Source organism: Heptranchias perlo, chromosome 16 (assembly GCF_035084215.1).
Source record: "Heptranchias perlo isolate sHepPer1 chromosome 16, sHepPer1.hap1, whole genome shotgun sequence".
Taxonomy (NCBI): domain Eukaryota; kingdom Metazoa; phylum Chordata; class Chondrichthyes; order Hexanchiformes; family Hexanchidae; genus Heptranchias; species Heptranchias perlo.
Window position 1 is genome coordinate 34,617,243 of NC_090340.1, and position 1,153,433 is coordinate 35,770,675.

Sequence of the window (1,153,433 nt, forward strand, 5' to 3'; positions counted from 1 at the left end):
CAACTGGGTCATTGTTCTCTGTTTTTTCATGCTCAAAGTATTGAAGAAGAGCATTGTAATTGTGCATCAGAGCAAAATGTCTCAATAGTCACCTCACTTCAATTAGAGGTTGAAAGGGCACAGCTTCACATTCTGTGACATTTGCAATTTCCTCAAATTGTCCTTATCGAACTGAAGATCTGCAGAAGATTGTATAAATGGTTCTCAGCAATGTCTCTATTTCCTTTATCATTGATACTTTGTTCCAGGCATCAACTATTCCCAAATCTTCTCGATGGGCCACACAGCGTTGCTCTACTAAATGTGGAATAGACTGCTTAAGCCATGTGGCAACACCATTGTTTTTTCCCAACACGACAGAAGCACCATCTGAAGTGAACATCACCATTTTCATCATATCCAGCTGATTCAGAGTGTACAAGTCTTTGATAGCCATTGTAATAACCAGTGCATTGCAAGAAGTTAACTAAACAATTCCACCGAACACTGTCTTGTGTGCTGCAGAAGCCGCTCCCCTGAACTTGAAATAAATGATAAGCATCTTGCTGACTGAAATATCCGTGCTCTCATCAATAATTAGTGTATGAAATAAAGATTGGTGAATCTCTGACATAATTTCTGTATGGATGACACTGATGATTGATTCCAAAATGCAAAGGCATAGTTTTTGCTACGCCAGCTCGCTGGTACCTGGAGATATTTAGCCATGTGGTCGTGTATATGTTGCACGGAGTGCATGGAGTTGTTCATTTGTACTCCAAGCAGTACATTGTCTGTGAGAATCTTTATTTCCTCTGGCTTCGATCGCTATCTTGCCGTCAGGTCCATTCTATTCTCTCTGTCAGCAGCAGTTTCTGTTAACATTTTCCACAAGCCGAATCCCAGTGGGTGAGAATTTCAGATTCTAAGAACAACCACAACAGATTCATGTGATTTGCTTGATAAATGCCTCTTCATACAGTCTAACTTCCTTCCGTCTTCCCATTTATTGCCAGTGGTGAAATCACCTGATATTTTTGCTCCAGCACTCATTTTGCAGATCAAGCCCACATCTGCACTATATTGGAATATCTCCCTCAGTTGTACGCGGATCTTGCTTCTTGATTCATGAGATTCCACCTCTACAATTTCATTTAGCCTCTGTTCGTTGAATGCGAGACAGGATTTCTTCTTAGCACTGGCTCCATTGTTGGCTGATGCTATTGCCTTCTGCTTAAACATGGATATGACGGAATGGTGTTGCAGTGACTCATGACTCCCGAGCTTTTTGTTGAATCAACTTAATGGCTCTGATTCAAACAGAAATAAATCATGTGCAATCAAAATGTTTAAATTGAGTCAGAAATACAAAACAGCTGTTAAATCAGTCAGTGTGAATTTGGGGATAGGGAATAGTTTAATTAAAGCTCCCCCCACCTCCATTGAATCCTCAGCAGGGTTTTTAAAAATTATTGCATTACAATTGTACATCTTGCAGGTCTCATTAGTTTTGGCTGCCTCTATGTAAGGCAGGGAGCAGTTTGGTCATGAACATTGTGCACACTGTGCTCCAAACTGCTCCCTGCCTTACATAGAAGCCCCAACCGAACTCAGCCCAGCCAGCACCACCAACAAAACTCAGCTCAGCCACCAGTGCACCCAACAATTAGGCTTACACACGCAAGACCACACCGCAGCAAGAATCATCATCTTAAGTACACCAAAGGGCAAAAGCAATCACATATCCATAAACACAAATAGAACACACACTTCACTATGGGTAATCCTAAAATTACAAAATCTAAAATAATAATGGAAATCCAAGTTGATCATATGCCAATAATATACCTCAGAATTCAGACAGTGCTGCAATCTACAAGAGTGAAGCAGGAGTGATTGTAGTTACAAGAGAGATATTTAGACAATCATGAATCAAATACCTATTATACTTTGTATGTATATGGGAAGGGGGCTTTGTTAGCTATAGGTGCTGGTGGTATAGTGCCCCCAACAAAACTCAGGCCAGCCAAGCAGCTACCAGTGCCCCCAACGATTAGGCGTACACATGTGAAACCGTACCGCAGCAAGAATCACCATCTTAAGTACACCAAAGGGCAAAACTCAGCCCAGCCACAAAGAGGGCTGACCCCCCCCACCAAGTATAACTAAATGGCAAGATTTTCAAGGGGGTGCAGGAACAGAGGGACCTGGGGGCTCACGTACACAAATCTTTGAAGATGGCAGGACAGGTTGAAAAACTGTTAAAAAAGCCTATGGGATCCTTGGCTTTCTAAATAGAGGCATAGAGCACAAAAGCAAGGAAGTTATGGTAAACCATTATAAATCACTGTTTAGACCTCAGATAGAGTATTGTGTCCAAACCTCGGCATCACACTTTAGAAAGGATTTCAAGGCTTTGGAAAGGGTGCAGAGGAGATTTACCAGAATAGTACCAGGGATGAGGGAATTCAGTTATGTGGTGGGGCTAGAGAAGCTGGGACTGTTCTTCTTAGAACAAAGGAGTTTAAGGGGTATTTCATAGAAGTGATCAAAATTAACAGTTTTGATAGAGTACATAGAGAGAAACTGTTTCTACTGGCAGGAGGGTCGGTAACCCGAGGACACAGATTTAAGATAATTGGCAAAAAAGCCAGTGGGAAGATGAGGGGAATTTTTGTTACTCAGTGACTTATTATGATCTGGAATGCAAACCATGACAGGGAATTAGATATATGCTTAAAAAGGGAAAATTTGCAGGTCTATGCAGAGTGGGACTAATTGGTAGGACTTTCCTAGAGCCGGCACAGGCATGATGGGCCAAATGGACTCATTCTATACTGTATGATTCTATGATTTACACTTAAAATGCAACACTGAGCAGCATGCAGTAACTGTTTGGAATAAATAATACTAACCATAAAGAATGTGTGAACAAAAGCTTGTCATGCAACACAGGCTGCTCAACAAAGCAACCCAGAAAAACAAAACTTATTCTAGTGGTGATCTGAGGTCAAAACCGCAACTCCTTCCGTTATTACATCACATGCCCCCGACCCCTGACCCCTGACCCCTGACCCCTGCCCCAAACCTCCGCCCCGAACACCCAAACACCCACCTCGAACTGATGTTCCCTGGTGCACACAGAGTCAGATCCGATTCCGAACACGGGCAGCACCACGAGGATGACCAGGGCCTGCAAAATTCCAACACATGCTCCCGCCGGATATGACGATCCAGCTCCTGGGAGGCCTGGTCCAGGTTTTTTTTTCCAAATTGTCTCTGACCTGAAGTAATTCCATTGGATCATGAGGTTTTTTTTAATTTAGGAATTGGTGTCGTGAGGCTTTTTTTTAGGTCTGGCCCAGGTTTGGTGCATGTGTGCGGATAGAGCGCCAAAGTGCACAGCACACATCGGACTGCTACGTGGTTGCGCACGCGCGCAGCTTACAGGGAACGGTGGACAACATAAAACTAAAAGAAAAAGCATACAAAAATGCAAAATATAGCACAGATCCTGGCGACTGGGAGAGATACAAAGAACAGCAAAGGGTGACAAAACAGATAGTAAGAGCTACAAAAAGGGAGTATGAAAAGGGACATTAAAATCAACACAAAAATTTTTACAATTATATTAGGAAAAAGAGGGTGGTCAAGAGCAATTGAAGACTGATAATGGTGATATTATAAATGAAAATAAGGAAATGGCAGACATGCTAAATAATTACTTTGCATCACTATTTACAGTAGAGAAAGAGGATAGCATGCCGGACACCCCAAGGAAACTAATTTTGAATCAGGGACGGGGACTCACCATGATTGAATTTTTTGAAGAGGTGACTAAAGTAGTGGACAGGGGAATGTCAATGGATGTTCTTTATATGGACTTCCAGAAGGCCTTTGATGAAGTCCCTCATAAGAAACTTAGTTAAAGTTGAAGCTCATGGAATTGAGGGCAAATTATTGACCTGGTTAGGAAATTGGCTGAGCGGCAGGAGACAGAGAGTAAGGATAATGGGCAGGTACTCAAATTAGCAGGATGTGACTAGTGGTCTCCCACAGGGATCTGTGTTGGGGCCTCAACTATTCATTGCATTTATTAACAACTTAGATAACAGGATAGAGAGCCACATATCCAAGTTTGCCGATGACACAAAGATAGGCAGCATTGTTAGCAGTGTCGATGGAAGCATAAAATTACTGAGAGATATTAATAGTTTAAGTGAATGGGCAAAACTGTGGCAAATGGATTTCAATGTAGGCAAGTGTGAGGTCATTCACTTTGAACCCAAAAAGGATAGATCAGAGTACTTTCTAAATGGTGAAAAGCTCAAAATAATGGAGGTCCAAAGAGACTAGGGGTCCATGTACATAGATCATTAACATATCATAGACAGGTACAGAAAATAATCAAAAGGGCTAATGGAATGCTGCCCTTTATATCTAGAGGACTAGAATTCAAGGGGGTACAAGTTATGCTACAGCTATATAAAGCCCTGGTTAGACCACACCTTGAGTACTGTGTTCAGTTCTGGTCACCACACCTTAGGAAGGATATATTAGCCTTGGAGGGAGTGCAGTGTAGATTTAGTAGAATGATACCTGGACTCCAAGAGATAAATTATGAGGAGAGATTACACAAACTAGGATTGTATTCCCTAGAATTTAGAAGATTAAGGGGTGATTTGATCAAAATTTTCAAGATATTAAGGGGAACTGATAGGATAGATAGAGAGAAAGTATTTCCGCTGGTTGGGGAATCTAGGACTAGGGGACATAGCCTAAAAATTATAGCCAGGACTTTCAGGAGCGAAGTTAGGAAACAATTCTACACGCAAAGGGTGGTGGAAGTTTGGAACTCTTTTCCGCAGACGGCAATTGATGCTAGCTCAATTGTTAATTTTAAATCTGAGATTGATAGATTTTTTGTTAACCAAAGGTATTAAGGGATATGGGGCTAAGGCGGGTATATGGAGTTAGGTCACAGATCAGCCATGATCTCATTGAATGGCGGAACAGGCTCGAGGGGCTAAATGGCCGACTCCTGTTCCCATGTCCCTATGTTCCTATAATGGTGTTGCATCAGTGAAGGAGCATTGGAAGCACTGACAGAACTCCTTCAAATCTTTCGCACCTGAACTTCAATGTCCATAATGCTGCAGCTTGAAATTTGTTACTGACACTTCAATATACTTCTCGAGTCACATATAATTTTTGTATATCATGACACCAAATCAAATGGGTTCCTGAAACTACTTGCATGCTGCTTTGCCATGTATTCATACAAAGTGGGATGTAGGCCAAGCACTGAGGAGGTATTCTATGCTGGAGACGCAAAGCCAGAAATACTACAATAAGGACGACAAGGCTTTACCACTCTGAAAGGACTTAATCATCACGAGGTGGCAGCCATGTAAGCAATTAGAGTCAAAGGGCTCAATTTTCAAATTTAAAAACGGGTGGGTTGGGGGCGGAGGGGCATTGAAAATTGCCACCATTTCAGACCCGCCCCCAACCTGCCTCCAACCCGCCCATTTCCGGTTTTCACCGGGGCGGGACAAGGGGCGGATGACCAACTCACTCCCAGGAGGCGGGTCGGGCCTTAGAACCTTTCAAGGAGATTTCTGGCCTCGATTTTTCACTAATTCCTGATTTCAACCCCAGGGGGCAGGGATTCCCGGACCTTCTGTTTTACGCCTCGTGAAGACAGGATTCATTTAAGACCGGAGAGAAGTCAGTCATTGTTTTTGCGCACTTCTTACCTTTGTACAGAGTAATTGTTACCCAAAATGACCTTTGAAATGAGCAGGATGAAAATGAGGCTTCTTATGGATGCGTGACTCAAGCAGATTGTCATTTGGATGCGAATTTCTCAGTAAAAATAAGCACTGATGATTTTGGTAGTGATTTAAATGCAACATCACGCTCAGAAGGAAACAAAGACCCACATAAAGTAAATCAAGCTGAAGTGGTGAGTCTGCCTACTGGTTATAATGTTAATGCAATTTTTACTGTTAGTGAAGCAATATGCTTGTGTCCAGTATCAATAGTACCTTGCAGAAACTGCGCTGAAAGAAATTGAGTTCAATGAAATAAATTGAGTATGAAAAATAACAACATTGCTTATATGGGCAATGGGATTAAGTACTGCGTACCATTCTGGTCACCACATTACAGGAAAGATGGATTGCACTAGAGAGGGTACAGAGGAGATTTACGAGGATGTTGCCAGGGATGGAGAATTTTAGTTATGAGAAAAGATTGGATAGGCTGGGGTTGTTTTTTTTGGAACAAAGGAGGCTGAGGGATGATTTAAGTGAGGTATATAAAATTATGACAGGACGAGATAGAGTGGATAGGGAGGACCTATTTCCCTTAGCAGAAGTGTCAGTGACCAGGGGGCGTAGATTTAAAATAATTGGTAGAAGGATTACACGGGAGCTGAGGAGAAATTTTTTCACCCAGATGGTGGTGGGGGTCTGGAACTCATTGCCTGAAAGGGTGGTAGAGGCAGAAACCCTCAACTCATTTAAAAAGTACTTGGATGTGCACTTGAAGTGCCATAACCTACAGGGCTACAGACCAAGTGCTAGAAACTGGGATTAAGCTGGATAGCTCTTTTTCGGCCAGCAAGGACACGATGGGCCAAATGGCCTCCTTCTGTGCCGTATCTTTCAATAATTATATGATTCTATGATTAAAAGGATAATGGCAGCCATGGATACAAAATTGGCTAAGGGACGGAAAGCAGAGAGTAGTGGTGAACGATAGTTTATCAGACTGGAGGGAAGTATACTGTGGTATTCCCCATGGGTCAGCAATAGGATCACTGATCTTTTTGATATATATTAATGACCTGGACTTGGGTGTACAGGACATAATTTGAAAGTTTGCAGATGACACAAAATTTGGAAATGTAGTAAACAATGAGGAAGATAGTTACAGACTTCAGGAGGACATAGACAGACTGGTGAAATGGGCAGACACATGGCAGATGAAATTTAATGCAGAGAAGTGTGAAGTGATATATTTTGATAGGAAGAATGAGGAGAAGCAATATAAACTAAATGATACAATTTTAAAGGGGGTGCAGGAACAGAGAGATCTGGGGGTGTACATACACAAATCTTTTAAGGTGGCAGGACAAGTTGAGAAGGCTGTTAAAAAAGCACATTATCCTTGGCTTCATACATGTAAGCTAAAGTACAAAAACAAGGAAGTTATGCTACACCTTTATAAAACACTGGTTAAGTCTCAGCTGGAGTATTGTGTTCAATTCTAGACACCACACTTTAGGAAGGATGTCAAGGTCTTAGAGAGGATGCAGAAGAGATTTACTAGAATGGTACCAGGGATGAGGGACTTCAATTATATCGAGTTACATCAAAACTACAGCACAGAAACAGGCCATTCGGCTTAACTGGTCTATGCTGGCGTTTATGCTCCACATGAGCCTTCCCCTCCCTACTTCAGCTAACTCAACCAGCATACCCTTCCATTCCTTTCTCCCACATGTGCTTATCTAGCTTCCCCTTAAATGCATCTATGCTATTTGCCTCAACTACTCCTTGTGGTAGCACGCTCCACATTCTTACCAGTATTTGGGTAAAGAAGTTTCTCCTGAATTCCTTATTGGATTTATTAGCGACTATTTTATAGTTATGACCTCTGGTTTTGGACTCCCCCACAAGTGGAAACATTTTCTCTATGTCTATCCTATCAAATCCTTTCATTATCTTAAAGACCTCTATCAGGTCACCCCTCAGCCATCTCTTTTCTGGAGAAAAGAGCCTCAGCTTGTTCAGCCTTTCCTGATAAAGATATCCTCTGAGTTCTGATATCATCCTTGTGAATCTTTATTGCACCTTCTCCAATGCCTCTATATACTTCCTATAGTATGGAGATCAGAACTGTTCACAGTACTCCAAGTGTGGTCTAACCAAGGTTCTATACAAGTCTAACATAACTTCTCTGCTTTTCAATTCTATCCCTCTAGAAATGAACCCCAGTGCTTGATTTGCCTTTTATATGGCCTTATTAAACCGCTTTGCTACTTTTAGTGATTTGTGTATCTGTACCCTGAGATCGCTTTGCTCCTCTCTCCCATTCAAACTCTTATTATTCAAGCAGTATGTGGCCTTCTTATTCTTCCTACTAAAATGCACCACCTCACACGTATGTTATTGAAATTCATTTGCCAATTACATGCCCATTCTTCAAGTTTATTAATGTCCTCTTGCATTTTGATGCATTCTTCCTTTATATTAACTACACCCCCCAATTTTATGTTGTGCGCAAATTTTGAAATTGTACTTCCGATTCCCAAATCCAAATCGTTAATGTAAATTATGAAAAACAGTGGTCCCAGCACCGATCCCTATGGAACACCACTTCCCATCTTTTGCCAGTCTGAGTAGCTACCCTTAACCCCGATTCTCTGTTTTCTGTTTTGTAGCCAATTTGCTATCCATTCATTGTAGTCAGGCTACATGTCCCCTGACTCCACATGCTCTAACCTTAGTCACGAGTCTACGATGTGGTACCTTGTCGAAACTCCTTGTAAAGATCCAAATTTATTATGTGGAGAAATTGGAGAAGCTGGGGTTGTTCTCTCTAGAGCAGGGAAAGTTAAGAGGAGATTTGATAGAGATGTTCAAAATCATGAATAATTTTGATAGAGTAAATAGGGAGAAACGGTTTCCAGTGGCAGTAGGGTCGGTAACCAGAGGACATAGATTTATGGGGATTGGCAAAAGAATGAGAGGCGTCATGAGGAGAAAAAAAATTTATGCAACCAGTTGCTGTGATCTGGAATGCACTGCCTGAACGGGTGGTGGCAGCAGATTCAATAGTAACTTTCAAAAGGGAATTGGATAGATACTTGAGGAGAAAAAATTTGCAGGGCTATGAGGAAAAAGCAGGGAAGTGGGACTGTGAGTTATCTATTTTATAGGGGTAGTCTTTAATCAAAAAGGCTGCAAGGTGTTTTGTTCCAAAGTAAAATAGCTTTATTAAGAAGTTATAATAAGGTGCCACACAAGAGGTTGTTACACAAGATTAGGGCTCATGGGATTGGGGGTAATATAATAGCATGGATTCAGGATTGGTTGACGGACAGAAAGCAGAGAGTGGGAATAAACGGGTCATTTTCGGGTTGGCAGGTTGTAACTAATGAGGGGCCGCAAGGATCAGTGCTTGGGCCTCAGCTGTTTACAATATATATCAATGACTTAGATGAGGGGATGGAGTGTAATATATCCAAGTTTGCTGACGATACAAAGCTAGGTGAGAAAGTAAGTTGTGAAGAGGACACGAAGAGGCTACAAAGGGACATAGGTTAAGTGATTGAGCAAGAAGGTGGCAGATGGAGTATAATGGGGGGAAATGTGAAATTATCCACTTTGGTAGAATGAATAGAAAAGCAGAATATTTTTTAAAATGTGAGAGATGAAGAAATGTTAGTAGTCAAAGGAATTTGGGTACACTGTACACGAATCACAGAAAGTTAACATGCAGGTACAGCAAGCAATTAGGCAAGCAAATGGTATGTTAGCCTTTATTGCATGGGGTTTGCAGTACAAGAGTAAGGAAATCTTGCTGCAATTATGTAGGGCTTTGGTGAAACTACATCTTGAGTATTGTGTACAGTTTTGGTCTCCTTACTTAAGGAAGGATGTACTTGCCTTAGAGGGGATGCAATGAAGATTCCTGGGATGAGAGGGTTGTCCTATGAGGAAAGATTGAGTAGAATGGGTCTATATTCTCTGGAGTTTAGAAGAATGAGAAGTGATCTCATTGAAACATATAAAAGATTCTGAGAGGGCTCGACAAGGTAGATGCAGAGAGGCTGTTTCCCCTGGCTGGAGAGTCTAAAACTAGGGGTCATAGTCTCAAGTTAAGGGGGCGGCCATTTCGGACTGAGATGAGAAAAAATTTATTCACTTAGAGGATTGTGAATCTTTGGAATTGTCTACCCCAGAGGGCTGTGAATGCTCAATCATTGGGTATATTCAAAATTGAGACTGATAGATTTTTGGACACTAAGGGAATCATGGGATGTGAGGATAGGGCGGGAAAGTGAATTTGTGGCAGATCAACCATGATCTTATTGAATGGTGGAGCATGCCCGAGGGGCTCTATTTCTTATGTTCTTATGTTCTTAAGCTCTCGCCACGTTAAACAACCCCCCTTCAAACTCATGTATCCGTGCAAGGAAATAATCTCTCGCCACATTAAATAACCCACCATGGTACCGCCTCTGGACTATTACACATGTCTCCCTCGACCTAAAACGCATGATCCCAACTTCGCCCGTTTAACATGTACAACAATCCAAATACTTCTACTTTGTACAAAACTACACCTCGTGCCCCACTTTGGAGAGCCAAAATGTGAGTTATCTATTTCTTCACATGTGCGCCAGATTCCCTGGCAGCTGCCATGATTTGTTCATTCTGAGGGAATGTGCTGCTGTCCCTCAATCATTCTCCTTTTAAAAGATGGCCCCCTGGGTTCAGCATCTGTGTTCGGCTGAGCAGAGCCTGGAGAGGAGTGCGCCCATCGATGCGGACTCTCCACAGCTGCCCCTGCCACCAGCGTCTGCTCGTATTTGTGTGTGGTGATTCACCAGATGCCAATCCAACTAACTGACTACTAGGATCAACTGAGGTGTGAGTATCTGTGCTGGTGGATGGCTCGCTAAGATGTGACGGTGCACCCTCAGAGGCCAGCAGCTCCTCTGAGGAATCGCCCTCTGCTCTCACTGTGGTCGTTGAAGGGCCTGTAAGAGAACAGAAGGCAATATTAAGCATCATCACTGATGTGTCATGTTGTGATGAGCATACTGAGGTGTTCAACATGCCAATCATTATTAACATCAATTCATGTTGTGTGTGATGAATGTTAAAGTTGTGTCACCAGACATTTGTGGGGTGCCAGTCTCGGCATTCCCGACGGACAGGCACTCAAGGGTGCGGCTGATCTCCAGCGCCTCCTCCTCCACCTCTGTGAGGTCCACTATTTGTTGTGGTCCCCCTCCAGTCCTCGCCCTCTTGCATGCATTTTGCACTCTCTTCTCCTAGAAGGGGAGAAAGTACAGATGTGTGAGTGAGTGATGGTGAAGTGGCCAGCTGATGAATGCATTGCTTTGGGTGAGGCTGACCATGAAAGAGGTGCATCAGAGGGTGAGTATGAGACAGAGACATCACATTGGATCAGGATTGGGGTGAGTGGTAGTGGTGAGGGTCACAAATGGGGAGGTGAGGAAGCACTCAGGAAGTGCAAGTAAGTTGAGAATGAGCCTTAAGTGGATGTGAGGAATGATATGATGGAGTAGTCTTGGCAGTGCAGAATGATTTGTGGGGGGGAGGTGATGTGCAACACGGAATGCAGGAGAATCACTAAGTGTACTCACTTTTGCTGACCTAGTTAGTTCATTGAAACGTTTCCTGTACTGAACCCAAGTGCAGGATATGTTGCTCCTGCTGGTGACCTCCTCTGCCACCTCGAGCAAGGCCTTCTTGGTGGCGGTGGCAGAGGCAGGGCACTTCCTCCTGTCAGAGAGGTAAAATAGTTCCCTCCACCTCCTCATCCCGGCCAGTAGAAGCTGAAATGAAGCAGCCTTGCCCCTGTGCTGCTCCATTGAGTCTTCTTGCTCTTTGCTCTATCAAAATCCATTGGAGCAATGGCCCTTTAAATCTAAACGCTGCAGCTGACAGCCTGTCATGGGAATGCGCAGTCCGCCCACGCTTTCGGACGGCAAACCCGGAAACAAGATTAAGGGGCACCAATTAAGCCGCGATCGCATGGGGAATGGTAAGTTTTTATTATTCGGGTTTGCCGCGCGCCCGTTGACCCCCCCTCCCCCGCTGCCATCCCGCCACCCTTTTAAAATCGATCCCATTAGCTCTTTATGGGCCTCCCATCAATCATCCTCTATGTCTCATGGGGCTGTCATCCATCCTTCTCCCTTATACACACAACATCTGACTTTACCACCTCCCTCATGATTAGCTGCCTCCGAGTTATCAAGAACTCTTACTTTTGTCCAAAGCATCTTGCACTCCTACCAAAATATGGATAACTCCCTTTATCCATCTTATGAACAGGAGATGAGAATGACACCAGGTGCTCATTGCTCAAAGTGACCCTCTCTTCACAAAGTAACCCAAAAGCTTGTTTTGGATAAACAGAATGCCCTTGTTCACAGGGAAAGCGAACATAATGCTTTCCCTAACAAGGTTAGCAATATAATAGAAAGCTTGTATTATGCTTACATATCCTTCTTCTGAGCCTGCAGGCTCATATTCCCATCCCATCCTTAGTTCACAACTCGGTAGCGCAATACATCCATTTGCATATTCAGTTTTTTATACATTGAGGATACTACACAAAGCATTATGATAGCAATTACAATTAGAACAAACTGAGCAAGGATTGAAACCTGTGAGAGAATTCTAGCCCAATTCTAGTCCTACATTATATACTGTTTCCCACCATGCATGGTTCGAAAGGGTAAATGTCCCCTTTTCAATGTCAGCATTATGTTGTTTCATTTCAGTCTTTCAATCTTAATCTCCTGGTGACCTGGTAACCCCACACAGCCTTATCTAACGTTCTCATCTTGTCAACATAAGATACCCATCCGAGGCATTTTGCTCTTCTGGTCTAAGTAGGCTGTGGACTTCCGACTGTCCCGAGAGCTCTAACTTTTGGATGCAGAGTGCCCTCTCTTTATACTATTTAGCTGTCGGGGCTGCACGTACGCATCTCTGGTCTTATCTCCCAGTCATAAATTATCCCACCCCCGTGCTGACTCTGTGTTAAACAGATGAACCGTACTACATAATGTGACTACCTCATCCTTTCCTGACTTACAAGCTGCTTTTGTTCACACAGAGACAGCAACTTTGTCTCCCCCATCACGGCCCTCTTGCTTAATGCCTATATGCTATGTGAGATGGGATACTTGACTATGCTCAGTTTAAACCATATTCTTACAGGGATTAATTGGATAGCTCTAAAAATGAACTGGCACAGGCGCAATGGGCTGAATGGCCTCCTACTGTGCTGTACGATTGCATGGTTTTATGTATGAAAAAGCTTGCATTTGAATGCCAATTTGCCCATACCCTTCAACAGTGTATTTGTATCTAAGTATGAATGGTTTTACAGAACATTTCAAGAAAAGAATGGATTTCAAAAAAAATAACAAACAACAAATAAATGTGACATTTGGAGAGTGTGCCTACTGGTAATTTCTCAGTAACAATATTGATCTTACTAATAAAATTACATTAACTGGCATCCAATCTGTCAACTCCTAGATCATTGATCAGCTTTTTGGGATTAGTGTTCAATTCTCAGAATTTTGTGATGTGATAGTACAAGCAAGACTAGTTTGTGATCTAGGTGATATGTAGAGGCCAGTTTAAGTCTGAATACCATCTCATTTTTTGATGCAAACAGGGTGGTAGTGGAATGAAAATTGTGAAATGAAAATCACCAAGTTATTGACGGAGGCCTGCCTGATACAATTTTCGAGCATACCTTGATTTAGGAAGCCATATTTATATTTAAAGCAGTGTCCGATGATGCAATCACGACCTGGACGCCATTTTCATGTGAGTCTGTGCTGCCACCACTGCTTAAAAAACCTGCCCACAAATCATGGTCGGTACAGGGCAAGAAATGGCCAGTTTCAGTGGTATTTAAAAGCGCACTCATCTGCTCTAATTTAAATCACTGTAAATGTTTGACAGCCATCTTACTTGTATCTCTCAGTCGGTTTTTGGTGCAGAAACGCTGTTTTTTGCTTGTAGTGGCTCCTGCAAACGAGCCTGCTGTCTTAGTGGATTGCAAGGCCTTCCAGTCCATTAATGCCCAACCGATGCGTGATCATCAGCAGCACATTGTGCAGGTCTGTGCCTGCTTACCTGGCAGCTGCCATGACGCATTTATATTGTGCCAATCGTCCATTTCTTCCTACTCTTTGCCCATGCACAGAAAATGAGAGGCTGGTTGCTTAGGCCCAAGGGCTATCCTGTGAACACTTAGCTTATGACTCCTCTCAGGAACCCACACTCACCAGCCAAATTGTGCTACAACCAGATTTACAGGGCAACTAGAGCCTTAGTGACCTCAGCACAGGTGGGTGCTGTGTCTCTGGCAAGGGCCTTTGAGATGCTTGTAGTCAGGGAGCTCTAGAAGCTCAGGCTGGAGAGGGCCCAGCAGCAGACTGCAGCATCTCAGTGGCTGCTGAGGCATCTAGCCCAGCTGGCTTTCTGGTACCAGGGCGGACATTGGTTGAGGTGTGGCAAAGGCGTGGACATGCTGCAATCCTGAGAGAGGGCAACATATTCCACTCCTACTGCATGACCAACCCTGCTATCGGGCCACGGGTCAGCACTCCCACTGATCTGTGGAGGAGCAGACTTGTAGGAGAACTGTGATGTGACTGAAGCTCCTATCCATTTGGTCTCCCAGTTTGTCCAAGATGGAGTAGATGGTGGTGCCCACTGCCAGTGTGGTGCCAGTATCAGCATCCCTGAGAGATGCTACTATTGGACTATTGGTGCTACAGACTCCTGCAAGGAAGACCCATCTGCAACATCCATTGATGTGATTAATCACTCTGTGGTTGACTGCAGATGCCACTTGCCATAACCTCACAAGTCGGTAGCGGACACCTCCACTATCTCTGACATGTAGAGGAAGCTCCCAGGCAGGCTGCAAAATACATTGATCAATTGCTAGTGCACAGAAAACATTTTTCTTTTGAAGGCTGGTCCCTTAAAGTCTTCATCGCTGTCCTTTTCAGCAGGGCTCGGACCCGAGATTGCCCTGTGGTGATCTGTTTCTTGAGCTGTCCTTTCCACTTACACCTTTTCTTGCTCACTTGTACTAAGTGAATCACCCTGCGTAGGCCCCTCTAACTCATCATTTATACCACCCAGGCTGCTGATATCTTTGCTGGAGCTCAGGAAGGTATGAGCGAGTGATGGTGCATCTTCGGGAGGGTGGTCCACCCTCTCCCTCTGTGCGGCTGCATGGTCTGAGTCATTGGTAGGACCAAGAAAAGGGCAGGCGGACAAGAGGTAGGATGTAATGGCAGAAGTAAGCAGTAGCAAATGAGTGGCAGTGGAATGCAGCCTCGGGGTGCCATACTGTGTGTGTGTGTGCTTGAGTTAGATATTTAATTGGAAAAAGTAAAGGAAGGGATAATGGCTAAAAACCCTGCTATGCATGGACTCCAGCCTTACCAACCCCAATGCTGCGTGTCCTCACTGTGCCAATGATGTTGATGTGGAGATGCCGGTGATGGACTGGGGTTGACAATTGTAAACAATTTTACAACACCAAGTTATAGTCCAGCAATTTTATTTTAAATTCACAAGCTTTCGGAGATTTTCTCCTTCCTCAGGCAAATGTTTCAAGATCTCCTTGAAGGCTTCAATGCGTAGGCTTCAAGGAGATCTTGAAACATTTGCCTGAGGAAGGAGAAAATCTCCGAAAGCTTGTGAATTTAAAATAAAATTGCTGGACTATAACTTGGTGTTGTAAAATTGTTTACAAATGATGTTGATGGCAGCGTCCTCCATTGGAGTGAGAGTTTGCAACATGGCTGTACCTGTTCTGGTTCTTCCATCCTCCCTTCTGTTGCATGCCAACTAGTCCTACAAGAAAATTGGGGGGTGGGTTAGTGTGAGGCAGCACAGTGTTCATGCTGATAGGAAGAAGCAGCAAGTGTGTGCAAGAGGGGAAGTCACTGGATGAAAGAAAGTGTATGCAGTGTGATGTATCAAAAAACTGAACAGAAATGTGAGAATTAATCCAAACAAAATAAAAGCAGAATGTAGTTTATGCCAGTTTTGAGGGCAATAGCAGGTGTTAAGTATGTAAGTGTAAGCAGAGGAGGTGTAGCAATGTGTCCTGTTGTAATTGGAGGTGAGGCTGCTGCAGCAGGAGAAAGAAGGATTGGTAGTGTTGGGGAAAAAGTGTGGTGTTGCTGTGCTGTGTTCAGGGTAAGGGAGACATGGAGATAAGTCTTATCTTGGCAGTTCTGGTAAGGTCATTAAACCTTTTCCAGCACTGCAGCCAGTTCCTGCGAGTGATGCTGGTGGCACTAACCCACTCACCACCTCTTTCCATAAATGCTGACTTACTTATCGTGGCACCCACCCAGGAAACAAAACCCCCTTCCGGCCTTCTTCAATAGCACCTCCACCATAGTATCAGAAAACCAGGGTGTCCTGGCCATTGGCATTGTGCCTGCTGCTCCACAAATGTGCTGTCCACACACCACCAATTAAAATTATACCTCCCCTTTAAGGCTGGCTTTAAGAAGCAGCAAGCCCAACGGATTTCCCACCCTTCCAAAACAGTGAGCTACCTATAAACATCACAATTAGCACAGGCAGCTTGCCACTCATGTTTAAATAAGGTTTGATCACAAAGATTAGTTGGGCCTCCTGCCAACGGCAGTAGGCAACAGGAGCTCCTCATGGGCAGAACAGTGTACAGTGCAACTAATCATAAAATGTGAGAGTATATTGCCACCAATCTCCTGGCACAGTATGGATATACACCATACCCCATGCTACACCAGTTGCAGTGCAAAGCTTCAGCAGCAGTTGCTTACTTCTGTGAGCTCTGGATGTGTGACCTTATGTTCTCATACCTGACTTTCAGTTAATGCCTGCCAGGCGTATTCATCCCAAGTCTCAGAGTTTCCTCAGCAGTATTTGACGGACATCTACTTTCAGTGTAGCAGAAAGAGCTAAACAAGGGCAGCTTGTACCATGCCGGGCAGTCTGTGATGTATTAGACAACCAAGCCCAGTGCCATTAACCAGGCTTATTCATCACCAACTGCTTGATACAGGTCTCCATGCAAAGGGCTTTGGCTTGTTCCGTAACTGGACAGCATTTATCAATTACAAAACATAATTTTTAAATGGCAGAAAGGATGAAGAAAAAAAGTGTTACCCACAATGATCAGATAAATAATTTAACAAATATTTTCTGTAATTTGTAGAAACCATAGCCAAAATCTTATTGGAGGGCATCTCTGGTGGTATGGGATTCTCGTCTGCCATAGAGATGCCCCCAACTCTGGCTGACTTTGCATGTACCCACTTGACTATGGGAAGCTGAATGCTTCACTGGAATCGCCATTTGGAAATGGGGGAGAATTGAGGAACAAGCAGAGCACATCCCTGAGCAATTTTCTGCCCTGTCTACCCTAGATCCATCAAAAATCCTTGTTTCTATTGTTTAAATGAGTTTCAGTATCTTCACTACTCAACCAAAATGTTTGTCATCATGCTGGAACACTTGTAATGAATTATTTTTGAGCAGAGTAACAATGGTAGCAGTTACTGTTTTGGAGTATGTAGAATTTAACTGTTCCTAGCCCCATCAAGGCAAACATGCACAAAATCCCCATGATAGTTTTATTATTTAGTTTACTGAGACTAAACAATATTTCTGGCATGAATTGTGATGCAGAACAACTTAGCATTATTGCTGAACCTATAAAATCAATTCCAATTAGTATGACTACTGCCTTTTTGTAATACGGTATTGGTAATATAATGCTATTTTTATAGATGAATGGAGAATTGTCCTTTATGTTGTATATCACTTTCATTAATTGTATATTATTTATATATGTGTGTACATTATAAAATGGAAAATGGCTAAGTTGCATGTGTTTTATTATTATTATAGATGGAAGTTTTGTGCTATTCTAGTGAACAGTATTAACATTCTACATAAATAAATCAGATGTTTTTGTGAGGCCTGAAATGAATCACAGTATCCTTCTCCATTTCAACTACAGCTTATCTTTAACAGTGTGTAATAATAGAGAGTAACTAGTGAATAGGATGACAAATATAAGTGAATCTTTTTGATGAATTCCAGGAGATGGAATTTAAAAGACTGCTATTCATTAAAGCTATATTATAAATGTTCATGTAACTCCTGATCAATCAGTAGTCAGAAAACCCTTTCAAACAGCAGGCAGATGCCTGGACCGTGCATTTGAAACCAGACAGCATTCTATTTCCATGGCGACTCTCACTAACACAAAAGGAAATGTTTTGAAAAATAGCAAAATCAGAATGAATCCATAAAAAGTATGGGCTAGAAATTAGGATGTCTTGCGCCCATTGTTTCGGCACTACACGGCCTCCTGAACATTCAAGATGGCATCTTGGATGCGCACGCATGCTTCTAGCATGACGTGTGTAGACGCCATCTTGGTAAAGGGTTTAGCGCATGTGCAAATAATGGGCCACCGGCAGCATGGAAAGTAAGGAGAAAATGTGTTCGATTAGTATACAATGCTGATTTAAAGCAATAGACACCATTTTGGGACTTAACGCTCCATCTGAACATGTCTTGGAGTGCCTGGAGGACCCCCCACCAGCACCAGTTAAAGGGACCATGCAGGATTTACAGGTTAGTTGCTGGATTATTGCTTCTGGCTGCTGATGTATTTGTACCTATTTTTGGAGGTCTCCTATACTTGAATACTAGGACGAGGGGACATAGCCTAACATTCAGAGACAGAATGTGCAGGAGTGAAGTTAGTAAATGCTTCTACATGCAAAGAGTGGGAGAAGTTTGGAACGCTCTTCTGCAGACGGCAGTTGATGCTAGCTCAATTGTGAATTTTAAATCTGAGATTGATAGATTTCTGTAAACCAAGGGTATTAAGGGATATGGGGCTGAGGCAAGTATATGGAGTTAGGTCAGAAATCAACCATGATCTTATTGAATGGTGGAATAGGCTCGAGGGGCTAAATGCCACTGCCACTTGCTGCCTCCTGTTATGCACCACCTTCTCCTGCAAGAAAGCGGGACCTGTGTCTGGGTGATGTGCCTGTCATGGTTGAATAGCTGTCAGTGTGTGTGGCCTGTGAGTTGTGGGTGTGCAGCTTGCAACAATGGTAATGTGTAAGGGTGAAAAGAAGCATCTGATTGGAAGAGTTGAGTACTGATTGAAAGAGTTTGTTGGTAGGTGGGTGATTGGGGTATAGTGCGTGGAGCAGTGGATGCAGCTAATGGTGTAGTTGGTAGGAGGTGCCACCTGACAGTTGACCTCACTCACCTTGACCACTCATGTCAAAGCACTGAACTTCTTCCTGCACCGCATCCATGTTCGTGGTGCTATGCGCCTGGCATTGACTACATCCCCTACTGCCTCCCACTGCCTTTTGAGCATATGACTGGAGGGCCTCTTACCTCCCCCCCCCCCCAACCCTCCACTGTAGATATAGGATGTCCCTCCTTCTGTCCACCTTGTGCACAAGGCCTCTAGTGCATCATCAGAGAACCTTGGTGCATGCACTCTCATAGACCTGGTACAAACTCAGATCAGCAGTTTGGTGAGGTCTGCCATGCAGCTTGGAGGATGTGGGATTTAGTGGTGCGCAACCTTTATTCAATGTTTTAACATATATCAACAGTTTGTAAGCATAGGGACGGGACCTGCATCTGTGTTTTATGTGTGCGATGTCTGATCTCCATTCAGACTCCGTGCAGACAGCAGACTGTTACTTTTAGCAAATAACAGGTGCCGTCTACCTTTAAGGGAGACAGCCTGCCTTTAAGAGATTGGGACTCCCACTGCTGGTGAAAAGTGCAAATGACCTTGAATCCTTGTGTCAATGCTGATTTGCAACTCTGCTGTCAGGCGAGTAGAGGCTGAACAAATGTCTCGTCCTGCCTACGAAGGAAGCTCCGGGCACAGTTGTTTTTTTATTCGTTCATGGGATGTGGGCGTCGCTGGCAAGGCCAGCATTTATTGCCCATCCCTAATTGCCTTTGAGAAGGTGGTGGTGAGCCGCCTTCTTGAACCGCTGCAGTCCGTGTGGAGAAGTTTCTCCCACAATGCTGTTAGGTAGGGAGTTCCAGGATTTTGACCCAGCGACGATGAAGGAACAGCGATATATTTCCAAGTCAGGATGGTGTGTGACTACTGCCGGGACGTTGTCAGGGACCATAGCCTTTGTTGTATCCAGTGCATTCAGCCGTTTCTTGATATCATGTGGAGTGAATCAAGTTGGCTGAAGACTGGCTTCTGTGATAGTGGGGATATCAGGAGGAGGCCGAGATGGATCATCCACTCAGCACTTCTGGCTGAAGATGGTTGCAAATGCTTCAACCTTGTCTTTTGCACTCACATGATGGACTCTGCCATCATTGGGGAGGGGGGTGTTCACGGAGTCTCCTCCTCCCGTTAGTTGTTTAATTGTCCACCACCATTCACGACTGGATGTGGCAGGACTGCAGAGCTTTGATCTGATCCGTTGGTTGTGGAATCGCTTAGCTCTGTCCATAGCATGTTGCTTCTGCTGTTTAGCATGCATGTCGTCCTGTGTTGTAGCTTCACCAGGTTGGCACCTCATTTTTAGGTACGCCTGTGCTGTTCCTGGAATGCTCTTCTACACTCCTCATTGAACCAGGGTTGATCCCCTGGTTTGTTGGTAATAGTAGAGTGAGGAATATGCCGGGCCATGAGGTTACAGATCGCAGATTGTGACACCCACACCCGGTTTCGAGCCCTATCCAATTTAACCCCCTGTATGTTTCAAAGTGACTATTTAGGTAGTCGTATTATTGGTAAAATATTATTTAGAGATAAATGTTTTATCTCAAATACCTCCTGAACATCAGAATATAGGAAAGAATCAAATGATTAAAGACCATTTGACTCATTCAACCTGCTGCTGCCACAGTTCATTTACTAGCTACCTTATTGTGGACTCTAGCCTTTAATCTCCCATCAGAAAGTTCTGCGTAAATATGTCCTGATTCCCAGAGCCATTCAAGAAAATTCAAGAACATTCATTCATTCGCACGTCTTCACTATTCAACCCTAACTTGATGCCTTCCATGAACAATATTTGCCCTCCATCTAGCATAGTAGCAGAAGATCATCATGTCTTATCAAGTACTTGATCACCTTAGTTCATACCTATCCCAAAACCTTTAGTACCATTCCTACCATATATTTATCCAGCGCCTCTTTGAAGGAATTATTTGACTCAACAAGAATTTTTTAAATTGAGGAGCCAAGATGAAAAGCCAAAAAGCCCATAGTAGACGATTATGTTGCAAGGTTGAAAAAAAGAGAAGACAACGTAAACCAAAAAGTAGTAAATAGGTGATGCCTTGCTAGGGCTTTAAAAGCATGATGATTGTCGGAGCAACAAAAGACTGAGAAGTAAGGAGTTCCACAGTTATGAGATCCTGGGAAAGAATGAATGAGAGTAGGAGATTGTGTGATGAATCTTGAATTCAATAGTGAAGATGTAGGGAGGATGAAGACCATGTAGGAAGCAGATTTGGATATAAAAAGATTAAGTGTGGAAAGTTCCTGTGAGGATGGAAAATATTACGAAATTTCGGTCGAGTATCAGTGAGAATCTGGGCATAGTTATTACTCCAAACTGTGGAAATTTTTACTTCTTCATACAGATCTTTCCTTCGGGAGATTAAATTACTTTCCATAGTTCCACCACTCTGCAGGAAGAAAAGTTTCTACTGGTCTTATTTGACCTTAGCAATTAGTCACAGTCCAAGTCAAATAATTAATTTAATTTGCATCACTAAAGGCTGTCATCATTTTAAAGACCTGGTTCATCTTTCAGTTGATGGCTGAATTACAGACTGAGATATACGGGCCGTTAGTGTGAGAGAAGTTGTTCTGAGTATAAAACAGGTTGATGGATAACTTTTGGGTAAGATTGTTCAGACATTTGAAGTGTTAAACCTTTTCACCACTGGTGGCTTTGGAGGATCGTAAGCTGTATTAATTGTTCCCCCAACTTGAATACAATCAGTTTAATTGGAATATTAGAACCAATATATGACTGGAGGAAAATTCTAAGCTAGTTTATATTAAATAATTTTAATAAGACTTTTTAATATTTTCCAAATGATTACAAATTGCACAATTTTAAAATGTCCATACTGAACCACTGCCTGCACATTATTAAAAGGTGTATGTTGGGACATCACTTGATGCTCCAATTTCAGGCTAACATTTGCTGGTGGAGGCACTAAACCAAGCCCAGGTGGAGAAGTTCCTAAAGACGAACCCTTTCGACCACAAGGCCGTCAGACAGTGGTCAGCACAGAACATTCCTGCAGGGAAAGGAGAGAGTGGATCCAATTGGGCAGTTCCCTGACCAGACGTTTGAAGTCATTTGGCAGAACGTCTTGTCGCTGGAACTGACCAACAGGCACCAGGATGTAGCTTGGATGGTGGTGAGAAGGGTTTTTCCAGTGTGGTCTTTCCTACACGCATGGAATCTCTGCACCATCACTAGCTGCCCTCTAGGCTGCAGCAGGGACGAGACCATCGTCCATCTCTGGGTGGACAGCTCCTTCACGCAGAAGGTGTGGAGAGAGATGGAGAGAGACATCTGTCCCAATTCATCCCCACCAGCTTGGTAACACAGGACTCTGTGTGTGCTCTACGGGCTATTCCCTGGGTTGCACACTGAAGCAGATATCAACTGCTGCTGTAAGACCATCAACTCAGTAAAGAAGGCCCTTTGGCCCACCCGAAACCTGCTGGTCTTCCAGCTGAAAGAGCTATCCACGACCGAGTGTTGCCGACTGGCACAGTCCATGGTCCAGGAGTACATGCTGCAGGACACACTGAAGCGAGGTGTGGTCTACTCAAAGGCTCTATGGCGAAAGGCCACCATGTAAGGCCATCCCACCTTGTATTGTTCACCATGTATTATTAGATATGTACTGTGTTTGAATTGTAATATTGGGATCGTATTGTGTACGATCTGTATTGTATTGTTTTGAATTGTATTGCTTTGGAATTGTGATATTTACATTGAACTGTGTGTATCCTTAAATTTTATGTAATAAAGTAAATTTTGAAATAAAAAAAATTGAATTAGTAGTGCTTACTGTGCTGCATACTGAAATTGGAGTTCTCTACCAATTGAAGCTAAAGGACTGGATTTTCCTCAAATTTTCTGCTTGTTTTTGGATGGTCCCAGGGCAGCCAAAGGAGGAAAGTGGAATAGGGAGGCCTAACTTTGAACCCCACCCCTATAAAATACAGGCACAGCTTTCCTCTACCCCCGACGTGGGCAGACTGCACAGCACTTCGCTTACCTAGCCACTGCAAGCATAACTGAGGGAAATCTGTTGCATGATGTATTTCCCTCATTTAAATTTGTGGGTGAGCATATTATGGGCCAACACCTGATAAGATATCTGATAGGGCCAAAAGGGTGCAATGCTGCCAGATTTGAGTTCCGATTTCTGGCCCACTTGCTGCCGCAACACTGCAGAACCGCCCTCCCTGGCCCCAAGAATTTTTGGGACCTTGGTGTCCAAACATTGCACATTTACAAGGAAATTGCAATGTCTAACATTCAAGTAATTAATTATGAAACTTCATTATTATATTTGTTAAAGTGAAAAGTCATGTAAAGATTCAAATTGATGTAAAAGCTATGATATTAAATACTTCTACTTACATTGATATTTAACTTGTAACTCTTTCCTTTCAGGAGCAATCTTCCTGATATTGATACACATTCCCAAAAATCAGTGAAATGGAATTTCAAGGTGATGACCATGAAGACCAATATAAGGATCAGAATATGCACCACTTTCAGAGTTCTGGAACAATGATTCCTATTCACCCAAAGCCAAAGTAAGTGAAAAATAACCTGTTCTACAATCCAAAATCCTTCATTATTTTCAGAATTAACCATCCTTTATCACACAACAAAAATATTTTGCAGGAATCCCTCTCCAGCTCCAGTTGATGATGCTGGCTTATTTTCATTCATCCTTTTCTCATGGCTGACACCAATTATAATGAAAGGGTCCAAGAAGAAACTGAATCAAGACACAGTGCCTCCCCTGTCCCAGTACGATTGTTCTGGTGTGAATGCCAAAAGGTATGCCAATTCGGAAATACATTTTGGGTGATCAGAAAGTACAAAAATATGTATAAAAATAAATTGAAAATTCTTTTGACATTGTTTTGAAAATATTTACAGATTCTTGCAACTTTGGGAGAATGAAGTGGAAAGGGTTGGCAGTGAAAACGCTTCCTTGGAAAGAGTGACTGTGCAGTTTCAGAAAACAGGGCTTATTATGAATACAATTTGTACAATTTCTTTTATGATTTGTAGCTTATTGGGACCGGTAAGCAGTCATATCTACCTTCTACTTTAAATTAACTAATTACTCACTATTTCAATACTTACTTTATTTTCCTATCTTTCAAATAAACTTGAAATAATATTTTAGGTACATCACTGACTTAAGACTAATAAACTGTAATAATTTATAGCAACCCCTCACCATAATCCCTATGAAAGAACATGGGGTATGATTTTATCAGGGAACCGGAAAGGGGCAGTGGGGAGGGAGTGACGGGAAACCCGGAAGCCCTTACGATTTTGACGTAAGGGCATCTTTTATTTTTATTTTGACAGTTTCCCGCCCGACTGGCCAGTCTGATAGACAGGCTGGCCTCAGTCGGACAGGAGAAGAGGAAGGAAGAAGATGTGAACAGGTAAGTATCGGGGGGGGGGGGGGGGGTGGGGTTGGATGTCACCAATGGTTGTGAGAATCCCTACGTGGTCAGTTTTTGGTAAAATATTAAAATGCCTACGTGGCAAAGAAGCAGAATGCAAAATGGTTAGAAAGGGTTAATTAGTTAGTAACTGAGATTGATACAGGTGGCCTGGCCCTCCTGCTGGGCCATATGTTTGCTTAGTCAGCAGGCCTGTATTGTCTTATCAATGATAGGTCTTTGATGTGATTCAAGGACTGGTCTGAATGTCTCCATGTTTATGGCAGATCAATATAGGTAACGAGCTTAGCCAAAGTTGAAAGACATTCCAGGTTGGGAGATAAGGAACAGAAGGAACAGGGAAGAACATTCCAAGTTGGAAGGTGAGGAAGTATCCCCTTTGATGTCTAACAGCAACATGGTCAGCACATAGATTGTCTATGATTGGCCGGAAATAATGTAACCCCGCATGGCAACCTGTGCCCGGCTTATGATTGGTGTTGACTCTTGTGTTAATGATGTTCCAACCCCTATTGATTTGTATAAAGGTATGAGTCTTTGTCTTTGTCTTTGTCTCCTTATTCTGTTAGAATCGTTCGGATTCTCTCAGGAATCTGAATTGAAGCTACAGACTAAGATCTGCTATTAAAGTTGTGTTGAACTTTACGGTGTACTCGAATCAGTTCTTGCTGAACCAGACTGAGGGGAAAGAATCCGGTTCGTCATTTGGAGTCTCAGTCATTGGGGGGGCTTAGTCCTCGGGGGGGGGGGGCTCAGTCATCGGGGGGCTAAATTATCAGGGGGGTCTCAATCAGATGTCATTGCGGGGTCAGTCATCGGGGGTCATCGGGCATCGGGGGGGATCAGTCAACGGGGTGGGCTTAGTTATCGGGGCGTCAGTCATCGGGAGGGTCAGTCATCGGGGTCATCGGGGGTCAGCAATCAAGGGGGGGCGGTCATCGGGGGGTCAGTCATGGGGGGGTCGGGGTTCACAGGGGTTCAGTCATTGGGACACTCAGTCATTGGGGTCATCATGGGGGTTGGAGATTGTGAGGGGGGTCAGAGATCGCGAGGGGGGTCGGAGATCATGAGGGGGTTCGAAAAGCGTGAGGGGGGTTCGGAAAGAGTGAGGGGGGTCGGAGATCGTGGGGGGAGTCGGAGATCATTGGGGGGACGGAGATCGTGAGGCGAGGGGTCGGATATCGTAGGGGAGGGGTGGTCGGAGATTGCGGGGGGAGGTTGCTGCAAATAGGCTTGTTGGGCCTGGGGGAAGCACTCCTGTGCTATAAAGGCAATTATCTGCTGTTTCGGGCCTTCTCGCCTCCTCTCAGTGGTGTGAAGTAGAAGGCCTGGGAATCCCAGTCCCCAGAGGTTATAAAACAAAAAAGCTGTTAAAATGGAGGCCCGCAGCCTTGTTGAAAGCTTTTAGTGACCAACCTGACTTCTGAGAGCAGGTAGGTCGCCCAACGCTCGGTTGGGGCTCAATCATCAGGGGGGTTGGGGGTCATCGGGTGTCATCGGGTCGGGGGTCATCAGGTGACTGTCGTCGGGGGTCAGTGAGGGGTCGGAAATCGTGAGGGGGGTCAGAGATCGTGGGGCGGGTTGGAGATCATTGGGAGGGCAGAAATCATGATGCGAGGGGTCGGAGATCATTGGGGGGGATCGGAGATTGCGGGGGGTTCGGAGATCGTGAGGGGGGATCGGAGATCGTGAGGGGGGTTGGCAAACGTGGGGGGGTGAGTAGATCGTGGGGAGGGGGGTGAGTAGATCATGGGGAGGGGGGTGAGTAGATCGTGGGGGGGGAGGAGATCATGAGGAGGGGTTGGAGATCGTTGGGGAAGGGGGGTTGGAGATCGGGGGGGGTGGTCACTGCAGGTAGGCTTGTTGGGCCTGGGGGAAGCACTACTCTGCTATAAAGACATTTACTGGCTGTTTCGGGCCTTCTCGCCTCCTCTCACGTGGTGTGAAGTAGAAGGCCCAGGAATCCCAGCCCCCCAGAGGTTGAAAACAAAAAAGCTGTTAAAATGGAGGCCCGCAGCATCCTTGAAAGCTTTTAGTGACCAACCTGACTCCTGAGAGGGGGTTGGTTGCCTGCCCCTCGTCCGCCTGCGTTAAAACTGGAAATGGGTGGGTTGGAGGTGGGTTGGGGACAGGTTTTAGATTTTTAAAATCTTTACTGCCCCCCGCCCCCAACCCACCCGTTTTTCTGAGTTAAAATCATGCCCATGATCTCTGACATAAATGCACATTATTTATGTCTCCCCCACATAGTGAAACTATTTGAAACATTTTCTCTGTAATATGGCCTATGCTACAATACAGTTTTGCAAAGTTTCTTAAAGAAAATGATGGAGCTTAATATTCCTTTGCATTCTCTATGTAATATAATCACTAAAAATGTTTTAAATTATTATAAACAAAACTACAAATAAAAATCAAATATGCATTAATACCTAAAGGCACTATTAAATTGTTTTTTTTTAATTGAACATTAAAGTTATAACAGTATCATTGGACTATATAGTTTGGAACCATTTTTCCCTGTTAGATGTTATGTTCTCAAGAAGACTGTCCAAAGGACTGGATCACCAACATCCCTGGCCGTTGAGTTACAATCCATCCCAGACTGATAGGATGAATGTCTTTGCTAGATTTAAAGATCATGACAACACAGTTAAATGTTTTGTAAATAGATAAAGAGCAAGAGGATAACTAGGAAAGAGTAGGGCCTAAAAGAGACCAAAAAAGTAACCTATGTGTGGAGGCAGAAGATGTGGGTCTGGTTCTTAATGAATACTTTGCATCTGTCTTCACAAAAGAGGGGGACGATGCAGAGATTGTAGTTAAGGAGAAGGAATGTGAAATATTGGATGGGATAAACATAGTGAGAGAGGAAGTATTAAGGGGTTTAGCATCTTTGAAAGTAGATAAATCACCAGGACCGGATGAAATGTATCCCAGGCTGTTAAAAGAAGCAAGGGAGGAAATAGCAGAGGCTCTGACTATCATTTTCCAATCCTCCCTGGCTACAGGCGTGGTGTCAGAGGATTGGAGGACTGCTAACGTTGTACCGTTGTTTAAAAACAGAGAAAAGGATAGACCGAGTAATTACAGGTCAGTCAGTCTAACCTCGATGGTGGGCAAATTATTGGAAACAATTCTGAGGGACAGTATAAATCGTCATTTAGAAAGGCACGGATTGATCAAGGACAGTCAACATGGATTTGTTAGGGGAAGGTCATGTCTGACTAACTTGATTGAATTTTTTGAGGAGGTAGCAAGGAAGGTCGATGAGGGTAGCGCAATTGATGTAGTCTACATGGATTTTAGCAAGGCTTTTGACAAGGTCCCACATAGCGGACTGGTCAAAAAAGTAAAAACCCATGGGATCCAAGGGAAAGTGGCAAATTGGATCCAAAATTGGCTCAGTGGCAGGAAGCAAAGGGTAATGGTCGACAGGTGTTTTTGTGACTGGAAGGCTGTTTCCAGTGGGGTTGATTTTTGTGGTATATATTAATGATTTAGACTTACATATAGGGGGCATGATTAAGAAGTTTGCAGATGATACAAAAATTGGCCGTGTTGTTGATAGTGAGGAGGAAAGCCGTAGACTGCAGGAACATGTCAATGGACCAGTCGGGTGGGCAGAAAAGTGGCAAATGGAATTCAACCTGGAGAAATTTGGGGAGGTCAATCAAGGCAAGGGAATATGTAATAAAAGGGAGGATGCTGAGAGGTATAGAGGAAGTGAGGGACCTCGGAGTGCATGTCCACAGATCCCTGAAGGTAGCAGGACAGATAGATAAGGTGGTTAAGAACGCATACGGGATACTTTCCTTTATTAGCCGAGGCATAGAATACAAGAGCAGGGAGGTTATATTAGAACTGTATAAAACACTAGTTAGGACACAGCTTGAGTACAGCATACAGTTATGGTCACCACATTACAGGAAAGATGTGATTGCACTAGAGAGGGTGCAGAGGAGATTTACGAGGATGTTGCCAGGACTGGAGAATTTTAGCTATGAGGAAAGATTGGATGGGCTGGGGTTGTTTTCTTTGGAACAGAGGAGACTGATGGGTGATTTAATTGAGGTGTATAAAATTATGAGGGGCCTAGATAGAGTGGACGGGAAGGACCTATTTCCCTTAGCAGAGAGGTCAATGACCAGAGGGCATAGATTTAAAGTAATTGGTAGAAGGGTTAGAGGGGAGCTGAGGAAAAATTATTTCACCCAGAGAGTGGTAGGGATCTGGAACTCACTACCTGAAAGGGTGGTAGAGGCAGAAACCCTCATCACATTTAAAAAGTACCTGGATATGCAGTTGAAGTGCCATAACCTACAAAGCTATAGACCAATTGCTGGAAAGTGGGATTAGGCTGGGTAGCTTTTTCTTGACCAGCACAGACACGATGGGCTGAATGGCCTCCTTCTGTGCTGTAAATTTTTCTATGTTTCAATGTTTTCTACAGTTCCTGGAGGCACTAAAGCGTGATAAATCCCTAGGCCCAGATGGTTTCCATCGCAGGGTTTTAAAGGAAGTAGGTGAGAACATTGCAGAAGCCCTAACTATAGTCTCCCAAAGTTCTCTCAATTCAGGAACCGTTCCTTTAGGTTGGAAAATTGCACATGTCACTCTGCTATTTAAAAAAGGTGAGAGAGGGAAACCAGGGAATTATAGACCAGTTAGCCTAACATATGCTGTCGGGAAATTACACGAGTCTATAATTAAGGATAGAGTGATGGAATACCTTGAAAACTTTCGGCTGATCAGAGAGAGCCAGCATGGATTTCATAGAATCATAGAATCATAGAAGTTTACAACATGGAAACAGGCCCTTCGGCCCAACATGTCCATGTCGCCCAGTTTATACCACTAAGCTAGTCCCAATTGCCTGCACTTGGCCCATATCCCTCTATACCCATCTTACCCATGTAACTGTCCAAATGCTTTTTAAAAGACAAAATTGTACCCGCCTCTACTACTGCCTCTGGCAGCTCGTTCCAGACACTCACCACCCTTTGAGTGAAAAAATTGCCCCTCTGGACCCTTTTGTATCTCTCCCCTCTTACCTTAAATCTATGCCCCCTTGTTATAGACTCTCCTACCTTTGGGAAAAGATTTTGACTATCTACCTTATCTATGCCCCTCATTATTTTATAGACTTCTATAAGATCACCCCTAAGCCTCCTACTCTCCAGGGAAAAAAGTCTCAGTCTATCCAACCTCTCCCTATAAGTCAAACCATCAAGTCCCGGTAGCATCCTAGTAAATCTTATCTGCACTCTTTCTAGTTTAATAATATCCTTTCTATAATAGGGTGACCAGAACTGTACACAGTATTCCAAGTGTGGCCTTACTAATGTCTTGTACAACTTCAACAAGACATCCCAACTCCTGTATTCAATGTTCTGACCAATGAAACCAAGCATGCCGAATGCCTTCTTCACCACCCTATCCACCTGTGACTCCACTTTCAAGGAGCTATGAACTTGTACTCCTAGATCTCTTTGTTCTATAACTCTCCCCAACGCCCTACCATGAACGGAGTAGGTCCTGGCCCGATTCGATCTACCAAAATGCATCACCTCACATTTATCTAAATTAAACTCCATCTGCCATTCATCGGCCCACTGGCCCAATTTATCAAGATCCCGTTGCAATCCTAGATAACCTTCTTCACTGTCCACAATGTCACCAATCTTGGTGTCATCTGCAAACTTACTAACCATGCCTCCTAAATTCTCATCCAAATCATTAATATAAATAACAAATAACAGCGGACCCAGCACCGATCCCTGAGGCACACCGCTGGTCACCGCTGATTTGTAAAGGATAGATCATACCTGAGGAACCTGATTGAATTTTTTGAAGAGATGACTAAAGTAGTGGACAGGGGAATGTCAATGGATGTTGTTTATATGGACTTCCAGAAGGCATTCGATAAAGTCCCTCATGAGAGACTGTTAGCTAAAGTTGAAGCTCATGGAATTGAGGGCAAATTATTGACCTGGTTAGGAAATTGGCTGAGCGGCAGGAGACAGAGAGTAAGGATAATGGGCAGGTACTCAAATTAGCAGGATGTGACTAGTGGTGTCCCACAGGGATCTGAGTTGGGGCCTCAGCTATTCTCTGTATTTATTAATGACTTAGATAATGGGATAGAAAGCCACATACCCAAGTTTGCCGATGACACAAAGATAGGCAGCATTGTTAGCAGTGTAGATGGAAGCATAAAATTACAGAGAGATATTAATAGATTAAATGAATGGGTAAAACTGTGGCAAATGGATTTCAATGTAGGCTCGTGTGAGGTCATCTACTTTGGACCTAAAAAGGATAGATCAGAGTATTTTGTAAATGGTGAAAAGCTCAAAACAGTGGAGGTCCAAAGAGACTTAGGGGTCCATGTACATAGATCATTTAAATTTTATGAACAGGTACAGAAAATAATCAAAAAGGCTAATGGAATGCTGCCCTTTATATCTAGAGGACTAGAATACAAGAGGGTAGAAGTTATGCTACAGCTATACAAAGCCCTGGTTAGACCACACCTGGAGTACTGTGTTCAGTTCTGGGCACCGCACCTTAGGAAGGATATAATGGCCTTGGAGGGAGTGCAGCATGGATTTACTAGAATTACACCTGGACTCCAAGGGTTAAATTATGAGGAGAGATTACACAAACTAAGGTTGTATTCCCTGGAAATTAGAAGATAAAGGGGTGATTTGATCGAAGTTTTCAAGATATTAAGGGGAACTGATAGGATAGATAGAGAGAAAGTATTTCCGCTGGTTGGGGAGTCTAGGACTAGGGGACATAGCCTAAAAATCAGAGCCAGGACTTTCAGGAGTGAACTTAGGAAACACTTCGACACGCAAAGGGTGGTAGAAGTTTGGAATGCTCTTCCGCAAACGGCAGTTGATGCTAGCCCAATTGTTAATTTTAAATCTGAGATTGATAAAGCCTCAGCCACTTGGGTTTTACTCTCTGGAACACCCTTCCTAAACCTCTCTACATCTGCTCCTTTGTCCTTTAAAAACCTTGAAACCCATCTCAAACCAAATTTTTGCTCACTCCTTTCCTGGCTTGGTGTCCATTTCTATCCACTTAGCTGTGAAATGCCTTCGGATTTTTTTTTTCTCATTAAAGGTATTACATACATGCAGGTTGTTGTTATTATTGTCGTTGCCCGTATCCTAACTCGCACTAAGTCCTGTTCACCCATCACCTCTGTGCTCGCCGACCTACATTGGCTCACTGTCCGGCAATGCCTCAACTTTAAAATTCTCATTCTTGTTTTCAAATCCCTCTATGGCCTCGCCTCGCCCTACCTCTGTAACCTCCTCCAGGCCTACATCCCTCCTAGATCTCTGCACTCCTCCAATTCTTGCCTCTTGTGCATCCTCGATTTTCTTTGCTCCACCATTGATGGATGTGCCTTCAGCCGCCTAGGCCCTAAACGCTGGAATTCCCTCTCTAAACTGCTCCATCTCTCTATCTCTCCTCCTTTAAGACGCTCCTTAAAACCTACCTCTTTGACCAAGCTTTTAGTCACCTGTCCTAATATCTCCTTATGTGGCTCGGTGTCAATTTTTGTTTGATAACGCTCCTGTGAAGCACCCTGGGACATTTTACTAGGTGCTGTATAAATGCAAGTTGTTGTTGTTGTTGATACCCAAAATGGAAGTGTCCCATTCCGCACCATTGAAATACTTCATCTTGATGAGCACAAAAATGTCACCATATTATTAATGCATAATTGTTACTTCTGTTTCTTACTTTACAGGCAGTGCTGATTCATGCTATCCTTCAGCATGTTGAAGAAAACTCAGAAAATCTTGTTTATGGAGTTGGTCTGTGCTTTGCCCTATTTACTACAGAGATTTTTAAAACCTTTTTCTTCTCAGCCTCATGGGCTATCAACTATCGGATTGGTATCCGACTAAGAGGTCTCATTTCTACATTGGCATTTGTTAAGCTGGCCCGTCTTAAAAGTTTAAACAACATTTCCATTGGTGAGGTAGGCACTGATCTGTAATGTAAGATTATAGTAGTCATCCTTTGTTGATTTTCTTCATTGATACGTTAAAACAGCTGTGAGAAGGTACATGACAACAGCCTGGTGATGATTGTCCCTTTGATTTTTCCTGTTCTTCTCCCCATGAGCAAATATCTATCCTCTGCTCCATGTGTCCCTGTAGTAGGCCCAGCTCTTTAAAAATGGTTTTATATAGTCAGTTGGGATATTGGTCAAACTAATTGGTCAAACAGCTTACATATCTGCTGCTGTACCTATCCAAGTCCTCTGCAGCATGGCTCAGAATGGCCGGCTCACTCTGACTTGCCACAACCCATTCCTGTCTGACCTTGACCTGCCCTGGCCCAGCTCTATTCTGGCAGGCCTATAATTGTGATTAAAGTTAGCAAATACAATACGACTTTGGATCAGCGTGTATTCTTGACGGCTATGAACCAGCTGGAGACATTGGAGCAGAATTTGTTTGGCCCACCTCCCCACCCCAGGCGCTTTGAGATCCCAGGACTCTTCTCACAGCTCCCAAATTCAGGGAGCACCCCACCAATACATCCAGACACAGACGACCCCTCCCCAGAGTGCCACACTCCAAGACCTCTCCAGTGCTCCCAAATCCTACTCCATAATTTTCCCAGACCCTGAGATGCCCTCTCTGCTGACAGAATCCAGGGAACCCCACTTGCTCCCAGACCCGGGGTCCTACCCCAGTATGGGTTCATCACTCCAGAGCCCCCATCCACAATGCTGCCAGACCCCAAGATCTCAGCCAGACCCTCAGCACCCCCAAATATTGCCAGACCTGAAGCCTTACACTTCCAGTGCTCCCAGTCCTGGACCTCTCTCCCCATTGTTACCCAATCTCTGGACACCCCCAGTGCTGCTACACACCGACATCCTCCACTCCAAGTAATAACAGATCCCAGTATCATCCCACAATGTTCCCAGACAACTGGACCCCTCCACACGATGCTGCATTACCACAAACTCTCCCCCATTGCTGCCAGACCCTAGTATCAACCACCCAGTACTTACACAACCAGGAACTGTCCCTCTGTTCAGACATGTTCCAGGACTCCTCTACAGTGCTCCAGACACCAGAAACTGACCCAAGTGCTGCCACACTGAGGATCCCTCTGTCCCATATTACTTGCAGCCTTTGGTACCTTCCCCAATGCTCCAAAGCAGAGAACTCTACACGTTGCTGCTATATCCAGGTACTCGCCTCACACTGCTGCTGGCCTCTAGGAATCCCTCAGTAACCCAAATCCCATATTTCATCCCCCAGTAATGTCAACCCAAGAACCACACTAATGCTTCCAAAGCCATGCACTTCCTCCCAACTGCTCCCCCAACTTCTTGTTTTCTACATCTAAACCCCATATATCCATCTCTAGTCTGTTACATCTTGCCTACCCTGTGTATCCTGTGCTTAAAAAAAGGTAAGCTATAACTGAAATACACATGTAAAGGAACATGAAATAATAATGAAGGCCACTTATTTCGTTTTCATGGAAAAATGGATAGAAATGCAAATTCTGTCTCCAAAACATCCATAACAATCCCAAACTATTACATAGCAAAAATGCAATTTGACCTATCCAATCAAAGTGATTAAGTGGACAACACATTAAACATTCTTAGGCTGTGAGAGGCTGTCTCAGTGAGGCATTGACAGAGTAAGTTTTTGTTGAAAGGAGGTAAGGGAACAGATTTGGCATGAAAAGGAGTTCAGCACCGAGACAGAGTGAACTTGAATCTGAAAGACCATATAAGTATGTATGTGCATGCTGAGCATGTTGATTGGAAAGGATTTAAGTAGGATTTAATTGCAAGCAAAAGGCCAGCCGAGGGAAAAGGCAACAAAGTGAGAACAGGGAGTTTGACTTGGACTGGAGTTCAGTATCGAAGTGTAGTTGGCTTGAAACTATTTTCCAAATATTCAAGTTATTTGAGTTTTCGAGTTCTTTCAGTCCAATTAATGTGGCAGGACCTTGCATGAAATGGGAGTTTCTGGAAACTATAGCAAGCTCACTTGAGCTCAAAGTTTGAGAAACATTTGGAGACATTTCGCTCTATGTAAGGAGGAGTAGAGTTCCTGGAGCACACGTTTCAGGGGTGTTCACTGAACCACTAGAAAGGAATGGTGAGGCAGAGGAATGGAAGTGGATGACCATCTGCTGACGGGAAAGGCAAGAAGACTCGGGTAAAGGCAGTGCTAGAAACTTCTGGGGGACTAAAGCTGTCTGATAGATATTCAGTGCTGGATGCCTGTGCTGTAGATGGTAACTCAGGGGAAGAAAATCACATCCTATGCCACAGTACCGTGGAGCAAATTGTTGTTTGAGAGGGACGAGTTACGTACAGGAATGAGAGGAGTAGACAGTCACTTCTGTAACTGTAGCTGTGAGTTCTGAATAGTGTGTTGTTTGCCAGGTGCCAGAGTAAGGGACATTACAAAGTGGGTATAGACACTCATGGAAATAGATGGGGATCAGTCAAAAGCTGTGGTTCATATTGGAACCAATGATGTGGGGAAGAATAGGATTCAGGTCCTGCAAAGAGAGTTCCAGGAATTAGGAGAAAGATTATGAAATAAGAACTCATTAGTGGTTACCTCAGGATTACTGCCAGTGCCACGCACTAGCCAGTACATGTACAGCCAGAGTAGGTAAGAAAATTTAAGCCTAAAGGCATGGTATTGGATGGAAAGGTTCACATTACTGGTTGTTTGTGACCATTTCTGGGTCAGGAGTGAGTTGTACCAACAGAACGCCTATATCTGAACAGAGTTGGGACTGACATCCTTATGTGGAGCTTAACTAGAATGTGGGGAGCATTTAAGTTAATACGGATGGGGAGAGGGATAAAGCAAAAGAGTAAACCAGCTGCGTAGAAGAGAAAGTAAGCTTCAGGTGTATAGATGATAAGGAGATAGAAAGGTTGAATGGGAAAGATAGTAAAAAAAAAATCTGGATGTGGAAAGAAAAGAAAGAAAAAATTGCAAAGCTGAGGGCTTATAAACCAAAATGTAAGTATATCTGTGAAAATAGTATAAGAAAAAATGTGGAATGGGGGATTACAATTTGAACGTGAACTCTCAATAATGCAATGAATTGTAGAGCAGCCAATTACATTATGGAAAGCAGGAAATCTCAGAAGTCATGCTTTTTGCTGATTCCTGTTTGCGTGTCTGTTTATTGCAGTGGTCGGGGAGGGGTGAGGGGCAGGGCTAGAGGAGGAGGCTAATCTCTAATGATTTGCAAAGGAAAATAGTTGTAATTTCTTTATTCAGCATAGTGTATTTCTCATCCTCATTCAATGGACCAAAGATTGAATTGTTTGTTTCATTTATGCAGAGATGAGATTGTGCCTTTGATCCAAAGACCACACAGGTATAGTTCCTTGATTTATTTAGCTGTGTTATCCCTTTCAGCTCTTTTAAAACTGAACAAATTAAATTGTGACAAGTTTCTCTTTAGCAGAGTTCCTGGAGCACACATTTCAGGGGTGTTCACTGAACCGCTAGAAAGGAATGGTGAGGCAGAGGAAGGGAAGTGGGTGACCATCTGCTGAAGGGAAAGGGATTGGATCTGACTGATCAGATTCCATTGTTTTATAAGAAGATGGGGAAAACTGGTGCAAATTGTGGCAAAACAACTCCATCCAAAAGTAAAAGCAAGTTTGCTGCCATTTACTATAAAATGCAAGTTATTTGTTTCATTGTATGAATTGTACATTTAATGTAGACACGTAATGTTCATATAATTCTGGGTATTTGCTATTACTTTTTAAAATTTATTCTCAGAATGTGAGCAATACCACATTTATCACCCATCGCTACTTGCCCTGGCAACTGAATGACTTGCTGGGCTACTTTAAAGGGCATTAAGCGTCAGCTATATGGTGTGGACTGGAATCAACTATAGGCCAGATTTGGTAGGGGTAGCAGGTTCTCATCCTTGAACCACATTAGTGAACCAGTTGGTTTTTTACAACAATTCAACAGCTTTTGTGGTCACATTTGTGGTACCAGCCAACAAATCACCAGATTTACTGAATTAAATTTTATAACTTGTCACTGGGGAATTATAAACTTACAATCTCTGGGTTGTTAGTCCAGTACCAGAACCATTATATTACCATACTCATTTTTTCCCTATTGTTTATTGATTATATGCATGAAGCATTGTGATTGTCTGGGAATCTTTACATAAATGCATTAATAAAAATTTTGGTTTTGATACCTAAGATTTAAAAGCTAAGGGAATTGGAATCAGTACACAAGTTTTTTGTTTAGTCAGAATGTGATGTTTTGTATCTCCATCTGCCTGAGGAAACAACTCATACATGGGGCTTGTGAGTGCAGAAAACAAACTGAAATTACCATGCACAAACTTTATTCATCAAATTTATAGAACCTCTTGAACTAAATTATTACAAAGGCTTATTAATCCATTATAGATTTTCTCTTGTGTTTATGTTTATATATTCTACTTTTAATATTTGTTGATTATTGCTTTTCTATTAATTTGTACATAAATATATTAGTTACTTTAAGTCTGCAAACTTCTGGTCTGTGTAGTAATATCTATCATGCAGGAAAGAATTTAACAGCATAGCCTGAGTTTATGTTAACTCCCGTAATCAGATTAATGCAAATGGTGTAATGGTTAGCCTCTCTGAAAAAACAGAATATAGGATAAGTACAGCATCTGGATTGTAGAGTACCAGGTCTGCTTATTACACACTTTTAAATACATTGAATTGTAACAGCAATTGGTTCAATTAAGAAATTAAACATTCAGCTACCATCTGCACCAAATATGTAAGTTATCATATTTTAAAGAGGCATGTGTCTTCTGAGCTTTGCTTCTAAATGTATAATATATGTCATTTTTGTGATGAAGCTACCATTTGCACCACAAGGGCATAAATCACATCATCACCCCCCTGTGACACCTTAGTGATACTCAGCTCTTCTGGAACATAAGGACTGAAAATCCCTCCCCAAAATGGTAACAATTTTCACTTTTTAAACAAATCTGACAGATCAGATTCAAGTTTTGTATTGCAACAAGATGGGAAAATTTGGCAAAATTTGTGACTTAAACAACACCGTCCAAAATGTGAAAGCAAAGGGAAGTTTGCAAGCTTTTAGCATTAAGTGCAGACTGATTTTATATCAGGCTCAAAGAGTGAAAAAATCTGCTTGGAATTAATTGAATTTATTTTATTTTGCTTATACAGGCTATGAACCTGCTATCAAATGATGGTCATCGACTATTTGAAGCTGCTTTGTGTTGGCCTTTTATATTTGGTGCACCAGTGTTGCTGATCAGTTGCACAATATATTCCTACGTTATTCTTGGGCCTGCAGCATTATTGGGAATTGTTGCTTATATGTTATTTCTATCTGTTCAGGTATGACATTGAAATGAAATTCCTACTAAAACACATTATTACCAATTACACTACATCAAACAGTTTATCCATGTCAGCTTAGCTGAATTAGCAGCACTCTCACTCATGAGTTAGACGGTTGGTCCTTCAAGTCTGAACTGACGAGTTTGAGCACATAAAATAAATTTTAAAAAGAAAGAACTTGCATTTATTTAGTACCTTCTCATTTCCTTAGGATATCCCAAAGTGCATTACAAACAGTGGACTATTTTTGAAGTGCAGTCACTGTTATTTTGTCGGCAAATGTGACAGCCAATTTTCACACAGCAAGGTCCCACAGCAACAACTGAATAACTAAATAATCTGTCTTGGTGGTATTGGCTGAGGGAGGAATGCTAGCCAGAACACCAGAACTCTGTGCTCTTTAAATAGTGACATGGGATCTTTTACATCCATCTGAGTATGCCGACCAGGTCTTGGTTTAATGTAAGAGGGTACCTCTGACAAAGTAGCAATTCCTCAGTACTGTACTGAAGTATTACTCTAGATAGTAGGGCTACCGACTGAGCCAAGCTGACAGCATATTAATAATCCAGTGCTGTACTGAGAACATTCTGCAGTACCATCCTTTGGCAGAGCTGTTAAACTGAGAGCCTGTCGACTGATTTAGGTGAACGTAAAAGATCTTGCAGTACTGTTGAAGAAAAGCAAAGAGTTCTTCTGGTGTTGTTTTCAATACTCCTCACTCAACCAAGACCACAAAAAAACAGATTCCACCTCACTATTGTTCATGGAATCTTACTGTGCATAAATGCTGCCATGTTTGCCTAGCTAATAACACTTCAAACTAATTCAATGTTAAGTACCTTGAGATGTTTCTGAAAGATATAAGGAACTATACAAATCTTTCTTCCTCTATAATTGTCCTGAGCAAAATTCAGATATAAAACAAATTTGCTGACATAAGCCCACTTTTGCTTTTGACTCAGTTCACAAACGTTAGAAAGGTAAGTACAGATGAGGGAGGCCATTCAGCCCATCCAGCTCATCCTTCCATAGAAACCTATAATTGTCCCATCACACCATCTGGATGCCTTTTGAATAAATCCAGAGTTTTTGGCTCCACAACCTTTCTGGTATTAAACATTCCTTGAGTGAAGAACTGTTTCCTGAACATGCCATTTACCAATTTGTACCCCTGTCTTCTTATACTGTAGACATGGTTTAATCTGAAATAGTGTTCATAGTTAACCTTTCCTGTTTCACTTAGTATCATATATTCTTCCATAAGATCCCCTCTGATTCACCTCTTTAACACTTCCACATAACTTGGATTTATCTGCACCACTTCAAGGGCTTGGATGTTGCCTTTGTGCTTAGTGATCAGAATTTAATGTAGCATTCAAGGTGCAGCCTGGCCAGGGCATTATACAGCTTCAGCATAAAGGCCTTAGACTTAAACTCTACTGATTTGACAATATAGCTCAACATTCTTTTCGCTTTATTAGTTCTGCAATCACAGTCACATAGTATACTGATCATGCACAATCACTCTCAGACCTCTTTCAACCTCTCCTCTAACTATTTTAATGCCAATCTTTAAATAAGTATGTTCCCTATTTTTCTTCCAATGTGTAAGACATATTTATGAATATTAAGTTTCATCTTCCATTGCTCTGCCCACTTGACAATATTGTCTAGGTCCTTTTCTAATTCATCAGTTGCTTCATCAGACTCAACTAGCCCCTCCCCTTAGTTTAGTATCACTTGTGAATTTGACCACCTTATATTGAGTTTCTGAATACGGATAATTTATGTTAATCAAAAACAATAGGAGGCATCAGCACTGATCTTTGTGGCACTTCACTCATTGCATATCGCCAGCCCAGGATCACTCTCATTCAACCAATTCTTTAACCACCTCCACATTTTATCAAAGGTACTCACTGCCTTCAGCTTATGTAGCAGCCTTTCATGTGGAACTTTATTGAATGCTTCATGGAAGTTTAGGTTGACTATATCATAGAACTTTCTAATTTCACTTCCTCAAAACAGTTAGGCAGAATCTGCTCTTTCTGAAACCATACTAACTGCCACTTACTTCATTATTTTCACAGAGGTGCTCCTCAACGTTGTTCTTAATCACTGATCCATTATTTTGCTAGTTATCAATGTAAGACTAATGGATCTGAGTTTACCTGGGTTTATTTTGTCAAGCTTCTTCAAAATATATCCCACGCTGGCTTGTTTCCAATTCAATGGGACCTTCCTTGTATTCATTGACTCCCTTACGATTACTGTCAGCATTTCACTGACTTCCATTGACTTCAATGGAAAAGAAAATCAATCGGAGTGTAAAACGGACGACTGATGCGCTATTGTCTGTTTTGCACTATCACCCAAAACAAATTTCACCCCCATTGTTTTTCTATGTACAAGGTGCTATATAAATGCAAATGTTTTTTGTGTTGTCCCTTGTCTCACTTAGCACTCTCAAGTACATTGGTAATTCACTGTTTTTAAGCCCTTTAATCCTGACTAGGATATCCATCTGAATGAAATCAAAGTCATTGAGTTTAGCTGTAGAACCACTAATGATGGGTGGCATGTTACTAGTTTCCTCTCTGGTGAATGCTTCTAGGAAGTAATTATTTAGCATTTTCAGTTCATCCTGCAACTCACTTGCTGTCATAAAACTGGAAGAATTTCTCATGGTCATGATTGGTTTCTACAGCTATCATAATTTCCAATTCTCCATTTACCCCTTTGACCGTCTTTACTTATAGAAGTTTACAACATGGAAACAGGCCCTTCGGCCCAACATGTCCATGTCGCCCAGTTTATACCACTACGCTAGTCCCAGTTGCCTGCACTTGGCCCATATCCCTCTATACCCATCTTACCCATGTAACTGTCCAAATGCTTTTTAAAAGACAAAATTGTATCCGTCTCTACTACTGCCTCTGGCAGCTCGTTCCAGACACTCACCACCCTTTGAGTGAAAAAATTGCCCCTCTGGACCCTTTTTTATCTCTCCCCTCTCACCTTAAATCTATGCCCCCTCGTTATAGACTCCCCTACCTTTGGGGAAAGATTTTGACTATCTACCTTATCTATGCCTCTCATTATTTTATAGACTTCTATAAGATCACCCCTAAGCCTCCTACTCTCCAGGGAAAAAAGTCTCAGTCTATCCAACCTCTCCCTATAAGTCAAACCATCAAGTCCCGGTAGCATCCTAGTAAATCTTTTCTGCACTCTTTCTAGTTTAATAATATCCTTTCTATAATAGGGCGACCAGAACTGTACACAGTATTCCAAGTGTGGCCTTACTAATGTCTTGTACAACTTCAACAAGACATCCCAACTCCTGTATTCAATGTTCTGACCAATGAAACCAAGCATGCTGAATGCCTTCTTCACCACCCTATCCACCTGTGACTCCACTTTCAAGGAGCTATGAACCTGTACTCCTAGATCTCTTTGTTCTATAACTCTCCCCAACGCCCTACCATTGACGGAGTAGGTCCTGGCCCGATTCGATCTACCAAAATGCATCACCTCACATTTATCTAAATTAAACTCCAACTGCCATTCATCGGCCCACTGGCCCAATTTATCAAGATCCCGTTGCAATCCTAGATAACCTTCTTCACTGTCGACAATGCCACCAATCTTGGTGTCATCTGCAAACTTACTAACCATGCCTCCTAAATTCTCATCCAAATCATTAATATAAATAACAAATAACAGCGGACCCAGCACCGATCCCTGAGGCACACCGCTGGTCACAGGCCTCCAGTTTGAAAAACAACCCTCTACAACCACCCTCTGTCTTCTGCTGTCAATCCAATTTTGTATCCAATTGGCTACCTCACCTTGGATCCCGTGAGATCTAACCTTATGTAACAACCTACCATGCGGTACCTTGTCAAAGGCTTTGCTAAAGTCCATGTAGACCACGTCTACTGCATAGCCCTCATCTATCTTCTTGGTTACCCCTTCAAAAAACTCAATCAAATTTGTGAGACATGATTTTCCTCTCACAAAACCAGGCTGACTGTTCCTAATCAGTCCCTGCCTCTCCAAATGCCCGTAGATCCTGTCTCTCAGAATACTCTCTAACAACTTACCCACTACAGATGTCAGGCTCACCGGTCTGTAGTTCCCAGGCTTTTCCCTGCCGCCCTTCTTAAACAAAGGCACAACATTTGCTGCCCTCCAATCTTCAGGCACCTCACCTGTAGCTGTCGATGATTCAAATATCTCTGCTAGGGGACCCGCAATTTCCTCCCTAACCTCCCATAACGTCCTGGGATACACTTCATCAGGTCCCGGAGATTTATCTACCTTGATGCGCGTTAAGACTTCCAGCACCTCCCTCTCTGTAATATGTACACTCCTCAAGACATCACTATTTATTTCCCCAAGTTCCTTAACATCCATGCCTTTCTCAACCGTAAATACCGATGCGAAATATTCATTTAGGATCTCACCCATCTCTTGTGGTTCCGCACATAGATGACCTTGTTGATCCTTAAGAGGCCCTACTCTCTCCCTAGTTACTCTTTTGCCCTTTATGTATTTGTAGAAGCTCTTTCGATTCACCTTTGCCTTATCTGCCAAAGCAATCTCATGTCCCCTTTTTGCCCTCCTGATTTCTCTCTTAACTCTACTCCGGCAATCACTATACTCTTCAAGGGATCCACTTGATCCCAGCTGCCTATGCATGTCATATGCCTCCTTCTTCTTTCTGACTAGAGCCTCAATCTCCCGAGTCATCCAAGGTTCCCTACTTGTACCAGCCTTGGCCTTCACTTTATAAGGAATGTGCTTACCCTGAACCCTGGTTAACACACTTTTGAAGGCCTCCCACTTACCAGATGTCCCTTTGCCTGCCAACAGACTCTCCCAATCAACTTCTGAAAGTTCCTGTCTAATACCATCAAAATTGGCCTTTCCCCAATTTAGAATTTTAACTTTTGGGCCAGACCTATCATTCTCCATAGCTATCTTAAAACTAATGGAATTATGATCACTGGTCCCAAAGTGATCCCTCACTAACACTTCTGTCACCTGCCCTTCCTTATTTCCCAAGAGGAGGTCAAGTTTTGCCCCCTCTCTAGTCGGGCCATCCACATACTGAATGAGAAATTCCTCATGAATACACTCAACAAATTTCTCTCCATCCAAGCCCCTAATGCTATGGCTGTCCCAGTCAATGTTGGGAAAGTTAAAGTCCCCTACTATTACCACCCTATTTTTCTTGCAGCTGTCTATAATCTCCTTACATATTTGCTCCTCAATTTCCCGTTGACTATTTGGGGGTCTGTAGTACAATCCTATCAAAGTGATCTCTCCCTTCTTATTTCTCAGTTCTACCCTTTTTTTGTATGTTCCTGTATTCTTCCCAATGGTTTCCTTCATTGCTCTCCCCAAAGGCTCTGTAGAGTTTGTCTTTCTTACTTATTTCACTTCACGTTGCCTCATTAATCAACTTAGTGTCACTTTTGCTTAATCTGCATTTACTGATCAATGTTATGTATTTATCCTGCATGATTAGTAGTATGTCCTGAAAGGTGCTCCATTTATCCCCAAGTGGTATTTTCTTGAGTGCTCTCCCCCAGTCAAATACTTTGAAGTTCAGAAATTATTTTGTGAAATTGGCATACAGGAAAGCTGGAAAGGATTATTTGTTTGTGATTTTTATTGGTTTCAGATATTAGTGGCACGACTTAGCACAGTATTTCGATGCAAAGCCATTGTTCAGACAGACACTCGTGTGCGATTGATGAATGAGGTGTTGAAGCATATAAAACTGATAAAAATGTATGCATGGGAAAAATCATTTGCACATTCTATTAGTGGTAAGATAAAGCATTTTTCAGTTAATTGAAATAAGAATTATTTATTTATTAGAAGCGTACTGTTTATGCCTGATCTTGACATCTAATTTACATATAATATACGAACATCTTATAATACAATCTGTTCCTTATAAAAAGCTATTTTAAATTATCCACTATTCTTTGATGCCTTTGTGCAAATTGTATCTAACAATTTCCTTTGTATATATAGTATTTAAAGCAACAAAAAAATAGCTTTAGCGTTTCTTTAAAATTCAAAACCCAGGAACAAGAGTTTCAAATAATGTACATTTAAAATTATATAAGCTCTATAGATTTCACAGGCCTTTAAACCTAGTGCTGATGTGGACAATTTGTGCTACTCATTTTCTAATATAGACGTGCGGAAAAATGAACTAAAGACACTAGAAAAAGCAGGATACGTTCAGGGTGTGAATGCTTCACTTGTCTCCAATGTACCAACATTGGCCACAGTCTTCACATTTGTTGTGCACACACTGTTGGGATATGAGTTGACAGCATCCAGGGTAAGAATAATTGGAGAGAATCTTACTAATTACTGACTGAAGGGTAATCCTGACCGGTTGTAAATTCATTTCATTAAACTTTACATTTTATTTATCACGTCACTCTAGGCATTTACTGTGATCGCAGTTTTCAATGTAATGAAATCCACATTGGCCACTGTGCCCTTTTCAATTAAAGCATTCGCAGAGGCTATAGTTTCTTTAAGAAGACTGAAGGTAAACCAGTACTTTTGTTAATAATTTAATACTTGTCGGTTTAAATATGTATGAAAGTTGTTTTGAATAGCATAATTAAACAATTCTCAAAATTCTCATTCACATTTCTACATTGCTTTTCCATTCAAAAACTTACTTTATTATTAGAAAATTCTGGTCATGAAAAATCCTGTAGTGTACGTGAAAACTCTGGAAGACTCTCCGTATGCAGTGCTGATGGAAAATGCTTCACTTTCATGGGACAATACAAATAGCAATGAAGGAAAATCAGACCCAGCTGACAAGATTTCAAAAGGAAAAGACGTTTTTAATGCAAATGGAGCAAACGAAGCCAATATTAATGAAGTGCCAGAAATTATACCTGAAGCACCAACAGAAAAGGACGGCCTTACATTAATGGCTCTTCACAATGTTAGCTTCTGCTTGGAGAAGGTACATGTTTACATTTATTACGCCTGTTAAACGGGCATGTATATCCGTCTTGTATTTGAAGAAATGTCCAAGAAGTCTAATAAAGAACTTTTGATATTTGTTTTAGGGGTCACTTTTAGGAGTTTGTGGAAATGTAGGAAGTGGAAAAAGCTCTTTAATATCTGCTGTGTTGGGACAGGTATGCACATTTTGGATGTTCAAGTTGCAAAAATGAAGACAATACCATGTGAGGAGCAATAAAAGTATTAGATATATAGATATGTATGTGCATTGAGTTCAACATTTTTTGTCTTCAATACATATTAGAATATAAAATAAAGCTATTCTGAAATTCTTTCACACATGATTGTTTAACATGTGTGATCATATATATGTTTTATTTTGTTTATAATATAAAATGTTAAATTGGCTGAATATCATAATTGTACAAATGATAAAGTTATAATGATGCAGACACCACCTAACTCAGACTAGAACTTCTGTAAATATATCCTGGACAAAAGATATGAATGCCAAATTTCTGCTACCTCTTGGGGCAGAATTCCAGCACAGCAAAGAGCAGATGGATGGAAAGTTGGGGTGGCTCTTGCGTTAAACAAATATTTTGTATCTGTCTTCACAGTAGAAGACACAAAAAGCATACCAAAAATAGTAGGGAACCAAGGGGTAAATGAGGGTGAGGAACTTAAAACAATTAACGTCACTAGAGAAAAAGTACTGGACGAACTAGGGTTCTGAAAGAGATGGCTGCAGAGATAGCGGATGCATTGGTTGTGATCTTCCAAAATTCCCTAGATTCTGGAACGGTCCCAGTGAACTGGAAAGTAGCAAATGTTACCCCGTTATTCAAGAAGGGAGGGAGAGAGAAAATAGGGAACTACAGGCCAGTTAGCCTGACATCGGTCGTCGGGAAATGCTGGAATCCATTATTAAGAAAGTGCTAACAGGGCACTTAGAAAATCATAATATGATTAGGCAGAGTCAACATGATTTTATGAAAGGGAAATCATGTTTGACAAATTTATTAGAGTTTTTTGAGGATGTAACTAATAGGGTAGATAAAGGGGAACCAGTGGATGTAGTATATTTGGATTTTCAAAAGGCATTCGATAAGGTGTCACATAAAAGGTTGTTACACAAGATAAGGGCTCATGGGGTTGGGGGTAATATATTAGCATGGATAAAGGATTGGTTAAAGGACAGAAAACAGAGATTAGGGATAAACGGGTCATTCTCAGGTTGGCAGGCTGTAACTAATGGGGTGTTACAAGGATCGGTGCTTGTGCCTCAGCTATTTACAATCTATATTAACGACTTAGATGAAGGGACCGAGTGTAATGTGTCCAAGTTTGCTGATGATACAAAGCCAAGTGGGAATGTAAGCTGTGAGAAGGACACAACGAGTCGGCAAAGGGATATAGACAGATTAAGTGAGTGGGCAAGGTGGCAGATGGAGTATAATGTGGAGAAATGTGAGGTTATTCACTTTGGTAGGAAGAACAGAAAAACAGAATATTTTTTAAATGGTGAGAAACTATTAAATGTTGGTGTTCAGAGACTTGAGTGTCCTCGTACAAGAAACACAAAAAGTTAGTATGCAGTTACAGTAGGCAATTAGGAAAGCAAATGGCATGTTGGCCTTTATTGCAAGGGGGTTGGAGTACAAGAGCAAGGAACTCTTACTACAGTTGTACAGGGCTTTAGTGAGACCTCACCTGGAGGACTGCGTACAGTTTTGGTCTCCTTATCTAAGGAAGGATATACTCGCCTTGGAGGCAGTACAACAAAGATTCACTAGACTAATTCCTGGGATTGTCCTATGAGGAGAGGTTGAGTAGAATGGGCCTATACTCTCTGGAGTTTAGAAGAATGAGAGGCGATCTCATTGAAGCATATAAGATTATTAGAGGGCTTGACAGGGTAGTTGCTGAGAGATTGTTTCCCCTGGCTAGAGAGTCTAGAACTAGGCTCAGTTGTAGCACTCTCGCTTTGACTGAGAAGGATGTGGGTTCAAGCCCCACTCCAGAGACTTGAGCACATAATCTAGGCTGGCACTTCAGTGAAGTACTGAGGGAGAGCTGCACTGTTGGAGGTGCCGTCTTTCAGATGAGTCCTCAAACCAAGGCCCTGTCTGCCCTCTCAGGTGGATGTAAAAGATCCCACGGCACTATTCAAAGAAGAGCAGGGGAGTTCTCCCTGATATCCTGGCCATTATTTATCCCTCAACCAACACCGTAAAAAACATATCTGACCATTTATCTGTTTGTGGGACCTAGCTGTACGCAAATTGATTGCAGCGCCCCCCCGCCACATTAATCTTGTGGAGCCCAGAGGCGCACCCCTGCTCTTCCTTGCCCCACAAAAATAATTTTCACACTTATCTGGAAGGGCCTCTTCTGCTGTTACTAAGCAGAACGTCCACAGCAGACAATCCGCCCAGTGGACAGTTAGAATGGCATTGGGGTCCTATGTATGATATAGGACCCCAATTTGCATTAACTAACTAGGCTCCCACCTGATTCAGACAGGTGCCTTTTCCGCCCAGCAGAAGGCCCCAGAAAATATGGCAGGAACGGGGTGGTAAGTCTACAACCTCCATTTTAACTCTGTCACTGCCCCGTTTCCACTGGGCGGAGTGAGTTAAAATCTAATACACTATTTTTAATGTATATCAGATCGATATGTTTTCCTATTTTATGTAATCTTTTGTTATCAGTTTCCCCTTTTGTCTGTTTTTGTTTTATTTTTCTATTGTTTTATTGCTTGTTGTTTTCTTCATTTCTCCTCCAATTGAAGCTGTTCACACATCCTTCTGCCCCTGATCTTCTCCCTTCAGCACATTGCTACACTGCAATTACAAGTGTACAGAGACACAAGCTGATTTCTTGTTCTGGATATCATGAAGCCACACAGAAGAATTGCAGGCATCCTTTTCAGTGGACTGTTTCTACACAAATTCCATATCAAACTTTTTAGGGCAGTATGCTCTAAGTGACGATATACCAGTCAAACAAAACATTAGTTAGTGCAGTACTACAGACCCTGGTGAAAGCACAGTTAAAACAACAGCAGAAATTAAGTTTTAAATCCAACATAGTTTTTTTAGTATTAATTTTGTGTTGGGAACAATCAGCCTTTATGAGCTCAAATCTACACATGAAATATTGTCAAAATAAAATATTAATATACTAATTTTAAAATATTTTATTTAAAAAAAATATTATACAATTCTAGAAGCAGCTTATTGTGTCCTAAAGTCTAACGAAGGATAAATATTTTATCACCTTTGAATTAAACTGTCAATGATTAAAATACATCTGCTTGCGACAGTGTTGATAGAAATACTTTGATGTTGTAAAAATGCTCAGAGAAAAGGATTCCTCAAATAAATTTATTCATGTGGGATATTCTAGTGAACAGAAATCCTTCTCAGGAAAATGCATTTCCCATGAGTTTATCCGCCAAAATTACACCTTTATGACAGAACAATCTAGAGTGAACCTAAAATAATGAATTCAAGGGACTTTTAAAATTATATTTGACCCATTATTTTTAACAGCAGAAATGTATTACCAGGGTCCCAGATAATCAATTATATCTTGATTTTTTTTTTCCCTAATACAGATGAATTTACATAATGGAACGGTAGCTATCAATGGATCATCTGCTTTTGTGTCTCAGCAAGCTTGTATATTTCATGGGAATGTCAGAGAAAACATACTATTTGGAAAGATGTATGATGAGAAAAGGTATATTTGCTGTACTGAAGTAATCTGTTGGATCATAGAATCATAGAAAATTTATGGCACAGAAGGAGGTCACTCGGCCCATTGTGTCCGCGCCGGCTGAGAAACGAGCCACCCTGCCTAATCCCACTTTCCCGCATTTGGTCTGTAGCCCTGCAGGTCACGGCTCTTCAGGTGCATATCCAGGTATTTTTTAAATGAGTTGAGGGTTTCTGCCTCTACCACCCTCTCAGGCAGTGAGTTCCAGACCCCCACCACCCTTTGGGTGAAAAAATGTTTCCTCATTTCCGCTCTAATCCTTCTACAAATCACTTTAAATCTACGCAGCCTGGTTATTGACCCCTCCGCTAAGGGAAATAGGTCCTTCCTATCCACTCTATCCAGGCCCCTCATAATTTTGTACACCTCAATCAAATCACCCCTCAGCCTCCTTTGTTCCAAGGAAAACAACCCCAGCCTATCCAATCTGAAATCATAGCTAAAATTATCCAGTCCTGGCAACATCTTTGTAAATCTCCTCTGCACCCTCTCCAGTGCAATTACATCCTTCCTGTATGGTGGTGACCAGAACTGTGTGCAGTACTCAAGCTGTGGCCTAACTAGTATTTTATACAGTTCCAGCATATCATCCCTGCTTTTATATTCTGTGCCTCAGCTAATAAAGGAAAGCATTCCAACTGCCATCTTAACCATCTTATCGACCTGTCCTGCTACCTTCAGGGATCTGTGGACATGCACTCCTAGGTCCGTCACTTCCTCTACATCTCTCAGTATCCTTCCATTTATTGTGTATTCCCTTGCCTTGTTTGCCCTCCCCAAATGCATTACCTCACACTTCTCCGGATTGAACTTTTCTGCCCATCTGACGAGTCCATTGATATCTTCCTGCAGTCTACAGCTTTCCTTCTCACTATCAACCACACGGCCTAACATTGTGTCATCTGCAACTTTCTTAATCATGCCCCCAACATTTAAGTCCAAATCGTTAATGTATACCACAAAAAGCAAAGGATCTAGTACCGAACCCTGCGACACCCCACTGGAAACAGCCTTCCAGTTGCAAAAACACCCGTCGACCATTACCCTTTGCTTCCTGCCACTGAGCCAATTTTGGATCCAATTTGCCACATTCCCTTGGATTCCATGGGCCTTTACTTTTTTGACGAATCTGCCATGTGAGACCTTGTCAAAAGCCTTGCTAAAATTCATGTAGACGACATCAATTGCGCTACCCTCATCTATCCTCCTTCTTACCTCCTCGAAAAATTCAATCAAGTTAGTCAGACACGACCTCCCCTTAACAAATCTGTGCTGATTGTCCTTGATTAGTCCGTGCCTTTCTAAGTGACAGTTTATCCTGTCCCTCAGAATTGATTCCAATAATTTGCCCACCACCCGAGGTTAGGCTGACTGGCCTGTAATTACTCGGTCTATCCTTCGCTCCCTTTTTAAACAACGGTACAACATTAGCAGTCCTCCAATCCTTCGGCACTATGCCTGTATCCAGTGAAGTTTGGAAAATGATTGTTAAAGCCTCCGTTATTTCCACCCTGGTTTCTTTTAACAGCCTTTAACATTTCATTCGGCCCTGGTGATTTATCCACTTTCAAAGATGCTAATCCCCTTAATACTTCTTCTCTCACTATGTTTATCCCATCCAATATTTCACATTCCTCCTCCTTAACTTCAATCCCTGTATCATCCCTCTCCTTTGTGAAGACAGATGCAAAGTATTCATTAAGAACCATACCCACATCTTCCACCTCCACACATAGTTTACCTTTTTGGTCTCTAAAAGGCCCTACTCTTTCCTTAGTTATCCTCTTGCTCTTAATGTATTTATAAAACATCTTTGGGTTTTCTTTGATTTTACCTGCTAATATATTTTCGTGCCCTCTCTTTGCTTTCCTAGTTTCCTTTTTAACTTCACCCCTGCACTTTGTATACTCCTCTAAGCTTTCCTTAGTATTGAGTTCCCGGTGTCTATCATAGGCTTTCTTTTTTTACCTTATCTTACCCTGAATGCTTCTTGACATTCAGGGGGCTCTAGATTTGGCAGCCCCTCCCTTTTTCTTTGTGAGAACATGTTTACCCTGAACCTCTTGAATCATCCCTTTGAATGTCTCCCACTGCTCTGACACTGATTTACCTTCAAATAGCTGTTTCCAGTTTAACTCTGCTAAATCACTTCTCAGTTTAGTAAAATTGGCCTTTCCCCAATTGAAAACTTTAACTCCTGCTCTGTCTCTGTCCTTTTCCATAACTATGCTAAAACTAACTGTATTATGATCACTACCACCAAGATGCTCTCCCACTGCTACTTCTTCTACCTGCCCCTCTTCATTTCCTAGAACTAAATCCAGAACTGCCTTCCCTCTCGTTGAGCTTGCTATATACTGGCTAAAAAAATTCTCCTGTATGCAATTTAAGAATTCTGCGCCCTCTATACCATTCCCACTGTTTGTATTAGGGTAGTTGAAATCCCCTACTATTACTTCCCTATTTTTTTTTGCACTTCTCAGAAATTTGCCTACATATTTGCTCTTCTATCTCCCTCTGACTGTTTGGGGGTCTATAGTACACTCCCAGTAATGTGACTGCCCCTTTTTTGTTCTTTAGCTCAACCCATAAGGCCTCATTTGATGCTCCTTCTAAAATATCATCCCTCCTCACAACTGTAATTGTTTTGGATTGTTTTGATAAAGTATGTTATAAAAATGCTGAGATATTGAGGAAGCAAAATTTATTTGACGTGTTCACCCACCAGAAAGTAATTGCCACTATTTCAAATACAGCTCTTTGTTAATGTTGCCCTATTGTATTGGTCTATTTCAGCTCATGTCATATTCAAGATAAGCCAACCAGTGCTCTCTGAGTAGTCTGATTGATTTGAAACTGAAATTGAAAATATCACAGTAATGGAATAAAGCCTTATGCTTCAATAATTTGAGGAGTGCAGTGACATTTCTGCATCCAAACCAAAACTATAACTAAATTACAACTGATTATAATGATATGAATAAAAATATTCTACGGTACTGTGCATCCGTAACTCGGTGTGATGACACTCTGCATTAGACATACCTAATCTATTTTGTATAGAAAGATGAGTAATTTATTTAGCAAGTTGAAAAAAATCAGTACTCAAAGTGTTAAAATAATTACAATGTGCTGACTTAGACAGCGATATTTAATATTGCTACAGATTTCTCTACGGCTCTATGGAAGGCTCCATACCATAAACATATCTTTTATCTTGTAACAAAAGCAGAACATGCTGGATATACTCAGCAGGTTAGGCAGCATCTATGGAGAGAGCAGAGCAATTAATGTTTTTGATCCAGACCCCTCTACAAAACCAAAAACTAAAACTTGGACAGACACATTAATTCAGACAGAAAAAGGAGAGGGGAAAATATACATTGAAAAAAACCCAACCAACCCAGAGATGGGTGGAATAGTGTAACAGATTATCTCAGTCAAGTATTGGACAAATGCATTAAACATTGAAGAAACAAAGAGGCTATTACAGATGAGCAGCATGAAGGGAAGGTGGTGTAAAAACAGACAGACATACACATACAAGCACAAACACACATGCACGCACACGCACAGACACATGCACACATACAGACACGACTGCACACACACAGACACGAACACGCACACAAACACGAGCGCACAGACACGATAAAAGAAATAGAATGGCTAGTGAAGTGCTTAAGTGGAAAACAGGAGATGGTTAAGTGGCAAAAGTGATATTAGCTTGAGACAATAGGAGGCTTAATGAGAAAAATCAAAGAAATAAAAGACTTTTACAAGACACAGCGAGTGTGAATAGCTGTGGCAGTGGGGGTGGGGTAGGTAGGAAGGAAGCACAAAAAACTGGCAAAGCAAAGCAGGCTCCGTTGGGCGAAAAGCATGGGAAGGAAAAAAATCAGGTCGTCTCTAAGGGTGCAGATAATCCCGGCAGCACAGCATTTGATGATATTTGGAAATTTCAGCAAAGTTGAAATATTTGCTGTTGACCTTTTTCAGCTGCTATCTGAATCAGAAGCTGTCATTGTTTTACTGATATCAAACTGAAGAAGTCTGAAAGCACCAAGTTCCTCTTATTCAACTGAGTGGAGCCTGATTTGCTTCTCCAGTTTGTAAGCTAAGTACATGTCCAATTGCCTTTTGAAAGTTCCAATGGAATCTGCTTCCACCACTCTTTCAGGTAGTGCGTTCCAGTTCTTAACAACCCTCTGTGTGAAAAAAAATGTCCTTATTTCCCTGTCTAGTTCTTTTGCCAATTATTTTAAATCTATGACCTCTGGTTACCGACCCACTTGCCAGAGGAAAGAGTTTCCCCCTACCTGCTCTATCAAAACCCCTCATAATTTTGAATACCTCTATTAGGTCTCCCCTTAACCTTCTCTGCTATAAGGAGAACAATCCCAGCTTCTCCAATCTCTCCACATAACTGAAGCCCCTCATCCGTAGTATCATCCTGATAAACCTCCTCTGTACCCTCACCAAGGCCTGACATCCTTCCTAAAGTGTGGTGCCCAGAATTGTACACCATATTCCAGCTGAGGCCTAACCAGTGATTTGTAAAGGTTTAGCATGACTTCCTTGTTTTTGTACTCAATGCTCCTATTTACAAAGCCAAGTATCCCATACACTTTCTTAATCGGCTTATTAACTTGCCCTGCCACCTTCAAAGATTTGTGAATATGCACTCCAGGTCTCTCTGCTCTTGTATCCCTCTCAAAATAGTACCATTTAGATTATACTGCCTCTCCATGTTATTCCTCCCGAAGTATATCACTTTACACTTATCCGCATTAAATTGTATCTGCTATATGACTACCCGTTTCACTAGTCTGCTATGTTCTCCTGTAGTCTGCTACTATTCTCTTCACTATTTACTATGTTGTCAAGATTTGTATCATCAGCAAACTTCAAAATTGTATTCCCTATACCCAAGTCAAGGTCATTTATATATAACAAGAAAACTAATGGTCTTAATATCGACCCCAGGTGACCCCACTGCATACTTCTGTCCACTCAGAAAAACATCCGTTCACCACTACACTCTGCCTCCTAGCCCTTAGCCAATTACGTACCCAAGTTACCACAGTCCCTTTAATCCCATATGCTTCTATTTTACGAATAAGTCTGTTGTGTGGTACTTTATCAAATGCCTTTTGAAAGTCCATATATACAACACCTACCGCACTACTTTCATCAACCCTCTCTGTTACTTCATCAAAGAAACTCAATCAGATTAGTCCCTTATTAACCCATGCTTCTCCAAGTGAGAATTAATTTTGTCCTTGATGATGGTCTCTAGTAGTTTTCCCACCATTGACGTTAGACTGATTGGCCTGTAGTTATCAGGTTTATCCATCTCCCATTTTTTGAACAGGGGTGTAAGATTTGCAACCCTCCAGTCCTCTGACACCACTCCCATATCCAAGGAGGATTGAAAGATTGTGGTCAGAGCTTCTGCTATCTCCACCCTTGCTTCCATTAGCAACCTAGGATGCATCCCATCTGGATCCCACCTGGAAGTGCTGCACCGTGTGACTGGGGGAAGTGCTGCACTGTTTGATTGTGGTGACACTGTACTTGTTAATATTGAAAGAAATTAAACAGTGATGATTCAGCTATAGAACAAAACTTCCCAAATGTATTGTTTAACTGCTTTATAAACCTACAGGTATGAGAAGGTGATTGAAGTCTGCAGTCTAAAACAGGACCTGACTATACTCCCCTTTGGAGATTTAACTGAAGTAAGAAATTCTAGTTAATTTTCAGAAGGCAAATCTCAGAGACATTTGATCAGATATTCCATGGTAAATTGAAATGTTAATTGATTTTTTATATTAAACCAAAGATAGGAGAAAGAGGCATCAACTTATCTGGTGGACAGAAACAGCGAATTAGCATTGCTCGTGCTGTGTATTCAGACAGAGATGTTTATCTATTGGATGATCCCTTATCAGCTGTGGATGCCCATGTTGGGAAATACATCTTTGAGGAATGCGTCAAAAAAGCACTTGGGGAGAAAACTGTGATTCTAGTCACTCATCAGCTGCAGGTAAAGTACTGAAAATCTTACATTTGTCTTCAAAACTATTCATTTAGGATAAACCTTTTGCTGCTCTGCACCACTGTCACATGTGCATTATCCTGGGGTGAGAGCAGGAAATTTTGAGGCGAGGGCTTAGCATGTGCCAGGATCGTGCTGCCTGTTTTCTTCCAGCTGGGCTGTGTTGGCACATTCAAGCCCCATTAATGGTGTAAAAGTTGTGATAATTAGAGTCGCATTTCCCTTCCCTGCCCCAGAAATGCGACGTCATCACTGAAAAAAAAGCAAAATACTGCAGATGCTGGAAATCTGAAACAAAAACAGAAAGTGCTGGAAACATTCTGCAGGTCAGGTCAGAGAAAAGACAAGACGTTTCAGAGCTGGGAGATATTACACTTGAACAGCAGTTAAGAATGAACGGAACAAGGGAAAGGGGAAGGGAAAGGGAAAAAAAACACAAACTCACACATACACACACACACACACAGGTAAAGATATAGAATGACCTGTGAACTGCTTGTGGAGAACAGGAGAGGTTTAAATGACTGAAGTGATAGTAGCATGAAACGATAGGAGGCATAATGAGAGGAATCAGAAATAAAAGTCATGTACAAGACAGAGACAATGCATAAATAGTTAAAGGGGTGGGGGATAGGCAGGTAAAAAGAGAAGCATGAAAAATTAGAAAAGTAGAGCAGGTTCTAGGACCCAACAGCCTGGTAGAAGAAAAACAACAGGTCAATACCAAGGATGCAGAACACCTCCCTGGTATTGTGTTCGGATGAAAGAGAAATCAACTGATTTGGCAGTGAATGTGAAGTTTCTTTTTAGCTTTTAGGCATACTTTTGTTGTATTTAGTTTGGTGCATGTTTTTTGAGGCTATTTTGCACTTCAGTTTTATATTTTTGTTTTGTTCACTGCCTATTCTTGAAGGGAGTCTGACTCTGAAAAAGCATATGCTAGTAGGATGGATGTTCCTCTGGGAATTCCCTTTGCCTCAGCTAGCTAATGGATGAGAATCCACAGGAATGCATTGAATGCAACCTGACCTGACTTTACCCAAAGAGGCGGGACTGTGGACTCGACAAAGTTACTTGGGCATGTCCCAGGAAACCAACCTTTTGCTACTTACGCTTCACCAGAGAAGTAGTCACTGCACTTTGCCACCTCCTGTACTTTGGCCTGCAAACTTCATCCACAACATTGACAGCTCTGCTTGTTCCCTTGATATTCAACTTCTGTGCAGCTCAAATGACATCAGCCAGTGTGCAGTGCATCTGTGTGTACATCAGACCACTGATGCCTTGTTTGCCAGGGCTGATAACTTCATCACTTTCCTGAAGGAAATCAACCAGCAGCAGGAGAGGGCTTCCCACTGTTTCTGGTTGGCTGTGCTAGAAAACGTGCAGAGCCTCATCAATAGAGGTCATACAGGCTCCTTTCAACAGTGCTACGGCATTTATGAGTAGGAAGGGGTTCCATTCAATTAATGTACAGGTTATATGTCACCATCAGCACTCGCTTCATACACGAGAAACTGCCATGATGCATTTAGCCTATGGCAGTGGACAGTGCCACCATTATTTAATGGAATATCAAAACCAGATAGATGGTTCCTGGGGGACCAGGGATACCCTTTTCATCCATAGCTCATTAATCCAGTCTGAGATCCATGAACCTCAGCTGAAAAAAGATATAATGAGGCACATGTTTCCACTGGATTAAAAATAGAGCATATCATTGACATACTTAAACAACAAAATTTTACTGTCACGTAATATTTGTAAAGTGTTACAATTCATTCTGTTAGCATTATTGCATTGCACAGGTGCTGCGTTTCATGTGGTAGTTTATAACTCTCGCTCACATGTGTTGTACTGTGATATCAAAAAGCAAATGTATCTGTATTGGAAAAAAGCTGTTTCCTCAGTAAATTTATGCTCGACCACTGCAGCCCTACGTATATAATCAATATTTTGTTTTAAGTTTAAAAAGCAGCTTTTAAAACCATTATTTTGTATTTGTAAAAGTATTTTTAAAATTAGAAGTGTATGAATGGAGCTGCTCCTAGTAGCTCACTGAGTAAGTACACTACGCACAGTGGTGCTGAACCATACAGGTCCAAAAGAAATTTTGTCTAACTCCCAGGTCTCTGCTGAGTTAGCTGTTCTCAATCAGATCAAAGTAATGGTACTGCAATTTCCCCAGTATCCTTTGGATTTGAGGGATAGGGAATTAATTGGGACTTCCATGCACGATCAGTATTCAATGGCGGGATAGTAGCAGAAAAGGGGAAAAACTTGGTGGTAAGGCCTACTGCCGTGCTCCCACCCCAACCTTCATTACCCTTCCTGTCCACACCAGGACCGCTGCCAGGTGCCCCTTCGCCACCTGCCGCATGTAAATGCCGAAGGTGTGGAGGTGGTGGAACTGGCTGATTTTGATGCTCTTCACTCCTCTTACTACTGTTTCCCAGGACCGCCTGGAGAAAGATGGTGGTAGGCCCAGGGTAATGGTGATAAGACCCCAAAATTATTTTAATGGAGGGATAGGGCCTAGCAGAGGCTCCCTTTCCCTCTCTTTCAGTTCTGATACTATACCCTTTTAGGCCTTGGTCTCGGCTGAGGCCTAAAACAAATTCTTGGAATCTTCTTTGGGGTTCTTCCTTCCCTTTTAAATGGCCAGCCAACTCTTCTGGTACATAGGAACAGAGGAATTGTTAGATGAAGAAAGACAATGGTTCATCTGGTTCACCTTCTACCTTCCTGGTAGTCGCATGATACAATAATAATGGAGTTGTTGACTAATCATAGCAATGAAACTCCCATCAATTAGTCTACAACAGACCCAGACATGAGGTGAGGAAAACTTCCAATAAGGGAAAGCTTTGGGAACCATAGATCCAAAGTCACCTGTTCCTCCCAAACATGCTATACTAACCATAGGTTATAGCTCAAGGACTGTATGCCAAAAGTATTATTTTCTGAAATAAGTTTATCCAATTTGAATTGAAAGAATCCACACTATCTGCTTTCACCGTCTCCCTAGATTTACCACTCGCTCACTGAAATTGTTCTCTGGTTCCACTGTTCTGGATAAGGTGAACCAGCTTGTCATGGTCTACATTACCTAGTCCCTTTAGAATCCTGCTGCACCACCATCGCAATTTTGCACTCTGGCAGCAGTGGGCTCTTGGTGGCAGGAATCTTGCCGGGAGCCCGACCTGCATAAACAGCCCAATCCAGGTAAATGGTTTGGGGTCAGGCAGTGTCAGGATGGTCCCACCCCAAACAATAACACCGTCGAGGAGAATCCACTTCTATATATTTAACAATTTTACTTCAGATAAGCGCGACTCTGGTAGGTATGGTACAGAGAGGGAGCTCTTAAGTAATATTCTATTACTTAAAATTTTGAAATATTGAATTCTGGGTAAACATATCTGCATTCAAAACTACCAATTTTCTTCGTAGAAACGTGTGTTTTTCAATTAAAGTTAAGCTCAGTAACATAAAGCTGGCGTGAAAATATGCTAATTAAATATAGGTACTGTACTTCAAAATTTATTACATTAAACTATGTTGAGATTTGTTTGTCATACATTTCTGAGTACATCAAGCTGCCTGTCAGAGTATATGAAGTTGCTTCTCTCAGCCTTACCTCACAGTAATATCTATGTAGGTTTTATAGAAGGGATGAAGACTTTCATAATTAGGAGCGCATAATGACGATGCAAAAACACCAGGATTGCAAGAATTGTACAGATAACGCATGTCCAATTTTTTTTATTATCTTTAGTATTTAGAGTACTGTGATGAAGTCCTTTTATTGGAAGATGGCAAAATTAATGAAAAAGGAAAACATGAGGCATTAATGAGTCAAAATGGACACTATGCCAGCCTGATCAGTAATTACCAAATGAACCAATCAAAGGTACTATAAGTCAATCACAGAATGGTTACTTTGAAATGCATAATGGTTTTCTGACCAGTTTTATACCTTGTAACAATTGAACTTGGCACAGAGTCAGCAGTCCCTTATTTATATCCTCATACAATTTACATTCCATTTATTACTAACCAGATGATACTGAATTCTTGTAAAGTATAAAAAAGGGGCTAATTTATATATGTACATTAAAAGTGTTTATTAAGAAAGAACCTTCAATAACATTAAGCCCAAACAAAATATGAGCAAAATCAGCAATTTTGAAGTCAGGATAGGCAGATATCAGCTGTTCTGTGAACGTTAAGCAGTTATATTAATATTTAGGTCACTGGAGAAATTCTTTGAGCTCACGCTGCTTTAATTAGTCAGCTCACTGGAAGTGGGATAATTGGGCCTGTGCTGTTAAAGAGTTATGTTGCAGTCATGTCTCATTAATCCAATTCTTATTAACCTGACAGCCTCATTTTAAGCAGAACTTTGTCTAGATAAGGCATACAAAACTTGTGTTGAAGTAATTCATTTAACAAGGTTATTATTCCAACATTAATCTGACAGTTTTGGTTGTGTGAATATTTAAAAACAGGCTAAATATCTGGTTATGAATGATTGAACATTATAAAAATGAGCACGGACAGAAATGATCAAATATGCCACGAAACACAGTTGGTTCCTCAGTGCTGGGATCACGAGACCTTGATTTCCATCCATTTAAATGAATGGACAGAACACCAGGGTTCATGGTTTCCTACTCAGCACTCCCCATGAGCACTATTCCGCACTGGGAGCACCTGATCAAGAAGTCAGCCCTTTTTCTTCATCGACATTTTTGAATGTGATTGTTGTTTCTGAGTCTTCAGTGTTGATAATTTCTTTCTTTGCCCTGTTACTCACTATTTGCTGTCGCAGTTGCTGCCACGATGCCCAGCAGTGTTAATGATAGCTTCAATGTATTGCAGAACATAATCGTTTTTTAAATTAAATTATACTTTTGTGTAACATCTTCCCTGTGTGATATTATAAATGTGTTTATAGGAACATAGGAAGAGGAGCAGGCCGTTCAGCCCTCAAGCCTGTTCCACCATTCAATTAGATCATGGCTGATCGGTATCTTAACTTCATCTACCCACCTGGGTTCTGTAACCCTTAATAACCTTGCCTAACAAAAATCTATCAATCTCAGTTTTGAAATGTTCAATTAACCTACCCTCAACAGCTTTTTCGGGGAGAGAGCTCCAGATTTCCACGATACTTTATGTGAAGAAGTATTTTCTGACATCATCCCTGAACGGCCTAGCTCTAATTTTAAGGTTATGCCCCCTAGTTCTGGACTCTCCCATCAGAGGAAATAGCATCTCTCTATCTACTCTATTAAAATCCTTTAATCATCTTAAATACTTCAATTAGACCACTGTTAGCGGATTTTCCTGTTACTGTCGCTACAAAAGGGTTGTTAATCCTTGAACAATAACTGCCACGTGATACTAGCCTGAGTGGTTATAAAATTGCAAGCTTTAATAGATTGACTCACAACAGTATTGTATTTATAATACAACTGTCTTCAGACTATATTAAATGACAAGCAATGGATACAACCTGGTTTTTCCCGTGAATTCAGGACGATCAGACCTGACCTCCACGGCAGTGGACATCTCACCGTCCCCTCTCAAGAACTCTAACTTTTGGGAGGGAGCATGCCCTATCTTTATACTATTTGGCATCTCTGTCCTTATCTCCTGGTTGTAAAACATCCCACTGTGCTGACTCTGTGAAAAACAACCAAGGATGGCCATACTATGTTAGCGTGACTACCTTATCTCTGCTGCACAAATAGTTTGTTCCACTTTGGCCTTGAATGGCTCCTGCAATGTCTACCGTTATGTAACCTTTCACTGTTATCAGGTCTTAGTATGTGGTTTCTTAGCAACCATCTGGTACGAACTGTCTCCTGACTTTTACTTGTTTTTCACCATTCTAATGCCTCAGCATTCTTTCAATGACTTCTTGGGTTTCTGTAAGTTATCTTTCTCACAGAGATGCTGAACTTCGGCCCCCTTTAACATCCGCTCTCTTGCTAAAATGCTTGATGTTATGCAAGCCGGTATTCCTGCCTATGCTTGTTTCAAACCATATTCTTACAATCACCCCTTAATCTTCTATATTCAAGGGAATACAAGCCTAGTCTAAGCAACTTGTCCTCATAATTTAACCTTTTTAGCCCCGGTATCATTCTAGTGAATTGGCGCTGCACCCCCTCTAAGGCCAGTATATGCTTCCTGAGGTGCGGTGCCCAGAACTGAATGCAGTACTCCAGATGGGGTCTCAGAGCTCTGTACAGTTCTAACATAACTTCCACCCCTTTGTATAAAGAATGCGTTTAGGATTTCACCAGATATCAAATCTTCATTCTCCATCCCCACCCAGGTTTAGTTTATTTCAAACTAAAAATGTGACCTTCATTGGCAGCAGAAAGACTATGTTTGTGTATATATCAAACAACCAGCCAATTACAATTAATTTAAAATAATGAGATAATGGTTGTCTGGCTGTTCTGGCAGTAGAGTATAGACAAGTATGGCACTGTTTTAAACGTCAGGGAAATTGAAGGTGTGATTGAAGAATGCCCATTTCATGTTCCAGGAGTTGCAGTACAGTACATACTCATTGTAGCACCTGCTCAGTACTCACTGCAGGATGTTAATCTCTGAACAAGGCAATATGTAACAGTGCCAAGTCACAGAGTACGAGAGTTTGGCAGAGACTGTCTCCAGATCAAGTCATCCAGTGTGTCAGCCAAGGGATAGAGGAATTTGAAAGTGTCAGTGACTTCGTACAACATTGTACCTAGTCACTAATTGTGCACAGAAAAGGAAAACTTGCACTTTGGTTGCATCTTTTTCTAAATGTGGTTTGAAAAGCTGGAAGCTTCAAGCGGCTTTTGCTCATTCCCACCCTCTTAGATATGTTCTTACATTTCCTTTTATTTAAATTCAAATATAGACTGTGGAAGTAAGCATCCAACTCACAGGATGCAAGTTGACCTTCCTCCCAAGTTTCATTTCAAATGTGAGAAAACTTTTGGTTACATGAGGCTTTTTTCATCATAAAACCAATCAAAAACAATGTAAGTTTCCAAGTGACGCATTTTCATGGGACTATGCTCATGGAAACATGCAATTCCTGCAAACCTTTCTCTTTGCTTACTGCAGATAAATGAAGGTGCCCACCAGAAATAATGATGACAAGGATTAGGGAAAATAGGCATGATCCTTAAATGGTTTGTATTGCACAAATATCAGATATTTGAAGATGAACATAGCATGGCTCAATTCAGGTCACTTCACATTGTGAATTGGTTTGGGTTGCATCCGTAGTCCTGGCTACAAGCTCAGAACTGATGAAATTCCCAAGTTGAGGTAGGTGATTTAAGAAACAGGTCATCCTGGGATTCAAATCCATAACTACATGCTAGAGAGGCCTGTACTGCTGGGCTATATATGGCAATGTGAGTTTACAGTTCAGTATTTCTTCCATACTACATTTAGGATTCAGAAGACAACAACATGATGGCACTAAGTTCAGAAAAAGGAAGCCTGGATGCAACTTCTCTTTCCAGCACAAGGTTAAAAGGCTTGAACAATGCTGGTAAGTGTGTCATCCTTAAGAAGAGTACATTACTTAAAACTGTTTACATAGGAACAGAAGGAGGCCATTAAGGCCCTCCAGCCTGTTCCGCCATTCTATTAGAACATGGATGATCTCTATCTCAACTTTATTTACCCGACTGTGCTTTATATCTCTTGATACCCTTACCCAACAAAAATCTATCAATCTCACTCTTAAAAATTTCAATGGACCCGGTATCCACAGCCTTTTGGAGGAGAGTGTTCCCAATTTCCACTACCTTGTCTGTGAAAAAATGTTTCCTGATTTCATTCCTAGCTGGCCTAGCTCAAATTTTAATTTATGCCCCCTTGTTCTGGATTCCCCCAACAGAGGAAATAGTTTCTCTATCAAATTCCTTTATCATTTTAAACATCTCAATTAGATCACCCCTCAACCTTCTAAATTCAAGGGAATATAAGTCAAATGTATGCATCCTGTCCTCTTAGCTTAATCCTTTAAACCTCAGTATCATTCTGGTGAGTCTGCGCTGTACCCCGACAAGGCCAATATATCTTTCCTAAGGTGCGGCCCCCAAAACTGAATGCTGTATTCCAGATGGGCTCTCACCAAGGCTCTGTACAACTGAAGCATCATTTCCTTACTTTGGTATTCCAATCCACTTAAGATAAAGGCCAACATTCCATTTGCCTTTTTGATTGCTTTTTATACCTGTGCACTAGCTTTTGTTTTAATCGTTAATGGGATGTGGGCGTCGCTGGAGAGGCCAGCATTTATTGCCCATCCCAAATTGCCCTTGAGAAGGTGGTGGTGAGCCGCCTTCTTGAACCGCTGCAGTCCCTGTGGTGAAGGTTCTCCCACAGTGCTGTTAGAAAGGGAGTTCCAGGATTTTGACCCAGCGACGATGAAGGAAAGGCGATATATTTCCAAGTCGGGATGGTGTGTGACTTGGAAGGGAACGTGCAGGTGGTGTTGTTCCCATGTGCCTGCTGCCCTTGTCCTCCTGGTAGAGGTCGTGGGTTTGGAAGGTGCTGTTGAAGAAGCCTTGGCGAGTTGCTGCAGTGCATCCTGTGGATGGTACACACTACAGCCACAGTGCGCCGGTGGTGAAGGGAGTGAATATTTAGGGTGGTGGATGGGGTGCCAATCAAGCGGGCTGCTTTGTCCTGGATGGTGTCGAGCTTCTTGAGCGTTGTTGGAGCTGCACTCATCCAGGCAAGTGGAAAGTATTCCATCACACTCCTGACTTATGCCTTGTAGATGGTATGACTGCAGCCACTGAAGAGTTTTCCCCCTGATTCCCATTGACTTCAATTTTACTAGGGCTCCTTGGTGCCGCACTCGGTCAAATGCTGCCTTGATGTCAACGGCAGTCACTCTCACCTCACCTCTGGAATTCAGCTCTTTTGTCCATGTTTGGATCAAGGCTGTAATGAGGTCTGGAGCCGAGTGGTCCTGGCGGAACCCAAACTGAGCATCGGTGAGCAGGTTATTGGTGAGTAAGTGCCGCTAGATAGCACTGTCGACAACACCTTCCATCACTTTGCTGATGATTGAGAGTAGACTGATGGGGCAGTAATTGGCCGGATTGGATTTGTCCTGCTTTTTGTGGACAGGACATACCTGGGCAATTTTCCACATTGTCGGGTAGATGCCAGTGTTGCAGCTCTACTGGAACAGTTTGGCTAGAGGTGCGGCTAGTTCTGGAGCATAAGTCTTCAGCACTACAGCCGGAATGCTGTCGGGGCCCATAGCCTTTGCTGTATCCAGTGCACTCAGCCGTTTCTTGATATCACGTGGAGTGAATCGAATTGGCTGAAGACTGGCTTCAGTGATGGTAAGGATATTGGGAGGAGGCCGAGATGGATCATCCACTCGGCATTTCTGACTGAAGATAGTTGCAAACACTTCAGCCTTGTCTTTTGCACTCACGTGCTGGACTCCGCCATCATTGAGGATGGGGATGTTTACAGAGCCTACTCCTCCCGTTAGTTGTTTAATTGTCCACCACCATTCATGATTGGATGTGGCAGGACTACATAAGAACGTAAGAAATAGGAGCAGGAGTAGGCCAATCGGCCCCTCGAGCCTGCTCCGCCATTCAATAAGATCATGGCTGATCTGATCCTAACCTCAAATCTAAATTCATGTCCAATTTCCTGCCCGCTCCCCGTAACCCCTAATACCCTTTACTTCTAGGAAACTGTCTATTTCTGTTTTAAATTTATTTAATGATGTAGCAACCACAGCTTCCTGGGGCAGCAAATTCCACAGACCGACTACCCTCTGAGTGAAGAAGTTTCTCCTCATCTCAGTTTTGAAAGAGCAGCCCCTTATTCTAAGATTATGCCCCCTAGTTCTAGTTTCACCCATCCTTGGGAACATCCTTACCGCATCCACCCGATCAAGCCCCTTCACAATCTTTTTTGTTTCAATAAGATCGCCTCTCATTCTTCTGAACTCCAATGAGTAGAGTCCCAATCTACTCAACCTCTCCTCATATGTCCACCCCTTCATCCCCGGGATTAACCGAGTGAACCTTCTTTGTACTGCCTCGAGAACAAGTATGTCTTTTCTTAAGTATGGAGACCAAAACGGTATGCAGTATTCCAACTGCGGTCTCACCAATACCTTATATAACTCCAGCAATACCTCCCTGTTTTTATATTCTATTCCCCTAGAAATAAAAGCCAACATTCCATTGGCCTTCTTGATCACCTGCTGCACCTGCAAACTAACTTTTTGATTTTCTTGCACTAGGACCCCCAGATCCCTTTGTACTGTAGTACTTTCCAGTTTCTCGCCATTAAGATAATAACTTGCTCTCCGATTTTTCCTGCCAAAGTGCATAACCTCACATTTTCCAATATTGTATTGCATCTGCCAAATCTCCGCCCACTCACCCAGCCTGTCTATATCCCCTTGTAGGTTTTTTATGTCCTCCTCACTCTCTACTGTCCCTCCCATCTTTGTATCATCTGCAAACTTTGATATGTTACACTTGGTCCCCTCCTCCAAATCATTAATATAGATTGTAAAGAGCTGGGGACCCAGCACCGACCCCTGCGGAACACCACTGGCTACAGGTTGCCAGTCCGAGAATGTACCATTTATCCCAACTCTCTGCTTCCTGTTAGATAACCAATCCTCCACCCATGCCAGAGTATTACCCCCAATCCAGTGATTCTTTATCTTGAGCAATAATCTTTTATGTGGCACCTTGTTGAATGCCTTCTGGAAGTCCAAATACACTACGTCCACTGGTTCCCCTTTATCCACCCTGTACGTTATATCCTCAAAGAACTCAAGCAAATTTGTCAGACATGACTTCCCCTTCGTAAAGCCATGCTGACTTTGTCCTATTAAATTATGTTTATCCAAATGTTCTGCTACTGTCTCCTTAATAATAGACTCCAAAATTTTACCCACCACAGATGTTAAGCTAACTGGTCTATAATTTCCAGCCTTCTGCCGACTACCCTTTTTAAATAAGGGTGTTACATTGGCAGTTTTCCAATCTGCCGGGACCTTTGCCGAGTCCAGAGAATTTTGGAAAATTATTACCAAAGCATCCACAATCCCTACTGCCACTTCCCTCAAGACCCTAGGATGTAAGCCATCAGGTCCAGGAGATTTATCCGCCTTGAGTCCCATTAATTTACTGAGTACCAATTCCTTAGTGATTTTAATCGTATTTAGCTCCTCCCCCCCTAGAGCCCCCTGTTTGTCCAGTGTTGGGATATTCTTAGTGTCCTCTACCGTAAAGACGGAAACAAAATATTTGTTCAGCATTTTTGCCATCTCCATGTTTCCCACCATTAATTTCCTGGTCTCATCCTCTAAAGGACCTACGTTTGCCTTAGCCACCCTTTTTCTTTTTATATAACTGTAGAAACTCTTGCTATCTGTTTTTATATTTTTTGCTAATTTATTTTCATAATCTATCTTCCCTTTCTTAATCAATCCTTTAGTTACTTTTTGCTGTCTTTTGAAGACTTCCCAATCTTCTATCCTCCCACTAAGTTTGGCTACCTTATATGTCCTTGTTTTTAGTCGGATACTATCCTTAATTTCTTTACTTAGCCACGGATGGCTGTCATTTCTTTTACACCCTTTTTTCCTCAGTGGAATATATATTTTTTGAAAGTTGTAAAATAACTCCTTAAATGAACACCACTGCTCATGTACCGTCTTACCCTTTAATCTATTTTCCCAGTCCACTTTAATCAATTCCGCTCTCATACCATCATAGTCTCCTTTATTCAAGCTCAGTACGCTTGTTTGAGAACCAACCTTCTCACCCTCTAATTGGATATGGAATGTAACCATGTTATGGTCACTCATTCCAAGGGGATCCTTAACTAGAACATTATTAATTAATCCTGGCTCATTACACAGGACCAGGTCCAAGGTTGCTTGCCCCCTTGTAGGTTCAGTTACATACTGCTCAAGAAATCCATCCCTAACACACTCAATAAACTCTTCCTCAAGGCTACCCTGCCCAATTTGATTTGTCCAGTTAATATGATAGTTAAAATCCCCCATAATTATAGCTGTTCCCTTATTACATGCCCTGACTATTTCCTGATTAATACTTCTTCAAGCAGAGTTGCAACTATTAGGAGGCCTATATACTACGCCCACGAGTGTTTTTTGCCCCTTATTATTCCTTATCTCTACCCAAATTGTTTCATTATCCTGATCCTTTGTCCCAATATCTTTTCTCTGTATTACAGTGATTCCTTCCCTTATTAACATAGCCACCCCACCTCCCCTTCCTTCCTGCCTGTCCTTCCTGATTGTTAAATACCCTGGCATATTTAATTCCCAGTCGTTGTCACCCTGCAGCCATGTTTCTGTAATGGCCACAAGATCATACCCATACGTCGTTATTTGTGCCGTTAACTCGTCCATTTTGTTACGAATGCTACGTGCATTCAGATAAAGAACTTTCAAATATGTTTTGTGACACTTAGTTCCTGCTTTTTCCTTTTTTAACACTTTACCTTTTACTCCATACCTTCTGTCCCTTCCTGATACGCTTTCCTCTGTCTCCCTGCTCAGGTTCCCAACCCCCTGCCACAGCTTTGATGTTGGGTTAATCGCCTTACGCCTTCTAGTTTTCATTTTATCTGTCGTGCCTAAAGTACCTAAAGTGCCTAAAGTACACTTTCTTTCCGCTGCTCTATGCTTTTCCCTTTCACTTGTTCTTGAACAACTGTTTGTACTATTTGTATTGTAGATTTCCCCTGGGTCTTCCCCTCTCTTGCTGCTCTCAACTTTATTCCCTTCTGACTCCCCGCTCAGGTTCCCACCCCCCTGCCACTCTAGTTTAAACCTTCCCCAACAGCACTAGCAAACACCCCCGCGAGGACATTTGTCCCGGTCCTGCTCGGGTGTAACCCGTCATGCTTGTACAGGTCCCACCTTCCCCAGAACCGGTCCCAATGTCCCAGGAATCTAAATCCCTCCCTCCTACACCATCCCTGCAGCCACGCATTCATCTGGTCTATTCTCCTGTTCCTATACTCACTAGCACGTGGCACCGGTAGTAATCCTGAGATCACTACCTTTGAAGTCCTGCTTTTTAATTTATCTCCTAACTCCTTAAATTCACCTTGCAGGACCTCATCCCTTTTCTTACCTATGTCGTTGGTACCAATATGGACCACGACTACTGGCTGTTCACCCTCCCCCTCCAGAATGCCCTGCAGCCGCTCCGTGACATCCTTGACCCTCGCACCAGGGAGGCAACATACCATCCTGGAGTCACGTTTGCGGCCGCAGAAACGCCTATCTGTTCCCCTTACAATAGAATCCCCTATCACTATAGCTCTGCCACTCTTCTTCCTCCCCTCCTGTGCAGCAGAGCCACCCGTGGTGCCCCGAACCTGGCTCTTGCTGCTTTCCCCTGATAAGCCATCTCCCCCAACAGTATCCAAAGCAGAATATCAGAGCTTTGATCTGATCCGTTGGTTGTGGAATCGCTTAGCTCTGTCTATAGCATGTTGCTTCCGCTGTTTAGCATGCATGTAGTCCTGAGTTGTAGCTTCACCAGGTTGGCACCTCATTTTTAGGTACGCCTGGTGCTGCTCCTGGCATGCTCTTCTACACTCCTCATTGAACCAGGGTTGAACTCCTGGCTTGTTGGTAATGGTAGAGTGAGGAATATGCCGGGCCATGAGGTTACAGATTGTGCTGGAATACAATTCTGCTGCTGCTGATGGCCCACAGCGCCTCATGGAGGGCCGGTTTTGAGCTGCTAGATCTGTTCTTAATCTATCCCATTTAGCACAGTGATAGCGCCACACAACACGTTGAATGGTGTCCTCAGTGTGAAGATGGGACTTCACCTCCACGAGGACTGTGCGGTGGTCACTCCTACCAATACTGTCATGGACAGATGCATCTGTGAAAGGTAGATTGGTGAGGACGAGATCAAGTAGGTTTTTCCCTCGTGTTGGTTCGCTCACCACCTGCCGCAGGCCCAGTCTAGCAGCTATGTCCTTCAGGACTCGGCCAGCTCGGTCAGCAGTGGTGCTACTGAGCCACTCTTGGTGATGGACATTGAAGTCCCCCACCCAGAGTACATTTTGTGCCCTTGCTACCCTCAGTGCTTCCTCTAAGTGGTGCTCAACATGGAGGAGGACTGATTCGTCAGCTGAGGGAGGACGGTAGGTGGTAATCAGCAGGAGGTTTCCTTGTCCCTGTTTGACCTGATGCCATGAGATTTCATGGGGTCCAGAGTCAATGTTGAGGACTCCCAGGGCCACTCCCTCCTGACTGTATATCACTGTACCGCCACCTCTGGTGGGTCTGTCCTGCCGGTGGGACAGGACATACCCAGGGATGTTGATGGAAGAGTCTGGGATGTTGGCAGAAAGGTATGATTCTGTGAGTACAGCTGTGTCAGGCTGTTGCTTGACTAGTCTGTGGGACAGCTCTCCCAATTTTGGCACAAGTCCCCATATGTTAGTGAAGAGGACTTTGCAGGGTCGACTGGGCTTGGTTTGCCTTTGTCATGTCCGGTGCCTAGTGGTCCGATGCCGGGTGGTCTGTCTGGTTTTATTCTTATTATGACTTTTTTTAGTGAGATTTTACAACTGAGTAGTTTGCAAGGCCATTTCAGAGGGAAATTAAGAATCAACCACATTGCTTTGGGTCTGGAGTCACATATAGGCCAGACCAGGTAAGTTCGGCAGGTTTCCTTCCCTAAAGAACATTAGTGAACCAGATGGGTTTTTACGACAATCCAGTAGTTTCATGGCCACCATTACTGATACTAGTTTTTTTTAAATTCCAGATTTTATTTAATTAATTGAATTTAAATTCCCCAGCTGCCTTGGCGGGATTTGAACTCATGACTCCAGATTATTAGTCCAGGCCAATGATTTGTGTGCACGGATATCTAAATCCTTTTGCTTCTCCACAGCTCCTAGTCTCTCACCATTACGAAAATATTCACTCAATGCATTTTCAAATACAAAGTTTGTGCAAAAATGTTTTGTAACTCTTTAGCATTTGATATGACTGATGAGAAGAATGATTCAACAGAAGAAAATGCTGAGAATGAAAAGACAATGCAGCAGGATGAAAATCATAAACATGGTAAGGTACAAAGAATTATATTAAAGTTCTTACATAGTTCTCACATGCTCCATTGAAACCTGTTATGTAAATATGCCCTATGGGAATTCCAATATTAAAATGCCAGCACATAGCTGTCACACCACTAGGTGAAGCAATATTACTTTGTATTTACGAATCACTGAAAATGCTTTCAGAAACAAATTTCTTTGCTGTTTTTCTCAGTAATTGAAATTCAATGTCAATGTAAGGTTTTAAACCTGTTCCCTGGAACATCCAAACTTATCATCATTGGGATGACCTATTAGTTTGAATGCAGCATTGAGTATCTGGTGGGAATCTTCTCTTGTGAAGGGGAGGTGGGGAGTGGGTGTGATGGCCAGTTTTATTGACAGGCCTACTGGTGAAATACTGAACAGGGAAAATGTTGGAGGGACAGCCCATCTACCAGTGATTAGCAATTTAAAAAAAGGGAAAAACCCATATTCAAGGTCAGTCAGTCCAGTTAACCTGGCCGACTAAGGGAAATCTCAATCATCTTAATTTCAGAACCGGTTAGAAGGCGGACCAAGAAATGTTGAATTTGTCCGCTATTGTAGAATAGAGTCATGTGGTCTATTATTTTTCTTATTCACAAGAAGGAGTTTCAAGTTAAGTGAAATAAATAAGTAAGTTTTGATTATAACTGTTACTCTGTATGTTCACTTGCTATCTATAAGATAAAGCAGCTTAACAATTCATATCTGTCCCTATCTCATTAAAGTGTTTTAAGTCTGCCTACTGAAAGATTGAAGTGGTGCATGTGAGGGCATTTGTGAAAGACACGGTGTGCAATTCATATCTCATGGGGGTAGTATTGTAACCCCCCCCCCCCACCCTGCTTCTGGGTTACACTCTCATGATGAGATATTGGGCAGTGCGAGTACCATCCAAGGCCACTGATGGGAGTGGCCATCACCATTGAAGCAGAAATATGACATTTGTAACAGTATTCTAATCCCAACCTCAGAAGATCACTTCTTAATGTGCCTGTGTAATTTTCCCATTTCTCACACCAGCCAGCTTTCCATTCTGGCCCCTATAAGTGAGTTTGCTGGTTTAATACCAAATTCTGGGTAGTGTTATGCTGTCTGTAAAATGGTCACTAGGAATTGGTTTGAGATTGCAGAAGCTCATTTTATTTTTGATTCTTATAGCCAACAGAGTGAGGAGTTCATCCTGTCAACCTCGGTTAGAATCAATCCCAAACCACAGAAGTGAAATCCCATACTTACCCACTGTGTTACTCTGTCTCCAAAAATGACCAATTTGCTAAGGATTTTTGAAAATATTTGATGTTACTCATTGCAGATTATCACATCTAAATTAACTTTTGAATATAATTTGGGAAAGTTGACTTTTGTACCATTAAAAGTAAATCTCTAGATGTTATTGTACAACAGCTATATTGAACTTCAAAGTCATAATTGTGTCTTCCATAACATTGATTAATGGAATTCCTTTTATAATGTACGGTGAGAAACAAACATAAATGAGTGTAACAGTGGAGAATAGTAATTGAATCATGAATTTATTTTTATAGAACTAAAAAAGGAGCTTATACAAGAAGAAGAGAAGAAAGAGGGTTCAGTTCAGGGGAGAACATATCACCATTATATTAAGGCAGGAGGAGGTAAGAAACATGCTTATCCCTTTGAATTATACCTGATCCATTAGACTGTCTTCGACTCTAGTTAAGTACAGACTCAACTGTTAATGAGAATGCCAATAATTTTGTTTGAGCAACCATCACTGTCCTTGAGGAATTCATCACAGTTTAAGTACGTGGTTGTTGCTGTTCTCTTTATGGACACTACTATCTGTCCACTATGAGCCCATCAACCATCGCAGTTCTCCTTGAAACTGATCCTCTAATAACATAACAATCTACTCAAATTCAAGCCACGCACATGTCATAAGTAATAGTGCCTAAAAAGTTCACAATGCATTAGGTATTATTATTCATGTACTTTTAAAATCACTCCACATTTTGCAGCTAGATTTGGCATGGCGGTTCAGCCCCTTGCTGAATGATGCTGAACCAGATGTCTGTACTCTTACAATGACACATCGACTTCTAACATGCAGTCCACCTGCTGAACTTTAAAACTGATTTTTCAGAAAGGTAACCAGTGAGAGAGTTTTATTATTAAGTGCTTGAGGACATATATTTAAAATTGCCATTACTTTGTGCAGAGCTAATACCTGACTAGAATCAGTTTTTCTCAGAGAATTTTACATCGAGTGACATCAAAACTACAGCACAGAAACAGGCCATTCGAACCAACTGGTCTATGCTGGCATTTATGCTCAACACAAGCCTCCTCCCTCCCTATTTCATCTAATCCTCTCAGGATACCCTTCTATTCCTTTCTCCCTCGTGCTTATCTAGCTTCCCCTTAAATGCATCTATGCTATTTGCCTCAACTACTCCTTATGGTAGTGCATTCCACATTCTTACCACTCTTTGGGTAAAGAAGTTTCTCCTGAATTCCCTATTAGATTTAATAGCAATTATTTTATATTTATGACCTCTAGTTTTTGGACTCTCCCACAAGTGGAAACATTTTCTTTACATCTACTCTATCAAACCCTTTCATTATCTTAAGGACCTCTATCAGGTTACACCTTAGCCTTCATTTTTCGAAAGAAAAGAGCCTCAGTCTATTCAGCCTTTCCTGATAAGGATATCCTCCAAGTTCTGGTATCATCCTTGTGACTCTCTTTTGGACCCTCTCCAATGTCTCGATATCCTTCCTATAATATGAAGACCAGAACTGTGCACAATACTCCAAGTGTGGTCTAACCAAGGTTCTATACAAGTTTAACATTCTGAAGGGGGAGGGTGAACAGCCAGAGGTCGTGGTCCATATCGGTACCAATGACATCGGTAAGAAAAGGGATGAGGTCCTGCAAGCAGAATATAGGGAGCTAGGAAATAAATTAAAAAGCAGGACCTCTAAGGTAGTAATCTCAGGATTACTCCCAGTGCCACGTGCTAGCGAGAGCAGAAATAGAAGAATAGACCAGATGAATGCGTGGCTTGAGAGATGATGTAGGAGGGAGGGGTTTAAATTCCTGAAACATTGGGACTGATTCTGGGAAAGGCGGGACCTGGATAAGCTGGGCGGGTTGCACCCAAGCAGAACCGGGACCAATATCCTCGCGGGGGCATTTACTAGTTCTGTTGGGGAGGGTTTAAACTAGTATGGCAGGGGGATGGGAACCAAGGGGCAGGTACAGAGAGGACAAATTCAGACCAGGAAACGGGAAGTAGAAAAGCAGTTAGTGACGTAGTTAGCAACTCAGAAAGGCAAAAGAAGCAAAGAAGTAAATAGTGTTCAGCACAGGAATTTGACAGGGTTAATGCAAGGAGTATTACAAACAAAGCAGATGAGCTAAGGGCACAGATAGACATATGGCAGCATTATATCATTGCTATAACAGAAACCTGGCTTAAAGGGGGGGATAATTGGCAGATCAATATCCCTGGATATAGAGTTTTCCAGCAGGATAGAGTGGGTGATAAAAAAGGAGAGGGGTGGCATTATTGGTTAAAGAATCAATTACAGTTGTGAGAAGGGATGATATGCTAAATGGATCATCAATCGAGGCCATATGGATTGAGCTAAGAAATAAAAAATGGGCAGTCACACTACTAGGAGTGTACTGTAGACCCCCGAATAGCAAAAGGGAGATAGAACAAATATGTAGGCAAATTTCTGAGTGCAAAAATAAGAAGGCAATAATAGTAGGGGACTTCAACTACCCTAACATCAGCTGGGATTCAAACAGTGTGAGGGGCACAGAGGGCGCAGAATTCTTGATCGGTGTCCGGGAGAACTTTTTTAGCCAGTACATGACAAGCCCAACAAGAGGGGATGCAATTCTAGATTTAGTCCTGGGAAATGAAGATGGGCAAGTGGGTGAAGTGACAGTGGGTGACCATATTGGGGTTAGTGACCACAATTCAGTTAGTTTTAGCATTGTTATGGAAAAGGACAGAGTTAAATCAGGAGTAAATGTTTTAAATTGGGGGAAGGCAAATTTTACAGAACTAAGAGGTAATTTGGCAGAAGTGGACTGGACACAACTAGTTGCGGAGAAATCAGTGGCAAGCCAGTGGGAGGCATTAAAAAGTGAAATTCCACGGGTACAATGCAGACATGTCCCCTCAAAGAAAAAGGGTGGCACTGCCAAATTTAGAGTCCCCTGATTGTCTCGAAGTATACATGGCAAGATAAAGCAGAAAAAGAAAGCTTATGACTGTCACAGAAAACCAAATACTGCAGAAAGCCTAGAGGAGTATAGAAAGTAAAGGGATAACGTAAAAAAGGTAAAAAGGAAAGCAAAGAGAGGGCATGAAAAAATATTAGCTAGTAAGATTAAAGAAAACCCAAAGATGTTTTATCAGTACATTAAGAACAAGAGGATAGCTAAGGAAAAGGTGGGACCTATCAGGGATGATAAGGATGTGGGTAGGGTTTTAAATGAATATTTTGTCTCCGTATTCACAAAGGAAAGGGATGATCCAGATATAGTAGTTAAAGAGGAGAGGTGTGAAATATTGGATAAGGTAAACATTACGAGAGAGGAAGGACTGGAATCCTTGAAAATTGATAAGTTACCATGGCCGGATGGATTGTTTCCTAGGCTATTGAAGGAAGCCAGGGAGGAAATAATGGATGCTCTGAGTATCATTTTCCACCCTCACTAGATACAGGGGAGGTACTGGAGAACTGGAAGACTGCTAACGTAGTACCATTGTTTAAAAAGGGTACGAGGGAAAGGCCGAACAATTATAGGCCGGTCAGTCTTATTTCGGTGGTGGGCAAACTATTAGAATCAATACTGAGAGATAGGATAAAGTGTCACTTGGAAAGGCATGGTTTAATCCGGGATAGTCAGCATAGATTTGTTCAGGGAAGGTCATGCCTTACAAATCTGATTAAATTCTTTGAGGAAGTGACAAGGAGGATTGATGAGGGTAGTGCAGTGGATGTTGTCTACATGGATTTTAGTAAGGCATTTGACAAGGTCCCACATGGCAGACTGGTCAGAAAGGTAAAAGCCCAAGGGATACAGGGAAATGTGGTGAATTGGATCCAAAATTGGCTCAGTAACAGGAAACAAAGGGTAAAAATCGATGGATGTCTTTGCGAATGGGAATCCGTTTCCAGTGGTGTGCCACAGGGCTCAGTGTTGGGTCTCTTGCTGTTTGTGGTATATATTAATGATTTGGAGTTGAATGTAGGGGGCATGATTGGCAAATTTGCAGACGACACAAAAATTGGCCGTGTAGTTGATAGTGAAGAGGATAGCAGTAGACTCCGAGAAGATATCTATGGGTTGGTGGAGTGGGCGGAAAAGTGGCAAATGGAGTTCAACCCAGAGAAGTGTGAGGTAATGCACTGAGGGAGGGCAAACAGTAAAAGGGTATACGCAGTAAACGGGAATATATTGAGAGGGGTAGAGGAAGTGAGAGATCTTGGAGTGCATGTGCACAGGTCCCTGAAGGTGGCAGTACAGGTAGGTAAGGTTGTGAAGAAGTCATACAGAATGCTCTCCATTATTAGCCGAGGTATAGAAAACAAAAGCAGGGATGTAATGATGGAACTGTATAAAACACTGGTAAGGCCACAGCTGGAGTATTGTGCGCAGTTCTTGTCACCATATTACAGGAAGGACGTAATTGCTCTGGAGAAAGTGCAGAGAAGATTTACAAAAGTGTTGCCAGGGCTTGAAAATTGCACCTACGAGGAGAGATTGGATAGACTGGGGTTGTTTTCCTTGGAGCCGAGGAGGCTGAGGGGAGACTTGATTGAGGTGTACAAAATTATGTGAGGCCCAGATAGAGTAGACAGGAAGTACCCGTTTCCCCTAGCGGAGAGTTCAAGAACTAGAGGACATAGATTTAAGCTGATTGGCGGAAGGACTAGAGGGGACATGAGGAAAAACTTTTTTACCCAGAGGATGGTGGGTGTATGGAATTCGCTGCCCGAAATGGTGATAGAGGCAGGGACCCTCAACTCTTTTAAAGTGCTGGAAGATGGGATTAGAATGGACACCTGGTTGTTCTTCGAGCCGGCACGGACACGATGGGCTGAATGGCCCCCTTCTGTGCTGTATCTTTTCTATGGTTCTATGGTTCTATGGTTAACATAACTTCTTTGCTTTTCAATTCTATCCCTCTAGAAATGAACCCCATTGCTTGATTTGCTTTTTTTATGGCCTTATTAACCTGTGTCACTAGGTTTTTGTGTAGGTGACTGCATTTACATTAACCTTTCTTATGAATTCTCTGAGCCCAGGTAGCTTTGCACTTTGAATTCCTGTCCAGTAGAATTTTGGAAACTTCCATCAAATGTTTTCCCAACTAATACATAACAATGTTAGATCAAATCATTCACATCACAATTAATGTTCTGAAGAAGCATCTGCATCCAAAGTTAATTTGTCTGTTCTCTCCACAAATGCTGTCTGACCTGCTGTGTGTTGCCAGCATTTTCTATTTTTGTTTCAGATTTCCAGCATCTGCAATATTTTGCTTTTTATATAATTACCTGCCAGCACAGGATAGTTTGTTTTCGTGTAGGTGACTGCATTTACACTAACCTTCCATATGAATTCTCTAAGCCAAGGTAGATTTGCACTTTGAATTCTTGTCCAGTAGAAACTGGTTTGGTATTACTCAAACTCATTTCATTTAAGACCCTTAACGTTCCATTCTGAGCACTCAATCATTTTTTTTATTCGTTCATGGGATGTGGGCGTCGGTGGCGAGGCCAGCATTTATTGCCCATCCCTAATTGCTCTTGAGAAGGTGGTGGTGAGCCGCCTTCTTGAACCGCTGCAGTCCGTTTGGTGAAGGTTCTCCCACAGTGCTGTTAGGAAGGGTGTTCCAGGATTTTGACCCAGTGACGACGAAGGAACGGCGATATATTTCCAAGTCGGGATGGTGTGCGACTTGGAGGGGAACGTGCAGGTGGTGAGGTTCCCATGTGTCTGCTGCCCTTGTCCTTCTAGGTGGTAGAGGTCGCGGGTTTGGGAGGTGCTGTCGAAGAAGCCTTGGCGAGTTGCTGCAGTGCATCCTGTGGATGGTACACACTGCAGCCACAGTGCGCCGGTGGTGAAGGGAGTCAATGTTTAGGGTGGTGGATGGGGTGCCAATCAAGCAGGCTGCTTTGTCCTGGATGGTGTCGAGCTTCTTGAGTGTTGTTGGAGCTGCACTCATCCAGGCAAGTGGAGAGTATTCCATCACACTCCTGACTTATGCCTTGTAGATGGTGGAAAGGCTTTGGGGAGTCAGGAGGTGAGTCACTCACCGCAGAATACCCAGCCTCTGACCTGCTTTTGTAGCCACAGTATTTATGTGGCTGGTCCAGTTAAGTTTCTGGTCAATGGTGACCCCCAGGATGTTGATGGTGGGGGATTCGGCGATGGTAATGCCATTGAATGTCAAGGGAAGGTGGTTAGACTCTCTTTTGTTGGAGATGGTCATTGCCTGACACTTGTCTGGCACGAATGTTACTTGCCACTTATCAGCCCAAGCCTGGATGTTGTCCAGGTCTTGCTGCATGCGAGCTCGGACTGCTTCATTATTTAAGGGGTTGCGAATGGAACTGAACACCGTGCAATTATCAGCGAACATCCCCATTTATGACCTTATGCTGGAGGGAAGGTCATTGATGAAGCAGCTGAAGATGGTTGGGCCTAGGACACTGCCCTGAGGAACTCCTGCAGCAATGTCCTGGGGCTGAGATGCTTGGCCTCCAACAACCACTACCATCTCAACTCTTTGGGCTGATTTGCAGCAATGACATATCCACTGCGCCACTTTAACCTTTAAGAGTTAATAATTAACTAGTTATGACAGATTTATGGACAGCAATCCATATTCTCATATTAATTTAATTTCAATACTCTTTTTGATGTTTATTTGAGCTATACTTTAGAACATGACGTTTCACTGTAGATTGTTAATTGAATTGTTTATTCTAATTTATTTTCTAGGATATGTATTATTTCTATTTGTTCTCTTTCTGTTCCTCCTTATGATTGGTTGTACAACCTTTAGTGGATGGTGGCTAAGTTATTGGATAGCAGTCGGACCTGGGGTAAGTGTCTCCTTACGATCAACGCAAGCATTCATCTGTAAACTTGTGAAAAGTATAATTCTTTGAATTCATTTCATTTTTCATCCAGCTGTTTAGAACAAATTACCCTATACATTGGAAATAATTGTCTCACTGCATAATGAAGAATAAAAGCTCTTATAATTCTATTGATGGCAAGATAACAAATTCTTGATTATTATACATTCATTATATACAGTTTCCAATGTTAAATATTAGAAAATATAATTAGAAAAATGTAAGTAAAAGAACATTTCTTAATTCATGATATTCTTTGAATAAACTAAGACAACATGCTCTTGTTCAATTTTGACTTTTCAGACGGTTTCCAGTGTCATTTTTTCCTTCTGTACTTCAAAGATGATTACTCACAAACTCATGTATAGATAACAACCATTCTGTAAGTGAAATAATGTAAAACTGATAACACATCACCCTTGCATGTATTGCCTTGATCAAACAGCACAGCACAATACCTTGTAATGAAACTATTTCATTATCTTCTGTACAAGTAACTTGTGTGAAAACATAATTTGTGTGGTCAATCCCTTGATATCTATAGTATTATTTGAGCACCAAAATAAAATTGAACAAGATTACTATTTCTTAATTTATTTTAAAAATATCACAATTTAAGAAATGTTCTTTGTGTCAGTGCATTTCTCTGATTATATTTTCCACAGAAATCATTTTTGTATGAAAGATGTTTCATTTTAAAAACTGGAAACTTGAAGAGTTAAACCAATGCAGCCATTTATGTGATTTATAAGAAAACACTCCTGATGCCATTGGTAAACAGAATTTATTAATTTCTGACTATAACACTAAAATTAGTTTTTTTTCTGGGATGAGGTGCACACATTAATGAGGTAAGAGATTTCCTCTATATGTAGCAACAGAATGGGATAGATTATCACTTCGAGTGCTGATTCAGCACCCAATGTGCAGGGCGATTGGGCTATCCACCGATGAAAAGTGTGAGAGGCTTAAACCATTTTGATGGTTGGGTCTTGTTACTGAATGACAGACGAGCTGCCTGCCAGTTCGTGAGCATTAACGGGCAGCTTGCCATAATGGAGGTGAGATTTTGGGCATACCCACCATATATGTGGAGAGGTTGTGAGATGCAGTTGCTGCTCCTCTTCTCCCTCCACTAACCATAAAGGGGTAGCCAAAACTGATCCCATTATAATGACACTTACTATCTTCTAAGAAGCTCCTTAAATCTAGAAAACGCTTTCAACTACTTCTCCCTCACAAATACAGCATTCTGGAGAAACCAATATTTCCTGCCTATGATCCAGCTACTTGTCTGTAAGAGCCCCTTTAAATAGCATTCCAAATACAGTTCAACTTCCTATAACACCAAGTTTCCTGTGCAGGTCCTGCCCCCAGCGGTAATCCCACTGAATTGCCTTAAAATTGCAATGCAGTCCCATCTGCATGATAGCACCCCATTTAAATATTTAAATAATGCTGCCGCTGGGTACTGTTGGATGTCTGGATCTTAATCCGAGTCAAGATGGTGGCAGCTGTCTCAAAAACACAAATGGGGTGGTAACTACTGCGCCAACATTTTTACCCCATTACCATCCTGTTTGCGTCCATCAGAGTGGTTTAACATCAGGCTCCATAAATCTGTTCATAAAAATTTCCTGTTCTGTATTTCCAGCAAAATCATATTTTTTGAAATACTGAATGGAGAAAATATTCACTAATATATTCACAACATTGCTATATATAGTAGAGGAATTCTTACCCCGTGGTGGGTTCCTGATCTCAAGTGTGCTACCTGGGAAGGAGTCGAACAGAATCAGGTATCTCACTACAGGGAAAATCAAAGTGTCAGTCAAGACACTCTCACACAATTTCTAGCAATATGTTATAGAGCAAGAGAGGCCTGGGAGCAGGGTCAACTGGCCACTTGATTGAGGTGTAGAACATGGAGGGGGGAGATATAGGCAGAAAATCTAAGCTAACTTATCTTCTCTCAAAAACCAAAACGTATGCTGCAACTGATCCTTAGAATAAGTAGACAGGTACATACATAAAGGATTGTATCTTATTTGCAATAACCATGTTACAAACACAAAAACATTTCATATTCTTTGACAGCAAAAAAAGTCTCCAGAAATAATTTCTGCGATTGCATCTAATGTATACATTAGTTGCCTCTAATGAAAATGGTACAAGGAGTGCAAATTAGGCAGTGAACAATAGGGTACAGCCAGAGGCAGCTGTAATAATGATAGATGCTTCACAGAACTGACTGAACACAAAACAAAGCCAGGAGAATTTATACCAAGGGGATAGCCCAGAGGCTTCTCATGGTTAAATACGTGCTCCAAGAATTCTGGTTCAGCAGCAGATGGCCAATATTATGTGAACTTCCATATACAAAAGCCAGAGTTCTAGGTAATTACACTGAGAGAAAATCTCACAGGAAGGGAAAGGTGGAATGCAAAGATTCACGGCTTCTGTTCTATGTTGATATGTTGCATTGATATCGAGTGTTAAGATGCATCTTCAGCAACTATTTTGTTTCTGGCACAAAATGAAAGTCTAATTTAAATTTTAGTGAAATTTAAAAATCCTCATTAGGCACAACGTTAGTGACGTCTAATTCATGAATAAATTCGCCTAGAAATTGTGCTGTTTTGCAGGGTAGAAACCTGTTGCATTGGGAGTGGGGGGCGGGGGGGGGGGGGTAAGAATTTGAGGTGGAATCCATTTCCGCCCCTTTCTGGCCGCGAAGGCAGATTCTGACAGGAAGGTGTTTCTTCTGTCCAAGGCCTTCACCACCCCGCTTCGATCTCAACCTCACTTTTGGGGCGGGGCTGGCAGGATCCCAGGTACCCCTGGAAATCCCGCCAGTTCCACCTCCTATATGACCACCGGTAAGTATGCTTGCCGTACTGAGTCATACCCGAGTCCCACAATGCAGTATTCAAACAGTTATCAATCCAAGAGAAGACCATAAGACCATAAGAAATAGGAGCAGGAGTAGGCCTTTTGGCCCTTCGAGCCTGCTGCACCATTTAATGAGGTCATGGCCGATCTGATTTTTACCTCAACTCCATTTTCCCACCTTTTCCCCATATCCTTTGACTCCCTTGCTGGTCAAAAATTTGTCTGACTCAACCTTGAATGTATTCAATGACTCAGCCTCCACAGCTTTTTGGGGTGAAGAATTCCAAAGATTCACGACCCTCTGGGAGAAGAAATTCCTCCTAATTTCCATCTTAAACGGGCAACCCCTTATTCTGAGACTATGCCCCCTAGTTTTAGATTCCCCCATGAGTGGTAACATCCTCTTAGCATCTACCCTATCGAGTCCCCTCAGAACCTTGTATGTTTCAATAAGATCTCCTCTCATTCTTCTAAACTCCAATGAGTATAGACCCAACCTGTTCAATCTTTCCTCATGAGACTATCCTTCCATACCCGGAATCAACCGAGTGAACCTTCTCTGAACTGCCTCCAATGCAAGTATATCCTTCCTTAAATGAGGGCACCAGAACTGTACGCAGTACTCCAGGTATGGTCTCACCAGCACCCTGTACAGTTGTAGTATGACTTCCCTGCTTTTATACTCCATCCCCCTAGAAATAAAGGCCAATATTCCATTTGCCTTCTGGATTACATGCTGCACCTGTATGTTGACTTTTTGTGTTTCATGTATGAGGACACCCAGATCCCTCTGTACCGCAGCATTTTGTAGTATTTCACCATTCAAATAATATTTTGCTTTTTTAATTTTCCTCTCAAAGTGGATGACTTCACATTTTCCCACATTATATTGTATCTGCCAAATTTTTGCCCATTTGCTTAACCTGTCAATATCCCTTTGCAGACATTTTGTGTCCTCCTTGCAACTTGCTTTTCCACCTATCTTTGTATCATCAGCAAATTTGGCCACAATACACTCTGTTCCTTCATCCAAGAAATTGATGATCATTTGGATATGGTGAGACCAGCAAGAGAGGGGATTTTGCATATTTTTAAGCTTGGCCAGCCTAGCCTTGCGCCCCTTCCCTCATCTCAGTAGTGCCAGTACTGGTGCAGGCATCCGCCCATCCCCGGGATTTGGGTGGGGACGAAGGCAAGGGTAAACAGGCGGAGAGAAGTCCTGCTCTGCTGTACTTCCAACAGCACAGCTTCAAGGGTTCAATTTCTAGTCTATTGTCTGCTTTGTGTCTTATTAACTAATTTTTTGACATTGATTGTTCATATTTATTTCTAAAAAGGCTGATTGTGTTGGACAAAGGAACAACACCACAACATTGGACTGCAGCAGCATCACCAATAATCCTCAGTTAGGATTCTACCAACAAATTTATGGAATGTCCATTGTTACAATAATTTTTCTGAGTATCATTAAAGGAATTGTTTTTACTAAGTTTACCCTGAAGGCTTCTTCTGCATTACATCACAATGTATTTCACAAGGTAAGATGCACATTTGATAGAGGACTTCTTAGATTTCGGTTATAAAGGGTAGTTTAATGAAATAACACAATGAAATAGATAGTCTTTTGTCTCAGCAAATATGAAAGGGCAATCATTTTGATGATGTTGAGAGTACAGTTGTAAAGATGAGATTAAGATTTCGAGTACCACACTCGATCTGGAAGCTGCACATTCTTTAGCCAGCTTATTGTCCCAGGAGTCAAGCCAGCTATAGAAAATCTGCGAAACAAGCTGGGAATTTCTTGGGAGTTCTCCTCTTCAGCCACTGTACCTTCAGGGTTGGGGGGGGGGGGGGGGGGGGAGATGGGGGGAGATCAGGGTAAACCCTGGATACAATGCATAAACGGGGCTTCCACTGATCTTCTCCAAAGTTATTGAGGAAATTCCTTGCAAGAGTGTCTTTAATATGCTAGTATTTTAATTACAAAGTTGTTATGTGTTTTAACAGAACTATTCCTGTTACTCATTGGCATAAACTTGCCCGTCAGTTAAGCCTGGCAGACCGGTGACATGTCATCTTGTTCTACTGTTTGGAAATAAGTATTATCACTGTGCAGTGTACATTTTTCAAGACCCAAATGCCACGCCACTGGTGGTCCCTTGCATGCAGCAGGCAGTTTCTTAGAAAATGACAGGTACATTGAAATCAATGGATGGACAATCGTGGGCAGTGCACCCATGATTTTTTAATAAGCTGTCCACACCATGCAAGGCCCTAAACCTCACAAGTGTGATTGATGGCCTGTATGCAAGAGCCTTCCCTGGAACCTTTGAACTCAGCCTTGATTAGTGATTCTAACCAGAAACTTCTTAGATTTGGTTATGTGTGGCAAGCTTTTGCCAGCTCAGCAATTCAGTACAGTTCAGGCCAGGGCAGCACAGAAACGAGCGAAGGACTCAGCCAATAGTCAATGCGACCTGTACACTTTGCATCATGAATGTTGGTCTAGTGTACAAGTGCAATAATGCAGACAGCAATAAGATTTTTGAGACATTTTTATTGTTTTGGAACAAGGTAATGTTTTTGCAATCTTCGTAATTAGCTGTCCTTGCTTCTTCTAATTTAATTTCTTAATAAACCTAATTGGTGGTTTTTGCCTAAGATACACTGTCTGTCAGGTATTATTCTATCAGTCCAAGAGGTCAAAAATGATTATTTCCAGTTACATTATCAACCACGTAAAGGGTTTATTGTTCACTGAAGCAAGCTAAGTTAACAGACACTTTTTTGAGGGTGCATGACATCAGAGACCGTGCCTTATTCACCTTTTCCTTTTCTACAGCTAGCTCTATCATTTGTTCCATATCCTCCTCTAGTACGCCTACATTCTCACTAAAGAAATATATTAATCACGTTAACATCCAAGGTATATTAAGCTTTAATGAGCCTGAACCTAGTCAACAGTAGCAGGACGTGATGGGAGAGAGACCTTGTCAGGAATTTCTTGGATGAAAAATGGTTTCAGGGCAGGCTGAGTCATTCCTAATCTGCAGCAGTGCAAAACAAATGAAGCTACAAATTTATTCAGAGGCAACTTCAGATTCTCTTCCTTTTGCAGGATGAGTTCAAATCACTCTCTGCTGTGCTGGAGAGCAGGGACTCCACAGCAAATTTGTAGACATGTCCTGTCACATGGGTTTCTGGAGGGATGTGCTGAGTGTGCTGCTCAGGTGTTGGGAGTCACTCATATCCACTATATGTTGGGTGTCTCTGCAGTGACATACAGAGAACAGAGAATAATCAATGCTCTGTTGCTTTTAGCATGGGATACAGAGCATTTTAAAAATCCTGCTTTTTTTTTCCATTCTGCACAAGACCACAGAGTTAGAAAATATTACATGTCATTGTCTCTGAATGCATTTCTTTTGGAAATTCTTTTCTCCATGAATGAATTTTCTCCATTTTACTGATGTATCCAGGACAACTTGAGTACTAACAAGCAGATGATAAATACAATAATCTGTGTTTATTGTGTTATCCATTGTGTACTATATAGATTAAAGAGCATACAAACAATTGCAACCTCTTGGGGACATTAAAAACAGGTTGTACGCCATCATTTACCCAATTATTTGTAAAAAGGGGAATAAAAAATACAAAAAAGGATAAAATGGCAAACCTCACCATTTCACCATTCATTCATTTGTGATCCATCACACCTGCTGCTGTATCAGCAGTCTTCTATTTGCTTCTATTTAACAGCTTTCTTGTCACGCCTGAAGAAGCTGTCTGCAAGAGCAGCAAAATACTCAATTTTGTCATTTTATATTTTATCTTTTTACTTTTCTGTCTTGTTTTATTTTGTTCCCGGAATAATTCTATAACTGACAATGCATAACCTATTTTCAATGTCTCTCTTGAACTCAAGTTTACAATTTACTGTATTATTCAATACATCTGCTGGATTTCCATCCCTCACAATTTCCATTGTACATTGCATTATGAGGGAGGGAGGGTGCTTTTTCTACCTGCCCTCATTATGTCTAAGAACAACTGTGGGAGTGTGTCTGGGAGTTGTTCCCAGGGTTCCGCGCAAATTCTGCCCAGCTCGCCTGATAGGCCCAGCAGACCTATGCCTGCAAAGTATAGATGATGTGGAGATGCCGGTGATGGACTGGGGTTGACAAATGTAAGGAATCTTACAACACCAGGTTATAGTCCAACAATTTTATTTTAAAAGAACACGGTGATTGCCTTGGCAACGGGCAGTTGCAGGGGCAGTCTGTAAACACCATGTATTGTTCTGTGATGTATAAATGCGTAGGCTTCAAGGAGCTCCTGAACATTTACCTGACGAAGGAGGAAGCCTCCGAAAGCTTGGACTATAACCTGGTGTTGTAAGATTCCTTACATTTGCAGTTGTAAACAATTTTACAACACCAAGTTATAGTCCAGCAATTTTATTTTAAAAGAACACGGTGATTGCCTTGGCAACGGGCAGTTGCAGGGGCAGTCTGTAAACACCATGTATTGTTCTGTGATGTATAAATGCGTAGGCTTCAAGGAGCTCCTGAACATTTACCTGACGAAGGAGGAAGCCTCCGAAAGCTTGTGAATTTAAAATAAAATTGCTGGACTATAACTTGGTGTTGTAAAATTGTTTACAATTGTCAACCCCAGTCCATCACCGGCATCTCCACATCATTACATTTGCAGAGTATAGGTGCAGGTCCCATTCTGGGTCTTAAGTGGGCCCCAATAAGAAAAAGTGTATATTTAACAGGCTGCTCCTTTACTCTCCTAGGGAAGTTGTAAAAAATTGCAAGGCCATTTTCCTGTGGTCTATTCCAGGCTTCACATGACCCTTTCAGGGCGGCAGGGTGCCACACTGACTCTGTCTCTTCATTAGGGTTGGTAACCTTGTTGGACCACTACAGGCACGAGCGCCTGCCCCGAACATTCTAGTAACTCCATGCTGTGATTTAGGACAAGGTCAGCTGAAGGGCAAAGTGACGGGTGGATGTCCTGTTCCACTGCATTTCTGCCCCTTAAAAGGATCTACAGAAGTTCTAGGCACTTCATGGTCTATCCCCCTATTCTCCCAGATTACCCCAGAAATCAAGACCTCTCTGAATTATTAAATGCCTGCCTTTTTAGGGTCACATTATCTGTCAGTTCACTTTTTCCTGAGTTTTGCCCACTGGGATCATATAAATCAGTGGGTTAAGGGCAATTTAGGGAAATTCCTCCCCTTTCCCCTGCCCAGAATGGGTTTATTTTAGTGCAATGGGTGATGGCTGGGGGTGGTGGCTACAGTGCTCCCTCTTTTCCACATCAGCAACAGGTGACCTTTAAGAGATGTTCCATTTTATAAAAGTCTGTTGGGTTAGATACACTTTGTGAAAGATCTTAATTTTAACAAGCTACAATGTAAAGCTTCTAGATGCATTCCTCTATCATGATACCACTATTTTATTTCCATGGGCTGCTAAGGATTGGTATACCTGTGACACAAGGAAGTTTTGTTATCTTGATTCTTATCAATTACTCAAGCTTAGTGAGCTTATTAGAATCTCTTCCCCAACACGTTCTTATTGCACTGAAACAACAGTTGACAACCTATAACTCTCCCTAGCGTCCCTTCTGTCATTGCTGTTGTATAAATCCTGGAACTCCCTACCTAACAGCACTGTGGGAGAACCTTCACCACACGGACTGCAGCGGTTCACGGCGACGGCTCACCACCACCTTCTCAAGGGCAATTATGCTGGCCTTGCCAGCGTCGCCCACATCCCATGAACGAATAAAAAAAAATTTAATGCGCTCTGTTAGTATGAGGTATACTTAGTGTTAGGTGGTTTGTGCTCCCTCATATTGTATCCTGTTGTTATTATGTGGTTTATAAAATGTGCATCTGAGTGGTTGCTCCAGACAGGTGGTTGCATTTTCTGCCCAGTTTCAACTTCACAGCTAGGACAACCCAGAAGTGAATAGTTCTTACGTGCACATTGGTAAGTTACATGCGTATTTTTAATGAATGGACAGTCAAAATGTGCTTATAATATACAGAAGATAAACTTGCAAGAGTTATTGAAAAGTACTAATATAAGCCTCACATTATATTCACCTGGACAATAACCACTTGATTCGGGAGTGACATTTAAAATATGTTTTTTTTTAAAAAGGTTTTACACTGGCCAATGAAGTTCTTTGACACCACTCCAATTGGAAGGATAATCAACCGTTTTTCCAAGGACATGGATGACATAGATGTAAAATTACCTTTCCTAGCTGAGAATTTTCTGCAACAGGTGTTCTCAATACTGTTCACGTTAGCAACCTTGGCAGTAGTGTTTCCATACCTTCTCATTGCAGTGACTATCATGGCTATAATTTTTGTTTTATTTTTCAGGTTAGTTCTGCATCTGTTAAATGTTTTTAATGCATTTAATAATGTAATGTGGAATCAAAAGGGCAGAGCTATTGATTTACAGCCACTGTATAAATTCAATTCAATTTCTATTACTTAGGATTTTGGGAGTTTTACTAGGGTGTTGGAGATTGACTTCAATTCCACGTTAGAATTCCCAATATACAGTCTTGGTGATGCTCTGTGCTAGGTTCACAAAATCATAAGACATGCCTCATAGAGAACAACATTTAAAAAGTTCTAGATGGTGAATTTAAAATTCAAGATCTCTTTGGGAAGATTTAAGTGACAAATTGAGGTTACATGTGAGTAAAGTGTAACAACACATCAGAGATGAAAATAAAAGCTGCAAATGTTGGAAATACACAGCAGGTCCGTCAGTATTTGAAAAGATCGATTAACATTTTAGGACAGATTTTCTGAGTCCTTGCTTGGAAAATCTACCCTTTTAAGTATTCTGATGAAGGCCCCACACTTGAAACGTTAACACATCTTTTCTCTTTTCAGATATAGGCTTGCTGTATATTTCTATGATTTTCTGTTTTTATGTCACAATACATGCTTCGCTAAAAGTCATCGTCTGCTGAAACTACTGTGAGCACCTATATTAAGTGATGGGTTTGATTATTTGGTCCCATCAGAGTGCCAGAGCAACTGAATTCAGTTGTGTGTATTTTGCCAGGGTAACTGTTCTGTGATATTTTGTGATGTCAGTTCATTAAGATTAAATAACCAGGTTTAATGGCTTAATGGTAGCATGCTCACATCTGAGTCAGAAGGTCATGGGTCAAACCCCACTTCAAGACTTGAGCACATAATCTAGGCTGACACTTCAATGTAGTATTGAGGGAGAGCTGCATTGTCATCAGTGCTGCCTTTCGGATGAAACGTTAAGCTGAGGCCCATCTGCCCTCAGATGGGTGTAAAAGATCCCATGGCATTATTCAAAGAAGAACATGGGAGTTCACTTGGTGTCTTGGCCAGCATTACTAAAAAAAGATTGTCTGGTCATTATCTCATAGTCTCTATAGCCGAGGTGAGAACAAGCTTCAATATATCGCAGTCAGTCTTGTCTAGATTCAGTATGCTCGGGGTGGGATAGTCAGGACCATAATGGAGGACTTCAGTGACCTCATTGCTGTTCAGTAGTCTTCTCTCATACATATCACTTGATGTGCTGTGGGAGTGTTCAGCAGCAAGGGAATGGAAGCAGTTGGCACAGATGATGTAGCTGTCTCTCAGGGCAACGCTGCATCCATCCCACCCAATTACACTACTCAGATGATTCAGGATGTGCTAGACAGCATGAAGGACCAGGCAGTCAACGATGCATTAGACATGGTAGTGTCTCATGGCCCAGCACATGAAGTACTGGACCACCTCTATCCCAAGAGGCCTATATTAACATCCAGCAGTCAGCCATTACACCTCCTCCTGACACTGGGGAGTGACTCAGATGAAGTACTAGGATAGGAAATAGAAACTAAACACCATACACTTTCAGAAATGGGAAGCACCTGGATAAAACACTGAGCAAACATGCATCACACAACATTAGGGAGAATAAAATGGGTTCATTTTATTTCATCTGTCACCTAAGAGTTCACTTAGAATGGGGCAGAATAAGATTGCAGCAGAGAAATGGATAAGTATCCTTGCTAATTCAGGCAGGGCGGAGGGCTATTGTGGAGATGGTGTATTGTTCCACTTTATTCTGCATATGTGGATTAGACTGTTTGCGCAATAGGTGGAACAGGAACTTAAGTGAAGGTCTCATTAATCAAAGCCTCCCTTAAGACTCTGTGTTATCACCATCATTCCATCTGCACCATGCTATTTGGTGAAATGCAACAGAGTGATCTTTGAGACCTTGGTTGTTCTATACAGCAACACTCCGTTCAAGCATCTAAGGGGTCGATTTTAGCACCCGCTATCGGAAGCGTTCCTGGCGGGGGGGCCACGAAAATCGGGGATTCCCGGGGCGGGTCGGGAGCCCGGCTCCAACCCGCCCACTTCCGGGTTTCCCACAGACACGCTGACATGCGCGCGCAGCCCCCGCACGTGGGACTCCCGCCGGCAATTAAAGCCGGCGGGGTGCCACTTAGAACATAAGAACATAAGAAATAGGGGCAGGAGTAGGCCAATCGGCCCCTCGAGCCTGCTCCGCCATTCAATAAGATCATGGCTGATCTGATCCTAACCTCAAATCTAAATTCATGTCCAATTTCCTGCCCGCTCCCCGTAACCCCTAATTCCCTTTACTTTTAGGAAACTGTCTATTTCTGTTTTAAATTTATTTAATGATGTAGCTTCCACAGCTTTCTGGGGCAGCAAATTCCACAGACCTACTACCCTCTGAGTGAAGAAGTTTCTCCTCATCTCAGTTTTGAAAGAGCAGCCCCTTATTCTAAGATTATGCCCCCTCATTCTAGTTTCACCCATCCTTGGGAACATCCTTACCGCATCCACCCGATCAAGCCCCTTCACAATCTTATATGTTTCAATAAGATCGCCTCTCATTCTTCTGAACTCTGTTAAGGTATTTATTTTGGTATTTCAGGTCGTTTACAGACCTGATTAACGAGATATTTTAGGAGGGGTGGGATTTTACAAAAAACTGGGACTGTTTCTCGTACTGGGGGAAACACTCCCAGTTCAAATGGACGTGTTGCAGCCATTAGCCTGTGGCAGCTGCAAAGGTCCATTTGACAGGTTGGGGGGGGAGACCCTCACTCATTGCAGGAGGCCACTCTGTCACTTTGGACAAAGTTTGGCCTCCACCACCCTCCTCTTGACAATAAAATTCATCAACTTGCACACTTACCCCGGTGTCCAGACACATGTACCTATCTTGCGGACCCCCTCAGATGCACATCTTCCGGATGGGGGCCTCCGTAGCTGCAGTCATGACCTCCTCGGAGGGCGAACACACCGAACACCTCTGACACGTGGAGCTCCACAACACAGTGCTGTGACACATCCACCTGCACAGCAGGAGGGAGGGCAACCACAGAGAGAGATGCGTCGCAGAGGGCACTACCCTTGCCACAGAGTCCACAGACCGAGGCTCAGCTTCCTGGACTTCTCTGAGCAGCAGTGCACACGGAGGCTCAGAGTCACTCAACATGTAGTCGTGGACATCTGCAGCCTCCTTCATGCCGAGCTGCTCCCAGCTGGCCCAAGCACCATCTTCTTACCTGTCGCTGTCAAAGTCACCACTGCCCTCAACAATTTTTCCTCCGCATCCTTCCAGGGTGCCATCGGGGACATCGCCGATGTCTCTCAGCCGTCTGCGCAGAAGAGCCCTGCAAATACACCTACACCCATTGCAGTAACACAATGGGTGGCATCAGTTGTGGGTCTTCATTGTGATCCTCATGAAAGGGCATTATTGCACAAACCAGACAAGATTCGCAAAGACGTAACAGTAGTGGTGCCAATATAATATGTAATGTGAGTTGATCAGAAATTAATTATAAGTAAAAACCATGACAAACCCTCAAACACCCTTGTGCATCCCCTTCATGCTCATGACACGTTTGCCTTACGCTGCCTACTGCACATATGTGATGCACGCCCTGTGGCTGCAGCACAGGTAGTGGCAGGTTGAGTGAGGCTGACTGCGAAAGAGATGCATGAGAGGGTGAGTATGAGATAGAGCCATGAGATTGTAGAGGATTGGGTTGAGTTGTACTGGCGGGATGAGTACTGGCGAGGTGAGTAAGTGCAGGTAAGATGAGGATGAGGTTTGAGTGGGTGTGAGGGGTGATGTGACAGAGTAGTGTTGGCAATGCAGAAGGAGATGTGGGGTCGGGGTGGTGTACTCACTTTAGCTGACCTACTTAGGTGATTGCAGCGCCTCCTGCACTGTATGCAGGTGGGCGATATGTTGGTGGAGCAGGTGACCTCCTCTGCCACCTCGAGCCAGGCCTTCCTGGTGGCAGAGGCAGGCCGCTTCCTCCCGCCCGCCGGGGGGGGAGATCTCTGTCTTCCCCCTCCTCCTCACCCCATCCAATAAGAGCTGGAGTGAGGCATCATTAAACCTGGGAGCAGCCTTCCCCCTGGGCTGCTCCATGCTGTAATTTTTCCTATTTCTTGCAGCATCAGTCAGTGGAGGACTGCCCCTTTAAATAGAGCTCCTCCAGCTGACAGACCTTACTGCGCATGCGCAGTCTGCCCGACGCGCAGCTTAGCAGCGGGGAACCCAGAACAAGAGGTAAGTGGATCCAATCAGCCTGCGATTGCGTTCGGGGCAGACTGATTTCACCGAGCGCGTTACCCACGCGCTCAATCGCCCCCCCCCCCCCCCCCACCGCCCTGGTAATATCGGGCCCTATGTCTTTGTTTCAGCATTCCGATAGCATGTTCCACCATTATCCTAGTGGCCATATTGTGCCTCATTATATTGCTGTCTCAAGGGCACAAAGAACCAAGGCTGAAGAGGATATTCTTGGTTCCAATGAGCTATCCATCTACTTCTTCTGCATTGTCAAATAATGGTGGCATGGTATATTGGAGTAGGACTGCTATCAGGGTAGGAGGCACGCAGGTGTATAATTTTGTGTATATAGTCATGGACCAGCTGCACACTAGTGGAACTACTTTTTATTCACAAAATTAATGGGATGGGGGTAGCGGCCTGTATGGCCATACATGTGCCATCAGTAATGTCCTGCAATTTGAAGAAACCTGCCACATGGACAAAGTGCAGTGGTCTCTTGCCTGCTAGCAGTATTCCATGGGGAAAAGTAATGAAAGAATTGACAGCCACTGGTGGAACTGTCCCTCTTATAGAACTTGTCTGAAGGTCTGGTTTTAGGTGACAGGTATTCCATGGCTACCTCCTTTGTGAAGGTAGGTGTGCTTTCGTTTGCAAACATGGGTAAAGACAGATGTGGACAATCCACCTCTGATATAATTGGACATCCCTCCTCCAAAACAACCTTCTGAATTATGGTTGAGGCAATTTAAATTGTAGGTGCAAAATGTGAGGCCGCCCCAAAAAATTGAAAATAAAATGTAAAAAGTTCAAAATCTAAACTGAAAGCTCATGTAATGAAAAATGTGATTATAAATTGATTACTGTAGGAAAACTACCTTCTGGTATGTATAACTGGTATGAGTTCGTTTACTAAAATGGTGGACCAATCCTTCTCTTCAGCACCTGTTTAAAATAGACCCTCAATAACACTGGCACATTCCCAACTTAAAAACCCAGAAAGTGACACTATCAGGTATTCTGCTTGTATTTATGCCTTAGTGAGAGCATTGCACAAAATGTGCGATGCTCTCACTCAGGCAAAATGTGCAACGGTACTCTGCACAAAAAATAGGGCCTACGGTGTAACTATCAGCGAATCAGGTGAGAAACAGGCCAAACATCTGCTCAACTGATTCATCAAACTCCAACTCACCTAATCAGCGCCAGCATTCCCAGTGTAGGTGATCAGGGAAGTAACCGTTACATTTTTGAGAAATACCTCCGAATTAAATCTAAAATTGGGACAACTTCTTTAACAATAGGAGTTTTAGGCTGAGAAACCTCCTGAGAAATGTGCCCCGTTAACCGGAGGTCACCGGTTACGGTTCTTGGCTTAGTACAAAGAGGAGAAGAGTCAATTTTCTCTCTTAACTCTCAATTCGCTTTATTCACATCGTTAGATCATATACATATTGCTTATACGTCTGGTTAGATATAGACAAGCAGTTTGCACCAGGTTATACAGTTTTATACCCAAACTAGGATCTAAACACTATACATCTGGTTAGATATAGACATGCAGTTTGCACCAGGTTATACAGTTTTATACCCAAACTAGGATCTAAACGCACACCCACTAGGTTTCTCTGACACTCCCTGAGTGGTCACAGAATATAAAGGCGAATACCCGAAAAGGAGAGCTGATGCTGGCCAGGCGTTCCGTTCTCTCTCTTTCGACGTAGGTCCTTCCACTCCCGCGATGGTTGGTCTCCGGAGTCTTCACTCTGGCTCCACGCCCCAGATTCTTCATTCTTATTCTGAATCTTATCTCTTCAAGCTGTGCTGTCTCTCTCCCGTTGGTTGAGGCTTGCTCGCCTAGTCTGTGCCTTCTCCTCATTGGCTCTGTCCCAAGGACTTAGGTAGCATTACCTCATTACTCCTTTTCTAAATAAGGACTTGTGTCTTATCACATCTCCTTTGTCTTTGACAAAACTTGGTTAATTCAAACCGGTTCCAGCCAGCTCAGGCCAGCGACTGAACTCAGGTTACTTCAGTTCAAAAGTTGCTTTTGCCTGTGTGTCAGCAGTTCGGAATAAACTCAGTAGTTTCTGCATACCCTGGCCAACAGCCCTAATTAAATTCTTAACAAAGAGTCACATATAAAAATAAAAACACAATATGCAATGGAACCAACAATTCGATCTAGATTTTATTAGGACTTTAACTGTTGACAGAGCACTATTTCTCCTCTATGTATTTGCCCCCTCAGTTTCCCACTTATATCTTTCTAAAATTCCCTAATTTTTAACACTGATACTTGGCAACAAGATTTAAATTCCTTTGAAAGAACTATAGAGTTGTGATAATGGGGGACTTCAAATATCCTAATATAGACTGGGATAGTAATAGTGTAAAGGGCAAAGAGGGGGAGGAATTTCTGAAGTGTGTTCAGGAGGACCTCCTTGATCAGTATGTTTCCGGCCCAACGAGGAAGGAGGCATTGCTGGATTTAGTTCTGGGGAATGAAGTGGGTCAAGTGAAGCAAGTGTCAGTGGGGGGAACATTTAGGGAACAGTGATCATAGTATCATAAGGTTTAAATTAGTTATGGAAAAGGACAAGGAGCAATCTAGAGTAAAAATATTTAATTGGAGGAGGGCCAATTTCAGTGGGTTGAGAACAGATCTGGCCCGGGTAAATTGGAATCAAAGATTGGCAGGCAAAACTGTAATCGAACAATGGGCAGCCTTTAAAGAGGAGATGGTTTGGGTACAGTCTACGTAAATTCGACGAGGGGGAAAGGTAGGGCAACCAAACCCTGAGCTCCCTGGGTGATGAAGGAGATTGAGAGTAAGACAAAGCAGAAAAAGGGTGCATCAGATGTTAGGTTGATAATACAAGTGAGAACCAGGCTGAATATAGAAGTACGTAGGAGAAACGAAAAAGGAAATAAGAGGGACAAAGAGAGAGTATGAGAGCAGATTGGCGACTAACATGAAAGGGAATCCAAAACTCTTCTCTCGGCATTTAAATAGTAAACGGGTAGTAAGAAGAGGGTGGGGCAGATTACGGACAAAAAAGGAGATCGACGCATGGAGGTAGAGGGCATGGCTGAGGTATTAAATGAGTAATTTGCTTTTGTCTTTACCAAGGAAGAAGTTGCTGCCAAGTCACAGTAAAAGAGGTAGTTTTTTTTTTATTCGTTCATGGGATGTGGGCGTCACTGGCAAGCCCAGCATTTATTGCCCATCCCTAATTGCCCTTGAGAAGGTGGTGAGCCACCTTCTTGAACCGCTGCAGTCCATATGGTGGAGGTTCTCCCACAGTGCTGTTAGGAAGGGAGTTCCAGGATTTTGACCCAGCGACAATGAAGGAACGGTGATATATTTCCAAGGCGGGATGGTGTGTGACTTGGAGGGGAACGTGCAGGTGGTGTTGTTCCCATGTGCTTGCTGCCCTTGTCCTTCTAGGAGGTAGAAGTTGCGGGTTTGGGAGGTGCGGATTGAAGAAGCCTTGGCGAGTTGCTGCAGTGCATCCTGTAGATGGTACACACTGCAGCCACTGTGCGCCGGTGGTGAAGGGAGTGAATGTTTAGGGTGGTAGATGGGGTGCCAATCGAGCGGGCTGCTTTGTCCTGGATGGTGTCGAGTTTCTTGAGTGTTGTTGGAGTTGCACTCATCCAGGCAAGTGGAGAGTATTCCATCACATTCTTGACTTGTGCCTTGTAGATGGTATGACTGCAGCCACTGGAGTTACTAGTTGAGATACTAGATGGGCTAAAAATTGATAAAGAGGAGGTTCTAGAAAGGCTGGCTGTACTTAAAGTAGATAAGTCACCCTGTCCAGATGGGGTGCATCCTAGGTTGCTGAGGGAAGTAAGGGTGGAAATTGCAGAGGTGCTGGCCATAATCTTCCAATCCTCCTTAGATATAGAATCATAGAAAAGTTACAGCACAGAAGGAGGCCGTTCGGCCCATCGAGTCCATGCCGGCTCTATGCAAGAGCAATCCAGCTAGTCCCACTCCTCCGCCCTATCACCATAGCCCTGCAACTTTTTTACTTTCAAGTACTTATCCAATTCCCTTTAGAAAGCCATGATTGAATCTGCCTCCACCACCCCCTCGGGTAGTGCATTTAAGATCCTACCCACCCGCTGTGTGAAAAAGTTTTTCCTCATGTCACCTTTGGTTCTTTTGCCAATCACCTTAAATCTATGTCCTCTGGTTCTTGACCCTCCAATGGGAACAGTTTCTCTCTATCTACTCTGTCTAGACCCTTCATGATTTTGAATACCTCTATTAAATCTCCTCTTAACTTTCTCTGTTCCAAGGAGAACAACCCCAGCTTCTCCAGTCTATCCACATAACTAAAGTCCCTCATCCCTGGAATAATTCTAATAAATCTCTTCTGCACCCTCTATAAGGCCTTCAAATCTTTCTTAAAGTGCGGTGTCCAGAATTGGATACAATACTTCAGCTGTGGCCGAACCAGTGTTTTATAAAGGTTCATCAGGGCTTCCATGCTTTTGTACTCTATGCCTCTATTTATAAAGCCCAGGATCCAGTATGCTTTTTTAACCGCTTTCTCAACATGCCCTGCTACCTTCAACGATTTGCTGTACCCCTTTTAGAATTGTGCCCTTCAGTTTATATTGCCTCTCCTCATTATGGGGGTAGTGCCAGAGGACTGGAGAATTGCAAATGTTACACCCTTGTTCAAAAAAGGGTGTAGGATAAACCCAACAACTACAGGCCAGTCAGTTTAACCTCGGTGGTGGAGAAGCTTTTAGAAACAATAATCCGGGACAAAATTAATAGTCACTTGGACAAGGTAGATTAATAAAGGAAAGCCAGCACGGATTTGTTAAAGGCAAATCGTGTTTAACTAAATTGATTGAGTTTTTTGCTGAGGTAACAGAGAGGGTTGATGAGGGCAATGCAGTTGATGTTGTGTATATGGATTTTCAAAAGGCGTTTGATAAAGTGCCACATAACAGGCTCGTCAACAAAATTGAAGCCCAAGGAATAAAAGGGGCAGTGGCAGCATGGATATGAAATTGGCTAAGTGACAGGAAACAGAGAGTAGCGGTGAACGTTTCTTTTTCGGACTGGAGGAAGGTATACAGTGGTGTTCCCCAGGGGTCGGTACTAGGACCACTGCTTTTTTTGTTATATATTAATGACTTGGACTTGGGTATACAGGACACAATTTCAAAATTTGCAGATGACACAAAACTTGGAAGTGTAGTGAACAGTGAAGAGAATAGTAATAGACTTCAAGAGGACATGAATAGGCTGGTGGAATGGGCGGACACATGGCAGATGAAATTTAACACAGAGAAGTGCGAACTTATACATTTTGGCAGGAGGAATATGGAGAGGCAATATAAACTAAATGGTACAATCCTTACAAAAGAGAAGATTAAGAGGAGATTTGATAGAAGTGTTGAAAATCATGGTTTAGATAATGTAAATAAAGAGAAACTGTTTCCATTGGTGGAAGGGTCGAGAACCAGAGGACACAAATTTAAGGTGAATGGCAAAAGAACCAACGGTGACATGAGGAAAAACTTTTTTACGCACCAAGTAGTTATGATCTGGATTGCGCTGCCAGAAAGGGTGGTGGAAGCAGATTCAATCGCGGCTTTCAAAAAGGAATTGGATAAATACTTGAAGGGAAAAAATTTGCAGGGCTACGGGGAAAGAGCGGTGAAACCATTCTATGATTCTATTCTTTGTGTGATAATTTTAGTGCACTGATTAATGTATTTGCATCAAATTCTTGTGTGTGCTATTTAAGTCATTAATACATTTAAAATAAATCAGTGCACTAAAAACAGCACAGAGGAATTTCAGCCTCAAATAATTGTCTTTTCATGGCAGCATAGGAACAGGAGTAGGCCATTCAGCCCCTCCAGCCTGTTCTGCCACTCGGTGAGATCATGGCAGATCTGTATCCTAACTCAATTTAGCCGCCTTGGCTCCATATCCCTTAATACCCTTGGCTAGCAAAAATCTTATCAATCTCAGATTTAAAATTATTAATTGCACTAGCATCTACTGCTTTTTGTGGGAGAGAATTCCACTGTTCTACCACTATTTGCATGAAGAATTGTTTCCTAACTTCTCTCCTGAATGGCCTGGCTCTGATTTTAAGGTTATATCCCTTTGTCCTAAACTCCCCCACCAGAGGAAAAAGTTTCTCTATATCTACCCTATCAATTACTTTCAAAATCCTAAAAACCTTAATCAAATCACCACTTACCCATCTGTATTCCAGGGAATATAAACCTAGTTTATGTAATCTCTATTCATAAGTTAACCCTTGGAGTTCTGGTAACATTCTGGTGAATCTGCGCTGCATTCCTTCCAAGGCCAATATGTCTTTTCTAAGTTGCAATGCCCAGAACCGTACACAGTTGTGGTCTAACCAGGGCTTTGTATAGCTGTAGCAAAACTTCTTCCCCATGATATTCTATTCCTCTAGATGTGAAGGCTAATATTCCATTGACCTTTTTGATTTTTTTTGTACCTGAACATTATATTTTAATGAACAGTGTACATGGATCCCTAAATCTCTTTGGACCTCCTCAGTTCCTAACCTTTCATCATTTAAAAAAATCCCTGGATCTATCCTTTTTTAGTCCAAAATGGATGACCTCACACTTATTTGCATTGAAATCCATCTGCCACAGTTTTCTCCTTAATCCATCAATGTCTCTTTGTAATTATATGCCCCTGTCGACACTACTTACTATGCCTCCTATCTTTGTGTCATCGGCAAACTTAGATACATGGCTCTCTATAGTGCTATCCAAGTCATTAATAAATACAGTGAATAATTGAAGCCCCAGCATAGATCCTTGTGGGACACCACGAGTCACTTCATTCCAATTCAAGTACATACCCATTATCCCTACTTTCTAGTCTTCTATCACCGAACCAATCTCTTAACCAGGTCAATAAATTGCCTTCAATTCCATAAGCTTTAATTTTAGCTAACAATTTCTTATGTGGAACCTTATTGAATGCCTACAGGAAGTCCACATAAACTACATCCATAGACATTCCCCTATCTACTACATTAGTTACTTCCTCAAAAAATTCTGTTAGGTTCATTAGATATGATTTACCCGTTACCACTCCATGTTGGCTTTCTCTAATCAGCTCATATTTCTCTAAGTGCTCAGTCACACTGGGCCCGATTTTAGCAGGGGTGCGGGTTCTCGGCAGGTGGGCAAGCGGGTGCGTGGGTAACGCGCCCGGTGAAATTAGTGGGTTTCCCGCGCGATCGTAGCAGGCAACCCACCAATTGGAGCCACTTACCTGCTCCTCCGGGTTCCCCGCTGCTGGTCTGCGCGTCGGGCGGGCTGCACATGCGCAGTAAGATCTGTCAGCTGGAGGCGCTCTATTTAAAGGGGCAGTCCTCCACTGACAGATGCTGCAACAAATAGCAAAGATGACTGCATGGAGCAGCCCAGGGGGAAGGCTGCTCCCAGTTTAATGATGCCTCACCCCAGGTATCAATACATGGGGTGAGGAGGAGGGGGAGGACAGAGATCTTCCACCCAGCGGGCGGGAGGAAGCGGCCTGCCTCTGCCACCAGGAAGGCCTGGCTCAAGGTGGCAGAGGGGGTCACCAGCGCCACCAACATATCGCCCACCTGCACACAGTGCAGGAGGCGGTCCAATGACCTCAGTAGGTCAGCCACAGTGAGTACACGTAGTCTTTCCCCTGCACTCCGTCTGCCACATCACTGCCCCCACCCCACATCTCCTTCTGCACTGCCAACATTACTCTGTCACATCACCCCTCATACCCACTCAAACCCCATCCTCATCTTACCTGCACCTACTCACCTCACCAGTACTCACCCCGCCACTACCACGCAACCCAATCCTTATACAATCTCATGGCTCTATCCCATACTCACCCTCTCGTGCATCTCTCTCACGGCCAGCCTCACTCAACCTGCCACCACCTGTGCTGCAGCCACAGGGCATGCATCACATATGTGCAGTAGGCAGCGTAAGGCAAACGTGTCGTCAGCATGAAGGGGATGCACAAGGGTGTTTGAGGGTTTGTCATGGTTGTTACTTCTATTGAATTTCAGAACAACTCACATCACACATTATATTGGCACCACTACTGCCATGTCTTCGCGAATCCTGTCCGGTTTGTGCAATAATGCCCGCTCCTGGGTATCACTATGAGGACCCACCACTGATGCCACACATTGTGTTACTGCAGAGTGGGTGCAGGTGTATTTGCAGGGCTCTTCTGCGCAGACGACTGAGAGACATTGGCGATGTCCCCGGTTGCACCCTGGAAGGCTGTGGAGGAGAAGTTCGGGAGGGCAGTGGTGACTTTGACAGCGACAGGTAGGAAGATGGTGCACGGGCCAGCCAGGAGCAGCTCGGCATGAAAGAGGCTGCAGATGTCCACGGCTACATGTCGAGTGACTCTGAGCCTCCGTGTGTACTGCTGCTTAGAGAGGTCTAAGAGGCTGAGCCTCGGTATGTGGAACCTGTGGCGAGGGTAGTGCCCTCTGCGACGCATCTCTCTCTGCGGTAGCCCTCCCTCCTGCTGTACAGGTGGATGTGTCACAGCACTCTGTTGTGGAGCTCCACGTGTCAGAGGTGGACGGCGTGGATGGCGAGGCTGGTGATGCTGTTCGCTCTCAGAGGAGGTCATGACTGCAGCTACGGCGGCCCCCATCCGCAAGATGTACATCTGAGGGGGTCTGCAAGGTAGGTACATGTCTCCGGACCCCGGGGTAAGTGTGCAGGTTGGTGACTTTGACCGTCAGGAGGAGGGTGGTGGAGGCCAAACTTTGTCCCAAGTGACGGAGTGGCCTCCTGCAATGGGTGAGGGTCTCCCCCACCCCACCTGTCAAATGGACCTTTGCAGCTGCCACAGGCTGACAGCTGCAACACGTCCATTCGATCTGGGAGTGTTTCCCCCAGTGTGGGAAACAGTCCCATGTTGATCCAAAATCACACACAGTCCCTTAATCAGGTCAGTTAATGACCTGAAATAGCTACATAAATACTCTCAAGTGGCATCCCGCTGGCTTTAATTGCCTGCGGGATTCCCACCAGCGGGGGCTGCGCGCGCACGCCGGCGCGTCAGCGGGGAACCCGGAAGTGGGCGGGATCGAGGTGGGATCCGGTCGGGATCCTGGATTTTACGATTTTCGAGGCCCCCCCGCCGAGAACGCACCCGATAGCGGGTGCTAAAATCGGGCCCACTGTCTTTAGTTATAGATTCCAATAACTTTTGAAGTTGTTCGATCTAAAGGGACAATTCCTGAATCGAGAGAGCTTTGGAAGATTATGACTAAAGCATCTGAAATTTCTTCACCTACTTCCTTTAAAACTCTAGGGTGGAAAGCATCAGGTCCAGGAGATTTTTCAGTCTTTAGTCCCATTATTTTTTCTAATGCTGTTTTCTTGCTTACGTTAACTTTAATGAGTTCCTGTCCTTGATTCATTATTAGTTTTCCTGGAATGTCAGGTATATCATCCTCTTCCTCTAATGTGACTACTGACACAAAGTAATTATTCAACAAGTCTGCCATTTCCTTACTTTCATTTGCAATATTACCCATATTTGTTTTTAAAGGGCCTACATTACCCTTGACTACCCTTTTTCTTTTAATATAATTGTAAAAACTTTGTGATAATCTTGATTTCCCTCATACGTTTCTTTTTGTATTCCCTTTTTGCAGCTCTTACTATCTTTTTTGTCTTCCTTTGTTGTTCTTTATATCTATCCCAGTCCCCTGGATTTACACTCTTCTTTGCACTTTTGTATGCTCTTTCCTTTAGTTTTATGTTATTTCTTACTCTTTTGTCGACCGTGGCTGTTTTATTTGATAAGTAGAGCACTTGCTCCTCAGGGGTATATACTGTTCATCTGTAGTTTTGACCAGTTTGCTGTCATCAGTCTCGGTTTCATCCCGTTAAAATTACTCTTACCAAAATCTAGAATCTTAGTAACTGTGTTGTATTTCTCCTTTTCAAACCTAACATTGAATTCGATCATATTATGATCACTGTTAGATTCCCGGTGCAGACTGTCGGTACTCTTGGGTCTGCAATACAAAGTCATCTTGTCAGTGTTAATTTTCTAAGGGTAATTCATCAGCTAAATCTTCCTGTTTTTGGATTTTAATGGTCAACAAAGAAAATAATAAATGTTATTGGATATTATAATCAGGTTTACAATGAGCAGCCTGAGGTGGGATGTGGGTAGGGTGTCTTTAAATATCTACCAAATTTTAAGTCTTATTGAAAAGTAATTTTCCCCTTTTTTAAGTACATAAGAAAATTAAAAATATGACTTTTGTCATCATTCTGAAGTAAATTAAAGATGAAAGAACCCAGTGGACTGTTTTGAGATTTGTGGTGTACTAGGCTGGAGCTCTCCCTACAATTCTGTGAGATCCTGATTTCAATTAAGCCCCTTGAGGGAGGTACTGAGCCAAGACATGAGATTCCCTGTTGGAAATTTAGAGGGGAAATCAGAGAGCAAGTCACTGGAGATGTGAGCCAAACGAAGGTCAAATTGGGCAACTTCAGGTTGGTTTGTGATAATGTCAATTTTTGGTTCCAGTTTGTGTGTCTTTTTAAAGAAAATAGCAGCACACATGATGAGAGATCCAAAATGTGCTTGAGTATCTGCAGGCACTATCGAGCAGAGATCATCAAAAGAATCCTACTAGTGAGGAAGACTTTCCAATCTTTAGCTATGTTGGTGGGCTGATTCATCACACTTGGCTTGAGGAGAGCAAGAGTGTGCTTAACCCTTGGTGGCGTATGGATGAGTCTGCTTCCAATTTTTTGAAGTGTTGTGATGCGAAATGCATCTGTTCTCTGGAGGCCCAACAGCCACCAGGATATCTTCAAGTTTCTTAGCACCCAGATTTTGGGATCTTTGAAGCCAAGCCCTAAAAGTACACAAATTTCCATTCCTAGAACTATTCATTTCAACTTCTAGCAGCTGGTTCCATTGACAGAAGCGACAGAACAGACCTATCTGTCATCTTGGTCCTTATTGTGGGAATTAATGAAACAAGAGTAAGTCATTTACACAGTATGGGAGGGAATCTATATAAAAGAAGACCTAAATGTTGTTTTCTGTGCAGAGCTTTTCATAAAGGCACAAGAGAACTGAAGAGAATAGAAAACATTAGCAGATCCCCCTGGTTCTCTCACATCACCACAAGTATTGAAGGTCTGAGCACAATTCAGGCCTATAATAAAACAGATGATTTTATTGAGCGGTAAGTGGAGCTTTTATATCTCTGATATCATGCTTAGCGCAATGAAGATGATCAATTTTCTACAACCATAGTACTGTTTTCAATCTAAAGTTGATGTAAAAAAATGGTGTGCTTTATTATTTTACAGATTTAAAGACTTAAGTGATAAGAATTCAAGCCATTTTTTACTGTTTCATTGTTCCGTGCAATGGCTCGCTGTGAGAATCAATATCCTCACCGTTTTCATAATTCTTACTGTGGCTCTCTTTGTCACCCTAAGTCCTGACTCAGTTTCTGCATCAAAGAAGGGTCTTGCTTTTTCATATGCTTTTCAGGTGAGGAAACTAATTCCATTTCACTCCTTTTGTTTATCCTTATTGATTTCCAGAAGTACAGCATAATTGTTTCTGAGATAACACAGCTTGAAAAGAATTCTGAACAAAGTCAACTTCAACATGTTCGAGATTTTTTTATTCAGTGAAAAAGATATTGGACTCCACGAGAAAAGATTGGAAATAAAGATTCTACCTCGACTATATGGCATCAATTTTTAAAAAAAATCTGAGCTGTACTACAAAGGGTCCATGATCAGCACTGTTCTGGGAGAAGAAATGTGTGAATTTCAAAATCCATTTATAACAAGGGGAGAAAGTCCAATCTAGCTAACTTTTTTAATTCACAGCTGACATGTTGCTGAACCCTTACAGCCAGATCCAAAAAATTGTCTAAAGTATAAAGACTTATTGATAAGGTTCTTTTCGGAAAAAATAATCCTGTGGCTATGGGGGGTCTTCAATAAGTTAAATCATTTCACTCGTTTGATCAACAGAATCAGATATACTTTTTTCATATTGCATATTTTAACTTCTTGAATGATCATGAGAACACAGGAACAAGAGTGGACCGTTCAGCCCATAGACCCTACTCCACCATTTTGTTAACCGTGGCAGCTCTATTTCATTCGAAATCCCTGTCTTTTCTGTGTATTCTGCAATACGCTTACTCCCCAAATAAGCATCTATCTTCCTTTTAAATTCAATTGATTTTGCATCTATGGGTTTCTGATACAATGTGCTCCACATTCTTAACACTTCGTGTGAAAAAGTTTTTCTCTCAGTTTTTCCTGGGTTTGTTTTTGCCTGGTTTAGCTTGAAGTCCAAGATGATGTTCCTTTGTTCTGGATTCCCCATCTACTCTATCCAGTCCCTTCATTATTTTAAACACCACAATCAGATCACCACTTAACCGTTTCATTGCCATGGGCTATAACGCATTATAGCTCAGTCCTTTCATCCCAGTATTATCTCGATGAATCATTGTTGGATTTTATCCAAGACCAGTTATGTTACTTCTGTAATCCTAAGGGTAAATTTCACCATGCTCCCAATGGGCAGTCGTGTTTGCAGAAGTGTGGGTTGGAGATAAGGTCAGAATACTGTAATGCTAGTTCTCTGATCTGTGCTTGTTGAGTGCAGCTCTCCTCTGACAGTGCAGAATCAGTGAATTTACTCATCTCTTGGCCATAATTTGGATTTTAGATTTACCTGTTTCAGTTTTATTCCTTCCTCATTTCCTGTTAACCTGAGACAGAACACATATTTAAATTTGTCTTTTGAAGTAACTCTCTAGAAAGTGTACATAAAGAATTCATATACAATTATCTTACCCATTTTTGCATTTAATTTTAATTAGCATTTAGAAAGTATGTGCTATTATATTCCTAATTCAAATCTGGAGGTCCTCCAAGAAAGAACCAGTCCTGTATTGAGGGGCCTTAAGAGCATAAGAACATAGGAACAGGAGTAGACCATTCGGCCCATAGAGCCTACTCCACCATTTTGTTAGCCATGGTAACTCTTTCTTTCTCATTTGAAATCTCTGTCTTTTCTGTATATTCCTCAATACGCTTACTTCCCAAATAAGCATCTATCTTCTTTTTAAACTCAATTGATTTTGCATCTATGGCTTTTTTGGTAGAGTATGATCCACATTCTCAACACTTTGTGTGAACAAGTTTTTCCTGAATTTGTTTTTGCGTGGTTTAGCTTGAAGTCCACGATGCTGTTCCTTTGTTCTGGATGCCCTATCTACTCTATCCAGTGCCTTCATTATTTTAAACACCACAATTGATCATCACTTGGCCATCTCATTGCCATGGGATATAATGCATTATAGTTCAGTCCTTTCATCCCAGTATTATCTTGATTTTCTTCTAGACCAGTCTATCCTTCCTAAGGTGGAGTGCCTAAAAATGAAGCCTGACACATGCTCTGCATAATATGCAGTGGCACTTATTTGCCTTTATATTCACACACAGTGTGGCCTTGCTATTGAACCACCAATTAAGAGGCACAGAAACTCGAATCCCCAAATTTCAATAACTTTTTCTGTTACATTGATATGCTGAACAAACTAGACTTCACAATTAAGATTAGAAACTTTTCTATTGTTACACCCCCCCACAAAACTTTAAACCACAAAAATAATTATGCAAATAAATGCAATAACCTGAAATTACATAAATTAGTTCCAATAATAAGCAATAGCCTTATATCATATGGTTACAATATGTTTTTCAACATTCGTTAATTCCTACTGAAACCTTTCACCACCCTCCCAAACATTATAAAACATCCTACAACATCATCACTAAAGTAGATTGCCTGGTCATTTATCTCAGTACTGTTTGTGGCACCTTGCTGTGCACAATTTGGCTGCCCCGTTTCACTAGACTACAACAATGACTACACTTCAGAAGTACTTCATTATCGAAAATAAATAACTAGTCCGATTTTACCAAAACGGGTATATTTCTTGCAATTAAATAGTGCATCAGACCGCACAACTATTCTATAATTATGCAATGAGAAAAGATTTTGTGTACAATATCTATGTAGTAGCCCAAGGATTTTAATGCGCTTAAATGCTTTGAGAACTAAATTCTGTTTGTAACTTGCAGAATTAGCTTGTGAGAGTTGGCAGTAATAAAACAATTCTTCCTTTGCCAGATTCCCAGAAAAATGGCAAAATATCAACCTCAATAGAGTTTCTCATTTTGTTACAAAATGCTCCTGCTGTGTCAATTTGTAAAAACAATGTGATTTCAGCATTAAAGACAATTTATACTGTTCCTTTGTGCATTTAAAAAAAATAAAATCAGTGGTTTTGCAAATGTGGATACTAGCAGAATGAGTAGTCTGGTCACTTAAGTACTAAATTTAAATCCCCATTAATGAATCACACTATTTGGTTCAATCAATGCATTATTGTGTAACATGTAAATTGCACCACCATCATAATGAAAAGGCCTCATATTTTAAATACCATATGCCATGGCTAACATGATGAAAAAGAGGCATTTTTCAATTAGATTGCCTTCCTTTCTGTCCCCTTTATCTACCAAAAGAAACCAGCACGAGAACTTTGTTTGTGCAATGAAGTATTCAAACCAACAAACAAGCAACAAAAAAAAACAAAAATTCCCCCAAAAAATGCACTCCTACAAAGCCAGTCTTCAAAAGAGGTAAACTATAAATTCCTTTATTATTTCAAAAATTAAATATAGTGGCCCTGAAATGTCTTGAGTGATGGTCCAGTGGTTAAGCCAGCATCATGCCCAATGGTACCATCAAATGCTTACCACATCAGAGTTTTTAGGGTTAGTGGGAAGGCACCTCATTTACAATAGACAGGCAGGTAGATTTCCAGTGCCTGCCTCCCTTTGACTGCTAGAAACTTTGGCGCATGCCTATTCTTGAGAAGAGGGCCAATCTGCCAAAAAAAAATGTTTTTTAAATCGAATGTCTATTCTTCGGGTGTTCAGGCCATTTGCTTGTCCTGGATTCCACGGTGGAGCTACATCCAGCCTCCACTGATACACTGGGTCCTGAATAAGGATGAAGTCATGACATAGGGAGTCCCTGCCCCTGGATCCACTCCCTGGCCATCATTTGCCTTATGAAGAGAAGTTTCTATCCCTTACAAGGCAAACAGGAAGCACCCAGAAACAATACAAACCCATGCAACTGGGAGATTCCCCAAGGAATGCCAGGGCCAGTATATTTATTTACTTATCTCTTATTGCAATGCAACATATTCACAAATATGCAGTATTGAATTAGAAATGTTCTTTGCTTGTAGCTGATGGGATTGTTACAAATCTGTATAAGAATGGGCATTGAAACAGAATCCACATTCATATCTGTAGAACGAATAATGGAATATATACAGGTGAGCACATATAGACATGAATACATTCTGAATCCCAATTCACTGAAGTACTTTTGTTTCACTGTTGTTTACAATTATATATTTCTATCAGACCGATGTTTCAGAAGCCCCACTTCATGTTAAAAATGCAAGTGTTCCCAAGGAATGGCCAAATCGTGGTGCAATCACATTTAAGAATTATCAGATGAAATACAGAGAAAACACTCCAATAGTCCTAAAGGGATTGCATTTACATATAGATGCTCAGGAAAAAATTGGAATTGTTGGAAGAACAGGATCCGGTAAGAGATTTTTAAAAATAAGTAACTACTCCTGGTTACCAGAATACAGTACATAGAAAATGATACTGCAATATAAATGCCTTGTTTAGTCAGAAATTATAACAAAAGAAGCAGTTATGTGGGAGACAGTAGTGTATAATTATGTTATGGTCACTGTTTGCCAGATGGTCCCCTATCCTCACATTGCCTACATGGCCCATTTTACTTTCTGGAACTAGATCTGGCACTGCTTCTTTCCTTGTTGGTCTGAAAACATATTGATCCAGAATGCAGTTCTAGACACATTGTAGAAACCCCACTCCTTTGCCACTTACATTAGTCTAACCCTAATCTATCTTTGGATAATTTAAGTCACTTATTATGACCCTGTTCCACTTGCATTTTTTTCTATTTTATCAACATATCTATTTCCCTATTTCCTTTACACTGTTCAGGAGTCCATAATATACTCCAAATAGAGAAACAGTTCCCTTCCTATTCCTTAACTGTAACCAAAGAGATTCAGGTTATATACCATCCCCTACACCATCCCTATGACCTAGTGCTGTAATGGAATCCAACACTTCCACCACTCCTTTTTTCCTGGTTGATCCTTCCTGAATATTTTGTAACCAGAAATGTCCAGCTCCCAGCATTGACTTAAGCTATCGCTCTGGTTTGCCAAATCCCAGATTCTTACAGATGCAAAACAATCTTTTTTAAAAGCAGAGAAAAAGAGCCAATCATTGATCTGAATCCTGAAACTTCTGAACAGCTACAAGTGCCCTCTGATTGCTCTCATGAATTTATAAGTAACGAAAATGACTTTAATTTGCCTTTAAGAGGAGTGCCCTAAAGGAACAGGACAGACGAGAAGCTAAACATCGCAAGCATGTTCCAGACTCTAGATTACACATGAACAACACCCCCGTAGATGCAAGGGTGGTGCCAGAGGACTGGAGAATTGCAAATGTTACACCTTTGTTCAAAAAAGAGTGCAAGTATAAACCCAGCAACTATAGGCCAGTCAGTTTAACCTCAGTGGTGGGGAAACTTTTAGAAATGATAATCTGGGACAGAATTAACAGTCACTTGGATGAGTGTGAATTGATTAGGAAAGCCAGCACAGATTTGTTAAAGGCAAATTGTGTTTAACTAACCTGATAGAGTTTTTTAATGAGGTAACAGAGAGGGTAGATGAGGGCAATGCAGTTGATGTGGTGTATATGGACTTTCGAAAGGCCTTTAATAAAGTGCCGCATGGTAGGCTTATCATCAAGATTGCGGCCCATGGAATAAAGGGATCAGTAGCAACATGGATACAGAATTGGCTAAGGGTCAGGAAACAGAGAGTAGTGGTGAACAGTTATTTTTTGGACTGGAGGTGTACAATGGTGTTCCCCAGGGGTCAGTACTAGGACCACTGCTTTTCTTGAAATATATTAATGACTTGGACTTGGGTGTAAAGGGCACAATTTCAAAATTTGCAGATGACAAAACTTGCAAGGGTAGTAAACGGTGAGGAGGATAGTGATAGACTTCAAGAGGATATAGACAGGCTGGTGGCATGGGCGTACACGTGGCAGATGAAATTTAATGCAGAGACAGTTGCGAGGAGATTTGATAGAAGTATTCAAAATCATGAAGGGTCTAGACAGAGTAGATAGAGAGAAACTGTTCCCATTGGCAGAAGGGTCAAGAACCAGAGGCCATAGATTTAAGGTGATTGGCAAAAGAACCAAAGGCGATATGAGGAAAATCTTTTTTACACAGCGAGTGGTTAGGATCTGGAATGCAGTGCCACAGGGGGTGGTGGAGGCAGTTTCAATCATGGCCTGCAAAGGGGAACTAGATAAGTACTTGAAAGGAAAAAAATTTGCAGGGCTACCGGGAAAGGGCGGGGGAGTGGGACTAGCTGGATTGCTTTTACGTAGAGCCAACGTGGACCCCTTGGGCCAAATGGCCTCCTTCCATAATGTAACCTTTCTATGATTCTATAGTAGATCTGCTACTCTTAGTAAAAAGCTACTAAACCTTTTCATTACAATTAGTACCATCATCAGAGTAGAAAATGGAAATTTTTGGGGTGGCGTGACCCAGTTATAAATAAAAGCCCATGACAAATGTTAACACATATGAGTGACTACTTTTCTAAGCAAGTTTATTACCCCATACACTGTACTGTCTCCAACAATGAGTTGTGGTGGATCAAAACTGCAGAAGCAAGAGCTAAAAATATCAACATTAAGCCTTCCTTGCCCCTTCCTCCCCTTATAAAGCACAACCAATGACTTTAATAGAAATTCAATATGGGGGGAGGGGAGAGCAGGGAGTATGAAGTTAGCAGTGCAAAACTGAAATCTCAAACAATTCAAGGCATTTGTGGTTGCTGAGGATAAAGTAAGGAAGGAATTCTTTCTTTAGCATCAATCTGCATTTCTTGGGCATCCAAAATGTTTGGATTAAGGGTTTGCAGGGATAATTTCATGATTCCGTGCTTCTCGTTTGAAGTGTATTTACAAGGAGCACAGATCGGAAGTATGGCTGCAGCATCTTTGCCCCAGTCCTGCCATCCACACCCCGTGAGCTCCCCGATAGAAACGTGAGATTGGAGAAGATCCCTAGAATGTAAGGGTTCAGTTGAAGTAGCAGAAAGTTACAGTTTACAATATGTTAAGTAATATAGTATAATATCCCTGAAGTCTTGGTTCAGCATCCTTATTCTGATATCACTTCGATATCATACAAACGAACTTCTAAAATGTTGAATTTCCTGTTGCAGGAAAGTCATCACTGAGTGCTGCACTGTTCAGATTAGTTGAACCGGTCGCAGGGACCATCCTGATTGATGACATTGATGTTTGCACTGTTGCTTTGGAAGATCTGCGAAGTAAACTTTCAGTCATTCCACAGGACCCTGTTCTGTTTGTTGGTACAGTGAGGTAAGAATTCTTCATGTATTACACAATTATTACCAGATGTTGATTGGCATGATATAATATTGCTTTATTTTTAATTTGCTCCATGGTTTATGTTGAGGAGCCTTTCCTGCACACTGCACTTTCCTTGGATGTGCAGAGACTTGTTCCCAGCTTTCTATCCACACCTTTGGCAGCCACTCGGAAGTGCACAAGTGGATTGTGGCATGACTCTCCTTTTGATTTTTGTTCCCATCTCATCCTGTAGGAAAATGTGTGACCTACACTTGGCACCTCCCATGTGGTACAAGCCCATATTCCTGCTATTGTGGTTCACAGCAGAGCTCCAATGGGCTGTGCCACCTTAAGATTCACTAGAGTTCAGAAAATGCACACCGTACAGATTAAAAGCAAGAAAGTAGGAATAAGGTACAGGGAAAGTCAAATATTATTAGTCAATAAAACAGTTGTCATGCAACCATAATTCAATTAATAAAAATGTTTATTAAAATACTAAAGACAGGTACACTGGTTACTTTTATTGGTAGATGTTTCTCATGAAGTGACTTCTGTCTCACTGGCATCATTATAGGCCTCCATTGTTTTTTTTCCTAGAGAAATGTTTCAGTTTCAACAAAACCAAGTCTAAATATCGAAGTTGTTAGCACCCAATATCCCCTCTGGAAACATTAAATCACCTGGTCCAAGTCGCTGTGTTACCTATTACCTTCTCCTTTTGCTTTTGTAATGGAACTGGAAGTGTTATAATTTTCATCAATTCTTGACAAGGTTCTAATCCACGAATAGGAATTTATTATAATCGGAGAACGCTGAGTAAATTTGAGATATTGCAGATATTTGCATTTCATAGTATTATCTACAGGGTTTGTATTAAATCAGATAGTATCTCCTCACAAAGCTAGTGATTATTCCTCACAGGGTTTGAAAGTGACAGGATGATTTATTAATAACATTGCTTATATCCTGTCATATTGTTCTGTTCTGAATTTTTAACTGTAACACTTCTTTAAACCTTGCGCTATCTTGTTTAAATTTCTGTGGTATTTAGCATCCTGACAACCAAGCTTTTGGCTGCTTTAAAATAATAGCACTTTACTTCAATTCCATAGTCAATTATATAAATGTATTGCATTGAGTTGAATTCATCTCTAGCTGATTAAATCCTGTACTTTTTCCATAGGTACAACTTAGACCCTTTTAGGAATTACAAGGAGAATGCAATTTGGGAAGCTCTTGAAAGGACCTACATGAAGGATATAGTATGTTTAAAACAATTTAAAAACAAAAACACAGTTCATTAATATTAATAAATTAGGTGATTATGTTTTAGCAACACTAGGCTGTTATGGTACGAAAATGATTTTTCATAATCACAGCAGGTGTTGTTTTATAGATTATTTCAGCAGAAGCTCCAGATAATGTGTTGAGACACTTTTTAGGTAGTAAAACAGATACATTATTTACCTCAGATCTTATTTTATAATCTTATGACAGTCAGAGCAGCTTGTACATGACAGTGCTTTAAATTCACTTTGTGTTAGAATACTCAAGTTGCTATACCATCTGTTTATTTGTTCCAAAGCAAAGATTCGTTCTTCATAAGGTATGAGCCCTAAAAGAATACTACCTCCTAATTAATGCATTTATTTTAGAAGAAACAAACTGCAGGAAAACTTGGTCCCCAGATGTATCGACTGTGAGTGACTATCCCTTCCTCCAGTATCGAAGAAAAAAACCAATAACTTTGGCCAACACAATTTCAGAAGTGCTATTATCCAACAGTCACCATATAAAAAGGTTGCCACCAGTCAGCCCAGTCCAACAAAGTATTAACACCATGCTAGCTTCATTGTTGTTAAGATATATAAAATAGGACCCAGCTAATATAAACAGCAATCTTGATGAGACAAAAAAAACACTATGACTATGAAGGTACTTATTCTACTATCTAGACCACCACAACCCTGATAATCAGTAGGAACAAAGGCATTGGTTACATTCCCATGTACACAGACTGGTTACAGATTATTTTTAAACTTTTATGGGACAAACGTAACAATTATCAGAGAAACAAAGTTACTGTTACCTGTTCATTGTAAAAAATGTTTTTTTTAAAAAAAAGATATCAAAACTTCCAAAGAAACTGGAGTCAGAGGTGACGGAAAATGGAGAAAACTTTTCTGTTGGAGAGCGTCAGTTGCTTTGCATGGCAAGAGCACTCCTGAGAAATTCAAAGGTAAGAAAAACAAACTGGAAATTAAGCTTTACAAAAAGATGAAAAGAAATAAATGACTAAACAGATGTTATCAAAAAAGTCTTGAAGTTGACAGTTGCTGAAAACAGACCTGTTACATTAAAGCACCACCAAATGCAGTGTGGATAGCTTTAATCCTATAAAGTCTAAAAACAATTGAAAAGAAAGAAATTCCATCTTTAGAGCATCTTATCACATTTCTCATGTATTGCTTCATGTGAAAGGAATTACTTTTTGAAGTATAGTCACTGTTATGTAGACAAACAAAATTCGTTTGTAAAATTAAATTAAATGAATTGGGTGATTTCAAGTATAGTAAGCAGGCTCCTGCAACTGGTAAAATTGTTTCTGTGGACTTATGAGTACACTTGTAAAACAAAACATACTAAAATGTGATCCGATATCATACTAATTACAGTACTTTTTCTTAACATTGTGATTTTTAATTTCTCTTCCTCATCACGTCCAGCCTGCACATCTTACTGCTCTGTTTGTCTACGTGACAACAGCATTTCCACTTCAAAATAATTCATTTTCTGAATTGTTTTGCAACATCCTGAGGATGTGAAAGGCACTATATAAATGCAAATCTTTCTTTCGACTGAAGAATTCTATATGACTAATTTACTGTAACATTTCTCCATTAGATTATAGTTTTAGATGAAGCTACAGCCTCCATTGATTCACAAACAGATTCATTGGTTCAACACAAAATCAGAGAAGCCTTGAAAGACTGCACAGTACTGACAATTGCTCATCAAATAAACACAGTTCTGGAATGTGACAGAATTCTAGTTATGGATAATGGAGAGGTAAGGAATATCGTGTAGAACAATACATTATTGTACAAATGCTGGAGGCTAGTATTTTTTATCTTGGTACTATTAGTAGGTTTCTGCTGACAGTACCAATAGGCAACACTGCTTCTGGATAATTGAAATGTTTTCCCCTCCTGGTTACAACAGCTGTATTACCATGTTTAATCACTTGACCATCAGACTTTGACCACTGCAATGACCATGTTTCTAGACTGTTGTCCTTGAGCTAGAAAAAAGCAGGTCGTCACCCAAGAGTTGGCTAGTTGGAAAGCTTTAAATAGTTCCATCCTATGCCGACATAACAACAGTGACTGCAAATCCAAATAATTATACTTGTATGCAGTCAAGTACTTGAGACAATATGATATAAATGAAAGTTCTTTCTTTACTTTTAGAATATATAGATGGAGTTTTTAGTTGCAACTGTTGATAAAGATTATAAAATATTCATGGTTATAAGACTAACCTATAATTGTATCTCCTCCCCAAGAATTGGAAAATGTGGTGATGGGATGGTAGTTGTGTTTTCCCTCCCCCATTAGATAGGCCAACCCTGTAATGTTCATCTTTACCACATGCTAAAATTCACAACACTGGTTGTAACGTCATTCTTCATTGTAGCCAGCATGAAAATACAGCTCAGTGTTTTTTTATTATTAGTCTTCATTTGTTGGAATACTGATACGATAATTACACTATTTCTGCTACTCTTTTTCAGGTTGTGGAATTTGACAAGCCAGCTGTGCTGGTACAGAATCAGAATTCAATTTTTGCATCTATGCTGGCTGCTACCAACAAAATGAAGTCATAATTATGAAAAGAAAGTTCATATCAGTGTTAAGAATTCCTACAGAAAGATACTTTGATTAGATCAGGGAAAGAGTGATACAAATGTTCTTAGATATTAATGTACATAGGGGGCTGAATGCAATTTTTTTGAATAAACCAATGTAATAAGCAATTACTAATATAATCTCATGTTTCAACTATTGACAGGTGAAAATAAATTGGTTCAAAGTTTCATTCTAGTGATGATATTGAAGTTGTATATCATCGGGATCTTAGGTAATTTATTTCAAAAATTAAAACATTAAAAACTCAATGTAAAAAAATATATTCTGGTCTGTATTACATTATTGATGGGAATTCCTTATTACAATTACAGTTACACACACAAGATTAAGATCAATTATTGCTAGCTATCTTCCGCAAGCTGGAAGGAATTCACATTACTGCCTGGCCAATATTTCAGGGCAAAGCAGGGGCAGGCATAGTTTGCAAGTCCTTGGTATGAATGGTCTGATTGCTGCAATGTTGCCTGAATGGGAACCCAGTCAAGTTGCCAGAATAAATACTGTTAGGGGAATGTTTACATATTAGCACAGTTATGACGGTAGCTGTTAAAACAAAAGGTAGATTGCATGCAGAGGCTTTGCGCTGTACCTGTAACAAAAGCAGAAAATGCTGGAAATAATCAGCAGTTGAGGAAGCATCTGTGGAGACAACAGACAAGTAACGTTACAGCTGTGGACACTTCATTGGAATCTATTTTATAATGTCTTTCACAGCTGCCTGTAGAACATGTTAATTACCATCCAGTGTGTGTAATTTAAAGTGCTTGGCACAGATTAAGGAAACAAGCCATCCCATTCAATTCCAAAACATCTTAAAGAATTGATATTTCTGGGGGTAGTGGCATGAATTAACAGCTGTGTCTGGGATAGAGTGATGGGGAGATCTAATGATTTTTTGTAGTCCCTTTGATGGACAGCTCGGGGCCAGCAGCTTCTGACTGTGGATTTATTTGGAGTACCTGAGCTCCATGAGGGAATCAACAGACTATGACCAGCTGAGGGCCTATGCTAGTTTGATTCCATGGCAGTGATTCCCCACATAAGAAATGAACATCCATTTTCAATGTCAATATGTTTAGAGAGATAGCTTAGGGAGAAGCGTCTGTATTGCTTTAATATACCAAGGATAGTAAATCTTATAGTTACTGTAACATATATTGGTCCAGAATTTGCTGGAGTGGGGCATCTCGTGGTGTGCACTGTCAGTTGGATTTTCTTCCTCAGCTCCAATCATTTTTGCGCCGCAAATTGCTGGTGTGTGGAATTGATAACAGCGTAGCAAGGTCAATGGGACCCTGGTGAACGATAGGGCCAACAATGTATTTCCTTTACCAATGAAATTTAAGGATAAAGAAAGAAACAGCAAACGAGGGAGACAGAAATAGGGTGAATTCAAGTTAAATTAGATACAGAAAGATAAATAAAGGGAAATAAAGATTGGATTAAGAGAGAAAAAGAGACAGAAAGAAAAAGTAAGAAAAAAATGTAAAATCTAAAATTTAAAAAACCTCTAGGAACAATTTACTACCTGCAGAATGAGACTCAGTTTCAATTGTTCCTTTTCTGGGCCTCCAAGGTGCAGTGGCATGTCAGGGCCATAAATCACCCCATTAAAAGAGTCCTTATGCCGTGAAATAGCAGCCCTAACTTTCTGCAGTTTAATTCATATTTGTGGTGCAAATCCAGCAATTTCTTGAAACTCATGGGGAAATTGACGGCGAGCTCCCGTTTTTGCAAGGCAGATCCTGCAGTAATTTGTGGCGATTCGCAACTCATGGCATATCCCTTGCCACAAATTGTTGGGATTTTTAATGCACTAATAATGGCGTGCGCATTATTTTCCAGCAAATTCTGGGCTATTGTTTTGCACTCAATTCTGCTCATTTACCCGCTTTACTTAAATAAATTATCTGTTGGTTTGTAGCCTCACCCTGATAGAGTGTTTATTCAATCCATCCAGTAAAGAGAGGGGAATTACATGGTGGCGCATGATACATTCCACTAAGTTGGTGCAATGGTTTTCTGTTTGATCCCTGGGTCTTGCTATCATTTACCTCGATACTGAGCAGACAAAAAAACACTCCGGAACATAGGGCTCATGAGGTTCACTCCTAGGTATAGTTAGTGGCCCTGCAACCAAGTGTAATGTCTAGTGTAAAATCTAAAAGCATAATGCTCAATAACACAGATTTGTTCATCCCATTTCATAACCTTAATCTAAGAACATGCGGAGTATATTTAGTTTACAAGGCAGAAATTGTGAAGCTTTGCTGGACGTGGGCACAGGGCACAGGATTGGAGCTAAAATGTTATTGCCCTATCTATGACCTATGGTTATATCTAGCAAGGGACTGTGCTAGAATCGGAGCCTCACAAATGTTGCTCTTTTATACATCATTCTAGGAAAAAGATGGTCAATTGTACTGCTTTGTAAGAGGACCATTATTTAAAAAAATTGAAATGTCAGTTCTGTGTTCTTCTAAGCCATGGCTCCAACATGTAGACCCTGGTGGGTCCCACTTCCATTGCTCCAAGGACCTGGATGCTGTTTCTTCCTGGCCTCCAGATCACTGTGCCCAAAGGAGGCAGGAGCCATGAGCCATGGAAAATCCAATGGGGGAAGCCCTCCTACCAGTCCCATCTTCTTGCCAGATCATGGGCCTTGTATGGGGTGGGCAGAAATTCTGTCGACTGCAGCAGAAACTCTTCCGAGCTGAAACCTGGCTCTTGGGAGCTTGCCACTTTTTAAAGTAGACAGGAGAGCATAATAGTCATTCCACATGGTCTTTGATGTGTTGGATCATAATTAAAGGATAATTGTTAGTCCTGTGGCATGCTCGTAAATTCACAGCATGCATAAGGGTGCAGATTGTGGCTCATTGGAGATGCAGTCTGTTTATTGAAACTGCCTTGTTGATATGAACATAAGTTAAAAGTGTTGGGAACAGGTGTGAATGCTTTGTTCAATGTCATTAATAATTTTTTTGCCTCAGGATCCAACTGTTCTGCCTCTAGCTGTTAAAGCCACAGTAATCATCTATTTTTGGCTACTGAGTTTTTCCAGGTAGCATGAGGAAATTACTGGGAAATTTCTCAAGGCATCTTGACAACTAGCAATCAGGGGGTAGCTAGTGCACTGTTTCAGTAGGGTAATATGCTCACTCATCCTACAAAAGTGCAAAAGTCTACACTACAACAATTCTATCTTATTCAAAAGCAAAATACGGCGGATGCTGGAAATCTTAAATAAAAACAGAAAATGCTGGAAATACTCAGCAAGTTAGGTAGCATCTGTGGAGAAAGAAACAGTGTTAATGTTTCAGGTCGATGACCTTTCATCAGACAAGAGGCCTTCGACCTGAAACATTGGGGTCAATTTTCGGATGGCCAAGCGGGTATGTTCGTGGCAGGGGGAGGGCTCCTAAAATTGGGGATTCCTGGAGCGGGTCCGGAGCCCGGCTCCAACCTGCCCACTTCCGGGATCCCCAATGGTGCAAATCGGTATGCGCGAAGCCCCCGCATGCGAGACTCCCACTGGCAATCAATGCCGGCGGGATCCCAATTAAGATAATTATCTGGGTACTTGAGGTCATTTACAGACCTCATTAGTTGGAGATTTTAGGGGTTTCAGATTTTGGACTACCCAGAGCGTGTTTCCCATGCTGGGGGAAACACTCCCTGTTTAAACAGGCGTGTTGCAGCCAGCAGCCAGTGACAGCTGCAAAGGTCCATTTAACAGGTGCGGGGTAAATCCTCATTCATTGCAGCAGGGCACTCTGTCACCTCAGACAAAGTTATGCCTGCCACACCATTGTCTCCACACTCCAAATTATTAAATCATACCCTAAACTCTGCTGTCCAAACACATTTACCTACTTTGTGGACCCCCTCACACTCACACCGTCAGGATTGGGGGGTGGGGGGGTGTCCATTGCTGCATTCATCACTCCATTGGAGGACGAGCAACATCACCAGCATCGCCAGGCATGCCGTCCACCTCCTCCACGTGGAGCTACACAACACAGTGCTGTGCAACAGGCACCTGCACAAAGTAGTCGTGCAACTACACATACACCCACTGTAGGGTGACCCAATGGGTGGCATCAAGGGTGTTCATGGAGAACCTCATGAAAGGGCATCATTGCACAAGCCAGTCAAGAATAGTCAAGACGTGGCAGTAGTGGTGACAATATAATACGTAATGTGAGTTGATCAGAAATCAAATATAAGTAAAAACCATGACAAACCCTCAAACACCCTTGTGCATCCCCTTCATGCTCACGACATGTTTGCCTTACGCTTCCTACTACACATACGTGATGCAGCACAGGTAATGGCAGGTTGGGTGAGGCTGACCATGAAAGAGATGCATGAGAGGGTGAGTATGAGACAGAGCCATGAGATTATATGAGGACTGGGTTGAGTGGTAGTGGTGGGATGAGTACTGGCGAGGTGAGTAAGTGCAGGTAAGACGAGGATGAGCTTTGAGTGGGTGTGAGGAGTGATGTGATAGAGTAGTGTTGAAAGTGCAGAAGGAGATGTGGGGTGGGGGCGGTGATGTGGCAGAAGGAGTGTAGGGGAATGAGTAAGTGTACTCACTTCAGCTGACCTACTTAGGTCATTGATGCGCCTCATGCACTGTATGCAGGTGCATGGTATGTTGGTGGTGCTGGTGACCTCCTCTGCCACCTTGAGCCAGGCCTTCGTGGTGGCAAAGGCAGGCCACTTCCTCCTGTCCACCGGGGAGAAGATCTCTGTCTGCCCCCTCCTCCTCATCCCATCCAGTAGGACCTGGAGTGAGGCATCATTAAACCTGAGAGCAGCCTTCCCCCTAGGCTGCTCCATGCTGTAATTTTGGCTCCTTTCTGCAGCATCAGTCATTGGAGGACTGCCCCTTTAAATAGGGCTCCTCCAGCTGACAGCCTCTGATGCGGGTGCGCAGTCCGCCCGCTGCGCAGCTTTTCAGCGTGAAACCCGGAAGCCAAGGTAAGTGGCTTCAATTTACTTACGATTGCGTGGGGAACCCACCGATTTTACTGGGTGGGTTACCCACGCGCCCAGTCGACCCCCCGCTGGCAACCCACCACCCTCCTAATATGGGCCCATTAACTTTGTTTCTTTCTCCACAGATGCTGCCTGACTTGCTGAGCTTCTCCAGCATTTTCTGTTTTTAATTCTATCTTATTACTGGTTTTCCTAAAATCCTGGGCATGGGTTACTCTGGTACCTCGCATATTGTCTTAAAATCTTGATACACTAATTCAGTCAGTGCTGATCATAGGAAAACGTCAACTCTTTTAACATTCTCTATCTCCTTGAGGAAGTATCTAGGTGGTCACGGATACTATTACAACTTAGAATCAAATCATATTTTTGAATGTGAGTGAATAGAAAGATTTGTTTCTGGAGTTATCAAAAGCAATTCTGTACCATTCCCAAGCAAAAACCAAAAGCTTACTTGCTTGCTGAAGTCTAAGATGCACATTTTATACTGACTCAAGTGTATGTTGCTCTTCTTCAGTGAGGCCTCTTTAACCATCTTGTGACTGCATTTAATCCCTGAAAAGGCAGCAATGCCATAAAAGACAATTTGTCAAAAGGTCTTTCCTGACACCTTGATTACAGTCGTTAATCTAACCATGACCTAGATGGACTAGCTTTTTGTACTTTCTTCAAGAAACCAATAGTCTCTAAGATTATGTCCAAAGAGCTGCTACTCTTCATAGGGGAAAATAAGCCTTCTTGCTTGGTTAACAAGACTGGTTTACATGTTATCTCCCTCACCCCTCCTCCAAAATTAAGAATGTTTCTCTACAAACTCAAAAGACTCTTGCCTGATCAGATGATAACTTGAGAAACAAGGATGATCAATCTTGAGCACATCTCTGCTGCTGAAATCTTTATCCACATTTTTGTCACCTCCTATCCTCCACCCTCCATAAACTTCAACTTGTTCAATATTCAGCCTCCCACATCCTGTCCTGCACTAATTCTCACTTGCCAATTACCCTTGCACCCCTCCCTCCCCATCCTCACTGACCTACATTGGACTCTTGCCCGCAAAAGTATTGAATTTAAAATCCTCATTCTCGTATCCCTCTATCGTCTTGCTCCACTCCATCTCTGCAACCTCTTCTAGCCTAATAAACCCTTCTGTAATCTTCAGTCCTTGCACTCTAGTCTTTTGTGTACCTCTCTTCCTTTGCCCCATCATTGGAAGTAGACCCTTAAGCCACCCCAGCCCTACTCCCTGAAGTTCTGTCCCTAAACGCCTCCACTTCAAATAACCTTCTCAACGTGAAATTACCCACTTTGGTAGGAAGGATAGAAAAGCCAGAATATTTTTTAAAAGGTGAGAGACTAAGAAATATTGATAGAGGGATTTGAATGCCCTTGTACATGAATCACAGAAAGTTAACATGCAGGTACAGCAAGCAATTAGAAAGGCAAATGGTATATTAGCCTTTGTTGCAAGGGGGTTGAAGTATAAGAGTAGGGAGGTCTTGCTGCAATTATATAGGGTTCTGGTGAGACCACACCTGGAGTACTGTGTACCGTTTTGGTCTCCTTACCAAAGGCTGCTAATGGTTTACTACACCATAAAAGCTGCACAAACCTTATGCTATCGTATTCTGTGAGAGCTGAAACTGCTGTGATTGCATCATTTTCTAAACTGTCCATAAAAAAGATGAATGGCTATGGTGTGTTGCTGGAAATGCAACTTCAGCAAAATGAGGAGGATAACATTAAGTCAGAGGATAATTTGTCTTTTGGCTTCAACTAAACTATTCAGATCTTTGCCCAGCCTCCTGGTGTTCTATTTATTATATTTGTGCATTTTTACAAATTAGAGAAATTAGTTTTAATGTTTTCAATGATTTTAGGAGTGCCTTTTCCAGATGAAAAATGACCATGATGTATTGCTAGTTTAAGTCCACAGATCTCACCAGTAACAGTGAGTTATGGCAATTTTTTAAACAAGTGTGAAAGACCCATATGTTATAAGTACAGCAGGTACAAGTGAATTATGATTGCCCTTAGCATAAATCCCTGGAAATCATAAGTGACAAGATATTTTAGTTACTCTATGGATACAAGAATATCAAGCCCACTTAAATTGTAATTGCTCCTTCATTCCCAATATAATTCAGCGTATCCACATTTTGCTCTTTAGTTAGAAATTTGAATGGTCCAGCCTGAAGTCTCAACAGAATTTAAAGCGGTACGAGAAGGGATTGCCTGGTTTGCAAGTTTCCTTTCCCTTCCAAACAACCTAAATGAAACTGGAAAACTCACCTCTTTTAGGAAGCCAGAATGTATTCCAAATATGTATTCATATTTGGAATACAAATATGAGTGCTTTAGTTGTTCAAATAATATGGCCAACAGTGTATCCATCAGGTGAGTCTTCAAATGAATTCTAGACAACACTATGGTGTTGATTATTTCACAGGCGATTATCGCAGATTTACACAAGTGAAATATTCTGTTAGTCCTATAAACATGCTCAAACATTGCAGCTTAAATGGTTAGCAATGTAAACAGTGATAAGCTTTCAGGACAACACTATAAAATTGTACTGTAAAGGGAATAAAGGAACAATTGTACTGTAAAATCAGACCTAATAAGTGTGGATGAAAAATCTCAGATACATTTTTTAATTTCACACCAACCCGCTTTTTTTAAATTAAAAATTTTGACTGGTCTCAAGATTCCAAAGGTACTGCATCAATAGGTGGCACTGTAAATGCAATGTTATGTGACAGACTGAAATCAGTGGGGTGCCACGATGAGCAATCTTCATAAATTCCTTTCTTAAAATAACTAGTAGTTGTGGCCTCCCTGGAGAAATACTGTAAATAAATTTGTACTCAAATTGGTTTCCATTTCTCAAAAATACAATTAATATAAATACACATCTTGCAATTCAGCCAATTCGATTTACTCCTCGTGATATCAAGAAACGGCTGAGTGCTCTGGATACAGCAAAGGCTATGGGCCCCGACAACATCCCGGCTATAGTGCTGAAGACTTCTGCTCCAGAACTAGCCACCCCTCTAGCCAAACTGTTCCAGTATAGCTACAACACTGGCATCTACCCGACAATGTGGAAAATTGCCCAGAAATGTCGTGTCCACAAAAAGGACAAATCCAATCCGACCAATTACTGCCCCATCAGCCTACTCTCAATCATCAGCAAAGTGATGGAAGGTTTCGTCGACAGTGCTATCAAGCGGCACTTACTCACCAATAACCTGCTCACCGATGCTTAGTTTGGGTTCCGCCAGGACCACTCAGCTCCAGACCTCATTACAGCCTTGGTCCAAACATGGACAAAAGAGTTGAATTCCAGAGGTGAGGTGAGAGTGACTGCCCTTGACATCAAGGCAGCATTTGACCAAGTGTGGCACCAAGGAGCCCTAGTAAAATTGAAGTCAATGGGAATCAGGGGGAAAAACTCTCCAGTGGCTGGAGTCATATCTAGCACAAAGGAAGATGGTAGTGGTTGTTGGAGGCCAATCATCTCAGCCCCGGGACATTGTTGCAGGAGTTCCTCAGGGCAGTGGCCTAGGCCCAACCATCTTCAGCTGCTTCATCAATGACCTTCCCTCCATAAGGTCAGAAATGGGGATGTTCGCTGATGAGTGTTCAGTTCCATTCGCAACCCCTCAGATAATGAGGCAGTCTGTGCCCGCATGCCGCAAGACCTGGACAACATCCAGGCTTGGGCTGATAAGTGGCAAGTAACATTCGCGCCAGACAAGTACCATCTCCAACAAGAGAGAGTCTAAACACCTCCCCTTGACATTCAACGGCATTACCATCGCCGAATCCCCCACCATCAACATCCTGGGGGGTCACCATTGACCAGAAACTTAACTGGACCAGCCACATAAATACTGTGTCTACAAGAGCAGGTCAGAGACTGGGTATTCTGCGGCGAGTGACTCACCTCCTGACTCCCCAAAGCCTTTCCACCATCTACAAGGCACAAGTCAGGAGTGTGATGGAATACTCTCCACTTGTCTGGATGAGTGCAGCTCCAACAACACTCAAGAAGCTCGACACCATCCGGGACAAAGCAGCCCGCTTGATTGGCACCCCATCCACCACCCTAAACATTCACTCCCTTCACCACCGGCACACTGCAGTGTGTACCATCTACAGGATGCACTGCAGCACCCCGCCAAGGCTTCTTTGACAGCACCTCCCAAACCTGCGACCTCTACCGCCTAGAAGGACAAAGGCAGCAGGCACATGGGAACAACACCACCTGCACGTTCCTCTCCAAGTCACACACCATCCCGACTTGGAAATATATCGCCATTCCTTCATCGTCGCTGGGTCAAAATCCTGGAACTCCCTTCCTAACAGCACTGTGGGAGAACCCTCACCTCACGGACTGTAGCGGTTCAAGAAAGCGGCTCATCATCACCTTCTCAAGGGCAATTAGGGATGGGCAATAAATGCTGGCCTCGCCAGTGACGCCCACATCCCATGAACGAATAAAAAAAAGCATGAGTGAGAATTCCTATTAATTTAAAGCCAAAACAGTGAATTGAAAGTGCCATCGGGGCTCATGTTCAACCAGAAATGAAAATGGAGGACTTGTGAAACTCAGCAGCAGCCAAGAAATGAAAAACTGCTCTGGAAAAAAATGGAAGTTTCTAGCATTTTAGCAACAGAGCACCCATCTTGAAATAAAAATGAGTAGGGAATATATAACTGCTGTGACTAATAGCCACCCCAATCATGGAGGAAGAAACAGCAGCCCCACCCTCATCTGGTGCCTTAGGAAAAGTTGTCATTGTTCAAATGTTGTTGAAAATATTAAGATCTTATGAAATGTATATTATAAATTCCTTCTCATTCCTCCATTGTAAGGCATCTTCTGTGCACAGTCCTCCAAACTGCCCATAACCATTGTCCGCCATACGCCTTCAGTAGCTGTTCCATTCCACGATAGTTTCCTCTCCGCCTATACACCCACTTGCAATTCCCCAGTTATCAATCTGGCAGTTTCCAACCCTGCATTGTGGCGGCCGCCTATCCCAATGTGATGGCCTCCATCCCACACAAAGTTGTTTCCAGAGGCATTTGAGTTGCAGAAGACCCAGCCCGTGAATGATATCATCTCCAGTGAGCTGACCCCTGGATCGTACTCATATCAAGGCAATCCCCACAGTGAAACATAAATCAGGGCTTCTCAGGAATGTTCCATCAACCTCCCTTATTCATAGGAAAATAGAACCTTTTGGGGAACGCAATGCCACAACTGCCCAAGAGAAAAGGTGAGCCCCCCAACCCCACACCTAGAGGAACGTGGAGGCTTGTGTGAAATGCAAATCATTTCCCCTCCCCCCCAACACACCAAGAGAAAAATCAAGCCTGGCGAGGAAGAGAGGGCCCCCTGCTCACAAGACAGCAAAGGTTACTTCAGAAACCCTTGGCCACCCCTCACTGTTGAAGTAATTTCATGCCAATGCTATTCCCATCCTTCTCCTTCCATTTCCCCCTCCACACCCCTCTCCCCATCTCTATTTGTCATCTTCCATGTTCCCCCAAGATGAGAAGAAGGCTTCTGCTCAGCACAAACCCTCTCTCCCCACCCCCTCCCACTGAAAATAATTTTGATCTTGGCTACTTACTACTGTGGTAGGTTCCCCTATCCTCCCTCTCCCCCTCTTTCCTCCCCATTCATCTCCTCTCCTGTCTTATCCTGTCCTGTCCACTCCCCCGTCAGCCCAACCATCTCCTCTCCTCCTTTCCCATTCCATTCCTTTGCCCTCTCCAACTGCCCAACTCCCCTGCATAGGTCTGGTTATTCTCCTGACCTCTATTCCTGTTTGACCTAAATACTTTACCAGGTCTCAACTCCCTGTGTGCAATGCCACAGGTGATTAACAAGGAATACATATATTTAATTACTGGGACATAACCTGTTTACTCAAACTCTTTCCACACAAGCATCAGAAAATCAAAACTAAAAATCAGCTGTATGGCTGCTCAAGAATATTCCAAAATGGATAGACGTACGAGAATAATAGAATATGGGTACAGTAGCATAGTGGTTATGTTACTGGGCTAGTAATCCAGAGGCCTGGACTAAAATCCAGAGTCATGAGTTCAAATCCCGCCACGGCAGCTGGCGAATTTAAATTCAATTAATTAATTAAATTCAATTAATTAAATAAAAATCTGGAATTAAAATACCAGTATCAGTAATGATGGCCATGAAACTACCGGATTGTCGTAAAAACCCATCTGGTTCACTAATGTCCTTTTGGGAAGGAAGCCTGCCGCCCTTACCCGGTCTGGCCTATATGTGACTCCAGACCCACAGCAATGTGGTTGATTCTTAATTGCCCTCTGAAATGGCCTAGCAAGCCACTCAGTTGTAAAATCTCGCTACGAAAAGTCATAATAAGAATAAAACCGGACGGACCACCCGGCATCGGACCACTAGGCACCGGACACGACAACGGCAAAACACCAAGCCCAGTCGACCCTGCAAGGTCCTCCTTACCAACATCTGGGGACTTGTGCCAAAATTGGGAGAGCTGTCCCACAGACTAGTCAAGCAACAGCCTGACATAGCCATACTCACAGAATCATATCTTTCAGCCAACGTCCCAGACTCTTCCATCACCATCCCTGGGTATGTCCTGTCCCACCGGCAGGACAGACCCACCAGAGGTGGCGGCACAGTGATATACAGTCAGGAGGGAGTGGCCCTGGGAGTCCTCAACATTGACTCTGGACCCCATGAAATCTCATGGCATCAGGTCAAACATGGGCAAGGAAACCTCCTGCTGATTACCACCTACCGTCCTCCCTCAGCTGATGAATCAGTCCTCCTCCATGTTGAACACCACTTGGAGGAAGCACTGAGGGTAGCAAGGGCACAAAATGTACTCTGGGTGGGGGACTTCAATGTCCATCACCAAGAGTGGCTCGGTTGCACCACTACTGACTGAGCTGGCCGAGTCCTCAAGGACATAGCTGCTAGACTGGGCCTGCGGCAGGTAGTGAGCGAACCAACACGAGGGAAAAACTTACTTGACCTCGTCCTCACCAATCTACCTGTCGCAAATGCATCTGTCCATGACAGTATTGGTAGGAGTGACCACCGCACAGTCCTCGTGGAGATGAAATCCCGTCTTCGCACTGAGGACACCATCCAACGTGTTGTGTGGCATTACCACCGTGCTAAATGGGATAGATTCAGAACAGATCTAGCAGCTCAAAACTGGGCATCCATGAGGCGCTGTGGGCCATCAGCAGCAGCAGAATTGTATTCCAGCACAATCTGTAACCTCATGGCCCGGCACTCTACCATTACCAACAAGCCAGGGGATCAACCCTGGTTCAATGAGGAGTGTAGAAGAGCATGCCAGGAGCAGCACCAGGCGTACCTAAAAATGAGGTGCCAACCTGGTGAAGCTACAACTCAGGATTACATGCATGCTAAACAGCGGAAGCAACATGCTATAGACAGAGCTAAGCGATTCCACAACCAACGGATCAGATCAAAGCTCTGCAGTCCTGCCACATCCAGTCGTGAATGGTGGTGGACAATTAAACAACTAACGGGAGGAGGAGGCTCTGCAAACATCCCCATCCTCAATGACGGCGGAGTCCAGCACGTGAGTGCAAAAGACAAGGCTGAAGCGTTTGCAACCATCTTCAGCCAGAAGTGCCGAGTGGATAATCCATCTCAGCCTCCTCCCGATATCCCCACCATCACGGAAGCCAGTCTTCGTCCAATTCGATTCACTCCACGTGATATCAAGAAACGGCTGAGTGCACTGGATACAGCAAAGGCTATGGGCCCCGACAACATCCCAGCTGTAGTGCTGAAGACTTGTGCTCCAGAACTAGCTGCGCCTCTAGCCAAGCTGTTCCAGCACAGCTACAACACTGGCATCCACCCGACAATGTGGAAAATTGCCCAGGTATGTCCTGTCCACAAAAAGCAGGACAAATCCAATCCGGCCAATTACCGCCCCATCAGTCTACTCTCAATCATCAGCAAAGTGATGGAAGGTGTCGTCGACAGTGCTATCAAGCGGCACTTACTCACCAATAACCTGCTCACCGATGCTCAGTTTGGGTTCCGCCAGGACCACTCGGCTCCAGACCTCATTACAGCCTTGGTCCAAACATGGACAAAAGAGCTGAATTCCAGAGGTGAGGTGAGAGTGACTGCCCTTGACATCAAGGCAGCATTTGACCGAGTGTGGCACCAAGGAGCCCTAGTAAAATTGAAGTCAATGGGAATCAGGGGGAAAACTCTCCAGTGGCTGGAGTCATACCTAGCACAAAGGAAGATGGTAGTGGTTGTTGGAGGCCAAGCATCTCAGCCCCAGGGCATTGCTGCAGGAGTTCCTCAGGGCAGTGTCCTAGGCCCAACCATCTTCAGCTGCTTCATTAATGACCTTCCCTCCATCATAAGGTCAGAAATGGGGATGTTCGCTGATGACTGCACAGTGTTCAGTTCCATTCGCAACCCCTCAGATAATGAAGCAGTCCGAGCCCGCATGCAGCAAGACCTGGACAACATCCAGGCTTGGGCTGATAAGTGGCAAGTAACATTCGCGCCAGATAAGTGCCATGCAATGACCATCTCCAACAAGAGAGAGTCTAACCACCTCCCCTTGACATTCAACGGCATTACCATCGCCGAATCCCCCACCATCAACATCCTGGGGGTCACCATTGACCAGAAACTGAACTGGACCAGCCATATAAATACTGTGGCTATGAGAGCAGGTCAGAGGCTGGGTATTCTGCGGCGAGTGACTCACCTCCTGACTCCCCAAAGCCTTTCCACCATCTACAAGGCACAAGTCAGGAGTGTGATGGAATACTCTCCACTTGCCTGGATGAGTGCAGCTCCAACAACACTCAAGAAGCTCGACACCATCCAAGATAAAGCAGCCCGCTTGATTGACACCCCATCCACCACCCTAAACATTCACTCCCTTCACCACCGGCGCACTGTGGCTGCAGTGTGCACCATCCACAGGATGCACTGCAGCAACTCGCCAAGGCTTCTTCGACAGCACCTCCCAAACCCGCGACCTCTACCACCTAGAAGGACAAAGGCAGCAGGCGCATGGGAACAACACCACCTGCACGTTCCCCTCCAAGTCACACACCATCCCGACTTGGAAATATATCGCCGTTCCTTCATTGTCGCTGGGTCAAAATCCTGGAACTCCCTTCCTAACAGCACTGTGGGAGAACCTTCACCACACGGACTGCAGCGGTTCAAGAAGGCGGCTCACCACCACCTTCTCAAGGGCAATTAGGGATGGGCAATAAATGCCGGCCTTGCCAGCGACGCCCACATCCCGTGAACGAATAAAAAAAAATCATCATTGGCAAACCTCACTCTTGCAAACCAAAGTGTGTTATCGAGTGCTGAACCAAGCCAAAATCTATGTATCTTATTAAATATAGCATGTCCATAAACATTACTTCAACATTTTGCCATCAGTGTTTATTGATGCACCAATCAAATCACTCAAAATGCTTTTCAATATAAATTTTGTCTACATTTTTTTCTTACATGAAATTTATAATGCCAAAAATAAGGTTTTAAACAAGATTAAATATCACAAACTTATACACTTCACAATAACATGATCTAATTTGAACATTGCATTATCTTTTGTGCCTGTTAATACCTTCATTGAAGTTTTTAGTTCAAGGCCTCAACCTCACTCAAAAGCCTTCGCTTCCACTGGAAATGTTCACTTCACAATAGTTGCCTGGAGCTTTCAATCACAACCTGTGCATTCTGAGCATGTCCAGTTTGCAGCATTTCCCAGCATGCAATCTGTGCATCATTAGGAGTTGAATGGGCGAAGGTGTGTTTCTTCATTCTGTGAGGATTTTGTCTAAAAGACTTTGAAAGAAACTGGAGATAGAATTCTCAAAACTTTTTGTTTCACACAAGGTTGGCATTTATTAACAACATGTGAATAGAAGCACCTATGATCATGGTTTGTTTGCTTATGATTAGAAAAGAAAACAGAGGTTATTTATCGAGAATGGATAGCTATTAATTAGTAATGAATTGAAAATTTATTTAAACAATGAATTTATGAACGTTTTATGAGGTAATTTTTATTTATGGAAATTAAAGACTATGTACGTGATTTTTGTGTCTCTACCACCCCATTTTCATCTAAAAATGGGGTGGTAGCGGGACCAAAATAACACCTATAGTTGAAGCACTGACTTAGTGCCAAGATCCCGCCTGTTCCGATTTTCTGGCAGTTAAAGCTCCCACCAAAACAGGTGGGTGCCTCATGAATATATGTTAATCGTGGTCAGATGTCATAGTTATGACGCCAATGCCATTGTTGTCTCTGTCTGGCAGATTACCATATGTTTCTGTTCCCGCCCACCAAACATAAGCAGTAGAAGTTGAGAGGCAGCCATTTTGAATTTACATTAAAGGGATCTTTAGCTGCAGTCAGGCAAAGGTAGAAGCAGGGTTTGAATTCATTTTTACAGGAGTTACTTCTGGGTTTTGAGCCTTAAAGGCTTCCATATTTAATCTCCTGTTGCTCAAAATAGATGCTTCCACCCTTTCCCTTTAAGGTGCTGATGGAGGCCCTTCAAAATCTACCACCTTCAGCTCAGTGAGTTGCCTATAAGGAGCACATTTCACACAGGCTGCTTACTGAATTAATGTAAATGAAGCCTGACCACGAAACTGGCTTGGATCATTTGCCGACTCCTTTGGGTGGTCAGAGTGCTTGCCCCAATGCCGACCCCACTTACGCTGGAATTGATAAAAGGCCCACTATATGTCAGCAAACTCACTAATAGTGCACTAAGTTTACCACTTCAGTACTCCTGGCGCATACTAGGATCACAGATCAAGAAACTACATTCCTCCAGCTTGTGATTTTCAGTTCATTAATTTTAAGAAGGACAAAATATAAGGAAGGAACATAAATCATCTGACAATGGGGAAAAGTGGTGGTGGTGGGGAATACCTGAGAGTTTAAACGGGGCTGCAGATGGGTTGGGGGAGGAAGCTGATGGGTGGGAACACGATTGAGGGTGGGGGTCTGATTGTTAGAAATGGGCCAGTGCAGCTTGGGTTCATTCTTGTGGACATCAATTCCTCCACAATGCTGTTAGACCCTGCAAACCCCCCGCCACCAATGCTCCAAACCTCTGTATCACATTGAGATTGTTGATTTTTTTTCTGCCCTGGAAATGATTTTGGGATTGAGTTATGTTTGTGGTTTTTTTTTGAACAAAGTGAAGTTGCACAGGTTTAAAAAGGCAGCAGGTTGCAGGCATATTGGAGACAGTTTCAGGAATGTCACAACTAACAGTATATTTCAAATTGATAGATTATGGATCTATTGTCTCATCCTATAAGCAAGGATGACCAGGGACATTAAATGGTCCATCACCTTGTTGCCAACTGGTATTCACACCCACTGTGACAAAGATGATTCTGTTCATGGCATGAGATGTCTGCAGGGAACATAACTCCCAGGAGAGGTGGTAGTCAGTTTAGTTACAGGCCTGCAGCAAATCCCTGCATGGGAATGTGTCAGAGACATTGACCTCTGCTCCCTGGGGTCAGAATGAACAGAAAAGGGAAAAACAGCTTTTGGGAGGCAATCACATTTTGAACAAAAGGATGGCGAGGCGTAGCACTTGGCCTACAGCTGGCAGCTAAAAAAAGTCAGGCATCAGGTCTTGTGATTAGAAGTTGCCTAGAGAGAAAGACATGCCTAAAACAATTAAGTCATCCCACAAAAAGCACAAGGGATGTGATTTATTACTTTTTCCAATTTTTCAAAGGGAGAAGTTAGAGTGAGTTAAGTAACTGGAATTTGCTATACTGCTACTCTGAATGTTCACTTGCTGTCTGTGAAATAAAGTACTTTAATGATATGCATCTGGCCTCATCTCACAAATGAGGTAAATATAATTGCCCCGTTCAATTATTGTGACTACAACACCACAGAATTATTTAGCTCAAAGACCACCTGACCGCATCAAAAAAGATTTTACAAAGGGATTACCAAAATTCAGTTTGAAGATAAATAATTTAAAGTTGGAATTCTTTGAAAATAGGTCAAAGATGCCCTGAATTAATCTAGAATGGCTGAAAAATACAATATCCTATTCATTTTATTAAAATACAACACATCAAAAAACATAAAACCACATATTTTCCACCATTTTTAGCAATAAACATTGTAGATGTCAAGTCATTTAAGAACAAGTGGCTGCATGAACATCTTATCAAGTGTCTTGTAACAGTCATTCATCACTGGATGATGACAGATTGTCAGCGCTGGTACTTTCAGGTTGATGCACAACAACAATCTTGTATGTTTGCAGTATCAGGATAAATATTAATATTCTTATCTAGTCACTTTCGCTGGTAGAATGAAAAAAAATCTGTCATTTTCAGTGTATTGAAAATGAAGCTTTCAACAATCATGAACCTTGATTAAGAAATTAACCATATAAATGAACATCAGCTGGTAAACAGTATAAATTTATAACCTTGTGATTAAGACAGATTTTGAAGGGAACTAGTGCACTGGGATTCAACTTTAAATGATCTATCTTCAAACTAATTCAAATTTGTTCAAAAGTATCTCACAAAGAAGTACATAGAACACTTGAATTCCATCATTCTCTGCTCGACACAAATGATGTTAAGTTCTTTCTATCATCACATACTAGGTTTTAAATAATTTTGTTGCAGGTGAAATTATTGTTTTCATTAATTTTAGTGAAAAAGGTATGAGTAAAATTGCTAAAACTAGTGAAGACAGAAATTTCACCCACCTTTATTACCCCACAGGGACTGGTTGCCACCATGTGACTTCCTTTAGCCAAATCAGCAACAATCAGGGTCACAGATTTATGCGTGACCATTGTCAGTGCCATTCATGACTGTCCATTAGGAGGTGTGCCAGCAATTAGATATATAAGCTTTACTCATTGATGAGTTATCGCACTGAAGCGTGGCACTCTTTTTAATAGCACAGCAAGAACTGACAAAACAAACAATTTTGTATGACATATAGGATAGATGCAAATAAGGAAGCCATTTAGCTCATCCTAACTCTTTACCCATAAAGATAGTGTATCACAACGTCCAATTATTTCTTAAATGATCCAAGGTCTATTGTCTCCACTGTCCTACTTGGACGTCGATGCCATGTGTTCATCGCTTTCTATGAAGAACTTCCTACCATCTTTGATTGCTGTTCCACAGTGTCCGGGCATGTTGAGTCTAACAGCATGCCTAGATCTCTTTCAATTTCATCCTTAGCTATTTCAAACCCTTTAAGTATATTTGTTGTCCATTTTTTCTTCCAATGTGCAAAACTTTACACTTAACTGTACTGAACTTCATCTGCCACTGGTCTTCTGACATACATTTTGTCTAATTTGTTTTGTAGTTATTCAGCTGCCTCTTCAAATTCAACTGCCCTCTCCCTACCCCCAAAATCAGTTTGATGACATTTCCACTGTTGATCAGTTTGTATTAAGCTTCCGAATGAAGGTGATTGATAGAAATTAGAGGCCGTAAATGTTCCACCACCAACTCCCCACTACACAGTATATCACCCCCCCACCACACTTCAACCTCATCATAAAGCTTTCCACAGTCAATTTGGGATATGACTACCTCAAAAAAATCAGAGGATGATGCAGGCAGGATCTTCCCATTCTGAAGCAGGTTGACAACTATTTACTAGATTATAATAATAGAGGCAATCCTCAAGTTTACTCCTCATGATCAATTCCACTATTTTGCTTGGTATTGATGTAAGATTAATGACTATGTAGTTGCCTCAGTTTGTTTTGTCACACCTACTTTGTTGAGAAGAAAAATCTCTGCTGCATGTATAAAGCAGCTCCATATAGGTCTATTGATATTCACAACACTGCTCTGCAATGCCTGAGCTATTATTTTGAAAACAGTGCTTAAGAGAAGTAGAAGAGGAAAAAAGGCCAGCTGGACTGCAATGATCCTTTCTATTAATATTTTTATGATAACTAATTTTGTCATAAATTTCTGACAGCAAAAACTGGGTGTCCCCTCTGGAACCTATTCATATGAAACTCTCCTTTCTCTGATAGCTGTAAGGGCATCATGAAAACGTTTGGGTCTTCTTGACCCAAGTCCAGTTGGTCTGGATGATGGCACAAAAACGTCTCACATTGTAGCACAAACTGGCAACCTGACAGCTTGTGCTACATTGGGAGGGGTTTTGTGCCATTATCCAGACCAACTGGATTTGGGTATGGTAAATGTGGGAAGTAGAAAAAATTCTTCTGAGGTTCTTTATGAAGTTAAGACACTTTGCTGGGTTGAGGACAGAGAGCTTTACTTTCCATCCGGCTGTATATTACCTGATATAGGATTTTGGGATGCTAACTCCAAGTAACATAAGAATTATATTTCACTCATCCCTTTTATCTACTGCAACAATGAACCATGTAACCATTCCTTTTTTAAAAAGCATTAAGGGTCAGGCACCTTTTATTTGAGGGACATTTTCAAAATAAAAAGAATTGGTGCAGGAGAAACGGGTTGCAGCTAAACCAAATAGGGACAAAGAGAATTATGAGTAACATTGAGGCAGAAATTAAGAATCATTTAAACTAGACAGGTGGGGTGAGCAGAGAGGGAATAGGATCCCAGATGAGACTCAGCGTAGGGTAGAAGGTAGTCAGCAGGTGGGTATGGATGCAGTAACATACACGAGCCAAAGAACAAGAAATGGCCAATACTGGGGACCATGAAAGGATTCAAATCTATATTAAGATGTATATATAAATATGTAAATACTAGAAGCATTAGAAATAAGATGATGGATCTGGAGGCTGTTGTGGTAGCATCGATCTATGATGCAATGAGAAACTTAGCCAACCCCAGAGAATGTGTAATAAATGTAATATTCAGGAGTATAAAGTATTTAGAAAAGATAAAGTGGACAGAAAAGGAGGTCATGTAGCCATCTCAGAGGTAAAAGTTGTTGTTCCAGTGGGATGTAGAAAAATACATAAAGAACTATTCTGGAGAGATATCTCTAGCATGAAATAATTCAAGCTAACACTAGGGTATGCTAGAGACCATAAGGTTATCATAAGAGCAGGAAAGTTATTTTAATGGCCGACTTCAATCAACCTAATATAAATTGGGAAAACCCAAATTGTCTGGAGCCAGAGTTGGTAAGTTTAATGCATTCATGGCTCAGTACGTTAGAGAAGCCACAAGAGGCAGTGCTCATCTTATGGGCAACAGTAACTGCAGGATGATTAAATTTAACGCGATTCGGGATTCAGAAATAAAAACAATCAGAAGCCAGTTATATAACTTCAAAAAAGTTAATTTCAAAGAAATAAGATGACAATTTAAACAAATTGATTGAGGGAGATTGATCAATATTTAAGTAGAGGGCAAGTGAAAAATCTTTAAAAACATCAGCAATTTCCAAGGGGGTTCTTCTGATCTCCCACCGTAACTTAGGCAGAAACCCCAGAGAAACAGCATAAACAGCTTAACTTTTCAGGCCTTTTCTGCTTTACCGCCTGGTACTGCGCGTGTGGCGTGTGGTCCGTCCAGTTGTCCCTTGAAATTGCATCAGGATCCTATGTACGTCACAGGACCACGATTTGCAAGTTGTAATGAGTCAGGTGGACACTTGTCTGTCCAGCAGAAGGCCCCAGAAAATATGGCAGCAGGTGGGATTTGTGCAGGAACGGGGCAGTAAGTGCAACATAGCTATTTTAGGGCCGCTACCGCCCTGTAACCATTGGACGCACCAAATTAATATAATGGCCTTAATATGAAAGCATTCAATACGGTACCATTTGGAGAGTAATTTGTGAGACAGAAAGGCACAGAATGAGGGAGACTTTTTGAAGTGATTAACTAAATAATTGAGTCAGAGGATGCACAAAGTAGTTGTTAAGAGAGTATCAACATGCAGAGAGGTAACTTTTGGATACTTCAGGGATCATTTTTGGAGCCACGACTGTCAGTGTACATTAATGATTTGGAGGAAGGAACTGTAACAAATCTATGCGAGTTTGCTGATGGTACCAAATTGGCAAGGATCACAACAGGGAATAACCAGACCAGTTGCAGAGGGGTCTGGACATGTTGCAGATTGGGTCTAAAAGTGGGACTGTGGCTTAATGTGGAGAAATGCAAATTTATGAAGCTGGAGACGGAAAAAAAGTAATTGAGGCACAAAAAAAATGGAACAGTCTACAGGAAACAACACAGCAGAGGGATCTGGGGGTATTAGTAGAAAACACTCGAACAATCAGCACAATGTACAGTGGTGGCGAAAAAGGCAAACTGGGATGAATAGCTTCAGGGATAAAGCACAAATCCCAGGAAGTGATAATTAGTGTGTAAAAGCATTGGCACCCCTCCCACTTCGAGCATTATATCCAGTTCTGGCTACCTTACCATACAGGGGACATCCAGATCTTGGACGGTGCACAAAGAAGGGTAACTAAGTCGATAAATGGGATTGACCACCTGCACTATGAGCATATGGGTACTAGGGATGTTAATATTAGGGAAAAATGTCAGTTTAGAGATGATCTTATTGAGGAGACTTGATAGATGCTGAGAGGATGTTACCCCTCATGGGCAAATCTAAAAATAGTCTCAGAATAAGGGGTCACCCGTTTAAGACGGAAATGAGGAGGTATTTCTTCTCCCAGAGGATCATGAATCTTTGGAATTCTTTATCCCAAAAAGACGGGGAAGCTGAGTCATCGAATACATTAAAGGCTGAGTTAGACAAATTTTTGATCAGCAAGGGAGTCAAAGGATATGGGGAAAAGGCGGGAAAGTGGAGTTGAGGTAAAAATCAGATCAGCCATGATCTCATTAAATGGTGGAGCAGGCTCGAAGGGCCAAATGGCCTACTCCTGCTCCTATCTCTTATGGTCTTACATAGGTAATTGGATCCAGAGAGACAATCAATCACTAGGGCAAAGGGACACCAATTCAAGCTTAGATGATAAAACAGTTAAGACATAACTTTTTCACTGAGAGGGTGGTGAATATGTGGAATAGCCTACATGGAGACAGTGTAAGTGGAGGTAATAAATTGTAAGTGGGTGATTTATAGATTTTTGCAGACAGGACTATTGAAGGGTATGAGAAATAAAGTGCAATTGGAAGTTTGTGACATTTAGGACTGGTCTGATAAATGCAAATGTTCTTTTCTGGTCCTATACTGTTCAATATTCCTGAAGACATTGGAGCATATCAATGGGTAGGCTGTGTGGTTAAGAACATCCAGTGATTCATCATGGGTAACCATGCTTTCCTGGAGTTTGCTCGATTGTCTTGGGGAGTCAAAGAAGAACAGCCCAGAATTTTTCCTGGAATTGGCTGCATGATTTTCTTTTTTTTGCCACCCCCAGAAGTTACCATTGCTAGAGATTAGGAAGGGTGATACATGAGGTTGTACCATCTAATGGACAGGGTGTGTATCGATGAGCCTGGTGGCGTCTTCCTGCCCTTCTTTTCATATATTCAGTATTCAGATGATGAACATAAACCATGTAATCTGAACCCTGACATTAGATTACTACCCCGTAATACTTTGACAGCTGTTCAAAAAAGGAACAACCATTGCCAAGCAACTGTGTGGCCAGTTCAGACCAGCAATGGCAGAGACCTGAGAACAAGCTGCCATCTGCCTGCTTGGTTACAGGATATGCATGACACAGGGAAACACAAAAGAAATCTTGAAAATCAAACCAGTAAATATTAAATTTTCTCTCCATTCCCCTCTCTGCATACTTTTTACATTCGTGAAAGTAGCATTTATGAATCACCTCTACTGTTGGAGTTTAAATATGTTGAAGAGACTTCCCTGTCTGACTACTTAAAACAACCAAATAATACAGGTGTGCAAGTTTGTTTTCAAATATAAGTTTACGAAATTCACTTTTAAGCATGCCATTTTTATTTAACAATTATAACTCATAACATTGGCACACATACAATTTCCAAACATTTATTAAGATTTAACATTTTAACTTTATATAAAGTGACACTCTCATTGAACAGTATTACTTAAGTGTAACTGAATGTTTCATTGTTAAATATAACCTGTTTCATACAAGCATCCATCACCCAGTTTAAATGACCTTCTTTATGTGTTTCTAGATAACACGTTAAGTGAATTTAATACAAACAGTTTATCAATCTTCTCGTGCAATTGCTGGAAAACAGCTACTATCTGGCAAACTGACATATTATTTGTGACTTCAGTTATAGTGACTAGGATCGCGGTAATAACATGCATTAGCACACATCATAAAATCTCATGAACGTGCACACTCTTCAAGCTCATCATCTTTTAGCAGATCACACAGGGGTCATCATGGCTTGATTTAACTTCACCATCAAGTAATGTGTTCATCACGGCCTTCATCAAGTAGCTGGCTGTCCCTCTCAAACCCGTTGGAGGTGTATTGTAGAAGTCAGTTATATGCTGTAAATAGATGCAATGTAAATGAAGCAACAAGAATTCCCAATCCTGTTTCCATTTTTTACCTACTAGATTTAGTTATCCTTCCTAGGGTTAGGTTGTATGCTGAGAGTTAACAGTAACAGACACCAATTACATGTCATAGTGGTAGGGTGATGAAAATCAATTCTATTCAGCTGCTCAAAGCAGAGGTTAATGCCAGAAAATGAATATTTTACACTTAATTAAATTTCTGATGTGCTTTCATACTGCCTGAAAATTTTGACTTGAGTGCTGGTGAGGAATGGCCATAAATGGAGCTGGGAGCTAAAGCGGAAAATTGCCAAAACAACAGATTTTTTTTTTAATTGCTAGAAAATGACAAGACCATTCAGAAATCTTAACCCATAAGTGACAGAAACTCAAATAAAAATGACCAAAGTTCAATAATTAAAACTACACCAACTAGTTAAAACTCAGGAACCAGAAAAACAAATCTATATGTTATCACCAAAGAACATTGGGACCAACGACATAGGTAGGAAGGGAGATGAGGTCCTGCATCAAGAATTTAGGGAGCTAGGTAGCAGATTAAAGAGCAGGACCTCAAAGGTTGTAATCTCTGGATTACTCCCAGTGCCACGGGCTAGTGAGTATAGAAATAGGAGGATAGAACAGATGAATGCGTGGCTAAAGAGTTGGTGCAGGAGGGAGGGTTTCAGTTTCCTGGATCACTGGGCCTGCTTCTGGGGAAGGTGGGACTTGTACAAGTCGGACGGGTTGCATCTGAACCAGAGCGGGACAAATATCCTTGCGGGGAGGTTTGCTAGCACTGTTGGGGGGGGTTTAAACTAACTTGGCAGAGGGATGGGATACAGAGTGGAGCTACAATAGGGGGTGATGTGCAGCCAAATATAGAGAAAAAAACAAGTCAGCTTGGAAGACAGGACAAATATGTGAGGGCAAGGCTGGATGGCATCTATTTTAATGCAAGGAGTCTTGCGAATAAGGTGGATGAACTGAAGGTGTTGATAAACACATGGGAGTATGACATTGTTGCTGTCACAGAGACATGGTTGAGGGAGGGGCAAGACTGGCAGCTCAATATTCCGGGGTACAGAATCTTCAGGCGAGACAGAGGGGGAGGTATAAGAGGAGGGGGGGTCGCAATATTAATTAAAGAATCAATTACTGCCATAAGGAGGGATGATATATTAGCAGGTTCCTCTAATGAGGCCATATGGGTGGAGCTTAAAAACAAAAAGGGGGCAAGCACTTTGATGGGAGTGTACTATAGGCCCCCAAACAGTCAGGGGGAGATCGAGGAACAGATATGTAGGCAAATCTCAGAAAATTGTGCAAATAATAGGATAATAATCGTGGGGGATTTCAACTTCCCCAATATTAACTGGGATACTCAGAGTGTAAAAGGCTTAGAGGGTACAAAATTCTTAACGTGCATCCAGGAGAGCTTTTTGAGCCAGCATGTAGAAAGTCCTACAAGAGAGGGGGCGGTACTGGACCTAATTCTAGGGAATGTGGCCGGCCAAGTGGAAGAAGTGCTAGTAGGTGAGCACTTTGGTGACAGTGACCATAATTTGGTGAGATTTAAGGTGGTCATGGAAAAGGACAGGGAGGGGCCGGAAATAAAGGTTCTAAATTGGGGGAAGGCCGATTTTAATAGGATAAGGCAGGATCTGGCCAAAATGGACTGGGATCAGCTGCTTGTAGGAAAATCCGCATCGGAGCAATGGGAGTCTTTCAGAAGGGAGATTGAGACCATACAATGGCAACATGTTCCCGTAAAGGTCAAGGGTGGTTCCAAGAACTCCAGGGAACCTTGGATGTCAGGGGATATACGAGAATGGATTAGGAAAAAAAGGAGGGCTTTTGGCAGATACAAAAGGCTAAAGACGGAGGAAGCCCTAGAAGAGTACAAAAAGTGCAGGGGGATACTTAAAAAAGAAATTAGGAGATCAAGGAGGGGCCATGAAATGACACTGGCGAGCAAAATAAAGGAAAATCCTAAGATGTTTTATAAGTATATTAAGGGCAAGAGGATGACTAGGGAAAAAATAGGGCCCATTAGGGACAAAAATGGCAATCTGTGTGTGGAGCCGGCAGATGTAGGAGGGGTTCTAAATGAATTTTTTGCATCTGTTTTCACTATGGAGAAGGACGATGTAGACATAGAAATACGGCAGGGGGACTGTGATATACTCGAACATATTAACATCGAGCGGGAGGAGGTATTGGCGGTTTTAGCAGGCCTAAAAATGGATAAATCCCCAGGCCCGGACGAAATGTATCCCAGGCTACTGTGTGAGGCAAAGGAGGAGATTGCGGGGGCTCTGACACATATATTCAGAACCTCTCTGGCCACAGGGGATGTGCCAGAGGACTGGAGAACCGCTAATGTAATACCATTATTCAAGAAGGGGAGTAGGGAAAAACCGGGGAACTACAGGCCAGTGAGCCTAACATCAGTGGTAGGAAAATTATTGGAAAAAATTCTGAAGGACAAAATTAGTCTCCACTTGGAGAAGCAAGGATTAATCAGGGATAGTCAACATGGCTTTGTCAAGGGAAGATCATGTCTGACTAATTTGATTGAATTTTTTGAGGGGGTGACTAGGCGTGTGGATGAGGGTAACGCAGTGGATGTGGTATACATGGATTTCAGTAAGGCCTTCGATAAAGTCCCCCACAGGAGACTGGTCAAGAAGGTACGAGCCCATGGAATCCAGGGTGCCTTGGCACTTTGGATACAAAACTGGCTTAGTGGCAGAAGGCAGAGGGTGATGGTCGAAGGTTGTTTTTGTGACTGGAAGCCTGTGGCCAGTGGGGTACCACAGGGATCGGTGCTGGGTCCCTTGCTGTTTGTGGTCTACATTAATGACTTGGATATGAATGTAAAAGGTATGATCAGTAAGTTCGCTGATGATACAAAAATTGGTAGGGTGGTAAATAGCGAGGAGGATAGCCTCAGTCTGCAGGACGATATAGATGGGTTGGTCAGATGGGCGGAACAGTGGCAAATGGAATTTAACCCGGAAAAGTGCGAGGTGATGCACTTTGGAGGGACTAACAAGGCAAGGGAATACACAATGAATGGGAGGACCCTAGGCAAGACAGAGGGTCAGAGGGATCTTGGTGTGCAAGTTCACAGATCCCTGAAGGCGGCGGAACAGGTAGATAAGGTGGTAAAGAAGGCATATGGGATACTTGCCTTTATTAGCCGAGGCATAGAATATAAGAGCAAGGAGGTTATGATGGAGCTGTATAAAACACTGGTTAGGCCACAGCTGGAGTACTGTGTGCAGTTCTGGTCGCCACACTACAGGAAGGATGTGATCGCTTTGGAGAGGGTGCAGAGGAGATTCACCAGGATGTTACCAGGGCTGGAGCGCTTCAGCTATGAAGAGCGACTGGGAAGATTGGGTTTGTTTTCCTTGGAGCAGAGGAGGCTGAGGGGGGACATGATTGAGGTGTACAAAATTATGAGGGGCACAGATAGGATGGATACTGAGGAGCTTTTTCCCTTCGTTGAGGGTACTATAACAAGGGGACATAGATTCAAGGTAAAAGGCGGGAGGTTTAGAGGGGATTTGAGAAAGAACTTTTTCACCCAGAGGGTGGTTGGAGTCTGGAACTCACTGCCTGAAAGGGTTGTGGAGGCAGGAACCCTCACAACATTCAAGAAGCATTTGGATGAGCACTTGAAATGCCATAGCATACAAGGCTACGGACCAAATGCTGGAATATGGGATTAGAGTAGACAGGGCTGATGGCCGGCGCGGACACGATGGGCCGAAGGGCCTCTATCCGTGCTGTATAACTCTATGACTCTATAACCCCACGTTCTAAATACTACCATGCTAAATAGCAGTCCCATTGAATCAACCTCAGCACAAGCCTACCAAGAAAGAAATCAAAAACTCAACCCAATGTGACCTTTGACATGCTCTGTTTCTAACTAAAACCTGTACCGCACTCTCCCAAACATCTTTTCTCCCCATGTCTCCATCCCACTCACTCCCACCCCCTCTTTTTCATTTTCTCTCACTCATAGCCACTGACAGCAAATCCCAGCTCCACAAAACCCAATCAACAAGCCCAATTTCAGGCAAAAGCATCCTTCCTCTTACTTGTGACAGAGACTGACATTGTGCAAAAGGCCTGCATTTATGACATTGGTGATTTTCCTTCCCATGTGGTCCTTTGCAGATTCTGGGCCTGTCCTGTGTTCAACAGCTAAGTGTGTGTAGCAGACTCTGCCATCGAGCATCAGAATACATTTGGTCAGTCGGAATACAAAACCACGTTGTTTAGCCTAGTCAGACAGGAAGGAACGCTGTCCATTCCAATGTCATGCTGCATCTTTTGCATCACAACTGAATGCATGAGTAAATACAAAGAGCTAAATGTGGTTCACAAAATGCCAGTTGGCCATCCCTGCTGTGCATCACTAACAGATAAGAACATAAGAAATAGGAGCAGGAGTAGGCCATTCGGCCCCTCGAGCCTGCTCTGCCATTCAATAAGATTGTGGCTGATCTTCAACCTCAATTTCACTTTCCTGCCTGATCCCCGTATCCCTTGATTCCCCTAGAGTCCAAAAATCTATCTGTCTCAGCCTTGAATATACTTAACGGCTCAGCATCCACAGTTCTCTGGGTAGAGAATTCCAAAGATTCACAACCCTCCGAGTGAAGAAATTCCTCCTCATCTCAGTCTTGATTGGCTGACCCCTTATCCTGCAACTATGCCCTCTTGTTCTAGACTCTCCAGCCAGGGGAAACAACCTCAGAATTTTATATATTTCAATGAGATCACCTCTCATTCTTCTAAATTCCAGAGAGTATAGGCCCAGTCTACTCAATCTCTCCTCAAAGGACAACCCTCTCATCCCAGGAATTAATCTAGTGAGACTCTGTTGCACCGCCTCTAAGGCGAGTATATCCTTCCTTAGATAAGGAGACCAAAACTGTACGCAGTACACTAGGTGAGGTCTCACCAAAGCCCTATACAACTGTAGGAAGACTTCCTTACTTTTGTACTCCAACCCCCTTGCAATAAAGAGCAACATGCCATTTGCTTTCTGAATTGCCTGCTGTACCTGCATGCTAACTTTTTGTGTTTCTTGTGCCAGGACACCCAAGTCTCTCTGAACACCAACATTAAATAGTTTCTCACCATTTAAAAAATATTCTGTTTTTCTATTCTTCTTACCAAAGTGAATAACCTCATGGCCTCCATTTTAGCACCCGCTATCGGGTGCGTTCCTGGCGGGGGGGGGGCTCCGAAAATCAGGTAATCCCGGAGCGGGTCCGGAGCCGGGCTCCAACCCGCCCACTTCCGGGTTCCCCACAGATGCGCTGACGTGCGCGCGCAGCCCCCGCATGTGGGACTCCCGCAGGCAATTAAAGCCAGCGGGGTGCCACTTGAAACTATTTACCTAGGTATTTCAGGTCATTAGCAGACCTGATTAAGGGAATATGTCAGGAGGGGTGGGATTTTAGAAACAACTGGGACTGTTTCCCATACTGTGGGAAGCACTCCCAGTTGAAATGGACGTGTTGCAGCTATCAGCCTGTGGCAGCTGCAAAGGTCCATTTGACAGGTCGGGGGGGGGGGCGGGGTGGGGGAGACCATCACTCATTGCAGGAGGCCACTCTGTCACTTTGGACATAGTTTGGCCTCCACCACCCTCCTCCTAACAATCAAATTCATCAACTTGCACACTTACCCAGACACATGTACCTACCCTCAGATGTACATTTTCCGGATGGGGGCCACCGTAGCTGCAGTTATGACCTCCTTGGAGGGCGAACAGCATCATCAGCCTCGCCGTCCACCTCTGACACATGGAGCTCCACAATACAGTGCTGTGACACATCCACCTGCACAGCTGGAGGGAGGGCAACCGCAGAGAGAGATGCGTCGCAGAGGGCACTACCCTCGCCACAAGGTCCACAGACCGAGGCTCAGCTTCCTGGACCTCTCTGAGCAGCAGTGCACACGGAGGCTCAGAGTCACTCGACATGTAGTCGTGGACATCTGCAGCCTCCTTGATGCCGAGCTGCTCCCGGCTGGCCTGAGCACCATCTTCTGACCTGTCGCTGTCAAAGTCACCACTGCCCTCAACAACTTCTCCTCCGCATCCTTCCAGGGTGCCACAGGAGACATCGCCGACGTCTCTCAGTCGTCTGCACAAAAGAGCCCTGCAATTACACCGACACCCACTCTGCAGTGACACAATGGGTGGCATCAATTGTGGGTCTTCATTGTGATCCTCAGGAACGGGCATTATTGCACAAACCAGACAAGATTCACAAAGACGTGGCAGTAGTGGTGCCAATATAATATGTGATGTGAGTTGGTCAGAAATTAAATAGAAGTAAAAACCATGATAAACCCTCAAACACCCTTGTGCATCCCCTTCATGCTCACAACACGTTTGCCTTACGCTTCCAACTGCACATATGTGATGCATGCCCTGTGGCTGCAGCACAAGTAGTGGCAGGTTGAGTGAGAGGGTGAGTATGAGATAGAGCCATGAGATTGTATGAGGATTGGGTTGAGTGGTAGTGGCGGGATGAGTACTGGCGAGGTGAGTAAGTGCAGGTAAGATGAGGATGAGCTTTGAGTGGGTATGAGGGGTGATGTGACAGAGTAGTGTTGGCAGTGCAGAAGGAGATGTGGGGTGGGGGCGGTGATGTGGCAGACGGAGTGTAGGGGAATGAGTAAGTGTACTCACTTTGGCTGACATATTTAGGTCATTGCAGCGCCTCCTGCACTGTATGCAGTTGGGCGATATGTTGGTGGTGCAGGTGACCTCCTCTGCCACCTCGAGCAAGGCCTTCCTGGTGGCAGAGGCAGGCCGCTTCCTCCCGCCCGCTGGGAGGAAGATCTCTGTCCTCCCCCTCCTCCTCACCCCATGTATTGATACCAGGAGTGAGGCATCATTAAACTGGGAGCAGCCTTCCCCCAGGGCTGCTCCATGCTGTAATTTTTCCTATTTCTTGCAGCATCTGTCAGTGGAGGACTGCCCCTTTAAATAGAGCTCCTCCAGCTGACAGAGCTTACTGCGCATGCGCAGTCCGCCCGACGCGCAGATCAGCAGTGGGGAACCCGGAAGAACAGGTAAGTGGTTCCAATTAGGCTGCGATCGCGCGGGGGGCAGACTGATTTTGCCGGGCGCATTACCCACGTGCCCAATAGCCCCCCCGCCACGAACCCCCAGCCCTGGTAACATCGAGCCCCATATTTCCCCACATTATACTCCATCTGCCATCTTCTTACCGATTCACTTAACCTGTCTATATCCTTTTGCAGACTCTTTGTGTCCTCTCTGCATACTTTCCCACCTAGCTTTGTATCATCAGCAAACTTGGATATATTACACTCAGTCCCTTCATCCAAGTCATTAATATAGACTGTAGATAGCTGAGGCCCAAGCACCGATCCTTGTGGTACTCTACTAGTTGTAGCCTGCCAACCTGAAAATGACCTGTTTATCCCTACTCACTGTTTTCTGTCCACTAACCAATCCTCTATCCATGCTAATACATTACCCCCAACCTCATGAGCCCTTATCTTGCGTAACAACCTTTTATGTGGCACCTTATTGAATGCCTTTTGAAAATCCAAATAAACTACATCCACTGGTTCCCCTTTATCTACCCTACTAGTTACATCCTCAAAAAACTAATAAGTTTGTCAAACATGATTTCCCTTTCTTAAAACGACGTTGACTCTGCCTAATCATATTATGATTTTCTAAGTGCCCTGTTACCACTTCCTTAATAATGGATTCCAGCATTTTCCCCGACGACTGATGTCAGGCTAACTGGCCTGTAGTTCCCCGTTTTTTCTCTCCCTCCTTTCTTCAAAGCAGGGTTACATTTCCTACCTTCCAATCCGCTGGGACCGTTCTAGAATCTAGGGAATTTTGGAAGATTATAACCAATGCATCCACTATCTCTGCAGCCACCTCTTTTAGAACCCTTGGATGTAGGCCATCAGGTCCAGAGGATTTATGAGCTTTTAGTCTCATTAGTTTCTCAAGTACTTTCTCTACTGATAATAATTACTTTAAGATCCTCACTCTCATTACCCCCTTGGTTCCCCACTATTTCTGGTATGCTTTTTGTGTCTTCTACTGTAAAGACAGATATAAAATATTTGTTTAATGCATCTGCCATTTCCTGATTCCCCATTATAATTTCTCCTGTCTCAGCCTCTAGGGGACCAACGTTTACTTTTGCCACTCTCTTCCTTTTCACGTACTTGTAGAAGCATCTCAAGGTGGCAATATTAGCAATGCTGTCCAAGGAATGTGTGTCACTAAAGGTGTAGGCAGCAAATTTAAAATTATACACTCTTTTCAACTGCTGTCCTCCATGCAAGAGCACTAGCACCCATAATTTAATTGGGGTTGGAGGGGAGGGAGGAAGAAATCTATGGGTATTCCCCATTTCACTCATGAAAAAGTTAGAATTTTATATTAAAAATGGTAAATTAGGGCTGAAATTCCATTCCCGTATGCCAGTGGTGCAGGCGGCAATAGATTTGTGCCCATTTTGCCGTAGGCCTGTGTTTTCCATGGGGCTCGTGCTGGGGGTACAAAAGGCTTGTGCTGCTTCACAGTGCAAGCCTCGTCAGGACATTTAGGAGGTGGCACCTTTGTTCCCAGGAATTCCAATGCGTTGTGCCATTGGTGTGACATCACTACAGTGTGTTAACACATGGTGGCACAACCATCAGAAACAGTGGAAGGTGCACACATTAACCGTTGGTTTCGAACTGGCATGGTTTGTTTTTCTTTCCATTTTGGCATTCATTTTTTTCCTTGCTACAGCATGTTAAATTTGTCTCCTCTGTTTCATTTGGAGTGGAACAATAATTTGGTGTTTATTTATCATAACAAAGGGCCCGATATTAGGAGGGCAGCGGGTTCGCAGCGCGTGGGTAACACACCCAGTGAAATCGGGGTGCTCCGCATGCAATCGCAGGATAATTGCAGCCACTTACCTGTGCTTCCGGGTTTCGCGCTGGAAAGCTGCGCAGCGGGCGGACTGCGCATGCGCAACAGAGGCTGTCAGCTGGAGGAGCCCTATTTAAAGGGGCAGTCCTCCACTGACTGATGTTGCAGAAAATAGGAAAAATTACAGCATGGAGCAGCCCAGGGGGAAGGCTGCTCCCAGGTTTAATGATTCCTCACTCCAGGTATTATTGGATGGGGTGAGGAGGAGGGGGAGGACAGAGATCTTCTCCCCGGCGGACAAGAGGAAATGGCCTGCCTTTGTCACCACGAAGGCCTGGCTCGAGGTGGCAGAGGAGGTCACCAGCACCACCAACATACCAAGCACCTGCATACAGTGCAGGAGGCGCTTCAATCACCTAAGTAGGTCAGCCGAAGTGAGTACACTTACTCATTCCCCTACACTCCTTCTGCCACATCACCGCCCCCACCCCACATTTCCTTCTGCACTGCCAACACTACTCTATCACATCACTCCTCATACCCACTCAAAGCTCATCCTCATCTTACCTGCACTTACTCACCTCGCCAGTACTCATCCCGCCACTACCATTCAACCCAATCCTCATACAATCTCATGGCTCTATCTCATACTCACCCTCTCATGCATCTCTTTCACAGTCAGCCTCACTCAACCTGCCACTACTTGTGCTGCAGCCACAGGGCATGCATCACATATGTGCAGTAGGAAGTGTAAGGCAAACGTGTCGTGAGCATGAAGGGGATGCACAAGGGTGTTTGAGGGTTTGTCATGGTTCTTACTTATATTTAATTTCTGATCAACTCACATAACATATTATATTGTCACCACTACTGCCACGTCTTTGCAAATCTTGTCTGGTTTGTGCAATAATGCCCTTTCCTGAGGATCACCATGAAGACCCACAATTGATGCCACCCATTATGTCACTGCAGAGTGGGTGTAGGTGTAATTGCAGGGCTCTTTTGTGCAGACGACTGAGAGACGTCGGCGATGTCCCCGGTGGCACCCTGGAAGGATGCGGAGGAGAGGTTTTTGAGGGCAGTGGTGACTTTGACAGCGACAGGTAAGAAGATGGTGCTCGGGCCAGCCGGGAGCAGCTTGGCCTGAAGGAGGCTGCAGATGTCCACGACTGCATGTCGAGTGACTCTGAGCCTCCGTGTGCACTGCTGCTCAGAGAGGTCCAGGAAGCTGAGCCTCTATCTGTAGACCCTGTGGCGAGGGTAGTGCCCTCTGCGATGCATCTCTCTCTGCCATTTCCCTCCCTCCTGCTGTGCAGGTGGATGTGTTACAGCACTGTGTTGTGGGGCTCCACGTGTCAGAGGTGGACGGCGAGGCTGGTGATGCTGTACGTCCTCCGAGGAGGTCATGACTGCAGCTACGGCGGCCCTCGTCCGGAAGATGTACATTTGAGGGGGTCCGCAAGGTAGGTACATGTGTCTGGACACCGGGGTAAGTGTGCAAGTTGGTGAATTGTATTGTTAGGAGGAGGGTGGTGGAGCCCAAACTTTGTCCAAAGTGACAGAGTGGCCTCCTGCAATGAGTGAGGGTCTCCCCCCAACCTGTCAAATGGACCTTTGCAGCTGCCACAGGCTGATGGCTGCAACACGTCCATTTGAACTGGGAGTGTTTCCCCCAGTACGGGAAACAGTCCCAGTTGTTTGCAAAATCCCACCCCTCCTAAAATATCATGTTAATCAGGTCTGTAAACGACCTGAAGTACCTAAATAATTACCTTTAAGTGGCATCCCGCCGGCTTTAATTGACGGCGGGAGTCCCACATGCGGGGGCTGCGCGCGCATGTCAGCGCGTCACTGGGGAACCCGGAAGTGGGCGGGTTGGAGCCGGGCTCCAGACCCGCCCCGGGAATCCCTGATTTTCACAGCCCCCCCGCCACGAACGCACCCGCTCTGGGGTGCGAAAATCGAGCCCAAAGCGTCAGCCCACTACATCAAGTGTAAGTTCCATAAGGCGAGCTAAATTTTTTCCAGTGTTACTAAAACATACTGTAATTTAGTTTTATAATGTCTATAATTATAAAGCTGCATTTTACTTACCTTAACATCAACTCCCTCTAGCCTACGTTTGTCTCTCTTAAATTCATCAAAGGCGTCTTTCACCAGTTTGTCCAAATTCACTTCAGCTTGAAATTCCAGCTCAGGGTTGCGTTCCAACACCACGGAAACTACCATAATCAGCTGCAGCAAGAAATACAAAAATTTAGTTTGCAATATGTCATGCTAAATTGTTCACAAAGAATTCATATATCTAAGGTATTTCTCCAAGATTTACTCCAACTTGTGATTTCTAAACATGTGTAGCTGCGCCATAGTGTATTGCATGACAACACTTTGGCAGTGGGGAATGAATACTGGCACCAATGTCCTCGATACTCCAGCATTGGTTGTCTAGGTTGATTGGCAGGAATTTCACTTGTATATTTATACCGCACATTCCCCCTTGCCTCAGCGTACACTATGTATGGTTGTGAAAATGTTGAAAATTTTGGATGGGCTTAAAATAAGATCTTGATTAGCACCTCAACAATGATCTGTCGATATTCAGGCTGTATAATGTCCTGCAGTGTGTCTTCTACGAGGAGAGAAAAGTTCATCTCATACATGGTCATATCTGACAAAGTTGGTTGCTGCAGAAGCAAACACATTAAGGTTAGAGCAGAACTTTTGCTGGTAAAAAGCAATATCATTTCCCATTTACTTACAAAGATCAATCTTCGTTTACTGCTTAAACAGTTACCAAGAGGGCTTTCGTAACTTTACTAAAACTCTCAGATTGTTATTTGCCAGTCACATTGGTTAGCTGTTCCAATACAACTATTTTAGCTGCTCAACTAGAAATCTGATCAATATTACTAAGTTTTAATTCAAATCTTTCATACAGCAATATTTTGAGATTGCACTAACATTACTAAAACATTTAATTATGCAACACTTTACTTGGTAAAGATGAATATAAATACAGGCCGCAAAATCAGAGTCATTCATGGACATAAGTTCAGTTCAGAGAAACATTTTAAAGATCAGCTTATAAATAATTTCCAATAGTTCTGAAACACAGGCTGGAATTTCCCCTCTTTTCTTGGTTAAAAGAATGGAATTCCAATTCCATCCTCAACCTCTAAGCTTTCAAATGAAGAAAATCCATTCAGAAGCTATCAATTAGTTATCGATCACAGAGCGAAATTCACAATGATCTTTTAAATATATTTATTTTACCCAACTGTTAGGATAATGGTCTTAAATATCTGTGGAGTTTTTTTTAAAAAACCTAATAAGGCAGATTTTCCTCTGGAGTTACACTAGCTCCTCATGGTAAATTTAGCAGCTGGGGAGTAAATCAGGTAGGTAGCTATTCTGCTGGTTTCCCCCATCTGTGCTACTTCTGGGATTTTTCACCAGAAGCAATGAGACATAGAATATATCCATCCTAATATGGGCAGATGTATTCTAATGAAATGCAAATGATAGGATTAAGTTACACAACACGTTTCCTGTCATTTGTCCCATAGCAACACTCGGTGCTAGGGATGCAGGAACATTAGGAGTGGATAGGCCCTTTTAGAATTTAAAGGTCACCTTTGCAATTGATCACAGGGTAATTGATTGTATAAACTAAGGCGGTATTTTGCAAACATTTTGGATAAAATCTGGAGGCTGACACCAACGTCATGCTGAGGCAGGGGTAAGAGGCCTTCTAGAGTCATTTTTGTCTCACACCTCCCTGTTCGGAACGCATGATGGAAGAAGGAATCCTCTGCAAATAGGTTAAGTAGCTTAATCCTGGAAAATTGGCCACGGCCAGAAGTGCAGCAATGGGGCAGGCGTAAAGCCCCCCTTTTCTGACTGCCAGAATGAAAAATTCCAGCCTATTTATTTTGAACTTGGTTTGTGAACATGGATGCAGAGGTTCGCTGAAGGTTTGACTATTAAATGAAAATGTTGCAAGTCACTCTCATATTATGCAATTACTTGTGGCAGATGTTTTCCAGTCACTAGGATGCCATCTGGTGTCCTCTCCAGAATCTGCCACACTCTGTCATAGAAACCCTTTGGAGTACGGTTCAAGGAGCCATCAAGATGACGCCTGTTTTTCCATGACCTGAAGGAAAAAAAATTGTCTACTTATTCTGTATTTTTTTATATATATCTAGAGTTACTGTTTAACTCAGGGATTTGAATTTCATTTTTTATTACATTTCTAATTTAGGATGTATCATCAACACTACAATTAAAACTAAAACTGTAGATATGAATGCAATGCACAGAATTATTACAACATAGAAAAAAGTGTCAACTTTAACATGTAGCAAAATAATCTCAGTAGAATTTGATCAACACCGTTACAAATAAAAGAACACTGTTCACTTGGAATTCTCTCTAAATGTAATTGCTGCCTTTCCAAATAATTTCAACTTTACCAAGGTAGCTGCTCAGTGTATTTTGAATTATTCTAGGAACCTGAAAAGAACATGGGGGTGTTTAGATACTGACTGTTCACCTTTTCCAGATGGTTTTGAACCTAGCCCAGCCTGATGCAATGAAGCTTTCCTCTATCTTCTTGAAATGAGTTTGGGCAGTCAATCTTCGTGCAGGCGCATACTAATTGGTAATTTTACTTACAGAGATCACAGGGTGGCTGGAAAAATAAAACACTGATGCTCTTCTGGAGATATGGTGAAGATACATTGTTTGGGCAGAGTAGAGGGAACTTTACTAACTCTGCTATACCTGAACTGGGAATGCTTGATATTAACATGAGATGCACAAAATGGAAAGTGTTCTATTCCCCAGCATGCATTGAACACAAAATCGTTATAAAATTTTTAAAAAAAAGAAAACAATGAGGTTGAATGGAAAGACATAATATAGTTTTAAACAGCAAGATGTTTAATGATATGTATAATTAACCTAATGAGTTTACATTAATACATTTTCCTTGTCCTAAATGTAGCTGTTGAATGAGGAATTTTCTGGCAAAATCATAGAAGCCAGTTAAGTCATCTTCCAGAGGAAGAAAAGCAGGACAGCAAATACCCTAACAGACAACAGAACATTCAATACCCAATCATTCCAGCACTGAACAGATAAATAAAAATAGCATTGATCAGCAGCAGCTCTCCTGTGGGTAATTTCCAATCTTATTTGAATTTCTTATCTGCGTTGAAAAATCCTTAAGTGGGGAAAACATTAAATTGAGCAGTGCAGAGTATGTGGGTCTGGCTGATTGTTGTGAAACAGTTTATTAGCAATTCCATTTCTATAGGAAACAAATCATGTACATCAGGGTCTTGCACATCATTTATGATCATTTATGCAGTGGATGAGCTGCTGAAGTACCAACTAATTGCACAGCAATAAGGTTTACAATTTCAGTAGAGACCTCTTTAGCTTCAGTAAAACTTTTGGTAAAAAAACATTTGCCACCCTTTTCAGCTATAAGGAGAGTTTAGGTAGGAGCTTTGGGAAGACAAATTAATTTGTCTAATTTTCTACATTTAATTTGGCCATCTGCATCATTTAAAATCTATTCTGGTCTCACATCATAGCAGCCTACATGCTGTCATTTTTAAAGTGTTAAATTTAGAGGCTGAAGATTTGTATTCTGTGGCTTCCAAAAAGGAACTGGATAAATATTTGAAGGGAAAAAAATTTGCAGGGCCATGGGGAAAGAGCAGGGAATGGGACTAACTGGATTGTCTTACAGAGCAATTGATAAAGTAGCTTCAAAATTTATTTGATAAGCATTTTTATTTAAATTGTGTCCTTGAAGGAAGGACCCAATAATTATAACTATAATAGTATACAATTTTTTCCCCCATTAAATCAAAACTTTATTTTACATAGTAAAGAAAGAACTTGTACTTAATATAGCGCCGTTCATGACCTCAGGACATCCCAAAACACTTTACAGCCAATAAAGTATTTTTTTTGAAGTGTAGTCACTGTTATAATGTAGGGAAACACGGCAGTCAATTTGCGCACAGCAAGGTCCTATAAACAGCAACGAGATAAATGATCAGATAATCTGTTTTAGTGATGTTGGTTGAGGGATAAATATTGGCCAGGACACCGGGAGAATTAGATTTACTAGAATGATTCCAGGGATGAGGGACTTTGGTTACGTGGATAGACTGGAGAAGCTGGGATTGTTCTTGGAACAGAGATGGTTGCGAGGGGATTTGAAAGAGGTATTCAAAATCATGAAGGGTCTAGACAGAGTAGATAGAGAGAAACTGTTCCCATTGGCGGAAGAGTCAAGGACCAGAGGTTTAAGGTGGTTGGCAAAAGAACCAAAGGTGAAATGAGGAAAAATTTTTTTTACACAGCGACTGGAATGCACTGCCCGAGGGGGTGGTGGAGGCAGATTCAATCATGGTTTTCAAGAGGGAACTGGATAAGTACATGAAAGGAAAAAATTTGCAGGGCTATGGGAAAAGGGCGGGGGAGTGGGACTAGCATTGCTCTTGCATAGAGCCGGCATGGACTCGATGGGCCGAATGGCCTCCTTCCTTGCTGTAACCTTTCTATGATTCTATGAATCTATTCTCGGAGAACCCCCCTGTTCCTCTTCGAAATAGTGCCTTGGGATCTTTTATGTCCACCTGAGAGGGCAGTCGGGCCTCGGTTTAATGTCTCATCCGAAAGATGGCACCTCCGACAGTATTCAGGTTGCAACATGACTTAATTGGTTCAGAGTACCTTTCATGTTGGTCAGGCTGCAGAATGTCCAGCAGAAGCTGTTTAACATCACTTGGTGACATCTGGTACAGGTAATCGGTGGGTAGATCCTCGCCTCGAATCGTTAGTTCATGTTTCATAGCATGGATGATCCATCTGAATTAGATGCGAGAGCATATTCTCGTAACAATATAGATAAAAGAACATGGCAGAGAATTGATGAACAGTACTTAACCATCAAAATGAAGCAGATTTTCAGACTGCATGGAGCACTAGCCTATGATACTATCATACATCAATTCAATGTACCTTTACTGGCAGTTTCTATTAAAATCTGACTGCATTGGACTATTTTGCCTAACAAATTTTGATGTCAACACTAGAAGCTAAAGTGGGAATGAAAAATAAATGTCAGGAAGGATGTCATCTGGCCATTCTTGCAGATTTTTCTGCAGCTGCCTCCTATCTTAAACCATCATATACCACCCTGACATCATTTATAATCATTACAGCATTACTTCTGGCTATATGCTGCCTGAATTAATTTTCAATATTAGCTTACTTATCTCTACATCAGTGGTACAGCCCCCTGGGATTCATATCATACTGAATAGGCTCAACCAAGATAAGGCCATCTCTGATCACTTCCTTGTATTCCTCTTCACTCATATCCCCTTCCCCCTTCCAACCCCACTTCCTTTTGCACACCTGGAGAAAACTCTCCCCCAAGTCACTTACAACAACACTTCAAAATTCTCAACTATCGTGATACTTTTGCAGTTACTGATCTGCTCAATTATACCCTCACCTCTACCTTTGATGCCCTTGTCCCCAGAAAAACCCTTACTCTCTCCCACCTTGGTAGTTCTCCCTGGTATGGCTCCCAATGCTGCTTCCTTAAGACCAAGGGACGCAGATTTGAACGGTTACATTGAGTTACATTGAAACTACAGCATAGAAACAGGCCACTTGGCCAACGTTTATGCTCCACATGAGCCTCCTCCCTCCCTATTTCAAGTAACCCTATCAGGATATCCTTCTATTCCTTTCTTCCTCATGTGCTTATCTAGCTTCCCCTTAAATGCATCTATGCTATTTGCCTCAACTGGTGGACAACTGGTTTAGCTACACATCGCCAGATCTGGCTAGACCACATCAAGCACTATCGGGTCCTGTTCTACTCTGATAAAACTGCTCACTACTCCAGGATCATCCTGGAATGCTAAGATAATCTCCGGCTTCTTTTCTCCACTACCAACTGTCTCCTTAAATTCCTCTTCCCTGCCCCCTCCACTCTCACCCCCAACAACAAGTGCGAGGAGCTCATGGATTTCTTTGTCACTAAGATTGAGACCATCCGTTCCGCTGACTCTGCCACTTCCCTCCCTTCCCCATGCCCACCAAGCCAAACTTCCCCCAAGGATCCCCCCTGAACTTGCATCTTTCTCTAGTTTGTTTCCCATCTCCCCTCATGCCCTCTCTGAGCTCATTGAGTCCAAAAGACCCATCTCCTGCTCTCTTGACCTTATTCCCACTAAACAGGTTATCACCCAACTTCCCTTCCTGGCACTCATGCTAGCTGATATTGTAAATGGTTTCCTCTCCTCTGGTACTGACCCCCTCCCTTTCAAATCTGCTGTCATCGCCACACTCCTCAAAAAACCCACCCTGGATCCCTCTGTCCTTGCACACTATTGCTCCATCGCCAATCTCCCTTTCCTCTTCAAAGTCCTTGAACGTGTTGTTGCTTCCCAAATCTGTGCCCATCTTTCCTGCAACTCCATGTTTGAACCTCTCCAATCAGGTTTCCGTCCCTGCCACAGCACTGAGATGGCCCTAATCAAAGTCACAAATGACATCCTATTTGACTGTAACCATGGGGCACTATCCCTCCTCATCCTCTTGACCTGTGTGCAACCTTTGACATGGTTGACCAAACCATCCTCCTCCAATGCCTCTCCTCCATTGTCCAGCTGAGTGGGACTGCCCTCGCCTGCTTTCATTCTTATCTATCCAGCCATAGGTAGAGAATCTCTTGCAATGGCTTCTCCTTCCACTCCTGCATCGTTACCTCTGGAGTCCCTTAAGGATCTATACTTGGCCCTCTCCTATTTCTCAACTACATGTTGCCCCTCAGTGGTATCATCGGAAAACACAACATCAGGTTCCAAATGTACACTAACGACACCCAGCTCTAACTCACCACCACCTCTCTCGACTCCTCCATTGCCTGTGTTGTCAGGCTGCTTGGATGAGCAGAAATTTCCACCAATTAAACATTGGTAAGACCAAAGCCATTGTCTTTGGCCCTGCCACAAGCTCCATTCCCTAGCCACTGATTCCATCCCCCTTCCTGGACACTGTCACAGGCTGAACCAGACTGCTTGCAACCTTGGGGTTCTATTTGACCCTGAGCTTCCGACCCCATATCCTCTCCATCACTAAGACTGCCAACCTCCACCTCCGTAATAACACCTGTCCCTGCCCCGCCTCAGTCCATCAGCTTCTGAAACCCTCGACCATGCTTTTGTTACCTCCAGATTAGACTATTCCAATGGTCTCCTGGCTGGCCTCCCATCTTCCACCCTCTATGAACTCGAGCTCATCCAAAACTCTGCTGCCCGTATCCTAACCTGCACCAAGTTCTATTCACCCTTCACCCCTGTACTCATGGTCCACCAATGCCTTGAATTTAAAATTCTCATGCTTGTGTTCCAATTGCTCCACAGCCTCGTTCCTCCCTATCTCTGTAACCTCCGCCAGCCTTACAACCATCCGAGAACTCTGCGTTCCTCCAAAATTCAAAGTCCATCACCATAATGAAATGTAGACATTATTTTCACCCAACTGACTCTGTAATTAACAAATAAAATATACTAAATATACTGCAAAATAATTTGAGTGCTCTGATCAGCAAATAGATTGATGCTCAACTTCAAAAGCTAAAGTTGAGTTCACTTAACAGGAAAAAATACCATGTCAAGCTTTGTCTGGTTACTCATTTTCCTCAGTTTGTGATCCCTGATTCATTGTCTAATTTGCTAAATTGATGCTACTTGTCTGATCAAGTATGTATGACATCTCTCAATTAGGTCTGAGTGAATGCTGTATTTAAATAAGCTTCTAAAATGCTAAAAAGGAAAGGATTTGGTGTGATTATTGACCATATGCAGACAACATGAAGCTATTTTTAATCCAAGGAAAGACAGTACAGGATCCAATTCTAGGAAATAAAGGGTGAAGAAGGAATGAACTTGCATTTATAAATTTGGAGCCTAAAGGAAGTCGAGGACCAGAGAGAGTTAGGAGTTCAGATACAATAATCTTTAAAAGTACATGGACAAGTTGATAAAGCAGTAAAGGAATTATATGGGATCTTAGTAATTATAAATAGGGGCATTGAGTACAAAAGCAACGTAATAAACCTTTACAAATCATTCGTTAGGCTGGAGTTAGAATACTTTGTTCAGTTTTGATCGCCCTACTTTAAGGAAATTCTGAGGGACAGGATAAACTGTCACTTAGAAAGGCATGGACTAATCAAGGACAGTCAGCACAGATTTGTTAAGGGGAGGTCGTGTCTGACTAACTTGATTGAATTTTTCGAGATGACATGGAGGATCGATAAGAGTTGCGCAATTGATGTAGTCTACATGGATTTTAGCAAGGCTTTTGCCAAGATTCCCACATGGTACATTGGTCAAAAAAGTAAAGGCCCATGGGATCCAAGGGAATGTGGTAAATTGGATCCAAAATTGGCTCAGTGGCAGCTCAGGGCTTGGTACTAGGTCCTTTGCTTTTTGTGGTATACATTACCAGGGGGCATGATTAAGAAATTTGCGGATGACACAAAGGTGGGCCGTGTGGTTGATAATGAGGAGGAAAGCTGTAGCCTGCAGGAAGATATCAATGGACTGGTCAGATAGGCAGAAAAGTGGCAAATGGAGTTCAATCCAGAGAAGTGTGAGGTAATGCATTTGGGGAGAGCAAACAAGGCAAGGGAATACACAATAAATGGGAGGATACTGAGAGATGTAGAGGAAGTGAGGGACCTTGGAGTACATGTCCACAGATCCCTGAAGGTAGAAGGATAGGTAGATAAGGTGGTTAAGAAGGCATACGGAATTGCTTTCCTTTATTACCCGAGGCATAGAACATAAAAGCAGGGATGTTATGCTGGAACTGTATAAAACACTAGTTAGGCCACAGCTTGAGTACCGCGCACAGTTCTGGTCACCACATTACAGGAAGGATGTAATTACACTAGAGAGGGTGCAGAGGAGATTTACGAGGATGTTGCTAGGACTGGATAATTTTAGCTATGATGACAGATTGGATAGGCTGGGGTTGTTTTCCTTGGAACAGAGGAGGCTGAGTGGTGATTCGATTGAGGTGTACAAAATTATGAGGGGCCTAGAAAGAGTGGATAGGAAGGACCTATTTCCCTTAGCGGAGGGGTCAATAACCAGGGGGCATAGATTTAAAGTGATTGGTAGAAGGATTTGAGTGGAAATGAGGAAAAAATTTTTCACCTAGAGGGTGGTGGGTGTCTGGAACTCAATGGGTGGCAGAAACAAAAACCCTCAACTCATTAAAAAAAATACCTGGATATGGACCTGACGAGCCGTGACCTGCAGGGCTACGGACCAAATGCGGGAAAGTGGGATTAGGCTGGATGGCTTGTTTCTCAGCCGGCGCGGACACGATGGGCCGAATGGCCTCCTTCTGTGCCGTAAATTTTCTGATTCTATGAAATTGTCAAGGCCATGTAGCGAGTGCAGAAGAGATTCACTGAGATGGTATCAGCAATGAGAGGCTTATGAAGAGAGGCTAAAGAAGCTGGGGCTCTTTTCATTAGAACAGAGAAAGTAAAGAGTCGATCAATGGAGATGTTCAAAATTCTGAAGGGTTTTGATAAGATTAGTAGGGAAAAACTATTTCTACTGCTCGGTGCATCTGTAAGTAGTGGGCATAAATCTAAGATTATCTCCAAAAGAATGAAGGGTGAGGTTAGGATTTTTTTTTAAAACAGAGGTTTGTTGGAGCATTCCATAACCTATCGGAAACAGTGGTCAAAGCAATACCCATAACAGCTTTTAAAAGAGAAATGGATAAATATTTGAATAAACTTAAAACTCAAACCAAGCACATATCATTTGTAACAATGATTAAAGTTTCCCCCCACCCTCAATCTCAAAGTCTAATATTTTTTGGAGGACTTTGATCTCCCAGAAAGTGAGGATCACCAACCTTATCAATTGGTCCATAATGATACTTAAGAATTCATGAATACATTAGCAGAGGTGAACTAACTTCTTACACCACACTTCAAAAAGAATATAATCTATATAATGTAGCCAGGACTGTCCACATGAATCATTGAAAGTCTAATTTTAAAATTAAATTAGCTTCACTCACAACTGTCATCTCTACTCATTGGAGTTCAGAAGAATGAGAGGCGATCTTATTGAAACATATAAGATTGTGAAGGGGCTTGATCGGGTGGATGCGGTAAGGATGTTCCCAAGGATGGGTGAAACTAGAACGAGGGGGCATAATCTTAGAATAAGGGGCTGCTCTTTCAAAACTGAGATGAGGAGAAACTTCTTCACTCAGAGGGTAGTAGGTCTGTGGAATTTGCTGGCCCAGGATGCTGTGGAAGCTACATCATTAAATAAATTTAAAACAGAAATAGATAGTTTCCTAAAAGTAAAGGGGATTAGGGGTTACGGGGAGCGGGCAGGAAATTGGACATGAATTTAGATTTGAGGTTAGGATCAGATCAGCCATGATCTTATTGAATGGCGGAGCAGGCTCGAGGGGCCGATTGGCCTAATCCTGCTCCTATTTCTTATGTTCTTATGTTCTTATGTCATGCGTGCTAATGTCATAAACAAAGAACCAATATCCCAACAGCGATTTGCTTCAAAACCAAATAATACGTGATATTTAACATACCCGATTCTAAATTTCAGCATGCCGTGGAAGAGTTCTGAAGAATTAGAAATAAGCCAACCAATGTGAATGACAAGTTCCTGTTGAAGCACTGCCTCCCTTTCATCATGTCGGGCACATTTAGTGTAAATGATGTTCTTTATCTCCCCTGGAGACAAGGGGTTTGCAATCACCTCCTCCTCATGGCCGAACACCCCTATAGTCACCTGGCAAATATCAGTGAAGAAAACTTACTGTGAATGAAGTATCTAGTCACATAGTACGTATGCCCATTAATATGAACCTATTTTAGAATGTAATGATATAACCCATATTTTTAAAAATCTTGTACAGTAATATTTGTAGATCTATATAAAAGGTTGTTCAAAAATGTATTTATAATTGCTCATTGACTTTAGAAACAAATTCAAAAACGATTAAGCAATTTTTAACTAATAAAAATCATGTAACATATCTATATATATATAAAATGTAGCCAGGACTGTCTTATCAGTTTTAAGCAATAAAAGGCTACAAGCACAACCACAACAAAAACTAAAAGTGCAGCATTAAACATGCAAAAGGTTATCTCTATACTAAATTGTTTGCTCACCGTCAGTTTTTAAGGGTTAATAAGGTTGCAAATTATTTTATACTGTTGAAAAACTGTGCTCCAGTTTGGGGTGTGAAAGTGAATTGACACAACTATTTCAATTATGGTGAAGGCTAAATAGAGATAGCTAATAAGAAGCTTGCAGCACACTGCAGCAGACCATGCAACAACATCCATTCACTCAAGATGTCAGGTTGAATATGATGAAAAGTCTCCTCAGGATTCTTTATCAATTTCCTCACAGCTATTCATTTTGTTTCTAATATATGTTACTTAGCTGTGTATTGACAAAAGACACAAAAATTATTTAAAAACAAAACTTGAACATGTTTGTGAAAGCTGAAAATGGTCTGTGTATTCTAATATAGTGGAGATGAATTGTTTAAATGTGAATATATTCTGACTCCAAATCCCTTTTAAAATATCTGTACAAAGTGTAAATCCTAATGATCTAATTAAATTGGCAGTGTTTATGAAAGCAGCTGTTATTTAGTAGTCCAGCTGCATTGTGAAACAAAAACCCTCTGCGAAATTAATGAGTTTTAACAAGTCAGGCATATACACAAAGAAAGATAAATGCTTTGCTTCAGGAGTCCTATTTATCATTCTTTGCATGAAGTTAGCCACACATCACGGATAATTTAAGCAAAATCAAGATCATTTTCCAAATGGGTGACAGCATGGCACAGTGAATTAGAACACGGAGCTTTCACCAGTGAGTTAGAACGCAGAGCTCTCATCAATGGAATCTGGGCCTGGGTCCAGTTCACATGGTTGAAAAGAAAATATCCACTTTCTGCTCACTCTGTGGGATCTAAGCCAAATGGAGTTCAGTCAAACTCGGTCCAGTTCCTGGTAGGCAATTGCCCATAATTTTCCACTTGATTGGAAAATTGATTCAAAGGGGCTAAAAAAGCACATAGGCCCTGGGAACTCATATGATGTGTGGAATTGACCACAAAACATCCCAATAGTACGTATGTTTGTCTTAAGCATGTAGAAAGAATCATCATCCATGAAGGGGTGACAGAAACATTTCAGACTATGGGGTTTTCACAGCTGATCTTTTAGGCAGAGAACGTCGGGCAGGAAATGATGACTACTTAAGAAATTGTAAAAGCATACCATTCATCAGCACTGACATCCCTAATCCGGATGACTCCAAAATTCACCGGAAAATATAAAAATAAAAGAGGCAGTTGTCCTCCTAAAGGTTCTGGGCACTAATCAAATGCCAAGGCAGGCAAGAGAAGGGTAGACAATCATATGTTGGAACTAAATAGCATCTTAGGAAAATGGGGACAAGTTGGGGGGGGGGGGGGGGCAAATACGAGTATTTTCAGAAATTCATAATAGGCTTGTATAACTCACTATTTGGTATAATGTTTGTGTTTACTCTTGCGATTCGTGTATATGATTTTAATAAATTTCTTCTTTAACGTGAGACGCCCAATAACACTAATTGAACAAACTAATTATCTGGTCCGCAGGTTGAAAAAGATCTGTCCGCCTTGGCTCAGTGGTAGGACTCTCACCTGTTAGCACATAATCTAGGCTGACATTTTAGTGCGGTGGTGGCCGTGCCTTCAGCTGCCTAAGCCCTAAGTTCTGGAATTTCCTCCCTAAACCTCTCCACCTCTCTCTCCTCCTTTAAGATGCTCTTTAAAACCAACCTCTTTGACCAAGCTTTTCGTCACCTGTCCTAATGTCTCCTTATGTGGCTCGGTGTCAAATTTTGTTTGATAATGCTCCTGTGAAGTGCCTTAGGATGTCTTACTATATTAATGCCGCTATATAAATGCAGGTTGTTGTTGTACTGAGGTGGTGCTGTACTGTCAGAGGTGCCGTCTTTCGGATGAGATGTTAAACCGGGGTCCTGTCTGCCCTCTCAGGTGGACATAAAAGGTCCCATGGCACAATTCAAAGAAGAGCAGGGGAGTTCGCCTGGAGTCATGGCCAACATTTATCCCTCCAACCAACACCATCAAAACAGATTATCTGATCATTTATCCCATTGCTGATTCGGGATCTTGCTGCCTACAAGTTGGCTGACACATTTCCCTACATTACAACAATGACTTTACTTCAAAAAGTACATAATTGACTCTGAAGCACTTCGGGATATTCTCAGGCTGTGAAATGCAATTTCTTTCTTTCTAAAGTTCGGGAGAAAAGATTTCTTTAACTCATAACAAAAATGAGACATGCCATTGACTGCCATTTCTATGAGCACTCCTTTCATGGCTTTGGAAAGGAATAATTGGTGGTTCTAATTTGGAAATATCTTGTTATTTTGCATGATTTACCCATGATATGTAAAGCATAACAAAAAATTGGTTCATTAAATAATTGCAAAATTAACAGCAATATGGAATAAACAAAGAAAATTTACAAAAGAACGGTTATACTGTTGAGTAAGGTGTATACTTACTTGCTTACCCTGAACTAAAACCCTAGTAATTGATGGAGCAAGGCTGTCCACTTGTTTACCTAAAATACTTGCTGTGAAGCGTACAATAGACCTGGTAAACAAAAAACATAATTCTACTAGATATTAGCTGTATAAAATAATTTAAAGTAAAGCCAACTAACCCTACAGTATTCAAACGTATATTTCATGAGGCAAGAAAAAAATTCTCATAGCACAGAAACTGTTAAAACAGCTGTGAATGAATAAACAGAAATTAAATACTAATGTCCATTCTGGACTGAAAAGAGTAAACAGGGTCATAGGGGATGATTTTAAACTCCAAGAACGGGTGGGTTAGGGGCGGGTGGGAGTTGAAATCAGTTGTTTTTTTGGGTCGCAACTGCAAAATCTTTGGACTTGGCATTCCCAGTGGGAAGCCTGTACTTTTCCCCGCCGACGTTAAACCCGGAAATAAAGCTGGATTGCGGTCGTGACCCAAAAAACAACTGTTTTCAACTCCCACCCGCCCCCAACACACCCATTCTTGGGGTTTAAAATCACCCCCATGGTTTCAGACACTCAATAATAACCAAATGCCCAAGAGATCCAAATTTCCTTATCCACAGAAGAGGTATCAATCATCTACTGCATTCATGACATCCAAGAAGTGTCTATCTGTCTGCATGAGTTTCTGTAAATCTATTTTATTTCGATCTATATCAGAACGGAGCCAAGAATGCTACATATTTCTCCAAAGGGTTATCTAATAAATGGAGAACCTGTCATCACTAGAAATTGGAACTTCAACTCTAAATTTCTTATCAAGGGTAGGAAAATACCTCAAAAAAGATGCTAAGTACAGCAACCAAGTATATCAAAATGTCAGCTTAATTATTAGTGGTGGGCACAGACAATTTCCTTAAGAGTAGAAAATGTACACACATGGCATAACTATGATAACCACTAAAATAATGTGTGGAATGATATGCAAATAACAGCTTATTTTCTACGAAAGTAACAGAAATTTGCAGTCAAGGCCTTAGACTACTCTACTTAAAGACACTGACAAGGTACACAAAACAAAGCAAGAGTGACTCTTTGGTTCTATATGTGAAGATTTGCATTTACATCATTATAGCTGCAAGTTTCAGCTTCATTAACTACTGACATTTCAACCGCCATTATTGATATTTGAAACTGTTCCGTTGTAGACTCAATGATTTCTCTTTTGTGATAAAAAATATATAAAAGCAGCCAAGCCTTGGTTGTCCCACAATTCCCTATCTCCTTATTATTGATCATACATACCATATTGGCATCAGTGTACAGCTGTGTAGCTATTCAACTAACTAAAAGGTCTGCTTGGAGTGCAAGAAGCCAATAGTAGCAAAGGAGTTGAAAAGATTAAAAGGCACATGCAAAATTGCTGCCTCCTACAGTGCTTTTCTCACTAGTTGGTTAATATACTTTAGTCTTATCTTCTGATTTTCTTATAGCACCCCCTCCCAAAATGGAGGGGAATCAGGAAACAAAACAATGTTAAAAATATAATAGCACATTTTACCAATTTGCACACCAACATGTATTGGAGGTTAGTGGGCATTGCAGGATTTTATGTGAGTGGAAAATCCTGCAGGGCTGCTGACCTCTGCACTTGAATTCCCAACATATAATGCTGGCGTGATGCTTCATACCAGGAGAGCAAATTAGTAAAATTTGGCCAATGGTTTTATATACATATATAATAATTTTTGCCTATGGCTCTACTTTTTTCCTTTTTGATGAAATGTGTAGTGTCTGTGTTTTCCTATTTTCTGATTGATTAGTTTTCTCTCTTTTCTTTCTGAATTTTCAGACCGCTAAATTAAGTGACCAATACCATTCGTCTATAAACACATAAATAAATTCTAGAAGCTGGGTGGAACTCAGCCAAAAGGATGACTATCATCTTGCAAACTTCAACCACGAGAGACCCTCAATGGCAAAGCCAGGGAACTATGGGCCCTGATTTACAGTTGTTACTCGCTGTTGCTCTCGAGTTTGAAACCTCATTCTCCTTACCACCCAATCCACAGTCTGGCTTCTACCTGTGATTCTTAGGAACAGGAGTAGGCCATTCTCGCCTGAACCACTGACCCCAGATCTGACTCTGCTGGACTTATAGACCAGTCTCGGCCAGACTTATAGCCCAGACTTGGCCCTGACCTGCAGCATCTGCTTGAAGTCACCGCTCCCACAACTCGCTTCAGTCTAAGGTCCTACAAGTAAGGCCAGGGAGATGCACCAGTAAGCATAGATTTTTATTTCACCTTAAATTCAGCAAAAAATACATTTCAACATTTATATATTTTTTAAATGCTTCCAGACTTCCAAATAGAAAGCAAAACCACAACAATATTCAGCATACACCTAAAAAGCTGTCTACAGTTACCTGCAACTCATGTGAATGCAATATCCTTTGTTGTATGTCGATGAAGAGATTTTAATGAGACAATTTTGAAATGTCCATTAGAAATATTTTACAAATTCAATATTCTCACTTTGTAATAATTACTTTTTAAACAACTGATATTTCCTATTTTTGTACCTTCACCCTTGCTGTAAGATTTAAAAGCACACCTGTGTTTAATATAACATAATTCCACAATCACATCTACTAGGAACATTAGGAACAGGAGTAGGCCATTCAGCCCCTTGAGCCTGTTCCGCCATTGAATTAGATCAAGGCTGATCTAATTCAATGAACTCCATTTATCTGTCTTTTCTCCACACCCCTTGATACCCTTACCTAACAAAAATCAATCTATCTCAGTCTTGAAAGCTCCAATTTGGAAGTGCATGAAATTCCTGCTTTCCAGTGGTACTTACTTTATGTTCAATATCAACAATATATTCAAATTACTGCCAATTGTTTAATTATTCCTTTCTCCTATTTTTTGTAGAATATGTAAAGGTATTGGAGCCAAGGTGAGCTGGTTTGGTGTAATACGATTTTCCATTTTTACTAATGGTGGAAAAAAGACTGGAGATGGTCTTATCTTCACTGCTGCAGCTAAGAACAAGGGCCCAGAAATGTTGATGTCACTCATTTTACAGGCATAAAACTGGCACTTAAGCATATCTAGCGGGTGGCATGTGTGCACACATACTGTGCCGGAAGTACTCCGCTCGTCATATTGGTAAAGTCTCCAGTCTAGGCGTCCAAGGACTGTGCCTGAAATAGACATCGGGCCTTTTGTAGATGCAAATGGTTGGCCTAACGCCTGTTTGAGCCCCCCCTTCCTGAAACTGGGCTGCCCTGAATGCAGCTGGCATTGGGCGTGCTGCTTTCAGGATAACCATGTTTACATGCGGCCTAATCAGCAGTCCTTATAGGGACTGCTGGAGGCGCCATCAAAAGGTAAGTTCTTTTTAAAAAAAATACTTACCTGAATGTGGAGTCAGGAGGAGCAGGAGTTCTCCTCCCGACTCCATAGCAGTCCCGAAGATCATTGCTGACCCTCGCCTGATAGCTCCCCTCCCCACCTTCCCAGGACCCACCTGAAGGTCGGCCTAACTTGGTCCTTGTAGAACCGCAGCTCGCTGACAATATGCAGATGAGGCCCAATTTCAGGTGCGTCCTGGGCCTCCGGCTTCTAGAGTGGCTGCCTATTTTAGACCAGAAAATGGGCCAAAATGAATTTCCACCATACGCTCCCTGGATCCCTCTAGTGAGGTCTCGAAGTTAAGAAATTTGCATTCAGTATGTCAAGACCCAAGATGAACATGGCAGCATAATTCCCCTCTTCACTAAAAAAGCTTTATTGAAACCCTTATTGCATTGTACAAGAATCCAGCTATACAGCAGCAGTGGGAATAACATGTAAGCCACCATCATGTGTAAAGACAACTTGCTAGGAATTGTCATTTTTAAATATGATCTCCCGTTCTTCCATCTGGAAGGAGAAAATACCAAAAATAATGGTACACCTGCAGTGAATCTTCTACCAATAGTCACAAGCAAAAATTGGCCCATGTATTATAAATATTCCCACATTGATAGTAGAATTGTGGGAAAGCTCGATCAAACCTCTAGTACTGTCTACATTTCCTCTGCAACCTTCCTGCTTCCACCATCCTATACATCCTGATTGTTCAGAAATTGTTTTAGGAACCTCGTATCCTATCCTGCACCAAGTCCCACTCACCCATCATCCATGTCCTTGCAACTTGCACTGGTTCCTGGTTGACCAACACCTCCAATTTAAAATTCTCATCCTTGTGGGTGGGGCTGCACGTGCCTGGTTCCATTCTTATCTATCCAGTCGTGGCCAGAGGATCACCTGCAACGGCTTCTCTTCCTGCTCAAGCACCGTTACCTCTGGAGTCCCCCCAAGGACCTATCCTTGGCTTCCTCCTATTTCTCATCTACATGCTGCCCCTGGGCAACATCATCCAAAAACACGTCAGATTCCACATGTACGCTGACGACACCCAGCTCTACCTCACAACCACCTCCCTCGACCCCTCCACTGTCTCTCATTTGTCACACTGCTTGTCCGACTGGACGAGCAAAAACTTCCTCCAATTTAATATTGGGAAGACCGAAACCATTGTCTTTGGTCCCTGCCACAAAATTTGTTCCCTAGCCACTGACTCTAGCCCTCTCCCTGGCCACTGTCTGAGGCTGAACCAGACTGTTCGCTACCTTGGCGTCCTATTTGACCCTGAGATGAGCTTCGGACCACGTATCCGCTCCATCACCAAGACCACCTACTTCCACCTCCGTAACATCGCGCGCCTCAGCCCCTGCCTCAGCTCATCTGCTGCTGAAATCCTCATTCATGCCTTTGTTACCTCTAGACTGGACTATTCCAATGCTCTCCTAGTTGGCTCCTAACTCGCACCAAGTCCCATTCACCCATCACCCCGGTGCTCGCTGACCTACATTGGCTCCCGGTCTGGGAACGCCTCGGTTTTAAAATTCTCATCCTTGTTTTCAAATCCCTCCATAGCCTCGCCCCTCCCTATCTCTGTAACCTCCTCCAGCCCTACAACCCTCCGAGATCTCTGCGCTCCTCCAATTCTTGCCTCATGAACATCCTGGATTTTAATCGCTCCACCATTGGCAGCTGCGCCTTCAGCTGCCTGGGTCCTAAGCTCTGGAATTCCCTCCCTAAACCTCTCCGCCTCTCTCCTCCTTCAAGATGCTCCTTAAAACCTACCTCTTTCACCAAGCCTGTCCTAATGCCTCCTTATGTGGCTCGGTGTCAAATTTTGCTTGATAACACTCCTGTGAAGTGCCTTGAGTCGGTTTACTATGTTAAAGGCGCTATATAAATGCAAGTTGTTGTGTTTAAATCCTTTCATGACCTTGCCCTTCCTCATCTCTGTATATTCTTGCAGCACTATGTACCACCATCCAGCCCCCCCACCCCCTCCCCTCGTCCCCAGAACTCTTCGTTCTTCTGATTTTGACCTCTTGTGCATTATCCCCTTCCTTCACCCCACTATTGGCGGCTGTGCCTTCAGTGGTTTAAGCCCCACACTCTGGAATTCTCTGCCTAAATCTCTCCACCTCCCTCCCCTCCTTTAAGACCCTTCTTAATGTCTACCTTCTAATATCTCCTTTGGCTCAGTGTTCATTTTTGTCTGATTGCACCTCTGTGAAGCACTTTAGGACATGTTTCTACATTAAAGGTGTTATATAAATGCAAGCTGTTGTAAATTAGGAAATGTGGGAAACGACAAAGAGAAAAAGTAGAAAATAAAAATAACCGTAGAGTGAAAACTACATGAAAGAAACAGAGAGAAAATAATTATGATTCAGAAAAGAAAACCAAAAATAATAAAAAAAAGCAAACAGTGCAAAAAAGTGACAAAAAAATTAGAAAAAAATACAAGAAAGAAGTTAAAGATAGCCAGAAGGAAATGGGTTGGAGGTGGGTGGGCGGAAACTGGTACGTGTTGCGCTTGTTTTCTCGGGTGTAAAACAGCAAAAAGCATACCAATTTAGTAGTGGGACAGCCTGCACCCAATCTGCACAGGCGTTTTTCCCACTGCTAAATTTGTAGGGCCCTTTTTGGTGTCCTGGCCTAAAACAGGAGTTAGGCCTCTTGAATATGTTAATGAGGGGCCTAACACCCATTGAAGGACCCCATTACAAAAGTAGCTATCGATGAGTGGGGCTGGTATCTGCCAACTAAAGGTAAGTTTAAAAAAGTGTGTGATCACGATTTGTTTTGTCAACTGGTGCAATACAATGCGACAGTACATTCAATGTTTGGGCACACGACATATCTTTCCTCATGCAACTTATTCAACATTCCGGTGGCAAAACAAACTACCTTCAATACAGTACAAACTAGAACAGCACTGCAAAAAGGCAACAATGTATGTATCTGGTCCTGTACACCCAGTATACATCTCAGTGTGAACTAATGGCACATTCAACAGTGCAGAGCTGCCCCTCCTTTCATTAACAAACTTTGCCAAACTTTTCAGAATTAACTATTGATGAGGTGCAGAGTGAAACACATTCCGTTTCGTTGCATGTGGATCAAGAAAAGTACTTCTGGAGATTGTTTCCTACAAGCTTTAAACCTGCTAGACCTAAAGTACTTACTTTATTTCCAAAGGGCTGTCTTGTATAATAAAGATATGAATAACAATATACATCATATTAGTAGAAAAGTGAATGGATATCCAACCATAGGGGGGGCACAACTTAGATTTCCAGGTCCAAGCCTCATTCTAAGTTGCACCCTCTGATTGGGCAACATGCCAGTTCTCAGCCAGGATATTAGTGAATCGTTCCGTACCAAGGCACTCAATCTCTGGATGGAGGGGAGGGGGCCCGACAGAGCCAATCCAACCACACAAAAAAATTACTCCCATTGGTTTATTACAGAACAGTGATAGGGCCACAGAGGGACTCCAATTCAGATTAGCCCACTCTCTAAGGCAGGGGTACCAAACTCGATTTACACGGTGGGCCTGATCCGACATCATGGCACTCTTGGCTTGGGCCACATTCAGCAAAAGTTATTTGGACACAGTGGGGTAGAAATTAGTATGCGTTTTGCCCCCTTAAGGTGTAAAACATACGCAATGTATATCAATTTCTGGGTGTCCTACACCTAATCTACACACCAGCAGATTAAATCTCATTTGTACAAAAACCTATTGGTCCTCACTGTTTATAGGCATATCTAGCGGCTGCCTGATCAATTTAAATACACAAAGAAGGGTCCTGTGCCTGCTTCAAAAAAAACGTGAAAAAACTAGGGAGCATGTGCTGTGCAACCTCCAACTAGTTTTTCCAGTTCTACAGTGGCCGAAACTAAAATAGTAGCAAAAGCTTTTTTTAAACTTCCCCTTCTGTACAGCGTGGAGGAGCAGGAGTGCCCCACGCAGTTCCACAGCACTTCCGTGGGCCGTCACTGTCCCGTAATCATCCCTTCATGTGTCATCTCACTCCTCCATGTATTGGAGCCTGTGATGTAAAATCAGAGAGTGTAGCTCTCCGTGCACAGTGATCTCCATCTCCTTGTTCCCCATTCGCCCTCCAGTGGAAACAATCTTTCACTATTTACCCACAGTAAAGTCCTGAGGTTACACTCACCCCTTCTTTACTGGCTGCTCCTATCTCAACGCTGTTCCCACTCACCATGTTGCTGTTGCTCCCAGCTCTACAGGAAATGCTGGGCACTATACCCACACAACTCCACTCCATTGCCCCCAGTCCCCAGCTCTCACCCCACCCGAGCCGCACTCTCTCAACCTCCATTCCTTAGCTCCACTCTCTCCCCTGAGCCCCCATCCTCAACTCCTATTCCCTATTCACTGAGCCTCTCTTCCCCAACCCCCAGTCACCCTCTATCGCCCTCATCCTGTCCCAATCTCCCGAACCCCCCTCCCTATCTCACCAACCGCCCCCCTCCCTCAATTCCAATTTGCCGCCCCCTCTCCCCAAGTCTCAATCTCTCACCCTCTAGTCCCTGTTCACCCAGCCCAACCTCACCTCGTCCCTGTCTCTCTCTCTCTCTCTCCCCTCCACACGCGGTCCCATTTCCAGTCACTCCTGAGGGGGGGCTGCATCTCTTTGCTGACGTGTGGAGGGGGCACCGACGTCATGGAGTGGGGGAGGAGCACTATTGTGGTGCAAAGTTTAAAGTCGCAGGTCTCCCGGGCTGTAAGAAGCAGCGCCTAGGAGACTCGCCACAGCAAACCGTAGGCCAGATGGAACAGCTCCGCGGGCTGTATGTTTGACAACCCTGCTCTAAGGAGAAGGAAGCATATTAATGGGAGGCAGCAACAGGAGATTTAAAGAGGGAAAGACAGGTAAAGCACGCAGCAAAAAAAAATCCAAGTTAACTAGAAAGGTTAAAAATAATTAATCGTTCTTTGCTCAGGTAAGTGGACAACATCTTATACAGATTAGGACAAATACATTTTAAGTTGTCACCACTGCAAAGATAAAACAAAACTTCAACAACGGTCATCATTTTTTCTACATAACATTGGTAGAAAGTTAAATTCCAAAATATTTAAATGATGTGTCATACGAAATACATGCAATAATGACTTTATGCAAAGCATGCTTTGTGTCAAAAATGCCAACTTGTACATGGTGAGATTTGAGATGTGAGAATGCTATGGAACAAAGATGTCAAGATATGATGAATGCAAGGCATTGGCGAAAAATGCTTTACAACCACAGCTAAAAGATATGCATGACAAAAACATACGAGAACCACAACTGGATGCATTCAAGCATAACTAAGAAAATCTACAATTGATGTTTATTCATTTAAAATAAGAAACTTATTAAATGGAAAGCTTCGGTTGCTCAGCAAAAGCATAGCTAGCCACCCAGTTAAATTAATCAAATGCATGCTCAGCATCTAGCACAAAGGTAGTAAGAAACCATTTATAAGTAAACAGAATGGAAATTTTCGCTGGTGGTTGCTAGGGAAGCATTAAAACACAATTATGCAGTGCAAGACATTCATTAAATAAATTTGGGTGGTACTATTACACACTAAAGACGGCACCAAATCTCATACAGCTGTCCTAATTACCTGCTTCCCATGTACCAGCATTGTGGTAATATGTGGGGCTATTGAGGCAGCAATCAGCTCTAAAAGTGCAGCACTGTAACGTACAGTCAACCTAAATATATTGCATAATGATTATAAGGACGTAGGAGTTGCAAAGAAAGTCAATCAGATTTCTAAACATACTACTGTCACATTGGTTTGTAAAGTGCTAAACGTCTAAATTTTATAAATTGCAAACCATTTCAATTTAATAACCGTAACATTTCTATCATGACACAATAATAAAGCAATATTAGTAAAGAGGACTACATATACACAAAACATAGCCAAACAAGTTAGGGATTACAATCAAACTTCGATTATATGCCATAATGGAGAGGAACCTTCACCAACCCCCCCCCCCAGCCAAAAAAGATAATGGAGAGTCAACTAAGTCCTCTCCAACAGCACTTACCTCCGTTGCTCCTGTCGGAAGATCAGTTGGCACTGCAACTGCTGATTTATCAGCTGATCTGCTGCTTAACAGCTCTCTCACACACAACTGCAATATCAGCCATCAGATCCACCAAAGACATGAAAGAAGTGGCCAAAAATGCTCCCCTGACATCAACCATTTGTCCCAAATACAGAGGTAAATGCTGAACACATTCAGTCCTCAACTGCAGAAATCCGGTCGGCAGCCTTTGCAGTAGTGATAAGCTGAAATAACTAAACCATACTGATTGGATTGAGAATATGTCCAGCCATTATTCATTCATTTCACACGCTTGTTTATTTGCTGATCCCCATTATATTTCTACCCAAATTATCTCTTGCACTCCACCTAACTTGTATATAAGTGATTTCCCTTAAGGATATCCATAATCTCCTCATACCTCTTATTCTTTCTAAGATTCATTTTACTTGTTATCCAGGGTACAAGATTAGAGGAGTTACTGCCCCAAACAATATGAGGGAGTTTAATTAACAGTCATAAACGGACATAGCTGAAGCCCTTGATTAATAAATTATATCCAATGATTTTACTTTGGAGTCCTAAAACTGTTGAAGCAGTAACTCCTGACAGTCACTTCTGATGTATTCATCACCCACCGTTAAATCAAAAAAAAGAGCTTTTTAAAAAATTCAACATAAATACAATATACAGAAAAAAGGTGGAAGTTGAAAATTAACCATACTTTAAAGAGGCATCGTCAGTTCAAACACTCATCAAAAAAATGACAGAACAGCAGGCCTGCAGTGGGAAATATTTAAATACAAGATGGATACGGCACAGATTAAACACATTCTTACTAGGAGTAAGGGGATACGTAAAAGGCAGGGATCAATGAATGGAGTGATTAGAGCAAAAATAAAATTTAAAAGAGAGGCATATGCTAATTATAGGAGAGTTAATACAGAGGAAAACTGTGAAAAATATAAAAATTATATGAGGATAGCAAAAAATGGAATTAAGAAGGCTAAGAGGAATGACTATCAATGCCAGACAACTAGCACTGGTGAAAATAGTTATGGAAATTATGAAGCCAATGTGATTTTGAAAGTGATCCCAGATGGACTGACTGCATTATATGTTACTGTGGAAAATCAAGAAGTGTGAATTCTTAATTCCCCTTTTGCTGTCCTCATATAATTTTGAGGTAGTTAATGTAAGGCAAAAGTGAGGGATTTTATAAGCAAAAAACGTGAAGATAGTTAAAGGGATGTGGCCATTTAGAAACAAAGGGGCCACCTTATACTTGAGACTGAGGGAAAGGTGAAGATGTTTAATAAATATTTTACTTCCAATTTTACAGAGGAAGATGAAAGTGGGACTGTAAGAGTAAGGAGGAGTCACTACTGGAGAAAAATATTCAAAAGGCCACTATATTATAAAAATGAATGGGAGTAAAATTGGAAAAATCATCAGGCCCAGATAGTGAGTACTCCAGAATTTTTTTTAAATCTCTGGAAATGGGAATTGGAAATGGCAAAGGACTGGAGGAGAGCAAATGTTACACTGCTGTTCAAGAAAGTGGAAAGGGATAGACAGGAAGTTATAGGCAAGTCTGACCTCATTTGTCGGTAAACGTCTATGGATCGTGCATAAGATGAGATGAAATTAATGACTATTTAGAAAGGTATGGGCGAATCAGGGAGTGTCAATGTGGATTTGTAATGGGCAGGTCATGCTTGTCCAATTTAACTGAATTTTTTGAGGGAATCTAGTCTATAGATAAAAAGAATGTAGTGGATGCTAGCTTTATGGATTTTCAGAAGCAGTTTGTTAAGGCTAGTGTAAAAGATTTGTAATAAGGGAAATAGGTCCTTCCTGTCCACTCTATCTAGGCCCCTCATGATTTTATACACCTCAAAGAAATCACCCCTCAGCCTCCTCTGTTCCAAAGAAAACAACCCCAGCCTATCCAATCATTCCTCATATCTAAAATTCTCCAGTCATGCTGTTGAAAGAAGTAAGACAGGAGACAGCATAGACTCTCATCAAAATTTTTCAATTAGCCTCATATATGAAAATTGGGCTGGAGCATAGCCAATGTAACACCTCTGTTTAAGAAAGAAGAGTAGGATAAACTGGGTAACTATAGACCAGTTAGTTTAACATCAGTCTTGAGCAAACGCTTATCGGGTGAAATTGGTCTCTGTGATAGCACAAGATGGGAGATAGCAATTCAACAGCCCGTTTTACACCTGACCTGCTTTACTTTGCTATTGAAGTCAATAGAACTTTCTATCATGCGTTTTGTGCTATTGCCCAAGTCCAATTTCATTCCTTTAGAATACATTATTCGAGATAAAGTTAGTGAGCATTTGGAATCAAGGACAGCCAGCACAGATTGGTTAAAGGCAAGTCATGTTTGACAAATCCAAAGAGCTTTTTGATAAAATTACCAATTATATAGATAACAGAAACGTAGTAGATATAACACAGTCCCCACCACTTACACCGTCCACGCATATCACGGGCAGCCGCCTATATCGGGCGAATGGCGATAAATATTTGCCAATTCCACTGAAATTAATTACAAAGGAGCTGCTTATAAAACATTAAGCACGTCGGCTATTTTGGGCACAGTTTGTCATGCCGCTTTCCTTTCTCGCTCTACCACTTCGGTCCTCACCCGTTTGGTTGGATAAAAGATCGTTTCCATGCAGTGAAATCGCTCTATTAAAGTAGAACTTTAAAGGTACTCTTGGTCATTTAGTTCCTAAAGTTGCACGACTGAAGTCAGAAGTGGGAGAACTGGTGGAAAGCAAGCAGAAGTGCTTAAAAGCAAACAGTGTAATTGGTACATTTTCAGCTCCTCTCATTTAGAGACACATTTTGAAAAGTATAAATTAACAAACGCTTGCAAATGAAAACATTTTGCACATTGGTGTTGAAGTCCTCAGTGGTTTAATTGAAATTCCTGTTCATTTTTATCGCAAAAAGGACTGTGGCATTAATTTAAATATAATTTTGATTTTCCCAGCTGTTACAGTCAGAGGACAGGTACAGTTAGTTGTATGGCTGCCTTCCCGCTACTTGTTATACTGTCCACCACCTATAATGGGGAAATCGCTTAAATACCAACGTGCCCGTTATAAGCGGTGGGGACTGTAAATGGATTTTCAGAAGATGTTTGATAAGGTATCTCACAAGAGACAATGTAGAAAAGTTCAGGCATATGGTGTAAGAGGAGAGAGTAGGGATAATGGGTATGTACTCAAATTGGCAGGATGTGACTAGTGGTGTCCTCCAGGGATCTGTACTAGGGCCACAGCTTTTCACTATATTTATAAATGACTTGGATGAAGGAATAGAGAGCTGTATATCTAAGTTTGCTGATGACACTAAGTTAGGTGGCACAGTAAATAGTGTAGATGGAGCAGAAAGTTGCAAAGGGACATTGATAGATTAAATGAGAGGGCAAAACTGGGGCAGATGGAGTTCAATGTGGGAAAGTGTGAGGTCATCCACTTTGGACCTAGGAAAGATAGATCAGAATATTTTCTTAATGGCGAGAAGTTAGGAACTGTGGATGAGCGGAGGGATTTAGGGGTCCAAATACAGAAGATCATTAAAAGCTAGTGGACAGGTACAAAAAATAATTTACAATGCTAATGGAATATTCGCTTTTATCTCAAGAGGGCTGAATACAAAGGGGTGGAAGTTATGTTACAGCTGTACAGAGCTCTGTTTAGACAGCATTTGGAGTGCTGCATTCAGTTCTGGGCACTGCACCTCAGGAAGGATATATTGGCCTTGAAGGGGGTGCAGTGCAGATTCACTAGAATGATACTGAAGCTAAAAGGAGTGATCCAAGTTGTTTAAGATGATTAAGGATTTGATAGGGTAGATAGAGAGAAATAATTTCCTCTGGTGGGAGAGTCTAGAACAAGAGGCCATAACCTTAGAGCTAGGCTGTTCAGGGGTGATGTCAGAAAGCACTTCTTCATGCAAAAAGTAGTGGAAATCTGGAATGCTCTCCCCCAAAAAGCTCTTGAGGCTAGGTCAATTGAAAATTTCAAAACTGAGAATAGATTTTTGTTAGGCAAGGATATTAAGGGTTATGGAACCAAGGTGGGTAGATGGAGTTAAGATACAGATCAGCCATGATCTGATTGAATGGCGGAACAGGCTCGAGGGGATGAATGGTCTACTCCTGTTCCTTTGTTCCTAAGTTGCAGTTCAATGCAGAGAAATGTGAAGTAGTAGAACAGAGAGATTTAGTGGTACAGTCACATCAAATGTTAAAGATGGGACTGCAGGTAAAAAAAGGCTGTAAAAAGGAAAATAGGATTCTTGGATTTCACATATGGGGCAAAGAATATAAAAGCAAGAAAGTAAGGTAAAATTTGTGTAAGATTTGTTAGACTACAGGTGGAGTAGTCCATGGAGTTCTGGATAGTCCATTATAAAAAGGGCCCAGCAGAGATTCATTAGAGAGTAGGTTAAAGCAGAGTTAACAGAGGTTTTCAAGATTATTAAATGTTTTGAGAGAGTGAATAATAAAGTTTTTACATAGGTTGTCGAATCAGTAACCGGGCAGGGGGGGTGGGGTGCACAGGCGCGGGATTAGAATGTACAGCTCCAGGTAAGAGCTTGCACCAGCACAGTTCGACGAGCCAACTGATCTCTGACTGTGCTGTAGTTTCCATGATTCAAATAATGCAATATGCATTTTCATTCTAAATATCTCAAATGGAAAAAAAAAACGTGGGCATTTGACATAACACATAAAAGCAAAGGGCAGTATACAGACCAGTGTTTTTTGTTGCCTGAACGCTGATAAATTCTTTCCAAACGATCTAGAACAATACCTGGAAATGGAAGATAGTTTTTAAACAGGACACAGTATCATATTATAGAAAAATTAAATGAACAATATTCAAGGACTGTCAAAAGCTACACAAATTTAGGATCCAGTTGCAATTTTTCATGAATTTAACTAGGATTAATTTCTACGATTAAATGATCTCCACATTAAGTAACTTGGAGTTGAGTATGGCCTTGCAGGTGTCAGTATGGAATCAGAAGTTGCTTTGTCAGTTAGAAATATGTTTAGATCTACAACTAAGGAAGTGAATTGTTTTTAGTACATCAAGTTGTTATAAAGAATAAAGGAAATACACACTCTGGTAGATCCCTAGTCTTAATAGGTTTCTTATGCAGGTCACACAAATGGTTGGATTGGTAGATTAAGTAGCAATTTACTGACAGTTATTGCAAATGTGAAAAATTTGATTTTAATAATCAATTTTTATTGGATCCAATCAGAACTATCAACATTGGGAAAAAAGGTACTTATTATCAGCAACACTGATATAGACTACAAACTAGTTTAAACATAGGGAACTATGTTTATTTTTAAAGGGAATCATACATCAAAATTGTTGATTTTTAAACCAAAATAAGTGATCATTTATAATGAGCGACTTTGCAGGTACGTGCAAAGCAGAAGGGAATTGGCTTAAGAAGCTTCTATACAGTGGAATAAGACAATTTAAAAATGAAGAAATTAATATTTTTCCAATTCAAACTTCATAATGTATTTAGAATCAAAGCACAGTGCATATTACCCTCCTCCCCTGCTTCGAGCACACAATTGTAGAGCTTTTGTTTATATAGTACCTTATCATACTTCTCAGATACATCTTAAAATATTTTATAAATAATGGTTACTTTGAAGTGCAGTCAATTGTGTTATGGCAAACATCGCAGCCATTTTATAGACAGCAAATTGCCACAAATGATTGAGATAAATAACTAATTCATCTGTTCTTTGGAATATTGGTTGAGGGAGGAATGTTGCCCAAAGCATCAGAACTCCCTGCTCTTCCTTAAATGATGACATGCGGTTTTCTCAATGCGCCAACATGGAATTGCATTTCTTTTTGTTTGGTTGTCCATGCAGGTATGTTCTATTGTCAATATTCTGCAATAGTGTAAAAACTGTAGATCTTAAGACTTATTTCAGTGAGCATTACTGGAGTCACTGGGGCCATAAATGTAAACAAGACCAATAGTCCAGAAATTGCTGGAAAAATAATGGCAAGTTCATGGTGGCCATCATTATTAGTGCGTAAAAAAACCCAGCAATTTGTGGTGAAAAAGAGATACACCATGAATTCCGATTCGCCACAAATTGCTGGACGATTTGCTCCACTCCACCATTAGCCCAGCAAAAACCGAGAAAATTACTATTTTGCCATGAGCCTCCCCATTATGTCATGAAATTGCTGGATTTACGCCGTTAATACGAATTAATCGTGCCGCAGCCATTCAGGACTGGTAATTCACGTCGTAAGGACACTGTTAATTACGTGGTTTATGGTCCTGACCACTGTTCCCTCTAAGCTGCGCGCGTGTGCGGCCACGCAGCAGTCTATTGTGGGTTGCGCACTTAAACGTTCCATCCGCGCACCAAACCAGTGCTCTCGGCCCCTATCACACTGACCAGTCCCCAGGCCCTACTCTCACACTGACCAGTGCCTGACCCAATGCCCTTCTCCAGCTCTGCCTCCCCAGTCCCCAGTGCTCCAACCCTAGGCAGACTGATCTACCTCTGTTGTTCAGGAGTGTCCGAGTGTCTGATCCCATGGCTCCAGCCCCAGCTGCCGCATTGCGTACTGCGTTGCTAGGAAATGCAGTCAGCGAGCAGCTGATTGGCTGTGCAGAAACCAGACCAGAAAGTAAAATGAAACCGATGCATTTGTCAGTGGCCAATCACAGACCGGACCTATCCACCCAATCAGAGACCAGGCACCTCGACCCAATCAGAGACCAGGCACCTCGACCCAATCAGAGACCAGGCACCTCGACCCAATCAGGGACCAGGCACCTCGACCCAATCAGGGACCAGGCACCTCGACCCAATCAGGGACCAGGCACCTCGACCCAATCAGAGACCAGGCACCTCGACCCAATCAGAGACCAGGCACCTCGACCCAATCAGAGACCAGGCACCTCGACCCAATCAGAGACCAGGCACCTCGACCCAATCAGAGACCAGGCACCTCGACCCAATCAGAGACCAGGCACCTCGACCCAATCAGAGACCAGGCACCTCGACCCAATCAGAGACCAGGCACCTCGACCCAATCAGAGACCAGGCACCTCGACCCAATCAGAGACCAGGCACCTCGACCCAATCAGAGACCAGGCACCTCGACCCAATCAGAGACCAGGCACCTCGACCCAATCAGAGACCAGGCACCTCCACCCAATCAGAGACCAGGCACCTCCACCCAATCACAGATAAGGGGCCCATACATAGAGGCAGCCAAAACTGATGAGACCTGCAAGATGTACAACTGGAATGCAATAATTTCTTAAACCCTACTGAGGAGTCAATGGAGGGGGGAGGAAGGGGACAGCTTTAATTAAACGGATCCCTATCCCTAAATTCACAATGACTGACTTGACAGCTGTTTTGTATTTCTGACTCAATTTAAAAATTCTGATTCAAACAAAAATAAATCGTGTGCAATCAGAGTCATTAAGCTGATTCAACAAAAAGCTGATTGGAATCATTCCCATCAGATAATTTTTAATAAAATATAATGAGACTGGTCTGCTCAATCCTAGTGCAACTTAAAAAAAACATTTCATAAACTATACAAATTTATCAGCCAATATAACATTAAATTATTACAATTATCCATTATTTTGTACATTTGTTCTGTTTGTTATTTATTCTGAATAATGTTTTCTAAAAATATGTTCTATTTAAAGTTGTGATTTTATTTTATGGTGGCGCACACAGTCTTTATATCGGTGCACAAACCCAAATTCATTCCGCACATGGCTGAAAAAAATTAGAGGGAACCTTGCTTCTGACATGCCACTCGGCCTTGGAGGCCCAGAAAGGGAACAATGAAATTGTGGATTCTCACTGCTGCAAGCAGTAAATTGTTCCTAGAGGTTTTTAAAATTCTAAATAAAAAAAAAATCTTTCTTCTCCTTTCTGACTCTTTTTTTAATCTCACCATTAATCCACTCTCTTCATTTCTCTTTCAGTATCTAATTTAACTCTAATTCACTCTATTTCCTTCTCTGTCATTCTCTCTGTTTCTTTTTCTATCTTTAAATTTAATTGGTTAAGGGGATAGGCCATTGGGCATGACGTTCATGAGGTCCCAGATGCGCCGCTGACATCGCTTCGTCATTATCGATTTGCATTTCCAACAATTTGCAGCGCAAAAGTAATACGATTTGAAGGGTGAGGAAAAAGTCCAATGCACGTGGCGCTCCAGCACTTTCTGGGACAATATCTCATTCAACATTAGAAACTTATGGCAGCCATTGAAAGCAATAAAACCTACCACAATGATTAGTAAGTAAAAAACAATAAGGGCTTTGGACTCATACAACAATATTATTCAATCCTAAATGACGAAGGGATATGTGTTTTCAATTAATAACTGTAATCAGCTGTAAGCAAGTATTGTGGAGCAGATTTTCTCAATACAAAAATCTATTGGTTCAAAACACATTATATGTGAACCTGGGTATAGAAAACTAGCACTATTCTAGCAATAACAGGGTGATTTTTCTTCCTGATTTTCACTCCCTGCTGGTCTTTTGTATTTTAACAAAGCCTTGGAAACAGAAATGGATGTTTTAATAGTATGGAGTTTCACCTCTCACTGATATGCAACTAATTGCATTGTATAAACTCATGCCGTGCTACAAATTATATATATAAAACTTTTGATTTATCAAGTGCATTCTTTGTATCTATGAATGTTAATTTTGTTACATTGGCTGATCATTTTACATCAAAGAAATTTTAACGGTTAAAATCTAGACTTTTGCTACAATTCTCTAGTTTATGCTAAATTCTGAGATTGAGCCAGAAAGCAGGACTCCACAACTTTTAAAAGGTAATGATATGTTCATTGCAATTCACATCCAGGCAACATCAAGGCTGCAAGGGGTACAAAAAGATAAATGAAGCAGAAAATGCACAACTAGAAACTTTTATTTTCTAGAATCTGTTTCACCACAATGTAAAGGGAAAATTAATTCCGCACTGACACTGTTCATTATATCTACATTTGATTACTGTACTATTCTAACATTTGCCAAATTCTTTTGGTACTTCATTTTGCTGCCTTAATTGTTAATTGATGTTTTACTGATCTTATCCCGAGAAACTGTTGTGAGTTTAACATTCTGACAAACTCAGAGTGGTATTGTGGCACGAGATTACTGTTAATCAGTATGAAGATTACAGAAAATAGGGTAATTGTTAATCCTATAGGTCATGAAGGCTAGAATATCAGAAAAAAATATACAGTTTCTGGATCATGGTGACATATCTGATTGCAGTCTTCTGTGCATCCCTCTGATCCACCATTAGTGGAAAGAGGATTTAGGCATCTCCCTCCCTAAAACCCTCTATCTCTGTCTACATCCTTTTAAAAGCCTCCCTAAAATCCATCTCTATGACCAGGCTTTTAGTTTCTCTTCCAACTCTCTCAAAGGCTCAGTATCCATTTCTTTCTTCTTCTGTGAAGTACCTTGAGACATTTTTCTGTTTTAAAGGCACTATATAAATCTAAGTGAAAGTGGAAACAGTACTTTAAAAACTGTGCAGAGCCAGGGCTTCCAATCAGTACTTCTCCAAGATTGAACTTGGGATTGCAATGTGTGTGTGTGTGTGTGTGTGTGTGTGTGTGTGTGTTGGGGGGCAGGGAGGGAGAGATTTGTTCCAATGTATAAAAGGAGAGGGTGGTTTTCAAAGGAATGCTAGTCATATGGAGCTTGCTATAATCCTATGCTTCATTTACATTTGACAAATAAATACAGCATTATCTGGGTCTTTCACAGAAATATTGTATTCTAATTGCTTTTGTAAGCATATGGTATGCAAATCTCTGCAAACTGCAGCAATTCAACCAGCAGAGAAATCTGCATAATAGCTATTGGATAAATGAAAGAAATTCCTCATGCCACCAAACACATTTTTACTGTTTTAGATGTAAAACTGAATAAAATCGTGAATTTACCTGGTAAAACAATAAATGTATCAAACAGCTTCAGTGTTACATATATCAGGAAGCCTGATTCAACAACATAACATCTAAACAAAGTTAATAGGTTCTACTGGATAAAACAATGTCTTTAACATTCTTGGCAATGTGTTTTTCAGCACTACAGGCAAAGGCGGGGTATTGACTGGAAATGAAAAATTGTATTCCACTGAAGAGACTGCCAATATGGAGTTTCCCTTGGTTTCAAAACATAGAACTGCACTTCATCAGGGCATGAAAGGTAATTGAAGCTTAAACTAGCATCACAATGAAAATGTACCATGTTGTTAGCACTGATGATGGGGAGGATTGCTGTCATCTTTTACATATTCACTTTTTGGACATTGGAAAACTTTAATTAGCTAGAGATGCAACAGTACAAAATGTAATCACTGCATTCAATCAGCTGTGTTAGTTTTGTATGCAGAAACAATTGTTGTTACCCTTTGAGGGCAGTATGATTGTCAGAAGAATAATTTAAAATCATGTGCAAGAGATTCTTTTCATTTTCATCTGTTTCTACCTCTTTGAATATTTGGGTGGAACTTTCAAATTCGGCAGAGGCATAAAACTGGCGGTATTGGATCGGCTGCCCGTTATACACCCTATCTGATTTTCCCTTCCATTGAAATTAATGTTTCCTTGGTTGCCGCCATATATTATCTTCCAGCTATGCAACAGGGTGAACTGTGGAACTATGCATCTATCTTGAATGTATTAAAAACGTACATGTGGCATGCATTTTCTTTCCACATTAACCTAGTTCCTGTGTCAAAATGCTTTTCAAGTCAACACGTACAATGGGGAAACTTTGTGTCAACGTCTGCCTGTCATACTGTAATTGCAAGCATTGTGTTATTAGGTGGCAATGCTTTCTTTGCCCCTCCTATCTCCCACCTCCTCAGCCTCACACAATTGAAGTGTGCTTTGTGGTCCTATACTGCTGCCTTCACAACTCAGGATGGAAATCAACTGTAAGCAATTGATTTTTTTTTTAAATGTTCCCGTTATTCCTGATAATTTTTTTTAAAGTTCCTGGGTCTGGCTACCTACAAACCAGGTTTCTGGTTTTGTTCCCAGCTATGCCTTGCTCCCAGCTACTTAATAAAATACTCCTCTGCTCTCAGCTCTGCTTTGCTCCGAGTTGTTGAAATAAAATACTGCTTCTCTGCCCCTGCCCATGGTGTGCCCTGTGCTTGGGTTAAAAATAGCCCTGCTCGAGGCTTTGCTGGCTATCTGAAAATCTATTCCTCCTCTGGAGGCCGTGCACATTGTTTACTTCACTCTTGGTTATTTAAAAAAAATCTGCACTTGGTAAAAAAAAAATTGCATTCTGCTTTCTACTCAGCTGGAAAAAAAATCTTCCTCTGGTGCCCCTGTCCCTGCCAGCAATTAAACTCAGCCTCTGCTTCCTGGTTCCGTTCTTTTCCCTGGCTCGGCACTCAGCCTCCTTCCCCTCTCCTGGTTCTGCTGGTGGCACTGCTTTTAATTAAAAAACTCCCCAGTTCAGCCCACGGCCCAGCTCCCGGCTTGGAGCTCTGCTTCCGGCCCCACTCTTCATTGCCCCAAGTGACTTTAATTTTTTTTTAAATTCCCTGGCTCCTGGTGGTTCCACTCTACTTAAAATGGCTACCTTGCTGCACTTTCGATTGTGCCTCTAGTCCTGCTTCTCGCTGGCCCAAAAAATATTCTCCAGCTTTTGCTGCCCCCACCACCCCCCCTCCTCCACAATGCCTTCTCCAGTCTCTAGCCTGAGACCCTCACCTCCGTACTGCCAGTCCGTGGGCTCCTTTCCAGATCATCCCCATTAGAAATAAACACTGCACCAGATGAGCAAGCAGTCCCTTGCAATAGCCAAACTTCTTCCAACTAATATTGAATCGGGGACAGGGACTCGATAAAATTAACATAAGTAAAGCAACAGTAATGAAGAAAATAATAGCACTAAAGAGTGACAAATCCCCAGGACCAGATGGTTTCCATCCCAGGGTTTTAAAGGAAGTAGGTGAGCACATTGCAGATGCCCTAACTATAATCTTTCAAAGTTCTCTGGATTTAGGAACTGTCCCTCTAGATTGGAAAATTGCACGTTACTCCACTTTTTAAGAAAGGAGAGAGAGGGAAACCGGGGAATTATAGACCAGTTAGTCTAACATCTGTTGTGGGGAAATTGCTGGAGTCTATAATTAAAGATAGGGTGACTGAACATCTCGAGAATTTTCAGTTAATCAGGGAGAGCCAGCATGGATTTGTGAAAGGTAGGTCATGCCTGACAAACCTGATTGAATTTTTTGAAGAGGTGACTAAAGTAGTGGACAGGGGAACGTCAATGGATGTTATTTATATGGACGTCCAGAAGGTATTTGATAAGGTCCCACATAAGAGACTATTAGCTAAGTTAGAAGCCCATGGAATCGAGGGAAAAGTACGGACTTGGTTAGAAAATTGTCTGAGCGAAAGGCGACAGAGAGTAGAGATAATGGGTAAGTATTCACATTGGCAGGATGTGACTAGTGGAGTCCCGCACTTAGATGAAGGCATAGAAAGTCTCATATCTAAGTTTGCCGATGACACTAAGATTGGTGGCATTGTAAGCAGTGGAGATGAAAACATAAAATTACAGAGGGATATTGATAGATTAGGTGAATGGGCAAAACTGTGGCAAATGGAATTTAATGTAGACAAATGTGAGGTCATCCACTTTGGATCAAAAAAGGATAGAACGGGGTACTTTCTAAATGGTAAAAAGTTAAAAACTGTGGATGTCCAAAGGGACTTAGGGGTTCAGGTACATCGATCATTGAAGTGTCATGAACAGGTGCAGAAAATAATCAAGAAGGCAAATTGAATGCTGGCCTTTATATCTAGAGGACTAGAGTACAAGGGGGCAGAAGTTATGCTGCAGCTATACAAATCCCTGGTTAGACCGCACCTGGAGTACTGTGAGCAGTTCTGGGCACCGCACCTTCGGAAGGACATATTGGCCTTGGAGGGAGTGCAGCGTAGGTTTACTAGAATGATACCCGGACTTCAAGGGTTAAGTTACGAGGAGAGATTACACAAATTGGGGTTGTATTCTCTAGAGTTTCGAAGGTTAAGGGGTGATCTGATCGAAGTTTATAAGATATTAAGGGGAACGGATAGGGTGGATAGAGAGAAACTATTTCCGCTGGTTGGGGATTCTAGGAGTAGGGGACACAGTCTAAAAATTAGAGCCAGACCTTTGAGGAGTGAGATTAGAAAATATTTCTACACACAAAGGGTGGTAGAAGTTTGTAAGTCTCTTACGCAAAGGGCAATTGATACGAGCTGAATTGCTAAATTGAAATGTGAGATAGATAGGTTTTTGTCAAGCAAAGGTATGAAGGGATATGGGCAAAAGGCAGGTATATGGAGCTAGATCACAGATCAGCCATGATCTTATCAAATGGCGGAGCAGGCACGAGGGGCTGAATGGCCTACTCCTGTTCCTAAGCAGTTTTAGGATTATCATTTAAACTGTAGGTGAAATGTGTTTTAACAGAAGTGTAAAACTTTGAATGCAAACTATATTAACTTGCAAAGTTAATATAACTCAAACTATTTTGCTGCAAAACATATCATCGTTGCTAGACAATGTAATAAAACTCACCTTCTGCTGTAATGAAATTAGGTCCTTCTCGCTTCAGCAATATACTCAAGAGAGTAGCTTGGCTGATAAGGGAGGTGCATTCCTAAATAAACACACTAATGTTTAGTTGAAACACAAAAAAAATTCTAGTGATACAGTGGTTTAGTAGAAAATATCAGTCTTCACAGAAATATTAAAAACATTTCAACAGTGGAGTCTACTTCAGGTTTTGAATCCAGGGCCTGAATGAAACTGCATCACAATTGGTTACATGTTTTCTTGGGAGTGCATTTTGAATGTTCGCTCATACAATGAATGGAAATAAATATAAAAATGAAACATTTAAATAATGCAAAATCAGATACATCCTCCTTTTTAAAACATTTTTAAATTTTACTAATGATTCCTTAATTTTACAAAGTAGTTGGTTAAACTTGTCAATATTCTTATTGTCACTGAAAACAAAACTACAAAAAAGTAAGCCAGTGTTCAAAAACATAATAAAATTTAATATCAAATTATTTGTATCTATAGTGTTTCCTGTTGTCGAACTAGATGAATAGGATACTTGAGCAATGCTGTGATAAGTGTCAACTGAGAAGGTTGTGGAAATCATTCAAAGCAAAGGAGGAATGAAAACATAACCCCATGTTTTTTTTTAGCACATTACTACAGTCTATCATGTTGTCCACAGCAGTAGCAGCAAATACTCAAGGTAACATAGAGTCTTTTCAACGAAAGCTGGACTAAGACAGTAAAATGCAAAGACCTATGTTACATCCACAGCACAGAAACAGGCTATTCGGCCCAACTGGTCTATGCCAATGTTTATGTTCCACCCGAACCCCCTCCCACCCCTCTTCATCGAACCCTATCAGCATAGCCTACTTCTATTCCTTTCTCCCCCGTGTGTTTATCTAGCTTCCCTTTGAATGCATCCATGCTATTTGCCTCAACTACTCCTTGTGGTAGCGTGTTCCACAGTCTTACCACTCCTTGGGTATAGAAGTTTCCTCTGAATTCTCTATTGGATTTATTAGTGACTATCTTATATTTATGACCTCTAGTTTTGGATTCGCTCACAAGTGGAATCATTTTCTCTCCGTCTACCCTATCATACCCTTTCATTATATTAAAGACCCCTATTAGGACACCCCTCGGTCTTCTCTTTTCTACAGAAAAGAGCCCCATCCTGTTCAGCCTTTCCTGATAAGTACATCCTCTCAGTTCTGGTATCATCCTTGTGAATCTTTTTTGCACCTTCTCCAATGCCTCTCAATCCTTTTTATAATATGGAGACCAGAACTGTGCCAGTACTCCAAGTGTGGTCAAACCAAGGTTCTATACAAATTTAACATGGCTTCTCTGCTTTTCAATTCTATCCCTCTAGAAATGAACCCCAGTGTTTGGTTTGGTTTTTTTTTTAATGACCTTATTAACCTGCGTCGCTACTTTTAGTGGTTTGTGTATCTGTATTCGTAGATCCCTTTGCTTCTCTACCTCATTTAGACTCTTATTATCTAAACAGTATGTGGCCTCCTTGTTCTTCCTACAAAAATGCACCACCTCACACTTATCTATATTGAAATTCATTTGCCAATTACACACCCATTCTGCAAGTTTATTAATGTCTTCTTGCATTTTATTGCATCCTTCCTTTGTATTAACCATACCCCTCAATGTGGTGTTGTCCGCAAATTTTGAAATTTTACTTCCAATTCCCAAGTCTAAATCGTTAATGTAAGTTGTGAACAACAGTGGTCCCAACACCCTGTGGAACACCACTTCCCACCTTTTGCCAGTCTGAGTAGCTACCCTTAACCCCTACTTTCTGTTTTCTGTTTTGTAGCCAGCTTGCTATGCATTCTGCTACCTGTCGCCTGACTCTACATGCCCTTAGTGATGAGTCTACAATGTGGTACCTTACCGAAGGCGTTTTGAAAATCTAAATATATTACATCTACTGCATTACCCATGTCTACTCTTTGTTACTTCTTCAAAGAATTCAATAAGGTTGGTCAAGCATGACTTTCCCTTTTGAAATCCGTGCTGACTACTCGTTATTATATTTTTGTTTTAAATGTTTTTCTATTGCGTCCACAGATGTTGAGCTAGCTGGTCTATAATTCCCTGGACTTGTTCTCTCTCCCTTTTTAAATATAGGAATAACATTAGCTTTCTGCCCATCCTTGTATGTATGCTTGCTGAGATGACATTCCAAGACTACCACACTGAGAAGGCAAATGTTAAATCAGGATGAAGTTTCAAGAGTTATAGATTTTAGATGTTTGCCTATTCAAGTATTTTCTCACTTCTATTGGATCAAAAATTAGCTGTTTAATCTGAATCTGTGTGCAATTTGCTGACAGAATAACAAAAAAAAGCACAATTAAGGAAGTGGTGAATTGTTGTCAGACATACTGACATAACTGAATAACTCTCAGGAACCTCTGATTATGCAGACACCACAAGCCTCCTCTTGGGCTAGGATTGCTTAAACTGTATGCTGCTCTGGTCAATTCACACCATGAGTACTGCATGCAATTTTAGTGACCCAGACAGAAGTCATTCAAGCCGTTAAGACACTTCAGAGAAGAGCAACGAGGCTGATTGCTCAAGTCAGAGCACTAAGATAAGGAAGTCTGGAGAAATTTAGGCTTTTTAGCCTTGAAAGGAAGCATCCGAGACATGACCTTATGGATGTGCATAAGAAGGTAAATGGTATAGAAACCGCTCATCTGGGAAATTACTTTAAACTAAATCATGAGAATCGGATAAGAGGGTACAAGTTCAAACTAGTAAAAGGCAACTTTAGGACTAGGGGCAGGAAATTCTTCACACAAAGAGTGGTCAACACTTGGAATGCACCCTGGAGTACAGTTATGAAGGCAAAAGCCATGGGAACATTTAACTTGTGTTGTCCAATACGTTAACCACTAGCCACATGTTGCTAACTGGGAATTTACTAATTGCATTTTTGATTAGTAAATAAAAAATGAGTAACAGACTCTGTTGTTGAGCATGTGATCGCAATACTCATAATCGCATGGTGTATGCATGTGTACTTTAACCTTTTTGTGTGTTTGTTGGTAAAATGGTAAGATGAAAAGCAGTATGTGAGAGTGCTTTTTGATTGATGAGAGTGCTTTACTTCCTTGGTCACTGAATGTTGGTAGATGCTTGTTAAGTAAATCTATACATTTGAAGTACATTTACCTGTATTGTGTGAGTGTATGTAAGGTGTTTTCTACTAAAATTAGTGCATGTGGCTAAAATGGTGTTGAGGTAACCACACTTGTGGCTAGTCAGCAATTTCCATTGGACAATACTGATTTAAGAAATGGTTAGTTCCATGATGTATACATTCCTTCTGGATGGATTAGCTCAGATGAGTCCGCTTCAGTGGCTAAGAATGTTGATCTACAGCAACTAAACTCATCCTAGATGAATTTACTGGCATACTGGCCTTACCAAAACTTGGCTGACGGATGTTGTGACTCCTGCCGCCTTGTTAAGAGGCTGTGTAACCCAGCTACATGTTCCAATTCATCACCTGCTCTAAATTTAATGGCGGGGTATGGCTTCCATCACTAGGTCCCAACTTGACCTTTCCTTTTACTTCTCCAGCACCGTCTCCATTTTTGAGCACTTCACCCTTGACCACCCCTTATAAGAACATAAGGAATAGCAGCAGGAGTAGGCCATATGGCCCCTCGAGCCTGCTCAATAAGATCATGCATGGCTGATCATCCACCTCAGCTCCACTTTCCTGCCCTGTCCCCATAGCCCTCGATTCCTTTAGTGTCCAAAAATCTATTGATCTCAGTCTTGAATACATTCAACGATTGAGCATCCACAGCCCTCTGGGGTGGAGAATTCCAAAGATTCACAACCCTCTCAGTGAAGAAATTTTTCCTCATCTTGGTCCTAAATGGTTGTTCCTTTATCTTGAGACTATAACCCCTAGTTCTAGGCTCTCCAGCCAGGGGAAACAGCCTCTCAGCAACTACCCTGTCAAGCCCTCTAAGAATTTTATACATTTCAATGAGATCACCTCTTATTCTTCTAAACTCCAGAGAATATAGGCCAATTCTACTCAATCTCTCCTCTTGGAACAACCCTTTCATCCCAGGAATCAATCTAGTGAACCTTCATTGCACCTCCTCTAAGGCAAGTATATCCTTCCTTAGGTAAGGAGACGAAAACTGAACACAGTGGTCCAGTGTGGTCTCACCAGAGCCCTATATGATTGCAGCAAGACCTCCTTACTCTTAAATTCCAACCCCCTTGCAATAAAGGCTAACATACCATTTGCCTTCCTAACTGCTTACTGTACCTGCTTGTTAACTTTCTGTGATTCGTGTACAAGGACACCCAAATCCCTCTGACTACCAACATTTCTTAGTTTCTCATCTTTTAAAAAAATTCTGCTTTTCTAGTCTTCCTACCAAAGTGGATAATTTCACATTTCCCCATATTATACTCTGTCTGCCACCTTCTCGCCCACTCACTTAACCTGGTTATATCCGTTTGCAGCCTCTTTGCGTCCTCCTCACAGCTTACTTTACCAGCTAGCTTTGTATCATCAGCAAACTTGGGTTCATTACATTCAGTCCCCTCATCTAAGTCACTGATATATATTGTAAACAGCTGAGGCTGGAGCACTCCTCTCCTCTCCCACATTTCTTTCAAAATCATTATTTTCTACCACCCAAATCCCCTGGCAACATCCTTGCCAAAATCTCTTCCCTCCTCTCCTCACTTTGCCTCAGCACTGACTGACTCCTCATCCTCAGTAATTCAACCCTTCAGCTAAATTCCCCTATCCACCTCTTCTCCAATGTTTCTGTACTCTTCATTCACTCAACTTCATCCTGTACTCAACTCTCCCACCCAGATCCTGGGCCATCCCCTCAATATTGCCATCTTGCAACTCCTTGGCATCTACGAAGTTTCTATCACTGACAAGGCCATCTCTGATCACTTACTCATTTCCTTTAGTACCTGCATTTCCCTGCCAATCTCCAACCTCTCTAAAATCACCCTCTGCATGTGAAAAAAATCTAACACCTAGCTCCCTCCCCAATATTCTTTCAAACTTCTAACTTCCTCCCTTCTGGGGTATGGTAATGTGGTGGTTAGGTTATTGGACGAATAATCCAGAGAATGTGAGTTCAAATCCCACCATGGCAGTATAAGAATTTGAATTCAGTTTAAAAAAAATCTGGAAATAAAAAACCGGTACCAGTAAAAGTGACTATGAAGATTGTCGTAAAAACCCAACTGGTCCACTAATGACCTTTAGGTCTAGCCTATATGTGACTCCAGTCCCACATCAACTAAATGCCCTCTGAAGTGGCCTAACAAGCCACTCAGTTATATCAAACTGCTACAGCATTTCAAGAAGGCGGCTCTACACCACCTTCTCAGCACAACTAGGGATGAGCAATAAATGCCAGCCTTGTCAGCGACACCAACATCTCGAGAATGAATCATTTTTAAAAAGCACCAGTGCTACTCTTGGCCTACTGAACAGCTGGCCTTCCTCAACTTTATTGTGTCCAAGTCCCACACTGTCTCCCTGGCACAATTTCCACGTCCACCCTTCAACTCCCCCAACCTCACATCACGACCATTGCTGCTGAAACCTTCATTTATGCCCGTCACTCCAATGCTCTCCTCACCAGTTTCCTAAACTCAACTCTTCAAAAACTGCAGCTCATTCAAAACTGCACTACCTGCATCCTCTCTCCTATCACTCTTTTCCTCACCAAACTCCTTTGGCCTCCCATCCTCAAACACATTGAACTGTCCTCATATGGAAGTCCCTACACATAGCTCCACCTCCCATACCTCTGCAACATCCTCAACCCCTACATGCCAGTGTGCACCTTTCACTCAAATGTACCCTCTTCCCCTTTTGGTTGCAGAGCCTTCAACTATCTTAGTCCCACACTTTGGAACATTCTCCCTGAACATTTCTGCTTCGCTAGCTCTCTCTTCTCCTGTAAGGACCTCCTAGAACCTATCTCTTTTATCTTATCTTCAAACATCTTCCCCAACTCTTCTCTTTCATTGTCTGTTTTATCTCTGTGAATGTTTTTGGGTCCTTTAGGTTATACAAGTGCAAGTTGTTGATGAGCATGAAGTCCTAGTATTCTTTACTAATTACCAAATGAGCAAAGTGTAGCTGAAACAAAAAACACTACTGCAAACAAAACCTATGAACAGTTTCAAATAGGAAAAAAATCACTGAAAAGTTCACAGATCTAGAATGGCAAAGGATTAAGTTTGTGATAATAAAAAATAAAATGGCTTTTGGAATGTGATGACAATTACACAGAGAAGCAGCACAAAATGGCGAGGGAATTAATGATTGTTGGGCATAGTAATCTATTAAAGGGTGGGGGGGGAGATAGGGTATTATATCCATTGGCCATATACCACAACAGGTAAAAAATATGTCCATCGTTTCCCACAGGTATAAACGAGATAAGTATTTGTATCTGAGGACAATATGTATTTTTGATGTGACAAAGAGACAAGTGAAGAGTGTTAACTCATTTCCTTACATTCAGTTTTTGTAGAATTTCCAGCGTGGGGAGATGCCTCCAATCATTCAGTTTTATCTCAGATTGTTCCACTGGATCAGTAACAACTAATACACTTGACTGCCGCTTCACTTTTGAATGTTTTGGAAATTCCAGCTCCTCTAAACTTACGAACTGTGGGATTCTGAAAAATAAATTCCTCATGTAAATCCTGTTAAGGAAAAATGCTATAAAATAAAAACCAAAACTTTTTTTTAAAAAGGATTTAGTTGGACCATACTCCTCCTCTTCACTTATCCGAAGGAAGTCTAGCTGTTCCACTACTGCTCCAGATATTAATGTCTGTAATATAAATAAAAACAGCTGTTCGCCATAAGAAAAACACTGCTTCATTATCAATTCTTTTTATATTATGAACATTATGCTAGCACTGTGTAGCTATAATTAGTAAGGAAACCAAATATATTCATTCATATCAAGGCACATAAAAAATGCTTAAAATACATAATGGGAAATTTTATTTCTTTGCAAATTCTTTGATTCATACAACTTGAGCAACCATTTAATAGTGCAGACGGGACAACAGTTTAAAATTCAATGGTGACAAATGGTTTAGAAATCCTCATTCTTTAAATGAAAGGCCTCCTCCACATATACAAAATCATGGCCATTTCTGTATCAAACATATTGACATGGAAGGCATGACAAGAGTTGCGCCAACTCCCACAGAGGACCTTCCCACCCTTTTATACTATATTAGGCCATCATCTTTAGTGTTTAATCTTAGTTCTTTATGACTGGATAAAGCAACAATATAGATTTGTTTTTCTAAATGATACTATGTTTGGGCACAATTGGGCAGGTGGTCATAATTTAGAACCAATATCTAGAAAATCTTCCTGATATATTGACCTATTCTGATGAGTAGGTCAAAAAACCTATAGAATTTAATGCATTAGTAATAGGAAATAAACATGGCAAATCAGAAGAAACAAAATCTGAAAAATTTAGAAGAACGAATGTTCTTGCTGAATAAAATTGGCTGCCGCATTTCCTACATTACAATAGTGACAACACTACAAAAAGCATTACATTGACTATAATGAGCTTTGGACCGTCCTGAGGTCATGAAATGCACTATATACAGTCCCCACTACATACAGTGGGCGCGTTCGTGCTAACACGATTCGCATGCTATACACAGTTGACGGTAAAACCATCGGAATGAAGCTGCCCGAAGTCTCCACTTTCTGACTACCTCCCTTTGTTGTTAACTGTGCTACAATCAGCTGATTGAAGCTGCCCGAAGTCTCCATCAGCTGTTTGCAACTACAAGAGGCAGTCGGAAAGTGGAGACTCTGGGCAGCTTCAATCAGCTGTTTGCACTGCGCCAGTTCTCACCATGATGAATCACAGCTGCAGGCTTCATACAGTTACTTAAATGAAGGAAGTTCCTTGGTAGTTCCGACCCCGTTTTGTATGATTTTCAGCTGCAGGCTGTGTATCTGTAACGAAAGCCGAGCACACCGCAGCAAACCGAATGTGAAGACGAATTCACATATGGACAGCTTCAATCAGCTGTTCGCACTGTTAACAACTACGGGAGACTTCGGGTTACTTCCATCAGTTAAGTAATAAACTCCATGAAATAGCCGGCGCATTTAATACGTTTTAAGCTGTGTCTTTGTAATCGACGCCTATGGTGATGACGTGGTTAGCGCCATTTGCCCGATAAAAGCGACTGTCGGGATAAGCGCAGGCAAAGTAAGTGTGGGGACTGTAAATGCAAGATCTTTCTTTTTAATGCCTGAAGAGTCAAGTTACTCCAAAACAACTTTATTTTGGAGGGGTGGGTGGCTTCATCCCCACATCCCAAATCCACTAGCACATCCATGACAATGCTGCACTCAAAAGGCCAACACTAAAGCCCCAAAGCGTGAACTGGACAGTTGAAGTTAATATTACAGCAAAATTGCTGGTTCGAAATTTCCAAAGGAACGTACTAGTGGAGATGCTGATCTCAAATGAGACCAAATGGTTTTTTTGATCTTAAAGGGGTTAAAATGAGATTTTTAGTTTCTTTTTCAACAGATTGGTCTGTCTTCATTCTTAGGAACATAGGAACAGAAGAACAGGAGTAGGCCATTCAGCTCCTTGAGCGTGGTCCATCATTCAGTTAGATTATGGCTGATCTGTATCTTAACTCCATTTACCTGCCTTGGTTCGGGAACCCTTAATACCCATGTCTAACAAAAATCTATCAATCTCAGTTTTGAAATTTTCAATTGACTTAGCCTCAACAGCTTTTTGTGGGGGAAGAGTTCCAGATTTCCAATACCCTTTGTGAAGAAATGCTTCCTGACATCACCCCTGAATGGCCTAGCTCTAATTTTAAGGTTATGGCACCGTGTTCTGGACTCTTCCACCAGAGGAAATAGTTTCTCTCTATCTATCCTATCAAATCCTTTAGACATCTTAAACACTTCAATTAGATCATCCCTTAATCTTAGCTATTCAAGGGAATACACGCCTAGTCTATGCAATCTGTCCTCATAATTTAACCCTTTTAGCCCTGGTATCATTCTGGTGAATTTGCACTGCACCCACTCCAAGGCCAATTCTACACACAAGGCAACAGCTAAAAAGTATACCACTCAGATTGCAAAATTACTATAAAAAAAAACAAAAAAATGAATTTTCCTCAAGAAAAGGTACACGCATTTATTTTGTGAGCCACTGTCCAATTTTACCACATGGTATGTAAAGAGGAATATACGTTGAGGTAGTTGGAACAGTGTGCTGTCTGGAGGTTGTATATGACAGCAGTCCTTGGGGTTCAAACTGGGTGGGATGATGCAGTGTTCCTTGTTGCAAACAAGATGCATACTGAGGCTGGAATTCTTTTCTGTTGACATAGTAATGGGGTGATCAAGTGAGCACAGATGGCCATATGGGTGCAATCTATGACTCCTTGGACCTTTAAGAATCCTTGGACCTTTAAGAATCAAATCATTCTGCAAAAAACTGCAGTGCTCTGTCATTAAACAATGTATCTGAGACTCACTTTGTGCATTTAAACATAGCAGATTGGATAACAGTCCCCATTAGCTGCTTGAAATGACACTGTAGATTAAGCTTTCTTTGTGAAAGGTATAGAGAAGAGCTATTAAAATGATAAGAGGAGTGGAGGATGAAACATATGAGAAGAGACAGAGAATCTTCTCATTGGAAAGGAGAAGCCTGAATGGGCTGAACTTAAAATATGATTTAAGTTTTAATAAGGCTCAGGAATAGAGAAGATTAGTCAGAACTATTTGTACTGACACAAGGCAGCAAAATTGGGCAAATACCTTGAAGAGAAATACATTATTGGATACAACGAGAACAGAAGGAAGGTGGACTAGATGGACCATCAATCTCTTCTAGTCATGAGATTTTCTATGTTTCTACTCATTTTATGAACAAGTAAAACAAATCTTGTATCACTTCTGGTCTGAGCCTAGTCCTATAAAGTACCAGCTGGCCCAACCATGTGACATGGAAGTAAAATCTGATTGTCTGGAAAAGCTAAGTGGGAAGCTCCGTACAGTGAGCTTCCCATCCCTGCCAAGCTTTCTGATGGAGAGGGCAAGTGGAAGTACAGAACTTCCCCAGAGGAAATCGGAGGGCAAATCAATCAATATTGCTGTTACATATCTCCTTGCATCTTGCTCAAGAGTAGTGTTGACAGAGACTGCACTCTCCATATCTGGGAATAGTACATTGTTTGGGGAATCCAAGAAGACAGGGGAATAAAAAATATGGAGAAATCTGAGTTACAAAATTAGAAAAATGATGGCATTTGTGTGGATAAAATGTTATCAGCATCAAAGAGCCTGCTAAACTCTGCTTCATTTTACATGTGACCGCTTCAAACACCTCAACGGTATTGCCATTAGTCATTTGCCAACAAAAGGGAATTAGATCAATACTTGAAGGGAAAAAATTTGCAGGGCTATGGGGAAAGGGCAGGGGAATGGGCCTAATTGGATACCTCTTTCAAAGAGCCGGCACAGGCATGATGGGCCGAATAGCCTCCTCTTGTGCTGTACCTACTATGTATGATACTATGATACTGATTTCCAGTTATCAGTTAGGATAAGACAGAGAGAGAACACAAAAAAAATCATAATAAAGATTCTGTTGTATTTCATTTCTTCTTGATGTCAGTAAATTTATGTTGTCTGACACTAAATGCTCAACCGCAGCTGAATAATGACTTTTCAGAACCTAATCTATCTCGTTCTGAACTTAAAATCATGATTATCCCAACTATGAACAACATCTGACAAATTCACACAACAAACAACAAATCATATTAATATAGTGGTTTTGAGAACTATTTACAATTTTTCATACCAATATGGGGAAAAATTCCTGTCCATTAGGACAATTTATTGTCACTTTTTTTCTGCACCTGTAATCATATAAAAAACACTAACAGCTGGAATACTATGTACACATAATTTGCACACTAAGTTGAATGCAACGTACCAAATCTTTTGATAAACCAACAAGCAGAGCTGGTTCAGTAAGTGCGCAGGGATTGTTAGACTGACATAATGAATAGGGTTAGTTGGTTCACTTGGCGATGTGTTCCTTAGCTGTGTTTATTTCTGCTCTTACATCCTTCCAACAAACTTTAGATTGCAGATGTTTTGGCTGAATGGATCAGGCTAGTAATTCTTATTACATGTGGATACCTACAGATTATTATTCACTGCAATAAATATTATATAAATATACAGTCCATAAAAAGGTACAAATTTTCATGTACCTGAAGTCTGTCAACATGAACTTTCACTCCTCCAATAATACCATTTTTGAATGCTGCCAGCATGTCCAAAATGGGATTGAGTCGACTCCCTCTAAATAGAAAAAACGTTGAACCAATTTAGATTACTTTTATTAATTTAATATTTAGAAAAAATTAATGACAAATAGCATTCATAACGGAAGACTCCCTTACTGTATGTTATCTTCACGGATCAGCACAAGGAAGAGAGGACGTCGATTCATCTTCCAATACTGCTTGGTAAACTGTAGTAAATTCTGGGGACCAAGTCGATTCAGAAAATAGCATTTGGTAGCCAATTTTAACAATCACATGTTAAAGAATACAAAAATTTGTTACATTGGAAGGACAGTCAACTCAATTATCTATGTGCATTTTTTAAAACATCGCACAGAACACGTGTCCATGTCCATCATGCCGCAGACATCACATCTTTTAGACGCAAATTTCTGTGATACCCTTGCGCCTGATTGGCTCAAATTTAATCTTCATATTTAATCTTCACAAAACAACAACAAAACACAATAAGATAGGTGTGGAACACCCAGCCAGCACAAATCATGAAGTTCAAGAAGCTATGGGCAGTCAACAACAGCTGTTAATTAAAAAAGAAGAGCCAATCAAATTGCTCACAACATTTTTTGAAAATCCTCTCAGATACCATCTTGTCTTCTCCACTAAGCCAAGCACTTATGACTGGAAATAAGGTTTGCAACATAATAAACCATAAAAAAATTTACATAAAAATTATGAAGCTTAACGAGACAATGGTATTTTCTGTGTTAGAAACGCCGCTAACAATGTCTTCCATCAAAGCTCTGGGCCATGTGAGAAGCTTGAGCAAAGTCCTTGCATGTTTCCAGACCTATAACTGTGAGCTGAAGACAGCAATCTACCAGCTCCCAGCATGTATGCACGCCTATAATTTCGAGAGATGTCTATGACTAACTGTGTGACCAGCCATTCACAGAGCACATCAGGTCTTGCCATTTTTGCCACATGCTGTGATACCTTTAACACCGAAAATACCTATCACAGTGCCACCTACAGGAGTAACAGGAACTGCAGGTACCAAATTTAATAGATATTGATATATTTACATGGTATTTGTTTTATGCAAGTGCCAGTTCTTTACTGTGAATACTGGCAGGCTATGTGAGTGTGGGGTGGGAGAGAATCACAACTGAGACCAATCCATTTTTGAACTAACATTTACTTATGTATACTCTCCAGCTGGAATTAATGACCATTTATGAGGAACAGGACCAGGAACCTTTTCTTCTTTCCAGTCAATGGAAACTAATATCAATTATAGTGCCTGGCTGAGATTAGTTAACTCAATAAAGACTAGTGTTTTAACCTGGAATCTTTCTGGCCAGTACAATTCAGTACTACACAAGACCACACGGTGCATTTGACAACTGAGTCAATGGGGGTGCCCAATTAAAATGTTGTGTAGCTTTTTGAGAAAATGTAGTCATCTGCGATTATTTTGAACACTTCAATCCTACTTAAGAATTTTTTTAATGCAATCTGCAGAATTATACAAGAGAAACAAAATAATATTCAATAAGTTTTACAAAATGTAATCTCTTCTGACAAACTAATCAAAATGAAGAAAACATACAACGTCCAACTTGTCATAATTTATTAAGATAAACCAAAATTCCGCAAAACTATCGTTTGGTGTAATCCCTTGTTCATTCATTGGTGGAAATCTGCAAGAGTAACTATACAGTGAGGACTGGTTCACAATGTACAAATGTGGGGTGGAGTAGTGCAAACTATTACTAAAAATCTGAGTTTCTTGGTGGTGTCAATTTCATGTTTTCATCCATGTCAGTGGGATATGACACAGCTGATGTTACACAAATTCAAATAGGAATTGCTTCAGTGACTTTACTTAGGATATGAATTAATTTAAATGCAGATTTTTTATGTTTTATAAACACTTAGAGCCTGAAGAAACAACAACTAGGTACTGGACCTAGTTGTTATTTTTAGGTCCTGGACAACCACAGGTGCAGGAAGTGTCGTCAGCTGGAGGAGTTCGAGCTCCGGGTTTCGGAGCTTGAGCAACAGCTGGCGTCACTGCAGTGAATCCGTGAGGCTGAGAGCTACATGGATAGCATGTTTCAGGAGGTGGTCACCCTGCAACTTGAGAGAGTGCAGGCAGAGAGGGACTGGGTAATCGCCAGACAGACAAGGAGGACCAGGCAGGTAGTGCAGGAGTCCCCTGAGTGCTTCTCGCTCTCTAATCTGTATTTAGCTCTGAATACTGGTGAGGGAGAGGGTTCCTCTGCGGAGTGCAGCCAGAGCCAAGTCCACAGCACCATGGATCGCTCAGCTGTACAGTGGGGGGAGGAGAAAGGTCAGGAGAGCAATAGTGATAGGGGGTTCTATAGTTAGGGGGGCAGACAGGCATTTCTGCAGCCACAGACGTGATTCCAGGATGGTACGTTGCCTCCCTGGTGCCAGGATCAAGGATGTCACTGAGCAGTTGCAGAACATTCTGGTGGGGTCCATATCGGTACCAACGACATAGGTAGAAAGAGGGATAAGGTCCTGCAGGTAGATTTTAAGGAGTTAGGAAAGAGATTAAGAAACAGGACCTCAAAGGTAGTAATCTCCAGATTAGTCCCGGTGCCACGCGCTAGTCAGTATAGAAATAGGAGGATAGTGCAGATGAATGCGTGGCTGGAGAGATGGTGCAGGAGGGAGGGCTTCAGATTCTTGGGGCATTGGGACCTGTTCTGGGGAAGGTGGGAACTTGTACAGGCCAGAAGGGTTGCACCTCAACAGAGCGGGGACCAATATCCTCGCGGGGAGGTTCGCTGGTGCTGTGGGGGGAGGGTTTGAACTAATTTGGCAGGTGGATGGGCACCAGGATGTAGCAATGGAAAGGAGAAACAAGGGGCACAAAGGATCGGCAGAGAAAGATAGCACTAGAGCAAGTAACAGTACAGTATTAGGTGGGATCTAAGACCACCAACTGGTAGAAAGGATATAGAGGAGCAAATTTGCAGGGAAATTACAGAGAGGTGCAAAAGCTATTGAGTAGTGATAGCTGTGGACTTCAACTATCCTAATATAGACTGGGATAACAATAATAATATAAGGGGCAAAGAAGGGGAGGAATTTTTGAAATGTGTCCAGGATAACTTTCTTAACCGGATCGTTTCCCGCCCAACGAAGAAGGAGGCATTGCTGGACTTGGTTCTAGGGAATGAGGCAGGCCAAGTGAAACAAGTGTCAGTGGGGGAGCATTTAGGGAGCAGCGATCATGGTATCACAAGGTTTGAATAGCTATGGAAAAGGACATGGACCATTCTAAAGTAAAAATACTCAAGTGGAGGAGGGCCAATTTCAATGGGATGAGAACAGATCTGGCCCGGGTAAATTGGAATCAAAGATTGGCAGGCAAACTGTAATTGAACAGTGGACGGTCTTTAAAGAGGCGATAGTTCGGGTATTGTCAAGGCACATTCCCACGAGGCAGGAAAGTAGGGCAACTAAAGCCAGAGCTCCCTGGATGACAAACGAGATAGTGAGTAAGATGAAGCGGAAAAGAGGTGCATACGACAGGTGTCAGGTTGATAACACAAGTGAGAACCAGGCAGAATATAGAAAGTTCAGAGGGAAAGTGAAAAAGGAAATAAGAGGGGCAAAGAGAGAGGATGAGAATAGACTGGTAGCCAACATAAAAGGGAATCCAAAAGGCTTCTACAGGTATGTAAACAGTAAACGTAGTAAGAGGAGGGGTGGGGCCAATTAGGGACCATAAAGGAGATCTAAAAAAGGAGGCAGAGGGGATGGCCGAGGTAGTGAATGACTACTTTGCATCTGTCTTTGCCAAGGAAGAAGATGCTGCCAGATGCTGTCAGTAAAGGAAGATGTAGTTGAGATACTGGATGGGCTAAAAATTGATAAAGAGGAGGTACTAGAAAGGCTGGCTGTACTTAAAGTAGATAAGTCACCCGGTCCGGATGGGATGCACCCTAGGTTGCTGAGGGAAGTAAGGGTGGAAATTGCAGAGGTACTGGCCATAATCTTCCTAACATCCATAGATAGGGGGGTGGTGCCAGAGGACTGGAGAATTGCAAATGTTACACCCTTGTTCAAAAAAGGGTGTAAGGATATACCCAGCAACTATAGGCCAGTCAGTTTAACCTCAGTGATGGGGAAACTTTTAGAAACGATAATCTGGGACAGAATTAACAGTCACTTGGACAAGTGTGGATTGATTAGAGAAAGCCAGCACAGATTTGTTAAAGGCACATCGTGTTTAACTAACTTGATAGAGTTTTTTGATGAGGTAACAGAGAGGGTAGATGAGGGCAATGCAGTTGATATGGTGTATATGGACATTCAAAAGGCGTTTGATAAAGTGCCGCATGCAGGGCTTATTATCAAAATTGCAGCCCATGGAATAAAGGGGGCAGCAGCAAGATGGATAAAGAATTGGCTAAGTGACAGGAAACAGAGAGTAGTGGTGAACAGTTGTTTTTTGGACTGGAGGGACGTTAACAGTGGTGGTCCCCAGGGGTTGTTGCTGGGACCACTGCTTTTCTTGATATATATTAATGACTTGGACTTAGGTGTACAGGGCACAATTTCCAAATTTGCAGATGACACAAAACTTGGAAGGGTAGTAAACAGTGAGGAGGATAGTGATAGATTTCAAGAGGATATAGACACACTGGTGGCATGGGCAGACACGTGGCAGATGAAATTTAAGGCAGAAAAAGGCAAAGTGATACATCTCGGTAGGAAGAATGAGGAGAGGCAATATAAACTAGAGGGCACCACTCTAAAAGGGGTACAGGAACAGAGAGATCTGGGGGTATATGTGCACAAATCGTTGAAGGTGGAAGGGCAAGTTGAGAAAGCGGTTAAAAAAGCATACGGGATCCTAGGCTTTATAAATAGAGGCATAGAGTGCAAATGTATGGAAGTCATGATGAACCTTTATAAAACACTGGTTCGGCCACAACAGGAGTGTTGTGTCCAAGTCTGGGCACCGCACTTTAGGAAAGATGTGAAGGCCTTACAGAGGGCACAGAAGACATTTACTTGAATGACTCCAGGGATGAGGGGCTTTAGTTATATGGATAAACTGGAGAAGCTGGGGTTGTTCTCCTTGGAACAGAGACAGTTGCGAGGAGATGTGACAGAGGTATTCAAAATCACAAAGGGTCTAGACAGAGTAGATAGAGAGAAACTGTTCCCATTGGCGGTAGGGTCAAGATCCAGAGGACATAGATTTAAGGTGACTAGCAAAAGAACCAAAGGTGACAAGAGGAAAAACTTTTTTACACAGCGAGTGGTTAGGATCTGGAATGCATTGCCCGAGGGGGTGGTGGAGGCAGATTCAATCATGGCCTTCAAAAGGGAACTGAATAAGTACTTAAAAGGAAAAGATTTGCAGGGCTACAGGGATAGGGCAGGGGAGTGGGACTAGCTGGATTGCTCTTGCATAGAGTCGGCGTAGACTCGATGGCCTGAATGGCCTCCTTTCGTGCTGTAACCTTTCTATGATTCTAAAGTCATATATGAAATTCTATTTTTTTTCCTTTTTCTAGAAGTAAAACAGTTAAATCCATTCATTCAGCATTACGTACGTAAAAATGAATACATGATTTTTTATTTTCCCCCTCCCCCTCAGCCTTTGCCATAACAATTAATGAATTACTGTTTTTCTGAAACAAGATTTTGGCTTTTTTTTCTATCGACTCTCAATTCTATTCGTGTCAAGGGAAACCGGGACTCCACAATCGCTTAGATAATACCTTTATGTCATCGATCAGCAGCATGACATCTTGAGACATGTAAAAGTCACTCAAATCAAAGACAATGGGATAGCACACAACTGTCTTTCCTAGAATTCTGTAAAGCTGCAGGGAAAGGAGAATTTAAATTTTACTTGTATTTCAAGGCCTAGATTAATGACAAAGAAAAAATTACAGTTTTTACAAGTGGATAAAGGCAAATTGAATAAATATTGTCTTCATTCGCATTATTAGTATATGATTTAACCCTGATCATAAATTGTCTGAAGACAAATATACACGTACATATATTCAAACCAGTATTAAACACCATAAATATTGTGTAACAAATGTTGCTCATTTGCAGAACTAATAAACCCGTTAAAGATTAATTCAAATTAAGACTGTATTCTGGAACTCATTCAAACACAAGAATTCCAACCATACTTATTTAGTTACTTCAGGCAATCTAATCACTATTGTTATACTTACCTAATCAGCTATATTAAAAAGAACCCAAAATAGAATGCATTCGAACCAAGTTATTTTTCATGTCTTCTTCATGTTTAACTGTTGAGTGTTTTGGAATTTAAGACAAAAAACTCATACAAATCTATTACCTTGTTGTTCCCTGGACCAATGATCCCTTGCTCTCTAACCTTGCTTTACCCTAAGACTATACTTGGTCTGGACTCCCAATGTGCAATGCCACAGAAGATCGACTAGTTACATTAAAAATACTACATTAATATACTTCTACATTATTTTGGTATATTTCTTTTACAGTATTAAAATGGTACTGTCTTTAAGCATTAAACTCAACACCCAAATGTATCATTTCTCCTTTAATGTTGAAAAAAATACTGACCTTTGACGTTCCAATACATCCAATGGGTCTGTCTGGTCTTCCGGACAATTGAAGTTTTTTATTTACACCCATGTAGAGATAGGCCTGCAAGTACAGTATTTATGAAGAATGGATATTTCTTGAGAAATAAGTCTTTTTAAGTACAAAATATAACACATAAAAAATGTTGCTTTAAACTAACAATCTGTTTCCTCCTAAAAACATTCAAATCTATTACTTATGTGTAATTGATGGTATTGAAAGAAATATTGACATTATAATCCCAAACTGTGGACCAGCTAAATTAAAGATCTAGTTATTAACTTCTTAGTGCGAATCAATGAGAACACAATCTACAGTACTCTGTCTCATAAACAGTTAGAATACCTATTTATCAAATCTGGCACCACTCCAAACATTTTCCATAGTTCTGCATGATCCTTCCCTGCTACTTCTTTATGACCTCAATGTTGTTTAATTAAAAATGGACAATGTTAATCATATTTTCTTATGCTATGAAGGCCCACATTGCATTACTGTGATAATAAAAGAGTCTCCAAACAGTAAATATGTCACATATTTAGCATATTTTAACATGCCAAGATTTGTTGTCTTAGTATCTTCCACATATAAAATTGGTAGTTTTTCTTATGTAATTACTGAAAAGGGATGGCAAAGAATTTTATATTTAGCTTATGTGATCAAGCAATTGCCACTAAAATTATTATGGTTTAGAATGACATCATCAAAATGCTGTACAAATGTTAGAATATCTGTATTTGGCCCTTCAAAGCAGTTCATCAAATTATTCCTCAAACAGGTTTTACTTCATCTTCCTGGAGGTTGATAATGGTGTTGGTTTCTATTAGGAGATGATTGCTGGTTAAATATTTGTTTCAGGTGTGGCCAATCCTTGAAACATCAAGAACCAGAAAAAAGAAACGTATATGAAGGGCCACAAATTTTACATACAGTACTTGGCTTGTCAGCAAAATTGAAGCCCATGGAATAAAAGGGGTGGTGGCAGCATGGATATAAAATTGGCTAAGTGACAGGAAACAGAGAGAAGTGGTGAACGGTTGTTTCTCGGTCTGGAGGAAGGTGTATAGTGGTGTTCCCCAGGGGTCGGTAGTAGGACCACTGCTTTTTTTGATACATATTAATGTCTTGGACTTGGGTGTTCAGGGCACAATTTCAAAATTTGCAGATGATACAAAACTTGGAAGTGTAGTAAACAGTGAGGAGGAGAATAATAGACTTCAAGAGGACAAAGACAGGCTGGTGGAATGGGCGGACACATGGCAGATGAAATTTAACGTAGAGAATTGCAAAGTGATACATTTTGGCAGGAAGAACAAGGAGAGGTAATATAAACTAAATAGTACAATTCTAAAGGGAATGCAGGAACAGAGAGACCTGGGGGTATATGTGCAGAAATATTTGAAGGTGGTAAGACAGGTTGAGGAAGCAGTTAAAAAAGCATATGGGATGTTGGGCTTTATAAATAGAGGCACAGAATGCAAAAGCAAGGAAGTTATAAAACACTGGTTCGGCCACAACTGGAGTATTGTGTCCAATTCTGGTCACTGCACTTTAGGAAGGATGTGAAGGCCTTAGAGAGGGTGCAGAAAAGATTTACTAGGATGGTTCCAGGGATGAGGCACTTCAGTTACGTGGTTACCCTGGAGATGCTGTGCTTATTCCCATTGAGCAGAGAAGTTTAGAAGGAAATTTGATGGAACATAAGAACATAAGAACATAAGAAATTGGAGCAGGAGTAGGCCAATCGGCCCCTCGAGCCTGCTCCGCCATTCAAAATCATGATGGGTTTAGATATTTAAATAAAGAGAAACTGTTCCCATTGGCGGAAGGGTCGAGAACCAAAGGAAACAGGTTTAAGATGATTGGCAAAAGAACCAAAGGCGACATGAGGAAAAACTTTTTTTATGCAGCTCATAATAATGATCTAGAATGTGCTGCCTGAAAGGCTGGTGGAAGCAGATTCAATCTTGGCTTTCAAAAAGGAATTAGATAAATACTTGAAGGGAAAAAACGTGCAGGCTATGGGGAAAGTGCGGGGGAATGGGACTAACTGGATTGCTCTTATAAAGAGCCAGCAAGGGCTCGATGAGCTGAATGGCCTCTTTCTGTGCTGTAACCATTCTATGATTCCATACAATAATATGCTCATTGCTCACAAGAAATTTGTAAACCGTACCCATCAAAAGACATTTGATATGCTTTGTTTCCGATTGTAATCTCTCAATCCCCTCTCATTCCTTTTTGCTCCCTTCCTTATTCCATTTCTCCCCATCTCACTCATTCTGTCTTTCTTTTACTCCCTCCCTTATTTCTTCTTTGCCCTTCTAATTCCTTCTACTTGTCTCTCGTTTCCTTTCTCCTTTTAGTAATTCTCTCGTCTTTCTTCTTTCCCATTTCTTCCCTTCTCACATTGCCTCTTCCTTTCTCATTCCTCGTTTCCTTGCCTTTCCCCTTCTCCCCTCTCCTCACATTCCCTTTCTCCTTTCCTCCTTCAGGTGAAAGTTAATCACTGTACACATCCAGAGCGCTTCTGATTATCTTTCAGTTTTTTCAGTTACTGTTCATCTCTGAGCAATAACCCACAAAACACAGGCAGGTTCTCCATTTATGTTTCATTAAATTTCAACATTGGAGTTTCTGATATATTGACATATTTACTTTGTATATTAAACTCCACTCTGCCTTTCATTAGAACACTGCAAATTCAGCAAAGCCCAGTACTATGGCGGAGATCTGCACATGCGGTAGCCCTGGTGTTTGCTCATTTGCTGGGCCCTAGACTGGGTTATTGTTAAGAAGCAGAGTCTGCACTATAAGGTGGTGCACCCAGACTCAAATTTATTTCAATTGCATTTGCTGTAATTCAAGATATGTTTGTATCCTAGCCAGGTAAAAGTAGAAGGAAGGCTGCCTGTGTTTTGTGGCTGATCATGTCCTTTATGTAATTTTGAGGTTGAATGTATGGGCAGGCATAAAGCTAAGCATTAATGAGTCACACCTCAGCCACAGCGGAGTTGCATATGACTTTCAAGATGCTGGTTGTCTGTCCCTGATATACAAATGGATAGAAGCACAGTGTAGAAAATAATCTTATCAAACAGGTAAGTTCTGCATGTAAATACTGAATAAGAAACTTGGGTGTGATATTACATCCTGATGATACTGTAAAGTGCCATGGAGTGGTGGACCTATGTTTGTACTGTGGTTTGCTATATCACTGAGCTGACACTCTCAGCTTTTCTGCTGTACGGAGACTGTAATAAAAATGTTCATTTTTTCTGTGTTGAATTTTTAACTTATATTTTGTATTGCTAGAAACAGCATTTAAGTGTGTAACACCCAAGGTTACACAGGGCATTTATCAACAGAAAAGCCAGCTTAGAATAGATAGGTTGGCCAGAAAAGGTTACTAGGGCAAACTTAAATGGGTTGTCTAAAGTGTTAATTGTCAAATTGACCAGAGCCATTCTCTTAAATCATAAACATCGTTGCCACTGTCCAGGATTTGTATCCATTCAATATTGATGAATGACTGTTGATTCAATGTAATTATGAGAGATGCAATTGTCTATTGCCACTTGTTTCAGTCTAACTTCAAAGATGGTCTCATGCGACTGTGACACAAATCAAAGAATCAGGCCCTCACCAGGGGTAGCAGGTTTGATTGACAGCTGTGTCTGGGATTTCTGAGAAGGGGTCATGGATTTACTTCATCAATTACAGGTTTATATTGGGCTTCATGTGTGGCTCAAGGGGCAGTCTACAGTTAGTATTTCCGTCTTAGAGATAAGAATTGTGTGCTTTAATGTATGCAATGTAGCTAGGCCTGATCGAAGTTATAGCAAATAAAATTCTGTTTAAAGTCTGTGCTTAAGAGAGAAAGTGAGAGGTATGTTTATTGTTTTATGCGATTTACTGTTGATTCATCTGTCTCCTGTAAATAAAACCAACTTTTGGTTTAGAGACTGAGTCTTGATCTAGTAGGAGTGGATACTTAGTCTGCTTTCGAAGAGGGGAGAATAATGTGGCGACTCTGTACACCAGCCACTGGAATGTGTCATGAGTAAGGGTTCTTTGTTACGATCCCTGGGTTGCACAAGCAAATATTGGGCAAAAAAAAGGTACAAATGGATTGTAGGGAACGGGAGGACTGTTTACGGGAGTGGGCAGTGACGCTAAACCTGAGAAAATATCTAGTGTAAAATCTCAAAATACACAGAGACACTGAGTGAAGGGATGGCATTTCTTCACGGGAAGAAAAAAAATTCAAGTGAGAATCATCAGCGGACCATTCAGACACATCTCCCAGCACCAGTTTAACACTGGCAGAGACTTGAGAGCATGGTGCTCCTTGCCCTCTTGGCTACATTTGGTGTGTGGCGTGGAAGGCAATAAACTGAGAAAGTCGGATACATTTTTATTATTAATCAACATTTAGAAAATGAACTAATAGTTATAGCAAATGTTTCAGGGTGCTTTACTTAAGGGCAGTTGCAAATTTAAACAATTTTTTTTTACATATTAAATCAATAAAAGAGAGAAAAACTTTTACTATTAAGCTGATCTATTATCCTGATAAATAAACAATTGCTCCATATAAATAGTACAACAAAGTAATGAATGTTTTTAGAGTTAAATAAAAATGGTCATTGAACACTGCAGTTTTTTTTAAACTAAATATATTGGGCTCGATTTGAAAGGGAAAATTTGCAACTATCTTTCCATTAGGAGCATCATTAAATATTTTAATTAATCATCTTTTCTGTAGTAAATTTTCAGATCAGTGAAAAGAAAAAGAGAAAATGCCTTCATTTATTTTGGTTAACTGTCCAAGAAGATTAATAAAAAATCACCGTTTATTGATTAAATATTTCAAGACTGCCTTTGAAATCGTGAAACAATTTTCTTCCAACTTCGAGTACGACATATCAAGCATATTGCATGTAGCTTACTGCAGTAAGCAGGAACTGATCACTATTGTGTGAGATCTTTTAAAAAGAGGCTGCATTGTGTAAAAACAAAATGTATAAATACCACACACTTAGCATTAGGGTTGCCAACTCTGGTTGGACGTATTCCTGGAGGTTTTATCACAAGACTTTCTGCCTCCAACTGCCCTGCCCGATTAAACAATCTTTTCCCCCCCATCTCCAATATTTTTATAATTAATAAATGAAAGCATTGAAAGGAAATGAAAAAATAATTTTTCTTCTGAGTTGCTCACTGTAGTGTCTAGGAGACTAATCTTTAATTCATGGAGACCCCAGGACAATCTTGGAGGGTTGGCTACTCTACTTAGCATGCATGTTGAATCACACCAGACCACACTTGACTCTGGTACACTTAAAAGGGTCTTAAAAACAGGAATCAAATACAGAACAATATATCAGTTTTTACTGCAGACAGTTTTGCATAGCTGTATTTTAGTGTTAGAATTCCTGTTATGCAAAAAAGCTATGTGACATTATGAGTTATGACAGCTTTCCAATATTATAGTATTTTACTGCACAATGTAGAGAGAGAGGGTTCTAAAGTTAACATAGGTGTGCCCATTCAATTTAGCAGTGCAGAGCCATGTCCGATCTACATGGGAGTTTGGGCCACTGCTTAACTGGTCTGGGCCTTTTTTATTACACAACCCTGGTGGCCGCCTAAAATGTGCACAGGCCTCATTTTGATATTGAAATCAAAATTTCACTCATTTGAGATCTAGACTCCTAAACTTGTTTGTCTTAGTCGGAGCTTACGACGTGCAAGCTCCAACTGGCATTTCTGGGTCTTGAGCAGCCAAACCAGTGGTTCTTAAAGGGACCGCTGGAGGCCGCTCAGAAATCTCCCCCAAAATTACCTCTGGACCTCGGCGCAGGCCGCAATTCTTAAGACCCTGTAGTAAAAATACATATGATAAACAAAAGTTTTATATAAAAGGGTAAAATCAGCTGAAGCAAAAAGGGCTACTGAGGTTCACCTTGTTCAAGACAACAAAAAAAGAACAGATCCCCATAGCAACTTGCAGAACCTGGCTCCAGACCAGATGAAGTTCTACCTAACTTGACTACATTAAAGACACTGAAAGAAAACAAATGCAGTGCTAATCAATCCTGGGTTGTACTTGAAGAACCCTATTATTGGCAAGCAACTGCCCCAGAGGTGTGATTCAAAAATAAAACCACTATTAAAAATCCAACCATGTGGAGGAAGGGTTCTCTACCTCACTGCTTCTTGCAGATTGCTTCTGAACACACGAGAAAACACACATGCTGCACCACAAACCATGTCCATTAAGATATTTAGAGAGCCTCGACAAGCCTGAGCCAAGCATGACTTTATATAAACATTCATTAAGGAGTTAGTCTGGGATAGATCTTTGTTTTCCAAAAGGGTATGCATTCTGGGGAGTCAGAGGGTGTTTTTTTTTATTGTTGTTAAAGCAATTCTAAATCGTGCATGGAACAAAGAGGTTGTTTAATTCTAATGTCGGGTTTTTTTCTAGTATATAATAAATGATTGGGCTAGAATTTGCTGGAACGGTGCATCTCAAAGCGTGCCCGGTCATTTAGATCTTTTCCTGCATCCTTCAGCTCAAAATTTTTTTACCCTGTAAGTTGCTGGAAGTGCAAGCTGATAATGGAGCAGCGAGGGCAACAGGGCATCTGGGACTTGTTGAACGACCGGCCCAATAGTGTATCTCTTTAACCAATGAGATTTCAGGATTGAGAGACAATCAGAGAAAGGTCTGATGAGGACAGTGAATTAAATGTCATCTCAGGTACAGAAAGAGAAATAAAGAGAGGGAAAGAAAGATTAGATTGAGAGAGAAAAGAGAGACAGAAAGGAAAAGTAAGAAAAAAAAATCAAAACATTAAAAATGTGACATTTTAAAAATCTCCACCAACAATTCACTACCTGAAGGAATGAGACACCAACTTAATTGTTCACTTTCTGGGCCAGAGAGGTTTATTGGCTATCATTAAGAGTATTTACACTATTAATTACAAGACTTAACTTTCTGTGGAGAGTTTAATTGGCAATTAACGTGCAAATGCAGCAACTTCATGACTCCCATGAGGAGGTTAAGAGCGAGATGCCGTTTTGTACCCATTCTCAATTCATGGGGTATCTCTTCCTCGTTGCTGGCTGATTTGCACATCAGATGCCGTTATTTTTTCAGCAAATTGTGGCCCAAAGTTTTCTTTACAAGGCCATGGTTTATGCCTGGAGTTTCTCATTAGGATAAAAAGCCCATTAAATTAAATATAACATTTAAATCGTGTGGAGATAAAAAGGCATTTCCCCAAATTAAAGTATAAAATCACATTCCGCCTTTTGTCCCTACAATCCCAACAGGCGAGCTGCATCAGGGCGCCGCTGCTCGCCTGATTTATTCTGATGAGGCCAGAGAACAAATTTGCTTTGATCCTCGGGCCTCTCTGTTCTGGCGCGATGTTGCTGCGTGTCATCAGAATCAGGTCCAGTTTGGGGCGCTAAGGAATTTAGGCACCGGAATCCTTTAAGTTGAAAGAAAAAAAAATGGACCTATACTTTGAGATGCTCACTATAATACACAATACGCCACAAGACAGAACAGAATCCTCTAATGACATGTTAAAATGGGGATATATTTCATTCAATCAGGGTTTGATAGAATCAAATCAACAAAGATGTTTTTTGGGGGAGATACTAAAATTATTTTAGACTTGGATGTTCTGAAAAATATCTTCATTTCAGCTCATTGGAAGTGTAATTTTATTCATCACAGCTTTTAAGTGAGATTCACTTCTTAAACCCTGTCACGTAAACCTGTTTTACATCATTATAATTACATTTTTCATGCAGATTACCCCTTTGCTCATTGACATTCAGCACAAATGGATGAGACACCATTTTAACACATAATTTATATATTTTTTAAAAGGATATTAGGTCAAACTTTTGGAAAATGACAACAAATAGTGTATTTGTTTAAATCAACTTCTAGAAAAATAAAAAATAATAGTAGTGGCTTCATGCCGATATTTATCACTGCTGTTGTTGAATCAGATGACTGCTGTCACTTATGATACTTAAGAGGTCATGCTCGAAGTGGAATCTCAGTTGCACAGCTGTATAACAACATCTCCATATGCAACACTACAACTGAACATCTTCAGTGTAGCAGCGCTCCAAAAGCTACACAGCTTTTTGCAATACAATTGTTGAAACAGAAGCTGTTATTATATGCTGTTTACCTTTATAAGCTCCTGTTGAGGCCATATTTGGATGGGTTCTACTTGCTGAGGGGTCTGGGTCTGTATTCCATAGGTGTTGAGAAAAACTTGCAGGCTACAAACACAGAATGGTCATTTTTATATTAATGCAACATATGCTAGTAAAAATCCTGTAAAATGCCATATTTGATTTTTTAATGCAAGTTAATAATGCCTAAGACACAAATTATAACTAAATTAGCATTCTCAGTGTGCCTGCTGTATAATCTCTTGGCTAAAGAACAAATAAATACTTTAGATGAGGCAGAGGCTTATAATAGCCTATCCAATGGGCTATAGCAACACATACCGCTGGCTTTCAGCAATCAGGGACACATGAACTACCACATCGTTTTCCAAAAGACCCTGAAAGACACAATAAAAATGGATAAATGTCAAACATCAAGCGGATTATTAAAAAAAACTATCAACTTAGAAAAAGAAGCAAGACTAGTAAAAAGGAACAAAATAAAATATATTGATTAGTTTGTTTCTTTACACTATTCTACCACCTTGTAATCAATCCAATTTTGCTGACAGAGCAATGCAACACTCTACAGCTAAAACCCATTAATCTAACAACTACTCAAAGGGGTTGATTGTCAATGGTATTTTGTATGATGCATAACTTGGGTGTTCAGTGCAATACATTCTCCTATTGCTATCAGTGGAATGTCACGGTAAGGTTCTGAATGTAATGGTCCAAAGCAAATACCATTTATAATATACTATACATTATTCACAAGCTTTTGCTGCAGCAATAAACGTAAAGGTGCAGCATTACAGGATTTCAATATGTTTCATACAGAAATTGTCTTATATTGATGTTGAAGAAACTTTGCTAAAACAGGTCACCCAAAAGTACAATTATCATAATGGACCAATACTCTATACAATATCATTTCTCAGTGATACAATCCCTAGCATTTCCAAGATTCTGAACAGATACTGTTAACTGTAAAATTTTACAATTCCAGTTTACTTGGTATTGTTAACATTTTAACTCCTAGACTGTCCCATTATTATTATTAAAATTAAAATAAAAACAGAGCCACTTTAAGCATCTGTGAAACCCATGGCTACGTGGGGGGGTCCCAGGATGCTGGTGAATGATGCAGTCTAGCCCTCCACACACTAGTTGGAGCTTGTATGGCACACGGTCCACCTAGTTTTTCACGCATTTTACAGATGGGTCCTTAAACAGACGCAGGACCGTTCTTGCATATTTAAATTGATCTAACGCTGATATCAGGCAGCTGCCAGGTACGCCTAAAAACAGTGAGGACCAATATGTTTTTGTACAAATGTGATTTAATCTGCCACCGTGCAGATTAGGTGCAGGATCTCGCACCCAAAATTGGTATTCATTGCGTCCGTTTTACGCTGAAAAAATGGGCAAAACGCATACTAATTTCTACCCCAATGTGTCCAAATAATTTTATCTGAATGTGGCCCACGCAAAGTGCCAAGATGACAGATCAGGCCTACCATGTAAATTGAGTTTGCAATCCCTAACTTAGATTAATCATGTTACCTGGAGTTTTGCAATACCTGCTCTGTCATCTCTAGCACATCTCTAACTTGTGAAGCAAGCTTCCTATAATGAGGGGAGAGGTGATCACTTACCAGAGAAGACAAGTTGCCACCTCTTCCAGTACTGGTGTTTCCCTCACTTAAATAATCAAGATGTGGAGATGCCGGTGATGGACTGGGGTTGACAATTGTAAACAATTTTACAACACCAAGTTATAGTCCAGCAATTTTATTTTAAATTCACAAGCTTTCAGAAAATCTCCGAAAGCTTGTGGAAGGAGAAAATCTCCGAAAGCTTGTGAATTTAAAATAAAATTGCTGGACTATAACTTGGTGTTGTAAAATTGTTTACAATTAAATAATCAAATGATGTAGTAAAGGAAGATGCTGCTAGTACTTTGTTTTTAGTAGTTTCTTCTTCTTTAATGCATGTATTTTATATCTCGGACGCCAGGGGGCAGTGTGCAATTCATTATCTGAGACAAACAGTTCCTGTTTATTTGTCACTTCAAAAATAATCCTGATAAATTATTCTCCTACTTTCTCCCTATAAGATATCTTATGGTTCCATTTCAAAACAAATCAATCAACATATTCAGAAATACTCTTAAAGTACTGTGTCATTTTGTTCGTGTTGATTTCCAATAATGGTTCAGACTTTTCAGTTTTGACAGCTCTATGTTGACATGGATGAACATTACTGTTTAAGTTAATTTTCTGGTGTTTAGTCTTAATTGTATCCATATGATTTATATCAATTAGTGTTAATTGTATTTAGGTAATGCATATCAATTTGGAACTCTCTTGTATCCATTTATATCAGAGTTTATCTAGGGATTGCACAGTGGGTAATGTGGATCTCTGTGAATAAAGGCTTGGAAGCAACTGAAGACCAGGCTCTAGTATTCTGTCCTTCACCTTCTGGCTATCCAATTTATTACATTTAGTTTGAAAGCTAAGAGTGAAAATTCACAGGCAATTGCTGGAACTCCTTGCTGGGGCTCTTAAGATCCTACGGCCAACTCCAGGAAAAATGATTTTACACTTCAATTTTACATCATGCCTTTGGTTTACCTTTTCAAAGCTTAAAAAAATTCTCACAAAAGAATGCACTACACCATAACAGAAAAAGTAAATAGGGCAGGAGCAATACTCAATCTCTTTCATCATCTAGTCACATATTTTAGTATTTTTGTGCCTACACGTCAGGATTTTTGTGCATTCTTCAGGATCAGAGTTTCAAAAGTATGATACAACAGCAATATAAACATAGTAACTTACGGGGCATTCTTTCTCAACTTCAACAAAAACTAATTCTGGTCTCAAACTAACAAAAAAAGTGGGAATGTATGTGTCTGCTCAGAACACTCATCATTGGTAGTAGAGGGATGAAAACAAAAAACTTAGAAGTAAATAGTCTAATTCCATTCTGTAGGTCAGATCTGCTCTACTGCTTAAGAATAAGAGTAGTCAAAATCCCAGAACAAAATCAGTGAGGCAAGTGCACAATCTTATGTGGATCCAAAGTTTAACTCAAAGTTAAAGCAGACCTTCCCAAAACAAAGCCAATGGCTGTGAAGGAATGCAGCAAGAACAATGAAGCAATTCTTTCACTCAGACTGCATGAAGTTTGCTAGCAAATATCAATAATTGAAGAGTACTCTTGGAGTAAAGACCAGTCAGCACGCTCCTTCCAAATCTGTCCTATGGTTCAACGATACCAATTTAAGTGCCCGAGGAAATGCTCTGTAAATTTCTCCTTGAGCCTCAAAAGCAATTCATTAAAATTCTATAATATCTATGTATACTTATAGCTCCACTATTCAACCAAAGCCAGTTACTAGCCAAAAAAAGAAGAATTATTGTGTTTGCATTTAGTTTAAAAGTTATGAAATGAAAGGCAAAACTGGGGTAGGAGTCTAGGAAGGAGCTGTTAATGCAAAGAATTCTCTTCTGCAAGTCTTTGAGTAGAATTCAAGGAATTCATTACCCTTTGAAATAGCAAATAGATTCACAAACTTTACATGCACATATGCACATCTATGACTAAGCTTAACTGATCTTAAGGCCATCTCTGAACAAGAACTATAAATGCATGTCGGGAACTCCATACCAGAAATAAAAAAATTATATAAGATATGGGTCACTTGGAAATTCAAAATTATAACATTATGTACTCTCTAGGTATCTCAATGATAAAGCAGGGTAATAAATAATGAGAAAATGTTCTTCTATCAACAGCTCTTTTTTTTATTCGTTCACGGGATGTGGGCGTCGCTGGCGAGGCCAGCATTTATTGCCCATCCCCAATTGCCCTCGAGAAGGTGGTGGTGAGCCGCCTTCTTGAACCACTGCAGTCGGTCATCTTTGGTAACACTCATCACTCTCCTACAATCCTAACTAGATATTTAATCAGGTCTTCTTTTGAAGGAGCTAATCTTCAGGACTTTGGTCAAAATATTGAGGTTAAACTGCATCACAAATTACATTAATAGCATTAATACAGCAATAGCACAATGTAAATAAATAGGAATATGTTTATATTCGGATACAATGAGCTGACAGTGACATGCTAAGATGAATCTATAATTTCATACAAAATATGTCCTTATTTTTGTTATAAGACGACTAGATTGCTTAACTTCTTAACATTCTATTTGATAATGTACATTTACCAAACTTCATAACCCATTATATCAGGAACAATGCTGGCAACTGAGAATCCTGGCATAATGAGATTTAACACTCAGATTAAACAATACTTGCAGGGATTTGAGGAAGTATCAAATCTTCGAAGAAATTGTCATTTTCAATTACCAGGGGTATACTACCTCTCCTTGCTTCTGAGAAAACAGGTTCAATAGCTCTGGAAAGTGTCACAAGAATATTATTAATAGAGTGCTGAGTGCTTAGGACTATTCATGTTGTAGTCAAAGAGATTTCACAGTTTACCATTATCAGCAGTTGCATTCTCTCCCTGAAAAACTTTCAGAGACTCATGAGATGAGAATGAAGATATGGAAAATTGCGCTTTCATGACAGGAAGGAGTTGTTTATGCAAAGAACACCTTTCTGCAGGTCTTTGAGTAGAACTGATGGAGTTCACTATTCTTTGAAATGTCAAAAACATACACAAATAGATGGCCAAATTGTTCAAAGATCTACAGAGCTTCGCCTGTGTAGAATCAACTGACATGAGAACATTTGTTCACACAATCAGCTAGTACATTCCAATAACTTGATTTAGATGAGTCACCTATATTGCAATGTTTAAGCCAGGCCTGTGAGCCAAATTAAACCCACTTCTCAATTATACTTGGCTCATGGATCACCATCTAATTGTTCGCCTCTACCTTACACAGAGAAGTGAGGTGAGTGTTATTAATGAAAACCGCTCAACTTTGGAAAGATCCACTGGCAGATATGACCTGCTGGTTGGGTTATGGGAATTTTTAAAAAAACTTAACAACATTGTCAGTTTTTTTGGCAAGACTTAAAGCTCCCACTCCCAGAAGCACTGCTCTCACATCCTGTAGCATGATGCATTCCTAGAAGCCAAAACAGCAGTAAAGCGAGAGAGATAAGGAGAAAAAGGAAGGGGGAGAGAGATATAGGGAGAGAAAAAGGGGGAGAGGAGGAGAGAAAGGGGGAGAGAGAGCAAGAGAGAGGGAGAGAGAGAAAGGAAAGTGAGAGGAGAGGGAGAGTGAAGTGAAGGAGGCAAATGGCATAGCCAAGAAACGCAAAAATGCAATAGTGAGTGGGACTTAAACTTAGCATTTAATCATGATTCTGATGGGCTCGAAAGCAATTTAAACAGATGTGGCCCATTCTTTAGCTGTGTCACAAAAGATGCATCCTGTTGCTTCAGAAGGTTGACAATCTCTGACCTATGTGATACTAATTCATTAACTTGAGGAACACACTGCAGGAGGAAGGAAACAAGTTCTACCTATTTTTTCAAGTAATAATTTGTAGCTGTACTTTCTCCTTGGAAAATACTATCTTGGTTACTGCCAAAGAATTGTTCCTGTTTCTGAGATGATGGCAAGACCTTGAAACATGACACACACAGAGGATTGTAAGTTGGAGTGGAGCATAAAATAACACATCATCCACAAGGTAAAAGGAACGTTTCATCCAAAATTTAATGAATAGGGGCCAGTAAGCAAGGAGATGCAACTGGAGGTACCTTAGGCGTAACATATACGATACTTAGCCTTTTTGTTCTACATACAGCTGAACTTCATTAATGTCTCTAGGTGAAGCCAGTGACAGGTTGGAACTGCCTGTAAATAGTCAAGAAAGTGATTACTTGGAGATTTTGCAACTTGATGTGCTTAAAAATAGCAAACTTTTTGTGGATGCCCCCAAGATGCAGATGTAAAGGCTTAAACTCACTTGCGGACGTCTGTCGTCTGTCCACTTACAGCAATGTTTCTAAGTGCCTAAAGGCAGCTTTATAAACTATAATTCAGAGATTTCTCTCTGGCTAAGATGTGGTCCACGACTTTTAATGGAGCAGTGAATGATAGGGCCTGGGGATTGTGCTGGAAGGCCAAAGTTAAACAAAGATGTTATGTTGTAATGCTCAGCCCCAGATGCAATGCAAAAATGGCAACTCTGAATTGGGAAGCAACAACTACAAGATCATTTTAAAAAATAATCTTGACTCTCAAAAAAAGCTGGAACACATTAGAGGCATATGTTTGTAATGAACATCAACAACAACTTGCATTCATATAGCACCTTTAACATAGTAAAACATCCCAAGTCGCTTCACAGGAGCAATTTTCAAACAAAATTTGACATCGAGCCACCTAAGGAAGATATTAGGACATGGTAGGTTTTAAGGACTGTCTTAAAGGAGGAGAGAGAGGCGGAATATAATGTGGGAAAATGTGAAGTCGTCCACTTTGGGAGGAAAAATAAAAAAGCAAAATATTATTTGAATGGAGAAATACTACAAAATGCTGCGGTACAGAGGGATCTGGGTGGCCTTGTACATGAAACACAAAAAGTCAACATACAGGTGCAGCAGGTAATCCGGAAGGCAAACGGAATATTGGCCTTTATTTCAAGAGGGATGGAGTATAAAAGCAGGGAAGTAATGCCACAACTGTACAGGGTGCTGGTGAGACCACACCTGGAGTGCTGCATACAGGCCTGGTGCCCTTATTTAAGGAAGGATATACTTGCATTGGAGACAGTTCAGAGAAGGTTCACTAGGTTGATTCCGGGTATGGAAGGGTTGTCTTATGAGGAAAGAATGAACAGGTTGGGCCTATACTCATTGGAGTTTAGAAGGATGAGAGGAGACCTTATTGAAACATACAAGATTCTGAGGGGACGGATAGGGTAGATGCTGAGAGGATGTTACCCCTCATGGGGGAATCTAAAACTAGGGGCATAGTCTCAGAATAAGGGGTCGCCCGTTTAAGACGGAAATGAGGAGGAATTTCTTCTCCCAGAGGGTCGTGAATCTTTGGAATTCTTTACCCCAATAAGCTGTGGAGGCTGAGTCATTGAATACATTCAAGGGTGAGTTAGACAAATTTTTGATCAGCAAGGGAGTCAAAGGATATGGGGAAAAGGCAGGAAAGTGGAGTTGAGGTAAAAATCAGATCAGCCATGATCTCATTGAGTGGCAGAGCAGGCTCATGGGGCCGAATGGCCTACTCCTGCTCCTATCTCTTATGGTCTTATGGAGAGGTTTACGGAGGGAAATTCCAGAGCTTAGGACCTAGGCAGCTGAAGGCATGGCCGCCAATGGTGGAGCGATTAAAATTGGCGTTGTGCAAGAGGCAAAAATTGGAGAAGCGCAGAGATCTCGGAAGGTTGTAGGGCTGGAGGAGGTTACAGAGGTAGGGAGGGATAAGGCCATGGAGGGATTTGAAAACAAGGATGAGAATTTTAAAATCGAGGCTTTCCCAGACCAGGAGCCAATGTAGGTCAGCGAGCACAGGGGTGATGGGTGAATGGTACTTGGAGCGAGTTAGGATAATGTCCAATATTAACACTCCATGCAGTAAGAAGTATCCTCAAAAACAAATCAGCATAGTACTTTGGGATGCGAGGGTAAGGATTGCCTAAGAATACAAGAACAATGCTGGGTTTTACTGCCTCCATTCAAAAAAATCTTCCTGGACTAGGGGAGCTAGCTATTTATTTTATGGTAATCCCAGAAGACTAAAATGGGTGGTCACCCAGTAAATGTTCAAAACAATATTTTTTTTGGTGTTTCAACTTTATCGCCAGGCTTTTATAAAAAAAAACTTCTAAATTGATTTTTTTTTTATTTGTTCATGGGATGTGGGCGTCGCTGGCGAGGCCGGCATTTATTGCCCATCCCTAATTGCCATTGAGAAGGTGGCGGTGAGCCGCCTTCTTGAACCGCTGCAGTCCGTGTGGTGAAGATTCTCCCACAGTGCTGTTAGGAAGGGAGTTCCAGGATTTTGACCCAGCGACGATGAAGGAACGGCGATATATTTCCAAGTTGGAATGGTGTGTGACTTGGAGGGGAACGTGCAGGTGGTGTTGTTCCCATGTACCTGCTGCTCTTGTCCTTCTAGGTGGTAGCGGTCGCGGGTTTGGGTGGTGCGGTCGAAGATTTGAGCACAATTATTATGTATTTAAAACACTGTTGTTTGTTCAAAAATGGTTTAGGGCACAAGATGTTTTAGGAACATAGGAACAGGAGTAGGCCATTCAGCCCCTCATGCCTGCTCCGCCATTTGATAAGATCACGGCTGATCTGTGATCCAACTCCATATACCTGCCATTGGCCAATATCCCTTATACCTTTGATTGCAAAAAGCTATCTATCTCAGATTTAAATTTAGCAATTGAGCTAGTATCAATTGCCGTTTGCGGAAGAGAGTTCCAAACTTCTTTTGAAAGAAAGTCTCAATAACTTATATCAGTTCACATGGCATGATATTTCTACTCCTAATATATTAATTAAAAAATCAACATGCCCTAATAACAGTGTGATTCTACCATCAACACTCTGCCAAATAAAAATACATGAGGATCACCAGGGATATTGAAAATGGTCAGTGAGCAGGCTATAGTTGCATATACAACCTGAACCCCTTTTTCAGATAACTGGCACAGTGGTAGAGGCAATCCCCTCACTGTGATACATTCCCCAACTGCTCATATAAGGCAAAACAACTACTCTTGGAGTGGAACAGGTTAACATTATTTTAATTAAATGAAAAGCAGGAGAGATAAGGGTACAATTACAAAGCCATTTAAAATAAAATATGGCTCATTGGAATCACTCTCACCTCTCAGTCAGGAGGTTGTGGGTTCAAGTCCCACTCCAGAGACTTGAGCACAACATCTAGGCTGACACTCCAGTGCAGTACTGAGGAAGTACTGCACTGTCAGAGGTGCCAACTTTTGGATAAGGTGTTAAACCGAGGCCCTCTCAGGTGGATGTCAAAGTTCCCATGGCACTATTTCAAAGAAGAGTAGGGGAGTTCTCCCTGGTGTCCTAGCCAATATTTATCCCTCGACCAACAAACAGATTATTTGGTCATTATCAGATTGTTTGTGAAACCTTGCTGTGCACAAATTGGCTGTCACATTTCCTAAATTACAAAAGTAACTACACTTCAAAGTACTTAATTGGTTGTAAAGCACTTTGGGACATCCTGAGGTCATGAAAGGTTCGATATAAATGCAAGTCTTTCTTTTTCTTTTAGTTTATGGCACCGTAACTCAAGAATCAGATATCAATACAGAATGTTAATAGGGAAAACACAATCTGTTGATAATACAATCCACACCACTAAAGTGTCCACATTTAAAAAGAGTAGTCGCTTATAGGCCAAAAAGGGATAACCATTATATCAAAAAGATGCCCTTATTCTGACCTAAATGTGCATCTTTTATTGTCAACAAATGTAGCACAAACAGCAGAAATAACTTCTACATATAGCTATTTGCTCTTAGAATTTTTAGATGTTGTATACTCTATAGTGGGGCATAATGCTCTGCTCATACAATGCTTCTAAACTATTGTTCTTACAATAAGCAAGTTAATTTATTTGCATGTTTACAATATTTGGTTGCCACTGCTGTATACTCAATCCGGTACTACTGATGAGTTTATGTCCAAGCTATAAATGTATTAATCAGCCCTACTATTAGAAAAACAAGCATCACAGGAGTTACGTTAATAAATTTGTAAGGATATTCACAGATCATAACATAATAAGGATTAAAATAAAGATTGAGACGGACATAAGTAAGACAAAGACCAAAGTAATAATTGGAAAAAAGCTGATTTTCAGGGGATAAGAATGGAACTAGGGAAAATAAACTGGAAACATTTACTGACAAAGAAATAGAACAGCAGTGGGAACCATTTAAAAAGGTGATCAATAGAGTCCAAGAGAAATATAACCCACTAAAAAACAAGAACAAACTAGCCAGTAATGACACACCATAGATGAATAAAGAAATAGGGCAAAATTGAAACTAAAGAAAAAGGCATACATTAAGTACATAGACAACAAAGGAAAGGATGACAAAAGGGAATACGAACAGGTTAGGAAAGAAGTAAAAGAAAACAATTAGGAAGGCAAGAGAAACTATGAAATTTAATTATCAAGGAATATAAAAAAAAGTAAAGTATTCTACAGACACATAAATAACAAAAGAAAAATTAGGATAGGGATAGGGCCACCAACGGATACACACGATAAACTCACAGGTAATGATAGCGAAATGGCAGAAATATTAAATAATTACTTTGCCTCAGTATTTATTTATCAGGGAGACTAACATGATGGGCAGGACATTATATCTTTTTTGATCACTTCTTCTAAAGACATTTAAGATAGAAAGAGGGGAGATAATTGATAAACTAATCAAACTTAGAGAGGATTAAACCCCTGGTGCGGATGGATTGCATTAGAAAAGGGAATAGTGCCAGAGGACTGGCGGACAGCTAATGTGATTCCTATATTTAAAAAGGGAGACAGAACAAGCTCAGGGAACTATAGACCAATTAGCTTAACATCAGTGGTGGGAAATATAATGGAATCCTTAAGAAAGAAAGACAGACTTGCAATAAAAACAGCATGCTGGAAATACTCAGCGAGTCAAGCAGCATCTGTGGAGAAAGAAGCAGTTGACATTTCAGGTTGATGACCATTCAAGAAAGACTTGTATTTATATACCGCCTTTCACATCATCAGGACGTCCCAAAGCGCTTCACTGCCAATTAAATACTTTTGAAGTGTAGTCACTGTTGTAATATAGGAAATATGGCAGCCAATTTGCGTACTGCAAGGTCCCACAGACAGCAATGTGATAATGACCAGATAATCTGTTTTGAAGTGTTGGTTGAGGGATAAATATTGGCCAGAACTCCCCTGCTCTTCTTCAAAATAGTGCCGTGGGATCTTTTATGTCCACCTGAGGGGGCAGACAGGGCCTCCAACAGTGCAGCAATCCCTCAGTACTGCAGTGAAGTGTCAGGGTAGTTTCTGTGCTCAAGTCCCTGGAGTGGAACCCATGACTTTCTGACTCATAGATTCATAGAATGGTTACAGCACAGGAGGAGGCTATTTGGCCCATCGAGCTGTGCCAGCTCTTTGTAAGAACAATCCAGTTAGTCCCATTCCCCCGCTTTTACCCCTGCAAATTTTTTCCCTTCATGTATTTAACCAATTCCTTTTTGAAAGCCACGATTGAATCTCCTTCCACCACCCTTTCAGGCAGCGCATTCCAGATCATAACGACTCGCTGCGTAAAAAAGTTTTTCTTCATGTCGCCTTTGGTTCTTTTTCCAATCACCTTAAATCGGTGTCCTCTGGTCCTCGATCCGTCCACCAATGGGAACAGTTTCTCTTCATTTACGTTATCTAAACCCTTCATGATTTTGAACACATCTATCAAATCTCCTCTTAACCTTCTCTGCTCTAGGGAGAACACCCCAGCTTCTCCAGTCTATCCAAGTAACTGAAGTTCCTCATCCCTGGAATCAGTCTAGTAAATCTTTTCTGCACCCTCTCTAAGGCCTTCACATCCTTCCTAAAGTGCGGTGCCCAGAATTGGACACAATACTCCAGTTGTGGCCAAACTAGCGTTTTATAAAGGTTCAACATAACTTCCTTGCTTTTGTACTCTATGCCTCTATTCATAAAGTCCAGGATCCCGTATGCTTTTTTGACTGTTTTCTCAACCTGTCCTGCCACCTTCAAAGTTTTGTGCGCCCCTTTTAGTACTGTACCATTTAGTTTATATTGCATCTCCTCCTTCTTCCTGCCAAATGTATCACTTCGCACTTCTCTGCGTTAAATTTCATCTGCCATGTGTCTGCCCATTCCGGCCTGTCTATGTCCTCTTAAAGTCTATTGCTATACTCCTCACTGTTTACTACACTTCCAAGTTTTAAGTCATCTGCAAATTTTGAAATTGTGGCCTGTACACCCAAATCCAAGCCATTAATCTATATCAAAAAAGCAGTGGTCCTAGTACTGACTCATGGGGAATACCACTATACACCTTCCTCCAGTCCAAAAAACAACCGTTCACCACTACTCTGTTTCTTGTCACTTAGCCAATTTTGCATCCATGCTGCCACTGCCCCTTTTATTCCATGAGTCTAAATTTTGCTAAGCCTATTATGTGGCACTTTATCAAACACCTTTTGAAAGTCCAAATACATATCAACTGCAATGCCTTCATCAACCCTCTCTGTTACCTCAACAAAAAACTCAATCAAGTTAGTTGAGCACGATTTGCCTTTAACAAATCCGTGCTGGCTTTCCTTAATTAATCCACTCTTGTCTCAGGGGCACCTGACTCAGGGGCAAGAGTGCTACCAACTGAGCCATGGCTGACACAGTTTATTCAAAGATGTAATAGAAAAACATCTAGAAACCGAAAATATAATAAAGAATAGTCAGCACGGATTTCAAAAGGTAAGGTCATGCTTGACCAACCTTATTGAATTCTTTGAAGAAGTAGCAGAAAGAGTAGACAAGGGTATGGATTTCCAAGAGGCCTTCGATAAGGTATCACATCATAAACTCATGACTAAGGTCAGAGCATGTGGAGTCAGGGAACAAGTAGCCAAATGGATAGCAAGCTGGATACAAAACAGAGGACAGAAAGTAGGGGTTAAACGCAGTTACTCAGACTGGCAAAAGGTGGGAAGTGGTGTTCCACAAGGATCGGTGCTGGGACCACTGTTGCTCGCCATTTACATAAACGATTTGGACTTGGTAATCGGTAGTACGATTTAAAAATTTGCAAACAACACCAAATTGGGAGGTACAGTTAATACTGAGGAGGAGTGTGACAAAATACAGGAAGACATTAATAAACTTGCAGAATGGGTGTGTAATTGGCAAATGAACTCCATTATAGATAAGTGTGAGGTGGTACGTTTTGGTAGGAAGAATAAGAAGGTCACATACTCCTTGGAAAATAAAAGTCTAAATGGGGTATCGGAGAAGAGGGATTAGGGGATATATATACACAAATCACTAAAAGTAGCGATGCAGGTTAAAAGACCATAAAAAAAGCAAACCAAGCACAGAATTATGTTAAACTTGTATAGAACCTTAGTTAGATCACACTTGGAGTACTGTGAACGGTCTTGATCTCCATATCAACCTGTGACTCCACTTTCAAGGAGCTATGAACCTGTACTCCTAGATCTCTTTGTTCTATAACTCCTAGTCAAAAAGAAGGAGGCATATGACATGCACAGGCAGCTGGGATCAAGTGGATCCCTTGAAGAGTATAGAGATTGCCGGAGTAGAGTTAAGAGAGAAATCAGGAGGGCAAAAAGGGGACATGAGATTGCTTTGGCAGATAAGGCAAAGGAGAATCCAAAGAGCTTCTACAAATACATAAAGGGCAAAAGAGTAACTAGGGAGAGAGTAGGGCCTCTTAAGGATCAACAAGGTCATCTATGTGCGGAACCACAAGAGATGGGTGAGATCCTGAATGAATATTTCACATCGGTATTTACGGTTGAGAAAGGCATGGATGTTAGGGAACTTGGGGAAATAAATAGTGATGTCTTGAGGAGTGTACATATTACAGAGAGGGAGGTGCTGGAAGTCTTAATGCGCATCAAGGTAGATAAATCTCCGGGACCTGATGAAATGTATCCCAGGACGTTATGGGAGGTTAGGGAGGAAATTGCGGGTCCCCTAGCAGAGATATTTGAATCATCCACCGCTACAGGTGAGGTGCCTGAAGATTGGAGGGTAGCAAATGTTGTGCCTTTGTTTAAGAAGGGAGGCAGGGAAAAGCCTGGGAACTACAGACCAGTGAGCCTGACATCTGTAGTGGGTAAGTTGTTAGAGGGTATTCTGAGGGACAGGATCTACAGGCATTTGGAGAGGCAGGGACTAATTAGGAACAGTCAGCATGGTTTTGTGAGAGGAAAATCATGTCTCACGAATTTGATTGAGTTTTTTGAAGGGGTAACCAAGAAGATAGATGAGGGCTGTGCAGTAGACGTGGTCTACATGGACTTCAGCAAAGCCTTTGACAAGGTACCGCATGGTAGGTTGTTACATAAGGTTAAATCTCATGGGATCCAAGGTGAGGTAGCCAATTGGATACAAAATTGGCTTGACAACAGAAGACAGAGGGTGGTTGTAGAGGGTTGTTTGTCAAACTGGATGCCTGTGTCCAGCGGTGTGCCTCAGGGATCGGTGCTGGGTCCGCTGTTATTTGTTATTTATATTAATGATTTGGATGAGAATTTAGGAGGCATGGTTAGTAAGTTTGCAGATGACACCAAGATTGGTGGCATTGTGGACAGTGAAGAAGGTTATCTAGGATTGCAACGGGATCTTGATAAATTGGGCCAGTGGGCCGATGAATGGCGGGTATAATTTTGTCTTTTAAAAAGCATTTGGACAGTTACATGGGTAAGATGGGTATAGAGGGATATGGGCCAAGTGCAGGAAATTGGGACTAGCTTAGTGGTATAAACTGGGCGACATGGACATGTTGGGCCGAAGGGCCTGTTTCCATGTTGTAACTTCTATGATTCTATGATTATGTAAAGGATACAGAGGCACTGGAGAAGGTGCAAAACAGATTTACTAGGATGATACCACAGCTGAGAGGTTATACCTATCAGGAATACCTATGAGGGTATGCTAGCATGGTGGTTATGTTACTGGACTAGTAATCCAGAATCATGAGTTCAAATCCCGCCATGGCAGCTGGGGAATTTAAATTCAATTAATTAAATAAAAATCTGGAATTTAAAAAAAACTAGTATCAGTAATGGCGGATTGTGGTTCACTAATGCCCTTTAGGGAAGGAAACCTGCCATCCTTACCCGGTCTAGCCTTTATGTGACTCCAGACCCACAGCAATGTGGTTGATTCTTAATCGCCCTCTGAAATGGCCTAGCAAGCCACTCAGTTCAAGAAGGCGACTCACCACCACCCTCTGAAGGGCAATGAGGGATGGGCAATAAATGCTAGCCTTGCCAGGATTGCCCACATCCCATGAACGAATAAAAAAAGGAAAGATTGAGCAGGCTGGGGCTCTTTTCTTTAGAAAATAGTGGTCTTTAAGATAATGAAAGGGTTTGATAGGGTAAATGTGGAGTGTTTCCATTTGTGGGGGAGACCAGAACCAGGGGTCATAAATATAAGATGGTCACTAATAAATTCAATAGGGAATTCAGGAGAAACCCCTTTACTCAGAGAGTGGTTAGAATGTGGAACTCGCTACCACAAGGAGTAGTTGTGGCGACTAGCACAGATGCATTTAAGGGGAAGCTAGATAGCCACATGAGGTAGAAAGGAATAGGTGGTTATGTTGATCGGGTTGGATGAAGAAGGGTGGGAGGAGGCTTGTGTGGAGCATAAACACCGGCATGGACCTGTTGGCCGAATGGCCTTTTTCTCTGCTGTATATTCTATGTAATTCTATGTGATTACACACTAGGCCTTTCCATTAATAACATTTACTATGAATGGACAAAACCTCTGGAGAGGTACACTCAAAGGACTAAATATGGGAAAAAAATAATGCTCACCAACACACAATATTCCAAAAATGGTCTTCTTAGCCAGCATTCTATTGCAAGAATGCGCTGTTAAGATCCGTGTATTACAATATCCAACAAGATCTGGTCACTAAGTTGAATGATCTTCAATTGCAAAGGCCAAGATTTGTTTTTTGCAACTTTGATCATTGCATATCTCTCAACACGGAGGCCCCGATTCTAAAAGGATAGCAATGGTGCGTGCAAGCCCCAGGGAGGGTGGTGCACCGCAAGAGTCCGTGGACATGGAGGCCCTGCCGATCTTAACGGTCGGGATTCGTTAACATAAAAATTCCTGAAGTCCTGCCTGATACCCCATCAGATCCACTACGTGGGTGAGAGGGGGAATTTGACGGCAGGAGGTCGCAGCTGGGGACCCATGGGAACAGTCCCCGGTAGTCAGTGGGGTCTGGAGGTGATTGGGATGAGGTTCCAATGTAATGAGCATCTGGTGCCATCCTCATCTCCTGTTTCTAAGTTAGAGAATGGGAATTATCTCTAGCTTTATTATGTTTTGGGTAAAGATAAGAGTTACTGACATCTCGGAGGCAACTAATCATGAGGGAAGTTGTAAAGTCAGATGTTGTGTGTATAAGAGAGTAGGAGTGATGGCAGCCCCATGAGACAGAGAGGATGATTGAGGGAGGCCAATATAGAGCTAATTATGTCTAAAACATATAAAGATGGGAGCTTCTTCATATTGATTAGAACGTTCTCGGAGAGAGGCTGGACCGCTCAACTAATAAAAGACCCTCGAGAGGTGCAGTGATAAACTTTGTCAGGTTGTATTCATCTTGCTAGTGCATGTTTAATTTTACTCTTGTATTTTAATATCTTTGTTACTTGTTATAACTTCTTAATAAAACTATTATACTTCGGAACAAAACACCTTGCAGCCTTTTTGCTTAAAGACTAGAACCGTAAAAATAGATGACTCACAGTAACTTAACAGATACGTGGTTACTTCAGCCAATTACACTTTTTTGCCTAGTGTATATGTGATACCATTGAGGTCCCACTTTCAGGTATGACACTGCAGACCTGTGCTAGATGTAAATGTTAATTATGTAGATACAAGACTGATAATTATGTCACTATTTCCAAGACTGACAAGTTCTTTTCATCCTAGAGAAATGCAGTCTCTTTTTAAATGTCTTCCGGTATATTTTAAAATAAAATTTCAAAGCAATGCAAATAATCAATGTGATTCAATAATTGAAAACAAAAGTTTTACAATACTATTTCTATCTTGCAGTATTGGGTTTGGTTTGGTTGCAAAGTTTATTCTTTCTAAAAATAAAGTAATCTTTATGAATAAGTCTTATACTATTAAATAAATCATGATGTGGAGATACCGGTGATGGACTGGGGTGGACAAATGTAAGGAATCTTACAACACCAGGTTATAGTCCAACAGTTTTATTTGAAAATCACAAGCTTTCGGAGATTATCTCCTTCGTCAGGTGAGTGAGTGAAAGGTTCTCAAATCACATATCTTATATTAGGCTGGGACACGATCACACCAATCAAAGGTGTCGTTGGTGTTCAGACAGGTTAGCCACGGAAAACAGTACACCCCAGTATACTGAATACACAATGGGTCAGATTACAAAGCCAGAGAAAGAGGCCCGAAAGGCAGAGAGAGAGAGAGAGAGAGAGAATGTCCAGTTGTATTAAAAGCAGATAACTTTTTTTCCCCTGCTGGTGGGGTTATGTGTAGCGTGACATGAACCCAAGATCCCGGTTGAGGCCGTCCTTATGGGTGCGGAACTTGGCTATCGATTTCTGCTCGAAGATTTTGCGTTGTCATGTGTCTCGAAGGCCGCCTTGGGGAACGCTTACCCGAAGATCGGTAGCTGAATGTCCTTGACTGCAACGTTACAGGTAGACAACGTGGTGTTGTGGACGCTGTTCTCCTGAAAGCTGGGTAATTTGCTGTGAACGATGGTCTGTTTGAGGTTGGGTGGCTGTTTGAAGGCGAGTACGCCAACATTTTCATGCACAAGTTCAAGCACGACTTCTTCACTGCACAGGACCTCCAACCAACGCTATACACCAGATACATCGACGACATTTTCTTTCTATGGACCCACGGCGAAGAATCACTGAAGAGACTACACGATAACATCAACAAGTTCCTTCCCACCATCAAACTCACCATGGACTACTCCTCAGAATCGGTTTCTTTCTTGGACACACAAATCTCCATCAAAGACGGGCACCTCAGCACCTCACTCTACCGCAAGCCCACGGACAACCTCACGATGCTCCACTTTTCCAGCTTCCACCCTAACCACGTCAAAGAGGCCATCCCCTATGGACAGGCCCTGCGAATACACAGGATCTGCTCAGACGAGGAGGAACGCGATGGACACCGACAGACGCTGAAAGACGCCCTCGTAAGAACGGGATATGACGCTCGACTTGTCAATCGACAGTTCCGGCGGGCCACAGCGAAGAATTGCATAGACCTCCTCAGAAGACAAACACGGGACGCAACCAACAGAGTACCCTTCGTCGTCCAGTACTTCCCCGGAGCGGAGAAACTACGCCATGTTCTCCGCAGCCTTCAACATGTCATCGATGACGACGAACACCTCGCTAAGGCCATCCCCACGCCTCCACTACTCGCCTTCAAACAGCCACCCAACCTCAAACAGACCATCGTTCGCAGCAAATTACCCAGCTTTCAGGAGAACAGCGTCCACGACACCACACAACTCTGCCACGGCAACCTCTGCAAGACATGCCAGATCATCGACACAGATACCACCATCACACGAGAGGACACCACCCACCAGGTACATGGTTCATACTCTTGTGACTCGGCCAACATTGTCTACCTCATACGTTGCAGGAAAGGATACCCCGGAGCATGGTACATTGGCGAGACCATGCAGACACTGCGACAACGGATGAACGGACACCGCGCAACAATCGCCAGACAGGAGGGTTCCCTCCCAGTCGGGGAACACTTTAGCAGTCAAGGACATTCAGCCACCAATCTTCGGGTAAGCATTCTCCAAGGCGGCCTTCGAGACACATGACAACGCAAAATCGTTGAGCAGAAATCGATAGCCAAGTTCCGCACTCACGAGGACGGCCTCAACCGGGATCTTGGGTTCATGTCACGCTACACGTAACCCCACCAGCAGGGGAAAAAAAGTTATCTGCTTTTAATACAACTGGACATTCTCTCTCTCTCTCTGCCTTTCGGGTCTCTTTCTCTCTCTGGCTTTGTAATCTGACCCATTGTGTATTCAGTATACTGGGATGTACTGTTTTCCGTGGCTAACCTGTCTGAATACCAACGACACCTTTGATTGGTGTGATCGTGTCCCAGCCTAATATAAGATATGCGATTTGAGAACCTTTCACTCACTCACCTGACGAAGGAGATAATCTCCGAAAGCTTGTGATTTTCAAATAAAACTGTTGGACTATAACCTGGTGTTGTAAGATTCCTTAAATAAATCATAACCAGACAGATGCCTAAAGGTGTGAACACTGCACAAAAATACAAGGTGAATATTGACAGATCTTTTCTAAACTTTCTTTTTGCATGTTTATAAATTCACTTCTCCAAAAGGTGTTCAAAGGAGGATGTAGAACTCTTCTGGAATTTGTTCCAAGTACCTAGAGGGGAAAGTGGATGGTACGGTTACTCACTTCATTTCACCTCTGAGGTCAGAGTGAATCCAGCCGAGACTGATGGAATTAAACCCTTCTCTGTCTGCCAAATGTAAGGATCCTATGAGACATTGGGAAGTATCAATCCAGTCAGTGCCCACTCTGCAAGCTGATCACAATTCAGAACAAATTGGCAATCTCACTCAAGCTGGCCACAAAGATGAAACAGAGGAATTATCATTAATCAATTGGGGTGTTTTTTAGAAATTGGATTTGTGGCAGAATAAAAGGAATTTTTCTGCATATTCTATACTTGGCTTGGAATAGTTACATTCCGAAGCATTGACTGAACCCACTTGCACAAGCACAAAGATTCATCACAACGTTTTGGGACAAAAAGAAGAAAAACCACAACGCACCAGATATGGACTGCAGGTACATAGCATGCTTGAGCGCTGGTCTGATCTTTATGTTCTGTATGGCTCAGCACCACACCAGACACTATCCATGCCTGCTGTGTTTTGGATTACACAGATTTATCCCTACTGGTTGCAGACTGAATGCTTCTTTTAACTGTAATATTATCGTGTCCACATTAGATTTTTTCGTTGGTCTGCTCTGAAAACTCAGAAAGGCACTCAATTTATGAAGCTATTTTTTGATTGTCCTTCAATGAATTGTACTTGGGTTGCATTTGTTCCAGTCACTACATGTTGTACGGTTGTAAAATTTTGTTGTTTGACCAATAAAAAAAAGAGCAGTGCAAGCAGAAATATAAGTAGATACTGTCTAGTGTGCAGTTTGTTCAAACCTAAATATAGGTCTGTACCAGTGAAAAGGTTAAAGTTGATCAGCTGACAAACAGCACAAGATGCAAAATAAGGTGGCAGCTTCAGAATTTCAATATTCAGTTGGGTAAATTTATTCAATATGTCATTAACTGCACAATAAATGTTATCTTTGCCAAAAAGTGCAATGCGGCGGTAAAACTAAAGATGACAGTTCAATAGGCTATATTTCTAATTTGTATTGACAGTTAGAAATCTAATTTTCTCCTTAACAAAACCTAGTTCCTTAAAGTTGAAATGTCACTGATAATTTCATTTCCAATCTTTCTACCACAAGACAAAAATGCCTTTCATGTTACCCTACCACATTAATAGAGTAAGCACACTTTGTCTATCATCATTTCGTGAATGGCCTCAGGTTTCTCCTTCGGCTACACTGAAACGCTGCTTAATGGAATAAAGTTCTAATTCAAATATACCAGAAAACTTCAAGAACCATATTATCCAATTGGCTTGTTGAAAATAGTTGATCACCAAGTTCCTGCTGCTTAAAAGGAGCTATATATGTTTTATTTATTTTAAAATGAACATATATTTATATCTTCCCCCTTTACATACTTTATTTTTTTTAAAGTTTTGTGTTGGTAAATTTTGCCACATCAATATGAGGAATGTTAGTACCGGGGAAAGGAACACTTTCAAATTTGGCATCCTATGACAGCATCCAGCATTCCCAGCTCACATAGAGCAGGAGGTGTACAGGAAAACACCCTAAAGGTAATGGAGGGGCCAGCTCTAGCGGAACCATACCCCAGCAGAGTCAGCACCTTAAGGAAAGGAAAGGAAGGGAGAGAATAGGAAATTTGTTTCTAAAGAAATGGAGAGATTTCAAGATTATAGCCTCGCACTGTGGATCAAGTGATTGTTGGAAAACACTCAGGCCCAGAATTTCCTGTAAATTTGGGACAAAAAAATGGTGTAATCGTGATGTAATGCTAGTGTAAAAAGGTCGAGGAAATTCAGACATAAGTCACTTACATCCGTTTTTACGATATGTCCGAATTTCCACCATCGTTTGTGCCAGAAATTAGCATTATGCCATTTTTGCGGTGCTCAACTTACAGATTGTTTGCAACGCCCTGCAGCATTTTTTGCATGTGAATGCCCAGCACACAGGGTGCTGTCACGATACGTTGGTCGCTCGCAATTCAGCCATCGCACTCTTGTTCAAGCAGAAGGGAAGAGTTGATGGATGGATCTTGGATGATGGGGCATACCCCTTAATGACATGGTTGATGACAACAATTTAGGTCCCAGAGAACGCAGCAGAGGAGCGACACAATTACCAGTTTCCTCAGATGATGGACTCCAGATGCCAGACTGAGGGGTCATGGGGCTGTAGTGGATGTTTGTTCACAACAGTTGGCTTCTGGCACAGAGCTGCTACTGGCTGTGTCCCAGGAGTGAGATCTTGAGCTGCCTGGTCTCGCCTACTGTGTCCAGGTGACATGTGCTTTCTGCTGGAAGGCCGGAGCCATGGCCAGTGCTGCTGCATGGAGAGGCGGCAGCAGCAGATACTTGGGCTGCACCTGCTGCCCTTCCACTTCTGTCTAGATCTGCGACCCCAGTCATCAGCTGGATGGCTGGTATCATAGCATCCACCAAATGCTGCATGGCCTCAGTACCCCTTTGGTGAGAGGCTGGAAGCCACGATTCAAAGTGCCCTCCAATCTGTCACCCAAAGTCTCAAGAAATGCAGCCTGAGCTTCCATCAATGTGGATGCCCCGACTGCTTCCTCTCTGTCCCCTGCCTGGGGGCCTGCTGCGTGTCATAATGGATCCATCACCTGTTAAATTGGTTCATGCAGCTCTAACATTGCCTGTGCAATGTTGATGCTTAACAGTGTTGTGGACTCAGGAGCCAAACCCACGAGTAGCTTCAGATTGCAGTTGATTCCCAGAGTTCTTAAGGACCTCCGATGTTCCATCAGCATGCAGCTCTTAAGGTGCGCACCCATCAAATCAGTCCCATGTCTCATCAGTCCGTGGCGGTCTGTCTTCTAGCTGGTCGCTCTGGAGAGGTTCTGCCACGCCTTCCGAGTTGTCCTGGTCTTCGTAAGTTAAAGGCTGAGCTGGTGAGCTTATCTGGCCTCCTGCTGCAGGCTTGTCCTGGGGGCCTGTCTACATCTTGGTGCCTGGTATAGGTGAGCCCTGGTGACTCTGCTGCTATTTTAGAGGGGTCTGAAGATGGCAAGGAGAGTGCACTCCCAGCCAAGAAAGGAAGAGTGGACCTCTGGCCTTCCATCAGCTTTTCATCTGCCAGCTCAGTGGGGAAAAGGTGGATAAGAAGGCCTGGGTCCACTTCCTCCTACTCCTCTGGAAACTGCTGCATCTCCCCCCTCTGCCTTTTCCTCGACCTCCTGCTGCTCCTCCACCATGGTGGTTTTCCTCAGTCAAGCTGTGGGAAGAAAATGCAAAAGGTTAGAGTGGTTGCGCGTATGCCTCTTGGGATGCAGTCTTCATGCAGGGGCAGGGAGGCTTGGCCCCAGTTGTAGAGCATGGAGAGATAACAGGGGCTCAGGCATTCACCTCGCTGTGGACTTTCACCATCCACCTCTGCCATGGTTACAGTGGTGCTGCAGCCCAAGAGCTGGACAACCTTCTGCTCATGGGGGGTGCAAGAGCTCCTAACATGGCGATCCCACCACTCGTCTTTGTCCGTCTCTGGCATTGTGTGGCATTTTGTCCTGCAAAGACAAAATGGAAGGAACATTAGGCTTCCAGTCTATCACAGTGTGCATTGTGTCATTGCAGGAGATATGTGCAACAGCTGAAGGTGCACGGGGGTCAAATTGGTTTAACATTTCAGTTGGTATAGCTAATAGGTTATTAATCAGAGAATTGTGTCGGCTCAGATCCTACAGTATTGGAAGGTAGAATTTCCCTTAAAATAACTTCAGTCTGAAGTGACAGTCGTGGGAGTGCCACTTTGAGAATCTCAAGAGTAGTGGTGCGCAGGATGGGCGTGGAAAAAAGGGAGCGCATAGTGAGTATCTTACCTTCCCAGCTCTTGTAAGGTCATTAAATTTCTTTAGGCATGGCTCTGCCATGCTAGGGGTGTCATGGATGAGGCACTTGGCGCCTCTGCCACCTCTCTCCATGCCCCATGGCTGACGGCATGTTCCAGTTTCGGTTTCGAAGAGCCCAAGAGTTGGTCCCACTTTTCCTTTGTTTCATCGAGGAGGGCCCGGAAGTCACCGTCAGCAAAATTGCAGGCCCTCTTCCTGACAGTTTTTATATCAATTTCGGTGGTCCTCTGTGAGAGGGTAAATGCTGTTGAGACACTGAAAACTTATTGGACAAGTTAATTAAAAATAAATTCAAGAGGGTAAGCTGTCTGCCACTGAACTCCACAGCCTCTTTCTGATGAAAGCTGTTTCTCACCGCCTCCCATTTATAGGGCTCCGCCTGAGCTCCCTGGGGTCCCACTGGTTATGTTTAAATCACATGATTTTTTATGCTGAATCTTATGTTCCGGCGTAGTCAAATTAGGTACACAGGAAACTTCGGCATACACCAATCTTGCCAAAGGTGATTTAAGAACTGGCAGCAATTTTGGCATAACTTGCCAGTTACACCAGGAAATTTTGCCCCTCAAGTTTCACGTTCATTGTTTTGTGACATCATTTGAACCCCTCAATCGGTGCTACGTGGTAGTGTCTTATTTGTGCTGATCATCCTCCATTTAACTGTACATTTCATTAAGTAGCACATAAAATATTTAAATGGATGAAATATTTTGTGGGGAAACTATGCTCGTTAATGTCTATATTTAGTAAAATGATATAGACAGATGTTCTTTTCATGTAGATCAATGCACGAGTGTCTTGTATTATAAGATGAATGCTGTTATAAGATGAATGTGCTGATATAAGGGCCAACCCAGTTGCTCAAAGTGTGCCACAGAATGATAGGATGCAGGTTCACCTATGAGATCTCATATGGTGAGTTATCAACTGAATACCAATTATACTGCACAATTACAGAGAAGTGTCATGTGGAAGTTAGATGTTTTCCAGCAGGGAACTGAGGAAATGGGGCAGTGAAGAAATTGGGAAGGAGTTGCCTGTTTTGTGCTCACACCTCTCTTTGCAGCTGCCGTCAAGGTGGTATTGGCAGAAGCCTGAAACAGGGTACCTACCTAGCAATTCTGTGTTGAACAGGAAGACCCAAGAAAGCAGAAAGGAAGAAAACACTTTTAAAAAGGGGCACAAGAAAAAACAATATGAACAGTCTTAAGGTTACACATAAACTTCTGATGTTAATCCCAACAAGCCATCTGAAGTATGAAGATATCAGTTACTTTGATGTAATCAACATTTAAGACAACAATTAAATAATCGTCTTTTGACATGTACGCTGGATAGAAACATGAATGATTTATTCTGAAATCCGTTAGTAAAAATGCTCTTGCAAAACAGCTGTCACTGCCCACCACTATAATGATCACAAATCAATTTATTAGTAACTCTTCTGGAGCACAAAGTAATTCATCAATACCATCTTCTGTACAGCAAATTGACAGCAGTTCTCTTATCTATAGCAAAATACGAAATGTAGTGGCAATAGTGCATGGAAAATGTATTTTTTAAATAAATGTGTTGATTTGCACATAGCAGGCGTACAAATTTATAATCTCACTTGTTGCAAATATTTAACTCTGCTTTTGTAGTCAATATTTTGCTAACTTCTGTTTGTACACATTCCATTTTAAAAGGCATTGAAACATTAAACTGAGTGATACAAGACCCTAGAGGAGATCGATTAATTTTATATTAAATTCAGCACACATTTCACTGAAAACTCTAGGGTCCTTTGGCTGAAATCATTATAGTACTTGTACAACCAGTTATGACCAACAGACCTCGTGCCACTGTGCTCATGCTTGGGCATTTCAATCCTGAGCTTCACATCTGCTGTGGAACATTCCAGTCAAGTAACAACAGCACTCCAACCCCTGCTGTGAGGAATCTATGATACTGAAGGGAAAAGCATCTCACTACCCCACCCGACTACCTCCATTTAACAAGAAAATGCTGGGAGAAGGGAAGGGCACCTAATCCTGCCCCCACCCCAACACCAAAACCAAAATCAAGGCTGGTCATAAATAAGGACAGCGCACTACAATCTCCCTTTGCAGACAGTGTTCACTGGCCAACCCCCCAACCCTGCTGAGGTGGTTGCCCTGTTTTTGCTCTCTCATTACCCATCCCCCTCCATTGTTCCTCCCTGTCTCTCTTATGTCCATCTTCCCCCAGTTCCCTTTCCCACCCTTCTGCCTCCCCCCATCATCATCTTCCTCTTACTTCCTCCACCTGGGTCCATTTATGCCCCCTCCCTCTAACTCTGCTTGACTTGAAGACTGCATTTGGTCTTGACTCCCTGTGTGCAATGCCATGGGAAATAGACCAGCAAAGTATCAAAAGCCTATTTGCCTCATCAAGCCCATAGACCATGTTCTATTTTCTCCACCTTAAACTCTATCCAACATGAATCTGTCTTTCTAATTTCAGATGCTGATGTACCTGCTTTGTATTTCCAGCACTTTGTTTTTTTTTCTAACTTAGCTTAAATGAATCACAATTACAATTTTGCAGTCTGCACCAAAAGCTAAGCTGCCTATGTGGTTATGTGCAGATCATTTTTCCCCTCTGCAAGTTCCTTTTAACCAAGAAAGTTTTTCAATTATGTATAATGTCAATTCCCTTCTACAATACAGTATTTCATCAAAGTCAAGTAATCTGGCACAGCACAACAGCCATGATTTTCTACATTTACGGCACGTAATTTAATTTGCTGCCAGAATATCTCAATTTTGCATAAGATGTTCCAGAGACAGTAACAACACCCATTTTTGAGTGATAACAAATCATTTGACACATTAGCCTATGGCCACGCTTCCACATCGCTTCCTCTTAAAGAATAATATGCATCCTTATAAGGACCATTCCTGTGCAAGTCACTAGCCACATTCTGTAAGTTATAACCTGAGTTTTCATCACATGCACCATTTGAGCTCAAAAACCCATTTGTATCACTACCTTTTCCTCCTCCTATTTATATTAATCTCTATACTACTTGTCTTTCCCTTGTCTGCCCAGGTATCCATTCCTGTGTATTGTTTAAAAATCTACACAGCACTGCTTTCTGCGGATATACTCATTATTCCTGCCTGAAGCAACTTCTGATTGTCTTGTAGGTCTTCAGTTGATCCACTTCTCCTTGTAATTCAGGCAGTCATTTTTAAACCATTTAGAACTATGTGACAATTCAATATATAATTCCCCTTTATTGAAAATATGCATGCACATTTCAACCACTTTCTTCAAAATTCTTACACACACACACACACACACACACACACACTGTAACACATCAGCACAGACAAGATTTTTAAAGATCAGGATGATACCATTAGTTTCCCTCTTTCGACATGGCGAAGTATTGACTTAAAGCTGTATTACACGGTTTTATACTAAAGATGGACCATATTACAAAATACTGCCAAACAGATCAAAGTTACAAATTCTGCTCAAGACCATAAGATTTCCTCAACTAACTTAGGTAAGTGCAAGAAATGCCTTATTTTTGAAGAAATGTAAGGAATCTTACAACACCAGGTTATAGTCCAACAAATTTATTTTAAATTCACAAGCTTTCGGAGATTATCCCCTTCGTCAGGTGAAGGGGATAATCCCCGAAAGCTTGTGATTTTAAAATAAATTTGTTGAACTATAACCTGGTGTTGTAAGATTCCTTACATTTGTCCACCCCAGTCCATCACCGGCATCTCCACATCATTATTTTTGAAGAGGTATCACTCTATGCAATAGAACTGTTTTCCATGCAGTTTCCTATTCCAGGGACGAACAGAAACTTTTTCTACATCACCATGAAGTTGCCATGCGATTTCAACAACATAATTTACTGAACCACATATAAAGAATCAAACAACACCTTGGGAAAAGGACTGTGAGTAAGCTCACCCATCACTCACCCATCTTACTTCATTAGTGATCACTTTTCTGATGCTTTTCACCAAAAAGCAGCAGGAACCGTCAATCTGACAATTTATGTACCACATTATTTTCACAGATCTCCTGTTCCATTGCTCACTTCATACCACCATATCTGTCCCATATTTGCTTTCCTTTCAGTTATTCTTATACAGATAGAATCACTCCTAGTGCTCATCATCTCCCCCTCTGTCTGTTTTATGGCCATTGTTACCTCTTCCAATTCCTTTATGCTCGAGAGTACCCTGTTATTTTGCCTACTTAGTTTAATCTGCATCTTAGACTTTTTGTCTCCCTCACATATATCCTACAAGGTCCACATCTAGTTCACACTTCTCTACATTCGACCTGAAGGAAAAATCCAATTTTCAACCTTTTTATATTTCTCCCATATCCTAGTAGTTTCAGCTTCTTTTAAGATCCTAATGCTTTTATCGAAGTTTTACCTTGGGAGTCAGCAAAAAAAGCTACTCTCCTAAATATTGCATGAAGCATTCACTTATGATGTTGCATGACAGTTAAATTAAGAGCATCTTCAGGGTATTCAAACTCGAAAAATGTAAAACTATTCACTGCTGGTGAACGTTCACTGCCTACATATACTTAACACTTGGCTGTTTATCTACTGGACCTATTGCACATTTAATGTGCAAAATACCATGTTGTTTCTTTGAAATACATTTCACCATGCATAGCTGCATAAACTATGCACAGACATAAATATTTTATGAACAAGTCCAGGGAACTATAGACCAGTTAGCGTAATGTTGGTGGTAGGAAAGATAATGGAATCTTTATTCAAAGGTGTAATAGAAAAACATCTAGAAAATGAAAATATAATAAAGAGTGGTCAGCACGGATTTCAGAAGAGAAAGTCACGCTTGACCAACCTTATTGAATTCTTTGAAAAAGTAACTGAAAGAGTAGACAAGGGTAATGCAATAGATGTAATATATTTGGATTTTCAAAAGGCTTTCGGTAAGGTACCACATTGTAGACTCATCACTAAGGTCAGAGCATGTGGAGTCAGGGGACAAGTAGCAGAATGGATAGCAAGCTGGCTACAAAACAGAAATGATAAGAGTAGGGGTTAAGGGTAGCTACTCAGACTGGCAAAAGGTGGGAAGAGGTATTCCACAGGGTCAGTGCTGGGACCACTGTTGTTCACAATTTACATTAACGATTTGGACTCAGAAGTACAATTTCAAAATTTGCCGACAACACCAAATTGGGGGGTGTAGTTAATACAAAGGAAGAATGCGTTAAAATGCAAGAAGACAATAATAAACTTGCAGAATGGGCATCTAAGTGGCAAATGAATTTCAACATAGGTGTGAGGTGGTGCATTTTGGTAGGAAGAATAAGGAGGTCACATACTGCTTGGATAATAAGAGTCTAAATGGGGTAGAGGAGCAAAGGGATCTCGTGGTACAGATACATAAATCACTAAAAGTAGTGACGCAGGTTAATAAGGCCAAAAAAAAAGGCAAACCAAGTACTGGGGTTCATTTCTAGAGGGATAGAATTAAAAAGCAGAGGCGTCTTGTTAAATTTATGTTGGACCTTGGTTAGACGTTGATTGGGAGAGTCTGTTGGCAGGCAAAGGGACGTCTGGTAAGTGGGAGGCTTTCAAAAGTGTGTTAACCAGGGTTCAGGGTAAGCACATTCCTTATAAAGTGAAGGGCAAGGCTGGTAGAAGTAGGGAACCTTGGATGACTCGGGAGATTGAGGCACTAGTCAAAAAGAAGAAGGAGGCATATGACATGCATAGGCAGCTGGGATCAAGTGGATCCCTTGAAGAGTATAGAGATTGCCGGAGTAGAGTTAAGAGAGAAATCAGGAGGGCAAAAAGGGGATATGAGATTGCTTTGGCAGATCAGGCAAAGGTGAATCCAAAGAGCTTCTACAAATACATAAAGGGCAAAAGGGTAACTAGGGAGAGAGTAGGGCCTCTTAAGGATCAACAAGGTCATCTATGTGCGGAACCACAAGAAATGGGTGAGATCCTGAATGAATATTTCACATCGGTATTTACGGTTGAGAAAGGCATGGATGTTAGGGAACTTGGGGAAATAAATAGTGATGTCTTGAGGAGTGTACATATTACAGAGAGGGAGGTGCTGGAAGTCTTAACGCGCATCAAGGTAGATAAATCTCCGGGACCTGATGAAATGTATCCCAGGACGTTATGGGAGGTTAGGGAGGAAATTGCGGGTCCCCTAGCAGAGATATTTGAATCATCCACCGCTACAGGTGAGGTGCCTGAAGATTGGAGGGTAGCAAATGTTGTGCCTTTGTTTAAGAAGGGCGGCAGGGAAAAGCCTGGGAACTACAGACCAGTGAGCCTGACATCTGTAGTGGGTAAGTTGTTAGAGGGTATTCTGAGGGACAGGATCTACAGGCATTTGGAGAGGCAGGGACTAATTAGGAACAGTCAGCATGGTTTTGTGAGAGGAAAATCATGTCTCACGAATTTGATTGAGTTTTTTGAAGGGGTAACCAAGAAGATAGATGAGGGCTGTGCAGTAGACGTGGTCTACATGGACTTCAGCAAAGCATTTGACAAGGTACCGCATGGTAGGTTGTTACATAAGGTTAAATCTCATGGGATCCAAGGTGAGGTAGCCAATTGGATACAAAATTGGCTTGACGACAGAAGACAGAGGGTGGTTGTAGAGGGTTGTTTTTCAAACTGGATGCCTGTGTCCAGCGGTGTGCCTCAGGGATCGGTGCTGGGTCCGCTGTTATTTGTTATTTATATTAATGATTTGGATGAGAATTTAGGAGGCATGGTTAGTAAGTTTGCAGATGACACCAAGATTGGTGGCATTGTGGACAGTGAAGAAGGTTATCTGGGATTGCAACGGGATCTTGATCAATTGGGCCAGTGGGCCGATGAATGGCAGATGGAGTTTAATTTAGATAAATGTGAGGTGATGCATTTTGGTAGATCGAATCGGGCCAGGACCTACTCCGTTAATGGTAGGGCGTTGGGGAGAGTTATAGAACAAAGAGATCTGGGAGTACAGATTCATAGCTCCTTGAAAGTGGAGTCACAGGTGGATAGGGTGGTGAAGAAGGCATTCGGCATGCTTGGTTTCATTGGTCAGAACATTGAATGCAGGAGTTGGGATGTCTTGTTGAAGTTGTACAGGGCATTGGTGAGGCCACACTTGGAGTACTGTGTACAGTTCTGGTCACCCTATTATAGAAAGGATATTATTAAACTAGAAAGAGTGCAGAAAAGATTTACTAGGATGCTACTGGGACTTGATGGTTTGACTTACAGGGAGAGGTTAGACAGACTGGGACTTTTTTCCCTGGAGAGTAGGAGGTTAAGGGGTGATCTTATAGAAGTCTATAAAATAATGAGGGGCATAGATAAGGTCGATAGTCAAAATCTTTTCCCAAAGGTAGGGGAGTCTATAACGAGGGGGCATAGATTTAAGGTGAGAGGGGAGAGATACAAAAGGGTCCAGAGGGGCAATTTTTTCACTCAAAGGGTGGTGAGTGTCTGGAACGAGCTGCCAGAGGCAGTAGTAGAGGCGGGTACAATTTTGTCTTTTAAAAAGCATTTGGACAGTTACATGGGTAAGATGGGTATAGAGGGATATGGGCCAAGTGCAGGAAATTGGGACTAGCTTAGTGGTATAAACTGGGCGACATGGACATGTTGGGCCGAAGGGCCTGTTTCCATGTTGTAACTTCTATGATTCTATGATTCTATGATTCTATGACCACACTTGGAGTACTGTGCACAGTTCTTGTCTCCATATTATAAAAAGGATATAGAGGCATTGGAGAAAGTGCAAATAAGATTTACAAGGATGATACCTGAACTGAGAGAATATACTTATCAGGAAAGGCTGAACACAGACTGGGGCTCTTTTCTCTGGAAAAGAGAAGGCTGAGGGGTGACCTGATAGAGGTCTTTAATATAATGAAAGTGTTTGATAGGGTAGATGTAGAAATGTTTCCACTTGTGGGGGAGTCCAAAATTGGAGGACATAAACATAAGGCAGTCACTAATAAATCCAATAGAGAATTCAGGAGAAACATCTTTACCCAGAGAATGGTAAGAATGTGGAATGGGCTACCACCGGGAGTAGTTAAGGCAAATAGCACAGATGCATTTATAGGGAAACTAGATAAGCACATGAGGGAGAAAGGAATAGAAGAGTATGCTAATAGGGTTAGATAAAGTAGGGAAGGAGGAGGCTTGTGAGCAGCATAAATGCCAGCATAGACTAGTTGGGCCGAATGGCCTGCTTCTGTGCTGTAGACTCGATGTAACCCGACATGAAGACCTTCACTGTAAAACTATACCCAACGGAACCAACTCCTCGCCTTGAAAAATATCCCAAACCTTAATATTAATGCTCTTTCCTATACTTGATTTTGATATTAATTTCATAAAACAACAGTTAAGACTGCACATCTTATTTCTTGCCATTATCTCTGCCTCTCGCTCAAACAATACACACTAAGTGGAGAGGAACATTGAAGTTCACTGCAGAATATTAAGATATGTGGATTTTAAGTAATCTTTCTCATAGCACTTAGTGAAAGATGTGAAGCCTGACACCTGAGTTAAGAAAGTTCCTCACTCCCACTCATTTGTTCTGCCAATGGTGAGTCCCTTCCAATGATACCTTCTTCCTGTTGCCTTAATATAGTATATCACCAAGATCAATTACAAAGTGCTGCAAGGGTGGAGCTTCTCAATCTTGGAAGACAGCTGGTTACATTTTCTTTCAAGATCAGGAAACCATGTTCACTGCAGACTTGGCTCGATATCTTGCTGCTTAAGTGGGTATGGAAACTATTAAACTATAATGAGACCAAGGTAAATTGATAGCTTGGAAAAAGAAAGAATTAACCACCAAAAGAATGGATGGGAGCAGGGATCTCAGAAAAAGAAATGGGCTGCATGTCAAACAGGTTGGTGGGGCATGTAGAGTGAATTTGAATTGGACAGTGGAAAAGCAGATGAGTGGAATTAGGGTGAGATATCATCTCAAAGTACAAAAATGTTGGATGTTCTATGGAGAAGCAATCAAATTTCCTGTCAAAAGAAGGTATTTCTCTGTGACAAATATATAAAAACATTTCTATATACCACTTTCACCAATGGACTGCCTAGCCAGTGAAAGAAGATGAACATGCACTGAAAACTAAGCCACAGAAGGTTAATCCATACTCTGTCACTTGCGTATAAGGCCATATATGCTCAACACCAGAGTGCCAGGAAATGGGAAAGCATCATCTACCACCACCTTTTCCCATGAGCTGCTCAAAACAATCAGAGGGCTTGAACAAACAGCTATCAAGAAACCACCAAGGATTAATAAAACACAAACTTGACTACCAAGGATTGGATGAACCTCTGTCAACATCCTCAGATTGCACAGACCACTTCCTGATGACATGTCTGAGTTGCGGGAATAAACTAACATTAATGCATTAGTGTTGTCATTTTAGACAGATGGGTTCAATCAAACCTGAAGCGGTTTCAAGTGTTATCTCCAACATTCTGAATTTCTAAAATGAACTAATAATGTTCTTCAAAGACACCTGTCGAGACGATAAGACATTGTGGATTTGGGGAACATGTGACAAATTGGACTGTAGATTACAGAATACAAATCAGACGGTGGTATTAAATGGACCATTTTTGTTTGGAGTTCATCAACTAGTGGAGTGCAATAGGGATTAGCCCTGGATAAACTTTCTTATCTTCATTACTGATTTTAATGAGGTAATAATGAATAGAACACAGCAATGTGTAGGAATGTTTATTGTGTAGATGAGCCAAGTTATTACTAGGAAGAATCTGTCAGGTTTAGTGTTGGTTGGTTGATTGGTCAATATATAAAATGATTCGCCACTGTAAAATTGGCCCATGTGATGTGGCAGTATTGGTTATGTACTACCTGTTATCAACCTCTCTAATCTGTGCTCTTCTTTCTCACAACTCCATGCTTGAATGTTTGCAATCAGAGTTCTACCCCTGCTAAAGCACCAAAACAGCACTAATCCAAGTTGCAAAGGACATCCTTTGTGACCATGAATATGGTGCACTAGCCCCCCTCAACCTCTGCGCAAATTTTGATACAGTTGACCACACCATCCTCTGCCAATGTCTCTCATCCGTTGCCCATCTCAGTGGAATTGCCCTCACTTGTTCCCACCCTTAACTATCTGTTCATCGCCACAGCATCTCTACTAATAGCTTCTCTTCCTTCTCTTTAAATCCACCTCTTTGATCACCCCTCCTAATATGTCCTTCTTTGGCTCGGTGTCCATTTTTGTCTGATTACGCTTTTGTGATGCGTTTTGGGACATTTTTCTACGTTAAAGGTGCTATTTAATTGCAAGTTGTAGTTGTTGTTAAGAGTAAAAAGATTCATCCATCATTTTTCGCAGAATAACAGCTTGTGTAAGTGAAGCTATGAAGCAGTTCAACATAATTACATCACTGTGCCATGTATTTTCACAGAAACAGAAAAGCTCTGCCAAATACTTGTTCAGAAAGATTGCCTCCTTTAAACATTTTTGGATGTATGGCAAGGAACATGGCATATAACTGTTACAAAGAGAGAATGTAATATTTTTTCCATTAAATTTGAGCATATTAGAGAAATTAGAATCTGAACTTCCTATTTAAAGAAACGTCAATCTTGCATTTATATAGCACCTTTCACGACCTCAGGACGTCCCAAAGTGCTTTACAGCCAAAGAAGTACTTTTTGAAGTGTAGTCACTGTTATAATGTAGAGGATTTAGGTCATTCCAGAGAGAGGAGGGAAATGCAGAGTACTTGGGGTGGATCTGAGAAGGATAAAAGGCTTCTTAGATCATGAAGCCAAAAATTCTTGCAAAAGGAAATAAAGAAGCATAAAGGTTTTAAAAATAATTCACAAAGCAAGATAAAACATTAGAAAATGGTTTCATTGTTTTGCAAATGTAATTTTAAAGTAAAAATGCTCAAGGTCAAGAGGGGTGCTCGCTAACAGAGGCTATGGTTGATGTCAACTGTGCTAATGGGCCGGATTTTGGTGTCAAAATAATGGTGAAGCCAACAGCGTTAACCATTATTTATGAGCAAATCGGACTGCAACTTCCGGCGAGCGCACATACGCTGTTAAACGCGAAAATCCAGAAGTTGCTGTCCAAGATGCGCTGCCCCTCCGTAAACTGCGCAAAACGTCATCTCGTCGCCTGGCTTCCCATTCAAATGTATTGAACAGCGTGAGTTCCTGTACTGACCTCATAGATACGGACTAAACTCGCCACAAAAAGTTAGGACTTATCCATTCCAGTCTAAGTACCCTTTTAATGGCGTGGTAAGTCTTAATTACTGCCAAACAACCTCTCTGGCACTGAAAATTAACTTTTAATTTAAGTGTGGAGCTTCATTCCTTCAGCTTTTAATTATTGTTGGAGAATTTTTTTTAAATTTAAATAATTTTTTTCAAACTTTTTTTGTCTCTTTTACCTCTCTCGTAATTCAATCCTTCTTACCCTCTCTTTATTTCGCTTTCTGTACCTGATTTGACATTGAATTTACGATTCTAACTTACACTTCCTGGTTCAGACTCTGTGCCGCGCATTAACAATTTGATACACAGTTGCTTGCCATGTTCACACTAGTCCCAGATGCCCTGTAGAGGGCACTGCACTGTTTGGATGTTTGCACCTTGTCATGCAAAACCCCATAGAAACTCTATGTGCAAGTGCAAGTCTAACGAACGCTTCATTCGCCGCTCATAGCGAAATCGGGTCTATTGTCTTCCTGACCTAATATGTCAGTTGCCCCCAAGAGGAAAGATCATGGATTGAAATAAAGGTTTACTGAGATGGCAATTTCTGAAGTACAAAATATTCACATATAAACAACTTTATTCTTTGACTCATTCTTACTCCATAGTTCCCAATTGCAAGATTGATTCATGAACTTTGGCCAGCATAAACTGGTAGCAACACTTCACCATTTAATTCAACAGCGTTCTATAGATAAAAGCCTTGGGCTAAACAACATCACATTAGCAGCATCATCCATCACTTTCTCTTTATTTTGTTGCTAAGAGGAACACACTAGCTCTGGCTGAAGTGGTTTTAAAAAAGGTCATGAGGAAATATGGCCATACAATGACCCACAAGAAGTACTCTAATAAAATGTATGCTTTGGCATCCAGTTGGACAGAGGTTGATGCTTCTAGTGTTCAACTGATGACATGGTACACCCTTGTCTAATTCGTGTCTCCTTCCAGCACAGTATTCTTCATGCTGAAACAAGCTTCTCTCTAACTTTATACACACCAGTGACTGCTTCCAAAAAAAAACAAGATTTCATTCTGAAAATGCTGAAAAGAAGTGGTATCCTGATAGAAAAAGACTGATCCTTTTTTCAATTTAAATATGTATTAAGGGCTTGAAACATGGTATCACAAAAATGCAATGGCAATAGGATATGTACAATTTTTTTTGAACTAGTGTCTATTGTGCAATAATTCTCAAGAAAATATTGTGGCAGGTGTTAAACTGCAAATGTGAATGTTACTGCTCAATTGTCAGCTATATAGGGAACAATTATTAAAAGGAACATTGAGAAGAAAGAATAGTCTTGAACTTTGAAATATTGTTTAGAACAAGCATGCAGGTGCTTTGCTGCATTGATGACATATTCATTTTAGCTTACCGCAGCCACGACATGCCGCATGACTCTCACACTGACATACTGATCATGTGATTTTATTTTATAATATCCTCATATTGATTGAGCTGGTTTTTTGAAAGAATGATCTGCTAGACAGAAACCTGCAACATTTTTTTTTAAGACCCCTAATTATTCATGCATGTCAGCTTCCGTATAATTTCTACGATTTTAAATAAGAAGGACCAGAAAACTACATTATCCCTTTAGGTACTGCAGCACATTTAAGTACTGTGCCGGATTTAAAACATAAGCACATTTGTATCACCATATAAATACTTTCTGCCAAACATTACAAAGCAAATTTGCAAGCGCATAGAATTGAGCTACATGTATTAACTGCATTCTTTCTGATTATTTTAAAAGTGTGTAATTTCCCTTGTGAAATCTTTTTGCAGAAATGTTAATGCAGCCCTCAAAGGGTTACTATTACAGTACAAAAGAACAAGCTGAACTAGCGACAACCCATATTGAGGCTTTCTCCTATCTGCACTCTCTTGATATCTAATTTTCCTGTTTTGCTTGTCCTTTCTTTTCCTAATTTTCTTGTTTCAGCTTTTTATTTTGCCTGTTTTTTCTTTTCTCCCCAGTTTTATTTCTCTATCTCTTTCTTTTTCTTAAACCTTTCACTATTCATCTTTTTAAAAAAAAATCTTTATTACTCTTTTCCCCTTTTACTAATCCCACAGTCTCCCTGTTCAATCCTTGCAAACTGCAGAATCCATCCTTCATTAACAGGCTCTAATCTTCATTGGGAGGCTTTATCCTTCACCACCCACTCACCTATTGACCTCCCAACTACTAATTTGGGATGTGACCCTCCCAAGACTTATAAAATCTACATTTTCTCCAACAAAATGGAAACAAGTCTTTAAATACCACAAATTTAAGATTTAATTAAGTGAGTCCATTCATAACTGTTCCTTGGGATGTTCAATTGCTGTGAAAAAGGCAGCTTAACAATTTGTGTCTGGCCTCCTCTTATCAAATTTTTTTTGGTTTGTCTTCAAAGAGATTGGAGAGGTGCACGTGGGTGCATCTGTGAAAGACGAGAAAATCCAGTTCAAATCACAAGGGGTACTATTGATACACCCTGGATTATGGTATTGTATAGCTAGAAATTGGGCAGTAAGGGCACATCCCCAAATTTAAGACACTCAGGCTACTTACAAGAGTGACTCGCACAGCTGCATCGGAGAGAATATTGAAGGCATGACCCTAAACTTGTAACAAACAGTCATTTACACATCAAATTACATGATTCTTCCAAGTTAGAAATTGCACTTGGCCACAGTATATATGGATACAGCTAAAAGGCGTATTATTACATGTTTAGTTCAGAAGATCCTCGAATAAATAGATCTAAACTGCAGGGCTATCAGAACAGCTGTCAGCTGCGGCTCAGTGGTAGAACACTCGCCTGAGTTAGAAGGTTGTGGGTTCAAGTCCCACTCTAGAGGATTGAGAACATAATCCAGGCTGACACTTCAGTGCAGTACAGAGGAAGCTTCCGCTGCACTACAGAAGGCACCGTCTTCACATCGTTCACCTGAGGAAGGAGGTAGCCTCCGAAAGCTTGTGAATTTAAAATAAAATTGCTGGACTATAACTTGGTGTTGTAAAATTGTTTACAATTGTCAACCCCAGTCCATCACCGGCATCGCCACATCATCTTTTAGATGAGACATTACACCGAGACCCCGACTGCCCTCTCAGGTGGATGTGAAAGATCCCATGGCACTATTTGAAGAGCAGGGGAATTCTCCGTCAACCAAAATCACTAAAACAGATTATCTCCTCATTATCTCATTGCTGTTTGTCGGACTTTGCTGTGCACAAATTGGCTGCCCCGTTTCCTACGTTACAACAGTGACTACACTTCAAAAAGTACTTCATTGGCTGTAAAGCGCTTTTGGACGTTGTGAGGTTGAGGAAGGCGCTATATAAATGCAAGTTCTTTCTTTCTTTTACTTCTTTGTAGAACTACCAGTTCAGATCAACATTCTCAATACATTCAGTAACTCACTGTGCTAGGCTGACAATAAGAAGTTTACGGTGGCCTAGGTCAGAAATTTCCATTATTTAGTAACAATTACATAAATATCATATGCATTCCATAACTTACTAATATTTGGTCACAATATGATCAAATGAGTACAACATGCATTCCATAAACAAATATATTCACATGAGCCATTTAATTAGTCATCTGAAGTAAAAGAACTCTGTATAATTGACCAGTATATTTTGTAGCAAGCCAATTTTTAAACTACAGCACCTATTAATATTTCTCACAACCACATTACATACAATTTAACAGGTGTCATTAATATGCCATTTCACCAAAATATGAAGCACAGTAGCAACAGTATAACTACAGTTAGTGCAATGTATTGTAGAAAGCTCAAGAGATTTTCAAATCTCATTTTATATTTCATTTTCTTCCCCAGCTTTTCAGTTGGGTTAATTGAAGAATATTGACTTCATTGTCCTTAAGACTAACCTGGTTGGAGTATCTCATGCTGATATTCCTCTGTTCCTTTGGGGGAACGTAACGCTTAGCAGGGTCCAGATCCTTTGGGCTGATCAGTTCGTCCACTATCATAGATAACACAGCAGGAAATAATTGGATGTGAACTAAAATTTGGCCAGAATATTGTATCATGCTAATCCATGCAATTATCATCTATTGGTTTGTTGCACGTTTTGCAACATACCCACCATATGTCACAGAATACAATTTGTGGATGTTCAGAATTACAATGGATTATAAGTAGGGATGACTAATTAGAGCATGAGCATTAACAAATTATTTGGCCACGGTGGGCATCACAGCCAAGTCTGATCTAATCCTTGTGTGACATCCACACATGCACTTTCCAAAAGCTTCACCAGATAACAACCAAGAGTGGCAAGTGTGACTGATATTCCCTCTCCCCGTTCCAGGTGGTCTAGGCCACTTATATAAGAACATAAGAAATAGGAGCAGGAGTAGGCCAATCGGCCCCTCGAGCCTGCTCCGCCATTCAATAAGATCATGGCTGATCTGATCCTAACCTCAAATCTAAATTCATGTCCAATTTCCTGCCCGCTCCCCGTAACCCCTAATTCCCTTTACTTCTAGGAAACTATCTATTTCTGTTTTAAATTTATTTAATGGTGTAGCTTCCACAGCTTCCTGGGGCAGCAAATTCCACAGACCTACTACCCTCTGAGTGAAGAAGTTTCTCCTCATCTCAGTTTTGAAAGAGCAGCCCCCCTTATTCGAAGATTATGCCCCCTAGTTCTAGTTTCACCCATCCTTGGGAACATCCTTACCGCATCCACCCGATCAAGCCCCTTCACAATCTTATATGTTTCAATAAGATCGCCTCTCATTCTTCTGAACTCCAATGAGTAGAGTCCCAAACTACTCAACCTCTCCTCATATGTCCGCCCCCTCATCCCCGGGATTAATCGAGCGAACCTTCTTTGTACTGCCTCGAGAGCAAGTATGTCTTTTCTTAAGTATGGACACCAAAACTGTATGCAGTATTCCAGGTGCGGTCTCACCAATACCTTATATAACTGCAGCAATACCTCCCTGTTTTTATATTCTATCCCCCAAGCAATAAAAGCCAACATTCCGTTGGCCTTCTTGATCACCTGCTGCACCTGCATACTAACTTTTTGATTTTCTTGCACTAGGACCCCCAGATCCCTTTGTACTGCAGTACTTTCCAGTTTCTCGCCATTAAGATAATAACTTGCTCTTTGATTTTTCCTCATACCTTCTCCCTGGGCAAGATCAGTTAATTCAACACAGACTGGGCTTTTGAACTTTGTACCATCTTAATCTGTACAGTTCAGTTCCATACTGAATAGTGCATTTCACAACTGAGCCTTTGAGCAGTCCAGCATGTGGTACATATTTAGTGTTACTACTACAAGAATAGTTGCAAAAATTGTAAAATGCACATTTGTTAGCAAGATGATACAAAGATGGGAGGGAAAGTAGAGAGTGAGGAGGACATAAAAAACCTACAAGGGGATATAGACAGGCTGGGTGAGTGGGCGGAGATTTGGCAGATGCAATACAATATTGGAAAATGTGAGGTTATGCACTATGGCAGGAAAAATCAGAGAGCAAGTTATTATCTTAATGGCGAGCAACTGGAAAGTACTGCAGTACAAAGGGATCTGGGGGTCCTAGTGCAAGAAAATCAAAAAGTTAGTTTGCAGGTGCAGCAGGTGATCAAGAAGGCCAACGGAATGTTGGCGTTTATTGCTAGGGGGATAGAATATAAAAACAGGGAGGTATTGCTGCAGTTATATAGGGTATTGGTGAGACCGCACCTGGAATACTGCATACAGTTTTGGTCTCCATACTTAAGAAAAGACATACTTGCTCTCGAGGCAGTACAAAGAAGGTTCACTCGGTTAATCCCGGGGATGAGGGGGCGGACATATGAGGAGAGGTTGAGTAGATTGGGACTCTACTCATTGGAGTTCAGAAGAATGAGAGGCGATCTTATTGAAACATATAAGATTGTGAAGGGGCTTGATCGGGTGGATGCGGTAAGGATGTTCCCAAGGATGGGTGAAACTAGAACTAGGGGGCATAATCTTAGAATAAGGGGCTGCTCTTTCAAAACTGAGATGAGGAGAAACTTCTTCACTCAGAGGGTGGTCGGTCTGTGGAATTTGCTGCCCCAGGAAGCTGTGGCAGCTACATCGTTAAATAAATTTAAAACAGAAATAGACAGTTTCCGAGAAGTAAAGGGTATTAGGGGTTACGGGGAGTGGGCAGGAAATTGGACATGAATTTAGATTTGAGGTTAGGATCAGATCAGCCATGATCTTATTGAATGGCGGAGCAGGCTCGAGGGGCCGATTGGCCTACTCCTGCTCCTATTTCTTATGTTCTTATGTTCTTATGCCACCATTGTTTCAGGTCAGAAGAAGTTCATAACACTTATCTTTGGAATTTTTCAAAGGAGTAAATTCCCTTTGGACCAACATAAAAAATGATTAAATCTTATTTTGGCTTTATTAGGTGATGCAATGTTCAATGTACTAAATTCAATTGCTTAAAGAGCTATTGAGAGGCTGATTACTTCCATCTCCTACCCCAACCATTCAGAAGGGTGAGATAAGAAATGAACCAAGGCCTGAAAGTATAGAGAATCCAGTACATGTGACATATGTTTGTACAGTTGCTCAAATTATTGGAGGTTGGGAGTGTCCTAGACCCCAATGAATTGCTTGGCAACATAGATTGCTACACATAACAGCAAATTATTTGCTTTATGTTCAATCATAGACCTGTTTTCATGCAACATATGAGCTCATAAAATGGTCAACAAAACGGCCCTAATCAAAGTCACAAATGACACTTTCTGTGATGGTGACCGTAGTGGATTATCCCTCCTTGCCCTCTTGGACCTTTCTGCAGCATTTGATACAACCCATCACACCATCCTCTCCTCCACTGTCCACGCTTACGTTTAAGATCGTAGCCGGAGTACCTTGATCAATGGCTTCTCTTTCCAGCCCCATACCATCACCTCAAGAGTCCCCAAGGATCCATGCTTGGTTTCTTCCTCTTTCTCATCTACTTGCTGCCCCTTGGCAAAATCATCCAGAGATATGGGATCAGCTTCCACATGCACGTTGATGATCCCTAGCTTACACCTCTCCACCACCTCTCTCAAACCATCACTGCTTCTGCTACCAGACTGACTGCCCAATATTCAGTTTCGGATCAGCCATAACTTCCTCTAGCTAAAAATCAGAAAGATCAAAGCTTTTGCCTTCAGCCCCCAGCAGAATCTGCATATCCTTTCCACTGACTCCATTCCACTTCCCAGTGACTCACTCAGGTTGAGCCACACTGTTTGCAACCTCAGCATCGTGCTCAACCCTGAGCTAAGTTTCCAACTCCACATCCTCTCTATCACAAAGACCACATACTTCCATAGCAACATCACTGTCGTCTGCCCTACCTCAGCCCATCTGCTACCAAAACACTCATCCATGCCTTTGTCACCTCCAGACTTGTTTACTCGAATGCTCTCTTTGCTGGCCTCTAATCCTCCTCTCTACATAAACTTCAGCTTATCCAAAACTCTTTGTCATAGCCTGTCCTGCACCAAGTCTTGTTCACCCATTGCTCCTGTTCTTGCCAACCTATAATGGCTCTTGATCTCCAGTATCTCAAATTTGAAATCCTCATCCTTGCGTTTAAAACCCTCCATGGCCTTACTGCTGTCTATCTCTAAAACCTCATTCAGACCTACAATGCCCCTGCCACATTCTCCATTCTTCTGACTCTGGCCTCTTGTGCATCCCCCCGTCATTGGCAGCTGTGTTTTCAGCTGCCTAGGTCACATGTTCTGGAATTCCCTCCCCAAACTTGCCCACCCCCTTAAAATATACATCTTCAACCAAGCTTTTTGTTATCCTTCATAATCTCTGCTGCTGCTTTGGCTCAGTGTTGATTTTTGCTTATACTTCTGTGTATCGCTGATGGATTTTTTTTACATTAAAGGTGCTATATAAATGCAGGTTGTTGTTGTTAGCTACTAATATAATGAGTTTACCCAGCAACTTACCAAGCAACTTTGCAATGATATACAAGGCCTGTCCCCATAGGAAAAGATTTCCATCACGTCCAACGTTGCTAGGATAACGCTTTAGGCTGCCTGGTGATGCTCTTTCTAATTCAATAAAATCACCCGGCACATAATAGTACTTTGGTACAATGGCAAAGCCTGCAGGGTTAAGGAATAGATGTTGATTAAGCATATGCATCACAAAACTCATTCATATTCTGAACAAACTGAAGAAGAAACTTATTTATATTCAAAATAGAAAATAGGCTATTCTTCAAGAACTTGGAGGTAAGTTTTAAATTGATCTCCATATTTCTTTTATCATTCTTGCTGCAATAACATTCTGCTAACTAGGTCGATTCCAATTGTACAGAATTTACAACTGCAGTTTTAAAATAAAATGACATACTGATAACTGTTACAATTTAGAGTTTCAAATGCTGTTTTCTCTTTCAAGTCTTGTATCAGACTCTCCCCCACCCCCCAAACAAACTGTGTTATTTGTTACCTGGAGTGCACATTTTAGATTATGATATGTAATGTTGCAAGATTAACAATTGACAGGGTTAACAATTAACCTATTTTGTAGTTATACTGCATACTGGAATTTACGTAAGATTCACACTACTTCTCCTATTAATTTGACTGCAGAAATATCACCCATCGAACCAGATCTTATAAGTTTCTATGCTTCTGTAAAGTTCCTTGGGACATTTTACTACATTAAAGGCGCTATATAAATGCAAGATGTTGTTGTTGATGTTGTTAAGTTACTTTGATGTTTAACAAAATTAAACAATGAAGCATCAGAACTATGCAACATACCACAGCAGAAGGAAAGATTGCTATACATACAATATATAAAGTCAATTAAAGTGACAGTCTTCAATCTTTGGCTTATAAAAATCTCTCCAAAGCACCCTCCTGCACTCAATTTAAATTTATTGGAATTTTCCAGACACTCTCAAAAGAATTCTCTATGATGTTCCATCAGCAGCAAAAAATTTTGCAGCAAATTTCTTTTGAAGATGGTACTGTCATTCCATCATGATCAAAGCAAGAACATTATTTCAGCACGATAAAAGTACAATGTCTCTCCAAGATTAATTACAATATTAGAAGAACTAACTGCTGTAAGATGGCTGAAGCAGCATCGCTAAAAGTACAACTAGCTCATCTCATGTAGAGTTGCTCATGAACAAAAATTAAAATAGTTTCTCTTCCTATAACTGTCACTCTGGTTCTTTTCCACTGCAATTGTTTCTGTGTCCCTCTGCCTTTCTCTCTAGTCTTCCAGCTTTTTTCTCCCTCTATACATATATATGGCTCTGACACACTTCTCTTATTGTGGTTTCCGTATTTCTCACTTGTCTCTAACTCTTATACGTACTCTTTCTATACGCCTCTGCTTTCCTTTGACTCTTCTCTTCCATATGTCTCAAAATCTCTCTCTACGGTTTTTTCATATTCTCTTTAATTTATGTACTTAATTTCTATCTCCTACTTTTTTCAAAAGAGTATGCAGCAAGACGGAAGGAAACAAGCACATGGTTGGAGGTGGGAATTAGGATTAGAGATGGGGGGGAGGGGAAAAAGGTTTTCTGAGAGCTACAGGAACAAATTCAGGCAAGAAAGTGGGAGAGCTAAGGTTAGGATTGTGGGGTGTGGGCCTCTGGTTGGCACGATGGAGGGAGTAGAGGATGGGAGATGGGGATAGGAGCACTTGAAAGGGTTAACATCTGGGAAAACTGAAGTCGTGTGCTTCAAAGAACTCGGGGGTGGGAAGGGAAGGCAAGGCAACTGGGCCCTGGGAGCACCCTTAAGTGGAATGGTGCCTTGGATCATTTGGTAGGCCTGGAGTTTGAGGCCTGCGAATATTCAGGAGAAGGGGTTGGAGTAGCACTCGGCGGGTGGCTGGGGTCTAGAAGCACCAGGGAGGCTAGGACATTGGATGGGGCTGGCGATTGGGAGAAGTGGAGTGGTGTTCTAAGTATCTGGGAGCATTGAAGAATCTTGAAGCAGTGAGGGGACTGGAGCGCAGCTGTACTATGTGGTACAGAGTGATTGTGGCTGCTGAGATTAAAAGTGCCAAGACCAGAGAATCAATCTCAGAAGCTAAGTAGTATTTTGAATGTAATCTGGATTAGCTGTGAGGAGGGCAAAATTGTGTATGCATGGAGCAAGTGCGGGACAGAATGGTACATGCACAGAATCAACTGGGTCACAGAGTTGTACATGCGCAAAGGTATAAAAATATCAGGATGCCCAGGGAGGAAGCAGCCGGGTTGAAGAACTAGAGCAACGGAATGTTAAGCAAAGCTGTGCACTAGGAGCGCTACCTTGTAAAATCTACCTCATATCTACTTGCTCCCAAAATTCTAATTTTCCCTGCAACAGCAGAAAAGAATATTTCTAATGTGTCCTTGTCTATCAAGATACCTACCCCACACCATGGCTGCTATTTCTGGTAGAGAACCATATGAAGAAGTGGGTGGTAATCCCAGTGATAAGTCTGCCAACTTGTATAGTGAAAATCAAGCAATATTCATTTATATAGCTTTTATTAGAAATAAAATTTCATGTAAAATAAAGGGGAGGCTTCTTTGTAAATACACACAGAACAGATCCCTGGGCTGAGTTACAAAGCTGCAATTCAATTACGTTCAGATGAAGTCATTAATCAAAGCAGAGAATCTTGAGCAGTTTGTGAATGCCTTTTGAAACCAAAGACTGAATTATAGCTTGCAAGTTATGCCAAATATTTTAAAATTCATTTCAGTTTTCCTTAATTTAAAAACAAAATTCATTCATGTCATGTTTTGGGTACATTAAGGCTGTGAGATTGAAGTGGCACGGTTCAGGACCTGGACATTTGCTTACTATCAGTATATAGCATGTACTATCTATATTAATGGCTGTTACTAGTTGACAATTTAAACAGATTAAAAAAGGTAATATGCCTTCTTTCAAATGCCGATATATTGTTTAGTTCACTGTTCCAAATCTTTGGTGTATATAAGGAGTACAATATTACAAAAGGTTACAAATTCTATGAAATATATTTCACTTCCAGCATGCAAAAATCACATTGTGCATTAAAATACATATCATACAAATAAATATCATTTTATCACCTTCAAATTAGCAGATGTATTTTGTAGTATCTAGTCCCTGAAACTCATCTATGGCATTTTCTTTTACAAGTTTGTAATACAAATTTATAAATCTGTTCAAATAATTCCTAGTGTCTTTTATAAACTACAATGGTACAAATGTTATTGCAAAATATTGTTTGAAAGCTATTTAACATAAAGCAGGAAACAATCTCATCAATCATCTGCACAGAATACAATTTTCCTTTTCCATGGATTCAAGTAGTTTTGCAGAATCTATATAATATATTCACAGATATCAAGCGTGGTCCCTTTAGAATTTATTTCGCACTTTCACTTCATTTTGTTTGAGACTGATTTTATTATAGCGTCTTACAGCAGCAGAATATGATACTGTTCCCTGTAGACTGCTCCACATGTAAAATGCCCATCTTCTTATGTTCAAGAAAATGGACAGTCTAGTTTAAAAAGTTAAACACATAGGCTTCCAGCAAATCACCCCTGTAAGACAAGATATTCAAACCAAAAGGTAATGATGAGTCTATATAAAACCGCTAGACTGCAATTAGAGTATGGTGTGCAATTTTGGGCTTCACACTATAGGAAGGATTTTGAGGCTTTAGAGAGGGTACAATGCAGATTTACTAGGGTGCTGCCTGATATGAGAGATACAAAAGGGTCCAGAGGGGTAATTTTTTCACTCAAAGGGTGGTGAGTGTCTGGAATGAGCTGCCAGAGGCAGTAGTAGAGGCGGGTACAATTTTGTCTTTTATAAAGCATTTGGACAGTTACATGGGTAAGATGGGTATAGAGGGATATGGGCCAAGTGCAGGCAATTGGGACTAGCTTAGTGGTATAAACTGGGCGACATGGACATGTTGGGCCGAAGGGCCTATTTCCATGTTGTAAACTTCTATGATTCTATGAGGAAATACAAATACAAGGAAAGACTTGGAAAGTTGGGACATTTTCATTTGAACAATACAGATTGTTAGATGGAAGCAGATTGTTCCCAGTAGTTGAAGGGCCAAGGACAAAGAGCTATAGGTATAAGATTCAATGATAGAGATTTAGAACAGAGGGCAGGAGAAACTTCTTCTCACTAAGAGTTTTGAGCTTGTGGAATTCACTTCCAGGGTTAGTGGTTGAGGCAGAAACTATGTCTATATTCAAGATTAGATTGAATAGGCGGGTGAAGGAAAAGGGGTTGAGGGATATGGGAACATGGTGGGCAAATTTGATTGGAACTATTTGCTCATGTGAAGGGTAACCACCACCACAACTGGTTGGGCCAAATGGCCTGTTTTCCATGTTATAATTTCTATATATTTCTACATGCAACTACTTTTGAAATAAGAACATTACTGTAGTGATAGGACAGTCATTGCAATGCAAAGTATTCTTCACTTTGGTTATTCTACTGTAAAGATTTATAAAAATTCTTCTACATGGTAAGAGAAATTACCCTTTAAATTAGAATCCGGCATTCATTTTAAAATTCAGTACCAGATAAGTACAGCTGTGTCTTTGACTGGCATTGAATCTCAAATCATTAAAATGTCCAGGTCAGCATCCAGGATCACGGATTTGTCATAACCACTCACTGACGATGCCCATAACTGGTGAAACAAATCGGGTCTACATGAGGTTGTAGGCACTACATTAAATATAATATTTCATTGATTACTCAAAATATTTGTGAAATAGGATGTAACTTGGAAGTGATTTTCTTAAAGTAGGCAGGATGGATTGGTTGGTCAAATATTTTAATCAGCAGGTTAACTGAAATAGATCGTGAACATAACGAAAGGGGTCATGATTTTTTTTCCCCGTCATGTTCAAAGGAATAGTATATTGAAACATGAAATAACAGATGTTGTTTGTGGGCATTGAGTGCATGAGCTACTTCCCCGACAGGAAGCCATTGTTCCTGTCCTGCCTGCTCCACAAGTAGCTAAGAACCTCCCTAATGCATCATGCCTCCATTTACTCATTTCATTTGACACTATAAAATAATGTTGCTCCGTCTGCTTTTGCTCTTGCAGTGAATCCTCTTGGGAAGTGCAGCTATCCCAGCTTTCTCCGTAGACTTAAATCAGCCTATTACTATCATTTGTAACATTCTGATTTCTAAGTGTGAGAACAGATGGTATTGCTCTATAGACCGTAACCTACCCTTAATATCTCTCTCCGTGAGAGCAAGGGCAGGAAGCAGCAGTATTATTATACAGAGTAAAATAATAAGGAAAGAAGGGAAGCAGATTCAGAGTGTGATGAAGAAGTATAACAGGCTAGAAGAGGACAGAGGGTGATCTGAAGCATAGCAAGAAAAAAGATCACCATAAGCATGAAGTAGGCAGTTGGGAGGAATTGTAATAAATCAATAATAATGCTGTCCATTGCTTTTCCAATAAATTAAACCGTGGGATTCAAATTCTATTTTTCGTTACTATACTAGCTAGGAGTCCCCAGATTGTGCCATAACAGATAGTTGCATTTGAATCTCTGGGAAAAACCATAGACAATGGAATTAATTATTATTATTTAGGATAATTAAATAGTCATTTGCACTGTAAAAATGTGTTCAGCCCTTGCAAAAATGCAGTTAACTTTGAGCCTTCTATAAAGGTGAGCTTCATATTCTAAGTGCTCTAAATTCCATATTTTTCTGGTGGCAAATTATGGATGAATCACCACTTTTAGCTCAGTCTTCTACTATTTGCTATGATAAACGAGGTACAACAGTTGCAGAGAGATGCCCTCTCCATACAGCATTGGCCATTGGTCAAATATTTATGTGAGAAACCTCATTATGGCATTAAGCCAGTTTATCAATAAATAATGAATCTATCATGTTCATGTTTAACAGAATTACAATGTGCTGCATTAATTGCTTCATATTAGTCAGTAACAGGATTATTTTCATCCAAAGGGAAGTTGTTCTGTGAGATAACCCTGCTGGGAGCTCTGCTGGAATCCAGACACACTAATACCGTAGCACAAATGAGCTGGAACACAGCACTGTCAGGTCAACTTCTTAGATGTCATAATTTTCCCAGCAAGCTAAATTTAAGCATGACTGGGAATCTGGCAACTATAGTAGGACTGGCTGTTTAGGCCCTCTTCCTGATGAGATGGGAGTGCATCACTGAGAATACAATCACTAACAGAATTATCAGGCGTTCAAAATGGTAATATAGGGATTTATAAGCTGCATAAAAGGAAGAGCTGAACTACACAACAGTGGTTTTAATCCACCTGCTTCTTAGATACTGACTTGAATCGCTAACAGTCCTATTAAATGCAACGTAAGCAATCTCCTTTATTTTTACTACTTGTTGAACATTTTGAAATTTTGTTAAAAGTGATTTTTTTCCCCCTATGCTAGGATTTAGACATTCAAGTACATTTCTACAAGAAAGAAAGAAATTAATCCCTTTTACTAAGAATTCAAGAAGGGTTTCACATTTGTGAAAGAACATTACAGTGACTTTCAATCCATCTGATTGGATGAAAGTTTGCTTTCTCCACTGGTTGTAAGAATCCTTCTGATGTGACATTATTTTGGGCAGGTTCAATATAGTTTCTAATGTACACATATCTGCAACAAAGAAAACTACAGAATTCAGCACACTTTTCCAACTTCACTTGAAGAGATCATACTGATTGGTATAGGAAATAGAAAATTCACACTAATGCAGAAGATGTGATTTTCTATGGTTGCAGGTAAAATACCTTTTTGGGCAGATGAAGGAAAACTTTAATTTGTATTCAGACAAAGCCAAACCTGACCTGGGAGTATGTGACACTGATACTGGGTGCCGAAAACGGAGAAGAACTATTCTATCCTTACTGCTAATTCGTCATTTTAATAAGACGTTCATTAAAAAAAAATTAGAAGTTTTGATCAGTACGATGGTAGGAGGTTCAGAGACCATTTAAAATGAGAGCTCCAGAGGTGGCGCAACAAGTTAGAACATGGATGAATAGCAACGCAAGAAAATTGGGAAGCAAATGTAATCAGATACATTGCTGTGAGGAGAAACCAAATGGAGGATGGGAGCCTCCCCAGAGAGGATGGTAACTGAGGGAAAATTATTGCTGAACTGCCATGATGCACCAATTGAAGGGGAACATTGCTACAGGAGGTGCTGAGCCCAGCTGGTGCTGCAAAAGAAAGTCAGAGAAAACTAAAACTCCATCAATTTAAAAAAAAATTATTTTAACAGAACTTTTCATTGAAAAGAACTCCAAACAAATTGTGTTTGTAAGATTTAGATGTTTTTAAAAAACTGTGCCCACCCCCCATATTTTATTTATGGATCAACTGACCAATCTGCTGTAACTATAAGCAAGAAAGCTTAACTTCACATTAGGTTTACAAATAAGAAGCGTGTTTGTGTTGGTGCATTGCATAAATTCACATATTTAATGAACTCTCCAACTCACGGACTAAACATAAAGCTGTTATCTTATGTACAACCAGGATAAACATGAATGATTGATCCAATTAGAAAGTAACCTCACAAATGTTTTTGTTCAAAATTTTGATTCAAACCTAAATCAAATCTGCTTACAATTTCCTCTGCACATACTTCTAAAACATACAAAAATAAAAAAGATTATATCTTGCTTGAATATGATCATGAATTCTTTTACATTAAAATTACAAAATTCATCAATCCAACTTTTGAGGAACATAAAGTGTTTCCTCACCTTCATATGACTGATGAAGCAAAGGTTCTAGGGACCTCATGTATTCTTCCACTTGATCAGGTTTTCCCCTAAATACTCCTGTAGAAAACAAGTTATTATTACCTTTATTAATTTGTTTCCAAAAAACACTTACTCTCCGATAATATTTTTTTACCAGCTTTCCCTTTAATTCATTGTACATTTATATTCATTATATATAATTCTACACAGGTCATGCAATATTCAATAAGGATATATTAAACATCAGCTGTGACAACATCATGCCCATTAAATATTTTTCACTAATATCAGTGCTTTAGAGATCTATTTTATATAGCAACATGCGTATAGTGAGAAAATTCTAATGTCCCAAATCACTTACTATTTAACACAGTGAAATTACTAGCCATTCATAGTGAAAGCAGAATACAAATTTCCATTGTCTAACCAATAAGGAGTATCATAGATAGGTCTCACAGATTATTAAAACTCAATTCGGGTACGGTAGCATAGTGGTTATGTTACTGGACGAAAATCCAGAGTCATGAGTTCAAATCCCACCACGGCAGCTGGCGAATTTAAATTCAATTAATTAAATTCAATTAATTAAATAAAATCTGGAATTAAAATACTAGTATCAGTAATGATGGCCATGAAACTACCGGATTGTCGTAAAAACCCATTTGGTTCACTAATGTCCTTTAGGGAAGGAAACCTGCCGTCCTTACCTGGTCTGGCCTATATGTGACTCCAGACCCACAGCAGCGTGGTTGATTCTTAATTGCCCTCTGAAATGGCCAAGCGAGCCACTCAGTTGTAAAATATCGCTACGAAAAGTCATAATAAGAATAAAACCGGACGGACCACTCGGCACCGGACACGACAATGGCAAACCAAGCCCAGTCGACCCTGCAAGGTCCTCCTTACTAACATCTGGGGACTTGTGCCAAAATTGGGAGAGCTGTCCCACAGACTAGTCAAGCAACAGCCTGACATAGCCATACTCACAGAATCATACCTTTCAGCCAACGTCCCAGACTCTTCCATTACCAGCCCTGGGTATGTCCTGTCCCACCGGCAGGACAGACCCACCAGAGGTGGTGGTACAGTGATATACAGTCAGGAGGGAGTGGCCCTGGGAGTCCTCAACATTGACTCTGGACCCCATGAAATCTCATGGCATCAGGTCAAACATGGGCAAGGAAACCTCCTGCTGATTACCACCTACCGTCCTCCGCTCAGCTGATGAATCAGTCCTCCTCCATGTTGAGCACCACTTGGAGGAAGCACTGAGGGTAGCAAGGGCACAAAATGTACTCTGGGTGGGGGACTTCAAAGTCTATCACCAAGAGTGGCTCGGTAGCACCACTACTGACCGAGCTGGCCGAGTCCTGAAGGACATAGCTGCCAGACTGGGCCTGCGGCAGGTGGTGAGCGAACCAACACGAGGGAAAAGCTTACTTGACCTCGTCCTCACCAATCTACCTGTCGCACATGCATCTGTCCATGACAGTATTGGTAGGAGTGACCACCGCACAGTCCTCGTGGAGATGAAGTCCCGTCTTCGCACTGAGGACACCATCCAACGTGTTGTGTGGCACTACCACCGTGCCAAATGGGATAGATTCAGCAGCTCTAAACTGGGTATCCATGAGGCGCTGTGGGCCATCAGCAGCAGCAGAATTGTATTCCAGCACAATCTGTTACCTCATGGCCCGGCATATTCCTCACTCTACCATTACCAACAAGCCAGGGGATCAACCCTGGTTCAATGAGGAGTGTAGAAGAGCATGCCAGGAGCAGCACCAGGCGTACCTAAAAATGAGGTGCCAACCTGGTGAAGCTACAACTAAGGACTACATACTTGCTAAACAGCGGAAGCAACATGCTATAGACAGAGCTAAGCGATTCCACAACCAACGGATCAGATCAAAGCTCTGCAGTCCTGCCACATCCAGTCATGAATGGTGGTGGACAATTAAACAACTAACGGGAGGAGGAGGCTCTGCAAACATCCCCATCCTCAATGACGGCGGAGTCCAGCACGTGAGTGCAAAAGACAAGGCTGAAGCGTTTGCAACCATCTTCAGCCAGAAGTGCCGAGTGGATGATCCATCTCGGCCTCCTCCCGATATCCCCACCATCACGGAAGCCAGTCTTCGGCCAATTCGATTCACTCCACGTGATATCAAGAAACGGATGAGTGCACTGGATACAGCAAAAGCTATGGGCCCCGACAACATCCCAGCTGTAGTGCTGATGACTTGTGCTCCAGAACTAGCTGCGCCTCTAGCCAAGCTGTTCCAGTACAGCTACAACACTGGCATCTACCCGATAATGTGGAAAATTGCCCAGGTTTGTCCTGTCCACAAAAAGCAGGACAAATCCAATCCGGCCAATTACCGCCCCATCAGTCTACTCTCAATCATCAGCAAAGTGATGGAAGGTGTCGTCGACAGTGCTATCAAGCGGCACTTACTCACCAATAACCTGCTCACCGATGCTCAGTTTGGGTTCCGCCAGGACCACTCGGCTCCAGACCTCATTATAGCCTTGGTCCAAACATGGACAAAAGAGCTGAATTCCAGAGGTGAGGTGAGAGTGACTGCCCTTGACATCAAGGCAGCATTTGACCGAGTGTGGCACCAAGGAGCCCTAGTAAAATTGAAGTCAATGGGAATCAGGGGGAAAACTCTTCAGTGGCTGGAGTCATACCTAGCACAAAGGAAGATGGTAGTGGTTGTTGGAGGCCAATCATCTCAGCCCCAGGACATTGCTGCAGGAGTTCCTCAGGGCAGTGTCCTAGGCCCAACCATCTTCAGCTGCTTCATCAATGACCTTGCCTCCATCATAAGGTCAGAAATGGGGATGTTCGCTGATGACTGCACAGTGTTCAGTTCCATTTGCAACCTCTCAAATAATGAAGCAGTCCGAGCCCGCATGCAGCAAGACCTGGACAACATCCAGGCTTGGGCTCATAAGTGGCAAGTAACATTCGCGCCAGATAAGTGCCAGGCAATGACCATCTCCAACAAGAGAGAGTCTAACCACCTCCCCTTGACATTCAACGGCATTACCATCGCCGAATCCCCCACCATCAACATCCTGGGGGTCACCATTGACCAGAAACTTAACTGGACCAGTCATATAAATACTGTGGCTACGAGAGCAGGTCAGAGGCTGGGTATTCTGCGGCGAGTGACTCACCTCCTGACTCCCCAAAGCCTTTCCGCCATCTACAAGGCACAAGTCAGGAGTGTGATGGAATACTCTCCACTTGCTTGGATGAGTGCAGCTCCAACAACACTCAAGAAGCTCGACACCATCCAAGATAAAGCAGCCCGCTTGATTGGCACCCCATCCACCACCCTAAACATTCACTCCCTTCACCACCGGCGCACTGTGGCTGCAGTGTGTACCATCCACAGGATGCACTGCAGCAACTCGCCAAGGCTTCTTCGACAGCACCTCCCAAACCCGCGACCTCTACCATCTAGAAGGACAAGAGCAGCAGGCACATGGGAACAACAACACCTGCACGTACCCCTCCAAGTCACACACCATCCCGACTTGGAAATATATCGCCGTTCCTTCATCGTCGCTGGGACAAAATCCTGGAACTCCCTTCCTAACAGCACTGTGGGAGAACCGTCACCACACGGACTGCAGCTGTTCAAGAAGGCGGCTCACCACCACCTTCTCGAAGGCAATTAGGGATGGGCAATAAATGCTGGCCTCGCCAGCGACGCCCACATCCCGTGAACGAATAAAAAAAAAATTCCTTCCAAAGCAGCAACACAATCATGCATGCATTCAAGTTCATGAATCTCGTGAGATTTGGAAATTTGCTCATTTGGTATAAATCCTAGACATTTCACCTCCTTGATATTCCTGATTAATGTAACTTACTACATGAACGAATGGCCCACAGTTATACTGTCGAAACACGCACATCCCTCTGCTGAGTATATTTCAGACATCAGCATTCAAAACAAACTATCGAATTCAGTCAAATAATTTAAATGAATTTGTATGTGAAAACACATGTAACCACAGGATCAAATGATATTCAACTTCTTCCAGATAAAACTTTAAACATATATTGAATAAGGTGTATTTAAAAATACATAATAACAATGACACAAGTCAGCAACTATAATAACACTTCACCTTCCATTTCTCTATCTATCTCTTCATTGAAACTTTTGGATTTTGCCTTTTGTACGCAACTTCCCTAGGTGTGCAAGAAGCCGCAACTCCACTTTCCCGAAACCCAGTCCCTCAGGACCGTTATAGTGAAAAGCAGCAAAAAAGAAATAACTAGGTTGATACAATACACAACATTCCAAAGACTGTACATTGTGTCATTTAACAAGGCATTTGGGAGGAAATGAACAGTAGCTTTGATCACACTTTGCATATATAAACCATGAATATTAAAAAAAAAACTTAGTCAACAATCATTTGGTTTGAATGATCGATAAAAGTAGTCAACAATAGATTTTTATTGTATTATCTTTGCTATCTTTAATACTGATTACAAAAAGAACATTGGATTTGTTTGTTAATTATGGGAAAAACTGAAATCTGTTTTGTAAACTAGCCTTTGTGGATTAGTGAAAGGAAAACTGTCCCAGCCACATCTCAGACCTTACCCCAACTCTCGACTAATTATTCCCTACTAGCTGGCTTTACAAATGGCTTATGTATGGTCTCAAGGCCTAGCAAGAATACTGATGCTAGATTCATCAGAAAGATCTAAGATTTATAAATGACAGTAAGCATTTCTTTTTATTTGTTCTCAGGATGTGGGTGACATCATTCTTAGTTGCCCTGAGAAAGTGAAATGCTACAGTCCTTATGGTGATTAATGTCATCATGGAAGCACAAATAGAAAATTCAAAGACTTGAAGGTCAGGGGAGGTAGTTGGCATTTTTATGTCAGTAATGTTCATTGCTTAACACTTATGTGGAGCTAATGTAAACTGCCACTTGTCAGCCCAAGTCTGGATGTTGCCCAGGTTCTGCAAAAGGTGCTGATCACCACCTATCATCCCCCCCATAACTGACAAATCGGTACTCCTCCATGCTGAATACTACTTGGATGAAGTTCTGAAGGAAGCAAGAGCACAAAATGTATTCTAGGTGGGGTCCTTCAATATTCACCACCACTGACCAAGGTAGCCGAGCCTTTGTTTGAGACTTCATGGGATTCATAGTTACACTAATCTGATGTTGGCTGAAAAATATGATTCTCTGACTATGACTATGTCAGGTTATTGCTTGATTAGTCTGTGGGACAGCTCTCTCAACTAGATTTTTGGATTCAATGGAAATGAAAATCAGGAGATATATAAAGGACAGCTGAATCGATAGCGTTTGTTTTACACTATTGACCAAAGTCAAAATTACCCCCGGTATTTCCTAGCATAAATCAGTTCTATTTGTTATTTTCAAGTTTCAATATTGCTTGTACTCCTTATAATATATAGCAAGCCACGTAATCTGATGTAAACTATATTTTTCTGGTCCAACGTGAATCCGAAAGTGATATTTTCAAAATATTAAAGCAAGAGTTCCTTTCCAAATAAAACAATCTGCAAATTCTACTCACCATCAATTATCAAGTAAATATAAAACAGAGGAAATTCACATTCAATGCCATCAAACAGCTAGAAAAGAAAAATAATTTTTAATATTTTATTAAGCTAATGAACGTGTTGCTGACATTTTCTTTTATTAGCACACTTAGAAATGGATATAGCTTAAAGATAAGTTGTTTATTACATTAAAGCATATATTATTCTTAAAAGTTCTTTTATAATTTAAACATCAAGTTTGAGTCATTTCAAATAATGATAGGGAGAAAATTGTACTTTTTATAAAATGCAGTGAAGATTCAAACAAAAGTTTGTCCACTGCAATAAAATAAAATATAAACCTTCTTGCAACTGAGAGTGAATAACAGGAAGTGATCAGCTGATCAACCACAGCACAGGCAACCTATAATGTCTTGTTCTTATGTTTGATGTAGCATGGATTCTTTCTGTGAAATGTTGGAACTGAGACTACAACAGCTGCATTTACTTTTAGTTATATGGAAAGACAAGTTTTACTTATAATCATTGATTATTAGTGGGTTATATCCAAATTCAGGTTTTATTCATCTGTACGATTAAACAACCAGATAACAACCAGAAACACACTCTCTAAAACTTATTTGTGTTAGTTAGCAATTTTAAAAAAGAATGGGCATTCTAATGAGAAAACTAAATTAAGAGCCATTGCATACAAACACATCTATTGGTTTTTAACACAAAATAAACTGTAGCAATGGCAAATATAAAAAAATAATAATTTTCTCCAAAAGTTTAAAGAATGATTTTTCAGGGACCATTTGAAGATGATGTGCTGATCACAAAGGAACACTGGGAGCTGGTGTTTGTCCCGAGATGCAGCCCGCATAAGCTCAATGACAGCATTTCAGACATGTTGGAACCCTTTAAGTCTAATGAGCTATTCACAATAATTATAAAGAGGACATTTTTTTTTGGGGGGGGGGTGGGGGGAGGGTGGTGGTGGTGTTCAGTTATTGTAAATTTTGTGGTCATATAAAAAAAATGGCAATTTTTACTCTATACTTTTCTCAAACATTTGGGGATAGAGTTTCCACTTTGGGCACAATCTGCGCTTGAAATTGCGCTGGTTAGGTTACAGTTCAAATTTCTGCTAAAATGTATTTGCGTAATCACAAATGTAAATTCTTCCATGAACCAGCACAATTGGGCAGGGTAATAGAATGTAATTGTTTATTTCTTTTTCTTTACATTAAAAAATATTCACTGATGTATTTAAGAGTGGTAACCTGGTGCAGTTTTATTATTACAGCTGAAAATGGGTTTATCACAAAAGATAAGCATTTTTAATAAGGCTTCCACCTGTGAGTAACCTGATTTTAAAATCACTGAAAATAACTTAAAAAAACAATAATGAACCATTTACTCATTTCATTGGTGTACATTAATCAATTTCTTAGTAAATTAAATATTTTTAGTATGTAAAACCTTTTAAAATGTTCCTAGTAGTGCCTGTGCGCCTAAGAAAACGAGCACAATTTGAAGATCCTCCTCGAATGGCCACAAACAGGCACAATCGGCAGAAACTTGCCATTCTCATTATTTGAACTGGGGGCGTGGCCAGTTTTGTGGGTGGGGCCAGCTTCGGGCACAGTGATTTTTAAACCAGTGTAAAAGATCGTGGAAACTCAAGCATAAGTGAGTTTTGGGTGTTACTTGCGTTTAAAATTCCGCGTTCTTTTTTACTGGTTCGACGGATTGTGCTGATATAACGAACGCAAACAAGCAGAAACTTAAGGCCTCTGTTTTTTTCTGCTCAGCCATGTGACAAATGGGTGCTATTTAATAGTTTCCAAACATGATGATGAGTTTCTATGTATGTCAAACATTTGATTGACCAAAGAAATAATTTGCAAAAAGCATACAAAGAAAAGACATTGTCCTGCAATGCAATTTAAAAACCACTATTCTGTGTTTGTAAACAAACACAAAACGCTCTGGATGCATATCCCAAGATCTGGTTAGCTTTACTTATTGCCACCGCACACTGCGCTGTTGGTTTCAGTGAGCTATCAAGCATTACACCTAAATCCCCCTCATGTGTTGTGTCCCTTAGTCTTGAACCTTGTAGTTTATATTCCCACTGTTTATTTCCGTTCCACTGTCTCATTACCTTGCACTTTTCTGCTAATGTGCCTGCCTTTTCAATCTATCCAGATACCTTTGTATTTGGTTTGCCTCTTTCCTAATGTCTGAAACACCACATCCCAATTTGGTATCATATGCAAATTTAGACAACTTTGCTTCTGTCCCCAACTCCAAATCATTTATGCAGACTTAACAGCAATGGCACAAGCACTGACCCCTTGCCATGTCGATAAACCTACAGCCACCTTTTGCTTCCTCTGGTTTAGCCAATTTTCAATCCATCAATTTTCAATGCACTTCTAAAGCCTGTCTCCCAGTCCATGCCTTTCTACCTTCTGGACTAATTACTTGTGTGGCAAGGTAACCTTTGCTGAAATCTAAATGTATCACATCCATAGGAACATAGGAATTGCTAGGCCAAAAAAAGACTAAGGTCCATCTAGTTCGCCTTCAAACATCCTGGTAATTGCAAGATATTACGATAATGGAGTTGTTGACTAAGCATAGCAATAAATCTCTACCAATTAGACTATAACAGACACAGACATGAGGTGGTGAAAAGCTGAGAATCATAGGTCCAAAGTCACCTGTTCCTCCCAAGCAGGCTACACTTACCATGTGTCATCTCAAATTATTCATATTCTGTATCCTAAAATATTATTTTCTGAAAGAGATCTATCAAATTTGAATTTGAATTAATCAATACTATCTGCTTCCACCGCCTCGCTGGGGAGCCTGTTCTATAGATTGACCACTTGCTCACTGAAATAAGGTTTCCACAGAATTTCCATTGTCAACAAGGTCTGTCATTTCCTTGATGAACACCAGTAAATTTGTTGGGCAAGAAGTTCCTCTCATAAATCCATTGGCTCGCTCTTACCATACCATACCTATCTAGGCGATTCATTATCTCCTTTTTAGGAAGTCATCTAATACTTTACCCACAACAGATGTTAGGCTCATTGGACTGTAATACCATGGGCTATCCATATGAGTCTTTTTAAAGATCGGTCTTTTCTTTCCAATAAGAACATAAGAAATAGGAGCAGGAGTTGGCCATATGGCCCCTCGAGCCTGCTCTGCCATTCAATAAGGTCATGGCTGATCTTTGACCTCAACTCCACTTTCCAGCCCAATCCCCATATTCCTGATTCCCCTAGAGTCCAAAAATCTATCTCAGCCTTGAATATACTCATGACTCAGCATCCACAGCCTTCTGGGGTAGAGAATTCCAAAGATTCATGACCCTCGGAGTGAAGAAATTCTTCCTCATCTCAGTCCTTAATGGCCGACCCCTTATCCTAAGACTATGCCCCCTAGTTCTAGACTCTCCAGCCAGGGGAAACAACCACTCAGCATCTACCTTGTCAAGGCCCCTCAGAATCTTACATGTTTCAATTAGATCACCTCTCATTCTTCTAAACTCCAGAGACTTTAGGCCCATTCTACTCAATCTCTCCTCATAGGACAACCCTCTCATCCCAGGAATTAATCTAGCGAACCTTTGTTGCACCGCCTCTAAGGCGAGTGTATCCTTCCTTAGATAAGGAGACCAAAACTGTACGCAGTACTCCAGGTGAGATCTCACCAAAGCCCTGTACAATTGTAGTAAGACTTCCTTACTCTTGTACTCCAACCCCCTTGCAATAACGGCCAACATGCCATTTGCTTTCCTAATTGCTTGCTGGATCTGCATGCTAACTTTTTGTATTTCTTGTACGAAGACACCCAAATCCATCTGAACACCAACATTTAATAGTTTCTCACCATTTAAAAAATATTCTGTTTTTCTAATCTTCCTGCCAAAGTGAATAACTTCACATTTCCCCACATTATACTCCATCTGCCACCTTCTTGCCCACTCACATAACTTGTCTATATCCCTTTGCAGAATCTTTGTGTCCTCCTCACAGCTCACTTTCCCATTTAGCTTTGTAGCGTCAGCAAACTTGGATACATTACACTCAGTCCCTTCATCTAAGTCATTATTATAGATTGTAAATAGCTAAGGCCCAAGCACTGATCCTTGCGGCACCCGTCTAGTTACAGCATGCCAACCTGAAAATGACCCGTTTATCCCTACTCTCTGTTTTCTGTCCGTTAACCAATCCTCTATCCACGTTAATACATCACCCCCAACCCCATGAGCCCTTAACTTGCATAACCACCTTTTTCGTGGCACCTTATCGAATGCCTTTTGAAAATCCAAATATATTACATCCACTGGTTCCCCTTTATCTACCCTGCTAGTTACATCCTCAAAAAACTCTAATAAATTTGTCAAACTCGATTTCCCTTTCATAAAACCATGTTGACTCTGCCTAATCATATTATGATTTTCTAAGTGCCCTGTTACCACTTCTTTGATAATACAATCCTCAAGCTCTAATGATTCCCTCAAGATAGTGGCAAAGACATGACCAACTTTGCTAGCCACTTATTAAAGTGCCCTTGTATGAAGACCATCCGGGTCTTTAACATGCTCAACAACTGTCAAACTATCAAGTAGTTTTCATAATCTAGGCTGACACTTCAATGGAATATTTCATTAAGTTAACATTGAGTCTACAGCACAGAAACAGGCCACTCTGCCCAACTGGTTTATGCCGGCGTTTATGCTCCACACGAGCCTCCTACCTCCCTACTTCATCTACCCTTCAATTCCTTTCCTCTGCGTGTGCTTATCGAGCTTCTCCTTAAATGCATCTATGCTATTTGCCTCAACTATTCCTCGTGGTAGCGCGTTCCACATTCCTACCACTTTTTGGGTAAAGAAGTTTCTCCTGAATTCTCCATTGAATTTATTAGTAACTATCTTATATTGATGACCTCTAGTTTTGGGCTCCCCCACAAGTGGAAACATTTTTTTTTATTCGTTCATGGGATGTGGGCGTCGCTGGCGAGGCCGGCATTTATTGTCCTTCCCTAACTGCCCTTTTCTCTACATCTACCCTATCAAACCCTTTCATTATATTAAAGACCTCTATCAGGTCACCTCTCTGTCTTCTCTTTTCTAGAGGAAAGAGCCCCAGCTTGTTTAGTCTTTCCTGATACGTACATTTTCTCAGTTCTGGTATCATCCTTGTGAATCTTTTTTGCATCTTCTCCAGTGCCTCTATATCATTTCTATAACATGGAGACCAGAACTGTGCACAGTACTCCAAGTGTAACATTACTTCTCTGCTTTTCAATTCTATCCCTCTGGAAATGAACCTGTGTTTGGTTTGCTTTTTTTATGGCCTTATTAACCTGCGTCACTACTTTTAGTGATTTTGTATCTGTACCCAGAGATCACTTTGCTCCTCAACTCCATTTAGGCTCTTATTATCCAAGCAATATGTGGCCTCCTTATTCTTCCTACCAAAATGCACCACCTCACACTTATCCATATTGAAATTCATTTGCCAATTACATTTCCATTCTGCAAGTTTATAAATGTCTTCTTGCATTTTGATGCATTCTTCCTTTGTATTAACTACATCCCCCAATTTGGTGTCATCCGCAAATTTTGAAATTGTACTTCCAATTCTCGAGTCCAAGTCATTAATGTAAGTTGTGAACAATAGTGGTCCCAGCACCGATCCCTGTGGAACGCCACTTCCCATCTTTTGCCAGTCTGAGTAGCTACCCTTAACCTCTACTCTCTGTTTTCCGTTTTGTATCGAGCTTGCTATCCATTCTGCTACCTGTCCCGACTCCACATCCTCTGACCTTAGTCATGAGTTTACAATGTGGTGCCTTATCGTTTCTTTGCTGGAAGCTCTGTCTACCTGCTCAGGTGGACATAAAAGATCCCATGGTACTATTCGAAGACCAGGGAATGTTCCTGGTATCTTAGCCAACTTTCATCCCTCAACTAACACCACCAAAACAGATGAACTTATCATATACCTCATTAGCTGTTTGAGGGGCCTTCCTGATTTCATATCAGTTGTGCGTTTGCCTACAAAACAACAGTGACGGTATTTCAAAATTAATTATTGGCTGAGAAGCGCTTTAGGATGTCCTGAGAATGTAAGATGGCACCATCTAAACACAAATTCTGAGTTTCATATTTTGACCTCTCAGTCAGAATAAAAGAATGCACTGTATAGTCCCAGATTAGAAACAAAATAGGTTTACAGTTGCTGTTTGGCATTGGCACTGCATATTGGAGAACGCTAGTTGTAACCATAATTCCACACCCAGCAAGTTTCTCATCTCAGCAGCGCAATACAAAGAAAAACCAAATAATGGGGAGATTTTTTTTCCCAATAGGTTGAAAGTTAAGGGAGCAAATTAAACTTTTGCTCTCACACCTTCTATAAACTGGCTGAATCATAGACCAAAGCATGGACAGAGGCCTTGGCCTCAGAGTGGGGAATGGTGTGTAGTACAAGGGTTGCCTAAAAGAATGAAGAGATAGCTCATTTACAAAATTAGGGTTCATTAAAAAAACTCAAAACAAATTAAGATTTATTAGAATGCATTAGGAAAGTGACTGAAACAGAGATTTGTCCGAAGTACCTTGATTTCTGCTGGTTTGTAGTAACGCCGCGAATGGTCCTCCAATCCTGTTCTATATCCATCTCTTAAGAAGCGTTTCAATCCATGTTTTCCTTTCAGTTTGCGAACAACTTTCTCAAGAGTTTGATTAAACAAGGCATCATCATCCACTGCAAATGCAGGGTAACTTATACATGGCAGTAGAGCAGCATCAGTATTCTGGAAAATGTATTACAGAACATGATAAATCATTTTGCTGTGATTGTCTAGCAGCAACATATTCTATATGATTCAAATCTACACACAATATATTAAATGATGGTCATAAATTTATATATAATTATTCATTTGCATGACAAACTACTGTACGACAAAACCACACTCTGGCAGTTATATTGAAATAAACAAGAAGAAACTTGGGACCATTGGACAAAAAATGAGTTTTATATCAAGTGTAAATTAGGGATTACACTGTACTAAGGAGAAATTAAAGTTCTGAATTGACATTTAACTTGTGAAATACTATATAAATGTCATAGTCAATTAGGTCTTAGGTCATTTTATTTAAGTTAAATAAAAGCTGCAATGTTTGAAATCCCAAGATTAAAACATTTTCTTTTATTTCTCACCAATTTGGTACCTTGCCCAAGTCACCATTATTTATGTGTGAGCCTCGACAAGAGTGTGCCAGCATACCACTTGACTACAGGCAACATTTCAATCAAGCCAGATTCAGTCCTCAGCTGGCATCCAGAGATGTTCACCAGCAGAGGTTATTGGATAGTGATCATGTGTGAACTCTGGCCTACTTTTCCCTCTCTAAGTCAGATCACCAAGGCCAATTGTAACATCCTGACTGCTACCCTGGTTGAGATCAATTAAGTCAACACAGACTGGAGATCTAACCTGGAACCTTTTCTGTCAGTATGCCTCAGCCAATCTATGGATAAATCTGCTAAGTCATTGCGGAAATCATAAATTATAATGTATTATTGCTTTTGGGCATGACGCAGAAAAACAAAGAGCATAAAACAGTAATGTTAACATGGAGTTCTGATGACATCATAAACCATGAGATTAAACTGGAACAGTTTATAAATGGCATTAAAACCGTGAGATTAAATTATTGCCGTAAACTCTCTGCAACTTGTTACTCTTTACAATATACTAATGGTTTTTCTGTAGTGTTGATCATAGTGAGTCAGAGGATACACTGGTTTATAACAACAACAACAGCATTATACTATGGACAACACAATATATATAGTATAAAATGTAGTGAATCCTTTCTGTGTTGATCATGGGCTGCTGGTGGTGCAGGCACACTGGAAGTATAAAATACAAAGGAAACAGGTCAGCAGGAAAAACAAATAAATTGAAATGGCCAAGGTCGGAAATATGCATAAACACAAAAAAGAACTGGGATGGAGAAATCAACATGTCACTGAAAGGACTTAGCAAAACATTGTTTCACACATGTTAGAGACTATTGTGCTGTGCACGGTAAAAGTGACATGACACAGGTGAAAGGGCTACGAAATGAAGGACCTATAGTTATGTGGTTTTATGTAACTAGAACTACAGTATTACCAATTTTTTGGCAGATTACCAGAAAACAAACAATCCCATGTATATATATTTTTTTGATTTTACATAGCTACTTGATAGTTCAGAGGGTACTGCATTTTGAATAACCATACCAAGCTATACAGATCTTCAAGGTCAATCTCTGATCTGTGCCAAGCTGGTTGATCTCTGCAGGGTCAGCTGGGGAGGAGCAGAGCGTTTAAACTGGCCTCAGTTTTCTCAAGGTAGGGGTGGAATGTTATTTTGTGATCCTTGCTGGAAAGTGTGCATGTATGGTTGTTAGATAAGAACAAGATTGGGCATATTTGCCATGCACCTGCAGTTGACCAGCCTGTCAAAATGAACTGTACAGGCTTTCATATCAAAAACAGTTCTGGGAGGGGGAGGGGTGGTAGTGGGTAAGGCGTTGCTGCCTGTGGAACTGTACCCCAGCATCAGTTACTGCCTTCAAAAAAAAAGGAAAAAGGGGCAGCGGGGGAGAGGATCAATAAAAACATTTCCAAAATTACAAATCAGGATCCTATTTGTATTACTTGTGAAAATTTACTGTGCCAACCATACATAGTTTTATTGCTTATTTTACTGAGTAACCAGAAAATCCGTGCAACATCTGTTGGCAATAACTCAGCTCCGAAGAATATAGTTTGTCCTCTATATCTAATAATGGCGGTGCTGCTTTCGATGGCAATATGTATGCCAGTTTAATTTCTAAAAGTATCAGTTATTCCTGTTACTCTGTGACAACTATCCCATTTTCAATCACGTGCTAAATTTGATCCACATTTCCAAAACTCTGTGGATTTATAACAACAGTTTCATAGCCACTTACTAATTTCAAATACTATGGCCATAATCTGAGTTTAGCCATTGTTCATTAGTCCTCAGTGGCCTGATGCAAACACTAATGACCGAAAGGGCCAGTTATAATCAGCACTTACTTTCAAGCCCTCCAAACCATTATAGGTTTCAAAATAACAAAATCATTAGCTATGTAGAATGATGTAAGCATTTACTTCTCCTTTTGTAAGGATGTGCTAATTGTCTCCAAAACTACTTACATGCGACCTCGATTCTCGTGGCAGTAATGAACACAAGGTTTGTCTGTTCCGATTGTGAGCATCAAAATCAACAAAAATGACTGACCAAGAACAACCCTATAAAGTCAAAAGGCATAATATATTTCAATCATACTTTCACACACACATACATCGAAGAAGGCATTTCTTTTTCACTGTTATTTTCAAAATACTAGGGTTTCAAACATAAGACAATTTTTCATTTGACATTGTAAGAAATATTTAAACAATGAAGCCTTTTAGATTGTGATATATGAGCTAGAACAATTCTAAAATCTATACACTATGTGAATGGAGCCGATTAGACTGCTTGCTCATTAACACAGGAGAAACTAAATGGTACAATTCTAAAGGGGGTGCAGGAACAGAGAGACCTGAGGGTATATGTGCACAAATCTTTGAAGGTGGCAGGACAGGTTGAGAAACGTAAGAAATAGGATCAGTAGTAGGCCATACAGCCCTCGACTCTGCTCTGCCTTTTAATAAGATCATGGCTGATCTTCGACCTCAACTCCGCTTTCCCAACCGATCCCCATATCCCTTGATTCTTTTAGAGTCCAAAAATCTATTGATCTCAGCCTCTTGCACGTCTCCGATTTTAATCGTTCCACCATTGGTGGCCATGCCTTCAGCTGCCTAGGCCCTAAGTTCTGGAATTCCCTCCTTAAATGTGTCCACCTCTCAACCTCTCTCTCCTCCTTTTAAGACGCTCCTTAAAACCTACCTCTTTGACCAAGCTTTTAGTCATTTGTCCTAATACCTCCTTATGAGGCTCGATGTGAAATTTTGTTTGATTACGCTCCTGTGAAGTGCCTTGGGATGTTTTACTACGTTAAAGACGCTACATAAATGCAATGTTGTTGTTGTTGAATATATTCAATGACTGAGCATCCACAGCCCGCTAGGGTAGAGAATTCCAAAGATTCACAATCCTCTGAGTGAAGAAATTCTTCCTCATCTCAGTCCAAAATGGCTGGCCCCTTATCCTAAGATTCTGCTCCCTAGTTCTAGACTCTCCAGCCAAGGGAAACAGCGTCTCAGCATCTACCCTGTCAAGACCTCTTAGAATTTTATAGCATTCAATAAGATCACTTCTCATTCTTCTAAACTCCAGAGAGTATAGGCCCATTCTACTCAATCTCTTCTCATAGGACAACCCTCTCAACCCAAGAATCAATCCAGTGAACATTTGTTGCACTGCCTCAAAAGGTAAGTATATCTTTCCTTAGGTCAGGAGACCAAAAATGTACGCAGTACTCCAGGTGGTCTCACTAAAGTTCTGTACATTGCAACAAGTCTTCCCTACTCTTGTACTCCAACCCCCTTGCAATAAAAGCCAACATACCATTTGCCTTCCTAATTGCTTGCTGTACCTGCATGTTAATTTTCTGTGTTTCGTATACAAGGACACCGAAATCCCTCTGAACACCAACATTTAATAGTTTCATAGCATTTAAAAAATATTCTGCTTTTCTATTCTTCCTACCAAAGTGAATAACCTCACATTTCCCCATATTATACTCCATCAGCCACCTTCTTGCCCACTCACTTAACCTGTCTCTATCCCTTTGCAGACTCTGTGTCCTCTTCACAGCTAAATTTCCCACCTAGTTTTGGATCAACAGCAAACTTGAATACATTGCACTCGGTCCCTTCCTCCAAGTCATTAATATAGATTGCAAATAGCTGATGCTTGCGGCCCTCCACTAGTAACATTTGCCTGACAATGACCTGTTAATTCCTACTATTTATTTATTCGTTCATGGGATGTCGGCGTCGCTGGCGAGGCCAGCATTTATTGCCCATCCCTAATTGCCCTTGAGAAGGTGGTGAGGAGCCGGCTTCTTGAACCGCTGCAGTCCGTGTGGTGAAGGTTCTCCAACAGTGCTGTTAGGAAGGGATTTCCAGGATTTTGACCCAGCGACGATGAAGGAACGACGATATATTTCCAAGTCGGGATAGTGTGTGACTTGGAGGGGAACATGCAGGTGTTGTTGTTCCCATGTGCCTGCTGCCCTTGTCCTTCTAGGTGGTAGAGGTCACTGGTTTGGGAGATGCTGTCGAAGAAGCCTTGCCTCCTGTAGATGGTACACACTGCAGCCACGTTGCGCCGGTGGGAAGGGAGTGAATGTTTAGGGTAGTGGATGGCGTGCCAATCAAGCGGGCTGCTTTGTCCTGGATGGTGTCGCGCTTCTTGAGTGTTGTTGGAGCTGCACTCATCCAGGCAAGTGGAGAGTATTCCATCACACTCCTGACTTGTGCCTTGTAGATAGTGGAAAGGCTTTGGGGAGTCAGGAGGCGAGTCATTCGCCGCAGAATACCCAGCCTCTGATCTGCTCTTGTAGCCACAGTATTTATATGGCTGGTCCAGTTAAGTTTCTGGTCAATGGTGACCCCCAGGATGTTGATGGTGGGGGATTCGGCGATGGTAATGCCGTTGAATGTCAAGGGGAGGTGGTTAGACTCTCTCTTGTTGGAGATGGTCATTGCCTGGCGCGAATGTTACTTGCCACTTACCAGCCCAAGCCTGGATGTTGTCCAGGTCTTGCTGCATGTGGGCACGGACTGCTTCATTTTCCGAGGGGGTGCAATCATCAGCGAACATCCCCATTTCTAACCTTATGATAGAGGGAAGGTCATTGATGAAGCAGCTGAAGATGGTTGGGCCTAGGACACTGCCCTGAGGAACTCCTGCAGCAATGTCCTGGGGCTGAGATGATTGGCCTCCAACAATCACTACAATTTCCTTTGTGCTAGGTAGGGCTCCAGCCACTGAAGAGTTTTCCCCCTGATTCCCATTGACCTCAATTTTACTAGGGCTCCTTGGTGCCTTGATGTCAAGGGCAGTCACTCTCACCTCACCTCTGGAATTCAGCTCTTTTGTCCATGTTTGGACCAAGGCTATAATGAGGTCTGGAGCCGAGTAGTCCTGGCGGAACCCAAACTGAGCATCGGTGAGCAGGTTATTGGTGAGTAAGTGTTGCTTGATAGCACTGTTGACAACACCTTCCATCACTTTGCTGATGATTGAGAGTAGACTGATGGGGTGATAATTGGCTGGATTGGATTTGTCCTGCTTTTTGTGGACAGGACATACCTGGGCAATTTACAACGTTGTCGGGTAGATGCCAGTGTTGTAGCTGTACTGGAACAGCTTGGCTAGAGGCGCAGCTAGTTCTGGAGCACAAGTCTTCAGCACTACAGACGGGATGTTGTCGGGGCCCACAGCCTTTGCTGTATCCAGTGCACTCAGCCGTTTCTTGATATCACGTGGAGTGAATCGAATTGGCTGAAGACTGGCTTCTGTGACGGTGGGGACATTGGGAGGAGGCCGAGATGGATCATCCACTCGACACTTCTGGCTGAAGATGGTTGCAAACGCTTCAGCCTTGTCTTTTGCACTCACGTGCTGGACTCCGCCATCATTGAGGATGGGGATGTTTACAGAGCCTCCTCCTCCCCCCATTAGTTGTTTAACTGTCCACCACAATTCACGACTGGATGTGGCAGGACTGCAGAGCTTTGATCTGATCCATTGGTTGTGGAATCGCTTAGCTCTGTCTATAGCATGTTGCTTCCACTGTTTAGCATGCATGTAGTCCTGAGTTGTAGCTTCACCAGGTTGGCACCTCATTTTTGGGTACGCCTGGTGCTGCTCCTGACATGCTCTTCTACACTCCTCATTGAACCAGGGTTGATCCCCTGGCTTGTTGGTAATGGTAAAGTGAGGAATATGCCGAGCCATGAGGTTACAGATTGTGCTGGAATACAATTCTGCTGCTGCTGATGGCCCACAGTGCTTCACGGAGGGCCAGTTTTGAGCTGCTAGACCTGTTCTGAATCTATCCCATTTAGCACGGTGATACTGCCGCACAACACGTTGGATGGTGTCCTCAGTGCGAAGACGGGACTTTGTCTCCACGAGGACTGTGCGGTGGTCACTCCTCCCAATTCTGTCATGGACAGATGCATTTGCGACAGGTAGATTGGTGAGGATGAGGTCAAGTAGGTGTTTCCCTTGTGTTGGTTTGCTCACCACCTGCCGCAGGCCCAGTCTGGCAGCTATGTCCTTCAGGACTCGGCCAGCTCGGTCAGTAGTGGTGCTACCGAGCCACTCTTGGTGATGGATATTGAAGTCCCCCACCCAGAGTACAATGCTATCCTCAGTGCTTCCTCCAAGTGGTGCTCAACATGGAGGAGGACTGATTCATCAGCTGAGGGAGGGCGGTAGGTGGTAATCAGCAGGAGGTTTCCTTGTCCCTGTTTGACCTGATGCCATGAGATTTCATGGGGTCCAGAGTCAATGTTGAGGACTCCCAGGGCTGCTCCCTCCTGACTGTATATCACTGTACCGCCACCTCTGGTGGGTCTGTCCTGCCGGTGGGACAGGACATACACAGGGATGGTGATGGAGGAGTCTGGGACGTTGGCTGAAAGGTATGATTCTGTGAGTACAGCTACGTCAGGCTGTTGCTTGACTAGTCTGTGGGACAGCTCTCCCAATTTTGGCACAAGTCCCCAGATGTTTGTGAGGAGGACTTTGCAGGGTCGATTGGGCTTGGTTTGCCTTTGTCGTGTCCGGTGCATCGTGGTCCGATGTCGAGTGGTCCGTCCGGTTTTATTCTTATTGTGACTTTTTTTTAAAGCGAGATTGTACAACTGAGTGGCTTGCTAGGCCATTTCAGAGGGCAATTAAGAATCAACCACATTGTTGTGGGTCTGGAGTCACATATTGGCCAGACCGGGTAAGGATGGCAGGTTTCCTTCTCTAAAGTACATTAGTGAACCAAATGGGTTTTTACAACAAGGTCCTTTAACCAATCCTTTATTCATGCTATTATGAGAAAGCGGTTAAAAAAATCATATGGGATCCTGGGCTTTACAATAGATGCACAGAGTACAAAAGCAAGGAACTTATGTTGAACCTTTATAAAACACTGGTTCGGCCACAGCTGGAGTATGGTGTCCTATTCTGGGCACCGCACTTTAGGAAGGATGTGAAACATAGAAACATATAAAATAGGAGCAGGAGTAGGCCATTCGGCCCTTCGAGACTGCTCTGCCATTCATTATGATCATGGCTGATCCTCTATCTGAATACCATATTCCCGCTCTCTCCACATACCCCTTGATGTCTTTTGTGTCTAGAAATCTATCTAGCTCCATCTTAAATATATTCAGTGACTTGGCCTCCACAGACTTCTGTGGTAGCGAATTCCACCCTCTGAGTGAAAAAATGTCTCCCCATCTCAGTCCTAAATGTCCTATCCTGAGAGTGTGACCCCCCTCGTTCTGGACCTCCCAGCCAGGGGAAACATCCTCCCTGCATCCAGTCTGTCTAGCCCTGTCAGAATTTTATATGTTTCAATGAGATCCCCTCTCATTCTTCTAAAATCGAGTGAATACAGGCTGAGTTGATCCAATCTCTCCTCATACGACAGTCCTGCCATCCCAGGGATCAGTTTGGTGAACCTTCACTGCACTCCCTCTATGGCAAGTATATCCTTTCTGCACACAATACTCCAAGTGTGGTCTCACCAAGGCCCTGTATAACTGCAGTAAGACATCCTTGCTCCTGTACTCAAATCCTCTTGCAATGAAGACCAACATACCATTTGCCTAACTGCTTGCTGCACCTGCATGTTTGCTTTCAGTGACTGGTGTACAAGGACACCCAGGTCCCTTTGTACATCAACATTCCCCAATCTATCACCATTTAAATAATACTCTGCCTTTCTGTTTTTCCTTCCGAAGTGGATAACTTCACATTTATCCAGATTATACTGCATCTGCCATGTATTTGCCCACTCACTCAACTTGTCTAAATCGCCTTGAAGCCTCTTTGCATCCTCCTCACAACTCACGATCCCACCTAGTTTTGTGTCGTCATTAAACTTGGAAATATTACATTTGGTTTCCTCATCTAAATCATTGATATATATTGTGAATAGCTGGGGCCAAAGCACTGAACCCTGCGGTACCCCACTAGTCACCACCTGCAAAACGAAAACGACCCATTTATTCCTACTCTCTGTATCCTGTCTGTTAACCAATTTTCAATCCATGCCAGTATATTACCCCCAATCCAATGTGCTTTAATTTTGCACACTAACCTCTTACGTTGGACTTTATCAAAGGTCTTCTGAAAATCCAAATAAACCACATCCACTGGTTCTCCCTTATCTATTCTACCAGTTACATCCTCAAAAAACTCCAGTTGGTTTGTCAAACATGATTTCCCTTTCATAAATCCATACTGACTTTATCTAATCCCGTTGTTATTTTCTAAGTGTCGTATTATCACATCCTTTATAATAGACTCTAGCATTTTCCCTACTACTGATGTTAGGCTAACCGGTCTGTAGTTCCCTGTTTTCTCTCTCCCTCCTTTTTTAAATAGTGGGGTTACATTTGCCACCCTCCCATCTGCAGGAACTGCTCCATAATCTAGGCCTTAGAGAGAGTGCAGAACAGATTTGCTGGAATGGTTCCAGGGATGAGGGACTTCAGTTATGTGGATAGACTGGAGAAGCTGGGGTTGTTCTCCTTAGAACACAGAAGGTTAAGAGGAGATTTAATAGACGTGTGTTCAAAATCATGAAGGGTTTAGATAACGTAAATAGAGAGAAACTGTTCCCATTGGCGGAAGGGTCGAGAACCAGAGGACACAGATTCAAGATGATTGGCAAAAGGACCAAAGGCGACATGAGGAAAAACTTTTTTACGCAGTGAGTGGTTCTGATCTGGAATGCGTTGCCTGAAAGAGTGGTGGAATCAGATTCAATCGTGGCTTTCAAAAAGAAATTGGATAAATTCTTGAAGGGAAAAAATTTGCAGGACAACGGGGAAAGAGCAGAGGAAGGGGACTAACTGGATTGCTCTTACAATGAGCCAGCACGGGCTCAATGGGTCAAATGGCCTCCCTCTGTGCTATAACCATACTAAGAAGCAAGGCTGAACCCTGGTGTCAAAAGGAAGAGATATGAGGAATGGTTGATAAGGCAGGGCTCTTCATATTGAAAAGACATGTCTCAAAGGAAATCTTAGAGGTGTATAGTACTTAGCAGGGTAGAGAAAGTAAACCCAATATTTTCAGATACATCACAGCAGCAGAACAATAGTGCACAGGTTCAAAACTGTGAAGGTTAAATTTAGGACAGATGTATTTCTTTACACAGAGAAGGGTTAACAGCTGGGAGAGGTTGCAAGGAAGAGCATTTGACATCAGTATACTAGACTCATTTAAGAAACAGCAAGATGCTGAAATGGAAAAATGGTATCAGACATTAACTGGTTAAAATTGAAGATTATGAAGATAAATTGATGGATCCAACATTTGATGAAACTTGTGGTTCCAATCCTTTTGGGACCACAAAAGTATCACCTAACTAATGCAACTGGTCAGGGTTGAACAATGCAACTTGTAATAGAAGACTGATGCTCTTAAGTTCTGTTGGAGTCAGAGAGAATTTTCACAAAGTTTTATCTATTAGAAGTTTTACCTTATTATTCACCTCTCAGTAGTAAACAAATTTGACAGATTGTATGATATTGCAAATTGTACATCAACTGGAAGGATGTGCCTTGAGGGATTTCCGTTTGTCTGCGTCTAGCCTATTGTGCACACTCCCTCCCTTTGTCTCACCATTGCCATCTGTACCTTCAGCGCCTATGCCCCATGTCCTGGAATTCCCTCCCTAATCCACCACCCTGCCTCTCCATCTCCTCCTTTACGAATTCCTTAAAGCACACCTCTTTGACCAAGATTTTGGTCACCGCTCCTAATATTTCCGTCCTTGCTTTAGCATCCATTTTCCCAAAGCCTTGCCCCACCCCCCCTCCCCCCACCCAATTTGTTATCACTATATTTTGTGGACACAATTAACAACATGGCTTGGAATCTATGCAACTGCACCCTTTACATTTTTAAAGTTAGTACCAAGGAAATCCATTTTAGTTTCTTTTAGAGGATTTTGAACATATGACTTCGAGCTGGATATGCAACGGATTTGGATAGAAATGTACTTGGATAAATGAAAATCCATTTTTGTATTTTTCCTCACAACCTGAGGAATTCTGTATTTCAATGCTGAAAGTACATTACTTGTGTAAATCTGTTCTATTATAGAGATGATAAAATACATACTTCGAATCCATTTATATCAACATATTTCTGCATGTGTTGAGGTCAGAGTAGGAGTGGGACGGAGAATTATAATAATGGCAAGCGACCGGAGGTTCAGGGTCACGCTTGCGGACTGAATGGAGGTGAGGTGGCAAATTACTCCCAACACCCGTTCCCCTTCCCCTTACATTAACCCATGCAAGCGCAGGAGATGCAACACCTGCCCTTTTCACCTCCTCCCTTTCCACCATTCAGGGCCCCAAACACTCCTTCCAGGTGAAACAACGATTTACTTGTACTTCTATCAATTTAGTACACTGTATTCGCTGTGGTCTCCTCTACACTGGGGCGACCAAACGCAAATTGGGTGGTCGCTTTGCTGAACATCTCTGTTCAGTCCGCAAACGTAACCCTGACCTTCCGGTCGCTTGCTATTTTAATTTTCCGTCCCAATCCCACCTCTCCATCCTCGGCCTCCTACACTGTTCCAATGAAACTCAACGGAAGCTCGAGGAACAGCACCTCATCTTTCGATTAGGCACTTTACAACCTTCCGGACTCAACAATAATTTCAATAACTTTAGACCATTAGCACTGCTCCCATTTTTTCTGACAGCAGGTACTGGTAATGGTTCTGCTGTTGCCATTTACAGCTCCTCTAGACTCATCTTTTGTTTCTTTACTTGCACCTTCATTCCTTTTGTCATTTAATCACTCCTGCCCTCCACCCTAACACAGACCTTCCCTTTTGTTCTTTCCACTCCTCCCCTTCCCCCCGGCTCTGTACTTGCTTAAAACTGTTAAATCTTCACTTCTTCCAGTTCTGATGAAAGGTCATCGACCTGAAACGTTAACTTTCTCTCTCCAGAGATGCTACCTGACCTGCTGAGTATTTCCGGCATTTTCTGTTTTTATTTGAGAAGAACACTTGTTATTCATAGTTGCTCCAACGGTGGTACCTTAATCTCTCTCAACCTGTTACACAAATGCAGCTCAAAGATACGCCCCTTCTTCTGACTACCTGTGATTGAAGTCATAGAAGGCTCACCAGTTACATTAGAAGGCAAAAGTTCTCATTCTGTGCTCAGTGTAATGTTTTTCCAATTATTTTCTCTTAAGCTACTCTTCTACTGTAGGGTCAGTAAATTTTCAGCATGTTGGTAAAGATACATTTCAGCTTAAGCACTGGCTTTCTCTTGCTCCAAAGATAATACCAATTATTGGAGAAATTTACCACTGGCAGTGGCATAGGCAAAGAACAATAGGTGGGTTGTTGCCAGATGTGCACCATTGGGTTCAGCCTGAATGAGCAGGCAGGGAGAGCGATGTAGCTAAGAGTAAGGGTCCTGAGCCTTTGCTGGGAGCCAAACAAGATGGTTTTGGTCTTGCCAATATTGTGTTACGGAAAAGTTCCGAGTTATCCACAACTTGATGTCAGACAAGTGATCTGACAATAGAGCGGTGGTCACAGAGCTATGGGTGGAGGCAAAGAGGTAGAGCTCATTATCAATATGCATGTGGAAGCTATGAATATGTATATAAGGAATAGGAATGGGCCAAGGATTGAACCTTAGGGCAACTCTGGATGTGAACATGTAAAATAGGATGAGAACCTATAAATTTAGTTCAGTTACACAAATTATAACTTCTTCCTTTTTTTTGAGATGGTTAGTGGCAACTGTCCATTTGGAGTAATTCTCCTTTCCATCCAAAACTGTATATGAATACATTAAGGCATAATTGGGTGGAATCTTCCTAGGATTCGGGTTTAGTATCCCAGCACAGATTGGCATCCTCTGTCACTTCAACAAAAATAACGTGAATTTACAGCATCCTTTCACATTTCATATTAACCAGATTGGACAAATATCAAATTGAAAACTTCAGCTCTGCCATACATGCTTATTTAAATTTTAAAATATTAGAAGATCATCTGCATATTACTCTCAGAAATATTCAATTTTAACTCAATCTTCTGACATTAAAAAAGGTTTTGCAACTGATAATTGGGCTCATTGCAAGGTTTACAAATGCAGTCATATAATTATTTAATTAAAGACTGAAAACTATACTACTTCGATGTGTTAAAACAAAAGAGAGAGAACTCTTAAATTTTGTATCTCTTTGCAAATTATTTAAACCAAATACATTTTCTTCAGAGGCTACGCAAAAGTAATTAAAATGCAATTACTTACTCTTACTTGCTTTTGTGTAATTTAATTTTCATAGTAGGGCAATTTATAATAATTAACTTTCCATATAAATCAATTTATATTAAGAATGGGATCTTGAATGAACACTAGACTCTTTGAGAATAATATAATGTACTATGTCGTGACCCTGTATGCCTTCTTTTTCACAACTGTTGATGGATTACTGACCGTTACCAGTTATGATATAGAAACTAAAAAGCAATAAATATTGTTCAAAATACCTGACTGCCAAAGAGATTAAAGCCATTGATTGCTTCCAGCGCTGCTTTGGCCATACCAACTGAACTGTTGAAGAAAAGGCATGTTTGAGATCGCAGTACACACAAAAATCAATACAAAAAGCATCTTAGAAGCAGACAGTGTTTGTGTTGAAAGGCACAAGGCGGATTCTTCTGCTGATATGACAAATATAAATGCATTTCAAATTGCTGAACATGAATCATCACACTCTTATAGCAACATTTGGTTTGATCTTCACAACAAAAGTGTAAAATAATGAACATGAAGGTAAAACATTACATTAATACAAACAAAATATTTGTAAATCTGTTCTATTTGATTTGTTTTGTGCAATGTTATATAACAGAATGAGGATTTGTAGAAAGAAATAGAAAGAATGGGCTATTTGCTCTTAATGAGACAACTAGGGTGTTCACATCACAGCCCACAAAATGTAAGGATGTAAAACATTGTTTTCTTCCAAGTGAAATTTGTTTAAATTCAGCTTTGAAGGCCATTTCTGTAAACCAAATCATCATGCGGGCTGGCAGAAAGTGGCAGGTCTCCATTAAGGAAAGGTGGGAAATTAGTCACTAAGATGAAGATAGCACCCACACATTCTTCTAATATTTCTAAGGGAATACCTTGGGGTAGAGTTTTTGCCAGATTGCACTGGCTTTTTCAGCGCAATCCAGCTGAATCAGTGCAAAACATCCCGGAATTTTGATTTACACTGGCCGTAAATTACGTTCAGCGTAATTCAAGTTTCTGCTACCTTTTGCGCTGGCTCAAAAATCACGCTGAAGCCAACCCCACACACAAAACTGACCATGCCCCCCTGAACGAAATGACGAGGATGGTGAGCTTCTGCCGACTACGGCTGTTCAATGAGGGTCTTCAAACTAAGGTAGTTTTCTTAGGCGCACGGGCACTGGTAGGCACGCTTTAAATGGTTTTAAATATTTAAAAATATTTACTTTATTAAGAAACTGACTAGTGTACACCAATGAAAGTAGCAAATGGTTCAGTATAGTTTTTCCAAGTCATTTTCAGTGATTTAAAATCAGGTTACTCACAGGCAGAAGACTGGACACTTATTGAAAATGCTTATTTTTTTTGTGATAAACCCATTTCAGCTGTATTAATAAAACTGCACCAGGTTACCACTCTTCAATACATCAATAAATATCTTTTATTGCAAAGATGAAAAAATAAACAATTACGTTCTGTTAAGTTGCCGGATTGCACTGATTCATGGAAGATTTTACGTTTGTGATTATGTTAATACATTTAGAGGAAACTCGACCTGTAACCTCGCCAGTGAAATGTGTGCCTAAATGCCGATTGCGCCCAAAGAAGAAACTCTACCCCCTTATATTTAAATATTTCCTCTAGATTTTCCTTCTTCTTTAATTCCTATTTTTTTGTTTCACTAGTACCATGTGACACCAAAAAGGGAAGAAATGAATGAAAAAAGGATAACAGAAAGTCTGTGAGCAATTACATATAGAAAGCTGCTATAAAATCTGTGAACATAACATGATCACTCAGACAACTATTGGCCAATCACTTATCCACACTAAGTGCAAAGAAGTAAAAAATATTATCTCGGCTTCTTTACCTCCACACTGGCAGTTTTAAGCAGATATAAAAATGACATTGCAAAATAGCTATCACATTATACATGTAACAATTTTACTGCTAACTAAAGTGGATACTTTATGTATTTTAAGTAACCAAATCCTACTTTTTTTGATGTTGATTAAATAAATGAGTTTAAACCATTTTTTTCTGAACTCTTAATTTTGGAGAGTATTATGGATTTCATCAAATATTAAACTATGGGAAATGCAGCTTTAAATATATTTATGATTTTCTCAAAGCTATCCCTGTCACGTTAACCCAAAGTTCCTCTCAATCACCCTATGAAACCTTACGTTGAACCATAACCTGGATTAAAAGTCTGCCCCTAGATAACACATTGAAAATCAGGACCTCCTTGTGCAAGACAATCAAAGGAGCAACCTACATTCCACCAATAGCACTAAAGAGTCCAGCACCAACACACTGCCTGGATGAATTTGGATTTTGAAATGATTTAGCTTGTTCCCAATGGCAACTAACTCATTACAAACAGCTTTCCAGTTTTGGAAGCTACCATGCACAAAGCTCAAAGAGGATATGTTAATAGTTTTAAAAGGGCTCTATCTTAAAGAAAACAATCTTGCAAGACACGGCCAATTCTAGGATGTCCAACATGTACATCACAGGACAATGTTGTTGAACTATTACCATCTTTGAATCTGTTCAAAAATATTGGCATAGAAACTGTGACAATTTCTGTGATCACCATTATGTTGAACGTCATGTGATAGTTCCGTGTACTTTCTATGTTGCCCTTTTTACTGCAAGATAATACAACCCATAAAGTAGCCCATTAGAGCTGGGATAATCATCTGAAAGAAATTATTTCCATGACTAAGTTTTAACTTTCGCACAAAGAAATATAGAGCTTTTAAAATCAACTTTTTTCATAACTTCATTACCGCTAACCTGAGCTTAACTGTACATAATGCATAAATTTTAATTTAGTAACTGCTGCTCTACCAGATAACTTGGTTTGTCAGGGGTCAGTTTCTTGCGCCACTGAGTTAATTTTGTCATTAGCTTGGGCTGCTGAATGTCAGCTTGAAAATGATGGCGCAGTTTGAGCCAATAGGTTGAATATTCAGTCTCCAGAATACTGAAATCAGCAGCTTTCAAAATTAGTATTTAGCCAAACAGGGACTAACTCAACTTTTGTGGGTTATAGTTTGATCACAAATGGGGAGAAAGTAGAGGTAGAGAAAGGCAGTTATAAGGAAAGTTATAGGAATGTAGGAATAGGAGTAGGCCATTCAGCCCTTCAAGCCTGTTCTGTCATTTCATTAGATCCTGGCTGATCTGTACCACAACTCTGTTTACCTACCTTTATTCCATATCCCTTGATACTCTTACCTAACAAAAATCTATCAGTCTTAGTATTGAAAACTTCAATTATGCAGTATCCACAGCCTTTTAGAAAAGCGAGATCAAGATTTCTATTACCCTTTGTGTGAAAAATGCTCCCTGATTTCATTCCTTAATGGCTTAGTTCTAATTTTAAGATTATGCCCTCTTGTACTGTATTACCCTACCAAAGGAAATAGTTGCTCTGTATCTACCCTATTGAATCCCTTTATCATTTAAAATACCTCGATTAAATCATCTCAACCTTCTAAAATCAAGGGACTACAGGTCAAGTTTATGCAACCTGCAGTCATAATTTAATCCTTTCAGCCCCACTATCATTCTGGTGAATCTGCGCTGTACCCCTTCCAAGGCCAATATACTCTTTCCTGAGGTTTGGTGACCAAAAATGAAAACAGTACTCCAGATGGGTCTGACCAAGGCTCTGTACAACTGAAGCATTATTTCTTCACTTTTGTATTCCAGCCCCCTTGAGATAAAGGCCAACATTCCATTAGCCTTTTTGGTTACTTTTTGTACCTGTGCACCAGCTTTTAGTGATTTGTGTACAGGGACACTTAAATCCCTTTGCTCCTCTACAGTCCCTAGTCTCTCACCATTAAGATATTCTGATTTGCCTTTGTCAAATTCAAAGTGGATGACCTGACACTTCTCCACATTGAACTCCATCTGCCATAGTTTGTCGATGTCCCTTTCGAACTTCCTGCTCCCATCTACACAACATATTGTCCCTCCTAATTTAGTGTCATCTGCAAACTTGGATATACTACTCTATTCCTTCATCAAAGTAATTAATATTAATGGTGAAAAGCTGAGGCCCCAGTACAGATCCCTGGGGAACATCATTTATCACATTTGTTAAGATGTTTAAACTTAAAATAAATAAGAAACAATATGTTCAAAAGAGAGAATAGAGAAAAAAGGAATGTAGGGAAACAAGCCATTTTAAAAACTTTCATTTAAAATGATTTATTACTGTAATAATGCCATTGCTAAAATATTGAATAAAAGTCTTGACATTTGGGTAGCATTATTACTGCAATATTAGGGATTTTTCAGCACCAATGTGTGAACTGATATATTTTTAAAATCAAATGGACGACAGAATTCCCTGGAGCTGTTGGCATTCTAAGCTTAATTGCACACAGGTATGAAAATTGCCCAACACCTCCCAAAATCATAGAAGCAATTTACATTGTGGATATAACAGTATAAAGAAAAAGCCACATTTTCAACACAAATGGCCACAGTATATGGAAAATGATTTTTTTTCATCACCCTAGAACAGGAAAAAGCACACAAGAAAAATAAAATCCTAGTTAAAGGTAGAGAAAAAAAATGATCGCATCACGAATGCTGCATTTAAAGTTATATCTGCATATTATGGTACAAGCAGAGCAAATAATTTGCATTTCCCATTATATTTATACAGGTAATCAATGTTCTAAATTCACGTAGGACTATAAAAATATTAGGTTGAATAAGAATCTTGTGAAACAGCATACCTTGAGTGTAGTTCAGTGCTGCCATTGTTATATTTACTTCCTCTCTCCCACATACCATAATCTGGCCTACGGTAGCTTCTTTCCACACAGAAAACAAGATTTTGAATGAAAGTTACCTAATAAACAAGAAAACACAATCGTTAAGGCACAGGTATAGTTCAGGCCATTTTTAAACCATTTTTTGTTCATTTTGTGATTGCTGCTGGCATGTGGTTCTTGTAAGCCTTTGTATAAACTGTTGTAAGTTATTGTTATTTTGTTCCCAACACCATTACTGGTACAATAGGATTCCCAATGGGAATCCCTTCTTAGACATGTGTGGAAGAATAGGAGAACCTACAGAGGCAGGTCAGGCTGCACACAAGATGTTCTGTGCCCATATGCTGGTATCTGCACACCTGCATTTGCAGACAATCTCATTTTGGTAGAAAATTAATGAAGGCAGAGGCTCCTAAATCCAAAGGAAGCTGGGGCAGCAGATCCAATGGGCTTGTTCAGATACACAAGTGCCATACTAACTTTTGTGTTGAATGCTTACTTGGAAGCATTCCAATCACAGCATGGCATGCTTCCAGTGGCACTGCTTGAAATAAGGTGTGCCAGGAGAATCAAGAACCAGCATAACCTGGTGGACCATATCCACCAAAATAGCACCAAGCATCTGCAGGCCCTGGCATTCGTACTTGTCACTGACTTGTCGGCAGCAAACTGTGTTCTCAGGGTCTGGGTCAGGGCCAGCACATGCAGTGACAGTAACGGCTGGCAGTGTGCTGAAACTTAGCTTCAATTCGCTGCAGGATGCCACACGACCTGCACTTCAGCAGCCATCAAACAGGTGTTGGATGTTGGTCTGCTCCATCAGTTGCCTGCAGACGAATGCCTGCACCTTGTAGACTAATTCCTGGACCTTGGGTTTACTTTCCCTTCACTTTTATCTGTCTCTTCCTAGTGCTCTGCACTTTCAGCCTTTTTGGTTCAAGATGCTTCTCGAGTCTTTCCAAAGGTTTTCAGAATTTGTGTCCCTCTATTGTGACACTCCCCATAATTACCCTTGTCTCTTCAAATTATGCACAATTTTCTTCCCTATGTCTAGTGTACTCACTAATCTGCATCTGCAGTTTTGTTAATGAGTTGACCTCGAAAAATTGGCTGGAACCAGCACACTTCCAGAGGCTGTTTAAAAGCTGCCACTAGCCATTTGGGTCTACACTACTAGAGTAAAATCTAGATTTTAGTGTTTAACCTTGCATTGAACAATATTGGTTCCAGGAAAATGCAAATCAACCACACAGCTACTAGCTGAGAATAATTCACCAATTAATCAACCGACGGCTATCTTCTCTTTTGCTTTAGTCCACGTTTATTCTAAATGCTGTCAAACATCATCACGCTTGTGCTGTGAACAATGACACATGACTGAGACCACCAATCCTGCAGTTTGCATCTATGCCTTCACAGCCTACAGGGATGTTGAATTTCATTAGTCTTTTGTCGTCTGGAGTTGAACTTGGACCCCATCAGATAAAATGCTGTAACTTCAAAATTCTGTGCTATCTAGTTGTCTATGATGAATGCTTTTTCCTTTTCAGCTGGTGGACACAATTGCATAAAGCATTTAAATCTGTCATTGTGAAAGATTATACATTTTAACCTCCAGTCTATTATATCTAAAGCAATGCTCCCTCTGCAATGCATAGATCAATCAAACTACAATTAGTCTGCTTTAATTAACAGACATACTCATCAAATTAAGCATAATGCTCTGTGCTTCACTAAAAATTGATAGAGTTGTTAAAAAACAATAGAAGATGAGAGCTTCATTCGCGTACAGCCCGAGGAAACAAATCCAAATACTTCTTGGATATAAAAGCACTGGCTCTCAAACTGCATAAAAAAGAACAGTGAGCTCAACAGTGCTCACCGTTGATCGTGGCGAAATCGAGGAGCAAGTTCCGGTGTTCGCACAGGTGCTGTCAAACGTGAAAATCCAGAACTTGCTTCTCCTAGTTCGCCAGCGAAATGAATTAAAGGAATATCGCCAGCTGAAATCAGTGGAAACATGGGACCAGCGCCAACTTGCTTATCTGCCAGCTGGAATGTAACTAATATTGCCACAAAACAGGTATGCTTAAAAATACCAGATCTAATCTTTTTTTTTACTTTTCCCTTCTGTCTTTATTATTTAATTCCATTATTTCTTACTCTCTTTTTGCTGTCTATAACCGTTTTTACAAATGATTTTAATGTTGTACTTTTTACTTCCTGGATTTAACATTGCAGCTTGCAGAGACAGTTAATGCAGCTTGTCAAAAATCCTGCAATCTGATTGGTCGAGGGGAGAGAGCGATCCTTTTGCTTCTCCTGTGGGTCCTACCTTTGCGGGAGCTAACGCTGAGCTCTCCTCCACTACCTATTAGAGGAAGTGCACCCAGTAAAGACCGCGATAAGTTAGTGGCTGAGTATAAATTTATGGAGCAGCGAGCACTGTTGGTTCACCGCTCCAAGCAATTTCTGAGCCACTGTATTCAGGTTCAATTTCTTTCAAAGTTAAAGTCTGAGCTTGCTATTTACTATTCCTAACCTGGAAAAACATCAACCCTAACTACACTGATTTTAGTGGTATGACATGACTAATGTTTGGAGCCTTATTTGGGCTGGAGAATTTTAGCTATAAGAAAAGATTGCATAGGCTGGGAATGTTTTCTTTGGAACAAAGGAGGCTAAGGGGTGATTTAATTGGAGGTATATAAAATTATGACAGGACTAGACAGAGTGGATAGGGTGGACCTATTTCCCTTAGCAGAAGGGTCAGTGACCAGGGGTCATAGATTTAAAGTAATTGGTAGAAGGATTAGAGGGGAGCAGAGGAGAAATTCTTTCACCCAGAGGGTGGTGGGGGTCTGGAACTCACTGCCTGAAAGGGTGGTAGAGGCAGGAACCCTCAACTCATTTAAAAAGTACTCGGATGTGCACGTGAAGTGCCGTAACCTACAGGGCTACGGACCAAGTGCTGGAAAGTGGGATTAAACTGGATAGCTCTTTGTCGGCCGGCACGGACACGATGGGCTGAATGATCTCTTTCTGTGCCGTAACTTTCTATGATTCTATGATTATGCCTTAATGAATTTAAATGGCTTGATGTCAATATTCAAGGCCACTCTGTGATTTCCAGTGAGAAAACAAATCTGTATCATTTGCTCTCAGTGCTTTGTGTACTCAGCTTAGAGACAAAAATGAAGGTGTTATATAAAGATAATGAGGCATCCTTATTTCTTCGCAACATGAGTAACATCATTCACACTCCTATAACTCTTTTTAATGGATTTCAGACTGTAAAGGTAGAAATTGTACTGTTTTGTGAAAATATGCGTTTTTTTTAATTTTACAAATGAAGATGGGAAATATATAAGGAAGAGAAATATGATGAAAATTCCAGATCATTTTCATTAGAAATAATCATTAACAGTAAATCAATTTGTGGTGACATTTGATATGCAAGTATTTTTAGTGTTATCATAGTTTAAGACCATTCAGCCATCAATCGAGTATCACAATAGTGAACCTTTACTCATTTAAGTCAGGTTTAATTTAATTAAATTATGAAGAATACAGCCTTCTCAAATGCAGCAAGCTATATTTCCTAGGTACCACAATACATTGCAGATCAGGGATGAGCTTCAAAGTTGTCTTCTCTGAACTTGACCTATTTGAGCTTTGACGATATCTCTGCCTTCGCAGGCAATGATTATTGTGATGGACTGCATAGCAAAGAAATTCAGATTGCAAATTTGAATACAGACACTCGAAACGTAGTGCTTCCATTCACACCCAAAGTTCAGATTCAGGATTTGACCGAATATGCTTAAGGCTAAAGTATATTGGAACTGAGATTATTTGTTCAAGCTAGAAAGTAACTAACAACATGGGATAAATGATGTTGCTTATGATTTACTAGTTTATTGTTGAGAGCAATTTTTGAGCTCGAAGTCAAATGCTGAAATTTGCTTCAAAGTACAAAGGATTACTGTGATGTCAAAAAATTTCCTTGTAGTCAAATTGAAAGCTTTTCTACTCACCAGTTGATATGTCTTACTAACTTGGATGTGTATATTCAAAGTGGAGATGGCATTAATTTTGATACATATCAGTGTCACAACTTTTCATCTATTTTGAGGATTTGCAATGTAGCTTGGCGAATGCAATTTTTAAAAATAGAGCCTTGTAGAAAACCCCAGCAACCCTTGGTAATAAAAATGACTAAAATTGTATCACAGCAAAACATCTCTGCTAGTTGAATACTTGAATTTATGGAAGTATTGGAGTGTTACTAAAGAAATCATTGAGTCGGATGTGGTCTTGAAGATTAGGTAGAGTCTGCCCAAAAGAAACAGTGTATATAATTAACAATCATCACCAAAAGGAGATGGAATCATGTTGTTGGGAGACGGAGGAGAGGAAGTGCACTGAGGGCTCTTCAAGACATTCCTATGCCATGTATGTTTGCCTACATTACAACAGCAACTAGACCCAAAAGTATTTAACTGTGTGAAATGCTTTATTATATTTCCACTACATGATAAGGTGCTATATAAATGCAAGTAATTTATTTAGTTTCAGAAGGGCATGAGCCACTTAATGCTAAAACTGGAGTATGCTTGCAGTTGTAATATTTGAATCTGCCATTATTTAGGACTCTGTCAACTTTGTGCAGTTTCATATTTGTGAGCCAAAGCCTGGGGCACTTGTTGGGTGACACTTTAACTTATGCCCAAACAGGTGTGAAGTGGGCAGATCGGCTGTCACTCGCCCGATGATAATCAACATTAAAATCCTCCCCCCAACACTGACTTGTGGGACGGGAGACCAATTAACCACACTGAGAGAAAAATTCAGCTCTGGGGAGGTAAGTGGACCATCCTCCATGGAGAGAGCTTGCTGCTCTCCCTACTGGCTGAGGTGGGTTTTTTTGCCTTTGCTCCTCCCCTGCCCATCCCTCTCTCCCCCGTCTGCATCTGTCACTTTTCCTCATCTCCTCTTCACTCTCCTCTTCTGCCCTGTCCATCTTCCCCCATCCCCTATCTCTGTCTTCCACCATGGTCTAACTAGGCCACCTGCTTGACCCAAATATTACACTTGGTCTTGTCCCCCCATGTGCAACATCATAGGAGACCAATTAGCACATTTTGAAACTTGAAAGCAACTTCAGTTTTTAGCAAGTTAATTGTGGTGTCATTACTTTATAAAATTTTGGGAAATAAACATGCTTATTTGCTTTAATCCATCAGTCTAACAAATAATACCTCGTCCGTATTGTAGATAATCTGTAGACCCGAGGAAATCATCTCCACCAAGTACAGTAGGAACAAAGATACAGCATCAATCTGGAGTGAAGAGCAACAACGAAAATCAAATCAAAACTTTGAAATGTTGCTGCATCAATCAACCAATCAATTATCATACAGCCGGTGCATGTGCTCTAATAATGCTAACATTAAAATGTTTGTCAAAAGGATCAGAACTGTACAATAGCACTGCCTTACCTGAAGATGCCCATATACTTCATAAGATAACACTTCATCCCCTGTATGTACGTTAAACACAGAATGTAGGCATTTTGACGGATTTGAATGCTGCTTGAAATGTTCCACCTGTTTAAAAATAAATGGATAGAGTAACTGAGCACTTAGACAAGTATGAGCTGATCAAAGAGAGTCAGAATGGAGTTGTGAAGAGTAGGTCATGTCTGACTAATCTAATTGAATTTTCTGAAGAGGTCATTAACATGGTGGATAAGGGAGTGTCTATAGATGTTGTCTAATGGGACTTCTCGACAGCATTTGATAAGGTTCCACACAAGAGGTTATTAGCAAAAATGAAAGTAGACGGAATTGGGAGGTAACCTTGTGACAGAGGTTGGTAATTGGTTGACCGGTAGCAGATAAAAAAGTAGGGATAAAGGGAACCTATTCTGATTGGTGGGATACGACAAGTAGTGTTGTCCAGGAATCTGTACTGGGGCCTCAGCTTTTCAACATATGCATCAATAACTTGAATGAAAGACTGGAGTTGTGTATCCAAGTTTAAGATGACACTAAGTAAGGAGGCGCACTAAGTTGTGCAGATGGGAGCAGGAAGTTACAAAGGGACATAGACGTATTAGGTGAATGGCAGATCGAGTTCAATGTGGGGCAGTGTGACATCATCCACTTTGGATCAGAGAAAGACAAATTGGAATGTTTTCTTAATGATGGGAAACTAGAAACAGTGGAGGAGCAAAGGAGCAAAGGTAAAATCACTAAAAGCTAGTGCACAGGTACAAAAGTAATCAAAAAGGCTAATCAAATGTTGACATTTATCTCAAGGAGGCTGGAATACAAAGGGGAGAAAGTTATGCTTTAGTTGTACAGATCATTGGTCAAACCCCATCTGGAGTACTGTGTTCAGATTTGGGGATCGCACTTCAGGAAGGATATATTAACCTGGAGGGGCTACAGTGAAGATTTACCAGAATTATATTGGGGCTTAAAAGGTTGAATTATGAGGAGAGGTTGCATAAACTCGGATTGTATTCCCTTGAGTTTAGACGGTTGAGGGGTGATCTAATCAAGGCCTTCAAATGATAAATAGATTTGATAGGATAAATACAGAGAAGCTATTTCCTCTGGTCGGGCAATCCAGAAGGGTGCATAATCTTAAAATTAGAGCTAAGCCATTTAGGAGTGAAATTAGGAAGTACTTCTTCAGACCAAGGATTGTAGAAATCTTCAACTCTCTTCCCCAATTGGATACTGGGTCAACTGAAATTTTCAAGACTGAGATCGATAAGTTTTTGTTAAGCAAGGATATCAAGGGATATGGAGCAACGACAGGTAAATGGAGTAGAGGCATTGATTGACCATAATCTAATAAATTAGCAGAACTGGCTTGAGCAACTGAATTGTCTACTCCTATTCCTATGTATGAATATTTATACGAATACATTCATGTTACATAACATTTTAAGAGTCTAGCAAAGTACTTTTGTAAACACACAATCTGCAATTACAAGAAAATTAATTTTAGATTTAATAAACGGGTAAGAATGTAGGTGCAATAAAAAGTTATTCAGTCCACCTAGCACATTCCAACGATCACAAACATATCAAAAATGATGATTTTTTTTTCCTCATGATGCAAATTAAACACTCAAAAAGTGCCTTTTTCCTGCACTGTGCTCAGTCCTGTTTTGACCAGGCTGGTGAACCAGTGCTCAATTATTTAAACTCAAAACAACAGAATTAAACACCAATACCCACAATGACAGGATTAATCCACGTGCAGCCGGATACTAATCTATTGTCTCTTTCAGCATCACTGTCTTCAGAGATAGTGCTATAAATATAAATGAGGTGTTTGACTTGCCTCCAGACAAAGGGAACCGTGGGGTATTTGGATTTTCAGAAGGCTTTCGATAAGGTTCCACACAGGAGGTTCGTGAACAAAGTTAGAGCACATGGAATTGGGGGTAATATACTGGCCTGGATTGAGAATTGGTTAACAGACAGAAAACAGAGAGTAAGAATAAACGGGTTTTTTTCAGGTTGGCAGACTGTGACTAGTGGGGTACCGCAGGGATTGGTGCTTGGGCCCCAGCTATTCACAACCTATATCAATGATTTGGATGAGGGGACCAAATGTAATATTTCCAAGTTTGCTGATAACACAAAACTAGGTGGGAATGTAAGTTGTGAGGAGGATGCAAAGAGGCTTCAAGGGGATATAGACAGCTATGTGTGTGGGCAAGAACATGGCAGATGGAATATAATGTGGAAAAATGTGAAGTTATCCACTTTGGTAGGAAAAACAGAAATGCAGGGTATTTTTTAAATGGTGAGAGATTGGGAAATGTTGATGTTCAAAAGGACCTGAGTGTCCTTGTACATGAGTCACTGAAGGCTAACATGCAGGTGCAGCAAGCAATTCGGAAGACAAATGGTATGTTGGCCTTTATTACAAGAGGATTTGAGTAAAGGAGTAAAGATGTCTTACTGCAATTATATAGGGCCTTGGTAAGACCGCACCTGGAGTACTGTGTACAATTTTGATCTCCTTACCTAAGAAAGAATATACTTGCCATAGAGCGAGTGCAACAAAGGTTCACCAGACTGATTCCTGGCATGGCGGGATTGTCGTATGAAGAGAGATTGAGTTTAGAAGAATGAGAAGTGATCTCATTGAAACATACAAAATTCTTACAGGGCTCAACAGGGTAGATGCAGGGAGGATGTTTCCCCTGGCTGGTGAGTCTAGAACCAGGGGTCACAGTCTCAGAATAAGGGGTAGGCCATTTAGGACTGAGATGAGGAGAAATTTCTTCACTCAGAGGGTGGTGAACTTTTCAATTCTCTACCCCAGAGGGCTGTGAAGGCTAAGTCATTGAGTGCATTCAAAACAGAGATCGGCAGATTTCTAGATATTAAAGGCATCAAGGGATTATGGAGATAGTGCAGGAAAATGGCGTTGAGGTAGAAGATCAGCCATGATTTTGTTGAATGGCGGAGCAGGCTCGAGGAGCCGGATGGCCGACTCCTGCTTCTATTTCTTATGTTCTTATGTTGACAAAGTAATTTTCTTCCTTGCTTTATGATGTAATGGTTAATGTTGGCACCACTTGACATTGCTGTGTCGTTTTAAAATTGTTGGCTTGTATGGACGTTTGTTGGACATTGGGGACGATCTATTGCCAGAATGGTACAGTTGCAAATGCAACTTTGCAGCAATTGAGCTTGTGCAAATCTTTCACATGTTCAGTTACTCTGGTATTGCTGATTACATCATGGACTAAAACAGGATAACTTTGGCACAATGGGATGCTGGCTCTGATCTATTCTACAACATAAATGGGATATAATTTGGATCAAAGTCCTCATCTACATGCTGCCCCTTGGCAACAACATCCACAGACATGAGGTCAAATTCCACATGTATACTGACAACATGCAGCTCTACCTCTCCACCACCTCTCTCAAACCCTCCACTGCCTGTGCTGTCAGACTGCTTATCCAATAATCAGTCTTGGATGAGCTGTGATTTCCTCCAGTTAAACATTGGGAAGACCAAAGCCATCGTTTTTGGCCCTCATTACAAACTCTGTACTTTTTCCACTAATTCAATCCCCCTCTCCAGCATTGTCTTGTGTTGAACCAGACTGTTGCGTCCTACTCAACCCTGAGCTGAGCTTCCAACCCCTTACACTCTCCATTACAAAGATCACGTACTTCCATCTCCATAGCTTCGCCCAACTCTGTCCCTGCCTCAGCACATCAGCTGCTGAGACTCTCATCCATGCGTTGTCACCTCCAGACTCAATTATTTCAATGCACTCCCAGCCAATCTTCCACCCTCCATAAACTTCAACTCATCCAAAACTCGGCTGCCCATATCGTATCCCACATCAAGTTCTGCTCTCCCATCACCCCTGTCATTGCTGGCCTACATTCATTCCTAGTCCCCCAATTTAAAATTCTCACCCTCGTGCTTAAATCCCTACATGGCCTCACCACATCTTATCTATGTAACCTCCTCCAACTCCAACCCAACCCCCTCCCCACCCCCCCACAAACTCTCTGTTCCTCCGACTCTGGCCTTTTGTGTATTCCCTCTCTCTTCGTTTCACCATTGGCGGCCATGCCTTCAGCCGTCTGGGCTCCATGCTCTAGAATTCCCTCCGTAAACCCCTCTGCCTCACCACCTCCCTCTTCTCTTTAAGGCCCTCCTTAAAACCTATCTCTTCGACCAAGTTTTTCAGCACCACTCATAATTTATCCTTCTTTGTCTTGGCATCCATTATATCTCTGTGCATTGCCTTGGGATATTTTTCTACAATAAAGAACTCAATTAAGAATGGCAAAGGAATGATCAAAAATGAAAATTTTTAATATTAAATGCAAGGCCACAACATTTTTGAAATGTATTAGGAGCACAAAGTTCCCACTACATACCTCTCACACATATACTTGCAAGTCTCCCACAGCGTTGTTCAATGAGGAAATGCAGTTTTATAATAGGTGCGTTATGCCATGTAATGCACAATGCATTATCAGGGCCTCTAATTTATGATGTGGAATAAATCAAATTTCAATTAACATTTGTGCGACACTTATCAGCTCAAGCCTGAATATTATCAAGTCCTGCTGTAAGCAGGCATGGGGTGCTTCGGAGAAATTATTAGTGGAACTGAACACAAGAATTATCAGCGAACAGGCCAACTCTTGACGTTATGATGGAGGGAAGGTCATTAGCAAATTAGTGAAGATAGTTGGGCTGAGGGTATTGCCTTAAGAAACTCCTACAGTGACATCCTGAGGTTGTGATGACTGGCCTCTGACAACCACAACCATCTTTATGTGCATTAGGTATGAGTCCAGCTAATCCTCTTCATTTATTATTTTCAAACTGCAACCCTTATCTCATTCCAATTCTACACCTTGGTCCCAGCCTCTCCCCACTGCCTGCTATCCTATCACTATTCCAAATACCTAAAGTCTCTCCAGTATCATTAATCACCTCCCAAATATTCTCTTTTCCCAACTGTTTATTACCAATCTTTCAGACTGCTCACTGCCCACTCAACTACCGTTTGCCCCTCTTAACCACTACTGGCACTTGTTACACTTCAGGGTCTTTTCTAGCCTCCTTATCCTTGATTATTTCACTTCTTGTGTCTTAGAGCACTCCCATGGGTGAATCCCAATACCCATTCCTTTGAGACTATCTATTCTTGCCTTGAGATCTAGGTAAGCTTTCGATAATGCACTTGGGAAACGAACAGCAAACTGTGCCTGGTAATTGGCTTTAGTTACTGGATTTCTGCCTTCAAAAGATCTCTCTCCAGTCTTTGAAAGTGATTGAGCATCACAGCAGATCTTGCTTTAGGTTTAAAATATCAAGCAAATTTATTTTATAAAAGATGAAAAAGGACATAAGAAACAGTCACAGTTATATATTTACAGTAGACAACCTTCGACCTAACTCCTAAGTGAGCAAAATAATAAAAAGATTGCAGCTCTAAGAACTAAGTTAATCCTTTCCAAATAACTTTTAAATGCACAGTGTGCTTCTTTTTTCCAGGAATATCAAACTGACTTGTACTGGTTGGTTGCTTCTATGAGATATCAAAAAGCTTCCTCTCATGAGATTTTGCATCTATTTTTGATTTAAATCCTTTTTTATATCCTAGAAAAGAACTACCAGGACGCCTGGATTTTGAAAATCTGACCTCCTTAAATTCGAAAAGGAACTGTCGGTTAAATACAAACTGAACCAAACAATCAACATTATTTACTTTTGAATTATTTCTTTCTCAAGGCTGTAACGGACAAAACTCACAACACAGTGTTGAAGTAAGCTTGGTGCAAGAATCTGAACTGCAACCTTTGTTTTTAAATCTGCTTATGTTCTGTGACTAGATTTAAAGGAACATCTACCAAATCAAAACTTAACAAAATACCTAACCTTTGTCATGCCACATACTTAAATATCAACTCTTCCCTCCCCAAATATTTACATTCCCCCAGCCGCCAATTCAAATTCTCATTACCGTGCCGATTCCAATACCATGCTCACTACCAATTCCCTCAAATACCATCCACAGTACTGCCTAGCCAATCGCTAATCATCACTCTACCCCCAAATACCCACTACAACTCCCAAATCCACACTACTATCCTCCTCCAAACCACTTATTACTTCCTCTGCGACTATCGCTTTTCCCAAATGCTTACAACCCCAAGAACCCCTGCCAAGCAGCATATGGTTTCACTTACTGTCACCAACATTATGGCAGATCCACTTCCTTTTGAAACACATGTCCTACAATGCCATAGAAAATCCAATACATATTATTCAGTTAGTCAGTGCTGAGTGCCTGTGATGAAGAGAAGATTGGAGATACAAGGAAGTGTAATCATAACCAATGCCATTCTACTGTGAAGCAAGTGGTTACCCAGGAGGACAAAAAAAAGAGTATAGACGAGTGGTAGTGGCAAGATATTCAATTACAGGGATAGAGATAGGCAGCATTTTTTCAGGTGTGATCGTAATGGGTGTTGAATCCCTGGTGCCAGGGTGAAGGACAGAACAAAGCGGTTGGAAAAACATTTGGAAAGGGAGTGACAGTAACTGGAAGTCATCGACCATGTGGGAACCAATGACACAGGAAAGATTAGTATGGAGGACTTACAAGTATGAGGAATTACGGTCAATGCCGGAGAGCAAGACCTCAAGGGTGATACATACGAAATAGGAACAGGATTAGGCCATATGGCCCCTCGAGCCTGCTCCGCCATTCAATAAGATCATGGCTGATCTTCGACCTCAACTCCACTTTCCTGCCCGATCCCCATATCATTTGATTCCCCTAGAGTGTAAAATTTTATCTATCTCAGCATTGAATATACTCAACGACTCAGCATCCACAGCCCTTTGGGGTAGAGAATTCCAAAGATTCAGAACCCTCTGAGTGAAGAAATTCTTCCTCATCTCAGTCCAAAATGGCCGACCCCTTATCCTAAGACTATGCCCCCTAGTTCTAGACTCTCCAGCCAGGGGAAACAACCACTCAGCATCTACCCTGTCAAGGCCCCTCAGAATCTTATATGTTTCAATTAGATCACCTCTCATTCTTCTAAACTCGTGATGTGGAGATGCCGGTGATGGACTGGGGTTGACAATTGTAAACAATTTTACAACACCAAGTTATAGTCCAGCAATTTTATTTTAAATTCACAAGCTTTCGGAGGCTACCTCCTTCGTCAGGTGAACGATGTGAAAAAAGGGACCGGATGTAATGTATCCAAGTTTGCTGACGCTACCAAGTTAGATGGGAAAGTGAGCTGTGAGGAGGACACATAGAGTCTGCAAAGGGATATAGACAGGTTAAGTGAGTGGACAAGAAGGTGGCAGATGGAGTATAATGTGGGGAAATGTGAGGTTATTCACTTTGGCAGGAAGAATAGAAAAGCAGAAATTGTAAGTCCTCCATACTACTGTGAAGCAAGTGGTTACCCAGGAGGACAAAAAAAAGAGTATAGACGAGTGGTAGTGGCAAGATATTCAATTACAGGGATAGAGATAGGCAGCATTTTTTCAGGTGTGATCGTAATGGGTGTTGAATCCCTGGTGCCAGGGTGAAGGACAGAACAAAGCGGTTGGAAAAACATTTGGAAAGGGAGTGACAGTAACTTGAAGTCATCGACCATGTGGGAACCAATGACACATCTCCTCATCTCAGCAGACTGAGATGAGGAAGAAAAGCAGAAAAGCAGAAATTCACATCGTTCACCTGACGAAGGAGGTAGCCTCCGAAAGCTTGTGAATTTAAAATAAAATTGCTGGACTATAACTTGGTGTTGTAAAATTGTTTACAATCTTCTAAACTCCAGAGACCTTAGGCCCATTCTACTCAATCTCTCCTCATAGGACAGCCCTCTCATTCCAGGAATCAATCTAGTGAACCTTTGTGGCACCGCCTCTACGCAAGTATATCCTTCTTTAAATAAGGAGACCAAAATTGTACGCAGTACTCCAGGTGAGGTCTCACCAAAGCCCTGTACAACTGTAGTAAGACTTCCTTACTCTTGTCCTCCAACCCCCTTGCAATAAAGGCCAACATGCTATTTGCTTTCCTAATTGCTTGCTGTACCTGCATGCTAACTTTCTGTATTTCTTGTATGAAGACACCCAAATCTCTCTGAACACCAACATTAAATAGTTTCTCACCATTTAAAAAAAATTCTGCTTTTCTATTCTTCCTGCCAAAGTGAATAACCTCACATTTCCCCACATTATACTCCATCTGCCACCTTCTTGTCCACTCACTTAACCTGTCTATATCCCTTTGCAGACTCTATGTGTCCTCCTCACAGCTCACTTTCCCATCTAACTTGGTAGCGTCAGCAAACTTGGATACATTACATCCGGTCCCTTCATCTAAGTCATTAATATAGATTGTAAATATCTGAGGCCAAAGCACCGATCCTTGCAGCACCCGACTAGTTACAGCCTGCCAACCTGAAAATGAATTTATCCCTTTTCTCTGTTTTCTGACCATTAACCAATCCTCTATCCAAGCTAATGTATTACCCCCAACCCCATGAGCCCCTACCTTGCATAACCACCTTTTATGTGACACCTTATCAAATGCCTTTTGAAAATTCAAACATACTACATCCACTGGTTCCCCTTTATCTACCCTGTTAGTTACATCCTCAAAAAACTCTAATAAATTTGTCAAACTTGATTTCCCTTTCATAAAACCATGTTGACTCTGCCTAATCATATTATGATTTTCTAAGTGTCCTGTTACCACTTCCTTAATAATGGATTCCAGCATTTTCCCGATGACCGATGTCAGGCTAACTGGCCTGTAGTTCCCGGTTTTCTCTCTCCCTCCTTTCTTCAATAGCAGTGTTACATATGCTACCTTCCAAACCGCTGGGACCATCCTAGAATCTAGGGAATTTTGGAAGATCACAACCAATACATCCAGTATCTCTGCAGCCACCTCTTTTAGAATCCTATGATGTAGACCATCAGGTCCAGGGGATTTGTCAGCTTTTAGTCCCATTAATTTCTCTAGCACTTTTTCTCAACTGACATTAATTACTTTAAGTTCCTCACTCTCATTAGTCCCTTGGTTCCCCACTATTTCTGGTATGCTTTTTGTGTCTTCTACTGTGAAGACAGATACAAAATATTTGTTTAAGGTCTCTACCATTTCCTTATTTCCCATTATAATTTCTCCTGTCTCAGCCTCTAAGGGACTAACGTTTACTTTTGCTACTATCTTCGTTTTAATCTCAGAATTACTTCCTGTGCCATGTGCTGGAAGGTTAGGCAAGGACAGATTAGATCCACTGATGCTTGGTGTGAGAGATGGTGCAGGAGGGAGGGTTTCAGATTACAATGACGTTAGGACTAGTCTGAGACAGAGGGAAGTTGTTCAGGATGGACAGATTTATCTGAACCAAAAGGGTATCAATGTTCCTACAGAAAGGTTGAATAAAACAGGGGGAAGGGGAAAGCAGAACAGACTGTAGGTTAAGAAATAATTAGGAAGAGAGGGAGTAAGGCTATTAAAGGATAACCTGCATTGTGCTTTTCTGAATGCAAGGAGTATACAAGGATTAAAATGGATCAATTAGAAGTGCTGGTACATAAGAGGAAATAAAAGTTGTAGGAGTGATTGAAACTGGTTGAAATCAAATGAGAATTGGGGAGTTAACGCAGGTTTTTTTTGTGTTTTAGGAAGGACTGGGAAGGTAAGGCAGGAGGTAGGGTGGCATTATTTGTTAGAGAGAGGCTAGTTACAATGGAGTTGGATGCTGGAAGTTGTACTGAGTCTCTTTGGTTAGAATTAAAGGACGGTAAAGGGAAAAAGTTAATAATAGGAATCTGCTACAAGTCACCAAATAAACAAAGGGAAACTGATGCAATTTTGTTGCCATTTTTTATGACATTATCAAACCTACACTCCCCACTTTCAGACAGTTAGGCATTTGAATCCCTCGGTCTCGCTGTTCATCCATATCCCTCAGTGTCATTACATTTGGTGCGTACTCCCATTCCTTGTTTTTCTTCCCACAATGTATTATCTCACAATTATCTGCATTAAATTGCATATGCCACCTGTCAGCCCATAACCTATCTATGCCTTCCTGAAGTCTTCTGGACTTAATCTTGCTGTTTGCCATTAGCTCTACTTTAGTGTTGTCACAAATCTTGTGATTTTGAGATTGTGCTTCCTTTGCCCAATTCCAATATATATACCAAGAACAAAAGTGGACCCAGGACTGACCTCTGGTGTAATACCACTTCCAATCCTTCCCCAATCTGAGCAACACCCATTTAACCTAACTCTTTGTCTCCTGTCCATAAATCTTTCTCTAGCCATGCTGCTACAATTCCTTTCATAACATACTTCTGAATTTTACTAACAAGTCTCTTGAGACACCTTATCGAACGCCTTCTGAAAATCCAAATACACTCCACCTACGGCATTCTCTTTATCTATCCAGTCAGTCACTTGTTTGGAAAACTCCATTAAATTTGTCAAACATGACTTGTCTTTAACAAATCCATGCTGTGTTCTCCTTGATCAACCCATGCATTTATAAATGATCACGAATCTTAATGTGAATTATAGATTCTATTCACTATTGATGTTAGACTACCTGGTCTATAATTATAATTTATCCTTTTCACACTTCTTGAATAAAATGTTACATTGTTGCTCTTCATTCCCATGATACAATTTGCATATTTAAGGAAAATTGAAAAACTGTGGCCAGTGCATCTATCTGACTTCTTTCAACATCCAAGGGTCCATGCCATCAGGCAGTGACTCATCCAACTCCTCTAATATACTTATACTCTCACTTCCACCATCATTTGTAGGAAAAAACAATGCAAAATGCTTATTTACTATCTCCTCCATATCTTCATCACAATTAGGCACCCTCATTTATCTTGAACAGTCCTACCTCCTCTTAAAATATTCTTTTATGTTTTATATGCTTATAGAAGACTTTGATATTTCCTCTTATATTATCTGCTAGCCTTTTTTTTATATCCCCTTTTAGCCACTCCAATCTCCTTTTCACCTCTTTACTACACTCTATATGCCTTATCATTTTCTTCATTATTAGTCCTAATTTTATCATATGTGTAAGAATATGGTTTAAAACCAAACATGGTCAAATATCCCATTGCGCATAGCTTGCATAAAGCTCCCAAGCATCATAGCAAGGGGGTGGATGTTAAACGGTGGGGGGAAGGTGGCAAAGTCAGACTCTGTGTGTGTGAACAAGACAGTTTGTAAAAGGCAGGAAATGCTGAAACTTCAGAACTATAAAATACCAAAAGGTTAAGTGATGCACCAAATCTAGATAAGAAATGTGGCTGCTAAGAGGCTGACATTACATTAGAATAGATAACATTCAGAATGGCATACACAAGTGAGAATTGTGGAGACACGTTTTAATCAGGAGGTGTGGTAACCAAGGAACCAACATTTTCACAGAACTGATAGCATTCTGTAACTTGAGAGAGAGTCATGGAGCAGAAGAAGACACTCAAGGTTATAAACACAGGTTAGAAAGGGGTCCACACATTCCAGAGGACAATAACAGCTTGTAAATAAAGAGATGCAGCTTTAGGTGATTAACTACACAACGTAAAACAGCTCTTTTGGGTAGTTAACGTGGCATCACCCATGGTGGGATGATTTACGACCGGGAGACAAGGACAGTGATGCATACGTGCAGAACATAGCAGCCAAATAGTATAAAGATAGGGCAAGCTCCCTCCCAAAAGTTAGAGCTCTCGAGAGGGAGCACGGAGTAGCAGCTATCAATGGAGTCTGGTTTCGACAGAGTCTATAACTGGGAATTTGGTGAGTGAGGGGATTCTGTGCAGTACGGGGCGAGCTGCATTTGTTTAGACAGCAGAGAGTAGCATACCGAGAGCGGGTCATAGCAACAACAAAACCAAACTGCAGTGTGACGTCACAGGTAAGGCAGGTTGGTGGTGTTGGCCAGGGGCTGCAGAAAACTATTGAGCTTAATTCGAAGTGCTAACAAAGACACTGACTTTTGAACTGAGGTGACTTGGAGTTCAGTCACTGGTCTGAACTGGCCAGAACCGGTTTGAATTCGTTCCGCTTCTTAGAGGGACAAAGGAGCTTCGATGAGACACCAGGCCTTATTTAGAAAAGGAGTATTGAGGTGATGCTACCTAGCCCCTTGGAACAGAGCCAATCAGGGGATGACATTGACCACTCCAGCAACTTTGAGCCAATCGGAGAAGACAGCATCATTCGAAAAGACAGACTTGGAAATAAAACTGAAGAATTGCAGGCTTGGTGCCAGAGAGCGAGTGTGTGTTTTTGAAGGAGACTAACCATCGTGGAAGTAGGGACCCTACGTCAGAGACATAGAGACTACGTCAGGGACGTAGAGACGACGTCGAGAGTGAGAGAGCGAATTGCCTGGCCAGCATTATCTCTCCTTTCCGGGTAATATAATATCTTTTCCATTCTGTGACCACTCAGGGAGTGTTAGTCAGAGAAACCTAGTGGGTGTGCGTTTAAATCCTAGTTTGAGTATAAAACTGTATAACCTGCTGTAAACTGCATGCCTATATCTAACTAGATGCATAAGCGGTATGTACATGATCTAATAACGTTAATAAAGCGAATTGAGAATTGAGAGAGAATTGACTCTTCCTCTGTGTACTAAGCCAAAACCGTTAACCGGTGACTTCCGGTCAACAGTGGTATCTCTTCTGTTTTCTTCTTTCTTAGGACTGTGGGCTGAGTAACATATAGCATAAAACTAAATTTTTTTTAAAAAAAGCTAAACTTAATTTAATAAATTAAACAAGGCCAGTACTTGGTTCAACCTAAAAATAATTTGATTGGCATTGAAGTAAGCAATTAAATAAATAAAATAGTTATGACAGGGCAGGAGATGTGTTGCAGCTGCAACACGTGGGAGCTACTGGACAGTTTTGTCCAGGGCGACTACATCTGCGGTATGTGTCTGCAGCTCGAGGAACTTCGGCTCAGACTTGAGGAGCTGGAGTTCGAGCTGCAGACGTTGCGAGGCATCAGGGAGGGAGAAAGTTACCTGGACACTTTGATCCAGGAGGCAGACATGCTCCTTAGACTAAATACTGTAGAATTGGCACGTGGTCAGGGACAGGAGGGTGTGACTGCGATTGAGGCAGGTACGGGGATCAAGGAAATAGCATTGCAGGAGCCTCAGCCTCTGCACTTGTCCAATAGATACGAGGTTCTTGCAGTCCTTGTGGACAAGTGAAGGGACTGCAGGAAGGATGAGTAAACTGGCCATGGCACCGTGGTTCAGAGGGCCATTCAAGTGGGGGGAGTAAAAAGGAATGTGGTTATAGTAGGCGACAGTATAGTTAGAGTGATAGATACTGTTCTCTGCAGCCAAGAGCGAGAGTCCCGAAGGCTGTGATGCCTACCCGGTGCCAGGGTTAAGGACACCTCCTCGGGGCTGGAGAGAAACTTGGAGTGGGAGGGGGAGGATCCAGTTGTCGTGGTCCACATAGTCCTACCTATGTCATTGGTACCTAAGAAAGAGGTTCTGCTGAGGGAGTTTGAGCAGCTAGGGACTAAATTAAAAAGGAGAACCACAAAGGTGATCATCTCCGGATTATTACCTGAGCCACGAGCAAATTGGCACAGGGTAAATCAGATCAGAGAGATGAATGCATGGCTCAAAGTTTGGTGTGGGAGAAGTGGGCTTCGATTCATGGGGCACTGGCATCAGTACTGGGGAAAGAGGGAGCTGTTCCGTTGGGACAGGCTTCACCTGAACCATGCTGGGACCAGTGTTCTGGCAAACCGAATAACTAGTGCGGTAGAGAAGGCTTTAAACTAAATAAAGTTGGGGGGGGAGGGCTCAGGTGGGCCGAAGTTTAGATTTATAAAGAGAAAAGACAAGGAAGTAGTACAGGAAAGTGATGGGGGTAATGATTAACAGAGTGTGTCAGGAAGGGACAGAGCGTACAAACATAAGAGTGCACTAGCAAATGGGCCAGGGTAGGAAAGAATGGTAAAAAGGCAAAATTAAAGGTTCTTTATCTGAATGCACGCAGCATTCGTAATAAGATAGATGAATTGACGGCACAAATAGAAACAAATGGGTATGATCTTGTGGCCATTACAGAGACGTGGTTGCAAGGTGACCAAGGTTGGGAACCAAATATTCAGGGTTATTTAACATTTCGGAAGGATAGGAAAAAAGGTAAAAGGTGGTGGGGTAGCTCTGTTAATAAAGGATGAAATTGGTATAATAGTGAGAAATGATCTTGGCTCAGAAGATCAAGATGTCGAATCAATTTGGGTGGAGGTAAGAAATACCAAGGGAAATACATCACTGGTGAGAGTAGTATATAGGCCCCCTAACAGTAGCTACACTGTAGGGCAAAATATTAATCAGGAAATAAGGAGGGCTTGTAAAAAAGGTAATACAATAATATTGGGCGATTTTAACTTTCACGTAGATTGGACAAATCAAATTGGCAAAAATAGCTCTGAGGAGGAGTTCATAGAGTGTATTAGGGACTGTTTCTTAGACCAATACGCCAAGGAACCAACCAGGGAACAGGCCATTTTGGATCTGGTAATGGGTAACGAAACAGGATTAATTAATGATATCAAAATAAAGGATCCCTTGGGAAGCAGTGATCATAACATGATAGAATTTCACATCCAGTTTGAGAGCGAGGATCTTGGGTCTGAAACTACTGTATTAAATTTAAATAAGGGCAACTATAAAGGAGTGAGGGCGGAATTGGCTAAAGTGGACTGGGTAAACAAATTAGATGGTATGATGGTGGATAAGCAGTGGCAAACATCTAAAAAGATATTTTATGACTCGCAACAAAAATATATCCGTGAGGATGAAAGACTCCACAAAAAGGGTGAACCAACCATGGCTAACTAAGGAAGTAAAGGATGGTATCAGGTTAAAAGAAAAAGCATACAACATGGCAAAGATTACTGGTAAGCCCGAAGATTGGGGAAACTTTAAAAACCAGCAAAGGAGGACTAAAAGAATAATAAAGAGGGAGAAAATAAATTATGAGAGTAAACGCTTCTACAAGTATATAAAAAGGAAGAGGGTAGCTAAAGTAAACATTGGTCCCTTAGAGGATGAGACTGGGAAAATAATAATGGAAAACAAGGAAATGGCAGAGGAATTGAACAGATATTTTGTATCTGTCTTCACAGTAGAAGACACTAATAATACAACAATAATAGTAGAAAATCAAGGGGCAAAGGGGAGGGAAGAACTAAAAACAATCACTATCACTAGAGAAAAAGTACTAGGTAAACTAATGGGTCTAAAGGCTGACAAGTCCCCTGGACCTGATGGCTTGCATCCGAGGTTCTTAAAGGAAGTGGCTGCAGAGATAGTGGATGCACTAGATTCTGGAAAGGTCCCAGCGGATTGGAAAACCGCAAACGTAACACCCCTATTCAAGAAGGGAGTGAGACAGAAAGCAGGTAACTATAGACCAGTTAGCCTAACATCTGTCATTGGGAAAATGCTAGAATCCATTGTTAAGGAAGTAGTAGCACGACATTTGGAGACTCATAATACAATCAAGGAGAGTCAACATGGTTTTATGAAGGGGAAATCATGTCTGACAAATTTACTAGAGCTCTTTGAGGAAGTAACAGGCAGGGTGCATAAAGGGGAACCAATGGATGCAGTATATTTGGATTTCCAAAAGGCATTCGATAAGGTGCCACATAAAAGATTACTGCACAAGATAAGAGCCCATGGTGTTGGGGGTAATATGCTGGCATGGATAGAGGATTGGCTAACTAACAGAAAACAAAGAGTCGGGATAAAAGGGTCATTTTCAAAATGGCAATCTGTAACTAGTGGGGTGCCGCAGGGCTCACTGCTGGGGCCTCAACTATTTACAATATATATCAACGACTTGGATGAAGGAACTGAGTGTCTTGTGGCCAAATTTGCTGATGATACAAAAGGTAGGTGGAAAAGCAAGTTGCAATGAGGACACAAAGGGATATTGGCAGGTTAAGCAAATGGGCAAAAATTTGGCAGATGGAATATAATGTGGGAAAATGTGAAGTCATCCACTTTGGGAGGAAAAATAAAAAAGCAAAATATTATTTGAATGGAGAAATACTACAAAATGCTGCGGTACAGAGGGATCTGTGTGTCCTTGTACATGAAACACAAAAAGTCAACATACAGGTGCAGCAGGTAATCCGGAAGGCAAACGGAATATTGGCCTTTAGTTCTAAGGGGATGGACTATAAAAGCAGGGAAGTCATGCTACAACTGTACAGGGTTCTGGTGAGACCACACCTGGAGTACTGCGTACAGTTCTGGTGCCCTCATTTAAGGAAGGACATACTTACATTGGAGGCAATTCAGAGAAGGTTCACTAGGTTGATTCCGGGTATGGAAGAGTTATCTTACGAGGAAAGATTGAACAGGTTGGGTCTATACTCATTGGAGTTTAGAAGAATGAGAGGAGATCTTATTGAAACATACAAGGTTCTGAGGGGACTCGACAGGGTAGATGCTGAGAGGATGTTACCCCTCTTGGGGGAATCTAAAACTAGGGGCATAGTCTCAGAATAAGGGGTTGCCCGTTTAAGACGGAAATGAGGAGGAATTTCTTCTCCCAGAGGGTCGTGAATCTTTGGAATTCTTTACCCCAAAAAGCTGTGGAGGCTGAGTCATTGAATACATTCAAGGCTGAGTTAGACAAGGGAGTTAAAGGATATGGGGAAAAGGCGGGAAAGTGGAGTTGAGGTAAAAATCAGATCAGCCAGGATCTAATTGAATGGTGGAGCAGGCTCAAGGGGCCTATCTCTTATGGTCTTATAGGACAGTCAGAAGTCCATTACCGAGGCAGGCCTACGAAGGTCAGATCTGATCAATCTGAGTATGCAGGAAAACCAGGTTATATTGATTGCTTGTCATTTAATGTAATCTAAAGACAGTTGTATTACAATCATAACACTGTAGTAAGTCAATGTATTAAAGCTTGTTGTTTAATAACCACTCGGGCCTGTATCACGTCGCAGTTATTGTTGAAGGACTAACAACCCTTTTGTTGCGTGACATTAACAGGAAAATCCGCTCACAATATGTCAACTTTTTAAGTTTCAGTTTAGTTTTAGTCTATCTTTATCCACAGAAATCTATTCTTTGATGCACCTCCTTTTTGACATATCAGATTATATTTATTTTGCACTCTATCCATCTCATATTCGAAGATGTCCCACTGTTGATCCATTGATCTATTTACTAACTTTTCTGCCCAGTTAATTTAGACATCTTGCTTATCTTGTTGAACTTTGCCCTTTTCTAGTCCAGTTACTTTATGTATGACTCTTCGTAATCGTTTGCTATTCTGACAATGAAACTATGTTATTGGCACTATTTCCCCAATTGTTCTACTACTGCCACATCAGTTATTTGCCCCTTTTCATTTCCCAGAACTAAATTAAAGAAACGCCCTTTTCCGTGTTAGTCTAGAAACATACTGATTGTGGAAATGGTCCTGGGTGCATTCTAAAAAGTATTCCCACTTTCTTTCAGTCTAGACATAGATAAATTCACCCAATATTCTTGCTCTGTTGTTCTTGTTCATGTCTCAGATTTGTTTGCACATATCCACCTCAATTTCATGTTGGCTGTTTCGTGGCCTATAATGCACACTGAAAATTGTACTATTTCCCTTCCTATTTCCTCACTCTGATCCATATAGATTCTGTTTTAACATAACTCCCAAGGATATTTTTACATTCTAGCACAGTAATAGAATCCTTCATTAACACTGCTACCCCCAGTGCACTTTTGTACTTCCCCCAGCTCTCTGAAAAATATTTACAACCAAGAATATTAAGTTCCCAGTCCTATCTAAACTGAAACCTCATCTGTTATAACCACTATATCATATCCCTTCACAGATATTAATGTTCCCAACTTTCAATTTTATTTTGAATGCTTTGTGCATTCACATAAATACCACTTAATCTTGTCTTCAATTTTTTGGAACATTGACCGTTATTCTTTTCCCTGGTTTTCTGATTTAATTTTTTGATATCCTTGCTCCTTCTGCAACAATGCTTTTATCTCACTCCCTCAAAGCCTTTTTCTTTCTGCTTTCTACTTTGATAATATTTTCTCACTATTTATTTCAGCTAAGCCTTCTGTTTGAATTCCAACAGCTTTAATAATTCTGCTCTTCCTCTCCAGTCTCAAATCTAGACTTTTCCACCCACCCTGCTGTATTAGTTTAAATACTCCCCCCACTGCTCTATTCACCATCTCTGCAAGGACATTGGTTCCACTTTGGCTCAGGCGCAGATGGTCCCTTCAGTATAGCCGTTCTGTGTTTCAGAACTCGCTCCAATGCCCCAAAAATGTGAACCCTTCCGTCCTGCACCAGCCCTGCAGCCACCTGTTGATCTTCCTAATTTTCCTGTCCTTAATCTGTCCACCATATGGCACAGGAAGCAATCCGGAGATTACCAAGAAAATATTGTAACATGAAGTAGTATTTTGGTATCAGTACATTTATCTTCAAATCCTGCGAGAGATTTGGTATGAATCTCAATTCTTATCAAACTAGCGAAAGAAATTCTGCTGTGAATGTAAAGCATGTGCAAAGGAATGGTAAATGTAATAAATCTAATATACTCAATGCATATTTATATTTTTAACCTTGACATATTTGGGAATACCACCTTAATGTTGCAAGTAGGAAAACTTAATTTAATTTTCAGAATTTCATTTAAGTAATTCAGTGGAAAATAATGGGTACAGTTAACTGATTTGTGCATCAATGAGTATGTGATCATATTACTGAATTGCAAATGCAGTAACGGCATTCCATATCCGAGCTTCCCTTGGGAGGTGAACTGAAAAACATGTACAGTCCAAAAGTTCATACCTCAGCAGATGCAGCATCAACTGCAATGCAGCAGCTTTTGTGGTGCTTTTTAATAGTTTTTGGAGCAGATTATTATTGGCTGTTTCAGGAACATAGTCTGCCTCCCAAAAGTCTCAAATACTGCAAATACTGTATGAAATTCAATCCATTACTACTGTGCTTTGAGACATTTAACTTCAGATGTCACTGTTTCAGTATTAACATAAATTAAAGATTGGCTTGTTTTCTGTGAAATGCCATCAATTAAGATGCCAAATATTTCAGATCAGAAAGAATTTATGTAACAAAGCGCTTTTTGCAGGTTGCTTTACAGTTTTCACTTTTGGTGCTACAAAACTGCAGTATCTTAATTTAGCTGCTAGTTTGACACTACTATGAATGGGTGCTATAAAGCAGACATTTTTCTTCCTCAAAATTATCAGCTCCAAACAAAGTGCCAAACAATACAGTGATTCTTTCACTGGCTTATTCATTCTGCCTCATGTTGTGGACCTTGGCTTTTGACACTGTGAAATTAAATATTCCTGCAATTCAATACTTGATCAATTTTCCAATACTGCAATTTTGTTCAGCATTTTTGGTGTGTTCCGTTTGCTTCATAAAATTATACACAAAACATCTATAACAAGGCAAGACAATAATACTTATTCCAGATTATTAAATGTTAATTACATGTTTATATCCATCAAGAGTTTTAAATATAGATTACCAATCTTGTAGGATAGCGTCATTCTTTTGAGTGATGTATTTATTCTTTAGTCACTACATCGGTTAAGCAAGTTTGATCAGCGGGGGACAGATTTTTTTGAAGTAATTTCTAATTAAGGAGTTGTATTGAGGGAGATTTAGATGTGGGATGGTTTTGAAATGCGTGGGGGGGGATATTGAGGGTCAAAGTGATTGAACAAGTAATGATAGGAGGCAGTCTAAGTGGGAGGCCAATGTGGTGCTTGAATGGGGAGTGGCAATAATGTGCAATTGACTAGGGAAAGTGTGAAGGGTAAGTGAGGAACTGGGAGTACACAGTAAGTGTTGTGCAGGTGGGATTTGAGTTGGCGTTGCTCTAATGAATAAGGATGAGAAAGAAGATAAAGGTGAAGTTCATCCCTTAGAAGACAGGCCCAGAGAGAGGGGTGAGAATAAACTATGTTACTTGAAACCAGATAGTGAGATGTTGGGTCCAATGATGGTAAAGATGAGAATGTGGGGTAAAGGAGTAGAGAGAGGGTGTTCTGTTGTGGGGAGGATTAGGAGTGCAATCCTGGGGTGTAGTGGTGATGGAAATGGGTTCTCGGGTCTGCAAGTACTGGTGGGACTTTGCGATTTGGGAGCAGCAAAGGGGATTCTGGGATATGGGAATATTGAGGAAGGGTTCATGGCATCTGGAAGCAGTGGGAGGTGGGTATAGGATGTGGAAGTAAGTGGACGTGGTCTCTGGGTGCAGAAGTATTGGGGAAGTGGGAGGTCAGGTCCAGCAGCATTGAGGAAGAGCAGGGTTTCACAGTATCGGGGTAGACAGAAGCATTTTATGAGGATAAGGGTCTTGTTGGATTCTGAGGGCAGGGATCTGGCTGTATTGGGGGGGGGGGGGGGCGGGGGGAAGGGATGAGTTCTGGCAGTATTATGGGGGCACGGTTCAGGAGCACTGAGGGAGATGATCCTAAGGTGGTCTTCCACTGTTCTTCCTGTCATAAGACTTCACCGCAACCTGCCCACAGCTCAACTGTATACGTTTGCCAAACTGTGTAAAATTGCTGTAACCAACTTAAAGATGGTTCCCAGTTCATGGTACCAAGTTTGTTTTTAGGATTGCTTCTTGGGCTGGTCAGGGGGGGAAGTCTCACCGTTAGAGCTCTACTGATCAATCCTGCTTTAAGTTTATTAATGCCACTTATTGCGCTTTCGCTGTATTGTCTATAAAAGCATAGTGAGCACATTAACAAACTTACAGCCAAAGCGGGTTATGGAAAAGCAGGAAGAGTGGGATAATGGTGATTTCAGTGGCACGGTTAGTGAGTCAGAAAGAGTGGTAGAATAAGGAGGTCAGGTGGGTGGAGGTACCTGTGAGAGGGGAGACCAGGGAAATCACCTATGGAGCACTAATAGGGTAGGCAGGCTGGTTAAAATGACGTTCGGGGAATTCGTGCCGCGTTCCCAACTCATTCCCTGGCAGCATGCAGCTCCCACCCCAATTCCTGTTTCTGCCCATCGGCTAGAACGTCATTCCCGCCAGCTTCGGGCAGGAGACAAATATTAAAAAGAGGCCTGGGAGTTGAAATGGCCTTGGGCTGAAGGTAGTGGCTAATGTGTGGCAGGGGGTATCTAGGACTAGGCCCTCATTTGCCAGTGATGGGTGGCCACTAGTCAACATCAGGCACATTTCCCTACATTACAACAGTGACTACACTTCAAAAGTACTTCATTGGTTGTGAAGCACTTTGGGACGTCCTGAGGTCATGAAGGGCATTTTATAAATGCAAGTTCTTTCCTCTATGCAAGATCTTTCATGCGAAAGGAGAGAAGAAATGGCGAAAACTGAGAGAAAACAATTATTCTGTTTTTTATCCTTTCTTCTCAACACATTTTCCATCAACTGAGAAAGAAAAGGGAAACAGCATCACAAATTTCTCCAAGATTACCAGTAATTCCATTTTGCTCGGCAAACTCATGATAGGGTAAATTGAATAGTATCTGTACATTGTTCAGAACAAGTGATCTGGTTCAAAAATTGTGAAAGTGAACAGCTTTAGTACATGGTGTGTAATGTTACCTTATGAAAAGAACTGGGAAGAGCACGGTTAAAATTGCAATTTTCTTAAGAAAAGGCCAAAAAAGACAAACAGTTCACAAACAGTAATCAGGTGACCTCAGTTATTTCTTATAAGTTGATACCAACTCCCGGATAATACAAGCCTACAAAGGGTTTTTAAAAGAGATATTAATTTAAAATTTTATAATTAAACATACTTGTTTCCGTCTGTTCAGAATCATTACTACAGGTAAAATTAATCCTAAATAAAAAGGTAAAAATGTAGATCCATACATACCTTATCAGCTTGACGCATGTAGCAGTAGAGAATTCCTCTCATGCATTTTACAGCGGAGTATTCCAGCTCATGAGTCCTTCCCTTGTCATCGTCAATGCGCCTGGACAAGAGAGATAAGACACAACAAAATTGAAAATTTATCAAAATAAAAATCAAGTACTTTTAACAATGTGCCAGTTCCATCATGTCTAAATTAAAACTGGAACAATTACAATTAGTACTATTAGTCTTAAGTTAGTGATGCAAATCAATACATTCATATTGAACAATTTAATATAAAACAAATCTGCTGTCCTTTTCCAAGTGGATTATTTAGTTCAAACAGGTTTTAAAAAATCTGCATTGTTGTATAAGAGCAAGCATGAAAGACTACCATGACCACGAAAAATTGATCAACAAGTTACTGTGAAACCTGAAATTCAGTATTGGGGTTGTGCCTGTTGACTTTATTTATTAAATAATTGCAGATTGAATTATTCATCAGATTTGCAAGCTTCCAAAAAATAGTACAACTTCCTGGTTAAAAAGGGGCCAGACATCAAGCATAACCCGTAGCACTGCACTGAATGAACACTACCCCAGGGTCGTTTTTCATAAGAACCACTCACATTACGGGGTGACATGATAGAAGTGTTTAAAATTATAAAAAGATGGGACAGGGTAGTTAGAAGCAGACTGCCTATTTGCTCGCGTGCAGGGTAAACATTGACACACGTGGTTGGACCGAATTACCTGTTTCCATGTTGTAAGTTCTATGTATTTCTATGTATGTATCTGGTTACATTTTGATCCAAGATATAGATTTCATTTGCCCAGGTATTAAAAATCAAAATTACATATGACTGATGTGCTTCATCAGTGAAAATCTTTTTTGTCAAGCAAGATTTCAACAAAAGCTGAAGAATGAGAAAGGAATGAAATCGGTGCCGTTTCCTGCTCTCGCTTCGAACTGGAAAATTTCATCAACTTTGCTGTCAATTTCCACCCTTCCCTTGCCTTCAAATGGTCCAGCTCCGCCTCTTCCCTTCCCTTCCTCGACTTCTCTATCTCCATTTCTGGGGATAGGGTGTTAACCAATATCATGGTAGGCTTATCATCAAGATTGCAATCCATGGAATAAAGGGGGCAGTAGCAACATGGATACAGAATTGGCTAAGGGACAGGAAACAAAGAGTAGTGGTGAACGGTTGTTTTCGGACTGGAGGGAGGTGTACAGAGGTGTTCCCCAGGGGTTGGTGCTGGGACCACTGCTTTTCTTGATATATATTAATGACTTGGACTTGGATGTACAGGGCACAATTTCAAAATTTGCAGATGACACAAAACTTGGAAGGGTAGTAAACAATAAGGAGGATGGTGATAGATTTCAAGAGGACATTTACAGGCTGGTGGCATGAGCGAACTCGTTGCAGATGAAATTTAACGCAGAAAAATGCGAAGGGATTCATTTCGGTAGGAAGGACAAGGACAGCCAATAAAAACTAGAAAGCACAACTCTAAAAGGGGCACAGGAACAGAGAGTTCGGGGGGTATATGTGTACAAATCGTTGCAGGTGGTAGGGCAGATTGAGAAAGCGGTTAAAAAAAAATACGGGATCCTGTACTCTATAGAGGCATAGAGTACAAAAGTATGGAAGTCATGATGAACCTTTATAAAACACTGGTTTGGCCACAACTGGAGTACTGTGTCTCTTTAGAAAAGGTGTGAAGGCCTTAGAGAGGGTGCAAAAGAGATTTACCAGATGATTCCAGGGATGAGAGACTTTAGTTATGTGAATAGACTGGAGAAGCTGAGGTTGTTTTCCTTGGAACAGAAACGGTTGCGAGGACATTTGACAGAGGTATTCAAAATCATGAATGGTCTAGACAGAGTAGATAGAGAGAAACTGCTTCCATTGGCGGAAGGGTCAAGGACCAAAGGATATAGATTTAAGGTAATTGGCAAAAGAACCAAAAGTGACATGAGGAAAAACCTTTTTTTTTTAAACACAGCAAGTGGTTAGGATCTGGAATGCACTGCCCGAGGGGGTGGTGGAGGCAGATTCAATCGTGGCCTTCAAAAGGGAACTGGATAAGTACTTGAAAGGAAAAAATTTGCAGGGCTATGGGGATAGGGCAAGGGAGTGGGACTAGGGCAGGGGAGTGGGACTAGCTGGATTGCCCTTGCATAGAGCTAGTGAAGACCTGATGGGCCAAATGGCCTCCTTCTGTGCTGTAACTTTCTATGATTCTATAAGCCCACCGACTCCCACAGCTACCTTGATTACACTTCCTCCCGTCCTGCTTCCTGTAAGAACTCTATTCCCTTCTCCCAGTTTCTTCGTCTCCGTCGCATCTGTTCTGACGATACCACCTTCGGCACCAGCGTTTCCGATATGTCGTCCTTTTTCCTCAACCGAGGATTCCCCTCCACTGTAGTTGACAGGGTCCTCGACCGTGTCCGTCCTATTTCCCGCAATTCTGCCCTCACCCCTTCCCTTCCCTCCCAGAACCATGATAAGGTCCCTCTTGTCCTCACCTTCCATCCCACCAGCCGCCACATTCAACGTATCATCCTCCGCCATTTCCGCCATCTCCAGCGCGATCCCATCACCAAACACATCTTCCCCTCCTCTCCCCTTTCAGCATTCCGAAGGGACTGCACCCTCCGCGACACCCTAATCCACTCTACCATCACCCCTAACTCCTGCTCTCCCCCCGATGGCACCTTCCCGTGTGAGCGTAGGAGATGCAACACCTGCCCCTTCACCTCCTCCCTTTCCATCGTCCAGGGCCCAAACACTCCTTCCAGGTGAAACAGCGGTTTACTTGTACTTCTTCCAATTTAGTATACTGTATCTGCTGCACACAGTGCGGTCTCCTCTACATTGGGGAGACCAAACGCAGACTGGGTGATCGCTTTGCTGAACACCTCCGCTCTCTCTGCAAGCGTGACCCTGACCTGCTGGTCACTTGCCATTTTAATTCCCCTTCCCACTCTTACTCTGTTCTCAGTCCTCGGCCTCTTACACTGTTCCAACAAAGCTCAACGTAAACTCGAGGAACAGTACCTTATCTTTCGTTTAGGCACTTTTCCAACCTTCCGGACTCAACATTGATTTCAATCATCATCTTCTTTGGCAGTCCCTCAGGGTCGAGGATGACTTGCTTCCACTCCAGGAGGGTGGGTTCTGCGGTGGCTGAGTAGTCCAATCCTGGAGCCGCACACTCTGCCACAGGTGGGGCAGGTAGTGTTTAATAAGGCGGGTGGATGAAACGCTCTGGATTCTGCGCGCTCTTTCCGCTGCTTACGCTTGGCCTCCACGTGCTCCACACGGTGATGCTTGAGGTGATTGGCGCCTTCGCGGATGCTTCTTCTCCAGTTTGGGCGTTCTAGGGCAAGCGATTCCCACGTGTCGGCGGGGATGTTGCATTTTTTTAGGGAGGCTTTGAGAGTGTCCTTTTGGCATTTCCTCTGCCCTCCTAGTGATCGCCTGCCATTGCAGAGCTCTGAGTAGAGCACTTGTTTAGGGAATCTTGTGTCAGGCATGCGGATAATGTGGCCCGCCCATCGCAGCTGGTTGAGCGTGACCAGTGCCTCAATACTGGGGATGTTAGCCTGTGAGAGAAAGCTCACATTGGTACGCCAATCCTGTCAGTGGATTTGCAGGATTTTGCAAAAGCAACGTTGGTGATATCTCTCCAGGGATTTGAGGTGTCTGCTGTACATTGTCCATGTTTCTGATGCGTACAGGAGGGTGGGAACCACGGCTGCTCTGTAGACCATGAGCTTGGTGCTGGATTTGAGGTCTCGGTCTTCAGGCGTCCGAAGGCTGCACTGGCACATTGGAGTCGATATTGAATTTCATCGTCGATGCCTGCTTGCGCCGAGAGGAGGCTCCCAAGGTATGGGAAATGATCCACGCTGTCCATAGGCTCACTGTGGATCTTGATGGTCAGGGGGCAGTGTCGTGTGGCAGGAGCGGGCTGGTAGAGGACCTTTGTTTTCCGAATGTTTAACCTGAGGCCCATTCTCTCATACGCCTCGGTGAATGCGTCGATGATGGTTTGTAACTCGGCCTCTGAGTGTGCGCACACGCAGGTGGCGTCTGTGTACTGCAGCTCGATAACAGAAGTTGAGGTGGTCTTATAACTTCAGATCATAACCTCTGCTCCCATTTTTTCAGTCAGCAGGTGCTGATAATGGTTCTGCTGCTGCCATTTACAACTGCTACTGATCAATCTTTTATTTCTTAACCTGTCCTATTACCACCTTCCTTGCCTTGCACCATCATCCCTTTTGTCATTTAATCACTCGTGTCCTCCACCTATCACAAACCTTCCCTTTTGTTCTTTCCTCCCATCCCCTCCCTCCCCCACTTTCCCTGGCTCTGTACTTGCTCAAAAACTTTTAACTCTTAACATCTTCCAGTTCTGACAAAAGGTCTGAAATGCTAATTCTGCTTCTTTCAGATGCTGCTTGACTTGCTGAGCTTCTCCAGCATTTTCTGTTTTTATTTCAGATTTCCAGCATCTGCTGTATTTTGTTTTTGAATGAGAAAGGGCCCTCTGGGCCATTATGTGTGGTTTGTCTAATGCTAATGCTGCAACAAGTTAATGTCCATAGTTATCTTTGAGGTTTGATTTCACAAAGCATAAATTCTAATCTCTCATTGTCTTGCTTTGGCTCTAAACTGAAATGTTTCTACAGCTTTCTGCAGCAGAAATGTCAAGTTTCCTCACTTCATTAGTGGGCAGTTTTAATTCAAAATTAGCAATAGCTGATTGAGGAATTGTTTCTTCTTAACTTTCTTTTTGTTCTTGGTTTTCCAATTTTGAAATGATGCTCTCTGGCCTTACAATTTGGATTCAGTTCAAAGAATTTTCGAACTTCCATTTTATCTACTTGCTTCATTGTTCATTCTTTAATAGAATAACCAAATGACAGTAGACCATTGCACCATGACGAAGATAACTTGATAAGTCAATTACTGTAACTGATTGCAGAGCATTGCAGCTAATGAACATCCTGTTAATAGAAACCTTTGCTCCAACAATAATTCATACTTTACTTGAAAAATTGCTGATCTAATGAAAAAGTTTATACTGGGCTTTCTGCTTTGCAGCACCATTTCTCTTGTACATCTGATCATTACTGCATCAGAAAATATTTGTTGAACAAAAGTTACATTCAATAGTTTCATGTTCATGTATGTAATCAAGTACCATAACCATTTGGGCTGAGTGGAAACCTATATAAATGAAACCTATATCATTTTCCACACCACCTGAGGAAGGAGGAAGCCTCCGAAAGCTTGTGGAATTTAAAATAAATTTGTTGGACTATAACTTGGTGTTGTAAAATTGTTTACCATTGTCAACCCCAGTCCATCACCGGCATCTCCACATCATATATAAATGAAGTTCAACTAACATTAGGGTGGAGTCGACATAGCCTTGTGATTGCCATACATCTAACTCCGCTCTAGGGTACTCAAAGGGATGATTAAAGATCCTTTTCAAATCCAGGCCCAGTGATCAAAGGCCAATGTGCTAACACATTGTAGCATCAAGCCCTATGCCAATTCTTTTAAAACTTGATTTATGAATTCCTACACTTGAATCAAAACATTTAAAATAAAATCTAAGCAGAGATAAAATTAGGTACAAAATAATAATTGCTATTAGTTTCAAAGGCTTGTCAAAAATTTCATAAAACCTGGAGAGGTTTAATTTAGTAACAGACAATGAAAAAGTACCTTCACTATTATATGTTCACAAAATCCAAACAAGAATGTGATTTTCTGCGTAATGAAAGGATGTTTGGAGAGTACCTATACAAAATCCAGTACAAATAAAATCAATTCCCATAATCATCCAATTGAGTTCCTTAGAATGGAGGAGCTAGACAGCTACAATATATCTTGAGCAGGTATTGCTTGGGGAAATGGTCGAGAGGGTGCATATAACAATGCATGGCAAAAAGATTGGCCCCAATATTACCAGGGAGGCGGATTGGTGCATGGGTAACCCGCCCAGTAAAATCCATCTGTTACCCACGCGATCGCAGGTAAATTGAAGCCACTTAACGTGGCTTCCGGGTCGGAAACTTGCGCAGCGGGCAGACTGCGCAACCGCATTACAGGCTGTAAGCTGAGGAGCCCTATTTAAAGGGGCAGTCCTCCAATGACTGATCCTGCAGCAAAGAACCACATAGCACCAATGGAGCAGCCCAGGGGAAAGGTTGCTACAAGGTTTAATGATGCCTCACTCCAGGTCTTACTGGATGGGTGAGGAGGAGGAGGAGGAGGAGGGAGATCTTCTACCCAGCGGACGAGAGGAAGTGGCCTGCCTCTGCCACCAAGAAGGCGTGAGTCGAGGTGGCAGAGGAGGTCAGCAGCAGCAGCAGCATCTCCCACACCTGGATACAGTGCAGGAAGCGCTTCAATGACTCATTCTCCTACACTCCGTCTTCCACATCACCGTCCCCATCCCACAACTCCTTCGGCAATGCCAACACTACTCTATCACATCACTCCTCACACCCACTCAAAGTTCATCCTCAAAAGCTCAAAACTTACCTACATTTACTCACCTCCCCAGTAGTCATCCTACCACTACCACTACCACTCAACCCAATCCTCATACAATGTCATGGCTCTGACTCATGCTCACCCTCTTTCACGATCAGCCGCACCCAATCCAATGCATTCAGTGGTTGGTCACGTCACCATCACTCACTCACGCCTCTCTACTTTCTCCCCTTATAGGAGAAGAGAACCCGGAATGCACGGGAGAGGGTGAAGACCGGAGGGGGCCGCAACATCAGGTCGTCCTCACGGACGCGGAGCAGGAGTGTCTTGAATTAAGCCGCACCTTCGAGTGCCTGTCCGTTGGGGACGCCGAGACTGCCGCCCGATAAACAGCTGGTGACAGAACTTTAACATTCAGCTGAGTGCTGAATGTTAAAGTTGTGAGTCAACAGCAAATGATGTTAACATCTTCAGCACCTCAACATCTGTCATCATGCTTAATATTGCCTTCTGTTCTCTTAATATTGCCTTCAGCGACCGCCGTGACATCAGAGGGCGATTCCTCAGAGGACCTGCCAGCCTTTGAGGGGGCATCATCATATCTGAGTGAGCCATCCACCAGCGCAGATACACACACCTCGGTGGGTCCCCGTCCTCACTTAGCTAGGATTGCACATGGTGAGTCACCACACACGTGGGCACGAGCAGACACTGGTGGCAGGGGCAGCTGTGGAGAGTCCGCCTCGGTGGGAGCATTCTTCTCCAGGCTCTGCTCAGCTGGACACAGATGCTGAACCCTGGAGGCCATCCGTTAAAAGGAGAATGATGAAGGGGCAGCAGCACATTTGCGAGGTGCTGGAACAGGTGCCGCATGCACTCTCCACAATCGCGCAGAGGATGGAGGAGTCCAACTCCTGCATGAGTGGAATGGTGGCACAGGTATGGGAGGGGATCTCCGAGATACTGTCACAGGGACGTGAGGGCATCTCTGAGATAGTGTCGTGGGTAAGTACAGGAATGTCTGCGATGGAGGGAAGGCTAGCCTCCATCGAGCTTCAAGCACGGCTCACCAATGAGTCCATTGAGGCCTTGACAACGTCCCTTCGGACTCAGGGTGAGCAACTTTCTGCCGCCTTAAACAGGCAGGCAGATACACTAGCACTGGCCTTACGAGGCTTCACACATGTCCTCCAAACTGTCGTCCAGCAGGGTGGTAGGAGTGATGTGGGCCTGGCCCAGGAGAGAGATGATGGCGAAAGGGAACATGGAAGTGGGGACGCCACTCAAAGCGTTTCCACGTCTCAACCGTTGCCCCCCTCTCAACCAGTACCAGCAATGCTGCCTCCTCTCCAGGTGGTCGAGCCTGCCCCTGCACAAGTGCAGGTGGAGCAGTCTTTGGAGGGGCCCTCACGGGCACCGAAACCCAGAGGGCATCGGCCCAAAGCATCTAATCGGTCAGGGCATGAACAAGAGCAACCTGCCACTACCTCTGCTGCAGCCACAGGGGAAGCACCACGTAGGAGTCGTCGGAAGCTTAAGGTAAAGCTTTTGTGAGCACAAAGGGGATGCACAAGGGTGTTTGACGGTTTGTCATGTTTTTTATTTATATTTGATTTTTGTTCAACTCACATTAAATATTATATTGTAACCACTGCTGCCACGTCTTGGCCGTTCTTGACTGGCTTGTGCAATAAGTCCCTTTCATGAGGTTCACCGTGAACACTTGATGTCACCCATTGGGTCACTCTAGAGTGGGTGTATGCATAGTTGCATGACTATTTTGTGCAGAGGGCGGGGGAGGGGGCTAATGTGACCGCTCCTCTGTCCAGGTGGTGAGGATTGGACTCTTCACACTGTTTGATGTTAGGAGAACCGTTCACATATCAGTGACTCCTTGGCCTCACGAGCAGCCAGGTGAGCCGCTGTCCTGCCCATGGGTTGCTTCTCCTTTTCTGCCGCCTCCTCCTCCTCAACATGGGTGGCAGATATGGATGGGGCCTCCTCCAGTGGCACCCCTCTCTGTTGTGCCATGTTGTGCAGGGCACAACAAACGACTATAACGTGTCCCACTCTGTCTGGTGCGTATTGAAGCGCTCCCCCAGAACGATCAAGGCACCTGAAGCGCATCTTGAACAGCCCTATAGCATGCTCAATTGTACACCTGGTAGCGATGTGGCTGTCATTATATTGACGCTGTTGCTCAGTGGTGGCGTTCCTCAGAGGTGTCATGAGCCACGTGTGCAGGGAGTATCCCTTGTCCCCGAGGAGCCAGCCCTTGCGGGTGTTCGGTGCGTGGAAGAGGGGTGGGATGTTGGACTCCAGGAGGATGAAGGAATCGTGGCAGCTGCCAGGGTATCCAGCGCACACGTGAAGGAATCTCTTGCGGTGGTCACAGGTGAGCTGAGTGTTGATGGAGTGATAGCCCTTCCTGTTGATGAACATTCCTGCCTTGTGTGGAGGTGCTCGTATTGCTATATGGGTGCAATCGATTACACCCTGCACCCTTGGGAAGCCAGCCATAGCCTGGCATCCCACTGCCCTCTCCGTCTGGCTGAGGTCATCCATGGGGAAGTTGATATAGTGCAAGGCCCTGCGAAACAAGCTGTCGGTGACCTGCCTTATGCGCTTGTGTGCAGACGACTGAGAGACCCTGGCAATGTCCCCGGTGGCACCCTGGAACGATCTGGAGGCGAAGAAGTTGAGGGCAGTGGTGACTTTGACAGCGACAGGTTAGAAGATGCTGCTCGGCCCAGTGGGTGCAGCTTGGCATGAAGGAGGCTGCAGATGTCCGCAACTACCTGGCGACTGACTCTGAGCCTCTGTATGCACTGCTCCTCAGAGAGGTCCAGGAAGCTGAGCCTCGGTCTGTAGACCCTGTGGCAAGGGTAATGCCTCCTGCGACATCACTCTCTCTGTTGTTGCCCTCCCTGCTGTTGTGCAGGTGCCTGTGGTGCAGCAGTGTTGTGGAGCTCCACATGGCGGAGGAGGACGGCGTGCCTGGAGAGGCTGGTGATGTTGCTCGTCCTCGGATGAAGTGATGAATGCAGCCATGGCGCCCCCCCATCCTGACGGTATGAATTTGAGGGGGTCCGCAAAGTAGGTAAATGTGTTTGCACAGCAGAGTTTAGGGTATAATTTAATAATTTTGAGTGGAAAGACAAAGATGTTGCAGCCAAAACTTTGTCTGAAGTGACAGAGTGCCCTGCTGCAATAAATGAGGTTTTCCCCCCAACTGTCAAAAAATCCTTTCCATCTCCCACTGGCTGCTGGTTGAAACACGTCTGCTCCAACAGGGAGTCTTCCCCACACCACGGGAAGCATGCTAAGGATCCTTCAAAATTGCACCCCTGGCAAAATCTCCAGTCAATGACGTCTTTCAAGTACCTCAACTACCCAAATAACTATCTAAATTATCATCCCGAACACGTCATTGGGGAACCCAGAAGTCAGCGGGTTGGAGCCGGGCTCCGAACCATCTCCAGGATTCTGCCATTTTCGGAGCCCCCCCCACCCCAACGCACCCGCTCGGCCAACCGAAAATCAGCCCCGTTATCTTTGTATATCACCCACCGGTTTTCTTTGTAGCTTTTTAAAAAAGGTTTCTGGACCCTGCACCCAATCCATCACCAAGATCCTCTATATCCACCTCCTGAATTTTTGCTGTAAAATGTTCCTTCATAGTCTTAGAGCAGTTTCAGGCTCAATATAATCTCTAAACCAATACTTCTATAAACAAAGCATTTTGTGTTGGGTAACGTAGGCAAGGAGACATTTTTTCTTAAATTACTACATAAAGTGTAGTCTAATTTCAAAAATCTGAACTTTATCATTCGGTAAAAAAAAACACTGTTGGTTGTATGACTTTAAGGATAACTAAAGATTGCCTCATTCAGTACTGCTTTGCAATTATCTAAGAGAAACTAAATTTAAGATGATATATCAGTGATTCCAAAGCCTCATTCTTGAAATCAAGTCTTTCCTCAGCTCTCACTTGCCTATTGGTGACAAAGACCAATACTCCTCCCATCACATCTTTTGGGACTGGAGCAAGTTGCTGCAGGTAAAGGAATGAATCACACTACTGGACCAAATATATTGCCTCCTAAGATGACTCCTCTTCGAGGGCACTGAGGGATTAATCTCTGCAAACTGGTCCAACTTCTTCCTCAAAACCCAGATATAATCTTTACGGCATGGTGGGCTAAAGTACCTACTTTTACTAAATGCCTGGGTTCAGCTTCTCTGGAACATTAACTCCCATGAAGCAGAATTACATATGTCCTTAATCCTTAGTAATATTTTTTCTTTAAATTATGGTCCTCCATATATGGACTTCACCAGTATTTACATATTTTCAACTTATTTAAAGAAGCAGTCAGATCTGGACCTTTTCAAATAATTACAATTAAAATTAATATTCTTTTAACTTTGTTCCATTCATATTCAAGGCTTTTAAATAGTTTTGTGCACATTGTGAGAGCTGGGTTGAACAAGCTGAGGCTGAGGGAGCTAAATTATCAACACAGTTGTGCCCCATTATACTATTTCTAGTTGAAATGGTTCTGTACTGTACTGTGCTGAGGTTCCTCGTGCTCTGAATTTACTCTCTGATCTTCTCTCTCTCCCACCTCTGTTAATGGTCCGGCCAAGATTGGGCATTTACATGGGAAGGGTTGGGGGAAGAAAATAATTGGCATATCCTGTGACCTGCTACTTAACAACATGGTATTGTATATGCATCTAAATGAAAAGTTGCTCCTTTACAGAGCTTATACTGATACTCCCAAAAAATTAAAATATGTGATATTGCAATCAAAATTATGTAACTTTTTCACTTTATGACCCATTACCCAAAATAAAGATAGCTACTTCTGATACAAGAAAGAGAAAGAGCTTGCACTTATATAGCAACTTTCATGACCGCAGGACATTGCAAAGAGCTTCACAATGAATTACTTTTGAAGAGCATTCACCGTTTTAATGTAGGGAAATGCAACAGTCAATTTGCTCACAGATCCCACAAATAGCAGAGATAAATGTCCAAGTAATCTATTTTGGTGATGTTGGTTGAGGTATAAATATTGAACAGGACTGCATATAGAGAATCATATAGGGGAAGAAATTGATCCCCATCTCGTCCGTTGTTTGGGCAATAGAGTTGGAGGGACCAATTCCCCAGCGAGATCTTGCACGCCCAATCTCCTGGAAGTGCGTCAGCTGCCAAACTGGCAGCCAGCGACATCCAAATGTCTGGGGTGCCCACCTAAAACAGGATCCTTGAATATGCTAATCACCTGCTTTAGGATCCCACTGCCAAATTCAGCATAAATTGGGTAGAGCATGTGCATGGAGCGTGCGCCACTTAGTTTTTCCCCAGGTCCACAGCGGCCTAACCAGCGATCCTTAAAGGTCTGTGCTATGACTGTTCTACTTCGAAAGTGCGTTAAGGCTTTCTCTTGTCAAAGTAATTTCAAACATCCCTCACTCCCCAATTGCAAAAACATGAATATTTTTCTTTCTTGTAGTCACTCCCTTAAAGTAATTATGAGGAATTATTTCTCCTTACTGAGACCTACATTGTACTTTCTAAATATATATATGAATGCTTTTTGATAGCATCAGAATCTGTTACATGAGAACAGCTTCCGCAATTGCATTTTCTTAAACAATTTGTGCTTAATGTGCATAAATGATGCTTTGATGACTTCAAACTTTAATTTTCATACCATCAATAAGATAAAGAGGGACTTAAAGAAGAACAATGGCATTTGTTCCATGCTTGTTTACTCTGATTTCTGTTTATTTTATGCTGGTTTTTACGTTCGGGCAAATGCTGATGAGGTTATCAGGAAATGTCAACATAAATTGCCATTAGCTAAACAGGCTTAAATTTTGGTGTACGTCAGATCGAGAAAAGTCACGCCCATATATCTTCAGTATGGGCTTATAAACACACTCTCACTTGGTCTTTCCTTTCATTAGGATCATTTTCATGCGGGTCGCTTGTGACTTGTTTGCCCAAGCTCAATTAATACCAACCAAGTGGTGTAGGCACGAGCTAAACGTTAAATAAATCTAAGAATGACATTAGGAAAAAATTAAACATAAACTTTAATTTTATCTAGTGCAGTTTTTTTAAAAGCCTGTTGTAGACTTGGCACATCAAGCCACATTTCTACAAATATAATCTATCACAGAAATTGTTTCACATATATCATCAATGAACGATGTCTGATGAGCCAGCAAATTAACTTTAAATACAAAAGTGCCTCGATTGGTTACCTCATTAATAATCACTTGCAAAACACTTAGTAAGTAAGGATGTTTACACAAAACAAGTAAATACCTTTGGTATATATTAATCAAAAACCTCCTCTTGTTTGCAGTTTTTGTTACACTAAGAAATATTAAAGTCAAAGTTATTTAGCAATGCGCAGAAGAATCTACACAATGTTAACAGAAATGATTATAAACATACTGTAACAGTTCAAGGCTGCTAACAAAAGGAATGCGTTTACTGCCACATGGGATTATGTATTTTTAAATTTGCGATTTAAATGGTCAACTCAAGTCACTTTGGTACTTGTTTAAAATAATAGCGGTTAATCTGCTAGTTCGCTTTATAGGCTACAAAAATGTACCAGCACTGAAGAAATTGACTCTTTTGCCTCGTTGGATATGCATTATTGGGTCATCCCACAAATCCTCAACTGCTACTACTGTAATATATTAAGCTTTTAAAAAATGAATTGATCTCCTGTGGCATTGCACACAGGGAGTCAAGACCAAGAGCAGGCTTTGGATCAAAAAGGATTAGAGGGCGGAAGGGGGATGGGGATGGCAGAAGGGTGAAGGGAGAAGCAGAAGGATGAGGAGGGAAAAGAGAGGAATGGGAGGGGGAAGTTGGAGAGAAGAGGACTGAAGGGGAGGGGAAGAAAGAGGGGGAAGGGAGGAATAGAGAAGATTTGGGGAGGGGGAGAGGGGAGGGAAGGTCGGGAGAGGAGCAAGTTCACACATGCGCAGTGAAATGCGGAAATCCGGAACTTGATCCTACAGGTGCGCCGGCGATATGACAGCTTTGAAATAAAGGGATTATTGCCTGCTGCAACCAATGAAATCATTGGAAAAGAGCCAACATGCTTATCTGCCCAGTTGGAAAGTAAGTAACATTGCCACAAAACAGACATGCTTAATACCAGGTCTAAACTAAGTTTTAACAGTAAGTCTTAATAACTGCCAAACAAGTAAAAATTAACTTTTAAAAATGTGGCATCTCATTACTCCTTATTTTAATAGTTTTCATGATATTATAAAAAAAATTAAATTAAGAACTTTTTTTTTTACTTTTCCCTTCTGTCTTTTATTTAATTTGGTTATTTCTTACCCTCTCTTTTTCCACTGTTTATAATTGTTCCTACACTGATTTTAATGCTGTACCTTTCACTTCCTGGATTTAATGTTCCAAGCCTGCAGAAACAGTTTTGCAGCTTGTCAAAAATACTGCAATCTGATTGGTCGAGGGGAGAGATCGCTCCTCTCGCTTCTCCCATGGGTCCGAGTTTCATTTGAACTATCGCTGGGCTCTTTTCCGCTTCCTATTCAAGAAACTGCGCCCAGTAAAGACCGCGGTAAGTTAGTGGGTTAGTATAAATCTATGAAGTGGCGAGCAGTGCAGATTCGCCACTCTGAGCAATTTCTGGGCATTGCTTATTGGGAGAGTGTGCGGCTTAATTGACAAAGCATTTCAGCAGGAGTGCAGGGATATGGTTTGGACAGCAAATGCATTTACAAAAGCTGGTTTGTGTGACCTCAGTCCAAAGGTTTATTCGTGCCTTTCTTGCCTGCTGCGAGCTTTATTTTACGGTGGCAGTTTATGAAGTGCAGCTTTCCACAAATTCTAGCACACTACCTTATGGGGGCAAATTTCTTGCCCAGAAGAAGCAGGAACTCCCGGAGGGCAGAAGGACTTATTGCTGCAATAAATTGATACTTAAAGCTTCGTGGCTAGGTTACAAAGAAATGACTTTGATTAACAGTTTTATGAATTCTGCAAATTAATATACCTCGCACAGGACTGAGAAGTCAACTTATACAATGCTTCAAACACACCAGTATACTGACACAAACAGTGCGATCTAATGTTTTTGTGAATAATGCTTTGTCACTGTTGTGAAGGCCTATAACAGGCCTACAGGCATAACAGGTTCTGGTGATCTGGACATAGGAATTTTCAAAGCATTTTTAAATGGATTGCAGATGACCCATAGAAGGTTTTTAATATATGAAATTGATGTCCTTGCCCCCCTTTCTCATCAAATTTCACTCCAGTGTTAACTCAGTTCCAAAGGTGCTGGTCACACTTCTGTATCTTGTCCGAGTGACCATTATTGCTACACAAGACTTGACTTAAAGTATTGGCAGGCTATGCAATTGTGGTGGTGGGGGAGGGGAGTTGGGGAACAGTGCAGCAGAGCCTGATCCTGTCCTTATCTTTTTTTTTATTCGTTCATGGGATGTGGGCGTCGCTGGCGAGGCCAGCATTTATTGCCCATCCCTAATTGCCCTAGAGAAGGTGGTGGTGAGCCGCCTTCTTGAACCGCTGCAGTCCGTGTGGTGACGGTTCTCCCACAGTGCTGTTAGGAAGGGAGTTCCAGGATTTTGACCCAGCGACAATGAAGGAACGGCGATATATTTTCAAGTCGGGATGGTGTGTGACTTGGAGGGGAACGTGCAGATGGTGTTGTTCCCATGTGCCTGCTGCTCTTGTCCTTCTAGCTGGTAGACGTCGCGGGTTTGGGAGGTGCTGTCGAAGAAGCCTTGGCGAGTTGCTGCAGTGCATCCTGTGGATGGTGCACACTGCAGCCACAGTGCGCCGGTGGTGAAGGGAGTGAATGTTTAGGGTGGTGGATGGGGTGCCAATCAAGCAGGCTGCTTTATCTTGGATGGTGTCGAGCTTCTTGAGTGTTGTTGGAGTTGCACTCATCCAAGCAAGTGGAGAGTATTCCATCACACTCCTGACTTGTGCCTTGTAGATGGTGGAAAGGCTTTGGGGAGTCAGGAGGTGAGTCACTCGCCGCAGAATACCCAGCCTCTGACCTGCTCTCGTAGCCACAGTATTTATATGGCTGGTCCAGTTCAGTTTCTGGTCAATGGTGACCCCCAGGATGTTGATGGTGGGGGATTCGGCGATGGTAATGCCGTTGAATGTCAAGGGGAGATGGTAAGACTCTCTCTTGTTGGAGATGGTCATTGCCTGGCACTTATCTGGCGCGAATGTTACTTGCCACTTATGAGCCCAAGCCAAGATGTTATCCAGGTCTTGCTGCATGCGGGATCGGACTGCTTCATTATTTGAGGGGTTGCGAATGGAACTGAACACTGTGCAGTCATCAGCAAACATCCCCATTTCTGACCTTATGATGGAGGGAAGGTCATTGATGAAGCAGCTAAAGATGGTTGGGCCTAGGACACTGCCCTGAGGAACTCCTGCAGCAATGTCCTGGGGCTGAGATGATTGGCCTCCAACAACCACTACCATCTTCCTTTGTGCTAGGTATGACTCCAGCCACTGGAGTGTTTTCCCCCTGATTCCCATTGACTTCAATTTTACTAGGGCTCCTTGGTGCCACACTCTGTCAAATGCTGCCTTGATATCAAGGGCAGTCACTCTCACCTCACCTCTGGAATTCAGCTCTTTTGTCCATGTTTGGACCAAGGCTATAATGAGGTCTGGAGCCGAGTGGTCCTGGCGGAACCCAAACTGAGCATCGGTGAGCAGGTTATTGGTGAGTAAGTGCCGCTTGATAGCACTGTCGACGACACCTTCCATTACTTTGTTGATGATTGAGAGTAGACTGATGGGGCGGTAATTGGCCGGATTGGATTTGTCCTGCTTTTTGTGGACAGGACATACCTGGGCAATTTTCCACATTGTCGGGTAGATGCCAGTGTTGTAGCTGTGCTGGAACAGCTTGGCTAGAGGCGCAGCTAGTTCTGGAGCACAAGTCTTCAGCACTACAGCTGGGATGTTGTCGGGGCCCATAGCCTTTGCTGTATCCAGTGCACTCAGCCGTTTCTTGATATCACGTGGAGTGAATCGAATTGGCTGAAGACTGGCTTCCGTGATGGTGGGGATATCGGGAGGAGGCAGAGATGGATCATCCACTCGGCACTTCTGGCTGAAGATGGTTGCAAACGCATCAGCCTTGTCTTTTGCACTCACGTGCTGGACTCCGCCATCATTGAGGATGGGGATGTTTGCAGAGCCTCCTCCTCCCGTTAGTTGTTTAATTGTCCACCACCATTCACGACTGGATGTGGCAGGACTGCAGAGCTTTGATCTGATCCGTTGGTTGTGGAATCGCTTAGCTCTGTCTATAGCATGTTGCTTCCGCTGTTTAGCATGCATGTAGTCCTGAGTTGTAGCTTCACCAGGTTGGCACCTCATTTTTAGGTACGCCTGGTGCTGCTCCTGGCATGCTCTTCTACACTCCTCATTGAACCAGGGTTGATCTCCTGGCTTGTTGGTAATGGTAGAGTGAGGAATATGCCAGGCCATGAGGTTACAGATTGTGCTGGAATACAATTCTGCTGCTGCTGATGGCCCACAGCGCCTCATGGATGCCCAGTTTTGAGCTGCTAGATCTGTTCTGAATCTATCCCATTTAGCACGGTGGTAGTGCCACACAACACGTTGGATGGTGTCCTCAGTGCGAAGACGGGACTTCATCTCCACGAGGACTGTGCGGTGGTCACTCCTACCAATTCGGTCGTGGACAGATGCATTTGCGACAGGTAGATTGGTGAGGACGAGGTCAAGTAAGTTTTTCCCTCGTGTTGGTTCACTCACCACCTGCCGCAGGCCCAGTCTAGCAGCTATGTCCTTCAGGACTCGGCCAGCTCGGTCAGTAGTGGTGCTACCGAGCCACTCTTGGTGATGGACATTGAAGTCCCCCACCCAGAGTACATTTTGTGCCCTTGCTACCCTCAGTGCTTCCTCCAAGTGGTGCTCAACATGGAGGAGGACTGATTCATCAGCTGAGGGAGGACGGTAGGTGGTAATCAGCAGGAGGTTTCCTTGCCCATGTTTGACCTGATGCCATGAGATTTCATGGGGTCCAGAGTCAATGTTGAGGACTCCCAGGGCCACTCCCTCCTGACTGTATATCACTGTACCGCCACCTCTGGTGGGTCTGTCCTGCCGTTGGGACAGAACATACCCAGGGATGGTGATGGAAGAGTCTGGGACTGATTATCTGATTATATACCTCATCTGCATCTGTGCATATTGATGAAGGATCACGGGATAGCAACTATGAGGATGAATTGGTTCTGATTTTCCTCTTTCTATGCCAGGGTTAGTGAGATCAACTGCAACACACTTACTACCGTCCCAGCTGAGATCTGTTAACTCAGTACAGATTGGGCATCAAATCCAAGATCTTCTTGGTCTGTATGGGTCAGCTGCTCACCCAATCACTTCATCAGGGTACAGCCTTACAATTTTCAAATCTGTGTTTTAACTATGTTAGACATTACTTAGATTTGTCAAAATTAATACACATGTTTTATTTAAAGCCAAACATTTTCAAAGCCAAACTTTTGTTGCATGCATAAGCTGTTCAAACAAAATGCAGAGACAGGGTTACAAAGGCAGAAAAATGGACAACTGAGTTGGGAGTTATTCCAGGGCCCATTAACAGAAAGAAGATTTGACCACTGCTAATTTAGAAATGATAATATTTTGTTTTATGGATGAATTAACATTTTTCACATTCTTTGATAGCAATTCAGAACAATTAAAATAAAAGCTGCAATATACTCATGTGAATTATAGTTTAGAAGAGTATATGTACCGTAAATATAAACACATCAGTTATGTGGATAGCAGTCAGCACAGAGTGTAGATTATGCCCTACAAAAATATGATCCTACAATTGCAGATTAAATGAATCATGGTGCAGTAACACTGTGGACCTTGATTTCATTCATGCCTCAGGCACTCAGCTATTCAGGAATTGAAGGCTGCAATACAATCTCAACAAGTGAATATTCTAATAGATCTCAGTTATGTCACTTCTTTGTTGCTTGAGACATCACGAAATTATGCACTTAAATGTACTGCTGAATAATACTAGGAAACACTTTTTACTAGATGTCAGGATACATTCCTTCAATCTCCATTTTAAAAAATTCAAAATTGAAGAGTCGTAATTACAAATGTTTCTGAACTGTGGTGCTTCCCTATTGCTGATCATTTCTATTCCCCAAGCTTTCCCTAGCTGGTGGATCTCTGTTCCTGCTTTTTTTCTTGGGCTCAGATTGCCCACTGCTTCTCTGTGATTTCTCTCTTGGTTCAATTTACACCATGGGAGGTGGAACATACACAGCTTCCTTAACATAACTTAATTTGTTCCATAACCTACATAAGTTAATTAACACGGAGGCAAACAGATGTACTTGACCTAAAGGTTACTTGGCTTCAAGAAGATCCTATAAAGTACAAAAAGCAAAATACCACAGATGCTGGAAATCTGAAATTAAAACAGTAAAAGGCTGGAAATATGCAGCAGGTCAGGCAGCATCTGCGGAGAGAAAAAACACCTCCCCCTGCAAGCGCAGGAGATGCAACACCTGCCCTTTCATCTCTGCCCATACAAATTCTCAGGGCCCCAAGCACTTCTTCCAGTGAGACAGTGATTTACTTGTACTACCCGCCCCTTTTCCCTGGCTGTGTTCCTCCTTATAAGCTGTTCATCAGTAACAATTTCCAGTTCTGACGAAGTGTCGTATGACCTGAAGCATTAATCCTACCTTCCTCTCTCCACAGATGCTGCCTGACCTGCTGCGTATTTCTATCAGTAAAGTACAGTTGGACAAAACAGCCCAAGGAAAAATTGAATTTAGCTAGAAAGGCATTGTATGTTGTACTGTGAGGGAAGGTACACCATTCAAAAATAATTGCCAATGTGTCTACATTTCTAACTTGGCATGCAAAAATTTTGATACGATTGTTGGTCAATCCTTGATTCTCAGTACTCTCCGCATGGCTTGGTTGCTCCTAAAGTATTATTTTAATGAGCCCATGAAGTGTGTGAGAAACATATAAATACGCTAACCCTCTATTATACAACTGTCTTTTGAAGTTGCACAAAAACTGTAGTGTAGCAAGAGAAGCATCTTGCTAAATAGATAGAGCGTTTTATATATGTTTTAAATATTTAACAGGTAATCATAAGCTTTTGATATAGTACGATATGTCAGAGTAAAATACAGAGACTGGAGAAAGTTTTACATATGTAGCGATTTTAACCGAACCCACCCGGTGAGAAACTGACAGCATTGGATCATCAATGGAAAATAAAATCGGGCGGTGTGAAATTATCACGTTCAATCAATTTTTCGCCAGGCAGGTTAAGTTAAAATTTACCTATTTGCACGACTAAATCTACAACTTTTGATGACACTACTATTGACAGTAGAAATTTCCAGTCTTCGTATAAAATATTATTTTTCTCGAAGTAAACGAGAGAAAATTCTGCTCCTGGTAGTTGAAAATGCATTTGATCTTATTTCTCTTATGATATGCAACTTTCAATTCAAATAGTATTTAGTGCTGTGACTATTCGATTTCCACAAGGTCAGGCTATTAAGGAAGAGTTTAGAGGAGCTGGCAGACAGTATTCACTAGAGAAGGGAGGTAAACTGCCACAAGAGAAGTTTATTAAACAAATTATCCTTGATTCACAAATAGAGTGTCATAATCAAAATGGATTAATTCCCTCATGTGTATTACTTTATATATGTTACAGTCTTACAGTTCATTACTTGCATGAAAGAAAGCATTCACCAAACTTTTTCTGCAGGGAGCAAAATGAGAAGTCCACTTCATTTTAAACCAGAGGCACACTCATGTATGTACTTCATGTACGTTATCAATTTTCAAATTTGCACATATATTCTATTGTGAAATCTCCACTGTGGTCAGCAGTAACTACGATTGCACTTTTTGCTAAATGCAAAACTGGAAGATACTCTGACCCAGATGCTTGATCTATGCATTCATTGATCTCTGTAAAAAGAGACAATTTAATCATGGAACAAATGAAAACTGAAGCAGAATATTCTTCTATTTTTACTTGATTCTAGATCAGCACTCGACAACTGTAATTTAAATGGGGTAGAGTGTTGCACAGAGGCTGCTTTCCCAGTCCCCATACTGTGGGAAAAGTATGGAAGCTATTGCCTAGATTAAAAAACAAGTTAAACTTACAAAGGTGTGCCTTCCAAATAAAATGAATAGAAAAGTTTGCACTGCATTAGATATTGCACCTGCTGCATTAAATCAAATTCAGTGGACATCATTGTTGCAAACTTTCAGTGGTTTCACAGAAGGATTTCTTTTTATCTTCAATTTTAAATTATTTTCTTAGCAATATTAGGTCCTGCCTCATCATATACTATTCCTAGATGTGAGGCGTGATAATTTTGCTCTTTGAGGATGCCACTAGATTAAGTATCTGAGAGCAGCTCTTCTTAGGTAAATCGAGGACAGTATACTAAACTGAGTGCAAATAATTGCTGCGGTTGAGTGGCGGTGGAGGCTGGCTGGAGAATCAGTGAGGAAGACACCCAATGCAATCACTGCAATGCTCATGCAGGATTTCGAACAGCTCTCCGTATTGAAGATAAGTATTTGTGTCCCATAAAAAACAAATAAAACCCAGGTCATGGACTCAATAAACAGATTTTCCTGTCTGGTTTAGAATGAATTTTATTTAAAAAGTAGGCAGCCCAATTAGAAAAAGACAAGTAGCACTAACGTCTTGTGGAATAACTGAACGCATTGACGGGCCATTGTTCTATTGCAATGCTACAAGATAAGTTCCCCAACCACTTTGACCATGCATAGTTATGTATGATGACTGTTCTTCAGAATACCAAAATCTGAATATCATTTTCAGATTGGGTAGACCAGACATACTGGCCCTGATATTAGCGGGGAGGCGGGATAGCAGCTGGTGGGGGGGCAATTGGGCGCACGGCAAACCCGCATGAACCAACTTACCGTTTCCGATGCGACTGCACATTGATTGATAGTGGTTAACGTCCTCTCCAGGTTTCACACGTGGCAGCTAGCCTGATTGACAGGCTGGCTGCCGCCAGGAGCTGCAACACAAGTGGGGGAGGGGAGCGAGAAAGAGAGAGAGCCAGACGTCATCCAGCGCTGGCCCGGAAGATCGGGGGGGGGGGGGGGGGGGGGCGGGGCGGTGAGGAGAGGGGAAGATCGTGGGGGGGGTGGGGGGCATCGGAGCAGGTTTCAAAGTTGGGTGCATTTAGTGTCTTCACTTCCTTGCATGGCTTTTTATTTAATTTATTTAGTTTCTTTTTCCCTGATCTGGCCCTTCATGTCTGGTTTCACCAGGCATGAATCAGAAGCGGTGGGCAAGCCGTCCAGGTAAATTAAAAATCTTTCCAACTACTTAATCTGTCACAGGTAAAGTGCCTTAAGTATCTCAATGAGGTACATTTAGCTCTTTAACTGTCATCCCGCTGGCTTTAATTGCCGGTGGGATTTCCGTTTTCGGGTCGCCCGTGCGCACACAGATGGGTCCCTGGGAAACTTGGAAGTCGGCGGGTTGGAGCCGGCTTCCGAACTGAACAGGTTTTCTGTGAATTTCGGAGCCCCCCCCGCACTCGCATTTGCCTCCTAAAATCACCCCCAATGTGTTTTATTAAGGTAGGTCAACTGGAAAGGTACTAAGAATCACCAGAGAATGAGAAGAAAGTAACTATTCATGTGCTCATATTGCTTTCTTACAAGAGCCCTGCAAGGAAGCATTTCAAACTGTAATGACTGGAAAAAATATGCAAGAATGGCTGCCTAGTTACCTTGCAGATTTTATACGGAATGGATAGGGCAGTCAGAATTAAGACCACCATATCCTTAAAGGAACATCATTGACTTTGCCAATTTGCTAGGAAAGTTAATAAATACATGATACAATGGTGTTATCTGCATTAAAAAATGACATTATTGCTGCAAAATATTATTCCATTACTGCAATGTGACACCAATGTAATTGTGATATGCAGATCTTCAACTCCCCTTAATGGTGGCTGTCCCCCTTTAGGCAGAAACAAGACGTGCATAGGAAGAGTGCCTACTGGCATTTTTTTAAGCCATCCTCCCACAGGTTCAATAAAGTTATTATTGTACTGTATATGTCACAATATCATAATAGATTAGTTGGTTGGTATCACAATTTATTTCAGCTTCCAGAAAGAGGGGGTCATGAAAAACTGTTCGATAAAATCCACTATGGCTCTCATTTTAACCCAACTTGCCAGGTGAGAACGGGACAGGTGAGCGGTTAAAATAGAGAAAGCAAATTTCATCAGACTTGATTGTGTTTAATGGGAAGGAAGGAAAAACTAGTTTTGACAATGGTCCCTTTCCTTGCACCTCTAAAACCAATTCCTCCAGTAAGTTGGTTAAGTGATGGTATTCATGAGGCGGTCCATGTCTCAGTGTGTCCTGCCCTCCACTACACTTTTAAGTTACTGAAAACAACTATTCAATTATGTAGTTTACTGTTACTGGATTAGAAATATAAATAAGCCATTACAAATTGTAACTAAAATTAGGAGCTATTCTACGATAACACATGTCAGTGCACTACGATACTGATTTAGGCAAAGATGAGGACTGAACTAAACATGAGAAAAGAAAACTCATTCATAATTCATCAGTATAAACAAAAAGCCTAAATATAAACTAGAAATTCCTTGGAATCTAAAATAATTGCAATGTTAAAAATGTATTGCCCAGTGCTTTTTATGTAAAATAATGAAATGTAATAACGTCAACTGTAGCTTACATAGTTCCACTTCATTATTATTGCTACAGGAAACTGTATAAATCAAGGCCACCGCCTGACAGTCCAGGGAATATGGCAAATTATAAAGTTACAAGTATACCTCTCAATCAACCATTCCACTTCAAATACATCAAAACTTTCCACATTAAACAGCTCAGCCAAGAAAAGCAGCATCACTGCTGCTCTCAAGATTGGAAATTCAGTAGTATGAGATGATCGCAAGCATGAATTCCCAAGCTGACAAAATCAATTGATTTTACAGAAAACCACAATCCCGTTATAAATGCTAACCAAATTTCAGCTTTTCAATCAATACATTTTGGGTTGAGAGGTATGGTTAACAGGTAGATTAAGTAGGTGATGTTAAAGGTGGAATCATTTTTGGGGGGGATGAGGAAGATTTTTGTCCTTATTAGGGTGAGGGCTGTCATTGGTGAGCAAACACTTTTTCCACATTTGTCACCCAATATTAGCATCAAGCACTTCCACATCATATATAACACAGCCAACGATGTACTGTAACCATATAAGGAAGCAGGGTAGATGATCCTTTATGGTCAGAGTTATTGATGTGCTACAAAACATACTAATTTATTTGGCAGGTATTAGCATGGCCTTATCCTGAAAGAATTATCTGCCACAGTGCTTCAGAAAATTGCTAAGACAACTATAATCTCCACCAAACACATTTTTGAGATACAAAAGTGAAAGTGCCACATAATAACTCCACACCTCACACAGCTTTTTGGTTAACTGGTAATATATAGATTTGCATGTATTCAAGTGGAGCAAGATGGCATATGCTGCATTTTCCATTGGGATAAGCTTCATATCCTGCGGATGAGAGCTTCAGGACTGCACTTAAGTACGACGAGGTGATACAGCACAATGGAGTACCAACACACAACACCGTGGTATGATGAGAAATATTTTCAAGTTTGTGTTCGTATCACACTGCTGAATTTCCAATATCAGCCATGTCATGACGAGAAAGGTGGAAAAAATTGAGGAAGATTCCCATGCATTTTGGTTGTCCATTCATGACATTGACAAGAGCCTGGGAGAAGAGATCGAAGTTAATGCATGTCAAGGATGACAGGTAAATAAAAACGTGGGAGAGAATAAGGGGATGGAGATGAAAAGGTTTCTATCTTTAGAAATAAACACGGGAAGAAAAGCAGAGAACTCAGACTACGGAATGTTCCTTTCAAGCTAAAACTATATTGATAGGTACTAAGAATCATGGAGGAAGAGTCTGAGGGAGGCAAAATTTGGATACAAGATTTGGAATAAGCCACTCTGGCCAAATGACCAGCAAACCTTACAGTTTGCCACAGTTCTTACTGATTTGTCTGTGTTCTTACATCCGTGGATACGCTTCATAAAAAAATTGCAGTGACATTGCTGAAATCAGTTCAAGTATTAAAAACTGCTGCTTATGCAGATAAAAAATTAACTCTTGTACATTTCTGGCTTGATATTTATTATGGGTTTGGACATATGAATTAACCTAGTTTTTTTCAGTGAGCAAGTTATGTGGGCATTATTACAGTAGAACCTCGATTATTCATCATAATGAAGGGACCCCCCCCTCTCTTGGCAAATAATTGCTAGTCCCCCGTAGTTAGTCTGTGAGTTTTTAACTTCTGATTAGTCCATTGAAATTATCTAATCAAGTTCCCAGCATGTTCACTCTGCCAAATAAAGTTACATCATGTAGCACCAAATTCTAAAAGTCTAATTTCTTCCTATTTGAAATCATCATCTCTCAAATTAATTTAAAAATTAACCAAAAAACTTAGTTCACAGGAAAGCTGCGCTGAAAATTTCACTGCTGACTATGTTGGTTGCCAGGGAATGTTAGCACTATAGCAGATGTTATACCTCATCAACCATTCTGTTACACAGGATACTGGAGCATCAGTGTGCTTTACCATCAAGTCAAGTTTGGTCAAATGTAGTGTTACTGCAGGTAAAATCATGCCCAACATGACATTTCTTTTACTGACAGCCATCTTGTTTGAAATCATTTTGAAATTAATGAATTAAAGTATCTAACATACCACAAGGGAAAGTAAAAGTCCATCTGTTGAACATGGAGCAACCAAAGTTCTAACTGACTTCAGATGTGTGTGAGCATTAGGAATGGTTTCCATGGAATCAGACACATCACTGTCGACTACATAATGGCAAAACACCCGATGGGAATGACATCAACCTTTATTGAAATGAACCTCCAGAGTTATATTCTATGCCCCCACACCTTCAAAGCCAAACTAATCTACTTCAGCAGCTGTCAGCAATTACATACAAATGTTGCCATAGCCACCACTGAAATCAAGTGACAGCTACTCTGAGAAAAGGCATTACAAAAAACTGACATCATGAAGACTGAGTTCTTACTTCTACAAAGCTCAACTTTGAACATGGAAGGAGATATCATCCATACATTTCTGTTTTTTAAAAAAAATAGGAAATGCTGGAAATACACAAGAGGTTCATCAACATATGTAATGAAAAAAGACAGGATAATTTTTCTGGGGTAGACCCCTGGTCAGTTCTGACCAACGGTTTACACCCAAAACAATACCTGCTTTTGTTTCTCTTTACAGACTGCTACACTCCATTTTTAGGCTTTCTGATTTAGATTTATAGCATTTGCAGTTTTCTTTCTCTGTCTCATAAAACTTTTCTACTCTTCCCAAATGACATTTATGTCCATAAATAAATAACAATTTAGGGCTCTGGTGAGACCACACCTGGAGTACTGTGTATAGTTTTGGTCTCCTTACCTAAGGAAGGATATACTTGAGGGGGTGCAACAAAGGTTCACTAGATTGATTCCTGGGATGAGAGGGTTGTCCTACGAGGAGAGATTGAGTAGAGTGGGCCCATATTCGCTGGAGTTTAGAAGAATGAGAGATGATCTCATTGAAACGTATAAAATTCTTAGAGGTTTTGACAGGGTAGATGCTGAGAGGCAGTTTCCCCTGGCTGGAGAGTCTAGAACTAGGGGTCATAGTCTCAAGATAAGGGGTCGGCCATTTAGAACCGGAGATGAGGAAAAATTTCTTCACTCAGAGGGTTGTGAATCTTAGGAATTCTCTATCCCAGAGGACTGTAGGTGCTCAGTCATTAAGTATATTCAAGACTGAGATCGATAGATTTTTGGACACTAAGGGAATCAAGGGCTATGGGGATAGGGCAGGAAAGTGGAGTTGAGGTAGAAGATCAGCCATGATTTTATTGAATGGCCCTATCCTGCTCCTATTTCTTATGTAACAACGATGACAAGTAACTAGAGAAATCAGACTGCAGTGCTATACACGATACACAACAACACTGTTGTAGGTTCAGTTTAACTGTTAGAAGTTTAGCAAATCAAAACAAATTTTAGTGTCAGTTTTCACAGTACAGAATACTTTCCCCATTTAGGAAAATCTTCACTTTTTTTCTGCCAGGGCCAATTATTTACATTATTTTCTGTACACCATTCTCTGACTGAGCATGGGTAGACAACCAACAACCAGGCCAATACAACTTTTCAGAAGGGCCTAAGGTTTACCATAACAGCCAAAGTTGACTTAGTTGTGATTTTTCACTTACTCACTCAAGGAAGCACCATATCTCAATGGCTGCCTCCCTTTCCACACCAGCTGAAATCAGAATACACCATATTGGGAACTGCAAGATTGAATCTTGAACCTACTACCCAAACCAAACTGTTTCTTGTGTTATGTGCAAGGATAACTTTGTGTGAGGAAGGCCATGCAATCCATCCTTGCCAATTCATCCATCCAAAGAGATCCTAAAGTCCCCCTATTGCAATGTCCAATTGTTTCTTAAATAACTCCAAGGTTTTCACCTCCATTAATTTATGTAGAAGTCTATTCCATATTTAATCACTCTTTGTGAAGAAGAATTTCCTGATATCAGTCTTAAATTTACCATTTACTAATCTGACTGTATCCCATTACTGTACTCCCACAATTTATTTCAAAAGAAACTCAAATTAAGTAATTTCTCATTATGATACATTTTTTGGTTAGATCACATAAAATATCAATGCTAGTCAAATGTTTTGTTACTCAGTTGTACATTTCAAGATTTATGTAAAGAGGTCATTTAGGCACTAATTCTTTTTTTAAACCTCTTCAGAGAACATTCACTTATTTCCAAATTGCCTCAGTGTAAAATAGTATGTATTATTATTTTCCCCTGTTCAGCTGCAAGACAATTGGCCAAACATCACATTGTGTCGTAGCATAGAGATTTTTCAGTTATGCCATAGGTCAAATGGAATTAATGTGTGGGGACAAAAGAAATACAAATAAAAAATGACTGCATTAAGACCATGCTGATAGAATGCGTTTCAGTGCTGACCCCTCTGGTAGCAATTTTGGATTTGTTTTTGTGTTATCAAAACAAAGCTTGAGAGATTTTTAAGTGTGGGAATTGATGAGGAATTCACATTTCATCCTCATGCAGCTGGGTCAATACCCTGAAAGTATAATTTACAAATATGCAAACTGCCTTCTTAAAGTAGTACTAAACAGAATTATATGAAGCTAGAGGCCAAACTAGAGAAAATGCTCACTCTCATTTTCAGTCCAGCTTTTCTGTCAACTAACTTTTCTAATTGTAAACTGGATTTGTATTCAGATTCATGAATCAGGTGGTAAGAAAACTGATTGAAAATAAATACAATGACTGGCAAGTGAACAGGATATGGAAGCAGACAGGACTGTTTGCCATTATTCACAGAACGATTTTCTGCCCTTTTGATAAGGGTTCCCATCATTTTTTTAAAATTTACAACAATATTGAAAATATAACTCCCGATTAGGATTCAGTCATAAGTGAGATCACAACATCCTTTCAGGACATTTTTTAAATGAAACAAGGGATCAGAGATTTAGAGACAAATGGAAACAGATGATAGGATCTTTTTAAACTTAAAACAGTTTTTATAAAACAGACATACTGTGCACTCATGGACTGCTTCTAATGTCTTCTTTGAAAGCATAACGTTGACCTATTTAATGCAGTCCCCCACTGCTTCCCACAATCTATTTAATTGTTGCCAAGAAATAAGCAGGTTAAAGTTACTTATCTTAATGCACTGTTTGATGCAGTGTGATGCGATGCTGAGGCGTACAGGTCGATCCCTGAACTGTATTGCATTAGTTGATCTCAGCCAGGGCATTAGTAGTGGGTGCTACAATTAACCTCAACATAACTGGTCTGATTGGAGGGGGGAGGGTGTGGGGAAGGAGGAGGAAATAAGCTAGGGTTCCAATACCTGTTTAGTAATCAATCATCCCAGTGAAAAATGGAAGTGCATGAATGCTAAGTGAAAGCAGAATTGGCCTCAGTGGCACTGTCACCCACAAGTTCAAATGGCTATGCTGATACTCACAACTAGTCTCTCACATAATTCATGATAGTTGGGTGAAGTAGTAGGGGACTACTGGAACCCATGGATCAATACTCAGCATGAGTCAGTGCCTTCAGGTGAGGAGGGGAGAAAAAAAAATCTTATACAGTCATAAATTGTTGGTTTTAAAGTGCTTATTTAACTGAATAGCTGAGCTGACATTGACATCATCCACCCACAGACTGCTACAAAGAATAGTGGAAGCTGAAAGTTACATATCACGGTTACTCCTCCCAACAATTTAACAATTCAATAAAAACCTGATCATTACTTTTAACAGTTTCACTTCAAACCCAGTTAAATGATAGATTGGGCTGATTGCAGCCCACAGATTGGCACTGGCATTTATAATCAGACAACATACAGTGCACAATTGTAAGTCAACAAATAGGGAATTTCAAGCCAAACAGGTAATTGGTAAGAAAATAAGGCAGAAGTAAATTATTTAGCACAGTTACTGTGATACAAAAAGAGTGAATATCGTTAGCAGAACAGAACAAAAATGTAGAAATTATTGCTCATTCTGTTGAACTGTTTCCCTGAAGAAAGACCATTTGGATGTACTACCATGAGCTTAGGCAATAATTTAACAATTCTTCAAAAACTGCTGCACAATTCTTTATGCAGCCCCTGCCTGGAAAGCAGTTCCTGCCTACAAGTGCCATGCCCACTGATCATTAGACAGTTTATTTCATCACCAAGAAGAATTAAGAATAGATAGCTATCATCAGCTTAGCTGGGTTCTGAGATGCAGGTCTTGCACAGTCAGTAGCAATCGCAATGTAAACCTGCCAGATTCGCTGAGGTCAGCGGTCAAAAAAAATTGTTTTCTAGGCGAACATCAGGGACATATTTTTTTCTGTGGAAAAAGTTTAGAGAAAACGATTTGTGGCGGTAAGTAATATTCTCCTTTCCTTTAGTTCTGGACTTGTAAACACAAATACGTGAGAGACTCTCAAAGCACAACCCACACTGCAGGAGAATCACAAAATGGAGGTAATGACTGTTAGAAGGCAAACTATTCACATGCAGATGTGGCAGCTGAAAGATTGCTTTTCCTCAGGAAACTTGCTCAAGAAAAAAAATGAGAATCAAGGGGATGCACAACACATTGGGACTGCAGTCCCAAGGCAGCAAAATTAGGATCACCGCACATCGAACTACAAGCTAACCTCACCCCATAGTGCAATGTCGGTTCACTTGCATATTTAGGAGATGACCCTGCAACTGTAGGCACCAAAGCAAGTAATCAAGTTGCTGCATCAGTCTGCATGTTTGGGTTCTTATCTGTAGTCATTTCATTTCAGCAGACTGGCAAGGAGGTTCAGACGTGGTATTCCCCTGAGAGACATCTCCAGACATTGAAAACTTAGACACTATACAACATAGATTTAACAGGTTGATGCCAAGGATGGTAAACTACAGTTATGAGAAAAGACTTGAGATGCTGAGACTATTTCCAATGGAGCAGAAAAGGCTAAGAGGAGATTTAATAGAGGGTTTTAAAATTATGAAAAGTTCAAATAGTGTGCATAGGGAAGGACTATTTTCTCTGCTGGGGAGTCAGTGATGAGGGGTTAGCAATTTAATACTGTCACAGAGAGTGAGGGGAGAGGCTAGGAGAAAATTCTTTATTCAAAGGAACACTAGGAACACGCAAGAAACAAATATTTTGGTTCTGTTCTGCTTAAAAAATACTATTCAAAGTACATTTGTAAATGCTGTGTGATTTGGTCAGCATTTTAAAACAACATGCCACTGATTAAAGTTTGATTTTTTTTTTTCCCCCTTCACTCATCAATTTTCTCCTCATGACCTTGCCTCTCCTGATGCTGACGATTCTTAACTGGGGTACCGTTCCATAAGTACCAGTGCCTTTTAGAACCTTCAACCATGGAAACTTTAGCAGTGTAAACAAGCTATTTATTTGACTGCAGTGAGCATCATATCTGAGGCTGATTCTATCTTTATCCAACGCCCACATGTGAATTCCCAGTAGGAGTCTCTGGATGGAAATCAAGAGCAGTAACCCTGGTTGTTTTGACCCTCCCCAACCCCAAACACTTGGTCAGTCTTAGTATCCAAACTGTCTTCTCTCCTGAAATCAGCTAACTTAGCACAGATTGAGGATCAAAAATTAGACCTTCTTGATCTGGACTACACAGCTACTCATCAAATAAACTCACTGAGCCATAGGGGAGTCTTGAAAAATTTAAAATCTGACCCACTCTCAAACAGACTACACATAGCTGCAATGAAGTCAAAAATCAGAGGAAATGGCATGAATTAACCAATACATGCACCTACAAAATTGTACACACATAGGGGTCATTTTAACCCCCAAGGATGGGTGGGTTGGTGCCAGGTGGGAGGTTAAAATAACAGCTTTTTGGAGCGGGATCGCATCCCGGCTCCGACGCGCCCACTTCCGGGTTTGACCCAGGTGCATTTGGATGCATGAGCACAACAGACACCAGGAAGTCCCACTCCCACTTAAAGCTGGTGGGCCAATATTTAAAGAGGCAATGTACCTCATTGAAGTATTTGAGGTACTTAAGTTTTTGTGTATTACAAAAGTAAAATGAATTTAATCGTACCCGTTCGGGTTTCCCAGCGCTTCCGATTCACGTCAGGTGAAAGCAAGTGGGAAGAGCCGGATCCTTGAGGCGAGTGCCTTTATTGCACAGCCTGTGGGCCTGGAGGAGCAGGAGTGCTTCATCCAGGCCCAACAAACTCACCTGGCGCGACTGGACTCAGCGAGCGGCCGATCCCCCCCGCCACCATGCCCAATGTTGGCTGAACGCCCCCCCCCGCACCCCACAATCCCGATGTCGGCTGGACCTCCCTGATGTCCTCCACATCCCCCCGACCTCCTTCGATTTGTTCCATGGCCTACGATCTCTCTCTCCTTCCCGCCCCCTCTCTGATTTGCCGGTGCTTTCCCTTCCGACAAGCAGCCAGCTTGTCAATCTGGCTGCTTGACACGCAGGAAACCGGAAGCACAAATACTTACCTTCAATTGAGTTTCGATCGCAGATTACGATGCACTCATTTGGCTTCCGGGTTCCTCGCGCGAATATCTAGAGGTGGGCTGGGTTCCCAGCTCCAAGTTAAAATCATGCCCACAATCTCTGGATCAGTATGTCTGGAAAATACTTGCTAACCACTGGTTTCACAATATATTGCATACAATATAACTCAACTGCAACTAAATACAACAATTTAAAATTTGTTTTATTTATGAAAAGTTCTGCTTTTTAAAAAATGTCTTCCCTCATTTTGTTTCATCTTTCCTAGAAAGTGGTTTAGTGGATCGTCAACTCTGAGGGCTTTACCAACTTGTCGGGAGATAAATGGGGCCTCGGAAGATGGCTTTCCATCAAGTTCTCTCTTCACCGCTCACTCCAAGGATCTACCAAATCTCCCTGTCTTACCACACCTTGGCAGAGCTCACATGAGCTGCAAAACATACTGTGTATCTCTTTTATTTCCATTAGGGTAGATTTTGTTTTAAAACATTGGTTCGGGGCATCTGTGAAGAACAGTGTAACATTAACTTTAGTGGTATTTATTGGTAGTAATTAGATTTTTTTTTTTACATAGGCTGCGCAAGTGCAAAAAAAATGTTACTTATTGCATTTCAACTGCACTTACAGTGATCCAGCAGGCTTGCTCAAGGTCTGAAGCACTTATGGACCTAAGCCTTTTCAAATCTAATTATACAGCACAAGCAGGAATGGCAGTGCAGTGACATTTTTACAAGTCCCTTGTTGCCTAGAGACATGCGGAGCATACCAATGGCTGATTCTAAAATAGACCATCAGACTAAGTGTCTGCTTACACCATCGCAATATCACTGTAACATCATCATGAACCTTGTGGGATAGTAGTACAAGAAGACCACATGGTCAGGTTTGCTTCAGTGTGGCATCAATATTGAAATTACTTTGACACGAAACTGGCAGTTTAAAAATAAGCCAAACAGCTTAAGTTTAATTTTTCTTTACAATGAGCCAGATTTTGCTGTCAAAATAACGGCGAGGCTAATGGCGCTCACTGCTATTTATACGTAAATGATACAGCAACTTCAGGCGAGGAGCAGATGCGCGATTAACTGGCAATATCCAAAAGTTGCTGTCGGAGTTGCGCAGCTCCGTCGTTAGCTTCATGAAACCGCATTTTGATGTCTGCCTCACCACTGACAGGCATTGAATGTCATGAAGTTGCTGCATTTGCACGGTAGATACGAACTAAACTCACCACAGAAAGTTACGTCTTGTCATTTCAAGTGTAAGTACCCTTTTAATGACGTGATAATTGTTAATTACTGCCAATCAACCTCTCTGCCACTGAAAATTAACTATTACAAGTGTGGTGTCTCATTCCTTCAAGTATTAATTGTTGTTGGAGATTTTAAAAATGTCTAATTTTGTTTTTTTTTTAAACTTTCCTTTCTCTTTTTTTCTCTCTCTTAATCCAATCTTTCTTTCCCTCTCTTTATTTCTCTTTCTGTACCTGGTTTGACATTGAATTCACCCACTCTAATATACACTGCCTTCTCAGTCCTTGCGCTGTTTATTTCTCAATCGTTCAATCTGAATGGTTCAGGAGATACACAATTGGTTGCCCTGTTCACTCAGCTCCCAGATGCCTTGTTTTCCTCGCTGTTAGATGCCCTGCTACAGCAAAATCTGGCCATATAAGATGTTCAATAAAGTTCAAGCTGTTAAAAATAAGAAAAATGCACTTGGAATTCTACGTTTAAGTCTCAACACAACTGACGTTAAGCGAGACAGTAAACTGATGGGCCTTGTGCCAAACAACGGCAGGGGGTCAATTAAATGGCAGAAAATGAAACCTCTTGGGGGTCGTGGACTTTCATACTTTAATACCCTTTAGCAGGTGTCCATTTAGATAGCCCACAACTGACATTCCCTCAGAAAAACACCTGCGCATATGATCCGGGAGATTACAAAGGAGAGAAATGGGTACTAGCATTCTCTATCGACCCAAATGGTTGCTTCATTCAACTGGCTATCTTTGTTGTTTTAGACAATGAAAAGAGTTTAATTCCAACTTCTTTGCATTTGTCATAATAGAATACAGTGAATCCATATTTAACAATATACATTTGTTCAAAAAAGGATGATGATGCAAGCAATTTCTTAAAATATCACAAAGAAATTAAATTACAAATTTCTGATATTGAGCAGCATCTTAACCTAAAGAATTACATATCAAGGTTCAGTCTTAGCTCAGTGTAGCACTCTCGCCTCTGAGTCAAATGATTGTGGGTTCAAGCACCACTCCACAAACGAACACATAATCTAGGCTGACACTTCAGTGCAGTACTTTGGGAGTCCTACACTGTTAGAGGTGCCATCTTTTGGACGAGACGTTAAACTGAGTCCTCTTCTGCCCTTTACCTAACAAAAATCTATCGATCTGAGTCTTGAAAATTTCAACTGACCCAGCATCCACAGCCTTTTGGGGGAAGAGTTCCAAATTTACACTACCTTATTGTGAAAAAGTGCTTCTTAATTTCACTCCTAAATGGCCTAGCTCTAATTTTAAGATTTACCCCCTTGTTCTGCATTCCCCATCAGAGGAAATAGTTTCCCTTTAACTACCCCATTGAACCCCTTTATCATTTTCAAGACCTCAATTAGGTCACCCCTCAAACTTCTGAACCTCAAAGGAGTACAAACCAAGTTTATGCAATCAGTCCTCATAATTTAACCCTTTAAGCCTTGGTAACTTTCTGGTGAATCTGCACTGTACACCCTTCTAAAGCCAATTATATCTTTCCTGAGCTGTGGTGCCCAAAACTGAACGCAGATGAGGTCTGATCAATACTTTGCAACTGAAGCCACTTCCTTACTTTTGTATTCCAACCCCTTTGAGATGAGGGCCAACATTCCATTAGCCTTCTAGACTACTTTTTGTACTAGCTTTTAGTGATTTGTGTACACGAACACCTAAATCCCTTTGCTCCTCCATTGTTTCTATTGTTCCTCACCATTAGGAAAACATTCCAATTTGTCTTTCTCGGATCCAAAGTGGATTGAACTACATCAGTTTCGATATCCCTTCAAGTTTTTTTTCACATTCTCCTTTTCCACCTCTTATTACTTTATTTGTATCGCTTTGTTGCTTTATAGCTCTTTCAGTCCATTGAATTTCTACTTTTTCCTGCATTTGTGTAAGCCATTTCTTTTAGCTGGATACTGTTTCTTACCACATTTGTTGATCATGGTTGCTTAACTGCACAAGTGGAGCTTTTGCCTTTTTAGGGTAGCTGCTGGTTTTACATCATACCAGATACTTCTTTGAATACTTCCCACATGCCCATGAACAGATCAGCCCAGTTTACTGTGGTCAGTTAAAGGCACGATATCAATACCAGTTGTTGTTGCAGGGAGAAAGGGAGAGTGGGTGTGGAAGACGACAGGGAAAGGGGGAGTAGAGAAAAGGAGTGGGTGGAGGAGAGATTGCAACTGAGACAACGAAGGGGTGTGTGGGGCCATTTCTTCACAGTGGAGCGAGAAAGGAGGGCAAGAAGAAGAGGAAATGAGGGGGACAAGGGGCAGTGCAGGGTTGACTGGCAATGAGACAGGGCTAATGGTCCTCTCCCTGATGAAGGAGGGAGCAGGATGTTTTTCTTACGTGGGGGTGGAGGTTGGGGGGAGAGTTGACAGAGAGGGTAGGTAGTTAGATCAGGGTGAGGGGCTGGAAGAGACATGAGTTGTTTCTCAGGGGTGGGGTGGCAGAAATTTGCTTCTCATTGGGTATGGACAGGGACAGGAACAGGCCTAAATTTGTTCAGTAGGGTTGGGGGACCATCTTTAGCTCAGTCAGGTCTGGACATTTGTTCTTACTGGGAGAAAAGGCAAAGGTCGGGTTTGTGCACAGTGAGGGGAAGTGGAAGGCCGAGTTATTCCTCAGTGGACGGGGAAAGGAGGGGTAAGATCGTCTGTCCTCAGTGGAATGGGGTGGAAGGCTGGGTTTGTCCTCACTGGAGATGGGGAGGGGGATGTCTGGCAGGAACTCTTTGTCCTCAGTAGGGAGCTGTGAATGTCAAGTTTGCCCTCAAAGAAGAGTTTGGTTGAATGATGGACATCTTGGACGTGAAGGGCTGTTTCGTGTATTGATTTCTGCTCTGTGGGGGGAGTGCCCTGATTTCAGTTCAATGGAGGGGTGACTCTGGCCTAATTATTGGTGAGTGAAAGGGTGGGGGTGCTTGCTTTTGCTTGATGAGTGGAGGTTGATGGCTATATTTCTAAATATGGTCGTCAACCTCCACTTTTCTTAATCTCTGCGATCTTCTGTTCATTTGGGTGTGATTACTGAAGGGATGTATGAATGGTGAGGAATGGGGAGGATTTCTGTGTGTGTGGGGTGTGGATGTCCTAATTTCAGCTCAATATGAAGGGGGGTTGGGGTGGGGATGCAGAGGTTCCATAATTTGTGCTCAGTTGCTTGGGCGGGGGGGGGGTGGGGAGGTGGGGGGCGTTCTGCCATTTTTCTTGCTCAGTGGGGTTCATGCAGCATGGCAAACTGGTACTGCTGTAGTTTGTGCACTTGGAATTCTACGTTTAAAAAAATTTGTCACTTCAGTGTGCCCTTGGGCATCACATTGTTCATGTCTGGGGGACTGGGGAGGGTGTGATCTTTGGTCATTTGGATGGGGCATTTGTGGCTGACCATGATCTCTGGTAAGTTGTAGGGGGTTGGGGAGGGGCATGTCAATCTATGTTCAGTGGGGTGGAGGTGGCATTTAGTCATTGTTGGAGGGGTGTTTTTCCAAAGTTTGTTGTGTGGGTGTTTGTTGTGTTGTTTGATTGGGTGCTGGTAATCTACATTTGCTACTTTTCTTATTCTCTACGATCTTCTGTTCATTGTTGCAGGTGAGCAGTACTTCTGGTTACTGATACAGGAGGATGATTTTGGAATGGGAATCCAATTTGGCTTCTTCAGTCCACTATTTAGTTTAAAAAAACGATTCTTTGCACATTGGGCGACGAAGCGAATGATCCATTTAATTTATGATTTCAAGTTTCCATTCATTGTTGTTCTTTCCCAACGTGGGTGTGTTTATCTGCACTATGACTTTAGAGTTGATCAGGCGACTGAGTTTTTGCCGTTGATATTCGCTTTCCTTATCTTGGTTTCGATACTATGCAACAGCAAAAAGTAGCAGAACCCAAAAATGGATGTGTCCCAAGGCCCCGATGGTAAGACATAGAAAGATCAATGGAATGAACATAAGAACATAAGAAATAGGAGCAGGAGCAGGAGTAAGCCATAAGGCCCCTCGAGCCTGCTACGCCATTCTATCAGATCATCGCTGATCTTCAACCTCAACTCCACTTTCCCGCCCAATCCCCATATCCCTTGATTCCCCTAGAGTCCAAAAATCTATTTATCTCAGCCTTGAATATATTCAATAACTCAGCATCCACAGCCCTCTGGGGTAGAGAATTCCAAAGATTCACAACCTCTGCGTGAAGAAATTCTTCCTCATCTCGGTCTTGAATGGCCAACCCCTTATCCTGCAACTATGCCCCCTAGTTCTAGTCTCTCTAGCCAGGGGAAAAAAATCTCTCAGCATCTACCCTCTCAATCCCCCTCATAATCTTTTATGTTTCAATGAGGTCATCTCTCATTCTTCTAAATTCCAGAGAGAATAGGCACATTCCAGTCAACCTCTCTTCATAGGACAACCATCTCATCCCAGGAATTAATCTAGTGAACCTTCGTTCCACCGCCTCAAAGGCAAGTATGTCCTTCCTTAGATAAGGAGACCAAAACTGTATGCAGTCCTCCAGGTGAGGTCTCACTAAAGCCCTGTACAATTGTAGTAAGACTTCCTTACTCTTGTACTCCAACCCTCTTGCCATAAAGGCCAACATGCCATTTGTTTTCCTAATTGCCTGCATACTAACTTTTTGTGTTTCTTGTACGAGGACACCCAAGTCTCTCTGAACACCAACATTTAATAGTTTCTCACCATTTAAAAAATATTCTGTTTTTCTATTCTTCCTACCAAAGTGAATAACTTCACATTTCCCCACATTATACTCCATCTGCCACCTTCTTGCCCACTCACTTAATGTCTATATCCCTTTGCACAATCTTTGTGTCCTCCTCACAGCTTGCTTTGCCACCTAGCTTTGTATCATCAGCAAACTTGGATACATTACACTCAGTCCCTTCATCTAAGTCATTAATATAGATTGTAAATAGCTGAGGCCCAAGCATCGATCCTTGCAGCACTCAACTAGTTACAGACTGCCAACCTGAGAATGACCCGTTTATCCCTACTCTCTGTTTTCTGACCTTTAACCAATCCTCTATCCATGCTAATATATTACACCCAACCCCATGAACCCTTACCTTGTATAACTACCTTTTATATGGCACCTTATCAAATGCCTTGTAAAAATCCAAATATACTACATCCACTGGCTCCCCCTTATCTACCCTGCTAGTTTCATCCTCAAAAAACTCTAATAAATTTGTCAAACATGATTTCCCTTTCATAAAACCATATTGACTCTGCCTAATCCTGTTATGATTTTCGAAGTTGGCTTTTAGTCCTATTAGTTTGTCCAGTACTTTTTCTCTGGTGATATTAATTGTTTTAAGTTCCTCACTCTCATTTAACCCTTGGTTCCCTACTATTTTGGTATGCTTTTTGTGTCTTCCACTGTGAAGACAGATACAAAATATTTGTTTAACGCATCTGCCATTTCCTGATTCCCCATTATAATTTCTCCTGTCTCAGCCTCTAAGGGACCAACTGCTACTCTCCTTTTTACATACTTGTAAAAGCTCTTACAATCCGTTTTTATATTTCTTGCTAGTTTACTTTCATATTCTATTTTCTCCCTTTTTATCCATTTTTTTTGTCGTTCTTTGTTGGTTTCCAAACCTCTCCCAATCCCCAGGCTTATTACTCTTCTTGGCAACATTATAGGCCTCTTTGCTTTCAATCTAATACTCTCCTTAACTTCTTTAGTTAGCCAGACAGGTGGGAGATGCAATTTAATGTGGCTAAGTGTGAGGTACAAATTTTGGGAGAAAAAACAATAAGTGGGAGTATATGCATAATGGAAAGACACTTAAGAGAATAGATGAACAGAGACACCTAGGGGTTCAAATACATAATTCCTTGAAAGTGCAAGTACAGGCAGATGAAGCCATGAAAAAGACCAATAGAATGTTGGGTTTTATAAATAGGAACATAAGAGTACAAGTGTAAAGAAATAATGATGAATTCATACAAAACATTGGTTTGGCCACAGTTAGGGCACTTTGTGCAGTTTTCATTGCTCCATTATTAAAAGAACTTTAAAGCCATTGAAACCATTCAGCATAGATTCATAAGGATGATGCCAGGGATGGGAGACTACAGTTAGAAAGGAGATACTGGGATTTTTTTTTTACTGGAATAGAGAAGGCTAAGAGAAGATTTAAATAAGAGATTTTTAAAATTATGAAGGGTTTCAAGAGTGAACAAAGAAGAACTTTCTTCTGGTTGGGAAGTCAGGAATTAGAGGTCATCGATTTAAAATATCACTGAAAGTGAAGAAGTTAGAAGAAATTTGTTTACACAGATGGTTGTTGGAGCATAGAATACCTTGCCATAAGGAGTGGTTAAGGCAGAGACCATTGTGTTTTAACAGGTAAAACTGGATATATGAAGCAAAGGAAGATACAGGGCTATGGGGAGAAAGCAGGAGAATGAGATTAGTTTTGGATTGCTCTAGTAAAGAGCTGGCACATATACAACAGGCCAAATGGGCTCCTTCTGTGCTATAAACCGCTATGGTTCCGTTGGCAGCATCACATCGAAGTGCACAAAACTATCAGTGCAGAGTTTACACCAATCCTCTGCTGCCAGAAATGGACTCCTTCCAAAACAAGATCATAATCCCTTGGGAGTAAAGATCCCATCCAAGACAGGAGAGTAGGTAGGTATTCTATGCACAGATGCTTCTAAAATTTACAGTATTTTTACTGAATTGTCACTTCATGTTAGAGAAATGTACAACCTATACACTTCTGTCTGCAATTTATGAACTACCAAGCTCCGCATAAACACGAAACTCGTAATAACATATTTAATTCACAAATGTCATGGTACTAAAAACCCAGACATCTACAAGGATTGCACTTACCTATAAGCGAGTGCTACAGCCCAGGCACTAGCAGCACAATAAAGGCAATCTCGGACTTTAGCATTGTTACAATTACCAACTGTTTTGGTGGGGAAAAGACCTGTCGCAGGGCTCTGGTAGTTCAGTACAGTTGATTTTACTGAAAAGAAACCAAAAGATATTTAGAGATAGTTCAACAAACATGTGTCTATAATGTGTCGGTGATGAAAGACCCATTTTGCAAGTGTCTGTTCTCTCTACATATGCTGACTGGCCTGCTGGGTGTTTCTAGCATTTGGTTTTGTTTCAGATCTCCAGGATCTGTAATTTTTTTGCTCTTTGATTGTATTTTGAATAATCACATATTTTGAATAATCTCATGCCTGGCAGCTAATTCCAATAATTTACATATCCATATTAAATTTACTTTTCAAAATTTTCATTTTTTGTGTTATCTGGCGTACACATTTATTTACCTTGATGTAATTTTCTGGTCTTGCGACAAGATCTAGTGCAACTGAAACATCTTGCTCCAATTTATAACATTTCGGCTATATCTTTTAATTTTACTTCGGTGACAATATTGGCAAATTTAAGTGATTTTTGTTAACTGCTTCCTGAAGGGGGCTGTGGTTGTTTGGTTGTTTTTGAGCAAATACACAAAATTATGTCTGCAGCATTACAGATTAATGTAAAGAATCTTACAACACCAGGTTATAGTCCAACAATTTTATTTGAAAATCACAAGCTTTCGGAGGCTTTCTCCTTCGTCAGGTGAATGTGGGAATCCTTTAACGTTTCGCATTTATATTCAGAGAACAATACCTGGTGATTACAGATAATCTTTCCCACTGCCCATTGTCAAGGCAATCAAAGTGTTCAGACAGAGAGGTGTTACCTACAGGACCAAGGAATATACAAACGGCCAGAACACAAAACAGAGAGAGAGAGGGAGACACATCCGAAAGGAAGAGAAAGACAGAGAATGACCCGTTGTATTAAAAACAGATAACTTTTATTCGCTGGTGGGGTTACGTGTAGCGTGACATGAACCCAAGATCCCGGTTGAGGCCGTCCTCATGGGTGCGGAACTTGGCTATCAATTTCTGCTCGACAATTTTGCGTTGTCGTGTGTCTCGAAGGCCGCCTTTGAGAACGCTTACCCGAAGATCGGTGGCTGAATGTCGTTGACTGCTGAAATGTTCCCCGACTGGGAGGGAACCCTCCTGTCTGGCGATTGTTGCGCGGTGTCCGTTCATCCGTTGTCGCAGTGTCTGCATGGCCTCGCCAACGTACCATGCTTCGGGGCATCCTTTCCTGCAACGTATGAGGTAGACAACGTTGGCCAAGTCACAGGAGTATGAACCATGCACCTGGTGGGTGGTGTCCTCTCGTGTGATGGTGGTATCTGTGTTGATGATCTGGCATGTCTTGCAGAGGTTGCCGTGGCAGGGTTGTGTGGTGTCGTGGACGCTGTTCTCCTGAAAGCTGGGTAATTTGCTGCGAACGATGGTCTGTTTGAGGTTGGGTGGCTGTTTGAAGGCGAGTAGTGGAGGTGTGGGGATGGCCTTAGCGAGGTGTTCGTCGTCATCGATGACATGTTGAAGGCTGCGGAAAACATGGCGTAGTTTCTCCGCTCCGGGGAAGTACTGGACGACGAAGGGTACTCTGTTGGTTGCGTCCCGCGTTAGTCTTCCGAGGAGCTCTATGCGATTTTTCGCTGTGGCCCGTCGGAACTGTCGATCGACAAGTCGAGCGTCATATCCCGTTCTTACGAGGGCGTCTTTCAGCGTCTGTCGGTGTCCATCGCGTTCCTCCTCGTCTGAGCAGATCCTGTGTATTCGCAGCGCCTGTCCATAGGGGTGGCCTCTTTGACGTGGGAAGCTTTGACCACGTCAAAGAGGCAATCTCCTATGGACAGGCCCTGCGAATACACAGGATCTGCTCAGACGAGGAGGAACGCGATGGACACCTACAGACGCTGAAAGACGCCCTCGTAAGAACGGGATATGACGTTCGACTCGTCGATCGACAGTTCCGACGGGCCACAGCGAAAAATCGCATAGAGCTCCTCGGAAGACTAACGCGGGACGCAACCAACAGAGTACCCTTCGTCGTCCAGTACTTCCCCGGAGCGGAGAAACTACGCCATGTTTTCCGCAGCCTTCAACATGTCATCGATGACGACGAACACCTCGCTAAGGCCATCCCCACACCTCCACTACTCGCCTTCAAACAGCCACCCAACCTCAAACAGACCATCGTTCGCAGCAAATTACCCAGCTTTCAGGAGAACAGCGTCCACGACACCACACAACCCTGCCACGGCAACCTCTGCAAGACATGCCAGATCATCGACACAGATACCACCATCACACGAGAGGACACCACCCACCAGGTGCATGGTTCATACTCCTGTGACTCGGCCAACGTTGCAGGAAAGGATGCCCCGGAGCATGGTACATTGGCGAGACCATGCAGACACTGCGACAACGGATGAACGGACACCGCGCAACAATCGCCAGACAGGAGGGTTCCCTCCCAGTCGGGGAACACTTCAGCAGTCAACGACATTCGGCCACCGATCTTCGGGTAAACGTTCTCAAAGGTGGCCTTCAAGACACACGACAACGCAAAATCGTCGAGCAGAAATTGATAGCCAAGTTCCGCACCCATGAGGACGGCCTCAACCGGGATCTTGGGTTCATGTCACGCTACACGTAACCCCACCAGCGAATAAAAGTTATCTGTTTTTAATACAACGGGTCATTCTCTATCTTTCTCTTCCTTTCGGATGTGTCTCCCTCTTTCTCTCTGTTTTGTGTTCTGGCCGTTTGTATATTCCTTGGTCCTGTAGGTAACACCTCTCTGTCTGAACACTTTGATTGCCTTGACAATGGGCAGTTGGAAAGATTATCTGTAATCACCAGGTATTGTTCTCTGAATATAAATGCGAAACTTTCAAGGATTCCCACATTCACCTGACGAAGGAGAAAGCCTCCGAAAGCTTGTGATTTTCAAATAAAATTGTTGGACTATAACCTGGTGTTGTAAGATTCTTTACATTCGTCAACCCCAGTCCATCACCGGCATCTCCACATCATTACAGATTAATGGCAACAGGCATCTTCATTTGGCTGTGAAAATTTCTGAATGACCAATTCTTTTGAACTACAGTCTACTCCTCTTTGAAGTTGCTTCATTTGAATTATGTTAATTTGAATTAAAATCATGGGAAAACAAATACCCCCCATTGAAAACTTGTTGCTGAATTTGAAGCTCTTAATTTGAATTCTTAATTTGAATTTGAATTCCCACACTCCTGACCAATGAAATCTTCTGATTAATTAGAATTCATCCTGTTCAAGCAGGCCAGAGCAGCTAAACTTCCTGGGTTATCTAACCTTGTCGTGCTAGAAAAGGCAAATGAGTTAGATGAAGAATTTCTAGTTGACTCAGTTTCTGCATCGTGGCTCAACCGCTTCAAAAACTGTCATGCAATCAAGTCTAGGTCCGCATGTGGGGAGGCAAGTAACATTTCCACAGAAAGCGTAAACAACTGGATGTGTGATAAAATTCCTGAAAGTTCATCTTGTTTCAAGCTCGAAGACTTCTTTAATGCTAATGAAACCGTTCTTTTTTGTTACAAGCTCCATTCAAGTAGAATGCTAGCTTTCAATGAAAAATGCTCAGGTGGGAAGAAAGCTAAGCTATGAAATACTGTTATGAATCACACTCGCATGACTGGGGGAATAAATAAATCTGCTGGTGATTAGGCATTACTTTGTAACTATGGTAGTTTCATAGTAGTGTTACTCTACTTGCAATCTAAAGAAACAGCAAAAATATACTGACAACAGGTGCTCTTTCTGAAGAGTGGTTGCATCACTTTGGCTGAAGCCTGGCATCACAAGACAAAAATCACCTTGACAGTTTACTGTTCACATGGAAATGCCTGCATCTAAATACCAAGTCTATTGCAACTGCTTTTAGCATTGTAACTTAATTCCTCCGGTGGGGAAAACAGCTGCATCTGACCCAGTCAAAGATCCTACAAAGGCACCAACAACCAAGTCTGAAACAATCAACTTTGTGGAACACGAGTTGTCTGTTGCAACTATCAGTGGACATGAAGTTTGAATCCATTATGGTTGCTAATCAAGAAGGATTGGATTGCTGACCGACATGTAAACTGATGATGCTGTGTGCTGCTAGTGGGAGTGAGAGTGAGGAAGAGGCCCAAGCAAATGGATGCAGTGAACAAATGGAGGTAGAGGAAGCAGCCCCCACTACAAACATGGAATCCAGTTCTGTGCAATTGCTGAGTAAGTAGCTGACAAACAATCCAATGTTCCAATGGAACTTTGTGCTAAATAAATTCTGTGCAGACAAATGTGTTGTTCGCATGCCACAATCAGAACGTGTTTGATTGTTTTTGGGGGTTGGAGAGGAGGAACTTCAGAGTTTTTTTCCTTCATAAATAGCCAGAAGCTTTTTGTCTGTTTTTTCTTAACCTCTCCCAGGAGATTGTGTGGCTGGTTGGAGGTGGGGAAGTGAATGCATAAATTGCACCATGTCTACATGGGACAGGTTCAATGGACCAGTTGGTCTTCTCCTGTCCCAATTGTTGATTCATATCGATGTTAGGGTTTTGGTGAATGCCAATTTCAGGTGTTAGCGGAGTCTGAGTCAGAGGATTGTGGGCTCAAGCCTCATTTCAACACATGGGAACAAAATGGCTAACATCTCAGTGCAGTCTGAGGAAGTCCTGCCATGTCGAAGTTGCCATTTTTGGATGTGACCTTAAACTCAGACCCCCTCTGTTCAAGTAGAAATAAAATATCCTATGGTACTCTCTCGAAGAAGGGAGTTTACTTGGTGTCTTGGCCAACATTCATCCTTCCAGCAACACCACCGAAAACAGATTAACTGGTCATTCATCTCATTGCTGTTTATGGGACCGTGCTGTGCGCAAATTGGCGACAGCGTTTGCCTACAAACCAATAATAACTACACCTCAAATGAGTATTTAATTGGCCATGAAGAATTTTGGGACATTTCTGAGAATATGAAAGAAACTATATAAATGAAAGTCAGCCTTTTTATCTTCTCGGCCTTCAGGACTGCACCAAGGGGCAAAAGGCATTTTTGTGTTTCTTGTCTTTTATCAATGACAGTAATGTCCCAAGGCAAGTTAAACTTATGGTGTCGAAAACACGCATCCAAACAGTTCTCCAGTATGATTCAAAACTCCAAGCATGCACAAAAGCTTCCTTTGATCCACAAGTGACATCCAGGACCAAGCTGCAGATTTGAGACAAAATGGAGAAATGCTTGGAAGCAAGAGATCTTCAACCTACACTGACTTGTCAACAAGTACTCTGGAGAGAGAGTCAGCCTCACAGTAGAATATTCTCTTTGCCAAAACCCCTCACAAGGACCTGGTTTAAGCAGTTAGTGATGAGTAATCCTGATATGAGGCATTAGACCTAAACATCTAGAACATCAAGGTGCCTGGTATGTCACAAAATGCTCTGTGTATGCTTTTCCATTATGCTGAAAACAGGCATCTGTCATATAACTGACAAGGAAAGTGATACTTTGGACACAAACTGCTAGAAGGCGTAAACTGGAGGCCAGTAATGGTATTAAAGGGAATGTAAAGAAAAAAAGACTAGGGGTAAATGTACCTTTTCAGTTTGTCAGGACTTGGATGTGGCCAAGTATCTTTCAGGCATTTGTGCTAGGGCCTTATTTGTTTAACATTTGCATAAATGATTTGCACATAGGTGTAAGAGGAATGAAATTGAAATTTGTTGATGTTACCAAATTTTTGGGCATGCCAAACTGTGAGGAAGAATGCGAGGTGTTGTCTGCCACGATTGGGTTGCAGAACAGCAAGCAGATGTTGCTGAAAATGCGCAACTCCAATTGGTGGAACCACCATTTCACAAAGAATGTTATGGCTCCATGTAAGAAGATGGTCACAATGCAAGCATACATGGTGCTTGCAAAGAGCACTTGGTACTAGCTGTCTGTCTAGTCAGGGTTTAAACCCATTTTTGTCTACAACAATAACTTACATTTATATACCACCTATAACGTAGTAAAACATCCCAAGGCGCTCTCTCAGGAACGTTATCAATCAAAATTTGAGACCGAGCCACATAAGGAGATATTAGGACAGGTGTCCAAAAGCTTGGTCAAAGATGTAGGTTTCAAAGAGCATCTTAAAAGGGAGGAGAGAGAGGTGGAGAGGTTTAGGGAGGGAATTCCGGAGCTTGGGGCCTAGGCAGCTGAAGGCACGGCCGCCAACGGTGGAGCAATTAAAATCGGGGATGCACGAGAGGCAAGAATTGGAGGACCACAGAGATCTTGGAAGGTTGTAGGGCTGGAGGAGGTTACAGTCTGATGACTAACTCATCGCTATCTTCCTTGGGGGAGGTAAGCAGAGTACCACTGGGGTCATGCTTGGTTCACGATGATATGCCTAGTGATGGTAGATCAGAACCAAGCCAATCCTGTGTGTCAGACTCGGTAATCTGATAGCTAAGCCAGTACTCCAGGGCACTGCTGAAATTGACAAGCCAACCAGGCTCATTACTGGTGCTCGGAAGGGTAGACCTGGTAATGGGAGCTGTGATTCTTCCCACTAGGATCAAAATACCCCTGCCAATGGCCAAATGGTTAGGGTGGAAAAGCAGTGAGAAACTTTCCAATGCTCTTTGCTAGTAGGCAATGCGGTTTTAGTTGGTTAAACTCCAGCAGTCATCCTCTGCACATTTAAGATCCCAAAGGTCCTTGGCATTTACCAACCTGCACCTGAGGTCTACAGACTTAGATAAGTGAGGTGTGTCCCTACAGCGACAGTGTGCTTATTCCATGTTGGGCAAACAGGAATTTTGCCTACACTGATTTCTCAGTAGCTTGGTTTCTGAAGCTCTGGTCAGTCAAGTATCATCACATGTTAGAGATTTGACTGATCAAGAAAAAAAAATCAAGTATCGGCATTCAGCTTTTGGGGAAAAATTTAACATGCATTTATAGATCAAGTTCGCTCATTTTACACTGTGTTCATACTTCCATTCAGTATCTTAACAATCCCACTGATATATAATTTTTCCATACAACCCAATCAACATTTAAAGGCACTTATATTTAACATGTATACTAGACATTTTGGATTAAAACATTAATTGCTTGGCAGTATTTCACACTTAAAAGAAAACTTCTATTCCATCTTTGAAATAAGTTTACAGACGAGATTTTACCATCTTGAGCAATGCAGTGATTCTTTAACAGACTTTTTTTTGTAGAACATAAATTACAGTAAGCAGCCATGAAACTAAACTTGTACATCATCCAGCAAGACCTAATCGGCCACTCTTGCAACAGGACAGGTTTACAGTCTCAGGATTTCTGTCAGGCATGAATATGCAAACATTGCATGGAAAAAAGACAGAAGCTGGAACTTGGCATCTTAAGCCAATTCTGAAGGAAAAGACTGATTTCAAATTGGCTCTGTACATCAGGATTAGACTGAAGTATTTTTCTCCATCTCTATCCATTTTAGATTCTTCATGCCACAAGACTCTTATCAATGAATGTGCAAGGAATTTTAAATCAGCAAAATTGCACCAGATAAAATAGAGGAGGAATTTTGTGGATTTTGAAGCAAGCGGCTGTTAGTATCAGATATTTCTCCTGACAATAGAGAAGAAATAAATTACTTCGAATGTAGCAAAACCATGCGCCTTGGATTTGTGGATTTACAAAATGCATTGCAAAGTATCTAGACATAAAACAAAATTGTAGGCAAATTATTTACGGATAAATAGTCTCATGTAACTTGAACATGGCAGCTGTGTATATATAAATAGTAAATTAAGTAAGTGGTGCACATTACGAGAGACAGGACACTCAGATTGAACAAGTTAGCCAAGAAAAATGCAAATAAGAAACATTGCAGTCCAGAATCTACCATAGTCAGTCAATGAAGATAATTTTCCAGATTAATATTTTTCATGTATTGTCAGTCTGGTACAATGCTTTATAGGAGAAAGAACTTAAACTGCATGCTGAAAGTTCTACTGTATAGTTATGAAACCTGATTTAACACAAGTTTGCTGTCTCACCATTACCCTACTATTTGCCAAGATTATTTGAGAAGCATTAATAGCAACTAGAAATAGAAATCAAGTACAGTGATGAATAGATCAGTGAGGTTATAGTAGCTGATCACTGTAGAGTAATTTAAATGGACTGATTTCATTCTAACTCTTATTTGTATGTAGTCTCTGTCCTCTTTTAACAAGCAACTACAAATCAAAAAATGCTACCTGCTGGTAAGAACCAGCAGGGAACCAAAGCCCATGTACTAAGTGCAGGAAAATAAGAGAATCGGCAACACGCTCAATTTGTTGTTGAATAAACAAACAACAGTAATAAAATGCAGAGAAGAAAAAGGTCCAAATTGACAGCAAAGTGACTTCACCATTGTAAATATCAATGTCCGTTAAAAATAAATGGCAGCAAAATCCAACATTTAAGATAACAGGTAAGTCAAGTTAAAATGTTATTTCTTCCAAAAAAAATTCTTTTTTTTTTGCAAGTTTTAAAAATGTATTTCAGATGGGTAACAGGATTATTGGTTTTATCTACAATAAATTATTTATGACTGCATAACTGCACACATTTCTTGTGTCACAATTTCTTACTTCTTAAATATTGGGAAGACGGAAGCCATTGTCTTCAGTCCCCACTACAAACTCTGACTCCGACCCCATCCCACTCCCTGGCCATTGTCTGAGGCTGAACGAGACCTTTCACAACCGTGGCGTCCTATTTGACCCTGAGATGAGCTTCCAACCACATATCTGCTCCATCACCAAGACCATAACATTGCCCATCTCCACCCCTGCCTCAGCTCATCTCTTACTGAAACCCTCATTTATGTCTTTGTTATCTCTAGACATGACTATTCCAATGCTCTCCTGGCTGGCCTCCCACCTTCCACACTCCATAAACTTGAGCTCTTCCAAAACTCTGCTGCTTGCATCCTAATTCACACCAAGTCCCATTCACCCATCACCCCTGTACTCGCTGACCGATATTGGCTCTTGCTCCGGGAACGCCTTGATTTTAAAATTCTTATTCTTGTTTTCAAATCCCTCCATGGCCTCGCCCCTCCCTATCTCTGTAACCTCCTCCAGCCCTACAACCCTCCAAGATCTCTGCGCTCCTCCAATTCTTGCCCATGCACGTCCCCAATTTTAATCGCTCCACCATTGGCAGCCATTTCTTCAGCTGCCTATGCCCTAAGCTCTGGAATTCCCTCCCTAAACCGCTCCACCTCTCTCTCCTCCTTGAAGATACTCCATTAAACCCACCTCTTTGAGCAATCTGTCCTAATATCTTGTTATGTGGCTCAGTGTCAAATTTTGTTTGATAATGCTCCTGTGAAGTGCCTTCGAACGTTTTACTATGTTAAAAGTACTATATAAGTGCACGTTGTTGTTGTTGTTCTTCTTTTTCTTCTTCTGTCACCATTCTTATCACACACTGGGGGAGATTTTCAACTGGTGCCTAAAACAGGCATGAAGTGAGCGGAGCGATCACATCGTTCACCCCATGATTCCGCCGCGGGACCCGAGCCCTTTTCAGTTTCTTGCCGCATTTAAATTTGGTGGGCGAGTTGTCAGCGCAAATCGTGCTGGTAATTGGACATCTTGTCCCTTTGGGAGTGAGTGGAGGGTGGTGGGGAGGGATTTTGGACAGGTCTGACATCAGTTCCTGGTGGCTTACCCATAAAAGGGAGTCATTTGCCAGTGATCCTTCTCCTAAAGCTTCCTTCTTCCTGTCTCATATGAGGAGCTAATGGCTCTGGATGTCTCTCCCTCAGAGCATTAAAACTAAAATTAGAAAGGCCTTAGATGTTAAGTCTAACTGTGATACTGAAAGCAAATAGAGAAATGACATATGCGAACATGGTGATGGTTATGACCATTCATTGAATTTGATCTTGCAGTTTGTAAGGAAATGACCATATTACAGCTGACCCACAATATATGCAATAAGGCTTGTAATTAATTCAGACTCAGGTCCTGGGACTGAGACTAAGATGATTCAATGTTCCTCAAACAGAAATAGCAATAATGAAACAACCCTGAATACTGCTCTAACCTCGCAGCCGGAGGCCTGGATTATAGTTTTCTTTTTTAATTAAAATGATTCTCACAAGAATCCTATCGGACTCCTAGGGCATAATTTTAACATGGCAGCAGAAACTCAATGGTGGGGTTAATAGTCACATGGAAAACCCAGAAAAACTTTGTGTGCGTTGGCTCGAGCAATCGCGACTCAATCGAAGGCCTTAATGTAATTTCCAGGTTTCGTGTCTCCAAGATGCGCAGCAGGCGTACTGCGCACCCGAATGACATGCAGGTAACTGGAGGATATAAAGGGCCATTATAACCATGGATTTTGAGGGAGAAAGGAGGAATTTGCAGAGATGCGGCATCAAAGAAGTAAGGCGGCATCCAGTCCGCATGGCCGTTGTCATGGCCTGAATGAACTCATCTGTGAGCCATGCTTGAAGCTCAATGGAGGCTGCCATTCTCTCCATCGCAGACATTCCACACTTACCTGTGCCGCCATTCCACTAATGCTGGAGGTAGACTCCTCCATCCTCTCCGCTATTGTGGAGAGTGTGCGTGGCATGTTTTACAGTACCTCACAAAGGTCCAGCTGTACCTCTATCATTCTCAATCTCAACGACAGCCACCGGGGATCAGCATCTGTGTCCAGCTTGGAGAGGAGTGCGCCCCCTGACGCGGACTCTCCACAACTGCCCCCGCCACCAATGTCTGCTCATGCTCACTCGTAAGTGGTGAATTACCAGGTGACAACCCAACTAACTGTCTAACAAGACCCACCGAAGAGCCAGTATCTGCACTGGTGCCTGGCTGGATATGATGTGATGGTGCGCCTTCAGAAGAATGGAGCTCCTCTGAGGAATTGTCCTCTTCCATGGCACGTGCCTCCTCATTCATCCTTGAAGGCCATGGAAGAGAACATAAAGCAATATTGATAATCATGCAGTGAGCATACTGATGTGTGCAACAGGTCAATTATTGATAACATCAATTCATGATGTGTGTGAAGGATGTTAAAAAGTTGTGTCACTGGCTGTTTGCGGGTTGCCAGTCTCGCCATCTCTGATGGCCAGACATTCAACCGTGCAGCTGAGCTCCAAGGCCTCCTCCTCCCCCACCTCTGTCAGAGGTACTATTTGTGGTAGCCCCCCTCCAGTCCTACTCCTCTTGCTTGCATTTTGTGCTCTCTTCTCCTACAAGGGGAGAAAGAACAGACTTGAGAGTGAGTGAGGGTGATGAAGTTACCCGATGGATGCATTGCTTTGGATGAGGTTGCCAATGAAAGAGAAGCAACAGAGGGCGAGTATCAGACAGATTCATGACATTGCATCAGGATTGGGGTGAGTGCGAGTGGTGGGTTCACAAATGAAGATGTGAGGAAGTGCACAGAAAGTGAAGGTAAGTTGATAATGAGACTTAACTGGGTGAGAAGAGTGATGTGATGGAGTAGACTTTGCAAGATAGAGAGGGGGGGAGGGGGGGTATAATGTACACCACAGGATGTGGATGAATCAGTAACTGAATTAATTTTTCCTGACATGATTGGGTAATTAAAGCGCTTCCTGCATTGTACCCATGACCTTACCACGGTGCTCCTGCTGCTCACCTCCTCTGTCATCTCGAAACAGGCCTTCTTAGTGGCAGAGGCAGGGTGCTTCCTCCGATCACTCGATTAATGTGCTCCAGGCTGTTATCCAGCAGAATGGTAGGAATGATAGGAATGATGTGGCCCTGGCCCAGGAAAGGGATGCTGGCGAAAGGGGACATAGAAATGGAGACTCCATTCAAAGCGCTCCCACGTCTCACCTGTTGCCCTCTCCTCATTCAGTACCCACAATGCTGCCTCCTCTCCCGATGGCTGAGTCTGCCCCTGCACTGGTGCAGGTGGAGCAGTCGTTGACTAGGCCCTCATGGGCTCCAAAACCCAGAGGGCGCAGGCAGAGTGCATCTCAGCTGTCAGGGCAGGTATCTGAGCAACCTGCCACTACCGCTGCTGAAGCCACAGGGGATGCATTACAAAGAAGCGGTAGGAAGAGGAAATCTTAAGTTTTGTAATCACCAAGGGTATGCACAAGGGTGTTTGTCACAATGTCATGTTTTTCATTTACATTTGTTTTTTCCTACATGCGCATTAAATGCTATAATTGTCACCAGCACTGCCACGTCTTGTCCATTCTTGAATCTCTTCAGTGAAAGCTCCCTTTCATCTGCTTCATCATGAACACCCAGATTTGATGCCACCAATTGGGCACATTTACAATGGGTGTATGTGTGGTTGAAGGACTGTTTTGTGCTTTGTAGGGGGGGCTGCTGCTGGTGGTGGTGGTGGTTGTTCCAGGTGGTCTGTGTAGTTCACTATATTCAGTTTGCAGACCTCCTTATCAGAACCTGTTAGATATGAGTGACTCCCTGACATCACGAGCAGCCATGTGCGCCGTTGCTCTGGCGATAGGTTGCCCATCTTCATCCTCCTCCTCATCATCTTCAATGTTGCCGGCAGATGAGGATGTTTCATGAGCGGATTCGAGCTCCTCCACCTGTAACCATCTCTGCTGAGCGATGTTGTGCAAGACGAAACACGTGACTATTATTCTGCACACCCTCGCTGGAGATTACTGAAGGGCTCCCCCAGATCAATCCAAGCACCTGAAGCGCATCTTCAGCATTCCTATGGCTTGTTCAATGACAGACCTGGTGGTGATGTGACTATCATTGTACCTGCTGCTGTGCCTCGTTGGGGTTTCTCACAGGTGTCATGGGCCATGTCTGCAGGGGGTATCCCTTGTCTCCAAGCAGCCAGCTCTTAAGTCTGTCTTGTGCATGGAAGAAGGCTTGGATGTTGGACTCGCTCAAAATGAAGGAATCATGGCAACTGCCAGGGAATTTGACACACACCTGCAGAAATCTCTTCCAGTGATCGCAAACCAGCTGCGCCTTGATGGAGTGATATCCATTTTGGTTGATGAACAGTCCTGGCTCATGTGCAGATCGTGGGATTGCTATGTGTGTGCAATCAATTGCACCCATGGGAAGCCAGCCAGAATTGAAACCCACTGCCCCCTCAGTCTGGCTGATATAGTCGCAGGGGAAGTTAACGTAGTTGGATGCCCTGGCAAACAAGTCATCTATGACCTGTCGTATACGCTTATATGCAGACGACTTAGACACCCTGGAGATGTCACCAGTGGTGCCCTGGAAGGATCCGGAGGCGAAAAAGTTGAGGGCAGTGGTTACTTTGAGTGCGATAGGCAATGCATGGCCACCAGGCCCAGCCGGGAATAGCTCTGCATGAAGGAGCGTGCAGATGTCTGCGACTACCTGCCGACTCAATCTCAGCCTGCGTAGGCACTGCTCCTCAGAGAGGACTATTCATCAACCTAAATGGATATCTCTCCATCAATGCGCAGCTGGTTTGTGACGACCGGAAGAGATTTTTGCAGATGTGCAGGAAGCTCAGCCTCTGCCTGTAGACCCTCTTCTGTGAGTAGTGCCTCCTGCGACCTCAGCCCCTCCACTGGTCCCCTTTCTGCTCTTCTGCAGGTCCTGTGGTGCACCTATATATTGTGGCCCTGCAACTCCCAGAACTGCACGCCATGCCTCTTCCTTGGATGTACTGTAGAATAAATCCACTGCGCTCTTCGCCATCCCCCCCCCGCAATCCTGGTGTTGTCAGTTTGAGGGGGCTCCAAAATGTAAGTAAAATGTGTCTGAACACAAGAATTCTGAACAAATAAATCTCAGTCTAACCACAAAGAGCTCTCAACCAAAGGTTTGTCTTAGAGAACTGATTGCCCTGCTGCAAAAACTCACCTTTTCTTCACGTCAATCACTGGTTTATAGGTCCGAATGAGGGCCGGCTGCAACTCGCCTCCATTTCCATGGTGTGTTTCAGAGGCCACAGGAGACACGTTCAGGAGAAGTTAAAATGCTTTGTGTAACTCAATACACGAAAAGTTAATAGGATTAAGTACTTTAAATACCGGCAAGCTAGTGGGACTTCTGGGTGTCAAAAGCATGCGCGCATCCGAACGCATCTGGGTCAAACGCAGAAGTAGGTTCATTGGAGCCGGTTTGCGGTCCCGCTCCAAAACGGAGTATTTTTACTGCCCACCCGACCCCAATCCACCTGTTCTTGGGTGTTAAAATTTACCCCTGATCTACTTGTGGGGTAGCACCTGGCCCCTGTTTGGAGCATCTGCAGGGAAGCACGGATGTGATAGGTAAATCATCATGTGGAGGACTACAGACAAGAACTCATACAATACACTATAACTTTGATTCATTGTGCCAGCACAGCACAAATGTAATTACTGTGACAATTGATAGGGTTAGATGAAGAGGGGTGGGAGGAGGCTTGTGAAGCATAAATACCGGTGTAGACCAGTTGGGCCGAATGGCCTGTTTCTATGTTATAGACTCTATGTAACCACGTAATTGTTTGTAATATTCATTTTTAATATGAAACTTAGCATGTTTTCAGATACTTGAAACTTGCTGACCTTGAATCAGTTTCCAGCACAATAATTTACTGTATCAAATGTCCATTGGGAATACTGCAAAACCACTTACTGTAATCACCAATACACAAGACTAGCTCAAACTACATTCAGAGATTAACAAAAAGCTCTATGGGAATACTTGATTCTCACACTTTCACTAAGCTTAAATTCAATCACTCCAGTGTCTATGGATTTATTACATAACATAAACATTTCCAAGATGTGTCATACAATAATTTAGATTTAAAATAAATGCAGTTGTGTTATTTGAAAAATATCTTGCTGATGGAAGAAGCAGAAAAATCAATATAAAAATGCTGTCAGTTCAATATTAGATTTCCAAAACATTCCCAAATACTGGTTAAGATGAGGATTAGTGAATGGTGAAAAATGGCAAATGTAACACGGAGCCACTTTCTCAGAATGTTACAGTAAATTGAACTGTCACATCTTCACAAAGCAATGGGAAATCAATCAACCTGCAAAGCTTTAGCTCAAAGATAACATGCTGGACTCTATTTCCATTCAAAATGTGCAACTCAAGAACAAGAAACTTGCATAATGTATGTAACATTTTTTCATAAATAAGCTTTAATAGATAAAATTGAGTGGAATATAAACCAGCCACCTGTACTATAAATTCACCCACAGTCTCCTCACTCACGCATGGTCATTTGATGTCTTCTTTGTCCACAAATCTACCCAATCTCTTGCACATTCACACAGTCACCGATTCATTCAAGAGCTAAAAAAAAACCTTCCTTCTTTAAACCTATTACCTTTGCCAGTTTAAAATTTACTGCTGGCTTGGCGAAGAAATAAAGCGTAGTGGGTGAACCAACAAGTCAGCAGGATTTTCAAGGATTACGAGAAAGATGCTGTGGTGGCAAGAAGTATAACTAAGGGTTTAGTGCACATTAAACAGTAAAAACTCTTTTTCTAAGAAGAGTGAAAGGAAATAGAAGGGAGAGAAGAATGCCCAAAATCTAGTTCAAACTGTTTTATCTGCATTGTAATTTTTTTCTGGTTACCCTCAAATTTTCTTCTCCACCAGTGACTTTCTTTCACTCTAAGATTGCCCTTTTCCTTCTTTCCGTTCCATTTAATTGTACTTTGATCCATTGTTCAGTTATTTTTTCACAGCACACAAGACTCATTGAACAATAGGCTGAGTAGACAACTTACATCCAGGTCCTCACCAATGCTGATTCATAATTGCTGGCAGGGAGTACGAGAAGAACCCCAAAGTGACTCACCTGCAAGTTTTATCTCCTTCCTTGTGGAGAATGACCAGAATTCCGTATAGCAACAAATGCAATGTGGCTAAGATCAGAAACTTTTTGTATGGGAGACTTAAGGCAGAATCTGTGTGGTGGTGCACTAATATACCACCCACTAAGCCAGGGGGGTGGGGGTGGGGGTGGGGGTGGGGGGGGGTGGAGGAATCTAGTATAATTACAATAAGATTTGGAATTACCCAGGAAAGTAAAGTAGTGATTTTCAACATTACTTAACATACGCAAAAGTTGATTTTATACAGGTAGTTAGATATTATGCAAATTTGTAATTAATCACATGATTCAGTGCAGTACTAAGAAAGTGCTGCATTATCAGAAGTGTTGTTTGCATAAGATTTAAGCTGAGGCCCCATTTGACTGTGCAGCTAGAGGTAAAAGGTCCCATGGCAATTTTCAAAGAGCAGGAGCTCTTCATTGTCCTGGCCAATATTCCTCCCTCAATCACCACCAAAAACATATTAACTGGTCATGTGTTTCATTTTCTCTTTGTAGAAACTTGCTGTGTGCAAATTGGCTGCCACATTAGCCTAAATAAGGACAGTGACTACCCTTTAACTGCAATTTGTTGGCTGTGAAGCATGGTGGGAAGTCCTCCATGTAATGTAATAAGGCAATATATAAATGCAAGTTCTTTGTGTTGAACGGCCATTGTGCTTGTGGCAATTGCTTAGCATGAAATACAAAAATTATGACACTGCTAACAGTAATGTCTTGTTTCTTTACACAAGAAATCTGCAATCCCAATGTAAGGGAGCATAATATGATAACTATTAGCAATGCCATGATCATGGATTACATGATTAGTCCTTTCTCCCTGAGCAGCGCACATTTTTCTTACACCCCACAATTGATTGCTTAATCACAATACTACTATGTAGAAAAATGTAAAATTTTACAGATAAAAAGTTATAAATGTAAAATTTGTATTTGAAACATCTTACCATTTCTGTAATATCTGTCAAGTTTGTCCATAAGATTTTCATTCTGTGACGTTAGTGATACACTTCTGGCAGGTTCATATACAGAGCCTAAGAAAAAAGAAATCTGCATTTTCCAATCAGATAATTAAACAGAGAGCAAGTGGTGTAGAAAAATATCAATTAGAAAACATAAGTATAATATACATTGGTGTCACAATGCAGGGTTAATTCAATGCACATCAAAACAAAATTACATATATATTAGTATTACAGTCAAATGTCCTTATAGCAGACTTTGTTACTACAGACCTTTCATTTAACTAATTTGGCTGAGGTTTAAAGTTTGGAGAGGACTCAAACTCTGCTAAGGACTACTTAACTAGTTTTCTGAGTTTGTAATTAACAGTGTAAATATCCTCCAGTTAACCAACAAGTTGTTTTTACATTACACATACTCAATAATGGATGCTTGAAGAAAATGAGAATTTACTATAAAGTGAAGAAACCAATTCCACTACCAGTCCTTGAACTCTTTAAATTGGTCATTAAATTCTACATCTGAAGCAGTCTTATCATTAATCTTTGACCGTTGAGATACAAGGTAACCCCTCCATACCAGAACATTCCCTCACCACCCGTGTTTGTGCAGATTACTCAAATTAAAAGATTGGCTAACAAAGTCTTAGTCCAGGACGTAATTATCCATAATGGTACATGCTTATCCATTAGACCACTTCTATTTCTATAATGTGCTTGTGTATAGAATTATCTCTGAGATGGCACACTATTAAGATGAGTCCTGCTAAAAGACAGCAGTCTTGTAAATGTAAGTATTTTAAACATTACCAGTATTTAGAATGTTCACAGATACAAATAATGCATCAACCTAACATAATGTAATGCATAAAATAACATTACCCATTCATCACAGGAGATTTATTCAGGATTCTGTATTAGCAATATTACCCTTCTAATTAATCAACATATCAAAGCTAAACACTATACAGTGAAAATTGGGAATTATTCTTTCACTTAACAACAATGATTTTTCACTCCCCACATGCCTGATCGTACTCCCCTACTGATCTTTCCCACTTGCCAAATTCATTGAAAGGGTCATATCTTGAGAGCACTATTTCAGACCATCTGCCAATTCAACTTACTTTTGTAAACAATTTTACAACACCAAGTTATAGTCCAACAATTTTATTTTAAAATTCACAAGCTTTCGGAGGCTTCCTCCTTCCTCAGGTGAATGTCAATAAATCCTCGAACCTTTCGCATTTATAAATCACAGAACAATACCTGATGATTACAGATAGTCTTTTCAACTGCCCGTTGCCAAGGCAACCAAAGTGTTCAGACAGATAGGTGTTACCTTCAGGGCCACCGAATATACAAACGGCCAGAACAAAAAAAACAGAGAGAGGCAGAAACATAGAAACATCCGGAAGGAAAAGACAGCAATTGACCCGTTATATTAAAAACAGATAACTTTTGTTCGCTGGTGGGGTTACGTGTGGCGTGACATGAACCCAAGATCCCGGTTGAGGCCGTCGTCACGGGTGCGGAACTTGGCTATCAATTTCTGCTCAACGATTTTGCGTTGTCGTGTGTCTCGAAGGCCGCCTTGGAGTACGCTGCGGAGAACATGGCGTAGTTTCTCCGCTCCGGGAAAGTACTGGACAACAAAGGGTACTCTGTTGGTTGCGTCCCGTACTCCCCCGGAGCGGAGAAACTACGCCATGTTCTCCGCAGCCTTCAACATGTCATCAATGACGACGAACACCTCGCCATGGCCATCCCCACACCTCCACTACTCGCCTTTAAACAGCCACCCAACCTCAAACAGACCATTGTTCGCAGCAATTTACCCAGCTTTCAGGAGAACAGCGTCCACGACACCACACAACCCTGCTACGGTAACCTCTGCAAGACATGCCAGATCATAGACACAGATACCACCATCACACGAGATGACACCACCCACCAGGTGCATGGTTCATACTCCTGTGACTCGGCCAACGTTGTCTACCTCATACGTTGCAGGAAAGGATGCCCCAAAGCATGGTACATTGGCGAGACCATGCAGACGCTGCGACAACGGATGAACGGACACCGCGCAACAATCGCCAGACAGGAGGGTTCCCTCCCAGTCGGGGAACACTTCAGCAGTCAACGACATTCAGCCACCGACCTTCGGGTAAGCGTTTCTGCCTCTCTCTCTCTGTTTTTTTTGTTCTGGCCGTTTGTATATTCGGTGGCCCTGTAGGTAACACCTATCTGTCTGAACACTTTGGTTGCCTTGGCAACGGGCAGTTGAAAAGACTATCTGTAATCATCAGGTATTGTTCTGTGATTTATAAATGCGAAAGGTTCGAGGATTTCTTGACATTCACCTGAGGAAGGAGGAAGCCTCCGAAAGCTTGTGAATTTTAAAATAAAATTGTTGGACTATAACTTGGTGTTGTAAAATTGTTTACAATTGTCAACCCCAGTCCATCGCCACATCAACTTACTTTGACAACGATCATCTTCTTATTAACAATTCTAGAGATTGAATATTGAATTATTGGTCAATCCAATTTTCTCCTCCCCTTCAATCCGAATGGGATCCTTTTCTACATACTATTGCCTCATCAGAAATATGAAGCATCAACCACCACCCACCCCCCACTCCCCTCTCATTGAAGGAAACAGGTAAGGGGTTCACTACTATCTATTGAGGGAGGGAGGGGAGAGACAGACAACAACACAACGCACCTGGTCAGACAAAAGGAACTGATGATCCAAATCAACTCACAGAAGGACAAACATGAGAGAATAGGGTTGGATAAAATGTTGCACAAGTTTATTTCCACAAAGCAACACACCAAAAATGCATAATTTAAGTTTGTATGAGGAATTGTACTCTGTCCAGCGATGATACTGTACTGCTGGCCTCGATGCTCATTTCTAATAGCTGAGATTTTCCCACTTCCAACAGGGCTATAAAGAAAAGCTGGGTGCTACAATCACTTTAGGTAGGTATTGCATCAATCTTTACCTGCACAGTGATAAAACTACTGGCCCAGATGATTAACTAGTGCAGTTTTACTTGAGTGACAGTAAGCTCTGGACCCCAGCCTAGTTAAAGTATAATCAATCACATTCCTACCACCAACTTTTATTACTGAATTGTAATTTCAAGATTTTCACCATGAAAATCAACCTTGAGGGGCAATTTTAACCACACACCCTACCGGGAGGATAGCAGTTAAAATATCATGAGTTATTTACCCACCCTGAAGCTGACAGGATCCCACCATCCATGATTTTAACCTGTTCTCCTGAACAGACGGCAGCATCACATGGAGCCGTTCTTTCATGATTCACACTACTCTGAAAACTGTATTAGCCAGGAAAGAAACAACAAACTGCATCATCAGACTATAGTACTCTGCAGAAACCTGGTAGCAGTAGGTTAGCAAGTTGTAGAATAGTCTGAACTGCTCATTTAATTTAAAATAAAGATCAGATTGTATTTTAGATCAAAATGATTATTATTTTTTGATTTAATTTGTTGCATTATTCCTTTGATCAAACAGAATTGGTCTGTGCCATTGTGGAGGTATGTACGTTTAACAAAATCATGCAAAGTATTCGATTCTGCCTAGATATTCATCACTACATTGTGACGTGTGTGACAAGATATGGATATTTCAATTTTTACTAATTCGCACCAATTTCATGGTTGATTAAACCATTGAAAAGAGTTGTTGTCCTCTGGTGAGCATCCCATGTGATCTCCAGTAGTCAATACTGCAATTAAGAGGGCAATTGTTAATCCCAAGCCTGCTATCTCACTTATTCACGTATGAGGCAGGTTTTAATTCATTTGGGAACTGCTTTTAATGGAAACCATCGTCTGCTGTGAGCACATGACAAATGTTTTGGGAGAAAGCCCAAACTGTGAAAATCTATTTTCTATTGCTAATTAGATATACGTGTGAAGCATTGTTGAGTTTGTCTGAGAACCTAACTAGAGGGTAAAAGAAATATTGCATTTTACACCCAGTTGCTAAATGGTTAAAAGCAGAGTTTAAACAGCACATCAGTTATTTTAAAAGCTGGTGCTTGATCAGAAGGAGAATTTCCTTCATGAGGAACATTCGATGTATAGGAAGGATTGAAGTCTGCCACAGAATTAATCAGGAATTTAGAGATTAACTCAAACAGGAGCCATTTCTACAAAAGTTAACTGGCTCATCCTCAACATCCTCATTATATCTATTATTTGTTTATTGTACTTTCGGATTTTGATGTTTATTTCATTTCAGATTAATATTTATTTGTAAATAAATATTTAGTCAGTAACTCTTAGATTTATGCAGTAATATCTGCCATTTCAAAGCAAAATGACACACAATTCTGTAGACCCCAGTAAGCAGACGACTGCACGTGGAATAATTTTTTGAGATTCATGTATGCAGCTCTACAAGAATACAGAAAATGTTCAGCTTTTAGCTCCTAAGGGACAGATTTTGCTTACGAGACTACAGTTTAACCAATGGGAGAAGATGGTAGTAAAAAGTCCAAAATCATTACACGTGCTTTCTTTTTATATCTGGGTTTGTATTCATCCCAGACTGATGGGATGAAGGTTCCTCTCCATTGGCAATCATTGCCCCTGTAGAATGAGTCTGTACAGTCCAAACCAAACTCTTTGTGTATATGGATCAACAGCATGTAATTTAGCACAAACTTGCAATCTCAGAGAATAGTTGGTGTGAAAAATAGAAAATTTCATAAAGGTTGAGCATAACTTCCTTGCTTTTGTACTCTATGCCTCTATTTATAAAGCCAAGGAACCCATATGCCTTTTTAACAGCTTTTTCAACTTGCCCCTGTCAAAGACTTGTGTACATACACCCCCAGGTCTCTCTCTTCCTGCACACCCTTTAAAATTGTAACATTTAGTTTATATTGCTTCTCCTCATTCTTCCTACCAAAATGAATCGCTTCACATTTCTCTGCATTAAATTTCATCTGCCATGCATCTGCCCATTTCACCAGTCTGTCTATATCCTCTTGGAATCTATTACTATCCTCCTTGCTGTTTACTACATTTCTGAGTTTGATGTCATTTGCAAACTTTGAAATTATGTCCTGTATACCCAAATTCAGATCATTAATATATATCAAAAAGAGCAGAGGTCCCAACACCAACCCCCAGGCGACAGCACTGCACACTTTGCTCCATTCTGAAAAACAACCGTTCACCCCTACTGTTTTTTTGTTCCTTAACCAATTTCGTATCCATGCTGCCACTGCCTCTTTAATCCCATGGGCTTCAATTTTGGGAGACATTCCAGAAGTAACATTTCAATCTGACTGGTGTGATGTCTTAAGTATTTTTTTCAGAATGTCTCAGATCTGTAAATAACACAATGTTCCCTTATGTAATTTTGCTTTTAGATGGGTGTATAGGGACAACTCAGACTCTTAAAACACATTTGTTAGTTGTTAAGCCTCTTTATTACCAGTCCTTTCACTACAGTGCAGCATCATTTAACTGAAATAGCATGTTCAGCCAAAGCAGTAATCTTATTAGATCTTGACCTACAATAAAAGAATATTATTCCTCTATGAGGCAAGGATGAAACTCATTTCAGTGGGTGAATTGGATGAACATTATATACTGCATTCTACAGAGGTTTCAAAGTTCTTCCTCCAGAAGAAGCTAACTAACATATTTGTCCGGAGAGGGGGGCAAGCTAAAATTTCTTGAAAGCTCTTATTCCCTTGGCCCATGTTTTACTTCTTTAGCCATTTAGTTTAAAGAAGCAGTACACAAGCCCATTGGTTTTCAGAGGGTATTGAATGCCATTTCCAAGTTTCAGGATTATTAAAAGTAGTGCAGAACATTACTGATTAATTGCACTGAATGTCTGCTTGTTTGAGTTGTAGTTGTAACAATTAGAAAAGTATTACAAGGGATTGGTGGAAGAAACCTTCAAGATTGTGATATATTAAATTGAAAAGAGAAATACTCAAACCAGTTAGCTACAATAGTTTTTTTTCTCTCCATTATATATCCTTTCTCTATTCATCTTTCTCTCATATCTATCTATATTTCTGCCTCAGTTTTAAATTAACATCGTAATCTCTAACTAGCATGAGAATCAAATAAACAGAAAAAGAATTCATGTGCTGATTAAGGAACAGAGATTGAATTTGAGCTTGCAACATAACTCACCCATCTTTTTCAAATATTTCTCTTAGGACTTTTATGACAAATTAAACAGGAACTTGCCTAAATAGTTTATCATTCCAAAATATTGTTGCAAGTCTTTTATGTTGCTTTTTTCCCCTTTTGTGTTTGATTGCTTCCACTTTTATTCCCCATTCTGCCTTGATTCCTTCTGCCGTGAGTGGCTGTCCTGTATAACTGACCTCGTGTACTTTCAGCTTTTATTCATTCATTTCAGCTTCACACTCTGTTCTCTTACTCATTACTCATTGTAGGACTTATATTTCCAAACTTTGTTCTGGATGTTCTCTCCCCAAATCACCCATAACTTTCGCTCCTTCAAAGTCATCTAGCAATGTCACCATATGACATTTTGTGCTGAAATTTCTGTTGCTGAGTTGATCACAAAAGGCCATTCTGGTATATGTTTATCTGCCATAAGAACTATGAAAAGTACAAAACTTGTACAAGTCCTCATCCAATTGCATCATCTCATTAACATTTAATTACATCAGCATTACTTCTCTTAATTATAGCATTAATTCTTTTAATCAATTTGAACTGCTGGTATGCTCGAAGACCAAGGAGTAGATGTAGTCACTATTCCAGAATTTGGAACTCTAGATTTTGATATTTGCTTTATTTTCACACACCACATTAATTTTCCCTATCAACTTGATGCTTTGGACAGTATAAATCACTAACTTTGCATTTGACTTGCTTGATTTTGTACTTAACTTCCTGTAAATTGACTATGGCATGACAATACATTGAACTCCTGTGACTAGCTTAAAGTAACCAATGCTGTTGTTTATCTTTTTATCAATTGTCCATTAAATTCCATTTCCTCTTTAAGTCACAACCATAAAAAACATCTCAGACTACTCTTCCAGTCTGTGAACTTTGTTTTTATCCTCTGCTTGCCTGACAATGATAGTTTTGCTTTGGCTTTGCAGATATTAGCAATTTTCTTCTCATACATACCACATGCATGCTTGGCCATTTGCTGGAAACATTTTATCTCTCACCTGACTTACCACAGTACTGACAATCCATGATCTGATCGTGGCCAGCTTGATCTATTTTTTGGTGTGGAATGACATCTCTGCTCCATTGTTAGTATTTCACAGGTATTTTATTGGGTTCTGCTTCTCTGCAAATATCAACTGCTTTCTACATATCTAGACTATATGATGCCAGCTTTTCTGGCCTTCCATCCTCTTCTTCTCCATGTTCTAATCGTCTTTTTCCTCAAAGCACAGAAACGATGGAATTTTAAGAGCGAAATGCTTTACTCCATTAAAACTAACTTAATTTTTTTAAATCTACACAGAATGTAGCAACTACTTTTAAATGCCTTATTTTTCTAGAGGCTCAGATATTGGCAGTGGCTTCCAGGCTTTAACGTTCTACACTATGCTTTCCCATTGCTAGAACACTATGCTAGTCTCAACACCACCTCCTTTAAAATGGAGGTGTTTCCTGGGGACGGAAACTTGGGGAAATCCCGGCAAGAAAGCAGCCATGCCACAGCCTTCATTTACATTCATTGGAGGCCTCACGACAGGTGGCAGCAATCACAGTCAGGGCGATCAGAGGAAAATTATAATAGCGTCTCATGGGACTGTGTTTTAGGAGAATGCCTCCCCACCCCGTTCTCCTTTTCATACCATCTCCAGTGCAAGAAGATACGACATTCAGAGATTATACCTTATATTTTTGATTATCAGATTGGATGTTTTAAGAAAAAACAGATCATTTTACATTACTTACATGGAGGCAAAAGCAAAAACTGGAAAAATGAAACTCAATGAAGTTACAAAACAAAACCAACTTGCATTTATGTATGGGGAGGTTCACCAGTGCTGTGAAGGAGGGTTCAAATTAATTTGGCTGGGGAATGGGCACCAGGATGTAGCATTAGAAAGGAAAAACAAGGTGCACAAAGGATTGGGAGAGACAGAGAGCACTAGAGTAAGAAATAGTATGGTATTAGGTGGGATCAGACTAAGCTAGAATACGAGAAGGTTCAAGATAAGTTTAGAGTACACGTGTGTTTGGTAAATAAGGTTGGTGAGCTGCAGGCGCATATAGCCACATGGGAATATGATGTAGTGGCACTAACGGAGACCTGGCTCAAAAGAGGGCAGGATTGGGTACCAAATATTCCTCGATACAAGGTGTTCAGGAAAGAAAGGGAATAAAAGGGAAAAAGGTGTGTGGGGAGCGGGGGGGAGGGAGCGGCGGGGGGGGGAGCGGGGGGGGGGAGCGGGGGGGGGAGCGGGGGGGGGGGAGCGGGGGGGGGAGCGGGGGGGGGGAGGTGTCAGTATTGATTAAGGAGAATATTGCAGTGCTGGAGAGAGACGGTGTCCTTGAGAGGTCAAGGACAGAATCTATTTGCTTAGAGTTAAGAAACAATTAGAGGCACCATTACACTACTGGGTGTATTCTATAGGCCACCTAGTGGGAAGGATATAGAGGAGCAAATTTGCAGGAAAATTACAGAGAGGTGCAAGAAATATAGAGTAGTGATAATGGGGGACTTCAACTATCTTAATATATACTGGAATAGTAATAGTGTAAAGGGCAAAGAGGGGGAGGAATTTCTGAAGTGTATTCAGGAGAACTTTCTTGATCAGTATGTTTCCGGCCCAACAAGGAAGGAGGCATTGAGGGAGCTAGTTCTGGGGAATGAAGCGGGTCAAGTGGAGCAAATGTCACTGGGGGAACATTTAGGGAACAGTGATCATAGTATCATAAGGTTTAAATTAGTTATGGAAAAGGACAAGGAGCAATCTAGAATAAAAATACTCAATTGGAGGAGGGCCTAGTTCAATGGGCTGAGAACAGATCTGGCCCAGGTAAACTGGAATCAAAGACTGGCAGGCAAAACTGTAATCGAACAATGGTCGGCCTTTAAAGAGGAGATGCTTCGGGTCCAATCTAGGTACATTCCCACGAGGGGGAAAGGTAGGGCAACCAAAGCCAGAGCTCCATGGATGATGAAAGAGACAGAGAGTAAGATGAAGCAGAAAAAGGTGTATGACATGTCAGGTTGATAATACAAGTGAGAACCAGGCTGAATATAGAAAGTACAGAGGAGAAGTGAAAAAGGAAATAACAGGTGCAAAGAGAGAGTATGAGAATAGACGGGCAGCTAACACAAAAGGGAATCCAAAAGTCTTCGACAGGCATATAATAGTAAACAAGTAGTAAGAGGAGGGGTGGGGCCAATTAGGGACCAAAAAGATCTACCCATGGCTGAGGTACTAAACAAATACTTTGCATCAGTCTTTACCAAGGAAGAAGATGCTGCCAAAGTCACAGTAAAAGAGGCGGTTGTTGAGATACTGGATGAGCTAAAAATTGATAGAGGAGGTTCCAGAAAGGCTGGCTGTACTTAAAGTAGATAAGTCACCCTGTCCGGATGGAATGCATCCTAGGTTGCTGAGGGAAGTAAGGATGGAAATTGTAGAGGTGCTGGCCATAATCATCCAATCCTCCTTAGATATGGGGGTGGTGCCAGAGGACTGGAGAATTGCAATTGTTACACCCTTGTTCAAAAAAGGTTAAAGGGCAAAATCTATTTGGTTAGAGTAAAGAAACAATTAGAGGCACCATTACATGACTGGGTGTATTCTATAGGCCACAAACTCGTGGGAAGGATATAGAGGGGAAGATTTGCAGGAAAATTACAGAGAGGTGCAAGAACTATAGTGTAGTGATAATGGGGGACTTCAATTATCCTAATGCAGACTGGGATAGTAATAGTGTAAAGGGTAAAGAGAGAGAGATTAAACCTAGTCAGTTTAACCTCAGTGGTGGGAAAGCTTTTAAAAATGATAATCCGGGACAAAATTAATAGTCACTTGGACAAGTGTGGATTAATAAAGGAAAGCCAGCATGGATTTGTCGAAGGCAAATCATGTTAATTGAGTTTTTTGATGAGGTAACAGAGAGGGTTGATGAGGGTTGTGTATATGGACTTCCAAAAGGCGTTTGATAAAGTGCCACATAATAGACTTGTCAGCAAAATGGAAGCTCACTGAATAAAAGGGGCAGTGGCAGCATGGATACAAAATTGGCTAAGTGACAGGAAACAAAGAGTAGTGGTGAGCGGTTGTTCATCAGACTGGAGGATGATATACAGTGGTGTTCCCCAGGGGTCAGTACTAGGACCACTGCTTTTTTTGATATATATCAATGACTTGGACTTGGGTGTACAGGGCACAATTTCAAAATATGCAGATGACACAAAACTCAGAAGTGTAGTGAACAGTGAGGAGAATAGTAATAGACTTCAAGAGAACATAGACAGGTTGGTGGAATGGGCAGACATATGGCAGATGAAATTTAATGCAGAGAAGTACAAAGTGATACATTTTGGCAGAATGAATGAGGAGAGGCAATATAAACTAACTAGCACAATTCCAAAGGGGGTGCAGAAACAGAGACACCTGGGGGTATGTGTGCACAAATCTTTGAAGGTGGCAGGACAGGTTGAGAAAGCGATTTTAAAAAAGCATACAGGATCCTGGGCATTATAAATAGAGGCACAGATTACAAAAGCAAGGAAATTATGTTGTACCTTTATAAAACACTGGTTCGGCCACTACTGGAGTTCTGGGCACCTCACTTTTGGAAGGATGTGAAGGCCTTAGAGAGGGTGCAGAAAAGATTTAATAGAATGGTTCCAGGGATGAAGGACCTCAGTTATGTGGATAGATTGGAAAAGCTGGAATTGTTCTCCTTACATCAGAGAAGGTTATGAGGAGATTTGATAGAAATGTTCAAAATCATGAAGTGTCTAGACAAAGTAAATAAAGAGAAACTGTTCCCATTGGCGGAAGAGTCGATAACGAGAGGACACAGATTTAGGGTGATTGGAAAAAGAACTAAAGGCCACATGAGGAAAAACGTTTTTACGCAGCAAGTAGTTATGATCTGGATTGCGCTACCTGAAAGGGTAGTGGAAGCAGATTCAATCATGGCTTTCAAAAAGGAATTGGATAAATACTTGAAGGGAAAAAATTTGCAGAGCTATGGGGAAAGAGCAGGGGAATGCTCTTACAAAGAGCCAGCAAGGACTCAATGGGCCGAATGGCCTCCTTCTGTACTGTAACGATTCTATGATATAGCATCTTCAATGTAAAAAAAAAGTCCCAAGCACTTCTCAGAAGCGTAAACAGACAAAAAATCAACACCGAGCCAAAGCAGATATTAAGAGGTGTGGTTAAATTCTTGCTGAAGGAGATGGGTTTTAATAAGGGTCTTAAAGGAGAAGAGGGAGGTGCAGGGAGGGAATTCCAGAGCATAGAGGTTAGATGATTGAAGGCACGGCTGCCAGTGGTGGGGCAAAGAAAGTGGGGGATGCACAATAGGCCAGAGTTGGAGGGTTGTAAGGCTGGATAAGGTAACAGAGATAGGGAGGGTGAGGCATGAAGGGATTTAAAGACAAGATGAGAATTTTAAATTGGAGGACTGGGAGCTGATATAGATCAGTGAACACAGCAGTGAGCAGGACTTTGTGCGGGATAGGATCTGAGCAGCAGAGTTTTGGATGAGCTGAACTTTATGGAGGGGGAAGATAAGAGGCTATCCAGAAGAGCATTGAAATAGTTAAGCGTGGGGGTGACAAAGGTAAGGATGAGGCTTTTGGCAACAAATGGACTGAGGCAGAGGCGGAGACAGGTGTGGAGGTGAAAGTAGGCAGCCTTTGTGATGGAGAGGAAATGGGGTCAGGTATATCTATCCTTTATTTTTTCATAAGCTGATGGATCTATATATTTCCAGCACTGTTTTTTAAAAAAAATTCTAACATTTTCAGATTTTCTTTGTATCTCTATTTCCCCAGCCTTTTGCCTAATAAAAATTTAAACCATTACTACACTTATCTTGTTTCTTCTTATTTTCCGATTTGAAAAGAAAATCTGGATTTGCTCTTCTCTTGCCATTCTGGCAGAGACAGAGTTTCTGAAAGGTTACACATTTCTAAAATTTCTGATATGCCAAGCTGATCCCTCCTAAGATTTCCAGTAGAGAGCTCCTTTTGATTTCCTTGGGTGTATTTCACTGCTGGAAAGTCTTTGCTCAGCTCAGAAGTGTAAATGATCACAGAGGTATAAATGTCAGCAGCAGATTTGGCAGTTGATGAAACTCCAGTTGAGAAATATTTAAAAACTGGTGTCACTGCTTCAACACCTCCCACATACTTCTGTCATACTGAAAGGAAACATGAAAAAGTTGTTTCATGCTGCTGTATTGCTTGTGTATGCAGTATACCAGTGAAGTCTTAAAATGCATCCATTTCAAAATGCTTCAGCAGGGTGAAGATTAGCATTTATTGCCAGTGTGTGTGATGAATCTAAAAGAGGCCAGTTGTGCATGTGTGACCCATAAATGCCTGGCCTGAATTTCCAATACTCTGAATATGTTGAGCCAAATGAAAGCAGTAGCCTGTATTGAATCATAGAATGGTTACGGCACAGAAGGAGGCCTTTTGGCCCATTGAGCCTGTGCCGGCTCTCTGCAAGAGCAATCCAGCTAGTCCCACACGCCCGTTCTTTCCCCATAGCCCTGCCTGCAAATTTTTCTCCTTCAGATACCTATCTAATTCCTTTTTGAAAGCCACAATTGAATCTGCTTCCACACCCTTTCAGGCAGTGCATTCCAGATCCTAACCACTCGCTGTGTAAAAAAGTTTTTCCTCATGTCGCCTTTGGTTCTTTTGCCAATCACCTTAAATCTGTGTCCTCTGGTTCGTGACCCTTCATGCCAGTGGGAACAGTTTTTCTTTATTTACTTTGTCTAGACCCTTCAGGATTTTGAACACTTCTACCAAATCTCCTCTCAACCTTCTCTGCTCTAAGGAGAACAATCCCAGCTTTTCCAGTCTATCCAAGTAACTGAGGTCCCTCATCCCTGGAACCATTCTAGTAAATCTTTTCTGCACCCTCTCTAAAGCCTTCACACCCTTCCTAATGTGTGGTGCCCAGAATTGGACACAATACTCCAATTGCGGCCATACCAATGTTTTATAAAGGTTCAAGTAACTTCCTTGCTTTTGTACCTATGCCTCTATTTATAAAGCCCAGGATCTCGAATGCTTTTTTTAACCACTTTTTCAACCTGTCCTGCCACCTTCAACAACCTGTGTACATATAACCCCAGGTCTCTCTGTTCCTGCCCCCATTTTAGAGATGTACCCTTTAGTTTATACTGCCTCTCCTCATTCTTCCTACCAAAATGTATCACCTCACACTTCTCAGTGTTAAATTTCATCTGCCACGTGTCCGCCCATACCACCAGCCTGTCTATATCCTCTTGAAGTCTATCACTATCCTCCTCACTGTTTACTACCCTTCCGAGTTTTGTGTCACCTGCGAATTTTGAAATTGTGCCCTGTACACCCAAGTCCAAGTCATTAATATATATCAAGAAAAGCAGTGGTTCCAGTACCGACCCCTGGGGAACATCGCTACATACATTCCTCCAGTCTCAAAAACAGCCGTTCACCACTACTCTCTGTTTCCTATTACTTAGACAATTTTGTAACCATGCTGCCACTGCCCCTTTTATTCCGTGGGCTTCAATTTTATTGACAAGCCTATTATGTGACACTTTATCAAACGCCTTTTGGAAGTCCATATACACATCAACCGCATTGCCCTCATCAACCCTCGCTGTTACCTCATCAAAAAACTCAATCAAGTTAGTCAAACACGATTTGCCTTTAACAAATCCGTGCTGACTTTCCCTTATTAATCCACACTTGTCCAAGTGACTATTAATTTTGTCCCGGATTATTGTTTCTAAAAGCTTCTCCACCACCGAGGTTAAACTGACTGGACTGTAGTTGCTGGGTTTATCTATATTGTTATCCAGATTAATGACTTGTCATCTGTAGGCAACTAAATGAGAACTTACATGTTTTGCCAATGGCCACAGTCCAAATTTATCGAGGGAAATCAGTTTATAAAATAGAAATTTTATACACAAATTTTAACCTGTTTTTCCATTAAATGCAAAACAACCCAAATATTTAAGAAATCAATATATTTCTCTAACTGTTCCTCACAGAAAGAAACAAACCACTGTGAATGGAAATCACCCGCAATAATCACTTACTACAGAAAGTTAAACATTTAGCAGTGGATTTAGGTCACTGATGTGATTTTCACCAACGGAACCTTCAACTCCCCCGCCCCCCATCTTCTCCAAGGCCCACCTGATGTTGCCCACGTCCTCCCAACCCTTCAGATGTCTTCCACAGCCCACGATCTCTCTCTCCGCCCTTTCCGGTTCGCAGCTCCTTTCACTTCCGATACGCAGCCAGTCAATCTGGCTACCTGGCGCGTGGGAAACCCAGAAGCACAAATACTTACCTTCAACTGAGTTGCAATTGCAGACTGCAACACACTCATTCGCCTTCGGGGTTCCCCACACAAATATCTGCAGACGTGCTGGGTTCCTGGCTCCAAGCTAAAATCATGCACATTGACACCACTCGAAGCAATAATACAAACTAATTTTAAAAAATCTAAATTCTGCTTCCATTTGCTTAAAACGTGGATGACACCATGCAGTAATTATAAATAGTGATGGTACCAAAATGACAGAATGAGTATGCAGTGAGAAAGATGAAAAGGGTACAAGTGGTGGGTAATAAGTTGAGTGAGAGTATGGCGGGGAAAGAAAAGCTTCCAGGGAGGCGAGAGAATGCAATAGAAAATGAGAGAGTGTATAGTGAGGGAGCAGAGAGAGTTTGAGTTGATGCAAAATAGAAGGGATAGGTGTGTACACATAGGACAAACTTAATATGCAGAATGAGAATTACTCCAGGTGAGCAACTGTACTTTCTTCTTCAATTTCATTTCTCATTCATATACCATGAATTCCTATACCAAAGCAATGCTCAGCAGTACTGCAAAGGCTTGATATTACTGCTCTAAAAACATTCTCTAACTTCCAAAAGTAAAAATATAAACAATACCCTCAGTGACCACAATATAAATTTGAAGAAGGATTTGCACCTAAAACAGTCACAAACTCTCCACAAATGCTGCCTGACCTGCTGAGTGTTTCCTAGCATTTTGTGTTATGACTCTTTTGAAGCTAACTCACAAACTGAAGTAACCATTATCCTGGTAATAACATTTAACAACCCCAAGAAAGTTATGCTCACTAACTTGGAATCTACGCTTGAAAATTGGACTTCACTAGGCAAAACCTTCAAAGAAAAGTTATTTAGGCTTTGAAGAACAAAATGCTCAGTGAGCGCCAACCTTCTGTGTGATTTTATTTGTGAAGGGTAGGAAAGAAGGATAAACTAATTATCTCCTGAGTCACGTTAGATTGCAGACCAGTGGTAACTTCGAATGAGGCTGAATTACTACCTTGAAATTCTTCACGTAAGGCTGGCTTTCTAATAGGGCCTGTAACGTACTGACCCTTTTGCCTGAAATAAAGGCAGCCAGATTGGCTGACTTCAAAGACTGTGGGTTCAAGAGAGTAAGAGAATCACTTTATAAATGCTTCGACAGCATCAATTATACTTTGTATATACACCAATAAATCACAACTGAACAATCTTAGAAAAATGTACACAAAAGATAGATAAAGACACTTCCTGCTGTTTTTTCCGACTTTAACAGAACCTGGAGAGGTTGTTGAGATAATAAGCAGCTGCCAATCTAAAGAAATTCCCAGCAACAATAATTAGCCTCTCGTTGAACTACAAGTTCCTGAGCAGTAGCCTGTTGGTAGTGGAACAAATAAGGTTGGCAGCCAAACATTACAATGTACTTCAGACATCAGACTACCTGTGAATAACACCATGGAGGATTAGCTAGTAAGCATGAAAGAATGTCATCATCTTGCTGCCAAAGGCCAAACTTCTTCTCCTTACTGTTCTAAACAAATAATGATGAAAATTTTCTTACATTCACCACGCTGGTTCTCTTTTCTTTGTTCCTTTGACTTTTATTGTGTCTTGCTTAACAGTCAAACAATTGCTTAAGACCCGAGGGGTCTGAGCATGCAATCTCTCTCAATAGCACAAAACATTCCCTCCTCTTGGAAAGGTTGTTGAATCTCTGAATAGAGAGCATATAAACACCATAGCTGATTTCTCTACCTGAGCCTGAGGGCAACAACTGTTCTTTCCTTGTTCCAAGTTATTTTCCAGTACACAAGAAAAATGGTGGAAATGCATACTTCATAGCTTTTTGTCAATTGACCATTTGTTGTCTGAAACCAGAGCTCAGAGCCAGCCAAGCACTTCTCACATTGAAGCTATTTAATGCCCTAGCTTTCCTGATGTGAGGGCTGTTTTTGTATATATCAAATTTCCTGATCAGCTCCCCATGTTCGAAAGGACTCTTCCAAATGATGAAAGAAGACAATGAGTGATATTGGTGAGAATTGAAGCTGCTTCAAAAATGGTTCCCTTAGGGTTAACAAAGGGAAAACTAAAGAAAAAATGATTCACATCAAGTGTGAACTAGAAATTAGGAAATCATTGTACCAGGAAGTTCAGTTACATTGAGTGTGTGATAAGCTTCTCGTAAGGGATCACAAATACGATGCTGCTGATAGGTATGGAGCTCCACAGCACAACACTTCAATTGGAAAGAAGAAAAGGGAACAAGCCGCTCAGAAACTAACTCTAACAGGATCACAATCCAAATTTAGCTTTAGAATCCAACCCCTATGAAATACTCATCTTAAGAAATGCCCAGTGGGGAGGTTTCCAGTAGAAGTGCAAACACTGGTAACAATCAATGGGGTGCTGGTCCAATAACTGAGCTTTTAAAAATGTTCTCTTTTACTACTTTAGGGACAAATGCCAAGTTCGGAACAAGTTGGGGTAATTCTTTTGAACTTCGAGGCACAGGCTTTGCAGATGATGTCAAGACCCCTTGAATAATTTTTGACCAAGAATAGAAGAAACGGACAAGAATTAAGATTAACAAATAGAAAAAGAGACAACCTACTACTGGTTTAAACACTCAGATGCCTACTGTGAATGAGTAGAGGCTGTGGATAACTTGACCCCGTAAGGTATCTTTTTTGATTGATGGAAGGCCTTGTGTGTGATCTGGGCAAGTTCCCTCACTTAATTTTAGACCCATTTTCTTGGGAGCTTAAGAGAAACTACTGGGCTTTTGATGTTGAAACCAAGTGTCACATTCATCTGTTTTTTACAACAGTAAATGTATATACCAAACAGACTTACATACCAATTTGAAGGTGAAGGGAATATATTTGGTATACTCCTGCTGAAATAAATGTTATTTTCAGTAGTTAAGCAGTAGTAACTTACCCAGTGGAGTATAACTACGAATGTAGGTGGGGTTGCCATCATCATCATTGAAGTTGGTTACTTCCATTTTCAACTTTCAATAACAGCCTTCTTTTGCTACAGCACATTACAGCAATTCACACAGGTTAAATAATTAACTCAGACATGCAAGGTTAGTAAATGATGCACTGAAATCTATAAGCAAGCATGCATTTACTGTGACATTTTTCAAAATTACTACAGATCTCAATGTACACATTTTAATTGTAAACAAATCAATACTTTAATTGTGAATTTAAATTCAACATGGTCTTTAAACATGGAATTTATCTCAATTTGTACTATATTTGGACAAAATTGTATACAGTAAGTGCAGGAACAATGCAATAACTAAGAAAAATGTGACATATGCCAACCTACAAACTGAAACGGAGAGACTGAAACTCTATGCTAAATGAGGGCAGAAGCCAATTATCTTAAGATTTTTGTTTATACAACTTTGCAAAATAATTCAATGTTCATGAATTTCTGTGCAACTTGTTTCCAAGATGCGTGACCCCAAAGGATGTATTTTTTCAGAAATATGCATTAATATAAAAAAATGAAAAATTTGATAAAATAAAATGTACTAGAATATTTAATTTATCTTACTGATGCTACCGCAACACAAGAGAAATATCACCGCATGAATAATAAAGCAGGTTCAGAAATAGACCCTTCCTTTGTGGTTCCAGATTACAAATGCAGTCTGTTGTACTTTAGAACAAAGGAAAATGTAATGGGGTTAAATGGTTTTAACACAGTGTAAACAGCAACATTAATAGCATAGGTTCGACATTTCAGAAGGAGCCATGTGACCTTCTCGGAGAAGGTTACAGTTCAGGCGGTAGCGGTAGTTTATTTTGAGACTTGTTAGTTACATCTAATACAGTTTGTATTTAGACATACTGTTAAAGAAGATTAGTGGACATTGTTATATCACATCTATTTGATTATGTTTCCACGGATACTTCCCGTTTTTAGTTAAAGGTTAAGTAATGTGAGGTCTTATAGAGCATTCATACTGCGCATTTAGAAATAACATGCAGAATACTGAAACAGTGAAGGCACCAACATCAACGGTTAACACAACCTAAATAAAGAGCCAATGTATTTTATTCAACATCACATGCATATATATGTCTGCATACTTGTATGTGCAATCAGGACATGCTGTGCTACACAGGGGACAAAGCCTTAGGCAAAGACAGGGCTAAACAGATGAACGAAAAGCTTAAGCCAAACACGCCCAGCGCTCAGTAACAAGTCTTGGATGTAAAACATAACACCACCGAGAATATTTTCTCACACATGCCACTTATTTATCGCAAACCTGTACGTTTCGATCGGCTTCTCAAATCTGTTAACATCCAACTCAAGTTGTCCATACTGAAGCAGTGTTTGTACTGCACGACACTGTCGTGAAGTCTATACCAAACACCTAAAGTTTTCCAGATGATTCATGTCAACTTTTTTTTTGAATTATTAATTCAGGTTTTGCGACGCCAGTTTCTGTATCAGTTTGATTGGGCGAACTGCCGTCGTCCAACGTGGTTAGTTTGAGTGCCTTGGTGGTTTCCGGCCGTAAAGCTGTTTGTGTGTTGCTGGGTGGTTGCGATGGGGCTGCTCTGCCTCTGTCCGGCCGTGGGCCCGACTCTCATCATCCTTCTCTCCGCCTTGTCTCTTCTCTCCTGTCACCCTGGTATCTCCGCTCTGCAGGATGTTACTGCCGAACTCTTCGGGTCCGAAGTGCAGGGAACCGTGGCCGCGTTCGGAGACTTTAACTCAGATAAACAAACTGACATCTTTCTCATCAGATCAGGTGAGTAACTCCAACCAGCCATGGTAGGACTGATTCTTGTGTTTAGTGCCCTGAATATCACAGGTGAGGAGGATGTTTGTCTGTTTGTTGTTATTCACGTTTGTTTATATATTAAATCCGGTACTGTCAATATCTTACAGTATGAGTTTTTCAGAAGTTCCAAACCGGGGTGTGACTGGGTGCTTCATTTATTCAATAACAAGGTGTGGTTTAATTCTTAAACCTAATGTTATCGTATTCAGGGCTCAGTTAATTTGGAACTTACTTTATCAATCATGGAGATTAATTAAACGTTGCTCTGTCAAACATTTCAACACTAAATAAACATCTCGGGACATTTTTATGTGTTAAAGACGCAATATAAATACAAGTTGTAAATAAGATCTAATACAGATCAATTATATTAAGCACACTTACAGTAAAGTTTTTTGTTAGTAATATGAATTTCCAACTCAAGCTGGGCATTTAATGTATTATTGTTACAGAGCAAGTTGTGTGTTAACATTTACAAAATAAAATTTCAGGAACAGTCTCAACTGTAACAGGTCAATAGTTATGTCATTATTTAACTTATATGTTCCGATTACTGCTGTCCTTGCCAATCTACTTTGGTTCCCTATCCCCCAAGGACAAAATCCTCATACTAACCTACAACCTCCTCCAGCCTGACATGCCAGTACACTCTTCTGATTCTGGCCTCTTTTGCTGAACTATTTTTCAAAGTTAATATTTCAAAATGACTTAAAGATTGAAGCAATACATACCATTTTGAATGTTTGTGTTTAGTGGGAACAGTGGTTGCATGTTCTTGCAACTAGATTTCAACAGTTTTAATCAGTAAAAATATCATACAATGCCAGGGGAAAAGTTTAACACACCTACAACCTTTCCTGATATTAATCCAGTGTATGTTACAGCAATGAGTATGGCCTCAATTGCATTTGTCATCTGATCTAGGGACAAAGTGGAGGGAGGCAGCAACATCTACAACCAAATCAGTAATTCTGTCAAGGAAGTTGGATTGTAATGTTTGCCTATCCAGTTAGTTTAGCAATCATCTATTATGATAAAACAAGCAAATTCTGAAGATGACTACAAAGCCTGTAGCTATCCATTGATACTGTATTTCTGTTTAGCACCCTTCAGGGAAAGCCCATCTCTTCCTCCTGGACTTTGTTCCATCCAGAATCATGCAGAGCAGTGGACTGGATGTGGTTGGCCAAAACCTGTCTTCTACAATACCCGAGATAGAGCTAAGCTGCTAGTCATGGACAAGATCGTGACTGCAAGAACTTTACAAAAGTGGTTATTGCTAAACTATCACCTCCTCATTTAAGTCAGGAACAGAAACTTTGCAGCTTCAGCTCAACGGTTTCAATCCATAAAGGCAATAGGGATAGGAGGGCTCTGATTTGAGAGGCCCCAGCATAAGTTGTCTATGTTTTTCTGCCCACCAAGTAGCCATCAAGGTGAATTGTGACAGAAATCTGTACTTGTATTTGTTTACGTCTGCATCCTGTTATAACAACTAACATAAAATTGTTTCAATTATATATTCTAATAAAGTTTTAAAAGTTTTGTGTCTGTAGAGAATGAAGCAGCTGATTAGCTCAAATGTCCATTTCACTAAAAACCAAGGAATCAAAAATCACTACGAACAACCTGCAACCATTACAAAACCAATCAAATCCCAAACAAAAAAAAATGCTATCTTTTGATTAGCTTCATTGGCTCCCCACTTGCCTCACAATATACCGTTAAAAATATAATTTCTAACTTAATAAACAGTAAAAAAAAAATTCAACAGTTCAGAAAAACATTCTAAAATCACTTATCAACTTCCAATTCCACATTCTAATTGTTCTAATCGCTCCCCCATGCTCATGGCTGGACATGCACTACGGAGGCTTACGAATATAATCTATTCAGGATTCAAAGCTGATAATTGAAACTTTTTTTTAAGCACTAACTTCCCACTTTGCTGTGTTATTTACATTGCTTAAACTGAATTACCTATTAATTTGAATTATTAGCAAATAACTACAGTACTTCAAATCATCAAGAGCAGATTGTACCTCTGACCTTAGATCCTGCCCCAACTGTACACTGTCCTATTCCTATGCACTAAAAGCCAATTCTCGGCCCTGCAAATTCTGCAAAGCAGCTGGATTACAATTCCCAGGAGCCACCATTCAGCCAGGCCTCTAGCACAGTGCACGTACGTGCTTTATCTTTGTAAAACAAAGCACCACTCTCTGCCCCAATTCCCTACACAGGCCTTCACTGTGGAAGTTAACATCAGCACTTGGACTCTCAATATAGAGAATACCAGCACAGAGAGCCACTTGAAAGTTGAATAACAAAAGTAAACCGGGGAGGTGGGAGTAGTAGCATAACCAAAGTTCATGAAATGCTCTAACTCTATGTTCCCCAACTAAATTTTCCGCTGCATAGCCATCACCTCTTTTCTATTCTGAAAGTCACCTGAGGACTCCCAGGCACCAAAGGCTTCCCTGGGTTTCGCAAGACCGTAGACCTTCCCCAAAGTTCTGCCAGCCACTTCCCATTTCTCCCAGACTCCTTCCCTGAATTCTCCCAAACCTTAAAATTACATTGTTACAATAAAGCATGCAGCATATGCAACTGAACAATTTGAATTAATATTCTGACAGACTATGTCTCCTCAGTGTGTATAATTGGCTTTCTGTAGTGTGTAGGAATCTCAATGACTTTACATAGCAAATAATATTGCGTTGAATGTGGACTCTGCAACTTCCAAAGTGGATACCCCCATTGTGCTATTTCATTTCTGAAGGGTCGAGGAAGATGGATTATTGAATTTTTCCTGTTTTATGTTTTTATTCTGCATACTTTATTACTATACAATGATGCAATAATGGCTGTGATATCCTATGGAGTGTACAATGCAAAACGGGTTCTTATTGCAACTTAATATTAAACTTAGTAAAAAGTATGAATTGAATTTTCTGTTTTCAAGCTTTAACGTTGTTAAATTACTACACAAGTATCTACTGTCACTGCTGCATAGTTTGAATGTTCATAGCATTTTTTTGTAATTCAGTGTAATTTCCACACCTGCTGTTCAAATTAATGTAAAATAACCGTTAAAAATGCTGATCTCAAAGCACTAAACTCCATAGTACTGTATAATCAAAGAAGGAATTCAACCATTAAAAAGGCAACGGGTGTCCTCGGTTTTGTAATTAGAGACTTAGAATACAAAAGTGAGTTAGCATAGAAGTTTACAGCACAGAAGAAGGCCATTTGGCTTATCTGTGCCGGTTCTTTGTTGGAGCAATCCAAAACTAATCCCACTGCCCCACTCTCTTCCCATAGAACTGCATCTTCTGCCTCAATTATTTATTTAATTTTCCCTTAAAACATGCAATGATCTCTGCATCAATCACTCCCTGTAGCAAACCATTCCATGCTCCAACAACCTTCTGCGTGAAGAAATTTCCCCGAACCCCTCCTTTTTTAGTGACAGTTGTAAATCGATGACCCCTCATCACTGATTCCTCAACCAAGGAAAATGGTGTTTCCCTATTTACCCTATCAACCAGTCATAATTTGAAAAACCTCTACTAAATCGCCTCTTAACCACTGCTTCAGTGAAAATCATCCAAGTATTTCAAGTCACTCCTCATAACTATAGTTTTTCAACCCTGGCATCATTCAGGTGAATGCTTACTGGTACATTATTCATTTAATGTCCTTTCTGTAACGGAGTGTCCAAACTACCACATATTATTCCAACTGTGGCTTAACCAATGTTTTGTACAAATTTATCATTACTTTGTTACTCTTGTACTCCATTCCCTTATTTATAAAAAACAAGTTTTTGACTTTCTTTTAATGCTCTTATCTATTTGCTCTCACACTTTCAGAGAATTATGTATTGGATCCCCCAGGTCTGTCTGTTCATCCATGATGTGGAGATGCCGGTGATGGACTGGGGTTGACAATTGTAAACAATTTTACAACACCAAGTTATAGTCCAACAATTTTATTTTAAATTCACAAGCTTTCGGAGGCTTCCCCCTTCGTCAGGTGAACGATGCGAAAATGAAATCCTCGAAATGAAATCGTCCATACCCTTCAACTTCTTTCTATTCAGTGTATATTCCCATTCTTTGTTTTTCCTCCCAAAATGTATTGTCTTGTACTTAACTACACTAAATTGCATCTTCCACCTTTCTACCCATTCCACTAACCTATCTGTCTTCCTTCTTTACAGTCCTTCTTACTAGTTGCCAACCGGCCTATTTCTGTGTTGACAGCAAATTTTGAGATCGTGCTCAGTATGCCCAAGTCCAAATCATCTATATATACTGAGACCAAAAGTGGAGCTAGCCTTAACTGTATTGGTAACCAACGCTGCACCTTTTCCATTGCTTTTATATTCATGGTATAATGGGATGCTCTAAACTCCAGCTGCAGCCTAATGAAGGTTTTGTGCAAGTTCAGCATTACACCCGGATTACTCCCTGTACCACTCGCTGGACTGGTTAAGGAGAGGAAGATTGGGACGGTCAATGCGTGGCTATAGAGCTGATGCAGGAGGGAATGGTTCATATTTTTGGGGTATTGGAACACGTTCTGGAATAAGGAAAGGCTAGACTGAAGGGGTAGCTTTCAACTGAATCAAATTGGCACCAACACAATTGTGGAGATGGTAAATAGAGATACAAGGGTGGATTCAAACTAATATAGGAGAAGTATGGGGAAAATCTAGGTTTGAGACTAGAGGGAGAACAGGATTAATAAAGCTGTTAGACTAAAAGCAGAAGGTTTAGCTGAAGTAAATAGTAAGAAAATATCAGAGGAGAAAGAGGCTTTGAGGACAGAAGAAATAAAAGGGCCAAGGGATATTAAAACAATTATTGAGAAAACCAGGAAGAAGTATAAGGATTAATGTTCCAAGAAATTGGAGTGAGGATTATGAATGCACAAAGCACGAAAAGCAAAATTGGAGAGTTAGAAATATTAATAATTGTGAAAGGATATGATGTAGTAACTATAACTAAGACACGGCTTAGGGCTGGACAGGCCTGGGAACTTAATATTTTCAGGGCAGATTAGGTGGGGGAAAAGAGGGTGTGGTAGCAGTATGAGTGAAGGATTCTACCAGTGCTGCAACCTCCTGAGGGTTGCGTTAAGACTAAATCCTTATGGATAGAGTTAAGGAATAGGAAGGCAACTGATGCAACTCTTGGTCACCAAACAGTGGAAATGAGATTGAGGAGGTAATATGCAAAAAGTTCAGAGCTTCCTGGATGACTAAAGATAAAGAGATTAAAATGGAACAGAAAAAAGAGGCTTATGATGAATGTAAGGTTCATAATACAGTAGAGAAGCAGGCTGAATACAGAAAGTACAGAGGATATCCTAAAAAGGGAATAAGAGGGGCAAAGAGAAAGTATGAGCATAGATTAGTGGCTAACATAAAAGAGAACCCAAAAGTCTTTTATAAACATAAATATTAAAAGGGTAGTTAAAGGAAGAGTGGGGCCAATTAGGGACAAAAAAAGATGATCTTATGAAGGCAGAGGGCATGGCTGAGGTACTGAATGAATACGTCGCATCTGTCTTCATAGAGAAGAGGATGCTGCCACTGTAGCAGTAAAGGAGGAGATAGTAGCGATATTGGATAGGATAAAAATAGATAAAGAGGAGGTACTTAAAAGATTGGCAGTACTCAAAGTAGAAAAGTCACCTGGTCCAGATGGAATGCATCCTAGGTTACTGAGGGAAATAAGGGTGGAAATTGTGGAGGGTCTGGCCACAGTCTTCCAATCCTCCTTGGATATGGAGTTGGTGGTGGAGGACTGGAGGATTGCACATGATACACACCTGGACAAAAAAGGGGAGAGGGATTAAACCCAGCAATTACAGGCCAGTCAGCCTAACATTGGTGGTGGGGAAACTTTTAGAGACAATAATCATGGATAAAATAAATTGGTACGTGGAAGAGTATAGGCGAATAAATGAAAGTCAGCATGGATTTGTTAAAGGAAAATTATGTTCGACTAACTTGATTGATTCTTTGATGAAGTAACGGAGAGAGTTGATCAGAGTAGTCCGGTTGATGTGTAAATGGACTTTCAAAAGGCCTTTGATAAAATACCACATAATAGACTTGTTAGCAAAGTTAAAGCCCATGGGATTAAAGGGACAGTGGCAGCATGGATACAAAATTGATTCGGGAACAGAAAGCAGAGAGTAATGGTGAACGGTTGTTTTTAAGACTGGAGGGAAGCACACATTGGTGTTCCCCAGGGGTCAGTATTAGGACTGCTCTTTTTGATATATATTAATGACCTCGACTTGGGTATAGAGGGTATAATTTCAAAGTTTGCAGATGCCACTGAACTCGGAAATGTAGTAAACAATATAGAAGATAGTAACAGACTTTGGGAGAATGTAGACAGACTGGTGAAATGGGCAGACACATGGCAGATAAAATTTAACACAGAGAAGTGTGAAGTGATGCATTTTGGTAGGAAGAATGAGGAGAGGCAATATAAACTAAATGGTACAATTTTAAAGGGGGTGTGGGAACAGAGAGACCTGGGGGTGCACGTACAAATTTTGAAGGTGGCAGGACAAGTTGAGAAGGCTGTTAAAGCCCAGGATCCCATATGCTTTTTTTATTAATAGAGGCATAAAGTACAAAAGCAAGGAAATTATGCTAAACCTTTATAAAACATTGGTTCGGCTTCAGCTGGAGCATTGTGTTCAATTCTGGGCACCACACTTTAGGAAGGATGTCAAGGCCTCAGAGAGGGTGCAGAAGAGATTTACTAGCACGGTGCCAGGGATAAGGGACTTCAGTTATGTGGAGAGACTGGAGAAGGTGGGGTGGTTCTCCTTTAGAACAGAGAAGGTGATGGGGAGATTTGATAGAGGTATTCAAAATCATGAACAGTTTTGACAGAGTAAATAAGGAGAAACTGTTTCTCGTGGTTGGTAACCAGAGGACACTGATTTAAGGTGATCGGCAAAAGAGCCAGAGGCAACATGAGGAAACATTTTTTTTAACGCAACGAGTTGTAATTGACTGGAATGCACTGCCTGAGAGGGTGGTGGAAGCAAATTCAATAGTAACTTTCAAAAGAGAATTGTATAAATAGTTGAAGGGAAAAAATTTACAGGGCTATGGGGAAAGAGCAGAGGAATGGGACTAATTGGATAGCTCTGTCAAAGAGCCGGCACAGGCATGATGGGCTGAATGACCTCCTCCTATGCTGTACCTACCATGATATGCAAGAACAACAGGGCAATAATAGTGAGTTTAATTATCCCAAGCTTGACTGGAAAGAGGCAATGTATGTGGTCAAAGTGAGGAACACTTTTTTAAATGCTACCAGAGCTGCTTCCTTGCATGCTTCTTGTGGAACAAGGGAGGAAGGATTTGTTGATTTTGTTTTAGGAAATGAAATGGAGCAAATAACTGGTGAGAACAGTTGGGAATAGTAATGATAACATAGTTTGGTTCAGTGCAAGAATAGAAAAGGATAATGAACAAAGAAGGAGGTGCTGGACTGTAAAAAGGCATAGTTCAGTGAGATAAGAAAGGATCTGGCCCAAAGTAACTGGGCAGAAAAGTTAACAAACAGATTGGTGGATCAGCAGTGTGAAATTTTCAAGTATGAGATGGATAGAGTACAAACTAAATATATTCCTATAAGGTGAAAAGATGGTGCATCGAAGAATAGAACTCCATGGACAAATGGAAAGATTAAAACTAAACAAACTAAAAACGGAAGTAAAGGATGAAATTGGGGCGAACCATCCCCAATAATGAGGAACAACAGCAACTTGCATAGAACAATGTCATAGGAATAAAATGGGCACTGAGCCAAGAAGGAGATTTGGAAGGATGACTAAAAGTTTGGTCAAAGTGTTATATTTTAAAAAATTATTCTTGTGGACATCACTGGCATGACTGGCGTTTATTATCCATCTCTAATTGACCAGAGTAGGTGGTGGAGGGTTGCCTTCTTGAACTGCTATTCTTTGTAGCGGTTTGATACAACTAAGTGCCTTGCTAGGCCACTTCAGAGGGCAGTTAAGGGTCAAGCATATTGGTGTAGAACTAATCACATATAGGCCATATCGGGTAAGGACAGCAGGTTTCCTTTCCTAAAGGACATAGTGTGCCAGCCTTGGCTCAGTGGTAGCACTCTCGCCTCTGAGTCAGAAGGTTATGGATTCAAGTCCCACTCCAGAGACTTGAGCACAAAATCTAGGCTGACACTCCAGTGCAGTACTGATGCTGCACTGTTGGAGGTGCCTTCTTTCGGATGAGACGTTAAACTGAGGCCCCTTCTGCCCTCTCAGGTGGATGTGAAAGATCCCATGGCACTATTTCGAAGAAGATCAGGGTAGTTCTCCCCGGTGTCCTGGCCAATATTTGTCCCTCAATCAACATCAGTATAATAAATTATCTGGTCATTATCTCATTGCTGTTTATAGAATCTTGTTGTGAACAAATTTGCTGCAGTGTTTGTTATATTACAATGGTGACTACACTTCAAAAGTACTTCATTGGCTGTAAAGTGCTTTGGGACATCCACTTGAGAAGGCAGATGGATCATCAGTTTAATGTCTCATCCGAAAGACGGGAATGCTATTACGTATGGTCCAAGCAGCTGAAAGTATGGCAGGCAATTGTGGGGTGAAAGGTGGGGGGTGCATAAGATGCGGTGGGCAGAGGAATATAGAAAGTATAGTGAGGAGGTAAAAAGGTGACTGGAAGGCCTAAAGGCAGTATGAAGAAAGGCTAGCCGATGATATAAAAGGAAATAGTTAAGGCTATGTAACAATGTGAAAAGTAAAAGAATAGTTAAAGAGAAGCTCGGACTGCTTAAGGGTGAAGAGTGGAGTATTAAGATATGGCAGAGATATTAAGTAAATACAAGTCAAGTTGTACATGGGAAGTCAAGACCAAGTCTAATCTTTAGGTGAAGAGGGGTTAAAGGGTAAGGGATATTTGTAAAATTCTCATATTCCCACTATAAATATGCCTGTAGATATAATAGAAACTGGCTCTGTAAGCTTGTCACGCTGTAATTATACCCTCCCACTCGAGTGGTAATACAGTGCCTTCACTCAAAGGAGGATGTTACCACAGGGACAAGCTTAAATGGGCCATTTCCATTACAAAAGTGAAACTAGGACTTGATGATGGAAAAATTTTGACAGGAATTGAACACAAGTGCAAGATTTTTGATATATAGGTTTTGCATTGGTTTTTACAAGTGATGATGGAAGAACACTAGAGAAGAATATGGAACAATTGTTAGACATAACTGTTGAACAGGAATTAGTTCTTAAAAAAAAAAGTTAAGTTGCGAGGTCGGGTAACAGACGACCAGCTAGTGTAGTGTTGGTGTCAGTGTCAGGAATAGGCAAATGCTCAGCATCTATAATTTGAGATAAAATTAGTGAGCATTTAGAAATGCATAAGTTAATGAATGACAGCCAGCACACACTTGTTAAAGGCAAGTCATGATTGAAAAATTTGATTTTTTTTCAAGAAGTGATTGATTTGGAAAAAAGAAATGTAATAGATATAGTTTATATGGATTTTGAGAAGATATTAGAGAATTTGTCTCACAAGAGGCTCATTATAAAAATTCTGGTGTTTGCCACAGGAGGAAATATAGCAGCGTGGAGAGAACATTGGTTGCCAGATAGGAAACAAAGATTTAGAATGAGTTGGTGTTAAGATTTGAGCTGTGTATCACAGAAGGTCAGTGTCGGGTCCACTTCTGTTCTCTGTGTTTATATAGGTGATTTGCAATGGGGCACCAATTCAAAATTTGGTGAAGACTCAAAAGGGGGTTGGCAACCAGTGAGAAGGATTGTAAAAGATTTCAGGAAGACAGCGCTAGATTAGCAGAATGGATAGATAGGTGACTGATGCAATTTAATGTGGATAAGTATGAGGTAATACATTTTGGAAGTTAAAGCAAGAAGTGGGAGTATACAATTTTTTTTTTATTCGTTCATGGGATATGGGTGTCGCTGGCAAGGCCAGCATTTATTGCCCATCCCTAATTGTCCTTGAGAATGTGGTGGTGAGCTGCCGCCTTCAACCGCTGCAGTTGGTGTGGTGAAGGTTCTCCCACAGTGCTGTTAGGTAGGCAGTTCCAGGATTTTGACCCAGCGACAGTGAAGGAATGGCAATATATTTCCAAGTCGGGATGGTGTGTGACATGGAGGGGAACGTGCAGGTGGTGGTGTTCCCATATGCCTGCTGCCCTTGTCCTGCTAGGTGGTAGAGGTCGCGGGTTTGGGAGGCGCTGTCGAAGAAGCCTTGGCGATTTGCTGCAGTGCATCCTGTGGATGGTACACACTGCAGCCACGGTGCACTGATGGTGAAGGGAGTGAATGTTTAGGGTGGTGGATGGGGTGCCAATCAAGCGGGCTGCTTTGTCCTGGATGGTGTCGAGCTTCTTGAGTGTTGTTGGAGCTGCACTCATCCAGGCAAGTGGAGAGTATTCCATCACACTCCTGATTTGTGCCTTGTAGATGGTGGAAAGGCTTTGGGGAGTCAGGAGGTGAGTCACTCGCTGCAGAATACCCAGCCTCTGACCTGCTCTTGTAGCCACAGTATTTATGTGGCTGGTCCAGTTAAGTTTCTGGTCAAGGATGGATGGATGTTGATGGTGGGGGATTCAGCGATGGTAATGCCATTGAATGTTAAGGGTAGGTGGTTAGACTCTCTCTTGTTGGAGATGGTAATTGCCTGGCACTTGTCTGGCACGAATGTTACTTGCCACTTATCAGCCCAAGCTTGGATGTCGTCCAGGTCTTGCTACATGCGGGCACAGACTGCTTCATTATCTGAGGGGTTGCGAATGGAACTGAAAACTGTGCAATCATCAGCAAACATCCCCATTTCTGACCTTATGATGGAGGGAAGATCATTGATGAAGCAGCTGAAGATGGTTGGGCCTTGGGCACTGCCCTGAGGAACTCCTGGGGCTGAGATGATTGGCCTCCAATAACCACTACCATCTTCCTTTGTGCTAGGTATGACTCCAGCCACTGGAGAGTTTTCCCCCTGATTCCCATTGACTTCAATTTTACTAGGGCCCCTTGGTGCCACACTCGGTCAAATGCTGCCTTGATGTCAAGGGCAGTCCCTCTCACCTCACCTCTGGACTTCAGCTCTTTTGTCCATGTTTGGAACAAGGCTGTAATGAGATCTGGAGCCGAGTGTTCCTGGTGGAAACCAAATTGAGCACCGGTGAGCAGGTTATTGGTGAGTAAGTACTGCTTGATAGCACTGTCACTTTGCTGATGATTGAGAGTAGGCTGATGGGACGGTAATTGGCTGGATTGGATTTGTCCTGCTTTTTGTGGACAAGACATACCTGGGCATATTTCCACATTGTCGGGTAGATGACAGTATTGTAGCTGTACTGGAACAGTTTGGCTAGAGGCACGGTTAGTTCTGGAGCACAAGTCTTCAGCACTACAACCAGGATGTTGTCGAGACCCATAGCCTTTGCTGTATCCAGTGCATTCAGCGGTTTCTTGATATCACGTGGAGTGAATCGAATTGGCTGAAGACTGGCTTCTGTAATGGTGGGGATATCAGAAGGGGGCCGTGATGGATCATCCACTCGGCACTTCTGGCTGAAGATGGTTGCAAACACTTCAGCCTTGTCTTTTGCACTCACATGCTGGACTCCGCCATCATTAAGGATGGGAATGTTTACAGAGCCTCCTCCTCCCGTTAGTTGTTTAATTGTCCCCCACCATTCACGAAGGATGTGGCAGGACTGCAGAGCTTCGATCTGATCCATTGGTTGTGAAATCGCTTGGCTCTGTCTATAGCATGTTGTTTCCGCTGTTCAGCATGCATGTCGTCCTGAGTTGTAGCTTCACCAGGCTGGCACCTCATTTTTAGGTATGCCCGGTGCTGCTCCTGGCACGCTCTTATACACTCCTTATTGAACCAGGGTTGATCCCCTGGCTTGTTGGTGATGGTAGAGTGAGGAATTTGCAGGCCATGAGTTTACAGATTGTGCTGGAATACAATTCTGCTGCTACTGATGGCCCAAGGCGCCTCATGAATGCCCACTTTTGAGCTGCTAGATCTGTTCTGAATCTATCCCATTTAGCACGGTGATAAGTGCCATACAGCACATTGGATGGTGTCCTCAGTGCGAAGACGGGACTTCGTCTCCATGGGGACAGTGCAGTAGTCACTCCTACCAATACTGTCATGGACAGATGCATCTGCGAAAGGTAGATTGGTGAGGACAAGGTCAAGTAGGTTTTTCCCTCGTGTTGGTTCGCTCACCACCTGCCGCAGGCCCAGTCTGGCAGCTATGTCCTTCAGGACTCAGCCAGCTCGGTCAGTAGTGGTGCTACCGAGCCACTCTTCGTGATGGACATTGAAGTCCCCCATCCAGAGTACATTCTGAGCCCTTTCTACCCTCAGTGCTTCCTCCAAGTGGTGCTGAACATGGAGGAGGACTGATTCGTCAGCTGAGGGAGGGCGGTAGGTGGTAATCAGCAGGAGGTTTCCTGGCCCATGTTTGACCTAATGCTATGAGATTTCATGGGGTCCGGAATCAATGTTGAGGACTCCCAGGGCCACTCCCTCCTGCCTGAATACCACTGTACTGGGACATACCCAGGGATGGTGATGGAAGATGTTGGCTGAAAGGTATGATTCTGTGAGAATGGCTATGTCATGCTGCAGCTTGACTAGTCTGTGGAACAGCTCTCCCAATTTTGGCACGTCCCCAAATGTTAGTGAGGAGGACTTTGCAGGGTCGACTGGGCTTGGTTTGCCTTTGTCGTATCCAGTGCCTAGTGGTCTGATGCCGGGTGGTCCGTTCAGTTTTATTCTTATTATGACTTTGTAGCGAGATTTTACAACTGAGTGGCTTGCTAGGCCATTTCAGAGAGCGATTAAGAATCAACCACACTGCTGTGGGTCTGGAGTCACAAATAGGCCAGACCGGGTAAGGATGGCAGGTTTCCTTCCCTAAAGGACATTAGTGAACCAGATGGGTTTTTACGACAATCCGGTAGTTTCACCATTACTGATTTTTTATTACAGATTTTATTTAATTAATTGAATTTAAATTCCCCAGCTGCCATGGCGGGATTTGAACTCATGACAGCGGATTATTAGTCCAGGCTTCTGGATTACTAGTCCAGTAACATAACCACATAGTATGCTACCGTACCCTAAAGATGCTGAAGTGTGGTGGGTGAACAGCAAGACCTCAGAATTGAAATGCATCATTTGATGTGCGTGTACATGTAGATAAAATCATTAAAAAGCTGTAGAGAGCGCACAGCTCAGATTCATCAGGATGTTGCCAGTGATAGCGAAACTATTATGAGGAGATTTGAAATGCTGGAACTATTTCCACTGGAGCAGGGAAAGCTAAGAGGAGGTTTAAAGAGGTCTTAACGTTTATGAAGCATTTTGATAAAAGTGAATGGAGAAATTATTTTCTCTGGTTGAAGAGTCAATGATGAGGGGGTCATCAATTTAAAATTGTCATCTAAAAGAGTGAGGAGAGAAATTTCTTTACACAGTTGTTGGAGCATGGAATGCTTTGGCATTTGGAGTAGTTCTTGCTGAGACCATTGCATCTTTCAAGGGAAAATGGGATAAATATTTGATTCAAAGAAAGACGGAGGGCTCTGAGGAGAGAATAAGACAGTGGGATTAGTTTTGGATTGCTCCAACAAAAAGCCAGCACAATAGGCCAAATGACCTCATTCTATACTGTAAACTGAAATCATTGCATGGCTAAAGGTTTATATTTGAAAAACATACAAAATATTTTGTTTGCTAAACACTTTTAATAGATTGCATTTGTTTCTCAGTTAATATTCAATACACTTTGAAATCATTTGAAAGTGATTGGTATATGTTTTTCGCATGCAAATGCATGTTATTCTTTGGATCATCCATATAAGGTCACAGGATATTGAAAATATTTTTGTTTTTCAGTTGTCTCAATTGAGTATTTGGACTGATCCCAGGGAATGACTGTCTCTCAAGGCCAACCAGCTTCACAAGTTTCAATTTATGTATAACTGGCCCACCTCTTTATAGGGATTCACCACCAGGAATCAGTTACTGCATCCTCTGTGTATAGGAGGGATAGAAAACTGTATGATTTATCATAGTCTCTCCGCCTGTGTCTTTTTGGCAATCCTGTAGGTCAGGCTGTCATAGAGAGATGAAGTGAAACAGTTTTTTTTAAATTCCTATTGTGTTGTGATGTATTAAATATTGCTTATAACAGCTCTAATTGCGTTAGACTTTCTTAAATTTTCTTTTTTCCTTTTTAGAAAATCAATTAGTAATCTTGTTGGCTGATGTAAAGGCACCGTATTATAAGCCAAAACCAAAAGTGGTGCTACAGTGGAGGTGAGTAGCTTTTTGTAGTGCCTTCCTTGCTTTTACATATTTTTGAAGTACAGTGGTTGATCAAGTAATATTTTTGATCTTTATTTCTTTCAGTGATAAAGTGATTACCAGTGTGGTACCAGGGGACTATGATGGGGACTCGCAAATGGATGTCCTCCTTACTCTTCACTCTAAGAATCTTGATATCAACACTACTGCTGTTATCTTCTGGGGAAATAATCAAACATTAGGTAAACTTGTGCTTGTTACTATACGTGGTTTAATCACACAGTTCCATTACCAATATAAATCTTTCACTTTTTCTATCCGTTTACCAAAAAAAAGACTGATACGAGTAAAGTCTACCACTTGTCTAATTATCTTTTGAAGAATGCTTTTACAGTCGTCTACTGATAATTCAAAGTAATTTTTTCACTAAAAAATTGAATTATATAATGCTTCAAATTAAGCAATGTAAATAACAAATCGAAGTGAAAATTTAGTGCCAGAAATTTGAACTATCAGATAATTTTGAATTAAGCACATTTAAATTTAGAGTAGACTGTTTGCAGACGACTACAAAGTGGGGGGTGTAGTTAATACAAAGGAAGAACGTGTCAAAATGCAAGAGGACATTAATAAACTTGCAGAATGGATGTGTAATTGGCAAATGAATTTCAATATAGATGGTGCATATGGGTAGGAAGAATAAGCAGGCCACATACTGCTTGGAGAGTAAAAGTCTAAACGGGATAGAGCAAAGGGATCTAGGGTACAGATGTACAAATCACTAAAAGTAGCGACGCAGGTTAATAAGGCCATTTAAAAAAAGGCAAATCAAGCACTAGGGTTCATTTCTAGAGGGGTAGAATTAAAAAGAAAATATGTAAAACTTGTATGGAACCTTGGTTAGCCCACACTTGGAATATAGTTCTGGTCTCCATATTATAAAAAGGATACAGAGGCATTGGAGAGGGTCCAAAAAAGATTCACAAAGATGATAGCAGAACTGATCTATATCCTTATCAGGAAAAGCTGAACAGGTTGTGGCTCTTTCCTCTAGAAAAGAGAAGGCTGGGGGTGACTTGATACGGGTCTTTAAGATAATGATAGGGCTTGATAAGGTATACATAGAGAAAATGTTTGCACTTGTGGGGGAGTCCAAACCTAGAGGTCATTAATATAAAATAATCGCTAATAAATCCAGTAGGGAATTCAGGCAAAACGTCTTTGCCCAAAGAGTGGGTAAGAATGTGGAACGCACTACCACAGAAGTAGTTGAGGCAAATAGCATAAATGTATTTAAGGGGAAGCTAGATAAGCACATGAGGGAGAAAGGAATGGAAGAGTATCCTGATAGGGTTAGATGAAGTAGGGAGGGAGGAAGCTCGTGTGGAGCATAATCGCTGGCATAGACTAGTTGGCTGAATGGCCTGTTTCTGTGCTGTAGTTTTGGTGTAACTTGATGTAACTGTTATTTGTTTCAAAAATATTTTTATTGTGGTCTTCACATACAAACTGTCAAAATCTAATTCTTCCCTTGGACAAATATAATTCCAACAGAATAGTCTCAAATCGTGCCACCATCGAGTGTTTCATTTTGGTGGGGGATGGGGAGGAAGCAAGTGAATAAATCTCATTATTTCTTAATACGAGTCGGAAAGAGAGAAAGAAAGAAATACTTGCATTTATATAGTGCCTTTCAAGACCTCAGGACGTCCCACAGTGCTTTACAGCCAATTAAGTATTTTTGAAGTGAGGTCATTGTTCTAATTTAGGAAACATGGCAGCCAATTTGTGCACATCAAGGTCCCACAAATAGCAATGAGATAATCTGTTTTGTTAATGCTGGTTGAAGGATAAATATTGGCTAGAACTCCCCCGCTTCTTCAAAATAGTGCCACGGAATCTTTTCCATCCACCTGAGAGGTTTAACATCTCATCCAAAAGGCTGCACCTCTGACAGTGCAGCACTCCCTTAGCACTGCCCTGGAGTGTCAGCCGAGACTTTGTGCTCAAGCCTCTGGAGCGGGTCTTGAACCTGCAACCTTCTGACTCAGACAAGATTGCTACCATTGAGCCTCAGCTGATGTTATTAGAGACCCATAGATTGTCACTGGACCATCATAATTTTTAATCTTTTAGGATTTTCTACCTTTTAAAACTTGTATAATTGTTAATTTCTTACAAATCCTAGTAAAACTCTGCATTTAGTACTGTATAAGAGTTTTCATTTGCTAGTTGAATGTAATTTAACTTTTTTTTTTCCCCTTAGATCCAAAACTTTTTACCATTTTAAAACACAGCTTTTTGGATGAACCACTAATACTGGAGTAAGTAATCTCTGTATGTTTTACCTTGTATTTGAAGAAAAGTAACTGTATAATGAACAGTGTCATTTGATCTCTACTATTAACCTGTTCTATCCCAGAAATGAAAATAATTTCTTTCTTTTCTCCCCCCCACTCCCTAGTTTGCCTTGTGGAAAAATAGTGACTGTTTTTACCCCAAGAGGCATAAATGTTGTGCTTTTTGCCAGAGACCAAAAAATAATCCTGAGTGATACTTCAAAGAGGGGGGGTGGGGATTTATCTAAAGAGAATTTAAAAAAAAAACTTGTCAAGATCGACAAGGGTCACAATAGAAAGAAAAACAAAATGGAAACTTGGGAAGATGATGACAAAATCCACATGTTGCTTCCCCAAAACGTACTTAAGACAGTCATCCTAAAACAAAGACCAGGGGTTTCTATTCATACTGGTTCTTCTTGCCTTTAGACTATCTTTCAGTACTTCACTACCTTATTAAACTGGGCATTCTTCATGAGTGAGTTTGGACAAGTATTGATGGTCCTCCCAAAGCCAAACAGATCAAGTTTGGGAGCTTCCTGGTCACTGAGTAGTACACTTAGCCACTGAACAATCAGGGAGACCTAGTCAATATTTCTGAACCTTTTATACCTCTTTTATTATTGTTATGTGAACTTTAAGCAGTGTAAATGATATCTAAAACAAAAAAAATATTGGCGGTGTAAATGGCGCATTGATCATCGGGTTGGGAATGATTAGAGGTGGTGGAGTAATCACTTGATTTTGTTTGAAACCTGGATCACTACACTGGTGAGCCTAAAAATGAAGTAGTATTCCTATCCCGTGTTGGCAAGTGGAATTATTTAGCCCTGACAATGCTATAAACAACTTCAGAAATTGTGCAAATAGTAACCTGTTGAAGTGCAATTGGTCCTAAACTGGAAACACATTTTTACAAACTACATTTTTATCTGGGCCCTTAATATCAGTGTTGGTGATTATTCTGCATACTGAATGTAGCTGCTTTTAACCTTTACATATATCATAAATTTGTTAGTAAATATTCAAGCAATCTTCTTGGTAAGAATAGTACCAAATGTGAAAACGTCGAATTGTTTGCTCAGATATCAGCTCTAGCTATTAGTTGTAACTTTTAAGTTATCATATTCGCATGCATATAGGTTGCACTCCAAATTTGGGGCCTTCCTATTCTCTCCCTTCCCCTGTAAAGTTATTAACTTGCATGTGAATTGCTTATCAACTCTGCTTTTTTAAAAAAAAAAGCGAAGTGTGCCAATATGTGAGTTAATACAATAAATGTTGCTTGTAACTAATGTATTTGAGAGTTGCGTGGGCATTTGCTCTTAATCTTTGCCGACTAAAAGTAGCCAAAAAATAACATCCCAAAATTCTCTGAAATTGTTGGTTCAGCAGCCACCTAGGTTTTGTTCTCATCAGAAAAAGTATTTTTGCATTCTCTTAATACACAGATTTATTGCTAATTTCTAAAATAAGCATTCTAAAAGTTTAGTTATGGTAATCATGTGGGACTGTACAGAGCTCAATGTATTCTGGGAGTGAGGGAAGTATGATTTGAAAATCACTGGGTATTCAAAAGGCTAACTTCATTTGTGGTAGACATTTTGTGATGTAGATACATTTTCTATATGTTCATAGTTATTTTCATATTATGACTTCTGCTTTAAAAAAGACCAAATACCAATTGAAGAAATTGAAAAAGAGTAGATATGATAAATATGATTCAAAAATACTTGAGTTAATTTGAATCTGTGTATTGCTAAATAGCCATATGTTCTTGCCAGAATTATGATTTTGAGTAACTTTTATTTTTGCTGAAATAAATGGCAAGTTAACCTCAACAATTTCAGGATACACATTAGACCTTTGGTTTCCTCTTGTCTTTCTTTCTGTAAGAATATTTGCATTGGTGCAAAAATAATAAATGAACCAGTGTAACCTCTTCCTTCATTGACGGGCTGTGTTTGATCCAAAGTCTGGGTATGCCCTGACTTTGCCAATGTTCACTAAGTTTATTGCAGTGATTACTATCTACACTTTGTGTAATAAATAATTTAAAAAAAACATTGATAGCTAACTTGAATAAATGGAAACGACTCTATGGTTTTATGATATCATAATACTCACCACATTGGACTCCTTTTGGAAGTTTTTAATTGAATTTCAGTGCTCATTGGCATTTACGTTGGCTACCTGCTGAAGGAAAGTTTTGCCAGTTCTTCGATGGGCTACCAAATGGTGTGCCTTGTGGTAGACTGCGTTGTTCTTACCAGGAAATGAAAAGTTCCATTAGACCTGCTCCTGTTCATAGATACTGAATACTGGTGAACATTACCGTGACACATTTGTGACTCTGCCCTACCCTTCTTAAGGACATGGTAGTAGCAGAGAGGTTAAAATTACTTCAATGGGTAGGGAAGTCCTGCAGTTTCCTAGGTATAATCTCAGGCCATTTAGCAAAAGCTATAGAAGACTCACTGATCTAAAAACAGCAGGCAGCCAGAATCTGTGATACATTTAGGATATTAGAAGAAGAAAATGATGGATGATCATGTGCTTTTTCTAATCTATATCCTCAGATACAGCCAGCCAAGTATTTTTTGTGCACTAATAAACTTAATGACCAGCTTAATTCAGAGTTGACTAGTTTTCAGTGTTACCGTGCATCCCCATCAATCAATAAAATCACATGTATCAACATGAGCACCAATTTCTGACGGCCATCTATCTCAATTGCATTTCTGTTTTTAAAATTCACTGAAAACCATTCTCTATTCTCACATTGTCTCCCTTCTATTTTGTTCTTGAAGGCCAGTTGAAAATCAATAAATGTTCAACAGTTCACAGTCACACCTGGGAATATTTTTAAGAAAAAAAGAAGTGAAGTGGTGATTTCCTTTTTAAAAGGACAGGGAGAAAGAAAGAATTGTAACAGAAACTGAAGCAACAAGAGACAAAAATTGATGGATTGCAGTAGACCACTGGGACACTCAAAGAAAATTCTACTAGCAGAAAAACTAAGGAATAGAAAGCTGTGTATTTGTAGTCTGGTAGCTCAAGCAGTGTTCAACATACACCACAAATTTGAGCGCCTGCAGCTTGCTTCCTTCTATTGGGTGAGTTCCGTCAACTCTCGGTCTGATCACGAAGCAAAGTGATAGCCAAATGTGATTGGTAAGAAAAAGTTATTGGAGAGAAAATCAGTATACGAAAAAGAGATGATGCCAGATTATAATATAGTGAGATAAAATTAAACACTAAAAATATTGAATAAATCTAATTTGAACAAAATGTGTGCTAAACAACTTGCATTTATATAGCACATTTAACAAAGAAATACATCCAAAGGCACTTGAAAAAAAGTATATCGTAAATTTTAATGTAAGCGTACACTGATTTATTTGGAAGCCAGAGAAAAAGCATATTTTACAACAACAAATTGCATTCGTATAGTGCTCCCTTCATTGTCGAAAGGCAGCAGAGTGCGAGTGAGGTGTATGTTACTTATACCTTTTGCAACCAATTTGTACACAGTGAACTCCCACAAACAGTGATGAGATAATGACCAGATAATCTGTTCTACTGATGTTGGTTGACGGACAAATATTGGCCAGAACACTGGGGTGAACCCCCAGCTCTTCTTCAAAATACTGCCATGGGATCTTTCACGTCCACCTGAGAAGGCAGACGGGGCCTCAGTTTTTTTTAATTCGTTCATGGGATGTGGGCGTTGCTGGCAAGGCCAGCATTTATTGCCCATCCCTAATTGCCCTTGAGAAGGTGGTGGTGATCTGCTGCCTTGAACCGCTGCAGTCTGTGTGGTGAAGGTTCTCTCACAGTGCTGTTAGGTAGGGAGTTCCAGGATTTTGACCCAGCGACGATGAAGGAACGCGATATATTTCCAACTTGGGGAACGTGCAGGTGGTGTTGTTCCCATGTGCCTGCTGCCCTTGTCCTTCTAGGTGGTAGAGGTCACGGGTTTGGGAGGTGCTGTCAAAAAAGCCTTGACGAGTTGCTGCAGTGCATCCCCTAGATGGGACACACTGCAGCCACGGTGCGCCAGTGGTGAAGGGAGTGAATGTTTAGGGTGGTGGATGGGGTGCCAATCAAGTGGGCTGCTTTGTCCTGGATGGTGTTGAGCTTCTTGAGTGTTGGAGCTGCACTCATCCAGGCAAGTGGAGAGTATTCCATCACACTCCTGACTTGTGCCTTGTAGATGGTGGAAAGGCTTTGGGGAGTCAGGAGGTGAGTCACTCGCCGCAGAATACCCAGCCTCTGACCTGCTCTTGTAGACACAGTATTTATGTGGCTGGTCCAGTTAAGTTTCTGGTCAATGGTGATCCCCAGGATGTTGATGGTGGGGGATTCGGCGATGGTAATGCCGTTGAATGTCATGGGGAGGTGTTTGGACTCTCTCTTAATAGAGATGGTAATTGTCTGGCACTTGTCTGGCGTGAACATTACTTGCCACTTATCAGCTCAAGCCTGGATGTTTTCCAGGTCTTGCTGTATGTGGGCACGGACTGCTTCATTATCTGAGAGGTTACGAATGGAACTGAACACTGTGCAATCATCAGCAAACATCCCCATTTCTGACCTTATGATGGAGGGAAGGTCATTGATGAAGCAGCTGAAGATGGTTGGGCCAAGGACACTGCCCTGAGGAACTCCTGCCATGTCCAGTCCATTGGAGGCTGAGATGATTGGGCTCCAACAACCACTACCATCGTCCTTTGTGCTAGGTATTACTCCAGCCACTGGAGAGTATACCCCCTGATTCCCATTGACTTCAATTTTATGAGGGCTCCTTGGTGCCGCACTCGGTCATATGCTGCCTTGATGTCAAGGGCAGTCACTCTCACCTCACCTCTGGAATTCAGCTCTTTTGTCCATGTTTGGTCCAAGGCTGTAATGAGATCTGGAGCCGAGTGGTCCTGGCGGAAACAAACTGAGCATCGGTGAGCAGGTTATTGGTGAGTAAGTGCCGCTTGATAGCACTGTCGACGACACCTTCCATCACTTTGCTGATGATTGGGAGTAGACTGATGGGGCGGTGGTTGCCCGGATTGGATTTGTCCTGCTTTTTGTGGACAGGACATACCTGGGCAATTTTCCACATTGTCTGGTGGATGCCAGTGTTGTAGTTGTACTGGAACAGTTTGGCTGGAGGTACGGCTAGTTCTGGAGCACAAGACTACAGCCGGAATGTTGTCGGGGCCCGTAACCTTTGTTGTATCCAGTGCATTCAGCGGTTTCTTGATATCACGTGGAGTGAATCGAATTGGCTGAAGACTGGCTTCTGTGATGGTGGGGATATTTGGCGGAGGCCGTGATGGATCATCCACTTGGCACTTCTGGCTGAAGATGAATGCTTCAGCCTTGTCTTTTGCCCTCACGTGTGGACACCGTTCACCTGACGAAGGAGGAAGCCTCCAAAAGCTTGTTGAATTTAAAATAAATTTGTTGGACTATAACTTGGTGTTGTAAAATTGTTTACGATTTATTAGTGACTATCTTCTATTTATGGTCCCTAGTTCTGGTCCCCCCTCAAGTGGAAACATCTTTTCTATGTCTGCCCTATCAAACTCTTTTATAATCTTAAAGACCTCTATCAGGTCACCCCTCAGTCTTTTTTCTAGAGAAAAGAAGCCCAGCCTGTTCAATATTTCCTGATAAGTATAACCTCTCAGTTCTGGTATCATCCTTGTAAATCTTTTTTGCACCTTCTCCAATGCCTCTATCTTTTTTATTATATGGAGACCAGAACTGTTCACAATACTCCGGGTGTGGTCTAACCAAGGTTCTATATAAGTTTAACATAACTTCCCTGCTTTTCAATTCTGTCCCTCTGGAAATGAACCCCAGTGCTTGGTTTGCTTTTTTATGGCCTTATTAACCTGCATTGTTACTTTTAGTGATTTGTTTATCCATACCCCCAGGTCCCTCTGCTCCTCAACCTCATTTAGGCTCTTATTTTCCAAGGCGTATATGGCCTCCATATTCTTCCTACCAAACTTATCCATATTGAAATTCATTTGCCAATTACAGGCTCATTCTGCAAGCTTATTAATGTCTTCCTACATTTTATGGCAGTCCTCCTCAGTATGAACTATACCCCCCAATTTGGTGTCATCCGCAAATTTTGAAATTGTACTTCCGATTCCTGGGTCCAAATCGTTTATGTAAATGGTGAACAACAGTGGTCCCAGCACCAATTCTTATGGAACACCACTTCCCACCTTTTGCAGTCTGATTAACTACCTTTAACTCCTACTCTGTTATTATTCAAAGAATTGCAGGGGAGCTCTCTGGGACTCCTGGCCAACATTTATCCCTCAACTAACATCACTAAAAACAGATTATCAGCACATGACTCTCATTGCTATTTGTGGAATCATGCTGTATACAAATTGGCTACCGTATTTCCTTACATTACAACAGTGACTATATTCAAAAGTACTTCATTGGCTGTGAAGTGCTTTATGGCGTTCTGAGGTGGTAAAAGATGCTATATTAATGCAAGTTCGTTCTTGGTCATTCAGGAGACATCTAATACCTTGATATTGACAAATTTATTTTATCTCTGCTAATCTTTTTAAGTATCAGTCAAGACAGAAGATAAGTTGTGGGAGCAAGCCAAGTGGCTGCAAATCTCTGCTCTTGTCAGGGAGAGTTTTTGCCTTTTACGTTAAGTAAAAGGCCTACCATATTCATGGTCTTCATTTTTGTAACGGTAAACAAGAAGTTGTTGAACTGATTGTGCCAAGTGACTTTCATCATACTCAATATTTCTGTATGTCTTACCTACTGTGGACTAAAGCAGTTTATGAACCGAACCAAACAACACCTGGCCTAGTGTTAACTTGGTCAACTGTCAGAGAGATTAAAGGAGTACATGTGTTTCGGAAACAGACCTCTGGTCCAGGTCACAAGGGAATCTAATTGTTAAACAGCTGGATTCTGCTACCGCGATAGCAGGTTTCAATTAAGGGAGCGTCTGACAACAGAATCTTAGTAGATACCTGCGGCAGACCGGAATTCATAACACCAGTGCTACGTCCTGTTATGCAAGCTGACAAATGACGACAGTTTGTGAGTTACATGAATCTCTGGCATGAACTTGTGAATTGCTTGAACTCTGTTGTTGCAATTTGTGTCTTCATCTGACCTCTTCAAAAAGGAATGATTTATTCTATGGCCAATGTTATTTTCAGTTGCTGAGATGTTAATTTTCTGAAATGAAAAATCTTGTTAATCCCAACAAAAAAGTGAATGTCGGAGAAGTGTATCACGGGTGATGTACCATTACTAATATTCTTTCACTCCGCAGACTGAAGGAACATGCTGTTATCTCTGGCATTTGTGAGTTATGGATGGGGACAATTTTAAAAGTCAGTTGGCATTGTATATTCCTTTGTGTTTTCATTAATACAAACCTTGGTAATTATACTTTCCGGTACAGAACATAAGGAGGTGTTTATATAGAGAGTAGTCTCGTATTAATTCTGCTAGTCATACCATTGATCATGTTAACCACATAAAATGCTCTCTTATTCAGCAGAAAAGGGGTTAAGCATCAAGTGTATCTGTGCTTATTCTTTAGCATAGAATCATAGAAAGGTTACAGCGTGGAAGGAGGTCATTCAGCCCATCGAGTCTGTGCAGCCTGTTGGCCAGGGGCTGAAGTAACTTGAGATTCCAAGCTGCTGACACACAGGCAAAAGCAACTTTTGAACTGAAGTAACCTGAGTTCAGTCGCTGGCCTGAGCTGGCTGGAACCGGTTTGAATTAGCTAAGTTTTGTGAAAGACAAAGGAGATGTGATAAGACACAAGTCCTTATTTAGAAAAGGAGTAATGAGGTAATGCTACCTAAGTCCTTGGGACAGAGCCAATGCCAATAACCGTAACCGGTGACCTCCGGTCAACAAGCCCTATGCAAGTTGGTTAATATATGTTCATGTTTAAAATTCAGATTTCACTATAATTTACCAAGATATGTCAGTACATTTTATGTTAATAACATAAGAAACATATGCTGCGAAAGCGTTTATATTTGCACTGTTACCTCCCATAGTAATTCAGATACCACTTTGATAACCCAAACGCCTCAAACAATCATTTTTGATTGCTCACATGTTCCTACATAGAAGAATATGTTGGGCACCTACAGGGAGGTCTTTACCAACTGACTGCCTGTTATTCTGCCACCAGACTTTTTTTTTGACGTTCTGGAACATTTTGTATAAGGGTCAGAATTCAACAAGAGGCTTTGCATGTTATCCAGCTGCAGCTTCACAGTCTCTGGCAAATGTGATATACATTTAAGATTTTAATTTACTTCTTCCTCTTGGTCTCTTGCTTTGCATTGGTTAGTTAATCAAACTTTTGATTCTTTTCAGAACCCCATGAATATTTCCAGTGCTTCCATTTCATTTAGATGAAAACTGATAGGTCTCTGATTGGAAGATTTTAGTTAGGGCTGGGTTTGGTGTTAAATGTGATGGAAGAAATTAAGATGGCAAAGCATTTGCTTAAATCATATTTATTACTAAACTGACATGATCATTGTATCTCAATTGGGAGCATAATTACTGCACAGCTTTATGAAGGCAATAAGTCCCACAACTCCAGAAACTACAACAACAACTTGCATTTATATAGCGCCTTTAACATTTTAAAATATTCCAAGGTGCTTCACAGGAGCAATTATCAAACAAAATTTCATACTGAGCCACAGAAGGAGATATTAGGATAAGTGACCAAAAGCTTGGTCAAAGAGGTAGGTTTTAAGGAGCATCTTAAAGGAGGGGAGAAAGGGAGAGGTTTATGGAGGGAATTCCAGAGTTTAGGGCCTAGGCAGCTGAAGGAACGGCCGCTAATGATGGAGCGATTAAAATCAGGGATGCGCAAGAAGCAAGAATTGGAGTAGCACAGAGATCTCGGAGGGTTGTGGGGCTGGAGGAGGTTACAGAGATGTGGAGGAGCGAGGCCATGGAGGGATTTGAAACCAAGGATGAGAATTTTAAAATCGAGGCGTTCCCGGACCAGGCGCCAATGTAGGTCAGTGAGCACAGAGGTGATGGGTGAACGTGACTTGGTGCAAGTTAGGATACTGGCAGCAAAGTTTTGGATGAGCAAGTTTATGGAGGGTGGAAGATGGGAGATTGGCCAGGAGAACATTGGAGTAGTCAAGTCTAAAGATAATAAAGGCATGGATGAGTGTTTCGTCCAACTACTGCCCCCTGGGCAGTAGCTAGGTCAAGTAGTATAACAAATTTAAAAAGCCTTATCTACTACAAGCTCACCGACTTCCACAGCTACCTTGATTACACTTCCTCCCACCCCGCTTCCTGTAAGGACTCAATTCCCTTCTCCCAGTTTCTCCATCTCCGTTGCATCTGTTCTGACGATGCCACCTTCCACACCAGTGCTTCCAATATGCCTTCCTTTTTCCTCAACCAAGGATTTCCCTCCACTGTAGTTGACAGGGTCCTCTACTGTGTGTGCTATTTTCCGCACTTCTGCCCTCACCCCTTCCCCTCCTCCCCAGAACCATGATAGGGTTCCCCCTTCTCCTCACCTTCCACCCCACCATCCACCACCTCCAGCGCAATGCCACTACCGGACACATCTTCCTGCCCCCCACCACCCCCCCCCCCCCTGCCTTTCAGCATTCCGAAGGGACCGTTCCCTCCATGACACTCTTCGCTGTGGTCTACTCTTCATCGTCCCCAACACCCGCTCTCCTTCCCACGGCAGCTTCGCGTGCAAGCGCAGGAGATGCAACACCTGCCCTTTCACCTCTTCCCTTCCCACTGTCCAAGGCCCCAAACACTACTTCCAGGTGAAACAGCGATTTACTTGTACTTCTTTCAATTTAGTATACTGTATTCACTGCTCACAATGTGGTCTCCTCTACACTGGGGCGACCAAACGCAAAATGGCAAGTGTAACCCTGACATTCCAGTCGCTTGCCATTTTAATTCCCCATCCCACTCCCACTCTGACCTCTCTGTCCTCGGCCTCCTATACTGTTCCAATGAAGCTCAACAGAAGCTCGAGGAACAGCACCTCATCTTTTGATTAGGCACTTTACAACTTTCTGGACTCTACATTGATTTCAATAACTTCAGATAATAACCACTGCTTCCATTTTTTTCTAACAGCAGGTGCTGGTAATGGTTCTGTTGTTGTCATTTGCAGCTCCTCTAAACCCATCTTTTTGTTTCTTTACTTTCCGCATTAACACCCTCCTTGCCTTGCACCATCATCCCTTTTTTCATTTAATCACTCTTGCCCTCCACCCTATTACAGACCTTCCTTTTTGTTCTTTCCTTTCCTGCCCCCTCCTTTGCCTGGCTCTGTCTTTGCTTAAAAAATGTTAAATCTACAGCTTCTTCCAGTTCTGAAGAAAGGTCATTGACCTGAAATGTTAACTCTGTTTCTTTCTCCTCAGATGCTGCCTGACTTGCTGAACTTCTGCAGCATTTTCTGTTTTTATTTTACATTTAAAAAGTGTGCTTGGGTTGGGAGCACTCTAAAGAGATTTCTTTTGCCTTTGTGTGTGAGGGGAGATGAAGAATATGTAAACCTTGTGTCAAGCGTAGTGCCACATTCAGATGTGTATGATGCAGCTCCGTATTGATTGCTTGTAAACAGTCCCCCGTCAGGACAAAATAATTTGTTTCTTCAGATAAGGTACTTGAGTTTGCCACAGTGAGAAAGAGTCAGTAGTTATTATGGCTTACCAACACAGGTGCCCCACTAGCATGATTCTTGTCTATTGAATCAGGTTTGCTTTGTCTTGGAGGTACAGTACAGTATATAAATCTGCATGAAATCAACTATTTGAGTGCTTGTCCTTGTGCCTTTGAAGCCTGGTTTGATTGACAGTTCTGTCTGCAGAGACAGCACAGACTCAGAATAAATATGACAATTGTTGCCATTTAGTTTGGTCTGGTCTCTGTGTTTTGTGCCCATGTATGGCATATAACTGTGGTCAAAATTCTGATTAAAGGTCTATAAGAATCTTAAAATAATTTCTCATATAGAACTCAGGAAACAGATTAATGTATCTGTGAAGGTTAAGTGATGTACTGCTATCTAATCTTCTGATACTGTTTTTTGTTTCCATATATTACAAACAACTAATAAATAAATTGACAGATTTTTAAAATTATCAGTCTTTATATATGTGTCATGTCCTAAATTGTACTTTTATAAATCGTTTAGGAAACAACATGGTCACTGAAATAATTTGGAGAAAATTGTGCAATATAATTGATTTTGTGGTACTTGATTTGTAAATGAAAGCAGTAGGGGAAAATTGAGGGATTTGATTACTTAGTTTTCTGCTGGTTACTCTTTTCTCATTGGTACCTTTTTGCCACTTTACATTTATCTGGTCAATCAAAGAACCACTATCTGTTCAGTTACTAATCATGATTTTTTTGTCCTACAGACAAATTTGATGATATTCTTGAAGGGTGTAACACTATGGACATGCACTGAATGCAAGATTGTTAATTATATGTGAGATCAGGAATATTAAAAAATCCTACTTTCGAGTTTGAATAAGGCTGAACAAACTCTACAAGTCAAGGAAGTAATTGATAAGTTGAATATATTTGCTAATGCAATGTATCTCTGTAATCATTTGGATGCTTCATCCACCACATATCTGAAAGACTAATATTTTTTACCCTCACTGTTAGGATTAACCAAGTTTACACTAGCATGTTCTGCCAGTTGTATTAAAATATCATTATAATTAAAAGCCTTAATAGGGCATCACATTTAAATCTGTAACATCTCTGCGGAAAAGAGGACGTGCAAACACTGGAAATGACTTTTTACATCAACTTACGAAGTCTTTATAACTGAAATTAAGTTTATAAGGTGATTTCAGAAGTTGCAGTCACCTCCCAGTGCTACACCTCAATCTAAGCTATGGCGTCTGTTCTCAGCTTTTTATAGTACTAAGTGGTTGGTCTGTGGGATAAGCCATTGGTCGTGCCAGGGACCATGAGGTCCCTGATTAGTCATTAACCTTGCTACACCATTAACGGATTGACCTTGCACCAATTTGCAGAGGAAATACAGTATTGTGCAATGTCAACGGGAAGCTAAAATGTTCAATTAATAGCATTCGTTGCCAAACACGGGTTCCTGCAAATTCAGGCCCAAAGTTTTTTTTATATAAGAACCATTTGAGTGTTAATTAATAGATAAGTTCCACATCCAAAAAGGAACAGCTTGTTACCTGCTAAAAATGAATTTGAACTTTCGGGAGGAATTTAATAGGCTTTGAAAATGCTAGAACCTGATCCTTGAAGATCGGGAGCAATCTGAACCAGGGTAGATAGTGGTTAAATTATTTTACCATGGATGCAATTTTAATTCTAATATTTACATATTTGAATTAATTTACTTTACAGTACATTGTTGCATTTGTGAAGCTGAATAAATTGAGTTATTTGATGAAGAAATGAAAACCTATATGAATCTGCAATGAGAAGAGGCAAGATGTTGCTGTTGTCAAATTAAATGGCTTGTAGTTTCTTCACTGGTTACTATAATGGGGAAGTGATTTTCCAGGTTATATGTAGTTTATTTTGTTCTATTATAATGTAACAATGCATTACAAAATCAAGTTACGTATTTAAATCTGTCTAATATAAAGATGGTTTATCCCTATCAAAATATGTTAACAAGTCTTTGCATTTGTTTTGTTCCCTTCAGGGGATGAAGGCTATTTTTTTAGGCTTATGATGTTTTCTTTTCGTCTATTTTTCCAGACAAAAATGAGTTCAGTTAGTGGAAAGTTGCAGAAGAACAGGTCTCAGCTATTATAGCAAACAGTTGTATGGTAAAGAGGAGCATCTCACCACTGTGCCTACATTATGGGACAGTTTCCAAAAAATAATCTACTTATAACTATCAATTTGCATAAAATTAAGTAGAATGAAAAAAGTTGTATATTCTGGTCATAAAAACATTCCCATTTGTGCAGTTTTTATAGAGATAATGTTTCATAAATATATATATATATAAATTGATTTATATATAGTACTGTTTCACAAGTTGCCTGGTCTGTGTCTCACCAAATGCTCGAGAGATGAAGCTATTTTAGTTCTGAGAGTTTCTTAGTACTTGGCATAAGACTTTGATGGGAAAATCATGGTCTGTGAGCCATACCAATTGGAGCTGGCATGCTGTATTATATCAAGTACAAAAAATGGTAGTAATAGCTAGCAGTCTGGAGAAAAAAATTGCATGATGTTCTCCTCCAAAAATCTGTTGAGGCTAGGTCAGTTGTAAATGTCAAAACTGAGACTGATAAATGTTTGTTCGGTCAGGGTGTTAAGGGTAGGGAACCAAGGCGGGTAAGTGAAGTTAAAATGCAGATAAGCCATGATCTAATTGAATGGTGAAACTAGCTCGAGGGGCAGAATGGACTACTACTGTTTATATGTTCCTATGCTTCTACTTTGCCTTCTTTAAAGACACTACATTTTCCCATTTTATTATGAGGAAATCAGTTTTACTGCCTCACAGTGTGAATGCGAGTAAATGTGATAGGATCTGTGCTTATCATAATTGTATTCAATTTCATTGAAAGTGTTGGTTATCTGACCTTTTTAAATTAGGTTTTTCTAAACTTATATTTATTCCCTTTCAGTTTTAATGGTGATATGATACCTGATATATTTGGAACCGTCAAGGAGAATCCAAAACCACAGATATGCTCATTGATTGGAAGGTAGGCACCAGTATTCACACTACACTCGATAGAATTAGTTACATTTTTAAAGAAATTGACCAGTTATTTTCAACTCGTAAACCACCGAAAGAAATTGCCTGTTTGTGTATTCGTGGTCCCCTTCATTTGAATAAGTATTTATTGTATTTCTGGGTATTTCATAAATCAAACAATTAAAAATCCACATTAAGGCATTAATTATTGAGGTGAAAAAGGGATTTAATTATCTGGTGAGACAAGGTGATTAAGGCCCCCGGGATGTCAGCCACAGGCTGATGAGGGCCCTAGTACCAGAGGGAAGGGTATTGCCCCTTTAAGAACCTTGCCTTTAAGAGGTAATTGCTACTAGAGTGGGTGGAGACCTCCCCCAGCCAAGTGAGCATAAAAGGACAAGGTTCAACAGAAGTAGAATAACTGGAAGAGGCTGAGAGTTGAAGAGTTTTCTCGGTCCTGCTGAATCTAATATGCTGTGTAGTTTTGTTTTGTGTTCTATAAACTATAAAAAGTGTTTTAAGTGATTCTTGAACTACTGTTTGTAGGACAAAGGAGGCTCCAAGACGGTAGTGCCGTGTAACACTGGGTAGACCATGACAATTAATACAGTACGTAAAAATGATTTATAATGTACTGAAACTAAGTTTCAACCAGATAATACCCACAGATTATAAAATGTTTGAATATACTTTTGGACTTTAGTCATCTTCTACGAAATTGGAGCAAATTGACATGACTTCTTTGGTTAGGGGGAAAAAATGGTTTGTGACTACTTTAGAAGAAAACCTGTTACAGCATATTCCAGTTTGTCAGAGAGTTGTACTTTTGGTATTGCAAAGAATTGAAAACGTATCTCGGAGTGCATTTGCCTGTCAGCACTGCTATCTTTCTGAACTCTATGGTCACGGGATTGCTAACTCTGGTTGGATCCATTTCTGGAGGTGCTGTCACATGACATTCGCTGCAGTCTGCAAATATTATTGCATTTACTTAATGGTTTGATAACTGCTCTCCCAAATTTACACAAGTCACAGGGAGACTGGTAGCAAATTGTGTTTCGGGATGCAAATACACAGGTTGGTCTTGACAAATTGGCCACTGCCCAGGCACAACATTACATCATGGCATCATCACAAGGCAGGCAGGCATGTGCTAATGTGTTTAAAAGGTATGTGCGCTGAAGGGCTGGGAGTTGTGCTTCAAATCTATGAAGATCACACTGCCACTGGTTCAGTGCTTTTACTGGCCACGGTTGGGCCAGTGATAGGCACTAAGATGAGGGAGAAGAGTGAGTTTTCCTAGCTATGTGTCTAACAAAATCTGCCAGTTATACTGTCCATCTGACCATCACCTGCAGGAGACCAGGGCTGCACAAGCCAGCAGTCAAAGATCAATATAAAAGAAGTTATAATTTTCCTCCATGTATAAGACCCACTGGATTTTAAAATGAATGAAATTTCAGAAGGTGAATAAGACACAACAAACATAATATGTATAAAAACGCATTAGCAGCATTGAGCTTACATTAATAAGTCCAAATGAAGTTAGAGAGCTTGCTGCACCTTACCTTCTGAAAGTCACATGAATATTCAGTAGATTTTATGCTTGGCTCGCATTCGGGTGGGCGGAGGCGCAAACTGGAATGCAGAAGTACTTTTCTCTCTGATCACCAACAGCAATGCCTGGCAGATCGGTAGTCCATTTCAAGAGAGTCCAGGGCAATCCGGAAGGGTTGACAATCCTATGCAAGCATGATCTCTCTGCCCGCACCTAACCCTCTACTGGAAATGTACATCAAGGGCAGAGTTTGGGTGCAAGGGATCTCGACCTCTCTTGCTTTATGTAACATCCCAGAAATAGACAAATGTGGGGTACTATGCAGAGAAAAATCTGCCCACGAAGTCTAAAAGCACTGTTAATGGGAGAGAAATATTGTACTGTAATAATTTATCACAGAAATGAAGCGTGCTGGACTTGGTGTCTTGCTTTCACAAGTCGTTGAGCATCATTTTGAAGGATGATGTGTAACTTACTTTCTTCATACATGATTATACCAAAGTGATACAGAATACTGACATGGGTAACTATGTTTAATGTTAACATGAGGTTAGAGAATCAATATCTTACTGAACAGACAGGTTCAAATAGTTTTTGAAGAAAGCATTGAGCTGCCGTACAAACTGAACCTAATGCTGATTCATGAGAATTGCACAAATACAATGAGTTAAATATTGGCTGAGTTATTCATCTTGCCTGTGCCCCCATGGAAAGTGACACAGAGAGACAATTGGAGGAAGTGCTACCCATTGGGAACTTGTTCATATTTGCTGGTTGTCACTCTCCGCATTGGCAAATGCCCAAGAGCAGATTAGCTACTTCCTTGTGAGGCTGTGAATATGGGTGGTATGGACAGTCCATGGTGCTAAGAAAATAATTAAGAAATAGATGGAACCCCCGCTTTGTTTAAGGGCTCCATGAAAAAGTCCAGAATTCACTCAATTTAGATAACTAAAAGCCATAGAAGCATGCTCAAATTCGAGTCTCTGGAGGCGAGCAGGTACGAAGTGTAACATGCAAGTACTTTTCTCCTGGGTCGCAAGCAGCAGTGCCTGTGAGATCATGTAAAATCTACTGAATATTCATGCGACTTTCAGAAGGTATGCTGAAATTGTCTATTCTGGGAAGCTCCTGGGCAATCCAGGGTGGAGGGGTGGTGTTGACAACCCTATGTCATCTCTGATATAGGGTTTACCACCTATATCATCTCTGCTTGAAGAAATTGATTTTCTGGTATTTGCTCACTAGTTATAATTCTGTAACTTCCTGAAGCTATGATGTACCAGTAACTGGCCTGCATCATTAATTATTAAGCTACCCAGCAGTTATGTGCATCAGCCCCTCAACTGAGCAGTGCTGGATATTGACTTTCTTTACCTTGCACCATCAACTCGTGGCTCAGCTAAAATTTACTGTTCAGGGACATATTCTCCTTTGCCAGTTTCTCCAGTTTTCTGGTTTGCTTCCTGACAGCTTTGATATCTAATTTACAAGCCAAAAGAAATCCTGCATTCAGTATGCTGGTCCTGTCAGTACAAACAAATTGTCAGACTGTACAAACATTGCTGTTTTGTTCTCAAGTCTCCATTAAGAATTTAATATCCATGATCCTAATTGAGCAACAGTTACACAGTTTCTTTTTGCAGTGATGTTTTTCTTAATAATTATCAATGTTTGCAAGGTAAGAATTTAAAAAACCTTTCTCGGGATCAAAAGGCAATACCAAATCCTGACCTTTTTTATTGGAGGTTTCCTGCAAGTAAAGTCTAATGGTAGATAAGTTTCCTAGTTTATATAATAATCCTAGCTTTGGTAAATCTATATACTTCACTTAGATCTTTACAGCTTGATAATATTGAGCAACCTACTATTCTAGTTGACATCACTAACCGACCGTCAGCTCAATTTTCCAAATTACTGGAAATAATCTCAATACTAAATGGTAATTTTATATTGTCCAATACCAAAAATTGAAATTAATTATATTCACAATCAGTTAAAACAGCATCAGAGCTTTTATTTTCTACACCCCTGATGTCATTTTATACATACTATATGTTGTGTGTGTGTGTGTGTGTGTGTGTGTGTGTGCAGAATTTGTAGAGGTTTAAGTAAATACTATTATTTGTAGGTATATTTTATATATGTTTTGAACTAATACCTGCTTCAGTAGGAACAGAAGATATTCTGGGGATTCTAGATATATATTTTAATCTTCATAACAGCAGCCCAGAACTGAGTAAACACTATGGAAGATGTTACAAATGTTCAAATGGTTTTCCTCAGTGAGTTGGATGAAACCACTCGTTTTTTGTTTCAATTCCAGCATCCAGATGAGAGGAACTGCAGTGTGGGCTATTTGTCCACTTATTCATTTTTTAAAAACTTATGTCCAACATTAGGAACTCAACATGCAGGAAATCATTGTAATATCTTGTAGCACCACTGCTCTTAGTCTAATCCTTCTATTTATTCCTTTTTTATTAGTTCAGTGCAGTCCTGAGGGAAGGATGTGTTGACTGAGATGCCGTCTTTCAGATAAGACGATAAACCAAGACTGCCTGCTCAGGTGGAAATATAAGATTCCATGCCACTATTAGAAGAAGAGCAGAGGATTTCTCACAATATCTGGGCCAATATTTATCCCTCAACCAACACCACCAAAACAGACTAACTGATCAGTTATCTCATGGCTGTTTATGGAACCTTGCTGTATGCAAATTGGCTGTCGGGTTTCCCTACATTACAGCAACAGTTACACTTCAAAAGCAATTTATTTGCTGTCAAGTACATCCTTTGGTACATCCTAAGGACGCGAAAGGCGCTATATAATTGTAAATCACTTTTTCGTTCTTGCTTTCTTTCCTTTTGTTATACAGGCTGCTTTTTAAAATAATGTAAAAAAAAGAATGACTTGCATTTATATAGCACCTTTCAAGACCTCAGGACGCCCCACAGTACTTTATAGCCAATAAAGTACTTTTGAAATGTAGTCTCTGTTGTAATATAGGAAACACGGCAGCCAATTTGCACACAGCAAACTCCCACAAACAGCAGTGTGATAATGACCAGATAATCTGCTGTGGGATCTTTTATGTCCATCTGAGAGGGCAGACGAGCCCTCGGTTTAACGTCTCACCCGAAAGACGGATCAGCGCTCCCTCAGTATTACACTGCACTGTTAGCCGAGATTTTGTGCTCAAATCTCTGGAATGAGTCTTGAACCCACAACCTTCTGATTCAGAAGTGAGAGTGCTACCAACTGAGCCATGGCTGACCATCAAGAACATGAATGATATTCTTTCTTCCTTCGTGTGCCTTTTCAATGTGTTAAACATCAGGCAACAATTCTGGTGATAATTCAATATTGGTGGTACTTTTGCAGCAAAAAATATATGGGAAATGATTACTTTTATAGTTCATCCAAAGGATTTGATTCAAGGTAATAGCGGGAACTCAGGTTTGTGTTGGTACAGTGCCATTGATCAATCAAAATCAGCAGCTGCAGATCTCCTTTGATATAGTGCTGTTCTTAGAAGCCAAGGAAAAGTACCTTTGCATTAAGAGAAGCTTTATATGTGAAGCCTGCTTTTAAAATATTAGGTTCTGATGCACAGCAGCAGACTAATTTTAATCATGAAGGCCAATGCTACTCAGCAGAAACAATCCATGGAATAGATTTATCAATGTGAAATTCAAAAGTGAGGAAGTGATGCTTCAGTTGTACAGAACTTTGGTCAGTCCCCATCTGGAGTACTGCTTTCAGTTTTGGGCACTGAACCTCAGGAAAGATATATTGGCCTTGGAGGGGGTACAGTGCAGTTGAGTTTAGGAGGTTGAGGGATGATCTAATGGAGATCTTTTAAAATGATGAAGGGATTTGATAGGATAGATATGAAGAAACTATTTCCTCTGGTGGGGGAATCCAGGACAAGAGGGCATAATCATAAGATTAGAGCTAGGCCATTTAGTAGTGAAATCAGGAATCACTTTTTCACACAGTGGTGGAAATCAGGAACTCTCTCCCCAAAATGCTGTGGATGCTGAGTAGATAGATTTTTGTTAGGTAAGGGTAACAAGGGATATGGATCAAAGGCGGTAAATAGAGTTGAGGTACAGATCAGCCGTGTACGGATCTGAATGGCCTATTTCTGTTTCGATAGTCCTGTGTTCCTAAATTCTCTGTTTAATTTTATGAGGCTTGTTAACGTTTGTAACATTTATTCCCTTTATTTGATCAAGAACTAATCAGTATAATTGATGAAAAAAAGAACTTGCATTTATAAGTGCTGTTCAGAACTTCAGGACTTCAGGACATCCCAAAGTACTTCACAGACAATTGATTACTTTTGAGGTATGGGGCTCGATTTTCGGACGTCCGAGCCGGCGGGTTTGTGATGGGGGCTCCGAAAATCGGGGATTCCCTGGTCGGGTCTGGAGCCCGGATCCAACCCGCCCACTTCTGGGTTCCCCAGTGATGCACTTAGATGCATGCACAGCCCCCACATGCGGGACTCCCGCCGGCAATTAAAGCCGGTGGGATCCCACTTAAACCAATTAAGTAGATAGTTCAGGTCGTTCGCAGACCTGATTTGTAGGGTATTTTAGGAGGGGTGGGATTTTCAACTCAACTGAGACTGTTTCCCATACTGGGGGAAACACTTCCAGTTGAAATGGACGTGTTGCAGCCACCAGCCTGTGGCAGCTGCAAAGGTCCATTGACAGGTGCGGGGTAGGGGGGGGGGGAAGAGATCCTCACTCGTTGCAGGAGGCCACTCTGTCACTTTGGACAAAGTTTGGTCTCCACCACCCTCCTCCTAACAATAAAATTCACAAACTTGCAACCTCAACCCCGGTGTGCAGACACATTTACTTACCTTGCGGACCCCCTCAAACGTACATCTTCCAGATGGGGGCCACTGTAGCTACAGCATGACCTCCTCGGAGGACGAACAGCATCACAAGCCTCAGTGGCCACACCGTCCACCTCTGACACGTGGAGCTCCACAACACAGTGCTGTGACACATCCACCTGCACAGCAGGAGGGAGGGCAACCGCAGAGAGAGATGCGTCGCGAGGGCACTACCCTCGCCACAGGGTCTACAGACCATGGCTCAGCTTCCTGGACCTCTCTAAGCAGCAGTGTACATGGAGACTCAGTCACTCAACATGTAGTCGTAGACATTTGTAGCCTCCTTCATGCTGAGCTGCTCCCAGCTGGCCCGAGCACCATCATCTTACCTGTCGCTGTCAAAGTCACCACTGCTCTCAACAACTTCTCCTCTGCATCCTTTCAGTGTGCCACTGGGGACATGGCTGGCGTGTCTCAGTTGTCTGCACAAAAGAGCCCTGCAAATACACCCACACCCACTCTGCTGTGACACAATGGGTGGCATCAGGTGTGGGTCTTCATGGTGATCCTCGGGCATTATTGCGCAAACCAGACAAGATTTTCAAAGACGTGGCAGTAGTGGTGATAACAGTTTTTTATGATTTTTTGCAAAACAAAGGAAAATAAATCAAAAACATAACATTTCGTCTTTCACCCCGTGCATCCCCTTTGTGCTCTCAAATCCTTCGCCTTACATTTACGTGGTGCCCATACGTGGTGCTATCCCTGTGGCTTCAGCAGAGGTAGGTTGCTCTTGTCCATGCCTTGACCGATGAGATGCTTTGCGCGGACGCCCTCTGGGTTTCGGTGCCCGTGAGGACCCCTCCAAAGACTGCTCCACCTGCACCTGCGCAGGGGCAGGCTCAGCCACCTGGAGAGGGGGCAGTATCGCGGGTACAGGTTGAGAGGAGGGCAACGGGTGAGATGGTGGAGCGCTTTGAGTGGCGTCCCCTCTTCCATGTTCCCATTTCACCATCATCCCTCTTCTGGCCCAGGCCCACATCACACCTTCCACCCTGTTGGACGACAGTTTGGAGGACTTGTGTGAAGCCTTGGAAGGCCAGCTGTAAGGTATCTGTCAGCCTGTTTAAGGCGGCAGAATGTTGCTCACCCTGAATCCGAACGGCCGTTGTCAGGGCCTGAATGGACTCATTGTTGAGCCGTGCTTGACGCTCGATGGAGGCTAGCCTTTCCTCCATCACAGACATTCCCGCACCTACCCGCGACACTATCTCAGAGATGCCTTCACGTCCCTGTGACAGTATTCCACGCATGCAGGAGTTGGACTCCTCCATCCTCTGTGCGATTTTGGAGAGTGCACGTGGCAACTGTTCCAGTACCTTGGCAATGTGCTGCTGCCGCTCGATGACTCTCCTTTTCATGGCTGGCCCCCAGGGTTCAGCATCTGGGTCCAGCTGAGCAGGGCCTGCAGAAGAGTGCTCCCACCAACATGGACTCTCCACGGCTGCCCCTGCCACCAGGGTCTGCTCGTGCTCACGTGCGTGGTGACTCACTATGTGCAAGCCCAACTAAGTGAGGACGGGGACCCAGGATGCACCGAGGTGTGTGTATCTGCGCTGGAGGATGGATCGCTCAGATGTGACAATGGACCCTCAGAGGCCGGCAGGTCCTCTGAGGAATCGCCTTCCACAGTCACGGCCCTGCAAGAGAACAGAAAGCAATATTAAGCATTTGGACAGATGTTGAGGTGCTGCAGATGCCAAGTGATGCTAAGGTCATTCACTATCATGAGTGTTGAGCGTTAGATTTCTGTCACCAGCCGCTTCTGCACTCCCAGTCTCAGCATCTGTCATGGACAGGCACTCCAGCGTCCAGCTTATTTCGAATGTCTGCTGCTCCGCATCTGTTAATGCCACCTGGTGTGGCGGGCCCCCTCCGGTCCTTGCCTTCTCCCGGGTATTCTGGCATCTCTTCTCCTATCGAGGCAAATCAGAGGCATGATTGAGTCATGGTTGCATGGTGACCCGCTGCATGCATTGTTGTGGGTGGGGTTGAGCGTGAGGGAGATGCATGGGAGGGTGCGTGTGAGACATAGCCATGAGATTGTATGAGGATTGGGTAGGGTGGTAATGTTCGAATGGGAACTGGGGCTGTGAGTACTTGCAGGCAAGGTGAGGATGATAGTTGAGTGGATGTGAGGACTAATGCGAGAGCTTTCTGGTGGCAGTGCAGAAGGAGTTGTGTGGTGGTGGAGGTGATGTGGAAGACGGAGTGTGGGAAATGCGTAAGTATACTCACTTTGGCTGACCTGGTTAGGTCATTAAATCTCTTCCTGCACTGCACCCAGGTTCTGGACACATTGTCACTGCTGGTGACCTCCTCGGCCACCTCCAGCCAGGCCGCCTTGGTGGTGCAGGGAGGACACTTCCTCCCATCCGATGAGGGAAAAAAATTCCATCTTACTCCTCACCCCATCGAGCAGCACCTGGAGTGAGGAGTCAGAGAACCTTGGAGCAGCCGTGGCTCTGGCCTGCACCATGCTCCTAAATTGGTTGTTTGCTGCAGGAGGAGCATTGGAGGACTGCCCCTTTAAATAGGGCACCTCCTGCTGACAGCCTGTGATGCGGGTGCGCAGTGCGTCAGCTGCGCAGCTTTCCAGCTCGCGAAACCCCGAAGCCAAGGTAAGTGCCTTCAATTAGGCTGCGATCGCATGCGGAGCACCCCAAATTCTCTGGGCGCGTTACCCACTCCAAGGTGAGAGTGCTACCACTGAGCCAAGGCTGACACCTAATGATGCTTGAATGCTCTATTTATTTTTAACGTTTAACTCAACTTTTTTTAAACGAAAAACTGTAGTCACTATTTTAAAGGTGAAACTTGAAAATATACTAAATTTAGGAGCCAAATAGAAAGTGTTGCGTCTGAAACAGTGCTATAAAACTGCATTGTACCAAGTTGTGCAATGATCATGCTAGATGTTTTGATGGGTTCAGGAGCAACCTGACTCATAGGTTTTTGGACTCTCAGGGAATCAAGGGATGTGGGGATCGAGCAGGAAAGTGGAGTTGAGATCAAAGATCAGCCATAATCTTATTGAATGGCAGAGCAGGCTTGCGGGACCGTGTGGCTTACTCCTACTCCTACTCCTAATTCTTATGTTCTTATTTCTGCCTATCTTCATCTGCACCATTCACTTGTCTGCAGCTTAGTCTTTTCTTGCATGGTCAAACCACCATAATGCATTCACGCTGTGTTCTGTATTCAGGTATAGTTTACTTGAATTTTTGACCGGATTGTTTTGTCTGATTCTAATAGTTTCCTTATTCAACCTTTGATTTTGTTCAAGCAGCAAGGATTAGCTACCACAATTTAGCAGTGCAAAGACATTTTGACTTTGCTGATCTCGGAGATCACCTTTTCCTCAAAAACTACATTGTATTCTAGTTGATAATAGAACCATCTCTGCGATTTCTGTATGTGACATTATTCACACAACTCTTTACAAAAGTATATTTTCCTGGTGCCTTTTCATTGTTATAATTGCTAAAAATGTAAAATTGTAAATGACCCTCCACTTCAGTGTGGAAAACATAATACCATCACTTCCACGTTTCCCTCCAAATCTCACACCATCCCGACTTAGACATATACCGCCATTTCTTCATAGTCGCTGGGTCAAAATCCTGGAACTCCCTACCGAACAGCATTGTGGGAGTACCTTCACCACATGGATTGCAATAGTTCAAGAAGAAGGGTCTTCTCCAGCTTCTCAGGAGAAACTAGGGATAGGCAATAAATGCTGGCCTTGCCAGCGACACCCACATCCTGAGTGTATTTTTAAAAATATTTTAACCTTCTGAACTACAAAGAAAGCATGCTGATAAACTAGAAGAATTTTGTTCAGTGTTTCTTTATTAGTCATTGATCCAGGTTTACTTTTTATGATAGGTGGGGTTTATGTACAAGGACATTTTTAAATGGGGTAATATATTCTTTTGCCTCTAAATACTGTGATGATGCATAAACTGGAAAATGTCCATAATTAATCAGGTTTATCTCTCCTCCAGTGATGAAAGGAGATTGTATTTCTTCATTGGAGCACCAGCTTTTAGATTATTTGATGACCATTTTCCTTTTAGATATTGTGATATAATACTGGGACTTCAGTTGCCAAAGAGGAAGAATTTTATTTCATTTTAGAAAAAACGATTTTATGCTCCAATTTGTATTGACACTAAAGCCTGATAATAGGTTTCAGATGCTGATTAATTCTAAAGAAGCCTGACATTACAGGAAATGGAACCTTAAATTTCAAATTGAGAAGTGTATTTGTATAGAGTGTAGAATTGATTTCCTGATCTATTATAGAATGTATGAAATTAAGAGATACCAAAAAAAATTATTTCTCATGGGAACTTATTAATGCACTGTAAATTCATAGTTCACTTGTTAATTGACTTATGCATACTACTTAAATGATCATTATGCCTTTGCACTGAATCAGTTTATAAATTAAAACTAAATGTCATTTTGCAAATAGATATTTAATTTGAATTAAAATTGGTTTTAGTCTGAATGGGAAAACAGTATGGTAAGGTTTATGTGTCTGTAAAGTTGTAGTGAATTCCATTATTGTCTACACCATTTATTGTGCAGCCCATTTTTGTTATCCTCCTTTAGGCACCAACTTTCTGCACATCATTCCTCACCTGAGAACAAAGGCAGATGACCTATACCTTGTTCTCTGCCAGCGGTAGTTCTAAGCCAGCCACAAGGCAGTACATGAGAGGTTTTTTTTCTTTCGCTTAATACTTTTTTTCCTGATGAAATGCCAAGCTGCTCTTTGGCATTTTCCCAAAAGCCTCAACTGAGATTGGGAACTCTCAATGTTGGGAAATAGTGGGAGGGAATATCTTTAACACAGTATATTAGAAAAACAATGCAATGTATCACTGGTTAATTACAAAACTAGGTAAATAAGACTCAGCTTGATTTTCATTTCTCTGGAGGATGTGAACTGAAACATTTCTTCCATGCATGCTGAATAGATATTTGGGCCCAAAGTGTTTGTTTCTAATTAAACCTTGCCCCTAAATTGACCCTTTTCTTTAGCAGACAACTGTCACTTCTAATAATTACACCAAGATAATGGCCATAGCCTTTGTTCATCTACTCTCGGTAGGGTTATGAGTCCTTCCGACTTATATACAATAATATTGGTTTAGGTATCTTCAGGTTCAATCCACTTGTGACTTCAGCTACTTATATTAATCACATCTGCTGATGTTGTCGTTCTGTGCATTTAAATGTGACAAGGTGGTTTCTCCAGTTTCTGTTGTTGGGCTTTGTTTTTAGAATACTTATATTTTAGTCATATTGACACTTAATGGATCTTAACTGACAAATTGTGACTTATGGAATAATAAATGCTTATGTCTTTCCCGAAGTTGCAGTGGTGAAACACTTCTGAATCTTGTATTGCTTTTGGGTTGCTCATATCAAGGCCTTCATATAATGGATATAGGTTCCAGTAATTCAACCTTGAATGTGAATGGATAGATAGGAAGTGGACCCTGAGGTCCAGAGCACTGTAAAGAGGGGGTTCTGGGAGCATTGAAACTGATCTCATTACATCCCAAAGCACCTTACAACCAATGAATGACTTTTTGAAGTGTAGTTACTGTTGTAATGTAGAAAATGTGGCTATTTTGCACACAGCAAGGTCCCACAAACAGCAATGTGATAATGACCAGATAATCTGTTTTAGTGATGTTGGTTGAAGGATAAATATTGGCGAGGACACTGGGGAGAACTCCCCTGCCCTTCTTTGAAAAGTGCCATGCAATTTTTTACATCCACCTGAGAGGGCAGAGGGGGCCTCAGTTTAAGGTCTCATCCAAAACACGGCACCTGAAACAGTGTAGCACTCCCTCAGTACTGCACTGAAATGTCAGCTTAGATTATGTGGGCAAGTCTCTGGAATGGGACTTCAACCCATGACCTTCGGACTCAGAAGTGAGAATGCTGGCACTAAATCAAGGCTGATACTATTAAGTCAGAAACCAGGAAGTGATATATTACAAGGAGATACTGGCATTTGGAAGTGTTTAGAGGGGTAGGGGGTAAGGGAGTCAAATTCAGGGTACAGTAGAACTGCAAGGGAGGGTCTGGGAGTGTTGGGGTTTGCTGGAATCTGGCAGTATTGTGAGAGCAGATTCCAGCAGCCTTCATAGGATGGGGGCTCAAGGTAACAGGGCCTGAACTGCCCTTGGCCCCGTTCAGACCATCAGGTGCCATTCCTGCCCACTGAATTTCTACCTTTTCAGCTTCCTCCTGTGACCTGTCCACAGCCCATTTTGGGTTGGAGAGCTTCCCTCCCCACAGCTTTCCTTGTCATCAGACAATTACTGTCTTTAAGTTACTGCTTTAAAGCACTATGTGCACATAAACTTCCATAAACAAATAAAAATGATCTCATAAAAGACTAAAAAGTTAATTGTTTACGCAGTTTCCCAGCTTATTAAAAAAAAATTACCTTTTAAGTTCTTGGAAGAGAAAGATTTTTTAACTGAATTTGAAGCCAAAATAAAGAGGTGAGTGGTTTGTCATGAATAATATGGACAGCAGCCAATCGGGTGGAACCCTATAATTTAAATGAATCATCACTTGGGGAAAACAAACTGAGATACTATTCAACTTTCCCACTGAAAGAGGAAATTTATTCTTGATTGAACAGTTTTTTTTTAAATTGCAGAATGCCAAGGAAATTATTATATGTGAGGTAAAAATTCATGCGTTCATATTAGAAAAGGAACAGTTATTAATGGTTTAAATGGGAAACTTGCCTGTAATAGAGAATTCAATTTCCAGTTTCTTTAGCAAAACTTTCACAAAGGCATTAGATATGCCCTTCAACTCAGAAAACCTACTGCTGCTTTTGATCCATGCTGAGGCTGTGATATGCTGTTGTTTTACTTTGAACCAATCAAAAAAGTGTGTTGGCAAGATGTGACATTGCAGGAAGAAGATGGTCTTGGGATGTGGTAGCACTGGGTTGCCTTGGCAGGGTGTTGCAGCATTGGGGAGGGTGGTTGCTAGGTGTGAGAGTACTAAGAGTTTTTAGGGCTAGAAATTGTGATCCGAGGCTTTCAGGCTCTAAGAGCATTGGCAGTGGTATGCCTGGGAACATTAGAAGCTTGTTGGTTTAGTTTGAGAGCAGCAGATGGGTGCTAGGTTCTAGGAGTATTCGTAGAGGGCTGTATGGATGTGGGACAACTGGGGCCATTTGTCGAGATGTCACGGGATGTAGGAGCAAAATGGTGGTTGAGTGGTGAGGAGGATCTGGGAGGATTGTGGAGAGGCTTTGGGAAGATTGAGGTGGGGGTAGTTTGTGTATCTATTGTGCCTAAGATATGGCAGTATTGGAGGGGACTGAGGTCTGCTCTTGGGGGAAGGAACAAAAGAAGAATGGAGGCTGTAAGTCTTCACGTATCTCAACTTTCACCCACAGAGATTTCACTATAGTTCTTTCCCCGCATTAAGCTGGGAAACATGCTTGTTATTTAAAGCTAAGTGCTGGGAAAGTCCTTAAAGGAATCCCACCCTCGCTTCCAAAAAAAACATTTGGAGCCACATTCTTGACCATGATTGGGACACTGCTGGGAATATGGCTATAGCACTGTTCTTTGAAGTGCTTTAAGCAATTTAAATAAGGAGACTGGGTCATGATACGAAAACAGCTACCAGACAAGACAGAGTGAAGGTGTATCAGAAATTGGTTGAAAGAGAAGAAGCATTGTGTGCTAGTTAAAACAGACTTAGGAGGTGCTAAAGTGGCTTGCTCTGGGATTGGTTTTGGGGCTTGTACTGTTTCTAATCCACACAAACAACCCAGATTCATAAACACAATGCAATTTTCTCAGATTCACAGATAATTTTAAACTTGGGTAATTCGGTTGAGTTTGATGAGATGGTCAAGGAAGTAGACGTGGGGCAGGGCTAGGACAAAATTTGCAAGTGGCAGTTGAAATTCAGTGTAGGTACGAACATACGAATAATGACGTACAGGAAAAGACCCACTGGTCCATCCAACGTGGCCCAAACAACTGCAATGCCTTGTGCATCACAATATATACACTCCTCACCCCACCCCACCCGAAAGCCATATAATCTCCTGGGAGAGGTGGAAACTCAGATTAAAAAACCAGGCCAATCTGAAAAATCCCTCTCCGACCAAAACTAGTCCAAGAGACCACTGTAGCCCCAATTAATTTTATATAGTACCTACCTTTTGTACGAAATGATCTGCGCCCCAGCCACAAACAGGTCCAGCTCGCTCTTGAAGGAATTCCGCGAATCAGAGTTCACTGCACGAGCCGGCAGCCTGTTCACAGGTTCACTATCCTCTGGGAAAAGAACCACCTCCTAACATCTAATCTAGTTCTGGCATTGCATAACTTGAGAATGTGACCCCCTGGTCCTCCCTATTTAGTTGAAACAAGTGGGGTAATTTTAACCCCCAAGAACGGGTAGGTTGGGGGCGGGTGGGAGATTAATGTACCAGCTTTTTAGAGCGGGACCACATCCCGGCTCCAATGCGCCCACTTCCGGGTTTGACCCAGGCGCATTACGATGCGTGCATGCAACAAACACCAGGAAGTCCAGTCGGTGGGCCGTTATTTAAAATGCTAATTTAGATACTTGAAGGACTTAAGGTGATTAACTTTTTGTGCATTCTGCAATTGAATCGAATTTAACTTCTCCTGAACGTGTCTCCCTGACTTCTGAAACACACCATGGCAACAGAGGCGAGTTGCAACCGAAGCTCATTTGACCCTTTAAACCAGTGATTGACACATCTCAATAAAAAGTTAGGTATTGCAGCTGGGCACTCAGTTCTCTCAGACAAACTTTGGCTGGGAATTCTTTGTGCTTAGACTGAGATTTCTTTGTTGAAACTGAGAATTCTTGTATTCAAACAAATTTACCTACATCCCTCAAACTGACATCATCAGATGGCGGGGGGGGGGGGGGGGACACAGTGAATGTATTTCACAGTACATCTGAGGAGGAGGCACATCACCATCTGTGGCAAGCACAGCGTTTAGTTCTGGGATCTGCAGGTGCACAAACAGGTGTGCAACAAGGACCTGGAATGTCCTTGTACACCAGTCACTGAAAGCAAACATGCAGGTGCAGCAAGCAGTTAAAAGGCAAATGGTATTTTGGCCTTCATTGCAAGAGGATTTGAGTACAGGAGCAAGGATGCCTTACTGCAGTTATACAGGGCCTTGGTGGGGCCTTGGTGAGACCACACCTAGAGTATTGTGTGCAGTTTTGGTCTCCTTACCTAAGAAAGGATATACTTGCCATAGCGGGAGTACAGCGAAGGTTCACCAGACTGATTCCTGGGATGGCAGGACTGTCGTATGAGGAGAGATTGGGTCGACTGGGCCTGTATTCACTTGAGTTTAGAAGAATGAGAGAGGATCTCATTGAAACATATAAAATTCTGTCAGGGCTAGCCAGACTGGATGCAGGGAGGATGTTTCCCTGGCTAGGGGGTCCAGAACGAGGGGTCACAGTCTCAGGATACGGGGGAGGTCATTTCGGACTGAGATGAGGAGAAATTTCTTCACTCAGCAGGTGATGAACCTGTGGAATTCTCTACCAACAGAAGGCTGTGGAGGCCAAGTCACTGAATATATTTAAGAAGGAGATAGATAGATTTTGAGACACAAAACGCATCAAGGGATATGAGAAGAGAATGGGTATATGGTCTCGAGGATCAGCCATGATCATACTGAATGGCGGAGCAGGCTCGAAGGGCCGAATGGCCTACTCCTGCTCCTATTTTCTATGTTTCTATGGAGACGAGCAGAGAGGGAACTAGGAGGCACTACTCACATGAGAGGGTCCACAGGCAGAGGATGAGCTTCCTGGACCCCTCAAGTGCAGTGCCTATGCAGGCCATTCCACCAGCCTGTCTATGTCCTCTTGAAGTCTATTATTATCCTCCTCACTGTTTACTACACTTCCAAGTCTTGTGTCATCTGCAAATTTTGAAATTGTGCCCTATAGACCTAAGTCCAGGTTAAATTGTATCAAAAAAAGCAGCAGTCCTAGTACCGACTCCTGGGGAACACCACTGTGTACGTTCCTCCAGTCCAAAAAACAACCGTTCACCACTACACTCTGTTTCCTGTCACTTAGCCAATTTCGTATCCATGCTGCCACTGTCCCTTTTATTCCATGGGCTTCAATTTTGCTGACAATTATGACTGTTATGTGGCACTTTATCAAACGCCTTTTGAAAGTCCATATACGCAACATCAACTGCATTGCCCTCATCAACCCTCGGTGTTACCTCATCGAAAAACTCAATCAAGTTAGTTAAACACAATTTGCCTTTAACAAATCTGTGCTGGCTTTCCTTTATTAATTCTCACTTGTCCAAGTGACTATTAATTTTGTCCCGGATTATCGTTTCTAAAAGCCTCCCCACCACTGAGGTTAAACTGACTGGCCTATAGTTGTTGGGTTTATCCTTACACCCTTTTTTGAACAAAGGTGTAACATTCGCCATTCTCCAGTCCTCTGGCACCACCCATCCAAGGAGGATTGGAAGATTATGGCCAGCACCTCAGCAATTTCCACCCTTCCTTCCCTCAGCAACCTTGGATGCACCCCATCCAGACCGGGTGATTTATCTACTTTAAGTACAGCTAGCCTTTCTAGTACCTCCTCTTTATCAATTTTTAGGCCATCTAGTATCTCAACTACCGCCTCTTTTACTGTGACTTTGGCAGCATCTTCTTCATTGGTAATGACAGATGCAGAGTACTCATTTAATACCTTAGCTATGTCTTCTGCCTCCATGCGTAGATCTCCTTTTTGGTCCCTAATCGGCCACATCCCTAATCGGCCACACCCCTCCTCTTACCCATTTACTATTTATATGCTTATAGAAGACTTTTGGATTCCCTTTTATGTTAGCCGCCAGTTTATTCTCATACTCTCTCTTTGCCCCTCTTATTTCCTTTTTCACTTCTCCTCTGTACTTTCTATATTCAGCCAGGTTCTCACTTGTATTATCAACTGACATTTATTATACGCCCCCTTTTTCTGATTCCTCTTACTCTCTATCTCTTTCATCATCCAGGAAGCTCTGGTTTTGATTGCTCTACCTTTTCCCCTCGTGGGAATGTACCTGGACTGTACCCGAACCATCTCCTCTTTAAAGGCCGCCCATTGTTCGATTACGGTTTTGCCCGCCAGTCCTTGAATATAATTTACCGGGCCGGTTTCGTTCTCAACCCACTGAAATTGGCCCTCCTCCAATTAAGTATTTTTACTCTATATTGCTCCTTGTCCTTTTCCATAACTAATCTAAACCTTATGATACTATGATCACTGCTTCCTAAATGTTCCCCCACTGACATTTGCACCACTTCACACACCTCATATGGGGGCCAGTAGGTCCACTTGCATCTTCAGCATAATGCAGGCTTCCCTCCAGATTTCCAGGGTAAGGGATACTATTGGATGTTTTCTGGGACATGCTGTTTTTGTTCTAGAGAAGAGTGGTAGCAGCATTATATTCGTCTCCATGCCAAGTTAGAGGTTTTGGTGGCGGGGGAAAAGTTTTATCCATGTTCATCCTGTAAGCAATTCTTCAACTAGCCAAAAGCTAAGTATGTTTTCTTCAATCCATGGGTTCTGCGCAGTTTAATAAATTGCTGGACATTCCATAACTGTTCCCTTAAAGAATATTGTTATATCGACTTACATCGAAAGTATAGCACAGAAACAGGCCATTCGGCCCAACTGGTTTATGCCGGCGTTTATGCTCCACACGAGCTTTCTCCCGCCCTACTTCATCTAACCCTATCAGGATACCCTTCTATTCCTTTCTCCCTCATGTGCTTATCTAGCTTCCCCTTAAATGCATCTATGCTATTTGCCTCAACTACTCCTTGCGGTAGAGCGTTCCACATTCTTACCACTCTTTGGGGTAACAGAATTTTCCTGAATTCCCTATTGGATTCATTCGTGACTATTTTATATTTATGACCTCTAGTTTTGGATTCCCCCACAAATGGAAACATATTCTCTACCCTATCAAATTCTATCATTACTTTAAAGACATCTATTAAGTCACCCCTCAGCCTTCTCTTTTCTAGAGAAAAGATCCCCAACCTGTTCAACCTTTCCTGGTAAGTATATCCTTTCAGTTCTGGTATCATCTTTGTGAATATTTTTTGCATCCTCTGCAATGCCTCTATATCCTTTCTATGATATGGAGATCAGAACTGTGCACCGTCTAACCAAGGCTCTATACAAGTTTAACATAACTTCTTTGCTTTTCAATTCTATCCCTCTAGAAATGAACCCTAGTGCTTGATTTGCCATTTTATGGCCTTATTAACCTGTGTCGCTACTTTTAGTGATTCGTGTGTCTGTACCTGTTTCCTGCAACTGGCTGATGGACCATAGTACTTAGCTGCAGATGCAAAATAGTTGTTGATGCTCTGGAGGCCTTCTAATGTGTGCCCCAAAAGAGAATCGTCATCAATGAACAGGATCTTGTGAGAGATAGTTTCTTCAATTTTGGTTTCTGCTTATCGTGTGCATCAATTACACAACTTTCCATCTGTCCTAACCTAGATGGATGAAGAATTCTTTCTGTAGGCCTCGCCTGGTTTCCTTGACCGTGGCAGAAAACATTAAATAGGCGGATGCCAGAAAACCAGCTGCTCACATGTCAAGGACATTTGTCCGATCATCAAACACGATCAACAGGTCACCTATTTTGTTCTTTACATGTCTCTTGAATATTTCTTGCAACAAAGATTAAACATACGCTGATTCGCTTAGTTCAAAATCGCAATGAATTTCAGGAGGAACATTGCTTGTGAGGTCTTGTTTTCTTGCCCAGAAGGATCTTGGTAAGGATCTTTCCGGATAGGAGCAAGGTGAAATAATTTCCAATCAAAATAGTCACCCTTATTTATGCCTGTACAATGTGACAACAGATGCATCTTCAATTCAAGAGAAATCATCCCTTCCCCACACATCCCTGCCCCTGCAATCCCCAGATCAGTTGGAAGATTCTGAAAAGATGTGTTTCATTGTGGCTGTAGTTGAATATTTCAGCTGAAATGCAATAGGATGCTGGTGCCTTGCCATTCATGGAGTGGTGGATGGGGTTTTTTGTTATGTGTTCATGAGATGTGACTGATGCTGCCAAGGCTGCATTTATTGCACATCCCTATTTGCCTCAAGGCTTCTTGAACAGCTGCAGTCCTTGTGCTCCCACAATATCAAGTAGGGAATTTGAGGATTTTGACCCAGTGACTATGATGGAATGGTATACAAATCAGCATGGTGTGTGACTTGGAGAGTGATGGTGTCTCCATGATATTGTTGCTCATGGCCTCCTCAGTAGTAGAGGTCATTCATACAGCTGAGGCGGTCAAGCTAGATCTGGCGATGAATAGCCAGATGGGTTATATGTCACATGTGCTCTAATATGCAGCTCATGGACTTGAAACTGTGAAGATGGTCATTGTACTGTGGGGAAGCAGTGGGACTGAGAAACAATCTGGCACTTGGAGAGGGCAAGGATGTCAAAGATGTACTGCAGTAGTTATGCATGTCAGTGGAGATCTAGATGGTAGGTCGGAGGAGAGGGAGCTCAAGAGGGTGCAAGTGACTGAGTTTGAGGGTTTCTTTTTCCAGATATCATCAGGGAGGAAGTGATGGTGAAAAAGATGAAGAAATGTTTGGACATTACCCTATTTGTGGTCTTAACCTTGTAGGCTTTGTGTGACATCCAGATTGAGTGTGAGATAGTTTTTCGGTAAGATTGAGGGAGGAAAGGAGGGGTGAGAAATCTAAGATGAGATAGGTGAGGTCACTTGAAGATTAAAGTTGCTGAGGAGGAGCTTAGATTGGTTGAATAATTATAAAATACATACAATAATTACCTGTATGTGAACAATTATACAGGTATTTATGTAGAATTATTCACTGTAAATGATCTGGGAGTAATGCCTGGTACAGCAAAGGCTCTTAGAAAAGAAATATTCTTGTTCGGAAATACAGCCTCTAATTTCTTCTTGGTACAAAAACTAGAGCGAGAAAACAGTTACGAAGTATTTAAAAACAGATTAAACACTTTCATTATGTTCCAGCAGTCAATGTAATTTTTCAGCCTACTGAACATATACATCTGAATCAAAAGAAAATGTCACCATAATTGCCTGTGAAATTAAATGAAAACCTAGTTGAAGTCAACTTCCTCTGGGATAAAATATTTTAAAATCAATGTGATTATTGTTATGTGTATTCATTTACAACATTATTGGCTCCAGTGGGTTTGGCTTCCATCGAGGAAGAAAGTATGCATTCCAGCTGTTGACATTTTGTGCAGCAATTGATAAGCATATGCGTCTACATATGGCTTAAAACTGTCCGTGAAACAACGATAAAATAAGATCTTGATCTGTCTTCATGAAAAATTGTACAATGGATAGCATTCATTTTCTTACTATGTTTATTTAAGATGATGGTAATTGCTAAAAAATTTTGGGGGTGCACTCGATATTGCCTGTGGTTCAATGACTCTCCCGCAAGTGGATCCTGAGTCTTTTATAATCTGTTTACCTTTTCTACCCAATATTTAGTCTTATGATAATGTGACCCAGAGGGCCACAACAATGAAGCTCCATATATTATGAATTGGATAATGTAATGTTGGTCGTGCCACCACAATCTTCCTGAAAAGTGGACTGACTTAACACTTTAGTGAGACAAAGCCATTTATTTTACAAACAGTAAGCGCAACAAATTGAGTAACGATTATAATGAATTACAGTTTAAAACAGATGTTCTGTGCGTGCATGCATGTTTGTGTGAAAGAGAGTATGAAAAAAAATGACAATGACATGTCTTACTGTAGCTTTTGTTTTGTGTTCTATAAACTTCTGAAAGCATATTCAGTTGCGGGGGAGAGAGGAGTTGAGGGAGAAAGAGGGTCTTCATTTAATTTACATTCAATTTTCAAAAAATTATTTCACCTGTGTTTTCATGACAGATAGAAAAGGTCAATGCTAATCACACCTATAAAAGAAAAATCTTAATTTCTAATACTATAGAGGAGAGGTGGGGGAGACGGACGGACGGAGGGAAGGGAAGGGGCAGGACAGAAAGAAATGTAACAGGCAGAACAGAGTCTAGGGATAGAGATTGGGGCAGAAGGGGGAGAGAGAAGGAGGGCAGACAAGAGAGAAGGGAAGAGAGAGACATGGAGTTGAGTCAGAAAGCGGGTTGAGGGGGTGATTGCAGCACCATTCTGGTGGGAGTGTGCAAAAACAATGTAGCATGTTAACATAAGCAGTTTCCATTACAAATGTGGGCATAGGAATTAATCTGTGACTTCAAAACCGTACTGAATTATGACTGCATGCCCTGATCCAATTATCCCCCAGCCTCTCGCCTGGCTTCACCAAAAGACTACGCTTCTTGTTTCTTCTGTCTTCCCGTATCTTGCTTCAAAATTTCATTTTTCCCTCAATTATATAGCACCCAAAAAAAATCACAGTTGTCCAAACAAAATTTTGCCCAATTGAGCTGCCCTGACAGTCCCTCACCCACTCCATATATAAACCCCTAAAAATAAAATTTGGCAGAAGAGAAAGATATTTTTTAAAATTCACAAATAATTGCAAGCTTTGTGATAAACTTGGCTTCAGTAACTTCCCCCTGCCCCCCGACTTTACACAAGCATCACCAGAGTCCCAGCAAGGAATATGAAAAGCCTGGATTCTGGGCATATTCTAGATCTAGATCCATTGTGGTAATGTGTTGTGCCATTGGTGGGATGTCTGTATAATTTATCAGTATAGCAATAAGCAAAGCAGCTAATCTCCTATTGTCACTCAGGTGCTTTCAAAAATGGCTATGCTGAGAACTACCCATACTGTATTCTTGGAACAGTCCATAAATATTTTGCTGCTTATCTCATTAACTCAACAAAACTGAAAAACACAAAAGAAGACTGAAGCTATTATTTTAAAATACTAATAACAGTTTTCTATTCTGTTTTCTCACTGCTGATTCACCCACATCTCTAGACAGGTGAAGTCATATGATAACCTTGAATACTTTTTTTTTCAGAAATCAAACCTGGTATCCTGCTTTGGATTCTGATATTCAAATGTATGTACCTCATTCTCATGCTTTCATTGACCTGAATAAAGACTTCACTGCAGGTAAGTTTGCTAAACACTCCAGATAAACAAAACAAAATTAATGTAAGAGTTTTAATAGCATAATATTTCATGGTAAAAGGGTTTAATGGTGTAGAATTTAATAAAAATGTTTAATGATGCAGGAGATGTTACTCAGTATGAAACATGTTATATGTTTGCTGTAATAGATTAGGCTCTTTTTAATAGAATTTCTAATATAGAAGTTTGCAATGTTGGCAGTGTACCTGTAACTCTGTAGAAATCTCTACAAATCGTGCTGTGATACTTTTCTGTAATAGTAACAAAGTTTTGGGTAATTATATCTGCTATCAGCAAATATCAACACTTATCTTCAATAATAACTCATTTCAGTTCTCCCTTCTGATCCCCTCCCACCAAGGGGTGGATTAAGGGAACTGGAGCTGAGGCATCGCTGCTCAAAATAGATGCACACCTGCATAGAATCTCACCCTCAAACAAAGATGCTTGTACACACACACGTAAACCCATGCATGTACCACTTAAGTTTTTTTTTCCCAGAACAAAAGTATTCAGTTTTGTTCATTTGAGGGATGGGGTGATCTCCTAGCTTTCGTGATCCACTATGGTTTATTCTTTTCCCAACCCAAGTAGGAAGGAATCCGCAACAAAAATTCTTGCATCATATTCCCTGGCAATAGGAAGTGCAGGACAAGTGGAGCTGAAGGCTGTTGGACAGGAGTGATATCAGTGAGTGTGGCCATTGCACCACTAATTTGGGTCAGTTGGGTGGAAGGATCCCAAGTCAGATTGGTGTTGAGCAGGGCAGAGAGGTGGGTTGGAATTGGAGTCAGGCAAGATAGAGATGCCAAGTTGGATTTGGGTTGGCAGGTCCAAGGGTCAGATGTGAAATAGAAGCTGAATAGGCCAGGACCTTGGCATGCTGGAGAATATGTTTTATTTTAGCAATAAGGAAACAATGCTTAAAAAAAAATGTAAGAATAGAAATCATGTTCTCGGTTAGCATGGACCAATTAGCATGTTGCCTGTTCACTGCAATATTAGTATCCCTTTTTAATAGATAAAATGTCTCATGAGTAGTAGCCATTGACACCCAAACAATCGTAAAATGGAATAAGTTAATATCGCACTTAATGATTATTTTGTCATTGATTTTTTTCATGTTTTATTTGCTGTTTAAAGCACTGTGTTGAGTTAAAAAATCTTGGGTGGAGATGCAGTCGGGGTTCTACAGATGATATCAGCACCCGTAGGTTAGGAAAGGGAAAACCAGCCAAGATCCCCATTCTTGAGCGCTATCCAGTGATCCTCAATGGAAGTGCATGTGAATATTAAATGAAGACAAGGTAAAGTTTGGCTCCTCTGCAGTCAAGTTTGACTGCCAGCGCTTGCTGTCAAGGCTCATGAATAAAGAATGGCCACTTACGAAATGTTCCAGAGGACGACCAGCACCTATGGAATCGTATCCCAGAAGCAAGCCACTGCCTCCGGGAGAGTAGTAGAGAAAATTAGCAGAAAAAGGAGGATGGAGATTTTTAAAAAACACAGTATAGCAGCTTTTGTTGTGCTAACTGCAGGTATATGGAGTTTTTGTTTGTTGAGCAATGGGGGCTTAATTATTAAATATCTATTTGAGTGTAGTTACTGTGGTTTACTTTTCATCTGCAGATATCCTATTTCAAAAAAAAATGGAGATCAAATCGTGCATCATTTGTTCGGCACCAAATAAATTTGTAGGCAGTAAAAAAAAATGGCTATCAGTTTGTATTAACAGTGAGCACATGAAAATCAAATTCTTGTTTTTAAACTAAATCTTTGAGATTAGCAGATTTATGATGTGTTTCTGATCAAACTCTGCATTTGCATGAAAGGTATATGGAATTAAAAAAAGAATCCGTTAAAAAAAACTTTTCAAAGGTACTTAACATCTCCTGTCAATATAGGGTTTAAGTTCTGTCAGATGGTTTCAAAGGCATTCATTTCCTGGTCTCTGTATGTTCCTTAGCTGATATAATTTTGATGTTATTGAGGGCTTATCAAAGCAATGTGATCTGTGTTCAGGGAATTAAAAGTATCACTGTTATTTAGGTAGAAGTACACTTCAAGGTGTAGACCTCTATTTTAACTTGAATATAATTAGACTTTAGTAAGGCCATATTATGGTAATTGATAAGTTGCTGGTTTGTGATATTCCTCCTAACTGGTACTATTGAGGCTTTTGGGGAGAGAAAAGTTAAATTGCCTCCAAAGACAATATTAGAAGACTGAACATTTTGCTTAACATTGCAAATTTTTTCCATTGAGATTTGTAGGCATGAAACAGCGCAGAAATCACAAAGCTGGGATTGTTGTACAAGTCGTGAAATAAATTTGCAGCAAGTACAGTTGTTGCTTTGTACATTCTTTCCTCCTTTATCCCCAGCATTTCCAACAGTTTGAAAACACCAAGGCTGTCTTGAAAGTGCATAGATTTTGGCTATCACTTGTGTGCATAGGCCTGTTTAACAGAACTTCTACAGGCAATCTAAATTAGCTACTGTGACATTTTGTGGAGAGAGATGTTCAGAAAAGCCTGATTTATGTTGTTTATGCACTATAATACATGCATTTTCACAAGTAATTGCTACTGGAAAATTAGAAACAGTTGTTACATTGCTACATTGATAGTAGGAAGTTTTTCTAAGCTGCAGCATTAGTGCATAAAAACCCAAATCATCTTAATTTATCCTTTTCTACATCCACCCTTGATTCCCTCATTGTCATCATGCTGCCCAACTGCCTGTTTGACATCAAGTCCTGGATGAATTACAACTTCAGTTCAACAGTGGCAGTATCAAAAACATTGTATCTTTGCAACCTTTCCCCCCACCTTCAAAAGTCTTTTTGAAACATACTTTTTGACTAACTTCTTTCTTACTTTCTTCTTGTTGTCAACAACACACTTTAAAGCATCTTGGGATATTAAAGGCACTGGTCATTAGAGATTTAATGGTGGGAACAACTTCCCTAATGCAACATGGTGGCAATGACCAGTTCAGCAAGAACGACAAATCCACTGTGGGAATTAAGGAAGGAGACAAATAATCTACTATAATCTAATTAATTGAGAACAATTAGGATATTTTGGGGAAGGAGGCGAATATAATAAGCAAATAAAGTATTTGCATCTGAAACTAATATGACAAATCCACCATGAGAAGTAGAACAAAAATAAAGTATTTTGAAGAGGGATAAACAAACTTGCTTCTTATGGAAGATTTATAAGATTACACATATTGTATTTGTGAGGCCCTGTATCTTTCACTCTTAGTAAGGTTATGATGTTTTCACCTCATGTTTGTCATGTAATATATTGCTTTAGTCAAATTGTATCACAGAGACGTAGAAATGTTTTGGCATTTAAGGTTAAGCAGGACCACGTTAAGATTCAGAAATGGGTTTACAGGTCCATGAGCAGTGTTACTGGGGTTAATTGAGAAAACAAAGTATGTGTCTGCTGGAAGCCCATCTGTCCTTGCTTTGGAAAACTGTTGTGATCACTGCGGGAAATTGCATCCTGGCTGTTTCCAGGCATTTGAAGAGTCAGGAAATGTAGGCAAAGTGCCTGAGAAAGTACTTTCAAGCCCATGATGATATTGTCCCATAGTGCACTTCACCTGAGATTTGCATAATCGTGAAAATGATCTGTCTATTGAGGATTTGGTTTCATTCACTAATTGAAGTAATGCTTGAGGGGAGACAATATCTGTCTTTCTATATTTAAACTAATTAATCAGGAAAATGAGCAAACACACGATAGATCAATAATTAAATTCACCTTGATAAGAACACAAGTTACATCAAAGCTATATAAAATTTCATTTTTGCATATGTACTACTCTCAACAAAGTTTTCATAAGAGGAACAACTTTCATACAAAGTTTAAAGTTCCCATTGAATATGTTGTGCTTTGAATAGCATTAGTACAGGAGAATTAAAAAGCTGATTTTTTTACAAATTTGAAATTTCAAGACCTTGTAAGCAGTGCAATGTTTTGAGTTGGCAATGAAATGAAGAAGTTACATAACACAATGAAGCTCTGTTTCTTCAAACTGAGCGACCTTTTGATCGTTTACATGCAGTACATTCTGGTCAAATGTATTCATTGAGGAGAATTTGAGGCTGGGAAAAAAGATGTTGTGCCACTTGACCTGTTAGAGATTTGGGAATCGGCAAAGCATCAGTTACAGCGAAGATCATCATACTATAGTTTGAATATACAACTTTCGCTCAGTTAAATTAATTTTGAGCATAAATTTATTGAGCAAAATTTTATTTGCCTTAACTTATAAAGATTTGGTGTTTTAAAAAAAAATATGGTTACAGGCATGAATAAAGGTTTAGTGAAATTAGAATAAAGATTCTTTTGGCTATTTTACTATAATTTAGTTAACACGATGGTGAACAGAAGGGATGAACTCACATGAATACTTGAATCTTTTCAAGTACCAAATGTCTTTGGCTGGTTTCAAAACATGTTTTTTTTTGCCTATAAAATCTATAAAACATGTTTTAAATTTCCAGTGCTGAATTTAACAACCTGTAAATTGCCAAATGCATTTCTTGTAGAAATGTTATGCTTGAATAGTTTCTAATATTATAATAGGGGTTGTCAATATTTATTTTACCAGCCCTGGTTTTATTTCAGAACAGAGACCAAACTTTGGGATCACCAAGAAAAACACTTTGAGCCCCCAACAGCAATATTAGAATGCACACAATAGAAATAGTAGAAGGGTAACATTTCTGTGAGGAATAAAGCCTTGCAGTCAGACCCGTTTAGAAAGTGAAGCTGTCCTTTCAGCATTTATGCTGGTTTGATGGTGAGAGTTTAAAACAAATTAAGAATATAAATAGCTAGAAAAAAATGAAAATTGACAAAGAAAACAAAGAAAAATAGATTAAATCTTTTTTTTAAAAAATGAAGGATAAAAAACAAGAGGGTAATAATGTGCAACTGAAACAGGCAAAAAAGAAAATGAAAAAGGGAAAGAATAAATGTATATCAATTTGAGGAAATAAGAGTAGTTAGGAAGAACTGAAATAAAATTGGGAAGTAAATTAACAAACAGTAAAACATTTGCTAATTGTTTACAATTAACACAATTTGTGTCTAATCACCACACTTTAATATACTTGGCCACCAATCTATTATGGGTCCCTTGAGTCCAACAAAATGTATTTAATAATCTAGCAGTTTTCAAGGGGTTAAATGTTTGGTTGCTCTGTAATTACTCTAATTCATTTGAAACAACTGTACTATAGGTTACACTCTGGCAGTATCCAATAATTTATAAAATAACATTTTTATTCTCTGCACACCCTCTGCAAATAATGCATAAGTACATTTCATTAATTCATTAGTACTTCCTTTCTCTAATAGTTGTTTTCAGTTCTAATTAATCAATGTGAGAGACTTAATATCAAGCAATGCTTACCAATTTGCAATTACGGCTAGGGAATACATTACCATTTGTCATTGCAATGTATGAGAGACCAGATGTTTCACTTGTCAGCAAAGTAACTTGATCTAACAAATAAGCTGCATCCAACAATGTATGTGATGCAAAAACAAAAAATGCTGGAAACACTGAGCAGGTCAGGCAGCATCAGTGGAGAGAGAAACAGAATTAGCGTTTCAGGTCGATGACTTTTCATCAAAATTGGAAGATATTAAGAGATGAACAGCTTTTAAGCAAGATCCAGGGTAAAGAGGGGCAGGAAAAGAACAACAGGGAGAGGTCTGCGATAGGATGGAGGTCGGGAGTGTTTAAATGACAAAAGTGATGGTGCATAGCAAAATGAGGTGATAATGAGATAAGTATAAAAACAAAAGATGAGTCCGGAGGAGGTCTAAATGATTACAGCAGAATAGCAGAGGCGGACAGAAGCATGGAAAATCTGGCAAAAAGGCTCCAGCGGCCCAGGATTGTAATGGAAGAAAGGCAGGTAGACCCCAGGGATGCAGATTACCTCGTCGGCTGTGTACCAATAGGGGATCCCCACCCTAAGTACCAACCCACACCACCTCCACTCCCAGTGGCTCTGGCGCAGCCATCCTCCATTACCAGCACCTGCTGTCTGAGATAAAATGGGAGTGGTGGTTAAGATCTAAAGTTGTTAAAGTCAATGTTAAGGCCGGAAGCCTGTAAAGTGTCATAAAAAGAGAAGGTGCTGTTCCTCGAGCTTGCGTTAAGCTTCATTGGAACAGTGTAGGAAGCCAAGGATAGAGAGGTCAGAGTGGGAGTGGGATGGAGAATTAAAATGGCAAGCAACCGGAAGTTCAAGGTCACATTTGTGAAAGCGATCATGCAATCTGCGTTTGGTCTCCTCAATGTAGAGGAGACCGCATCTTGAGCAGCGAATAGAATATACTAAGTTGGAAGATGTACAAGTAAATCACGGTTTCACCCGGAAGGAGTGTTTGGGCCCTGGAAGGTGGGAAGGGAGGCGGTGACAGGGCAGGTGTTGTTGCATCTCCTGCGCTTGGGAACGTGCCAGGGCAAGAGGAGCAGGCAATGGAAGAATGGACTAAGGTATCATGGAGGGAATGGTCCCTTCGGAATGCTGAAAGTGGCAGGGAAGGAAAGATGTTTTTGGTGGTGGCATCACGCTGGAGGGGGCGGAAATGATGGAGAATGATCTGTTGAATGCGAAGGGTGATGGGGTGGAAGGTGAGAACAAGGGGAACCCTATCATGGTTCTGGGAGAGAGGATAAGGGGGGTGAGGGTGGAAGTGCTAAAAATAGGATGGACACGGTCGAGGGCCCTGTCAACCATGGTGGAGGGGAATCCTTGGCTGAGGAAAAAGGAAGACATTTTGGAAGCTCTGGTGTGGAAGGTGGCATCGTTGGAACAGATGCGACGGAGAAACTGGGAGAATGGAATAGAGCCCTTAGAGGAAGCGGGTGGGAGGAAGTATTATCAAGATGATGTTGGTTGACAACCTATCCTCAGAAATTGGGATAGAGAAGTCGAGGAAGGGAAGAGTCGAAGATGGACCATGTGAATGTAAGGGAGAGGTGGAAATTGGAAGCAAAGTTGACGAAATTTTCCAGTTCAGAGCGAAAGTAGGAAGCGGCACTGACAGAATTATCAATGTATTGGCAAGAGAGGTCTGGAAGGGGACCCGAGTAGGACTGGAACAAAGAATGTTCAATGTATCCCACGAAAAGACAGGCATAGTTAGGACCCATACGGGTTCTCATAGTGACTCCTTTTACTTGGAGGGAGTGAGTAGAGTTAAAGGAAAAGTTGTTCAATGTGAGAACAAGTTCAGCAAAACTGTACTATTGATAACTGAAACGCAACTGTTCTTGTAACGTTAAAACGCACAGCAATGTATCTGAATTCACTTTGAAACTATTGTCATCACATGTCAGTAAATGTGTTATTTCCAAATTAGGATGATTTGAAGGTTACAGGTGAATTTTCTCTTGTAGTTTAAGAATTCTGCATTTCTGTTTTAGGAAGTTACTTTAAACCATTTTTCTGTTCTGCCACAAGCCATGAAAGCATTTTATTACCGATTTTTTAATATTATGTAAATATTTTCACGCCACCGATTTAGAACAGAAACTTTAGAAATACTTTTCATGAATTTTGAGTGGTGAGTTCCCCACTGATTGCCCCAGGGCAAATAGAATTCTAGAAGTACTAACAGCAATAGCAGGAATTTTGAGGCCCCTCTGTCCAGAAAACTGAAATATTTATTTTAACATCAATGACTTTAATTACGTTGAAATTAATTATCCTGCAAGATTTTAATAGCTATGGTAAAAGGAAGTTAGAATATTTTTTGGCTGCATTAAATCCCCAAGTTTTCATCTTGATGTTCTGAATGATTACATGAAGACTAGCAATTATCTAGAACATAAGAACATAAGAAATAGGAGCAGGGGTAGGTCATACGGGCCCTCGAGCCTGCTCCGCCATTCAATCAGATCATGGCTGATCTTCAACCTCAACTCCACTTTCCTGCCTGATCCCCATATCCCTTGATTCCCCCTGAGTCCAAACATTTATCTATCTCAGCCTGAATATACTCAACAATTCACCATCCATAGCCACTGGGGCAGAGAATTCAAAGATTCACAACCCTCTGAGTGAAGAAATACCTCCTCGCCTCAGTCTTAAATGGGCAGCTGTTCAAAAGCCTTCTAGTCTTCAAAATTTGGTTTTAATTTGAAGGATTTGATTGTGAATGCAGGTGATTGTGTTAGGTCATTTTTAAAGTTTTGTAAAATACGATTTTTGCTGTTTATGAGCACTATAGCAGATTTAACGCTTGTGTTTATTCGATCACTAGTCTGCTATCAAAGACAACCAAGGATCACAAGAGTGACTGTTCACCGAAGCTGTTACACAGAGCGCCTGACATTGTAATTCAGAGTAGATATCTTTAATATGTTGTACTATTGATGGCAATGTGCTAACAGGGTTAGTTTTCATTACATTAGAAGTGTTCCCACTGGATAAACTTTATACAAATGTGCCCACATTTAAAATTATTAATTGGTTATTTTACTTTTGTGTTCTTTATAGATGCTTAATAATGGCTACCTGTGTTGTTGCAAAAGGCAGGAAAGTGTCAAGGACTGAGTACCTGTAACAGTAGAGCTATAAGGGCAGAGTTTGCATTCAAATACCAGTCTTGTAATACTGGAACTAGCCTTCCCATCCCTGGACAAGATACTTCAGTTTTGTCTGCTCTGCTAGATGGAGTAGGACAAATCTTGGATTGCAAAAGCTCATTTCATGTCAACCAATCATAGAATAACAAAGGCAAGGAATGTGAAGAATTATACAACTCAAACCTGCAGAAAGAAAAAGCATGAAGGTGGGGATAATATTTAAAGCAGCTTCAGTTTCGATCTCCTACATTCCTTACATAACTCAATATTATGTTGAGTTCAGATGAAAGGCTTAGTTTTGGGGAATGTCTAGAGAAACTGGGGCTTTTTCCTTAGAGCAAAGGAGATTGAGGAGATCTGATTATGACAGGTTTTGATAAGATAAGTTGAGGAAAAACTATTTCCACTGGTCAGTGAGTCAGTAACTAGAAAGCATAAATTGAAGGTCATCACCAAAAGAATGAAGGGAAAAGTTAAGAGAATTTTTTTTACGTAGTTGGAAGATGGAATGTCCTCCCAGAAACAGTGGTGGAAGCAGCATCCATAATTATTTTTAAAAAGGAAGTGGATAAATATTTTCAAGAGAAAAATGTAAAAGGTACAGTTAAGGACTAAGTGGATAGCTCTCAGAAAGCTGGCACAGATATGATGAGCTGAATGGGTTCTTTCAATAAGCATTGTCTAAAGAAATAAACACTTGTGTAGCATTGTGCCTTCACTGTGGCAAGTTAGTAGAAATCTGCTTATTGTTGTTTACAGCCTTAATCTAATTTGGGCAGTAAAGGACAAATTGTTCATTCTGGTAAATAAATTCTGCTCATGAACACTGAATTTTTGCCCATTATTAATAGAGTGCTTCAGATTCATTTGCCTGTTTCTGCCAAGTAACACTACATTTACACAGATGCTATCAGGGCTTTAACAGGTATTATCATAATGTTATACTGCAACACTGTATAGAAACCATCAATAGTATTTTCAGTGGGCATGACTATTTTTCTCTATGCAGTAGAATATGTGTGAATGCTAATTATGCTGTGGCATGAATTAAATTCAAGTACAAGTCTTGTACAGTGGCCTCATCTTTACGAAGCAACATGGCTTAAAAACAATCACTACTGAAAGAGAACAGCAAATCATAATAAGAGGGCAATAATAGTAGGGGACTTCAACTACCCTAACATCAACTGGGATTCAAACAATGTGAGGGGCACAGTGGGTGCAAAATTCTTGATTGGTGTCCAGGAGAACTTTTTTAGCCAGTACGTGACAAGCCCAACAAGAGGGGATGCAATTCTAGATTTAGTCCTGGGAAATGAAGATGGGCAAGTGGGTGAAGTGACAGTAGGTGACCATATTGGGGATAGAGACCACAATTCAGTTAGTTTTAGCATTATTATGGAAAAGGACAGAGTTAAATCAGGAGTAAATGTTTTAAATTGGGGGAAAGCAAATTTTACAGAACTAAGAGGTGATTTGGCAGAAGTGGACTGGACACAACGAGTTGAGGAGAAATCAGTGGCAAGCCAGTGGGAGGCTCTAAAAAGTGAAATTCTACGGGTACAATGCAGACACGTCCCCTCAAAGAAAAAGGGCGGCACTGCCAAATTTAGAGCCCCTTGGTTGTCTAGAAGTATACGGGGCAAGATAAAGCAGAAAAAGAAAGCTTATGACTGTCACAGAAAACTAAATACTGCAGAAAGCCTAGAGGAGTATAGAAAGTACAAGGATGACGTTAAAAAAAGGAAATAAGGAAAGCAAAGAGAGGGTATGATAAAATATTATCTAGTAAGATTAAAGAAAACCCAAAGGTGTTTTATCAGTACATTAAGAACAAGAGAATAGCTAAGGAAAAGGTGGGACCTATCAGGGATGATAAGGGTAACTTGCATGTAGAAGCAGAGGATGTGGGAAGGGTTTTAAATGAATATTTTGTCTCCGTATTCATAAAGGAAAGGGATGATCCGGACATAGTAATTAAAGAGGAGAGGTGTGAAATATTGGATAAGGTAAACGTTACAAGAGAGGAAGTACTAGAAGGACTGGAATCCTTGAAAGTTGATAAGTCACCAGGGCCAGATGGATTGTGTCCTAGGCTATTGAATGAAGCCAGGGAGCAAATAGCGGATGCTCTGAGGATCATTTTCCAATCCTCACTAGATACAGGGGAGGTACCGGAGGACTGGAAGACTGCAAACGTAGTACCGTTGTTTAAAAAGGGTACGAGGGAAAGGCCGAACAATTATAGGCCGGTCAGTCTTACCTCAGTGATGGGCAAACTATTAGAATCAATACTGAGAGATAGGATAAAACTGTCACTTGGAAAGGCATGGTTTAATCCGGGATAGTCAGCATAGATTTGTTCAGGGAAGGTCATGCCTTACAAATCTGATTGAATTCTTTGAGGAAGTGACAAGGAGGATTGATGAGGGTAGTGCAGTGGATGTTGTCTACATGGATTTTAGTAAGGCATTTGACAAGGTCCCACATGGCAGACTGGTCAGAAAGGTAAAAGCCCATGTGATACAGGGAAATGTGGCGAAATGGATCCAAAATTGGCTCAGTAACAGGAAACAAAAGGTAAAAGTCGATTGATGTCTTTGCGAATGGAAATTCGTTTCCAGTGTTGTGTCACAGGGCTCAGTGTTGGGTCCCTTGCTGTTTGTGGTATGTATTAATGATTTGGACTTGAATGTAGGGGGCATGATTGGCAAATTTGCAGACGACACAAAATTTGGCCGTGTAGTTGATAGTGAAGAGAATAGCAGTAGACTCCAAGAAGACATCAATGGGTTGGTGGAGTAGGCGGAAAAGTGGCAAGTAGAGTTCAACCCGGAGAAGTGTGAGGTAATGCACTGAGGGAGGGCAAACAGTAAAAGGGAATACGCAGTAAACGGGAATATATTGAGAGGGGTGGAGGAAGTGAGAGACCTTGGAGTGCATGTGCACAGGTCCCTGAAGGTGGCAGTACGGGTAGATAAGGTTGTGAAGAAGGCATACGGAATGTTCTCCGTTATTAGCCGAGGTATAGAATAGAAAAGCAGGGATGTAATGATGGAACTGTATAAAATGCTGGTAAGGCCACAGCTGGAGTATTGAGCACAGTTCTGGTCACCACATTACAGGAAGGACGTAATTGCTGTGGAGAGAGTGCAGAGAAGAATGTTGCCAGGGCTTGAAAATTGCAGTTATGAGGAGAGATTGGATAGACGGGTTGTTTTCCTTGGAGCAGAGGAGGCTGAGGGGAGTCTTGATTGAGGTATACAAAATTATGAGGGGCCTAGATAGTGTAGACAGGAAGTACCCGTTTCCCCTAGCGGAGAGTTCAAGAACTAGAGGACATAGATTTAAGCTGATTGGCGGAAAGATTAGAGGGGACATGAAGAAAAACTTTTTTACCCAGAGGGTGGTGGGTGTATAGAATTTGCTGCCCAAATTGGTGGTAGAGGCAGGAATCCCCAACTCCTTTTTAAAAATTACCTAGACCTGCAGCTAAAGTGCTGTAAGCTGCAGGGCAACGGACTGGGTGCTGGAAGGTAGGATTAGAATGGGCACGTGGTGGTTCTTCCAGCTGGCGCAGACACGTTGGGCCGAATGGCCCCTTCTGTGCTGAATATTTTCTATCATTCTATGAAAGGATAAAAGATGCACAGAAAGGGTGAAAAATACTTGGAATCATCCAATGATGCATAAAAGATGTGAAAGATAATGATGCAAAAGGAGAGACTTTTTTATTCGTTCATGGGATGTGGACGTCGCAGACAAGGCCAGCATTTTTATTGCCCATCCCTAATTGTCCTTGAGAAGGTGGTGGTGAGCCGCCTTCTTGAACCGCAGTCCGTGCGGTCAAGGTTCTCCCACAGTGCTGTTAGGAAGGGAGTTCCAGGATTTTGACCCAGCGACGATGAAGGATCAGCGATATATTTCCAAGTCGGGATGGTGTGTGACTTGGAGGGGAACGTGCAGGTGGTATTGTTCCCATATACCTGCTGCCCTTGTCCTTCTAGGTGGCAGAGGTCGTGGGTTTGGGAGGTGCTGTCGAAGAAGCCTTGGCGAGTGGCTGCAGTGCATCCTGTGGATGGTACACACTGCAGCCACGGTGCACTGGTGGTGGAGGGAGTGAATGTTTAGGGTGGTGGATGGGTGCCAATCAAGCGGGCTGCTTTGTCCTGGATGGTGTCGAGCTTCTTGAGTGTTGTTGGAGCTGCACTCATCCAGGCAAGTGGAGAGTATTCCATCACACTCCTGACTTGTGCCTTGTAGATGGTGGAAAGGCTTTGGGGAGTCAGGAGGTGAGTCACTCGCCACAGAATACCCAGCCTCTGACCTACTCTTGTAGCCACATATGGCTGGTCCAGTTAAGTTTCTGGTCAATAGTGACCCCCCAGGATGTTGATGGTGGGGGATTCGGCGATGGTAATGCCGTTGAATGTCAAGGGGAGGTGGTTAGACTCTCTCTTGTTGGAGATGGTCATTGCCTGGCACTTATCTGGTGCGAATGTTATTTGCCACTTATCAGCCCAAGCCTGATGTGGTCCAGGTCTTGCTGCATGTGGGCACGGACTGCTTCGTTATCTGAGGGGTTGCGACTGGAACTGAACACTGTGCAATCATCAGCGAACATCCCCATTTCTGACCTTATGGAGCGAAGGTCATTGATGAAGCAACTGAAGATGGTTGGGCCTACGACACTGCCCTGAGGAACTCCTGCAGCAATGTCGTTGGGCTGAGATGATTGGCCTCCAACAACCACTGCCATCTTCCTTTGTGCTAGGAATGACTCCAACCACTGGAGAGTTTTCCCCCTGATTCCCATTGACTTCAATTTTACTAGGGCTCCTTGGTGCCACACTCGGTCAAATGCTGCCTTGATGTCAAGGGCAGTTAGTCTTACCTCACCTCTGGAATTCAGCTCTTTTGTCCATGTTTGGACCAAGGCTGTAATGAGGTCTGGAGCCAAGTGGTCCTGGCGGAACCCAAACTGAGCATCGATGAGCAGGTTATTGGTGAGTAAGTGCTGCGTAACAGCACTGCCGATGACTCCTTCCATCACTTTGCTGATGATTGAGAGCAGACTGATGGGGCGGTAATTGGCCGGATTGGATTTGTCCTGCTTTTTGTGGACAGGACATACCTGGGCAATTTTCCACATTGTCGGGTAGATGCCAGTGTTGTAGCTGCACTGGAACAGTTTGGCTCGAGGTGCGGCTAGTTCTGGAGCACAAGTCTTCAGCCCTCCAGCCGGGATGTTGTCGGGGCCCATAGTCTTTGATGTATCCAGTGCACTCAGCCGTTTCTTGATATCATGTGGAGTGAATCGAATTGGCTGAAGACTGGTTTCTGTTATGGTGGGGATATTGGGAGGAGGCCGAGATGGATCATCCACTCGACACTTCTGGCTGAAGATGGTTGCAAACGCTTCAACCTTGTCTTTCGCACTCCCGTGCTGGACTCTGCCATACAGAGCCTCCTCCTCCCGTTAGTTATTTGACTGTCCACCATTCACAACTGGATCTGGCAGGACTGCAGAGCTTTGATCTGATCCATTGGTTGTGGAATCGCTTAGCTCTGTCTATAGCATGTTGCTTCCGCTGTTTAGCATGCATATAGTCCTGTGTTGTAGTTTCACCAGGTTGGCACCTCGTTCTTCGGTACGCCTGGTGCTACTCCTGGCATGCTCTTCTACACTCCTCATTGAACCAGGGTTGATCCCCTGGCTTGTTCGTAATGGTAGAGTAAGGAATATCCCGGGCCATGAGGTTACAGATTGTGCTGATTGCTCACAGCGCCTGATGTTGCCCAGTTTTGAGCTGCTGGATCTGTTCTGAATCTATCCCATTTAGCACGGTGGTAGTGCCACACAACACGTTGGATGGTGTCCTCAGTGCAAAGACGGGACTTCGTCTCTTCGACTATGCGGTGGTCACTCCTACCAATACTGTCATGGACAGATGCATCTGCGACAGGTAGATTGGTGAGGACGAGGTCAAGTAGGTTTTTCCCTCGTGTTGGTTCACTCACCACCTGCTGCAGGCCCAGTCTGGCAGCTATGTCCTTCAGGACTCGGCCAGCTCAGTCAGTAGTGGTGCTACCAAGGCACTCTTGGTGATGGACATTGAAGCCCCCACCCAGAATACATTCTGTGCCCTTGCTATCCTCAATGCTTCCTCCAAGTGGTGCTCAACATGGAGGAGGACTGATTCATCAGCTGAGGGAGGGCGGTAGGTGGTAATCAGCAGGAGGTTTCCTTGCCCATGTTTGACCTGATGCCATGAGATTTCATGGGGTCCAGAGTCAATGTTGAGGACTCCCAGGGCCACTCCCTCCTGACTGTATATCACTGTAGTGTCACCTCTGGTGGGTCTGTCCTGCCGGTGGGACAGGACATACCCAGGGATTTTGATGGAAGAGTCTGTGACATTGGCTGAAAGGTATGATTCTGTGATAATGGCTATGTCAGGCTGTTGCTTGACTAGTCTGTGGGACAGCTCTCCCAATTTTGGCACAAGTCCTCAGATGTTCGTGTGGAGGACTTTGCAGGGTCAACTGGGCTTGGTTTGCCTTTGTCGTGTCCGGTGCCTTGTGGTCTTATGCCGGATGGTCCGTCCGGTTTTATTCTTATGATGTTTTGTAGCGAGATTTTACAACTGAGTGGCTTGCTAGGCCATTTCAGAGAGCAATTAAGAATCAACCACATGGCTGTGGGTCTGGAGTCACATCTAGGCCAGACCAGGTAAGGACAGCAGGTTTCCTGCCCTAAAGGACATTAGTGAACCAGATGGGTTTTCCCTTCAATCCGGTAGTTTCATGGCCACTATTACTGATACTAGTATTTTTTATTCCAAAATGTTATTTAATTAATTGAATTTAAATTCGCCCGCTGCCATGGCACGATTTGAACTCATGCCGTCGATTTTAGCACCCGCGATCGGGTGCGTTCCTGGCGGGGGGGGCTCCGAAAATCGGGGAATCCCGGGGGGGCCCGGAACCCGGCTCCAACCCGCCCACGTCCAGGTTTCCCACAGACGCGCTGACATGCGTGCGCAGCCCCCACATGTGGGAGTCCCGCAGGCAGATAAAGCTGGCGGGGTGCCACTTAAGCTATTTATTTAGGTATTTTGGGTCGTTTACAGACCTGATTAAGGAGATATTTCAGTAGGGTTGGGATTTTACAAACAACTGGGACTGTTTCCTGTACTTGGGGAAACACTCCCAGTTCAAATGGACGTGTTGCAGCTATCAGCCTGTGGCAGCTGCAAAGATCCATTTGACAGGTGGTGGCGGGGGGGGGGGAGCTGGTGGGGAGAGGGAGACCCTCACTCATTGCAGGAGGCCACTCTGTCACTTTGGATAAAGTTTGGCCTCCACCACCCTCCTCCTAACAATAAAATACACCAACTTGCACACTTACCCCGTTGTCCAGACACATGTACCTACCTTGCGGACCCCCTCAAATGTACATCTTCCGGATGGGGGCCTCCGTAGCTGCAGTCATAACCTCCTCGGAGGGCGAACAGCATCACCGGCCATGCCGTCCACCTCTGACACGTGGAGCTCCACAACACAGTGCTGTGACACATCCACCTGCACAGCAGGAGGGAGGGCAACCGCAGAGAGAGATGCGTCGCGGAGGGCACTACCCTCGTCACAGAGTCCACAGACCGAGGCTCAGCTTCCTGGACCTCTCTGAGCAGCAGTGCACACGGAGGCTCAGAGTCACTCGACATGTAGTCGTGGACATCTGCAGCTTCCTTGATGCCGAGCTGCTCCCGGCTGGCCCGAGCACCATCTTCTTACCTGTCGCTGTCAAAGCCACCACTGCCCTCAACAACTTCTCCTCCGCATCCTTCCAAGGTGCCACCGGGGACGTCGCCGACGTCTCTCAGTCGTCTGCACAAAAGAGCCCTGCAAATACACCTACACCTACACCCACCCTGCAGTGACACAATGGGTGGCATCAGTTGTGGGTCTTCATTGTGATCCTCAGGAAAGGGCATTATTGCACAAACCAGACAAGATTCGCAAAGACGTAACAGTAGTGGTGCCAATATAATATGTAATGTGAGTTGATCAGAAATTCAATATAAGTAACAACCATGACAAACCCTCAAACACCCTTGTGCATCCCCTTCATGCTCATGACACGTTTGCCTTACGCTGCCTACTGCACATATGTGATGTATGCCCTGTGGCTGCAGCACAGGTAGTGGCAGGTTGAGTGAGGCCGACTGTGAAAGAGATGCACGAGAGGGTGAGTATGAGATAGAGCCATGAGATTGTATGAGGATTGGGTTGAGTGGTAGTGGCGGGATGAGTAAGTGCAGGTAAGATGAGGATGAGGTTTGAGTGGGTGTGAGGGGTGATGTGACAGAGTAGTGTTGGCGATGCAGAAGGAGATTTGGGGTGGGGGTGGTGATGTGGCAGATGGAGTGTAGGGGAATGAGTAAGTGTACTCACTTTGGCTGACCTACTTAGGTCATTGCAGCGCCTCCTGCACTGTATGCAGGTGGGCGATATGTTGGTGGTGCAGTTGACCTCCTCTGCCACCTCGAGCCAGGCCTTCTTGGTGGCAGAGGCAGGCCGCTTCCTCCCGCCCGCCGGGGGGAAGAGCTCTGTCCCCCTCCTCCTCCTCACCCCATCCAATGATACCTGGAGTGAGGCATCATTAAACCTGGGAGCAGCCTTCCCCCTGGGCTGCTCCATGCTGTAATTTTTCCTATTTCTTGCAGCATCAGTCAGTCGAGGACTGCCCCTTTAAATAGAGCTCCTCCAGCTGACAGACCTTACTGCGCATGCGCAGTCTGCCCGCTGCGCAGCTCAGCAGCGGGGAACCCGGAACAAGAGGTAAGTGGATCCAATTAGCTTGCGATTGCGTGCGGGGCAGACTGATTTCACCGGGCGCGTTACCCATGCGCCCAATCGCCCCCCCCCCCCCCGCTGTGAACCCGCCGCCCTGGTAACATCGGGCCCCATGACTCTGGATTATTAGTCCAGGTCTCTGCATTACTAGTCCAGTAACCTAACCACTATCCTACTGTACCGAGACTGATGGGGGAACATAATGGTCCATAATTTGCTGTGGCAGGGCATCTAACGGTGTCTGTTTAGGTTTTTTAATTTTTGTGTGACAAGTTGCTGAAGGAGGGGAGGGGGATTGTGAAGGAAGATTTTACAGTCATATAATTTATATTTAACATGAAGACATTGTATAAAACCATTATCTAGATACGATGATCAAACGATCAAAATCAGTTCACAGAAAATGAAGTACGGCCTCAGTGATTCCTTTGGTTTGGGCAAGAAGGTAACATTTCCAAGAAAAAATTGTGATACTGAACAATGTTATGAATATATGTATATACTAACTTTCTTCCCAAACAATTGGCACACTCAGATATTCTTAGTTATATCCTTTGCTAAAGGAAAGACTTTCATCTGCTATCCCTGAGATGAATTTGAATGTACAAGTAGATTGATATTCCAAGATGAAGGGCAGGAAGTAAAAGGAACATTTTCATCAAGTATGCCATATAGTTCTGATGCTCACTGGAATTGACGACTTTCCAGCCCCGATAGGGTAATTTCTGTAATCGTTTGCATGAGTACTGTGAATGCACTCTTCATGTAAGCAATACAGCTCTTTAAATGAGAAAGTAGCAAATGAATATTGACTGCATTGCCTTTTAAATACATAAGATTTATGTTGCTTTGAAGTTAAAATAGGTGCCACAGCTCTTGCTTTCCAGAAGAAAACTTTCAAACTGGCTTTCTTGAAAAATAATCTGTTAATTGAACAAAAAAATTGAACAATGGATTGTCCATTGTACTGTTGTCAATTAAGAAGAATGCTTAATAAGATCATCAAAACATGCAAGGATATCAAAAGAATTTTCACTTTCCTAGTCAAAGAACCTGTGGCCCTCTTTGACTTAGAAAAGCTGAAAATGACCACAAGCCGATGACCTTCCTTCAGCCACATAATTTTTATTAATTTATTTGAAGTCCATTTTCTACTGGTTATTAAAACTGAAAAGTTATTTCATTGTAATGTGTATTTCATGCTGATGCTAATGTAACATACGATGCTACAATGACTGCCATGCAGTCTAAGAAGCAATGAATCCACATTGAAAGTTTTCTAGAAAGAAGGCATTGTTTGGGGAACTCTGAAAATTGATGCCCATGCAAGGGTTTCACAAAGCAGACAATAGCACTTTTTTTCCTAACTATATCTACAAAAAATTGGCAGTTAGTACACATTAAGTAATTCCTGAAATTTGGAAAAATGATACCTGCACACATTACATATGTTCTTTCCCACCATCTCACCTGTTAACATTTTTCACATTTCATCTTTGTTTGTATCTTAAATGCAGAAGGATCACAAATTGAAAATAAGTATGTTTCTTTTCTCTTCCTCCACCTCATTTCCATATCTTTCCTTCAACAGAGAAGGTGGGTAGATTACCCAACAATTTCTCCAGCACAATCACTGTGATTACGAGGTAGACATTGTTGTTGTCACCTCTTAATAAGCATGCCTATGAAGCTGTCTCAGCTGAGATTTAACAATGGCATTCCAAATTGGCAGTTTGAGTGCTGGACAGCCCTGGGATTTGGAACAAAACCATCTGGAAATTGTTGGGCAGAAGTTTCCTTGTTCTGCCAGTTATGTTGAACAGAACAAACTGAAACTGTCTGGTTATGAACCTAGTAATGTGGCAACCAGTTCGATGTGCTGTTCCCATTCACTCTTGCTACTAGAGTTTCTGAAAAGAGTGGAAACTTAAGCCAAGCATAACTTTTCTTGGTCAATTTGTGTGCATTTATCAAGACTAAGTTATATCCAGCTAATAAATTTGAACCTGCACAACTTGAACAATAAAGGGAGATAAATTTGACAGTAATCTTATCAAGCTCATAAATGTTGAGATCCAAAGTTCATCAGTTTATAATCATCACTTGAATCATTGAAATTCCTCCTTTGAATTTACGATCTTTGCATTTTTAAAAAATTTTTGTGCGTGTTTGGTTCTATTACTGACTTAGTGTGCACACCAACTCAACATGCTCTCTATACTTAAAGTGTGATGACATTTACACAAGAAGCTTAATGGTTGACCTATTATTGCTGCAGGTTTATTCTGATATCTTCAGTTAATTATAAAGGACTTAGCATTTCCCAGTACATTGAAGCGGTTTTTATTTACATCTGTGGCGACACCCAGTATCTGGCCGAAGCAAATTTTTAAGTAGTAAAATATTTAAGCCTTTGCGCTAATTAAAATTGTAGTCTTTTTATCAGCTGAGTATAAAATGGAACAAACTAAAAATTTTACACTTCTTAATTCCTTGTTCTGCCACTCAACATATTGAGCAGAACTAATTAGAGATGCAAAATGGCTACTGGCCTAATCTCTGGTTCCATAAATTATTTTCGGTCTGCCGTGTGAAGTGCCATATGACTGAAAAATTAATTACTATGTTACTACTGTTACTACTGGACAAATAATGTATCCTTTGAAAGTGCACTTCTGCTTTATTTTTGTATCTGTGGCTCTAAACTATGATGGAATTCAGTACTGCATATTTATCTTGATTGCAGATAAATCAAGATGAATTTATCTTGATTTACATAGTAGATCTTTTATTATTGTGTGATACGTTCTCTAACTTCTTTTGGGATAATTGTCCTGTCATGGAATTGTTGCAGTAGTTTAGAGTTCCTTTTATAGTAAGGAGAGATTTGCGTTTTTATACTTAACCCTCAAACTAATGAAGGCAGCAGAGAACAATCTGCAATGACACTTGCATTGTGGCCACTTTCATGATGCAGCTTGAAAAAAGTACATAAGAAAATAATCAATTTGAAAACCAAATGTTTATATACTCGCAGGAATGTTAGAATATAAGCATAATTTATTTGAATGCACATAGTTAACCTTTGCTGTAAGTGGAGGTTGATTCTACAGAAACATAACAGCCATTTTCAGATTCACTGCTTTGTATATGAACTATAACACTGGCATTCACATCAGCTGTGCAGCGTCTAGATAGGGATGGTGCAGACCGTTGATTTAGCAATTTTTCATATTACATTTCTTGAAATGCATATTTTTACCAAAAAGTACAACTGAAAGCAGCTCATTTATATCTTTATGATTATTTAATACAAACGATCATGAAATTATTTTTCTTCAATGTATTTTGTAGGTATCTTGGCTCTGTGGTCACAGTCTGACCGATGAGTCTGAAAGTCATGGGTTCAAGCCCCACTCCAGGACTTGAGACTATAATTAACTTGACACTTCAGTGCAGTACTGAGGGACTGCTACACTGCCAGAGGTTCTATCTTTCAAATGAGACATTAAACCAAGGCCCTGTCTGCACACTCAGGTAGACAAATAAGATCCCATGGCACTATTCAAAGAGCAGGGAAGTTTTCCCAGTGTACTGGCCAACATTTATCCCTCAACCAACAATGTAAAAACAGATTAACTGGTCGTCTTCTCATTGCTGTTTATGGGAGCTTGCTGTGCATGAATTGGCTACCATGTTTGCCAACAAAACAGGAGTGACCACACGTAAAAAGTAATTAATTGGCTGTAAAGTATTTGGGACATCCTAAGGACATGAAAGATGCTATACAAATGTGGCAATATGCATTTGGTGTGGTTTCCATTTGAATAATGTGGCTGCCATTTGAATAATTGGTAAGACTTGTAGTTTTAAGACACAGATACTGTAAAATCCAATATCTAATTTGTACTTGTGTTTAAGTATACATAGCTCATGTTTGAGCAGTTTGGTAAAAGACTTGAATTATTGTTTGTCTAATTATGTGTTTAAACTTTATTTCAGACTTATTTCTTACCACCGAGGATGCTGATGGAATTCACTTTGAGATATGGGAAAACAAGGTATTCTATAACAATTTCATCTTTCTTCGTAACAGAAGTGGTTGGACAATGGGAAAATGTGACGATGGATTAAGGTTGGACCTGAGGCACCTTGTTGGGCAAGATGGAGAGAGCTTTGCTGTGCTTCTAATTGTGCTGTATCTGCCCTGGGATGTTTGCTGACACTGGATCCCTGAAATGGAGAAGTGTTCTATCCCACAGCACCAACATTACTCACCTTAATGAGCACAAAATTAATTTTTAATTTTGTTTTCAAACCGGGCAGCACTGTAAGCCTCTGTGATATTAGGTCAACTACGATGTGTTAACCTTTTTGGATATGGTTTGTTGAAGTGGTTTGTAACATAGATGATGATCTTCAGAGTTTTGTCTTCCTTCCATTTGAATAATTGTGCCAAAATTTGAGTCGGATTGTCGAAATATATTTCATCGTGTTCATATTCAATGTTCTTTGCAAAATCCATTATGTCCTAATCAGACATACCTAAACCTTATTAGACTTCCTTCTAAATCAGAGATGATAAAAAGCGTGTTATCGGCTTAGAAACTTTTTATTGAAATATATTCAGAGAACACCATAAAACTGATATCAATGAAAATAAAATTCAAGCTAATTTCTTGATAAGGAAAGGCAGGCAGTGTGGATATTGACTTATACCATTCCCACCTGTAATAAAAGTGCAATTACAATTATTAAGCATAAACAAATATATTTTTCCCAATTATACCCCTGACTCCTGAAGAGAATTTGGGGAAATGAGCCTATTCCTCTCTGCATTATATTTTGAAACTGCCTTAAAGCTTACTATTATTAAACCATTAAAGTGACTTATCAATTTGCCTCTATGTTGTCACTATGCAATAGATCCTGATGTCTTAATTGATTTAGTAACTGTTACCAGCACTAATAGATTCATTGTAATATCATTCATCATGATAAACTATGTAATATTCAACCAAGGTTATATAGATCATGTCACTAAAATATGGTCAACTGAAGAGAATTTTATACATGCCATATTTGGAGCAGAGTAAATTAAATACTGTAACAATTTGTCTGCTATAAATTTGAGTCCCACTGAGCAATGTAGGTTCATTGTCCTTCTGTCATGTTGTTCCATGTGTCATTTTACAAGTGGTTTTATGTCCCAGCAATAACAGTACTGACAATCGTGTATATAACTTCTGTCAGGTTATATTAAACTGGCATAGAGGAATAATAAGGAGAGGACATATGGACTAAATGGTAAAACTTTAAAATGAGCAGAGAGACTCAAATGCACAAATCTTCAAAAGTGAGAGAACAAATTGATAAAACTGTTAAACAAAGCATTTGAGGTCCTTGGTTTCATAAATAGAGATAAAGAAAGAGCTGATGCTAAACCTAGGCAAATTATTAGTTGGGTCACAGTTGCAATATTGTGTCTAGTTTTGGGCGCCTTACTTCATGAAGAATGTCAAGGCCATGCAGAGGGTGCAGAAGAGATTCCCTGATTTGATATGATGGTTGAGAGGCTTCAATTATGATGAAAGACTACAGAAACTGGATTTTTCATTAGAACAAAGAAAGATAAGAGAAGACTTGATAGAGGTGTTTGAAATAATGAAGGGTTTTGTTAATGTAAATTGAAAAAACCTATTTCCACTAGTCGGTGAGTCAGTACCCAAGGGAAATAAATTTAAGAAAAAAAGGGAGAGATTAGAAGAGATATTTTAACAAAAATGCTTGTTAGAACATGGATTGCCCTACCAAAAACAGTGGAGGAAGCAGAATTCATAATAGCTTTCAAAATTTAAGTGGATAAATATTTGACTTTTTCAATAGGATCTGGAGAAAGGGCAGGGGAATAAGACTAAGCTTATTAGTTCTTTCAGAGAGCCAACATAGGTGTGATGTGTTGTAAAATTATATGATTTTGTTGCAAGCTTTTATAGCTTCAATCTTGTAAGTTATGCTCAAAGTTCTAGAGTTTACCCACTTGCTGTAGTTGAACTATTCTGGTATGATTTATTTACATGGGTAAGATGGGTATAGAGGGATATGGGCCAAGTGCAGGCAATTGGAACTAGCTTAGTGGTATAAACTGGCCGACATGGACATGTTGGGCCGAAGGGCCTGTTTCCATGTTGTAAACTTCTATGATTCCATGATTCTATTTGTTGAGGATGAATGTGCATAGAAACATGTTGGATTACTTACCTTCAGAATGGTCTTCCTCATTCTTTGATCATCCCCCATATCCAAAACTGTCTCAGTTCTACCTCTTTTGCTTCTCTAATGTGGAACAATTTGTGCTTTATCTTTTTGGTGTGCATGTGCTTGCCATTTCAAATTAACTCATCATATTAAATGGCATTACGATCGCCAGGTCCCCCACCATCAACCTCCTGGGGGTCACCATTGATCAGAAACTGAACTGGACCAGCCACATAAATCCCATGGCTACTAGAGCAGGTCAGAGACTGGGTATTCTGTGGCGAGTGGCCCACCTCCTAACTCCCCAAACCCTCCCTACCACCTACAAGGCACAAGTCAGGAGTGTGATGGAATATTCTTCACTTGCCTGGATGGGTGCAGCTCCAACAATTCTCAAGAAACTCAACACTATACAAGATAAAGCAGTCTGCTTGATCTGCACCCTATTCACTAGCTTAAACATCCACTCCCTCCACCATTGGTGTACCATGCCTGCAATGTGTACTATCAACAGGATGCACTGCTGCAACTTGCCAAGGCTGCTTCAGCAGCACCTCCCGAACCTGAGACATCCGCCACCTAGAAGGACAAAGGACAAAGGGCAACAGGTGCATGGAAACATCATCACCTCCAAGTTCCTCTTCAAGTCACACACCAATCTGACTTGGACATATATCGCTGTTCCTTCATTGTTGCTGGGTCAAAATCCTGGAACTCCCTACCTAACATCATTGTGGGAGCGCCTTCACCACATGAACTGCAGCGGTTCAAGAAGAAGGCCCACCACCACCACCTTCTCAGGGCAACTAGGGATAGGCAATAAATGCCGGCCTTGCCGGTGACGCCCACATCCTGAGAGTGAGTTTTTAAAAATTTCTTTTGCTGTCTCCAAAAAATACTGAGGTGTAAATTCAGAATGAAGTCTTTATGCATTTAGTCTGGGAGATAGTATAAGGCTCTCCTGGTTATTATAAGGCTTAAAAATCTTAATAGAACAGTGTCTCATGATTTCCTTTGCATGAACCCTATTAATTTGCAAGTCAAGAGTGAGCAATATTCAAAGATACAACTTGCATGTTTATAGGGGTTGATCACATATTCAGGACATGCCAAAGCACTTTACAACCAATGGATTACTTTTTTGAAGAGCAGTCACTGTTACGATGTAGGCAGATGCAGCAGCCAGTTTTTGCGCTGCAAGGTCCCGCAAACAGCAGATAATGATGACTCGATAACCTGTTTTTAGTGGTGTTGGTTGAAGGGAAGAATGTTAGCCAGGATACAGGGGAGTTCCCTGCACTTCTTTGATTAGTGCTGTAGGATCTTTTTCATCTTCCTGAATAGGAAAACTGAACCTTGGTTTAACATGTCATTCAAAAGTTGGCACTTCTCTCAAGGTAGCATTCCTTTCGTACTGCACTGAAGTATCAGGCTAGGTTATGTGCTCAAGTCCCTAGTGGTACTTGAAACCACAGGCTCATGACTCTGTTGAATGTCTTACCAAGTGAGCCAAGCTGACCAGAATGAAGATTATAACAAAGGGTGGTATTACAACATGTTTTAAAATTATATGTACTAGATTAATATACAAAACATTCAGAAATCTGTATCATTTGTTGATTTAGGTAAAATAATCTTTTATTTAAAAATAAATGATAAAGCAGTACACTAACAGTACAGAAACAGTGGATGCATTGGTTGTGATCTTCCAAAATTCCCTAGATTTTGGAACGGTCCCATTGGATTGGAAGGTAGTAAATGTAACACCGCTATTCAAGAAAGAAGGGAGAGATAAAACAGGGAACCACAGGCCAGTCAGCCTGACATCCGTAGTCAGGGAAATGCTGGAATCTATTATTAAGGACGTGGTAACGGGGCACTTAGAAAATCGGGCAGAGCCAACATGGTTTTATGAAAGGGAAATTGTGTTTGACAAACCTATTCGTTTTTTGAGGATGTAACTTGCAGGGTGGATAAAGGGGAACCTCTGGATGTAGTATATTTGGATTTTCAAAAGGCATTCGATAAGGTGCCACAAAAAAGTTGTTACACAAGATAAAGGCTCATGGGGTTAACAGACAGAAAACAGCAAGTAAGAATAAACAGGTCATTTTCAGGTTGGCAGGCTGTAACAAGTGTGGTGCCGCAAGGATCCGTGCTTGGGCCTCAGCTATTTACAATCTATATTAATGACTTAGATGAAGGGACCGAGTGTAATGTATCCAAGTTTGCTGATGATACAAAGCTAGGTGGGAAAGTAAGCTGTGAGGAGGACACAAAGAGTCTGCAAAGGGATATAGAAAGGTTAAGTGAGTGGGCAAGAAGGTGGCAGATGGAGTATAATCTGGAGAGATGTAAGGTTATTCACTTTGGTAGGAAAAATAGAAAAACAGAATTTTTTTATATGGTGAGAAACTATTAAATATTGGTGTTCAGAGGGATTTGGGTGTCCTTGTGCAGGAAACACAGAAGGTTAATGTGCAGGTACAGCAAGCAATTAGGAAGGCAAATAGTATGTTGGCCTTTATTGCAAGGAGGTTGGAGTAGAAGAGTAAGGAAGTCTTGCTGCAATTGGACAGGGATTTGGTAAGACCACACCTTGAGTATTGTGTAGAGTTTTGGTCTCCTGACCTAAGGAAGGATATATTTGCCTTCGAGGCGGTGCAACGAAGGTTATCTAAATTTGATTCTTAGGATGAGAGGGTTGACCTATGAGGAGAGATTAAGTAGAATGGACCTATACTCTCTGGAATTTAGAAGAATGAGAGGTGATCTCATTGAAACATACAAGGTTCTGACAGAGCTTTACAGGGTAGATGCTGAGAGGCTGTTTCTCTTGGCTATAGAGTCTAGAACTGGGGGGCATTGTCTCTGGATAAGGGGTCGGCCATTTAGGACTGAGTTGAGGAGAAATGTCTTCACTCAGATGGTTGTGAATCTTTGGAATTCTCTACCCCAGAGGGCTGTGGATGCTCAGTCATTGAGTATATTCAAGACTGAGATCAATAGATTTTTGGACTCTAAGGGAATCAAGGGATATGGGGATAGGGAGGGAAAGTGGATTTGAGGTCGAAGATCAGTCACGATCTTACTGAATGGCGGAGCAGGCTCGAGGGGCTGTATGGCCTACTCCTCCTATTTCTTATGTTCCTAGAAACCACTGCTACAACTGTACAAATCTGCACCATGGAGAATTGGTTTTTGTAATCATTTTTTTAATAATCTTATTCCTAACAGGATGGAAATTTCTCAAAAGCCCCTGCCCCATTTGACCTGAAAAAGCCTCCAAATGCCAAGATAATTGGACAGTCCGCTTTCGCTGATTTTGGTAAGATTTGCTAGTACCTTTCCTGCTCTTTGAATCCTAAGTGCAGAAAAATGGGAGCAAGTTTGATATTCAGATAAGAACAGATAAGTCTTTTTCTAATTTTGTTGTAACAGCAAATAATTGGAATGAACTGAGCTTTTTCTAACTACCCTTTGCATCCAACATGCCCTTCTAAACTACACAAGACTCTTGTCTGCTTTTTACTCGTAAAATTAATCTTGTCTTTTTATTTTGGTAGGTTATATAGTGTACATTCTAATTCAACCAGCTATTTTGACATTTTATACTTGTAAGTTAAGTGGCACTCATTACCTCTTCATGTGTTCTATGTCCCTTGAACTTCCTCATTACTACCCAGCAGTTCTAGAATCTACTAACTATATCTTGATGTGCTTTTCTGTTATGGTGGATAGTTGTGTTCTTGTCTATCACATTTTCCTCAGCAGGTAGCTTACAGCAAGAGTTATGCTGATTATTATGCTGGGTCACATGCTGGTTTACTCTCAAACTTTAATGATTTCATAACCATCCCTATCAAAAACCTTCAGCATAGATGTAATCCAATTATCTCTCAACCAACTTGGAATTAAAAAGGTATTATCTGGAAATTAAAAATATAATTTTCAGTCACCTGTGAAATTGGCATTGGAGATGCAACATGTGGAAAGCACTACAGTGATATTACTTTTTTATTGTATTATATGGAAAGCATGGTTGCCTGCAAAGCAATTTTATTTCAAAATAGGATATAATGTGAGGACCAGTAAATGACAGATGTAACAAAAAGATATTTTTGAAGCAACTGAGAAAAAAACAATCAGGTAGGTTTACTATTTGAATATTAGCTCCCATGGGGACAATTTTCAACGTCCGTTTGCCCATTTTGCACTGGAAAAATAGGTGCAAGGCCTCTGTATTTTGGGTGGGAATCTAACTCACCTGATGTATGTCGGAAGTGTGCCCAACGCCATTTTGAGTCGGGAGCATTTCAGTTGTCCAGGGCGCCTGCCTGAAACCAGTGGATGCCTCATACATATATGCAAATGAGGGTCCTGCGGCTTTTTTGGGTCCCCACTGCCATTTTCAACGTCCTCAGCACTGGATTCGCCCATTCTAAAACCTGCCCACATTCCTGCGTAGGAACAGTCAGGAGGGGTGCTATACCAAGCAACTCTCGGATACAAGTAGTTAAGTACCTAGCAAGTTGCTTTAAACTGCTAGTGAGCTTTTGTTCCCATTTCTGATGTGTTGGCTGCTGTAGCCGACTACAAAATTTGTGACAACTGACTTTTTGGAGTTGGGAGAGAATATCTAGCCAGGGGCTTCGGCACAAGTTTCATTGCACAAATTATGGATGCACTTTTTACCAAAGCAAATAGTTCATCTGCTTCCCTATGGAGCCAGGAAAGCAGGAAGATAAGGTTCTGGGCTTCACTAGGATCGTAGGCTGTACCCAGGTGCAAGCATAATTGACTGCATCCACATGGCCTTGTGTGCTCCACATCAAGTGTATACACTCGCTGAATTTGCAGCTGGTTTGCAACGACAGACAATGCATCGTTCAGGTCTGTGCCCAGTTTCATGACAGTTGCTTTCATCATTCACCAGTCATCAATCCCACCTTTCTTACACCCAGACCATCGAGTGACAGGCTGGCTGTTTGGCGACAAGGGATATCCTCTGAACTTGTGGCTCGTGACACCTGTCAGGAACCCGCCTGCAGATATAGAGGACCGATGCAATCGGAGATCACAGCCACCACTCTACCATAAGTTAAATGATCAGTGTATTCCTTGGAAACCAATGTTGGAACAGTCTTTTAACCTGACCAGCTGTCCATTGTTTCTTAGTTAATTTATTCAAAAGAACCTTCTACCACAGTGCTCATCTGTCAGTGACTTACAAATCACATCACAGTAGCCAGCTGATTTTGGGCTGCAATATTTCATGCTATCCCACTCTTGTGGCCATTTCTGATTGCTGGTAATATGTAGCCTGTAAGTACAGTGACTGTGTTACTTGATACATGGAAAAGAGCACTGTGCACAGATGACAAGAGACTAAACTAAACTTGCAGGCAATGCTCACCCAAAAAGTCTCACCCAGAGAATTATGTTTGGAAGGGTGTGCAAAGTTTCTGCAATCCAAGGTTCAGATTTTGTCACGATTATGGAATTGCATCTCTGTTACCCTGCTGCTGAGCATCAAGCTGCCAGTGAAGAGGTGTGGCTGTAGATATTTATTTTATGGTTTTACTGAGATAGAGATTCTGCAAGAAACTGTCTTGTACTCTTAAACACAAAAAGGAGCACAGATATAACATTAAGTAGATGTATGTTTTGTTTTGTTGCTAGCATGAGAGCTTTCTGCTTCTGTACTTGCTTATTTAAGCATGACATCTTTTCGTGCTAATTATTGGTCCCACTGAGCCAATCTCTGTTCCTATGCAGTGCTTGTCCTCAAGGCATTATTTTCATTTAATTAGCAAAACTAATTTCCTGGGAACAGGCTTGACACCAGAACTGGTTACTCAATTGTTTACCCATAATTCTGAGATACAAAATAGCTTGGCAACCCTAGTGACCTGAATGAGCAAGCATACAAGATCACTTGAAAAATGAACAGGAATTGCTTCACAAAAAAGAATTAGTTCCCTTGTAATAAAAGCATCAGTTGTTGTATAACTGATTATCCAGAACAATGTAAGCCATCATCTTCAGAAGATCTTAGTTTATAACCATTCCAGTTTGAAAATATTGTCATGGTGATGAGGATATTCTGTATATGCCTTCAATAATGACCATAAAAACATTCAGTTCAATTCAAATAAGTTAATTTTGATGAGGTTTAATTCTAATTTAATTCAGTTCAGCTTGAGTGCATAATATTGCCTCAAGGCCAACTCAATTTAGTAAAAATAGCCTTTTCATTTACAGGTAAGTAAAGCAATTTCAAATATTTCTACTTTGTAACATATTTTGAAATAGATGTCGGTGAATAGTTTTTGCTTGTGCATACCAAAACTGAACAAATATATTCTCTTGTTTTTAAATAAAGAAAAATGAAAATTTTACGTGTGCCAAAACCAGGAACATTGATGCAGAATAAGTCTACATCAAGCCTGAGTAGCTTTTACAAGTTTGACAATATACATTTTCTGTCAGATTAAGTGTGCCAGAGTTTTTGTCTAAGTTTTGAATGAATATATTAGGAACATTACATCAGTGCACGAAAATATTAACTTTGACAGATGCAGAACAATCTTGACGTGCTGTGTACTTCTTAGCTGGAACATGAACTGACTAACAGAGTCCAATTTGTCCAAACAACAGTTAAACTCTGAATGACCCAAGGCTCTTTATATTCTTAACAATTGGATGTTGTGGCCTTAAAAGGACACAAATCCACCTCACCAGCATAGTCATACATTTTGTATATCATCGTATAGCACTTCCCTCCTTATAAAAGTAACATTTGACTTCTGTGAGCAATGCCACGGGGTGGGGGATGTATATATTTCAAAAAGTTTTGAGAGGATCCATCACTTCAAACATCACATTTTGTAGAAAACACCAACAAAACACAACTGAATGTATGTAAAAAGAGAAAGAAAGCCAGTAATTTCCTGCTGTTTTTTCTGACCTTGAGATAATTTGGACTCTCAAGAAGAGGAACCAAGCAGCTGCTAATCCATAGAAACTTTCAACATTATCAGTAATGAGACACTAATTGAACTCAGAAGTTTTAAATAAAAACTGAAAATGCTGGTAAGGCAACATCTGTGAAGAAAGAAACAGTGTTAATGTTTCAGGTCGAAGACCTTTCATCAGAACGGAAGATGTTAAAGAGTTAAAGTTTTTAAGCAAGTACAGAGCCTGGGAAAGGGGGGGAGGGTGGGGATGAAAGAACAAAAGGGAAGGTCTGTGATAGGATAGAGGACAAGAGTGATTAAATGACAAAAGGAATAATGGTGCAAGGCAAGGAGGCCGATAATGGGACAGGTTAAGAAACAAAAGATGGGTCTGGAGTAGCTGTGAATGGCAACAGCAGAACCATTACCAGCACGCCGTCCGAAAAAAATGGGAGCAGTGGTTATAGTCTTAAGTTGTTGAAATTATGGTTGAGTCCGGAGGGTTGTAAAGTGCTTAAACGAAAATTGAGATGCTGTTCCTTGAGCTTCCGTTGAGCTTCATTGGAACAGTGTAAGAGGCTGAGGTCAGAGTGGAAGTGGGACAGGGAATTAAAATGGCAAGCGACTGGCAGGTCAGGGTCACGCTTGCGGACAGAGCAGAGGGTTCAGCAAAGCGATCACCCAATCTGCGTTTGGTCTCCTCAATGTAGAGGAGACTGCATTGTGAGCAGCGAATACAGTGTACTAAATTGATAAGTTTTCCTTGGACCACTTCCAAGGAAGCACCTGAGAAGTGGCCTCAAATGAATGTACCAAGTTAGCAGCTGTACATTACAAATATGCTCCAGATCCCAAAGCAGTGCCACAGGAATCCAGTTAGTTGTAAAATAATAATGAACAAATTTACATAATCACTGCAATTTTTTTCATTTTCAGTTTTTTTGCAAAAATGTAATTTTGTTCAATATTTTAAAATGTTAATCCAATAATGCTGCATCAATAGTTAATGGCACGACAGAGCCCTCATGAAATCTTGTCAAGAGCACTTACAATACAAATACACTAGAACTGTGGAAAGGAATATTGTGGCAGAGAACTATAGTGTGGCAAAACTGATTCGGTCTTCAAAAGAATGAGACCAGGAGAAGCCAGGAAATTGTAGGCCAATTAGTCTTCCTTCAGTTGTTGTTAAACTGCCAGAACGTATAATATGGATGTAATTGCTAAGCACTTAGCCAAAATATAACTTAATCAGCGCCAGTCAGTACAGATTGCCGAAAGGTAGGTCATGCTTGACCATGAATTCTTTGAAGAACTAACAAAGGCTTCATAAAGGAAATACAGTGACTATGGTTTACATGGATTTTCAAAAAGAATTTGATTAGGCACCTGTTACAATAGATATTGTACGCAGAACTCATGTTCCTCACATTCTGGAGCACACCTTCACTGTCCAAAATCTAGTTAAATGATGGATTGGTTATAACCACAGATCCCTTGTTGCATGTACTGGATACTATGATCTTGCACCTGCTGACACATGAATACACCTGTCTTTTCCAGAAGGCACATTGAAAAGCACTCTAGTGAACCAAGACCAATTATGAACCAACAAATGTTTTTATTTTACATGAAATATATGAATGAACAGAATATATTCATGTAGTGAAATACATCTATTTCCTCCCACACCTTGTAATATAAAACATAGCAAAATATGCAACTCTGCCCCTGTTGTGAGCTACCTCACTTATAAGTTTTTTTCCAAAAGATATACTTTATTCATAAAATTTGCAGCAATACATACAATACAGTTGTCATATCACATTCCAAATGTACACAAGACAGATTATACAATTTGCAGGTTACATCAAGTACAGTTCAATGAACACATTGTACATAATTACAGTTCATGACACTGTTGGATGCCTCATTGCATTACAATCAATACAAATTATTGATTTCAGGTACGTTACCGATTCATTACAGGTATATTATAGATTCATTCCAGGTACATATAAGTTAGCATCCCTGAACTGACCGGCATTAACCTCTTACATACATGTTTATGCCTCAGCCTCTTGCCAGTCCTGTCCACCAGTACCACTCCTGTGTCATGTCCTGTTGAATAATACCATTTATCTTGCATTGCCACTGTTTATTGTCCTTTCCTAATCTTATGACATTGCATTGTTTGCATCTCTTCAGCCCAGTTCCCCAATCTGTCCAGGCCCTTCTGTATTTGATCAACTTGTTTCCTGTTTGCAGTCCCTCCAAATTTGGTGGTATATGCAAACTTGGACTGTTTTGTTTTTATACCCACTTCCAAGACATTCATATGAAGCAGAACAGCCAATTGGTTGTCTCATTCTGTGCTGAACCACCCTTTACTTCCTCCGATTCAACCAATTCATTTCAGAAGCGCTCAACCAATCTAGCCTTCCAATATTGTGGATCAATCACCGATGTGGTACTTTATTAAAAGCTCTGCTGAAATTCACATTAAAACACATGCACTGACTTGCCTCCAGCCATAAGATTTAATATCTCCTGAACGAATTCCAAGAGATTCATCAGGCATCATCTCTCTCCTATACAGAATCATTAATTTTGTCAAACATAACTTAGCTTTAACAAATTTATGCTGATAGTCCTTGATTATCCTATGCATTCTAAATGTTCACTAATTTGATCTTGAATTATGAATTCTAAGAATTTGTCCACAGGTTTATCCTCTCCTTTCTGGAACAGAGTTGTTACATTGGCTACTCTCCTGTCCCTTGGCACAATTTGCATATTCTCTCCTGCACGAAGGCAGATTGAAAAAATGTATTTATTGTTTGCCTAAAAGATCTGGACTTGAGAATTGAGGGAACATGATCGGAATTAGCTGAGCACACCAAATTAGAGTGGCAAATTTTGAGGAGAATTGTGAAAACTGCTAAAGGACACAGACTAACAAAGTGGTTAGATAGGTGGTAGATGTAGTTCAAGAATGTGAAAGAATACATTTGTAGTAGAAGAATGTGAAGTAGTACGTATGTAGTAGAAGAATGCAAAGTGGTACATTTTGGAAATAAGAGTAGGGAAAGGAAATATATTTTAAATGGTTATATTCTAAATGAAGTAGAGGAGCAAAGGAACCTTGGGGTTCAGATACGCAGGTCGCCAAAGATGTCAATACAAGTAGATAAGATCATAAAAAAAATATCTAAACCTAGAGGGATAGAAAACAAGGAAATGAACTTGTACAAGACCTTAGTTAGATCACAGTTGGAATATTTTGTACAGTTTTGGGCACCCCATCATAGGACTGAGAGTCTGTTTCCACTGGTCAGCAAAATGCTAACATAAGGGTAAAAATTTGAGATGATCACAAAGAATTTATCGAAGTGTTAGAAAATTTCTTTTACACAGTGGATGGTTTGAATGTGGAATCCTTTGCCGCAAACCATTATTGAAGTTTCTCTCCTCAAACCCTTTCCGAGCTCATCTTATCATGAGATCCACCTCCTGTTCCCTTGACCACTTTCCCATTAAAGTGCTAACTGCCCACTTTCCCTTCCTGCCACCCCCACCATGCTAGCTGACATTGCAAATAGTACCATCTCCTCAGGCAGTGTTCCCCTCCCTTTCAAAACCGCTGTCATCACCTCCCTTCTCAAAAAACCCACCCTCGACCCCTCTGACTTTGCAAACTACTGCCCCATCTCCAAACTCCCTTTCCTCTCCACACTCCTTGAATGTGTTGTCACCTCCGAAATCCATGGCGATCTTTCCTGTAACTCCAAGTTTGAATTTCCCCAATCAGTATTCTGCCCCTGCCACAGCACTGAAGACAGCACTAATCAATGTCAGAAATGACATCCTCTGTGACCATGATCTACTGTCCCTCCTCGTCCTATTCAACCTCTCTGCAACCTTTGGTACGGTCATCCATACCATCCTGCTGCAATGCCTTTCTTCAACTCTCCAGGTCAGTGGTACAGCCCTCATTTGACTCTACTCTTATCTATACAATCATAGCCAAAGCTTCTTCAGCAATAGCTTCTCTTCCCTGTCCTCCACTGTTATCTCTGGAGTCCCCCGAATATCTATTCTTGGCCCCCTCCTCGTCCTCATCTCAATGCTGTCCCTTGATGACATCCTACGCAGACATGGTCAGCTTCCACGCGTACGTTGACGACACCCAACTCTACCTCTTCGCCACCTCTCTCTACCCGTCCACTGCCTCTGTGTTGTCAATTGTAAACAATTTTACAACACCAAGTTATAGTCCAGCAATTTTATTTTAAATTCACAAGCTTTCGGAGACTTCCTCCTTCCTCAGGTAAATGCGTAGGCTTCAAGGAGCTCCTGAAACATTTACCTGAGGAAGGAGGAAGTCTCCGAAAGCTTGTGAATTTAAAATAAAATTGCTGGACTATAACTTGGTGTTGTAAAATTGTTTACAATCGTCAACCCCAGTCCATCACCGGCATCTCCACATCTGTGTTGTCAGACGTCAGTGCAGTTTACTCCATTTAAACATTGGAAAGACCGAAGCCACCGTCTTGAGCACCCACCACAAACTTCATACCCTTGCCACATATTCCATCCCCCTCCCTGGTCACTGTGTCAGGTTAAACAAGACTGCGCAACCTTTGCATACTTTTTGACCCCAAACTGAGCTTCCAACCCCATATCCTCTCCAGCCCAGAGACTGACTACTTCCATCTCCGTCACATCACCTGCCTGTGCCCCAATTTCAGACCATCTGCCGCTGAAACCCTCGTCCTTGCTTTTGTCACCTCCAGACTAAATATTCCAATGTTCTCCTGGCGGGTCTCCCATTCTCCATGCTCTGCAAACTTGAGCTCATCCAGAACTCTGCTGCCCATATTCTCTCCTGCAACAAGTCCTGCTCACCTGTGCTGACTCAGACTTTCAGCAGGCATTTAATAAGGTTTTGCACAAGAGATTATCAAAAATGAAACCGTACTGAATTGGAGGTAACCTTGTGAAATGTGTTGGTAATTGGGTGGGAGGTAGGAGACAGAGAGTAGGGACAAAGGGAACATTCTCTGATTGGTGGGATGTGATAAATGGTATTCCCAAACTTTTCACTTTTTATAAAGCTTGGGAATACCACTTATCACATACTGCCAAACAGAAAATGTTCCCTTTGTCCCTACTCTCTGTATGTATGTATATTTTTATATATAGACTTGGATGTAGAAATAGAGTTGTATATCCAAGCTTGCAGTTGATATGTATTTAAGAGGCATAGTAAGTTGTGTAGATGGGAGCAGGAAGTTAAAAAGGGACATGGACAAATTGAGTGAGTGGGTAAAACTATGGCAGATAGAGTACAACGTGGGTGAAGTCACCCACTTTGGCTCTGAGAAAGATAAATCAAAATATTTTCTTAGTAAGAGTCTAGGAGCTGTGGAGGAGCAAAGTGATTTAGATGTCCATGTACACAAATCACTAAAAGCTGGCGCATAGGTACAAAACGTAATCAGAAAGGTTAATGGAATGTTAGCCTTTATCTCATGGGGGTCGGAATACAAAAATGAGCAAGTGATGCTTCAGTTGCACAGAGTCTTGGTTAGACCCCATCTGGAGTACTCTGTTCAGTTTTGGTCACAACACCCCAGGAAAGATATATTGGCCTTGGATGGGGTGCTGTGAAAATTCACCAGAATGATACTGGGACTTGAGAGTTAAATTATGAGGCTAAGTTGCTTAAACTTGGTTTGTATTCTCTTGAATTAAGAATATTGAGGGGTGATCTAATCGAGGTGTTTAAAATCATAAAGGGATTTGATAGGCCAGTAAGGAGTCAAATCTGGAAGCATCTTTTCATGTAAAAGGTAATGGAAATCTGAAACATTCTTCCCCAAAAGGCTGTGGATGCTGGGTCAATTGAAATTTTCAAGACAGATCATTAGATTTTTGTTAGGTAAAGGTATCAAGGATATGGAGAAAGGGCAGGTAAATGGAGTTGAGTACAGATCAGCCACGATCTAATAGAATGGCACAACAGGCTGGAGGAGGTTAACGGCCTTTTCCTGTTCCTACGTTCCGCTTTTCATCCCATCATTGACAAATATGCTGTCAGCCATTTAGGCCCTACACTCTGAAATTCTATCCCTAAACTTCTCTACCTCTCCTCCTTTGAGCCTCCTGAAAACCCACCTCTGTTGGTCACGCCTCCTAATATCTTCGTCTCAGCATCCATTTTTGTCTGCTTATCCTTCTGTGGCGCGCATTGGGACGTTTTTCTACATTAAAGGCTCTATATAAATGGTGGTAGTAGAAGTAGTAGTGACAGTAGTCGTCATCGTCATAACAGACCAGAACATATTTTAGGTCGCTGCATATTTTAGGACATCGTTTTTCACATCGTTCACCTGACGAAGGAGGAAGCCTCCGAAAGCTTGTGAATTTAAAATAAAATTGCTGGACTATAACTTGGTGTTGTAAAATTGTTTACAATTATTTTAGGACTAACATACGAACAATGACGGACAGGAAAAAACCCACTGGTCCATCCAGCCTGTCCCACACAACTGCGATGCCCTGTGCGTCACAATATATACACGCTCCACCCGAAAGCCATGTAATCTTCTGGGAGAGGCAAAAAGACATATAAAAACCCAGACAAATTAAAGAAGAGGGAATCTGGAAAATTCCTCTCCGATCCCCTTAGGCGATCAAAATTAATCCAGGAGACCACTCTGGTTCTAGTTAATGTTATACAGTACCTGCCTTTTGTACGAGATGATCTCCACCCCAGCCAGAAACAGGTCCCGCTCTCGCTTGACGGATTCAGTGAATCAGCATTCACTGCATGAGCCAGCAGCCTGTTCCACAGGTTTACTATTCTCTTCTAACATCTAGTTCTGGCCTTACATAACTTGAGATTAACATTAAGCCTTTATTATGCTGTATCATTATGGCTACATTTTCTCTTTTTTTAGATTGCTCAAATCTGTGAAATTTGTTTTCATAGTCATTAAGTTTAAGCTCCATTCTGTGCACTTCAATAAGTTGATGTTTTTTCCCCCTCAGATGGGGATGGGCAGCAGGAACACTTACTACCTGTCTGTGTAGATGAAATCTGCCATGAAAGTGTCATTTATCGGAACCTGCCAGGATCTGAACAGGTATGTCATAACACCATGCATTTATGACTCATATTTTAAAGCTGCAGTGCTATGTTATTGCCTCACAATAACATTTTCCTCTTAGGTAGATAGGAGTTTGATAACCTCTGAAATAAAATGTTTGAGGCTTGTAATTTTCTTTCATTCTCCGCTGATCTTGTCTTTTTGTCCTGGATTCCTTGCTAAGATATACCCATAGGAAAAAGTACAGATCCTTGCCTCAGTAGACAAATTGAGCGATATTTTTAGCTCTAGTCTACAAAAGAGGAAGATTGTAATTAAAGGGAAACTATCAGGCATTGTAGCTTCAATAATGTAATACTTAGAAGAATTCTGAAAGTAGGCTATGTGTACTCTGTAGCTTTTAAAATGACCAACAAGAGCAGAGGGGTCCAATTTAGGGGGCTAACTTCACGCTCCCAATCAGCATCAAAAACACGCCTGATACCATATTGGTTCGGGCACTGCAGAGGCGTCCCTTGGATCTGCTAATAAAGGGCCTAACGCCTGCTTTAAGACCCATTCCATAAATTTGTTTTCCCTGAGTGGAGCAGGTGTCGAGCCTGCTCTGCTCAGGGTTACTTGGTCTTCATGCAGCCTTACCAGAAGTTCTTAAAGGGACTGCTGGAGGCCGCCACCAAAAAGGTAAGTTTGGAAAAAAATACTTAGCCTAATGTGGAGCTGGAAGAAGCAGAAGTGCTCTTCCCTTACCACTACTGCTAAGGCCTCTTTTCCCCGCCCTCGGCCCCAACAAACTATCTTCAAGCCACTACCTGACATCACAGTGACCTGACATTCATCCGCTCTTCACCGGCGAACTGTCTGGGGACACGCAGAAAATGAGGCCAAGGCACAATATCGATTGTTCCCACTTGTTCTGGCGCAGGGAACGATCCTAGTTCATGCAGCGACGACGCAAATAAATTTCTACCCCCTCATTCTTGTATTGCACCACAATTCCTTTTCTCCAGTTATTCAGAGCAGTACTGTTCAATTTCATTCTTGTATAGTTGCTGTTCAGTTTGCTTATCACCTTTTTGAAAAATTTTGATAGTTTTTAGCAAACTTTTGAACTGTTACATGATATCAATTATTGTTTTTTTTTGCATTCAATGCTGTGGTCAACTCCCTTCAGATCGTGTGCTTATTTCATTTGGCTTTGACGATCCGGATTCTTTCCCCTCAGTCTGGTTCAGTAATAACTGAAGTCGAATACATTTTAAAGTTCAACACAACTTTAATAGCAGGGTTCTTAGTCTGCAGCATTGATTTGGACTCCTGATAGAGTCCCTCTATGCTGGCAGAGCAAGAACAAAAACATACAGAAATCCACACGTTTTTATACAAATCAATAGGGTTGGAACATACTTAACGAGGGTCAACACCAATCATAAGCCGGGCACAGGTTGCCATGCGAGGTTACATTATTTCCGGCCAATCATAAATCGTCCATGTGCTGATCATGCTGCTGTTAGACATCAAAGGGGATACTTCCTCACCTTCCAACTTGGAATGTTCTTCCCTGTCCCATCTGTTCCTTATCTCCCAACCTGGAATGTCTTTCAACTTTGGCTAAGCTCATTACCTATATTGATCTTCCATAAACATGGAGACATTCAGACCAGTCCTTGAATCACATCAAAGACTCTACATTGCTAAGACCATGCAAACCTGCTGACTACGCAAACATATGGCCCAGCAGGAGGCCAGGCCACCTGTACCAATCTCAGTTACTAACTAATTAACCCTTTCTATCCATTTTGCATTCTGCTTCTTTGCCACGTAGGCATCTTAATATTTTACCGAAAACTGACCACGTAGGGATTCTCAGCTTGTGCTCAGCATTGGTGTAAACCACTGGATTTGAGATGTCCACATCTTGTTATAGATCCTCTTTGGTGATAGATGCCTATGATAAGTGTCAGTATGCCTTCCTAACATTGCATAACTTTTCTGATGTGTACAAATAAAATTTCCACATACAATGGCCAGGTCTCCTCGTCAACTAGAAAAAAAAATCTATCCACTTGAGAGGTCGTGGGTGAAACCATGTCATTTCTACTTCAGGCATGACACAGTGCCTTCAAATTACCATTGTCTATTCTCTTGTCATCATTACCAATTGTGTTGCACCTGCTGTATTATAAGGGGACATTGCAAAACTAGTCTATTAACCTGGACTTCTTTGTCCAAATGGTTTGTGATCATCTCTAGTAGCTTCCCCTCATTTACAGCCTTGCAGAGTGCAGAATTTGTTTTAGTTTTCAGAAGACAGTGAAGCAAAAAAGGTTGCACAGTAAGAATAGCTTAAACAAAGAAGTCATTTAAAGATTCTGAAGAATTTATCAAAGTTTTGTTTCTTCATTCTCAAGTTGCAAGAAGCAAATATTACCAGTTTACAGTACTGCTCTTTTGCCTCATCCTGGCTCCCAAGGAGGCATCTGAGGTGATCTTATAAAGTTGTATAATATTGTTAATGGTATAGAAAACGTTAACCTGGAATATTACTTCATCTTAAGTTGCAGAAGTAGAACTAGTAAAAGATAATTTTATTACTGATTATCCGGAAATTTTTCTTCACAGTGATAAATTTCCAGATAGATAGTGGAGGCAAAAACCCTGGAATCATTTAAAAACAATTGGATGCTGCAATGGACAAACATTAGGATCTCCCCAGAGGAATGAATTTTAAAGCTGAATGGCCGCCTTCAACTGAAATTATTCTGTAATTAACTAGGCTTATTTACAGAAATTAAACAAGAAGGACATATACAAAATAGTGCATTGACAATAGTGAAAGACCTGACCTTTCAAAAATCCAATCTGCTAAACAGCAGTGAGTGTTCAGAGTCTCTACCAACAATCTGTAGCATGCTCCACCGCCCACCTTTGGTCAGTTTTCAATCAGTGTCTGTCTATGTCTCTCTCTTTTTCCCTCCCTCTCTCCTTACCCCTCTGTTTTCCTCTGCCCTTTCTCCTCTCCCCTTCTTTCTCTTCCCCTTTTTTTTTCCATCTCTCTCCCTCTCTTTCTCCTCCCTCCCTACTAGCACTCTCACTACTTAGTCAGAAGGTCATGGGTTCAAGACTTGAGCACATAATCTAGGCTGACACTTCAGTGCAGTACTGAGGGAGTGCTGGAGGTGTTATCTTTTGGATGAAATTTTAAACCAAGGTTCTGTCTGCCCTTACAGATGTATGTAAAAGATCCCATGGCACTATTCAAAGAATTGCTACAGAGTTCTCTGCAATGTCTGCAACATTTATCCTTCAACCAACATCGATAAAGCTGGTTTTCTCTTGCTCCTCCCTCAGTCTGCCCCCTCCTTACTCTGCTCCCTTTGTCTCTTTAAGGAACATTAGAAACAGGCATAGGCCATTCAGCCCCTTGAATCTGCTCCACCATACAATTAGATTAAGGCTGATCTGCACCTCAACTTCATTTACCTGCCTTTGTTCCATATCCCTTGATACCCTTACCTAACAAAAATCTATCTAGCTCAGTCTTGAAAGCTCCAATTGACCCAGCATCCATAGATTTTGGAAGAAAATAATCTCAGATTCCAATTGAAAGATTCTGCCCTCTGGTTCTGGATTCCCCCACCAGTGGAAATCATTTCTCTGAATCGACCTATTCGAATCTTTTTATCATTTTAAGCAGCTCAATTAGGTTACCCTTTTACCTTCTTCACTCAAGGGAATATAAGCCAAGTTTATGCACCCTGTCCTCAATTTAACCCTTGAAGTCCCAGTATCATTCTGATGAATCTATATTGTACCGCCTCCAAGGCCAATTTCTCCTTCCTGAGGTGTGCTGCCCAAAATTGAACGCAGTACTCCAGATTTGGTCTGACCAATACTCTCAACAACTGAAGTGGAGATGCTGGTGATGGACTGGGGTTGACAAATGCAAGGAATCTTACAACACCAGGTTATAGTCCAACTGTTTGACTATAACCTGGTGTTGTAAGATTCCTTGCACTCTACAATTGAAGCATAATTTCCTCCTTTTTGCATTCCAGCTCCTTTGAGTCAAAAGCCAACCTGAGAATCTTAACTTGGAAGCGTTTGGTGGATCAGGAGCTAATGTAGGTCAGGATTTGGTGCAGGACATATGGGCAGCAGAGTTTTGAATGAACTGAAGTTTATAAGAGGGTGGAGGATTGGAGGTCGGCCAAGAGAACATTGAATAGTCGAGTCTGAAAGTGACATCGGCATGGATGAGTACTGTTTGTCATCATCCTCTATAGTGAAAATGGATACAAAGTATTCATTTAAATAGTCTGCCATCTCCTTATTGTCCATTGTAGTTTCACCTGCATTTGTCTTTAACGGTCCCACATTCCTCCTTACACCTCTGAAATGCCTTGGGGAGTTTTTCACCATTAAAATCACTATATAAATTCAAGTTGTTCATTTCAGTCTCCCTCCCTCCCACTTCAACTCAATCTCTCTCCCTCCCCTTTTACTTCAGTCTCATTCTCCTGCCTTCAACTCAGTCTCTCTCTCTCTCCCCAGTTCAGTTTCTCTCTTTCTTCTTCACCAGCTTCCCTCTTCCATCATTTTTGTATCTCTGCACATTCTTTTAAGTCTCTCTCTGCCTTCACCAATGTCTCGCCCCCTCTATTATTTTACTACTCTTTTACTTTCTTAAGTTTGTGTTTTTACCTTCTTTTCTCTGCTTTTGTAACTTTGGGCAGTGGGAATCAAGAGCATCAGATCTCAGGTCAGTGGCCGGGACAGGGACTTGAGCAGAGGGTAGAAGCAGCAGAATTAGAATTCAGGTGGTTAAGCAGGTTAGTAGTGGCACTGCGTCTAGGGCATAGTGGAAAAAAATACAGGTGGCACTGTCTTATGCAGGGTCCAACAGCATCTTGTTTGCCTGCCAGCTGTGGAGGACAAGGTTTCTGGCAACCTCAGGCTCAGCCCTTGTGAGTGTGGTCAGTCAGTTATGCCAAACTGGGCTTTTGTTCCACTTCCACCCCAGCACAGAGCCACAGATAGGCAAGCTAAGTGCAATTCATGAAAAGCACTTACCTCTTTTTTTTTAAAAACGGCAGATTTGCTGTGGATTTGTGGGAATTCAAAAAAAAATCATCTCAAGCATCACTATGAACTTTGGTAGCACTGCTGTCTTTCAGTTGAGACCTGTCTCAGGGTCCATAGTACTGTACATGCCAACTGAAGGGGGAGAACAGCTGTTAGCCGAACCTGCATGTCAATCCAGTGCACTCTTGCTGAGAAAAGCCTTAGCGCTGCTTGAGATTTGTTTTTAAAATTTCCACAAACCCATTGCAGATTAACAGTTTCTACTGGTGGGTGGGACCAAAAGCTAGAGCTCCCAGGATGGATAAGATCACATCATGAGTGGATTTGGCTTGGAGGTTGGTCATCAGCGATTTAAGGGGTATTTCCTTTTTTCCTTTCCATAATATATTACTTAACATTTTTCTACATTGAACTGATCTGCCACCAATCTGTCCATCCTAGCAATCTATCTAATGTGTAGCTGTTCCACAATAATTGATACAATTTGCCATATCTCTTTCCTTTCCCCCCCTCAGCCCCACTTAATTTGATGTCCTCAACAAATTTCAATACTGGTCCCTCAATTTCTAAGTGCAGGTCACAATGTTGTTCTCTTTTGATTGGTTTCCTTTAGAATTTTCTGGGTCAAAGAGAATGTAACATGCATTTTAAGAAGTTTCTTAAAAAAAACTTCAAAACCTCAGCCCAGAATTAAGTAGTTTGGTATCTGGTTAGATTCAATTGACTTGGCGACCTGCCCAGAGGAATTGTTGATTCCCAGCTCCAACAAAAGCCATTTTGAAGCAGTCTGATTTGCAATTGTTTGATCTGGGTGAAGTAGCAACTGTATGCTGTGATTTGAATGAATGGAAGCTGTGCATTGGTTGTTGCCAAATTAATAACATTTGGCTCATGTAAAGAGGATAATACCTTCTCGAATATTTAGTTTTCCCCTCACCCTTCCCAAATCTACACACAAGTGCTGACAGTCTTGTATTCTGTTTACAGTGGAAATGTATCAGTGCCAGCATCTTGGGGTTACTTCAGACTTGATACTGGGACTGAATTTTGCCTGTTTGACTGTAAGTTGGGGTAGATCATCTGTTGGACATTCATGAGCATTAGCACGCCTGCAGTGTGTGAATAGGAATCATCAGCGTGCGTTTTATTTCTAAAATTATTGCATTGATATCATTTTGATGGCTTTTATTCAAGTTGGTTGCCTAGCAACAAACCTAGCTTGCATTCAGGTCTGGATTGTAATTCTAAAGGGGTTACATTTTCATACCATAAGAAAGTATGTAGTTCCGTATTTACAGGCAATTCCAGATTAATTCAGGAATAAATTTGGCAAGATAATGCCTCGCAACAACTGATGTGTATTTTGCTGCATTGACTGTTATAAAGATTGGTAAGTTTCAGTCCTGTCCCATGAATACTTTGCTGCTTCAGTTTGAATATTTGAGTCAGCTGATAACTAATGTTCTTGAGTTCGATAGTATTAATTTCAACAAGATCATTTGAAATTCATTTTTGCCAGTGATTTGAAATCCTATCCTTTACCTGTAATGAAATCCATCCATACTATGTGGGCTAACTGTGGATCAATATATTTTGATATCCAATCTAATTCAATATATTTTGATATCCAATCTAATTAATTCAGTGTTTGCTTTCGGCTGTACTACTGAATGCAGTCAAATATGCTCTATTTCACACCAGGATAATTTTCAGAATATTACATAGAACATCTTTTATACTTGTATTGCATTCTTCCATGGTAAATTTCTCTGTAAAAACAAACTTGTTGCACAATCGGGTGCTTTTGGCAAATAAGGAGTCTTTCATTGTTTACTGCATTTTATTTCACAACGGACATGCACTTCGATTTCTGGAGTTGAAGCTATAGCTTGTAATTTGTAAAATTAGCTGGATTTACCTTTTTAAAAAATCAAGGTAAATCCTTGATATTGGAGAAAAAGCTAATATCTTATGGATGCTTGGTTCAGTATTTAAAATAATAGTTTGTAGTAAGACAATCAGCATAATTAGGTACTGAGGTTGTTGGGCATTTCATTTCCCTTTAGTCTTTTTTCCCAATTATTTCACTTATTTCTCTGGTCCTGGCTAATTGTTATGGAGTGCAGGTAGAAAAAGGCCATAAAACAGGCCAATAACATCTTGAGTTTTTTAATTCATGCATGAAGAACAGGAGCAAAAAGATCATGATGCATTTGCACAAGGCAATGAGTAGGCTGCAGTTAGAGCACTGTGCGCAGTTTCAGGTGCCCCAATATAGAAAAGACCTTGAAGCCATATAGAGCATACAGGGTCGATTCATCATGATGGTACCAGAGATGAGAAACTACAGTAATGAGGAAATTGAGATACTGGACTGTTTGCATTGTAGCAGAGATAGGCAATAGAGGCTTTTAAAATTATGAAGAGTTTTGTTGAGGTCAATAGGAAAGACTATTCATTCTGGCTCTGGTGTCAATGACAATGGGTCAGCAATTTTAAATTGTCACTCGAGGGTGAGAAGAGAAGTTAAGAGAGAAGTCTTTATGCAGAGAGTTGTTAGAGCATGGAATGCACTGCTGCAGGAAGTTGTTGAGGCAGAAACCATTTAAGGGAAGACCCGATTAAATATTTGAAATGGAGGAATATACAGGGCTGTAAAGAAAGAGCAGGGAAGTGAGATTAGCTTTGGATTGCTCTACCTAAGAGCCAACACAGACATGATGGGCCAAATGGCCTCCTTTTGTGCTATAAAGTTCTGTGGTACTATGTATTCGTCTCTAGCCTAAAATGTAATATTTAGCAGGCTGGCCTGGGCCTCAGATTCTTCCATGAATGCCACTACACGTGATCATCCAGCAAACACAAATAATTCCCTGCCCCTTTGGCCTTGCCATGCATTGCAGTTTTGGATTGATCTAGTGAAGAGCCAGCATGGAGAGAGATGGGATGAATGGCCTCCATCTGTGATGTAAAACCTCTCTGGTTTTCAACTCTTCTCAAACCCTAACTTTCCTCCTCTTTTCTTTCGAACCTTTCATCACTCCTTCACACTCAACCCATACTCCAACTTTAGGATTCGTTCACTGCCACCACCAACATCTCCACTGTGATATTCTTTCCTTCTCCCCTACCACTCAAACAATTTTTAACATGGCACCTGTAATAAAAGTGTGATATAATGAGCATCACTCCAAAGAAAATGTGACCTCCTTTGTTTTTTTCAGGTTGTAAACCTACAAACTGCTTAAATATGTATTCTTTGCAAAATGAATGTTCCTGGAGCTGACTGTAGTTGAGCTGGAATAAATGCATTTTAAAAAGTGTCATTGAGTGTACAGATAGAGATTTGGTGCTTCAGCTGCTTCTTATGAGCTAAGTATAAGAAGGTCAGTGTGCTGACTCACTCCAGTTGGGTAGTAGTAACAGGAGTGACATTCTGATGAGTTATAGAATAAGTGAATTGGATGAACTAAATCACTATCACTGGGATTTTACAGTATTAGAGAGCAAATCTTAGTACACATCTTCATTGAAGATATTTTCTGAAAATCATAACTTTTTTTGCCAAATAATGCCATCTTCAACATTATAATCTTCATTGGACTCTTGTTAAATACAAGAAAATATTCAAGAGAACTGTGATTTACTGATGTATTATAATGGTCCAGGACAAATCTTCAATGTGCTGTACGGTTTAGAGGCACGTTTCTTATTATTTTTGATGCTACCTGTTACAACAATGTTTATGAATGGGTTCCAAAGACTCTTGATGCATTTCTGGAGAGAAAAAGGATTAGGAATATAATGTGAAGGAGTTAATCTACGAAAAAGAGACAGGCTTGTTTGGACTTAATGGCCTTTTCCTCTTCCTAAAACTTCTTATGTTTCACATTAACAGTGGATAACCATTTTGCCAAATCTGAAGAATGGCGATACAGTTTGGGGATTTGTTTCACAAGAGCCAACATTACTGGTGCCTTTTCCATTTCCAATCACAATTCACTTAGGGGACTACAACATGGATGGCTTCCCTGATGCATTGGCAATACTGAAGAATACTTCAGGCAGGTAGGCTGCTTTTTTTTAAACAAACTTATATGGGTGGTTGCAGAAATCTCCTCATTATACTTTTATGTTATGTTAAAAGATATAGTGCATGTTCAAAAATCATGCCTAACTTTAAAACTCAAGAAGCTAACAAATAGTTTTAAAAAACCTAACCCAGCCCCCAAAAAGCTGACAACTCAGAAAAACAATGTACATCTGAAAAACAGCCCTTAATAAATGTAGAAGAGCACTGCTTCGAGATAATTCTAAGTTAATCTCCTTTTTATTACATTACATTCCAGGATATTTATTAGTTTATTGACATCACATTCTGTAATTATGTTTTTCTTTCTGTGAAAACTCAAAAAAACCCAGTGGCCTCACATATGACATACAAAAAGAAGTAGCTACCGTGGGATTGCAGTGGAAGATGAACTTGTCATGACTTAAGTTCCGGCTATATCCAATATAGTTGTATTGTAGGGGGGAAAAAACGTGAAGAACACACAGTGCAATTTTTGCATTGGTGGATTTAGAAATTTTAATAGGAGAACTCAGCTCTGATGGTACAAAACTTGCTTTCTGGGGGGCCTGGGGGCATACCAACTCCCAGGAAGTTTAGATTTTTGACATTTTTTGGTGCATTTTGAATTGTCCTGTGACTTGGGGTGGAATTTGGACCAGGGGAGAGGGGTCCAGTCAGTGCTGACTTAACTCACTAACAAAGCCCCCAAAACACTGATTTTCAATGTGAAATGCTGACTGTTGGCATGTGTGCAATAACCTAGAAATGTACTGTTTGCAATAATAGTGGATCAATACATAATGCATCCATATGACATTTTTCTGTCTGTTATTTTAGTGGATGCATTAAGCTATTTGAAATGAACAGATTGATGCCTGCATTAGGATAATGGACAAAGGAATGTCATCCAAACAGGTTGCATTTTTGTCCACTAATATTAGCAACTGTAATTCCAGGCTAATATCTCAATATATAGATATTGGAAAACATTTAAATTACTGCTTAGTTTTATTAATTTAAAAATCTAATTGCAGTTTTCTTTTAGGAATTATAAGGAATTCTTAAAAACCAATTTCATTATTATAAATTTTATTGAATGTTTTAACATTAGGATAAAGAAAACCAACATCTTTCCTATTTACAACACAGTCATAAATATTGTGATGAAATAAATCCTCTAGAAGAGAAGGGAGAAACTTAAAAGCTGATTGTGTTACATTGTAAATAAGAAACTCTGATTACCATAGTAACACAGCCTATAAAAGCTTCCATTTTTCTTAGCTAAGGCGTACAATAATCCATGTTTGATGCATGGGGTAGTCATTGGCAAACCAGCTCTTTCATGACTTAGTTCCTTATTCCATAATTGTGCCAATATCATAAAATGCCAGAAGCTTTTTTCATTGGATAAGTTATTTTTAAAAAAATAATCAGTATCTGCTATAAATTTTACTGTCAGAATGTAAAATTAAACAAAATCTGGTATACTTCCCCCCCCCCCCTTCCCCCCTTGAAACAAATTGCATGGAATTCCCAGGTCAAAATACAACCAACCAACTGTGTTTATCAGGAAGAGAGAAAATTTAAACAACCTCAGAAAGACCTACAGCAGGTGGATCCACACATCACTTTCATAGATGAGAGGTGCATTTTGACCCAATGCATTGGCAAATCAAAGCAACATAAATGCCAAATACCTCCTCACAAAAACAATGCATTTTAATCTTGAGCATTTGACCTGCTCGAGTTTAGGTTGCTCTTTAGTACTGGTGACTGACAGAACTGGTGCCACTACACACATCTCACAACTGATCAGTGTCGATCAGAGACACCTTGGAGAACAATAATAGGTAGTGTCAATCAGCAACACATTGGAGAACAGTAATAGGAAGTGTAAACACACTTCAACACAGGGTACATCTGTTTGGTTTTACTAGAAACATATTGGAGCTTAGATAAGTAAATTAATAATGACAACTCCCTGCATCTTGCTGCTTCCCACTCACTGTTGAACTCCCCTGCATCACCCTCAGAAAAAACAGGCAGCATGCCAGATTGGCGTATGCGCAGCAGTGCAAAGGCTGCCACGCATAACTTTTAATGAGTCATCGGACTACACATCCCAACAGTACTTGCAAGCGGCAGTTTATGGTATTCAGTCAAACTCCAAGTTCCAAATCACATGATGCAAACTTCAACGAATCACTTAAGCTGCGGGTGCTTTTAATCACTCAATTGCCAGGGAATTATACTACTGCCACACAATGGGCTCGATTTTCAGACGTCCAAGCGGGTGCGTTCATGGCGGGGGATTCCTGGGGCGGGTCCAGAGCCCGGCTTCAACCCGCCCACTTCCGGGTTCCCCTTAGATGCGCGCACAGCCCCCGCATGCGGAACTCCCGCTGGCAATTAAAGCCGGCAGGATCCCACTTAAATCAATTAATTGGATACTTCAGGTCGTTAGCAGACCTGATTTGTAGGATATTTTTGGAGGGGTGGGATTTTCATCTAAACTGACAGGGTTTCCCGTACTGGGGGAAACACTCCCAGTCGAAATGGACGTGTTACAGCCACCAGCCTGTGGCAGCTTCAAAGGTCCATTTGACAGGTGGGGGTTGAGACCCTCACTCATTGCAGGAGGCCACTCTGTCACTTTGGACAAAGTTTGGCCTGCACCACCCTCCTCCTAACACTAAAATTCACCAACCTGCAACCTCAACGCCGGTGTGCAGACACATTTACCTACCATGCGGACCCCCTCAAACGTACATCTTCCGGATGGGGGCCGCCGTAGCTGCAGTCGTGACCTCCTCGGAGGATGAACGGCATCACCAGCCTCGCCGGCCAAGCCATCCACCTCTGACATGTGGAGCTCCACAACACAGTGCTGTGACACATCCACCTGCACAGCAGGAGGGAGGGCAACCGCAGAGAGAGATGCGTCGCAGGGGGCACTACCCTCGCCACAGGCTCCACAGACCGAGGCTCAGCTTCCTGGACCTCTCTGAGCAGCAGTGCACAAGGAGGCTCAGAGTCACTCGACATGTGATCGTGGACATCTGCAGCCTCCTTCATGCCGAGCTGCTCCCGGCTGGCCCGAGCACCATCTTCTTACCTGTCGCTGTCAAAGTCACCACTGCCCTCAACAACTTCTCCTCCGGATCCTTCCAGGGTGCCACCAGGGACGTCGCCGGTGTCTCAGTCGTCTGCACAAAAGAGCCCTGCAAATACACCTACACCCACTCTGCAGTGACACAATGGGTGGCATCAGTTGTGGGTCTTCATGGTGATCCTCAGGAAAGGACATTATTGCACAAACCAGACAAGATTTGCAAAGACGTGGCAGTAGTGGTGACAATATAAAATGTAATATGTAATGTGAGTTGATCAGAAATCAAATATAAGTAAAAACCATGACAAACCCTCAAGCACTCTTGCGCATCCCCTTTATGCTCACGACACGTTTGCCTTACGCTTCCTACTACACACATGTGATGCATGCCCTGTGGCTGCAGCACAGATAGTGGCAGGTTGGGTGAGGCTGACCATGGAAGAGATGCATGAGAGGGAGAGTATGAGATGGAGCCATGAGATTGTATGAGGATTAGGTTGAGTGGTAGTGGTGAGATGAGGATGAGCTTTGAGTAGGTGTGAGGAGTGATGTGATAGAGTAGTGTTGACAGTGCAGAAGGAGATGTGGGGTGGGGGCAGTGATGTGGCAGACGGAGTGTAGGGGAATGAGTAAGTGTACTCACTTCGGCTGACCTAGTTAGGCCATTGACGCATCTCCTGCACTGTATGCAGTGCGTGATATGTTGTTGGTGCTGGTGACCTCCTCTGCCACCTCGAGCCAGGCTTTCATGGTGGCAGAGGCAGGCCACTTCCTCCCGTCCGCCAGGGAGAAGATCTCTGTCCTCCCCCTCCTCCTCACCCCATCCAGTAGGACCTAGAGTGAGGCATCATTAAACCTGGGAGCAGCCTTCCCCCTGGGTTGCTCCATGCTGTAATTTTGGCTCCTTTCTGCAGCATCAGTCAGTGGAGGACTGCCCCTTTAAATAGGGCTCCTCCAACTGACCGCCTATGATGCGCGTGCGCAGTCCGCCCGCTGCGCAGCTTTCCAGCGCGAAACCCGAAAGCCAAGGTAAGTGCCTTCAACTAGGCTGCGATTGCGTGCGGAGCACCCCGAATTCACTGGGCACGTTACCCATGCGCCCAGTCGACCCCCCGCTGCCAACCAGCCTCCCTCCTAATATCGAGCCCAATGTGTGCACTCATGAACTTCTCCCATGCACCATCGTTGACCTTCAGCTCCTCATCCTCTTCATTATCCTCATAGTCCACAATGATAAATTTCCATCTCTCCTGCTCCTTGTACTCATCATCATCTTCTTCCTCATTATCTGCACACATTTGCTGTGGTGGATCTGTAGGAAAGGAGCGTACAAGAAAGGGTGAGCGTTACCTTATGGGATTAAAAAGACGGAGAATGGTGGAAATGGTGGAAAATGTTGATTGTTTATTTCAAAGAAACTAAGGCAGCAGAAATTCTACACAGTGACTAAGTTTTTGATGATTATGGCTTAATTCCCAGCTTCTACACATTTCATTCCTCATCATGTGTATAAGCATTAGTCAAACGGGATAACTAACTGCAAAGATGGGAGCACCTTCACCACATGGACAAAACTGTGATTGGGCCTGGAACGTTTGAAATAACCTGACTGTTCTGTCAGTTTATAAAATTAGGGAAGGTTAGAAGTGAGTGCTACCTGTAAGTAAATCACGCAAAACATACATCTCCTGGAGAGTGCTTAAGCATTTAAGTACATACAATTCTTTAGAATCTAGACAATCACTGTAGATTTTGTAATAATGTATGACTTTAGTTTGCTTGCTTAACATTCCATTTTTGCCATGGATTCAGGTACGTACAATAAAAAATTATGTTTTGGCCCAAAAATTAATTATATCTTCTGAATGATTCCTCTCTGCCATTCCTGTTTCGGTATGCACGCTAATATAACTAACCACCTTGGAGCAACTGGAAACCCGGATATCCATCTGAAGAAAATCGATGGATTTTACAGTGCCCTGACATGTTGCCGTTTTCAATGAACAAAGGAGTTATTTTCCAGGAGCAGATAAATTCTCTCCCCAAATTCAGTTGGGGATTGCTTTTGAAAGCTACAGATTACTTTGGGGTCACAGTTTTTATTTTAAATTCTTTTTCCAGTGTTCCCTTATTTTTAGTAAACCTCTAACTGAACTTCGGTACTGACTCATTGAAGGGGCGATTACTAAATCAGGCAGGTTCCACCTTATTTCTGAATAGCCCACTGTATGACTATAGTAAAGAGAACTATTTTTGATCTTTCCCAGTGCTTGCTTTCTGTACCTCCATTTAACATTTAGGCTGAGATCAGAAACACACCACATGGGAAATTGCACACATGAGCCTTTGTATTATACAAACTACATTTGTATGCTACTAAAGTGACATTCAGGTGTTCACAGGCACACAACAGAGACCCAGAAATTGTTCCTAGCATGCTCATTCTTCAAAAGAATCCTGATTTGACTTATTGAAATGAATAACAATTCGATAAGTGGCTAGTGACTTGGTAATCTGGTACTTGTAACAGTAAAAAAAAAAAGTCCTTCAGATAGTACAATGTACAGCTCACTGTATGCCAACAGACTGCATCACACAGAGTTAGATGGTGAGTTTGCATTACAGAGGGTTAAATTGCGAGTTTGCACCAGTGATTCCTCACCTAGTGAATTCCTGATCTTACCCAAGGAGTTGTTAAGCAAGTGTGCAGTAATTCCCTGAAAGGACTGAGAAAATCGGAGCACAAGTAAAATTGGACTATTCTTGCACAGATCCTAGTGACTGGCAGTTGCCTGGGAACAGGTGGCCTGCCTGTCCTCTTGAGTTGGCAGTGACAAGTAGCCACAGGAGAGGGAAATGGAAAAAAAAATGAAGAGGGAGGAATGAGTAAATAAAAAATCTGTGCAATAGAAAATTGACCGGAGGGGGAATAGAAAACTAACATAGAAAGTTGCAAGTAAAATTGTAAGAAATTGAGAACCCTGCAAGATATTACAATTGTAATGTATAAATCCATTATTATTGCATCTGCAACTGTAACTCAAACAAAAGAAATTTGGAGTGCATCGGATAATAAAATCCCAACGGCAGTACTTGATGGAATGCAAAACCTTCAGCTTGAGGCAATTTGTGTTAAAGTTCATCCTCTGAGAAAACACTGTTGCAGAATTTCATGTTTTGAAAGAACCCACAATGTATTTTTTTTTTATAGTTGCTCAGGATAAAAAATGATGATGTTCTATACCTGCACTTTGAAAGACAACAGAACAACCAATGCAAATTGTATCATGTAAAAGCTTTGCATTCTACTGTACCTTTTTCTGCCCCTGGATAGTAGCTTACTTATGGTATTGTTTCTGCTGTCTTACAGCACTCTCCCAGACGGTCGTAGTTTTTCGACCATTCTGGAATTTTTCAGGTCTTACTTTTCAGGTCAACATTTGGATAACCAAAACATAGTGTAGTATTACTTTGTCATGGGGTGTCTAAAGGTGTAAAGGATTACACCAGTACTCTCCATTTGTCAGACCACAAGATCCAATTTGTAATGGAGGTCTCATGGTGCTTGCCTGAGTGTCCTGATGATGATTTGATTCCCTGAGTGCCTTGGCAATGATTTCTTTACTCGAGAACTCTGCCGATAATTCTGGATCATTCTATCAGTTTTTGTTAAACAAAATTAGTGCACCATAAGTTCCGCAGTCCATGCCTATCTAGGGATTGGTTAATGCTGATGTGAAATTACTGCTGCTTCATGGAGGACATCATATATCTGAGTGCATATATCTGGATAAATTGAGAGCTGGATAGTACATTAATTAGTTAATTTTTAACTTTCTTATTCAGTTTTCCTTACTTTTAGATTTCATCTAGGAAGTCAAGAGTAGAAGGAAAATAGTTTTTCTTTGTATATAATGATGGCCTTCAGACACACAATTCCAATATCTTCTCAGACTGAACCTCCAGAATTCAATAAACACCATAGTAATGCCCAGTGCAGGTTTATTGTCTTCTGATGGGAAGCAGTGAGCTTGCTCTCTCTTTGACCTTTGAGAACAGTGAGCTATTCAAGTTCAGGCCTTTATGTACTCACAATGTGGAGAATATAATTTGGTTTGTATTGACACTATTCTTAGCCAACCCCACTCTTTTAATAGTCTGAAGTATACCAGTTTGGTGCTGAAGAAAATGTATCTTTTTTTTAGCATTAATCAATTTAACGATAACCATGACACTACCTTAGTCCACCAGATGTTTGATTTGGTCATCTGGTGGCAACTGTCAAAAAATGTTGATACATGTTTTCCTTTCCTATGATTGCAAACAGTAGAAGTTTGCTTTATATTGTGTTAGAAAGTGTTTTTTTATATTATTTCATAAGAAAGTTTAATGTTACAATTAATCATCCTCCTATAAAAATAAAATTGCTCAAAATGTTATTGCTGAAATACAAAGCCCCAGCAGATTATAAGTTATTCACAAGGCTATAAGCCAGTTCTGTGCATTTATTTATTCAAGGTAAAACATGATAATCTAATATTTTACATGTCATCGGTGATAGATAATACTTTGAGTACAGAACAGGGAAGGAAGATTTTCTCTGTTCACCATTTGTAGCAAAATGGTGATCATATATTTCAAGAACACACAATTTTGCTACAAATAGGAAAGAGAAAGGTCTTCCTTTCAGAATTATTGTAATATTTCAATATCTGGCCAGCAGATCATAACCATTGAGCTTTCATAGATTGCTATTTTATTGCAAATGGTGTACACTGTACTTCGAATAAATGTGGAATATTGATAGTTATACAAATTTATGTAGCACTTCTAATAAAGTCTAGGTTTTATCATCTCAAATTCTGGATGAGATTTGCTTTCAGGATTCTTGCGACATAGATCAGGGATGTTCAACCTATAGCCCTAAAGCCACATGTAGCACCTGAGCCTTATAATATGCCCCTTGTAGCCCAGGCAATTCAAATCTATTTGTGCTTATATTTCTTATTTACTGGTTTGTTCTGTTTGAATTTTGTTGAGCCTAAAGGTTTGCAAAGGACTGTTTGTAGCACTATCATCTCATTGGTGAATAAATTCTAATCAGAAGCAAGATCTGCTAGTATCAGCAACTTGAGATATATGCAAATTAATGGGAACATTCACTTAAATTTCATAGGTGACACCACAGGCTTTATGGTGTGCATTTGGACGACAAAGCCAAAAGTATGGCCCTTACTGATTTGAATCAGTTTAATGCTGTATACTAGGGATGTCCAAACTTGACCACATGCAGCCCGTGAGCTTAGTTAGTCTCGTCCTCGTAGTATAGGCAAATAATTCCTTTTTGAAATTAAAACAAAGCATGCTGGAAACACTCTGCAGATCAGTATCTGTGGAGAGAGAAACAGAGTTAACTTTTCAGTCCTATTTGCACTTTCATTTACTTGCCGGTTTTAATTTTGTGGTCCTGGAAGCTAAGAAAGGGCTGCTGTTACTGCTGTTCCCTTATTGGTGGAAAAATCCTAAATCCAAACACCAAGTTCTGATAGTATGAGCAACTTGAAATATATGCAAATTAATGGGAACATAAATATAAATGTTATATGTTCCCCCCCGCAACCCCCAGCCTCCATGCTGTGTGAACCACAAAGATATAAAAATCTTGCCCACCTCTGCTGTATACTGAAGCAGTAGTATAATATATAGCATATGGCGAATGGCCATAAATGTCAGCATGGCCTCACTACCACATATGCTAACATAACAGTGACCACACTTCAAAAATAGTTCATTGGCTTTAAATGCTTTGGGATATCCTGAGATTGTGAAAGGTAAATGCAAGTTCTTTCTTTACTGTTCCTCAGGTCAGATGGATACATTGCTATAATACTAAGTTTAAGATCAATATTAGTCATAAATCACACCAAGTACAACATATTCAGTACATTGCTTGACCATTTTTAAACACTTTTTATCGGGTGAATTTTATCCTCACTAAGCTAATGAATGTCACTCAAGAGAATGGCTACTTTGAGATCATTCGTTACGTGGTTGAATAAGGAAGAATGTTAAATTTTCGCACTTTTTTTGATTGTTTGAGAGTGTAATGCTCTCCCAAATCAGGTATAATAACTGATAGATGCAGGGATTGCACCCTTCTCAACACAGTCAGATATTTTACCTCAGCCCCTGAAAAGCACCAGCATGGCACTTATGTTTCAACCACATTTGACAATGTAGGGTTCTTGAATTCCATGCTTTGGTGGTTTCGTGCCGAAGGGGCAGCCATAAGACACATCTGTTGTTGTCTAAAGTTCTATCTCTATTATTTCCTGATGCAAACAAAATTATGTTGAAGTTTTCTTGACCACCACTTTTTTTGATGAAAGAAAATTACAGAACTTTAGATAAATGCGCTACTAAGTAAAGATTTTTTAGTTGGACAGTATAAACCATAAAATTAGATCAGTATATCCAGTAGGTTGTATGTTTGTGGGTCAAGATACATTAGGATGTATTCTACTCATGCTATGGTCTGTATATGGATCTATACATGATGAGTTTCTGTCAACGCTACTTTGAATAACTTGCCTGGTTTTACTAACTATCATTGTTTTGTTCCGACAGTTTTGAGTGTTTCTATATTATGGTGCTCCAAGCTGGTCTCAAGTTCCTGTTTCCAATTTTCGCACTACTTGAGATAATTTGTTAAATGATTGAATCAGGAAGAATGTCAAATTACCTACCATAGGCATGGTCTTCCTCATTATTGGAACATAGTAGAGCCTTCACATAAAAGGTCATTCTTTGTCATTTGGGCCTGTTCCTGGCCTGGTGCAATTTGTAGGTTTTTAACTCACTTGCTTACACATTTCCTCATTGCTCATAATTGGTCTCCCTGGTACCTTCTGTCATTGAACTGAGGTGTGATTCAGAATGAATAGTACACAAATGAGGATGGGGGAAAAACATCTGACCAAGATGGTCCTATTTGATATAAGTTTCTTATGTGGTATCCCCCACTGGACAGTGGGGAGTATTCATGAGCACATAGAGGCTTGGCTATAGTCAGAGAAGGATATGACTGGGTGCCACAACATTTCTTCCCCCCCACCCCCCCCCCCCAAAAAAAAACTCTGTAAACTAAGCTGAAAGACATTTTAATGCTTCTGATACATGTCTGTCTTTTTTTCTGACCTATTGTTCCAAATAACTTGAGATGGTGCATTTTTTGATTTTCATGATAGATGCAAGGTTGTATTTGGTAATGAAGGAGGGGTCACTTTCTGACTTTATCAAATCTTTTTGAAAACTGCCCTGAAATTTGAGACTACTGTAATTCCCAACATTATACTGTAATTAATAGTAACTAAATGACATAAGCCTTCATTTTAGTTAACCTTTCACTTTTCCTTTAATATGTTTTGTCACAATGGTGATGAACAGAAATTGGAATAGGTCTGAGTGTTCTTGTTTTATGCAAGTCAATTAGATGTAGATATGTTATAGTTAAATAATGCAAGGCATACCAAAAATATTTTGCTGCTTCTATCTAGTGCTTTCTTATGATGTTTAGTGGAAAAGTACACATATGGTTTCATGTATCTGATGGATTCATGGCTGCAATATCCTGCAAGCCACTGAGCTACAACAGTTACTGCTGTTTCTATCACAAATCACAGATGCTTCCTTGACAGAATAGGAAGTATATCTAGGAAACAGATTGGAGCAAAGACTTGTTCTCCCCAGGAATCCCAGCAGCATGTCAACTGATTGTAGCTGAGAACTGTTTAGCTGTTTTTGCAGAGCTTCTACTGCCTGAAGCAAAGTCATTCCGTCCTCTTACAAACAGCAATATCATGGCGGTGAAATTAATTAACAAGTAAGTAGAGGTCCAAATTTGTTGACCTTTGTAAGTGCTGTACAGTGTATCTCCAGTATTAGCAGGCAAAGAAAGTAAAAGGCTTGAACTCTTGAGCAGGAGTATGCTACCTTCTCACAAGTGTTGGATCCAAAAGAAGTTGTCAGAACTTGCAGCAATGGAGCCTAGGAGTATGCCTTTTTGCAGGGAACAGGACAGGTACCTGGACCATTCCTTCTCTAAGTACAAATGTCAGAGGTATTAGACTTTATAAATCTATGGCGTGCAAGATTTTCTGCAACTTTCTCCAGTGCAATCAGAAGTCTAGAGGAATTGCATACCCTGATAGTCCATCGGCAACCATGAAGACATTAGTTCTTGGGTCTTTTCTCTCTCTTACAGCACAGCCTTAAATCCTTCCAGATATTGAAGACACACTGCTCAGGGTGAAAATTTTCAGACACCCTGCTCCATCCATCGTACACCTAACTCTTGCTTATTTAATGGGACTGGCTACATGTTTAAGGATTGCCGCAGTAGATAACAGCAATCTGGATGATAGTATGTTATTCTGATTGTATATGATAGGTACAGATGAAATTTCTCATCGAGTATCAATGATTTCACTCTTGCTAAGGCGTTTCACCTTCCTTAAACTCTCACTAGTGTCCCTTTTGAACCATGGCCTCTTGTGACATTAAAATTCTAATCTAATAACCATCCTTGTAACTGTCATCTCTGCTAGAAGTTGTAGTGGATGCCAAGCTTCAATTACAAACTGTCCATAACCTGTGCTGTCAAAAAGGTTAGAGCACCATTTAATTTTGATTAAAACTAGTACAGACTAAAGGTACATTCTATCATTTGCCTTGTCCCAAACAGATCTGACATGGAACATAGATTTAATCATTTGGATGTGCACAAGCCACTCGGCTACTATGCAGGTAGAACTAAGAGTTTAAAGAAACTGGTAATTATCTGTGTCCTGCAGAGACAAGGCTATGGGGAATCCCTTCACCAAGCATTACTAGGTCATTGGAGTTTATTCACTGTTGCCTCCCAATGGGATCATTGTTTTTGATGCAGGTTCTATGAAAAAATATTTTTATTTTCACAGGATTTGCTTACTTTCATTCTGGATTTAAAAGAGCAAGGACTTTTTTTTTATTCGTTCATGGGATGTGGGCGTTGCTGGCAAGGCCTGCATTTATTGCCCATCCCTAATTGCCCTTGAGAAGGTGGTAATGAGCTGCCTTTTGGAACAGCTGCAGTCCGTGTGGTGAAGGTTCTCCCACAGTGCTGTTAGGAAGGGAGTTCCAGGATTTTGACCCAGCGACGATGAAGGAACGGCGATATATTTCCAAGTCGGGATAGTGTGTGACTTGGAGGGGAACGTGCAGATGGTGTTGTTCCCATGTACCTGCTGCTCTTGTCCTTCTAGCTGGTAGAGGTCGCGGGTTTGGGAGGTGCTATCGAAGAAGCCTTGGCGAGTTTATTCACTGTTGCCTCCCAATGGGATCATTGTTTTTGATGCAGGTTCCATGAAAAAATATTTTTATTGTCACAGGATTTGCTTACTTTCATTCTGTGGATGGTACACATTGCAGCCACAGTGTGCCAGTGGTGAAGGGCGTGAATGTTTAGGGTGGTGGATGGGGTGCCAATCAAGCGGGCTGCTTTGTCCTGGATGGTGTCGAGCTTCTTGAGTGTTGGAGCTGCACTCATCCAGGCAAGTGGAGAGTATTCCATCACACTCCTGACTTGTGCCTTGTAGATGGTGGAAAGGCTTTGGGAGTCAGGAGGTGAGTCACTCACTGCAGAATACCCAGCCTCTGACCTGCTCTTGTAGCCACAGTATTTATATGGCTAGTCCAGTTAAGTTTCTGGTCAATGGTGACCCCCAGGATGTTGATGGTGGGGGATTCGGCGATGGTAATGCCATTGAATATCAAGGGGAGGTGGTGAGACTCTCTCTTGTTGGAGATGGTCATTGCCTGGCACTTGTCTGGCACAAATGTTACTTGCCACTTATGAGCCCAAGCCTGGATGTTGTCCAGGTCTTGCTGCATGCGGGCTTGGACTGCTTCATTACTTGAGGGGTTGCGAATGGAACTGAACACTGTGCAGTCATCAGCGAACATCCCCATTTCTGACCTTATAATAGAAGGAAGGTCATTGATGAAGCAGCTGAAGATGGTTGGACCTAGGACACTGCCCTGAGGAAGTCCTGCAGCAATGCCCTGAGGTTGAGATGATCGGCCTCCAACAACCACTACCATCTTCCTTTGTGCCAGGTATGACTCCAGCCACTGAAGAGTTTTCCCCCTGCTTCCCATTGACTTCAATTTTACTAGGGCTCCTTAGTGCCACACTTGGTCAAATGCTGTCTTGATGTCATATGACTTACCATTTGGACATTAGCAATTACAAATGGGAATTTTAAAATAGCCAGCAACGGACTGAAAATGATTCAGTGCAGCTGACACCAATAAATCAATGAAAAGGCAGCCTGCACAGATCAAAACAGAAAAATGCTGACAAATCTGTCAATCATTTTCACGGTCCCAATTGATGCTACAGCCTTGTGATTCGAATAACCTGTCAGTCCTATATACCAATGAAAACCATGAATTTCCCTAAATCAAGAGTAAAACAATAGAAAGCGATTAAATTTAGTACCTCAGACAAGTGTTGGTTTTTAATTTTAAAAAATTCCAGGTTTCTGCATTGTTACCTGCTTTTGTTATTTTTAATATAAGTGTAGGATTATAGGCATTGTCCAGAGTTGTGGCACAATTTTGCCATAATTTTTTGCCAATATTTGTTCTTAAATTTCTGTAGAACCTAGTTACAACCATGACATGTTTTATCTTTAAACAGGCTATCTTTAAACATATTTGGAAACTGCTTACATGGACTAATCATACAATAAATAATTCACCAATAATTGCTGGTTGTACCGAACTGAAAAGCACAGATGTGTAGTTTGGCAGAGGGATTCCAGCTTTTGCTGTTACCCCTACGCAGACAGGCCCTCCCCTGTCTAATATGTTTTGTGAGAATGATTCATGGCATGAGGGGGAGAATGAGGGAAGAAGAAAGGTTGATTACTCACCAGAGATTTAGTGATCCTTATTTTGTGTGAAGTTCTCCTCCACATACCAACTTTTTTATCCAACATCCGTCTGCCTCTTTGTTTAGGCTGAGTAACAAATTCAGCTTTAGGTTTTTGTTCTGTGATACAATTACTCCATATTAAATGATTAAGCTTAGCTTGTGTTTTAGTAAAAGCAGAAAAGCAGACCAATCAATTCTTTGTTTTAATCCTGTTAAATGAACAAGATGCTACAATTTGTCTTCAATTAGTTGATGCGATATTTCGTGACGTGAAGCCATATGATCAATGATGCTGGAAAACTGCTTCTGTGGAATTTGTTGGCTTTATGATTGTTCTTTATGAAGGAAATTTTAATCAGAAGAGTAAGAACTGCTACATCTTTGGCCAGTAATCAACCTTTAGTATTAAATGGACCTCTGCAAGAAGCTGTGATTGAAAGGTGCATACCTCAATAATAATGATGATAAAGCTAACCTCAATGATTTAGGAACCAGTACTTGAGCATTAAAACTCCTGTTATAAAAAAACAATTGCATCAGACTTTTAAAAATTTTATCACATCTGTTCACTTGAGTTTCCTCAATTAAATGTTGCGTGCAAACAAATTAATTGTTTGGCTGCATGGAAAATATTGCTTAAAGATGTACAGGTTGCATAATTCTAGGTATAAGTATAAGACTTCTGCACTGGATTAAATGTTCAATGTTGAATCAAAGTTAAAATATTTTAGTTATCTTCATTTTTTTCCCCTCCTTTATCCCATCCCTTCTGATGTAAGTGACTCATGCTGGGACAGTGACCTGCTCTTATCTCGCCCAAGTAGCTATTCTTAATGTGTGAGCCTGGACAGTGAGTGTTGACTCATTATTCAATCATGGAATCATTATACCGAGCTGGACCCCATCATCATTCAACATTTACACACATGCCTATGTTCTGCATTTAATACCATGGGCCTGTGTTTTGGAGTCCCAGGATGGGTGTCCACATTTGCAGATGGAAATCAGTACACACTGGGCCCCTCTCTTCTCAAAATTGCTTTTTATCTGAATCCTGTTGTTATTTGAAGTGGTTTCAGCCACTCCATATTCTAGACAAGAATTCTTAGGAAAACAGGAATTCCCACCTAAGGTATACGGTGGCCGGAATCACGACAGCAGAACTGTGATGGGTATGGCTTTGAGGGAACAATGATGAGCGACACTGAGAGCAATGATTTTGAGTAGGAATGGGGAGAAGCCAGAAGTGGTGATTTGTGAGAGGAGAAGCTGGGACCCACATTTTGGGTAAGTGGGAGAAGACTGAAGTCGTGCTTTGGAAGGAAAAAACCCAGCAGCTGTGCTCTGGTGGAGGAGAAGACGAGAGAGAAGTTAGAAATGATGCTTTGGGGTGCATGAGGAAGGAGAGTATCAGCATTAACCGAGAGGGTGTAAGAAATAATTGTGCCAACCAGAACAGGGGGTGGAAGGAGAATACAAGCGTGAACGGGGCTGGAGGGGAGAAAAGTGTCAGGTTGAATGGAGTGGGGATCAGAGTGCCTGCATGAACTGGGTGGGAGGATGTTGGAGATGAAAGAGTTGTCCATTAGAATTGAGGGTGAAGAAGAGTGCAACATTAACTGGGAGGGTGGAGGAGGACAAAGGGAGAGTCTCTTGTGAAAAGAATGGGGAATTGAAGGAGGTACAATGTCTTTGTGAACTAAGGCCAGAGGGTGTACAGTACTTCTGTGAACTGAGGTGGGGGAGGGTTGTATGTGGGAGTCTGTTTTTTGGGGAAGTAATGCCGGGGGTTGGTCTATTAAAAACCCAAATGCCACTTTATTCTTTTTCAGATTAAAAATCTATATGTGAAATATCAGTGTTGAAAAGTCACTAGAATGCAACATTTTTAATGTAAAAATTCAATTTTTTCCAGGGGAGTGTACCCTAGAAACACACCAGAAGATTTGGGGGAAGCACATTTGAAAGGACTGTGCCCAATTCTACATTTGCTATCTACAGCCCTGACCAGAACTATGTCGTGGTCAATAAGATCAGGTTCAAATCCCTTATTTCCTATAAGACCATTTTTTAAAAAATACATTAAATAAAATGTTTTTTCTTCAATGATAGATTATTGGCTGTTATTGGAAGAAAGAAGTTTTGAAAAATAATTAATTCCCAAATGACAGAATAAATTTCAATGAAAGTTCTGTAAATGTCCCTTTTTAGATGAAAAAGTGAGATACCTATGTCCATTGTAGTTTCCAAATTACTGGAAAATGCAGCAAATAAATCAAAATTTTCTGGAGACTATGCCCCTGGACATCTCCCCCCCCCCCCCCCCACCCTCCATCAAAAAATACATTTTCCTTCAGGCTTTTTCTTCCAATGCACGTAAACATGGGAATGGGAGTAGGCCATTCAGCCCCAAGATCCTGTTCTGCCATTCAGCCCCAAGATCCTGTTCTGCCATTCAGTTAGATCATGGCTGATCTGTACTTCAGACCATTTATCCACGTTTGACCCATATCCCTTTAATCCACCCAGTATCGTTCCGGTGAATCTGCGCTGCACACTCTCCAAGGCCAATATATCCTTCCTGCATTGCAGTGTCCAGACCTGAACGCATTACTCCAGATGGGGGTCTGACCAAGACTGTATTCAACTGAAGCATAACTACTTTGCCTTTGTATTCCAGTCCCCTTGCGATAAAGGAATATTTTATATACCTATAGCTTAAGTTACAACCTGTGCAGCAGCTACTTTTCATATGTCAATGGCATTCTTGAATTAGCAGCATTTTTGAAATTGTTGACCAGCTTTTGCTAATTTTCTAGCTTGACATCTGTTTGCACGGTTATCTGGAGACCAATTGGGAGGATCTCAGCTCCCAGTGATAAAACAACCCCTCTAGATCTTATTAATACACCAGCCAGCCAATCATCCCAGTGCTGTATAGTGCTGTGGACCTGGCTAGTTCAGGTATGGAAATAATGAATCTGCCATGGAAGATTGTCTGGTTTCTTAGAGGAGATGACAGATATGGTGGATGGGGGAATTGCGGTGGCTGTTTTTTTTTATTCGTTCATGGGATGTGGGCGTTGCTGGCAAGGCCAGCATTTATTGCCCATCCCTAATTGCCCTTGAGAAGGTGGTGGTGAGCCTCCTGACTTGTGCCTTGTAGATGGTGGAAAGGTTTTGGGGAGTCAGGAGGTTAGTCACTCGCCGCAGAATACCCAGCCTCTGACCTGCTCGTGTAGCCACAGTATTTATATGGCTAGTCCAGTTAAGTTTCTGGTCAATGGTGACCCCCAGGATGTTGATGGTGGGGGATTCGGTGATGGTAATGCCGTTGAATGTCAAGGGGAGGTGGTTAGACTCTCTCTTGTTGGAGATGGTCATTGCCTGGCACTTGTCTGGCGCGAATGTTACTTGCCACTTATCAGTCCAAGCCTGGATGTTGTCCAGGTCTTGCTGCATGCGGGCTCGGACTGCTTCGTTATTTGAGGGGTTGCAAATGGAACTGAACACTGTGCAATCATCAGCGAACATCCCCATTTCTGACCTTATGATAGAGGGAAGGTCATTGATGAAGCAGCTGAAGATGGTTGGGCCTGGGACACTGCCCTGAGGAACTCCTGCAGCAATGTCCTCGGGCTGAGATGATTGGCCTCCAACAACCACTACCATCTTCCTTTGTGCCAGGTATGACTCCAGCCACTGGAGAGTTTTCCCCCTGATTCCCATTGACTTCAATTTTACTAGGGCTGCTTGGTGCCACACTCGGTTAAATGCTGCCTTGATGTCAAGGGCAGTCACTCTCACCTCACCTCTGGAATTCAGCTCTTTTGTCCATGTTTGGACCAAGGCTGTAATGAGGTCCAGAGCCGAGTGGTCCTGGCGGAACCCAAACTGAGCATCGGTGAGCAGGTTATTGGTGAGTAAGTGCCGCTTGATAGCACTGTCGACGACACCTTCCATCACTTTGCTGATGGTGGAGAGTATACTGATGGGGCGGTAATTGGCCAGATTGGATTTATCCTGCTTTTTGTGGACAGGGCATACCTGGGCAATTTTCCACATTGTCGGGTAGATGCCAGTGTTGTAGCTGTACTGGAACAGCTTGGCTAGAGGCGCAGCTAGTTCTGGAGCACAAGCCTTCAGCACTACAGCCAGGATGTTGTCGGGGCCCATAGCCTTTACCGTATCCAGTGCACTCAGCCGTTTCTTGGTATCACGTGGAGTGAATCGAATTGGCTGAAGACTGGCTTCTGTGGCGGTGGGGATATCGGGAGGAGGCCGAGATGGATCATCCACTCGGCATTTCTGTCTGAAGATGGTTGCAAACACTTCAGCCTTGTCTTTTGCACTCACGTGCTGGACTCCGCCATCATTGAGGATGGAGATGTTTACAGAGCCTCCTCCTCCCGTTAATTGTTTAATTGTCCACCACCATTCACGACTGGATGTGGCAGGACTGCAGAGCTTCGATCTGATCGGTTGGTTGTGGAATCGCTTAGCTCTGTCTATAGCATGTTGCTACCGCTGTTTAGCACGCATGTAGTCCTGAGTTGTAGCTTCACCAGGTTGGCACCTCATTTTTAGGTATACCTGGTGCTGCTCCAGGCATGCTCTTCGACACTCCTCATTGAACCAGGGTTGATCCCCTGGCTTGCTGGTAATGGTAGAGTGAGGAATATGCCGGGCCATGAGGTTACAGATTGTGCTGGAATACAATGCTGCTGCTGATGGCAGCCCACAGCCCCTCATGGATGCCCAGTTTTGAGCTGCTAGATCTGTTCTGAATCTATCCCATTTAGCACGGTGATAGTGCCACACAATGCGTTGGATGGTATCCTCAGTGCGAAGATGGGACTTCATCTCCACGAGGACTGTGCGGTGGTCACTCCTACCAATACTGTCATGGACAAATGCATTTGAGACAGGTAGATTGGTGAGGACGAGGTCAAGTAAGTTTTTCCCTCGTGTTGGTTCGCTCACCACCTGCCGCAGGCCCAGTCTGGCAGCTATGTCCTTCAGGACTCGGCCAGCTCGGTCAGTAGTGGTGCTACCAAGGCACTCTTGGTGATGGACATTGAAGCCCCCACCCAGAATACATTCTGTGCCCTTGCTACCCTCAGTGCTTCCTCCAAGTGGTGCTCAACATGGAGGAGGACTGATTCATCAGCTGAGGGAGGGCGGTAGGTGGTAATCAGCAGGAGGTTTCCTTGCCCATGTTTGACCTGATGCCATGAGATTTCATGGGGTCCAGAGTCAATGTTGAGGACTCCCACTCCCTCCTGACTGTATATCACTGTACCGCCACCTCTGGTGGGTCTGTCCTGCTGGTGAGACAGGACACACCCAGGGCTGGTGATGGAAGAGTCTGGGACGTTGGCTGAAAGGTATGATTCTGTGAGTATGGTTATGTCAGGCTGTTGCTTGACTAGTCTGTGGGACAGCTCTCCCAATTTTAGCACAAGTCCTCAGATGTTAGTGAGGAGGACTTTGCAGGGTTGACTGGGCTTGGTTTGTCTTTGTCTGGTGCCTAGTGGTCCGTCCATTTTTAAAATTCTAATTATGACTTTTTTTAAGCAAGATTTTACAACTGAGTGATTTCAGAGGGCAATTAAGAATCAACCACATTGCTGCAGGTCTAGGGTCACATATGGGCCAGACCAGGTAAGGACAGCAGGTTTCCTTCCCTAAAGGACATTAGTGAACCAGATGGGTTTTTACGACAATCCGATAGTTTCATGGCCACTGATACTAGTATTAGACATTACTGATACTAGTATTTTAATTCCAGATTTTACTTCATTAATTGAATTTTTAATTAATTGAATTTAAATTCCCTGGCTGCCGTGGTGGGATTTGACCTCATGATTCTGGATTATTAGTCCAGATCTCTGGATTACTAATCCAGTAACATAACCACCATGCTACCGTACCTGTTACATGTGGTGTACATGAGCTTTCAGAAAGCCTTTGACAGGGTACCACACAGGAGACTGTTGGAGAAGGATAAGGGGTATGGAATTAGGGTTCGGCAATTTGGATTAAAAACTGGTTGGAAAGGAGGAAACAGAGTAGGAATTAAGGGTAGTTTTTCGGGGTGGTTGGATGTGGGTAGTGATGCCCCACAGTGTTCTATCTGGGACCACTTCTGTTCACCACGTCCATCAAGATTTAGGTATGGGGCTTGAAAGAGTGGTAAAATTTGCAAATGATGTGAAAATAGGAGGCATAGTAAATAATTCTGAAGACCAAAGGAATTACAGATAGAGGACAAGTAGGATTCTTTTTTGAGCAAACATTATCAATGAAAACTTTGCTTAGATCTAAGAGAGCTGGAAAAGATACACATTGGCATTTAGGCTGCACTTGAGGAAACTTTAAAAAAGAAGCTAATGCTGGAAATCTTAACCATATGTAATCACCCCTGTTACATAGTACATGAACTTACCATACATATGTACTGACTATCATCCCTCATCCATCTTTGTGTCAATATCTAAATGGAAAATTCAGATAAAAATGTCTCACTAAAATTATAGTTTAACAATTTTGTTTTGTGGCTTTTTTCCAATGAAGCTGCTAAAATCTGAAATAGAACCTCAATTTGCATTCTCAGTTCCGAACTTGTCATGGTCTCAATCTTATTGATGCTATCAGGGAGGCACAATAGTAAATTCCAGACAAACTTCAGTAAGAGGAAAAAAAATGAGTGAATTGCCCCTGGTCACCGTCTTCCACGCGCTTGCAGCATGTTGCAGAGTGATAGGCAGAGGCCTGAGAGCAGGTCAAATGCTTCCAATTTCAGTAAAACACTGGTGTGTAATGTGCAGTCGAAGTTGAAACAAAAAATGTAAATGTACATGCAGTGTATACTATGTACTAGCTGTAGAAATCTGCATTAATTCCACTCATTTTAAGTAATTAATATTTTGGGGTTAAATGTATATTCTGATAAAATATTAGTTATTGAAATTTTGCAGACTAGATTGTTGCATGCAGTACAAGTTCTAAACTTGCTATGTGGACATCAAGAGCCTATGAAGGGTTAATAACAGTGTTTGTAATTATAGCCCAAACACTTTAATTATTAGGCATACTACGTGACATCATCCTGTACCTCGGAGTTGTCACTGACAGAATTGAAAAAGCCAGATGGTGTGTGATTATAGTTAGTCCCTCCAAAATGTGTTTTAGAAGCAATTAAAAGGTTAGGACCCCCTCCTAGTGATCTGCTCATCTGTGATGAGATTTTTTGCTCAGCTTCATCATGATGCAAAGTGATGGCTCCTGACAAGAAATAAATGAAAGGTCAGGAGGGCTGTAATATCAACTTAGATTTTCAGGAAATTACAGATTTTGAGACATTTCTTTTTGGATAAATGGTTTATCTGAAAGGAAGTAATAAGTAATCTGTAATCCTTCACTGGGAACGCATTTGCATTTTGAAAGCTTCAGTGATTAGGAACAGATGGGTTGTTATCTGTTTGATATAATGTAGTAGGTTGTAAACAAGGTTGCATGTATAAAATGACACTGTAGCTTTTAGTCTAGTTTCCTGTGATGTTAATTGTTTTTTTCTTTCAAAATGTTGGTGATTTTTCAGTGATGTAAAAGAAAAAGTTGATGTTTGAAAATACGATAGACTGACAAAGTTGCCTCTCGACTGTCCAAAAATATCTGAAAGGAGAGTGCCGTTTTCATCTCCTGTTGTTTCATACTGATTTTCAAAATGGTATTTGGCAGCACTAATAACAACCTAGAAAGAAACCGTTAGTCTTGTTTTCAAGTATACTTCTGATACATCAAGCTTTATGGCCCTAGACTGTTTTAATGAGAAACAGGCTATTTTAAATTTATCTCCAAATTATTACCTGTGCTATGTGAACGGCAGTAAGATTACAGAATACGTTTTTTTGTTTCTTTATATGAATCCGAGTACATTATTTATTAAGCATGTAATCTTGGAGTCTGACCTTTATCCTCTGGGACCTGAATTCAAATCCAAACCAGACTGAAGTGAAGTGAAGGTTTTTGCTGTTGCCCAGGTTGTGTTTGAAATAGTTTGAGCAGTCTAAAATTAGGTCCTGGTAGGCATGAACCCATGACAGAAAACCACCTCTAATTCAGCAAAGCCAGCAATGTCACTAAGCGACAGCACAAGTTGGCTGATGTGGGAATGAAGAAAATGTCACACTTGTGCAGTAAGTAGTCCTCTTCTGTGATTTGGCAGAGTAGAGGGAGCTAATTCCCAACTTCTTGATGCTGACACCAGGTAGTTCAAATGATACTAGTAATAAAAAAAATTCACCAATACAATTTGTATAATATTAATGGGGGTAATTTTAACTTCTGGTGATGGTGTGAAACAGGTGATATTGGATTGTCTGCCCATTATACACCTTGCCAATTTTTCTTTCGATTAATTTCAATGGAAAGAAAAATCAGACTGGATGTATGGCCGATCTGATATCACCCATTTTACACTGTCGCCAAAAGTAAAATTACCCCTAGTATGTCTACAATCAATTATAAATTTGCACTTTGTTTTAAACAGAATTGTTTCAAGATCTCACGCTCTTTTTGCAGCAACAAGCAAGCTTTTCTACTGGAAAACGTTCCATGCAATGATGCAAGCTGCAGGACTGTGGGTCGAATGTTCAGGGTCCTTTGGGAACTCGTCGATTTAAACCAAATTAAGAATGCTGTTGTGGCAACCTTCTTTGACATATATGAAGATGTAAGTTCAGTATTGTGCTCGTAATTATCTTTTGCCCATTATTAATTTGAATTCTGTGTCCAACATTTTACAACTGCTCATATTCGGGAACTTTACTGATAGCTGAATGCACCAACCAATGTGGTATTGATTCCTACAGACTAGAAAGTTTGCAGATTCAAACCCTGGTCTATGCTGATTTTGCAGATCTCAGCCAGTGTGATGGTAGGGACTTAACAGTCCTGGGCTGGGAAGAAGAAAAATCAACCGTGGTTCCTGCTACTGATCGCTGTCTAGTGACCTTTGCTAGAAAATAGATATATGGACATGGGTGAGGACAGGATTGGTTTTGGCTTTGATGTACTTTATGTTTGAATTGCCTGCTCTGAGGTCATTTACACCATGTGATGGAATGCAGTAATACTGCTTTCAGGAGGAAAAATGATAGACAATGGCAGGGGAGGAGGTTGGAGGAGAGAATTGGGGAAACCCAATTTATTCCAGTATTGGCCGAATTAGAAAACTCCTTAATTTTGTGCATTCTTTTTATTTTTGAACTAATCTGTCAAGGAGAAATGTTCAACTAAAATTAGAACATTGATGGTAGCCAGTTGAATGGAATCATAGACGTGCATAAGTGTGGTGTAATGTCTGGTTTTATTAAAGAAAATGATTTCCTGTGAAGTATATTTTGGAGTAAGTGGAGTACTTGTAAGAGCAATTTCTTAATGAGGTACAAATACATCTGAAATTGAAAGTGTTTGATTTTTTTTTATTTCAAGAATTGGACTGTCAGGTTGGAAACCCAAGTTTGAATGCAAGTCTCAACTCACATTCATTCTTGGCCCTCCTCTGGGAGTGGTCAGTTGGCTGGCCTCAGCTTGATAATTTACAGGAATGCAAGAAAACTATCTTCCTATGCCATTCAGAGGTGTTATCTGGTGCTGACCATAGCACCATTGGCATGACTGTAACAATGTTAGTGGGCTGGCCTGATCTTGCACACTTTCCTATCCAGTGAAGATTAGAAGTGTGTCGTTAGCTGATATGGCAGAGGAAAAGGGTATATAATTTGCAGAAGAAATTTTTTTAAAGTTTAATTAAAAGAAGTTGCTGACTGAATAAATTTAAAGCACAAACACATTATTCACTGAGACAAAAATGGAAAACACTGGAGGTACTCGGCAGGTCAGGCAACATCCATTGGGAATACGCGACAGTTGACGTTTCAGGTATAAGAAGCATAAAAATTAAAAAATATAATGTTACAAGTCTGGGTGTCTGTAAAGGATTAGTAACAGTTATAATAACTCACATCCATGTGAGTAAGGATATTTCTCCTAAACATGGTGAACGATTAGCAAGTGGTAGAAGTTACTTGGTATCAACTTTTAAGCACACAAGGACATCAGGAATCTGGGCGAAAAGTAAGATGTGTCATTAAAAAAGATGAGTTTTTGCTCTCTGAGCAGCGATTAAGCAGAAAGTCTCTACGTGCAAAGTATGCTGGAGGTTAAAGCTGCACTTACAGTGCAAAAGGCTACAGAAATAGCAGATAGATCACACTTTATAGTTGAGCTTAATCATTACAATATTCATTCTTCTTGTACAACTTGTTTCTCTCATAAGTTTTCAGCCTTTCTGACCTGAGAGACTGGTGAGCCGAGGACATCTTGAATTTTGACAGTACTTAGCCCATCAGCAAGGCAATCAGAGTCTAAGAAGTAACTAGACTCATCACATTCATTGCTGATAGATGGAGTTCTTGGACTTCAACATATAATCATGTACCTATGAAACAAACATTTTAACTATTGCTGTCCTTTTTATTCATATTAGACTATTGCAGTTACCTTATTAATGCTGTAACCTGGCAGTATAGGTATGAATATCAACATTGCTTGATTAATTAAATCTTGATTATTCATTTTAATAATCAGACCCAAAATATTAGCTATCTGGTTATTTCATTCTTTACAATAAGTTTCTCACCATGAAAAGTTTCACAGAGTATATTAGTACTTGTAAAATAGAAGACTGATACACCAAACATAAACTAATTGGGCCAGAATTTGCTGTAGCAGGGCATCTAATGGCATCTGCCCTTAGTTAGACTTGCCCTTGCACATTTAGGTTTTTAAAATTTTTGCATGGCAAGTTGCTGAAAATGTGAGCTGATAACATCGCAGTGAGGGAAACTGGGCATCTGGGACCTGAGTGAATAGGGCAAGCAACTGTGTATCTCCTTAATCGATCAGATTGAATGATTGTGAAATTAACAGTGCAAGGACTGAGAAGCAAGTGTAAATTAGAGAGGGTGAATTCAATGCCAAATCAGGTACAGAAAGAGAAATAAAGAGGGAAAGAAAGATTAGATTGAGAGAGAAAAGAGACAGAAAGGAAAAGTAAGCATTTTTAAAAAATCTTTAAAATCTCCAACAATAATTAATACCTGAAGAAATGAGACGCCACGTTTATAATCGTTAATTTTCAGTGCCAGAGATGTTGATTGGCAGTATTTAACAGTTATCACGTTGTTAAAAGGGTACTTGCACTTGAAATGACTAGACTTAACTTTCTGTGGCGAATTTAGTTCATATCTACCTCAAATGCAGCAACTGCACGCCATTCAATGCATGTCAATGGTGAGGCAGACAGCGAGATGCCGTTTTTGAAAAGCTAACGGCGGAGCATCGCAACTCAGACAGCAACTTTTAGATATAAGTGTTTAACCACACTTCTGCCCCTCACCTGAAGTTGCTGTACCATTTACGCATAACTAACGGCAAGCGCCATTAGCCTCATCATTATTTTGATGGCTAATTATAGCAAGTTCTGGCCTATTGTTTTCAGTTCATCACATATTAAAAGGTGTATTCTGTCACATTTCATAAAATATGCCCAAGTTTATTAATAATACTTCATATATGTTATTTGGTGCAGCTTCGATCAACAAAGTTATGAATTTTGGTTATGTATCAGGAACATAGGAATTTCAAGACAAAAAAAGACCAAGGTCCATCTAGTTCACCTTCTGTCATACTGGTAGTTGCATGATACAACGATAATGGAGTTGTTGACTAATCATAGCAATTAATCTCTATCAATTAGTCTGCAACAGACCCACTCATGAGGCGAGGAAAACCCCAATGGTGGAGAGCTGTGGGAACCATAGGTCCAAAGTCATCTCTTCCTCCCATGCATACTACACTTACCACATCTAATATTTCAAATTACTGATATACTGTATCCCAAAGTGTTTTCTGAAAGAAATCTATCTAATTTGCATTTAAATGAATCCATACTATCTGCTTCCATCATCTCCCTAGGGAGCCTGTTCTATAGATTGGCCACTCGTTCACTGAAATAATGTTTCCGCAGATTATTTTTGAATGTTTCCCCTTCAAGCGCAGGCCATTTCCTCTGGTTCTACTGTTCTGGACAAGATGAAATAGCATGTCATGGTCTACATTATCTGGTCCCTTTAGAATCCTGAAAACAGCATATCACCTCTTAGCCTCTTTTCCGTTGAGAACATGCCCAATTTAAATAATTGCTCATAATGCAATCCCTCCATCCCCACAATCATTCTGGTTGCTCTCTTCTGAATCCTTTCAATAACTGCAATATCTTTTTTGTTGCAACCAGAACTGTACACAGTATTGTAAGTGCAGTCGCACTAATGATTTATAAAATGGAACGATTACCTTACTATTTTGGCTCAAAATTGACCTTTTACTACATCCCAACATCTGATTTGCTTTACCCACTGCCACCAAGCATTGTTGCAATAACTTCAATTTATTGTCAATCATGACCTCCCAGATCTCTTTCATTTTCCATGCACATTATTTTCTTTCCACTTAAGTAATAGTCCCTTCCTGAATTTTTTTATCCCCATGTGAAGCACTTTACATTTCTGTACATTGACTTCCATCTGCTGCCTGTGTGCCCAATTCCCAAGTATATTCAAATCCTCCTGTAGATTATCCTGTTCAGCTTTGGAGTATACCATCTGAATTGCTGAGCAAGGTAAGCTACAGGAGGATTTGAATATATGTCTTAAAATGCACTATATCTTCCTTTTTAATCAAAGGTATAAATGCCACATTTATACTTTGTGGTATGTGCAACAGTATTTAGTAATGAATGGAGAATATATGATCATAGTCAAAAAATGTGATTTTTCGAGGATAATCTGTGTAACACTAATATTTCTCGTGTTCCGATTATCTCTCTCTCTCTTATGGCAGGGTATCTTGGACTTGCTTGTATTGAACGAAAATAAGGATAATTCAGAGTTCACCATCCATGCTTTGAGAAATAACTTTGATGCTGATGCTTACTTTGTTAAAGTCATTGGTAAGTAGAATCTGTCTCATCCAAGTTGGTGTATATTTTTCAAGCACAGTTTTGAAATTAAATCAATCTTTATCAAATTCAATTAAAACTTTTCATGGATGATTAGAAGTCTATTTTGATATTATAGATAGAAAGCAATAGGTATGTAAAATATATAATTTGTAGTAACCGAAGCAGTATTGATCAGTCAGTGTTGTTGTGGAATGTAACCAAAATTGGCTCAGTAACAGGAAATAGAGGGTAAAAGTCGATGGATGTCTTTGCAAATGGAAATCCGTTTCCAGTGGTGTGCCACAGGGCTCAGTGTTGGGTCCCTTGCTGTTTGTGGTATATATTAATGATTTGGACTTGAATGTAGGGGGCATGATTGGCAAATTTGTAGACGACACAAAAATTGGCCATGTAGTTGATAGTGAAGAGGATAGCTGTAGATTCAATAGGTTGGTGGAGTGGGTGGAAAAGTGGCAAATGGAGTTCAACCCGGAGAAGTGTGAGGTAATGCACTTCGGGAGGGCAAACAGTAAAAGGGAATACGCAGTAAACGGGAATATATTGAGAGGGGTAGAGGAAGTGAGAGACCTTGGAGTGCATGTGCACAGGTCCCTGAAGGTGGCACTTCAGGTAGATAAGGTTGTGAAGAAGGCATACGGAATGCTCTCCGTTATTAGCCGAGGTATAGAATACAAAAGCAGGGATGTAATGATGGAACTGTATAAAACACTGGTAAGGCCACAGCTGGAGTATTGTGTGCAGTTCTGGTCACCACATTACTGGAAGGACGTAATTGCTCTGGAGAGAGTACAGAGAAGATTTACAAGAATGTTGCCAGGGCTTGAAAATTGCAGCTACGAGAAGAGATTGGATAGACTGGGGTTGTTTTCCTTGGAGCAGAGGAGGCTGAGGGGAGACTTGATTGAGGTGTACAAAATTATGAGGGGCCTAGATTGAGTAGACAGGAAGTACCTGTTTCCCCTCGCGGAGAGTTCAAGAACTAGAGGACATAGATTTAAGCTGATTGGCGGAAGGATTAGAGGGGACATGAGGAAAAACTTTTTTTACCCAGAGAGTGGTGGGTGTATGGAATTCGCTGCCCGAATTGGTGGTAGAGGCAAGGACCCTCAATTCTTAAAAAGTACCTGGACCTGCAGCTAAAGTGCTGTAGGCTGCAGGGCTACGGACCGGGTGCTGGAAGGTGGGATTAGAATGGACACCTGGTTGTTCTTCGAGCCGGTGCGAACACGATGGGCCGAATGGCCCCCTTGTGTGCTGTATCTTTTCTATGGTTCTAGTCCAAAAATGGTCATTCTAGAATCTTAAACAAGTTATCGTCAAGTCCCAGGGCTACCTATCAATCAGATTTATTTTCCACAATTGGAATGTTGTCAGTTGTCTGTTTTTGCTGGGCCACTATATGAAATACCCTAGTCTTTTACTTCAAAAAAAAGGGAAATTGCTGTTGTCCAAATTTTTTGGGAGGTGGGGGGGTGAAATCCCCTGATTTGCAATCTCGTGGTTGCTTGGGTTCCCTCCATGCCATACAGTATTACCTGACCAAGAAAGCGAACAAGGAAGTCTGCACCCAGAACTGAAAGCAGAAAATACTAGAAATACACAGCATCATTAGTGCAACTGTCATGAGAAAAATAGGTTAGCATTTAAATTATAAACCTTTTAATGGAACTGGAAATGAGAAGATAAATAAGTCCCTTGATAGGACTGAATTCTGAATTTCTCTGTTCTATTCAGTCCAGTAAAAACCTTGCTTATTTCCCAGTTTCCAATTCTGTAGCAGCCAGAACATTAGCCTTTCTTTCACTTTACAGATGCTGACTGACCTGCTGTCTATTTTGCAGTTTACTGTTTTTATTTCAGATTGTTGGTGTTTAAAGTGGGTTTTTTTATTATTAAGTCTTGAACAGTTCTGCTTTTCAACAGGCCATTAAAAGGTTTATGAGAGTGGTACAAGTTAACTCAACCTTCGCATTTCCTCTAATTTCTATAGTCAAATATGTAACTTCTGCTAAGAACTTCCCCCATGGCCTGTTTGGTATTGGGAACTCACCATGCGGGGAATCTGTTCAGATTTTTAAAGTGGTATTTGAGCTATGTTAACCAATTGCAGCTTTTAAAGATTTATGCAAATTCACCGTAATTATACCATATATAATCCCTAGACTGGTTAAGATATTGGCCTGTTCGACAGCTATGAAAGCACAAGTCTGCAAATACATCATTTCTGAAAAAGGGTGATTAATGATTGGGTCATTAAGGTGTTTCTTTTAATCATGATGTTCTGCATATTTGAAGTAGCTTCAAACTGGTGCTGAAGGATAATTTCAGATCAGGAACAGATGTTGTGCACTAATATTAAAGAGGCTGCAAAGAAACTGGAGGAGAATTTAATTGGTAGTTTCAGGTTGTAGCATGCCCTGACTTCTTGTCATGGTCTGGAGGCGATATCAGATGCATTACTGGGAACTACTATTCAAGGAGAAGTTTTATTATTGACTTTGTCTGGGTTACTTAGCGGACAGCCCACTAAAAAGATCTGATTCATCACTGCTGATGAATTCAACCAATTACAACATTCAAGACTACTTCTAAGTGATGGAGTGATTGTTGTAAATGCAGTATTGGGTTCTAGTTGCACTAATGTTAATGAAATGAATATTGATTAATTTCAAGTGCAGTGCATGTTGTAATAGCTGTTCTAAGAACATCTTTTTCCATCCTTTTTTTCTTTTAAATGAACATTTATTCCTTACATGTGCATTCTTTATGAATACAAATTTTTAATTGTTAATTTGCTAATTTGTAATCCTCAAAACATCTGCTTTGTTTATTTTCTCTGACTGCACCATTTTTACTTTAGAGCACAGAAAACTGCTGATGGTCTATGAACTACTTCAGTAATCAGTATAAAACATATTAATCAGCAGATGTTCATGAGCTTGACAAAATGAATTCCAGAGGAATAGATACTGTGATTGAATGAAATGGGTTATCCTTCCTGTCAATATATTTGAACTACTTTAATATTGTGCTGTGCTTTATTAGTGCTGCTGGTTCCTGACATGTGAGTCTTTCACAGATGACAGCACCATGGGTAAAATTGCCAGATTTGCTAAGGCCAGCAGCCAGAAAGACCCAATAAAACCTAGGTCTTTCTGACCATCTGCCTTAGTGAAGTTTATCTCTGATGTTGCCACCAGCTGCACGAGACCTGCATATCAGAAGCTGGCAGTGCACTGATAATATAAAAGCAGCTTTAATCGCACGTGGCGATGGTACGAAAACTGTCATAGCTTGGGGTTGAAGAATTGAACATTCTGTGATTTTGCTGAACACTTTTAAGGCACTTTTACATTGTATGAATGCCATTGACAAGATTCCCGCACCCATAATGATCTTCCAAGACTGGTTCATGACATGAACACAAATGATGCATTGCATTAGATCAGTGATTATCTTCAGGCCCACAACGCCATCAAATTGTTTCAAAATCCTAAAAGGAACTGTCTATATAACCCTTTGCCTAAGCTGTTCTAAAGGCCCTGGGATGTCAATTCGGAAATTGGAGACCTAGTTTTCTGTACACAGAAATTGATATATAATGTATATTGATATATGATTGATGTATAATGGCCTTTGGGCAAATCTCTTGTTTTAAGTTTTTTTTGAGTAAGAGTGAGGTTTCTGGTGGAATACATATTTCCCTTCACAATCCCCTTATAATGAGAACCTTGTTATCACCAAACCTTTTAAAATTCCAGCAGTTAATGAGAACAATGTTTATTTTCTAAACATTATTTTCTGTCTACTTGATGTCTCAATGTTTTTGATTAAATTGTGAGTGCTGATGACCTCATCAAGGAGTGTAACAAGGAGGAGTTACGGTAATCAAGAGCATGAGAGCTGAATTAACATACACAGTGGTAATGACAGAATCACTGAAGCACCCTGAGTTAATAACTGCATCTGCTGACAATTCAGGTGCCTCACCATGACCGGCTCATTAACTCCTTCAAGCTACTTCTTAGATCATGTCATCAACACTTCAAAAAAAAAATGAAATTTATAAAACAGAAAAATGTATGCGAAAATGGATCACACTTGAGAAGAGTATTCAAATCTGTCATAGTTTCTTGTAACAGTTTATCCTTTCCAAAGATGGTACTATAGGGCCACAGACATTTACAGCACAAGAGGAAGCCATTTGGCCCATGATGCCTTGACAGCTTTTTGCTAGAGCTAACCAAAACTAATCCCACTGCCCTGTTGTTTTCCCATAGCTCTTACCTTGCTCTGCTTCAAATGGTTATCTATCGTCCCTTAAAAGATGCAATGGTCTCTGCCATAACTACTCCATGTCCAAGCTCTGACAAATAAATTTCTCCTAAACTCTTTCCTCAAACTCTTAGTGACAATTTTAAATTGAGGACCCCTCGTCACTGACTTTCCAACCAGAGGAAATACTCTTTTCCAATTCACTTGATCATAACCCTTTCCAATTTTAAAAACCTCTACTAAATCTGCTCTATCCTTAACAGCTCCAGTGAAAATAGTCACCGTATCTCAAGTTTCTCCTCATAACAATAGTTTCTCATTCCTGTTATCTTGATGATGAGGCTATCACTTCATATGAAGGTGTTATACAGCAGAACTTTGTGGATGTCTGTGCATAATTCTTTTTTGGTAGTTTTTTTTATTTTTTTTTATTCGTTCACGGGATGTGGGCGTCGCTGGCAAGGCCAGGATTTATTGCCCATCCCTAATTGCCCTTGAGAAGGTGGTGGTGAGCCGCCTTCTTGAACCGCTGCAGTTCGTGTGGTGACGGTTCTCCCACAGTGCTGTTAGGAAGGGAGTTCCAGGATTTTGACCCAGCGACAATGAAGGAACGGCGATATATTTCCAAGTTGGGATGGTGTGTGACTTGGAGGGGAACGTGCAGGTGGTGTTGTTCCCATGTACCTGCTGCTCTTGTCCTTCTAGGTGGTAGAGGTTGCGGGTTTGGGAGGTGCTGTCGAAGAAGCCTTGGCGAGTTGCTGCTTATCAAGGTGACTGCTGTCAGTGCAGAAGAATGGAATATGTTTCTATTTTGGGCACCCAATGCCGTAACAAGGATCGTAGGTCAGGAATTGCACAGTCACTTACTAACTAAAGTGTCGCAACTAAACTATACTTGTCGCAACCTCAAAAGAGCATCATTATGATAGTTCCACTTCTCACACAAGCCACCTCTTGACTGAAAGTGAGAATGCCAATTATGAGCAGTTTTGCGCTGTGAAACCACATTAACTAGCAACAAGGTTGAGACTGCCAAAATTCATTTCACATAGACCCTCACAGCTACCAGACACACGGCTTGCACTCAGTCTGGGCTGAATTCAGTCTGAGGTGAAAAGACGGTGTACTAATCCACTGCACCAGAAAATCCCATTCTGATTTTTTTTCCCCCAAATTGTTTAAATTTTTGGTGAACATTGGGATGAAGAAAGTGGGTAAAAAGATAAATAAAGAAAGAAAATACTGGAAATACAAGCAGGCCTGTCAACATCTGAAAAAAAAAGTAATTGGTTAACCTTGTGGGTAGTGACCCATCATCAGAACTAGAAAAAGGAAGCTAAGACAGCCCCCTTTATAGGATTAACCGAAATAAAGAAGGATAGAATAACAAGTGAAAGACATGAGTGAAATATACTAATTGATATTACATATTTGCAGCTAATGTGTATTAATCTCCAATGGTCAACTAAGTCAGGCTGCAAAAAAGCTTAGAATGACAAAAAAGTGAGTTTAATTTTTTTTTTAAAAGCTCAAACGGAACAAAACAAGGTGGATTGTAAATTGGAGAAACTAGTAGAAAAATAGGGGACATGGTTACGGTCTGAGGTTGCTAAAGTCAATGTTCAGATCAAAGGCCTGCGGAGTGCATAGTTTGAAGATGAGGTAGGTTTTCTGAAATTTGTGCTGAGCTTGCATGAAGCATGTAGGTGGCCAAAGGGGTTGAAGGTAATTTTTTGACACAATTGAGGGAACTGTCTTCTATGTAAAGAAATCTACAGGTAACCAGTGTGCATCATATAGGAAACACAATATAAATTACATATTCACTATGTAGGTTTATATCTTAGTTAATAGAAACTACCTATAAATGCTCACATCCAAACTATATGAGCAGGCTTATTTTCTAAGAGTTGCTCAGCTTTAAATTATGATATAGTTCTGTTTTATAAGGTAACAAAAATTATATTGGTATGGCCATGTAGATTACACCAGGCTAGCAAAGACCACACCGTGCTTTTGAGTAACTGGCAAATGGAAGAGAAACGATCTACAAATTAAGTGAATTGAGTATGTACAGTCGTTGTTGCAATGATAGATTTCCATTGAGTGCACAAGCTCTGCACAGTGACCAGATTAGGCAATTTTTTTTTATCTTCAGTCTCCAGTGGCCACTGGAATTTTTCCATTAAAAGAAAATGAATAAACCAAGCACATAATTTCATTTGAACATGAAGCAGAGCATTTTCATCTTCCTGTTGTCCAAGTTTACATAAGGTTTGTTCTTATGGATTGCATTCTGTGTGGTTAGAATGAGTTCAAAGCAAAACTCAGAAAAGCAAAGACACCAGAAGTTTCTGTACAAAGCAGGAAATATTTATTATAATCAAAATGTATGCAGTAAGATTTTGCCTGTCTCTTCCTGTATTAGTGTTGTTTGCTCATGTATCGATTGCTTTGGGATGTGGTAAAGTACACTAGCTAACATGCCTTATTAAAAAATCTCAATCTCATTGAAAAGAAATTTCTCAATTTTAATTTCAAATACATTTAGTAAGAACCCGAGGTGAAAAAGTTGTAAAGCAACCTGAATTAAGTCAAGGCACCAGATATTAGTTGAAGGAGGGCTTGTTTTGTATATAAAACTGTAAGCGCAACTGAAATTTTGGCTGCAACCTGAATTCGATCATAAGTGATGGTACTTAATCTTTGCTGCACTACAAATAAATATATATTTTTTAATTAGTTAGTATCAGTGATGGTGGGTATTGAGTGTTTTTGACTTAATCCCTGTTCTGTTGCTTAGATTTTTTTTATTATGTTATTGTTGAAATTTAGATCTAGTAACCATAGTATCAGTTACATTGGCTCAAACACTAGCTCCTAGTCACGGCGTGTGGCAGCAACTGATTGAAGCCTCGTGCAACAAAAGTGCTACAAGGAGATCGTGACGACATCCAATCTATACAAATGTTTAACATCCAAAACAAAACAGTAATCGAATTTATCATGCCTGCGAGCAAATTCTGGCAACAGTGTGGATTGTACAGTTGGCATTAGAGTCCCTGTATTGGGAAAGAGAAGAATTATTCCTATTTGCCATTCAGTGACCACTGCTAAAATATGCATGTGTGTGAATATTGAATAAAGCCAGAATTGGGCTCAGCTGTGATGCATCCTTGGGCAAATAGCCTGCAGGAACTTGACTTCTGAGATTGCAGGCAAAGAATGGCTAACTGGGCGAGGAACTGGAGGACTGCCAGTGTCAATGGAACCTTATACCCCAGCACCTAGAGGAAAGAACCTTTGAGCAGTAGTTAGTTGTGTATAAAATGTTATTTTGAAGGCCAGTTACATAAATACCATAATCCATGGTCTCTTAAGTGGGGGAAATTAAGCTTCTTTTATAGAGGAAGCATTACCTCAGACTCCTTTTACACACTTCTAAGGTCCTGTTGTTAGGGTGCTATAGCAGAGACTTGAGAAAGGCCACCTGCCTGCCCTTTCAACCTGGAGTTTGTGTGTTTATTATTAACAATTTTTAACCAAGTCACAAAAAAGTGAAGTACATATAATTTTAACTAAGTGTCAGCTTGTTTTTAATTGGCAGCACTCTCACCTCTGAGTCAGAAGGTTGTGGGTTCAAGTTCCACTTGAGCACAAAACCTAGGCATATGCTTCAGTGCACTACTGAAGGAACAATGCATTATCAGAAATGCCATCTTTCAACTTGGTTGTTAAACCGAGGCTGCTTGTAATAAAATTTTCTCAAGTCACTGTTTGAACAAGAGTATGGAGTTCTCCTGGTGCCATGGCAAATGTTCTTCGTTCATCCAAAACCACCATAAACAGGTTGACTAGTCATTTAGCTCATCTGCTGTTTGTAGGACCTTGCTGTGTGTACATGGACTGCTGTATCTGGTTAAACAATAATTTTTTGCACTACAAAAGTAATTATTTGAGTATTATGGGCTTTGAGACATCCTGAGAATGTAAAAGAAGCTATATAAATACAAGTTCGTTCTTTATTCCGGGGATATTTTCAGTTAAGTACAATAAGTTGCCCTATATTTCTGTAACCTAGCTTGATGATATTTTGCATTCAACATGTTGCACATATGCCTTGAGGAAAAGATGCATACTTTAAAAGCTGAAAGACCAGTATTGAAATATCTTTGTCTGCTCCTTCATAGCAAAGTGGTGCAAGGATGATTAATGTTTCATTGTCAGTTCTTATTGACTGTTCCCTTGGTTTAGTTTCAGTCTTAAAAGCCCCTTGTGATTATTTGTATCTGCTCTCTTCCAATACCTTTTTGGATGGGCTATGTATGGAATGTAGGAATATGTGAAATCCACTTAGACTCTTATGAGATGTATGTCCTTCAATCATTTTAGATTTAATTTTCTGCATCTAATTGTAGCATTTTCTTGAAAATTTGATTCTACAGTTTGGTGAGTTTTTTTGCTAATGCAGTAGTGAGCTGCTAGAGACAGATACAATTTTAAATTGTTCCTTTCGGCCACTCTTCCAGTCTTAAGGTTTATTTTTTAACCAAAGTCTGCAAATGCCTGAATCCTGTAAGCGCAGAAAAGTCTCAGTCCAGTGTTGTCCAACAGAAATTACTGACTAGCCACAGCTGTGGCTATGTGACACCATTTTAGCCACATGCACTAATTTTAGTAAAAATAACTCCTTACACACATTAACACAATACAGCTAAAGGTACTTCAAATGTGTATATTTACTTTAAAAACATCTACCATGATTCAGTAACCAAGGAAATAAAGCACTCGCAACTATCAAAAAAAACACTCGCACAGTCTGCTTATCATTTTACCAACAAACGCACAAAAAAGCTAAAGTGCACATCCAAATGGCATGTGAATATAAGTATTGAGATCACATGCTCAGTGACTCTGTCTATTACTCATTTTTTATTTATTAATCCGAGAAGCAATTAGCCACAAGTGGATACTGGCTAATGTATTGGACAACACTGTCTCAGCCATGGCTCAGTCGTAGCATTCTCGCCTCTGAGTCAGAAGGTTGTAGGTTCAAGTCCCACTGCAGAGACTTGAGCACGAAATCTAGACTGACACTCCAGTGCAACAACAACTACAACTTGCATTTAAATAGCACCTTTAACGTAGTGAAACGTCCCAAGATGCTTCAAAGGAGTGGTAGCAAACAGAATTTGACATCGAGCCACATAAGGAAGTATTAGGACAGGTGACCAAAAGCTTGGTCAAAGAGGTAGTTTTAAGGAGCATCTTAAAGAGGAGAGAGAGATAGAGAGGCGGAGAGGTTTAGGGAGGGAATTCCAGAGCTTAGGGCCGAGGCAGCTGAAAGCACGGCTGTCAATGGTGGAGCGATTAAAATCAGGGATGCGTAAGAGGCAAGAATTGGAGGAGTGCAGATATCTCTGAGGGTTGTAGGGCTGGAGGAGGTTACAAAGGTAGGGAGGGGCGAGACCATGAAGAGATTTGAAAACAAGGATGAGAATTTTAAAATCAAGGCGTTCCCGGACCAGGAGCCAATGTAGGTCAGCGAGCACAGAGGTGATGGGAGAACGGGATTTGTTGCAGTACTGAGGGAATGCTGCAATGTCGGAGGTGCCATCTTTTGGACAAGATGTTAAACCTTCTCAGGTGGACGTAAAAGATCCCATGGCACTATTTCGAAGAAGAGCAGGGGAGTTCTCCCTGGTATCCTGGCTAATATTTATCCCTCAACCAACATCACTAAAACAGATTATCTCGTCATTATCATATTCCTGTTTGTGGGACATTCTTGTGTGCGAATTGACTGCCTCGTTTCCCTACTTTACAACAGTGACTACACTTCAAAAGTACTTCATTGGCTGTAAAGCACTTTGGGATGGCTTAAGGCTGTGAAAGGCACTATATAAATGCAAGCCTTTTTTTAGCCTGGTCAACATTTCTGTACTCATAAAATAAATAAATGAATTAATTCAATATTTAGAGAAATGATTGGGAAGCTTTAAGTTGCGCTTATCTAATGTAATCTTTATAAGCTAGATACCATTTCCTTTCCTACTTTGCATTAGTTAGTTTTCTGTGTACATTATACAAGCTTGACATTTGCAATTTCCAGGATATTTTGATAAAAACATCCTTCTCTTTACTTCTCATAGTTAGAAATTAATTTTGAATGGCAACATTGCAGCTCCTTTTAGGCATTGTCACAGATAAGGACAATGCTGCAGTCTCATCTTAGTTAAGGAAAAAAAGAATTCAGAAAGTGTACCTTTATTTTAAAGATATTTGTTACAATTTCTCATATCTTCATAGAAACATGTAAAGAAACAAAATCCTATCCGAGTACTGTAGTATTTGTTGGTGTTGTGCAGCAGTTACCTTTAAATAGCAGAGGGTACAGTAGCCTAGTGGTTATGGTACTGGACTAGAGGTTGAGAGTTCAAATCCCACCATGGCAAGTTGTGAAATTGAATTCAATTAATTTGTGGGCTAGCACCAGAAAATGAGAATGAAAGCTGCTACATTGTCATAAAAACCCAACTGGTTCATTAATGTCCTTCAATGAAGAGAATCTGCCCAGTCTGGCCTACATGATTCCAGTTCCACACCATGTGGTTGACTCCTAATGCCCTCAGGACAACTAGGGATGGGCAATAAATATTACCATACCAGTGTCGCCCACATCCTAAGAACAAGTTTAAAAAGTCTGTTGAATTAATCTGAATGGCCAGAACATTAAAGTAATTGTTTTTAAATTAAAATGCATTTGATTGTTGAATTAATGCCGACATTTTCCCTACTGGAGTCGGTACAGCAGATTGATTTGAATTCACATCACATCAAATTTCTACTTAATTATCACCACCCACGTTAAAGCTGCTCCCACTACATTAATTTTTTTTTGGATCTCTCTTTACAGCGCTTTGCTTCCTATCCACACCCTAACTACTCATTTAAAACAAATGCCCACCAAGTTATATTTGCTCCTGTTAAACACATGTCATAATTTGTAAAGTTGACCCTAAAAGGGGATCTTAATTATAATAATCTAGCAGCTTTCATGGTAATTTTCTGGTGCTAGCTAACAAATTTAATGCATTTGGTGTCCCGCCCCACCTCCAACTTATTGGCTGACACGGTGGTGTCAATGGACACGCCGTTCAGTTTCACAACTTACAATGATGAGATTTGAACTCTCAATCACTCGGCGATTATACCCTCTATTATCTGAGGGTAACCTGTATACTATATTAACAAATACCATAGTACTCTGGGAGAATTTTTTTCATACGTTTCTATTAAGATATGAGAAATCATAACAAATAACTTAAAAATGAATGACTATTACAGGTTGAAAACATCACCCCTTTGTATGTTGCACAAAGAAAGAATGAAATTTTATTGAAAAGTATAGATTTGTGAGAGGCATTGCAATTAGTGTCTGTTCCTGGCATAGGTAGACAATCAGGCAGATATTTTGAACAGCACATACTTGTTTTTCTTAGTGTGTTCCTGCTAAAAGTGCAAAACAATGTGCCAGGCTTCTCCTAAGGTTCAACGTGGTGTGCTACTAAGCCATATACAAAGTCCAATCCCTGGTTTGTGCTGAATTAGCTGATCTCAGCCAAGACAGTAATAGAGGCACTACAGTTGCCTTCAGTCCCCTAGGCTAGGGAGGGGAAAATCAACTGGGACTTGTGCTATTCATTGAACCATGCTAGAAAGTGCATGTGTGCATGGAAGTCAACTGAAAGAAAGACCAGGCTCAGCTCTGATGCGTCAATGGTCAAATAGCCTGCCTACACTCTAGTTTCACACATGTGGAATGATCATTTTGGTGAGATACCAAAGGGCTGACAGGGCCTATAGAACTGTACCTTACCTTCAGGAAGGACTGGAGAAAACTGGCAAAATAAAAGGCAATGGTAAAAGTAACAAATCTATGCAACTGAGATAAATGGGTGCCTTTATTTGTAAAATAATGTGAAATTAATTTGACATCATCTGAGCTAATTCTGGAGGACTTAAGCCCCGATTTTAACCTAAGACGCCCAGTGAGAATGGAGTGCATTCGGACGAGACGGCTGATGTACACGCTGCCTGATTTTCAACTCCATAGAAGTCAATGGAGCGTAAAATCGGGTGGGGTGTAAACCGGGTGCCCAATCCAAATATGCCCCTTTGCCGGACACGTTAGGTTAAAATCAGGGCTTTAGTGCGTGTAATAAAATGTCATTAACTATTTGATTTTCCATTGGATAAGCCATTAACATAATTTCACACTGAACTAGTGATAACTTAAAAGGAAATACTTCTTTGTTTGTATTTTTTCAAACATAGAAATATCAAACAGTATTATTTTTCAATTTATTTAACTGAATACTCTTAATTGCTATTGAAGAGGAACATAAATTAGCCAACATGATGTCTTCCCAATAACCATTGCTAGGTGACTTTTTATATTTAGTTATAGAAATCACAGTTCATTATTCCGCAACATAGCTAGATAGGTTTTATAAAAATGTACATTTTACCTTAAGAAAAGAGTTGCTGCCCTAGAAACATTCTTTAGAAAGTGTCAGCAAATTGTCATGTTCTGAAGCTCCAAATAACAGTTGTATTGTGTAGCAATGTATTCCACTACGTGGTTGCAGCTCTGTGCAGCTTTTAGGTTTGAATTGTTTCCACACTTTCTGATTGGCTTCAGGCAGATGTTACCGAACAGTCTTGAAAAATTATTGATCAAGATCCATGAGTGTTAATGATTTCCTTGCAGTGTTATTCAATATCACTTCTGTTAGCACAGCCCTCTCCTATCTTAAAATATAAAAATAAGAGCAGTAATTTGACTTATTCAAGATTTTAAAAAGTGACTCCCTAGGTATTTGCAAAAAGTAAATTCAATTTATGTAGCATTTATGAATGTCATTTTTTTCTAATTGGCTACTAATCTGCAGTAGAATTTTATTGTTCAAGAAATGTTTGCCTGGCAGATTTTCAGTTTAATGTTCTCAAGACTTGAGCAATTTAGATGAAAATATATGGATACATGTATTTTTTAAGTCTGTGCCATGTATTTTAGTGATAGTGTTGTGGGTGGTAGCTGGGAAGAATCTGAGTTGAAGCCAGGAATGATGAACGACTTGTATATAAGAAGCAAATTGCTTTTGAAGCCCATTCTGCTGTGCTGGATAAGGGGAAACTCATTTTATATTATAAGAAGTTAAAAGCCGAATAAATTTTAGCATGCTAGACAACAACCACAAAAGCTGACTTTGCAGACTTATAGGTTTTTAAAGTCATTAGAACTAATAGTATGTATTAGAATTCCTTTAGGCAATCATTAGTCATTTTCATTCATTTGCTATAGAATTGATCTAGGGTTGAGGATATATGTTGATTTTTTTTGCTGTCACAATGCAGAGGTAAAATAAAGATTTTGAAAAATTAATCTATAATATAGTAAAAATGTTACATCTGTACGCACTTCCTGTCTACAAAACCTTACTACTTGTTTTGTTTCAGCTATTTCCATTAGAAATTTTTATGTCCACATTTATAATGGAAATGGCCTGTGTAATTTATCAGTGTAATTACACTCTCCTGCCAGTGGTGGCACTATAGAGACTGATTTTGTATCTCCCAGTTCCTCAACCTCTTCTGCAGAGAAACTTAAATTCTCCAGCTAACTGCTTCCCAAATTGCTGTAAGTTTTGCTATCTAACTATATTATATAAAAATGACCCATTTCTGACTTTAAAATGAGGATTTAATTACATCTGTGCACCCTTGTCCAATTATCCCATGCCCTCTAACCCCACTTCACCTGAAAACAAATTGGGTCTTGACTCCCCATGTGCAATGCCATTCTTGGCCAAAATGTATATTTTCAAATGATTTATTAATTACCAGTCTTGAAAATAAATTTTAACAACAATTGTTTTATTTCCTCCCCCAGTTCTCAGTGGATTGTGTTCCAATGATTGTCCACATAAGGTCACTGTAAGTACTGCTTTGATATATTGTCTATTTTAGGCAGTGTTGATTTCATTTTAGTTGCAAAATTTGAAAGATGGCAGAGAGTGACACTGACTTTTGAAAAATGTTTGACACACAGCATAATTAAGCAATTTGCATTCCAACAAGGTGGCTCTAAGAAAAAAAGTTCCGCCATGCATCCTACTGTGAAATTACAATACAAAAGTTATGTTAGAAAATTTCAAAAATCAAATTATTAAGTTCTGTTCTGTTGGTCACAATATTATATCAGACATTAACCATCTGTTCTGTAAAGTAGAGTGGTGGGGTTCATATGAACACCTGATGCTTAACAACAGTATAGACATTGAAACTGAACCCAATATGGAAACAACTAATTTGCGATGTAAAACTTTTAGTATTATAAGTTAAAGCTTTTCTGTACTATAAGGATACTCATTCATAGTAAATTGCACAGTGTAGATTGTATTTTTGACAATTGTTTTCTCAAATCCAAGTTATTTTTGTTCAAATAATCTAGATTTAATTTGTCTGGATATGGGGAAGGAATCCAATGCTGGCTCTGTCCTTGTCAAAACAATGGAATCAAAATAACTCCAAGATGGTTTGAAAAATGTCAACCAAATTTTTTGCAGGCATTCTCCCGAGAAAATAAGCATCTTTCTTTTGATTTGGATTTGTTGTCTTGAAAAAGATGGACGATGATATTACCCACCTATCTCTGCTCCGTAGGGGTTATGAGCTCTTTGGCATGGTAATCAATCTAAGTTACACTGGAATAAGCAAGTGGTGGAAATGACTTTAAAAAGTTTGTCCCTTGGCAACTTCAGTGTTTTACAAAACATAAACCTGACTAATGATGGAGAAATATTGTAACCCTGTTTGGCAGGCTGCTGAGAAACCCCATCTTTTTCTCCTGGACTCAATCCAATCCAAAGCCTACAAGACCAGCGGACTTAAAAAGATATCCTACTCCATGTCTGAGTCCATCTTTTCCAAAATTGAAAAGATGTGGAGAGGCTGCCAGTGCTCAATCAGATTATGAGTAGAGCAGCACAAGAGTTGCTAGCACTTAAGTTAAACCTCTATTTTAATGCCAGGAACCTAAGAGCTACTGCAACTGAAACTCAATATTCTGTTTCAATCTAAAAAAATCTGGTAGCAAACCCTTACACACCACTACTGGCTATAGAACTCTTTCTCAGGTGGTGATGTCACATGGAACTCTGTCCCTCATAAGTAAAAGTTTAAATGCAGAGTTGATCATCTGTTGTGGAACCAGGGCTGCTGGAGTATGGTTTGACCCTATTGTTGAATCTCTTTCAAATATTTGCAAATATTTTCCTTGTTGACTTTCTTTTAAAGACTGTACAATCATTCAAAGGCATGGTCGGTATCATTAATGCCAGTCATATTTTGACAGATGGTAATTTTCTCATTTAATTTCAACACATTTACAGTTGTCATGTACATTTAACTGGGTAGAAATTAACAGCACATCACATTGTTTTCACATAGTTCTCCTGAGATTCTAATCCAAAGCAGCCAGTATACTCACATTGCTAGATGTTCTGTGTAGCGTTTAGAATAAAACAAACATGGGTGTACTGCATTTTTTTGTAGGTTTGCAGATTTGTCTGCTTGTAACTAATCCTAATTAATAGCTAATCAGAAAACCATTCATTCAGAGTGAAAGAAGCAATGTATGCTAGCAGCTGGATGCATTGGATGATTTGCATAAAGCTGTTTACTGATAAACTTGACTCATTTGAATATAGAAGATACTTGACAACAAGCTGTTCAATATAAAATTTATTGTATGAGTGAGGAGAACTAAATAAATCGTGTGACTCAGACTTATGCTTATGCAGGTTCCATTTATGTGGGATAAGTCAATGCCAAGTCCACATGGTAAACCTCAGAATAAATAAACTGTAGATTTAGTGAGAGCATGTTAGAGATCCTGGAAGGGTGAAATATGAACAAAAACCACTCATCAGCATACGAGGGAGGGAATAGATGAACAGAAGGGGAGAGAACATAGTGACACAGAAATATAATTAGCTGATATCACGGTAAAGACTAGTGTAACGATAGCTAGCATCCTTTCAAACAGATGCCCACATCAAATCAAATAATGACAATTGTTTTAATAATGGATTCTTAAAATGAATATTCCAAGGCAAATTAGCTGTAGGATGCAAACTCGTTCAAAAATACTATATTCAACAAAAATACATAGGAGCCAGATAACCGCAGTTCTCCTCCCCCCATCCAAATAACTCTGGCAGAAGGGTCATATTTATTTGTCCAGAGCCTGGATGCATCCAGTCCAGCCCTACATTGGGTTTTGTAAGGGCTAGAGTTTCCCCTGGTCAGGGAAGTAGCAGGGGGAAGGGCATGGGGTTGAAGGTTCCCTCTGCTGGGAGTTCCCTTTTTTCACCCTAGGAGCTGATCAGGGCAGGATTGGTTGTCAGTGCTCCCAGTAAAAGCAGACATACTGGCCGTTTGAGTGACGGGAGTGTGGACTTGGACAGTGGCCTGGACCCCCGAAGAATTAAGGTTTATCCAAGAAATATTTTGGTCCTCTTACAAACGAGCTGCGGGGGCACTTATTTAGTCTTTCAGGGATAGCAGCATCCTCCAAACCAGCAGCATCCCCCAAGCCAGCAGCAATCAGACAATTTTCCAGCATCTGGGGCAAGGCGGGCGCCCCAGATTTTGGTTGGTTAAGCAGCCAAGCTCCCACAGAGACGCAGCCTCCTACTTAACTTACCAGGACCAATGCAAAAGGAAATCCCTTAGTTTCTTTTAAAAAATTATAATGTGTTGGCTAATATTTAGTTATGTTGTTTATTTTTGGTGTTCCTCTGGTTTTAAAGAAAATATGTGCAGTGGGTAGAATTATCTCTTTTTGAGTTGAACTGACACTGGATATATACTTCCAGTTTAGCATTTAGTTTCATATCAATATTAAACTTGCAGTGCAAGTGCATCGAAAGAAAATTGGTGGCTTTCAGTCTTCCAATATCTTGTAATTAACAAAGTTAAAATGGGATTCCTTGAAGATTTCTAATACTGTATATTAATATACAGATTAATAACAGATTACAATAACGTGACAAAGAGGTTGATGTGTGAGGTGGAGGGTTTGAATACTACTTGCGTTGACATTTAAATCTGTCATCTGTATGTGTATTTAGCTTAGCCAGTTCTTGGCTCAGCCTCTTGTAATGCTTTTCAGTTATAGTGGTAATGGTATTCTGATCAGTGGTTTCCCAATGAGTGTACCTTATGTCAGTAAAGTGACTTTTCGTGGCATCTAAACAGCATAAAGGAACCTGTAGCCATTTCCCTATCCTTAATGCGGGAGAAAGAGTTACATAGTGGTTTGTACATTTCATGGAAGGATGAATACAACGGGAAAGATGGAGGCTAAATAAATACATAGAAAGTTATTGACATCATAGAATGTTTGTGAGTTGATAAGGAACAAAAATATTCCTGTGGGACCTGATGAGGGTAGTGCAATTGATGTATTGTACATGGATTTTAGCAAGGCTTTTGACAAGGACCCACATGGCAGATTGGTCAAAAAAGCAAAGGCTCTTGGGGTCCAAGGGAATGTAGCAAGTTGGATCCAAAATTGGCTCACTGGCAGGAAGCAAAGGGTAATGGTCGACGGGTGTTTTTGCGACTGGAAAGCTGTTTCCAGTGGGGTGCCGCAGGGCTCAGTACCAGGTCCTTTACTTTTTGTGGCATACATTAACGATTTGGACTTAAACGTAGGGGACGTGATTAAGAAATTTGCGGATGACACAAAGATAGGCCGTGTGGTTGATAGTGAAGAGGAAAGCTGTAGACTGCAGGAAGATATCAATGGACTGGTTAGATAAGCAGAAAAGTGGCAAATGGAGTTCAGTCCGGAGAAATGTGAGGTAATGCATTTGGGGAGAGCAAACAAGGCAAGGGAATACACAATAAATGGGAGTATACTGAGAGGTGCAGAGGAAGTGAGGGACCTGGGAGTGCATGTCCACAGATCCCTGAAGGTAGCAGGACAGGTAGATAAGGTGGTTAAGAAGGCAGATGGAATGCTTTCCTTTATTAGCTAAGGCATAGAATATAAAAGCAGGGATGTTATGCTGGAACTGTATAAAATCACTAGTTAGGCCACAGCTTGAGTACTGCGCACATTTCTGGTCACCACATTACAGGAAGGATGTAATTGCACTAGACAGAGTGTAGAGGAGATTTACGAGGATGTTGCCAAGACTGGAGAATTTTAGCTATGATGACAGATTGGATAGGCTGGGGTTGTTTTCCTTGGAACAGAGGAGGCTGAGGGGTGATTTGATCGAGGTGTGCAAAATTATGAGGGGCCTATTTCCCTTAGTGGAGGGGTCAATAACCAGGGGGCATAGATTTAAAGTGATTGGTAGAAGGATTAGAGTGGAAATGAGGGAAAAAAAATCTCACCCAGAGGGTGGTGAGGGTCTGGAACTCACTGCCTGAGAGGGTGGTAGAGGCAGAAACCCTCAACTCATTTAGAAAGTACCTGGATGTGCACCTGAAGAGCCGTGACCTGCAGGGCCATGGACCAAATGTGGGAAAGTGGGATTAGGCTGGGTGGCTCATTTCTCAGCCGACGCGGACACGATGGGCCGAATGGCCTCCTTCTGTGCCGTAAATGTTTTATGATTCTTTCTTTTAAATGCTTTTGAAAGAGATAGCTGCTAGTTGAGAATGCAATCTGGAGTCTCCCATGCTACAAAATGCAAGGCCGTCAGTTTAAAAACATCAAAAATCATTCCAATCGCTGTCAGCATGGGTTTATATAAAAAAAAGTCAAAACAAGTTAACCCATAGATGATGAGGTAGCTTCCATGGATTGCTGAGAAACACTGCATGCAGCCAGTGGTATGTTCCCTTTATTGGTTTGGATTTGAACCAACTGTCAGTGATTTGAAATTCTTTCACCCATTATTGTGTTTAATAAGGTATATTACAGAAGACAATTCTATTCTACCGTGATTTAGATTTGATTTTCTCACTTTGAAGACCTTTTGGTCCCACATGACCCCAACTATTCACTGTATTTATTAACAACTTAGATAACTGGATAGAGAGCTACATATCCAAATTTGCTGATGACACATATATAGGCAGCATTGTAAGCAGTGTAGATGGAAGTTTAAAATTTCAGAGAGATATTAATAGATTAAGTGACTGGGCAAAACTGTGGCAAATGGATTTCAGTGTCGGCAAGTGTGAGGTCATCCACTTTGGACCTAAAAAGGATAGATCAGAGTACTTTCTAAATGGTAAAAAGCTCAAAACAGTGGAGGTCCAAAGAGACTTTGCGGTCATTAAAATGTCATGGACAGATACAGAAAATAATCAGAAAGGCTAATAGAATGCTGACCTTTAAATCTAGAGGACTAGAATACAAGGAGGTAGAAGTTATGCTACAGCTATACAAAGCCCTGGTTAGACACACCTGGAGTACTGTGTTCAGTTCTGGGCACCGCACCTTAGGAAGGATGTATTGGCCTTGGAGGGAGTACAGCTTAGATTTACTAGAATGATACCTGGACTCCAAGGTTAAATTACGAGGAGAGATAACACAAACTAGGGTTGTATTCCTTAGAATTTAGAAGATTCAGGGGTGATTTGTTCGAAGTTTTCAAGATATTAAGGGGAACTGATGGGGTAGATTGAGAAACTATTTCTACTGGTTGGGGAGTCTCGGACTAGGGGACATAGCCTAAAAATTAGAGCCAGGACTTTCAGGAGTGAAGTCAGGAAACACTTCTACATGCAAAGGGTGGCAGAAGTTTAGGACTCTATTCTGCAAAAGGCAGTTGATACTAACTCAATTCTTGATTTTAAACCTGAGATTGATAGATTTTTGTTAGCCCCATATCCCTTAATACCTTTGGTTAAGGTGGGTATATGGAGTTAGGTCACAGATCATCCATGATCTCATTGAATGGCGAAACAGGTTTGAGGTCCTAAATGGCCAACTCCTGTTTCTGTGTTCCTAACGGAGTGTATGTTTCAGTTGAATAGAGCCTTGGTCAGAACCCATCTGGAGTACTGTGTTCATTTTTGGGCACCGCACCTCAGGAAGGATATATTGGCCTTAGAGGGGATGCAGCGCAGATTCACCAGAATGCTACCGGACCTTAGAGGGTTAAATTGAGTGTAAGTTGCGTAAACTTGGCTTGTATTCCCTTGAATTAAGAAGGTTGAGGGGTAATCTAATTGAGCTGTTTAACTCAGAATTGTCTTCTGTAATATACCTTATTAAACACAATAATGGGTGAAAGAATTTCAAATCACTGACAGTTGGTTCAAATCCAAACCAATAAAGGGAACATACCACTGGCTGCATGCAGTGTTTCTCAGCAATCCATGGAAGCTACCTCATCATCTATGGGTTAACTTGTTTTGACTTTTTTTTATATAAACCCATGCTGACAGCGATTGGAATGATTTTTGATGTTTTTAAACTGACGGCCTTGCATTTTGTAGCATGGGAGACTCCAGATTGCATTCTCAACTAGCAGCTATCTCTTTCCCCGCCCCCCCCCCAAAAAAAAAGCTGTGGATGCGATGACTTCATCTAACCCTATCAGCAATCATCATACCCTTGTATTCCTTTCTCCCTCATGTGTTTCTCTAGTTTCCCTTTAAATGCATCTAAGCTATTTGCCTCAACTACTCCTTGTGGTAGCACATTCCACATTCTTACCACTCTTGGGGTAAAGAAGTTTCTCCTGAATTCCCTATTGGATTTATTAGTGACTATCTTATATTGAAGACCTCCAGTTTTGGACTCCCCCACAAATGGAAACATTTTCTCTACATCTACCCTATCAAACCCTTTCATTATCTTAAAGACCTCTATCAAGTCACCCCTCAATCTTCTATTTTCTCAAAAAAAGGGCCCCAGCCTGATCAGCCCTTCCTGATAAGTATATCCTCTCAATTATCGTATCGTCCTTGTGAATCATTTTTGCACCTTCTCCAATACCTCTATATCCTTTTTATAATATGGAGACCAGAACTGTGCACACTCCCAAATGTGGTCTAACCAAGCTTCTATACAAGTTTAACATAACTTCTCTGCTTTTCAATTCTATCCCAATAGAAATGAACTCCAGTGCTTGGTTTACCTTTTTTATGGCCTTGCTACTTCAGGGGAAGCGCAGCAAACAAGGTACCACTGCTGCCTGTGAATTGTCCCTTCAAAAATGGTGCTTTGCTACTTTTGGTGATTTGAGTATCTGTACCCTGAGATCCCTTTGCTCCTCTGCCCCATTTAGACTGTTATTATTGAAGCAGTATGTGGCATCCTTATTCGTCCTACCAAAATGCACCACCTCACACTTATCTATATTGAAATTTATTTGCCAATTACATGCCCATTCTGCACGTTTATTAATGTCTTCTTGCATTTTAACGCATTGTTCCTTTGTATTAACTACTCCCCCCAATTTGGTGGTGTCCGCAAAATTTGGCGTCGTCCGCAAAAAGGGACTAGCATAAATTGGAGTGATGGGAACAAAAGTGCCCATGGGATGTGGGGCAGGGAGAAGTAGAGTGCTTCTGTGAATGGGAAAAGACAGGGGGAATAAACAATTATAAATTAATTTAACAATCATATTGAACAACAGAGAGTACCAGTACCTATCCACGATAGCCTGCAATTTCTCCACACAAAATTAAAGATAATCTCCACAATTTTGCCGAAATCTGCCATTTTCCACTGGCCCTCCTCATGTCTTGGCATTACCTATGTATTGCTAGGTCTGAGAATAAGAACCCAGGCTAGCACAGGCCACTTAAAACCATCCTATACATATTAATAAATAATACTAGAAGTACAATAACAAATATTAAGTGAATTATCATGAATACAGTACTGGAAATTATTTTTTGTAATTCTTGAATGTTTGTTTGAATGCTATTCAGAATTCAGGTACCAATAGGCAAAGGTAGAAAACAGGCAAGGAAATCCCCCGGAGCACATTGTGCACCATCCAGGCAATGCTGATGTTGCTCAGATCATGTCAATAGCTTCTTCCAGCTTGAGAAAAAAATGAAGGCTTTTAGAAATTATATTTCACAAAAAATAATGTAGCAATACCCTTTCATTGCATAATTCATCAAAGAGCACTTGTGCTTATTCAGTGAATGGTCACCAAGTTGTAGTACGTTTGGTCAGAAAATCTGTGAACGGGGACCTGAATGCATAGTCATTTTCAGGACCTATTTGATAAACTGAATGATCATTATCCCGATCTTTATTGCACAAAAGTAGCAAGCAAGTGGAAAGGTGGTGATGCATTTCAAAAATTACTGGAAAGAAATGAACCAAGTTTTGGAAAGAAAGGAATGTGTCTCTGCAGCTGTCTGACCCTGTCTGGATCCAGAAATATGAGCTGGACATAACAAATTACTGAAATACACAATGGCACACTGTAAGGAAAAGGGAGCACTACTCTGTCTCTTCTTGAAGTGTAATTTGAAAAGAAGCCAGACCTTTTTGTAAAGCAGCTTTGTCATTTTATCACGAGAAAAACATCTGTAGTCCATGTTAAGATTCTGAAATAGAACAAAATGATTATTGTAGTGTTACTTTTTAGAAAACCGAGAGAAAGAATAAAGGGGAAAATTTCCTGGGTCTGCATCCAAACACACTGGATTGCCTGAGCTCAGCGAGTATCATAAAATCAGGCAGGTCAGAGCGTACACCAGTAAAAGAACCCACACACTTTTCCTTTTATTAATTTAATTGAAACAAAAATCAGGTGTATGTTTCATCCCTCCAGATTTTCCAATATTCGCTGTGCCCAGGTGATCCAATGTGTCTGGGGGCAGACCAAGAAAAATCTTCCCTTAAATGTTATGTTAAAACATTGCAAAGCATCTTGATAGTTACCAATGCAATTGAAAGTGGGAAAGAGCATTTGATACAGCAACATTCGTGGGGCTAAACATGTACTACATTTACGTTGCAGCACTGCAGCCAACTATAACCCTGACTTCAGGGGAAGCGCAGCAAACAAGGTACCACTGCTGCCTGTGAATTGTCCCTTCAAAAATGGTGGTTTGTCCTGACAAAATTGCGGTATAAACTCGTGGACTAAATGGCTCAGCCTGCCCATACAGGCCAGCAAAATGATTTTGCACTTCACTGGCCTATATGCACATTCCCCAGTCACTGGAAAAGGTAGGGTATGAAGAGACTAAATTGCAAATTATAAATTTAAAGCATGCACAAAGTTAAGACAAGCTTAGCTGTTTTTCAGTTATTGTTAATATCAGTGGTGAAGATTCCACAGCTCAGTGACTCTGAAGCAATATTATATAACTGCTTATTGAACTTGCTCTGCAAATAAAAGTGCCATGAGGAAGTTTGCAGAGCTGAACAGATACAACCCTAAACGGGAAACAAAAAGTGGGAGTAGAAGCCAAAATCCATATACTTCATTGGGTCAACATGTATTTATTCCTTGATCACAGTAAAAGAATTAATGAACAGTTGTGCTTATTTTTTAATGTACAAGCTATGTCTCCTCGAACAGTTTCACATTTTTTTCTGAGGTGTATTTTTAGTTATAGTTATGAAAGTTACAAAAATATGCAGGAAGGTTCTACTGCATATAGGCTGCAAATGAAAATAACCAGGAGTTTTTAGTGACCTGAGAAACACACATTGTATAAGGAGCTCACATACACAGTATAATGACTAGGTGTCAGCCTTGGCTTAGTAGGTAGCACTCTCGCCTTTGAATCAGAACATCATGGGTTCAAGCCCCACTCAAGAGACTTGAGCACATGTAAGAAAGGCATAGTGGTCTTAATGGGGGACTTTAACCTTCACATAGATTGGGAAAAGCAGACTAGCAACTGTCAGAAAGGTAGTGAATTTCTTGAGTGTGTCCAGGATAGTTTTCTACAGCAGTATGTCCTAGAGGCAACAAGGGGGCAAACCATACTAGATTTAGTAATGAGTAATGAACCAGATTTAGTTAACGGCTTAACTGTACGCGAACATCTATCCAATAGCGATCATAACATGATCAAGTTCAATGTAGTGTTTGAAAGGGACCCAGGACCAGATGGTTTCCATCCCAGGGTTTTAAAGGAAGTAGCTGAGCACATTGCAGATGCCCTAACTATAATCTTTCAAAGTTCTCTAGATTCAGGAACTGTCCCTCTAGATTGGAAAATTGCACATGTCACTCCACTTTTTAAGAAAGGAGAGAGAGGGAAACCAGGGTATTATAGACCAGTTAGCTTAACATCTGTTGTGGGGAAAATGCTGGAGTCTCTAATTAAGGATAGGGTGACTGAACACCTCGAGAATTTTCAGTTAATCAGAGAGAGCCAGCATGGATTTGTGAAAGGTAGGTCGTGCCTGACAAACCTGATTGAATTTTTTGAAGAGGTGACTAAAGTAGTGGACAGGGGAATGTCAATGGATGTTATTTATATGGCCTTCCAGAAGGCATTTGATAAGGTCCCACATAAGAGACAGTTAGCTAAGATAGAAGCCCATGGAATCGAGGGAAAAGTACGGACTTGAATAGGAAGTTGGCTGAGCGAAAGGCAACAGAGAGTAGGGATAATGGGTAGGTACTCACATTGGCAGGATGTGACTAGTGGAGTCCCGCAGGGATCTGTCTTGGGGCCTCAATTATTTATTAACGACTTAGATGAAGGCATAGAAAGTCTCATATCTAATTTTGCCGATGACACAAAGATTGGTGGCATTGTAAGCAGTGGAGATGAAAACATAAAATTACAAAGGGATATTGATAGATTAGGTGAATGGGCAAAACTGTGGCAAATGGAATTCAATGTAGACAAATGTGAGGTCATCCACTTTGGATCAAAAAAGGATAGAACAGGATACTTTCTAAATGGTAAAAAGTTAAAAACAGTGAATGTCCAAAGGGACTTAGGGGTTCAGGTACATAGATCATTGAAGTGTCATGAACAGGTGCAGAAAATAATCAATAAGGCTAATGGAATGCTGGCCTTTATATCTAGAGGACTAGAGTACAAGGGGGCAGAAGTTATGCTGCAGCTATACAAAACCCTGGTTAGACCGCACCTGGAGTACTGTGAGCAGTTTAGGGCACCGCACGTTCAGAAGGACATATTGGCCTTGGAGGGAGTGCAGCAGTAGGTTTACGAGAATGATACCCGGACTTCAAGGGTTAAGTTACAAGGAGAGATTACACAAATTGGGGTTGTATTCTTTGGAGTTTCGAAGGTTAAGGGGTGATCTGATCAAAGTTTATAAGATATTAAGGGGAACAGATAGGGTGGATAGAGAGAAACTATTTCCGCTGGTTGGGGATTCTAGGAGTAGGGGACACAGTCTAAAAATTAGAGCCAGATCTTTCAGGAGTGAGATTAGAAAGCATTTCTACACACAAAGGGTGGTAGAAGTTTGGAACTCTCTTCCGCAAACGGCAATTGACTCTAGCTCAATTGCTAAATTTAAATCTGAGATAGATACCCTTTTGGCAACCAAAGGTATTAAGGGATATGGGCCAAAGGCGGGTATATGGAGTTAGATCACAGATCAGCCATGATCTTATCAAATGGCGGAGCAGGCACGAGGGGCTGAATGGCCTACTCCTGTTCCTGTGTTCCGAATCCAGGCTGACACCTCAATGCAGTATTGAGGGAGTGCTACTACACTGTTGAATGTACCGTCTTTCAGATGAGATGTTAAGAGAGACCCTGGCTGCCCGCTCACATGCACTATTCGAAGAAGAGTAGGGGAGTTTTCCCAATGCCGTAGCTTTTATTTATCTGTCAACCAACATCACTAAAACAGATTATCTGGTCATGTATCACATTGCTGTTTGTGGGACCTTGCTGTGCACAAATTGATTGTCACGTTTCCCTACATTGCAATGGTGACAACTCTTCAAAGGTACTTCATTGGCTGTATCGGACGTCCTGAGGTCATGAAAGGCACTATATAAATGCAAGTCCTTTCCTTTTTCGCTTTAAAATCAGTCATCCTGATATCACCATGCTGGGAGTGGGGAATTTGGAACATTGAAGTGGATTTCTTGGAAAAATATCGAATCAATATGGATTAGTGAAGCTCAGTTGTAATGGAGTTAATATACAGACAGTCTACCAACCATGGTCTAAATATGAATTAATGGTTTCTCCATTATGATAATCAATGTGCACGAAGTATTAAGAAAAATCTTTGCATAGTTACTAAATTCATTCAGTGGCCATGAGAATAATTTCTTAAGAAAAAGATGGCTGTGTGCTGGTTCAATTAATATTTGAGATGTTATTCTTTAACAAAAATATCCATTTTTAAAGAATTCATATTATCCATCAAGAATTCTTGAGATTTTATTTCATAAAACATTAATTTTGACAGTGATAGAAATAAAGTCAAAAATGACCTTCAGTTGCTCCATGAACGTAATATTCCTCCCTCAGGATTACACTTTAGTGTTCTCGTTCCCCCTCCACCACCAACACTGTAGTATTAGAGTGACTAATCTTGCTATATAATTTAGACACATCTCTAGTGGGATGGGTTTCACAATATGGGTGAAGAATGAAAGCCAGCACTGGCTTGTTAAAGGCAAATTGTGTTTGACTAACTTGATTGAATTCTTTAATGAAGTAACGGAGAGGGTTGATGAGTGTAGTGCGGTTGATGTTGTGTATATGGACTTTCAAAAAAAATTTGATAAAGTGCCACATAATAGACTTGTTAGTAAAATTGAAGCCCATGGGAGTAAAGGGGCAGTGGCTGCGTGGGTATGAAATTGGCTAAGGGACCGAAAGCAGAGAGTAGTGGTGAACGGTTGTTTTTTTCAGACTGGAGGGAAGTGTGCAGTGGTGTCCACCAGTGGTCGGTGTTGGGACTATTGCTCTTTTTAATATATGTTAATGACCTGGACTTGGGTATACAGGACATAATTTCAATGTTTGCAGATGTCATGAAACTCTGGAAAAATAATAAACAGTGAGGAGAATAGTGATAGATTTCAGGAGGACTTAGAAAGACTGGTGAAATGGGCAGACACATGGCAGATGAAATTTAACGCAGAGACGTATGAAGTGATTCATTTTGTTAGGAAGAATGAGGACAGCAATATAAATTAAATGGTACAATTTTAAAGGGGGTGCAGGAACAGAGAGACCTGGGGGTGTACATACACAAGTCTTCAAAGGTGGCAGGACAAGTTGAGAAGGCTGTTTAAAAGCCATATGGGATCCTTGGCTTTATAAATAGAGGCATAGAGTATAGAAGCAAGGAAGTTATGCTAAACCTTTTTAAAACACTGGTTAGGCTCCAGCTGGAGTATTGTGGCCAATTTACCAGAATGGTACCAGGGTTGAAAGACTTCAGTTACGTGGAGAGACTAGAGAAACTGAGATTGTTCTCCTTAGAGCAGAGAAGGTTAAAGGGAAATTTGAAAGAGGTGTTTAAAATTGTGAAGGGCTTTGAAAGAGTAAATAAGGAGAAACTATTTCCAGTGGCGGAAGGGTCGGTAACCAGAGGACACAGATTTAAGGTAATTGGCAAAAGAGCCAGAGACGACATGAGGAAGAAAAAATTTACGCAGCGAGTTATGATCTGGAATGCACTGCCTCAAAGGATGACTGAAGCAGATTCAATAATAACTTTCAAAAGGGAATTGGATAAATACTTGAAAGGGAAAAATTTGCAGGGCTATAGGGAAAGAACGGGAGTGGGACTAATTGGCCGCCTTCTGTGCTGTATCAGTCTATGATATTTTTTGCTGTGTGTGATATATATATTTCATTTTTCTGGAGCTCCACCAGTAAATTTTCCCAGATATAGTGATGATATGCAACGTATGTAAATCTTGAACTAATCCCATTTTATACATTTTGTTTACATGGCATTTTCTGGAGCCTGCATTGATGAGTGTGCTACTGTAGTTGCACATACTGGTGTATTAATGCTACACTCTTCAGGATCAGAGTTCAGCCCAGCAGTTCTGTAACTTTGACAGGCACATCAAATTCCTCTGGACAGCCAAATCACCTGGATTATGTTTTTTCTCACCTACATCTCCCCAAACCCAAGGGAGGATGATCTACCAAGCCTACGAAGCTACTACAATGCCCCAATTTCCACTAACTGTGGCCTGGAACAGCCTTGCTAAGGAACCCATGACTGGGTATAGAGGCTGAAGCCTCTTGGCCCACTGTTCATAAACCCCATCAGAGGAAGGGGTCAAGAAGTATTCCACAGTTGTGCTAACATAATCAGTCTGGAGAGATGCCTGCTCTTTGCTTAAAATCCCAGTCTGGCACAATGGGGCCCTCCCAGACACATTTACCACAAGCAGGTTCAGAGCCTATCATGAGAAGTTATTACCAGACTAGCTAATCCAACAAGGGCAAGATTTTGTGTTTTAATAGCGATTTTCTTTGCGTTTTTTTTCCCCCAGTTTTTCTTACTGAGACCTGCACTGTACTTAACCAAAGTGCTCTCAGTCTCAGTGCACCCAAAATTTTTTTGTGCCCTCACCCATCCTACATGTTCAAAAGGACTAAGCAGCTGGAATGGCCTCCCCTATAGGTATACCCCTGTTCTGCATAATATTGGAAGAGGAGGAGCAGCAGAGGCGAGAGGTTCTGAGAGTGAGGCACCATGGCAGAAGACAGCAGCCCACTCGCTATTGGTGACCCTGCATTTGCACTTGTTTTACGCCAGTTTTTACATTGAGGCAAATAACCTCTGCAGGAAATTTGGGTCGTAAGTTCCCATCAGCAAGACTGACATAGAAACCAGCCTAAATTCCGGTGTAAATGGGAAATTCCGGGCCACAGAAACATACAGTGGAAGGTACTGGGATCCTAGGCAATTATAAGGCAAGATAAAAGTTGCCTCCATATTAATTTTTTTTTTTTGCAATTCCAATATCAGGTCTCCTCTTGGTCTTCTCTTTTCCAGAGAAAAGAACCCCAGGCTGTTCAATCTTTCCTTATAGTTACATCCTCTCAATTCTGGTAACATCCTTGTAAATCTTTGCTGAAGTTTCTCCAGTGCTTCAATATTATTTTTGTAGTAAGGAGACTAGAACTGCACATAGTATCCAAGTGTAGTCTAACAGAGGTGCTCTATAAATTTAACGTTGCCTCCCTGCTTTTGTATTCCCAGATCCGTTTGCTCCTGTACCCCATTTAGCTTTTTTTTAATCTTCCAAGGAATAAGTGGCCACCTTATTCTTCCAGCCAAAATGAACCACCTGATACTTTGCTACATTGAATTTTATTTGCCATTTATCCTCTCACTCTGCAAGCCTGCTGATGTCTTCCCGTATTTTGATTTTGGTGCAGTCCTCCACATTACTTGCTGCACCCCCATCCCCTCCAATATTTGGTATCATCTGCAAATTTCGACACCATACCTCCTATTTCTGAGTCCAAATCATTTATGTATGTGATGAACAGCAGTGAACAGCATGGATCCCTGCAGGACACCATTTCCCATTTTCTGCCAGTCTGAGACAATTCCGTTATCTCTTATCCTCTGTTTTCATAGAAGTAGAATACAGTGGAGTCTTGAGTTATTAAATTCAGTATGTCAAGACTTCGATATAATGAGGCTTAATGGATTTTTGTTTGGTGAAAACTTCTGAAGGTGATCCTTGTTTCTGGTAAAATGCAGAACCCAAGGTGGCTTTAACATACTGTACAGTAGTATAACTTAAGCTGACTTCAGTGTAAAATCAATTAAACATTGATCGCATTTCCTAACTGTGCTGTGCGTGTGAGCCCAGACCAAGTTGCAGCTGGGATTTTCCAACACAGCTGGAATGCAAGCTGTGGATTGAGGAATGAGCCACCAAGGGTCCAGCTGGTCTCCGATGGCAGGCTGCCAAAGCAAGTCTCCAGGGGAGAAACACTGCACAGCGGTGAGAGACTGGAAGGTTGTCACTACTTCCAGTTTCTCTTAATGGGTGCATAATTCATCATGTAATTTACTTTAAAAATAATTTAACCTTCTACCTGTGTTTTGGTTTGGACAGTGTTAAATACATTTTTTAAAAATCTGAAATTAGTAGAATTCAGTAGTTAGTGAAGAAAATTAATTTGGAAAAAAAGAGTACAGTGTGCAGTTTTGAGTACCCCATTATAGAAAAGACATTATAGCCATAGAGTACAGTGTAGATTCACCAGGATGATGCCACGGATGGGAAACTATAGTTATGGGAAGAGACCGTGAAGGGTTTGATAGAGAGAAAGACTATTTCCTCTGGCTGGAGAGTCATATAAAGAGGGGTTGTAAATTTAGAATTATCATTAAGAGTAAGGAGATAGTTTAGGAGATATTTCTTTACGCACAGGATTGTTGGAGCATGAAATGCATTGTAATAGGAAGTCATTGAGGTAGAGACCATTGCATCTTTTAAGGGAAAACTGGAAAAATATTTGAAGCAGATGATGTTACAGGGATATTACACAGCAAAATGAATAATAGAGCTTTCTTTTAACCTCATTTGGCTGCTGAAATGATTTAATAATTAGCTGTGAGTTAATTTGTTTTTAATGTATTTTTTGCTAAGTTGTATCTGTGATGTATGTAATCTAGTTTGATTCTCTCTCTTCCTGTAGCCATTTGGTGTGAACCAGCCTGGGCCGTATATCATGTACACAACAGCAGATGCTAATGGATATCTGAAAAATGCATCAGGTGGGTGAAGTTATGGTAGCAGCTAGAGCTCAGGTCTAATATAACTTTTATTTACAATTTATTTTCACTTAAGTAATGTTCTCACTGAAATAATTTTATTAATGCCATAGTGTGAAAAGGGAAAAGAAATGAACAAAGATGAATTGAGCCAGTACTACCAGTGATAACTCAATAAGTTATTGCATTTGAAACTGATTAAGGTAGTCCATGAAGTCACAGTCAAAAATGGTTTCTGAAATTCCTGAAGTGCAATTCTTAGGTTTTAGCAACCACCAAACTACAGGGGTTTACCTTGCTTAACTTTATATTCAGTGTCAGATTTGGCTACTCCAGCTCATCTTGTTAATTAATAGGTCTGAAAGTCTAGTGTCAACAATTTTAATACTTTATTAAGAAGTGCAAGACTTTGTTTCTGCTTTATCTTGTGTTGATATATCAATCATAGTAAACATTCGAGCACCATGCGTCCATGTTACTCACACCAGGTCAGCTCAGTAGATGGAACCTTTAGATGCCTGAGGTTGATCTGCTCATGTCAAGTTATCCTAACATAGTCATTTTCTTACTATCACCCCTAAAACCTACATTCAGCATTGTATCCTTAACACTACTTCAAAATACAAATATTTGAAATTTTTAATTATTTTGATAGTTTTCAGTTCATGTTCTGCAGATTTTGTTTGTCACACTAGTACTGCTCTTTTGACAGATTAAACCAGCAACATTGATGTAACAGTAAAACAAATGCAAATATCAATGTTCCTGACTTTAAATCTGATTTCTTATTGGTGAGCATAACTAATGAAAATGAGTTTTGGCATTCTGAAGTGATAAATCAGAAGACAATCCCATAGTAACATTCTCTGCTTTGTAATGGTCAGGTTTAAATGTTAAGAGAACACAGCAGGAGGCATAGAACAAAGAAGGGATTGAAGTTGTGTTTCAAGAGTTGTTCCAGGAAAAGACTGCATTCTCCCTGCATGTTACAAAGATATATTGGTACAGAAGACAAATATATAAACAATGTAGTATTATTATGAAATTGCCACACGAGCAAAGCAGCTTAATTTAACTTAGTAATTTGAGTAGCCTGGCCACTAGTACAGTTCTGTTGGACATATAGCAACTCCACAGTGATGCGTATATCTGCAGTGCTCAATATCATACAGAAAGCCTTTACCTCACGGGACAATGAAATTCGTTTTAAATTCAATAAAAGAGGAAGCAAAGAGGTGTGCAGTGGAATTCCAATTTAATCCCACAAATGAGGAAAACATGAGTGAACCTAGAGAGTGGTTAGAATGTGGAACTTGCTCCCACATAGAATATTTGAGATGAATCGCATAGATGCATTTAATGTTATAAGCTGGATAGCCCGGTGGTGAAGGAGAGAATACTAGATCCTGTTCTTCAGTTGCTTCCAAGCCTTTATTCACAGAGCTCCACATTACCCACACCACCCCCTAGATCAGCTCTTTTATATATGGAAAAAAAAAACCAGTTGATGCACACCACCTGAATGCAATTAACACTAATTGATATAAATCACATGGATACAATTAACATTGAAGGGGAAGGTGGTTAACTACATGAGGGAGACAGGATTAGAAGGAAAAGCTGATAGGGTTAGGTAAAGTAGGGTGGGAGGAGGTTCGTATGGAGCATTAACACTGACCAACACAGATCAATGGCCTGTTTCTGTGCTGTAAATTCTATGCCACTATAAAGGTCTTCCTCACAAATGGAATAAACATACTTAGTGAAACACGAGTTATATCATATTTCTTCACAGTACTGTTGCTCAATAGTTCTGGTAGTAAAATGATGATCTCCCATTCAGTGGGTTCAAGTTCAAGCCCCAATCTCAACTTGTCATAAAAATTCTGCTACCCTCTATAGGTAATTGTCAGGTTTTCTTGGTCAGGATGTTATACATTGGCATGCCTCAACATGATGCAAGTACAAGATCTCAGAGAGATGTATTCCATTATACTAACCAATGCACCTATCAGCCAAACATTGACAGCTACTGGAGAGAAATCAGTAGACTATACCATCCTGCTTATTCAACTGAAAAGACTAGAATAGAGGTAAGAAGGTAGTGAAAGTCTCTACTCTACTCTGCACTGCCCAATTTGCCAAGGGTGTCCTAAAACAGTTCTCCACCTGACATGGCCTAAATCCACCTGATTTTCTATGATTTCTGCATGTTAGTGACATCATAAATGGTGACAAGATTACCTCTGATCTTTTTTTTAGTAAAATCATGAACATGTTCTTTTAGAATACATTACAAGTTTACTAAAAATATTGAACATAAGAAATCTTTCCACTAATTTTACAATGTCTCTAACATTTAGTGAAAATAAATCTTCTCCGAAAGCTGGCTGGATGATGGGTTGCACCAGCTTCTGCTTTGTCCTATAAATAAAGATGCATTCAGAACAACTGCACAAATTTGATAAGAATTTCAAGTGCAGGTACATATCTCTGTATTGAATGACCTGTTCTGGACATTTTTATGTTCACATGGTTATGCTGAGTGCAGCTTTTCTCTGTATCTCTTCCATCATCAGGCAGCCATTTTGTGATAGGGTTGAGTCTAACATTTAAACGTTTCCAAAAAAAAGTAACTTTAGTCTCAGTTATCCTAGATGTTCGGTGATTCACTTAGCTTATCCCATTTATACATTTTCTTCAATGACTTTAAAATAGGAGTAGGACAGTCTATAATTTTTTTGAAAGACATTACTTCAATTTTGAAATATTTATCTACATTATAGATTTTTATGTAGGTTCATGTTTTCTGTCTTTACATCTCCTTCTTGAAATCCATGAATCATGGTAAAAGTTTGTGATTTCTAAGTCAATGACCACAAACTCTTTGTGGGTCTGGTCAGGAAAATAAGCATTGGATCAATGTAAGGAATTGATGTAACCGCCTACTGTTCTCTCGACTGTGACAAGTCGAGGATAAGCAAAAGGAGGCCAAATAAGTTATTTTTGTGCCCATATATATTAGCTACATTGTGATTCCATCTAGGAGATGCCTGAGTTGCTCTTTATGCATTTTCATCGTAACCAGACAAATACAAAAGTGTGCCGTTTGTAATCATGACAGTAGGAAATGATTCGGCTTTACACTGAATTCAGTCCAGTTATTGTTTGTATGAATTATGTGCATATATATGTACAAACACGCACATAGAATCTCATGACACACCTACTGGTGGCTGATTCAAAAGCAGTGAGGCCTAGAAGCAGATCACATGCCCATTCTATCAGCTAGAGAATGGTGTATACTACAGGAAAACCCTAAAAAAAAGTCCTCTATTCCTACTTAGGCAATGCTGTTCCAGTGCCCTGACCCCACCTCTTAGGCCTCCTTTGCATGCATTTTGTTAGCACCTGGACTGCCTAGATCAACACCATACAGTCAGTGTAATTCCTGCACTAAGAACTGCCTAGACTGACACATCTCCTTCATCCACTGCCTGGAGCCAGGAAACTGATTGCCACAAGCGCCACAATTCACAGGTGCTTTTAAAAGATCTTGCTCTTGTATTGTTTTTGCTGTCTCAGCTCACCAGGATTTCACTACACCATGCTTTACAACCTGCTCCTACTGCTCACAACCTTGCACCTTCTGCAGTTCATTACGCAATGATTCATTTCCTCATCAAGTTGGTCAAACACTCCCTCAGTGTACCTGAGGGCAAAGATACAAGAGGACTCTGCTGTGAAGGAGAGTACTCCAAGTCCTGTAGGCTACCCTAGGACCTTTGCTGCCTCCAAACACCCTGGAAGTATTGCTTCCTCATGTATCTCTGGAATACCATCTGCCCGACAACCCCGGATCATCGAACTACAATAGTCTCTTATTTCAAACCAGTCTGATGCTCCTGATCTTGAGTCACCCTGTACGTAAGGAGGCAAGCAGATTGGAGGAGCTCCTCGTAGGTGTGCTCCTGGATCTGGCCGAAACTGCCTTTCATTGGTCCAGGATGCATATAATTCAGGAGTGGGTCACTCTGACTCCTTGCCTCTTCTGTGGCCTTGTGCACACCCGCGTGGCTCTGAAGAGGGACCACGTGGTGTCCACCAGTACACTTGAGGCCTTCACCGACTGGTGAGCACTGCAGGATGTTAATTGTACTATTAATGAAACAAATCAGATTATGATTTAGGTTTAATTTTATTTTGTATATATCAGTTTGAGTGGACCATTTGGGTATTAGAATGTTAGTGGTGACTTCCTGCGTGGGCACTTGTAGCGATGTTTTTGTCCTGGTGATACTTGGTTAGCCCAGTGTCATCCTACCGGCTCAGTCCAAAATATTTCTAGTCGGTTCAGATCTGCACCCCAGCTGTCCGGCTGCCTGACAGCCGGCAATTCCCACCACCAGACAGCATTGCACTATGGCTTATGGACTGTTTATCTCCTCTCATTTAAACCATGTAGAACTTCTTTACTAAGTTTAGCGCTCTGCCACTTATCTGTGCAATCTGAGGTCTCATTCAAGGTCCACTTAGGTGCATATTGATTGAAAATCTGAACCCAAGATTTTTTTATCCTCCCCTCTATTGGTTACCTACTGTTCCTACTCTCTCCTTAGTCCATCTCCTTCAGCGCCTGCCTCCCATGTGCCTGCCCTCTTCCCCCTGCCACCTAAGTTGCCATCCAACTCAAAGTTACTGCGCACCTGTTTTAATTTCCACCATTGTCACCAGACTTGAATCCTTCCTGGAACAGCCTATGGCTTTCCTCTGCCCCATCCCTTAATATTCTCTGCCACATCCACCGTAGCACCCATTGCTGTCTCTCCCTAAACAGCAACAGCAATTGCCTCATTTGCCATTTCTGCTGGCCATCCCAGCCAGCCCTCCCAGCTCGCCCCCACCTAGGCTTAACCTCTTTAACTTCCTTATTAACCTCGTACTGTTTATTGTCCCCTTCAGACCCAATCAGTGGGCCATCAACCATTGCCCAACATCGTTTCCCTCCCATTTTCCCCCTACCCTTTCCAAGCTTATCTCTTACCAGAGACTCAGCTCTTGCTTGTTCGCTGTTCCTCTCTAACCAACTTCTGACCACTCAGCTATCTTACATGGCCCATATGTTCCCCGGTATCATTAATGGCTTCTTTCCTTGAACAGAATCCCTTTCCCTTTCAAATCCACCATTGTCAATCAGTTCCTCCAAAAGCTCACCTAAACACCCTCTAACTATTGTCCCATCCTCTAGCATCACGAGCCTCCTAGGTCTGTGCCCACGTCTCCCTGAACTTTCTGTTCAAATCTCTTCAATCCTGCTCACGGCACAAAGACCACCCTGGTCACAGTCACCGTCAATATCCTTGGTGACTGCAACCGCAGCACTCTTTCCCTCCTTGTCTATCTCAAACTCTGCACTGTGCCATCCTCCTCTACTGCCTCTCCTTCGAGGTTCAGCTGTAGGGGAATACCCTTGTGTGCTCTCCGACCCACTCCTCTACATCTCAACGTAGCCAGAGTATCTCCAGTGCACCCAGAGTATCTGCAACGCAACTGCTCCTCCCACCCCCATGGTCACACCAGCATTTCTTAAGGATCCATCCTTGACTCCCTCCTCTTCCTCATTTACATGCTATCCCTGGTGACCTCTTCCAAATGCAGAGGTTAATTTCCATATGTATGCTGACTACGTCCAATTCTACCTCTTCACCAAATTCCTCAAACCCATGACCACCTCTGTCCTTTCAGACTAGCTACCTGACATTAATTCATGGGTGAGGTAGAATTTCCTCCAATTAAACATCAGGGAGACCAAAGTCATCATTTTTGGCCCCTACCAAACAGTCCACTCCTGTGCAACTGACTGCAACCTTCTTTCTGGCTGCTGCCTCAAGCTAAACCAGGCTGTGTGTAACGTCTGCATCTTGTTTGATCCTGAGCAGAGCCTCAAACCCAACATCCTATTCATCACCAAGACCACTTTCTTTCACATTTACATATCAGCCACCTCTGCCTCAATGTCACCCCTACCATTGCTAAAACAGTTATCCACACCAGACTCTTTGTTCAATGCCCTCCTTGCTGGTCCCCACTATCAGCACCTTCCACAAACTCTAACTCAACCAAAGCTCCTCCACCTGCATCCTGATCTGTACAGTCCCACTCATCCATTAGCCTTATTGACACACTGTGGTTCCCTTTCCTCCTATGCATCAAGTCCTCGATCCTCAACTACAAAATTCTCCATAGCCTCACCCCACCCTACCTCTACACCTCTCCAGCCTTGCATCCCATCTGTTCCTCTCACTTTGATGTTCTTTGTATCGCTGGCTCTCTACTTCACCATTGGTAGCAGAGCTTTCAAAAGTCTTGGCCATATTCTCTAAAATTCCCTTCCTAACCTCACTGCCTCTCTACCTCTCTGTCTCTGCTTTTAAAAACCTATCTCTCCAACCAAGAGATAGATTGGTCACCTCTCGTGTCTCCCATGATGGCTTGTATTTGGGAAACGTACTTCATTATAACAAAATGAAAGCAAATCTGAACTGCAGTTCAACATGTCTTTCTGTGGCAACTGCCAGATTTATAACAAAATTGAAAGAAAACGGCATGCGCTGCTGACCTTGTATCACCAGTTCTGCCAATTTAAGTATAGCAGAATTCAGAAAGCAGATTATACTTTCTGTGCTGTTAATGCAGTAGTCATCAGTGCTTCAGCCACCCTGTCACTTCTGGTTTATGTCAGGAACAGGAAAAGATTTGCGAAATAATAAATACATGAATTATTCATAACTTTGTTTCTGTTTTAATGAATTGTAGACCTTTATTCAAGATCCTTAAGTGGAAATATCGTGTAGCACTTAATTTTTGAGTATTTTTAGCACTGCCAGTAAGGAATGCTCATTTCGAGAAATTCATTCTGTATAATAGTTTGTGTCTTGCTCTACTTTCTGTAACAATCAAATCTCCTAGGAGATAGAAGTAGAATTGGAGACTGACAACAACAGTCACATTACGTTCTTTGTGCTGATTGGTATGGATGGTACACCTGGTATTCATTGTGCTCTAATAGCACTGATCTAGATTCCATCTGACAAAAGAGTTGTAACTGCAGCTTAATTGGTTTTTTTTCTATTTTAAACATTTCTGTGAATATTCTTTTTTTCACCCAATAATTTTTTACCATTCTGGATTTTATTCTCTGTTCCAGAAGTTAAAATTTGAATGTATAAAAGGCACATAAACCTCCAATGATTAAAGTTGCCAACTACCCTGGTTTTAATGGGGCAGAAATTGCTTGGAGCGGTGAACCAACAGTGCTCGCTGCTCCATAGATTTATACTAACCCACTAACTTACCGCGGTCTTTACTTCGGGCACGTCCTCGAATAAGAAGTGGGGAAGAGCCCAGCGTCAGTTCAAGTGAAGCTAAGACCCGTGGGAGAAGCAGAGGATCGAGTTCTCCCCTCAACCAATCAGATCGCAGCATTTGTGACAAGCTGCGTTAACTGACTCTGCAGGCTTCCAATGTGAAAACCAGGAAATGAAAGGTACAACATTAAAATCATTGTAAAAACAGTTATAGACCGTGAAAACAGGGGATAAGAAGTAATTGAATTAAATAAGCGACAGAAGGGGAAAGTTTTTTTTTAAAATGAAATTTAAAAAAGAACATTTTTTAATGACCAAAAACTATTTTTAGTTGTTTGGCAGTCATTAAGACTCACCGCACTGTTAAATATATCCGGTCTAAACTAAGTTTTAAGCGTACCTATTTTGTGCTAATATTAGTTTCTTTCCAGCTGGGCAGATGAGCAAGTTGAAGCTTTTCCAATTTCTCTGATTGCAACATGTGATATACCTTTAATTCGAAACTGTCATATCACCAGCAAAACAGTAGGAGCAAGTTCCAGATTTCCGCGTTTCACTCCGCATGTACGCACGCCGGAACTTGCTCCTCCATTTCACCACTAACAACAGAGAGCGCTGTTGAGCTCACCGTTATTTTGCAAGCAATTTCTGCCCCATGATCTTTTCATTGCCCCTCCCCCCAGACTGTTTTGGTTACAGATGATTCAACACCAGCTTAATCGTTAGGATTGTAGCAGCAGAGTAAAAAGAATGTAGTAAGATTATAATTTGCAGCTTTTTCAGACACTACTCTAAAGTCAATCTGCTTTACCCTTAATATCCTGACCAAGAATTCTGCAGTGGCAAAATGATGCTCCTCGACCTTACTGTTAAGATGTTTCAGCCATGTCTCAACTGCTTCCTTTTTACAGCTGGCACTTGGGTTTTCATTAGCCTTTTTGCCAATTATTGTATATGTTGTATTTTTTGCCATAGCACCATTGCTGGCAACAGTGGGTTTCCCATTGGGAATCCCCCCAGTCTGAGATGTTCAGAAGAAGAGGCTCTGCCAATCTATCGATAACCACACACCTACATCTTTAGGCAGAGGTGAGTGTGCCTTGCTTTGGTAGATCATTATGCTGATAGAAACTCCTCTTCCAAAGGAATCTGGGTCGGCAGAGCCAATAGCACCACTAAGGTGTGTGAAGGCCTGACTTGTTGAAATGTTGGATGCTTCCTCAGAAGCACCCCAATCACAGTATTCATGCTTTCAGTGGCACTGCATGAAAGAAGCTATGCCAGGCTGATCATCAACCAGTGCAGCTTATTTGGCCACACCTACTAAGATGCCACCAGCAATTTGTGCAGATCCTACCACGTCTACCTGAAAATGACTGTGGGGAACTGTCTTCGCAGGATCCGGGCCAGCAGAGAGCCAGATGCAGAGCTATGCCATCTGCTTCAGGGACACATGCAGCTACCATGAAGCCAAGGACCGACACACCCAGTGACATTGCCAGTCAGCTGAGGCCTGAAATTTGTATCTACCTCTGACATATGGGGAAATGGCACAGAGGACCACTGCCCTTACAACCACCTCATGCAGCACTACCTTCACTTCAGTAGTCATCAAATATGAGGCCAGGTGTTGTTACTTGTCTGCAGACTCATGGCTGTGCCTTGGATTTTCTTTCCCTGCTCCTTCAGCCTTGTAAAGGCTATTAACAGGTTGAGCTGTCTTTTGGGGCTCTCCAAAATCTTCTAGAATTTTTGTTATCCTGTTGTACTGAATCTTCACAGTTCACCTTGTGGGGCAAATTCAGCAACTCTAGGGAACTGAGCATGTACAGTTTCTCTGAAGTTGCAAATGTGGCTAACACTACTGCGAATTTGCAAAATTCACACATACGCAGTCACTTTTATAACTGTGCCTGTGTTCCCACAGGCCTTTTCTGTACAGACTAGCAATGCTGAATGCTGACAGCTCAAGTTGCCTATATTATAGGTTTGCCAGCACAGTGCTATTGTCATTGGAAGCAACCTTGCAGCTTAAAGAGAGCATCAATGAGACTGTTCATTTGCACTATGGACTAGAAAATAGATTTAGGCTGCCCAAACTCATTTTAGATAGGACCTTACAGCCAGAAGAATGAGGAGACTTCCATTCCATCAGTCTGGGGTGTATCACACTGTACCACCAAGATCTCTAATGTTAATATTCTATAATAACTACTCAGCAGAGCAAAGAGACAGGAAAGTAGAGAAACTGAGAGAAAGAGCCAGAGACAGGCTACCAACAACCCAGGGATAGGGAGTGGAAGGGGAGAGAAGGAAAAGAAACTGGAATTAAGGCAGTATTTTTTTAAACTGAGATTGCTAATTAAAATTGAGGAAAAGGGCTTATGAGGACTACAAGAATAATCTTTAAAAAGCTAAAGAAGAATGAGGAAAAAAAGAAAAGAAGTTTAGAGTTGGATAAGGAAAGCTAAGAGGCAGTATGAGGGGGGGGAAAATTCAAAAAAACAAAGGAACAGGAATCTATTTTACAAATATATTAGAAAAAAGAGAATTGTTAAAGTGAGAAGGGAGCTGTGAAAGGAGAGGATTGTCAATTGGTAGATGATCAAAAAATGGCAGTGGTATTTAATAAGCACTTTGCACCAGTCATTACTAAAGAAAAGGATATTGGAGAGGAGATGAATTCTAAAGTGGTTTAGAGCGAGAGAAGCGATATTGTGATGTCTATAAGGAAAATTTTAGGTAAGTTAGTTAAGCTAAGGGACGACCAGGTGCCAGGGCCTAATGAGATACATCCTAGGATCCTGAAGGAGGAAGTTGTAGAGGCCCTAGTAATTATAATTCAGGGCTCTATTGAGCGTGGATGTGTGCAGGAGGATTGAAGAGTTGTCAATGTAGTACCTATTTTTAAAATGGGAGACAGAGCTAATCTGGGTGATTATAGGCCAGTGATCTTAACGTCTGTGGTATAGAAAATTTGGAGTCTTCAATTTTTGAAGTCCAGAATTACCACATATCTAAATAAAGAGAAATAGTTTGAAGTAGCGAGCGTGGGTTTCAAAAGGGACGACTGTGCTTGACAAACCTCATAGAATTCTCTGAATAGGTAACAGACATGGTAGATGGAGGAAATGCAGTGGATGGACTTTAGGAAAGCCTTTGACAGGGTACCACGTAGGAAATTACTAGAGAAGATTACGGGGAAATTGTTTTTTCTATTAGAACAATACAGATTACAGGGCAAAATAATAGAGGTGTTTGAAATTATGTACGGTTGGGACAGAATAGATAGAAACAGACTGTTGAGGGATCAAGAATGAGGGGCCATAGATATAGAATCATAGTTGTGAGGCTGTGAAATTTACTTCCAGGGTTAATGGTTGAGGCAGAAACTATGCCAACATTCAAAATTACAATGAACATCAGGATGAAGGAAGTGGGGTTGGGGGGGTTATGGGAACAGGGTGAGTAAATATGATTATAACTATTTGCTCATGTGGAGGATAAACACCAACACGGACTAGTTGGTCCATTTGTAACGTCTATGTATTTCTATGCTAAGGAGACTAAACAAAATGGGGAGATGAAACAAAGGGAATCTGTTCAAGTTATAGTTTTTCTTGTCCACCCATGTTCAATCTTCTGCACTCTTTCCCCCCCCCCCCCCCCGACTCGCGACGTTGTTTACAGTGTTTGAAAATTGCAAAAGATATTATGTATCAATGAAAACGCTCTTGTATTCATTGGTTTAAGTTGGTTTTAGAGTCAGAAATACCCAAGACCAAGAGCCAGATATATAACTTTAAACGGGCTAAATTCTATGAAATGTGGGAACTACTAAAACAAATAGATTGGTGGAGTTTCTTCAACAACACTTCAGCAAAAGATCGATAATCTTTAAAGGTATAATGCTGAACATGCAGGATTAATACAATCTCATTGCAATCAGGCAGAGTCAACACGGCTTTGTGAAAGGGAAATCATGTTTGACTAATTTATTAGAGTTCTTTGAGGAAGTAACAAGCAACGTGGATGTGGTGTACTTGGATTTCCAATAAGAGCTCATGGTGTAGAGAGTAACATATTAGCATGGATAAAGGATTGGTTAGCTAACAAGAAACATGGAGTAGGCATAAATGGGTCATTTTCAGGTTGGCAAGATGTAACGAGTGGAGTGCCAGAGAGATCAGTGCTTGGGCCTCAACTATTTACAATCTATATCAATGACTTGGATGAAAGGACCGAATGTATGGTTGCTAAATTTGCTGATGATACAAAGGTAGGTAGGAAAGTAAGTTGTGAAGCGGACATAAGGATTCTGCAAAGGGATATGGATAGGTTAAGTGAGTGAACAAAAATTTGGCAGATGGAGTATAATGTGGGAAAATGTGAACTTGTTCACTTTGGCAGGAGGAATAGAAAAGCAGTATATTATTTAAATAGAGAGAGATTGCATAACTCTGAGATACAGAGGGATCTGGGGTTCCAAGTACATGAATCACAAAAAGTTAGTATGCAGGTAGAGCAAGTAATTAGGAAGGCAAATGGAATATTGTCATTTATTGTAAGGGGAATGGAATATAAAAATAGAGATGTTTTGCTACAGTTGTACAGGGCATTGGTGAGACCACATCAAGAATACTGTGTGCAGTTTTGGTCTCCTTATTTAAGAAAGGACATAATTGCTTTAGAGGTGGTTCAGAGAAGGTTCACTCGACTGATTCCTGGGATGAGAGGGTTATCTTATGAGGAAAGGTTGGACAAGTTGGGCCAGTATACATTGGAATTTAGAAGAATGAGAGGTGATCTTTTTGAAACATGTAAGATCCTGAGGGGACTTGAAGGGGTAGATGCTGAGAGGATGTTACCCCTTGTGGGAAAGACTAGAACTAGGACACACAGTTTAAAAATAAGGGGTCTCCCATTTAAGATGGAGATGAGGAGAATTTTTTTCTCTGAGGGTCGTGAGTCTGTGGAACTCCCTTCCCCAGAGAGCAGTGGAGGCAGGGTCATTGAATATTTTTAAAGCTGAGTTAGATAGATTCCTGATTAACAAGGGAATCAAAGGTAGACGGGAAAGTAGGGTTGAGGTCACAATCAGATCAGCCATGATCTTATCGAATGGCAGAGCAGGCTCGAGGGGCCGAATGGCCTACTCCTGCTCTTAATTCGTATGTTCGTACATAGAAAACCAATAAGCTCATATTAAACAAACGTGACTCAATGGATTTACAAACAGATTAAAACTGATACAAATCCTGCAGAGAGAAAGGGGGAAGGGCTCTCTGGAATGAATACAAGGAAATGCAGAAACGAGTTATAAGGGTGACCTGAAAAGCAAAGGGAGACCTGGAGCAAAGCATAGCAACAGAAAATACAAGTAGCAGTAAAAAAAATCTTTCAGTACTATAATAGTAAGAGGGCAGTCAGAGAAGAGGTGAGAACCACAAAAGATGCAAACCGAATTGAAATTGAAGATGAGCACAGATGGCTAATATTCTGAATGATTGCTTCCTCCAAGTATTCATAAGGGAAGACATGAGTAACGTCCTGCCCACACAGAGATAACTAAAGTAAAAGCAACGACTTTGATATAAATGAGATAAAAGTTCTAGACAAGCTGAAAGGGCTCAAAACAAACAAATCACCAGGGGATTGTCGAAAGTGCAATGATATAGTGTACTTAAACTTCCAAAATGCTTTTAACAAAATCCCTCATGAAAGGCATGCAAATAAGGGCCTAACACCTGCTTGAGGCCCCTTCTCCAAGAGGGCTGCATTCAGGGAACCCAGCCGTAGGGATCGCCTGTGACAAAGAAGGTAAGTAACTTACTTGAATGTGGTGCCGGGAGGAGGAAGCCGCCGCTGCCAACCCCCTGATCCTCCTTTTACCCCCTACCCTCCCTGGCCCCAATCTCCCACGTTCCCAGCCCCCATGACTCCAGGCCCGCTGACCTGCAGTCCCGGCCTGACCCCAGCACCACATAGTCTCGCCCATCCCCGACCCGACCGCGAGCCCTATATAGTTTCGCCCCCCCCCCCACCGAGAGCCGCTGCAACGCTAGCAATGGCCCAATTTTCCTCCAGCCTTCGCTGGCGGACCATTGCGCCTCACCAACTATTTCAATGAGGTCTGAGGCCCAACATCTCGGGAGCCTCTGACCTCAACATTCTGGCGCAGGGTTTTTACCCTTCTTCCCCCATGTACCCCAAATTTCAGAGCCCATGACTCAGAAACTCATTGCAAAGTGGTTAAATTTGCTGATAATCAAACTGGGAGGGCAGTGGAACTGAAGAAGACAGCTCAGAAATGAGTGAGTTGGACAAAATAAATATACAGGCAAATCAATGGACGATTAAATTTAATGCTGACACCAGCAAAGTATTGCACATAGGATGGAAAAAAAAGGAACACACATACTCCATGAATGGTTTTGAAATAGCTACAGATAGAGTGGAAAGAGTCTGAGATGTGTTCGTAAACATGTCCAATAATGAAGAGTCGCAATCAACAGCCAAAACAATTGAATATAATACAGAAGAAGTGATTGTTAAACTGTACAGTACTCTGGTCAGACCACAGCTTGAGAACTGCATCTGGTTCTGGATGCTGAGACACAGGGAAACATTCTAGCACTGGAGGCAGTGCAGAGAAGAACACTGGTGTCAGGTTCTGGAGAAACTCAGGCTTTTCAGCCTGGAAAGGAGGCAGTTGAGATGTGAATTATAGAGGTATGTAAGGTAGCAAATGGTATGGAAAAGGTAAATCCAGAATATTATTCCAAATGAAATGTGGGAGTAGGACAAGCGGACATAGGTTCAAACTAGTAAGAGGTAACTTTAGGATATCAAGAAGTTCTTCTTCATGCAGAGAATGATCAACACTTGGAATGGACTTCTGGTAGAGAGATGAAAGCAAAAACCCTGGAATCATTTAAGATTGATTGGATGCTGCAATGGAGGGGATTGTAGGTTTCTTCTGGATGGATGAACTAAGATGGGCCAAATGGTCTTCCTCGTCCATAGTTATCTTGTGATCATAGGTAGTCTGTATTGTGTAAATAGATAAGAAGGGTAGGTCCTTGCAGAACTTCCAATCAGTATCATAGAGGATTAATGCAGGGTTTTGCTAAAGACAAATGAGTACCACTAAACCTATAGCTGTAATATAACAACCTCCTCCCTTTACCTTCTCTTCCCTAACTCAAAACAAAATTACTATTGTTAATATGCTGTTAGGAAAAGCATAATTCATATGACTTATGGCTAAGCTTCTACCAGATGTTGTAGATTGCATTGCTATTAGTTTTTGTTACCAGGTCTGGAGACAAACACAGTCTGTTTTTCAGGATTTGGGATTGCTGTGTGGTGATTCATTCTGCAGAACAGTTGTTGATCTCTAATTGTGCACAAAAGCTGCTGCAATGAAGCAGTGCACCAGCAGCGATAACTGTAGAGTTGCAGATGAGAGTGGGTTGAAAGAACACCTACACAAAACCATTTGTCAGACAGGATCTGCAGAACAGAGACAGAAGAACCAACATGCAAAACACTGAGATGGTGGGACACTGAAAATAATTACAACTAATCAAGACAGCTTCTTTGCTGTTTATTGAAATATTTCCACACTGAGTTCAATTAAAACATTGCTATGATAACAGAATTAATATTTCTTTGTCTACCTAAGGACAGTCATTTAAAGATTGTCAAGATGGTATAACAGACTTTTTATATAAATGAATTGTTTAATGTAGCTGAGTCTGCATGTAATGCTGTTCTGTAAAAAGCTGTTTGGCTCATGTTTGCTCATCATTAGCGATACTGCAGTATTTTGTTACGGCAAGCTGCCTTATTTATTTATATGTAAGCATTTGCTGCAGACATATCAATAGCAGTCCCTCAATGCCCAGTACATACTTGAACGTCGAAAAGATATTATTAGTGAAGCACCATTTATAGAATGAACTATGGTTGATTTACCCCTTTAAATTCAAGAAAGTGAATTTTTGTAATTTGTTCAACATTTAACCTTGTCACATTAATATGTGCAACCGATTTTACAATATTGCATGAAGAAAAATGAAATTCAGATGCTGAGCATTTACATAGTAACAGTTTCAGGCAGGAAAAGACCTTGGGTCCATCAAGCCCACAATTTGATATTTGTTTGCTGCACAGACTGTATACAAGGCTACTCAGTAGAGCCAAATACAACATGCAGTTATATATCTCCTTAAGGATAGAAAACGTTGCAAGGTGGTTCATAAAAGAGAAACAGATGCCGAGCAGTAGTAGAGGAGTTAAGAGCGACGACTGAAAGCATGGTCAAAAAGATGGACAGGGAACAAAGTAATGAGCAAAAAGTTTCAAGAGAGTGGGGCTCTGCTGCTGCATTGAAGTGAGTGATGGGCCACAGGAAATCAGAATTGGTGGACCAACAGGCATGGGCTGGAGGAGGTTTCAGAGGGCGGGTGGGGGCAAGGTCATGGAACATTTGTAAATAAGAATGGGGATTTTGAGTTTTATGCATTCAGGGATAAGGAGCCAATCGTGAGGATGAGGCTGATGGGCGAGTGGGATAGGATGCAGGTGGTGGAGTTCTGGATGAGTTGGAGTTTGTGTAGGATGCAATTTGAGAGGCTGGCAAGGAGGGTGGCAGATAAGTCAGGACCAGTGGTAATAAAAGCCATAGATAAGGCTTTCAGAGGGGATGGAAGTAAGGGAGGAAGTAGGTAATGTCCAGAGGTTGCTGATGGTTGCATGAGACCTATGCATTGGTTGCTGGCCGCACTACTCCCTTTGAGGCAGTATAGACACACCTACTGAGATCTTTCAGTCAAAAGCAATTTTAAATAACATGCACTGGTACTTGTAACATAAATTAATGTAACTTGAAACTTCAAAATGCATACTGATTTTAATCTTTTCAAATTTGAAGAGGAAAAGAATAAAATAATTTACTTTCTACTCGCTAAACATTGTTTTCTGTATAATGATTGGCATACATTGAATTAAAAATGTTTCAGAAATGTAATGCCACACAGTGGCAGTGCATAGGTGTGACAAAAATAAAGCATTTTTGTGTATGAAATATCATGGTATTGACTTATTTTTCTCTCTTGGTACATATGGAGTTGAAAGCCAAGTATGCTCACAGAAAATGGCCCAGCTTGTTTTGATATAATGGACCCAGAATATGGTACATATGTTTAATTGTCAGCCTTTTTGAGTTTACAAGGCAAATATTTACTTCCTCTTTGACCTGGTCACTTTTTTCTTCCAAAAGTATTTCTTGGCCTGTTGTCTTAAAATTGAAACCAGAATCTGTGTAGTGTGAGCAGGAAGCCGCCACATAAAGGTTCATACCTTGTTTACGTTGCAGGTTAGCACAGCAAACATGACTGTTATTCTTCTATCAAAGCCTGTAACTACTGCAAATGTACAGTGTGTCATTGCATCCGTTCACGTATCCATTTACTGTTTAATAAATCTGTTTGGCAATTTGTAGCCCAAGCTACAGTTTGGTGAAGTGTTTATTCTATTCTCTTCCAAAGTGGAGGAAGATCACATAAGGCCATATGATACAACCTGTAGCTGAAATACAGTAAGAGCATAAGAAATAGGGGTAGGAGTAGGCCGTACGGCCCCTCGAGCCTGCTCCGCCATTCAATCAGATCATGGGTGCTCTTCCACCTCAACTCCACTTTCCCGCCCGATCCCCATATCCCTTCATTCCCCTAGAATCCAAAAATCTATCTATCGCAGCTTTGAATATACTCAATGACTCAGCATCCACAGACCTCTGAGTGAAGTAATGAGCATGTGTTTTTGATCCCTGGACTCATTACAACTTTCCTAGGTATTGAGCAGGTAAAGGCATGCTCCAAGTCACAGGGAGCAAATTTCATTTATAGAAGTGGTCTGAGATACTGAACCTGAGAAAAATAACTAGTGACAGCTCAAAAATAACGATGGTTTCTTGTCTCTGATGACAGATGCCAGCTTGCACTCAAAATTGAGATAGCAGGACTTGGACACACTGCACGTGCGCAGTAAAGGAATTAAGGGCGAATTCAAATTTCCTGCCTTCTGGGTAACTTTTGGGGTGGTTTCCTGGAGCAAGGAAATTTAAATCCACTAATTTAACTCTAAATTTGGACAAGAGGGTCACTAATTTCCTGCAATGAGCCCACCCCACCTTAGAGTTGTTTGCCTTGCTGACGGTGGGTTATTTCCCAGTACTTTCCAGTCCATTTGTCCGTGTTTGCAGTTAAATTGACTGATTCAAATTTCCTCCATTTGCCGTCAAACCAACAGATTCAAATTTCCTGTATTTCAGACAGCCAATTTGACTAAAGGGACGACTCCCTGGACCACAGCAAATTTTAATCGAATTTAGCTGCAGTGAGAAAACGGACAATTTGGCCGCTGGTAATGTGCCTAACTTGGCCCTCAGCAAGGTACAGGTATCGTCTCAGATTGTAGTTGCTCCCCCTAACTCAACACCAATGCCTGTGATTTGCCATGTGGTAAGTTAGAAGAAGGCACTAAATAGAGCAAAGATTCTTCTCCACAACGAGAGAGAAAATTAGCAGATATCTCAATCCTTACGACTATTCTGCACCATTTAGCAGTATAGGCAGAAGCCTAACAGGTAGTCAACTTCCATACTTTGTGATTGGGAATTGTTGTACCTCCAGAAAAGAAATAAACAAAGGGAAAACTTCATTTAAAGAAGAAATGTAACAAAACTTTTTGAAGAATCAAATGTAAAACTTTTCATGCAAGAGGAATATGAAGTTATATGAAATTGAACCTAATAACTGTAAACATTTTGAAATTTCCTGCCAAACAACTATCCCTGTCTTGTTACATTTGGATTTTTATTGTTTGATCTGATATATCTGCAGCGGGACAGCTCAGCCAGTCGGCACATTTCGCTCTACAGCTGCCCTATGTAGTCCTTGGTCTGGGACGCAGTGCAAACTTTCTTGACCATCTCTATGTTGGAATTCCTCGTCCGCTTGGAGAAAAGGTAATAACCCAGCGGGAGACTTGTGATGACGTGAAGTATGTGCTAATATGCTTTAGTTTATTTTGTATTTAATATGGATTTACATTTGTGTAAGTGGTTTCAAATATTCTTGATGCAAATGCTAATTTTTTTGTAATTTCTATATTGTATAGATTCTTAAGTTTTAAAATTTACCCACACCTCTTTTTAGGTTCCCTTGCACCATGCATCGTTCCTGAGTGAGAGGACTGGTTGGTGCTCTGTTCCCAGGCCTCTGCCAATTTCACTCTGCAACTGACTGTTGGGAAGCCCACAAAAATGGGCCCTGTGCAGGGAAGCAACTTAGGATAGTTGGGTTGAGATTGGAAGTCACTGTGTCGCAAGGAAAATTGAGCTACTAAATATTTTCCATTTCATTTTTTTAAATCTGTGATAGTCTATTAGAAAATAGCAAGTAACAGCTAATTGATATTTGATTTTTTTTTTAAGAAATATTTAACACACAACTTTTGTTAGCACCCTCCCCTTCCACTCCACCCAAAGTATTTATCCTTTGCCCATGTCTGCAGAGTGAATGTAATTGTTCTGACACTGTAAATTCTCAGGGAAATTGGATGCATGCAGTGTGAAAAGAGTCATAAATATTGCCCATGCTTGTTTATTTTTTTTATTCTTATTGTAAAGTTCTCTCTAAATCTTCTGCATGTAAGGAGTGCTGTGTAAATGCAAGTTGTTGCGCTGTTAAATGACCTCTCTTAGTTTGAAGGTACAACTGCATTTTGAGGTGAATTTTTTTCTGCCTAATTATTTTCTATTTTATTTTCTCTTTGGTAGTCTGTAAGAAAACAAGAATGGACAGCTATCATTCCAAATTCTCAGCTTATAGTCATTCCATATCCTCATAACTCACCAAAAAGGTAATATTTACAAACTGATTTTATATCCTGCAATGTTAGAACTTTAGCCAGTCTTGGAATACAATTAACACAACACTGTTTCTGAAAATGCCAATAGCCTTTTGTTCTGTATCCATATGGCCAGAAGCCCAGAAAGTCAGGCCATTCCTCCTAATGTCTGTGTATGTTACTTTAGAATCACTGTGAGATTATTCAATTGTAAATTATGTGAACCAGTAGTAATTAACATAAGGAATCTTTTGAAGAGCCCTTAAGTTTTGTAACAATAAGTAATGGTAATTTGTACATTAGCAACTACCATCGTCCAATTTAGTAGTCATCCGTTTGGGGCATTGGCCTTAATGTCTTTTCTAAATACTGTACAGTGTATTCCTCTTAAGTTTATGCACAGCAGGCCACATTATTGTAAGGACTTCCCAAGAATACACATTTTCGTCAATTCCACTTTCACATTGGATGGGAAATAATGTCATGTGAGCTTGTAACATTTGTGTTATTGGGGTACATTGAGAATAAATCACAAAAATAACTTGCTGAATTCTGATTTTACGTATTATTAAAACTTGTATGTTTATAATGTTTGTACTTGTAACCAGGGATTCTGCTAATGGGAGTTTCTCTTTTACATTTATGTAATTTTGTTCCCTATAAGTTTCTGAAAATCATTACCTTCAGGAAATTTTAAACAAGGGGCATTGCACTGGCCATTTCTCACTTTCATTGGATGTTGAAAGCAAAACAGTAACAACAGTGGTTAACTAATCTGTTTAAAAGTCATTTTTGGACTCATGTCTGCTTTTCTAAACTAAATAAAATGTTGCTACTCCAAGGATATGTATGGGAAGCTAACCATCAGAGATTTGATAGCTTCAAAGTTTTTGCAGAATCTGAGTGCTGACTAAGTAGTAGTACAGTAGCAATGGGAATTATCAGATGTGAAACTGAAAAATACAACATACAAAATAAATGTGCAAGTAAGGAAGTGCATGATTATTCATGGCAAATAAAATTATTGAGAAAAACTGTAATGAATAAAACACTAAGAAAATGAAAGTTAGAATACATAAAATATATATTCTTCTGTACCCTATCCTTCAGAAATAGGGCCCCAAAAACTGGACTCCTAATGGCGGCACAACCAATGATTTGTATAGGATAACATGACCTCTTTGCTTTTGTACACTATATCTCTCTTTATAAAACCTAGGGTCCCAAGTGTTTTTTTTAAACAGCCTTATCAACTTGTCCTCCCACTTTTAATGAATTGTGTATTTTAACCCTTAAGTCTCTCTTTTAATGTTTTGGCATATATTTCTTCTCCTCCTTCCTCCCATAATGTAATACTTTACATTTTTCTGCATTAATGTCCATCAGACATCTGTCTTCCCAATCTGCTAACCTGATCTTTGTCCTCCTGAAGTCATTTAATTGTTGCCCACCCTCCCGCTAAGGTGTAGAGGCAGTGTAACATAATGAGACCAGTACAAAATAACTTAGAAGGGTTTGAAACTCTGGTGTGATGCTGAATCATACAGATCAGGCAGCTTGCAGGTTCAGTTTCTGGTCTGTGCTGAGTTAGGTGATCTCAAAGGACAGTGATGGAAGCTCTAAAGCTGGCATCATTGTCTCTAGGCCAGAGATGGTAAATATCATCATATTTTTGCTGATTGCGATCCAGTGACTCATCCTGAAAGATGCACGCATGGGTTGAGTGGAAGGTACGACTCAGTTGTGATAGCCCTCCATAGTCAATTGATATACTGATTCGCTAACACATGAAGCTTGGCCATTTAGGAAAGGTAGTGAAGCACTATCAGCACCCATGGTACTGCACCTCCTCATGAGTCAGTAGCTTCAGGGGAGGAAACAGAGGGGATTTGTACCCTTAGTAATAAATATTCTTTTTACCTAATATCAAAAGCAAGGAAGTTATGCTAAACCTTTATAAATCACTGGTTGGGCCTCAGCTGGAGTATTGTGTTCAATTCTGAGCACCACACTTTAGGAAGGATGTCAAGTCATGGAGAGGGTATAGAGGCGATTTACTAGAATGGTACCAGGGATGAGGGACTTCAGTTATGTGGAGAGACTAGAGAAACTGAGATTGTTCTCCTTAGAGCAGAGAAGGTTAAGAGGAGATTTAATGGAGTTGTTCAAAATTAGGAAAGGTTTTGATAGAATAGATAGGGAGAAATGGTTTCCACTGGCAGAGGGGTCGGTAACCAGAGGACCCAGATTTAAGAAAGAACCAGAGGGGAGATGAGAATTTATTTTTAACTCAGAGAATTGTAATGATCTGGAATGCGCTCCCTGAAAGGATGTTGGAAGCAGATTCAATAGTAACTTTCAAAAGGGAATTGGATATGTACAAAATTTACAGAGCTATGAGGAAAGAGCAGGGGAGTGGGACTAATTGAATAGCCCTTTCAGAGAGCCGGCACAGGCATGATGGGCCAAATGGCCTTTTTCTGTACTGTATGATTCTATGATTCTAATTTTTAAAAATGATACTGATGACAATACATGCTACATTTAAAAAGTAAGTTGTATTTTTGCTTGATTTCTGAAGTACATTTAAGCGCAAGTTACTGAAGAAAATATCGGGCAACAATAAATCAAAATTTAAGGACAGTATTGGTCAAACAAGTTTTTTTAAATTTTCCAAATAGTTTAAAAATAATATTGTCTTGGTGAAATGTTAACTTCATTAATTTTTTTCCTCCTTTCTTCTTTTCACAGCTGGAGTGCCAAATTATATTTGACCCCCAGTAACATTGTACTGCTCACAGCCATCGCCTTAATTGGAGTCTGTGTTTTCATTTTGGCTATAATCGGCATTTTACACTGGCAGGAGAAGGTACTTCTTTGAGGTTTCAATTAATGTTAATGTCTAATGCACAATAATAGGGTTTTAAACAATAAAGTTGTTATTATACAGTATTGGAATAATTATTCCAGAAATATTCAAGCTATCACAGATACAATGAATCAGTAGATTTTATTATGGTCACATCAATGCGCTACGATTATATTCATTTGCCTTAATTACTGTTGGTGTTTCTGGTATTTAACAGCACAGGATTGACGATACATTTATTACTTTTATTTTAATATGTCGTAGCCTTTCTTGGAACTATGCACAAGGTAAATAACAAGGTTATCTACTAGAGTAAATTCACTGCTGTATCAAAACGAGCATGGGCCAAAGATAGGGTTACAACCTTGTACCAATCCCGTGACCCACAGTCACTTTGAGTACCATCCTAAGGTTCTGTACCCTCGCCATTGACTCCATCCCTTTTTCTGGACACTGACTCAGGCTGAACCAGACTGTTTGCAAACTTAGCGTCCTGTTAAACCCTGAACTGAGTTTCTGATCCCTTATCCTCTCCATCACAGAGACTGCCTACTTCCATCTCTGTAACATCACCCATCTCCGCCCCTACTACAATGCATCTACTGCTGAAACCCTGTTTCATGTCTTTGCCATCTCAGCCTTCCCTATCCCTGTAACCTCCTCCAGGGCTACAACCTACACTGAAATCTCTGTTCTTCTGACTCTGTCCTCTTGAGCATTCCCCTCTCCCTTCGCCCCAGTATTGATGGCCATGCTTTGGCTGCCTAGGCCCCACAATCTAGAATTCCCTCCCTATACACTTTCACCTCTCTTTCCTCTTTTAAACCCTCCTTAAAACCCACTTCTTTGACCAAGCTTTTGGTCACCCCTCCTAATCTTTCCTTCTTTGGTTCGGCGTCCATTTTATATGATCCCTCTGTGAAGCACCTTAGGACGTTTTTCTGTGTTAGAGGCCATGTAAATGCAGGAGATGGCTGAAGTTGTTATTGAGTACAGGATAAGTGAATTTGCCCTAATTTGTCACATTTCCCTTATTTCACAAACAAAGCATTTTCTGTAAAACACAGGACTAAATTTAGGGTGCCAGTGTGAAAAATCACAGTGTATAAGCCCTTTTTAAGATGCTTTTGATATCACAACATTGGGATGGCATCCACATAACTATCCCTTCCTGTGTTATATAAAGGCTAATCCCCCAGCTTGATTTATTTGTGCTTTTCCAGAAGAAGAAGAAGAAGCAGAAACTGCAGTGATGCACAGTAACAACTTGATTAACTATTTACAACAAATTCCTGGAGACAGGGACTGGAAGTGACGGTTCTCATCATATGGTGCATGCTTCTTTCAAAGAATGAGGGAGACTCGCAGAGTCGATAATTTTACTTCATTACTCATTAAGCATCCTTTACATACTGCAGGAGTCTGAAATAGTTGTACTTAGCAGGAGAAGTCCAGGCAAAATTCCTGCAGTCAGAACACCCACAGAATTATAGAAACTCCTTTGGATGTTCAAAATCTAAGCAATAATGCTTGGTAAAAGTCCTGCTGATATCTATTGCAACCCTATAAAGATTTGCCTAAAACATAACTATAGATTTATTTGAATAGTTTTTGATGTCACTTAAAGGTTCTCTGCATGCAAGTGATGAAAGCAGTGCAAAATGCATTCAGCTACCATTTAGCCAGCCATTGCTTGAAAAATGTGTGTGTCATAAATATGGACTGTATGTTCTCCCATGGGATTTTTAGTCAAATTTCATAGGTCTGGCATGGCCAGAAAAGACATTTCATGGGTTATGCACAGACTTCATAAAGGTACCTACATTCTGTACGGTCAATATTGGGAAATGCAAAAAATGCTTAGTAGAAGCTGATAAGCTCATTTGTAAAACAAATTTTCAATACTGACCAAAAAATCATTGAAATCACCAATAAAAGCATTAGCAACTTTCACAAGTCCAGAAGGGCAATGTGTACACTTAAGTCAGCCTGAAACCCAAATGGCAAGTTGTATGCATGGGTAGCCATTATTTTCTTAAATTTGAAACACAACAAAGAGTCAATAACAAAAGACCAAAGATTAGCTCGGTTGATGCTGTGGAGATGGTTAGCTGTGGATATCAGAAGTGGTTGCTGATCTAGTCCCTGTCACACTCTGTTTGTCAGTCCACAAAGAGCACAACAGGACAAATTCCACCACCTCCCCCACCCCCCACCACAAAAAACAAAGGAGATGGTTTCTGGGAAATCTGCAGCAAAGGCCTGAAGCAGAACTCTCTGACCGAGGCATTCAGATTTTGGGCCAATGCCACATTAAATGAATGAGACCAGATTGAAGGTTGTATGATTAATTAGGCTCCCATGGTGGTAAGAAATTCAAGGAAAAGAAAAAGTTATTTATAAAATGTTATTTTTAAAAACTTAGCTTAGTTGTGATTTTTTTTAAATTATTCTGTTCGCTTGAGGAGTTAGTGGAAAACTGTCTACTGTAAAAATATAATTTTTTAAAAATTTGTTCTCAGGATATGGGCAACCTTGATTGCCTAGCCATTGTTCCCCTGAGAAGGTAGCGGGGGGGCCACTACAAAGAGTATTTTAGAGTCGACCATCTAATATGGGACTGGAGTCATGTGTAGGCCAGACCGGGTAGGAGTCAGGTTCTAGTCCTTGAGGACATTTGTGAACTAGTTGGATTTTTATGACAAAGTGGCAGTTTCCTTACCAAATTTATTGAATTAAATTTTACAACTTGCCATGGTGCGATTTGAACCCATGACCTCTGGGTTACTAGTCCAGTACCATAACCACAAGGCTCCTACACAACTTTTACTTATTTGCTTGTTCATCTTTGTAAAATAAATTTATTGATATTTTAAATTTAACACATAGACTGATGCGATGCTCTACCACTTTCAAATTCTGCAATGCGATCTTGTGGAGCCATAAGTCCAGTAGCTAAAAACAACTATCCAATAGGATTTTTTGCTTTGTTGTCGTGAACACATTACTGAAAGCTCACCTAGATCTCAGTTAGGATACATGTTCACAAAGGTATGAGGAGTTGGGATTCACCCATGAGAGTGATCTGAGGTCTAAGCCTGATTTACTTTAACATTCCTGAACTAGCAAAAACCAAATCAGCCAAAGTTCCTGCTCCTGATCACAATCTAGTGACACATGTTAGATCGTGCCTGTATGTGAGTATTGGTTGAGTACAGAACTGATTGAACAGCCTGAAGATGGTCACTATCTAAGCACATTCATGAAGAATGGCTACTTGAAAGAGGCATTAGCAGCTACCAGTGCCAATGAAACTGTATCTCAGCATGAGTCAGAGACTTCAGGAGAAAATGTGTTTTTTTAAGTGTTGAAAAATGGTTCATTGATAGCCTGATGATGCAATCTGCTTTTCTACACACTACAATGACAACAGACTGCATATTCGCTATAGGAGTAGTGCATTTAAAGAAAAACATCTCTTCAAAACAATGTGATGGCAGATGAATATTAATAGAACTATTGGCCTTGGTTTCTCACCAATTTAACGGTCCTCATTTACAAACAAATTTAGCCAATGTTTCTCGTTTATTGGATTACTGAATATCTGTTTTTGTGCACCATGTTTTTGACATTCTTAGTTTTGCTTCTTTTCAGTGCAGTCATTTAGAAGCAAAATTATGGCAGATTTAGTGATGTACTGAGCTAGAACAGTCTGGAAAATTTTCTGGTTAGCGGAATGATTGGTCCCAGCCTAGCACAGGCAAGTAGGGCCCGAGAGATCGGGCCGTGATCTATATTGCCACTTCCCCACCCAAATCACGCAGTGCTTAATCTTCCAGCCAGCCTAAAGTGCTGTCCCACATTCATGAGCTCAGCTTGCCCATATGAAATGGGCAATGGAGGGAGGCACGTTATGAGCTATTCAGGAAGTGAGTACTTAAAACTGTATTGCTGGCTTTTTCATTGTTGCAACCTAAACTCTTAAAATGGATATTCAATTAAATACTGCTCTGAGAATTTTTGGAGACAGACAAAATGGACAGTAAGCCTGTTTACCTGCATCAGAGATTGACTGCCTGTACCCATCCTTACCCACATCTACGGATCCAGGAATGCCTTCAGAGATTTCACTTTACCAGCGAAGCAATAGCAGAGTTATGCCGTCTGCTGGAATCTATCCTGCAAACAACTTCTACCACAGGGGCATCACTTTATGCTTCAGGTTCATTCCAACATCTTAACAATCCACTCCAAAGATGCATTTAACAAGTCACTGGTGCATTATTTTCCCCATGGAAAACTGCAAGCATGTTGAGAGAGCACTGCAATTTTTCTGTATCACAGGATTCCCCAAAGTCTAGGCTGTTTTTGATGCCACCTATAATTCCATCTAGGGCCCTACACACAATCCCATGTCTTTCATGAACCACAAGGGCTTTTACTCCATCAATGCCAGGTAGCCAATTAGCAGAAGACAGGACCTTGCAGGTGAATACCCATTTCCGAGCCAACGGTCCTAACTCTTTTATTTTACAACAATTCTGTGTGTCAGCCTTGTTTGACAGAGAAGACAGACTGGAAAAATGGCTTCTAGGTGACAGCTTATGCTCTTCAGCACCAGCCCATGACAGTTTCTTGACAACCAGGTGAATGCAGATGTAATGAGGCATATGAAACCACAGGATCATTATTGAGCATACTGTAGATATCTTCAAGCAGCGCTTCCAATGTTTGGACAGATCAGGGAGTGAAATATAGCACAGCGCCTCCAAGATCATTTTTATCTGCTGCATGCCATACAACTTTCAGATCAGCCATGATGCAGAAGTGTGCAGATGTGGGTACTGGATTCTTCCACAAATACTGCTAGACTTTTCATGGTGGTATAGACTAACCAAAATGATTGTTGATTATGCTTATGTTCAGATAGCAACTTTCATATGCAGACCCTAAGTGTTCCAAACCTCCAGCCAGCAAGTTCCTACTCCTCCACTGCCACCAACACATGCTCCTACTCACTTGTGCTGCATCCTCAAACAGACAATCTAAATCCCTTTGGGTGAACATACTTGTGCTGCTCCGTTCGACAAGTTAAGCAATGTGTGATGTTGGGTGGCTTCTTCTAAGGTACCACGAGCTCTGGCTCATTCTTGAGACTACTGTAAAAACTGAAGAGGAATACATGTTAGAATGCTGGCTGCAAAATACCTCTTAAAACACAACTTACATGATAATATGCTTCATGCCATGGTGTTATGATTGAGTGTATGTCTGTTTGAGAATGAATGAGTAGGGGAGAAACAACAGGAAAAGGATATTATTAATACTGAACATAGGGGAGGCCTCTGGCTCCTCTCCCTCTATAGTCTCAAGGCCCAGGATTTCCACTGTAGCCTCCTCAAATGGACTTAAGGAAAGAAAGTTCCAGGACTTTCCTCCTTTGTGAATTTGCTGCTGCTTGTTGTGTACTGCTTTGTCCTGCCAGTAGTTTTGAGATATTGGAAGCCTGAAAGATACCTACAGTGACGCCAAGGGCCTATGCAGATAGATTTTATTAGAAGTTTGCTTTGTGGATTCACCTTTACAGATGTAAGTGCAACAATAGTTCCAGTTTGAAGTTGGAGCTAGAAAGTTATATGAAGCTAGGGAGAGCTATAGGTTTGTCTGAGGACTTTGCATTTGTTCTCAGTCCAGTTCAGAGGAAATTCTTTGTGGCACATGTACTTTTCCCACCTATATTGTAAATGGAAATGCTGGGTAGTCTTACTTTGGACAATTTGCAAGGCTGGCAAACTTCTTCCTCATCTGCTGCCAGGTTATCTGAATATGGATGACCGTGTTGACCCTTTGAGCTATCTCCTCTTCCCAGCCTGGACTGTTCTCTTGTGGAAAGGGTGCTCTTCATTATTCAAACAGGGCATCCTTCCTTTGGTCCACTTCTTGTAGGAGCAGTTCCACAGCTACATCATTGAATGCTGTGGTTCTTTGTGGACATTGCACCATTTCTTACTAGCAGTGCACACTTGTAGGAGTACAAAATTTCCAGCAGACCTGTCCTACGCTTCAGTATCAGGATGGAAAATGTACCTTGCTGTCTTTTCACCCCTCACACCTGGATTTAAATCCAACACAGAGTAATAACGGGATAATGGTTTCCTCTAACAATTCTTAATGGTCCTATAAAATGAGTTTGAACGTCCAGTTCCTAGTAGGTGTGAACCATAGCACTAAACTTCCCATTATTCAGCTGAGTGGCATTAAGTTGGCAATTTCACTTTATGATCCCAAAATGGTGGGAAATGGAAAGATTTGCACAAGTCCACTGCACATTAAAGTACATTGTCGGGGTGGGGAGGGGTGCTTTGCTCTGAATCTGTCCCTGACTTGGGCGTGCATAATACTGACTCTGGGTACCAAAATTGTAAAATTACACTTCCCCATAGCCGACACCGCTAACTTTGAACACAAAGGTAGGTGGTCAGTATAAATGTAATGAGTGAACTAGCAAGGATATTTTTTAAATTAAAATACTATGCAAAGAAAATGATGCAAATGTCGGTCTTTGCTTACCTTAGTATGGCTGATAGAGATGACATAAAAAACTAGCCCAGAAATCTTCCTCCTTTCATATAATTAGGACATTATTCTTATCCTTTACTGACTACATGGCTTTTTTTCAAAATTAATACTTTTCCAGCCTGGTTAAATATTTAGAGAGAAAGTTCAAACTAGGATTTTAGAAGTCATTTCCGCCTAAAATTCTGCTCATACCATGCTGCTCAATAACTAAAATAGGCACATTTGTTCCTAAAGATTCTCTTTTTGCTTTTATTTCAGAAAGCAGATGACCGGGAGAAGCGGCAGGAAGCGCACAGATTCCATTTTGATGCCATGTGAAATGCAATGGTTCCTGAGAGACGAATGCCAAGTGCTGAGTTAGACCTAAAATATTACTTTCTAATAAATAGCAAAAGATGAATGTTTAATGTTGAATTGTACATAGTCTAAACTGCTTTCCTGGATTTTTTTTTAATCTGGTTTATGGTTTCTGGGCAGTGGTTGCAAATATCTCAAGCTGTATATTTTGAGGAGTAAAGAATAATTTAAAAATAAATGATGCCTTTCACTTTCTTATTGCATGTATTTCCAAGTGTATGTTCCTGTTCTTTCTCAGAACATGGTGAATCTTTCTGTTGTTATTAATGTGGCTCATCGGCCTCCAAATGTCTACTTAAAATAACTGGTCTCTGTGGAGAAGTATGCTTAGTGTTTCTGGTAGGTCAAAATAAACCATATTGTGTTGTATTAAACTTCAAATAATTGAAAATGAATATTCTGCTTTGAATTCTGCTTTTTGTACTACTATATGACCGCGTTATTTTAGGTGTGCTGCAGTACGCATAAGACTGGATGTCTGTGGAATTCCAGTATTCAAATCCCTACACTGAAACTGGTTTGTGATAAGAGGCAGATGCATAACTTAAGCATGTAGCTGGATTGCTAAGAATGCTGTTTTTAGCAGTACATGGATAATAAAATGATTTGACTGGTAACTGTGGATAATATATTATGGTTTTAGGATGTCACAAAGATTTCTTTAAAAATATATTTTGACAGCTCAGAAGTGTTGACTTGCTTGGCCCAAGCACACTGGGGATAAATTCTTCCTCTCAATCATTTTACCGAAAGTTGACTACAAAAGAAAAAAACCCCGTTTTTACTCACTTCGACCTTTTGTTGTATTTATAAACTGGAGGAATTTCACCTCCATATATTTGAAAATCAAACCTGTTAGATGAGCTACTGCTGTGCATTCCCACCTCTGTTCTCTACTGTCAGATACAGGGACAGAACCCATAGTGTAATGCTAAGTAGAAGCTGGTGTAAATTAAATTGAATGTCCGTTACCCAAATAGTCATTATTTTAAGTAAGCTTATCTGCTTTCAAGGCCTGTGGGTAAGGCTTGATTTTTTAAAATTAATATATCTAACCCAAAGTACATGAAGGTATCAAACTTCAGTTCTGCAGCACAGACTCATTTAACAATTTCACAATAGCATCAACCTTTTATTATTCCCTTACACAAACAGTAAAAGTTAACAGTAAGAGCAGCTGGAAATGAAAGTCTTTTGAATGCGTCAAATACACTACACAGTTTCTATATGAATCAGTTTGGGATTTGTATTAATATAAACCGTGTAATTTGGGTGTTAATTGCCCATATCAAATATTGTGAGCCTACCTCCAGGAGCCTCATTCATGCTGCTTTGCCTTCAGTCCACAGCAAAGTTTTGAAGTGTTTCCACACATTTGAGTTATGGGAATTTTTGGAATTTTGTAAGCTTTTTAATGTTAGGGGTCATATTCTAAAGATAAGGGGTCGGCCATTTAGGACTGAGATGAGGAAAAATTTCTTCACTCAGAGGGTTGTGAATCTTTGGAATCCTCTACCCCAGAGGGCTGTGGATTCTCAGACGTTGAGTATATTCAAGACTGAGATAGACTTTTTGGACACTAAGGGAATCAAGGAATATAGGGCAGGAAAGTGGAGTTGAAGTCGAAGATCAGCCATGATCTTATTGAATGACGGAGCAGACTCGAGAGGCCGTATGGCCTACTCCTGCTCTATTTCTTATGTAAAGAATGTCTGGAACAGTGTACAGTCTGACAACATTAAATTTAAGCAGCATTTGATGCACGTGAGAGGAGATCTGCGTGCCCACAATTATCTCTTGCCTGGACAAAGAGAACAACGAGTGATCAACGGTATAACTCGGGTTTGCTTGCCCTATCTCATTGTCAGCCGGTAACAATCACAGGCCAGTAACTATCCCAAAATACCTTATGGACAAAATGCCCAGATGCAGCAAACCATTTATGAATTATTTCTTGCATCTGTGCGAGGTTTGCATATATTGCAACTTGATGTAGTGTTTGAATATTCCCAACTGATACTGTAAGACAGCGATATATTTGGCAATACATAAATTGGGAAGACTAAGCCCATTTTCTTTGGCCCTGCCTCCTCTTTGACCACTGTCTGAGGCTGAACCAGATTGTTCGCAACCTTGACATCCTATTTAACCCTAAGCTGAGCTTCTGACCCCATATCCTTTCCATCACCAAGACCACTTACTTCCACGTCTGTAGTATCGCCTGTCTCTCTTCCTGCCTCTCTTCCTGCCTCTCTTCCTGCCTCAGCCCATCTGCTGCTGAAACCCACATCCATGCTTTTATTACCTCCAGCCTCGACTATTCCAATGCTCTCCTGGCCGGCCTCCCATCTTCCATCCAAAACTCTCCTGCCGGTATCCTAACTCGCCTCTCTACTTCTCTCTCCTTTAAGACACTGTTTAAACCTATCTCTTTGACCAAGCTTTTGGTCACTTGTCCCAATATCTCCTTATGTGCCTTGGTGTCAATTTATTTCTGATAACACTCATGTGAGCGCCTTGTGATGTTTTCCTAAGTTAAATACAACTATATAAATACAAGTAGTTGTATATTTGTGTTGTTAGTGTCGTCACACATTAAAACTTAGAACAGTTCCCGAGTTTCATTCTGCTATTTCAGTGAGTAGAAGCTCCAATTTTGTTTCCCTGTTATAAAGGATCCTTTCCCTGATTTATCACGATAGTACTTGCAGATCAATCCATTGTTTATATATTTTGCCATCCGTTTGACCAGTCATCTGTTCTTTTCCAATGGCTTCTTACAAAACGTATGGATTACTGGCCACTGGCCATTTTATACATCCTTATTGAAGGGGACAATTTCTCGTCATTTAGACTTGATTGTAGATGATCAGATGCAATAACGCTGCAAATTAAGATGGAGAGGCATCTATGATCGGAAACTCGTCTCGTCTGCTGTATATTAACATAACTGATTTATTAATACTGTAAGACATTGCTGTCAATAGGAGGGCATTGTCCTAAATGCCTAATATTTTGAAAGACTGAGGACGTTTTGTTCTATTTATGGCCACAATCCAGAAGATTATATAAATGTTTAACGGTGAATGGAAAGCTTATAGATTCCTGAAAAACGCAAGCTTTCTATTTTTCCAGAACAGTAGTAATTTGTTACGTTGTGTATCTTCTGAAAATACTGATAGAGACCCAATATGGTATAATCCACACTGTCGAAAAAATCTAAAGGGTGTGTTTAAAATTCAATTTTTCCTGTTCCTTGATAACTACCAAATGATGTTAGACTGCGTGTTGTCAGCAGCAGTTTAGAACCCTAAGATGTTTTAAAATGATGTATATACTGATAATAGAAAACTTTGTTTTTCAACGGCTTTATTAATGATCTGCTTTTGGTCACTGCCGTTGTGTCTGAAGGTGTGTGTGGAATTGGAAACAGCAGGCTGCAGTTTGGTGTGTTATATGGAGTGGGTGCATGCGTACAAGCTGCTCGTTGAAGCACAGCACGTAGATCTGAAAATGAGCCTCATTCATTCGCTACACTTCCATCCAGCTGGGAGATGGAGTGACTCTTACTGCTCCTCAAAAGAGCGACAGTCCCTTTCTGCCCGCTTTGCGCCCTGTGACGGATTTAGGCATCTTTGAAACAACTCCGACTCTCCTAGATTTACTATCCCATGTTCAAGTCAATTGAGAAGTCATAAAAAATACATCTACAGTCACAGAACATTCTTGGAGAACCAATACGGTCTTTGTTGAGGAAATACCCAAAGGATAGATCTGACAAAGGAATGGAATTAATCCGGCGCGGAAAGTTTGTCTTTTCGGAGAGAAGCAGGTCTCTGTTGTAGTATAAAGGCATGGCTTGCGTTTTGAACAGAATTAGAATATCAGGAAATCGGATTATGGACCTGATGTGTGAATGTAGGTAGGTATCAGGGGGAAAAGCAATCGAATGGAAGGCTAGTTCGCTGCTTCGAATAACGTGGATTGTTTGTTTCACTTGACGCCGACTCCGAAGTGCTCTGTACCTGTTTGTATACAGTCAGCATTGCAGGCTCTCCTCTCAATACATCCAAGGAGGCACTCGGGCGAAATACACACCTTCCAAACCGAGAGGATGGTGCTGGAAAGACGGTTTTTCTTCATGTTCAAAGGTGAGTCCTAATAAAAGATAAAATAACGTCGCCATCTACAGGAAGGTTCTGCTGTGCTTTGTAAATCATCAAATCCTATTCATGTCCAAAATAATTGCTCTTGAAAACATGCCTGCCTTTCTGTTTTATTTTAAAAGCTTTTGTCTTAATGCATTAACGACTTTACCAGATCTTCTCTAACGTGCTAAAATAACGTGCACGCATTGTAAGCTGACAGGAAATCGAAATATGCCAGTTCCCAGTGTTTAAAATGTCCAGGTATTTTGAACTATTTGAAGCAAAGCTTTTTCTTGTGTCATGCTGAAGATGTTTCGATGTTGTCCGAATTAATTTTAAGTCACAAAAAGTTTGCATAAATTTAGTGTGTGTGTAACAGGCGACCTCCCCAATACAGAATGGACAGCGCGGGGTACAAAAGGAGACAGTGAAAGGGTTCATAAAATTGAGCTGCTCCTTCACTCTGAGCGAAAGTCTCAGTCCCGATGGGGTCTAATTTATAGAACCGCCGAAGCTCTGAGCCTTGAGACCCGGCAACTAGCGGGAAAAGAGTCGAGCCGCGGCTTCCTTTATTTGTTAGGGAGGAGATTGGAATCAAATGTTTTGTTTCCTCGTTGACTGATACTGAAGACATGTGATGAGTTTAATGAGTGTCAGGATATGTCCCTTCCCCGGTATTTGTAGCTTTGCGGAGAGTGTTGAAGTGACAGCTCCACGTGGTGCTGTGAGTTCCTCCTGTCCGAGCACCTTGAGGACCACAACTTTCAACTTTCATCTTTCAATCCCTCTATGTGGGTTTCCCCAGAGCTTTCTTCCTCCGGACCTTTCTCCCCGAATTTCTACGTAAGCTTAAAGGTTTTGTCTTAAATAAATATTTATTTTTTTAGTCATTGTCCCCATTCTCATACTTGCAACACCAAATCTCTTTGTTATGCCCAAGTCTTAGCAACGTAATGAGAATACAACCCGTTCTATAGTATAAAAAGTGCACAAGTGAGATCAGCGGAGATGAGAAGGCGCTGAACTTGCTGCCTGATCTAATGTCCCTACACCACGTTGCGGAGAGTAGGACTCAATGATTTGCTCAAAGCTGGTAGCAAATGTCGGGGTAGGTAAAAATGTGGAGATGCCGGTGATGGACTGGGGTGGACAAATGTAAGGAATCTTACAACACCAGGTTATAGTCCAACAGTTTTATTTAAAAATCACAAGCTTTCGGAGGCTTTCTCCTTCGTCGCTAACACTGGCATCGCTAGAATCTCATTTATCAGTTCGATTAAAAGATCGATATGAGTATATTGTTGAATGATGTTGAACACCAAACAGAAACAATGGTAATATTTTTCATCATCTCATGGGTGGAAGTTATGTAAAACCCAGCATTTTTCAGGCAAACTCACTTTGCTATCTTAAAATTTAAAAACAAGCGAACCGATGCACTTCAAAATATAACGTCATAAATAATTGATGAAAAGTAACTGTCCCTCTTGTCAGGTTTGACTGAATTGCAATCCGGAACATACTTATTCGCTCCAAATTGGGGATCACGTCCAGTAAAAAAAAAGTCCAAAATGCCAAATTAGATTGATCCGAAATTATGAAAAAGTGTTGTTTCAAAACTTGGCAAATTAGGTTGATCTCAGAAAAATATTCTGAATATTACGAAAGACTACTTCAGTGACCTGATTTCAATTCCAATGCAATGAACATTTGGGATTCTCTTGTACAAGGCAGTCAGTCTTTCGCTTCTTGGTGCATATAATGGAATACAGTCGTTATTTTCACTGATTTGTACATTGACTCGGCGCCGCCACCTAAAATGTGAATATGTATGAAGAGAAGGAGGTCTCCCTGTTCTCCGACTGCTCTTGCACAGGATCCCCGCCCCGCGTGGCTGGGAAATTTACACCAGATTAGAAAACGCTGACGTGTTTTCCCTGCACTAAAACACAAGAACACTTTTGACGCATGTGGGTAGGCGAATATAAGGACCAGGGAGGTTCTAACACACAGGAGCACCCAAGAAAGTGTGTTCCCAATCCAGTAGTACCCTCCCTCCCGCCCTAGTAAAGCCAAGGCCTTCAAATTTAGTAGCAAAAGCCATGCAGTTATAAAAATATTCAGTTGTCCCATTGTCTCAAGGAGAATATGGCTAAATTTAGTAATTTATTGATAAAAAATTAAACATCTCCTTCAATAATATAAATACATGGTGTGTTATCCTGGCGATAGTCATTCAATAAATTTGCAGTGATTATGCATCATCTGCACACAATGTGATACTTGCTACTCGCAAAAATAAATCCAAACAAAACTGCACAAACTCTATAGCAAATATTAATTTTGATTTATATAAGAGTGAATTCAAGGCCCAAATCTTTTGTGGCTCAAGGTGTTAGTTTAAAGCTGCTGGAACTTCCTTTGGGTTCTGATGTCATGGCGCCCCCATTAACTAGATATAACTAATCCTGGGTAACAGTATTATACTCTGTTAATTGCTTGCCTGGGTATAAGAGAATCTTCTTATAAGTTCTAGTCACTAAATATAAAATTAAGAACTACCACACGGGTAAGCATTTATTTTTTGGTAAAGTCGCATTCCGTTAAAATGATTTAATGACACCCGGCTAGGATAAAAGGAACTTGCATTTACGGTCAAAATGCAAACGTTTGTCTGGGAGTTTTAAAGTGTTTTACACCAATATTAAACTCTGTAAAATACAAAGAACCCGCACCAAACCCCTAACTACACCAAGTAGGTTTATGAGTCTGTATCCAGGAAACGCCGGATTTTTATTGTTGGGGAGGATTCATTAATACTTGCATATTTTTAATAATCCATGCAGTTCATCGGTGAAATATTGAGGTTTTATTGCTGTGTAACTGCACCGCATATAGTTTTCCATGATAATTCCAACCTCCGTCAAAAAGTTGGAGTACAGGCAATTCTGTTATTTCTCATAGCACCATATTACACGATGGGCTTCGGAGACGAAGGAGTCCTTCTTCCTGGCTTAGCCTCAACGCTAAAATATTTTTAGAAAGCTTAAAGGGACTCTCTGGTGAAACTACCATTGGATCAGGAAATGTGCCAATACTCGTATTATTTTCCTCGCTCCATTTTACTCTCCGGATAAAATCTTACAGCTACATAAATTGTATAGTGCACGCAGATAGTTTATGGAAATATGGTAAAAGTACCCCGAGAGTATTGTCTTCATTAGCAGGACATAACGATTGCAGAGATAATTCAGAAATAACCCTGACAACAAGAAGACCTGGACTCCTCTGCGGAGCGAACTCTAATATAGTTCCCCAGTAAACGTGCTTGTCCGTGGGATATGAAGATGGGCTTCACTGTATATCTAGAAAAAAATCTTGTATGTTGGATTTCTTCCTTGATCAATTAATTTGGGGAATACCTTTTTGTGTAATATAAATTAAAAAAATTATCTTGGATTTTGAGAAAAAATTAATGTTACTAGTTTTGAATTTTTAAAATTCCTATTCTTTGTAGAATTCTACCCAATTTTATCTGATTCCATCCGATCTTTGGGCGGCAATGTTACTTGACACCCAAGCATTGAAACCTCATTTTCTTTTCCAGTCTGGTCGATCATTGTTCTCACCGGAGGGATCGCGTCTACACAAAAGGCTCAAGGTGCGTTTGTAATTCTTTTTTCTACTGCTACCAGCTCAGTTGATTGTATTAAATTGTTTACTTAACAGGTATTAATTTATAAAATAAAACAGATCTGATGTATCAGCTACCATGTGCATTGTAAATGTAGAATGCACTGCGCCTAATTTATTGCATTAGTGGGATAATTAAACGCGCTGGCTGAAACAGCCTGAAATGTATTAACACTCCGACAGTCAGCATTAGAGCCCAGCTTGTGATGATCTGTCAGCTCACAGGCGCTTATGTTAATACGCCACCGTCTGACCCGGTCAACACTCCCGCAGGTCCTCATCCCAATAGATTCAGAAATGAGACCAACGCAATATATTTTACGTCGCAGTTGATAAATAAGTGCGTATTGGTGGTTGGCAGAGAGCATGACAGCTACTTACTATCTCTGTATCTGCCACTAACCATTCACGTACCAACTATGTACCAGCCATTTACGCCCGTGTATCAACTGTATACTAGCCATGTACCAGCCAAACACTATCTAGACCGGTCTTAGGCATATTGCTGTCTATTGGTCACCAGGAGCCCCGCGACTCTGGATAGAATGGGTCAGAACTGCGCTCCGGCCCTCAAACGGCCTGACCATCTAACCCCGTGTGCCCCAATTTGTTATGAAGTCGAACAGAGCGGCCCTGGTGCTGTTGGTTGTAGGAGGCGTGGACCATTTGTTAATAATTAGGGATGGGCAATAAATGCTGGCCTCGCCAGCGACGCCCACATCCCGTGAACGAATATAAAAAAAATAAGTTGTTCTCCATTCACGGTTATCGATTTTCCTTTGTTTTATAGTCAGTTGCTTAAGTTGAACAATGAAAAAGGTAATTATATCTAAATATATCTGATCAGTAATGAACAGCGGACGGGACACTACAGACTGGTGGAGAATCGTTACTCTGCCAAAGGAGAATATTTGACAATATATTTATATATATATATGTTTAAGTTTTTAAAAAACGCGTTCGAAAATCCTCCCATAGCAAATAGGAGAGTTGAACACATTAAAATTGGGTTGGATTCCCCCGTATGCAATTATCTAATTTAAAACATTTAAATTAAATCTTTTTCTCGTAGTAATAGAATAGTTGTTGCACTAGGGCAATTTAAAAAAAAATCTCGTCTGGTTTCCACTCCCCAGGCTCTTCTTTAAAACAAGAGGCAATAGATTATTTCCATTTTCCAATTTAAAATGAGCGCAAAGTATTTTTGTAGTTCTTTTTAAATAAAACCATACCCCAGCAGTAAATAAACAAACAGATACTTTAAAACAACATTTTGTAAACAAAACATTAAAAGAATTCCAGCTAAAATTATTTTTAATTGAATGAATGTGTTTTTAGAACCCTTCATTGAGGGACTGAATAGCAGATTGGAATGACCCTATGGTGCTACTAGAAAAATAACTAAAACTTCTTTCTCCCAGTTACAGATTATTTGTTAATACTGGTCAAAAGAAGTTTTAAAATATAATGAAATATAATTAATTCTGCAATGGCTAACAGGAAGTTTTCAATAAAAATGAGCAGATTCATTGTCCTATTCAGATTTTTAAAAAACGATGTCTGTGTTCATTAGAGTTTTGCAGTGTCTTAATGATTTACAACCCGTTTAATCAGTTCAAGTGGTATAATTCTTCAGTACTTGGATCTCAGATCTGAATAATTTATACAGAAAGATTTGGCAATCTCATATGAAAATATGCTGATTGAGACTAAAGGGTCCCGGAGACATCTGCTACATAGGGCTTTGTAAAGTGTAAGGCAGGCTTTGTGCACCACTCATACATGCACTGTAACAACATTTTTTTATAGTTCACTTAGTAGGTTCTTTACTACTCAGAGTTTCAGCTTCTTACAAATGCACACAAACTAAACATTGACTTTAGAATTGATACAAATTGGTTGCACTTAAAGGCAGAATGTGGGTAAATTATTCTAATGGTTGGCTGTACATAACAATCCCAGAACACAATGATATGCAATCTACTTGTATACAATCATATCAACATTATTATATTACAACTCCTTTCCACAAAAGAAGAACAATATCCTGCCATATGCTATTTTGGTTTGAACTTTTTTTTAATTCGTTCATGGGATGTGGGTGTCTCTGGCGAGGCCGGCATTTATTGCCCATCCCTAATTGCCCTTGAGAAGGTGGTGGTGAGCCGCCTTCTTGAACCGCTGCAGTCCGTGTGGTGAAGGTTCTCCCACAGTGATGTTAGGAAGGAAGTTCCAGGATTTTGACCCAGCGACGATGAAGGAACGGCGATATATTTCCAAGTTGGGATGGTGTGTGACTTGGAGGGGAATGTGCAGGTGGTGTTGTTCCCATGTACCTGCTGCTCTTGTCCTTCTAGGTGGTAGAGGTCGCAGGTTTGGGAGGTGCTGTCGAAGAAGCCTTGGCGAGTTGCTGCAGTGCATCCCTTCACACAGTCCTTTTAGAATCACCCCACAAGTATTCACTTGCTGTAAATCATATTTTACAAAATACATTTTCAAATTCAGTGGAGGTTTAATTAGTCTGCCTCTTGGTGATCTCTTTCTTATTTGAGATTGTGATGGCTCTGGAGTGCGTTTGTTTACTTCAGGATTTGTGAGTCCTGTTCCACGGTTCTACTGTCATAAAATCATAGAATCACAGCAAGGTTACGGCACGGAAGGAGGCCATTCAGCCCATCGATTCTATGCAAGAGCAATCCAGCCAGTTCCACTCCCCCGCCTTATCCCCGTAGCCCTGCAATTCTTTTCCTTTCAAGTACTTATCCAGTTCCCTTTTGAAGGCCATGACTGAATCTGCCTCCACCACCCCCTCAGGCACTGCATTCCAGATCCTAACCACTCGCTGTGTAAAAAAGTTTTTCCTCGTGTTGACGATCCGGATTCTTTCCCCTCAGTCTGGTTCAGTAAAAACTGAAGTCGAATACATTTTAAAGTTCATCACAACTTTAATAGCAGGGTTCTTAGTCTGCAGCATTGATTTGGACTCCTGATAGAGTCCCTCTATGCTGGCAGAGCAAGAACAAAAACATACAGAAATCCACACGTTTTTATACAAATCAATAGGGTTGGAACATACTTAATGAGGGTCAACACCAATCATAAGCCGGGCACAGGTTGCCATGCGAGGTTACATTATTTCCGGCCAATCATAGATAATCATGTGCTGACCATGTTGCTGTTAGACATCAAAGGGGATACTTCCTCACCTTCCAACTTGGAATGTTCTTCCCTGTTCCTTCTGTTCCTTATCTCCCAACCTGGAATGTCTTTCAACTTTGGCTAAGCTCATTACCTATATTGATCTGCCATAAACATGGAGACATTCAGACCAGTCCTTGAATCACATCAAAGACTCTACATTGCTAAGACCATGCAAACCTGCTGACTACGCAAACATATGGCCCAGCAGGAGGCCAGGCCACCTGTACCAATCTCAGTTACTAACTAATTAACCCTTTCTAACCATTTTGCATTCTGCTTCTTTGCCACGTAGGCATTTTAATATTTTACCGAAAACTGACCACGTAGGGATTCTCAGTGTCACCTTTGGTTCTTTTGCCAACCACCTAAAAACTATGTCCTCTGGTTCTTGACCCTTTCGCCAATGGGAGCAGTTTCTCTCTATCTACTCTGTCTAGACCATTCATGATTTTGAATACCTCTATCAAATCTCCTCGCAACCGTCTCTGTTCCAAGGAGAACAACCCCAGCTTCTCCAGTCTATCCACGTAACTAAAGCCCCTCATCCCTGGAATCATTCTAGTAAATCTCTTCTGCACCCTCTCTAAGGCCTTCACATCTTTCCTAAAGTGCAGTGCCCAGAAATAGCCACAATACTCCAGTTGTGGCCGAACCAGCGTTTTATAAAGGTTCATCATGACTTCCATGCTTTTGTACTCTGTGCCTCTATAAAGCCTATGATCCCGTATGCCTTTTTAACCATTTTCTCAACTTGCCCTGCCACCTTCAACGATTTGTGCACATATGCCCCCAGATCTCTCTGTTCCTGTACCCCTTTTAGAGTTGTGCCCTCTAGTGTATATTGCCTCTCCTCGTTCTTCCTACCAAAATGTATCACTTCACATTTTTCTGTGTTAAATTTCATCTGCCACGTGTCCGCCCATGCTACCAGCCTGTCTATATCCTCTTGAAGTCTATCACTATCCTCCAAGTTTACTACCCTTCCAAGTTTTGTGTCATCTGCAAATTTGGAAACTGTGCTCTGTACACCTAAGTCCAAGTCATTAATATATATCAAGAAAAGCAGTGGTCCCAGCACCGACCCCTGGGGAACACCACTGTACACCTCCCTCCAATCCGAAAAACAACCGTTCATCACTTCTCTCTGTTTCCTGTCACTTAGCCAATTCTGTATCCATGTTGCTGCTGCCCCCTTTATTCCATGGGCTGCAATCTTGTTGATAAGCCTACCATGCGCACTTTATCAAATGCCTTTTGAAGGTCCATATACACCACATCAGCTGCATTGCCCTCATCTACCCTCTCTGCTACCTCATCAAAAAACTCTATCAGGTTAGTTAAACACGATTTGCCTTTAACAAATCTGTGCTGCCTTTCCCTTATCAATCCATACTCGTCCAAGTGACTGTTAATTCTGTCCCGGATTGTCGTTTCTAAAAGTTTCCCCACCACTGAGCTTAAACTGACTGGCCTATAGTTGCTGGGTTTATGCTTACACCTTTTTTTGAATAAGGTTGTAACATTTGCAATTCTCCAGTCCTCTGGCACCACCCTCCGTATCTACGGATGTTTGGAAGATTCGGGCCAGTACCTCCGCAATTTCCAACCTTACTCCCCTCAGCAACCTTGGATACATCCCATCTGGACCGGGTGACTTATCTACCTGACTTATCAATTGTCTGTTGATACTACTGATTCTGCTGCATATGTTTCCACAAAGGGACAAGCTTCTCAAGACAGAATTTTTATTCCAGTTTCAACCATGGTCTATCAGGGATCATTATGTGACACTAAAGGTTCCTTGGTTTTTCATTTGAGAATTATTACAAGTACCACATGAAGAGATGTAGAGGTTGAGTTCGGCATTCATGGTGAGTCAGTATATAACTTCTGTAGCTTAGCACAAATATCCTGCAATCCCAAATGGCTGGAATGAAATTTCTGCATCATCTCTGCTTTTGCGTATCTAGGGTTGAAGACTTTATTTCCTTTGAATGTGATCTCATCTTGAACAGAGAACTCATATTGGAAATGGTAGCACTCCTAATCTCAGGAAGAATATATTTTTTGTAGTTTGGACATTTAGTCAGAATGGTATGCTTTGACTATTTTAGGACTTGATCTCTGAGTTTTTAAATGGATTTTAATTAGATGCTGTTATGGCATACCAAGATACTGTACCATGTTGATGTTTTTGACCTTCTGAATGAACTCATCTTCAGCTTTGCTCAGGAGTACTGCATAATCAGTCTCTTTCTTTGGCTTTCTCTGTCGAGGCAAGTTAGTCTGTTAAACATAGTAGCAATGTACATATCCATTACTTGGTTGTATTTCACTTTCAGAGGGTATAGCATTATTTGCAGTCATTTTATGCAGATAATAGTGCTCTCCAAAGGCTTATGGTGAGTCTCACCTCTGTTTCATACACTGTTCAAATCACTCATCCTATACACTATAGCAAGCATCGCTTTCTCAATTTGTAGCTTGTTGCCTTCTGCTGGCGTGACTGCTTTTGAGACATATTCCACTGGCTTTTTACATCAAAGCAACACAAAGATCTACTGCTTTTGTATTACACTGTAATGTGCCCACTTCTTCACATCATATTACCTAGGAACCAAATGATTTGACTTCACTTACAGATTTGTCATGGGTCTCTAATCACTGCCATTCCATGCCTTGATCTTTTACAAATCTAAGTGGTTCAGATACAATCAACAAATGTGGCAGAAAGGTTGAAGATAAATCACCATGCTAAGGTACTTAAGTGAACAGACATCATTTGGCGGATGAATCTGCAGGATAGCTTTAAATTTCTTTTGGATCTGGTTTCAATCATAAATAGTTAAAATAGAAATATATATGGTATCTATCTAAACTGCAACTTAAGTATATTCTTGTTTAACTGCAAACTTCTCTCCTGTTGTCTTCCAAGAAGGTTACAGTGGTTGTTGTCATAATTTGCTGTGGTATTTTTAAGATAAGTTCCTTTTGCATAAACCAAAATGACATCTGCAATTAATTCTACTTCTACAAGACCCCAAGATTTTCATGCATACACTTTTAGTACTCCGCTGGGCTGATACAACAGAAAAAGTCATGCATGGCCACTGAAACTTTCCAAATGGAATGTTGAAAATCATCAATTGACTTAATTCTTTGTCCAACTTAACTTGCCAGAATCCATCTTTAGTACCTAATTCAGAGAAAATTTGGCTTTGTGAATTTTGTGGCAATCTATTCAACTGCTGACAGTAGGTAGTAAGGCCTCTTAATTGATCCAGTTAAATACGTAGAATTAATGCAAATCCTCAGGTTTTCTTTTGGCATTAACAACTGTCACCATACTTGATACCCAATCAGTGGGTTTACTGATAGGAGTGAGCACCTCTATTGAGTCAATCAATTGTTTTCTTCGTAGGCTTCTTCAACCCAATAGGAAATTTGCATGGAGAATTTCAATACCAATTTCACACATTTGTCTATTTCAGTGTAGTATGTATCTTGAAGACAACTCATTGCATGCGTTCATAACTTCTTAGGTCAGTGGTTTTTGTTAACAGTATTTAAATAATGACATGGTGTAACAGCTGCCAGCAACTTCAGAAAGTTTCATTTCTGACGTGTTTCTGCACTGACAACTTTATCTACAATATGGAGTTCAAGATTGGGTATAATTCTTTTTCTAGTATTGTTCACTTTATATTTGCTTATTGGACCCATTGCATATCCATTATACAGCTTTAGCTTAGCTCTACTCCTTTGGAGATAAAGATCATCTGGATATCTCATAACAAACACACACTTTTTGTTAGGGAGTAGGTTACATGTATTTGCACAACTTAGCTGAAACTTAACTTCTGCATTGCCATTGGCCCTCATCGTCACATTTAAATTAGATTTTTTTCAGATTCTCCACTGCTTCAATTATGTATTTCTGTATTTATACAATGTGCAGTTGTTTCTTTTCCTGCCTCTTTGTCTTAAACTTGGCAACAATGATACATTTTTTTAAAACTACACTTGTTACACATCTGTGTGAGTGCTGGACATTGAAAGGATATTTTTCAAAACGTGCACTATTGGTGGGGAGCTGCACCTGCTGGATACATATATTGGAAAATGGTGGACACATTGCCAACTATTTACTGCCCATTACGGCCCTTGAACGTTATCATTAGCATGTGTCATTTCCAAAATAGGTGGTTAGTTGATTCACCTCTAGTCAACTTGGGCTTTTGTTTGCTGGATTTTGTACCAGGTAGTTTATATTTGACACTCTCCATTTACCCAACTATATGGACAATTTGATCAATGTTGAGCTGTTTCACTGTTCTTAACATATCTACAGCGTTCTGAAGGTTGAGCATTGGTTCTTTCATCAGTCTCTCTGTTCTGACTCCAAACATAATTGTACCACAAATCAGTAACTTCTTCGATTCACCAAAATTAAAAGTTCTGCAAGGTCCTTCAACACCGTTGCACAGTGATCAATCAGTTCCCCACTCTCGATTTCTTGAATTCAAAACATAGCTCATAAATGTTGTATTCTTTTTTGATTGGCAAAGATTCTTGAATTCTCTAAAACATTCTGTACTTTCATCACCCACCATATCCCATGGAAACATGTGATATACAGTAAGATACTCGGCAACCTTTATGTCTTCTCCTTTCTCTAACACTTCTAGTAGTTCATAATTCACCTATCTTTGTATAAACGTCTTCCAAATATGTGCTGGATTTCACTTTAAGAGTTGCCATTGTTGAGGCAGTGAAGTGGTGAGTGTTAATCTTTGAACAGCAGTTTTAAACACCCCTGATATTTTGTAATGAGAATATGGATTTTCTGATTGGTTCCATCCAATTTACAGGAGTAAATTGAGAACATCTGATCAGATAACTGTGCAGAGTTCTGTTACAACTGACTTCTGCCCTTTTCTTGGCATGCCCCATTTTCTGTCTCAAATGGGAGACAGCTTCATTCAAATATTAATCTGGGGGCTTGGAGATCATGCACGCCATTTCACAATGATCAGGTGTGTAGGACATTGATTTGTAATGTGAAATGGGTGTTCAAGGTTGTTATGTGAAGACAAGTACAAGGAAAGATACAGTAATGTTACCACCAATATATTTAGCCATTTCTTAACTGTTGGTATTTAGGTTCTCATGAGCCTTTGTGATAATTGTTCTAATTTTTTTGCTCCTAGCCCCAGTACTGGCATCAATGGCTTTCCAGTGAGAAGCCCCTATCTAGAGTGCTTACAATAAAAAGAGGATCAACAGAGAAAAGCCAGGAAGGCCAGGCTGCACTAAAGGAGTTCAATGCCCAACTGTCAGTATCTACACACCTGTATCTGCAGACAGAAGTGACCATATCTTACTTTGGCAGGTGACTAATGCCTGCAGAGGCTCCTATTCTAAAAAGGAAGTTGTGAAAGCAGATTGGATTGGCACCACTAAGATATGTGAATGCCTGACTAACCACAATACTGGATGCTTCCCCAGAAGCACTCCAATCACAGTATATTTTCCTTTCAGTGGCACTGCAGGAAAGATGATCAACAGCCAACATAACCTGATTGGCCGTACCCATCAAGATGCTACCAATCATATCTGAAAACCCTGGCATATCTACCTGGCAATGACCATGGTGACTTATCTTCACAGGGTCCAGGTCAACAGAGAACCAGCTGCAGAGCTATGCCGTCCATGCACATAGAGATGGCAAATCCAGTGACGATAATGGTAAGTTGCAGCCTGAAACTTGGCTCCATCTCCTTACAGGCATAATGCAATGCTGACTAGGGGGGAAAGTGCTGTTGAGTAGCTTAGAGGGCTTTTGTGTTCCTTGCCTGCCTACTCATACCAGCACCTTGGCTTTCCTTTCCCATTACTTTTGCCTGCCATTTCTTAGTCTCTTCCCCCTTCAGCCTTGGCAGATTGGTTGAGGAGCCTTCCTAAAGGCTTTCAGTAATTTTTTCACGCTGTTGTGACTCTCCCTTTTAATTGTCCCCTTCCCTTAAATGTCACTTACACACAGTTTTCTTCTCCCACAGCTAGTGTTCTCCCTTTACACATGGAGTTATGCCAATAAGCACACCTCAAAAAATTGGGTGCAAATAGCATACTTCCATTTGAGTTTATCTAAAATCAGCTTCTAACCATTCAGGTCTAAACCACGCCCATATCATAAAATTTAGTGGCTATCTCTTATTCACAGCTCACACTCAGTAGATTCCTTACTGATCTGTGTCTGTTTCTTTCTGCCTATTCTTACACATGCGCACTCCAAACATTGATTGTTAAACTGACTGATTGTTCTTGAGCAAAGTATATAGATGACCTGCTTTAGCAGCAAGGGGGTACATAATGATTCCAAAACATAATGATCTCTATTCAGTGCATTATACAATTGTAGCCACTTGGAACCAGACATGTTCTGGGCATATACCAGCCACTTACCAGCCAGATACCAACTGTGCCCCTGAGATTATAATTTAAATCACAGTAAAGTGAATTTACTTCATTTTACAGAGGGACAGAACATCATATCACATCACAAGTCAGGAAAACAATGTGGAGTTTGGGTTCGGAATGACAATGGCGGATATTTTGCTTCACCTAATTACCCGAATGCTTACCCTCCCAATAGAGAATGTATCTACATACTGGAAGGTAATGTAATCTCCTCATTTCCACTAAACTCTATGACACTAGTTGGAGCCCAGTATCAGTACTCTACAAAGATCTGTCTATATTTATTAGTAGCAATTATCTGGAGCATTTGCTTGAACAATGACAGTATATAATTTGTTAAAATGGCTAAACTGGAATCTTGTTACAACATTGTACATCTTTAGTCCTCCTGCTTGAAATGTTCTCGGAAATGATTAGAATGTTTCTTCCTTTGATAACTGGATATACCTTGAACCGAGGTAAGCCATGTCCTCTAAGAACTACACTTGTTAACATTTTGCTCTATTTGCAGCGGCCCCGCGCCAGCGAATTGAACTCACTTTTGATGAACCCTATAACATTGAACCCTCGTGGGACTGTCGATTTGACCACTTGGAAGTCAGAGATGGACCATTTGGATTCTCCCGCGTGATAAACCGTTACTGTGGTCTAAAAAATCCAGCACTCATTAAATCTTCTGGAAGGTTCTTATGGATAAAGTTTTCTTCAGATGAGGAATTAGAAGGTTTTGGATTTCGAGCAAAATACTCTTTTGTACCAGGTAATTAACTTACCACTATTTGAAGGAACTTAAAGATTTTAAATGGGCAGTACTATGGCTATGTTAATAAAGGAAGGAATCACTGTAATACAGAGAAATGATATTGGGACAAAGCATCAAGATAATGAAACAGTTTGAGTGGAGATAAGGAATAATAAGGGAAAAAAAACATTAGTGGGCGTAGTATATAGGCCTCCTAATAGTTGCAACTCTGCTGGAAGAAGTATTAATCAGGAGATAGTCGGGGCATGTAATAAGGGAACAGCCATAATTATGGGGGATTTTAATTATCATATTAACTGGACAAATCAAATTGGGCAGAGCAGCCTTGAGGACGAGTTCATTGAGTGCATCAGGGATGGATTTCTTGAGCAGTATGTAACTGATCCTACAAGGGGGCAGGCAACCTTGGACCTGGTCCTGTGTAATGAGTCAGGATTAATTAATAATGTCCTAGTTAAGGATCCCCTTGGAACGAGCGACCACAACATGGTTGAATTCCATATCCAATTAGAGGGTGAGAAGGTTGATTCTCAAACAAGCGTACTGAGCTTGAATAAAGGAGACTATGATGGTATGAGAGCGGAATTGATTAAAGTGGACTGGGAAAATAGATTAAAGGGTAAGACGGTACATGAGCAGTAGTGTTCATTTAGGGAGTTATTTTACAACTTTCAAAATAAATATATTCCACTGAGGAAAAAAGGGTGTAAAAGGAATGACAGCCACCCGTGGCTAAGTAAAGAAATCAAGGATAGTATCCGACTAAAAACAAGGACATATAAGGTAGCCAAACTTAGTGGGAGGATAGAAGATTGGGAATTCTTCAAAAGACAGCAAAAAGTAACTAAAGGATTGATTAAGAAAGGGAAGTTAGATTATGAAAAGAAATTAGCAAAAAATATAAAAACAGATAGCAAGAGTTTCTATAGTTATATAAAAAGAAAAAGGGTGGCTAAGGCAAACATAGGTCCCTTAGAGGATGAGACCGGGAAATTAATGGTGGGAAACATGGAGATGGCAAAAATGCTGAACAAATATTTTGTTTCAGTCTTTACAGTAGAGGACACTAAGAATATCCCAACACTGGACAAACAGGGGACTCTCGGGGGGGAGGAGCTAAATACGATTAAAATCACTCAGGAGATGGTACTCAGTAAAATAATGGGACTCAAGGCGGATAAATCCCCTGGACCTGATGGCTTCCATCCTAGGGTCTTGAGGGAAGTGGCAGTAGGGATTGTGGATGCTTTGGTGATAGTTTTCCAAAATTCCCTGGACTCAGGAGAGGTCCCGGCAGATTGGAAAACTGCTAATGTAACACCGTTATTTAAAAAGGGTAGTAGGCAGAAGGCTGGAAATTATAGGCCAGTTAGCTTAACATCTGTGGTGGGTAAAATTTTGGAGTCTATTATTAAGGAGACAGTAACGGAACATTTAGATAAGCATAATTTAATAGGACAAAGTCAGCATGGCTTTATGAAGGGGAAGTCATGTCTGACAAATTTGCTTGAGTTCTTCGAGGATATAACGTATAGGGTGGATAAAGGGGAACCAGTGGACATAGTGTATTTAGACTTCCAGAAGGCATTCGACAAGGTGCCACATAAAAGATTATTACTTAAGATAAAAAATCACGGGATTGGGGGTAATATTCTGGCATGGGTGGAGGATTGGTTATCGAACAGGAAGCAGAGAGTTGGGATAAATGGTTCATTTTCGGACTGGCAACCAGTAACCAGTGGTGTTCCACAGGGGTCGGTGCTGGGTCCCCAACTCTTTACAATCTATATTAACGATTTGGAGGAGGGGACCGAGTGCAACATATCAAAATTTGCAGATGATACAAAGATGGGAGGGAAAGTAGAGAGTGAGGAGGACATAAAAAACCTGCAAGGGGATATAGACAGGCTGGGTGAGTGGGCGGAGATTTGGCAGATGCAATATAATATTGGAAAATGTGAGGTTATGCACTTTGGCAGGAAAAATCAGAGAGCAAGTTATTTTCTTAATGGCGAGAGACTGGAAAGTACTGCAGTACAAAGGGATCTGGGGGTCCTAGTGCAAGAAAATCAAAAAGTTGGTATGCAGGTGCAGCAGGTGATCAAGAAAGCCAACGGAATGTTGGCTTTTATTGCTAGGGGGATAGAATATAAAAACAAGGAGGTATTGCTGCAGTTATATAAGGTATTGGTGAGACCGCACCTGGAATACTGCATACAGTTTTGGTCTCCATACTTAAGAAAAGACATACTTGCTCTCGAGGCAGTACAAAGAAGGTTCACTCGGTTAATCCCGGGGATGAGGGGGCGGACATATGAGGAGAGGTTGAGTAGATTGGGACTCTACTCATTGGAGTTCAGAAGAATGAGAGGCGATCTTATTGAAACATATAAGATTGTGAAGGGTCTTGATCGGGTGGATGCAGTAAGGATGTTCCCAAAGATGGGTGAAACTAGAACTAGGGGGCATAATCTTAGAATAAGGGGCTGCTCTTTCAAAACTGAGATGAGGAGAAACTTCTTCACTCAGAGGGTGGTCGGTCTGTGGAATTTGCTGCCCCAGGAAGCTGTGGAAGCTACATCATTAGATAAATTTAAAACAGAAATAGACAGTTTCCTAGAAGTAAAGGGAATTAGGGGTTATGGGGAGCGGGCAGGAAATTGGACATGAAGCTGAGTTCGGATCGGTCAATGCCCTGTGGGTGGCGGAGAGGGCCCAGGGGCTATGTGGCCGGGTCCTGCTCCGACTTCTTGTGTTCTTTAGATTTGTGGTTGGGATCAGATCAGCCATGATCTTATTGAATGGCGGAGCAGGCTCGAGGGGCCGATTGGCCTACTCCTGCTCCAATTTCTTATGTTCTTATGTTCTTATGTACTATCAACTTTGGCGAGGGTGTAAAGCGGGAGGTAGCAGATCGGCCACCCATTATTCACCCCATCTGATTTTCCTTTCCATGAGAGGTAATTTATGTGGGGTGTATAACGGTTGGCCGCTCTGCTACCGCCCATTTTACACCCTCACCAAAGTTGAAAGTTCTGTCCAATGTGTCCAGTGTTTGATTTGAGTGAATTAAAAGCTTTAGCCTTGACACAGTTTTTAAAAAAAACTTGTTCTCAGGATATAGTGGACTGCATTTATTGCTCATCCATAAATGTGCTCCGATAAAGGTGGTAGAAAACCTTCTCCTTGAACTGCTTAAGTTCTTGTGGTCATGATGCTTGCCAGCGACACCCACATCCCATGAACGAATTTTTAAAAAATTGTTTTAGTTAAGGAATTTCAGTTTATTGACCCAGCAATGGTGAAGGAACAGTGATATATGTTCATGTCAAATTGCTGTGTGACTTGGAGGGGAACCAGGAGATGATGGTGTTCCCCTTACTTTGGTACTGTAGTCCTTGGTAATAGAGATCAATGGGGAAGGAGGTGCTGTTGTAGTAACTTTCGTGAGTTGGTGCAATGCAACTAGTAGGTAGTACGTACTGCAGCCGTAGTGCACCGTATGGACAGGTGGATATTGAGTCCAGGGTATTGGCACTGATGAAGTGAACTGCTCTGTCCTGGATGGTGTCAAGCTTCTTGCATGTTGTTATGGGCACACCGATCGAAGTAAGTGGTAAGTATTGCATCACATTCCTGACTTGAGCCTTATAGATGGAGGACAGTCTTTGAGGTATCATGAGGCGATTCACTCTACAAAGTCTACCCAGCCTCTATCCTGCTATTATAGATACAGTTGATATGGCTGGTCCAGTTAATCTTCTGGTCAAAGGTAACTCCCTAAATGTTGATGGTGGAGGACTCAGCGGTTGTGGGGCTGTTGAAGCTGACTTCCTATTGTTGGAGTTGGCCATTACTTGGCACTTATGTGGCATGAATGTTATATGCCACTAGTCAGCCCAACCTGGATGTTGCCCAAGTACTCCTGTAGGCTGCTTCCCTGATGAACTCCTGTATCAATGTCCTAGGGATGTGATGATTGGCTTCCAATAGCTATGACCATTTTCCTTTGTGTCAGGCTCCTCCAAAATAAAGACAAGTATTTTAGACTTAATTTATCAAATGTTACATGATTTAACATGTCATTTAAATTGACAATATAATCAAACTTTTCCTACCTTTACAGATCCTGATTTTATCTACCTTGGTGGAATCTTGAACCCCATTCCAGGTATGATTACCGTTAACAGTTCAAGACGAATTTTTAACACTAGTTTTTTTTTATAAAATGTTAATATTTTCTCATTTTTTTCCAGTAAAATATTAGTATTTTATATCTCCAGACTGCCAGTTTGAACTATCAGGGCCTGATGGGATTATTCACTCTAGTCAAGTGGAACAAGAGGAGAAAATAAAACCTGGAGAAGCAATCGACTGCATTTGGACAATAAGAGCCCCGCCAAAAGCTAAAGTATGTTATGTTTGTACTTTACAGAAGACAATGCACAGAGAGAAACTTTAAGTGAGGTTCCTACCCAAAGCCTGGTATGATAGAACGCTTGCACTCTATTTGTAGTGTCATGTGCAAACCAAAACACTTTGCATTTCCAGAGCAGTGCAGTTTAGAAATGAAGAGAGCATAGGCATCAAGCACTGTTCAGGAAGTGGCGTCCCAGAGGCCATTTATTAGTCATCACATTGGTTTGTGGAGGCACGGATTGCACTGAAATTGTTGCTGATTTCTCCACATTAGTCTGTGCCCTCAAATCTCAAAGGATTCAAAATCAATAGCAAGTAAACTTTTAATTTACTCTCATCGATCTTTCTTGGTAATAATTTCAAACAGTGCCCACAATCCCTGCAAAAGAAAATCTTAAAACTTCCAATGGCTAGTACTTTTGCTAAAAATAAAAAAAGGCAAAAGTAGAAGAATAATTACAATTTTCTGTAGCAGTTAAGATTTTTTTGAAGGAATGTACTGATGGCAAAACTACATTTTTAAGGAAATGTTTGTTGCAATTTAACTTGCTATTTGATAATTTTTAAAAGCCCATAAACAACAATCAAAAGAATGGATGACTTTTTTCAATAGTCTCACAATGTAATAACATAGTTGTGTGGCGTCACTGCAGCATTCTAGTGATCTATGCATGTGTGTTGCTGGGCACCATCAGAATGAATATGTAGTTGAGTTCTGTGAATGCTTTGCTGGTCAGGTATATTGGGAGCCAAGTGATTTTTTTTATGTAGCAACTGATGCTAAGTTAATAAAAAATGAGGACCCGACTTGATGTCTGGGACTTTTGTGACTGAGCACTGCCATAGTTGCATACAGCGATCTGATTCACGTAGTGGGCATTGGTGTTTGGTCCCTCTGGTACGTCAATGTTGCAGAAGTCTGGAATACTGTTGGTTCTGAGGTGCTTTAAAAAAAATCTGAGATATTTAAGTTCACTGCAATGTTTCTGTGTTGTCCTGCTAGCATTTCCTTTTCCTTTTTGGCATGTTTTGTTACTGAAATTTGAACAGAGAAAATAGCCTGATATATACTTCCCTGTTCTGTTCAGCATTTCAAATAATAAGTCAAATTATGAGGTTTTTCACCTTTCTAGTACAATGTGTTCCTTCTATCTGTAAGTATTACCACCATCTCTCAATGCCTAATTATGTTACTCATAGTTACCAGCTGTCGGTTTGTCACATTTTAGATCGTTAAAATAAGTGAAAGGAAGTGCAACATTAATAGTGAACAAATGTAGGATCGAATACACAATGGAATCTATTAATAATGAAATGTTATGTGCCACATTAAAAATGACTTAAAAAAAAGTTTAGCTATTGTGAACATTGTTATTTAGTTGACATTTGCTTTGTATATATTGTCCAAAAATACAATTCACCGCATCTAACGTCAAATAAGTTGAAAGAAAGTACATTGTTGGACAATCCAGCAGAACCATTAAGCTCAATTTTTCATTACTTTGAGCTTATTTTTTGTTAAAATACAATATCAAAAGTATTATGCACTTTTCAGTTGAACATACGTATTTAGTGAAACAGTGCAAGTAAATTATTTAATTTCACAGATGCAAATATAGCTAAAATTTTACAATTTTGATCATAAAGCAGTCTCACCAACTGTGAAATCTTTGGGATGTAGTAAGCTGTTTAATGTTAGAATAAACCCGCTGAATTAGTTTTATGAATACTGATAACAGTAACAGTATATTACAGTCTAAAACCTATTGCAGAAAAATGATATTAAGTTTGGTGAGATATAAATAGCATTAAGAATAATGATTTCAGAGAGAAAAATTTCCATCTGGCTTATTGCCATTAGCAACCAAACACCTGTGATATCTATGTGCAATGGGCATAAATATGTCAATATTTCTTTCTCTGCCGAAAGTCATTTGTTTTCATGGAATTCTGATTAATATGAATTGAACCTGAAGGCAGCAAGATTGAAATTTGCAAGCAAACTGTCATTTGACATTTAACCACTTTCTACATAAGCGGTTAAAAATTTTGTTCAATTTATTTTCTTTTCATGTCTTGTTTGCCAAATAACCTTTCAAAATGCCCTTCAAATATATCCGTCATATCCTGCAGTATAATACAATCCATAACAACATTTATATTTTGAACAAACAGATGTATATCTTGTACATTACGGTAACTTTCATAAGCAATTTCAATTGTCATTGACCTTGAAAGATGTGCTATGTTTTGAAGTATCATAAACAACATATGCCACACATGCAAGGAATATATGATAGATAAAGACATTTTAATTCAATTCGCTACTCAGTGCTACTGTGATCCCAAGAGTGCGAGCTATCTCATTCAACCATAGTAGTGAACAATTAACAATACCAACAAGTTAACACTGATTAATGGAATTTTGCTTATGCAGATTAGCTATAGGTAAGATTCAAAGAGAGTGGTACTTTATGTAACGTTCCCCAATTAATACTGGAAAAAAAGTAATTAAGATGCAACATTATTGTACTTTGTAATGTACAGAATTAGGTTCAGAATGTAAATGCGTTTTCAGTACTGCTTCATTGGATTTTGTTTTCTTCATTGGCATTGCTTCACTGGCAAATATACCAGCTGCTTACCACAATAATTGAGCCTTGTTATAACATGATCCTTGGGATCCAGGCCTATACAGTGTGTGTTACATATAATGCATGAAATTTGAGAACAATGCTCCAGTAATCTTATAACAAATGTTCTATTAAAAGCTGGTAGCTGTATAATGTGCTTCAGTAGGACAAAGCACCATCTTTTCACCTTTAAGATTTGCGTTCAAACTTCCTTTGTCTATAAAGGACCATAGTGAAATATTTTTGTGTAGTGTCAATGCAAGGTATGATTGCACTGTCCACAATTTATAATTAATTGGTATATATCACTCTTAGCTCGATTATTCTGTAACTCTGTGTCAAAAATATGCACACATGAACTGGCAAGGATTTACTAGCCACACATACTAACATCAAGGCGGAGGTTGATCATAGACCTGCATGTTCACAATCTGGCTTCAATGCATCAAAATACACAATACACCCATGATATTAATGTAACTCACCTAGCTTAACATTGGGAAACTACATAAAACAAACTATGTTGAATTAACTTTCCTTTACCAACCTTATAAAAATGAAATACTATTGTTGCCACACCTCGGCAGGAGTTCCATCTAACCCAGATCAGTATACTGAAGCATATTGTCCAGACAGTACTATAGTGGCAATGTCTGTGGGGAAAAAAGTAGTGCGAAGATATGTACTGTAGTTATACTGTAATCAGTATAAAGAAAGATCCATGAAAGTCTACTGCCTTAAGGTGGACTTATTATTGTTGTAATCAAGGTCAGGACCTCAGTGCGGATTCTATACTGTAATTTTGGATTAACTTGATAAATGTTTCAGTGCGACAGTCCTAAAAATGCAGCATAATGGGCCATCTAAGGGGAATAAGGATGTTTGTTGTGGGAAATTGAGTTGGAGCATGCGGGATTGTTCTCCAAAGATCGGGCAGAGTAGAGGAAGCTTTATTGCCTATCAGGTGTACAGTCTCTTGATTCTAGCACTGAGTGGAAAAAGTAATCCATCCCCAGCCTTAATATGCTCAAGATGATGAGCATGAACTTCACCTTCTAAAAAAGAGAAAAAAACTAGAAACCAAGTCAAAATCAAAAGGATTAATAAATGTTAACAGTCAAGTAAATAAAATCAGCCTCTCTTTTTGAGATCCAATTTTAAACACAAAGGATGCTCTTTCTTGACCCTCTCTTTCTTAAATGTGAAGGCATACAGCAGTAATCTTGTATGGGCTGTAAAGAATAAACAAATGCAACCATATGTATACAACACTGTCACTGAACCTCAATGTATTTCTGTTTAATAGATTTATTTACGCTTTCTTGACTATCAAATGGATCACTCTAATGAATGCAAGAGGAATTTTGTTGCTGTGTATGATGGGAGCAGTGCTATTGAAAACCTAAAGGCAAAATTTTGTAGCACAGTAGCCAATGATGTAATGCTACAAACTGGAGTTGGAGTGGTTCGTATGTGGGCTGATGAGGGAAGCAGGCTCAGCAGATTCCAAATGCTATTTACTTCATTTGTGGATCGTAAGTAACCATGGCTTATAAACATTATGCTCTAATAACATTTGTTACTAGCTTATTTTATTGTGTAATAGATTGCTTCAGAGGATAGCATTTTTTTAAAAATGAAACACTGTTGTAACATTGCAGCTGGATTTTAATACCATAATCAAAAATATAGGCTTGGAAATAATGCTGTGCGGTATTTCATATGAACACTTAATGTTTCTGCTACTTCAGTTGAGATGTCAACCTGTTTAGAAAAAATGGGTTAACACCTCCGTTATAAAAGTTGAGCAAGGTACTTGATACAATCATGTAGGATGAAATCATACAGCCTAATTTGTAGGGTTTTTTAAAAATCATTTTATTTGAAAGCACAGTAATGCCAAACATTGGAGGATTAACGGAGCAGTGGAATGGAAGAGGGCACAAGTTAGATTTCCCCAATTGGCTCAGTTCCCAATCTCAGCTAGGCCAAGCCAGAAGGTAGCAGACAGAGGCTGTGGCATCTCCTGCCATGGAGAAGGGGAAAAGAAAATTGTACAATATGATAACAATTCTTGAGGGCCAACCACTGGGGAGATTGGGAGAAGTTTGGGAGCTGTGTGGCTGCCCATCCTCTCAGCAGCAGAGGCATATGTCCAAGCAGACCGATTAATGGGGATAACTTATGTTACCAAGGAAAATTGCCAATAAAAGATAAAACTTTTTTTAAAAATTCCAGGAATGCTATTTATTTTGGTCCTGTACACTTCTTTGTTTCTAAAATTTGTCTTTAGAAATTTACAAGAACTTTTTGCAGACATATAGAGCAAAAAGGAAATGTTTTGAAAGCTGACAAATGATTATATCAGAATTTTATTTTCCTTTTTTGAAAATATTTGAAAGAATTATTGATAGAAAAGCATTTCGATTTTCTGTCGGAAAGAGAGTCAGGACAATACTAGAAAACAGAATGCCATTCCACTGTATACTCAATGACAGCAGGAAGTACTTTTAGGTAAATTGTGATGTTTCTGGGTTGCAACACATGACTCCCATCTAAATTTTAAACAAACACTTGATTTTAACAGCAGCTGCACAAGAGCATCTGTACTGCATAAATACATTTTTTCCAATCATATTTTCTACTTTTGTGGCCCTTTTGGAATGAAGATAGTTGAATTAGTACTGTTTTCAGTAAAGTGTTGATACTATGACTTGGTATCCACTAGGAAATGGATTACTGCTGGTAATTGAAGACAACAAGCTAAAATTCCCTATTCAGTGAAAATCAATGAGAATTCTGCAAATCTTCCTAATCTGATTCAGTTGATGCAATCTACGCTTATGTGACTATTAATTGATTGATATGATAGCCTCTTTTTTACTCACTTCCCTGAATTCACTCCTGGATTAGGCATAGAAAAAATGCATGTTCCAATGTGGACTTTCATTAAAAATGAAAAGCACACCTTACCCAAAAACTCTTTAAATAATGTTCACATCTTGTGTTTTTTAAAACAGACCTTTAGAGACTTCAGTCACAAATTATTCATAGCAGATGCCACTTGCATGAAGATACCACTTGTATGTACATTTTTAGCTCATTCAACCCACCATCTGCAGAGTAAACAACAGCTCCAGATATTGTTAGTGTGACACATCCTGTGACTTGTCCTTTAAGAGTTTAAAATTCAAGCAGTCGATCCACATAAATCCCTAAAGAATCATCATGAAATATTTGATCACAATGTACGAAATGTTACACATCACAGAAAGTACCAAAAGTATCTCATTATAATCTTTTTTTTTGTTATTTTCTGATCCATTCCTTTATTTCAGAATGCTATTAATTATAGCAGTACATCTTGTCTACACTTATTTTCCAAAACTAAAGATTGAATGATGCTATGAATTCATGCAAGTTAACAATCAATAAATCCAACAAGATTACATAAATTCATTAATTTTGTGTGGGAGATTCCGTTCATGCTTTTACTGTGAATAATGAAGCCGTGACCAATTTACCTAACTGACACAGCTGAACTAACAAAGACATGACCTTTTCAAAGTGCCCATTTACTGTGTTTTGTTGCTCATGGTTGATTGGCCATACACAGAAATGCACCACATCTTGTATAAGATTTTGAAATACAATTGCTGTGCTATAATTTATGGTGACACTAACCTTTGTCTCACAGCTCCCTGCCAGGACAACACATTCTTTTGCCACAGCAACATGTGCATCAACAATTCTTTGGTCTGTAATGGAGTCCAGAACTGTGTGTACCCATGGGATGAAAATCATTGTAAAGGTAACATTGCCTAGAACTGGAAAAGCATTTGTGAGAAAAAATGTCCTTTACTTCATCAGACTTGACAAAGGCCATTTCTCTCTGACAGCTGTATTTATGGGTTAAATTAGTACAGTTATCTCAGTCAAAGTTTCCATTAGGCATTGGGTTACAGAGCCTAACAGATCTTAACTAGTTTTGACATTTCCACAGCTAGTATATGGAAATCTGATTTAATACCAAATAGCTCATCCCATTCCCTAATAAAATCTGAGAGGTTCAGTTCACAGTTATGAAATTAAGATATGTCACCAGCTTGAAGATGGGTACGATTTTTGGTTTATTTAGACTGGTATTTAAGATTCATTGGACAATATTCCATTGTTGTATGTATGTTTTCCACCCATGATAGCTTGGTGGTGTAACTGTATATGTTAAACTGATTTTAAATCTGGAGCTACAGTGATGATATTCAACTTTCCCCTAAACCTGATCATCTTTGGTTAACTGCCAGCACTGGATGAATGAGACAGCCTGTCCTGCCATTTGTCAGTACGACATAAGATTTGTGAGACCAGTTTGAGAGGGGGGTCGGTGGGGGGGGGGCTGCAGGGACGGGGAGGGTTGCATCAAAAAGTAAGCCTGATCTTGTCCTCATCCAGTACGCATACACATTCTCCTGCAGTAGAGATAATTGTAACTGGAAAACAATCAGGGAACCCTGGCCAACTTGAGTCAGTTCCCAGGATATCTGTTATCTTAATTGTAGATTAGAGTCCTGCCCTTAGTTGGCAATATGCTGAGGCAGTACACCTAACAAGCAAATAAAAAGAGCTGTTAACAACATAGCCATCTTGGCACTGAAGCAGCAAATAGACAATATGCCTATCATTATGATAGAATATATACAGCAGGCATCTAAATATTGAAAGGCGGTCCATGCCACAAATGAGACTGACTTCAACTGATAGCAGTTTATCTATTAATACAGCTAATGTTAAATACACAACAAGAATAGGTCAGTCATCCTTATTCTAATAGTGCTCAGAGTTGTCACCTCAAAAAAATCTGCTCTGGACTTAAAGATCTAATCATTAACTGGAAACAGAATGAAATCTCATTTAAATAAAGCTGTTAGAATTAACTAATGTACACTGAGATGCACCAAATAAACAGTAAATTGCTGTCAAAGACTGGATCCAGTGCCTGATCATTTCCATTTAAAACTGCAGAGACTGTCCTCCCCATCCTCAGACCAGCCTGTCCAGGTCTTGGGGTCAATTTTCGGATGGCCGAGCAGGTGCGTTCGTGGCGGGGGGGGCTGCTAAAAATCGGGATTCCCAGGGCGGGTCCGGAGCCCGGCTCCAACCCGCCCACTTCCAGGTTCCCCAATGACGCGCTTAGATGCGTGCGCAGCCCCCGCATGCGGGACTCCCACCAGCAATTAAAGCTGGCGGGATCCTACTTAAACCAATTAATTATACAGTTCAGGTCATTTGCAAACCTGATTGGGAGGCTATTTTAGGAGGGGCGAGATTATCATATCAATTGAGCGTGTGTCCAGGACTGGAGGAAACACTTCCAGTTAAAACAGACGTGTTGCAGCCACCAGCCTGTGGGAGCTGCAAAGGTCCATTTGACAGGTAAGGGGGGGGAGACCCTCACTCATTGCAGGATGCCACTCTGTCACTTTGGACAAAGTTTGGCCTCCACCACCCTCCTCCTAACACAAAAAATCATCAACTTGGAACCTCAACCCTGGTGCGCAGACACATTTACCTACATTGCAGACCCCCTCAAACATACATCTTCCGGATGGGGGCCGCCATAGCTGCAGTCATAACCTCCTCAGAGGATGAACAGCATCACCAGCCTTGCCGGCCACGCCGTCCATCTCTGACACGTGGAGCTCCACAACACAGTGCTGTGACACATCCACCTGCACAGCAGGAGGGAGGGCAACTGTAGAGAGAGATACGTCGCAGAGGGCACTACCCTCGCCACAGGGTCCTGGACTTCTCTGAGGAGCAGTGCACATGGAGGCTCAGAGTCACTCGACATGTAGTCGTGAACATCTGCAGCTTCCTTCATGCCAAGCTGCTCCCGGCTGGCCCGAGCACCATCTTCTTATCTGTCGCTGTCAAACTCACCACTGCCCTCAACAACTTCTCCTCCAGATCCTTCCAGGGTGCCACCGGGGACATCGTCGGTGTCTCTCAGTTGTCTGCACAAAACAGCCCTGCAAATACACCTACACTCACTCTGCAGTGACCCAATGGGCGGCATCAGGTGTGGGTCTTCATGGTGATACTCAGGAAAGGGAATTATTGCACAAACCAGACAAGATTTGCAAAGATGTGGCAGTAGTGGTGATAACAAATTTTAATGTGGTTGGCAAAACAAACAAAACTAAATGAAAAACATGACATTCTGTCATACACTTTGTGCTCACAAAACCTTAGCCTTACGTTTACGGAAACACCTATGTGGTGCTACCCCTGTGGCTTCAGCAGAGGTAGAGGCAGGTTGCTCTTGTCCATGCCCTGACCGATGAGATGCTTTGCGCGGACGCCCTCTGGGTTTCGGTGCCCATGAGGGCCCCTCCAAAGACTGCTCCACCTGCACCTGTGCAGGGGCAGACTCGGCCACCTGGAGAGGAGGCAGCATTGCGGGTACTGGTTGAGAGGAGGGCAACGGGTGACACGTGGGAGCGCTTTGAGTGGCGTCCCCACTTCCATGTCCCCTTTCGCCATCATCCCTCTCCTGGGCCAGGCCCACATCACTCCTTCCACCTTGCTGGACGTCAGTTTGGAGGACTTGTGTGAAGCCTTGTAACGTATCTGTCAGCCTGTTTAAGGCGGCAGAATGTTGCTCACCCTGAATCCGAACGGCTGTTGTCAGGGCCTGAATGGACTCATTGTTGAACCATGCTTGAAGCTCAATGGAGGCTAGCCTTCCCTCCTTCGCAGACATTCCCACACCTACCCGCGTAGATGCCTTCACGTCCCTGTGACAGTATTCCACTCGTGCAGGAGTTGGACTCCACCATCCTCTGCGCGATTGTGGAGAGTGCACGTGGCAACTGTTCCAGTACCTCGGCAATGTGCTGCTGGCCCTCGATGACTCTCCTTTGCATGGCTGGCCCCCAGGGTTCAGCATCTGGGTCCAGCTGAGCAGAGCCTGGAGAAGAAAAGTGCTCCCACCGATGCGGACTCTCCATGGCTGCCCCTGCTACCAGGGTCTGCTCGTGCTCACATGTGCGTGGTGACTCACCATGTGAAAGCCCAACTAAGTGAGGAGGGGACCCATCGAGGTGTGTGTATCTGCGCTGGTGGATGGCTGGCTCAGATGTGATGATGCCCCCTCAGAGGCCAGCAGGTCCTCTGAGGAATCGCCCTCCGCAGTCACTGCAGTCGCAGCTGGCCCTGCAAGAGAACAGAAAACAATATTAAGCATGTGGACAGATGGTGAGGTGCTGCAGATGCCAAGCGATGTTAAGATCATTCACTATCATGAGTGCTGAGTGTTAGATTTCTGCCACCAGCCGCTTGTGCGCTCCCAGTCTTGGCGTCTGCCGCGGACAGGCACTCCAGCATGCGGCTTATTTCTATTGCCTGCTGCTCCGCGTCCATTAGGACCACCTGGTGTGGCGGGCCCCCTCCAGTCCTTGCCCTCTCCCGGGCATTCTGGCATCTCTTCTCCTATCAAGACAAAACACAGAGACGCGTGATTGAGTGATGGTTGTATATTGACCCGCTGCATGCATTGGTGTGGTTGGGGTGACCGTGAGGGAGATGCATGGGACGGTGTGTGTGAGACATCGCCATGAGATTGTATGAGGATTGGGTTGCGTGGTAGTGTTTGAATGGGAACTGGGGCGGTGAGGAAGTGCAGGCAAGGTGAGGAAGTTGGTTGAGTGGATGTGAGGAGTGATGCGAGAGCGTTGTGGTGGCAGTGCAGAAGGAGATCTGTGGAGGTGATGTGGAAGACGGAGTGTGGGAGAATGTGTATGTATACACACTTTGGCTGACCTGGTTAGGTCATTAAAGCATTTCCTGCACTGGACCCAGGTTCGGCCGACATTGCTGCTGCTGCTGACCTCCTCTGCCACCTCGAGCCAGGCCTTCTTGGTGGCAGAGGCAGGCCACTTCCTCCCATCTGATGGGAAAAATGTTTCCCTCCTCCTCCTTGCCCCATCGAGCAGCACCTGGAGTGAGGAGTCAGAAAATCTTGGAGCAGCCTTGCCTCTGGCCTGCTCCATTCTATAATTTTGGTTCTTTGTTGCAGGAGGAGCATTGGAGGACTGCCCCTTTAAACAGGGCTCCTCCTGCTTGACAGCCTATGATGCGGGTGCGCAGTGCGCCTGCTGTGCAGTTCTGCAACGGGAAATCCGGAAGCATGTGTAAGTACCTTTAATTAGGCTGCGATCGCGTGTGGAGCACCCCGATTTCACTGGGCGCTTTACCCACATGCCCAGTCGACACCCTGCTGCCAACCCGCCTCCCTCCTAGTATCGGGCCCCTTGTTTCTGAATGTTGACAGATGTCCTTTTGAAAGGTCTGAGTTGAAAGCTTAGGGAAAATGTTTGTGCATATTCGGAATTAATGCTGTATCAGCATTGCCTCATACAGTTTGTTTTGAATTTAATACATTAATTTCATGGAAAGATTAAACAAACTCCACAGAAAACTGTTGAAGTAAATAATTTATTTTGTTTTAAAGGGGTGGGTCAGCCTGACAAAAGGCTTTTGTTTATAGACAGTTTTGAAATCAGCTCAACAATATCAACATATTGCCAATTGTGTCTGATGTTCGAAATATATAATTTCTTTCTGCTTCCAAAGCTGCTCTTCTCCTGAAGAGGGTGGGGATGATTTTCCTGTTCTCCATCAACCTGGGCACCAGGCAGGTGGAGTAATCCAAAGTACGCTCGCTTGCAATGACTTGAGCCTACCTGAATTGGCCAGTTCAGATCAGTAACACGCGTCCGATGCAGACCTGCCATCTGGCAGGGCCTTGCTCCTAGAAATGGGCCAAAAATGCAGTCATTTCTGCAGACGTGAGTGGCATTAAGATCTTCTGGCTGTTCTCCAAAAACTTCAGCCAAAAGGCCTCCAGGCCCAAAGATCTCTGGGGAAGCTTAAAAAAAAAAGCTTTCACTTACCTTTTTAGGCCTCCCTGATCTTGCTGTTTGATTAAAAGTTTTGGGTCCTCTATCGGTGGACCTGGAAGAAAATGAACCAGGAGGCCCATCCCTCCTCCAGGCACAAACATTCGGCCCCCACCCTCCGGGGGAAATCCTGGGGTAACGTAAAGGGGATGGAGACCTGGCATCAGGGCTCCCAGCCCCCTTTGTCATCTCCTTGAAAAGGCAGCCACTTGGGTGAGGTACCAGATGGGTGGCAGTGAGCACATCTTCAGGAACGGGGGAAAAATGAGAAAAGCGAGAAGAAAAAAGTAATAAATCAGACAGATTTTTTTTACCTCTCTATTCTTCCCCTTACTCCAGTGGTTGCATCTGCATCTGTTCCCATATCCATTTGTACCCTTTTCCTTCATTCACCTATCTAACTTATTTTCCACTGCTGACCAGGTCTCTGCTTCAAAAACTAACTCCACAGCCTCACAACCCTCTGTGTAAAAAAGTTTCTCTTGCTCTCTGTCCTAAATCTCATTCATTTTATCATACCTGTATCCATATCCCCTCATTCTAGACCTCTCAGTCGCTGGAAACAGTCTGTCTTTATGTCCCATCCCTTCATAATTTTAAACAGCTCTATCAAATCACCCTTTAGTTTCCTCTGTCCTAACAAAAACAGCCCTATTTTTTCTAGTCTTTCTTCATAATTTGTGTCTCCTCATACCAGGCCTAGTTAATTTGTATTGTACCCTCTCTATTGCCTCAACAGCCTTCCTATATCACAGAGCCCAAAACTGGACACAGTACTCCAACTTTATTTTAATGGCAGTTAATTCATCCCCCATGCAATGCTATTTCCGTCCACCTCCTGCAGATGCTCAGATGCTGTAAATTCTGTGTAACTAGTACTTTTTCTTCCTAGTCCCCTTAGTCTTCTGCCTGTCTCAGTTGTGATATACCGGTGAAGTAAATATTTCATATTTTAACTCGGTGGGTAAAGTGTCTACTGATGCTATGTACTCTGGATGACCTCTGTTTCAAGGAAAAGTATATTATAGAACATTTTAACACAGCAGTACATGCCAAAGGAACATTCAATATTAAATAGCCATCTGTCATCCATTATGCCATGACTAGTCTAAATACATAGTCAAGTGCTTTCAGCTACAGCAAGCAGAAATCACCGGCTAGAAGTGCATTGATGAAAATGTCACAATGTACTGGTGGCTTTTGGTACAGTGTGGTGTTTAACATCTAGTATGGATGAATGAATGGACATCAGAATGCATAGCAATTGTTTTGGTACATTTTACCTCAATAACTAAAGCCAACACAGAACTCATCCATATCTTCTGGGGACAGGGATGTATATAGTGTTCCTATTCATTATATCCCCACATTATAACATGCTACAAAAATACTGGTATTGTTATAAAGCATTTATAATCTGTACTGAACTACCATCCTCATCATAGTCATTGTGCTTTTGTGATTGACTAAATAATTAGGAAGGCATAGGCCTTCCTGTGAATCATGCTGTTTTAAGTGTGCACTTGCTAAAAGCATTGTAAGTAATTCTCTGAGAATTCAATGTCTGATCATTTTGGTAGAGTGCAGGTAATGTATAGTGGAGCAACTAGAATGGTTTAGCAAACTTCATTACTTCGATTTCCTAAAGACTTGTTGTAAACTGGAACAATGTAGCTGTGAGTGCATCAGGATAAATTACCTTCTGTGGTTTTCCAATAATGGATGCAATTTCTCTCCAAAGGATGGTAATTATTTTCCATCATTCTGCACAGTCAACTACATGCACAGTTTTATAGCTGATTTATAAAACCAAGATGACTAATGGAGTTGCATTTTGCACCAATTAAGGATCCTGATACACAATTAAGCAGAGGCTTGGAAACCATTTAAAACTAGATGCATTTTTCTCCTCTAACTTTTTCTTGAATTGTGAAAAAAAAATTACACCCTTTCTTGGTACATACATACTTAAGACAAAAATGGTAAATATTCTGATTGTATTATGTGAACTCAAATTTAGTTTCACCATGACTTAGTTGTTACATTTAATACTAAATTCATACATTTATAAAAAGAATTGTAGCTGGCAGTGCAGTGTTGAGGGACTGGGGTAGATTTTTTGTCTTTACTGCCTGGGCATTAAACCATAGACTAGGCAGAGTGCAGAGGGAAAAATCGGGCAGGGTGGACCTCATGCCTCTTAAAGGGGTTGCACGATTTTCCTCCCAGTAATTTAAACGGAAGCAAAATTAGGCGGGTTCTGTTACCAGGGTGCAGTCCTCCGGCTAGATTTTCCAGCAAGGTGAAGCTTATTGCCCAGGTAGTTAAGATGAAAATCTACCCCATTATCTATACGTTGGGTAGAATCCCAGAAGTGGCTGATACTTAAAGCAGCCAATCATATTTGTTAGTTTGTTTAAAGCTTGTCTGATCCATTTTGAATCTGGTGAATCTTTAAGAAATGGCATTTGGCATAATTCCTCAGTTGTGTAAATAGAACTATAAAAGACACCTCATTGACCTCAACATTAACATTTTTATAGCTCATCCCTTCAACAGCTTTAATATATATTTTCCTTGCCCAATTTAATCATGAGTGGACAGCATTGTCTACTTTCACTATTTGCTATTTATGAGTTAAACCTTGGGGTCAAAATGGACCTCTGGTTACAGTTTCATTTTGGAGGACTCTCAGCAAGATTTAATTCCTGGAGAAAAATAAGACAGTGATTTAAGTTAATTGTTATTTTATTCAGCCCTTTGATATCCAGACTGCCTCTTACGCCTCCTGCCTGTTCCATGGGCCTTCTAATCCTACCTCCACCACTTGCTAAAAGTGCTTTTGAGTTTTCTGCCCACTTGGGTATATCCAAGTTCTCTCTCTCAGGGCACCAGAACACCAGCCAATAACATTCGTGAATAGGAAGGGCTACCACTCCATTAATGTCCAGCTAGTCTCTGATCACAGAAACAGGATCTTGCACATTTGTGCAAGGTACCCAGGCAGCTGTCACGTGCTTTTATCCTGTGATGCTCAACCATCTGTCCAATATTCAGCCCTTCTGGGAATGTGGCAGGTTGGTTGCTGGGGAAGAAGGAATATCCTGTACACAAGGCTCATGACACCCCTCTGCAACCCCACCACGTGTGAATAACACTGGCATAATCAAAGCCTTAAAAACTTACACAAAGCCCATCTCCATTAACAGTCCTTGTTACATCTTTCACCACTCTCTCAATCCTGCATTAAAGAACATTCAAACCAACTTCTATATCAATGACATACTGACAATGTAGACGCAGAAGACACTATAAAACCACAATGCAGTCCAAAGTGTCAAATGTGATTAAGGCAATGAATTTCATTCCCAAAACAATAATTGCCTTCAATTCATTTCTCACCTAAGAGTCAATGTCAGCCCATGGTTCTCTATTTATAAGAAGGTTTACTAACTCTACTACTCCTACGAGGTGATCCCATAGTTTCCTCAGCAAAGCTGGTGGATGGTTGCTGTTCCTCATGTTGAAACCCTTGAGATGTTCGTGGCTGGCAACTTCTGGGTGCTCGAGTTTGTGAGGGCCCGGCTGTAGACTACTGCACCTCGGCTGCTGCCAGAGCAGCCTGGTCCACTTGACTTCTTGGCACCATGGCAGGTGTTTGTTGAGGGAATAGTGACAGAGCAGACATGCTGACATCCCGAGAGAGGGCAACACGTTCTGTCCCTGTTACGCCACTGCCACTCCCGTGGAGCTGGGGGTCATCACTTCCACTGATCTGCGGGAGAGCAATCTGTAGAAGATGAGGGACTCCTTGAAAGCCCCTATCTTATTTTCTCTGCCAATCTGTCTAAGGTGGGCACCTGTCTCTCCAAGGTGGAGCCCAGAGTCTGCATGACAGCCGTTTGAGCTTCCATCAAAGCTGCAAAGGCTGGTGACACTGACAACTTTTATGAGGGTCCAGCTGCAGCAATCCTGGAGGTGGCCAGGCTCTCCAAGGTGGACTGCAAAGTGCTGATGACATGCGAGATGGCACTACACAGGCTGGAAGTGGACTTCTCCATACATCCAGGCCTGTTGGATAGTCACCTTGGTTACGGTCCTAAAGGTGCCTGGAAACAGTACCACCCTCCTTGCCCTTACCTCCCCCACGAAGATCTCCAGGGAGGCAGCAGAAAACCTGGAGGCAGCCCTGCAACTCAGTCTCCTAACAATCCTACTTCCAGCATTAAAACAGCAAAATCTGGCATCAGGGAATCCAACCTCACTTTCAGAGGTGCATTGCCGTTTTAAATAGGCCTCGGGCGGACCACCAGAGATTGCCCCACGAAAATGGGCGGGCTGCCCTTTTCCTGACATGATCGGGTGGACAGCTCGTTGATCATAATAAAATGAAGCCAGGGAATTTAAATCGCCCGGGCCTCACATTGGCAATAGGACTTGTGACTTGCCCCACACCCCCGCCCGATTCGTGCCGCGAGGTAAAATTGGGGCTTAAGGTTTTAACGAAAACATTTCATGTGCTTTACGTTAACGCTTTTTAAATGCTACTGTACAATTGTTACAGAACTGGACTCAAAGAAAATGACAGACTTTAGAATTCCTACTGAGCTTTGATATTTCTTGACCACATAATTCAATCAGAATTATTAGGAGTTTATGAAACAACAGATGTATTTTAATGAAAATAATTGAGTTTGTCTAAGTCCCCAAAGTGTAATTCTACGCTTTTCATTTTACCTTTTGAGCTGCAAATGAAGTAAATTAGAAAATAATGAAGAGACATTTTTACTATAGAAAGATGGCCCATGGGATAAATGGTTCATAAGCTCATCAGAAATCAGGTGAAGTTGCTAGCAGGTTTATAGATTTGAAATAGTGGTCTCCCTTTTGAAAGAACCTATAATGATAACTGTGCTAGGTAGAAACAATATAGAATACAACGGAAGCCCAGAATTCATTTACAATCAAGTGACATACTTGTGACTAGCACTGTGCAGATCAGACACTGAGCTGTGGTTCAACCAGGACTAACTGTTCTAGTTCTTTTCAAAGCAATTTATTTTGTATTCAAAGTGACACTGGTGTGAATATTTTTAGATTGATAATGTTTACTGATTTGGATATTTGTACTTCTGCAGAAAAGAAAAAGCCTGGCCTCTTTCACCAGATCACCAAAACTCACGGAACAATCATTGGTATTTCATCAGGAATTGTTCTGGTTCTTCTTGTCATTTCTGTACTAGTGCAAGTAAAACAACCTCGCAAAAAGGTTTTGGGTCGCAAAGCAGCATTTAACAAATCAGGATTTCAAGAAGTGTTCGATCCGCCTCATTATGAACTATTTTCGCTACGAGACAAAGAAATAACAGCAGATTTGGCTGATTTATCTGAAGACTTTGAGAACTATCATAAACTGAGGCGCTCCTCATCCAGTGCCTCCAGGTGCATCCATGACCACCACTGCGGCTCACAACCGCCAAGTATAAAGCAAAGCAGGACTAATTTGAGCACAATGGATCTTCCATTTCGGAATGATTTCTCTCAGCCACAACCAATGAAAACATTTAATAGCACCTTCAAGAAAAGCTGCTATACTTTAAAACACTCACAAGACAGTCCAGAACGAGTCATAGAAGACAGAGTGATGGAAGAGATTCCTCCTGAAATCTACGTACGTGGCAGAAATGACACTGTTCAGCGTTCAATGTCCATTGACTTCTGAAGTGGAACTGCTGTGCTGTTATTGAGCACTATCTTTTGCTCTCTTTTTCTCTTGCAAGTGCTGCTCTGTCACTTTGACATTTCATTTGGCAATTTAATATACTCCGCTAATCGGGTCAGTGACAAAATATGTGGAACTGGGGTCATCTTTCCTTAACCCTTCTGACTGACTATTTCTATGAGACGAACTGTCGACAACAATTCTTAATAACAGGCTCTCTGATTGTGATCTGAAGCTCGCTAATATTGTTATTATTGGTTGGTAATTACTCACTGTAAATATGCTGAAGTTTTTATTCTTTGGTCTCCTGCTGTTAGCCCATTAATTGCTCCAGTCCAATGGAGAGAAGCTTTTTAACTGAAGTATGAGAAGATGAGAAGCAGCACTACAATTACATCAAGAGTCCTTTCAAGTATCATTTTTTTTACTTAAAAAGAAGCATTGAATTTTTAGACCCTGCTAGACTATGGTTTTGAATGGCACCATTTTCTACTTGTTATGGCCTGTTTTATACACGTTACTTTTCACACTACTTAGATCAGGTCGCCACTATGAATAAAGTTACCATTAGTGAACTCACAGGATTGTGTATTTGCCAGTTCAAATAAAAAGCTTGTTGAAATGTAAAATTATTTCTTTCTGTGCACACTATTGACAACCAAATTATCCATTTCCTTTGTAAAATGTAATATTTTAGTGAAACCTTAAAGTGATTTGTCTTTTAGTTTAAAAAAAAACAATATGTGTGCAGTGAATGGAGTGAGAGAGTTAAATAAATTGTCTACAGGAAGGACAATTTTTTAAATAGAGAAAACATCTGAAAATACAAAACAATCTGCATTTTTGTGACATGTGACTTACTTTAGGAGCCAAGATGCTGCAGTCTGCAGCCAGGCCCTCTCAGGTCCAAGCTCCTCGAGCTCACCCACGATGGCCATCTCAAGTGCACTCATTGGATTTGATGTAAGCGTGCATCACAAATTGATTAATGTTGCTTACGTCACCTGCTGCAGCCTGGAATGACCCTGAGACATGGAACTCCAGGGAGCTTCAGAGACACAGGCAATGAAGTGTGTGACCTGGTGATGGGCTCCAGTTGTTGCTGAAGTAGCTGACATAGCTTAACAGCCTCTGTAGAGAAGCAAAGCCACCAGACACACTGCTCCTCACATAACTGGAGGTTCTTGTCCTGTAAACTCGTGTGGGGTAAGGCTCCCCACAAACTCTCCTCCTTTGCCCTCTTCTCCCTGCAGCTGCAGGTCTCTTCACTCTTGTTTGCTGCTCTTCCTCCTCCTGGTCCTCCAGCCACAATGGCAGACCAAGCAGCATACCCACGTTAACACAAGAAATTTGTGCAGAAGCCACATGGCAGAAATTCTCTCTCAACTACAAAAAATAACTTGCCACAAGTTTTGTGCTCAGCTACAGCAGCCAACACAGTAGAAATGGGCAAAAAAGCCCACTAGCATTTAAAAATGACCAAGCAGGTCCTTAACTAACTTTCAGCTGAGGATCCCTTTAAATAACGCTGCTACAGCGTCCCTCCCAACTGTTCCTGCCCTGGATTTGTGGGCGGATTTTAGAATGGACGAATTGAGAGCTGAAGAACTTAAAAATGGCAGTAACCTGGCAGGACCCTTATTTGCATATATGTAATAGGCAACACCGGTTTTAGACTGGCATTTAGGATGACATAAATGCAACTGACTCAAAATGACATTGTATGCACTTATAGCAGAGAGTGGGCAAGCAAGCTCATCCACTCAAAATTCGGAGGTGTAAGGGCCAATTTTCGAAAACAGGCAGCTGTAAGTTGAAAATCCCCCACTTGGATTTTTGAGCAGGATGAGATTGCTGGGAAATGAATGTTCTGTTCTGTGGAACGGTGGTTCATGGCTTTGCCTCGTAATTGTACGGTCTCAGCTGGATCGTGGGTTTTTGTGAGGGGGGGGTGAAGGTGTCAAGCAGAAGAGAGGTAGTGTGGACTGATAAGTCATCTACCTACTCTCTTGGTTGGAGAATAGCACATAGTGCCAGCAACCAAAGAGTGTGAGAAAATAGTGGACAAAAGGGGGAAGGGAATGCCGTCAAGGTTCTTTCTTCTGGTATGTGGAATGGACAGTGCTGGATTTAACTTCCCCTGTGATGGAACACTGCACTCTTGAAAGATGCACCATGCAGAGGCCTGATTAAGGATTGATGATATTTATAACAGGGTGCGGAGAGCTATAACAGTTCAGCAAAGGTCTCGTATAGGAGACATATCACTTCCTACTGTACTTAGCACCTAATACCAAGAATTCTCTCTCTCTACTCTCAGCCTGTTAGCACTGTATTTCCTTATCCAGTTCCTTATCTTAGAATGTCAGTAAACTCCATATTGTGTAATGAATGCTGCCACTATGCTAACCCAAGTATTAAGATACAGAGTGGTATCAATAGAAGTGTGACATTTTGATCGTTAACTTCAACTGCGTTGTTATATTTCGAGAGGGATGGGCACTGGAGACAGAAATTTAAATTAATTCCATAACCATGACATATTAGTCATTCGCACTCTACTAATAACTTCTTTAAAAATATTATTCCCTATAAATGGATTTTTAAATTGGTGGATCACATATCTGGACAGAGGTAAGTGAAGTAAGAGGTCACAAGAACAACAGCAATAACAGCAACTTACATTTCTATAGCACCTTTAACATAGAAAAATGTCGCAAGGCACTTTACAAGAGTGTAATCAGACAAAAATGTGAAATAAACAGGAGTGTTAAAGGCTCCTCTTCCCTACATAGCAGTCCTCATTATAGCAAATAGAATGAATAACACAAAAATTGTTTAAAAAATAACAATAAACCTATGGTATAAACAGACTATTATGTCGGCTGGATGTGAGAAATAAAGAATATTTTTACTTGTGAATTAAACTGACCTATGAGTATGTCATTCATGCGATATCAAGTCAGTACAATAAACTCTTCAGATTTCATCTGTCCCTCCCCATCAGCCATAAAGTGACATCTACAACATTAATTTTATTGGCAATTATTGATAACTGACTGACAGCCAGTTTTTAAAACACATCCTGTAACAGCAGATAATTGCTCCATGATTATGAAAAATAATTCAGAATAGTGTAACGTACAGGATTTGAATTGTTTGACTGAATTTAAGAAGATAATTTATACAGAGTAGAAAGAACAGGAACTGAAATGTTGGCTCAGAATTTTGCATTATTCTGTTCAACAGTGTCAAGTGAAGCTTTGTGTTGCCAAATAAATATTAATTGCCTCATTTAAATGTATATACGGTGCACTATTTCATTGGCATGCTGGAATTCCAGAGGGGTTTCAAGGAGGAAATCAATTTTCATTTCATGGTTCAAAGGATTGGGAGAGACAGAGAGCACTAGAGTACGAAATAGTGAAGTATTAGGTGGGATCAGACTAAGAGAGAATACGAGAAGGTCTAAGATAGGTTTAGAGTGCATGGCATGTAGTAAATAAGGTTGGTGAGCTGCAGGCGCAAATAGCCACGTGGTAATGTGATGTGGCGATAATGAGACCTGGCTCAAAAAAGGGTGGAATTGAGTTCTAAATATTCCTGGATACAAGGGGCCCAAATTTAGCAGGGCTGCGGGTTCTCGGCGGATGGGCTAGCGGGCGCGTGGGTAACGCGCCCGGTGAAATTAGTGGGTTTCCCGCGCAATCGTAGCAGGCAAACCACTAATTGGAGCCACTTACCTGCTCCTCCGGGTTCCCCGCTGCTGATCTGCGCGTCGGGCGGGCTGCACATGCGCAGTAAGATCTGTCAGCTGGAGACGCTCTATTTAAAGGGGCAGTCCTCCACTGACAGATGCTGCAACCAATAGCAAAGATGACTGCATGGAGCAGCCCAGGGGGAAGGCTGCTCCCAGTTTAATGATGCCTCACCCCAGGTATCAATACATGGGGTGAGGAGGAGGGGGAGGACAGAGATCTTCCACCCGGCGGGCGGGAGGAAGCGGCCCGCCTTTGCCACCAGGAAGGCCTGGCTCGAGGTGGCAGAGGGGGTCACCTGCGCCACCAACATATCACCCACCTACACACAGTGCAGGAGGCGGTCCAATGACCTCAGTAGGTCAGCCACAGCGAGTACACGTAGTCCTTCCCCTACACTCCGTCTGCCATATCACTGCCCCCACCCCACATCTCCTTTGGCACTGCCAACACTACTCTGTCACATCACCCCTCATACCCACTCAAACCCCATCCTCATCTTACCTGCACCTACTCACCTCGCCAGTACTCACCCCGCCACTACCACGCAACCCAATCCTCATACAATCTCATGGCTCTATCCCATACTCACCCTCTCGTGCATCTCCCTCACGGTCAGCCTCACTCAACCTGCCACCACCTGTGCTGCAGCCACAGGGCATGCATCACATATGTGCAGTAGGCAGCGTAAGGCAAACGTGTCGTCAGCATGAAGGGGATGCACAAGGGTGTTTGAGGGTTTGTCATGGTTGTTACTTATATTGAATTTCAGAACAACTCACATCACACATTATATTGGCACCACTACTGCCATGTCTTCGCGAATCCTGTCCGGTTTGTGCAATAATGCCCGCTCCTGGGTATCACTATGAGGACCCACCACTGATGCCACCCATTGTGTCACTGCAGAGTGGGTGTAGGTGTATTTGCAGGGCTCTTCTGCGCAGACGACTGAGAGACATCGGCGATGTCCCCGGTTGCACCCTGGAAGGCTGCTGAGGAGAAGTTCGGAAGGGCAGTGGTGACTTTGACAGCGACAGGTAGGAAGATGGTGCACGGGCCAGCCAGGAGCAGCTCGGCATGAAAGAGGCTGCAGATGTCCACGGCTACATGTCGAGTGACTCTGAGCCTCCGTGTGCACTGCTGCTCAGAGAGGTCCAGGAGGCTGAGCTCGGTCTGTGGAACCTGTGGCGAGGGTAGTGCCCTCTGCGACGCATCTCTCTCTGCGGTAGTCCTCCCTCCTGCTGTACAGGTGGATGTGTCACAGCACTCTGTTGTGGAGCTCCACGTGTCAGAGGTGGACGGCGTCGATGGCGAGGCTGGTGAGGCTGGTGATACTGTTCGCCCTCCGAGGAGGTCATGACTGCAGCTACGGCGGTCCCCATCCGCAAGATGTACATCTGAGGGAGTCCGCAAGGTCGGTACATGTCTCCGGACCCCGGGGTAAGTGTGCAGGTTGGTGACTTTGACCATCAGGAGGAGGGTGGTGGAGGCCAAACTTTGTCCCAAGTGACAGAGTGGCCTCCTGCAATGGGTGAGGGTCTCCCCCCCCCCCACCTGTCAAATGGACCTTTGCAGCTGCCACAGGCTGACAGCTGCAACACGTCCATTCGAGCTGGGAGTGTTTCCCCCAGTGTGGGAAACAGTCCCATGTTGATCAAAAATCACACACAGTCCCTTAATCAGGTCAGTTAATAACCTGAAATACCAAACTAAATATTGTCAAGTGGCATCCCGCTGGCTTTAATTGCCTGCGGGACTCCCACCAGCGGGGGCTACGCGCGCACGCCGGCGCGTCAGCGGGGAACCCAGAGGTGGGCGGGATCGAGGCGCGATCCGGTCCCGCTCCTGGATTTCACGATTTTCGAGGCCCCCCCGCCGAGAACGCACCCGGTAGCGGGTGGTAAAATCGAGCCCAAGGTGTTCAGGAAAGATAGGGAAGGAGAAAAAGGAAGGGGGGCAGTATTGATAAAGGGGAATATTGCAGAGCTGGAGAGAGAGGATGTCCTTGACGGGTCAAGGACAGAATCTTTTTGGTTAGGGTTAAGAAACAATAGAGGCGCCACCAACTAGTGGGAAGGATAGAGAGGAGCAAATTTGCAGGAAAATTACAGAGAGTTGCAAGAACTATAGAGTAGTGATAATGAGGGACTTCAACTATCCTAATATAGACTGGGATAGTAATAGTGTAAAGGGCAAAGAGGGGGAGGAATTTCTGAAGTGTGTTCAGGAGGACCTCCTTGATCAGTATGTTTCCGGCCCAACGAGGAAGGAGGCATTGCTGGATTTAGTTCTGGGGAATGAAATGGGTCAAGTGGAGTACGTGTCACTGGGGGAACATTTAGGGAACAGTGATCATAGTATCATATGGTTTAGATTAGTTATGGAAAAGGACAAGGAGCAATCCAGTGTAAAAATACTTAATTGGAGGTGTGCCAATTTCAGTGGGTTGAGAACAGATCTGGCCCGGGTAAATTGGAATCAAAGATTGGCAGGCAAAACTGTAATCGAGCAATGGGCAGCCTTTAAATAGGAAATGGTTCGGGGTATAGTCTTAGGTACTTTCCCACGAGGGGGAAAGGTAGGGCAATCAAAGCCAGAGTTCCTTGGATGACGAAAGAGATAGAGAGTAAGATGAAGCAGAAAAAAGGTGCGTATGACAGATGTCAGGTTGATAATACAAGTGAGAACCAGGCTGAATATAGGAGGAGAAGTGAAAAAAGAAATAAGAGGGGCAAAGAGAGAGAATGAGAATAGACTGGCAGCTAACATAAAAGGGAATCCAAAAGTCTTCGATAGGCATAAAAATAGTAAATGGGTAGTAATAGGAGGGGTGGGGCCAATTAGGGATCAAAAAGGAGATCTACGCATGGAGGCAGATGGCACAGCTGAGGTACTAAATGAGTACTTTGCATCTGTCTTTACCAAGGAAGAAGATGCTGCCAAAGTCACAGTAAAAGAGGAGGTAGTTGAGATACTGGATGGGCTAAAAATTGATATAGTGGAGGTACTAGAAAGGCTGGCTGTATCTAAAGTAGATAAGTCACCCGGTCCGGATGGGATGCATCCTAGGTTGCTGAGGGAAGTAAGGGTGGAAATTGCAGAGGTGCTAGCCATAATCTTCCAATCCTCCTTAGATATGGGGGTGGTGCCAGAGGACTGGAGAATTGCAAATGTTACACCCTTGTTCAAAAAAGGGTGTAAGGATAAACCCAGCAACTACAGGCCAGTCAGTTTAACCTCGGTAGTGGCTTTTAGAAACAATAATCCAGGACAAAATGAATAGTCACTTAGACAAGTGTGGATTAATAAAGGAAAGTCAGCATGGATTTGTTAAAGGCAAATCGTGTTTAAACAACTTGATTGAGTTTTTTGATGAGGTAACAGAGAGGGTTGATGAGGGCAATGCGGTTGATGTGTATACGGACTTTCAAAAGGTGTTTGATAAAGTGCCACATAATAGGCTCGTCAACAAAATTGAAGCCCATGGAATAAAAGGGACAGTGGCAGCATGGATATGAAATTGACTAAGTGACAGGAAACAGAGAGCAGTGGTGAATGATTGTTTTTCGGACTGAAGGAAGGTATTCAGTGGTGTTCCCCAGGGGTCGGTACTAGGACCACTGCTTTTTTTAATATATATTAATGACTTGGACTTGAGTGTACAGGGCACAATTTCAAAATTTGCAAATGACACAAAACTTGGAAGTGTTGTAAATGGCGAGGGGGATAGTAATAGACTTCAAGAGGACATAGACAGGCTGGTGGAATGGGTGGACATGTAGCAAATGAAATTTATTACAGAGAAGTGCAAAGTATACATTTTGGCAGGAAGAATAAGGAGAGGTGATATAAACTAAATGGTACAATTCCAAAGCAGGTGCTGGAAAAAAGAGACCTGGGGATATATGAGCACAAATCTTTGAAGGTGGCAGGACAGGTTGAGAAAGTGGTTAAAAAAGCATCTGGGATCCTGGGCTTTATAATTAGAGGCATAGAGTACAAAAGCAAGGAAGTTATGTTGAAACTTTATAAAACATTGGTTCGGCCACAACTTGAGTATTGTGTCCAATTCTGGGCACCGCACTTTAGGAAGGATGTGAACGCCTTAGAAAGGGTGCAGAAAAGATTTACTGGAATGGTTCCAGGGATGAGGGACTTCAGTTACGTGGATAGACTGGAGAAGCTGGTCCATAGAGCAGAGAAGGTTAAGAGGAGATTTGATAGAAGTGTTCAAAATCATGAAGGGTTTAGAAAAAGTAAATAAAGAGAAACTGTTCCCATTTGCAGAAGAATCAGGAACCAGAGGACACAGATTTAAGGTGATTGGCTAAAGAACCAAAGGTGACATGAGGAAAATCTTTTTTATGCAGTGAGTAGTTATGATCTGGAATGCGCTGCCTGAAAGGGTGGTAGAAGCAGATTCAATTGTGGCTTTCAAAAAGGAATTGGTTAAATACTTGATGGGAAAAAATTTGCAGGGCTACGGGGAAAGAGCAGGGGAATGGGACTAACTGGGTTGGTCTTACAAAGTGCTGGCGCAGGCTCAATGGGCCAAATGGCCTCCTTCTGTGTTGTAATCATTTATGATTCTATGAAATGCTGTAACCACTTCTTCCTCTTCCTACTTCCTTTTGTTCTTTTTAACTTTTATACATATTAAACACATAATCTAGCAATGTCAGGTGATAATATATTTTCTCGTCCTTTACAAAACACTGCAAAGAGAAAAGGGAAAGCACAAAGTTATTAAATTGCATGCCTCACAGTAATATGCATTTACTTACCGAAATGTCTTGATGCAAAGAAAGAAAAAAATATATATTTATATAGTGCCTTCCACATCCTCAAGATGTCCCAAAGTGCTTCACAGCCAATGAATTACTTTTTGAAGTGCAGCCACTGTTGTATTGTAGGCAAACGTGGCAGCCAAGTTATACACAGCAAAGTCCCACACACAGCAATGAGATGAATAACCAGTCAATCTGTTTTTAGTGGTGTGGATTGAAGGATAATTGTTCACCAGGATACCAAGAAAACTTCCCAGCACTTCTTTGAATAGTGCTGTGGGACCGTTTCCATCCATCTGAACGTGCAGATGAGGCCTTGATTTAATGTCTCATCCAAAAGACGGCACCTCTGACAATGCAGCACTTTCTCAGTACTGCACTAAAGTGTCAGCCTAGATTACGTGCTCAAGTCCTGGATAGGGCCTTAAACCCATGACCTTCTGATGCAAAGGTGAGAGTACTTTCACTGAGCCAAGCTTGATGGCTGGGAGTGTAATAAAACATTGCTTCGCATTGTAGGTAAGTAGTGAGGTTATATTATGCACATATGTGCAACATTGCATACACGCGCAAGGCTGTATACATACATTAGACTTCGTAGATATTTTTATGGGAAACAATTCTTTTGGTAGTTACCTGTATGAAAAAGGAAAAAAAAAGACTTGCATTTATATAGTGCCTTTCACAACCTCAGGACGTCCCAAAGTACTTCACAGCCAATGAACTACTTTTGAAGTGTAGTAATTTTTGTGGGAAACGTAATATCCAATTTGCACACAGCAAGGTCCAGCAAACAGCAATGTGATAACAATCAGAAAATCTGTTTAAGTAATGTTAATTGAGGGATAAATATTGGCCAGAAATATTGGAGAACTCCCCTGCTCTTCATCGAAATAGTGTCATGGTTCTTTTACGTCCACCTCAGAAGACAGACGGGGCCTTCATCCAAAAGATGGCACCTTTGACAGTGCACCACTCCCTCAGTGACTGCACTGGAGTGTCAGCCTAGATTTTGTGCTTAAGTCTCTAGAGTGGGACTTGAACCAACAACCTTCTGACTCAAAAAGGCAAGAGTGCTACCACTGAGCCATGGGTAACATCTAACAGAAGCCAGCTGTTGTAAGGTGGGTATGATTGATAGGTTGCAGTCACCAGTTCACCTCCAGGTTATACTCTCGTATTTCAAGTGCAACTGGCATAAGGCCTACTGTCCTCTCTGATCAGTGATGTAGCACGTTAGAGATCCAACACAACCAACATATAATTAATGTTGTTTTTGTTCTACAAGTAATATTGGTTTTTAGTCATGTATCTGGAATTCAAATTTTTGTTCAATGTTATTTTATTTATAGTATTCGGAAGAAATTATGTTCCAATTTTAATCTTGTCTTTCCTTACGAAATCTTAAGTTTTATTCAAAAAATTACTTCATGTTCTCAATATTTTTATTCTAGCCTTTTCAGATTTTTATCCCAAAATTTTATATCTTAAAAAATGTCGTAATTGTTTCAGTTCTCACACAGCTCACAAGACCACAACAAATAGGTTTAAATAATACACTTGAATGGAAACTACTATAGGCCTCGAATTTCCTGAGAGCTGCTCCCACTATGCTGCTGTAACTTCACTGGACGTGTGGCGGAAGCCCCGTTTACGCACTTCCAGCGAAATTATGGCAGCGGAGTGGGAGCAGCTCCGCAGAAATTCCCAGCATAAGGACTGTAGTCACCTGCTTCAATTCCAACATCTGTTCCAAAAGTTGTGGACTATTGATCAGATTTGTTTTCGTCTTAGAAATTATTTAAATTTTATTTTTAGCCTTTTCTCCTTATTTTAAATTGTAGTTCTTTTTTAGTTTCCATAAGAAATTTAGTTACCTTTTTAATTTTCCGCATCATTTTAATTGACTAGAGGAACACTGCCTCCGGTGTTTGATATATGTTACAGACCGTTTATAAATTTATGGGCCACAATCTTCATCCTGTTGGTTGGAGTGTATTGGGTTCAAAGCTGACTTGCATCCAAGTGACAAAACACAAGGGGCCATATTTCCTCTTTGAAAAAAAATGGGAAGAATGCTTGTGTTGCATTATAATTAGTGAGCCACCAATGTTTCGAAAAATGTGATTTCAGAGATTGCAATTTTTTTTAGCAGTAATGAACAATAGCAGCCAATCACACGCACAAGTAATAATGGTCTTTTAATGCTTCTAACTCTGCTAATGAGCCACATAACCAATATATATGACAAAGTGTGTGTTAATCCAGCTGTGGTACACAGTTTTGGTGGGAAATGGTTCAATGACAATTGCGAATAGCTTGTTTTAGCAACGAGGCGTTATACATACTGCTAAGCTGAAGGAAAATAGTAATCGTGAACGATACATTACTGTACTGACACAAAGAAATGTTAGTAAGGATGCAGCAAGTAAGAGGGTCATTGAAATGCAAAAACAGGGTTATGTGAGCTATATTATACATCTGTTGACCGGAAGTCACCGGTTAACGGTTTTAGCTTAGTACACAGAGGAAGAGTCAATTCTCTCTTAATTCTCAATTCGCTTTATTAACGTTATTAGATCATGTACATACCGCTTATACGTCTAGTTAGATATAGGCATGCAGTTTACAGCAGGTTATACAGGTTTATACTCAAACTAGGATTTAAACGCACACCCACTAGGTTTCTCTAGTAATACTCCCCGAGTATCAGGCTTTAAACGCACACCCACTAGGTTTCCTGACGACACTCCCAGAGTGGTCCCAGAATAGAAAGGATATTATATTACCCGGAAAAGAGAGACGCTGCTGGCCAGGCAATTCTCCCTCTTACTCCCGACGTCGTCTCCACGTCCTCGACGCAGTCTTTACGTCCCTGATGTAAGGTTCCCACTTCCACGAGGGTTAGTTTCCAGAGTCTCCCAGAGTCTCCTTCACAAACAAAGACACACCAACAAAAACACACACACACACACACACACACACACACACTCTCTCTCTCTCTCTCTCTCTTGCTCACAAACAAACAAAGACACACTGAGCCCAAGCCAGCAACTCTTCAGTTTTTATTCCCCAAGTCTGTCTTTTCGAACGATGCTGTCTTCTCCGGTTGGCTCAAAGTTGCTGGAGTGACCAATGTCATCCCCTGATTGGCTCTGTTCCAAGGGCTCAGGTAGCACACCGTTCCTTTGTCTCTCTAAGAAGCGGAACGAATTCAAACCGGTTCTGGCCAGTTCAGACCAGTGACTGAACTCCAGGTCACCTCAGTTCAAAAGGTCAGTGTCTTTGTTAGCACTTCGAATTCAGCTCAGCAGTCTTCTGCAGCCTCTGGCCAACACATCGCATAACGAGAAAGGAACTGTTGTAGAGGGAAGAATTTCCATGCGGTAGATCCCCCCACTCCCAGCACCCCTGGTACCGACACCGCTTGTAGCCTGGGTGGGTGGTGTAATCTCACAGTTGCTCAATGCACAACATCCCAACACCTGAGCACTGTCAACAATCCCAATTGAAGCTGACACTAATGCAGATACACCAAGATTATTCTGATTTTGAGCAGGAAGTACAGTACGAGGCATAAAGCACCGTTGATGAAAGGGTAACAGTAGCAGAGGTTGTTGAGGGGCCATCTGGTTCATGTCAGAAGTCCAACATGCTGACTGCCCTTCCTGAATTGCACATACTTTTGTAGAGGCTGTTAGAACACAGGGTCATATTGAACAGTTATTTGCCTCCATATACACATCATTGAAAGATGCTGAGGTTAGGTTGGGCCAATGGTTGTCTGCACTATCATCTATCATTAAGCACATATGGAAACATTAATGGCATTTTCAGTGGGCATTTCACTTATGCAGGCCATAACTACAGTAGGAGTATCGTTCACGAATAGATCCACTACTGCCACGAGATTTTGGGTGATAAACTCTAAGATACAGTCATGGCCAGCTTCAACTTCCTTGAAGAATGATTATAGGAAACCGTAAGAGGTTCTGAGACATCATAGATGGCTCCTATTCCATGCCTACACTGTATAGTGGGCATTCACTGCCATTAATAGGGTATTGCCAATAGTCAATTGTCCCTACAGGTCTTTGTGGACCAGGGGCACGCCTCAGTAGCAACTTCCTGGTGAACCTGAGATTCTTCATGCACTGTTCCTCTGCTATGTCCAGTTAGCTCACTCTATTGCAGTACACACACTATCTGTACTAGTCCCTGCTGCAAGCTGTGCTCCCCTCTGCCCTCTTCATTCCTGGGCTGCCTTCTCCTCTTCCCACCAATGGCTGCTACATCCATATGCAGAAAAACTCCTCTGTACTATTCACTTTCTTAAAATGGTGTGATACTTCCAAATCTTCCCTTTTGTTAAACTCATTAACACCAGGTCCAACCTTGAGTAAAATATTCAATTTTCAACTTGAACCTACAGCTGCCGAATGTTGCACAGGTTTATCTACAAGACCTTAGTGAGTAAAATCAGACTTTTTGCTTGCTTTTTGCTAATGTTCATTGGACCATTTTTGAAGGGTAGGAATTATCAGATCAGCACTAAGTGCGGACAAATATTCCATTAGTGTTTTCTGTTGAAATGCCAATTTTCACATGTCTACTTTTTCATTACAATTTGTCAGAAGAGGAAAATATTGCTAGTAGCCTACTTTCTGATTGGCCACACAGTGGTGCAGTCGCTGCATGTAGACATTTAAGTGTGTAGGATTATGGTCCTCTGGTGCCACCATGTGGTCATAGTTTTATGTGGCAACAAGGAATGACTACAGAGAATGCCCAAATCTGTAAATTTTGATTCTTCCCAATTATTGTTATAGATATTGGGCCCAAAATTCCATGAACCCTTGTAAGGGGGCAGAAGTGCAGCAGGGCAAATGGAATGGACCCCAATGGATCCAGGCTCCACCCAAAATTGCACACCCCACTTCTGGGATTGCGTTATATTTCCACCCTCTCCTGCCCTCCAGATTTCAGGCCCGTAATATTCAATGGAGACTCCTGTCTCCAACACCAAGGTGGACTCCTATTTTGTACACACACACACACACACACACTCACTCTCTCTTTAGCAGGTGTCCCATGGCATTATCCAATTTTACAATAATAGGTGTGTAACGCTATATAATGGATAATGTATTATCAGAATCACTAATATATGGTGATGAAATTTATGAAATCCCATTTTTTATTGCTTGCTATTTTAGGACTTACAGCAGTGTTTTGCAGGTAAAATTTTGGAACTCTGACCATTTTTCCATGAAAACTGTAAGTATGTGGCCTTCATTATTGTTGTCTGTTCCTTAACTGATGTGTTTACTGTTTGGGCCTAAAAATGTGCAGGGTGTCAGATTTCAGCATAAGTGTCCCTCGCCTCTGCCGCCAACCCCATAATAGTTTATGCAATCAGAGAGAGGTCCTGCGATATTTCCATGCCTTTGGCAGACAGGAGGCAGATGTGCGGCACATAGTAACATAGGGGATCATTTTAATCTAACCCACCATATGGGAAACGGGCGGGTTTGGGTTGGCTGCACATTTTACACCCCACCTGATATGGGGCCCATTGAAGGTGGGGTTTGAAATGGGCGACTTTCCAGAGTTCAAACATACCCAAAAATGCCCAGAAGTTAACCAGCAGCCTGAAATGACAAACCAGCACCTAACCTGTAAGTATTGCATGATCCCTTTAAAAAGTGCTGGTGAGGGGTCTTTCCTGCCGGTTAGTGCCACATGTTGCTGGGAGAGTTCAGCACAAGAAGCGCAGGACCCTAATTTAAATAAGATATTCAGCTCTTAACATAATTCCAACATGCACTCCTGACATCAGTGGAGTTGCCTACACCAATATGGCGGACGGCGCACTGCCGGCTTGTAATGAGTGTACGCTTCCTGCCCCCCATATTGGAAGCTTAGGAGGCAGTTTAGCGCCTGAAAAAGGGCGCTGCGCGATCGAATTTCTAGGCCTATTTGTCTGAAACAGAATTCACAGCTGGTCATTGCTGAATTGGATTAAACGTCTTTTCTCACTAATTCAATTGCTTCTTCCACCTTCTTTGTTGTGTATTGCTAATGTTTTCAAGAAACAAGTAGTTATAAGTAATGATAATTGAAGTGTTTATACATGTTGTATTTTTTAGATAGCTTTTATCTTTGAATGTTACTGCATCGCTTTACATTGTTACATGTGCTCTGGTTTATTTTTCACTGCCTTGTGTTCCTTTGTCATCCACTTGATCTTATTTTATTAATTTCACTTGCACAATTTCAGGTCTCAATTACTTGTATATATATTCTCAATTAATTCTATTTGCATGATCCGTTATACGGCCTAAGGTGGCATTTCCTGTCAATCCCTTAGGAAAAAATTAGCATGATTTTTATAAATTGATTTTCATATTGTGCATTTTTCATTTCAAATACATGCATCATTGTGCTACTGCCAGATATTTATTTTTCACTTTCCCTTTTACATTTGAATCTGTTTATGAGATTAGCAGTGTTACTGTGACACTCAATAGTTATCTCAGATCTCCCCTGGTAATAGAGCTGTTGAGTGATACTGTACTGAACATGTGTTTGTAATCCATGTTACATTTGTTGGAGAGGGACCATGCATCCTATGCAATCTCATTTTTTGCCATTTCGCAAAGGTACTGAAATATTTTTTTCCACATATCTTGTGGTGCCTTAGTAATTTAGTGACATCTTCCACATAATGGATTTTTTAAAACGTTTTTCACGTTGTGGCAATGGTTAGTTAGAGTACTGTGTGCAGTTTTGGGCACCCCTCTATAGAAAGGATATTAAGCCATTGAGAGTGTATACTGTTGATTCACCAGGAGGATGCCAGGGATGAGAAACTGTAGCTATGAGCAAAGACTTAAGACACTTTGATTATTTCCACTGGAGCATGGAAGGCTAAGAAGAGCTTTAACAGAGGTTTTTAAATTATGAAGAGTTTTGACACGGCGAATAAGGAGAAATACTTCTACTCCCCCTGGCCCCACAAAAATAAATAAATAACTTATTTTGGGCTCCTCTTCTAATGGGCCACCAGCTGAAACTAGGTAGAAAGTGCACTGCAGTTCTGTCCTTAAATGGCAATCAGGGCCCTATGTACGTCAGAGCACCCCGATTCACATATTAAAGGGGTCTACCGCTGGAACAGGTGGATACTTTGGCTGCCCAGCGATTGGCTGCAATTTAACAACTGTATAAGTCATTAAGTCACTGAGTTCTCCCACGTTATTGTGTTGCGCCTAACTTTTCATTACTTGAATTTTTCTGCAAGCAAAATAATCTGCAATTTAACAAACAAGTGCAGTTGTCACATTCATTTAACAAAAGGTTATTTTCTTTGACATGCTACAGAAATTACTATTTAAAAGTGATGAATACGCAAAAGGTCAATTCTGCCGTACCAAAGTAATTATTAATCTTACCAGCATTTTGATTTTTTCAGAGATGAAACTGAAATTCACTACATTTAATATGTATTTGTTTTGCCTCTCCCAGGGTTTACTAGATGTTAGGAGGGCAACGTGTGAGGTTGCATTGTATAGTAGATGGGGCAAGCATTTTTTGGGATTGATGGTCTTTTCTTCACCCTTTCTGTATATTCATAAATATTGTTTTGTCGCATTGCAGGGTGCTTGACACCCTCTCTAATGACTGAAAAAAATATCAGTACTCAGATAACCTCCTTCTTTTAAACGCAGGTCCCACAATGTCTGGATGAGTGCAGCTCCAACAACACTCAAGAAGCTCGACATCATCCAGGACAAAGCAGCCTGCTTGATTGGCACCCCATCCACCACCCTAAACATTCACTCCCTCCACCACCGACGCACCATGGCTGCAGTGTGTACCATCCACAGGATGCACTGCAGCAACTCGCCAAGGTTTTTTCGACAGCACCTCCCAAACCCGCAAACTCTACCACCTAGAAGGACAAGGGTAGCAGGCACATGGGAACAACACCACCTGCACGTTCCCCTCCAAGTCACTCACCATCCCGACTTGGAAATATATCGCCGTTCCTTCATCGTCGCTGGGTCAAGATCCTGGAACTCCCTTCCTAACAGCACTGTGGGAAAACCTTCATCACACGGACTGCAGCGGTTCAAGAAGGCGGCTCACCACCACCTTCTCAAGGGCAATTAGGGATGGGCAGCTTAGGATGAATACAAAGTGGCCTTCCGACCAGCATATTGCTGCTCATCCTTTGCCTCCACTACCTGCTCCTGATCACTTGTGCTCGGTACTTCACCTGGTGAAACCAGAGCATTTTTTTTTCTTTTATTCGTTCATGGGATGTGGGCGCCGCTGGCAAGCCCAGCATTTATTGCCCATCCCTAATTGCCCTTAAGAAGGTGGTGGTGAGCCGCCTTCTTGAACCGCTGCAGTCCGTGTGGTGAAGGTTTTCCCACCGTTCTGTTAGGAAGGGAGTTCCAGGATCTTGACCCAGCGACGATGAAGGAACGGCGATATATTTTCAAGTCGGGATGGTGTGTGACTTGGAGGGGAACGTGCAGGTGGTGTTGTTCCCATGTGCGTGCTACCCTTGTCCTTCTAGGTGGTAGAGTTTGCGGGTTTGGGAGGTGCTGTCGAAAAAACCTTGGCGAGTTGCTGCAGTGCATCCTGTGGATGGTACACACTGCAGCCACGGTGCGCTGGTGGTGAAGGGAGTGAATGTTTAGGGTGGTGGATGGGGTGCCAATCAAGCGGGCTGCTTTGTCCTGGATGATGTCGAGCTTCTTGAGTGTTGTTGGAGCTGCACTCATCCAAGCAAGTGGAGAGTATTCCATCACACTCCTGAATTGTGCCTTGTAAATGGTGGAAAGGCTTTGGGGAGTCAGGAGGTGAGTCACTCGCCACAGAATACCCAGCCTCTGACCTGCTCTTGTAGCCACAGTATTTATGTGGCTGGTGCAGTTAAGTTTCTGGTCAATGGTGACCCCCAAGATGCTGATGGTGGGGGATTCGGCGATGGTAATGCCGTTGAATGTCAAGGGGAGGTGGTTAGACTCTCTCTTGTTGGAGATGGTCATTGCCTGGCACTTGATTGGCGCAAATGTTATTTGCCACTTGTCAGCCCAAGCCTGGATGTTGTCCAGGTCTTGTTGCATGCGGGCATGGACTGCTTCATTATCTGAGGGGTTGCGAATGGAACTGAACACTGTGCAATCATCAGCAAACATTCCCATTTCTGATCTTATGATGGAGGGGAGGTCATTGATGAAGCAGCTGAAGGTGGTTGGACCTAGGACACTGCCCTGAGGAACTCCTGCAGCAATGTCCAGGGGCTGAGATGATTGGCCTCCAACAACCACTGCCATCTTCCTTTGTGCTAGGTATGACTCCAGCCACTGGAGAGTTTTCCCCCTGATTCCCATTGACTTCAATTTTACTGTGGCTCCTTGGTGCCACACTCAGTCAAATGCTGCCTTGATGTCAAGGGCAGTCACTCTCACCTCACCTCTGGAATTCAGCTCTTTTGTCCATGTTTGGACCAAGGCTGTAATGAGGTCTGGAGCCGAGTGGTCCAACGGAATCCAAACTGAGCATCGGTGAGCAGGTTATTGGTGAGTAGGTGCCACTTGATGCCTACCTAAATCCCCAGGGGTGTCCATAATTACACTGGTGCTTAGTAGAGGAAGTGCAAATGACGTTGTGAGCTACTGGCTTCAGAACTGCCATTCAGGCTGGCAATTTCTTTTTCAGCGATATCTTTAGAGACAGAAGAGCTATATTTACAATATTGGCTGAGAAGCATGCCATGAAACAGAGCTCACGTACTGAGAAGACCCATGCAAGCACCAGTTAACAGAATCTTCAGAGTTCTTCCAGACAAAGCTCCAAACAGAATTCTATATATATAGAACAGAGTGTATTTAATTATGACCAATAACAATGACACAAGTGAACATCTGCAACAACACTTTGCCCTCTGTCTCCCTCTCCCTCTCACCCTCATTCTTTCTCTCTGTCAACTAGGTTCATGTTCTGAAATTCATGGAACACAAAACAAAAGCCACAACAGATGTGTTATTAGTACACTCATTTTTTCTCCATCTCTCTCACACTGATAGACACAAACATAACACATTGACGCAGCCTCTTTAAAAAAAACACTCCATAAACATTTGGCTGAAGGCTGCATTTGGGAGCTGCAGGGAAATTGTGATCCTCACTGGTTCCCTTCCCACCCCCCCCAATCACTCATGCTTTCCCCACCCCTCTCTCTCACTGTGCCCCTTACCTCTTCACCTTCCCACTACCTCCTTCCCTTTGAACAACTAACTTAACCCCTGTATCCTCCCCTCACCTTTGCTTCACTATCACTCATCACACCCTCAATCCTCTATTCACTCTTCTCTACTCCCACTCGCTCCCTCCAATGGTATCGAAAGGTCAGAGGCCCCTTCACTCTGAACCGGTTTTCCCCCTCCTTTCCCCTCACACCTCTGTTTCCCTCAGAGAGGCTCTGTTTGCTTTCAAAATTCCATTTTTTTAAGAAATCAAATTACAGTGATGAAAAAACTGCTAATTTTCTTTCTCTCTATCTGTGTCTTTCTCTCTCTTTCCCTCCCACTCAGTCTATCGGTGTTAGAAATTAGAATATCTGTCTCTCAACGATGGTCCAGAAATTGCTGGAAGAATAATGGCGAATTAACAGCACTCGCCGTTATTAGTTTGCAAAAGATCCAGCAATTTGTGGTGAAGAAGAGATACGCCATGAATTCTGATTCTCCACAAATCTCTGGGCGATCTGCGTCCCTCCACCGTTACCATTGACAAAACCGAAAAAATTGCAACCTCACATTGAGCCTCCCAATTGAAAATAATTGCATGTCATGAAATTGCTGGATTTGGACCGTAAATGCAAATTAATTTTGCCGCCGCCATTTAGGGCTGGTAACTCATGTCGTAAGGACCCTGTTAATTCACAATATATATATCAATGATTTGGATGAGGGAACCAAATGTAATATTTCCAAGTTTGCTGACGACACAAAACTAGGTGAGATTGTGAGTTGTGAGGAGGATGCAAAGAGGCTTCAAGGCAATTTGGACAAGTTGAGTGAGTGGACAAATACATGGCAGATGCAGTGTAATGTGTATAAATGTGAAGTTATCCACTTTGGAAGGAAAAACAGAAAGGCAGAGTATTATTTAAATGGTGATAGATTGGGAAATGTTGATATACAAAGGCACTTGGGTGTCCTTGTATACCAGTCAATGAAAGCAAATATGCAGGTGCAGCAAGCAGTTAGGAAGGTAAATGGTATGCTGGCCTTCATTGCAAGAGGATTTGAGTATAGGAGCAAGGATGTCTTACTGCAGTTATACAGGGCCTTGGTGAGACCACACCTGGAGTATTGTGTGCAGTTTTGGTCTCCTTACCTAAGAAAGGATGTCCTTGCCATAGAGGGAGTGCAGCAAAAGTTCACTAGACTGATTCCTGGGATGGCAGGGCTGTTGTATGAGGAGAGATTGGGTCGACTCGGCCTGTATTCACTTGAGTTTAGAAGAATGAGAGGGGATCTCACTGAAACATATAAAATTCTGACAGGGCTAGACAGACTGGATGCAGGGAGGATGTTTTCCCTGGTTGGGGGTCCAGGTCGAGGGGTCACAGTCTCAGGATATGGGGTAGGACATTTAGGACTGAGAAATTTCTTCACTCAGCAGTTGGTGAACCTGTGGAATTCTCTACCATAGAAGGCTGTGGAGGCCAAGTCACTGAATATATTTAAGATGGAGCTAGATAGATTTCTAGACACAAAAAGGCATCAAGGGATATGGGGAGAGAGCGGGAATATGGTATTCAGATAGAGGATCAGCCATGATCATATTGAATGGCGAAGCAGTCTCGAAGGGCCGAATGGCCTACTCCTGCTCCTCTTTTCTATGTTTCTATGTTTATGGTTCTGAAATGAAACTCAACCAAGGAGGCCCAGAAAGGGAACAAATAATGCTGTGGAGTCACACTGCAGTCGGTAGTGAATTGTTGCTAGAGGTTTTTAAAACTTTTTTTTATGTCTTGTCAGTACTTTTGTGCCAGACTTGCCATCCACACTCTTGTTAGTGTTGGAAAGTAATCATTTTCAGGATGCAAAGCTGTTTTGACACTTAGAAATGTAAATTAAATAGATTTATTTCAGAAAATAATTTCAGGATACAGTTTATGAGTAAGAATGTTGCTACATTTCGCACGACTACCCTGCCATTCACTCGTTATTAACTTCTCAAGGACCAATACAACAATTCACAAACACAACAGGGTTATAATGTCAGCTTCTTCTGCTTGTTCTTTTTAATTTTTTTCTTACTTTTCCTTTCTGTCTCTTTTTTCTCTCTCTCTTCATCCGCTCTCTTTCTTTCCCTCTCTTTATTTCTCTTTCTGTTTCTAATTTGCTTCTCCGACATTTGCTCTGTTTCCTTCTCTATCCTTAAATTTGAGGAGATTGGGCATGACAATCAGGAGGTCTCAGATGCAATGTTGACATCACTGCATCGTTATCAATTCGCATTTCCAGCAATTTGCGTCGCAAATATAATGTGATCTGTAGGGTGAGGAAAAATTTCCAATTCACACCCCTCACCGTGAGATACGCCACTCCAGCTAATTCTGGGCCATTGAACTATCTAACTGTCACGTGGAGATAATTAGTTGGTTTCAAAGTTTAATTGGTGTTTTTTTTGAAAATCAAAGTAACATTAAATGAAGAAAGCACACACTTTCTCTTTTTCTCTTTGCCCCTGTCTCTCTCGCCTCTCTATTTTTCCCTAATACACTTTTTAAAGTTTATAGAATATGAAACAAAAGCTAAAACACGAATGTAATCAAAACACTGCTTTCTTTTTCACACAAACACATAAATGCAGACAAATACACACAGTCTCTCTGTTTTAGAAAAAAACACTCAATATAAATTTTACCCAAGTAAGACTTTTGAACTTTGCCCTCTTGTTTTTCAAAATTATTTGAAGAAAAGCTAATGGACACAAAGTGCTAGGAGCTAAAGAAGACTATCCCATCAATACAGCTCACTGAACAGTATTGATGCATCTTGTAAAATTAGGTAAACTGCACATGTTCAGACTGCATGTTCAGAATTCAACTCACAGCATCACAGCTCTAGACAAATATATCAACTTATCAACCGTTGTGCCTTATGTGTATAAATTATGGTTTGATGGCTTCGAACTTTAATTTGCATAACACCAATAAGATAAAGGGGCACTCAAAGGTGGCATATGTTCAGCGCTTTCCTCGAGCCCCGATTGTTTACACTGATTTTCACTTGTTTTATTCTGGTTTTTAAGTTCTAGCGCATGCTAAGGCAATTCTCAGGAAAGTTTGGCGTAAATCGGTGTTGGTAAGATTGGCATAGTCACTTCTGCGTAAGCGCGATCCAGGAAATTCTGGGCAAAAGGCACAATCCGTGTCAAACATCACACTGTTTGTGTATGATGTCACTGACCCAGCCTATTAAGACAGTGCCTATGTGTGTGTAATATATATTTATATATATGTGTGTGTAATAGCCTCTATGTCTCTGGTTAATGATTTCTGAATCTGTGTTACTATGAGATGGTTCACATTATAAATGAAACTCCCCCTCCCCCCTCCCCAACTGTCACCGTTTGGCGGTGACGTAAACGAGCTATATGTGAGGAAAGGTGTTGGCGTCATTTCCGGAGCCGGTCTACTTGCGGCTGGTGCTCGAGCTTCTTCCTCTCTGTCACGATGGCGTCTGTACCCGACACAAAGCTCTACGATATCCTCGGAGTTGCGCCTGCAGCCACAGAGAACGAGCTCAAGAAGGTCAGTAACGGTACTCCGGGATCGAGAGGACGGGAAGAACGGATTAACACCCGCGGCGCGGTGACCCTAGGGCTTTGGCGGCGGGGGGGGGGAAGGAAAAACAAGTCGAGGCCTAACCGACTAGGCCGCTGCCGAGGCCCTGGGAAAAGCGCCGGGCGATTACGCAGTGGTGCCGGGTGGACAGGGGTTAATTAACCAGAGAATGATCCCGGAATCGGGCCGCTTTCATCTTTTTATTTTTTTTAAATAAGCGGAGCTGGGTCGCCTCCCGCTGTCACGGGGAAAGTCGGCAGTTCGAGGTGAGAGTGCCGGCTCTGCGGTCACCGGCATCCGCTGGGGTTTTTTTTCCCTCTTCCCTTCCTCCCAGCAGGTCGCGTGGTGCGAGCTTGAGAAGCTCCGGGGTCGCTTGTTAATCTGATACCGCGGCACCATTTTGTCCCCGCCGGGCTCGTCAAATTTTGTCGTCGTCGTCGCTGCTGCTGCTTTACGCCGCAGCGGGTGGGTCGTTGCGGGACTCCAGGAGTGAAATGACGGTGACTGCGGAGGCATTTGAAATGCTGCCTATAAATTTAGACTCGTGCTGTAATCTCAAATCGCTGCCAATCTATTCGCGTAGGTCTGAGGCGCTCCTAAACCGAAAGGACTCAGTCAAATCCACGTTACGTTTCTGCAAGGTTTAGACTACAGTCGGAGAATTGTAACCGATCCGTCTGAAGTCGTGTTTTCACTGTGTGAGTGCCATAAACCGTAGCATTGTTGAATGATGTGCAAGTCAAAAGTGTTATACTATGTAGCACAATATATTCTGCTATGGTGGGACTGTGTTTAAGTTAGCTTGTTCTTTTCAAATCCCAAAATCGATCGCTCCAAGTAACGATGAGAGATCGGTCAGCCTTTAGTTGCTGTTGGGTGAGGAAGGTTTACAGATTGCAAGATGGAGCGTGTAAGTTTCTGGCTCCATTTCTCCCCAAATGTGAAATGGCAACCTTTTTTATGCTTTTCACTTTGAAGTGTGGCAGATGCTCTCCATATATTTTGTCCCTTCCTCCTGGAGCTTTTAAAATCATTTACAGTGTATTGTACAGAATTGAGGTATATTTCTAGGTAACTAAAGGGAATTGGACAAGGGTTCCCTTGGTAGCTCACCTGTTTAAATGTGAGTGACCAGAGTTCATACTACTGATGACTTTCTGGTAACCCTGACTGGCTGTGTATTTGTGTAGAAATTGAGGAGCAGATTGGGTTTGTCATGCCCCAATGCCTGTTAGCAATCATATAAACTGCTGACATTTGCTGTCCAGGTTCTAGTAAAGGATGACTTCCTGGACAAGGTATTGGAGCCAGTGGGACTGTTCCCCACCTGTGAATTGGGTGGAAGGGGAGGGGTTGGATGAAAACAGGAGAAAATATAGACATTGTAAATTCAAAATTTGAAGTTGATTTTGTCAGAAACACAGCTAATTATTGTAACTTTTCTTTGTGCCTTTATTTCTCCTATATTTGAGTATTCCAGAGATCTCAGTGCTAGAAAGCGGATCTGAGACTTTAGTCTTGTGAAATTTTTATCTCTGACAGTACAATGTGTAGAGGCTCATTAAATTGAAGTTATTTGGTCTTAGTGATTCCTTTCAGTCCTAAAGCTTCCAATTCCTGATTTGGCCATGTTCTAAAATGCTTCTGTTTCAACTATGTTCAGGTTAAGAATATTTAGAAAAAAATTGCAGTTTTCCTAAGTAAAATACTTTCCTACTTCAGACAATTTATAATGAAAGATAATCTTTTTGTCTTTCCAGACCACGTGCGGCCCATTGCTTCCTAGTTGGATTGTTTGCATCTACCAAGCGATTAGACAGTGGTATTTTTTTAAAGGGGAATGAACAGTTATTGTATACAGTAAAGTTTAACCAACATTTCTATGCATATTTTCTTGTACTTTTTCACATGGGAAATTCGCAATCTCGCTGTATTATTCGAAGCCCTATCTCTCCATCAAACAAACTTCCACCTCAAACATCGTCCGCCTTTGCCCATCTGCTGAAATCCTCGTCCATGTATGTCAGCTGCAGGCTTAACTATTCCAATGCACTCTTGGCCAGCCTCCCATCCTCAACGCTCTAAACGTCAGCTAATCCAAAACTTTGCTGCCTGTATCCTATCCTGCACCAAGTCCTGCTCACCCATTGCTCCTGTCTGTCCTGATCTACATTGGCTGCTGGACCCACAATGCCTCCAATTTAAATTTCTCATCCTTGCGTTTAAATCCCTTTATGGCCTCACTGGCCTCTTGCCCATCCCTGATTTTAATCACCGCACCATTGGGGGCCTTGCCTTCAGCTAGGCCCAAAGCTCTGGAATTCCCTCCATAAACCTCTGCCCCTCTTTCTCCCCCCTTTTTAAGATGCTCCTTAACACCCAGTTCTTTGACCAAGCTTTTGGTCCTAATATCTCCTTATGTGGCTTGGTGTCAAATTTTGTTTGATAATCCTCCTATGAAGGGCCTTGGGACGTTTTAATACATTAAAGGTTCTATATAAATGCAAGTTGTTACTGCTCTGAACTCCTCTAGCCCTACAACCCCCCCCCCCCAGAACACTCTGCTCCTCTACTCTGACCTCTTGTGCATCCTTCCCCCTTTCGTTCCACCATTGGGAGCTGTGCCTTCAGCTGCCCAGGCCCCACGCTCTGGAATTCACATGGCTTTGCGTTACATTTTTATAACGTATCACATATTAGAAATTGTGCTGGTTGCACAAAGATCTCGGGTGGGCTTAGATAGGTTACTGGAGTGGGCATATAGGTGGCAGGTACAATTTGTGGCAATTTGGGGGTCATGTGTTTTGGGAATATAAACTAAATGGAGTATATTGCAAGACATGGAGGAAAAGAGACCCAAGGGTGTAAAGATATATAATTCCTTCAAAGTGGGAGTGCAGGTATGTAGGAACAGGAGTAGGCCATTCAGCCCCTTGAACCTGTTCTGCTGTTCAGTGAGATCATGGCTGATCTGCATCCTAACTCCATCCACATGTCTTCTCTTCCCTTTGTACCCTTGACTAGCAAAAATCTATCAATCTCAGATTTAAAATTATTAATTGAGCTAGCTTCTGCTTTTTGTGAAAGTTCCACATTACTACCACCCTTTATGTGAAGAAGTGATTCCTAACTTCTCCCTGAATGGCCTGGCTCTGATTTTAAGGTTATATCCTCTTGTCCTAGACTCTCCCACTAGCGGAAAAAGTTTCTTTCTATCTACCCTATCAATTCCTTTCAAAATTCTAAAAACCTCAATCAAATCAACTCTTAACCTTCTGTGTTCCAGGGAATACAAGCCTAGTAATCTCTCCTCATAATCGAACCCATGGAGCCCTTGTAACATTCTGTTGAATCGGCACTACACTCCTTCCAAGGCCAATATATTCTTTTTACAGCGCAGTGCCCAGAACTCTACGCAGTACTCCAGATGTGGTCTAACCAGTGCTTTGTATAGCTGTAGCAAAACTTCCTCCCCTTTCTATTCTAGTCCTCTAGTTATAAGAACATAAGAATTTTTTTTATTTGTTTATGGGATGTGGACATTGCTGGCGAGGCTGGCATTTATTGCCCATCCCTAATTTCCCTTGAGAAGGTGGTGGTGAGCCGCCTCCTTAAACTGCTGCAGTCCGTGTGGTGAAGGTTCTCCCACAGTGCTGTTAGGAAGGGAGTTCCAGGATTTTGACCCAGTGACGATGAAGGAACGGCGATATATTTCCAAGTTGGGATGGTGTGTGTCTTGGAGGGGAACGTGCAGGTGGTGGTGTTCCCATGTACCTGCTGCTCTAATAGGAGTAGCCATACAGCCCCTTGAGCCTGCTCTGCCATTCAGTCAGATCATGGCTGATCTCTGACCTCAACTCCACATTCCTGCCTGATTCTCATATCCCTTCATTCTCTTAGTTTCCAATAATCTATCGATCTCAGTCTTGAATATACTCAATGACTGAGCATCCACAGCCCTCTGGGGTAGAGAATTCCAAATATTCACAACCCTCTGTGAAGAAATTCCTCCGTATCTCAGTCCTAAATGTCCAACCCCTTATCCTGAGACTATGTCCCCAAGTTCTAGACTCTCCAGCCAGGGGAAACATCCTCTCAGCATTAGTTATAAAGGCTAACATTCCATTAGCCTTTTTGATGATTTTTTGTACCTGACTACATTTTAGTGATCTTTGTTCAGGTACCCCAAATCTCTGGACCAACAATGTGCTTAGCTTTTCACCATTTTAAAAAAATATTCGGATCTATCTTTTTTTTAGGCCAAAATGGATGACCTCGCGCTTACCTGTGTGGAAATCCATCTGCTATAGTTTTGCCCACTCATTTAATCTATCAATGTCTTTGTAATTTTATGCTCCTGTCTCCACTACTTGCTATGTCACCAATCTTCGTGTCGTCGGCAAACTTAGATATATGGCTCCCTATTGTGTTATCTAAGTCATTAATAAATATAGTGAATAGCTGAGGCCGCAGCACGGATCCTTGTGGGGCACCACTAGTCACTTCCTTCCAATTCGAGTACACACCCTTTATCCCTACTCTGTCTTTCAACTCCTAAGCTGGTCAATAATTTGCCTTCAATTTCATGAGCTTTAACAGTCTCTTATGTGGAACCTTATCGAATGCTTTCTGGGAGTCCATATAAGCCACATTCATAGGCATTCCCCTGTCAACTACTTTAGTTACTTCCTCAAGAAATTCAATTATGTTCGTTAGACATGACTTACCCATTACAAATCCATGTTGGCTCTCATCAGCTCAAATTTCTCTAAGTGCTCAGTCACTCTGTCATTAATTATAGAAGTTGAGGCAGAGACTGTTGTATCTTTTAAGGGGAGAGTAAATGAAAATTTCACAAGGAAAGATACAGATGCAAGAGTACGACATTGAGATTATTTCTGGATTGCTATGGCAAAGACATGAGAGTAAAATTGCCTATTCCTGTGCTGTAACCATCTGTAGTTCCTCTCCATGGATGTTTTAAGGTGGAGCTTATTACTCTTTGAAACTGACAACCCTATAATTAGAGGAAAACTTAGGTTGTAGTTAATTAAATATACATTCAACAAAATATCAGTTGTTAATATATCTTTGTAAAAGCAACAAAGACACCAAGTTGTGTTGCTTGTTATAACAAATCCTTGTCTCATAGCAACGATAGGGAACAAAATTGATTCTTGGAAGCCACCTTTGTGTAAAGTAGTTCTCTGATTAAGCCAATTGATATGAGCACTGTTTTGAGTGTTAAAAATTTCCCTCTTAATCCCATTATCTGTGTGAATGGACAAATAAGTAACTTGATCCCCAGGGCCTAGTTAATGCTATAATGTAAATTTCCACAAGAAGGTACTCTATCAGTTTAGCTTGACTTTGTGTGTGTGTGTGTTCCTAGAAGTGTGTAAATGGAACATGGATAAAACCAAAACTCTGAGGCTTTACATTCCTTCCGAAGTATAGGAGTCCTGCAGAGTTCTTGCCACTAGGCCACATACTGCATTCCCCTTAGACTATTAGGGATTATCTTTTTTGTGTGTTTATAGGCCCCCCTTTTATAAGAAAGGGGGGAGGTAGGGTGTGTTTTATTTAAAACAAATCAAAAACCAAAGTGTCAAAATTTTATTTTGAGGATCCAGGATTCACTCCAGCCCCTGCGGTGCCCACCGGTTGCGGAAAGCCTCAAGCGTATCAGCGGACACCGCGTGCTCCCTCTCCAGGGCCATCCTGGCACTGAGAATGCCACGGAAGTGAGGCAGACAGTCGGTGCGACCGGCCGCGACTAACCTGGACCTGTGGATAAGGGATTATCTTGACGCTATTGGACTGCTGGCTATTGACTTTTTATTTTTTAAAAAATTGTGGCTGCAGTCACAAATGGTAGCTACTTAGCTATCACCAGTAGAACTTGTAGGATATTCATTATGTCTTTGGCTCACTATTATGGCCCTTGTGCTGTTTGTTATGCAATATATTTTTCAGTCAACTATTTCTGCTGTTACTCACTGGGAAGGCAAAATATTTCTGTTTTATGATTTCATCTGCCTTAACTAAACTTGGGATTTTGCAGCATTATAGCTAGGAAGGAATTCAAAAAATGTTTCATATTACTACATTGACACTGAACAGTAGGAATAAAATGCAGATATAATTGCACATATTTCTTTTGTAGGCAGGTGACATTTGATACATTTTTATGTACAGTTGGTTACTCTTTTAAATTGAGGTGGTTGTTACCTTATCAACCACTGTGAAGTGCACACACTAAATGTGGTTCAAGCTCTCATAAATGCACTGCCCAGTATGGAACTAAACACACACCATGATGTTCCCAGATTAAATCCCTGGCCTGTGGTGCATCTCAGCTGGGGCAACAGTAGAGGCATTAAACTTGGACTATCTGCTGTGGTTACCACACCTGATTTCAATTCAGCGATCCTCTCCTGGAAGAAGCACCTGTTTGGATGTTGCTTCCAGGTTGGGGTTGGTCTTGGCCTTGACTGTCATGCCCCCTCGGTCAAATAGCCAGCTGTCATCCATAATACAGTATCCCAGCATGAGCAATGCCTTCAGGAGTGTTGGATAGAAGGGGAAGAGGGACTGCATTGGAGAAGTTTGTAGCATAAAATTCAAAGTTGCTGTAGAATTATGCAAAATATTTAAATTAGTATCTACAGATGAACTTGCTCATGACATTTATGTATATCTTTGTCATCTGTACATATTGCTGTTGAACTATGGAACTCTCGGCCTTAGTCGTGACACATAATGAAGTATTTGATTATTTCAATAATTGGTTGTGTAGTTATACTGTTAGAAATATCTGGTGTCTTTTACATTGAGATTTTATCACAGACTTGTACTTGAAAATCACATTTGTCCACCTGGCCATAATTTTGGCAAATTTCACTGAATATACTATGTACTTAATTAACAAACAATTTCCTCCTCCCTCCTAATTATTATTAGACAGTCAAAACTCTTCAATATGTGGGATTATGATGCTGTCTGAATCAATGTTTTTATAATATATTACTTATGTACTTTACAATTTGTTTGACCTGTAATGTATTAATTTTTCTTAAGGCATACCGCAAGTTGGCTAAGGAATACCATCCAGATAAAAATCCAAATGCTGGAGACAAGGTAAAGATCAACAACCTTTTTTTACATTTTTAAGTTTTTACTTAATTGCACTTGACATTGCTATACTTTAAGAAATTTTGAAATGAAAAATGGATTGCTAGTAAAGCTGGCCTCACTTCTTTCCAAGTTGGCTGCAGTGACAGATGTGATTGTGTCTCTCTATATAGGTATTGCTTAGAAAATGGTAGTCCAGCTCCAGGTGGCTAGGAATATGCAGCTGGATGTTCTTTGCCCACCCAAATTTTAAATGGTAGTACTGCTACTCTATGTGAAATTTTAAAATTGCAGTGATGTCACAGTATTAACAATTTTTTTTCTTGTAAACATTCTCACTTCCCTTCCTTTCATGAAGGCATCGATTCCATGCAGGGGTTTATTTCTACAGGTGCCAGCTGCCCTCCAGTACTTTGCCCAAGGGGCCATCATTAACATGAGCCTTGACAGGTTGGCAGATTATTGGATTGTGGAGGGCATTCCACACTTCGAACAGAAACCCCATGCATTAGTTTTTCCTCTCTAATTTGGTAGCAACTATAGCGTTCCTTTTGCCAGATGTAAAGTCAGCAGGATCATGGATTGAAACTGAGACATATTTAGTATACTAGCTGCACCATTGGGGATTGATACTGAGACATATTTAGTATACTAGCTGCACCATTGGGGATTGATACTGAGACATATTTAGTATACTAGCTGCACCATTGGGGATTGACACTCACAGTTCTACCCCAAAACCCAATTGAGATATACTTCTTTACAAACTGAGTTGTTGACTAGTTGATTCTTAGAAATTAGAATCCATTAATAGATTTTCCGAGAAATGGCTTGGTTACTCCCACCGCCATCGTGTTATTACTCAAAGATGACGATGAGAACTGGATTAACAGTTTGAATGGGTTCTCTTATCAGATGCTTGGTGAGACTATTGGGGGGGGGGGGCTATGCCTTTTATTTCACAGATTGTTCCTCAATGCTCAGAGGTAATTTTCATGGACTGTTAGTCTGTAGGCCAGAGAGTTATTGGTCTACAAATACAGAAGCTCCTACTTCCATAGAAAAGGTAATTGTTAGGAAAAAAAGGGGTTTATAGTCCTACTTTACAGTTCCAAAGTTACTAAACAAAATCATGCCCCTCATATTAGGCCTCAGGGTCACGAATCAGGTATTTATCTTGGAGGTTGCCTGCGGACTGCAAAGACAAGCATTTTTTTAGTGAGAGGTTCAGTGTACAGGGAATCGACTGTCAGTACACACTATTCTCAATCAAATTCCTTATGTTCTGACAAACACTGCTGCTGTTACTGTAACGCCCGGGTATCTATTATGAGATTCTATCCAGCAGGTCTACTGGGAGACATCTTTGGTAGGTGGATAGGGCATTTGTTAAACCATGCTCATTTTGCCAAAAAATTCTATTTTAGTCATGGTGCTGAAATTTTATCTAACACTTCATGTTGTGTCCTGCTGGATCACTTTCACCTGCAGTCTTTGTACATAACAAAACTCAGTGATTTTCAGTCAGGGCAGTTGTTTTTCTTTGGAACAAAACTGTAGGTAATGTGATTACTGTTATTTCCTGGCAGGGCAGGGGTCACACAGGAAAATTGAGGCATATTCTGATGTGAACTTGGATGTTTCATGCATGGAGTTTCCATGTCCAAGGTATTGATTTGGAACATACCATGGTCAACACTATTTTGAATGGCGGTCTTCGCTTTTACTATTGAATGGCTGACCATCAAAAATTATGTTTGAGTATGTTTTAGGATTGATTATTGAGATTGGAGAATACTCGGACTCATTTTTCTTTTTGCCTACAGTTTAAAGAAATAAGCTTTGCATATGAAGTTTTATCAAATCCAGAGAAGCGAGAACTTTATGATCGTTATGGCGAACAAGGCTTGCGAGAAAGTGGTGGTGGTGGAAGTGGAATGGATGATATTTTCTCTCATATTTTTGGTGGGGGTCTCTTTGGATTCATGGGTGGTCAGAGTAGAAACCGCAACAGTAGACGAAGAGGAGAGGATATGGTGCATCCCCTTAAGTAAGTGTTTTCATTTTTTAAAAAAGCTTTTCTTTTGGCCTATCAATTGCCTTGTTAAACTTTTGTTTTCTGAATTCAACAGGGTATCGTTAGAAGACTTGTATAATGCAAAGACAACCAAGTTACAACTAAGCAAAAATGTCCTGTGTAGTTCATGTAATGGGTAAGTGGCACTGAACTAAAACTACACACATTTGTGATGTAGAGCCTTAAAACCATTAAGTACAGAACAGCATGTTGGATTTTTTTCAGTATTTGTGATCTAGAATTCTGCCATCCAGTAAAGTCAGACATGGAAAATGTCTTTCATTTATATAAAGCCATATCAAGTCTCAAATGTCTTAAATTGCTTCACATACAATTAATTACTTTGAAGTATAGCATCTCTGGTGTAGGAAAATGCAGCAACAATTTTCTGCACAATTAGATCCACAAACAGCAATGAGATGAACGACTAGTTTCGGTGGTAGAGGGAGGGATGTTGGCCAAGCTATCAGAAGAGCTTTGTACTCTTCAACTAGTGGTATGCGGACAGGCAGATAGATACTTGGCTTAACCTCAAATTGAAATTTAATGTCAAATCTGATAGTCACATGCCTTAGTGCGGTACTGGCGCATGAGCCTAGATTGTCTTGAGTCTGGGAGTGAAGCTTGAACCATCTGTGCTTGGAGGGTTTTTTTTTTAACCAACTAAGCTATGCTTGTTATATTTTTGGAAAATTTACAAAGATGCTGAACTCATTCATTACGACTTAAAACTTCTTGATACTTTCTAAAGAAAATAGCAAGCGTTTTTTTTTCTCCCGGTATTCTCCGCTCTCCAAGGCAATTGCCTATGCCGAGGTATAGTTCCAGGGTGGCAGCCCTCTGGTACCCAGCACAAGTGGCCATTCATTGTGAGTGAGGTGGTGAGTGTTGGCAGGATAAGTAACCATGGATGGTATTACAGGGGAGCCGGATGCTGAGCTCGTATAGCATCCACAGGTATATAGAATCATAAAATGATACAGCACAGAAGGAGGCCATTCAACCCATCGTGCCTGTGCCACCTCTTTGAAAAAGCTATCCAATTTGTCCCACTCCCCTGTTCTTTCCCCATAGTCCTATAATTTTTTATCCCTTCAAATATTTATCCATTTCCCTTTTGGAAGTTACTATTGAATCTGCTGCCACCACCTTTCAGGCAGTGCATTCCAGATCACAACTCGTGTTTTTTTAAAAAAAAAAATCTCATATTGCCTCTGGTTCTTTTGCCGATCGCTCAAATCTGTGTCCTCTGGTCACTGACCCCTCTGCCACTAGAGACAGAGTGGATGGGGAGAAACTGTCAAAACCGTTCATGATTTTGAACACCTCTATCAAATCTCCGTTCTAAGAAGAACAACCCCAGTTTCTCCAGTCCTTCCACATAATTGAAGTCCTTCATCCCTGGCACCGTTCTAGTAAATCTCTTCTGCACCCTCTCTAAGGCCTTGACATCCCTCCCAAAGAGTGTTGCCAAGAATGGAACACAATACTCCAGCTGAGACCCAACCAGTGTTCCACAAAGGTTTAGCACAACTTCCTTGCTTTTGTACTCCGTCTCTATCAATAAAGCGAAGGATCCCATATGCCGCTTCAATGGTCTCCCCAACCTGTACTGCCACCCTCAAAGATCTGTACACATACACCCCCCAGGTCTCTGTTCCTGTATCCCCTTTAAAATTGTACCATTTAGTTTGTATTGTGCCTCCTCATCCTTCCTACCAAAATGTATCACTTCACACTTCTCTGCGTTAAATGTCATCTGCTCTACATCTGCCCATTTCACCAGTCTGCCTATAGAAAATAGGAGTAAGAGTAGGCAATTTGGCCCTTCGGGCCTGCTGTGCCATTCAAAATGATCATGGCTGATCGTCTAACTCAGTACTCTGTTCCTGCTTTTTCTCCATATCCCTTGATCCCTTTAGCATTAAGAAATATATCTATCTCCTTCTTGAATACATCTAATGACTTGGCCTCCACTGCCTTCTGTGGTAGAGAATTCCACAGGTTCACCACCCTCTGAGTGAAGAAATTTCTCCTCATCTCTTCTAAATGGCATAACCCATATCCTGAGACTGTGACCTCTGGTTCTGGACTCCCCAGCCATTGGGAACATCCTCCCTGCATCTAGTCTGTATAGTCCTGTTAGAATTTTATATGTTTCAATGAGGTCACCTTTCATTCTTCTAAACTTTGGTGAATATAGGCCTAGTCGACCCAATCTCTCCTCATACGTCAGTCCTGCCATCCCAGGAATCAGTCTGGTAAACCTTTGTTGCACTCCCTCCATGGCAAGGACATCCTTCCTCAGATAAGGAGACCAAAACTGCACACAATACTCCAGATGTGGTCTCACCAAGGCCCTGTATAACTGCAGTAAGACATCCCTGCTCCTCTACTCACATCCTCTTGCAATGAAGGTGAACATACCATTCGCCTTCCTCACTGCTTGCTGCACCTAAATGCTCGCTTTCAGCGACTGGTGTATAAGGACACCCAGGTCTCGTTGCACCTCCCCTTTTCCCAATCTATCACCATTCAGATAATCTGCTGTTCTATTTTTACAACCAAAGTGGAAAACCTCACATTTATCCACGTTATACTGCATCTACCATGTTCTTGCCCACTCGCCCAACTTGCCTAAATCACATTGGAGCCTCTTTGCATCTTCCTCACAGCTCACATTCCACCCCAGCTTTGTGTCGTCTGCAAACTTGGAAATGTTCCGTTCCCTCATCCAAATCATTGATATATATTGTGAATAGCTGGGGCCCAAGCACTGATCCCTGCGGTACCCCACTAATCACTGCCTGCCACCTGGAAAAAGACCCGTTTATTCCTCCTTTCTGTTTCCTGTCTGTCAACCAGTTCTCAATCCATGCCAGTATATTCCCCCCCAATCCCATGTGCTTTAATTTTGCACACCAACCTCTTGTGTGGGACCTTATCAAAAGCCTTCTGAAAATCCAAATACACCACATCCACTGGTTCTCCCCTATCTATTCTACTAGTTACATCCTCAAAAAAAACTCCAGTAGATTTGTTAAGCATGATTTCCCTTTCATAAACCCATGCTGACTTTGTCTAATCCTGTTAATGCCCTCCAAGTGCTCTGTTATCAGATCCTTTATAATAGACTCTAGCATTTTCCCCACTAATGTTAGGCTAATTGGTCTGTAATTCCCTGTTTTTTCTCCCTCCTTTTTTAAATAGTGGGGTTACATTTGCTACCCTTCAAGCTGTAGGAAGTCTATAGAATTTTGGAAGATGATCACCAATGCATCCACTATTTCCAGGTCCACTTCCTTTATTACTCTGGGATGTAGATTATCAGGCCCTGGGAATTTGTCAGCCTTTAGCCCCATTAATTTCCCTAGCACTTTTCTACTAATACTGATTTCCTTCAGTTCCTCCCTCTCCTAGACCCTTGGTTCCCTAACATTTCTGGCAGGTTATTTGTGTTCTCCTTTGTGAAGACAGAACCAAAGTATTTGTTAAATTATTCTGCCATTTCTTTGTTCCCCATTATAATTTCCCCCATTTCTGACTGTAAGGGGCCTACATTTGTCTTCACTAATCTTTTTCTCAACATATTTATAGAAGCTTTTAGTCAGTTTTTATATTACCTGCTAGTTTACCCTCATACTCTTTTTTTCCCCCCTCTTAATCAATCTCTTTGTCCTCCTTTGCTGAATTCTGAACTCGCAATCCTCAGGCTTGCCGCTTTTTCTGGCAATTTTATATGTCTCCTCTTTTGGATCTAATACTATCCCTAATTTCTTTTGTAAGCCACGGTTGAGCCACCTTTCCTGTTTTATTTTTGCGCCAGACAGGAATGAATATTTGTTGTAATTCCTGCATATGTTCTTTAAATATTAGCCATTGCCTATCCACCGTCATCCCTTTTAGTAAAGTTCCCCAATCTATCCTCGCCAACTCACACCTACTTTCGTAATTTCCTTTATTTAGATTCAGGACCCTAGTTTCGGATTCAACTACTTCACTCTATCTTAATGAGGCATTCTGTCATGTTATGGTCGCTCTTCCCTAAGGGACCTTACACAAGAAGATTGTTAATTAATCCTTTCTCATTGCACAATACCCAGTCTAGGAGAGTGTGTGTGTATACTGTTTTCTGCCCCTTGGTGTTGCGTAGCTCCACCCATATAGATTCCACTTTGTGATTTTCAGAGCCACTATCCTTCCTCACTATTGCATTGATTTCCTCCTTTACTAACAACACTACCCCACCTCCTTTCCCTTTTTGCCTGTCCTTCCTAAATATTGAATACCCCTGGATGGTCAGTTCCCATCCTTGGTCACCCTGCAGCCATGTCTCCTTAATCGCAACTGTATCATAACCGTTAATATCTATCTGCGCTGTTAATTCATCTACCTTATTGTGAATGCTCCACGCCTTTAGACTTGTCTCTTTAAGATTGCTAGTCATCTTAGTTTTATTTTGCACTATAGTCCTATTTGTTTCTTGCCCTTGTTTTCTCTGCCTTCCACTATTGCTTCTTCCCTTTGTCTTTTGTTTCTATCCTTGTTTGCCCCTGCTCAGGTTCCCAACCCCCTGCCATTCTAGTTTAAACCTTCCCCAACAGCACTCGCAAACACCCCCGCGAAGACATTGGTCCCGGTCCTGCTCGGGTGTAACCCGTCCCGCCTTCCCCAGAACCTGTCCCAATGTCCCTGGAATCTAAATCCCTACACTATCCCTGCAGTCTTCCTGAAATCTATTATCCCCCATTGTTTACTACATTTGAGTTTTGTCATCTGCAAACTTTGAAATCACCTCTGTATACCCAAGTCCAGGTCATTAATATATATCAATGACTTCTCATTAGTCACTGGATTGTGATCAGAGATGGAAATCTTGGCTGTTCTTTTTAAAAAATAGGAATATAGTAGACCACTAAATGTCTGACTCTTATTTTCTTTAGTGATAAATAATAAAATTTTGAAAATGTTTTTTTAATTAGTTTTATATTTTTAAAGAGACTTAAATAGTCGTCCCTTTCATTGTTACTTTTTCTAATCACTTGTTCGTCTGTTCTATTAGCCAAGTATTCATGTTTGCTTGAATCATCTATGTTGCTTTGGCTTTTTTCTGAGATGAATCTTGAATAAATGTAACTATATAGCCTTTGTTGCATAATCTCCATCTCTCATCATTACCTTTAACTGGGAGAAAGAAACTTCTGTATCCAAATGTCTTAATTTGGTTTAACAAACTGATGCTCTAAATAGTGGCAGTGGTTTAAATGTCTTAAGTGCCAGGGCCCTCCTTGATGTCAGCAATTGGTCTTATCATTTATGCTTATATGCAATCATTTGTTGACATACTAAAACATTTATTTTTAAACACAGCCAGGGTGGCAAGGCAGGAGCTGTTCAGAAGTGCACTGCTTGCAGGGGACGAGGTGTAAGGATTATGATTAGACAGTTGGCACCTGGAATGGTTCAGCAGATGCAGTCTGTATGTTCTGATTGTAATGGAGAGGGTGAGTAAATTCTTGGTATTTACATGTAATGCATAATGGTTGGGCTATATGCTGGACTTTTTATGATGAGTAGGATTTGTTCTTTTGGACCTGAAGCCTACACAAGAGTGTTGGGAACAAACCTGGATTTGAAATCAAATGTGCTTGGATTATGTGACTATAGCCTAGGTTACTTTTACTAATTTATATACAATAAATCCCATATTGACTTGGTATTAAGTGGTACTCCAGGGACTGAACAGCAATTTTGTGGCCAAACTGGTATATCTTGTCCCCGACGATTAATGGGAAAAATAAAAGCTGACTGGGAGACTAAACACATATTTCTGGTGTAGCAAAACTAGTCTACTGTGGTCAGAGGTAGAGCCGCTACACCGAGAACCACTTAACTGCATTGTCTTGGTTTTATTATTTTGTCCCTAATGCCAGCAAGCTTAATACCAGCAAACAGGGTGTGAAGTTTCGAACATAAGTCTAACCTCATCATACTGGATGCATGGTAAGGGAGAGGTAGATGGTTATTCTTGAATTTGTGACAAAAAAGGTGGTGTCTTAAAAATGAAACATTATCGGCGCATGTTTAGGTTACAAAATTTTTGTCCATTGTTGAGATTTTAAATTAACACTTGTATTGAACGTTGCATATTCAATACAAGTATTTGAAAGATTTGAAATGGTATCCATTAATTTTGAATGGAGTAATCTTGAATGCATAGACCTGAGAGTAAACCTTCGTGAGACATATATTTATATTTTAACAAACTAATAGTTACATGTTGTAATGCCCCTATTCATATGCAATGTATGTTTCTTCCTGCAAGCAATGCCATAGGAAATCTGCTAGTATATTAAGGAAGAAATTGCACAGTTCCAGCACAGAGCCTCACTAAATGTGAGCACTGTTGCAGATTTAGGCCTACAGCTTTATCGCCCTATCTGACCTACAGTCATCCCTAAAGTGGCTCTATGCCGTGCATAGCACCTTATAATTTCAGTCCTATTGTATTGAGTTCTGTTGCTATGTCTCTTTTTATAAAGAAACATGAACTTTACTAAGTCTTAAACATGAACTGACCAGATTGTAGAACCTGTGCGCACGTGCTTTTACTCACACATTGCATTGCACCCGTTCTCTATGCCTGATCTTTATTAAATCCCTAAAACTATCTGAACAAAGACTGTATAGAGGCACTCTTTTTTTTAAATTTGCACCCTTTGAAAGTTTGCTTGCTTATCCTATATTACCACTTGAACTGTAATTTTTGAATATTTCAGGTGAAGTTATTAATGAAAAGGATCGATGCAAGAAATGTGAGGGAAAGAAGGTGATAAAAGAAGTGAAGATTCTAGAAGTTCACATAGATAAAGGCATGAAGCATGGGCAACGTATTACATTCAGTGGAGAAGCAGACCAGTCCCCTGGTGTGGAACCTGGTGATATTATCCTCGTACTACAAGAGAAGGATCATGAGGTACTTGACTTAACTGCAGGTTGATAAATATGACCCTAACTTTTATAATGTGTTTCTCATCACTCAAAGATTGCTGCTGTGGCTCAGCAGGTGTCAGGTGAACTAACCCACTGTAGGGAGAAAACATATTGGATGAATCTTGATGTCATTTATAGCTCTTGCATTTTTAAACTGGAAATGGAGGGAAGAAGTCTTATTTTTATTAAGCATTCAACAGTAAGTCAAACACAATGTAACTATTTGGAGTACATTACTTGTGAACCTGAAACTATGCATGAGATGTTTGGAGCTCATCTTGTATTATATACTATAGTGGTTCAGAACTCTGCTATGGTTCAGATAAATTAGAGCTTGATGTCAGTGATTGTGTACATGCAAGCTGCTATCAATTGATGTACAGTAAGAAGTGACAGTGACTTGTTTTTAACTGGAGTAAAATGTTATTCCCTTATCCCTTACAAATTCATAAATTATCTATAAAGCAGATTGTATTTAGCTCCATTTTCTTCAGTTAGGTCAAATATCATGGTCATTTTGGAGTTTGGAGCACTGGTTTTATTTTCTTCTTTTCCACTTTACAATCAGCCTCCGCTTCTGTAATCAAAGAATTTGGATGATTTTTGGATTACAAAACTACATGCAACTACATTACAGGACTACATGCATGCTAAACAGTGGAAGCAACATGCTAGAGACAGAGCTAAGCGATTCCACAACCAACAGATCACATCAAAGCTCTGCAGTCTTGCCACATCCAGTCGTGAATGGTGGTGGACAGTTTAAACAACTAATGGGGGGAGGAGGAGGCTCTGTAAACATCCTCATCCTCAATAATGGCCGAGTCCAGCACGTGAGTGCATAAGACGAGGCTGAAGCATTTGCAACCATCTTCAGCCAGAAATGCCGAGTGCATGATCCATCTCTGCCTCCTCCCGCTATCCCCACCATCTCAGAAGCCAGTCTTCAGCCAATTGGATTCACTCCACGTGATATCAAGAAATGGCTGAGTGCACTGGATACAGCAGAGGTTATGGGCCCCGACAACATCCCGACTGTAGTGCTGAAGCCTTGTGCTCCAGAACTTGCCACGCCTCTAGCCAAACTGTTCCAGTACAGCTACAACACTGGCATCTACCCGACAATGTGGAAAATTGCCCAGGTATGTCCTGTCCGCAAAAAGCAGGACAAATCCAATCCGGCCAATTACCGCCCCATCCGTCTACTCTCAATCATCAGCAAAGTGATGGAAGGTGTTGTCGACAGTGCTATCAAGCGGCACTTACTCACCAATAACCTGCTCACCGATGCTCAGTTTGGATTCTGCCAGGACCACTCAGCTCCAGGCCTCATTACAGCCTTGGTCCAAACATGGACAAAAGAGCTGAATTCCAGAGGTGAGGTGAGAGTGACTGCCCTTGACATCAAGGCAGCATTTGACTGAGTGTGGCACCAAGGAGCCCTAGTAAAATTGAAGTCAATGGGAATTGGGGAAAACACTCCAGTGGCTGGAGTTGTAACTAGCACAAAGAAAGATGGTAGTGGTTGTTGGAGGCCAATCATCTCAGCCCCAAGACATTGCTGCAGTAGTTCCTCAGGGCAATGTCCTAGGCCCAACCATCTTCAGCTGCTTCATCAATGACCTTCCCTCCATCATAAGGTCAGAAATGGGGATGTTTGCTGATGATTGCACAGTGTTCAGTTCCATTCGCAACCCCTCAGATAATGAAGCAGTCCGTGCCTGTGTGCAGCAAGACCTGGACAACATCCAGGTTTAGGCTGATAAGTGGCAAGTAACATTTGTGCCAGACAAGTGCCCGGTAATGACCATCTCCAACAAGAGAGATTCTAATCACGATGCCCACATCCCATGAACGAATTTTTTATAAAAAAACTCAAACTGCATTTAAATAGGTGATGTCCCTCTTGGTGCGCCTTTGCATGGTGACAGCCTGGCTTAAGATACCTTGGTGTACTTTTCACACCATAAATCACTACCCTGCACAAAAGGAACTCTGCTTCCCCACCCAACCCGATCGACCAAGCAACCCAAATTGCTCTTGATAAAGATAAACATTCTCATTTGCCCCTTATACTGATTAAAGATGCTGCCCAACAAGGTACCAGCCCACCTATTCCACGACCTGAACAGTCATATTTCTAAGTTCCTCTGGGCAAGCAGAGCTATGAATACACATCTAACACCTCCAGCACCCAATGCAGAGGGAGGACTCAGTCTCCCAAATTCCAGACATTTACTGATTGGCTTACACCCAAGTGATTGTGGTCGCTTCCCTGTCCAAAATAAACTGTAGCTGGGGATTCTGGAAGCCAGAGCCTTTCCTCCAAGGCTGCCTGTACAACCTACTATTTGTGCACCCTCTGAGAACAAGAGAGCCAGTAGCAATCCTTTGTTGCTGCAACACTCTCAGACCAGGATCTTTAGGAAGGCACAGGCTATCAACCCTCTTCCCAATATGACATAATGGAGAGCTCCAAGAAGGACTTGTCTCTGCTGGATACAGAGCCTTGAACGTGGAAGAGATTACCATATTAGGCCAGCCCCTCCATGAGGGCCAGATTATGCCCTTTCACCAGCTGTCGGGAATTTCATCAACATGACCAATACCGCTATCGCCGGATGAAACACCACCTCCAGATGCCTGCAATACTTTGCAGAATTCAGCGTGAGGCAAACCCTTGGAACCTTTCCTCCACTCAAACAGCTGCTAGCAGATTTATCTCCACATTGTGTACTGTTCTTGCTTCTGTGACCAAGAATTGGACAGAAAGCATGGGAATATGACTGACCATTCAGGGGAGGAGAAATAGCAACAATTGTGAAGTCAGAGCTTCATCATGAGCACCTGCAGCAAAAGTTATGGAGGCAAACTCACATTGCAAATACCATGCCCCTCTATACCAGGCAATTGTTGGAGGAGCTGCAGCCAGACGGGCACCTGCCTCCACATATTCTGTTTACGACCCCACATGCAGCCATCCTGGCAGCAATCCAGGAGATCACCAAGACTGTGGTTTGTCTTGCGGTCTGAGGGGACCCAGCTCTGAGCTTCATAGAAAATTTACGGCACAGAAGGAGGCCATTCGGCCCATTGTGTCTGCGCCGGCTGAGGAATAAGTCACCCCGCCTAATCCCGCTTTCCTGCATTTGGTCCATGGCCCTGCAGGTCACGGCTCTTCAGATGCACATCCAGGTACTTTCTAAATGAGTTGAGGGTTTCTGCCTCTACCACCCTCTCAGGCTGTGAGTTCCAGACCCCCACCACCCTCTGGGTGAAAATTTTTTTCCTCATTTCCGCTCTAATCCTTCTACCAATCACTAAATCTATGCTCCTTGGTTATTGACCCCTCCGCTAAGGGAAATAGGTCCTTCCTATCCACTCTATCTAGGCCCCTCATAATCTTGTACACCTCAATCAAATCACCCCTCGGACTCCTCTTCCAAGGAAAACAACCCCAGCCTATCCAATCTGTCGTCATAGCTAAAATTCTCCATTCCTGGCAACATCCTCATAAATCTCCTCTGCACCTTCTCTAGTGCAATTACATCCTTCCTGTAATGTGGTGACCAGAACTCTGTGTAGTACTCAAGCTGTGGCCTAACTAGTGATTTTATACTGTTCCAGCATAACATCCCTGCTTTTATATTCTATGCCTTGGCTAATAAAGCAAAGCATTCCATATGCTTTCTTTAACCACCTTATCTACCTGTCCTGCTACCTTCAGGGACCTGTGGACATGCACTCCAAGGTCCCTCACTTCCTCTACACCTCCCATTTATTGTGTATTCATTTGCCACTTTTCTGCCCATCTGACCAGTCCATTGATATCTTCCTGCAGTCAACAGCTTTCCTCCTCACTATCAACCACACGGCCTATCTTTGTGTCATCCTCAAATTTCTTAATCATGCCCCCTGTGTTTAAGTCCAAATCATTAATGTGTACCACAAAAAACAAAGGACCTAGTACTGAGCCCTGTGGCACCCCACTGGAAACAGCCTTCCAGTTGCAAAAACACCCGTTGACCATTACCCTTTGCTTCCTGCCACTGAGCCAATTTTGGATCCAATTTGCCACCTTCCCTTGGATCCCATGGGCCATTACTTTTTTGACCAATCTGTGGGACCTTGTCAAAAGCCCTGCTAAAATCCAGGTACACTACATCAATTGCGCTACCCTCATCGGTCCTCCTTGTTGTCACCTTGAAAAATTCAATCAAGTTAGTCAGACATGACCTCCCCTTAACAAATCCGTGCTGACTGTCCTTGATTAGTCCGTGCCTTTCTAATGATTCATAGAAAATTTACGGCACAGAAGGAGGCCATTCGGCCCATTGTGTCTGCGCCGGCTGAGGAATGATTTGCCCACCACCGAGATTATGCTGACTGGCCTGTAATTACTTGGTCTATCCTTTGCTTCCTTTTTAAAATAACGGTACAACGTTAGCAGTCCTCCGGCACTACACCTGTATCCAGTGAAGCTTGGAAAATGATTGTTAAAGCTTCCACTATTTCCTCCCTGGCTTTTTTTAGTGGCCTGGGGTACATTTCATCCGGCCCTGGTGATTTATCCACTTTCAAAGCTGTTAATCCCCTTAATACTTCCTCTCTATTTATCCCATCCAATATTTCACATTCCTCCTTGACTTCAATCCCTGCATCATCTCTCTGCTTTGTGAAGACAGATGCAAAGTATTCATCAAGAACCATACCCACATCTTCCGCCTCCACAAGTAGTTTACCTTTTTGGTCTCTAATAGGCCCTACTCTTTCCTTAGTTATCCTCTTGCTCTTTATGTATTTATAAAACATCTTTGGGTTTTCTTTGATTTTGCTGATTGTGCCCATTGGAGAGAAAAGCCCCTGTAGCAAGCAGACCAGTGTGGCTCTCATTACTAGCTGCAAGATGTTGCAAACCCCTCTGGCGGAGTGTAGCCCCACCAAGCCCTTTGCAAATTCAGGGACATCTGCTACTCCGAAGGGGTGATGTTTGGTCTCTGGAACTGAGCAACTAGCAAGCAGTCTGTTCTTGAAAACTGAGTCAATACAAACTACCCTAAAGCACAGCAGCTCACCAATTGATCATGAAGGGCACCGACCTCAAGCAGCACGACCGCTACAATACAAGGCCCCCACCATTCCCGCTCAAAAGAAATCTCCGGGGCCAAACGAGGAATCTTTTCTCTGTCCCCCAAACCGTATTGTGTCCAGTATCAGCCGCCTGCTGAGGCGATACTTGTATGGTGCCTACAGGAGAAAGTCAGGATGCGCAGTGACTTAAACTATGTTTGTGAATGTGCACTCTTACAAAATATGTGACTGTACTTTTTAATTGTACATTGACTTCATAGAATGTGATACTGTAATAGCTTCATAAAATGTATGTCATCACTTTATAGAATGTGAATGTATTTTCTTGGGAACCCAATACAATTTTTTTTAAAACAAAAGGAAGGCAGTCAATGATCTCTGAATGACCGAAGTAAATGGTTAATCAGCTGAACAACTGTGTAAAATGTTTAGTCACAAACTGAGCGCAAACCACAGATTACTAAATAAAGATTTGGATTAAGAGACAAAACTGCTGAAGTAGTGATGCTGCAACTACTGTTAAATAAATGGGCAGCCTAATATTCTGCCCGTTGTAACTAATGGAAACTTGCATTTGGTTTAGATACTTTTTTTTTGTTTTACCTGATTACCTAGAAAAATCGCATGGAGTGCAGTCGGAGTACACTGAGTGTCATAGTGCACCATACTCAAGACAGAGCACTGATGCTTTACCTGTTTAGTTTCTCACATTTTTATGCTCTTTAAAATGGAAGTTAAACTTGGTGCACTGGACCACTCAAGACATTGCATATAACTTTTTATTTATTCCTAGATGTTCCAAAGAGAGGCAAATGACTTGCACATGACCCACAAAATTGGTCTTGTTGAGGCACTCTGTGGCTTTCAGTTCACATTCCAACATTTGGATGGGCGGCAGATTGTTGTGAAGTATCCTCCAGGAAAAGTTATTGAACCAGGTAATGGATGATAATGGTGTGAAAGTTGTCAAATATTTTCTGTTTGCAAATCTATTCAACCAGTATAAATTGTTTAAAATTAGAATGCAGTTTACAGCATTTTCTAGCATATAATTGGGATTAAAAATAGATGATTTGTAAGTGGGATTTTCTTCCTACCTAAAGTTACAACATGGAAACCAGCCATTGGTCCTACCAGCCTGTGTCAGTGTTAACCTTCCACTTGAGTGTTGTACCTCATGCATAGTACCAAACAGCTTTTTAAGAACAAACATAGTTGTGAGGGTTAGCTGATTCTCTGAATTAAATACCCTCCTGTGCACTTACCGTCTAGGGTGGCATGTGAAAAATTACTGGTTCGGTGCCAGTGGTGCTGTATCCTGAGATGAGTCGACATCTTCAGGAAAGAATGGGAGAAAATTAGGTGGTGGGGTGAGGGGGTCTTGATGACTGAACTATGCGAATACTTAAATTGAGTCTAGCTCTGATCCCATCTGCAACTAATGAGCTTTCTTGCCTGTATTCTTGATTCTTGTTAGGCAGGCATCTGGACCCATTTTTTGACTGCATAACCTCCATACAATTGAAAAAGTATTTGCAGTACTGATGGGTCCTTTTGAAGTGCAATTTTTTTAATAAACATTTCACTATTATACTGTTGGTACTGAGTAAAACCACTGCAGTAGATCTCAACATTACAAATATCTGAATTTTAGGAATCGTGCCTTTTAGGTTGTATCTTGCATTTAGTTGACAAAGGGCCAGCCTTATATTTGCATTTTATTTCTTCAATAGGTTGTGTTCGTGTTGTTAAAGGTGAAGGAATGCCACAGTATCGTAATCCATTTGAAAAAGGCGACTTATACATCAAGTTTGATGTTCAGTTCCCTGAGCATAATTGGATTAGCCCTGAAAAAATAGGTGTAAGTGGAAAGTTCCAATCCTTATTTGACTTGTTTGGTGGCTCCATTTTGTCAGTCAAGATATTTTTGGTATCTAGCACTTGAAAAATTGTAGTAATGAAACATCTAATACTCCACTAAACTAGGAGGATTTTAAAAGTTTTATTTTTATCTCCATGTTAAATGTGATATTGGTTTCTAACATGTAACTAAAAATGCATATGCAAAATTGATACGTTTGTCATCTTCAGGAACTAGAAGATCTACTCCCAGCCAGGCCCGAAGTTCCTGACGTGATTGGTGACATTGAGGAGGTTGATCTGCAGGAGTTCGATAACACCCGTGGCTCCGCAGGAGGACACCGACGGGAAGCCTACAATGATAGCTCTGATGATGAAAGTGGCCACCACACTGGCCCTGGTGTACAGTGTGCCCATCAGTAAACTGATAAAACACTTGCAAACCATGTTCAGTTCAGTTTTGGATATTTTCAGGTTTCATCTGGTTTTGCTAAGAGCCAAACTGGACTTTGTCACAACTCAATCCAGAGGAACTGTGATGGACATCTCTTTGCTGTATATGTAACTTTTAATTATATTTACCGAATGTATAATTTAAAGTAAACTAACCATGGCACAGTGTGAGGTGCTCAATTCTTTGAGACCTATGCAGGGGAGCAGCTGGTGATAATTAAACTGGTATCACAAATTTTGTCTGTCCTTGTATCTCTGCTTTTTTAAGAAGTTTCTGTAAATTCTTTGCTTTCTTTCTGCCACCATTTTAAAAATGTTTTCCTGATGTTGTATGGCCCTTATTTGTGTACACTTGATGTATGGGCTGAAATCACATGAGCTGCTAACATAAGTAGAAATAAAGAATTTAGTGGTGTGCACATCTCAACAGCTGCATGCTAACCCCAGTGGAGCTACATCTATAAGTTTTCTAGAGCTTCAAAAAAAGTTACAAGCAAAATAACAGATAATGTGGTTATAAGGTTCTTTTCTAGAATCTTGAGTTCTGTGGTTGTTAAGTAATAAATTCAAATGGCAACAGTGCAACATTTTTTTTACTTTGAACCCGTGCTTGCAAGCAGGCCTGCTTCTGTTTGCATTATCAAGCTTGGGCAAAGTTGTTTTTTTGCTCCCCCATGCCCCCCCCCCCTCTCTCCCCAATTGCCTTAAATTCTGGCAAAGCCTTTGGACCATTCTGTATTGTAACACTGATTTAAAATGTTTTTTTTCATACTCAAACTGTAAGTAGTTATTTCTGAAGTCCAAAATTGAGTCATCTGTTAAAATGTTTGTTCAAATTAAAAGTTTTGAAAAATTTACAATCATTTGTATGCACTGTTAAATATTTGGCTGTTTTAAGAATTTTGGAGAAGACTTTTGTTTAACTATGACACATGTGACAGCCATTTGCTGAAAATACTGTGTAGTCTTCTAAGTATGTGTAGCAAAAGCTACCAGTATGAAATTTGTATAGATTGGAGTCTGCAGTGGTGGTCATTGTGGATGCAAACAAATGTTGCCCAGTAATAGGAATCAAGTACAAGATATGGATGGGCAGTTATTTTTATTGGCACAGTGGCTGTGAATATTTGATTTGAATCTTTGGAGCCACAGTTCTTTTAAAAACATGCAAAATGTAGTTGATGGCAACATGGCAAATATCTTTAAAACCTCTATACCAAGATCAAATATCTACAACTGCACAACCATAACAACTTGTATTTGTATGGTACTTTTAACAACACAAGGGCCTTTAATGGTGTAAAAAAGAAAAACATTGACTGTCAAAGGAGGAGTGACAAAGGTTTATCAGAGGTGGCTTTTGAGGAAGATAGGAACAAGATTCAGCACCTCAAGCCTGTTCTGCCATTCAGTTAGATCAAGGCACTGTATCCTTGTCAATAGTTTTGAAGATCCTCACAGTAAGGTCCTGCTCAGCTTTTCCTTGTGTATTTATTCTAAGTTGAACCCTGAGTAACTTTTACTATAGCCCCAGTAATGACAATGAGGTGAGAACAATGGAGATGCAGAGGGGTTTATGGAGTGGAACTTAGATGACAAGGTACAGCTGCCAGTGGCTGGCTAAAGAGGGTGGGGATACATAAGGTCAGAATTGGAAGAACTCAATTTTGGGGAGAATTGTAGGATTGGGGAGGTTACAGTGATGGGTAGGATTGAGGCCATGAAAGGAATTAAAACACAAGTATGAGAATATTTTTAACTCATTTGATGCAGAAATATTTAATGTATGTGCTTACTTTATTGATGCTAGGATAGTCCAAGTTAACACTGTTAAGGCTAGTGTTGGTGGTACTGTAGAATTAGTCAGGGTCCTACAGCTTTTGAGAATCCATATATGCCTACTGTTGAACCTTGTGAAAATTACATGGAGAGAATTTGCAAATTCAATCCATAAAAGTCTCTCCTTGTGACCCTGTTTTTCTGTTTGTATTTTCCCCTGATCATTTGTATGGCACCAGATATTGATGCCAGTGGTACCAACTTCCCATTAAGTGCAAATTATTTTGTGCTGAGTACTTTATAATGTACCAGTTGATTTTAAAGAAAATGACTAGACTGTTGAAGTGTGAATATGGACAACAGTGTAAATAATCAGAAGTTGCTATACCACTTACAGCTTTAATATTTGAATATTGGAATTTAGCATTATATAAGGTGCTATATAAAAACAAATTCTTTCCTACAAATGCTCAAGTTTAAAGAATGAAAATAATCAGAAGAGTGAAGGTACTTTATGGGCATGGTAGATTGGATTTTGCCTGTTACAAGATTTTTTTTTAAAAAAGCTAATTTCTGCAGTTCATAAGGGGTTAAAATCTGTCACCCAATATTGCTTTGGTTTGGGGGGGAGGGGGTGTTGGTGCTTGTGTGACAATAGTACCACTAATTTGTAAATTGGTGTAGCTTTGAAGCAATGGAAAGACCTTAGCATCATGTTAAGCATCTTAGGCTATCAGTAAAGATGTTTTTTGTCTTCATACAGTATTGGTAAATTAGCTATTAAATTATTAAAAGTATATAGTCTACATGAGGAAAAAGGTCAGAGGCATCTTTATACAGAAATGTTTCCAGTCCTGTACAGAGCGTTCAAAATAGAATAACTATAGATGAACTGCACAGCTCACTACCCATATCTTTCAATTGGTTTTCTCACCAAATGTGTATTCACTTCCCTTTTAAAGTTACTGGCTCATCCGTTCCAAATGATCACCTTTATTAAGTAGTTATATCTGATCTATTGCTTTCCCATTCTCTTTCCTGAGCTTTATCTTATGCCCCTCATTGTCATTACTGGGGCCATAGTAAACAGATACTGGCAGTAGTCTTAAAAGATCTGTAACATCATAGTAAGATTCATCAATCTTGTGTAAACAAATGCTGATGCTGTAGTCTTATGTAATTAAGGTGGCTGATAAAATATTTGTTTTCTGGCTAGAGGCTTGTGGCATAAGCAAATTCATTCAAAATAATAGCTGAAGATTGAAACCTAAATATAGCTTTCCAGCCAAAATGGTAATCAACAGTTACTAACTTTTAGATTAAACAAGTTCTCCCTTGCAGTGCTGACCAGCAATTTTGCAGACTTAATTCAGATAGTGCTACAAGCATTTGAATTAGGTAATATTGGAAAAATCTGTTTAATGAACACTTCAAGGTTAGAAAAGCAAATTCATGAATAGCTGCTTTAACAGCTTGAATATACTGCACACTTACATATTTTGTGTACAAACATACATTTAAAAAAAAACTTGGCACAGGCAATTCAGTAACAATTGTTAGTATTGCTCTCTCTGCTTTTATAGAGCTAGATTAAAGCTAAACATTTAAAGAAATAATTCATACTTTAAAAAGATTGTAAGAGCTTCTACAAGTGTGTAAAAAGGAAGAGATTAGTGAAAGTGAACATGGGTCCTTTAGAGGCAGAGCCAGGAAAAATTATAATAGGGAATAAGGACATGGCAGGTATGTTAAAGAAATATTTTGTATCTGTCTTCACAGTAGAAGACACAAAAAAAACAAAATAGTGGGAAATCGAGGGTCTAATGAGTGAGAAACTTAGTAAAGAAAAAGTACTAGAGAAATTAATGGAACTAAAAGCTGACATCCCCTTGACTTGGCCTACATCCTAGGGTTTTAAAAGAGGTGGCTGCAGAGATAGTGGATGCATTGGTTTTGAGCTTCCAGAATGGTCCCTGTGGATTGGAAGGTAGCAAATGTAACCCTGCTATTCAAGAAAGGAGAGTGAAAACAGAACTATAGGCCAGTTAGCCTGACAGTAGTAGGCTAGTAGTAGAATCTATCAAGAATGTAGTAACAGGGAACTTAGAAAATCATAATATGATCAGGCCGATTCAACACAATTTTATTAAAAGGAAATAGTGATAAATCTATTAGAGTTTTTTGACAGTGTAACTAGCTGGGTAGATAAGGTAACCAGTGGATGTAGTGTATTTTGATTTTCAAAAGGCATTTGATAAGGTGCCACACAAGAGGTTACATAAGTTTAGGGCTTGTAGGATTGGGGGGTAATATATTAGCATGGATTGAGGATTGGGTAAATGGGTCATTTTCAGGTTGGCACTAATGGGGTGCAGCAAGGATCAGAGCTTGGGCCTCAGTTGTTTACAATCAAAAGTAAGCTGCAAGGAGGAAGCAAAGAGGCTGTATAGGGATAGACAGATTAAGTAAGTGGGCAAGGTGGCGGCAGATGGAGTATAATATGAAATGTGAAATTATCCACTTTGGTAGGAACAGAAAAGCAGAATATTTTTTAAAGGTTGAGACTACTTTCTCTGCCGCATACGTTTGATCACGTACTAAGTCCTATTCGCCCATTCTTAAGCTAGTAGGTTCGCTCGTGGAGTATTGCTGACCACAAGTCAGACATTATGCTATGGAACATATATAAGGGCCATTATTTATAATAACATTTAATTTACCACATTAATGGAATGTTTACCCATTGTGATTTTGAGATCTCCAAAGGAAGATGCTGGAGATGTTTTTGGAAGTAGGGCAGAAGTGTGTAGAATGTTGGGTTGGGAAGGGGGGGGTGGTGGAGAAAGGAGAGGGAGGTGGCAGTGGAACAGCAAAAGGGGTGGATGATGAAGTTTCATTGTATTGTGCGGGTGGTACAAAGGTGTAAGGGAAGTAGATAGCATTTTGTTGTATAAAATAGTTTGGTGGGGGTGGGAAAGAAGGGGTGGTGGTGAGAAACAGGGTGGTGGGACAGGAAATTCCAGGGTCTGAGGATGATGCAGAGATAGTATTGAATCAGGTTTACTTTTGCTCTTGTTGACTATCTTATAGCTCTAAGAGATCCACATTGAGATGGCTTGTTGGGTAACCAGAAATACTAGAGGACTGTGTTGCTTTGATAGATGAATTCAAATTCTCAGGTTCTGAAATGGCAATGTAATTCAGCATCCTATTTGCTTTGTTTCTTACCTTGCCTAAATAGTTGACCTCCAATCCAGCTTCCACCACACCCACCAGTACTAAGACTGCATTAGACCAACTCACAAACATTCTCCATCTGTCTGAACATTGCTCTCCATGGGACTGTGGGCACAATATTTGTGCAAACAAGAAAATGCCAAACAAAAAGGTAGGGTAAAGAAAGTCATCTTTGATCTTTCCAAATTTTGGCCAATTCCTGCCTCCTACCTCCAAGGACAGAAATGGGTCCAGCCCAAAGTACAGGGGTAGATGGCTGCAAATCTTGGGTTATTTACATTTTAAAGTAATTTTATTTGTGACACTTGCTCAAATTCCTTCCAGTGAAGGATGCACTGGTTTTAAACCTCCAAATTGAGTTGACATTTCATCAAGCCAGTTTTCCAATAGATGAACAATTATGCAAACTTGTAGTCAAAAGATTATATACACTTTAAAAGTTTAAATGGGTTTAATAGTAAAGTGCCCTGAATTCAGAACAGATGAGTAAGAAAAACTTTAATGGAGGAATATAAATTCTAAAAAAAAAGCTTTTAAAATCAAAAATATGACCACAGAAATTCTTCATATGCTGTTGGCATGTATTGAACGATCTTGGGCCTTTTCACACAAGGCTGTTAATCGAGTCTAGAGAGGAGAGAGAAAAAAAAAGTTAGAAGAAAGCTCAACTCCATCAGGTTTCCTTTCATGTTTACATTGAACATTAGGGGGGGAAAAAAGGCCCATCAAGACCCTTGAAACTCCTAGAATTTTACTTAGCAATGTAATTGGGGGACTAGGCCTGCATCTACATTTATCTAAATTAAATGCCAATGTTACACATGTGGCTAGGGCTAATGCTAAGCAAGTGTATACTTTGCTGGCTTCTGAACTGAAGACTGTGAGCATGAAAGAGACCTGGGTGTGTTATAGTGAATGAATTGAAAGAGACCTGGGTGTTACAGTACACAAGTCTCTAGGTTCATGTGGCTAATTCATGCCGTGAGGCTGTAATGAAAGCAAATATAGTAGGGAGTACAGTTAGGACAATGCAATAGAAAACAAAAAGCACCATAGTGTCCTTGTACAAGACCTTGGTTGGGCATCATCTAAAATAGTGTCCAGTTTTTGTCACTTGACTGGGAGATAGAGGTCCTGGAAAAAGGCTTAGAGGGCTACTCTATTTTAGATTAAAAACCCTTAATCACCACAATAGGCTGAGAGAGCTGGGTCTTTTCACTGAAAGCATAGACCCAAGTATTTAAAATGAAGAGACCAGACTGCCTGTGTGGATAGATTATTTGAATTAGATAGGTTACGACATGAGGACATGTACAAGTTATGCAAGCATAGCACTAGGTTAGGGTGTCAGAAGGTTTTTCTTTTCAGAGGGTGATAAACCTTTGTAAATAAGTTGCCATCTTGTGCAATGCATACAGATTTGCTGCAAACATTTAAAAGGCAGCTGATAGTTATGGACAAAAGTAAATTGGGTGATGTACCTCATGGTCACTTATCTCCTGGAACTCGTTTTTGAGTGCCTTCAGGAGAGAAATTTCCCAGACTTTATTTTTTTGCCTCTCCCAGGAGATCATATGGCTTCTTGTGAATAGGGAGCATTAAAAAAAAGTCATGATTCTTAGTTGCAACATAACTGAATAGGACAGACCTGATGGACCAGCTGGTCCTCTTCTGTCCATTTTAATGTGTTCACACATCCTATGATGCTTTGACTCTATGAGCTTACCTAAGGATTATTCCAGACATTGATCACAAAAAAAAACTTTAACCCATTTCAAATTTGTCCCCTTAATGGTCCTTGGCTCCTCCCATCTCCAGCCCTGAAACCCTCAGAATTGTGCCTCTGATTCCAGCCTCTTGTACATCCCACCCCTCCCTTTGCCCCCTCTTGTACACCCTGTCCCTCCATTGGTAGTCATGCCTTCAGCTGTCTAGCCCCTAAGGACTAGAATTCCATCCCGACTCAACTGCCCTCTCCTCAAAAACTAATCTTAGACCAACCTTTAGTCACCCCTAATATTTCCTTCTGTGGCTCGGTGTCGATTTCTGTCTGATTACAAATACAAAAGGCACTATATAAATTATTTTAGTTTGAATATAATGAACTTACTTTATCTTTAAATTTATCTTTGCAGGCAATAAAAAGGGTAGTCAGGGCTTTCTCTCTTGTTTTCTCCCCCAAAGGGAAAAAGGAACATTTCAGATAAAAATAATACAAGACATCAGATTCACCCCTTACAAAGCTCAAATCAAGTTAGGATTAAATTGGCATTAGCCCTCCTTAACTAGTGGCTCTTTACACCTGAGCAATTCATTGGGCCCTGCGGAGGCATAAATACTGGGGGGAGGGGGAAGAAAACCCACAATCAAGCCTAATCCAAACCTTCAACATGGTTTAGCAGATAGAAATCATGAACTCTTTCACTCCTACCTGCCAAACCAGGGACAAAGGTCATCCCCAATATAAATTCATGTGATCAGTTAAAAATCAGATCCTAATCTGTATGTCTTGATGGATTTACCCATTAAGTCAAATTCAGGTAGGCCCTACAAGTTAGTTTTTGAAGCAGCCTAGCTTCAGTCAGATCCTTTTTCCAAAGTAATCCCTCTTGTCCATTCCATTTCCAATATGCTCTCAGCTCTCCTTCCTGTGACCAGTATCTCCCTTCTTGCTAAATATGTAGCACAGGCCAGTATTTATGGACTTGGGGTAACAGAGTAGGAAAGGTCACCAGTGACAATGTCAGATGGGATGAAACGTGAATTATGTTGTATGACTAATCAGACTGCACCCTTGGCCATTGTAGGCTGTAGACTCACTGCAGGTCGACTGCTCTTAAGAACTTAAGTGAAAGACTGAACTCATCACTTTAATGGCTGGTGAAAGTAATATTTAGGTCAGAACAGGTCATCTGCTTCCTCCTTGGTTTGAAATGGTGCACACAAGTAGATATTAAAAAAGGATCTTGAAAAAAACCTTTCCAGTGCCATTGGCTAGGTATTCACCTTCATAATTCACAAAACAACTCACAGATACAAGAGGTAAGGAAGAAAGAGGCTTACCACTAGCAACTGAATACCCTGAAGAGCATGTGGATCAAGTGACTGCACATCTATATTGTTTACTTCATCACCAACTGCACTGATTACCTAAGTAGCAAACATTACAGGATGTGATAACAGGACACTTAGAAAATAGCAACAAGATTGGACAAAGTCAACATGGATTTATGAAAGGGAAATCATGTTTGACAGACCTACTGGAGTTTTTTTTTGAGGATGTAACTAGTAGAATAGATAAGGGAGAACCAGTGGATGTGGTTTATTTGGATTTTCAGAAGGCCTTTGATAAAGTGCCACATAAGAGGTTAGTGTGCAAAATTAAAGCACAAGGGATTGGTGGTAATATACTGGCATGAATTGAAAATTGGTTAACAGACAGGAAACAGAGTAGGAATAAATGGGTCTTTTTTGGGGTGGCAGACAGTGACTAGTGAGGTACCGCAGGGATCAGTGCTTGGGCCCCAGCTATTTACAATGTATATCAATGATTTGGATGAGGGAACAAAATGTAATATTTCCAAGTTTGCTGATGACACAAAATTAGGTGGGATCATGAGTTGTGAGGAGGATGCAAAGAGGCTTCAAGGTGATTTAGACAAGTTGAGTGAGAGGGCAAATACATGGCAGATGTGGATAAATGTGAAGTTACCCACTTCGGAAGGAAAAACAGAAAGGCAGAGTATTATTTAAATGGTGATAGATTGGGGAATGTCGACGTACAAAGGGACCTGGGTGTCCTTGTACACCAGTCACTGAAAGCAAACATGCAGGTGCAGCAAGCAGTTAGGAACGCAAATGGTATGCTGGCCTTCCTTGCATGAGGATTTGAGTATAGGAGCAAGGATGTCTTACTGCAGTTATACAGGGCCTTGGTGAGACCACACCTGGAGTATTGTGTGCAGTTTTGGTCTCCTTACCCAAGAAAGGATATACTTGCCATAGAGGGAGTGCAGCAAAAGTTCACAAGACTGATTCCTGGGATGGCAGGGCCGTTGTATGAGGAGAAATTGAGTCGACTCAGCTTGCATTCACTCTAGTTTAGAAGAGAGGGGATCTCATTGAAACATATAAAATTCTGACAGGGCTAGACAGACTGAATGCAGGGAGGATGTTTCCCCTGGCTGGGGGGGGGGGGTCCAGAACGAGGGGTCAGTATCAGGATACGGGGTAGGACATTTAGGACTGAGATGAGGAGAAATTTCTTCAGAGGGTGGTGAACCTGTGGAATTCTCTACCTCAGAAGGCTGTGGAGGCCATGTCACTGAATACATGTAAGGAGCTAGATAGATTTCACGACACAAAAAGGCATCAAGGGGTATGGGGAGAGAGTGGGAACATGGTATTGAGATAGAGGATCAGCCATGATCGTATTGAATGGTAGAGCAGTCTCGAAGGGCCGAATGGCCTACTCCTGCTCCTATTTTCTATGTTTCTATTAAAACATCACACAACTGATAGCAAATCCCATTTTGAACAGCCAGAATAATTAAATAGAACTTTAGCAACTGCCTTACAAACATGGAGTGAATTTACAGAATAGGACTCAAATGGTCACAGAACAGATCACTATCTACATCCCTCAAAAAAGGATGAGGGCTATGGCATTGCCACTAAAGCAAGATGGAGATGAAAGTGGGTAAATGTCAAATTAGATGGGCAAATGGCTAATACATGCATCCATATAGATTGTAGAGTACCATTGCTGGGAGCATGTAAAAAAAAAGGAATGTTTGATAAAAGGTCAGGTTATGTTAATGACACGTGTCCCAGTAACAGAGTTTTTCAGTAGGTTACTCCCTCCTTCATGTGCCCAGTGCAAAAGACTACATTCTTAAGAATAGGAAGTGAGTCTCAAAGCTGAGCACCCGAGTGAAGAGCAAAGGGATGGTTTTGAATGGGAATTCAGTGGTGAGTATTCTTTAGATTTAGTTCATAAGTTTATAGATTTCTGATAATGGAAAGAGACCAGAAGGAACTAACTGGTTTAAACTGGCATTGAGTACTGCCTGCTAGGTATATGTTGTATCATTTCAGCTAAACCAGATGAGAAGCAAATAGAGCTCAGGTACTTTGCAAAGCTTTAAGAATATGTAAAACAAATTGGTAAGTCACTCCAGCTGTGAGCACCCAAGTGGGGGATCAGGAGTTGCACTGACAACATAGTGCACTGACAATGCTAGAATCAATTATTAAGGAAGTAGTAGCAGGACATTTAGAAACTCAAAATAAAATCAAGGAGCGTCAACATGGTTTTATGAAAGGGAAATATTGTTTGACAAATTTATTAGAGTTCCTTGAGGAAGTAACGAGCAGGGTGGATAAAGGGGAACCAGTAGATGTAGTGCATTTGGATTTCCAAAAGGCATTCGATAAGGTGCCACATAAAAGGTTGTTACACAAGGCAAGAGCTCATGGTGTTGGGGGTAATATACTGGCATGGATAGAGGATTGGCTGACTAACAGGAAGTCAGGATAAAGGGGTCATTTTCAGGATGGCAACCTGTAACTAGTGGGGTCCCGCAGGGATTAGTGCAGGGGCCTCAACTATTTACAATCTATATCAATGACTTGGATGAAGGAAGCGAGTGTATTGTGGCCAAATTTGCTGATGATACAAAGATAGGTGGAAAAGTAAGTTTGAGGAGGACAAAGTGTCTGCAAAAGGATATAGAGCAGGTTAAGTGAGTGGGCAAGAAGATGGCAGATTGAGTATAATGTGGGGAAAATGTGAAGTCACCCACTTTGGTAGGATGAATTAAAAAAAACAAATTATATAAATGGAGAAAGACTACACAATGCTGCGGTAGAGGGATTTGGGTGTCCTTGTACATGAAACACAAAACGTTAGCACACAGATGCACCAGGTAATTGGGAAGGCAAATGAATATTGGCCTTTATTTCAAGGGGAAATGGAATATAAAAGCAGGGAAGTCTTGCTACAACTGTACAGGGTGCTGGTGAGACCACACCTAGAGTACTGGATACAGTTTTGGTCCCCTTATTTAAGGAAGGATCAACTTTTATTGGAGACAATTCAGAGAAGGTTCACTAGGTTGATTCCAGGCATGGAAAAGTTTTCTGATGAGGAAAGATTGAGCAGGTTGGGCCTATACTCACTGGAGTTTAGAAGAATGAGGAGATCTTATTGAAACATAAGATTGTGAGGGGACTTGACAGGGTAAATGTTGAAAGGACGTTTCCTCTCATAGGGGAATCTAGAACTAGGGGGCATAGTCTCAGAATAAGGGGTCGCCCATTTAAGACAGAGATGAGGAGAAATTTCTTCTGAGGTTTGTGAACCTTTGGAATTTTTTGCTCCCAAAGAGTGGTGCAGGCTGAGTCACTGAATATATTCAAGGCTGAGTTAGACAAATTTTTGATCAGCAAGGGAGTCAAAGGATATGGGGAACAGGCAGGAAAGTGGAGTTGAGGCCAGAATCAGATCAGCCATGATCTCATTGAATGGTGGAGCAGGCTCGAAGGGCCAAATGGCCTACTCCTGCTCCTATCTCATGTTCTTATGTTCTTATGACAATAGGCATTTAGCTGAACTTGGTTGAATGGTGAGCAAGATAAAGTGAAAACTAGAAGGCGTAAAACGATTAACCCAGCATCAAAGCTGAAGGTCAGGCTAGGGTGTGTGGCTCAACTAAGAGTTCTATATACAAATGCACAGAGTATAAGGAACAAATTAAATGAACTACAGGTTCAAATTCAAATTGGAGGGTATGACATGATAGCTATTACTGAGACATGGCTGCAGGATGGTCAGGATTGGGAACTAATTATACCAGGTTAATTTACAAGGTGAATTTAAGGAGTTAGGAGATAAATTATAAAGCAGGACTTCAAAGGTAGTGATCTCAGGATCACTACCAGTGCCACGTGCTAGTGAGAATAGACAGGATGAATGCGTTGCTGCAGGGATGGTGTAGGAGGGAGGGATTTAGATTTCTGGGACATTGGGACCGATTCTGGGGAAGGTGGGACCTGTACAAGCGGGACGGGTTACACCCGAGCAGGACCAGGACCAATGTCCTCGCGAGGGTGTTTGCTAGTGCTGTTGGGGAAGGTTTAAACTAGAGCGGCAGGGGGATGGGAACCTGAACGGGGAGTCAGAAGGGAATAAAGTTGAGAGCAGCAAGAGAGGGGAAGACCCAGGGGAAATCTACAATACAAATAGTACAAACAGTTGTTCAAGAACAAGTGAAAGGGAAAAGCGTAGAGCAGCGGAAAGAAAGTGTACTTTAGGCACGACAGATAAAATAAAAACTAGAAGGCGTAAGGCGATTAACCCAGCATCAAAGCTGAAGGTCAGGCTAGGGTGTGTGGCCCAACTAAGAGTTCTATATACAAATGCACGGAGTATAAGGAATAAATTAAATGAACTACAGGTTCAAATTCAAATTGGAGGGTATGACATGATAGCTATTACTGAGACTTGGCTGCAGGATGGTCAGGATTGGGAACTAATTATACCAGGTTAATTTACAAGGTGAATTTAAGGAGTTAGGAGATAAATTATAAAGCAGGACTTCAAAGGTAGTGATCTCAGGATCACTACCAGTGCCACGTGCTAGTGAGAATAGACAGGATGAATGCGTTGCTGCAGGGATGGTGTAGGAGGGAGGGATTTAGATTTCTGGGACATTGGGACCGATTCTGGGGAAGGTGGGACCTGTACAAGCGGGACGGGTTACACCCGAGCAGGACCAGGACCAATGTCCTCGCGAGGGTGTTTGCTAGTGCTGTTGGGGAAGGTTTAAACTAGAGCGGCAGGGGGATGGGAACCTGAACGGGGAGTCAGAAGGGAATAAAGTTGAGAGCAGCAAGAGAGGGGAAGACCCAGGGGAAATCTACAATACAAATAGTACAAACAGTTGTTCAAGAACAAGTGAAAGGGAAAAGCGTAGAGCAGCGGAAAGAAAGTGTACTTTAGGCACGACAGATAAAATAAAAACTAGAAGGCGTAAGGCGATTAACCCAGCATCAAAGCTGAAGGTCAGGCTAGGGTGTGTGGCCCAACTAAGAGTTCTATATACAAATGCACGGAGTATAAGGAATAAATTAAATGAACTACAGGTTCAAATTCAAATTGGAGGGTATGACATGATAGCTATTACTGAGACTTGGCTGCAGGATGGTCAGGATTGGGAACTAATTATACCAGGTTATAAGGTCTACAGGAGAGATAGGGAAAATGGAAGAGGGGAAGAAGTAGCCTTATTGATTAGAGATGAAATCACTTCAATGATAAAGGAGGATATAATGAGGGGTAAGCAGCCAACAGAGATCTTATGAGTTGAATTGAGAAATAGGAAAGGATCTAAGACTACAGTGGGAGTTGTGTATAGGACCCCTGGCAGCAGCTCTGAAGTGCTAGATTGTATAAATGCAGAGATTAGACAAGCGTGTAACAAAGGCATAGTGGTCTTAATGGGGGACTTTAACCGTCACATAGATTGGGAAAAGCAGACTAGCAACTGTCAGAAAGGTAGTGAATTTCTTGAAGGTGTCCGGGATAGTTTTCTACAGCAGTATGTCCTAGAGGCAACAAGGGGGCAAGCCATATTAGATTTAGTAATGAGTAATGAACCAGATTTGGTTAACAGCTTAAATGTGCGTGAACATCTATCCATTAGTGATCATAACATGATTGAGTTCAACGTAATGTTTGAAAGGGAAAAAAGTGAATCAGCTGCTAAGATTCTAGACTTGGGCAAGGCCGACTTCAATGAGATGAGACAGAGACTGTCCACAGTAAACTGGGCAAATCTGTTAATGGGTAAAACAACTGATGATCAGTGAGAAATGTTTAAAGAAACATTTAATGTGATACAGAATCAGTTTAAACCCAAGGGGCAAGAACTCTACTTGCCAAAAAAAGTCATGGACAACTAAAGAGGTAAGGGACAGTATAAGATATAAGGAAAGGGCATACAAAAAGGCAAAAAATGGCACAGATCCTGGCGAATGGGAAAGATACAAAGATCAACAAAGGGTCAATAAACAGATAGTAAGAGCTACAAAAAGAGAATATGAAAAGAAACTTGCAAGGGATATCAAAACCAATACAAAGAACTTTTAGAGTTATATTAGGAAAAAAGAGGGTGGTCAGGAGCAGTGTTGGCCCCTTAAAAACTGAAAGTAGATGTTGTCTTTGACAATGCGGAAATGGCAGACATGTTGAACAATTACTTTGCGTCAGTATTTACTGTAGAAAAAAAGAGGATAGCATGCCAGAAATCCCAAGAAAACTAATAATGAATCGGGGACAGGGACTCAATAAAATTAACATAAGTAAAGCAACAGTAATGAAGAAAATAATAGCAGTAAAGAGTGACAAATACCCAGGACCAGATGGTTTCCATCCCAGGGTTTTAAAGGAAGTAGGTGAGCACATTGCAGATGCCTTAACTATAATCTTTCAAAGTTCTCTAGATTCAGGAACTGTCCCTCTAGATTGGAAAATTGCACGTGTCACTCCACTTTGTAAGAAAGGAGAGGGAGAAACCGGGGAATTATAGACCAGTTAGCCTAACATCTGTTGTGGGGAAAATGCTGGAGTCTATAATTAAGGATAGGGTGACTGAACACCTAGAGAATTTTCAGTTAATCAGAGAGAGCCAGCATGGATTTGGGAAAGGTAGGTCGTGCCTGACAAACCTGATTGAATTTTTTGAAGAGGTGACTAAAGTAGTGGACAGGAGAATGTCAATGGATGTTATTTATCAATTGTCTTCTGGAAATCCATATAAAGTCCCACATAAGAGACTGTTAGCTAAGATAGAAGCCCATGGAATTAAGGGAAAAGTACAGACTTGGTTAGGAAGTTGGCTGAGCAAAAGGCGACAGAGAGTAGGGATAATGGGAAGGTACTCACATTGGCAGGATGTGACTAGTGGAGTCCCGCAGGGATCTGTCTTGGGGCCTCAATTATTCACCATATTTATTAACGACTTAGATGAAGGCATAGAAAGTCTCATATCTAAGTTTGCCGATGACACAAAGATTGGTGGCATTGTAAGCAGTGTAGATGAAAACATAAAATTACAAAGTGATATTGATAGATTAGGTGAATGGGCAAAACTGTGGCAAATGGAATTCAATGTAGGCAAATGTGAGGTCATCCACTTTGGATCAAAAAAGGATAGAACAGGCTACTTTCTAAATGGTAAAAAGTTAAAAACAGTGGATGTCCAAAGGGACTTAGGCGTTCAGGTACATAGATCATTGCAGTATCATGAACAGATGCAGAAAATAATCAATAAGGCTAATGGAATGCTGGCCTTTATATCTAGAGGACTAGAATACAAGGGGGCAGAAGTTATGCTGCAGCTATACAAAACCCTGGTTAGACCGCACCTGGAGTATTGTGAGCAGTTTTGGGCACCGCACTTTCAGAAGGACACATTGGCCTTGGAGGAAGTGCAGCGTAGGTTTACTAGAATGATACCCGGACTTCAAGGGTTAAGTTACGAGGAGAGATGACACAAATTGGGGTTGTATTCTGTAGAGTTTAGAAGGTTTATGGGGTGATCTGATTGAAGTTTATGATATTAAAGGGGAACAGATAGGGTGGATAGAGAGAAACTATTTCCACTGGTTGGGGATTCTAGGAGTAGGGGGCAGTCTAAAAATTAGAGCCAGACCGTTCAGGAGTGAGATTAGAAAACATTTCTACACACAAAGGGTGGTAGAAGTTTGGAACTCTTCTGCAAACGGCAATTGATACTAGCTCAATTGCTAAATTTAAATCTGAGATAGCTAGCTTTTTGGCAACCAAAGGTATTAAGGGGTATGGGCCAAAGGCAGGTATATGGAGTTAGATCACAGATCAGCCATGATCTTATTAAGTGGTGGAGCGGGCACAAGGGGCTGAATGGCCTATTCCTGTTCCCATGTTCCTTCCTAAAGTGGAGTTGAGGTAAAAATCAGATTAGCTATGATCTCATTAAATGGCAGAGCAGGCTCAAGGGACCGAATGGCCTACTCCTGCTCCTGTCTCTTATGGTCTTATGGTAAGAATATGGCTGGTCTCTTACACCAAGGTCAAGCAAAAAGCACTCAACTAGTGAATGATGTAATATGGCAGGACAGGCAAGGCCAGTATCATGTGGAATTTTGATGAGTGTTTCTGGAAAACCAAGAGTGTGAGAAAACCACAAATACAAGGGGTATCTCCAGGTGGACTCACTCAAGTTCAAAGCTACTGAGCTTGAGAAACAGTTGGGGAAGAGACTGCACTACAGGAAGGATGAAGGATTCCTGAAACATATTACAGAAGGTGGTTATCCTAACTCTAGAATAGTGAGGTGGATGAGCAGCTTCTGGAAGGAAGACGAGGAGAGCATGATGTGGTAGTGTCAAGTGGTAGCTATGGGAGATTTGATTAGAGGGATAGAAAGATGTTTTTCACAAATGGTCCATTGCTTTCTAGGTCCCAGGACAAGAGAGGGTGAGCAATGTGAAGTCGTGGCTCATGTTAGAACCAATGACAATGGGAAAGATAGGATTTGGGGGGGGGAGGGGGGGGGGGGGGGCGGGAGAAAATAAAAGCGTATTACATTAAAAAGCAGATCCTCAAGGGCAATTTTAAGAATATTCCTAGGCCAGTTAGGGAGAAGCAGATTAAACATGTCAAACGTTTGGTGTAGAAGGGAGGGTTTCAGATTTCCACCACATTGGAATGAATGATGCCAGTGGGAGCTCAACAGATGGAATGAACTTCACCTAAACCAAAATATGAAGAAGGTAAAGCAGCAAGGAAAGATTTAAAACTATGCAGACAGGGCAAATATTAAGTATATGCAGGAGTGGTTAAGAATAGATACAGCAGTGTAAATAGTAAGCTCAGAGAGAAATATAGCAAAAAGATTTGTACACCAAGGCAAGAAAGAGTTAAGAAATCTTTGAGTGTATATTGACCAAATAGTGGTCAAGTTTTAAAAAAAAGAGATCTGTAGACAATTGCGAGGTTTGCAGTTGTAACACAGGGGAACTTCTGACATAAATTTGTGGTCAAAATAGAGATAGTTCTAGAATTCATCTAGGAAGGTTTCCTGAAAAAAAAAAGTTGCATATCTAATAAGGAAGGAAGAATGTAGTATGGAGGACAGAAGAGTAGGGGTTGTGAAGGTTACCCACCAGATTGGCAGGTGTGAGTAGTGTTGTGCCTCAGGTTTCTCTTCTGGTACTGCTTATTCTCAGTTTATGGAATGGATTGGGAGATAGATACAAGAGGAATGACATTAAAATTAGACAGCATGGTAAACAAAGGAAAAATGCAGGACAAGAGACAGGTTAGCAAAATAGCAGACAGATGGCATTGCAGTTCAAAGTGGAGAAACATTGAAAGGAGGTATACCCTAAATAGCAAGATTTTTTTTTTAAAAAGTGGAAGCAGAGATCTCAGGTACAGATATTTCAAAAGAAATATGAGTCATGCAAGGCAAACAGTATTTCTCGGTTTAATACACAGGGTATTGCATATAAAAACCATTAAAACAATGTTGGATTTGTAAAAGACCAATTAGGGTCACAAGGAGAAATGTTTGGAGTTCTGGGCACCCCATTATAGAAATGAAGAGCCATTTATAGCAAAGATTGACTAGGATGATACCAGGAATTAATGTTATTTTTACGAAAGGCTTTAAAGTCTGCCCTGTTCAAGTGAAAGTATAAGTTTGGGGGGGGGGGGGGGGTGGAAAAAGAGATCATAGATGTTTCAGGATTGAGATATTGCCAGATTAAATGAAAGGTTGAGTGCCATCATGGAGATTTGTCAAACAGATGATGCCCAAAAAATAAAGTGTAATTTGCTTACAAGTAGGATTTAAAAAGTCTTGCATATGTTGTTTTACACAAATCTCCATGTTTTAGATCAATCTGACCTGCATTAGAGCTTTAGCCCTCATAAGGTTGTTTACTTACCTGCCCATCTGCCAAAGGTATCTTAATAAATGGCAGTGACTTATCCACAGATGCTGGCGATAGATATGAACATTTCTGTGCTTTTTGTCCAGATCTAATAAAAATAAGCAGTTAGCTTATAGTCAATGTTGGTATCTACATTAATAGAACTTAATGCAAGTATTTTTGCACAACTGCTAAAGTTGAGACTGGTTGATAAATGTAGATCTAAACATTTCCTTAGATATTCATGTTATGTACATGTCACTTAACTGGACTAATGGTTATTTACAAAAAGGACCCAAAATAACAGTAAAATGAAGTGCATTACCCACAAAAGGATCAAAATATGTAATAAAATTAAAATAGAAGGGATGAAATTGAAATTCATATTTGTGCCACACCACCTCTAAAATGGAGGTGGGAGAAAGGAAAAGGCAGCAAGTATCTGGGTTATCTAAGTCAGGAAGGTCCCATGTTTGACCATCCCCCCCACCCCCACCTTTGTGATGAGCTAGCCAATCTCAGCAATTGACTGCAGAATCCTTGGGTAGGGGACCACGATTCCACCCCCAGTCACTATCCAGCAACACCAGCTGGAAGTACATAGGCAACGTTAGCAGAGAACACCTAGCTTAACTGTGGTGCTCCCTGCAGCAAGATGCTTGCTACATTCACCATCAAGGATTACATATTATTAAATGGGCCCTTTGGCAAGGTACTAGAGGGAGTCAATGCTTTCTGGGGCAGGTGAAGTAGAAAAAGAAAAAAAATACTACAAGCCCTTCAGTGGCCTATTCTTGCAACCAAACACCAGCGACACACCTAGAGCACATCAATTTAGGACAACAAACATGGCCATTTTTATGCTTAATGACGCCCCTTCATAAAATGTAGTTTGAAATTAGCAGCTACTAAAATATTTTTTTAAAAAGACATGGAATTTACTTTTTGTCACCAACAGAAGGCCTCTTTGGTGCAGCTCCTTGAAGAACTGAAGTCTTTTTGGTGCTCAATATTGGACTGCTGTGCATATATTTAAGAAACAAAAATAGACAATGAACAGAAGGAAGTAAAATTTGACAATTTTAATGTAAGCAAATATCAAAATATGCCACTTTTCAGTTTAAAAAAAACATTACCTTGTTAAGAGCATTTTCTTGTCACAGTTTGAGAATGAAGCAGGTTTTGGCTTAGTTTGAGGTATCTGAAATAAAGTTTGAACATTAAAAGTGCCCCTTAACATGGAAACCACTAGTAACAGTACAGCTGCATGACAAACAGTATATGGTTGTGTGGCTACACCCAGTTTATTTTCAAAGTCTGTGCTTTGAATGTATTGTTACAGTTGCTGCTTTCCTTTAGACACAAAAGCAAAATCTTTTATCTGGAGAGGTACCACTGGCACTGTTGGGCATGGAGTATGGTGTACAGTGTACAGTAGGTGCCAAGGAACACTGAGCAGCAGCTTTACTAAAGCTCACCTCCTACTGTTTGTAGAACCCGGCACCCACCAGCCTACTTTGGGAGTGGCAGTGATAAGGCAGCAAGGCACATGCTGATATACAGAACCCAAAGTTTTAGATTACAACCAGTGTGTAGTGAAAAAGTTAAGTCCTCTGCTTTCAGTCTAGAATCTGGTTTTGAGTTGCAAATTTGTTTAATTTCTGCAGTCACCATAAATTTACATTACTCCTTGCAGATGTTATTTTATTGGAGCTGCGGCCTCTGACAGTCTGCATACACTAGTCATTAGCAGACTAGACAAATGAATGAGGCCATCCCTCTTTCAGGAGGACCATGGTAGGGTTCTACATCCCAAGAAGTTAGCAAGCTCCTCCGGACAAAGACTGTTTCAAGCATTTTTTAAACTAGACTGAATTACTTGCCAGATGAGCTCCCTGCCTTTCCTTCAACAGTTTAATAGTCATAAACTGTAGGTAACAAATCCATCTTCTACTTTTGATCAATTCTAGAAAAGAAACCAGACCAAATGATGTGGGTTCTCAGGAACTTGGGCCATCAGAAAGCAGCCTGGTCTCTTGCAATTCTGTGGGGGTTTAGACTGCAATACAAAAGATACAACCAGCCATCTGGTACCTCAACAAACTGCCCATTTCTCATAAGCAACCCCACTAACTCATCAATGGGTTGCATCAAAGTCTGATCCTCTCTTCATCCTACATCCACCAGACAGGGGGCAAAGTTAAGGAACCTGGGTGGTTTCTCCCTTTCCATATTTTAGAAAAAAGGGATACCAATTGTACCACCATTCCTGCTGTTTTGGCAGAGATCAACTCAACACAGGCCAATATTTGAACTTTCTTCATTTAGATGGCTTGTATACCACAAAATATATAGTACCTCTATCTACTAAGCCAAAAGGATTCCAACCATTCTTCTAAAAAAAGTTAGCTTGTGAACTTACTTTCGGAAGAGTGTGATATTTTGCTGTAGCTGACTTAGCTTTGCGTTTTGATTCTGCAGGTTCCACTTTAGAATTCGAAGCCAAGAGAGCTTTGGCTGAAATACAAACATATATGGTCATCAACATTAAACTATCCAGAATTATTAACTGCACATATACTTTGACTTGCCTTTTGTCTTTCTCGTTTTAATAGCAAGAGTGGCTATTACCCCTTCCTCTGGATAATCAGCCTGTGAATGTGAATAAACAGTTTCCATCAGTTGCACACAATAAAACTCGAGTTGTTAGATTAGTAGAGAAACATTGCAATACGTAATGCTAAAATCTTCACACATGTCTCCCAATCTTGTTCCTGGCCGCCAATCCCCAACGTTAATTCCACCTTGGTCAAAGACACTAATAATTCACAGCTCTTCATCCCTTTTACAAATTACATTGTAGACTGTGCACACCACTTCATTTTCTGTGGTTCCATTCCTACCTGTCTCAGTCAAGTCAATACATCTGTTTCTCCTCATGCCTGCATGATCACCACCAATATACTCAATATTCCACCTCTTAAGCCACATCATACACAAATACAGGTTGACTGCCACGTGTCCACATTAGCTCCCCACCATCACTGAATGCCATATACTAATCAGACATCAACTTCCTACAGCTCAACCTTATTGAAACTAAAGGCAACCATATTGTTTCTCACCAGTACAAATATTCCTCTGGCACTGTCAACATCAGCCTGCTTCTGGCACTATCACCATCAGGCTGCCTGCTCACACTCTATTCTACTGGACCCTGGGCTGAATTTCCAACTCCATATCCAGAACATTGCCTGCTTATACCCTTACCTCATCCTCTTTGCTGCCACATTTATGCCCTTGTTACCTCAAGAATCCTTTCTTCATCCAGTCATATCATGACACTACATAAACTTTAGCTAATCTAGAACTCTGCAGCCATATCCTCTAAAAATGAAACATGTTACAGGGGGAGGTATGAGCTGGTGATCCCCCATTGATTGACTGCCAGGAGGGTGGGGTGGTCTCCACTCTGGTGTCTACATGCCACCACATTCCTGGGTCCACAGAAGCCTTCTCTGCTTTGACAGATTTTTCATGCTTTCCTCCCCCTTGGGACACACGTTTTGTTTCTCTATGACTTCTGTCATTTAATCATCTCCTGCCCTGGGTTTTTGCCCTGGTTCATGGCACTTTTCTATGGTGTAAGAGACTGGTTTTATAAACTAGCAGGTAGCAAATGTTTATAGGTACCCAGGACAAACCAATCACCTGAACTGACAGTAAATTCTTGTTTAGGATTACAGCATTGGCATTTTTACATTTTACACAAAATAACCCAGAACTTAATGAAATGGGAAGTGAATGGTGTTCAAGAGGACTAAACTACAAGTAACCCAGTTCTATGGAGCCAAATTCAAACAACAAAAAACTACTCACCATCACAGCAGCAGCTGCAACTTGATCAGTTCCTCCTGTAACTACACAAGGCATGAAGTTGAGATGTTAAGTGAAATGCAGATGTGTTACAAAATCTTCCATTCCAAATACAAAGGGGAGAAAAATTTACCAAGGAAGTCTTTTAGCTTCATTCGTTTGATTGCTGCCGGCATCTTTAACAGGTGAACAGCCAAAACACTATCAACCATGTCTATTAGTTTTCCAAAAGCTTGTTCCATTTCCCTTATTTTCTCATTTGCTGCAAATGAGGGGGGAAAAAAAAGTTTAGTTGTGCCCCAAGAGTTCAAAAACAATTATGAAAGCTCAACATAATCTGAATACACTATTAAAATGCTCAATTAATAAATGCAGTGAGTTATTAAGTCATACAGATCAAAAAAAAGTCCCACTGCTTATCCCTAATTTGCACTTATTTAGCTGATCCCATTGATACAGCTGCTGTGATGGGGGCAAGGAGTGGCTTAAAAAAAGCAAGTGAAAGTCCTTGCGCAAAAGTAAACATTGATCCCGTAGAGGCTGAGACAGGAGAAATCAAGAAATGGCCGATGCATTAAACAAATATTTTGTATCTGTGTTCACTGTAGAAGACACAGAAAGCATACCAAAAATAATGGGGAACCAAGGGGTAAATGAGTGAGGAGCTTAAAACAATTAATATCACTAACAAAATAGTGCTGGACAAACTAATGGGACTAAAAGCCAACAAATCCCCTGGACTTAATGGCCTATATCCTAGGGTTCTAAAAGTGGTAGCTGCAGAGATAACAGATGCATTGGTTAGGATCTTCCAAAATTTTCTAGATTCTGGAAGGTCGCAAATGTTATCCCGCTATTCAAGAAGGGAGGGAGGGAGAGAGAAAACAGGGAACTATAGGCCAGTTAGCCTGACATCGGTAGTCAGGAAAATGCTGCAATCCACTATTAAGGACATAGTAACAGGGCACTCAGAAAATCATTTGATGATTAGGCAGAGTCAACATAGTTTTGTGAAAGGGAAATAATGTTTGACAAATTTATTAGAGTTTTTTTGAGGATGTAACTAGCAGGGTAGATAAGGGGGAACCAGTGGATGTAGTATATTTGGATTTTCAAAAGGCATTCAATAAGGTAGTTATACAAGGTAAGGGCTCATGGGATTGGGGGCAATATATTAGCATGGATAGAGGATTGGTTAAAAGGACAATAAACAGAGAGTAGGAATAAACAGGGCATTCTCAGGTTGGCAAGCTGTAACTAGTGGAGTGCCACAAGGATTGGTGCTTGGGCCTCAGCTATTAACAATCTATATCAATGACTTAGATGAAGGGACCGAGTGTAATGTATCCAAGTTTGCTGAGGATAGAAAGCTAGTTGGGAAAGTAAACAGTGAGGAGGACACAGAGTCTGCAAAGGGATATAAACAGATTAAATGAGTGGGCAAGAAGGTGGCAGATGGAGTGTAACGTGGAATGTGAGGTTATTCACTTTGGTAAGAAGAATAGAATATTTTTTAAAATGGCGAGAAACTATTAAATGCTGGTGTTCAGAGAGACTGGCGTGTCCTCGTACAAGAAATGCAAAAAGTTAGTATGCAGGTACAGCAAGCAATTAGGAAAACAAATGGCATGTTGGCCCTTATTGCAAGGGGGTTGGAGTACAAGAGTAAGGAAGTCTTACTACAATTGTACAGGGCTTTAGTGAGACCTCACCAGGAATACTGTGTATAGTTTTGGTCTCCTTATCTAAGAAAGGATATACTTGCCTTGGAGACAGCATAACAAAAGTTCACTAGATTGATTCCTGGGATGAGAGGGTTGTCCTATGAAGAGAGGTTGAGAAGAATGAGCCTATACTCTCCAGAGTTTAGAAGAACAAGAGGTGATCTCATTGAAACATAAGATTCTAAGGGGGCTTGACAGGGTAGATGCTGAGAGATCATTTCCCCTGACTAGAGAGTCTAGAATTAGGGGCACAGTCACAGGATAAGGGGTCAGCCATTCAAGATTGGGATGAGAAGGAATTTCTTCGCACAGAGGGCTGTGAATCTTTGGAATTCTCTACCCGAGAGGGCTGTGGATACTGAGTCATTGAGTATATTCAAGGCTGAGAGAGAGAGAGAGAGAGACAGATTTTTGGACTTTTGGGGAATCAAGGGATATGAGGATCAGGCAGGGAAGTGGAATTGAGGTCAAAGATCAACCATGACCTGATTGAATGGTCAAATCCTATTTCTTATGTTCTTGCTCTCAACTACCAGTCATCCCTGCCAGAAAGTGTTTGTGACGGGGCTAAGCTATCTTTCTTATACCCTCACATGAAGAGGGAACTGAGGGCTATTAGCAATGACACCTCGATACAAATTTGAGGGAAAAAAAATGAAAGTGAAAAAATTACACTTTTAATTCAGTTAATTTGCCACTCCAGAATTTGGAATATTTATAAACATATAGTAGGTAAAGTAAAATTTAATAAAAGCAGCGCAAGATACAGAAGGAGGTAGTTGGGGGGGAGGGGGGGGGGAAGGAAAGAGGAAAAAGTAAATAAACGTGCAATAACAAGCTTCAGTGTAGATTATTCTTCCACGAGAACTGAACTTACTTTTTGCGTCAAAATATTTCATAAATAATTGTATTTTCTCATCTTTCGCCTCCTGCGAGAGAACCCGTTGCACCGAGTCCACATTATCCCAATAGGGAGTGTTCCATTTATTATCTCTGATCCCTGACACCATAATCAGCACCTCTCGAAACTGAGCGAAAGTAACCCAGGGGCTGCCGGTTACATCTTTATTTAATATTCTTCCTACGTGTACTGGCTGGGAATAATTGTCTAATTGACGTTATTCTATTTAATCCACTAAATGCGAAATGGCCATTGGAATTTATTTTAATTGAAATAATGTTATATAACTAGAGGCTGCGCTGTGTTTGTAAGATTACAGTTTAATACACTGGGTTGTAAAGAGAGCTACTTTTTTTGTTTTACGTCTTAGGGCCGTGTAACTCGTGCAATTGCACGGGATCCTGGGCGGTTCCAGTAATCTATGACTCTATAAGTTAAGGATTTCAGATCCTCCTGGTCTGAGGTAATCACAGATATACTTGTGGAATCGATCATTTGGAACCATTATCGATTTATGAATGGACTTTGTTGTTAAACACACGTGTAGAAATTCTTCCTACCACTTGATTTTCGCCGAAGACCCAATTCCAAATCCCTGTGACCGGTCATTTCCATACTGGAGACTCCTCCAGCAATGCAATAAATGGCAGTGTTGTCTAATATGTTAACCGCCAGCCACTTGTGGCTAATTGGGAATCCAGATGAGGTTAATTGCATTTTTGAATAGTCAATAAAAATGAGTAATAGACACTAGCGTTGGCCATGTGATTTCAATACTCATATTCGCAAGGCATATATATATATACACACACATATGTACTTCCAACCTTTTTGTGCATTTGTTGGTAAAATGGTAAGACTAAAAGCATAGACTGCAAGTGTTTTTTGATCGTTGTGTGTGCTTTACTTCCTTGGTTATTTGGTGAAATGGTGTGTAACATAAGTAAAAACTCCAGACTTCAGCACCAGCAACATTGGGCCAGAAATCGCTCCCGAAATAACAGTGGACCTTAACAGCTCTCTCAGTATTTAGTGGCAAATTAAAGGAGAAAGGTCCCGCATTTGCACATTTGCAGTAAAACGCAGAAATCGTGAACTTGCTCCTAGTGGTTCATCAGCAACATGACAGCTTTGAATTAAAGGGATATCGCACGCTGCAACCAGAGAAATCATTGAAAAAGTGTAAACTTGCATACCTGCCCAACTGGAAAGTAACTAATTATGCCACCAAACTGGTACAATTAAAAATAAATTAAGTCTTAAAAGCACGGCTAATGACTGCCAAACAACTAAAAATTAACTTTTAAAAATGTGGTGTCGCATATAAATCCTTATTTTAATAGTTTTTGGTCATTTAAAAAAAAATTTCCCTTCTATCTCTTTAACTTAACTCAATTATTTCTTTGACCTTTTTATTAAAAAAAATAATTTTTAAATTTACAATGACATCCAGAATATTAGCTTTAAATGAATGAAGTCACCTTGCCTCCTTGAATCTGTGGGCATGACTTCTCTTCCTGACAGATTTTGTGGGCGTGTTTTCTCCTCACAGATGTTTCCAGCTGTGCAGCCACTCACGCTGCACAGTAGTTGGGTTGACAGCGCACATTTTGTTTAAAGTTTAAATTCAAGCAATTGGACGGCACAGAACATGTTACAGGGGGAGGCCGGAGAGTCCAGAACTAGGGGGCATAGTCTCAGGATAAGGGTTCAGCCATTTAGGACTGAGATGAGGAGAAATTTGTTCACTCAGAGAGTTGTGAATCTTTGGAATTCTCTACCTCAGAGGGCTGTGGATTCTCAGTCGTTGAGTATATTCAAGGCTGAAATAGACAGATTTTTGGACACTAAGGGAATCAAGGGATATGGAGATAGGGCAGGAAAGTGGTGTTGAGGTCGAAGATCAGTCATGATCTTATTGAATGTCGGAGCAGGCTCGAGGGGCCGTGTGGACTGCTCCTATTTCTTATGAAGTACTAAAGTGAAGCAGCTAGTATCATCGTTTTTTTTAAAATATACAATTCATTACTTTTTGTAGAAAATAGACAGTAAATATACTGCATAATAAATGTGAAATAAAAATAGGTGACTACTATTTGTTGTTTGTACAGTCATGGCTTCTGCTTAGTGGCACTTTATTTTTAAATAGTGCTGATGACTGTTGCTTGCTGACTATAGAAGTAGCCGTGGGCACCACCTCCCCTCCTCATTTTATGGGTTGTGGGAACCTAAAGACCAGAAATGTATTTTTACGTTTGATTTGTTACTGCGACAATGTTGCCTGTTCTGTGTGGAAGAGGATCTCACCGTGTGCTATGTCCATTTTCTAGAGTTGCCAAGCAAAACCAAGCAAGGGGAAAGAAGTGAGATCACTTTATTTCTGACATTAGCTTTGCTGATGAAAACTGTAATACGCTCAATAATTACAACATGAGACACAGAGTAAGTGCCTGGTTTACATTTTAGAAATTTCCAGACAACCCACTCAAAAACTGGATTGTAGCATATTGGTTGAATGAATGACATTTATTCAGTGGATGATTTTGCTATTGCACCTATATAAATACCTGTGTCAAGCACATCTTACTGAGGTACAAGTCCACTTGAATCATAAAATGTTCCAGCACAGAAACACACCATTTGGCCCATGTCTGTGCAAGCATTTTTCTCAACATTAGCCACTAATTTTCTTTTAAGAAAATGTATAGTTACTATTTCAATAATGGTCTGTAACAGAGAATTCCACAATCTAACCACCCTCTGTATAAAGGGATTTTTTTCTCTTGCCCTTTAATATTTTTCATGATTTTCTTGAATTTGTATCCTTACATTAACATCTCACCAACCAGTGGGAACAATTCATCTATTACCCTATCAGAATTCTTCATTACCTCGAAGACAACTATTAGGTCACCCCTTATCCTTCTCAGCTCTAGTGAAAAAAGCCTCAAATTTCCCAAGCATCTCTTTATAACTGTAATCCCTCATCACTGGTACAATCCTAGAAAATCTATGCAGGAATCTGTCACTGTGGCACTGTTTATCACGCCATGTAAAAATCCAACCCGTTTGTCATGTCACAGAAAAGTGTTATCCAATAATGTTAGCCACGTGACTAATTGCATTTCTGATTAGTAAATAAAAAATAAGTAATGGGCACCATCATTGGGCATGTGATCTCAATACTCATTCACACAGTGTATGCATGTGTACTTTAACCTTTTTGTGTGTTTGTTGGTAAAATTGTAAGATGAAAAGCAGTGTGCGAGTGTTTTTTGATTGTTGTGAGTACTTTAATTCCTTGCTTGCTGAATGGTAGTGGATATTTGTTAAGTAAATATACACATGAAGTACATTTATCTATATTGTGTGAATATGCATGTAAGGCATTTTCTACAAAAATTAGCGTATATTGCCCAAAGTGACAGCGTAGTCACACGTAGCTAGTAAGCAATTTTTATTGGGCAACACTGTCATGGAAGACCAAATGCAATCTCTTATTTTGTACCTTGCAAGCAGACAAACAACCTGCAATAAATATTCTGCCAGTGTGGAGTGATCACTTAGCATAAACATAACCATATTAGGTGTATGTATGTCAGTGTTTGTCTGTTTTCTGCAGAAACAATGAGTCATTCTAATAGAATCATAGAAAGGTTACAGCACGGAAGGAGTGATTCGGACCATTGAGTCCGCGCCAGCTCTATACAAGAGCAATCCAGCTAGTCCCACTCCCCCACCCTATCCCCGTAGCCCTGCAATTTTTTTCCTTTCAAGTGCTTATCCAGTTCCCTTTTGAAGGCCATGATTGAATCTGCCTCCACCAGCCCCTTGGGCAGTGCATTCCAGATCCTAACCACTCGCTGTGTAAAAAAGTTTTTCTTCATGTCACCATTGGTTCTTTTGCCAATTACCTTAAAATCTATGTCTTCTGGTTCTTGACCCTTCTGCCAATGGGAATAGTTTCTCTCTATCTACTCTGTCAAGACCCTTCATGATTTTGAATACCTCTATCAAATCTCCTCGCAACCGTCTCTGTTCCAAGGAGAATAACCCCAGCTTCTCCAGTCTATCCACATAACTGAAGTCCCTCATCCCTAGAGTCATTCTAGTAAATCTATAATCGTAGAGAAATTCCCTTACAGGCTTTTGAAATAAAAGTCGATCAGTCTTTCATTATAAATATGTTTATGTTATAGCTCATTTAAAAAGCAACAATATTGCTGTTAGGTGTAATTTTCTTTTATAGGGGATTTTTCATCCTTTCAGATAGACACAGTTCCTGGAACAGCTTGTACTGAAAATTCATCGACACGGAATGTGAGATGTGTTGTAGCACAACTACTGCTTGCAACAAAAATGAAGCAATTTTTGTCTAATCTAAGATTTGTACTGGTTCCTTCAACTCTGTTGCAAGACTCAAAGGCTCAAATATTCTCATGTTTGCACCCTATTAGTGCTTCAATCTGGATATTACTCTATGGAAAAATGGACAGAAATCCTTTAAGCCAAGTCTGCACAACAGGAGTATGCAGTGCCATTTCCAGGGATTTCATGGGTGGAGGCGGGGGCTTTATATCCACATGTACCAGGTCCATTTAAATCGTATTAAACTAATGCAGAATTGGCCAAACACTTTTCTGCATCATTTTCCTCCATTTATGCCAAGCATGATGCAATGCAAGACCTGCCCATATAAAGAGAACATTAAACGTTGTCTGACTGTGCCTGAAAACAGTTTAAAGAAGCAGCCAGCAATAGTCTAATTTTGGAGTGTGAGAGTGTGAATTTCAAACATTTTTGCTGTTGTTCCTTTCATTGGTTCCTTGCACTTTACCCCATGCAAACTAATCCAAAAAACCCTATTAGGTGAACTAGGTAAACATATTGAAATATGACAACCTATCTACTGATTCTTTTAGTTACTGGAATTAACGCAATGCGTCCATAGATTTCTCCATCTTAAATAAGTGGTACAGCCTCACACCAGATGTCATTTTAGGTTTAAACTATTAAGCAAATTTATTTAACAGAAAGATGAACAACTGAATGACAGTAAGATTAAATATTTACTGTAGAAATTCTTCTATTTAGCACCTTGAATGGAAAAGAAAAAGGTCGCAATCTAAATTTTTTTTGTAAGTAAGTTTCTTTTTTGGTATTTCTTACCATGACAGGAGCTGTACTAAGTTCCAAATTGACTCAAATTTCACAACAACAGCTCCTGAAATTTCCCTAAAACAGTTACCTAGAACTTCCTAGATTTGAATAACTATGAACCACGTTCAATAACTGTCATAACCAAGAAAAAACTCAATCATAAAAGTTTTTCTCTCCCCCCACCCCCCACTCCCACGTAGCTTGGCTCCTCCTCCAAGTTTTGCAGACAACCACAGAAACTTGAAACATTCATATTGAGCTGAGCATGGAAAAAGGTTCTGATTAGCTAGATCTTTGTTTAAACTTATGACAATTAAAATGAACCTCTGCAAAGCTAAAACAAGCTCCACACCGTTCACCTGAGGAAGGAGGAAGCCTCCGAAAGCTTGTGGAATTTAAAATAAATTTGTTGGACTATAACTTGGTGTTGTAAAATTGTTTACAAAAGCTAAAGCAAGGCAGACCTGCTTGAATTTGGTCACAAATATATTACTGTTATATATTTACTTGTTCATCTACTATTCAATACATTTGCTCGTTAGTTAAGAGGTTGAAATGAGGTCTGATGTTACAATGCTGCACCACTTTTCAAAGATGCTAGAGAGGCTGGGTGAAACCACAGGATAGATCCAGTAGTCAAACCAATCTGCAGAAAGGTTCTCTGTTTGTTGTCCTGAGCTTGCTATTAATAATGTACCTATACATCAAAACCAGTTGTTGCATTCCCACTGCAGTCAGCTAGCTTAGCAAAGACTAGGATCAATCGGAGACCTTCCTGGTCTCTCTGGCCCAGTGCCATCTCTTGCAGTGCACTTACCTACTGAGGATTTAGGGGAACCATTGCACACCCTTAATTTTTTTTTTGCATCTTAGAAATTGGTAACTGAAGGAATCTTCTTCATTGAAGAAAAGCAGATGTACTCGTCCATCAGTCAATGCTAAGCACCACTGACGTGTAAAGCTGGTATTTTCCTAGACTAATCAGAGCATTTAGGTATTTACTTTCTACAGGGATTCCGCCGAAGTTACAGCAGGAGGTCAGGAGACACCCCTCCCCCAACCCGGGGAAATTCCGGGGCTAGAGCTGCTCATGTGATCGTATCACACCTTTAGGAGAGGATGACTAGACAAACTCAATGGGTTGTGGGGGAGGGGGAGAGCAGAACACATTGAGACAGAGACATAACTGCACATTTACTCCTTCGCAGGCCAATTATACTTGAAAAAAACAGCAAAAATATGCAATTTATTCTAACGGATAGTTCTTCCTCAAATGTTGACATTGATATAGGTAAGCTGCAAACATTTTCCAAGAGGAGACAGTCATAAGAAAAATCACTTTCTGCAAAAGACACAAAGTCCTGTAGATAAGTCATTTCTTGCCAGCCACTCCCCCCTCTCTCCCCAGGCCTGTATTTATTTTTGTACTTCTGAATTTACCTATTTGGAAGGTCTTGAATAGAAAACAAATTCAGAATTACGTAATTTAGAAAGACTAGCCAGCTGTAACAGTCTATCCTCCAAACTTCACAAAGTAAAACTGTAAACATTACATCTTTATTATTCATGGAAAAAAATCTTCCTTACTGCCAGGTGTTTTGAATTATTGTAAAATCCATTTGCTTGGCAGTGTTACAAGTTAGCATTTGATAAATCAATCCAGGCAGCGGTTTTATTAGCTTTTAGCCTGCTGAAAATCAACCTGCAAATGCAGCAAAAACTCTACATAGAGCGGAGATATGGTTTTGCTACATAAATGTGCTATAAAGCTGCTCACAAGTCAAATTAATGCATTGTATTGCCACAATACATGGAGACTGGTGTTTACAAAAGAAAAAGGCACAACCCCAACCATAACTGCTCGAAAGCAGAGCATATTGCTGGCAATTTGAGATTAGTGGCTTGAACCTAGAAAAATATGTGAAGTCATTATATCTGGAACTAGAAATAATGTTAATTTGCACTATAAAAATCTTTTCTCGAAGTACAAAAAAAACAATCTTTCCAAGAAGAACTATTTCATTGTAAACATTAGTACTATCAAAAATTGCAGCACAAGTTGTACATAATAGTGGTATTCACAATACCAATCTGACATATGGCTGCAGTAATCGTGACCCACAAGTTAATAGCTTTATTATTTAATTTCAGTAAACATTAACTTGATATTTTGGTAGGACTGGCCGGGGCGGGGTGGGGGGGGGGGGGGGAAGAAGGTTAGTAGAACATCGACCATGTGGCTTTCTCTTGGTGAACACAATTAACTTTGTGTTCATGCATACTTCCGAAGAAACTTAGTGTGGAAGTCCTTCACATTCTGCAACAGCACTTTCAGCTTCTCAACAGGAAGAAGAATGGTCATTCTGGAGGAGAAAAGCAAAAAGCTGCAAATACCAGTATTGATGTAGATAAAATTTGGCAAATTTATTTTATCAATTAATTCATGTTTCCACTTCAATTTTTCTTTCTTCCCCTTATAATTCATTCCCCTACTTCTTTAGATCAAACACATTTACCACCATGTATGGAATTCTGGATCAGTATAAAAATTGCAGAAATGTGGATTATTGATGGGATTTTCCATAGAAAGTCTCACTTGCAGTTCAGGGAAAATCAAAATGTAAAATGTCAAAAGAACAATGCCAGAGTCAGTAAATAAATAGTCCTTTAAGATTTGTAGAATGAAAGTTTTTTTAAAAAAACCAGCACTGCAATGTGTTGGAAGCAATCAAACCATTGTTCCATTGACTGGTAGATTGAGGCTTTATACATGAACTTCCCATCACAGCCATGCTGTTGTGGGCTAGCAACTTTACACCACTGGGGAAAAAAAGCCAACTCAGATTTCCACTATGGTATATTAAAAAATATTAAAACTCTGGCCAAATAAAGCAGTAATGATTGAAGCTCACATTACTAAGGAGGAAAAGGACATAGAATTAACTGTGCTGACAAGTGACTTATTGGATTTATTATATAGAATATACAACAGCTGTAAATGTATATAGTCCAAGCTTTCACATGTAGTCACTCATCCCATAACACAAAAAATATCTAGTGCGATTCAAATTGTTCACGTATTTAAGTATGCGATTTGCTAAAACTATAAATGGAAGAGAGCAGGGAGGTAAGGGATTTCCAGATGGGAAATCTGGAAGTACGGGTTTCCAGGAAGTTCTTATGGGGGGCGGGCCCAGAGAACGAGGGGGGGTCCTCCTCTTACGTGGCGTGAATCAGAAGGCTTGGCAATCCCAGCTCCCAAGAGTTTGAAATAAATAAAATTATTTTAAAGGAGGCTGCGGTCCTTCATTTTAAGATTTTACTGACCAACCCACCTCCCTGAGAATCCCTACGTGGTCAGTTTTCGGTAAAATATTAAGATGCCTATGTGGCAAAGAAGCAGAATGCAAAATGGTTAGAAAGGGTTAATTAGTTAGTAACTGAGATTGGTACAGGTGGCCTGGCCTCCTGCTGGGCCATATGTTTGCGTAGTCAGCAGGTTTGCATGGTCTTAGCAATGTAGAGTCTTTGATGTGATTCAAGGACTGGTCTGAATGTCTCCATGTTTATGGCAGATCAATATAGGTAACGAGCTTAGCCAAAGTTGAAAGACATTCCAGGTTGGGAGATAAGGAACAGAAGGAACAGGGAAGAACATTCCAAGTTGGAAGGTGAGGAAGTATCCCCTTTGATGTCTAACAGCAACATGGTCAGCACATGATTATCTATGATTGGCCGGAAATAATGTAACCTCGCATGACAACCTGTGCCCGGCTTATGATTGGTGTTGACCCTCGTTAAGTATGTTCCAACCCTATTGATTTGTATAAAAACGTGTGGATTTCTGTATGTTTTTGTTCTTGCTCTGCCAGCATAGAGGGACTCTATCAGGAGTCCAAATCAATGCTGCAGACTAAGAACCCTGCTATTAAAGTTGTGATGAACTTTAAAATGTATTCGACTTCAGTTTTTACTGAACCAGACTGAGGGGAAAGAATCCGGATCGTCATCCCGAGAGCGGGTTGGTCGCCCTCCCCTCGACCTGCCACCATTAAAACCACAAGATGGCGGGTTGGGGTCGGGTTTTACTTTTTTGTTTACAATTTTCACCTGCCCCCCAACCCACTCATTCGTGGGGTTAAAATTTACCCCATGGGTTTTACAATGCCTGCATAGACTTTAGACTTCACCTGAAATGATATGTTCCTTCCTTTTGTCCAAATCCACTGCCAGGCACCACACAGATTCCAGTCTCCTCTAGGAGTCTCATACAGTAAAACATATCTGGAGCCATACCATGGGCCTAAACCAAGAACAACTTAAATTAGGACAGTCAAAACCAACTTCAATAAAGCATTACAAAATCAATTACTTGTAAGCCAACTGAAAGGTTGTTGCAAGTATACGGTCCAACAAAAATCCCAGGAAATTTACTATATACAGTCCATGCAGAGATTCAGTGGGCGTTCTGCTAAAACTCAGTATGTAACCCCCCACACAACGATACAAAAAAAATATAGTTCATGCTGTCCCAGCTTAATTTATGGTCCTTCCACCAGACTATGGCAGGAGTCAGGAGTGCACTGGAAGGATTGTGAATTTGGAGCTCCAAAATCTCCACATACCTCTTGGACACTGTTCCTGAATCTATCTATTGCACAAACCCTGGATCAAGTTAGAACTCCTAAAAACAGCAAATCAGGACTATACTTACAGCAACTGTTTTCAACATTTATTATGGAAATACTTAGGTAAGATTGCTTAACAGGGATAGTGCAGTGGCATGGAGCAAGGTTTGAATCCCACTCTACTAGAGTCCTAATGTTAGGCAAGATCAATGGGGAAGCATGGAGTGAAAGCTACATCTCAGTTTGTAGAAGGGAAATTATATAGCAGTGCCATGGGAATTGGCAATCCTGGGAATTGTCTGAAGAGGGCATTGGCAGGTTATGTACCTACCATATTCAGGTCTGGCAGACAAATAAGCAAGAAAAAAGATAAACGTATAAAAGAATAAAGAAAAAAGCCCAAAATAACCTTAAAAGAGGTGAAGAGGAAGCAAATAATCCTCTCTAAAATTATATAATTTACTCAGTCATTACTATGAGCAAATGTAGAAGCAGTTGTATATTTGCTATTTCCAGAATTACAAACCTTGGCTTCTTTGATAGCTTTGGAAGGAATAAAGATTCTTGGAAATGCATACATAGCCCCCTGCAAAGGGTTGCAGTGCATTCCAGGAATGGTATTCAAGACTTTCTCCGATAACTTGGCTTTCTCAGCAAGGTTACACAACACCATCATTTTCTCCTGCATATTAAACAAACACACCTAATTAATGATCAAATTACTATATGCCACATTTCTATTTCAGTTGACACAGCATAATTAACTTGACTTGTGTGTCAAAAGACTAAACACATCTATAAAAGGCAGAACATTTTCCCCCAAAAGAAAACTATATAATTTCCACTATTCAAAATAAATTTGTCCCCAAGACTACTCTGTTAGAAATGCGTTCCCAATATCCTCCACTTCTGTTGGACGAGATCGTCCAGCCTGCAAATACCATCAATGGTGCTCTGCGACTGGCCCAATGGAATGGATCGAAAGAAGAGATATATTTTCCCTGTACAGGCTATGAAAATGACTCAAAGGCTATTCGTTCATGGGATGTGGGTGACGCTGGCAAGCCCAGCATTTATTGCCCATCCCTAATTGCCCTCGAGAAGGTGGTGGTGAGCCGCCACCTTGAACCGCTGCAGTCCGTGTGATGAAGGTTCTCCCACAGTGCTGTTAGGCACAGAATTCCAGGATTTTGACCCAGCGACGATGAAGGAACGGCAATATATTTCCAAGTCGGGATGGTGTGTGACTTGGAGGGGAACGTGCAGGTGGTGTTGTTCCCATGTGCCTGCTGCCCTTGTCCTTCTAGGTGGTAGAGGTCATGGGTTTGGAGGCGCTGTCGAAGATGCCTTGGCGAGTTGCTGCAGTGCATCCTGTGGATGGTACACACTGCAGCCATGGTGCACCTGTGGTGAAGGGAGTGAATGTTTAGGGTGGTGGATGGGGTGCCAATCAAGCGGGCTGCTTTATCCTGGATGGTGTCGAGTTTCTTGAGTGTTGTTGGAGCTGCACTCATCCAGGGAAGTGGAGAGTATTCCATCACACTCCTAACTTGTGCCTTGTAGGTGGTGGAAAGGCTTTGGGGAGCCAGGAGGTGAGTCACTCGCCACAGAATCCCCAGCCTCTGACCTGCTCTTATAGCCACAGTATTTATGTCCAAGGGTGATGTGGCAAAGCTGGACTCCTGACGAAATCACCAGCCACCAGGTGTCAGATACTACAGCTTCTTCTTTGGGAAAGTTATTAAAAAAAATGATTTCTTGCACTTGTCTATCCCAAGAGCGATACACATACACACTGGCCAATGCTTCCCATATAGGGTCAAGTGTGTAAAGGTTGCAGTTTCAATTACACCAAAGTATCAGAAGCCATGGAATTGAGCATGATTCCCATATGTGGGGAAGGAACCCGCCCTCTATTTTGTCATAGTTAAGCTTGTAAGCGGAGAGTCAAAGCAGTTGATGGTTTGAAAAACAACAGGTCGTGAAGCTAGTCAGACATATTTCTAGTCACATGTTGTAAAGGTATGCAGATGTTTTGTATTTGATCCCTCCAACCTGCACACCATTCCTCGATGTTTCTAGAGGTTCTATGGCAAGGGCAAAAAGAGAAGAGGGAAAAGAAAAGAGAAATCCTATACGATCCCTCAGTTGGGTGGGAAAATTTATGGCCATTATTACAGTGGATGGGGCTGCGAAAAGAAGATCCTGATCCAATTCCAGAATGTCTCTGAAAGTTTGGAACTAGCTGCGCCTCTAGCCAAGCTGTTCCAGTACAGCTACAACACTGGCATCTACCCGACAATGTGGAAAATTGCCCAGGTATGTCCTGTCCACAAAAAGCAGGACAAATCCAATCCGGCCAATTACCGCCCCATCAGTCTACTCTCAATCATCAGCAAAGTGATGGAAGGTGTCGTCGACAGTGCTATCAAGCGGCACTTACTCACCAATAACCTGCTCACCGATGCTCAGTTTGGGTTCCGCCAGGACCACTCGGCTCCAGACCTCATTACAGCCTTGGTCCAAACATGGACAAAAGAGCTGAATTCCAGAGGTGAGGTGAGAGTGACTGCCCTTGACATCAAGGCAGCATTTGACTGAGTGTGGCATCAAGGAGCCCTAGTAAAATTGAAGTCAATGGGAATCAGGGGGAAAACTCTCCAGTGGCTGGAGTCATACCTGGCACAAAGGAAGATGGTAGTGGTTGTTGGAGGCCAATCATCTCAGCCCCAGGGCATTGCTGCAGGAGTTCCTCAGGGCAGTGTCCTTGGCCCAACCATCTTCAGCTGCTTCATCAATGACGTTCCCTCCATCATAAGGTCAGAAATGGGGATGTTCGCTGATGACTGCACAGTGTTCAGTTCCATTCGCAACCCCTCAGATAATGAAGCAGTCCGAGCACGCATGCAGCAAGACCTGGACAGCATCCAGGCTTGGGCTCATAAGTGGCAAGTAACATTCGCGCCAGATAAGTGCCAGGCAATGACCATCTCCAACAAGAGAGAGTCTAACCACCTCCCCTCGACATTCAACGGCATTACCATCGCCGAATCCCCCACCATCAACATCCTGGGGGTCACCATTGACCAGAAACTTAACTGGACCAGCCATATAAATACTGTGGCTACGAGAGCAGGTCAGAGGCTGGGTATTCTGCGGCGAGTGACTCACCTCCTGACTCCCCAAAGCCTTTCCACCATCTACAAGGCACAAGTCAGGAGTGTGATGGAATACTCTCCACTTGCCTGGATGAGTGCAGCTCCAACAACACTCAAGAAGCTCGACACCATCCAAGATAAAGCAGCCCGCTTGATTGGCACCCCATCCACCACCCTAAACATTCACTCCCTTCACCACCGGCGCACTGTGGCTGCAGTGTGCACCATCCACAGGATGCACTGCAGCAACTCGCCAAGGCTTCTTCGACAGCACCTCCCAAACCCGCGACCTCTACCACCTAGAAGGACAAGAGCAGCAGGCACATGGGAACAACACCACCTGCACGTTCCCCTCCAAGTCACACACCATCCCGACTTGGAAATATATCGCCGTTCCTTCATTGTCGCTGGGTCAAAATCCTGGAACTCCCTTCCTAACAGCACTGTGGGAGAACCGTCACCACACGGACTGCAGCGCTTCAAGAAGGCGGCTCACCACCACCTTCTCGAGGGCAATTAGGGATGGGCAATAAATGCTGGCCTCACCAGCGACGCCCACATCCCGTGAACGAATAAAATTTTTTTTTTAAATGAAGGTCTCACTCTATTCAGTTTAATACCTTCTCTGCAGCAGGAGAGTAATTTAGTAGGGCAGGAGTTTTGGTGCAATTGTACGAGCGACTGCATTACTTGTTTGGAAATTGTCCAGTCACTGACACTCCCACATCTTGTTCATTTGGTCTGGGTGGCACTTTGAGAAGTTCTGAATGCAATTTGGAAGCCACAGTTTTGGGAAATATTTATGGTAGTTACCGAGGAGAGTCGGGATGTGCACGAAGGGGGATTTTGCATTTCTTGTGCATTAGTGGTTATGGCTGTCTGAAGTGTGCCTTGGAGTGTACTTGTGTCTTGTATGTGATGGAAGATTTTCAACGTGAGATTAGTTCAGGAAGTGGGGATTTTTAGGATTCAGCTGGGAACCAGTCAGTCCCATGTGCTTTTCTGGGTCGTAACCCTTTTACTCCTATTTGAATTACCATATTTGGAGTGGAGAGTCCAGTGACTGAACAAGCAACATCCGCCAGAACATTTTAGGGGAGGGAGGAAAAAAAAGGCTGGAAATATTCACTGGATAGCAAGGCTTTTGACAAGGTCCCACATGGCAGATTGGTCAAAAAAGTAAAAACCCATGGGATCCAAGGGAAAGTGGCAAATTGGATCCAAAATTGGCTCAGTGGCAGGACGCAAAGGGTAATGGTCGACGGGTGTTTTTGGGACTGGAAGGCTGTTTCCAGTGGGGTTCCACAGGGCTCAGTACTAGGTTCCTTTTTTACGGTATATATTAATGATTTAGACTTAAATGCAGGGGACATGATTAAGAAGTTTGCAGATGATACAAAAATTGGCCGTGTGGTTGATAGTGAGGAGGAAAGACTGCAGGAAGATATCAATGGACTGATCAGATGGGCAGAAAAGTGACAAATGGAATTCAATCCGGAGAAGTGTGAGGTAATGCATTTGGGGAGGGCAAACAAGGCAAGGGAATACACAATAAATGGCAGGATACTGAGAGGAGTAGAGGAACCTTGGTCTGCATGTCCATAGATCCCTGAAGGTAGCAGTACAGGTAGATAAGGTAGTTAAGAAGGCATACGGGATACTTTTCTTTATTAGCCGAGGTACAGAATATAAAAGCAGGGAGGTTATGCTAGAACTGTATAAAACACTAGTTAGGCCACAACTTGAGCACTGCATACAGTTCTGGTCAGCACATTACAGGAAAGATGTGATTGCACTAGATAGGGTACAGAGGCGATTTACAAGGACGTTGCCAGGACTGGAAAATTTTAGCTATGAGGAATGATTGGATAGGCTGGGGCTGTTTTCTTTGGAACAGAGGAGGCTGAGGGGTGATTTAATTACAGTGTATAAAATTATGAGGGGCCTAGATAGAGTGGACAGGAAGGACCTATTTCCCTTAGCGGAGAGGTCAATAACTAGGGGGCATGGATTTAAAGCAATTGGGAGAAAGATTAGAGGGGAGCAGAGGAAAATTTTTTTCAGCCAGAGGGTGGTAGGGGTCTAGAACTCACTGCCTGAAAGGGTGGTAGAGGCAGAAACCCTCAGCGCATTTAAAAAGTACTTGGATATGCACTTCAAGTGCCATAACCTACAAGGCTACAGATTAAGTGCTGGAAAGTGGGATTAGGCTTGGTAGCTCTTTTTCGACCGGCACAGACACGATGGCTTCCTTTTGTGCTGTAAATGTTTCTATGTTCTATGTTTCGATGATACTACTTTGTTCCCTGCTTTGTAGTTTGGGACACTGAGGCATACAGGGAATGTAGAATTCTTCAAACTCTACTGATTTTGGTAAAGTCATAGATGCGGTTGTAGTTAGCTTTTCTTCTAGATGCTTTGGTTTTGCCCTGCATCTACTGTTTGGCAGTACTCTTAAAGCACCTGCCCATGTCAATTTTCTCCTTTGAATCACACGTTCTGCTAACTAACCACAAAGTAGCACAGTTAAAAGATATCAATGTTAAAGCAAGATTGTTAACATTAGTGTTAGCGAAATAGTTGGCAGATTTTCCTGTTTTATAGTCCTATTGACTTCTTCACTGACATAAGCAAATGGAGTAAAATGCACACCATTCCGAGTAGAGCACTAGTAATGGAGAAAGAACAGTGCCAATTCAAGTGAAACCATAAAACTAACTAACCATTGTAAACATCTCATAGGATTCCTCTCCAGGCTTTGGGGGGTTTACCACAACATCCATGGCTACTTGCCCTGGGACAGGGGGGCACAGCCGAACTGACAGCAGCTTCTCAAGCTGAGCCTTAACCTCAGGGTCCATGTTGATAACTTCCATATAGCCACCTCTAAATCCACACCTAAAATACAGGAAAGTTAGGTTAAGTGTCGAGCTCACTGGAAGAATGAATAGCCAATACGGATGTTTAAACAGCGACAGCACAAATAACAGATTCAGAACTTTCTTGTTGCAAACTACGTATTGTGAAATATGCTTAGATTCCAAATCTTCAGGATAATCAGCTACAATATTTCAAAAAAATATATAATGCAAATATTTTCAGGAGAAATGTTGGACTTAAAGACAAGAGATAAATTCTGCACAAGGAGGGATTACGGTTGGCACAGGCAACATGCAAGTAAGCCAGGTACCAGACGGTCCCAATTCAATTATCAGTCTATGCTGAGTTAGTTGATCAGTCAGTAATGGTACCAGGAAACTAAAGTTGGCTCATGGTCTTTAGGCTAGGGAGGGTCAAATCATCCAGGTTTTTGCTCTTGTGCATTTTTCAGTAGGGTTCACTGGATAACGATCACATGGACGTCAGATGAGGATAGGATCAGGCTGTGCTGTGATGTTCCCCATAACTGAATAGCCTCCAGGGCTAGACTCGCACGTGAGGATAACCACTTGGATGGGGTAGAAGGTAGTAACTGGTCCCTGTGGAACCATACAAAAAATGAGTCAACATGTTCGAGAGAGGAGGAGGGCAAAAAGTTGGCAAAGAAAAATGAGACAGAAATCCAGAGAAACATATGTACTGGAAAGAACAAAAAGGCAGATACTGGGGGAATTGAAAGGAGGCAAATCTATAGTAAGGTGTGTGTGTGTGTGTGTGTGTGTGTGTGTGTGTGAGAGAGAGAGACACACAAAGATGGAAATTAATAAAATATTTTGGGGTAGAGTGATCAGAAAAGGCAGCGTAGACAGGAAAGGAGATGGCGTAGCCCTATATGTTAGTTTATGATTATATTTATCTAGGATTCTATGATTTAGGCTTCTCAAATACGAAAAGAAGCCAAGCTAACAATAAGAGTAGGCTATATAAGTCAGCATAAGGAGGAGGACAATTTGTTTTATGAAGAGATAAAATGGGTATGCAGGCACAGAAAAAATATTTTAATGGGAGATTTCAAATGAAGAAGTGGGAAAACCCAAGTGGTTTTGAGACAGAGTTGGTAAATGTAATGCAAAATTGCTTCATGACCCAGTAAGTCAAGGAAGTCATGAGTGCAGTTCTCTTGACGTGTTTTTTGTTAACGATCCATTTCCTCTACAGGACTTTAAAAGTGCTAAATTCAAGGGAACAATCAAGGCAAATGGATTGGAAGTGGATATTCAACGACAACACAGTAGAGGTGAAGTGGACAGTCTTTAAAAACAAATAATGCCAAGGATGGATGATAAATATATACTTACATATATTTACAGGGGAAGGAGAGCTGCAGAGGCAAAGCACTTTTAAAATTCTCACTGTTACAGTAAGAGGGCAGTCAGAAAAGAGGCGAGAACGATAAAAGATGCAAATGGGCTCAAAATTGAGGACTACAATAGTAAATATTCTGAATGATTACTTCCTGACTTCGTATTTACAAGGGAAGAAATGAGAAACACGCCCTCCCTATCCAGAGATAACTATAAATATAAATGAGATCAAGGTCCTGGAGAGGCTAAAAACAAATAAAACCACAGGGATAGATTTCATTTAGTCCAGAGTATGCAAGCATATAGAGAGACTAAAGGGGGAGAGATTAGGAATGAGATTTCTAAAAAGGCATTTGACAACATTCCACGCAAAAGATTACTACTTAAACTCAAAGCTTGGCAATGGATAAGAAACTAGCTAAAGGGTAGTAAACAGGAGGTACTTATTAGGGGAGTTATTTATTTATTTTTTATTCGTTCATGGGATGTGGGCGTCACTCGCGAGGCCAGCATTTATTGCCCATCCCAAATTGCCCTCGAGAAGGTGGTGGTGAGCCGCCTTCTTGAACCGCTGCAGTCCGTGTGGTGACGGTTCTCCCACAGTGCTGTTAGGAAGGGAGTTCCAGGATTTTGACCCAGCGACGATGAAGGAACGGCGATATATTTCCAAGTCGGGATGGTGTGTGACTTGGAGGGGAACGTGCAGGTGGTGTTGTTCCCATGTGCCTGCTGCTCTTGTCCTTCTAGGTGGTAGAGGTCGCGGGTTTGGGAGGTGCTGTCGAAGAAGCCTTGGCGAGTTGCTGCAGTGCATCCTGTGGATGGTACACACTGCAACCACAGTGCGCCGGTGGTGAAGGGAGTGAATGTTAAGGGTGGTGGATGGGGTGCCAATCAAGCGGGCTGCTTTGTCTTGGATGGTGTCGAGCTTCTTGAGTGTTGTTGGAGCTGCACTCATCCAAGCAAGTGGAGAGTATTCCATCACACTCCTGACTTGTGCCCTGTAGATGGTGGAAAGGCTTTGGGGAGTCAGGAGGTGAGTCACTCGCCGTAGAATACCCAGCCTCTGACCTGCTCTTGTAGCCACAGTATTTATATGGCTGGTCCAGTTAAGTTTCTGGTCAATGGTGACCCCCAGGATGTTGATGGTGGGGGATTCGGCGATGGTAATGCCGTTGAATGTCAAGGGGAGGTGGTTAGACTCTCTCTTGTTGGAGATGGTCATTGCCTGGCACTTGTCTGGCGCGAATGTTACTTGCCACTTATGAGCCCAAGCCTGGATGTTGTCCAGGTCTTGCTGCATGCGGGCACAGACTGCTTCATTATTTGAGGGGTTGCGAATGGAACTGAACACTGTGCAGTCATCAGCGAACATCCCCATTTCTGACCTTATGATGGAGGGAAGGTCATTGATGAAGCAGCTGAAGATGGTTAGACCTAGGACACTGCCTTGAGGAACTCCTGCAGCAATGTCTTGGGGCTGAGATGATTGGCCTCCAACAACCACTACCATCTTCCTTTGTGCCACGTATGACTCCAGCCACTGAAGAGTTTTCCCCGTGATTCCCATTGACTTCAATTTTACTAGGGCTCCTTGGTGCCACACTCGGTCAAATGCTGCCTTGATGTCAAGGGCAGTCACTCTCACCTCACCTCTGGATTTCAGCTCTTTTGTCCATGTTTGGACCAAGGCTGTAATGAGGTCTGGAGCCGAGTGGTCCTGGCGGAAACCAAACTGAGCATCGGTGAGCAGGTTATTGGTGAGTAAGTGCCGCTTGATAGCACTGTCGACGACACCTTCCATCACTTTGCTGATGATTGAGAGTAGACTGATGGGGCGGTAATTGACCGGATTGGATTTGTCCTGCTTTTTGTGGACAGGACATACCTGGGCAATTTTCCACACTGTCGGGTGGATGCCAGTGTTGTAGCTGCACTGGAACAGCTTGGCTAGAGGCGCAGCTAGTTCTGGAGCACAAGTCTTCAGCACTACAGCTGGGATGTTGTCGGGGCCCATAGCCTTTGCTGTATCCAGTGCACTCAGCCGTTTCTTGATATCACGTGGAGTGAATCGAATTGGCTGAAGACTGGCTTCTGTGATGGTGGGGATATCGGGAGGAGGCCGAGATGGATCATCTACTCGGCACTTCTGGCTGAAGATGGTTGCAAACGCTTCAGCCTTGTCTTTTGCACTCATGCGCTGCACTCCGCCATCATTGAGGATGGGGATGTTTGCAGAGCCTCCTCCTCCCATTAGTTGTTTAATTGTCCACCACCATTCACGACTGGATGTGGCAGGACTGCAGAGCTTTGATGTGATCCGTTGGTTGTGGAATCGCTTAGCTGTCTATAGCATGTTGCTTCCGCTGTTTAGCACGTATGTAGTCCTGAGTTGTAGCTTCACCAGGTTGGCACCTCATTTTTAGGTACGCCTGGTGCTGCTCTTGGCATGCTCTTCTACACTCCTCATTGAGCCAGGGTTGATCTCCTGGCTTGTTGGTAATGATAGAGTGAGGAATATGCCGGGCCATGAGGTTACAGATTGTGCTGGAATACAATTCTGCTGCTGAAGATGGCCCACAGCGCCTCATGGATGCCCAGTTTTGAGCTGCCAGATCTGTTCTGAATCTATCCCATTTAGCACGGTGGTAGTGCCACACAACACGTTGGATGGTGTCCTCAGTGCGAAGTTGGGACTTTGTCTCCACAAGGACTGTGCGGTGGTCACTCCTACCAATACTGTCATGGACAGATGCATTTGCGACAGGTAGATTGGTGAGGACGAGGTCAAGTAAGTTTTTCCCTCGTGTTGGTTCGCTCACCACCTGCCGCAGGCCCAGTCTGGCAGCTATGTCCTTCAGGACTCGGCCAGCTCGGTCAGTAGTGGTGCTACCGAGCCACTCTTGGTGATGGACATTGAAGACCCCCATCCAGAGTACGTTTTGTGCCCTTGCTACCCTCAGTGCTTCCTCCAAGTGGTGCTCAACATGGAGGAGGACTGATTCATGAGCTGAGGGAGGACGGTAGGTGGTAATCAACAGGAGGTTTCCTTGTCCATGTTTGACCTGATGCCATGAGATTTCATGGGGTCCAGAGTCAATGTTGAGGACTCCCAGGGCCACTCCCTCCTGACTGTATATCACTGTACCGCCACCTCTGGTGGGTCTGTCCTGCCGGTGGGACAGGACATACCCAGGGATGGTGATGGAAGAGTCTGGGACGTTGGCTGCAAGGTGTGATTCTGTGAGTATGGCTATGTCAGGCTGTTGCTTGAATAGTCTGTGGGACAGCTCTCCCAATTTTGGCACAAGTCCCCAGATGTTGGTAAGGAGGACCTTGCAGGGTCGACTGGGATTGGTTTGCCGTTGTCGTGTCCGGTGCCTAGTGGTCCGATGCCGGGTGGTCCGTCCGGTTTTATTCTTATGACTTTTCGTAGCGAGATTTTATAACTGAGTAGTTTGCAAGGCCATTTCAGAGGGCAATTAAGAATCAACCACATTGCTGTGGGTCTGGAGTCACATATAGTTATGTTGGGGATTGGGGGGGGGGGGGGGGGGCAGGGTGGAGAGAATACTAAGTGGGGTGTCCCAGGGCTCAATGTTAAGACCAGAACTGATTTAATTTATATTAATGACTTGGATTTGGAACCTTACTGCATATTAAATTTGCAAATTATAACAAACTGGGAAGGCAATTGAGTGAAAAGGAAGCAGCTCAGAAATTACAGAATGAGTTGAATAAAATACATACATAGGCAGAAAAATAGCAGATTAAATTTAAATTTAATGCTGCCAAATGTAAAGTACAGCGTGCAGGGAGGAAAAAAATGGGCCGAAACCTACTCCATTAATGGTGTTGAAATAGCCATGGATAAAGTTGAAAGAGACCACGGAGTATTAGTAGACTTGATGCTTAACATGGCCAACCAATGCAGAGCAGCAATCAACAAAAAGCCAATAAAATGTTGAACTACATGGCTTAAAAACACAGTAGAATATTAGTTAGAGGAGGCTTTCATAAAACTGTGCAGTTCCCTGGCCAGACTGCACCTTGAATACTACGTCCAGTTCTGGTTGCCAAGAAACAAAGCAGACACTCAAGCACTGGAGACGGTGCAGAGAAGAGCCACGTGGTCTCAGATATAAGGGAAGGACTGGAGAAACTTGGCCTTTCCAGCCTGGAAAGGAAGTGCCGAGGTACATAGTGTTGACCGGAAGTCACTGGTTACAATTATTGGCTTAGTACACAGAGGGGACAGTCAATTCTCTCTTAATTCTCAATTCGCTTTATTAACGTTATTAGATCAGCTTATATGTCTGGTTAGATATAGGCATGCAGTTTACAGCAGGTTATACAGTTTTATACTCAAACTAGGATTTAAACGCACACCCACTAGGTTTCCCTGGCTAACACTCCCTGAGTATTAGGATTTAAATGCACACCCACTAGGTTTCTCTGACTAACACTCCAAGTGGTCACAGAATAGAAAGGATATTATATTATCCGGAAAGGAGAGATAACGCCGGCCAGGCGTTTCATTCGCTCTCTCTTGATGTCGTCTCTACGTCCCGGATGTCGGGTCCCTACTTCCGCGATGGTTAGTCTCCGGAGTTTCCCTCACAAACTGGCACCAAGCCTGCAATTCTTCAGTTTTAACTTCAAGCCTGTCTTTTCGAATGATGCTGTCTTCTCCGGTTGGCTTAAAGTTCCTTGAGTGGTCGGTGTCATCCCCTGATTGGCTCTGTTCCAAGGGGCTAGGTAGCATCACCTCATTACTCCTTTTCTAAATAAGGACTGGTGTCTCATCAGAGCTCCTTTGTCCCTCGAAGAAGCGGAACTAATTCAAACCGGTTCTGGCCAGTTCAGACCAGTGACTGAACTCCAGGTCACTTCAGTTCAAAAGTTAGTGTCTTTGTTAGCAATACGAATTAAACTCAGTAGTTTTCTGCAGCCCCTGGCCAACAATAGGAACAGGAGCAGGTCATATAAGCCCTCAAGCCTGTTCTGCCATTCAATCAGATCATGGCTGATCTGTACCTCAACTTTGTTTACCCACCATTGATCCATATCCCTCGATACCCTTACCTAACAAGAATTTAATGATCTCAGTCTTGAAAATTTCAATTGACCCAGCATCCACAGCTTTTTTGTTGGGGGGTGGGGGGAGTTCCAGATTTCAACTATCCTTTATGTGACAAAGTTCTTCCTGATTTCACTCCTAAATGGCCTAGCTCTAATTTTAAGATTGTGCCCCCTCATTCTGGATTCCCTCACCTGAGGAAATTTGTCTCTGCAATGAACTGAGTGAACAAATGCTAAATAAATAAATCTCCTAAAGTGAAGTTATAAACTCAAGAAATTTTTGAAGAACACAAAATAAAAGCACTCAAGAGTCAGAATATTTAATACTGATTAAAATAAAAAGACCTACTCTCCTGTGTACCCTTTGGATGTGGAGTGAAAAGAGACCAGTTCCACTGTACTGGAGTACTCAGGACCCATCTCATACAGCACCTTCTTGAATGAGTGGAATTTACATCCCTCTGAATATATGTTTTCCTGGTAAACCTAAGATAGAGAAAAGGAAGCATCCATGAATACTTTGTTTTCTGAGGCTGAACAATACGACTTTGCCTCAAAAATCACAAAGTTGCTTTCAGATTGTTTGATAGATTCCATAAGTAAGCAAACAAGCTGCATCTCACCTCATCAGCCAGAAGGAAGAGTTTTTCTTCATAAGCAAAACGAATTACATCCTCAATACATTTTTTGCTTTGCACCTGGCCTGTGTGTTTTAAAAAAAGATTGCTTGTATAAAAAACTCATTTTTGAGCAATTCAGATTCAGAAATTGCTTTCCTCTTTCTGGCAAGTGCACCCATCACTGACTATGAAGGCCTAAACATTAAAGCAGTGGTACTGTATTAATTGAATTCCATCTGGGTGACCATTAATTCAAGCACAGTCATCTGAACTTGCTTACTGCCATCTAGAACATAACAGCAGTTCTCAAAAAAACCACTAGATGGAGTTTTGCACAAAGACCAGGTCTTTCATCCAAGGAGAATAAGAATGCACCCAGGGATGTGCACCCTGTGCCACCTCGTGGCATAGGATCCCAGATTTCCAACTTGCATTATTTTAAATCCAATTTTATTTTAAGTGGGCTATGGTTGGTATTAAAACAATACCAATTGGAAAATCTATATGTCTCAGTACGAGATGGACAACTACAATACTGGTCCAGGGTACGGTAGCGTAGTGATTATGTTACTGGGCTAGTAATCCAGATGCCTGGACTAAAATCCAGAGTTCAAATCCCACCACGGCGGCTGGCGAATTTAAATTCAATTAATTAAATAAAAATCTGGAATTAAAATACTAGTATCAGTAATGATAGCCATGAAACTACCGGATTGTTGTAAAAACCCATCTGGTTCACTAATGTCCTTTAGGGAAGGAAACCTGCCGTCCTTACTCGGTCTGGCCTATATGTGACTCCAGACCCACAGCAATGTGGTTGATTCTTAATTGCCCTCTTAGGGATGGGCAATAAATGCTGGCCTTGCCAGCGACGCCCACATCCCGCGAACGAATAATAAAAAAAAATCTATGGGATAGGCTTGTTGTAAAATTGCATTAATTTGGCATCTTTCACATCCTCAGGACAATCCAATGAAGTACTTTTTGAAGTGTTACATGGCAAATTGCAACAGCTGATTTCCACACAACAAGGACTCAAAGAGCAATGAAATAAATGCCCAGTTAATGGGTTTTTGATTGTGTTGGTTGAAGAATGTTGGCCAGGACACCAGAAGAACTCCCTTGGTCTTCTTTAGATAGTGCCACTGGATCTTTTACATCCACCTGAGCAGATAGATTGGTACTCAGTTTAACATGTCATCTGAAAGGCACACCTACAACAGTGCAGCATTCCCTCAGTGCTGCACTGAAGTGCCAGCCAAGATTATGTGCTCAAGTTCTGGAATGGGCTTGAACCCACAACCTTCAGACTCAAGAGATGAGAGTGGTACAACTGAGCCAAGTTGACACTATAAATAGAAAGCTGTCTTCTTGAAACAAAGTTTGCAGTATACCTGTAATGACATTAATTCCATTAATAAAACAAGTCCAGGTTTTTAAAAGTCATTCTTACTATTAGTAAAGCACCTCAGTTTGCACCCTAGAATCTGCCAAGTACTAGTCTTTCAAACGTATGCAAGTGCCTTATTTTTGAAATGGTTAAAGCAAAGTACCGGTTGGGTTTCCTGGGTTAATAATGCAAAGAACCTTGGGGCAGCAATATTCTCTGGCCTCATTCAAGCTTCGCCTCAATTCATTTTTATCTAGACCCCAGCAGTTTTCTTCATCCAGGTAATAGTTGATTTGGACAGCACCTAGCTCCGAGATGGCTGCAGAGTACAGGGGATACTGTGGGATTGGAATCATCACTCCAGTCCGCATTCTCCCTTCTCCAGAGATCAGAAATTTCATAATGGTCTATAAAATTAAAAATGGAGACAGGTTATTCATAACGATACCCATTAAAGCTACTCAGATTTATATACAGAGTTAGTCAGTAGAGCAATTCCAAAACTATTTAATGCAAACAATTTAACAGTGGTGACTGCACTCCTGTTTTTGGCAAATGAATAAGCTAGTCATTGAACTGCTGTTATACGTACAGTAATTCCATCACTTGCTCCAGTGGTAATGTAAATATTATTAGGATCCACAGGAACTCCTCCGTCTCTTGTCTCCACGTACTTCGCAACATCTTGACGTATACAATCCAGACCCTGGCTTGCGCTATAAGAACCTGACAAAATGGTTTTTTAAAAAATGCCCATGTGATATATGCTGGAGTTTAATATTTCATTAAAACTTAACAATGTTCCATACATTGCCATTGGATTAAGCTTTCCAGGCAGTGCAATGAGATTTGATTGTGTACACTGCTAAGGACATATCTGGTCCAGCAGTGGACAAATAGGAGGGCAGGAGCCAGCATCTAAGACATTTTCAACTTCTAATAGCAGCTTGGTTAAGAAGAGAAAGTTGGTGCTGTGCTAGCTGGTTGATTCTTTCTGCAATGGCTTGACTGCATTTTCAAGGGGCAACTGAAAGCTGGTGTTAGAGCAACAAAAAGTGCTCGGTTTTAACCTTATGATCACAACTGGCCAAAACCTTGAAAAATGTCTTTATGTGGACCTTTACTGTCTACTCCTGAACACAGCAAGTGATGGTGAGCTACACTGCACATAAATTGCAACAACCCTTCCACACCTCATCCAAGTGGCAATTTGTCATGTCTTAGCAGGTCATTGGTCTGTGGGAGGCTGTCAAATCGTAGATTAATCATGTTCTCACCCTTCATCCACACACACTTCTAGCAATGATCACTGGTTGACGATTATCTGCAGGAACCATTGATCAATTGATCTCCTCCAAAACTGTTACAACTTTTAGGCTTTTTACCTCAAATATTCTACTTGGGTTTGGAATCAACAACCACTCCAATAGCAAACCGTTGTTTCACACAAACCAAAGTGTGCCAGTATCTGCACATCGGATAATTCTAGCAAGCCCAGTCATACGAAGCAGCTCAGGAAAAGACCAGCTTGTCCATCGAGCTGATCCTGTCCCACACGTAATCTGGACACGCCATAATCCCATTTCCTCCTCCTCCTCCTCCACCGCACCCCCGCCCCCCCCACCCACCCCTCACCCCACTCCACAGCTAACCAATCTTCTGGGAGATGCAGGAGAGAAAATACTCTGGGAAATTCCTCTCCAACTCCTGTAGGCAACCAAGCAAGCTCCAGGCCAATGCCATTATACCTGCCAATCCACCTACCTTCTTTAACTCAAGATGTCTTTCAGTCACAGGAACTCGTCCAACTCCCTTGTTGAACACTTGCAATAAATTCACTCACTGCACGTACTGGCAACTTTTTTCAGAGGTTGCTGATTCTACGATGAAAAGAACTTCTTCCTGGCATCTAGCCTAATTCATTGTTTTCGTTAAGTTGCACTGATGCCTCCAGTTCTCCTGCTACCCATTTAGCTCAAGTAACCTATTCACATGGACAGAATCTAAATTTACATTCTATCTTGCTGTCTGTAAAAGAAGTCGAATAGAATGGGGGTGGGGGGGGGGGGGAAACCACTATTTTGGCTTATTGGCCATCGTTTGATATTCTTGACTTTGGAAAGCAGAAGAACAAACATTCTCAAAGCTAGATTTAAGCTACAAACTAGACAAATTTATTCACAGCAAATAGGTAAGAAAGTAGCAGCATGAATAAACAGTCGATTTACAGTAATTACAGACATCACTATTCCTCCTCAAAATGTAGAAAAGTAACAGTTGTGCCTCCATCACTAGAACTCAATGTAAAACTGGACCTGAAACAGAGCTCTTGACCAAATCCTTAAATGGAAGGTTCACTACTAACCTGCCACAGAATCTTGTACTTATTTCAGGACTGCTGAACAACACTTCCTTAAATGTGAATGCACTAGTACATATGGGGATGAAGCAGGCTTACCTAAACTTCGTCCTCCACAGTCCAGCAGGATGCGTTGGGCTCTCTCCTTTGCATCAGCAGGGAAATGCAGACTCCTAATCAGTTCTGGATAAGTACAAAGAGCAACAACCTGAATTGGGCAAGAAATATAACCCAATTAAGTATTTAACTGGACTTCTTTCTAGTATTTTTCCTTCTACCAAAAGCATCAACAAGCAGCCAGCTTCCTGCAAACAAAACTTTGTTTTCAAAATGATCTTAGCAAAGATCATTCATTTCATATTGTGAACAGTCATGAAAATATTTATTGCAATTCTTATACCAGAGACAAAAAATCCTCCTCAAATTTATAATTTGTGAATGTCACAGAGGAGTTCAATTCAAAGACCTTAAAGTCTGTGTTGGAGAAAATAATGACTTTGATCTTTCTTAAATTCTGTCAGAAAGTATCAAAGAAATATTTTCCCGTCATGCTTTTACTTGCTATTTCTAATCCTATTTGTTACACTTGCCTCTGGCTCATTCTGATTCACACAGCTGCCAATTTGCCTCTCTGAGCTGAAACGTGGGTGGTGCTGTTTTTATCAGGTCCACCCACCTAGGATTTTGTGTTCTTTGAAGTAATTAAATCGTTTTTAAATTTTATAATCAAAACCTGTAGAAGAGAAGTGGCCCCAGCCAGATGCCTCCCTGCAACATTTTATCAGCCTTGGCTGGACCTCTCCCTTCAGGTTAGGCTTGAGGAAGCACGTTAATAGCATTTCAAAGAGGAGCTGGGTAATTTTATGGATAAGCTGAAATATTTTGTTGTAAATTTACATTTTCAAATGATTGTTATGCTAGTTGAAAAAAAAATGTGTAGTTGGCTATCTGAAAAGGTGAAGTGGCCAAAAGGAACTCTCTTCCCCCAAAAGCTCTTGCAGCTAGGTCAATTGAAAATTTTAGAACTGAGATTGATAGATTTCTTAGGGCCCTGCACCACACCCTGGGTAAGACAGTATACAACTAACCTCCTTCTAGGCCTCTGGTCAATGACACTAAACAACCATCTGTTAGAGGACGCACAAACCTGACCTGACAGCAGCTTTTGCAACACCGTACAATTCTTTGGCTGCTGTAGGAAGGACGTCAACATTGCTTGTAAGATATTCATGCAAACATTTTAACTTTAAATGAGGTACATGCTTGCTCATCTCGCAAAGTCAAAGGGAATGCAGAATAATTGCACACATTTAAAAAGTAGGCTGTGGCTCAACACTTTTTAATGACTCTGATCAGATACTTTGCCGGTTACTGATGGGAAAATGTATTGAAACAAAATTTCATTTCTTTATTATATTCAAATCCATCTTTAAAAAAATTGTGTAATTGAAAATATTAAACAAGTCTCTCTCCCCTCCCTTCCTCCCCCAGATATTACTGAGAAATCAAAGTTAGCCACATCCCTTCTACCACACATGTCTACCAGTGTTCAGGACTGCAGCTATCAATGATCAGTATATGTTATCAGCACAAAATATGTTGTTACAAAATATTTTATGTAATTCCAGAAATAAATTTTGAAACGAAGTAAAACCATTTCAGGTGCCGAATGCTTTCCGAATGTTACAAAAGCTCAGGACTATAAGTGAACTTAGTTGAAAAAAAACCCCACAGGCTTAGAAATAGGATTCCAATACCATAGCACTTAAATTTACAGCCACGACTGAAACCAACAAACACTGTTGAAACCAGCAAAAATTCAATGTTAATAGGACCCTGCAGGGATTAACCTTTTCTTTCAAGGCAAAATCGCTTTAAAAAAAAAATCTTTTAGATAGCACTAATATATATTTCACACTCAACCTACCTGTCTCAGAAATGTGATTGGTTGCTGCCCCATAGCATGAGCATCTCCTATGTTAGCTTTGATTACTTCTGTGAAGGGCTTCTGGGCTCCCTAGATACAAAAAACAGAACAATTTAATCACATTGTCAAGTGCAATGTGGCTATTTGCTGTAGTACATTCTGGAAGAGGAGCCAATTAAGCTTAGCAGTTCCATGTAATTTTTTTTTACACAGAGGGTGCTGGAGGATGAATCATATGATTCAATTTATATCCCATTAGTGGGTTAACCCGACAGTTTGCAAGAAAAGTTGCCATTAATGATCAATATCATGAGTAGAAAATAAATGATAATCCACTTTATATTAAGTTAATAATTAAATTATTTTTTAATGGATTGAATCAAAATATATAATAAAGTCTTGCTTCTATGGCACATCTGTTGCCCCAGGCCGTTCAAAGGCATTGCATCCAAAACATAGTCTCAGAGATCTGACACCTCCAAAAAGGAGGGCAAGAAAGTAGTTATTTGAGCCAACTGACTATTCAAAAGATAGCAATACGGAAGAAGTAGAAAGCAGAAAGTAGATCAAATTTCTCCCTCCCATAGTTAACATTTACACACCAGCAAATACCACAAACTAAGCAAATAATTTAAAATTTTCAACCACCATTTTCCTTCTTCACTTGGGTTAGTATACATAACATTTAAAACACAGAGTGAGCTTACCATGAAAAATGCTTGTAAGAAGTTTCCTCCCACATTGGCCTTTTGTCTCTTTTGTCTGGGGCCTCAGTTGAAAATTTCCCCTGAATCATAAGTACTGTGCATGAAAGAGATGCAGTATAGAAATTGCAGTTTTAACCCTACTCCTGTGGACCGACAGTATCCAGAGTGCACCACTATAAGCTATGTCATAAGACAACCTCAGCTCCTGCCTCAGCCTGTATCCATGCCTTTGTTATCTCCAGACTCTATTATTCCAATGCTCTCCTGGCGGGCCTCCTATCTTCCACCTTCCATAACTCTGCTGCCTGTATCCTAACCTGTACCAAGTCCTGCTCACCCATCAGCCTGTGCTCGCTGACCTAAATTGACTCCCGGTCCACCAATGCCTCAAAGTTAAAATTCTCTTCCTCATGTTCAAATCCCTCCATGGTCTCGACCTCCTCCATTTCTTTAATCTTCTCCAGCCCTACATCCTTCTGAAAACTCTGTCTTCCTCCAACTCTGGCCTCTTACACATCCCACATTCCCTTTGCCCCACTATTGGCGGTCATGCCTTCAGTCGTCTAGGCCCGAAGCTCTGGAATTCCCTTCCTACACCGCTCCTGCTTTCCACCCCTCTCTCTCCTGTGTGGCTCTCCTTCAAACCTACCTGTTTGACCAAACTTTTAGTCACCCTATCTAATATCTTTGACTCAGTGTCAATTTTTGTCTGATTACATTGTTGTGAAGCACCTTGGGATGTTTTCCTGTATTATAGGTCCTATATAAATGCAAATTGTCATTGTTGTTGAAGTAGAAAAAAAAGACAAAAATAAGGATTTTGTTCCCATCCCAATATAATTTTATATGGTTTAAATCATTGAATGAAAATTCTGACCCAGTTCTGTTCTTTGAGATAAGGTATTTATATTGCTAAGGAGGACTGATGTTTAGACCAGGGCCAGAGGGGGATGTTTAGGAGATTCTTTGATGCTGACCTGAAACAATGTGACTGGAGTCAATTAGTCAGCCAGGTCTGCACCTTGGCAAAGGATCAGATTCAGTAATTGGTTGCTGAAGACTGAACAATGGGAACAATCTCCCTTGTACCACAATGATAACTTCAGCAACAAATCTACCATGGGAAATAAGGGGTAGAAAACGTCTCTTATAATCATGTAAATAACTGAGCAAAAGGGAGGAGAGAATAAATCAATCAAGTATTTACACTTTAAGCAAATAATGCAAATCCACTGTGGAACAGAGCAAAAAAACCCAAATTATAGTGCAAGTAAATTGGAATGAGATTTGTGGAGGGGAAGGACAGAAATCAAAGTTACTTGCTTCTTGAAGTGTGATGCAAACAGAATTACAAATATATCAAAGGCCTGTATTTTTCAATAAGATGTGTAATACTTTCAAATAATCAGTCATGTCATATTACTTCAATAAAATTGCCTCAAATTAAGCTATCACAGGACCACAGTAAACATCAGAAACTGTATTCTGGGTCGTGGACTACCCATGAGATATTTAACATTGCACACAAACATTATTAGAAATCATCTGGTCTTTTTCAGTCTAAATATAAATACCAAAGGAAGGATATTGAGCTTTTTAAACATGAACATTGGGATTTGGTATCAATAATTCTGATGGTGAATGTAGCTGACAACTTCACAGTATACTAGTGATATCACGGTTGTATTTCTCAAAATATGGCAAGAATCCTACAATGTAAAAAGTCTTTCATAATGTAATCAATCCCAGCTGAGATTTAAGTGTGGTAAACACATTCCCAAAAGCTTGCCAACTCTGTCAAGTCAAAATCCAGATTGCACAGCTATCTATAGACTAAGCAGTCTGTGTCATAATTTTCAACATGTGTGTCAGCTGAACAAATATGGCAGCCTGTGGGATCAAGTTACAGACTGCTCTTTGATGCCTTGGATTTTGTGTCATATTGGAACACACACACACACACACACACGGATCATCTACTCTGAAAATATAATTTTAAAAACCTAATTAATAGGAATGATTTGGAAGCAGGTGAAAGCACTGCACAAAAAAAGATTTAATTTCATGCTTCCATTTGCCACAATTTGTCACAAACTGAAGTTGCCTTTAAAACACAAAAAAATCTCACTTTAAAGGATTACTACTTTCTATAATTTACACCTGACCCACAATACAAACTACCAGATACAACAAAATAATTAAAAACATTGTGTCAGTTGTCAACAACTTTGCATAAGGCAAAATGCAAAGCAGAGTTTAAAGTTTAAGGGTCTATGTAAATTCTGAAACTTAAGTGGAGCTTCAGTAAAGAGAAACATCTACAACATTTCTAATGTCAGTGATGCCACTGATAATCTTAACTTTGGCACCAGCGCTGCAAAAATAAATGAGGCATTGCTGTTGCTTCAATTTGCATTTGTATAGTGCCTTTAACGTAATAAAATATTCCATGGTGCTGCAATAAAGAGACAGTGACTGACCAAGCAGTGGACGATTTAGGAGAGTTGGCTGAAGTTACATTCAAAAAGATAGGTTTTAAGGAGGTTTTTAAAAAGTTGGAGAGGGAATCAGCAAGGGGGAAGTTTAGCTTGGGAATTCCAGGAGGTGGGACTAGGAAAGCTGAAAGTTCTGCCATGAAGTAAGGAAAGCCAGAGATGGGGAAATGCACAGGAACCCACAGTCAGAGCAATGTAGAGTGCAGGATTGACAAATTGCAGAAGTGGCCTGGGGCAAGGTCTGGGGGTGGGGGGTAGATTTTGTATGTGGTGAAGCAGGGAGAGTAGGGGTGATGGGCAAATGAGATCCAGTGCAAACAAGGTGCAGGTTGGTTGTGAAGTTCTGTACATGTTGTAAAAGAGGGTGCCACCTAAAGGAATATTTGGCTGTGTTGAAGAGACACAGTATTCCTTTAGGTGGTCAAGCCAGATTTGGCAAGGAACAACTAGACTGATCATCTGCCAGGTCCACTTGAGTCTGCATCTTTTTCACTTGAGGATGCAGAGATGGGAGCTTTACCAAGGAACTGGCGGAGCCAGAAGACCATGAGTGAGTTACAGGGGGTGAGGGTATCAAAGAGAGATAAGGGAAGGCAGACAATAATGGTGATGTGCTTAAATGAGAAGATGCCAGAGCAGTAAAGGCCCACATGGAACTTTGCAATCAAAGCCATGCTGTCACTATGGCAGTTTGGATAGAGGCATGGTGGAATGTGTAACTAGATTGGCAACTTCGGTTCATGGAAAAGGAGTAAACATCTACAAGCCAAGTTTCCATCAAGACCAGGATGTTAGTAGATTCCAAAGAGCCCCTTCCTGTACTGCTCTGGAATCTTCTTGTGCAAGCACATTACCCTCTTCTATCTCTGCCACCTCTCCTTCAAAGTCCTTGTCTTCTACTGCCCTCCCAAGTCCTGTGGTGATTTGGCTGAGATCTCTACCCAGAGTCTCTGCAAAGTGCAACTTTTCATCCTCAAGGACTTCAACCTTTACCACAACTCCCCTAGCCCTCTCTCCTCCAACTGCCACCCAGAGCCATCCCCTTGAACTAGATTGCGAAAAAGGCCAGCTCTAACCTCATCTCCCTCTCTATCCACACCTACCTACCTGCCTATCTGCTTGGCCCGGGAAGTGGGGGGTGGGGGAGGAGGGGGGAAAAAAAAAAAGAGGAAGGTGCTGATTATTTCCAGCTCCCTCACCTGTACACTCAAACTCCCAGGGTTTGGGGGAGGGGAGGGAACAGAAAAAGGAATGGAGAGGAGATTAATGAGATTTTCCCCGAATGAATGCGATGTTTGCTGGGAAAGGTAGTTTGCGTTTCTGCTCAGTGAGAGACAGCAGCAGGCACTAATGGCCCAACAGTAGATGCCTAGGATGGAGCAGAGGAGAGCCATGGGCAGGTCCATGATGGATTCAAGTCTGAAGTAGCAGGAGAGGAAATCAACAGGGGCATAGTAGTGTAAAGGGGAAGGAACAAATTTTAAAAAGCAGAAGGAAAGAAAATGGGGCAAGCGTGCATGTGTGAAAGGCAGGAGTAGAGTGGAAAAGCCTTTGGATCCAGAAGGCAGGGCATGGAAGCTTAGGTTTGGAGCACCAACCAAAATATACATGCAGATAGACATTAGAAGCAGCTTTAGGTTATATCAGAGGAAGCCAAAGCCTGGCTAAGCAAATGCAAAAGATGGACACTTACGAAATGGTGTTTAAAAAAGGGTGCAAAGATATACCCAGCAACTATAGGCCAGTCAGTTTAACCTCAGTGGTGGGGGAACTTTTAGAAACGATAAACCGGGACAGAATTAGCAGTCACTTGGACAAGTGTGGATTGATTAGGGAAAGCCAGCATGGATTTGTTAACGGCAAATCGTGTTTAACTAACTTAATATAGTTTTTCGATGAGGTAACAGAGAGGGTAGATGAGGGCAATGCAGTTGATGTGGTGTATATGTACTTTCAAAAGGCGTTTGATAAAGTGCCGCATAATAGGCTGGTCATCAAGATTGAAGACCATGGAATAAAAGGAGCAATAGCAGCATGGATACGGAATTGACTAAGGAACAGGAAACAGAGAGTAGTGGTGAACGGTTGTTTTTTGGACTTGAGGGAGGTAAACAGTGGTGTTCCCCAGGGGTCGGTACCAGGACCACTGTTTTTCTTGATATATACTAATGACTTGGACTTGGGTGTACAGGGCACAATTTCCAAATTTGCAGATGACACAAAACTTGGAAGGGTAGTGAAGAGTGAGGAGGATAGTGATAGACTTCAAGAGGGTATAGACAGGCTAGTGGCATGGGCATGAGGCAGATGAAATTTAACGCAGAAAAATGCGAGGTGATACATTTCGGTAGGAAGAATGAGGAGAGGCAATATAAACTAAAGGGCACAACTCTAAAAGGGGTACAGGAACAGAGAGATCTGGGAGTATATGTGCACAAATCGTTGAAGGTGGCAGGGCAGGTGAGAAAGCGGTTAAAAAGCATACGGGATCCTGGGCTTTATAAATAGAGGCAAAGAGTACAAAAGCATGGAAGTCATAATGAACCTTTATAAAACGCTGGTTCGACCACAACTGGAGTATTGTGCCCAGTTCTGGGCACCGCACTTCAGGAAAGATGTGAAGGTGTTAGAGAGGGTGCAGAATAGATTTACTAGAATGATTTCAGGGATGAGGGATTTTGTCACATGGATAGACTGGAGAAGCTGGGGTTATTCTCCTGGAACAGAGAAGGTTGAGAGGAGATTTGATAAAGGTATTCAAAATCATGAAGGGTCTAGACAGAGTAGGTAGAGAGAAACTGTTCCCATTGGCAGAACGGTCAAGAACCAGAGGACATAGATTTAAGGTGATTGGCAAAAGAACCAAAGGTGACATGAAGAAAAACTTTTTTTTTAAACACATTGAGTGGTTAGGATCTGGAATGCACTGTCAGAGTGGGTGGTGGAGGCAGATTCAATCATGGCCTTCAAAAGGGAACTGGATAACTACTTGAAAGGAAAAAAATTGCAGGACTACGGGGACAGGGCGGAGGAGTGGGACTAGCTGGATTGCTCTTGCATAGAGCCGGCACAGACTCAATGGGCCAAATGGCCTTCTTCTGTGCTGTAACCTTTTTATGATTCTATGGTCAGATTGAAATGGAGAGAGTCCAGGTCTCGGGTCAGCACCCAGTTTGTGGATGAGAAAAGTAGAGATTGGCAGCAACAGTGGAGGGTCCAGTTACTGAAAGCAGAGGATAGTTTGATGCCTGGGACAGTCCAATGACCCAGGTTAGTCTGGTGGGGGCAGGGAGTGGAGATGAAAGAGGTGGGTGTTGAAATGTGCAGTGTCTGGCAGGAGGTTATCAGGACTTCACTTTGTCTGCATTCTTGCCAAACCATAGGCAAGTTTAATCACCTGGGTTTGGTACAACGGAGCCCAAACAGTTTGTGGATGTCCGGCAATTCCCTTAGCAGAAGAGGCTGGTTAGTTGAAGGCAAGTCACATGTAGGACAAGAAACTGGCAGTTTAGTGGCATCAGGAACAATTACACAAAGGCCTGGCAGGAACAGCAATCATTAGCAGGCAATGGCAGTGCAACGATGTAGCAGAAATGAGGAAGTTGAAGCAGCAAAAGAGAACAGAAATGGATGTCTCAGGAGGAATTAATAGAGAAACCTAGCAGCAGAGGTAGCATCAGCAGCAAAATCCAAGCACTGGGAATGTCATCCTTGTCAATAGGAGTGTCCTCAACTCCAAAAACAAACTTATTTTTACTTGGCAAATCCTCACAGGACACCTCACTCTCACACCTGCTGTTATGCAGTGTCGTTAAGAGGTTATTTCCATCAGTGCCTCTAAGGGCATTGCCTTCTCGAAAGCAGGCGGCTACCACTTGATGGTTCAACCCACTCACGCATATCATAAATGCGGCTTTCCAACCAATGCGCTGCGCAGATGTTCCAAGCGACTGGGGAATGTTTTATGGCTAGCAATAGTCGCAAACTGTGACTTTCAAACAACTGCCAGGGTATTACAAAATGCTTGTCATTCTGTAATAAAAGAAGGTAAAAGTGACATTGAGAGGGAGTGGCAGAGAATATATATAAAAACAACATGCATACTAAATCTGAAAGCTGCACTGGTCCTTTAAAGTGCTTCACTGTACTACTGAGACAGTTTGATTCAATAGAATTTTCTACTAAATGGGAATCTAATGAAAAGACCACTCATTATCTCGTCCTTATATTTAAGTACTGCCTTATTCAACACTGTCTAACCATTTCTGAAGCTAGATGCATCTTTCCTACACAGGGATTTGAAACACGATACATATGGTAAGACAGCCTCATAATAAGAAACCTGCGTTGAAACTGGAGAAGCCTTATTTACCTATAAAAAGGCCAGATTACAGAATAGGCCTCATCAACAAGTGACAAAGGCTGAAACTAGGAGTGTACTTTAATATAACTTTACATCGCGCCTACAGCACAGAAACAGGCCATTCGATCCAACTGGTCTATGCCTCCTCCCACCCCTCTTCATCTAACCATATCAGCATACTCTTCTATTCCTTTCTCCTTCATGTGCTTATCGAGCTTCCCCTTAAATGCATCTATGCTATTTGTCTCAACTACTCCTTGTGGTAGCAAGTTTCACATTCTTACCACTCTTTCGATAGAGTTTTCTCTTGAATTCCCTACTGGATTTATTAGTGACTGTCTTACATTTATGACCTCTAGTTTTGGACTCCCCAACAAGTGGAAACATTTTCTCTACATCTACCCCATCAAACCTTTTCATTATCATAAATAACTCTATCAGGCCACCCCTCAGCCTTTTCTTTTCTACAGGCACCTTCTCCAATGCCTCTATCCTTTTTATAATATGGAGACTAGAACTGTGCACAGTACTCCAAGTGTGGTCTAACCAAGGTTCTATACAAGTTTAACCTAACATGCCATTCTGCAAGTTCATTAATGTCTTCTCGCATTTTGACAAATTCTTCCTTTGTATTAACTACATGCCCCAATTTGGTATTGTCTGCAAATTTTGAAATTGTACTTCCGATTCTTTAAATGTGGACATAATCTTTCTTAATGCTGATTGAGTTAACTATGTAAATTTACTATTTATTCACGACACTGAAGAACACTGAAGAACAATATTTTACTTCAAGGAGAATTAAATTTTAAAGCTGAGCAGATTGGAATGAAAAACATTTGCTCCCACTAGAATCATATTACAGTAAATAAGTCATGTTAAAACAACATGAATGGTCTTCCAGCGTGCGAGGGAATAAAGAGGGTTGGTGTTATCAAGTTGAGGCGACCTCCTTCCTCAGGTGAACGATGTGGAAATGATCATTTCCACATCGTTCACCTGAGGAAGGAGGTAGCCTCCGAAAGCTTGCGAATTTAAAATAAAATTGCTGGACTATAACTTGGTGTTGTAATGCAAGGAGTCTTGCGAATAAGGTGGACGAACTGAAGGTGTTGATAAACACATGGGAGTATGATATTGTTGCTGTCACAGAGACATGGTTGAGGGAGGGGCAAGACTGGCAGCTCAATATTCCAGGGTACAGAATCTTTAGGCGAGACAGAGGGGGAGGTATAAGAGGAGGGGGGGATCGCAATATTAATTAAAGAATCAATTACTGCCATCAGGAGGGATGATATATTAGCAGGTTCCTCTAATGAGGCCATATGGGTGGAGCTTAAAAACAAAAAGGGGGCAAGCACTTTGATGGGAGTGTACTATAGGCCCCCAAACAGTCAGGGGGAGATAGAGGAACAGATATGTAGGCAAATCTCAGAAAATTGTGCAAATAATAGGGTAATAATAGTGGGGGATTTCAACTTCCCCAATATTAACTGGGATACTCAGAGTGTAAAAGGCTTAGAGGGTACAAAATTCTTAACGTGCATCCAGGAGAGCTTTTTGAGCCAGCATGTAGAAAGTCCTACAAGAGAGGGGGCGGTACTGGACCTAATTCTAGGGAATGTGGCCGGCCAAGTGGAAGAAGTGCTAGTAGGTGAGCACTTTGGTGACAGTGACCATAATTCGGTGAGATTTAAGGTGGTCATCGAAAAGGACAGGGAGGCGCCGGAAATAAAGGTTCTAAATTGGGGGAAGGCCGATTTTAATAGGATAAGGCAGGATCTGGCCAAAATGGACTGGGATCAGCTGCTTGTAGGAAAATCCGCATCGGAGCAATGGGAGTCTTTCAGAAGGGAGATTGAGACCATACAATGGCAACATGTTCCCGTAAAGGTCAAGGGTGGTTCCAAGAACTCCAGGGAACCTTGGATGTCAGGGGATATACGAGAATGGATTAGGAAAAAAAGGAGGGCTTTTGGCAGATACAAAAGGCTAAAGACGGAGAAAGTCCTAGAGGAGTACAAAAAGTGCAGGGGGATACTTAAAAAAGAAATTAGGAGATCAAGGAGGGGCCATGAAATAACACTGGCGAGCAAAATAAAGGAAAATCCTAAGATGTTTTATAAGTATATTAAGGGTAAGAGGATGACTAGGGAAAAAATAGGGCCCATTAGGGACAAAAATGGCAATCTGTGTGTGGAGCCGGCAGATGTAGGAGGGGTTCTGAATGAATTTTTTGCATCTGTTTTCACTATGGAGAAGGACGATGTAGACATAGAAATACGGCAGGGGGACTGTGATATACTCGAACATATTAACATCGAGCGGGAGGAGGTATTGGCGGTTTTAGCAGGCCTAAAAATGGATAAATCCCCAGGCCCGGATGAAATGTATCCCAGGCTACTGTGTGAGGCAAAGGAGGAGATTGCGGGGGCTCTAACACATATATTCAGAACCTCTCTGGCCACAGGGGATGTGCCAGAGGACTGGAGAACCGCTAATGTAATACCATTATTCAAGAAGGGGAGTAGGGAAAAACCGGGGAACTACAGGCCAATGAGCCTAACATCAGTGGTAGGAAAATTATTGGAAAAAATTCTGAAGGACAAAATTAGTCTCCACTTGGAGAAGCAAGGATTAATCAGGGATAGTCAATATGGCTTTGTCAAGGGAAGATCATGTCTGACTAATTTGATTGAATTTTTTGAGGGGGTGACTAGGCGTGTGGATGAGGGTAACGCAGTGGATGTGGTATACATGGATTTCAGTAAGACCTTCGATAAAGTCCCCCACAGGAGACTGGTCAAGAAGGTACGAGCCCATGGAATCCAGGGTGCCTTGGCACTTTGGATACAAAACTGGCTTAGTGGCAGAAGGCAGAGGGTGATGGTCGAAGGTTGTTTTTGTGACTGGAAGCCTGTGGCCAGTGGGGTACCACAGGGATCGGTGCTGGGTCCCTTGCTGTTTGTGGTCTACATTAATGACTTGGATATGAATGTAAAAGGTATGATCAGTAAGTTCGCTGATGATACAAAAATTGGTAGGGTGGTAAATAGCGAGGAGGATAGCCTCAGTCTGCAGGACGATATAGATGGGTTGGTCAGATGGGCGGAACAGTGGCAAATGGAATTTAACCCGGAAAAGTGCGAGGTGATGCACTTTGGAGGGACTAACAAGGCAAGGGAATACACAATGAATGGGAGGACCCTAGGCAAGACAGAGGGTCAGAGGGATCTTGGTGTGCAAGTTCACAGATTCCTGAAGGCGGCGGAACAGGTAGATAAGGTGGTAAAGAAGGCATATGGGATACTTGCCTTTATTAGCCGAGGCATAGAATATAAGAGCAAGGAGGTTATGATGGAGCTGTATAAAACACTGGTTAGGCCACAGCTGGAGTACTGTGTGCAGTTCTGGTCGCCACACTACAGGAAGGATGTGATCGCTTTGGAGAGGGTGCAGAGGAGATTCACCAGGATGTTACCAGGGCTGGAGTGCTTCAGCTATGAAGAGAGACTGGGAAGATTGGGTTTGTTTTCCTTGGAGCAGAGGAGGCTGAGGGGGGACATGATTGAGGTGTACAAAATTATGAGGGGCACAGATAGGATGGATACTAAGGAGCTTTTTCCCTTCGTTGAGGGTTCTATAACAAGGGGACATAGATTCAAGGTAAAAGGCGGGAGGTTTAGAGGGGATTTGAGAAAGAACTTTTTCACCCAGAGGGTGGTTGGAGTCTGGAACTCACTGCCTGAAAGGGTTGTGGAGGCAGGAACCCTCACAACATTCAAGAAGCATTTGGATGAGCACTTGAAATGCCATAGCATACAAGGCTACGGACCAAATGCTGGAATATGGGATTAGAGTAGACAGGGCTTGATGGCCGGCGCGGACACGATGGGCCGAAGGGCCTCTATCCGTGCTGTATAACTCTATGACTCTATGACTCTATAAATGCAAGGTATTGTTTTAATTCAAAGTACTAAGGTGAGTGATGTATCTATATTAAAATCTGGATTATTAAGAGGTGTAAATGTTGTTCATGCAAAGAATTCATAATTTTCTGCATGAATCTTTTTAAAAGTCCATTGACAACCTAGAAAAGGTGGTTTGACATGGTGTTAAAGTAAAGGAGCTGAAATGTTGTAAGGCTATGATAGCAACTTATAAAATGGATTACAATATCCTCTATATTTTGGATCCATGCATTCTACATACAAATTTACATTCATATTGGATGGCACATATACAGCAGAACCAGTTAAGCAAAAAAATCCCTCAATGTCACAAGATTTCACTCTGCTGAGCCACCACCTCCAGCAAAGGAATACAACCTAAAATCAGGATGGGGTTTCCAAGAAAGAAGAGTCTACATGTACATGTGAGCAGTTCCAATCATTTTTTTGGAGGGCATCAGCCTAATCCCAATCATCAGCAAAGTGATGGAAGGAGTCGTCAACGGTTCTATCAAGCAGCAACCCATAACCTGTTCACCAATGCTCAGTTTGATTTCCGCCAGAACCACTCGGCTCCAGGCCTCATCACAACCTTGGTCCAAACATGAACACAAGAGTTGAATTGTAGAGGCAAGGTGAGAGTGACTGCCCTTTGATAGAGTGTGGCACCAAGGAGCCCTGGTAAAACTCCTCAGTGGTTGGAGTCATGCCTGGCACAAAGGAAGATGGTTATGGTCGTCGGATGCCAATCATCTCAGCCCCAGGAGTTCCTCAGGTCAGCGTCCTAGGCCCAACTATCTTCAGCTGTTTCATGAATGACCTTCAGTTGTATAAGGAAGGAAAAATAAGGGGCAGAATTCCTGTTCCTGAACCCCAACAATGACCCCTGTTGATGACATCCAGCTCTACCTCTCAAACACCTCTCTCAACTTCATCATTACCTCCATTCTGTCAGACTGCCTGTTCAACAAGTCAACTTCCTCCATATGAACCTCAGGAAGACTGAAGCCATCATTTTCAGCACTCACCCCCATAAACTCTTCTCCCTTGCCACAGATTCAAGCTACTCACTCAGGTTGAACCTGATCATGCATAGCATTGGCATTCTTTTCAACCCAAAACAGAGCTTCAAACCCCACACCAAGTCCACCTACATAACATTGCCCATCTCTGCCCCTACATCAGCATTGCTGCCACTAAAACCTTTATCCATGTTTTATCACCTTTAGACTCAATTACTACAATGCCCACCTTGTTGGCCTCCCATTCGCCACAAACACTAACTTGTGAAAGATGTGGCCACAGTATCCTGTCCCACTTCATCATCATTTCTGCCTTCATCAACCTACACTAGCTTAACAGGCATTGAGTCAGACAATTGACTCTCACTGTTTCTGTCTGAAGTAGATGGTGAGCTACAACAAACTGGCACGTTTTACTTTAATACACATCTCCGTGCCTGGAGCCTGAGACTTGTTAAAAACAAAACCTGTGCAAATTTACTTTGTTTTGGAACATAATATGATCACTCTTCAAACTAATCTTAAACCAGCAACTTAAAATATTCAAAGCGGGGGTGGGGGGGGGGGGCAGGGGGAAGTTTTGATGCAAAGACAGCAGTGCAACATTTCAAGTCAGTTTTATAGTTTCAATAAATGTAGCCTTGCCAGCATCATCCACATCCCAAGAACAATTTTTTTTAAAAAAAGCAACTGTGTCTTCCTATGTGGTACTGCCTCCACAGTGGCCCCAACAAGTCGCTCCACCTACCACTGGTATCACTCAAAAATTCTAAGAAAAGACTGGATAAAAATGTATGCTGCAAATCCCCAAAACGCAAAAGGGATCAAACTTTGAACATCTCAAGATTGAGGGGTATGGCCAAGAGAAGAAACAGCTAAATGCCTTGTGGCATGGGATTATTGAGAGAAATGTTTGATTAGTTTTATAGCTCTGATAGACCAGGCAGGTAGTGCAGAAGTCCCGAGTGCATCTTGCTTTCTAACCAGTATTGGAATACTGGTGAGGGAGAGGATTCCTCTGGGAGTACAGCCAGAGCTAAGTCGACGGCACCATGGGTGGCTCAGCTGTACGGGCGAGGAGAAAGGTCAGGAGATCACTAGTGATAGAGGATTCAATAGTTAGGGGAACAGACAGGCATTTCTGCGGCTGTAGACGTGATTCCAGGGTGGCATGGTGCCTCCCTGGTGCCAGGGTCAAGGATGTCACTGAGCGGCTGCAGAGATTTCTGAGGGGGGAGGGTGAACAGCAAGAGGTCGTGGTTCATAATGGTACCAACGACATAGGCAGAAAGATGGATGAGGTCCTGCAGGTAGATTTTAGGGAGCTAGGAGAGATTAATAAGTAGGACCTCAAAAGGTAGTAATCTCCGGATTACTCCCAGTGCCACGCGCTAGTGAGTATAGGAATAGGAGCATAGTGCAGATGAATGTGTGACTGGAGAGATGGTGCAGGAGGGAGGCCTTTAGATTTCTGGGGCATTGGAACCAGTTCTGGGGGAGGTGGAACCTATACAAGCCGGACGGGTTGCATCTCAACAGGGCCGGGATCAATATCCTCACAGGGTGTTTTGCTAGTGCTGTTGGGGAGGGTTTAAACTAGCTTGGCAGGGGGATGGGAACCTGAGCGTAGATTCAGAAGGGAGAGAAGCAGAGCTGGAAATGGAAGGCAGAAAATTAGTGAGTGAGTTTGGAAGGCAGAGGAAACAAAGGTTAGAAAATAGACCACAAAAGAGTTTGGCAGTGCTTAATGGTATATACTTCAATACAAGGAGTCTAGTGAATAAGACAGATGAGCTGAGGGCACAGATAGACACGTGGAAGTATGATATCATAGCTATTGCTGAAATATGGCATAAAGAGGGGCAGGAATGGCAGCTCCTGGTTACAGGGTTTTCAGATGAGATAGAGAGGGAGATAAAAAAGGGGGGGGGGTGGCAATATTGGTAAAGGAAACAATTACAGCTGTGAGGAGGGATGATATGTTAGAAGGATCATCAAATGAGGCTATATGGGTTGAGCTAAAGAACAAAAGGGGCAATCACACTACTGGGAATGTACTATAGACCCCCAAGCAGTCAGAGGGAGATAGAAGAGCAAATATGTAGGCAAATTTCTGAGAAGTGCCAAAACAATAGAGCAGTAATAGTAGGGGATTTCAACTACCCTAATATTAACTGGGATAGAATCGATGTAAAAGGTATAGAGGGTGCAGAATTCTTAAAATGATTCAGGAAAACTTTTTTAGCCAGTACATAGCAAGCCCAACAAGAGAGGGGGCAGTTCTGGATTTAGTTTTAGGGAAAAGGCAGGTGGAAGGAGTATCAGTGAGAGAGTATTTTGGTAGTAGTCATCATAATTCAGTTAGATTTAGCATAGTTATGGAAAAGGGCAAAGACAGAACAGGAGTAAAAGTCCTCAATTGGGGAAAGGCAAATTTTACTAAGCTGAGAAGTGATTTAGCAAAAGTGGACTGGAAAGAGCTTTTTTTTTATTCGTTCACGGGATGTGGGCGTCGCTGGCGAGGCCAGCATTTATTGCCCATCCCTAATTGCCCTCGAGAAGGTGGTGGTGAGCCGCCTTCTTGAACCGCTGCAGTCTGTGTGGTGACCGTTCTCCCACAGTGCTGTTAGGAAGGGAGTTCCAGGATTTTGACCCAGCGACAATGAAGGAACGGCGATATATTTCTAAGTCGGGATGGTGTATGACTTGGAGGGGAACGTGCAGGTGGTGTTGTTCCCATGTGCCTGCTGCTCTTGTCCTTCTAGGTGGTAGAGGTCGCGGGTTTGGGAGGTGCTGTCGAAGAAGCCTTGGCGAGTTGCTGCAGTGCATCCTGTGGATGGTGCACACTGCAGCCACAGTGCGCTGGTGGTGAAGGGAGTGAATGTTTAGTGTGGTGGATGGGGTGCCAATCAAGCGGGCTGCTTTATCTTGGATGGTGTCGAGCTTCTGGAGTGTTGTTGGAGCTGCACTCATCCAAGCAAGTGGAGAGTATTCCATCACACTCCTGACTTGTGCCCTGTAGATGGTGGAAAGGCTTTGGGGAGTCAGGAGGTGAGTCACTCGCCATAGAATACTCAACCTCTGACCTGCTCTCGTAGCCACAGTATTTATATGGCTGGTCCAGTTAAGTTTCTGGTCAATGGTGACCCCCAGGATGTTGATGGTGGGGGATTCGGTGATGGTAATGCCGTTGAATGTCAGGGGGAGGTGGTTAGGCTCTCTCTTATTGGAGATGGTCATTGCCTGGCACTTATCTGGCGCAAATGTTACTTGCCACTTATGAGCCCAAGCCTGGATGTTGTCCAGGTCTTGCTGCATGCGGGCTCGGACTGCTTCATTATTTGAGGGGATGCGAATGGAACTGAACACTGTGCAGTCATCAGCGAACATCCCCATTTCTGACCTTATGATGGAGGGAAGGTCATTGATGAAGCAGCTGAAGATGGTTGGGCCTAGGACACTGCCCTGAGGAACTCCTGCAGCAATGCCCTGGGGCTGAGATGATTGGCCTCCAACAACCACTACCATCTTCCTTTGTGCTAGGTATGACTCCAGCCACTGAAGAGTTTTCCCCCTGATTCCCATTGACTTCAATTTTACTAGGGCTCCTTGGTGCCACACTCGGTCAAATGCTGCCTTGATGTCAAGGGCAGTCACTCTCACCTCACCTCTGGAATTCAGCTCTTTTGTCCATGTTTGGACCAAGGCTGTAATGAGGTCTGGAGCCGAGTGGTCCTGGCGGAAACCAAACTGAGCATCAGTGAGCAGGTTATTGGTGAGTAAGTGCCGCTTGATAGCATTGTCGATGACACCTTCCATCACTTTGCTGATGATTGAGAGTAGACTGATGGGGCGGTAATTGGCCAGATTGGATTTGTCCTGCTTTTTGTGGACAGGACATACCTGGGCAATTTTCCACATTGTCGGGTGGATGCCAGTGTTGTAGCTGCACTGGAACAGCTTGGCTAGAGGCGCAGCTAGTTCTGGAGCACAAGTCTTCAGCACTACAGCTGGGATGTTGTCGGGGCCCATAGCCTTTGCTGTATCCAGTGCACTCAGCCGTTTCTTGATATCACGTGGAGTGAATCGAATTAGCCGAAGACTGGCTTCTGTGATGGTGGGGATATCGGGAGGAGGCCGAGATGGATCATCCACTCGGCACTTCTGGCTGAAGATGGTTGCAAACGCTTCAGCCTTGTCTTTTGCACTCACGTGCTGGACTCCGCCATCATTGAGGATGGGGATGTTTGCAGAGCCTCCTCCTCCCGTTAGTTGTTTCATTGTCCACCACCATTCACGACTGGATGTGGCAGGACTGCAGAGCTTTGATGTGATCCGTTGGTTGTGGAATCGCTTAGCTCTGTCTATAGCATGTTGCTTCCGCTGTTTAGCATGCATGTAGTCCTGAGTTGTAGCTTCACCAGGTTGGCACCTCATTTTTAGGTACGCCTGGTGCTGCTCCTGGCATGCTCTTCTACACTCCTCATTGAACCAGGGTTGATCCCCTGGCTTGTTGGTAATGGTAGAGTGAGGAATATGCCGGGCCATGAGATTATAGATTGTGGTGGAATACAATTCTGCTGCTGCTGCTGATGGCCCACAGCGCCTCATGGATGCCCAGTTTTGAGCTGCTAGATCCATTCTGAATCTATCCCATTTAGCACGGTGGTAGTGCCACACAAGAACGTTGGATGGTGTCCTCAGTGCGAAGACGGGACTTCATCTCCACGAGGACTGCGCGGTGGTCACTCCTACCAATACTGTCATGGACAGATGCATTTGCGACAGGTGGATTGGTGAGGACGAGGTCAAGCAAGTTTGTCCCTCGTGTTGGTTCGCTCACCACCTGCCGCAGGCCCAGTCTGGCAGCTATGTCCTTCAGGACTCGGCCAGCTCGGTCAGTAGTGGTGCTACCGAGCCACTCTTGGTGATGGACATTGAAGTCCCCCACCCAGAGTACATTTTGTGCCCTTGCTACCCTCAGTGCTTCCTCCAAGTGGTGCTCAACATGGAGGAGGACTGATTCATCAGCTGAGGGAGGACGGTGGGTGGTAATCAACAGGAGGTTTCCTTGTCCATGTTTGACCTGATGCCATGAGATTTCATGGGGTCCAGAGTCAATGTTGAGGACTCCCAGGGCCACTCCCTCCTGACTGTATATCACTGTACCGCCACCTCTGGTGGGTCTGTCCTGCCGGTGGGACAGGACATACCCAGGGATGGTGATGGAAGAGTCTGGGACGTTGGCTGAAAGATATGATTCTGTGAGTATGGCTATGTCAGGCTGTTGCTTGACTCGTCTGTGGGACAGCTCTCCCAATTTTGGCACAAGTCCCCAGATGTTAGTAAGGAGGACCTTGCAGGGTTGACTGGGCTTGGTGTTTTGCCGTTGTCGTGTCCGGTGCCTAGTGGTCCGATGCCGGGTGGTCCGTCCGGTTTTATTCTTATTATGACTTTTCGTAGCGAGATTTTACAACTGAGTGGCTTGCTAGGCCATTTCAGAGGGCAATTAAGAATCAACCACATTGCTGTGGGTCTGGAGTCACATATAGGCCAGACCGGGTAAGGACGGCAGGTTTCCTTCCCTAAAGGGCATTAGTGAACCAGATGGGTTTTTACGACAATCCGGTAGTTTCATGGCCATCATTACTGATGCTAGTATTTTAATTCCAGATTTTTATTTAATTAATTGAATTTTTAATTAATTAATTGAATTTAAATTCGCCAGCTGCCGTGGCGGGATTTGAACTCATGACTCTGGATTTTAGTCCAGGCCTCTGGATTACTAGTCCAGTAACATAACCACTATCAGTGTCAGAACAGGGGAGGCATTCAAGGGGGAAGATAGTGAGGGTTCAGAGCAAATATGTTCCAACAAAGAAAAAGGGTGGGAATGTCAAATCTAGAGCCTCCTGGATATCAAGGAGCATACAGGGTAAGATAAGGCAAAAAAGGGAAGCTTATGTCAGACACCGAGAGTGCAATACTGCAGAAAGCGCAGGGGAGAAATTAAAAAGGATATTCGGAAAGCAAAGAGAGGGCATGAAAAAATACTGACAAGTAAAATCAAAGAAAACCCAAAGATGTTTTATAAATACATAAGGAGCAAGAGGATGACTAAGGAAAGAGTAGGGCCTATTAGAGACAAAAAGGTAACCTATGCGTGGAGGCGGAAGATGTGGGTATGGTTCTTAATGTATATTTTGCGTCTGTCTTCATAAAAGAGGGGGACGATGCAGACAATATAGTTAAGGAGAAGAAGTGTGAAATATTGGATGGGATAAACATAGTGAAGGAGGAAATATTAAGGGGATTAGCATCTATGAAAGTAGATAAATCGCCAGGCCCTGATGAAATGTAACCCAGGCTGTTAAGAGAAGCAAGGGAGGAAATAGCAGAGGCTCTGACTATCATTTTCAAATCTTCTCTGGCTGCAGGCATGGTGCCAGAGGATTGGAGGACTGCTAATGTTGTACCATTGTTTAAAAAGGGAGAAAATGATAGACTGAGTAATTACAAGTTAGGCAGCCTAACCTTGGAGGTGGGCAAATTATTGGAAACAATTCTGAGGGACGGTATAAATCAGCATTTGGAAAGGCACGGATTGATCAAGGACAGTCAGCATGGATTTGTTAAGGAAAGGTCGTATCTGACTAACTTGAATGAATTTTTTGAGGCGGTTACGAGGAAGATCGATGAGGGCAGCGTGTTTGATGTAGTCTACATGGATTTTGACAAGGTCCCACATGGCAGACTGCTCAGAAAAGTAAAAGCCCATGGGATCCAAGGGAAAGTGCCAAGTTGGATCCAAAATTGGCTCAGTGGCAGGAAGCTAAGGGTAATGGTCGACAGGTGTTTTTGTGACTGGAAAGCTGTTTCCAGTGGGGTTCCACAGGGTTCAGTGCTAGATCCCTTGCTTTTTGTGGTATATATTAATGATTTAGACCTAAATGTAAGGGGCATGATTAAAAAGTTTGCAGATGATACAAAAATTGGCCATGTGGTTGATAGTAAGGAGGAAAGCTGTCGACTGTAGGAAGATATCAATGGACTGAAGGCATTCGACAAGGTGCCACATAAAAGATTATTGCTCAAGATAAAGAATCACTGGATTGGGGGTAATATTCTGGCATGGGTGGAGGATCGGTTATCTAACAGGAAGCAGAGAGTTGGGATAAATGGTTCATTCTCGGACTGGCAACCAGTAGCCAGTGGTGTTCCGCAGGGGTCGGTGCTGGGTCCCCAACTCTTTACAATCTATATTAACGATTTGGGGGAGGGGATCGAGTGTAACATATCGAAGTTTGCAGATGATACAAAGATGGGAGGGAAAGTAGAGAGTGAGGAGGACATAAAAAAACCTGCAGGGGGATATAGACGGGCTGGGTGAGTGGGCGGAGATTTGGCAGATGAAATACAATATTGGAAAATGTGAGGTTATGCATTTTGACAGGGAAAACCAGAGAGCAAGTTATTATCTTGATGGCAAGAGACTGGAAAGTACTGCAGTACAAAGGGATCTGGGGGTCCGAGTGCAAGAAAATCAAAAAGTTAGTATGCAGGTGCAGCAGGTGATCAAGAAGGCCAACGGAATGTTGGCGTTTATTGCTAGGGGGATAGAATATAAAAACAGGGAGGTATTGCTGCAGTTATATAAGGTATTGGTGAGACCGCACCTAGAATACTGCATACAGTTTTGGTGTCCATACTTAAGAAGACATACTTGCTCTCGAGGCAGTACAAAGAAGGTTCATTCGGTTAATCCCGGGGATGGACATATGAGGAGAGGTTGAGTAGATTGGGACTCTACTCATTGGAGTTCAGAAGAATGAGAGGCGATCTGATTGAAACATATAAGATTGTGAAGGGGCTTGATCGGATGGATGCGGTGAGGATGTTCCCAAGGATGGGTGAAACTAGAACTAGGGGGCATAATCTTAGAATAAGGGGCTGCTCCTTCAAAACTGAGATGAGGGGAAACTTCTTCACTCAGAGGGTGGTAGGTCTGTGGAATTTGCTGCCCCAGGAAGCTACATCATTGAATAAATTAAAAGCAGAAATAGACAGTTTCCTAGAAGTGAAGGGAATTATGGGTTACGGGGAGCGGGCAGGAAATTGGACATGAATTTAGATTTGAGGTTAGGATCAGATCAGCCATGATCTTATTAAATGGCGGAGCAGGCTCGAAGGGCCGACTGGCCTACTCCTGCTCCTATTTCTTATGTTCTTATGACTGGTCAGGTGGGCAGAAAAGTAGCAAATGGAATTCAATCTGGAGAAGTGTGAGGTAATGTATTTGGGAAGAGCAAACAAGGCAAGGGAATACACAATCAATGGCAGGATACTGAGAGGCGTAGAAGAACAGAGGGACCTTGGAGTGCATGTCCACAGATCCCTGAAGGTAGCAGGACAAGTAGATAAGGTGGTTAAAATGGCATTTGGGATTCTTTCCTTTATAAATTGAAACACAGAATTTAAGAGCAGGGAGGTTATGTTAGAACTGTATAAAACACTACTTAGGCCACAGCTTGAGTACTGCGTACAGTTCTGGTCACCACATTACAGGAAAGATGTGATTGCACTAGAGAGGGTGCAGAGGAGATTCACGAGGATGTTGCCAGGACTGGAGAATTTTAGCTACGAGGAAGGATTGGATCGGCTGGGTTTTTTTCATTGGAACAGAGGAGGCTGAGGGGTGATTTAATTGAGGTATATAAAATTATGAGGGGCCTAGATAGAGTGGATAGGAAGGACATATTTCCCTTAGCAGAGGGGTCAGTGACCAGGGGGCATAGATTTAAAGCAATTGGTAGACGGATTCGAGGGGAGCAGAGGAGGAAATGTTTTCACCGAGAGGGTGATAGGGGTCTGGAACTCACTGCCTGAAAGGGTGGTAGAGGCAGAAACCCTTAACTCTTTTAAAAAGTACTTGGATGTGCACTTGAAGTGCCGTAACCTGCAAGGCTACAGACCAAGTGCTGGAAAGCGGGATTAAGCTGGATAGCTCTTTTTTGGCCAGCACAGAAACGATGGGCTGAATGGCCTTCTTCTGTGCCCTAACTTTCAATGATAAACACTTGCCACCAAATTGAATCTTCATTATCCCAAAATTGTTTTGCAGAAGTTAAAATGTCTTAGTCACAAGTCAGGCTTGTTTTGTCAAAATGTAAAAAAAATTCTCGACAATGACCAAGTCCCAGGAACATGTTATACAAGATATCTACATCAGAGATAACAGTTAGACGTTGATGGGGGAAGGAAAGGATCGTTGGTCTTTCTATGGAGAGACAAGCTAAAAGTCCAAATAGCCTCCCTGATCTGAACTTTGTGAACAGACTTTCCGATACACCAATGCTTCTTCTATAGTCACAACTGTCAAAGCAACATAAGAACATAATTTTTCTGTTGGCATCTGGTAGATTTTTTAAAGGATTTCTTTTGTGCTCAATATTTAAGTTGGAGAGGATCCTAGAAACACTTCACTAGCCCTTTACCAGGTCCGCAATGTGTGGCAAGCTCATAGGCCCTTTTCTACGTCCATGATCCTCACAGAAGCCCTCTGCCAGGGGCATTGGGACTGGTCCTCCAGTTGTCCACGGTCTCTGGCCGGGGCGCAGGGACTGGCCCTCTAGCTGGGGAACAATTTGCAGGGGCTACGGGACAAGAGCAAGGGGAGTGAGACCAATTGGACAGCTCTTTCAAAGAGCCGACACAGGCACGATGGGCCGAATGGCCTCCTTCTGTGCTGTATCGTCCTACAAACACCCTGGGAGCTGCACTTGTTGCCGCGAGGTATGGGGATCGGTGCCGCCGGCTCGCACCCACCTGTTGCAGCTCCTTCTCGATCTCTCCTGCTTTAATGACGATGGGTCCCCGGACCGCGTACTCGGTTGCCCGGACCTGCGGGTTCATATTGCCGATGCTCAGGATCCGGTCGCCATTCCTAGTCGAGGCGGCTCCATTGTCCCGTTTTACCGAGGCCGCCCCCACCGTTACCAGGCTGGCGGCGAAAACCCTGAAGCCGGCCAGCTCCACACCACTGTCCGCCAACCGCCAGCTAACTGACACCAGGTGCCGCGCACAGCCGCCGGCCGCTGCCTGCCTCGCCACGGCGCTCAACCCGTACATTTCCACCAAGCCTCCGTTACCTCCTCGCCCGCCGTTGCCTTTCGGCCGCCACCCAACCCCCTTCACATCAGCCCGAACGCTGGCGACGGATTCAAACCGGCTCCTATTGCACTCAGCGCCTGATGCCGAGCGCAGGGCACTCTGGGAATTGTAGTCCATAACACGCCCCTCACCCACAGCCGCGCGTGGTGTTAGAAACTACAACTCCCAGCAGGCCATCGGGCGGCTACGCATGCGCACTGCCGGCGGGACTTTGTATCTCCACCACCCGTGCCCTTACCCCCAATGAAACCTATCCTGGACCGACCAGTCTTTCACACGCATAACATATCTCGCACAAGAGGAATGGAAAGTATAACTACGTGGTGAAGAATGCCTCTTTTAATAAATCCGTTAGGAGACACTGGGTTGTGGAGAAGAATGCTTGTTCATCCGAATATGCAATTTATGCCTGCAGTGCTATGCAAATGTGATCAATTGAGGTGAAAGCTTAAATCAACTTCCTCAACATTATTGAAAATGTTTTATGGAACATACCGACATTGAACATGGTGGCTTTTAATTGCCCATCTTTATAAAATAGAATTATCGAACATTAACTTTTCTCTTAATTTTCATTATGTTCATTTGCAGGTGTACTAGGGGCACGTCAGAAAATGCACTGGACTCCAGACAAGTCTGTCAACAACAGGAGTGCTACAATTCCATCAGTAATGCCTGGAACACGTGTCATCCAGCACATCATCAATGAAAGCTTTGAATAGGATGGTCATTTAGTAACTGTACTCCTGGGGTTGGGATTCTTCCCACTTGGCTCCAGATAATCCAGCAAATCAATGCCCTAATGGGTCGTCCTAGGATAAGCAATAGGAATCTTACTGGTGCTTGGTGCTGATAAATTTGTGGTTTATCTGGGCTTAGATAACAACAGCTTGCATTTATATATTTAGATGTGCCTTTAATGTAGAAAACATTCCAAGGGGCTTTACAGAAAGGGTAAAAAACAGATAAAAGGAATGGACACCAAGTATTGGGAGAGATATTAGATGGGGTGATTAAAATAATAGCTTGGCCATGGAGCAATTTATAGATAACAAAAATTTTGGATAAATGCATTCGGGGACAGTTGGCAATGACAGTAGTCATAAGAGAGTCAGATTTAGTATGGGACAGACTGTAGGCAGCAGGGTTTTGGATGAGTTGGAGCGTGATACTGAGCGATACAGAAGCAAGAGACCTTACAACATGATTGGGGTTGGGAGTCCATGATGTGATCTAAGTTACCTATCACAGTGATTCAAACAGACCTGAAAAACATTACCTGAACGATAATATCCTACACAAAGAAGTCAGTTATACAGTGTGAAGAAGATGTCAGTCATAGAGTCCTGCTTTTATTGATTTACTCTTAATAAACAGGGTATTTCTAATAGCTGCAGACAGACTTCATTGCTCAGTACAGATTATAAAATTTACTTGAGTAATTAGCACCCCACCTAGAAAGGTTATTCATTTTCTGAATCACAAAGTCCAAGAGAGCGTTTATAAAATGTCAGCTATATATATAGGATAATAGATGAGAGGTATATTACAAGGTAGTGCAATATATTGGGGGGAGGGGTGTCTGATGATGCATTATAAACCATAAGAGTTGTTTATGAAATTCATCTGAACCGTGGAGCTGCAGTTATGCTTGAAACACACTCACATATTTGTTGTTCCTCATAATATGTCAGGAAAAATATGTATATCACACAGCTCAAACTGAAGTGACATTAAGTTTTATTTCAGTGTTTGATCCCAGGAAGTACAGTAATTTATTTTTCTTATAAACTTATAACATGCAAATTATTCCATTGAATACATGGAGTTCAAGATTTTGAAGACTTTGGAGCACTGTAACATGGAAAAGACTTTTGATTCAGTTGAATGGAATTGCTTCTTCACAGCATAAGGAACATACTGACTTGAAAGTAATATTTATTTGCGTATTACTGCCATCAGTACTTCTCCTTTTCGCAAAAGCTTAGCAGAAAGCAAAACAGCTTCTAAAAATGTACCAAATTCATGTCAATATTTAATAGCAGATGTGGATAGCATTCCTCTTGGTTGACTTCACCAGTGTATCTACTTCACTTTTTATCAATCAAAGAAGTGTGTGTTGAATTTTGTATGCTCTTATGCTTCTTTGCTTCTGAAGCATATTTCTTAAAGATGGCACATTACAAGTTTTACATTTGAAGTACTTAAGTGTGTAAAATTACTTTTCTTTTAAGCAAATTTCTGATTACTGAATAGTTCTATTACAAGAAAGGAAATTGAGGACCTCAAACAATTTGATCTGCACTCTTATATTTCTAGCCGTAACAATTAATTTCAGGTGTAATTCCTGTTCAGTAAATATTTTGTCCAGTTTGAAAATATTTCTATGTTTTATAGCTCAGTCATCTTCTGTATAATATGATAATGATTATTATTTCTACCAAGCTACAGAAAGTTAAAAATAACAGCATAAATGTTTAAGGGGTACGGTCTTCCTGAAAATGTCGTGGTAAATAGGTTATTAATTGAACAGCTGTTGGAAGAGGTGGTTGTGTTCCTTTCTCGTTTGACAACCTTTTTCATTTGTTTACAAACACTCAACACAATGGTGCAGATCACGTCAGAGGCACATCTTGTGTTGCTTGCATGTGATCTCATAATAGTGAAAATGTGGCATGGTTCTTCTGATTTTCACTCAAACAAAAGAATGTTTTCTAAACACTACGGTTCATTCAAGATACAGTTAGATGATGTGATGAGGGGGCAGTCATTTTTTGATGGATGAGCTAAGATGCACCAAATGGCCTCCCTCATTTTTATTTATCAGGAAGTTGGTGTCTTTTAAGACAGAAAATTCTACCTCATTATAGAGTGAATTCCTGATAACTGATGATTTCTTATAAATAAAATGTTATGGCGAATAGGCTATTAATTGAACAGCTGTTGGCAGAGGTGGTTATGTTCCTTTCTAGTTGGTGCCCTCTATTGTTCACTACCAGTATAGCAACCTAAAGAGTAAGAATACAATATTGATCACAGTTTCAATTTGTAAAGTAGCAACCACGTCACCATAATATCACAAAATCACAAGATAAATACAAACAAGGGAAGCCATTAGGTACATTTTATCTCATCCATCAAAAGATTTACTGTCCTCACATCACATCATCAAACTATATCTTGAATGGACCGTAGATTTTCACCTCTACTATGTTACCAAAAAATATTATTCCAAGTGTAAATCACTCTTTGTGTAAAGAACTTCTTCTTAATTTCCATCTTAAATTGTCCTTTCACTAATTTTAGATGATTCCCTCTTGCTCTTTGCTTATCTTCAATTAGCGCTACAGTTTTACTGCATCATTTAATGTCCTGCATCCCACTCCAGGACTTCAGCATATAATCTAGGCTGGCACTTCAGTGCAGCATCGAGGGAGTGCTGCTTTTTCAAAGGTGCTGTCTTTCAGATGAGGTGTTAAACCATCTGCCTGCCATTTGTCTACCTGATCAGTGGATGTAAAATCCAATGATGCTTTTTTAAAGAGCAAGGGAGTTCTCCTGGTGTCCTGGCCATTAGACATCCCTCAATCAACACCATCAAAACAGATTAAGTGGTCATTCATCTCATTGCTATTTATGGGATTTTGCTGTGCACAAATTGGTTGCTGCATTTGCCTACAAAACAACAATGACTACATTTCAACAGTAGTTCAAATGCTTTGCAACATGAGGGTGTGAAAGATATTAGATAAATGCTAGTTCTTTATTTCTGTGAGGTTCCTACTCAGTTGTTTCTTTTCAAGATTAAACAGCCCCAGCTTTCCCAGTGCTTTCTTGTAACTCAATCCTTCTGTCACATTTCAGTTTTTTTTGATCATTTTTCCATAGGAAGAATTTGGAAAAAAGAATTACTTTAAACGTTGTGTTTTAAAAGTATAGCGTATTATTACAAGTAACAAAAAGGGGCTCTGAGCTGGTAAGTAGTTATTAAGTTAATAAGCTAGACTTTATATTGTTTCTTGATAGACTGAAAATAATACGGGTGGCTTGTCTCCGTAATTGATGAACAGCTCACACCCATTGTGTTGAAAGTTTCTGATCTCTTTCTGACTATGAACCGGCAGGAAACAAAGAAGAATGCCTAACACCTGAAAGGTAGGCAGGCTGCTTCTGGAAAGAAGATGTTGCTCAGACAGCCAGGTAGCAAAAGCCTGCGAAAGACAAGATTCTGCAGGAGTAGAAGGTTCTGCCCTGGGCTGTAGGACAGGATGTAGCGGGGATAGTTTGTCCAAGTCAAACAAGATGATCCATTGAAATTAGATAGCGTATCATGAGTTTTATTTTTATGTCATCATACAGAGATTGAACTAAGTGAATCTGATCATAACTTGGAGAGATTGAAGAAATACATGTGCAAAAGACATGGCCCAGTAAAGATCTCAATGATTATTGTAACATCTTGTGTGCTGTACCACTTTGCCCCATAAAGGGGCATAGCCATGGAGCAGGCAACAACAACCAGAGGAAGACGATGAGTCCAACCATGACAAGACTTGCATGCTTAGTGCTCGGTTTAGTCAGCGAGAGTCATCAGGCAGAGTTTAATCAATCAAACCTTTGATTAGTTGCTCCACATGTGCCCAATATCCGTACCAAATAAAACATCACCTCCACTGGGCCTAGAAATATACCAAGACCCATGAATGCCACATCATTTTTCTCCATTTCCAACTGTAACCTACATCAAACCAAAAGAATTGTCAGAGCACATTCCTCTGCTGTGATGTACAAGCTCAACCAAGTACTTCCCGGCACATTACATCACCCACTGCTACAATGGCGAGCACAATCACAGATACAGCCACTGTGAGGGAGTCAGTAATTGGGTTACAGGAGGGTAGGGTAGATGCAAAATTCCAGGAATTATTCCAGAGCGTTTGATGCTGTGATGGTGGAACCAGAGGTTTCTCTGGAATATCAAGTCAGCCTCCTTCATCTGTACTTATCTTTTATTAATTTTGCAACGTGCACCATTTTCATCCATTAAAACTAATGGCTGGAAAATCGTGCAGACCATGAATTGAGCCCGACGACATCAATGCCTGAATTGCTGATATATATTCTCGATGTGTGAAGCTGTGCGTCAGGACTACGAAATTATAAAATTTATCCCACATCCTATATAAAAGCAGAAGTGAAATCTTTCTCCAGAGAATCTACCATTATGAATTTTTTTTTATTCATTCATGGGATTTGGGCGTCGCTGGCAAGGCCAGCATTTATTGCCCATCCCTAATTGTCCTTGAGAAGGTGGTGGTGAGCCGCTTTCTTGAACTGCTGCAGTCCGTGAGGTGAAGGTTCTCCCACAGTGCTGTTAGGTAGGGAGTTCCAGGATTATGACCCAGCGACGATGAAGGAACGGCGATATATTTCCAAGTCGGGATGGTGTGTGACTTGGAGGGGAACATGCAGGTGGTGTTGTTCCTATGTGCCTGCTGCCCTTGTCCTTCTAGGTGGTAAAGGTCACGGGTTTGGGAGGTGCTGTTGAAGAAGCCTTGGTGAGTTGCTGCAGTGCATCCTGTGGATGGTACACACTGCAGCCGCTTTGCGCCAGTGGTGAAGGGAGTGAATGTTTAGGGTGGTGGATGGGGTGCCAATCAAGCAGGCTGCTTTGTCCTGGATGGTGTCGAGCTTCTCGAGTGTTGTTGGAGCTGCACTCATCCAGGCAAGTGGAGAGTATTCCATCACACTCCTGACTTGTGCCTTGTAGATGGTGGAAAGGCTTTGGGGAGTCAGGAGGTGAGTCACTCGATGCAGAATACCCAGACTCTGATCTGCTCTTGTAGCCACAGTATTTATGTGGCTGGTCAATGGTGACCCCCAGGATGTTGATGGTGGGGGATTCGGCGATGGTAATGCCGTTGATGTCAAGGGGAGGTGGCTAGATTCTCTCTAGTTGGAGCTGGTCATTGCCTGGCACTTGTCTGGCACGAATGTTACTTGCCACTTATGAGCCCAAGCCTGGATGTTGTCCAGGTCTTGCTGCATGCGGGCATGGACTGCTTCATTATCTGAGGGGTTGTGAATGGAACTGAACACTGTGCAATCATCAGCGAACATCCCTATTTCTGACCTTATGATGGAGGGAAGGACATTGATGAAGCAGCTGAAGATGGTTGGGCCTAGGACACTGCCCTGAGGAACTCCTGCAGCAATGTCCTGGGGCTGAGATGATTGGCCTCCAATAACCACTATCATCTTCCTTTGTGCTAGGTTTGACTCCAGCCACTGGAGAGTTTTCCCCCTGATTCCCATTGACTTCAATTTTACTAGGGCTCCTTGGTGCCACACTCGGTCAAATGCTGCCTTGATGTCAAGAGCAGTTACTCTCACCTCACCTCTGGAATTCAGCTCTTTTGTTAATTACTAATTTAGTTTCTCTAGGCTTTTTCAGGATATACATATAATGTTTACTGCGTAATATCTATTGAAATTAAATTAATAATATGCATTTTATAGTGCGACATTACAACAAAATGTCTCAAAGCACTTCAGAAACAATGAATTATTAATCTTGGACTGCTGAGACTGTTATGGAGACAAACTATATTTGGAATGTTAGCGATAACCACACTATTTTGCAAAAAAATTGGGTCAAAATTAGAATGTTTGATATTAGTATAGTGTATGTTTGAAATTCCTTTGGCACTAATTTAACAAAAGGATTAACTTGTTTATTTTAAACTAATATTAAATAGTAAGATTTCAACTTTATTGTTGCTTAAGTAAACCAAAAGAAAAACCTACAGGGCCAAAAATGGTGAACCATTGCTGACTGTTTCAATCATTCTGCTTGGTGAGCATGCACTGCTTTATGTCAAGGTAAAAATGCTCCATCCTGGCTACTGTACAATGATTTGGTACTACAATTGTGTGTGGTTATGAAAAGCTGATATTTTTTCAGCTGACAACACTTCAGCGAGGATTTTTGTCTTGAGTTTCATCAATGGGAAATTGGGTGGGCACCTTTCCTGCTGGATCCCTTGCATTTGTAGCTTCTTGCGATTTTCTGGCATCATCAAATATGGAAGTAGGAACGAGTGACATTTTCTGTCATCACCGCCATAGTAACACTGGACACTAATAACACTAGCATGTTACTGGTATCCAAAATTAAAAGGCCCACCCAGGGCGTGCATTTGATTCTGGGGCAATCAATTCGCACTCCACGACTGGCATTTCACACTGGATCCAACAGAGGCCAGGCAATTTTCCTTACCTTGCGAGTGTGGAGTCCTTTTAAGCCTGCATCTGCTCCCTGGTGGGTTCCTCAGCACAGGAGCTTGTTGAAAATACTTGCATTAAGCTGAACCCTAGAAATTCACTGAGATCATCATCACGACTATTGGGTGGGCAGAAATCCCATCCTATCACACTTATGGTACAGCTGCTAAAGAGGAAAATTTCAGCCTCCGTTTCCAATTAACAGATTGTTCTATTGTGCTATACAGATATAATGGCCCTATTCACCTTGATGATAACATAAGCTAATATAGAATCATAGAACGGTTACAGCACAGATGGAGGCCATTCGGCCCATCAAGTCCGCACCGGCTCTATGCAAGAGCAATCCAGCTAGTCCCACTCCCCAGTCCTTTACCCCTAGCCCTACAAATTTTTTCCTTTCAAGTACTTATCCAGTTCCCTTTTGAAGACCATGATTGAATCTGCCTCCACCACTCCCTTGGGCAGTGCATTCCAGATCCTAACCACTCACTGTGTAAAAACATTTATCCCCATGTCATATTTGGTTCTTTTACCAATCACCTTAAATCTACGTCCTCTGGTTCTTGACCCTTCCGCCAATGGGAACAGTTTCTCTCTATCTATTCTGTCTAGAGCCGTCATGATTTTGAATACCTCTATCAAATCTCCTCGCAACCGTCTGTTCCAAGGAGAACAACCCCAGCTTCTCCAGTCTATCCATGTAACTAAAGTCCCTCATCCCTGGAATCATTCTAGTAAATCTCTTCTGCACCCTTTCTAAGGCCTTTGCATCTTTCCTGAAGTACGGTGCCCAGAACTGGACACAATATTCCAGTTGTGGCCGAACAGTGTTTTATAAAGGTTCATCATGACTTCCATACTTTTGTACTCTATGCCTCTATTTATAAAGCCCAGGATCCTATATGCTTTTTTAACCACTTTCACAACCTGCCCTGCCACCTTCAACAATTTGTGCACATATACCTCCAGATCTCTCTGTTCCTGTACCCCTTTTAGAGTTGTGCCCTCTAGTTTATATAGCCTCTCCTTGTTCTTCCTACCGAAATGTATTGCCTCGGCATTTTTCTGTGTTAAATTTCATCTGCCATGTGTCTGCCCATGCCACCAGCCTGTCTATATCCTCTTGAAGTCTATCACTATCCTCCTCACTGTTTACTACCCTTCCAAGTTTTGTGTCATCTGCAAATTTTGAAATTGTGCCCTGTACACCCAAGTCCAAGTCATTTAAATCAAAAAAAGCAGTGGTCCCAGCACTGACTCCTGGGGAACACCACTACACCTCCCTCCAGTCCGAGAAACAACCGTTCACCACTACTCTCTGTTTCCTGTCCCTGAGCTAATTCTGTATCCATGTCCTTTTTATTCCATGGGCCGCAATCTTTATGATAAGCCTATCGTGCGGCACTCTATCAAATGCCTTTTGAAAGTCCATATATACCACATCAACTGCATTGCCCTCATCTACCCTCTCTGTTACCTCATCAAAAAACTCTATCAGGTTAGTTAAACATGATTTGCCTTTAACTAATCTGTGCTGGCTTTCCCTAATCAATCCACCCTTGACTTAGATGCTTATAGCTTTCGCAATATAATGCTAATATTTTCTAAACTTCTTACTACCGAAAATATTTCTATAAATATACCATTGTGTCTTCATGGGGTTTATATTGTGTAGTCACACATACATATTGTGAACATGTTTTAAATACAATCATGTCCTGCTAGTTTCACCTTTTTCGCTTTCCTTCTGAATTTCTCCACTTACTTTTCCTCCCCTGAACTTATGCTGGGTACAGTCCAGCTGGCAGGAGAAGGCCTCAATGAAGTGACCAATCTGTTTTCTGGGGTTAGCTCATTTATATGTCAATAGCAGACTCCCACTGGAGATCCGCTAAGCATTTGGTAAGAGCGCATAGAGGGGCCTGAATTGAGGATTGGAAGGAGGATTTAAATTCCTGCACACATACTATCAATACCTCACACAAGGATGAAGGATTAGAAGATGGCCATCCGGATAAGAGGAGGGAAAAGGTCTGCCAGTTTTGCTGAGGGTGAGCTGGAGGTCCTGTTGTCCCTATTTCCACTTTATCCCATGTGTAACAACATTGGAATGTCTTGGCTTGAGTGTCTGACCATGGAGAGTACACAGCCATGTCCAATTCTGTCTTCTCCTCATAGTTTCCAGCAAGGATCGCTGGTTAATAATCAAGAGTGGAAATGCAAGCTGACATTTCCCCTCCATAATGTGCAAGAATTTATTTATACTGCTTTCATCAATTAAAATGCCAAAACTTTTTGTCCATCCTCATCTCTTGAAGATGTTAGTTCTTCTTGTGTATCCTTGGATTGATGATAGTATAGCATGTGGCCTGTAGGGTAACTTGAATGAATGACCTGCCTTCTACATGTTTAATTAGAAGTCTTTTGTTATTAGTACAGTACATGCATAAACTTGAGATGGGTTACAGCAACACAAAAGCAAAACATATGTAACTGTCTCTGTCTGAAAAAGGCAAAGCCCATATTGTTTCACAGATACTGAAAAATTTCATGCACTGAATGAAAACAGTGTAAATTCCTAGAGGACCATCTACATTTTTGGCAAGTGTTTAATGAACTGGGATTAAGAAAGACAATGCCAATTAATCGCAACACTGTGTTGCTGTTTGCCAATGCCACCTGTTATGACTCTGATGTGTGGTTCTCAAACTGTACATGAAGATTCCTACCACCAAACAGTACTGCAGGCATCCAGTCAATGAATCAAAGGATAATGCCAAATCTAAATGTTCATTTTCGAATACAAATGTTACCCAGTTAAAAATTACCAAATATTCTAATAATAGAGCAAGTAGCTAACTGCCAACATTGTTAATGTTTGGGATATAATGCTTATTTTTCTTCTCCTCATCAGATGAAGACAACAAGAAGGTCACTGGTTTGAAGATACAGATGAACCTCTGGCAGCTGTATTTTGCACAGAGTTTTAACCATCATGTATATCTGGGCAGTGACCATTATCGCTGTTCCCCTGACCCCTTCCCATTGCAAACGTAGGAGATGCAATACCTGCCCTTTCACCTCCTCCCTTGCCACCGTCCAGGGCCTCAAATACCCCTTCTAAGTGAAACAAAGATTTCCAACTTAGTATACGGTACTCACTGCTCATGATGCGGTCTCCTCTACACCAGGGAGACCAAACGCAGATTGGGTGATCGCTTTGCTGAACACCACTGTTCAGTCCACAAGTGTGACCCTGAGCTTCTGGTCGCTTGCCACATTAATTCTCCATCCCACTCCCACCCTGACCTCTCTGTCCCTGGCCTCCTACTTTGTTCCAAAGGAGCTCAATGCAAATAGCACCTTATCTTTCTAGTAGGCACTTTACAGCCTTTCGGCCTTAACACTGAGTTTAACAACTTTAGATCTTAACCATCACTCCCATTTTCTCTCAGATAGCAGGTGCTGGCAATGAAAGATGGCTGCGCCTGAGCCACTGGAAGTGGAGGTGTGGGCTGGTTCTTGGGGTGGGGATCCTTATTGGTACACGCCCGGCAGGGTAGTCTGCACCCCTGGGTCTACCTGCCTTTCTTCTGCCATATTCCTGGGTCATGGGAGCCTTTTCTTTGCCAGATTTTCCATGCTGCCCACCTCCTCCTATATTATTCTGCTGTAACCATTTATACTTCCTATGGACCCATCTTTTGCCTCTATCGATCTTATTATCATCTCCTTTTGCTTGTACCATCATCACTTTAATCGTTCCTGCCCTATCACAGACCTCTTTTGTTCTTTCCCTGTCCCCTTTTCCTTGGCTCTGCACTTGCTTAAAAGCTGTTCAACTCTAAACATCTTTCAGTTCTTATGAACGGTCATCAACCTGAAGCGTTAACTCGGTTTCTCTCTCCACAGATGCTGCCTGACCTGCTGCATGTTTCCAGCATTTTCTGTTTTTATTTCAGATTTCCAGCATCTGCAGTATTTTGCTTCTATTTCTTGTGTGTGTGCTTCTTTTTTCCCCCTCACATTTTTTTTTGTTCTATTCCTTTTTAAATGCTGTTTATCTGTAATATCTTGCAGTTCTGATGAAGGGTCCAAACCTGAATCCTTAACTTGTCAGTTCTCTACCTCATCCGCTGAGTGTTTCCAACATTTTCTGCTTTTGTTTCAGATTTCCAGCATCTGCAGGTTTTTATTTTGCTTTTTGCTCACACATAATTAGTCACTGGGGGATAAGGTGTCAGTACCTTAGCAGAAAACCAGCGCCTGCAACAGAAAAGGAGGGAAGATAATTGTTTCCAAACAAAAAGTGGTGCCTTTTCTCAATTAACCGTTAGATCAACCCAAATAAAAGAAATCTAACAAAAGTGTCCCCTTTTCAGAGATAAACACCCAAATCATACCAAAATAAAAGGAAACTTATCAAATTAAATCTTAATGTTGTTGCCAGTGACTATTACGCTAGACGATGCTTCCGGGTAGACCATGTGTGTTTTCGAATGTGCGCGCGCGCGGATGCCCGCCCGCCCGCCCGCGAGCGGTGTTTGCGTGCTCCCGCCCGCGAGCGGTGTTTGCGTGCTCCCGCCCGCGAGCGGTGTTTGCGTGCTCCCGCCCGCGAGCGGTGTTTGCGTGCTCCCGCCCGCGAGCGGTGTTTGCGTGCTCCCGCCCGCGAGCGGTGTTTGCGTGCTCCCGCCCGCGGTACGTGGCGCGCGCAGGGTTGCCGCGCAGGTCGATGCTGGGCTCGCGGGCGACGGCAGCCGGATACATTGTTACTCCGGAGTTGTAATGAAGTTCCATTCGAACTTTTTTATCACAGACAGCCCTTGTGAATCAGAGCCCGCAATAAAACCTGGAAAATGGCTGCAAATAAGGCGAAGAAAGTTACAAAAATGGCTACGAAAGCATGTCCGGAATGTGACCAACAGGTGGGATATATCAGACTATAAATATTTGTACATTTCACATTCATTTCGCGATTATCGGTGAGGATCGAGCCTTTCTTTGTGCGGTTTGATAGAGTACATTATTGAGGTTGCTTTTTGAAGCATCATTCAGAAACATTGGCCATATATTTTCGATTGGTTCTTGTGTGACCACGTTACTGACACGATTTTTAATTTTAAAAAAAATTACACCTTTGATTACTACAGGACCTTTCAGCAAGCTTTAAGCGTGGGTAATATTGCATAATATCAGATTTCTCTCCCCCCCCCCCCCCCCCGGTCTTTACTACGAAATGGTCACGTATTCTATTTGGAGATGTAAAACAATAAAAGGATGGTATTTGGGCTGTAAATGACTGTGGAATACAGCTCTTGAGCAGATGTCTTTCATCTGAAAGTGATTAAAATGTTTCGGCGTCAGCTGAATACCATATTTGCAAAATTACATATTACTTCCACGTTGATAAATAGCCGTGCTCCAAGTCTCCTATTCGACATAGTCGTAAATAAACTTTTAATGGGGAAATAAGACATTTTCAGACCTCTTTGAACGTAGAATTTAATCTTTGTTGTCATGTGGCGGATGCAGTGCGGGCCGTTCTAACAAACATGAATACTGGTAAAGTGATGACGAGTTGCCAAAGGCTTAATAACAACGGAGACATTCATGGGTTTACGCCTAGACTTTGAAAATACATATTTGTTTTTCAGCGTTGAGTTCACGCTGCAAATCGTGCAGCCATTTGTATTCAAAATCAATTGCCTGTGGATTTCTGCTTATTACCTCGGTGTTATTAATTATAGTTTGATTATGTAGGCGTTTTACAGTAATTGTTTCATGTAGGACAGACGCCAATTCTTAGAAATATTTGCATAAGAAATGTCAGTTCGTCATCAAAAGGAAAATGCAAAAGACTGCATTCTTGGCAAATTGCCTTAGCCTAGTATATAGTCTTATTGGAGATTACGAGTAATTTTTAATGAATCGGTGCAACGTAATCCTTTTAGTGCGAATTGGATATTAAAATGTACCAGAATTTACAATAATCTCGAGTGGTTTATCGGTTTGCGTGGCTGTGATTTTTAAATATATACATATATATTGTATAGAAAAATGCCTACGTTTGTGAACGTAATCATATCCCTTGTGATTAAGATGTTTACTGAGCTGGACTGCAGAAAAAAAACGTCATCTAATTTCAACTGTTTAATTTTTCAGATTCCTGTTGCCTGTAAATCATGCCCTTGTGGATTCATTTTTATAAGTAGAAGACTACTGAATGCTAAACAGTCTGAGAAATCACCGCCACCTAATTTAGGTAAATGATCGGAAATTCTGTCAGACTGCCGAGCAAGATAACTGTATGGGGTGGGGAGCAAAGAAATGAGTAAGCAACATAAATTTATCATCCATAGTTAGATTACAAATTGGTATCTGTTTTAGTTGCTCAGTTATTTTGACTGTAGAAACACAACTGGACTGAAAACCTTTAGCAAAGGTTTTATCAAAGCACAACGTGTTGTTCTGCTGGTAAGGTGTAGCTGTCCTTCTTTGAGGCCCCTGGGTCTAATTGTTAAGTAAATAGACATTTAGTTTAATTATTTGATTAGGGAACTTTGCAATGGGAACTTGTTTGTCAGTTTCGAGCTGTGAATTAGAAGTGCAGTTCAGAAGTGCCCAGCATTTTATGATTGTTTTGCATCACTAGCTACTATATTACTAATGGATCTCCTGTAATGTTGCTCATGGTTAATTGTATGCGGATCTGTTTCATAATGGTGGGAGTAATATAGCATGTAATGATGAATGTATTATCCTACTAAGGGGAACTGTGTTCCTTTAAGGCAACAAAGTCTAATTGTTAATAAGCACAAGCTTGGTCACTCACTGTTCAAATGTTGCCTCATCTACAAGCTGCCCCTTGGCGACATCATTCAAACACATCAGGTCTGCTTGCACGTGCACACTGACGACACCTGGCTCTACCTCTCCACCACCTCTCTCAACCCCTTCACTACCTCTGTTGTCAGACTACTTGTCCAAAATCCAGTCCTGGATGAGACACAGTTTCCTCCAATTGAACGTTGGAAAGATCAAAACCATTGTCTTCAGCTTCCATCACAAACTCCGAGCCCTTGCTACCCATTCCATCACTCTCTTCAGTCACTATCTCAGGCTGAACCAGACTGTTTTCACCCTTGGCATGCTATTTGACTCTAAGCTGAACTTAGGATCCCATATTCTCTCCGTCACAAAGAACATCTACTTCCCACCTCCACCCCTGCCTCAGCCCACCTAGGAACATAAGAACAGGAGTAGGCCTTTCAGCTCCTCGAGCCTGTACCGGCTGATCTGTATCTTAACTCCACCTATCCGCCTTGGTTCCGTAACCCTTAACACCCTTGCCTAACAAAAATAGGCAGTTTCACCTACTGCTGAAACCCTCATCCATGTCTTTATCACCTCCAGACGCAGCTTTTCCAATCTTCCAATGAGCCGCCCATGTTTTACCCATCGTAAACTTCACATCCAAAATGCCGCTGCCCATATCCTATCCTGCACCAAGTCCTGCTCATCCATCAATCCCGTGCTCGCTGATCTAATTGGTGCCTGGTCCCCAAATGCCTCCAATCTAAAATTCTCATCCTGGTGTATAAATCCCTTCATTGCATCACCCCTCCCTATCTCTATAAACTTCTGTAACCCTAGAATCCTTTGAGAATTCTGCATTCCTCAAACTCTGGCCTCTTGTGCATCCACAACTCCCCTTTGCCACACCATTGGGGTCCGTGCTTTCTGCCGCCTTGGCCCTACGCTCTGGAACTACCTTCTTAGACCTCTCTTCCTTTCCATCTTCCTCTGGTTCTTTAAGGCCTTCCTTCAAACCTACCTGTTTGACCAAGCTTTTAGCCATCCCTCCTAATATCTCCTCCTTTGGGCCGGTGTTCATTTTTGTCTGATTATACTTCTGTGAAGTGCCTTGGGGTGGTTTTTACATGAAAGATGCTATATAAGTGCAAGTTGTTATTTTGTCATGGAATGTTTACAAGTTGTAAAGTGCTAGTCAGTTTCAGTTCCAGGTCAGTGCATCCACCATTAAGTAGTTAGCTGTTTTTCTCCCTTTAAGATTATTTTCTATCTGTAACAAAAGTATGTTTGCTATATGATGTATGCCATGTGCACACTGACTTGTTTTTAAAAAAATAATAATGGATCTCTCATAGTGTTGCTTGTGGTAAACTTACTGATGATCTGTATTGAAATGATGCCTTATTATTCTTCTGCTAAGCTGGAGCCGTATTTAAAGGGGTCTGTCCCTTTAAGGCCAGAGATTCTAATTGTTTTAAGTCTGGCTCACTCAGAGTTTCGTTGTCTGATCATGGAACTTTGCAAACTGTGAAGTGCTGGTAAGTTTGAGTTCCAGGTCAGAAGCGCACAGCATTAAGTAACCAGCGTTTTTCCCTTTTTAAAAATACTGTTTTGTATCTCCATAACAAAGTGTGGCATCTTGCGTACTCTGATGCGCTGTGTTTCTCTCTCATTCGATCGTGCACTCGTGCTCGCATTTACTTTTCCCTCCCTCATCTGCTCAGTCACGTACTGGTTCTCTTTATCTTCTGCTGTGCTTCTCTCTGGCCGTGGATGGAAAGTAGGGCAGGTGGTGCACAGGACTGATCAGCTACACAGCAGAATGTAAACATTCTAAATTGCCTTGCTCTGGTGGCAGTAGAGACCCATTTCCAGCTCTACATCTGCTTGATGCCTGTTGCAGAACCACACCAGGTGGAAAAGTAAATGGGGGAGAAGGGTAGTGGAAGGTTGGTGCAGTGCTGCTCTCCTTAAATCAGTGCAGGAAGGTACTGCAAAAAACATAGAATTACAGAGAAATTACAACACTGAAACAGGCCATATTACCGTATAACTAGCCCCTGTTACTGTTTATCTTCTACACAAACAGTAGTCCTAATCCTATGTGCCCATTCTGTTCCCTTATCTCTATATTCTCCTTTCCTTCAACCACCTATCCACTGTATCCTTAAATGTTGACACAGTCTCTGCTTCAGTTACTAAGATTGGCAGTGCGTTCCACAGTTTCGCAACGCTCTATTTTTAAAAAAAGTTTCTCCTGCTCTTTGTCCTAAATCGCTTACCTTTAATCTTGTATCTATGTGCTCTAGTTCTAGACCCCCCTCAATCACTAGAAACAGTTTGTTTCTATCTACTCTGTCCCATTCCTTGATAATTTTAAACACCTCTATAAAATCACCCTTGTTCTAACAAAAACAGCTTTAATTTTTCAAATCCTTCTTCATATTTGTATTTCCTCATATCGGGCGTTATCCTAGTGAACCTGTGCTGTACTCTTTCTATTGCCTCAACATCCTTCCCATTTGTGTGGAGCCTAGAACTGCATATGTGGTCATTTTGCCTAGTGATTGCACACAAATTTGCCATGGTGGGACGTGAATTCATGGCCTCTGGGTTGCTAGTTCAGTACCATATTCTGAACCACTACGCTACCATACTGTAATAGTAGGAAATGGAAGAGGGTGAACTGAATTCAATTATGTACCAGCTTTTTCTCCCTCCATCCTTCGCTCCTTCTTTGGAAGTGCTCCGGTATCACCACCATGCTCCAGTGGTCTTGCTAAAGTATTGTATAGCTTCACCAATACATCTCAACTTTTATATTTTATATTTTATGGTGAAGGATGGGAGGTCAGTCAGGAGAGCTTTGGATTAATGAATCTGCAGGTGACAAAGGCATGGATGAGGATTTCAGCTGCAGAAGGAGTGAGGTTGCCATCAACTGTGTAGGTGTGATGTCTGTTTGATCAGAAAGGCACAGAGGATTGATCTAAGCTGATTATTTTCTTAATTTCATTACTTGGATCAGAAGGATGTAAATTTAATGAGATTTGTTTTGGTAGCCTCTGATGATGCCTTGGTTTAGTGGGATGGCATCCAGGAATTCCATCTTTATTGAAAGCCATCAGGGGGCTTTTGCCAAATAGCCTGGATGGTGGTACTGATATGACAGAACAAGGCACTAGTGTTTACCAGGTGATTAGTGGTCTCTACTAGGTAATGTCCAGGAAATTCTATCTACTTGTCCAATTGCTTCCTTCATGATCTACCTGTTCAACACAGTAGTCATTACTATCTATCAGTTGTTCAAGATTATGTTGTATGCCAGGAGATCCAGTGCATTGAACTCAATGGGATTAGTTACCGCAAGTGAACTGGAAGGATAGGAGTACAAGAGTAAGGAAGTCTTAGTACAGTTGTACAGGGCTTTAGTGAGACCTCACCTGGAGTACTGGGTACAGTTTTGGTCTCCTTATCTAAGGAAGGTTATACTTGCCTTGGAGGCAGTGGAACGAAGGTTCACCAGATTAATTCCTGGGATGAGAGGGTTGTCCTATGAGGAGAGGTTGAGTAGGATGTGCCTCTACTCTCTGGAGTTTAGAAGAATGAGAGGTGATCTAATTGAAACATATAAGATTATGAGGGAACTTGACAGGGTAGATGCTGAGAGATTGTTTCCCCTGACTAGAGAGTATAGAACTAGGGGGCATAGTTGCAGGATAAGGGGTCGGCCATTCAAGACTGAGATGAGGAATTTCTTCACTCCGAGGGTTGTGAATCTTTGGAATTCTCTACCCCAGAGGGCTGTGGATGCTGAGTTGTTGAATATATTCAAGGCTGAGATAGATAGATTTTTGGATTCTAGGTGAATCAAGGGATATGGGGATTGGGCGGGAAAGTGGAGTTGAGGTTGAAGATCATCTATGATCTGATTGAATGGCAGAACAGGCTCGAGGGGTCGTATGGTCTACTCCTGCTCCTAGTTCTTGTGTTCTCTCTAAAATCCTTTCAGTTGAAGATAGAAATATGCCTATTTGCCTCTTCCTCACTGACAGCTAGGAAACATTTTATTATCTCTTGGGATTGAGGAGTAGTTGCGTTATTTGCTGCAAGATGTGACACACACATCCTTTAAGTGTCTTTGGCCCCTTGGAGATTGTTATGTGCTTACTGTACTGGTTTAATTATTTCTATTTGTGAATGCACAACATATACTTTTATGTATGTATTTAGGAGCTATGTTAATTGAACATAATCTAGATGACGCTACGTTCTTTAGTAACTTGTCCTTTGCAAAGCTCATTATGATATTTGTAGCATAGAGTATTGCTGCTTTCAGATGTTCCTTAGAGAACCACATACAATGATGCGTGTAGTTCTTTTTTTAGTGTTTACTTGGATAATCTAAATCACATTGATTGCTAAATACAATTTATTTGCTTTGTAGAAACCAGGGACGTTACTCACCTCTCCTGGGCATTTGTTTCACCTGGAATCATTTCTTGTTAGGATTTCCACTATGCAGCTCCCTGTACTTTGTGATCCTTCTAAGCTCCTTATTGTGGTTATTTAGCCCTTTTTGTATATCATGCATGACTGCTCAGTTGCATGCTGTAGTTTTTCTGGGTACATACAACTTGCCCAATTATATGTAAGTATTTTTGTCACTTTCCTCTTTCTGATTTGAATGTTTCTTTAGATCTAAAGATCGAACTCTTCTTTGCTTCCTTTTCAATGATGCAGTCTTACATAATGTCAATTTGTCTCAGTGGCAGGACTTCACCCCCTGCCTTGGGTCAGAAGGTTGTGGGTTCAAGACCCATTCCACGACTTGAGCACATGATCTAAGCTGACACTGAGGGACTGCTGCATTGTCAGAGGTGCTGCCTTTCAGATGAGACCTTAAACCAAGTCTCTTTGTTCAAGTGGATGTAAAAGATCCCATCGCTGTATTCAAAGAAAAACGGGCGTTCTCCTGGTGTCCGGCCAGCATTTAGCCATCAACCACAACCACCAAAACTGGTCATTGACTCATTGATATTTGTGGGACTTTGATGCGTGCAAATTGGCTGCAGCCTTTGCCTTCAGAGTAACAGTGACTATGCTTTCAAATTAATTTATTGGCTGTGAAGCACTTTGGGTGTGCTGAAAATGTGAGAAGCGCTATATAAATGCGAGTCCTTTCTTTTCTTTACCGTCGAAGTTTTGCTTTTTTGACTGTTTGCATCTGAATTACATCATTGTCACAATTATGGTTTTCCCTTTGGATGCAGGTATACAGTTTGGGGCCAAAATGGAGACAGTTTATCTTTAGAGTGTGATTATCATTGGTAATACCACACTGGTCTGAATATGGGTGTCCAGTTGTCAAACTGCTTTTTGTGCTTTAATAAACCAAAAACATTGCTCTGCACATGCTCAGAAAAGGCATGCATATTCATGTCAGGATGCTCATCACGTAGTACATGGGAGACTATTGATGGCAGTCAGTTTTTTGACACAAAAACGCCACCTTCAAAGCTGTGCTGAAGAAATGCCTTTATTACCTTCTATAGTAATGAAACATTTCTGTTTAAATTGTTTGAGAGACTTGGATTTGGTAAATCTTGTTATTGCCGAAGTATGATGTGAGCACAGGTACACTCCTGGGATGTTAAAATAATTTTAATACACGAGTTGATCTCCCAAGGTGTAGCACATGAGTCAAGACCAAGTGTTGTCTTCAGGTGAAGCAAAGTTAGAGGATGGGATAACTGGACCACGGTGTGCAGACATTATTGAGTCGCTTTTTAAAGTTATGCATTCAGTTCTTATTTTTATATTTCCATTATAAATTCCTGTGCCCTCATTTATAATGGAAAATGCCTATGTAACTTGACATGTTGTAATTACAACTTCTGCCAGTGTTAGTGCTGCAACGGCTCCATTAAGGAGCTGTGGTAATTACAGTCCGATAAGTTTATGTAGGCAGTTTCCATTATAAATGTAAACAAAGGCAATTATAATGGAAAAGGTGACAGGGAATGTGCATAGATGTAATGTTTAATATATACAGATTGTTATATATGGTATTTTGAAATTACTGTAGTGAAAGCACTCTCTACTAAATATATTTCATCCAAAAGGGCAGGGTAGTACTATTTTGTATTAATCAATCACTTTAAATTTGACTTATTTGGGAGTAGGACAAAAATCTGAGGGGTTCAAATAATCATATCTTTAGTCTTCTGACATTTCCTTACTTCCTTTTTACAGTCCTGTTTTAACAAGATTATAGTGAGTGAGATTCTAATCTATCTTTTGAAATTTGAACCCAAATTCTGAATATCTAAACGGGAGTTTGTTGTATTAGCAGCCAGCTTCAGATGTTTAATGCTGCCACCATGGTTGCATTTACATGGTATGGGCAGAGGTGGCATCTGAATTCTAGATTGATCCTAACTGGGCAGGTTTGGTTTTGGAAAGGACTTAGAGCTAATATCTGTGACTGAATGTCACCTTACGTGTCCCGTTTTAATGGAACGTAAACATTAGACTATTTGCTATACAATGGATCTGACAAGATTTAACAAACCTTTATTTTGTGATAGACAACAAGTCAGCAGCTAAGAGAAGGAGAACAGAAAGGGCACGGCGAGAGAAAGCAAATTCTCCTCTAACCAAAGACTTGGAAAACAGGAAACGTTCCAGATCGGAGAGCCATTCTGAGCAGATTCGGCGGCGACGAGGGCGACCGAAGACCACCCCTAGCAAAAAGCATGATGATGAGAAAGGTGAAATTACTTATGTGATTCTGGGGGGGGGTGGATTGAGCTTTGCAGACCAAGTTCAATCCTTTGTTGTTGGGTACATCAGCTGGGTCATGGTGGACATGCTACAGTTGGTCTCTGCTAGAGAGGGAAAAAAAATCAAACTGGGTTCTGCCAGGCTCACATGCGAAGAATCAGTAGATACCAGAGGACTGGTGGTGCTCTTGGAATCATAACCCAGCACCTTCAGGAGCAGGGGGCAAAGGGGCTGGGCTTACAACTGCAGTGTTGCCCCCTTTAGTGAATAGTCTTTTTTACCAATTTGCTCTTGCTTAGCCCTGCTCCTCTCCTGAAATAGTTGACCCATGCTGGGATATGGATCCATGTGAAGTAATTGCATCCCGGAAACCTTGCTCATTCATGTCTGAGCTTAGATAGTGAGTGTCATCAGGTAATTTGAATGGAGAGGCAGAGCGACATCACAGGTGAGCCAATCTGTCTTCAGACAAAGATGCATTTTCCAGCAGGAGTCACAGGATAGTAATCAAGATTGAGAACCTTGGCTGATATTTTTTTTGTCTCTATCCCAGGGGTTTTGAGGCCAATTGTAGCGCAATTTGTCACCCGGGTAAAGATCAGCTAACTCAGCACCAGCTGGAAATTAAATCTGAGACTTTTGGTTTGTAAGCTTCTGTCTTTGCTAATTGAGGGAATTCAACTGTACCCTATTATTAATTAACAATGTGCAGTGGTAAGAACTAGATGTAAAAGTTTTCAAATTTTTGAAGAGTGGCAAAACTCAGTTTTGCTTGTTTATTAGAATTTGCTGCTACTAATCCAGGACTGCCTAGTGTATTGTTTTTGCCAAAAAAAAGTATTTGCAGTGCAGTTTAAGTACAGTGAAAACTGCTGAAAGTATTCTGGCAATTGAACTAATTAGTGCAGAAGCCACTGTATTAATAACTAAACTTTTCACTGCCATTGCTGAATATACCAGTTTCTTGTGAAAATGAATGTGATGTATTTCAGGTTTTTTTGAAAAAGTGTTTTTCACTTCAATCAAAAATGGAGAATAAGTGATTTGAGAATTTTGAAACATTTTTATAAGCACCTAAAAAATAGGAGCAGGAGTAGACCATACGGCCACGCGAACCTGCTCTGCCATTCAGTAAGATCATGGTTGATCTTCTACCTCAAATCCACTTTCCTGCCCTTTTCCCATATCCCCTGATTCCCTTAGTGTCCAAAAATCTATCGATCTCAGTCTTGAATATACTCAACGATTGATCATCCACAGCCCTCTGGGACAGAGAATTCTAAAGATTCACAACCTTCTGAGTGAAGAAGTTTTTCCTCATCTTGGTCCTCTTATCTTGAGGCTACAGCTCCGACTTCTAGACTCTCCAGCTAAGGAAAGGAGCCTCTCAGCATCTACCCAGTCAAGACCTCTAAGAATTTTATACGTTTCAATGAGATCACCTCTCATTCTTCTAAACTCCAGAGAATATAGGCCCATTTTACTCAATCTCTCCTCCCAGGACAACCCTCTCATCCCAGGAATCAATCTAGTGACAGGTGAGGCAGGAGAGTCCGAGAGGTGAGCACAGTATAAAAGGAGAGACCAAGAGCGGGAGGAGAGTCTGAGAGTCTAAGGCAAGTCATGGCAGCACAGCTCGCACCCGTGATATGATCCTCCTGCACTATGTGGGAACATAAGAACATAAGAACATAAGAAATAGGAGCAGGAGTAGGCCAATCGGCCCTTCGAGCCTGCTCCGCCATTTAAGTCATGGACACTACCAGTGTCCCTGGCGACCATGCGTGCAGGAAGTGTGTCCAACTGCAGCTACTGGCTAACCGTATTTCGGAGCTGGAGCTGCGGGTGGATTCACTGTGGAGCATCCGCGATGCTGAGACTATCGTGGATAGCACGTTCAGTGAGGTGGTCACACTGCAGGTAAAGATTACGCAGGCAGAAAGGAAATGGGTGACCGCCAGGCAGAGGAAAAGGACTAGGCAGGTAGAGCAGGAGTCCCCTGGGGCCATCTCCCTCTCAAACAGATATTCTGCTTTGGATACTGTTGGGGGAGATGGCTTATCAGGGGAAAGCAGCAAGAGCCAAGTTCGGGGCACCACGGGTGGCTCAGCTGCACAGGAGGGGAGGAATATGAGTGGCAGGGCTATAGTGATAGGGGATTCAATTGTAAGGGGAACAGATAGGCGTTTCTGCGGCCGCAAACGTGACTCCAGGATGGTATGTTGCCTCCCTGGTGCTCGGGTCAAGGATGTCATGGAGCGGCTGCAGGGCATTCTGGAGGGGGAGGGTGAACAGCCAGTAGTCGTGGTCCATATTGGTACCAACAACATAGGTTAAAAAAAGGGATGAGGTCCTGCAAGGTGAATTTAAGGAGTTAGGAGATAAATTAAAAAGCAGGACTTCAAAGGTAGTGATCTCAGGATGACTGCTAGTGAGTATAGGAACAGGAGAATAGACAGGATGAATGCGTGGCTGCAGGGATGGTGTAGGAGGGAGGGATTTAGATTCCTGGGACATTGGGACCGATTCTGGGGAAGGTGGGACCTGTACAAGCGGGACGGGTTACACCCGAGCAGGATCGGGACCAATGTCCTCGCGAGGGTGTTTGCTAGTGCTGTTGGGGAAGGTTTAAACTAGAGTGGCAGGGTGATGGGAACCTGAGCGGGGAGTCAGAAGGGAATAAAGTTGAGAGCAGCAAGAGAGGGGACAACCCAGGGGAAATCTACAATACAAATAGTACAAACAGTTGTTCAAGAACAAGTGAAAGGGAAAAACGTAGAGCAGCAGAAAGAAAGTGTACTTTAGGCACGACAGATAAAATAAAAACTAGAAGGCGTAAGGCGATTAACCCAGCATCAAAGCTGAAGGTCAGGCTAGGGTGTGTGGTCCAACTAAGAGTTTTATATTCAAATGCACGGAGTATAAGGAATAAATTAAATGAACTACAGGTTCAAATTCAAATTGGAGGGTATGACATGATAGCTATTACTGAGACTTGGCTGCAGGATGGTCAGGATTGGGAACTAATTATATCAGGTTATAAGGTCTACAGGAGAGATAGGGACAATGGAAGAGGGGGAGGAGTAGCCTTAATGATTAGAGATGAAATCACTTCAATGATAAAGGGGGATATAACGAGAGGTAAGCAGCCAACAGAGACCTTATGGGTTGAATTGAGAAATAGGAAAGGATCTAAGACTATAGTGGGAATTGTATATAGGAGCCCTGGCAGCAGCTCTGAAGTGCTAGATTGTATAAATGCAGAGATTAGACAAGCGTGTAAGAAAGGCATAGTGGTCTTAATGGGGGACTTTAACCTTCACATAGATTGGGAAAAGCAGACTAGCAACTGTCAGAAAGGTACCGAATTTCTTGAGTGTGTCCGGGATAGTTTTCTACAGCAGTATGTCCTGGAGGCAACAAGGTGTAAGCCATATTAGATTTAGTAATGAGTAATGAACCAGATTTAGTTAACGGCTTAACTGTGCGTGAACATCTATCCAATAGTGATCATAACATGATCGAGTTCAATGTAGTGTTTGAAAGGAAAAAAAGTGAATCAGCTGCTGGGATTCTAGACTTGGGCAAGGCTGACTTCAATGGGATGAGACAGAGACTGTCCACAGTAAACTGGGCAAATCTGTTAATGGGTAAAACGACTGATGATCAGTGGGAAATGTTTAAAGAAACATTTAGCGTGATACAGAATTGGTTTATACCCCTGAGGAGCAAGAACGCTACTTGCCAAAAAAAACAGCCATGGACAACTAAAGAGGTAAGGGACAGTATAAGACATAAGGAAAGGGCATACAAAAAGGCAAAAAATGGCACAGATCCTAGCGAATGGGAAAGATACAAAGATCAACAAAGTGTCACAAAACAGATAGTAAGGGCTACAAAAAGAGAGTATGGAAAGAAACTCGCAAGGGATATCAAAACCAATACGAAGAACTTTTATAGTTATATTATGAAAAAGAGGATGATCAGGAGCACTGTTGGCCCCTTAAAAACTGAAAGTGGGGATATTGTCATTGACAATGGGGAAATGGCGGATATGTTGAACAATTACTTTGCGTCAGTATTTACAGTCGAAAAATCCAAGAATACTTATATTGAATCGGGGACAGGGACTCGATAAAATTAACATAAGTAAAGCAACAGTAATGAAGAAAATAATAGCAGCAAATCCCCAGGACCAGATGGTTTCCATCCCAGGGTTTTAAAGGAAGTAGGTGTGCACATTGCAGATGCCCTAACTATAATCTTTCAAAGTTCTCTAGATTCAGGAACTGTCCCTCTAGATTGGAAAATTGCACATATCACTCCGTTTTTTAAGAAAGGAGAGAGAGGGAAACCGGGGAATTATAGACCAGTTAGCCTAACATCTGTTGTGGGGAAAATGCTGGAGTCTATAATTAAGGATAGGGTGACTGAACACCTCGAGAATTTTCAGTTAATCAGAGAGCCAGCATGGATTTGTGAAAGGTAGGTCGTGCCTGACAAACCTGATTGAATTTTTTGAAGAGGTGACTAAAGTAGTGGACAGGGGAATGTCAATGGATGTTATTTATATGGACTTCCAGAAGGCATTTGATAAGGTCCCACATAAGAGACTGTTAGCGAAGATAGAAGCCCATGGAATCGAGGGAAAAGTACGGACTTGGTTAGGAAGTTGGCTGAACGAAAGGCGACAGAGAGTAGGGATAATGGGAAGGTACTCACATTGGCAGGATGTGACTAGTGGAGTCCCGCAGGGATCTGTCTTGGGACCTCAATTATTCACAATATTTATTAACGAATTAGATGAAGGCATAGAAAGTCTCATAGCTAAGTTTGCCGATGACACAAAGATTGGTGGCATTGTAAGCAGTGTAGATGAAAACATAAAATTACAAAGCGATATTGATAGATTAGGTGAATGGGAAAAACTGTGGCAAATGGAATTCAATGTAGACAAATGTGAGGTCATCCACTTTGGATCAAAAAAGGATAGAACAGGCTACTTTCTAAATGGTAAAAAGTTAAAAACAGTGGATGTCCAAAGGGACTTAGGGGTTCAGGTACATAGATCATTGAAGTGTCATGAACAGGTGCAGAAAATAATCAGTAAGGCTAATGGAATGTTGGTCTTTATATCTAGAGGACTAGAGTACAAGGGGGCAGAAGTTATGCTGCTGCTATACAAAACCCTGGTTAGATCGCACCTGGAGTACTGAGAGCAATTCTGGGAACCGCACCTTCGGAAGGACATATTGGCCTTGGAAGGAGTGCAGTGTAGGTTTACTAGAATGATACCCGGACTTCAAGGGTTAAGTTACGAGGAGAGATTACACGAATTGGGGTTGTATTCTCTAGAGTTTTGAAGGTTAAGGGGTGATCTGATCGAAGTTTATAAGATATTAAGGGGAACAGATAGGGTGGATAGAGAGAAACTATTTCCGCTGGTTGGGGATTCTAGGAGTAGGGGCACAGTCTAAAAATTAGAGCCAGACCTTTCAGGAGTGAGATTAGAAAACATTTCTACACACAAAGGGTGGTAGAAGTTTGGAACTCTCTTCCACAAACGGCAATTGATACTAGCTCAATTGCTAAATTTAAATCTGAGAGAGATAGCTTTTTGACAACCAAAGGTATTAAGGGATATGGGCCAAAGGCAGGGATATGGAGTTAGATCACAGATCAGCCATGATCTTATCAAATGGCGGAGCAGGCACGAAGGGCTGAATGGCCTACTCCTGTTCCTAGTGAACTTTTGTTGCAACCCCTAGGGCAAGTATATCCTTCCTTGGGTAAGGAGACCATAACTGTACCCAGTACTCCAGGTGTGGTCTCACCAGACCCCTACATAATTGTAGCAAGACCTCCTCGCTCTTATACTCCAACCCCCTTGCAATAAAGGCTAACATACCATTTGCCTTCCTAATTGTTTGCTATATCTGCATGTGAACTTTCTGTGATTCATGTACAAAGACACCCAAATCCCTCTGAATACCAACCTTTCTTAGTCTCTCACTTTTTAAAAAATATTCTGCTTTTCTGTTCTTCCAACCAAAGTGGATAATTTCACATTTCCCCACATTATACTCCATCTGCCACCTTCTCGCCCACTCACTTAACATGTCTATATCCCTTTGTAGTATCTTTGTGTCCTCTTCACAGCTTACTTTCCCACCTAACTTTGTATCATCAGCAAACTTGGATACATTACACCCGGTCCCCTCCTCTGAGTCATTGATATATATTGTAATCAGCTGAGGCCCAAGCATTGATCCCTGTGGCACCCCACTAGTTACAACCTGTCAACCTGAAAATGACCCATTTATTCCTACTCTCTGTTTTCTGTCCATTAAACATTCCTCAATCCATGCTAATATGTTACCCCTAATCCTGTGCAACAGCCTCTTGTGTGGCACCTTATCAAATGCCTTTTGAAAATCTAAATATACTACATCCCCTTACCTACACTGCTAGTTACACCCTCAAAAAACTCTAATAGATTTGTCAAACACGATTTCCCTTTCATAAAACTGTGACTCTGCCTAATCATATTATGATTTTCTAAGTGCCCTGTTACTACATCCTTAATAATAGATTCTAGTATTTTCCTACTACTGATGTCAGGCTAACTGGCCTGTAGTTCCCTATTTTCTCTCTCCCTCCTTTCCTGAATAGCAGGGTTACATTTGCGATCTTCCAATCCATGGAGACCGTTCTAGAATCTAGGGAATTTTGGAAGATCAAAACCAATGCAACTACTATCTCTGCAGCCACCTCTTTTAAATCCCTAGAATGTAGGCCGTTGGGTTCAGGGAATTTGTCGGCTTTTAGCCCCATTAATTTTTTTCAGTACTTTTTCTTTATTAATCTTAATTACTTTAAGTTCCTCACTCTTATTAGACCCAAGGTTCCCCACTATTTCCTTCTACTTGTTTTCCCTTTTTCCATACTGTATTTATAGAAACAAGTGGGAACTAATTACATTTAGCTTCCTTTTGCCACTAATAGGCGGGTTTATAATAATCCAAACCAAACTTTGTGACAGCACTTTGCCTTTTCCTTTTGTGAAAGGGTCCATGATGCCTCTGCAGCTGTTCACCTTACTCCTCTCTGTCTCTGTAGACAAGCACTTGGTCTCTGCTTGGTGACTGCTACTGATCAGTTGTGTGGAAAATCACAGATGTTTGTCTGTATCGTTTTTTAAATTGCATAACAGTCTTACAGTAAAAGATGTATACTTCGCATTACCATAAAACACTATTTGAATATGTACCTCTGGGCCAAGCATTAACTGACTGACTACCCATAGGGATATTGTTGGGAAGTAATGCAAAAATAGTGGATCGTTGGGCATTCTCTCAATAGGTGCTGAAGAATACCTACATGCCATCGTTATCTCCAGCAACCTGTTGTAGACATCACCCAATTTCTTTTCAGTCAATTTAACATCTTATACTAAATAAACTGGCATAAATACCATTCTCCTAAGGGTCTGCAAATATATTTCCATATGTGGGGTGCAAACTCTTTTAATAAGTTCTGTCTGAACCCTTGATGAGGTATTCAGGTTTCTCTGCATAAATCTAACAGCGAGCCATCTCTTTTTGGCGATGCAGCCATATCAAGCTGAAATCGTATGTCAAATAGTGAAGGGGTTAACAAATAGTAAAATAGCATTTGCAGGTTTTTTTGGTATTTATTTGTAAAATGGCCTTGCATATTTTCAGTCTAAAAATGATTGGTGTGAATATGAAATTTTAAGGAGGTTCAGGATTTCAGCTGGGCAGCAACAGTACTAATTTACAAAGATGCAAATAGAATAGAAAACATCTAGCTCCTATTTTGCCAAATGTTAATCATTCCTTTACGTAGATTCTTGGGTACATTGAGGTAGCTTTGTAGCTAAAGTGTAAAGAAAACATCATAGTCAAACAAAACTTGAGGCCCAGAATTCCACTGGTCTTAATGAATGTGTAAACCCTGGAGTTGTGTAATGCTGCAAAAAGTATTGTTTTTCCTTGAGGAGTGCCAAGAGAATGTATAATCCTAACCACATACTAGTCCAAGTTTTTTGCTTTTTTATTTCCTTTTATTAAAACCGGAGAACTTTTTTTCAGTTACAGATGGAAAAGAAAGACAGCAGTTATTTAGGAAGTTCCCACGCTGATTGAATTAACGATTGGCCTTCTTTTCTACCCACAGTAGTTGATGGAAGTGTTTTGAGCTCTGGCAGCCTGGTTATTAATAATGTGATTCTGTACTATGTCTTTTTGAGAGGGGGTGGGGTTAGATGATGAAGTTGATATGTAAGATTTAGATCCTTGGAGAAACTGCATTTCTTTGGACCGTTGATCATTATTTATTGTGTTTACTTTTTGTTTTATAGAAAGACAAGAAAAGGAAGTTGACGTATATGCCAGTCTTTCAGATGAAAGGGCCTTTGTATTTTCAGTGGCATTAGCAGAAATAAACAGAAAAATAATCAATCAAAAATTAATACTTTGACACAGCACATTAAAGTGAGATACAACCACAACTCAGGACTCAGCTCGTACACTGTTTGTTTCACCAATATGGACCTCCTACCGTGACATTTTCCAGCATTATTGTGGAAGCCTGAATCTTACAGTCAGACCCCTTTACCTTGCTGAATTGTCGGATGACTGTTTCTAACAGCAAAACTCTTTGAGGCCATGGACGTGGACAAGCAGTGGCTTGAATTTGTACACCAAAGTGGAAGAAGACAATTCTTTCGTTAAATTCCAATCTTAGATATTTTGTTTGTACAGAAATAATTATGCTGCGTTGAACAAAGAGTAATGTAGGTTGATGCATTGATCAAGAAACAGGAAGAAGTGTGAAATACCTGCTTCCCCAGTCAACTTCAGCAGGTGAACAGGATCAGCCAGGAATGGGAACAAAAGCTGTTCCTCTGGTGTATTTAGAAGGACCTAGGAATGGTCAATTCCTGATCCAGATGCACATTTCTTTCTGTATTTTACCTTATTTATGACATTGAGTGTATACAGATATTCTCTAATCTGGTCTGAGTAATTAGTCTAAACACTGCAAATGATGATCATAAAATACTACAATAAAAAATGTTAAGTTTCATACACCTTATTTGTTCCATTTCCAATTTTCAGTGTAAATGGTATATTTTGAATGATTTTTTTTAAAAAAACTAATATAATTTGACATCTGTTTAGCATAAATTAATTAAGCCCAGGAATGTTTTACATGTGGTCTGACAATTTTGGAGATATTTTCATATAATTAACTTTCCTACGTAATAAATAGATTCATTTATTTACAAGATAAGTGTGTGGGACAAATAGACTATTGGCATAAGCACTGAACTAGGAAACTCGACTAGTGGACTTACTTGTGAACCGTACGCTCAGCCTTCCTCACGGAGATGTTTACTTTCGGGTCTTGTCCCATCATATTTATATCATAGGCATGAGGGTATTGCTGATGAGATAAATAGATACACTGTGGGACTTTAGATGTAATACTTGTTGCAAGTGGATCCGACCAAATGGTGTACAAGAGATTATGTCAATAATCTGTTTTGTCTGCTTCATAAATTGTATAAATATTGCATTCATCTGTCCTGTGTTTTATGTTTATACATAATTGAGAGTGTGTTGATATATTTCTGTTTTATCTGCAAACTACATAGAGAAATTACTGTCAAATTTGCTTAAGTTGCATTTCAAAGCTGATTTTTGTGACTTATGCAAACATTTAATTTTAGGGGGAGGAGTTTGAGATGAGGGTGGCACAGATTCGGTCTTATAGTTGTTTCTGGAATGGTTTTGCACTATGACTGTTGACTTTGATACCTCCAGATGAGAACATAAAGCATGGACTAAGATACGGTTATTTGGCCCTAAAAGCCCAGTCCTTCCACAGATGTGTTTTACCCTATCATAGACTTTGTTGCGCCTATTTAGTGTCAGTCTTGGCTTAGTGATAGGACTCTTGCCTCTGAATCAAAGGCTTTGATTTTAGTCTGGAGTAGGATTCAGGCAGGCAGGAAACGGGATGAGTGCCAACTCCCCTCCCCCTGAACTGGCCTGGGCAATTTTAACTCCCGAGCCTTATCTGCATGCCGCCAGTCAATTGCCTGCCCGAAAATGAGCAGGAAGTTACAGCTGGACGGCGGGCAGGAGCGGAAGTTCGTGTGGCAGGAGGCTGCTGGCAAGAAGTTAAGTCGCAGCAAGTGGTTTTGGGAGGGTCTCGCAGGAGGGGAGTGGGGGGAGCCCGGGACTGAGGAGGCCTAAACTTTCCTTGTCGGGCCTGGAGGAACACCCCTGCTCTATCTGACCCCACAAGGAAAGTAACAAAAACTTACCTTAAATGGCCTCTTCTGTCTCTATCCTCTTCCTGCTGCAATGCAGTGGCTGAACCATTACATTTGATCTCTTCCATGCCCTTGGATAGGTCAATGAAGATTTTGTTTCTTTCAATTCTTGTCTCTTGTAAGTCTAACCAATGGCTGCCACCTCAAAACTGGAACTCCTTACTTTCCCCCTTCACGCTTGAGGCTTTTAACACCCATCTCCTTATTATTGCTTCTAATTTCAAACTTACTGGTATCATAAGAACATAATAAATAGGAGCAGGACTAAGCCATATTGCCCCTCGAACCTGCTCCACCATTCAATCAGATCATGGCTGATCTTCAACCTCAACTCCACTTTCCTGCCCGATCCCCACATCCCTTGATTTCCCCTAGAGTCCAAAAATTTATCTATCTCCGCATTGAATATACTCAACGACTCAGCATCCACAGCCCTCTGGGGTAGAGAATTCCAAAGATTCACAACCCTCTGAGTGAAGAAATGCCTTCTCATCTCAGTCTTAAATGGCCGACCCCTTATCCTGTGATTATGCCCTCTAGTTCTAGACTCTCCAGCCATGTTTCAATAATTGTAAGGAATCTTACAACACCAGGTTATAGTCCAACAGTTTTATTTGAAAATCACAAGCTTTCGGAGCTTACCTCCTTCGTCAGGTGAGTGAGTGAAGGGTTCTAAAATCGCATTTTAGAACCCTTCACTCACCTGACGAAGGAGGTAAGCTCCGAAAGCTTGTGATTTTCAAATAAAACTGTTGGACTATAACCTGGTGTTGTAAGATTCCTTACATTTGTCCACCCCAGTCCATCACCGGCATCTCCACATCATGTTTCAATAAGATCACCTCTCATTCTTCTAAACTCCAGGGAGTATAGGCCCATTCTACTCAACCTCTCCTCATAGGACAACCCTCTCATCCCAGGAATCAATCCAATGAACCTTCGTTGCACTACCTCTAAGTCACGAATATCCTTCCTTAGATAAGGAGACCAAAACTGTACGCAGTACTCCAGGTGAGGTCTCACCAAAGCCCTGTACAATTGTCGTAAGATTTCCTTACTCTTGTTCTCCAACCCCCTTGCAATAAAGGCCAATATGCCATTTGCCTTCCTACGGCGTTTAACCATTTGGTTTCTCAATTTAAAAAAGATCTTGGTGTTGTCCTTTTGTTGACCTAGATTATTAAGCTTTTAGAAAATTGTCTTTTTTTAAAATTCCCGCTTGTGTATTATCTTGTAACAACTGGAGATTTAAATGGATGTTAGAAGAATCTTACCAATTTTTCATGCTCGTGTATGGCTCCATAGATACTGTCAGCCCTCCGTGTTTTGCTCAAGTTTGCATTAATCGTGTGTGTGGCTGGACATTAGGGCCCGAAATTCCAGCAGTCCCACTCCACCAGCAGAAGTGTGGTACAGCAGAACTCTCATCCCGATGAAGATTCCAATCCCAAATCGCAGAGCTAGGGTCATTTAAAAGCACAGGGCAAAGGGCCTATGTTTTTAAGGACCTGGCAAAAGCACCCACCCCAGCAGCATACTGGAAAATTGGAGTGTTTCCATGCCATTCTGAGGGCAGATGTGCGAAGGGCTGAAGATGCTCCTAAAAGGAGTAAGTAGCTGTTTTTGTAGAGGTAACTGGTTCCATCTGGGTGCAGAAGATTCGCTCTTTCCTCACCCTTCAGTGGAATTTCACTGGCCTGAATAAATGAAACGGAATCTCTGTAGAAATCCTGCCAAAAAAATTCTGGCACCCACCAGGTGAACCCCCATCTCAGTCCCTTCTGTCAGCAACAGATTCAATTGTGGAATATCAGAACAGCCAATTGCTGCCCTTCTCAGATGTCCACATATGCTTAATTTCCAGCAGGGGTTACTGGATAGTGATCAGGAGGAGGAAACACTTTTTTTTGTTGTTCTTCCCTAATGGTTTGTTGGTACTCTGGCTGAGATTGTCTCAGAGATAAGAATCACACCTGGGATTTAATTGATCTGTATGCCGCAGTACTACAACAGGTTTACCTGTGAATCATTGGAGGAGCTTCTTAAATGTAATATTTGATTTGTATTTTTGTGAATTATGGGTTTTATTGGGCTGTATTTCACTTGTGTGGAAGGACGTTCATCATAAAACCCATAATCCACAATGATGCATCAAACACTTTATTTCATCCATGCTGAAATATAGAAATCTGTATGAGTGACCGTGGAGAACTTACATAATTACACATCCATCTAACATCACTGGAATGATTTTTTTAAAAGCCACAATGTTGAAATGTTTGATTCTCCACAGGAGATTGTTTTGAATCACACTCCCAAATGATAGTCTCAGTTGGGCTTCGCTTATACTCTACTTTCCCAATTCAGGCATAGTTGGTTCAGGGAGATTATATTCCTTGAGCACATTTGGTGGACTAACCAAGCTGCAGGATTGATGAAGGCCAAGGATATGTCCACAAAGTGGTGGGATGTGTGGTGAAAATGGGAACATGTTTACAAAGCCACATTTCATTTTCACAAAACATGAGAGACCTCATATCCAAGCTGCATTCTATTCAAAACTGGGCTGTCCAGAAGGACTGCTACATGTTACCTATATGTAGGCATGATGCTGAGTTAACACTTGAATAATTAAACATGAATCAGGATGTAGGAAGGTTATTCCAGAAAGACGGGAAATTGGCCTTTCTTTCCTTACTGACTATAATGACTGTTTTCTATGGACCAATCAGAACTGATGGGCTACACAGTTGCAATAAGTGAAACATCCCTATTCACAGTGTCCTTTTGATCTGTTAATTTTTTTTTGTTAATCATCAGTTGAACATTTCATAGAAAGAAAATGCTGCTTGTTTGAAATTTTAAGATAACTTAATCTTAGCTTGGCAGAATCTGAAAATACTTAGTGCTTTGTACATAAGAATCTCTGGCAGCCCTGATATCCAGCCTTTGGCCAGCTGATTGAGAAGTGAACATGTGAATATTTCAACTGGATAAGTTAGGGAGGACAAGAGATCCTGCTTACATGTAACGTAAGGGCAGAACTAGGTTGGATATTAGGTCAGTTACTCTTTTCCCAAAGAATAGTAGACCTGTGGAACAGGCTGCCGACCTGTATGGTGAACGTTAATTCGTTGTACATATTCAAGAGAGAGCTGGACCTGTTTCTGGCTAGGATGGAGATCATGTCATACAAGAGTTAGGTACCCTATAAGCCGGGGTCAATGTGGTCTACTGGACTAGTTTCAATCGCCTAAAGGGATCAGAGAAGAATTTTCCAGGTTTTTGTTTCCTTAACTGGCATAGGTTTTTAAAAATTTTGTTTTTTCACCTCTCCCAGGAGATTACATGACTCCCGGGTAGGTAGGGAGTGTCTGTATTATGATGCATAAGGGATCATGACTGTATGGGACAGGTTAGATACGCTAGCTGGTCGTTTCCTGTCTGACATTTTTATATGTTCACATTCTTCCTAAAGTAGGGTGCCCAAAACTGGACACTGTATTCTAAATATGGCTGAACAAATGATTTCCATAGGTTTAGCATTAACTCTTTGGTTTTGTACTCTATGCCCCTATTTATAAAACCTAGGATCCCAGTTTTTTTTTACAGCTTTATGAACTTGTCCTCCCACTTTTAAAGATTTGTAACTGAACACCTACGTGTCTCAGCCCCACTACTTCTTTGAAAATTATAGTGAATATTTTCACCCCTCTTCCAAAATATATTACCTCACATTTCATTGCATTAACTTTGATCTGACATTTATCTGCCCAATTTGCTACCCTGTCTATGACAGCCTGAGTTGCTTACAGTGCTCACTGTTAACCATCATACATGCCAACTTGCAAAACTCAGAAAAGCTGATGAACAGCTTCAGAAAAGCTAACAGTCCCTACAAATCTGACAACGGAAAAGAAAAACACATATATCTGAAAAATTGCCCTTAATGGAGAACTGTGACCAAGGCACTTCTTCAAGGTGACAGAATAAGTTAAATTCCTTTTTATTATAATGGATTTCAGGATTTTAATTTGCATATTGGGATTACAATCCACAATTGAATTTGAGTTTCAGCTTTCAGAGGAAAAAAATAACCAAAGACCTCATGTGTAACATAGGCAAAGAGTTAGTTATAGTGGGAGTGCAGTGGGACATGAACAAGTCTTGACTTAAGCTGCAGACATATCCAATATTCCATCAGTTGTATTTTAAGAGAAAAAAGCTACACAAAAGTGTAATTTTTGCTGTAGTGGGTTTAGAATTTTTTTGAACTGGGAAATGAGCTCCAGTGGTAAAAAATGTATTTTCTTGAGGGGTGGGGGAGAGTCTTGGGGCATGCCTCTCCCAGGAAATGTTGATTTTTGACACTTATTATGATGCACTTTCCAGCATTTTGAAGTGTACTGTGATCAGATTACAAGAACTGCTGCTCCCGGAGTATATTACTATTAACATGATCCTGCGTCTCATGCTGGTCCATTTACAGCAGAAAGTTACTAGTTTATTAGCGCTAAACAGCCTCTTTTTTTGAAGTTTATGTTCTTGAATCTGCTAATCTGATTGTTTTGAAATCTGCTACTGGCCTGTTTTTATTTGTATTATTGTTTGGCTATAGCAGATTGTTTTTGGCATAATGGATAATGATGTTCTATTTGTTTAGTAGTTTTAGCTATTGCCCTGTCATAATAGTTTAGTTTGTAAAGTTAACACTTATCTGTTTGATTTTAGTTAAGTTGCTGGATTTTGTGGAAAACCAGTGCTGCTTCATCAAGATATTATGAATTTAAAGCCAAAATTCTACAGCACTCTTGCATGAATCCCATATGATCCAAATTGAAGCCTTTACCATTTGAGATAACAGGTCAGTTGTATTAACATTAAAATGTTTTTTTTAAATTTAGTTGTATTTTAGCTACTTTAAAATCCATTGAAAATAATAACATTAATGGTTTAATGAAATCAAAGTTACATAAAAATACATGTTACATGGAGCTAACAGCCAATTTTAGTTGGGAATTTTTAATCTGGTTCTGTCATGGCTCTTGGAGTCTCACCAACTTCCTGGTTTAACCTAGGCTGAGCTCAACCGTAAGGTTTATCCTAGCAATTTCTGGTCAGTGCTGTTGCCAAGTCCTATCAGCTAGATAATGTGCTTTGTACTAGGGGTGAATACCTCAGATGTTTCAGTCTGTTTAAAAGGTTGGTCTTCAATCTCTTGACGTTGTCGATGTGTCACTGTAATATCTAGCCACTGGATAACAATTTGGCACCTTAAGGAACTCTGTTATTCTCAAACTGCTGTGTAATCCAGTGACCCAATACAGCAGTGCCTTGTACATCTCCACAACCCATCATTCCACGTTTCAAACCAATTCACTAATTGGTTTCTACTATTTCATTCATTATTATGAGTTTTATTTTATAGCATATCTACTCTAAAAAGAAGTTATCTTATACCGGTGATATTATCAGGAATGACATCAAGGACCCATGATTGACATTTATATTAAGCGAGTGAACAATGTTATAATACATTTGTAAATTATTCTAGTGTTAAATGTTATATCCAATTGGAATGTGCTATGCGTTTTCTATTTAGTACTGGTATTGTACACTTGTATAAAACCTTACCTGTGATTGGTTATAAAAATATTACACATAAATCTACATGTAAAGAAAAGATCTGAAGATTTATCGAGCCCTACCTCAGATATCCAATATGATCCACCCTTGCGTAGGAACCCCGGGAGCTGATTAATGCCTTGCAAACCATCTTGTCTGCATATTAGCAGAAAGATAACTCACAAAGTATTGTGGGTGGATTTTAAAGGCTCCTGAACATGTGCTACCATGTGAGTAGCACAAACAGAGGGCCAAAACAATGACTGCTCACTCAGAAAGTGAACGGTTAGCAACCATGAACCACGTTTTGTGTTGTCTGCAAATTTTGATATTGTGCCCCCTGTACCCGAGTCACATTCATTTTTATTTTTATATTCTTTGGTATCTACTTATTATCATGAACTTCTTAGGTACTTCTTCCTGGTTCCAATTTGCCATCGGACACCTAAAGAGAGCATCCAGATATTGCATCACCCACAAGATTAAAGATTTTCAGACTTATTTGAGAAGAGAATGTTCTGGAAAATGGAATAATGTATTTGAACACATAATTAATCTTTACTAAAGGGGTACACACAGTTCCTTCATGGCAGGTTAGAATAGATGCTAATGTAGCACAGTTTTTTGCCATTGCCAGTTAGATCTTTCCAGTTTGTAACATTACCATTTGGTTAATGATTATATTCATTTAATTTACCAAGTGGAAATCATTTCACAATAGAATGATTTCATAAGGAACAAATACTAATAACAAATATGTGTACTGTGAGTGATCTTGGTTTGTACCTCCAGGGAAAGGGAATTTTGCATTAAAATTGCTGGCCTCAATATGGGGGCCTAATCCCTGCAAACAGATTAGAGGGTGAAAGTGCTGAAGGAGACATTGTTGCTGCCGCTAGAGTTGCTTTACTTTATAGTCCAGGCCAACAAAGCACTGCAGTGTTTGCATTCAGCTCACGTGCCTGGGCTCCTCTTACATTCACTGTAAATTAGAAAACTTTCAATGTAAAATTTTCCATTGTGGGAAGTTGTATATTTGATGAACCCATGAAAGGAGCGGAAAATGGAATGAGTGCTATTTTTTTTTAAATTGATAAACATGATTTTTTTTAAGAGGATCTCAGCTAGTAATTCTAACTGCTTGTTTTTGTTGCAAAAGTGAACGTAAGTGGGTGTGAAGTTGTGAAAACCTTATGTTAATGATATGCAAAGTAACTGTCAGATTGGAGTTTGTGTGTGGCTTCTGGAAAATTAAACACTTGCAGCTGTCTGATTTTGATTTGTTTTTGAACAAGCCACAAAACTATTATCTCTTACTGATCAGGAAGTGTTGGTCCTAATTAACATATAATGGGTTCCCTGGGATAAGCGATTTAAAGGACTGGCTCATTGAGCCATTGCACTATATTAAAGCAAGAGAATTACTATTAGCAAACCCATGAACTCAACATCAAATTTCAATGGTGGATACAGTAAATAAGAATTTGTTTTTTCATTTTGAATTTTTTTATCGCCAATTATCTCCCCAAATATTCAGCTTGCAGCCTGCAGCAAGGGCACCATATGTCGGAAGCTGGCATCACTATCAGAAGCCTGAGTGTAATATAAAAGCATCTTAATTTATCAGAGGCCAGGGATTAAATCTGGGATCTTACTTGACTTTACAGCTGAGTTAATCATGGACAAACTCACCGAGCCCTCGTGGGAGCTGTGAGTTGCAGTGGGTGTTCTTAACAACAGTTGGAAACCTGAAACATTTAAATTTGGTGTTGGAACAGCTAGCCTTTCTTCTCCCCTGGTTGAGTTAATAAGCAGTTTGTATGTTTTTCAATTGCTTTCAAGAAATTATTAAGATCAACTACATAGAAACATATTAAAACCCAGACTAAAACCAATTAAAAAATCATAAAAAGAAATTAACAACCAGGGATACTTCAATAGACTGCAAATTCCTAACAGGAAGGAAATAGTTATTTAAGGAAAATGATCTACTTCCACAATATTAATAATTTGGCAGCTTCCTAGTTAGTTCAGTAGAATTAAGATTAGTTTTGAGAATGTCAAAACCAGCAAAGATGTTAATCCACACCACAAGTGATAATATTACTTGGTAAATAATGTAGATAATCTAGTGATTGACCAGCACCTAATGCAAAAATAGATAAATTGTACAATATTTAAATGAACATGTCTCAGTTCTCCAAAGTAACGCGGATTAGTGATACCAAAACTGAAAATGATTAAAAGCTGCAGTGTTTCACATTTACAATTTTCTGAATAAGTAGAACTAAAGACACTTATGTTTCATTTAATCTTATAACTACTAATTCTGAAAATATCAAATGTTTTGCAATAGATATCAAAATTAGGAATGCCTAATGTACTCGCGTCATGGATCCGTTCTCTTCACACATTCCAAACCCAAAGGTGGACTCAGGTTTCAGCACTCTGTACGAAAACTCTCCAGTGGCTGGGGTCATACCTAGCACAAAGGAAGATGGTAGTGGTTGTTGGAGTCCAATCATCTCAGCCCCAGGACATTGCTGCAGGAGTTCCTCAGGGCAGTGTCCTAGGCCTAACCATCTTCAGCTGCTTCATCAATGACCTTCCCTCCATCATAAGGTCAGAAATGGGGATGTTCGCTGATGACTGCACTTTGTTCAGCTCCATTCGCAACCCCTCAAATAATGAAGCAGTCCATGCCCGCGTGCAGCAAGACCTGGACAACATCTAGGCTTGGGCTGATAAGTGGCAAGTAAGATTCACGCCAGACAAGTGCCAGGCAATGACCATCTCCAACAAGACAGAGTCTAACCACCTCCCCTTGACATTTAACGGCATTACCATTGCCGAATCCCCCACCATCAACATCCTGAGGGTCACCATTGACCAGAAACTTAACTGGACCAGCCATATAAATAGTGTGGCTACAAGAGCAAGTCAGAGGCTGGGTATTCTGCGGCGAGTGACTCACCTCCTGACTCCCCAAAGCCTTTCCACCATCTACAAGGCACAAGTCAGGAGTGTGATGGAATACTCTCCACTTGCCTGGATGAGTGCAGCTCCAACAACACTCAAGAAGCTCGACACCATCCAGGACAAAGCAGCCTGCTTGATTGGCACCCCATCCACCACCCTAAACATTCACTCCCTTCACCACCGGTGCACAGTGGCTGCAGTGTGTACCATCCACAGGATGCACTGCAGCAACTCACCAAGGCTTCTTCGACAGCACCTCCCAAACCTGCGACCTCTACCACCTAGAAGGACATGAGCAGCAGAGAACGTTCACCACACGGACTGCAGCAGTTCAAGAAGGCGGCTCACCACCACCTTCTCAAGGGCAATTAGGGATGGGCAATAAATGCCGGCCTCGCCAGCGACGCCCACATCCCATGAACGAATAAAAAAAACACACGTTCCTTATCTCAATCAGCATGAAATGTCACCTGGAAGATATATTTGTGACATGGGACCATCACAGCTTTTTAAAAAACATTTTTGCTCAGAAAACCACATTAGAAAGAAAAGAAGGACTAGCACTTATTTTCTTCGAAACTTTTCAATGCTTCATATACAATATAAATTCAATGACTGTATTTACATTGGTATACTGAAGTCATTTATTTATGACAAGATTCCACAAAGAAAGAGATCAATAACAAGCTCATTTTTTTTTGGTGGCACTGATTGTGGGATGAATATTTTCTGGAACACTGAGAAAATTCCCAGCTCTTCCTTGAATGAAACTTTTTATGTCTACCTGAAAAAAGAAAGAACGAATTGCGTTTTTATAGTGCCTTTCATAATCTCGGTACATCCCAAAGTGCTTTACAACCAATGAAGTACTTTTGAAATGTAGTCACTATTGTAATGTAGGGAAAAGCGGCAGCCAGTATGTGCACAGCAAGGTCCACGAAAATCAGTTAATTAAATGACCAGCTAATCTGTTTTAGGTGTTGGTTGAGGGATTAATGTTGGCCAGGACACAGGAGAATTCCCCTGTTTTTCTTCATATAGTGCTGTGGGATCTTTTACATTCACCTGAGAGGGCATATGGAGCCTCTGTTTAATGTTTCATCGGAATCATGAAGTTCTCCTCCACACAGAGTGTGACTGACATACGGAATGGACTCCCAGGTAGAGGAGGGGAGAAGCAAACCCTGGGATCATTTAACGACAAACTGGCACCTCCGACGGCACCTCTGACAGTGCAGCGCTCCCTCAGTACTGTACTGTAGTGTCAACCCAGATTATGTGTTCAAGTCTCTGGAGTGGAACTTGAACCTACAACCTTCTGACTCAACCTGAGCCACTGGGCAAATGGTTCCTCGGTTTAATATTTCAGCTGAACAATGCCAACCCTGAAAATGGAGCTGGAACTGGAACCCACAACCTCAACTCAGATCAAAGCTAAAAAAGTACTCGTGCTCTTTTTTAAAGTAAATTTTTGTTCTTATCAAAACGAGGTATGGGTGGGGAAGATGCCAAGTGTAGCACAGCCTGCTCTTCATCCAGTAACATGCCCCAGCCCCAAGTACAACACCATACCCGAGTGGCATTTTCCCCATACACCTGTCAGAGTAATATTGCTAACAGGTTCTATTGCCATCTAGTAACTGGTTTGAGTACATCCAAACTCATTTCACACTCTTAAAACTAGTGAGCAAGGAGACTTTCATCTCAACATTCTGGTTTGCATTTGAACCCAGATCCCATAGGTGACGGGCAAATGTCTAGCCAACTGCATCATCCAATTTCTCTCTAACCTGATGCTTTAAACCAAGTTTCTTTTCCTGGTCAAGAAGAATTTATCACTCACTGATCCTTCTAGTGACATTGGTAGAGATCTGGCGGTCTGTTATTTCGGAGCAGCATGGTGCGTTGCACAGGGAAAGGATAAAATGCTCTCTTTAACTACATAAATATGAGCTGATTGTTGGCACCATTTATATCAATATTCAAGATCAAGTCAATTAAAATATTTATAACATTTTAAAGGATATTTTCTCCTCTTTTCCCTGTTTTTTGCAGAGTCGCGCTGGCCCATGTATCTCATGGCTAAGAGATAGAGGGGGAGGGGGAGTTTTGATTGTGCGATGGTGTAAAACGGGCGATAGGGAATCGGCAGCTCGTTTTACATCTCTCCCAATTTTTATTTCTATTGACATTAAATGGAAATAACAATCGGGAGAGATGTAAAACTGAGAGATGTAAATTGGGCTGCCGATTCGTTATCACCCGGTTCACACCATCGCACAAAGTCAGAATTACCTACGGGGAGTCGATCTGCTCCAAGCCAATGGTTAATACCTCAGCAAGAGAGTCCAATGGAGACTCCATATTTGATTTAGGACTGAGATGAGGAGGAATTTCTTCACTCAGACGGTCATGAATATTTGGAATTCTCTACCCCAGAGGGCTGTGGATGCTCAGTCGTTGAGTATATTCAAGAATTAGATTGATAGATTTTTGGATTCTAAGAGAATCAAGGGATATGAGGATTGGGTGGGAAAGTGGAGTTGAGGTCAAAGATCAGCCATGATCTTATTGAATGGCAGAGCAGGCTCGAGGGGCCGTATGGCCTACTCCTGCTCCTATTCTTATGTTCTTATGTTCTTTTCCTTCCTCTGGGTGGCAATATATAGCCTTTGCTCAGCATGTCCCTGCATAGAGTGTGAGGCTGTGAACTCAGCATTGCTTTAGTACGTGGCGCTGTACACTGGAGTACAAAAGACCTCACACAAGCTCAATCTCCTATTCGTATCCTGAAATATCCTCTCAATATTATAACAAGTGGTGTGTTGAAGTGCCTCCACATTGCTTTGGTTACAATATATTGAAATGTTCACAAAATACTTAAAAATGTAAATCTCTGGCCTCGATCAAATGAAAATTTGTTCATCATTTTTCATCACATCTCAGAGCTCCCCAAGTTTAGCTGAATATGTATTAATTTGTGTGTATTTATATTACATATTTGCTGTGTGCAGCCCATTGAAAGCAGCAGCTCGATGCAGAGCAATGAGAGCTCCTGGGAGCAAGGAAACATTTTATAAATATTCTCAGCCAGTCAGAACCCTTCTCATGTCCCGAACAATTTAATATGGATTATTAATAGTTTTTGTTGCATGGCTTAATAATAGTAATAACAATGTTTCCCTTTTAGTAATGCATTTGTCAAATTCCTGTTTTATAGCACAATGCTGGCTAACTTTTCTCAGTATTATTTCAGTGGAGTTGAAATATTCCCATTGTTTAGTTTCCTTTATTGAGCTGAAATTAGACAGTATCTCTAACAGTGGTTAATCGTAAATGTTCAGCCTTAAAGAAGGGATTGCTTGAGAGAGGCCTCGAAAAGGGGAGACAGAAACACAAAAAAGGAGAATGAATGTAAGCAGCACTACTTACTGTTGTGACCGATTCCCGATTAGCAAGGGAGTCAAAGGTAGACGGGAAAGTAGGGTTGAGGTCACAATCAGATCAGCCATGATTTTATCAAATGGCAGAGAAGGCTCGAAGGGCCGAGTGGCCTACACATGCTCTTAATTCGTATATTCGTATGATTGTTCTGTCTTTAACATACAAATTAATCAAATATATGACCATGTAACAAGGTTATATCAAATTTATTATGAAATGTAAACACAATTGTATTCCCCTTGCTCCCATCCTCCTACCCAGCAAAGGTGACTGCAAACCACAATAATGTTATTAAATCTGGTGAAGTAATGGGAACTTAGGCTAAGGAAACAAACCTTTTACTAGAGCCAAGAGCTATTTGAGCAAAGTGCCAAGATGATTGATATTGCACAGCATCTTGATTATTAATAACCTGTGATGTTTTAAAATGTCATACCACTGGAAAATGGCATTTGTTGTACCTCTTATTAAGGGATGGACTTTGATCACTGAAGCGCTGTAATGCGTCTTGGTGAAGCAATATATTCAAATTTAATTGAGAGAGTGGGAGTGAGATAGTGGGCAGTAACATATTAATTTACAGCAGAACTACATCCTCACTTAGTACAAAATACAATGCATCTTTCCTATTAATGAATCCAGTTTGGCAGTTACGTTGGTGATAATAAGTGGTCTTACAGAAGAACAAAACACAAAACTCTTCATATATTAAAAAGAAGAGAAGTCAGGAGATGAAAAAAATCAAACAATAAAAGGAAACAGTGATGCATAACAGGAAGATTGACTTAAGTTACTATATTTATAGCACAGAACTGTTTTAGAAAGGTACATGTGAGATTTTGACTTCCTGGTGGTAAATCCCACTTCTCTTCCTCCACCCAGTTTAGAGTAACAGCTGTAGAAGTGGTCGGGTAAGGTCACTACCAGTATGATTGCTCCAAACACCCCAATACCACGTGTTTTTTTTAAATAACTGGGCAAATGCAAGCCATGGTGCAGATAATTACTGATTTCACTTTTGCCATTGCCACAAAAAGAGAAATGAGCAAGAAAATGAGATATCTGTAGGACAAGGAAATTAGGTGTTTTATTTTATTCCCCTTTCTCTCCTAAAGCTCATCTAAGTGTATAGTTTCATGGGTGCTAGTTCTCCTGTGGTACTTCTCGAAAGTGGCCAGTCTTTACATCTGAATCCAGACAGTTACTGTCGACAGACTAATTCTATCACTTGGTCCATCATAGCCGAGCCTGATTCTGCCCTTGACCGATGTCCTCATATGAACATTTTCCAGCAGGCGTCACTTGCTAGTGATTGAGGACAGAAACCCGGCTAATTATTTCACCTCCTTAGCCCAAGGACAGTGACGCCAATTGTAGTATCCCCACTGCTGCCCCAGCTGAGATCAGCTACCTCAGTATAAGGCGGCAGGGGGAGGGGGCACGGCAGGATTTATATACCTGGCACAGTACCATAACATGCTGTGCACTTACAAATTGAGCCAGTGGGGAAAACAATATGTGCTTCTATTCAGATTACAGGATGTGGTGCAGAACCAGTCATTTTTTACACAATTGAAGAAAAAGATCTTTGACTCTTGGTGAACATGGTTTGCTGATATAAACACTTTATTATGATTATTTTCCAGGACTGTACTTAACTTGAACTCTGCAGCAGCACATGTTGAAACATATCCCTCATGTTCACTATGCTGGAGTGATCACTGTCCTTTCATTCACACAAGAAGCATACGGATGAGGAAGGCCATTTGGCCCATCTTAATTCTTCATCCAGGACAATCCTACACTCCCTCCCCCACTACAACTGCAACATCCAATTGTTTCTTAAATGATTCCAGGACTTTTGTCTCCACCACGCTGCCTAGTAGTCAATTCCAAGTATTGATTACTGTCTGGGTGAAGAAGAGTTTCCTGATATCAATTCTAATATTATCTGTTACTAGTTTGACCAAGGTGCCACCTGCCCTCTCAGTTGGACATAAAAGATCACATGGCATTATTTGACGAAGAGCAGGGGAGTTCTCACAGTATCCTGGCCAACAGTTATCCCTCAATCAAAATCTAAACAAAACCTGATCATCTGGTCGTTATCTCATTGCTGCTTGTGGGACCTTGTTGTGTGCAAAATTAGCTCTCATATTTCCCTATATTACAACAGTGACTACACTTCAAAAGTATTTAATTGGTTGTAAAGCGCTGTGGGATGTCCTAAGGTCATGAAAGGTGTTATATCAATACAAGATTTTTCTTTTCTTTCTTTGAGCTTGTGTCCTCTTGTCTTATCTCAGAGTTTAATTAACATTAGCTATCCAGATCAATTTTTTTCATAGAATTACATTGTAGGAGGAGGTTCGTGTGGCACATAAACACTGGCCAGTTGGCCAAATGGCCTGTTTCTGTACTGGAGATTCTATGTAATTCTATATAACTTTTTTCCATCCCATATAGTAACTTGTATCTTATGATCACCTCTCAGATGCTTTTTTTCTTGGCTGAAAAGTCCTAGTCTTTTCAGTCTTTCCTCGTAATTCAGACCCCTGACACTGTGGATCAGTTTTATGGCTTTTCTTTGCACAGCCACCAACCCTTGAAGGTCTCCTTTGTTTCTCAGCTTTTTACAGCTGTCATCTTCATTAAGCATTATTTATTAAGTGAAAACTTCATATTTTACTAATAGTAAACATGAAATAACTGAATAGTGTAGGTTAAGTGGTATGTGATCTTATTTATTTTGCTTCTCTTGCTTTAGAAATATTAAAGTGGTCACATTAAAATGTATTTACCCGAAAATAGTTTCAATAAGTCAACAATGCATCTATACATTCCTTACACAAGCATCATGCAATCAAAATGTATGGTGGTTTTATAAAATATATATGTGAATGATCATTTCATAAAATAAATGTACATATTTATGAAATATATATATATATTCATGTTTACACATTCATAAAATATGTATGTAAATATGTACATTCATAAAATATATATCTAAATATGCACATTCATAAAACAAATATGTGAATGTACACTTTCATAAATTATATGTGGGAAAGTACACTTTCATAAACTATATAGGTGAATTTCATAAAATATATATCTGAATATATAAGGATATCCACTTTCATAAACTAAATGTACAAACGTACACTTTCATAAGATATTATTTGATTGTTGACTTTCACAAAATACATATCTGAATATACAGTTTCATAAAATATATGTGAATATCCATTTTAATAAAAAATATGTGAACATGTACACTTTAATAAAACATATTTGTGAATTTCCATGTTCATAAAATAAATGTGGGAATGCACAGTTTCATAAAATAAATTAGTTAAGATCCATTTTTGTGAAATATATGTGTGAAAATGTGCACTGTAATAAAATAAATGTGTGCATCTACAGTTTCATAAAGTATATATATGAATGAAAAAGGAAAGAATATACACCGTAAATGAAAAAGAAAGCAAACAGATGAATGTGTAATCCCCAGCAGATGGTTTACGATCTCAAAAGACTGAAGACGCATCAACCAAAAGAATAATAACATGGTCAGAAGTCTCTTTACCTAACCCTGGTCCTCTTGAGTTCTAAATCTAGACCCTGTGATGCTCAAGCAAAAATCTCTCTCCAAACCACCTCGCTCAGACAAAAACTCATCCCCCCTCCCCGATGAGGCAAAATTCCACCTCAGTGAACCAGTACCCCGTCCCCACTGAGGTTAAAATCAGGTACCAGAACCACAACCCCGTGAGGGGGCAAAAATCCACCTCCGTTTCCCATCTCCTCCCGTCACTGTGGCAGAAATCCATCTCACATTGCCTCCACCTTGCTGAGGCAAAAATCCTTCTCTGTCTCCTCTACAATGAAGCAAAAATTGCTCTCTTGCACACAAATCCTTTTCCCTACCCTCCCATCCCTCTCTCTGCTTTTCTCCCACTCCCTCCACTTCCATTCTTCCCTCCTCTCCCTTTTCTCTCCCCTCCTGTCTCCTTCCCTCTCTTCTTCCCTCTCCTCTCCCTCCTTTCCCTCCCCTCCTCCCCTCTTCCCTACCCTCCCCCTCTCATATGCTCCCCTTCCCCTCCTCCACTTCCCCCTTTCCACTCGCTCATCCTCTTCCCTCCTCCCTTCTCTCTTCTCCCTCTTCTCTCTACCTTCTCTCCTCTCCCCTCATCCCATCCCCAGCCCCCTTCCAAACCTCTCCCTCTCCACCCTCCCTTTCATCTTTTCCCCTTTTGTGTTCTCCCTCCCCCTGCCATCTGCCTCCTCACCCCTTCTCTGTCTTGGTTCAATTATCCTGCCACCCTCTAACCCTGCTTGACCTGGAAAGGTCCTTTGGTCTTGGGAGATCAACAAGTAAAATATATATATATGTGAATATCCATTTTCATAAAATAAATGTGGGAATGACCTCTTTCATATATTATATATAGAAATATACACCTAAATTTAAAAGGACCTCAAAATATCTGTGTGAATGTACTTTCTTGATAATCAAGTAAAATAATAGAAGTGATGAAAAATGAATGCTAAAAAATTTCTTTTCTGTGGTATTTGTTGTATGTGTCATTTTAAACCCCTGAAATAAGCCTTGTGGTACATGATTCAGTAAATTTGAGGAAGCATACCTCTTTCATGGTAGGGATAAGTGGATACAATTTATTTTTGCAACTGGCAATGACAGGATAATCCCTTTACAAGCTACAAGTTGCTGCAAGATCTCCTAATGTGCTGCCCACAGACACGGGGTCCGCTTATACGATGACACCAGTTCGACCTCTCCGCTACCCCTTCCAACCCTTCTACTGCCTCTGTGTTATGAAACTGCTTATCTGATATCCATTCTTGAATGTGATTTTATTTCTTCCATCTAAACATTAGGAAAATGAAAATCATTATCCTCACCACACACCCCCCACCACCACCCTGCACAAACTCTGCATCCTTGTTATCAACTAAATCCCCCTCCCTGGAGACTGTCAGGATGAACTAGACTGTTCGCAACCTTGCTTCTGCCCCTACTTCAGCCTATTTGTTGGACAAACCCTCATTCATACCTTTGTCACCTTCAGAGTCAATTACTCCAATACTCTCCTGGCCGGTCTCCCATTCTCCACCTTCCATAAACTTCAACTCATCCAAAATTCTGCTGCCTGTATCCTATGCCACACTGCCTCTTTCACTCCTGTCCTTGCTGACCTACACTGGGTTCTCAAATTTATGTTTCTCAATCCTGAATTTAAATCACTCCATGACTTTGTCTCTCCATATCTGTTTTTTTTTATTTGTTCATGGGATGTGGGCGTCAGTGGCGAGGCCAGCATTTATTGCCCATCCCTAATTGCCCTTGAGAACCTCCTTCACCCTTACAACCCTCACCCCCATCCCCGAACTCTCCATTTCTCTGACTCCAGCTTCTTGTGTATCCCCAACCCCTTTTGCTCCACTATTGCCAGCCATGATTTTAGCTGCCTAGGCATCACACTGTAGTTTCTCCTAAACTCCTCTGCCTCTCCACCTCCCTCTCCTCCTTTAAGAGTCTTCTTTGACCAAGCTTTTGGTCACCCCTTCTAATCTTTCCTTTTTTGGATCGGGGTCTTTTTTTCCCTTATACCTTTATGAGCATCTTAGAATGTATATCTACATTAAAGGCGCTCTATAAATGCAAGTGTGTTGTAGTTGTAAGGATTGCCTACTGTTTCGGAATGCATTTTGTTTGTTCATTTTCAGACCACTAGGTGGTGCATGTTGTATTAGTAAACCTTGGACAATGGTGGGAATGGAAGGGATAAATCTCACATTGTCCAATTAAAGAAAAAGAGAAAGATAGGAAAGAACAGACAGTTTAATGGACACACTAAATATGTGGTTTATCAGCTTTAAATACCTTTGATTCATAAGGACTTATTTTGTACCAGGTAACTAGAAGTTTCATGATATTTTATCAATTTAAGTTTCTTCTCTCAATTGCATTATTTGAAATCTGTACAAATTATGAGAAATGCAGTGAAGGCGAGATTCAATATAATCATTGCAGAACATTATAAAGGAATTAAAATGCAATTATCTACAATATTAGGCTACTAATAATGAATGAATGGGGATTTGCAGGAATATTCTTACAAAGAGTAGGTTTGGGAATATTTGCAATGGTTATTGCTGTCATTAATTACTTTTACAAACTAGATAATAATATCTATTTCACTTTTCACAACAAAAGTTAAAAATGTGCAGAATTTGGGCTTTGACTTGGTATCTTCTTCAGACTCACCCCTTTGGTCCTATTTCAAATGTCCACAAGTGAAGGGGGAAATGCTGTAGTTGTGTCTTTAGGAACGCAGTGCCACTTGATGGTATTTGTGCTAGAATATATTTTTACTGGAGGCATAATAACCTTATGTGAAAGACTGAATGCTCTGACAACAATACCTTACCATTACACTACTGTAGAAAATGATGTAAGTTCTATTTTGTTTTGACGACTCATTGTGCTTGAGCCTGTGCCAATGTTAGCTCTTGAACACTGGAGTTATCAACTCTGATATAAAATCATAGGCTTTTGTTATATCAGAAAAGTATAATTGGAATGTGATTAATTATCTATTTCCTTAAAAGGGATAAATTACATCCAAGCCAATTGTACATTTCTAATAATACCCACAAACTGGCCCTTTTTTCAGTGAAGAAATTAAATATTATTTTTAACCGACAGTGAGTGAAAACTTCAACATGTCGTAGAACAATCTTCATGACCAATTTTGTGTTCTCGGTAAGTGGCTTCACAGACCTGTATGCCACCTGGTTCTGAATACAGCAAAGCTGTGATCAGAAAACATGACAAAGTTACTTATCATTTGGTGGTTTGTTTTCATTCTGATGTAAGACAGCATACTTTGCAATGCTGCTGAGATCAAATGTTGGACAAGTACCAAGTTGCTTTAACTGACACTGTGTAACTACGATGTACTATATATAAGGTCATGTTTTAAGGACATTTTCCATTCTGCCTATTTTAAGAATCTGTATTGGAAAGTAAAACAAAAGGCCAATTGTGACATGTGTTGCCTTAGAATAAAACAGGAAGGTTCCAGCAGGTAAAAATGCAAAGCGTGGTCAAAAAATAGGTAGCATGTGCAAATACATGTTGAACATATGCACAAACAAACAAACACACTGCTGTTTCTTCATAAGATGTCAGTCTGTGCCAGACACCGATAATACTGAAAGGGTTCCATGATATCAGAGAACATGCCAACAAGAGGTTTAGTTATAAATATAAATTGTTGGCAGTGTGTGTTTGCTTTATAAAATGAGGGTATCGTTGTTTATATGGAAACATTTTTACAATCCAGAGCCTGGATTTCTTCAGATTGGCATTCATAATCTATGTATTTATAGTGAACCTTTTGGATTTTATAGGGATGATTTTGCCCCTAGTGTGGAGCCTCGCCTGCTGAACTACATATCAGGAAATCACAGGTGCGCTCCCCACATTTTTCTGTGCACTTATTGTAATGCGCTCCCAGCTAGTGAGGCTCCTCACCAGGTGTGCACATTCTTAAAATCAACCATTATATCTTAATAAAAGTTAATAGAAAGAAAAGCGGAATCAGCAGATCTATAACTCCATAATCAGAAAAATAACGCCTCAGAATAGAGATCTTGCCTCATATCTACTCAAACGACTTGAGTTACCTGCTAGCCAATCTAAATTGTATATCTGGTGCTAACTTGTATATGTAATGCAGTTCAATGATAAAAGATGAATCACACATAGAATTACATAGAAATTACAACATGGAAACAAGGCTATTTGGCCCAACCAGTCTGTGTTGGTGTTTATCCTCTAGGTAAGCAGTCATCCTAATCCTATGTGCCCGTCCTATTCCCAATTCCCTTTATTCGCTTTTCCTTCAACCATATAACAAGTCATGATATGATATAGTTCTAAAACAATTGTAAAATACAAACTTATACGAAATTGAAAAGAGAGAATTCATGTGCAATAATCTCAGATACATTTTCTCCATTTTTCTCATCTCTTCTGAAGGCAATTACAGGCATCAGCAGCCTTTCAGTCCCTCATCCAAGTGACAGTTCTTTGCATATAACTGCCATGGGCTATTCACCCAATGAGGCCATCTCAACCAAGCCTAATGTTGTTTCCACTTGACGTTAAAAAAAAAACACACACACAGCACACACACACGTGCACTCACACACACAGCACATGTGCGCGCGCACACACGCATTCCAGCTTGAATCTCCAGATAGCTATCTGATGAAGGTCCACACCTGACACATTAACTTGTCTGTCCTCCACGGATGATGACTGACCTGCTGAGTGTTACCAGGAATATGAACCTGGCTGACTTTTCTTCTCCCAAGGCCGGAGATTCTGAGGTCATTTATAGCGTTCCGACTGCCAAGTGGCTGAAATCACATAATTTAGGACAGATCAGGGATAGAAACCTGACCTTTCTGATCTATGTGATTAGTGGTGCATTTATGCACTGAGCCATGGGGGTTGGGGGAGGAAGATATCGCTCAGGCTGATTTTAATAAAGCCTAGGCTTAAATAGGAAATGCTTCACTTTTCACAAACTTCCTTCCAAATTCCAAAATAAATTTCACTATAATACAGATAAAAATACACAACATAAATAAAATAATTTTCTACAAGTTGATAATATTGCTGAGCTTTGTAAAGGACCAGCACTTTTACAATGCTCAGCACATACATGTTTAGAAGCAGGTAAGATTTCACTTCACAATGATGTCAGAATGAACAAAACACTTGTAATCTTATTTGAAGTAAATATGTGCACACAAATAAAAAATACATAAATAGGATTTACTAAATAAATACAATTTTTTTTACTTATTAGGGCTGAATTGGCAGGAAGCAAGACAGATTGTCAGCTTTTCACTGTTAATAAATTGCTCACACACCAGCCTTTATAACTAGCTGCACCTTGGGAAACCCAAATATTTTTGAAATAACAGTTTTAGGTACACGTAGTCATTGAAAATTTAGTAAATGATCATGGTCCCTGTGTTTTCTAAGATCTATATTTGAAGTTAAAATGGAAATTAATTTATGAAACACACGCAAAACACCATAGCATATTGCACATTACCGTGACGTGTATGCAAACAAATTGTCAAAGAATACATCACAAAACATAATATTACACATCCAGGATGAAAGGTCCAGCAGCTTATCACAAGAATTGCAATAGCTCGATGAATTACAACAAAATACAAGGTCCTCTTTTACAATTTGTCCAGGAATTTGAAATCCCAGACTTGTGATTATAGTGGGAATTAAACATACAGGGCTAGAATTTACCCCTGTTGATGCAGCATGAAATTGTTCTATGTTATGCGCTCTCATCCATGCTGCAGACTAGTTACTGGGGGTATTTTTTCCTCTGGGTTGTAAGTTTAACAAAAAGTTTTTGTGAGTAAATGTGGGCACGCCTGGTAGAACACGGCGATGAGCTTTCTGTCCAATATTAGTGTCATTATGAGCCTTGATCCCATCCTAAAATGAGTATAAGGAAATTAATGGGGAAAATATTACTTGTTAAGGATTATTACAGTCTTGTTAAAGGCCTATGCTGAGGAAATGGTGCTGAATTGCATAGGGTGAGGAAGGAAGTGAATCAACTCTGAATGCACATTCAGAACAGGGATTGGTTATACAAAGAGGGAATTTCAAAAGTATGAGCATAGCTAGTACTTATTTAAAAATAATCTAGTATAGTCCAATAACAAAAAACAATATTATAGGTAATTCTGCTGTGTTTTCAAAAATGTAACTATAGAAACAAAATTATATAAATATGCAATGCAGTTTTTACAGGCCCAACATATTTTTTTCATTCTCAGGATGTGGGCATCACTGGCAAGGCCAGCATTTATTGCCCATCCCTAGTTGCCCTTGGTAAGGTGGTGGTGGTGGGCCGCCTTCTTGAACCGCTGTAATCTGTGTGGTGAAGGTCCTCCCACAATGCTATTAGATAGGGAGTTCCATGTTTACCCAGCGACAATGATGGTACAGCGATATATGTCCAAGTCAGGATGGTGTGTGACTTGGAGGGGAACTTGGAGATGATGTTGTTCCCATGCACCTGCTGCCTTTGTCCTTCTAGGTAGTGATGGTCGAGGGTTGGGGAGGTGCTGCCGAAGAGGCCTTGGCAAGTTGCTGCAGTGCATCCTGTAAACAGTACACACTGCAGCCACAGTACGCCGATAATGGAGGGAGTGATTGCTTAAGCCAATGGATGGGGTGCCGATCAAGTGGACTGCTTTGTCCTGGATAATTTCGAACTTCTTGACTGATGTTGGAGCTGTAGTGTAGAGTATTCCATCACCCTCCTGATTTGTGCCTTGTAAGTGGTAAAGAGGCTTTGGAGAGTCAGGAGGTGAGCCACTTGCCACAGAATACCCAGCTTCTGATCTACTCTAGTAGTCAAGGCATTGGTATGGCTGGTCCATTTCAGTTTGTGGTCAATGGTGATCCCCAGAATGTTGATGGTGGGGGACTCGGCGATGGTAATGCCATTAAATGTCATGGGGAGGTGGTTATGCTCTTTCTTGTCGGAGATGCTCATTGCGAATGTTACTTGCCACTTATCAGCCCAAACCTGAATGTTGTCCAGGTCTTGCTGCATGCAGTCATGTACTGTTTCATTACCTGAGGAATTGCGAATGGAGCTGAACACTGTGCAATCATTAGTAAACGATCCCACTTCTGACCTTATGATGAAGGGAAGGTCATTGATGAAGCAGCTGAAGATGCCTAGGACGCTGCCCTGAGGAACTTCTGCAGCAATGTCCTGGGGCTGAGATGATTGGCCTTCAACAACCACTGCTATCTTTTTTTGTGCCAAGTATGGCTCCAGCCCACTGGAGAATTTTCTCCCTAATTCCCGTTGACTTCATTTTTACGAGGGCTCCTTGGTGCTCCTCCTGGCTCCACTTTAAAGTAAGTTTTTTAAGAACAAAATTACCTATTTGTTGGCAACCATTGGTTAGGCCACAGCAAACTCCTGCAAATCTGAGCAAAGCCGGTCCAGCGCCTGTTTTGCTCAGTGCAACGAATTTCTCCAAGGGGTACTTGAAAAGGTGTTAGGCCCCTTATTAACATATTCAAGGAGCCTAACGTATGTTTTAGGCAGCCGCCAGAGCTGCGCAGATCGAGCGTGGGCCGTCGCACTGCTAAATTCGTCATCGTTATGCCCGTTTCACTCCCTTAAAATGGGCGCAATGATGTTCAATTTTTTCCCCACTATTCCCACCAAATTTTATACCTTTTTAGCACAGCAGACTCTAATAGCCATTAGATGTGTTGCTAGGTGATTTACTCATTTTTCAGATCATTGGGCCGAATGACCTATTTCTGTGCTGTAGTTTGTATATAATTCTATGGAATTTACTACTTACTGAAGATATAATTAAGCGCGCTGAGTTCCAGCTGAAGAAATTATTTATGTCCAAAGGTGTAATATTAAATACTGATTCTGCTGTACATTGTCACATCTCAGAACATATCATGGTGATTCTTGCAATGTGCCCACTGTTGACATTAAGCAGTATGCTCTTGAGTTTAATTACTTTGCTGTAGCTATAATTATCATTGAAGATAGAAGTCTGGAAGCTATCAGATGGTTTTCTTCTGCCCATTATGTTCAAACTTATTTCTTCTGTCAAAAGGCCACCTGTTTCGTTTCTCTCTGATTAATGATGTACACAGTAGTGGATGTTCCTCCAGTAAATGTACAACATCAACAGACTGCACAGTGTCCCTAGTGTCATCTTCTCTATACTTGTATTTGGGCGGGACAAACACAGTATCAATGTCACTATTGCACCTTGTGTGTTTTTATTTTTATTTGTTTAGAGTTTCCCTTTGTGTTCCCCACTGTTGTCTTGACAGCAATCTAAGCCAATGTTCTGTGCAATGTCCCTGGCTTCTGGGAAAGCAGGTTGGTCCAAGTTGTCATGAATGTTGCTTTGTGATTGGCTGACAAACAGTGATACTGGTCCTGCCAATTTTACCACCAAATAGTCAAGATAATGAGTGAGAAACGTCAAGTTTGAATGAGAGTTGAAGCGGGGATTCAGTTCTCTCAATGGAGTCATAGTTCTTCCCAGCTGAAGCTAGCAGGACACCTGAGTCTGCAGTGCTTACTGCCAAAAAGCCTCTATTTTAAATAGGCCAGCATATTATAAGAGAGTAAAACTCATATTAGTCTGTTTGGAGCCTCCTTAAAAACAACAATTTAATACTATTTCCCCAATTTTGCTCTAATTCTCACCTGAAGGCACTAATATTTGTTGGGATATGAAGGGAATTTTACCCATTAGTTTGCATTGGTGATATATATTCAAACTCAGCATGAGGGGTTGGAAAATCCAGGTGGGAAATCATTGCTCGAAGAAGTGCACCAGAAGTGTGCTGCCCCTTACTTTCCAGCAGGGCTGCTGTGCTGATGACGGTGGAGGTTTGTAAACATTAGGGTGAGCAATGCAAATGGGGGTTGCACTTCCATTCCCTATATTTTCCACAATTTGCTGCCGTATAAAACACCCACATTCCCAAACTCACTTCTTGGTCTTCAGTACTGAGTTTCTAAAGGACATGTTTAGCTGGTTTCTGAGTAAGTGAGAACTACTATTAATTTTGCGTTATGGTTTGTTTTTGTTGTATTCTGTTTGATGCATTGTTAGTATTCTGCATTTAGAAATATAATTTGTGCATTTTACTTTATTCACTACAGCCATCAAGGGAGTTTCACTGTCAATTGATATGATGGACATTCCTCTCACCTACATGGAGTTGGAGGACACGGAGGAATCCCACAGAAATGAGCAAAGGAAAGTCTACCTGCACCTAAGGGTTGCTGCACAGACCCATCATTACTCAAGTACGTGGGTCCATTGACCTCACCAGAACTAGTTGGGCATGTTGTTTGCCACCTACATTTCATCAGGGAGGCTGCTGCTAGGACTAATGCTGCCAGGAATGATGGGAAGGCTGGCCTAAAGACCACCCGCCTGGTGCAGCAGCACGTCCATTTTTCCAGCAATCAACCAGGGGGTCAGGCGCTGCATCACTCTGTCACTTGCCCACAGAATCTGTTTTCTGCCTCTGCATTGGATTTCCTTGTATTTCAATTTTGCTTGGCTCTTCTTTCCTACCCACCCCCTTCCCCAGCCTTGGAAAGTCTGACAAATAGTTAAAATTAATTTTGTAACTTTATAAAGGCAGAAGCAATATTTGTACCCATATGCAGCCACTTGCCTTTAAGTGTATGTGCCCCTTTACGTTTGACCTGCTGCCAAATTTTGCTTTAGACTAACTCCCTGAATGGTATGGTGGCCTAGAGGTTGTGGTATTGGATTAGTAATTCATGGGCTGTGAGTTCATAATCCCAGCATCGCAAGTTTTGATCTTGAATTCAATAAATTTAATAAATTGTAGCCTAGCACCAGAAAGTGACAATGAAATCTGCTGTTTTGTCGTAAAAACCCAATTGTTTCACTAATGTCCTCTGGAAAGGGAACCTGTCACCCCTACCCGCTCTGGCCTACATGTGACTCCAGCTCCACACCATGTGGTTGACTCTTAATATCCTCAGGGTTACCAGGGATGGGCAACATATACTGCCTTGCCAATGTTGTCCACATCTCAAGGATACATTTTTTTTAAAAGGCCAAGTTTTGAAATTAGCTCACTACAGAAAATTGAAGGCAAAGAGCTTATTGTGCTTTGGCTGGCTTTGTGCCAGTAGCTGGGCAGAATAGCCTAAACCTAGCCTAGAGTGGAAGATCAGCCCTCATGGTTCCATAGGTGCCAATGTTTGTCTAACAGATTTTTTGAACTGGGAGAAGACTGGATTTACAATATTATCATCCTGCTGTACTATAATTAAAAAATATTGTGAAAATGATCTATCGTGTTTTGGTAAATATGCTCTATGTAATATGCAATCTATGCAATTCCATATCTATAAATTAGGATTACACTTATATCAGTTACCCGATGCAGTCTCCTGAAGCTCCTATATCACTACCAACTTATATCTGCTAATTTTCTCCCCTCTTGTAGGCACTGATTCTTACTTGGTTATGGGTTCGCAGGCTCTTGTAGCCCTCTGGTACCTATCTTCAAGTGACCACTCTGCATGTGTGAGCTTTGGCAGTGAATGTTGGAAGTCTATCTGACTATGGAGGGCGCCACAGTTGAATGTGCATCTGTGTCACTGCAAGAATGTACAGTGGAGCAAATTCCTGTCAATTTGAGCTGTCTGACAATTCTTCATGGCAATTTTTTTTAAAGTAGCTGTCAAAATGAAACAAGTCAGATAGCTAAGATTTTCATAAGTAAATCTCTTATTAGAATCTGTCAAATAAACAGCACAGTAATAAGAATATTTGGCAACATTTGAAACAGTTTGTGTAACATGAATACCAAAATATAACAGCAACATCCTAGTGTTGGAAATTAACAGACTGTTTACGGCGTCAAGAGTGCTTAAACTTTGCCAGTCTGCGGTGTGTTTGAAGTTTTCCACTAGTAACAGAGAGCAGATAATTAATATTTTCTTTGTTTTTGCCAGGCTGAATTTTCACTGCCATTTATTTTTGTACTTCTTAATCTTTTGTATTTGAAACAGGGATTATTAAGTTGAATTGATTAAACACAGCTGGTTTGGTGAATAACATGTGAATCATTCTTATTCTTCATAAAATGCTGTCAAGCCAGCTTTGGGAGCTGCAACTGTAAAAATCGGACGTGTTCTTCCAGGAACGGCAGGTTAGTTTGTTATAGCTAAAGATTATGTGTATGCTTAAACTTGTCAATGCATGCCCCCAAAAATGAACAATTTCTGTATTAGCTGTTGCCAGAGTCTTACTGGCTGTGCTGTCAAGCCCGATCTGAAAGCAGCTCCCTATTTTCCCATTGAGACATCCCTACTGCAATGATATTGTTGACACATTGGTTGTACTATATATATATAAAGGTATTAGATCACACATAGCTTCTGGTTTATATTTCTCCCCCTCCACCACCAGCCATCCTGAAATGTGCCCTGCCTGCAATGCAGTGTATTATGTTTGCTTGCTCATGTTTTGTGATCTTATATTCCTTGGAGGACACTGAGGCCCCAATATTTACAGCAAGACGGGGAGAGTGCAGGGGAAAAGGACCAAAGAACCCGCGGAGGCCGGGACCATGGAGGTCCTGCTGAACTTAACGACAGGACCTCATTATCATTTTTGTCTTCCATTTCCCACCTGGCAGCCGGCCAAATTGACAGCCTGGCCGGCCAGCGGCCGAGAGGGATTGTCAGCGGCAGGAGGCCACAACTGGGGATCCTTGGGGATGGTCCCCGACAATCAAGAGGGGGGAAGGTCGGCGATCATGACTTGTGGGGGGAGTGGGATCAGCTGTGATCGGCTGGAGGGAGAGAAAGGCAATCAGGCCTGGGGTGAGGGGAGGTCGGCGATCGTAGCAGTGGGGAGAGAGAAAGGCCGCGATTGGCAGAGAGGAGGCCGAAGGCTTCCTTGAGGGGCCGGTCAGAGCACTCCTGCTCCTCCTGGCCCACAAGGAGTGCTGGAAAAGGCTGTTACCTTGTGGAACCGGCAGCTCCCATCTCATTTCACTGCCGGGTTTCCACGGCGGGACACACACACGCCACAAAGTCAGCTGCCATAAAAATGTCAACGGGCGCGCGCGCAGCGGGTTAGGGTCATATTTCCCGGTTTTTCATTTTTAACTCAACCCCACTTTCTCCTGCCCATTGTGGGGTGGTTAACATCAAGGCATGATGGTTCATGCCTTGGTATTGCTTAGAGTTGAAGCTGATGTCCTGGATTTAAAAGTGAATGGAGTTTATATATATTTTATTGAAAATTTTTGTCTGTGTCTTTTTCCCCTGGACTTTATACCCTGAATGCTGACTGTGAGAGCAGGCTGGTAACTTTGGCCATCTTTGTGGCTGCTGCTAGTGGCCAGTTTGAAGGAGATGCAACCTAGTGTAGTCCCCCTCTTGCTGCTGATTTTTAGTATTTTGTGTTGGAACTGGTCTCACCTCAGCTCTGTGCTATGACTCACTTAGCAACTGCAATTTGCTATCTGGGGGCAGTGAGAATATGGTCGTCAATCAAGATGGTATTTGATTTATACTTGGATTCTTGAATCTGATTTTCCCACCATCAACACTTTTATAGAATGTGCTAACTCATGAATGAGATACAGTTCCACAGTCACCACTGCCCTGTAACACCTTGCCCATGGCCAATCTCACGTTTGAGTCTCGACAAGCTATTTTATCATGGGGACATCACATCCAAGCCCAAATCTATCCTCATCCAATTCACAAACATGCACCATTTTTCCACAGGGATCATAATGATTAACAGCCTAAATCTTAGATGAATTTTCTCACCCTGAACTATGGATGTGAGGCCAAAAGTACCGCTCCCATTACTGCCCCAAGTGAGAACAGCTAACCCAGCATAGATGGGGATTGAATTTAGGATTTTCCTGGTCTGTATGGCCCAGTCACAATTGAGCCATTGTGGGAGCTTGAGTCAGATTTCAATTGCAGTTAAGGGCTTTGTTGATTTAAATAGAATGACCTTACAGTTAGACAAAATTGGGACAATTATATAATGCCTAAAATTGTCTCAAATACAACTGTTTTAGCTGCAAAAAATTAAAGATTACTTATCAGGTTAGACAATGGCATTGCCAATATCTGCCACAATGAAAGGGACCTGGCCTCCTTGTGGACAATGGAATTTAGCAGATAATTGAGAGTCTCCTAATTTAGTCTAACACACATGGGACAGCAAAACCCTTGATGGGAATGAAGAAAAATGCAATACAAATAACACAAATTAATTTAATTTTTCTTAGCGTGTTGGGTATATTTATGACAGACAAAAGGAGGTTGGTGTTGCTGGACTTGCAATGTGTAAGGCTTTGTTCTGCAAAAATTCTAGTGGATAGTCAGAAAGATGGATAATTAGGGCACATATAATGGATATTTGACTTTATATGAATTTCTTGAATGTTAACTCCCCAGAATGTATTTTTGAGATCTGATTTTAAAATAATGATGCAGAGAAACTGAGAGAAAAGAGGCTAAAGAAAATGATGCTTGGAGGAATAAATCCCACTGAAAATAGTGAAAGTGTCTAAAATGTGAGGGAGAAATGTATTATTTATAGATTGAATAATATTGACAGTATTAGTTAATGTTAATTTACAATAAATCCTTTTGCTCTGTATGACTGCATGTTGGAAATTCTATGGGGGAAAAATTGGATAAGGCCTATTATTGGGCAGGGGTAGCGCGATCCGCTATTACCCTGCGCCCAATGGCCCCTGCACAGGCAGGATGAGACTTTCGTCAGGCTTGAGGACTTACCTGCTAGCAGCGTTCCGAATCAGCATTGAACGAGGATTCAATTCAATTTGCACTTTCTACCAGCAGGGGGAGCTCCAATCTCTTAAAGGCAGGCTGTCTCTTAAAAATCTGTTATTTGCTGAAAATAACAGTCTACTGTCTGCACGGAGTCTGAATGGAGATTAGACATCGCAAACGTAAAACACAGATGCAGCTCCCGTCCCAATGTTTACAAACTAATGAATTATATTAAAACATTGAATAACGGTTGCGCACTAATAAATCCCACATCCTCCAATCTGCATCCCAGACCTCACCAATCTGCAAATCTGAGTTTGTACCAGGCCTGCGAGAGTGCGTGCACCAAGGTTCTCTGCTGATGTACTAGAGGCCTTGGTGCAAGAGGTGGACAGAAGGGGGACATCCTCTATCCGCAGGGGCGTGGGGCGGGGGGGCGGTGCAAGAGGCCCTCCAGACATATATCCAAAAGGCAGTGGGAGGTAGTGGGGGACGAAGTCAATGCCAGGCGCACAGCATCATGAACATGGATGCAGTGCAGGAAGAAATTCAATGCTTTGACATGAGTGGTCAAGGTGAGTGAGGTCAACTGTCAAGTGGTGTCTCCTACCAACTACACCACTAGCCGCATCCACTGCACCACGCACTTCACCCACCATCCCCCACATACCAACAAACTCTTTCCATCAGTACTCAACTCTTCCAATCAGATGCTTGCTCTCACCCTTACACATTACCACTGTTGCAAGCCGCCCACCCAAAACTCACAGGCCACACGCGCTGGCAGCTATTCAACCATGACAGACACATCACCCAGACACACGTCTCGCTTTCTTGCTGGAGATGGTGGCACATATCAGGAGGCAGCAAGTGGCAGTGGCATTTAGCATTTAGCCCCTCGAGCCTGTTCCACCATTCAATGAGATCATGATTGATCTCTGACCTAACTCTATATACTTGCCTCAGCCCCATATCCCTTAATACCCTTGGTTCACAGAAATCTATCAATCTCAGATTTAAAATTCACAATTGAGCTAGCATCAAGTGCCGGTAGTAGAAGAGAGTTCCAACTTCTCCCACCCTTTGCGTGTAGAAGCATTTCCTAACTTCACTCCTGCCTGTTCTGGCTCTAAATGTTAGGCTATGTCCCTGCGTCCTAGTATTCAAGTGTAGGAAACCTTCAAAAACAGTGACAAATGTGTCGGCAGCCAGAAGCAATAATCCAGCCACTAACCTGTAAGTCCTGAATGCTCCCTTTAAATAGCACTGGTGGGGGTCCTCCAGGCACTCTTAAACACATTCAGATGGTCGGGGTTAAGACTGTGCGTTGAGTTGAGTGTTACGTCCCAAAATGGTGTCTATCACTTTAAATCAGCGTTGCACACTGATTGTATCCATTTTCTCCTTACTTTACATGCTTCCGGCACTCAGTATTTGTGCATGCGCTAACTCCTATACCAAGATGGCATCCGGTGCACATCACGCTGGAAACGTGTGTGTGCAGCCAAGACGTCATCTTGGATGTTGGAGAGGTCACATAGCGCTGAAACAACGGGCTCTACATGGCCCAATTTAGCACCCTGGATGTTTTTGTCTAATTGACAGCCCTAGCGACTAATTTAAATTATTGGAATGGCTTACATCCACTCTGATAGTGGCTCCTATTACAGTCCCTCCTGGGGCAACAATACCTGGGATTCAAACATCTGCATTTTACTGTTATCACTTTCTTTAATTTACAGGCATTGCTTGTCATATTCTCACTGAGTACACACCAATGCCTGCCGTATTCTCTTGAAGTGGATTACTTTGCTTAAATCCGATCTAAATTATTCAACTGTTTCCTTTACCTTAGAATCTCTAGCCCTAATGTATGCCTATGATAACCATGTACTTTAAAAATATTCTGGCAGATAATAAGTTTCATATTAAATTACCATTTGCAAAGTCCAACATCTTACCTCTACAATTTAAATTTAATTGGCAAAATGAAGTTCCTCTCTTCTTTCCTTATGACCTGTTGAACTGGATAATATAATGAGTGGATGATCCAATGGGGTACATTTTAACTATCGGGTGGCCAACTGGCGGACGTGCCGGCAGGAGCCGCGGTGCATTTTGTAGGCCAGGCCTCATTAACATATATGCGGCAGGCTGTGGATGCCAAATGGACGTCCCGATTCAGCACATTGGCTCCAGGCCGATGCAATATCAGGCAGCCTGGAGGTCAACCGGCCAGCATAAAGGTAGGTCTGGGGAAGGGGGAGCTCGCAATCACAGAGGGGCGGGAGCCTGGGGTGGCTCCTCCTGGCCCCACAAAATTAAATTTTAGCACTTACCTTTTCAGGCCTCTTCTGTTGCTTTGCCAGGTTTTACTAGCAGAGTGTCCACCCACTAGGCCATTAAAATTACATTGGGGTCCCATGTGCATTACAGGACCCCAATTTGCATAGATTAATGAGGCTTCTGCATGATTCAGGCAGATGCCTCAGCTGCCCAGCGGAAGGCCCTGGGATCAATTGCGGTGGAGTGGGAACGGCTGGTTGGTCCATCACCTTCATTTTAACTCTGCTGTCGTCCCTTTTCCACTGGGTAGAGGGATTTAAAATCTCCCCAATGAGTGGATGATGTAATGAGTTGAAAAAAACATGATTAATTTAGGTTGTGAACCTTTAAAATCTTTTTCGAATGATAATTATGGTCTGGATTGTCCTGTGTACGGTGCATTTGCTGTGTAATTGTACGTAGCCTAATTTCTCCATTTTAACCAGAAAGAAAGGATCCTTCAAATGTCACAGAAATTAACCCAAGTAAATTCTTTATACTTATGCACCACAATGATCTTTCTGATGGTGAAAGCAAGCTTATATCAGTCGTGCAGGAAGGAAGTATGAGAGCTGTAGATATGAGTTGACGCACTTAAGCTTGGCGATATTTAAGCAGAAGTTTTGAAATGCCACATGAAGTACCTGATAAGATGAAATTCTTGCTGTGTCACATTAGCACCCATCAAGTAAACATCCACCATGAACTTGAAGAGAGTGCCTTTGTTATAGCTCGCTGTCTGTCCCGCACAGTTTTATGAATACAAAAGGAAGAATGGAAATGCTGTATAAAGAATCACAGTTGTATAGATCTGTTCGTCTCAGTACTGGAGGATTTAATGTCTCTGACTATATAAAGAGATTCGCGGTAAGGTTATCAAAGTTTACACTTACTTAAAAATGAATATAATAGAATAAGTAAGCTTGTTAAAGATTATCTGGTGTCTTATGCTGTATGAAAGCCATTTAGAAGTGTAGAATGATACAATCACAAAGTCTGATGATTAAGCCTTCACTATTTTATTTGACCTTTTTTGATATGAGAATCTCTGCTTAGTAATGTAGATGGTTGATTCCGGATTATCCGGGGTGTTATATTGTGTGCCAGAGTTAGTCGGCAGATCCAGCATTAATAAAATGCCTTCAAGTATTGATTTAAAATAGAAATAATAAAGAACAAAATAAAGCATGTTTTTGGGTTCAGTCAATGAAACCTGACAAAATCTAACTGGACAAAACATTTGGAGTTTGGGATTATTTTGGTAAAACCCAGCAAATGACGAATTTAGCAATTTGATGGCTTGATCTGTGCGGGCACCGGAGTCAGTGCTAAATTGGTCCTGAGATTTTTTTAGGCGGTCCTGGCAGCTGCCTATAAGGAGCGCAACATTGATTTAAGTATTAAAATGAGGGTCCTGCATATGAATAAGGATCCATTTGCTAAGTTCGTGCTTGGAAGCTCCTGATTCACTGGGTCTTAACCTCAAACAGGAAGTCATTGCCTTACCAGTTGGGAAGCATGCTGCAGAAGCACTATTTAAAGGGATACTCACCTCCATAAGTCTCTGTTTGGGCTTGATAGGCTACTGGAGAGTATTTTGGTGATTTTTGATGAACATCTGCCTCTCCCATGGAGCCAATGTCACTCTCATGGAGCATCATCAAGCATTCCCACTGCTCTGCGTGAGAGTACAGGAGTGATGAGATGCTCTATAAGCCCCTATCAACAATGTCCTTCATGCTTTGCGAGGCAGAGGGCATTCTGGAGCATAGAGCCAAGATGGCAGCAGTCTTATGCTTCCATCAAAACTGTCGAAGCTGCCACCTGAAGCTGCATCATTGTGAGTCCCAAGGCAGTGCTGATAGAACTGACCACTCATTCCATAGTTGACTGCATGGTTTGGATTCGCAAAGACCTCGCGCAAGTTGGAGTTGGACTCTACCATGCTCTCTGCCATCGTGCGGAAGCTTGCTGGCAGGCTGTCTAGTGCACTTAGAAGTTTGTGCTGTATAGCCAACAGTATGCTGGGTCCTTGAGGTCTTCATCTCTGCCCTCTGCGGCAGGGCTAGGATGCGAGGTTGCCCTCCAGCAAATTGCGTCCTGGGACGTCCTATCCACCTGTCCTTGCTCCTGCGCACGTGCTCGGTGAATCTTGCAGTTCAGACCTCGCTACTCTCTTCGCTAAACTATGTGGGGTGCCAATCTCTGAGCTGGTGTTTGCTTGGGTAAGGTTGAGTGACACTGGATCTTCTAGAGGGATGTCTTACTCTTCCTCTGGTCCCACTGTGCCCTTTAGAGTTTCAGAATTTGAAGGGGAAGAGAGGAGCAAGGGTTAGCAGTTAGTGACAAGGGTAAGCAGGAACAGATGAGTGACTGCCGAAAGCAGCAGCCCTTTGTTACGCATAGTGTGTGAGGGTGAGATTTCTGTGAGAAGAGTAAGAGGGGGAGATGGCTTAAAACCCTTCTGGAACTTCTCCTACAACTTCTCCATAAGCCACGATCCTGATGCGTTCCCTGCCCACAATGTCCAATACAGTCTCTACTAGCGGGGATAGGATGTGTATAGATGTGGTGGCTGCCTGCTGTCTTTTATTGTGTGCCAGCTTCTCCTGCAAGAAAGAAGGGAGTGTGTTAGTGTTGGCCTAGTGAGATGTTTTGATGATGTGCCTGTCGGGTTACATTAGTGTTGCTGGCGTGTGAAAGATGGCAGAGGTGTGAGGAGGTGAGGGAAGAGATAATGAGGTCAGTAGCAGGTGCAGAGCACTGCAGTAACAGCAGAAGGAGCTGAAGCAAAGTGTGCAGCAGTGATTGGAGCTCAGCGGTGGGAAGAGGGGGAGAGAAGGGATGTGAGTGCTGAAGCCGCTAGTAATGCAGGACTAAGAGTAATGAGAGATACGAACGTAAGAAATAGGAGCAGGAGTAGGCCAGACGGCCCCTCGAGCCTGCTCCGCCATTCAGTAAGATCATGGTTGATCTGCGACCTCAACTCCACTTTCCCGCCTGATTCCCATATTCCTTGATTCCCTTAGAGTCCAAAAATCTATCAATTTCATTCTTGAATATATTCAACGACAGAGCATCCACAGCCCTCTGGGGTAAAGAATTCCAAATATTCACGACCCTCTGAGTGAAGAAATTCCTCCTCATCTCAGTCCTAAATGTCCAACTCCTTATCCTGAGACTATGTCCCCTAGTTCTAGACTCTCCAGCCAGGGGAAACATCCTCTCAGCATTTAACCTGTCAGGTCCTCTTAGAATCTTATATGTTTCAATGAGATCACCTATCATTCATCTAAACTTCAGAGAGTATAGGCCCATTCTATTCAATCTTTCCTCATAGGACAACCCTCTCATCCCAGGAATCAATCTAGTGAACTTTCGTTGCACCGCCACTAAGGCAAGTATATCCCTCCTTAGGTAAGGACACCAAAATTGCACACAGTACTCCAGGTGTGGTCTCACCAAAGCCCTGTACAATTGCAGCAAGACTTCCTTACTCTTGTACTCCAACCCCCTTGAAATAAAGGCCAACATACCATTTGCCTTCCTAATTGCTTGCTGTACCTGCATGTTAACTATCTGTGTTTCATGTACAAGGACACCCAAATCCCTCTGAACACCAACAATTAATAATTTCCCACCATTTAAAAAAATTTCAGTTTTTCTGTTTTTCCTACTAAAGTGAATAACCTAACATTTCCCCACATTATACTCCATCTGCCACCTTCTTGTCCACTCATTTAACCTGTCTATATCCCTTTGTAGACTCTTTGTGTCCTCCTCACAGCTTACTTTCCCACCTAACTTTGCATCGTCAGCTAACTTGGATACATTACACTCAGTCCCTTCATCTAAGTCATTAATATAGATTGTAAGTAGCTGAATTAAGAGTCTTACCTTAGAAGCCCTTGTCAGATCAATGAACTTTTTTCTGCATTGCAGCCAGGTCCTGGGAGCATTGCTTCTGGCACTGACCTGCACTGCCACCTCTGCCCACTGTTTCTGCAAAGCTAGCCAGGATATCTTCTTACCGCAGGGTGGAAAGATGAGGTCCCTCCTCTTGCTGACCTCCTCCACCAGCATCCTCCACAGCTGCATCTGAAAAGTAGTGAGTCCTTCCAGTATCTCTTCTGCCTGCCATTTCAGTGGTGTTCAGAATGAAGCTGATTGCAGCCACAGTGCACCTCCCCTTTAAGAGGTCCTGGCTGCCTTTAACAGATGCCAGAGACATCTGATTTCGTGCACCCCCTGTTAGGCAAGCTGCCAATGAATAGCGTGAGTAGCTTTGACAGCTCGCTTATTTCATGCTAAGCAGGCACGGGGAACAATTTAGAATGAATAGGTACGTTATTGGAGCATGATAACAATTTTGCCCCCCCCCCGTTTCGGCCAATTACGAATATAGGCCCCAGCATGTCCAGCCAATGCAGTGCAGCAATCAACAAAGCCAATAGAATGTTGAACCACATAGCCAACACAATAAAATACAAGTCAGAGGAAGTTGTGACCAAAATGTACAGTGCTCTGGTCAGACCACACCTTGAGTACTGTGTCCAGTTCTGGTCTCTGAGAAACAAAGGAGATTTTCAACTACAAAAAAACAATTTGTATTTCTATAGAGTCTTCAAGTTCGAAAAATATCTCAACTTGTTTTACAGAGTCATAAACAAGAAATGGATTTTCAGTCTGAAAAGGAGATAATTGCGATGTGATCTTATAAACGTATGTAAGATAGCAAAAGATATGGAAGAGGTTAGTCTGAAATAGTATTTTAAATTAAATTATGGGAATAGGACAAGGGGACACAGACTCAAAGTGGTAAAAGGTAACTTTAGGACTGATATCAGGAGGTTCTTCCTCATGCAGAGAGTGATCAACATTTGGAATGGACTTCCTGCAGTTACTGCACGCAGTGTGAATGTATGGTGAGACTATTATTTTCTGTTGGTTTGGTAGAAGGTTCTGAATTGTAGTTTGGTCATGTCACACTGCTGAACATTGAACAAGTTTCATAAATTTTTTTAATAATGATGTTTGGTAGTGAGAGGCAAAGCAATAATTGTAAAACTTTCACAGCATGTAAATAATAGTCCTGTATGGACTTTGTTACGGCCAGTCACGTGGTGCTCAAACTGTCAGATTTGCTGCTGAATGTAGAAAAAGGAAGTACGAATACTGCCCATTGGAACTGAATGCAGGTATTTATTTCTTTATACAGGGTACACTGACTGATGTTAAACATAAAAAGAAAAACTATGAATGCTGGAAATTTTAAATAAAAATAAAACATGGTGAAAATGCACAGCAGTTCGGTCAGTATCCGAAAGAGAAAAGATAAATTCATGTTAGCTAGTTTTACCACAGTGCGCTGTTAGCATATAATGAACATCCATCTATTTATTAAAAATCTTATGCTTGCATGCACTTTCTGTGTACAAAATCTTACTTCTTGTTGTTGACTTTTCGATTATAAATTCCTTTGTTCACATTTATAGTAAAAACATTTCCCAGAACAGCCGAAGTAAACTTGTCATGCTGTAATTACACCCTCCTGCCAGTGGTGGTGCTGTAATGCATTAGTGTTGCATATCCCAATTTCCCATACTGCACTGCAGAGCAACTACTTGGAGGTGAGGCTTCTCCTGCTGTGTCGCCATAACAAAAGAACATAAGAAATAGGAGCAGGAGCAGGCCACACGGCCCCTCGAGCCCGCTCCGCCATTCAATAAGATCGTGGCTGATCTTCAACTTCAACTCCACTTTCCTGCCCAATCCCCATATCACTTGATTCCCCTAGAGTCCAAAAATCTATCGATCTCAGTCTTGAATATACTCAATGACTGAGCATCCACAGCACTCTGAGGTAGAGAATCCCAAAGATTCACAACCGTCTGAGTGAAGAAATTCCTCCTCATTTCAGTCTTAAATGGCCGACCCCTTATCTTGCGACTGTGCCCCCTAGTTCTAGACTCTCCAGCCATAGGAAACAGCCTCTCAGTATCTACCCTGTCACGCGTCTCATAATCTTATATGTTTCAATGAGATCACCTCTCCTTCTTCTAAACTCCAGAGAGTATAGGCCCATTCTACTCAATCTTTCCTCATAGGACAACCCTCTCATTCCAGGAATCAATCTAGCGAACCTTCGTTGCACCGCCTCTATGGCAGATATGTCCTTCCTTAGATAAGGAGACCAAAACTGTCCGCAGTACACCAGGTGAGGTCTTACCAAAGCCCTGTACAATTGTAGGAAGACTTACTTACTCTTATACTCCAACCCCCTTGCAATAAAGGCCAACATGCCATTTGCTTTCCTAATTGCTTGCTGTATCTGCATGTTAACTTTTTGTGTTTCTTGTACGAGGACACACAAGTCTCTCTCAACACCAACATTAAATAGTTTCTCACCATTTAAAAAATATTCTGCTTTTCTATTCTTCTTACCAAAGTGAATAACTTCACATTTCCCCACATTATACTCTGTCTGCCACCTTCTTGCCCACTCACTTAATCTGTCTATATCCCTTTGCAGACTCTTTGTGTCCTGCTCACAGTTTACTTTCCCACCAAGCTTTGTATCATCAGCAAACTTGGATACATTACACTCAGTCCCTTCATCTAAGTCATTAATATAGATTGTAAATATCTGAGGCCCAAGCACCGATCCTTGCGGCACTCCACTAGTTACAGCTTGCCAACCTGAGAATGACCCGTTTATCCCTACTCTCTGTTTTCTGTCCGTTAACCAATCCTCTATCCATGCTAATATGTTACCCCATCCCCATGAGCCCTTATCTTGTGTAACAACCTTTTATGTGGCACCTTATCGAATGCCTTTTGAAAATCCAAATATACTACATCCACTGGTTCCCCTTTATCTACCCTGCTAGTTACATCCTCAAAAAACTCTAATAAATTTGTCAAACATGATTTCCCTTTCATAAAACCAAGTTGACTCTGCCTAATCATATTATGTTTTTCTAAGTGCCGTTACTACTTCCTTAATAATGGATTCCAGCATTTTCCCGACGACTGATGTCAGGCTGACTGGCCTGTAGTTACCTGTTTTCTCTCTCCCTCCTTTCTTGAATAGCGGGGTCACATTTGCTACTTTCCAGTTCACTGGGACCGTTCTAGAATCTAGGGAATTTTGTAAGATCATAACCAATACATCCATTATCTCTGCAGCCACCTCTTTTAGAACCCTTGGATGTAGGCCATCAGGTCCAAGGGATTTATTGGCTTTTAGTCCCATTAGTTTCTCAAGTACTTTTTCTCTACTGACATCATTTGTTTTAAGTTCCTCAATCTCATTTGTCCCTTGGTTCCCCACTATTTCTGGTATATATTTGTTTTACGCATCTGCCATTACCTGATACCCATTATAATTTCTCCAGTCTCAGCCTTTAAGTGACCAACGTTTCCTTTTGCTACTCTGTTCCTTTTTACATACTTGTTGAAGCTCTTACAATCTGTTTTTGTATTTCTTGCTAGTTTACTTTCATATTCTGTTTTCTCTCCTTTTATCAATTTTTTGATCATCCTTTGCTGGTTTCTAAAACTCTCCCAATCCTCAGGCTTACTACTCTTCTTGGCAACATTATAGGCTTCTTCTTTTAATCTAATACTATCCTTAACTTCTTTAGTTAGCCACAGGTAGATCACTTTTCCCATGGAGTTTTTATTTCTCAATGGAATGTATATTTGTTGAGAATATTATAATATCTCTTTAAATATTTGTCATTGCTTTTCAACTGTCATACCCTTTAATTTGATTTCCCAATCTACCCCTCATTCCTATGTAATTGGCTTTATTTAAGTTTAAGACTCTAGTTTCTTACTTAGGTATGTCACTCCCAAACTCAATGTGAAACACTATCATATTATGATCACTTTTCCCCACAGGATCCCTCACTGTGAAATTACTAATTAACCCTGTCCCATTACAAAATACAAGATCTAAAATAGCCTATTCCCTGGTTGGTCCCATGACGTATTGCTCTAGGAAACTGTCTCAAATGCATTCCATGAATTTGTCCACCAAACTATCTTTTCCAATTTTATTTGCCCAGTCTATATGAAGATTAAAGTCCCCCACGACTACTGCATTACCTTTGTTACAAGCTGCTATTATTTCATGATTAATACTCTGTCCAATGGTATTGCTACTATTAGAGGGCATATAAACTACTCCCACCAATGTTTTCTGCCCCTTGTTATTTCTTATTTCCACTCGTACTGATTCTACTTCCTGATCTGCCGAGCAAGACCCTTTCTCACCACTGACCTTATGTAATCCTTTATTATTAGGGCTACACCTGCTCCTTTTCCATTCTGCCTGTCTTTTCTAAACATCATGTATCCTGGAATATTTAGTTCCCAACCTTGGTCACTTTGGAACCATGTCTCTGTAATGGCTATTAGATCAAACCCATTTATCTCTATTTGTGCAACTAATTCATCTATCTTGTTACGAATGCTCCATGCATTCAGATACAGAGTCTTTAATTTTGCCTTTTTACCATTTTTTCCTGCTTTGACACTATTTGTTGATGCTCTATTATTGATAAGCTCTCTGTCTCTTCCTGCCAAACTCTGCTTATCTTTACCCAAATACTACACTGCTCTGTTGTCTTGACTTTCCTCATTAGATTTCTAAATTTCCCTCACCTGACCCCTCCCCCCCTTTTTAGTTTAAAGCCCTATCTCCAGCCCTAATTATTCGCCAGGACGTTGGTCCCAGCCCGGTTTAAGTGGAGTCCGTCCCAATGGAACAGCTCCCTCTATCCCCAGTACTGGTGCCAGTGCCCCATGAATTGAAACCCCTGTCTCCCACACCATTCTTTGAGCCACACATTTAGCTCTCTGATCTGTTTCTCTCTATGCCAATTTACACATAGCTCAGGTAGTGATTCAGAGATTATTACCTTCGAGGTTCCGCTTATTAATTTAGACCCTAGCTCCTCAAACTGTCTCAGCAGAACCCCACTCTTAGTTCTACCTATGCTGTTGGTTCCTATGTGGACCACGACAACTGGATCCTCCCCCTCATGCTCCAAGTTCTTTTCCAGCCACGAAGAGATATCCTTAACCCTGGCACTGGGCAAGCAACACAGCCATTGGACCTCTCAGTCATGGCTGCAGAGAACAGAGTCTGTCCCCCTGACTATACTATCCCCTACCACTACCACATTCCTTTTTTTAAATCATAATTTTATCGAAAACCCCATAAAAACAAGGACAGAATATATGACATATATACTAGGGACTGAATTACATTTGCGTGCCTTGGTCCACTTATCTCCCGTCCTCTAACCCCCATTCACTTCTTCCTTCCTCATGTGCAATGCCATGAGAGATTGCTACTTTATTATTAAAAATCTTGTGAATGGTGTCCACTTCCTGTCCACAAACCTTACTTCCTGTTGTCATAATTTTGACTCAACATTTACCATTGTAAATTGCTATGTCAACATTTTTCATTTAATTTTGCTGTGTCAACTGTCACAATGTAATTGTAGACTCTGGCCTTTAGCTGGCTCTGTGCAGTGAGTTTCTGAAGTCTCCCAACACCATCAACATCCTGTATATAAAAAAATATATTCCTCAATTGAGCATGGGCAACATCACAAGCAACTTTCTTCTAATAGTAAGAAAACTATGGAGAAAAAGCTTTGACTGCATTGTTACTGGCAGTGGTAGTGTTCTTGCCTCTGAGTTAGAAGGTTGTGCATTCAAGCCCCATTCAAAGACTTGAGCATATAATCTAGGCTGGCACTTCAATGCAGTGTTGAAGGAGTATTACATTGTTAAAGGTGCTGTCTTTCAGAAGAAACTAAGCCTTGTCTGCCTGCATAGCTGGATGTAAAACAGCCAATGGCACTATTTGAAAAAGTGTAGGAAAGTTCCTCTGGTATCCTAGCCAAAAATTATCCCTCAACAAACATCACCAAAGCAGATTAACTGGTCATTCATCTCATTACTGTTTATAAAATCTTGCTGCTGCGTTTGCCTACAAACAACATTGACTACAGTTCAAAAGTAATTCATTGGCTGTAAAGTGCTTTGGGACATCCTACGGCACTATATAAGTGCAAGTTCTTTCTTTAGTAATATGCCATTACAAGCAATTGAATAGTTAGGAAATAGACAAGTTACATTTCTGAGATTGCTGGCCATTGTCTATGATCAGCTCTTTCTTTGGCACTGGCCACCTTGGGGAGATTATTATGACATTTTGCTGTAGATCTGTCCAGAAAAAACCCAAGCAAAGAGCTTCATCATAGAAACTATGCAGAGTTTTTGAGACAGTACAACAATAGCACCATCACAAGAGGATCACCAGTCCAAGATGAGTTCTGTTGCACTCATACCCTACCCATTAAAGTACATCCCTATTTCCCAGAATATATAAACAGTTGTCTCATGTGAGAAATAAGTTAGATCCAGCTGCTTTGGAAAGGTTAAGGATGTAGTAACAGGGCACTTAGAAAATCATAATATGATTAGGCAGAGTCAGCACGGTTTTATGAAAGGTAAATCGTGTTTGACGAATCTATTAGAGTTTTTTGAGGGTGTAACTAGATAGATAAGGGGGAACCAGTGGATGTAGTGTATTTTGATTTTCAAAAGGCATTTGGTAAGGTGCCACACAAGAGGTGTTACACAAGATTAGGGCTCATGGGATTGGGGGTAGTATATTAGCATGGATTGAGGATTGGTTAATGGACAGAAAACAGAGAGTAGGAATAAACAGGCCATTTTCGGGTTGGCAGGTTGTAACTAGTGATCAGTGCTTGAGCCTCAGCTGTTTACAATATATATCAATTACTTAGTTGAGGGGACCGAGTGTAGTGTATCCAGGTTTGCTGATGATGCAAAGCTAGGTGGGAAAGTAAGCTGCAATGAGGATGCAAAATGGCTGCAAAGGGATATAGACAGGTTAAGTGAGTGAGCGAGAAGGTGGAAGTTGGAGTATAATGTGAGGAAATGTGAAATTATCCATTTTGGTAAGAAGAATAGAAAAGCAGAATATTTTTTAAAAGGTGACTACGAAATATTGGTAATTAGAGGGATATGGGTATCACAGAAAGCTAACATGCAGGTACAGCAAGCAATTAGGAAGGCAAATGGTATGTTAGCCTTTACTGCAAGGGGGTTGGAGAATAAGAGTAAGGAGGTCTTGCTGCAATTATATATGGCTCTGATGAGACCACACCTGGAGTACAGTGTGCAGTTTTGGTCTCCTTACCTAAGAAAGGATATACTTACCTTGGAGGGGTTGCAACGAAGGTTCACTAGATTGATTCCTGGGATGAGAGGGTTGTCCTATGAGGAGATCTTGAGTAGAATGGGCCCATATTCTCTGGAGTTTAGAAGAATGAGAGGTGATCTCATTGAAACGTATAAAATTCTTAGAGTGCTTGGCAGGGTAGATGCTGAGAGGCTGTTTCTCCTGGCTGAAAAGTCTAGAACTAGGGTCATAGTCTCAGGATAAGGGGTCGGCCATTTAGGACCGAAATGAGGAAAAATTTTTTCATACAGAGGGTTGTGAATCTCTGGGATCCTCTACCCTAGAGGGCTGTGGATGCTCAGTCGTTGAGTATATTCAAGACTGCGATCGATAGATTTTTGGACACTAAGGGAATTAAGGGATATGGGGATAGGGCGGGAAAGTGGAGTTGAGGTAGAAGTTCAGCCATGATCTTATTGAATGGCGGAGCAGGCTCGAGGGGCTGTATGGCCTACTCCTGCTCCTATTCCTTATATTCTTAAGTTCTTTCAATGCAGTAGAAATCATCTTTCATTTATTGGTGCTATTGTGTTGATCCAGGCATCAGGATACACTTACCTTGTTAGCTTTAATCACTTGAGACATGTAGTGCAATACAGATGCCTGGATGATACAAGCTAAATCCACCACTAGTATCTGAAATGATGCTGAGGTAACCTTTGGGTGGATAGGCAGATTTCTAGCAATACCCAGCCTTATTATCCTCTTCAGCTTATAATGTCAACCTCCTAAAGGTCCAGTGTGGAACATTATATGTAGCACACAACCAATGTGTATAGTATGTTTTTCACAGGAATCCATGGTGAAGTTAATATGTGAGAAATAAAGTTTCTATACTATGCTGATTACTTTTTATGACAGGAAGAATACAAGGTTCATAGGATTTAACTCTGAAATCACCATTTTAGAAAATAAATCCTTAGAAAAACAAAGATCAACTGATGGAGTGCAACAATTCAGAAGAAATATGTAGCAGAGGCAGAAAACAGAGTGAAGTCCCACAGTGAATGTGGGGCACGCCCTGAAATCTGTAGCACTTGAGAGTTATGCATGGCAGGGGCCTCCCGCTGTGGATGTGTCATTGTGAAACCCGTAGCACTTGATGAATGGGCTGCTGCTGGAAACTTACCACAGAATAAAATACCTTTCTCAAGATGGGAAAGGAAGGGATGTTGTTTATTGACATATCCCACCTTGGCACGATGTAGACAGGTAACAAACAACCATGTTGTGAGCAATGAAATTAATAGGATTGCAGCATAAGTGGGTCCCTAACCAGGCAGTGCTGATATAAGAAAGAGTACGACTCTAGTGAGGAAATCGAGATCACAGAAAATTAACAAAGGGATAAATTCTAATGAGACCAATTCCTATTAAAAACAAAAAAGCCCATCTTTTATAATAATTGATTAGATTTGTTGCACATAATATTCAGAAAAAACAAAAAAATGTACTCCCTTTTATACTAGAACTGAATAGCTTTATTATAGGAACTGAAATATTTCAGCCTATGCTTAGTACTGAACAATATCAGTGAGTAATGTAAAAGATGTGTTACTGGAACAATGATTATTTTGGTGATCCATTAAATATTTCTGCAGGTCATAATGAAATAAAATAGCCAAATAGTTATGGAGCATGTCCTCAAGTTCAGAAGAGGAAAGATGAACAGTTTAGATGTAACAATGTCACATAGAGGAAGGTGAATGTGTGCATCAGATTACCTAAAGAAACAGCAAATTCAAGAGAGAGCTGGATAGTTTTTTTACCAAAAGAGGCAATTAATGGATAAGAGAGAGAGCAATATGTGGTACTGTTTGAACTTTGGGACGTTTTATCTGATACTGCACATTCCTATGTTCCTAAAGGTAAGTGGAAAGAGTTAAGGTCAGGATCTATATATAAGGGTTTGCCACATGCCCAGTTGGCTGAAAAGGTCTGTTGTGGTATTTTGGCTCTTAAATATAAATCTAGGACACTCCATTCAGAATATGAACAGGAGCAGAGAGCCATGTAGTTGTAAAAAAAATCTATGGTCTTCCAGATGCTGGAGTTAAATGGAACAATGAAATTAGGAATATTTTGAGGCAGCAGAAAACAACTGCACGTTAGTAACAATATTTTAGTGGATGGAAGCTCCATGTCCAGATGTGGAGTGTTCAGACCTAGTATTGGATTATTGATTGCCAGCTGAATACACACCAGCAGCTGAAAGTTACAAATATGATTTTAATTTTTATTTTACTATCTAAAACACTACCACCTTATTTTACTATATATTCTGGGTTGCACAGCCTGTTTTTCTCGGCCGAGTACAGCAGTACAGCTGTAAAGCAAACCCTCTGTAAGTAAAAATGATCTAATATAAGCAGATTATGAAACTACTTATGTACTATTTCTGTATCCATATATCACTGATACATTTATTAAAGTCTATTTTTTAAATCAATCTCTTTTAAAATTTGAAAAAAGGGCAGGGATTTCTTTAGATGTTCCTCCTAGAATCTTAAAGGGATTTTTTAAATAGATGAGTGCCTAACAGGAAATGCATTCTGAACATTCATATTGACCAGCAGAGTGGTCTGGATAGTGAGCAAACAGCAGTGCATGAAGTTCCTACAGCAGTTATTTGTAGATGTGCAAATTTTAGTGACTAATAGAAGAGTGCAAGTTTTTTTTTGTGGGGGGGGTGGGTGCAGTGGGATGGGGAACATCTCCATTTGAATCCTCATCTAAGTACTAATAATGCAGTTCCACAGTTCAACAATAAAAATCCACAAAAGACTATCTCCAACCAGCATTTACAAGAAGGTTGTTATATTGATTGTTGAAAATCAGTAGGAGCTTTGTGAATAATTTAGAAATAAACTGTAATTGTATAAGATGTGGTTATATCAGGATTTGCTAGGAATTTGTTTACATCATACTTACATATATTATGTTTGCCCCATTGCTCTTGAATTTCCTAATGTTATGATGAAGTGGATGTGTGTGTGTATGTATGGTTCAGGCGCTCTGTATAACTTCAAACCTCTACACTTTGTGCACTTTACAAATGCAATCTCTCTCAAACTGCATGAGGAAGTGGTTTTTAGTCTTCGACCATCAAGTATATCATCAGCATTGACACTATCCCTTGCACTCCTCAGTCATATTAGTAACTCAATTCAATTATGACATTTAAGCAAACTGAGTCTGAAAAATATACAGAATAGGCCATTTCATAGATGGTCAATTTTTGGTGATCTATGATGCCATGGCTTCACAGCGGGTGTGAACAAGTATCTTTCCCATAGTTAGAAAAGTTAAATAAAGTTCACACAAATATTTTCTTTAGCTCACAAGGCACAAATCAATTTGGCTATAAGTATGAAATCAATTTCTTTTAAGTCACATTAACACATTTCAATGCAAAATTCCTTAATTACAACTTGTAATGTGCCAGTACACAGGTGAAGGTGTGGCTACAATTTAAAATGAAACCAATGAATAATTAAGTCACTGTTATTATAATTTCTCACTTTTTATTGAAAATTCTGTACAAAAATGTCTGATTCATATATACTTTATAAATATGAAATGACATTCTCTGAAACCCTACAGAGATTTTCAACTGTGCTATTGGCAGAACCACAGCTGATTTGAAAGCATAAGCAGACTGGTTTTGAACTAAAATTAAGAATGCCTATTCTTATAAAGAGGAACTTGTTTTATGACCACAACAGAAGAAACTGGTTTCCTGTCGTGTTACAACTTTGCGAATCCTGTTTTCTTCAAAATGGATTAGGCGACAGGTGGAAACACTGACAGTCCATACTAGCAACAATCTCAAAGGGGCTTTCCTTCTGAGGCAGTATTTTTTATTTATGAGTGAAGTATGAATAAAAGACATTTATAGTTTGCTTTTCAATGTAAGTAAAATCATGGGAAAAGGAACCTAAGCATTAAAATGGTTTTAATCTATATCAGGAGGGTGACCTTTCAAAGTTCAAAAGTCAGAAAAGAAAATTTTATCTGACAAAGAACAGCAAATGCTTTGGCTCCTTTACAGTACAGCTTTGTTCCAGGGAGAGCAAAGCCACTGGTGGAACACCAATGCTGTCAGCCCTACATAGATCAGGGCTTTTAGGAGTGCCTCCAATTGTTCAAGAATCATGCGTCTGCAGTCCATGGCACTCTGTGGAAGTGCTTTCAATTAGAATATACTGCTGGATATAATAGTATGGATATTTTCAGCTATATTTGGGACGTTTTCTTTGTTGAGTTGTGGCAAAAAAATCCAGTCTTTTTTTAAAATTGTGAAGGCTATTAGATTCCAATAATTGCAATAATCCCAGCAATCAGCAATAAGAAACAAAATGTAATAATTTATACTGAGTAATGAAACTGTTACTAGTGCAATAATATTCTCACTGTATCTGCTTTCCCAAGACCAGAAGATGTAACGTAAAAGATCATGAATGCTTGTGGCATTTTGCAAAGTAAAATGTTCTTTGTGCAGTACAGAAAGTAAAATGTGACTTTTGACATGCTTTGTTTCTCACCATTTTCTTGAAATCTAGTTTCGACTCAGATATGTCTGAACATAAGAACTCTGAAATATGAGCATTATTCAAAAAGTTTAACTAACAATTTCAGTATCCCATACTGAATTTGGTCAGGTTGAGCACAATCAAGCATGGAAAACTGGAGCCATTAAACTAATTTTAACTCCAACTGATGCTGATGTCGAGGAGCCAAATAGGGGACTACTAAATTTTCCCTAAATCAACACAATATTTGTCTCGGACCTAACCAGCTCAGAGTCAAAGCCTTTTGAGTCCCATTCCTCTTTCTCACAGAGAAAGAGGGAATATCATGATTGATAGCGCATATAATCAAGATACATGTGGTAGAATGTTGAGTTATCATAATTCTAGAACCAAATCGATGCATGCTTACAACAATGTGATCTGTACCAGAAGAAAACTTGTGCTTACTGATTTCATCTTATCTGCACCATGTTCAATTTGCTCTTTTAGTATAAAAGTTGGCTTGTCATCTCCAAACTCGACTATTCCATTGCTCTTCTGGCTGGTCTACCAACCTCCACCCTCCATAAACTTCAATTCCATCCAAAACTCTGCTGCCTATATGCTATCCTACACCAAGTCTCACTTGCCCATGACCATTGTCCAGTACTTCAAATTTAAAATTCTCATCCCTGTGTTTAAATTCCTTCATGGCTTCACCTCTGCCTACCTCTGCAACCTCATCCAAACTCTTCCTTCCTCTGGCTCTGGCCTTTTGTGCATCCCTGCCTCCCTTTGCCTCAAATTTGCAGCCATGCCTTTATTCCACACTCTGGAATTCCCTCCCTAAACCTGTCCGCCTGTTCACCTCCCACTCCTCCTTTAAAACCTTCCTTAAAACCCACCTCTTTGACCAAGCTTTTGATCACTCCTTCTAATTTCTCCTTCTTTGGTTTAACGTCCATTGTTTGATTATGCCTCTGTTAAGTGCTGTGAGCCATTTTTCTACATTAAGGGTACTATATAAATGCACATTCCTCCTCCTTCTCTTCCTCTTCTAACTCTGCATCCTTTTCTGACGCATGGAGATAGCATTTCCCCTCAGATGCAGTCTCAGTTCCTTTATCAACAAATGAATTCAGTTCAGTAATGGTCTGTTATCTAGTCACTAGAAATGGTCTTTGGGAGCTCGGGATAAATTCCACCACATGATTAGACTTTTCAGTATTTGTCTGCTATTAACAATTCTTTGGTTTGAAATAGTCACAGAAATATCTATAGAGACAAACGGAACCACTGCAGATACTACACAACCTTGTAAAAATGTTTTAACATTTTTCTCAACATGAACCTGGTGATTCTTTTTAAAATGTTATTACATATATAAATGACTCTGAAGCTATGTGTAAACTACATGAATGTAGTTGGCACATCCTTTAAACACCACAGGACCAGTTCTTAATGCTCATAGGAATAGGATATAACTTGATGTGTGTGTGTGTGTGTGTGTGTCTGTGTGTGGAGAGAGGATAGAATGTCACATAACATCATTTAGCAGCCATATCAAGTTCAGAAAATCACTTAAAAAAAACTGCACCTTCTATATTTTGAAACACGCTCCAAAGACAAAAGTTAAAGTGTGCCCAGTCCCTTGGCTGGGTTGTTGGAGGCACAAACATTCCGCCTTTCCCCTCCTCAGGAGAAGCCACAGAAATCCCGGTGCAACATAAAATGGGTTATGTATATTTTAAGTTTTAGCTAAGTTGTGGAGCTATGTGCAATGTACTCTCTCTCAAAAATGTAGTTTGTAGTAGTTTGAAGTGTGGAACTGATAATACACCTTAGCCACTGTTGGATAGCCATCAATCCTTGCAGGAAAGTGTGCATGTATTGACATTCGTTGAAAGCAGAATTGATTGCAGCTGTGATGCTCTCCACAGCTAAATAGCCCACCAACACTTACTGTTTAGCCAGTACCTTCAGGAGAGGAAAGCGGAAGATGGATTATCTGGTTAGAAAACATATCAATAATAATCGTTCTTTTCATTTGAGATATTGACTTCCAATGTATATGTTCAGGTAAAAGTTTGAGAATTAATTATAATGATTTCTGGTATAAAACAGAGTAAATACAAATGGACACTGCAGGTCACTAACATAGAGGACAGAAACCTGATGGTTCCTCATAATCGCCTGGGACCTTTCAAGGGATTTGCTTGTAGTGTGAACATTCAGATCACTCAGGGTGGAATGCAGGAGTCACGTCAATGCAAGTGGTTTGGATTCTGCATTCCCAAAGTACATCTCCAGTAAGATAAGAATGTTGACCTCTGAGTGTGTGACCAATTGAACAACTGCATATATTGAATAGTCCCGTTTTAAACATGCTGATGTCTTTGCCTTGCTGCAGTTAGGTGTGAAATTCTTTTGCATCACTAAGGCTTCCTTTGGAAACCACACTTTCTGTAGGCTGGGTTGACTGCATATATAAAAATGCATCTCATAACAAAATAGATTCGCCTGCAATATTGTGCAATAATTGTTAGCATGAAAATAGTATTTCTTGCCTTGGATGATTGGTATTATAGGAGTTAGGATAGTGAAATATAGGCCAGGCTAATTGTCTTTGGAGCAGGTTTATTAATAAACTGTACTGTTTGCTACAAATAGTTCCATTCCAACCAGCATTGGTGTGTACGTGCGTGTGTGTGTACAATCAGTCATTTAGGTAAAGTAAGTCTCCTGTGACAGTGAGGCACAGCCTGTGCCATGAATCAGCGTGATTCATAATAGCATAGAGGGAGATAATCCGTTAATGCACACTCCTGCTTCAGCATGATCTTTTCTGTTTTAACGCCAATACATTTAGTACTGTACTACCTTGCTTATAAAAAGAAATTGTCTTTAGTTTTCCATCCAATGTACTCCTCTTTTTTGCTCTGGCATTTATTTTCTTCTCACCCAGGTGACTGAGTCTGGGTAGCAAGTGTCAAGGATAAAACAATTAAGGAAATCATGGTAGCCATGTCCAATCCTATCATCACCCAGTCGTCACACTGTACTCTTCCTGCAATGTTTTCTGGATGGTGATTTGGGGCCGTGGCGATCCACGATGCTGATAGTAGTAAAAACTATGTAGCCGCCGACGTGACTGTCTGATTTGTGCCCTCCCTACTCATAGCGGTAAACAAATTGTTCCATCACCAGCCTGGCTGCTTGCCACCTCTTAAGGGCCTTAACAATATTAAGTAATGAGATAAAAACAGTTTTGGCCATTGAAGCAATTATGGAGAGCGAAGAGCGACCAAATGGAAGGCAAACATTGCAGGAAAGCGCAGTTCACTGATAATGCATCAGAACATGTGGTTAACGTGTTTGATAGACGGCAAACAATATGAACACCAAGGTCCATTGACACTATGCTTGGGAGGAGGTTGCCCAAGTCAATGCACTATTTGATGTTCAGTAAAGGAGGCCTGGAAAAAAATCATTGACATTAAGAAAGTCACAAAGTGAGTGAATAAATTGCAAACAATATTCGACACTGTACGTAATGATCAAGAGGATCCCTGTCATGACAAGTCAGGATTTCTTTTTTGAACATTTTTCCACTGAAAAATTTGGGAAAAGGGTTACTTTAAATGTTATGTTTCAAAACGTAGTTTATTCATGGAAGTTAAAAAAGGGATCTAAGAAAATAGTTAGTTAAGATACCAATGAGTTAGCTTTGATGTTGATTGTAAATAATAAACAATTCGTCTTGGCAATCAATAAAACTACTCACGCCCATTGTGTTGGAAAGTCTTTGATCCAATAGAATAGTAATAGATAAAACACAGAATCAGGATGCTGTGCAGACAGGTTTTTAGAAACATAAAGCAGTAAAGCAATGAGGCCCCAAAAATGGCTGCAAGAAGAATACAGTGCATGGGGAGTTAGAAATTAGTTTATTTAAGTCAAGCAAGACAACCCTTTAATGTGAGGAAGCATAGCGTGTTCATTACTTTTGTTTTATTCCATGAGAACAACTTGTATCAATTCAACTAAGTGAATTTGATCAGAACTGTTGTGCGGTATGTTTACTCACTGTGAAATAAAACAGCCTAACAACTTGTATCCAGCTTCGTCTCACCAAATGTTTGCTTGGTTTTCCCTGCGAAAAGATTATAGAAGTACATGAGTGAAAGAAATGAATATCCGGCCCAGGTCACAGGGGGTATTATTGTTACACTCTTATTATGCAAGTAGAATTAGGGCCATGTGAGTTAACTCCCATGAAAGTAAGATATTCAGATCATTTACGGGAGTGATTGGCAGCATTGAACCTAAGAAGGTACGTATGGCAGACCCGAATTTGTAACAATCCCTATCTTTGGTTAGCTTATAAAATCAGAAGTGGTATGTTTTTACTCAGGTATTTCTGTCAGGCTTAGAACTACTCCCATAAGCAAGCCTTCTCTCCCTAAAAATCTGTCTGTGACTTTATGGGCTCGATTTTAGGGTCGGGTTTCCTGCGGGTTTCCAGCGGGGGGGCCCCGAAAATCCCGATATGAGGTCACGTGACCGGATCGCGCCGCGACCCCGACCACTTCCAGGTTCCCCGATGACGTGCGGGGCTGCGTGCGTGGCCCCCGCTGGTGGGAATCCCGCAGGCAATTAAAGCCAGCGGGGTTCCACTTGAGAGTACTTACCTTGCTTGTTGAGGTCAGTTAATGAGCTGAATCAGCTGTCAAAAGAGGAAGTGTGGGATTTTACCTGCATCGCAGACTGTTTCACACACTGGGGGAAACAGTCTCTCTCCAACCAGGCGTGTTGCAGCCAGCAGCCTGTGGCAGCTGTCAAGATGCACTCCACGGGGGAGAGCCCTCACCCATGCAGGAGGCCACTGCGTCACATAGGGCAACCCCTGCCCCCCACCACCCCCCGCCAAGCCACAGGACAGACCGACACGAAACCGCAGCCCCAGTCCGAGGAACCACCCACCTACCCTGCACAACCCCTCAGACCAACACCTGCCAGATGGGTGGTGCGTGGACACCCTCGGAGGACGAACAGCATGACCAGCCCCAGCAGCCTCGCAGTCCACGCGGTCCGCCGCAGAGACGTGGAGCCCCCCAACACGGTGTTGTTGCACGCCCACCTGCACAGCAGGAGGGAGGGCTACCGCAGAGAGAGACGCATCGCAGAGGGCACTACCCTCGCCACATGGTCCACAGACCGAGGCGAAGCTCCCCGGACCTCTCCGAGCAGCAGTGCACACGGAGGCGCAGATTCGCTCGACATGTAGTCGTGGAGATCTGCAGGCTCTTTCATGCCGAGCTGCTCCTGGCTGGCCCCAGCACCAACTGCTTACCTGTCGCTGCCAAAGTCACCACTGCCCTCCACAACTTCTCCTCCGCATCCTTCCAGGGTGCAGCCGGCTACACCGCCGATGTCTCTCAGTGGTCTGCGCGGACGAGCCCTGCAAATACACCTGCACCTACTCTGCAGTAACACGATGGGTGGCATCAGTGGTGGGTCCTCATAGTGATACCCAGGAGCGGGCATTATTGGACACAACAGACAGGATTCGCGGAGACATGGCAGTGGTGGTGCCAATATAATGTGTGCTGTTTGTTGCTCTGAAATTCAATATAGGTAACACCCATGGCAAACCCTCCGACACCCTTGTGCACCCCCTTCATGCTCACGAAACATTTGCCTTACGCTGCCTACTGCACATATATGATGCATGCCCTGTGGCTGCAGCACAGGTGGTGGCAGGTTGAGTGAGGCTGGCCGTGAGGGAGATGCACGAGAGGGTGAGTATGGGATAGAGCCATGAGATTGTATGAGGATTGGGTCGCGTGTTAGTGGCAGGATGAGTACTGGCGAGGTGATTAGGTGGAGGTAAGATGAGGATGGGATTTGAGTGGGTATGAGGGGTGATGTGACAGAGTAGTGTTGGCGGTGCCGAAGGAGATGTGGGGTGGGGGCAGTGTTGTGGCAGATGGAGTGTAGGGGAAAGACTTTGTGTTCTCACTGTGGCTGACCTACTGAGGTCATTGCAGCGCCTCCTGCACTGTATGCAGGTGGGCGATATGTTGGTTGCGCAGGTGACCCCCTCTGCCACCTCGAGCCAGGTCTTCTTGGTGGCAGAGGCTGGCCGCTTCCTCCCGCCCGCCGGGTGGAAGATCTCTGTCTTCGCCCTCCTCCTCACCCCATCTGATGATACCTGGGGTGAGGCATCATTAAACTGGGAGCAGCCTTCCCCCTGGGCTGCTCCATGCTGAAATTTGTTCCATTGGTTGCAGCATCTGTCAGTGGAGGACTGCCCCTTTAACTAGAGAGCCTCCAGCTGACAGATCGTACTGCGCATGCGCAGCCCGCCCGACGCGCAGACCAGCAGCGTGGACCCCGGAGGAGCAGGTAATTGATTCCTATTAGTGTGTTGCCTGCTACGATCACGCGGGCAACCCACTAATTTCACCGAGCGTGTTGACCACGCTCCCGAAACCCAACCCGCCGGAAACCCGCAGGCCTGGTAACATCGAGCCCTATATGCCTGCTATCTGGTAATGTAGTGAGTCAATGGGCCGAACAGAAATCCTTGTGAGCATTTAGCTTACTGGATATATCACAAGCCCCCCGTCACCTCCTAAACTTTGGAAAACAGTAGAATAAATACTCTATCCGACCTATAACCCATGAGCAAGTTTAATAAAAGTAACAGAAAAGCAGTAGCAATATACAATAAAGCAGATTACAGTAGTTTACTGAGCATATTTATCCCTCCTTGAACATGAAAGCTAATACACAGATGCAGTATTCACCAACACTCTTATTAATATTGGAACTGTGATAACATCCTTAACAATAACTTTACATGAGGTTGTTTGCCTTTTCCCGTGCCTTCCTCTTGATGGCCTCAGGAGAATTGGTAAACTGGGAGCATGAGATATTTCCCAGTAATCTTTGAAGTTTGACCAAAGAAAAGAAAGAAAGAATGTGCATTTATGTAGTGCCTTTCACGACCTCAGGATGTCCCAAAGCTTTACAGCCAATGAAGTACTTCTGAAGTATAGTCACTGTTGTAATGTAGGAAACACGGTAGCCAATATGTGCACAGAAAGGTCCCACATATAGCAATGAGATAATGTCCAGATAATACATTTTTTTTAGTGATATTGGTTGAGGGATAAATATTGACCAGGATACTGAGTAGAACTCCCCTGCTCTTCTACCAAAGGAAATGCCCATATCCTAACTCGTACCAAGTCCCGTTCACCCATCACCCCTGTGCTCACTGACCTACATTGGCTCCCAGTCCGGCAACGCCTCGATTTTAAAATTCTTATCCTTGTTTTCAAATTCCTCCATGGCCTCGCCCTTCCTTTTCTCTGTAACCTCCTCCAGCCCTACAACCCTCCGAGATCTCTGCGCTCCTCCAATTCTGACCTTTGTGCATCTCCAATTTTCATCGCTCCACCATTGGCGGCCTTGCCTTCAACTGCCCAGGCCCTAAACTCTGGAATTCCCTCCATAAACCTCTCTGCCTCTCTACCTCTCCCTCCTCCTTTAAGATGCTCCTTAAACCTACCTCTTTGACAAAGCTTTTGTCCTAGTATCTCCTTATGTGGCTCGGTGTCAAATTTTGTTTGATAATGCTCCTATGAAGCGCCTTGGGACGTTTTACTATGTTAAAGGTGCTATATAAATGCAAGTTGTTGAAATCAAAAATGTGTCTTTCAAAATCAAAACTGCCAATCGTACATATATTTAAAGACACAGAGTATGCAATTCTATGGATTACCCCTAGTTTGTCAGCAAAGACCATCTGATAATTGTCAGACACAAATTTGTCATCTGACTGAAAATCTCTTTCGTCTTAATGGAACATTAACAGAACAAAACCAGCTGCTATCAGGACGTGCTTCTAATGATATCAACCCAAATGGCTTTGGAATTAATCAGTATTAACATATAAAAGGCACAGGTCTCATCCCAGACGGTTTGTCTTTGAAAATGGAAATACTGGAATAGTGAAATGCACAGATTCTAGATTGGATTATTTCTTCAAGTGAACTTGATTTTAACCCTAGCGATACTATAACAAAAAGGCAAAACAAAATATATGATGTCCCAGAAAGATCCTGTCACTATAGCAGCAGGTGATGAGTACAAGGAAAAAATTATGCTGTCATCACAAAGGAATCCCATATGAAAAGACGTTGTTTGATTTTGAATGAATGAGCATCAAGGTTGTTAAAACTGCTTGCAGCAAAGGTTTAAGAATATTAAATCTCATAACCTTACAAGATATTTATGGATGAGAAAGGCCATTTGGCCTATCTAAATTCATCTATCCAAAATGATCATAGTGTCTCTCATTGAATCTCATTGTTTCTGAAAGTCTATTCCATATGTTGATCACTTTCTGTGTGAAGAAGAATGTTTTGATATCAGTTTAAATCTGTGTCCTTTGTCCTAGTCTCACAATTTAAAGTAAAATTCTACATTTACCTTTTCCATTCCCTTAAGTATCTTATATACCTCTATAAGATCGCTTCTCAGACACTTCTTGGCCAAGCCCAAGTTTCTTCAGTCTTTCCTGATAACCTAGAACTCATATCTAGGAGCATAATGTAATTTGAAAATTGTGGATGGACGGCTATTCTTTACAGAACTGGATGGCTTAATGAAAATAATAAACAGCAAAATGGAACTCTGTGAGAAGTTGCAGGATAGTTTGAATAAGGATCAGACATTTATCTAAATATAATCAATATGTAATCTGGTGTTATATGCTTTAGATTGACCTTACTACCATTTTGGTTGATGCAAGGTGACATGTGGGCATAATTTTTACTCGGAGCCGGTACCCCACGCGTCCGCAGATACTCGTGTGGGGAACCTGGAAGCGAATTGAATGTGTCACAATCTGCGATCACAACTCAATTGAAGGTGAGTATTTGAGCTTGTGGGTTTCCACATGCCAGGCAACCAGATTGTCAGGCTGGCTGCCTGTCGGCAGTGAAAGGAGCTGCAAATCAGAGAGGGGGGCGGGAGGGGGTGAGAGATCATTGAGCTTGGAAAAAATCGGAGGCGGGGGGAGTTGGGGGAATGTGGACGACATCGGAGGGTCATCCAGCATCGCTGATCGGGGGTGGGGTTCAGCCAGCATTGGACATCGGGGGGGGGGGGGGGGGGTGGGGGTCAGCCAGCATCCGACATCGGTGGGGGGGGGGTCAGCCAGCATCCGACATCAGGGATCAGCCAGCATTAGACATGGGGGTGGTTGTTGGGGGGGGCGGGGGGTGGCGGTGTCAGCTGAGTGCAGGGTTCCTGTCGGCCAGGTGACCATGTTGGGCCTGGATGAAGCACTCCTGTTCCTCTGGGCCCACGAGCAGCGCAATAAAAACACTTACCTCATGGATCCAGCCCTTCCCATCTGCTTTCACCTGTTGTAAATCGGAAGCAATGAGAAACCCGAACAGGTAAGGTTAAATTCATTTTAAATGTCCAATACACAAAATGTTAAGTAGCACAAGTATCTCAATGAGGTACATTGCCCTTTTAAGTATCAGCCCGCCAGCTTTAAGTGGGGGCAGGACTTCCTGGTATCTGCTGTGAACACGCACACAAACCTACCTGGGTTAAATCCAGAAGTGGGTGAGTTGGAGCCTGGATGCGGTCCCGCTCCAAAAAGCTATTATTTTAACCTCCCACCCGCCCCCAACCCACCCATTCTTGGGGAATGTCAGATTATGGGTGGGAATGACTGGTGGTACATTCTGCCAGAGACAAATACTTCCAAGGTAAAAGTTGACAGGGGCTATCACAGTAGAATGCAGTCTATGGTTCATCTCAACCTTTTGCACCTATGCAATAAATATAAACAAAGATTGCCAATGCTGCTCATCCTGTAGACAACTCCATTGTTTATACTTCAGTTTAAACTGAGAGCGAGCAATGGCTGGTGTGTTTTAGTAGAGATCAGCAAAGATTGATGTGTTTCAATATAGATCGCAATGGCTGGTATATCATTATTGTAGCATGCTCCTACATAGTGTTGCTTGATGGATCGTACGTCTCCATCTCTCATGGTCCTTGGCTCTCCTCATGGCGGAGAAGACTCTTATATTTTGGGCCCTGAGGTCAGCTGTAATGGTCGAAAGCGAGATGCTTCTTGTTCTTCCAAGGGGGCGTTTCCAGGTCTTTGGAGGATAAGCTCTGCACTCTGGAGGTGTCACGTCACTGGTCAAGCCTGGCCATGTGCCCAAACAGCTTAAGAGCCTTTTGTCAATTGTGACACTTAGGGGAGATTGGAGTATTGGTGACATGGTCATGGTGCCGAATGCGGCAAAGACATCACTGCATCAATTTTTGCCCGGTTTGCTTGTGAGACTGTTTAAGTCTCTGATACATACAGGAGAATCGGAGTGTTGCAAGTATTATACAGGCAAAGTTTTGTTGGAAGCGGGAGATGCGACGACCATGTGTTGAGAGTAGTGGCTATGTCTTTGAGCCCTTATTGCCTGATTTCAAGGCGCCACATTTTTGCCAGCTTTCCTTTCGCAGATACAGCCAGATCATGAGGTGGCACCCCATCCACCACCCTAAACATTCACTCCCTTCACCACCGGCGCACTGTGGCTGCAGTGTGTACCATCCACAGGATGCACTGCAGCAACTCGCCAAGGCTTCTTCGACAGCACCTCCCAAACCCGCGACCTCTACCACCTAGAAGGACAAGGGCAGCAGGCACATGGGACCAACACCACCTGCACGTTCCCCTCCAAGTCACACACCATCCTGACTTGGAAATATATCGCCGTTCCTTCATCGTCGCTGGGTCAAAATCCTGGAACTCCCTACCTAACAGCACTGTGGGAGAACCTTCACCACACGGACTGCAGCGGTTCAAGAAGGCAGCTCACCACCACCTTCTCAAGGGCAATTAGGAATGGGCAATAAATGCCGGCCTCGCCAGCGACACCCACATCCCATGAACGAATAAAAATAAAGGTAAGAAGTAGGTACTAACTGAACAGAGACTTTTTAAGGTGCAGGACAGTTGAGGCAATTTGTTGGATATCAGGCACTCATTCTTGATACCCATCTCAGTGTTGGATAGTACTTCAGTGGCTGAACCCCCCTATAGCAGACTCTAATTACAAAGCATTGTCACTGGAGGCCCAGTGGAAGAAATGTTTCATGATCCAATTGTAATACAAGCGTAATTCAGGGTATAAGTTACTACAATGCTTTAGGGACTGTTTAAATGTTTGTCTTATTTCAGAATTAGACAATTGTGAATTATTTCAAAAGAGATTTGAAAGTTAAATGTTATTCTATTCAAGGTTATATTCAAATATGAGATTGGTATTTGTGTGCCCATGAGAGTCATTTTAAAGGAGCATAATGGCAATGCTTAGAATATTGTTTAATATAACTTCATCCCACAACAGAGTTTGAAATGCTAAAGGCATGTGCCAGAAAAATATTTGATGCAATTGTCATCACAATCTATTTTTGTTTCATCTGACAGCTAGTATCAGGTCACTACATGCATTACCATTTGAGAACATATATTCGCCAACAGTTGTAAATAGCTGCATATTAATCCTTTGTACTTCAAGTCCTGAGCCTGCAGTTGTGATTAATGAAACATTTTACAATACATTATTTTATATGCGTATAAATTTAAACCTTAATAAATACAAGCCCCCTGCTTTGTCACATTCTCAGATGACATGCTTATCATCAGATTCTCAAGAAAAATATGCTGATCACCCAGGAAAATTTCTGTGACGTCAAGGGGCAAAGAAGAATTCAGATTACATCAAGCAGGATGGGTTATTTAAAAATCTGTGAGGAGCAACGGTGACAGGAGAGAGTGAGGCTCAAATAGAATGACAAAGTTAAAGCAGATACACAGTTCTCTTCTGATATTATATGCCAACGAGAGATTGTCAGATAAAAAAATCTGTATGAACTGAATGGATTCTTTTGTTTGGGAAATTCTTTAAGAAGGGAGGAGGAGATATCATAAGATCTGAGCTGATTATTTTTGAACAGCTATTTTATTTCATATTCAATTTTGACAAAATGAGTAAGCAAGCTTCCCTGACCACTTGTTTGGCGAGAATGTATGAAGGAGGGAATCTTGACTCTCAGGATAAAAGTGGGCCCGTTGGTCAAGGAAAGAAGTCGTCTGGTGCAAATCAAAGCAGCGTGGTGAATAACCTAAGTACGATGGACAGCAAACTGAATCTTCTGAATGAAAAAGTAGATCAAATAGTAAACTTTCAAGGACAAGTTCTTAAGAAATTGGAAGATATGTCTCAAGGAATGGGTGACTTAGAAAAGAACATCAAAATACTGAAAACATTAAAGGACAGTGATGGAGTGGTAGATGAAAAGAAAAGTGATGTTAAATACTCGCAACATACTAACTGCCTCGGTGACCCTGAGATGAAGCCTTTGTTCATGGAACTGTTCAAATTGGTGACATCTGTACATCAAGACACAGCTAAACAAAAAGAGAAATTAGACGGCATAGAACGAATGGTGTCAGCTGTGGATAAAGTCATTCATCTTGTGGGCGAGACCTTCAAAAATTCCCACATAGTACAATTTATTCTTAAAGGAATTGTGCCTTGGAAAAAGGGAAGTCTAATAGAACCTTCAGAGGTCAGTCTTATCAACTAAACCAAAATTTAGAAAAAAAAGTTAGAGTTGTAATAGAATGATAGTTTTACTAATGACTGGAACAGGCGATGCTTAGAATGAAAGTCTATGTTAACAATTACTCATTCATCCTCTGCTTGTTGATTTTGAAAAGTTTATACTTTATACCTATTATGTATAGTTGAACCACGGGGGAGTCATTTGGACTTTGTGCAATAGTGTAAAATGGGACCCGTTTCACACTATCGCACAAAATCAAAATTACCCCCACAGTGTCTACAGTTGCCTTGTATTAACTTTTTATTCCTTCAACATACATGTAAGAGCCAAAGGAAATTTCCTGTATGGAATGCTGTTACTAGTACCACATTATGAAAAGTTTTTGCAACAAAATTTATTTCAGGAATGCAGTTAATGTATTCCATTGATCTATGCTTAGTGCTCCAGGGTCCTGCTAATCACAAAAGCAGAGTTTGAGGATTAAAACTAGAGCTCACAAAATTCAAGCATTTAAACCAACCCCTATTGTAAAATGTTAAATAACTTTCTAAAGGAAGAATATTTTTTACAGACCACCGCTTGTACGTTACAAAAGTGTTCTGTTACAGGACAACCGTGGGACTGTGTATTTTAGATACACCATTGGGTGGTGCAAGTACTCCGTGACAATATTGCAGTACACGTGACTATTTTCTTTGTTAATTTTGTTGTTTAGTTGAGGTATATCTGAGTTCTCCCACAGCTATGTTGGAAACAGTGATATTATTTTCTTTGTTACAGTCTTGCTATCAAACACAAAGTTTCAATGTAATTTTTCAAATTATATGTAATTTGAAACTAACACGCCTCATGACTGGAGCTTTATATAACATGTTGTTATAAACAGTGCTCTGTGCATCTAATAAGGAGCTGAAATTCCTCTTCCATTTGCCCATGACGCAAGTGTTTGGCATGTGCAGAGGGCGTGGAAAACCTGGATCTTTGAATTTGCACCAGCCTTGGCTTTTCCCAAGGAGCCATGCTGGGGCGTAGGAGGCTTGCACTGGTTCCCAGTTTGGAGCGTGTTTGGACTATGTCTTTGCTGCTATAGGAGCTTTGATGTGTTGTACTTTTGGTGGAGGGCCAATGCTGGGGGCCTTTTAAAGCAGGAGCAAAATGTAATCCTGCGGGCACACAGCCACTGGAAGTAGCTTTACAACTGCCTAAACTGAGCATTTGATGGAGTTGTTCCTTTTTTTATTGTCATTTTTGGTTTCCTGACATTGCGCCAATGCTTGTTTCTTTGGATTGGATGTTTATTTGATTTCAGTTTTACTGGTGGACCCCACCATTCAAAACATTCCGAGTCTCCTGTCCTATCTCAGCACAATACACAGCAGAAAATACCTAATTTGAAACTCTGCAGCCAGCAAGAAATGTGGGTGCCACTTTCAAAAGCTTCACCAGTACATTTTCTGCCCATGAAATCCTGACTCTTGCACTCCCAGCGTTCAATGTATATTGTGCTGAGAGCAGACTACCAATTTAAATTGAGGGAATGGCAGAAAACCCAAGGAAGTCCCCTCTGTGCACTGGGAAAATGTACAATGAAAAGTATGGTACTGCCACCAATGCACCCAGAGTGGAATTGTAGCTGCTCAATTCCTGCTGTGGTTATGATGGCACTGGTAGGGGCAGTGCCCAGAATTGGTGGTTGTAACTCAACTTGAATAAATGGAAACCTTTATTAATTAATTTACTTAAATCCCTTTCCTAGGTGCAGCTGATAAATATAGATTGATAGATCTGTGTAGTATATATATTTTCTTTGGCTAGCCAGTTGTCTCACACTTGCAGAAACCCATCATCATGCTTAAGAGTCTTCATACCAAATTACTGAGAAACCCACTGTTGCAAGTTTAGGGTCATACTTAAGGTACTTTATCAGGTACAGTGGTGATTTTCATTCCCATAAGTGCTTTCAGCATCTTAGGTTTAGGTCTGTGCTCATACTGCTCAATATCTAACTATATAATAGTGTAATCCAGTGGTGTTAAAATAGTGCCTGCATGTGATGTGAACCAGATATGTGTGTCTTTTGCAAATGCCCCTATATACTCCCCCAATCTTCTTGACGGTGGACTAATTAAACACCTGGTAAGACAAAGCCATATGCAAATTGTTAAGCTGCTTTATTTCATAGCAAGTGAACGTACACAACAACAGTTAGGATCGGGGTCACTCAATTCAATCAGGACAAGTTGTTTTCACACAATACAAAATAATGAACATATTATGCTTCCCCACATCAGTGAGCCATCTTATTTGACTTAATATAACTCCTAACTTCCCTCCTGCATGCTAAACTTCTGAGCCTAGCCAAACCTTGCTCTCACAGCTGTCTGTTGTAAAAGCCTGACTACCTGTATCTCGGCCTCTATTTTTATCTCCCTGTATTCACGGCCAGAAGTGAAGGCCTGCCATATAATCGATGTCAAGCACCTGGGACCAAAGACCTCCCAATGTAATGGTTGTGAGGTGTTTATCAATTATCAAAACAAGCTAACAAAATACTTATTATTTAGTCTTTGGGGAAATTAGCATTTTAACCACATTCTGTATCAGAGCAACCGTGTGAATAAAGTTTGCTTTAAAAAAAACAATTAAAAGAATCCTTTGTTCCAAATCCTTTCTGTGGAAAAACAGTCAAAAAATCATGAAACGTGTTACCCGCATACATAGTTTCTGATAAGTCCTCAGAGCTTGGGTGCAGACTGCAAGAGCCAAGATTTTAGAGGCCTTCATGTATGCCCAGAGATTTACCAAGTAAAACCATGTATGGAACACTGGTAAGCTTCCTGCTGTTCTTCCAGCTAGGCCCATCTTACCTGTTTGGTTCAAATGGTGACCTGCAGCTGAGTGGGAAGTATCCCAGCCTCCAGTGACATGTCTAACCCTCAAGAATCCATCAATGCGCCTGGCTAGATGGTCATTTGACAACAGTGTACTGAAGTACTGCAATCTTGTCTGACCCCAGTATCAGACTAGTGAGTGTGCCACAGAAAATTGAGTTTGTTCCAATCTACCATTGCCAGGTGTGTCATTCTGGATGCAGCCAGATCGCAATGAGAGCACCTTTACTGTGATGTACATAGAACAAACATATCACTGACTTAAGGAAAATAACCTATTAATGATGAGGGCGAAAGCTTAATATTACGGAGTGCTCTGATGAAGGGTCCCACCCAAAATGTTAATCTGTCTTTCCCTTTCAAATACTGACTGGTCTGTGCATTTCTGGAACACCAGTCCACCCCCCTGATCGCCACCGTCCCTCTCCCCCAATCTCCGCTATCTCTTCCCCAACTACTGCTACCTCCCCTCCAGACAGCCACCACTATTTCCCAACCTGATCAGTGTGTGCTCTGTAGTGACTCTGTAGATCCTGCAAACCTCATTGACTCAGCTGATTCAGATCTTACATGTTACCAAATACTGAAGGCAGAATAATTAACTGAAAAACAGCGTCAAATACATAGCAAGTGCGATTTGCAGCTGAGCAAACAGGACCAAACCAGGAACACTGAACAGTGTTTTCAAATTTTTCTGACTTTTATTATGAACAAATGATATCACAATGCAGAGTGACGTGCTTGTTACTGGTGCAAATTGATTCTGAGCAGCCCATATCCAATCTGCAGACACCTCACACTTGTATATACAACAGGTGACTATTCATAAGCATACATATCCTAATACATACGAAGATTTTGTATATATTATCATAGGAATGTCCAACCTGTTATCATAGTGGGCCACATATCTTGGAGCCTTATTGTTAAATCAATGTTCCCATTAATTTGCACATCTTTCAGGTTGCTGATAATAACCAGTCTTGTTTAGGAATTAACCATCAATGAATAAATCAGTCCTTTCCAGAGTTCCAGGTCTGTTAGCTTAAAATGGAACAAAGCAGCAAGTGATAAATAATAGGACTAGGCCACGAGAGTTAGGTTGCCAGAACTCAGAAGCCACAAGTAGTCCCAGGGCTGCAGGTTGGTCACCATGCTTTACTTTACACAATGGGGCAGAAATTGCTCCCAAAATAATGGAGGAGCTCAACAGTGCTCTCCGTTTTTAATGGCAAATAGGAGGAGCAAGTTCCCACGTTTGCACATGCGCACTAAATGGAAATGATCCTATTGGTTCGCCAGCGATTTGGCAGCTGCAAATTAAAGGGCCATCGCACGCTACAATCATTGAAATCACTGAAAAATCACAAACTTGCTCATCTGCTTAAAAATACCAGGCCTAAACTAAGTTTTAAAAGCGCGATAACGCTTTATGACTGCCAAACAACTGAAAATTAAATTAAAAAAACGTGGAGTCTCATATTACTCCTTATTTTAATAGTTTTTGGTCATTAAATTTTTTTTAAAAAAATTAAAAAATTATTATTTTTTTACTTTTCCCTTCTGTCTCTTTAATTTAATTCGATTATTTCTTTGGGTTTTTATTAAAAAAAAATTTTGTTTACAATGACTTCCAGAATACTAACTTTAAATGAATGAAGTCTGCTTGCTTGCTTGTGGGTGTAACTTCTCTTCCTGACAGATTTTGTGGGAATGTCTTCTATTCTCACAGACTGTTCCATACGCATCGACTTACGCTGCTCAGAGGCTGAGTTGATTGTGCACAGTTGTTTAAAAGTTCAAAATCAAGCAAGTCGACGCCACAGTGCCCACCGAAAGTATATTCGTTAATTTAATTCACAGGAACTGCAGCCATCGTGGCCACGCCACTCTGCGCAAGTTCTGGCCCATTATATATCTGATGTAGAGAGTGTATAGTACATACAGCATTTGAAATATCTGGAAGGTTCTTTGTCTTCTTGTCATACAGTATGTAAGTCTATAACGACAGAAGCTCATAACTTCCAAAAAGAAACAATGAGCACTTTTAAATTGATGTACACAGGATAATAATTTGTGAGTTATTCCAAAATTGGTGGCTTTTTTGTATCACTTAGATGGCCCATGGGTCATTACTTTTTATGACCATGTTTATAACTTTGTAACACTTCTTTTAACAGGCAAATAATGAAGTTGAAGAAAAAGGTGCCAAACCAAAGCATGGATTTAGCAACAGAGGGGTCCAAGTCCAGATAAACAGAGAAGTGTTTGAAGGTACAGATAAATGACAGATTTTCTGAGCAGTGACGGGCAGCCGTGAACGTGAGATTGGGTGTGTCTTGGCAATACATTTGCAGACTTACACCCCAGTACATAGAGTTACATGGAATCTACATCACAGAAACAGGCCATTTGGCCCAACTTGTCTATGCCGGTGTTTATGCTCCACATGAGCCCCCTCCCATCCCTCTTCATCTAACCTTATCAGCATATCCTTATATTTCTTTTTCCCTCGTGCTAGGGTTGTACTATTGTGTATACCAGACCCATGTCATTACATGCACTGGGTCTGTTACAGTGGGGGAAAAATTTGATCGGGGCCGTTTTTGGGCGTAGGTAGCGTGGCGTGCTATTACCCCACGCCCAATGACCTCTGCGCAGGCAGGACTCAAGTTTCAGCCTGCCCCAGGACTTACGTGCAATCAGCGTTCCATTCCAGGCCTTGCATGTGGAATTAATACAATTCCCACTTTCCACCACCAGAGGGAGCTCAATCTCTTAAAGGGAGGATGTTTCTTGGAAATCTCTTAAAGGTAGCTGGTACCTGTCATTTGATGAAAATAACAGCCTACTGTCTGCACGGGGTTTGAACAGAGATCAGATATCACACACATAAAACACAGATACAGGTCCCATCCCTATGTTTACACACTGATGAGTTATGTTAAAACATTGAATAAAGGTTGCGCACTACTAAATCCCACATCCTCCAAACTGCACACCAGACCTCACCAATCTGCTGATCTGACTTGGTACCAGGCCTGCGAGAGTGCATGCACCAAGGTTCTCTGCTGATGCACTAGAGACCTTGGTGCAAGAGGTGGACAGAAGGAGTGACATCCTATATCTGCGGGGGGTGGGTGGGGGGGCAAGAGGCCCTCCAGACATATATCTAAAAGGCAGTGGGAGGCAGCAGGGGACAAAGTCAATGCCAGGCGCACAGCACCATGAACATGGATGCAGTACAAGAAGAAGTTCGATGCTTTGATATGAGTGATCAAGGTGAGTGAGGTCAACTGTCAAGTGGCGTCTCCTGCCAACTGCTCCACGCACTACACCCCCCATCACCCACATACCAATAAACTCTTTCCATCGGTACTCAACTCTTCCAATCAGATGTTTCCTCTCACCCTTTCAGATTACTACTGTTTTAAGCCGCTCACCCACAACTCACAGGCCACACACACTGTCAGCTATTGGGACTAGCTTAGTGGTGTAAACTGGGCGACATGGACATGTTGGGCCGAAGGGCCTGTTTCCATGTTGTAACTTCTATGATTCTATGATTCTATAACTATGACAGGCACATCACCCAGACACACGTCTCGCTTTCTTGCAGGAGAAGGTGGCGCATATCAAGAGGCAGCAAGTGACAGTAGAATTTAGCCCCTCGGGCCTGTTCCGCCATTCAATGAGATCATGGTGGATCTGTGACCTAACTCCATATCCCTTAGCCCCATATCCCTTAATACCCTTGGTTCACAGAAAGCTATCAATCTCAGATTTAACTTTCACAAGTGAGCTAGCATCAACTGCCGGCTGCAGAAGAGCGTTCCAAACTTCTCCCACCCTTTGGGTATAGAAGCATTTCCTAACTTCACTCCTGCACATCCTGGCTCTAAACGTTAGGCTATGTCCCCGCGTCCAAATATTCAAGGGAAGGAGACCTCCAAAAACAGTTACAAAAGTGTCGGCAGCTAGAAGCAATAATCCAGCTACTGATATGTAAATCCTGCATGGTCCCTTTAAATAGCGCTGGTGGGGGGTCCTCCACGCACTCTAAGACACGTTCAGATGGTTGGGCTTCAGACTGTGCTTTGAGTTGGGCGTTAAGGTCCAAAATGGGTCTATCACTTTAAATCAGCGTTGCACACTGATTGAAGCCATTTTCTCCCTACTTTACATGATTCCAGTGTTCGTTATCTGCGCCTGCGCTAACTCCTATACCAAGATGGCATCTGGCGCACGTCACGCTGGAAATGTGCGTGCGCATCCAAGATGTCATCTTGGATGTCAGAGAGGCCGGGTAGCGCCGAAAGAACAGGCGCTACACGGTCCAATTTAGCACCCAATGTGTGTAGCAAGCTTGCTCTGATCTGATTTGTATATTAGCCTAGACCCATTACACGTACTAAGTTTATATACCAGGCCAGTATTACTGCGTGTATCAGGACACAAGAACCACAGGTTTCCTGTTTAATCACTAATACGGTGGTTTTAGATTGTTGTATTTCTCAGCAAAATAGAGCACCTGTGCTATTTTGGTACTTGTTGACATTAAAATACAGGTTCAAGGTTGATTCCCCACAGATATCTCTCTCTATACTATAATGTGTCTGTCTTTATACGGTGACTGTTTTCTAACCCTTTAACATTGTGCAATGTGTATTTAAGTGTGCATAATTACTGCAGCAAAGAGACTACAGCCAATAAAGTCACTAATGCTATAGAAGTGTCTCAAGGAAAATTGTTGAAAAAACTTGCATTTATATATTTCACATCTTCAGAAAATCCTTGAAAACTTATCCTATTAAAATGCCAGGCAATGATCATCTCCAACATGAGAGAGCCTAACCACCTCCCCTTGACATTCAATGTCATTATCATCGCCGAATCCCCCACCATCAACATCCTGGGGGTCACCATTAAGCAGAAATTCTACTGGACCAGCCACGTAAATGTCAAGGCATGTCAGAGGCTGGGTATTCTGGAGTGAGTGGCTCATCTCCTGACTCTCCAAAGCCATTCCACCACCGACAAAGCACAAGTCAGGAGTATGATGCAATACTCTCCACTTGTCTTATTATACCATAGTCTACTTATAAGCAAGAACTTTCCAAACCTCCATTAACTTCAATGTCCTTGATTTAATTTTGTGTCATACGAGAGCATGTTTCATGCTGAAGTAACTCAGCTAGTACCACGAACTCAACATAAACCCATGTACCACCAGGGCACAGGCTGTTAGAGCCCCAATGTGCTGCACTACACTGCGGTCCTTTTCTCATATGCTTAATTTACATCCTTAAAAATACCTAATTTATTTCCCTTTTCTTTATTTTTTTATTCGCTCCAATTATGGCTGGGAATTGGGTGCAATGGTAAGAGGTCTGCATTATATACAAGTTTCCACTAGGGTTGCCAACTCTGGTTGGAGGCATTCCTGGAGGTTTGATCATGTGATGCTCTGACCACATGACATCTGACCATGTAATGCCAGATCAGGTGACACCCGATCACAAGCCCCGATTCCCCGTCTCCATCTCTCCACCAGCCTCTATTCCCCAGTCTCCCTCTCCCTGATTCCTCATTCCCCTGTCTCCATCTCCCTCCCTGAGCCCCAATTCCCCAGTCTCCTTCTCTCTCCCAGAGCCCACATTGCCCAGTCCCTCTCTCATCCTGAGCCCCCATTCCCCAGTCTCCTTCTCTCCCCCTGAGCCCACATTCCCCAGTCTCCCTCTCTCCCCTGAGCCCTCATTCCCCAGTCCCTCTCTCCCCCCGAGTCTCCATTCCCCTGTCTCCCTCTCTCCCCCTGAGCCCCCATTCCCCAGTCTCCCTCAGCCTCCATTCCCTAGTCTTCCTCTCGCCTCCTGGGTCCCCATTCCCCAATCTCCCTCTCTCCCCCTGAGCCCCCAATTCCCCAGTCTCCCTCTCTCCCCCTGAGCCTCCATTCCCCAGGCTCCATCTCTCCTCCTGGGCCCCCATTCCCCAGTCTCCCCCTCTCCTCCTGGCCCCATTCCCCAGGATCCCTCTCTCCTCCTGGCCCCTTTTCCCAGGATCTCTCTCTCCTCCTGGGCCCCCATTCCCCAGTCTCCCTCTCTCCCCCTGAGCCTCCATTCCCCAGTCTCCCCCTCTCCTCCTGGGCCCCCATTCCCCAGTCTCCCCCTCTCCTCCTGGGCCCCCATTCCCCAGTCTCCCCCTCTCCTCCTGGGCCCCTATTCCCCAGTCTCCCCCTCTCCTCCTGGGCCCCTATTCCCCAGTCTCCCCCTCTCCTCCTGGGCCCCTATTCCCCAGTCTCCCCCTCTCCTCCTGGGCCCCTATTCCCCAGTCTCCCCCTCTCCTCCTGGGCCCCATTCCCCAGTCTTGCTCTCTCCCCTGAGCCCTCTTTCCTCAGTCTCCATCTCTCCTTGATTCCCGACTCCTGAGGCCCCCGATTGCTGGTTCCTGAGGCTCCCCGACTCCTGAGCACCCCTGAATCCTGAGTTTCCCTCCGACTCCCGAGTTTCCCTCCGACTCCCGAGTCTCCCTCCGACTCCCGAGTCTCCCCCCGACTCCCGAGCTCCCCCCGACTCCCGAGCTCCCCCCGACTCCCGAGCTCCCCCCGACTCCCGAGCTCCCCCCCGACTTCTGAGCTCCCCCCCGACTTCTGAGGCCCCCCTGGACTCCCGAGGCCCCCACCCCCGACTCCTGAGCTCCCCCCTGACTCCCGAGCTCCCACCTCCTCCGATTCCCGAGGCCCCCCCGACCCCTGAGGCTCCCCCAACTGCTGACCCTCGAGTGTTCCCGACACCAACTGATCCTGACTCTCTGTGGCGGTGGGAGTGACGTCACCGGGCCGGAGGCAGGAAAATACACAACACAGTGGAGTCTAATGTAACTGGCCCCTGAATGCAAACTGAAGGGGAGGTAGAGTTCATTCACTCTACAGGGGGACAGACTGCAGTGCCGACGCGCATGCAAGAGCTGGCGGTAAAACGATCTTTTCTCCCGAGTTGCCAGCAGCAGCGCTCGGGAGAGGATCTGCCAATTTCGGGAGACTTCAGCCGTAACCGGGAGGGTTGGGACCCCCTAGTTACCACAAAGGATAACAAATCCAGCGGGGTGATCTCCACTATAACTTGGTAACTTGGTAAGAATGACAACATAATTAAGTTTTAAATGGTGTTTTACAACATGATAGCCCTGTTTATTAATGTGTTGAAATGTTTTTTCTTTCATTGTTGAACATCTTTACTCAGAGGACAATGATGGTGAAGACACTCAATCCTGTGGAAACGTCCAGAAAGATGAACACACAAATATAAACAGCGTCATTCTAATCGAACCACATGAAACATATCAATTTGAAGGAGGAATCTCACAACATCAGCCCCCAGAGACTGCTGCCAGACACAAAGATTTGGGACACTGTGACTTTCGAGGGGCTCCAGTGATGACAAATAAATCTGGAAGTGCCAGCAGAAAAGAGGTCTCTGCTGCAAGGAGAGAGCAAGAAGTTCCTGGGGAAAGTAAAGAATACACAACGTGTCAGAACTTTACAGAAGACAATCAGAAAGATATGATTAAAACCAGCACAGACAATGAGGTGTATCAAGGCCAGGGAATGGAAATGTGTCAGGGAAAAGAGACTGATAAGATAATACTCACTGTCACGACTGGAGCCCCTGAGGTAATTTTGGCTGCTACTCAGTCAAAGCCTGATGGAAACTGCATATTACTTCTCGAGAGGTAACGTTTAAACTTTAATAACTCATCAATCTGTTCCGTATCCTTAGCGTTCAAACTTATGCTTTTCTTCCATTGTTGTATCATTGATAAATCCTGGGTAGAATAGAAAATATCTATAAACAAATAGCATGGAACTGATGCATTAAGAACATAAAGTTTGACCAGTTACCTAAAGAAAATGAATAAATGGACTCCTTATTACTATTACTTTTGCTGCCTTCAAAAGGCATTTTTGTTTTATAATAATTTTTATAACCAGAATACAGTTGACATTAATAGCCTATTTTTACCTGGTTTTAAAATAAAACAGTGCTGATCTTGCTTATCACAAGATAATTACAGATAAGACAGACCATTCAGCCCATCTTATTTTGTCTACCCTAAAAGATGCTAAAATTCTCCCATTGTACCATTCAGTTGTTTCTTAAAAGATTTCTGGATTTTTGTCTCCACTATTTTCCTGGAAGCTTATTCGATACGTTGTTCACTCTTTGTGTAAAGAAGAGTTATGACATGAATCATGATTTACCTTTTGCCAATTTGTATCTATGTCCCCTTGTCCAACTCTCGCTATTTAACCTAAAATAATATTCCGGTTTCCCTTTTCCATTTCCTTAACTTTCTTTTAAACCTCTATAAGATAATGGGCCTGAATTTGCAGTACACTTGCGCCATCTACAGCGTACGCTATTATTATGGTGCAGAAATTGCAGGAAATTATGGTGAGTGATTTATGCCATTATGTACGCCACACCATAATTTGCTGGGACATTTGCACCGCCCAAGAGAGACGTTTGTTGAAAAGGTTAAACAACTAATTATCATCACTCTGCCCCCCCATTAAAATCAGTGGCGAGATAGAGTTTGCTGAATTAATGCCATTGTGATCGCCACAGGCACTTTGACCAATGCAGAATGTTGCTGGAGGGCTCAGAATCTATAAAGCATTCAGTTGCTCAGCAGGTTGTCTGACTTGTTTTAGGAATTTCATTGAAATCTTAAACCTCAATTAAGTAATAAAATCAGTGTTTTGACAGCCAGGCATGTTCTGATTTTCTCCCGATTGATATTATTTTTATATTAATATTTATTAATCTTATGCGCCAAGCATGGATTGCAAATGGTAATAAAATATGGCTAGGGATCGCACACAGTTTGGGGGACAACCCTATGCATACAAGTTCTTTCTTAATGCCGATGTATGTATTTATGTTTCAGTTTGACCCGTCCACTGCCTCTGATTTGTCATGTTGCTTTTCTGACATCCAGTACTGGATGAGCTGAAATTTCCTCCAACTAAATATTAGGAAGACCGAAGCCATTGTCTTCGCTCGCCACCGTAAACTCCGTTCCCTAGCCACCGACTCCATCCCTCTCTCTGGCCATTGTCTGAGGCTGAACCAGACCATTCGCAGCTTTGGCATCCTACTTGACCCTGAGATGAGCTTCCAGCCCCATATCCGTTCCATTACCAAGACCGCCTACTTTCACTTCCATAACATCGCCCGTCTCCGCCCCTGCCTCAGCTCATCTGCTGGTGAAACCCTTATCCATGCCTTAGTTACCTCTAGACTCGACTATTCCAATACTGTCCTGGCTGGCCTCCCATCTTCCACCCTCCATAAACTTGAGCTCATCCAAAACTCTGCTGCCGGTATCCTAACTTGCACCAAGTCCTGTTCGCCCATCATCCCTGATCTCACTGACCTACGTTGGCTCCCGGTCTGGGAATGCGTCGATTTTAAAATTCTCAAATCCCTCCATGGCCTTGCCCCTCTCTATCTCTATAATCTTCTCCAGCCCAACAACCTTCTGAAATCTCTGCGCTCCTCCAATTCTGGCCTCTTGCGCATCCCCGATTTTAATCGCTCCACCATTGGCGGCCATGCCTTCAACTGTCTAGGCCCTAAGCTCTGGAATTCCCTCCCTGAACCACTCTGCCTCTCTATCTCTCTCTCCTCCTTTAACAGACTCCTTAAAACCTGCCTCTTTGACCAAGCTTTTGGTCACCTGTCCTAATATCTCCTTATGTGGCTCGGTGTCAAACTTTGATTGATAACACTCCTGCGAAGCGCCTTGGGATGTTTTATCACTTTAAAGGCGCTATATAAATGCAAGTTGTTGTTGTTGTTGTTGTTTGTTTGTTGTACAAACTCATCAATCAAAATTAAACACAATCTGTACATACTGCAACCCATCCCTATGTTATCCGATCACACCCGTTAAATAACCTGATATTCAGTTCCGTGTTGGGCCCCAGTACCTTGGACGTGAATCAGACATTGGCCGCACCGCTCCTGATGCCTCACTACGCTCGCTGTGGTGTATTCTAATTATTTTTCCAGCAAATAGTGGCATGAATTCGTCCCTGGAGGATCAGGGAGCATAATGATTCATCGCCAATATTGTCATTGCAGTGAATTCTGGGCCTTCTCTCTGACACCTCTTTTCCAGCCTGAAAATCTCATGTTTCTCCCGTCTTTCCTCATAACTGAGACCTTCAGCACTAGGGATCAACTTTGTGACTCTTTCTCTGCACTACCACCCAGTGCTTAAATATCTTCCTTATGTCTCGGTAACCAGAACTAGCATGGTCAGACCTTAGACCGTTTTTCTACTATTTTAGCTATGTAGTTCACACTCTGTAGTATAAAGAGGCAGATATGGGACATACTATTAACAAGGAAACTAGGTTATAATTACAGAACCACTTCCAATGCCATATAAATAGGATATTACAGATATTAGAGAGAGGATACTGTCATCCTATGAGCCAAGTTACATTGAAACTTTGGTCTTGAGCAAACTATGGTAACACCAAGTCTTCATACATGCATTTGTATATTTAATGATTTAGAAACCCTTCCTTGTCACTGTGGCTAAAAACAACTTCATGGCTTCTGATAAAGCTGCTGTATCCTTGCCTAAAAATAGGGATTTCTGGGCATTCCAAGCTAAGAAAAGCTGTTTCAGGAACTCACTAATAAAAGAGCTCAGGATTTACATTGATACAAACTGAGCGATCACTCAAAGAAAAAATGCTGTTTATTTTATTTTACAGGGCTTCTGACACAATACAGGGAACGCCATCCATTCCTACTGAAAAGGCCAATCCAGGGGTAATAGCTACCAAGGAAATTCAGCCTGCAACATTTGAAGGTGTGAAGGAAGCCCACAAACAGCAAAAACCCAAAGGAGACATGCGACCTAATATATTACAGAAAACAGCAAAGGGAAAGAAACCCAACACTGCACCAGATGCAAGAATCAGCAAACTACCCAAACCATCTGTAACCCAGGAAAAAGCATTAGAAAACAACAAAACACAAACAGGCCAGAAAATTGAAGAAAATACTCAGAACTATCAAAATAAAATAGAAAACAAGTGCAAATCAGACAAAGGTGATGAATCAAAGGATGCAAAAGAACTTCAGAAAGCAAGAAAAGAACCTGAGAAAATCACAGAAGCAGATTCTACGGAGATCACAAACAAAGAAAAGGAAACCAAAGGACCTATTGAGAAGCCAGAAGATTACAAGATCATTATTGGTGAGTTGATGTTTCATAATCCAGTCATTACTTCCAACTTCAAATATTTCACTTTCAACCGTATTTATAAAACCATAATGTGATGCCCATTGTAAAGTTTTGACTTTCTTTTTCAGATGATAGTCCACCACCTCCAGCCCCCTTCAATCATCGCATGGTGACCACTAAGCTAATTCATGTAACCTCCTCATACACAGTTCATCACAATGAGGTGCTAGGAGGGTAGGTTATTCTTCAGACCTTTCATTCATTTTGGTCAAACATAGACAAATAAAAGTCTGAGGAATGGAGATAACTATGAAGGCCTTTGATTATTGTGCAAATTTTTACTATGTAGCTAGCATTGAGGAGTACAACCCCAGAATTTTCAGTTTTATAAAAGAAATAAAGAAGATAGTTTAGGAATTATATAATTTATTTTGAAATTTGCATCGTCCTGCAAACAGATTGAGGGGAATTTTAACTTTCATTGCCCAGTGGGAATGGAGCCAGTGGGGGGGGGGGGGGGAGATGCAGGGAGTAGGGGGGCTGTTAAAATGGAGTGGGAGGCTTACCTGCCAGCCTCCTGCCCCATCCCTCCGATTACAATCTTAAATTACAGGCATCAAGGACACCCGCCCAAAGTCGGCAGGGTCCCTCTTTAAATATGCAGATTGAGTCCCGATGATGTCATGGGGACCTGACTGCCATTTTAATGTTGGCCTGAGTGGAAAAACGGCAGTGGGGCTTTCCCAACAGGCTGAAGCTAGCGGGAGGAGGATCGGCAAGAGAAGAAGCCCCTCCAGAGTAAGTATATTTCTTTCCTTTATGGGGCCAAGAGGAGAACTGCACCCCCCCTTCCCAACATTGCACTTACCTTTAGCATATTATAAACGTGGATGATGTGGATAAAGAAGATTATGCAGTAATCTGGTATGATGACTTTCTGTGGTATACAAATTAATTTTTCACTTTTGTATTTTTTAATGGCAGGGGTCGGTTCGGCCAAGTTCATAAATGTGAAGAAATATCGACAGGCCTCGAATTTGCTGCCAAAATAATAAAAATAAAAGGACCAAAGGAGAGGGTAAATTTCTTACTTAAAATAACTTTGTCGATACTGCTCATCACTTGCCTCATTGCAGTCACCTGGGGAGTGTTTCATGCTGAAAATTTGGTGGATGATGTAGATTCTGCAGTGATTTAGTGTTGTTTTGTTTTTACATTACTTGCTTGACTTTCCTTAATTGAGCCCAGCTAGCACAATGGCCTACCAGGATCATGCTCTGTAATGATTAATGTGCGAGTATACGTCCATGCAGCTCTGTATGCACCTTTTTTTTATTCGTTTATGGGATGTGGGCGTCGCTGGCAAGGCCAGCATTTATTGCCCATCCCTAATTGCCCTTGAGAAGCTGGTGGTGAGCTGCCTTCTTGAACCGCTGCAGTCCGTGTGGTGAAGGTTCTCCCACAGTGCTGTTAGGAAGGGAGTTCCAGGATTTTGACCCAACGACGATGAAGGAATGGCGATATATTTCCAAGTTGGGATGGTGTGTGACATGGAGGAGAACGTGCAGGTGGTGTTGTTCCCATGTGCCTGTTGCCCTTGTCCTTCTAGGTGGTAGAGGTCGCGGGTTTGGGAGGTGCTGCCGAAGAAGCCTTGATGAGTTGCTGCAGTGGTTAGTGGTCCTCTTGGATAAATTTTTTGCTCTTTACATGCCAATGTTCATTTTTCAAATCTTATTTTGATTATTGTTATATTTTCTCTCCTTTGGAATATCTTTAAGTCATGCAGGGAGGACATGCTGAATATTAACTCCCATGCCTTGGTCAATGCCATTCCATATTTGGCTACCAGTAGGTGCATGAAAGCAATATGATGTGACTCTACCAGTCATTTTCTGTTCCTCTCTTTGAGGATCTGCCTAGCCTCCACTTGATACCTCTGCTTGATGACATGGCAGAGATCTGCAAATTGGCAAACCCATCATACTACTACCTGGTATATAGTATATTGGTGCACTGCCACCAATGCCACTGTGCAGTCATGCACAAAATAGTACATTTTTTGGAATCCTAACTGAGTGAAAACTATTGATGTAATTGTGGTTACAGAATGGCAGTGCATAGTATCTATCTGTACAGATTCTGTGAAAGGTGAATGGAGGAGAAGGTGAAAGGACGTCAAGTGATTTGTCTTTTTATGTACATTTTCCTCCTCCTTTTCTTCTTCTTTCTTGAAGGTAGTGTACAGTTCCACAGGCACTGCCAGCCCTTCACTACCTTACACAACTGTATGAGCCTATACAATGAGTGTCAGCAGGCTGTTTGACTGTGGGATATATGGTCAACTGAAGCCAACCTCTATCCTCACCTGATGTCCACGCATACACATTTTCCACCTCCTCCTAACCTAGGGATTAATTATAGTGCTCTCACTGTTGCCCAGGCTGAGATCAGCAAACTCAGCACAGTTGAAGAATTAAATCTGGGACGTTAGTGGTCAGTATGGCTCCATACCACACTGCAGTGCCTTTGGGTAGATTTGATTTGAGGAAAGGATGCCAGTGTTGATGAAACTAATATGTTCTCAAATCCTGGAGGCCACACTTTTCATTAGGAAAGTAAAGATGCTCCCCTTGTGGCTCATTTGGTTAGTGCTCTGCTCAGCACGGAATTAAATAATACAAAGAAAGGTCCCAGGTTTAGATTTTGGTCTAAGCTGAGTCAGGTGATTTTAGCTGAGTCAGCAGTAGGCACACTACTGTCGTTTGGTGCCTGTGCCTGTGCCCTAGAGGGGAAAATCAGCCAAGGGTTCCATTCCTGATCATGACCCAGTTTCTCCTCCTACACAATGGCACACACATTGGAGAGTGGCTAACATCCATGGAACTGGGCCCCAACATGAGTCAGTGCCTTCAGGAAAGAAGGGAGAGGGGGTGAGGAAAGTAAACTTAAAGTGTATATTCCTAGTCTTTAAATAGAATATCCTAGCTTACTTTACAAGTAAGAGTTTATCAGTTACTAAATATCCTGTTCTTACTTTGAATTCTCTTCTGATTTAGGAGGAAGTAAAAAATGAAATAACTGTCATGAATCAGTTAAGTCATGTCAACCTGATCCAGCTATATGATGCCTTTGAAGCCAAGAACAATGTCACCTTGATTATGGAATAGTAAGTGGCTTTGATAGCTGCACAGAAAAATAGATGGGAATATCCTTTAAAATTCTGAGACTCCTTGTGTACCATACTGGTATCGCTTTGAAGTCATTTGAACCTTGACCTTAGATTAAATCCTCATTGCAGTCTGTAATTATTTACAACACTAATACATCACCTGTGGTATCATGCATGGACATACAAAAATAGAGAATCGAGTACACCTTAGCAGCTGACACAGCTATCGTCAAAAGGACTGTTTGTCAAAAACATGAAGAAGAGCTTTTTTAGGCAGCGAGCAGTTCTGATCTGGAATGCGTTGCCTGAAAGGGTGGTAGAAGCAGATTCAAACGTGGATGAATACTTGAAGGGAAACAATTTTACGGGCTGCGGGGAAAGAGCGGGGGAATGGGACTAACTGGATTGCTCTTGGAAACAGCTGGCAGCTCGATGGGCTGAATGGCCTCCCTCTGTGCTGTAACCATTCTATGACTCTATGAATTCAGGCCTTAGATTCTGGGTGAGGTGGGGGGAGGGGGTTTGCGCTGATGGTAGAACTCTCAGAATGTTCCAGGAGTTTAAAAAAATTGTCTCTGGCTTCAAGAATAGGAATTTGAGTCTACAGCCTCTTCTTCATAATTAGTATCTTGCTGCCTGAAATCTATTAGCTGCTGGTACTGTGGATTGCTTCATTGGAAAGAATGTGATGTAACCCTCATTGGTTGGGCGTCTGTCCCCAGTGGATTGGTGAACAGCCGTGTCAATGAAACATGTCAGAACCAATCAGAAAACTCAGGAATGACCCTACATAATGATTAACATATCTGCAAAAACAAAAAAAAACATCAGATAGAAAGATAAGGGTAAACTTTGCAAGGCTGTGCTTCCAACACTGAGTCTTGTTTGATGGGAGGGTGGGTTGCAGAATTGGATGTGGAGGTCAGTGTGCTCAATTCTGGGTACTCAACACATGATTCTCCAGTCCGTGCTCCCATTTTAATTTACCTTATGTTTAATTCATTTGTAGATTTTAAGGGGGCTCACTTAGATGACAGGATCGAGATTTAATTGCGATGTGCCACACAAGCTTGGGTGATATGTGAACATTCTTTATGACCCTCAGCAAAACCCTCTCAATGCTACTAGAGAATTTATTTTAAAACATTTCAGTGATAAGAGCACTTATAAATAAGGTTCCAATCTTAAGTCCGTAGGCTTCTTGCCACTCAAATGTCTCAGTTCTAGGGCTCAGCCACTCCATGACGTAGAATGTTCCTTCAGTACTCAACTGTGGGGAGGGTACGAAACTGAGATTTCTGATCTCAGGCTGCTTCAAGTATGACTTGTACTGGTAGTAACAAAGAGGTATTAGCAGTGATTGTGGATACATTTATAGCTCAGACCTGTCTACACTTAGGTGTCAGCCTTGGCACAGTGGTAGCACTCTCGCCTGTGAGTCAGAAGGTTATGAGTTCAAGCTCTACTCTAGAGATTTGACCACAGAATCTTGGCTTGCAATTTAGTACGGTACTGAGGGAGTGCTCCACTGTCAGAGGTGCTATCTTTTGGGTGAGACATTAAACCGAGGCCCCATCTGCTCTCTCAGGCGGACGTAAAAGATCCCACAGCATTATATGAAGAATAGGTTGCCAGGGCAAGTGCTAAGCAAGAGAGGGAGGAAAAATCTGAGGGATCTTCTTCACTAGCCTGTGCTCAATAAGCTTCCAAAGGCCAAACACTGGGAACAAGTCTCCTGAGAAGGGACTTTTACAAAATATCTGTTCAAAAAAGAAAACTAATTGAAGATGCTGTTAATTTAAATTACATCAGAACATTATGTTGATTGCAGTGTTGGAGGTGGAGAGTTATTTGACCGAATCATTGATGAAAACTATAATCTGACAGAATTAGATACGATCATCTTTGTGAAGCAGATTTGTGAAGGTATCCATTACTTACATCAACAGTATGTCCTTCACTTAGATCTTAAGGTATGTTTTATATCCATAGCCCTCCATTTATAAATGCACCATTGAATGATCTTTTATCTAAACATCTTTGTTTATATGTAAATTCCTGATTACTGAATTTTCATTTTATTTTTAATTATCTATCTTGTTTTTGTAAACTAGTCATGGTTAATGGGTGATCATTTTTGTAACTTAAAGTTGCACTTTGTAACTTGGGCTCAGCTTTTCTCACTTGAATTCTTCTGGGTAATCTTTGTTTTTAAAATTATCTTTTTCCTTAAAAAATGTAATTCTCTGAAGAAAATTCAAATAATTGAAACATAAAAATCCTGACATTAAAAACAAATCAATTTAGCTGTCAATGTCATAAAGAAAATTTCCTGAAAAGCAGGTACCCCTTCAGAGTGGTAAGATAACTGTTCATACCATACATTCATCACACAGCAAGTTCATGAATTCCACACGGGTAAGTGCAGGAAATGTGCTTCCTAAGGCAGGGAAAACTGACATTTAGGTCAGCCCAGACCTCTCTCAACCAATCAGTTATGGAGAGGCAGGTGTAGGCCGTGTATTTGCCCCCTTGGCTGGGAAATGGGCATAGCATTGGTGGGGGGAGGAGAGGTCACCTAACAGAAAAAGGAAAAAATAACAACAAAATAAATTATTTAATTTCTTTAAAAAGTAGTTAAAATTTTTTTGTAAAGCGTAGGATATTTGGATTTTGCTAGTATTATGAGTAGTCATGTGATGCATGAACAAAGCTACTGGTCTGAAACTTCTGCATACGCCAGGATCTGTGTTTTCATGAAAATGCCTTTCTTGTGTCCAACAGCCAGAAAATATTTTGTGTGTAAACAACACAGGAAATCAGATCAAAATTATTGACTTTGGTCTGGCTAGAAGGTAAGAGCTACTTCAGTATAATTATACTTGATTCAAATATTATAAAGTGAAATAATTCTAACTGCCAACAACAGTGGTACACTGACAAATCATAGTCGTAATGTGAAAAATAGTTAAAAAATAAATCAATATTGTAGATTTCACAAACACCAGTGAAGCTCATGATTTTGCTTAAATGTGCAATATCCAGTGTGGGACTGAGCTGTACTGACCAAGATGGTCTCATGTTTGATACATATTGAATATTGGTGGATAATAGAAGCATTAAAGTTGGCACCGGTGCTTCTAGGCAAGGGAGAAGAAAAATCAGGCCGAGTTCCTGGTCCTGATCGCCATCTAGTGGCTAATGCTTGAAAGTGTGCATATATGGCTGTCTGAGGACAGAATCAGGGTTGGCGATAATGCCCTTGTGGCCAAATAGTCTGCCCACACTGTCTAGAGGCACAGTTGGATAGTCAGTTGCACAACGTACCAGAGAGCTGCTGGCAACCATGGAACCATGGAGGAGGGGAGAAATAAAACAAAATACTCTGTGAAATGTCTAATGATTGGGGCTGATTTTAATTTTCTGCATGTTTAAAATTTCTGCTGGATGCAGTGATGGCCTTCTGTAATTATGTTTTCATTCCCTGCCTCCACTCAAAACTCCCAGTGGTGGCAAATATAAACAGCTTTCATCAACAGAATTTCACATTCGGGTCTCCACTTTGGGTCTGGCTGTGGGCAGATGGAGCTCTCAGCCCACACATTACGTCATGCAGACACTTCCAGCATTGTTGACCTGTACAGATGTTCCGACAGACCTGTCGCAACTTTGGAGCAATTGTTTCAAGTTGTTGGTGAACCTGTCAGTAATATAAAAGGGTGTTTGTACTAAAACTATCTTCATGAAAAAGTGTTTGGAAACCACAATGTGAAGATGTAAATCGTGTAAAAACAGAGTGGTGAAATTGGTGTGATGTTGATGGCTCTTCTGGCTGTTTCCCATCCCAAATAAAAAAATTTCAAACACTTTACCATGAAGATACTGCCCCTTTAAATTTCAAATACATTATTCAGTAACAAGGAATTGAAACCCAAACCCAAGCTACCATGCACCATTAGCAAATGCAAAACCAGCTGTTACAGGAATTGTTTTATTTGATATGGTAGAACAAGCGGTTCAGTGTCACAGTGTGTTACTATTTCAACATCCATGGCAGGAATTGGTAAGACTGGCATAAGCTTGGTGGCAATGTATGCATGACAATAGGCTGCTTAGCTGAATTTGAAATTATAATGATTAAAAACAGGACCGCCACAACTGAAACATGTTTTTTTAAAGAACAAAAAAAATTCACCTCATTGGTAATGTGTTTCCTTCCTCATGTCACTCACCTTTTTTCTTCTGATTTGGTGGAAGTTATTCCAAGGCATCTCCCTATGTCAATCTGTGAACACATTCCAGCAGTACTTACTTTCCAATTTGACCTGCCTTGTTTGGCTTTAATCAGTTACAGCATGGCAGAATCCAGAATGTGATGTGTGTGGAACTGGGGCAGCAGTCTAGGTCTTACCACTACAATGATGCAGTATGTTTGAGCGCCAAGGTGCGTTTCTGTTTTCTTTAACTCCACTCCATCACCACAACGTTGGGCTGTTTAGGGAACATTGGAGCACTATGAATTATTAAAATTCAAAGAGCAGATCTGACTTTTAATGGTCGCTGAAACAAATCTTTTCTTTTTTAGGTATAAGCCAAGAGAAAAACTGAAAATTAATTTCGGTACCCCCGAATTCCTTGCTCCAGAAGTGGTGAATTACGATTATGTTTCATTTTCCACGGACATGTGGAGTGTGGGAGTCATTACCTATATGCTGTATGTATCCAGTGTTTGCACAATATCTTCTATCTCAGACAGGTTACAGGGAGCATGTTCAGAAGTGACTTAAGATTAAAATTGATGAGTCAATTTAACAGTGGAGGAAGGGGAAGGACTATTATACAAATAGTGTCAGAACTGGTAAGTTCTTGTCAATATCTCCTTGAGCTGTCTGTAGTTATCTATTCTTCTGCAGACGAGATACACAGCATCAGGAACCCTTGCTGTACAAGGGGAGTACTTCTTTTCAGACAATATTATGTTGTTCACAGTCACCTGAGGATCAAGTGCATTCCATTTACCATCTACTCAAGATAAAACATTATGACTTTTCAATCTAGTGACACGATTAATTGGAACAGTGGGATGTAGAAACACCATTCATGATGTTGCAGGGAAGAAAAATCACATAACAAAGGGTAACTGAAAAACAGCAGTAAATGGTGCTGTACAGATACCTCCTTTTGTAATGTTGTGAGACATAGGGCAATTCAGTAGAATACAGATACACCTTCAATTTTTTGCCGTGATGGAAGTCAGTTTCAGTTCTGTGCAGTTTGTGTGCCCATACTGATAATCCCATGTTTGCCCCAGGTTCTTACTATGGTATAAGTAGCTAATTCTTGCTGTGAAATGCGAATATCTTTATAAATGGATGGTGCTAAGATGGCAGTCAGGCTTTATTAACTTCTGTGGGAAACTGTAATTTTGTGATTCTACATAAGAGAAACCCCATTGCCGTGGTTTGGCCATGAGTTATGTGCAAGTGTTAAGTACGGAAGTAGTACACAGTGAGGCTAAGAATGCAGTCCCTCCTCAGTTATTCCAGGCACCTGTGCACAACTGAACAGACTTTGTCCCATAATAATTCAGCAGCTGTTAAGCTGGGCAGCACAGGGCCACCAGGTGAAAAATTTACAAACCTTCATGCTGCTTTACCTTGCAGTGCCTGGTTGTAATGGATGCTGAGTGACTGGAGTGCTTCTCGGGCACTGCAGCCATGTTATGGGGAGTAGGCCTCAGGCCTTTGCACCCCATTATGCAGATGCTGGCATCTAATGTGCGGACCAATGGGTTCTAGCAATCACATTAATGACTCTTGTGTGTGTGCTTCAAGAGAAAATGGGAAAAAAATGGGGAGAGGAGGGAAAAACAGATTTATATTTAAGCAAAGTTTGTGGAGAATGGGGCTTACATTGGTGATCACTATGATTTTCTGATAGCGGGCATTACAAATTATTTTAGCTCTTAGCCATCTAATATTGAATCTCTGCACAATTAGAAACATAGAAACTAGGAGCAGGAATGGGCCATTCGGCCCTTCGAGCCTGCTTAGCCATTCAATATGATCATGGCTGATCCTCTATCTCAATACCATATTGCCGCTCTCTCCCCATACCCCTTGACGCCAAATGTAATTTGTTCCAATTAATGGAAACTTGAGGCTCCAATACAGCCTATGTGTTACACAGGACATAAGAAAGCATAGAATGGGAAAAGATCTTTCAGCCCATCAAACCATTCCTTCCACAGACCAACACTCTTTATGAGCAGTTGAAATAAATAAATAACTCAAATTGTCTACTTTTTAGGCTGAGTGGCCTGTCCCCTTTTCTGGGTGACCACGACACTGAAACCATGAACAATATTATCAATACAAACTGGGACTTTGACGCAGAAGGATTTGAAAATGTGTCTGAAGAAGCAAAAGAATTTGTTTCGAACCTACTTGTGAAAGAAAAGAGGTATGATAAATAAGACATAATTGCCCTTGCAGTGTTTTCCACATTTTAAAGTTTAAAGAGGGATAAAATTCAAATTAGTGCTGGGCCTGAGTCAGTGATGAGGCACTTTAGTTTATGACAGTTCTTTAGCACTTTTTTGAGTGCTTCTCAAGGACAAATTTCTTCAGTTTCCTAAATCTACAAGTTTCCTGTGTATGACTGCTCAAAAAAATGATTCACTATAAAAAATTCTACTAAAGAAAATAGAGAAATGCCTGGAGACAAAGAACGTTTCTTAATTTAGAGGTCTTCACCAATGAACTGTTGAATAAGCTTCTCTTTTGTAAATGCTGATGCAAAAACCCAAGAGTAATCCTCAAAGAGTTAAGTGGAAACCCTGTGAAAAAAGCTAGTCTGCCACTAGGTAATGAGGAACATAAAAGGACTGGGTCTTTTCCCCTTTGCTTCTCTTAGAATGGAACTAATTAAATCCTCCTGTACAAAGTGCATCTGTCAGTTATTTAAAAAAGACTCTTTCTAGCGAGTTCTTATAATGCAACACCATCACTGGGGTTTGTTTTATCTGCTCATTATTCTGGAAATTTCAATTTTCCACTCGCACATCCAATAGGTGATGTGTTTATTAATGAACCCTTTCAGAATTGCAGAATGTGTTCAGCACCAAAACCAGACACACAAGGAGGAATTTTAACTCTTCCTCCATCGGCAAGAGAGGAGTGGGTAAACAGTTAAAATGGAGCAGCTCCATTTCACACTCCGCCTCGCCAATTCCCCAGTTTAACACCACTGGTTTTGGCGGCAGATGAGGTTCCTGCCAAACTCTGGCGGGAACCTCATCAATAAATGCAAATTGAGGTCCCATGATCAACATGGCACACTGATGGCATTTTGACCCACTCCTGAGCGGGGGAATAGCCACGGCCGTCCCTGTTGGCTAGAGCAGTTAGGAAGCCAGCGAGGCCACTAAAGGTAAATTTAAAAACTTTCCTTAGTGGGGCCAGGAGCAGGAGTACTCCTCTGGACCCCACAAGGATAGCCCATGCCTCTGCTGCCCCGGGCTCCCCCTTTCCCCAGTTGCAAGACCCTCAAAACTTCCCACCCAGACTTACCTTGCTGCCGACAGCCTTCTCTTGGTCCTGGCGGGAGGCTTGTGGACCACCCAATCTTCATCCCCCTGCAGCCTGCAGCCATTTACCACCCAAAACAGGGCAGCAGCTGACCACAGGCATTCAACTGAGGCCTGGCATTTAAAATCTGCTGGGCCTCCTAAAAAGGCTCCTGCCCAGGATTGCCGACCACTCTTGCTGGGAGTTAAAATCCAGAATACCAGGGATTAAACAACGTTCATGTGTTTTTCTCCAATTCTACTTTATAATAGACATCATTAGAAGTGCAGAAAATCATTTTGACACTTGTTAATTGAAAGGAAAGATTTTAAAAAACGGCAAAGTTCTCTCAGTTCTCAATGTTTAAAGCTGAGTGTGTTGCTTTGAGTATCATTTCAATTTTAGCAGATGTAACATAATACTTAAGGCAAAATATTAGAACAGTCTTTTTAAACATCCATGCAGAGAAGTATTCAGCGTCAGCCATATTTAAGCAAGGACGGTCTGTTCTTGTGAAATATTAATATTAATATCTTGTTTGAAAATTATAATTTAAAAAACTCTGCACACCAGTAATATTGTTACCCTTCTTGGACGTGCTCTATTTTTTCATTGGGCGTAATGACCCTTCTGGCCTCACAATAAGCTGCATGCTAATCTACCTTTGCAGCAGCTGTTGGTAGCTGTGAAGAAGTTTCAAGTATTGCTTTGAAGGCCCTCAGCTTTTGCCTAGCAGCTCTCCTCCTCATAACCTTATCCTTAACAGGATTAGTGTTTAGCACCAGCTTCACATCATTAACGACTGCTGAGGCAAAAAAATATTTGGCTTCATCATCTGCCACCAAGTCCACGATATCAGCAGTCACTTAGGCCTGGTCCTAAATTTCAAGTTTCATCCTTCTTCTGGCTGAGCCCCTTAGTCCAATCCTTCGTAGTACAAAAGCCATTAGCCAATCCACCTTGACAGTCATAACCAGCATCTTAACCAAAAACTAAGCTGCTGATAAACCTATGCTTGGAATTGCGTTACCAGAAGCACCCCTCTAAGATAAGGTGAACGCCTAGGGAATGGCCGAGATGAGGTCACTGGTGGTATCCCTATGACCCAGCTGAGTGCTGCCTGTGTTTAAACTGTGCTATGTGTTTGGAGCTCCCTCTGTCACATGATGCTACCAGTTGCTGTAGTGATTGTTAAGTAAATATGATTGCAGTTGCAAACATGTGATGTAAGCTTCATTATTCTCAGTTGTACAACTGATTTAGCATCATCTTTGTAGATTTACAGAAGCCAAATTCCCCCTTCCCAACCCCAGCATAAAGCAGGCAAGGTGAAAGTACATTTTATGTTGGTCGCTGCTGTTTCTGGTAACAGTGGAATTCCACCCTTCCCTCTGTTCATCATTTGCCTTGGAGCTTAATTCTTCAGTAACTTTATTGCTTCAATATACTGATGACACAACTGTGCAAAAATCTAATTTTTTATGTGATTAAAATGATGTGATAACATTTGATTTAAAAATCCTCAGGTTCGTTCAAGGGATTTTGCAAATGTTGGCTACACAACAGATTGTAGATCGGGTTGATAGGGGTTTGTGATAATGGCCTGTCTGCCTCACGTTGGATAAGATTTAGAAGTTCATAGTTGAATTTTCGAGTGTAGCCTCTCTATAGAAATCAGTGGGGTGAATTTTAACCCCCCAGGATGGGCGGAAGATAGGAGGGGGGGGGGGGGGGGGGGGGAGTTAAAATGTCAAAAATTGAAACTTGACCCTAACGAGCCCACTTCCTGTTTTAATGGAGGTGGGTTGGGGGTGGGCGAATAACGTGCTCTCCAGAGGTGGGTCCATAATTTAAATATTTTAATGAGGCTGCGTGCCTCAAATTTTACCACAGTTTTAAATTTAATGGCTGCGGGTCGGGTTTCCCAGGGCTTGGGAAGCCAGGCAGCTGAAAGGAGGCGAGAGTGGAAGGATTTAGAAGGTAAGTGCTTTTCCAGCACTGCTTGTGGGCCAAGAGGAATAGGAGTGCTTCCCCCGGCCACTCAAGCTAACCTGCTTCCCTCCTCACAATCGGCCTCCTCCCTACGATCCAATGCCCCATCCTGACCCGTGATCTCACCCCCTGGCCTTTCCGATCTCCCCACTCCCCCAACCCCCCCCCCCCCCCCCGGCTTTTCTGATCTCCCCACTCGGCCTTTCTGATTTCTCCCTCCCTCCCCACTCCCCACTCTCTAGCTGCGGCCTACCAACGCAGCCCTTCCCGCACTGCAGCCAGCCAGCATCTCAATCTGGCTGGCTGCCGGCCGGGAAATTGAGAGAATTTTTAAAAATGAGGTCCTGCGTAAATATCAGGACCAATGTGTTACTTTCCACAAGGAGGGTAAGAATCTTACACCTCAGCCTGCTGTAATTGCATCTCCATCTTGCTGATTCTGTGGCAATATCCCAGCAAGAGAAGAACACACTGATGCCAGAACCATAGGAAGGACATATTAAACAGATTTAATTCTGCAATGTTTTCTACATTACAAAATGGCTAGTATATATTTGCCTCCAATACTAATACTGCATGTTTTCAATGTTACTAGTAGCAGATTCAGTGCTGCACAGTGTCTGAAACACAACTGGCTGAACAACTTACCCGAAAAAGCAAAGAAGTGTAGGGTTCGACTCAGATCGCAAGTGATGCTGCAGAAGTACATCGCACAGCGCTTATGGAAGGTAATATTTAATTTACTTTAATTTAAGTAATTTTGATTATGTGTACAATATTTAGGAAAAATAGACCACCCTGTGCAACATGATTACATCATTTACGAACAATCCATTCATCGTTCAGATCTGAAACTGTAAGGAGAGCCCTTGTCTATAAGAACCACCTAAAGTCAATCCTGGATTGCTTATTTTACAGGTGGGGCTGGATTAATCTACATATTAAAACAGTCAGTAAATATTGAGGATAAGGTCTCCAGAACAGTTTTTGGGAATTTAACATAAAATAAGTTGTAATAAATAGCATATTCTGCTTTATATACGATTTTGTTATTTTAACAATCTACACTAATCAGAGGCTTTTTGTCCACCCAGGATGTTATAGAGAAGGGTTGTTGTGTTGAGGAACAGTGTCCATATTTTATACTTTCTGCCTAACTTTCTTTTTTCTTCTGAAGTCAGGGATTTGGTGTCCAGTTCCACAGGTGCTAGCAGTCCTCCAGTACTCGGCCAAGTGGTTGTTCTTTGTGTGAGAGCCATGCACTGAATCTCATGAGGAACAGCACAACCCACCCTAATCACGTCTTCCCTTAATATCAATACATATGAACTTTTCAACGGGGATCATAGAAAAATTGTGCTTGTTTCTCCTCTTAGGCCTGGGATATTGAGTGTTGCCACTGATATCCCAGCTGGGATCAGCTGATTAATCACAAATTATGGATCAAACCTGGTCTGTATGTCTTTGTACAACACCAGATGGTGTATCTACCTACCATGCCATCAGGCAAGCCGTGACAATTTTTTTTCTTTTTCAGATAATTGTACAGATTTATAAAATAAGTGGATTGAAAATCATACAGTATGTTGAATCCAGCAACCCAACAATATTATAACACAGCTTTGGGTATAGTACGATTCCAGTACTCTCACTAATAGTGAAAATGTTTTTCTACAATGTGGTTCTCATTAGAATGTGCTCTTTACATGATTCCAAAGTCAGGGATTTTGAAAGTATTGACTATTTTCATAATGAAGTACTATGAAATGATGAAGTTACACCATTTCAGAATGATTATTAAATATCAAAATACCTGCGATGACGTGTAGTTCTTCATCTGATTACTATGATGATATTATGATGAGGAGAAACTGAGAGGCCAGATACTTGTCCACAGGGAGATGAAATTGTAGGGTGTATCGCCACAGGATGCTATTGCACGTCTTCCAAGAGTGAAACTGACAAGAGACCTCATAATAAAGTAAAGTGCCGGGGGTGAAGGGAACGCTATCATTGTTTTTAAAGAGCAGGCAAGCTAAACGTTGCCTTTTCATTTATGTTTACAGAAAAATTATTATGCAGTTGCTGCCGCAAACAGGTTCAGGAAGATCAACCAGCAGAGTTTATCCAAATGTGCTTAGGCTGTGACTGGGACCCAAATACAAAAGAAATGGAGCAAACTGATAATTGAAAAATGCAGCACGCTACCATTAGAGGAGTGGAGGATCAATGAATTTACTCCATTTTGCTGTTGCCTGCATCCAGATGCTGCACTTTAAACATTTTTGATACTGTTCTTACTGTTGTGGTCAAAGTGATTGACAAAAGTAACAATGTTACCCTTTAACTGCAGAAATGTGGCAGGTTTTTTTTCCTTAGAGACTTAGCAGCATAAGGGGAAGAGCTGGCATTGGTATCTTTGCCACTCTAATGAAAAGCAATCTCTGTCGGGATATTTCTTTGCTCTCTACAAAAATTATATTTGAGAATTACACAAAATGAACCTTTTAACCACTGACAATAATACACGTTTGACATGTTGATGAAATGAGAATCTGATAAGATTGAGTTCTAAAAAGTATGTTTCATCCTACAATGTAGCAAGTTGGAAATTGTTACAAATATATTTCTAGTAAATAGCAACAGATTTTGAATGGTGTAAAGTGAAATGAAATCCCTTGAGGGATGAAACACGAGCAAACTAATTCTACATTAACTTTTTTGATTTAAAAAAAAATTAAACTTTAATATTTAAATATTTATGTTGATAAAGGTGTGGGGAGCCGTACCTGATAATCAAAATATTACTACTGTGAATGTCAAGCCGTGGCTCTGCATCTAGCAATCCTTTTGTATTAGATCGAAGGGAGTACATGGACTCCTGTTAATAATAATTTTTTATATAGTTGAAATGTGGTTAGTTGCTAATTTTATAAAATGTAATAACATTTCAGAAAATGTATTTATGGCCAGTGTCCGAGGAACCTTCAAATGAATTTTCAGTAGCTTTGCGTTTGAGTTCAGTACAGTAATCTGATCATAATATTGTAAGATACAGGGTGTGATTTTCCAAGCATCATTACTGAGTTTTCAATAATGTTGATTGGCAACAGTTGCAGTGATAGGGGCAAAACAATGCAGGCCTCATCAACCCAGCGGCCTCTTCAGTAAAAAAAGAGGATACTGTTCCCTGTCCACCTTCCCAGCACAGGTAGAGCGTATCCTCGACCAGCCTGGGCTCAGCCATGTGAAATTTCAGCTATCAGCCGTCTTTAATAGTTTTTTTAAATCCATGCAGTCCATAGCATTTTGCTGCTTGTCCAGCATTAGTATTATAGATTTTAAAACTCTTGACATTAGTAGAGAAACATAGCTGTGGTGGTGACAGTAACTAACCTATTTAAATGTAAAACCAATGTACACGGCACTGGAAAATTCCACATGTGGTAACTTTGGTCACAAAAGATGTGTCTTGTCATAAATAAAAGCACTGCAAGTACCACAATAATAAATTAGAATATTTCAATATCCAAGGACTCTCAGCATTGCTGACCTCGTTGGCAGATTATCGAAGATTTGTGTTAGTTTTCTTTAGGATTCCACACCTCATGAGTAACAGCAGCAGCATTAATGGCAAAACAAAAAATAACAGGGGGTGAAGTCAATGGAAAGGATACTGGGGAAGGTGTAGAACAGGCAGTCAATCTGATATTGCCTGGTTTACACTATCGGCAAAAGTTAAAATGACCCTAATTTAACACTTGATTAATGAATTAGGTTTTCCAAATGCTAGGAGTATGTTGGATAGCAACAAAAGTTTAGTGCTGATTGAAAGAGTGCATTCATTGGCAGGTATGCTTAGGTCGCTAGCATCTTTAGTTACTGAAACACAATTTTGGTTTGGAAAGTGGTTCAGACTAAATCACATACACAATATGCAGCAGCTAATCTTCTGGTGACAACCCCAGGTACTTAGCAAATTCAAAACTGTTGATAGATACACAAGGCAAATCATGTTACAGCTTATGGAATTATTTGATTTTTAAAATATCTAAGCAGCTACTATGGGAGACAAATAGTAAGTTTATTTAATGAAATTTTGAGAATGCATTTTCTTAGCCTATATTCTGCAATGTTTATTTGTTAAAGGATAATTCCACTGAGATAGACTGACAATATTTTCTTAAATTGGTTTATGATTTTTTGTGCTCATCCAGGTAACTGATATTGTTACTGGGAAATGAAACACTTCTACTTTGGGTACCCACTCTCGGCATCGAGTACTGCCAGGTCAGATCTGGCACAGTCAGGTACAGAGTAAAAGTTACTCTTACTTTGGTCCAACAATGGCCCTGAATTTCTTGCTGGTTTTAGTGAAATGGAAGCTTGGGACTGTTTAGAGGATCAGATTTTGAGACAGGATGTAAAGAAGAAAGAATCTTTCATGACCTAAGGGTGTCCCAAAGCGCTTTACAGCCAGTTAAGTACTTTTGAAGTGTAGTCACTGTTGTAATGTAGGATGTAGAGGCAGGCACTTCCTCTGCCTGCTCGTTTGTCACATTGTCATGCAAAGTAATTGGTAATAACATCAAACATTAAAATTCCTGTCCTTACCACCCCATTGCACTCTGTATAACTTATGATGGTATAAAAGAGGCATTGTGGCTTGCCAAATTCAGCTAATCCTGGTGAAAATGCTTATTTCAAAGGAGATCTGAGCCTGAAGAAGTTTTGCTGATATTTCAGCATGGCCTGCATCTTTCCCCCAATTAATTGTTAATTTGTTTTTCAAACTGGCAGAGTAAGAGACTCTCTGGTCACCTACAACTTTATGACCTCCACGTACAATAAAGTACACAACTTAACACCAAACGTTTCCCTTTGGGAATTCCTTTATATGCTATGCTGATGGAAGAAGAGGACACCCAAAAGCAATTCAGGAGAGTTTGGCAGCATAGGAAAAGGCTAAGACCAGCCCATTTGTACCCTCCTTCAAATAAGTATGTAGGCATCAGCGCTCTTACAAAGGCATGGGTGAAAAGATATGTTTCCAGACTTAGATTCACCAAGGATGTCCTAGGTGATGTGTGTTAACTTCTGCACCCAAACTTCAGCCACCAGAATGGTAACTGGGGTTCTGAAGGGAAGGTTCCGGTGCCTTGATAGATTAGGAGAGCAATGTAGTATGGGAATCGCATAGCTGCTTGCTGTGCTCCGCACAACTTCACAATTCAAAAGGACTGGAACTGGAACCCCTGAGGAGGAAGGCCTGGCTGATGTGGAGGCAGAAGCACCTAGAACTCAACATCAGGATCCTCTTGATTTAGAGGAGGTTACCATCCCAGCTGCCAGGGAAATACATAAACAGATTAGACATTCTCAGTGGATTAACATCACTGCCCTGAATACATGTCCATCACAACATTTCCCCAGCATTTGTGGCTGCTCCAATCCCTTCACAGAAATCAACCATGCCACTTCACTCCAAGCAGATCGCAAGAAAACTAATGAGCTCTGTGCTATTTGAGTAGGCCTCTTAGGGGCTTGGCATGAGGGCTGATATGTGCTACTATCCTGAGAGAACAGCGTCATTTCAGAGGACTCCTGTCATGCTACTGGTTGCCGAACACAGGTTCGTAGTGGCCACTGATCCGTGGGAGGGCTGATTTAATGGGTCCAACAAGATCCTGAAAGCCCCAAAGGAATGTCTTTTGTAACCTGGCCCAGAGTATTTGAAATATAGAAAACAGTATTTTCTCAGCGCTATCCTTAAGGGCCTGAAAGCTGCAGTCTATGCTTCTGAAAAGTAGGCACTGACTTGTCCTGGGCCACTTCTGAAGGGAAAACGGTTGCAGTCTACAATGAAGCTGCCATATTCTTCACTGGCATCTGCAATGAGGAAGATGCATCCCTGCTGTTACTGCACGAGGGCATTGGATTGCACTGTCATCTTTATCATCTGCTGCACATCCTGTGAGATGGACCTCAGTGCCTAAACATACATGTGATGCTCATCAAACATCCTTTTCAGAGCACGACCCAAGGACCCAAGTCCACTAGCTCCTCAGCCAGGGGCAGCTTTCTTCATAGCCTTTGTTCAGGAAGGGCACTGCCCTCTTCCACCCCTCCCTCACTCCTCCGGCTCCCTTATGCTCTGTGACTCTCCTAGGGCTAATTCCTCATCCTTCTTCCTGAGGTGAAAGTCTGAGCTGGTGAGTAGGAATAGGGCAAGTGATGCTGGGGGTAAATGAGGGACCAGTTTCCCCCTCTCAGTGCTCCGAATGATCTGTGGAAGAAGAGCAAAGGAGCTAAAAATGGGTGTGCACTACCCAGGGAGAGGAACCAGATAAAGATAGCAATGTTCTGGAGTTTTGTGGCTGCTGGGTTTAGTAACGTACTGCAGCAGGTGCTGGCAGCAGTTTACACACTCACAACCCACTAACCTCTCCTTTGCTGATAGCCAATATGGAGTACCCCCTCCCCCGCAGCAGCCCTACTGCTTATTCCTCATAAGGATTGAGCTGCTTTATGTCAGGGATCCACTCAACCCCTCTCCCATGGCCTGCCTCTCTTGGGCTTTATGAGCCATTTTCTCCTGTAGCAAGAGTAACATTAAATGAGGACAGGCATTTGAAGGATATCTCCCAGGTACCAACAGACAGCTGTTGTTACAGGGAGGACAAGTGCTAGGAGGACCCTGTATCAACAAGAGGTTAGAGTTGTAAGACACAGGTTCCAGGTGAAAGAGCCATTGAACCACAGTGCATAATGTATGATGATTTAGCAGTCCATCGAAAAAGTGAGTGAGCCTGAGGAGTGGAGGGGGGTCCCATGGTGACAGTGAATAGTGAGAGGTTGCAGTTCTCTTACCTTGCTTGCCCTCATCAAGTTATTGAACTTCCTTCCACCCTGAATGTGAGCAAGGTGGCACTCAGCCATCTCTCCCTACATGGTTCTTGTGACTCCCTTCACTGGCTTCCTCTCTTGCAAGTATTCTTTGCATGCTCACATGCTCCAATAGCACCGCTGGGTCAGCATCTGAGAAATGAGATCCGGAATTTGGTCTTTTTGCTGCCGGCACCAGGAGCACTACCCACAATTATGATACTTAGTTAAGCCTGCCCATTCTAGCAGTTAGCCACGCATGTCACTGGCAGGTGGAAGCTGTGCCCTGCCCTTGGTCTCAACCTCTTCATAGGCCCTAAAGAAAGTCAGAGCACATGTGCACCAGCATCGATTTTTATGGTCTTGAGGTAGAGAAAATTGTACTCATTGGCAGCTGCATTGGACAATCCAAAGTCATTGGTCTGGACAGATTCAGATTCCAGAAGAACTGCCTATCTTAGGATTGTAGGTAACTCAATATTTTTGGACTGCAAAGTGATGTCATTTTGACTTTCTTCAGGCCAGTGCACAAGTGCTTTGTGCCTCATTCTTTGAAAGATTGTTTATTGCAGTGACTTCATATATAACACACACTACTTTTCTTAATTTTCAGATTAATTGTTGATTACTCCTGAATTCTGAAGGGTTTCAAAGCTTAGCAGAAAGGTAAAAATGTTTCACCCTCCCATATGCAACAACATAACTGAACACGGAGGTTGTGACATCAGTAGTTTTGCATAACTACACACAAGTAACTGCAATGGCAATACACTGTTCAGCCATGATGATTTGCAAAGTGGCATTCCCCTATGAACCCGGGCTTCCCATTTATTTAACTTTCCATGAGCGGGTACTACAATTAACACTGCAGCCACCTATACAAGTTCACTGAACTCATCAATTTCAGCTGGAGGAAGTTATGCTTTCTCTTCCCCCCCAACAAAATTTCAGAATAGAGCCATTCTTATGTATGCAAAGGAGGGGGATGAAAGGGGAAATATGATAGCTTCTTCTGAAACAGACTGAGGCAAGTGCATGTTTTAGTTTGCATTTTTATTGAACATTTTTTTCTATAAATACAATGAAAAGCTTTATCTACATGCACGTTTAACAAATTCACTTAAAAAAAAACTCTGCAAGTTTCTGTATGAATGGCTGCTGCAATTTTGAGAATTAAAATGTGAATTGCATGTAATGTATGCTTTGTAACTGAACATGTTTGTTTTCAGCCATCACTGACTCCATGGTGCAGTACAAAATGTAGCGTGTATGACCTTCCATGAAGGCAGACTTAAATACTAAGAAATAGCAAGACTGGTTTTATTGGTAAATACATGTCGAGATATTATTGCATTATCTCACTTTGAAATGTAACTCAACATTCACAAATAAAACCTATCTCTCACACTGAATAGTTGTTTTAATTTGACAGCAGAATATTTTTTTCCAGATGAAACACAAATTCAGCTTAAAGGGTACGATGTGGTAGCCATTACAGAGACCTGGCTACAAGCTTGGCATGAATGGGGGCTTAATATTCCAGGCTATAATGTTTTTAGAAAGGATAGAGAAAGGAGGAGGAGGAGTAGCAATATTGCTAAAAGACAATATCACAGCAGTTGAAAGAAAGAATGTCAGTAAGGGTGAGCAGACAGTAGACACTTCACCTCAGGAAGTTTATATTGGCCTTGGAGGAGTGGGGGGGGGGGGGGTAGTGCAGGTTCACCAAAATGATAACGGGGCTTGAAAGGAACAAATTATGAGGTTGCATAATCTTGGCTTGTATTCCCTGGAGTATAGCAGATTGAGTGGTGATCTGTACCAGATGTTTAAAATATTAAACGGATTTGATAAGATAGATACGGAGAAACTATTTCCTCTGATGGGGGAAATCATGAACAAGGGGACATAATCTTAAAATTAGATCTAGTCCATTCAGGAGTGAAGTCAGGAAGCACTTTTTCACACAAAGGATAGTAGAAATTTGGAACTCTCTACCCCAAAAGTCTCTGGAATCCAAGACAATTGAAGCTTTCAATACTGAGATCCAGAGATTTTTGATAGGTAGAGGTATCAAGGGATATGGAGGAAAGGCGGGTAAATGGAGTTGAAGTCCAGTTCAACCATGATCTAATTGAATGGCGGAGAAGGCTTGAAGGGCTGAATGGCCTACTCCGGTTCCTAATGTTCCTGTGAAATACCAACAAAAACAATTGCTAAGAGGAAAAATTAAGCCAAAGTATAGTCTATTATTACAGCAAAACAAAACTGCCCAAGAGCCTTGGGATGTTTTTCTACATTAAAGGTGCTATATAAATGCAAGTTGTTGATGATGTATTTAGGTATTACCCTATGGCTCTCATTGTTCCATTGGGTAAAGACAATAGACTGGTGATCAAACCTAAGAAATTCTGATCCATATGGCTTGAGACTACATTAATTTATAAGCATATAGACCAGAATGATCAAATGCCACTCTATGCCAAGTTAGCTAATCTTAGCTGGACAGCAATAGAGACACTACCATTGGCCTAAGTGTTCCATGGCAAAGGACTGGAAACAAAAAGATACAATCAAGGTTCCTGCTTCTCACTGCTATCCTGTCACTCCTGATGGAAAGTGCACGTGGATTTCAGGAAATAATAGCTTATTGGCGATGTCTACTTTCTCATGCGAGATTATACATTTTTCTAGCAAAGCATATGCTGTCACCTTCTGAGAGAAGGCAGGCAACTAAAAAGAAAATACACTTGGACAAACTTCTCCTCATAGCTACAAACAGACTCATAACTCTCAGCTACTGACACAAGATCGGCATTGTGTACCAACCATCATTTTAAAAAAAAGTGCATTAACATGTGAAAGACTATGAATCAATTCTTTGTGACCAGCACATTGTGGAAATGTAAATATTAATGGTTCCCTCCCTACTGGTAGGGGTAAAATGACCAGTATTACACTATCGTATAGATTTCAGAGTTCTCACACATAATGAGGTGCCCATCATGCCGTGAGCACTCAGAGAATTGCAGGCCCATGATTTTCTGACATATGCTCAGTGGGTAAAGTAACTTATTTGTGCACAAAGGATTGGAAAATTTACCCTCAAGGCTCAAACTACAATCATTTTCACCAGACTCTGCATCTCTTTTGGTTGTGCTGTGGAAGAGAGAAATGATTCCTAAGCACAAACAGGACAAACTTTGGACACATTTTAATTTTTCAATAATGTTAAGAAAGTTAAAACATAAATTCTACTTCAAATTATCAATAAAAGTAACAGAATTTAAAAGGCATGGTTTTCCTAAACTGTACACAATGAAATATTAAAATTGTAAAAATTACTTTTCAAAAAAGGGGTTGAGGACTTTTCTGTCTGTTTTAGTTCCTTCTGTAGCCACAAATCCCTCTTGCCTTCTGTGGTAGGGTGGGAAGGGTAGTAAAACCACTATTAGTTGCAAAGTATGCTAAATTAATTTAAGTTATGCATCCGAATAGTCTATACAGCCAAAGCCAGGCTTCACATTTACAGATTGAGATGCACATATTGTGGAGGTCAAAGTTTGAAAGCTAGGTCTCTAAAACAAAGTTAACAGAAAACAAAATTCTAATCTTACAATAAATCAATATTTCAACTGGCATGGTATCTGAATTTCAATATTTCTTCCTTACCTGCCCCCCAATAAGTTATACCGCATTAATCTCGAGTGAGTGCTGCAGTTTTCTTTAAACACAAAGGATGAACTAAGAATTCATCTTGGTGTTGGTTGCATTTTCTAGAATTCTCCTTTTCCAGTCTTCATAATCCTGTTTCTTTGTTGCTTTAGATTCAGGCTTTTCCCGTTTGGGTTCTGTTGCAACCTCTTCATCTGCTAATAATTAGAACAGCTTTACTTTTTACAAAATAAAGATCGATTCAATGAGGTCAGTATTTTATACTTGATTCACACCAATTGATTTTTGCCATTGTAATGGACAGTTAAAGAATACCACACTTCAGTAACTTGACTAGTCTGCTTGAAGAAAATAAATACAGGACAGAAGTGAAGTGAATGCTTCTTTCACAAGTTTGTTTTTTATGGCTCAAGACCCTATTTGAACTATTTGTAAATCCAATTGCTCATAGGCATACATACATTAGATCAATGTGAGGTTATGCACTTTGGCAGGAAAAATCAGAGAGCAAGTTATTTTCTTAATGGCGAGAGACTGGAAAGTACTGCAGTACAAAGGGATCTGGGGGTCCTAGTGCAAGAAAATCAAAAAGTTGGTATGCAGGTGCAGCAGGTGATCAAGAAAGCCAACGGAATGTTGGCTTTTATTGCTAGGGGGATAGAATATAAAAACAAGGAGGTATTGCTGCAGTTATATAAGGTATTGGTGAGACCGCACCTGGAATACTGCATACAGTTTTGGTCTCCATACTTAAGAAAAGACATACTTGCTCTCGAGGCAGTACAAAGAAGGTTCACTCGGTTAATCCCGGGGATGAGGGGGCGGACATATGAGGAGAGGTTGAGTAGATTGGGACTCTACTCATTGGAGTTCAGAAGAATGAGAGGCGATCTTATTGAAACATATAAGATTGTGAAGGGTCTTGATCGGGTGGATGCGGTAAGGATGTTCCCAAAGATGGGTGAAACTAGAACTAGGGGGCATAATCTTAGAATAAGGGGCTGCTCTTTCAAAACTGAGATGAGGAGAAACTTCTTCACTCAGAGGGTGGTAGGTCTGTGGAATTTGCTGCCCCAGGAAGCTGTGGAAGCTACATCATTAGATAAATTTAAAACAGAAATAGACAGTTTCCTAGAAGTAAAGGGAATTAGGGGTTATGGGGAGCGGGCAGGAAATTGGACATGAAGCTGAGTTCGGATCGGTCAATGCCCTGTGGAGAGGGCCCAGGGGCTATGTGGCCGGGTCCTGCTCCGACTTCTTGTGTTCTTTAGATTTGTGGTTGGGATCAGATCAGCCATGATCTTATTGAATGGCGGAGCAGGCTCGAGGGGCCGATTGGCCTACTCCTGCTCCAATTTCTTATGTTCTTATGTTAATAAACCCTATTCATATAATATTTAAGCTTTAAGTATTTTCTGATGCAAACATTTATTAACAGATGGTAGTGCCATGAATGACTCTAACCTTGATGAAAACAGTCAAACACATGTAGTGTTTGTGGCAAAGATGTATTCCTAAAAAAAATTTTTTTTGGGGGGGGGGAGGAGTTTGCAAGGTTAAAATATTAAATAATACATATGAAATTGGTTTTCAGCTTTAATTCAATTATAAAAAAGGAATAAAAACAGTAATGGGTTGACTTTTAAATGCAATTAAGTAACCTTTACACAAGTGTAAAAACAAGCTAGGTTTGTTCATACCTTCCTCCTTTTCTAATAACTCCAGTAATGTCCTCTGCCTCTTATTCTGTTTAGATTGTTCAGCAGATTCATCTTTGAAAATAATTCAGACAATAATAATTACTGAAACACAATGATGGTCTTGTCCTCCTTGATTGTGCTCTTTCAAATTAATCTGACAAAGCAGGATTTAAAACTTACTGCAAATACGTTGTCCAAACATTTCCATCTGGGTGCAGAGTCGGTCAAAGATAGTCTTCTTCACACCGGATGAGGCAACGAGCTTGGTCTTATCAATCTTTATTTTCAAACATCTAACGGGGATCAGAATAACCCACAATGCATTTTGGTGTCAGTGAAGTAACGGTGATGAAACAACAGGTTCCTACCACTAAAAATCATAATGGATTTTTTCAAAGGTCTCAAAATTTGAAGGAATTAAAGACATTTTTGGAATGTGTTGTTTTAGTTTCAACAAGTAACCCTGCCCTTAATTTATAAAACCGCACAACGACAGTGATTTTAAGGCATCCCACCTTGCGGAAATGGAGCAGCAGCAATCCAAAAATGGTAGGGAATGACATACCGCTTTGATCAAGCCAACAGTGTGGCTGCCCACATTTTCCCCAGGGCCTACTGCTGAGTTCAGCGGTAGGCCTTCTTGATATGCAATTCAGGGTCCTATGACATATATAGGACCCCAGTTGCCATTTTCGGACCTCTCCCCTCTAGACCTACCTTCTTCCAATCCAGAGTTGGCGGGTTGCCGCAGGGTGCTCATTGTCTACCTATGCTGAGGGCCAGCCTTCAAAATTGACCAGGCCTCCTGTCGGGAATATCGGCCAGCCAGCGTGGGCACTCCACTGAACGCCACTCAGGGAAAAATCTACCCCAACTGGAGGCACTGGCACTTTAGTGTAAAGGAACAAAGCACCACATCACCAGGTGATGTGGAGCAATTAAATTGGTTTCCACGGACACTTTGTAATGTTGGCCATTATTTGATTGTACTGAAGGCAAGTAGCATACTTTAATGAATAGATCATAATTCAAAAGTGGAGAAGTACTAAAAGATTTCACATCCTTGCAGTATCTATGTGAACCATGCAAACTGCTGCCGGAAGAGAATTTTAGGCTGCTGTTTGTCCTTCCACTAAATTCTTGTACAGAGCAAACCAAACAATCCATATCTGACAGCACAAAACTTTAAATTATATTGCGCACTTCACTAAGCATTAGGCACATGAAAAGGATGAGGTCTTAACTATCCCATATCTACTCACTTGCATGCAGTGACTATAGCTGCAGTGGTGAAGAGGGGCTTTGAGAAATCAAGATCACCCTGCTGTGCTTCTGACAGACTGGCTTCATATCTGAAGGAGCAAAATTTAAAATTTTTTTTTACAAGATCCAGTAGAAATAAGCAATTGCAAATTGACACAGTCAAACCTGCATACACACATATTGCTTTGACCATACAACATAATTTAACAAAGATTTGAGACTCAGTTTTCAGAGGCAATAGATAATAAGATTTTGGAACAAAGAGATGGGTGTAGATTAATTAGTGGAGATTATTACTCAAAGAAATGGAAAGAAGTTACTCAAACTTATGATTAACAAATTAAATCAATGGGACCTGATGGTTTAGATCCAAGCATCCTTAGAAGCTAGGGAAGAATTAGTGGAGACTCTGAATAGTTTTCCAAAATTCCGAGAGAAGAAAAATCATGCCAGAGGACTGGAAAGTGGCAAATATGTCACCACTCTTTTTTTTTAAAAAAAGACAAGCCAGCAAACTAAAGGCCAGTTAGTCTCACTTCAAGTGTCGGCAAATTACTACAATCTATAGTATGGCATAAAATTACTAAGCATTTGAAAAAACATGAATTATTTGCAATTATTTCTAAAAGGTATGTCGTGCTTGATGAACCGTAGAGGATTTTTTGATGAAATAACAGGATAGATGAAGGAAATGCAGTGGATGTGGTTTATATAGATTTTCAAAAGAATTTGATAAGGTACTATATGGCAAAAATGATGGCACATAAAATTAAGTAGAATTAGGCCATATGGATAGAAATGGTTGAAGGGAGGAAAGCAAAGAGCAGGGCTAAAAGGAAGGTTTTTAGACTGGAAAGATGTGGTGAGTGGTGTTCCACAGTGGTCTATGTTGGGTTGCTCATTTACTTTATATATCATTATCTGGATTTAGGAACAAAGTGAACAATATTGACATTTGTGGATGACACCAAATTGGGGGATATAGCAAATTACAAAAACGATTGCAAGACACATTTTTTTACATTGAACTGTATCTTCCACCATCTGACCATTTTGATAGGCTAGCAGAAGCAAGAATAGGTAAGGAAATACACCTTAAATGGCAGGATTTTAAAGGGAGTAGGGGGAAGAGAGAAATGAGGTTGTAATGATACACACCTATTATATGAAGGATATAAAACCAACTGAAAAGATGCAATGTAAATTTATTACGGATGAGGGGATAGTTGTGAAGAGACTTGAGAAGTTCAGGCAATTTTTCCCCTACTAGAATAGAGAAGGTTAAGGAGACACCTAATGGAGCTCTCCACGATTATGAAGTATTATGATAAAGCAAATAGTCATTGTTTCCACTGGTCAGTTAGACGATAACAAGAGGGCACAAATTTAAGATAATCACAAAAGCAAAGAACAAACTTGCATTTCTATAGAGTCGTTCAAATCATCAGTACATCATAAAACACTTCACAACCATTGAACTGCTTTTGAAGTGTGGTCATAGTTATTTTTTGAGCAAAAACAGTCACCAATTTGCTTACAATGTCCCACAAACACCAAATGAGATGAGTAGTGGCATTGGTTAAGGAATGAATGTTGACTAAGACACCAGGAGAAACTCCCTCCTCTTCTTCAAATAGTGCCCTGGAATCTTCTAAGTCCACCTGAGCAGATAAGATGAGGCTTTGGTTTAATGTCTCATCTGAAAAATAGCAGTTCAGGACAATGAGCTGCTTCCCCAGTACTGCAGTGAAATGTTAGCATAGGTCATGTGTTCAACTCGTGAAGTATGCCTTGAACCCACAGAGCTGCTATCACTGAGCCAAAGAATTAATGTAGAGGATAGAAAAGAATTCACTCGTGTATGGGTAGAATGTGGAATTGTGTGCGTCAAAACCACTGTTGAAAAAGTCTGTAAGTTATTCTAAAAGGAAATTAGATAATTACTTAAAAATGTGAATATTAAAGGGCATAGGGGGACAATAGGAGTGGGATTATATAAAATTGTATAGAAATCATTGCTGTATTCTATTGCATAGCTGGCCAACCAGCAGCCTTACAGCCACACGTGGCCTCTGAGCCTTGGAAATTCGGTCCTCAAAGCTCAGGCAACTCAGTCCAATTTGCACTTCTATTTCTTATTTTCTCATTTGTCCTGTTTGAATTTTGTGGGTCTGGAGAGGTGGAAAGCTCTGTTATTAGCACTGTTACCTCATGGTGGTGAATCATTTCTATGCTTGAATACCAAGTTAAGTTAGTATTGACAATTAGAATTTTTTTAAAAAACAGATTTCAGGGTATGTGTATTGAAACTTTATATATAGTCTTTTGTACTGAACTCATGATAAAGGTAAATGGACAATGGAGTTTGTTTACTGATACAGATAAATATATTAGTGATCAGTATGGCAACATTCAGGATTTTTAAAGTGTATTCAAGGGGAAACAATGGTAACTAGTTTAAATACAGCTGGAATATACAGACTGCAGTTTTGGTGTTTTTTGAAAGTTGAAAACAGGGTTGCAAGCTGGAGAACAACTAGCTTTGGGTTTCATTCAAGTAAGTTTTGTTACTGATTACTCTTGGAGTAATGTGGGTTTATTCACCATATGCAGGCATTGCTCCACACAGGGCATCAAGAAAAGCAACAGCTCACACCTAAAGGTAACCAAACACCATTCCAAACACATGCTTTGCAATTATCTGGCAATAATTCTAAATAACAGTTACCACACTCCAATGTAATTCATTATATCTGTAGCACTTTAAGACATGATAAGACACTATATGAATGCAAGGTATCCTTTTTATTAGCATATAATATTGATTCAACAGGGATAGAATTTTCCCACTAAATATACTAGCTTCATTAGGTATTTTGTTGTGCTCCAACCCAAGACCATTCCTGTAAGCAAGCCCTCACTCCCAGTGAACTAGATTGTGACTTGGTCTGCACAATATCTGGTAACAGAGTTGTCCAGGACTCCAATGAGCTTGTGTTCTCATTAGATTTGGATAGCAGAAGAATAAACAGGATCAGACAGTGCAATTTAGGCTGTAAACTACAAACAAGGTAATAAATTATAAATCAGATTTATTAAAAGCAAAGAGAAGACAACACAACAGCAGAAAATCAAAATGGCAGATTTCACTTGATTACAATATATTTAACTTGCCCCTCTATGGAGATACAAAAATAGTAAAAAGATGTTGACACTTCACTGACTCTCCTAGTAATGCTAAACTTCAACCAACAGAAGTAACATAAAAAACTTACAGGTGAGGTTTTGTCTGACCACCCTGGAACCTTCAGCCTCCATTTCGAAGGGCTCAGATGGATTGAAAAACTGGATGAAAGCTGTCATATTTATCCTCAGAATCAGCAGCTCCTGACTAGAGCTGTCCATCAGTGAACTTCAAAGAACAGGGCCCTCTCCTCAAAAACCTGTCTCAAGTCTTTCATCTATTCCCAGAACAATGCCAAGCTTTGAGAGCCTTGGTAGCAGGACCTCATGATATAACAATCAAATCTAATTTAGCGTTGACTCCTGCACCTAGGTAAACAATATCAAATGATTGTTACCAATGTTAACTTGACAAATAACTCCCATTAAGTCATCTATCTAAACAGCAACAAGAGACTCTCAGCAAGCAGTAATCAAATTTAAAGTGACCTGCTACATCTCAAATAGATATTACTTTATGATTGAAATATTTATATGAAGTAAACACCAGTGTCACGTGAGTTACAAGTTTATAAGCTTTAGACAATCAAATAATAAATTACTTAAAAAGACCAGCAGCCAGGTGGTTTTAGAAAATTGTGTAAAATGTTTTTAAAAAAGGAGAATTATTACCTCTGCAGAATCTTGACCGATGCATCTACTGCCTGTGTGCAGCCATACTGAACTGCCAGGTCTCGAATTCCTAGCTGGGAGTGTAGGCCAAGGATACTCTCCAAAGCTTTCAGATGGGACTGGTAAACCTTCTTGTTTAATCCAGATAGTCTTGGAACAAAATCCTTGAAAATATGTAAAAATTTAAATTACAAGCACTTTCTTCACAGAGAAAAAAAATCACATTGCACTGCCTGTGGTCTATTTGACCCCTCTGCAAATTTGACAAAAGCAGAATCAGAAACAAATTTAATTAAACAGATTGGTCATGGATTCATCTTAAAATGTCCACTTTTTAAAGTCCCATCTGATAAGCTTACAACCTGAGCTGTGAAACTACTATATTGACTAAGTTGTGCAATTCTAAACAACACATTCCCCTCCACTAGTCTTTTGGGTGAGACATTAAACCGAGGCCCCGCCTGCCCTCTCAGGTGGACGTTAAAGATCCCACAGCAGCATTCGAAGAAGAGCAGGGGAATTCTCCCGGTGCCCCAGCCAACATTTATCCTTCAACTACCACCTAAAATAGATAATCTGGTAATTTATTTCATTGCTGTTTGTGGGAGCTTGCTGTGCACAAATTGACTGCTGTGTTTCCTACATTACAACTGTGACTAGACTTCAAAAGTACTTCATTGGCTGTAAAACACTTTGGGATGTTCTGAGGTCATGAAAGGCACTATATAAATGCAAGTCTTTCTTTCTTATAGCCTCCATTGGAGCATATCTTGTGAAATCACTAACAAAACAGCTATTTCCTTTACTTGCAGAATGCTCTAATGAATTAAAGCTTCCCGAGAGTAACTGCATGTGGCACATAGGATTGCACAAGAGACTGGTGGTGGGGTGGAAAAAAGTGAAAAGGTAAGACCACAGCGGTAGTAAGTTGCTGGATCACACCAGTCGTTGAATAGCTAGTTGACCCAATTCCTCTATGCAGAGCTCCTGATACAACTTGTAATTTTCCAACAGCTTTAACCATTTAGGCTTACTTTGTCAAGTGGATGTTTAAGCGAAGTTGCTGCAAGGTCGAGGCATATCACTGCAATGCTGGTTGCTGTCACATGTGCAGAAAATCCTGTGCACTTCACCTCCGACAGGCGCAGGTACTCTTCTGCTTTTCTGAAACACGAGACAAGGCATGTAAAAGATTCCCTCACACCAGATGAGCAAAAGTACGGTATAAACCTTTCATATCAAAGTGTGATGTGTGCCTAAGCAATGGAAATGCAAGCTTTCTTATTCATGACAGAATAGATAAAGAACTTCAAAAATGTTTAGATTTCACTCCAGTAATTTAATAGCAGCGTTGTGTTACAAGAAACTACTGCTCTTCAGGCTTATAAACCAGACTAAAGCCAATTTTTCAAGTTAATAGCCACAAAACACACAGAACACAAAACACTTAGTGCTCAATCTTCTGGAATTATATAAGCACCAAAAGATCCAGCATATTGAGTATTCAATGATAGGAGGTTACAAATTTCAGGCACAGTTTGGTTATTTTTTAAACTTCAGAACTCTCACAGAAATGTTAATACCCAGGTTTAAACTTTCCTTTTAAACAAAAGCAACAGAAGATTGTGCATTTTGAGCCTGGTTTGTGCAAATGTATTTATTTTCTTTTGGGAAACTGTCCTTAAGTGCCCATTATGCCCACTAGGAACTATATTAAAAAACAGGACCTCATGGGTGGTAATCTCAGGATTACTACCCGAGCCACGTGCTAATTGGCATAGGGATAGGCAGATCAGGAAGGTAACCGCGTGGCTGAAAGACTGGTGTCAAAGGAGGAGTTCCATTTCATGGGACACTGGCACCAGTTCTGGGACAGGAAGGAGCTGTACTGCTGGGACGGGCTCCACCTGAACCGGAATGGGACCGGTGTTCTCACGGAAAGGATAAATAGGGCTGTGGATAGGACTTTAAACTAGTAAGATGGGGTGGGGGGGAGGGATCTGGTGAAAATAGGAGATGATGTAAAGGTGAGACCAAGGTAAGGAACAATGGTAACATAAATGGTCAGGGAACAAATAAAGTTATAGAGCATAAGTACAAAATGACTTAAAAATAGAGGGGAACAATTATTAAAAACAAATTAAAATGCCTGTACAGCAATGTGCACAACATTCGAAACAAAACGGGGGAACTGGAGGCAATAATTCATAGCAAGGAGCCAGATGTAATAGGGATAACTGAAACATGGCTACATAAAGAACAAGACTGGCAGTTATATATCACAGGATATAACACATTTAGAAAGAATGGGGAAGAAGGAGGGTGTGGAGTAGCTGTACTAGTTAGAGACAACATAATGGTGATAGAAAAAAGGCACGTAAGTAATATTAAGATAGAAACAGAATCCATAAGGATTGAGGCAAAGGATAAGGGATCCATCACGTTAATAGGCATATTCTACAGACCACCTAATAGTGGAAGGGAAGAAATATGTAGGCAAATCTATGAAATGAATAAAAAACATTGAATAATAATCATGGGAGATTTCAACTACCCCCAAATAAACTAGCAAGAGGTAGGGGAAAGGGGAATGGGATCTTTACAGTATGCACAGGACTCCTTTCTTACCCAGTATGTAAGAAGCTCAACAAGAAAGGAATCACTGTTGGATCCAGTAATAGGAAATGAACCCAGAGCAGATAAATAAGCATTGGGAACATTTAGGCAATAGCGATCATAACATAATAAGGTTTAAAATAATGATTGAGAAAGACATAAGTAAGACAAAGACCGAAGTAATAGATTGGAAAATAGTTAATTTTGAGGGGATGAGAATAGAACTAGGGAAGGTAAACTGGAACAAAGAGATAGAACAGCAGTGGAAAATATTTAAAATGATGATCAAAAGTTCCGGAAAAATATATTCCTCTAAAAAACAAGAACAAACCAGCCAATAATGAAACACCATGGATGAATAAACAGATAAGGGTAAAATTGAAACTAAAGAAAAAGGCATTCCCTAAGTACATAGACAATAAAGGAGAGGATGACAAAAGAGAATTCGAAGAGGTTAGGAAAGAAGTAAAAAAAAATTAGGAAAGCAAAGAGGAAATACGAAATTAAATTATCAAGGAATAGAAATAGAAATAGAAATAGTAAAATATTCTACAGACACATAAATAACAAAAATCAGGATAGGGATAGGGCCACTAAGGGATGCACAAGATAAACTCACAGGTAATGACAGAAATATTGAATAGTTACTTTGCCTCAGTATCTATCAGGTGGGTATGACGTTAGAAAAAGAGATCAAAAAAGATCTCAGACATTTAAGATAGAAAGGGGGGAGATAATTGATAAACTAACCAAACTTAAGAGAGGATAAAACCCCTGCTCTGGATGGATTGCATCGACGCGTATGAAAAGTTAGGGAAGATAGCAGAGGCACTATTACATATATATATAAAAAAATCATTAGAATAGTGCCAGAGGACAGGCGGACAACTAATGTTATTCCTATATTTAAAAAAGGGAGATAGAACAAGTCCAGGGAACTATAGACCAGTTTGCGTAACGTCAGTGGTAGGAAAGATAATGGAATCTATACGCAAAGATATAATATAAAAACATCTAAAAAACGAAAATATAACAAAGAATAGTCAGCACGGATTTCAGACGGGAAGTTCATGCTTGGCCAACCTTATTGAATTCTTTGAAGAAGTAACAAAAAGAGTAGAAAAGGGTATTACAGATGATGCAATATATTTGGATTTTCAAAAAGGCCTTTGATAAGGTATCGCATTGTAGACTCATGACTAAGGTCAGAGCATGTGGAGTCAGGGGACGGGTCGCAGAATGGATAGGAAGCTGGCAACAAAACAGAAAACAGAAAGTAGGGGGTTAAGGGTAGCTACTCAGACTGGCAATAGGTGGGGAGTGGTTACCTACAGGGATCGGTGCTGAGACCATTGTTGTTCACAATTTACTCGGGAATCGGAAGAACAATTTCAAAATTTGCAGACGACACGAGATTTGGGTGGGGGGGGGTGGTGTAGCTAATACAAAGGAAGAATGCGTCAAAATGCAAGAAGACGACATTAATAAACTTGTAGAATGGGCATGTAATTGGCAAATGAATTTCAATACAGATAAGTGTGAGGTGGTGGATTTTGGTAGGAAGAATAAGGAGGCCACATACTGCTTGGATAATAAGAGTCTAAATGGGGTAGAGGAGCAAAAGGGATTTTGAGGTACAGATGCAGAAATCACTAAAGTAGCGACGCTGATTAATAAGGCCACAAAAAAGGCAAACCAAGCAGTGGGGCTTATTTCTAGAGGGACAGAATTGAAAAGCAGAGAAGTTATGTTAAGCTTGTATAGAACCTTGGTTAGACCACACTTGGAGTACTGTGCACAGTTCTGGTCTCCATATTAGAAAAAAAGGGTATAGAGACATTGCAGAAGGTACAAAAAAGATTCACAAGGATGATATCAGAGCTAAGAGGGTATCCTTATCAGGAAAGGCTGAACAGGCTGGGGGTCTTTTCTCTAGAAGAGAGAAGGCTGAGGAGTGACCTGATAGAGGTCTTTAAGATAATGAAAGGGTTTGATAGGGTAAACGTAGGGAAAATGTTTCCACTTGTGGGGGAGTCCAAAGCTAGAGGTCATCAATATAAGATAGTCACTAGTAAATCCAATAGGGAGTTCAGGAGAAACTTCTTTACCCAAAGAGTGGTAAGAATGTGGAACATACTACCACAAGGAGTAGTTGAGGCAAAAAGCACAGATGCACGTAAGGGGAAGCTAAATAAGCACTCGAGGGAGAAAGGAATAGAAGGGTATGCTGATAGGATTAGATGAAGTAGGGAGCTTTTGTTGAGCATAAACGCCGACATAGATCAGTCAGGCCGAATCGCCTGTTTCTGTGCTGTAGACTCAATGAAGTGTTAAGCTTGCAGAGTAGAATTGTACAACACCAAGAGATAATCAAGACACAAGTGTAGCATGTAAGAAGACAGCTATGGCATTGCTTACTGTGTAAGGAGCACAGTGGCAATACACAGGTTGGTCAGTACCTGTAAAGAGAAAAGATAGCTTATGATGTTTTATGGTGCGTATCTGATAAAACAAATGCACAATACTGCGGATGCTGGAAATCTGAAACAAGAACAGAAAATGCAGCAAACACTCTGCAGGTCAGGCAGCATCTGTGGAGAGAAACTACTAAACCTCGCTTTCACAGCCACATCTTTCACCTGAAACGTTAACTCGGTTTCTCTCTCCACAGATGCTGCTTGGCCTGCTGCGTGTACCTGATAAAGATGCGCGCCAAACTCAACACCAGCCTCACTCACAATCTGACACTTCAGGCTGTGGACACCAGGAGGGAAGGGCAGGCCTAATTTGTATCAATGTCCCAACATCAAACTTCCTGAACAGAAAAAAAAGAAAGCAGTAGAAGTAAAAACAGGAAATGCTGGAAAAGCTCAGCAAGTCAGGCAGCATCTGTGGAGAAAGAAAGAGTTAACGTTTCAGGTCGAAGACCTTTGGACAGAACTCTTTTGAACCAGTTCTGATGAAAGGTCTTCGACCTGAAACATTAACACTTTTTTTCTCCACAGATCCTGCCTGACTTGCTGAGTATTTCCAGTATTTTCTGCTTTTATTTCAGATTTCCAGCATCCGCACTATTTTGCATTTAAAGCAGAAGGCGGCCGGATTAGCGCTCATACCCCCGGGACTAAGCGAAGGCCCGGGAGGAAGGAGCTTATTAGCGAGGCTCCACAGTGGCGATTGTCAGGTGTAATCGGGTGGGCTCCACAGTGGCGATTGTCAGGTGTAATCGGGTGGGCTCCACAGTGGCGATTGTCAGGTGTAATCGGGTGGGCTCCACAGTGGCGATTGTCAGGTGTAATCGGGTCGGCTCCACAGTGGCGATTGTCAGGTGTAATCGGGTCGGCTCCCGCACTCACCGGATCACTTTCCTCGATTCGATTCCGAGTTTAACGGCCAGTCTCGCGATCACCTCTCGCTCCATCTTCAAATCCCCACCGCGCGCTCAGCTCGCAGCAACTAAGAATGACGCTCATGAACCTCCCGCGCTTTGCCTGTCCCGCCTACTGGAGCGATCACAGGCTATGACATTTCGCTAACGCCATGACGTTTCTCAATGCGGCCGTTGATTGGGTATTTTGAATAGCAATCATTCTGGGATTTTCTTTTCATTGGTTAAATTGATTCCACCGGATGTTATCATCACTTGCTCAACTTGTCCAATCAAAACGAGGATAATTATCCCACCTCTGTCGTTGATTGGCGTGAATCCGGTGACGTAAGGGCATTCGCGGTTTGTGTATGGTCCGTTCCAGATGTCAATCATTTGACGTAACGGAGCTTCTGGCTGCAGCGCCAGCTAATTATTCCGGTTGTTCCTGGAGGGGCTAAAGTAAGTGTCAGGTGATTGGGGCCGTGTTTGCTGGATTGAGCCATTAATCATGGTGAGTGTTAGCGCATCAAGTTTTTGGGGTCCGGTGTAGTCTGCCTTTAAACACACCGCGCCCAGCTGTGGGCAACGCCGGCGACTGTACTCTTGGCTTTCAGGCTTGCAAGAGAGTCTGTTGTGAATGGGCGTTGCTAGGCCTGGCCTTGGCCTGCTGTTGGCTATGGTTCAGAGACAGCTTGGTTATCCCTGACAGAAGCTGGGGGTAGGTGGGAGGGGACTGGGCAGCGTTACATCGATGGATTATTATCGAGAGGGGAGATTTGAATGGAAATGGCCGGTGATTAGAAGCTCCAGTTGCTGAGTTAAGGGAGGGAGGCCTTGAGGTTGTGGGTGTTTTTTTTGTTTTAAGTTTAAACCGCTTTCTTCCCCAAAGCCCTAACAAGGAATTCGCGATTTAATTTAATGAGATACCGCTTATATGGCTAGGCCCCTTTTTGTTTTCGTCTCAGTAGCAAGTAAGCTAGGCATTAAATTAAAGCGAGTTCTGTGGAGAGGGTGACCTGCAATCGTCTTTTTCACTCATCAAAATGTCTCCTCCCCCCCCCCCCAAATGTGTCTCAATCATATGATGGTGTTGCAGCCTTATACTAGAATGCAATGGAACCAAAGTGATCAATCATTTCATTTTGTATTTTGATTTGAATTGATACAGACCATTGATGTGAGTCATTGGCACAACTAAGTAAAATGATGAGCCCTGAGGTGTTTTGAGTGCTGTTGTTAATTCACATAGCAGCACAGTTATGAGTGCTATTTGTTGGAGCTTCATCTCTGCCATGTCTAGTAAGTGATCCAAGCCAGTTACAGACTGATACTACACATCAAGTTGGCTCTTAATTTTATATTGAGGTTATTAGTAACCCTCATTCCCTCCCATTTATACTCAATATTACATTTTTATTTGTATTTGTGTGTACAATGTACATGCTTACATCAGATTGCCTGTTTAGGCTCTCTTAATGTTATATGGTGGATTATTTTGTGACTCAGTCTCAAATAATTCAATGGAACTCTCATCACCCATTCTTCAAAAACAAACCTAGGTAATAGAAAATTTCACCAGATTTAACATACAGATGAAAGCTGAATATTATGCAGTTTGACTTGCATATATCTCTTGTGTGGATTACTGCTTTATAATTTATTCCCACCCATTCTATTTCTATAAAATGTAGCATGCAATTTATCTGTCACACTTCAGGTGTCACCATCTATATTTGTTGGTACTGAGAATTTAAAAGCAATCATTGTTTTCATCAAGATTTTCTTTTGAGTGCAAAACTCAACGCATATGTTCTCAGGTTATAACAATGATTTGGAGATGAGCTGGAAGATTAATTTTAGAAGGTTTTTTGATATGAAGTATTAAAGGAAAACTAGCCATTGTTTCCATTTTCTTAAATTGTGACAGAGCAAGGTTGCAATCAGAACACTGCTTTATCTTGTTTATACTGAAAATTCAAAAATGATCATTATTTTCATAGAGGTTTGTTTAAGCAAGTGTGCAGTGGATAAGGGAGACAATTATTTTTCAGGAACCAATTGCAACACACTTCATCTGTCTGAGCAGAAGTTTTAGAAATTTTCTAAATTCTTCCTTTTGGAAATATTCACCCTTCCCATTTGCACTCCCCAGCATCCCTTTGCAACAGTGTAGCCATTGTGAGCACCCCCACAAAAGATCCGATAATATATGCATATAGCATCCAGTACACATTTTGTCTGTGTCGCACCTCATTACAGATGTGAAACTTTGATATAAAAAAAGTTAGAACCCATCACTTAATGCTGAGTGCTTCTGACGTGGGGCATGAAATGCCCAAGTATTTTTCAATCTGCGCTTCTCCCTCACTAAATAACAATTAATCTTTGATTAGAATTTGTGGCCTTAAAGAGGCACAGCCGCACCTTTAGTGCAGAATAATATATTGTGCATTGCATTGCATAACACTCCTGTCCAATGTATTATCCAACTTACTGTGAGCAATGCCACAGGAAATAAGTGTGTGTGCGGCCTGTCTAGTGTATGTTTACTGTCCACACTCAGATTGCTGTCACACTTCAAAGTACAAAGAAACTCCCTGTGAACAAAACATTCTGGAGATAGAATGTTTACAGCCTCTTCGATGTCCTCTGTAAGAATTCATTCAATTTTAGACTTAGCTTTAAAAGAACAGATAATTAGACTGTAGCAAAAGAATATGTTGTGTGTTACATGGCATGTTCCTATCCTTATGAAACCATGCATCTTCAGACTTAACTTCAGCAACGCTGTGAGTCAGTTGCACTCTCTTCTCTCTCATGCTTGAAATTTAAATGTGAAGTATAGCAGTATGCATTTATACTTGTACCATATTGAACTATAGTTGTCAATGAGCAAAACTGGTGTGTAATCTGCTCAAACAAGCAGACTCCGTTGAGTTCATTCACTTTGTTCAAATATCTCCAACATGTGCCCTGAACTCTTATTGTTAAATCTATATTGCCGTGTATGTGTAGATTGAACGAGGTCATCGTTAGTCATTTTAACTACTTGCTTCTTTTCAAACATACCAATACTAGTAACCACAGTACTATGCATTTATATTTGGGTTTGCTATAGTTTGTTGGTGGAAAGTTATAGATTTTTGAAATGTTAAAAATACGTTTTTTAAATCTCTCAATGCTTTTGGCAGTGGTGGTTAAACAAGGTAGGATATTGAACCAGTCATACTCCCATAGTGACTACTAGGCTGTTGACAAATTTATTGAGATGTCAAGTGAATGGGTAAGCCCTGATTGGAATTATGTTCACGCTCCCTTATGGGGCACTTTTGAAGTGAACTGAGCTGTATGTGTCATGTTTTAGATGGTGTGTATATACATGGTTACTCAATGATATTTTCTCCACAAATGTATTTACAAGAAATTGCAGCAATTACCTAAAGATTGGTCCTGCTTCAAAAAAAAACTCTCTAACATTTTAAAGGTTCTCCTTTTGTATACAGACTTGAGACAAAAGAAATGCAACTATTTGTGCAAAACTAATTTCTTGAAATGAGAATTTCCTTTGATGGGTAGGGAATGGGTGATGTCAGCTGTGCTTTATAAGTTCTTATGCATATAAATCTTTAACTGATATGATTGAATTACTCAACCAGCCACTAGTGACGTAACTAAGCTTGTGTTGTCATGAAGGACGAGCAAGATAGCGATGAGCAATATTTAATCCATTCACTTCTCTTGCCCCCTCACCCCATTAAATTTTGTATACCTGTTCTCAGTTGGTGTACTAATTTTGTGGCTATTACAACTCTTTGACTTGAAGTTTACAGTTTTTCCAAGAACAACAGCAACTTGCATTTATATAGGGCTTTTAATGTAAAAAGTGTCCCAAGGCATTTCACAGAAGTGTAATCAGACAAAAATGGACACTGAGCCAAAGAAGTAGATAATTGGAGGGGTGAGCAAAAGCTTGGTCAGAAGTGGGTTTTATGGAGGGTCCTAAACGAGGGGGGAGAGAGAGAGAGAGAGAGAGAGAGAGAGAGAGAGATATATGGAGGGGTTTATGGCAGTGATTCCAGAGTGGTGGGCCTAGGTGGCTGAAGTTACAGCCACCAATAGTGAGGTAAATGGGGAGGGGAGGATGCTCAAGAAGTCAGAGTCAGAAAGAGTTCAGGGGGCTTGTAAATGAGAGAAAGAGAAAAGGCCATGAATAGATTTAAACATGAGGATGAGTATTTTAAATTTGAAATGTTAGGCCATCAGTCGTCAATGTAGGTCAACAAGGATGGGTGTGTGGGTTTTGGTGTGGAATAGGATATGGGCGGCATAACTTTGGATGAACTAAAGTTTCTAGAGGGGGGAGAATGGGAGATTGGCCAGGGTAACAATGGAATAGTCCAGTCCAACATTGGAATAGTGCAGTCTTGAGGTGACAAATGTACAGATAAGGGTTTCAGCAGTAGATTGGCGGAGGTGGATGATGTTATGGAGGTGGATGTAGGTCTCTGTGATGAAAAGGATAAGGGATCAGGAGCTTGATGTTGAATAGGACACTAAGGTTGCAAACTATCTAGTTCAGGCTGTGTCAGTGGCCGGGGAGGCGGATGGAATGGGTGACGGTGAGGTTGTGGTAGAGGCCTAAGATGATGACTTCAGTCTCCATTGTTTAACTGGAGGAAATTGTAACTCATCCAAAACTGGATATTTGACAAGCAGTCTGACAGCACAGAGGCAGTGGAAGGGTCGCGAGAGATGGTGGAGAGGTAGAGCTGGGTATCATCAACATACATATAAACATAGAAAATAGGAGCAGGAGTAGGCCATTCAGCCCTTCATGCCTGCTCAGCTATTCAATATGATTATGGCTGGTCCTCTATCTCAATACCATATTCCTGCTCTCTCCCCATACCCCTTGTTGCCTTTTGTGTCTAGAAATCTATCTAGCTCCTTCTTAAATATATTCAGTGACTTGGCCTCCACAGCCTTCTGTGATAGAGAATTCCACAAGTTCACCACCCTCTGAGTGAAGAAATTTCTCCTCATCTCAGTCCTACCCCATATCTTGAGACTGTGACCCCTTGTTCTGGACCCCCCCCCAGCCAGGGGAAACATCCTCCCTGCATCCAGTCTGTCTAGCCAACAGAATTTTATGTTTGTGAGATCCCCTCTCATTCTTCTAAACTCGAGTGAATACAAGCCGAGTAGGCCGAGTCGACCCAATCTCTCCTCGTCATACGACAGTCCTGCCATCCCAGGAATCAGTCTGGTGAACCTTCGCTGTACTCCCTCTATGGCAAGTATATCCTTTCTTGGGTAAGGAGACCAAAACTGCACACAATACTCCAGGTGTGGTCTCACCAAGGCCCTGTATAACTGCAGTAAGACATCCTTGCTCCTGTACTCAAATCCTCTTGCAATGAAGGCCAGCATACCATTTTCCTTCCTAACTGCTTGCTGCACCTGCTTGTTTGCTTTCAGTGACTGGTGTACAAGGACATCCAGGTCCTTTTGTACATCACTTCCCAATCTATCACCATTTAAATAATACTCTGCCTTTCTGTTTCTCCTTCCGAAGTGGATAACTTCACATTTATCCACATTATACTGCATCTGCCATGTATTTGCCCACTCACTCAATTTGTCTAAATCGCCTTGAAGCCTCTTTGCATCCTGCTCACAACTCACGATCCCACCTAGTTTTGTGTTGAACTTGTAGAAGTTGATCCCATGACTGTGGAAGATTCTACCTTGGGGCAACATATGGATGGGGAAGAGGAGGGAGCCAAGGATAGATCCTTGAAGCGAAGCCATTTCTCCAAATGGCCTGGTTATGATTGGATAGGTAAGAAACAATTAAGTGTGGGCCATCTGACTAGGCTGGACATTGACGTTGGAGGAGGATGTTGTGGTTGACAGTGTCAAAGGCTGTGGAGAGGACTTGGAAGGTTAATATATCATGGTCACAGAGGATGTAATTTGTGACTTTGGTGTCATTTCAATGCTGTGGTAGGGGTGGAATCCTGATTGGAGAGATTTGCAGGAAAGATGGGCACAAATTTAGGAGGTGATAGCACACTTAAGGACTTGAGAGAGGAAAAGGAGGTTGGTGATGGGGTGGTTGTTTGCAAGGACAGAGGGGTTGAGTGTGTTTTTTGAAGAGGAAGTGATGATGGTGGTTTTGAAAGGGAAGGGGACAGTACCTGAAGAGAGAGAACCATTTACAACATAAGCTAGCATGGAGGCCAGTTGGGTGATCAGCAGTTTAGTGGGAATGGGGGTCAAGGGAGTAGGAGATGAATCTCATGGACGAGATGAGCTCAGATGAGCATGATGGGAGAGAAACTAGTGCTGCGGGTTTAGGGCTAGGGCAGGGGGAGGTTTGACTTTGGCAAACGAAAATGGGAAGAAACAGCAGAGACAGCTGAACGGGTAGTCTCAGTCTTAGTGATAAAGGTGCCTATGAGCTCCTCAAACTTTCTGGTAGAGGCTGGGAAGAGGAGATGGTTGGTAATTGGGGAAAAAAGAAGCCATGGGTTCTTTGCTACCCAAGATGATCCCAGAGTAGTGGTCAATGTTTACCAGAGGAGAGTGAGGCCCAACAGCACCTTTTGCATAAAAGTGTCAGTATGAATTGGGTGACTTCTGGAGCACCAGGAGCTGTAGGCAGCATGCAGAACTGCTTCCCGTACTTCCTTTTTCAATATAAGTGCTCTCCATTAGTCTATGATGTTCAAAAGTAAGATGTTGGTCATCTAGGGAACAAAGTCTATGTGAAATGGTAATGTATCAGCTGTAAACATTTTATGCAAAATTGTTTTTTTTTAGTTATAAAATATCAGAATTTCGAGTAGATTTTTAAAACAACTTTCTGGTATACAAATATTTGGTTAGAATAACTTCAATCTGTACAGGAATTTGCTACTTTATTTGTAGAGAAGTATTAGGATATTTTTTATGTAGAAATTACAACATGGAAACAGACCATTCAGCCCAACCAGTCCAAATCAGTATTCACCCTCCATGCAACCACAATTGAGTAATTGTGATTTTTTTTTCCAGCCTACAACTCAACAGTCACCTCAGGATGAGCAGGAGAAGCTTCTTGATGAAGCTGTTCAGACTGTGAAGGTTCAGTCTTTCCAGATGAAACGATGCTTGGTAAGAAAGCTGCTGTGTAACTTGTGCAATGATAAAAATTGTTGCAGGACTGAAAAAAAATTACGTGGGCTTGCCCAATGGCTCAGCAAGTTTATCCAACAAGTAGGTATGCCATACTGAGTTAGCTGATCTCAGTTGAGGTGGCAGTAGGGTGTTATAATTGGGTTTAATGTCTTCGAGTTAGCTAGGGAAAAATTGGCCATAGTTCCAGCTTTGACCTGTATCTGGTGACCCAGTGATAGGAACAGGCTCAGCTGTGATGCAATCAAATAGTCTCCCAAAACTCACTGAGGCTTGTACATGAGTTTATCGAGCTCTATTGGTGCTTGTGGACTCAATCCCATTGAAAGCAGTGAAAATCCCAGGCTTCATTGCTCCCAAATCTCTCTGCACTGCTCTCAAAATGCCAAGTCTGCATAAAAAGGCAGTACTGACAACAATTGATGGAAAAGTTGGTATTCAAAATTGTTTTCAGATGTGAAACGACCGTACTGTTCAGTTCCATTTTCATCTAAAAATACAGTTGTTACATTAAGGACCCGTGGGCACATTTAAAAAAAAATCCTTTTAGTTTTATAGGTCAATCTGATGGGGTGTGTTCAGAAATTTGTGTACATTTTTTAATCTAAATAGCAAAACCAGTGACAGCAAAACCAACATCCCAGAGCTTTTTTTTTTACTTTTTGTAACTGTACTAGCTTTGAGATTTGTGTAGATGGACATTTAAATCCCTTTGCTCTTCCTCTCTACCTAGTCTCTCTTCATGAAGAAAATATTCTGATTTGTTTCTTAGATCTGAAGTGGTTGACCTCACACTTCCCCACATTGAACTCTATCTTCTGTAGTTTTGCCCACTTAGCCTGTCTGTCTCCATGTAATTTCCTGCTCCCATCCAAACAATTTACTGTGCCTCCTAACTTGGTGTCCTCTGCAAACTTGGATATACATATCGCTATGCCTTCATCCAAGTCGTCAATATGTGGTGTAAAGCTGAAGCCCCAATACAGATCCCTGAGTAACACCACTTGTCAAATCGCACCAGTCAGAGAATGAACCTTTTATCCTTACTATAGGAACATAGGAACAGGAGTAGGCCATTCAGCCCCTCGTGTCTGCTCCGCCATTTGATAAGATCATGGCTGATCTGTGATCTAACTCCATATACCTGCCTTTGGCCCATATCCCTTAATACCTTTGGTTGCCAAAAAGCTATCTATCTCACATTTAAATTTAGCAATTGAGCTAGTATCATGGTAGTGGTTGTTGGAGGCCAATCATCTCAGCCCCAGGGCATTGCTGCAGGAGTTCCTCAAGGCAGTGTCCTAGGCCCAACCATCTTCAGCTGCTTCATCAATGACCTTCCCTCCATCATAAGGTCAGAAATGGGGATGTTCGCTGATGACTGCACAGTGTTCAGTTCCATTCGCAACCCCTCAGATAATGAAGCAGTCCGAGCCCGCATGCAGCAAGACCTGGACAACATCCAGGCTTGGGCTGATAAGTGGCAAGTAACATTCGCGCCAGATAAGTGCCAGGCAATGACCATCTCCAACAAGAGAGTCTAACCACCTCCCCTTGACATTCAACGGCATTACCATCGCCGAATCCCCCACCATCAACATCCTGGGGGTCACCATTGACCAGAAACTTAACTGGACCAGCCATATAAATACTGTGGCTACGAGAGCAGGTCAGAGGCTGGGTATTCTGCGGCGAGTGACTCACCTCCTGACTCCCCAAAGCCTTTCCACCATCTACAAGGCACAAGTCAGGAGTGTGATGGAATACTCTCCACTTGCCTGGATGAGTGCAGCTCCAACAACACTCAAGAAGCTCGACACCATCCAAGATAAAGCAGCCCGCTTGATTGGCACCCCATCCACCACCCTAAACATTCACTCCCTTCACCACCGGCGCACTGTGGCTGCAGTGTGCACCATCCACAGGATGCACTGCAGCAACTCGCCAAGGCTTCTTCGACAGCACCTCCCAAACCCGCGACCTCTACTACCTAGAAGGACAAGGGCAGCAGGCGTATGGGAACAACACCACCTGCACGTTCCCCTCCAAGTCACACACCATCCCGACTTGGAAATATATCGCCGTTCCTTCATTGTCGCTGGGTCAAAATCCTGGAACTCCCTTCCTAACAGCACTGTGGGAGAACCTTCACCACATGGACTGCAGCGGTTCAAGAAGGCGGCTCACCACCACCTTCTCAAGGGCAATTAGGGATGGGCAATAAATGCCGGCCTTGCCAGCGACGCCCACATCCCGTGAACGAATAATAATAAAAAAAAAAATTTGCCGTTTGCAGAAGAGAGTTCCAAACTTCTACCACCCTATCTGTCTCCCTAACCAGTTACTGACCCATGTCACAAGGTTACCTCCAATTCCTTGCGCTCTTATTTTTGCTGTTAATCTCTTGTGCAGAACCTTATCATGTCCATGTAGACAACATCCGTACACACTTCGCCTTTCTACCATGTTATTGACCTCAAAAAAAAATTCAGCTAGATTAGTCAGATATGACTTGCCTTTCACAAACCCATGCTGATTCTCTGTGATCAGCTCACACTTGGCCAAGTGCTCAAGTCACCGTCTCTCATGATAGATTCCAGTAACTTCCCCACAAATGATGTTAAACTGACAGGTCTGTAGTTACCTGGTTTCTCACTCACTCCCTCCCTTCTTAAATAATGGAGTGACATTTGCAATTTTCCAATCCAAAGATACAATCTCTGAATCTAGAGAACTTTGGAAAATTATAACTAATGCATCTGCAATTTCCTTTTTCTTTTAATACCCTGGGATGGAATCCATCAGGTCCTGGAGATTTGTCTCTCTTAAGTCCCATTATTTTCTCCATTACCATTTTTGTTTACTTCTATTAAACTACTAACTTTCTCTTCTTGTCTTATTTTTAGGTTCCCTTATACTACCGGTAATTTCTCCCCTACCTTCGCTGTGAAAACTGATACAAAGTATTCATTTAACAAGTCTACCATTTCTTTATTGTCCATTATAGTCTTAATACATTTATAGAAACTCTTGCAGTTAGCTTTGATATCCCATGCAATTTTTTTTCATATTCCCTTTTTGCACTTTTCTTAATATCTCTTTGGTGCTTTTTAGTGCTCCCCCACGCTGCTGGATCAAAGAACTGTATGACCCAATCTCATTGTGTGAAAATACAAATGTTACATTAAGGGCTCTTCACCATTTTATTTGATTCTATATTCTGGCCAAGATTCATATTTCTAGATCACCAGTGAAGGACCAGCAGCTCTCTACAAGGTACCTGGCACAGATAGTGTAATTACAAGATTTTTTTAATAACCTGGATTGCTTTAAATTTTTTCCAGATGTTCCTATTTTTAATTTCTATTCACTTTTTCTTGTTTCACTTCATGTTTCTTTAGATCAATTCCCCAGTATGAAAGTGTCTGAATATTCACTGGTCATCAGGCTACTTTAGTTCTGATTCTCAGACTAATTCATTTCTTCTTATCCTTGCTTAAGTCCTTGAGAGTCAGGCTTCCAGTCTTTGCAGCATGTTTTCAAAATTGGGTGACGTCCTAATTTTCTTCACTTCTAAAATAATGCTGAATTGAAGTAAAATATGCTTTGTGTCATGACTTCCAACATTTGTAATATAATCTTTACAGATGCCACATTCTTAATCTTGCTTATAAAATACTTTTTTTCCCCCTCCCTTTCCCCTAATCAAATCACTAACATGTACCAAAGTATAGTTCGGTGAGCACCAACAGTCCTCTGGTCATCTCAAGTGTCTAACCTTAATATCCAAGCTTAGATGGTATTGGTAGGCTGTCCACTGGGGCATCATAGCCAAGCCTGATCCCATCATTCATTTCAACAGGGTTTGCTAGTTAGCAATTAGGGAATGATTTCCCACCTTAGCTTGGCACACTTTATGCCATCTATAATGCATACAAGGGTTCAGAACCAGGTTCTTCCAAAATATAAAGTTAAGTACTACAGCAGGAGACCAATAACCTATTGAGCCATCAAAGGAATTTTTAAACAGTAAGTCTAACATTGAGCAAAAACAAATGCACCAGATGAGCAACGTCTCGTCTTTCATCTTTTAGGCATGTACCAAAAACACCCAGCTGAAATTATAATCACAGTGGAAAATTCTCAATTGGGAGATAAACTACTTTGCTTAAAACCTTGTATTGCAGTTAAAGCATAGAAAGTTCTGAGTGAACGAATATGACTGGCAATATGGGGAAAGTTCAACCTAAGGCCTGTTAGGACACACCTATGGTGTATTCTATAAGTATAGATTAAAAACTTGACTGAGTAATGGGGACTCCAAAAATGATTTTTTTCTCTGGATGCCAAGTAATTGTAGGTATGACTCGGATTACAAGCTGTATGTAAGTAACTTTTATAAGTTTTCAAAATTATACAGAAGTTGTAGATTTTTTTGTTGATCCCTACATGGAACGTACAGCACAGAAACAGGCCATTTGGCCCAACAGGTCCATGCTGTGTTTATTCTCCATACAAGCCTCCTTCCTCCCTACTTCATCTAACCCTATCAGCATATCCTTCTATACCTTTCTCCCTCATGTGACTATCTAGCTTCCCCTTAATTACATTATGCTAGTTGCCTCAACTACTCCTTGTGATAGTGAGTTCCCACATTCTAACCACTCTCTGGGTAAAGAAGTTTCTCCTGAATTATTAGTGACTATCTTATATTTATGGCCCCTAGTTCTGGTCTCCCACACAAGTGGAAACATCTTCTCCATATCTACCCTATCAAACCATCTCATAATCTTAAAGACCTCCATCGGGTCACCCCTCTTTTTTTTGCACCTTCTCCAGTGCACTATATCCTTTTTATAATATGGAGATTCTATTCACTCTCTAAGATACAAGCAATGGCTATAGCAAAGCCCAGCCATTGTGAGCTGGTTTTTAAATTATAGTTAAAAACCCATGATTTATTACTTGCTCAAAATTTCTGATTACTAATCACCTCATGTTTTGTGATTCAGGACAAGAATAAGTTGATGGATGCATTAAAACATGCTTCGAATATGCTTGGTGAGCTACGGACTTCCATGCTGTCACCGAAGAGTTACTATGAACTCTGTATCCTTTTAGCACTGTATAGAATTTTTGGAATGTTCAGCAATATTTTGTTGAATAAACTTGTTTCAATATTAATATGTATAATTGAGGAACTTGGCAACAATTCCAAAAGATAGAGTATAACTGAAGAGATGGGTGGGGGAGAGAAACCTTTTTGTTCTGTATCTAGGTGAATCATATAATTACTGTTGCAAATTAAGTGCACATAAAAGTACTATTGTAAATTGGATCCTTTCATTAAGTGTACCTGGAAACTTGAAACATATTAGTGGATTTTCTGTGATGTTGGTCATGCTAAGTTGGAAGATATGTTAATGCTATGTTTAATAAGGTTACTGATTATATGGTGAACAAATAAGTCAAATTACATTTCTATTGAAGTGATATAGGAGTGTTAGTTTTGGGCTTGATTCGTCTGATGATGTGTATATTTGCATGGAAACTAAATCAGAGCTCTTGATTTTGTTTGTTTAACTGTAGTTAATTTTACCTTTTTTTTGTTAAAAGCCCAGAGTGCAGAGTAAGATGTAGGAATAGCAGTAGTGTGGAGTTGTGGGAGACCCTCTCATGCTCTTCCTCTCCTTCCCTTCCTTTCTCTTTCTCTCTTCCCCCTTGCCATTTGCCTCTTGCACGCTCATTTGTGTGTTCGCTGTCTGTCGTTCGCTGTCTGTCAGTTCTCGCTCGTTCTCTCTCGTTCGCTCATGCTCTTGCGCTCTCAGCTGGCTCTTACTATTTCTCACATGCTCTTGCTCACTTTCGCCCAGAACACTCATTTTGTTTTTCGCAGGGGGAAGAGCATTCCTTCAGCATTACTCTTTTACCAATAATGTGACTGAGAAAGGTCAACACCACCTGTGGGGTATATAGTTATATATCTTTAACTTCCCTGAATCTAAATTTTACTTCTGTAACCTCAAATGGATAGATGTTTTTTTTTAAGAATAGAATAAGGGCTGCAAATATATTAATTTTGAACGAACACTCAAAATTGTGTGGCCAAAAGTAACTCGTGGTGTAGATGGAGGGAGGATTCATTGGTTTTATAAATTTCGTGCAAGGAGTGATTTGTACTGTTGGGTTTTAGTAGAAAGTGTTGCAGTTAAAATGCTATTTGAGGTCTTGAGCAATACAGATAACCTTTGTGACTTCATCCCTGACACACAACACTTCGACCTTAACAGTTGATGTGATTTCTACAGTATTGCTTTCTACAATCACAATAACAGCAATTAGAGGGTTCATATTTGATACTCAATAGCGCATCTCCTTTTCCGTGACATACATTTAGAGCAATGATGGCTGAGCAAGATAGATGTGACTGGTGTTTGAAGAGTGATGGAGAGAATAAGTCAACCAACATTAGTTTGCAGTATTTTTGTTTGTTTTATTGCAGTAAGGGATTGAATGTATTGCTTGCTGCCTTCTCTCATTGATGTGAATGTTACAAAAGTTGGAAACTAAGTGAGGGGTTTAGGGTTGGCACACTTTGTGCTGTAACACGGTGCGATGGAATTTAGTTTCATACCTGTGATGTTCCCCAAATACAGAGTTACTGATCTCTGCCTCTGTGCTCTTCTGAGAAAATGGGAAAATTTGAAGCATCACTCCAAGGTCACTGATTCATTTTTCAGACACTGATTTAGAACACCGCGGGGGAGCAGATATTCCTTTCGCTCGGAAATTAAGTGGTAGACCAGCAAAGGAAAGGAAATGGCGCAAAAAGTGGGAGCCTTGCCCATCAAGAAGAGTGAGGTGGCATGACAATTGTATCTGGCAGAGTATGACTGACTGACTGACGACTGTATTTCAGTTCATTTGGTTAAATACCCAAAAATGCTGTTGTACACTATCTCTCTGATGTAAATTTAATTCAGATGTAACTGATCACCTATGGAAATTGCTCAACTTGAAGACTGAGTCCAGACTAGTCTCTTCACCACCCCCCAAAAGACCAGATTTTTCTAAGTGAAAGATGGTAAAATCTATATTTTTATGTTTTAAGAATTGCATTGCTTTTATCAGTACTCTTTTTAAAAATGTGATCAATAGATTCATTGATGTTTTAAGAGTAGAAAGTAAGGCATTCAATTTTTCCATGTACTTTATGCATAAAACTGTTTTGGGTGTACAGTGACCCTTAACTCAAGGATAGACATGGCCATTTCAGATGAACTGCATTATTTGGAAGTTTATCTGACTGATGAGTTTGCCAAAGGGAGAAAGGTTGCTGACCTGTATGAACTTGTTCAGTATGCTGGCAATATTATTCCAAGGCTGTAAGTATCCCTCAATCTGCAGATAGTTGGCAAGTGGATTGTATACTTCATACACAGTAGTTTCTGTCTACAATCTTAAAATTGCTTTGTGTGTTGGGAGCTGGTTTTAACCCAAGACCACGGTGTATTATGTGACTGGCTTGTACATTATATTAAATTCTGTATTTAGTTAAAGTTCCCATTATATATGCCAAACTTATTAATTGGTCCTAGTTTGGTGGTAGGACTATCAATCAAGATTGAAGGGAAGCTTCTGCAAGATTGACTTTTGGGATTTAGTGTTATAAGTAATGTTTTACTTTTAATATTTGACTTTCAAGGGAAAATCATTTTCTTTACATGAGCAAGTGGGTCTGATGGGCTAAATTACCTTAAATAGTCTCTGCTTTTACTAGTTGTACTGCATTTTAATTCTTCAGCCTACTAGTAAGGCTTGGGCAGTCAATCCATTTGTTTGTATATTAAGTTGCTTACAGTAATTTCAACTTGATTAAAATTATTCAAATACAGATGCTGAGAATCACTGATCACAGATGTTCAGTTTACAGTCACTGCTTTTAATATTTCAGCATGTTGAATTGCAATTTAGATCACTTTTTACATTTCTTTAAAAATTTGTAAATAGGACTTTTAACACTTGTTGGTGCTTGTAAAACTTTGAAAAATTATGGCAATGTAGAACATGAAATTGCATTTGCAACCAAGTTGTATGTTTTTTTTTACATGTTCAGTTACTTGCTCATCACTGTTGGAGTTGTCTACATTAAGTCATTTTCCCAGTCCAGGAAAGATATTCTTAAGGATCTGGTGGAAATGTGTCGCGGGGTGCAGCATCCACTGCGAGGCCTCTTCCTCCGGAACTATCTGCTTCAATGTACCAGAAATATTTTGCCAGATGAAGGGGAGGAGACTGAGTAAGTCTTTTTTAATGTTAGAACAGCATGGTTCATTGTGGCCTGCAAAACTGTAAAATGATGACACCTTTTTTTATGAATTTGGCTTGTCTGAGCATCGGTTGTGTTTGAAAGGCTATTGAAGTAACTAATACAAATTATGTAATTGCATATGTAATTATGATATGTGACATATCTATTATTTTTCTCTCCTCCTGAAAATATTGACTGTTTACATAGAGCTCATTGGGTGCTCTCTAGTCCCTCGTCCACATGGTTATTATTCAGATGTGAGCATTGACAGTGAGTGCCAGCACACTATTCAACACTCAGAGGGGCAACACAACTGGACCTGATCACATCCTGGCCCATTGCTCACAGGTGTCCGGCATGGAATGCTGGATAGTGATCAAGAGCAGCCATCCTGACTGACTTCCCCCATCCCCCTTCCCCAGCCTTCTATAACCCAGGTGCGCTGAGGCCAATTGTAGCTTCTGCTGGTGAGATGAGCTGATTCAATACAAATTGGGCAATGAACTTAAGATATTCCTGGTATGCATTGACCAGCTACTCATTAGATGGTCTCAGCCTTTGCTCAGTGGTAGCACTCTTGCCTCTGATTCAGAGGGTCATGGGGTTTAAGAAACCCCATTTGAGATTTGAGCACATAATCTAGGCTGGCACTTCAGTACAGTGTTGAGGGGTACTGCACTGTCAGAGATGCTGTCTTTAGGTTGAGATGTTAAACCAAAACCCCATCTGCTCCCTCGAGTGGCTGCAAAAGATCCCAAGGCACCATTCAAAGAGGAGCAGGAAAGTTCTTCCGGAGCCTTGGCCAACTATTATCCCTCAACCAACTCTGGTGAAACAGATTATCTAGTCATTTATTTCACCGCTGTTTGTGGGACCTGCTGTACACATTGGCTGCTGCATTTGCCTACATTATAACAGTGACTACATTTCAAGAGTACTTCATTGGCTGTGAAGCACTTTGGAACGTCCTGAGGATGTATAAATGCAAGTTTGTTCTTTTTAAATTCATTGAGCAATTGGGCAAGCTTATGCAATGTTTTGTACTTGCTATTGTAATGTCAACTTGATGCATTTCAGTTTCAATCGGGCTGGATTTACTGAGAGATTGTTCAAAAATCACAAGCAATTTGCTGTATACTTCAAAGTTACACGGAATATCTTTGCCACTGCTATTACTTTTCCTGTACTCTATACTCTGATAAATTGAGAAATGGAACAATTCATAAACAAAGTACCTGGGAAACAGTACGTACAGCATTACAAAAATGTAAAAAGGTACTTTTTTCTCTGCTGAGAGTGTGTACTTAGTAAAGATGTTCTAAGTTCATAATGAAAAAGAGACTTTCAGACTAATACTGAGCAAAGTTTTGGGTCATCACAAAGATGATCCAAAAGTTATCCTAGTGCCTAGAATGATTGGCATGTTGCAGCTTTGAACTCCCCTGTGCTTCGATATTGCAGAGAAGTTGTTACTGGAGACATCAATGATTCCATGGACTTTGTGCTGCTGAACTTCGCAGAAATGAACAAACTCTGGGTGCGAATGCAGCACCAGGGTCATAGCAGAGACCGTGAAAAACGAGAACGTGAACGCCAGGAACTGCGAATCCTTGTTGGTACAAATTTAGTCCGACTTAGTCAGTTGGAAGGGGTTAATGTGGAGAGGTACAAACAGGTAAGAATTTAGCTTTCTGCTTCTACACATGTTGAAAAGACCTTGATATAACTGTTAACTATTTGTAATCTGCCCAAAGGAATTCCAGTGATGTAGCTTTTGAGAGCCAGTGAAAAGTACAGCCAGTGAAAAGTACAGCAATTGTTTTTTTTTTGTTTATCTAACTTTATGAAGAATGCATCCTTTTTAATATGCCGAATGACCAGCTTGATATGGAGTGCTGGGATCTGGGTTTGTACTTGTGACAGAATCCTCTCAGGGAAAATCCAGGTCACTTCCCAGGCTGCATTGTGCATCTCTAAGTAACTGGTTCAGAGCAGCATGGGTGACACCAGGGAAAAGATTATCTGCAGTTGTGGTCTGTCCCAGAAAGCCCAAGGCATGAGGGATTCATTTTAAAAAGAGATCTGTTCTGGCAGAATTGAACATATTGCCTCAAAGTAGTGATGCTGCCTCGTATTTTTAAATGGCGATGGTGCCTCGGTGTTCACATTTTCTTCTTTCTCATCCCCCTATCTCTGTTTTGCTGTTGGCTTCTGAATGTCTTTCAACCTTGCTGTTTGAATTAGGGAAGCAGTTTTAGAAATGCCAAGTGGAATACATTTGAATTCTAATTATAGCTGCTGTACAGTTGAAATTGGAACCATATGAGGAAATATAGTAAAAGGAAGTAGTTCACGAGCAGTGACTAATATTTGAAAAAGACTTTATCTTATGTAACAACTTATCACAGTTCTAAAACATCCTAAACAGTACCGTGACTTATGTCGGAAAATGTGGCAGCTATTTTGCACTCAAACACATCAAACAGATCTGTTTTTTGGTGGTAATGGTTGAGGGAGGAATATTACTCCGAGCTCTGAAACAATTCCCAGGTCTGACCTACCAGAACAGGCAGATTATGTCTCAGTTTAACTTTCTTTGTGCGTTGGAGTGCCAGTCTAGATTATGACCTCAAATACCTGCTATGGGGCTCAAATCCACAACTTTGGCCCAGAGATGAGAATGCTCCCAGCTGACCCACACTTCCAATTTTCATTTTTGTTTTCTAGATTGTGTTAACTGGAATACTGGAGCAAGTTGTAAACTGCAGGGATGGCTTGGCTCAGGAGTATCTCATGGAATGTATTATTCAGGTAAAGTTCTAAGTATTATTTTGGTCTGTTAATGTTTGTTTTTCAAATCAATGTGTTGAACTTTCATTTTAATAAACCAATTTTCAGAAAAAATCTTAATTTTAATTTTTAAACTAATGAAGCACAATTTCTGTATGTTGGGTTAGTGGATTGCAATTAAGTATTATTTGTAGTAATGAAGTTATGTTGAAAAAGAAATGGAGAAGGAGCAATGCTTTCAATACAGTGTTTCTTTCCCTTTTCTCTTGTCCCCTCCCCCCCCCCCCCCCTGCTCTTTCCCTCATAAGCTGCAACTGTGGATATATTCCCCTCTATTCCAAATCTGGCTAATTTCTCATTCTTCCTTTAAATATTGCTTTGAAAAATGCTTAAGCTTTACTTGTCTTTCCCATAGCTTAGTTAGCTAAGACTAAACAATTAACACCTCACAAATTAAAAACTGTTGCTGATTTCTGCTGGTCCCTATCTGCTCCCTTCATAAGCTGTGAATATGAGAATGTTTGTCCTATAAATATGGCAATATTTTGTTGGAAATGAAGTGATTGTATTGGAGATTGATTATGGCTGCACCAAAATTGTTTTAATCACAGAAGCTCACTTGTCAGTTGTGCTACATGAATCCGATCACCTGCCACAGTAGCTTACACCCTGCATTTGAGCTCTAATATGTGTTATTGAAGCGGATCTGGATAAATTGGACACTTGAAATGCCAGGTCTAAACAGGATGTGGAGATGCCGGTGATGGACTGGGGTTGACAATTGTAAACAATTTCACAACACCAAGTTATAGTCCAACAAATTTATTTTAAATTCCACAAGCTTTCGGAGGCTTCCTCCTTCCTCAGGTGAATTCACCTGAGGAAGGAGGAAGCCTCCGAAGGTCTAAACAGGAGTGACTATGTGCTAACAAAATGAAGCTACTTTCTAAGTTCCTCAAATAAACACCTAAGCTGTATATAAGGTAATAAGCTATTGAAATGTAACTCAGGCTGTGAGGAGTAACAGTGAGATTGGCCTAAAGAGGGAGTTTGGTTTGGGAGGGAATTCAGGGGTGAGCATTGGTTAAATATTTTTATTTAAAGGTTGCTGAGAATCAAAGGGACCAGCAGAAATCAGCAACAGTTTTTAATTTGTGAGATGTTAATTGTTTAGTTTTAGCTGACTAGGCTATGGGAAAGACAAGTAAAGATTAAGCATTTTTCAAAGCAATATTTAAGGATGTAAGAATGAGAAATTAACCAGATTTGGAATAGGGGGGAATATATACATATTTGCAGATGAGTTAGAAGGTATAGTGAATTGCAAAGAAGAGAGCAGAAAATTGCATCTTTCCATTTGTCAACCAGTCCTGTTCAGAGGTACTTCATTAATGCTGTGGTTTTCAAACTTTTCTGTATGGGAGATCCCTGGCTAATATTGGCGTACAGACTAACATAAATCTGGTGATTTCATAGAGCACATAGGATCTCTTTACAGACTTCCTAAATTCTGGGAACTCCTCTTTGGAAATCTATGCATTAATGAGGCCTTTAATAAAATAACAACTTATGAGAGTGCTGTCCTCTTGATAGTTCCAAACATGCATGCTGCTTTTTAGCTGAAAAGTGCCTCACCAAACAGTTACACTTATCTGGACTCTTACTGTAGGCATTGGGCTGTGAATTTTTTTCTTACAGTTAAACATACCTCTTTGAGTGACCTGGAAGTATCAAAGCTTCCAAGTCCTTTGAGCAACAACCACAATGATTTCTCAACTGTAAGAACATAAGAACATAAGAAATAGGAGCAGGAGTAGGCCAATCGGCCCCTCGAGCCTGCTCCGCCATTCAATAAGATCATGGCTGATCTGATCCTAACCTCAAATTTAAATTCACGTCCAATTTCCTGCCCACTCCCCGTAACCCCTAATTCCCTTTACTTCTAGGAAACTGTCTATTTCTGTTCTAAATTTATTTAATGATGTAGCTTCCTGGGGCAGCAAATTCCACAGACCCACCACCCTCTGAGTGAAGAAGTTTCTCCTCATCTCAGTTCTGAAAGAGCAGCCCCTTATTCTAAGATTATGCCCCCTAGTTCTAGTTTCACCCATCCTTGGGAACATCCTTACCGCATCCACCCGATCAAGTTCCTTCACAATCTTATATGTTTCAATAAGATCGCCTCTCATTCTTCTGAACTCCAATGAGTAGAGTCCCAATCTACTCATCCTCTCCTCATATGTCCACCCCCTCATCCCCGGGATTAACCGAGTGAACCTTCTTTGTACTGCCTCGAGAGCAAGTATGTCTTTTCTTAAGCACTGCATATCTCACTATTAAAATAACAACTTGTATTTATATTGTGCTTAACGTAAACGTCCCATAAATTTTACGTTAAATATGTAACTTTTTTTGAAAAAGCTTTCAAATATGTTATCTATTTTACAGGTATTCCCTGATGAGTTTCACCTGCAGACACTGAATCCATTCCTTCGTTCTTGTGCAGAGCTCCACCAAAGTGTTAATGTTAAAAACATTATCATTGCATTGATTGACCGGTAAGACTGCTTACATGAATTGGATCCCAGTAGATTTCTTTGAACTGCAGTTTCTTTAAGTAACCTATGGCTTTTTACATTTCACTTGTTTGAGTTGTTTTCAATAGTCATTTTGCAATTTATAGATTGGCTTTGTTTGCGCATCGTGAAGATGGCCCCGGAATCCCAGCTGATATAAAACTGTTTGACATCTTTTCCCAACAAGTAGCTACCGTCATACAGGTAAAGCTGCAGCCTGCTGCTTTTATTGTGAAGAGAGCCAATCTTGATCCATAGTCCTTGGGAATGTCAGTAATTCATGAATGTTGGATGCTTTTGAAATCCTATCATTTCCTAAACTTGGTCGTTAACCATTTTACCAACAGAGTCATACATAGATTTACAGAAAGCCTTCTTGGCATTTTAACCTGGTGTGGGAGCGTTTCCTTGTTCAATAAATTGACATTCCATTGAAATGTGAAAGTCACCTAAACTAGTAATGTATCTACAACTACTGAGTTTTTCACTGGAGGGTGAAATGATAACGTGACTTTAGCAAGTTATGTCTTCAGCCACTACTAAACAGCAAAATATACTTGTGGGTCATGGAGATAGTAAATATTTTTAATCAGTATTAACACCTGGTTGTGGAAGTGAGAATATGGGTGAAAGATGTGGAACAATTGTTAGCAATAACTGTAGAAATGGAATTGTTTCTAGAAAAATGAGCAGAAATCAAGGTAGATAAGTCACTAGGCTCGGATAGGAATGCACCCTAGGCTGTTGAAAGAAGTCAGAGAAAATAATAGAGGCTCTGGCCACAATTTTTCAATCCTCCAATGTGCAAATTGTACCAAGGGACTGGAGAGTAGCTGATGTAGCGCCCTTCTTCAAGAAGGGACAGAAAGATAAATTGGGTAACTGAAGACCAGTTAGTATGTCAGTTGTGGGCAAACCCTTAGAATCCATAATTTGAGATTAAATTATTGAGCATTTGGAAGTACATGGGCTAATTATGAACAGCCAATGTGGATTTGTTGAACGCAAGTCATGTTTGACAAATTTATTGGAATGTTTTTTTTGAAGTGACCAATTGAATTGGTAAAGGGAATGCAGTAGCTGTTTGTTTGGATTTTCAGAAGGCATTACTTGTACAACACGTGACTGATTTTTTTCTAATAAGCCTCGAGAGGAAATATAGCAGCATGAATGGAAAATTGGATAGAAAACAAATTTGTGGTAAATCTGTGTTGTTCTGACTGGATAAGGGCTGAAAGTGGTGTTCCCCGGGGGTCAGTGCTGGGTCTATATTTATTCTGTGTTTAGGAATGGTTTGGACTTCGATATAGGGAACACAGTCCCAAAATTTGATGGCAACACAAAAGTAAGAAGTTTGAAAATGAGATGGACTGAAAGACTTCAGCAAGGCATAGAGTGGTGAAATGGGTAGATGAGTGGCAGATACAGTTTAATATGAATTGTAAGCTAATAAGTTTTGGGAGAAAAAATGAGGAGTGGGAATATATACTTAAAGGAAAGACGCTGAAGGATGTAGATAAACAGAGACTTAGCATTCAAATACATAATTACCTGAAAGTGTGACTGCAGATAGATAAAACCATACTGAAGTCAGTAGAATTGAGTTTTATAAATAGGGCAATAGAGTACAAGAGTAAAGTAGTAATGATGAATTTGAACAAAATATTGGTTAGACTACAGTTAAAGTGCTGTTGCTGTTATAGCAACCCATTACAGAAAGGACATTAAAGACATAGAGCGTTCAGTATAGAGTCACCAGAATTAAACTATAGTTATGAAGGGACACTCGAGATATTGGATCTATTTCCACCAGAGCAGGGAAGGATAAGAGATTTAATGGAGGTTTTGATAGTTAATATGGAAAGACGACTACTTTGTTTTGGGAGTCAGTGACAAGGGATCATCAATTTAACATTATCACAGATTAAGCAGAGGGGTTGGGAGAAATTTCTTTACACAGAAGGTTGTTGCCTCGATTTAAAAAAAAAATTCATCCTTGTGTTCAAATCTCTCCATCATCTCTCCCCTCCCTATCTCTGTAACCTCCTCCAGCCCTCTGAGAAATCCGAGTTCCTCCAACTCTGCCCTCTTGTGCATCCCCCACTTCCTTTGCCCCACTATTGGTGATCGTGCCTTCAGCTCTCTAGGCCCTAAGCTCCAGAATTCCCTCCCTAAACCTCTCCATCTCTCTCTCCTCATTTAAGAAACTACCTCTTTGAGCTAGCTTTTAGTCACCCGTCCTAATATCTCCTTTGGCTTGGTGTCAGTTTTTGTCCGATTTCTCACCTGTGAAGCACCTTGGGATAATTTACTGAGTTAAAGATATAACTATATAAATGCAAGTTGCTTTGCCATAGAAATTGCTTGAGGCAGAAACCATTGCATCTTTTATGAGAACATTGGATAAATGTTTGAAGCAGAGGAAGATAAAAGGCTATAAGGAGACAGGGGTAGTGGGATTAGCTTTGAATTGCTCCAGGGAAGAGCTGGCATAGACTCAATGGGCCTGATGGTTTTCTCTATTGTAAACTTCTATGGTTCTATTTGTGCTGGTGAATAGAACATTTTTCTTGGTTGGTATTCAGCATCAGTGCTGACCGTTACCAATTCTGGCAGTATAAAATGGACAAATGCCAAATAACATTTCCTCTGTTCTTGATTAACATCAGAGCATTGAAAGTACCAGTGTGAACTTTGCCTTTCCGTGTAAATCCTTATGGACTCTTTAGATGGCCAATGGTGGGTAGTTGTGTCATTATTCTGTATTGGGGAATTCAGATATACCTCATTGGGAGTGCTGTACTGCATGTTTGGAAATGGCTTTAAGAAAAGTGATGCAGCAGTACTTCCAAATGTGTAACCTTATACCAATTGCCTTGTGTAGAAGAAAAATAGGAAAGGAAATGTGACAATTTGAACAAAAACATTTACTTCAATCATACACAAAATATTGTATTAACCCCTGTCCGATTACCATATTAAACTTCCAGCTGTCTGACCTGTTGTTCTGCAGTTCCTGCAGATAATGCCAGTAGTCGGTTTACTAAAAAGCTGTCCAAAATATTATCTATTAAGAAGACAATACTCTCAAAGTAATTTTATTTTGGTTATATTTTCAGTCAAGACAAGATATGCCATCTGAAGATGTGGTATCTTTACAAGTGTCTCTTATCAACTTGGCCATGAAGTGTTATCCTGAACGGGTGGACTATGTTGATAAAGTTCTTGAAACTACTGTAGAGATCTTCAACAAACTCAATCTCGAACAGTATGTACTTTTTAATTTTTAAATGTACTCGTACCATAAGTTAAGAATTTAAGGATTTTGTATCTCGTTGTGTTGTAAACTGTAGTTCTCTTCAGTTATATAGCAAATATGGTCACTTTCAATAGCCATGAAAATTAGTTCACTATCAAATTTTCAATTTTTTTCCCCTCATGTTTAGTATTGCTACTAGCAGTGCGGTGTCTAAAGAGTTAACACGGCTTCTAAAGATTCCTATCGACACCTACAACAACAGCCTGACTGTACTGAAGTTGAAACACTTTCATCCTTTGTTTGAATACTTTGACTATGAGTCACGCAAAAATATGAGCTGTTATATACTAAGCAATGCGCTTGAGTACAATACAGAGATAATTGGACAAGAACAGGTAGGTTCTTTTAATGTGTATACTTTGCTACCTTAAAGAGGAGCAACTTAATTTATTTTAATACTATGATCTGTTAAAATTATGACAAAGCAGGTAATTAGAAAATTGCTGATTTTAAAATACATTTTAGCTGTTATTTTTGAAGGATGGGTTTTTCAATATTGTATGCTAGTCTAGAAGTTTGATTATTTCACAAATTGACTAATAGAAATATTAGTGTTGTACAATGAATGATTTAAAAAAATATATAGGTGATAAATTTGCACTTGGTGTGAACAAGGCTTTAAAGTACAGTGCTCCAAAGCTGGTTAACTTTTTTTACAACCTAAGTTGAATTTATGTTGGCAAATCAGTCATTTTGAAAGAAAAATGTGTTTGTGTTGTGTTTACCAAATATCATGTTTTCTGATTTTAAGGATTCTTAACATCAGTGTTATTTTTGAAAATTGGTTCCACAAAAATTATTAGCTTTAATATTCACCTAGGGAGTTTTCTGTCCATCGAAACTAACTTGGAAAAACAAGAGTTTGTAACCTCTGGGGGAAATAAATAGGGAAGTGTCAGCACAGGGATGGTGAATTTAATCTATATTGGATTACCCTGTGTCAATGTCTATTTATTAGTGTAATTCACTGCTTCAGTAGCACTGAAATAGGCACTCTTGCATGCTTTGTAAAGTTAACAGGAAGTTATTCAACATTGATAAATGTGAGTCCACTTTTCCCTGATGAGACTTTCAGCATTTTGAACACAGTTTTCCTTAATTCTAAATGTTGAAAGTAGTATTGATTACAAGACTTCCTCTGAGAATTACAGTAATCATGGCACATTAATTTGCTATTTAGAAAGTTACATTAGCCAGTTGCACTTGGTAAAACCATGTGATATAAATTCTGACACTTCTAATTATATATACACCAATAAATACTTAAGCAACACAATAGGAAAGATGTTATTTACCTAGGCAATTACATTTCGCAACCTGAAAATAATCCTTCCTATTATTTAACAACAGATGTGAAATTTGTTTCAGCAGTAAGTAAAATGCTGTGCTGTTCATCCATTAAGATTTATTGCTGTTTCCTAAGTTTGCTGCATTGTGCAAAGAAATGCAATCGCAACGAGAATTAGTAATTTACTTTTCACTTTTTTTCTTTCCCCTTCCCACACTTGACTAGGATGCAGTTATCCCCATCAGTTGCTGTTCTGATTTGGTCACTGCACGACTATTATCTTTCTACCAGTAAAAATTGTGTCCATGTTGAATAATTTCATGTTAACTTATCAACGCATGGAAGAGTGCCTATTTCAGTGCTCTTAAGTGAAAATTATTTATCTCATGGGGATTCTTTTCAGCTTTTTAAAATTAGGTGACAGTTGGATACTTGCTTATTTACAGTTTTGCTGATTGTGTTGCATATTAAGTGAAGTTCTTGTGAAAATTGTAGAATTTTATGCACTGCTTTCATAAATGCCTTCCCCTTTAAATAGGTGGACGCTATACTGAACCTGGTGTCGACATTGATTCAGGATCAGCCAGATCAGCCAGCAGAAGATCCAGACCCAGAAGATTTTGCTGAAGAGCAAAGTCTTGTTGGTAGATTTATTCATTTATTTCAATCTGAAGATCCTGACCAACAGTATCTGGTATGTTAATTTGCCGCACACAAGTCTTGTACCTTTCTTTCCTTTAACAAATGAATGGACTGATTTAAATTACACCTAATAACTTTTGCTGTTGATTTTTATAGGAGGCTTTTATGTTAAATTTCTCCCTTTAATCCTCCTCCTGGGGAAAAAAAATCCCACTTTTGATTTTCATGCCACAAGATTTTTCAGCTGTCAGAGCAATCTAAGTGCTAGCTAGCCAATTTTAATGATAGTGAGTATTTGGTGGATGAGCTGAGCGCACATGATTCAAATCCTTACGGAAATCTCTTTTCTCACTGATTTTTAGTTGAACTTCTAAAGCTTGTTTGGCATTCAAACTTCTCTGCTTTTAATAATCAAGGCTGCAGCTTGCGATTCCCAAGATAAATATGGATGATCCAAGCCATTCGACCCAACTTAGTGCATCCCCCAGGAAATCTGAATTGTTCCCTTTTTCTCTCTCCCTCCTCTCCGTGCCCCCCCCTTCCCCTCCCCCACTTCACTCACTCCCTATAATTGTTTGTTTAAATTATTCTGGGGTTTCACCCACTATCCTACTCATAAGTACATTCCAAATATTGATCCCTCTGTTTGAAAAACTTCCTGACATTAGTCCGGGATATGCATTTTATTAATTTGAACCCATGTTCTCTTGTCCCACTCTCTGTTTAGTTTGAAACAATTTTCAGTATCCATCTTTTAGGCCTCCAACTGAGATCCACTTCCCTACAACAGCCAGGTAGTTTGACTGATAGCTTGTAGTTAGAGATTCCAGGTGATTCTAAAGATTACAGAACTATATTATGGAGTGATTGTGTAGAAGTAGTATTATGTAGAATTTGAAACCCTGAACTGAGCTAATCTTTGTATGCACAAAGATGGTGATCAAGCTATTTGTCAGTGTTTGTTTAAAAATATTGTGCATGTCACTCACTGGTTATGTAAAATAGAATTGCAAAATTTCACCTAGAGGGGAATGTCAAGAATGGGGTTGTTATGCAAACTTACATACCTAAAGTTGACAATTTACAGAAATAGAAAATCTTTTTCCAAAGGTGAAACTTTTATTTCAATAAAGCGATTTCCTTCCATTTCTTGGGTCACCCTGAACTAAACCCCATCCACAAATGGATGATTTTTCTGAGACCACTGTCAGTGTTGTCTGAAACCAGCTACTAGCAGGTGTACGAGAGCAGCCTGAGCCATTTCTCTTCTCTCCACACCACCCACCCCCCCCTCCAAACCCCTCTCTAGGGTAGTCCGGTGCTTTATCATAACAGCATAATTGAATTGGGCAGCTCATCATATGGAGGAAGATTATGGGTGCAGACTTATTATTGTGTTGTACAAGTGTGGTTTCAGTGTGCTATGACAATTGTGCTCCTCAGTGAAATGGAAATATAAATATGCACACAAGCCATGGTTTAAAAATATTTAGGAGGGATAGAAAAACTGGTAACATGATGTGAGGTCATAGGCACCTATGTCAGAAAATATAATTGTTTTGGCCTCTGGCAGAGATTACACAGCTGTAAATAAATTTGCTGCACTAAATAAAATTAGAAGGGTAGATTTTTGTCTTTGTCACCCGAGCATTAAGGATCGCTTGGGTGGAGTGCAGAGGGAAAAATATTGGGGTTGGGGGTGGGAAAGGAAAATTAGCTGGGTTCTGTTAGAAGTTTATGATCCTTTCCCTTCCAGATTTTTCTCTCTGCACTGCTCCCAGGTGATGCTTAATGTCCAGGCACTGGGACCTCAAATCTATTCGTGTGTTTTTAGAAATGAATCATCGAGTTTTGCTACAAAGCAGATCCAGTACTCTGGAGTGAATTGCACACAATAGCACAGGGCCTGAATTGCAAATAATACAGAACAGGGGTTGAGTTGCATATAACATGGCATAGGTGAATCTAAAATTTGACATGGAGCTCACTTTGCTATCTGACCTACTTAATTGTTTTGCAGTTGTAACCACACATGTGGTAGATTATTCTAAATGTAAAATATTGAGACCTTTCCCACAGATATGAATTCAGCTTGAACAATTTATGCAAGCACTACCAAGGTAACCAGATTACAGTCCTTTGTTATTCATGTAACAATGGCATTTTTGAATAAACATTGCGAGTAGTTGACTTCTTAAACATTTAAATTGGCTAAGCCAACTAATTTGTCTCAGATTGTAGCAATATTTGTTTTGTTTTTAAAAAGAATTTGCAATCACAAATTTACGAGCCTGATCAGTTACTTCAATTGTTAGTGACTAAACATCACCTTTTTGCAATGTTTCAATCATTCCACAGTATTAAAGTTCAAACTACTCGAATAACAGAAGTAGAAAGTTCCTTGTTAATCATTAGGGGTCACTTAACAAATGTTCAATACAATACTAAAGATCATGCAGCTAGTGATATGATTTAGCTCATTGAAAGCTGGGGAAATTGACATTCTTCAAAGCTGACTATAAAAGTCATTTACAGTAAAATTAAACATACTAGAAGGTCCAAATTAGCACTAAGCATACCTGAAAAAGTGCACAGTAGAACTCTGCTTTCCCTGAGGTTGTTTTGAGGGTAACTTTTTTATGCCAATTCTTAATTTCTACAGACATGTACAAAAAGCTTAAAAAAAAAATTAACAGAAAATAATCCTGTCCATGATAGACTTTAAAGTTTCATTTCATCCCATGAAGGTGCAAATCACATTTTAAATGTTAGAATACATATAAATTTTCTGTTATTCATACAGTTGAGTCCACATAGTAGGTAGTGCAAAAAGTAAATTGAGTAATACTGTTACAGCAATAACCATTTACAACAGTTTAAGATGATGCAATGCTAGTAGACACTAGATAAGTCAATGGTCTGGAATTCTCTATATTGGCGACGAGCGCCATAAATTAGACTGTTGTGCTCCCCGATCCTCCAGTCCGAATTAACACTACAATTTGCTGGAAAATTAATTAGAATACATCACAGCAACGGATCAGGAGCAGAGCAGCCGATGGCCAAAGTGAAAACCTATTGCGATGTGGTGCTACTCTGGTTCGGAAGTGTTTAAAATAGACGTTTGATGGTTCAACTAATGGGCAGAAACAAGCACAAGCTCAGATTATAGAATTGATTCGCCTTGAGGATTTAAGAAAAATGTCTGGTTAGTTCATTAGCTGCAACAGTGACTTCCACCTCTTCCTGTTGAGGTTGTACAAATAATACGGAAACCAGAGGCTTTTAGTCTTTAGTTGCTCAAGCAATCTGAAATCTCTACTATTTTCTGATTTTAATAAAGTTTAAATGGGCACATTGTGATCACTAATCACCACATTCACAATGTGTAGGATTAACGAATCGAGTTACAAAAAAAAGTTGCATTTGGATGGTCGTTTAAAACTAGGAACTGGCAAATTGCAACTGCCTGATATATAATTCCTGTTGCTTTGCACTTTTCACCAGTGATCCTAGACACGTACCACTGAATAAAGTACCTAATGAGGGCAACAAAATTATTTCTTAATTTACACAGTAAACTACGATTCCTGTGATTGCACCAAACATACCGAGCCCAGCAGCACCATTCTGCATTGGTCTAAGTGGCTGTGGCCATTACAGTGGCGTCAATTCAGCAAACTCGATCTTGCCACAGATTTTAATGGGCAGTGGAGCAATGATAATTAGATGTTTAACCTTTTTGGCAACGGTCTCTGAAGCAGCAGAGAGTCCCAGCAAATTATGGCATAAGGCACTCGCCATAATTTCCTGGAATTTCTGTACCACAATAATGGTATCCGCCACAGATGGTGCAAGTTTCCAGCAAATTCAAGTGCACTGTCTCCTAATTCACTGATCAAAGGAAGAATGAAGACAAAATGGATGTGGGAGCAAGTAGAAAAAATCATTTACCATCGCTGAATGCGATTCTGTAGAAATTATTAGAGGGACTTTTTTAAACAAAATGTGAGTATACAATTTCATTCAAATATCAGTACTTGTATGTGTAGTTGAATTTCATGTAAATCTATTGAGATTTCAGACCAGTAACAAAACTGAAATGTTGGGACATATCTGAACAAAATTTTAAAATTGAAAAATGGTATTGCTATTTAATCACTCGTCACGCTACCATCCCAGAAATCCAAGGAAATGTGCTATTGTTCCCAAAATTGTGTGCATACATGATATATGGTATCAGATCAAATGGTACTGCACAAATTAAGAGCCATTTTTGAACATTTGTTCCAAATGAAAGTATTTCATACTGGTTACTGTTTAATTTCATCTTTCTTCAAACAGATTTTAAACACTGCCAGAAAACACTTTGGTGCTGGTGGAAATCAAAGGATTCGTTTCACTTTACCACCATTGGTCTTTGCCGCCTATCAGTTGGCCTTCTGCTACAAAGAGAATGCAAAAGTGGTAAGCTGGAAGCTTTTAATGCATGTGAAACTTTTATTTTAACGAGCAAAGAAGAAATCTTTCCCTCTGTTGTTAAATGATCAGACCTCAGGCTGAGATTGACCTTTTCCTGGTTAGCTAGACTAGGACGTGTGCCACCTTGATCATTCTGACTAAAAAGCTGCTGGTCTGGATGTTTGAGAGAGGGTAGATCTTCTCAAGCAGTTTATTCTTAAACTAATATGCTAGTGGGTGGGGAAGTGTAGGTGGTCAGTGTATACATGGATGATTTGGACTTGGTTACAGGGAACACAATCTCAAAATTTGCAGAAGACACAAAAATAAGAGGTTTGGCAAACTGTGAAGAGGGCTGTAAAATACTTTGTTAGTGGATTGGGTAGACAGGTAGCAGATGCAATTTAATGTGGAGAATTGTGAGGTATTAAACTTAGGGACATAAAACAAGGAATAGGCGTATACACTTACAAGACACTGGAACAGTGTGGACGAACAGAGACCTAGAGGTACAAATACACAGTTCCTTGATGGTGTTAATGCAATTAGATAATTATCTACAAAAGTCAATAGAATTTTTTTTATATATACGAGCACAAAAATGAATTTATACAAAATACTGGGGACTCCGTTATAGAAAAGACATTAAAACCATATAGAGCATTCAGTGCAGATTCACCAGGATGATGTCGGGGATGGCAAACTATAGTTTTTCTATTTTGTTCATGGGGTGTGGGCGTCGCTGGCAAGGCCAGCATTTATTGCCCATCCCTAATTGCCCTGGAGAAGGTGGTGGTGAGCCGCCGCCTTGAACCGCTGCAGTCCATGTGGTGAAGGTTCTCCCACAGTGCTGTTAGGTAGGGAGTTCCAGGATTTTGACCTAGCAACAATGAAGGAACGGTGATATATTTCCAAGTCAGGATGGTGTGTGACTTGGAGGGGAATGTGCAGGTGATGTTCTTCCCATGTGCCTGCTGCCCTCGTCCTTCTAGGTGGTAAAGGTCGCGGGTTTGGGAAGTGCTGTCGAAGAAGCCTTGGCGAGTTGCTGCAGTGCATCCTGTAAATGGTACACACTGCAGCCACTGTGCGCCGGTGGTGGAGGGAGTGAATGTTTGTTTAGGGTGGTGGATGGGGTGCCAACCAAGCGGGCTGCTTTGTCCCGGATGGTGTCGAGCTTCTTGAGTGTTGGAGCTGCACTCATCCAGGCAAGTGGAGAGTATTCCATCACACTCCTGACTTGTGCCTTGTAGATGGTGGAAGGGCTTTGGGGAAGTCAGGAGGTGAGTCGCTCGCTGCAGAATACTCAGCCTTTGACCTGCTCTTGTAGCCACAGTATTTATGTGGCTGGTCCAGTTAAGTTTCTGGTCAATGGTGACCCCCAGAATGTTGATGGTGGGGGATTCGGCGATGGTAATGCCGTTGAATGTCAAGGGAAGGTGGTTAGATTCTCTCTTGCTGGAGATGGTTCATTGTCTGGCGTGAATGTTACTTGCCACTTATCAGCCCAAGCCTGGATGTTGTCCAGGTCTTGCTGCATGCGGGCACGGACTGCTTCATTATCTGAGGGATTGCGAATGGAACTGAACACTGTGCAATCATCTGCAAACATCCCCATTTCTGACCTTATGATGGAGGGAAGGTCATTGATGAAGCAGCTGAAGATGGTTGTGCCTAGGACACTGCCCTGAGGAACTCCTGCAGCAATGTCCTAGGGCTGAGATGATTGGCCTCCAACAACCACTACCATCTTCCTTTGTGCTAGATATGACTTCAGCCACTGGAGAGTTTTTGCCCTGATTCCCATTGACTTCAATTTTACAAGGGCTCCTTGGTGCCACACTCAGTCAAATGCTGCCTTGATGTCAAGGGCAGTTACCCTCGCCTCACCGCTGGAATTCAGCTCTTTTCTCCATGTTTGGACCAAGGCTGTAATGAGGTCTGGAGCCAAGTGGTCCTGACGGAACCCAAACTGAACATTGGTGAGCAGGTTATTGGTTGTATAAGTGCCGCTCAACAGCACTGTTGATCACACCTTCCATCACTTTGCTGATGATTGAGAGTAGACTGATGGGGCGGTAATTGGCTGGATTGGATTTGTCCTGCTTTTTGTGGACAGGACATACCTGGGCAATTTTCCACATTGTCAGGTAGATGCCAGTGTTGTAGCTGTACTAGAACAGTTTGGCTAGAGGCACGGCTAGTTCTGGAGCACAAGACTTCAGCACTACAGCTGGGATGTTGTCGGGGCCCATAGCCTTTGTTGAATCCAGTATACTCAGCCGTTTCTTGATATCACGTGGAGTGAATCGAATTGGCTGAAGACTGGCTTCTGTGATGGTGGGGACATCGGGAGGAGGCTGAGATGGATCATCTACTTCTGGCTGAAGATGGTTGCAAACGTTTCAGCCTTGTCTTTTGCACCCACGTGCTAGAATCTGCCATCATTGAAGATGGGGATATTTACAGAGCCTCCTCCTCCTCCTCCTGTTGTTGTTTAATTGTCCACCACCATTCACGACTGGATGTGGCAGGCCTGCAGAGCTTTGATCTGATCCGTTGGTTGTGGAATTGCTTAGTTCTGTCTGGCATGTTGCTTCCGCTGTTTAGCATGCATGTAGTCCAGTGTTATAGCTTCACCAGGTTGGCACCTTATTTTTGGGTACACCTGGTGCTGCTCTTGGCATGCTCTTTGATGAGAGACCAGGACTATTTTCACTGGAGCAGAGAAGATGAAGAGGAATTTAATAGACCTTTTTAAAATTATGAAAGGTTATGTTAGTGAATAGGGAAAGACTATCCCTGGTTGGGAGTTGTCGACGAGAGATCACCAATTTAAAGTTATCACTGTGAGGATAGAGGTTAGGAGAAAGTTCTTTACACAGAGGGCTGTTTGCGTATGTAATATTTTGCAATAGAGTGGTTGAGGCAGAAAGTATTGCTTTTTTTACATGAAAATTTGATAAATAATGAGTGTCAGCCTTAGCCCTTGCCACTGAGTCAGAATGTCTTGGATTCAAGCCCTACTCTTGAGGTTTGAGCACATAATCTAGGCTGACACTTCAATGCAGCACCAAGGGAGTGCTGCGCTCAGAGGATCCGTCTTACGGATAAGACATTAAACCGAGGCCTCGTCTGCCCTCTCCGATCCCATGGCACTATTTGAAGAAAAGCAGGGGAGATTTGGTGTTCTGGCCAATATTTATCCTTCAACCAACATCACTCAAACAGATTATCTGGTCATTTATCTCATTGCTGTTTCAGGGACCTTGCTATGTGCAAATTGGCTGCCACGTTTATAGCAGTGACTACACTTAGAAAGTACTTAATTGGCTGTAAAGCACTTTGGGACATCCTGAGACCATGCAAGGTGCTATATAAATGCAGCTTTCTTTTAAAAAGAGGGCTATGAAGGCAGGAGGATTAGTTCTGGATTGTTCTCGGAAAGATGCAGCACAGACATTCTAGGCCAAATGGTGGCCTCCTGTGCTGTATCTGCACAGAAAATTTCTATAGTTCTATATAAAATAGTTCTGTTCTGTGTTTAGTTTTTTCTTCTGATTCACCAGGTATGCCAGCCACGTTTCCATTGGCAGCAAAGATGGCTGGGTCAGGTGGACCAAAAGAAGGGGATAATTTTCATTGAAAATTTTAATTAAAATAGTTAACTGGATTCTTGATATTTGCTGTTGAACTGGGATTTAAAACCTATTTGGCTTTGTGCCCTGCAGTTAACTTTATTGTGGCTATCTTTTCTATAAATGGACTTTCATTTAATAGTATTACCAGTGGCTTGTTGAGTACTAATAGAACATTTTTATTGTAAGAATGCATTGTTTTACCTTTTTGTTACACAACTCATCAGCGAGTAGTCGCTAGCAGTAAGTTGCATGTGTAGTAATAATTTTCCCCCGATCAGCTGAAAGGTAAGCATCAGCCTGGTGTCAGAAACTGAAAGCTGTTCTTTTGAAAGACATGGTCCTGCATTTTCCCCCGTATATAAGCGGATGAATGTAAGCTTGCGCATATTGCTATTATAAACCATTCATTGGATTTAAAGGTTAGCATTGGAAATTACTTTTATTCTTGATGGTGTTGGCAGTGTTTGTGAGATGCCTTTAATTACTGCTTCAGGCTGCATCTGCTGGGTTGTATTTCAGTGGCACTCTGAGTTTTGGAGGAAACTGGCACCGTGTCCTACTTCACCTCATCACATGCTGAATTTACTAGTATAAGTTTACTAAATTGAGCAGTGATCTGACTTACACTAGTAAATAGCTTGACCAATTCATAATTCACACACTGCTTTGGCACCAGTTATTCTATAGAAATAACTTGAATCTGCAGTCAGACCCTCAATTTGAGGGGTTGACCTGAAACAATTATGGTGACACAGACTCTAGATGAATTGATATACCTAGTCTTGTGCACCGACTTGGTCCCAGTTGTATCTTAATATGGTGTAAATTTGTTGTTAATTTCCTTCCTGTTCGCTGTTTCCAGCTTAACCAGACTGTTGGCAACTTTGACATTCTGTTCGACCTTGAGCTTAGTTTCAGACCACACATCCTCTCCATCACAAAGATTACATACTTCCACCACTGCTACATTGCCCTGTTTTTGCCCCTTCCCTAGTCCCTTTGTTGCTGAAACCCTCGTGTGCTTTTGTCACCTCCAGGCTGAATTACTCCAATGTTTTCCTCGCTAGCCTCCTTTTCTCCACCCTCTATAAACTAAAACTTGTCCAAACCTCAGCTGCACACATTCTGGTCTCTTTACCTATGGCCCTGAATGGCTTCACATTCTTCAACATATTAAATTTAAAATCCTTGTCTTTAAATCCCTTCAAGAACTCAGCCCATCCTAACTGTTGAATCTTCTCCAGCACCATATACCCTATCCTCCACCCAAAAACTCCATTCTTTTGATTGACATTTTGTGTATGCCATCTGTCCTCACCCCACTATTTGTGGCATTGATTTCAGTAGTGAGAGCCTTACTTTGGAATTCCCTAAATGCCTCCACCTTGTTCCCTTTGTTCTAACAAATCCTTTTCAAAACCCATTTCTTCAATCTTTCATTCCTCTCTCGTTCTTCTTTCCCGCCCCCCCCCCCCCCAAACCCCCAATCCTCTCTGTTCTTGTCTTCATGTCTGTGTATCTGAAACACGTTGTGGGAAGGTGGTTTAATTTCCAGTGACTAATACTTTGAGGGACGTAGGTCGGTGCGAACAGAGGGTGATAAGCAGACGGGCTAATAATAGTTGTAACAGGTACTTAAGTCTTTCAGTGACATACATTATCAATAGCACTAAATCTTTACCATTTGAGAAAAGTGGTTAAAAGGATTAATTGTGCAGTGTTGTTTCAATAGCATTTCCAATTGCAGTTTGCCTTTATCCCTATTATTTTTAAAAATGTGTTTTTAAACCTTACAAAATTGAAGATTAGACCTGTTCATTGTAGGGATATCTTTTCAGTCAGTCTTTCTCCAGTAATGCTTCCAGAGGTTGAAACTGAGAATTTATGACTTCAATTGATTTAAACCCAGCTACTTGAGCAAAAATAGCAGGTCATTAAACCAATAATGTCAGAATTATTGTCTCTTTCCCTAACTTTAGTCATGTGACCAGAATAAAAGAACAAAGTAAGCACTATTTTAAAAAAGACTAACTTAAATTTTGGATATACAGCTTGATTGTTCAAATAACTGGAGTTTTTTTTATCCCTTCTGCCAGGATGAAAAATGGGAAAAGAAATGCCAGAAAATATTTTCTTTTGCCCACCAGACCATCAGTGCCCTGATCAAAGCGGAGCTTGCAGAGTTACCTCTTCGCCTATTTCTGCAGGGAGCACTTGCAGCTGGAGATATTGGATTTGAGAATCACGAGACTGTTGCTTATGAGTTTATGTCTCAGGTAAGGATTAACACTGTTTATGTTTATGATGGGAATTTTAAAAGTATGGGGGGTTGGGGGGAAACAGGAGTATGGCTGAGATTTTTTTCAGTTTGATACTGAGTCCTGCGATTTTATTAAGCTACTTTCTTTTAATAAGTTTTCAGTTCTTGGCTCTCAACGTTGACATTGACCAGATTAAATCCAGATAATAGCTACACGTGCTCGTAAAAATTGTAATTGCAAAGGAAAATTTGGGAAACCTGCAATTCCCGGGAAAATACATATGTCCTATTTTATAAAGCATATCCTGGATGGTTTCCCAATTGCCCATTAACTGCTGAGCTAGCAGAAGTGTGCTGAAGTTGACCTCAGTTTCCCTAGCCCAGGAAAAAAAAAAGTCATCCAGGTTTGCTGCTTTTGACTTGTTGACTGCTGCAGGAAGTGTGTCTTGGATAAGGATGGACTCAGGCTCCTCAGTGATGGTTGTCATAGTGGAATAATGAGCTGACACTCAATGACTAGGCTCACATATTAAACATAGCCACTTAAGTGAGGTACTTAAAGAGCAGCTGAGTCTTGTGGAACCATTCTTCGCCGTAATCGTTGCTTTTGGCAGAGGAAGGGATAAAATTGGGAATGGAGGGAAGAGAACAGTATAGATCTAGTAAATAAATGAACTGAATATTCAAAGCTTTGGATCGTTTTACCCACTGACTATAACCTGAAAGAAAGTTAATGGGTTAACAGCAAATGTTCAGTAGCCCTGTGACACAGCTGACCAGAAATTTAAGAAATAATTTAAATAGTACTATTTTCCTTGCCTCCTATGTCTGTATAAAGTTAAAGAATGCCCTTTTAAGATATCGAAAATAGAACCCCTTTAGTAAATGTAATTTGCTCAGTCAAAACTACTCAATGGCATTGTGTTCTCCTCAGGAAAATTTAAGGAGGAAGCCTCTGAAAGCTTGTGATTTCAAATAAAACTGTTGGACTATAACCTGGTGTTGTAAGACTCCTTACATTTGTCCACCCCAGTCCATCACCGGCATCTCCACATCAGGAAAATTTAGCTGTGAAGGTTATTTCCTTCCCTTTTCACTTCTTGCATCCTCTCCTTCCCAAGTTAATTGCTGTGAACATTAGTGTTATTACACATGACAAGCAAGAGTCATGATTGGAAACTTATTTGAATATTTGGAGGGATTTAATTTCAGAAGTCTTAAAATAAGTTAGTTTAAGTAAAATGAGTATTGATACTTAGCAGGTCTGTTTCTCCTGCAGGATTCTTAAGGATTCCCAATAAAATAAGATCCTACGGATGGCACGTTACTGATGGTAGCACACAATTATTTGCAATAACAGTTAATGTGTAATTTTATACTGAAGCCACGTATTCTGAATAATACATGGTACCTGTTGTTTTCAAAACCTTGTATTGATGACATTCTTTGGAAAAACAAATTGATACTGTTTTTTAGGCATTCTCTTTGTATGAAGATGAAATCAGTGATTCCAAGGCACAGCTGGCAGCAATCACATTGATAATTGGAACATTTGAGCGAATGAAATGTTTCAGTGAAGAGAACCATGAGCCTTTGAGGACACAATGTGCACTGGCTGCTTCAAAGTTACTTAAAAAGCCAGATCAATGTCGTGCTGTTAGCATCTGTGCTCATTTGTTTTGGTCTGGCCGGAACACAGATAAGAATGGAGAGGAGGTAAATATATAAGCATCATATTACACTAGTGTAGTATTGAATGTTTGCTGTTACACGTTAAACTCAATTTAATCTGACCATTGTGTTTATAGTTATTAACCTGGTTTTATTCAGAGCTTGCTGTAGAATTGCAAATATTGGAGAAGCTTATTTCAGCTCATTCTCAACATGTGCGTATTTGCATTGGATACTACGTTTCGCTTCTACAAGAAGTAATATTTGAACCGTGCAAGAATATTTTCAGTTTGGCTGCATACTCCAAAACGTTCACATTGTTGTACTTAAGATGTCCCCCTCTCCATGTAACAAACTGAAATTTCAGGTTGCATTAGTATTTAAGGAGGATAGTTTGCAGAAGTACTAATCTTCACCTCAATCTTTCCCAAACCTATAGGTATTGATAAACCATATTCTTAAAAGAATGTAGAACTGGAGCCTGGCATTTTGGGCCCTGATTGTCACTCAGCCTGTGTCTCCTCCTCTTGCCCATTATAGGCTGTGTACTTGACTGCTACTGATCTTCAGGGATTAAGTTGTACTGTGGATATAGGCTTAACAAGTGTGAGACTTTATAAAACCTATATCTTGAGATAAAAGGGGGAAATTACTTCTTGTATTGGAAAATTCCTTGTAATGATCACTAGCAGTGTCTCAAGTATTTTTGGATAATTTGACAAAGTACTGGTATTATGAACCAAAATATTGAATTGTTACTTTGCTCATTTTTTGGTTGTGTTTAAATTAAAATATTGGATTATTTAATTCCCATTTTCTCCTCAAAGATCCATGATGGCAAGAGAGTGATGGAGTGTCTTAAGAAGGCTTTGAAGATAGCCAATCAGTGCATGGATCCATCACTACAAGTACAGCTCTTCACTGAAATCCTTAATCGATACATATACTTTTATGAAAAAGAAAATGATGCGGTAAGCTTAAGCTAATTATTGTTATAATTTACTTGGATAATTTGTGCTAATATGTGTAGTTTAAAATTTGAGAAATGGAGTTTTTTTCAAATGGCAATCTTTTGGGTAACTGCAGTGCATCTTGTAATGAGTCATGCAGGCCAGGTTTGTGCTGTGGTCTGTGCTCATTCATCGTAATGATGAAAAGGAACATTGCATTTGTTGGAATAGATTATGTAGCTGGAAATTTCACAGCAGGTCCATTAACAGACAGAAATGACGGGTTAATGTTTTGGATAGTAACATTCATTAAAGCTAAGAGGGGATGGTAGGCGAGGCCCTCTTAAGTAACTGAAATAGAGATGGGAAAGCAAGCAGTAAAGGTCGCTGGTCAAATATGTAACTATGAATACAAGGAAGCAGTGCTTGAATTTTTTTAACTTGCTGATAGTGAAGAGTAATAGATATACAAGTGTCATAAGCTGTGAAAAGGTCATAGAAAACAAGAGGGTTATAAACCTCTCCAAAGTTGGTAGGTAGCAAAGATGAATGTTACCTGTTCTTTCCTCAATTTTTTTTGGTCTATCCTAAGAAGGAGCTTTTCTTTTCATTTGATTGTTTCCAGCAGCAACTCTATCAGCTTCTCTCTTTTCAGATGCTGCCAAACCTGCTGCGTATTCTGTTCCAGCCAGGGCAGTACCAGGGGTTATAATTGGCTTTGGCTACTTTGGACTATTGAGGGGGAAATTAGCCAGGGTTCCTATTCCTGGTCACTTATCTAGTGAATGCTACTGATATGACAACAAGATTAGGTTCAGCTGTGATTGCCTCATCCCCCATGGTTGAATAGTCTGGGGACAGTCATTTTCTAGGTTCATGTATGAACAATAGCTGTCTGGGCAATGTGTGCAAAGGCTGCCAGCACCTATGAAACCATACCTTAATATGAGCCACTGCGTTGAACAGAAGTGGTAAAGGGAGCAAAGTACATCCTTCAATCGGCATTGTTAATCTTCAGATTCTTGCATTAATTCTCCCCACCTCCCAAACCTGATTTGAGAATGTACAACAGGTTGCACATATGTGGTGTTTGTAGTGGTTTTAAAAAAAGACCAAGTAATCGTAAATGGAAATGGGCATCAGGAAGGAAGAGATTAGAAGGGGTGACCAAAGGATAGGTCAAAGCAGGATTTTCAGAAGATTTTTAAAGACAGAAGTGTAGAGGCAGAGAGGCATTCCACAGGACTGGAACTGAGGCAGCTGAAAGCTGTGCTACCAATGGTGGCTGACGTCCGAGGAATGGTGTGTTCAAAAGGGGAAGTAGGGCTGGAGGAGATAGCAATGATGGGATGAGGTAATGTTGGAGGAATTGTAGGTGGTGGCAAGGATTTTGAAGTGTATGCATTGGGAGATGAGGGTGATGGGTGAGTAGGGCTCAGTGTGGGACAGGAAAAATGTGGCAGAGTTTTGGACAAGCCGAAGATTATGGAAGATGGGAGACCAGCAAGGGGAGAATTAGAGTAGTCAAATCTGGAGGTACAAAAAGGTTTCAGTAGTGTGGTAGGCAACGGTGTAAAGGTACAAGTAAGTGGTCTTGGTGATTGGTGGGATGCGGAGATTGAAACTCAGCATGGTTGAACGGGCCACCAAGATTACAAATGGTCTGGTTCAGATTGGATGGTTGGGGAGGGGGGGGTAGGGTGATGAAGTCAAAGCAGGGAAGTGGAGTTTGAATCTGTCCTATCAGATTTCTGACCCTGTCTCAGCACCAAAACAGCTCCAAAGTCAAATATGACATCCTCTATGATTTGGTGCACTATCCCTCCTCATCTTTCTCGACCTATCTGCAGCCTTTGACATAGTTGACCACATTATCCTTCTCCAATGCTCTTCTCTGTTATCCAGCTCAGTAGGACTGCCTCTGCTTGGATCCATTTTTACCTATCCAATCATAGCCAGAGTTTCCCCAGTAGTGGCTTCTATTCCCATGCATGCATTGTTACTTCTGGAAACGCCCAAGGATCTACCCTTGGCTTTTTCTTCTTCCTTATTTACCTACTGTCCCTTGGTGATATCATCCGAAGATATGGATGCTGTCCCTTTTAAATCTGGTTGGTGCTTTTAAATGGAATGTTCTGTTCAGACTTTTAAAATCTGTATTGTATAAACTACAGTAAAATTTGTGATATTTCCAGGTTGTTAATGTAGATACTACAGACTATTTTCCCCATAAACTTTTATTGCAGGTGACTATTCAAGTCTTAAATCAGCTTATTCAAAAAATAAGAGAAGATCTTCCAAACTTAGAATCCAGTGAAGAAACGGAGCAAATTAACAAACACTTTCACAACACACTGGAGCATCTGCGTCTGCGGAGAGAATCACCTGAAGCTGATGGACCAATTTATGAAGGTCTTGTCTTGTAACTTAGCACCACACAAATTATACAGATTCCAGAAAACAAATTAAAATCTCTATCACACCTCCTTCTCTGTAGTAGATGGTTATGGAATGTGCCTTTTAGACATACCAAGACAATAGGATTGCCATTGAATTGTATCATATATATATATTATATTATATTCTATCTATTGACCAATACTTCTTTCAAGGAAGACATTCCTTTGAATTTAGCCAGTGAAACTAAAAAATCTTTCAACATGTGATTGAGGGAGATTTTATTTTATCTTCCACAGCATGACATATTTACCTTATTCAGTGCATTTCAACTTGAGCAAAGATGAATCAAGATGACTAAATTAATTTTTTTAAACTATAAATTGTCTGTATTGCAGTTTAATTGTAAAATCTCTATAGCTGAATGCCTAAAAATTGCTTAAGAGTTAACTGTTTCAGTAAACTTCTGCAATTGATTCACCAAGTTTTGTGTATGAGCCACTTTATTGAAAAGCCAGTGGCTTTATTTGAATGAGATATCTGCACATGTGGAAATGTTTTCTCCCCAAGATACAAGTTATGAAATATCCTGTTAGATAGAACAGTAAATGTTTGTGAAGGAAGTGAGTGTGTGGCTTAGATCATATGGATGTAGGTTAACATGTCCAGTTACCTCTAGAAAGTACAGTATAATAATTGTCACTATAGCTGATTTTACAAAATTCAAAAATTTCAACAGTAATTATAAAGCAAGAAATTACATCGCACAGTAAATATGTAAGGACAAACAGTCAGATTTTGTATTTAATCACTGTTATATGTTTTTCTATACTGACTATTAATTACAGCCATCAATCCTTCATGATATGTTAATATAACTGCTCTGTTTGGAACAGTACCGCACTAAACTAGATTGATGAAAGTGTTGACCCTCCTTGGCCATGATCTTTAAGACATTTCTTGCAACATTTCTCCTTCTACTTTACACAATATATTGTAGTGTGTGGAACACTAGCCAATTGAGATTAGTGTACTGGAACTCAGGACAAAATTCTCAAATGATCATTAAATGAACATTTAATGAACAAACTGATCTTATTTTACATGTTCCATTTTGTGAAACCAGCTAAAATTTGTCTTACTGGGATAATGAAGAGCTATCTAAATATTTTGCCTCTGCTTTTTATTGGACATGATATGATATCTAAAGAAAGATTCAGTGAATATTTCACAACTAGTTTTTGTCTGGGAAACCAAGGTAATTTTTTTAAAAAGGCATCTAAATTGAAGGAAACTGAAGTTCACAAAGATGAACTTTCCATGTCCAAATTTTCAGGAATGGTTCATTGTATATCACTTTTGTTCATCTGTCTTTACAATATTTTGTGCATAATAAAAAATAAATGGGGGTTTGGGAATCCTAAAGCTCAGCAAGTTTATCCAGTGAGTAGCTTAGCCATACAGAACAGGAAGGTTCCTGGTTTAAGTCTTTTCTCCACTGGGATAGTAGTCAAGTTCTACAATTAACCTTAGTTCCCTGAGTTAGGGGAAGAAAAATTGGGCAGGGCTTCCTGCTCCAGGTTGCTATCCATAATCTCTTCTGGAAGTGCACATGTTTGGACTTTGGGCGAGAATAGGATCAGGTTTGACTGTAATGCCTCTGGTCAAATGGCCTGTTAAACATTCACCATCTGGGCTCACACATGATTAATGGCCACTTGGATGGGGTACTGGAAGGCAACTAGAGCTCATTGAACCGTAACTCAGTAAGGAATAGATTGCTTTGGGAGAATTGGGAAGAAAATTGGCAGGGGGGGGGAAAACAAAGTTGACCTTTTTTATTCAAACCTAATTGAAACCACTAATATTGTGCAGAATATAAAATAGTTATAGTGTGCTATAAAGTTTACAATATGGATGGTGATTTGACACTCCCTTTTATCTGAATATTGCATGAAATTGAATGAAAATCATTTCCATATGTCTGCTTCTTGAACACCCTCCAAAAAGAAAACCCAAGACTCAAACTTTACACTAGCCAAGAGCCATTTGAATCTTGACCTTTTTCGATCTTAAGGATTGATTGCAAAAGTGTTATATATGTAACAGAAGTCCACCTATCTTCGTGATTGTTCAGTGCCACATGAAACATCAAACTGACCAATTTATAAGAAAACTAAAGTCTTCCAAGCTATGAATTATACCAGCAGCAATGAGATTCTGTTTCTAGTGACTCTTGAATACGAGCAGGCAATTTTTTGTATAATACATTGATTTAATTCACGTAATTTGTTTTTTATGTACATCTTTTGTGACAGTTCATAACCCAGCCAATTTATTCTGTCTGCCCTAATTTTGGTTTGTCACCTAAAGGATGAGGGCTTCTGCTTAGTAATTCTTTCTATAGTGTAGCAAGCTGCATACCACTGTAAAAAGATGCAATCTTGTAGTTTGAAATGACAAAACTAATGAATAATTTACCCCATTGAATATGCTAAATGATTCTTTCTAGAACAGGTAATGAATTAACTAGATTACACAATGTAGATAAGAGACTCATGTATCAACATTTTGTCTTTTTTTTCCAAAAAAAACACCTTCAGGTAAAAGTTCCCCAAATTGACCAATGAGAACCATTTGTAAAGATTGGAAGCTAGGTTCTCAAATTATAGCAATTCACAGGTTTAAATACCTGAAAAACAACTTTTTGTTTAAAGCTTTCCAATTGTCTGTCTACGTCTACAAATGGCACACTTTCAGTATCTGCCTTGTACTCTACAGCAGTTAAGCAGGTGAGCTAGGTTGAGAGACTTCACAAATTTTAAGGGTAGGGAAGTCTTGAATAGCAGGATGATGAGAATTACCCAACACGAATTACACTGCTTTTAGTGAGTTAATGCCCTAATTTGTGTTTTTCTTCCTAAATTTGTCTGTCAATTTCCTTAATCTATGTTGAAAGCTATTGCGTTGTCTATTTTAGATATTAGTATTGCTTCTTCCCTAGAATGCTTACTCCTCCTTATTCCTCTGTAGGTGTAGTAGTAGTGTTGAATTCTATAGTAGCTGTAAAGACTTTATTCTAAAATTAGGCACATCACGTACTTCATGTAAAATCTTGAGCTGCTAAATTGATAAAAGGGTGGTGTTCCCTGTATTCAGAGGTTTATGATGTATTTGTATACATGTATCCTTGCAACTGAGCATGTATTCATTTCCCCACTTGAGAAATGAAATATACTTTTTGAAATCACTGTAACATACTTGTAAGCTTTATAATTCCTTTGTAAATTAACTGGAGTATTATGGTCAATGTATCAACAAAAAGCCTATTAAAACGCTTGACCAAGTGCTGGCAGTGTTCATTGTTTTAAAAAATCATCAAATATAGTTTGATAACCTTTAGAATTAAATCCTGCTAAAAGGGAAATTCCCAACAAAAAAATTCTTGATGGTGTAGGACAAGGACTTGCAGTTGAGGAAACTAGTGTGAAATTAGGATGCAAGAAGAGTGAGGCTAGGGTTTATTCGACACTTTATGGTGCTGCAAGCTGGTTCCTGATAAAAGCACTGAGCACATGCTGAATATTTTTGGAATGCACTGTGTAAGGATCATGTTGGATATCACTTGGCTACAGGGACAGGGGGGGAGAGGGGAGAGAAAGGGTTTGATGAAAAGGTCTTATGGTGTTGATGTCTTGTCTGGTTATAATCATCAGTATGCCCCTTTAGAATGGTCTTGATTTCCGAGGGTCTGCCATTGATGGCAGACCATCATATCTTGAAGTGCCTACTTGAGAGGCAAATCTAATTCAACAACCAACCCTATATTTAGACAACCACTGGAACTTCTGCCCACGAATTGGAGCTGTTCCAAGATAAAACATTTTCAAAAGCCATAGTACAGACTTGAGTGTCTCTTCCATAATCTAGAAACAGGTCATAGCAATAGTTTTGACCAAGTGCCTTGAAACTAATTTTTAAAAAAAAGAATGGTAAGATACATTTAACTAATCACTTAATACAGTTGTTCCACTACTCCCTCCTCCAAGTTGGTAAGAAGTGAGGCATTGTCTTCTGCTACTACAGAAAATTGGCAGAAGAGACCTAGTACTTTCTGGAAGCTCTGTCAAAAGATAGGCTGGAACCAAAAGCACTGTATCTTGAGGTGAATTCATCTTTTGTCCACCCCCGGGTGACAGTGTCTGTTCTCTTCTGTGGCACTTCCAAAAATTGGAGCTGGATATTGAATTCTTGAGACATTAAACGGAGGCCACAACTACCCTCTCAGGTGGACATAAAAGATCCCACGGCACTATTCGGGGAAGAGTAGAGGAGTTTTCCCAGTGCCCTGGCCAACATTTATCTCTCAACTAACACCTAAAATAGATGATCTGGTCATTTATTTCATTGCTGTTTGTGGGAGCTTGCTGTGCAGCAGCGTTTCCTACATTACAACAGTGTCGACACTTCAGAAGTACTTCGTTGGCTGTAAAGTGCTTTGGGATGGCTCAAGGCACTATATAAATGCAAGTCCTTTTATGGTGAGCATCACAGGAGCACTAATTTATAGTGAATTGTACTCATAGTCTGAGCTCAACTAAAGCATGACTACTGGATTTATTAGTTTGGGCAAAAGGGTGTGACTGGATTTTCACCTGCCTTGGACACAGTATTTTTATAAAAGCTCTTCTGAAGCTAATATGACACAAGGGATACAGGACTGGATTGATTCCCACTTCCAGATCGCGACTTCTACACTTTTGTTAGCTAATAATGCCGAAGTCAGCTTTCTCTACTTATTCTTGCTATCTTCTGGATGGAGCAAGACTTGGAGGAGCAGCAGCAGCAACCTCAGCAACCACCACTGCTGCACAATAGGATCCCATACCTACCACGGTCTACAGGCAAAGATTCGCCGCCTTGGACCTAACTGAGAAGCAGTCAAGCATGAGGCAGCGCTTCTCCAGACAGGCAGCCGCGGACTTCTGCAACCTCCTGTGACAGTGCCTGCTGATCTAGGAGCCCATGTCATGCCCGTGATCCTCAGTCAGCCCAGCACTGAATTTTTATGCCACTGGTTCCTTTCAGGCTGATTGGGGACATCAGTCGCATCTCCCAAGCTGCAATTCACAGCTACATTAAACAGGTGTGCGATGCCCTCTTTACCATGATGGAGCAGTGTATAACCTTCCCCACTGATCTCAGCAGTCACCAGGACTGAGTTTGTGGCTTTGCAGCAGTTGCTGGCTTCCTGCGTGCGCAGGACGTTATTGACTGTACACACATGGCTATCAGTTCCATGCATTGCTCCAAATAATCACATGGAGTCGTGGTCTGCTCTATATTGCAGGGGTACCTACATTTGGAGGAGGAAGAGCAGCAACAACTGTCATCAGACAAGGAAGACCTGGGGCAAGTAGAAGCAGCAGAGAGAGGGCCACTTCAGCATCTTGCAGCCAGAAATGTCAAGGATCAGCTCGTAGCTCAGCTGGCTGCTGCCGGAGCAGTTTGACCCAGCTGACTTGCTGTCACCATGACGGGTACTGGGGGAGGAGATGTGCAGAAGTGTTGACCTCCTGAGAGAAGCCAGCACGTACTGCTCCCATCATGCCCCTGCCACTCCATTGGTGGTGGGGCTTATCACTTCCAGTAATTTGTGGGAGAGCAGATTTCAGAAGATGACCAACCCCTTCAAAGCCCATTTCCATTTGATTTACCAATAATCTTCATAGTGGAGCCTATAGTCTGCATGGCAGCCCTTTCAGCTTCCACCAAAGCTACCAAATGTGTTAGCGTGGATTCCTGCTGTGAGGGCCCAGCTGCAGCATCCCTGGTGCTGACCACACTGTCCACAAAACACTGCAAAGTGGTGATGTCATGTGAGATAACACCATAGAGGCTGGATGTGAATTCCTCCACACACTCAGCCATAGTGGTGAAACCCCTTGGCATACCTGCTAATAACTCATACAGCAGTATGTATGAGGCCAGCAGTTTTCTTCTCGTGGCTGGGCTTTGGAAGTCCTCATCTCTGTCATCCCCAGCAGAACTGAGAGAAGGCCTCGTCCTCTGGAGAGGTCTGTCCAGCGCTAATTCGGCCATTGGTTGCTGCTGCTGCTCACAGGTGCTGGGTGTTTTACCACCTGCAGATCCCTCCAGCTCACTGGCACTCTACATGGGCTAATGTCCTGGTGCCTGGGAGGGGTGGGGTACCTGACGCTGCATCCGTAGAGGGATTGTCCTCCTCCAAAGCCTTCTTCTGCAGGAGCCTCTTGGTGTTGAGAAGGCCATAGAGAAAAGGGAGAAGTGTTAGGGAGAGAGAAGTTGCATACGATCAGGTAATAGTCTGGAGAACGCAGATCGAAGTTGCTAAGCTTACTGCATATATGCTGAGTTGAATGAAAAGATACAAGTAATTTGCAGATACCCTGCTTGGGTATGCCACCAGCCTCTGTTGGGTGGGGGGGAATGGCCTTGACACCCTGGGACAGTATTGTACAGCACCATTTGTAATGGAAAACCTCTATTACATTTTATTGCACATCATATGCTTTTCATATTGTTTGTACAGGGCTTATCATTTTGCAATGGGACAGTGATGTGTCTTGTAAATGGTGTTATTGTAATAAGAAGAGACAATTTGATAGTCTTTCAGTCTTGGCTGCAATATCTCCATAGCATCAAGTTTGATGGGAAATAATGCATTATGTGATGGTGTGAACTTGCACAGTATCACTGTCTTTATCATTTCAATGAGCCATTTTAATCAATTTGGTTAAACACTGAGATTCATTAAATATAGTCACCCTGCTTCTTCTCAGCTTATACTGACGAGTAAAATGGGTTCCCTTTTTTATTGTTGAAAGGGACCCTATTTAGTCAGAGATGGTAAAAGCTCAGATAGAATTGAAAACTTGAACTATGCCTTTTCCATGAATATATATTTAATTATAAATATTCACTCAATGCTATACCTCAGACTATCAAATCACCAAACAACACATGCCAGTGGAAACCAGATGGGAGTTGACATCAGCACAGCCTCTGAAGTAGCTTTTTGCAATTAGACCGTGAATAGACTGATGAATATACATTAGTCCAACAAAAAGCAGAAGTTGCATTTATAGTTCTGAAAGTGAACAGCATCAATACCAGCTTAATTAATTTGCTTCATTTTATTCATCAGGTTTGAAACATGGAGATGTAGAGGTGATTAAATATTCTGGAGTTTTACTTGATTACTTTTGAGGAAGAGTGTATTGTGCAGAACTTTTTCGCAGCAACTTGGGCAGGTGGGGTAAAGTCCTTGACAGGGAAGATTGTACACAGTTTATAGAGGGAACAATCTTGAGAGTCTGATGACCTTTTCTTGTTCCATGTTTTCTTATGTTCTTACTGTGCAGGCATTTTAATTAAAACAATTTTTTAAAAGCTAGACCTATGCCTAGGTCTCAAATAATTCTCTAATGAATGGGTCAAATGTTGTATATGGACTGAGTCCTCATCAGTTACTGAACTTCACGTTCCTGCAGTGGACTCTAATTGGAAAGGAAAGGACTTGCATTTATATAGCACTTTTCATGACCTCAGACTGCTTTACCCCAAAGTGCTTTACAGCCAATGAAGTACTTTTGAAATGTAGTCACTATTGTAATATAGAGATGCTCGGCAGCTGATTTGCAAACAGCAAGGTCCCGCAAACAGCAAGGTCCCGCAAACAGCAAGGTCCCGCAAACAGCAAGGTCCCGCAAACAGCAAGGTCCCGCAAACAGCAAGGTCCCGCAAACAGCAAGGTCCCGCAAACAGCAAGGTCCCGCAAACAGCAAGGTCCCGCAAACAGCAAGGTCCCACAAACAGCAATGAGATACGTGACCAGATAATCTGGGTTTTTTTGTGATGTTGGTTGAGGGATGCATATTAGTCAGGACACCAGGTTAACTCTCCTATTCTTCTTCAAATAGTGCTATGGGATCTTTTTTGTCCATCTGAAAGGGAAGACAGGCCCTCGGTTTAAGGTCTCATCCAAAAGACGGCACCTCCAACAATGCAACTCTCCCTCAGTACTCCAATGAAGTGTCAGCTTAAATTATATGCTTAAGTCCCTGGAATGGGACTTGAACCTATGAAACCTCTGACTTAGAGGTGAGAATGTTACCACTGAGCCAAGGCTGACACCTGATGTACCATTTCATTTTTTTGCCCACCTCAGGAGAGAACAAAGTTCCAACTTTGAATTTTAGATTTGTAAAATACATTCAATTAATATTGTCACCTACAACATTGAGAGTCAGAAAGGATTTAATCTATGATGGTAGTAGAAGCCCCCTGTATCAACCCCATTCCAACCTCAGTTTCTCTCTTCCATTCCTGAAGACAGGACTCTTGATGGGGTACATTTCCATGGGTGGCAGCAGCCTCCTACTATCTCACCCTAGTGGCTATTTTTCATATGTGTGAGTGCAGACATTGATTGCTGGCAGGCTGGTTGACAATGAGGGCCATCTTTGCCCAAGCCCAATTTTGTCCTCAGCTGACATCTGCACGTAAGCATCTTCTGGTATGGGGTCGCTAGCTGTGACCATAGACACGAGGCCTCACTGATTTTTGTGCCCCTCCATGGCTGAGGTGAGTATTTATGGACACCAGTCAAAGATATCTTGGGCTAGATCATTTTTACATGAGTACATAACAATGGCAACCACGCATGTCAATTATGCTAAAAAGAGCATTCTGATTTTCTTTAGATATGATTAGTCTTAGCTGCCCTAGGGCCTACTGCTACCTTTCTTTTGGCAGTCCCTGGGATTGACTGAGGCAGCAGCAGTAAGCAGGGAAGTGTGACAGCTTGCCAGGCCCTGCCTCCTCATTGGCATTTACATGCAGCCTGTTGGGAAGGGGTAGCCAGTGGGAGAGGGGGAAGGAAATTGAGCTTGGGATGGGAATGTGACGGTAGACCACATCACCCAATTTTGCCTGTTTTCCTCCACTATCCTGGCTGATTTCGGGATGGACAGTGTAGGAAAGTCCAGCATGGGGAGTCCAAAACCAAGATACGTGCTGGCATCTCCCATGAGCGATGTCATGGAGCAATGGTTGGCTGTATTGCAGTCTGCCACAGAGCTTGTGTCAACTACAGTAGAAATCTCAATTACACAGGCCATGGGCATAGTAGGGGCATCTCTCTATGCTGCTTTTCAGGTCTACTTATAGCTATCGGTTTCTACAAAGCCTGGTGAAAAGCAGATCAAATTTAATTTGAATTCCATTACAACATTCTTGAAATATTCCTCTCAGTTCAGGAGACCAGAAAGTCAATTTTATTTGCTAGAGAAAGCTACATCAATCACTGATCTAAATATCAATTAAAGTTCTATTCCACCTACATGAAATCTGTGAAACACTATCTTGAGACGTTACACTTCAAGTAAAAAAAAATAAAGAACTTACTAATATTGCTATCAAACATTTCATTAAATAAGTTGGAGAAGCAAATCATGGCCAGTGTTAATCAATTGTCTGCTCTTGTTTAAACCATCAAATTCAGATAGAATATGCTGCAATAACAAGAAGCATTATTCATCAGTTACTGATATTAGATGTATTATATGTTTGAACCTCAGGTGCCACCTGTTCTCTCCATAAATGCTAACTGACCTGCTGAGTGTTTCCACAAAAAACAATTTCTTGTTTCAAATTTCTAGCATCTGCACTTTCTTGTTTCCAGGAATCCAAGCTTATTCTTAACTTTTTAAAACAAAGTAGAATCTGAGACAAAATTGTTGAATAAAGGATAACATCAGCTGCGGTGTGCAAAAATGCAGTCCGTTTTAACTTAAATTGTCTCTTATTAATATCGGAGGTAGAATTTCTGATCTGAGGATATTGTGGTGTGGGTACTGTGCCTGCCTGAGTTGTGCGTGGCTGAGTCAAGTTGGATCAGTGAACAGATGAATGAGCCAGTTTGCTTGACCCAGTCATCTAGTGCAAGAGTCAGCAAAGATTAGTAACGTTTCTATTTTTTGTAATATGGGTGTCTTTTAAATTAAAAGATTTACAATGTTGATGTGAGTCACTGGAGTTTTCCCATTCCAGCTTCTCTCCTGTGTGAATTCTACATAAAAGACTTATGACACTTCTTCCATTATGTTGGGATTATGAACCATCCCTTCCCCTGTGACATGTCTTGATTAAAAGCAATTTTGTCCTCAATAAATGTTTTACACATCATTCAGCTACTTGGACCAGTTATTCTAATATTTTTTAATACTTTAAAACTCACTTAAATATGTTCATAATTTCTGTCAAGGCAGCATAATGAAGTATTGAGGCTCGTTAACTGTTTCCAATATGTATTCAATTAACTACCAATTTACCACCAACAGATTTATTGCTGTACTGAAAATGGAAAATAGCATGTTATTGCAATACCAATAACTGAGCAGATTTATCATTATTTTCTCCACTGCCAGCTAAGAGGAAAACCTAACCTTATATATCAGAAAGACCATGTATATTTGTCCAAATGTCTTCTATTTTAGGTTCTGTCAGTTTCCTGATAGACAGATTTGACCGAAGCCAAATTAGAGATAGTTTAGGATGGAATTATGTCAAATTATATTCTGATATTCACTGTTTTGACAGTATAAAAAAGAACTGTATGCTCCTAAAACATTAGAAAAGCCATCTATAACTCAAAACAATTGTTCAATTTGCTGTTACTGTTAAGGTTTCATAGGGGGGAGCAATATTGACCTGTTTTTACTTGTAATGTTTTTCTTTAACACATTTCAGTTTGAAGGTCTTGCTAATATCTGAGATGGGGATTGGAACAATTTCATGATCCAAAATATAAAAGCAATAAGCTTAGCTCAGAGGTAGATTGTGGCTGCTCTGATTTTTTTTCTCCAAATTGTATTACCCCTTCTCTATCCAATCCTCTTGAGTCTAGAATTGTTCTCTTATTGAGACACTAATAACACAGATTGTACTGATGTTTGATCCTGTAATATAATTCTCAGCCAATATACAGTCTATCCTCAGGATAAAAATTCTACAGTCTCCTAAGTGTTGGTTCTTATAAGCACAGAAATATATATATATATATATATCCATGTCATTGCTTGAACTGCCTTTTACATTCCGTATATGTAGCCATTTTCCTACATATGGATAATTTGCAGCAGAAGTAATTTTTTTCATGAAAATTGTCCCTGTATATGAAATTGCAAAAGAAATGCCCCCTGAAATTATGTGATTACACTTGACATTTACATAATAAAATACAGATAAAGTACTCCACAATAGTTGCTGAAAATATCGCTTGTAGATGAGTTTTTAATTTTAATTTGTTCTTGGGATGTGGGTGACACTAGCTGAGCTGCATTTATTTCCCAAACCTAGTTGCCTTGAGAAGGTGGTGGTCAGCCTTCTCCTTGAACCCCTGCAGTGTTCCCACGATGGTGTTGGGTAGGGAATTCCAGGCTATTGACCCAGCGATGATGAGAAATGGTGATATACATCCAAGTCAGGATGGTGTGCAACTTGGAAGTGATGGTATTCCCATGTCATTGCTACCCTTTTTTCTCAGTTGTAGTGTTCACGAAGGAACGAGGTGCTGTCAAAGTAAGTTTGGTGAGTTGTTGCAGTGTATACTGTGGATAGCAATATTGTAGCCATAGTGCACCAGTGTTGGAGGGAGTAGATATCGAGTGCAGTGACACGGGTGCTGGACAAGCAAATTGCTCTGTCCTTGATGGTGTTGAGCTTCTTGAGTGTTACTGTGGCTGCATACATCCAGGTGAGTGGTGAATATTTAAATTAGGTTATCAATTGTGTTTACCACCTTATTACATTGTATGTATTGGCACTTCAGACAATAAAGAAGCCAAACTAAGAGAGAGTATTAAACATATATTTTTTCCCGTTATACATTGCTGTGGAAATGAATGGCTCTAACATCTAAAATGGAAATTGACACGAAAAGTTATTTTTGAGAAAGAGCTTGCAATTCGCGCCACATCTCATAATCATGGGCTGCATGCATATGTATGAGGGAAAGTATATACGCCATTGAAATGCTCCTAACATTGTCTTCGCTCCCTCCAAAAGAAAAGATGACCCAGAAGGTTGGTAACAGCTGTGAAATGTTCATCATAAGTAATTCTCAGCTGTAGGTGCTTTATTGCAATGCCCTTGCACCACTTCAAGGGCGAATGTCAGTGTGTGCACATATAAATAAGCTCTTCTGTATTTCACACCATAGGGGATGCATTTACAGGAAGAGCTGGCGGTGATGATAATCGCACAGACACTTCCACCGAGGAATTATCAGTAGACTCATAACCTCAACTGCTACCATTTCCTCACCAGCTGTACAATGGTGTTTACCTGTGTGAGCGTCAGCACTAAGACATCTGCTTGGGAAGAAGCAGCTAGTGAATTAGAAGGGCCGTCACTGTTTGAAGCACTAGTGCGAATGAGAACCTGGGAGTGGAAGAGAGGGAGAGTGCTATTCTGATTTCTGCCTCCCCTAGGCTGGGAATACTCATGCCAATTATGTACTTCACAGCACCCGTGGCTGAGATCTCATACTTAGGATCTTTCTGGTATTTATGGCTCAATGTAGTACTGTGTGTTCATTTACCTGATAACCAATGGGGAGAAGCATTAATGTGCTAGTTTCAGGAGAATTTTCTTTCTTAAATGATTCTGCTCTGGGGACATTACTTTTACCTTTTTTTTTCTTGAATGTTTTTCCACAAGGCTATGAGAGACAATCTGGGCAAATGCAGGTCTACTTCATGACATGGCTAATAGAGTCCTGACCCTGATAGTCTAAGAGGGGAGAGGGACAGAGCTGTTCCTACATTTCCAGGATGATATATTAAACCTTTCTGCTTGTTGACTTTTCTTGATTTGTTCTCAGGATTTGAGTGACATTAGTAAAGCTACATTTATTGCCCATCACTAAGAGCCCCAAGAAGGTGGTGGTGGGTCTTCCCCTTGTACTGCTGCAGTCATTGGGATGATAGTGATCCCACAATGGTGTTAAGTAGGGTATTCCAAAATATTGTTCCGGTGACTGTGAAGGAACAGTGATATATATATATATATATATATCCAAGTCAGAATGGTGTGTGAATTGGAGGGGGACGTGGAGGTGATGGTGTTCCAATGATATTCCTGCTCTTGTCCTTCTCAACGATAGAGATGGTGGGGGGAGGTGCTGTTCAAGTAATCTTATTGAGTTGCTACAGTGCATCCTGAAGCTTGCACATAGTAGAGCCACAGTGCTGCAATTAGTGGCAGGGGCACGATCAAGTAAAGTGCTCTGTCCTGGATGGTGTCAAGCTTCCATTATAGTTGTGGCTGCACCCGTCCAGGTGGGTGTTGAATATTCTATCACACTCCGAACTTGAGCCTTGTAGACAATGGATAGGCTTTGAGGGGGTCAGAAAATAAGCCACTCATCATAGAGTACCCAGCCTCTTCCCTGATCTTGTAGCTATGGTGATGATATGGCTGGTAAAGTTAAGCTTCTGGTTAATAGTGCCCCCCAAGGTGTTCGTGGTGGAGGACTCCGTAATGGTGGAACCATTGACGGTCAAGGGGAAATGGCTGGGTTTTTTCTTGTTCAACTTTGCACTAATGTGGCATGAATTTTACTTGCTACTTTTCAGCTCAAGCCTGGATGTTATCCACGTCCTGTCGTAGACAACTATACTATTTGAGCCTAGCCTTTACTATTTTTAATTTAAGGAGTCGTACAACACCAGGTTATAGTCCAACAGCTTTATTTGAAATCACAAGCTTTCGGAGATAACCTGGTGTTGTACGACTCCTTACATTTGTCCACCCTAGTCCATCACTGGCATCTCCACATCATATTTTTAATTTATTCTCGGGCTATAAGCGTCGCTAGCAAGGCCAGCATTTTTTACCCATCCCTTGTTGCCATTGAGAAGGTAGCGGTGGTGAGCTAATCATTTTTATTAGAAATAGGTTATAATCATTAACTCCCCACCCAAAAGCTATTTTTTAATTCAGTCATGGGGTGTGGACGTCGCTGGCAAAGCCAGCATTTATTGCCCATCCCCGATTGCCCTTGAGAAGGTGGTGGTGAGCTGCCTTCTTGAACCGCTGCAGTCCGTATGGTGCAGGTACTCCCACAGTCTTAATGAAAATAAAATTATCCTTTGTTGTAACCCCTTCCTTGTGAAATGATGCAGACGATTCCTCAAAGACCGGGACCGAGTATTTGTTCCCCGCTAGAGGGCGCTGCGCCGCGCCCTGTGGAACTTGTTCAGCGACCGCTCCGACGCTGCCTGCCGTTCAACCAATCAGGGCGCGCAGGTGACGTAGCCGTCAACGAGATTCCAGCGGCAAAATTTTAAATCCGGAACGAGGTGTAACCGTCGGCCGCGCGGGAGAGAGCGCGACTGAGGGGCCTGTTCGTAGTTCAGGCTTCGGGATCCCCCAGCGCCTCTAACCCGTGTGATGTCTGAGGAGCGCCGGCGGGTTCAGCCGGTTGAGGCAGCGCCGGACGGTAAGGAAACGGCGGAGGCGAACCAGCGGGAGCCGCCCGGCGGCAGAGAGGACGAGGCTGGAGATAAACTGTCAGTGGCCGCAGGAGGTGAGTGCGAGAGGAGCTCGCTACAGGTACCATCAGAGCATCGGACCGAATACCCGAGGCCCTCCGTACAACACACAAGGGGGCCGAGCCCCGCCCTGGTCTGAATCACCCTCAGATACACTGGGGTCCGACCCCCCCCCCCCATACCAACCTGAATCACCCTCAGATACACTGATAGCCCCCCCCCCCATACCAACCTGAATCACCCTCAGATACACTGATAGCCCCCCCCCCATACCAACCTGAATCACCCTCAGATACACTGATAGCCCCCCCCATACCAACCTGAATCACCCTCAGATACACTGATAGCGCCCCCCCCCCATACCAACCTGAATCACCCTCAGATACACTGATAGCCCCCCCCCCCCATACCAACCTGAATCACCCTCAGATACACTGATAGCCCCCCCCCCCATACCAACCTGAATCACCTTCAGATACACTGATAGCCCCCCCCCCCATACCAACCAGAATCACCCTCAGATACACTGATAGCCCCCCCCCCCCCCATACCAACCAGAATCACCCTCAGATACACTGATAGCGCCCCACCCCATACCAACCTGAATCACCCTCAGATACACTGATAGCCCCCCCCCCCATACCAACCTGAATCACCTTCAGATACACTGATAGCCCCCCCCCCCATACCAACCAGAATCACCCTCAGATACACTGATAGCGCCCCCCATACCAACCTGAATCACCCTCAGATACACTGATAGCCCCCCCCATACCAACCTGAATCACCCTCAGATACACTGATAGCCCCCCCCCCCATACCAACCTGAATCACCCTCAGATACACTGATAGCCCCCCCCCCCCCCCATACCAACCTGAATCACCCTCAGATACACTGATAGCCCCCCCCCATACCAACCTGAATCACCCTCAGATACACTGATAGCCCCCCCCCCCCATACCAACCTGAATCACCCTCAGATACACTGATAGCCCCCCCCCATACCAACCAGAATCACCCTCAGATACACTGATAGCACCCCACCCCATACCAACCTGAATCACCCTCAGATACACTGATAGCCCCCCCCCCATACCAACCAGAATCACCTTCAGATACACTGATAGCCCCCCCCCCCCCATACCAACCAGAATCACCCTCAGATACACTGATAGCCCCCCCCCCCCCATACCAACCAGAATCACCCTCAGATACACTGATAGCCCCCCCCCCATACCAACCAGAATCACCCTCAGATACACTGATAGCCCCCCCCCATACCAACCAGAATCACCTTCAGATACACTGATAGCCCCCCCCCCCCATACCAACCAGAATCACCCTCAGATACACTGATAGCCCCCCCCCCCCCATACCAACCAGAATCACCCTCAGATACACTGATAGCCCCCCCCCATACCAACCAGAATCACCTTCAGATACACTGATAGCCCCCCCCCCCCCCCATACCAACCAGAATCACCCTCAGATACACTGATAGCCCCCCCCCATACCAACCTGAATCACCTTCAGATACACTGTCTGGGGTCCGACCCCCCCCCCCCCCAACATCAACCTGAATCACCCTCATATACACTGACAGGGGTCACCCCCCCTCCCCATACCAACCTGAATCACCCTCAGATCCATTGTCGGCGGTCCCCCCCACACCAACCTGAATCACCCTCAGATAGTCTTGTATGTAATGTTTCTCTGTCTGAACACCATTCAACTCCTTTGATTGCTTTGATAACGGGCAGTTGGAAAGATTATCTGTAATCACCAGGCATTGTTCTCTGACTATATATGCTGTACCTTTATGGAATCCCACACTCACCTGACGAAGGAGGAAGCCTCCGAAAGCTTGTGATTTCAAATAAAGCTGTTGGACTATAACCTGGTGTTGTAAGACTCCTTACGTTTGTCCAGCTCAGTCCATCACCGGCATCTCCACATCATCAGATACACTGACAGGGGTCCACCCCCCCCCCCCAACACCAACCTGAATCACCCTCAGATACACTGACAGGAGTGCCGCCACCCCCCCCCCCCCATCCCCCACCCCCCCCCAACCTGAATCACCCTCAGATACACTGACAGGGGTCCCTCCCCCCATCAACCTGAATCACCCACAGATACACTCACAGGGTCCCCCATCAACCTGAATCACCCTCAGATACACTCACAGGGGTCCTCCACCAACCTGAATCACCCTCAGATATGCTCACAGGGGTCCCCCATCAACCTGAATGACCCTCAGATACACTCATAGGGGTCCTCCACCAACCTGAATCACCCTCGGATATGCTCACAGGGGTCCCCCATCAACCTGAATGACCCTCAGATACACTCACAGGGGTCCCCCATCAACCTGAATCACCCTCCGATACACTGACAGGGGTCCTCCACCAACCTGAATCACCCTCGGGTATATTGACAGGGTTCCCCTCTCTGAATTAAATCTTCTGAGTGAGTGTTATTTGTCTAAGCAACGTAAATTGAAAAATACGGTGCGATCTGCACAGTTTTTGATTTCTTGTCTTACAGTACAGGTCTATAAAGGGAATCCAGAAAATGTAATTGCACTTCTACAAAACTTGTAAAACTGCTTAGAGCACACGTTATGCAAATTAAAAAAGGAGGTGATGGAGCTATTTTGTTGTAGGTATATTCATGCTGATTAATCAGTAGATTAATTTGTAATCAAATTTCTTAACTTGGCAATTGATCCAGTGTTGATATGGAACAAAGCCACAAATATAAACTTCAACTTTGGATTCTCTTTTATTGATGTGTGTCACTGTTTTTGATAAAGAAACTGACCTGTTCTTTGATTTGTTGGGCAATTAACATGTCAGAAAGTAGGGAACACAAATCATCTATTTTCATTCACTCTGGGTGGTGAGGCTATTATGCAACCCTGACTACGTTTCCCAGGAAAGCTGACGCTGTGATATTTTTAGGACTTAAAAGTGAATTCAATTGCTTTGCTCTGGAGCACTCATTATGATGTATTTTACAATGAAGCTTTTTGGGTGTCATTGTGTTTGATTTTGATAAACAGATGAAAAGGTTTGGCCAACAACTTGGCAAATGTCCCTTTTATGTACTTAAACATTGTTATTTTACTAGTCAGTAGAATCTATCCAATTTGCTTCCAACATGCTGAAGATGTCACAAACCAGATAATGCACTTCAAAGTGTCTAGTTTTTTTTAAAAAGAGAAAGGAGATGAGTCACTTTTTTTAAAAAAAAGGGGGCCTATAATCTCAGGATTATCCATAAAAGAACAAAAGGAGAAGTTAGATTTTTTTTCATACAGAGGGTTATTAGAACATGGACAAGTGGCTATTGAGGCGGAGACTACAACATAATTTAAGAGGCAAGTGAATAAATATTTGAAAAGGAATGCAAGAAGGATATGGCGAAAAGGCAGGAAAATGGGATTAGAGCAGATAGCTGCACCAAATGACGTATAATGAATGAATAGCCTTTTATGGTGTAATTATTATGACGCTGTTTCATGCTTTATTCCTTTAGTCTCCAGTAGTTTCTTTTCCATTGCCTCTGTTCAAACATCAGCAGTATATCCTCGGCTTTCTTTTTTTTATCCCTTATCTAATTTCAGTATTCTCAGTAGCTGTTTTCAGCTGCAGCCCAGCTTCTGCCCTCACCATTCCTCTGAGATATATGCAAATTAATATGAAGATGGATTTAAACTTTGGTCACAAAGACAAAAGCTTAGACACCCCTTTCTGATAGTAGCTGCAGGGTTTCAGTGTTCCCCACCAATTTTGAGACTTGCAAACTTGTAGCAAATTCCCTTTACACAGGTTAAAAGTGAAATCTGCGTTTCGCCACATTGAGAACTTTAAGGAGTGAATGTACTAACCATTTTGCTTTATATATAAATGGGTGCATGCATAGTTATTCTGTGATTGGGCCCATGGTTTGAAATTCTTATTGTTTACAGCTACAAAAGCATGGAGACTGTTAGGGACCATAAGTAAAAAAATTACCTAATTCAAGTGCCTTGTTGCTGTGATAAAGGGAGGTAGATGAAGGAATTCATTTCCTAATACTGCCCTTATAATTTTTGAAGTTTAATTCTAGTCTGCTAGTAATAGCCATCGAAATTTCAATGTGACTACCCATGACGCATTTCTGTAAGTTTGAAGCAGTGTTAACCTCTTTGTTTTACGTGACTGAGAGCCTGAACTGGAGTTCTCTGTGGCAGTAGGAACTTTGAAACTGCTAAAGATCATAGAATCCAAGGATTGGGTAGATCAGCTTGTTGAAAGACTAGCTTTGTGATGGCAGATGGTCAATGATATTTGCAACATGCAATTGAGAAACTTCTTCATGGTGTTGCTCCTTTGAATGCGTATACTTTACTACACGGCTAAGTGAGGAAGAAATGTTGCTAGAAAGTAGTATTTTCCAGTGGATGACGGTGCCTATCTCCCAAACTCAAGAGAAGCCAAAAGACATTCCAGTATGATTATTAACACATCCACTGATTTTCACCATTAATTTTGGTGAAATTGTGTGGAACAGAGAAAGCTCAGATGTTATGTGTCGGTATCCAGTGTCAACTGCTTCACTCTATCCAGTTCAGGCCTTTGCCAGTCCTAGAGCCAGTATTGGTCTGTTTGCAAAGTTGGTTATGAACACTGAAAGCTTCAGCAATGTATCTGGTGTGGATAGAATTGAATACCGATAGAGATTTTTAAAAATCCCAAAATGCACTAGCCTTTAATCTTACAAGGAAAGCTCCTAAATATCTGTGTTTAAGATGGTACATTGTGTTATGACTACCGCAATCATGAAATAATGCAATTTTTAAAATATTTATTCTTGGGATGTGGGTTACATTGGCATGGCTGTATTTGTTTCCCATATCTAGTTCCCCTGAGGGCATTAAGAGTCAACCCCGTAGTGTGGGACTGGAGTCATTTGTCGGCCAGTCTGGGTAGGGTTGCAGATTCCCTTTCCTGAAGGCATTAGTGAACCAGTTAGATTTTTAGAACAATCCAGCAGATTTCATGGTCATTTTATGGTGCCAGCGTACAAACTACTAGATTTACTGAATTCAGTTTCATAACTTGCCATGGTAGGATTGAACACACAACCACTAAGTTGCTAGAACGGTATTATAAGCACTAGGCAACTGTACCCTCTGCAATAATAACAACTCTATATGCACACCCAAAATGTAGCATCATGAGTTTTGATGTAGTAAATGTTGCTTGTTTCAAATATATTCTTCTATTCTCGCTAATGCTCACACTAATGCAATCTTTTAACTATTTCCTGCAGTGGACAGTGGTGGACTTGACAGCCCCAATGGATCTGTTGGCCATGTAGCTACTCGTAAGTATCCAAATAGCATGGGAACTCGTGTGAATTATGGGCTGTAATACCCTTTGGGTGCAGATAACCCTGCCAGTTGATCTTGCAGGAATCAATATCAGTCTTGCTTCAAGAGCAACTGTATGATTCTTTGTAGGTTCTGTAGGTAAATACCATTAGTACAGTAATAATATCATTATAATACTGCATCTAACACTAATGTTAGTAAGGAACTAGTGTGATTATTTCCAGTTGTCTAAGGAGCTGTGCTTGACAGTAAACAGTATATTTTTAAATCCAGGTCTCTTTCAAGATCAAGTGGAAAGTAGAAACAATTGTGACAGTCCCAAGAAGGAAATAACTTCAAAAAAACTTTTGCATGGAGGAACGGCCAAGTTTCCAGAAGTTGTTGAAACAACCCAACTCTCCTACTATGAGCGATACAAGGCTTACCAGGACTACATCTTGGGTTTGTTATTTCTATCAGTAATGTTTCTATATTGAAAGTAGTATAGGCGGAAAGTAGTACTGTAATATTGACCCCACATCATGATCCAGATCTTTAGCCATACTTTTCATTTTAATTTAGATACAAGGAGGTAGTTAACTTTGACAGTGGCAGCAAGGAGAGAGAGCAGGCATACAAGTGAGACTAGAGATGGGAGAATATTTTTACAGAATAATTAATTTGTAGAAACACTTAATGCTTTGTCAATTAAAGAGCAGGATAAATATCTGGTTAAGAAAGGAATTATAGGTTTTGGGCATAAGTGTATGTGTAAGTGATCAAATATTCTGTGGTACATAATGGCTTCTGTGCTGATGGAAAGTAGCTGCTCAGGCTACATAAGACAGATTTTAATATAAGGTTGATATTTTTGAGTTTTGATAGGTTACCTTGGAGACCTAGAAGAAATTTTGCAAAGTTTTATTTTTTTTGCCTGTGGTTATTCACTTTTGGAAATTTAAGCAAGTTGGATAATGTCTATGGAAGGAATGCACATAATAGCACCTTTTCTCATTCCATATTTTTGTATTAAGTTCTTATGGTTCACAATGTTGCCTGAAATTCTTGAATAGAATATTAGTTTAAAGTAATTGAGGATTCACTGTTGGTGATAATTTGATTGTGGTTCTCTTAATTAACAGGTGATACTAAACCATCGGAGGTGAAAGATTTCATTGCAGAATATTTGGAGAAGGTCCTAGAACCGTACGGATGGCAAGCAATCTGGTCTAATGATAGGTTTGAGGTGCTTGTTGAGGTAAATGTGTACAGTGATGGTAATGAATGCATTTTGGTACTTCTGCTTGCAGTGCTGAAGAACCTAGTTAATCCAGCTAAGATGGGTAAATACCAACATTAACACAACTCATTTTAGTATGTGTGGTCTCCAAGATCTAATGGGCTTCAATCCCTTGGTTATACCAATGAGGTGAGAAATCTTTGGTGTGCTGTGAGAAAAGTATGAATATTATTTACTCCTACTTCTCAAATTTCACCGATTCAAATCTAAGTTGAGCCATTATCAATTTTAAATTTCAGTCCTTAATACTCTGCCTATCCTTTGTCATTCAGGCATCCTTCACGCACTCAAGGAACTTGTCCACTCTTGATTGACTGGGGAATTAATTTTTTTTAGTCATGTAGAAGCGCCATTCCCTCTCTTGTAACCCCCTGTTCGTGTCCTGGATAAAGGCTCAGAACTTGCATGACAACTCAGTCTTTTTTGCCTCCAGTATCTTTAAGCTCCCGGTGTTGCTTTTATTCAACTTCCTGAGCCAAGCATTTCAGCTTTTAGTAAGTTTTAGAAAAATATAGTTTTTAACTTTTTTATGCGCTTAGTTATACTTTTGATTCTGTTTTCTCTTTGATTTCTCATGCAAGTCCTCTTGGTTATAACTCCAAGACATTAATCTTTTTGACCAATTTGGCAAAGTTGCTAATTTTGGGCACAAAATCCAAAGTCAAAGTTTCTTTTAGAATGTTATGTCATTACGTCATCAGTAGGTCTAGATTATAAAACAATCCAGTGGAGGTTTTTTGTTGCACAACAGTATCTCCAAAATATAGCTTTATAAAAAACACCCAGCTTGGTATCTCGACTTTGGACCTAGCCTCGTAGATACGTAACAAATTTAGGGCTCAGTCCTCTGACTTCAAGCAAGGACCCAAACTCTAGCATGAGGATGAACAGGGGATCTTAGATGCACCTGTTTGGTTCTTGCTGCTGTCATGCCTAAGAAACATTTTGAGGGTAAAATAGCACTATCTGAATGAGGTCTTCATTTTATCAGATCCAAGCCCAGTAAATAATGCAATCTATAGCCTGCAAAAGAGAGAAACTTTGTTGCACATTCTGATCTCGGGTTGTTTGAGGACTGTATGAACCTTTTGCTTAGCCACATTCCAGTTATCAAATTAAATAAATGAAAATAAACAAGAATACATTACATAGACTGAGGGTAATAGGCATTGCCAATATTAAGTAATTACGAGAAAGCACTTAATTGTATTGATTTCTGCCCATATCCATCACAGGGAGTGGTCATATTTGATCCAGGATTTTAAGATAGGAAAGTTTGGGTGCCCTTGTTGTTTTGAAAGGTGTAAGAAATGGGATTAGTCAGTAAAGTAACAAGATAAAAAATTGCAAATCATAGAAATCTGAAATAGAAACAGAAAATGCTGGAAATACTCAATAGGTCAGGCAGCATCTGTAAATGGGAAAAGGTTATTTCATTTTGTAACCTTTCATCATAATTGAAAACTGAAAGATGAGCAGGAATTTTAATTAGGTTTGAAAAATTTGAGAGAAGAATGGGGAGTGGGAATGAATGAACAGATACACCAATAACAGAAAAGAAGTAATGAATGACCTCAAGATTGCTTAATAGAAAACTGATTCACTTTTATATTATCTAATAATGAGGTAAAGGAATGATATTAAAAGAACAAAAGAATGTGCAAATAGTGTAAGGTGAAAAGACATGGGAGAGACCTACAGAAACAATAATTGCGAGAAAACAGCGGGAAAATAGCAAAAAAGAGGAAAAAGACAAACTGCAGATGTAGCAGATCTGAAATTAAAACAGAAAATCCAAACAAAGCACATTGGGTTCACCAGTCCATGGTGTGTGCTCCTCAGGACTTATAGGCCCACAATATTTTGCTAGCATGTTCTGTTTTAATTTCAGATCTCTTTTTCCCCAAACTGTGTCTTATTTCAGATATATAGTTACCAAGATTCAGTTCGAGTTTTTTCTAACACTTATTCTCATATTTATGCGTTGATAATTTCCATAAGCAGACTGATTTTAATATGAACCAAAATCAGGGACTTTATTCATTGTGCATAGATTAGTAAAGCTCAGGTCTACCCTGTATCCACATATCAAGCTATATTTTTTTACTGGGGAATATGTGGAATGCCTAGTATCTTCTTCTGTCATCAAAAATACCACACTACTAGAGCACTGTTTACAGACTAAAACTACATGTCCAGAATTATTTACAGGTAGAATAAGGCACAATACAGAAAGATTGGCAAGGTGCTAATACAGAATAATAACCAAACTTGCACTACACAAATTGTTAACTTTCCTTTTAAAAGGAGTATAATCTGTAGTTTTTACAATTCTCTCTAAGCTTTTAGAAATACAGGGGTAATTTTAAACTTCACGCAAGGGTGGTAACCTGGTGGAGCGGATCGTGCACCCATTGTAGAACCTACCTGATTTTCATCCAATTGCAACTGCAAGCTCTGATGGTAAATGCTTATAAGGGGTTAATATTGTCCCTCAGCTTTGCGAATAGAGCATAGAAAACCATGACAAATTTCAAGGAGAACAAGGATATTTTACTACATGTAGAAACAGTCTCTGAAGATTGTGTACAACAAACATAGTCCCCAAGATCTGAGTAGAATAGTTTCACTCAACAATGCAGTTATGACCTAGAGATTATAGGGTAAAATCTCTTGTGCGCTTCCACTCAGAGCCCCACCCGCCAGGAACACATCGGGAAATTGTGTGCAAGCAATCCACAATTTTCTGTCCATTAATTTTAATCCCAGCAGGCAAAGCTTCACGTCAGGATTGTGCCAGTGGAAAGCTTATCCTTATGTCTCCTCTTGGTGGTGTTCATGTCCTCGAATTACACTGGGTTTTATACCTGATAACAGTAAATTACAGTTTTAGACAGTCATCACCAAGATAAATTGATATAAGGTACTCCTGTAAAGGCGGGGGGCTTCCATATAAACAAATAATGGGCTATGTTTTGTGCAAAAATACATTTAGGTCAGACATTCACATTAAATAAGTTGACAAAGGCTAATTATCTACAACTAGTTGTGTGTATTGGCCAACCACTTATGTAGAAATTCATATTCAAACAACATTTTAATATTGATTTAGCCTAACTTTAATATCATATAGACAATTTTTTGTTTTGTTACTATGTTCTCATGGATTAGATTCTCTATTGTGCCTCAATAATGTGCCTTACCTCAAAAGAAGAGCCCCTACTGCGCTGGTGTAACGCCCCAGTGCAAACTGTTATTTTGAACAAACATCATGATCAAAACTGTTCTAGTTACAATTGTGTTTTGCAACAAGTACATATCAAAAACAGTAGTTAGTGAAGATTTGCAATCTAAATCACATTGGTTAAAAATAATCAGAAAATAAAATACTCAGCTTGTCAGTAATTCTGCTTTTAAGAAGGTATCTGCTTATAATTTCAGGTGACTGATGTGAAGACTTCGAGCCTCAGGGCAGTGGTAAAGCTAACAGAACCATTCCTTTATGAGTCTGAAACATATTCTCTTAACACAGAGGCAATGGAATGTTTCCTTGAGGCAAAGGAGCACCTTGTGCCACTGCAAGAATTATATGTGGTGTTTGATGAGTCAGGAGAGTTTGACCAAACAGCCCTCGCAATTGAACATCTCAGGTAATAAATTTAGTGAAAGATTTATGTTTTTTTTTAAAACCACATATGAAAATTTAGAAAATTGAATATACTTGATGAGTCTCTCCCTTTTGCCTCATGTGATTACTGCCAAAATGTTAGGTGTAAAAAAACTATGAATAATCTCTAGCTTGTTGACCAATAAAACAGACATGTTTTTAACTTGTATGATGAGTATCTGTTCAATTGTAAAACAAGCTTCATTGTTCACTGGCAAAAGAAGTCGCAAATCAAGCAGCAAGATGAAACCCAGGAGTGGATTGGTGTGCCAGGAGAAGCAAGGTTGGAACTGAGCAACAAGGAATAGAAAGGCCTGGGTAGTAAGTGCTAGAAAAGATGGAGGGTGATAGTAAGATGCCTGGAGAGGGAGCAGCAGATGATGCTGGACAGTGTTATGCAGGTGTGATTACAACTGGCCTCCTTTTGCACGTTTGCTGGTTTGTAAGTGGGAATCCTGGCAGCTGAAAGAAGCTGAAAATATTTTTTGTCTGTTTTGTATGTGGCTTTATTTTTACAGTGAAAAGGAATTGGATGTTATGAAATAAAATGAACTTTCCTTTCTATTGGTTCTGAACACAAACAGAAAGCTAAAGTAGAGATTTTAGATGGCTGGACATTGTGGGGTAAATTTTCAATGGAACCTCTTCTGGAAGAAAGAAACATAATAAGAAATTGAGCATATGCCCAATTTCTAGACCCTGTGATTTTCTGTCCATTAAAATTAATAGATGGGAGAAGCGTGTGGGCTGCAAATTGGGCACTGGAAATCTAAAGACAAAAATGTTATGATATATCAAGTGCCTGTCCATTTTCATTGAATTTTCCTTACTAGATTTGTAAAGAGTTGTTACACTTGTCATTGGTGCTAAAATGAACAATCTTAAGGAGCGAGGACAACTCTGTTTTCCTGTTCTCAGTGGGAGGGAATCCAAAAGTAGTTTGTTATTCAGGATCAGTGTGATTGGTTAATTATATATTGTTTTGATCAACTATTTTGGCCAAAGCCAAGACACTCCAAGGCTTAGAACAGATAATTCCCTGTATGACCATTTCCACATCAGTGAAAAGGATCTGTCCAGTTTCAAGTTTCATAAATTATACGTCAAGGATGTGAGAGATTATTGGCTGAGTGTTTTTTTCAGTTTGAAAAGCTCACCTGATCTAGGTGGATGATGCTTCCTAGATATTCTCCAATCACCTGGCAAAATTTTTACCACTATTTTAAAGCCTACATTTATTAAGGATGTAAATCTATAGCTTTTATTTCACCATGGATTTTTCTTAGGTTTCAGCAATACAAAAGATTATTAGCTGACCTAAATGGAGGCAATATCTTTGAGGTCAAAGCTTGTTCAAATACCTATAACAGAACTGCAGCAAGTAGGAACCTTAAGACTGAATAAAACTTGCGAGGAAACCTTTCTCCTGGGACTTTTCCTAACATTACTTGCCCAATAATCATATGAATCTCCATGGTAAATGATTTCTCCAAGTGTTCTATATGGTTAGTTTAATGTTTTCAGCATCTCTCTCATGCATGTATTTATTTATGTATTTTAAAGTTTATTCCAATTGGTTACAATTAATATAAATTGCTTGATATTTTGTAGATTTTTCTACCAACATATCTGGAGAAGTTGGGATGAAGATGACGAAGATGATGATTTTGATTACTTTGTCAGATGTTGTGAACCAAGATTAAAGCTGTAAGTATATTTTGCCAAGGTTTGACATGGGTGACCATTGGCAAATTGAGAAGTGCTTCAGCATTTCTAGTGTCAATATAATTTTCTGACTACTCAGATATCTCAAATTAATATGGAACAGTATTTTCTAGAAATGCAGAGATCTTTCTGTAAGTTCTGCATCTGATTCTAATAGAAATCACAAAATTTGGTTTTGCTAGGTTTAAATATGTAATTACCATATAAAGTGATAACTTCACTATTGCCCTGATTCCAACATATCAGAAATTAATTAACCAAGTTGTGAGAGACTAGCATTCCCAACTTAAAAACACCTCTTGTAATGTACAGCTAAAATGATACAAATGCAGTGCAATGGTACGAAAAACATAGTATGGCACAAACATTCAGCAGCTAATGTAGAAACTCTGAAATATAATTATTTTAAAAAGTAAAACTTAAAAAAACTAACCTATAAACATGATCAGTTATTTAATTATTACTGAAAGTCCTTACCTGTAGTCATTGTCCACCTTATAAATGTTTTAAATTTTAACCAATTTTACTTAAATGTATACCTGTCAATGAAATTAGCTGGCCTAGTGAATTTTGGTATGTATGACCGTCATAATTCATTCATGGCTACATTATCAGTATATTATGAGATCCTCCACAACCATTTAGCCTAAATCTCAACCTACCCAGGGCCACCTATAATCCTTTATTTCACTGTACCATTATTCAGTTTCACTGTTCATTTTGGCTGCTTCTTATTTGGCAGATTCCTGACACCAGATGGTGCTCTAAGCAAACTGAAATCTGACAAAAAATTTATTTCTAAAGCCATTTGATTAAAATGGGTTTTAATATTGTTATTAATTGAACTTGGGGAACTAACAATGTTTTGATTGTAATAATGTTACTGAAATGCACAATGTTTTCTCTAAATTCTCACCAATTTTCTTCCTTCCCGTCCTCTGTTCAAAGTGTTGATTCCTTGTTGGGGTGCATTTCTCCAATACCATTTGCTTATGGTGCCTTGTCCAAATGCCTTTATTCATATTAAAGCTTTGACACTGAGTTTTGGCAGGCTATTTCACAGTGGGGGCATCATGCATAGGTGTAGTCCTGTCATCGGCAATATCCAACAGCAGTTGCTGGCTAGCAGTCAGGTGCAGGAGCTATGGCCAAGTTTCCCTCCCCAATGAGGTGCTGAGGCTAATCATAATGCTCCCATGGCTGCCCTGACAAAATTTGGCTAACTCCACAAAGACTGAAGATTGCATTTGGTCTTGTTTCATTCATCATCCCTGGGTCAAAATCCTGGAACTCCCTACCTAAAAGCACTGTGGGAGAACCTTCACCATATGGACTGCAGCGGTTCAAGAAGGCGGCTCACCACCACCTTCTCGAGGGAAATTAGGGATGGGCAATAAATGCTGGCCTTGCCAACGATACCCACATCCCATGAACGAATTTTTAAAAAAAAATTATATGGTTCAGCTCCTCACTGGATGAACTCACGGCACATGTCCTTATATTTAATCAGTACTGCAGGCGATGGCAACCGAATTTCATTCTTGATCAATCAACATAGAATGCCTCATTGAAATACAAAAAAGAGCTGAAACAGAACTTTGCCATTTTCACTTGGAATCTTTGAAACCTAATAATTGCACCAGAATTAGAACTGGATGTATCTGTGTCCTGAAATATTTACATCATGTCCAAATTAACTATAATAATTCTAATAAAAAGATTGAAAATATTCAATGCTGCAGCAGTAGCCTTTAGAATATGGTAACGGAGTGTGATCTGGGCTGGTTACAAAATTAAGGTTGCACCTCTAATGGAGAAAGCGTTCACTTTTTTAAAAAATTCAGGTACTATGATATTCTTGAAGATCGTGTTCCTGCTGATCTCATTGCTGAATATCATCGGCTGTTGTCAAAGTGTGAGGAGACATATAAGGAATTTATAAAACTGAGAAATAATATTTCTACCAGCGATTCTGAATCTGAATCTGAAGTGAATAATGTTTCCATGGTGGAAGGAGTTAAACTTTGTGAACAATTGGAGAAGCTTAAATATAAACTTCGAATAATGGAGACCCCACTTTATAGGTAATCCTTACTTTTTTTTCACTCCTATTTACAAACAATACCTCATGCTTTTCCTGTTAGATTTTGAAAGTCCTGAAAATTTGCAATTATTCTAAGCTATGCATTTTCTTTCTAAATTTTTACCACAGTTGAAGCTTTTTGTAAAACCATATTTGCCTATGTCTCGCAGTATATGGACTTATGTTTCATTTGCCTAATTATATGCACATACTATATCCCATAAAGAGAGTGGTTTGAAACAAATGTCTATTGTAGTCAAGGTTTCGGAGTCATCTTTGATTTTTAAAAAAATACTGAAATCCTGGAAGGATGGATGAAACTGAGTGATAATGGTTGGGGGAAATATAATGGAGAAATTTGAATGAAGCGAGATGAAGCTGAAAATCTGATCCTAGTTAAAAAGATCAATAACTTTAAGAAAAATTTATCTTTAGGTACGTGCTACGTCAGGATGGCTATGGATTGCCAACGAAGCAGGCTAAAGGAATTCGTCCTTCAGGTGAAAAAGTTATTCATGTTGTTTCAAGCTCCATGACCATTAGTCTACTGCAATCTCTGTTGAGGGAGAAATTAAACCAGGACTACGTTATTCAGGAGCAAGTGCTAGAGGTAATGATTTTCATTGACCGTTAATGAATGAAATATTTGAATGAAACCTTTGAGTTCAGTCCTAACACAATCAAAAATACAGTCCTGAGACACAGCAGAGTGGACAAATTTGTAACCTTTAATAAACAAACATTTTGGCATTACAAGAAAAAATGGATGTTTGCAGTATTTTATTCACGCAATTAATTATTTTTGAAGTGCAGTGGCTTGTTATGTAGGCATGTTCACAACCATTGTACGCCAGCAACATCACAAACAGCAATGAGACAAATGGCCAGTTGGTCATTTTGGTGGTGTTGCTTGAGAGAGGAATCTTAGCCAGGGCAAGGGAATCTCCCTCTCCTTTTTTTTAAATAAAGCCATGGGATCTTTAATGTCCAGCTGAACCACTGGTGCAAGCTGATGGGATCTTGTTTAACATATCCAGAGGATGATACCTCCAATACAGTGCTACACTGGAGTGCCAGCTAGATTATGTGCCCTGTGTATGTGGCTTGAATTCGCAACCTTCTGATCCAAAGCCGAGAGTGCTATCAAAAGATCTAAACTGACCCAGCTTTGTCCTTGCTATTAAGTTTTCATTTAAACTTTTGTGGTGTAAACTTTGTTAAACTAATTGGTTTAATGCAACATTAACAACTTGGAAAACTTTGTTGTGTGAACCAACATAATTTTTAAACTAGAGTGGAGAGAGTCTGGCGATTTTTTTTTTACAAGAAAAGCACAAATAGCTCTTTGAGAGATTGTCTAATACTTCATGCAATGCTGGCCCCTCTGATCATCTTTAAACAGATTTATGAAATTTAGGGGATACATGAAAATCACCCAAAGAGTTAGTATAACTAAAGTTGAAAGGAACAAAGAACTGCACGACCATGGTTTTCCTTACCGATAAGAATCTAAAGATTGCCAGTGTAGGAAAATGCTTTATATTTATATGAAATGTATATCTTGAAAGTAGGGGTAAAGGTTTTACTGTTACTACTTTTGTCTCTCTATCAGTTTCACAGTGACCCGCTTATAGCAGTAAATGCCTGCTATGAAGGAGATGTTGTTGTCATCTGCCCTGGTCATTACTGTGTGAATGGCTACTTCAGAATTGCTGATTCCATTCAAGTAGAAGGTAGGGGCTGGAGGAATGAAGTGTGTACATGTTGCACCTTCACACAGGCTTTCTTATCTGTGAACTAGGGGAGGGGAAGAGTGATATTTGTCAACGCAAGCAACATTTACCAACTCGTTTAAAAGTTGTGGTGTAACATATATTCCTGTTTTCGTGATGCTTAGGCAGAGGTCTTTCAATGAGACTATTTCAGTTTGAATCTAGTGATACCTGTTTATAATCATCTTTGTGAATTAATGCCTTCCTTGCTGGTCTAATACAAATTCAAGTCACCATAGACTGAAGATTTGAAAGATTTACATTTTTATAGTGCTTTATCAAATCTCTTGGCCTCCTTCTCAAAGCATTTCACATGAATTACTAAGACTGGTTTTATTCTAATTTAACAACCACAGTCAAATATGAGTAGTATTGAGGCGGTGGGGGTTAGAGAGGGACATGCTGCTTAGAAGAAATTGAGTTAGTGTGCATTGATGGCAGAGGCTGGAGGAAAAAATGAAGAGGGAGCAGAGTGGGCAATGGCAGGGAGATCAAAAGGCTTGGATCCGAGTGGTGGCCACTAGGCATGTGATTGGACATGGAGGTGGAGTCTTATTTAACATGATCAAACCACGAGGAAAAGGCAAAGCACACATCTTTTCAGTAGAATCTTGGGAATTGGAGTAAAGAACAGAACTTTGGGAGGAGAGGGCTTGCTGTCTAATTTCAGTAGTGATTGCGCTGAACTAACAACTGGGAATGCACTGTGACTGAGTTGGGAGTGGGGCAGTTGAAGAGATGGAGAAAAAGCCAGCTCTGATGTTGGGATATTAGAGATTTAGGGATCTGCTGGAGGTTCCTGCTCTGGTGTTGTTTAATCTTATTCTTTCTCTTTCACATGCAGACGCAGGCACACTCCTATCAAACTGAATAGGAATAAATCATTTGATATTTAGTAGAGGGTATTTGCATTTTATAAGAATGCTAGTGTTTGTAAATCCTTACAGATTAGTAGTTCACCAGTATAGAGAGCAGAATAGCAAGACCTGGAGACATTTTGTGCTTCAAACAATACTTTGTTACCCCAGAAAACCTTTCAGTAGTTTTTCACAATGCATGTTGTGGTGATGTCTTGGCATTTTAGAAAGTGTTAATATCCTACAAATCTGTTGCAATTTGTTTTCCACCAAATCATGAAAATATTTCACTTTGTTTTCTCCCTGTGCCTAGGGTATGGACTTCCTGATGATGTAGTGCTGGAAAAAGAAGGTAAAGGGGACACCTTTGTGGATTGTACAGCCAGTTGTATAAAAATATCCAATCTGAAATTTATTCAGCATGATGCTACAGAGGGTATTTTATGTAAGTACAGTATAATTTCCTATTCTGAGAGGCAAAAAAGCCTATAAGAATTAAAATAAATTTCTAAAGACCTATATTTTTATAAATAAATTAATTGTTATTAAAAACCCCTTCCTTACTATTCTGCTCTCCTTATTACTGATACTTTCTTGTGCTTTACTGTAGATGCATCAGTTATTCTCACATCTTCAATATCTTGATACCCTCATCACATTGTCAGAGTACATGTCTTTTGAGTACCAACTCACCTAAATGTGATTTAAATATACATTGGTGCTCATTTGTATAGTTTTGGGGATGGCGTCGTTTGTCTGCCCTGTCTGCATACTCAGCCCTGATGCCAGAGGTGCAGTAGCAACCAAGGATGCGATTGGTCACAATAAAACAGGCAGACTTCCATCTGATCTGGCCTGGCTAGCCTAGATTTTTGCAATTAATATATTAACTCCTTACTTGCTGGGTGTGTAGTAAGAACTTGTGCCTTTTACTAAGTTACAGCAGGCTAATGATAAAGGTCCTAAATTCTGGTTTCACCTTTTTGAAAAATAAGCTTTTATTTTTATAATTTTTTAGGAAATAGGCTTAATGTACTATTTAACCACTATTGTTAATCCAATGTTGGATAAATTAAATATTTTCAATGCATTAATTGCAATATTTTTTACTTCAAAAATGAGCGTTTATTTTCATGATTTCAGCATGGTTGCATGAACAGCTTGTAAGATGTTTTAAGTTGATTGATTTCTTGGGATGAGAGTTAATGAGACATTTTATTACATCTCGTGTGCAGTTATTAAACTTTAATGTTCAGTAATGAGTTTGGCATTAGCTTCTGATTTGCAGGTTGTAATCTAGAGTGCACAGGATTTCTCTATTTGCCCTACCTGGTGGTTCTGTTTCACACTCTTCTAAACTTTTCCACTGATGAGCACTCTTTCACTGTTTCTTGCTTACAAAAGTGGTCTGAAGATTTAATTCCCTTTGTCACAATGCAAGAAAGAACATAATTTAACTACTTGCTGCTGGGTGTGCATAAGAACTTGTGCCATCCTTTGCTAACTTACAGAAGCTAATAAAGGTCCTAAATTCTGAATTCTTACAATACAATATCATAAACTGGTCGAAAATGCTACAGAGATTGAAGCAGATCAGAAGCTTTTGTAATAGAGACTGTCTGATCTTCAGGTTGAAAAAATCATGGTTTCTTCAAATATCTGAAGAGCAGCTTATATTCATAAAGTTCTATTTTTGGGGAATAGGCTGAAGTTTGGAACTGCAGCAGGTAACTAAAACTATATACTGAGTGAGTCTTTGAGGAGAATTGGAGATATTGTTGGAAAAGTGGGACTTTACAATCCATTTTCAAATAGCAGGATTAGTTGGGAGCAAAAGGCAGGTTTGGTAGCTGAAATTGCACATTAGAAAGATTTTCAGTTCATCAAAACTGAAAATTGTAGGATGTTTCATTGCTCGTGTTTTGATACTTGATGGAAAATTCAAGAGGGAATACTACTGTAGCTACAACAAGCACAAACCATCAACGCGATCATAGAATGATATAGCACAGAAGGAGGCCATTCAGCCCATTGTGCTTTTGTCTGTTTCTACAGCAGAAAACAACCCAGCTGGTGTTTTCTGGATTTAGTTCAAGCTTGAGATACAGCCCCTGCTGGTAACAGAGAGAGAGGGAGGGACACAGGGGGAATGGTAGAAAGTAAAGGGCGAATGAGAAAGAGGATAATGAAAGAGTCAATCAAAGAGTGGTAATGAGAAATGGAGTAAATGAGGTTAAGAGGCAAGTGGAAAGAGACTGAGAAAAATGAAGTACTTTTGTCTAGTTTTGGTTTGATGGCTATCTTTTCAGATCAAGTGATATAGTAGAGCAAATTATCTTCCTGTGTTGAGTGGTATTGGATCACCTGGATGTAGTGAATACACGAAAAACAGGTGTGGAGGAATGAACACCCCTAACGTTTCCTGTCCATTAGTGAAAATGGAGCAGCCTCCCTTATGGGCGGTATTCCTTCCGCCTATATTTGCTGATCCAATAACTCCAGGAAGAGGGAATTCTACCCAAGGAGTTTAATAGCCAGTTAAGTCACACTCTTGCACTAAGCCAATGCAAATTCCATGTTCCAAGTTTTGTCAGTTACAGGCTGGAAAGAAGAATGATGCAAACTTACTTATGATAATGTGTGATTGATTGAGTTTGTATATAATTGTTCCTGTTTAAATTTGAGTGACTCGGTATGCAAAATCCAGAGATTCCTGATAACACTTTTCTGGGATTTAAATAGTTTAAGATCTCATGGAAATGAACAGGTTAATTTGAAACTACCAAGAGGCAGTTTAGATTAGAACAGATTCTTTCAGGAGTAAGAAATTTATGAAGACAAGAAATAGAACGCAATATAATATTATTTGCAAAAGGTTAGCTTAGTTCTTAGAGTTGTAATGTTTTAGAATAGTTACAGCACGAGGCCATTCGGCCCATCGAGTTCGTGCTGGCCCCTTGTAAGAATATTCCAGTTAGTCCCATTCCCCCGCTCTTTCGCTGAAGCCCTGCAGATTTTTTCCCCTCAAGTATTTATCCGAATCCTTTTTGAAAGCCACAATTGAATCTGCTTCCACTGCCTTTTCAGGCAGTGCATTCCAGATCATAACTACTCGCTGCGTAAAAAAGTTTTCCCCCATGTCGCCTTTGGTTCTTTTGCCGATCATCTTAAGTCTGTGTCCTCTGATTCTCGACCCTTCTGCAAATGGGAACAGTTTCTCTTTATTTACTTTACCTAAACCCTTCATGATTTTGAACACTTTTATCAAATCTCCTCTTGACCTTCTCTGTTCTAAGGAGAACAACCCCAGCTTCTCCAGTCTATCCACGTAATTGAAGTCACTCATCCCTGGAACCATTCTAGTAAATCTTTTCTGCACCTTCTCTAAGGCCTTCACATCCTTCCTAAAGTGCAGTACCCAGAATTGGACACAATACTCCAGTTGTGGCCGAACCAGTGTTTTATAAAGGTTCAACATAACTTCCTTGCTTTTGTACTCTATGCCTCGATTAATAAAGCCCAGGATCCCATATGCTTTTTTAACCACTTTCTCAACTGTCCTGCCATCTTCAAAGATTTGTGCACATATACCCCAGGTTTCTCTGTTCCTGCACCCCTTTTAGAATTGTATCATTTAGTTTATATCTCCTCTCCTCATTCTTCCGGCCAAAATGTATCACTTCGCACTGCTCTACGTTAAATTTCATCTGCCGTGTGTCCGCCCATTCCACCAGCCTGTCTATGTCCTCTTGTAGTCTATTAAGAAATATAAGAAGTAGGAGTAGGCCATATTGAGCCTGTTTCATGATTCAATAAGATCATGGCTGATCTTCGACCTCAACTCCACTTTCCCGCCCGATCCCCATATTCCTTTAGAGTCCAAAAATCGATCTATCTCATTCTTGATTATACTCAACGACTGAGCATCCACAGCCCTCTGGGGTAGAGAATTCCAAAGATTCACAACCCTCTGAGTGAAGAAATTCATCCTCAGCTCAGTCCTAAATGTCTGGCCCCTTCTCCTGAAGCAATGCCCCCTAGTTCTAGACCCTCCAGCCAGGGGAAATAACCTCTCCGTACCTACCCTCTCAAGCCCTCGCAGAATTTCATTCTTCTAAACTCCAAAGAGTATAGGCCCATTCTACTCAATCTTTCCTCATAGGACAACCCTCATCCCAGGAATCAATCTAGTGAATCTATTGCACTGCCTCTAGGGCAATTATATCTTTCCATAGGTAAGGAGACCAAAATTGCACACAGTACTCCAGGTGTGTTCGCACCAAAGCCTTGTACAATTGCGGGAAGACTTCCTTACTCTTGTATTCCAACCCCTTGCAATAAAGACCAACGTACCATTTGCCTTTCTAATTGCTTGCTGCACCAACATGTAAACTTTCTGTGTTTTATGTACAAGGACACCCAAATCACTCTGAACACCAACATTTAATAGTTTCTCACCATTTAAAAAGTATTCTGTTTTTCTATTCTTCCTTCCAAAGTGAATAACCTCACATTTCCCCACATTATACTCCATCTGCCATCTTCTTGCCCACTCGCTTAATCCCTTTGCAGACTCTTTGCGTCCTCCTCACTGCTTACTTTCCCACGTAGCTTTATATTGTCAGCAAACTTGGATACATTACACTTAGTCCCTTCATCTAAGTCATTGATATAGATTGTAAATAGCTGAGGCCCAAGTACCGATCCCTGCGGCACTCCACTGGTTATGACCTGCCAACCCGAAAATGACCCATTTATTACTATCCTTGTCACTGTTTATTATATTTCCAAGTTTTGTGTCATCAAAAATTTTGAAATTGTGCTGTATACACCCAAGTATATATCAAAAAAAGCAGCGGTCCTAGTACCGACCTCTGGGGAACACCACTGAATACCTTCCTCCTGTCCGAAAAATGACCGTTCACCACTACTTGTTTCCTGTCACTTAGCTTGTCACTTTTTTATTATTTTCCACTTGGAATTAGGTGGAGGTTTTACTGTAAATATGACTTATTTATTTTCTTGTTTGGACAAATTTATTTAATTAAAGACAATGATTTTAAACCTAAAACAAGGTTTGAAGGTGTGATGCTATATTTGATCGTGAAAAACAAAGCATATGAAGGTATAGAGTAAGTCCAGTTGCTAAAAACAATTAACAGACCAGGTTTTCTGTTTTGTTGTTCCAGGCACATTAGCAAAAGTGTACCTTGATCTCAAGGCTAAAATAGAGACTCTTGGAAGTATTGGGAGATGGGACATAGCCAGGAGAATGATATCAAGTATGAACACTGAAATAATCTGGAGTAACAAGGTAGATAAGACCCAAAAATGTAACTGAGAGGAAATAAGGGGGAGAAAGACGCTGAGAGGTTATAGATGAAGGAAAGAAGAAACATAGAAATCAAGAGAGAATTTATGAAGGAGATAGAATGAGAAAATTCAATCCAGATTTAAATAAATAGGTGGAAACTAAGTATGTCAAAAATTAGATTGATAGGCTAAGTTTCAAGACTTCTTCCATGGTTTGCTTGTAGTTACACTGAGAGAAGTTACGAGCATACTACATTTGAAAAGTTACATTTTCTTTTTCTGCTTCTTGACCTTTTAAAAAGTTGATCATCTTTGGTTAGGATTTTGGTTTCCTCAGCACTTCTGTACATAGACTGCCTTTTGTCTGACTGACTGCTCTGCATTGCACGTGAAATTGTCTTGATCTTGCACGTATGAATAATATAGATAGATTGATCTTAGTTCTTGTATTACATTGTTAAAAAGCAACCACTGGGAAAGCATGCAGTTAGTGCGGGTAATGGGACATTCCTTAAAAGGCATGTACTGGCATTGTTGAATAACCATGTTAAGTTATAAAACCTAGAAATAAATTGTGAATCCTGGTATTTAAATCTATAATTTGCTAGAAGAAAGAACTTGGATTTATATAGCGCCTTGGATGACCTCAGGACTTCAGCGTTTCACAGCTAATTAAGTACTTTTGAAGTTTAGTCACTGTTGTAATGTAGGGAAATGCGGCAGCCAATTTGCACACAGCAAGGTCCACAAACTGCAATGAGATAAATGGCCAGATAATCTGTTTTAGTGATGTTGATTGAGGGATAAATATTGGCCAGGGGACCGGGAGAACTCCCCTTTTCTTCGACTAGTGCCACGGGATCTTTTACATCCACCTGAGAGTGCAGACGGGGCCTCATCCGAAAGACGGCACCTCCGACAGTGTACCTCTCCCTCAGTACTACACTGAAGTGTTAGCCTAGATTATATGCTCAAGTCCTGGACTGGAGCTTGCACCAACAGTCTTCTGACTCCAGCAACTGTGCTAGTACTGAGCCAGAGCTGTCACATAGATTAATACAGCACAAAACATGTTCATTAAAAAAAATCAATAAAGTGTTAATATGTGGAAAATTAGATAGTCTGACTTGTGGAAAAAATTAGGCAATATACTGATATTAAGTGTGCCATACATGGAAAATATGAACAATTTGATATTGTAGCCATGATAAGTGATTTAATCTGGGAAATGTTATGCTTGAATTTGGACTGAATTTAAAGCTTGTCTGGATCAGGAATTCTGTGTAATGGCATTTGATACATTTAGGTTCTATGGTTGAATCAAGAAGCAGATTCATTAAAAGCTGGCAATTAGAATTTTCCTACCTTCTCTTGCACAAATCAATGGCTGCTTTACAGACTGTGTTCATGATATTTTAGGAAAAGTATCATTCATGTGCCTTTCACATTCAGTACTTGTTTTATTCAAAGTTCCTGTTTAAATCTCATTGTTTCTAATGTCATTTTGTTTTAATTTTGAAATCTGCTTTCCTTAGTAAAAGGGATAATGATTAGATACTTACTGTATATTGTGCAATGTCTTTTGATGATGGTTAGCAATTGAAATCAACTTCTTTTTGTCATTTTTTCCAATCGACTTAATTTACTGCTACATAGGTTTCTGGTTTCCCAGTGCTTCAAACAGCAGTTCTCGCCTCCTGGTGGCGTGCTACACTGTGTTGGATGTATGCTTCGGCTAAGACATTTTGGGAATTAAGCCCCCAGCTAAGCAAGTCAAATCCATCAACAATTCAGGGCTAATTTTAAACTACATGGCATGCTAAAGTTCCCACCCATCCCTCATACCTGAAAGTTGATTTCCATGTTAGGCACTCCTAATACTCAGACCAGTACAACAAGTACTGTCAAAAGCAGAAGCTTCTGATCGTTTGCTGCAAACTGAACCTATAAAGCTGTTTATACTGCTGGCATAGAAATTAAAATGCCTACTTTATTGTAATTTTACAGTGACTGGTACGCTGACATTCTTTTATATATGTCTTTAATGGTTTTCTTTTAAACAATAAAATGCTTTACTGTTTTTTTTTTAAGATGTTCCCACCTGTTTAAATAGAAATTGCCACAGTTTGAGCTTATATGATTAAAGGGCAGTAAAGAAGTTCTCAGTTTCTATTATTGAAGGAACATTACATTATGGCTCCACTAAAAATAATTCAGTTTTAAATCTCAATGTTTTTCGTATAATATATCAAATAGTGCTCACCATTAAATTGCTGTCCATTCACAACACTAATAATTTCCTCTTCAATTTTATTTACCCAATTGTAGAGAAATACTCTGAGAACAATCAGTTTTGCAAAGTTTTTAATTCTGTTTACAATAAATTTGGACACTGAATAGTGTGCTGCATGACCATTTGAGGGAGGAGGTGAAACTTCAGCAACTTTGTACTTGTCCTTTGAGACAGAGAGGCATCTTTGGACGCCCCATTCTCGTTGTGATCATAGCACTCACGAACTAAAACTCTAACAACTGAAAATACTTGGACAAATTTTGTGGTTCTATTGCTTTTTGCAAATAGTATACTGAATCATATTTGTTATTAATCGTTCAGTATTTGTATGATCATTCCAATAACTTGCCGCACGAATTATTGGTTTTTAGAAAATAAGCTGACTTCAGTAGTGAATCAATAGACAGTACAAGTATCAGCAGTATAATATTAAGTTCTTTATCCCATAATTCTTGCTGCTTCTAAATGGTGAATCTGAAATATCCAACAATGTACACAGACAAATTTGCCATAATAAGTGATTGTGATGTGTTCCGAAATATTGACTTTAAGGTTAGTTGCACAGTGGTGATTTTTAGGATCTAAAATATTTTTATGGAGGGGGGGGGATGTTTGTTTTTAATTATAAGAATTCCATCTATAGTGCTTTTTTTATTGTTGATCGATTATCAGTTCCACCTTAGCTGCCCAAGTTTCCAGATGAGAACACAGGATGATTTTTTTTTCTAACCAACATACAGGTCAAAGACTAACATTTATATTGGGTGTTAAGCAAATGTTAACAGCAAAACTAAAAGAAAACATTTAAAAAGGCCTGTCTAGCTGTTGCACAGCTAGTCTGAAGATCATTGCTACAATATTAAAAAGCAGTGACAATTGAATGTTAGAGGAACATCTGTTTTTTAGTGTAATCTTTGCTATGTACTAAAATATATCTCAACCTTTTTTTGTGTTGACAATCTGATGTCATTTCCTAATTAGTATATTTTGTCTCATAATAAGTACAAAGCAAACTACACTTAAAACACTGAATATTATTCTGCATAATCAGTGAAATATACAAAATCTTCAGGTTATTTAATTTAGATTATGCTGAATAAAGTAAAACAGTCTAAAATTCAACTAGCAATTTATTGTATTTTAACAAACTTTAGGTGTCCGTAAGGGCCAGGCAATTCTGGAGAGTTGTGTACTGCAATGTGACACAACAGGAGTCGTATTGAGAACCTCAGCAGAACTGCATATGAAAAATTGTGACCTGTATGGAGCAAAGGTACAGTCTAATTTCAAAATCTTCAGAACTATAAATATGATATTGATCTACATAAATACTCAAACAGGGGTGACAATCCCTAGAGTTGTAGTTTGTTTTGGCTTTCTGCATGATGACATGGTAGATAATCAGATTTCAGCGTGATTAAAGCACTCGACTGTGCTCTGAACTTGATCTAAATGCGTCTAAATGTATATTCGTTATTTCTATAACTAACCAGAAGTCTAAATTACATACAAATCTCAATTTTTTGCGTTGGTAATTTACATAATTGTTCAGGAAATACACTTTTCCATGCTTTTCAAGAAATTGCTGCTTTACAATTTTAGCACATCTACTTATGCTGGTTGTATGCACTATTCTATGGCTGTAGACTAGGCATGATATAAAGGGGTGTGATGGACTTACTTTGGCTGGTAGGATGTGTGTAAGAGTGATGTAGATTGATCTTCGTTGATTTTCTCCTTTCCCTCTTGGTAATGCAAAACTGGTAAATGCTGAGGAATAGATTGCCTGCTCTCTCGGTATTAGAATTATGTGGGGAAGCCAAAAGGTATTAATACATTAATTTTCTTGTGCCCATTTTTATCAAAAATTTGGATTTTTACATGTTTTTATTTTTATAACAAAGCAGACCCAAGAAGCAGTTGCAATTTATTTGTTTCTTGAAAACTCAGCTATGGATTTTATTTGTAACTTTTTTAAAGCAGCAATAGTATTTTTAAATGTGAGGAAATTAAGTATGAATAACTATTAATCAATGTGAGAGGTAAATCTAGGGTTATAACAGGCTTTCAGGTGAAGAGAGCAAAGGTTAAAGTTTTATTTTGTCTGATTTTAAAGTGATTTTCTTAAAGATTTTTATCTCTTAAAAGTACAGAGGAACCTCCATTATCGGCACTATGATTATTTGCCAGAATTTTACAGGTTAATACTTTGTGTGATACATTGAATTTACATTGCATTTCTTTTGTTTCTATTTCATCATTTATTTATTTGTTACATACTTGTCTTTATTTATGTGCCATGGATATTGCAGTCCCATATAGTAAGACCAAAGTTTAGGTGCACTTAATTATCTCCACTATAGTAGGGATTGCAGTGCTACCAAATATGATTTACTTTTGATCAAATTTAACAATGATTTCTACCAAATCATGCTCCATAGAAATTTAGCACAACATAATCTGCTTTGAGGCCTATTCTGTCTCTGAACTGCAGAGCCACAACTGCTTGCAGATTAGCTCGAATTCGTACCATGCAAAAATGGTTTCTGACGTATTTTTTCTCCACCTATACCTGAACTATAGTTTCTCTGCACTTGCCTTGAATAAACTGTAGACTGTACAGCAAAATACTAATGAAAACATGATTTTGTTTTGAATAGGAACAGAAATTGAAATAATTTTAGGAAAATTAACATTGTCTGATTGATTTAACTGCAGTTCTAAAAGATTAGAGCTCAGCATACCCCAGGAAACTTTCCTTAATTAGAAGTTGGAACCTCATTAAGTACACAGTCTTATTTCCTTTTCAGAGTTCCATTATTGCTAAAGAAATAGTTTTGTGACTACAGTGTATATCTTAAGCTGAACTCAGTGATCTTTGCTTTAATCTTAATTACTTTAAATAAATGTGATTTTAAAATGGCATTTTCACTTAGCAGTGAGGCAGTAGAATATTTGTTCATAATTAAAATCATGTTAGCAATTTTAATCAAGTTATTTGAGGCAATACAAAATTACATTTTTGAACTAAACTTGTTGGCCCTGAATTTGCTGTAGCCAGTCAACGAACAGCCCTCACCGTTAGTTAAATTTGCCCTTGTCTGTTTAATTTCCGTGAGATTTTGCACTGGAAGTTGTTGGAAATGGGAGTATCAATTTCTTGTCTTTGTCAGCACTGATTTCTGAGATTATTTTCTCTAAATTTAGAAATTTAAGCTGTAATGATCATCAGGTCTATCAAGCCTACCACATCCAGACATCGTAAAACTACATACGCAAGTCACCCACTCCTTAACCACGCTATCTCCTGGGAGAGGCAAAGAAATGTGAGGTCAATTCAGGATAACTGGAGAAGTTCCTACAGCAATCCAACATAATCACAGTGAGCTAGCAACTTACCTTCTAACTGGAAGTGCCCTTTTCTCTCAGGAACTTGTCAAGTTCTCTTTTAAAGGACTGTTGCAATTCTTTGCCCCCCACATATTTTGGCAGTTTGTTCCAGGACAAAACATAAAAATAGTTCCAATTTCTGAAGTTTGTTGCATTTCCTGTGGAAAAATCTTAAGTTAGTTGTTCTAATGATGGACATCAGCTTGATGTATACAAACTGCACAAAAGTTCTGAAGTATAATTTCATCATAACCATCATAGTCGGTTAATGTCTAAGTAGGTTTCATATTAATGAGGGCAGTGATTGACTCAAAAAATTCATTTTTCAAGAAATCGCCAGAACGTGTTTCACATGTTGAAGCTGCACTTCATTAATGAGGTACTTCGTGCAACAAATTCCCAATGAAGGGTTTAATTTTACCTGTAAATTACAGGTAAATCTAGTTATGTACTATCATTGAGGGAATTATGGTTTCAGAAATATATTGCTTTATCCAGCTGCAAAGCATTCATCTTGATCCAATGTTTTATGAATTGTATCTTTCAATTAATTAAGATCATTTTTATCTTGCAGATCTTTTCAGAAGCATTCAGTTTTTAACCCTTTCACAGTTGTCTCAAAATTACATTGGTTCTTGACATCGTTATTTTTGCCAATTAAAAGCACTCGTATTTTGTCCAACTAAAAAATTAAATTTGGAAGGGAATGAATATGTTTGAAATTATCATGAAAGGTCTTTGTGAACAATTGATCTGTTTAATGCTACCTCATTACCTCTTGCTTTTCTTCAGATTTCTTTTGAAATGGGAAGGAATGAGTGAGCTTTTGAAAATTAGAGAAATCCCACCCTCCAACTTAACATTGTAATAGAAGTCTGTTTAACACAAGTGACTGTAAAACTATCTGGCACGTAGTTTAATTCCAGTGGTTAAAGTAAGAACTGGATCGCAAAAAGCAAAAGAACAAAAGGTTAGGGAAATGTTTTTTTTCAAAAGTCAAAAAATAAAGAAACTGGATGAAGTAAATGAGAACCCAGAAAAATAACAAAATTAAGTTAGGTGGAACTCCCTAGCTGCCAGTATTCATTGAGGCCAATGCATTTAGGCATATATTACTGATATAAAATGTAATAATGACTCTTACAGTGCTAAATTATTAGTCATAGAAATTTGGAAAGAAAATGTGTGAATTAAAAGTTTGGTTGCAGCTAATGTGTGAAATTTGCTGTTGTTGTCTTTTGGATGTGCGTTTCATGGGCGAGGATTAAGGGAAAACACTTTCATTTACATAGAAGATTAACAGGAAAAGGATAAAATTGTTGTGTTCAACAGGGGGCAGGCCTTGAAATTTGCCCTAGCAGCACGTGTGAGCTGTTTGGCAATGATATACATCACTGCAAGGAGGGAATACTCATTAAGGTAAGCCCAATAGTACTTAGGAATTTGAACAGTACAACAGCAGTAGCAACTGGCATTATATAGTGCCTTAAATGGAAAAAAAATCCTAATGCACGTCACAGAATAGAAATAGATCAGGAAACAAATGCCAAGCTAGTAAGGGTGACCAAAAGTTTGGTCAAAAAGATAGGTTTGGAGTAGATTATTAAAGGTGGAGAGAGAAGCAGAGGATTTGGGGAAGCAGCTCCAGGGTTGAGGGGGTGCACAGAGAGGCTTGGCAATTAAACAGTGGAGAATAGAAATATCTTCATACAAGTGGGGACACTATTGAAATGATGCAGAGTAATTATAGCAAGATATTAGTATTACTTCTAAACCATGCTATAGTTAGCGTAGAATGGGTCAGTGCTGTATTTAGATTGTATAGTTGGATTCATTTTTAAAAAATCTTCATGGTGTATCTCAGTTCATGTTTTCAAGCAGTGTGGTTATATATAGTTTTATATGTTCAAATAATTTCTGTTACTGGTGAAATGTTTACACTTTTGCTAAATGGGAGTTAAATATTCTAGAGTAAATTTTCAACTTGCCGCTTGGGCTTAAAACTTTCTTTGCGGATCGGCAGCCTGTTATAGAGACAACCTAATTTTCATATCCATTCATTTCAATCGGATGATTCCTATAACAAGTGGCGGATCTGCAACGGCTCTTTTGCGCCCTGATGACAAGTTGAAAATCTATCCCCTTGTGTTTTTTTTTAAATACCCCATTCAAATATTTGAACCTGCTGCTGAAGGAATTTCTTTTACTGATCTTTATAAGTAGTAAACCTCCCCAGGGCTCCATCACAGAGATCACATCTAATGTGGGTGGAGGAGGGGGAGAGAGGAAACAAGATGCACATATATCCATACTATGCTTGATAATGGATTTTACCATGTGTAAGAAAACATCCTACATCCTGTACGTGTGCATAAGAATGCCAAGGTAACTCATTTGTACTTGAAACTTGTTGCAGAATTTCATGGAGCAACTATATGACGTGCCAAAAATAACCATGATGAACAATCTGATTCATAACCATGAAGACTACGGTATCACAATGGCCAAATTTGCAGTACACTTTGCAAAAAAGAAACCTCCTTTTGCAATTATAATTCAACCCACAAGTAAGAGGAAAATAATTCTTGTAACTTGGTTTATTTTGTGTTAAATTTGTTACATAAGTGATTGAATCAGTTTTAAATTATAAATCTACAATGAATAATCTTTGAATGTACTGAATGGGCTGGCGGTGCAATATTTATATATTTTAGTGTAAAATGCATTTCATACACAAAGGAAATGTTGGTGACTTTTCCTCCGTCATAAGGTCAGGAGTGGGGCTGTTAGTTCCATGGTGTTCAGCTCCATTCACAACTCCTATGATTATGAAACGACCTATATCTTGTATACAGCAATACTTGGATAATATCCAGGCCTGGACTGACAAATGGCAGGTAATATTCATGCCACATAAGTGCTGGTAATGACTGTCTTGAACAAAAGAGAGCCCAGCCATCTCCCCATGACCTTCAATGATACCACCATTGCTGAGTTCCCACCCCACCAGCCCCATCAACATCTTGGAGTGTCACCATTTATGAGATGCCGAATTGGACGAACCATAGCAACACCATGGCTACAAAAGCAGGCCAGAAGCTGATTTACTTCCTGACCCCTCAAAGTCTTTCCGTCGTTTACAGCGCTCCATTCAGCAATGTGATGGAATACTCACCGGATGAGTGCAGCTTCAATGGTGTCAAGCTTCTTGAGTGTTATTCAGGACAGAGCAGTTTTGCTTCATTAGTGCCCCTGCTATAAGAATCAACAACTATCCCCTCCATCACTGGTGCACTGGCTGCAGTATGTGCTATCTACAGGATGCATTGCAGCAACTCATAAGGTTTCTTCGATAGCACCTCCCTCCCCATGACCTCTACCATGAGGTGTACATGATCAGAAATGGGTCAAAATCCTGGAATTGTCTACCTAACACTATTGTGGGAACACCATCACCACAAGGGCAACTAAGGATGGCCTTGCCATTGTTGCCCACATCTGAAAACAATTTTTTTTTAAACTTAGATCTGTCTAAATACAGTGTTTACCAAATTGCTGTGCAATGTTCAAATAGTTTTGCTATTTTGCAGAATGTTTGTGTGAATTAGAAACTTGCGTTGGTTATAATTTGGTGAATTTTTTTTCACCTTTCCCCAGTACCAAGTTGATTTTTGCAGAAATTGAATATTCAGGTTTTGTTAACTGGAAATATAAATTGAACTACTATTCACATCCAGTGCGAAAGCCAGCTCAGTTAGTAAAGAGAATTAAATCAATAACGCATTACTATGGCACTCTTTATCTGAAGCCAGAAAATTGTACAATATGCAGAAAAAAAGGCCTTTCTATTTATCTTGCTGACTTTCTATCCTTTAGGTGATGCAGAGCAAAAACAAAATCCACAGAGTGACTTCAATGAACACAATTTGGAGTTAAATTCTGGCTGTTGTGGAACACAAAATATACGTCATTTATTAATTGAGGAATGCAGTCCTAACAAATATGAACAAACTGTAGTACTGAATCCTACTGACACTTCTGAATGTGATGAAGCTGTAACAAATGAACTAATTTCTACTTCTGCAACAAAGAGGGAACAGTCCAGAAGCAGATTAAATGAGACAGCAGACTCTGCGGTGAATGACTTAATGTCACAAGAAATGTTTCCATCCATTGTGGGTAATCATTTTAAGAAAAATGGAAAAGGAAGTTTTGGAATTGTGTACTGTTAACTCCATTGTCATGTATATAAACCCTGAAGTATGAAATGCATTTGTACATAATTTTAAAAGCAGCTGTACAACTTAATACTTTTCATCAGCCTGAAGTTGTTGGTTGTACATTTGTGTGTGTAACAGTGTACTTAATCAGGTTTGTCCTCATTTCAGCTCAGAACCTGCTTATTCCATTGTTATGTAATTATAGCTGAATTATTACCAATTAGTAATTGTGTAACGCTGAAAGTCATTTAGAAATACATCTCCATAAACTGCAGAAAAACACTTGTTGCTTTGTCACAATTCAAACAGCTGTGTAAAATATAACTTCTAAATATCATGTAAGGTTTATAGTAGTGGGTTATGCTTGGTGTTTATGATTTTTCACACACCACTACTGGAACTATTTTCTAAATCCCCAAAACGTCCAGCTATTGAGCAAACCATTGGAGGCCCCCTTCTTCATCGCCCCCCAATACCTTGATATGCCCAACAAGTCAGCAGTTAATGACTGCTTTTCCAACCACAATCTTTCTTCATTCATTTCTGTCCCTTTTATTTTCACCATGGAATCTATCTTGATTCTTTCCTCACCTCGACTTTTCATTCTAGTTTAAGTCTTATAGAAAATGAAAAGCTCACCGTCCAACCAACACAACTCATTTGTGGCTGTCTGTTTTCCTGTCAGTCCATGGTTTATTTTCCATTATCCACTTTGAATAATTATCCTTTATTTAATATACGTGCACCAAGTTGTGAACTTTACTATTTATGTTTATATTGAATGAAGAAAGATTCTTGATGATTTTACCAGGTGAAATCATGTAACTGCATTAATATTGAATTGATACCCATTTCACTATTGTATAAAGTTCTTTTTATTGTAAGGTAAAGTTGAGAATAAACACAAGAATACATATATTTTGTGCAGTATTTATTTATGCTATTATATTTGCAAATGGGGCTTATTTATTTTGCATTGTCAACAGAACTTTAACTTTTTTATCTTCACTTTCTTGCTTTTTTTTCAATCCTTGCCACTGCCAGTTGCAATTAATGACTAATCTTTATTGATTTCATTACCGAGACCCTTATTCCAAACAAAACCTAATTACACTGCAAGCAGTTTTAATTAAATATCTAATTGGCTTCCTTTTAGATTACAAGCAGTGATTTTTATTGGTTTGTGATAAATTTAGTTTTTCCTTGAATGTGAGTTTAAGAGGGAATCATTGATATTTCAGGGTGGATGACTAGTTACTATTTAATACTTCTATCACACTTATTTGTATTAAAGATTCCAAGTGTATTGTGTTGGATAAATGTAACATTAGAAGACCACATATTACAGAACCTGGGGCCAGGGTACTGCTCGGATTTACACGTGTTAGGTATAAGGAGTTAAGAGCTATAGGCTATAGAGGAGATAAGATGTTTTTTCCCAAAACATTTCCATGTAAAAAAACATGTAGCGAATTACTCGAGAATAGAAAGAACAATTTATGTTCAGTGGCGATCAATACCGTGTACCAATTTGGAAGTTTCCTGTTGCTATAAGTGTGCATCAACATTCCACTGACCAGGAAACTAGAACTTAACTTGAGCAGGCAATGTGAAAAAGAGAGCGGAAATAGCTAGCATCCTCAGAATAATGCAGAGAAGAGCGGCCTGTGTACTTCCGAATTGCTGCTATATTTGTCAATAGAGGACGCTTAATCGATTAGCAGCATCAAACAGAGGTTTAACTCCCCCGTCCCCACTTTTTTTCAATCCTTGCTGTTGCCAACTACATTTGTTGTTTTCTTGTTTCTGCAAAAGCCACCAGATGACTTATTTGCTTGTAAACTATTTTGTTCAAAGTAATTTTTCTTCCCCCCAATGAAGCATGCATTAGAGTGTTTATAGAACCCAAATATGACAGTGTGCCAGTTGCATGTTAAAAACTACACACTCCATTTCAGAAAGGCTATTCAGTTCAGGAAGATTTTCTTTTATATCCAGTGGATTTCCCGTGGTGATGCTCACAGCAAGTCAGAGGATAGGTTTTCTTTCTATCTGTCTTGGCCATCTTGCTGTTCTTGTTTCTCTTCTTTTCTCTCCTCTGCATCTGTCTCCTTTTCTATCTTTTCATTCTCTTTTTCTATCTGACAGATTCTGGTTGGTCTCTGCCTTTTGAGGTTGGAATTAATGGGTACATGGCAGATTTTGAAGTATGACTTGTGGACAGAAAATGAATGCCATACACACGACTTTTAATATATACCAGCAGTTATCTCGTAACATTACTCAGTGAGCCAGGGGCATTGATTTATCAGCATCAGGGACAGCCTTAGGATCTGGGAGCTTTGGGGTCTGGCATTATTGGAATGTGGTCTCAGAATCTAACAGTACTTTGAGGTGGATTGCAAGAGGGTCCAGTAGTTCCAGAGGGGAGTTCTTGAAACATCAGGGCAAGTCTTGGTAATGGAGATCAATGCTTACAGAAACAACAGTGACTACACTTCAAAAAAAAAGTAATTCATTGGCTGTGAAGCGCTGAGGGGCATCCTGAGAACGTGAAAGGCAGCATATAAATGAAAATTTTTGTCTTACTGGGAGAGGGGTTCTGAGGTCTGGGGGCATTGGGAATGTGTGTCAAGGGGTTTGAGAATGCTGAGAATGGTCACTGGCTCTAGGAGTGAGGGAGAATGTCATGAGGTGGATCCTAGGGTCCAGCATAACTAGGAAGGGTTAGGAGTATTGGGGGCCAGTGTTTGGCAGAATTGGGGGTTGCTGAGATATGGCAGTGAGGGGGGCAGGATCTAACAACCGTGACAGATTGGGCTCAGGGAATGGCACCTGAATTGCTCTGGGACCCTCTTGTACTATCAGGACCCATCCACCCACCCTCTTAGCCTCAGCCCCCTTTGCACACTTCGGCATCACACGCACCCCCACCCCCCTGCTTTCTCATCATTCCAATCCAGCCTTAATGCTCCTGACTTAAAGCATCTATTATACTATTAATTTTGTTGACTCGTTCAGTACTTAATATACATAAGTTTTGATAAAACAAAATGCTCAAAAACTCAGTTTGCGCAGTTTTCAAGTTTTACATAAAACATTTCCCTTAGACTCAATGTTTTGGAAGAGAATTTTTTAAATTGGATTTTCAATTGTAATGGAGGGAGTGGCTTGCTATGAATGAAATGGACAGGGCCCAATCAGAAGGAACACAGTAATTCAAAGGAATTGCAGCTGCTCTAATCACAGGTTATTGTTTGTCTATGAAAAGCGGTTGTTAATGAATTTAAATGCCATCACTTGAATTAAAGCTTTAACAATTCAGACTCCAGTTCGCTTCACTCTTTTGGAAAAAGCAAAGAAACGCTCAAAACCTTACAGGATGAGAGAACACGCCCTTCCCCATCAACATGTGCTGACATATTGATTGCATGCTGGGAAATACTGCAAACTGCATATGCTGAGAATGCAGGTTGATTAGAACTAGTCCAGATTTTCTGAGGTAAAACTATCTAAAAGTCCAGGCTTTTGAGACTGGCTGATACTTGAACAAAAAAATTCAACACTATAGAAAGGAGGTTGAGGCAAGAGGGAGGGTGCAGTATAGATTCACTAGGATGAGGCCAGGTATAAGGCAATACAAAATGAAAAACCACTTGAAACAGGGCTGTTTTCATTGAAGGGATGGGATTAGAAACAATGTTCCCTGTGGTTGAAGGAGGCACAGATATAAAATAGATTTAGGACAGCAAAGAGGAGAATTTTTTTACACAGAGGGTTGCAAGGGCTGTAAAATGTACAACTGGAATTAGTTATTGAAGCAGAGACCTTGTCAACATTTAAGAACAGGTTAAATAAGTGTTGAAGGAAAGGGCGATAAAGGCAGATGAAAACTGGGCAGGCATATAGGATTAGGACTACTGCTTATGGATGATAGAAACCAAGATGGACTGGTGGAGCTGAATTGCCTGTTTGTGTTTTAATTTCTATGTAATTCTATAACTTTTTAGGAGAAACTGAACTTAAGAGGAACAGCAGAAAACACATTTTTAGCTTTTGATTACCCACTTCTCAAAACGTTGTGATTGCCTGCAACCTGCAGGATATATTGATTGCAATTTGATTCATGTCTAGGATTATACTGTGATGTCTGAAGTAGACCAGACTCATAGAGATAGTCATATGGAAGAATTTATATGAGTATAATGGCACACTCGAAAGAGATACCATTAATTGCTTGGGAGACCTGAAAAAACATTGGCCCCGATTTTAACTGTCCCCACCTGGCGGAAACCAGAACAGAGGGAGGACAGTTAAAATAAGGCCAGTCACTTCCCCACTTTGATCCCGCTGCCTTCCCACCATGTCCTGATATTAACCTGCTCCCTTGAGCAGGCGAGCAGAATACCCACAGGAAGGAAGAGGGGTCCTACTTTAAATATGCAGATCGGGTCCGATTATGTCACTAGGACCAGATCTGCAATTTTTGTTGAAGGCTTGAGCAGAGGAGCAGTGACAGCTTCCCCGTCAGGCAACCCTTTAATGCTCCTCCAGGTGTCAGAAGGAAGCTTTGGACCGCCCTTGCGCCAGGCTACCCCCCTCCCGATCGTGGTCACAGCCTTCCACCCTCTCCCGATCGTGGTAACAGCCTTCCACCCCCCTCCTGATCATACCGAGAGCCTCTCTTCCCCCCCCCCCCCCAACTCCCGATCATGCCCAGAGCCTTCCCCCCCCTTCCAAATTGTGGTCACACCCTTCCATCCCCCTCCCAATCGTGGTACCAGTCTTCCACGCACCTCCCAATCGTGCCGAGAGCCTCTCTCCCCCTCCTCCCGATCGTGCCAAGAGCCCCTCGTGCCCCCAATCGTGCCCAGAGCCCCCCCCCGATTGTGCCCAGAGCCTCCAATCGTACCCAGAGCCCCACCCCGATCAAGCCCAGAGCCTCCCCCACTCCTAATCGTACCCAGAGCCTCCCCCACTCCCAATCATGCCCAGAGCCTCCCCCACTCCCAATCATGCCCAGAGCCTCCCCCACTCCCAATCGTACCCAGAGCCTCCCCCACTCCCAATCATGCCCAGAGCCTCCCCCACTCCCAATCATGCCCAGAGCCTCCCCCACTCCCAATCATGCCCAGAGCCTCCCCCACTCCCAATCATGCCCAGAGCCTCCCCCACTCCCAATCATGCCCAGAGCCCCGACCGTGCCTAGAGCCCTCCCCCTCATCACCTCTAATCGTGCCCGGAGCCTGTCTCCACCCCTCCCCCACCACTGATTGCCCGGGAACCTTCACATGGGCCGGGCATCGGCCAGGACTCTGCAAGTATTTATTCAAATGAGGCCCTGCCGTTAAGATCGGCAGGGCTAACACGTCCTCGACCTTGCTGGTTCGTCGCCCGGTAGCACCCTTCCCACCCCTGTAAAAATGGAGGCCATTTTGTCTACTACTAACGACTATTTTAACCAGATTTACACACACAAAGATAATCATCAAAAACATCATCAAACTCAGTTTCTAGAATTGCAGAAGTGGAGCATTAGCTGTGATCAATTTAACATAGCAGAACAGCAAAACTCAGTTTCCAGGGTCACAGTACATATTTTCCAAGAACTTTAGTAGATTATATAGGAAGGTTATATTCATATGAAGATATACAGCTTCTGATCAGACAGCAGATTTGATTATGTTTTCACACAGTTCAGTCTCTCTGCGGTTTACTGATACCATCAGTCTCTTGACTGTCTTCAACAAAGTTCACTGCCATTTCCATCTTTATCCCTGGTTAACTTGTAAAACCTCGTTCATTTTGGCTAACTTCTTGATCCACATATTTCTATATCTGTGCCTCCTTAAATCAAATCAAATCATGGGTAACCTACCCACCCCTCTCCCCTCTATTTTTGGCATCACTGTGGCATAGCCCTAATCTTTGAGTATAAAGCAAGTGAGGTTTAAAAGTTTCTTTGTTCTGATATGGTTTGCCTTATTCTTTGAATGCAGTTTGTCTTCCACCTACAAAGCTCTCATCCTGCTTTCCCCACTGTGCAGTCAAATTTTGATTTTTTCAAGAATGTTTTTCCTCACTGCATTAGGATAACTTGCCCTGCAGGATGCCTCTGCCAAAGAGAACTGGGGTTTAGGCTACAACACTTATGAAGCATGAGATTCAGTCACCACATTCTTATGAGACTGCAGTGAGCCAAAGCTCTTAAAAAGCATCATCCTGTGAGATTACCCAATGGATGACTGGCCTATTTTAATGTATGTGGAGGACAAGCTATGTAAAAAAAACACCATACCAAAAGTAGGTGATCTAAATTACAGGGCAATAAATTAGCATTCAGACATGAATCTGAATACTAATTTATTACTGTGTAAATTTGAAGTGCTATGTCAGCTTTTAAATGTGCCATACATCTTCCTCTCTACAGAGTTTTTATTTAGTTTTAGATAATGAATGTGTCCTGATTATAAGTGAGTATTGAATTACTTTCTTAGTGACTCAAATCATAGATTTTCAAAATCCTGGACTTGCAAAGTTGTTTAAAAACAAAAATGGTTTGGTTCTTGGTCTGTGGTAAATTAACTGTACTCAGTCAAGGCGATAGTAGGAGCAGTACAATTCGCCTCAGCAGCCTGGGTTAGGAAGGGAAAATTGGATACGAATGTAGTTCCTGGTCGCTATTAGGGGATCCCTGCTTGAAATTGGGCTGGAGCTGGTGGAACTGTACCTCAACTGTTTACTGCTGACTGTCCAAAGAGTCTTTCTGGCCAATCTTTTTTTCTGTAATGGCCTTCAGCAGGGCCACCCTGTCCGAACAAAACCAGCTGAGATATACTTTCTAAAAAAAATACCCAGGACAAAGGAAATTTAAACATATGTCTCTTAAACTCAAAACAGCTGCCAATCAAACAAACAAAACCCACATAATGGGCATCACTCCAATCACAATATATCATTCTTATGATTTGTATTTAAATTGAATGGCCTGGCCCTGCCCTGATAAGACAAAACATCTATTCTGGAGATTTTTGTATCAAGAACAAGCTAGGCCATTTTCTGTGTATAAACCTGGCTTTTCATCCCATATGCACTATGACAGAAAGACCATAATAGATAGGAGCAGGAGTAGGCCATTCGGCCCCTCGAGCCTGCTCCGCCATTCAATGAGATCCTGGCTGATCTGATTTTTACTTCAAATCCACTTTCCCGCCTTTTCCCCATATCCTTTGACTCCCTTGCTGATCAAAAATTTATCTAACTCAGCCTTGAATGTATGCAATGACTCAGCCTTCACAGCTTTTTGGGGTAAAGAATTCCAAAGATTCACGACCCTCTGGGAGAAGAAATTCCTCCTCATTTCCGTCTTAAACGGGCGACCCCTTATTCTGAGACTATGCCCCCTAGTTTTAGATTCCCCCATGAGGGGTAACATCCTCTCAGCATCTACCCTATCCGTCCCCTCAGAATCTTGTATGTTCCAATAAGGTCTCCTCTCATTCTTCTACACTCCAATGAGTATAGACCCAACCTGTTCAATCTTTCCTCATAAGACAACCCTTCCATACCTGGAATCAACCTAGTGAACCTTCTCTGAATTGCCTCCAATGCAAGTGTGTCCTTCCTTAAATAAGGGCACCAGAACTGTACGCATTACTCCAGGTGTGGTCTCACCAGCACCCTGTACAGTTGTAGCATGACTTCCCTGCTTTTATACTCCATCCCCCTAGAAATAAAGGCCAATATTCCGTTTGCCTTCTGGATTACCTGCTGCACCTGTATGTTGACTTTTTGTGTTTGATGTACGAGGACACCCACATCCCTCTGTACCGCAGCATTTTGTAGTATTTCTCCATTCAAATAATATTTTGCTTTTTTATTTTTCCTCCCAAAGTGGATGACTTCACATTTTCCCACATTATATTCCATCTGCCAAATTTTTGCCCATTCACTTAACCTGTCAATATCCCTTTGCAGACACTTTGTGTCCTCATCGCAACTTGCTTTTCCACCTATCTTTGTATTATCAGCAAATTTGGCCACAAGACACTCTGTTCCTTCATCCAAGTCATTGATATATATTGTAAATAGTTGAGGCCCCAGCACTGATCCGTGCGGCACCCCACGAGTTACAGATTGCCATTTTGAAAATGACCTTTTTATCCTGACTCTTTGTGTTCTGTTAGTTAGCCAATCCTCTATCCATGCCAGTATATTACCCCCAACACCATGAGCTCTTATCTTGTGCAGTAATCTTTTATGTGGCACCTTATCGAATGCCTTTTGGAAATCCAAATGTACTGCATCCATTGGTTCCCCTTTATCCACCCTGCCCGTTACTTCCTCAAAGAACTCTAATAAATTTGTCAGAAACAAAATGCTCAATGTTTGTAACACCTCTACCCAAATAGCAGATGCAATTCTATTTTGTGGACATAAGGGATCTCTCCAGTTGGGCACAAATAACAACACCTATATTCACTATATCATAAGGAGGCCCAAGTCGGGGATATTCTTGACACCATCTCAGAACAATTACACTGGTTCATCAATTTCATTTTCACCTGGCTTCCCCTCTGTGTTTCCATTTGACACAACAGTCGAAATCAATAATATGTGGGAAATTGCAGACTTGAACCTGTATCCAGGCAATCTGTGGCACAATTTAATGAGACTCCTATGCACAGCATTACCGTGCCGCCCAATATGGTGCAGTCTTAAAGGGTCAAGTACTGTGCTGCTGTTCAGGAACATTATAGATAGTGTGAAGGAATACTTAGAATGATGACTGCTAAAATGAGCAATCTCCCTATTTTTGCTTTGTATTTTTGAGATTCTGATTCCTGGTGGGTTTTTTTCTGACACAGGGCCCACAAGTAGCTGTTTTAAATTCCGAAGACTCTAGGTTTTTACCAGAGTGCAGTAAATTTAAATTAAGCATTGGTGTTTGTTTTTGTCTCCTCTCATGCTACTAGAAGTGTGATTTTAATTTACGTCTCAGCGTTGTCTGAACTTGTCATTTTAGTAACTTTAAAGGTCTTTCAAATTTTAAATTTATCTTGGTAGCAATAAAATTGCAATATATCATCTCTATCCCCTGTAAGAACATCTAAAAGAGTACATTTTTTTCTTTTATAAAGAAATTCCATTTGATGTCATTTTAAAAAATAAATAATATTTTCAGCTACCAGCTCAAGAACATTGATGGTATGTAATCTTGTTATTCTGCCGGCTGACTTTGTTTGCATAATGGAATGACACTGGGACATATGCAAGAAACTCGTTTTAATAATCCCATAGGGCAATGTTGCTTGTGGGTGCAGCACCTTAAAAATGTTAGAATTGAAGTTTAAAAATGTTTCTATTTAGCATGTTTGTAAGGTTTTCACTGTACTTAAGAAGGTTTCAAGAGCTTGATACTAAAAACGATATTCTCAAATTGCACTGTTTTCTGTGTGCAAATTAAATAAAGGAAGGCTTATTAGTGTCAGGACTCTAACGTGCATCTTAGAATTTGAATAAATTAGCATACAAGTGCTCCCAGTTGAGGTACATAAAAACATTTGATTACGTCTTGCAGGAACTTAAAATAATGTGTGGACCTCAAATTTAAAATGTCTGTTCTTATGATTATCTTTTGAGATGGAAATTTATGACCAAGGTATGACAAGCAGAACAAGATAAATGTTTTATTTTCATATAAAGATGCCTTATAGAATTGCAGAAATTACAACAGAGAAGGAAGCTATTCGGGTTTCATGCCTGTACTAGAACTAATAGTTCAGCTGTTGCTACCTAACCTAATTACACTTCCCTGCTGTTTTCTTTTATCCTTTTATATTTTTCCTTTTTAAAATAATTATCTAATTCCATTTTAAATGATGTTATAGCGTCTGCCTCAAACGCTATTTGTGGTTAAATAGTCCATGATCTAATAATCTTCAGTGTGATTTTTTTTCAAACTTCCCCCTTTGTTCTTTTGGTGGCAATTGTCAATCTATGCCACCTTGTTTCTGATTCAACAACCAGCAGAAACAATCTTTCACCATTCATAATCAAACCTTTAGAAGTTCCCCTGTAACCTTCTCTATTTCCAAGACAAAAGACCTATTTTCAAACCTAATTATAATCTCATTCTTGGGATCATTCTAGTGTACCCTTTTCCTGGCTCTAGTATCCTTCCTATAATGGGGTTCTGGAGACTGCACGCAATATTCCAACAGTGGCCTAAGCAAAATCATGTACAAATCCAACATCTTCCTTGCTTTTTATACTCACTGCCTCTATGTATAAAACTTAGAATCCTATTTGCCTTTTTATGATTGTTCTTTTTTCCAAAATGTACTACTTCACTTTTCTCTGCATTGAACTGCACCTGCCACTTATTTGCCCATTTGGATAAACTGCCTGTGTCTTCCTGTAATCTCTGCATTCTTCCACACAGTTTCCCATTCACCATAATTTGGTATCATCAGCAAACTTTGATCTTGTGTCGATATCCAAATCATCTGTATCAATGGGGGAAAAAGATCATGCCACTATCCACTGTACCCCAATCTGAAACACATCCATTTATTCCCACTCATTGTTTTCTGTCTCTTAGCCATCTCTCTATCCATGTGGCTACATTCGCTTCAATTTCAGGTGCTTTAAGTTTTGTGCCATATCATCACACATTTTCTGAAAATGCATATTTTCAATGTTTACCACACATATCTATACATTCTGCGACTTCCTTAAAAACATTCAATTAAAAGCCTTCTTTTGAAAACAATACATGTAGTTTTCTGAGTCCAGCAATATAGTATTTTTTGGAAATTCGTAAGAAAACAGGCTGACTTAACATACAGGATAAAAGAATCCTGTCACTGGTCTGAGGAAATTCATTACGTTTTTAAACTATAGGGAGAGGAAAAGAGGTTCAAAAGTCCAAGTTGTGCATCAGTAATGTAAACCACACCGAAAGCCTGGGTCTGCTTGAAGTCTTATGCTATACCTTTTGCTCCCAGGAAGGAGAGGAAAGAGATAACATTAGTGAGCATTTAGAAATGCAAGGGTTAATCAGGGATTTGTTCAAGGCAAGATGTGTTTGACTAATAGGGTTTTTTGATTGTAGAGGTGAAGAGAGCACAGTAGATGTGTATATGGATTTTCAGAAGGCATTCAATAAGATGGCTTACAACAAGCTTGTTAGAAAAAATCAGGCATATTGTATAAAAGGAAATGTAGCAGCATGGATACAAAGTTGGTTGATGGACAGGCAACAAACAGTAGGGTAAATAAATGTTGCTTGTATTGGAGGAAGATTCAAAGTGGTGTACCCCAGTAGTCAGTGCGAGGTCTATCTTTATATATATATATATATATATGATTTGGACTTGCGAGTATAGCCATTTTTATTTTTTTGAGGGTATAAAATCAATCTATTTTCCATCACCATTTTTTTTCTCAGTAACTGTAATTTCTAATGTCCAAAATAAGGATTTAAACAAAATATAGAATTTTTTAAAATACATATTTCACAATAACTTGATTAACCTTACCCATTGAATTATCTTTTATATGTTTTAATACCGTTTTTTACTTGGAGGCTCAGCCTCTCTCAAAAACCTAGACTTGGACTTGATATTTTTGCCCAGAGCTGTGATACTGAACTGAATTTGGATTGTGTAGCTTGAGCATATGTAGTTCATAATTTCCCAGGATGCTGCCATCTGTACTGATAGAATATTTTTCTTTGAATTCTAATAGTTACTGCTCAGTTTACTTTTAATACTATCTGAATAAAAGCTAGATGACAAATTTCAAAAGCTTTATTTGAGGAAGTTTATTTTCATTGTTTTTATTACCAGAGAGGCTGTCTGTGTTTCTACTGTGTGTTTCAGAGAGAGTGAGAAAAAAATGACAGTGTACCGATTACACACCTGCTGCAGTTTTGTTTTGTGATTTATAAACACCAGAAACTATATTTAACTGAGAGAATGTCTTTTCTTATGCTAACATTGATTCAATTTTCAAAAAAAAAATCCACCAGTTGAATTTTGAAGCAAATCAATTATCTCAATTATGTTTTGTTGAGTTAGAAAATGTAAATATTCTAATGGCTTACATCAATGAGAAAGAGATTTTAATTTCTAACACCTGTGTGTGACAGAGATAGAGAGAGCAGCAGACCGACAGAGTATCTTTCCTCATTCTAATTCTGTTTCTTTTTTAAAAAATGTTGCATATTGAAAACAAATTGTTTCTTTGAGGGAAAGGGATAGGAAAAGAGGGTAGGAGGACAAACATGGAGGAGGGAAATAAGTTGAGGGTGAGGGAACCTGTGGCTTCTCACCACTTACCCTTGGAGGAAGTGAGTGGGAATGGGCAGGGAGTGGATGGAGGTTTAAGAGTAAGGTGAGTAACATCAAAGTGAGAGGGAAGGGACTTTCTCTTCCAGTGCAAATGCATTATCTCAGCTTTACTTTTGTGAGATGCTACTTTCCTTCTTTCTTGACCCTCGCCCCATGCAAGAGGTTTTTTTTTATTCGTTCATGGGATGTTGGCGTCGCTGGCAAGGCCAGCATTTATTGCCCATCCCTAATTGCCCTTGAGAAGGTGGTGGTGAGCCGCCTTCTTGAACTGCCGCAGTCCGTGTAGTGAAGGTTCTCCCACACTGCTGTTACGTAGGGAGTTCCACGATTTTGACCCAGCGACGTTGAAGGAACGGCGATATATTTCCAAGTCGGGATGGTGTGTGACTTGGAGGGGAACGTGCAGGTGGTGTTGTTCCCATGTGCCTGCTGCTCTTGTCCTTCTAGGTGGTCGAGGTCGCGGGTTTGGGAGGTGCTGTCGAAGAAGCCTTAGCGAGTTGCTGCAGTGCATCCTGTGGATGGTACATACTGCAGCCACAGTGCGCCGGTGGTGAAGGGAATGAATGTTTAGGGTGGTGGATGGGGTGCCAATCAAGTGGGCTGCTTTATCTTGGATGGTGTCGAGCTTCTTGAGTGTTGTTGGAGCTGCACTCATCCAAGCAAGTGGAGAGTATTCCATCACACTCCTGACTTGTGCCTTGTAGATGGTGGAAAGGCTTTGGGGAGTCAGGAGGTGAGTCAAAGGTTTGCCTAGTGGTCCGATGCCAGGTGGTCCGTCCAGTTTTATTATTATTGCGACTAACGCGGACTATCAAATGAGATGACAGGTTTGTAACATATTCCATTGTCACTTCAATAGTTGGAACTTAGATTGGGATGTCTGATATTACAACACTTTCTGCTCACAATACCAAAATTATTGGTTCTTAATGTGGACAGAATCATGCTCTATCCCAAAATAGGCAGGAGCCTTATTGAAATATGTAAACCAGGGTCCAATGTTGTTTACAGGAACCCAATGCAATTTTCAAATACCAATGGGTGGAGTGCACACTGGACGTAGATGGGCCTAACCAACGGTCCTTAAAGGGACCATGGCACGCCGCTCCAAAGACAGCAACAAAAAGGCGGTGCCACTGATATTTGTGGAGCCAGGAGGAGCATGAATGCTTCTCCTGGGCCCACAGAAATCTTCCCACCAGCTGCCAGTTGCTCAGTGACCTTGCCTTCATCTCCCCCTTTATGGGAATACTTGTGATTCTGCTCCATGAATGAGCCATCAGATTTTGGGACTACTTGAAAGGTATTACAACTGTAAGCTTTTTGAAAAAAAAAACTTGTACAATACGAAGTGGTGAACATTTAAAGCAATATTTCATGATTCTCAACGAATATACATTCCATTGAGGAATAAAAACCCCACGGAGAAAGTGATCCACCCGTGGCTAACTAAAGAAGTTAAGGATAGTATTAGATTAAAAGAAGAGGCTTATAATGTTACCAAGAAGAGTAGTAAGCCTGTAAATTGGCAGAATTTTATAAATCAGCAAAGGATGACCATAAAATTGATAAAGAGGGAGAAAATAGAACATGACAAGAAATATAAAACAGATTGTAAGAGCATCTACAAGTATGTAAAAAGGAAGAGTAGCGAAAGTAAATGTGGGGCCTTAGAGGCTGAGACAGGAGAAATTATAATGGGGAATAAGGAAATGGCAGAGACATTAAACAAATATTTTGGGGGTGATTTTAAACCCCAAGAACGGGTGGGTTGGGGGCGGATGGGAGTTGAAAGCAGTTGTTTTTTGGGTCGCAACTGCGACCCTGCTTTATTTCCGGGTTTAACATCAGCGCGGAAAAGTACAGGCTTCCCACTGGGAAAGCCAAGTCCAAAAATTCTGTGGTCACGACCCAAAAAAAACAATTATTTTCAACTCCCACCCGCCCCCAACCCACCCATTCTTGGGGTTTAAAATCAACCCCCTTTGTATCTGTCCTCACAGTAGAAGACTCAAAAAACATACCAGAAATAATGGGGAACCAAGGGTCTCATCAGAGTGAGGAACTTAAACTGGTTAATATTAATAAAGAGAACGTATTGGAGAAATTAATGGGACTAAAAGCTAACAAATCCCTTGGACTTGATGGCCTACATCCTAGGGTTCTAAAAGAGGTAGCTGCAGAGATAACGGATGCATTGGTTTTGATCTTCCAAAATTCCCTAGATTCTGGAACGGTCCCTGTGGATTGGAAGGTAGAAAATGTTACCCTACTATTCAAGAAGGGAGCGAGAGAGAAAACGGAACTACAGACCAGTTAGCCTAATACCGGTCGTCGGGAAAATGTGGAATCCATTATTAAGGAAGTGGTAACAGGGCATTTAGAAAATCATAACATGATTAGGCAGAATCAACATGGCTTTATGAAAGGGAAATCGTGTTTGACAAATTTATTGGAGTTTTTTGAGGATGTAACCAGCAGAGTAGACAAAGGGGAATTAGTGGGTGTAGTATATTTGGATTTTCAAATGGCATTCGATAAGGTGCCACACAAAAGGCTCATGGGGTTGGGTGTAATATATTAGCAGGGATAGTGGATTGGCTAAAGAACAGAAAACAGAGAGTAGGGATAAATGGGTCATTCTCAGGATGGCAGGTTGTAACTAGTCGGGTGCCGCAAGGATCGGTGCTTGGGCCTCAGCTATTTCCAATCTATATTAATAACTTAGATGAAGGGACCGAGTATAATGTATCCAAGTTTGCTGATGATAAAAAGCTAGATGGCAAAGCAAACTGTAAGGAGGACACAAAGAGTCTGCAAAGGGATATTGACAGATTAAATGAGTGGGCAAGAAGGTGGCAGATGGAGTATAATGTGGGGAAATGTGAGGTTATTCACTTTGGTAAGAAGAATAGAAAAACAGAATATTTTTTAAATGGTGAGAAACTATTAAATGTTGGTGTTCAGAGAGACTTGGGTTTCCTCGTACAAGAAATACAAAAAGTTAGTATGCAGGCAATTAGGAAAGCAAATGGCATGTTGGCCTTTATTGTAAGGGGGTTGGAGGACAAGAGTAAGGAAGTCTTACTACAGTTGTACAGGGTTTTAGTGAGACCTCACCTGGAGTACTGCATACAGTTTTGGTCTCCTTATCTAAGGAAGGTTATACTTGCCTTGGAGGCGGCACAACGACGATTCACTAGATTAATTCTTGGGATGAGAGGGTTGTCCTATTAAGAGAGGTTGAGTAGAATGGGCCTATTCTCTCTGGAGTTTGGAGGAATGAGAAGTGATCTCATTGAAACAAATAAGATTATTAGGGGATTTGCAGGGTAGATGCTGAGAGATTGTTTCCAGTGGCTAGAGAGTCTAGAACTAGAGGGCATAGTCGCAGGATAAGGGGTCGGCCATTCAAGACTGAGATGGGGAGGAATTTCTTCACTCAGAGGGTTGTGAATCTTTGGAATTCTCTACCCCAGAGGACTGTGGATGCTGAGTCATTGAATATATTCAGGGCTGAGATAGATAGATTTTTGGACCCTAGGGGAATCAAGGGATATGGGGATCAGGCGGGAAAGTGGAGTTGAGGTTGAAGATCAGCCATGATCTGATTGAATAGCGGAGCAGGCTTGAAGGGCAAATATGGCCTACTCCTGCTCCTATTTCTTATGTTCTTATGTTCTTATGACTGTGCATTTGCGATTGCCTGAAGTTGCTACACCAGATGCACAGAAATAGCAGTGAGCCCTGTTAGCCTCGCCATTATTTTCACAGGAAAATCCAGCCTATTATATAGGAAAGCCAACTGGCAATGTGCAAGGAAAGCAGATCAGTATTTTAAATCAGATAGTCTGTAAAATAATTACATGGCCATACAAAGCATTTTATTATGAAGCAGGAGCAAGTAAAAAACAAAAATCCTATCCTTGCAAACTGTAAATAGTCAGCAGCTGCCTGAGAGTGGAGACAATTTCATAGACAGCTCTTCGGAGTGGAAAATAAGAAAGACATTATAGAACTAGCTTCCGAAACATTCTTGTTTAAGTTTGAATGACTTTGGAAAAAAAAATGTATTCAGTTGGAACAAATCCTGACATTTCAAGGACCTGAGCCCTCGACTTGCAGGCAGAGTATTGCATGTTAGAGTTCAAGGATTGCCTATCACTAAAAGTCATTTGCATTGGTTGGCTGAGTTCTGATAGTTCTCAGCTAGCTGCTAATATTGTGTTGTGGGGGAGAGAAATAGAGGAGAAGGCAATCTAGGGGAAAAACTGACTGACCTTACTTACTAAGCATAGCCATTTTATGCAGGGTCATTGAAAGGAAGAATAAGGAAGTCCACAGTGTAGCACATTCTGCCTTCCTATTTATTAAATAAAACCAAATGTGTCCATGTACAATAACATCAATAGGCAAAAACAGAGACAAAATCCAAATAACCAACAGAAACTGGTGGGGAATTAGGAAGAAACTGCTAAATAAAAGTAACTTAACTGTACAACTGGAGATGAAAAAAATACAAAAAAAACCAATAAAGCTGGCATCAAACAAACAAACAGCAGAAGAGAAAATGTCAGGAGAGTACAAAACAACAATTAGTGACATCACCTCTAACTATGTCACTACACACCTCTATTATAAACTTGGTAGACTACCTTGCAATGGCATTTTTGGGCATTTTGCCTCTTGTATCAACTTAGCCTCTTTTGTTGTATCTTCCATCAAAGAACCCAGAATGAAGTGCTGTATGCACTAGAGGAGGTCATGTGGTGCACTTTAGCTGCAATGAAGATGAAGGCGTCTTAAAGGTGACCAAACTTTTGTTTATGTGGGTCACATAGGTGCAAATTGAGCTTCGAGACCACGTATAAAGTTTGAATTCATGTTCCCATTAATTTGCATATATTTCGACAGATCTTGGTGTTCTGATTCAGCATTTATTGACCAAAGCAGCAATAGAATTAAAAATAGTCCTTTCCAACGCTCCGGGCCCACAAAATAAGAAATACGTGTGCACATAGGATTGATTTGCCTGGGCTTCGAGGGCTGAATTACCAGGTCTAGGGGGCTGTTTTTTGACGTAGGGCCCTGGTTGGACACAGCTGTCGTAAAGGAATCATGTCTCCCCTGTTTCCTATTTGGATGTCAGCCTGTTCATTTGTTTGTGGAGTATTTACTGCATTCAAAGAGTTAACATTAAGCTGATATGGTAGAAAAAGATTCATTCCATTTCTCCATCTTCATATGTTTGATAGTAAACATTTCATTACTGTCTGAGATGAAACACACTGCAAACCAAAGTTGCTGAATGCAGGAACTTTCAGAATCTAACCCAAAGTCAGTACTAATATAAACTTTTGCTGGTTTTGTTTTACACAGGAATGGTTCCAGCAATATTTGGGTCAATTTTCATTAATAACATACAACTCAATTTATGTTCATATAGACTCATGTGGATCACTGGATATATTGCATATTCTTAAAATATGACCATGACTTGTTGTTTTAGAAACAATCATATTGTTGCTGTTCTGTACAAAAAATGCCTTAAATCACTTACAGATCGCCCGCCCGGTGTGCACCCAACCCGAAAATCAGCCCCATGAACATTTAGATATTACACTATTTTTGGAACATCCTTAAAACATAGCTATAATGGATTTTTAAAAATTTAGTACAGCACCAATACACAGGTTTACTCAAATCATATTGAGAAATATTCCAAAAATTCAAAGAAACAAAGATATTTTTCTATATTTGTTACTGTACATTTTTTTTCCAGATAGCTGCTGGTGATTAAATTGCTTTGAGGAAAATATTGGCAGTTTGAGAGTAGATAAAATTAGTTCTATTATCAGTTAATAGATCAAAGCTGCTGTTACAAACAAAACAGCTTTGATCTACAACTTGATTCGACAACATTTTCAGGTAATGGCATTGCAGCAAAATTTTAGCCTCTATTTTGATGTACCCTTTAAGTCATGACAACTAACTAGACTACGTCATTTTTAGTAATTTTGGTATAGTGGGACTCTAGTTCACTTTAGTTTTGAAACTCGGGTCTTGGGACCCTAATGAGTCCACATGGAGATCCCAGGGAGTCTGTGAAGTCATCCGATTTTGTTTTTCCTGTATTTGTTGACTTACTAGCATGTTATTTCTGTTGTTGCATACGAATCATAGAATCATGGAATGGCACAGCACTGTATCAAACCATTTACTCTATCAAGTCTGTGCCTATGTATTTGTTGTCTAATCCCACTCTCCAGCTCATTTCCCATATCCTTTAATAGTCCTCTTTTTCAAACAACTAATTCCCTTTTAAAAGAATATATGGACTCAGATTCAGCAACAATTTGTGGCAGAGCATTCCACTTTATAACCATCCTCTGGGTAAATAATTTGCCCCCAAAATTCCCGAGGGCCCGTTCTGCTGACGCAATTACAGACTGCCCATCTAACCCTGCCCGAAGATGCAGATCCTGTTCCAAATTGCCCAAGGGTAAGGTTATTTTATGGCTGTGGTGAGCGCAGTTCATTTGTAAGAGCTCTTCAGTGGCATCTGCCCTGAGCCGTTGATAGGAATGTCTAAGCACTCCAATGGCAGAGGGGAGATATGGCAAAGGCCCAGTAGGAAAATATGTTTATGAATCTTCTTCTCCCAATGGAACAAATGAGTCTCTTTGGGACAGTAATCAATCTCCTTCGCAATTGACTACTGTTCCCCACAAATGGCTTGGGGCCTTTAACGGGACTCAAGCCAGCTTTCAGCTGCCCTGGGTTTCTCTTCGGCCTTAGCGGGATGAATGGGCAGAATTTCCTAGGGAGCCCGGGAACTCCCCCATCACGTTCACTTGATGTATGGAGGCACGGTGGGGGGGGGGGGAGATCTGCCCACAGTCCCCCTTAACAAAATTTAAAGGGCCAGTGTACCATCCACAGGATGCACTGCAGCAACTTGCCAAGGCTTCTTCGACAGCACCTCCCAAACCCGCGACCTCTACCACCTAGAAGGACAAGAGCAGCAGGCACATGGGAACAACACCACCTGCACGTTCCTCTCCAAGTCACACACCATCCCGACTTGGAAATATATCGCCGTTCCTTCATCGTCGCTAGGTCAAAATCCTGGAACTCCCTTCCTAACAGCACTGTGGGAGAACCTTCACCAGACGGACTGCAGCGGTTCAAGAAGGCGGCTCACCACCACCTTCTCAAGGGCAATTAGGGATGGGCAATAAATGCCGGCCTCGCCAGCGACGCCCACATCCCATGAACGAATAAAAAAAAAACTAGGTGGAATCCCAGTGGAAGCAGGTTCCACCCCAAATACCTTGTTTCCCCGCTCCAGGAAAATATCTTCCTTTCTGCCCTCCTAGAGCCCAGGAATTTTGGCAATTGTTTCTAACCTCTCCTGAAAATCACTAAAATAAAATCATGGTGTGTTATATGCCCCATCCTCCCTCCAGCTCCAATATGTGATCATTAGACTCAGAAAGATGGGATCCCTAACCTGCATTATAAAAATGTTTTCTGCAATGATGGCACTGTTTTACTTTAGGCAAGTGACAATGCCTTTTAGAAATTATGTCAGAGGTCCTTGAGAATGTGTCAGTATTTGCAGGGGTCCCCAGAGTGTGTCAATATTTACAGAAGTCCGCAGGAGTCTGTCAATAGTCGCAGTGGGTCCCTCAAATGGAAAAGTTTGAAAGACATTGTTTTAGAGACCTGATTGTCCTGTCATTTTTCATAAAGATAAAATCCAGTTACACTTTCATCCAAACTATAAAATCTGCAGTTCGATATCTGTAAAATATTACTGGAGGATAAAATTGGTGTGGATTGTAATAGTTTTAAATATGTACACCTGGACGTTGCAACCTAAATTTCTTTGCTATATTCCTTCTCTTTTCAGAACTGACAAAATTGTTCATTACTTTTTTTGCTGATGTATTTTAATTTATCAAATTCTAGGCCTTCTTGACCATTTTTTCATTTCTTAGTACTATTCTGATTTGTTTCCTTTGGGACTAACATTTTATAATGTAACAGTTCAATTTAGCAAATGACTTACAAACCTAAATTGGCAGAGAGCTTAGTGTAAGTACAATCATGGTTCAGAATTTTCATTGGCGGTCCACTGTTTAAACGCTATCCCCAACCCTTCGAGCACTGCCCCCTACCTAGAGCACTGGATAGATGAATTTGCCTAATAATGCCAGAGTTATTGGAATATTATTTCTACATGCAACAACAGCAGTATTGGATTTAGAAACCTGTATGTGTTGTCTGAGGCAAATCTCTCCCTGGTGATACCTACCTGATTTAGGATCGATCAGGCGGGTAGAACTACATTTAGGCATGAAGCAATAATTTTGGCTAAAATACCAAGTGAGAAGATGGAGCTGTAGCCAGCATAAGTTCTTCCCTCTTTAGGGGTATCACTACATCAGTCTATAAGTTTGTGCTTTGTTATGTGCTTTGAGTGTGTTGGGAACCAATAATGATGCCTTTTTTGAGTAGAACTCCAAAGTGTAGCCATCAAAACAGGTAGCCTAAAATGGAGGGAGTTCGGATGACAATTATTCCGACAATTAGGTTTTTCCAATAATTCTTTGTATTCAGCAGAGACTGACAGAAGTTTTATGCCAGTCATTACATAATGACACATGAATTTGTAGATCTGGTTGAACTGGGTATTAGTTTTTTTTGGAGCTGTAACTATCTATCTGGCTGCATTCCTCAAGCTTGCTGCTAATTTTTCTCCTATTATCACAATGATAATAGACAGCTTCAACTTTTCCATAAGTTTTGTTACTGGTAATGAGGCAATTTTAAGTCTCGTCTTTTTCTCATTTCACCTCACAAAGTAATTTTGCATGTTTTCATCTATTTCTTTGTATTGCTGTCACATTTCAGGATCTTTTGATCATTGTTCACAAAAATTTTGGGAAAGCAAAGCACTAGCTTTTGATTTTATACAATGTCTTTAATGTAGATAAACATCTCAAGGCAGAGGCAGAAGGAAAATAAAAACAGATATCGAGCCAAACAAGAATATATTAGGAGAGTGACCCAAAATTTGTTCAAAAAGATGGGCGTTAAGGAAGGTCATAAAGGAGGAAAGATGGAGGAGTTTAGGGAGGGAATTCAAGAGCTTGAGCCTAGGTGACTGTAGGCATGGCCGCCAATGGTGAGGGAAGGTGTGGGGGGTTGCACAAGAGGCCACGGTCAGAGGAATGGAGAGTTCTGAGGGGGGTTGCAGGGCTGGAGGAAATAGGGAGAGGCGAGTCCTTGAAGGGATTTAAATACAAGGATGAGAATTTTAATTTTAAGCATTGGTGACTTGGGTGAAAGTTTTTCCCAGGGGCAGCGTAGAAGGAAATGGGGTTGGAAGAAGGTAGAGAGTTTGGGTGGTGAGGGATGCAAGGAAGTATTTAGACATGGATAAGTCCATGATCGTGACCATGGGAGTGGAGAGGCCACACAAGATGGCAAGGTCAAGGGGGTGGCTATGAATTGAGTAGGAGAATTGATATGGAGGGAAAGGCTTAGAGAGAGTAGGAGGACACTGAGTTCAGGAGAGAGGGCAAGGTTAGTTGAGATGGAGATTAAAAAAGTACAAACAGAAAATGGAGAGATTATTTTGTTTAAGTTCAGGAAGATGACTGACTGAAGACGACTTGCATTGCATCTTCATTATTTGTATATTAGTTTTACCAGTTTAATCCAGTTCAGGTCAAAAAAGGGGGTTTCGTTGTTGCACTCTTGGTCTCACTATCATACAAGTAGAATCAAGTCAATGTGAGTCAATTCCCAGAAAAGTAAGACACTTGAAACACTTATGGGAAGGACTGTCGCCAGTGAGGCACAAGAAGGTATCTATGACAGATCTGAATTCGCAACAATGACTCCATCCTTATGTTTTTATTTTTATGAGTTGAATAAGGAGTTGTTTAACCACTTACCATATCATTGCATTATTCACTCCTTGTGGTTTTATTAAATTCAAACTGATCAGTATCACTGTAAATGTTTTAATATATTTGGATCTTTTAGTAGTAAATTGTTAAACTTCTAGTTTTCTTTTGCATCCTCCAGTGAAAGCAGCAGTGAAAGGTTTAGCCATCTAACAGCAGAGTCTGAAGCATTAATCAAATCAATTCCCAGTGCAACAAGAGAAGATAACAGGGTCTCGGATATTAAGTGGAAGTCTACCAATGAATAATGACCACATGCAGCTGAATAAAATGTATTGTCAGTGTGCTCTGTCTCAGCTGGGGAACCCTTTCTAAATAGAAGTGTGATGTCTCCACTTCCCCTCCTTGAGAGCTACAGACTATGGTTATACATTTGTAACCATAGTCTGTAGCTCTCAAGGAGGGGAGACTATTGGCTATTGGGGAGTGGGGCAAATTAAGAAGATGGATCTCCTGGAACACTGCCATATTAGACTTTCGAGACCAAAAAGCTAACAACTTACTTTTTTAAAAGATAAGTTTAAGCCAGGAGATCCCCAGAAGCAGCCCCGAGGAAGAGTCACCTCCGAAAATTCTGGTGTGTCAGACACCCAGATCCAGAAAAAAACCTGAGTAAAAAGAATGACACTGGCCAAAGGAGGATGGGTTTTAGATTAAATAAGGAGAAACTGTTTCCATTGGCAGGAGGGTCAGTAACCAGAGGACACAGAGTTAAGATAATTGGCAAAAGAACCAGAGGAGATGTGACTTATTATGATCTGAAATGCGCTGCCTGAAAGGGTGGTGGAGTCAGATTCAATAGTAACTTTCAAAAGGGAATTGGATAGATACTTGAAGAGGAAAAATTTGGAGGGCTATGGGGAAAGAGCAGGGGAGTGGGACTAACTGGATAGCTTTCAAAGAGCCAGCATAGGCACGATGGGCCAAATGGCCTCCTTTTGTGCGGTCTTATTCGATGATTCTATTGCTAAGCACCTTTTCATTGCAATGCATGCTGCAGGAGGAACTTGGAGAATGTGTTTCGCCAACTCTGTTCCATCAATGACCTGGTGGATGTCATTGTAAGTGATATTCATTTGCTAATGCTTTACAAAGTAGTTAACTTTCCAACTGAAAGAAGAGCAGTGGCTAAATTACTATAGTCAAATATAAATAGAATTTGACAGCTGACAGACAATTGGGGCATGATTTTAGCTCAGAGCCGGGAACCCAGTGCGTCCATAGATACTCGTGTGGGGAAGGGAAAAGAGCCGCGAATCGTGGAGGAGGGATGGAGAGAAAGATTGTGGAAGAAATTGGGTGGATAGGTGGGGGGATGTGGTCGACATTGGGTGTGCCTTGGGGAGGATCATAGGGGTGGTCCACCATTGAACGGGGGTCCGCCATCGGGGAGGGGTGAGTCCACACGGGGAGGGGGGTGTTGGCTGATTGTGGGGATCCTGTCGTGCCACGTGAACTTGTTGGGCCTGAGTGAAGCACTCCTGCTCCTCTTGGCCCACAAGCAGTACAATAAAGGCACTCACCTCAAGGATCCAGTTCTTCTTGCCTGCTTTCACCTGATGTGAATGAGAAGCGATGGGAAACCCGAACAGGGAAGGTAAAATTCATTTGACATTTCTAATACATAAAAAATTAAGTGCCTCAACGATCGCAATGAGGTACATTACCCCTTTATGTATGGGCCCGCCAGCTTTAAGTGGGGAGGGGACTTCCGTGTTTCTGTTGCGCACACACGCATCCAAACGCGCCTGGGTTAAACCGGGAAGTGGGCAGCGTCGGAGCCGGGATGCGGTCCCACACCAAAAACAAACTATTTTTACTGCCGTCCCGTCCCCAACCCACCCATTCTTGGGGGTTGAAATTACCCCCTTGGTGTTTTATTTTCAGCACTGAGAACACTGTCTATCTCTTACTTAGCGACCTTGTCTGTGATGTTGTCCTCCCACTTATTTCCATATGTATTCTAACTTCAAACGCTTTGCAGTTAAAGAAATATTTCAAGATAGTCATGCAATGGCCTTATCATCAAGTATATATTCCTTACAAAAACACCTCATGGGTTTTTAAAAATTCTAGACATCCTTAAGTGAAAAATTGATTTAAATAATTGACTTACAGATGTCTGGACTGCCAATCAGAAATGCTGTTTATAGGACTGGGGACTCTAAGATGTGATTTTGCCTACCTAGCCTTAGGCACTGAGCAACCTCTGCTGCTCATTGATACCAACAATGTGTCTCTAAGCCTTTGAGAGACACTCAACAAGATACAGCTTTTAAACCTGATTTTATTTACCTCATGAACCTGTGATAATGCAGACTTCTGAGAGAATTCCCAAGATATAGACTTCAATAACAGCTAATATTTTTAAAACTCCTTTTTCATATTGTGGTACTTGAAAATTAGTTAAGTAGAGCAAAAGCATAATACTGCGGATGCTGGAAATCTGAAATAAAAACAGAAAATGCTGGAGAAGCTCAGCAAGTCAGGCAGCATCTGTGGAGAAAGAAATAGAGTTAACGTTTCAGATCGAAGAACTTTCATCAGAACTGAAAGATATTAAAAGAGTTAAAGTTTTCGAGCAAGTAGGGAAAGGGGGGAGGGAGGGGAGGAAAGAACAAAAGGGAAGATCTGTGATAGGGTAGAGGGCACAAGTGATTAAATGACAAAATGGATGATAGTGCAAGGCAAGGAGGGTGGTAATGGGACAGGTTAAGAAACAAAAGATTGATCAGGAGTAGCTGTAAATGGCAGCAGCAGAACCATTACCAGGACTAGCTGGCCGAAAAAATGGGAGCAGTCGTTATGATCTGAAGTTATTGAAATCAATGTTGCGTCCGGAAAGTTGCAAAGTGTAAAGGTTACAAACTTCCAGACTCAACATTGATTTCAATATCTTTTAATATCTTCCAGTTCTGACGAAAGGTCTTCGACCTGAAACGTTAACTCTGTTTCTTTCTCCACAGATGCGGCCTGACTTGCTGAGCTTCTCCAGCATTTTCTGTTTTTATTTAAGTAGAGCAAGGTGCTTTTGGATCTGAATTTGGAGCATGTAAAATCATCATTAAAAGCTGTGTGTTGCTGAGTTGATGCTCTACTTGTACAAGGGACTATTGGGAACTGAAGGCTGCACATTGAAATGTTGTGCCTCTGCCAAAAAAGAACATTGCAAACATTTCTATTAGGAATTGATAAATGCCTCATACAAATCTCATTTTGTGATAGTTCTATATTTACACATTGTACAATAGTTAGAACAAAGCCCTGCTGATAAAGGTGCAGCTGCAGTGCTGTGAGTACTTGGAAAGTCATGGGTTACTTTAGGTGTTGTTAAAGGGTATGGTGACTCTAGTATGCTACAAGTGTACCCAGGACAAGTTGCCCCTCAGGCTGCAGTTGTATAATCCCTTGTGAGGTACAAGTTCACATCAAAAACAGCCTTGAATTGGCATCTAGTCCTTCAGTCTGCTGGGAGGGGCATAGTTTCTCTAGGGCTGAGGTGCAATGTTCATTTGATGTAAGGGGATTTCAACACTGCTGTCATGCATGACCTTGAAGTGCTAAGGACTGTCATTGGATGCAAGGTTTGGAATGTTCTTTATTCCAGCAACATGTTCCTCACTTTAATCAGCACAAAGTACTTTTCTTTGTATCACAGAAAATTGACTCCCAAATCAAATGGGAATTTATTATACAGTTGTTGCATAACATTAATTTGTAGTCTGTCCAAATTTCCAGATTTAATGGCAGCAGACCTTGTACACAGGCAAAGAAATCGCCGTTTCTCGCAGTATAAATCAATAGCTATTAAAACCTGAGGTTTCTCTGCTTAGACAATTTCACAATTCTACCATTTAGTGCTGCTTTCTAATTCTGTGCTCACAGTCCAGAAGCAACACGTTAGATTTGAAAAGGATAGCACTGGGCAAAAATATTCAAATTTGTAATGTCCTTATATGGACATTCACTCCCAGTAAGTTTATTTTGTTCTGTATATAATGGAAATTTGACTTTAGCTTGTAGCAAATTCCCAAGCATTGTATGAATACAATATTTACTCTTAATGTGGAATAACAAAAAAAAAATCTTTCAGAGCAGATTTGAATTGTATTGTATTATTTTAGTACAAATGGCTACTGCAAGCCTCTTGGCACTTCTTGCAGCAAACCAGATAGTCAATTCAGAATGTTTGGCATGTAAAAGTCTTAGGCACTACATCATGACTAACGCCATTTTTTAGGTGCAAGTTTTCAGGAAATTCCGGGCCAATTTTGGTATCAGATAATGGATGAAGAATTGGAAGAAAAACTACAAACCAGTTTGTAGGCCAACATGTCACCTTAGAATCTATCTGTGCCTCCACTAAATAGTACTGTTTAGATTTATCTTTCAGAGAAGGTAAACATTTTAGTATGTTGATCCTTGACGCCCTCAAGATCAAAACGCAGACAGCCCACCTTCATTCTTTGTCATAATTGTGAAATTATCCAAATGTATATGGAGGATAAACAAATGAAGAAGAAATTTACACTTTTGATCTCCAATATAATCCTCATTCTTCGAAGCTTGTCTTGCACAGACATACTTTTTCCCTCCAGTTTGGAGTGTTTGGTTGTTATATATCTTGATTTGTTCCTTTGTTGTGTAAGTATGATGTGGAGATGCCGGTGATGGACTGGGGTGGACAAATGTAAGGAATCTTACAACACCAGGTTATAGTCCAACAGTTTTATTTGAAAATCACAAGCTTTCGGAGCTTACCTCCTTCGTCGGGTGAGTGTCAGGTCAAGTACTCACCTGACGAAGGAGGTAAGGTCAGGTCAGACACTCACCTGACGAAGGAGGTAAGCTCTGAAAGCTTGTGATTTTTAAATAAAACTGTTGGACTATAACCTGGTGTTGTAAGATTCCTTACATGTGTAAGTATGAGCAATCCTGCAGGACGTTAACTACAATCTTAGGCAATACCATCAATAAACAGTTATTAGTGGATTAGGTACTAGAATCCATCTCCTTTTGGTATTCCTTGGCAGGATACCAGAGAAATGCCTCATTGTCCTCATTCTGCACTGCCAAGAATACTCCATGACATCACTCCTCACACCCACTTAAGGCTCATCCTCAACTTACCTTCACTTCCTGAGCACTTCCTCACCTCCCCATTTGTGACCTCACCACTACCACTCACCCCAATCCTGATCTAATGTGATATCTCAGTCTCATACTCACCCTCTGATGCACCTCTTTCACAGTCAGCCTCACCCAAAGCAATGCATTCATTGGCTGACCACTTCACCATCACTCACTCACACTTTACTTTCTCCCCTTCTAGAAGGGAGCACAAAATGCACGCGAGAGAGTGATGACTGGAGGAGAGCCATAACAAATAGTGGTCCTCACAGATGTGCAGGAGGAGGCCCTGCAGATCAGCCGCACTCTCGAGTGCCTGTCCGTCACGGATGCCTAGACGGGCACCCCACAGACGTCTGGTGACACAACTTTAACATTCATCATACACAACATGAATTGATGTTAACAATGATTGGCATGTTGAACACCTCAGTATGCTCATCGCAACATGACACATCTGTGATGATGCATAATATTGCCTTCTGTTCTCTTACAGGCCCTTGAACGACCGCAGTAATGGGAGAGGGTGATTCCTCAGAGGAGCCCCCAGCCTCTGAGGGTGCATGGTCACATCTTAGTGAGCCATTCACCAGTGTAGATACTCACACCTTGGTGGGTCCTAGTAGTCACTCATTAGGAGGGTTTCTCTTGACACTAACTGTATAATACTTTGGCACTGTTGTGCTCCAAGCTGATCTAAATATCTAGTACTTCAGACTTCCACCATTAATTCCTACACAACTATAATCCTAATTGTATATGGAGGTTGATGGAATGAGAAAGAATGGCAAATCACCTACTGAAATAAGTTCAATCTATATGAAGTTCAATTTATACGAAGTTCCCAGTCTACTGCTTGATTCTGTTCCTGATCTGATGTTGCTTGACGCCATTAGGATAAATGTTTTATGTATTGTATTACTCACCTTGTCAATCAAGGAGTCTGCTGCCACCTCCTCTGAATCATACTAAGGGTATAATTCCAAATCAGTTCTTACAAATAATAGAAAGGATGAAAGAATATCTGACCAAAAAGATTGAATGTTTCTTAAGTCGGCATTCTGATGTCAGCAAATCCCAATTGTACATGAAGATTGAACTGCTTTCAAAGACCAAAGAACACCATACCCAGACATCAGGAGAACTTCTTACTCTTCTTCATATAATGAAAGTCAACACACATCTGACCCACTGTAAGAGATAGGTTGGGGCAATGATTTTCCGTCTTATCTAAAGGACAGTACTTCAACCCTATCAATATTGCACTGAAATACCAGGTTATGTGCTCAAGGTGTGGAGTGGGGCATGAACCCACAGCTTTATGATTTAGAGGCAAGGATGCTACCACTGAGGCAAGCTACCATTATGTTAATAAGAACTTGACATGTTACTCAAGATGGTGCCAACATTATTGAATGGTACATGATTGTAAAATCCACCTGATGGGCACTGAATGGAGAGGGGAGGGTATATTTAAAATTATATTCAGTAATTGTGTATGCATCCAGTAGAGTCATGAAAGTGGTGCTATCTTTAATTTTCTAAGCTCCTAACTGTGAGGTACAGCAAGATTGATATTGACTTATTTCAACAGTACAGGCTTACAGATGGTTTACAGGATATTACCTAGTGCAGTGTCTGTTAGCTACCTAAAAACAAATTACTGTTTTGTTTTTACAGGTTAATCTACCCAAAAATCAAGTATTTTATCACTGGATGCAAATCTTAGGTCGGTTACCAGCCGAACTCCTGATAACAAGTTTGTTTGTTAGAAGAATCTACTTGAGAGGTAATTTTCTTCTTACACATTTCCTGTGGGTTATTCATCCAACAACAGTTTATATTGAAAATATGGCCATGGGCTGCACATCATTTTTGAACCGTTCCAAACATTTAAAATGAATGGTCAGAAAATCAGTGTATAACTGAACCTCTGATACGTGCTGCTAAAGAGCAAGGCCCCCCAGTGGGAGTAAGAAGTTGAAAATGACCTTAATTGTTGCTCTCAAGGAACACTCTGTTCTTAATAGCGGTCCAGGGTGTATTTGTAATATTGTGCAGCAGCTTTATATTTATCATTAAAGTCTGTGACATTGGGCACAATTTTAATAAGGCAGCAGGATGGCAGCGGGAGGGTCAATGGGCATGCGGCAAAAGCAAATAATAAAAACTTACCGTTCGCCATGCAATCGCAACTAAATTGACAGCCATTAATCTTGTTTCCGGGTTTGGCGTCCGAAAGCTGTGCAGCGGGCTGACTGCGCACCCACATGAAAGGCTGTCAGCTGCAGCGTTTAGATTTAAAGGGCCATTGCTCTAATTGATTTTGCTGGAGCAAAGAGCAAGAAGACCCAATGGAGCAGCACAGGCGCAAGGCTGCTCCAAGATTCAGCGATGCCTCACTTGAGGTGCTATTGGCCGGGGTGAGGAGGCGGAGGGAACTATTTTACCTGTCCGACAGGAGGAAGCGCCCTGCCTCTGCCACCAAGAGGCAGAGGCAGGACGCTTCAATATTGCACTGAATATTGGGTCCTGTGCAGGAAGCGTTTCAATGACCTAACTAGGTTAGCAAAAGTGAGTACATCTAATGATTCTCCTGCATTCCGTGTTGCACATCACCTCCCCCACTCCACAACTCATTCTGCACTGCCAAGAATACTCCATGACATCACTCCTCACACCCACTTAAGGCTCATCCTCAACTTACCTTCACTTCCTGAGCACTTCCTCACCTCCCCATTTGTGACCTCACCACTACCACTCACCCCAATCCTGATCTAATGTGATATCTCAGTCTCATACTCACCCTCTGATGCACCTCTTTCACAGTCAGCCTCACCCAAAGCAATGCATTCATTGGCTGACCACTTCACCATCACTCACTCACACTTTACTTTCTCCCCTTCTAGAAGGGAGCACAAAATGCACGCGAGAGAGTGATGACTGGAGGAGAGCCATAACAAATAGTGGTCCTCACAGATGTGCAGGTCAGCCGCACTCTCGAGTGCCTGTCCGTCACGGATGCCTAGACGGGCACCCCACAGGCGTCTGGTGACACAACTTTAACATTCATCATACACAACATGAATTGATGTTAACAATGATTGGCATGTTGAACACCTCAGTATGCTCATCGCAACATGACACATCTGTGATGATGCATAATATTGCCTTCTGTTCTCTTACAGGCCCTTGAACGACCGCAGTAATGGGAGAGGGTGATTCCTCAGAGGAGCCCCCAGCCTCTGAGGGTGCATGGTCACATCTTAGTGAGCCATTCACCAGTGTAGATACTCACACCTTGGTGGGTCCTAGTAGTCAGTTAGTTGGGTTGGCACCTGGTGAGTCACCACACACAAGTGAGCACGAGCAGACACTGGTGGTAGGGGCAGCTGTGGAGAGTCTGCGTCGGTGGGCGCACTCCTCTCTAGGCTCTGCTCAGCTGAACGCAGATGCTGAACCCGGGGGGCCATCCTTTAAAAGGAGAATGAGGGAAGGACAGCAGCACAGGTGCCACGCACATTCTCCACAATAGCGCAGAGGATGGAGAAGTCCAACTCCTGTATTAATGGAATGGTGGCACAGATACATGAGGGAATCCCTGAGATAGTGTCACAGGGACATGAGGAACTGTCTGAGAAAGTGTCGCACATAACTGCAGAAATGACTGAGATAGTGTCGCAGGTAAATGTGGGAATGTCTGCGATGGAGAGAAGGCTAGCCTCCATTGAGCTTCAAGCACGGCTCACAAATGAGTCCATTCAGGCCCTGACAATGGCCGCTTGGACTCACGCTGAACAACATTCTGCCACCTTAAACAGGCAGACAGAAACTTTACAACTGGGTTCCAAGACATCATACATGTCCTCCAAACTGTTCTCCAGCAGGGTGGTAGGAGTGGTGTAGGCCTGGTCCAGGAGAGGGATGATGGCGATAGGGGACGTGGAAGTGGGGATGCCACTCAAAGAGCTCCCACATCTCACCCGTTGCCCCCCCTCAACCAGTACCCAACATGCTGCCTCCTCTCCTGGTGGCTGAGTCTGCTGCTGCACAGGTGCAGGTGGAGCAGTCTTTGGCGGGGCCCTCACGGGCTCCAAAACCCAGAGCGTGTAGGCCGAAAGCATCTAAGCAGTCCAGGCATGGACATGAGCAACCTGCCACGACCTCTGCTGCAGCTACAGGGGATGCACCACGTAGAAGCGATAGGAAGAGAAAGGCTAAGGATTTGTGATCACGAAGGGTATGTACAAGGGTTTCTGACAGACTGTCATGTTTTTCATTTATATTTGGTTTTTGTTAAAGTCACATTAAATGTTATCATTCTCATCACTACTGTCACTTCTTGCCCATTCTTCACTGGGTTTTGCCCAGTGGGTGACATTACAGTGGGTGTATGTGCAGTTGCAGGACTGTTTTGTGCAGGGGGGGTGTGGGGGCGCTGGTGTTGGTGCTGCTCTTTCCAGGTGGTGTGAGGACTGGACTATTCTCACTTTGTGATCTTATGAGAACTGTTCACATTTGAGTGATTCCCTGGCCTCACGGGCAGCTTGGTGAGCCGTTGCTCTGCCCATGGGTTCCTCCTCCTCCTCCTCTTCCTCCTCCTCTGGCTGCTGCTGCTCCTCCTTAATGTTTATTGCAGATGTGGATGCTGGACGAGGGCATGAGGCCTCATCAACCGGTACCCCTCTCTGCTGCGCCATGTTGTGCAGGACACAACACACTACTATAATGCGACCCACTCTTGCTGGTGCGTATTGAAGCGCTCCCCCAGAACGATCGAGGCACCAAAATTGCATCTGCAGCAGTCCTATCGCATGTTCAATTATAGACCTGGTGGCGATGTGGCTGTCGTTGTATTGACACTGTTTCTCATTGATGGGTTCCTCAGAGGTGTCATGAGCCACGTGTGCAGGGGGTATCCCCTGCCCCCGAGGAACCAGTTTTTAAAGCTGTTTGGTGGGTGGAAGATGTGCGGGATGTTGGATTCCCTCAGAATTAACAAATCATGGCAGCTGCCTGGGAATCTGGCGCACACATGAAGAAATCTTTTGCGGTGGTCACAAACGAGCTGAGCGTTGATGGAGTGATACCCCTTTCTGTTGATGAACAGTCTTGGCTCGTGTGGAGGTGCTCGGATTGCTATATGCGTGCAATCGATTGCACCCTGTACACGTGGGAAGCCAGCCACAGAGTGGAATCCCACTGCCCTCTCCGTCTGGCTGAGGTCGTCCATGGGGAAGTTGACGTATTGCAAGGTCCTGCAAAACAAACCTTTGGTGATCTGCCTATTGCACTTGTGCGGGCAGATGACTGAGAGACCGCGGCGATTTCATCGGTGGCACCCTGGAATGATCCAGAGGCGAAGAAGTTGAGGGGAGTGGTCACTTTAACAGCCACGGGTAATGAGATGCCGCTAGGCCCAGCCGGGAGCAGCTCAGCATGAAGGAGGCTGCAGATGTCTGCGACCACCTGGCGACTCTCTCTCTCAGCCTCCGTATGCACTGCTCCTCAGGGAGGTCCAGGAAGCTGAACCTCGGTCTGTAGATCCTGTGGCGAGGGTAGTGCCTCCTGCGACGTCGGTCCCTCTGTTGTTGCCTTCTCTGCTCTTGTGCAGGTGCCTGTGGTGCAGCACTGTGTTGTGGACCTGCAAGTGGTGGAAGTGCACGCCGCACCTGGTGAGGATGGTGATGTTGCTCGTCCTCAGATATACAGGTGAATGCAGCCATCGCGCCCCCCCCATCCTGATGGTTTCAGTTTGAGGGGGTCTGAGAGGTTGGTAAATATGTGTAAACAGAACAATTCTGAGTGGAAACCAAGAATTTTCAGTCTGAACAGAAAGATCTCCCAGTCAAAAGTTTGTCTGAGAGAACTGAGTGCCCTGCTGCAATAACTCACCTTTTATCCCCATCTGTCAATCAGGGATTTAAATGGCCTAATGACTGCCGGCTGAAACCCGACTACTTTCCAATGCCATGTTTCATACAGCACAGGAAACACGTTGAGGCAGCATTAAAATCGGTTGCCTTCATTGTTAATTGGATTTATGGACATTCAAGTACTTTAAGTACTTGATTTAGTGGTTTAAGTATCGTCCCACCGGCTTTAATTGCCGGGGGGGCTTTTGGGTTCAGGAATGGTGCGTGCACCCAGATGGCGGGTTGGAGCCGGGATTCCTGTCCGCTCCAAAAAAACCCGATTTTCTTTGCCCCCCCGCTCCTAATACACCCGCAGATTTCTTTTACATTCGTGCCCATTGTCTCAGAAAACACAGCTAGAAATCCTTAGCCTGGTGTTAGTTCAGTTTTACTTTACTGTTTCATGAATTCTAAATCCTGATATTTGCAATGCGACAAATAAAAAAATTGCAGTTATAAAAAATTGTGGTCTTTTATACCTGTTGCATAATACTACAGATCCAGGCTTGACCATTCTAAGGCATGGTAACAGAATGAAGGACGGTGAGGAGAAAGAAGTCATTACAAAAATTGGATTGATTTGGAAACCATTTAACCACTTTTTCTGACCAATTGATTTCAAACTCCCTTAGTGGCTGGTACTTACTGCAGAGATTTTCGATCACTAGCTCATTGCTCATGGCTGGATCTCTGTTCTGGTCAATAATCTGTTATTACTGTATTGTGACACTTTAATGTTAAAAGAGATTGCCTGAAATTCTAGACATTCTTAGAATTAAAGCTGTTCTTTCTGTGAATTGTTAATGAATATAAATCAATAATTAAGGCTAAAGATCTATTACAATTAGCATTTAAATTCCTTTCTTTAAAAAAAATGGGCCAACATTTAGTATAAAATATTATCTGAAAATTAGCTGAGAAATGTTCTTAGCTTTCAGCTTTGAACATCGCCATTTAGTTCTCTAACGTTCAAAGTGGTAATTTACCACATTAGCTCTCAAAAGCAGTCATATATCTATATATTATTATCCTAAGACAAAATTAAATGGTTCGTGGTGCATACGTGAGTGAGGAAGATTAAAATTTATAGAATCATAGAATGGTTACAGCACAGAAGGAGGCCATTCGGCCCGTCGAGCTCGTGTCGGCTCTCTGCAAGAGCAATCCAGTTAGTCCCACTCCCCCCACCCTTTCCCCATAGTCCTGCAGAAAACACTACCTATCCTAACTTGCACCAAGTCCCGTTCACCCATCACCCCGTGCTCGCTGACCTACATAGGTTCCCGGTTCGGCAACACCTTGATTTTAAAATTCTCATCCTTGTTTTTAAATCTCTCCATGGCTTCTCCCCTTCCTATCTCTGTAGCCTCCTCCAGCCCAACAACTCTCTGAGATCTCTGTGCTCCTCCAATTCTGGCCTCCTGCGCATCCCCGATTTTAATCGCTCCACCATTGACCGCCGTGCCTTCAGCTGCCTAGGCCCTAAGCTCTGGAATTCCCTTCATAAACCTCTCTGCCTCCCTACCTCTCTCACCTTTAAGACGCTGCTTAAAACCTACCTCTTTGGCCAAGCTTTTGATCACCTGTCCTAATATCTCCTTATTTGAACATCACCATTTAGTTCTTTAATGTTGTCTAATGTTCAGATTAATTCCTGGGAAGAGAGGGTTGTCCTATGAAGAGAGGTGAGTAGAATGGGCCTATACTTTCTGGAGTTTAGACGAATGAGAGGTGTTCTTATTGAAACACATAAGATTCTGAGGGGGCTTGATAGGGTAGATGCTGAGAGATTGTTGCCCCTGGCTAGAGAGTCTAGAACTAGGGGGCATAGTTGCAGGATAAGAGGTCGGCCATTCAAGACTGAAATGAGGAGGAATTTCTTCACGCAGAGGGCTGTGAATCTTTGGAATTCTCTACCCCAGAGGGCTGTGGATGCTGACTCATTGAATATATTCAAGGCTGAGATGGATAGATTTTTGGACTCTAGGGGAATCAAGAGATATGGGGAGCGGGCGGGAAAGTGGAGTTGAGGTCGAAGATCAGCCATGATCTGATTGAGTGGCGGAGCAGGTTCGAGTGGCCACATGGCCTACTCCTGCTCCTATTTCTTATGTTCTTATGTGGCTCGGTGTCAAAGTTTGTTTGATAACACTGCTGTGAAGCGCCTTGGGACGTTTTACTACGTTAAAGGCCCTATATAAATGCAAATTGTTGTTCTAGTTGTTGGAATGCAAATATGAGTACATTTGCATGTTCACCTTTAACTGGTGCTTAACAAGTTTAAAAAAAAGAGTAGCCCAGGTTCTGTACGTAGAATCATAGAAGTGAAAAAGGAAATAAGAGGGGCAAGGAGAGAGTATGAGAATAGACTGGCAACTAACATAAAAGGGAATCCAAAAGTCTTCTAGAGGCATATAAATAGTAAATGGGTAGTAGGAGGAGGGCTGGGGCCGATTATGGAACAAAAAGGAGACCTATTCATGGAGGCAGAGAGCATAGCCAAGGTACTAAGTGAATACTTTGCACCTGTCTTTATCAAGGAAGAAGATGCTGCCAAATTCACAGTAAAAGAGGAGGTAGTTGAGATACTGGATTGATAAAGAGGTGGTACTAGAAAGGCTGGCTGTACTTAAAGTAGATAAGTCACAAATTCTGGATGGGATGCTTCCTAGATTGCTGAGGGAAATAAAGGTGGAAATTGCAGAGGTACTGGCCATAATCTTCCAATCATCCCTAGATACAGGGGTGGTGCCAGAAGACTGGAGAATTGCAAATATTACAGCCTTATTCAAAAAAGGGTGTAAGGATAAACCCAGCAACTACAGGCCGATCTGTTTAACCTCAGTGGTGACGAAACTTTTAGAAACGATAATCTGGGACAAAATTAACAGTCACTTGGACAAGTGTGAATTAATTAAGGAAAGCCAGCACGGATTTGTTAAAGGCAAATCGTGTTTATGAAAATTAATTTCACTTTCTGTAACATTTTGATAAAATGCAGCAGTATCTATGGAAAAAAGCAACCTTACAAGGTAGTCAGGTTTGTTAGGTTCTATAAACTTAAGCCCAGGTTTTCCAATAGTTGCACTAGAGAGTTACACTAGAGTGGTTATTGGCAAGTTTCAGATAGTTTCAATTGTAACTATACTATTTGCACCTCTGAGGTTAGCTCTATAGCACAGCTTTGGGTGCAGATGTCAGTGAACACGTTAGTGGTAGAAGTGGTAAATTTCATGCAAATTTGATTTCCAAATGCAATTTTTTACATTGAATAAAAACTTTGTAAATGTGAAAGTAGATCTTTGTATTGTCACAGAAGGAGCAAGTCGAGGTATATAAAAATGTGTACTCCTTGTTTTGATTTTCACACAATTATGAAGTTCAGCACAGTGACAGATATGAAATTTTTTAAACGCATCACAAATCCACTTACATATGAAGAGCTTTGTATTCAAAGCAAGCACACATAACAGATGGAAGGACAGAAAATTCACTGAATTTAACTCAGAATAAGTAAGGGTACACTGTTAGAAGGAGTCAAGATCAACTGGGATACTGATCGTAAACACAGGGACATAGCTGGACAGACAAATATAATGCAAGCTGGAATATTGATTGCAACATATTAGTGTAGAAATTGCACAAGAGGCTCGAAGGTGTAGAGGTTGAATCTTTTATTCTCTGGTTTCCCACAAGCAACATTACGACTGGTTTCAAGATGTTCTCTTTGGTTACGTATTTAAGTGAAACATGTTGATTTCTGATCTACCAGCTGGAACGGATTCTTAAAGCAACATTATCAATACGTTGGAAATTACATTAATAGAGCCAAAATAATGTGCTAAATTTGTAATAGGAATCCTTTAAGAAAATGGCAATGAAAGAAATGATAACAGAGTGCCAATAGGTCTTGCAGGCTGAAGGAGGGTTTTAGATGAATAGGTTCATGTGAAGCATGGAACTCCAACTTCACTATCTAGCTGAGACAATGTAACAACATTTAAGGGTCTGATTAGTCATATGTTTGAGGAACAGTTATATTTCTAAGTTACCTGCTGTATGATCCCATAGATTCATGAAGATTAGGTTGTATAAAAAGACGTGTTAAATATAATTGATCTGACAACTTTTGGCATTTGTAATATTGCATATAACCATAATATGAGCAAACATAACTAGAATGTTAATTAGAGCAGCTGTCAGTGAAAGAGTATTAAAGCACTTTACTTTCCCACATGTCCATATCGGTACTGTGCAGTAATTCATAAAATCACATCCATAAAAATTGGTACATGCATGTAGCTCCCAATCACTGAGAACTAGAACGCAAATGACGTAAACGCAAAAAAACAACTCTGATCTCAGCAAAACCCAGAGGGAAGTCTGGATTGTGTCCCAGGATTTTAGCATGTCCTTCTTTTATAATGAAAATTGCACCATTGTATTGTACAGAAAGTAAAAGAAATCAATTTCGACTTTGTTTTACACATTGCCACTTATTCTAGTTATAAACAATTTGAAAATATCAAAGTTACTTTGCAATTTTTTAGGTGCTCTGCTTTCTTTGCTGTTTTGTAGTAAAAGTGCAAAATCTCCTGAGAATTCTTTGATAGATCTGAGGATATGTGTCTTCTGAGCTCTTTTCTACCATCACAAACACAATTCTAATATGAAAAATGTATAGACCTCTTTTTAAAATGATTGGGACTCTAACAAATGTCCTCCTCTAAATAATTTTAACAAAAAAAGTCAGTGTGAGTACAAAATGGGATTGATTTGATAGTTATGACACCTTTTTTCAGTAAATCGATCAGGATTTTCTCTCAATGATAACAATAGAACTCAACTGTATTGTCACTAGTGATACTGGTTTGATGGTGTAGCCATTTTGTTTGACAAAAATTTCTAGGTTAACACAGCACCTTAGAGAAGCAACAAATCTTCTCAACAATCTTTGTGTTTGATTTGAAATCTGCGAAGGGAGAGCTCTGAACGGTATCTCTGATGAGAATCAGTTAATCAGACACTTCTGTAGTTGGTGAGAATATAAAAGACCTGCTATATTAATTATAAATATAGTTCAGGGTAGAGTTTGCAAATCATTTACTAGTTTTCTTATTTGAGTATTTAGCTATTGTAAATATATATATATATATAATATTACTGTTATTTATTTGCTTGTTCAGTTATTGTTCAATAAATTTGGCTGGCAATTAGAGCCTAATAGAACAAGCTTGTATCATTCCGATGTTTCTCAAAGAGATGGAGGGAATGCTGTCGAAGCACAAAATAGAACCAGTAACTACTACAAATTTAAAGAAGAGTTTTTAATTTGTTATACTGGCCTAACAGTCAAACTTACTGAGATATCAGGGCAAGCGTGAACACTCTCAAGGGTATAAGGAGTGAGTCATGCTTACAAAAGTATTCTGAGGCACAGAATGCAAAATTATATCGAGAGTAAAAAAGGGTTAAAGAAACCCAGAAATATATCAGCCATGAACAGCCTCCTTAGTGCCAATGGCACATTATCCCTCTTTGTCTTCTGCAGCATTTGACAGTCGACCATTCTATCCTCCTCCACCATCTCTCTTCTGTGATTTACCTTTGTGGCACTGACAGGTTCTACTCCTGCATGTTGCATCATAGCTAACACATTTCCTGAAGCAGCATCTCCTCCTGCTCCTGTACAGTTACCTCCATCCTTAGCTGTTTCTTACTCTTTGTCCATATGCTTCCCCTTGGCAATGTTATATGTAGACATGAGAACAACTTCAATATGTATGCTGACTTAGTTCTACCTCTCTGCAATCACCCTTGACACCCCAACCACCAATGCGCTGCCTTACTGTTTTTTCTAATGTCGTCATGGATGAGCTGGAATTTTCTCAATCTCAATACTTACAGGGCTGATGCCATCCTGTTTAGCTCCTGCCAAAAACCCCATGTCGTAGCCCCCAACTCGCCATTCCCTTCCTCTTCCCAGGGGCTTAAAGGATTTGAAATCATGTGGCTTGTGTTCCCTTGAGTTTAGAAGGTTGACGGTTGATCTAACTGAGGTGTTTAAAATGATAAAAGGGTTCGATAGAGTGGATATAGAGAAACTATTTCATCTGGTGGGGGAATCCAGAACAAGGAGGCACAATCTTAAAATTAGAGCTAGGCCATTCAGGAGTGACATCAGGAAACACTGTTTCACTCAAAGGACAGCAGAAATGTGGAACTCTTATCCTCAAAAGGCTGTGGATGCCGGGTCAATTGAAATTTTCTAGGCTGAGATGGACAGATTTTTATTAGGTAAGGGTATCAAGGGAAATGGATCAAAGGCGGGTAAATGGAGTTGAGGTGCAGATCAGCCATGATCTAATTGAATCATGGTGTACAATTGGCATCCAGAAGCAGGGGAAAAAAGTCCACTGCTGCAGCAGGCCTGATGACTGTTGGCTTCAGGGCCTTCTGCCTGCCGCCCAAAAGCAGCAACCAGAAGGTTCCAGCCCTGATGTTCATCCTCCTGGCTGTGTAAAAAAAAAAGTACTTAACATTTGGGCTAAATTGAGAGGACTGGATGCAAGCAGTGAGGCACAGTAATTGTGGGCACCACTCCATTTGAGCCTCTACCAGGCAGGGCCATAGAGAAAATAAAGCTCCCACTTCAAATGCACTTGATTACAATGCTGGTGCCTGTTTTATATGCAAAAGTTCCATCCCCACAAGGAATCTCTGTAAGTATGTGTGCAGTGTAAAGGTGGTGGATACCTGGGTCAAAGCTCTCCACCCCTTTTTGTGCTACCTTTTACCTGGAAATAAGTGTTTCCTGGTAGCAACCAAAGGAAAATTTTTTCTTATAATTATTCACATATAGTTAACAATTACAATGCACTCAGTTAACTCTGAATCATTCTCACACAATTTCTGTTACAAGATACTTTACATTCAGGTACGATATGTATAAAACCAGACTCCTGACTAAAATAAATAGCACTAAATATTCAATCATTCAATTCATCTTCCTTTCAGAGAAATATCAGCTTCAAAGAAGGCATGGAATGTAGATAGGTGGAGAGACTTGGCAGACCAAATCTCTCATCTGCTTTGAAGATGCTGCATAGAGGTAATTGCCTTGGAAGCTGTATGTAATGTGAGTAATGAACTAGCAGGAGGAGAGGAGTATGCTCCAGGTTTGTATAATTATAATCAAATACTTTGTGCAAATGTACTGCAGCAGGTGTAAAATAAAGACTGTACTGCAACATGAGATGTGCCATGTACTGCACAGCAACTAAGCACCTAACTATGTACACTCATTATCATGTAGCTCTTTCCCCTTGCTACAAATATGTCACAATCCCTGGAACAGGAATTTTGGCCATCTCAGCAACAGGCTTCACCAAAGCACTCCATGCCATTGCAACTTCAAGCACACTCCAGCCCAGAATTAGACACTCCAGAAAGTTTTAGTGATTCAGAAGAGGAAACATTGAGGTAGTGATACTATGAGGATTAGGTGCACCTGAGGTAGAGCATTGCATGGGTCCTGCTGAGTTGCTTTGTGATTTTGACGTCAGTTATGAAACTGAGGATAATTCAGGAGCATGCGTAGATGTACATTCACTTGCCTTCGTGCAGACGCAAACAGTTGCATATAGTTGTTTGACGTTGTGCAGCTAACGTTCCCTGGTCTGCAGTGTGTCATTGAACAGGATGCACTATCAGTGGCATCTGTAGGGGCGACCTCAGATACAATGGCGACAAATACAGTTACAACATCCTCCCCTCCTTAACGCTCTCAGTGTGATAACAGCCATTTCTACTTGCTTGAAAACATTCCAGAGAAACATGAGTGAGAGATTAAGGGACATCGTGGCAGTGCAGCACGCTATGCCTGAACAGAGCAGTGGTTGACAGCAGGGACATGTGATTGGAAGCACAGAAACAGGTAAGTGGCTCAAAGTTGCCAGGAGTTCCTTGCTGCAGCTGCCTCTATATAAGTGACAGAAGCCCCAGCAGCCGCAAAAGGACAGGCGATTTCTGGCACAAGACTATTTGTATCTGCCAGCAGGTTCACAAATAGGTCCAAAACAGACCTTTTAGGACGTCTCTACAGTAGGTCATCATGTAGGAGTAATAGAGTAGAAATAACTAATTCACGTCCCATAAAAAGTGGGCACAGCAGTACGTCATGTTAAACATATGAACATAGAAACATGAAAAGGCTGGTTGGTCCATCAAGCCTGTCCCAAACAGTCATGCGCTACTGGAATCATGACTCCTAGTGTACCCTCCCACTTGTAGTCACATAATCTCCTGGGAGAGGTGAAAAAACAGCTAAATATCCCTAGGCTGATTCAGGGAAAAGAAACCTAGGAAATTCCTCTCCAACCCCAAAGGTGATCAAAACGAGTTCCAGCAGATCGCAGTGACCATGAGGTACGTCACCTAACATCCCACCTACTTTTTGTACACAGAGATATTAGCCCCAGCATGGAACTCATCCAACTTCTTTTTGAACTGTTGCATCGAATCTGCAGGTTCAAAACAATGGCTGTGCTGCAACATGAGATATGCCATGTACTTAGGAGTTCCCGCCCCCCCAGCATTGCTCCTTCCTACACCACTGGCAAATTTGGAGCAGCCAAGACTCTGCCCCTTACAAGCCTGAAAAGAAACTGCTGGGAAAAGCCAAGTCCTGGTCTAATTTGCAGTGCTTCCACTGAACTCCTGCCAGAGTTATGGGGGGAATGCACCGGAAAGGCTGTGGATTTTTGTTCCCCGGTGATTTATGAAGGGAATGAAACATAATGGCTGGCCGCAAGGATAGAATTGTTCAGTTAGAGCATGTCAATCCTAAGATCTTTCCTTCAGTGACTGCTGAGCTTCTATATCCCCCCCATCACCCTCCACTTCCTTCTCCTTCTCCTGTGCCATGGCTAATGGCAGCTTATCTGCCAGAAACACTTATATTGTGTGCTGCATGCTGTACAACAGCCAAGTCTCTGCCATCCTGCCAACCTTCTCTAGGGCAAATTGTGGAGCAACCATGATGAGGTCGACATATCAAAATGATTGTTTGAGAATCCCAAATACCTGCTTCATGATTTTGATTGCTCCTGAATTTGCTTTGTTGTATGCCGCCCACTGGGCAGCATGGCATCTTGTGGCCTTTGTCAACCTTTTCAGTTGAGTAAAACACATCCTAGGAGCCTACGGTCCAACTTGTTTTCATCCCATCAAATGGGCAAATCACAACCTCTTAAGTTATAGCTGTCATGGGCACTCCCTAGAATCTGTGCATTCACAGTCATAATTGGTTGGTCGCAGACTATTTGGACATTCGTCAAGTTCATCCTTTTCTGTTGATGAATACTCTTCACAATCTTTCCTGCTTTACTCTGTGCTGTTACCTGTTGACTCTGCTGCCTTTATAGTGGGTATCATTAATGATATGTTTGCAACCTTGACGTCCTATTTGACTCTGAGATGAGCTTCCGACCCCATATCTGCTCCATCACCAAGACCGCCTACTTCTGCATCCGTAACATTGCCTGGCTCCGCCCCGCCTCAGCTCATCTGCTGAAACCTTCATCCATTGTTACCTCTAGACTTGGCTATTCCAATGCTCTCCTTCCAGTCTCCCATCTTCCACCCTCCATGAACTTGAGCTCATCCAAAACTCTGCTGCTTGTATCCTAACTCGCACCAAGTCCCGTTCACCCATCACCCCTGTGCTCGCTGACATACATTGGCTCCCGGTCTGGCAACACATCGATTTTAAAATTGTTATCCTTGTTTTTCAATTCCCTCCATGGCCTTGCCCCTTCCTATCTCTGTAACCTCCTCCAGCCTAACAACTCTCAGAGATCTCTGCACTCATCTAATTCTGGCCTGTTGCGCATCCCCGACTTTAATCGCTCCGCCATTGCCAGCTGTGCCTTCAGTTGCCTAGGCCCTAAGCTCTGGAATTCCCTCCCTAAACCTCTCCACCTCGCTACCTCCCTCTTTAAGATGCTCCTTAAAACCTATCTCTTTGGCCAAGCTTTTGGTCACCTGTCCTAACATCTCCATTTGTGGCTCGGTGTCAAAGTTTGTTTGATAACATTCCTGTGAAGCACCTTGGGACGTTTTACCACGTTAAAGGCACTGTATAAATGCAAGTTGTTGTTGTTGGAAGGCATGTATATGTACATTTGCATGTTCACCTTTAACTGGTGCTTAACAAGTTTTAAAAAAGAGTAGCTGAGGTTCTGTACGTTCATGTACATGAATCAGTTTGGTCCCAGGAAAAATTTTGGGAGTGTATGCAAGTGTGCACTGATGTTCTGTTAATGCTAACGTACCAATTACTACATATTAATGTAAACTTGGGCATGCATTAGCTCTGCTGCACATATTTGACCCCCAATCAATCAGGCTATAGGCAAATAGTTTTTAAATTTATTAGATTATTCGATTATGAGCAGTAATCCACACAACATGCAATTGTTACTATACTGTGTTACTTAAAATATGTTTGGTTGCAGTTCCATAATTCTACCAATAAATGATGCTAGTGCACTTTGAAATGTAATAGCACCAATGACATCAGTTAGCAGGAAGATTACACTACACAAAAGAAATCTGACTTGCTTCTTTTATCTGGGTAATTGTAAAATTGTTATTGATGTTATTTATCTCACAGGATTCTGTTGTATTTAATATGGCATATTTAAATACCTCACTCAGTATCACTTTATTTGTGATAGCACAGACATGATTCAATTATTGGCTATCACCGATGATAGACTAATGGAGATTAGATTTTATTGTGAATCTTTCTCACTCTACCACTGAATCATAAAGAGGGGAGTGGAATACAAATTCCTTCTAGAAGTCAGTGAGATTGTATAACGTACAAATGACAAAGGTAACAGCTTTTCCTCATGTTTTTATTTACAGTTCTGGAGCACAATCAGCTTGATGTCTTTATGTAATAAAAGACTCCCAGTTAAAAATTCTCCACAGATATCACTGCCATTCACCCCATCTACTATCTTGATTTTGGAATGCTTCTGTCTTAATTATTGGAGAGAGTGTGAGGATGCAATTCTTCTCCACCTTTTAGTTATCCTCTAAGATATTAATCTCTAGAATTCGGTTGAAAATTGTGGTATACAATGCACTTCAACTGTATGAAACTTAAATTATTGAATGCAGTGTTAAAGAACAATTCATAGTGGGTGAACTGAACAATCCCTTAATGTTTTACAGGCAAGATTGACATAACTATTTGATATCCATCAGTAAGCGATTGATAATCAATGTTTCCAAATATGTCTATATTTATAATCATTGCTTTCTATCAAGTGATTTCAGGGCCCATCATTTAGTATTATGTGGACTCAGACTTCCATAGAAAGTGGTTGTAAAAGTTTTCCATGATTTTGCCTTGAATTTGTACCATGGGATACTAAACTACAAACATTTAACAGCCTTTATCTGAAATTCCTTTCATTACTATTTTAATGGGAGCATTAATCTACTTAAAATAAATGTATAAATGCCTCTGCTAAAATAGAAGCAAGAGGAATTTCAGACAAAAATGTTAAAAATGCTACTATCTCACAGCGTAACTTCAGGGTGATAGTTCTTTGTTAATAAATTTATTTTAGTAATTCAACCTTGTTATGATAACCAACATAACATACATATTGTGTACAATGCCATTACACAATAAACTCTTTACTCTTGTTTGCTCAGAGTTCTTTTATTCAGAATGAGCAGGTTTATGGCTCCTCCAGGTATATGTAATTATACACTCAACTGTCTATTGCCTACGGTTAGAAATTTCAGTAGGCCTTTGCTAGATAGACTGTCAAGTTCAGCTTCACTCCTGTAAGTGGACTTTGTATCCCTTATGATCAGAAGAGCACCATTACTGCCCAATATCTAGTTAAGATAGGCACGTGTACTGGATACTATGATCGCACACCTGTCACCACGTGCATGCTCCTGTCTCTTTGGAAGGTGGACTGAAAAGCACTCTAGTGAGATAAAACCAATTGTAAACCAATATATGAATGAACAGAACACAGTTTTCCAGTGAGATACATCTATTTCCTACCTCTCCTTGTGTCATGAACTAAAGAAAAACATGCATCCCTGTCACTAATATAGACCGTCCTTGAGCTAACTGGCACCTGACCTCCTCCGTTACGGACTGTACACATACATACCTAGGCCTGGAGTCTCTTAATCTCTTTGACTGTCTATCAAGATATCTATTTGTGTCTCTCCATGTTTCAGATGAAGAAAGAAAACAAGGGCTGTCTTTTGATTTTCACACCGCCCCCCCCCCCATCTTTGGATGTTGCGGATTGATACGCCGAGCTACTAATCAAAGTTATCAACTTGAGTGAAAAACCAGCCCCCTTGGTGTGGGAGCTTTTGGCACTGGTATTGTCTATTCAGCTAGGACCCTGTCGGTTGCAATGAATGAAAGCCATTCTATCATTGTGGCCAGCAATCCCTAGGATCAGCCATTAACAAGCTCCACTGTCTCAAAGCTGATGTGGCATGCAAAAGTAAGTGACCTGGGGGTAAAGTTTCCTCTAGATTGTGCTGGTTTTACCAGAACCAGCCCAAAAGATGGAGGAAAATCAAGCATTAGTTACGTCAAGCGTAAATCGAGTTTCTGCGATCTTTAACGCCAGTTCAAAAATCATTGCACCGGAAGGTGGCCCGCCCACAAAACTGGCCACGGCCCCAAATCGAAATCATGAGGATGGTGAGTTTCTGCCGATTGCACTTGTTTGTGGTCATTCGAGGAGGGTCTCCAAATTAAGCTTGTTTTCTTAGGCGCTAGTAGGCATGTTTTAAACATTTTTACATATTAAAAAATATTTAATTTACTAAGAAACTGACCAATATACACCAATGAAATCAGCAAATGGTTTAGTATAGTTTTTTATGTCACTTTCAGCAATTTAAAATCAGGTTACTTACAGGTGGAGGACTAGACAATTTTATTAAAAATGCTTATTTTTTGTGATAAACCCATTTTCAGCTGTATTAATAAAACTGCACCAGGTAACCACTCTTAAATACATCAATGAATATTTTTGAATCAATGAGCATTTTTTAATGCAAAGAAAAAAATAAATGATTACGGTTTATTGAGCTGTCCGATTGCGTTGGTTTGTGGAAGATTTTACGTTTTTGATTATGCAAATGCATTTTTAGCAGCTATTTGAACTAGTTAGGCCACAGTTAGAGTACTACATACAGCTCTGGTCACCACATTACAGGAAAGATGTGATTGCACTAGAAAGAGTACAGAGGAGATTTACAAGGATGTTGACAGGACTGAAGAATTTTAGCTATGAGGATAGATTGGATAGGCTGGGGTTGTTTTCTTTGGAACAGAGGAGCTGAGGGGAGATTTAATTGAGATGTATAAAATTATGAGGGGCCTAGATAGAGTGGATAGGAAGGACCTATTTCCCTTAGCAGAGGGATCAATGACTAAGGGGCACAGATTTAAAATAATTGGTAGAAGGATTAGGGGGGAGCTGAGGAAAAAAAAATTCACCCAGAGGATGGTGGGGGTCTGGAACTCACTGCCGAAAGAATGGTAGAGGCAGAAACCCTTAATTGCATTTAAAAAGTACTTGGATGTGCACTTGAAGTGCTGTAACCTACAATGCTACGGACCAAGAGCTGGAAAGTGGGATTATGTTGGAAAGCTCTTTTTTGGCCAGCACAGACACGATGGGCTGAATGGCCTCCTTCTGTGCCGTAAATTTCTATGATTCTAACTGTAACCTAACCAGTGCAATTTCAAGCACAATCTGCGCCCAATTTGCCAAAGCAGAAACTCTACCCCTAGATGTCCATGCTGGTTGGGCTGTCTGGTATCCCATTCTGGATGGCTTGTGTATTTCTGCCAGTTAATCCTTAGCAACTGAATCTAAATTCATAGCAATATCATAACATAAATTAAAACAAAATCCCTTCCAGGCCATATAGGTAAAAGTCCCAAAATATTGCACCTACAGTCGCTGTTTTTTTGTTTTGTTCACCAGTTTTTCTCCCCTCTTCTCCTGAAGACACTGACTCCTTCCTGTGGTATAGTTCCAAGGGTGGAGATTGCCCTCTGATACTCTGCCTATATATTATTCATGTTTGAGCCTCAACAGTGAGTGTTGATAAGCGAATTGACTGCGGGGAACTTTACGCCTGACCCCAATCCTGTCCTCAACTGATGCTCCCGCAGGTGTTGCAATCAGGAGCAGTGACACTGATACAGAGGTGCAGGGACTATTTGTAGTATCCCAAGAACCACCCTGGTTGAGACTAACTAACTCAGTACAGACCAAGGATTGATCCTAGTTCTGACCCGGTTTTTACGGCTCTTGGGACGTCCAGTGGCTATTTTATGTAAATTGCTCTTTGACAGAAATTTCTACATCTTGTGTAAATTTAAATGCAAGTTTCAGGTCTGCAATTAGGATGGATAATCTAAAAAAAGCCTTATGATAAATGATTGTTTTTGAACAGTAGCTTAGCAGATAGCAGGTGTGTTAGAGAGACCAATAATCTGACAGGGAAAGTGATGACCTTAGCATCCAAAGGGAAAGGATGTAAGAGGCAGATTGATGGCAGTCCTGGTCAGTGCTTCAAGGTGAGGTTGGAGAGATTTGTGAAATGGTGAGGAGAGGAAAGTGATATCTTGGAGAGAGATGTGATGTTGATGGTGAGAGTAGTGGTTAAATGTGAAAAAAGCAATATTTGAGAAGTTGGTGTTCTTACTGTCAGCTGATTTCTTTTTAATTTGCAAAGTATAAACACCTGCTATATGTATCAGGAGCAGTTAGGGTGTGTATGAGGGCATCCTGCAGCAGATGGACATTTTACATATCTGGATGAGTCAATATATCAGGTCATCCAGCATATGAATTATATTAAAAAAATTATGAATAGATACATTTTATTTGTTTCAGTAAAAGTAGGGTCATACGGCTTTCACAAGTACAGAGAGACAGATGTACAGGTAGTTATATAGAGCTAGGTAGTGTTAGGCACAAGCAGAGATGAGGTTGCTTCTTGGCAAGTGGCTACGGGCTCTTTGACAAAAAAAACCTACAATGGAAAATTTGATGCCAGCAAATTCTATGTTTTTACACAGTAGGAGTCATTATGTGTTAAAAAAAAATTAGCAGGTTCCATAACATAGTGAACAGCTAGACAATTAATGAGGATTGTTTCTCCTGTCTCTTCACAACATACAAAAATTTCATTTTCATTCACACCGTGTTTTCATATTGGCAGCCATGTACCCACAAAACAAAACTTGCCGATAGCCAGACTACCGCAGGATAAAATTCATTGCTGGCACAAACAAGTTCCTTAGAGGCCTCAACAACAGAACCTGGCACCTCTGTGTAGTGGAGCACCAGTGTGTTGTGCTCGGAACAGGAGGATGCTGGTTTGTGTCTATGATTTCCCTCATGTTTAGTTCCAGCAGGGGAAGTGCAGGTCCATCACAGGGAAAGGAGGAAAATTGGACAAAGAGTTATCTCGCAAATCTCGTAACATTTGATTACAGAGTAGTATTGGCTGAGTTCTTGTGAACAGACTGTGTTCCTGTTCTCTCAGGCAGGGTAAAGCATATGGCAGAAACAAATGTAGCAGGAAAGGGAAAAAATATTATCTGCTATGTGGGGGAGGGAAGGAGACAAAATTGACTTAAATTAAAGGGAATTAGAAAAAATCTTTGTGAAAGCACAATACATACATAAATGCAGGTGCACACGCATGCACATATAGGATCACAGATCATGCTTGCATGTGCAATTTTTTTCCCTCACAGAGCATTATTAATAGCTATCTGAACTGTACACATGCTATAGGGAGCAGTCAGCATGGATTATGAAGTGAACAGATCGGATGCCACCAAATTATTGGAATTTCTAGTGGAGATTAGTGGACAAGAGATAGCCAGTTGAGGTGATAAATTTCAATTTTCATAAAGCATTTGACAAGATTTCAGACTTGAGGCTCCTAAAAAAAATGCTGGAATTTTCCTCATTCATTGGTGTTAACAGGGGAGGAGAAGTATGAAGTGGGAGACTGCACCAGAAATCATGAAAGAACCGTGGAAATTTTTAATACAGTAGTAAGATACATGGAACAGACATATTTACCTTAAAAAAAAGAGTATAGCAAGAGATAGGTGGTGAAATTGGTCTACAGCAATAGCCTGAAATAAGCTCCTAAGCGAATCAGCAGCCTGTTTTACACTGAGCCCGATTTTCCATTAAAGCCTGTTCATTGACGATTTGCGATGATCCTGTCTCGTGTTATTGGCGCAGACTAATTTCACCCCCCCAGATTCCTTTATTCAGTGGCTGAATAAAGAATCCAAAAGAACAAAGATTAAATAGAATTATTTAAATGACCCAAGGAATCAAACGGTAATGAAGGCTGTCATGCATATAAAAGCCTGTTGAGAATAATTAAAATTAATATTTGAAAATGTAAGAAACACAAACAATAAATAGCAGTGAGAGTTCAAAAGACAGTTTTTAGTTATCTACAAAATAGGTGGATAGTTAAAGATCAAATTTGAGAGATAATTGAGGTAGAAATATATCAAGGTTTTCAAGAAATTAATGTATTAAATGAATTATTCAAAACAATATTCAGAACGGAAACTAGAAAAATTCTGGATGCAGTCAAACTGGCTCAAAAATCTAACAAGTACAAAGAAACACAAAACATCAAATGTCTGCGGGATTTGTCGCCTGGATGGCATCACTTGGAATTGAGTGAAGAAACAGATAACACTCTGGCTAATATTTTGAAGAGCTCAATAAATAGGTAACTGAGATGGGAGACTGGATCATATAATTTAAATTTTCAAAAAAGAAGCAAAATATAAATCCAGAATTTGTAAATCAGTAATACTTCATCAATGTACAAAAAGGATGTTAGATGTATATGTAAATTTCTCTAAATCTGATTTACTCACTGGCTAAGCTTCCAAACTGCATATTGTCCGGAAGTTGCCTCAGTCCTTGATCTGAAATGCGGTTTAATTTGGAGGTTTATAGACTAAATGGATAGCATCAATTCTACTAAATCCTGCAACTTCAAAAACATGGTCAGCTACCACCCTGCCATAGAGAGTCGGCCTCCTGTGCTGCAGCTTTTACATAACATGACTTATACTTAACATAACTTATATGGTCCGTTGCTGCATTATTGTAGGGGGGTGGACAGAGAGGCAATATGTAAACGCTTAATAAAAATGATTTAAAAACATTTGTGCATCTACAAATATGATTTATAAACACAATCACATATCATGTTTGCAATGTGTGCAAATTTGGCAGATTTTTTTTTAAATGGGGCATTATTAGCAGTCACCTAAACAGCACACTTTTCATAAGGAGCAGTCTGCATGATTTGGGAGTAATTAGGTCAGACCTTGCAAAGAGATTAGAATTCTTTAAAGAAGTGACTAAATTAGTGAATGACCAATGAATGTAACAAGTTTCAATTTTCAGAATGCATTTGACAAGGTTTGACAAGAATAATATAAGGGCACTCAGAATTAATTACATAGGAACATAGGAACAGGAGTAGGCCATTCAGCCCCTCGTGCCTGCTCCACCATTTGATAAGATCATGGCTGATCTGTGATCTAACTCCATATACCTGCCTTTGGCCCATATCCCTTAATACCTTTGGTTGCCAAAAAGCTATCTATCTCAGATTTAAATTTAGCAATTGAGCTAGTATCAATTGCCGTTTGCGGAAGAGAGTTCCAAACTTCTACAACCCTTTGTGCGTAGAAATGTTTTCTAATCTTGCTCCTGAAAGGTCTGGCTCTAATTTTTAGACTGTGCCCCCTACTCCTAGAATTCCCAACCAGCGGAAATAGTTTCTCTCTATCCACCCTATCTGTTCCCCTTAATATCTTATAAACTTCGATCAGATCACCCCTTAACCTTCGAAACTCCAGAGAATACAACCCCAATTTGTGTAATCTCTCCTCGTAACTTAACCCTTGAAGTCCAGGTATCATTCTAGTAAACTTACACTGCACTCCCTCCAAGGCCAATATGTCCTTCCGAAGGTGCGGTGCCCAGAACTGCTCACAGTACTCCAGGTGCGGTCTAACCAGGGTTTTGTATAGCTGCAGCATAACTTCTGCCCCCTTGTACTCTAGTCCTCTAGATATAAAGGCCAACATTCCATTTGCCTTCTTGATTATTTTCTGCACCTGTTCATGACACTTCAGTGATCGATGTACCTGAACCCTTAAGTCCCTTTGGACATCCACTGTTTTTAACTTTTTACCATTTAAAAAGTACCCTGTTACAAATGAACAAACTTGATTAAAAATCAGATGGTAGTCAAAAGCAGAAGGCAAAGTTCTGTGTGTGAATCAGAGTTTTGTAAGGGTTTATTGCTGTTTATAACGCTTGTAAATAATATGAAGGAGACCATTTCTAGTAATATTATCAAATTTACAGATGATACCAAGCTGTGTAGAGAGGTGAGCAAAACAGTGAGATGGACAAAATTAAAGGGATATTCACACAATAAACACGTGAGGGCAGTAAGTGATGTTATGGAACTCAGGACCCACCATTTTATTAAATCAACTCTTACTCCAAATTTTAAAGAGAGGGATGGTATTGGTAGTTTTATTTGAGCTTTTAAATTGTTAGCTGGTGGGACAAAAATGAATGGGCCAGCCGACTCATGACAACATTAAGCAGAGAAGTGCTTGTGGTATTTTCTCGTGTCAATCTTACTGATATTATGGACTATGATAATGTAAAGCATCATATTCTCAGGGTTTATGATTTAACACCTGAAGCGTACAGGCAGAAATTTTAAGAAACTGAGAATCCAGACAGTATTTATAGACAGCTCAAAGAAATGTGGTAGATGTGGCTAGAAAGCTAAGGCATAACAGACTGTGAACGACTTTGCCATTTATTGCTAAGGGACAGGATTCTGGAAATATTTCCAGTTGATTTAAGACTCTGGTTACTTGATCTGGAATGAACCCCTAAGTCCCTTTGGACATCCACTGTTTTTAACTTTTTACCATTTAGAAACACTCAAGCAGCTAGCCACCTGTGTTGATCATTTTATGGTTTCAAGAGCACAGGTAAATCATCACACGGATGGAAGACCAAGGGGGTAATTTTAACTCCAAAGAACGGGTGGGTTGGGGACTGGTGGGAGGTTAAAGTAACAGCTTTTTGAAGTGTGGCCGCAGCCTGGCTCCAATGCGCCCACTTCTAGGTTTAACTCAGGCACATTTGGATGCACGCCCACATCCGAAACCCAGAAGTCCCATCCCCACTTAATGCCAGCGGATGGATTGTTAAAGGGGCAATTTACCTCATTGAGATATTTGAGGTACTTAATTTTTTATTTATTCTAAGGATGAAAGTAATTTAACCTCAGCTGCATGGGTTTCCCATGGCTTCTGAATCTTGCCAGGTGAAAGGAGGTGAGAAGGGCTGATCCATGAGATAAGTGCCTTTGTTGCACTGTCTGTGGGCAAGGAAGAGCTGGAGTGTTCTCTCCAAGCCCAATAAGCTCACCTGCCGTGATCAGACACCCATGATCGGCCGATCCCCCCCCAACCATGATGCCCAAACCCCCCGATGAGAGACTCTCCCCGATTGGAGATCCCCCCGATGTAGAACCCCCTGATAAGAGACCTCCCCGATGGTGGATCCCCTAATGACCAAGACTCCCCCGAAGGTAGACCTCCCCTACCTCCGAATCTTCATCCGATCTCCGACCTCCCACTGTCGACCCGATCACCTCCCTGCCCATGCTGTTCTTCAAGGCCCCACTCCCATGTCCTCCACGCGCACCGCCCCCCCTCCCCGCCATCATGTCCCCCATAGCTCAAGATCCCTCCCTCACTCCTTCCTCTCCCAGCTCCTTTCCCTGTCAATCTGGCTGGATGTCACACGGGAAAACTGGAAGCAAAAATAATTTTAGTTCCAAACTCTTCCATCACCATCCCTGGGTATGTCCTGTCCCACCGGCAGGACAGACCCACCAGAGGTGGTGGTACAGTGGTGTACAGTCAGGAGGGAATGGCCCTGGGAGTCCTCAACATTGACTCCGGACCCCATGAAATCTCATGGCATCAGATCAAACATGGGCAAGAAAACCTCCTGCTGATTACCACCTACTGCCCTCCCTCAGCTGATGAATCAGTCCTCCTCCATGTTCAGCACCACTTGGAGGAAGCTCTGAGAGTAGCAAGGGCACAGAATGTACTCTGGGTGGGGGACTTCAAGGTCCATCACCAAGAGTGGCTCGGTAGAACCACTACTGACCGATCTGGCCGAGTCCTGAAGGACATAGCTGCCAGACTGGGCCTGCAGCAGGTGGTGAGCGAACCAACATGAGGGAAAAATCTACTTGACCTCGTCCTCACCGATTTACCTGTCGCAGATTCACCGTCCATTACAGTATTGGTAGGAGTGACCACTGCACAGTCCTTGTGGAGACGAAGCCCTGTCTTCGCACTGAGGACACCATCCAATGTGTTGTGTGGCACTATCACCGTGCTAAATGGGATAGATTCAGAACAGATCTTGCAGCTCAAAACTGGGCTTCCATGAGGCGCTGTGGGCCATCAGCAGCAGCAGAATTGTATTCCAGCACAATCTGTAACCTCATTGCCTGCCATATTCCTCACTCTACCATTCCCATAAGCCAGGGGATCAACCCTGGTTCAATGAGGAGTGTAGAAGAGCATGCCAGGAGCAGCACCAGGCGTACCTAAAAATGAGGTGCCAACCTGGTGAAGCTACAACACAGGACTACATGCATGCTAAACAGCAGAAGCAACATGCTACAGACAGGGCAAAGCTATTCCACAACCAACGGATCAGATCAAAGTTCTGCAGTCCTGCCACATCCAGCTGTGAATGGTGGTGGACAATTAAACAACTAACGGGAGGAGGAGGCTCCATGAACATCCCCATCCTCAATGATGACAGAGTCCAGCACGTGAGTGCAAAAGACAAGGCTGAAGCATTTGCAACCATCTTCAGCCAGAAGTGCCGAGTGGATGATCCATCTCGGCCTCCTCCTGATATCCCCACCATCACTGAAGCCAGTCTTCAGCCAATTCGATTCACATATCAAGAAATGGCTGAGTGCACTGGATGCAGCAAAGACTATGTGCCCCTACAACATCCCGGCTGTAGTGCTGAAGACTTGTGCTCCAGAACTAGCCACGCCTCTAGCCAAACTGTTCCAGTACAGCTACAACACTGGCATCTACCCAACAATGTGGAAAATTGCCCAGGTATGTCCTGTCAACAAAAAGCAGGACAAATCCAATCCAGCCAATTACCGCCCCATCTGTCTACTCTCAATCATCAGCAAAGTGATGGAAGGTGTCCTCGACAGTGCTATCAAGCGGCACTTACTCACCAATAACCTGCTCACTGATGCTCAGTTTGAGTTCCGCCAGGACCACTCGGCTCCAGACCTCATTACAGCATTGGTCCAAACATGGACAAAAGAGCTGAATTCCAGAGGTGAGGTGAGAGTGACTGTCCTTGACATCAATGATCGAGTGTGGCACCAAGGAGCCCTAGTAAACTCTCCAGTGGCTGGAGTCATAAGGTCAGAAGTGGGGATGCTCGCTGATGATTGCACAGTGTTCAGTTGCATCGCAACCCCTCAGGTAATGAAGCAGTCCGTGCCCGCATGCAGCAAGACCTGGACAACATCCAGGCTCGGGCTGATAAGTGGCAAGTAACATTCGCGCCAGACAAGTGCCAGGCAATGACCATCTCTAACAACAGGGTCTAACCGCCTCCCCTTGACATTCAACAGCATTACCATCACCGAATCCCCCACCATCAACATCCTGGGCGTCACCATTGACCAGAAACTTAACTGGAACTGTTACATAAATACAGTGGCTACAAGAGCAGGTCAGAGGCTGAGTATTCTGCGATGAGTGACTCACCTCCTGATTCCCCAAACCCTTTCCACCATCTACAAGGCACAAGTCAGGAGTGTGATGGAATACTCTCCACTTGCCTGGGTGAGTGCAGCTCCAACAACACTCAAGAAGCTCGACATTATCCAGGACAAAGCAGCCCGCTTGATTGGCATCCCATCCACCACCATAAACATTCACTCCCTTCACCACCGGTGCACTGTGGCTGCAGTGTGTACCATCCACAGGATGCACTGCAGCAACTCGCCAAGGCTTCTTCAACAGCACCTCCCAAACCCGCGACCTCTACCGCCTAGAAGAGTAAGGACAGCAGGCACATGGGAACAACACCACCTGCACGTTCCCCTCCAAGTCACACACCATCCTGACTTGGAAATGTATTGCCGTTCTTTCATTGTCGCTGAGTCAAAATCCTGGAACTCCCTTCCTAACTGCGGGAGAACCTGCACCACATGGACTGCAACGGTTCAAGAAGGCAACTCACCACCACCTTCGAAAGTGCAAATAGGAATAGGCAATAAATGCTGGCCTTGCCAGCGACGCCCACATCCCATGAACGAATAAAAAAAAAATTGCTTTCAATTGAGCTGCGATTGCAGATTCCGATGCACTCACTTCAGTTCCAGGTTCCCCCACGAAAATCTACCCACTCACTGATTTCCTGGCTCCAAGTATAAATCATACCCTAGGTGCCTCACGCTGTCCCCTGATGATCCCCTGAACGAGCCAGCTGCCCTGGGTGAGGTCAGATGGGTGCAGCCAAGCAGATCGGAGATCTGAAGACATTGAGATCAGGTGTTTTAAATGTGGTGAGATTTGCAATAAGGTGAACAGTGCTTGTGTCTTAGAAATCTGCATTGCAAACTAGTTAGGCTCATGAGGTGTGAGGCTGCCAGTCATGTGGTGACCATTGATTAGATAGATTGACTCCTTACCTTCACCCGGTCACAATAAATGGGGCACAGGCAGGAGAGATGCGAGTCGCTGACTCCACTTTCATGATAATGCATGGGGCCTAGTGAAGCACAAAGTGACCCATATTCAGCGATGACCACAGAAGTGGTCAGAATATTTTGATTATGCAGGGGTCATGGAAATGGGAATTTATTCTCAATTCTGTTTGATATTTTAATAGGGAATGACATAGATACTGAGGGGTTCATAGCAGTCTAGGGAAAATAAAATCCAGGAGGCTCAGCACTGAGTCAGCCTTACTGTCTCAGCACAGGCAGGTGTAGAAATCACTGATCAAGTTGCACGAAGTCCAGGGCTCCCCAAACCTGAAGAAGCTCAGGAGGCTAAGGCGATTTCAGGCAGACAGCGTGCTGTGCTGTGGAGATGGGTGGGGATGGCAATAAGTGGCACACCAAATGATTCGAGGGGTTTCACAGTTCAGGGAGACAGATGGGGTTGAGAGGAGGTGCAGCTGGCCAACCATGCCCGAGGACTCAGGGAAAGACAGAGAGCAAGAGCTCAGCTCTCACCTCGCAGACTGAATTTAAAAAACGTTTGTTCAGTCACACAGGGGGATACGCAGTGTTCAGGAAGCAGGTCTGCACCATAGTTTGTGCAGAATGAAATAGACTTGCATGTCTTACCTGTTCAAGGGGAAGATATGGGAGGCTACATGGTTTGCTGCCTGGCTGAGGACAGGATGAGCCATTCGGGAGGATCAGCAGTTATAATAGCACACTTATTGAGGAGCGTGTGGTCTTTGCGAGTGAGCCACAGACCTCACACACAGGGTATCTATCCGGGGGAGGGAAATTGTCTATATTTAGGATTTTTTTTGACCACTTTTTTCACAAAAAGCTTTTGAAAAGAAAAGTTACCTTTAAATGTTGTGTTTTAAACCATTGTGCATTCATGGAAGTTAGAAAAACGTCCCAGAGATGATAGATGGTTAAGATACTAATGACAAAGCTTTGATCTTGTTTCCTCATAGACTCTGAATAATAGGCAATTCATTAGCTTGGCTCAGTAATTGAAAATAACCTCGCATCCATTGTGTTGAAAGGGCTTTGAACCTTTTTAGGCTATGATCACAGAAAGATAAAAACACAAACAGAGTCACAATCACAGTCAGGTTTTTAAAGCAAAAGCTGTGAGATCTTTTAGAGATTAAGAGGTTGGACATGTTGGAGGACAGTTAGAAGTCATGATGCTTAAATCAAGCAAGTTGATCTACTGATGTGGGGAAGCATAGCATGTTCTTCATTTTGCATTATTACATGAAGATACATTGTACTGATTGGATTAAGTGAGTCCAATCATAACTGCAGTTCTGTATGTTGACCTAAATGTGAAATAAAGTAGTTTATTGATATGAACAGGCCTCATCTCCGTAATTGTTTGCTTGGTCTACCTTCAGAGAGATTGGGGAAGTACATGTGTATAAGACACAAATATCCTGTCCATGTCATAATGGGGTATTATTGTTACATCCTCAGGTTATGCTATTGCTCAAGTAGATTTAGAGCAGTGTGTATCAGCTCCCACAAAAGTATAAAACTCAGAACACTTATGTTGACTGATGTCACTGTATCCCAGGGGGTATTTATGGCAGATCCCAATTTGAAACATATATTTTCTAAATGAAAGCTTTGTGGCATGAATATAGATGGAAATGATTAAACTGTCTATAGGATACAAAACCTTCCGTACTGTTGGGACCATGGAAAGTGATCTGTCAAGATTGAATAATGTACATTACAGTATTACATAATATCTCTAGTATTTGCTCAATTGACTTTGGGAAGGGATTGCAAAATAATTTCTTTTTCTTTTTCCTGGAGATTTGATCCTTGATTATTTTTCTTATTTGGGAAGTAAATAAGTTAGGGAGTCCAGAGTGCTACAGGTTGTTCATAAATCTTCAAAAGAAGTGTGCTCAATAGGTCAAGTAGTCTTTCCTTGTTGAAGATTGTCTTAGGACACATATCTGCTAATCTTTCAAATTGGAGAGATTTAGATCAAAGGGCAAAAACATAATTTAAAAGAAATTGGATCAAGTCCTAAGAATTGTTTGGAATAGGAAAAGTTCAGTAGAGCTGAAATGCTTGTCTGTTTTTGGTAGATCTTAACCCCACCTACCTTCCCTCTCACCAACTCTCTCTCTCTCGAAACACAATTGGCTAACCCATTTATTATATTCATGTTAATGACCTTCCCTGATAAATTATTCAACCCATTTATTACCCTTTGTGCAAAAAAAATCCATCTGGCTTTCGTGTTTTATTCCTAACTTGTAATTTAAACTTTTGTCCACTGGTATTTGATCCCTTCACATAGTGAATCATAGAAAGTTACAGCGCAGAAGGAAGCCATTTGGCCCATTGTGTCCGTGCTAGCCGAGAAAGACCTCCCCAGCTTAATCCCATTTCCTAGCCCTGTAGGTTACGGCACTTCAAGAGCACATCCAAGTACTTTTAAATGATTTGAGGGTTTCTGCCTCTACCAGGCAGTGAGTTCCAGACCCTACCACTCTCTGGGTGAAAAAAATTCTCCTCAGCTCCCTTCTGATCCTTCTACCAATTAATTTAAATCTATGAATAAATTGCTTGGATTAATTTTGCCAATGTCCTACATATTCTTGAAAACTTCAATTAGGTCACTGTACAAAAATGAAATACTTTGTCCATGGTTCATTTTTCCTTTCTTTTCTTAACTAATTAAATAATAGCACAGTCCATCTGGAAGCTACGGATTCATTAAGCTAGTATATTTGTCTCCAGAGCCAAACCAACTGCTTTAAGTGTTCTTAGTATGCTAATGTTTTAATTTCTATGTTATCACTGTTGATACCTCACCCGAGCACTTGCTGTTAAGTATTTAGTTGTCCATCTATTGCATCTGTTTGATTATTAGCTTGTCTCTTTGTTTGGCTGCTTTGCGAGTAGCGTATCCACATTGTAATGAGCATACGTTTCCTGCCCGCTATATGGGAGGCCTAAGAAGCTATGTGCAGTCGAGATTCTAGGCCATGTTCTCTCTTTTGGTTTCTTGTTCCCATTCTAATTATTTTACACTTATCTGCATTGAATTGCATCTGCAACCTACTAGCATGGTTAGCTAAAAAATTCAAATCAATCAGAATTTGCTCACCGGTGTTTCACACAGGGTTAGGGTTAAGTCATCCAAAAAGGAATTTGTACTAACCTAAAAATATGTTGTGGTAGCCGAGAGGTAGGATATTGAGTGGTGGTCGAGTCTATTTATGTTGCAACTGAAGAGCTAGTATTGTAATATTGTGCTGAAACGTTTAAGTATAAGACATATATGAAGGTCAATTAACTTTTAGCAATCTAACATTGCTTGCTAAAGTGTTATTATTTTCTAAATTGTTTGTTATCAAATCGCTTGGATGCAATTGCAGTGGGACATGATGATCTGTCAAATAAAGCCATCTCTGTTTTGAAAAGTGGACTCAAAATTATGATATTCATTATCTATTGCTGAAATATACCTAACTTAATGCATTATTTAGTAAATCTTTTGCAGACTCATCGCTGGAATGTTTAAAATATATCATTTTATTTTGAGGATGCAGTTTAATTTTACTTTCCCTCTATTTGATGGGTTATTTTTCATTTTTATGAATGTAAGTTGAATGGATATTCATCTGGGGAATAGTTGGGTCTGAAAGTTGGCTCAAGAAACTACGTGATTAGGATGCATTATTACAGCTTTCAGTATTATGCTTCACTGGGATTTGCTTATATCTAGTTTTTAAAAATGACTATACTTTGGCTGGCAAACTGAGGCAGAATTTGCCTTGGAATTGGCAAAAACCCTGGACTCATTTGTGGATCAATTAGACGCAATAATGGGAGAAGTGTAGTGTTTTCCCGGTTGTATGAATTAAGATGGACTGAACGGGCCTCCTTCTTTCATAAGTATCTTTTGATCTTGTGACCTTCAACATTTTGAATATAATGGGCTCAATTTTAAAAGTGAAAAACGGGTGGGTTTGGGGGCGGGGGGCATTGAAAATTGCCACCAATTCAGACCCGCCCCCAACCCGCCCATTTCCGGTTTTGGCCGGGCCGGGAAGAGGGGAGGGTGAGCAACCCGCTCACAGGAGGCGGGTTTTCCCTTAAAACCTTTCAAGGAGGCTTCGGGCCTCCATTTTTCTGGACATCTCGATTTCAACCCTGGGGGGGCCGGGATTCCCGGGCCTTCTGTTTTATGCCTCGTGAAAGGAGGCGAGAAGGCCCGAGACTAGAAAGGCACAGCTTGTGGGTCGAGAGGAGCAGGACTGCTTCCCCCAGGCCCAACAAGCCTACCTGCACGACCGCCCAACGATCGCGGACACTCGACCCCCATACAAACAAAGACTTACCTGCAGACTTACCTGAACATGTCCTCTCTCTGGATGGTCTCCTATCCGTCTGAGACTAGCCTATGAATCAGGCCGGTCAGTCGGATGGGAAACCAACAAAAAAAAATAAAAGACATCCTTAGGATGTAAGGACGTCCGGGAAACCCATACGAATGGGTTTCCCATCCTCAATTTGACCCCCTCCCCACCCTGCCTCCTTCCCGGCTCGGTTTTAAAATTGAGCCCAATATATTTTTCTGCCTACTAGCTCTCCCCTCCTTGAGTAACCCTAGAGACTAACTGAGGTTGCAATGGTACCATAACTACTCCCGCCCCTTCTGTGCGAGAGGGAATAGCTATAACTACACCAACCAACAACCCACTCCCTCAGGATCTATATCAAATTTAGGCTTCAGAAAAGTAGAAGAATAAATAAAAGATTTTAAAAAAGAAAACAAAGGGATAAGTGTGCTGGTTAAAATAATGTGATGTCACAGGCATGAATGGAAAGCCTGTGTTAGTAGCAGAAACAAAATATCCTTTTTTGTTTATATTATCATTTATAATTTTTTCCTCGCATCAGTGGTATGTTAACTGTAACTCCCTCAAAATAAGCAACACGATGAAAATTTCAAGAAACGTGCCGGAGCAGTCAATGAAAATAATGACTAATTAATTATTATTGCAAAATGGTTCTTGTGGAACCTTTCTCTGAAGAAATCTAATGGAGTGAAACTCTATTATTCTTTATCATTTTTATCATTTTTTTGACAAACTGCTGGAATTCACGAGTGTTATAAAATAGCTTGGTGTTCTGAGTGGTACAGGACCACAGCACATTAGGAATGTACAGGATCAAAGATGTGTTAGATATGATTGACCCAAGAAGAATACATTGTATTTATATCTCTTTATAATCTCAGCTCTAAAGTCTCGCTCTATTGGCATATGTGCAACAAGGCAGAACTTCTGGCTATCCATGGAGGCCCCTTCATAAATTCTGGGGTCAGCTAATTTGAATATTGTTGGGCAGGACCAAGGACATGACCCTGTCAGCAATTGGGTTATTACTCCCAATGACGCCCTGAAAGCTCAGGGGGGAAATTAATTAGAAATCTAAGGCCTTAGGCAGAATATAAAGGCCTGCATCAGTTTAAAGAGGCCTGGTAACTAGGGAAGAAACAAAGATGGCACCTGCAAAAGGAACGAAAAGAGGGCTGTCAACTTTGCGGAGGGCGATGTGGAGATACTGCTGGGCGAAATCAGTGAAATGGAAGGATGCCATTCTTGGAGTTGGAGGAAAGGGACTTGCCAATACTGTTGTGTCTGATGTGGATGGAGATGGCAGTCAGTGGCACCTCGATAATCCCAAGGACTCCCCTACAATGTAGGAAGAAATTTAATGACTTGGTATGGGCAGCAAAGGTAAGTGACTTGCCAACTAAGTTCCATGACTGCGTGGTGAGACCCTCAGAGTGAAGCCATCATTCTCTGCCCTCAGTGCTTAGCTGATGCACCATTTGACAGAATGTGTTTTGCACCATGCACCAATGTATATTCCAGGTGGATCCTTCCATGTAACCTACTCTCATATCTTGCCATGAATGTATTCCCTTTGTCACTCTTCTGATATGTCCAAGTTCCTTATAGGCCCTTTTGCTTTCCTCCACAGTTTGAATTCTAACATTAACAATAAAATCAGAGACTGATTGTAGTCATCTCAGATTTTTGCATTCTTCTTGCTAGAGAACAGCAGTCAACAGATGGAGAACCCTCAGACATTCAAACATTAACCCCGCTGGACCAAGAGGTAATGGAATAATGGGGGAGATAGAGAAGTTGGAGATCCTGTGCCCACAGTCGGTTTGTGGTGACATATATTTATAAGCTTAAAATATGGAAACAATCAGAGTAGGAAAAAACTTTTGCCTGAAACTCCCCAAAAATTATGAGGATATCATTCAGTGACAGCTGACGTCTGTTAACCTTCTTTATCATTTGTCTCCTCAGAACAAACAGCACGGGCAGTGGCAGCAAAAGATGAGATTCCATGTCTGTCCACATCTGGCACCAGTCACGGAATTTCGCACACTGTCACTTTCTCTCTGTCACTTGCACACACCTTTCCAGATAATCATTGGGCATACAAAGCACAAGGAAGCCAGAGGGTGACTGAGTGGAAGTGGCGTCTGAAGTTGCTGATTGGAGACTAAGGAAATGTCAGTTCCTGGTTGCAGAGCATGTAAGTGAAAGTCTTAAAGGTCCTGCAAAGAAACAAAGTACGCTTGCAGAGTATCATTCACATATGGAGGCACTGCACAGCCTCTCAGCAGATGCACAGCAGTTAGCAGGTCTAGCAATATAGTCCAATGCTATCTTCTACAACACAACCCAAGAGGGATTTTCTTCAATGCAATGCATGCTGTAGATTGTGGCATCTCTGGGAATAAAATCATTTGTCCCTCCAATAACACAGCCTCCAAATCAGCCAAGAACCTTGGAAAATCCTGCAAGTTGGTAGAAATTGACAGCATGGTTGAATCAGTTACATGGTTGCACTGTTTATAGGGCCGACACTTTGTCTTTCTGGCCTCACTTCCAGTTGAAACTGTTTCCACTAGCAGGATGGCTGGTAACCACAGAACACAGATTTAAGATAATTGAAAAAAGAACCAGAGATGAGATGAGGAGAAAATTTTTCATGCAGTTACGATCTGGAATGCACTACCTGAAAGAATGGTGGAAGCAGAATCAAGAGTAACTTTCAAAAGGGAATTAGGTAAATACTTGAAAAGGAAACATTTTCAGGGCCATGGGGAAAGATCGTGGAGTGGGACCAATTGGATAGTTCTTTCAAAGACACAATGGGCTAAATGGCCTCCTTCTGTGCTATGTGATGCTACGATCGACTCCGTTAAAAAAGCTGGATAAATAACGGGTTAAGAACAAGATTGAAATTATAAGGATAAAATTTCACATAACTGGTTAAATAGTCCATGGAACAAGATGGTTCCTGTGTTGCTGAGAAATGCAATTTGTGAAATGCAAATACCTATAGTTGGATAATGTAGATTGTAATGTCAAATTATATCCTGGACTTTCACTGAACTATCTTAAGGCATCAAGCAGAAATTTCACAGAGCTTTATCTTGGAAACTTTATCTGTATTTATTCACTGTCTTCAAAGATTGAATAAACTGGGTTGAGTCCTTGAAAGTCAAACTGTACATAATCTGTGAAAGGAATGGGCTTGATGGGCCAGGTAGTTTTTTTTATGTTCCAGTTTCTTTAATGTTCTTTACCACTCAACCATTTTTAAATGTCAAGTTAACTTTATTGATCAGTGCTAAGACATGAGACCATTTCAATCATTTGTGTTATGGATTGAGGTGCCTCATAACAAAATATAACTAGGCTAGTGATACATGTGATGAAGTATAAGTGATGAAGTATCGCAGATTTCCATTCATTACAACTAAATTAGCCCTGTAAGATTATGATACATGAGTGAAATGGTGCACTGCACCTGTATTTCCACAAAATATGACAGGAATGAATTACATATATTTTTAGAGTCCAATAGAGATAATGAATCAATTTTGGTCCAGCATAATAAGAGACCGTCTACTTCCACCTCGGTAACATCGCTCGTCTCCGCCACTGCCTCAGCTCGTCTGCTGCTGAAACCCTCATCCATGCCTTTGATACCTCCAGCCTGGACTATTCCAATGCTCTCCTGGCCGGCCTCCCATCTTCCACCCTCCATAAACTTGAGCTCATCCAAAACTCTGCTGCCCGTATCCTAACTTGCATCAAGTCCTGTTCACCCATCACTCTTGTGCTTGTTGACCTACATTGGCTCCCGGTCAGGCAACACCTTGATTTTAAAATTCTCATCCTTGTTTTCAAATCCCTCCACGGTCTCACTCCTCCCCATCTCTGGAACCTCCTCCAGTCGTACAACCCCTTGAGATCTCTGCGCACCTCCAATTCTGGCCTCTTGCACATCCCTGATGTTAATCGTTTCACCATTGGCGGCCGTGCCTTCAACTGCGAACTGCGTAGGCCCTAAGCTCTGGAATTCCCTCTATTAACCTCTCCGCCTCTCTCTCCTCCTTTAAAATGCTCCTTAAAATCTACCACTTTGACCAAGCTTTTGGTCACCTGTTCTAATTTCTCCTTACGTAGCTCGGTATCAAATTTTGTTTGCTAACACTACTGTGAAGCGCCTTGGGACATTTTACTGTGTTAAAGGCGCTATATAAACGCAAGTTGTTGTTGTTGAGTTGATGATTTGTGGCCACTTTCGGGTGGGGAGTGTTTTTATATTGCAGAGTGGTGAAGTTGCCAGAATTAGCCACTAGATGGGGTGTAACCAGCTGTGACTAATTTTGCCTCATTTCCTGCTGGCAGAGAGAGAATAGATTGAAGCCATTTTCTAGTCTTGTTAGAAACCCTGTTGGAATAATGTTAAGCCATCCCAGGTAAATATTGTTCAGAAATCTAATATATGCTGATAAGACTTACGCAGTGAATGTTTATATTTTTTGTTACATTAAAGTGGTGTTCCCCAGGGATCTGATCTGGGGCCTCAACATTTCACCATATTTGTTAATAACTTGGATGAAGGAATAGAGTGTTGTATATCCAAGTTTGCAGGTGATACAAAATTAGGAGAGACAGTAAATAATGCAGATGGGAGCAGGAAGTTGCAAAGGGATATAGACGGATTAAGTGAGTGGGCAAAATTATGGCAGATGGAGTTTAATGTGGACAAGTGTGAGTTTATCTTTGGGCCTAAGAAACAAAAATTATGTAATTTCTACATGGTGAGATACTAGGAATTGTAGAGGAGCAAAGAGATTTGGGAGTCTAGGTATGCAAATCATTTAAAGCTAGTTGGAATGTTGGTCTTTATCTCAAAGATGCTGGATTACAAAGGGGAGGAAGTTATCCTTCAATTGTATAGAGCCTGTCTGGAATATTGCGTTCAATTTTGGGCACCGCACCTCTGGAAGGATATTTTGGCCCTGGAGGGCGTGCGTTGCAGATTCACCAGAATGATACCAGGGCTTAGAGGGTTAAATTATGAGGACAGGTTGCATAAACTTGGCTTGGATTCTCTTGAGTGTAGAAGATTGAGAGGAGATCTAATCGAGGATCAAAATGTTAAAAGGATTCGAATGGGTAAATACAGATAAATAATTTCCTCTGACGGGGGGACATAATCTTAAAATTAGAACTAGGCAATTTAGGAGGGAAATCAAGAAGCACTTTTTCATACAAGGTAGTAGCAATCTGGAATTTTTTCCTCCAAAAGGCTGTGGATGTTGGAGCATTCAAGACTGAGATCAATAGATCTTTGTTAGGTAAGGGTATCTCGGGTAAATAGAGTTGAAGTACAGATCAACAATGATCGAATTGAATGGCAGAGCAGGCTCAGGGGCTGAATGGCTTACTCCTATTCCTATTAATTCCACCCCATTGACAATGTTAGATGTTAAAACGTGGTGGTGAAGCATATGCTGATGGTTTTTGTGCTGTCACGAGAGACCGCTATTACCTTGTTTTCAGGTCTTCCTATTTTTTTTAATGTATCCTTTTCATATGTTTAAGAGTTAATAAAATCAAGATGTTTGAGCTTACACACCTGTAGGAAATATTATTTTGTTAAAGGGGTACATGGGCCCACAGATTATTTTATTTACCAGTTTGTTTGGAATTTTCAGTCCTCAACCAGGCTATTGACGAGTTGTAGATCTATCCTCCTTGTACATTCACACAGCATCAAAGGCACTGTTGAGCAAGGAGGTTGTGACCTCCTTACCCAGGCATCTGATTAACGATCTCCAATTAAGCTTGTTGCTAAGTGAAGGAACTATGGGACTTACATTTGAATGTTGGTAACTATTGCACTGAGTTCCTGCCATACCTTTACCTTTTGCTTTCTTGCTGACAGCCATGTTGCTCTAATTATGTAATGTCAATAATTTCACTAGCTATATATAATTCTGATTTCAGAAGATTATTCCTATTGCAATTTGTACTAGTGTAAAATTTTCAAGCTTATCTTTCAATGCCATATTAGTCCCTTTTTGATCAGTTCACAAAAGCTCAAATTAAATGGCTATTTTGGCTCATGTTTGAAAATGGTGAAAGATTTTCATCATACTGATTAGTGAGTGAGAAATTTGAATAGTACATTTTCCACTAGAATGAACTCTGTGTTTGCTAATGCCATCTTGGATTCCAATTATAGTACTCTATGCCACTGCCAATCCATTGCATTATTTATTGTCTAATTTCAATTATCTACCTACTAATGGGGCATTTGTCTTGTTGATTTAGATTTCAGAAACAACTTCTCCCTTCATTTTTCTAGTTAGATTTCTGGTTTTATGCCCACTTGTTATGTTTGCCAACCAGTACAAACAATTTCAGTATTTCACAATTTAAAATATCTCAACTAGCTCTCCCTTAATCTTTTCTATTCCAGTGGCAGACAAACAAATATGAGCCTCTCTTCACAACTGTAACCTCTCATTCCTGGTATCATTCTAGTGATTTTTTTTACTGTAACCTTTTCATGCTCTAATATCTGTCCCATAATAGAGTGCCTAGAACTGCACACAATACTGCAACAGTGGCCCAACCAATTGCTTCTCTAAATTCAATATTACTTCCTTGCTTTTATAATTCAGTGCCGCATAAATAAAATCCAGAATCCCACATGCCTCTTTTCTACTTACACTCCCTAGATCTCTCTACTTCTCTTGTATAACTTGTCAATTCCTGTTTCCAAAGATTCTGGTTCTGCTATGCTTTCCAACCTCCTTCAATATTGTTTAGAATAGTTGTGAATTTCGCAATATTCAGAGCATGTTGAATGTCTGCTTTGTGTGTTTCACAAACTGACATAACTTATCTAAAGCCATCCCAGGATAATTATTTTTAAATGTTTGAAACTGAAAGAGATTGCTTAAAATGGACAAGATGGAAGTAACAGCAATAGAAGTACCAGTGTGAGACTCTAATTAGTTGCCATTATTGGATGAATGCTGCAATTAAGCCATACAGTGCTGCAGTCTATAATTTTACCTGGAATGATTAATAATTTCCTACTTCTATTCTTTGTATCTCAACCTGTACTCTCCAATTACATCTGGGATTATCAATTATTAATTTGAGTATTACCTACCTGCAGTAGGTGATTTCCATTCTGGGAATAAAGGAGCATGTCTATCATAGCTGAAATAATTAGTCTCAGTTTCTTTCACATACTGGTACATGTAAATAATGTTCAAGCCTTTGGACAATTGATTCCATGTGAACTTTAACAATGTTTCTGATAATCTAGGGAAATTATTAATTGAAATTTTATATCTGCTTTGCGGAGAGCAGAATTGTTAGTACAATAAAACATATGTATATGCAAATCTGATACCTAGCTGTGTGTATTTATGTGTATATCTTGCTCTTTCACTACATATATCAGAATTGAGTACTAATGTCAATTATAGACAACATTACACAGTTGCCTATGTTTTCCAATCTGTTTAAGAAAGCATACTTTTTTCTTGATTGAGGACACTTTCAATTTGGATGTGTTTCCCCCTTTTAGAAAAGAATGGCAGCACTTGTGATGTAATTTTATGTATCCTGCTGTAGTTTCCAATAGGTCTTGGAGATTGGAGCCACAGTGACACACACAACTTCATTTTAATTTTTAACCAGGTAAGCAGTGGTAGACGGTATCTGATTGCTGGCAGTCTATTTGGTGGGGAACTCATCCTGCCAATTCAGTAGCAGGGTATGCAGCCATGATTCCACAAGGAGGGCGAGGGAATGAGAATGGAAAATCATCATAAACGGGCATTTCTACTTGGACTAAACCCAGTGTGCTGACTTCTACATCCTTTCACTTTATTCAATCCACATTTGTATGAATACAAAATACATATATATTGTAACTAAACAATCTCAAGTATCAAACTGAACAATTAGTGAAATGATGGTGACACAACATTCTTATAACAACTGCTTAGATTTAAACTTTAACTAAACCATAGGAACCTATATTACCTAAGATTCTCTGTACATGCAAATAATAGTATGAGAAAAGATTTTTATACAAGTTACATACACTGGATACATATGCTTCTGATCTAGCCTATGATACACTCTGATATGTATCATTTGGCCACAATTTGCTGTAGCAGTCAACGAATGGCCCCGCGTTAGTTAGACTTGCCCGTGCCTGTTAATTTCTGTGAGATCTTGCACTGGAAGTTGTTGGTAATGCGAGATGGAAATGGTGTGGTGCCCCTTCTGGGCATTTGGGATCTGTATGAACAGGGCAAGCAACTCTGTATCTTATTAAACAGTACGACTGAAGGATTGTGAATTGAACAGCAGAGTCTGAACCTGGAAGTGTAAGTTAGAATAGTGAATTCAATGCCAAATCAGGTATAGAAAGAGGAAAAGAAAGAGTTGATTAAGAGAGAGAATAAAGAGACAAAAGAAAACGTTAAAAAAAAATTAAAATAAAAAAAAAATCTCCAACAACAATTAAAAGCTGAAGGAATGAGACGCCACACATGTAATAGTTAATTTTCAGTGCCAGAGAGTTTGTTTGACACTGATTAACACTTATCATGTTGTTAAAAAGGGCACTTAGACTGAAATGGACAAGCCCTAACTTTCTGTTGCGAGTTTAGTTCGTATCTACCGTGTAAATACAGGAACTTCACGCCATTCAATGCATTGAATGGTGGGTCAGTCAGCGAGATGCCATTTTCATGAAGCTAATGGTGGAGTGGTGCATTGCGGATAGCAACGTTTTTTGCGTTTAACTGTGCATCTGCCTTCACTTGAAGTTACTGTGCGATTTGCGCATAAATAATGGTGAGTGCCATTAGCCTCACCGTTATTTTGACAGCGAATTCTAGGCCATTCTCTTATTGTGTTGGAATTATTTGGTTATAGGTGGTTTCAACCTTACAATGTCACAGTGCTGTGTATGAAGACACATAGATGATAACCCTATTCAGTTTTTTTGTGTTCTTGCTTCAAGGTAGAACTTTGTGCTGAGAATTCTTTTAAATATCAGTATATCTGGATAGGGATCTATTTAAATTTTGCTGAGCTGTTTTGTGAAGATCTTCTCATATTACCAATATATCATCAACATAACGATCAGTGCGTGCAATGGGTAAGGTGCGGTGACAAAAATCTTGGAATCATTTATGAAGCAGTTGGCTGCTGTGATACGGGACTATAGCTTATCCTGGATGGATGAGTTAGGATTGCTTGAATTGGGTAATGCACCCAGTGAATTCGGGGTGCTCCGCACGGAATCGCAGGCTAATTGGATCCACTTACCTGTGCCTCCGGGTTTCGCGCTGGAAAGCTGCGCAGCGGGCGGACTACGCATGTGCAGCATAGCCTGTCAGCTGGAGGAGCCCTATTTAAAGGAGCAGTTCTCCACTGACTGATGCTGCAGAAAATAAGAAAAATTACAGCATGGAGCAGCCCAGGGGGAAGGCTGCTCCCAGGTTTAATGATGCCTCACTCCAGGTATCATTGCATGGGGTGAGGACAGAGATCTTCCCCCTGGCGGGCGGGAGGAAGCGGCCTGCCTCTGCCACCAAGAAGGCCTGGCTCGAGGTGGCAGAGGAGGTCACCAGCACCACCAACATATCGTGCACCCGCATACAGTGCAGGAGGCGCTGCAATCACCTAAGTAGGTCAGATGAAGTGAGTACACTTATTCCCCTACACTCCATCTGCCACATCACCGCCCCCACCCCACATCTTCTGCACTGCCAACACTACTCTGTCACATCACCCCTCACACCCACTCAAAGCTCATCCTCATCTTACCTGCACTTACTCACCTCACCAGTACTCATCCCACCACTACCACTCAACCCAATCCTCATACAATCTCATGGCTCTATCTCATACTCACCCTCTCATGCATCTCTTTCATGGCCAGCCTTACCCAACCTGCCACTACCTGTGCTGCAGCCACAGGGCATGCATCACATATGTGCAGTAGGAAGTGTAAGGCAAACGTGTCGTGAGCATGAAGGGGATGCACAAGGGTGTTTGAGGGTTTGTCATGGTGTTTACCTATATTTAATTTCTGATCAACTCACATAACATTTTATATTGTCACCACTACTGCCACGACTTTGCGAATCAGGTCTGGTTTGTGCAATAATGCCCTTACCTAAGGATCACTATGAAGACCCACAACTGATGCCACCCATTGTGTCACTGCAGAGTGGGTGTAGGTGTATTTGCAGGGCTCTTTTGTGCAGACGACTGAGAGACGTCGGCGATGTCCCCGGTGGCACCCTGGAAGGATGCAGAGGAGAAGTTGTTGAGGGCAGTGGTGACTTTGACAGCGACAGGTAAGAAGATGGTGCTCGGGCCAGCCGGGAGCAGCTCGGCATGAAGGAGGCTGCTGATGTCCACAACTACATGTCGAGTGACTCTGAGCCTCCGTGTGCACTGCTGCTCAGAGAGGTCCAGGAAGCTGAGCCTCGGCCTGTGGAGCCTGTGGCGAGGGTAGTGCCTTCTGCGACGCATCTCTCTCTGCCATTGCCCTCCCACCTGCTGTGCAGGTGGATGTGTCACAGCACTGTGTTCATTTGAAAATCCCATCCCTCCTAAAATATCAGGTCAATCAGGTCTGTAAACTACCTGAAGTACCTGTTTAAGTACTTTAAGTGGCACCCTGCTGGCTTTAATTGCCGGCGGGAGTCCCACATGCGGGGGCTGCGCACGCATGTCAGCGCGTCACTGGGGAACCCGGAAGTGGGCGGGTTGGAGCCGGGCTCCAGACCCGCCCCGGGAATCCCCCATTTTCGCAGCCCCCCTCCCGCCACGAACGCACCCAATCGGGCGTGCGAAAATCAAGCCCATTTTCTCAACAATTTATTTACTCCGTTTTTTAATTAAGATTTACGCAAAGAGGAAAATGTGTTTCCTGGAATGATTTATGGGAATAACCAGTTAAAGGTATATTTGTTTGTTGTCGTTATTTGACATGTATTTTGAGTGGGTTATTAGATTGAGAGCATGTCGTCACAATGAAAGGTGCAGAAGAAGTAGATACCCGGATCATTTGATCCTGATTTTATGAATTACATTGTACTGGTTGAGAACTGATGGCAATCAGGGAGGAGTCTTCATCAGTGCAAAAACTGAGCGATGCGGCTGGGGAATTTAGTTCAGTGGGTTTTAAGATTGCACTGTCACACTAGACCCTAAGGTTATTGATATCTTACTTGAGGTCAACATTGACGCATGATGCAATGAAGGAGATTAATATACTGGTAAGGAGACTTTTAAAACCTTACAGAAAGTTTGGCAGCAGATACGTCAGGTTGTAAAATTCCATAATCTTATCACCTTACTGTATAGTGCTGAACTTATAAATAACCAGAGGGGGCAGTTACTGAGTCTTTCAAAGATGTCTGTGTGTAGACATTTGACTATCAGGTGGTGAGATGGTAAAAATTGAGTTATTTTCAGTGTATTGTAAAAAGCTAATTGGCCTTGTTTGACCACTCCTCATATCCATTGTGTAGGGGAGTCACTAATCTTGGACACTCAGCAGATGGCCTGGTAGTCCTTCCCTTTCTGGCTGTGAACAGCTAGAGATAAAACACAAGAGACCCAGGCAGTCAACCAGAGGCTTTTGAAACAAAATGCTGCAAGGCAATCAGGCAGCAAAACACTGTGAGAAAGGGGCAGGTCTGAGGGGATAGTGAAAATGCGACAAGCAGTAGGTTTGGAAGAAGAGATGGGGTCAGAAGAAAGTGAAGAGGAGGGATGATGGCATCCAAGAGTTGTTGAAGCTTGAAACTATCTTGTTTAAGTCAAGTAAGACAACCCACGGATGTAGAGAAGCGTGATTTGTTCTGTACTTTGTATTATTAAATGAAAATAAGTTGCACTGTGTGAGTTAAATGTGCCTGATCATAAGTGCTGTTTGGTACATTCACCTTACTGTGACATAAAGCATCTTATCGATTCATGTCAGGTCCCATCGCACGAAGCACTTGCTTTGTCTGCCTTTAGATACATTGAAAGGTACAAGTGCAAAAGACATGAATATCTGGTTTAGGTCATGAGGCACTATTGTTGCTATACCCCTGGGTTACACTATTGTGTAATTAGATCTAGGGCAGTATGGGTTCGTAAGATGTTCAGATCACTCCTGGGAGTGATTGATGCCACTAAACCTGAGAAGTTACTACAGAAGATCTGGATTTGTAACAGGACCTCTTAAGTGTTCCATTGCGTTTTTAAAAAAAATCTCTTTTCAAATTAAAAGACCATAGGCTTTTTAAATATATTGGAATATATGAAATTATTACTCCCAACTGGTACAGTTCTATGGCTGCTGTGCAGTATGGTGTGAATTGTAGGTTCAAGGCATCAATATACAAAATCACCGTGTCAGCTAACACAGTCCCAATTGGTCAGGAGCAGCAGCATGATTTATGCTGTACCGGAGGTTAATATACATTTATTTGAACAGAGATTACACAGAATGCATTTAAATTCGGGGTCTACATACACACAAGTGATGTGGTAATTCTCAAACTATGGATACAGTCATGAAACAACATTCACTATATTACTGTACTGATTCTTTGCTGATTAAAGCCAACAGCAAAACCATTTAATTTAGAATTAGACCATGTAACACTTTATGAAAACGTGTATATATTTATTTATGCAGTATATGTCAGGTGCTTTGTTAAGAGGAATGTTTGCTTGGAAGGAACCCTGCACTGTATGAAAGTATTCCCATTAAAGCACTTGTATTATAAATAATTTACAAGCTTTATAGTCCTGATAATTCATAAATGCTTTAGGCAGCATTGAGTTATATACAGATAGGTATTTATGATTGAGATAATGGGTTCTGTTGGATATTCTGGTTACATTTTAATAAAAAATAGTAGATTTAAAATAATTCAAAATTGTCAAGTGTTTGAAGTGATTAAAAAAATGTTAGCATAAAATTAAGTGGAAAATGTGTTTTTCAAATAATACAAGTCGGAGACTACAAATAGTTCAGCCTTACTAAACATTAACAGAAAATTAAAATAATGGTGTAAATACATTTAAGCTTAAATGAAGGTATCTTATATTTTATATTTTTATTCTCTGGATTGTGTTATGTGGACCATTATTTGGATGATATTACTTCTTGATGTAAAATTAAAATTTGTGTGACCAGTTTTGGGAAGATTTACCATCTGTTTGCTTCTGCAGTGTGGTAAGGCTCATTGAAAAGCACCCATCTGCTATTTTCTATCACTTTTTTGAGTGCTGGGTATGAGAGAGATTAAGCCATTTTTGAACTTCGATTTAATGCCGCTACTGCATTAGAAAAGTGCTTACAGACAAATCTTTCAAGCTGATACAGATGGTCATAATCAGACTAGTTTTTGTTGGCATATAGGAAATCATTCCAAATCACTGTCAGGCAATACCTAAGGAGTTGATTTGTACACAACCCACATTTTAATTACATTAGTTACAGTGCACGGCGTATTACTGATACATATATATTGCTGTTCTTAAAGGTATAGAGCTTCATTTGTTTTGAAACAAATAGCACATTCTCAAATTAATTTGACAAGTTATCTAGCACAAGACAATCAACCATCTTTTATCAACCAGAAAACAAAATTCACAGGTGTGACAAACCTAATCAAAAAGTAAAACTGCAGATGACAAAGGAACAGGTCCTCACAATGAATACATTTATTTTTCATGTTTTAATCAGTTGTTTGACTCTGAAGAAAAAGGAGTTTGAAAAGAAGCATTGAAGATGGATGTTTTAATAAAGTAAATTTTGAAACTGCTAAAGAAACCTATTTATCTTAATTAAAAGTGGCTACCTGTTAACCTCACTATGTTTTTGAAGTTGGAGATGGGGCAGTAGTTTGAGAAAATAAAGGGATCAAGATAGGGATTTTAAGGTGTATGTAGAAAGAGGTTTTGACAATGTCGGAGGATAAGGGAGAGTTTGATTATGTTAACCTAGAAGCAAGATCTGGATCAAGATGAACTGGTGGTGGGCTTCATGGAAGATAGGAGTTTGATGAGACTATTGGGAGATGGGAGAGAGGCTGGATAGAATAGGGAGGAATAAGAATAGGGTAGAGGAGACAGGGGCAGCTGTGTGCATAGCCTCAATTTTGGACAGAATTTAGTATCAGAGGTGAGATTGGAAACTGTAATGGAGGACGTGGTTTGTTGGGTAGAAGAGTAGTTTGGGGTGGTTCTTGCAGTTCAGGATCATCCTGGAGTAATCGGATATGGCTGCAGAGAAGGAGCAGCAGTTCTATGCCAGAAGAACATCTGGAGTTGGCAGAGTGCAATTACTGATGTGAATCTACAGCCCCCATCTTGACCTGTAAAATTAGACTAGTAAGTGGATTTAAATGGCTGCAGCTGGGTGAAGCAGAATCCTCCTCCCCCGCCCCCCCCACACACGGAATGCTTTGGTTTCCTCAGAAATTAGAATGCCATTGTGCTTATAGGGGCATGAATGCACAGCTACCTGTGTCCACCCTTTGTGCATCCGCAGTGGAAAAGTTCCAGAAGAAACCAATGTGGCATGGGCGAGGCAACATTACTTAATGTGCTTACCTCATCTTTGATATACAAGGATATCAAAGTGTGCGTGGGAATTAGAAAGAAAGGCTGCCATACTGTCTCACATGTGGAGGTTCAAGATAGGGTGGTGTAATTTAGCAAGCTTGTTATTCCTGTGCCTGTGTTGGATGGCTGCCCAGTAATTCCCACCCTTTCACATCCTAACTTACTCCTTCTAACCTGACAAAATGACAAAAGTTAGGTTGGTTTTTGAAGTACTCTTGGACATAGATGATGCAGAGCCCGCAGAAGTTCTACAGCCAAAACATCAATCTGTCTTTTCTTTTTTTCAGATGCAGGAAGCCCAGCCATGTATTTCCAACATTTTCTGGTTTTATTTCAGATTTCTTTCTCCATTTTATCTAGGCAACATCTGCATTTTGCTTTTCAGGCCAGACAGCTGGAATGCTGATCATTAATGGATATCTCTTTTCATAGATTTGAAATTAAGTTTCTAAGAGCTGTATATGACACTGAAGTCAAATCTAATATTTAAAGCTGAAGCTTTTGTGTAACGTTTTCAGATTCTGTACAGGAATCTTAAGTAAATTCTGCAGGTTCAATTATATTGCTTTCATTTTATATAATAAACTAATGATTGAAAAAAGCAAACTATGCTATGCTGCACCAGACACTATTTGACACATTCTTGTGCAAAATCCTGCATAAATATGTATTTGCTAGCAGCTATTTATGGCAAAGTCACTTTCTACACCATGGTTTAACAGTTGACACACCTGATGATTTATGGAACTGAACACGTTTGCAACAAAATAAATGGTTTCAGGTGGCTGGAATTTGTAGTCTGCTATTTTGGTGCATTTGTTTTTAAAAATGATATAAACATTCTGGAGATTAGCAATCTCAACATACACAAAATGTGCTCCTACATAGAGAGCTTGTTAAAATAAGGATTGTGTCCTAATTTTTTTTTCCTGATTCAGAATGCATAGTATAAGTGTAGTATTCTTTTGGGAATTGAGTAAAAGAAATAGAGAGCAAGAGGACTGATTTCCTAATGTATGGCTTATGACATTGTCCCTCAACAGTTTGTGTAAAATGCCATTATTGCGAAGCAGAGAGATTTTCAGGGTGATCCCCTAAGATGTTATGGCTTCAGCAAATTGAGAGGTCCCATAAGGATCATTTTTCATGTATGATATGTGTAAAAACATAAAATTATAGTTAAAGAACTTGATAAATTAAATCTGTTGTATTGGGTGAGTGGTGAAAACAACACAAGCAGAAAGAACTACTGGCATAAAATACGACCTCTGGGCCATAATGAACCGTAGTCACACTACAGTTAAGGCTAATAATCTTACCGTACCTTATAACTGACTATGGGCTGCGTGTCACAATCCCTAAAATATGTAGGGGGTGGTGGTGTGTGTCAGCTTCACCTCTGACTTCTGAGCGGTCCGAATCGCTCCCACTCCCTGGGTTCTAGACCTTGGACTTATTTGGGGGTTGTGACAAAGTGCAGCAGACAACTGGTTTTGGTGCAAGAAAAGAAACTGGGTTTATTGAAGTCACAAATGAACTTATAACATTAGGATAACACTGAGATTATACAGACATACAAAGTACACTTAGTTAAGAATGGGGAACACACGGCATAACGAGGGAAAATCACCCTACTAATCCCCTTACCCTTGTCCCACCCCCAAAACCTAACTAAATTGAACTAGGAGAGGTCAGGGATCATGCTCACCAAACCAGGGTTCCTTGACAGTTCGAAATCCAGCCAGGTAAGCCGGTTGCAGTTTTGGGGTATGCTCTTTGTGTCCTCTGGGCCCTGCCGTCCCCACGTGGTCCTGGTCTGTGGAATCTGTGAAGGTTCTTCAGTTGGATAAAGTCTGTTGGTGCGGTAAGGCGCAGTTGTGGGTGGGCGATCTTCGTGGAGGGCTGCGGTTGCCTTGTTGCTGCTCCAAAACTGCTGTTTAAAACCTGTTCCAAAACCAACTCCCCCGTGCTTTGTAACTGGTGGCCCAGTTATACTGTTTTTCGAATTTCTTATCTGAATCCAAAACAAGGTTAGTTCTTTGTCTGATTATGGTGGGCTTCTTCAGGTGATTGTTGGCTTCCTGTCCCCGTAACTATCTTAAACTGAAAGCCATTGTATTGATGGGTTTGCATAATTGCATTGATTGCTACCTTCCTGCTTTTAGTAGTTAGTAGCGATAATTTATGCAAGGTTTTGATGGGCTTTAGTTTCGTGTAAGCTGAAGTCTTTCTCTGGGTAGATTGTTTTAAAGGGAAGAATGCGTATTCTGTCTTCCCTCGTTGTCTGGTTTCAGGCTACAATCCACACTGCACCCAACAAGCCCGGGAATGTCCATTCCCAGGCCCTCATGGGCCTAATCTCCTGTCTGCAGGGATCCACATTTAACCCAGCAGTTGGGTCCTCTGCCATAAAAGTCCAAAAGTCATATCCTTGTTGATGATATGAAAAATGTGGGAATTTTGAGAACCCTTCAAATATATCATCAATATTTCAAGCTGTGGTGATGGTCTTACCATTTAACTAAGGGATCTTATGTGAGCTCAGTTAGCAATACTTTGCTTAAAAATAAAGTGAGCTGTTGTAGGCCTGTCTATTGGACTACTTGAGTCCCAACTAAAAATGAAAGGGTAATAAGAATAGGAATAAATGTATGCTCTGCATGCTGTGTTTGGATATATTTCTGACTTGCATCTTGTCAAAACAAAGCTCAAACTTTAACCTATTAATATTTTCTTTTACCAGCAATGTTCTGTTCACTAGTTTTATAAAGCTAATAAAGGAATACAGACCATTCTGATTCAGTGCATTAGGTCAGTAATGCGCCCTGAGTTGGATATAAAAGGGACAGAGGAAGTTTTTCTGTGTCAATGCAGGGTTCGTAAGAACAATTCCTATTTTAAGACTTTAAAAAAAAAATCTATTTAGAGGATCAAAATGAACATTTTTTATACTTTGGAGATTTAGTGACAAATGGACCTGCTGCCTGTGAACATGAACTGCTAGCTGTAACCTGCAAGAGTTTTGGCTTTACACCTTCGTTCACTCAGAGATTTGACTGCTAAGAAGAGGAAGGTAACCTGTTTAACCTGCTATGTTATTCATATTTTGCTGTGGGGCAAAAACTGTGGGGCTAGGGAACATTGTGCATTCAATATTTTGTTTTTTGTGACTTGCTGGAACCAGGAATATGTTATCAGGGAAGAACATGAATTTGTTTGACCCTCTTACCAGATGAGTAATTGTCATTGGCAAAAAATTCATTTGTTTTTTGGAGGCACCAGCATAAGATATGATGCACCCAGTTTGTCACCGGAGACATTATGTATTCACACTTCTACGGTCTCTACACAGAGTGAGCAGAGGAGAATTATTCTAGTGTACTGGGATCTGTCTCGGGTAATTAATGTGACAGTATGCAGGAAATAATATTTTGCAAAGGGAAGTTTCTCACTGCAAGCATCACGTCTCACTGAATATATATCGTAAGTATAATATTTCAGCTTTACCCTGTAATCAGTAGGGAAATTAGACATTGTGAGCAAAATCTCCACTCTTTTTATATACCAGGATAATGTAAAATCCTGTCAGGAGGTCATGGAGCCACTACTCCACTTTTCATTATTAAAAAGTATCCCTACTGCCTTTGTATGTGATAACTTCCTAAATGCTGGGTGACTCCAAATTTTGAAAATCACAAGCTAAACAGGATTTAGATATATTGCAGTTTTAACAGAAAGCGTATTACGAATTGTGGGAGGGAAGTTCCTTACAATAATGTGTGACATACTAATCATCATTATCTTTCAGTGAATAACCTTATCAAAATAAGTAATTAAAGCAATTCTTTAACTGGAACCATCTCTCCCTAATCCTTCAAACTGTAGCAAGACAGATGTGATAAGGCCGTTGGTGTCTGATACAAGAAATGGATTCCATTTTCTTTTCTCTTACATTAACTAATACCACCTGTAAAACTTATAATATCACTTTGTATTTGTTGGATACACAAAAATGATGGTTTTTCTCCATTGTCAAGAACATTCTAAGAGATGTTTCTATAATCTCTGATATTTACAGAGTTCATCTTTATGGCTCTAGAAGTAACAGAAATGAGCTTAATTAATTTATTTTTTGAGAAATTAAGGCGAAGTGCGAAGTCCATAATACAGTATACCACCAAAGTTGAAAAGAATAAAAGAAGATCAGAAGACAGTGATTTAGGTGGTGCCAAAGTTCAGTTTTAAAAGCCTGATAACTGAGGGAGGTGAAGAATTCCACAGTTTTGAGTTCCATGGAAAGAGTGAGTTTTGATCCTAACATAGTTGGGGTGTAAGGAGGAGGAAGAATATATTGGATAGCATATTTGGAGCTCAGAAGGAACACAAGGAGAGGTTAGAGATATACTGACCGTAATAGTGTTAATAAAACAGTTAAAAGCAAGAAACATTAAAATGGAGAGAGGTTAGAGTGGGACCAACAATGTTAATAGATGAAGGACTAGGGCTGGAGTCATCAAAGGTAACAGGTGATAGCTGTTGGTTGAACCTCCGTGAGACACGAAGAAACGGTATACTTGAAGAATTAAAAGCCACAAGGTTTCCATTGCTGTTGAAAGGTATGATGCGGATGAAGATACAGTAATTCATCATCTTATTTAGGAGCTTAAAAATGGCTGGTTAATGAGTTTTAAGAAATGTATTAAAATGGAACATATCTTCAACATGAAGATGATGATTGGCTTCATTATTACCTTAAGTTTTAATGAACATGTTTTAAATAATTACTCCCAGACATTACAGCTAATGAGGTAGAACTTAATTTTTGAGATCCTTGCATTCTGACTTGGTTGTTTTATAGAATCTTCATGATGTGATATGTAGGGGCATCGATGGTACTTCACAGCAAAGCTCTCATGTTAAAGTTTAACATTAATTAATCTCAAACATTTGGATCAAAATTTTAAAAAAAAATCAAAGAACAATATAACAAGACTGAAGAAGATTATGCTAGACATCAAGCAGCACTCTGACAACACCTGTGCATGAAACCTACATACAGAAACTTTGCTAGTTGGAGATAGAAAACAAATGTTGAGAAAAAAACATTTGGTGCATGCGGCCCTATCTTTCCACATCAATATCCATAAGGCAGACTTTTTTTCTACTGTGAAGTGAAAAGCATTTATAACCCGATTAATTGATGTTCATAGTCCATAGAATATTAAGTTCAACATATGACAAACTGTCCAGCCTTTAGGGGAGAAAAACTTCTCATAAGACAGTTTTCACTACATTTCTTTAACTGAGAGGTCACATCCAGATGAGAAACATTTTGGGTGTTAAAGAGCATTAAGGGTAGCTCCCATTATGGAGGATTTCTCGTGCGCTACCAAATAAGTGAATCACAAGCTAACTTTTATCTGCCTTGTATTGGAAAAGAAGAATGATCATTTTTGTGATTTTTCATTTGCCTGAAAACTGCCTATAAGGGAAGGTGATCCTTCTTTAAGTTTCCCTAGACCATATTACTAAATCAAATTGAATATCATTTGGAAATGGGATTAAATTGTGTTCGGAGATCAGTATGTTTGTAACAAGTGAAGGCATAAAAGGGAACCCCAAAGTATATTATAAACATAAATAGTGAAAAGGTAGTCAAAGGAAGGGTGGGGCCGATTGGGGACCAATAAGGAGATGATCTTGTGGAGGCAGAGGGCATTGCTGAGGTATTAAGTGAGTACTTTGCATCTATCTTCATTAAAGAAGAGAATGCTGCCAATGTCACAGTAAAGGAGGTAGAGAAATTGGATAGGATAAAAATAGATGAAGAGGAGGTACTTAAAAGGTTGGCAGTGCTCAAAGTAGAAAAGTCACCCGGTCCAGATGGGATTCATCCTAGATTGCTGAGGGAAGTAAAGGTTGAGATAATGGAGGCTTTGGCCACAATTTTCCGATCCTGCTTGGATATGGGCCAGAGGACTGGAGGATTGCAAATGTCATACCCCTGCTCAAAAAAGGGGAGATGGATAAACTCGGCAATTACAGGCCAGTCAGCCTAACATCGCTGGTGGGGAAACTTTGAGTCAATAATCTGAGACTAAATTAATTGCCACCTGGAAAAAATATGGGTTAAGAAGTGACAGCCAGCACAGATTTGTTAAAGGCAAATCATGTTTGACTAACTTGATTGAGTTCTTTGATGAAGTAATGGAGAGGGTGGATGAGGTTAGTGCAGTTGGTGTTGTGTATGTGGACTTTCAAAAGACATTTGATAAAGTACCACATAATAGACTTATTAGCAAAATTGAAGCCCATGGGATTAAAGGGGCAGTGGCAGCTTGGATACAAAATTGGCTAAGAGACAGAAAGCAGAGAGTAGTGAACAGTTGTTTTTCAGACTGGGGGGAAGTATACAGTGGTGTCCCCCAGGGTCTGTATTAGGAGCACTGCTTTTTTGATATATATTAATGACATGGACTTAAATATAGAAGGCAAAGTTTGCAGATGACACAAAACTCAGAAATGCAGTAAACAATGTGGAGGATAGTAACAGACTTCAGGAGGACATAGACAGACTGGTGAAATGGGCCGACACATGGCAGATGAAATTTAACGCAGAGAAGTGTGAAGTGATGCATTTTGGTAGGAAGACTGAGGAGAGACAATATAATCTAAATGGTACAATTTTAAAGGGGTACAGAAACAGAGAGACCTGGGGGTGCGCACACACAAATCTTTGAAGGTGGCAGGATAAGTTGAGAAGGCTGTTAAAGCATAAGGGATCCTTGGCTTTATTAACAGAGGCATAGAGTACAAAAGCAAGGAAGTTATGCTAAACCTTTATAAGTCACTGGTTAAGCCCCAGTTGGAGCATTGTATCCAATTCTGGGCATACACTTTAGGAAGGATGTCAAGGCCTTAGAGAGGGTGCAGAAGGGATTTACTAGAATGGTACCAGGGATGAGGGATTTCAGTTATGTGGAGAGACGAGAGAAGCTGGGGTTGTTCTTAGAGCAGAGAAGGTTAAGAGGAGATTTAATAGAGGCATTCAAAATCATGAAGGGTTTTTATAGAGTAAATAAGGAGAAACTGTTTCCAGTGGCAGAAGGATTGGCAACCAAAGGATACAAATTTTAAGATAATTGGCAAAAGAACCAGAGGCAAGATGGGGAGAATTTTTTTTAAGCAGCGAGTTGTTATGATCTGGAAAGTGCTGCCTGAAAGATGGTGGAAGCAGATTGAATAATAACTTTCAAAAGTGAATTTGATAAATACTTGAAGGGGAAAATTTGCTGGGTAATGTGGAAAGGGCAGGGGAATGGGACTAATTGGATAGCTCTTTCAAAGAGCTGGCACAGGCATAATGGGCCAAATAGCCTCTTTCTGTGCTGGATCATTCCATGATTCTATGAGCACCACGGTTATTTTGTGAATGGTCAAAATAGACTTTCTCATAACATCATTGTCTCATGAATAGATTTTTACAAATCTGCTTTGAATAGAATGGTTCAATTCTGGTTCATGGACCTGGACAATAGTCAGTCAAAGAAAGTCACCCTTACATAGTAGTTTTGTTAATCAAAGTGATTATTTATGATTTACAAAGTGCACACAAGCATGAAGCAACATCTACAACCTTTAAAAACAACCAAGGCTTTCAACATCAAGGTGGAAGAGTGATTAACTCTCTTGTAGCTCTTGAAGTTTCTTCATCTTGTATGACTGCATCTTCCTGTTTTTTTATAACCCTTTCTTTATACCTTCCACCCATCTCTGCCCAGAAAACTCTGTTCCTGCGAGGACATTGGATGCAGTGGGCTCTAAATTGAGCCGTGTACCGCCCATTTTGTAGGCACTATGTGGCCTCCTAAGGACCCAAAATGGCGGCTGGAATGCACATGCACACTTCTGGCATGACGTGCGCCAGACGCCATCTTGCTAAAGGAGTTTTCGCATGCGCAGATAATGAATACCGGCAGCATGTAAAGTAAGGAGAATATATGTTCGATTAGTGTGCGATGCTGATTTAAAGGGACAGATACGATTTTGGAACTCAATGCTCCAGCCAACGCACTGTCTTAATGATGCACAGCAGTGCTATTTAAAGGGATCATGCAGGTGTTTTAGGTTAGTTGCTGGATTATTGCTTCTGGCTGCTGATGCATTTGTATGTGTTTGTTGAAGCTTCCTATACTTGGAGAAAGTTGCATTATTATATAGAGAGTGGTCTGGCAGGTCCTGCATTACTGTTGGTGGCATTTATAACAGTGTGCTGAACAAAATTTCTGGCAATCATGGGTGTTCTGCTAGGGCTCCTGCTGTGCATTGGACATGACTGGGGCAACGTTAACCCTTTCCTTAATCCAGTCCAAAGGAGAACAGTTAACCCTTGAATGTCCAAATTCACAATGTTCAAGGGAATTTAACCCCTTCCCTATGCTATGTATTTAGAACCTGTTTTAATGTGACCTGACTGTGGATATTGAAATAAAATGATTTAAGGTCTTTTCCACACAGTATAATTAGTAGGGAGCATTGATTAGTATTTTAGATTCAGTGTTAATTATTTTAATTTTTTGAAGTACATTTAAATTTTATATATAGTTAGTATTTTAAACACTATAATCAACATTCTGTTTTATAATCGCCTGGGATTAGACACAACATTTGACATTATGAGGAAAGGGGTTATAATTAAGATTGAGATTCTGTAAACTTTAACTGAGTTGGGGCTGGAGGTCACCATTGGGTGCAATCCAGGCGTAACTGCAGAAATCGTGACCTGAGACTTTTGGGGCCATTAAAGAGTTTGTAGCTAAAATGAAGAGATATATTCTATAACAAATAGAAGCATATGTCTTTAAAATGCTGCTAGTTGTTTTTTTGAACAATACTGTAGAACAATATCAATTAACTACAGTTTTATTTCACACTCTGGTGTGTGATGCAATTGTGTGTGTAATATATTCATTAATATCCTCCAGATCAGACACCCTTGGTATATCCCCAATCTCCATTTTTCTCAGTGCAATAGCTGAACCACAAAATCACTACAATGGGGCAATGAAATGAATAATAAGTGCCTGGAAAAGAATGAATTGGAGTAGAGGTCCAGAATTCAATACAATGAGCTTGTAGGAAGAATTTATAGAAGAGCATATTTGCAGAATAGGAGGAACAAGATATATTGGAGCAGTGTTAAATATTGGATGGGTTTACAGAGACTTGAAGAGTTATTGATGGGAAAAGAAGTGTTTGATGAGAGGAATTTCAATTCTTCAAAGATGTGTTTTCTTCATCTCACAAGTTTAACAGCTATTATCTCTTAACCTTAACTCTTAAACAACCTTTATCTATCGACATTCTTGGCCTCACCATCTCCTCTGACATCAAATAGAACTTCCACATCTCCACCATTGCTAAAGTCTTTTTTCCTCTAGTGGCAAGACTTCAGTACTACTGCTCCCACATCTCTTGTTCATCCTAAGCTGCAAATATGTAATCCCACATACTCTTCCTACTTCTTATATTCCCACTGTTTTTAAATGAAAACTCACTGCACTAAGTCGAGTTACAGGACATCTCGTTAGTTGTTGTAAATGCATTACCAAAATAATGGCACTTGTCTGTCATTATGGAATATAGAAATGAGCAGAAGTACTCTGTCTAGAAATCAATATACTTCATGTTATTTATTGATAGTAAGCTGTAGACCTTATTTAATAGCAATGTCAAGAATCTAAGTTCACAGAATGAAAAGATCGTACATCCCTTGTATTTATTATACAGAGGAAGCAAACACCTCAGTAACTAGACCAATAAAAGATTTTGTTTTTGCTTTTAATCAATATGCTGAGCTCATTGCTAGACTTTATAATGCTTGAGAAAGTTGTTACATTTGACATTTGGATCTACTAAGATTAACATAAGTGTCAAAACAAAGATAATAAGCTGTTGTGAACCCATGAAACACATATCTTAAAAAAAAATTGACTGTTAAAGTCAGAGAATTTTGTCATTCAGGATACATTTTCTGCATGAAATACTAAACAAATGAGGACAAACTGCCTTAGATTGTGTAAAGCTAGGATACAGTCTGCATGCATGAATGCTTAAAAGTTGAAATCAACTTTAATGAAAGCAAGGCCCGTTCAGGTGAATCCAATCAACGCACAGTATTATAAGCTTTGTTGATTTTCATAAAGTCTTGTTTTTTCAGTTTAATGATGTTAAATATTAGGCTTTTTACAGGCTGGGGAAATGTTTCATATATAATTGTTTGAGATGAATCATCAAATAGTCTTGAAGGCTAAGAAAGAACAACTGATGTCTGGCATTCAGACTGGGTAATAAGTGTTCAATTTGATTAACAAGTTCTTTACTTACTATGATGCAGAAATCATTGTTTTTGTTATATGACTAGAGACCAAAGAGTTATTTTCCCACCTGCTCCTTCAATTTATTTTTACATTGCTGATAGGTTTTGCTATGATTTCAGGAATCATACACATTTTGTAATGTGGACGGATGTGTCTGCAGATTGTATATAATAGAAAGTAAGCTAATACGTTGAGCTTAAGTGTACAAGCCTCAAAGAGAACCATAAGCTGTTTTTAGGGGGGGGGGGAATTCTGCCTTAAATCTGATAGCTGGAGGACAATCATTTTCATATTAAATGGAGGCATTTTCACTTAGAATTTTAAAATATATTGTGTATTATTTCTCACTGAAATTTCAAAGTACGTTGAGTATCCCTCTTTAAACTCATTGATCTGTCTGTCATTCTCAATATAGTTGACTATTACTAATTCCTCCACTATCTCTGCTCTGTGGTCCACCTCCATGGTACTCCCTTGCTTTGTTACACTCCTATCTGTCCTCATACACAAGCACATTTCCTGCAATAGTTTCTCCTCCCACCCCCGCTCAGTCACCTCGGGTATGTCGCAAGGTTCCATCTTAGACCCCTCCTATTCCTTGCTTGCATGCTGTCCCTTAGCAACATCATCATCTATAGGCATGGGGTCAGTTTCCATATTTATGTTGACAACACCCAGCTTTGTCACCACTCTCAACTCCGTGAGTATGGCTGTGCTATTTGACTGGTTGTTTAATATTAAATTGTGGATGAGCCAGAACATCCTCCAGTTGAACAGTGGCAAGACTGAAGCCTTGTTGCTCAGCTCCCACCAAAAACATTGCATTGCAACTCTATATCCTTCCTGGTTGCTTGCTCAGGCTGAACTTGGCATTGTGCAACCCCAGTCTCCTGTCTGACCCTTGGCTGAGCTTAAAACACTATATCCTATCCATCACCAAGACCACTTAATTACAACTTTGCCACTACCTCATCTGCACCACTACTGATACCTGCATCCACAACTTTCATCACCATCAGGTTTAACTTCTCCAGACTCTCTTTGCCAGCCTCTCATGATTCATCCTAAATAAACTGAAACTCATCCAAAGCTCCATTGCCTGCATCCTAATCCACACAAAGTCCCGTTACCCTATCACCCAGTCCACATCAGCCTTCATTGTCTCCTCTATCCCAATGCATTGGATTCAAAATCCTTGTTCTGGTGCAAAGCTCCCTCCAGGGCCTCAGTCAGCCCTATATGTTAGACTGCGCCCTCTAAACTTCCAACTCTGGCCTCCTTTGCATCCCCCCCCCCCCCCCCCCACTTGTCCACGGCAGAACCTTCAGCTGGGCTTTACACTCAGGATCTATATCCTTAAATCATCCTCTTTGCTACATCTCTTGCCACTTTGAAAAGCAATTATCGCCTCTAATTTTTCTCCAAGAACTAATCATGGTCCATTTGCACCTCTCTAAAGTGCTTTGAACATAAGAACATAAGAAATAGGAGCAGGAGTTGGCCTTACGGCCCCTCGAGCCTGCTCCATCATTCAATAAGATCATGGCTGATCTTCGACCTCAACCCGACTTTCCCATCCTATCCCTTAGTGTCCAAAATCTATCGATCTTGGTCTTGAATATACTCAATGACTGAGCATCCACAGCCGCCTGGGGTAGAGAATTCCAAAGATTCACAACCCTCTGAGTGAAGAAATTTTCCTTATCTCTGTCCTAAATGGCCGACCTCTTATCTTTAGGACATCTACTACATTAAAGGCATGATGTAATTGCAAGTTGTTGCATTAGGTGAACACTTTTGATCAGGACTACTAAGTAGTGCTTCGTATCCCAATAGTTCTGGAGAAATATGCATGCTGGAGATGTGAGTTCTCAAACTTTGTCTCCTCTCTGCAGCCTTGGTATTTAGGTCACAAATTCACCAAGACTTTTTTGGGCAAATTAGAGAATCTGCTCTCCTCTCATGAACTGGTGGTAGGATATTTTGATTGGATTGTCATAGCATTTGAATGAGAATTTCAGTAACATTCAAAAGGGTGTTCAGTGGTTTGCTTGAGGAGCCAGAGTAATAATGGCCCAGAATTTACTGTGAAAATAATGGTGAGGTTAACACCACTCTCTGTTACTTACGCGCATATTGGACAGCAATTTCTGGCGAGTGCACATGCACAGTTAAATGTGAAAATCTGGAAGTTGCTGTCCGAGATGTGCTGCCCCTCCATCTGCTTCACGAAAATGGTAATCTCGCCGACTGACTCACCATTCAAACACATTGAACGGTGTGAATTTCCTGTACTTATGTGGTAGATACAGACTAAACTCGCCACAAAAAGTTAGGGCTTGTTCATTCCAGTCTAAGCACCCTTTTAACAACATGATAAGACTTAATTACTGCCAAACAACTCCTCTGGCACTGAAAATTAACTTTTACAAGTGTGGAGTCTCATTCTTTCAGCTTTTAATTGCTGTTGGAGATTTTAAAAAAAATTTAAAATCTTTTTTTCCTGTCTCTTCTCTCTCTCTTAATCCAATCTCTCTTTCCCTCTCTTTATTTTGCTTTCTGTACCTGATTTGACATTGAATTCACTATTTTAACTTACACTTCTTGGTTCTGAGTCTGCGCTGCTCATTAACGATTCTTCAATCTGGTTGGTTATCGAGACACACAGTTGCTTGCCCTGTTCACACAAGTCCCAGATGCCCTGTAGAGGGCGCCGCGCTGTTTGGGTCTCCTGCTGACAGCAACTTGCAGTGCAAAACCCCATGGAAAGTCAATGGGCAAGTGAAAGTCAAATGAACGGCGGGCGCTCACAGTAAATTCTGGCCCAATGTTTCATTCTTAACAGAATGTGCCAGTCTAGATATCCTGCTGGGGCTTTTCTGTTATAAAACTGAAGACATGCAACTTTATTAAACAGAATGTGGAGAAAAAGAAGTCAATTGTAAAACTGCCTTTAGGAAGTGTAATATTAATACTGCATTTTGCTGAATGTGAAGAATCAAGGTGCAGATCATAGTCCAGTATTAAGAGAATTCTAGTACTATTTGGATTGCCCTGTACATGCTGAACAAAGATGGAATAAAACAAGGACTTTGAATGTTTATGTGACACATGTGGACACTAAACTAGTTGTTTATTAGCAGTGGTTTATTCTTTTAACTGTTGCTAATTTCCAGCCACCTGTATCCCACACCATACTTAAAAATAAAAAAAAGTTGCAGAACATCTCCAACTTGAACCTTAGTAGAACTATCAACAAAAATTCAAAAACTCTGAATGCTAAATGGATATCAGGATTAATTCAAAGTATTGATTATTGTCACATTTTAGGGCTTTTACATTAGGTATTTACTCTGGATCAGCGTCACTAGTCACTCCTGGTGTGATCTGGTGTGTACCTTTTTCTGCCCATTATTTAGGTAAACGACAGGGAGCCCTGCTCTGTTCACCAACTACTGGAAAGTATCACGTGCCACCACATAATTCTCCTGGCCTAACTTTTGCTTGCAAGCACAAAAGCTTAAAACTAGACAGCTGTTGGTTGCAAGGCTCACAGACTGTCTTCCATGCTTCCCATAGAAATACAATCTGACCTCCTTTGAGGTATACAGAAACAAAAGACAATAGATGGCTATATCTCTCTTAATTGCAGTAGATCAGACAGACATTCATTAATATTAAATGGATAGCTGATCTTTGACAATGCAAAAGATATTTGTGATTAAATGTGATGTCTCTGATCAATTAAACACTTAATAATTCAGATCACTCATTGTAGTCATTGTAGAAACTTACCATTTGTGGAGTCCTTTGCCGTCAATGGGGGTGATTTTAGGAGGAAATTATGAGTGCATTGGGGGTGGGGGGGGGGGCTCCGAAAATCATGGAAATCCCGTTCAGGTTTGGAAGCCGGCTCCAATCCACTGACTTCCAAGTTTCCCAGGGACCCACCTGTGTGCGCCGGCAATTAAAGCCGGCGGGATGACAGTTAAAGAGTCAAATGTACCTAAGGCACTTTACCTGTGACAGATGAAGGGATTAAAACAATTTTCAACTTACCTGGGCAGCTTGCCCACTGCTTCTGATTCACGCCTGGTGAAACCAGGCATGAAGGGCTGGATCAGGGAACAAGAAACTAAATAAATTAAATAAAAAACCATAGACTGAAGTGAAAACACGAAATAAACCTACCTTTCCACCCTGCTCCGATGTCCGATGTCTCCTGCCTCGATGTCCCCCTCTTCACCCCCCCGATGTCCTCCCGATCTTCCCCTCTCCGCGCCCCCCCCCCCCCCCACCCGGTCTTCCAGTTCAGCGCCGAATGACACCTCGCTCTCTCTCTTTCTCGCCCGCCCACCAACCCCCCCCCCCCCCACCCACCCCACCCCGCGTTGCAGCTCCTGACAGCATGAAACCCGGAGAGGACGTTAATCATTAGCAATCAACATGCAGTTGTGTCAGAAACGGTAAGTTTTGTTCATGCGGGTTTGCTACGCACACCTTCACCACCCCACTGCCAACCCGTCATCATTGTAAAATCGAACCCAATGTGTCTATACTGAGTTGCATCCTTTCCTGTTGAAAATGCTTTGAATAACCTGGTTTAGCCTCTTAATGTGCTGATGCTAGTAATACAAAAAGTTAAAAATGCCAAACAGACAAGAAGTACATTTTGTCACTGTCATTTACACTGTGTTTAGATTCATTACCGTGTTTTGAACATCAAACTAATGTCAGAAATGTAATCGAGATATGATGTGCAGCAATTTGAAATTTACAGTGGCATCAGGACCACATTGAAGAGTTGGTTTGTGGCAGTGCGGCTATACAATGGCGGCAGCATAAATGTAGCTGGAAGAGTAGCAGTTCTCAACTCAGCAAACACTCTGTGCGTGCATTCCCATAGATCTCCATAAATATACTTGGCTTGGTTTGAACCTGCTGCGAAAAGTAATGTCAAGAAATTCACAAAGTTACAAAGATTTTTATTCAGTCCAGGGCAGTTTGAGTAATTCAAAACTAGCTGATTTTCATGTACATTTAAACCTAAACCCACATATTGAGTACGTGGAAGCTTAATATTATAGATTTCCTGATAAATAAATAAATAAATATTTAACAAAAAATAAATAAAAATAGCCCTCCATGTTGTTCTGGACTCTGAAACCCACAATTGTGGTATGGCATTATTAATGTGTGCTGTGTATGTGTGTTGCTCTGAAATTTGTACCAATGTCATTCTGATACCAACAGCATAAATGCAGCAGAGGTGACACAATTTTGCATATATGGTAAATATGAACCTTGAGTTTGGAAAAATACACATTTTGATAGCAAAAAAAGTCTAAAATAGCTAGGGAAAAGAACTACACTGTACATTACAAACAAACTGACAGATGGCAAAAGCAATAATCCTTTATTCATCAATCTCCAGATAGAATAGGAAATACTGTTATCTGTAAAGGGTAACGGCACCTAGGGACATTGTCCCTTTAATCTTAATGCATGTTGACAACCCCCTTTCTTCCCCCTCCCCAGTAATTTATCAGATCCTGTCCTAGAACGTATTCTCTGTTCTTTCTCCTGCTGTTTTTGATAGCAGACTTGACTGTGATGAGTGTGTTGAAAAGTTTATACTTCAATTTTATGTTGGTTTTCCTTTCAAGTTTCTCAAAAGTTGGTAACACTTTTACATTTTGATGGATTTTTTTTGTAGTTTTGTGAAACTTTTAAATCTATTATGATGTGGACTTTCTTCAGTCATTGTCATTACCTGTGTATTTTAGTCTCATAGACTTGCTGCTTCTACATTGGTGAAGGTTTAAAACAGACCCATTTTAAACTCCACTGGATATACAGGACAATCATAGAACAAGTGTTCTGCATATTAGCTAATTGCTCCTAATGCTCGTAAGTTCCCTCTTTATTAACTGTATGAGAACATGGGATATCACTGCAGATTGGATCTTCTTGCTTCAGAACAACCATTCCCAAAAGAGAAGAGACAGTTTTGTGTACCAACATTGGAGGCAACATTACTGCCAAGAAGGAAACGCTGATACAGGGTGTAGTTCTGGCACCAACATTGGCTTCAGAGTTAAAGTTGCTGACGCAGCAGGTTTTAGGTATTGGCTTCTGATACATGCTAGTGTCAGAATTGAAGTTTTATGTTGAATTCTATGGCTATTTGCCTGTGATGGATTCTCATACCACTTGTTTATGTTGCCTTCATCCGCCACATGTGTTCCAAAAATGTGAACCTCCTTCCAAGCTCAGTGGAATAACTCAACACAACTGACTCATCTGGTGTGTAAGCTACTCGACAGCAAGAGCAGTTTCCCCCTCTGTAAGGAGGCATTTTACTAGCTTCAGGTCAGTGAGGGATTGATTGGAAGCAGAGATCACTTACAGCAGCAAACATCCAAAGACAGACTGTCAACCAGTACACATCACTAGTGCGTCCAGGGAAAAGGGTATCAGGCCCTTCACGGGCTAGGACAGACACTGCAGGGCTTATCAGCAGGTCAGACATCTACTAATTACGGTATCAGACAAGCGACAGTCAGTTAAGTTGTCAACTGGCAATGCTGTAGTGGAGTTTAAAATGGGTCTGTTTTAAACCTTCACCAATGGAGAAGCAGCTGTTTTGGCACTGGAAATAATTGGAGATGTGGTTCCAGTTGATACTGATGCTCTGGTTGATGACAGCCGATATTGATCATTTTTCTGCACAAAAAGTAGATCATCCTTCAAGTATCTGATGGTAGGGAAATTCCTGAGTGAACCTGTGATGATGACATTAAAACCCTCTCAAGGTAAACCAATTGTGTTCAAATAGCTGCTGGTCAGCAACTTTAACTCTGAAGCCAATGTTGGTGCCAGAACTACACCCTGTATCAGCGTTTCCTTCCTGGCGGTAATGTTGCCTCCAAAACTGTCTCTTCTCTTTTGGGAATGGTTGTTCTGAAGCAAGAAGATCCAATCTGCAGTGATATCCCATGTTCTCATGCAGTTAATAAAGAGGGAACTTACGTGCATTAGGAGCAATTAGCTAATACGCAGAGCACTTGTTCTATGATTGTCCTGTATATCCTTTGAGGACTGTAATGGCCACATTGCTGTGCTGTTAAGCATCCTGACACTTGTGAGGCAGTTGGAACAGATGCTATAGTGCTGAAGTATCCAAACTACAGCTTACAAGCCACATCCGACCCACAAAGACCTGCAAACCCTAGTGTTAGAAGACTGAATTAGGAGGTTGTTTTTGTATTTTCACACTCTTCCCTTCGGGTGGTGGTTAATCTTATATGGTAGGAGGGCTTTATGGGCTCCCACAACCCACACGATGCGGGGAGAGTTGGGGGTGGGTGTGTGTGTATAAGTGCATAGTTTTGTATGCTCAATACAATACAATATGTTGGGCGGGGAGAGGAAAGTGTGTACTGCATTGAATATCTGGACACTAAGGGCTCAATTTTAAAAGCAAATTGCGGGTGTTCTGGGGGTGGGGGGGCTGTGAAAATGGTGAAAATCCTGAGGGGGTTCGGAAGCCGACTCCCACCCGCTGATTTCCGGGTTCCCCACAGATGCAGCGGGCTTCACGAATCCAGAAGTCCCGCCGGCAATTAAAGCCGGCAGGATGATAGTTAAAGAATCAAATGTAAGATACTTTATTTCTGATGTAGAAGATAACTGAAACGATTTTAAACTTACCTGGGCGGCTTTTCCATGGCTTCTGATTCACGCCTGGTGAAACCAGACTTGAAGGGCCAGATCAGGCAAAAATAAACGAAATAAATTAAATAAAAAACCTTTGCACATAGTTTGAAAAAACAAAATAAACCAACCTTTCCACCCTGCTCCGATCTCCGATGGCTCCCTCTCCGATGGCTCCCTCTCCGATGGCTCCCTCTCCGATGGCTCCCTCTCCGATGGCTCCCTCTCCGATGGCTCCCTCTCCGATGGCTCCCTCTCCGATGGCTCCCTCTCCGATGGCTCCCTCTCCGATGGCTCCCTCTCCGATGGCTCCCTCTCCGATGGCTCCCTCTCCGATGGCTCCCTCTCCGATGGCTCCCTCTCCGATGGCTCCCTCTCCGATGGCTCCCTCTCAGCCCCCGATGTCTCTCTCTCTCCGATGTCTCTCTCTGATCTCTTCCCATCTCCCCTCCCGATCTTCCCCTCTTTTCCCCCCTCCCGATCTTCCCCTCTTCCCCCCCCCTCCCGATCTTCCCCTCTTTTCCCCCCTCCCGATCTTCCCCTCTTTTCCCCCCTCCCGATCTTCCCCTCTTTTCCCCCTCCCGATCTTCCCCTCTTTTCCCCCCTCCCGATCTTCCCCTCTTCCCCCCCCCTCCCGATCTTCCCCTCTTTTCCCCCCTCCCGATCTTCCCCTCTTTTCCCCCCTCCCGATCTTCCCCTCTTTTCCCCCTCCCGATCTTCCCCTCTTTTCCCCCCTCCCGATCTTCCCCTCTTTTCCCCCCTCCCGATCTTCCCCTCTTTTTCCCCCCTCCCGATCTTCCCCTCTTTTCCCCCCTCCCGATCTTCCCCTCTTTTCCCCCCTCCCGATCTTCCCCTCTTTTCCCCCCTCCCGATCTTCCCCTCTTTCCCCCCTCCCGATCTTCCCCTCTTTTCCCCCCTCCCGATCTTCCCCTCTTTTCCCCCCTCCCGATCTTCCCCTCTTTTCCCCCCTCCCGATCTTCCCCTCTTTTCCCCCCTCCCGATCTTCCCCTCTTTTCCCCCCTCCCGATCTTCCCCTCTTTTCCCCCCTCCCGATCTTCCCCTCTTTTTCCCCCCTCCCGATCTTCCCCTCTTTTTCCCCCCTCCCGATCTTCCCCTCTTTTTCCCCCCTCCCGATCTTCCCCTCTTTTTCCCCCCTCCCGATCTTCCCCTCTTTTTACCCCTCCCGATCTTCCCCTCTTTTCCCCCTCCCGATCTTCCCCTCTTTTCCCCCCCTCCCGATCTTCCCCTCTTTTTCCCCCCTCCCGATCTTCCCCTCTTTTTCCCCCCTCCCGATCTTCCCCTCTTTTTACCCCTCCCGATCTTCCCCTCTTTTCCCCCTCCCGATCTTCCCCTCTTTTCCCCCCCTCCCGATCTTCCCCTCTTTTCCCCCCCTCCCGATCTTCCCCTCTTTTTTCCCCCCTCCCGATCTTCCCCTCTTTTTCCCCCCTCCCGATCTTCCCCTCTTTTTCCCCCCCTCCCGATCTTCCCCTCTTTTTACCCCCTCCCGATCTTCCCCTCTTTTTACCCCCTCCCGATCTTCCCCTCTTTTTACCCCCTCCCGATCTTCCCCTCTTTTTACCCCTCCCGATCTTCCCCTCTTTCCCCCCCTCCCGATCTTCCCCTCTTCCCCCCCTCCCGATCTTCCCCTCTTTTTTCCCCCCTCCCGATCTTCCCCTCTTTTTCCCCCCTCCTGATCTTCCCCTCTTTTTCCCCCCTCCCGATCTTCCCCTCTTTTCCCCCCTCCCGATCTTCCCCTCTTTTTCCCCCCTCCCGATCTTCCCCTCTTTTTCCCCCCCTCCCGATCTTCCCCTCTTTTTTTCCCCCCCTCCCGATCTTCCCCTCTTTTTCCCCCCCTCCCGATCTTCAGCATCCTCCACTCTCGTTAAGCGCCGGATGACGTCTCGTTCTCTCTATTTCTCTTCCCCGACCCCCCCCCCCCCCCCCATCAGCTTTGCAGCTCCTGTCGGCTGCCAGGCTGGCTGCCGGGCGCGAAACCCGGAAAGAACTTTAATCACCGTCAATTACATTGCGATCGCGTCGTAAAAGGTAAGGATTTTTTATTCGAGTTTGCTACGGGCACCTTTAGCCCTTCTGCCAACCCGCCACCATTTCAAAACTGAGCCCTAAGTATCAGATAATCTGATTTAAAGAAAATCATCCACACCAATATATAACTTCTCCAGAAGAAAGTGTGAGGCAACTTTGATGTATGTTCGCCTTGCTACTGCTTAATATTTCAGAAAATAATTAGTTAAATTCATTATTTAAATAGACTGCGTATAAAACAGTTACCATCTTCACACTGAACTGGAATTTTATTGCTTGTGCATTTAGAAAACTGGTTTACCTTATTCATGCTTCTCAGCTGCAATGTAAGAACCCATTATAAAAGTCGTATCTTTGATTTACTGAGTTTATGTTTGTAGATTCCAATCCCGTTCCCTTGGGATAATCTTTTATGTATAATGATAATCAGGCTTTTTTGAAGCAACCCACATGTAATTATGAACAAGGATACCAGCATAGCAGAAATGTCCTTTTCTTGGATTATGAACAGAAAATCAAATGCATATTACTGACCGAACGACAACAGATCAGTTACATGGGCACAGCTTGAATATGTTAATAGGCTGTTTCACAGTGGTTTGAATAACCAAATTGAAGATTTAGCATTGCTTATTCTTTAATACATTAGTTTGGCAGCAAGATTAATTAAATTCACTTTCTCTCATTTGATTATAATTGTTCACTAGAATAAAAATTGTTGCAAATTTCTACAATGGAATTTATACATTTAAAAAAAACTTCTATTGAAAGATACTTAATATTTTATTTCACTTTATATTTGTTTGTAATCAATTATTCCAATGTGATTGAATTTCCTCAGGATATTTTAGTATAAAGTTTGACCAGTTTCATATTCTAAACAGAAACATTTTTACTTTGTCTTGTATTTTCTCAGTTGCTAATGTGACTGCAGAAAACGACATTAATATAATAATGAAATCTAGTAATTGAATAGTCGCTGAAGAAAATTGGAAGTTAAGGGAATCTTGTGTAAAAAGCCAGAATATTCATTATAAAACATCAGCAGCTGAAATAGATCACAAATTTCCGATTGTGATTATGCTACAAAATATAGTACATTCAAATTTAATCTTCAACCATTGTATAAATCCAGTGAAACCTGAATAAAACCATTGCATCCTGAACTTAACATTTCTTAAGGTGGATAGGTGGCTGTAGAATCAGTGAAAAACACTGGCCCCAATATTAGAGTGGAGGTGGGATGCCAGCGGGGGGGTGAATGGGTGCGCGGGTAACCCGCCCAATAAAAAATGTCCTTTTCCCACGTGATCGCGATTCAATTGGTGCCACTTAACGTGGCTTCTGGGTTTGCTGTCCGAAAGCTGCGCAGCGGGCGGACAGCGCACCCGCATCACGCTGTCAGCTGGAGGAGCTCTATTTAAAGGGCCATTGCTCCAATGACTTTCCCTGGAGCAAACAGCCACACCACAATGGAGCAGCACAAGGACAAGGCTGCTCCAAGATTCAATGATGCCTCACTCCAAGTGCTAGTGGATGGGTTGAGGAGGAGGAGGGGAGTGTTTTACCCCGCGGACGGAAGGAAGTGACCTGCCTCTGCCACCAAGAAGGCCTGGCTCGAGGTGGCAGAGGAGGTCACCAGCGGCAGCAACATCTCGCGCACCTGGGTCCAGTGCAGGAAGCGTTTTAGTGACCTAACAAGGTCAGCCAAAGTGAGTACACTTACTCATTCTCCTACATTCCATCTTCCACATCACCGCCCCTACTTTCCAACTAATTCTGCACTGCCTACACTACCCTATCACATCACTCCTCACACCCACTTAAGGGTCATCCTCAACTTACCTGCACTTCCTCAGCACTTCCTCACCTCCCCATTAATCACCCCACCACTACCACTCAACCCAATCCTCATACAATGCCATGGTTCTGTCCCATACTCACCCTATGATGCATCTTCTTCATGGTCAGCCGCACCCAAACCAATGCATTCATCGGTTGGCCACTTCATCACTCACTCACACGTCTGTACTTTCTCCCCTTACAGGAGAAGAGAGCTCAGAATGCATGGGAGAGGGTGAGGACCAGAGCGGGCTGCAACAAATCGTCGTCCTCATAGAGGCGGAGCAGGAGGCGCTGGAGCTCAGACGAACCCTCGAGTGCCTGTCTGTCAGGGATGCCGAGACTGGCACCCGACAAACGTCGGGTGACACAACTTTAATATTCATCACACACAATATGAATTGATGTTGCAGTGCCTTGCTATCTTCAACACCTCAGTATGCTCATCGCAACATGACTCATCTGTGATGATGCTTAATATTGCCTTCTGCTCTCTTACAGCAGCGACCGCTGTGACGGCAGAGGGCGATTCCTCAGAGGACTGCCGGCCTCTGAGGGTGCACCGTCACATCTTAACGAGCCATCCACCAGCGTAGATACTCACACCTCGGTGAGTCCTAGTCCTCAGTTAGTTACCACACACATGTGAGCACGAGCAGACATTGGTGGCAGAGGCAGCTGCGGAGAGTCTGCGTCGGTGGGAGCACTGCTGTCCAGGCTTTGCTCAGCAGGACGCAGATGCGGAACCCTGGGGGCCATCCTTTAAAAGGAGAATGATCAAGGGGCAGCAGCACATTTGCGAGGCACTGGAACAGGTGCCACACACACTCTCCACAATAGCGCAGAGGATGGAGGAGTCCAGCTCCTGCATTAGTGGAATGGTGGCACAGGTACGTGAGGGAATCTCTGAGATAGTGTCACAGGGATGTGAGAGAATGTCTGCGATGGAAAGAAGGCTAGCCTCCATTGGGCTTCAAGCACGGCTCACAAATGAGTCCATTCAGGCCCTGACAATGGCCATTCGGACTCAGGCTGAACAGATACATTAGCACTGGCCTTACAAGGCACCACACATGTCCTCCAAACTGTTTTCCAGCAGAGTGGTAGGAGCGATGTTGCCTTGGTCCAGGGGAGGGATGATGGTGAAAGGGGACATGGAAGTGGGGACACCACTCAACGCTCCTCCACGTCTCACCCGTTGCCCCCCTCGTGACCAGTACCCACAACGCTGCCTCCTCTCCAGGTGACCGAGTCTGCCCCTGTGCAGTTGGAGCAGTCTTTGGAGGAGACCTCCATGGGCTCCGTAGGCCCAAAGCATCTAAGCAGTTAGGGCATGAACATGAGCCACCTGCCAATACATCTGCTGCAGCCACAGGGGATGCACTACGTAGAAGTTGTCGTAAGAGAAGGGGGAAGGTTTTATGAACACGAAGGGTATGCACAAGGGTGTTTGACAGACTCTCATGTTTTTCATTTATATTTAGTTTTTGTTAAGGTGATATTAAATTTTATGATTGTCACCACTGCTGCCACGTCTTGGCCATTCTTGACTGGCTTTTGTGATAGGGCCCTTTCATGAGGTTCACCATGAACGGCGACACTTGATGCCACCCATTGGATCACTTTACAGTGGGTGTATGTGTAGTTGCAGGACTGTTTTGTGCAGGGAGGGGTGGGCGGCCTGGTGTGGGCGCTGCTCCTTCCAAGTGGTGTGAGGACTGGACCGTTCACACATCAGTGACTCCCTGGTCTCACGAGCAGCCAGGTGAGCCACTGCTCTGCCCATGGGTTCCTCCTCCTCCTCCATGTGGGTGGCAGATGTGGATGGAGCCTTCACAAGCGGCACCCCTTTCTGCTGTTGCCCTTTGTGCTGTTGTGTGGGTGCCTGTGGCGCAGTACTGTGGTGTAGAGTTCCAAGTGGTGGAGATGGACGCTGTGCCTGGCGAGGCTGGTGATGTTGCTCATCTCGGATGTAGTGGTGAATGCAGCCATGGTGCCTCCCATCGTGACGGTGTGAGTTTGAGGGGGTCCGCAAAGTTGTTAAATATGTGTGAACAGAAGAATTTTGAGTGGAAAGTAAGAATTTTCAATGAAAGCACAAAGTTCCTGCAGCCAAAACTTTGTCTGAAGGAACTGAGTGCCCTGCTGCCATAAGTGACCTTTTCTCCCCATCTGCCAAAGAAGCATTTGCATCTCCCACTGACTGCTGGCTGAAACACGTCTGTTGCAACATGGAGTGTTTCCCACAGCACGGGAAACATGCTGAGGGTGCTTCAAAATCACACCCCTGCCTTAATGTGGAGAAAATTAAATAGTTCAACTATTTAAACTATCTAAACAACTGTGTCAAGTATCATCCCGCCGGCTTTAATTGCCGGTGGGACTTATGCATTTGGGAGTCGTGCGCACACCCAGACGGGTCAATGGGGAACCTGGAAGTCTGTGGGTTGGAGCCGGGTTCCGAACCCGAACGGGATTGCCCCGATTTTCGGAGCCCTCCCTGCCCCCAACGCACCTGCAATTTCCTGGGAAAATTGAGCCCACTGTCTTCAATTTACGAAACCCAAACCCAATCACATGGACATAAATAGACTAACAAACATTTACATTTATACTTTACAGATTTTTGAGGAAAATCGCGAGCATAATTTAGCTATGTCACTCTTACTGGAGTAAGTGATACATTTGCAACAAAATCATCCCTCTTTATCTTATCTGCCCCCTTTGACGTGGTCAAGTGCGCCATCCTTTTCCAACGTCTCTCCTCCACTGTCCAGCTCGGTGGGAGTGTCCTTGCTTTGTTCTACTGTTTAATTGATCATAGTCATAGTGGCCTGGAGTTTCCTCCTTGAGCACAAGCTGGAGGATAGACCAATGTTGCATCTATTTTGAAGATGTCAAGTTACGCCCAAGTATCCTCCTAATCTCACTAGAATATGTCTGAATTTAAAATGAGCGTAAATGTGCATAAATCAGCATAAACAATCTAGAGCCAAGGAAACGCCAAACCCAAACCAGTATATTTCTCCTTTGAGTCTTAAAATTTAAGATTCAGCTCATTTAACCATCATTAATGCACAGCATGTTTAAGAACTTGCAATCAGGGAAGCTTTTCAATTTTTAATGTGACTTATACTTATGCCGTAAAAATGCAATAAGTGAAACAGAAAATAGAGAGCAGGTCTCAGTGAGGATAATTTTTTTAAAAACACTTGAAAAATTGCAATTGAAAGACCAGAAAAATGGCTTTGTTTCCTGCTGTGCCTGAAAATCTGGTCGCAATGTTGCGAGAACCCCGATCAAGCCCAATTGGAGGATACTCACTTTTGACAGTCAGGGGCATGGCCAGTCTTGTGGACGAAGGCTCATGGAGATCAGTATATGAATTTTGTTCAGTTTACATCTGGTTCTTTGGTAAAATCTAAGTGTCAAAGGGCTGTGGAGGGTCCAATAGGAGTAGCCCCCTCCCCCCTCCCCCCAACCCTTGTTGCTATTGCAGGCTCTTCAATAGATTTGTCAATTTTAATTTGTGACAAAGCCACCAGAAGTGACATTAGGTGGTTCCTCCTGTGATGGGGTTATGGTAGTCACAATAGAGGGATTCCTCCTTCAATGGGTAAATTGTAAGCATCTGAGGAGACACCATTATTGGTTGTGTGATGACTTTATTGAATAAGTAAAGCAACTACAATCACTTTAGCAATAGTACAGAGGAATAAACAAAACACTATTACCTGCTCCTCTGGTTAGAGTCGTAACCCCTGTCTCTTCTTGGTGTTCTTCCTTCTGTTCTTTACCATGGGCTCGCTCTTCCTCCCAATTTCCGGCCGTGCCGTGTGCCCACCCACTGTGATCAAATGGTCAGTAGCCCATATACTGTGACCAAATGGTCAGTAGCCCACACAATGTGATCAAACAGGTTTTATTTTAGCAATCTAGCTTACTGTTACATAACCCGAAACTTATTAACCCTATGTTTGATCTAATCTAATACTTCTACAGAATGCCTATTAACATCACTTATGGCAGGACTCACAGCAATCAGTGTGTTTTACAGCAAACAAAGTCTATTTACTCAGCAAACAGAAAACAGTCAACAGAGTCTATTTAAAAAGTCTCCAAGAACTACAGCAGCAGAACTAATGACTGAAACTGCAGCAACATCTCCCAGTAAAAGCAGGGTGATTTCTCCAGAAACATGCAATGAGTGGAGGATAGTAGCATGATACAAATTGATTATTTCTCCAGCAAAATGCGTCAAATTAATCCCAGTCACTTAAAGCAGTCAGACATGATTGACGGGGGAATTACCCAAATCATTTCTATTCTGGCCGGGACTAGTGGTGTCACGAAATGCAGCCTACTTTCTAAAATGTAGTTCTACCATCCACCTGGCTTTCTTACATGGTTCAGCTATTTGGTGGGAGAGTCATGCCTCTCACGATCCGGTTTATTGGACTGAGCCTGGTCCCTTGAGGTTTTAGTTGCTAAATTTCTAGGTCCCTTGCAGTTAACAGATGTTTATCACTCGCAGGTCTGCTTCCTTGGTCTGGAGTTCTAACTCCCTTTGACATAGTTGCTGTTTCTGAGCCATTATTTCCATAACCTGGCAAGTCTTGGGACTGTGTAGACATGGGGCACGAACTTGAGTTGTGAAAAAGGCAACTCCTCTTCCTGGGAGAGATTGCCTTCATCATTCTGATTGAACTCCTTCGATTGGAGACATGATTCCTCCTCTGGGGAGCAGTCTTCCTTGGAGAAGAAGAAGCCTTCTTGGGATCTGATTCACCTTTCCTGTGACAGCTGTTGGGAAGATGTTCTTCCTTCTCTTGAGGTGTTTTTAGCCTAATCTCGTGCAACCTCTAATTGAACCTTGTTACTTTGTGAACCCTTGTCTTGTTTACTACTGTGTGGCTTCCTTACTGAGGCTTCTGCCTCACCATATTTGCAACCCTCTTCCTCTGTGCTCTTGAGCTTCTTTAATTCCTTAAGTTCAATTCAGGCTCTCTTACTCCTTTCTTCAATATCACCCAACTTGTGCAGTTGTTTTCTGAGCCCTCAGTTCTTTAAGAACAGCGTTGTTGACCTGACTCGTATATTCTTCTTATCCAGAGATGCCTTTGTTCTAATACCTACTGTTTTTCATTTGACTCAATTGTCGTCTTTTTGTTCTTCCTCTAACTCTTCCTGTGTGTTTTGCACTCTTTTTCGATCCCTGACCGTTCTCCTTTACAGCAGTCTAACTCCATTTGAGTTCTGATTGATGCTTGCTGACTCTTTTTACATTCTATATCTTACTCAGCTAATCTTTGTTTGGCCTCTTGTAGAATTATTCCCTCATGTGCTAACTGTGATCTTACCTCCTGCATGGCTAACTCTTTCTGGTTCAGTTGTTGTGTGAGCTCTTTTTCTTTCTGGCTTGACTGTCGCACAAACTCCAGTTCCTTTTGAACTAGCTGTTGCTTAGATTCTGCCTCTTTTTTTAGCAATGACAGTTTCCTTAACAGTGAGTTCTTGGTCTATCTGCTTTAGGAATTTGGAAGTCCTCAGTTAATCTCTCATTTGTATAATACAGCAGGGCTGCAAATAGGGTTGCTGTCATATACTTAGCCTCTATTGTTTTTATCTGGCTAAATCTATTCATTTTGTCCTGTTGATCATCTAAAGTCCCCCGCCCCCATGTATGTTTCTTTTCTGATATTCACTCCTCTAAGGTACTGGGGTTATTCTTGGGTGGAGTAGGCTCATATAACATAAGATGAAGCTTTTCACTCCATGGGGTTAGCGGGGAACATGGTTCTGTCATGGTAAAGCCCTATTTCTGGGTCTGTTCTGACTAGTGCCTAAACTTCAGGGTAGTGCCTTGGATTTCGAAACTGCTTGTTGTGGCTAACTCTGTCCTCTTTTTCTCAGGCAATTCTGCAGGGTACTGGCAGCACTTAACTCTTTACTCTCATATGTAGCTTTTGGTTTAGCTAACACATCAGTAAAAACAACCTAAAATTGTACAAATATATTCATTTTTGATTTTTCAGCAAGAATTCAATTCACTGTTATGCTTAGTTGGTTTATAAACTATTCACAAGGAATCAATTAATTTATACTTTTAAGAAGTTAATCCCAGTTAAATGGTGCCTCCAAAAATCTTGGGAGATTCACATCCTGGCCATGAGCTGCCAATAAATGTAAGAATACTGGGATTGGTACCCTGACAAATATTTATCAAGGCACCAGATGAATCCTTTACTATTTCGTCTTAATTCCTCATCAGTAGGCTGTCTTGGGTTTAATGACTGGCCTACGCCTTGGAGTGAATGATGCCTAGATTTGGTTTGCCAACTGTTTTGCATCAACCAGTTCAGATTATATTCACATTTACCTTACCAGCCTCCAATTAGGACACATACAAGCTGCTGAGAGAATGAATTAAAGCTTTCTTGTCAAACCGTAAAAGAAGTCAGAAAACAAATCACGCACTGAATCATAATTAGCCACATGCAAATAATTAGTAGATAAGGTTAACTAACAAAATGAGCAACAGAGGTTATAAATGCAGTTCAGTTGTATCAGAGTAATTCAGCATTAACTGGTTTGCTTGGTATGTGCCTCTCTGCTGATCCAGACTCTGAGAAGACAGGTTCTTACATTCACTCCCAGGTCTCTTTGCCAGGGCCTGTAGAAATGATTTGTGGCATTTTGACAGGTGTGGCCAAAGGGGCATCACCAGCTCTGATCACCCCTGCCTTCTTTCATGCAGTGCTATGTACAGCATGACCTGCTTTGAACTTGGGTGCTGTTGAATCATCTTCCAGCATAATGGTTAGTCAGGCATTCACATTTCTATGATGCCTCCAGGGGTTCTGATGGCACAATCTCCTTTGCAAAGGAGATTCCACCAGCACAGTGCCTGCCAAAGTGAGGTATGTTACCCCCTTCTGCAAATGCAGAGGTATGGATGCTATTGTGAGGGCACAGAGCACCCCTCGGGCAGCCTAACAACCCTCCGCAGATCCTCCTCTTCCTCTGAACATGTCAGCTTAGAGGATCCCTACTGGCATAACTCGCAGGGTCCCTATTGGCAAATGCTCTAATGCAAATAAACGAAGCTCAGGGGGAGTATATAATTAATCACAATTGGCACAAAGGTTTAGGAAAGCCCACGTATGAGCAATTAAAAAAAAAGCTGAAAACAAACACAGCAAGAGCATTTAAAAGGCCTGAAACACCCACCTGTAAAATGTGTGGGTTTCCTGTTTGCATGGCTGCTGGAGGACTCCTTCCCACCAGGTTTCCGTGCTGGAAACTCAATGTTTAGCATGCTCTCAGCCCAGAAGAAAAGTAAGACTTGCATTTATATAGTGCCTTTCATGACCTTGGGATGTCCCAAAGTGCTTTACAGCCAATTAAGTAATTTTTCAATTGTGCTCATTGTTGTAATGTTGAAACGCAGCATTTGATAAGTGACCGAGTCAGCAGTGATGGATAAGATATGCAAAAAGGTACACGGTCACCTTAAATCATTGTGGTGCACTGCAGCAAACGCATGCTGACTTGCACTCTTGTTTAGGATTTTCAGATGCAACATCTTTAACCATAGATAGGTTGGATATATATGTCATCAAAATAGGACTCTGAAGAAGAAAACTAATAGTGCATTTATCTTGCATTGCTGCACTTGCAGCAGCCTGGGCTTTGGCAGCAGTGATGTGAAGGAACTGAGGCAATGGTACCTCCACTGGAGTTCACATTCCCAATAATGTGATTCTACCAGGCTCTGCTGGAAGGAATCATACTGGAGCAGCAACATAAAAGGTTGTCTCTTGTGCTACTGTCTGGTATGTTTTATGTTCATGAGCAGTTCGAGTGCTCAGCTTATCCCTACAGAACACAAATGTAGTTTTACCCTTGCCAGCAATGGGGGGAATGATCTGGTAGCCAGAAATAAAGTTGTAATTCATAACTTTTGAACAAATAAGCTTGTGCAAACTTGTGTGTGCGCATTTTTTTTTGTAGCCGCTGCTCTGGAATTCGCTCCACAATGTAAATGATTTAACAGCACTGGGAGCCAAAACTATTACAGAACTTTTTCAAGAAGTAGCAGTTTTGTATGTGCAAGATAAAAGACAGTTTATGCTTCTGCAGATGTTGCACGTTCCTTTGTGAAGAAAAAAGAGGTCAGCTGGTGAACCTTGGAAGAATATTCATTATTTCCTAGCAATGCTATCTTTAAAAATATTAACTAGTTAGTTTGTTTGATGCCTATGGAGAGCAAAGTGCATTATGCCAGGCAGCCACTCATTAACACCCTTTGAACAGAGCATGTACCTGAGATTGTGGCATTTCTGGAACTATGCGTTCCTCCCACAAGCAGGTATAAATTGATTATTAGTTATTTCAGATGATGAACGTGTCCTATGACTACTGTCATCTTACAGACAACAGGAATTGTGGAAACATGCAGTGGTAATGGCATGTGTTGAACTGTGATGCTAAAGTTAGTTCTGTGGGTGGTCATCTGTCATTACGGACTCACATACCCATACCAAAAACGTAGTCTTAATTTAAAAAATATATAAATGAACTTCTTGCTATCAAAGCGATGATGTGCCGTTCTCACCAACTTATTGTACAAATAAGATTGCTGACGGGCACCATCACAGTATCATTATTTTCTTTCCACTGTTCAAAACACGAGGTCAACAGTTAACGTGTTATTTGGTCAAGTCACCAGTTAAATTAATGTTATTGCACTCGTCAAGCTGTTCGTTGGGTTTACTTTCAAATACTGTATTCCAAATGTAACTTACCCTCTTTGCATCTTTCCTGTTCATAACTTTATCACTGAACTCTGCTTCAATGAATTCCCTTAATAATTTAGAGTTTTAATTTGGTACAATTACAATATTGCATGATAACATGACAAGTGCCAGTTCCAAAGCTATTTCCGATCTTTATTGAGCACAATTAAATATTGGTAGGTAACCAAATGACAATAACAGACCCAACAATTTGTTGTTAAATTTTTAAAAATTATCTTTCAAAATGTAAAATTAACATCAGTTTTAAAAAATTTTCATTCTTCTGCAAGTGTGTAGAACTGTTTTTGGTGTTCAAAGTGACACAAACATGGGCAATAAATTCTGGCCTTGCCAGTGACACCCACATCCCATGAACGAATAAAAAAAAATGACATTTTAATTTTTTAAATAACCTGTAAGATACAAGGGGCTTGATTTTAAAATGAAAGTGCGGGTGTGTTGGGGGCGGGGGGCATGAAGAAAATCGCGTTTTCCAGAAGTGGGCAGAAATCCCGGCTCCAATACGCCCAAGAACGTGTACAACCCAGAGCCATCTGGGTGCGTGCACCATTCCCGAACCCGGAAGTCCCGCCGGCTATGATATTTAAAGCATCAATTCAACTAGTTAACCTGGTTGAAAAATCCAAAAATCCAATTTGGTATGAAGGCAAGCGATTTCAATGCTCCCTCAGCTAGGGAATGAGTTGTTTTCCAGCTGGCAGCCATTTGGCCATTTAAATCCCTGTTTGACAGATGGGGATAAAAGGTGAGTTATTGCAGCAGGGCACTCAGTTCTCTCAGATAAACCTTTGACTGGGAGATCTTTGTATTTAGACTGAAAATTCTTGGTTTCTACTCAGAATTGTTCTGTTTACACATATTTACTAACTTTTCGGACCCCCTCAAACTGATACCATCAGGATGGTGGTGGGGGGGGCGCGATGGCTGTATTCACCGGTACATCAGAGGACGAGCAACATAACCATCCTCGCCAGGCACGGCGTGCACTTCTGCCACTTGTAGCTCCACAACACAGTGCTGCACTACAAGAGCAGAGAGTGCAACAACAGAGAGAACGACATTGGAGCAGGCACTACCCTCGTCAGAGGGTTTACAGACTGAGGTTCAGCTTCCCGACCTCTCTGAGGAGCAGAGCATTCAGAGGCTGAGAGCGAGTTGCCAGGTGGTTGCAGACACTGGCAGCCTCCTTCATGCCGAGCTGCTCCAGCTGGGCCTGGTGGCATCTCATTACCCGTCGCTGTCAAAGTCACCACGCACCTCAACTCCTTCACCTCCAAATCATTCCAGGGTGCCACCAGGGACATCACCGGGGTCTCTCAGTCGTCTGCACACAAGTGCATAAGACAGGTCACTGACAGTTTGTTTCGCAGGGCCTCGCAATATATCAACTTCCCCATGACGACCTCAGCCAGATGGAGAGGGCAGTGGGATTCCACTCTGTGGCTGGTTTCCCACGTGTACAGGGTGCAATCGATTGCACGCATATAGCAATCCGAGCATCTCCACACGAGCCAAGACTGTTCATCAACAGAAAGAGTTATCACTCCATCAACGCTCAGCTCTTGTGACCACCCCAAAAGATTTCTTTACGTGTGCGCCAGATTCCCTGGCAGCTGCCGCGATTCGTTCATTCTAAGGGAATCCAACATCCTGGGCCTCTTCCACGCACCAAACACCCTTAAGGGCTGGTTCCTCGGGGACAAGGGATACTTTCTGCACGCGTGGCTCATAACACCTCTGGGGAACCCCATCGTCGATACAACGGCGGCCACATCGCCACCAGGTCTATAATTGAAGATGCAATAGGACTGCTGAAGTTGTGATTTCAGTGCCTTGATCGTTCTGGGGGAGCGCTTCAATACGCACCAGAGAGAGTGGGTTGCATTATAGTAGTGTGTCGTGTCCTGCACAACATGGTGCAACAGAGAGGGGTACTGTTGATGAGGCCCCATGCCGTCATTCAGCATTCACATCTACAATCAACATTGAGGAGGAGGAGGAACCCATGGGCAGAGCAGCAGCTCACTTGGCTGCTCGTGAGGCCAGGGAATCACTCATATGTGAACGGTTCTCATAAGATCAGAATGTGAGAATAGTCCAGTCCTCACACCACCTGGAAAGAGCAGCGCCAACACCAGCCACCCACCACCCCCGCGCACAAAACAGTCCTACACATACACCCACTGTAAAGTCGCCCATTGGGTGGCATCAAGTCTCGCCTTTCATGATGAAGGACATGAAAGAGCACGATCGCAAAACCCAGTCAAAAATGGGCAAGGCGTGGCAGTAATGGTGAGAATAATAACATTTAATGTGACTTTAACAAAAACCACACACAAATTAAAAATATGACAGTCTGTCAGACACCCTTGTGCATAACCTTCGTGATCACAAATCCTTAACCTTTCTCTTCCTACCGCTTCTGTGTGGTGCACCCCCTGTGGCTGCAGCAGAGATCGTGGCAGGTTGCTCATGTCTGTGGCTGGACTGCTTAGATGCTTTCGGCCTATGCCTTCTGGGTTTTGGTGCCCGTGAGGGCCCCTCCAAAGACTGCTCCACCTGCACCTATGCAGGGGCAGACTCGGCAACCTGGTGAGGAGACAGCATGTTGGGTACTGGTTGAGGGGGGGCAACGGGTGAGACGTGGGAGCGCTTTGAGTGGCGTCCCCACTTCCATGTCCCCTTTCGCCGTCATCCCTCTCCTGGACCAGGCCCACATCACTCCTACCACCCTGCTGGAGAACAGTTTGGTGGACATGTATAATGCCTTGGAAGCCCACTTGTAAAGTTTCTGTCTGCCTGTTTAAGGCAGCAGAATGTTGTTCACCGTGAGTCTGAACGGCCATTGTCAGGGCCTGAACGGATTCATTTGTGAGCTGTGCTTGAAGCTCAACGGAGGCTAGCCTTCTCTCCATCGCAGACGTTCCCACATTTACCTGCGACACTATCTCAGACATTTCAGCAGTTACGTGCGACACTATCTCAGACAGTTGCTCACGTCCCTGTGACACTATCTCAGGGATTCCCTCACGTACTTGTGCCACCATTCCACTAATGCAGGAGGTGGACACCCCCATCCTCTGCGCTATTGTGGAGAGTGCGCGTGGCACCTGTTCCAGTACCTCGCAAATGTGCTGCTGTCCATCAGTCATTCTTCTTTTAAAGGATGGCCCCCAGGAGTCAGCATCTGCATCCAGCTGAGCAGAGCCTGGAGAGGAGTGCGCCCACCGATGCAGCTCTCCACAGCTGTCCCTGCCACCAGTGTCTGCTCGTGCTCACTTGCGTGTGGTGACTCACCAGGTGCCAACCCATTTAACTGACTACTAGGACCCACCGAGGTGTGAGTATCTGCGCTGGTGGATGGTTCACTAAGATGTGACCGTGCGCCCTCAGAGGCCCCGAGCTCCTCTGAGGAATCGCCCTCTGCCATCACTGTGGTCTTTGAACAGCCTGTAAGAGAACAGAAGGCAATATTAAGCATCATCACTGATGTGTCATGTTGCGATGAGCATGCTGAGGTGTTCAACATACCACTCATTGTTAACATCAATTCATGTTGTGGATGATGAATGTCTAAGTTGTGTCCCCACACGTTTGTGGGGTGCCAGCTTCGGCGTCCCTGATGGACAGGCACTGTAGGGCCTCCTCCTCCGCCTCTGTGAGGACCACTATTTGTTGTTGCCCCCCTCCAGTCCTCGCCCTCTCGCGTGCATTTTGCGCTTTCTTCTAGAAGGGGAGAAAGTACAGACATGTTGAGTGAGTGAGGGTGAAGTGGTCAGCCTATGAATGCATTGCTTCGGGTGAGGCTGACCATGAAAGAGGTGCGTCAGAGGGTGAGTATGAGACAGAGACATCACATTGGATCAGAATTGGGGTGAGTGGTAGTGGTGGGGTCGCAAATGGGGAGGTGAGGAAGTGAAGGTAAGTTGAGGATGAGCCTTAAGTGGGTGTGAGGAATGATGTGATGGAGTAGTCTTGACAGTGCAGAATGAGTTGCGGGGGGGTGGAGGGGGAGGTCGGTGATGTGCAACACGGAATGCAGGAGAATCAGTAAGTGTACTCACTTTTGCTGACCTAGTTAGGTCATTGAAACACTTCCTGCACTGGATCCAAGTGCAGTATATGTTGCTACTGCTGGTGACCTCCTCTCTGACCCCAAGCTAGGCCTTCTTGGTGGCAGAAGCAGGGCACTGCCTCCTGTCGGTTGGGTAAAATAGTTCCCTCCTCCTCCTCACCCTGGCCAGTAGTAGCTGAAATGAGGCATTGCTGAATCTTAGAGCAGCTTTTCCCCTGTGCTGTTACATTGGGTTTTCTTGCTCTTTGCTCCAGCAAAATCCATTGGAGCAATGGCCCTTTAAATCTAGACGCTGCAGCTGACAGCCTGTCATGCGGGTGCGCGGTCCGCCCACTGCACAGCTTTCGGACGGCAAACCCAGAAACAAGATTAATGGGCACCAATCATGTCGCGATAGCGTGGGGAATGGTAAATTTTTATTATTCGGGTTTGCTGCGCCCATTGACCCCGCCCCCTCCCTGCTGTCATCCCGTCGCCCTTTTAAAATCGAGCCCAAGAAATCTACTGGATCACTAGGGAGAGTTAGAATGCAAGTTGTAGTATTCTGCAGTTTTCCATTTTATGTGGCAGGTTGTAATGATAAAGGCTGCTCTTCAGCTGGAGAATCTCATCCTTTGGCTTCAAACCAACTTAAAAATCTTATCAGACCTGCGGGGAAATAGTTTAGTTATACATGACAGGAAACCAGCAGCTTTTAGTGGAAAGTATGAAGAAGGCACAAAACCCCCTGTTCCCATGCAGTTATTTGAAAATTTCTCCCTTCTATCCCATATGTAAAATGAAGAATGGTAAACCAATTGGACCCAGATGTTGCTAATTTGCCATGTTAAAATCATAAAATGAAGGAGACAATAATCCATTGCAAGAGTATTTATTTTCATGTTGTTAAAACATTCAATTAGTGCCTATTTTAACACAAGGCGAGCAGCAGTCTTCATCTACTCATCTCCAAAGCCAGTGAAATTCCTCGATTCACAGGAACAGGAATTTATTATATGAATTTATTTCTGTTATCTGGGAAATATTCATTTTTTAAAGAACCTTAAATGAACTAATACAACGACCCATTTAAATTTTGTGGAGAACTTAAATTACAATATGTTTCTGCAGATCTGGTGTTTTGATCTGTTAGGATTAAAGTTAGAAATTTGCTCAGTGAGATGAGGCAGTTTTAGACCTCACCATTGATCTAATTTACTGAAAATAAATTTTGTAGAATTGAGATTGATTTTCCTTTGGAGCCCAAGTGATTAATGTACAGCACAGAACAGTAACTATAAAACTAATTTTCATGATAAAAGTTGTAAAACAATTCCATTTTTTCAGCTCTGTTGACTTGGCCTTAACAGAGAACATAAGGTAGCACTCATGCATGCAGCCATGTCAGCAATCACTGGTCCCTGCCCACTGCACATAATGTACTTCCATTCTGTTCAAAGGCACTTGGTTCACACATTGTGCAAAATGTCATTAGAAGCTGCCAGCTATTCATCTTTTCAGACAATCTTATTCCAATGGGACCAAACACCTGGGATCTGAGAAATGTTATTCTTTAATTCCTTTTAAATGTAATAATCAGCTGAATTTAGCAAAATTGCTTGGCGCTATCTGTCCTCTGAATAGAAAGATTCTGTGTTGTGCATTTCATTGGTACACAGATAGAGAGAGGCAATGTCTTCATTAGCAATGCCGGTAGTAGAATTATCATTACTGTAATTATATTGCAAACATTCTGCCAAATTAAAATGTAGAATTTTCAGAACTGTTTTGAATAAGCAAGGATAGAAGGAACTGCAGCTGTGGCCTTCTCACCTACCTTCAGCCTGACACCGTTTGTAATAGAGCAACAGATTCACTGTGTTCATATTATAATTATCACTATATTTGGCATTTTAAATAAGGAATGCTGCATAATGTAGGTACAAATCTCATTGTCACTATAACCCTAACATCAGTGTGGAGCTTTACACCACACAAACTATATATTGCAGTGGAAATCATGGGGGAAGTTTTAACCCCCCCACGATGGCAGGGGGGCTGGGGAGGGGGTGGTAAATTGGCAAATTTGCGAAACCTGACCCCAGCCCGCCGCGAACATGCCTGCTTCCGTTTTAACTGCGGCGGGTTTGGAGGCTTCTGAGTAACCCGCTTTTGGGGGGGAGGGTCCGTGAGTATAATATGTAAATGAGGCTTTGTTCCTAATATTTTGGCAGCCATTTAAATTTAATGCTGGCCAGCCGGGTTTCCCAGGTCTTGGGAAACCCGTCAGCTAAAGGGAGATGGGAGCAGCCCGATCCTGCAGGTATCTGCTTTCCCAGCACTGCTTGTGGGCCAGGAGGAGCAGGAGTGCTGCCCCCGGCTCCTCAAGCAAATTTTCTGCCGCGATTGACCAATCCCCTCTCTCCAAACCTCCGATGTTTCCTGGTTGCTGGGGACTGATCCCATTGGAGTAAAAAAAAATGATAATGGGGTTCTGCCGTTAAATTCGCAGGATCTCTGCGTTTCTGGCATTCCCGGGTTTCGCCACCACCACCCCCCCCAAAAATACCCACCCCCCCGATCCCTCCTCACCTCCCCATGAATATCGGGGTCTGTGTTTTGATCAAAAGCCTGCAGTAAATAAGACTATTACTCATTTAAACTATTCTAAAATTATATACAAAAATGTAACTAGATCTCCCCTAGTAGATTAAGCAGCAATGAATATGAATCTATTATCCCATTTATTGTTTAAAATGGATGTTGGATTGGCCTGTTTACTGGGTTGAATCTGACATCCATTTCAAAACCTGCCTCTTAGGAACTTCCAACTTCCAGAATCATCCAAATTCAATTCTTTTGATATGAGACTCAAACCGATTTAAAGTCATGAAGGTGGGTTCATGAGCTCCTCACCCGAATTCATTAAAAAACAGGTTGCTACTGAGCCCGATTTCTTCTATATTCCGTTATAAGATAAAGAGTTTAACAATTAGAAAAGAAAATACTGCGTGTGCATGCCTGAGACAGATAAGAGAAAAATAGCTTGTTGAGAGAGTGAGCTGATTATGGGGGTGAAGGAGAGGAGTGGTGAAGTGCAGCAGTGACCATTTTCTTGTTTGTGCTTGTGGAAGTTTCAGTGGTATTAAAGCAACCATTTCCAGAGAGCTGGCATTTTAATCACCTTCACAAAGCTGCCTACTCTCTCTTCCCATCTCCCAGAGATGAAATGGCATCCACATGACTGCAAATCTTTCTTCTTATTAGATCTTTGAAAACTTAAAATTAAAACAAAAGTTATTGGACACATTCTGCAACAGGACCCCTCTACCAGTGGACTGCTAACTGGCATATAAAGAAAGAAATTATTTTAAAATATGCCTTTTGGGGGAAAAAAAAGGTGCTTTCCTTCATTGTTGTCTTTAACAATAGAAAAACACCAAGTGCTAGGTTGGAAAGAAATGCTGCAAAAAAAAGGCCAATTTTATCTCCAGTCATTTTTTTAATAAAAGGACAGACAAATCAGAAACGCCCAAATTGTCCCAAATTCAGTATCCAGTGATTTGACTCAACCTGATTTAGTTAAGGTTACTTTGGGACCAAAATTCAGTTAATGGCTTATTCTTATTGTCCCTGCTTTCTATAACATGTTGTCACTATGAAAGCCAATGAAAGCAAAAAATCATTGTGACCAGGCCATAGTCTCAATTTAGATTTAAGGATGCGATCTTAAGGTGCATTTACATTACCTTGTATTACATAGAACACACAGCACAGAAATAGGCCATTTGGACCAACAGGTCTATGCCAGTGTTTATGCTCCACACGAGCCTCCTCCCACCTTACTTCATCTCACCCTATCAACATATACTTCTATTCCTTTCTCCCTCGTGTACTTAACTAGCTTCCCCTTCAATACATCTATGCTATAACTCTGGGTCAGTATGAAACAATTTTACTTCATACTGATGATGCAGTCATAGCATAAATACAACCTGAATCCAAAGGCAGGGCCTAACTCGATAGCGGAGTGAGACTCCCTGAAGGAGAGAACCGTGCTCCACTTTGGAGTCCGATCAGCCCTTAACATCCCATTTACACTACACAAGTTCACACTGTTACTAAATTTGTAGTGTGTAGTACTCCCTAAATATAGCATTCATCAAACACTCTTTGAAAACAAAGTTCCTCTTCCAAGACTGCAGCTATAATACTACAGCTTTCTACCAATAGTTCACAGCTACCTTTCTTGGACTTGGTACTCATTTTACAGTGTTCGTGATTAGTGATGGTAGAGTTTTATCATTCATTTCACAATGCATAATCATATAGTAAGTAGCTGCAAAATTATTAATTATGCAACAGCCTAGTGTCATTTCAACAAGACCAAAAAATTAACAAACACATTGAATATATAGATTAAAAAAATTAAAGCAAAAATATTTTGATCTAAATACCACATTTTAACATCTTGCATGGCATATATGCAATAATAAAGACAGTTTATAATAGAGGCCATTGCAAAAACTATTCCTCAATTTTGCTTATATTGATATAAATTATATTTAGATTTATTTTTCATTAAGAATCTTTGTTACAAAATGCCTTCCAGCTCCCTGATTGATTGTGGCTACGAGTTCAGAGATGAGTTAGAACCAAAATGTGTTATTGATTAGCTTTCCTTGTGACTAACATTCATTCTGATGCAGGAGAATCTGATTGAATGTAATTTTATTGCAGAATAGAGGTGAAATGTGAATCAGTTGCGCACAAATCACATGAGCTACTATACTGACATTTCTAGTGTATAGTAGTTTTCACAGCCTGAAGCACTGCTGCTTTATTTTCATGCTCTATGGATTTCATACTGTCAAAAATACTGACAGAATCAACCTTGTATGCTGCTGTATATGAATGTACCTTTAAAAATCAATGTGGGTTACTTAAATATCAACTGCATATTTAACGGTCGCTCAGTTTTGCAACGAGGATGAAGTAATCTGAGATAGAAAGTCTCTGTGCTTAATGTTTCCAGTTGCAAAGCCCTGGCTGGTGAACTCAGTCACTACTTTCATTGCCTCGTTAGTGCAGTAGGCCTAAGTAATAATCCTTCATTTTTCAAAACCAAACAGGAAAATAGTAACAAAAAGAGTGGAAGGAAGCAAACTGTTGGGATCGGGGTAGTTGTGTTTCACATTGAGTTATACATGTATATGACAAGCAGCAGAATAAGATTCTGAAGCAAGAAAAATGAAAAATACTTGTATAATTTGATTGGGAGAAATAAATTTAATTCCAGTCATCAGTTTGGATTGATCTGAAATGAATCGCTACTAATTCCATCTGCAGATTCCACAATAAGGAAAGTGGAGATGGTTGGCGGAAAGAAAAAATAGTTCCATCTCTCTGCTGAATATTTTCTATGGTGTGGAGATGCCGGTGATGGACTGGGGTGGACAAATGTAAGGAGTCCAACAGCTTTATTTGAAATCACAAGCTTTCGGAGCTTTCCTCCTTCGTCAGGTGAGTGTGGGATTCCATAAAGGTACAGCATATATAGTCAGAGAACAATGCCTGGTGATTACAGATAATCTTTCCAACTGCCCGTTATCACCCTCGGCAGAGAGATAATCACAGCAATCAAAGGAGTGGAATGGTGTTCAGACACAGAAACATTACATACAAGACTACTGAATACACAAACGGTCAGAACACAAAGACAGAGAGAGAGAGAGACATCCGAAAGGCAGAGAAAGAGAGAGAATGACCTATTGCATTAAAAACAGCTAACTTTTTTTCGCTAGTGGGGTTACATGTAGCGTGACATGAACCCATGATCCCGGTTGAGGCCGTCCTCATGGGTGCGGAACTTGGCTATCAATTTCTGCTCGATGATTTTGCGTTGTCGTGTGTCTTGAAGGCCGCCTTGGAGAACGCTTACCCGAAGATCGGAGGCTGAATGTCCTTGACTGCTGAAGTGTTCCCCAACTGGGAGGGAACCCTCCTGTCTGGCGATTGTTGCGCGGTGTCCGTTCATCCGTTGTCGCAGTGTCTTCATGGTCTCGCCGATGTACCATGCTCCGGGGCATCCTTTCCTGCAACGTATGAGGTAGACAACATTGGCCGAGTCGCAGGAGTATGAACCATGTACCTGGTGGGTGGTGGTATCTGTGTCGATGATCTGGCATGTCTTGCAGAGGTTGCCGTGGCAGGGTTGTGTGGTGTCGTGGACGCTGTTCTCCTGAAAGCTGGGTAATTTGCTACGAACGATGGTCTGTTTGAGGTTGGGTGGCTGTTTGAAGGCGAGTAGTGGAGGCGTGGGGATGGCCTTAGCGAGGTGTTCGTCGTCATTGATGACATGTTGAAGGCTGTGAAGAACATGGCGTAGTTTCTCCGCTCCGGGGAAGTACTGGACGACGAAGGGTACTCTGTTGGTTGCGTCCCGTGTTTGTCTTCTGAGGAGGTCTATGTGATTTTTCGCTGTGGCCCGTCGGAACTGTCGATCGACGAGTCGAGCGTCATATCCTGTTCTTACGAGGGCGTCTTTCAGCGTCTGTAGGTGTCCATCGCGTTCCTCCTCATCTTAGCAAATCCTGTGTATTCGCAGGGTCTGTCCATAGGGGATGGCCTCTTTGACGTGGTTGGGGTGGAAGCTGGAAAAGTGGAGCATCGTGAGGTTGTCCGTGGGCTTGCGGTAGAGTGAGGTGCCCGTCTTTGATGGAGATTCATGTGTCCAAGAATGAAACCGATTCTGAGGAGTAGTCCATGGTGAGTTTGATGGTGGGATGGAACTTGTTGATGTTAAGGTGTAGTCTCTTCAGTGATTCTTCGCCGTGGGTCCATAGGAAGAAAATGTCGTCGATGTATCTGGTGTATAGCGTTGGTTGGAGGTCCTGTGCAGTGAAGAAGTCATGCTCGAACTTGTGCATGAAAATGTTGGCGTATTGGGGTGCGAATTTGGTCCCCATGGCTGTTCCGTGTGTTTGGGTAAAGAATTGGTTATCGAAGGTGAAGACATTGTGATCCAGGATGAAGCGGATGAGTTGTAGGATGGGTCTGGAGATTGGCTGTTGTTGGTGTTGAGTACTGAGGCTGTCGCAGCGATGCCGTCGTCTTGGGGGATACTGGTGTAGAGTGCCGAGACGACCATCGTGGTGAGGAGTGTTCCTGGTTCAACTGGTCCGTGGGTGCTGAGTTTTTGTAGGAAGTCTGTAGTGTCGCGACAGAAGCTGGGGGTTCCCTGTACGATGGGTTTAAGGATGCCCTCGACGTATCCAGAGAGGTTCTCACACAGGGTTCCGTTGCCTGATACGATAGGACGTCCGGGTGTGTTGGCTTTGTGTATCTTTGGGAGGCAGTAGAAGTCTCCCACGCGGTGAGTACGTGGGATGAGAGCGCGTAGGATGCTTTGAAGGTCTGGATCGAAGGTCTTGATCAGTTTGTTGAGCTGGTGGGTGTGTTGTTTGGTTGGATCGGCAGGTAACCAACTGCAACATCATCGTCAAATCAGCGGACAAAGGAGGAGCCATTGTCATACAGAACAGAACGGACTATTGCAAAGAAGCATACCGACAACTGGACAACCAGGAACACTACAGACTATATATGCTATACCTTTATGGAATCCGACACTCACCTGATGAAGGAGCAAAGCTCCGAAAGCTTGTGATTTCAAATAAAACTGTTGGACTATAACCTGGTGTTGTAAGACTCCTAATATTTTCTAAATCCTCCGCTGAAAGATCAGTAAAAGCAAGTATTACCTTTTTGTAGACTGGGTCACCGAGTATGCAGTAGATTTGCATTGGACAAGACCCTTGCTGCACAGCTAAGCAAATAAAATATTTTTTAATAATTATTTCAATAAGCTCTTGGTGGCAAATCACCAAAAACGTGAAGATAAAAAGGCTTTTGACTGGACTTTTGATAGAATGGCTGCATTTCTCTTGCATTACAAAATTATTTGGTGTTGACACACCTATCAAAATATTGATAATAACTTTGAGCACTTATACCTATTGGCTTCAGTTGTCTCAAATAGAATGATGCTTGGCCCTTCTAAACAGAAGCATGAGACCGTTCACCTTCCGTAGTTTAAAAATATTTCTTTTTGTTAATGAAATCATCACCAGATGCGTATGAAGCTAGTTTGGAGAGCAGGACAGTCCAGCCTACGAATGTATCAGTGGATACAGTCAACATTGCTCCTTGGTAGGCTGACTGAGGATCTCATTTTGCAGCGCAAGGAGATTCTTGCTCTGGGCAGGTTGCCTCCATTTCTGAACCACAAATGACCTGAAGGGTAGCCCAAGAAAAGTCGGAGTGTAAGTGTCAGTTGTAGCTCGGATATGAGCATGTCTTCTAGAGTGACAGTCCAACTTTCTTCTACTATTCCCTTCGCTCCTTTCAATGGTCTTGGAATAGATTGTCAACACCATCTAGAGCTCCTTATGTGAACATACATGGGTAGAAAAGTATATAAATGAGTTCATATTTTAGCAAGCAGTGTCACCATGAAGAACACCATAAAGCACAGGCAAATGCAATGTAAAAGTAACTCTACCCTTCCTCAACAATGGGCTCAATTTTAAAAGCCAAGTCCGGGTGGGTTGGGGGCGGGGGGGTGCAAAGTAAATTGGTGAAATATGGATTGGGAACAAATCACTGCTCCAACCCGCCGACTTCCACGTTTGACCCAGATGCATCTGTGTGCGCGCACTTCAGGAAGCCGGAAGTTCTGCCGGCAATTAAAGCTGGCAGGCTGAAGTTAAAATCAGTAATTAAAGGAGTTGAACTTGTTAAAGTACTTAATTTTATTTTGATTGAGGCAGGGAAAGGATTTTAACCCTGCCTCAGCGTGTTTCCCGTGCTGTGTGAAACACGTCATGGTGAAGGAGTCATAGAACCATAGAAAAGATACAGCACAGAAGGGGGCCATTCGGCCCATCGTGTCCACGCCGGCTCAAAGAACAACCCGGTGCCCATTCTAATCCCACCTTCCAGCATCCGTCTGCAGCCCTGCAGCTTACAGCACTTTAGGTGCAGTTCCAGATACTTTTTAAAAGAGTTGAGGGTCCCTGCCTCTACCACCAATTCAGGCAGCGAATTCCATACACCCACCACCCTCTGGGTAAAAAAAGTTTTTCTTCATGTCCTGTCTAATCCTTCCGCCAATCAACTTAAATCTATGTCCTTTAGTTCTTGAACTCTCTGCTAGGGGAAACAGGTACTTCCTGTTTACATAATTTTGTACACCTCAATCAAGTCTCCCAGCTGTGGCCTTACCAGCATTTTATACAGTTCCATCATTACATCCCTGCTTTTGTATTCTATACCTCGGCTAACAACGGAAAGCATTCTGTATACTTTCTTCACAACCTTACCTACCTGTACTGCCACCTTCAGGGACCTGTGCACATGCACTCCAAGGTTTCTCACTTCCTCTACCCCTCTCAATATATTCCCGTTTACTGCGTATTCCCTTTTACTGTTTGCCCTCCCTAAGTGCATTACCTCACACTTCTCCGGGTTGAACTCCATTTGCCACTTTTCCGTCCACTTCACCAACTCATTGATATCATCTTGGAGTCCACAGCTATCCTCTTCACTATCCACCACACGGCCAATTTTTATGTTGTCTGCAAATTTGCCAATCATGCCCCCTACATTCAAGTCCAAATCATTAATATAAACCACAAACAGCAAGGGACCCAACACTGAGCCCTATGGCACACCACTGGATACGGATTTCCATTCACAAAGACATCCATCAACTTTTACCATTTGTTTCCTATTACTGAGCCAATTTGCCACATTTCCCTAAATCCCATGGGTTTTTACCTTACTGATCACTCTGCCATGTGGGACCTTGTCAAATGCCTTACTAAAATCCATGTAGACAACATCCACTGCACTACCCTCATCAATCCTCCTTGTCACTTCCTCAAAGAATTCAATCAGATTTGTAAGGCATGACCTTCCCTGAACAAATCTATGCTGACTATCCCTGATTAAACCATGCCTTTCCAAGTGACAGTTTATCCTATCTCTCAGTATTGATTCTAATAGTTTGCCCACCACTGAGGTAAGACTGACCGGCCTATAATTGTTCGGCCTTTCCCTCGTACCTTTTTTTAAACAATGGTACTACATTTGCAGTCTTCCAGTCCTACGGTACCTCCCCTGTATCTAGTGAGGATTGGAAAATGATCCTTAGGGCATCCGTTATTTCCTCCCTGGCTTCCTTCAATAGCCTAGGAAACAATCCGGCCCTGGTGACTTATCAACTTTCAAGGATTCCAGTCCCTCTAGTACTTCCTCTCTCATTATGTTTACCTTATCCAATATTTCACAACTCTCCTCTTTAACTACTACGTCCGGATCATCCCTTTCCTTTGTGAATACGGAGTCAAAATATTCATTTAAAACCCTTCCCACATCCTCTGCTTCTACACACAAGTTACCCTTATCATTCCTGATAGGTCCCACCTTTTCCTTAGCTATCCTCTTGTTCTTAATGTACTGTTAAAACATCTTTTGGGTTTTCTTTAGTCTTACTTGCTAATATTTTTTCATGCCCTCTCTTTGCTTTCCTTATTTCCTTTTTTACGTCATCCCTGTACTTTCTATACTCCTCTCGGCTTTCTGCAGTATTTAGTTTTCTGTAACAGTCATAAGCTTTCTTTTTCTGCTTTATCTTGCCACGTATACTTCCAGACAACCAGGGGGCTCTAAATTTGGCAGTGCCACCCTTTTTCTTTGAGAGGACGTGTCTGCATTGTACCTGTAGAATTTCACTTTTTAGTGCCTCCCACTGATTTCTCCTCAAGTAGTTGTGTCCAGCCCATTTCTGCCAAATCACCTCTTAGTTCTGTAAAATTTGCCTTCCCCCAATTTAAAACATTTACTCCTGATTTAACTCTGTCCTTTTCCATAATAATGCTAAAACTAACTGAATTGTGGTCACTATCCCCAATATGGTCACCCACTGTCACTTCACCCACTTGCCCATCTTCATTTCCCAGGACTAAATCTAGAATTGCGTCACGTACTGGCTAAAAAAGTTCTCCTGGACACCAATCAAGAATTTTGCGCCCTCTGTGCCCCTCACACTGTTTGAATCGCAGTTGATGTTAGGGTAGTTGAAGTTTCAGTTGGCAGACATTTGGATATTTAAATCCCTTTTTGACAGATGGGGATTTTTTAAAATATTCGTTCATGGGATGTGGGCGAAGCTGGCAAAGCCAGCATTTATTTCCCATCATTAATTGTCCTTGAGAAGGTGGTGGTGAGCCGCCTTCTTGAACTGCTGCAGTCCGCGTGGTGAAGGTTTTCCCACAGTGCTGTTAAGTGGGGAGTTCCAGGATTTTGACCCAGTGACGATGAAGGAACGACGATATATTTCCAAGTCCGGATGGTCTGTGACTTGGAGGGGAACGTGTAGGTGGTGTTGTTCCCATGTGCCTGCTGCCCTTGACTTCTAGGTGGTAGAGGTCGCAGGTTTGGGAGGTGCTGTCGAAGAAGCCTTGGCGAGTCGCTGCACTGCATCCTGTAGATGGTACACACTGCAACCACAGTGCGCCGGTGGTGGAGGGAGTGAATGTTTAGGGTGGTGGATGGGGTGCCAATCAAACGGGCTGCTTTGTCCTGGATGGTGTCGAGCTTCTTGAGTGTTGATAACACTGTCGACGACACCTTTCATCACTTTGCTGATGATAGAGAGTAGACTGATGGGGCAGTAATTGGCCAGATTGGATTTGTCCTGCTTTTTGTGGACAGGACATACCTGGGCAATTTTCCACATTGTTGGGTAGATGTCAGTGTTGTAGCTGTACTGGAACAGTTTGGCTAGAGGCGCGGCTAATTCTGGAGCACAAGTCTTCAGCACTACAGCCGGGATGTTATCAGGACCCATAGCCTTTGCTGTATTCAGTGCACTCAGCTGCATCTTGATATCATGTGGAGTGAATCGAATTGGCTGGAGACTGGCTTCTGTGAGGGTGAGTTATTGCAGCAGGGCACTCAGTTCTCTCAGAGAAACTTATGGCTGGGAGATCTTTGTGTTTATACTGAAAATTCTTGGTTTCCACTCAAAATTGTTCTGTTTACACATATTTACCAACTTTTCGGACCCTGTCAAACTGGCACCATCAGGATGGGGGGGGGGGGGTGGGGTGCGCGCAATGACTGCATTCACCAGTACATCCAAGGACGAAGAACATCACCATCCTCGCCAGGCACAGTGTGCAGCTCCGTCACTTGGAGCTCCACAACACAGTGCTGCGCCACAGGCACCTGCACAAGAGCACAGAGGGCAACAACAGAGAGAGCGACATCGCAGGAACCACTACCCTCGTCAGAGGATTTACAGACCGAGGCTCAGCTTGCCGGACCTCTCTGAGGAGCAGTGCCTATGGAGGCTGAGAGTAAGTCGCCAGGTAGTCGCAGGCATCTGCACCCTCTTTCATGCCGAACTGCTTCTGGATGGGCCTGGAGGCATCTCATTACCTGTTGCAGTTAAAGTCACCACTGCCCTCAACTTCTTCGCCTCTGCATCATTCCAGGGTGCCACTGGTGACATAACACAGGTCACTGACAGCTTTTTTCGCAAATCCTTGCAATACTTCCCCATGGATGACCTCAGCCAGACGGAGAGGGCAGTGGGATTCCACTCTGTGGCTGGCTTCCTACGTTTACAGGGTTGTGTAGTCGATTGCACGCATATAGCAATCCGAGCATCTCCACACGAGCCAGGATTGTTCATCAACAGAAAGGGTTATCACTCCATCAACGCTCAGCTCGTTTGTGACCACCGCAAAAGATTTCTTCACGTGTGCGCCAGATTCCCTGGGAGCTGTAATGATTCGTTCATTCTGAGGGAATCCAATATCCCGAGCCTCTTCCATGCACTGAACATCCTTAAGGGCTGTCTCCTTGGGGAATACCCCCTGCACACGTGGCTGATGACACCTCTGAGGAACCCTGTCAGCGAGAAACAGCATTGATACAACGACAGCCACATCGCCACCAGGTCTGTAATTGAACATGCGATAGGGCTGCTGAAGATGTGATTTCAGTGCATTGATTGTTCTGGTGGAATGCTTCAATACGCACCAGCGAGAGTGGATTGCATTATAGTAGTGTGTTGTATCCTGCACAACATGGCGCAACACAGGGGTACCGGTTGAGGAGGCCCCATGCCCTCATCCACCATCCATATCTGCCATCCACATTAGGAGGAGCAGGAGAAGGAGGAGGACGACGAACCCATGGGCAGAGCAGCGGCTCACCTGGCTGCTCGTGAGGCCAGGGAGTCACTTATACATGAACGTTTCTCGTAAGATCAGTAAGTGAGAAGAGTCCAGTCCTCACACCACCTGGAAAGGCCAGCACCAACACCAGCGCCCCTCCCGTTCTCCTACTCCCGCCACCCCCCCCCCCCCCCCACCCCACCTCCCCCACACAAAAACAGTCCTGCAACTACACATACCCCACTGTAAAATCAGCCACTGGGTGGCATCAAGTGTTGCTCTTCATGGTGAAGCACATGAAAGGGCGCTATCACAAAAGCCAGTCAGGAATGGGCAAGATGTGGCAGTAGTGGTGCGAATGATAACATTTAATGTGACTTTAACATAAGCGAAATATAAATGAGAAACAGGACAGTCTGTCAGACACCCTTGTGCATACCCTTCGTGATCACAAATCCTTAGCCTTTCTCCTCCTACTGCTTCTACGTGGTGCATCTCCTGTGGCTGCAGCAGAAGTAGTGGCAGGTTGCCCGTGTCCATGGCCGGACTGCTTAGATGCTTTCGGCCTACACCCTCTGGGTTTTGGAGCCCGTGAGGGCCCCTCCAAAGACTGCTCCACCTGCACCTGTGCAGGGGCAAACTCGGCCACCTGGAGAAGAGGCAGCATTGTGGGTACTGGTTGAGAGGGGAGCAACAGGTGAGACGTGGGAGCGCTTTGAGTGGCGTCCCCACTTCCATGTCCCCTTCCATCATCATCCCTCTCCTGGACCAGGCCCACATCACTCATCAAGAGTTGGACACCTCCATCCTTTGCGCTATTGTGGAGAGTGCGCGAGGCACCTGTTCCAGTACCTCACAAATGTGCTGCTGTCCCTTGATCATTCTCCTTTTAAAGGATGGTCCCCGGGGTCCAGCATCTGCGTCCGGCTGAGCAGAGCCCGGAGAGGAGTGTGCCCACTGACACAGAACTCCACAGCTGCCCCTGCCACCAGTGTCTGCTCGTGCTCACTTGTGTGTGGTGACTCACCAGGTGCCAACCCAACTGACTGGCTACTAGGACCCACTGAGGTGTGAGTATCTGCGTCGGTGGATGGCTTGCTATGATGTGACCGTGCACCCTCAGAGGCTGGGAACTCCTCTGAGGAATTGCCCTCTGCCGTCACTGCAGTCGTTGATGGGCCTGTAAGAGAACAGAAGGCAATATTAAGCATCATCATAGATGTGCCATGTTGCGATGAGCATACTGAGGTGTTCAACATGCCAATCATTGTTAACATCATTTCACGTTGTATGTGATGAATCTTAAAGTTGTGTCCCCAGACGTTTGTGGGGTGCCAGTCTTGGCATCTCCAATGGACAGGCAGGGCCTCTTCCTCCACGTCTGTGAGGATCATTATTTGTTGTGGTACCCCCTCCAGTCCTCGCCCTCTCGCGTGCATTTTGCGCTCTCCTCCTAGAAGGGGAGAAAGTACAGACGTGAGTGAGTGATGAAGTGGTCAGCCGATGAATGCATTGCTTTGGGTGAGGCTGACCATGAAAGAGGTGCATCAGAGGGTGAGTATGAGACAGAGACCTCACATTGAATCAGGATTGGAATGAGCGGTAGTGGTGGGGTCACAAATGGGGAGGTGAGGAAATGCTCAGGAAGTGAAGGCACGTTGCACATGAGGTGGGTGTGAGGAGTGATGTGATGGAGTAGTCTTGGCAGTGCAGAATGAATTGTGTGGGGGGGGGAGGGTAGTTGATGTGCACCACAGAATGCAGGAGAATCAGTAAGCATACTCACTTTGGCTGACCTAGTTAGGTCATTGAAATGCTTCCTGCACTGGACCGAAGTGCGGCATATGTTGCTGCTGCTGGTGGCCTCCTCCGTCACCTTGCGCCAGGCCTTCATGGTGGCAGAGGCAGGCCACTTCTTCCTATCGGCCGGGTAAAATAGCTACCTCCTCTTCCTCCTCACCCCGGCCAGTAGCATCTTAAGTGAGGTATCGTTAACTCTTGGAGCAGCCTTGCTCCTGTGCTGCTCTATTGGGTCTTCTGGCTGTTTGCTCCAGCAAAATTAATTGGAGCAATGGCCCTTTAAATCTAGACACTCCAGCTGACAGCCTGTCATGCGAGTGCGCAGTTCGCCCACTGCGCAGCTTTCAGCCGGCAAACCCGGTAGCCACGTTAAGGGCCACCAATTAAGTAGAGATCGTGTGGGGAAAGGTAAGTTTTTGTTATCCGGGTTTGCCGCGCGCCCAATGACTTCCCCACCCCCCCACCCCCGTTGCCATTCGGTCATCCTTTTAAAATTGAGCCCAATGTGTCTCGATCCAGAATCTCCATACTAAACTAATATGAACTTTTCCATTTCCAGCACCCATCATCCTCATGGCCTCAGACCAATTCAAGTGTTTATTCAGTCATAACATAAGGGTCTGTTCCAGCAGGGGTTGTTGGAGTGTGACCAGGGGTAGAAGCCACTGCCTATTTTCCTCTTCCTAACCTAAAGGTGCAGCGGCCAATTTTAGCACCTATAGTGCTCCCTTTGCTAATTCAGCCCAGACTGGCATTGAACATGGGATGTTCCAGGTCTATGTAACTTTACTTTCTATGTCTACCCATTGAGCTACAGAGGGAGTCCTACAAAAACAAGCCATAGTTGACCTTCTACATAATATTCTCAGTGCTGGAGCTGCTCTTAATAGGAATGGGGCTTTTATGTGTTCAGGACCTATCTGCTCATTTCAAAGAATTAAGGTAAAATTTCAAATTACGAAAGAAATATGTTATCATTATGTATTGTATTGTACAAATGTAATCTTGGAAATTCATTACTTTATTACTATGCTTCTTATGTTGAAATAAAGAGTTTAATAACAAGCGTTTTAGCTGTATCCTAAGAGATTTCAGAGGGGATTAGAAACAATCATTCTGATGGCAACTGCATTAGATTAATGAAAGTTTGAACAATTACTTAACACTTAATTCTACATCTCATATTTTAGCTACAATTCCTTGTTAGCAGAATGATTATACTCCATTTTATGATTTTAAAAATCTTTTATGTTTGTCAAGTTATGTGCTTTTGGCAAATACCCGTGTTAATAGAATACAAGGCAGCAATCAAGAGAAAAGCTTTTGCAGCAACATTAGCCAACCTGTTAGAAGAAAAGACAAACAAATCAGAGAAAGTGAAAAGTAACAGTGCCCAAAGAACCAGGGCTTGATTCCAATAAGAGCTCCGCTGTGCAGCAGCGTCATCCTATTTGAGGTAATGAATTACACACACTTAACATGCAATCCAATTCTTGAGTTCTAGCTTAGATTAATCTGTTGAAAACCACCGTTACTATACAATTAAAAGAATACAATGCAGTACTATAGAGATAAATTTCAATTTGATAGCTAAAGAGAGAATTTCATCTTAATTCTGATAAATTAGTAAAGTGCCATAATTCCACATACCCATAATTTTGTCAATACCCCTGTACTATAATATAGGATATTGAATACAGATACCAGGGATAGCGAGTAGTAGTAAAAGGTTACCTTGGGAACTTTATCTCCATTCAGCTAGAGGATGTTCAACCACTAATAAATTATTTTGGAATAAAGTAGCCAGAAAATTGATCTGAAATGATTAAATATTAAAATGTGACTTCACAGGGAGCTATACCTTGTACATATTAAATTACGATGCAGCGTTTAGCACAGTTGCACATGTTCGTGCTGCTGCAGACAGCTGGCAGTCTCCATGCCCATCAAGTTCCTGATCTCAGCGGTGCCACTGTGGGAAAGCACCAGGTGGAAGCCAAGAAGAGGAAGGAAAAAATTAGAGGGAGTGGCATCTCTGGGTCATGCATGCACCTCCTAGAAACAAGTTTGGTAAAGGACAAGGAGGAGGTTGCCCATCTACCGTTTTGGACACAGATAGTGTGTTCTGGGGATACCAGAAAAATAACTTTGGGAGGGTTGTATTTTTAAAAAAAAATTACACTGAAGTAATGAAATAAATAAAATGACAATTCATACACATCTTACATTAATTTGAAGATATGCCTGGTAATTAGGCTTTTTGAATATTATTGTAGGAAATTTCTTTGTCAGTCAGTTTAGTACAGATGTTAACCTGTTTATTTTAAATGGGCTAATTCTCCATTAAAAGGACCGATTAAGGAATTTCCCATAAAGTTGTTAAACGTTCGTTTGCTAATATTGAAAAAAATCTTATTTTTAAAGGCAATTATGCAATGTTGGTATATTACCACTGGTTATAGTAGGAGCACCTGATGATCCTGTATATGTCACAATGCTTGCATTGGTCTGTCTGTTAAGGACAATGAGCCATAATTTCCTGTAGCAGGGCCTCTAACGGCATCGGCCATTAGTTAGACTTGCCCTTGCACATTTAGGTTTTTAAATTTTTGGCGTGGCAAGTTGCTGAAAGTGCGAGCTGATAACGTCGCAGCGAGGGAAAACGGGCATCTGGGATCTGAGTGATCAGGGCAAGCAACTGTGTATCTCCTTAATTAATCAGATTGAAGGATTGGAAAATTAACAGCGCAAGGACTGAGAAGGAAGTGTAAATTAGAGTGGGTGAATTCAATGCCAAATTAGGTACAGAAAGAGAAATAAAGAGGGAAAGAAAGATTAGATTAAGAGAGAGAGAAAAAAGAGACAGAAAGGAAAAGTAAAAAATAAAATTTAAAATTAAAAATTTTACATTTTTAAAATCTCCAGCAGCAATTAAAACCTGAAGGAATGAGACTCCACACTTGTAATAGTTAATTTTCAGTGCCAGAGGCGCTGTTTGGCAGTAATTAACACTTAGCACATTGTTGAAAGGGTACTTACACTGAAATGGACAAGAATCAACTTTCTGTGGCAAGTTTAGTTTGTATCTACTGCGCAAATACCATTCCATTCAATGCATGTCAATAGTGAGGCAGACCGTGAGATGCTGTTTTCATGACACTAATGGCAGAGCGGCGCTACTTGGACAGCAACTTTTCGATTTTTGAGTTTAACCGCGTATCTGCTCTTTGCCTGAAGTTGCTGTACCATTTGCGCATAAATAACGGCGAACGCCATTAGCCTCACTGTTATTTTGACAGCAAATTATGGCCCATTAATTCTTATGTAACTCAAGGGTATTGAACAGCTCTGGTAATTGAATTGCTTCCTATGTGCAGCAAATTTATGTTGCATTAGATTTACTGAAATGTATTTTAAAAAAATTGTGCCCCAAGATTGAGGAAAATGGAGAAAATATGACTGGTATGGAGCATTTAAATATGGCCAAAAGAAAAGATCTAGGCAAAAGAAATATAAAAATTGTATTTTTAATTGTAACTACAATTTTATGTCCCCTTCTTTATTTACATTTTTTCTACATCATGCATCATTCCCTTACTGAGAGGATGGATGACTGAACTGATCTTTGCCAGTACTACAAGGTGACATCTCATTTTCTCCTTCCATTCCTGTGAGGAGGCTCTTCATCTCTCCACCTCTCACTAAGAAGTCAGTTGAGATCAGGCACTCACTATGTGACCATATTTTGTGTTGTTTAAATACTATCTTTTTATGAACTATGATAAATTATATAGTACAGTTCCCAACATAAGTAGTCAGCCTATAACAATGCTATCCTAGCCAGAGTCAGCTGCAAGGTCGTAAAGGGAAAGAATCCTTGGATAAGCTTTTGTGTAATATTCCATTGTGTGTATTTCAACACAATTGTTAAACCATTTATCTTAAACAGTTTAAAGGCTGTTTGTTTAAAATAACAGAAAAAGGAATTTTACATCAACCTATTAAGCAATGTGCTAACAGAGGAAATAAAACTCCTAACATGCTGTAGAAAGAATCAAAACAATATTTGCAACAGTGATAAGAGTGGTTAGAGCATTATGTGTGTAAGAGACATCGATCTTTCAAAATATCATAATGGGTAAAATTCTAGAATTTTATAAGATTTTTTTTTTGCCGGTTCAGTTTTGCAGCAGATAAATGATAGGAATATTGGCATAAAATTGTGATGAAGAAATACATTTAATGGAAAACAGTATGAAAAAAGTCACTGATACTATTTTCAGTGAAGCATTTCTAGAAAGGATGGGCTCAGTATCCATGAGAATTAAAAATTAGAGTGAAAACTAAATGTATTTAAAGCAGAATGCCTTGTTTTCCTGCTCATTGAAGTTGATAATGCTCATTTCCAGAATTTTAAAAGCCAAAATAACTCACCCTAAAATAAAAAGGTTTTAACACTAGTGCAATAAACTGAATTTATTAAAATTAGCAATCGGATAGAAACTAGCTGTATTAAACTCATTAATTATGAAATTGCTATATCGCACTGGCAGTCACATTAATGCTGCTATAGAATCACATAAATCAAAGGAAAATTGCAGTGCTCATGGAGAAAGATGAAATTTCTACAGAAATTAAGGTTTCAGAAAATAACAAACTGGGATGTGACCTTGTTAATGCTGACACATTTTTTTCTTTCTTCAGCATCATGTGAAAACGTGCAGTATTCAGTAAAAGTTCACCGGTAGCAACCAGGAGTTGTCAGATCGGTAAGTATTATATTTCCCTCAGGTCAAAAATAAGTAAGAAGTGCTTTTTTTTAGTAATTTTTGAGCTGCTAACAAAATAATAATGCATGGTGTTGAATCATGCAAGGGGAGAATTCCATTTTGTTGGTAGTAATATCAAAGTTAGTTAATGCAAATGTGGAGTGTGCAAAATGGTTCAAGAGAAAAGCCTAATTTTTAGATTGGGCTGTGCATCTACTGTTCACCTCTTAGCAAAATATCATAAACAGATTTTTAGTGAGGGAGAACAGCCGCCAAATACGCAAAGGTGGCAACTTGTTTGATAGTTTACAGAAAGGGTGAACTTTGTGTCTGTGGGTCAGAGGATTTTGCAGGAGATCCAGAAAAAGTTGTATCACTTGAAGAAGTGCACAAAAGTAAGATGTGAATATTACCATAAAGTAGCAGCACAGGATCTATAAGGATGTGAAGGAAAACAGTAATTGTTAAAGATATGTGACAAAAGTGCTGTACTTTATGCAGAGATATGTTAGCAAAATCAAGTGTAAGGCAAGTAGAAGTGAAATAGCAGGGTTATGCAAATTACATTATAAATGTAATGATGGGAAAGAGAATGTACTCTTCAAGAAGAGATTTTCATAGGCCAAATCACGCTACCTCAATTCCCACTGCTCTTATATTTAAAGGCAAAGCTGACACATAACCGGATGAAGCAGGTGGTAGACCCTATAACATAAAACAACTCACTACATATGAGCTCGCCATAATTAACAGTTGGGTGGGAGAATCTGAAAGCCATTGGATTGGAAGGATTCACAGATTTACTGGTGTGTACCTTATAAATTGGCTGAACGTCTCATCGCCAGAACTGACCAACAGGCACCAGGATATAGCCTGGATGGTGGTGAGAAGGACCCTCCTAGTGCGGTCCTTCCAACATGCACAGAATCTCAGCACCACCGTGAGCTGCCCTCGAGGCTGCAGCGGGGAGGAGACTGCCCCTTTGCGCAGAAGGTGTGGAGAGAGATGCGTTGGTATCTGTCCCGGTTCATCCCCAACAGCTCGGTAACACAGGACACTGCTCTACAGGCTGTTCCCCGGGACGCACACCTAGACAGATATCACCTGTGGCTAGAAGACTATCAACTCGGTGAAGGAGGCCCTTTGGTCTGCCCGAAACCTGCTGGTCCTCCAGCCGAAGGAGCTGTCCACAACCGAGTGTTACCGACTGGCACACTTCAAGGTCCAGGAGTACGTGCTGTGGGACGCACTGAAGCGAGGTGCGACCTACGCAAAGGCTCTATGGGGAAAGGCCACCGTGTAAGGCCACCCCACCTTTTATTGTACAGAATATATTATATATTAAATTGTAATATTGAAATTGTGTTGTGTACTATACATGTTATATTGTTTTGAATTGTATTGCCATGGAATTGTAGTATCTTTAAATTTTTATGAAATAAAATATATTTTGAAATATAAAAAAAAGTGTGTACTTTATAAATCATATTATCAGTGATTTGCCCGCAAAGTTACAGCAACATAAATATTCACATTGGGATAGGAAAGCACTCGTATGATACTATGCTGATAATGTGGACTGATGCTGTTGTTTACTTTTGCAGTGGTTTGTATAGTCAACCTGGTTTTGTACATGGAATATAATCAGTATGTCTGAAGAGTTATCCACGGTGGTTTTGCATCTGTAATTATTATAGTAAATCACAGTCATTGAGGAGTTATAATCATTTTCATCTGTCATTTTTGTGTGTGTGTGTGTGTGTAATTTTTAAGCTATTGTGCTGGGTGGAGTGGCTTATAATATTGTGCATCTGTTTCTTTGCTTTTGTTGGACTGTATCTGGTTGCTATAGCAGCTGTTGGGAAATGAGCATTAGGAAATGCTCTGTTGAGCACCAGAAGTAGCATTGCCTGTGCTTTGAAGGTAATGTCAGTTGTTAGGGGCAGCTGTGTTGAGCTTGTGATTGTAAAGTTTTAATTTCTTGAAAATAATTTTGGGTCATAGTGTTCTTTTTAGTTTAAAACAATAGACAACTTTAAAAAAATGAGGAATTAATGTTACTGGGCAATTAAATACTATTGTACTTTAATATTAATGTTACTGGTATGTAACAGTACTTCAGCCCCGATATCAAACATGGATATTACTACTGAGAAGACCATTTATCCCATTGTCTGGTGACGGTCATGGCTCTCACATATACTGTCCCTGGAACAGACACATTTCAGTGTTGCAATGTTAACATCGTGTTATTGTGAAACATCCTAGTGGAAAGTTGTGGAAAAAATGACAGCAACTAGCTACAGAGTAAGATTTTTTTTTTGCTGCAATGCAGTCAACATTGGCTTGAGATTTATGAAATAGTATTTACATTATTTGTCTAAGTACATTTATACCATAGTGGAGCGTAACTTCCATTTAAATTTCTGCTTTATGTTATGATAAATAACATTCGTGAAATAAATTCTGGGAGCTGTGACCAAAATATTTTCACACCTTATTAAATATAAGGATAGAACTAGAAGACAGAAAAGTAGCTAATGTTACAATTTGTCAGAAGCATGCTCGTGAATTATAGACCTGTTGACCTAACATTTATAATGGGAAAAACATTGTTGTCTGTTAAATGATTTTTGAATTTCTTCCTTTTAATAAAGTAAAGGCAATAATTCCAAGCCAATGTGGGATTCTGAAAGGCAGATTAGGTGCAAGTGCTAACACATCTCTTGGAGTTCTGTGCACATTTAACAGAACTGGTACATGATGGAAATGTGGTAGATGTTCTGTATCATCTTCCTGGAGGCATGTGATAGAATGCTTAGATAAAAGTTGATATGCAAAGAAACAAGTGTGGAATTGTGTAGTAAATTGCCTAATTAATAGGAAGCAAAGGATCAATGATAGCAGATTTAATTGGACAACTATGACCAGTAATGTACCCTAGAGATAATTCCTGAGACCCGCACTGGTCACAATATTTATAAATGATCTTGATGAAAGTATTAAAGTTAGACTGTCTAATGAGATAGGCATATTGACAATTTCACATCAGTGCAAAATGATCTTGGAGCCACATTAATGGAAGAGTAGCAAGTTCTGTAAAAACTTAGCAACTCAATTATGATAGCTAGATCTGTCATGAAAAGTTTCTATTTTTTTGTATGCGTTTAAGATAAAGTGGGAGTGAAATTTGTCTATGCCAGTAACGTGAAACGGGCTCATAGCAAATCAGTAGCCCATTTTACACTGCACCTGATTTTTTTTTTCCATTTGACTTCGATAGAAAAGAAAATCAGGTGCGGTGTAAAATGGGCTGCCTGTTTCGCGCTACTGGCATAGACCAGTTTCAGCACCAATGTGTTTTAAAATTGACTCTAGGAAGTTGTATTTAAAAGAAAAATCCTTATCTTTAAGAGGAAAATACTGTCTAGGTATCTCTACATTTCCATAGGAGATAACCTGAGCAAACCAGTTTCCCAGAAGCAGGCCAATACAGTAAATCAAGTTAACGGCATCAGAAATTCCTTCATGTTTCAGACATGTTAAATGAATGCAAAACTTACAGATGCCTATTGCATACTTGGGTTGTTTTGCAGCCAATGTATTTGATATCAAAATCAATAGAAACTCACTGTAATGGCTGGAAATGTACTGTTATCTACCAGAATGGCAAAATTGATTAATAACATGATTATCTGCCGAATGCGGATGAATTGTTCTTCTTAGCAACGATAAATAAAAAAAAAATACCCCCCTAATTGTTAACCTTGTTAATTATTAAGAATTCATAGATATTTTAAAAAAACTGATTAAATCAACATAATATTAGAAGGTACTGCAAACATTGCAACAAGGCAAAAATCTAAAGCCTGTTCTTCTTTAACCAATCTGTCACATCAGAGTTTCCTTCTCACCTTTTCAAAATGGGCTTTAAAAGCAAAAAATGTAGTCACAGCACAAAAGCCAAATATTAATTTAAATGTTTTGCATGCATGTATTCTGGGGCGTTAATGAGACTATAGCATGTAATGTACTCGAGGACTCTAGGAAGCAAAATGCATCTGGCTGGAAATTTGTAGACAGGATTGGGCGCAAAACATGCCTAAGGCTACTTTGCACAATTTGCTAATCCCTGCGTCAGTTCTGAATCAGCACAATTACACAGTTGAGTGCAAAATCTACCCTCCTGTTTCTGGTGAATAAATTAGACTATTAGTTTAGCTTGAATACTACACTTTAGCAGTGCGCTGATTTCTGCCTTTTGAAGTGCACACCAATCTCTGATGTGAAAGATTGTGATAAAAGGGTAATTGTTAGGTCTGAGGCGTGCTACTCCCTTCATATGAATGCATACATTTTCAAGCTTCTGGTCATATAATATGTGGGTCTACTTATGGAAACTACCTTCTTGCTGTGAACACAGTTGGGGAAAGACCCTAAACTAGAACATGAATCACACATTATATTTAATGTTGAAAAATGTAAGTTAAAATGTATTGACACATAAGCAGCTATTTACAAAATGAACGTTGTGTTGTTAAGTCATTTAGAACTGCACTTTCAAACTCCCAAATGCCTAAGGCTGATTGCTTCCAGCAATGGCTTCTCTTCCTGCTCCGTGGGCATTGGTGGTTAATGGGTATTTCAGAGTGGGTAAGCAGCACACTTTTGCTTAAAAAAGCTTCCTTACACATTGGATCTGGATACATAACTATACAGCTGTGATTAAAATATGTACATTTTCTATGTATCGAAAAACGCTGGTGATAGCAATCACAGCTCTATGTTTACCCGAGAGCCTCAAATTATTTGACAGTGAGGGGGAAAGATTCTGTATGTCTATCTGTCTTACACTCTCTTCAACTTATGTTGTTTCTCTGAGCTAAAAAATTAAACATTTGATATCATGAAACATAAGCTGAAATAAATATTTTGCAGCTTGTTTTCAAATCAATTAGAAAATTTAGAAAAGAAACTCAAAATTCCTTTTTCACCATGAGGAGAGATACACTGCCAGCTGTGAGACAGTCTGTCACTTGCACTGAAAGTCTGACTGATTCACAATGGAAAATTTTGCACTTGCATTTAAATCAATAGAACTGAAAATTGAGCAGTTTCTATAATGGGCAACTAATCCACAATGCTAGTTCTATGCCTGGGTGATACTCTGTGGGATGAAGGCCAAAAATGATGGACTCCAGTGGTTTTGAGCGTTCTGATTTCGTTTGCCTTCTTTCTTTTATTGGTAAGATTGCACATTTGCAGAAGTCCTTACCAGTTTGCAAATGTTGGTTTGGCTCAGTTGATAGCACTTTTTTCTGAGTCAGGAGGTCCTTAATTCAAGTCCCACTCCAGGACTTGAGCGCATGATCTTGGCTGACACTTCATTACAGTATTTAATGAGTACTATACTGTCAGAAGTGCTGCCTTTTGGGTGGTCATTAAATTGAGGCCCTATCTGCCTGCTCAGATGGAAGTAAACTATTTGATGAAGAGCAGGGGAGTTCTGATGTCCTGTCTTACATTTACCATTCAACCAATACCATTAAAACAGATTAACTGGTCTCTTGTCTCATTGCTGTTTATGGGAACCTGCTGCATTTACCTACATAATAGCAGTAACTATGCTTCATAACTAATTCATTTGCTGTAAAGCACTTTGAGACGCCTGAGGACTTGGCCCAGAACTTTCTGGAATGGCGCGATCTGCAACTTACGCCATTGATATGCCAGTTGGTGCCCCGATCTTTCCGATGTGAACTTACTCCCAAATTTCCTGGAAAGTTCACTTGAATAGGCCACAACGAGCATAATGGCGAATCAGGAACCTCCGAAGTGGCACAGCCAATGGCTCACCCTGTCTAGATCAATAACAAATTAAGCAAATCAATATTGACATGACCTGAGTCATAGAATTCTGAATTTCAAAACTTTTCACTATGCTGAACTTGATTACTAGCAGAAAATTGTTTGTGTTATGGACACACTAAGCTGTTGTATTCAGTTTTCAGGAATATTCTAAGTTACAGATTTTTTTTGATCATTAATTTAGAAGAAGACAGTAGTAATTTAAGTTTGTTTTTTTAAAAATTCGTTTATGGGATGTGGGCGTCGCTGGCAAGGCCAGCATTTATTGCCCATCCCTAATTGCCCTTGAGAAGGTGGTGGTGAGCCGCCTTGAACCGCTGCAGTCCGTGGTGAAGGTTCTCCCACAGTGCTGTTAGGAAGGGAGTTCCAGGATTTTGACCCAGCGACGATGAAGGAACAGCGATATATTTCTAAGTCGGGATTGTGTGTGACTTGGAGGGGAACGTGCGGGTGGTGTTGTTCCCACATGCCTGCTGCCCTTGTCCCTCTAGGTGGTAGAGGTCGCGGGTTTGGGAGGTGCTGTCGAAGAAGCCTTGGCGAGTTGCTGCAGTGCATCCTGTGGATGGTACACACTGCAGCCACTGTGTGCCGGTGGTGAAGGGAGTGAATGGTTAGGGTGGTGGATGGGGTGCCAATCAAGCGGGCTGCTTTGTCCTGGATGGTGTCGAGCTTCTTGAGTGTTGTTGGAGCTGCACTCATCCAGGCAAGTGGAGAGTATTCCATCACACTCCTGACTTGTGCCTTGTAGATAGTGGAAAGGCTTTGGGGAGTGAAGAGGTGAGTCACTCGCCGCAGAATATCCAGCCTCTGACCTGCTGTTATAGCCACAGTATTTATGTGGCTGGTCCAGTTAAGTTTCTGGTCAATGGTGACCCCCAGGATGTTGATGGTGGGGGATTTGACGATGGTAATGCCGTTGAACATCAAGAGGAGGTGGTTGGACTCTCTCTTGTTGGAGATGGTCATTGCCTGGCATTTGTCTGGCGCAAATGTTACTTGCCACTTATCAGCCCAAGCCTGCATGTTATCCAGTTCTTGCTGCATGTGGGCATGGACTGTTCTGATTAAACAAATGGGGGGAGGGGTCGAGGCCAAATTGAACTTCATTTTGCCATTTCCCAGGCGCAAAATGGGTGCAAAAAGGTCCAATTTTTTGGGGCTAAGTCCCACATCCCAAGGATGCCTGAAATACGTCCGCGCCTTTATTGGTTTGGACGATATTCAGGCATCCCTGATGGCTGCCTTAAACGTCCCTTGCCAGTCAGCCATGAGTTATGATGGAAGTGTAATGCTCACATGACATGAAGTCTGTGCAGATGCATTGTTTGACATATTATTCACAACCAGGGTGTCCTATTTGACCCTGAGCTGAAATTCCTACCCCTTATCCTCTCCATCACCAAGACTGCCTACTTCCACATCTGTAATTCCGCCCTGCCTCAGTCCATCTGTTGCTGAAACTCTCATCCGTGCTTTTGTTACCTCCAGATTCGACTATTCCGATAATCTCCTGGCCAGCCTCCCATCTTCCACCCTCCATAAACTTAAGCTCAGCCAAAACTCTTCTGCCTGAATCCTAACTCACACCAAGTCCCATTCACACATCATCCCTGTGTTTGTTGGCCTACATTGGCCCCCGGTCCACCAATGCCTCAATTTTAAAATTCTTATCCTCGTGTTCAAATTCCTCCATGACCTCATCTGTCCCTGATTCTGTAACAGCCCTACTACCCCTTGATTACTCTCCATTGCTCCAGTTCTGGCCTCTTATGTATGCCCCACTTTCTTCGCCCCACCATTGGCGGACGTGCCTTCAGCCATCTGGGCCCTAAGCTCTGGAATTCCTTCCCTAAACTATTCTGCCTCTCCATCACTTTCTCCTCCTTTAACATGCGCCTTAAAACCTATCTCTTTGACCAAACATTTTGTCATCTGTCCTAATGTCTCCTTCTTTAGCTCGGTGTCCATGTTTGTCTGATTACGCTCCTGTGAAGCGCCTTGGGATGTTTTACTATGTTAAAGATGCTATAGAAATTCAACTTGCTGTTGTTGATATAATACACGGAAGTAATAGAGACATATCAATAAACAATTCTATAGAACGGTAATAAAGTTGAATGTTTTCAATCATTGATCAATGACGATAACAAAACTAAATTTATTCTCATTGAAACAAAGATTAATGGAATCAATAATGTGGCTGTATGGAAGTATATTGTGAATACCAGGATAGAAGGACTCGAGGGAATGATTTTCAACTAAAGAAACCATGAAGCCATTTCTTTGAGCTTTGATGTTCCAGTTTATGGAATGGACAGCCAAAAACTGACTTAGTTAATGCATTCAAAAGGAAGTTAGATCAATTCCAGAGTAAGCAGAGACTGGAGAGTTATTGGTGTCATGTAGGAAGAGTATTAAATATGATCAAAATGGATCCTGAAATTGTACCTGGATGGTGGCTCAAGTGGAATGGGCTGAATGGTATTTTCTATAACTCTTACAATCTTGTACTGATATCTGTATCAGATCTAATCCAAGAGCTACTTGTCTACAGTAATGAAATGTTACAATCCTACTTTTGATCTGTACATCTGCTGAATTACAAGCTCACATATGATCCATTTATCTGGATAAATTAACATTCAGGTTGATGTAACTTTACACAAAAGTTCAGCAGAGGGCAGAGTGGTAACAGGAAAGCAAAAGTGAAATTTCCTATAATAAAAATGGAAAATGCTAGAAAAACTCAGCAAGTGAGGCAGCATCTGGAGACCTTTCATCAGAAGTGGCGAAAGTTCCAGTTCTGACGAAAGGTCTTTGACCTGAATCGTTAACTCTGTTTCTTTTTCCACAGTTGCTGGCTCACTTGCTGAGCTTTTCCAGCATTTTCTGTTTTTATTTCAGATTTCCAGCATCTGCAGTATTTTGCTTGTGAAATTCCCTATGTTTTAATGGCTTCTTTTCAAACATGCAGCTGAACATTGAAGCTGGTTTGGTCTCATTTCATGAGCTACTCAGCAATCTCTTCACTTCTATCTATTTAAATACATACCAATATCACTCATCTTTGCCTGTCATTCTACTTTTCCCCATGGCTGAACTTTAATATAAAATTCTTAGACTGCCGTTGTTACATTTGCTGTATCATTCTGATTTTGAACTGCAGATAGTTCTGCCAATCCAGAAGAAATCAATAGATGTAACAAATGGCTACACAACTATAAAACTATGTTATATTTGGGGCTGTTAAATCCTAGATTAAAGGATTTTCAATATGATCTACAAACACCTCTGAACAAACTGTGGACTATTCTATATGGTCATAGCAGCTGCCACTTAGACCAAAGTAAAAATATATTTTTTATTTGACTCAGCCAAACTTCAGAGACATTTGCCAAATTATCAACTCCCTCTTGAATAGCATATTGCTTCCACTGTGTGCACAGCTGTGGCCAACTATCAATGTTCATTTGTATGTACCATGTGATTAAACTCGAGAGTAATTTCACAATATGTATTTTTTTCTGAATGAAGTAATTCAATAACAAAAAAAAGTACATTATTGTTTTGTAATGGGGGGAATCATCCTTGTTCCAGACCGGGCCTTGGTGACGTGTTTTACTGTTTGACTCACAGTGACCTTTCACTTACCTCTTTATTACACAAATGAATGCAGTTTAAAGAAATGAATAGCATTTATTTAGTACTTCAGAAATGTTCCAAAGTGCTTCAAGTACAGTGAATTACTTTCAAGTGTAGTCACTGTTACTATGTAGTGGAATGTAGCAGCTATTTTGTGCGCAGCTAGGTCCCACAAACAGTAATGAAATTAATGACCAACTAATCCATTTTTTGACTGTGTTTGTTGAGGGAAGAACGTTGGCTCTAACACCAGAAAACTCCCAGCTCTTTGGATAGTACCATAGGATCTTTAATATCCACCTAAACCACAGAAGCAGACAGACTGGGCCTCATTTTCACATCTCATCTGAAGAACTGCACCTATGACAATGCAGCACTCCCTCAGTCCAGTCAGCTTAAATTATGTACACCAGCCCTGTGGTGAGGTTTAAACCCACAACATTTTGACTCGAGCAAAAGTGCCAGCAACAGAGCCAAGCTGTGTACTTAAACAAAAGGGAGTAGATTAATCAGCTGATTTGTAGAACAGCCATTTGCATTGTTGCCAGCCATTTATGGATGAATGATACTGTTCAGAGCCTAAGCATCTCCTAAGTTTATATGATTAAGTGCTTACATAGCTTATAATTGTTTTGTTCATACCCATTTACACATGGCTATATACTGTGTTTGCATAAATCCTTAGACTGTTTAAAGGGAGAAGGGATGTTCTCATCTTCAATATATAAGATATCCCTAGCAGGTACATCAGAACCATAGATAATCAAGCTAATATATTGATCCAGGGAGTCAGCAGATGGGGCTAGAGGATTCCACAAAGGCCCTAAGCTTTAAACAAAGGATTCATACTCATGAGCTAGGAAATGTGTTGGTTAGAAACCACAAGAAACCACAGAGGAGCTAAGCAGAAGAGATGTGCTAGAGAAGGTGGCGTTCTAGAATAAGCAGATGCAGATAGTCTCCACAGGAGCCAGGTACTAGAGAAGAGAGAAGATGCAGCTGAAATAAGATAGTTATAAACTAATATCGTTCAAAATAAAACATACTCTATTCACCAAATCCAATGTACATAGATTACATAGAATGTATAGCACAGAAACAGGCCATTTGGCCCAACCCATGCCGGTGTTTATGCTCCACGAGAGCCTCCTCCCTCTCTACTTCATCTAACCCTATCAGCATATCATTCTATTCCTTTCTCTCTAATGTGTTTATCTAGCTTCCCCTTAAGTGCATCTATGTTAGTCGCCTCAACTACTCCTTGTGGTAGTGAGTTCCACATTCTAACTACTCTCGGCGTAAAGAAACTTCTCCTGAATTCCTGATTGGATTTATTAGTGACTATCTTATATTTATCGTCCCTAGTTCTGGCCTCCCCCGCAAGTAGAAACATCTTCTCTAAGTGTACCTTTCAAACCCTTTCATAATCTTAAAGGCCTCTATCAGGTCACCCCTTAGTCTTCTCTTTTCTAGAGAAAAGAGCCCCAGCCTGCTGAATCTTTCCTGATAGGTATAACCTCTCAGTTCTGGTATCATCCTAATAAATCTTTCTTGCACCCTCTCCAGTGCCCCTATATCCTTTTTATAATATGGAGACCAGAACTGTTCACAGTACTCCAAGTGTGGTCTAACCAAGGTTCTGTTAAAGTTTAACATAACTTCTCTGCTTTTCAATTCTATTCCTCTAGAAATGGACCCCAGTGCTTTGTTTGCTTTTTTTAAATGGCCTTATTAACGAGCGTCGCTGTTGTTAGTGATTTGTGTATCTGTACTCCCAGATCCCTCTGCTCCTCTACTACATCTAGACTCTTATTATCTAAGCAGTATGTGGCCCCCTTATTCTTCCTACCAAAATGTAATACCTCACACTTATCTATATTGAAATTCATTTGCCAAGTACACGTCTATTCTGCAAGTTTATTAATGTCTTCATGTAATTTATTGCTGTCCTCCTATGTATTAACTATACCCTCCAATTTGGTGTGGTCCGCAAATTTTGAAATTGTACTTCTGATTCCTGAGTCTAAATCGTTTATGTAAAACAACAGTGGTCCCAGTACCGATCCTTGTGGAACACCACTTCCCACCTTTTGCCAGTCTTTGTAACTACCTTTAACCCTTACTCCCTGCTTTCTGTTTTGTATCCAGCTTGCTATCTATCCAGCTACTTGTCCCCTGATTCCACATGCTCTGACCTTAGTCATAAGTCTACCATGCAATTCCTTACCGAAGACCTTTTGAAAATCCAAATATATTACATCGACTGCATTACTCTTGTCTACCCTTTCTGTTACTTCTTCAAAGCATTCAATAAAGTTGGTCAAGCATGACCTTCCCTTTTGAAATCTGTGCTGACTGTTCTTATATTTTTGGTTTCTAGATGTTTTTCTATTACATCTATGAGTAAGGAATCCATTATCTTTCCTACCACCGACGTTAAGCTAATTGGTCTATAGTTCCCTGAATTTGTTCTATCTCCCTTTTTAAATATAGGAATAACATTGGCTGTCTGCCAGTCCTCTGACACTATTCCCTTTTCTATTGAATTTTTATATATATGTAATAGTGCCTCTACTATCTCTTCCCTAACTTCTTTTAATATGCCCGGATGCAATTCATCCGGACCAGGGGTTTTATCCTCTCTAAGTTTGATTAGTTTATCAATTATCTTCCCCCTTTCTATCTTAAATGTCTTTATATCTTTTTTGATCTCTTCTTCTAATGTCATGCCCACCCTGTTAGCCTCCCTGGTAAATAAATACTGAAGCAAATTAATTATTTAATTTTTCTGCCATTTCGCTGTCATTACCAGTGAGTTTATCATGTGTAGTCCTTAATGGCCCTATCCCTATCCTGACTTAATTTCATAGTTACTCTTTGCCTTCCTAATTGTTTTTTTAACTTCTTTCCTAACCTATTTGTATTCCCTTTTGTCATCCTCTCCTTTGTTGTCTATGCTTGCCTTATTTCTTTATTCATCCTTGGTGTATCAATACTGGCTAGTTTGTTTTTGCTTTTTAATGGGATCTATTTCTCCTGGACTCTCTTGATCACCGTTTTAAATGTTTCCTACTGCTGTTCTATTTCTTTGTTTATCCGTAAATTTTTCCACTTTATTTTCCCTAGTTCTAGTCTCATCCCCTGAAAATCATTTTTTTCCCCAATTTATTACTTTTGTCTTTGTCTTATTCATGTCCTTCTCAATCTTTATCTTAAATCAACGTAATAGCATTTGTATAGCAAACAGGGTGAAATCCATATTTAGCTAAGTGGACCTAATAATCATTCATTGTGGTATATTGGATGCAGATATAATTGGTACAGGAATTTATTTTTGTGAGGTGGCAAAGGGGCCATTTACCCCACTTTCCCTCTGGTTTTGTCTTTGTATTTATCTAACAAATATATATTTTAGGATATAAAATGATTTGTGTTACAAGTATTTATATTTTTAAACTATAAGTCAACTGCTTAGCCAAGGCAAATCTCAGGCAGTTAGCTTAACAGCTTGTGGAGAATACAAAACAGCTCAAGCACTTTCTCTCTGTGACCTATATTAGTTATACAGAATTGCTTTATAATCGAGTCTCTGCTGGAGGTAATGATTACATTTTATACTTTTTAAAATTGTATCTATACAGACACAACACTTACTGCAAACCAGTAAAATACTGCCTATCATTCAGAACTTGACAACAAAATGAAATGAGCAGCAGACTGGGGAATAGGAACATCAGTAATAGTAATTGTGAAATTGTAGGGGAATATGGTTGTACCAAGCTACAAAGTCAAACCTTGTACCAATTACATCTGCATCCAATATGCCATTATGAACAATTGTAGGTCTGCCTAGCTAAATGTGGGTTTCACCGTTTGCTGCATGAGCTCTATTACATTGTATTTGGTATTGGAGGAAAAGGCTGTGTTCCATATTTTAATGTCTGCTAACCTTGATCTGGATGTGCCAGGATAGCTAGTTTCATCATTTTTAATCAATAAAACAATATTTAGATGACTGGAGTGTTTAATAATTTGATTCATCATTTTATTAATGATTTTTAAAAAAGAGTTGCTGTGCATAATTGGAAAGTAAGGCTTTAGAAACAAAATACAAATTGATAAAAACTTACCAAAGCTATTCATCAATGTAATTGTATTCTTGAGTTTTCTTTTAAAGCACATACCTTCCTGTTGTAGCTATGGACTTATCAGATACTTTGCCTGATAAAACACTCTTGACATTTATCCTCCAGCTTGTTTTCAATCATTTGGAAAACAAAGAAGCTCCAAATTTGTGTTGTAGCATAAGGAAAGACACGTTTCCAGTTGCAGTGAAAGAATCGTAGTGACGAATGCTGGGAAATGCTGCACATGCTTAGACTGTAGTATCTTGGAATTGCAGGCACAGGTAAATCCCTCTGACTGAGTGATAGCTCTAGGGGAAAATATCAATTTCAAGCCCACACTTTTGGGAAAGGCAGAAGTCTCTGAGGAAAAATTAAAGCAAAACAAAATTTAATATGTATGTTTAATTTTTAATCTTTTATTATGCTATAAACATCACTGAGCACTGGAAATTTGAGTTTGAGAGAGAAAGAAAAAGAGCAGATGAACAGTTTTTGAAAACTCATAGTGATCTGGTTCATTTTTTTATTTTGTTCACTTCATTTAGTTACAGTCTTCAGATTTGTTGTAGCAGATGGGATTTTGACAGTTTTTTTTAAGTGATTTTAATTTCAGAATTTTTGGAACTGATACATTTTCCTCACAGTTCATAGTTAGAGAGTTCCAGTTTATTGGTGTTCTATGAAAATGCCTCAAATGTCAATCAGGTGCAAGTGTGAAATTAACTTTGCATATCAGAAGTGTAACAGAGGAAATGTGGCACTTGAAATGGACTTATTTTATAATAGTGATCATCTGTGCTGCTGCTCACCCCAAATAAGAAAATGTACTGTTTCTAATGATAGGAGCATTATGCAGAATAAAACAAGATATTGTTTTGTTGCGAAAGTTTAGGTGTGTGTCTCTTTAAGGGTACAAAGTCTAATTGAGTGAGTTTTATACACAGCTTAATTAAGAGGCTGCAGACATTGTGGCTGTGGTATTTTCAGTTACTGGAGTGTGTACGTTCCAAATGACTGCCTTTGTTTCTTCACACTTTTAAAAAAAAATGTGTGACAAAGAAATTTTTATTCGATGTCTGAAGTGTGAGGGACATCTCAAACAAGATGGGCAGGAAGTGTGCACATACATAAAGTTTTTATAATATGCTAATGAATTTCCTGTCTCCTTGCTCATAGTTAATTTTAATAATGGGTTGTTGTTTAGTTGTGTTTGTTAAGAGGCTGAGAGAGGTTACAGTTCCACCTCTAGAGTAAATATGAATGACAGGCATTGCTTACAGGTTACCCATTGATTTCAATGGGTTGGTGTGTGACTGTGCTACCAACTCAAAGATTTTAATATTTACAGATATAGATAGTTATTTTCAGAAATACAGTTATTTATCTACAATGCAAATGCCTTTTATGCTAAGAACATTGAATTATAAATTAGCATCTTAAAATTATTCATTGCAGTTTTGTTTATTATAGTGTAATCTGTGATAGTCCCACAATGATCATTTAGGACAATTATCATCAGTTTATTCCTATTAATTACCAGTGATCAAACTACGTACCTAAAAAGAGGAAAAATGTATTAATTAAAAATAAACAATTTTCAGACTACAGTACATACCAGAATGATTATTAATGATTGGAATGTATAAATAAATTAGGAATAATGATCTTGGAGATAATTGTTGAAATTTTGGATAAACTATATTCCTTCACAAATGCCAGAATTAGATTGTTGGTCAAAATAGATTAACTTGACAGCAGCTGTTTTCATGAATATGATTTTTGCTTAGTAAGTCACCAGGTTGAAAGAAAAGTTAGATGTTCAAATTATTAAGCTTTCTATTAATAACTGACATACGTCATTCAAAGAAACACATTTAGCACTTTGTCTTCTATGACTAGCGGCTAAATCAAATATGTATTTCAAAGTGATCTAAATTGGACCATTTTAGATAACTTATGAATATTCCTTATCCCACTTTCATTTGATTTTTGACTCTCTGCTTCATACTGCTTCCTTGTCATTATTTACATGTGACAGAAACTCACTGGCATAATTTTCCTTTACTTGATCATTTTTGTGAAAGAGTAAATGAGTGTATCAGGGTAGCAGGTTAGTAGAAAGTGCTAATGGATTATTCAGCTTGTGTTTGGCACGGTCAAAGGATTCCTACCCCTCTATGAAAAGATTAATGGATAGTAAAAAAAAAAACAAGGAAAAAAACCTTTCTCTTTGTTAAACTCTTTAATGATAAACCGATGCAGCATTCAGCAGCTACACAATCAAATCGAAATGTAAGAAAAATTTTAGCTAGCGCCTTTCATGACCTCAAAATGTCCCAAAGCTTTTTATAGCCTGTGAAGTACTTTTGAAGTGTAGTCACTGTTGTGTTGTATGGAAATGTGGCAGCCGATTTGTGCACAGTAAATTTCTAAAAACAGCAATGAGATCAATGATCAGATTATCTTTTTTTAGTGGTGGATATGGGGAGAACTCCCCTGCTCTTCTTCGAATAGTGCCATTGGATATTTTGCGTACACCTGAGGAGGTGTACATCAAAAAGAAGGCATCGCTGACAGTGCAGCACTCCCACAGTACTGCACTGAAGTCTCAGTCCAGATTTTGTGTTCAAGACTCTAGACTTGAACCAACAATCATCTGATTCAAAGGCGAGAGTGCTACCAACGAACCAAGGCTGACACCTTGTAAATATTTTACTCCAGGTCATTCCTGCCTGACAGCATTGCTGCAGTGGTCTTTGGAAAGTATCACACTATGGAGCAGAAGCATGGGAGCTTAGGTGGCATAGAAGGCAGCTGGTAGTACCCAAGGTGGCAGGTCTACCACAACACAATCAGCTACTTAGGCATGGCAGATAAGCTGTGCATGAGGAATCTTGGGTTTACCAGTGAGGCTGTGACTGAAGTCCACCACTTGGGCCACTAAGAGTTGCAGGGACAGTTAGCTGTCCACCAGGAAGGTCACCACTGTGCTCAACAATAACATTGCATTGACCTTCCAGGGAGCTTAGAGGGGATGTTACAAGATTCAGATACTTTGGTTTCTGCACAGAAGGAAGGACAGACTTACAGATATATTAGCAATGAATTGACTTTGTGTTGCATAGCTTGTGGAATATCTGTTTAATGTGGTTTATTGGTGCATTTGCCCCTTGTGTATAATGGAATTATTTCTGTTGCTTGTGGATGTGTACTACTGCAAAGATGTGCCTCTGATTGAAGAAACAGCATTGGTAGGTAGTTGTATAGCCAATTGGTAAGTTGCAGGTGATACAGAAGGCTGTCTGCCTCTATCTGTGACGAGCTCAGTGTCAGTGCAAGAGCTCTCCCTTTATGGAATTGCAGTGGATTCATTGCTTTCAGAGGCAATGCCACTGGTACTTGTGCAGGGCTACTGATTTCCCACTGATGTCCCTGCAAATAGAACAGTGATGACTTGTGATAGCTCAGAATCTCCCCCTCATGATTGGCCATAACTGTTCTCCAAGCGAGTTGTGATTGTATCTTGAGGTTTCCATAATAGCAGTGGGAGTATTCTTGAGAGATGCTCCTATTCCTTATCTGGCTTGTGTAGATGAGGTCCACTGCTTTTGTCACTTGCTCAGTGGCAGACTGCAGTGCGGACAGCCATTTATCTAATCTTACCTTACCATCTTCAAATGTTGTACATGGAATGACTCCTCAACACAGGACTTCTACCATCCTCCTTTGGAAAGCAGGATTAGTAAGATCCCCATACAACTCAGGAGGGGCACTTTGCATGCTGGTCTTTTGCTCTGCTCCCAATCAGCTGCAACCACTCCTATCCTTCATCTGCAAAGCTCAGTAGCTCAGCCTGTGCTTCCTCCTCAACTTCACTGTGATTTTTTTTTGCAGAGTACATGTTGTTACTTGATTGAAGTAGCATTTTGGTATTCATTTTGGTATTCACCTGCATTTTGCAGGTGTGCCATGAAACCACTGGATTCTTCTTGCCCTGTGAATAAAACTGCTTTGAATCTGATTATCCAATAGCATAACCCAGGGCGTAACAATTGAACCCATTTTGATCTGAACTGAATACCGTGCACATCTCCAATTTTTTTGACCGTGGAATGAGAAACAGTTGGTGTGACGAGACAGATATGAATCATTAAGCTGCTTTATTTCACAGACAGAAAGTGAATATGCAGAGTAACAATGGCGGCAAATTCCACTTTCATCATTCAATCTTGCTTCTCTCCTTGAAAAATGGGAAAAAAAATAATAAACCTTTTTGTGGACTGGCTGACTTGTTTGTCATTCCTTTTCTTTCTAGACTACTTTTAACTGCAGTAACTGACAACCTGCATTTTATCTTCCAGCTCTAAGCTCATGGCTACACCTTGCAGTCTCTAGTTTAAAACCTGACTGACCCTGAACATGTTTTTTTTCCTTTTTTTTTAAAGTTCTGACCCCAGAAAGCAAAGGGACAGAGTCCACATCGGTAGAATATTTGTTGGCCATGTGAGATACGAACATACGAAAATGATGGGCAGGGAAAGACCAACTGGTCCTTCAAGAATGCCCCACACTCATGGAGCATCATGAATAGACACTTCCACTCCCCCCGCGGCCATGTAATCTCCTAGGAGAGGCAAAAAAACAGAATAAAAAGGGTAAAAAATCTGGAAAAGATGAGATAACAATTGTTTAATGTCTCCAGTCATCTTGGCTAATAGACGCTCATTGTATCAGTTTGAAATAGACTCTGGTGTGAAATGCCTCAAACTGGTTTGCCTGCAGCCTGTAGCCCTTTTTTTTAAAATAAAGGTGCAATTTCACTTTGTTTTGAAACATAATGCAAACCCATATCCTCTCTGTAAGCACGTGGAACATTCAGCACAAGCACATTTATCCGTTTAGAAATGCCTGTGTCTGTTTGAGCTTGGTAATATGGGGTTCCAATGAGCTTGACATTCCTGATATTTGAGGAGCTGGTCTGGGAGACAGATATCTGCACTGAGTAGATGCTGTTGCAGTTCTTTGGTTATGAAGTGGTTGAGAAGAGGGAAGAGAATAATGAATGAGGGAGGGAAATTATTTGCTGCAAATCATCTGGTGAAGTGGAGTGCTTTAAATAATTTTTATAGTATTTTGTCTTTGAACGATGAGGTGACTGGGGAAATTATAGGAGATTGGAAGCGTGACGGACATTTTATTTTCTAGAGTTATTAAAAAAAATCTAAAAGGACATCTTGAAATAAATATTGATTTTTTTTAAATTAGAAAAGTCTCTGGGAGATTATAGGTTGTGTGCCAGGCAGCCTTCAAGAGAGAGGTGCTTATTAATGTTTTCTGGATTTGCCCTGATATACTGTAATAGTGAATTAACTGCTACAGATTCTATTCTGTGACCTGTTGTCCACAACATTCTTCTATATACATGCGTGGTTGGCTGGCGGGCTGATGGCTGCCTTATTCGATATAGAAGCTTTAATTTTAGAGGTTGATCATTACTTTTTTTTGTATTCGTTCATGGGATGTGGGCGTCGCTGGCGAGGCCGGCATTTATTGCCCACCCCTAATTGCCCTTGAGAAGGTGGTGGTTCTTCATACAACTACTGAGAAGAAGGGTGCATGCATCTTAATCGTTAAGGCGTATGGTGTGGAAAGGATGTTTCATTTGAGCATACCAATCATTATTTTGTGTTTTTTCTAGGGTGCTGGTATAGTTAAGAAGTTACTGTAGTTCTACCCACATATACTGGAATAGTGGAGAGAAGGGAATTTACAAGGGATGGATAGCAGTTCAGTTTGAGGAAAAGATAATAATGAGCTAATGTTAATGAAGCTGAAAAGTAAACAGTCACATTACAAAGGCTCAACATCATTGTTTAATATCAGCATTATTTGGAAAAATAAAATCCTTGATCTAATCAAACCTCCCAAGTGAAAGGCCATTGATGATGCAGTGGTGCTGAGACCAGAAGGGAAAAGTCCATCATTAGGGCTTATTCTACAATTTCCTCTATAATTTGGTATTAATTCCAGACAAGTGTTGGAAATGTTTGTTTAGTTACCTGTAACTTGATTGAATGTATTACATTTAGGGTGTCTTCCAACACTCTCAACTCTTGCTTACAACAAAAATTGCAGTTTTCATAAGCAGTTCTTTATGGACCACGACTTATGCATGACGTGAATGTGATGGTGCATCATAGGGCTGATAATTACTCTTCTTCAGGGACTTTGTGAGCTACCCACCACATTTTCCTGTCCCTTTCAAAAAGCAGAAAACACCATTCTGTCAGACTGTTACATTCAGGCTAAAACTAATATTTAAATTTATTTACAAGAAAATCAATGGACAGATGCAGAGACACACAGCAAGAATCTAATATTGATCCTTCTAAGACAGAACATATTGAATCTGTCCACAAGTGTTCAAATATCTCCTTCAGAATGTATTACACAGCCCAATTACCTGCAAGCCCTTTTGGAGGTTATCAACACTTATAGATTTCCTGATGTGATGCTTGTACCTGGATAAAGGACAGAACTTTTGCATTTTGGCTATTTTGTGATCGAAGACCCTGCCTACTAGTATACTGTGTATTTAGACATTTTGACATTGGACCTCCATTTTCTTTAGCTTATAGGGAAAGACAGCTGCCATCTTCACTCTAGTTAGATCAAAAACAACCACATTATCCTCTTTATAGCTAAAGTCCTAAAAACATACATAGAAATGTTTCTGTTTGACGCATGATCGAGCTCTCTTACTGTCACAGAGCAACAGAGCAGGACTATTTTCTTCTTCATATACCCTATTAATCTTCCTTCAGAATATCGTCCACCAACTGAAAACTTACCCGATTTTATCTACAAGCCATTGACCATTTTTATTATATGGTGGCCGTGGGAACAGTACATTAATACATTAAAATTTCTTGGCATGGCTGTGCTTCCATTGGGACCCATATTGGTTTAAGGTTTGAAGCAGTATATTGTTTCTTGGTGTTGGGGGCCCAGGTGGACCAGGGATGGGTGGGGGGGTGGGGGGAGGGGAGTTGTTCTGTCTAGTAGTAATCATGCTCATTGTGGCGGTTGCTCTTTCCTGTCTAAGGGTGGGCCACTATGCTGGGGGTGGGGTTGTGTCAAGTAATCCTCCAAAAACAGGACCCAAACTTTTTGGTAGATCTTTAAGCAGAGCAAATGAATTAGAAAAAATAATGAAATGCAACCTTGGTACTGAAAATGCTGGAAATTTGAAAGAAAAAACAGAAAATTCCAGAAACACACAGCAGGTCAGGTAGCATCTGTGGAGAGAAAGTGGGCACACCCAAATGTCAACTCCTTGGTTTTAAGAAGACAGGTAGTAAGGAATACTTCTCTCTACTGGTGATGCTCTGCCATTCTGTGCTCAATGATAACATTTTGATAATTAGATACAGAACTAAAATCTCTATAAATACTTATTCACAGCCCAAAAAAAGTTTCCTAATGGGTGATGCCTTTCAGTTTCTTTTTTCCCAACTGTATATAAGAGAAAATGAATGGAACGAACACCAGGAGAGCCGTACAAGTCCATTTAAAAAGATTGTGTATCCATCAGCAGTGTAATAGCATTGGTATGTGTGCAATGTTGCCATTTGTAAATTTGCAGTTTGATAATTGCTGAGAGGTGTTATTGGTGATTTAAAGTCCAATCAATTTTTTATAATTGGAATGATTCAGTAGCTTCAGAGCACAAGATCATAAATTCACATTCCTTTCCTTTGCAGACGTTACTTAAATTGGTTTTCAAGGAAAATTAGGTCACTGAAGTTATATTTGCAAGAAAATTCACAGTTTGTTGATTGGAAATTTAGAAGTTCTGGGATTTGTGCTGATATCTTCCTGGGTTTGGATATGTTTCACCAACAAACACCTGGCAATATAAATCTACAAAATGTAAACAAGCTAATAAAAACATCAATCAAGGTCCTGGGCAAAGAGCTTACACAGACATTTTGAAATTCTTGAAGAAGCAGAGAAGGTTTCAGATGAGAACATAGCCCAGCAGATACCTATTTTCCAATGTGAAATCAGTGATCTCAGAACTGGGAAAGAACTCCTAAAGTAATTTAAACACAGAAAGAAATGAGAGGTGATAAATACAACAGCAGCTCATCTCAATAAGGCGCAGTATTATAACCAACTGTTGAAAAGAAATTATGGACATTGTTAGGAAAAGCAAATTCAGGCCATCAATTAAAACCTCAGTTATGAAAAGTAAATGAAAGGTGAAAGGAACTGAACAGGAAAATTAAATTCATCAAATGACAAAACCTGCAACTTCCAGAAAAAATGATTACCTGTTCAAATGTTTGAATCCCTAGAGCACTAAATTGCAGTTTTCCCATAAATTGCTTTCTGCCCAGAAGGAGATAATGTCAGTCAAGATGCATGGTTGCTGATCATGTGATCTCACTTGCCGAGTGTTCTTTGACAATGGACATTAGAAGACTGTCTGCACACCATTTTAAAAAAAACAAGTCCTTTTAGGTTTTGACTGAGTTTTTCTAAAATTACACTTAATGGAAGAAATTGGTAATTGATTGTAACTTTGCTAAAGACAAACTGGTTTCTGCAATTGAATATGTTAAGGGCAGTTGGACAGTACTGAAAAGTATTTGAATCAATCCTGCCTGCAGACTTCCAGCTATTGGTCTTGACAGGGAATTTACTTGGGGTGTAAAATTGATTCTATAAAACTACAGTGTTACAGATTTTTTTGTTGATGTTTATGCAGCCCAAACAAAATGTTTTGACAAGTTATAAACTTTCTGCCAAATGGGGCTTCTGAAGAACTGAAATATCTCCTGCTGTTTATAATCCAGCACTTAACTTCAGACAACATATGCCATTAAAAAAGTTTACAAATAAAATCAAATCGTATCTGTACTTTTCCAATAACACAGTGGAATTGGAAACTTGATTATCTGCCAGAATTTGATGGGACTTAGGAGACCAGCAGGAATTGGGTTTATTGTTGCATAAACCAAGAAAAAAATCCAGTTGAGCATTTTAAATTGATTTTGAGAGACTCTCAGTTCTTGATCCATCAGGGTGAGTTGTTACCTGGATGTCCAGTACCTGGTAGAATTTGCTATTCATGAAGTTTTAATATCTAACTTGGGGTCAGGAGACCTGCAGGAGTTGGGCTACCTTCTTTCAAGAAGGAATTAAAATGGAAAAGGGTCAACATAGATTCATTAAGATGTTACCAGGGTTAAGTAGTCACTGTTATGAAGAAAGACTTGAGAAGTTAGGGCTTTTCTCACTAGAGCTGAGAAGGTTAAGGAGTGATGTTGTGGAGGTCTTCAAAATTATGAAGCATTATGACGAGGGAACAAGTGATGGACTTTTCTACTGGTTCATGAGATGGTAATGAGAAGACAAAAATTTAATATAATAAATTAAAGGGGAGGTTACAAAAAATTGTTTTCACAGAGAGGATTAGAATGAGGAATTTTCTGCTAAAAACCATTATTTAAACAGAGACCATAAATTCTTTTAAAGAATTAGATAGTTGCCTGAAAAAGAGGATTATAAAATGGTTTGGGGAGTGAGCAGGACAGTTAGATTAGACTAGGTGACTTGAAGGGAGAAAACACCCAGGCAGGCTTGATAGGCTGAATGGCCTGTTTCTTTGAAACATACGAAAATGATGGACGGGAGAAGAAAAGCTGGTCCATTGAGCCTATCGCATACAATCATGCAGCAATTAAACACCCTGACCCCCATGATCCCACCCACCAGCAGTCATGCAATCTTCTGGGAGAGGCAAAAAAAAAGGTTTAAAAAAAGCCTAGGTCAAATCAGAGGAAAAACTAATTCTGGGAAATTCCTCTCCGACACCTGAAGACAAGTTCCAGGAGATGACATAAGCAGGCACCTTGTTCCAGAGATCGATGAAAAGAAAAATCTCCTGACATTAATCCTATTTCTATGCTTACATAACCTGTGTACATGTATCATGGTTCTCCCTAACCTATCTAATTCAAATAGACTATCCACACGGACACAGTCTGGTCCCTTCATTATTTTAAATACCTCAATTAAATCTCGCCAAAGTCTACGCTTTTCTAGAGTAAAAAGACCCAGCTGTTAAAGCCTATCACAGTAATTAAGGTCTTTTTCTGACCCTTTTCTAGAGCCTCTATATCACCTACTATGTGTATAGAGGCGTAGTGCCGGAGGATTGGAGGAATGCTAATGTTGTACCATTGTTTAAAAAGGGAGCGAAGGATAGACCGAGTAATTACAGGCCAGTCAGCCTAACCTCGGTGGTGGGCAAATTATTGGAATCAATTCTGAGGGACAGGATAAACTGTCACTTACAAAGGCACAGACTAATCAAGGACAGTCAGCACAGATTTGTTAAGGGGAGGTCGTGCCTGACTAACTTGGTTGAATTTTTCGAGGAGGTGACCAGGAGGATCGATGAGGGTAGCGCAATTGATATAGTCTACATGGATTTTAGCAAGGCTTTTGACAAGGCCCCACATGATTGGTCAAAAAAGTAAAGGCCCATAGGATCCAAGGGAAAGTGGCAAATTGGATCCAAAATTGGCTCAGTGGCAGGAAGCAAAGGTTAATGGTCGACGGGTGTTTTTGCGACTGGAAAGCTGTTTCCAGTGGGGTGCTGCAGGGCTCGGTACTAGGTCCTTTGCTTTTTGTGGTTATACATTAACGATTTGGGCTTAAACGTAGGGGGGCATGATTAAGAAATTTGCGGATGACACAAAGATAGGCCGTGTAGCTGATAGTGAGGAGGAAAGCTGTAGACTGCAGGAAGATATCAGTGGACTGGTCAGATGGGCAGAAAAATGGCAAATGGAGTTCAATCTGGAGAAGTGTGAAGTAATGCATTTGGGGAGAGCAAACAAGGCAAGGGAATACACAATAAATGGGAGGATACTGAGAGGTCTAGAGGAAGTGAGGGCCCTTGGAGTGCATGTCCACAGATCCCTGAAGGTAGCAAGACAGGTAGATAAGATGGTTAAGAAGGCATATGGAATGCTTTCCTTTATTAGCCGAGGCACAGAATATAAAAGCAGGGATGTTATGCTGGAACTGTATAAAACACTAGTTAGGCCACAGCTTGAGTACTGCGCACAGTTCTGGTCACCACATTACAGGAAGGATGTAATTGCACTAGACAGGGTGCAGAGGAGATTTACGATGATGTTGCCAAGACTGGAGAATTTTAGCTGTGATGACAGATTGGATAGGCTGGGGTTGTTTTCCTTGGAACAGAGGAGGCTGAGGGGTGATTTGATTGAGGTGTACAAAATTATGAGGGGTCTAGATAGAGTGGATAGGAAGGACCTATTTCCCTTAGTGGAGGGGTCAATAACCAGGGACATGGATTTAAAGTGATTGGTAGAAGGATTATAACGGAAATGAGGAAAAAAAAATTCACCCAGAGGGTGGTGGGGGTCTGGAATTCACTGCCTGAGAGGGTGGCAGAGGCAGAAACCCTCAACTCATTTAAAAATACCTGGATGTGCTCCTGAAGAGCTGTGGTCTGTCGCCCTGCAGGTCAAATGCGGGAAAGTGGGATTAGGCTGGGTGGCTCGTTTCTCAGCCGGCGCGGACATGATGGGCCGAATGGCCTCTTTCTGTACCATAAATTTTCTATGCTTCTATGTGTGGGGTCTAAAATTGGACACGTTATTCTAGATTAGGCCTAACCAAGGTCTTGTATAAGGACATTAAGGTGCTTTTTGTTTTATATTGCATTGTCATAGAGTCATAGAGTTATACAGCACGGATAGAGGCCCTTCGGCCCATCGTGTCCACGCCGGCCATCAGCCCTGTCTACTCTAATCCCATATTCCAGCATTTGGTCCGTAGCCTATAGAGTCATAGAGTCATATCAATACATCCCAATACTCCATCAGCCTTTACTATGGCCTCACAGCATTGATTGTGAACTCTTAGAGACTCGTGCACAATAACACCTAGATCTTTTTCCCACTCAACAGACATTAGTTCGGAGCCCTGCATGATATATACTTGATGTTAGCCCGACCTGCGTGCATGACACTACCTTTACCTACATTAAATGTCATCTGCCAGATGCAGACCCATTTCCCCATCGGATTGTACTTTTTTTTTCTCATCCAAGGTTCTAACACCAATATAAATCTTTGTGTCAGCTGTGAACTTGCTGAAAGTCTCTCCAATGCCTTCATCCAGATCATTAATATATATAGTGAAGGGAAATGGTACTAACGCTGATCCGTGTGGGATTCCACTCGTAACCAGTCTCCATGCAGAACCTCTACCATTAATAAAAACCCTCTGCTTATGAGAGTACAACAAATTCCTTATCCACCCCAGTATCTGCCCTCCAATCCCACAGGATTCTTATAAATGATCCTATTGTGTGGTACCTTGTCAAAATCTTTTTGAGAATCTGAATATAACAAACCTAGCCTTCTTGAAATCTGCAACTCTTAAATTTAGCAATAAATTCTTGGCAACTTTAGTTTGCCTGATCAAATTGAATCTAATTATATTGTGGTTACTGTTGTCCCTACATGGAGATTTGATACTGTATCAGCATCGCTACTTCTGTGCTGTAACTTTTTCTGATTCTAAGAATATCTCATTTTTAAAATGGAAAACTGTGGGTCTTCTCTGCAGAACTTGCTAAATAGATCAGCCAGAAGCTTGAAGCTTACTGTGACTGAATCTCGATTATCTTCTATTTTCCATTATTTTCTCGGAGGTCGGGGAGAGGGGAGGGGGAGAAAAAGCCTCCTCTATTGTGGTGGATAATTGAGGTTCCATTAGAGAGAATAACAATTTTTTTAAACCTGGTCGATAATTGTTTTTAATAGAGCTGCATATTTGACTTTCAAAAGTTTTATCTAAAATATCACAACAGTGAAGGTTAAATGGCCTGTTATAAAGTATGGCATCAAAATTGTGCTGGTCTATGCTCTAGAAATAGTTTAAATAGACATTGGCACTTTCTAATTTAGCAACAGAGTTGCAATCCACAAAAGCAACAATCTCACTCAGACTTCAAATCCCATTAATTGATCAAAGATATCGTGACTCCTTAGATGGTGTATGACATTAGCTTGTTGACTCTAATATTAAACTGACTTGAGATGGGTTCAATAAAACTCAAAAAGTTCCCAAAGATAGGATAATATGACTACAGATAAAGAATCACTTCTTGAAACCAGTAGAATACAACCAGACAAGGAGGATAAAAGCTGCTCAGAAAAACTGAATAGCAATTAGAAACTTAATGGGCCAGAAATTGCCTTAAAAAAAACGGCGAGCTCAACAGCGCTCACCGTTGTTAGTGGCCAAATGCAAGAGCAAATTCCGGCGTTTGCAAATACACAGACAAACGCCAAAATCTGGAACTTACTCTTCCTGGTTCACCGGTGATCTGACAGGTTCTCGTTAGAGATATCGGCAGCTGCAATCAACAGAATTAATGGACCAGCACCAACTTGCTCTTCTGCCCAGCTGGAACTGAACTAATATCACCACATAATAGGTATGCATACATATACCAGGTCTAAACTAAGTTTTAACAGCACGTTAAGTCTTAATGACTGCCAAATAACTAAAAATTAACTTTTAAAAATGTGGTGTCTCATTACTCCTTATTTTAATAGGTGTTGGTCATTAAAATTTTTTTTTAAAAATTAAAAAATAATTTAAAAAAATTTTTTTCCTTGTGTCTCTCTTATTTAATTTGATATTTCTTACCCACTCATTTTTTTTTTGCTGTGTATAGCTGTATTTACAAATGATTTTATTGTAGTTTTCACTCCCTGGTTTTCATGTTGCAGTTTGTACTTCGAGGTTTTGAGCCTTCGTGGCATTTCAAGGATGCAGCAATCTGGTCGAGGGGACCGATCGATTCTTCCGCGGGTCCTAGCTTCGCTGGAGTTAATGCTGGGCTCTTCTCAGCTTCCTAGTAGAGGAAGTGCATGCAGTAAGTTAGTGGGCGAGTATAAATCTATGGTGTGGCATTCGGAGCAATTTACAGGCCATTCTCCTTTTTTTTGTGTCTGTGCAGCATATTTTCGGTAAAAGAGTTGCATTTTTATCTGGCTGGGAGGAGGAATATGTTTTTCTATTCATGGAAACATTTTGATGCAATCAATCCAATCTCCTCCCCGGGTGCTATTTTCAGAATTTAATTATTTTGCAAATCACAGGCTTGTATGAAGATGCTTTACACCTGTTTCAAACCCTAAATAAATCAGAAAAGAATTGTCCTATTTTTTCAGGTTGGTAAATAGAGCTAATTTATGTTAAATTTGAAGTAGACCTTAATATGTACCACCTCGTTATGCTGATAGATGCACCTTTTTTGCATAAATATTAACTTATGTGGGAAGGAGGGGCATTGGGGATTCATCCTGTGTGGTGAGCCTTTTTCTTTTGTGAACTTTTAACTGGCAACCTACAGTGAGGGAAAAACAGACATAGCAGGTGTGACAAAAAACAATGGATTTATTTTATAAGTCTTGAAATAAAAGAATAAATGAATTATAACAGTGGCATAAAGAAAGATTATTGAAAGTCCTTTTATTTGTGAATATTAGTATATAAATGTCCACAAACCAGGCTTCGTAGGTGCAGAATAGACGGGGGATACTTCCCCAGAGTGAGGGAAGACCAATCCACTGGTCTCTCACATGCCTCCTGGAAGCTTAGGAATAAGGCACTTGCCCAATAGCTGGCAGAAAGTAACTTAAAAATGGGAAAACCTACAAAAAAATGTATTTAACATTACTGGGATAAATTTTCCACTCCCGGCACTAAAACAGTGGGCCTGGGGTGCGGCGAGTTGAATGTTTGTTGAGTTCCCACTGGGCTGACCTATAAGAATTTTCCCAAGTTGGCGCTAGTTAATTATTCATGGTGAGCTCTTGGCTCATGTTGGCTCAGGTGCTAAGAGCTCACTAATGGGTAGGAGGAGGGGAAATGAAGGGGAAAGTGTGTGTGTATGGTAAAGGTACTTAAAGGTAAGTGACTGCTTATACGCTTGCGGCCTTCAAAAAGGTTGTAAATACTTCAAATTTAGTTTTCAGCCTTTATGGAGCAACAAAATGGTTGGCAAATGGGAATACATAATAAGCAGTCAAATATTTGCGGAGGCAAGAAACTGTGTATGTGGGCAGATAATGAAGGGGTGCAGCCGCTGAAAACTTTATTTAATAATTGCCAAAGTGCTGTTGCATGAGATGAGATGGCGGGGGGGGGGGGGTTACCCTCTCTGGAGACCAGCAGTGCAGGATGTCTTATAGAAAGTGGCATACTGGGTTAATGCTGGTATGCAATTCCCACACAACATGGGAACAAATGCAGAAGATTGCATTCCTTAAGGAATTTGCCAAAGTAAGACTATCCAACACTAACATTTACTAGGTAGATGGCACAAGTATGCAAGCCACAAAATGTTTCCTTTCAACCTGTTGTCCATTTATTGGTGGCTCATGTCAAGCTCTCATACAACTTTAAAGGTCTTTTATTGCTTATTATGTATTTCCATATTCTAGCAGGCACTCATTCAAGCCGTAACTTACAATTGAAAGCCTTGGCACATTGAGATCTCCAAACAGCTTTGCATATAACATCATTAGAACATAATCTATGAACATACGAAAATGTCGGACAGAAAAACACCAATGGATCCACCTAGCCTTGTGCATCACAATACAAACACTCCCTACCCACCTAGAGCCATGCAATCTCCTGGCAGCGGCGAAAAAACAGATTAAAAACCCAGACCATTTAGGGAAATAAAATCTGGAAAATTTCTCCCATCCTTTTTAGATGATTAAAACTAGCCCAGGAGATCAAACTAACCTATATTACAGGGTAGATACCTCTTTTATGATGTGATCTCCACCCCGACCATGATCTTGAGTGATGGGCTATAAGCTGAGTGCATGACTGTTATTGTGTATGTGCTGCTTCAGCTTAAATCTCAAGACTATGACTATGCTTGTATGAGAAGATAGCACAGAATACAAGGGAACACCCCTGAAGTGGAGGAAAGAAAAGAAAGACTTGCATTTATATAGTGCCTTTCATGAACTCGGGACATCCCAAAGCACTTTACAACCAATGAAGTACTTTTTTGCAGTGCAGTCACTGTTTTTTTGTAGGAAACGCGGCAGCCAATTTATTATATGCAGCAAGGTCCCACAAACAGCAATGTGATAATGACCAGATAATCTGTTTTAGTGGTGTTGGTTGAGGAATAAATGTTGTCCAGGACACCGGGGCGATTTTTCTTGCTCGTCTTCAACATACTGCCATGGGATCTTTTACGTTCACCTGAGAGGGCTGATGGGGCCTCAGTTTTAACATCTCATCCAAAAGATAGCACCTCCAATAGTGTAGCACTCCTTCAGTTCCATACTCAAGTATCGGCCTGGATTTTATACTCAAGTCCCCGGAGTGGGACTTGAACCTACAACCTTCGTGACTCAGAGGTGAGAGTGCTACCCACTGAGCCAGAGCTGACACCTGGGCTGATAAAGGCTAGGAGGGATTGTAAATCTCAAGCTGTCATTCACTTGCAGGCGACCTCTCTGAACATCCTTGCATATAAGAGTATGAAGGAATTGGGAAAAGGTGAAGCCGCAGGTCTCGTTCAAACTAGTACCACCCATCTGTCGTGTCTGGTTGTTCTTCTCACTCACTCCCACACACTTAATGCATGTGGTTATCTTACTGGGCTAGTAATCCCGCCACGGCAGCTGGCGAATTTAAATTCAATTAATTAATTAAATTCAATTAATTAAAATAAAAAATCTGGAATTAAAGTACTAGTATCAGTAATGATGGCCATGAAACTACCGGATTGTCGTAAAAACCCATCTGGTTCACTAATGTCCTTTAGGGAAGGAAGCCTGCCGCCCTTACCCGGCCTGGCCTATATGTGACTCCAGACCCACAGCAATGTGGTTGATTCTTAATTGCCCTCTGAAATGGCCTAGCAAGCCACTCAGTTGTAAAATCTCACTACGAAAAGTCATAATAAGAATAAAACCGGACGGACCACCCGGCATCGGACCACTAGGCACCGGACACGACAACGGCAAAACACCAAGCCCAGTCGACCCTGCAAGGTCCTCCTTACTAACATCTGGGGACTTGTGCCAAAATTGGGAGAGCTGTCCCACAGACGAGTCAAGCAACAGCCTGACATAGCCATACTCACAGAATCATATCTTTCAGCCAACGTCCCAGACTCTTCCATCACCATCCCTGGGTATGTCCTGTCCCACCGGCAGGACAGACCCACCAGAGGTGGCGGTACAGTGATATACAGTCAGGAGGGAGTGGCCCTGGGAGTCCTCAACATTGACTCTGGACCCCATGAAATCTCATGGCATCAGGTCAAACATGGGCAAGGAAACCTCCTGCTGATTACCACCTACCGTCCTCCCTCAGCTGATGAATCAGTCCTCCTCCATGTTGAACACCACTTGGAGGAAGCACTGAGGGTAGCAAGGGCACAAAATGTACTCTGGGTGGGGGACTTCAATGTCCATCACCAAGAGTGGCTCGGTAGCACCACTACTGACCGAGCTGGCCGAGTCCTGAAGGACATAGCTGCTAGACTGGGCCTGCGGCAGGTGGTGAGTGAACCAACACGAGGGAAAAACTTACTTGACCTCGTCCTCACCAATCTACCTGTCGCAAATGCATCTGTCCATGACAGTATTGGTAGGAGTGACCACCACACAGTCCTCGTGGAGATGAAATCCCGTCTTCGCACTGAGGACACCATCCAACGTGTTGTGTGGCACTACCACCGTGCTAAATGGGATAGATTCAGAACAGATCTAGCAGCTCAAAACTGGGCATCCATGAGGCGCTGTGGGCCATCAGCAGCAGCAGAATTGTATTCCAGCACAATCTGTAACCTCATGGCCTGGCATATTCCTCACTCTACCATTACCAACAAGCCAGGGGATCAACCCTGGTTCAATGAGGAGTGTAGAAGAGCATGCCAGGAGCAGCACCAGGCGTACCGAAAAATGAGGTGCCAACCTGGTGAAGCTACAACTCAGGACTACATGCATGCTAAACAGCGGAAGCAACATGCTATAGACAGAGCTAAGCGATTCCACAACCAACGGATCAGATCAAAGCTCTGCAGTCCTGCCACATCCAGTCGTGAATGGTGGTGGACAATTAAACAACTAACAGGAGGAGGAGGCTCTGCAAACATCCCCATTCTCAACGATGGCGGAGTCCAGCACGTGAGTGCAAAAGACAAGGCTGAAGCGTTTGCAACCATCTTCAGCCAGAAGTGCCGAGTGGATAATCCATCTCAGCCTCCTCCCGATATCCCCACCATCACGGAAGCCAGTCTTCGGCCAATTCGATTCACTCCACGTGATATCAAGAAACGGCTGAGTGCACTGGATACAGCAAAGGCTATGGGCCCCGACAACATCCCAGCTGTAGTGCTGAAGACTTGTGCTCCAGAACTAGCTGCGCCTCTAGCCAAGCTGTTCCAGTACAGCTACAACACTGGCATCCACCCGACAATGTGGAAAATTGCCCAGGTATGTCCTGTCCACAAAAAGCAGGACAAATCCAATCCGGCCAATTACCGCCCCATCAGTCTACTCTCAATCATCAGCAAAGTGATGGAAGGTGTCGTCGACAGTGCTATCAAGCGGCACTTACTCACCAATAACCTGCTCACCGATGCTCAGTTTGGGTTCCGCCAGGACCACTCGGCTCCAGACCTCATTACAGCCTTGGTCCAAACATGGACAAAAGAGCTGAATTCCAGAGGTGAGGTGAGAGTGACTGCCCTTGACATCAAGGCAGCTTTTGACCGATTGTGGCACCAAGGAGCCCTAGTAAAATTGAAGTCAATGGGAATCAGGGGGAAAACTCTCCAGTGGCTGGAGTCATACCTAGCACAAAGGAAGATGGTAGTGGTTGTTGGAGGCCAAGCATCTCAGCCCCAGGGCATTGCTGCAGGAGTTCCTCAGGGCAGTGTCCTCGGCCCAACCATCTTCAGCTGCTTCATCAATGACCTTCCCTCCATCATAAGATCAGAAATGGGGATGTTCGCTGATGACTGCACAGTGTTCAGTTCCATTCGCAACCCCTCAGATAATGAAGCAGTCCGAGCCCGCATGCAGCAAGACCTGGACAACATTCAGGCTTGGGCTGATAAGTGGCAAGTAACATTCGCGCCAGATAAGTGCCAGGCAATGACCATCTCCAACAAGAGAGAGTCTAACCACCTCCCCTTGACATTCAACGGCATTACCATCGCCGAATCCCCCACCATCAACATCCTGGGGGTCACCATTGACCAGAAACTTAACTGGACCAGCCATATAAATACTGTGGCTACGAGAGCAGGTCAGAGGCTGGGTATTCTGCGGCGAGTGACTCACCTCCTGACTCCCCAAAGCCTTTCCACCATCTACAAGGCACAAGTCAGGAGTGTGATGGAATACTCTCCACTTGCCTGGATGAGTGCAGCTCCAACAACACTCAAGAAGCTCGACACCATCCAAGATAAAGCAGCCCGCTTGATTGGCACCCCATCCACCACCCTAAACATTCACTCCCTTCACCACCGGCGCACTGTGGCTGCAGTGTGCACCATCTACAGGATGCACTGCAGCAACTCGCCAAGGCTTCTTCGACAGCACCTCCCAAACCCGCGACCTCTACCACCTGGAAGGACAAGGGCAGCAGGCGCATGGGAACAACACCACCCGCACGTTCCCCTCCAAGTCACACACCATCCCGACTTGGAAAAATATCGCCGTTCCTTCATTGTCGCTGGGTCAAAATCCTGGAACTCCCTTCCTAACAGCACTGTGGGAGAACCGTCACCACACGGACTGCAGCGGTTCAAGAAGGCGGCTCACCACCACCTTCTCAAGGGCAATTAGGGATGGGCAATAAATGCTGGCCTTGCCAGCGATGCCCACATCCTGTGAACGAATAAAAAAAAAAGTTAATATCTTGTAATGTTAGCTCTGTTGGAAAGTGTGCCTTCGAGCCAGCATTTGAACATATATCCTTTTTCTGTCATTATAGGCCTGGAGTAGGAATATACCAGGATTACCAGTGGCCCAGGACAAGATAGGATCTCAAAGTCTCCCTTTCAGCAATGTTTGCTAGCATCAACACAACTGTACATATCCCAGAGGATGTAATTAGCACATTTGAGGAAGTAGCATCAATTGCTTTGCAGTGCACAGCTGGGGAAGTGCAGGGACCTGCTATCAGGATGGTCACATCGCTGGAATCAATGACCCTTCTACTCTGTGAAATGCAAGAGTGTGGTGACATCGGGCGCTCGTTGTTGTTCCTCAGTGGGAAAGACGATGAGCGTGCTTTCCATGCTGACCTATGCATCAATCTGCAATATCAGCCGATATGTGGATGGCACACGTTCGCTACATTTGTAGTCGACGCATAGGCTGACGCTGCAGATGATCTCTATGCTAGGCTGGTAGGAGGTTAACGCAGAAAAGCTTTAGGCCATGGTGACCTTGCCTGCCACTGGCATTTCTGTCCTGATGTTGGAGGTTGGTTGCAGTTGCCTTTGCAGCTGATGCCACAGATGTGTAATAGACTCCATGCTGACCTGGGGTTGGCAAAGCCAGTTGTGCTCAGTCATTGCCTGGTAGACATGCTAGGGTCTGCAGCTGTGATTGGTGGTGTAATGTGGGTATCTGTAGTCTGGCTGTGGTGCCTGTTGGAGCTCCCAGGCATGCCTCCTTTTATCTTTGCCATTCCAACCATGAAATAATGCATTTGGGGTGCTTTAAAAGTAATTCCCACCATTAAATTGTTCTGCCAATCGGCTTGGGATTCTGTAGTGTGCAGTTAGAAGGCTTGTTGCTCTCTGAGCTGGAGTGAGCATTTGTGTAGTGAAAATTCCTTTTCATGCCTGTTCTTTTTACCATTTACCTTGTAGAAACTTCAATTACAATCGGCTTCCTGGAGATTTTGCGGATAATGTTCGACTAGTTTGTTCCCACAACTTTCTGAACATGTTGTGATACAATAAAAAAATGCATAAAAAAACAAATTAAGCTAAGAAAAAAATAGAAAAAAAACTCAGGAAAAATAACAAAAAAACATTTAAAAGGCAAACTGTGAAAAGCCATCAAAAAATCATTAGAAGTACATCTGTCCCCTTTACACGTGGAGCTCCTCTTTCCAGCCCCTGCAGATGGGAGGGTAGAATGCACAATGTAATCGAATTTTAAATGGGTAGAAATTGTGTGCACTCCAATTTGCATGTATTTAGACCTTTATTTGACAATTGTAATGACAGCAAAGTATCTAGAAACAATCCTGCTGGATGGAAAATATACCCCACAGTCATATACAATAAGCAATTCATGCACAAATACAGATATGTTAAGAAAACCAAAATGCTTCATAACAAAGTTTAAAGTGAAATTTATACGATGCACATTTTAAACCAATAATTACACAGCAGTATGCCCTTTACATTCTTCACTGGGGAATTAAAATGGGATGCAAGTACATCATTGCCCATCAATTTATTTTTCACCATCTTAGTATCCTAAAGGTAAATTAAGTGCATAAAAAAGCAGTTATTATGCGCAGTGAATAACATGGGGAAGAGCTAAGTTAATACACTCTACTTAACATTCCAGTAACCACAGCTAATTCAGTTTAGAAAACAAAACGTATCATCTAAAATTAATATATATCATCTTAGGGAACTACTCAAACCTGGTTTGTCATTACTTGAAAATAAATCTAGAAATAGTGAAAGATTAAAGGGACAAATGAGAGGGCTACAGGGAGTTTATTTGAAGCATATGAGACATAATCAGTATGACACAACTGAAACAGTTGTAATGTGCTAACTGCCATATTAGTTAAATAATGTCCCACCTCATCTAAGAAACTATGAACTGAATCTAGTTAATCAACGTTAATGAGCTGTTCTTTCTTTTAGCTCTAGGGTATGTGTGAAAATTAGGTGCTATCTCTTATCTGAGAATATAAATTCAGAATATCAACCACTACAATAAGATTATTGCTGAGGAAAACTTTATTTTTAGGTCTTTTACTTTATGCTTAATAATTGCTTTAAGTCCCTGGCTCCTGACTTTCTAAGGCTTGTTACTGTATTAGACACAAGGCAGGCTCTCAAAACCTCTGACTTCGATAATTTTGTATAGGATAGGATTAGGTGCTCCATTATCTCAATTCCTGTGACCTGCAAGGTCTCTGATCATTTACTTAGATGTTCTAAACCACATGGGGTTGAGTGCAATTGTCAGTCTAATAGATTCATTCTTTCCCTGTTGGAGATAGGTAAAGAAAGACTGTGAATTTCTCCAGATCTGATTCTGATGATATGTCATCAGTGTTCTGGCAAAAGACCTTGATTTAAGTTTCAATACCTACTTGAGGGGGGTGAAATTCTTCTTCAGCCGAAAGCATGAACTGGGCCGCTGTAAAACGGGCTGCCGATTTGCTATTGCTCGTTTCACACTTTCGCCGAAGAACAGTTTCACCCCTGAGATGTCTAAAATTCATAATTATTCCAGGCAAGACAGTGTGCCTTTTTCTCTTACTGCAGTATAGTTCGTAGGAGAGTAGCTATTGTTTAACCATCAAACCAAGTCCATCGACTTAGCCTCTGAAATATGTCACAACAACAACAACAACAACATGCATTTATATAGCACCTTTAATGTAGGAAAACATCCTGAGGCGCTTCACATCGGTGTAATCAGACAAAAAGTGACACCAAACCAAGGAAGAGGATATTAGGATGGATGACTAAAAGCTTGGTTGTAGAGACAGGTTTTAAGGAAGGCTTTAAATGTATGTAGAAATTCCTGCAAAAGAATATTACATTAAATGGCCAAATTCTGATACTCACACACAATGGGACCTCTATAATGTGACTGTATATGTGATGTGATCACAGTGGTAGGGGTCTTACAATAAGCCTCACCACCCAGGTTAGGGAGGAGAAAATCATCCAGGGTTCCTGATCCTGATTATAATCCAGGGACTCTTGCTGGAAGTGAATGTGTGTGAATGTCAGGTAAAGACGGTGGACTCAGCAATGATGTCTCAACAGCCCAATGGCCTGTCAACTGTTTATGTCTATGTTGAGGTATAAAGAATTTCCAGCTGGATGAGGTATTGGCGAATATCTGGCATGGTGGAATCAATCCAGTAATGAGTGAATTTCAGGGGAGGAAGATAGGAGAGAAAATTGGTGAGGGAAAATTGTAAAAAGATAATAATAATAATGTGGTAGCTATACTGAAATTCAAAGCGTAATTTGGCTCACTAATTCAAAATCAGTGTTAATGGAGCTGCCCAGACACAGTACACTGTTAGTGAGTTGGCTCCATTACAGAAATGTTCTTTTATTATGCATGAGCACAAACACATGCCTCATATATCCACACACATCCCCTATATCCACACACATGAATCATCTCAACACATACTACTTCAAGCCTGAGTGAATGACGATAGGTAATATGCAGAATGGGGTGCGTGTGGAGTGTGAGACAAGGAAGATGTAGTAAATGGGACAGGGAGAAGTTGGAGGTTGAAATGAGGAAGAGAGGGGGGAATTTGACCTCCACTTGACCTTCAAGTTACAGTGGCTTATGTCTGAATCTGTGTTCAAATGAAACCATGCACTGAGATGAGGTATGTTTACTTTGGGACCAATTCAAGAGTACTATTTTATCTTCAAGATCAGATTTTAGCTCATCTTGGGTGCAATATGATTTCTAAAATGCAATATGACCATCGAATAAGGTTACTTCAGTTTAACTTTGTTTCATGTCCAAACCTATGAAATATCACTCTGACAGCATCCCCGTACTGTTCAAGAAGGAGTCTCAGAAGCTTGACTACTATTAACAGTTAAAAAGAATTCCGATTAACATGTCTTCATTTTTTTTTCTTTCTATTTCTGCTGGTTTTTAATAAAAAAAGTATTTTATTTAACATGGCGTGGCATCAACTGGGGAGTTGGCTTGGATGAGTTACTGAACCAACAGTATGAAGGAGCTGAATTAATATGTTCTGTTGCAGTGACACAATCACTGAAGCACTCAGGGTTAATGACTGTGGCCTTGGATTGTTCTGTTGGGAGTAATTAGTCACTGTTACCTTTTTTGTCATTTTTAATCTGCCAGTGGCAGCTGGGATTCAGACGTCCCCTCTCTCTCTAATGCTGGAGAACTTTAGCAGGGTAAGGAAAGGGGGCTTGTGGGTGAGTTGGTGGAACTACTGACCCATTACCTGTTTAGTTTCCACTGGTCCAGGTTGGAGACTGGCCTTATCTGCGCATGTTTTTTTTAGCACACTTCTCCTACTGAACACAGCTGGAATCTTGTCCTTGGCATGGCACATCTTCTGTTGTATGCCTAGTGGCAATCAATGGGGTCAGCAAGACTTTCAATTTCTCCTTTTAAAAAAGTTTTCATTCAGTAGATAAATATTTTAGGATATTAATAAATACACTAAAAAAAAAATCAATAACATACAGAGGCTGAGCATTTTGAAACTATGATCACAACCTCTGTCTGGTTCTCTCAGTGCACAAATTCGTCTCTCTTATCATTAATGTGTTTGGATGGAGTGCTGGACACTGCTGATAAAAAGCAGTTTTTCAAGCACAGTAGCCATGCTAGAATTGCTAGATAAACATATAACTAGGTCTGCTTTAGCTGGTTCCACTTTGCAAAAGGTTGAGAAAAGTTTAACTCAAATTGATCAATATTAAATACTCTATTTTGTATACAGTGACTTTGTCAGATCTTGTAGGAACCAACAACATCAACTTGCATTTATATAGCGCCTTTGACATAGTAAACTGTCCCAAGGCACTTCACAGAAGCATAATAAGGTAAAAATTGCCACCGAGCCAAAGAAGGAGATACTAGGACTAGGACTAGGACAGGTGACCAAATGCTTGGTCAATGAGTGTAGGTTTTAAGCAGCGTCTTAAAGGAGGAGAGAGGGGTGGAGAGGCAACAAGGTTTGAGGAGGGAATTCCAGAGCTTGGGGCCTAGATGGCTGAAAGCTTGGCCACCATTGGTGGGGATAAGGAAGTGGGGGTTGCACAAGAGGCCAGAGTTGGAGGAATGCAGAGTTCTCGGAGGGTTGTAGGGCTGGGGGAGGTTAGAGAGATAGGGAGGGGCGAGGATACGGAAGGATTTGAACGCAAGGATAAAAATTCTAAAATTGAGGTGTTGATGGACTGGAAGCCAATGTTGGTTGGCGAGCACAGGGATGGTGGGTGAACAGGACTTGACGTGAGTTAGGATATGGGGCAGCAGAGTTTTGGATGGAGTTTTGGATGGGAGGCCAGCCAGGAGAGCATTACTTATTAGCAATTTACATAACATTGTTTTTAGGAACAATAGAAAGAGATTTTTTTATTTGGACACATTTGAAAACAATACCAAACTGCATTTGTTGTTTGAAACATTAGCACTAGTCACAAGACCACAGTTATCAGATGTTTTTGATTATTTTCAATCAGAAGACATTGATTTGTTTTCACACATTTATCATTGAGATTTTGACAGAGAGGCTTTCTAACCACTATAGTTGTGTATCTTTGTTCTCTGAGCATAATCTGGTGCAATGGGAGTGATTCAAAAAATCCTTCATCAGTATAGTAATCAAAGTGTTGACATGTCAGGAAAAGTGCCACCTTTATTGCTGTTCAAGAGAAAATTCTAACATTTTAGTTTTTATAAAATGATTACATTGGGCAGTTTCTGCAGTAAATGTGAAAACTTGTAGCAGAGTCTGTGATCAAGAGATCTGAAATTCATAGTCCTTTCTATATTATAGTACAGTGTTAGAGCATTGACTTCTGGCATATAAAACTTTTGTTTAGGTAAGCTACACTGCTGAACTGGTCAAGACGAATGTCCAGCCCATTATTAACATGACTTATATTGGATTGTAATAATTACATGACCACGAATGAGAAGCAATACACTGATACACTGAGTAATTGTTTAATTAGTTACAGTGCACCATAAGGATCTCTTCTATAGCGCTTTCCAAAACGGGCAACAAATGTGTTTATATTCTGTACAGAGCATGTGACTGAGACTGCATTGTGATTTTAAGAATCAAGATATAATAATTCTTCTTGTTGCTAATTGTGTTTGTGAATATTTCTTTTTTCATATTTCTAGCAAAATTGTAAACATGTCTAAAAGAGCATGATTAAATTTCACTAGAAAAATAACTAAAGAAAAATCTTCACAACATTGCTACACAGAGACTGGAGCAATTCTTGTCCCTAGGAGTGGCAAAATTAAACATTCAATATACCCAGAAATAAAATATAACGCTACCATAATTTGTATCAATAGGTATAATCTGTGTTTTATTAAAAAACATTAGTAAATTGCACATGGCATTGCCATGTTCAATTGATGAATGTAGTTCTTTTTATGTACATAATGGTGACTGAGTTGGGGGAGAGACTCAGGAAACTTCCTCCACAGAGCCACTTAGTAACCAGAGCTTGTAACTACAACCATGGGAATGTTGATGTAACAATTTAGAATCAGAAACGTTGACAGAAAAACAGAACAAAAAACTATGACAACACAAAGTAAGATGTGTGGGCAGGAAATGTGTACTCTACACAAGATTTTTAATAATACATAGATATACATTCAGTCAACAAAAACGGAAAACAAATGAAGATTGATTCTGTAGTTTTTCAAATGGAAATTTAAGTGTGGCATCATGGTTAACTTTAATTGTTTATCTTAAGATGAAAGATTTACATTTCATGCACGTGCAGACACAAATCAAAGCTGTACTTGTCTTTCCTCTAAGAATAAGCACACACCATTTGTCATCATTGTTGTACTTACCACCTTCAAATTCAGCGGAGGCCCTGAGGGCTTGAAGCCAGAAGGTGGCAAGAGGGATGAGCACTTAGGGAACGAAGGGTAGCACAACAATCTGATATAAAAATTTAATGAGCTCTTTTTCTGACAGTATAATCTGTCTTTGTGAGTTACTTTGCTGAACAAGACCAGCGGCCATATGTAGATTACATTGCCTGTTGAGCTTTGCTGCCAGCAGACTGCTGTTGGGAATACTGTGATGCAATGATATGGCACGAAATGTGAAGCAGGAATACCTGCAAGTGAAATACGTGAAGTTTTAAGGGTTAATAGTGCTTTCATTTTTAAGAACATAAGAACATAAGAAATAGGAGCAGGAGTAGGCCAATCGGCCCCTCGAGCCTGCTGCGCCATTCCATAAGATCATGGCTGATCTGATCCTAACCTCAAATCTCAATTCATGTCCAATTTCCTGCCCGCTCCCCGTAACCCCTAATTCCCTTTACTTCTAGGAAATTGTCTATTTCTGTTTTAAATTTATTTAATGATGTAGCTTCCACAACTTCCTGGGGCAGCAAATTCCACAGACCTACTACCCTCTGAGTGAAGAAGTTTCTCCTCATCTCAGTTTTGAAAGAGCAGCCCCTTATTCTAGTTTCACCCATCCTTGGGAACATCCTTACCGCATCCACCCGATCAAGCCCCTTCACAATCTTATATGTTTCAATAAGATCGCCTCTCATTCTTCTGAACTCCAATGAGTAGAGTCCCAATCGACTCAACCTCTCCTCATATGTCCACCCCCTCATCCCCGGGATTAACTGAGTGAACCTTCTTTGTACTGCCTCAAGAGCAAGTATGTCTTTTCTTAAGTATGGAGACCAAAACTGTATGCAGTATTCCAGGTGCGGTGTCACCAATACCTTATATAACTGCAGCAATACCTCCCTGTTTTTATATTCTATCCCCCGAGCAATAAAAGCCAACATTCCGTTGGCCTTCTTGATCACCTGCTGCACCTGCAAACTAACTTTTTGATTTTCTTGCACTAGGACCCCCAGATCCCTTTGTACTGCAGTACTTTCCAGTTTCTCGCCATTAAGATAATAACTTGCTCTCTGATTTTTCCTGCCAAAGTGCATAACCTCACATTTTCCAATATTGTATTGCATCTGCCAAATCTCTGCCCACTCACCCAGCCTGTCTATATCCCCTTGTAGGTTTTTTTATGTCCTCCTCACTCTCTACTTTCCCTCCCATCTTTGTATCATCTGCAAACTTTGATATGTTACACTCGGTCCCCTCCTCCAAATCGTTAATATAGATTGGAAAGAGCTGGGGACCCAGCACCGACCCCTGCGGAACACCACTGGCCACTGGTTGCCAGTCCGAGAATGAACCATCTATCCCAACTCTCTGCTTCTTGTTAGATAACCAATCCTCCACCCATGCCAGAATATTACCCCCAATCCAGTGATTATTTATCTTTAGCAATAATCTTTTATGTGGCACCGTGTCGAATGACTTCTGGAAGTCTAAATACACTACGTCCACTGGTTCCCCTTTATCCACCCTGCACGTTATGTCCTCAAAGAACTCAAGCAAATTTGTCAGACATGACTTCCCCTTCGTAAAGCCATGCTGACTTTGTCCTATTAAATTATGTTGATCCAAATGTTCCGCTACTGTCTCCTTAATAATAGACTCCAAAATTTTACCCACCACAGATGTTAGGCTAACTGGTCTATAATTTCCAGCCTTCTGCCGACTACCCTTTTTAAATAAGGGTGTTAGATTAGCAGTTTTCCAATCTGCCGGGACCTTTGCCGAGTCCAGAGAATTTTGGAAAATTATTACCAAAGCATCCACAATCCCTACTGCCACTTCCCTCAAGACCCTAGGATGTAAGCCATCAGGTCCAGGGGATTTATCCGCCTTGAGTCCCATTAATTTACTGAGTACCAATTCCTTAGTGATTTTAATCGTATTTAGCTCCTCCCCCCCTAGAGCTCCCTGTTTGTCCAGTGTTGGGATATTCTTAGTGTCCTCTACCGTAAAGACTGAAACAAAATATTTGTTCAGCATTTTTGCCATCTCCATGTTTCCCACCATTAATTTCCCGGTCTCATCCTCTAAGGGACCTACGTTTGCCTTAGCCACCCTTTTTCTTTTTATATAACTATAGAAACTCTTGCTATCTGTTTTTATATTTTTTGCTAATTTATTTTCATAATCTATCTTCCCTTTCTTAGTCAATCCTTTCGTTACTTTTTGCTGTCTTTTGAAGACTTCCCAATCTTCTATCCTCCCACTAAGTTTGGCTACCTTATATGTCCTTGTTTTTAGTCGGATACTATCCTTAATTTCTTTACTTAGCCACGGATGGCTGTCATTTCTTTTACACCCTTTTTTCCTCAGTGGAATATATATTTTTTGAAAGTTGTGAAATAACTCCTTAAATGAACACCACTGCTCATGTACCGTCTTACCCTTTAATCTATTTTCCCAGTCCACTTTAATCAATTCCGCTCTCATACCATCATAGTCTCCTTTATTCAAGCTCAGTACGCTTGTTTGAGAACCAACCTTCTCACCCTCTAATTGGATATGGAATGTAACCATGTTATGGTCACTCATTCCAAGGGGATCCTTAACTAGGACATTATTAATTAATCCTGGCTCATTACACAGGACCAGGTCCAAGGTTGCTTGCCCCCTTGTAGGATCAGTTACATGCTGCTCAAGAAATCCATCCCTAATACACTCAATAAACTCTTCCTCAAGGCTGCCCTGCCCAATTTGATTTGTCCAGTTAATATGATAGTTAAAATCCCCCATAATTATAGCTGTTCCCTTGTTACATGCCCCGACTATTTCCTGATTAATACTTCTTCCAGCAGAGTTGCAACTATTAGGAGGCCTATATACTATGCCCACTAGTGTTTTTTTCCCCCTTATTATTCCTTATCTCTACCCAAACTGTTTCATTATCCTGATCCTTTGTCCCAATATCATTTCTCTGTATTACAGTGATTCCTTCCTTTATTAACATAGCCACCCCACCTCCCCTTCCTTCCTGCCTGTCCTTCCTGATTGTTAAATACCCTGACATATTTAATTCCCAGTCGTTGTCACCCTGCAGCCATGTTTCTGTAATGGCCACAAGATCATACCCATACGTAGTTATTTGTGCCGTTAACTCGTCCATTTTGTTACGAATGCTATGTGCATTCAGATAAAGAACTTTCAAATATGTTTTGTGACACTTAGTTCCTGCTTTTTCCTTTTTTAACACTTTACCTTTTACTCCATACCTTCTGTCCCTTCCTGACACGCTTTCCTCTGTCTCCCTGCTCAGGTTCCCAACCCCCTGCCACAGCTTTGATGCTGGGTTAATCGCCTTACGCCTTCTAGTTTTTATTTTATCTGTCGTGCCTAAAGTACACTTTCTTTCCGCTGCTCTACGCTTTTCCCTTTCACTTGTTCTTGAACAACTGTTTGTACTATTTGTATTGTAGATTTCCCCTGGGTCTTCCCCTCTCTTGCTGCTCTCAACTTTATTCCCTTCTGACTCCCCGCTCAGGTTCCTATCCCCCTGCCACTCTAGTTTAAGCCTTCCCCAAAAGCACTAGCAAACACTCCTGCGAGGACATTGGTCCCGGTCCTGCTCGGGTGTAACCCGTCATGCTTGTCTCTTTTATGAACCTTAAAATGTGAATAAATGCTGAGTTTACAAAAACCTCTGCAGTTGATATTCTTTTTATTAGTTATGCCAAACCATGGCAAGTAATTAGAGCTGACCCTATTAAAGATAGAGATATGGGGCATGATTTCAAAAGGGAAAAACCGGTGGGTTGGGGGCTAGGGGGGGCAATCAAAATCGCTGTTTTTGGGAGCAGGCAGACATCTCGGCTGGAACCCGCATATTTTTGAATGCAACTTAGGCAAATCTGTGTGCATGGGTACAGCAGTCACCAGGAAGTCCTGCCCCCACTTAAATTCAGTGGGCTGATAATTAAAGCAGCAAATGTACTTCATTGAGGTACTCAAGGTAGTTTATTTTTTGTGTATTGGAAAGTTAAAAAGATTTTAATGTTATCTGGAAGGCTTTCCCATGGCTTCCCATTCAAACAACTTAATAAACATAGCTTAAAAACTATGTTGCCTGGACCCCCCCCCCCCAACTATGATTCCGATGTCTCCACTCTGATCCCGATGTCCGAATGTCTCCGCTCTGATCCCGATGTCCGAATGCCTCCGCTCTGATCCCGATGTCCGAATGTCTCCGCTCTGATCCCGATGTCCGAATGTCTCCGCTCTGATCCCGATGTCCGAATGCCTCCGCTCTGATCCCGATGTCCGAATGCCTCCGCTCTGATCCCGATGTCCGAATGCCTCCGCTCTGATCCCGATGTCCGAATGCCTCCGCTCTGATCCCGATGTCCGAATGCCTCCGCTCTGATCCCGATGTCCGAATGTCTCCGCTCTGATCCCGATGTCCGAATGTCTCCGCTCTGATCCCGATGTCCGAATGCCTCCGCTCTGATCCCGATGTCCGAATGCCTCCGCTCTGATCCCGATGTCCGAATGCCTCCGCTCTGATCCCGATGTCCGAACGCCTCCGCTCTGATCCCGATGTCCGAATGCCTCCGCTCTGATCCCGATGTCCGATGTCTCCGCTCTGATCCCGATGTCTCCACTCTGATCCCGATGTCCGATGTCTGACCTCTGATCCCGATGTGCGATGTCTGTACTCTAATCTTTGCTCCCCCCCTTCCCATCTCTATCCTAGCTGTCGATGAGGTCTCTCTCTCTCTCTCCCCCTGGATGTGCAGCTCCAGTCGGCAGCCAGCCTGTCAATCAGGCTGGCTGCCGGGCGCGAAACCCAGAAGAGGTTTGATTGGCCTCATTGGGGTTGCAATCGCAGCCCACTTACTTCCATTCCGGGTTTGGCGCCCGCAAATCACCCCCCACCCCACTCTTCCCGCCGGCATATTAAAATTGTGCCCAAGGCACCTATTCAATTCTGCCAAGACCAAAGAGATTGAATAGAGTTGATCGCTGCCCTTTCAGCTATTGAAACCCAGATTCAAATGAAAGAAGAAATACCTGCTCATTGATTATCACCCTCATTGACTTCATACAACTCAGTCTTGTTCAGGCTTAATATTTCTTTAAAATATCAACCTTCTGTGTCATTTGTTAACAGCAAGTCAGGCTATTATGCTGTCTCTCTACTCATTCCTTTGCTACTTTCTACTTTTAAGTAACAAGTGGTGTATTGGTGTGTGAATTATCCAATGTTCATATCCTAACCAGAACAGTTGCTGTTGCTTTATTGTTGCTACTGACGAGTGGATTCCAGTTGTCTGCAGTTCTTCATTCTCTACAAGATCTTGCAAATTGACCAATAGTGTCAGATACAGAAAATCCATGTGAAGGATACTTGGGTTGTTCCTTTTGTTAGAGGTCCTATTTAACATTCATAAGAAGCAGCCTCCCTTTGGTGACTGAGAAAGGTCATCCATGAAATGTACTTTGTCAACTGCAACCTATCGTGGTCTACAGCACAATCTGCTTCGAATTTGACACTTTGGCACACTCTGTGCTGAGAATAGGCTTGGGAATATGTAAATGGTAACCTCATGTAGTGGGAAGCAGGCACTCTATCCGAAATTGGAGTGATAGGCAAACTTGAACAAATCTGAGAAATATTAGGTCAGAAATCGCTCACCTCCGGATACCGTTCCATAATGATGCCTTCTTTTTCTGACGACGAATCCAGGAAGCAAGTTCACTTGCTCCCATTGGTTCACTGGTGGTTTGACAGCTGCGAATTAAAGGGGCATGGTATGCTGCAATCACTGAAATCATTCAAAAATCGTAAACTTACCCATCTGCCCAGCTGGAACGAAAATACTTACGCCACCAAAAGGTATGCTGAAAAATACCAGCTCTACACTTTTTTAAAAGCGAGATGACGCCTAATGACTGTGAAAAAAATAAAAAATTAAATTTAAAAAATGTGGAATGCCACATTAGTCTTATTTTAATATTTTTTGATCATTAAAATTTTTATTTAAAAATTAAAGTTTTTTTTACTTTTAACTTCTGTCTGTTTCATTAAATTAAATAATTTGTTTGGCTTTTTATAAGAAGATATGTTAAATTTTTATTTACACTGACATACAGAAGTTTGCTTTAAATGAAAGATTTCTACTTGCCCGCTTGTGGGCGTGAATTCTCTTCATGACAGATTTTGTGGGTGTGTCTTCCATTCCCACAGACATTTCCCAGGTGAATCAACCCACGCTGTTCAGAGGCTGGGCTGATGTCGTGATATTTTTCAAAGCTTCCAAATCATGCAAGTCTACACCACGGATCAGCGGTAAGCAAACTCGTACTTTTTATTCACAGGAGCTGCTGCGAATGTTGCCACGCTGATGTGAGCAATTTCCGGCCCAATAGATTTCACAATGTTCGTTCACAAATAGAATCTTCTGCCCATTCTTTTGAATTGTGTTATAGAGCCATCCAGATTGTTTACATTTTGCCTTTTTTTTGCCTGTTAACTTCATTGTGAAAAGGTTCCCCAATATAAATGGCTCCAATTGAAGCACATTATCTAGAGTACAGGGTTGAAAATACTGATGCAGTAAAATACTGTGAATGCAGCTGGGACCATTTTTATTGAGAAATGTGCAGAATAAATCAGCAGGGGAGCACAAAACAGGCAACATACCATTTCCCACATGATGAGAAATAGTAACATTAAAGGTTAGACTCTGCTGCAATATAGTTGTGAGAAAAAGCAAAGGGTGGTAGAAGTGTGGAACTCTCTCCCACAAAAAGCAGTAGATGCTCGCTCAATTAATAATTTTAAATCTGAGATGGTTAGATTTTTGCTAGCCAAGGGTATTAAGGGATATGGAGTGAAGGTGAGTAAATGGAGTTATTATACAGATCAGCCATGATCTAATTGAATGACAGAATAGGCTTGAGGGGCTGAATGGTCTACTCCTGTTTCTATGTTCCTAAAACTGCTATTCTTTTATTCCACTTTTTAAGTGAGATATTTTCTTTTATGTGTCCTAAACAAGCTCAAGTGATACTTAGTTGGAACTAAGGACAACTCATCACATAAAGGTTTAAGTAATTGAATCACCGAAGCTTGTTATTTTAGCTTATAAGAGGAGGCAGGTCTTATATAGAAAGCTGACTAGTAAGGCAAATAATTTTTTTATAGCAAAGTACAAGATTACTCAAGAGATAACAAGTGGAATTGCCTGTGGTAATATTTGCATGCATTTGGTGCTCCTCATCAACTGGATATTTTTTCATTTATAACTACTAAGTTGCATTTTGGACTATAGATTAGTGAGCGTCATTAAACATTACTGCCCAAGTAGTAAATCACAAATCAATAATAGAACTGACTAATGCACCACTTTTTGAGCGCTAAACATATATGCCAGTAGTTTCTGTAAGGGTTTTTCTGATCTCCCGGTGAAATGATTTAAGCCATTTCTCTGGCGTTTCCGCTAATCTTCCACTGAAGTTATGGCAGGAGATCAGGGAACCCGCCTGGAAATTCTACCCTGTACATCTGAGAAACTCTTCAATCATAAATCTGACTATTCTGACTT

The 1,153,433-nt window shown here is 41.3% G+C and overlaps 12 protein-coding genes and 1 long non-coding RNA gene across 21 annotated transcripts; 9 read left to right on the forward strand and 4 right to left on the reverse strand.

Moving 5' to 3' along the window:
* The first annotated feature begins 23,575 nt into the window (after window positions 1-23,575).
* Window positions 23,576-114,486, forward strand: abcc12 (ATP-binding cassette, sub-family C (CFTR/MRP), member 12). The gene is made up of 29 exons (XM_067997573.1): window positions 23,576-23,676; window positions 23,768-23,926; window positions 24,029-24,176; window positions 32,342-32,575; window positions 37,838-38,011; window positions 43,710-43,857; window positions 44,236-44,384; window positions 44,493-44,600; window positions 44,748-45,032; window positions 45,139-45,210; window positions 48,657-48,781; window positions 54,486-54,558; window positions 54,663-54,866; window positions 58,657-58,791; window positions 62,349-62,448; window positions 69,946-70,035; window positions 71,597-71,686; window positions 78,067-78,170; window positions 82,436-82,636; window positions 87,284-87,510; window positions 102,877-103,014; window positions 103,142-103,328; window positions 107,134-107,223; window positions 107,315-107,504; window positions 110,266-110,425; window positions 111,603-111,681; window positions 112,545-112,658; window positions 113,324-113,488; window positions 114,213-114,486. Exons 1-29 carry the CDS (start codon window positions 23,576-23,578, stop codon window positions 114,303-114,305), a joined length of 4,143 nt encoding a protein of 1,380 aa, XP_067853674.1. The 3' UTR covers window positions 114,306-114,486.
* A 22,851-nt stretch (window positions 114,487-137,337) lies between these two features.
* Window positions 137,338-395,848, reverse strand: phkb (phosphorylase kinase, beta). 3 transcript variants are annotated; one of them, XM_067997927.1, is made up of 32 exons: window positions 395,471-395,848; window positions 394,120-394,215; window positions 376,586-376,672; window positions 359,715-359,853; window positions 319,703-319,802; window positions 297,680-297,787; window positions 297,440-297,520; window positions 292,140-292,255; window positions 287,628-287,691; window positions 277,051-277,146; window positions 274,427-274,624; window positions 267,811-267,868; window positions 262,218-262,295; window positions 254,389-254,547; window positions 250,299-250,393; window positions 212,316-212,371; window positions 211,988-212,081; window positions 203,739-203,822; window positions 202,892-202,996; window positions 197,277-197,359; window positions 197,085-197,175; window positions 192,549-192,610; window positions 192,290-192,452; window positions 185,739-185,820; window positions 176,833-176,890; window positions 162,570-162,660; window positions 159,550-159,752; window positions 153,613-153,747; window positions 150,883-151,012; window positions 149,433-149,540; window positions 148,951-149,091; window positions 137,338-137,891 (listed from the first exon to the last, which is right to left on the reverse strand). In XM_067997927.1, exons 2-32 carry the CDS (start codon window positions 394,184-394,186, stop codon window positions 137,757-137,759), a joined length of 3,267 nt encoding a protein of 1,088 aa, XP_067854028.1. In that variant the 5' UTR covers window positions 394,187-394,215; window positions 395,471-395,848; the 3' UTR covers window positions 137,338-137,756. The 3 variants fall into 3 exon arrangements, with proteins under 3 accessions (XP_067854028.1, XP_067854027.1, XP_067854029.1); XM_067997926.1 differs by lacking the exon at window positions 162,570-162,660 and adding an exon at window positions 171,611-171,701 and having other exon boundaries at window positions 395,471-395,847; XM_067997928.1 differs by lacking the exons at window positions 162,570-162,660; window positions 394,120-394,215 and adding an exon at window positions 171,611-171,701 and having other exon boundaries at window positions 395,471-395,846.
* On the forward strand, window positions 395,721-583,841 carry itfg1 (integrin alpha FG-GAP repeat containing 1). The gene is made up of 18 exons (XM_067997929.1): window positions 395,721-395,959; window positions 410,324-410,402; window positions 410,496-410,632; window positions 412,657-412,714; window positions 426,412-426,492; window positions 449,076-449,170; window positions 470,683-470,741; window positions 476,176-476,266; window positions 486,954-487,048; window positions 495,993-496,162; window positions 518,843-518,993; window positions 523,226-523,334; window positions 537,577-537,620; window positions 554,280-554,358; window positions 572,633-572,757; window positions 573,571-573,653; window positions 576,393-576,510; window positions 583,348-583,841. Exons 1-18 carry the CDS (start codon window positions 395,755-395,757, stop codon window positions 583,405-583,407), a joined length of 1,839 nt encoding a protein of 612 aa, XP_067854030.1. The 5' UTR covers window positions 395,721-395,754; the 3' UTR covers window positions 583,408-583,841.
* Window positions 583,842-587,560: 3,719 nt separating this feature from the next.
* LOC137333423 (neuropilin and tolloid-like protein 2) lies at window positions 587,561-624,056 on the forward strand. The gene is made up of 9 exons (XM_067997574.1): window positions 587,561-587,597; window positions 600,159-600,236; window positions 601,026-601,166; window positions 601,480-601,728; window positions 605,858-605,902; window positions 606,015-606,142; window positions 610,090-610,318; window positions 612,481-612,594; window positions 622,882-624,056. Exons 1-9 carry the CDS (start codon window positions 587,561-587,563, stop codon window positions 623,463-623,465), a joined length of 1,605 nt encoding a protein of 534 aa, XP_067853675.1. The 3' UTR covers window positions 623,466-624,056.
* Window positions 624,057-645,721: 21,665 nt separating this feature from the next.
* dnaja2a (DnaJ heat shock protein family (Hsp40) member A2a) lies at window positions 645,722-669,735 on the forward strand. The gene is made up of 9 exons (XM_067997930.1): window positions 645,722-645,859; window positions 652,973-653,032; window positions 654,853-655,076; window positions 655,159-655,239; window positions 660,474-660,607; window positions 661,883-662,079; window positions 667,981-668,125; window positions 668,921-669,048; window positions 669,279-669,735. The coding sequence occupies exons 1-9, from the start codon at window positions 645,782-645,784 to the stop codon at window positions 669,468-669,470; spliced, it is 1,239 nt and encodes a 412-aa protein (XP_067854031.1). The 5' UTR covers window positions 645,722-645,781; the 3' UTR covers window positions 669,471-669,735.
* A 4,321-nt stretch (window positions 669,736-674,056) lies between these two features.
* Window positions 674,057-694,116, reverse strand: LOC137333321 (borealin-2-like). The gene is made up of 10 exons (XM_067997478.1): window positions 693,975-694,116; window positions 691,507-691,635; window positions 691,377-691,417; window positions 690,089-690,149; window positions 689,920-690,014; window positions 688,634-688,698; window positions 688,440-688,517; window positions 687,513-687,606; window positions 677,580-677,666; window positions 674,057-675,143 (listed from the first exon to the last, which is right to left on the reverse strand). Exons 1-10 carry the CDS (start codon window positions 694,105-694,107, stop codon window positions 675,081-675,083), a joined length of 846 nt encoding a protein of 281 aa, XP_067853579.1. The 5' UTR covers window positions 694,108-694,116; the 3' UTR covers window positions 674,057-675,080.
* Window positions 694,117-696,356: 2,240 nt separating this feature from the next.
* On the reverse strand, window positions 696,357-745,355 carry gpt2 (glutamic pyruvate transaminase (alanine aminotransferase) 2). Of its 2 annotated transcripts, none has more exons than XM_067997931.1 (11): window positions 744,926-745,355; window positions 722,564-722,653; window positions 720,736-720,844; window positions 718,870-719,003; window positions 718,441-718,684; window positions 716,891-716,970; window positions 716,617-716,753; window positions 709,668-709,842; window positions 704,313-704,468; window positions 703,349-703,461; window positions 696,357-701,521 (listed from the first exon to the last, which is right to left on the reverse strand). In XM_067997931.1, exons 1-11 carry the CDS (start codon window positions 745,226-745,228, stop codon window positions 701,431-701,433), a joined length of 1,632 nt encoding a protein of 543 aa, XP_067854032.1. In that variant the 5' UTR covers window positions 745,229-745,355; the 3' UTR covers window positions 696,357-701,430. The 2 variants fall into 2 exon arrangements, with proteins under 2 accessions (XP_067854032.1, XP_067854033.1); XM_067997932.1 differs by lacking the exon at window positions 744,926-745,355 and adding an exon at window positions 723,271-723,348.
* An 11,895-nt stretch (window positions 745,356-757,250) lies between these two features.
* On the forward strand, window positions 757,251-775,759 carry c16h16orf87 (chromosome 16 C16orf87 homolog). The gene is made up of 4 exons (XM_067997479.1): window positions 757,251-757,482; window positions 758,720-758,819; window positions 765,961-766,143; window positions 774,540-775,759. Exons 1-4 carry the CDS (start codon window positions 757,414-757,416, stop codon window positions 774,656-774,658), a joined length of 471 nt encoding a protein of 156 aa, XP_067853580.1. The 5' UTR covers window positions 757,251-757,413; the 3' UTR covers window positions 774,659-775,759.
* Window positions 775,760-781,210: 5,451 nt separating this feature from the next.
* Window positions 781,211-802,918, forward strand: LOC137333324 (uncharacterized). The gene is made up of 3 exons (XR_010965858.1): window positions 781,211-781,386; window positions 801,383-801,529; window positions 802,714-802,918. It is a non-coding gene; the product is annotated as an uncharacterized lncRNA (long non-coding RNA).
* A 6,124-nt stretch (window positions 802,919-809,042) lies between these two features.
* On the forward strand, window positions 809,043-872,024 carry mylk3 (myosin light chain kinase 3). Of its 4 annotated transcripts, none has more exons than XM_067997934.1 (13): window positions 809,043-809,233; window positions 841,914-842,007; window positions 846,972-847,461; window positions 850,523-851,010; window positions 851,127-851,232; window positions 851,983-852,076; window positions 854,055-854,164; window positions 855,999-856,140; window positions 856,952-857,022; window positions 858,753-858,881; window positions 860,477-860,629; window positions 864,323-864,455; window positions 865,794-872,024. In XM_067997934.1, the coding sequence occupies exons 1-13, from the start codon at window positions 809,123-809,125 to the stop codon at window positions 865,866-865,868; spliced, it is 2,196 nt and encodes a 731-aa protein (XP_067854035.1). In that variant the 5' UTR covers window positions 809,043-809,122; the 3' UTR covers window positions 865,869-872,024. The 4 variants fall into 4 exon arrangements, with proteins under 4 accessions (XP_067854035.1, XP_067854034.1, XP_067854036.1 ...); XM_067997933.1 differs by lacking the exon at window positions 865,794-872,024 and adding an exon at window positions 865,265-865,353; XM_067997935.1 differs by lacking the exon at window positions 865,794-872,024 and adding an exon at window positions 865,265-865,353 and having other exon boundaries at window positions 864,326-864,455.
* Window positions 871,655-887,159, reverse strand: orc6 (origin recognition complex, subunit 6). Of its 2 annotated transcripts, none has more exons than XM_067997938.1 (7): window positions 887,078-887,159; window positions 882,140-882,269; window positions 881,106-881,269; window positions 877,250-877,339; window positions 876,168-876,280; window positions 875,988-876,059; window positions 871,655-874,481 (listed from the first exon to the last, which is right to left on the reverse strand). In XM_067997938.1, exons 1-7 carry the CDS (start codon window positions 887,140-887,142, stop codon window positions 874,357-874,359), a joined length of 759 nt encoding a protein of 252 aa, XP_067854039.1. In that variant the 5' UTR covers window positions 887,143-887,159; the 3' UTR covers window positions 871,655-874,356. The 2 variants fall into 2 exon arrangements, with proteins under 2 accessions (XP_067854039.1, XP_067854038.1); XM_067997937.1 differs by having other exon boundaries at window positions 871,655-874,484.
* Window positions 887,160-887,469: 310 nt separating this feature from the next.
* Window positions 887,470-931,920, forward strand: vps35 (VPS35 retromer complex component). 2 transcript variants are annotated; one of them, XM_067997941.1, is made up of 17 exons: window positions 887,470-887,550; window positions 894,151-894,249; window positions 899,283-899,379; window positions 901,532-901,655; window positions 902,387-902,569; window positions 904,043-904,256; window positions 905,309-905,392; window positions 907,820-907,929; window positions 908,055-908,151; window positions 911,067-911,215; window positions 911,394-911,601; window positions 913,093-913,248; window positions 917,541-917,663; window positions 923,392-923,571; window positions 925,032-925,271; window positions 926,054-926,197; window positions 928,423-931,920. In XM_067997941.1, the coding sequence occupies exons 2-17, from the start codon at window positions 894,235-894,237 to the stop codon at window positions 928,600-928,602; spliced, it is 2,304 nt and encodes a 767-aa protein (XP_067854042.1). In that variant the 5' UTR covers window positions 887,470-887,550; window positions 894,151-894,234; the 3' UTR covers window positions 928,603-931,920. The 2 variants fall into 2 exon arrangements, with proteins under 2 accessions (XP_067854042.1, XP_067854040.1); XM_067997939.1 differs by having other exon boundaries at window positions 887,486-887,602.
* An 11,062-nt stretch (window positions 931,921-942,982) lies between these two features.
* Window positions 942,983-976,053, forward strand: shcbp1 (SHC SH2-domain binding protein 1). The gene is made up of 14 exons (XM_067997480.1): window positions 942,983-943,205; window positions 948,491-948,544; window positions 948,825-948,992; window positions 949,673-949,788; window positions 953,272-953,480; window positions 955,109-955,204; window positions 957,067-957,306; window positions 957,741-957,915; window positions 958,918-959,038; window positions 960,248-960,379; window positions 968,695-968,813; window positions 972,263-972,349; window positions 973,347-973,497; window positions 974,807-976,053. Exons 1-14 carry the CDS (start codon window positions 943,070-943,072, stop codon window positions 975,160-975,162), a joined length of 2,160 nt encoding a protein of 719 aa, XP_067853581.1. The 5' UTR covers window positions 942,983-943,069; the 3' UTR covers window positions 975,163-976,053.
* Window positions 976,054-1,153,433: the final 177,380 nt, after the last annotated feature.

Excerpts from the sequence above, each read along its gene's own strand:
- LOC137333321 (XM_067997478.1), bottom strand. The coding sequence starts at position 694,107 with ATGGTGTCAGGGATCAGAGATAATAAATGGAACACTCCCTATTGGGAT. Across the intron at positions 691,418-691,506 it reads GAAGCTAAAAGACTTCCTTG|TTACAGGAGGAACTGATCAA; the intron begins GTAAATTTTTCT and ends TGCCTTGTGTAG. Across the intron at positions 688,518-688,633 it reads AAGAAAATGCTCTTAACAAG|CAGTCCAATATTGAGCACCA; the intron begins GTAATGTTTTTT and ends ATATATGCACAG.
- vps35 (XM_067997939.1), top strand. Across the intron at positions 911,216-911,393 it reads AACAAACTCAATCTCGAACA|TATTGCTACTAGCAGTGCGG; the intron begins GTATGTACTTTT and ends CCTCATGTTTAG. Across the intron at positions 911,602-913,092 it reads AGATAATTGGACAAGAACAG|GTGGACGCTATACTGAACCT; the intron begins GTAGGTTCTTTT and ends CCCTTTAAATAG.
- orc6 (XM_067997937.1), bottom strand. The coding sequence starts at position 887,142 with ATGGAGCGAGAGGTGATCGCGAGACTGGCCGTTAAACTCGGAATCGAA. Across the intron at positions 876,060-876,167 it reads GTTTGGACAACGTATTTGCA|ATGAATCTGCTGAACAATCT; the intron begins GTAAGTTTTAAA and ends TTATTTTCAAAG. Across the intron at positions 874,485-875,987 it reads GTTATTAGAAAAGGAGGAAG|CAGATGAAGAGGTTGCAACA; the intron begins GTATGAACAAAC and ends TCTAATTATTAG.
- c16h16orf87 (XM_067997479.1), top strand. The coding sequence starts at position 757,414 with ATGGCTGCAAATAAGGCGAAGAAAGTTACAAAAATGGCTACGAAAGCA. Across the intron at positions 757,483-758,719 it reads GTCCGGAATGTGACCAACAG|ATTCCTGTTGCCTGTAAATC; the intron begins GTGGGATATATC and ends TTAATTTTTCAG. Across the intron at positions 758,820-765,960 it reads ATCACCGCCACCTAATTTAG|ACAACAAGTCAGCAGCTAAG; the intron begins GTAAATGATCGG and ends ATTTTGTGATAG.
- mylk3 (XM_067997936.1), top strand. The coding sequence starts at position 836,261 with ATGAGTAAGCAAGCTTCCCTGACCACTTGTTTGGCGAGAATGTATGAA. Across the intron at positions 856,141-856,951 it reads TCCTTCACTTAGATCTTAAG|CCAGAAAATATTTTGTGTGT; the intron begins GTATGTTTTATA and ends TGTGTCCAACAG. Across the intron at positions 860,630-864,322 it reads CTACTTGTGAAAGAAAAGAG|TAGCAGATTCAGTGCTGCAC; the intron begins GTATGATAAATA and ends CAATGTTACTAG.
- LOC137333423 (XM_067997574.1), top strand. The coding sequence starts at position 587,561 with ATGGTGCTGGAAAGACGGTTTTTCTTCATGTTCAAAG. Across the intron at positions 600,237-601,025 it reads CAAATCCAGTGACGATAATG|AGGGACAGAACATCATATCA; the intron begins GTAAGTTGCAGC and ends TTCATTTTACAG. Across the intron at positions 610,319-612,480 it reads ATTTACTTCATTTGTGGATC|CTCCCTGCCAGGACAACACA; the intron begins GTAAGTAACCAT and ends TTTGTCTCACAG.
- itfg1 (XM_067997929.1), top strand. The coding sequence starts at position 395,755 with ATGGGGCTGCTCTGCCTCTGTCCGGCCGTGGGCCCGACTCTCATCATC. Across the intron at positions 537,621-554,279 it reads ATTGTCCACATAAGGTCACT|CCATTTGGTGTGAACCAGCC; the intron begins GTAAGTACTGCT and ends CTCTTCCTGTAG. Across the intron at positions 576,511-583,347 it reads TTTTACACTGGCAGGAGAAG|AAAGCAGATGACCGGGAGAA; the intron begins GTACTTCTTTGA and ends CTTTTATTTCAG.
- abcc12 (XM_067997573.1), top strand. The coding sequence starts at position 23,576 with ATGGAATTTCAAGGTGATGACCATGAAGACCAATATAAGGATCAGAAT. Across the intron at positions 23,677-23,767 it reads CCTATTCACCCAAAGCCAAA|GAATCCCTCTCCAGCTCCAG; the intron begins GTAAGTGAAAAA and ends AATATTTTGCAG. Across the intron at positions 54,559-54,662 it reads CCTTTGGAGATTTAACTGAA|ATAGGAGAAAGAGGCATCAA; the intron begins GTAAGAAATTCT and ends ATTAAACCAAAG.
- dnaja2a (XM_067997930.1), top strand. The coding sequence starts at position 645,782 with ATGGCGTCTGTACCCGACACAAAGCTCTACGATATCCTCGGAGTTGCG. Across the intron at positions 655,077-655,158 it reads GATATGGTGCATCCCCTTAA|GGTATCGTTAGAAGACTTGT; the intron begins GTAAGTGTTTTC and ends TGAATTCAACAG. Across the intron at positions 662,080-667,980 it reads TACAAGAGAAGGATCATGAG|ATGTTCCAAAGAGAGGCAAA; the intron begins GTACTTGACTTA and ends ATTTATTCCTAG.
- phkb (XM_067997927.1), bottom strand. The coding sequence starts at position 394,186 with ATGGAAGTAACCAACTTCAATGATGATGATGGCAACCCCACCTACATT. Across the intron at positions 297,521-297,679 it reads AAGTATATGGGCATCTTCAG|ATTGATGCTGTATCTTTGTT; the intron begins GTAAGGCAGTGC and ends TCTTCACTCCAG. Across the intron at positions 151,013-153,612 it reads CAGCCTGACCAACATGAAAG|GTCATGGAAAAACAGGCGTC; the intron begins GTACTCTGAACC and ends TTTTTCCTTCAG.
- shcbp1 (XM_067997480.1), top strand. The coding sequence starts at position 943,070 with ATGTCTGAGGAGCGCCGGCGGGTTCAGCCGGTTGAGGCAGCGCCGGAC. Across the intron at positions 953,481-955,108 it reads CTCGCAATTGAACATCTCAG|ATTTTTCTACCAACATATCT; the intron begins GTAATAAATTTA and ends GATATTTTGTAG. Across the intron at positions 960,380-968,694 it reads TGCTACAGAGGGTATTTTAT|GTGTCCGTAAGGGCCAGGCA; the intron begins GTAAGTACAGTA and ends AACAAACTTTAG.
- gpt2 (XM_067997931.1), bottom strand. The coding sequence starts at position 745,228 with ATGTACGGGTTGAGCGCCGTGGCGAGGCAGGCAGCGGCCGGCGGCTGT. Across the intron at positions 718,685-718,869 it reads GAGCAAGTGATGGAATTACT|ACCATTATGAAATTTCTGAT; the intron begins GTACGTATAACA and ends TTAATTTTATAG. Across the intron at positions 703,462-704,312 it reads AAGCTATCAAAGAAGCCAAG|GCCCATGGTATGGCTCCAGA; the intron begins GTTTGTAATTCT and ends TTCTTGGTTTAG.